The sequence below is a fragment of the Thermobia domestica genome, chromosome 5 (assembly GCF_964235325.1).
Source record: "Thermobia domestica chromosome 5, izTheDome1.hap1.1, whole genome shotgun sequence".
Taxonomy (NCBI): domain Eukaryota; kingdom Metazoa; phylum Arthropoda; class Insecta; order Zygentoma; family Lepismatidae; genus Thermobia; species Thermobia domestica.
This window is the reverse complement of record NC_137458.1, coordinates 190273664-191157991: the sequence shown is the minus strand read 5'-3', so window position 1 is coordinate 191157991 and position 884328 is coordinate 190273664. Positions and strand designations below refer to the sequence as shown.

At 36.2% G+C, this 884328-nt stretch overlaps 1 protein-coding gene and 1 pseudogene across 8 annotated transcripts; both read right to left on the bottom strand.

Moving 5' to 3' along the window:
- Positions 1-105483: 105483 nt before the first annotated feature.
- LOC145684746 (NADH-ubiquinone oxidoreductase chain 4-like) lies at positions 105484-110607 on the bottom strand (annotated as a pseudogene).
- A 213325-nt stretch (positions 110608-323932) lies between these two features.
- On the bottom strand, positions 323933-821910 carry LOC145686323 (U2 small nuclear ribonucleoprotein auxiliary factor 35 kDa subunit-related protein 2-like). Of its 8 annotated transcripts, XM_081759531.1 has the most exons (12): positions 821708-821909; positions 744227-744312; positions 702928-703019; positions 696618-696757; positions 646006-646211; positions 566542-566637; positions 549168-549206; positions 511601-511713; positions 486614-486757; positions 459458-459684; positions 402905-403091; positions 323933-327036 (listed from the first exon to the last, which is right to left on the bottom strand). In XM_081759531.1, exons 5-12 carry the CDS (start codon positions 646030-646032, stop codon positions 326655-326657), a joined length of 1215 nt encoding a protein of 404 aa, XP_081615657.1. In that variant the 5' UTR covers positions 646033-646211; positions 696618-696757; positions 702928-703019; positions 744227-744312; positions 821708-821909; the 3' UTR covers positions 323933-326654. The 8 variants fall into 8 exon arrangements, with proteins under 8 accessions (XP_081615657.1, XP_081615654.1, XP_081615658.1 ...); XM_081759528.1 differs by lacking the exon at positions 696618-696757; XM_081759532.1 differs by lacking the exon at positions 744227-744312.
- Positions 821911-884328: the final 62418 nt, after the last annotated feature.

Sequence of the window (884328 nt, the reverse complement as noted above, 5' to 3'; positions counted from 1 at the left end):
GTACATTACACAACAACCACTCGTTCACTTTTCGAGTAGTATGTTTAGGATCCTTATCTTCCTGGAATATAAAAGAGGCTCCCATATTCGGTTTCTGTACACGGTCGTGGAGATTCTCATTCAGAACGTTCAGGTACACATTCTGGTCCATTTTATCCTCGATAAGTGCAAATTTCCTTCTCCAGCTGCACTCATGCGCCCCCAAACGAGCACACAACAACCTCCATGATTTACTGTAGGACACAGATGCTTGGGTTCCATGTGAGTATTTGGTTTCCTTCACACAATAACTGTTCCGTCGGATCCATGAATGTTGGACTTGCTCTCACCACTAAATAAAACAGTTCCAAAAGCTAATTGGCTTGTCTACATGAGCTTTTGCGAATTCTGCATGTTTCTTGGCGTTTGCGTTAATAACATATGGTTTCTTTCTGACTACGCGACTGTCATAGTCTGCTTTTCTGATGACAGTACGACCTGTTCCAGGAACCATTTGTACACCGTAGTCAGTTCCAAGCACACTAGCTAGTTTTGGAGCACTTGTTTTGGTTCATTTCGGATATTTCTTAAAATAACATGTTTTTGATTATCCTTCAGCTTTGTTGGACGGCCACTGCACGGCCGATCTTTGAAACTATTTGTTGCAATATACAATGTATATTTAGAATTGTATATTTGTGATAGTATAAATATACAATTATACATATTTAGAATGTATTGTACTGTAGAACGTGATTTCTTTACTGTCTCTGCTATATTTCTAAGAGACTTACCTTCTTGTCTTAATTTTACTATCAGTTCGCGTACTGGAATTGGCACTTCCAGTTTGACGCGTCGTTTTACTGCCTTTTTAGATCTCCCTTGCCAAATCTAACTGCAGTAGAACCTTATCACTAGTAGAGCAAGCTACTGTCAACTGTAAACACTGCAAACGCTATTTGGTCTGTGTTTTGCTTCCTTCTTTTGTATATTTGTGCCGTGTACGGAAACTTTCTTGACCTCAGTTTTCAGCAACTTAACTTAAATTGTCCGTTATATTATTGGTATATTCAGTACCATCATTATAATGTGTACACATTACAAGTAGACAGGAACAAATTCAGCTAATATAATTGCGTTTTAGTATTTATTTATTTTAAGATATTATAACACTTTAAAATTACTAATCTCTGGTGTACGGAAACTTATTTGACCCACTGTATATATATCTACAGATCTTGGTGCAAGTTAGCTGTAAACCTCGGGCCCCGCAACACCTAAAGCTGGCCCTGGGATTTTGACCTCTTAGGCCATCAAAATGTCATACTGTGCGTCATAAGAAACCTTTCCTACCCGATGCATCCCTCATGCAATAAGCTACAAAGTCATCGTGGTGTGCAATCAAATTGACCACATAGACTAGGAACAGCATTGCCAGCTCTCTTCTTTCTCTGCCCTTTTCTTTCTTTCTTTTCCAAAATCTCATGTATAGAATTTTACAAATAGACAGAAACCGTGAAATCTACATTATATTTTAAGTATAAATCATTACCTGTATGATTGCAACAATGCACTATTTAATCAGATGCATCTCTTTCTAATGTAATTAACAGTTTCTTTTCATTTAATTAACAATTTTATACATGATCCAGCTTTCCTCTGGACGAATCCATAACATAAAGGGAAGTTCAAAGCACTTCATGTGACAGACCCGTTAGATCATGTATGAGCTATCACAAGGATGTATACTGGTATGAGTAAAAGGAGAGTGCTCTGGAAAACAGAATACGTACATATCCTTTACTTTTTACACTGATGACTCGATCATGCATTATAACCAAGTACTTCTGTATCTAATAAATGACGTTATTATATTTTAAAAAATCGTAACATACAGAATAAAAGGATGACTCTTAACGTATGAAATGAGAGAACTGTTTAACATTCAAAAATATGTCCGTATAAAGTAAACAAAACGACATTCTTCAAAAGTGGTCAGATTCTAACATACTGTATAAAGACAAAAGTTTAGGTGATTAAGATGACAGAGCATATACTACTTCGTTTGAAAAGAGCAGAAACTCAACAATAATATCAACTACAGATAATATTAGTTACAATATATTGCTAGTTTTATACATAGGATTTTAGTAGGGTGTTTAGAAGCAACGAAGGATTGAACTCGTGGTGGTGGTGTTATTACCCTTGTGAAACTGCCCCCTCCCCCATCTCTCGGTATAGTAAGAGACACTTCTGGATGGTACACCCATATGGAGATTTACGGCAAGAGTGCTCCACCAGTTGAGTCCAAAGTAATTGCCGTTAAGTATTGCAACCGAATTAACTTCAAAAGAAGGCGGGTGGCATAATCGCCAGGCACTGAAAATTCCCGTACACTTGGGTGAAATTCCCACTACCGTCTACAGCATCATTTCTCCAAAATGAGATGAATCTTAGACCTTTAGTTCTTATGCCAAACATAATACTTGATATTTGTCCTATTCCTGAAGATAAAGTGCAACTAAAAATGAAAGTCCAATCCTGTTGCTGTTGGAATGAACTCTCTTTAAGTCGTTTGATCTGAAATGACTTTGCAGAACCTGAGTAAATATTCTGTCACTTCAGGGGGGATGTAAGAAGAGCGAATGCTCCCCTCCTACAGTATGAAAACATATACTTTTAATCAAATGCTTACTTGTTAGCGAGAGTGAGCCCATTGGTATAGCGCTTTTATGATTTGAAATCTTGCTCCCAAGCCATCTTATGTGATAACGGACAACATAGGAGAACGGGAGATGCAAATATGATGAAGGAGAAATACACTCACATGTGCAAATTCAGAATTGGAGACAAAATGATCGGATAGCATCCATATTTTGTCGAAAATTTTGATTTTGTAAGTAGACAAGTAAAAGCTCACGCGAACCTGAGAGCATCCCATTACCAGTTGTTGAATTCAAGTGGAGACCATCAGATGATTAGGGAGGGAGAGAAACATCTTAAGATATAGGGAACAAACAATGAAAAAACACCAACTTCCCTCGACCGGACTCGAACCCTAACATCTATGATTACCAAGCCACGCCTTTGCTCACTTTTTTTTAAATTTCTTTATTCAAGAAAATTGCAACTACATACTTAAGCACAGACTTAAACTAAAAGGAAACAGAAAACAAATTTTGAACGTTAATAAATGGCGTTTACATAATTAGCAAAATATTTCCGTTGTTGTTGAGATGTAAAAAGTGACAGACGAGAAATTAAAAGTTTTAGATACAGATCAGTATTTCCTTTGATATCGTCCTCAAGTATTAAAGCTGCAGTAGTTATCGTTAACCAGATAATAATATTGTGCTTTGGTTGCGGAAAATGTTTATATTCAGGAAGCAGCAACATGTACGTAACAGTGACATATTTTGGGTGCAAACAGAGAATGCGGCTTACAATACAACAATATTCGGACCAGATCACTTTGCTTTCATGACACCCTGAAAGACGATGTTCAATTGTATCCTCAGTAGGGCAACGAGCACAATACATAGTACTACTTAGTCCAATGTTATATCTACGTACATTTGTAATAATTAAATTGTGTACAAGAAGAAACCAAAGCGATTTAAGACTAAAAGAAAGAAATTTCGCCGTAATATTGGTCCAAATTTGCGACCATTGAGCAGTCGGAAATTGCTGCTGTATTTTAGGAACATATCGAATATTACTATGATAATAACAATATAATTGTTCAACAGTATACGTTTCAATGTTCTCATGACTGATTAGAGCATAACTTATATCAAGAATAGCATTAGTACAGTGTGGGTACATATGAGACCAAGGTAGAACACTGACTGGCGAATCTAAAGATACATAAAAAAGACATTGTTTTAGTAACACAGCTGTGATTGAAGAATCATACACACAAAGTAAACACATGTACGGTGTAATAATAAACTGCGGCATTGTTGGCGAATATTTAAAATACGTAAACCTCCATGAGCAAGAGGCTCGATAGTTGGACGAGCAACTCTGAAGATTTGTTTATGCCACAGAAAGTATAATGCGTGGCTGGTGATTTTACTTTCATATTTGACCGGTAATGGGAAAATTTGAGCAAGAAACCAGAGTTGAGAAAATGCAAATACATTAAGAAAATAAGCACGGCCATATAATGTAAGGTCTCGCAAATTATTAGCATATAAAGTAAAAATTATTTTAGCCGTGACTTGCGAATAATTATAATCTATGGTCTCTTTTATTGTGCGTCGCCAGTTAACTCCTAAAAGTTTAAAACCATCAACAAGAGTAAAAGGTGTGTGATATAATTGCTCAGCCTTAGAGTGAAAACAAAAAAGTTTACTTTTGTGGTAATTAACAACAGCACCCGAAATACTAGCAAATTTATTAAGCTCCGTCTAAACCACCTGTAAATCTGCAGGGGTATTAAGTATGACATGGACATCATCAATGTATGCTTGAATGCAAATGGCCCTTGTTTCTATACGGACACCAGGCAAAAGATTATTAAGTTTGTATACTAAGGGTGCAATAGCTAAACTGTATAAAATGGAACTTAAGGGGGATCCCTGGGGGAGACCTCTGTTCACAACCAAATGCTTAGATAAAATACCATTACAATATATTTGAAATAAGTGATCGGAAGAAAGCGCTTTTATCATAGAAATAAAATGAGATCCGATACCATAAGACGGCAGTAATTGATATAAATAATCGAGATGGAGATGATCAAAAGCTTGTGTCATATCGACTGAGAGTTATGCAGTGGTAGAACCATGAACATTAGTAAAATAAGCAATAGTGTCCCTGATATTACTTAAGGCGACATACAAGGGAGGGCAAGAGCCATGACCAAACTGAAATGGAGACAATAAACGGTGTAAGACGTGCCTCAGTCTATTAGCAAGAAGACGGGCAAGAATCTTGTAGTCAGAATTAAGTAATGTAATAGGACGGTAATCTTGAATGCGAGTAGAATGGACATGTTTATTAACTAATACCAAAAAGCCTTTTTTCATGTGCCGAGTCAAGTGAGGCCGACTCCAAAATTCATTAAACATTTGAGTGAGGAATGGTTTCATCAAATCAGTAAACATTAAGTACATTTCATTGGGTATCATATCAGGACCTGCTGACTTTTGTCGTTTAGCCATAAGAATGGCATTTACTTCCTGTTCTGTAAATGGTGCATCCAGAGTTTCTCGATCGGCAGCCTCCAAGCTAGGAAGCATAGCAAAAAAGAGGGAAGAGGAAGTATTTATGGAAGATACATTAGTATATAAACTGATATAATACTTACGAAAGCATGGCACCACCTGATTACCCTGATGCACAGTGTTAGTCTGATCAACTAATTTACTTATAAGTTTACGTTGACCGCGTTTGCGCTCTTCATAAATTTGCTGAATTGCCGCATCCTCCGTTGCATTACAACTTTCTGTTTTACTTCTGACAAAAAAACCTTTTGTGCGCTTCCGATACAATGATATCAGTAACGCTTTAATTTCTTTGACCTTGACAAAAACAGAAGGAGGTATAGGTCCAGGATATGCAGAGTAATAGTCATGAAGTAAACGAGTATAATAATTAAACTGGGTATGATAAGCATGCCAACGCTCCTTACTATAATGTCTACATACAGATCTTAAAGCTGGTTTAATATAAAGTTCCCAACGAGTAAGCAAGGATGAACGTCCACTATAATTGGAAAATTGGCGCCATTTAGTGAGAAGGCGTTGTTGCAACTCAGGATCCGTTAATAGAGATGTATTCATATGCCATACTGGAGAACACTAATAAAATTTTTGAACAGGTAACTTCAATGTTAACAATACAGCACAGTGATCGGTGAACGAAGCAGGATAAAGTTATATATCTAGCACACAAGGAATTAAGGATTTAGATATGTAAAATCTGTCTAACCGACTAGAATTGTGGCTAGTAAAGAATGTATGGCCTAGTTCCGTAGGCTTATAATAATTCCAAACATCGATAAGGTTAAACGAAGTGACTACCTGTTGTAGGGTAGACGAAAAGTTGCGTCCTGGATGATGATCTTGCGCAAGAAGAGAACAATTGAAATCCACTGCGCAGATAATAGGAGCGGTGCTATCATGTAAAGCGACTGCAAGATCCGTAGCAAAAAAATGCTCTCTGTCAGCTTTTTGATTACTTCCAGAATGAGCATAAACGTCAGCAAGGTGACAGTGTTCTAATTTTGCTGTTAACAGTCTACCTTCCGGATGTAAAAATAAATTATCAATTGCCAAATCTGCCCTATAAATGAGACCAGTTCCGGTACCAGAAGGAGTATCATTAGCAACATAGGTATATTGATGCGGTAAATGAAGGGTAGAAAAGTTTACTTCTTGTAAAAACACTACGTCAAGAGAATGGACCAAAATAAAATCCACTAAAGCAGCTTTTCTAACCGCGGAAGACAAACCATTAACATTAATTGTAGCAAAATTCACTGAAAACATGGAGAAATAATCATACGGAAACGGTAACAAACACAATGAAAACCCTATAAAAAAGGACCATAAAAGTAAAAAACGGATCGGGAGGAGATTCATTATAAAAACAAGACAATATCCAATATACAGTAGGCACTATGGTTTTCAATTTACACAAGATCGGTGAGTTCACTGAGAAGCACTGACATCCTCGGGAGCACTGATATCATCTTGTAATTGAACGGTTTGAGAAAAGAGTAACTTACCAAGTTCATGTCGCTTCTTACGTTTTCGACGTCCTCGTTCTGGAGATACAGAAGATGAACGGTTGACTTCCGGGGTAGTAGGTGCGGTTGAAACGCTGTCCAGCACCATAGGGTCAGAACAAGTCGTAGTGGTAGAAACAGGATGAACGTCAGGAGTAGTCGTACTCTTGGTAGATGAAGCATTCAAACATGCCACAGGAGTCTCAACAGTGGGAGGCAGTGAAACTGGTACCGGAGAGCCGGGCAATTCTTCTAATACGGTAGTGGGACTGTTGCTGCGACTGCAAAATACAGGATCCGGGGGGGGGGACATTTGGCACTAGAAGGTTCAGCTTCAAAAAAAGACTCAGCACTAGGTAGAATTTTAGAACTGTTAGGAACTACTGTTGAAAAAAGCACTTCCCCAGTTACAGCGGGGGTGGGGGCTGGCACAGAAGAAACACACTCAACACTGGTATTAGCGGGAGGGTCTGAAGGAGGTTTCGGTTGCAATACAGGAAAAATACTGTAATTTGTAAAGTCGGGCGCACTGTCAAGTTGTAATGGGGGAGGGGGTCCCCTCAATATGGTACGGACACCTGGAGCCACTGACGTTGACGTATGCCCATGAGGCTGAACTGGCTTGACCTGGCGATGAGGGCAGGAGGAAACGAGGTGATTTTCGGTATCACACCTAGCACACGTTTTAGATTGCCCAAAATAGGTAACCCAAAGCCGTAAATTACAGATGGTCACATAGGAAGGAATGTTCCGTTTCAAAATCATTTTTAAGTTTCCGACCAGTTCGTACAGGATAATAATAACCTTTGGTGTATTTTTCTTCGTCCATAGAAATAATTTCGCCATACTGTCCCAGCACTTGCTTTATTTGAGCATCCGAAATTTCCATAGTAACTGTATGAATTTTCACCAATTTGAACATGTGAGAAGCCGATTCTAAAGGCAGTTCATAAGTACCTTCAGCGTCAGTATATGACACACCACCATTACGATCCATAAGGATCCGATCACACAAGTCCGCATTAGAAAGTTTAATAAAAAGAAACTTACGAGGAAAATCAAGTTCTATGCTCAAAACATCACTTAATGCAAACTTAAATTCATTGTGTATCCATTCATGTAAGTAAATAGAATTAGGAACATTTACTACACTCTGGAAGTTAATACGAATCGTATTAAGACGTAAGGAAGTCATTAGTCACTGAATAATCACAATTAATAAACTTAGCGTTCCAAGAAAAGAAATAAAAAAAAACAATGCAATTCAATTCAATTGCATAGTCAGCAAACACAACACCAAACGAGGGCAAAAACAGCTAAGCAAACAGACACCACCCTCCACCAAACTCCAAGCACTCAACTCGTACAGACACAACACAGTACACGATGTGAACTGCACGAAGGTCACGGACGAACTGTGACTCACTCATCCACGGAGCCAAACAGAATGACAGACAGTCATACGTCAGGAAAAAACGTTCGTTACGACCAGTGATTTATTTGTAGAGGGAAGCTAGCAAATTCCCCGTCTCTAGTTTTTCTTTCCTTGGCACTAACTTAATTACTGTTGTCACAGCCTGGGAAGAATATTTTCCACCTCTAGAAAATTTCCTAAAAATTTGAATACATTTTTAGCAACACTAAACATTTATTCAGCGCAGTTCTGCATAATTATACTTACACAAACGAATTATTTCCAATTCTATGAATTCCCGTACCAAGTAAACAGAAGTACTGAGTATGAAATTCTATATCTCGCGAATAGTTTTGCAGAAAATACCTAAACTAAATTTTCTATTTGGAACAGAGGTAAGCACACACGCGGGGCTTAGGAAGGAGATTGCGCCCATAAGATTTGTTTTGATCAGTAAGGGACATAAATTTACATTCAAATGGCAAAATCACACGTTTAATTATACCATAATTATACTTTTAAGAGCGCCAAATGCGTAGAAAGAATGCATTCTTTTTGGCTTGGAAGAATAAAATTATAGCTGAAGGTGGAAGTGAACAGACTGATTTTGATCAGGAACAATGGATGCTACCAAGCAGTGGCGTAGCCAGGAGGTCTGAAACCCCCGATATTTGTAAAAGTTGTTAATATAAGGCCTAAGATTCCGGTTTTATTGAAACTTTTTCCCGGGGTGAACCCCGGACACACCCCAAGAATATTTAGCCAGCGGCCCTCCTGAAATCAAATCCTGATTACGCCCCTAGTACCAAGTGATATATTCTCTGTCACATAAGAAAATGCATGTTTTCCATGGGATACTATCTTTTGCCCCTTACTATGAGAATGAGGTCGCTACACACTCCTTGCTACCACATCGCGATTTATTTAAATGTTTTAAAAGTTTTTAAAGCTCAATCCCTAACCAAATCGATAACTGCATGATCTATTTCTTTTTAGTTCACCCAAGATACTATAGAAATATCGTAAAACTTAATAAAAGAAGAAAAAAGTTCTTTCACAGCGTGAAGCTTACGATTATTGCCATATATTTATAGCGTAGATGTGTCGTGTATCTTATTCCGTAGCCCATTGGATCCGTGCAGCATTCCCATTCCGCGACCCGTGTTCGAATCTTCATGCCGCTACTTTTTATTTTTATTTTTTTTATTGATCAGGTAGGACTCCAGTAGAAAGAAATATATGGTTACAATTCAAGCTGTGATTCGATATTCTGCAAGTATTTAATAAATTATTTCTTGTCAAGCAAAAAATGAAGTAGAATTTTACAAGCGTAAAACTTTTAGATTTGAATGTTAATAGAAACTATGAATAAGATTACAGCTCAAAATAAATTGAATTCTCTTCAATTGTAGTCCATAATTAGCTATGGTCAAGGAAATGGATTTCAGCTGTTTTGTGTGATCAGCACATTGACTTCCATCATCCATATTTCTGGAATTAATATCACTATTTTTTTTTTCATTTATATATAAAATTCTGATCTTTTAGTCGTTAACAGAACAGATTATTGCTCAAACTGTCACTACGGCATTACATTTCATTATATAAAGAAATGAAACTATATATATATATATATATATATATATATACCTAAAAATATCGAAAATAATATGACAAATATTATGAACAATTTTATAATAGAAGTAAGCAATGGGTTATAATAAAATAAACTGCAATGAAATGCAGAGTATTTGAAGTTAGCGATAATATTGCCAGTATATGCTGAAATACCTTAAATGAACTTCCTTGAACAGATAGGGACACTTCACCTGAAATATACACCTTGAATTTGATTCTCGATAGAATCTGAAATATGTTAAGAACTTTAAACCTTGAATAATGCAACACAAGTTTGAATCCCATGGTTAAAATAGTGTCGTTACAAACTCACTAGCGATAGTGGCTCATTGAAAGAATTCCTGCTTCCCGATCTTTTTATATAAATCAACCAATCTAAAGCCGGATCTTTGATCAAAAGGTATTTTCTCCTTTGCATATATTTCACGGAAAACATGTGACGTCAACTTTTTATTAGCAAATGTAGCAACTGATCGAAATGAATAATGCTCTTTCTAGAATGTCTGTTATTAGTTGCAATAGTTCATTTGATTTTAGCGTCCCATTCAGCAGAGAGGTTATATGAGACATGGACTTACATCTTAACGTGGGATCCTAAACCATAGGCTTCTACTGAGAATCGAGCTCCGTTTTTTAGGAAAAAGAATCTGACCAGAGTCAGTTCTTACCCGTTGGGGTTAGAACAGACCCTATTATTATACTGGTATTTGGAAGCAGTGATAATTGGTTACGAATTCCGTGACATGGAAGCAATCACACTCGTGTCCCGGCATGACCGGAATAGATCTGGTGAGTTTTTAAGATACTGTTAAATATTAAAGTTAATATATCTTTTTTATATCAATAAATAACTTAAATAACTAAATAAAAAGACAGTAACAATACTATTAACGTATATCTACATAGTATATAAATGAAAAATAAGTTGTCTATCATAACGAAAAATGGCTGAACCGTTTGAAATGAATTTTATTGACATAGTTAACGTCTAGCTTGGACTAAGTTGTTCAGATCTAGCTCGGGAGAGTACTCCCGGAAGTAGTAACTAAATACACGATTCTGATTGGTTGCGTTATCCGTATCTTGCTACGTAGCCTGTATCTCTGTATATAACAGAAATCATACGGTTGCTGCTATCTGTCCTCGTGGTCGTGCGCGCTAGAGCTGTACGCTGGTAACAAGAATTGCTTTTGGCGTGGGTTCAAACCCGGCCTAAGGATTTTTTTCTATTTTTTTTAAAATCATTCATAACATTTTTTCAACAAAATATGATGAACAAAGTACTCAAAAAGGCGATTTGCTTTCTTTTGAGGAGATAAGTTGTAGTGGTAGTAGTAGTACAGAAGCGAAGATATATGTATCTTTCCATAAAATCATGAAAATATAAAAAAGACTTCAACCCTATTCAGAAGGTGGGTATATTTGCAGGTGTCGAACAGAGTTGTTTGCTACGCGACGTTATGCCCTCAGACAAACTACTGCCGATCGACTAGATAAGTCTTAATATCCACCATGAAGAAAGAAAGAAAAATTTTTAAAAAAAAGGTATGCTTACTTCAAGGGGAGAACAAAATAAAATAGCCTATCTGCTCCTTGACACTAAGTGTTCATGTGTTCCAATGTTCCTTTACAAAATTCCAAATATTATTTTGTAGGTCCCCAATTATCTCGGCTGTTTGGAATTATAATTGGTCAATAATAAAGGAGTAAATTTCATTACTCTTGTCATGAAACAAGAAATATTTTGTGCAAATTAGAGTTTTGTGAAACATAATGTGTCTTGTTTGAAATTACAGGCATAAAGTTATTGTTTGGAGTTGAAGTTGGAGGAAAACAAGGTGAATTAATTTCATTTCGTGAAACTGTTAACAATATTTTCTCTCGAAAGTTCCCAATTTTCATGAAATAGTAGGTATGTTTTCTTTCAGGCTGTATTTAGGCCTATTGTTTATGCTGTTACGCATGAGAGTTGGGGGAAAATTAAGCCAACTTCAAGATTACATTTTACGATAACTTCTGTGCTTTTGTTAAAACTATTTTCATGAAAGCCCTTTTTTTTAAAGTGTAAGAACTACTATTGTTGGTAGGGACTTAAACTGATGAAGAAAAAGATAATGTAAATGTAAAAGTTGAAAAGAAATCCGCTCGCTTCTTTAACACACAGTACAAGTAGTGATGATAAAACGTTATTTCGTAAAGATGAAATAAAATACATAATTCTATCCCCAAATATCTTTTGGGCATTAATTAAGAAAAAAATAACATTAAAACTAATTTCTCTAAAAACGAAATAAAATATTTAACTTTAGCTCCAAAGGTCTCTTGGACATTAATTAGGATGAAAATAAAATCAAAGTTGAATTTAATGAAGAAAACGTAAGAAATTTAATCCAGCTTCAAATGTCTTTTAGATTAATTGAGAACAAAAATGAAATGTGTAAGTTCTTTACCATTGAAGAAAAAAAGATCAATAAAAGGCAAATATTTGGAAATGAAAGAATTCTAGTATTTTGTGTAGTCACCTTCTGCTTCTATAACGTCACCCAAACGATTGGGTATACTAGCTACAAGGTTCGACAATATAGTTGGATGTTGTTGGAAATTATTCCTGAGTTCTATTACATGTGCCTCAATAATTTCTTTGTTACGGTCTTGTCGAGGTTCTTCCCATTCTTGAACCATTAACGCCCAAATATGTTCTATGGGGTTAAGGTCTGGCGATCGAGGAGGCCATTCTATACATATTAGCTCTGGATGATCTTCCAACCATGCTTGAGTTTGCCTCGAGGTATGAACGCCACTATTATCTTGCATAAACACGAATATCTCTTGTTCTGGAAACTTTTCGTGTAGAGACGGAAGCAGTGTATTCTCCAGTACTTGGATATAAGCCGCACTAGTCATTCGGTTCAGGAACAGGAACGATCTCGCCCGGACCTTCAGCTGTCATATAGCCCCAAAAATGAGCTGAAACTCGTCTTGAATGTTCGGTACGAATGACGTGTTGTGGAAGATATCGTGTCCCGCGTGGCCTGTATAATATCAGTTTCCCTTGGTGATTAGAGAGGAACACCTTCTAATCAGACCAGATGACGAGATCCCAATAGGCTTGTGGAAGACTCACGTTCTTCTTAGCCCATTCTGAACGCCTTTCCTTGTGGTAATCTGTCAAAATAGATCTCATAGCTAGTCGTGCGTGATGGAGTCCAGCCGCAGTAGGAAGCTGCCTTACTGTTTTGTGTGAACATCCTAGTTCAACAGCTTTGTCTCTCAACACCGACCGATGACGCAAAGGATGGTTCCGTACTTCTTCAACGAGAACTTCATCTTGGGTCTTTGATGTTGCCCGCGGTCTTCCACTTCTGTGTCTTGGCTTAGTCCATTCTCTGTTTCCCTGCTCCCCATGACGATCCAGCCACTTCCTCACGGTTCTAGGATCACACCCAAACTCTTTAGGAATGAGAGGCAATTTCTCACCATTAGCAGCACGGCCAATAATCTCGCCTTTTTGAGCGGCAGTTAACTCCAAAGCGCCTTTAGTTCTAGGAATTTTTGTTGACACTAGAATCACAAACGAAATACTCCACAGGATGTATGAATGTAAAGGCGTGTGTTAACGATCAGAGTAATATTATGTGTTGATTTATTTATTAATGCATGTTCATTGTGGGTATTATTAATTTTATTTTTGTAAAGAAGCAAGTTACTACCCGCAAATATAAATATAATTCTCACTATATTCTTTTTCTATTTTTGACAAAATAATATGACGAGTGTGGATCTTTTTATTTGTTTTTGGGTGTGCGACTGTTGACCAGGGTGAAAAAATCATGATTTTTTAAAAAATATATATCATTTTTGTTGATTTTTTTTATTTAAATCGATCTTTTAAATTTAAATAAAAACTTTCTCCTCGTATAATACAAGTCGCGAACTGCACAGAAGACATTAGGAATTAGTATTAAATGTTAATTATGTCATTTAGGTGGAAGTATTGGGATTTAATTTTGAATTAATCCCCAATCGTTAATTTATTTCAATCCCAAACAATGTGTCTCAAGCATTACCCCTTTAGTGCGTAATTTTCAGATGCAAACCACTGTAAAAAAAAGTGTAGCTTTTTTCTTTTTTTTTTAGAACTTTGGAATTTGTTACCTTTTAATAACTTTTGAACCTCTGAAACAATCACAATGAAATTTTCGGCATTATGATCTTTGTTGCTTCTAATTAGCTACTATAACTTGTCATTGCCGTATTTATGGTTATCATCATCATCATATGGTTAGGTTACACAAAATTTGGGAATGACTCAACAGATCAAGCCCAATTTTTCTGTGTGGTCTCTTGGGGTTCCTAGGTGAGCGCAAACTCTCTAAATATTGTCGGGAATAAAATTACTCATACTATGGGCAAGTATATTCGCCATACGCAATACAAAATAGCCAAACCAAAATCAAAGCGTATATATACACCATCCGCACAGCATGTGCGTTTTGAAGACACGAGTTAACTCGCCACCCACACTGAAGGGGTTAAGGAAAAACCTTACAGCAACGTTTATCAATATGGCATGTTTTTTTTTCACGAAAGTTACTGATATTTGGCAGGGGCATATTTTTTTTGGGGGGGGGGAATTGAAACTAGCTAGCGGCACGAAATACATATAAAGTACACAAATTTCGCCTAAAATTAACTAACTCTATGGCCTATGGAACCCGGAGGATCAATTCCACGTTCTCAAAAGCTTTCCACTGACTTCTATCCTTAGCCAACTGGATTCAGTTTCTACTTTGTATTCCTATATCTGCCAAATCTATCTAAATATTGCCCTCCCATCTGCGCCTAGGTCTTCCTAATGGACGTTTTCCGATTGGTCTTCCAGTTAAGGCTTTGAAAGCGTTCCTACTTTTTTCCATCCTGGCTACATGACCTAACAATGTTGGGTAAACCGTATAAATTATGTAGTTCCTCGTAATGAAATTTCCGCCATTCCCCATTCCCGTTCCTTTTGGGTCCGAATATTCGTTTGAGGATCTTATTCTCAAATACTTTCAGTCTGTGCACTTCCCTCATAGCAAGCGACCATGTTTCGCAACCGTACAGAACAAGAGGCATGATTATCGTTTTATATATTTTAAGCTTCAAATTTCTCGACAGAATTTTGTAACGATTGCAAAATCGTTACATTTTTTGTTGATAGTTTCAGTATGAAAATTACTTTTTTGTTTTCTTTTTTTAAAAAAGTAAGAAAGTTATTGTTTTTGTTTTTGAAGAATTACTTTGTTATACGTTGTTGGATTGAAATGAGAATACTTTCATTGTAAAGAGCATGAAAAAAGCTTTAAAATGATATATATATGTCTATATGTTAAACTGGTAATACTTGTAATACGGCAGAGAATCAATTCTTTTTTTTTTTTTTTTTTTAAATACACAACCACTTCAGTTTAGCGCAGGGGTCTGGAGTGACGTATGTAATGAGTTGGGCGCTGCGCAGTAGCGAGAGTCTTGCTCCTATATATGGCATTCTGATCCGCTGCGCCTCATAACTGTATTGTAGTTTATTGAGCCAACACGGGTTGGACTCAAGTATTAGACATCATTACTTCGCGCCGAAAATTGTTCTTTTTAGAAAACGTGGTCGAGAGTTCGTTATAGCTGTGCCTCGTTTAAACTTGTGAAGTGTGTCTTAATTACAACTGTGATTCTAAAACTCAGTGTTAAATTACTAAGAGTTCAGAAATATAAAATTCAATTGTGTTTAAATAAGTTCTGTAAGCTTAATCAGTTTAAAAGTGAAAAAGTTACTTGTGTTTCTAGTGTGTGAAGTTGTGTTAAAGGAAGACGTATCTTGCAAGTGAATGAAATTAATAAGGTCTAAATTTCCTCTTAATAATACTTCCGTAGTCAAAACCTTTTAAAGGCTAAAAACTACGTTAAATTCCTAACGCTGCTTTGTGAGAGACGGAACACGTGTATTACGTCATCGAGTCTAGTGCGTTTCTTGCTTTCGTTGTGCCACAGAAGGTCGAGTAAGAAATTTAACTGGGTAACTTTAAATGGGGGAAGAAAAATAAAACGTTAAATCAAGTATTAAAATTCCACTTTTAAATTGCATACTCTCGTGGTAACTAATATAAGAAGGATTTCCGTAACTTCTTTTCATTCATTACTAAACTTTGTCGGTAATTAATGGTAATTAAAATTACTAATTACTTTTAATTTCGTTCTATTTAATTTTAAAATCTAAAACAGTCTCTAATAACGTGTTTAAAGTTTTGAAGAACTAAAGTAAAATATAAATTGGTATTTCCTGCTTTGGAAATAGGTTAACTAATTTACAGTGCTGTTAATGAAAACGTCACTAGTTACCTAGTTCAGTAATTAATTGCTGTTAAATGCATATACTTCTATTTTAGCTCTCTTGGATATCTCGGCTAGGTTTCAAACGTAAAATTGAAGTAAAACGAATAATTTTGATTAAATCTAGAACATACTTTCGGACCGAATAAATTTTTTGCTTAATTTTTAAATTCTTGAAATATTCGCGTGCACTGTACTGTATGGAATTGTATTGTAAGGAACAGTCTCTAAACCCAAGAGGATCTGGAGTTGAGAAATGGTAACTACCTCTGCTATACTGTCACTATTATTTCCTGCTGTATTACGGTAAGTGTGAAGTAGAAATGCTAGTTAAAAGTATTGTAGTTAGTTAAATAGTTTTATAGTAGTAAAAGCACTGCGTACATTCCTTAACTAAGAATTACTGAGAGAATTAAAGAGAGAAATAGTTCAAAGGTTAATTTTTAATAAATATACGAGGCTACTTCGAAAGTCACGATACCTTTTTGTTAAAGTTAGATTAAATTGATTGACGTGGTTGTTATCTTGCTGTTTATGAATTATAGAATTCAATTTAGCGTTTAATATTTAATGAATTGAGAGTTTTGATTGTGTTATCCTCATTCAAAATCTATTTATTGTAAATGATCTCTGCCTTGCAAAAAGTAACTGTAGTTGTTAGAGTAAAGGTTTTTCCATTAAAATTTTGAACACCTCCTTCGAAATGAAGAACCTAATAAGAATTTGTTTAATTGTTATAACTACTCTGAAGGAATCTGAATTGCATTAAATATTTTAAATTAACACTTCTGGAATTTCATTAAATACAATCTGTAATTCTAATCACCCACCTTCACTCAGTTTAGGGAGTAAGATTGTGTGCTGGTGTGAATGGTACCTAGTTGTTATTTACTTGCTATAATAATACCTTTTTTACAGGATTTGTCCAATCAGGTGTGGTTAAGTCACTCGGGGTCACATTTAGTTTCCTTTTTAACTATTTCAGCTAATAGATGCAGGAAACATTCTGACCGCGATACCGAGAATTGTGACAAAAAAGATAAACTACAATACAGTTATATATTTTTGGTTTCGGTGATTCATAAATTTGTAGATTAAGCCTATTGTAAGATCACCGACCAGAGTAAATAGAATTACAGTAATTGTTAATAATTTCATGATTGAAGTTAAATTCCGGATTTACTAGAGTTGATTAAAGGTTAATTTGTGTAGGATATTTCATTGTGGGTGTCATTATCGGAATTTTGATTGGGGGATAGGATTTTTAGGTCCTAAATTAATATTAATCTCCGCGTTTGCCTTTTTGAAGTTATTGTTGGTTAAACACAGTTCAGTTGATGATTGCATTTATATTTTTGCTAAAAATTTGGTTTGCTTATATAGAGTTTGAAAATTTCAGAGAAATTACTTGGAATTTATTAAAAATTATCAGAGTTAGATCCTTTGAGAAACAGTTTGAAGTTTCATAGCTCCATTATTAATAAACACGAGTGACTTGCAACTACACAAGCTGTCAGCTGTGGATGCTTTCTATTTACAATTGTTGTTCAATAAAGTGAAATTTAATAAAAATTTTGTCAACCTTTATTTGTATTGGCTTGCGTGCTAGAGATTGAATGAATGAGTTTCATTGTAGAAGTAGTTGTAGTGTAGCTAAATTGGAGTATTTATATATTGTCATAATTGAATTTATTTTTGTGTTACTACTTCCTTATTTAATTTGTATTGTGTGTTTAATTTACATTTTGTTTATTTATTGTGGTTTAAACATGGAATTTGACAATCGGTCTGATGTTTCAAATGCTAATTCAGTTAACATTGAAGATCCTATGATAGAAGTAGTTGAGGTTGCTGACATGTCGACTCAGTTTTTACAGGAGAATATTGTAGCGCCACCTAGGTTCGAAAATGATATTGTTTACCAACTAAGCGATGAATTGGATAAACTGAAAATAGAAAATGGGGGTAATAGTAAAGGCGCAAACAGGTGCTTTGCAGGATTAGGTGCTTCTAGTAAATTACCGCAAAATTCTGAACCTTTTAGTCGAGTTGTCGATTCTCATCGCTATGCGAATAGAAATTTTACAGTACAACCTAACTTTATTGATAAATATCTTAGTCATAGAAGCGAACAGGCGGTAAGGTTTGAGCCTGGTAGGTCGTTTGAAGTTAATCATCAAGAACCATTTGATGAAGGTCATAATTTAGATAATCCTAATATACCAGTGGCGTTTAGTGGTTTAGGAGTAAATGATTATTGTCACATGCCAGATCAGAATCAACATTTAAATAAGAAGGAAATAAAATTTGATAATTTAAATCAAGAAAGTCAGGGAAATGATAGAAAATTTTTTGTTCCGCCTCCTCCCTTGTATTATAAGGGTGCTATCCCTAAGGTAAGAGACGTTAGGTCTCAAATGAAGTCTAGTGGTCACAATATTTGTAAAAACGACTTTGAAATAGAAACCGAAGTAAAACAAAGGGTACTTAACCAACAAAATTCAGGGAACCTTGAACAACCGCCTCAGTATGTAGATAGAGTGGGAGCTCAAGTGTTTGATGGTATTCCTAATACGTATAGACATAGTCACGAATCAGTAAGGTCTCGATATTGTGAACCTCCTAGAGCCTTTATGCCTTTAAACACATACAGTATTCCTGAGAGATTTCCGGTAGTAACAAATTGTGGGGATAATTGGAAATCTTTTGATCCTTTAATTGATAAGTATGTTTTCAATAAGATTAGTGTTCTTATTGACACTAAACTTAGTTCTTTGAAAAAGATTGATGGTAATGACAGTTTTCAAGTATTTGAATTGATGTTTATTTTAAACGATCTTGTGTTAAATTACAACTTCCCTTTAAGAATGATTTTGTATGCAGTTTCTGTTAAAACTTCAGGGTTGTTGTATACAGAAATAATGAATAGTCTTACATTAAATAAAACTTGGCCCGAATTAAGGATGACTTTGTTGAATAAATTTATTTCTTTAAATGTTAGGGGATATTTAATAGGAGTTAAAGTATATAGGCCAATGAAACCTAGTGAACATGTGATGCAATTTATAGATGACGTGTACAATTCGGCCAAGGTCTTAAATGTAGGGTCAAGCGAGTTTGAAATCTTGGAAATTATCATTCATGGTTTGAATCCTGTGTATAGGTACAAATGTTTTTCAGATAGGATTCCACGAAACCTTACTGAAATGAAACATATAATCGAGCAATTTGATTTGTACAAAAGATCAAAAAGGGAATACTTAGAAATTAATTCATATAAAAACAGAAACTTAAAAACTTGTTTTGTTGCAAATGAAGATCAGGAGGTAAGGGTGGCCAGTAGTGGTCCATCAGCTGAGAATGCTTATAAAGGCAATAGATTTAAGCTTAATTATCCTAATGGAGGGAATAGGTTTAAGGATACCATGAATTATAGATCTAATAATAATTCTAAAAAAGTTTCTGAAAATAATTTTTCAAATAATGTCAATAAGAAAAACTTTGAATCTGAACAGGGTATAACATGTGTAAGTGGTAATAATGTGAGGTTGTACTCAGGTAAGTCAAACCAACTCAGTCCCAACACAGGAAGTCCTGGGAAATCCATAAATGACAAAAAGTGTGTAAATTCTTCTCCTACGTACAGAGTGCCTTCTAGTGGAGATAATTGTTCTGCAACCTTTGTGATTGGGTCCATTAGTGATAAGAGACTTCCTCTTTGTATTGACAGCGGGAGTTCTGTAAATTTAGCATCGTCGACTCTAATTAATCAAATTAGTCATCTGATTAAGAGGCAACGAACGATTCCGTCGATGAAAATGAATTCAATGATGTGTTCTAATGTGACAGAACCTAGAGAAGTCACTGTGGACTTAAACTTAGGTGGATTCAGATTTGAAGTGGACTTCGTAGTGATAGCTTCTTTACCCTGTGATGCGATCTTGGGTACTCCGTTTTTGCGTTCAACTGGTGCCATGCTTGACGTACTTGGAAATAAACTTTATTTTCGAAACCAAAGAAGATACGTTCCTCTGAGATCAATGGAGACTTTAAAAAATTTCTTTGAAGTAGATGACATCCATGGTTCGAGCGGCTTGAAGGATGAGGGTCAGAAGCCTGTTTGTATTTATCTACATGGCTTCCGTCGTCGAAACAACTTCATCCCTTCCGTTTCTTCAGTGGTGTCTGGTGCTAGGGAGATTGGAATCCAGTGTGAACCAGTTCCTAATTTGGACTATCCGGAACCTGAAGATACAATAGTTAACACTTTTCCAACATCAGTTTCTGGTCTTGTGGATCAACTTGGACGTGTTAATGGACTTCGTGATCATACTAGAAAGAACCAAATAGCTAAAATCGTCTTAGCAACTGGTGAAGTGTACGCCGACAAGGATGGAGTGTTAGAACTGGTAGATTCAGGTGAAACCAAGAATACTAACGAATGGAGTGAATCCTTTGAAGAAGAATTTAGTGAAAGATTTAAGAAGTTAAAACAACAACTTGGACTGGAATCTTCGAGTGACATAATAGTTTGTGAGAAACCACCACTTGAAGAAACTGAAATTAACTTGGATAACAAAGAACTTCATGAACCTGAGGATGAATCTCCTATTGGTAGTTCTTCGGAGGATGATAGTGATTATTGGATTGATCCAGATATAGAGTCATTTGTGAGATCTCTCAAACAGGATTTTCCTGATGTTGTGAGTGAGAAGGTGGGCTGCCTCAAAGATTTTAAATGTAAATTGTACCTTCGGGAACAAAAATATTTTAGAGAAAAACCTTTTCCCATACCCAGGGAAAAGAGACAAATTTTTGAGAATGTTATTAAAGAATTAGTTGAACAAGATGTGTTAGTTGAAACTGATCATTCAAATTTTGGTAGCACATGTTTCATTGTGAAAAACCGAGATGGTTCATACCGCTTAGTTGCCAACTTTGTAAAATTAAATAGTATGTTGTCAGATTATGTTTTTCCGACACCTCACATGGAAGAATGTTTAAGTAACTTATCTGGGTGCCCCTATATATCATTGTGTGACCTAAAGAAGGCTTATTTTCAGCTGGAGCTTGATGAAGCGAGTCGAGATTTAACTACGATAGTCACTCCGATTGGAACCTTCCAATATAAGAAGCTCCCAGCTGGAATTAAGGTTGGAAGTAGTGTTTTATCTAAATGTATGAAAGATGTACTTGGTGACCTTGAACTGTATGGTGTTCATGTATACTTTGATGACATTTTAATCGCAAATAGGGATAAGGAGTCACATAAAAAGGCGATTAGAATGGTGTTAAATAGGTTTAGAGAATATGGTTTGACTATATCTCCTGATAAGAGTTTTTTCTTTAAAAAGAGGATTAAATATTTAGGTTTTATAGTCGATGGGGATAATATCACCATGGATCCTAAAAGAGTTGAGTCTATTCTTAATCTTCCACCTCCTAAGACCAGAAAGGCTGTGCAGCGATTCTGTGGAGTAGTTAATTTTTATTCAAGGTTTATACCAGGATTTCAAGAAATTATAGGTCCTATATCTGAGTTAAGATCTATTAAGAAGAAGTTTGAGTGGGGGGAAGCCCAAAATAACGCCTTTTTAGAAATAAAAAGAATTTTCTCAGAAGAGCTTATTCTAAAAACACCTGATCTTTCAAAGAGGTTCGTAGTACACGTCGATGGGTCCTCGCGAGGCTTAGGAGGCGTGATTTCACAGAAAAATGATAAAGGTGACTTAATTCCTGTGGGTTTCTTTTCGAAGAAACTAAGTGAGGCAGACCGGCATAGATCAATCTACGAGATTGAATTTATAAGCCTAGTTAAAACCATAGTAAGATTCAAACATTTTTTGTTTAATGAGTTTGATTTGTATACTGATAACAAGGCCCTAAGTTGGATAATTAATAACTCTAAAAGACTTCTAAAGTACGGTTCACTTATAGAACAACTTTCTCAGTTCTCATTTAAAATCCACCATTTGAAAACGAATGAGAATAAAGTAGCAGATTTCCTTTCTAGGCAGTATGACATGTTTAATTTTGACCATAGTGTTAAAATCAAAGAAGGTAATGATAAATCATATTTAGTTTTGACAAATCTTTGGAAATTACCTTTTCTAAGTGAACCATTGATTGAATTACAACGTAAAGATCCTGAAATAAATGAGTTAATCGTTAAGGTAGAAGGTGGTGAGAATAGTAATGAGTATCAAATCAAACATGGGTTTTTGTTAAAAAAGACTAGGGCAAAGAACAATGAGTGGAAAATCGTTGTTCCAAAAGATCTTAGAAGAAGTCTGGTCGAATACTACCATTTAGAATATCTTACAGGTGGTCATTCTGGAATATATAAAACCTTACGTAAAATTATGAAGAGATTTACATTTGATGGTTTAGTAGAGTACGTAAAGGAATTTGTTAGGTCTTGTCCAGAATGTCAAAAGGCTAAGCCTTTAAACACTAAGAAATATGGTAGACTAGGGTCTCATGTAACTCGCAGGATAAACTCAAACTGGATGATTGATACTGTAGGGCCTTTACCTTCTTCTGAAGGGTACACTTATCTTCTAATAGCAGTAGATAATTGTTCTAGATATTGTATGCTTGAAAAACTAAGGAGATTATCTTCTAAATTAATTTGTGACAAATTGTATGATTTGTTCTCCCGTTACGGTTTTGTAGAATCAATATCTAGTGATAACGCCTCAGTATTTACATCTGAGTATTTTCAGGGATTTGTGTATAGTTTGGGTATTAAGCATATAAAACTGAGTCCTTACCATCCGGAGGCAAATATTGCTGAAAGGTTCATAAAAACTCTGAAATACTCTTTAAAATCTTATTTTGCTGAAAGACAAAACAAATGGAGTAAGGTTATTCGTGAGCTCCAGTTTAATCTTAATTTATGTGAGCACGAAGGACTAAAAGCTGTACCTTCAGAATTATTTTTTGGTAGGGAGTTAAATAGTCCATTAGAGATCAAATGGAAGGTTATGGATGCTGATCTTAAAGGTTTGAATAGTCAAGATCTTTGGAAAAATGCAATGGACAACATGGTAAAATCTTGGGAGAAACGTCGTAAACTATTTGAAGGTAAACGAAAGGATGTAAATTTGGTTGTAGATGATCTTGTATTAGTTAAAAACCACGAAAAATCATCTCTGAAAGATAACGTAACTAAGAGTTTAACGTATCATTGGATTGGTCCATTCAAAATTGTGAAATTCTTAACTTATAACTCCGTGTTATTAGAAGATGTAAACAATGCTAATAATACTAAAAGAGCTCATGTAAGTGATATTAAAAAATACTTTGTGAGAAGGAATGGAGCAAACACCAACTGAACAGATGAAAATGAGAATCCTACACATGTAGAGTTAAACTAGAAGAAATTAAACTTTCATTAGTTATGTAAGGTTAGGTTAAGAAAAATTTAGATTTAAGTTAGGTTTAGAAGTAGGTTAAGGTAGGAATTAAGATGTCATGTAGATTTAAGATATGATCATAATCGTTTCACGTTCATTTTTTTTTCATGTTCATTAAAAATTTTCACTTGTAAATCATGCATTAGGGTAGATTTATATCATTTATAGTGTTAATAATTGAAATGTATAACATCTGAATAAAATATTATCTACATGTGAAAGGGAAAATGTCGAAGATCTTTTTCTCATTTTGAAATTAAATCCTTTGTTACCTTACAGGACTAACATCTTGTAATTGCCTGAATTTAACGTTTCTATTTATATTTGTAGATTGCCTTTTGTTTTCCTTGCATTGATGTATTTTTATGGAGACATGTCAAGATGGTCAACGTATCCTGTAGAATGGTTTATGGTCTCAAATGGAACCTAAGCTGTAAATTTGGAAGTTTGGAAATCTCTTATCTGGCTGGATGTTCTTAAACCCAGACATGGAAAATTGGTCTACATTTGAGTGGAATGTTTCATCAAACTGTAATGGAAATTCTACTGAAATGACAAAAATTCCGAATGGACATTTTGAGAAATATCGTTAAAGGAATGATATAAAATGTGAAAATAATGGAAGTTTAACATGGAATTGTATATTGTATATAAAATTTTGTTCTACCTTAAAATTTTATATTTAACAAGGAGGCGGTGTTTGTAACGATTGCAAAATCGTTACATTTTTTGTTGATAGTTTCAGTATGAAAATTACTTTTTTGTTTTCTTTTTTTAAAAAAGTAAGAAAGTTATTGTTTTTGTTTTTGAAGAATTACTTTGTTATACGTTGTTGGATTGAAATGAGAATACTTTCATTGTAAAGAGCATGAAAAAAGCTTTAAAATGATATATATATGTCTATATGTTAAACTGGTAATACTTGTAATACGGCAGAGAATCAATTCTTTTTTTTTTTTTTAAATACACAACCACTTCAGTTTAGCGCAGGGGTCTGGAGTGACGTATGTAATGAGTTGGGCGCTGCGCAGTAGCGAGAGTCTTGCTCCTATATATGGCATTCTGATCCGCTGCGCCTCATAACTGTATTGTAGTTTATTGAGCCAACACGGGTTGGACTCAAGTATTAGACATCATTACTTCGCGCCGAAAATTGTTCTTTTTAGAAAACGTGGTCGAGAGTTCGTTATAGCTGTGCCTCGTTTAAACTTGTGAAGTGTGTCTTAATTACAACTGTGATTCTAAAACTCAGTGTTAAATTACTAAGAGTTCAGAAATATAAAATTCAATTGTGTTTAAATAAGTTCTGTAAGCTTAATCAGTTTAAAAGTGAAAAAGTTACTTGTGTTTCTAGTGTGTGAAGTTGTGTTAAAGGAAGACGTATCTTGCAAGTGAATGAAATTAATAAGGTCTAAATTTCCTCTTAATAATACTTCCGTAGTCAAAACCTTTTAAAGGCTAAAAACTACGTTAAATTCCTAACGCTGCTTTGTGAGAGACGGAACACGTGTATTACGTCATCGAGTCTAGTGCGTTTCTTGCTTTCGTTGTGCCACAGAAGGTCGAGTAAGAAATTTAACTGGGTAACTTTAAATGGGGGAAGAAAAATAAAACGTTAAATCAAGTATTAAAATTCCACTTTTAAATTGCATACTCTCGTGGTAACTAATATAAGAAGGATTTCCGTAACTTCTTTTCATTCATTACTAAACTTTGTCGGTAATTAATGGTAATTAAAATTACTAATTACTTTTAATTTCGTTCTATTTAATTTTAAAATCTAAAACAGTCTCTAATAACGTGTTTAAAGTTTTGAAGAACTAAAGTAAAATATAAATTGGTATTTCCTGCTTTGGAAATAGGTTAACTAATTTACAGTGCTGTTAATGAAAACGTCACTAGTTACCTAGTTCAGTAATTAATTGCTGTTAAATGCATATACTTCTATTTTAGCTCTCTTGGATATCTCGGCTAGGTTTCAAACGTAAAATTGAAGTAAAACGAATAATTTTGATTAAATCTAGAACATACTTTCGGACCGAATAAATTTTTTGCTTAATTTTTAAATTCTTGAAATATTCGCGTGCACTGTACTGTATGGAATTGTATTGTAAGGAACAGTCTCTAAACCCAAGAGGATCTGGAGTTGAGAAATGGTAACTACCTCTGCTATACTGTCACTATTATTTCCTGCTGTATTACGGTAAGTGTGAAGTAGAAATGCTAGTTAAAAGTATTGTAGTTAGTTAAATAGTTTTATAGTAGTAAAAGCACTGCGTACATTCCTTAACTAAGAATTACTGAGAGAATTAAAGAGAGAAATAGTTCAAAGGTTAATTTTTAATAAATATACGAGGCTACTTCGAAAGTCACGATACCTTTTTGTTAAAGTTAGATTAAATTGATTGACGTGGTTGTTATCTTGCTGTTTATAAATTATAGAATTCAATTTAGCGTTTAATATTTAATGAATTGAGAGTTTTGATTGTGTTATCCTCATTCAAAATCTATTTATTGTAAATGATCTCTGCCTTGCAAAAAGTAACTGTAGTTGTTAGAGTAAAGGTTTTTCCATTAAAATTTTGAACACCTCCTTCGAAATGAAGAACCTAATAAGAATTTGTTTAATTGTTATAACTACTCTGAAGGAATCTGAATTGCATTAAATATTTTAAATTAACACTTCTGGAATTTCATTAAATACAATCTGTAATTCTAATCACCCACCTTCACTCAGTTTAGGGAGTAAGATTGTGTGCTGGTGTGAATGGTACCTAGTTGTTATTTACTTGCTATAATAATACCTTTTTTACAGGATTTGTCCAATCAGGTGTGGTTAAGTCACTCGGGGTCACATTTAGTTTCCTTTTTAACTATTTCAGCTAATAGATGCAGGAAACATTCTGACCGCGATACCGAGAATTGTGACAAAAAAGATAAACTACAATACAGTTATATATTTTTGGTTTCGGTGATTCATAAATTTGTAGATTAAGCCTATTGTAAGATCACCGACCAGAGTAAATAGAATTACAGTAATTGTTAATAATTTCATGATTGAAGTTAAATTCCGGATTTACTAGAGTTGATTAAAGGTTAATTTGTGTAGGATATTTCATTGTGGGTGTCATTATCGGAATTTTGATTGGGGGATAGGATTTTTAGGTCCTAAATTAATATTAATCTCCGCGTTTGCCTTTTTGAAGTTATTGTTGGTTAAACACAGTTCAGTTGATGATTGCATTTATATTTTTGCTAAAAATTTGGTTTGCTTATATAGAGTTTGAAAATTTCAGAGAAATTACTTGGAATTTATTAAAAATTATCAGAGTTAGATCCTTTGAGAAACAGTTTGAAGTTTCATAGCTCCATTATTAATAAACACGAGTGACTTGCAACTACACAAGCTGTCAGCTGTGGATGCTTTCTATTTACAATTGTTGTTCAATAAAGTGAAATTTAATAAAAATTTTGTCAACCTTTATTTGTATTGGCTTGCGTGCTAGAGATTGAATGAATGAGTTTCATTGTAGAAGTAGTTGTAGTGTAGCTAAATTGGAGTATTTATATATTGTCATAATTGAATTTATTTTTGTGTTACTACTTCCTTATTTAATTTGTATTGTGTGTTTAATTTACATTTTGTTTATTTATTGTGGTTTAAACATGGAATTTGACAATCGGTCTGATGTTTCAAATGCTAATTCAGTTAACATTGAAGATCCTATGATAGAAGTAGTTGAGGTTGCTGACATGTCGACTCAGTTTTTACAGGAGAATATTGTAGCGCCACCTAGGTTCGAAAATGATATTGTTTACCAACTAAGCGATGAATTGGATAAACTGAAAATAGAAAATGGGGGTAATAGTAAAGGCGCAAACAGGTGCTTTGCAGGATTAGGTGCTTCTAGTAAATTACCGCAAAATTCTGAACCTTTTAGTCGAGTTGTCGATTCTCATCGCTATGCGAATAGAAATTTTACAGTACAACCTAACTTTATTGATAAATATCTTAGTCATAGAAGCGAACAGGCGGTAAGGTTTGAGCCTGGTAGGTCGTTTGAAGTTAATCATCAAGAACCATTTGATGAAGGTCATAATTTAGATAATCCTAATATACCAGTGGCGTTTAGTGGTTTAGGAGTAAATGATTATTGTCACATGCCAGATCAGAATCAACATTTAAATAAGAAGGAAATAAAATTTGATAATTTAAATCAAGAAAGTCAGGGAAATGATAGAAAATTTTTTGTTCCGCCTCCTCCCTTGTATTATAAGGGTGCTATCCCTAAGGTAAGAGACGTTAGGTCTCAAATGAAGTCTAGTGGTCACAATATTTGTAAAAACGACTTTGAAATAGAAACCGAAGTAAAACAAAGGGTACTTAACCAACAAAATTCAGGGAACCTTGAACAACCGCCTCAGTATGTAGATAGAGTGGGAGCTCAAGTGTTTGATGGTATTCCTAATACGTATAGACATAGTCACGAATCAGTAAGGTCTCGATATTGTGAACCTCCTAGAGCCTTTATGCCTTTAAACACATACAGTATTCCTGAGAGATTTCCGGTAGTAACAAATTGTGGGGATAATTGGAAATCTTTTGATCCTTTAATTGATAAGTATGTTTTCAATAAGATTAGTGTTCTTATTGACACTAAACTTAGTTCTTTGAAAAAGATTGATGGTAATGACAGTTTTCAAGTATTTGAATTGATGTTTATTTTAAACGATCTTGTGTTAAATTACAACTTCCCTTTAAGAATGATTTTGTATGCAGTTTCTGTTAAAACTTCAGGGTTGTTGTATACAGAAATAATGAATAGTCTTACATTAAATAAAACTTGGCCCGAATTAAGGATGACTTTGTTGAATAAATTTATTTCTTTAAATGTTAGGGGATATTTAATAGGAGTTAAAGTATATAGGCCAATGAAACCTAGTGAACATGTGATGCAATTTATAGATGACGTGTACAATTCGGCCAAGGTCTTAAATGTAGGGTCAAGCGAGTTTGAAATCTTGGAAATTATCATTCATGGTTTGAATCCTGTGTATAGGTACAAATGTTTTTCAGATAGGATTCCACGAAACCTTACTGAAATGAAACATATAATCGAGCAATTTGATTTGTACAAAAGATCAAAAAGGGAATACTTAGAAATTAATTCATATAAAAACAGAAACTTAAAAACTTGTTTTGTTGCAAATGAAGATCAGGAGGTAAGGGTGGCCAGTAGTGGTCCATCAGCTGAGAATGCTTATAAAGGCAATAGATTTAAGCTTAATTATCCTAATGGAGGGAATAGGTTTAAGGATACCATGAATTATAGATCTAATAATAATTCTAAAAAAGTTTCTGAAAATAATTTTTCAAATAATGTCAATAAGAAAAACTTTGAATCTGAACAGGGTATAACATGTGTAAGTGGTAATAATGTGAGGTTGTACTCAGGTAAGTCAAACCAACTCAGTCCCAACACAGGAAGTCCTGGGAAATCCATAAATGACAAAAAGTGTGTAAATTCTTCTCCTACGTACAGAGTGCCTTCTAGTGGAGATAATTGTTCTGCAACCTTTGTTCGGGTTCGATTTCCAGTGTGAGTTTATCTGGTTCGGGATAACACGTTAGGCTGTAGCCCATGTCTCACATAGTCTCGGTGCTGCAAGTTAAGTTAAACTTCTAACTACCTAACCCATCAGTCTTAGAGCTCACAGAATTGTGAGAAAGTGATTGGTGTGATGCGTTGCAATTAAAAAAGCCATAATGAGAATCACAATTCTGGATATAAAAGTTGATCTCTCGCTGAAGCATCGTGACTTATAATTAAATTTCAGATTTTTAGCTTCTAAAATTTGGGCCTATGGGTCCCTAATATAAGTTTGGCAAAGTAGTTACAAATATTCTAAAACTCATGAAATAGAATCAACAATTAATTTAAAATTATTGACTTAGTATAACTGTAAACCCAGGATTTAAAAAGAAATATGTAAAAATAATTAGACACATAGTTGCATTCGTCTGGATTTTCAAAGCACGTTTTCACTGTTCACATCAGTTTAAAATTGTCAACCAGCTAATTACAATTTCCGTTCTGCACACGAGAAGAATAAGTGTACGAAAATGTTATTTGGGAAATATTTAAGCCGCTTTCCTCCCCCCAGAAAAACAACGAATGATAAAAGCTATCCCAGTCAATCCACGTGTTAACTACGTAGGTTCAAAGTTCGTTGTAAACAGTTATAATTACTTCCTTGCTTTGACCATTTAATTAGGATCTTGTAGCAATTACCCCCGTTCCCCACCCCGTACATTCTACACGACAATTTTTCCTGGCTCGCTTGATTGAATTTCGACAATCCCTAAAAATCAAATAACTTATCTTTTCTGTTATTCTCAAGCGCTTATACTCTTACAGACTTTGCAGTTATCTTTTAGTGCAATGTTTTGACACACAGATTCACACATCAAACAAGACAGGCAAATATAAATTTAGTAAGAAGAGAAACTAGAATCGTGTTTTTATGATTCCATTTAAAAATGAAATGAACATTAATAAAAAATTAGTTTCACGTTCCACGATAAAGTCCTTTAGGCTAAAGGAGACGGATCATCAACGAAACTAATGTTTCTTAAAGTAAAGTTTTAATGATCTACTAACGAAGGTCGAATCCGAGACTACACGAACCACAGGCGCACACGCTGCGCACTACATCAACAGGAACGGTTAGGGCTCCTTTAACTGTGTCGTAGACATTTTCATTTCCATCGTCTCCAGGCTTGTTCGGTCATACCGGATCCAGGTAATGAAATTCTTATCTAGTTTCATTACTGTTACCCAATAACAAATATATCACAAGGTTTGTTGCAACCCAAACGGATAAGAACTGACTGTGGTCATATACTCTGTTCTAAAAGCGGAGTTCAATTACCGGCAAGAGCTCATGTGGTTTGGATCCCACGTTAAGCTGTATATCAATGTCTCATATAACCTCCCTGCTGAACGGGACGCTAAAATCAAATCAACTACAACAACTAATAACAGACATTCTAGAAAGAGCTCTACATATCATTTTCTTCATAAACTTTTTTGTCGTATCGAATAGAACAAATATAAATGTATAATAACAAGCATTCTGCTGAAATCTACCGAAGTATTCAGAAACCTATCAAAACCAAACAAAGCAAATTGATGTAGTAACTTCTACCAAAAATAGGTTCTACCACGCAAAGTAGGCTATTTTTAGCATTATTCAATTTCATCAGTTGCTACATTTGCTAATGAAATGTTGACGTTACATATTCTCCCTGAAATTTATGCAAAGGAGAAAATATGTTGATCAAATATCCGCCTTTAGATACGTGATTTATATAAAAAGATCGGCAAACAGTAGCTGGTTTAGTAAGCCACTCCCGGGACTTATCGCTAGTAAAAACTAAATACAGAAGGTATACTGGATCTTTTAAAAACGGCAGGGTAAAGTAATTCAACCTCTAATTCTTGATAGCCGGCGTACTTCCATCTCCTCCCACTTTATCATTCCACCAAGTCTACCATCATAATTCACATCCCTCAATCATCGTCCCACTTAGTCTACAGGGCATAATCTTTGGACGTAAACCTAAAAAAGTTAATTTCATTTTTCTCTTGACCCCAATTGACTTAGTTTAATAGGGATGATCGAGAAGCCCCAAGGAAAATATACGCCATATTGAATCAAAATTGACTCAATATGGAGAAAGTTATTTTTAAAATATTTTATTATAATATTTAAATAACGAAGTTTTGAGGTTCAAAGGAACTTGGTCTCTTTTACGCGCTTATCCATTGCCTATTTCACCAGCAACCAAATACAATGATGCGGATGGCCTAAAGTAAAAATAGGCTATGTTTTGTCTAATCAAATGATCTTCACGTTGTTTTGCCTAAACACAAAATTGTTTTGTATGTATATGTGCAAAGGGTGAGTGGTTTAGCTTTCACCCCTTATTCTTGATAGAGTTAAATACCAAACAATACGATTATTAGTTGAAACCTTAAGCCAATTTTCATTAAAATGAAACCAAAACAATAAAAGATAGTTGTGGAACAGGCAAACGGCCGCAAATACTCACAAATGTCAGTTGAGTCGAAGTGTGGCGCTTGTCTTTGATCAATTTCACTATATTTCATAAAAATGGGATTGGTTTAAAGATGTCTTCGCGGAACAGTTTTCAAATCAGGGACGGATAATTAACTTTCTCGGTAATATTCATTATCTTCACCCATGCAATCAGGTATCCAGTTGCGGTGATTAAATTATATATATGTATTTTATTTATTTATTTACTAAAATATTTACAATACAGCCGAAAGATCATTATTTTTGTAAAATGTTTATTACTTTCATGAAGCAGAGTGAATATTCTACTTGGGTTTAGAACTATCACTTGCTACACTCTTAATTGACAACTAATAGTTTATGTTCATTATTTCTGGCCATTTTCTACAAACTTCTTACGGATACTATTCGGAGTAAATGTTTTACTTAGTTTAGTCATATTTTATTTTAATATATTTTAAATATATTTTATTTTATTCTTTTTGTTTTATAAATATAATTATATTTTTCTTTCTTTTTCTATGGGAATTAACAATTCTCATTTTTTTTCTTTTTATTACGGAAACCAGGAAAAATATTCTGAACAATTTTAAAGCACTTAACTCCAAGGCGTAGATAAATATGCTATTTTATTTCGTTATCTGTGTGATATATGAGATATATTTTTCTTTCTCATATATAGGAGAATTAACGTTTCCCTTTAGTCTCCTAAGGAAATTAGAAAAATTGATATTCATAACAGCATTGGTTTCAAACACTTAATGTCAAGAAGAAGACAGACTATTTGAATTTGTTCTCTCCATGAAATAAGCATACCTTTTTCTTTCTTTCTTCATGGTGGCCCTTAAGACTTATCTAGTCGATCGGCAGTAGTTTGCCTGAAGGCATAACGTCGCGTAGCAAACAACTCAGTTCGACACGTGCCAATATACGTACACCTTGTTTGAAAACGGTTGAGCGCATTCTTTATCGCTGTTTCGACGCAAAAACTAAGTCCAACTTCGGGTATCTTCGGGAAAAGGGAATCCAGGTTCGAACGTCGAAGCCAACCTATGCAATCGGGAAGAAGTTTGCAGATGTGTTTTTCTTCTTTTAAATGTAATAAGACTTGTTACCAAGTGTATAAAAAAGCAACATTGATTGAAATACTTAATGATACAATATTTCGAAACTTTGTATTAATGTCAGCACATGCTTGTTTGTCATTTTGCTCTCCATACTTAATGGAATATTTAGATACGTAAACGAATCTTTCCATATGTAAAAGAATGCTGAAAGTTAAGACATAGAACATAATTCTCGCCTGAGTACTAAAATAAAAGTCAAAGTAGAACAAAAACAGCGTTTCCAGTGGATATGAAAGTCATTATTATCTTAAATGCCCCTTTACATCGCTAGAAGTATCTTCCGAACAGCACTTGTGTTAGCTCAGTGGTAAGCCGTTGGATTTCAAATCGTAAGGTTGAGAGTTCGATTCCCATCTGGGTCAATGACTTTTTATGAAATTCTATTTTCCGCAATGCATAAAAAATTATATAAAATAATTACATTAAAATACGTCAGTTGTGTATATATATAACATATAATCATTGCAAACATAGTGATTATTATGTTTAAAATATAACAGGTGTTCACAGTACGTTGGTGTTCTATGATATATGTGAATGTTAAATACAAATTAAGAAAATAATATCTTCGCAATAAATAAATTATTAAGTGTATTTATTTGCAGGTATTTGTCATCGGAAGTTACTTTTCAATTTTCTCATTACAGCAAGAGATTTACGCTTTCTGAAAGGTGAAGAGACTAGTCGGGTATAAAGATAAATTATTATACAAACTCCAATCTTCGTTGCAGGCACAAAACTCGCGATCCCCAAAACCATGTAAACAGGAAATTTACGAACACGAAGTCATGTGTAAGGAACGTATTTATACTTTAGAAAGAAGGCAGAATAGGATTTTTTTCCAAAGGATTTCAGTTCAATAATCTGCAATGCTTTTGTATATTGATGTGGTCCCTTTCTCTCCGCCTTATATATATATATCATGTGTGTATGTTCCATCATGTAAACAAACTTCTTACATATAGTGCTTACAGTCTAAAAAAGTAGTCTCGGGGTAAGCTATTGGGAGTTGGAGGGGGATATATATATAAAGTAAAAGCGATCTATACTAGTGTCGAATCCATAGTTCTCGTTGTAGCAGATATTAATAATTACAACTCCGAAAGCGTTAAAATCCAAATTTAACTCTCATCGTAAAGCTCCTTTGTGTTTAAACGTATAGCGTACACGCTTTCGGCGTGGGAGACCCAGAGTCGTCCCCCAGCGAGAGGTCATGTAGTTCGGATTCTACGTTAATTAGTAGGTCTACGTCTCATATAGCCTCACTGCTGACGGGACTTTAAACTCAAAATCAACTCAATCGATTTAAAACCCATCATCATGGCGGGCGATAAAGGATGAAAAATTAAATGTCTCAAGTGACTGAGATTAGTGTCAAATCAATAGTTTGAGTTCGTGACGCTATTACAAACACAATGTCATTTAATGCCACGTTTTGGTATGAGTGACTATGCCACCTGGATTTTGAATTTACAGAAGCAACATCAAAAGCGTTGCTCACACAGCTCTAAATGTTTTGATGTATGTATACGTGTATATTCCAGCGAAACTCCGGAATGTCTGGAGCAACTTTTACCTAACATGGGAGACATATTACTTTCAGTCTATGAAAAAAATATTGTGGAATTCAGATACCTTAAGGGATGGAAGTTGGGAGGAGTGACATGTAAAAATAGTGTAAAATGACTGATTATAGAGTGTTATCCATTGTTTTCTGGGTCGTTAAGATGAGTAGTGAGGCACTCAATGGCGTTATATCCAAATTCATCCCCATCTTCACAGGATGAGGGGCTTGGAGATATGATTAATAAAGTGTAAAAACTTACTTAAATATTTGTCGAAGTAATAGTTTTCTGGAGTCGGGAAAGCGTTACTAATAACTTTGGAATGTAGTTTGTACCCACTTCAAGATGGGCTTTTTAATCGTATCAAGTTCTCACCTTAAGAAGAAATTACCATCTCAACTAGTATATGTATCAAGCTTGCCTTCGCAATCGAGAAAAAATGTGTAGATGTATGTTTCGTCTTTTAAATGATATACTAAATGTAAAATCAGAGATTGACTGGGTCGGTGGGTCAAATGGGTCAAGATTTTATGAGTGGGTCAGTGCATCGTAGGTCAACAAGGCGTGACCCACTGCGAAACACCATCACCGTGACTCACACTGACCCATTGACCCACCAACCCGTTCTGCTCAGTGCCTTCTAGATAGCATTTTCTAAACACTGGCAAGTTTGTCTACGTTTTACTTTCAAGACCTCCATTTTTCTTGTTTTTTTCATTTGGTTGTTATGAGAAAAGAAGTTCAGGCTCTTTTGGATTTTGATATTTCCAGTTTTAACAATGGCAATAGGACTTACTACTTGGGTTTTTAGATGCAGGCTGTGAGTTTTTAGAGGAGCTAACTACTGAAAAAAATGGAAACATAACCTCTTTAGTCAGTAGAGAAGATGGCGTGGATCATGGATCAAACTTAATGACGATGTATTTTAGTAGGTCGGAGTTGGTCACAATGGTTGAGAGTTGTTTATAGTTGGTGGTGGGTCAGAGTGGGTCATGGTGGGTGAATGGGTCACGTTGGGTGTTGAGTCATTGTGGGTCACGGTGGGTCGTGGGTGGGTCAGTATGTTGTGCATCAAGGTTTCATTGACCCACAACATCTCTGGTCAACACTGCACTAAAGAGGAGAGGCTCCGAAGGTGCGCGTCGGCGATTTTCTCAAAATTTACACATAGATAGTACCCCACCAGAAAGCAATAAATCTCGAAACGGTTCACAGTACCATCTCACAGAAATCGAGATAGAGAGATATGTTTGATTGGCTAAATTAAGACCTCAATAATTTATCCTTCTACAAGCGAGATTTTCTTCATCGTTTCCATGCCGAAGTCAGAAGAATATGCGGCAAGTAAACTTAAGGTTGAAGGTTCGCGCCCACCTCGGGATACTTGCTTTTTTCCCTAGTGTTTTCTACACACCTGAATATAAACAAATCAGGCATATGGGAGATTTAACATATTTTGGGGGAGGAATGTTGTGGTTCGTTGGCGTCTCGTCGAGTCTCTGCCGCTGATAGTATAATGTTCAAAACGGAAGTGAGGCCACCACGGATCGTAGCTGCGGGATCACCAACTTTTTGCGAAAGTTCGCCAGTTGCGCATCGGTGGTCCACTGACGCTTACGGCATGTATCCACGAAGCCCGTTGGGAGTAATAAAAGTCTGAAATGAAGAAACAGATGTCAAAACCGGAAAACATGTATTTTATAATTTCAAAGGTACCCCGTGTCGAGGAAAAGGATTTGCCACAAGGTTCCCCGGAGGGTCTCAGGAGGGGTGCAACTCAGAATTTGAAAATGGCAAGGGAAATCAAGTAGTATGACATTTAAAAGTATTGTTAAAATTTTAAGAAAATGGCAAGAGTCTCGAGTCTTTATGCTAACTTGTGCAAAATAGCGAGCGTTCAAGATGGTAATAAATCCTTCATTGAAAACTCCGTGACCACCTCTAGAAATGTGAAACTACCCAGAAAAGGTAAACACTTGTCTTACCATTGCAAAAGTATAATGCACCAAGGTAAAACAAGAAGCGCCCCATTATGGGTTTATTACATCACTAATATTAAAGTATACGTTCCACGATTGTGTCTTTAAGCTAAAGGACAGGGTGATTGTGAATTATGAAATTAATGTTAGGTACAAAATGGGCCCACCACCAACTATGAACCACTCTGAACCATTGTGACCAACTCCGACCCACGAACGTCATCAACTCTGACCCATGATCCACGTCCTTCTCTCCATTGACTAAAGAGGTTACACTTGAAATAAAACAAGACTGTGAAATTATCACTTATCGGAGTTCGAATTCCTACCGTCAATCGCTCAAGCACCGCTTTGTTACTATACCGGTGGATTTCACCTTTACGATATACAATGGTAAAGTGTTTCTCATCTTCCAAACTAAGATGAATTAAAATTTATCATATATAATTATTTCTTTCTTGGCTTACATATACATTTCAGTAGAAAACAAGATGAAATTTGAAAGTATCAAATTAAGATAAAGTAGACCATCGTAAGAAAAAGAAAATCTAGTTTTCCATTTAATTAAGTATGCCGTACTAATTTAAAATGCCCATGAAATTAAGCTTGGAATGCAAATGTAAATTTTTCTCACAACTTTATGACTTGATTGCCTTATGCTCTGAACGATCCATATATTAAACACCAGCTTCAGCAAGTATTATAATAGAAAGCAGTGGTTATAAAATGCGAAGGACTGTAGTTTTCATTCCTCAAATTGTTTCTCAACTAATATCAATCGTTTTCGATAATTTTTACAAATCAACCCACTACCAATTTCCAATATATTGAAAGTCCCCCACCCCCTTCATTAAAGACATTTTTTAAAATGTCAGGACACGTTCTGCTTACTTTTAATAAAGAGTTATGTACTGAAATTCAGCTTTCTAGGGCTTTCTAGCTTGTAAAGTACTCAATTTTTCGGAAAAATTCGAACCTCTACTCCCCACTAAGAATATGTGTTACAATGAAAGTAATACGCGTAAGATAACTTCCCAGTTGGGATTGGGGCCTGATTATATATCAAATGTCATTTCATTTGACTTTGCAATTCGACCGTGATGATCACGCAGACATACTATTTTTAGTTTTTTATACTAGGTATAATAATTCATATATTACAAGTGATTCAAAATTTTTTCCCAGTATTTAGCTCCTCTGAAAGCTCACAAGCTGTATCTCAAGATGAACTCTTATTGCTATTGCCACTCTTACAATTGCAAACATCAAATTCCATAAGTGCATGACCTTTTTTCATTAGAAACAAATGAAAAAAGAAGAAAAATTGAGATCTTGAAAGTTAAACGTAGACAAGCTCACCAGTGTTCAGAAGATGCTGTCTACAATGCACTGAACAGAATGGGTCGGTGGGTGGCTGGGGGGTCGTTTCGTCCAAAGGACATTTCGTCCAGAAACATTTAGTCCAAACACATTTGGTCCAGAGACATTTGGTCCAAAGGGCAATTTTTCAAAGAACATGTTGTCCAAAAGACAACTGGTCCAAAGGCATTTCGTGCAAGAGACATTTGGTCCAAAGGACATTTCGTCCAAAACACAATTGATCCAAAGGACATTTCATCCAAAAGACATTTGGTCCAAAGGATATTTCGTCCAAAAGACAATTAGTCCAAAGGACATTTCGTCCAAGGGACATTTCGTCCACGGATATTTAGTTCAAAGGACATTTCGTCCAAAGAACATTTGGTCCGGCAACGCTTGGGGGTCAAGGGTTTGTTTCTATTAGAAGAGTAAAAGTGATGCATATAACATTACGACTCACAAGTAATACTTCCCAAGTGTAACACTCCAATTTTGAAAAAATTGGCAGGTAGATACTACACATAAAATAAAGGAATACGTGTTTTTTCTGGGGAAAAGTGGTTTTAGCGGGGCAAAAGCCCCTACTCAAAATTTTGAAAGTTGACGCCCGAAAGGCAAGAAGAAGTGGACCGAAGTGAACGAAACTGTGGGACACAGACCCCTACAAAACTTTGATCGTGAAATATCAAAAGTGCTAATAACACTATGTCAGAAGTGCTTAAAGGACATGAAGAATTGGAACGATGCATTGTGTAGGGACAATACGCAAAAAATAAACGAATGCGAGTTTATTTTCTGCGGAAAAACGGCTTTAAGGGACAAAATCCCCCACCCAAAATTTTGAAATTTGAGGACTAAAAGGCCAGAAGTGCACAGAATTGAATGAAACTTGCACAGGTATTGTAGACGTAAATTGAGATAATTGGGTTTCGAAAAAAGTGCGACAGCTTTCAAAATTTTTGGTGAGAGTTTTTGCACCCTATAACCCTTTTTTCGCAGAAAATAAAAAAACCGTGTTCATTTATTTTCTGCGTATTGTCCATACACAAAGTTTCGTTGCAATTCTTCATGTCCTTTACACATACTGCTACTAGCACTTTTGATATTTCATGAGCAAGGGTTTGGAGGGGTCCGCGCCCCACCCAACCATTCTTTCCAGGAAAATACGAAACGCGTATTCCCTCACTTTTCGTCTACAATATTTATGCACAATTTCATTCATTTCGGTCCACTTCTTCTTGCCTTTCGGGCGACAATTTTCAAAATTTTGGATGGGCTCTTTCCCCCCAAAACCGTTTTTCTGCAGAAAATGAAAAAAACACATATTCCTTTATTTTATGTGTAGTATCTGCCTGCCAAATTTTTATCAAAATTGGAGTGTTACACTTGGGAAGTGTTACTTGTCATAGCTTCTTATTTCAAAAGGAAATTTTGAAATAGAGATTTATTCCGCAATTTTCTTTTCGATAAAACAAATATATGCTGAGATATTCAGAAAAAACGTAAACGTCTTAAAACTAAATGTCATCTTTCTTTGCTTTCATTAATAATTTTACAAAAAAATACAGTTTTAGCTTTGCAGCAATACAGTTGTAGCTTCGTTGGTTAAGGAATTCACTTCCCAAAATGATAAACAACCCTTTGAAGAGCAAACTCCGTCTTCATTTGCGGACAACATTGCCTCCGCATGGTCATGTGAATCTTGTATTTGGTTTGAGACTTTGCAATGGATTGCAATGGATTTGCAATGTACTTTGCTGTACCGAGAAAATTAATATGAAAGCAAAAGTATATACTGTATTTGAATAAGGAGTAACACTGAAATAAAAATACAAGAAAAGTTAACAATTCTGGTTTGTCATACAACTCACTAATTATATAGAAACGTCTGCCTAAGTTACACACTATCAATAGTCTACGAATAGAAACCGGACTTGTGGTTAACCTGAAAAGATACGTATATTCTACACGTAATCTTCCAACTTTCATCTTATATTTGTCAATCACTTTTCACAATGTTGCAGCCAAGATGTGACTGTTTAAGAGTATTATCTTTGGACACTAAAATATATTTCACACATGTGTATTTTTCTATTTTCAGTATTTGTTCAAAGATACTTGACACATAATTTTTCACTTTTCTAACACAAGGGTTTGAATACCTAATATTTAACTTACTCAAATTTAAACTCCATTAATTTTAGTTACCGGTACTTATTTTAGAACTATTTCATTCACAACATGAAAATTTTATATGTCATGTTAGCAGTTATTACAGCAACATACTTCACACTGCAACCTTTCCCTCACTTCTGTTGTTCGGCCATTTTGTTTTCAGACGTTTATGTTTTTCTGAATATCTCAGCATTATTTGTTCTATCGAAATGAAAATTGCGGAATAAATCTCTATTTCAAATTTTCTTTAAAAATAAAAACCTACTGAGTCGTAACGTTATATGAATCATTTTTACTCTTCTAATAGAAACAAACCCTTGATCCCCAAGCGTTACCGAACCAAATGTTCTTTCGACGAAATGTGCTTTGAACTAAACATCCCTGGACGAAATGTTCTTTGGACCAATTGTCTTTTGGACGAAATGTCCTTTGGACCAATTGTCTTTTAGACGAAAAGTCCTTTGGACCAATTGTATTTTGGACGAAATGTCCTCTGGACCAATTCTCCTTTGGACGAAATGTCTTTTGGACCAATTGTCTTTTAGATGAAATGTCATTTGGACGAATTGTCCTTTGGACAAAATGGCCCTGGACCAAATGTCTTTGGATTAAGTGTCTCTGGACGAAATATCTTTGGACTAAAAGTGTGGCCACCCGGTGGGTCAGTGTGAGTCACGGTGACTGGTGTTTCGCAGTAGGTCACGTCCTTTTGACCCACGATCCACTGACCCACTCACAAATCTTGACCCATTTCACCCACTTACCAACCGACCCATTGACCCACTCCATCTTTGATTTTAACATGTCTTGTTTCATGTAAAAGACGAATCATACATCCACATAATTTTTTCATCGATTGCGGAGGTTGGCTTAATATCATAGTTGAATGATAATTTCTTCTTAAGGTGAGAAATTGATATGATTAAAAAGCCCATCTTGCAGTGGGTACAAATTACCTTCTAAAGTTATTAGAAACGTTTTCTCGCCCCGAAAACCATGAATTCGACAAATATTTAAGTAATTTTTGAGATTTTATTTTTAGCTCTCCCAGGTCATCATCCTGTGAAGATTGGGATGAATTTGGATGTAACCTCCATTGGGGCCAGCAAGATCCATCTCAACGACCGAGAAAATTATGTATAAAGTACTAAGATCAGTCGTTTTACATTATTTTTACATGTCACACCTCCCAAGTTGCATAACTTCATACTACTACAATATTTGCTTCTTAGATTGAAAGTAATAGATTGAAAGTCCCCAAAGTTTGGTAAAAGTTGTCCCAGACATTCCAGAAATACGCTGCAATATTCATTTATACAGACACATTAAAATACATAGAGCTGTGCGAGCAATATCTTCGATGCTGCCCTTGTAAATTCAAAATTCAGCTACGTTCGTTCAGAAATGTTGCTATTTATCTCGGTGATAACGAAACCATGGACTCTACACTAATATTGGTCGTTTTGAATCTTTGTATATGTTACTCCCTTCGACTCTCCTTATTAGATGTGCTAGGGAATCTTACTTCTACTGGAAGTTAAACTTAAACTTAAAGGTCATCAGAACTGCTCCCAATGAACTTGGGGAACACAAAAGATATGGATTGTATACTAACATTGGTCATTTTTAATTATTTCTACATGTCACAAATTTCACTCACTCCTTCGGGGTGTTAATGGGGGCTTAACTTACATGGCATCTGGAGCGACACTCTTTATCTAAGAGACCCCCAAAATTATAGATTCGACACTAATGTCGGTCTTTTTTATAATTTTGATGTCAGGCTCTTTCATTCCTCCTAGGACAGCAAACGGATACTGCCACCGCTAGGACTAAATTTGGTCTTAAATGGCATTCTAGACTACCAATTAATTTAGCGAACAGTGCTGCATTTAGAAGCTCGGCGTCCCTACGCACTTTTGCTCTCGGCGCCCCCCAATAATTACATATTTTTCCGCCCCTTGATCCCTAACTTACAAATAAAACTTAATAAGAATATGCTTAATGAGTGAATTTATTGCAATACTTTTTAGACTGTAAGCACTATATGTAAGAAGTTTGTTTACATGATGGAACATACACACATGATATATATATATATATAAGGCGGAGAGAAACGGACCACATCCATATACAAAAGCATTGCAGATTATTGAACTGAAATCCTTTGGAAAGAAATCCTATTCTGCCTTCTTTCTAAAGTATAAATAAGTTCCTTACATATGACTTCGTGTTCGTAAATTTCCTGTTTACATGGTTTTGGGGATCGCGAGTTTTGTGTCTGTAACGAAGATTGGAGTTTGTATAATAATTTATCTTTATACCCGACTAGTCTCTTCACCTTTCAGAAAGCGTAAATCTCTTGCTGTAATGAGAAAATTGAAAAGTAACTTCCGATGACAAATACCTGCAAATAAATACACTTAATAATTTATTTATTGCGAAGATATTATTTTCTTAATTTGTATTTAACATTCACATATATCATAGAATACCAACGTACTGTGAACACCTGTTATATTTTAAACATAATAATCACTATGTTTGCAATGATTATATGTTATATATATATACACAACTGACGTATTTTAATGTAATTATTTTATATAATTTTTCATGCATTGCGGAAAATAGAATTTCATAAAAAGTCATTGACCCAGATGGGAATCGAACTCTCAACCTTACGATTTGAAATCCAACGGCTTACCACTGAGCTAACACAAGTGCAGTTCGGAAGATACTTTTAGCGATGTAAAGGGGCATTTAAGATAATAATGACTTTCATATCCACTGGAAACGCTGTTTTTGTTCTACTTTGACTTTTATTTTAGTACTCAGGCGAGAATTATGTTCTATGTCTTAACTTTCAGCATTCTTTTACATATGGAAAGATACATTTACGTATCTAAATATTCCATTAAGTATGGAGAGCAAAATGACAAACAAGCATGTGCTGACATTAATACAAAGTTTCGAAATATTATATCATTAAGTATTTCAATCCATGTTATACACTTGGTAACAAGTCTTATTACATTTTAAAGAAGAAAAACACATCTGAAAACTTTTTCCCGATTGCAAAGGTTGGCTTCGAGGTTCGAACCTGGTTTACTTTTTTCCGAAGATACCCGAAGTTGGACTTAGAAAATTTTTGCCTCGAAACAGCAATGAAGAATGCGCTCAACTTTTTGAGACAAGGTGTACCTTCTGAATAGAGGTGGAAGTCTTTTTTTTCATGATTTCATGGAAAGATATGTATATATCTTCGCTTCTGTATTACTACTACCACTACTATTTATCTGTACAAAAGTAAGCAAATCGCCTTTTTGAGTACTTTTTTCATCATATTTTATTGAAAAAAGTGCTATGAACGATTTGAAAAAATTAGAAAACTTTCCTTCGGCCGGGTCTGAACCCACGCCGAAAGCAATTCTTGTTACCAGCGTAGAGCGCTACCACGAACAGCCACGAGGACAGACAGCAACAACCGTATGATTTCTGTTATATACATAGGTATAGCCCACGTAGCAAGATACGGATAACGCCAACCAATCAGAATCGTGTGTTTAGTTACTACTTCCCGGAGTATTCTCCTGAGCTAGATCTTAACAACCTAGTCCAAGCTAGAGATTAACTATGTCAATAAAATACATTTCAAACGGTTCAGCCATTTTTCGTTATCATAGACTACTATTTTTCATTTATATACTATGTAGATACCCGTTACTGTCTGTTTGTTCCACGATAAAGTCCTTTAGGCTAAAGGAGACGGATCATCACTGAAACTAAAGTTACTTAAAGTTTTAATGATGTCCTAATGAAAATCGAATCCGAGACTACAAGAACCATAGGCGCACACGCTACCCATTAGACCAACACGAACGGTTAGGGCTCCTTTAACTGTGTCGTAGACATTTTCAATTCCATCGTCTCCAAGTTTGTTCGCTCATACCGGATCACGGGTCTGACTGATTCCAGGTAATGAAATTCTTATCAAGTTTCGTTACTGTTTTCCAATAACAAAAAGTATCACAAGGTTTGTTGCAACCCAAACGGGTAAGAACTGACTGTAGTATAATACTTTGTTCTAAAAGCGGAGTTCAATTACCGGCAAGAGCTCGTGTGGTTTGGATCCCACGTTAAGCTGTATATCCATGTCTCACATAGCCTCGCTGCAGAATGGAACGCTAAAATTAAATCAACTACTACAACTAATAACATTCTAGAAAGAGTTCTGCAGACCATTTGCTTCATAATAAATATTTTTCTCATTTCAAACACAGCAACCATAAATGTATAATTACAAGCATTCTGTTAAAATCTTCCGAAGTATTCAGAAACCTAAGAAAACTAAACAAAAAACAAGAAACAAACAAAACGAAAAACGATCTGATGTATGAACTTCTACCAGACATAAGTTCTAGCAAACAAAGTTGGCTATTTTTGGCATTATTCAATTTGATCAGTTGCTACATTTGCTAATAAAAAGTTGACGTTACAAGTTCTCCCTGAAATATACGCAAAGGAGAAAATACCTTGTGATCAAAGATCCGGCTTTAGATTGGTTGATTTAAATAAAAAGATCGGGAAGCAGGAATTCTTTCAATGAGCCACTATCGTAGTGAGTTTGTAACGACACTATTATAACCATGGGATTCAAATTTGTGTTGCGTTATTCAAGGTTAGAGTTCTTAACATATTTCAGATTCTATCGAGAATCAAATTCAAGGTGTATATTTCAAGGTGAAGTGTCCCTATCTGTTCAAGGAACTTCATTTCAGGTATTTCAACATCTACTGGCAATATTATCGCTAACTTCAAATACCCTGTATTTCATTGCAGTTTATTTTATTATAAACCATTGCTTAGTTCTATTATAAAATTGTTCATAACATGTCATATTGTTTTCGATATTTTTGGGTGTATATATATCGAAATGTAATGGGTTTATATAATGAAATGTAATGCTATAGTGACAGTTTGAGCAATAATCTCTGTTTTGTTAAGGACTAAAAGATCAGAATTTTATATATAAACGAAAAAAAGAATTAGTGATATTAATTCCAGAAATATGGATGATGGAAGTCAATGTGCTGATCACACACAAAACAGCTGAAACCCATTTCCTTGACCATAGCTAATTATGGACTACAATTGAAGATAATTCAATTTATTTTGAGCTGTAAACTTATTCATAGTTTGTATTAACATTCAAATCTAGAAGTTTTACGCTTGTAAAATTCTACTTACTTTTTTGCTTGACAAGAAATAATTAATTAAATACTTGCAGAATATCGAATTACACCTTGAATTGTAACCATATATTTCTTTCTACTGGAGTAGTAAAAAATATAAATTTCTTCTTTGTTCTTTGAGTCAAAATATTTGTTTTCTTATTGGATTTTATGGAAAGTCACAAAAATGGCAATCTAAGCCAAGATTCATTTCCATGTAAACGAGAGTAAATGTTGAATTTAAGTAACTGTGCAAAATAAGTCGTTATAAAAGTGGCTATACCACTCAGAATTTTGATTCGTTTTGAGATTTTACTCATTCCGGGAAAAATAAATATTATAACATTTTCAGTCCGTAAAGTTAATTGCAGGGAAAGACAAGAGAAAAGTAGCTGCAACTTAGGGAACTTCCGCCTATTATATTGTTAAAAAAAATAAATGTCGGGTAGGCTAAAGGAGACGGTGATGATGAGAAGTGAATGAAATGGTGGGATGAAGAAAGTGGGAGGAAACGGTAGAATCCCGAGAAGCGTATTATATAGGTAGTAGGGATGGCCGGATCCGGATCTGATTGGGTCCGGATCCTTTGGATCCGGATCTCGAATCTCGGATCTGGATCCGGATCTCGGATCTGGATCTCGGATCTGGGTCCGGATCTCGGATCTGGATCCGGATCTCAAATCTCGGATCTGGATCCGGATCTCGGTTCGAAATTCGGATCTGCATCCGAAATTCGGATCTCAGATCTTGATTCTTATCCAAACCCACATCCCACCCAAATTGTGATAAATTTGAATATCAAAAATTCACCGAAAGTAATTTCACGAAGTCCTGACAGTGAAGAAGAAAACAGAAAATTAAGACGGATATTGACAAGTTTATTTGTCTTCTTCATTCTACACTAAAGATCAAATGCTTGCCTTATTAAAAAATAATCTGATTTGACCCGGATGAGAATTCGAATGTCGAATCTAGGTCCACCCGGTTGCAGGACCGAGATGAAATACACCACATATTTATATTTGAAACCGGAATACAAAACTCGAATATTTAAAATTCCTCAATACACCTATTTCATTTTTAGTTAAGAAAACAAACAGTTAAGACAAGTATTGACTAGTTTTTACGTATATTTATCTTGCTCAGTCTGCTCTAAATATCAAATGTATACCTTACAATTAGATTTAATAATTATTTAGTAAATCACAATATGAGCACCGAGAATAAACTATGAATTTTGGTGCCCCTTATCTAGATTTGAAATTTCGGATTCATACATATAATCAGGCTGAAAGATAAATATTTGAGATCTGGACACCGAAACAAGTGCTAGTACCAAGATCGTAGCCGTTTTACCTAGGTAATGCGAGCGGAAGGCGAGCACTAATTCCGCATGTACCGGTACTTTGGGGAACACGAGAAATTAAAAACAGATAAATATTCTTTTTCAGGGGCAAGTTGCGCTTTAACATGACTTTTCATGAGTGTTGTGTTCAAATACGAAAACTGTAATGGCGACTTGTTTGAAATAAATGCCTTTTCTTTTTTAGCAATAAAGTTAGGTACTTTCACATTGAATAAAAATTAGCAAAGCACATTTCACTGATTAGAGTGCTGGTTCTTATGGAAGCTTTCACAATGAACCGAAGATTTCCTCATGTGGGTATCGGATTGTCACAGTTCACCTTGCTGAAAGACGTGGTTTATCAGGAGGTCGGCCAAGATTCTTTTGGACTTAGCCTGTAGACTGCATCTGGTCTCAATTATTCCCATATAACAAGACTAACCATATATAAAGTTGGTTCGAAATGATTTAAAATATCACTAATTGACCCTAAGGGGATAATCGCGATTTAAATATTCGTAAATCAGAAGAGATGTAAAAGTTAAGCGTTAAAATAAATCCGATAATTCCTAATGCAACCTAATGATAGCAATAAAACTCCTTATGTAACATTTTCAAAGCTAAGATTAACAGTTTTGTTCCTGAAGAGGGTTTATGGCAACATAGAATTATTATAAATCCAATTATCATAAGTAGTACCTCTGACAGCCCCGCATTTCACATCATCATCGCCCTTCATCCTGACAAGTGGGCAATTCACTTACCCACAATGACTTTTCAGGCATTCCAGTGACATCAATATCTCAGTTTGGGTTTGAGATCATGCTTCGGTGAACCTTGACTATCACCATCAGCAGCTATTAGAGAATCAGAACTTATTTCTGTATTAAACAATGTGGGTAACTATAGCTTTTCGTCTATAGAAGACAGAGAGCGTGCCTTAGGTGCCCGTGGTCATGGGTTCTATTCCCGGAGAGGCACTCAACAATTTCGATGTTGACCCAGCATCGTGAGGACAATTGGGAAGTTATCTTAAGTAAGAGGTAGCGGACTGCAGTCTAGAAAGCCGGCATTAGGGACTTCGGGTGTCTATGCGTTGACTACACATCCTCACTTTCAACGTAAGCCCGCTGGTAGGAACCAAAGGACTGTCGTGCCAAGAATTTAGTTTGTTTTAATTATCATAAATGGCTTCTTTATTATTGAATTTTTCCAATATTTTCTTTTCAACTAGTTTGGGCAACTCAAAGCTAGCTACTTGTTTTCTTTTTAATTCTTGTTCATAGTTAGCACAACTAATCACTAAGGAAAAACAATCTTTTCAATAAAATTCGCCTCGCGTCTTTCGTAGCTCTAAGTTTAGTTATTTTTTGTTTTTTTTTTTTTTAGGTTGAAGGGCGGTTTATCATTTTCCCCTCGCTTATCCTATTCTTTTTTCTAGTTTTACCTATGTTTCTTTGCACGGACATTGCGCCTATACGCACGTGCTTAGTGTGTTCGTTTACAAAAGCGGGCCATTTTCCTGCCACTATAGAAAGTAAGAGTGCACTGTATCAGAGAAATATTAATTGACTATGTAAGTGAATATATCTGTGACGAAGTCATAATTACTCAGTTTTTGCATCGTACATAGTTTCCTCATCCTTATTAATCTCTTCACCCCCGCTTCCTGAATTCCAGTTCTAGTATTCTTTCTTAATGGGGGACTGGTGTCTCATGTAGGCTTATTAACTATAACATCAGCAATAAAGAAAGTACGGTTTAATTTGCACTAATTTTAAACATTACGTTAATTAAATAATAATAATAATAATAATACGGAGCGAGCTCAGGCTACTTGTTAGGATTCTTGCTTCGCAATTGGATAATACCGGGTTCGAATTCGGAGACCAGCCATCCTGACAGGATTTTCCAGGGTTGTTCCTCAGTTATACTGGGCAAATGCTAGGTTAGTACCTTGATCTAAGGCTCTGGAGACCTTCCTTTCATTCCTTTTCCAATGTTTTCATCTGTTGATTACTACAGTGTAAAATGGCCTCTGAGGATGTATCTGGGAGCTTATAGTAAATAAACAATAACGACGTAATAAATCTTCACGAAACGTGTGGGTTAATTTAACTACAGCCTTACAGTCCCAATAGATAGCTAAAGTTTTAATATCAATTTCCTGACTTTTATACACTATTTTCATATTGTTTCAGCTTTCAATTTTCTCATGTATGTTCCCACCGAAAATTGAACCTGAGATCACATGAACAAATGCGAATATGATAAATATTTTTGAACACTTTAATATACAAAACACAAAACGCTTCAATGATACGATGCATGGATATGTTCTGGTTATGTCCTGCAATGTATGATTAAAGAAGCCAGGAGGGTGAAGAAAAAATAACAGAAATCTCTTTTATACGTATTTACTCCTTCAACAAACTCCCGACCTCAGAAGGGCAAGCCATAAGTTAGGTAATAAAGTCATACAACGAACACAACCATATCGCTCTCCTGAAATTCTCGTGTGTATGTTTAAAAATCTACTGTTGTTTCACGCCAACCAGTCTATATACCTTCGAAGTGAAAGATATTCATTATTACATTTGTTGGTGGTTGGACTCGTGAGTCAGAAACTACTATTAATAAAGAGTTTGTTTTGTCTACTATCCCTGCGATTAGAAGGGCCTTATCTAAAAGATATTTCATTTGTATATGAGAAAAGAAGAAAGTTTATTTTCTAAGAATAAAATAAATATTTTCAATGTGAAGCTAATATTAAGTTTCAAAGAGGAGCTAAACAGAAGAATTTGTTGCCATTTACATCAGTCTTCACACAGTTCACTATACTCTGAAATGGGAAGAAATCAAACTGGGAAACATTTTACTAAAGAGACTTCGACAGAAAGTGCAATATGTAAATATTGCAAGGTTAAAATAAAATAAAGAACAAAGGTAACACAAACGTGTTATGGAAACATTTAAAAGCATAGCAACCTACTATATCAGTGAATCCTAAAAAAAGTTTTACCGATTTTTGGATATTCAATTTTATCATCACAATTTCAGATGTAGGTTTGGATACGAATCAAGATCTGAGATTCGAATTTCGGATCCAGATCCGAGATCCGAATTTCGGATCCAGATCCGAGATCCGGATCCAGGTCCGAGATCCGAATTTCGGATCCAGATCCGAGATCCGGACTTAGATCCGAGATCCGAATTTCGGATCCAGATCCGAGACCCGGATCTAGGTCCGGATCCGGATCTCACTGGATCCGGGATATCCGGATCCGAAATTTTTTGGCCATCCCTAAAGGACCATCATTGTTGTTAATACGAAAGAGCTTCGTCGGATGGATGTTATCAGCTTGCAGTTCTTCAAGAATTTCTTTCTCTCTATAAGCAGGATCGACGCCATGAATGACAGCTGACAGTAGTGGAGCTCGGTGTGGAGGCGGTTGAAGTTTATTTGTAGATGGTTTTAGCTTTTGCATGCGGGTAGTTGGACCGAAGCATGTCTCGCCGAATTTAAAGCACAAATGGTTATGAAGGATTTGATTTGTAGCTTTTACTATGATGCCACTTTCGTAGGAGTAATAAGATATATATCCTCATGGGTACAATGACGAAGAAGCTTCTGGAAAAAGCTTTTAGGATGTTTGAGTTCTTGAGATAAATTGGTAAAGAGTATTGCGTCAACAGGAGGAGTCGTGTCAGTCGATTGGCATTCCATAGCAGGATCAACTGAAGTAGCCAGTGGAGCAAGACGAGTATTCGATCACCCAAGAAATCGAAGTACAGCGAGTTTTAATAACATCACTGTACTTCGATTTCTTGGGTGATCGGGAACAATCAAGTGAGCCTTCCGAACAAGTCGAGGCAATGGAATTTCGACGTAATTGAGAGCGTGCTTCCATGTCACGTTCGAAAGAACTCCGTGATATGCCCGCGACAATCTTTGAATTCACGTTTTGGCGGCCCGTAGGCCCTATATTTGGCGGTGGAGGAAGTTCCATCCCAATCCGGAAAAGAGATTGAAGGTATAAATATGCCGACCGATGATCAGTAGTTTACCACCACTAAGGGCAAACAAGTTAGAATTCACGATTTCAGGTTATAACTAGTTCGGCGTATCGCTAATGTAAGAATTAAAAAAAGAATGTAATCTTGTACGGTTATAGTCGCTCTTCTTTATTGTCAACATAATAACTTCCGAATCCTCTACCATAAAATCAATTCATTTGGTGAGCACAAAACTAATCAGTGCACTACATATAAAAATCCTGCTAATAAGTACCTCTACACAACTCTATTAAATTCCTCAAATCACTTATATAATGACACATCTGATAAAACCACAAATAAACTACAGAATCGACATTGCTCTGTACCCAGACGCAACATCCACATATCTAGTTACCAACAACAAGTCTTCAAATGTTTTTTTCTTAAACAGTTAAACTAAGTGGCGTTAATCACACTGCCATGTTTGCGAACTCCACACTTGGCACCAACTACTTCCCACACAGCAATGAAATATTTTCAAAACGTTTTTAAAACGTGCCATCATTTTCCTTCAGAAAATGTATCCTACTTCCCTTAAGGAAATATATTCCATATGTTTTTGAAAACATTTTCCAAATAATACTGAAAATATTCTCTGAATACACTCAGAAACGTTGCAGAAATATTTTATACGCCGTTAGAAAAGTTTTCCCAAAAAATGTTTTCTGTACGATTTCCAAACATTACTGAAAATGTATTTGAAATGTTTTATACAATGTTAACGGAATGGTTTTTAAAATGTTTCGCATGGAATATTTTAAAATTATTTACCAATAACACAGAAAATAATTTGTCAAGAATGAAGAAAATTTTTTCTAAATATTTTCACAATGTATTGGGTACATTACTTGAAATGTTTTCTAAAGATTTCTAATTCATTTTTAACAAAGATTAATGTTCTATAAACTAATAATTCTAAAATATTTTCCATACATGACAAAAAATATTTTCTGTACATGAGAAAAAGTATTTAGACAATATTTTCTTACATATGACAAAATATTTTCTTTATATGACAAAAATATTTAGTGAATATTTTTTGTGTCTCAGAAAATATTTTCTGTACATGATAGAACCCAGAGCCCGTAGGCCAACTCGGTTACTATTGCAGATATGAAAACAAGGTAAGATATGTAGGCCTAACGGTATTTTTAAATTCCAGCAATTTTTGTTTATATATCAGTATACCGCCCAATAGTAACGAAAAGTACAACGCTGCCACGGTTGGACAACATTGAATGAAACAAAGTATGGTTTGAAATTATTTGGACCAAAGAAAACGGAAAGAAAGACACAATGAAATATTTAATCCAGGACTCAATTTCGTGTCTTTCGTATCTGATCTCTCCCCCAACCCCGTGGTTGCTACGCTACTGGCGTGGATATTGAAATCGCATGTTTATCTTTTATTGTGTCTCCTTTCAATTCTTCTCGGTGTAGCTAATTTCAGGCCACATTCTTTCATTCATGTAGTGAACGTATTTCATTCGGTAACGTATTTTCTTTATTGGACGATACACTAGTAGACAACAAAACTGTCGCTGGAATTTAAAAATATCCTTACCTTGTTTTCATATCTGCAATAGTAACCGAGTTGGTCTATGGGCTCTGGACTTTTGCGTCACTCTGTATATATATCGCCTGCTTGCTGGGAACAAATAGTGGACTGAAAACAAACCGGCCAGGCAACGACACAGCAGTTGGAAGAAAACATAAGATTCTTCTGCAGAATTTTACTTGCTTAGACACTTTTGCATCACTCTGTCTTCATCACGAGGAACCATTGCGGCCCACAAACTTAAAAAAAAAAATACTAGTGACAATCGCGCTAGTTAATTATACAAGGTACATCTGCTTATAACAGTCCAGTGAGGACATCTTAGGTTCTCGAAATCGCATGGAGGAGAATTCGATGTATTCAAATACTGTGCTTAATTATCTCTCAATTACCTGATGTATTACCTCTCAGGTAATTGAGGGCAGCTTGTTTAAAACGGAAGGCTATTGCATAAAAAAATGCCTGGTACAGAAAGTCCATGCGACGTAAATGCGACTAACAAATGTCCGCTCTGGTTACATCCCATGCGATGTCGCTGGGATCTCCAAATGTCAGTACATCCTAGGGATATCCATGTTACCTCATTGTAACAAATTGTGACATGTCGCAATGATGTTGCACTATGAACTATAGATGTGTGGCAACGCCGTGCATGTTGGGGTGTCTTATGACGTTACGAGATTCAAACTGCATACCAGTGTGTTCACAATCGTCACCTGCCAGTTTTAAAAGCGGATATATTGGATTCTTTTTTTAAAAAAAAATAGGAAAAGGATTGAAGTTTAGACATCAAATTCAAGAAACAATTGTTAGTAATCCTTTTCCTATTTTAAAGATAATAAATCCAATATAGCCGCTTTCAAAACTGGTAGATGATGATTATGAATGCAGTTTGAACGTTGTAAGATCACTAATATGCAGTTTGAACCTTGTAAGATCACATAACACACCCCAACATACATGCACGACACGGCCACACACCAGCAGTAGCAGTGGAACATCGAAAAACATTTTGTATATAAATAAGATTTTGAGTTAAAAAATGCTTAAAATTATGAGAGCAAGCGAACATTATGTAGTCATAATTTACACTATCAACTATAAAATATATACATATATATCAGTTTATCTCGTTAAGTCGTTAAATAAAAATATAAATGTATATTATTCTAGCTTTATTTCTTTATCTTCTCTTCAGCAGCATCTTCTTCATGCTGCTCATATTACTTGTTTCTACACATTAAGAACAATCTTTTCAAATATCAGAAATTCACCTTCTAATTTTTAAACACTTGTTCTAGAAAATTATGTCAGTGACACGCTAATTAAATAATAATAAAAAACAACAATATTTACGTATGTTGTTGTTGAAAATAAGTTCAACAAATCTACGGCGCTTCAAGAAATGTCACTTTTTGTCACTTTCAAGAACATACACATTGCTGAATAACCAGAAATACAAATTTGCTCCTTTATAATGTTACTTTTGATTAATAAATTTAATTTCGACGCTGCGAATTGACAGTTAAATTTCTATGGAACTGCAGCTGAATTCTTAACAGATTTTCTTGTTCATCTCTGTTTCGCATGTTGAAGGCAATTCTCAATAATCTCGTTAGTTACGTTTCTCTTGTGTTGGCGCAGTTTCTGAAAATAGAAACAATAGGCAGTGTTTAATAAAATAATAACCGCAGGGAATGATTAAGGATCAATTATTACATCTTAAACTTACAAAAATATTTAAAATGTTTGCGTAGGACCTGTATCAGCTTCTGAAAACACTATTGTGTCACAAACGTAACACACTGAAAAAATGTAAAGGGCAAGGAAGACAACAGCTACAGCTGAAAATGATATGTTGAAGCAGTCACACTTTTATTATTAAAAAGTAAAGATTCTTATAAATATTACAATTACATAATATATTTAATTTATTTACCACTGTGCTGTAAAATATACTTCTGGTTCACTCTCTCAGTCGTACTACGTAAGTCAAAAATGAGAATGTTACAACTGAGGCAAATTATAATATCAATTAGCAACATAGAATAGAAAATAATTTTAAAATATTTAAAAAATAATAATAATAATGTGAAAACATGTGGCAGCATTTCAATTGATGAAGAGCTAGTGTCCCATTCACAAGGCTCCGATCTCAAATCTTGGCCCGGTTATTCTTTTTACCTGAGTCGCACCAGGTGAATACCCAGATGGTTACTAAGGCCTTGATCACCGCTACCTTCCTCAATTTCTTTCCCACGGAGCAGGCCATACATACTACTTTGCCTTATACAAATGAATAATTTTAGTAACGTTGTGTTGCAAAGAATACAAGAAATCGTGAAAGTAGGAATAAATCATGAAATGCTCAAGAAAACTACCAACATGGCAGAACATTTCAAGAAAAGGTTGAAATGTACTTTAGGCGTGAGCGAATGATCCACAACCTGAAAATTACCAGTCCAAATGCGATGAAAGTACTACAGTTTGCACACAAACAAAACATTTTTTTCTGTAAGATCAAGATTTAGAAGTAACTTTTTTTTTAGGGAAAGAGGAAATCAATCTTCCTGTGTCAGCTGGTGACAATAGCAGGTAGCTTACCCTTGTAACGTTGGAAAAATTTGACTCATGAACTGTCAGAACCTTCGCGCCGTTTTGATAGTTTTACATACATATTCACCTCTCTATCGCCGACATACATATTCAGCTCTCTCTCTTCCATGGACGCTTAACGTGACAATTGAAGATGGGAAAATTGCACATCTTGCGAAAATGATTCCCAACGTCTTTTAAATGTTATAACATGCTTTTGGGAAATAAAGTTTACAGGAAGATGGTTTTGACAAGTATTCATGGCACAATACATTAGACTCGCTAATCCGGCCATTCCTGGCACATATGGGTGCCGGATTGAGTGTCTGACATGTATTTGATTTATTAATTTATCTTGTTTTTTATTTATTTAAAAAAAATAGGGGATATAGTGTACTGTACTTTATTAAATCGAAGGATATAATTTTAAAACATAGGATATACTTTATTAAATCCAAATGTACATTAATTTTCAAAGAAAACTTAGTCCTTGAGTAGTATCACTCACTATGAAACGTGCCCCTAAATTTTAACCGTCGTAATGATGATATGCGACGTGGCATGCTTTATCACGCAACCGAACTGTAAAGAATGCTACAATTTCGAATACATACAGTATATGAAGCATTGTTTAACTAAGCACTGTTCCGCATGCGCACAATAATACATTGTGCACGTTGTACGTCCCAAGGTATGCCGGTTAAGCTAAAGGAGACGGTTATGATGAGTAATGAATGAAATGGTGGAATGAAGAAAGGGGGAGGAAACGGGAGAACCCCGAGGGAATTCACGCACGCGGTGTTTGTCCACCAGAAAGTTCACTTGGCGGGGGCTGGGATCGAACTCGGGACCCCAAGCACCAGAGGTGAACGCTCTACCACTGAGCCACCACGGCCCCTTCATTGTGGACGTGTTTTTGGTTGGATGTGCGCCGGATTAGCGAGAGTATTGTGTAGTATATATTTAAAGCGAAAAAATGGGCATCAGAACGTTTTTTTCACAATAGTTTAAACATAGAGTATCCCTCTTCAAATGACAAGTTCTACATCTTTTTACACTCTGAAAACGAGACTATAGAACAGTACGGAGAGTACGTACATTAATCACTAACCTATTATTGTGTTAGTGATTAATGAGCAGGGTTTGAAAAAAACCGGGTTTTTCTGAAAAAGCCCAACCCACCTGGGCCCATATGGTTTTTTTTTAGTATTTTCGGGTTTAATTGGGTTTTTTCGAAATATTTCAATGTCTTTGGGGTAAAAAGTGTTAAAATGTGATTTATATTTCAAGATTATCATCATCACAACTTGCAACAATTTTGTATTCACTGATATTTCTCTTAAATGGCCGCCATTTTGAAATTTTACGTTGGTATGCCGCCAAATATATACAAGAAATGAATTGTCTCGTGCTTGTACCCTGAAACTTTAAACTTACGAGACCGAAAGTGGTACCCTGTAGTATGTATGATACAGGCAAGACGAACGAACAAATGTATATTGAATCATCCCAGTATCCTCAGTGCAGGGCCGTAACTTGTGGGGGCAACTTCCCCCCAAGGAAGGTCCCCGCCGTTCGAGGGGGGGCCCACTTCAAGACAAAGTTTTCTTACTCCATATACGATACGATCATGAATTTATAAATAAAGCATCAAACAGGTTCACTACATTACATAAAACAGCACACAAAAGGTAAATAAAACAAAAATGAGTCATGGGCCCATTTCAGTAAAAAAAATGTACTATAAGGAGCCCTAGAAATAATATTTATTCGTATGGCTTTGAAATTTATCAATATTGTCGCCTTAATTGATTTGTTATGTATGGAACGGGCCCAGGGGCGTAACTAACGGCCCCGCAGACCTTGCCGTGCGGGAGGGCCCACAGGCTCCGGGAGACCCACAAAGAGTAAAGGAAAGATGAAAAGAAGAGGCCCAAGAATTAGTAAAACAACTTTTTTCTAGGGGCCAAAATACACGTATTAATGCTTGATCACCAGAAAAAATCTAAGCTACGGCACTGTCTCAGTGACGTTCGCCAAATATGAACAAATATATTAATTTAAAACAAAACACATGCACCTGAATTTTCCACCACAAAGCACACTTGGCGTGAGCTGGAATCGAACCAAGGACCCCTTGCAGCATAGTTCAACTAAACTTTATTGTTCCTTGGTATAACTGGGTAAAATTTTCTGTTATGTCATAGTTCAGTGAAACCTCTCTTAATGGACACCTCTATAATACGGACAGATTTTTTTTTTGTCCCGGCAAAAATATATGTTCTCCTACGGAACAAAAACCCTCACTTTTACGGACATTCTGATATGGACGAGATTTTTTTTTTCAAAGTTACAATAACCTCTTCAAAACGGACAAGAATTATTCTCGGTTCTGCGACATATTACAGTTGGCAGAAAAGTATTTTCCCCACAAGCGTATCTCAGTCTAGACCTAGTTAACCATTAAACAGAACACTTCGACCTGAACTTGAAATTCTTTTTTTCTGCCTAATAAACTGCCTTCTCGTGAAAACCCCAAAAAACCTTCAATAAGCAATAACACTCATGCAGGGTGAATAGTATGGACAAGAATTTTATGTGAAAGATCTTTCCGCTCCTAATAAATTTATTCCTTTTTCCTCTCGACTTTGCATCTTTCCCGAACGCATCTTTTGAGAAGGTTCTGAGAATTTGAAATAAATGAAAAACACTTTCCCTCCCATATTGAAGAATAATATGCCAAAGATGTTTGGATATTTTCCATCAGTTGATAGGCGGTATGTGAACGAATATATTAACACATCCCCCAGCAATAATATTATTTAACAGATATGAAGTTCTAATTCAGCCCTCCCAGTAATTCAAATACGTACTAAATAGAGAATTTTCATATTCAATTTTATGTATTTACGTTCATACAGAATACATTCACTGTATATTACTGCACACAATTAACCGTTGTGAGAAATTTCTGTAACTTCTCTATAGCGGAGAAAAATTCAGGTCCCATTGGTGTCCATTATTCAGAGGGTTCACTGTATAACAAACGGTTCTGCGAACTCTTAATATTGTAACCGGTTCTAACGAACCAGCTGAATAGCACCACTGGTTATAGTGAGTTCACCTTAGAAGATTTGAAGTGACACAGAATAACTAAAACAAAATAAGTAAATTATGTGGCACTACACTTCATTTCGCATGCAGTTCTTCTGCCAATGTTCTGTGATGGCCACTTTTGACAAGCTAATACAAAAGAATAGTTGAAGCAAAAGTTGAGTGAGCCGTTTACAATAATCGTATGTGCACAACGTATGCCCTGTGGGTTTTTATGAATCTGTAAGCACATTTTCGACCATGCGCCCATCAGGGTAACTATTAGAACTAGCTCAACATACCCGTTTCAGTGTGTTAGACCAACAATTCAGCCCCTTTCATCCTAATAAACGGAAGTTTCTAAAACTCGGACACGTGTCTGCTTATTTTTCCGACCTCCTTTCTCCCTCCATCGCCATCAGAGCCTCTTTTCTTCCCTTCTAGGACATATATTTTAAAAAAAGAACGCTTAATTTCGTATTTATTTTAAATGAGAAGTCCACCAAATGAATACCAAATTCCATGATTCTAACCTTCAAACCATAACTTTTTTCTTTTCCCTTCATTACTTCCGATTTTTATTAAATATTAAAAAACACTGCAAGACGTTCAAATTATTTTAAATTATGAGCCTAAACACAAAAGACCAAGTTTCTAAGCTTATGGGGTTCAGAGAAATGGCCATCTTATTAAAATACCTCCCATCTCATTCCCTGTCCCGCCCCTTTTCTTCCATTCTAGGCTGGTGTAAAAAACTTAAATACGAGGCTAATTATTTTAAATGACAAGTACAAATAAATCTTCAAGTATCTAAGCCTAAGAGATTCAGAGATATGGCCACATTATTAAAGTACTTTCCACCGCTTATTTCCCCTTTTCCTAATTCCCAAAAATCCTTCCTTAGTGGTACCATACGTCACAAATCCTACGTACTGTCCAAATTTCAAGTCTTTAACTTAAGCGGTTTGTCGTGTGCGAGGATCAGTCAGTCGTCACTAAAAATTTTGAATTTTAGGTGCTGATTTACTTTTGGCGCACCACATTTTGGAAGATCTACAGGCAAACGATTCTACCAAATTTTGACATATTCCTTCCACTTTCCGGTTTCTTTTTGCACAACATGCACTAAATGAGGAGCTCTAAAGACTACAGTGCATAAATCACGAATCAACTAAAAAGTACGAATGCTATCTTACCGAGTCAAGGCAGAAGCACAGCAGGGGGGCCCGGAGAGGAAAAAAAAATGAAATCTTTGACTTTTACGTCCCACGGTTATGCCGGTTAGGCTAAAGGAGACGGTGATTATGAGAAATGAATGAAATGGTGGAATGAAGAAAGTGGGAGGAAACGGGAGAACCCCGAGAAAACCCACGCACACGGTGTTTGTCCACCACAAAGTTCACTTGGCGGGGGCTGGGATCGAACCCGGGACCCCAAGAACCAGAGGTGAACGCTCTACCACTGAGCCACCGCGGCCCCGGGCCCGGAGAGGCTGCGAGGGAGTGCGTCTGCAGGTAGCAGGCATGTCAGGAACGGGGAGTATACGCATAAACAAGGAAGTGGTAAAACACTTAAAATATCTGTAATAATTCTCATCTACAAAAAAAACCTAATTTCGATCCTTTAAAAAAAAAGTGATACACTAGTTTTAGATTGTCTTCCTTTCTTACCTTTACGACAGAAAATAGTGAATGTAGGGTTATTGCCCCTGTCCTTAATTTTTACTTCTTTTCCACACTTTACACACTTGATTTTACGCTTCATTACCATGACTCTGCAGAAACTTTACAATCCTTCTCTCTTTATCACACATTTTTTTTTAAAGTGTGTTAGTATTACATGAATCGCAGATGTTCATAATCGACGTATAAACCGGAAATTCCCGCCGTTTGCTTCTACCCTATTTGCATACTTGCATTCTTCACCCTTCTGTTTCAGTAAATAGTTACATACAGAATACGTTCACTACCGTTTAAAATGTATTTCAATATGATATCCACTGACAGAAATTATTTATATTCACACACTGCTTCTTTTACGAAAAGTGATTCACATCGTATTTTACCTATAAACTTTGTTTTCGGTAGAACAGTCTGCCCGAGTGAACCCTAATAATTATAATACTTCATTAATTATATCAAGTGGCACGCCAAAATTAAACTGTATGCAGAATTCTTATGACATGTCATTGAAATGGTAATGTACTCACCTTTTCTCTTTGAAAGCATCCCCTCGCTCTCGCTCGGTCCCCCATCTTTGCTCTGCGCTGACTCGGTTAGATGGCATTGCTGCTTTTTAGCGGCCACCTACTAGAGATTGGCTTGTATTTTTTGCACTCTAGTTTTTATGCCATACATCCGGCCTCGCACATATAAACGCAAATCATAAAAGAATAATTGGGGAAAGTTCTAGAACACAAGTCCCACATATAGGTTAGCACCTAGGTTGATTCCTTTCTGTAGTGAAATGTAATATTTAATTGAAATAGTATTGTCGAGCGAGCGTGAGCGAGCGAAGGTGGGTTAGAGCCCCGCAGGGCACGTTGTTTTCGGTCTTTATTACAGCTAAATGGGAAGGGGGCCTGTGTTCTAGAACCTTGCCGAATTTATCGACAATTACTTGCGATGCCCCTCTTGAATTTTATCTATATGTGAGATATTTCAAGTCGCCTAGCGCAAATCATTTAGGAGACGAGAAGGAAATGAGTAAAAGAATCGGCGCAATTTTACTATACGGATCCACAAATTGTAAAATGTACGGAAAAACTTAGGGAAGTCTAATTTTCCCATTTTATGTAGAGAACAGAACCCAACGGTAAGGTTCTAGAACACAGATCCCTCTTCCCATTTAGCTGTAATAATGACATAAAACGACGTGCCCTGCGTTTCTCTAACCCGCCTTCACTCGCTCGGCAATAGTCTTTAAATTAAAATTTAAACTTTGGTACAGAAAGGAACCAACCTTGCTACTAACCTATATGGGGGGACCTGTGTCCTAAAACCTTCCCGAACCGAATGAACCCCTGCGGGGCTTCTAACCCCTTCCGCTCCTATTGCTACCCCTTACCCCTACTCCTATTACTACTTATACTATGGATCCGTATACTAAAACTGCACGAAAGAATCAATTTTTCAACTATTATTTCGAGTGGTTAGCCAAAAGTAAACCTGCACGGAAAGAAAAAAATATAAATTTAAAAAAATATAGGCATTTATACCGAATTGAGAAGTCACTCTCATACGGACAAGAGATAGAATACTTTTCCAAATGTTCAGCAGCTTACAAAAAACGTTCAATATTTAATACACAATACTTTTCCAAATGTTCAGCAGCTTACAAAAAAACATTCAATATTTGATTCACACGGCATTCGCCATTCCTGTATGGATAAAACATAATATGCACTCATTCACTTTAACCGCAGAGAGTTAAAGTGAACTAAAATATTTTATGATCGTTATACTTACCGATTTCTTTCTTTCTTCTTCACTATTATTAGTGTTGAAGGAGTGCCTCCGACTTCAGGACGACTCTGTAGAACTTTGTATCACACCAACAAGAACTAAAAAATAACATTTGTCGAAAAATAAACTGGAGTTCGAGATGGGGTGTCCTATAAAGACGCAATATTGCCCCGAACCCTTCTTGTTGTTAATCTCCAATTCAAGTAGCGCGCGGGGTATGCTGGTACTTTTGATAAACAAATGACGGCTGTTGTGGCGATGCTAATTTGCAACCACACAGATGTCTATGTGATGTCAGTCAGGATAACATAATTTTCAGACTTTCAACAAAATATATTTGTTTGATGCTGCTACAATTAGTACAATAATTGCTAATGTTACTACGATATTCTCATGAGAAAATTTGTGATGTAGGCTACACTTGGGAATATCGCAGAGACGTCTTAGATATGTACCATTTGTTATTTTGGAAAAAATAACATTAAGATTTCTCAGTAATGTACACTCATGTCCAAAGTGATTGTTGCATATCTATAACTGTCTTCTTGTAAGAATATATTTGGATAATGATTTTGGAGTGTACTTTTAATACTGATACTATGTGTACAATCGGGAAATGTATATTTGTGGTAAATTTCATAGAAAAAATAATTGTAAATACGAAAATTAGAATGAGTGAAACAAAACGTTGCTAAATTGACAAGAAAGTTTTATTTTCGTTTTATTGTTCTTATTGACTGCTCTTTTGACATAAAATTTGCCACATACACGTTTTTGCCGATTATACACATACTATCATTATAAGAAATACCGGGCGAATTCCTTATCAAATTATATTCCTACAACAACATATTTATAGACATGCGACAATAATTTTGGACATGAGTGTACCTGGTGGGACATCCCCAGAACGTCGTGTCTATTAGGGTTTGCAGCTGTCGGCGGCTGGCCAACTTCTTTACCACTATTGTGCCGCCATTCTCCCGAGTCGAAAAATGCGCTCATATCGACCGCCGCGCCCGCCCGTTGACTTACTTTTGACTTTCATATAAATTTCATTCGACTCACTTTACATTTCACTACATTTGTTTCAACGAATGTCCTACCTGAAGCGCCGACCCGTGGCTAGGGATATATATATATTACGATTTTAACGCGGCATACCGGCTGGGAATACAGTGGCGGTATGTTGCCTGAACGATTGCACTGCTATTTACACAATAGCTGAAAACCACCGAAGAGCTTCTTAGGAGGGGGGGTATTGAGAGACTTTGATCCTTCGCCAATTACATTCTGAAAAAAAAAAATATCTTATGTTGTATTATACAGAATTATACACGAAAATGCTCAAAAACCGAGCTTTTATATTACCGTAACAATTCCCTGCGGGAAACTCCCAGACCCCCCACTTGACTAAGGTGTATTCCAAACTCCCGGAAGAATCACCCCCACAGCAGACTAACCCTAAATACGCTCAGGCTGAAAACACGACATTTGTATGAATTAAGACAAGAAAAGACACAAATTCGTACGAAAGAAGCAATTCAATGTGACACATCCTAATTGTAAATAAAACTACATGAACTGACATAAATTAAAGAGGTACTTCCGGTTGACCTTGGCATGATTTGAGTTGAAATTTGGCATGATTGTAGCTTTCTGGGACTAACCGATAGGAAAATTGCCAAACGTTCATATTTTTTTTAATTTTTAGAGTGTTTAAAGGGGGATGAAGAATTTGGTAATATTATTTAAATGGGTCTCTATCTCTCTCTCTCTCTCTTTTTTTTTTTTTTTTTTTTTTTTTTACCTATAATCGCATGTTTCAGGCACTTGGAATCGGAATAGAAACTTGAAAGTCGGTATGTTTGTTCCTTTTCGCTAGCATTACCTAACTAGATCACTAAAAATTAAATTTTCCAACTTTGGAGTGGTTTAATGGGGAACTGAAAAATCTTTCTCATATTATTTATCTGGAACACCTTTTACATCTCAAAATTATTGGGCACTTCCTGTAGGGCTACAATGATTAAATTTGACATGATTGTAGCTTTTCAGAGAGAAAAATTGCCAAAAGTGGATATTTTTAATTTTTAGGGGTCTAAAGGGGAGATGCAAAATCGCCCCATGATATTTAAATGGGTCGTTTTTTGGACCTATAATCTCATATTTTAGGTACTTGGAATTGGAATACAAACTTAAAAGGCTGTATGCTTGCATGTTTTCGTTAGCGTTACCTTAATAAATCACTAAAAATAAAAATGTCCAACTTTAGAGTGGTTTTATGGGGAACTGAAAAATATTTCCCATGTTATTTATACGGGATATTTTCTACACCCCAAAATGTTTAAGCACTTCATAAAATATTATTAGCTAAAAGCACAAACTATATTTCATAAACACGATGATACACAGTTTCTATTCATTATTAATATCTGTTTTAATTTTTTTTATTCAACATTCAATAAAATATTCTGGAAATAATTCTAAAATGTTGTATGAAAATATTTCATTTAAGTTACAATAGAAAGTAACAAAAACATTTCTATACAAAATGAATAGGCGTTTTAAAAATATTTCTTATATTACGAACGAATTTATTTTTAAAATATTCGAAACATTTTAAAACTTATGTTTCATATGTTTTCTCATAACAATAGCAACGATTGCAAATAACATTTTGGAAAACGTTTGTAAAATATATGGACTACATTTCCTATTCTGATTTTTTTATCATGTATGTAAGACATTTTTAGTATTACTTTGAAAACATTTTCTCTCTCAACATTGAAAACATATTACATTACATTTAACACAATAGGCTCTATGCAGAGGCGTTTTGACGTATGATTAGCGTCATAATAAAAGCCTGACTACTGCAGGAATCATATGTTAGTCGAACTCTTTAGTATGGCACTAATCACGCGTCAGAAAGTCTCTGCATAACGCCCAATATTTGTAGTACAATTTGTGGAAATTTTCCTTACATTATTTCCCTGCTAACGCTCTTAAAATGTACTTCCTGTACTTCATAAAATGTTTTCCAAACATTTTTTAAAAAGCATTTCCGGTAAATATTTGGAGTACTTCTCAGATATAACAAGGAATATGTTTTTTCCAGGAATATGTTTTTTCCAGATGAGATATAACAAGGAATATATTCTGAAAACAATGTAAAAATGTTTCTATAATATATCAGAAAATGTTGTTCACTAAAAACACAAAATATTTTCCAAAACACAACAGAAAACAATTTCTATTCATTTTTAACATGTTTTCTTTTTCCTGTTTTAAAGTTTTATATTCAAAATTCGAAAAAAAATATTCTGGAAATAATAATAAAATATTGTACGAAAATATTTTATTTAAGTTATAAGAGAAGATTACTAAAATTCTTTCGTAAAATTAAGTAAACTTTTTAAAAACATTTCTGAAAAATATTTATTACATTACGAAATAATTTATTTTGAAAATATTCTAAACGTTTTTTTAAAATATATATTCAATATGTTTTCTCGTAAAAATAGAAAACATTGCAAATATCGTATTGGAAAATATTTTTTAAATATATGGAATATATTTCATTTCATTGTTTTCCATATCATATATGAAAAACATTTTTAGTATCATTTCGAAAATATTTTCCTTCTCAACAGTGAAAACATATTACATTATATCCAATACAATATTTCTAATACATTCTGTGAATATTTTCTTGGAGTTACTTTCCGGCGAGCATTCTCAAAATGTACTTTCGGTAATTTCTAAAATGTTTTCAAAACATTTTTGGGAAAATATTTTCGCGAAATATTCGGAATACATTGGGGAAACCAGCATGGGAATCTCCAGAGAGGGAAAACCTTTTGGAAACCAACGAAAATATTTTCTTTTGGTTGAGAAAATATTCCTTGCTGTGTGGGTTATCCTTTTACGCCAATCCTACAGCTAACACGTAAGTGTTGCGCCTCGCTTTTATTTCGTGTGGACGCACAATTTGAATTTAGTAAGAAACAAAAGTTAATGACAAGGAATTACCCGCAAACAAAGCAGAGATTATAAGCGCAAAAATTAAGTACATGAATCCCTTTCGAAAGATGAAAATATTTCTCAGTCCTTGAAATAGGATGAATACATACATCTCACAGGTAAGTATGGAATACCTCATCACTGTGTTAAGCACCGATCGCTATAAGCAAGGCTAGGAATTCAAATGTAATGTCATGGTCACGGTAATGCTCAAGTTTTGTGAACAGTATGTGGCCGAAGCCACTGACTCCATGAGTAAGTTGGCATTAAGAATATATACAGATGTGTAAATAAAACGACTTTAAAAATTCCTTAGGAATAGTTACTTTAATAATAATAATAATAATAATAATAATAATAATAATAATAATAATAATAATAATAATAATAATTGACGATTTACAATAAAATGATATTAAGCTTGCTTGATGCTTTGGTACAAATTTCCTTAGCACAACCTATACAAAAAATTATAATCTCAACAACTATATTTTTACGCTAGATTATGATTTTATCAAGATGGAAGTTATACTATATGCAGACATCTTGCACGCAATTTATATTTACAAAAAAGAAATTACTCACAGTAGATATTAATAAATATTCAGTTACATATTAAAGCTGTAATTGCACCTTCCAGAATTTTAATATTTACAAATGACAATTTCAAATAAATGCACGATTAAATATTAAATTAACGTATGCGATTTCAACAGTAAAATATTCAAAAATTCATTGTAATAATTCAACAATTAAATTATTAATTTCTAAACCAATAAATTAATTTGAGAAATGCAATCAAAGCATTGTTATTTCTTTATATCTTAAGAAAAATAATGTTCTTAAAATGTACGGATAGTTCCGTATAGATAAGCAATGTCCCAAAGTTTTTAGAAAAATGTAGGTATGGAGAAGATCACGAATCCCGAAAATATTAGCCTCTGTTTTTCCTGAATAAAAAAATATTAGAACTGTTCATCCTACTTTATGAATACTTTCCTCCTCCGCTTATATATATCCACACTTTATATGAAACCTGCACTTTACTTTCCTGAGTACCACAGTAGTTCCAAATGTCCATTTCCACGTCTTGCGGTAGCGTTTCCCGCTCAGTTTCTCGCGTTCAAATCCCGGAGAAGAAGTCCTCGTCTGCCTGGAGCGTCTATCTCTTCTTGTGGTAGGGCATCTGTCTCGGTTGACGGGCTTCGAACTCGTGTCTATGTACCTTTCTATTTCCATGGTGTTGGGATGCAGCGATACGTAAACTTGCAAGTGTTTATCCATTTGCAAATTTATCCACTTAAATTTTCATTAAAATAACACAGTTTTTATCAAGGACGACAGCACCACACCCATTTGCCTATAACTTTTCCACTTATAGCATAGTGATAAACTTTTCCAATGCAAGCAGCTGGCAGCCACCAAAACCACTTAGTTCAAATAACAATATGAAGAGTCATAATTTAAATAATAATAATGAGATGACTGTAATAATGAATAAAATATTTACAAAAAATCGATAGCTGACTGTAGTCATGGAGAAAGTGTGGGCACTGAGCCGACAGCTAATACGGTGTTAGCCTGCCATGGTTATCGTAGTAAACAGTTAAAAAATATATAAAACGACCGAGTAGAATGTGATTTACTATAGATGTTTTCGGTAGGAAAAACTATCTTGGAGTCTTTTTGTCCTCTAGTGAGGCGTTCTCCAAAGTTTTCTAAAACAAAAAATTGACCCTTCTTTCTTCTCTTGTCAAATTGGAATTTTTGATTCTGATTCGCTGTCGTGGGTCCGTGACAACATTTTCCGAAAAAGTGATTAAAGGCTTGGCTTGGCTTTCTAGCGTCGTTTTCTTGCTAGTACGTGCTCTTAAATGAACTTAATATGCACTTGCGAAGAAGCAAGATAAAAATTTTTGGATCCTGGTTGTCTGCTGCGTGAGATTCACAAGATTCCTATTCTCATGTCCTGAAAAATTCTATCTTCACTTAGAATGGCATTTCATTAGCGATGAGCCGAGAGGCACTATGGCGGGTGGTCTCTTGAGCTAGTACAGGCAAAAGAAGAAGTGTCGGCTACCGTCTACATACATACATACATACATTTCATTCCCATCCGTAGATGGGCGGGCCACAGAAGGTTACGCCTTCTCTCTGGCCAGAGGTCTGATTGATTGCAGATGCAAGAAAAGACAGATGGAAATCAGGAGATGTACGAGTTTGGAGGAGTAAAAGATTCAGCCTTAATGGGCTGTATGATTGTTAATTATGGGAGCATGGCAAAAGGCGACAAAATGTAGTGGACAGATGAGCTGCCAAGAAAAGGAAGTTTAAGAAGAGTATATGTGCGGATGGGCTTCGTAGATGCGGCGATCTGGATTGTAGTCCTCTGATTGAGCCTCTCTTTCATAGATTGCAAGCAGATGATCGATAGGTGGGTAGAGGCGACGAGGAAAGGTAGGAGTCTGATCTAAAAGGCCCGCAATAATTGGATGAGAATTCGTAAGGTGGTGTACGATATAACGTGTGCGGAGACGAAAAATGTGATTAAGAAGAAACTGCATTGACGTTTGTTTATAGACAAGTGCGGTTGGTGTTCGGGGTGGCAGTGAAAAGGCGATTCGAATAGCTCGGCGTTCCAATATCTCGAGGCGGTCATAGTAATATTTATTGGCTGAGAGCCAGGCGAGATGTCCGTACGTGATTGCGGGGCGAACAAATACTTTATACGTATAAAGCAGAAGGTTGGAATTTAAGCCCCAGGTAGTGCCCTTTAAACGGCTCAGTAAATACAATCGCTTACGGATGTTTTGCTCCAAAGTTCGTAATTGACAGCGCCAGGTCAAATGGCTATCGTAATTCACGCCGAGTATTTAATACTATTGCTAAGAGGTATGGTGGAGCCCATGACAGTGATGTGTAAACGGTCCGGATTCCTAGGACACTATTTATGTTTTTTAGGCCCGAAGAGTGACATTTGTGTTTTAGTTGGATTTATCTTGAGTTTCCATTTTAGGCACCAGGCGAGCAGATCGTCTATTGCAGTTTGGAGCTGTGTTGATATGCGATCCACGGACGATCCCAGGGCAAGATAGGCCGTGTCATCAGCATATTGAAAGGCATGAATCGGAGAAGACGGGAGAGGCATGTCTGAGACATATAGGATATATAAGAGGGGGGATAAAACTGACCCCTGTGGTACTCCAGCCTGTAAGGAGAAGGCAGTTGATTGTGCGTCATTAATATGGATGAAAGCACGCCTTCGAGATAAGAAGTTGGAAATGAGACGGACATATGGTAGAGGTAGAATCTTTTGCAGTTTATAAAGCAATCCTTCATGCCATACCGTATCAAAAGATCGTTCGATGTCAAAAGATATCAGGACCGCAGGAAGATGTTTATTATAGTGATTGGCGATGAGAGAGGAGAGTTTCATGAGCTGGTCTGATGTGGCAAAAGATGGTCTGAAGCCGGCCTGCGTGACTGGAACGATGTTGTGTTGTTCTATATATATATGAAGCCGTTTCACTATGATCCGCTCGAATGTCTTACTAAGTACTGTAGTGAGGCTAATGGGTCTGTAGGAAGTGATCTCCGTGGGATTCTTCCCTGGTTTGAGAAATACAATGATTTTAGCTAATTTCCAGGCAGAAGGGAAAAAGCCTGTGATGAGAATAGTGGTGTAGAGGAGCGCTAGCAAGCTATGAAATAGAGGCGGCGCGTGTGACAGCTGGCGATAGCTAATGGAGTCCACTCCCGGTGATGTGTTGCGCCGGTTAGAAAGAACGGAATGAATGTCTTCAGCAGTGATTGGTTTTAGGAGATTAGTGCGGCCTGGAGGCTGAGGTGCAAAAGTCGGTTCCAAGAGAGGCTGATGAGGAGTAGCTGCTGCTGTGATTTGTTGATGACAAGGATGAGCGAAAACCGGGTCCATATGTGGCGTAAAGACTGTTTTAAAATGGTCGGCGAAGGCCTGGGCAATAGCTGCATCAGTTGCTGGAGCAGTATTATTGATGAGAAGTGGATATTCCGGTCTAGTAGATTGAAAAGTGAGGCGTTTGAATAGGGCCCAGAATTTTGTTGGGTTTTGTTCGTTGCGGAGATTATTGCAGGAGGCGCGCCACAGGAGACGTTTCTTGGCTATGATGTAAGAGTGGACCATGCGTTGTAATTGTTTATGTAAATTGAAAAAATGGTGGTCCCTTGTGCGTCTGAATTCTGTAAAGTAACCCTGGGAGCGGACTAAAAGCGTACGGGCATATGGAGGTAGAGGGGGCCTGGACGGATGTGTTGTTTCTTTAGGAACTGAATGGTCTGTGCCCTGAATGATAGCTTCGGTGAGCGTTTCAGTGAGTTGAATGATGGCGTCGGAGGTAGTAAGATCGGTGGATGTACCAGCAAGTTTCTCCGTTATAAAGGTTTGATATTTTTGCCAGTCCGCCCTATGGAAATTGTATTTAGGAGACGGTATAAGGGGAACGGCATCACAGCTAGGGCGATTAATGGTGAGTAGGACCGGCAGATGGTCGCTCCCGATGGTCCCCAGGACGTCTACAGTTGATATTGTAACCAGATTGTGAGAGACAAGGACTACATCGGGCGTAGTGTCTGTAAGCGGTCGAGTGGCTTGCGGTATGGGCATGAAGGATGCTTTAGTTGTCAAGAGAAAATCTTCAAAACGTTGTTTTTGTTCTGCGGTGCGTGATGAATAATTAAGATTTGCCATGAGCACGTACGTATTAAAATGTGTATCCAGGTATGTAAGAAAACGGTAAGGGAGCGGTTCAATGGAACGGACGTAAATGGTGGCAAGAGTGATAATTTTGTTGGCAAAGTAGACGGTGGTAATGACGCTCTCCGGGTATAAGGCATGATGAATAGGTGTGACATGACGATATGGTAAGAATGATCGAACGGCCAGCGCAGCACCACCCCGAGCAACAGGTTGCGGAAAATCTGAGCGTAACAGATGATAGTGGGGGAAATAGTAAGGTTCTGTGCGTTTGAGAAAAGTTTCGTTGAGTAGTATACAGTCCGTTTGGTGCGCCGTTGCCAGTGTCTCCAATAGAACCCGATTCTTTGGTAGTGATCGGATGTTACAATAGAGCAAGCGGATCGGTCGGCAGTCTTTCATTCCTTGATTCATGATGGCAGATCGGAATGGAAGTGGAAATACGTTGATAGGCCAGAGTAAGTAGTAGCCATGTGAAGGTGAAAAATATTCATGGCTGCCTTAGTGGCGTGAGTGAGTATGGCTTCTCGCTGGTATGGGAAGGTATTTTGAAGTACTAATGTAACAAATTGAAGTATGTTCTCTACCGTTGGGGGCGGTAAGAGAGAGGTTTGGGTGCCAGTGGATATTTGAGTTGCCGGATGAAGGCGAAGAGGTACGACAGTTTCCGGCTTGTCAGGGAGCGGTTGTGGCTTCTTCGGGCAGCGGTAGGAATACGTAGGATGGGGACCATCGCATGTGTTACAGGTGGCCGGTTGTTGGAGGTTTGGGCAGCTTTTCATTTTGTGGGACCCCTTGCAATGTGGGCACATCGTAGGTAAAGTACATTTGTTAGTGGGATGAGTGTTGTAGGAGAGACAATTCTCACACCGCAACGGAACTGGTGGTGGAGTGCGGGATGGTTCCACTCGGTGGTGGTAACGATAGATATATATACTCCGTTGCGGAGGATATTGTCAATTAGATTTTGGTGGTCAGTGAGGATGCGCACCATGTATGTTGGCCCATTAGCGTTTTTGATTCTTTTAGCCCGCTTCGGATGGAAACCCTCCTCCTTCAATTCCTCCAAGATGTCCTGCTCAGTAAGAGTGGGATCAACACCACGAATTACTGCCGAGAGGAGGGCAGTGCGTCTTGGTGGTGGTGGTGTCTTCGAAGTTGTAGGTGTTAGGAGTTGGATTTTCGCGTCTGGCCCAAACATTGCCGGTCCTACTTTATTCATAAGTTGTTGATACAGTTTATCACTCGTTGTTTTTAGAATAATGCCGTTCTGGGTTTTGATAAGTTGTTTCAAATCTAGTCTAGTGCAGTATCGCATAAGCTGCTGGTAAAACGATTTAATAGGTGCGTAAGCTGGGCTGACATTTGTGAACAAGATGTTGAAAATAGTTGGAGTGGCTGGATTGGTGACACCAATGTCCATAAGATTTTCGACCGAGGTAGCTGGCGTAACTGCAGGAGAGGTGGTAGTAGACGCACCGGGGGTAGTTTTAGGTGGACTCAATAATGCTTCGGTGTAGGATAATTTAGCAGGAGAACGGGAACGATCTCCATCACGAGGGGGCGAGCCCTCGGAGGATTGAGATGTGCTAGGAGCTTTCGTGCGCTTTTGAGACCGTGGAGCATCTCGCCTTGGTTCTCGCGGGGGTCCCATAACAGTAGAGGGAAGGCCTTGGTGTTTGCCTTTGGCAGAAGAAAAGTCCGGGGTCTTGAGCATTGCGTCGGTTGATAGTGACGTCAGAAAGGCAAAGCCTTTCTTCGGTCAGGAGCCACCGGAAAAGATGAGACAAAGGATGAAGCTATGAAGTAGATAATGCAGATATTGAATGAAAGTAAAGAATTACGTGTAACGCAAACACCGGAGTGTTGTGCGTACGCGGCTAGGATTAGTAAGATGCCTGACGTTTCGCAAACACTAAAAGTTCAGCGACCCGTGCAGGTTACGAGCGGACTGTACGACCGAGTTAGTAACTATCAACAAGCTCTAGCTAAGAAATTATGCGGCTCGGACCGTGAGGCCGATGTCGATTCAAAGAATCCTCCGCAAAGCTAATACATAACTAGAACAACAAGTAGCCTAGATAATTCGTACGACAAATAGAACAATAGATGGCTATAGTCGCAGAGTCAGTATTGGCTACCGTCTAAAAAGTTCTCTTTTTTCTACCAGCAACCAAGATTTTCTACCTGCGAAAAATAAAGGATTAATATTAAAATCTAATAATATATAACTGAATATTTATTAATATCAGATGTGAGTAATTTTGTTTTTTAAAAAATATAAATGGCGTGTAAGATGTCTGCATATAGTATAACTTCCATTTTGATTAAATCATAAACTAGTGTAAAAATATAGTTGTTCAGATTCTAATTTTTGTGTAGGTAGTGCTAAGGAAATTGGTGCTAAAGCATCAATCAAGCTTAATATCATTTTATTGTAAATCGTCAATTATTATTACTATTAACAGTAAGTATTATTAAGGAATTTCCAAAGTCGGATAGGAGAGTTGGGGAAGGAGTGAACCCATATTCTCGGGAATCAAACCATCCCGAAGGACTCCGGCGCCATCAGCGTCTAATCCTCTTTTAGTAGATCTCAGTCAAGGGAACCAGGAGAGTGGTAGATCAGTGGACACTAGCGCTAGCTGCAGCAGTTTTCTTCGGGCTCCGAAGATAGATGAGTTGCCATCGTTCGACCCAGACAAGGATGTGGGATTGCCATCGACCTTCCTTAAGCGGTTGCTGGATAACTGCAAGCTATACGCAGTAAGCGCAGGAAGAACTTCTGCACATAATTCCACGCATTCTACGGGGAGCAGCAAAAATATGGATAGATAAACACATCCAGCACTTCAGAACCTTTGATGATATCCGTCGTGCTTTCCTGAGGAACTTCCAAAACGAAGCCATCATTCAGCTAAAGCTTACTCGCCTCAGGAACACACGCTATGTCCATGCGTGAATTTTTTGGGACCAAGTGAAGGCGTTCCGAGAGCTAAGTCAATCCATGTCGGAAACGGAAGTGCTTTCCAATGTAAAGATCATGTTACCATTGGGAATCCAAAGACAACTTATTGGAGTTCAATTGGAGGATACTGAGCAGCTGTCAATGATACTCTGGAACAGTGAGGAGCTGGACAGAATAGAGAGCTTCCAAAGAGATAGGAATGCCCAGAACAAACAGAGGGACCACAACCGGCCAAAGGAGAGTACAGCATGTACGCAGGCAGTCGACGGAGGAACCCGTGTATAGAAACTCAGGAAATAGAAGACAGCAGCATCATCCGTATAGAAGAGAGGAGCACGTCCAAGAGGTTACACACTGCGCCGTTTCCACCAAAATCAGAGAAATAGAGGAGACAGGCAAAGAACTCAGGAGAGACAGGTCCAACAGGTGACCACGCATCGAGGGAACAATTCAGAGCGTAGAGGTCACATACGAGGAAATAATCGTGGGTCACGCGGGAGAGGTAGCAGCACACCATATTGCATGAATGCTACCAACGCAGTGGTCCTGCATGCAGAGGAGCAGCCGGAAAACTAAGAATTGACTTTCAACGGTCCAGGTTCGAGTCAAGGGTGAGACGACAGCTTGCTGGAAAAACATACTAAGATATACAATGGCAAGAAAAGAAGAATTGAAGAATAAAGCATTAGCGTGGAAGAGAAAAACTTAGCAGAAAATTGTGAAAGAAACAAGAAAAATGAGTTTATGGCACAATTCATTTGAAAGTATCTGCATCTCTTATCTAAGTCGCTAACTCTAGAAGATAAAAGCAAAGAGTGAGAAAATTAATTACAAAGATGCATAATGCCAGGAAGTGAAAATGTTAAACCAGCAGAAAATGTTACATAAACTTCATTTCAGATACCGGATGTGAGGCAATCAAAGTTACAGAGAAGATTGGAAAAGAATATTGACCAATGTGCGCAACCCAGCATTGAAACCGGCCCAGGAGAAATAATTTTTGTTATGCATGAAGAAGTGCCTATATATAGAACAATCGGTAGAGATGGATTACCGATTCGAGCTCTCTGAAGTGGAGTTTTGCGTATAGAGCAAAGGACTCAACTCACCCCTACCCCTTGGTGATGATAGCTGCGAAAACGCGCCGAACTAAAGAGTAGTGAGCTTCGAGCTGCAAGCAGAAAAGTATTCCACCAAGATGTTAGCAGGTTCCCACAATTGAATGGTCGCGACATGGAACTTTGGCTTTATCATTCAACTCTACTTGGATTTTAAAGTTAATGATATGACGAATCTAAAGAAGAGTCAAGGCCGAAGAATAAAAACAAAAGTGCGAGGAGTGACTTTGCCCTCGCACATGGAGGAGGGAGCTATAAGCCAACGCTTTCTTTCCCGATGGTCCAAGACGCTGAAGAATATATCAAAAAGGAATATTGTTTTGTTACCTAGGGCAGCCAGCACTTTAGAAGAAATAGAAGAAGTGTATCCCGCGCAGATAAAATTAAAGAAGAAACCCAAGGGATAATTAAGAACGATAGCATATTATTTAAGACATGGCTCACAAGCTTGTGTCCAGCAGCTTGAATGGGCCACAATACCTGAGACTTCGATCCAAATAGCAGATCAAAGAACATTCATTTAAAAAAAATAGAGTTAGGACTTTTGTGAACTTATATTTTTTTTTTTTTTTGTATATCGTACAGTAGGGTTAGGATTTCTATGTACTTACACTTTTGTCAAAATTTGAACTTTTATGTTTGTTAAATCATATCTCTCCTTGGACGCAGACGTGCTTCACAATGTTGCAGCACTTGCTACATCTTGGGAAGGGGTATTGTGACAAATACTCGCACACACTTGATTACATAGTCATATATTTAGATTAAAATAAATATTTAAATTCAATTAATTTTGAAATTCAAGAAATATATTTTATTTTGTTTCATTTCTTCTGCAAAGCGAGTCCTTTATTTTTACAGGTAGAATATTTTGTTTGCTGATAAAAAAACGAGAACTTTTAAGACGGCAGCCGCTCAAAAGACCACCCACCATAGCACCTCTCGGCTCATCGCTAATGGACTGCCATTCTTAGTGAAGCTAGAACTTCTCAGGACATAAGAATAGGGATCTTGTGAATCTCACGCAGCAGACAAGCAGGATCCAAAAATTTTTATCTTGCATCTTCGCAAGTGCATATTAAGTTCATCAAAAGCATGTAGTAGCAAGAAACGACACTAGAAAGACAAGTCAAGCCATTAACAGATTTTTTTAAAAATAGTGTCACGGACCCACGACAGCAAATCAGAATCAAAAATTCAAAGTTGAAAAAAAGAAAAAAGTAGCGTCTGTATTTTTTTAGAAAACTTTGGAAAACGCCTCACCAGAGGACGTGAGCACTCCAAGATCGTCTTTCGTACCGAGAACATCTATAGTATTCCAAATTATACTCGGGAATAAACATATTTTTTTGAGTGTTTACTACGATAATCATGCCAGGCTAACACCGTATTAGCTGTCGGCTCAGTGCCCGCACTTTCTCCATTACTACAGCCCGCTATCGATTTTCTTGCAAATATTTTATACGTTATTACGATCATCTGATTATTATTATTTAATTGTGACGCTTCATATTGTTATTTGAACTAAGTGATTTTGGTGACTGTGAGCTGCTTGCATCTGAAAATTTTGGCACTATGCAATAAGTGAAAAAGGAATAGGCATAAGGGTGTGGTGCTGACGCGCTTAATAAAAAACTGTTATTTTAGTGAAGTTTTACGTGCAAATGGATAAATACTTAGAAGTTCACGTATCGCCGCATTCCAGCACCATGGAAACAGAGAGGGACATAGACACGAGTACGAAGCCCGTCAATCGAGACAGATGTCCTACCATAAGAATAGATAGACGGTCCAGGCAGGCTAGGACTTCTCCGGGATTTGAACCCAGGAAACTGAGCGGGAGACGCTACCGCAAGACGTGGAAATGGACACTAGGAACCACTGTGGTACTCAGGAAACTAAAGTGCAGGTTTCATATAAAGTGTGGATATATATAAGCGGAGGAGGAAAATATTCATAAGGTAGGATGAACAGTTTTAATATTTTCTTTATTGAGGAAACACAGAGGCCAATATTTCCGGAATTCGTGATTTTCTCCGTAATTACATTTTCTCTAAAAATTTCGGGACATTGCTTATCTATACGGAACTATCCGTACATTTTACGAACATTATATTTTTTAAAATATAGAGAAGTAACCTAATGTCTTGATTGCATTTCTAAAATTAATTTATTGGTTTAGGAATTATTAATTTAATTCTTGAATTATTACAATAAATTTTCGATTGTTTTAGTGTTGAAATGCGCATTCGTTAAATTAATATTTAATCGTGCACTTATTTGAAATTGTCATTTGTAAATATTAAAATTCTGGAAGGTGTCATTACAGTCATTAATATGTAACTGAATATTTATTAATATCAAGTGTGAGTAATTTTTTCATTTAAATATAAATTGCGTGCAAGATGTCTGCATATAGTATAACTTCCATTTTGATAAAATCATAAAGTAGTGTAAAAATATAGTTGTTCAGATTCTAATTTTTGTGTAGGTTAGAGTAGGAGTATTAGAGTAGGAAATTTGGTGCTAAAGCATCAATCAAGCTTAATATCATTTTATTGAAAATCGTCAATTATTATTACTATTAACAGTAAGTATTATTAAGGAATTTCCAAAGTCGTGCTATTTCAAGCAAGTTGTAGACAAATAAGTAATGCAATGCAATCTTTAAGTTTAACGTCCCACGGTTATGCCGGTTAGGCTAAAGGAGACGGTGATAATGAGAAATGAGTGAAATGGTGGAATGAAGAAAGTGGGAGGAAACGGGAGAACCCCGAGAAAACCCACGAGCACGATGTTTGTCCACCACAAAGTTCACACGGCGCGAGCTGGGATCGAACCAGGGACCCCAAGCACCGGAGGTGAACGCTCTACCACTGAGCCACCGCGCCCCCCTAGACAAATAAATGTATATCTTATTATCACGTAATATCTTAAGAATTCCGTAAATAATGTAAAGAAGTTAAGTCACTCGAGTAAAATTGTTTTCAGAGGTACCTATGTGAGCAACGAGCGTAGATGGGGTCCATAGCTATAGAGAAAGATTTTTTTTTTTTTTTTTTTTTTTTGCAAAACAAGGAATCATTGAGATAAGCAAAAGTGTCGAGAGTATTTTTTAAAATCAATTGGCTAATAATAATACTTTATTGTTTATACATTATATTTGAGTATAATATCTGTGTGTAGTTAATTTTTGTGTGTGATAATTTTTATTTCATTGCATTGTTTTTCTATTTATATAGTATGTGTATAAAGCTGTGTATTGATTGTGTAAAGGAAGTCATAAATCTTTTCATATTAAAGATAGCATACACTCACAAGAGTTAATTAGAGACAAGTGCACTAATTTTTCGCAAAACATTCTATCGCTTCTTACTTAATGTATCTCTTACAGAAGTCTTTCAAGCATATATATATATATATATATATATATATATATATATATATATATATATATATATATATATATATATATATATATATATATATATATATATTATTTCTTTCATTCATCAAGCCGATTATTGAACTTATTTCCTTTTTGTTTCTTGTCGAAAAAGGTGTTAATTATAAGTAATTTATAGAATAAGTGTTCATGTCTAGGGGAAAACAAGCAATCATATAACAAGTTAGGTTGCTAATCAATATTTGGTTTGACAGAAATTTTCTTCTGTAAAACTACGTTAACCGTAATTATAAAGTTTGGAATGGTAAATTCAATAAGCAGTATAAAATTATTGCTATTTGTTCTGTAAAATTGAATAACTTAAACATTGCGTTCTTCAGCTAAAAATGCGTTAAGAGTAATCACATTTTGTCACAACAGTCGAAAATCTGATTCATTCTCAGCAAATTTGATTCTTTCATTTCATCGCTTTCACATGTAATTTGAATTACCTCTCTTCTTTATTTTTGTAGAAAATAATCTTATTTCTCGTTAAATTTATTAAAAGTCTATTTAATGTTTGGACAAAAGCATTTCTGTGATTATCATTTCCAAAATTTAGGCATAAGAAAGGCTTCAGTCCTATGCCTTACTGCCTTCATTTACTCTTGCCACGGAGCGTTGAAACTCGTTTCCAAAATTATAAAGTATCCAGTTGACGAAGTGGGAATAAGCCACTTGGCAGAGGCTTTGGAAATTTGGAAAGGCATTTACGATGGAAAAACCCCAGTTTTAAAAGAGTCACAAAAACAATGGGATCAAATTATTCTAAATGAGGTAATCGAACACGAAATAGTCGCTGAAAACAATATTGAAAGTGCACGCATCAAAGCTTTAAGAGAGAAGGAATCAGGAGCATGGCTACAGTCAACCCCATCTATAAACATAGGAACATTCTTGGATGACAACTTTTTCAAAATCTGCATAGGTTTGCGCTTAGGCCTGAATATCTGCCATGAATTTATTAGAATCTGCAACAACAAGATGGACAAGAAAGGCCTTCATGCTTTGAGCTTCAACAAAAGTGGAGGAAGATTTGCACGTCATAGCGAATTAAACAACATAATCAAAAGAACTTTTGCAAGCATCGACTTTCTGAGTAAATTAGAACCCCCAGGAATGTTCAGGAACGATGGTAAACGGCCAGACGGAATAACATTAATTCCGTGGAAAAAGGTCTAAGTTTAGTCTTGGATGTCACATGTGTGGATACGTTTGCTCCATCTTATCTACAATCCACAAGTATAAAAGCAGGCAGTGCAGCGGAAGCGGCTTGTTCACGCACTCAAAATACTCTAAGCTTAAGGAAGACCATTATTTTATAGCCTTTGCTACCGAAACAACAGGTGTCTTCATCAAAGAAGCAATTGATTTTTTGAAGAAACTAAGAGCAAGTCTGACAGCATAAACAGGAGACCAGAGAAGCTATCAATTTTTACTGCGACGTATAAGCATAGCCATACAAAAAGGCAATGCTGTCAGTATTTTGAGTTCCTTCCCTTCTTCCCATAAACTTGAAGAATTTTTTTACTTTAACCTGGCATAAGGAGAACACGCGTCAAATTAGATTAATAATTATTGTAAAAACTGGAATCGACTTGAAAACGTTACATGTGTTCTGATTATAATTTTAATACATGATGTACAATTCAAAATTATAAAATAAATCCAGTAACTTTAATAAAAATAATTACCTGTACTTGCATACCTAAAAGAAGTTACGTGAAATTGCTCTGTACTTTAAAGTCAAATTATGGTTACATCAGAAATCTTTTATTTTTTAAATTAACTCATTTCTTTTTAACTTTCAATTTTATTTACCTTGTTTTTTTTTTTTAATTAATTTCTGCCTTATCCAAACATTTTGATATTAAGAGTGATAGTCAATGTAGCCAACTTGAAGAAAAACTCCAATAGCGAGAAATCTTTCTTCCAGCATTGCAGCTTGTGAGATTCAACCTTATTATATTTGGATACGCTTTATCATTTACTACGCACCTGTTTTCCTAGCACCTTGCAGACACCGTTATGGGGAAAAGAGGATCTACTAAATTTAACTCTTCGTTCCTTTTAAATGCCGGTGTTTATTTTAATTCAGAATTATTTAAAACCCGTACTTTAACCTTGGAGAACTGAAGTTCGAGCCCTGTGGAGTCAACACCATTCCCCTTTAAGTGGAATGCCAGAAATCCTTTTTTCTTATGCAGTATTAGAGTAATCCGTGATTGCATAAGTTATTCTACTTAATATTAAGTATGCAAATCAAAGTTAAGGAATTGAATTCCAAAATCAGTACGTTTCAAATTTCTCTCTTTGGAAATTTGACGCCCGAACACGTAACACTTGCTTATTCGTAATCTCACGTCGTAATGCTACTTGGCGATCCGAACCAGAGACTTTTCAAAATTCTATTTACACTAAATTATATTTTCTAAATTTGGCGCAACCGGACTCGAACCCAATCAACCCCTTCATGTTACAACAGTGTTGACAGCACATATCCAAAGCAGGAAAAATATGTTTATTGCACTTGTATGGTGGCGAACAACAACAAACATTGGACGATCTACGGTACTACAGGTACAGTCAGCGACAGTAATAAGTGGAGGTTGGATACATAAGAGATGATAGCTTTTTCCAGTAGCAGAATAGTTTCACTCTATGTCTGATAGTTGGACAACCAACATGAAAGCAAATACGTGCCCGAAAACATGACATGCCAGGATATTCCTCCACTTGGAGGAAAAAGTATTACTATCTGAGAGCATCATTTAGAGAAACAACCACGAGATAAATCTGCAGAAATTCCATTCACATTAAGTTCAAAGAGATAGGAATTAATGCAAAGAAAACGAAAAGAATAATACGCTTCATGCAGAAACCGAAAAAGTACGGAAACAGAATGAGAAACAAAATGAGAAAAGAAGGAAAGAAGGAAAGGAAAGAGCAAAAGACATGGGAATAAATTAAATTTTAACACTTAAGGATAAACAGTGTCCGTCTTTCCCCCTACCCCCATCTTGCGTTCTCTCCCTTCATAGGATAAATCTCTTTCAGTATCAAACGCGAACATCATTTACAGTGTTTAATTCCTTGAAAAAAATTTAACTCAGTGTAGGCCGAGACTCGAACCCCAGACCCTTAGAATGACAGTCTCACGTGGTTTCCACTTACCTACACCGGCTCTATCTACTGCGTTTATAAATCAGGTATTACCCGCGCCGTTATCAAACGTGTTAAATAAGCCATTGTCGGTGAGTCACCCCAGTTCCATTTGAAGTTTAAATTTTATTTACCTCACTTAGCCATCTATGGGTAGCATTCCCCTTGCTTTCATAAAAAGCATTTGTTCTGTAGATTAAAATCAGGAATGAATTAATCTGTACTCTTGGGAGCTTACTGGTGCACCAAGATATCTATCTATCTATCTATCTATCTATCTATATCTATATATCTATATCTATATCTATCTATCTATATATATATATATATATATATATATATATATATATGTCGAATTGATTGAGCATTAAAAGAGAGATTTCGTAAATTTACGGAACGCGTGTTAACACAACAGTAAGAACTTTCGTAGCGTTGTTACGTAACACACGCAGTGTAAATAAAGTTTCGAAACCAGAAGTCGGAAGATATGCCGTGGGTAAGGCGGTAAGACGTCTGCTTGCTGGGTGGGGAAGTCCAGGTTCAAAACTGGGCTGGTACGTTTTCTTCTGTTCCGTTGAAAATACATTTCTATATTTTTGCGTTTGAAATTGCTTTCTTTCATTTTTTGTAGATTATCTTAATCTAGTGAAGGCCAAGTAAGATCCGATTACATATATGTCTGCTTTATCTGTGTGTACAGTCCAGATATTGAGAGGGCCAATTGGGTCAAGATCTGAGAGTAGGTCACAGGGTAGTGGGTCAGCAGGAGGTGACTCACTGTGACACACCACCCACCGTGACCTCTCTGACTCATGCTGACCCTACGTTTTAAATTTTAAGGTTTCCCTCTTTATTCGGCCTCCCTCTTTCAAGGTCTCCCTCCTTATTATTAAATTCAATGTATAGATAATTATTGAGTTGAGTTGATTTTGAGTTTAGCGTCCTTTTTAGCAGCGAGGCTATATGAGACTGGACCCACTGATTAACATGGAATCCGAAACACATGAGCTCCCGTTGGAATCAAACCAGGGTCTCCCACGCCACAGGTATATAATTGTGTCTTATATAACCGTTAATATTCTTGCTATAAAGTATCAAATAACTAAACATTTCATGTAAATAAATGAGAAACCTAAAATATTGCAGATTACTGCAGTTGCGATTTAATTTAATTTTAAGCATTATACATCCATATGGATTGTTGAATTTGCTTTATAAAGATGCAGATTATGAATTATAGTAATTTTTTTCAATGAAATGAAATTAAATTAACTCTGACGTCCCATGCTTATGTCAGCTAGGTAAAGGAGACAGTGATGATGAGAAATGAATGAAAATTGTGCAACGATGTAGGTAGGAGGAAACAGGAGAATCCTGAAGAAAAGAACGCACACGGTGTTTCTTCACCACAAATCTGACTTTGTGCAAGCTGGGATCGAACCAAAGACCCCATGCAAAAGAGGTGAACGCTCTACCACTGCGCCACCGCGGCCCTATGAAAAATACAACCATATTTATTCTCTCTCTCACTCTCTCTCTCTCTCCATATATATAGGTATCAGAAGCATGAATAGTTTTCATTTTAGGGGGCGCGGTGGCTCAGTGGTAGAGCGTTCACCTCCGGTGCTTGGGGTACCTGGTTCGATCCCAGCTCGCGCCGTTTGGACTTTGTGGTGGACAAACGCCGTGTAGTGGGTTTTCTCGTTGTTCTCCTGTTTCCTCCCACTTTCTGCATTCCACCATTTCATTCATTTCTCATCACCACCTTTCTCCTTTAGCCTAACCGGCATAACTGTGGAACGTAAACCTTAAAAATTTCCATTTAAAACCATTACCCTTACACTTTTCTTATATGGAGAGAAGTGCTGAAACCAGAAATCGTTAATTTGAAGCACTTACAGTATAAATAGAAGGTTAAGGTAAGGAGTAGAACCTATCCTTGGGACATTAAATCGATCGAAAGAAAACTCCTCGACATCTTTTACAGTTGATGCTCTGTGAAAATCTGAAACCAGATGTATTAGTCAATTCAACCACTCCTACTTTTGATATGGTGCTGCAAGCTGTGATGATATATATACAATTGAGAGGTTGTATCCATTGCAAATACCGTTTGTCACTATCTATTACCATTTCTGTTTACCATTAGTGATAACTTTTGAATCCAGAAATGTTTAATTTGAACGTGTTTTGGATTGAACATACACTTAATGGACTTGAAGGAAAGTATTCTTATAAAGCTAAACCAATTGAAAAAAATGCATCTCGTATCTCCTACCATGTTTGCTCTATAGAAATAAGTATTACAACCGGAAGTAATAGTAACTTTGAATCACTTTCGGTTTAGTAGTGTGTTGTGGATTGTCATTTTATGTTATCTTAAGACACTGAATTGTTTGTGAATATATATGCTTCTTTTTTTCTGCTATCATTTGCTTTTAATGTCGATAAAAGTTGAAATCGAAAATGGCAAGTTTTAACCACTTCCGCTTTAACTAGAGCTTTAACGGAAAATGTGGAATCCATTAATCAGACGCTGTGGTTGTTCAGGTAAAACCATTTTAAGTCTTTCTATTTTCTCGGGATAATAATGCATAGGCATAGGTCACTTCTACTGTATATCGACTTCGCGGATTAAAGGAAACTTGTAGCTTCACGAAAGGCATTTGTTGGTACTTCAAGGTCAACACAAGAACAAAAAACTAATACTAGGTGTGCCTTTACAAGTGACTCTACTATGATAAAAACAGAATGCTGCCTACGTTTAACATATTATGCCTTCGGGGGTTAGTAAAACGCCTAACTGTGGAAATCGCTGCACACAACAGGTCTTAGGAACACTCACAAATACGTAAAATTGAAAGAACCGAAAATAGTGCATTTTTGAACTGAGCATACAATTCACACTTCATGCAAAGTTCCAATATGGGAAATCAGTCAATATCTTCAGTTGAAATTACTGAAAAAGACAGAAACTGGCTATTTAAAACTCCAAGTGAAAATCTGCGCTTGGAGCGATTCTATTAGCTATATCACAACGCATTTTCGTGAGTTGCCTCTGTGGTCAAGCGTGCTTAATAGTGCTGTTAAAGTTCTAGAACCGGAGGGCGGCGGTTCGAGCCTGAGTACAGTAAAATTCTTCTTTCAAAATAGGGGTGGCTTTTTTTAAAATATATATATAAAGTTGTATTTTGAAGTGATTGTAAAACAAATTCAGATGAACTTTCACATTTCCAAGCTCACTCGTATATATTCGCCATGTCCCAAATTTCACAGAAATAAATCCCTACGTTAAGCGGGTTTGCATATCCAGACTCCTAAGTATGAAAACATTTACGCTCACTCCAACCGCAATCATTTCATGAATTCAACCTGATTTTCGTATGTTATTAGGACGTAAAATTGAACGTGATTTATTCTACAAACACTTTTATATATTGCAAGAGATGTGACATCCAAATATTCACTGAGAACTCATAGTCGAATCTCGATAAACAAAAGCGAGTATGGAACAGTAAACTGCTTTCAAAAAAGTTAAAAGAAAGCCTGCAATGGTCGAGTGGTTTAGGTCGATACTATCAATCATATGTTTGTGTGTTAAAACCCGAAAATAAGTTTTTCTAAGTGTCTTTCTATTTCCATTTGGAGGCGAAAAGCATTTCTTTGAGTAACTCATTGGAAACTTCTTTTGTTTCAAATTCGGCTAAGACGGAACAATATATCAATTGCAAAACTAAAATCCATAGCTGAAAACAAAATATAAAGTATGTTTCCCATTATTATCCTCTGATTTGTAACGAAAAACTAATTATAAACAGTGGTGATTTGAGAAAATTATCATCGGTGGAATTTTTAATAGGGGTGGTGGGTTTACTCACTGGTAATCCACATTAAGCATGATCCAAAGTATGGTACCGAAGGCAGAAATTTGTTAGCTTGAGAAGGGTCTCAAATTCTTCCTCAGATCACTTCCTGAAATTATCACTGTTTAAAAGCTTTTCGTAACAATATATAATATTACAATTCATTCTCGTTCTACATTTTGAAATAGTAGTATCATAACTTATACAGAATTATAATAAAAACATAAAAAATATAATACTAATCACGTAAAAGTTATCCTGTAAGTTACAATTTTGTGTTTGATTAAAACTCTTTTTTTCGCATTGCACTTGAAAGTAACTCATCTCTATATAATCCTGACCTGAAAGCCATGCTCAACTCCAATTAATTAACCAATATTTATAAGAATATTTTTTTACTTTACTATTTTCACTATTCCATATTATATACACTTCCAAAATAAAACTCTCGAAAGCGTATATTAGACGAGTGCAGACTCACAAATAAATTATCATTTATCATACATATTGGTTTTTATTCGAAATTCTATTTAATCGAATCCGACAGGAATACAGACAGAAACATCGAGGACTCGTAAAAAGAGAGAAAAAATGCGTTGGACTCTCCGGGCACTCGAACTAAGCTCGCAAGGTGTTTTACAAAAAGGACTGCTTTAGACCATTTGGCCATGGTAGCAACTAGTGATTGTAGCAAAGACTTCGAGTAGCATGTTTCTTACAGAATAACATTACCTTCTATTGGCTAAAATTTAAGCCTAATTTACTTTGATGTAATAAGTCTATTGATTTGTTTTATGAACACGTTATTGATTACTTTGACGAATGATGTATGTTGTTGATATAGATTCTATTGCACGTTCTTTCATAAATAGTATAGAAAGTATCAAGGCTATGTACTAACTTTCATGAAAGTTGACTGGTGCATGCGCAGTACAGAGAGAAGGCGAAGAAGGAAATGCTAACAGATTGTTAGAATGTTTCGCTCGCAAGCAGTAGATCTCAACTTGGAGGCGCGCTTCCTCCTTCTGGGAAGGCGTGAAGGGTTTACGAAGTCCCTTCGTTTCGTTATATCTCTTGAATGATTATATACAATATCCAGCCACATCTTCCACACATTTGGAAGTGATAAATCGTAGTATAAATTAACCGTCCTTCACACACGGTGCTTGTTGATTTTCCAAGATGAAAAACTGAAATATTCTTTATCTCAATAGAATACAAAACTTTCAATGAAAAGGCATGCAACACCTTAATCCCATGACTCTTCGGTACGTCACTGCCTGAACTATAACTTTCAAGTTAGAATAGAATAATATAGACATGTGACCTACTAAATATATTTTTGGTTCACTATACGTTTTCAGAAATATCCACTATTACAATGTCAATAAATGTTAAATAATTTATTGTAAATCTTTGTACTTTCATTTTTCCTCCTTCTTCCCAACTAAGGTTAAAAAATGTAATAATCAGAGGTTAAGAATTCGAAATATTACGTATATTTTAGCGTATTACGAAATTATATTTAATCGATTCCGACAGGAACACAAATAGAAACATCAAGAAGAGGTAAAACGAAAATTATAGTCTGGTGAGAGTCGAACTACCCTTGAGTGGGGCCTCGAAAATCTACAGTCGAATGTCTTAATCCACTTCCTTTTATCTACTTATTACTAGTTACCACTTAATTTTATTCACTTTTTACTTGTTCAATTTGCTTTACCAGTAACCTAAAACGACAGGGACATGAGCACAGAAACATCGAGGGAAGTTAAAATTTCAAAGGCTCTCCCACTGGAATCGAACCCGGGAGCCCGTACACCAAAGTGGCAAGTGCAAGCCACTAGATCAGCGGGGAGGGCATTCACTCGATTATTGTAAGCAGTTACGATTGTAGTAAGCGTGTTTCATGTTACACCTTTCATTACAGTATGACATTTACTTTGTATTACCTGAAGTTTAAACCTATTTTGGCCTGGTGCAATATGTCTATTGAAATTGTTTTGTGTTAACTGTATTCTTTACTTTGACGAATGATGTATATTGTTTATATAGGCTCTATTACGTATTAGTTCATAAATATTAAGCAATTACACTGGGTAACAAATTTTGACAAACTTTATGTTTATCTGATTTTTTTTGTTTTTTAAACATCGTTGGGTGGTACTAATAACGTGCATAACGTTAGTTTTCCCGAAATGTCAAAAATCGCCTTAAAATTCGTCTTTAACCCTTAGAAATCGGGTAATTTGTCGATTTTTTCCTCCATATTTCGTTAAAGCGTAATAACTAAGAAACCATTTGCTCTAACACAACTGGTTATGCCTTGCTTTTTAAGCAAAGGAACAGACTTTTAAACTGTGTAAGTTTATTTGCAATATTACATGCGAAAGAAAATTTATTCAACAAATTTTGAGAAAATTCTTAATTTTTCCTCATAATTAAGTATTTTTTTATTTCTGGAGTTGGCAACACTGTTTGTATAGTTAGTCAAATTATATCAGATATTTTTTTGATCAGAAATTGATTCTGTAAGTTTTAAATTGGTATTCACGAGACAACACAAAATGTTGCAGACAAAATTAGAAATTTGGTTATGAAATCAACTGGAACTTGACAAAGATAAATGAAAAGAGTCATTTTTCATTTCCGTCTAATAGTTCCTAACCTCTATTTTCAACTAAAATATATTACATTTCTAATGCTTTTCGTACGCAGAAGTAAATATTAAATGGCTAGTCTATAAAGCCGCAGTTTTGGTCCGGTTTTGATTTTTATCGAGAAATTTAGAGCTAATTATTATCTTACAATATGGTTCACTGAAGAAATTATGCAGAATTAACTTAGTCACTATGGAGTACGAATACTACTCCAGTCACTACTTAGTCACTATGGCATACAAAATAATAAAAAAGCTTAGCAAAAATATATCCACTTTCACTCCAAGCACATAATTCAGAACATTTTAAAAATGAGCACGATTGCTTTTTCGCTTGTGCGAAGCTGATTTGTCATCAGAAATCAATGTCCAAATGTAATCTCCCATCATCGCAGTGTCCCAGCGTCCTTGGTATCTTCTTTCCATTTGTTCAATGTCTTGATAAAAGCGTTCACCATGTTCTTCACTCACATCTGTTAAATTTGGACGGAAAAAATCAAGATGGGAAAACAAAAAAATGCAATTTCAACGACATTCTACAACCCAAATTGCGATATAGGTCAATCAAAGAGTCTATTAACTCCCTATAATTTTCACTCCTATTTTTACCAAGGAAACCTTGCACCACCGCCCTAAAAGCTTCTCAAGCACTTCTTTCCTCTCGAGTCATTCTATTCTGAAGTTCTTCAGACTGAAGCATCACACGTATCTGTGGGCCAGTAAATATGCCAGCTGTGATTTTAGCGTCAGTTAACTGTGGAAACATTTGTCTTATGTAAGAAAGAGCTGCAGAATATGGATCTAATGCTCTAACAAACTGTTTTACAAGTCCTAATTTTATGTGGAGTGGTGGTAGTAAGGTTTTTTTCCCTTTCAACTAAAGGTTCATGTATGACATTGTGAGTGCCAAGAAGTAAATGTTTCCTTTCTGGCCACACCTTAAGTGTATAATGACTGTCAGTAGCTCTGCTATCCCAAAGGCAAAGAAAACACGAATATTTAGTATAGCCACTCTGCAAACCTAGAAGAAAACCGATCATCTTAAAGTCTCCACAAATATCCCATTTATATTTTTGGTACTCAATCTTTTCCAACAATAATTTCACGTTTTCGTAGTCTTCCTTCATGTGGACTGAGTGTGCAAATGGTACAGAAGGAGGGGCCGCGGTGGCTCAGAGGTAGAGCGTTCACCTCTGGTGCTTGGGGTCCCGGGTTCGAACCCAACCCCCGCCAAGTGAACTTTGTGGTGGACAAACACCGTGTGCGTGGGTTTTCTCGGGGTTCTCCCGTTTCCTCCCACTTTCTTCATTCCACCATTTCATTCATTACTCATCATCACCGTCTCCTTTAGCCTAACCGGCATAACCGTGGGACGTAAAACTTAAAGATTTCATTTCATTTTCATTTCATTTTTTGGTACAGAAGGATTCACATTTCCATTGTGCAGAAGAACTGCCTTCAAACTTCTAGATGAACTGTCTATGAAAAGACGCCACTCCTCTGGTTGATGTGGGAAACCGATAGCTTCAAATTGATCACTAACGTCATGACAATAACACAAACTTCCTTCCATTTTGAAGAATTGTGAAAAAGTCTTATGCCTTTTCCTATATTTTGATATTTTACATGTTGGAAGGAGAAAATTCCACTCATTTAAACGTGAAGCAAGAAGTTCTGCCTTTGATTTGGGAAGATCTAAATCTCGTACCAAGTCATCAAGTTCTTGCTGATTAAGCAAATGTGGTTCCTTTTTCCCGGTTTCATGCGAAAAACTAATATCAAGATCGGAAGATTCCTCTGGATCTCCTTCGGATGACAGTATTTCTGGTGGTTTGGGTACAGGAAGTTCGTCACTGTGTGGAACTGGAGCAATGGATGAAGGTAAACTGGGGTATTCTATTTTTCTCCTATTCTTTTTGTTTTTATAGTGTGTCACGTCAACTGAACAGAAGTAGCAGTCATTGTGGTGATTAGTAGGCTCTCTCCAAATTCGAGGAATGGCAAATGGCATACACTTTCTGGTTCCCCGTAACCAACCTTCTAATGTAGATCGTCAACTACCGCAACACACATGCGGAGCCCAATGTTTGTCTTGATCACCTACGGGCACTCGAAAGTAAGCTTCATATGCAACACAGAACTTTGTTCCAAGCACAATGTTATGTTTAAGTTGTTTGGGGCTTATGTAATATCCACAAACATAACAAAATGAGTCTGATGACATTTTACAACGCCTACTTGTAGACATTTTATCTTCCACACAACACCTAGTGAAATTATATCAATTGCCACTGATATACTATAGTTACCACTATAGTTATTCAACACTGTTTGCAGCTGGCTTTTTTTTTTAGCTAGCCGAGGCTAGCCACCCGCTCGAGGGTTACGCCCTCCACGGGGAAAGAGAAGTGAAGTAAAGGGACAGGTGGAAAGGAATGGGGGATGGGCTAAGAGATATTCAATATTGGCATATAACTTTATTTCTAAATAAATTATATATATATATATATATATATATATATATATATATATATATATATATATATATATATATTAGGACATTACGATCTTTACGATCGTAATCATATGTAGAGGAGAGAAAATTGCACAATGAATTATATACATTAGTGAAAGTACTGTAGTTAGGTTGCATAACAATGAGGGGAAGACTGAGATAGTGATGAGATGAGGTGCAGTTACACGACACAACACATAGGATAGTGTTAATGGACAGATGCCGATTATGCTCCTCGCTTGGAGGCTACTCCAAGCATTAATGATGGACGGTGGGAAGCCCTGTTAGTGACAGAGGAGTTACTGTGCAGAAGATGAGGGTATGATATGCGATGGAGGGTGATCGAGAAGAAATGGTCGGGTGAGTGGAAGATCTGGATGATTTGGTGGTAAGGAATAATGATACAATGTGAAGAGAAGTGAGAGGGGGGAATGAGTGATGGGGTTAGCGATATCAAAATTGGTGTGAGCATTGATGGTATCTACGAGGAGTGGATGATGAGAAGAGAGGCGTTGCTGGAAGTATCGAAGGCGGAGTTTTTCTAAATGGAACCATATGTGGGGAAAAGTCATGCGATCATAGAGCTCTGCAGTAGGACTAGGGAGTTTGATTCTGTTTGCAATTCTAAGAGCGTGACGTTCGAGAATTTTAAGTTTTCGATAATATGAGAGGGGTGCCGAGACCCAAGCAGGATGTCCATAAGTAAGCACCGGCCGAAGAAAGACTTCATAAGTGTTTAACAGTAATTCTGCAGAAAGACCCCAAGTTGTGCAAGTAATACGTTTTAAGAGATGGAGTATATTGCATGCCTTCTTGGTTATGTCCTGAAGATGAGCTTTCCATGTGAGGTGCCTATCTAAGGTGAGTCCTAAGTATTTAACGGTGTTAGAGATTGTAAGACGGGTGTCGTGAACGGTGATCTGAAGTAAGGTTGGATTTCGGTGAATTTTGGAGCGTTTTTTAGGAGGAAGAAAGACTATAGATTGAGTTTTAGCGGCATTGATCTTTAGTCGCCATTTATCGCACCAGAGAACAAACGCGTCTATTGCTGGTTGTAAGGCTTTGTTGATTTGGTGTATAGTGCGGCCAGTTGCGAGCAATGCTGTATCATCAGCGTATTGAAATAAGTGAACATGTTGAGGGAGTGGAGGCATGTCGGCTACATAAAGTAAATATAATAAAGGTGATAGTGAAGATCCTTGAGGAACACCTGAGTGCAGGAAGATGGGATAAGAGGACTGTTGGTTTATGTAAACATAAGCAAGGCGGCCGAACAAGAAATTGCAAATAAAACGGATATAAGCGATGGGAAGGCGAAAGTTGAGCAGTTTTGAAAGCAGACCCTGATGCCATACTTTATCAAATGCCTTCTCTAAATCAAAGAGTACCAGGCAAGATGGCTTAGCGGTATTATACTGATTATGGATGTAGTTGAGAAGACGCAGAAGCTGATCGTTGATGCTGAACTGTGGATGAAAGCCTGCTTGATGGTGTGGTAAGAGATGGTAATGAGAAAGATGAACATGAAGGCGTTGGACAAGGATTTTCTCGAGGATTTTTGTAAAGACTGGAGTGAGTTGTATCGGCCGGTAGGATGAAACGTTATCAGGAGGTTTATTGGGTTTAAGAAACATGAGAACTTTGGATGTTTTCCAGTGAGCGGGTACATAGCCGGTGCGGAGGATAAAGGTGTAAATGAGGGCAAGAAGAGTGAGCAGAAGTGGTGGACTTTCTTTAACATGTCGATAGGAAATGTTGTCAATTCCAGGAGCGGTATTGCGTTTATGATTGATGACATGAGTGATTTCTGTGATAGTGATGGGGGCAGTGAGTGCTTTATGAGTGGGTAGGTTGTGTGCCTCGTTGGGTTGAAGATGCGGTGAATTGAATTTAAAATGGTCTACAGGATGATGATGAAAATGCCGGGCGGATGGTAGAGGTGTGAAGATCTCCTGCAAGTAGGAAGCAAAAGCGTTAGCCTTTTCGAGGTCTGTGTGTAATGCCTGATCGAGACTTAGAATAGGATATGAGGTTTTAGTAAATTTACCAGCTAATGCGTTGAAACGTTTCCAATATTGCGAAGGGTGCGATGTGGTAGAAAGGGTATTGCAGGTTTTAATCCACTGTCGTAATTTGTATGCTCGAAGGTAATTACATACTGTGCGATGGAGGACTCTATGATGCTGAAGAGTTTCACGGTTGCCAGTGCGAATGTATTCCTTATAAAACTGACGGGAACGTTTAATCAGAGGAAGGTAGTGAGGAGGGAGTTTAGGACGATGAGGTGAATATGTGGTATGAGGGATGAACTGCTCGGATGCAAGTTGTATATGAGTGGTGATAGAGGCGAGAGTGGAGTATAATTCATTTTCAGTAGAAGGGGGAGCGATTACTGAAAGAGCATTGGTTAAGTAGGTTCGGTAGTTCGACCAGTCCGCTTTATCATAGCGAGGGATTAGTCGAGGAGGCGGCGGGTCTGAGATAAGAGGAGTGGAAACTTTGAGAGTGAGTTTAATGGGCACATGGTCACTACCGAGAGGATCGAGGATGTCAATGATGATGCGGTGGGAAAGTGATGAAGATGTGATAGTTATGTCAGGGGTAGTGTTAGATTCGGGACGGGTTGGTTTTGGAAGTGGATGGATGATGCCTGTAGTAGAAGTAGTATGCAGCTGGCTATCCAAGTGGGATCATATAGAAATTTACTGACTTTACTTAAGTAAAAGTTAATATCTTTTGTAAAAGTACGGGGAAAAAATAAGAAATTATATTTTCCTAGACAGTTATTTTCATTCAAAATAAATGCTGTATTCAAATTTTGTAATCATAGAATGCATATGTTACGAAACGGAACTTTCAAATTAATCCACAAGAGTTTGTTCTGTGTTGCCATTTATGGACAGCCGAAGTAAAGGTTGAAATTCTTCCTCTAAAATGACGTTCTTGAACAAAGACGATTTTGCAAAATTCCTTCCAAACAATCGACATTTGAGGAAAACTAATACCAGATTCGTAATCAGCACGTCAAAATCATTCGGTAAATGTAAAAACATTAACATAAACAATTTCTTGTTGAGCAGTGTTATCAGGATTATTTATGAGCTTTCATAAAAATTCACTGGTGCATGTGCAGTAGAAACTGAAAGATACACTTTACCGACATTATTCATACAAGTCAGAATTCAAATTTCTAACAGGTTGTCAAAATGCCTCGCTCTAAGGGCTGTGGAGAACTGTCTGTTGCTCTGCGAGGAAAAATCATAGACCTAGCAACAGTGAGATAAACTCTGCCTCACATCGCTAGGAATCTGGGCTGTGACAAGAAAACAGCCAAGAAATGGATTCAGAGACATAAAGAAGGTGGTGAATGGTTCAGGTCTCGGTCAAGAAGTGAAAGGCCTAAAGCGACAACTGCAGCTGAAGAGCAAACGTTAGTTACAGAAGCAATCAACAAACCTCTACGCTACGCGTCGTTCCTTTTTGACAAAGCCATGGAATATAATTGTTCTCACGAAACAATAAGAAGATTATTGGGGGCTGATCTCCACTGTTCAAGACCCGCTAGGAAGACTCTTCTGACTGAAACGCAAAAGACCAGACGAATGGAATGGGCACAGGAGAACACAACCCAACCTCTGTCATATTGAGACTTAGTCGTCTGGACCGACGAGAAAGTTTTCAAGTCTAACCAGCAAAGCAGAGTTATATTGTATAGACCACGCGAAACCAGGGATGCTGAACAAAATAGCAGTACTTCTTGTTCAAAACGAATATTAGTACACGTTTGTGGATACATGATGGCTGCTGGTCTGTAGATTTGGTTGGAGTGCCCGAGAGAATGAACAGCACTGTTTACGTTAATATCTTCGAAAATACATTGTTACCGTCCTTAGAAAGAAACTTCCCCGAACAGGAAGAATATATATTTATGCATGACAACAGTGTTGTTTTCACTTCCCGGCAAACACGAGAGTGATTAAGTGAACATCCGTAGTTAATTTGTATGGAGTGGACCCCTCTATCCCCAGACTTGAACCCAATTGAACATTTGTGGGCCTAGATGGTGCAAGAATGGAAAGAGAGAAGTGACGACAGAGGCAAAACGTTTCTTCAAAATCAAGTTACGGAACTGTAGCAACACTTATCTGACACACCGTCATATTGCTCGAGACTTGTATCTAGTATTCCCTCCAGTCTTCAAGAAGTTATTGACTCTGGAGGTGACTACATGAAGTACTAGTGTGTTATTTTTGTGTAAATATTTATTTTTCATTTATTTGTTATATTTTTTTTGTTTGTTTACTTATTAGTTCGTTAAAACGTAAAGGAAGAGTAGTATATCTTCAATAAGTATTTGTGAATTTACTTTGAACGTTTTTAAGAACACATTTATGTCTTTTTTTACTCCTATATCATGCCCAATATTACTTTCATTTCAGTTTATTAATTACTTTATTTCACATCTTGGACAAAAGTATTCTTGTCTTTTTAATGATGTTTTCCCTTTTGGTTGTTTAATTTCTAGATACAAGTATTATCTTAATTCGAATGAATAAAGCTCATTTTGTTTATTGTCACTTCTTTAATAGCTGAGTTCGAATTCAAGAACAATGTAGTGTAATTTACATTCTTTATTCTTCGTATAGTATAGTACTGCCAATACTAAGTATCATTTTTCATGAGTCCAGTTGATTAGTGAGAACTTGGACAAACTTTAAACTGATAATTCTTTACGCAATAACAACAGTAAAATACATTTAAGCTGTTCCTTATACTTCACAGCAATGAAACCAGTTTTCTATTGGTTAAAAAATAAAGCAACCAGAAGTTTCCTAAGAAGACCTATCCTTCCATACAAAACATAGGCCTAAAGTAAAGTGAGGTTATACATTACTAAAATATATTAATATTTCGAATTATTAACCTCCTCTTGTTACACCTTTCAGGCTTAGTTGAGAAAAAAGAGGGAAAATGAAAGTACAAAGATTTACAATAAATCACTTAACATTTACTGACATTGTAATAGTGGATATTTCTGAAAACGTATAATGATCCAAAAATATATTTAGTAGGTTACATGTCTATATTATTCGATTCTAACATGAAAGTTACAGTTCAGGCAGTGTCGTATCGAAGAGTCATGAGTTTGAGGGGTTGTAATCCTTCCCATTGTATATTCTATTGAAATAAAAATTATTTCAGTTTTTAATCTTGGAAAATCAACAAGCACCGTGTGCGGAGGACGATTAATTTATACTACGATTTATCACTTCCAAATGTGTAGAAGATGTCGCTGGATATTGTGTATAATCATTCAAGAGATATAAGAGAACGAAGGGACTTCGTAAACTCTTCACGCCTCCCCAGAAGGAGGAAGCGCGCCTCCCGGTTGAGAACTACTGCTTGCGAGCGAAACATTCTAACAGTCTGTTAGCATTTCCTTCTTCGCCTTCTCTGTTTACTGCGCATACACCAGTCAATTTTCATGAAAGATAATAAATAGCCTTGATACTTTCTATAGTATTTATGAAAGAACGTGTAATAGAATCTATATCAACAACATACATCATTCGTCAAAGTAATCAATAACGTGTTCATAAAACAAATTAATAGACATATTACATCAAAGTAAATTAGGCTTAAATTTTAGCCAATAGAAGGTAATGTTATTCTGTAAGAAGAACTGCTACTCGAAGCCTTTGCTACAATCACTAGTTGCTACATGGCCAAGTGAGTCGTGTTGTAGCAGTGGTGGCGAGCAGACCTGCGGAATGCGCTGTTGCTTGTTTATACGGCATACCTTCATACTTCAAGTTAGAATTCTTCTGATCGTCTAAATGTTAGTGAAACGAGTTAATACTTTGCGTGTAAACTTTAGTAATGTGCCTACTCGCCCAATTACTTATAGGATATATGAATTCATATTTGATAATTTCAAGTTAAGCAATGACCAAGTTGTGAGTAATGAATTAGACAATTATCGACGTTGTGTGTTCGTTAAATTAATATCCCAGCTTTTGTGCGAACAGATAATTCGAGATACTAGTACTGGATTACAATATACTGATTAAAATGGAGTGTATGAAGTGAGTGTGGAAGTTGCAGATAAGCCTGTTACTTTAGTTAAATTATCTTTAGTGCCAAGTGAATTGGACGATGAAGAAATACTAAAAGTGTTGACACCATATGGTAGTGTCAAAAATATCAAGGACGAGTTTTATGATAGTAGTCATCGATACCGAGTGCGTACTGGGCGGAAACTGGTGTACATACACTTAGATAAGGCAATTCCATCGTCTATTGAAATCCAAGGTCAACGATACTTAGTATCTTATTTTGGTCAGGAACGTACCTGTTTTGCTTGTAATAGCCCTAAACATCGATATGACCAATGTGATAGACGTAATGTAAACTCTAAACCTATAGTGCAATCTTCAACCGAAGTTAACCTAGTCCGGACACTTAATTCGGTTACGAGTGTACAACCTGTTGTTTCATTACCTTCGTCTTTTAGTGAAAAGGATTTTCCTCCATTAACTAGTGACGGTGATAAAGCTGTGTTACCTTCTTGTGCGGAGATAGTGAATGCTGACACTGCTACTGTTCCATCGGTAGCTTCGGCTACTTCTGAATGCAGATCTAATCCAGTGTTTGAGCATACTCCGGATAATCAGCCACCTGTCGAAGTTTCTTTGCCTCCCGCAACAGGTTCTGTTTCATCTCCAGTTATAATTAGTGTATCCGACTCGACACCTCCAGTGGTTTATATTGCGTACGCTGCTGACTGTGTTTCTGACGGTATAAGTGATGTGGCAGATGTTCCTATTACTATTGACAGTGGTCCATCTGAGAGTGAGAAATCCATTTCATCTTATAATCATACCTTCGTTTTAGCCTCAGTTCCCTCGCAAAGTAGTTCTAAAGAGCGATCCTCTCAAGATAAGAAGAGACGGAAAACAGTGAAAGACGGTAAAGTTTCTTCATCTGCTAGAAAACCTGATAAACCAGCTAGTGATGCTTGTACAGGATAACCAGTGCTAATGTTTCCAAACAATTGCAGCTTGCTGTGACAACTTCGGTAGAAGACAGTGCTTCTGCATCTGTAGAGTCTCCACTTTCTGGTGTCACTGTCACCTAGTGATTCTTGTGTGTGTGCCATTATATGTTTCCTAGTGTGTTTCCGAGTTAGTTCTCCCACTTCGTATCTACGTCATCTCATCATGTACTATCAAGTCTGTCTCCTTCCCTACCTTTTCATGGCAATTGTTCTTACCATTGCTAGTATTAATCTAAATGGAATATCTTTACCCACTCAGTATCACGCTCTGTCTGATTTTTTTTGTTGAAGTCTGAAATTGAGGTGGCTTTTCTGCAAGAGGTAAGTCCGGAACTGGTGAATGTACAAGATTCATATCACGTTTATAACAATTCAACGTACAATCGTCTTGATACTGCGATTTTGGTTAAAGATGGGTTACCGTTTACGAATGTACATTGTTATCCCAGTGGTAGAATTATACGAGGTGATTTGTTTGGTATGACTATGATCAATGTGTATTCGCTATCTGGAAGTCATATTCGTGGTGCGCGAAACACATTTTTTGCGGCTGATGTTGCGACATCGTTTAGTTGTGCCTCAGACAATGTCATTTTGGGGGGTGATATGAATTGCGTATTCAATAGAGCAGATATGGACCCAGGGTTTAATTATTGTGCTTCTCTTGATGAACTCATCTCTCATTATCCCTTGTATGATGCGTGGCAACTAAGGAACAGTGATCTGTTGGGGTACACCCTGATTCGCCAGAATAGTGCCTCGAGAATCGATAGATTCTATTTGACGGAATCTCTTAAATCTCAGCTTTTTGATATATACCGTTCTCATGTATGTTTTAGTGATCATCTGTCTTTAGTGATGAAAGTTAGGATTCCATATGATAAAATTGTGCGTGGACGTGGTTACTATCATATGAATGAAACACTATAAACAGATGAGGGATTTCTTTCATTGTTTCAGAGTAAATGGAACTATTGAAGACAGCAAGCAAAACGGTATCCACATATCCTCATATGGTGGACTACCTATTGTAAACCTAACCTAATACGCTTCTGTAAATGGTACTTGGGTGAACGCTCTCGTGATCGCCTGAAATTGTATAATTTTTATTACGGATGTTTATTAGAGGCTCAACGAGATTCTCTTTCCGACAGAACATTGTTGCCCCTTGTTAAAAAATATAAAGCAAAACTCTTAGATTTTCATAGGATTGAAGTTCAAGGTGTAAAAATTAGGAGTAAGGCTCTTATGTTTGATGTCACTGAACAGTGTTCTCTTACTTACGTTTTGCAAGAAAACCGGCGTGGCAAGCGCCGCCTGATCAAGACGGTTCTTACTCCGGATGGAGATCCCTGCAAGAATGTTTTTGCAATTCAAAAGGTATTTTATGATCATTATTTAAAACTTTTTGGTGAATTGCGAGGACTGGATCTTGAGAATTTTAAATTTAAAGTTATTCCTAACGTCATAACAGATGATGATAATATGTCTTTGACGGCGCCTTTTACACTTGAAGAAGTAAAGTTGGCAACATTTGCTGCAAAGCCAGGAAAATCACCCGGACAAGATGGAATATCGGGTATATTGTATCAGAAACTTTGGCCCGTCATAGGTCAGACACTTACTGATGTGGTCAATGCTTGGTTTTTTGCTTCCGAACATATCTGTCGACCCAATCCTGCTGTCACAATTTTTATACCCAAAGTGCCTCAACCAACAATGGTTGAACATTTCAGACCTATTTCCCTTTTAAATACTGATGTTAAAATTATTAGTCGTTGTTTGGCTTCTAGATTAGCTCCATATATGAATAAGCTTAAATTTAAAACGTAGGGTCAGCATGAGTCAGAGAGGTCACGGTGGGTGGTGTGTCACAGTGAGTCACGCCCTGTTGACCCACGACCCACTGATCTACTCACAAATCTTGACCCAATTGACTCACTCCACCTCTGGACTGTACACACAGATAAAGGAGACATATATGTAACCTGACCTTACTTGGCCTTCACTAATTTAAGATAATCTACAAAAAATGAAAGAAAGCAATTTCAAACGCAAAAATATAGAAATGTATTTTCAACGGAACAAACAAAACGTATCAACCTAGATTTGAATCCGGGTTTCTCCACTCAGCAAGCTGACGTCTTACCGACTTACCCATGGCATATCTTCCGACTTCTGGTTTTGAAACTTTATTTACACTGCGTGTGTTACGTAACATTGCTACGAGATGTGCTTACTGTTGTTAACACGCGTTCCGTAAATTTACGAAATCAATTCGACACACACACACACACACACACACACACATATATATATATATATATATATATATATATATATATATATATATATATATATATAATTATATATATATATATAGATAGATAGATAGATAGATAGATAGATATGTTGGTGCACCAGTAAGCTCCCAAGAGTACAGATTAATTCATTCCTGATTTTAATCTACAGAACAAATGCTTTTTATGAAAGCAAGAAGAATGCTACCCATAGATGGCTAAGTGAGGTAAATAAAATTTAAACTTCAAATGGAACTGGGGTGGCTCACCGATAATGGCTGATTTAACACGTTTGATAACGGCGCGGGTAATACCTGATTTATAAACGCAGTAGATAGAGCCGGTGTAGGTAAGTGGAAACCGCGTGAGACTGTCATTCTAAGGGTCTGGGGTTAGAAAAATTTTTTCAAGGAATTAAACACTATAAATGATGTTCGCGTTTGATACTGAAAGAGATTATCCTATGAAAGGAGAGAACCCAAGGTGGGGGCAGGGGGAAAGACCGACACTGTTTATCCTTAAGTGTTAAAATTTAATTTATTCCCATATCTTTTGCTCTTTCCTTTCCCTCTTTCCTTCTTTTCTCATTTTGTTTAGCTTTCCGTACTTTTTCGGTTTCTGCATGAAGCGTATTATTCTTTTCGTTTTCTTTGCATTAATTCCTATCTCTTTGAACTTAATGTGAATGGAATTTCTGCAGATTTATCTCGTGGTTGTTTCTCTAAATGATGCTCTCAGATAGTAATACTTTTTCTTCCAAGTGGAGGAATATCCTGGCATGTTATGTTTTCGGGCACGTATTTGCTTTCATGTTGGTTGTCCAACTAGCAGACATAGAGTGAAACTATTCTGCTACTGGAAAAAGTTATCATTTCTTATGTATCCAACCTCCACTTATTACTGTCGCTGACTGTACAACAACATGATATCGAAAAAATCTTTCAATTGATTCCCCCTATTTAGAGGAACAACGATAAATCCTACATGACTAAAAATTCAATTCCTAGTAATATTTATAGGAGTAAACATCACATTCTTCCCTCAACATTTCTTAGGTTTAAGTGGGATGCCTCGCCGGTATTCAGATTATCCAGATGCTTACACTACATGAAATATAGTATCAAGTATTGGCTCATTCCTTTCCTTCGTTGCCGTGCTAGTACTTGTAATTATTATATGAGAAGCCTTCGCGAGAGCTCGACCAGTAGTCTTTTCGGATCAACAAACAACATCTTTAGAATGATTCCAGAACTTACCGCCAGCAGAACATAGTTATGCAGAACTTCCCTTACTAACAAACTTCTAAAGTGGCAGATAAGTGCATTGGGCCTAAGCCCCAAACATAAGAATAACCATCTTCTTTAGAAATGGCCATTTGAAATCAACTAGGACTTCAAGATGCAGCATCCCCTGTAATAGAACAAATAGTATTTTTTCATGATCATACAATACTCATTGTAACTATAATTACAGTTCTCGTAGGCTATTTACTAGCCTCTCTTCTACCAAACACATATATTAACCGTAACTTATTAGAGGGCCAAACCCTAGAAACTATTTGAACAATTCTGCCTGCTATTACATTAATATTTATCGCCCTCCCATCCTTACGACTCTTATACTTACTAGACGAAATTCATCAGCCAGCAATTACTCTTAAAACAATTGGACATCAATGATACTGAAGTTATGAATATTCTGACTTCTCTTTAACAAAATTTGATTCTTATATAGTCCCTATCAATGAAATAAGTCCTAATTCATTTCGTCTTCTAGATGTAGACAATCGCATCGTATTGCCTATTAATATCGACATTCGTATCTTAATCACCGCTGCCGATGTTCTTCACTCATGAGCTATACCCGCCTTTGGTATTAAAGCAGATGCTACTGCAGGGCGTTTAAATCAAGTAGCAGCTAATATTACACGCACAGGCTTATTCTTCGGTCAATGTTCAGAAATTTGTGGTGCAAATCACAGTTTCATACCAATTGTTGTTGAGGCCTGCCCTCATTCACTATTTATTAACTGAATAACAAAAATAATACAAGAACTTTCATTGGGTGGCTGAAAGTAAGCAATGGTCTCTTAAACCAAAAGATAGTAAAGTAACAATTACTCCCAATGGAAAAATTAGTTAAATTATAACGTAAGCATGTCAAGCTTAAATTACTACTTAATAGTATTTTTCTATCCCACAAATATCTCCCCTAAAATGACTCATATTATTTATTATATTTTCTTTGTGCTACCTTTTATTTGCATCTATTATATATTTTAATTCAAATACACCTCATCCTTCTTTAGATAGTACTAACATTAAAAAAACAACCATAAACTGAAAGTGATAACAAATCTTTTTTCAACATTTGATCCCTCTACTTCAATTATAAACATATCATTTAACTGACTTAGAACAGTAATTGGGCTTCTAATTATTCCAATCCCATTTTGATTCTTACCAGAACGGCCAAACATTTTATGAAATAAAATTACCCTAACCCTTCATAAGGAATTCAAAACTATTCTTGGTCCCACTAGTCATCAAGGAAGAACCTTCCTATTTATTTCTTTATTCTCCTTCATCCTATTTAATAATTTTATAGGCTTATTCCCTTATGTATTAACCAGCTCTAGACATCTAACTTTTACATTAACTCTTGCCCTCCCCCTTTGAATAAGTTTCATAATCTACGGCTGAATTAATCACACTCAATTTATATTTGCCCATCTCGTTCCTTCTGGAACTCCGGCCCCTCTCATACCATTTATAGTATGCATTGAAATAATTAGTAACATCATTCGGCCTGGAACCCTAGCTGTTCGATTAATAGCAAATATAATTGCAGGGCATCTCCTCTTAACCTTACTAGGTAATACAGGGCCTTCTTTATCTCTCTCCATACTTTCATTACTAATAATTGGACAAATTACCCTTCTAATACTAGAATCTGCTGTTGCAGTAATTCAATCATATGTATTCGCCGTCCTAGTCACACTATATTCGAGAGAAGTTACTTATGTCAGCACCACAAAATCACCCCTACCACCTTGTTGATCAAAGCCCCTGACCACTTACTGGAGCTCTAGGGGCCTTAATTACAACCACTGGTCTCACTAAGTGATTTCATCAATATGACCCTTCCCTATTCTTCCTAGGCATACTAATTACATTATTAACTATAATTCAATGATGGCGGGATGTAACTCGAGAAGGAACATATCAAGGATTGCACACTATACAAGTTACATTAGGACTTCGATGAGGCATAATCTTATTTATTATTTCTGAGGTATTCTTTTTCGTTTCATTTTTCTGAGCCTTCTTTCATAGTAGACTAGCACCAACAGTAGAAATTGGATCTTTCTGACCTCCAACAGGCATCGTTCCATTCAACCCAATACACATTCCCTTACTCAATACTGCAATTCTACTCGCCTCAGGAGTCACTGTAACATGAGCTCATCACATATTAATAGAAGGTAACCACACTCAAGCCACCCAAGGTCTACTACTCACAATCCTCCTTGGCTTATACTTCACCGCATTACAAGCACACGAGTATTATGAAGCCCCATTCACTATTGCAGACGCTGTCTACGGTTCAACATTCTTTATAGCAACGGGCTTCCACGGTCTTCACGTTATCATTGGTTCTACATTCCTAGCCACTTGTTTATTACGTCACCTTTTATCACATTTTTCTCCTACACACCATTTTGGATTTGAGGCCGCTGCCTGATATTGACATTTTGTAGATGTAGTGTGACTATTCCTTTATATTTCTATTTATTGATGAGGAGGTTAGCCTATTTAATATATATAGTATATTTGACTTCCAATCAAAAAGATCATTTAAATGAAATAGGCAATTAATACAGTTTTAACAACTGGTCTATTAACTATTATTATTTGCTTAATCGTTATAGCTATTTCAACTCTTCTTTCCAAAAAAGTTATTAATGACCGAGAAAAAAATTCCCCCTTTCAATGTGGATTCGACCCTAAATCATCAGCTCGAATTCCTTTCTGATTACGATTCTTCCTTATTGCTGTAAACTTCCTCATCTTCGATGTAGAAATTGCCCTTCTACTCCCAATAACAATTACTATTAACAGCACTAATACGTTATCCTGATCTCTCGTTAGACTAACATTCTTAGTAATTCTCCTAGTAGGCCTTTATCATGAATGAAATCAAGGATCTCTAACATGAGCCGACTAATAAGATGGGATAATAGTTAAATATAATATTTGGTTTGCATCCAAAAGGTGTTGCTATCAACTTATCTCATAAGTAGGAAGCAAACAATTGCATTCAGTTTCGACCTGAACCTTTGGTCTCTTGACCCCTGCTTGTTAGTTGAAGCCAAAAAGAGGCATTTCACTGTTAATGATATTACTGGGTATTCGACACCCCAACTAAGGAGATGTGAATAATCAAGAAGAAGCTGCTAACTTTATCTTTAGCGGATTGTACCGTTAACATCTCTTAATATAAAATAATTATAACCCCCTTAGTATAAATATTACATTACCTTTTCAGGGTAAAAAAGAGAGTGCTCTTCTCAGGGAGTATATTTAGAGAATATAATTCTTCTTAGTATCTTCAATACTATGCTTTCAGTATAAGCTACCTAAATATACAAATATAAAGAAGCAGAGGAAAATTGTAAAGATTAAAAAAAATAATAAATACATTTTAAATAAATTATCTTGTGAATGTTGAATTAATATTGAACCGTCCTTAAAACTACTATACATGCCTTGAGCACCAAGACATTCTCTCCACCCTTGATCAATGTTATTATAATATGCACCCCCTACATATAAAGGTAATTTAATAATATAATTTGTTGATAAATAAGGTAAAAATCATATGCTTCCTATTATTGTAGAACTAAAATAAAATTTCATACACACTAAAGACTGCCCAATAGAATAACTTGATAATAAAATACCAACCCACAAGCCTACTACACTTACAAGCAAGGCACCTATTTTTAGATGCAAAGGTAGAACAACACAATTAACAGTAGGAAAAATCAGTCAACTCAATGTTGCACCTCCTAAAATTGCCATCACTACCAATCCTAATATTCCCTTACATATAACTCAACCTTCGTTATCACTAATAGAATGAATATTAGTGCCCCCAAAGCCCCTACCCGTTAAATAAAATCTTAAACGTACTGAATAACATACAGTTAAGCCTATAGAAAAAAATAATAAGAAAAAGCTGACTACATTAATTAAAGACAAAGAAGAAATTTCCAAAATTAAGTCCTTAGAATAAAATCCAGCTAAAAATGGTATTCCACATAAAGCCAAGTTAGCTACATTTAAACAAGATAAAGTGAGTGGCATTTGACTTACAAGTGCTCCTATTCTACGAATATCTTGTGTGTCACCCACACCATGAATAAAAAAAGTAATGCCTTAAATAAAGCATGTGTCAATAAATGAAAAAAAGCTAATACAGGAAATCCTATAGACAAAATTATTATTATAAGACCAAGCTGACTTAAAGTAGATAAAGCAATAATCTTCTTTAAATCATATTCGTAATTAGCACCGATGCCGGCTATGAATATTGTCAATCCTGATAATAAAAGCAATACATCTCCCATATAAACACTCAATAAAACGTCTCTAAAACGAATTAACAAATAAACTCCAGCAGTTACAAGTGTAGAAGAGTGAACTAATGCTGATACTGGTGTAGGAGCAGCTATTGCTGCTGGCAGTCACGCAGAAAAAGGAATTTGTGCACTTTTCGTTATTGCTGCTAAAATAATCAAACTAGAAATAATTACTATCTCATTTTTACTTAAAACTCTATGCAAATAAAAGACATAATTTCAACTTCCATAATTCAATATTCAAGCAATAGCTAATAAAATTGCTACGTCTCCAATACGATTAGAAAGGGCAGTCAACATACCTGCATTATAAGACCGCACATTTTCATAGTAAATAACTAAACAATATGATACTAATCCTAACCCGTCCCAACCAAGTAAGATTCTAATTAAATTAGGAGAAACAATTAATAAAACTATTGAAAGAACAAATATTAATACGAGCATAATAAACCGATTAAGATATCGCTCGGATCCTATATACTGTTCACTGTAATAAATTACTATTCTAGAAATATAAAGTACAAATCTTATAAACATAAATGATATTCAGTCAAATAGAAGAGTTATAATAATTTTATTTCTATTAAAAGAAATAACTTCTCACTCAATAAATACTCTATATCTATTGATTAAAAAATTCAAGCCTATTATGAATAAAAGAATACTCATTCTATTTAAAAAGGCAAATCTAGTAATACAAATTGAAAAAGGTCAAACCATGGCCGAAGGGCAATTAAACCTTCTTTAGTTCCACAAACTAAAATTTTATTCTAAACTACTCAAGCAACTACAACCATAAGAATCTCGGTCCTGCAAAAAAAATTAATAAATTTAAAGGCAACCAATGTAATATCAATAATAAATATTCTCGCACACTTCCTCCTCAACAAGAATATAAATTAGAATAAGGCATTCCATGTTGAGTATATGAATATAAATATAGTCTATAGGCAGCTCTAAAAAAAGAAAGTAAAGCTAACCCTAATATACTCAATCAAGATCAACCAACAATTCTATTTAACAAACTAATTTCTCCTAATAAATTTAATGTTGGTGGTGCAGCTATATTAGAGATTCTTAATAAAAACCATCACAACCCTAAACTCGGCATAAAAGACAGTATTCCTCGATTAATTAACAGTCTTCGACTTCCTAGACGCTCATAAGAAATATTTGCGAGGCAAAATAATCCTGAAGAACACAGACCGTGAGCAATTATTAATGTAAGAGCACCTCTAAATCCTCATAGTCCCATCGTTAGTAAGCCTATCAACACTAAGCCTATATGGGCAACAGAAGAGTAAGCAATTAAAGACTTTACATCAACTTGTCGTAAACATACTAATCTAACTGATCAAATGCCCACAACTCTAATACCAAATCAAATTAAAGGACCCTGTGTAAGTTCTCGTCAAAAATAAAAGTTCTATTTGCCTCGCTCTTTTGCTGGATTCCTATAGATATAAAGACAACTTCTCAGGAAAAAAATATTTCGACGACACTGATAACGATTTTAAGAAAGTAGGGCCAAAATATCGCAAATGTTTATAATGGAGTATATGGGAAACTACATGTTATATTCGGATTTTTGTAGGTACCGTCCACAACTCTGAGATCAATGATTTGCACATATGATGTGCATCAGAGTACGGGACAAATAATAGGTAGAAACGAAAGTGGTGTTATGTTTCCTTTGGCTGATACAAGGTGTTGAAATTGGGCTTCATCTGGTAGTTTAATAGACTGTATGGGAGAGTATTTGGTGGCTGGGAATTGTATTACGTACCATCAGCGCCTCCGAAATGCAGATCAAGATGATGTAGTGTTCCTCCAGAAGGCAGGGCTGTGACCTGAAGGTCCCTGGGCAAGGTGAATCCACGATGGTTTACCATTGCCTGCCATGAGATGATGACGTCCGAAGGATGGAACCTACAGTTGAACATGGGATCCGCTCTTCCTCTGTCCCACCGGGAATCGAACTTGAGATCCTATGATTACAAGGCAAAGAGCTTATCCATTCATCCACCGGGGACACAATCTTACAAATAACACCATTGTCATATTATGATATTTAATATTACGAAATAGGCAGAAAAGAAAGTGCTTGTGTCTGTTTCACACACGCATACACACACATATACAGACACACAAATAAGGCATCGGAAACATAAAGATCACAAAGTGTTAAATTCTATAGGAATAGACAATATTGTCCGTAGATGTGAATGGCAACACCACGATTAGTGGTCAACATGTGCAGCAGATCTCCTTATAACCAAAGTTAATTCATACCTGGATCTTCATTATCGTGTATGTCCTTAGTGTCGAGAAAAATACCACTTAGGTGCGAAGCTGGAAAATGAACAGTTTCCTAACGAGCAACACCAAGATACCAAAGAACGGAAGCCACATGCAATCAACATCCGAGAACACGCGCTCCACTGGGGCATTTGCAGTACCATCCAAGAATATCGTCGGCTCCTGATTTTTCTGGATCATATTCAATGAAAAGTGTGTACTGCAAACTCTGTACATGTCGAGATTGAATTTTAAACCTCAGGATGTGTGCAGTGATATGCAAATGGAACAGTGAAAAACTACCATCAGATTTCATGTGCTCTGCTGCATATGCGTGAGCATTTTGGATTTGATAAATTCCAAGCGTGATTTTGAATAAGTCTTCTTCTGTCAATCGAGGGAAGTCAGTAATTGATGATCCGTCACACGGTTCCCAAATCTTTGCTGAGCGTTTGTCAGTATCACCGGATGTCTGTAGTTTCTTTTGTAGTTCGTTTGTTAAACGAGAACGTGATAAGATTTCAATACTTTCGTCAGACTTTTCTGGTGCATTGTTGGTCAATGGAAGCGCAAACTGATTCTCTAAGGCACCTGCAATGAGTAAATACTCGCGTAAGTAGGGAAGAGCCGCAATTGGAACCCTATCCCTAAACATTTTGTACTTCATTTTGAGATGGCCATTTTTCGCTTCTACACACTGCCTGCCTTTGTGACAATACGGGGTTGGTTTGCAGCCAGGCAGTCATGCTGCTTCTTTCCCCTTTTTTTAAAAGACATGGCATTTTCGCAATAATCCCCTCCTCCTCCAACACTGTCATGGAATCTTGGAATCCCCTATCAACCAAAACGCAGTCCCCCGGTTGTAGGAGCTGGTTTAAACAATTTGCTGTGTTGGCGAACATAGAGTTTCTAATACTAGCATCAGTATTTACACCAACAAATGGACCAACAATGTCGACAATGTACACGCTGGGTGTAACGATCATCATGGGTTTCACTAACGGACGTCTTCTTTGCACACTAAACAGACGCCATTGCAGAGTGTACTTCGTCGATTTTTCGGTGTAAATGTATGTTCTGTCAAAGACTAAAACCAGCTTATCATCCCCTACCCCACAAAGTTTGCGGGCCCAAGCTGGAAGCTTGCTCAGAAGAAACGAACGAGATAAATGATTTGAACCCAATACGGACGGTACAAACTGCCTCATCAAAGCCTGTCTAACTGATTTCAAAGCATTTGACACACTTCCGTGGCATGGATATCCAAATATTGCTCTCAGAAAGTCATTACAGAGATCATGCCTGAATTTCATTAACAACATGCCCAGCCTGGTTTCAACGCTTGTAACACTACTGTTATGTAATGTGTCACAGAAGCTGCACAGCACAGTCAACTGTTCATTGTTCAATCCCCTGAACACTACTAACTGTTCTTCAGGAATTTTTGCGAGGTTTACCTTCATGTGCACAGGCACAGTTGACGTATCTTCAACGTTGAGATCCGATCCCTGACTACCCATTTCTGGTTGTTTTTGCACACTTCTCACATAAGAACTTGCCTTTATGTAGCATGTTGTACATAGTACTGTTGACGGACCGAAGCACTGGAATGACTTACCTTTGCTCCCATGCATGTAACTAACCGCTTGTGAGAACTCACTTCCACACACCGGGCGCTTTCTTTGCCCTCTAAACCATAGTTCGCACACGAACATTGCCGATGTTTATCCGTTCTTCCACCAGAAGCCATTTGTTACACACGTCACCAAATTGTTTTGAAATGAATAATATGGCTTTTGCATTACACGTTTTCACACTGGACCACCAGAAAATAACACTAAATAGTACACAACAACAAAGTTCGCATAAATATCGCGAGAAACAGAACAACAAAAGTCACTGGACAAAGGCATGCAGGAATTGCAACTTCTTGTAGGCACAATGAAGTAGACACAACACACGAATCGATCACCACCTACTTGCAGTCACGAAAGACGAGTAAGCTACTACAGAAATCAACACCTCCACAATGACGCTTCTACTGTACTTCCCTCGATAGAGGCAGCCTCGCAACAGACAGATAGCGAATATGAAGCTAATGTTTGCATATACACAACCTCAAACGTCCGGATCGGTCAAACAGAACATAATGCCACTGACGTTTTCAACTATTATTTACCCCTTACTCTGCTGTACATCATAATATGACAATGGTCTTATTTGTCAGAATATGTCCCCGGTGGATGAATGGATAAGCTCTTCGCCTTGTAATCATAGGATCTCAAGTTCGATTCCCGGTGGGACAGAGGAAGTGCGGATCCCATGTTCAACTGTAGGTTCCATCCTTCGGACGTCATCATCTCATGGCAGGCAATGGTAAACCATCGTGGATTCACCTTGCCCAGGGACCTTCGGGTCACAGCCCTGCCTTCTGGAGGAACACTACATCATCTTGATCTGCATTTCGGAGGCGCTGATGGTACGTAATACAATTCCCAGCCACCAAATACTCTCCCATACAGTCTATTAAACTACCAGATGGAGCCCAATTTCAACACCTTGTATCAGCCAAAGGAAACATAACACCACTTTCGTTTCTACCTATTATTTGTCCCGTACTCTGATGCACATCATATGTGCAAATCATTGATCTCAGAGTTGTGGACGGTACCTACAAAAATCCGAATATAACATGTAGTTTCCCATATACTCCATTATAAACATTTACGATATTTTGGCCCTACTTTCTTGAAATCGTTATCAGTGTCGTCGAAATATATTTTTCCTGAGGAGTTGTCTTTATATCTATAGGAATCCAGCAAAAAAGCGAGGCAAATAGAACTTTTATTTTTGACGAGAACTTACACAGGGTCCTTTATACTTACAGCTACATTTTCTATAAAATACATAATACGTAATAAGCCATATCCTCCTAACTTCAATAAAACTCCCGCCAAAATTATTGAGCCACTTACAGGTGCCTCAACATGTGCTTTAGGTAGCCAAAGATGAACCAGAAATGTAGGCATTTTAATTAAAAAAGCAACTACTAAAGCAAAATATCATATATAATATGTAATTCCTAAATCTATTACACTTCTCATATTAATTATCAATAAGCTACCCTTAATATATTCCAAGTAAAAAATACCAATCAAAAGTGGAAGTGAAGCAAACAAGGTATAAAATAATAAATATATCCCTGCTTGTACTCGTTCGGGTTGATAACCTCAGCCCAAAATTAAAAATAGTGTAGGAATTAAAGAACCCTCAAAAAAAATATAAACAATCTAGAAGAAGAAAATCTCAAGTAAAGTAAAATAAGTAACAATAAAACTAAACTAATAAAGCTTGCACTATAAAATGAATTTCTCAAGACACCTTCTCTAGCCATAATTATAAGAATAACAATTCAAATACTTAATAAAATCAATGAATAACTCAAACTATCACTCCACAAATAATAGCCCACCTCCCAGGGAACCAGTCCTATACTATTTCTTATTATAAATAAAAAACAAACCCCAATAAGACAAAACTTAACAACTCACCATAATTTAAAATTAAAACCTAAAGGTATGAAAAACAACATAAATATTAAATATTTTAGCATCGTAACACAACTAAAGAATTCAAATAATCGCCTCCATGAGTTCGCACAATAGACACCAAAATTGATAGTCCTAGGCTACCTTCACAAACACTAAAAGTTAGAAACAATAAACAAAAATAATTTTCAACATACAGGCTACCTAAAGAATAAGATAGGAGTAAAAAACTTATCAGCACAATAAATTCAAGTCTTAATAAAACCATCAGTAAATGCTTACGCTGAATAACAAAACAAGCTATTCCTAAAATAACTAGAAAACAAGAAAACAAAATAAATAATATTTTCATAAGCTTTTATAGTTTAATTAAAACGTTGGTCTTGTAAACCATTAATGAATAAAATTCTAAAAGCATCAAGAGAAAGTGCAAACTTATCTTTAGTCCCCAAAACTAATATTTTAATAAACTACCTCTTGAAATTAAAATAACCTGAATATTACTTATAATTTTAGTAGTTTTAAGATTCATTCTAATTCAAATATCTCACCCTCTATCAATAGGACTAATGCTTATTGTTAACACTATTACTACCTGCTTAATTATTTCAACTATAAGAGAATCTCCTTGATTTTCTTACATTCTATTCCTAGTTTTTCTAGGGGGTATGTTAGTTTTATTCATTTATGTTACAAGACTAGCATCAAATGAAATATTTACTTTAACACCTAACCTTTTCCTACTAATTTCCTTAGCTCCACTCCTCTTAACCCTTATAATAATTATTGACCCTCTTATACTCCCAAATATAATTTCACTGCCAGATCCACATCACTATACAACTAATTACCAAGAAATTCCTGGTATAAAATTTTATATAACATCAATCTTAATAAATACTATTATATTAGCAACATACCTATTTATTACATTAATTGCAGTAGTAAGGATCACTTCACTATACCAAGGCCCTCTTCGGCCCTCTAAGTCATATGTCAACACCAATTCGCTTACATCACCCTCTTTTTAAAATTGCTAACAACGCTTTAGTAGATCTTCCAGCTCCTATTAACATTTCATATTGATGAAACTTTGGCTCTCTTCTCGGCTTATGTTTAATTATTCAAATTGCTACGGGCCTATTTCTAGCAATACATTATGTATCAAGTATTGAATTAGCTTTCAATAGAGTAATTCACATCTGTCGAGATGTAAACTTTGGGTGGCTTTTACGTACTTTACATGCTAATGGAGCATCTTTTTTCTTCATTTGCCTTTACTTACACGTCGGTCGAGGAATATACTACGGCTCTTATCTCTACCTTCATACTTGAAGAGTAGGAGTTGCTATTCTACTACTAGTGATAGCAACTGCTTTCGTCGGTTACGTCCTACCCTGAGGTCAAATATCTTTTTGAGGAGCAACAGTTATTACAAATCTATTATCAGCTATCCCCTATCTAGGAACAATATTAGTACAATGAATTTGAGGGGGATTTGACGTTTGACTTTTCATCATTACCTCCTACAACTGACGCCGCTGCCCAACATTCGTACCGTGTGTACCTTCAGGTCCAGCTATGGAAAGACAAATTGAACCCAACCGACTGCGGATGAGTAAAGATGGAAAATGCCTTGTCTCCAGTGGAGATGAAAAGGTGTCAAACACCTCCAGAGTTGATGAAGCTTATTTCACGTACATGTCGATTTACAAGCTATAACAATTGTTAATGTATAAACTCGGGTTTCTTATGTTCTGTTATGTGTGAAAACTGACAACGACTTTAATGTATGAATAAGGCTAATAGTAATGATCTATTCTCTGATAAAGAGGAACACATAGACTACTGAAAGTAGTGATTGGCATAATTTGATTGCATTTCCTTTATTCGTAAAAACATCTTTTGCTTTTCATATATATTCTCTCTCTCTCTCTCTCTCTCTCTCTCTATATATATATATATATATATATATATATATATATATATATATATATATATATATATATATACCCTATATAAATATATATATATATAACAGTTATATAACATATTTGTGTAAAATTTAATTTTCACTGATGTTGATGAGAAGAAAATGTATCAGTACCATTGAGGATCTAAAATGAAATTGCGGTCATATTGTAATGTGCCGGAGATAGTACAAGAGGGTTTCTGTATTTTATTCATTATACTATGTGTATAAAGAATTCATAACGTTTTCTAATTATTTCATATTACAACGTCCAGATTTCAATATGGCGGCCATGGCACACTTGCGCTTTTGGGAGGATTACAGTATGTTCTTCACTACCATAAAATGCATCTATTCACATTGCCCCAAGCCTTTAAGGTATTTCCTTTTTTGATTACAACTTTAAAAAATTGAATTTATTACGTCAGTCATTTTGCAATATGGCGTCCGTAACACACTTCTGATTTTTGGGAACTTTTAGTATGTTGTTCACTACAACCGAAAGCATTTAATCTCAAAGTCTCCCGCTTATAAGGTTTTATTAAAATAATTACAAAATGTTGAGCTAAAATGACTCGTCTATAGCTTTAGTGTTTGCATTATGGCAAACTGCTGATGGACAAACAGCAGAAGAAAAACATAAGAAATTAACTAAAGCTGAAAGACGAAAGCGTGTGAAAAACAACTAAAAGGTATTTTCTTGTTTTACTTGTTCATCATATGTATGGTTGTATATATAATGTAGTGTTGTATAAACCTCTGAATAGCGGACACAAAAAGAACAGGGATTTTTGTCCGTTGGTGAGAGGTGTCCCTTACAGAGAGGTTCAGAAATTCAGTTTCTCACAACGGTAATTGTATACAGTAGTATATAGTAAAACATTAAGTGTTAGTGTAAATACGTAAAATTTAATTTGAAAATACTATATTTAGTACGTACAGTATTTGAGGTACTGGAGGGATGAAGGATAAATTCATTTGTTAAATAATATTATTTCTGGGGGATGTGTTAATATATTTGTATACTGCAAAAGATAATGCGTGTTTGGGTAATTTTTTTAAGTACATGTCATCACCCTGTAGAAAAATCCCTTAATTCACATACCGCCTGTACTAAAAGTAAAAATAGCTTAATAAGAGAATGCAATATTATTTTTAAATACTGAAAACGTTGAGAACAAACTCACCAACTATGAATTTCTTGGCGAAAAGTCTGCAACAGCTGTCTGCCGTGTACAGTGGGCCACATAAATTCTTGAGGTAAAAATCCGTCAGTTAGGCAACCCAACTGAAGGTCGCTCAAAGATTAATTACGCCTGGTAGAGTAGCTAGAACAGCAGCATGAAGATGCCTACACCTAAGAACAAACTGTAAAGAGTGTTTTTGTGCAGGACTGGCAAATCACTGGCTGACGAAATGAAAAAAGGGGGTCTTTGCATACTTGTACTCACAGTAAACAGCACAGTCCAGAAAAAAATACGTACACAAGAGGCGCCGATGAGCAGACAACAGTCTGGGGACTTAAATAATATTATTAGCTCAAATGAGGGATTATATAAACAAGTATGAAGTATCTGTGTAGTAATACTGATGTGACTCTGAGATGAATGTGAGTTAGGGATGGCCAAAAATTTTCGGATCCGGATATCCCGGATCCAGTGAGATCCGGATCCGGATCTTGCCGGATCCGGACCTAGATCCGGATCTCGGATCCGAATCTCAGATCCGGATCTCGGATCCGAACCCAGATCCGGATCTCGGATCCGAATCTCAGATCCGGATCTCGGATCCGAAATTCGGATCTCGGATCTGGATCCGAAACTCGGATCTCGGATCTGGGTCCGGATCTCGGATCTGGGTCCGGATCTCGGATCTGGATCCGAAACTCGGATCTGGATCCGAAATTCGGATCTCGGATCTGGATCCGGATCTCAGATATTGATTGGTATCCAAACCTACATCTGAAATTCTGATGATAAAATTGAATATCTAAAATTCGTCAAAACTTTTTTCGGATTCACTAATATAGTAGGATGCTGTGGTTTTAAATGTTTCCATAACATGTTTGTGCTACCTTTGTTCTTTATGTTATTTTAACCTTGCAATATTTACTTTCTTATATAAACTTTCTTATTTTCTCATATACAAATGAAATATCTTTTAGATAAGACCCTTCTAATCGCAGGAATACTGGACAAAACAAACTCTTTATTAATAGTAGTTTCTGACTCACTAGAGTCCAACCATCAACAAATCTTTCACTTCGAAGGTACAACAAAAAATATAAGACTGGTTGGCGTGGAACAACAGTAGATCTTTAAACATACACACGAGAATTTCAGGAGAGCGATATGGTTGTGTAGTATTATTAGTATTAATAAAAGTGTTCGTTGTACGACTTTTTATTACATAACTTATGGCTTGCCCTTTGAGGTCAGGAGTTTGTTGAAGGAGTAAATATAAAAGAGATTTCTGTTATTTCTTCTTCACCCTCCAGGTTTCTTTAATCATACATTGCAGGACGTAACCAAAACATATCCATGCATCGTATCATTGAAGCGTTTTGTGTTTTGTATATTAAAGTGTTCAAAAATATTTAACATATTCGCATTTGTTCATGTGATCTCAGGTTCAATTCTCAGTGGAACATACATGAGAAAATTGAAAGCTGAAACAATATGAAAATAGTATTTAAAAGTCAGGAAATTAATATTAAAACTTTAGCTATCTATTGGGACTGTAACGCTATAGTTAAATTAACCCACACGTTTCGTGAAGATATATTAAGTCGTTATTGTTTATTTACTATAAGCTACCAGATACATCCTCAGAGGCCACTTTACACTGTAATAATCAACAGATGAAAACATTGGGAAAGGAATGGAAGGAAGGTCTCCAGAGCCTTAGATCAAGGTACTAACCTAGCATTTGCCCAGTATAACTGAGGAACAACCCTGGAAAATCCTCAGTCAGGATAGCTGGTCTCCGAATTCGAACCCGGTATAATCCAATTGCGAAGCAAGAATCCTAACAAGTAGCCTGAGCTCACTCCGTATTATTATTGTTATTTAATTAACGTAATGTTCTAAAATTAGTGCAAATTAAACCCTACTTTCTTTATTGCTGATGATATAGTTAATAAGCCTACATGAGACATCAGTCTCCCATTAAATAGGCCTTGCTCAAGAAAGAATACCAGAACTGGAATTCAGGAAGCGGAGGTGAAGAGATTAATGAGGATGAGGAAACTATGTGCGATGCAAAAACTGAGAAATTATGACTTCATCACAGATATATTCACTTACAAGGCCCACACACGGTCCAAGGTTTGCGCAAACAAGGCTGTTTGTGCAAACAGTTTGACCGTGTGTGGCGATGTATGAACTGTTTGTGCAAACGTTTGTGCAAACATTTTCCACATCGAACTCGTTCGAAAATTGTTTACACGAACATGATGTTTGCGCAAACACGTGGACCGTGTATGGGCATGTTTGTGCAAACACGAGCTTTATTTCCGAGTAGGAAGCCTAGTGTACAGACGATTATTTCTTGCGCTATGGCGTCAATGAATAGGAATCAAGAATTCTGGCGAGAATTTATTGACCTTTATAGAAATTTACCTGAACTGTGGAAGGTAAAGAGTGAAGATTATAAAAACAGGAATTTGAAAAATGCGGCATATGAGAAGTTAGTGAATAAAATGAAGGAAATAGATCAAACGGCGGACAGAGAGTCAGTGAGGAATAAAATCAATTCACTTCGTTCTGTATACCGAAGAGAACTAAAGAAGATAAATGCAAGTACAAGATCTGGAAGTGGAACAGATGACGTGTATGTACCCTCGTTGTGGTATTTTTCCCATATGGACTTTCTGAGAGACCAGGAAATGCAATTATCCGGTATTTCGACCTTGGATGAAATAATTGATGTGGAAGAAACACTTTCATTTAATATAAGTAGTGGTAAATTTGTGCATATGTTATGATAGATATTTTCATTTGTGACCTTGTTCTCAACCAAAAAAAAAAAAAAAAGACATAGTCTTCATTCTTCACACCGCACCATTTTAAACGTGCATGTTGGTAACAACAGTCGTTGTGCTGCTAACTTCAATAGTTTCTGGAGTTCGCGCCTTCGCGGCCGTCGGTGGGGCCGAAGGGGGGGTGGGATCAACACCGAAGCGCGGGAGTTCCAGCAATGACATGATTGATAATCTGCATGACATCACGTAACAGGCATTTTTCAGCGCCCAACGCCACCGATCATACCTCACTGAGCATAGCAGCACGCGGAGTTTTGTTGCATTCGTACAAAAGATTTTGTGTTCTAGTTGATAAGATTAAAAAAAAAAAAAAAATCCTTGACTGAATGACTACAGACCCATTATGCAAGCAGCTTGTTACAAACAGTCGCTTTGTCATTTCATCAAGCAATGAGCTCACCAACACCAAGCGACAAATTTCGTCTAAATACTCTAGTACCCAATAACATCTGCCAGGGTGAAAAACTTGGTCAGACAAAGGTCATAAGCTGACATTGCCAGACTAAAGTCTAAATTAGAGCAATCTTACGAAAAAAAAAAAACTGTAGGGTAGGCAGTGGCGGAGCTACTGCCTCTGCAACGGCAGGGAGGCCCAAGACGTAAGGAGGCCCTGATTATATGTGTTTTATTTTAGTCAGACATGAAATCGCAATCAAGAAAAATAATTTTTGTTACTTCCGTTGAAAACTATACGCACTATTTTACCCTAAGATTATTGGTTTTGAGCGGGTATAACACCTGATTTTGTCATTCCTGATGTGATCAAAGTTGGGGAAAAAGATATCTTTATTTTTCTGAGTAAGTTTAGAACTACTTTCGGAACAGTTACAGTCCGTTTGGCTACAAGTCTGAGGTAAATTTAATATATTACAAAATTTATTTGAAATCAAATTAGATTTCACAACAGTATATGCGTATGTAACTCGTAATCAAAAGATCATTAGGAAAATAAGCAACATAATATTTTTCCAGAACTGTCACTGTCAATCAGCCGTGTACACATACATATCCTCGTTGAATTATAACAGTGTAACAATCATGAAAACTCCATTCACATATATTCAGTTTTAAACAATTAGTAAATAGTCCTAATTCAAAGTAGCGGTAATATTCTGATTATTACATGTAGTTACTCGTGTTTACATGGTGTCATTCATTGCCTGACTTTGAATGTCTGTGCTGGAAAGAAACATGAAATGCTTAAATTATTTTATAGGTCCTAATAAGTCCTGGCAAGATTTTTCTGTATCTGTGTGTGGGGGGGGAGGGCTGATTTTGAAGTTCCGCAACTGAGAGTAGGTGTTATTTATATAGCCTACTATACATTAACGTTAAACAAGCTGCTTCAGTGGACATGCTTACGCGATTAAACTCAAAATTGAACTGAAGTTTGTGCAAACAGTTGTATCGTGTGTGGCCGAGTGTTTGCGCAAACACGATGTTTGCACAAACATGATGTTTGCGCAAACCGTGGACCGTGAGTGGGCCCTGTTACATACGTCAATTAATATTTCTCTGATACAGGGCACTCTACTTTCTATAGTGGCAGGAAAATGGCCCCAATATCCGTGCAAAGAAACATAGGTAAAACTAGAAAAAAATAGGGAAAGCGAGGGGAAAGTGATAAAACGCCATTCAGCTTTTTTTTTTAAAAAAAAAAGCTGAAAATAACTTAGAGCTACGAAAGACGCGAGGCGAATTTTATTGAAATGATTGTTTTTCCTTAGTGATTAGTTGTGCTAACTATGAACATGAATTAAAAAAGAAAACAAGTAGCTAGCTCTGAGTTTCGCAAACTGGTTGAAAAGAAAATATTGGATAAAATTTAATAATAAAGAAGGCATTTATGATAATTAAAACAAATTAAATTCTTGGCACGACAGTCCTTTGGTTCCTACCATCGGGCTTACGTTCATTTGAAGCGAGATTTGCATCCAAGACATTTACAGTAAAAGGATACACAGCCTAATGCCGCAGACCACTCGACTATGGCTGTCGGGTTTTCTCGGCTAATCTGTAGCACATTAACAGTAACTGATTATTTTAAAAGTTGCTCCTAAATACTGACAATCTAAGTTTTATGTATCAAATATTTCCTGCGGTAATACCATACACTCTCCGACTTCTATAGACGAAAAGCTATAGTTACCCACATTATCTAATACAGAAATAAGTTCTGATTTTCTAATAGCTGCTGATGGTGATAGTCAAGGTTCACCGAATCATGATCCAAAACCCAAACTGAGATATTGATGTCGCTGGAACGCCTGAAAAGTCATTGTGGGTAAGTGAATTGCCCACTTGTCAAGATGAAGGGCGATGGTGATGTGAAATGCAGGGCTGTCAGAGGTACTACTTATAATAATTGGATTTGTAATATTCTATGTTGCCGTAAACCCTCTTCAAGAAGATAACTGTTAATTTTAGCTTTGAAAATGTTACATAAAGAGTTTTATTGCTATCATTAGGTTACATATAAATCTCTTTATTCCGGAATTATCGGATTTATTTTACCGCTTAACTTTCACATCTCTTCTGATTTACGAATATTTAAATCACGATTATCCCCTTAAGGTCAATTAGTGATATTTTAACTTATTTCGAACCAACTATGTATATGGCTAGTCTTGTTATATGGGAATAATTGAGACTAGAAGCAGTCTACAGGCTACGTTCAAAAGAATCTTGTCCGACCTCCTGATAAACCACGTCTTTCAGCAAGGTGAATTGTGGCAATCCGATACTCACATGAGGAAATCTTCCGGTTCAAGTGAAAGCTTCCATAAGAATCAGCACCCTAATCAATGGTATGTGCCTTGCTAATTTTTCTCCAATGTGAAAGTACCTAACTTTATTGTTAAAAATGAAAAGGTTTTTATTTCAAACAAGTTGTCATTACAGTTTTCATATTTGAACACAACACTCATGAAAAGTCATGTTAAAGCGCGACTTACTCCTGAAAAAGAATATTTATCTGTTTTTAATTTCTCGTGTTCCTCAAACTACATGCGGAATTAGTGCAAGTGCCTTCCGCTCGCATTACCTAGGTACAAACGCAATGGCGTATATAGGGGAGAGGCTTCCGGGCTTAAGCCCACCCCCCCCGAAATCTTACTTACTATAGTAAACTATATGAAATATCTTGCAGAATTTTCACATTTTCAGGCAAAGCCTCCCCCCGAAAGTTAGCAAAGCCTCCCCCCGAAACAAAATCGTAAATACGCCACTGTACAAACGGCTACGATCTTGGTACTAGCACATGTTTCGGTTTCCAGATCTCAAATATTTATATTTCAGCCTGATTCTATGTATGAATCCGAAATTTCAAATCTATATAACAGGCACCAAAATTCATAGTTTATTCTCGGTGCTCATATTGTGATTTACTAAATAATTGTTAAATCTAATTGTAGGGTATACATTTGATATTTTGAGCAGACTGAGCAAGATAAATATACGTAAAAAGTAGTCAATACTTGTCTTAACTGTTTATGTTTTCTTAACTGTCAATGAAATAGGTGCATTGAGGAATTTTAAATATTCACCTCGGTCCTGCAACCGAGTGGAACTAGATTCGACATTCGAACTCTCATCCGGATCGTTTTTTTTTCTTAAGTAAGCCAAACATTTGATCTTTAGAGTAGAATGAAGGAAACAAATAGACTTGTCAATATTCGTCTTAATTTTCTGTTCTCTTCTTCACTGTCAGGACTTCGTGAAATTACTTTCGGCGAATTTTAGATATTCAAGTTTATCATAATTTGGATGGGATGTGGGTTTGGATAAGAATCAAGATCCGAGATCCGGATTTCGGATCCAGATCCGAATTTCGAAACCAGATCCGAGATCCGAATCCAGATCCGAGATTCGAGATCCGGATCCAGATCCGAAATCCGAGATCCGGACCCAGATCCGAGATCCGGATCCAGATCCGAAATCCGAGATCCGGATCCAGATCCGAAATCCGAGATCCGGATCCAGATCCGAAATCCGAGATCCGGATCCAGATCCGAAATCCAAGATCCGGATCCAGATCCGAAATCCGAGATCCGGATCCAGATCCGAGATCCGGATCCAGATCCGAGATCCGGATCCAGATCCGAGATCCGGATCCAAAGGATCCGGACCCAATCAGATCCGGATCTTCGGATCCGGCCAGATCCGGATCCGGCCATCCCTAATGTGAGCTATTAATTTAATTTGTTAAATTCTATTTCTTAATTTAACTTATGAAAAATATAATCTAAAACAGGTTCAGAGTCAGATTGTTCTCTATTTCTCATTTCTTGCTCTAAAACGTGTAAAACTGTGTTATCCTAATAGGCATCTATTAATTTCTTCTTAATCTGAACATACATAAGATTATCATATTCTGCGATCGATTGTAAAGCTGACAAAAAGGCGCGAGCCCCATTTTCTAAACAATATGTCAACAAATGACGTTTCTGTACTCACGAACGTTATGAAGAATAGAAAAATCCTCACAATGATTAAAAATGACTGAACTGACTCGTTCAATTTACCAGAAAATCTCGGGGGTTCTACTAAACGATGTAACGTAGATGAAATGTCATAGCATATTCCATTATAGCTATTTTCTAAATCACAATTCCTAACCACACTAATAAATAATTAAGTAAAACACACAATTACTAAACTTACACTACTATATATATATAACATCAACATATAAATGACACTTCTTATATACTACTAGAAATAAAAACAAAATATAACGACTTGGCAAAATCTTCTCTTCCCATCCACAAATAAATCAATAAATTAAAAAAAATGAAACAACAGTTACTCCAACTGAACAAATACACAAACGTAGTGAAAGTGGGCGGGTGTGCTAAGGGTAACTCTACTCAATTTCTCTCAGAATAAAGAACTATAAATTACACTGTACTTGTTACTCAAATTGCATCGTCATTATATTCAACTCAATAGGTTTTATCTTTTCAAAATCTCTAATATGCCTGACTTATCTATCGAAACTATGAGCTGTACTTTTCTTTAAAGAAAAAGGGAGATTTTGGAATCTTTCAGCATCTACCACCATGTGGCGGTGGGCACATGTAAAATATTTGGAAATTAGGGATCGTTACAACCGCGTAAGCTTTCCAGCATCTCCACCATGTGGCGGTGTTGTGCCATCAGTCGTAGCTCAAACTAATCTAAACTAAATAAATAATAAATAAATAAATCTCTATAGTTCTCAATAAATGAATGCAACAAATTAGGGATGAAACTGATGCACAACATGGTACTTAACTGAAAATTATGATTGCATTTTGATAAAATTCAAATGTTTGAAAATGACTAATTGAAAAAAAAGGCGAGAGAGAGATAGGATGAGCACTAGCCTGATATTCCAACGAGACTGGCGTTGTCCTTGTCACCTGGAACGATGAATGTCTTTCTCTGGAGAAATTCTGGAAATGCTGGAATCAATCAACATGTGGATCTCAATCCTGTTGATCTGCCAGGGGCGTCGAGTTCTCTCTTTACAGTATGTCTTCTACTATGTACTTCTTCACCTTCATGCTACTACTCAGATGTAAACTCAAATGTGTCTGCGGCAATGAACCAACAGAATGATATTCTCGGGATACGGAGTTGGTCGTCCTTCAATGGTGCGATGTGCTTGCCTCCGACGATTCTGCACCTTCCTGAACTTTGTGGCTAATACCCCTTATTGATATGTCCTCCGTGTTTTTGTTTGGCTGTAAAATCATGAGTCTGGCATTCAGAAAACGGTGAAATATCAAGCTATGCGGAAGGGAATGCGGAAAATCAAGAAGGAAACTAGTTGTATTTAATGACAATTTCAAAAGTAACAATTAACAAATTCATGCTTATTTAAACTGTCTGGCAATGTACAACATTAATAAAAAGTTTTTATTCCGTAGAATTTTGAAGAGTTCATGATACTGTCGAAGATAATCGTGAAAATAATGAAATAGAATTTAACAAATTAAATCAATAGTTCACAGTCATCTCACAGTCACATCACTATTACTACGCATATACTTCACACAGGCTAACTTACTTCGAATGACTATACATGTATGCGTATCAAATAATATACGGATAGATTATGCTATATATGTATTAGGTTATTTTTTAAAGTAAACACTAAGCCTTGCGTTGAGTTTTGAAACTATTAACAGTAATCCTACCTGGAAATCAATTAAAGAATGGATCGATTATTCGTGAGAAGAGCCTAGCCTCCAATGAAAATTTTGGGAGTTTAACAGGGCCTGAGCTCCTTGGTTCCGCCGCGATGATTGATACGTAATACTACTTCCGAAGAAGAACTTGTCCAATTTCATTATTCGTTAAATTACTAGTGAAAATGTTAAATATATGTATGCAGTAAATTATTCGTAAATATTAAATATTCGAAATTCGTTAATACACAAAGGAGTTTCAAAACTTATCCGTAATAAGATTATTTTCCTTCAGGTTTCAAATATAAGTGAAGGTTCCTGATTTGTATATTATTTATGCAAATTTACAGATTGACACACAAGGAAAAAAAGGGGAGAATATAGTATCAGTTAACGGCAATTCAAAAATTCACGAAATTAACGGATAATATAATGTATAGAACCATTAACAGAATTAACTCTGTAACTCAATCGAACATGGATTATCGGATTAGGAAAGCACAACGGTAACCATTCTTCTAAAGGGTTACTTCTTCCGGCTCGCCTAAATAAAGAGCCTTTTCTTCTCCCTCAAAACAGTAGCTTGTTAATAGCCAAATTGACTGGCAAAACACAGGAATATGTAATTGTGGACTTGGACGGCATTATATCACTGTATTTACAAAATCATCAACGTTACAGATGTTTTAAAAGCAAAATACAAAACTCCTTTATACTTAATCAAACACGGCGCGTGTATTGTATTCATAAACAAACTAAAGACGAATCAATTACAGCGTAGTAATATTGCTTTAGTGGTCAAGGTGCTTGACCAGTAATTTGAAGATAATCGAATCGAATTGGATCCAAGAATTACCAGTAGATTTTCTTTACTTTAGAATCTTTGGTGGCGATTGATCGGCGATGACAAACATTATATTATCTTCAGATATTTGAATACTCGGATGTTTCAATACTTAAACTATCAGATCTTCAGGAATAATAATAATATAAATAATACTAATAATCAGGGCCCGGATCTTGTTGACCTAAAAAAATTTTAAAAAGTGACCTATAAAATGACACTAAAATTCCTGAAAAATGACCCTAAAATCACAAAAATTGACCTTAAAACTTACGTTTTCTCAAACTTTTATTTCATTAAACATTAACATTTTTTAATATCCATTGGATTTCTAATTAACATTTCTCACTCTTACTCAAAAGCTTTTTTTTTTCAGTTAGTTGCAGTCCATTGATCATTTATTTCTATTGATTAGTCCATTGTACGCCATTGTAATTATTGAAAGCGTCGATTCACTCCCGAGTTTTAGGAAGCACACTTAACAATAAAACTTAGAAGTTTAGACTACATGAAAATAATAGATAAAAACCTGTTTAAAACCCTTGCATGCCTTCTAATGCATTTTTAGTTATTCACGTGATCACATTCTTTGTGGTCAATAACCCAAAACTATCTGTTTGGCCATCTACCAATCACCCACCTTTCGTTAACCAGCTACGGTATAGTTTTCATTAGCTTGTTAAGAATGCAGTTTTTGCATTCCAATAGTCAGGAAGTAAGAAAAGAGATTATTCAACTTCGTCTTTTCCACGTCCGTAAACCGTTCATTTGAAGATTTCCTTATGTAGAAAAAAAAGAATAAAAAGATCATAAGTGACCTAAAAGTTGCCTTAAAATATTAAAAAAAGACCTGAAATTTCAAAACAGCAAAAAGTGACCAAAAGTTGACCCTAAAAAACTACATTTTTAGAACCTAGATTTGATGGATAACGTTTTTATTTGAACTTGTCTTGTCCTATGCGTAACAGAAAAAAGTTGACTTGTCAACAAAATCCGGGCCCTGCTAATAATATTTATCATTATCTCATATATCAAAGAAAAAAGCTTATTATCGCTCAGAGCATAACATTACAACCAGAAATGTAACATTTGGCAACAATATTTCAGTTTTGCTTAGTATTGCATACAGGAAGAGGAAATCATCATCTCGTTTCTTAAACAAAACAAACAAAATCGATAAGAGAATCAACATTTTACATTCAAGACGGGACAAAGCCAACTCAATATATCGTCTCGCTCTGGAGATGAGAATCTAGACGAGACGAAAATTATCGTAAACTTTTCTCGTATTATCTCGATTCTCGAATAGCGTATGCCCATTCTTTAAGTAACAATTGCTTTTTAGACTGAATCTTATACACTATTTTGTTACTTTCTATTTCGGATCTCATTGAATTTATTATGGTATGTGTAGGTATTCTAGTAGCAAAGCTTTTATAATTACTTTTGCATATCTTAAAATATAGTGTGTTATATTCCTTACCGTTCAGCGATATTCAGTTATTTTCACTACAATTATTTTCCCCAATACGTCCTGTAGAATATTTTCTACATGAAACTTTAGTGGACCGCTTTCGTTTAAAATTTTGGTAGTTTCATAGGTGTATCCTAGTGGTCGGGACACACTAACGAAATTCCGACTTACATGTAAACGTTGCTAATTTAAGGGCAACTTTAAAAATTTTAATACTGTTATTATTACTATTATTATTATTATTATTATTATTATTATTATTATTATTATTATTATTATTATTATTATTATTATTATTAATAATAATAATATTGACGATTTAAGACCTCAACATTACATTACGAGAATCAAGCATGCAATGTTAATAAGAATACTCCAGTTCGTAGGAAAAGAAAAAGAAATGATAAGAGATACTTCCGAAGGATTAGTGTCCGAAAGGAAACGAGGAGTCGAAAAGGAAGGTGTCAGCTGCTGGACAATATTGATATCGAAACTTTGGATGCATAAACAGAAACTAAGTAGGATTTCTCTTCATCACGATACATAGTAACGTGCTTTCTTTGAATAAAATACTTTGGATTATGTATGAATAATATTGATATTTTAACAGGATATACATACGAATATAAAAAATGAATAATTTCTATTTACATATTTTGGTTGAACGGATATATGGAACGTGTTGTAAACGGCGAATGAAAATATTATTATTACCAGCAGTAGGAGTAATAGTGGAATACGTTCGGAATAATTTCTAGGAAACAATATCGCTTTAGACATATTTATGACTCATGCTAATCCCTAAGCATGACTCTTGTGTATTCCTGAATAGTTGCTAATCACGATACGTTTTCACACAGTACGAATCAAGGTTGTAGACAGACATGTGACGTCATATTGCTAGTATTCCCCTGAGAAGAAAGACCTATCCTCTCTAACTTGTAAGACGGAAAGAAATTGAGTATTTTTATTTTATTGCACATCAGAAGTATGAATATTGTAGTTGATAAAATTTTCCTTAATTACCGCAGGGAGAATCAAGCATGGTACTTCTGAATTATGAAACGAACGCTCATACCAGTACACTAAGACTACTCTGTTAAGTAAGAGAAAGAAATACTCGCGTATATAGAAAATTGCACACGTCAACGATAACGACGAAACACTTTGATATCGGTCATGATAAATTACTGTAGTCGAGAAACTTCAAATTTAAATTAGAAATGAAAGTACTCATAGAAACATGCAAGGACATGAAGGAGAAAGTGGTGTTTAAAAGTATTTGGAAGCATGAACTGGAACCTGGTGCCTCAGTCCACTTCCTTTTCTGATTCACCGAAAGTATCTCTGTAACTTGTCTCTATTATACTAACGAATATTCGTTTTACAGTTGAACGACAGGGACACGAACACAGATACATCGAGGACATATACAATTTCATAGAATTATCTCTGCTAATTGAAGACGGAACAGCTATCATTGAACTATCTGCAGCAGTGATGGCGTGGGTCAATTAAAACTTGACCCGCCACCCATCGTGACCTTCGACTCACCATGACCCACCGCACATTACAACCCACCAACAACCATGAACCACTCCGACCCCACCACGGACCACTACCAGCTGTTCCTCTATCTGACCGACCACCCACGGCGACTCACTCGTATCAACCACCCACCATAACCCACTGAACCACAACGCACCGATCTGCTCCGACACACCACCTACCAAAATTCATCGCTATCAACTCTGACACATCATCAACAGCCTCTTCTGCACTGACTAAAGAGTTTATACTTCTAATAAAACCTAGCTTTCAAATTCTAACTAATCGGAGTTTCAATTTTTACGGTCACTCGTTCAAACACCGTTCTGTTACAATAACGGTGGATTTGACCTTTACGATATAAAATGGTAGTGTTAGCCATGGACAAAGTTTGATGAATTTCAATTAAATTATTATGGCATAATTATTTCCTTGTTGAATTATCGATACAAAAATTCGGACCCCCACTACCCCCTTAAGATATTATTACAGTGAAACCTCTACTAACGTACACCTCTGTAAAGCGGACACCTCTCATAACGGACATATATTGTAATCCCCAAACACTATAATAGGAAAAAACCATGTTGACAAACCTCTCTAAAGCGGACACTCTCTAGTACGGACACGGACAGTCTTTTCTGTCTCTTAAGGTGTTATTTACCTCCAAATTACGGACACTTTCTCTAGAAACAAGGTGAAAAGTATAGAAAAAATACATTTTCAGAAATGCATACATGTATCACCACGGAAGCATTGTAATAACATTTTTCCTCGTCAACTGGCTGTTCAGAAACTCAGATGAAGCGTCTTTGTTTAACAACACCCTCATATCCTTTGCTTGCATTCCAGTCCCACCCAACCTGTTTTAGAATCAAAAGTGATTGACAGTTGCCTGCCATTTGGGATGACACTTCATTCTAGTGTTCCGCTGGAATCAAGCAGAAGACATGTATGGTATTTTTTGTCCGCGTATTCGCAAATTGTCTTAGTGCCTCTATGTGTAGACGGAAATCTTTTTAAGTCATTTTGCATCGAATAAGCAATAAGGTGTAAGTTATGTTAAAATTGAATTGATTGAAAAAAATGAAATGAAATCTTTGAGTTTTACGTCCCACAGTTATGCCGGTTAGGCTAAAGGAGACGCTGATGATGAGTAATGAATAAAATGGTGGAATGAAGAAATTGGGAGGAAACGGGAGAAGCCCGAGAAAACCCACGCACACGGTGTTTGTCCACCACAAAGTTCACTTGGCAGGGGCTGGGATCGAATCCGGGACCCAAGCACCATAGGTGAACGCTCTACCACTGAGCCACCGGGCCCCCCGAATTGATTGAATTTTCGAAGAATACTGAGGTGTGCGAAGGATAGCTGAAAATTTTTTATCGGTAAAACACAAGCACCTGAGATAATATAATACCAAGACAAGTTAACAAAGTTGGGGTGTGAAAATGATAATGAAAATAGTGTCTCATTGCTTTGAACAAAGTTGGTGTGCAAGTAAATGTTTTTATAGAGTGCGGAATGAAAAAAATTCCTGTGTTAGGGTCGATGCTAAAAGCTAAGAATTTGGAGGTAGCAACAGAAATGAATGTTTCAGATATCAAGGTCTCGAACGAGTGGTTAGAGAAGTTTCGGATTACACACAAAATTTCTTTCAAAGCGATTTGTGAAGAATCCGCAGATGTCGACATGCCCACAGTCATAGAACGGTTTGATAAATTACTTTCAATAGTTTGTAATTACATGTCACCTTATTTACTAATTTACGTAAGAAAATATCGAAACCTCTCTAAGACGGACACCTCTCTATAGCGGACAATTTTTGATTTCCCACGGCTGTCCGCTTTAGAGAGGTTTCACTGTATAATGAAAGTGATATGATAAGATCCCAGTATGGATTAAGACCTAACTATATGCCAAAAGTAAATTCATTTGACTTTGTGATTGGGCCGTGATGATCAGGCACATATAGTAACATTCATTTTTATATAATAATTTCTATATTACAGGGAATCAAAAATGTATTTTTCCAGCAGTTAGCCCGCGTGAAAACTCACAGGCTGTGAGTCTTGTAAGCCAAGTAGTAGTATAAGTCCTATTGTTATTAATGCAATTAAAAAAATCAATATCAAAAAATGCCCGTTATTCTTTTTTCACTTAGAGATACTCATCTCAGGTAAGTAAACAGATACAAATGAAAAAGAAACTGTAGTGGAGTCCTTGAAAGTAAAACGTAGACAATTTTAGCAGCGTTCACAAGCATATTTTTATTGAGCTCGAACCTAGCAATAGGAGCTAAATACGCGGTCCTAATTAGTTGATGTTACTCATTTTTCGCCATGTAGCATAAATATAGCAAAAATTAAACACCTACTATAGTCTGTGTCTTTGTGAACGAGCGTGCAAGCACAATTAGTTAGTGATTATAATTACGTTTGGCGTGGGTTCGAACCCGGCTCAGGGATACTTTTTTCATTCTTACATTTTATTTTTTATTATGTGTTCATAACACCTTTTCATTAATATAAGGTAACTAATTCTCAAAAAAGTTATTTACTCACGTTATGCGTTAAGGTTTGCTATACGAACCCATAGTATAAGTAGTAGTAGTGGTGGTGGTGGTAGTAGTAACAACAGGTCGGAAGGGCCGCAGGGCTCTTTTTGTTCCGCCTTGACTGGCAGGACATTAATTCAACCTCAGCTACTTCTTCAATTTTCTTCTTTAATTCCAACAAAGTGACAATCTTCTATTACTATAACACACAATATATACACGAAAAGGTTTGGGCAATTGCAAACTGCAACCAATCAGAACCTTGTTTTTAGTTCCTATGGCAAGGGTCGAGGGTGAAAAAATATACTTACTGTTCAGAAGGTAGTGTCTACAATGCAGTAAAAGGTGAGTCGGTAGATCAGAGTGGACCGGTGGTTCCCAGTGGGTAATGGTGGGTTGCGGGTCGCAGAGGGTCACATGCTTTTGACACTCGACACACCGATCCACTCAGAAAACTCGACTCATTTGACCCACTTACCCACTCCAACGCTGATCTGAGCGTGGCGTACTTGGTTCGTTCCCAAGGCATATGAGCTTGAAGTGAACAACATGGAGCTCGTGGGTTTTCTCGGGGCACTCACAATTCCTCCCACTTTCACCTTCCCCCAATACGTCCCTCATAATTTACTTGGTTTAATCATGGTCTCACTTAACCTAACAGACATAATCGTGGGACATCTGCGCAAAGATCACGAAATATGAAAAGTGCTAATAACAGTATGTCAGAAGTGCCTAAAGAGCATGAAGATTTGGAACGAAACTTTGTGTATGGACAATACGCAAAAAATAAACGGAAAAACGGTTTTAGGGAACTAAAGCCCCACCCAAAATTTTGAAATTTGACTCCCGAAAATCAAAAAGTGGACCGAGGCAAACAAAATTTTGCACAGATATTCTAGACGCGCAATGAGGGAATATTTGTTTCATATTCCCTAAAAAAAACGGTTGGGTGGGCACGGACTCCGAAAGATCTTTGATCATGAAATGTCAAAATTACCAATAACAGTACGTCAGAAGTGCCTAAACGTCATGAAAAGTTGCCACGAAATTTTGTGTGGGGCCAATACGCAAAAAGGAAAATATTTGATTTTTCATTTTATGTGGAAAAACTATTTTAGAGTGCAAAAGCCCCAACCCTAAATTGGGAAAGTTAACGACCTAAAGGCAAGAACTAGACTGAATTGAATGTAATTGTGCACAGATAATGTATACGTACAATGACGCTTTATGTGTTTCGTATTTTTCTAAAAGAAAAGAGTTGGGTGGGGCACAGACCCTTCCAAATCTTTGATTATGAATTATCAAAATTGCTGAGAAGTATAAGTCAGAAGTGCTTAAAGAATATGGAGAATTGTAACGAAATCTTGTTGCAATGCGCAAAATATAAGCACGCATGTGTTTTTATTTTGTATCGAGAGGCAGTGTTGGGGCCAAGATTTCCTCCGAAAAAAGTAAATATTATAGTAAAAGTGCAATAAGGAGTGGATCGTAGCGAATGAAACTGTGTGTAGATATTGCATATGGAAAATAAGAGAATTTGTATTTTCCAATTATCCCCATCCGATTTGCTTCAAATCTGGCGCACAAAGAGCAATCACAAATCGAAACATGTTTTTGTTTATGTAGAAAAATATTGTATGGATTAAAGACGCCCCCTGAAACACTATAAAATAGGTCATAGGTAGGAAACGGCTAGGGTTAAAATAGTGAACTTTTGCCAATAGACAGATGACCTAAAAGTTAGAATCAGTAGAGTGAATATCAAGTGTGCCCTGCTTCTACCCAGTAAAATTCAAGTTAAAACACTAAACATCGGGCAACCTAGGATGGTTCAAAGAGACAGACAAACGAGCAATTGCAACCTAAACAAAAACACGTGTCGATTTATTTTATGTTTACTTTTGATGCATTGTAGACTGTATCTTCTCCACAGTATATTTTTTCATCCTAGACCGTACCCATAGGAACTAAATACACGTTTCTGATTGGTTCCAGTTTGCGATTGCCCAAACCTTCTGGTGTAAGTATTGTGTATTACAGTAAAAAAAGAAAATTGTCACTTTGTTGGAATTAAAGAAGAAGAAAATTGAAGAAGGTGGGTTTAAATTTATATCATGGCAGTCAAGATGGAACAAAACGAGCCCCTCGGATTTTCTGACCTGCTACTGCTGCTGCTACTACTACTACTACTACTACTACTACTACTACTACTACTACTACTACTACTACTACTACTACTACTACTACTACTAATGCTACTTCTTCTTCTACTACTAGTACTACTACTACTTATACTATGGATTAGTGTAACAAACCTGCACGCTTAACGTAAGTAAATCACTTTTCGAGTATTATTTATTTTATTTTAATTCAAGAAGTGTTATGAAAAATGAATTAAAAGTAGAATATAGGAATTAGAAAAAGTATCCATAAGCCGTGTTTGAACCCACGCCAAAAATACTTAAAATTACTAGCCAATTGTGCTAGTAAGCTTGGCCACGAAGACCGACAGTAGTAGCTGGGTGATTTTTACTATATTTATGCTACGTGGCGAGAAATGGATAACATCAATTAATCAGAATCGCGTATTTAGCTCCTATTGCTAGGGTCGACCGTTACTAGAAATATACTTCTGAACACTGGTGAATTTGTCAGCGTTTTACTTTCAAGGCGTACATTAGAGTTCCTTTTTCATTTTGTTCCTGTTTACTTACCTGAGATGAGTATCCCCAAGTAAAAAAAGAAAAACGCATTTTTCGATATTAATATTTCTAATTGCAAAAATAACAATAGGCCTTATCGTACTACTTCGATTTCAAGACACACTGCCTGTGAGTTTTTAGAGAAGTTAATTACTGGAAAACTACATTTTTGATTCACTTTAAAATATAAATTATTGTAGAAAAGAATGAATGTAACTATGTGTGCCTGATCATCACGGCCAAATTGCAAAGTCAAATGAAAATACTTTTGACATATAGTTAGGCCCTAATCCAAACAGGGATCTTATCATATCACTTTCATTATAATAATATCCTAAGCGGGTACTGTGGATCTGAATTTTCAGAACACTTTAAACTTACGGAGCTGAAATTCAGTATATTAACTCTTTATTAAAAATAAGCAGAACGTCTCATAGCCTTTTATAAAATTCTTCTTTATGAAGGGCATCACTTTCTATATATGCAAAATTGGTAGTGGGTTGATTTGTAAAAATAATCGAAAACGATCGATATTAGTTAAGAAACAAATTCAGTGATATTAGTTGAGAAACAAATGCAAACAAAAAATACAGTGATTCGCATCATATATCGATATATGCATACCATGCACTTTCTGCTATAATAGTTGCTGAAGCTTATCTTTATTATATGGAGCGCTTAGCGCAAAGGACAATCAAGCAATAAAGTTGTGAGAAAAATAGACCTAAAATTCGTAATCTACACTTAATTATACGGAAATTTTAAGTTTGGATTGTACGTTGGTTTACTCACCTTGATTTTGTACTTTTAAATTTCATGGGTTTTTCCACTAAAACTATCGATAATTCAACAAGATAATAATTATACCATGATAACTTAATTAAAGTTCATCGAAAGTTGGCCCATGACAAACAGTTTACCATTTTATACCGTAAAGGTCAGATCCACCGTTATTCTAACAGGTCGCTGCTTAAGCGAGTGACCGTAAAAATTGAAACTCCGATTAGTTAGAATTTGAAAACCTGGTTTTATTACAAGTACAAACTCTTTAGTCAGTGGAGAAGGTGCTGTGGATCATGTGTCAGAGTTGATAGAGATGTGTTTTGGTAGGTGGTGGGTTGGAGCATGTCGGTTGTTTGTGGTTCAGAGTGGGTCATGGTGGGTTGAGAGTACGAGTGGGTCGTGGTGGGTCAGAGTGGATCTCGGCTGATAGTGGTCCGTGGCTGGTGTTGAGCCGGAGTGAGTAATAGTGGCTGGTGGGTCGGAGTGGCTAATAGTGGCTGGTGGGTCATGATGAGTCATGGGCCACGATGTGTGGAGGGTCAAATTTCCATTGATCCACGCCATGATTGCTTCAGGCAGTTCAGTGCTCGCGGTACTGTCTTCAATGAACGGAGGAAATCCTTTGGAATTCTATATGTCCTCGATGTCTCGATGTATCTGTGTTCGTGTCCCTCTCCCTCAAGTTTACTGGAAATAACTGTGAAATGAGTATTACTAAGTAAAATAAAGACAAGTTTCCGAGATACTTTCGGTGAATCAGAAAAGAAAGTGGTCTGTAGTACCAGGTTCCAGTTAATGTTTGGAATTACTCTTTAAAGCAGTTTCTCCTTCATGCCCTGCGTGTTTGTATGTATACTTTCGCTTCTTAATTTAAATTTGAAGTTCCTCGACTATAGTACTTTATTATGACCGATATCAATGTCTTTCCTCGTTATCGTAAACGTTTGAAATTTGCTATATACACGAGTATTTTTTTACTCTTACTTAACAGAGCAGTCTTAGTGTACTGGCATGAGCGTTCGTTTCGAAAATGAGAAGTACCGTGTTCGATTCTCGCTGCGGTAATTAAGAAATATTTTATCAAGGACAACATTCATACTCGTGATGTGTAATAAAATAAAAATACTCAATTTCTTTCCGTCTTACAAGTTAGGGAGGAGAGATCTTTCTTCACAGGGGAATACTAGCAATATGACGTCACATGTTTGTCTACAACCTTGATTCGTACTGTGTGAAAACGTATCGTGATTAGCAACTGTTCATGAATACGTAAGAGTCATAAATGTGTCTGAAACGATATTGTTTCCAAGCAATTATCCCGAACGTATTCCACTATTACTCCTACTGCTAGAAATAATAACAATATTTTCGTTCGCCGTTTACAACACGTTACATATATCCATTCAACCAAATTTTTTAAATGTGAACTATTCCTTTTATATTCGTATGAATATTTTGTTCAAATATCAATATTATGCGTACATAAGCCAAAGTATTTTATTCAAAGAAAGCATGTTACTATGTATCGTGATGAAGACAAATCCTACTTAGTTTCTGTTTAGGCATCCAAAGTTTCGATATTAAGACTGTCCAGCAGCTGACACCTTCTTCTTCCCTCCTCGTTTCCTTTCGGACACTAATTCTTCGGTAGTATCTCTTATCCTTTCTTTTTCTATGAACTGCAGTATGCTTATTAACATTGCAATAGGACGTAATATTGAGGTCTTAAATCTTCAGTAATACTAATATTATTATTAATAATAATAATAATTGTTATTATTCAAATTTTAGAAGTTGCCCTAAAATTAGGCAAATCTTACAAATAAGTCGGGATTTCCGGAGGGTTTCCGGATCTCTAAGGCACACTCTGCAACTACCAAAATTTTAAACAAAGTCGTTCCACTTAAGTTTCATGTAGAAAGTATTTTAATGTTCGTATTTAGGTAAATAATTGTAATAAAAAGAACTGAATATTACTGAACACTAATGCATATAATAAACTAACTTTTAGGATATGCAAAAGTAATTATAAAAACTTTGAAACAAAAATACCTGCATAGACCATAATAAATTCAGTGAGATCCAAAATAGAAAGTAACAAAATAGCGTATGAGATTCAGTCTACAAAGGAATTGTTACTTAAAGAATGGACATACAGAGGTTGTTCAGTCTCCATTTGGCCAATTGTGACTTACCTAAAAATGTACAAGAATCCATGGCGCCAGGTCCTTAGGTGCTCGATGTGTTTCCCTTGGTTCCTAACAATAGCCTGATACCGTGTTTTCCACTATAATAGACTTCTCTGAAGAACTGGGAGGGGAATGTTGTCCCATTCCGTTTGCACAGCTTTCCAAAGTCCTTTTACAGTTGTCACACGCCGGTTTTTCAGGGCCCGCTTCAGAAGTCCAAATCCACAATAGTCCATAGGACTTGCATCTGGAGATTTACAGGTTCCTCATTAAAACGTATCGCCTCTATAGCACTTGCCTCCTCCATCTCCCTGTAGAATGCTTGGGACGATCGTGAGGTGTGTGATGAGGCCTTGTCCATGTGAATGCGCACCACATTGGCGTCATATCCATAGATTGTTGGAATCTCATGCTCGTAGATTGGCCGCATGATCTGCTTCTGAAATTACTGCGAATTTATTTTGCAGTTCTTCGCCATCCTACGAATCTTCAGTTTACCTCGGTAACAGTAGCCAGTAACAACCATGAACCCTTTTCGGAAGGATTCTTTACAAGACACGGACCCATCTTCTGAATTACTTGGCTTTTTTCTCTCGGAACATGATGGCTCTCGGTTTGCCGCGGTAGTAAAGGTAAATCCATGCTTCATCGAGCGTTACAACGTACGCTTCCGGGCGTTACACTTTCGTTCCTTTTGGTGGGCATCCGTGAGAAGATGGCCGCGAGCTTTCATGAGTTTTTCCAGCTTGAGTTGAGGGTGTAACGTCAGGTTCACAGTCTCCAAAGACACATCAAGACGATTAACCATATACCTTTCTGTGGGTGGATTTTCTTGCATTGCCATTTTGCGAAGTTTCCTCTGCATGGTGGAGATGGCCTTGGTGCATTCCCACTTCCTAGGCAAGTTCGTTGGTGATCCAAATGGTGGAGCTTCGTTGCCGTTGTACTTTTTAATAACATTTTTATTCCACTTAAACTAATGTTGCAACCATTCTTTTTGCACTGTTTTCTAATGACAGAAATACTAAAGAGGGTGTCATAAAGAGCCACAACATAGCCTTCTCAAAACCGGCTTAGTTGGGGCGGCATTTTGCTCACAGAGCGGAAACCCACACACTTGGAAACAAATTTAACACAACACTCACAACAATGGTCCTGTTTTGTGCGTTAGTTTCGTCCGCGCGGAAAAACAATTCTGTTCCCAGGAAGCCAGAGCACAACACTACAGGACGCCATCAGCCAGGTCGGTTGACTCCATTCTGCTCGGGAGGGGGAAGGAACGAAATCGGCCAAATGTAGGCTGGAAAACCTCTGTACACTATCTCGAGAATCAAGATAAAACGAGAAATGTTTACGATAATTCTCGTCTCGTCTTGATTCCCATCTCCAAAGCGAGACGATAATTTGAGTTGGCCTTGTCCCGTCTTAAATGTAAAATGTTAATTCTCGTATCAGTTTTGTTTGTTTTGTTTTGGAAACGAGATGATACATTCCTCTTCTCCTGAGCAACACTAAAAAAAAAAAGAAAAGAAAAGAAATACTATTGCCAAATGTTACATTTCTTGTTTCAATGGTATGAACTGAGCGATAATTAGCTCCTTACACTTGACATTCTATAAGATGATTATTATTAGTAGTAGTTTATTATTATTAGTTTATTATTATTATCATCATTATTATTATTATTATTATTATTATTACTATTATTATTCCTGAAGATTTGATAATTTAAGTATTGAAACATCCGAGTATTCAAATATCTGAATATAATAAAACGTGTGTCATCGCTGATCAATCGCCACCAAAAATTCTAAACGAAAAAAAAAAGATTACTGGTCGTTCGTGGATCCGATTCGATTCGATTACCTTCAGATTACTGGTCGGGAGCCTTGACCACTGAAGCACGATTACTACGAAGTAATTGATTTGTCTTTAGTTTGTTTGCGAGTATACCGCGCCGTATTTGATTCAAAATAAAGGAGTTTTGTACTTTGTTTTTTTAATATCTCTAATGATGAAAATTTAGTGAATACAGTGATATAATGCCCACAGAGTACTCAATTACATATTCCTGTGTTTTGCCAATCAATTTGACTATCAACAATCTACTATTTTGAGCGAACAGAAAAGGCTCTTTATTTACGAGAGACGGAAGAAGTAACGCTTAGACGAGTGCTTAGAGTTGTAGTTACTTAATCCGCCATCTTCACTTTTTAAAATATTTCATTTAGAAAACAGGGCAGCAGTTCGATGCTGCTAAATGAAAATTAATCTCTAGTGGTAAAATTCAGTAATGATGTAATCCTGAAGATAAACCAAGAAAAATGAATGGAGAAAACGAGTTACAGAGTTAACTCTGTTAATGGTTCTATATTTGATATTAACTGTTTATTTCTTGCATTTTAAAATTGTTGTTTATTGACACTATATTCGCATCTTTTCTTTTCGTGTCTCAATGTGTTAAATTTCACAAATATTATACAAATCAGTACCCTTAGTTATATTTTCAACCAACGGGAAATACGCTTGGTACGGATAAGTTACCCAACTCGTTTGAGTGTTATCGAATTTTGCATTTTTAATATGTACAAATAAATTGCTGCATATCAATATTTAGCATTTTCAAAAGCCATTTAACGAATAATGAAATCGGACATGTTCTTCTTACATATCAAAGTAGCATTACATATCAATTAGTGGCGCCCGAACCAACGAGCTCAGGACCTGTTAGACATGAACAGTTTTCGTTAGGGTGTGGGTCCTTCCCCTGAATGATCTACCATACTTTGATTGATTTGCAGGTAGGTCAATAGTCTCAAAACACAGCACAAGGCTTTGTGTTTACTTAAATAAAAAACCTAATACATATACCGTATAATCTATCCTTATTGGGGTGATGACTTTTATACCTCATTTTCGTGTAGCATAATTTAATGAGCTTTCATTCAAGATTTGATAAAATCGCACTTTCAGGGGAGTATGATACAAAAACCTCACGCACAAAATGATAAAAAAAAAATATATTAACTTTTTTGTCCATGTTTTGAAGTAAATATAGACAGATACAAAATTGAACACAAGCTTTAGAATCATGTATATACAACATTAAATAGGGCCACCAAACATAAAGGGAAGTCAATTATTGACTATAATCTCATTGGACAGGATGAATCTTAGATGACGTTATCCTTTCTGCGGCAGAATTCGTACAAGTATTGCATAACTTTCATCGCACGCTCACAGTACTGGTTGCTTCTGGCAATACTAATTGGAGATTCATCTCTTTTCCAGGGCATTTTCAAGCATTTGAGACCTGTTGAGTAGTCACTCAGAGCTGCAGATATTTCATCAAAATCTTCAGCGTGAAAGAATTGACTGCTGAACCGATGGTCATCCCATGAGCAGAAATGAATGTTCAGAGTTTACGCAGCCTGTTCAGGTTTCACGCATCAAAATAAACGCAAGAAGGGCTAGAATGGCACCAGAGTTTCGGCTTGCATTGCTAATGTTTGCGATCTATTGAAACTTCACGAAGAGTAACTCATTCCTATCAGTGAAGCGATGGAAGACGCGAGTGTGGTGGTAGAGAAACTCCATGTCGTCTCTCCATCCGCCTATTTCCTTAATCTCAGTTTTACCATTGGTGAAGACTGCTTTTAATTTATCATATTTGCTCATCAAACCCTGTTCAAAGAAGTGCTTGATGTTTGGTGTTTTAATCCATACATATAGCTTATTGTCCATGACAACGCGAAGAAGGCGATCCTGCATATAATGCTGGCAACTGATGAACTTAAGCGTTGTTCGGCTACAACAAATGTTCGAAAGTAAAGGTCATCCCAAACCCGCCTTCTTGCCGGTATTCACGCTTGTTGTCTGGGCAACAATCATAAAGATTGATTCCCACATTTTGAACTCCTCTAACACATCCTGGAGTTTTGCAATTGTTTGAACTTTTGCATCTTTCAATTTGAGCGCAGTCAACTTAATTTATTTAGCTTCATTCTTGAGGACCACTGCCAGATATTCAAAGCCATCCATGCGTTTGCCGTCGAAGTGTATCCTTCACTTGTCCAAATGAAGCGTATTCAATTAGTTTTTCTTCACATGAGTAGCTCTTATGTAGATAGCCTCGTGAATCGCTGACTGGCATGGAATTGGAACTTCAATGTCCTCACCAGGAAACTGGTTGCACACCTTTTCTGCTCTTTCGGACGACAGCTTTGATTTTGTAACATGACGTCTTTCAATACCTGTTGTGTTACGCTTCCTTGTGCTCGTTGATGATGCATTCTCATCCTCCCAAGGATTGTCTTCGCTGTTGTTCGATGAGTCCGTGTAACTTGCAGAACAATTAGGTGGTGCTGAGCTGGTAAATGTCGACAGAGTCGATTCCATTGCCTTCCTTCGCTTGGATGGGTCTATGGTCTTTGTAATACAATGTTTGCCAGTGGAATAACTAACCTGGCCCTTGTTTTCAATTTGCAGTTTGTAGAGGTAATTATGCTCTTTGCAAATCCATTCCTCTTTTACCTTGGTCATGTCAAACAGTTCATTCAATGAATTAAAGTTTTGTTTCTTTCTGCAGCGCTCATATCCTTTCATAAGGTTTGCTAATTTTGCACAAAGAGCTTGATCAGATACATGCGGGAAGTTCAATGTTTTGCGCCATAGGGCTTTAAGCTCCATAGCAATTATACCGATCCTCTCTCTCCGTTCTTTGGCAGTGGATTCCAGAAATTTGAAAAGTTCAATAACGTGGTGTTTCTGGGGCATGCGACTCCTTTCACTGAAGAGTGCTTAATAAATTGCCGCGCTTGCCTCTTGTTGATGGCGCTTAAAACTGGACTAAGGTCCAGTTCTTCGTCCAGGTTTCGTTGTTCTTCTCCGTGTTAGAAGACCTCTTCTTGAACGACATATTATCTTCTACTCAACAACCGAAATAATAAAGGCCTTAGCGTAAAATTAAATACGTAACAAATTAAAGAAACTGTTACCGTATAGAGTTTTCACATATTTTATTTATATACAAGGAATTAACAATTACACAAAATAAAAGAGGCAGACACTAATAAAATATTATATGCGCAATTATATTTAGCGAGTGAGTTCAATGTAGCTCACCAAATAATACATAGATCTCTTTATAATAAACTCTGGATATATCTCCATCTAATCTCGACTTTTAGGAGATTAGTTTTCCTCCATCGCCAGATTGATACCAGAAAGGGTCACTTTGTAATCAATAATAATAATAAGTCTGTCGGCACAAGTTAACATATAAACATTGTTAATGCAATTATATAGAATGCTAAAATGGCCTACATAACATATAAAAGTGATTTGTGCGTGCCTCTTTCAATATTTCAATGGAATAAAAGTCATTTTAGTCACGAATAGGCAAAAGTTCATTCATTCGTGCTACAGACAATAATTTTTGAGAAAAAGTCATAAACCTGATCCGTATATTATTTGATACGGATATATGCATAGTCATTTGAAGTAATTTAACTTATCTATATAATCCCTGATTTGAGTTAATTGTAAGATTATTTAAGTCCCTCGACTGTGATCTTGTTATCGGTGCCACTGGTGTTCGTATAATTTTTTCTGGTACTGTGCTGTTTACTGTGAGTACAGCTTTGCTAAGACTCCCTTTTGACATTTCGTCAGCCATCATTATGCCTCACTCGTGCACAAAAACCTACCTTCTTTTAACAATGTGGGCAACTTCATGCTGCTGTTGTAGCTACTCTACCAGACGTAATTAATCTTGGAGCGGGCATTAATTGGGCTTCCTAACTCACGTATTTTGTAGCTACGGACACTAATTTCATTTCGAGATTTGCCTCTAGCTGTTGGATCAATTGGAGAACTTCTGTGTCACCGCTATTAATGGCAAATTTATTTAACTATTCAACTGTTTGGCACGCCAATTTGTAGTTCGGTATCTCGAGATGATCCGCCTTAACTAAATGTAACGAACCCACAAAGTATACACACAACACGGCACTCTCTTTTGCACTGCATCAACTCATGAATAATATACCAAAGATATTAAGATATTTCCCTACATGAGAGACGCAAGTGGCAGGTATTTTTCATTTATTTCATATTCTCAGAACCTTCTCCAAAGATGCATTAGGAACCAACTAAGAGGCTAACCTCTTTTGCTTAGCAAAAAGGGCATGTTACAAGAGTAATAAAACTCATTACCAAGTGTCCTCTGAAGATCCTCAGTACGGTTGCAGAAGAAACATGTGTGTTTCTGTACTGGTGCAGTATCTTCGTTGGCGGAGTGGATGAAAAGGCAAGTTATTGGGAATGCGTATGTTTATTGACAGCAATCACAAAGAATATCCTCTTAGAGAAAGTGACAAGGGAACCCGGGAAATCATCAACTTAGACTTGATCCACCATCTTAAATAAAAGAAAAATGTTGCTTCCTGCCCCCCCCCTCAAAAAAAAAGCAAGAGAAGAAACATTGTTCATTCAAAACGTTATTGTAAAATAATCTTTCTTCAGTTATCTATAAACTTGTCGAGAAAAATGCAAGGCCCAGAAGAAAAAGAACAAATTTGTTAGGGAAGGAAAGATCTTTCGCATAGAAATCTTGGCCATACGACTGACCTTGCATGTGTGTTATTGCTTATTGGTTTTCTAGAATTTACAGCAGAAAGCAATTTATTGCGGGCAGAAAAAAAAGAATTTCAAGTTCAACTTGACGCTGTTGTGTTTGATGGTTCAACAGGTCAAAACTCATGATAGATACACTTGTGAGAAAAATACTTTTTTTGTCTACTGTAATGCATCGCAGAATTAAGAATAATTCCTATCCGTTATGAAGAGATTATTGAAACGTTTGGGGTGGAGGAAGGACTGTCGCGCCCATATCTCAGGGTGTTCGCAAAACCAAGGGTTTTGTTCCGTAAAAGAACCTGCATTTTTGCCGGAACAAAAAAATTTCCCGTATTACACAGGTGTCGTTAAGGGTAGGGTTGCCATATGTCCGTATATTGTACGGACTGTTTGTATTTTTGGGTCCATGTCCGTGTCCGTATCGTACAAAGCATGAAATAGGTAAATGTCCGTATTTGACAGTTTTTTGAAGCTGCCTGAATATATCCGAGTCGGGAATCGCTAAACTTTCGGGCGAAATAAATGTGTTTTCGTCATATATTTTAGTACCCATTAATGAAGTAGTTTATGTTTTTGAAAAGTCTCTCATTTTTCCATGCCAGGGTTCTTTTGGTTAAATTTAATATACGTAATTTAATGGCATGATTTATTATATTTGTGTTAATGAGAAAAAATATAAAACATATCAGTTTCCAATAGTATTTTAAGAACTATACTAAACAATTGTGTGAAAACCGAGAAAGGTGAATTTTAGGTAAGAAATTTCAAAATATTTGTTTTGTTTGGGCACCGAATATTTGATAGGTCGTTATTTTAAGGTCTGTCCGTATTTTGGGTTAAAAAATCATGGCAACCCTATTTAAGGGGGTTTCACTTTATATATTCAAAAATGAAAAATAGATTTGTACGTGAATCTATTCATATTCATTGACATTTATGTATAAATTTATAAATATTTCAGAGCAGACATCTGTATAACTCCTTCGTATTACTCTTCCCTAAACACATACAAATCTTGTGGTATCGGGTTGGATTTTTAAAGTCAATTTGCGGAAAAACACAGGGTGATGAGAGAACATGGATTTCACATTTGCCGTCAGCGAGTTAAAGAGTATTAAACTTACATATCAAAAAGGAAACAAGTTATAGAGGGTTTCCATTTGCAGCCCGTGTAATTTATCTACCGCAAAAGTGAATTTTGCATCACCCTGTATATATTTTTTCAAGCCAGAACCAAATATTGTACCTTGATGTTCTACACGTCATGACTGATATTAAGCGCACATATTAGTACAGAAAACTTAAAATAATGAAGTTAGTACCATTTGCTCTACAAGAACCACTTTAACCCTTACAGTATTATTGAGACCACATGAACCTCATCCTTGTCCAAAATGTATGGCCACTACCACTAATTTCTTTAATTTTGTTAAAAAAATATTTGGTATAAAAATGTTGCTGGGAAAATTTTCAACAACATATCAGATCTGATTGTGTGTATATGATATTGTTATCCACTGTTACGCACTAGTATATATTTAAACTTATATCTCCGACATTTCTTATCATATTTTAAAGAAATAATGCTGAAATTGAAGAGCAGCATCTTCGTTGTGTTCCGGTGGCAAAACTCGTCCCCTATTGTTGACATAAAGCGAGTTTGTAATATGACATTTAGTACTAATTCATTGCTTTTACACAGTATAACAGATTCGATTCCATAAACTTTGACGTCCAGAAAACATTTATTGCTTACAAATGACTCCAGAAAAAGAAATAATTTTAGTTTTAAGAAATAAGAACAAAACATTCGTTAATTGCTCCAATTTCTTCTTCACTGCTGAACTTTGCACCAAGCAGAAACAAATATTGCACTTTCATGTTCTACACATGGTTGCGGATAGTGAATCCACAAACTAGTAGAGAAAATGTAAAATAATTACCCTACCGTAAAAATGTTAATACCATTTCTTATACAAGTACTACTTTAGTCCTTACTGTACTAATGAGACTGTATGAGCGTCATCCTAAGTCGAGAATGTATGGTTTCTGCCACTAATTTCTGTACTTTTGTTAAAATTTTCTTATTTGTTATAAAAATGTTACGAAACTTCTCAACAATATATGATATGTCACTTTACGTCTATGAGATTGTTATCCATTTTTGCGTACTAGTATATATATAAGATTATATCGCACAAAATTCTTACTATGTTTTAAAGAAATATTCCAGACAACACGAACTTATACCGCCCATGTGCAGCATCCATGCATAAGCCATACATGTGCATACGTGCAATTGTGTGGATGATGTACATATACATGACCCGTGCTTAAGCCGTACATGTGAATTTGCGTGGATGAAGCACACATACATAACCCGGCTATGTGCGCATGTGCATATACGTGGGTTATGCACACGTACATAACCCGTGATTAAGTCGTGCATGTGCATATGTGCATTTGCGTGAATGAAGCACATATTTATATAACCCGTGCCCAAGGCGTTATGTGAACATGTGCTTTTGCGTGGATGAAGCAAACGTACTTAACCCGTGATTAAGTCGTGCATGTGCACATGTGCGTTTGCATGTATGAAGCACACATTTACATAACCCGTGCCTAAGCCGCTATGTGGAGATATGCATTTGCGTTGTTGAAGCACACGTAAATAGCCCATGCTTAAGCTGTGCATGTTCACGTGTGCATTTATGTCGATGAACCCCATTTAAATAAACCGTGCTTAAGCCGTTGTGAGCACATGTGCATTTACACGGCTACTGCACATGTGTATGACACGTTCATAATACCGTGCAAGTGTATACATTTACTTTCATTCTTCTAGTATTTAGAATATGAAATACGACTATAGTATTTTTAATTGGAAGTTCAATATTGTAAAATTATATTACTCATTCTTAATAAACAATATAATGTAACCTGCATTTTTCGAAGGCCTAAGTACATTCGATCAAATATTCAATCAAATAAATCAAAACACTATAAATAGCACTCTCAGCAGTATAAAAAATGTGCAGTGTTCGCTTTGATGAAATAAATGACGTGACAACCGGAGGTCCGGTTCGCACAGACGGGAGGTCCGTCGGTTCCGAACGCCCATAACGTTTAATTTGTAAGAAAATGAGTATAATTTCAAGGCAGATATGTATCCTATTTGCATTTCATACTCTAAACCATCCTTGGACGCCACCAGAGAGAAATACAATGTACACTAATGTATATAATTCTGCCTATCTTCCTGATGCTGATGATGGTGATTTAGTGAGCTTGAATGATTTGCTTTAGCTTTGTTTCTGGAGAAAGTGTCCCATGTGCAATATGCCGCCAACTATCATCGGTCCACTGTCGCCGTTTGGCGGATATCCGGCGAAGTGAAAGAAAATCACCGTTCGAAGCGGAAATCCACCGAAGCGGCTGCCGTCGTCGTGACGTTAAATGGTATTTGTCGTTTTTCCTCCAGGAGGTGTTAGAGAGACTTTTCGACCAATGACAGCTGAATGAATGGAATAACTCCGTAACGTACGCTCATCTAGGATACAACATCAAAAAGTGGCAGAACTGTACTGATGTTGTGACAATCGCCTAGAAGCAATTATTATTACATATGTAAATTATGTACAATCAACTCGATATTAAAATTTGAGTTAGCCAGAACACCATTTCTTTTTTTTTCTAAATGAACATCTTTACTTCGCGATTTAACCAGCTTCGATCGCAGGTAACGGAAGGCCAACTTTTCTGGACAATAGATCCCGTTTCTTTCTGTCCTCGTGGCCCACACACAGGCTGAGCAATTAACAGTTAAAATTCTCCGAGGAACTGCTAAAACATCCTTTTTACATTGGAAACATTCAGAAACCCTTTAGCTTTGTAAGCATGTCATAAACTCACCCTGGAACGTTACAACGAACTTTTTTTTAAAAAGAGAACAACGAACCGCCACCACAACAAACCAAGTTGCGAATTTTATTTTTTTTTGAAAGAAAAGAAAGATCTTTTTGTTTATAGATAGGTACGCGCCCTAACACCGAAAGAAGCTACGGCAGTTGCAATACATTCGTCGAACATTACACACGGCCGCTCTACGCACACACACACACTCTAACAAATATCGATGAACTTATTTTTTTTTTAAGTGATTCTTAGTTAAAAATTATGTGCTAATACATCACCGTCGTGGTGCTTTGTTAACATTTCCTATTGATTAATATCATTCAAACACTGTAGACTACATTGATAAATATTATTCGAATTATTTTACTTTAAGAAAAAGGTGTTATCAAAAGCAGAAGTGGTTTGTTGATAGTGGCAGTGATCGAACTAGTTGATAGTGTCAGCCAACTCCATAGTAGAACAGAATCAAACATTTACATCCCATGGAAGCCCCAGCATATGCTCTGTGAAGAGGCAAATGAGCGACCAGCCGAGTATCCAGTTGAGGAGATGCACAGGTCGGGATCCGAAGTAAGGACTTCAACCATAGAACTGTGATGGAAGCATGGCCCACATGGAAAGGAGCAGGAGAAGCTAAGTGCAAGCGAACATTTTAACAAGTTTAACGCAAAGAAGAAAGTACGTGCCTGGTAAGAAGCAGTCATAAAAAGAAATGGCGACCAGTTGCGGTGAGAAGGTAGGAAATATAGTTAATTTATTTCTTCCCCATTATGACTCAAGGCCGGACTACTTTGGCAGATGTCATCCGTCGATTTCTTTACTTCGTTCCCCAATCGGGTCGAGACTGTTGGTGTTGTTTGATTCTCCGTTCCCATACGGAATGAACAATTAACGTGCCTTAACTTTCATCCAATAACCACAAATCCAGTTGCATGTCAGTGATCCATTTTATTTTATCGATTTATTTTATTTTATTGAAGAAATCATTTTATTGCATAAGATTTTGAGTTCTTAACTCCTCATCATAAACTAAGACTTTCTGTCATATAATTGATGAAGAAAGGTCAGAATAAGAAGCATATTTGTAGCCTATCGAGTGCTAATATTTAGAATAATATTCATGTCTGTGGAAATGCAAATTTGAGAGTTGCACTTTGAATAAAACATAAATTCAATGTTATTAGTTATTTGATGATAATTGTTTGGATAGGCACTTTGTTAATTTAAACGAATTGTAGTTGCACATCTATAAAGGTTTTTTGTAAAAGCAAGAGTTTCGGCCTGTCGGTAAATTAAATAATATATACAAAAGTTAGGATAATTCCTCGATAAGTATTTAATTAAGCGACACGTTACGCAGACGGACTCGGATCACTGAAGACAAAAGTCCACTAATTCAAAGTAATGTCCAATTGATATCCCAAGTAATTTGTATCAATATTATATGTGTATTTTATGGCTTGTTTATATAGTAATTAACATTGATTTTTCTTTGGTAATTTGTTTAGATAAGAATGAATAATGATTTGAATGTTTATATGTATGAATCTTTAGCTATATGATATGTGTATATATATATATATATGAATATTAAGATCCACAAGTGCACTTCTATCCTATTGTATCTTTTCTATAATTTCACGTTTCCATTCCCATTCGCTAGCAAGTCATGACTTTTAAAGTAAATCAAAATTATCCAATCATAACTTCTCCACAGTCTTTTCATTTTTTTCTATTCTATTTTTTCTTAATTCTTCTTTAATAATAATATCTGGAGGTGATAAATAAACTTCAATTTAAGTAATAACATTCTGTTTGCCACTGTTTAATTATAAGCAGAGAAATTAAAATCTCATTTAATGTTAGAAATTATTCAAAAGCATATATGATAGCAATTCAGATTAATTGTATTTTTTGAGCCTTAATTGGAAATTAATAAAAAGAGCTGTTAATCTGAAGTATGAAATGATTCAGGAAATCACATAATTGTATGCTGAGGTAACAGACTAAATTCTCTATTTAACATTCTCAAGTGGAATCCTTCTGATTCCATAAAAGTAATTCAGGTATTGCCAATAACATTTTCAAAAATCAAGCAATGGTATTGATTCCTGTTGAAAAGATTTTTCTTCTGTTATTTAACTTTTTTTATTGTTGACTACTATAAATTGTTATTCCTTCACTAGTAATTACCTTTATTTTTAATTAATTAAAATTTTATTGCTGTTACCAAATTTCTGTGTAACTTTTGTTATTTAAGCAAAGTAGATTTAAATTCCTCACCCCTGCTAGACATGGTAAAAGTATCTTTTTTTTTGTTTGTCTTGACATTACCAGTAATTTGGGAGATGCCTGAACTGACCACCACAGTCATAATTAATTTGAGTTATTTGGAATTATTTCGATTTGATCTATTTACATTATATCTTTTATTTCAATAAATCAAAAATCTATTGTAGCATTCAGCAATTGAATTTTTATTCAAAAATTCACTTGCCTCTTCAAGTGGTAGTCAGCACAGTCTGGCCCATAAAAACTGCATTAGCGAGAAATTTTCTTTCAGCTTTGCAGCGTGTGACCGTTCTGTGGAGGTTGCGTAAAACAGATGTTTATTTTGTTTTATTTAAATTCTAATTAGCTGCGCAACTACTTTTTCCTAGCGCCCTGGTAATACCGTTTTGGGGGGAAAGTAGGACTTCGAGATCTGTATATCATTAGAAGTATTACCTTTAAATTTCTCTACGTTTCGTGAATCGCTAATTGAACATTAGACTTGGAGACCTGAGGTTCAAGCCCCGCGGCGTTAACTTCAGCTTTCCATGATTTAGTTTACTATCGCACCGGTGCACTTTTCGGAAGCAAACCATCAAAAGCCCAGCCTTGGTAGGCAAATATAAATTTACATATTAATTTATTCAGATCTGGCCAACCCGAGCATAATGCATATCGTTATAATAATTATCACATGCTCATATTCAGGAATCGAGGTCAAATTTACATATCTAATAAATTTGACCAAAACCAACCTTTACAAAACTTGGCGCAACCGAACTAGGACCAAAGTACCCGTTACAAAATTTGGCGCCCGAACAGGGACCCGAAAATACTATACATAGGCTCCGAACAACATGAAACGAAATCGAACAAACTCGAAGCGTCGTTAAATAGAATCGATTTATTATCACATACCGAATAGAGAACGATCAACGTTCGTTTCCCCTCCACCTTACGTTCTTTTACAGGAGAAAGTAGAATGGAAATTCTGAGTGGAACAGCAGCAACTTGAAAATAATATCAAAGTTTCATTGATTTATAAAAAAAAACGTTATCAGCATAAGGAAGAGAAAGAATCAAGAGAGGAAATCATGTATATATATATATATATATAGGTTTATTTGTTCTGTTTACCTAAAAAAGTGATAATTATTCTGTTTTGTGTGGATTGAAGTAAAGAAAAAGAAGAAAATCAATGAAATCAAAATAGGTAAGAACAGGTAGGCAACAGGATGTATGAAACATAACTCAAATTCATTTATTGTTTCATTTACACTTTCGTTCACATATATATGTATATATTCTATTATAGTGTTTATATACTTTATTTTGCATTTTTATTTCTCTTATCAGTAATGTCACGTGTTAGTAGAAGTAAAAATAAACGTATATTTACTTATTTCATATTAACTATTTATATATTTCATTTAAGGTTATATTATGGTAATTAATATTAAGCATTGAACGATGTGGATCAATAGGTTGTGTTGGCGCTAAGAGGGAAACTCCGAGCAAAACGCCACGTATTTCATGAATTGGTAAATATACAAGTGTGTGTGTGTATCGAACTGCAACTAGAACGTTTTCTAGAAGTATTTGTTTTTATTAAGTGAATAATTTAATTTCTCCTATATTACATGTGTGAAAGCATAGTTACTTCTTATAAAAGCGAAGATAACTTTACCAATATATTAGGCTTATAAGTATATTTTCAGATGCCCCAGTTGCGTCCATCCACCTTGCGACAGAGACCTAGAAGCATGATGTCGTCCGACGAAGAAAGTTCGACTCGTCTTGCAGATGGACACGAGCAAGAGATGGATCCCACAGACAATATTAAGAATACAGGAACGCTTGCAGACGCACCAGCATGGGCACAAGTTCTAATGGAGCAGATGCAAAAGTATTCAGAAGAACAAGGAAAGTTCAGAAAGGAAATACAGGAGCGAGCTAAGAAGCTAGAGGAAAGTTTGTCAATAAAGATAGAAGAACAGACGAAAGAGATTAGAGAAAGTATCCAGCGGGTGAAAGAAATTATCAAAATCGATTCTCCAACCGCACAGACAGTGCCAGAAGCCAGCTGTGAGCCACAGCAGCTGCAAGCATTAGATCACCAAACCCGTCAGGATTCGAGTCAGGAGATTGAGGAGTCCCATTCTCCAATGGACAACCCTGCAACTAGTTCAAGTAACTTGGAGACTCACAAGGTCAAGCATAAACTGCGCGGAAGGACAATTCCAGGGAAAATAAGAGTCAAACCAAGACTTGAGAAGTACGTCAAAGTGCAGAACTCCTATGAAGGACGTCAAGAACGAGAACGCAATTATTTATACAGAAGAGGAAATTACCAGTACAGACTTCACAAGGAAGCGTCCTTATACCGAGAGCAAGACATTTTCAGTGCTGATGCTAAGGGAAGATTCGAACACACGAAGAAAGGGTCAATCCAGCATCAAAGTTATCACTGGGATCCAGGTAACACAAATAATTACTACGGTCGTCAGGTAAAGTTCGTATTCAGCCAGGAAGAAAGTGATGAAAACTGGCAAGACGACTTCAGTCTAACCTGGTTAAACCCACATGATAAAGGCAAGAATATCAAAGACTATGCATATCTGAAAGGTCAAAATAGACCGTATGATATAAGGATGGGTACGGTCAAGAGAGTTAAATGTCAAGAAATGTCCGATGACAACTGGCCAGAAGGAACAAGATTGCCATGTTACAACTCACTGGACAGACCTAAAAGCACTGAAGACAACCTGAATGGTATTAGCTTCGCTACCATTCAGTTCACCATGATGTTGGCATATTAGAACTTAGTTAGTGGCCCAGGGTTCGAGATGATGGTCAGAGAGAGAGCGCATGCTAGAAAGCAACCTATCTTGAGTTATGACGGCATGGAATAAATTTAAACGAAGTACCACAATGACTGTACATCGGAAGAACTTGAATTCGAAGCGATAAAAAAAGAAAGAGAGAGAGAATCCAATAACTGCATAGAGAACGTACTGCAGGAACAGCAGACGAGAAACTTTTAGAATGGCACGACCCATTGGAATAAATCTGGCACCTTAATAGATGAAGTATAGACACCATAATACTAAAGAAAAATTGTTATTAACCAGCGTATTCCTGAATCCGATGACTATATTGCGAAGTGAGGTAAATATGAATGAAGAGGACAGATGGACAAAGATATCCGCCAAAGTGCGACATTCTATATTGAAACCGGCCTAAGAGACACAATTTTGAGATACATGTGAAAGTGCCTAGAGATACATACATATATATGTATACATAGCGAGCCATCGGTTGAGAGAAATTCCCGATTTGAGCTCTGAAGGGAGTTAAGCGTTTGGAGCAAGAGACTCAACGCACCCCTTCACCTTGGTGATGATATCTGCGATGAACGCGCCGAGCTGAAAGTGGATAAGCTCTGAGCTGCGAGCAGCCACCAAGAACTTAGCAAGTTTCAGTACGTTGATATGAAACTTTGCCCTCAGAATATGGTGCACATAATATTACGATGTTATATAAAAGAGGTGAAAGTACAGCCGGATAATGAAATCTCAAATGCGAGTCATGGCCTTGCCCTCACATAAGGAGGAGCTCTGCCCCCAGAAAATCCTCTGAACTCTGATGTCATCCTTCCCTGTAGTCCAGGACGCTGAGGAATATATTAAAAGATATTGATGTGTCACCTAGGGAAGCCAGTACTTTGGGAAAATGAATTCTTGCAGCTGATGGTCAAATTAAATATCACGATATTATTGTAAACCATGCCTCACGTGCTAAATAAGAAAGCTCAAAATGACCACATACTTGAAACCAGGGACCACACTGTCCACCAGAACATTATATGGAAAATGATCACCAGATGAATAAATAGAGCCAGGATTTTTATGAAAATAAGATTTTGAAAACAGAAACACTTCGAAACCTACATTAGAGCCAGGATTTTTATGTACTTCTTAAAATCAAAACAATTTTATTTTAGGGTTCGGATTTTTAGGAAATTACTTTTGGACTTTTAAATTTTATGCATTTAATATAACATATCACCCATGTTCCCTTGGGATGAAGCCGTACTTCAACGAAGTTGCAGCACTTGCTTCATCCTAGGAGGGGGGTAGTTGTGACAATCGCCTAGAAGCAACTATTATTACATATGTAAATTATGTACAATCAACTCGATATTAAAATTTGAGTTAGCCAGAACACCATTTCTTTTTTTTTTCTAAATGAACATCTTTACTTCGCGATTCAACCAGCTTCGATCGCAGGTAACGGAAGGCCAACTTTTCTGGACAATAGATCCCGTTTCTTTCTGTCCTCGTGGCCCACACACAGGCTGAGCAATTAACAGTTAAAATTCTCTGAGGAACTGCTAAAACATCCTTTTTACATTGGAAACATTCAGAAACCATTTAGCTTTGTAAGCATGTCATAAACTCACCCTGGAACGTTACAACGAACTTTTTTAAAAAAAGAGAACAACGAACCGCCACCACAACAAACCAAGTTGCGAATTCTAATTTTTTTGAAAGAAAAGAAAGATCTTTTTGTTTATAGATAGGTACGCGCCCTAACACCGAAAGAAGCTACGGCAGTTGCAATACATTCGTCGAACATTACACACGGCCGCTCTACGCACACACACACACTCTAACAAATATCGATGAACTTTTTTTTTAAGTGATTCTTAGTTAAAAATTATGTGCTAATACATCACCGTCGTGGTGCTTTGTGAGGAGCGGACCAGTTAACATTTCCCATTGATTAATATCGTTCAAACACTGTAGACTACATTGATAAATATTATTCGAATTATTTTACTTTAAGAAAAGGGTGTTATCAAAAGCAGAAGTGGTTTGTTGATAGTGGCAGTGATCGAACTTGTTGATAGTGGCAGTGACAGAACTAGTTGATAGTGTCAGCCAACTCCATAGTAGAACAGAATCAAACATTTACATCCCATGGAAGCCCCAGCATATGCTCTGTGAAGAGGCAAATGAGCGACCAGCCGAGTATCCAGTCCAGGAGATGCACAGGTCGGGATCCGAAGTAAGGACTTCAACCATAGAACTGTGATGGAAGCATGGCCCACATGGAAAGGAGCAGGAGAAGCTAAGTGCAAGCGAACATTTTAACAAGTTTAACGCAAAGAAGAAAGTACGTGCCTGGTAAGAAGCAGTCATAAAAAGAAATGGCGACCAGTTGCGGTGAGAAGGTAGGAAATATAGTTAATTTATTTCTTCCCCATTATGACTCAAGGCCGGACTACTTTGGCAGATGTCATCCGTCGATTTCTTTACTTCGTTCCCCAATCGGGTCGAGACTGTTGGTGTTGTTTGATTCTCCGTTCCCATACGGAATGAACAATTAACGTGCCTTAACTTTCATCCAATAACCACAAATCCAGTTGCATGTCAGTGATCCATTTTATTTTATCGATTTATTTTATTTTATTGAAGAAATCATTTTATTGCATAAGATTTTGAGTTCTTAACTCCTCATCATAAACTAAGACTTTCTGTCATATAATTGATGAAGAAAGGTCAGAATAAGAAGCATATTTGTAGCCTATCGAGTGCTAATATTTAGAATAATATTCATGTCTGTGGAAATGCAAATTTGAGAGTTGCACTTTGAATAAAACATAAATTCAATGTTATTAGTTATTTGATGATAATTGTTTGGATAGGCACTTTGTTAATTTAAACGAATTGTAGTTGCACATCTATAAAGGTTTTTTGTAAAAGCAAGAGTTTCGGCCTGTCGGTAAATTAAATAATATATACAAAAGTTAGGATAATTCCTCGATAAGTATTTAATTAAGCGACACGTTACGCAGACGGACTCGGATCACTGAAGACAAAAGTCCACTAATTCAAAGTAATGTCCAATTGATATCCCAAGTAATTTGTATCAATATTATATGTGTATTTTATGGCTTGTTTATATAGTAATTAACATTGATTTTTCTTTGGTAATTTGTTTAGATAAGAATGAATAATGATTTGAATGTTTATATGTATGAATCTTTAGCTATATGATATGTGTATATATATATATGAATATTAAGATCCACAAGTGCACTTCTATCCTATTGTATCTTTTCTATAATTTCACGTTTCCATTCCCATTCGCTAGCAAGTCATGACTTTTAAAGTAAATCAAAATTATCCAATCATAACTTCTCCACAGTCTTTTCATTTTTTTCTATTCTATTTTTTTTCTTAATTCTTCTTTAATAATAATATCTGGAGGTGATAAATAAACTTCAATTTAAGTAATAACATTCTGTTTGCCACTGTTTAATTATAAGCAGAGAAATTAAAATCTCATTTAATGTTAGAAATTATTCAAAAACATATATGATAGCAATTCAGATTAATTGTATTTTTTGAGCCTTAATTGGAAATTAATAAAAAGAGCTGTTAATCTGAAGTATGAAATGATTCAGGAAATCACATAATTGTATGCTGAGTTAACAGACTAAATTCTCTATTTAACATTCTCAAGTGGAATCCTTCTGATTCCATAAAAGTAATTCAGGTATTGCCAATAACATTTTCAAAAATCAAGCAATGGTATTGATTCCTGTTGAAAAGATTTTTCTTCTGTTATTTAACTTTTTTTTTATTGTTGACTACTATAAATTGTTATTCCTTCACTAGTAATTACCTTTATTTTTAATTAATTAAAATTTTATTGCTGTTACCAAATTTCTGTGTAACTTTTGTTATTTAAGCAAAGTAGATTTAAATTCCTCACCCTTGCTAGACATGGTAAAAGTATCTTTTTTTTGTTTGTCTTGACATTACCAGTAATTTGGGAGATGCCTGAACTGACCACCACAGTCATAATTAATTTGAGTTATTTGGAATTATTTCGATTTGATCTATTTACATTATATCTTTTATTTCAATAAACCAAAAATCTATTGTAGCATTCAGAATTGAATTTTTATTCAAAAATTCACTTGCCTCTCCAAGTGGTAGTCAGCACAGTCTGGCCCATAAAAACTGCATTAGCGAGAAATTTTCTTTCAGCTTTGCAGCGTGTGACCGTTCTGTGGAGGTTGCGTAAAACAGATGTTTATTTTGTTTTATTTAAATTCTAATTAGCTGCGCAACTACTTTTTCCTAGCGCCCTGGTAATACCGTTTTGGGGGAAAACTAGGACTTCGAGATCTGTATATCATTAGAAGTATTACCTTTAAATTTCTCTACGTTTCGTGAATCGCTAATTGAACATTAGACTTGGAGATCTGAGGTTCAAGTCCCGCGGCGTTAACTTCAGCTTTCCATGATTTAGTTTACTATCGCACCGGTGCACTTTTCGGAAGCAAACCATCAGAAGCCCAGCCTTGGTAGGCAAACATAAATTTACATATTAATTTATTCAGATCTGTCCAACCCGAGCATAATGCATATCGTTATGATAATTAACACATGCTCATATTCAGGAATCGAGGTCAAATTTACATATCTAATAAATTTGACCAAAACCAACCTTTACAAAACTTGGCGCAACCGAACTGGGACCAAAGTACCCGTTACAAAATTTGGCGCCCGAACAGGGACCCGAAAATACTATACATAGGCTCCGAACAACATGAAACGAAATCGAACAAACTCGAAGCGTCGTTAAATAGAATCGATTTATTATCACATACCGAATAGAGAACGATCAACGTTCGTTTCCCCTCCACCTTACGTTCTTTTACAGGAGAAAGTAGAATGGAAATTCTGAGTGGGACAGCAGCAACTTGAAAATAATATCAAAGTTTCATTGATTTATAAAAAAAACGTTATCAGCATAAGGAAGAGAAAGAATCAAGAGAGGAAATCATGTATATATATATATATAGGTTTATTTGTTCTGTTTACCTAAAAAAAAGTGATAATTATTCTGTTTTGTGTGGATTGAAGTAAAGAAAAAGAAGAAAATCAATGAAATCAAAATAGGTAAGAACAGGTAGGCAACAGGATGTATGAAACATAACTCAAATTCATTTATTGTTTCATTTACACTTTCGTTCACATATATATGTATATATTCTATTATAGTGTTTATATACTTTATTTTGCATTTTTATTTCTCTTATCAGTAATGTCACGTGTTAGTAGAAGTAAAAATAAACGTATATTTACTTATTTCATATTAACTATTTATATATTTCATTTAAGGTTATATTATGGTAATTAATATTAAGCATTGAACGATGTGGATCAATAGGTTGTGTTGGCGCTAAGAGGGAAACTCCGAGCAAAACGCCACGTATTTCATGAATTGGTAAATATACAAGTGTGTGTGTGTTCGTTGAAATTACAAAATATAACAGGTTCGTTTCCTTGATTTTTGACATTGACACACCACTTTACTGCTTACAACTGACACCGGTTAAATAAACGCCATTAGTTTTCGGAAAGAAAAACAGAAACAACGTTGATTTCCGCAGTTTCTTTGTTTTTCTGAATTCCAAATGATAACATTGGTCCACAAGGATATTCTTGTTTTCAAAATATTACGTTTATTAAATGTTTTGATGTGGCTCATTCTGATTCTGACGGTAGATTTTCCAATCACCTTAGAATTACTAGTTATTCAGTAGTTACACGCGAACCCCGTAATACATGTTTGCTCTGTGGCTACTCAAGAGCTCGCTAGATGGCAGCAGCTCATTTGTAAGCAGTTATACAGTTGATATAGTTATGAAGAAAGAAAAATTATAAATTTAGCCAAAATTATTTAGATTTATCTACAAATAATTTCTTCTAAGGTGCATAACAATGTTGTGTACAATCTCTGGTATAAATTCTTTTGTAGCTCATAGATTGATTGATTTCATTTTAGGTAAGAATTTGTGAACTTGTCTAAGACTTCCCGGAATACTACTTCGATGGTTTTCAGCTTTCCTATTGCAGGCATTGTTCTCAGTGTCAAGTCCAGGCTGTGATTATTACGTATTTGTGGACCCAAGTACGGCAAGTCTCACTAACTAGCGAGAGAGTGGGAGAAATTCAGGGTTTCACCCGAGTGGAGACTGCGTTACCGTACACATAAGTGTACATAATTTTGGAAGCTTAGCTTCATCATTCATTCATTCATTTATTTCATCTTTTCATTTCGAGACACTCTATCACTAACTTCAAAATGACTTATGGCGTCCCAATCTGTCATTGGACAACATTCTGGCTTACCTCCTATTGCACCAGAAGCTCATTGCTCCTAGGGAAAACCGATTAGACGACGGTGTCATTCTCTAGAAAGGATTTCTACCAGCCAGGGTTCATCAGCTTGTCAACGTTCTCCTGTTGCATCTACAAAACTGCCACCCGCTAAACGTCAGCGATGCCAGCTATGAGGCATCGATAATCATTGGCATTCAGGATGACCGCCAGTTTTCAAACCTGCCTCCCCCTAGTCGACCCACCATCTATTCTTTCTTACTCCAGAATTGTAATCCTAAATTTTCAAATACAAAGCTAGACTTGTTAACATCACAAAATGCATGCCTCGTGCAACATCACTCAAATAGTCAGGACTAGGAACGGAATTATTATTAAGATGCCTGATCCGGAGTGTCTCCGTACGCCACGCAACAAGTGCAATTTTGAGGTTTTTGGTTCCAAATCAACCATGACAAAGCTTAGCGACCAACTCCCGAAACAGTCACCATCACCGAGAAAATCACCAACATTATCTGTTGTTATACAAAAGGTGGACCCGAGTTATAGTGACAAGGAGGTCTTTGAAGAACTCAAACTGGAATGGGCACAATATCATAAAATGTATCCGAATCAAAAACTACCATGGGTTGACCTACATAGTACGGGTTCTCACAAACTCTCAACAGACTATCGATGAGTTACTCACCCGAGGTGTCTATATCAATAAACTGCGTCATCGTGTCGAACCACGCAACTCCGCTCCTTTACCCTTCGCTGTGAACGGTGTCAGGTTTATGGTCAGCACTTTACTTCCAAATGCAGAAATTCGTTCAAATGGGATTATTGTTGCGGCCCACACCCTACAAGATGCTGTACAAATTTACAGCCACCTCCAACCTGCTCCACGTGCCAAGCCATACAGTTACAAATGCCAATCCAAACCAACTCCCGAATCAATAAAACCGGAGACTGTGGCACCATTGCGCATACCGGGACAAATCCAACCACCCGCCTATGCAGCTTTACAACAACCTGTAACTGTCAATCAGCTTAGGGGTGTTCCGGATTCCGGAATTCCGGAATACTTCGGAATGAAAATCTTAATTCCGGAATCGGAATTAAAAATTTAGTTATTCCGGAAATCCGAAATCTCGGAATTCCGTAATTTCGGAACTCCGTAATTCCGTAATCTCGGAATTCCGTAATTCCTGAATCTCGGAATTCCGTAATTTCGGAATCTCGGAATTCCGTAATCTCGGAATTCCGGAATCCAGGAAGTCCATTCCGAAATTTCGAAATCTCTAAATTCCGGACTTCCGAAAGTTCACCTCGAAATATCGGAATTCAGGAATCTCGGAATTCCGGAACTTCAGTCAGAAATTTCGGAATTTCCAAAACTCGGAATTCCGGAATCTCGAAACTTCAGCTAGAAATTTAAATTTCAGAATATGAGGACTTCGGTTCAGCACTTCTGAATCTTTGAAATTCGAAATTCCCAATAACGGTACGTCGATCCAGCATATCGGAATTTCGGAATGCTGAAATGTCAGCATCTGAAATCTTCAAGTAACATGATTATGAGATAGACATCAACACTCACACAATGTAATGATGAAACTTACTCTTTTTTACTCATTGTCAGTGGCGGCAATACCCGTCTTTCTGCAGAACGAAAAGAGCTGAGCAGAAGGACTCATTGAACAAAGTGTAAAGACTTCATTTACTGGTTCTTGTCTTGTTCTAATGTTCTACCCAAGGGCAGGCTCTAACATGTTTATCGTTGCTAGCTGGGTCGCTAGTGCAATACGGATAGAGTATCGACCAGTTTCTTCCCTCCGTGGCTTCAAAATGACATATAGAAAATGAAAGACTTAGAAACAGGGTGAAGCCATAGATTGCGAGTTTCGTATTCATTACCTATATATTTACTTGCACACTTGAGCCGATATTCACCCTCGTGCTCCTTAATGTTTAGAAGCCAGGTTCTGGATACGTAGCTGAAATGCTCGTTCTGCGCACGAAGAGATTTTAGATTTTAGAAAGGCATACGACTCGGTTAGGAGAGAAATATTATACAACGTTCTTACAGAACTTGAGATACCGAGAAAGCTAATTAGATTAATTAAGATATGTTTAAATGAATCCCAAAGTAAAGTCCGGGTAGGAAAATTTTTGTCCACGAGCTTTCACGTCGAAAATGACCTGAAACAAAGAGATGCGTTGTCGCCATTATTATTTAACTTTGTTCTGGAATACGCTATAAGGAAAATCAAAGATAGCAACCAGGGCCTAGAGTTGAACGGTATTCACCAGGTTATGGCATATGCTGATGATGTAAATTTAATAGAGGATGATAGGAGAACAATAGAAAGAAATGCAGAGATCTTATTAAACGCTTACAGGGACATGGATTTAGAAGTAAATGCAGAGAAAACTAAATACATGGAAGTGTATCGGGACCGTAATACGGCAAATTGTGGATGCGTTAAAATATTAAATAATACTTTTGATAAAGTGGATGGTTTCAAATATCTAGGATATATATTAACCGAGGAAAATCATATTCACGAAGACATTAATTGTCGACTAAAAGCAGGGATTTCGTGTTACTATTCGGTTCAAAATCTCTTGTCCTCGCGAATTCTGTGGAGGAATTTGAAGCTTAAAATATATAAATCGATAATCATCCCTGTTGTTCTGTATGGTTGCGAAACGTGGTCGCTTACACTGAGGGAAGAACATAGACTGAAAGTATTTGAGAACAAGATCGTGAGACGAATATTGGGACCCAAGAAGAATGGGGAATGGGGAATGGCGGAAACTTCATAACGAGGAACTACATAATTTATACGGTCTACCCAACATTGTTAGGGTCGTCAAGTCTAGGAGGCTTAGGTGGGCAGGTCATGTAGCTAGAATGGTAGAAAGTAGAAACGCTTTCAAAATCTTGACTGGAAGACCAATCAGAAAGCGACCATTAGGAAGACCTAGGCGCAGATTGGAGGACAATATTAAGGTGGATCTCGCAGAGATTGGAATACAAAGTAGAAACTGGATGCAGTTAGCTAAGGATATAAGTCAGTGGAGAGCTTTTGTGAACGCGGCATTGAACCTCCGGGTTCCATAGACCATAGAATTAGTTAGTTAGTTTAGTCATATGTGTACCAAGTTTGGTTGAATTTGCTTCAGGTGTTCCAGAATTATGCTGGAACAAACATACACCCATTTTTATAAGACAAAGCATCTAGCTCTTCTCCCTCATAGTTTTCTTAGTTTCTATTTTCTTGTATTAGGAAAACAACTTTTCAACGAAAACATGTGGTTCGGAGCTCACATACGTAGTCGGTCCCGTAACTAGCTGATAGCAAATAGTTTTTCATAAAGTAGGTTTTGCATAATGCTATACCATAATTATGTAATTTTTGTAAATAGCATGGCACAAAAATTAATTCAATTATACCATGATACCTTTTTTAATACACAAAATGAAAACTTTCCTTAACGTCAAATGTATTTTGCGTTAATATAAAGAAGAAATAAAAATATGATAGATCTGAACTGCGGAAGATTGGAAATACAATGTAATATATTTGTAATAACTGTATTTAATATTTGTAAAAGCAGTGGAAAAATATACAATCAATCTAGCTTTCAACATAAAGTAATAATGAAATGCCATATCAATAGAATGTTAATCCTCTCAAATTTCTTTAATTTAAAGGAAACCTATAATTTTAGTTTCTACCGTATTTTTTTCTATCAGAGCTTTACATAATAGCGGATTCTTACTCTTATAAGTTAGGCTACCTGTTCATAAGATCAATAAAATAAACAAACAAAAAATACCTTATTATGTTTAAAGATGTTGGTTAATGCAATATAAATTTCGTATAAATTTTCATAGATTAGAATATACATTATTACAATTAATTTACAAAAACTAAAAAAAATACACATTACCTCAAATTCAATATTATCATTGTACAACATTTTAATACTTTTCTGAACACGGTACTCGCGGTTATAGAACAACCTTTATTTCGTCGGACTCTGATGTATAAAATCAGTTCTTCGATCCCGACTTGTGAGAGGATAGTTATGTTCGCGACAATTTTCAAAAGAATAAATGTTTTAAAAATTAGAAATAATATCCTATATATTTGATGGATGCCATTAAACCTGATTGTATCTGTAAATTATTTCTACTACAAAATGTTACTTTTGAAAATTATTTTATCCTTTCATAGCGTTTTCAGTCTGGTTAGTTTTACTAGGACATATGTAAAAGGCAGAATGGAAATGTACATTGACTACAAATTAAAATGAAAACTACTTATTATGATGAAACATAAGGAAATGTTATACAAATAACATAATAACAATATATATTACGCATATTTAATACGTAACACTAGAAAACTAAGAAAATGTTATGCTGTACAAACAACATTTTAAATACGAAATATTATGAAACTTAAGAAATATATTAATTGAAATTGCCTGTTGGATTAGGAGGCCTCGGTATTCGACGAACCGTTGATATGGCGATTCCTACCTTTTTAGCGTCCTACCACGGATCCCTTCGTTTAATCGAGGCTCTCCTTCCTCAAGGCTACCACCTGGACCCAGATGGGATAGTTGAAGAAGGCTCCACCAAATGGATAAATATAGCAGATACGGACCTTCCAGAAATCAGCAAAAGAGGTTCTCAGGCATCTTGGTACACACCAATAGCAGTACATTTCCATAAACTTCTTTTACAATCCGTTGCTGCTCCAGAGGATAAAGCTAGACTTCTTGCTGCGTCATCTCCCCATGCTGGTGCATGGTTAAATGCGTTCCCTTCTCCCCAATTAGGTCTTCACATGTCTAATGAAACCTTTCGAATCGCAGTAGCCCTAAGACTAGGTTCAGCTGTTTGTGAGCCACATCGCTGTCCAGCTTGCGGGGATCAAGTTACCCAACGCGGCCTGCATGGCCTCTCATGCATGAAGAGCATAGGCAGAAACACCAGATATTCATCTGTTAATGACATCATTTTGCGAGCCCTCACGACGGCAGGAATTCCTTCGATTCGTGAACCGTCAGGCTGTTGTCGTTCCGATGGTAAACGACCTGATGGCATGACATTAATACCTTGGAAGAGAGGCAAATCTCTAGTATGGGATTTTACATGTTCGGACACATTCGCCCATTCAAGCCTGCCGTTGACCGTTGTGAATGCTGGAGAAGTTGCTAGACGTAGAGAGGCAGAAAAGGAAAGGAAATACAATAATCTCCTCGATAAATTTATATTTGCTCCAATAGCTATCGAGACCAGTGGAGCATGGGGCTCTAGAAGCCTTGATTTTATCAGAGAGGTAGGCAGACGCATATCTATCGTTTCTGGAGATGTTCGTTCAGCATCCTTCTTATTCCAACGTATATCCATTGCGGTCCAACGTGGCAACGTTTCGTCAGTTCTTGGTACGTTGCCACCTGGAAAGGAACTGGAGGAGGTGTTTCTTCTCTAGTGGAACAGAAACAAGCGAACAATAGAATAATAAAAATAATATATCAACTGTTCAGAGAAATTTTACATATATATTATATTGTTATCCATTGTTTCTAAATACTACATACTATACGCTATATCTCCGAAACTTATTTACATATTTTTACAATCATATATTGCTGTAAATTACTGTTTGATGCAAATGTATAAATTAATACAACATTTAATGATTAATCCAAAAAAAATAATTGAAATATTATATTGAAATAATGTATTAACATTATAAAATCAAAGGAAATGTTATTTGAATAATATACAGATACATCTATGCTGTGATAATGACACTGGTAACTATGCCCTTCTCAATAGCTTAAATTTACCATACCTTTGAAAATAAGAAAAAACAGACACAGAGATCGACAGAAGTATTGGAATAATATAATTAATACTTTATTTACATTGTATGAATTATAAGCAACATACATCATATTTGCTTAGTAGTGTTGAATTTGTAAACATACGTTACTATTATGTGTCTCCGAAACTATATTTAAAATATCATAATGCATGTATTTAGCACACAATATATAGAGTCTACTATATTTCTCCTGCGGTCTCACTTATAGGACGACATAACGTCTCCAAACGAGTAGACACATGACTGGATGCATGTTTTATGCACCCAACACACAGTCGTTGATTTCATACTGTGCCTCGCAACAGCAGCTCGCAATTGTAGTGTAAAGCTAAGCACTCACAAGTGACATGGGGTGTAAAGGTAAGGAGACAACAGTCGAAGAGAGAAATGTTGTAATTAATCTGTACAAACAACACAAACCCCTCTCCGAAATTGATAGTACAGTCAACAGAAGCAAAATCATGGTGTTCTCCATCATTCAGCGCTTCAAACAGACTAATAGTATTGTGAATAAACCGAGATACGCCGCTCCTTCTAAACTTACTACTAGAGACAGGAGCCAAACAAGCAGAATCCGGCATCTGAGATTAGAGGAAGCCTTGAACAATATTCTGGCACTGTGATGCACACAGGAACAGTTGGACGGGTTTTACATAGTGCCGGTTACAATGCCAGTTTTCCTACGAGGAAACCATATGTCAATTGTGTGAATCAGAAAAAGAGTCTAAAATTTGTTAACCTGTATAGGGGAAACCAACAGAATTCTGGGATCACGTTCTCTGGTCGGATAAAAACAAATTCTGCTTATACAAGGGTGGTGGACGTGTTACAGTGTGAAGGCTATCAAATACAGCTAAGAACATGGTAGCTACAGTGAAACATGGAGGCAACAGTGTGATGGTATGGGGATGTATGGCTTCATCAGGCGTTGGGGAACTTGTGCTCATAGATGGAATCATGGAAAAGTTTGAATACAAGAGAATTCTTGAAAACAATCTTAAGAGGAGTGCACAGAAGCTAGAATTGGGAAATGGTTATTACTTCCATCAGGACAATGATCCAAAGTATACTGCGGAAATTATGAGGCTTTGGATGGTGTATAACACTCCTCACACTTTGAAAATACCGACCAAATCACCAGATTTAAATCGTACAGAGAACATCTGGAACGAGCTCGAAGATCGTATTAGGAATCATCACATTAGAATTAAGGATTATCTGAAAGAACTTCTTCAGAATGGAGAAATATGAACTCTGCAGTCAGCACAAAAAAGTACAGTCATGTTAAAAAATTATTGTAGTAATCCATAGAAAGGGGAACATAACTAATTACTAGCTGTTCTCTGTTGAATGCTGATATCCAGATGTAAACAAACTATTTTCATCCTTTCTGGTAGTGGAAATAAGTATCCGATGCTTTTCATGAGTTTATATATTTAGTAGAAGACTCAAATTTATTTTGTAGCAGTTGTAATTTTGTCTACTTTCTTTGCATACCTATAGAAATGATAAATCTAGTAAACATGTTTATGTTAGAATAATTAGGTCGGACTCTTTACTTCGTGTTGATATATGAATCCCCTGTTATACTAAGCCAGAGATGTGAAACAATGAGAAAATTTAGCTTATATTCAATAGTATTTTAAAATGTTTTTGGGACAATTGCTTTGTTCATGGACAGAAATATTAACTGCCCAGCATGCTCAGCGGTAAGATTATTTGTGTACACAAATATTTTCTCGCTAATTTTGTTAATCTTGAAAGATGGTGGGAATGATTATTCCACCAAAGTAGTGGCTCTTCCTCCAAATCTACATCCCTAAGGCTTAGGTACAGGTTCAATTATTCTATTTGACTGCCTTCTTTATCCTGTCACTAAATGTCCTTCGTTTTAGGCAACTGTCTAATCTTTTAGTACCAACATTCCCTCGATTATCTTTTTTAGGATTTCCTGCTGGAATAAGTCTCAACTTATACAGAACTCTACCTTTTGTTATCTCAATATTTTTACCCAAATTATCTTCTTTAAACCTGAGATCTAAGAAAGCACAAATTTTCTACAGAATTCTGCTTCTTTCATCCTTCTCGAATCGCGATTTCAGAAGAGACAAAATTTCCATGTTCATGCTTCTTTCATCTTCTTTGAGGCTGCTTCTAAGATCTGTTCACTATCTCCCTCTTCAGTCAAAAAGTCATAGAATGAAAGATGTGTTTCCTGCGTTATTGCTTTATCTTGTTATAATATATCGTCTATCAGTTGAGATTCTTCGACTTGAAAATCTTTTGAAATTTGTTCATATGATGGCCATATGTCCGACGCTGTAACAGATGTTTCTGCTGACATACTGTCACAAAGCATTTGTAAGGACGACAATAGTTAATAATTCTAATTAATAATCATAGTTAATAATTCTGTTTCTTCGTTCTGAAGGATAAGATTTTTATATACTGTTTGAGACAGAATTTTTGCTATTTCTTCTTGGCGTGTTAAAACTACCAGGATCAAAAGGAAAGTAAACAATCATCTTGTTGGCGTGCATGACGGAAGTATTTTACGCAGAAGGCCTAATGCATCTTACTCTTCTTGCAGCACATGTCTCATTTTCCTGCTTTGACTCATAATTTGTCTGTTTCCGAAGGTCCCTGTAGCTCAAGGGCTTTGTTTACTCTAATATTCAAAGCAGGGTTGAATTCAGGGGGTAGCCCGGGGGGGAATCTCCCCCCCCCGAAGAAAATTCATTCCCCCCCGGAGAAACTCCCAAAATTTCAGTCACAAAATGTAGAAACTATTTGCTTTTCTTTCCGTGTACGTGCAGACGAAATCCGATCTCTCAATATACATATAAATGACGCAAATCCATTCTATATAAATATTAAACATGTAACATCTAAGATAGAATACCAAATAGTCAATAAAACTTGTATTTCTTAACGCTATGACTGAGTTTGGCAGAACATGAAATTGTTAACTGTTGAAGAAAGGTTTGTATTTTAGTAGGTACTATATTCTCGCCCTATATTATGTATTAGTAGGTAGCACTAGCACAGGTTGAGATAGGAAAGGAAAGATAGAGAAGATCTTTCGATCATTCCATATGATCTCTGATGTCAGCAGACTTCAGTTCTTGAAAATGTACAGTTCTTACATTATTTGAAATAGGGCGCCTAAATCCTATTTCTCCCATTACGAATTAACAGACGTAAATGCGTTTTACGATTGTTAAAGTAAACACACCTTTCTTTAATTAAAAATAATTCAGTTAAAGGGTGAGATTCAGTGGGCGTCATTTAGAGGGATTAGGGAGGAACAGTTATCCCTCCTGGATTAGAGACTTATATAGAATTTATCAATATGATAATAGTATATAAGTGAAAGATTGCTATTGAAGGTGATCAAGATCCTGCTCAGTGCCGTGCCATGGGGGAGGGGCAAGCGGGGTGACGGCCCCGGGCGCCGAAGTAAGGGGTGCAAAATTCGGGAGAGAAAAAGAAAAGAAAAGAAGGAAAGAAAAACAGAGGAATGAAACATGTGTACATATATAAAATGAAAGGAAAAAAGTAACGAAAAGTGCTCAAAATCAAGGAAAAGCAGGGTTTACTTTTTAAAATTTGCTCACCTTTCGTGGCTGGTCTGTCGATCTCACTCATATATACGGGGGTGACGTCGTATACTCTCGCGCCAAGCGCTGATTTTCCACGACACGGCACTAATCCTACTGAAGATTTCGTAAACTAAACTATTGATATGTATGCAGTGAAGAAACCAAGGCTACTATGTTTGATTTAGAATCAGAAGTGTGAGAAAGAATGATAACTTTTTGTTAAGATATTCCTATGTATGTTTGTTTTAGGACAAAAAATATTTGAGTTAATTTAAATCTTTTTAAAAACTTCTACATTAGTAACAAACAGTAACTACTGAATATAGGAAATAATAACAAAAGTAGCTACTGTAAATAGCAGTTAAAGTTTAGTGTAAACTATTTTTGCCAGTCTTTATTTAATGTTTTAGATGAAATCAAACGATTGTTTTGTTTTTTTAAATTATAATCTCTCGTTGAATATTTATCAGCAATTAGTCTCCATATTAGGTAAGATGTGTATGTGAATGGAATTGTTAAATATGCTGCTTTCTTGAAAAAATACAGAAAAACAACCCTCCCCCCCCCGAGGAGTTGACATTCCCCCCCGGGTGTAAATGTCTGAATTCAACACTGATTCAAAGTATGGCCGAAACAACTCAAATGTTGGAAATCGCTCAAGTCAACAATGGCCTACACAATATTGGCACTACTGTTGTTACACAACGAACATTTTCAGTTGGTATTTCCCACATATCTATACTAAAATATAAAGCCTCTAACAAATTTGATTTCGGAAAATCGGAATTCCGGAACTTCATCACAAATATCGGAAGTTCGGAATTCCGGAATCTCGAAACAAGATCTGAAATTTCGGAAGATCGGAATTCCGGAATCCAGGACACGATACTAAATTTTGGAAGGTCGGAATTCCGGAATTTTAAAATTCCATCGGAAATTTCTAATAATCGGAATTCCGGAATTTTCGGAATTCCGGGATCTCGGAATTTCGAAATTCCGGAATTCCGAGATTCCGAAAATTCCGGAATTCCAAGATTCCGAAAATTCCGGAATTCCGAGGTTCCGAAAATTCCGGAATTCCGAAATTCCGAAAAACGGAATTCCGAAAAATTCCGGAATTATCGACATTCCGAATTCCGGAATTGAAATCTCAATTCCGAACACCCCTAAATCAGCTTCTCACATTTCTTACCTTCTCGCTACAAAATATCCATCCATTCCTTCGAGAACACATCGCGCAACAAATTCAAACCGCGGCTAAGTCAATATTCCAAGCCCACCTCTACCCAACTATTCCGGCAATCATTTCTATTATCACTCAAATGTACCCGAAACCGAGGTTTAACATATATCCTCTAGCTATTATGACGCTCTCTTTCTTGTTCTTAAATATGTTCTTTACCACAGCAGAAGCCACTCTTCGAAGCATTATAACCCGAAGAAAAAAATCCATGCCTTCAGCATTAATGAGACACATCTCATACGCAGATTGTCATGTCGCATACTTCGCTTCCAACTGTTACGTCAAGATAGCACTTTACCTGCTAGCCGAGCCAACGGGGGACTAGCGATTTGGTTTTTACTTTCTATCCCATTTCGTAATCATTCTCCGATTCTGCACACTCTTCCTGAATACATTATCACATGATTATATTATCAGGAATTGGATGCTAGTGTAGCATCCATATAAACCCATCCTCGCCATGATATTCCGTTCAGCTTCTTTCAGTATATCTCCAATACCTTCCTCACCTACATAATTATGACAGTTGTGAATTTACATAGCCAGACACATACGCAAGGAGACCGTTTCCTCAATTACACCACCATTCATACTACTAGAGTGATTCTGCAACTTCCCAAACCGACTCGCACCACGAGTCACACTACTCCAAATGTAGTAATAATTTTGAACAACATATCACACAGTAGCTGTGTTAACGTTCTTGATCTCATTGGTAGCGATCATGCTCCAATCGAACTAGACACTCAGACTCGTGTAACTACCACTTCTGAGTCTTCTCCTCCCTGCACTATCTATCGTTACGATAAAGCAAATTGGACAGCCTACAGATTGTATCTCGAGGGTCAACTTCATCATTTACATCCACCAGTTACAGAATCAGAACTTTCTGAAACTGGATTCTCTAGTCAATGCTATGAATAACGCCACAGACAAATATATCCTTAAGTCAACCTTTTCGACCATCTCTACTTCCTCAATACTTACTACTGATCAAATGGTCCCGACAGTTTTATAGAGATTTTGCTGTCACTGGCAACCTTGACTCTCTTTATCATTACCGGCACTTGCAACGAACGGTGCACAACTACCATAAGGCTTACAAATTGCGATGCTGGGTCAAAGCTCTAACAATCTCGGCTCACTTTCACATCCCACTCAGTATTGGAAAAGATTCCGACAATTTACAGTCAAAATACTAGCACAATATATCCTCTTATCGACAACAATACTCCGCTGCACACTGATACAGATAAGGCCAATGCGTTTGCAAGGTATCTCCAAGACATCTTTACGCCTCTCGCACCTGAATATCCACATCGTTCTCATCCAGTCGATGAACTCAGTCCGGATTCTCCTCATCTCCAGCCTAATCTTAATCACACTCTGCCAGAAAACCATCCCATTACTGCACCAATATCTATATCTGACATCAATTCAGTTGTAGCTCACAGACGTAACACAGCCCCTGACATGGATTCTATTACATATAGACACATTAAAGAAAGTGCGTACGAAGTATTGTATCTGCTTTGTCACATATTTACCTTTATTCTTCGCGCTAGCTTTGTACCTGCAGACTGAAAAGCTTCGAAAACTCTTGTTTCTTAAACCACATAAACCTGTTGCTTCTGTTAGGTCATACCGTCCTATTCAACTAACATCGACCTTCAGTAAAATACTGGAACGCATCATTGTCAAACGTCTTAATTCATACCTGGGACATCACGACGTCATTCCACTCGACGAAGCTGGTTTCAGACCTTCTTTCAGCATTAATGACCAGTTTCTTCGCCTCTCAAATTCCATCTATAATCACTTTAACACAGGCAACCCGTCTTCCTTTGTCCTGTTTGATCTCGAAAAGGCATTCGATAAGGTCTGGCATCCCGCTCTCATCAATAAACTCAAACAGCTCAGCTTGCCTATTGCTTATCTTAGATTCATATTTAATTTTCTTAGCTGTCGACTGGCTTACGTCTGTATCAACACTACCTTTTCAATTCCTATTTTTCTTCATTCTGGAGTTCCCCAAGAATCGGACTTTTCGCCCTTACTATGTATTGCATTCGTTTCCGACTTTCCAGCAATGCTAGATACTGTTAAGCTCTTTCAGTATGCCGATGACACTGCACTTTTTGCCACGGGGAAACATTCATCAGCTTATTCTGCCTCTCCAGGATGCTATCAACGCCTTCGTTGGTTGGTGCTTCCACTGAAGACTGATAATAAACCCAGCAAAACTCAGTGTATTTTATTTCTTGCTTCGAGGCATCGTTCCCGTGTACAACGCAACCCAACACTCTTTAAAAGCTACTCGCAGTGTCAAATATCTAGGAGTAACCTTCGATCATCATCTAACCTGGACAGCACATCTGAAAGATATCTCCAAGAAGGCGTACCCTAGCCTCAATCTTCTAAAAAGTTTTACTGGAACTACCTATGGACTCACATACAAAGTTTCCCTCCGCCCTATTCTCACGCACGGATTTACAGCTTGGATTTCTGCTTCAACCTCACACTATCAGAAATTGCGCATCCTGGAACGTCATGCCTTGCGAATTGCTTTTCGTATCAAATTACCAAGTCCAACTCAAAACCTCTATCAGAAACTTACATTTCCGTACATCTTATATCATTTAGAAACACTACGCACTAAATATATCACCCAGCGCCTGCACAACAATCATCCACTTCTTCAGCAAAATTCGCCGACCACGCCCGAGGTATATCCCCTGCTGCTGCTCTGTTCCCACCGCTTTCATTACTATTCAGTTTGTACCGTTACACACTACCTTCAGACCGCTCTGACGCTGCCTACTACGAGCTCTATACTTTAACCGCTCATCTACCTCACATATGGCCACCATACGCACAGTAACACCTTCTGTACTAACAGGGCTTCTGTGTCTTCAATGATGCCTAACGCCACCCCTAGGCAAGAAGATAACCAGCATTTGTTCAACTAACAGAACGTATGTGTTGTAGTCAGTTTCGCACTTCACCTCCTAACTTCATATCATATGCATTAGAGTTATGGTTAACCCTCACTGAAGTTTATGTATTTACCTTTCCTCATGATTATGGTTAAAGGCCATAATGACTCTTAAAGTTTGAATAATAAATTTTTCTGTACGTAACCAGAGCCCAACCACTGCTTCCTGAACAGCACAATATACTAAATATCCCTTCCCCTACAGACAGCGTAATCCTCTTCGTGTAGTAGCTAGCGTAGGCTAGCTGGTAAAAAAATTCCCAAGAAAATGTATTCATTTCTACGGGTTTTGCATGATAAAAAAATCTAAGATTATCATTCTCATCTCATCCCATCCTAATTGAACGATGATAGTTAAAGGCTATAATGTCCTTGTAGCTCAAAGACAGTTCCGCTGCTGAGAATTGATGGTTCATATTGTTTTTTTATTTTATATGCAAATAAAGGACTAAATAAAAAATGGTTTCCACCATTTACCTTACTCCGTCACTTTTCGTCTCCTCCCTCACCCCTCAATAAACCTTTTGGGCGGGTGCTAGTCGTATGCAGCTAGCAAAAATCTAAGATTATCACCTATATCAACAAACGCTTTCAAATCCAGCACCCTTTACTTCATGCTACCATGCGATAAACCCCACACCACATCGTTATTATCATACACCCTTTGCTTTACACTCTATCAGTACACTTTATCCCCGAGAGATCCTTCGCTCTTCATCATTTCTGAATACATTATTCACGAACATCTTCCACTCATTCATCCATCATATCCGTCACAGTAGTTACGTTTCTCTACTCCTTGCTCCCCCTGTTATCATCATCGCCTTTAGATGCTCGTAGGCGGAAGATAGTTTCATTTCTCTAACTGACAAAACCCACGTGTTGTCGTGAGATTTGCACCTCGCCTTATTTTTCATTCTCATTACAACCTTATTTAATGTTCATTAATTATTGTACCTAGGTATATATACAGTATATTCATTTTTCTGGTTGTATATCCTACTGTATCTTTCCATATACGTTAAGCTATTTGTTATAGTTAAAATTTACTCTATATATGTATGTAGCCTTCCTCTCATTCCTTATCCTCATCAAAATTCCTTATCTTCCTTTTTTCTTAGTTATTGTATCATATAATATTAAATAGTTTCAATAAAGCGCATAGACCATGAACTGTACCCAGCATCTAAAGTCCTTTTCCTCACTCACCTCACAGAGAGCGTCACCATCTTGTAGGTTGCTAGCCGCTTTGGCTAGCCGATAAAAGAAATCTAAGACTAAGATACATACTTTCCCAGATCTTCGCTCTGAAGCGCCACTGAGAGAACAGTGACGAGTTTTTTAAAGATTCTTCCTTTTCCTGATCCTGAGCTTTTTCTCTGTCTTGTTTGTGCGAACCGTCTGTCAGACAGATCAAGCCAAGGGCAGCCGGTTCCACAGATCGAGGCAGGGACCTGCTCCTCCTGGACAAGTAGCCGAACGGCTTGTCCGACCTTTACATCAACACATAATTACTTTCAATCACTGCCATTCTCATTACATCAGCTTGAGTGCAGAACAGCCAAGGCTTGACCAATAATTGACCGACCCAGGCTCAATCAGTGGAACAGCTCTGGAGTGTCGCCATGGAGGATGAGCTCCAGTCTTCGCTAGCGCGGAGACGGAAGAGCTAAGAGAAGCGGAAGAACTATGTTGAAAGACACCGACGAGCTTCAAAACGCTCGACTGCCTCTACTGTGTCAAATGTTTCTAATAAATCTCAATCCACATCTCCACAGAGCCAAACTAAATATGACGAGAAGGTCAAGAACTCGCTTCCCGCCTGGTACGTCGTTCATGCCAATGATATCGGGAATATCTGCACACTCGAATCCTCTTACCCTACGTCTTCACCTTCAACTCCAACGAACCGTTCGCAATTACTTACAGCGGAAGTGGTAGGTGAATTATATGGTTCGATTGCGGAAGAAAGGTAAGTGCCATAATTATCCCAGTTGGCTTTATCATAGCGTGGACAAAACCAAGGTGATGGTGCTGATGGTGAGTTAGCAAGAACTGTATGATAATTAAGTTTAATTGAATCGTGATCACTGCTAAGCAAGTCCAGGACTGTAATTATTCAGTGTGTAATTATTGTATTGGAAATAATTACTACATCGGGTGTGGTATTAGGAACTGGGCGAGTTGGTGAAGGTAAGTAGAACACCCGTAGTGTTGGTCAGTATGAAATCTTGGAAGTGTGCACGTTCTTGATTAGTGAAACTGTGCATATGAACATCTCCGAGAATGATTAAATGCTTATAGGTGTTGGAGATATGAAAGAAGAAATCGTATGGTATGGGTACACCGGGCCGTATATAAATAGTTGCAAGCATAACAATTGGTTTAAAGTAGAGAGTAGTAGTAACATATTCTGGCATGTTTAGTACAAAGCTAGTAGGTTGTCTGAAAGGAATATGATGCTGGAAACATACAGCAGCTCCGCCGTTTGCCCGTAACGTAGGTAAAAGGTTATCATGTTGAAGTAAAGTGAAATTTGGAGTTCTGCACTGTAGAGATGGAGTGAGGAAAGTTTCGTTCAAGAGAAATGCGGTGATATGTTCTTCAAGTAAAAGAGCTTGGAAAAGTATTTTGTTTTTTGTAAGAGTACGGATATTCGAAAATAGAAAACTTAAATCCATGATTAGCAAAGAGTTACACTGGTGTTTCAAGAGGAGTACTTTAATGTGAACATAATTGTTAGAATACATGGCATAAAGAGGTACATTAAAAGTCGATTTGACGGCTAGAGTGAGCTGTTGAAGGATGTGTGGACGATGAAAAGGATGAACGTTTTGCAGTGCAAGGGTGATAAATTCTAGCAATTTACCAACAGAAACTGTATCACTGACAGTCTCGGTGTTTGTGGAGGTAGACTGAGTACGTAACGGAACTACTAGCTCTGGATGTGCTTCGTTTGGTGATGGTTTGCGTTTACATTTATAATTGTAGGCAGGATGCGATCGGTGCAAGTGGAGCGTTGAGGTGGAAGTTGCATGTTAGGGCAAACTCTAATGAGATGTGATCCGGAGCAATACCCACAAACTGTGGGGTTTGTGCAATTTACTGTTGCATGATTGTTGTAGGTCTGGCACTTTTCGCAACAGAGTGATACAGGCGGAGAAGATCGAGAAGGCGAAACTCGATGTTTTCACTTGTAAATGAATGAACAATGAGTGAGCAGAAAGTTAGCACTCGTGCCATGTAAGTGGGAATTACTCTGTCAAAGGTGTGCCCTTCCTGCTTTAATTCGTCTAGTATTTCTTCGTCAGAATATGAGGGATCTACTCCTCGGATAACCACAGACAGCAGCGGAGGACGTTTCGGTGGAGGAGCTTGCTTACGACCAACGGTGTTGAGAGAAACCAGTGTAGAATTTTTGCCAAATATCTCAAAGGAGGCCTTATTACGGACGGTAGTTAAGAAATTGACATCAGTAGATATGAAAATGAAGCCACTGCGTCTCTTGACAACTTCGGCAAGGTTAATACTGGGGAGGTATTTACGTAGTTGAAGAATGATGAACTTCTCGTTAGTGAACTTGTAGTCAAAATTTTGAAGTAAGAAGCAATGAAGTGATGGAGAAGCAGAATGAGATAATGTTGATGGTCGATATACAGTTGGTGTAACATCGGCTTCCATATCTGATGAAGCAGAAGCGTTATGGTCATGGTGTTCCTTGACGGGAAGCGAGTTCTTGACCCTATCAGAATATTTAGTTTGCCTCCGTCTAGATCTGAATCGAAATCTATTAGAAGCAGTTGACACAGTAGAGGCAGTCGAGCGTTCTGAACTTCGTCGGTGTCTTTCAACATAGTTCTTCCGCTTTTCCAACTTCGTCTCCGGACTAGCGAAGACTGGAGCTAATCCTCCATGGGACATTCCAGAGGTGTTCCACTGATTGAGCCTAGGTCGGTCATCATAAAGGCCAATTATTGGAGATGCTTTGGCTGTACTGCACTCAAGATGCTGTAATGAGAATGACAGTGATTGAAAGTAATTATGTGTAGATGTAAAGGTCGGACAAGCCGTTCGACTAGTTGTCCAGGAGGAGAAGGTCCATGCCTCGATCTGTAGAACCGGCTGCCTTTGGCTTAATTAGTCTGACAGACGGTTCGCACAAACAAGACAGAGAAAACGCTCAGGATCAGGAAAAGGAAGAATTTTTAAAAAACTCGTCACTGTTCTCTCAGTGGCGCTTCAGAACGAATCTCTAGGAAAGAATGCATCGTAGTCTTAGATTTCTTTTACCGGCTACGCAAAGCGGCTAGCAATCCTATAAGATGGTTACGCTCTCTGTGAGGTGAGTGAGGAAAAGGACTTTAGATGCTGGGTACAGTTCATGGTCTATGCGCTTTATTGAAACTATTTAATGTTATATAATAAAATAACTAACAAAAAAGGATGTAAGGAATTTTGATCCTTACCATAATGAGAGGAAGGCTACATACATATATAGAGTAAATGTTAACTATAACAAATAGCTTAACGTATATGGAAAGATACAATATTATATACAACCAGAAAAATGAATATACTGTATATATACCTAGGTACAATAATTAATGAACATTAAATAAGGTTGTAATGAGAATGAAAAATAAGACGAGGTGCAAATTACAGGACAACACGTGGGTTTTGTCAGTTAGACAAATGAAACTATCTTCCGCCTACGAGCATCTAAAGGCGATGATGATAACAGGGGGAGCAAGGAGTAGAGAAACGTAACTACTGTGACGGATATGATGGATGAATGAGTGGAAGATGTTCGTGAATAATGTATTCAGAAATGATGAAGAGCGAAGGATCTCTCGGAGATAGAGTGTACTAATAGAGTGTAAAGAAAAGGGTGTATGATAATAACGATGTGGGGTTTATCGCATGGTAACATGAAGTAAAGGATGCTGGATTTGAAAGCGTTTGTTGATATAGGTGATAATCTTAGATTTTTTGCTAGCCGCATACGACTAGCACCCGCCCAAAGGGTCACACCCTTTATTGACGAGTGAGGGACTAAAGGAAAACTGACGGAGAAAGGTAAATGGTGGAAACCAGTTTTTGTTTATTTCCTTTTTGCATATAAAATAAAATGAATGTGGAGGGAAGCATGTATTCTCAGCAACGGGAGTGTCTTTGATCTACAAGGGCATTATAGCCTTTAACCATCATCATTCAATTACGATGAGATGAGATGAGAACGATATTCTTAGATTCTTTGTTTATCATGGAAAACCCGTAGAAAGGAATTCCTTTTCTTGGGATCTTTTTTACCAGCTAGCCTACGCTAGCTACTACACGAAGAGGATTACGCCCTCTGTAGCGGAAGAGATGTTTAGTATATTGTGCTGTTCAGGAAGCAGTGGTTGGGCTCTGTGTAGGTACACGAAACTTTATTATTCAAATTTTAAGAGTCATTATGGCCTTTAACCATAATCATGAGAAAAGGTAAATACATAAACTTCAATGAGGGAAAACCACAACTGTAAAGAATATGATGTGAAATGATGAGATGAAGTCCGAAACTGACTACAACACATACGTTCTGTTAGTTGAACAAATGCTGGTTATCATCTTGGTTATCAGCGCTCGGCATCAATGATGAACCCTGTTAGTACAGAAGGTGTTACTGTGGGTATGATGGTCATATGTGAGGTAGATGAACGGCTGTAGTGTAGGCCTCGTAGTAGACTGCGTCAAGGCGGTCTGTAGATAGAGTGCACCGGTACAAAGTGAATAGTAATGAGACCGGAGGGAACAGAGCAGCAGCGGGCGTGGTCCGCAAATGCCTGCTGAAGAAATGGATGATTGTTTTGCAGGCGCTGGGTGATATATTTAGTGCATAATGTTTCTAAATGATATAAGATACATAGTAAGGGCGAAAAAGCCGATTCTTGGGGAACTCCAGAATGAAGAAAAAAACAAAATGAAAAGCTAGTGTTGATACATAGGTAAGCCAGGCGACAGCTAAAAAATTAAACATGAATCTAAGATAAGCAATAGGCAAGGGGAGCTGTTTGAGTTTGTTGATGAAAGCGGAATGACAGACCTTATCGAATGCCTTCTCGAGATCAAACAGGACAAAGGAAGACGGGTTGCCTGTGTTAAAGTGATTATAGATGGAATTTGAGACGCGAAGAAACTGGTCATTAATGCCGAAAGAACTTTTGAAACCAGCTTGCTCGAGTGGAATGACGTCGTGATGTGCCAGGTATGAATTAAGACGTTTGGCAATGATGCGTTCCATTATTTTACTGAAGATCGATGTTAGTTGAATAGGACGGTATGACCTAACAGAAGCAACAGGTTTATGTGTTTTAAGAAGCAAGATTTTTCGAAGTTTTCCAGCCAGCAGATTCAAAGCTAGTGCGAAGAATAAAGGTTAAGATGTGACAAAGCAGATAGAAAACTACGTACGGACTTTCTTTAATGTGTCTAATAGAATCCATGCCAGAGGCTGTGTTACGTCTGTGAGCTACAACTGAATTGCTGTCAGATATAGATATTGGTGCAGTAATGGGATTGATTTCAGCAGAGTGTGATTAAGATTAGACTGGAGATGAGGGGAATCCAGACTGAGTTCGTCGACTGGATGAGAACGATATGGATATTCAGGTGCGAGGGGCGTAAAGATGTCTTGGAGATACCTTGCAAACGCATTGGCCTTATCTGTATCAGTGTGCAGCGGAGCATTGTTGTTGATAAGAGGATATGTTGTGCTAGTATTTTGACCTGTAAATTGTCGGAATATTTTCCAATACTGAGTGGGATGTGAAAGTGAGCCGAGATTGTTAGAGCTTTGACCCAGCATCGCAATTTGTAAGCCTTAAGGTAGCTGTGCACCATTCGTTGCAAGTGCCTGTAATGATAAAGAGAGTCAAGGTTGCCAGTGGCAGCAAAATCTCTATAAAACTGCCGGGACCGTTTGATCAGTGGTAAGTATTGAGGAAGTAGAGGTGGGCGAAAAGTCGAAACGGTTTACTTAAGGATATAATTCTCTGTAGCGTTATTCATAGCATTGATTAGAGAATCCAGAGTTTCAGAAAGTTCTGATTCAGTAAATGGTGGATGTAAATGATGAAGATCATCCTAAAGATACGATCTGTAGTCTGTCCAATTTGCTTCATCGTAACGATAGATAGTGCAGGGAGGTGAAGGCTCAGAAGTGGTAGTTACACGAGTCTGAATGTCTAGTTCGATTGGAGCATGATCGCTACCAACGAGTCAAGATCGTTAACACAGCTACGGTGTGATATGTTGTTCGAAACTCTAACTATATCTGGAGTAGTCTGACTCGTGGTACGAGTCGGTTTTGGAAGTGGCAGAATCACTCCAGTTGTATGACTGGTGGTGTAATTGAGGAAACGGTCTCCTTGCGTATGTCTGGCTATGTAAATTCACAACTGTCATAATTATGTAGGTGAGGAAGGTATTGGAGATATACTTAAAGAAGCTGAACGGAATATCATGCCCAGAACGGATGTATATGGTTGCTACAGTAACATCCCATTCTGATAATATAATCATGTGATAATGTATTCAGGAAGAGTGTGCAGAGTCGGAGAATGACTACGAAACGGGATAGAAGGTAAAATCCCAATCGCTAGTCCCCCGTTGGCTCTGCTAGCAGGTAAAGTGCTACCTTGACGTAACAGTTTGAAGCGAAGTGTACGACATGACAATCTGGGTGTGAGATGTGTCTCATTAATGACGAAGGCATGGATTTTTTCTTCGAGTAAAAGTTCTTCGAAGAATGGCTTATGCTGTGTTAAAGAACGGATGTGTAAGAACAAGAAAGAGAACGCCATAATGCAGTGAATAGTAATATGGATGGCTAGAGGATAGCTGTTAAACCTCGGTTTCGAGTGCATTTCAGTGATAATAGAAATGATTGCCGAAATATGTTGGATAGATGTTGGCGTGGAATATTGACTAAGCCGCGGTTTGAATTTATTGGGCGATGTGATCTCGAAGGAATGGATGGATATTTTGTACCGAGAAGGTAAGAAATGTGAAAAGCTGATGGACAGTTACAGGTTGTTTTGAAGTCGCATAGGCGGGTGGTTGGATTTGTCCGGTATGCGTAATGGTGCCACAGTCTCTGGTTTTATTGGTTCGGAAGGTGGTTTGGATAGGCACTTGTACCTGTATGGTTTAGCGCGTGGAGCAGGTTGGTGGTGGTTGTAAATTTGTACAGCTTCTTGTAGGGTGCGGGACGCAACAATAATCCCATTTGAACGAATTTCTGCATTTGGGAGTAAAGTGCTGACCATAAACCTGACACCGTTCACAACGAAGGGTAAAGGAGCGGAGTTGCGTGTTGGTTCGACACGATGGTGCAGTTTATTGATATAGACACCACGGGTGAGTAACTCATCGATAGACTGCTGAGAGTTTGTGAGAACCCGTACTATGTAGGTCGCCCATGGCTGTTTTTGATTGGGATAAATTTTATAATATTGTGCCCTTCCAGTTTGAGTTCTTCAAAGATCTCCTCGTCACTGTAACTCGGGTCCATCTTTTGTATAACAACAGAGAATGCTGGTGATTTTCTCGGTGGTGGTGACTGTTTCGGGCGTTGGTCGCTAAGCTTTGTCATGATTGATTTGGAACCCAAAATCTCAAAACTGCACTTGTTGCGTGTCGTACGGAGACACTCCATCATAAGTTAAGCGATGAGGCATCGATGATCATTCGCAATCAGTATGTCCGCCATTTTTCAAACCTTCCTCCCCCTAGTCGACCCACCATCTATTCTTTCTTACTCCAGAATTGTTATCCTAAATTTTCAAATCCAAAGCTAGTCTTAGTAACATCACAAAATGCATGCCTCGTGCAAACATCACTCAAATAGTCAAGACTAGGAACGGAATTATTATTAAGATACCTGATCCGACGTTTAGCGGGTGGCAGTTTTGTAGATGCAACAGGAGAACGTTGACAAGTTGACGATCCCTGGCTGGTAGAAATCCTTTCTAGAGAATGACACCGTCGTCTAATCGGTCTTCCCGAAGAGCAAGGAGCTTCCGGTGCAATAGGAGGTAAGCCAGAAGGTTGCCCAATGACAGGTTGGGAAGCCATATGCCACGTTGAAGTTAGTGATAGAGTGTGTCGAAATGAAAAGATGAAATAAATAAATAAATAAATAAATGATGAAGCTAAGCTTCCAAAATTATGTGCACTTATGTGTACAGTAACACAGTATCCACTCGGGTGAAACCCTGAATCTCTCCAACTCTCTCGCCCGTTACTGAGACTTGCCGTACTTGGGTCCACAAATTGGTAATAATCACAGCCTGGACTTGAAGGTGATGAAAAGTGCAGCACTGAAGAAGAAATTGGAGCCATTTGTTCTTATTTATGAAATATAGTTATTTCTTTTTCTGGTGTCACTTGTAAACAATAAGTGTTTTTTCAACGTCAAAGTTCATGGAATCGAATCTGTTATACTATGTAAAAGCAACTAATTACTACGAAATTCCATATGTACAAACTCGCTTTGTGTCAACGATTGGGAAACGATTTTTGCCACCGGAGCACAACGTAGATCCTACTCTTGAATTTCAGCATTATTTCTTTAAAATATGGTGAGAAATTTTCGAGATATTAGCTTAAATATATACTAGTGTGTAACAATGGATAACAATATCATATACGTACAATAACATCCGATATATTGTTATTGTACGTATATGATATTGTTATCCAAGATTTTTCTACCATCATTTTTATACCAATTTTTTTAACAAAATTAAAGAAATTTGGGGTAGAAGTCATACATTTTGGACAAGGATGAGGTTCATGTGGTCTCAATAATACTGTAAGGGTTAAAATCGTTCCTGTAGAGCACATGGTAATAACTTCATTATTTTAAGTTTTCTCTACTAATTTGTGCGTTTAATATCAGTCATGACGTGTAGAACATCAAGGTACAATATATGGTTCTGGCTTGGAAAAATATATACAGGGTGATGCAAAATTCACTTTTGTGATACGAAAATTACACGGGCTGCAAATGGAAACCCTCTAAAACTTGTTTTTTTATATATAGATAAATTTAATACTTTTTATTTCGCTGATGGCAAAAAAGAATTCCATTTTCCCTCATCACCCTATGCTTTTCCGCGAATTTAATTTAATAATGCAACCCGATACCACAAGATTTATATGTATTTAGGGAAGAGTAATACGAAGGAGTTATACAGATGTCTGCTCTGAAATATTTATAAATTTATCAATAAATGTCAATGAATATGAATAGAGTCACGTACAAATCTATTTTTCATTCTTGAATGTATAAAGTGAACCCCCCTTAACTAGGGTTGCTATAATATTTTAATCCAAAATACGGACAGACTTTAAAATAACGACCTATCAAAGATGCAGTACCCAAACAAAACAAATATTTTGAAATTTCTTACCTAACAATCACCTTTTTCGGTTATCACACAATTGTTTAGTATGGTACTTAAAATACTGTTGGAAACTAATATGTTTTATATTTTTTCTCATTAACACAAATACAATAAATCATGCCATTAAATTACGTATCTTAAATTTAACCAAACGAAACCTAGAAGAAAAATGAGAGACTTTTCAAAAACATAACCTACTTTATTAATAGTTACAAAATTATAAGTTGTATGACGAAAACACATTTCTTTTCGCCCGAAATTTTAGCGAATTCCGACTCGGAAATTTTCGGAGAGCTCCAAAAACTGTCAAATACGGACATTTACCTATTTCATGCTTTGTACGATACGGACACGGACATGGACCCAAAAATACAAACAGTCCGTACAATATACGGACATATGGCAACTCTACCCTTAACGGACAATTTTTGTTCTGTTCAATAATATAGATTCTTTTACGGAACAAAACCCTTGCTTTTGCGAACACCCTCAGATACGGGTGCGACAGTTTTTCTTCCAATCCCAAACGTTTTGAATAATCTCTTCATAACGGACAGCAATTATTCTTGCTTCTACGATATATTACAGGAGACGAAAAAGTCTCTTTCTCACAAGTGTATCTATCATGAGTTTTGGCCTGGTGAACAATCAAACAGAACAGCGTCTAGCAGAACTTGAAACTCTTCTTTTCTTCTGCCCGCAATAAATTGTTTCGTTCTGGAAGTTCTAGAAAACCAATAAGCAATAACACACATGCAGGCATGGCCAAGAATTGTATGCGAAAGATCTTTCCTTCCCTAACAAATTTAGTTCTTTTAGTTTTAGGCCTTGCATCTTTCCCGATAATTTCATAGATAACAGAACAAAGATTATTTCACAATAACATTTTGAACGAGCAATGTTTGCTCTCTTACTTTCTTTCTTTGGGGGGAAGCAACATTTTTCTTTTCTTTTCTTTATGATGGAGGATCAAGTCTGAGTTGATGTTTTCCCGGGTTCCCTTTTCACTTTCCTTAAGAGGATATTCTTTGTGATTGCTGTCAATAAACATACACATTCCCAGTAACTTGCCTTTTCATCCATTCCGCCAACCAAGATACTGCTCCAGTAGAGAAACACACATGTTTCTTCCGTAACCGTACTGAGGATTTTCAGAGGACACTTGCTAATGAGTTTTATTACCCTTATAGCATGCCATTTTCGCTAAACAAAAGAGCTTAGCCTGTTAGTTGGTTCCTAACGCATCTTTGGAGAAGGTTCTGACAATATGAAATAAATGAAAAATGCCTGCCACTTGCGTCTCTCATGTAGGGAAATATCCAAACATCTTTGGCATATTATTGTTCATGAGTTGATGCAGTGCAAAAGAGAGTGCCGTGTTGTGCATATAGTTTGTGGGTTCGTTACATTTAGTTAAGCGAAATGGCAGCGAAGCGGAAGACTTGAACAATTTGCGAAAAAGTTGAAGTGATCGAGTGGACTCAAGAAACGAAAACTAGTGCTAGGGTAAATGCCGACAAGTTTACAAGACTCAAATTAGTTCCATTCTACAACAAAATGACAATATTTTAAACCAGTGGCGTGAAAACGGCAGCAATATTAGGAAGAATAAATTTCCAAAACGTGGAGGCCTAACTTTCGATAGTGTTGTCTTTGAATGGTTTTCAGTAGCAAGAAGTAAGAACATACCAATTTGCGGTCGTTCAGTTCAGGAGAAAGCTAGGGAAGCAGCAAAAGTACAAGGGTTCGAAACTTTTAAAGCGTCGAATGCCTGGCTGACAAAATTTCGTAGCAGACACAATATAACTCTGAAAACCGTGTGTGGGGAATCAATCGACGTTCCAGTAAAGCAGGTTGAAGATTGGAATGATAAATTTGAGTCCATTATCTCAGGTTATAGTGAAGAAAACATTTATAACTCAGATAAAACGGATCATTTCTTTCGTGCTTTACCTGAAAAGATATTTGCGCGGTGAAAAATGTTCGGGTGGGAAAATATCAAAGGAACGATTAACTGTGCTTTTGTGTGCAAATATGGTAGGGGACAAACGGAAACCATTAGTTACTGAAACAGCAACAAAACATCGGTACTTTAAAGGAGTTCACGTTAGAAAAGTACCTGTAGAATGGACAGCGAACAAAGATCATGGATGACTAGGGAGATCATGACAGAGGAGGTTACAAATTTTGACAACAAAATGGCAAAACAAAAAGAAAGGTTCTACCTTTCCTCGATAACGTATCTTCCCACCCAAACTAAAGTTAAAAAATGTTGAGTTAATGTTTTCACCTTCGAACACATCAGTCTGTCAACCACTGGATCAAGGTATCATTCGAGTATTCGAAATGCATTAGAGGCGGATCATACTCAAACTACTTATTGCAAAAATGGACCATTCAGTTTCTTCTACAGATCTTAGTAAATCGGTCAATGTACTGGATGAAATTGGTTGGGTAAATTTGCTGTGGAAAGCAGTGAAAACAGAAAGCATTCGGAACTTTTTTTCAAAAGCTGAGTTTTATGCCTCGTGCGAGCCAAACGTGGAAGACGTAGAGGTTGATGAAATCAAAAGTTCTACCCAGACTTGAGACGTCCGATTAGACACCTAATGATAAAGATTTCTCAAATGAAAACAACGGTACAGAAATCGCTCAAATCGTAAACAATGTGAAAGACAATGAGTGTAGTGAAAGAGAATAGGAATCAGTAGAAACAGATTCGTCGGATCAACTCGAGATACCGAACTACAAATTGCCGTGTCAAAAGTTGAACAGTTAAAGTAATTTGCCATTAATCGCAGTGACACAGAAGTTTTCCAATTGATCCAACAGTTAGAGGCAAATTTCGAAGAGAAATTAGTGTCCGTAGGTACAAAATCCGTGAGTTAGGAAACCCAATTAACGACCGCCCCAAGACTAATTACGCCTGGTATAACAGCTAGAACAGCAGCATGAAGTTGCCCACATCATTAAAAGAACAAATCGTAAAGTAAGTTTTTGTGTAGGAGTGAGGCAAAACGATGGCTAACGAAATGACAAAAGGGAGTCTTTGCAAGTTGTACTCACAGTAAACAGCACAGTACCAGAAAAAATTATACGAACACCAGTGGCATCGATAACAAGATAACAGTCGAGGGACTAAATAATCTTAAAACAAATTCAAATCAAGGATTGCATAAACAAGTTAACTTACTTCAAATGATTATGCATATAAGCGTATCAAATAATGTACGTAATTAGGGTGATGACTTTCTTATTTTTTTTTCTCAAAAAATATTATCTGTAGCACGAATGAATGAACTTTTGCCTATTCGTGACTAAATGACTTTTATTCCACTGAAATATTGAAAAAGGCACGTACAAACTACTTTGAAATGTTATGTAGGCCATTTTAACATTCTATATAATTGCATTAACAATGTTTATATGTTAACTTGTGCCGACCGACTTATTATTATTATTGATTACAAAGTGACCCTTTCTGGTATTATAAAGAGATCTATGTATTATTTGGTGAGCTACATTGAACTCCCTCGCTAATTATAATTGCGCATATAATATTTTATTAGTGTCTGCCTCTTTTACTTTGTGTAATTGTTAATTCCTTGTATGTAAATAAAATATGTGAATAATCTATACGGTAACAGTTTCTTTAATTTGTTACGTATTTAATTTTACGCTAAGGCCTTTTTTATTTCGGTTGTTGAGTAGAAGGTAATATGTCGTTCAAGAAGAGGTCTTCTAACACAGAGAAGAACAACGAAACCTGGACGAAGAACTGGATCTTAGTCCAGTTTTAAGCGCCATCAACAAGATTCAAGCGCGGCAATTTATGAAGCACTCTTCAGTGAACGGAGTCGCATGCCCCTGAAAAACCACGTATTGAACTTTCCAAATTTCTGGAGTCCACTGCCAAAGAACGGAGAGAGACGATCGGTATAATTGCTGTGGACCTTAAAGCCCTATGGAGCAAAACATTGAACTTCTCGCATGTATCTGATCAAGCTCTTTGTGCAAAATTAGCAAACCTTATGAAAGGATATGAGCGCTGCAGAAAGAAACAAAACTTTAATTCATTGAATGAACTGTTTGACATGACCAAGGTAAAAGACGAACGGATGTGCAAAGAGTATAATCACCTCTACAAACTGCAAATTGAAAACAAGGGCCAGGTTAGTTATTCCACTGGCAAACTTTGTATTACAAAGACCATACACCCATCCAAGCGAAGGAAGGCAATGGAATCGACTCTGTCGACATTTACCAGCTCAGCACCACCTAATTGTTCTGCAAGTTACACGGACTCATCGAACTACAGCGAAGACAGTCCTTGGGAGGATGAGAATGCATCATCAACGAGCACAAGGAAGCGTAACACAAAAGGTATTAAAAGACGTCATATTACCAGTCAAAGCTGTCGTCCGAAAGAGCAGAAAAACTGTGCAACCAGTTTTCTGGTGAGGACATTGAAATTCCGTGAGTCAGCAATCCACGATGCTATCTACACAAGAGCTATTCATATGAAGAAGCACTTATTGAGTACGCTTGATTTGGACAAGTGAAGGATACACTTCGACGGCAAACGCATCGATGGCTTTGAATATCTGGCAGTGGTCCTCCAGAATGAAGCTAAATAAATTAAGTTGACTGCGCTCAAATTGAAAGATTAAAATGTTCAAACAATTGCAGGACTCCAGAATGTGATAGAGGAGTTCAAATTGTTATGATTGTTGCGCAGACAACAAGCGTGAATACCGGCAAAAAGACAGGCGTTGTTCGGCTACAACAAATGTTCGAAAGTAAAGGTCATCCCAAATCCAAGTTCACCAGTTGCCAGCATCATATGAAGGATCGCGTTCTTCGCGCTGTCATGGACGATAAGCTATAAGTATGGACGAAAACATCAAACATCAAGTACTTCTGTGAACAGAGTTTGATGAGCAAATATGATAAATTAAAAGCAGTCTTCAGCAATGGTAAAACTGAGATTAAGGAAATAGGCGGATGGAGAGGCGACATGGAGTTTCTCTACCACCACACTCGTGTCTTCAATCGCTTCACTGAGAGGAATGAGGCCCCCTTCGTGAAATTTCAATAGATCATAAACATTAGCGATGCAAGCCATACTCTGGTGCCATTCTAGCCCTTCTTGTGTTGATTCTGATGCCTGAAACCCGGAACAGGCTGCGTAAAATCTGTACATTCATTTCTACTCATGGGTTGACCGTCGCTCCAGCAGTCAATTCTTTCACGCTGAAGATTTTGACGAAATATCTGCAGCTCTGAGTGATTACTCAACAGGTCTCTAATGCTTGAAAATCCACTGATGAATCTCCAATTAATATTGCCCGAAGCAACCAGTGCTGTGAGCGTGCAATCAAAGTTATGCAAGACTTGTACGACTTCTGCCGTAAAAAGGACAACCTCCTGCTGAGATGTAAGCTGTCCAATGACATTATAGTCAATAATTGACTTCCCTTTATGTTTGGTGACCCTATTTAATGCTGCATAAACATGATTCTGAAGCTTGTGTTCAATTTTGTATCTGCATATATTTATCTCAAAACATGAACAAAAAAGCTGGTAACGCTGATCGGAAAAATGAAACGTTTTTTCGCTTCCACGAACGTTTTTCTTTCGAATCCGTATCCCGTTTTTCTCCAGGACGTACTAGTTTTCAGGGAGAAGTAGAGGTGTTTCAATATCCGCCCAAAAATGCTATTCTCCACCCATAATAATTTGTACGTTATAATTTAAATACCAATGTAAATTATGCAGATAAAATTGAATAAAAAGTTAAAGTTTAACACTTACGTGTCACTTGGTTTTCCTACTCCTCTTGTAATTACTACAGGGTGTCTCGCGTGTCACATTCCAACAGAATTCTTCGAACATATTCACACTCGATTTACCACTGTAGCACATTTCCATGGTAGCTATTTCCTGTTGAAACCATCCGGCGTGTTCGTCAGAGACCTCAACCAAGCTGTACATTTCAGGGAAAAAGTCCGGGTGGCAATGCAGGAAGTGTAACTTTAGGGTCATATTACATCCCGTGTTACGAAATGAAGGACTTAACCTGCCCACAATTCTTTGTAATCAGGTGACTTATGATTCCCTAAAAAGTTATTGCACTGAGGGTTGCTGATTTGTATAATATTTGTGAAACTTAACACATTTGGACACAAAAAGAAAGGAGGAGTATATTTCTTTCGGGCCTTGCATCTTTCCCGATAATTTCATAGATAACAGAACAAAGATTATTTTACAATAACATTTTGAACGAGAAATGTTTCCTGTCTTACTTTTTTGGGGGAATGCAACATTTTTCTTTTATTTATGATGGTGGATCAAGTCTGAGTTGTAGTTTTCCCTGGTTCCCTTTTCACTTTCCTTAAGAGGACATTCTTTGTGATTGCTGTCAATAAACATACACATTCCCAGTAACTTGCCTTTTCATCCATTCCGCCAACCAAGATACTGCTCCAGTAGAGAAACACACATGTTTCTTCCGTAATCGTACTGAGGATTTTCAGAGAACACTTGCTAATGAGTTTTATTACCCTTATAGCATGCCCTTCTCGCTAAACAAAAGAGCTTAGCCTGTTAGTTGGTTCCTAATGCATCTTTGGAGAAGGTTCTGACAATATGAAATAAATGAAAAATGCCTGCCACTTGCGTCTCTCATGTAGGGAAATATCCAAACATCTTTGGCATATTATTGTTCATGAGTTGATGCAGTGCAAAAGAGAGTGCCATGTTGTGCGTATAGTTTGTGGGTTCGTTACATTTAGTTAAGCGAAATGTCAGCGAAGCGGATGACTTGAACAATTTGCGAAAAAGTTGAAGTGATCGAGTGGACTCAAAAAACGAAAACTAGTGCTGGAGTAAATGACGACAAGTTTACAAGACTCAAATTAGTTCCATTCTACAACAAAATGACAATATTGTAAACCAGTGGCGTGAAAACGGCAGCGATATTAGGAAAAATAAATTTCCAAAACGTGAAGGCCTAGCTTTCGATTGTGTTGTCTTTGAATGGTTTTCAGTAGCAAGAAGTAAGAACATACCAATTTGCGGCGAGAAAGCTAGGGAAGCAGCAAAAGAACAAGGGTTTGAAAATTTTAAAATGTCGAATGCCTGGCTGAAAAAATTTCGTAGCAGATACAATATAACTCTCAAAACCGTGTGTGGGGAATCAATCGACGTTCCAGTAAAGCAGGTTGAAGATTGGAAGGATAAATTGAGTCCATTATTTCAGGTTATAGTGAAGAAAACATTTATACCTCAGATGAAGCGGATCATTTCTTTCGTGCTTTACTTGAAAAGACGTTCCAACAGAAGTCTTCGAACATATTCACACTCCATTTACCACTGTAGCGCCTCTCCATGGTAGCTATTTCCTGTTGAAACCTTCCCGCGTGTTCGTCAGAGACCTCCCCCAAGCTTTACATTTCAGGGAAGAAGTCCGGGTGGCAATGCAGGAAGTGTAACTTTAGGGTCATATTACATTCCGTGTTACGAAATGAAGGAATTAACCTGCCCACAATATCTTTGTAATCAGGTGACTTATGATTCCCTAAAAAGTTATTGCACACTTCTCGAAAGGCCTCCCAAGCCTCACTTTCCATTTCATTAAGCTTAAAAGAAAATGTAGTATTCTTAAAAACGTCTCTGATTTGAGGTCCCGTAAAAACATCTTCTTTTACCTTGGCCTCGCTGAGTCTTGCGAATAGTTTTCTGAGATGATTAAATGCTTCTCCATCCCGGTTCAGGGGCTTGACGAAGACCTTCATGAGCCATAATTTGACATGAAGAGGTGGTAAGAATATTTTTTCCGGATCCACAAGACTTTCATTAGCCACGTTCATCTCACCTGAGACCAGTTGCTTCCTTGGCGGCCATTTTGTGACGGTGTACTGATCTTTGGCTCGACTATCCCAATGACACAAGAAGCAGTGCTTTGTGTAACCTCCTTGTAAACCGGTGAGGATGGCAATAACATTAAAGTCAGCGCACTCAGGCCACTGGAACTGTTCGTACTTTATTTTCTGCAATAGGTTTTTCATGTTCTCGTATGTTTATTTCATATGTACAGCATGAGCAATAGTGATGGCTGGCTTTTCATTGCCATTGTGTAGTAACACTGCCTTGAGGCTTACCCTAGAGGAATCTATGAATAGCCTCCAATCTTCAGTGTTGTAGTTCAACTTCAGTTGTCCCATAAGCGATGGAATGTCACGGCAATACACCAAATCACCATCCTTTGTAAAATTAGGAACTAGGCTCACCTCTCTTTTCCTATACATCGATATATTCACATCTTGGTTTAGTAGATTCCATTGTTGAAGTTGTGATGCAAGCAACAGGGTCTTAGACTCGGGAAGGTTTAAGTCTCTGATCAGATCATTCAGCTCTTCCTGACTTATCACATGTGGTTCATAAGTGTCAGGCACTGGAGCGTAATTGGGATCTGTGTACTCGAAGATTGTGCAACGTCCTCTCAAGCAGCAGGTTCTTCATCGGATGAAACACTGCACAGCGTGTATGAGTCTGGTGGTACGGGTACAGGCAGACAAACATCATGTTGCACAGGTCTCCTGACGGAATCCAAGTTAGGATATTGTATTTATGCTTCATGTTTTTTGAGAAATCTTTTATATTAGTCAGGCAGAAGTAACAGTCTGAAACATGATCACGGGGCTCGCGCCAAACCATAGGTACGGCGAACGGCATCGATTTGTATGTACCTTTTAACCATCCTGTGAGAGTATGCGCACACGGGTTACAACTTTGTTTCGGAGACCAAACGCGATGCTGGTCGCCGATTTTACACCCGAAGTACAGATGGTAGGCTGTCTTCAGGAACGGTGACAATGGATTACTTTGTCCCCTCAAAATCACTTCCCCACATACGTAACAGAATGAATCTGTCGAATTGTTGCAAGTTCTCTGCATGTTCGTTTAACACAAACATCATTATTTCACGCAGAAATATTTTTCACCTACGGTATACACAGACAAAGCGTAACACTACCTTCAACAAGATCAACTCGAAACTGAAATATTTGTTTCACGCTACAACGTGGTGTATGTCTTGGTGACTTTTTTTTTTAACAATCTGTCTGTCGTCTGGACAAAAGGGAGCCGACGAATAATCGCAAGTTGATTACGAAACCTTTCTCCGTCAATAACGTCTAGGTTTTAGTGTATGCAGTGTGGAGCGACAATAATCTTTGTAACTGAAAGGGACGGGGTACATTTTCGGTGTGTCGTCAGCTAGAGAAAAGAACATTCCTGAGATATAGCTTAGTAACAGTTCTAGGATTAAGGTAAAAATTCAGAATTATGCACTCCAAACACGGAAAACACATATTAAATACGAAAAATACGATTTTTCTGTCACTTATGGAAACAACATCCAGCCAAGAAAAAAAAAACCTTACGTGCTGGAACTTTCTCGGTGAGATATTCGTAATCAGCGTCTTGAAATCTATCCGGTACACCCTTTCATCCTCGTGGGAGGATTTTCATGCCGACCAGTGTGATTAAAATTTTTAAAAATATTTTGTGTGTGAAGGTTTTGTGTCATACTACCCTGAAAGTGCGATTTTATCAAATCTTGAATGAAAGCTCATCAAATCATGCTACAGAAAAACTAGGTTTATAAAGTCATTACCCCTATACGGAAAGATTATGCGGTATATGTATTAGGTTAGCCTTGCGCTGAGTATTGAAACTATTAACCTACCTGCAAATCAACTAAAGTATGGTAGATCATTCAGGGGAAGAACCCACAGCCTAACGAAAATTTTGGAGGTCTAACAGGGCCTGAATTCCTTGATTCCGGCGCCACTGATAGATACGTAATGCTACTTCGAAAGAAGAACTTGTCCGACTTCATTATTCGTTAAATGACTTTTGAAAATGCTAAATGTTGATATGCAGTAATTTATTTGTACATATTAAAAATGCAAAATTCGATAACACTCAAACGGGTTGGAGAACTTATCCGTACCAAGCCTATTTCCCGTTGGTTGCAAATATAACTGAGGATTGCTCATTTGTATAATATTTTTGAAACTTAACACATTGGGACACAAAAAGGAAAGAGGAGTATATTTCTTTCGGGCCTTGCATCTTTCCCGATAATTTCATAGATAACGGAACAGAGATTATTTTACATTAACATTTTGAACGAGCAATGTTTCCTCTCTTACTTTCTTTCTTTGGGGGGAAGCAACATTTTTCTTCCATGATGGAAGCAACATTTATGATGGTGGATCAAGTCTGAGTTTTAGTTTTCTCGGCTTCCCTTTTCACTTTCTTTATGAGGATATTCTTTGTCATTGCTGTCAATAAACATACACATTCCCACTAACTTGCCTTTTCATCCATTCCGCCAACCAAGATACTGCTCCAGTAGAGAAACACACATGTTTCTTCCGTAACCGTACTGAGGATTTTCAGAGGACACTTGCTAATGAGTTTTATTGCCCTTATAGCATGCCATTTTCGCTAAACAAAAGAGCTTAGCCTGTTAGTTGGTTCCTAACGCATCTTTGGAGAAGGTTCTGACAATATGAAATAAATGAAAAATGCCTGCCACTTGCGTCTCTCATGTAGGGAAATATCCAAACATCTTTGGCATATTATTGTTCATGAGTTGATGCAGTGCAAAAGAGAGTGCCGTGTTGTGCGTATAGTTTGTGGGTTCCTTACATTTAGATAAGCGAAATGGCAGCCAAGCGGAAGACTTGAACAATTTGCGAAAAAGTTGAAGTGATCGAGTGGACTCAAAAAACGAAAACTAGTGCTAGGGTAAATGCCGACAAGTTTACAAGACTCAAATTAGTTCCATTCTGCAACAAAATCACAATATTTTAAACCAGTGGCGTGAAAACGGCAGCGATATTAGGAAAAATAAATTTCCAAAACGTGGAGGCCTAGCTTTCGATAGTGTTGTGTTTGAATGGTTTTGAGTTGAGTTGATTTTGAGTTTAACGTCCCTTTTAGCAGCTAGGCTATATGAGACGTGGAACTACTGATTAACGTGGAATCAGAACCACATGAGCTCCCGCCGGGAATCGAACCCGGATCTCCCACGCCAAAGGCGCGTATGCTAACCGCTTAGCCACGGAGGAACTCTTTAATGGTTTTCAGTAGCAAGAAGTAAGAACATACCAATTTGCGGTCGTTCAGTTCAGGAGAAAGCTAGGGAAGCAGCAAAAGTACAAGGGTTTGAAAATTTTAAACCGTCGAATGCCTGGCTGACAAAATTTCGTAGCAGACACAATATAACTCTGAAAACCGTGTGTGGGGAATCAATCGACGTTCCAGTAAAGCAGGTTGAAGACTGGAAGGATAAATTTGAGCCATTATCTCAGGTTGTAGTGAAGAAAACATGTATAACTCAGATGAAACGGATCATTTCTTTCGTGCTTTACCTGAAAAGACCTTTTCGCGGTGAGAAATGTTCGGGTGGGAAAATATCAAAGGAACGATTAACTGTGTTTTTGTGCAAATATGGTAGGGGACAAACGGAAACCATTAGTTATTGAAACAGCAACAAAACATCCGTGTTTTAAAGGAGTTGACGTTAGAAAAGTACCTGTAGAATGGACAGCGAACAAAGGTCATGGATGACAAGGGAGATCATGACAGAATAGGTAACAAATTTTGACAACAAAATGACAAAACAAGAAAGAAAAGTTCTACCTATCCTAGCCATTCCACTGCTTATGGGTCAACTGAAGTTGAGCTACAGCACTGTAGATTGGAGGCTATTCGTAGATTTTTCTAGGATAAATCTCAAGGCAGTGTTACTACACAAAGGCAATGAAAAGCCAGCCATCCCTATTGCTCATGTTGTACATATGAAATAAACATACGAGAACATGAAAAACCTATTGCAGAAAATAAAGTACGAACAGTGCCAGTGGCCTGTGTGTGCTGACCTTAAGGTTATTGTTATCCTCACCGGTTTACAAAGAGGTTACACAAAGCACTGCTGCTTCTTGTGTCGTTGGGATAGTCGAGCCAAAGATCAGTACATCATCACAAAATGGCCGCCAAGGAAGCAACTGGTCCCAGGTGAGATGAACGTGGCTAATGAACGTCTTGTGGATCCGGAGAAAATATTCTTATCACCCCTTCATATCAAATTAGGGCTAATGAAGGTCTTCGTCAAGGCCCTGAACCGGGATGGAGAAGCATTTAATCAACTCAGAAAACTTTTCGCAAGACTCAGCGAGGCCAAGGTGAAAGAAGATGTTTTTACGGGACCTTAAATTAGAGACGTTTTTAAGGATACTACATTTTCCTGTAAGCTTAATGAAGTGGAAAGTGAGGCTTGGGATGCCTTTCGAGAAATATGCAATAAGTTTCTATGGAATCATAAGTCACCTGATTACAAAGACATTGTGGGTAGGTTAATTACTTCATTGCGTACATAATTACTGAATTTCTCCACTAGAGATTATCTTTCATTTAGCAGCATCAAATTGGTGCTCTGCCTTCTAAATGAAACATTTTAAAAAGTGTAAATGGCGGTTTGCCGGAGTAGGAAACTACTAGGCTAAGTAGTCATCTAGATCGTAACTTCCTCCGGCTCTCATAAAGAAAGAGCCATATCTGTTAGCTCAAAATAGTAGCTTGTTAATAGTCAAATTGATTGGCAAAACACAGGATATGCAATTAAGGACTCGGTGGGCATTACATCACTTTATTCACTAAATTTTCAAAATTAGAGATATTTAAAAAATTACAAAACGCCTTTATTTTGAATCAGATTCGGCGCGAATATTATGCTCGTAAACAAACTAAAGACGAATCAATTATCGTGTAGTAATCGAGCTTCAGTGGTCAAGGCTCCCGAGCAGTAATCTGAAGGTAATCGAATCGAATTTTATTTTTTCGTTTTGAATTTTATTTTATCGTTTAGAATTTTTTGGTGGCGATTGATCAGCGATGACACACGTTTTATTATATTCAGATATTTGAATACTCGCACGGAGAAAAATGCAAAATCCAGTCGGCATGTAAATGCTGTTTTTACCAGGTTACGCGCGTCACCACATTAAGTAATGTTGTTTCATCAGTAGTACGATCTACACCACCGTCCAGCGAAAATTTTGTATTGTGGGACCACCATTTCAAATCTAGAATTAACGCCATACCCATTCCGACGGTGGTAACTTACGTATATAATGTTGTTACCACCTTCCTACGAGTGTCCCCTCTTGGTTCTTTCTAAATCTGTGACTCCCTACCTTACGAGAGTAATAGTTTTTAACACGAAATCAATCATGTGAATAAAATTATCCAATCACAGCGAGTCTAGTTCGACGCCGAACTCCAGACTTGGCATGGTGTTCCCACCTGCTGTACTTTTATACATGAAATTACATTACTTAAGGCGCGCACCCGCGTAAATACGATGTATCCACACAGAAATCCTAGTCCTTTTTTTCTCAGTGCGGATGTTTCAATACTTAAACTATAAAATTTCAGGAATAATAATAGTAATAGTAATAATATTTTGTCTAGGAATTAATTCGTGCGGTTTTTAATAAAAATTGAAGCTTTATTTCAAAAATAAAGTAAATGAATACGTTAACAAAAATATTGTCCATCGCTAGCCACTACTTTCTCCCATCTTTCAGGCAATTTACGGATTCCGTGTCGAAAGAATTCCTCATCTTTTGACGCAATCTAATCAAAGATCCATTTTTCGATATTTTCTGAAGAAGTGAACCGCTGTCCAATCAAATCGTTATTCATGCAATCGATCAAGTAGTAGTCAGACGGAGCAGTGTCTAGTGAATATCGCGGGTGGAGTAACACTTTCCATCCGACATTTTCCAAATAGGTTTTGACCAGTTTTGCGACATGTGGTCGAGCGTTATCATCTTGATAAATAAGTTTATTATGCCTGTTATTTCATTCTGGTCGTTTTCAGGCCAGAGCTTGCTTCAAACGCATTAATTGTTGTCGATAGCGGTGTCCATTAATAGTTTCACCAAGTTTCAGAAGTTCATAGTACACCACACGTTTCAAATCCCACCATATATACAGCATAACCTTTGCACAATGAATATCTCGTTTCGGTTGTGAAGGATCTGGTTCACCTTGCTTCACCCAGGCCTTTTTCGTTTAGGATTCTCGTAATGAATCCACTTCTCATCACCAGTTACAATTCGATGCAAAAATCCCTTCCTTTTCTGTCTTTGAAGCAGCAATTCGCAAACGGTTTTTCTTCTTTCAACGTCTTTCTTTTCAATTCATGTGAAACCCAATAAGACATCTTTTGAATCATTCCTATGGCTTTGAGACGTTTGGAAACTGTTGTTTGCTCAACTCCAAATGCTTCTGCAAGTTCGTCCTGCGTTTGACACGAATCCTGATCAAGCAATGCTCTCAATTCTTCATCTTCAAATTCTTTTGGCTGTCCAAATTGCTTTTGGTCTTCCAAGCTGAAATCACCACCTTTAAACCGTGCAAACCACTTCTGACACGTTCGCTCAGCTAGAGTATTGTCACCAAACACTTCCACTAAAATATGATGACTTGCGGTAGCACTTTTCTTCATGTTAAAGCAATGAAGAATAACTCCCCGCAAAAACACTTTATCAGGCACAAAATGCGCCATTTTCAGTTGAAGAAAAAATGTTGTTGTTTCCGCTTCAAGCAACTGACATATACTAAACAAGATGCTCAATGACAGTAGTTTTCAACGCATGTTTGGATCAACGAAACTATGGGACAATAAGCTAGTTACGCCATCTTTTGTAAAACCGCACGAATTAATTCCTAGACCAAATAATAAACTAATAATAATAATTATCTCATAGAATGTCAAATGTAAGGAGCTAATTATCGTTCAGGGCATACCATTAAAACAAGGAATGTTACATTTGGCAAGAATATTTCGGTTTTGTTTAGTGTTGCTCACGAGAAGAGGATTTCTCATCTCGCTACCAAAACAAAAAAAACAAAAAAAAAAGAAAACTGATACGACAAACGTCTAAAAAGTTAGAACCAAAACTTTTTTTTGGTTATAATTATTTAACCCATAATCAAAAATGTAAAATTCAACAAAAAAGAAAATAAATACCAAAGGAACTTAGGTAACTGCTAGGTCATCCTAAGCACCTTCTAGTGGGTCATGACTCACATCCAATATCGAAGCAAACACATACCAAAATTAAATAATATGCTGTTATCAATGTTAAATTATGGATATTAAACAAGCTTTTTATTACTACAAATATCTGCGGTAGATTTCGTTGTGACACAGGTTACAAGAAATGCATAGCAAACTCTTCATGGCGAGTCGTGACTCATCTTCATCTTGGAAGAGCATCGATTCCAAAATGAGCCAAACATATGCTACGTAAAGAAAATGGAGAGTACAACATATTTTTATTATTAAAAATCTCCTTCATAAATTTCGCTTTCAATCAGCCCAAGGGAACGCCATCTCAAATAATTCTTAATGAGGCATGACTCACCTGTATCTTCGAAGCACATCCATTCCAAAATAAGGCAATTATCTGCTACGTAAAAAAATGGAGAGTGCAAAATATTTTTATTAGTACAAATCTCTTCGATAAATTTTGTTGTGAGTCAGCCCAGAGGAAGACCATCTAAAATTTTGGAAGACCAATCAAATCTGGAATTTAAAACAAATGGAGAAAGAAAATATATATTTTAATTACTAGAATCTCTTCGATAATTTTTGTTGCGGGCCAGCCCAAAGGAAGACCATTTCAAACCCTTTGTAATGAGACATGACTCATTTCTATCTTCGAAGCGCATCGACCCAAAATAAAGAAATTATGTGCCACTTAAAGCAAATGAAAATTCAACGTTATTTCATTACTAGAAATCTCGATAAATTTTGTTGAGAGTCATCACACGGGAAGAACATCGCAAACGCTTTTTAAAGAGACATGACTCACCTCTACCTTCGAAGTGCATCGATTCTAAAAGTAGACAACAATCTGGAATTTAAAAGAAATGGAGAATGAAAAAATATTTTAATTACTAGAAATCTCTTCGATAAATTTTGTTGCGGGCCAGCCCAAAGGAAGACCATTTCAGACCCTTTGTAATGGGACGTAACTCACTTCTATCTTCCAAGCGCATCGATTCCAAAATGAAGAAATCATGTGTCACATAAAGGAAATGAAGAATTCAACGTTATTTCATTGCTAGATATCTCGATAAATTTTGTTCTGAGTTAACACACAGAAAGACCATCACTAACGCTTTTTAATGAGACATGACTCACCTCTAGCTTTGAAGCGCATCCATTCTAAAATTAGACAATTATGTGGAATCTAAAGCAAATCCAGAGTGAAAAATATTTCTACTGCTAGAAATCTCTTCGATAAAATTTGTTGTGAATCACCTCGAAGGAAGACCATCTCAAGCACTTTGTAATGAGACATGACTCACTTCAATCTTAGATGCGAATCGATTCTAAAAGTACACAACTATCTGGAATTTAAAACAAATGGAGAATGAAAAAAGTATATTAATTACTAGAAATCTCTTTGATAAATTTTGTTGTGAGTCAGTTTAAAGGAAAACCATTTCAAACCCTTTGTAATGAGACGTAACTCACTTCTATCTTCGAAGCGCATCGATTCCAAAATGAAGAAAATATGTGCCACTTAAAAGCAAATGAAGAATTCAACGTTATTTCATTACTAGAAATCCCGATAAATTTTGTTGTGAGTTAACTCACAGAAAAACCATCACTAACGCTTTTTAATGAGACATGACTCACTTTTACCTTCGAAGTGCATCGATTCAAAAAGTAGACCATTATCAGGAGTCTAAAACAAATTGAGAATGCAAAATATTTTTATTACTAGAAATCTCTTCGATAAATTTATTTTTGAGTCAGCCCAAAGGAAGACCATTTCAATCTCTTTGTAATGAGACATGACCCACTTTTATATTCGAAGCGCATCGATTCCAAAAGGAAGAAAATATGTGTCACTTAAAGCAAATGTAGAATTCAACTTATCGAGATTTCCATTAAAATTTATCGAGATTTCCATCAAAATTTATCGAGATTTCTATTAATGAAATATCGTTGAATTCTTCGTTGCTTTAAGTGGCACATAATTTCATCATTTTAGAATCGATGCGCTTCGAAAATAGAAGTGAGTCATGTCTCATTACAAATCTTTTCACATGGCCTTCCTTTCGGCTCACTCGCAACAAAATTTATCGAATAGATTTCTAGTAATAAAATATTTTGCATTCTCAATTTGCTTTAGACTCCAGATAATTGTCTAATTTTAGAATCGATGCACTTCAAAGGTAGAGGTGAGTCATGCCCGATTAAAAATCGTTGGTGATAGTCTTTCCTTGTGCTGACACACGGAAAAATTTATCGAGATTTCTAGCAATAAAATAACGTTGAGTTTTTCAGTCCCTTTAAGTGGCACAAAAATTCTTCATTTTGGAATCGATTCGGTTCGAAGCCAGAAGTGAGTCATGTCTCATTACAAAGGGTTTGAGATGATCTTCGTTGGGGCTGACTCACAACAAAATTTATCGATGAGGTTTCCAGTAATAAAAATGTTTGCACTCTCGATTTCCTTTAGATTCCAGATAATTGTATAATTTCAGAATCAATGCATTTCAAAGGTAGAGGTGAGTCATGTCTCGTTAGAAAGCGTTACTTATGGTTTTTCTGTGTGCTGACTCACAACAAAATTTATCGAGATTTCTAGTAATGAAATAACGTTGGATTTTTCTTTTGCATTAAGTGGCACATAATTTCTTCATTTTGGAATCGATGCGCTTCGAAGATAGAAGTGAGTCATGACTCACTACAAAGAGTTTGAGATAGTTTTCCTTTGGGCTGACTGACAACAAAATTTATCGAAGAGTTTTGTACTAATAAAAATATTTTGCACTCTCCATTTTCTTTACGTAGCAGATAATTGCCTTATTTTGGAATGGATGTGCTTCGAAGATACAGGTGAGTCATGTCTCATTAAGAAGTATTTGAGATGGCTTCCCATTGGGCTGATTGACAGCGAAATTTATGAAGAAGGTTTCTAATAATAAAGAAATGTAATCTCGATTTTCTTTACGTAGCATATAATTATCTCATTTTGGATACGATGCTCTTCGAAGATGAAGATGAGTCGTGACTCGTCATGAAAATTTTGCTATACACTTCTTGTAACCTGTGTTACAACGAAATCTACCGAAGATATTTGTAGTAATAAAAAGCTTGTTTAATATCCATAATTTAACATTGATAACAGCATATTATTTAATTTTGGTATGTGTTTGCTTCGATATTGGATGTGGGTCATGACTCACTAGAAGGTGCTTGAGATGACCTTGCAGTTACTTAAGTTCCTTTGGTCTTTATTTTTATTTTTATTTATTTATTTATTTTATTTTATTTTATTTTTTTGTTGCATTTTACATTTTTGGTTATGGGTTAAACAATTTTAATCAAAAAAGAAAAAGGTTTTGGTTCTAACTTTTAAGTCGTCTCGTTTTCCATATGAATTTTGTTTTTATTATTCCGTCAACTACTGTCGGTTCCAAATGACAGGTTAAAGGAGCAACAGAAAATTGTTTTCGAAATAACATGTTTGATTCTGCAAGGATGCGATGACTAAAAATTATGATAAAAAACGTCCAAACTGTTACTCAACGGGACTATGCTTTCGGAAGCTTAAAATCTCCCTAGTAGCAGAAATTGTGAGAATTCTGTAACTTTCCTAGGAATTTCAAATTCCCTGCCTCTTCAAGGATATCTCGCTCACCTCGCCATCATGTACCTCTATTGCAAGCAATACAAGTAATACATAAGAAAAAGTAACCAAAAGCTTCCTGTAGTTTTTTTTTTTTTTTTAACGCTGATCTTCATTTTCTCATTTCATTTTGTTTCATTCCTCCTTCATTTTTTCATTTCTGGTCTCGAAGGGGGGTCCGGACCTCCCTTGGCTACGTGCCTGTTCTCATAACGTTTCTGAAACTCATGTTTCGGTTAAAGCGTTAATGTGTAACATTTCATTGAAATGAACTTAATTGGATATGTCTTGAAACGAAATGTAGTTGTTGCCTTGAAACTAAGTGTATAGCATGCGTTAAGAGCAACACAGCCTATATGGTAGTGTCACAAAAGCTTATCACTGATCATAGAAGGAAGGATAGTATAGAGGAAAGTATGATCAGGGTCACTGATTGTTTGACTCCACTTTCATGCAGAAACGTTTTATCCTTGGTTATTTTTGATCTTGTTATCCTTCCGAGACTCCCCTTTCCAAAATTTTAACTGAAATAGTTTTTCTTTTTTCACATCAATGTTTAAAAATCAGCGTAAAACAATACCGTAAAACAGATCTAATTTGTAATTTCTTAAAGGAAAACAAAATAAATCAGAAAAGTAAAAAGTAAATAATAAAGAAACGCGATTAATCTAAATTTAATTTTCCATTGCATAGAAACGTTTACTTTTCGTGTCTCATGCAATTAGCTTTCAATCGTTCAACATTAGCCGGAAGCAAACATGCAGATAGAGCAGAAAATAGGGAAAAAAACATACAATGAAACTGCAGACATAAGATGGAAATACACTGAAGAGAACGTTCTCATCACAAGCAATTGATTTGCTGAGATAGGGACGCCAGATCCTTCGAACAACGCCAACCGAAGTTACAAATAGAAGCAACAACTTGTAACACGAAGCTTTTTACCTCGATATTTCAACCGTGCAACTTCTCTGTGTGCAAGATACACCGATGTGTCTTATTTTGTTATTAAAGCATATACGAATCTGAAGAAGAAAATACCTAAAATGAGGAAAGGACTGTCATAGACTTTTAGGGTATTTTAGAACCTTAGGAGACACCCTCGTGGTCCTCCCAAAAGAGGGAAAGTCGCCGAAAACTTCACCCATACAGAGAAGAAGGAAGAGATGGTTGCCTTGCAGTCAACGATGCTGGAATCCAGATTCCTAATTGGTCGTCGCCCAGAGTTGATCTCCAAGCAATTTAGATGCTTAATGGACTAAAGACCTTCCCACCTCATTTTTCGGACTAATACAAGTGCCACTTAACAACCTTCAGGAACTGTATATTAGTGAAGTGCTAGTGTGAGTGTTAATACAGACTACAACAAACTGGAATGGATGGAACTAAATCCGTAAGTAGTACTCATTTATTGGCAAATCCGAGTCAGTTGCAGTTTCTATTACATATACTCTCCATTCTGCTCTCATATCTGAATGTTTCCTTTTAGGCTGTGTTGTTTCCAATCCAACACCAACCCAAAATTTTATCGGGAATTAAATTTCAAATTAAACTCGTTTTAGGAAACAAAGGCACTCGCATTAAAGCCTCACACATTGCCTTTGCTGTGAATGAATGTTTCCTTTATACTCGCACATTTCCTCCTCGAAAACTGTGTACCTTTCATTCACCCAAAATGTTCTCCCTAATAATATAAAAATGAAGATACGTTCTAGGTTGCAGGTACGGAAACCTCATCTAGACAAGAACGTTCAATGTGCGCTGTGCCCTGAGACCAGGTAAGACTCAGGAGCATATGCACACAACGATACTGTTGTATCATTTTCAGTAAATTTCTTTGCAACCCACCGAAAACAAATTCCGAACGTACTCGCGGAACAGGGTGTCTACTAAATTCCAAAATGAAATTTGGTGATTTTTTCTTTACCAAACCATGAAATTTCGTAACATTCTTCAGAACGAATTTGGGTAAGAATTAGGCTGAATTTTCATGCATGCGATAGAAGCGTGCTTTGTTTGTGATTTGGTAGCGTCTAAAGCCGACCACAGGCATTTTTGGTAGAGAAGTTTGACGTTTTATAGAACAAAATTTTCCAGTCTATACTTATATTTGTATAGATAAAAAAAAAAGTGACCTAAAAGCTAAATTTGGTGACTTTTTCTTGACTTTCATGACCGTTTTCTGATTTCGTGACTTTTTGACGACTTTCGTGATCGATAGACACCCTGCGGAAATACTTGACCCATCCATTAGTCCTTTCCTTTAGGAGAAATTTACAGGACAAAATTAAGATTGATGCGACGGTCGTAGAGGATATATAAATTTCTTTGACAACGATGCATATATATGAGTCTATTTAGTTAAATCCATCAGAAATCAATTAGAAAATACAGAGTATTCAGTGCACAAGCGAATCAAATCCATTTTTAGAAAAATCATTTCTGACGTTTCTTCTTAAAGATCTCTATTCAAGCTCCTTTCAGAACTTAAAAGATTCATGTTCAGATATTGTAAATAACTCTCCTAATGTAATTGAGTCGTCCAGTTCCAAAACGACTCTTGTGCATTTACAGAAAACCCCAGAAAAACTGTAGGATTGATGCGTGGGCCACTGGTTATATTAACCAGGACAAGAATAATAAATAGGATTTCAATTATCAAATCTAAGAAAAAAGGAATAAGAAAAAGGAATACCTTGAAATAAAATCCGCTGATATATTCATATTTGAGGATATTGATTTAACTTCAAAATTAAATGCAAAAAGTCTATATAGCAAAGATCCATATCGCTTTATTCTTTTGATATTCCGCAAAGCATACGCAAGTCCAGAATGATCCATCCTTAATTCACTATCCAAATAAGTGCTAAAACGTTCCATCGTTTTTATTGCCGCTAGTATTTCAAGCAAGTATATCGACTTATTAGAATCGTGCTTCTTTAGCCTCCTACTATAGAAAGCAACAGGTACCAAATTATTGTTATAATCGTACTGTTGGAGGATTCCCCTTAAACTTTTGAGGCTACTATCACTGTTAATAACAAACTTCTTATTTAAATCCGGTAGTTTTAACATTACATAATTGGCAAATAATTCCTTAATATCCTCGAGAGCTGTTTGTTGTTCCGGTCCCCAAACAAATTCTGCTGAAGCCACCTTAAACGTTCAGTAGGCTCCATAACTTCATGGAATTGAGGAACGAACTTCGCATAGTACTGTAAAAAAAAAGAGGATAAGGAAATCAACCCTTTTTTTATTCTTTATAGCTGGTAATCTTCGGATTACTTCCAATCTAGAAGGGTCCATGTACATTTTCCCATTTTCAACAATGTAACCTAAATAAGAAATCTTATTTGAAAAAAAGTACATTTCTTAGTTGATGGAGTCAGAACTTTTTCCTCTAGTATCCTTAATACCTTTTCTAATAACAACTTATGGCTCTCTATATCAGCACTCTTACAAATTAAATCCTCCATATACCACTGAACATCTCCATCTTTCAATGGATATAATAATTCAGTTAACATCTTAGACAATACATGACTACCTGCCGCCAAACCAAACGGTAATACTTTAAATTCGTACAAACCGCTATGCGTAAGAAAGGCAGTCAAATGTTGTCTTTCCTTAGTTAAATATGCTTTCAAAATATTTAGATGGTATAGTCTATAGATACAGAGGTATAGTTAAATATGCTTTCAAAATATCTAGATGGCTAAAGATTTTACCATCATATAATTCTGACAATATATCCTTTATCCTTGGTGTGAACTGAGTATTTAAATAAAGATGACGATTTAAATCAGAATAATTTACGATTAGTCTCTTCGATCCGTCGTTATTGTTCACCAAGAAAAAAGGAAAAGCATAATCGCTATTACTAGGATGCGCCTTTAACATCTCATCAAGAATTTTATCCATCTCTCTTTGAGAACTACGAGACATTGGATAAGCCTTCTTACGGATTGGAGTCTAATCATTTAATTGGATTTTATACTCAAAGCTCTTTATTTTACCAACTTTTGCTTTAAAAAAAACTTTTGCTTTGAAACAACTTAATATCATCAGATCCATCCGTACTTGGAATTCAATGAATTTTCTCATTAAATAAATTACTAGAGGCATTTACATTTAATTTATCAACCCTTATTTGAAATGGCATAAAACTATTTATAACAGGTTCGCTTCGTGTATATCAAACAAGTCCTTATCTACAAAAGGATTCGTACTACGACTTTCTTCTTTTTCTTTCCCACCAGCTGTTCGCCTAAGGTTAATAAACAGGTTTGTGTCTCCACTTTCAGAACTACCACTACCCCCAGACATAAGCGGTTGAAACTCGTTATGTAACATTCCATTATTATCTAACCAGTCAGGCTGCTCGCTAGAGACGATGAATCACCTTGTTCGCTAAGTCTATCAACAGCAGAAAAGTTAAACATTCTAGAGTCCTCTCCAGAATCTAAATACGACAAATCCCACTGTTGACTCATATTCTGCGGCAAGACTACTCCATAATCTCCGTTTTCAAAACCATTAAGTAAAAGACGTGGTTGATTTCTTTCTCGCCTATTTTCCATGTTCATTAACAAGCAAAAACTGAAAGTCAATCTTATCCTGTTCAGATAACAAAAATAAAAACTAAACCTATCGGTAACCGACAACCCCTTAACAATCCTTGACATTTAATCTCAACAGGTTATCTTTTCTTTTTGTAACCTTAAAAAATCTTATACATGGTCTATCTCAAAAAGAATTATATATATATATATATATATATATATATATATATATATATATATATATATATATATATATATATATATAATGATTATTAAAAAAACTGTTATAATGAAAATTTCAAATGAAACAGTAAATATCTATTCTTCGGTACTTTGTTCCCATGATGTTCGGCAGGTACTACTAAATCTTCTGCTTTCAAAGGCTCCAATCTGTCATGTTATGTCACTGTCTTGACGTACGGTACAGCATTCATGCTGTTTTTTTTTTTTCATATAAACTTATGGACTGTGAGCTGTCTCTCCATACTCCTTGCTCGGTTGCTACATAAATTGATGCACCAATGATGTCTGTTTTTACTCCTAACCTTCCTTCTCCGCAATTACAGAAGAAAGACTTCTTCTAGCTCTTTACTAGTGGGTAACGTTCCCATTATAGCCGACACGTTCCCACGTTGAATGGCTATGCTTATGCGTTGAATCAGGAAACTTTTTGCTCGATTATCTCCTGATTTAATTGATAGACGGTGGCCGATTTCTTTTATAAATTTGAGGCCTCCTTCTTCCCAGGAACCGCTAGACTCAATTGCTATTGCGACAAAGCAATAGTTATCGAGTAGATTGCTATATTTATTCCTTTTTTCTTTCGCTCTTCGAGCAGCTACGAGTCCAGCTTGTACTGAGGCATATTGTAGGTTGGAGGGGGCATAGGTGTCTGAACATGTGAAGTCCCAAATCAATGCCTTTCCTTTCTTCCAAGGTACTAATGTCATACCATCGGGTCTTTTTCCGTCAGATCGGCTTCATCCAATCGGTTCCCTCACTGCTGGGATCCCTGCTGATATTAATGCTCTTAATATTATATCATTTACACTTGAATGACGTGGGTGTCTGCCTGCGCTGCTTTTGCATGACAAACCGTGTAATCCTTTTTTATCTACAAAGGTGTTACAAATGGGGCAGTGGTGTGGTTCACCTGCTCCCAACCGTAGTGCAACTGATACTCGGAAGCTCTCATTGGATAGATGTAGGCCCAGAGATGGTGATGGTAGAGCTTGAAGCCATGCTCCGTTTTCTGGGGACATGACCGCTAAAAGTCTGGCTTTATCTTCGATGTTATTTGTAGTCTGCAATAAAGAAGCTGCATGGCAATTAACGATGGGCTCGTCCAAAGCCGACTGATTGTTACGATTTTCGAGAGTCGGAGGGTCTAACCCAACTAAATTTGTCCATTTAGCTATGCAGTCCATCACATCTGGATTGGTGATTTCGTCGTTATCCCATTGAAGAAGTGAACTAACTATTTGACTTGCACCGTAGAAAGACGCTAAAAAAGACGGAATAGCCATATCTGTGGCGCGACGGATTCCAAGGCCTCCATTTTTGACTGGTAAAGAAGCTTGTATCCAAGAGTTGTTATTAAGAGAACAATTGAGGATGGATTCCAGACCAGTTTTAAGAGTATCGTCATACTTTTCCAATAGGGCATCTTCCTTCCAAGATGGAGAGCATCGGAGGAAATAAAATAATCTCGGCATTCCAAATGAAGCCCTTAACAGATAAAAAGCAGAATGGGCTGAAAGCTTGGAAAGTCGTGACATAAAAAATTCTAGTTTGGAGGTTTTGTCTAGTAACATTTTGCTCCGTGCCTCTCCTCTATATTTCTCAACTGCGTATAACACAGATTGATACCGATAATTCCCCAATATCAGTCAGCCTACTTATCCACTTTCTACCTAATTTAGCATTAGACATTCAAACCCATACATTTTCTTTCTCCACGAACATTCGAAGCGATATGTTTGTAACGTCCTTCTATGAGGTCCGTCCTGGACCACTGGTTATATCAACCAGGACAAGAATAATAAATAGGATTTGAATTATCAATTTAAAAGAAAGAAAAGAAAAATATAGCTGTTTATAATAAGGGAAAATCCACTATAACTTTTAATAATCTGAATTAACTTTCCGTATGTTTTCTGAAATTTAGCATCTAATTATTACTGTATATTTGAAAGCCAAGCCATTTAGTATAAATGGGTAGTCTAGGTAGCCAAAAAGAAGATACTTGTCTTTCTTTTCGAAAAATTTATAAGAATTAAGCCATAATATATTATAGTGGTCCATACAATATCCAACAACAAAATATAGCAAATATCAGCTCAAAATAATTAAGGTTTATAGAATGAATTTAACTTTCTTAGAAAAGAATGATTGAATAGTACCCATGCCTAATTAGCTGGAAAAATATCTTTTTTTTTAAACAAATCTCAGTTATATTAAATCTTTACAAAACTTCCTGACCCAAAAAGATTTTCCAATAATCATATATATATATACAGGGTTTGTCCGGGATGTAATAGGACTGATTTTATTCCGCCATGACTGTACTCGGAGCGTGCGCGCACCGACTGGATCCGGTAGAGGGCGTTCCTAGCTAACGAACGAGCGGCTGGTCAGTTGTCTCCGAGCACACGGAGAGTCAGGACAGGCTTTTTCGCGCGACATGTTTCTGTGAGTGGTGCAAGCCGAAAATGCAGCGTTCGTTAGAGCAGAGGTACGCGATTAAATTCTGTGTTAATCTCGGTAAATCTGCGACAGAGACGTTTGATATGATCAAGCAGGCTTACCCAGATGATGCTTTACAAGAAGTGGTGTGTTTCGGTGGCACAACGCCTTTTCGGAGGGCCGGGGAGAGGTCGCCGATGAAGATCGTGCTGAAAGACCTTCGACTTCGACAAACACCGACAATGTGACTCGTGTGCGCGAAGTTTTGAACTCAGACCGTCGACTAAGTATTCGCTTAATTGCCCAGATGTTAAATTTACCAAAAACTGTGGTTCATGAAATTGTGACGGAGCATTTGAACATGCGCAAGGTGTGCGCGAAGATTGTCCCAAAAGTGCTCACTGGCGATCAGAAATTGCGGCGAGTGGAATTGTACCAAGAAAATTTGAACATGTGTGAAAGTGACCCTCAATTTTTGAATAACGTAATCACAGGTGACGAATCATGGATCTTTGAGTATGATCCCGAGACAAAGAGCCAATCTTCCGAGTGGCACACGCCGGCGTCTCCCCACCCAAAAAAGGGAAGAATGAGCAAATCCAAAGTGAAAACGATGCTCATTGTCTTTTTTGACATCAAAGGCATCGTCCACCATGAATTTGTTCCTCCTGGGCAAACCGTCAACGCCAAGTTTTACGTGGAAGTGCTCAAGAGACTCAAACGAAGGGTCAATCGGGTCCGATCAGACATCGGAGCCGACTGGAAGCTGCACCGCGACAACGCCCCGGCTCACACCGCCTTTCTTGTGAACAGCTACCTGACCAAGGCCGGCATCCCAACGCTTCCGCAACGCCCTACAGCCCAGATGTGGCCCCCCGGACTTCTTTTTGTTTCCTCGCCTGAAACGCCCGATGAAAGGCAAGCATTTTGAGACGACAGAGGGGATCCAAGCAGCTTGCACCGCGGCTCTCAAGGCTATTCCGGAGAATGACTTCCGTGACGTCTCAATGCTTGGAAATCGCGCTGGCAGCGCTGCATCGACGCAGAAGGAGCCTATTTTTGAAAGTTTTTAAAGAATTGTAACGATTGGCTCAATATTTTTTTTAAATCGACTCAGTCCTATTACTTTCCGGACAAAACCTGTATATATATATATATATATATATATATATATATATATATATATATATATATATATATATATATATATATAATTCTCCTATTTATAAATTTTCAAGCAAATATAATATATTCAAAATTTTAACACTCACCAAATGTATTACGCAAATCTAACCTTCAACCACCTCTGGAAGAAATTAATTGGAGCGCCTTTTAATAAACCACAACAGAAGTACCCTCAATTATGTATCCTCCCACTCTCGAGTAATTTAGTGTAATAACTTTAACATCTTAACATTGCTCACAACAAATAGTTTTTTTCTCTTTGGAACTATACAATACAGAGCTAGCGGTTATATTTTCACAAAACTAACAGATTACGACTTTGCCCAGTTATACATATCGCATCGAATAGCTTCCCCTTCCCTCAGGAGCACATTCGAAGGCAGGCAATTGGAAAGTCCCACTTTCTTCATTCCACCATTTCACTCATCTCTCATCATCACCGTCTCCTTTAGCCTAACCGGCAAAACCGTGGGACATAAAACTTAAAGATTTCATTTCGTTTTTACCATGATATGAGAGGATTTAGCGAACATCATGATAATTGTCACTTCTGGTAAAATTAAGGTATTAGGTGGACTGGATTCGTATTAAACCACAACGGAGACTTGTTTGGTATCTGTCATTGTATCGAATTGCATAGGAATAATGAACTTTCTTTTCATACTTACTCGAAAGACAGAAAATGTGGCATACAATTATGCTTCCACGAGCTGCCCATATTATACAAATAACAACCATGTTATCCGGAATAGGCTTTTTGCAAATATTGGTAATAATAATAATAATAATAATAATAATAATAATAATAATAATAATAATAATAATAATAATAATAATAATAATAATATGTAGAAACTAGATGACGATTATTCTTCTCACAAGAAATTCTAAATATGATGAATTTAAAAATACCATAGGAAAATTATACAGCTAAAGACAATATAGGAATATTACGAAAGAGTATTATGAAGATAATTTAAAGTTAAGTATGATTTCTTTTGTCACTAGAATTCTTTATAATGATTGACACTAACAGAAAAACAGATTAATAAAGCAATATGTTAATACTGAAAAATTAGTAATTTCTCCATATAGCCTATGATAGGATATTCAGAAAAGTGGTCAATTTTGAATTATCCCTTTTATTAATCATTCATAATGGGAGCCATTTCGACACAGCTATACACAGTCACATATATAAAGACAAGGACATTTAATGTTGATAATTATGGTTGGAGGGGGTTATTCGAGATATATATGATAAAATATTAGAAAATATGGTAAATTTTATGCATTAATTAATTAAATACGAGTATTCATAATGTGAGGGGTGCTTCAACACGGCTATAGCATAAAGGTGTATATCAGGAGATAAATTGATACCGACCTCAATTTGATTAAAGAGGGGTTACATGAAACACGTCATGTATAGGCCCATATCCATCTTAGAATACCCCGGCAACCCTGTTATTTTTCTGTTCTGTAGTTAGCAGTTATCTGAATCACCGCGGTGCTCCACCCTGGTTTAGGATTGTCAACGGATCGAGTGGCTCGCCTCACATCTCATCTACTATCGAGCCGAACCGAGAAGTGAGCCGAGTCAACACCTCACCTAACCGAGACGGCAAAAAGCGATGAGTCAACTGAGCCGAACCGAACCGATTCGGTGGCTCATCCCGAACGAGTCGCCTCAGGCCATCGGCTCAATTGAGCCGAGCCGACGGCTCATCCCAACCGAGCCGGCTCGAGCTGTTCGCTCAGTTGAACCGAGCCGAGTCCGTTGACATCACTACCCGGGTTGGGCTTCTGCTTAGGTTCAAAAATACGACCGTGCAGGTCTCATCCTTGATGGTAGAAACTACAGTATATATATATATATATTGGTGCTCACGACATTTGAGGCTATCCTTTTATTTTAAAAAATCTATTGTGGTCTCGTTATTGAGACAAGATGAGATGCAAGCAGTGTCCCCTCTCGTGAGCATCATTAAAAGTATTCCACATTACGGCTTACATTTCTCATGGCTTTCGCTTTCCACTTTAATCAGGTCATGATTTCAAAACGAGCTAAAACGAGCGCCTCTTATTATTATCAATTCATTTCAGTTTAAGCAGTTAAAATAGTTGGGAAAAATTAGAAAGCCATACCCTATATTCCAGTGTGCCACAACCGGATAACGCGGCACACTGGCGTGCCCAGCAAAATGAACAGTGTGACGCAAACTTTTACGTATTATTTACAAGAATATTTGTCGAGTTTATTTTATTTATTATTATGAACGATTCTTCCACGGATCAGCTGTCTGTACATAGTTAAACAAACAAGTATCACATGGAGGGAATGAGTGTAATTATTTATTTTAATAGTAATAGAAAGGTATATTTTCTTGTATTTTCTAGCGGGAATAACTGCATCCGGTCTAGAAAGCTGGGACTAACAACAAAGGAACCCGATGTGCCAAACACACAGCACCCTATAGTCGTGAGTGCCACAAGTCCTTTCTACGTCTTGGTACCCTAAGGGTTGTTACCTTCAAAGAGAGAGAGAGAGAGAGAAATAACTTAAGTCTATTGCACTTACATGCTTAAATAAAAAAAATATGTAAATAACTGTTTCGTTTTCTGTTTATTATTATTATTATTATTATTATTATTATTATTATTATTATTATTATTATTATTATTATTATTATTATTATTATTATTATTAATTTCTTAGGAAGTTGACTGCCATAGGTATGCAAACTGATCTCCAGTGCAGCGCCTCGTGTATGATTTTCTATACATAAACTATATATTCCAAGTTTGTTGTGTTCGTTGTATAGGTGTGTTTGCAATTAGATGCATATGGCGTAGAAGTCAAAATTTAATGTCCACGCTGCGTATATGCAAAACCGTAGACAAAGAAATTTATGAACATAGACATTTATGGCGCTAAAACAAAGGGCACAAAATAAATAATTACTGGCGGTTTCTTGCCTGTAGTGCATAGGTGATAACCGTTAACGGTGTTAAATTTAAACAAATGATTTTAATTATGCACGAATTTAACTTATAGTATACAGTGAGGAAGGGTCAGGAGTTCGCTAGGATCGTTACAATATCGAACTCCGTGAAATGCACTGCAAACCTGTACGCAAGTCCCCCATAATGTTCAACAGATATTGTGTATTAATGCTCATTTCAATGCAGACCTATATAGACCTACGCACTTCAATACACCAACGAAAGTGCAGACTCGGGATGGGCACGAGTTGAGCTGAAAGTCGATTCGACTCGAAACTCGACTCGAATTCGAGTCGGGTTTCGAGCTGAGTCAGAGGTAGTTTTCTCGAGTCGAGTTTCGAGCTGAGATACTGTTTTTGAGATCGAGTTTCGAGTCGAGTCGAGTTTGATATATGGCTCGCTCGTTTTAGCTCGTTTTGAAATCATGACCTGATTGTTTCGATACCTGGTCAAGTAAGTTTGTGGTGGACAACATCGTATTAGTGGATTTTCTCAGGGTGCTCCCGCTTCTTCCCACTTCTCATTCCACCAATTCCTATATTATCATTCACTTGCTTTAATCATTGGACGCGCTTCCTCTCGTGCATGGGGTCCTTACTGTTTCGATCCCCGGCCTAGTAAGTATGTAGTGGACAAGATTTTATCCGTGGGCTTTGCCAGGGTACTCCCGCTTCCTCCCACATTTCATTCCACCATTTTTTCTATTATCATTGACTTAATTCAATCATTGGTGCAGTGGCCCAATGTTAGAGCTCTTCCTCTTGTGGGCCAATTAAGTTTTTTGTGAAAAAGATCGCATACGTGGGTTTCCTCAGTGTACTCCCGCTTCTTCCCACTTTTCATTCCACGAATTCATCTATAATCAATAAATTACTTTAATGATTGGACGCGGTGGCTCAGTGGTAGAGCGCTTCCTCTGGTGTGCCAAGTAAATTTGTAATGGACAAGATCGTATTCGTGGGTTTTCTCAGGGTACTCCAGCTACCTCCCACATTTCATTCCACCAATTCTTCTATTCTCATTGACTTGCTTTAATCATTGGGCACGGCAGCTTAGTGGTAGAGCGCTTCCTCTGGTGCGTGGGGTCCTTAATGTTTCGATCCCCGCCCTGATAAGTTTGTTGTGGACAAGATCGTATCCGTGAGTTTATTCAGGGTATTCCCGCTTCCTCCTACATTTCTTTCCACCAATTCTTCTATTATCGTTGATTTGCTTCAATTATTGGGCGCAGTGGCTCAGTGGTAGAGCGCTTCCACTGGTTGGTCAAGTAAGTTTGTGGTGGACAAGATCTTATCCGTGGGTTTTCTCAGGGTACTCCAGCTTCTTTTCACTTTTCATACCACACTTCCTCTTTTATCATTGACTTGATTTAATCATTGGGCACGGTCCCTCAATGGTAGAACGCTTCCTCTGGTGCATGGGGTTCTCACTGTTTCGATCCCTTGCCTTATAAATTTGTGGTGGACAAGATTGTACCCGTGGGTTTTGTCAGGGTACTCCCGCTTCTTCCCACATTTCATTGCACCAATTCTTCTATTCTCATTGACTTACCTTAATCATTTGGCGCAGTGTCTCAATGGAAGAGTGCTTCCTCTGGTGGGCCAACTACGTTTGTGGTGGACAAGATCGTATCCATGGTTTTTGACAGTGTACCCCCGCTTCCTACCCCATTTCATGCCATCAATTCTTCTATTATCATTGACTCTCTTCAATCATTGGGCGCAGTAGCTCAATGGGAAAGTGTTTCTTCTGTTGAGCCAAGTAAGTTTCTGGGGGACAAGATTGTATCCGTGGGTTTTGTCAGGGTACTCCCGCTTCCTCCCACATTTCATTCCACCAATTCTTCTAATATAATTGACTTGCTTCAATCATTGGTCGCAGTGGTTCAGTGGTAGAGCGCTTCCTCTGGTGGGCCAACTACGTTTTTCGTGGACAACATCTTATCCGTGGGTTTTCTCAGGGTACTCCTGCTTTTTCCCACTTTTCATTCCAGCAACTCCTCTATTATCATTGAATTGGTTTAATGATTGGGTTCGGTGGCTCAGTGGTAGCGCGCTTCTCCTGGTGGGCCAAGTAAATTTTTGGTGGGCAAGATCGTATCCGTGGGTTTTCTCACTGTACTCCCGCTTCTTCTCACTTTTCATTCCACGAATTCCTCCATTATCATTGACTTGCTTCACTCATTGGGCACGGTGGCTCAGTAGTAGAACGGTTCATCTGGTGTGTGGGGTCCTTGCTTTTTCGATCCCGGTCTAGTAAGTTTGTGTTGGACAAGATCGTATCCGTGGGGTACACCCGCTTCCTCCCACATTTCATTACACCAAGTCTTCTATTATTATTGACTTCGCTCAATCATTGGGCGCAGTGCCTCAGTGGTAGAGCGCTTCCTCGGATGGGCCAAGTAAGTTTGTAGTGGACAAGATCGTATTCGTGGGTTTTCTCAGGGTACACCCGCTTCTTCCAACTTTTTATTCCACCAACCATTATCATTGACTTGCTTTAATCATTGGGCTCTGTGGTTCAGATGTAGAGCGCTTCTTCTGGTGGGCCAAGTAAATTTTTGGTGGACAAGATCGTATACGTGGGTTTTGTCAGGGTACTCTCGCTTAATCCCACATTTCATTTCACCAATTCCTCTACCATCTTTGACTTGCATCAATCATTGGGCGCAGTGGCTCAGTGGTAGAGCGCTTCATCTGGTGGGCCAATTAAGTTTGTAATGGACATGATCGTATCCGTGGGTTTAGCCAGGTTACTCCCGCTTCCTCCTACATTTCATTCCTCCAATTCTTCTATTATCATTGACTTGGTTCAATCATTGGGCGCGGTGGCTTAGTGGTAGAGCGCTTCCTATGATGGGCCAAGTAAGTTTGTGGTGGACAAGATCGTATCCGTTTCTTTTCTCAGGATTATCCTGCTTCTTCCCACTTTCATTCCACCAATTCCTCTATTATCATTTACTTTCTTTAATCATTGGAAGCGATGGCTCAGTGGTAGAGCGCTTCCTCTGGTGCGTGGAGTCCTTATTGTTTCGATCCCCGGTCAAGTAAGTTTATTGTGGACAAGATCGTATTCGTGATTTTTCTCAGGGTACTCCCGCTTCCTCTCACATTTCATTCAACCAATTCTTCTATCTTCATTGACTTGCTTTAAACGTTGGAGAGGTCTTGGTCCCTTGAGCATTGCGGTGATGTCAGAACTCAGATTCGGTCTCAAGCATTTGGGTTATGATGTAAAGCTTTGCTGTGGTTCAATCTCAGTTTTTTATTACGCGAGGTAAAACCATCCATACAGCTATAAATGTTTTTTCTATCTTACCCAACCTGGTATTGATATTGAGCCAATGCGGAACCTCATTTTTGGCGCTTTGAGGCCAGGAACTGACTTTGGACATTACGCTGTCCTCAAACGACTAGGATCTTTCCAATGTTACCATCCGCGTCCAACAACCCCATGTTTAAAAGGGGAATAGAAAGGACCCGTGTCTAAAACTTCCGGACCCAGTTTCTTGACGTTCAAGGCTAGGGATCGATTCCTGACATCACAATTGTGCTCAACGGATCAAAACCTTTAAAATGCTGCCAACGCCGTCCAACAACTTCATCTTGAATAGCTGAATAGAAGGGACCCGAATCCATAACGTCAGGACCCCATTCCTTGAGCTTCGTGGCCTGGGCCAGACTTCTGACATTACTACTGCACTCAGGGGACCCGGACCTTTCCAATGCTACCACTCGCGTCCTGCAACTCCATGTCTAACATGGTCGTCCTGACGTAGGAGAATCGACTCCATGCTTTTTTCATAATTATTCTCCAAATGGATTTTTATACAGGGTAGTTTTGCAAGTTTAGCTGCAGGTCTAAAATAAGCCTCTTGAGAGTGGCTCTTATTTGTTAAAGAATACATAACGATCGCTTTTGGCTGTTGCAATGGTCTGTCTAAGCGGCTTGGTAAAAAAAAAAGCAGCGTAGCATTACAACAAAAAGGTGTTTCTCTTATATGTTAAAAATAAAAGCACAGGAAGAAAAGTCAAAGTTTGGTAAGGTGAGTGTCGGGGGACGCCGAATTCTACTTCGCTCCGAGCAACGAAATTTCTAGCTACGGCTCTCAGCTCCAACACTTATCGGTCTTTCAGAGTCTCGTCCCTTACCTGCAACAGCGTAGTTTGATTAACCTGTTATACCAAAACGTTTGGAAAGAACCTGTGTGTGTGACTTATTGATAGTTATGCAATATGTTGACAGAGTGCTAGTCTTCAGTTTAGCAACGAAGGTGCTCTTAGGCGAAATTTCACGTTGGTCTCTACTTTTGTCTGTGCCTTGTAAATCGTAACATTGTGTTTAAAGGCAAACAGAAACAACGTCAGTTGTTTAGTAGTTCTTTGTAGAGCAACTGATAAGGCGCTTGTGTCTTTTACACAAATAATTTTTGCCAGATTGCTGTTTGAAGCCATTTTGCATTATACACTATAAAACAACATATCCAGATTCAGAGAAATCCACAGAAAGTTTAAAGAAGGGTAAAAAATATCTTTCTTATTCAGATGCTTTATTATTATTATTATTATTATTATTATTATTATTATTATTATTATTATTATTTTCTTGAGTACAGAGATACGAAGAACAAGAACTCCGTCACCATTAACATGGAAGCGAAAATGACTTCGAATTGGAAATAATATATCAATGCATTTAATTTCGGGGAGAGGCTATAGGGCAGACAGGGATCCAGGGAGCGATCGGGGCAATCGCCCCCTCCCACGGAAGAGGAAGCTTTCTTATTTTATATATAAATAAAATCCATCCCAAAATTTGGAGCTCTTTAAACTAGCTAAGTAGCAGTATTACAATCCACGCCCCCCCCTAGAAGTCCGTTCTGGACCGCCTCTGCTACAGGGGTACGTTAGTGTTCACTGCTTTTCCTTGCAATCCACGCTCATTGCTGGATAAGTATTATATTTTATTATATTATTTGTCAACTTGAACGAAATAGTTTTACCACAGCGGCAAATTCAACAATTAGGTTTAGGAAAAACAACTCATTGGTTCAAACACACAGAAAGAGAGAGTCCATTTGTTCGGGATGTTTTTTGAGGTTCGCGGCGTCTCCCAAGAAGAAATCTTGCTAAAACATATGTTGTTTTCAACAAGGAACGTAAATGGGTATCAGGTATATCAGTACTTCAAATGAAAAGCAAAAAGAAAAGAGAGACAAAGATGAGTGTAATTTCCTATACTGTATTTTCGGCATTGAAGAATACCGTTACCGGAATTGAATAATAATAATAATAATAATGGCTTCAGACAGCAATCTGGCAAAAATTATTTGTGTAAAAGACACAAACGCCTTATCAGTTGCTCTACAAAGAACTACTAAACAACTGACGTTGTTTCTGTTTGCCTTTAAACACAATGTTACGATTTACAAGGCACAGACAAAAGTAGAGACCAACGTGAAATTTCGCCTAAGAGCACCTTCGTTGCTAAACTGAAGACTAGCACTCTGTCAACATATTTCATAACTATCAATAAGTCACACACACAGGTTCTTTCCAAACGTTTTGGTATAACAGGTTAATCAAACTACGCTGTTGTAGGTAAGGGATGAGACTCTGAAAGACCGATAAGTGTTGGAGCTCAGAGCCGTAGCTAGAAATTTCGTTGCTCGGAGCGAAGTAGAATTCGGCGTCCCCCGACACTCACCTTACCAAACTTTGACTTTTTTTTCTGTGCTTTTATTTTTAACATATAAGAGAAACACCTTTTTGTTGTTATGCTACGCTGCTTTTTTTTTACCAAGCCGCTTAGACAGACCATTGCAACAGCCAAAAGCGATCGTTATGTACTCTTTAACAAATAAGAGCCACTCTCAAGAGGCTTATTTTAGACCTGCAGCTAAACTTGCCAAACTACCTTGTATACAAATCCATTTGAAAAATAATTATGAAAGAAGCATGGAGTCGATTCTCCTACGTCACGACGACCATGTTAGACATGGAGTTGCAGGACGCGAGTGGTAGCATTGGAAAGGTCCGGGTCCCCTGAGTGCAGTAGTAATGCCAGAAGTCTGGCCCAGGCCACGAAGCTCAAGGAATGGGGTCCTGACGTTATGGATTCGGGTCTCTTCTATTCAGCTATTCAAGATGAAGTTGTTGGACGGCGTTGGCAGCATTTTAAAGGTTTTGATCCGTTGAGCTCAATTGTGATGTCAGGAATCGATCCCTAGCCTTGAACGTCAAGAAACTGGGTCCGGAAGTTTTAGAGACGGGTCCTTTCTATTCCCCTTTTAAACATGGGGTTGTTGGACGCGGATGGCAACATTGGAAAGATCCTAGTCGCTTGAGGACAGCGTAATGTCCGAAGTCAGTTCCTGGCCTCAAAGCGCCAAAAATGAGGTTCCGCATTGGCTCAATATCAATACCTGGTTGGGTAAGATAGAAAAAACATTTATAGCTGTATGGATGGTTTTACCTGGCGTAATAAAAAACTGAGATTGAACCACAGCAAAGCTTTACATCACAACCCAAATGCTTGGGACCGAATCTCATTTCTGACATCACCGCAATGCTCAAGGGACCAAGACTTGTCCAACGTCTAAAGCAAGTCAATGATGATAGAATTGGTTGAATGAAATGTGGGAGGAAGCGGGAGTACCCTGAGAAAAATCACGAATACGATCTTGTCCACAATAAACTTACTTGACCGGGGATCGAAACAATAAGGACTTCACGCACAAGAGGAAGCGCTCTACCACTGAGCCATCGCTTCCAATGATTAAAGAAAGTAAATGATAATAGAGGAATTGGTGGAATGAAAGTGGGAAGAAGCAGGATAATCCTGAGAAAAGCCACGGATACGATCTTGTCCACCACAAACTTACTTGGCCCATCATAGAAAGCGCTCTACCACTAAGCCACCGCGCCCAATGATTGAACCAAGTCAATGATAATAGAAGAATTGGAGGAATGAAATGTAGGAGGAAGCGGGAGTAACCTGGCTAAACCCACGGATACGATCATGTCCACTACAAACTTACTTGGCCCATCCGAGGAAGCGCTCTACCACTGAGGCACTGCGCCCAATGATTGATGCAAGTCAATGATAAGAGAAGAATTGGAGGAATGAAATGTGGGAAGAAGCGGGAGTACCCTGACAAAACCCACGGATTCGATCTTGTCCACCAAAAATTTACTTGGCCCACCAGAAGAAGCGCTCTACATCTGAGCCACAGAGCCCAATGATTAAAGCAAGTCAATGATAATGGTTGGTGGAATAAAAAGTTGGAAGAAGCGGGTGTATCCTGAGAAAACCCACGAATACGATCTTGTCCACTACAATTTTACTTGGTCCACCAGAGGAAGCGCTCTACCACTTAGCCACCACGCCCTATGATTAAAGTAAGTAAATGATAATAGAGGAATTGGTGGAATGAAAAGTGAGAAGAAGCGGAAGTACAGTGAGAAAACCCACGGATACGATCTTGTCCACCACAAACGTAGTTGGCCCACCGAGGAAGCGCTCTACCACTGAGCCACTGCGCCCAATGATTGAACCAAGTCAATGATAATAGAAAATTTGGTGGAATGAAATGTGGGAGGAAGCGGGTTACCCTGGCAAAACCCACGGATACGATCTTCTCCAACATAATCTTACTAGGCCCACCATAGGAAGCGCTCTACCACTGAGGCACTGCGCTTAATGATTGAACGAAGTAAATGATAATAGAAGACTTGGTGTAATGAAATGTGGGAGGAAGCGGGTGTACCCCACGGATACGATCTTGTCCAACACAAACTTACTAGACCGGGGATCAAAAAAGCAAGGACCCCACGCACCAGATGAACCGTTCTACTACTGAGCCACCGTGCCCAATGAGTGAAGCAAGTCAATGATAATGGAGAAATTGGTGGAATGAAAAGTGAGAAGAAGCGGGAGTACAGTGAGAAAACCCACGGATACCATCTTGTCCACCAAAAATTTACTTGGCCCACCAGAAGAAGCGCGCTACCACTGAGCCACTGAACCCAATGATTAAACCAATTCAATGATAATAGAGGAGTTGCTGGAATGAAAAGTGGGAAGAAGCAGGAGTACCCTGAGAAAACCCACGGATACGATCTTGTCCACCGCAAACGTAGTTGGCCCACCAGAGGAAGCGCTCTACCACTGAACCACTGCGACCAATGATTGAAGCAAGTCAATGATATTAGAAGAATTGGTGGAATGAAATGTGGGAGGAAGCGGGAGTACCTTGACAAAACCCACGGATACAATCTTGTCCCCCACAAACTTACTTGGCTCACCAGAGGAAACGCTTTCCCATTGAGCTACTGCGCCCAATGATTGAAGAGAGTCAATGATAATAGAAGAATTGATGGCATGAAATGGGGTAGGAAGCGGGGGTACCCTGTCAAAAACCATGGATACGATCTTGTCCACCACAAACGTAGTTGGCCCACCAGAGGAAGCACTCTTCCATTGAGACACTGCGCCAAATGATTAAGGTAAGTCAATGAGAATAGAAGAATTGGTGCAATGAAATGTGGGAGGAAGCGGGAGTACCCTGACAAAACTCTCGGGTACGATCTTGTCCACCACAATCGTAGTTGGCCCACCAGAGGAAGCACTCTTCCATTGAGACACTGCGCCAAATGATTAAGGTAAGTCAATGAGAATAGAAGAATTGGTGCAATGAAATGTGGGAGGAAGCGGGAGTACCCTGACAAAACCCACGGGTACGATCTTGTCCACCACAAATTTATAAGGCAAGGGATCGAAACAGTGAGAACCCCATGCACTAGAGGAAGCGTTCTACCATTGAGGGACCGTGCCCAATGATTAAATCAAGCCAATGATAAAAGAGAAATTGGTGGTATGAAAAGTGAAAAGAAGCTGGAGTACCCTGAGAAAACCCACGGATAAGATCTTGTCCACCACAAACTTACTTGACCAACCAGTGGAAGCGCTCTACCACTGATCCATTGCGCTCAATAATTGAAGCAAATCAACGATAATAGAAGAATTGGTGGAAAGAAATATAGGAGGAAGCGGCCATACCCTGAATAAACTCACGGATACGATCTTGTCCACAACAAACTTATCAGGACGGGGATCGAAACATTAAGGACCCCACGCACCAGAAGAAGGGCTCTACCACTAAGCTGCCGTGCCCAATGATTAAAGCAAGTCAATGAGAATAGAAGAATTGGTGGAATGAAATGTGGGAGGTAGCTGGAATACCCTGAGAAAACCCACGAATACGATCTTGTCCATTACAAATTTACTTGGCACACCAGAGGAAGCGCTCTACCACTGAGCCACCGCGTCCAATCATTAAAGTAATTTATTGATTATAGATGAGTTAGTGGAATGAAAAGTGGGAAGAAGCGGGAGTACACTGGGGAAACCCACGTATGCGATCTTTTCAACAAAAAACTTAATTGGCCCACAAGAGGAAGAGCTCTAACATTGGGCCACTGCACCAATGATTGAATTAAGTCAATGATAATAGAAAAAATGGTGGAATGAAATGTGGGAGGAAGCGGCAGTACCCTGGCAAAGCCCACGGATAAAATCTTGTCCACTACATACTTACTAGGCCGGGGATCAAAACAGTAAGGACCCCATGCACGAGAGGAAGTGCGTCCAATGAATAAAGCAAGTGAATGATAATATAGGAATTGGTGGAATGAGAAGTGGGAAGAAGCGGAAGTACCCTGAGAAAATCCACTAATACGATCTTGTCCACCACAAACTTACTTGACCAGGTATCGAAACAATAAGGACTCCACGCACAAGAGGAAGCGCTTTACCACTGTGCCACCACGCTTAATGAATATAGTAAGTCAGTGATTAATAGAGGGACTGGTGGAATGAAAAGTGGAAAGAAGCGGGAGAACCTGCGGAAACCCACGGTTACGATCCTATATACTACACGAGTTACTTGGCTGGGGTTCGAAAAAATAGGACCCCACGCACGAGAGGAAGCGCTCTGCCACTGAACCACCGCGCCCAATGATTACAGGTCAAAGATAATAGAAGAATTGGTGGAATGAAAACTGGCAAAAAGCGGGAGTACCCTGAGAAAACCTACGGATACGATCTTGTCCAACGCAAACTTACTTGGCCGGGGATCGAAACAATAAAGACCACACGCACCAGAGTAAGCGGTTTACCATTGAGCCCCACAACAAGAACAAGAAAATTGGAAGTTACTTGGAAATATTTTAAGAAGCAATATCATTCAATGGTAAAGACCACTGCCCGATAATCGTGTTTTAATAACTCCATGAGCAGAAAGGACTGATATGTCCCTCTCCTGTATGGTATTTTTCAAACCATATACTTTATTGGGAATATTATCCTTTATTCGTCAATTCATGAATTGTTTGAGATTGGAGTGAGCGTAAATGCTTTCATACTTAGGAGTCTGGATATGCAAACCTGCTTACCGTGTGGATTTACTTCTGTGAAATTTGGTCCATGAAGTTATACAAAAACGGTAAAATAAGGAACGTTAACATTCTTACAATGAGAACAGATTTCAATTCCCGGTGGGAGTTAGCGTACGCTCGACTTTATCTTAGGAGACCCGGGTTCGATTCCCGGTGGGAGCTCATGTGTTTCGTATTCCATGTTAGTCAGTAGGTCCACGTCTCATATAGCCACGCTGCTGGCCGGGCAGTTAAACTCGAAATCACAATCACCACCACACGGCGGGAGTTTACATGGTTCGAGTTTTACGTTAATCAATATGTCCACGTCATATATGGTCTCGCTGTTGAAAGAGACGTTAAACTCCAAATCAACTCATCTCATTAAGATCAGAGTTCTGAGTTTAATACCAACTGGAAACCATACGTTCAAAATAAAAATTGAAATAAAATGAAATCTTTAAGTTTAACGTTCCATGGTTATGCCGGTTAGGCTAAAGAAGACGGTGATAATGAGAAATGAGTGAAATGGTGGAATGAAGAAAGTGGGAGGAAACGGGAGAACCCCGAGAAAACCCACGAGCACGGCGTTTGTACACCACAAAGTCCAAACGGCGCGAGCTGGGATCGAATTAGGGACCCGAAGCACCGGAGGTGAACGCCCTACCACTGAGCCACCGCGCCCCCCAAAATTAAAATTATTCATGCTTCTGATACCTATATATATGGAGAGAGAGAGAGATAGAATAAATATGGTTGTATTTTTCATATGGCCGAAGTGGCTTAGTGGTAGAGCGTTCACCTCTGGTGCATGGGGTCCTTGGTTCGATCCCAGCTTGCACAAAGTCAGATTTGTGGTGAAGAAACACCGTGTGCGTTCGTTTCTTCAGGATTCTCCTGTTCCCTCCTACCTACATTGTTGCACAATTTTCATTCACTTCTCATCATCACCGTCTCCTATACCTAGCCGACATAAGGATGGGACGTCAAACTTAATTTAATTTCATTTCATTGAAAAAATTACTATAATTCATAATCTGCATCTTTATAAAGCAAATTCAACAATCATATGGATGTATAATGCTTAAAATTGAATTAAATCGCAATTGCAGTAATCTGCAATATTTTAGGTTTCTCATTTATTTACATCAAATGTTTAGTTATTTGATACTTTATAGCAAGAATATTAACTGCTATATAAGACACAATTATATACCTATGGCGTGGAAGACCCTGGTTTGATTCCCAACGGGAGCTCATGTTTATCGGTTTCTATTTTAATCAGTAGGTCCCGTCTCATATAGTCTCGCTGCTGAAAAGGGCGTTAAACTCAAAATCAACTAAACTCAAGAATTATCTATACATTGAATTTAATAATAAGGAGGGAGACCTTGAAGGAGGGAGGCCGAATAAAGAGGGAGACCTTAAATTTAAAACGTAGGGTCAGTGTGAGTCAGAGAGGTCACGGTGGGTGGTGTGTCACAGTGAGTCACCTCCTGTTGACCCACGACCCACTGACCTACTCACAAATCTTGACCCAATTGACTCACTCCATCTCTGGACTGTACACACAGATAAAGCAGACATGTATGTAACCTGACCTTACTTGGCCTTCACTAATTTAAGATAATCTACAAAAAATGAAAGAAAGCAATTTCAATCCCAAAAATATAGAAATGTATTTTCAACGAAAAAAAGAGATCAGCCCAGATTTGAACCAGGGTTTTTCCACTCAGCAAACAGACGTCTTACCGACTTACCCACGGCAGATCTTCCGACATCTGGTTTTGAAACTTTATTTACACTGCGTGTGTTACGTAACAACGCTACGAGATGTCCTTACTGTTGTGTTAACACGCGTTCCGTAAATTTACGAAGTCGCTCTTCTAATTCTCAATCAATCCGACATATATATAGATAGATAGATAGATAGATAGATAGATAGATAGATAGATAGATAGATAGATAGATAGATAGATATGTTGGTGAACCAGTAAGCTCCCAAGAGTACAGATTAATTCATTCTTCATTTTAATCTACAGAACAAATGCTTTTTATGAAAGCAAGCGGACTGCTACCCATAGATGGCTAAGTGAGGTAAATAAAATTTAAACTTCAAATGGAACTGGTGTGGCTCACCGACAATGGCTGATTTAACACGTTTGATAACAGCGCGGGTAATAGCTGATTTATAAACGAAGTAGATAGAGCCTGTATAGGTAAGTGGATACCGCGTGAGACTGTCATTCTAAGGGTCTGGGGTTCGAGTCTCGGCCTAGACTGAGTTAAATTTTTTCAAGGAATTCAATACTATAAATGATGTTCTCGTTTGCTACTGAAAGAGATTTATCCTATGAAGGGAGAAAACCCAAGATGGGGGCAGGGGGAAAGACCGACACTGTTTATCCTTAAGTGTTAAAATTTAATTTATTCCCATATCTTTTGCTCTTTCCTTTCCCTCTTTCCTTCTTTTCTCATTTTGTTTAGCTTTCCGTACTTTTTCGGTTTCTGCATGAAGCGTATTATTCTTTTCGTTTTCTTTGCATTAATTCCTATCTCTTTGAACTTAATGTGAATGGAATTTCTGCAGATTTATCTCGTGGTTGTTTGTCTAAATGATGCTCTCAGATAGTAATACTTTTTCCTCCAAGTGGAGGAATATCCTGGCATGTTATGTTTTCGGGCACGTATTTGCTGTCATGTTGGTTGTCCAACTATCAGACATCGAGTGAAACTATTCTGCTACTGGAAAAAGCTATCATTTCTTATGTACCCAACCTCCAGTTATTACTGTCGCTGACTGTACAATCTGTGGATCTGTATAGTAAAATTGCACCCTCGTTTTCTCAGGAAAAACGTTTTCATTTTTTTTTATTCGTTTCCACATTTTGCACATTTTTTTCCGCTTGTTGATACCATGAAGCTGCAGAAACTGTAATTCTATTCTCTTTATCACAAATTCCTTGTAAGTAAAAAAAGGATTACATGCATGGCTAACATACGAATAGGGATGCGCACGAGTCGAGACACACTTTATAAAATTCGAGACGAGTCGAGACAAACGTATTTCTCGACTCGAATGTCTCGAAAATCTTCCTATATTTTTAAATATTATTTTGAAGAAAGTACTCATTCAGAAACACTCGGCACGAGAATTTCGGAAACTGCAGGAATTGTCAGGTTTTCGAGGAGTGCTGTGGTGGGTGTCTTCAACAAGTGGTGAAACCAAGGGGTAACGACGTCCCAACGCCGAGGGGTTTGGCGCACCCCACCTCATTACTTATGTCAGACTTGTAGGCTGAGTAGACTGGTAAAACAGGACAGGAAGCGAACTGCGTCGGAACTAACATCAGAGTTTAATGCTGGGCCAAGTACAAGTGTGTCTGAACTAATGTTGTAAAATTTCCGGAAATTTCGAATCTGTTGGTAAAAAACAGTTTTTTCTCGATTTCTTTCAGGAAAAATTGGAAACATTGAAAAAATAAAAAATGTTTGTATTAGGTTAATTTTACTAGAAATGATATTCTTTTATTTTTTTCAAACGCATGAAAAATATAAGTTCAAAAATTTCAGTATTGCGAATAATAAAATATAGCACTCGAAAATAAAACTATTCCAATTATTATCTGTATTAAAATACTAGATTTAAGCGTATATGTTTGACCGCACAGAAAAGTTTATATGTTTGTCTTCAGTCCTTTCGCCAATGAGATATTAAACTCACAAGTGCTAGAAACGTGTCGTTTTCATTGGTCGATTCCAAATTTTGTGTAAATTATCCAGTTCTAATGAATATTTAAACATTCATGGCCATTAGTTCTTTATTAAATTTTTAGGAGTACACTGGAAGTACTGAATTTTTTTAAAAGTTAAGCTTCATACCCTACGAGTTATATATTGCAACATCACATAGTTGTATATAGGGATTGTATATATCCGGTACTTGTTTGATGGCCAAATGATAAGAAAACGAAGGATAACCAATTCTGTAGTGTAAGATGAATCTTCATTGTTTGGAGAGCTTTCTTTTTAAATGAACTCCGTATATAACTGACATAATTAATTGTGTGTGTAATTTATTTACTTATTACATAATGCATGCAAAAAGAAAGAAAACACTGGTCATATATATGAATTAGAAATTCCAACCACAAGTCGGCTCAAATCTTGCAAACGGTACGAGATATTGAAAAAAATAGTCGAAAAAAATTCCCCTTTATGATACCCCTTGCCGACTTTTATGAAGGCGTCCATCACTTGTATCTGTAAAGGGACATGTACAGATATCAGGAATGACAAGGAGGTTCATGCTCATATGTGAATGATGCGCTGTGTAGAGAGCGCAGTTTCAGCTAGTTGAAAATTAATAGTCTGCACTCATTTCTGTTATGTCCTTTATTCGTGAATGTGCATTAATTACAGAAGTTATAGTTACAGTTACATGCATTAATTACAGTTACATACAAGCCTACCAACATGAAGTGTTCTGTTGTAAAAAAATATGTGTCCTGAATAAAACTGAGTTCTCAATACGCTCTTTAGTCTGGCGAAGTTTTGTTAATTTTAACCAAATTACTTCTTAAGAGAAAGAGTAGTAGGCAAATTTCACTAATACTCATGCACTAAAACATATAATTACTATTATTTAATATTTTAATATAAGACACTTATATAAACTTTATGTACAAAATCCTGTATGTAAACAAATACATATTTTCTAGTGCGACAGATTATCTATTACAATCAAAATGAAAGTGATTATGTTTCTAACTTAATAACTCTTGAATCATAAGACCGACCTCGATAAAATTTTCAACATAGATGAGGTTCGGGATGGTTTTTATCATTTTACTTTGAAGGTGCAACTTGAGGGAAGGGGAGAGGGGAAAATGACATATTAGTGTCCAATCCACAATTTTCGGGGTCGCTGAAATAAACAATGACACTTCCGATGCCATTTCAATCAAAATTCAGCCCCACAACTTGGAGGAGGAAGGAGATATATACAAACATTATTGAAAATGACCGATATTAGTGTCGAATGGATAGTTTTCGGGGTCGCTAAGATGAACAGTGACACTTCCGGCCGTTTAAATCCAAATTCAGCCCCGCAACTTGGCGGAAGGGAGAATATATAGTCTATATATATAACAGTGTGTGTGTGTGTGTCGATTTTTCTGTTGGTACACAACGGCACGGCATAGCGGAATATTTCCTTTTCTGTCTTAAAAATGGGTTGACAAGAAACTTTAAAAAATAGCAAAAAGTAAATGTATAGGTTTACTGAAAATCAGAGTTTTTGTTTGTTTGTTTTCGTTTTCCTTTTTTCTTTCAGGAGAAAGAGCTGCAAATCTTTGTTCCTTCTTGAAGCCAGTTAATAATATTTAGGAATCTTTCCCTCGCGCTTCCCTTTGTTCATTCCTTTTTCTCAAAGTAATATAAACCATAAAGACTCTGAACTGACCAGATTTTTTTTCTGATAAGACTGATGTCTTCCTACAAATTTGTCTGTCGCTAACCCAATGGCCATTAGAGATGGAAAGTTGAGGGTTGAATTCCTGAGATAAATAAAGCAATAAGGCAAAAGTGGACGGTGAACAAAAATCGGACTCTCTCTCTTTCACAAATGGGCATTCAGTAAATGGAAATGTGCATTCAAGATGCAGCATTCAATTATCTATACAAGCCGGCTACGAGTCTTTTGTCTTGGCCACGGGTGCAGTCCAAACTACCCTTTCATCCTCCTTACAATATGGGTGTGTAGCCTACCGAAGGACCACGCAAATGTTATCAAAACTATTGTGCTATTCTTTCTTTGTATGCTTTGGCAGAACTTGCGGACACGTTGAGAAAAGCAATTTAGTAAACCAAGTTTTCTGTCTCAAATCTTATTATTTTTTTTCATTGAGAAGCAATTGAGGGCTCTCGAGTTTGTGCTCAATTACAAATGGAAAAGATTGAAGTTCCGACCACAGCGGCTCAAGAGATCCTGTGAATCCGAAAATTTTGCAAGCGGCTTCGGTTTCGGGGACACTAAAACGTCGTGGGATTAATTTTCAGCAATGAAGTATCTTTCATTTAGTTGGTCGTGTGATTTGTTGCGTGGTGTGGCAGACAAGAAAGCTGTAAATATTTTCGAATTATGAAAATTTTAATTGAATCTTAAACGTACGTATAAGTGTGTAGTGTGAAGAGGAACATTAAGCAGTTATCTTCAAATATGACAAAAAATATAGTTGCTTTTTTAAAATTGCCAAGGACCATGTGAGTACATTTCTTATCCTATGAACCATATTTTAAAATATTATGCTGTCTTTTCGTATTTACGTTGCTGTCTGGAATAGGCTATAAAACGTAGATATTTCAATAAGGACGAACGCAGGGGTGGAATTTGGGGGTCCAGACACCCCGAAATCCTGATTTTTGTGCAAATTTAGTCTAATTCTAGGGAGAAGTTTACAAATTTTAATATAACTTATCCTCAAATTGAACTTGAACACCCCCGAATATCTTTGACCCTTCCGAAATAAATAGGGGCGCGGTGTCTCAATGGTAGAGCGTTCACCTCCGGTGCTTGGGGTCCCTGCTTTGATCCCAGCTAGCGCCGTGTGGAAATTGTGGTGAACAAACACTGCGCTCGTGGTTTTATCGGGATTGTCCCGTTTCCTTCCACTTTCTTCATTCCACCATTTCATTCATTTCTCATTATCACCGTCTCCTTTAGCCTAACCAGCATAATACTGGGACATAAAACTTAAAGATTTCGTTTGATTTTTCTTCCGAAAAAATTGCTGCGTACGTGCTTATATTTCAATTATCTTTTATGAAAATGCTGTTTTACTCAAAAGTGTAGAATTTGATGTCTGAACATTGGGAACTAATTGTGCTATATATTGTGATTTATTATTATTATTATTATTATTATTATTATTATTATTATTATTATTATTATTATTATTACCCTGAAAGGTATGCAACCAACTTTCCAACTTTTTAAATATTGTGAACGTGAGGTCCAGCGTTCCGGCCCCTTCATTATTAAAAAGCAATATATATATATATGATCAAGGGAGGGGTAAACCATATTTTGCCGTTTTATCCAGTGTAAAGCACGATTGAAGCCCATTTTATCCAGTGTATACCTGAGCGTCAAGGGGGGCTATAGCCCCTATAGCCCCCCTTAGATCCGCCAGTGTATATATATATATATAGAGAGAGAGAGAGAAAGGAAGATAGATATAGATATAAACATGATCAAAAATAGCGGTCGATTCCATACTTTTCGGGGTTCCTGAGATAAACAGAATGCCGTTTAAATCCACAAATTTAGTCCCACTAGTACTCCTAAGAAGGGACGGGAACAGGTAAAGGTAATTGAAAATTACCGACATTAGTGTCGAATTAATAGTTTTGGAGTTCGATAAGTTAATTGGTGACAGTTTTGGTGCCCTTTATGTCCAAAATGAAACGTATTCTCCCCGTGCAAGCTATTCGGCTAATCTGTAATAATAACGAATGGAAGTTTCACATATTCAACATTTTAATATATTTCTCGCTGCAAATTTACTCACTTGTGCGGTATATGTGTGTATGTGTAAATAAGATCATATCTCTTATTGAGTTATTCGAAAAACATACAAATAATAAAGAGAGAGGATTTAACCAGAAATCCGAAAACTAAAAAAGTAAAATTAAAACCTGTTGCTTTAAGTATTTTTCCTGTTAGCAAAATACATTGTATAATGCTGCAAACATGTTATACCAAGTAAGGTTACTAGCATCAGACGAAGAAATAGTTTTTAAATTATATTTTCCGGTTTTTGCTAATATTTCCGAACAAATTCTTTTTTATTAATGGCTTCAAAATTTTTGGAAATTCTACCGATCTCGATAAAATTTTCAACATAGATGAGATTTGGGATGGATTTTATTATTTCAGTTTGAAGATGCAACTTGAGGGAAGGGGAGAGGGGAAAATGACAGATATTACAGTCGAATCGATAGTTTTTGGGGGTAGTTGAGATAAACAGTGACACCTCCGGCCGATTAAATCCAAATTCAGTCCCATTAGTACTCTGAGGAAGAATGGTGACGTGTAAAGATAATGGAAAATTACGTATATTAATGTCGAATTCATAGTTTTGGGGATATATAAGTTCATTGGTGACCGTTTTAGTGCCCTTTGTGTCGAAAATGAAACATATTCTTCCCGTGCGAAAAACGGGTATTCTGTAATAACAACGAACGGAAGTTTCACATACTCGACCCTTTAATATATTTCTCGCTGCTCAAATTTACTCACTTGTGCGGTAGGTATATGTGTGTATATGTAAATAAAATCATCTCTCTTTTTGAATTATTCGAAAAATATACAAAGAATAAAGAGGGATTTTGCCAAAAATTAGAAAACTAAAAAGTAGAATTAAATCTTGTTGCTTTAAGTATTTTTCCGTAAGCGAAATACATTGTATATACAGTAGGACGTCAAAAATCCGAACGCGGTCCCTAGAAGCTTTTTACATTTTGTCTTAATACCGGTATAACGCTAGCGATAAACAAACAATAGTGTGTCCATCGACGTTGTGTGAAGTCAGTGTTTTTACAAAAGTTCGTTCATACGTAATTGTTTGTCATACATATTTTTATTTTTTATTTTTTCTTAGGCCTATAAGTAGGGGTGGACGGTTCCTGAAAACGTAAACCGCGGTTTCGGTTTGCCACTTAAACCGGTTTGAAACGGTTAACCAAAACCGAACCGAACCGAATCGAACTGATCCCAAACCGAACCGAACCGTTCTAAAACCGAACTGAATCGTACTGTTCAGAACTGTAGGTAGAACTTTAACAAACTAAACTGTCCAAAGGGTCGGAAACGTGGTTTTGTTTACTATTGGCTAACTAAAACTTAAGCGAACTCTGTCAAAGCGAATTCAACTGTGTCCAAATGGAGCCGAATTTAATCTTTAACTCACTCGTAACATACGAACAGTTAGCAGATTTGTGTATAATAAAAGAATAAAATAGCAATGAGCCTGAAAGTACTCATTGCAGTATATATATTAGTTAATATATATAATGTTTGTATACGTTTTGTGTGTATGTAGATAGATAAAAATATCACACAACTAGATATCACGTATGCAAAAAAATCCTGGCAATACACGTATTTGATGGAGAAATGATCCCAATAAATTCCTTCAAATTAGAAGCATTTCATATGTCAACGAAATAAAAAAAATCAGTGGTAGTGATCAGTCTTTGAAAAAGATGAAATTCGTTGTGTTAAGTTACCTGTGTTAGGTTACCTGTTAACCCCTATTCTACAACTGCTTCAAATTTGAAAATGTTATTATTCCCCTTGTTTACTTTCACTTTTAATATTCCAGCTCAAACAGCAGCTTGCATATGTGTCTTCATTTCTCTCATTTTTCATACTTTCATTCTCACCGTCGTTATTCATATTATAAGAAAAGCGTGATTAACTAACCACATTATCATCATCAAAACGGCGAACACATATTTTAGACTTTGAAAACGCTCTACGTACAATATAAGTCAATACTCGGCACCTTGTATATCACATCGTTATTAACAAATCATTATATAATAACTTTCTGTAAGTAATAAGTAAAAACTTCTTCTGAATTTTACTGAAATGTTTGGATTTCGAGCACAGCTGGCAAGAAAATTTTTAACAAATCTATTTCTTTGCAAACCGACAACAATATTGATTTAATAGGGCGCCAATACTTTTACGGGGCATCACATCGTTGACTCATTTTCAACACTTCTTTTTTCTTATTGGTTGTTCGTCGCCCTCTTGCTACCAGCTTCTTCCCCCCCCTCCGTAGTTACGGCTCTGGGTGTGGTATCTTCTCCGTCACGATGTAGGTTTTGTACATTTGCTAATCGTACGCATAAATATCATTCTCTGACAGAACAGTTGCACTTAGTTGCAATCTCGTTATCTTCGATTCTGGACAGTGAACACAATGGCGAGGAAACATCTACCATTTCCTACTTTAATTTCGCTTTATTTCATCACCATACGGCCAACGAGTGTGATTACAGAGGTAATGGAGGAATTGGCAGACATTGATCTGGCATACGGGAAAGCGGACGGAAATGGCCGTGTGGCACAACGGCTGCACAGACAACAGTTTCTTAATCTTAGAATTCCACACCACGCAACGTTTTCCAGTGTAGATCGAAGATTACAAGAAACTCTTTCCATGTCCAAAAGGTGCAAGCATTACACGCCATCCACGTAGGTGGGAGTTTGTCCAGTGGCTACGCGAACCATGCTAATATATCCCGCTTCATGCCTCGTATTTTCTTGAAAGATAAAGCTATGTTTTCCCATGCTAGAGTGATGAACACTCACACTTAACATTTGTGGTCTGGGGCAAACCCATATGGAATGTCAAATCGTGCCCATCAGGAACGGTGTTCTGTGAATGTGTGGGCAGGAATCGTTGATAATTCTCATCAGACCGTACCTACTACCACAATGCCTAACCGGGTGGGAGTATTGGATATTTTTGAAAGAGATCCTGTCTGAACTACTAGAGACTGTGCCACTGGCTCTTCATCGAAACATGTGGTTTATGCACAACGGTGCTCCAGCATATTTGCTGTGAAGGTGCGAAATTGTTCTTTCCGAACGCATCCTTTCCGAACAAATAAACAGCAGAGAAGGACCGGTATCTTGGCCACCTCGCTCATCCGACCTTAACCATTTCTTTTTCTGGGGCCATATGAAACAACTAATCTACGCGACGCCTGTGTAATCAGAGGATGATTTGGTTGCTCGAATTGTTGCTGCAGCGTGGAGCATGCAGGAAACGCCAGGAGTGTTTCAACGCGTTCGCAGCGTCTTTCCCTTCGACGCCGCTGTAACTTTTGCATTGAAGTGGTGGGTCGAAACTTTGAACACCTTTTGCAGTGTCCGTTCTGACAACCATCCTCTTTCCATGTAAACAAAGACTCCCCTCTGTACCTTGCTCCCTACAACTACCTTCTGTATGCAGTCCCGTTATACGATACATACCCCTTTAGTCATTTCAAGATGAGTTTAATGTTTCATTCTAAACGTAGCTTCTCCTGGAATAGCATCCACCCTTCAAGTAACTGCCCCCCCCTTCCACGGTATCTCCTAAATCCGCCCATGCCGTAAACTTGTCTTCCAACTGATATTAACAGTTTTATTCCAAAATCCAAAGCATCAGTAAAAGTACCCACGCAAGTACGACCCCTCAATTGTTTCAGTAATATCGAAATAATATTAATCTGAATAAAGTTATACCGAAAAACGTAACATTCAGCCTTCTTATAATGTCTGGGTGGACGGTTCCTAGTAAGGCAAACTACATTTCTGTCGATTTCAGATATTGAACTGAAACCGAACAAAACAGTCCTCAAAAAGGGCCTAACAGTTCTTAAACCGAACCGAACCATTCTACAAACCGAACCGAATAGTTTACAAACCGAACCGTTTCAAAACCGAACCGAACCGAACTGTTCCCAAACCGAACCGAACCATTTCAAAACCGAACCGGACCGAACTGTTCCCAAACCGTACCGAACCGAAACAGGTTAACCGGTTCTTGGAACACCCCTACCTATAAGTTTTAAGTGTGACTTACAAGATCAGTGTAATTTAGTGTACGAGCAAGCTCCTCAGAAACATTAAATGTAAGTAGCCTTTCGTACGATATTGTAATTACTGTATGTACTGAATAACCACTGTATCGATAGAAGAACATACCGTACAGTATATCTAAGCTTAAATAACATTTTCTTGGTCATTTTCGAAAATCCGAACTACCTGTGGTCCCAATTAGTTCGGATTTTCGACTTCCTACTGTATATGCTGCAGACATGTTACAGCAAGTAAGATGACCAGCAACAGGGCAAGAAATAGTTTTTAAATTATATTTTCCTGTTTTTGCCAATATTTCCGGACAAATGATTTTTTCTAATGGATTCAAAATTTCCGGAAATTTTACACAGAACAAGGAAGACATCTCTATAAAATATATGTTTAATTTAACATATTAACTAAAATGATTCTGTCCCTGTTATTTTAACACTTCCCTGCCATCAAGGGGGAACTTCATAAGATTGCTCAAGATAATTTTAACGCGTCTATACTGATTAAGCTAACTAGGATTACATTTTAGTTTCTTTTGTAGCCAAAACTCTGTTCTATCACTGTGCTAACTTTGAAGTGTTTGGATGAGCTGTGCACAAAATTTCCCTATTCTAATACAAGAAACATAAGTACTCAATTATCTTAACTCTAAACTAGTAAATACAAAATATATTTAATTTTGAAAGCATAATATAATAAAATATTCGAAAATTTTTTTATTTAATTTTCGAGTCGAGTCGAGACAGAAACATATTTTCGAGTCGAGACAACATTTTCTGGAGAAGAGTCGAGACAGGCTTAAATCTCGACTCGACTCGACTCGTGCGCATCCCTACATACGAACATAACATTCCCGCTGTTTATTCCCACCTTCTTTGTATTCTTGTATTCTTCGGCCTTCTGCTTCAGTAAATAGTTACACTTAGAGTACTTTCACTACCGTTCAAAATTATATTTCAATATGCTATGCACTGACAGAAATTACTTACATTCATTTATATTCATACTGTTCTTCTCTTACAATAAAAGTTTCACATTGTATTTAACCTATAAATTTTGTTTTTCGTAGAACCATCTGCTCGAGTGAACCTTCTAAATTATTTCTTATGATGTGATTCCGACTAACCGACTTTTGTAGAATATTATTTGCCGTTTATTTTATAGGACTCAATGACAAAATCGAAAATTGCCCCCGTTGCAAGTACAGCGCGCAGGCGATGCCGGTACTTTTGAGAAACAAATGATGGCTGATGTAGCGATACTAATTTTCAATCTAACATAGGTGTCTATGCGATGTCACACAAGACATTATTTCCTGATTTTAACAAATATATTGGTTTGATGCTGCTACAACTAGTATAGTGATTGCTAGTAATACTACTACGATATTCTCGTGAGAGAATTTATAACGTACACTGAGGATATCGCAGAGACGTCTTCCGAGATAAATGGGCTAAGGTGGTGTAGTGTCCTCTACATCCTCGATAATTTCTGGTTTGCAATATTTTTAACCTTAGTACTTTTTCTATTTTTGATCTGGCCACTGTGTGAAAATGTTCCATCCTCCGTCATTGTGGAAGAGGAGTGACGTAGTAAGTGGTTGGAAAAATGGCAGTCGACAAACCAAAGTTGTAGTGTGGGATCTCTTTAGGAATCGAACCGTATACTTTTATTATTGGATGCTGAGCATATATCTTCAGTGATAGTTGATAGTTGTGATACTCAAGCGGTCGAAGGTCATATTTAGCGTCTGTTAAAAAGTGTGAGATTCATAATAATTTTAAGATCAAAGTAACCTATTACGATCAACGAGTGTAACACATGTTCATGTGATTCTTCAAAATTTCATCTAGTGAAATCATGTTTGCTTAAATTTCTAGTGGAGCCCAATGTCCTTTCGACCTAATTTGTGCCTCAATATTCTTAAACATTCCAGCAGTGATGAACGCGGCAGTTATATCCATATTTTAAATTTCATGTCAAATATTTCAACAGTGACTGTACTAGTATTCAAGCTCGATACGAAGTAAGTGTTTGTTTATCTGCCACTTGTGATAGTTGGTACATAAGAAACTACTTCATTTCTTTCCATCAATATGGACTTGCACCTAATTGTGACATGGTTATTTACCAGGCGTGTCTACACTACTTCCTTGGATTTTAAGTGTACCGGCTTCCTTCGGACTAAGCCTATTATTGTATGTGAATTTTCGTCTTTTTGGGAGCAGTTAATAGTTACTGATCTCCAAGTAAGGAATTGTATTTTTTGTTGCTTAGCCTTTGCACTAAGCTATTTATTAATTATGGAACTGATGGTCGCTTAGCCTTTGCACTAAGCTATTTATTATTTATGGAGTATCCTTCCTACCAGTTCATCTTTCGTATTAAGATATTTGCTGTCTATGGGCCTTTTCTTATGTGTTGCTTAGCTTTTGTACTAAGCTGTTTATTTATGGAACTATCCCACCGGTTGGCTTAGCTTTTCTATTAAGTCAGTTCCTGAGGTTTTTACCTCAACCGAAACTGTTTATGTCCCCGTCCTCTTTAATCGTGAAAGAAAGTGAATTTCAGCGGTTAATTTTATGACTTTTCTCGCCATGCATCTCTTTCTGGCGACAACCAGTCATTTGAAGTATCCACGATTTATGTCGAGAGTGCTTGACTTTTATATAAAGCATTTTTTTAAAAAATGTTTATAGGCTGTTGCCTTCGTCACAAGTAAATTGGCTTCCTTTGTGTTATGTCATTGATCACCACGTCAAGTATTATTTGCAGGGGCGGACTGACCCACCCTCCTACCCTGCAAATGTAGGGTGGGCCCCAAAACAGGTGGGCCCCTCCACCAATTTTAAAAAGATATGCTCAATTAAACCTACCAGGATCAAAAATATGGCAGGGTAACTCCCGCAAACTTGTGTTTTGCATAAAAAAGACGTAAAGTTAAACTTTCATGAACGGACCTTATTCTTCTTCACGTTTATCGACTTGAAAAGGTTCCGTGTATGAGAAAATCATTAAGAAACATTTCTATGAAGACCTTACAGTTAATGAAAATTCAAAAGTACATATCAATGCTTCCGCAGCTTATGTAATGGCCACTAGAAGTGCAGATATAAATACACTTGTAGATAAAGGTCTCATGGACAAGAAAAGCTCAAGTTGAACTGTGGAGAAACATTTTTAAACGTATATATGATATAGTTGTTTTTCTTGAGCGACAAGAACTAGCTTTTCAAGGGAAGCGCGAAGAAGCAGCCGCTGATTTCAATAACAAAAATGTTAATCATGGAAATTTCTTAGAATTGGTTTTATTGGTATGCAAGTATGATGATATTTTAAAGAACCATGTTCAGAAGCGATTATGAAGAGTCAAAACAGAAGATTGCGCCAAGACAAGTGTGGTGAAGGAAGTTCACAAGGAAGAGGCTCATTAGTAACTTTTTTGTCGAAGACATTTGTCAAGGAATTGGTAACCTATCTTGTTTTTCAGATTCAAACTAATAGTGTTAACGAAATAAAGCAGGCTGGTGCATTTAGTGTTGAAGTTGACTGTACCCAGGACATTACTGTTATTGAAGAGTTAGCATTGTGTGTTTGGTATGTGCTCCATGGTGAAGTAAGAGTGAAACTAATTCCTGTTGACAAAGCTACTGGGTCTTTACAAACAGATTGAGGATGAACTTAGTAAGCTGAAACTGTCAACGTCGCATATTGTAAGCTGTTCTTTTGATGGTGCAGCTAACATGATTGGCCAGTATAACGGTGTACAAGCACATCTCAAAAACTTAATACGAATGTTCAGTATGTGCATTGTCTCGCGCATGTTCTAAATTTGGTAATGATAAATGCAACAGAATGTTGCAAAGTCGCAAAAGACTTTCTTGGGTTACTTCAAATGGCTGTTACTTTCATCTGCGATTCATATAAAAGAATGCAAGTGTGGATTAAGTACAATGAAGAAAACTCAAGTGGTAGACAGCTACTTCGCCGATTACAAAAAATAGATCTGACAAGGTGGTGGAGTAAAGATCGAGCTCTAAAGAGTATCTTTGATGATTTTTGGAAACCTTTGCAAGATCGGAAGAGGTTTATGACGCTGCTTCAATGTCTACTCTCTATTGCAAGTATGAGTGATTTTCAAGCAGAAACCATATTTAAAGCCAAGTGTTTGGTTCAGAACAGCTGTAAATTAGAAAACATTCTTGTGGCTTTTGTTTTTAGCCAACTTTTTCACCTATGTACACCTACTTTGCAGTATTTGCAAAAATCTGGTTTGGATTATCTAACGGCTACAAAAATGATTTGTACGTTACAATCAGACTTAAAGCAAAAACGGAACGTGTTTTGTTCTATTGAAACTAAAGCTATGGAGTTTGCAAAGGACTTGAAAAGACAATTGAAGGATGCAGGATACGATGTTGCAGTTGAAACTTCTTTCCTTGCAAAGAGAATACCAATAGCAACTCTTCAAGCAGACGAGCTTTCCCATGATGAGGCAAGAATTTTAGATTCTCCATCAAGTGTTTCAGATAAACGTTTTCAATGTTATTTTCGATACTGCAATTGAGCAATTACATTCTCGGTTTATCTGCAATGACAGTCTCATGAAGGACATTGCATGGCTGGATCCTACCCATTTCCATGATATAAGTACTTTAGAAGAACTACCTGATTCAGCTCTCAATACTCTACCACATTATTGCAAACTGGAAAGAGAACAAATTCAAGAGGGACTTCTCCAATTTGCTCGTCATTATAGGGACTATAATTTACCAATATGTAAAAGGCAGGATATTCTAAGAAATGAGCATGGCAGCGAGCAATATGCTCATAGTAGTGAAAAAGAGGAAAATGAAGAAGAGGAATATAATGAAACTGAGAGCGAGGAGGAAGATGAATGGAAATGCAAACCTGCAAGACAGTGTAAAGTGTGTCTAGTTTGTGCACTGCACCTGCTTCACGAATTAAATCTTTATGGTTCATTATATCCATCATTGTATAAAGCGTATAAGTATGTTCTACCTCTATCGTGTACCCAAATATCATGTGAAAGAATTTTCTCGATTATGAAAGTGGTCAAAAAACGGTTGCGTTCATCGCTTGGACAAAATTTGTTGGAAGACTTTATTCTTTTATACATAGAAAGATCATATACGTTTGATTACGACAAAGTGATTGACGATCTTGTATTTAGCTCCAAAGACTTAGGTAGATATTTGAAATTGTGAGTGTAACTGAGGCATAATGTAGATATTAATATTACGATACATTTCTGGCATTCATATTAATATTATATTATATTAGGTTACAGTATGCAATTCAGTAGAAAATTTCAACCAATTTGATATTAGAACTGATTTATGAGGAAAGAAACTTACATATTTCTGTCAGTGCTTTAATTATTTAGTGTTTCAAAGTTAACTTAAGATTAGTTTCTATTTATTGCACATGTATATATTTTGGGTTTTCTAAAACATGACATTCATTTGTTTAAATAAATGGTTTAATTTCATTACATAAAAAACAATAGCGCTATATAAATAACTGAAAGCACCAATTCCGGTATTGTGTGTGTTTACAATAATAAATAATAATGCCAACTACACACTGTATGAGTTACTATTAAAATGTTCCTACTTCAGATTTTTTGTAATTAATGTTTTGCTTTTGTATGAATATATGGGATACTATTTATGGGTTCGAAGATGGACTTTTATATGTAATACATATGAAGAATGCCAAGTACATTTTTATACAGTGGGCCCTATGGTTGCCAGTCCGCCCATGATTATTTGTCACTGTCTTCTTGAACTGTGGAACATTACTATGAAGTGTCCGCGATTCACGTGAATAGAGCTTGAAATTGAGATCAAGCCTTTACATGTATACATGCTCATGCCTTCATCGCAAGCGGTTCGACTGCGTTTGTGTTATGCCGTGGATTTCCGAGCTGAGCGTTATGTCTTTCGCCGCAGAAGAATGTTTTGAACTGTCCACGATTTTACTTCAAATGTGCTTGATTTTAATATCAAGCCTTTCTATGTTTATCGGCCTGCGCCTGTATTCTAAATGATTCAACGTTATCCGTATCTTGTCTTGTATTGTAATACTGAGTGTTATGTGCTGCCTCAAGTTGAGTATTACTTCCACCGAAACAGTAGTGGAAGTATATTTTATAATTGCTTGAAGATGGAATATTTCTCTGGTCATTAAGTAAACGCCGGTTGTGAAGGTTGTAACGAAAATGTCAAGATAAGTGATTTAACGTCTCAGAGAAACTCTGTGCACAGGTAAGAGCGCTCTTATCAAATGTCTTATTAGTGTACACATTTTAAGGCGTTTTTGCTGTTATGGCTTATTTGCATTCATTTTGTTCGTTTTTCTTTCCTGTTTTTATTAACTATCATGGAAGTTAACAATGTTAATGCCAGTTACTTCACTCGTAAAGAAGCATATAATCGGGGTAACCATTTGTAGTAAGATATGATGTTATCTTTACTATTTTTGATACAGCTTTTTGCCTTGTTACGATTAATGATCTTGCTGTATAGTGGAATTTGGTGTCATTCTCATTTTGGATAATCCGGTTATATTTGTAATAATATCTTCGTAAAAGTGAAGAAAAGTCAAAAACAAAGTTATTACTGTATTTAAAGATTTCATCAGGTTTTTTATTTGTTTTATATTTGTTTTATCTTATTTTGCTCAATTATATTTTTGTTTGTGTTAAGCATTTGTGTGATACAAATCCAAGAATACTATGTTTTCTCATTAGATAATAAAATGACAAACAAATATCCCATATTTCACTTTTATTGGTATGTCTCTGTCCTAGGTTACCTTAGGTTAAGTTAATAGACAAACCTGTGAAGTTCTTAAAGCAAGTGCGGGAAAGGGTTTCCTCTTACTTATTCGTATGATTAAGCAAGAGGTTGCCTCGCTTAAGTTCGTTGTTATCCGTTGTCTTCCGTAAACGTCGCATTTAAGATTGTCATTTTCACAGTTTAAATTCTTATTAGAGTCTTCCTGTGCTCATCAAAAATAGCAGGATTGCGACCCTAATTTATTTCAGTGTTTCCACACTGAAGGATGCTAGTGTCTTAGAACCTTTGGGCAGTTCGGGACGCTACAGCTTCCTTTTTGGCGACTTCCAGGATTTTAGCTGTTAATTTTCTGATTTTTCTTGCCATACATATCCTTTTTGTTGAACACTAGCCAAGATTTCTACGGGTGATCTCCTGATTTTTCTTGCGACACATCTCTTTTCGTCTACCCATTAGCCAGGATTTCGGCTGGAACCTTTTGATTTTCCTTGCATCATCTCTTTTTGATGACTCAGTCAGCCAGGATTTCGTCCGGTATTTTTTATAATTTTTCTCGCCGTACTTTTTCTGGATAGTGTTTCATCGGCAGATTTTATAGATTTGCTTGTTCTTAGCTCAGTTAGCTTTGTCGTTTGTAATTATGCGTTTCACATATTCTCCGGTTCTCCCTGTCGTTCAAAGTTTTGGCGTAAAGCTATTTAATAAGTTCTTTATATTTTCTCGAAGCACCTTAGACATTCGAAAAGGTTAATATATATACTTACATAGAGTAAATCAAGTATAGTCTTGCTTAAAAAGCATTATTTTCTAATGTTAGTTTCCATTTTTTGTGTCTCATGTTTATTATATCTTAAGATCTCCATTAATCTTAATCTAGTGTTATAAAGTAAATACTATATTATTGTCTTTCTTTCCAAAAAAAAAAATATATAGGGTAACTTACTTATTAAGGTAGTCTTTTAACTCTAATATGTTCACATTGTCACTAGTTTCAGGCCGAATAAAGTCGAAATGGGTTAAGGGATCCCATTCTTCATGAGTTATTCTTAAATCTGAAAGGATCTTATTTAATAATTGTTAAGTGTAGTGAATATCCTTAGTGTCCTGTGTTGGAAATCTTTGAGAACAGTTAAAATGAATAAATCAAAGAAAAAAACACATCAGTGTGGTCACACAGTCACCTTATTAGAGTGCACCTTGTGTAACACCTGGTACTGTAGGTTTTGTACAGGGTTAACTGAGGATGAGTTTATTGAAAAAGGTAAGCCTGAAGTTCTTTGGGATTGTAACAAATGTTTAGTACAATGTCCCACACCAAGAGATGATTCTGTTGAAAATGACAGTTTAAATTCTTCTGTCTTTGTTATAGTCAAAATGACAGTGTAAGTGAAAGGATTAGTGATACCTCTAATCTTTCTGAGCTTATGTCTCAGGTTACTCGTCAACCAAATGAAAGTTTCAAAAAGGAAGCTTCAGAGAAAAAAGTAGCTGTGATTAGTGATATTTCAAATGTATTGGGTAAAAAAATGTCAGGCCTGAGGGAGACTGTTAATAAACATATTAAGGAGCAAGATGAGCGTATTACTTCTTTGAGTAATCGTTTAGAGCGTAATACTGAAGAGTTGATTCACCAAATTGCAGTGGTTAACGAAAATCTAGCTTCACAGGAATATTTTGCATAATTTTCTTAAAGATAATCGAGCGAGCAAGATCGATTTTTGGGAGCTTTTGGCTCCAATGGTAGCGAAAACTGCGGACTTTCTGAAGTCACTGTGGCCGTTTCCAGCCCTCTGATACAAACCACTTCAGTTATTACCACTTCGTGTTTACAACCATCTAGGGTAAATACTTCTAGAGTTCGTTACCGGCTGAGCAATGATAACGGTATTTATACGATTTCCTCTCACGTGTCTCATCACACACAGTGTGCTCACTCCCAGCCTAGTCAAGATAAAGGTTCCTTAGCCTGGAGAGATAGGAGTTTTCCTAACTTTGATCTTAGTAATTTTCTTAATTTACGTAATTGTCAAAATTCATTCGGCGGAGTTAATTCTTCCAATATGCAGTCTTCTAATGCTAATTATGTTGATCCTAGTCGTCATGGAACTTTGAGGTTGGGCCAACCCAGTTCATCCCTGTTATCGAATACTTGTCCTTTGTTAAATGTTGATGGACAACCTAATGATTCTAAGAAACCATTACGATTATCTCATCTTAGCCATTTTCCTGAATTTACTGGGAATGTTTTAGAGATTTCACCTTTTGATTTCTTACAGCAGTTGGAGCATAATTTCAAACTAATGAATCTGGCTCCTGAATATCAGATTTTAGTCGCAGTGCTCTCTATGAAGGATGCAGCTGCTTGCTGGATTTCCCAGGTTAAAGATCAAATTCGTTCTTATGAAGATCTTAGACGTCTTTTCTTAGTTCAATATCTGAATCCTAAGGTTTGTAGGGCTCAGTTGAGTCATCTTTTATCTACCAAATATAATCCTGGTATCCATGGAAAAGCTTCTGATTTTGTTTGAAAGTTGTCAAAGGGTTTAAGAATGCTCAAAAGCAATATGACACAAGAAGAGTTGGTTGATTATCTTCTTGATACGTTACTGCCTGAATACCAATTCACGTTAAGTCAGGTAGAGATTTCATCTGTTTTTGAACTCGGTAAAAGATTGATGCGTTTAGAGGTTCCTGATAAAACTAAACTGTTAAATAGTCCCTTGGTATCTTTAGTCTTTAAGTGTTAAGCGTAAACCTGGTGTAGAACCTGATTGTTATCCTAATAAAAACAAACAGCGCAATGTTCACTTCGATGTAAATTTAGCTACAGTAGCAGTTGAAGAAAATGATAATGATCACGGTAGTTTAGATCAGGTTCTTGACAGTCAGAGTAAAAGGCAGAATAAAGAGAAATGGGTTCAATCAGTTCTTCAAATATTAAGGATTGCGTTAATAGTCAGCCGTCTAACTCTAATAACAATGGTAACCGTCCGAATTTTAAGTATAATAATGGTAATAAGAGAAAGTCCTGGAATAACCGCAACAATGGTAATAATAATCCCAACAATAAGCAAGGAAATAATTTCATGGGTAATAATAATAATAATAATCTTTATCGATTTAGACAATATAATCGTGGTGTACGAATGGTTAGCATAAGAAATCAAAATCAGAATGATGGTCCCAATAATACTAATAATCAATCAGTGACACAAGGTCACGTAACCTCACATCCTCAAGTTGAGTCGAATACAGATTCTTATGCATGCATTGTCATACTTTGAGGAATTGTCGTGAAAATAAAGGTACGAATTCTCAAGCTTCTTCCGAGCCTTATGTTCAGCATAATCCTGTTTTAAATCAACAGGGCGGGTTTCCGAGCGGTCGCCTGGAGTCCGCCAAAATGTAAATTTGCGACCAGAAAATAACTTTCTCAATAGAGATAATGGTACTTGGTTCACTCAGAAACCATTAAATGTCTTTTTCATACTGAATGAGAATAAGTCAAAAGACTCTGATAATAGTAATATTTTTGTTAAGTCTCCATTCTTATCTGGTAAAATCGCTGGTTTGTCATTGTCTTGTATAATCGATAGTGCTTGCCAGGCCGACCTGTTAAATTTTAGTAAGTGTAAAAAAATGTGGAAGTCTTGCGTAATCCTAAACTGTCTCTAGCCAAAAATGTAACCTTGCAATCATTTGTAGGTAACGATTGACACAAAGTAAAAGGTCAGAAAACTTTGTATTTGGAATTTTCAGGTAATATCCTAGAAATTTCATTTTTTGTAGTAGATGGAATGAAATCTGATGTCTTACTTCGAACACCATTTCTAAATAAGTATAATTGTATAGTTGACTTTTGTAATCATGTTATAACACTCAAAGATGTTGATGGTAAGCCTGTAAAATTAAATCTAAATTCCCTCTGGGTAAGTTCTGTTCAACCTGAGCCTTTCATACAAGAAGTGAGTAGTGAAGAAGACTATCTAGTCCCGGCGCGCGTTTTATTTACTTCATCGATACCGTTCTTTATTTTCTGAGCGTCCTAGACCGGTGAAAATAAAACCTTTGAAGATAGACTTAACCGACAACGAGCCTGTTGTATGTAAGTCCTATCCTATAGCTTACTCCATGAGAGAACCTTTTAGGATACTTCTTCAGAAGTGGCTTGAATGGGGAGTTATTGAGGAAAGGTTAACCCCTTATCTTAATCCAGTGCATTGCGTATAAAGCAGATATGCAAATTGTAAGACCTGCCTTGGATCTCAGGCATCTCAACAAAAAAGTTATTTCATCAAAGATACGTGTAGAACTTATACAGGATATTCTTGCACGTCTCAAAGGTTATGTAGTTTTTCTTCTTTTTACTGTCTGGACAAGTATTATTATTTGCCCTTAGATGAAAGCTCCTACGAGAAAACAGCTTTCCTGTTTGAAGGAAAACACTACTGTTTCAAATGTATGATAATGGGATTCAATTTCTCCAGTAGTCTATTTCAATTTGTTATGAACAATATCTTTGATCTAAGCACTAAGCATTTCGTCTCTTATCTAGACGATTTACTATGCTTTTCAGAATCTTTAGACAAGCATTTTGAGCACCTTGATATATTATATAAATTGAACAATTCGAACTTTTCTTTAAATTTTAAGAAATGTAAATTTCTGTTTTCTGAATTGTTATTCTTAGGCTATGTTATATCAGGTAAAGAAGTTAAGGTTAATCCTAAGTTAAACGAAACGATTCGAAACTTTCCTGTACATAGTTATCGTAAACAATTGAGACAATTTTTAGGATTAGCTAATTGGATACGTAAATTTATCAATGAGTACGCTGAACTAATAGAAAATTTGGCAAGTTTGCTACGGAAAGATGTAAAATTTTATTTTGGACCAGAACAAATGAAATCATTTGAGTTACTGAAAGAGGCCTTGGTATCACCGAATGCATTAATACTTCATGACATGAATAAAACATCTTCTAAAAGGCTTGCTTGAGTCCATTGCGTTTCGTTGATATTGTAATTTATTGTTGATTGTAACGCTTTCTTTAGTATGTGATCCATTTGTAGAAGTCTGGTGGGATTGACCCATGTTGGAACTGTTCGGAGAAAGTAGGTTTGTTTAGGAATGCCAAAGCAATTTTTGAGCAAAAAGAAAGCAATGTAGGCTGGTAAACTTTCTAATCGGAATGATATTCTTTTGAGATCATTCAGGTGTTTCTCAAAATTGTATTCGATTCCTTCTTCCTGTAGTGGTGAACCCAGCAATGAGATCTCATTATTTTTCACTATTCGTATTCCGGGTAATATGTTTGAAAATTCAGATACAATTTTAGGGTCGCTTTTTTCCGAATTGAAGAAAAGTTCACATTTTTGGGGGTTTATTTGTAGACCTATTTTCTCTGAATTTGTAATCAACTTCTTTATATCTTCCAACACGGTTTGTGGTGATCATCCAAGAGTTCCGTCATCAAGGTAGAAAACATTTAAACATTCTGAAGATAGAGAAAGGGCAATTGGATGTATTGCTAGGCTAAATAGCATCGGGCTTGCTGGATCGCCTTGCTGAACTCCTACACGTGAGGATGTTTTCCTTTCTTTGTAAAATAACGTTGATGGATTTGCATAGCTTTGCCAAAAATATGAATAATATTGTTGATGAAAGTTATAGTTGATAATAACGGCACTTCTTGTATATGTATATACAAGACATGAATATAGGATGACTCAATTTGAAGTAATGCAGGGTGTTTCAAAATTATTATTAGAGTTTTGAAACTTTGTAGTGTCTATTACAATTAACTTACAATTATAAATATATCAAATGAAAGAGCAACTCAAACAGTTTTGTACGCACGCATGTACACTCATGTCCAAAATTATTGTCGCATGTCTATAAATATGTTGTTGCATGAGTATAATTTGATAACGAATTCACCCGGTATTTCTTATAATGTTAGTATGTGTATAATCGGTAAAGACATGTACGTGGAAAATTTCATGTCAAAAGAGCAGTAAATAAGAACGATAAGACGAAAATAAAACTTTCTTCTCCATTTAGCAACAGTTTTTTACTCATTCTAATTTTTGTATTTATAATTCTTTTCCTGTGAAATTTACCACAAATATAAATTTCCCGATTATGCACATAATCAGTATTAAAACTACCCTGCAAAATCATTATCAAATTATATTCTTACAAGTAGACAGTTATAGATATGCGACAATCATTTTGAACATGAGTGTACATGCATTGTTTCTTCTGTCTGCCATTAGAAAGAGCAAGTAGCAAAGATGGAAACTAGAGAGCAGAAAGTTTTTTGCGTTTTAATACAGACTGAATCTGTACAGTGCAACTGTCTGTGTGAAGAATATTAAGGAGACGCTTGCAACTACGTCCTTATCGTTTGCAGTTGCTACAGGTCTAAAGCCTACAGACTACGGCTTACGTGCCAATTTCGCAAGTGACATACTGCTGCATAACAATGAAGATTTTCTGGATCGTGTCGTCTTCAGTGATAAATCGACCCTTCACCTAAGAGTTAATGTGAACACCATAATATTTGCATCTGGCCGTCAGCAAATCGTCAGGAGATGAGACAGTTGAAACGACACTCCTTTAAATTGAATGTGTTTTGTGCCATATGGCGGAAAGTTTATAGGCTTTTCCCGCCTATCGACTAGATGTGTACCGTGTGAGGAATGAATCTCACATTGAACACTTGTAGCAAAGACTGTTTGAGGTGCTCTTTTACTTGATGTATTGTTTATAATTGTACGTAAAATGTAATAAGTACTACGAAGACTTAAAACCCCGATATTCATTTTGAAACACCCTGCATTTCTCACCAACAGTGTTAGAGCTAAGATGTAAAAAGGGGAGAAAATTTTCTTTATAAAGTTATTGTTTACAACAACGATATTATTATTAGTCGAGACTATAACTACAACAACACGGGTTAGTAGTCAAAAAATGTAATCAAATGTACACTAAGTGGCCAAAGTGGCACACACGGGTGTGTCAGTTTTTGAATCCGCTCCTGTGTGGACGCTAATTAAGATATCGGGATATTATTCTTGCCAAATATGATTGGACTACAGTTTATCATATTAATTTCTTTTTCTTCTGGTGTTGAATTTCCTTCTCAAATTTCACCCCAGTCAAAAATTCGAGAATTTTCTAACTTCGAATTTCCTTTACTACTTTTTTCCTTGTAACTTCCTTCGTTGTAGAAAGACCTCCTTAAGACTTGCCAGATAGATACCTCGGATGGATACCTAACTGTTGACATCAATTGGACGGGCCTGCGCGTAGTGTCGCCAATTACGGAAATTAACACTTTCCTAAATTTGGGCAAAAAAAATCGAGATTTTTGTTTATAAATCCGTACCTATACTCCGAGTGCAAGTCAACTTACGCCAATCGAACATTTGTCCTTACTTAACAAACGCAAGTACAGATAGTTACAATGGGGTAATTAGGGGGCGTGTGAAAAATTCGTATTTAGGTTCTAACCCTTGACTTTTGTACCTTTTCCCTACTTTTCTGTTTACCGTAATATATTTTTGGTAATTAGAAGCTTTGTTCCCTAAATATCGCCATAATACTTGTAGGATATATTAGTGGTGTACCAATGATTAATTTAAGATAGTTTGCGTCTGTCTGATAGCAGTGTTGTCAGATACAGAAAATTTTAATTATAGATTTTAGGGGGAAATTTTGGAAAAAATATCTGTTTTGTCTCTATTATTTTCCTCTTGTGGGCTACATCGAAACAAACGTACCAGTATCTGAAAGTTTCGTCTTTGTCCTACACAACGCACTATAGAAAGTTTCAATAGGATAATTAGGGGAAGTACAGTTGCGGTTTACAATAGACCTTGTTCTCTAAGTGGAAAGATAACTGTGATTTTTTAAAGTAGAATGAGATATTTTTTATTGACATGCTTACTTTATTATATATTGTCATAATACTTGTAGGATATATTAGAGGGACACCAAAGCTTGTTTTAAAATAGCTTGTGTGTGTCTGATAGCAGTGCTGTCAGCTACAGAAAATTTTCCAGATTTTGGGGGCAAATTTTGGAAAAAATCTGTTTTTTGTTTCTATTATTTCCCTCTTGTTGGCTACACTCAAACAAACGTACCAGTGTATAAAAGCTTTGTCCTTAACCTACACAGCGCACCATAAAAAGTTTCACTAGAATAATTAGGAGAAGTACAGTTGAAGTACATAAACCATGCTCTGGAAATGGTAAGAAAATGGTAAATTTCTGAGGTAGAATGACATATTTTTTAAAATTCCATGCTTACTTTGTTAGATATCGCCATGATACTTGTGGGATATATTTTTGGAATACTAAGGTTTATTTTCAGATAGTTTTCGTCTGTCTGATAGCAGTGTTTCCAGCCAAAACAATTAATTCCCGATTTTAGGTGAGAAATTTGGAAAATTTCCCCTTTCCCCCTCAATTATTACCCTCTTGCTGGTCACATTGAAACAAACGTACCACTACCTGAAAGCTTCCTCTTCTCTCTACAGAACGCATCATAAAATGTTTCAATAGGATAATTAGAGAAGCTGTAGCCTCGGCATATCTGTTAATTTTTGCTTGTGAGGCGTAAAAAGTGTCAAAAATTCATGTGTATGATGACAGAGATTTTTTTCTTTCTCTCTTTGAATTGAAGCCACCAACTTCAGGATTTCACTGTACCTTCTCAACACACCAAAGAATTTTTAGGGGACTTGAAGCCATATAGCAGCAGTGGTGCTAGATACAAAAAAAATTTGAAATTCGGTTAGGGATTTTTTTTTAAATTTTCACCCCTACATTACCCTCAATAATTTCCCACCCGTTGGCAACAGTGCAATGCAACTTACACCAAAACATAGCCATATACATTTTCTAAAAAAACAAGGCTGTAACCATATCAATCAAATGAATGGTTTTTGAGCAATAAATCACTAACTGAAAATGTAGGAAAACGCCAAAAAATGACCTGGGTCCGAAAGGAATAATCACACAATTTTGCTCATATATGTACAAAGAAACAAACGATTTGTAAGTTACGAAGGCTTCGACTCAAGTTCTGTTGATTATTTCAATAATCTGCAACATAAATCGATAAATAATAGTTGCCAGAAAAAAAAAACAGACATTTGATAAAAACGAAAACATTGAAGAAAAAACTTCACAGAAAAAAACCTTTTTTTAATACTATATATGCTACCTAGCGTAAGGATGAAAGTGTTCAAAAAATCAAATTATATCACAGTTACTTTTCGTAATGAAAATGAATGGTCGTACAGTAATATGTAGAACGTATTTCAAATGTATTATATGTATAATAAATAGAAGTACCCAGAACCTTTCATATGAGTGTGTGTGAAAGTAATTAAAGTCAATCTACCCTTTTATTATATTGGTTTTATTTTGTTTTCATTGTTTTTTTAAAAAAGTTACCTGTAATTTTTCAATTTGCTGAAATAACATTTTAAAATATATGACAGTTGAAGGGAAAAATAATCATACAGAGTGTACACTGGTACATCCAATATATACTCCTATGATTCTGTTCCTTTATTTTTTTTCTATATCGTCAGAATAATTTTCCTTGGATTTTGACCGCTTGGATTTTGTCTCCGCCTTCGTTATTAGAGCCATTATATACATGAATTCCAATCTGCATAAAAAGAGCTAGGAGTCAAGTATTTCGGTGCTGCATTTCCCTAAGAGATCCCTTCCCGCATAAAATTCCCTGTCTCCCAAGATTAGGCAGAACGGGAATTCCCGTTCTGCCTAAAGATAAGATCATTCAAAATATTTTTCTACAAAGTGCTGGAGGGCCTTTAGGGAGAACAGGAATGAATCTGCTATAAGAGTAGAGGGAAAGCAATCTCTTTAGATACTTAGAAAGCGACATTTTTTTCTTCAAGCTACCGCTTTCTTGGAAGACTAAAGATAAAATCTCAAGGCAGAAATATTTGAAACTGAGCATGAAACTTTTGATAAGTACTAAGTCAAATTCGAAATGTTTTTGCCTTGAAACCAAGTTGTAAATCGTTCACAAAGCGGTAGCTGTTCAAAATGAAAAGACACACTAAGAATTGCGTACTTTCAATTTGAATCTACTATTTTTATAAAGATACTAGCTCACACACACAATTTATTATAATGTCAACGATAGGCTATATGGTGTTCATTCGGCCAAACACTCAAAACAATAAAGATTCGTCTTACACTGGAGAATTAGTTAAGCTTCGTTTTTCATTATCATTCGACCATGAAACAAATGCCAAAAGCTATACTAACCTCGTATACAAATGTGCGGTGTTGGGATGTATAACTCGTTGAGATATGATGCTTTACTTTTTAAATTTTCAATACTTCCGCGTACTCCTAAAAAATGTAATAAAGAAATAACGTCCATTTAAAAAATATTCAATTATAACCCAACAATCTTCACAAAATTTGCAATCGATCAGAAAAATGGCATCTTTCCAGAGCTTGTTGTTTCTTAGATATCATTGTTAAAAGAATTTGCCACAAGCATATAAACTTTTCTTGACCACAAACATATAAAAGTAGCATTTTAATATATACATATTTTAAAATTTTATTTTTGCTGCAAATGAATGTGTGCACGCTTTATGGTAGTTTGCGATGTAGCTAATAGAGTGTCGCTACTTTCTGTACTTCATTTATATACCATGGTAATTCTTACAGAATTTCCTTCAATGAAACTGTAATTCCTTTCAATTCCAGGAATTATTAATTGACAATCGATATTCCTATTCCAGTATTTCATCATTTTTGCCGAGGGGGAGGGGGACAATCCCCTCCTAGAAAATTTCTGGGGGGACGCGTCCTCCTCCCCCCCCCCTGGGTGGCACAACCATGTTGATAGCTGTGATACTCAAACGGTCGAAGGTCATATTTAGCGTCTGTTAAAAAGTGTGACACTCATAATAATAATTTTAAGATCAAAGTATCCTATTACGATCAACGAGTGTAACACATGTTAACAATGTCTTCAACATTTCATCTAGTGAAACCATGTTTGCTTAAATTTCTAGTGGAGCCCAATGTCCTTTCGACCTAATTTGTGCCTTAATATTCTTAAACATTCCAGCAGTGATGAACGCGGCAGTTATATCCTTATTTTAAATTTCATGTCAAATATTTCAACAGTGACTGTACTAGTATTCAAGCTCGATACGAAGTAAGTGTTTGTTTATCTGCCACTTGTGATAGTTGGTACATAAGAAACTACTTCATTTCTTTCCATCAATATGGACTTGCACCTAATTGTGACATGGTAATTTACCAGGCGTGTCTACATTACTTCCTTGGATTTTAAGTGTACCGGCTTCCTTCGGACTAAGCCTATTATTGTATGTGAATTTTCGTCTTTTTGGGAGCAGTTAATAGTTACTGATCTCCACGTAAGGAACTGTATTTTTGGTTGCTTAGCCTTTGCACTAAGCTATTTATTGATTATGGAACTGATGGCCGCTTAGCCTTTGCACTAAGCTATTTATTGTTTATGGAGTATCCTTCCTACCAGTTCATCTTTCGTATTAAGATATTTGCTGTCTATGGGCCTTTCCTTATGTGTTGCTTAACTTTTGTACTAAGCTGTATATTTATGGAACTATCCCACCGGTTGGCTTAGCTTTTCTATTAAGTCAGTTCCTGAGGTTTTTACCCCATCCGAAGCTTTTCATGTCTCCGTCCTCTTTAATCGTGAAAGAAAGTGAATTTCAGCGGTTAACTTTATGACTTTTCTCGCCATGCATCTCTTTCTGGCGACAACCAATCATTTGAAGTGTCCACGATTTATGTCGAGAGTGCTTGACTTTTATATAAAGCCTTTATTTAATGTCTATAGGCTGTTGCCTTCGTCACAAGTAAATTGGCTTCCTTTGTGTTGTCATTGATCGCCACGTCAAGTATTATTTGTTACTGTCTTCTTTAACTGTGGAACATTACTATGAAGTGTCCGCGATTCACGTGAATAGAGCTTGAAACTGAGATCAAGCCTTTACATGTATACATGCTGATGCCTTCATCGCAATCGGTTCGACTGCGTTTGTGTTATGCCGTGGATTTCCGAGCTGAGCATTATGTCCTTTCGCCGCGGAAGAATGTTTTGAAGTGGCCACTATTTTACTTCAAATGCGCTTGATTGTAATATCAAGCCTTTCTATGTTTATAGGCCTGCGCCTGTATTTTAAATGATTCAACGTTATCCGTATCTTGTCTTGTATTTTAATACTGAATGTTATGTGCTGCCTCAAGTTGAGTATTACTTCCACCGGAACAGTAGTGGAAGTATATTTTATAATTGCTTGAAGGTGGAATATTTCTCTGGTCATTAAGTAAACGCCGGTTGTAACGAAAATGTCAAGATAAGCGATATAACGTCTTAGAGAAACTCTGTGCACAGGTAAGAGCGCTCTCATCAAATGTCTTAATAGTGTACACATTTTAAAGTGTTTTTGCTGTTATGGCTTATTTGCATTCATTTTGTTCGTTTTTCTTTCCTGTTTTTATTTACTACCATGCAAGTTAACAATGTTAATGCCAGTTACTTCACTCGTAAAGAAGCATATAATCGGAGTAACCATTTGTAGTAAGATTTGATGTCACCTTTACTATTTTTGATACAGCTTTTTGCCTTGTTACGACTAATGATCTTGCTGTATAGTGGAATTTGGTGTCATTCTCATTTTGGATAATCTTGTTATATTTGTAATACCTATCTCCGTAAAAGTGAAGAAAAGTTGAAAACAAAGTTATTACTGTATTTAAAGATTTCATCAGTTTTTTTATTTGTTTTATCTTATTTTGCTCAATTATATTTTTGTTTGTGTTAAGCATTTGTGTTATACAAATCCAAGAATACTATGTTTCCTCATTAGATAATAAAATGACAAACAAATATCCCATATTTCATTTTTATTGGTATGTCTCTGTCCTAGGTTACCTTAGGTTAAGTTAATAGACAAACCTGTGAAGTTCTTAAAGCAAGTGCGGGAAAAGGGTTTCCTCTTACTTATTCGTATGATTAAGCAAGAGTCCGTTGTTATCCGTTTTCTTCCGTAAAGGTCGCATTTAAAATTGTCATTTTCACAGTTCAAATTCTTATTAGAGTCTTCCTGTGCTCATCAAAAATAGCAGGATTGCGACCCCAATTTATTTTGCACACTGAAGGATGCTAGTGTCTTAGAACTTTTGGGCAGTTCGGGACGCTACAGTGGGACATCCCTGGAATGTCGCATGCTGTTAGGATATGCATCAGTTCGTCAGCTTATCCTAGCGATGGCCAAAATTTTCCGGAATCGGAAACTTCCGAATTTCGGAAGAATTCCGTAATTTAGAAAAAATTCTGAATTCGAAAAAATACGGAATTTAGAAAATTCCTGAATGTTTCCAACATCGGAATTTCCCCCGAAATCCGGAAATTTCTGAAACCCAGACTTAACCGAATTCAAAACGTTTTCCGATTTTACTCTCCAGATTACGGAATTAGCCATCCCTCGTGGATCCTTGTGCTTTGGCGTTAAGCGCACATCCAGTGCTTATTTTATAGTCATATAAAGTGATTAGTTTGAAACTTTCTCGCGCATAAAAACAATTACACTATACCAATATTCTTTACAGTGTAAGTATAGGATAAATATTTGCTAAAAAAAATAATCTGTTTAGTAAGTATAGATCCGATATATATATTTATAGTTTCCAAAAAATTAAAGAGAATGCCAGTAAAGTTTTCACCATACTAGCAACACATGCCACAGACCAAAAAAGCTATGCTGGTTTTCCTTGTGCGCGACGGAAAACGGAAAATTTTGGGAAAACATGGAGACCAAAATTTTTTCGGTGAAACGGGAAATGGTGAATGTTACGGAACACAGAAAATTTCTAGGAGACCTATTTTTCGGAAAACGGAAGGGTTGTCCACCATTCTTCAGAAAATCGAAATTCGGGAAGTCTTTCCCTAAAAGGGAAATAAACTTCGGATTTTTTTTCGAAAAATCGGAAAAAGCAAAATGGGAAAACAGTAAAGTTTCGGAAAATAGAATTTTTCGGATAATCTGAATACTAAAAAATTCCGAAAATTTGAAAAACGGAACATATTCTTGAAAATCGGAAAACAGTAAAGTCCTCGATAGTCAGAATAATTAGTCTGTATAATAGAACTTTGAGAATAATTATTTTCCAAATATGTCATTTCTTTTATTATATACAAAACCGATATTTTTTGTAGTAGGAGTATACGTATAGAATGAATATCTGCTGAAGCCATCGGCGCAAATCTGTCTTCAACATTGGAAGGGAGGACGGGTAAGACCGTTCCCATATTTTATATATATATATATATATATATATATATATATATATAGGGTAACTTCGGCAAATAACGCCACCAATTCAACATATTGTTCCGTGTGGACTTTGTGGTGGACAAACATAGTGCTCGTGGGTTTTCTCGGGGTTCTCCCGTTTCCTCCCACTTTCTTCATTCCACCATTTCACTCATCTCTCATCATCACCGTCTCCTTTAGCCTAACCGGCATAACCGTGGGACGTAAAACTTAAAGATTTCATTTTCAACATATTGTTCTGATGTTCAAGTGTTTTTATGTCTAGAACCGTGCAAATTACATGGAAGATAGAGTGAACCCTCCGCTATAATGCAATGAGAAAACAATGATCCTACACATACAATGTCGACCACAATGCACTGAGAATCGGAGTGAGTATGAGATGGCGTTATTACCAGACGTGTCAGCAAATAACACCACTTGCTTTACAACAACGGAAAGGTGTTGGAATCGTAACGAAATACATTTTGAGCACAACTACAATGTTCTTGGCAATGTGCTACCTGCTTTAATGGTACACAAAACTCATAGTCATCGTACATGCCGTTAACCGGTAACTCTTTTGATGATTGCGAACCTCTTAACATAACAGCTGCAATCATATGGAACACTACTCGTCGGAGCTAGACAACAATGCACAACCAGCGTCACAAACTGTTCAGAATCCACATTTAACAATGCTGTCAGAATCAGATAATTCGTAAAACCAAATCTTGTATTCAATACATTGAATCCACGTTTTAAGAACCCTGAGATCATAGTAATATCCCCCAAATTCCCCACGGAGCATATCTCCAGCTTTCATCTTTTTAGAGGATACTTGTTTCTTCGTGCCGGAAAACACGTCGTTACAGAAAACTGACGCATGTCATACACTCTTTAGTTAACAGATGTAACAAGATTACGGAGAAAAATATTCCATAAATTGAATTCTTTTCTTTGCTTACGAAGCATCCTCTCAAAAGAAAAATTGGGACACACTGAAATACGTAGGAGCAAACCATGGTTCGAACTAGCAGAGAAGAGAAAACAGGCAAAATTACGTTTGCTACAAAATCCGAATGGAATAACTACACAAAATTTCATAGACACCAGGCGGGAAACTCCCAAAACTTTTATAACAAAGAAACGCGATTTTTTGAAAGCTAAAACCAAGGAACTTGAAGATAATAGTAACAATAAAAACATTTGGGACATGTATGAAGGGATCAACGAATTTAAGAAAGGGTATTAATCTCGAACATATATTAAAGAAAGCTGACGGAACACTTCTTACTGATACAGATAACATTTAAATAGATGGAAAGATTTCTTTGACGACTTGCTTAAAACGCAGCCAAAAACTAATGTGCGGGAATAAAGGGAGATATTCCAGAACCCAACCGAATAGAAGTAGGAATCGCTATAAAGATATTAAAGAAACACAAATCTCCGGTTGTAAACGAAATTCCGGGTGAGTTGATTTTACCTGGAGGCGAAAAATTGTGGAATAAGATACACAAACTCATCCTCCTTACTTACAGCAAGGAAGAATTGCCACAAGAATGGAAAGAATCAATCATTGTTCCAATCCACAAGAAAGGCGACAAAACTGACTAATAATTATCGAGGCATCTCTCTTCTGTCAACATCCTATAAAACCTTTTCAAACATTGACCCCTAGCAAGATTGACCCCATACACAGAGAGAAATCCAATCTCCGGAGAGCGGTATATTGTACAAATATACAGTATCCTCTTGCTTACTATAGAAATCAGTACGGAGCATACTTCATCCGTATGCTACATAGTCACCGCCCTTAGATGTTACATTATGCCGTTGCAGGATGTCTCACATCTAACAGTTTTCAGTATATCACAGTAAGGCTATTCATGGCTTTGGATTGATTATTTTAACAAAAGAGACACTGACCAAAGCTTAAAACCCATTTTATTTTAATTATAATTTGTAACTGTTTCCGATATCTAGCACATCCTTCTTCAGACACTATCGAAAATAAATGAAAATACAGACATATATATAAATATTGTTATGACAAAGTTTAAATTCTTTAACCGTCATATATATAGTCATTGTTATGAAAAAGTTTAAATTCTTTTAACAGACATATATATAGTCATTGTTGTACTTTTTATTTTTATTTATTTATTTATTTACTCTATTTACTGAGGCCTTCAATCAATCCCATAAGTCTTCGTGTTCACTTTCCAATTAATCACGTTCCTTCATTTTTGGTTCTTATAAGGGCCTTTTTTTTAAATTTTCTTTTTCTGTATGCTATTCAAACTTCCTTGCCATAATTCATTAATAGGTAAACCCCCTGTCCAGTTCATCAGTTTATCTCTTCCTACCTTCTTTATCCAATCTGCTTGTTTCCACTTCCTTATTATCATTCTTTTCTCATCTCCAACACTTCCTTCTTATCCCAATTAATTCTGTGATTCGTCTCCTTAACATGTTTGTATATGGCATTGGTATCTTTCTTCCTCCTAACATCATCTTCATGTTTTTCCTTTCTTTCATTCTCTTTCCTGTCTCTCCTATATATGACATATCGCAGTCCTCACACCAAACTCTGTAGATGACTCCTTCTTCCTCTTCATCAGTCTTTTTAGTTCCTTTTCTATCCTTCTTCTTTATTGATCTTAATAAAATTTCTCCACTCTTTCTCTAAGTCCTGACCCCTCCTCTCTTCAATAATTTCTTCAGTTTCTCCGTTTCTTCTCCCATACTTTCTATGCCATACCATTTTCCACTCTCATCCTCTTCATTCTTCTTTCTCCCTGTCTTAATCTTCCTGCGTTCTTCTTCCTTCTCTAACTCTTTCTTGCTGTAACCGTTCTTCTCTAACTGTCTGTAGAATTTCTGTATGCTCTCCTTCCGTCTTTTCTTTTCGTCCTCCAGCATTTCTATTCTTCTTATCATATTTGTTACGAAATTTCTCTTTGTACTCCTATCCACGTCGCTCCTCTCATGGCAGTACACTCCCGCTGAGCACTCTTTCTGGTACCACCTGGCCCTTCTCCTTGTTTTATTATGGTCATGTCTAAAAAGTTTATTCTTCCATTTTCTTCCAACTCCATGTCCAAGCTTATGCCTTTTTCTTTATCTTCCACACTATCTTTGAATTTAAACTTTGTCATAACAATATTTATATATATCTCTGTATTTTCATTTATTTTCGATAGTGTCTGAAGAAGAATATGCTAGATATCCGAAAGAGTTACAAATTATAATTTTAAATAAAATGGGTTTTAAGCTTTGGTCAGTGTCTCTTTTGTTAAAATCACATGCATATACTTATGTTACCTTCGTCAGCTACATGTTATATACGTCCATTTGTATGTGAGATCCTGACCGCCTACCTTGTTTCATACGGAAAGTGCGTATAGTTGGAACACTTATACAGAAAGTGTTATAAAACATGCTTTTTCAGTTATACGTCTGCTCTAAGTCCAAAAACTACAGGAATTACGAATGTAACCTATCTTTTTAAGTACTCCACCTACAATTTTTTTTTTCAGTCTACGCAGATTAAATTATTGGAGATTATCAGTGAGGATTTAGACGAAATCGATCAACCATCGACCAAATATTTACCATTCGCCAAATATTCGAAAAAAGTGGGAATACAGTAGCCCGGTTCATCAACTATTTATTCATTTTAGAAAGGCTTACGACTCGGTTAGGAGAGAAACATTGTACAACGTTCTTACAGAATTTGGGATACCGAAAAAGCTAACTAGATTAATTAAGGCATGTTTAAATGAATCCCAAAGTAAAGTCCGGGTAGGAAATTTTTGGTCCACGAGTTTTCACATCGAGAATGGCCTGAAACAAGGATATGCGTTGTCGCCATTATTATTCAACTTTGCCCTGGAATGCGCTACAAGGAAGATCAAAGATAGCAACCAGGGCCTAGAGCTGAACTGTGTTCACCAGGTTATGCGTACGCTGATGATGTAAATTTAAAATATACATAAATTTAAATTTAAAATATGAGAAAAATAGGAAGAAATGCAGAGAAAACTAAATACATGGAAGTGCGTCGAAACCGTAACACGGCAAATTATGAATGCGTTAAAATATTAAATAATACTTTTCATAAGGTGGATACTTTCAAAAATCTAGAATCAATATTAAGAGACGAAAATCATATTTACGAAGAAATTAAATATCGACTAAAAACAGGGAATTCGTGTTATTATTCAGTTCAAAATCTCTTGTCGCGAATTCTGTCGAGGAATTTGAAGCTTAAATATATAAAACGATAATCATGCCTGTTGTTCTGTATGGTTTCGAAACATGGTAGAAACCTCTGAGGGAAGAACATAGACTGAAAGTATTTGAGAACAAAATCCTGAGACGAATATTCGGACCCAAGAGGAACGGGAATGGGGAATGGCAGGAACTTCATAACGAGGAACCACATAAATTATACGGCTTACCAAACATTGTTAAAGTCATTAAATCTAGGAGGCTTAGGTGGGCAGGACATATAGCCAGGCTGGAAGAAAGTATGAACGCTTTCAAAGTGTTAGCGGTAAGACTAATCGGAAAACGACCATTAGGAAGACGTAGGTGCAGCTGGGAAAATAATGTTAAGATGGATCTCGCAGAGAGGAATACAAAGTAGAAACTGGATGCAGTTGGATAAGGATAGAAGTCAGTGGAGAGCTTTTGTGAACGCGGCATTGAACCTCCGGATACCATAGGCCATAGAGTTGGCTTACGAAAGTAGGATCGTCTAGGAAGGTCGTCACACGTGGCATATTCTAAACTTATTTTTGAGGTCATTCAACGGATGTGAAAGGAAATGACACTATTTTGTTTGTGGCTCACTCCGCCGCCCCTACAGGTTAGTAGGTCAAGTAAAAGTTATTATTTGACCGTTAGATGGTTAGATTAGTTTCCGGAAAGGATAGATTGTTAGTAGAGATGGCCTAGTTTATACAAAAAAGGTTAAATGACAGTTTTATTTTAATAATTTATTTGATGTACAATTAAAGATTGTGATTATTTTATTTGTTCCTGTTATTTAAATTTGATTATTTGCATTTTTGATGGTTCGCTTCAACAGAAGCTCGGAGTTAATTGTTTGTGTGAACGTTTTAAAAATCGGTGTTAATTATTAGAAGCTTATAAAGGGAAACTACGTTTTTTAGTTATTACGTTTCTTGTAGAAGCTATTGAAGTGGTAAGACTTAAACCCGGAATATTTAAATTAATTATTTGAACACTACGTGTGAACCTACTAAAATAATTATTAATTAATTATTCGAACACTACGTATGGGCCTACTAAAATAATTTGTTTTTTGTATAATTTTCTTCCTTCGCTTCATTAGAAGCTTCTTGTTAAAATAATATGATTGAACAATATGTGCAATTTTATTTGGTTTTATTCTTTTGCTTCATTAGAAGCTCATATTTTTACGGATCGTATGTTAATTATTTGTTTGTTTGTGTTATTTATAATAACACTCGTTGTTAAAATTGGATCGTATGCATAGCATACTCATTGTTAAATTAGATTGTGATCATATTAAATGGTGGAGGGGATAATCTTTATTGATGCAGGACTTTTAATGGTAATAATTTGAAAGACGTTGTGTACGGAGTACGTATACTATTGAATATACAGAGTATGGTTGTTGGACGTCCTTTCCTGGTGAACTTAAGAGACGAACTGAAGTTTTTGGAAACTAATTGGGTAGAAGTGAAAGTTGGTGTTGCAGACACATATTAAAATAAACACAAAAGAAAAGAGATACCGTGTCGGGTAAACATCACAGAATACCGACAGAGTAATAAGTTTGGCGTCGTTATGATTAAAATAAGACATTGTTGGCGAAAACTACAAAGAAAATTGAGGACGCACTAGGTAAACATGTTGAAACTTTTTCCTATACTAATTGACAATAGGAAATAAAAAGTATGGCGCCGCTGTTATTAAATATAAGACATTGTCGGCGAAAAATAAAAAGAAAATTGAAGACGCGTTAATTGACAATAGGAAAAGAAGTAGGGCGTTGCGAATGTTGAACACGTAATTACTTTGCATGTATGAAAATACTTTAAATACGGAGTAACGCTGGGAAATATATATATATAGAAACAATATGCAGTCGTATGAGAAGGATCACTGCGATAGCAATATTGAAGCATCATCCTCTGATGATAAATTAAAAATATATGAATCTTCGGCAGATGAAGAATATGATTTTGATTCGATAGAATAACCAGTACTATCGGTTTCACCAACACCACCATCATCTCCAGTTGTATTATCAAGAACAATACGATTTTGAGGTTTAGATTGTTGTTGTAATAATCAAAAGGTGGATCGTGAATGTATATAGCAAGCTATTGAAAAATGGGATTTTAATGATACATTAATATGCGACGGATGTAGAGAACGATCTCTTCATGATTTTGAGCATGATTGTAGGAATGTGCACCCAAAGTCGTTGGAAACCCGAGCTTGGAGTATTATAGCAAGTCCTAGTGTTGAAGAAGATGTGTTTTACTTGTATGCAAACAGGCATATTATTGGAATATTAACAAGGAAAAAATTTCATGATGCGTATGTGGATTTATTAAGTGATACAGACTATCTTCCGCAACTATTGGACATTTTTATAGGAAAAGACAAGACGGAAATCGGATATTCTCGAGTGAAAAAAATGTAATGATATAGAGTTAGTGTTTTATGTGTGTTATGTAGTAATGAAAACTTAATGTGAATTGTGTATTAAAACTATAAAAGTATACTTACGTAACAATAATCTAGTTGAATGTATTGAATGCAAAGTAAATAATCTTCATGATTGTACACATCTTCATATTACTGGAACATTTGCAGTGAAGTACTTATGTCTTGATAAAACTCTTAGTGAACTTTTTGAAGTTTTTGAACAAGAACATAGTGAAATCTCATTTATGTGTTTTATGCATAAAATTTGTGATCTTTTAAATAATACAGAATTTGTTGGACAGATTATTCCATTTTTCATTTATCACACAAATGAAATTTCACCATGTGTAAATCAGTATATTATTGATATTCAAGGTTTTAAAATGTCTGATAACGAATTTATTATTCGTGAGTTTTGTTTAACTGCATGCGATGATACAGTATATTTTCATTGCTTGGTAAAATCACCAAAAGATTATAACTTATTATCACTAGGTTGCCAAAATCAAATTTATTAACATTAAATTTACACGGTTTGAAATGGAATAGCAAAACTGGATATACTGTATCATACATACGAAACCTTGTATATCAATTATGTTTAAAGAATTCAACCTTTTATTGTAAAGGTTTAGAGAAATCTTTTGGATTAAAAGAATATTTGCATTAGATAATATTGATTTAGAAACAAAACATTGTTTTTCATTAAATGAATTATGTGGGAACACATTTAATGAATATTGTAATTTTGACACAAATGTAAAGAAATCAGGATGTGCATATCGTAATGCACAACAGCTGAATTATTGGTGGAAATATGAAAGATCAACAGCATTAACTAATGCATTATCAAGATTGTAATGAGGAATTGTAAATAAAATGCATGGATGTAACTTTAAAAAATTTATTGAAAATTAAAAAAAATTGTATATAAGAAAAAATAAAAAATATTTGTGTTTTCTTTTTAAAAAAATTGTTTACATGTTTATAAACGATATCATCATTCTTTTTTTAATTTTTTCTTATGAAACATTTTTAAACACTTGAAATGAATGAGTGCGAATAATATGATGAAAAAAATAATACAAAATATACGCAAAACACAGATTAATCATGTTGATATTGATGATTATTCGTAAAGTACATTTTAGTGTTTTTTGATAAAAAGTTTTTTATTTCCTTGGGAATGTTCATAGCAAGACTGTCAAAGTAATAGCCATGTTTTTTCTTATCGATGTACACTGCAACCCAATGGGAACCAGCAGAAGCAGATGTATCAAGATTAATCACAAGCGCAGCAGGAGGTTCTACCGTTATAGGAAGTTTGTCAATAGGATAAATTCCCAGTAACACTTGCACCAGTTACTTTATCAGTTAGTAACACTTTTAACAATTCGTCACTATACATGATTATTATTTTTTAATCGTAGTAGGTATGTAATTATCACTGTTATTCACATGTAACACATAGTCATACACCTTTACAGAATCAATATACAGTAATGCTTCATGAACACTGCACCTATATTGTCCAAAACGATGCTTATTATGTGCACACCAATGAACGTGAAAACTTAATGCAGTATACTGTGGACAGTTTATTTCTTCTAAATTTGTAACTTCCCTTTGAAGAATTTCTTGAAGAAAACACTTTCTAGTTATTCCATATGTGTATATGGTTGTAGTACTTGAACAATATGTTTGAAGTATTTCCTTAAGATATGAATATTCTACATCGCCTTCGTGCCAGGTAATGTCATACACATTCTCACTTAGATATTTGTTTGCACTTATGATTGGCTTAGGTAACTTATTTAAAGGAAATGGTGGTTTAAAAATCCAATTTTGTAAAAAGGGAACGTCAGGATTTACAATGGCTAGCTCTTTTATAGTAAACTCAACATCTTCGTTATCGTGATACGCCCAGAAGTGTACAACAATCCTCATCGTACGCAAATGGTTAAATTAGGTGTTATCAGTATAAATATTTCTATCTTTGTCTACTTGTGCTAATGAATCGAATTGTGCATACACAATACATGTAACAGGTTCAGTTAAAGTTTCTGAAAATGATACTTTTAAATTTACAGGGGAATCGCGTACTACATCCCACGTGTTATCGTCTAAAGTTGATGTTGGAGATAGAATAAAAGCATACAGAGCATATCCGTTTGGATATTCATCAAGAGTAACAGTATGTGAATAAGTTTGATAATATACCAGTACCTGATATCAAAGTATAGTAACTTAGAAGGTATAAATCGCTATTAAAATCAGGAATGAGGGGATTAGGAGGAAATGATTTTGAGCCAACTTGTAGTTGCAGTTTGTTAACGTTAAAGTTTTGAAATTCAAAGGGATTAAGATGTGATTTTCCATTGAAGGCTGTATTGGAGATGAAACCAATAACCAGGCCTTTAGGAACATTACCCAGGAAAAGATTATCAATGTTGTAAGACTTTGCTTGTGCAGGTGTAGTATCAGATCTTGTCTCCACTCTCGTTAGAGGTAACTTGGCCGTTTCCAAACCCATTTGTGTATTTAATTGCATAGCTAAATCTGCAGCTACATCAATACGTCGTACATGAAAAATAGCTTCCTCAAGTGCCACTTTATAACTTTTATTTTCAGAAAACATTAAGCAAAATTTATCTTTACTACGGTGTAATTTTACACGTAAACTTACTTTGTTAGGGAGCATACGATCTAAACTTACAATATCAGTATGAAGACGACCATACATTTCAAAATATTTACTATTTTTCACCTTATTAGCACGTTTTTGAAAACCAGCATTTGTATTATCTAATTTATTAAATTGTTTTGCAGTATCTTTATGCCACATGGCACATGCTAAATGAGTTTGTGAAGCATCATAAGAATAATTTAGTAATGTTTCAATGTATGCACAATAACGATAAGATCCTGATGAATAACTAATTACTTTATCATTTAATGAAATATTAATTTGATTAAATAAAGAATGTAAGAAATTATTTACTGGTGCAACAACATCATCGTGAGTTAAAGTTGTACCATCGGGTTTTGTAATTTTACAGCGTACATAAAGATATAGATATGCAAGATGAATAAACTCTCCTGTTTCTCCCGGAATAACAAATTCAATAGGTCCTTCTGAGGTTAATGTAGAAATAGGACGATATTCAGCATTTGTAGTTGCTTCAATAGCTGATTGTGTCATTGGTATAGAAAAGAAATCAAATTCATTGGTACAACATTCAAAACTGCAACGGTTTGTAATGCTTGATGTCCTACAGTTTTTGCACCTTGTTTAAGAAATGGTAAAGCAAAACGAAGTAATCATTTAAAGAAACTACCTATACCATGTACCCTTTGATATACAGGTCCTGAAAAATATGGTATTCCACGACCACGGTGATAAATAACACGTCTTGCTCTCATCTTTTACTTATTTTTTATTATTATTTAGCAAATGTGGGAGAGCGTTGAAAATGTAGTGTTACGGTCAGTGTTTCAGAACGAAATGGCAAATTTCGCCCTGCATGATCTTTTAATACTATTTCAATTGTGTTAACACAAAATTTTGTAAGTGGCATATAATGTCTTCAAAGGTAATTGTTTGAACTTTTCCGTATTTAATATCAGAGATTGTTGCTATACGTAATAATGGTGCTTTTGCATTACCTAAGAATTGAAATTGTATAATATATGTATAAATAAAAATTTGATGTGGATATCCAATATCTACGTATGGTTCTTTGAATCCACGAGATTCTTTAACAAGATCTGATTTTTCAGAAAAACCTAATTGTAAAGCTAATGTAGGCGACAATGTTATTGATTCTACACGTTCATCACATTTAACATGTACAACATTTGAGAAACTAAAACTTATAAATGTGGATACTGTATTTAATTCCTCTAGTAAATGATGAATGGATGGATAATACCCAACAAGAATTTTACTTTTCATAGGTTCAGCATTTTTAAATTTGTACCATACAACATTTTCACCTTCGGTAACATTATAACATGTTAATGGAATATGTATTTCACTTAATCCTACATGCCAATCGGATTCTGATAAACGAATATTATTTTTTAGTTGATTAATAAAATGTGTTGGACTATGTGTAGGATATACATTAGCACTAGAATTTGAAACTAATGTAATATAAAAACTATCATCAATACTTTCAGAAATCATTTTCGTTTAAAATGAAGTGTTAGGTTTGAAGTTCCAAATTGAAATGGTAATTTTAACCCGTGCTCATCTCTTAAGTTTACTTCTATCGTATCAAAATATTTCTTTTCAACTTTAACATAATACGGTGTGTGAAACACAGAAGATTTTACATGACCGTGTTGTATATTATATACACTAAGTTTTCGAACTAATGGTCCTATATTTTGTTGTTTTACAATATCAACGCACACATTAATTATATTGGGAATATTATAATCTAAATCACATGGAAATTTTCCACGTCCTAATATTAAATCAACATTTCTAACTCTTGTATATAAACATTTTAAAAATCAGTTGTATTTTTATTAATAAATCCACACATATGTTGTAATCCCGGTGTAATACCAATCATACATTGATCTTCTAATTTCAAAGAATGTTTAATAACAATTTGATTTTTATTTTGTAAATAATGTAACATACGAACATTTTCAGGAATCAACGGTAGAATAGATTCAATTGATGAATAATATCCCGGTGTTATTTGAACATGACAACGTTCAACTTTATCATCGATAACAGTAGTAATTATTATTTCATTTTCACCAACATTGTAAAAACTCCACGGAATATTAATTTGTGTTAATGCAACACCCCATTCTCCATCACTTAAATCAATAGGTTGTGCCAATTTAACTCGGAATGATGACGTAGTATTATTAAAAAGATTGCTACTTGCATTTGAAGGAAGAGTAACATAAAAGTCGTGTTTAAAGTTCGAATTCATTTTGCAGACTGAATAGAATTTGATCTAATCCACGAATTCATACTTGATGGATATCCCAACCATTTTACAAACATCCACCCATTTTTACGCTTTAATACTTTTTCAATGAGATATGTTTTCTTTGAATTTATAACATTTTGTAATTCTTGTGGATAAAATATTCCTTTAATTTCTTCACCATTCCAATATTTTAATTTATAAGTGATCGGATCTGACTTAATACATTTATCAACAATAAATATTTCTTGCGACCATTTAGGTAAATATCCTTTTTCTAATTTATGTTTATACTTACTAACACGAACATAATCACCCGAACTAAATTTACAAGTTATATTTTTCTTATTCTTTTTATTTCCGTATAATGTCTCCCACACTTGATTCACATTGGAATCATTTACTTGTGCAGGTGCCACTTTAATACTTGAATGGTATGAATGATTATAATTATTTACAATTTGATCTAATACATTTATATAACGATAAGTATTCTTTGCAGTAAAATAACGATACAATTTTTCTTTTAATGTACGTATAAGCCGTTCCGCTAAAGCACATTTAATTTCGGAATGAACGCTATAATGATTAATTTCATATTTTTTAAACAATTGTTTTACATGTCGATTATAAAATTCACCGCCTAAATCCGTTTGTACGTTAAACACAGTTAACTCGAAATTTTTAAAAATTTTTGTTATTGCTTTTACCATTTCAAGACCTTTGTTTTTAACGGTACACAATATGCATAACGTGAAATGTCAATACAACATAAAATATATTATAATTATTATTATACTTTGCAATATTTTGCATATCCGCTAAATCCATTTATAATGTTTCATTTGGTGCACTAACATAATACTTTCTCCTTTGAAAAACTTTACGAGCTGGTGCGTGTAATGTATATGCATCTTGAGAAGCTAACCAATTTTTAATTTTCTTTTTAGATATCTTTGTTTTACGTTGTAATTTTTGTATACGTTTGATAAAGAATTAGGATTTGAATAATCATAATATATTTTTGATAATTTTGTCATTTTACATACTATACTCTTTCCAGTGTTTAAATAAATTATTACTACTGTAGGACTAGCAGATTTTTTTTTAGTTTGCGAATACGATGTCTACTATTACTACTATTACTACTATTCACTTTTGATGCTGGTGTGCTAATAAGTGTACCAATAAATTCTTTAGGAATATTAAGATCTTCTAATAAATTTTTAAATTCATAAATACCTATAGGATTTCTTGAATATTTTATTGTACGAACAACATCATTTATTAAATCTATAATATTTGAACGTGATATTGTTTTTCCATGAATACGTACTATGCCAGACTTATCCCACTGAATTTTATCAGAAATTGTCAACTGTTTTAATAATAGATCTGTTTTCCTACGAAGTGTTTTCGGTACTGATTGTAAAATGTCTGATACAAAGGGGAAAATACAAGTATTGCTATCATGTTTGGAAGTTGATGATGATTTTTCTTTTTCTTTTTCTTCTTCTTGAATGACAGGTAAAGTAATAGGTTTATGTGAAGAAGATGTATACTGCAAATAACGATGCAGAGCTTGTTGATATAATTTCCACTTTTGTTGTACACTAAGATCATGACGTTTTAAGATGTTATTCATTTCTTCATCTAAACGTGACTGATGTGAATCTATGTATTTAAGATTTGATTGAATTTCATGTACAGCATTTTTAGGAACTAAAATCATTTTACGTAATACTGACATACTTAACGACTAAAAATACTGCTTCCCACTGCTGCAAGAAGTGGTCCCAAAATTAATGGTAGAAGCGCATTACCTTTTTGTAATAACAACTTTTTCTTTCTTTAATGCAATACGTTGCTGAGATAGAGCACGTAAGATCTTTTTATGTCTACGTAAACTTTGTTTCTGACGAGAATTTAAAGCGATGTTTCCTTTTATTGTTTTTTAGCTACTTGAGAAATTGTTCTTATTAAATCCCCTGAAGCATTTTGTAAAATTTGTTTTCGTTTTGTATTTTTGCATTTGCACAGAGCATGGAGCATTGTAGTAGTGTTTCACCTTCAACAACTTGATGCAGACTAAACAGAAATTTCTGTATGCATATCTTTTACATTAGCCTACACAAATATGATTTCATTAGGAAAAATATTTGTACGTATTCGCAATGCATCGTTTGTTTTTTGTGTTAAGTCAAATGATAAATAAGTGTGAGGTTCCCGTGTTACTTCTTCAAACACACTCACGATTTCTTTACTATACCGAGGCATAATTTGCCTTGCTAAATATTGTATTCGTAATTTATCACGTGGATTTTTAAATACTATAACATAATGTGCATTTAAACTAATATCACGTGCATGTTTTCCTTTCGGAAATAAATTTTGAATAATAAATATTACAGTCAGCTTTTTATGATGTGCATACTTTGTAAATAAATTAGCAACATCACCATTAGTTTCTGACATTAAATCATCAAGTATTAATAATGAATTTTCTTTAATTTCAAAATTATTCATGTCAGGTATTCCCTCTACAAAACGTTTTTTTGCATTTGCATCTAATTTTGGTATTACTGCAGCATAACACCAAACAATATTATTAAATTTTTTACTAAATATTTGATCACGTTCATTAAGTAAACGATTTGCAAAACAAGTTTTACCAGCCCTTGAAGGACCAGCAATTAAAATAGTAGAGGGATGTTCAAACTTTAACATCTTGTAATAAAATGAATGTATACAATAGAAACTTTGCTTTATATATATATACACGCACACTTACACTCATACATTAAATATCGCGATTTCATAGGAATTTTTTAATATTTTCACAAGGAAACGAAAGAATACAAAAGCAGAGTTTACACAGTAAACGAAACGGTTAAAAATCACTGGGATCTAAGATTAAAGCTTAAAATGACTATATATATATATATATATATATATATATATATATATATATATATATATATATATATTGTTTGCACAGCAAACGAAAATATAAAAATAAAATAAATTAAAAAATAAATATTTTACAATCGATGATTGTTCGGGGTTTATTGCACGAAAGAGGCATTCATACAAATCACATTTACTCGTTCATGGGTCTATAACCGTAAGGTACAGTTGCACGTTTTTGTATTGGTTCATCGTCAATCACGTTAGGTTCGTCAATACGTTTTCGTTTTTTGTTAACCTCACGGTGTGTCTTTGTCTCTCTACAGCTAAAGATACGGAACCCCGGTCTACGAACGATGCTATTTGGGTTTTTTATTACTGTGGACTCTAATTGTCCAGACACTAATTTATAAAAACTCTCAAAATTAATTTTTTGAGAGGTCCTATTATTTAGTGTTATCCCCCTAATTTTGAATATATGCCGAACATTCCCTTGGGCATTTGTTGGCCGCATTGCATAATTTTTACAGCCTAAACCGATAAAGGTTTAAACTCCCAACCTTCAGGAATTTCATTTGTTCCTGTTAATACACTCAGTTAAAAAGTCTATTAACCTGAGTAGTTAGTTAATTAGATTATTAAATTTCTAGACGTTTGAGCTATGGAAGAACATTCGAAATTCCATTAGATTCATTTTTCATAATTTTTTGCGGAATAAAAGTTGTCTTTAGCGTCCCATATATTCTATTATTTTTTTCTTTTTTGAGAATTCTTTTGAAAATTAGTACTTCCGCGTCGAATTATATTACTTGTTCTTGCTTTCACGTATTTATTAGATTTGGAATTTTCGCGATATTTAGAATTTTAGGTAAAGTCGTGGTTACATTTGAATTTTTCAGACTTTCTATTCCGGTTGATATTAGGCAACCTTTGAAATGAAGAGTAATCAGATTTTTCCTACATTATTGAATTACTTGAAACTGAAATTTAGTGCATTTAACTACGCTTTCCAAACAATATAAACTTCTTGTTCAATTGCATTTAAACGCATTTAAGGCTTTCATATTAATCAAGTCATTAATTGAGTTTAAAATTATTGTTGTTTGTTTGTTATATATTTTTTTAAAAAAATTGTTTGTAATAAATAGCAGATTGAATATTTTCTTTTATTTCAAATTGTATCTTGTAACTGTAATATTTGCGATTAATTCAGATCTTGGTAAATTTGCGAGTTATAGTTTGGGAGATTTGAAGCCTCCATATTTGGGGGAATTTTTCACGCAATTTATTTTGGCAGAAACTACAACAGTGTCACATGATAGTTTGGCTAATCTTAATCAGTATTTATTGGATTTGATTTACATTAAGAAAGGTATCAAACAATCGACGGCACAAGGTTCGTTTAAAATGTTACATGGCTTCAAAGAGGGGGTACAGACCAACTGTGCCTACAGAACAGCGTATTGCAGTAGTGCGAGCATATGTTGTGAATGGCCAGACTAAAAAAAACTCTCTGCAACGTTTGTCAGCAGAAAACGCAATATCCGTAACATCATGTTGGCGAAAAGATCTGGAAATGTTCCCCTACGAAATGCAGATGCCAATCTAACTAACTCACTCTATGGCCTATGGAACCCGGAAGTTCAATGCCGCGTTCACAAAAGCTCTCCACTGACTTCTATCCTTAGCTAACTGCATCCAGTTTCTACTTTGTACTCCAATCTCTGCGAGATCCATCTTAATATTGTCGTCCCATCTGCGCCTAGGTCTTCCTAATGGTCGTTTTCCGATTGGTCTTCCAGTCAAGACTTTGAAAGCGTTTCTACTTTCTTCCATTCTAGCTACATGAGCTAAGCCTCCTAGACTTGACGACTCTAACCATGTTGGGTAAACCATATAAATTATGTAGTTCCTCGTTATGAAGTTTCCGCCATTCCCCATTCCCGTTCCTCCTGGGTCCGAATATTCGTCTGAGCATCTTGTTCTCAAATACTTTCAGTCTATGTTCTTCCCTCAGAGTAAGTGACCATGTTTCGCAGCCATACAAAACAACAGGCATGATTATCGTTTTATATATTTTAAGCTTCAAATTCCTCGACATAATTCGCGACGACACGAGATTTTGAACCGAATAGTAACACGAATTCCCTGCTTTTAGTCGAGATTTAATTTCTCCGTGAATATGATTTTCGTCTGTTAATATTAATCCTAGATATTTGAAACTATCCACTTTATCAAAAGTATTATTTAATATTTTAACGCATCCATAATTTGCTGTATTCCGGTCCCGATGCACTTCCATGTATTTAGTTTTCTCTGCATTTACTTCTAAACCCTTGTCCCTGCAAGCGTTTAATAAGATCTCTACATTTCTTTCTATTGTTCTCCTATCATCCCCTATTAAATTTACATCATCAGCATATGCCATAACCTGGTGAATACCGTTCAACTCTAGGCCCTGGTTGCTATCTTTGATTTTCTTTATAGCGTATTCCAGAACAAAGTTAAATAATAATGGCGACAAGGCATCTCCTTGTTTGAGGCCACTTTCGACGTGAAAGCTCGTGGACAAAACTTTTCCTACCCGCACTTTACTTTGGGATTGATTTAAACATATCTTAATTAATCTAATTAGGTTTCTCGGTATTCCAAGTTCTGTAAGAACATCGTATAATGTTTCTCTCCTAACCGAGTCGTACGGCTTTCTAAAATCAATAGATAGTTGATGTAGCGGGGTGTTGTATTCCCATTTTTTTTTTTTTTTTTTTGGAGTTTTTGGCGAATGGTAAATATTTGGTCGATAGTTGATCGATTTCATCTAAATCCGCACTGATAATCTTCAATAATTTCATCTGCGTATGGGGTCAGTCTTGCTAATAGAATATCTGAAAGGATTTTATAGGATGTTGACAGAAGAGAAATGCCTTGATAATTATTACAGTCAGTTTTGTCGCCTTTCTTGTGAATTGGAACAATGATTGATTCTTTCCACTCTTGTGGCAATTCTTTCTTGTTCCAGATAAGGAGAATGAGTTTGTATATCTTGTTCCACAATTTTTCGCCTCCAGGTAAAATTAACTCAGCCGGAATTTCATCTACACCCGGAGATTTGTGTTTCTTTAATTTCTTTATAGCGGTTTCTACTTCTATTCGGTTGGGTTCTGGAATATACGGTTGGCGGTGTGTATCTCCTTTTCTCCACGCACACTAGTTTTTAGTTGCGTGTTAAGCAAATCGTCAAAGAAATCTTTCCATTTATTTAAGATGCTATCCGTGTCAGTGAGCAGATGCCACAAAAGTTAATAGACACTGCAGAGAGAAGGTGTCTGCATTTTGCAAATCAGTTCAGTGCGTTAATTGCTGACGACCCCGACATTATTGAAAAGTTGTGGTGTACAGACCAAGCTTACTTTTATCTGTCAGGTGAAGTAAACAAAGAAAATATAAGATTTGGAGGAACAGAAAATCCTCATGGTAGACTAGCCTCTGCATGCGGAAAAGGTTTGGGTTTGGTGTGCTGTTTTGAAACGTGGCATAATTGGACCTGTCTTCTTTGACGGCTATGTCACATCAGAAAATTATTTGGAAATGCTTGAGCATTACTTCTATCGTGGCCTTCGTCGTAAAAGGTGCCTAATTCGTTGGCAATAGTTCCACTAGGATGGAGCTAAACCACATACAACAGAACCTGTCCTTAATTTCCTTCACACAAAATTCCGCAGTAATGTGATCCCTAATCGGTATCCATTGCTTTTTGGAACTGGCTTAGAGTGGCTTCCATGCAGCCTAGATATTAACCATTGTAATCTTTTTATGATTTTACCTCAAGCAGGTGGTATTCAAGCTTAAACCCCGATCTTTAAATGAATTAAGAGCAAACATTGAGCAGTGTATGGCAGTAGTTAGTCACGTCATCCTTGAGAAGGTTTTTGATAACATGAGCATCAGGGTCATAGTAGAGTCCAATAGTCAGGGTGGACAGTTTAAACATGTGTTACATTAAATTTTAGACTTTCAATTATCATAAAATGTTAATTTCTCCTAGTATGGTCATCAATAAAATACGTTGTTGCACTTCAAAATCACGGATTTTTCACTGAAACACCCTGTATTTCACTTTTCCCACAAAATTTTCGAGTTACCAGTGTTGTTCGCTAGGTTCGAGGCAAATTCCATTTTGGCTTTCCTACTTAAGTGTGTACATCTATTTCGTAAGATTATATATTTTTTAAAACAGTCGTCAGCCTGTACTGGATTATCTTTATGAGATTTCGTGTATTGTCTATAAGAGGAATCGCGTTTAGCCATTAAATTTAGAATTTCTTTAGTTATACACGGGGAAGAAGGTAGCGATACTCTGCGTTTAATGAATGGAGCATGCTTATCAAGTAGTGTTAATATCGCGGTATTAAAGAAATTAAGTTGTTCGTCTATAGACGAAGACTTGTAGATTACCTGCCAAGGAATATTTGCCACATCAAAGAAAAGGGCAGCTTAATTTATTTTATTCAGGTTTCTGTACGAAATAAGTTTTGACTGTCTCTTCGGAGTATGTATAGAGTAGCAGGCGAACCTACTAAATCGTGATAAGATATACCTGGAATTCGTAATTGCCCATAGTCAAAAATTTTTTGCGGATTATTAGTTAAGATGAGATCGAGTAGTGAATATGATGTAGCAGTATGGAAAGTGGGATTTAGAGTGCACATTGTCAGGTTAAGGCCGGACAAAACATCACGAAATGTTTCACTTTCACTGTTCGACTTCAGCATGTTAAAATTAAAATCACATAGAACTAAACAATTTTCGTAAAAGGGCAAGTGTTGCGACATTTCATCTTCGAAATTTTTAAAATATGCTTTTGGTGGTCCGTACCAGAGCCCTGCAAACCCAGGCCCGAAGACGGCCCGGATGGATCTGTATTCTGTGCCCGGCTCGGCCCGAATCTAGAGCTGGGCGGAGAACTGGCCGGGCTCTAACCGGGCCGGACCCTAAATTGGTCGGGCATATACGAGCCGGGCGTAACCGGCATGAGAACAACCAAGTCTGATAAGTCAAATCAATCCTTCAATATCCAATGGAAAATGAAAAATGTGAAGTCATTGTATGTCTATTTGTCCTTCTCGAATGGGAAAATCATGTGAAAGGTTGCCCAAGGTTTCCTTTGCATATCCCTATTCTGTCTGTCTATTTGTTATCTCTGCTTGCTCTGTCCAGCCATGTTTATTATATAATACAACTCATGGACGTAAAAGTCTTATACTACACTCATTAGTGCATTACGAGTAACAGAAAAGATATGTAAAACTGCTACACTGTATGTGATACTAATACTACAACTACTACTGCTAATACTGCTATTACGATTACGAATGCTAGTTCTAATTCCACTATTGCTGCCACTGCTCTACTATTACTACTACCACTACTGCTACTACTCATTACTACACTAATACGATAGCGAATACCACTACTGCTATTACTACTAGCTAATACGAAAACAAAACAATGAAAATGAAATCTTTGAGTTTTACGTCCCACAGGTGTGCCGGATAGGCTAAAGGAGACGGTGATGATGAGAAATAAATGAAATGGAGGAATGAATAAAGTGGGAGGAAACGATAGAACGCCGAGAAAACCCCACACGGTGTTTGTCCACCACAAAGTTCAATTCCTGAGAGCTGGGATGGAACCAGGGACCCCATGCACCAGAGGTGAACGCTCAACCATTGAGCCACCGTTCCAGGAACACCCAGGCGTCTTGGTGATTTATTTGATCACTATATTTTGTCATATTTGCAGTATCATACTATAAACAACACAAGAGTAACGATAATGTAACACCATTTGGTATTTGCCTTGCTAATTGAACATTACTACAAATTGCACTGATCTTATGAGCACGCCAGTTCCCGGTTTTGGCCTCTGTGGTTTAATGGTAGCGTACCAAATTCTACTTAGTAGGTCAAGTACTTGACTTTCTGATACGTACTTTAGGTAACTACGGTTCAGGCCGTATGGATGATGATGGGATGAGGTGGAATGAAAAGAGTGGGAGCAAACGGGACCACCCGGAAAACTCACACGCACACGGTGTTTGTCCACCACAAAGCTCACATAGCTCGAGCAGGGATTGATCCGACGACCTCTAGCACAAGATGTGAATGCTTTACTAACTGAGCCACCGTTATCCCTCGTAGATCAAGCATTGGTTCACATTCTACGCAGACCGGCCATATAACTAGCATTTCTCCGTTTTTTTCTGTACTTAGAAGGTGAATTCGATACCACCAGACATGTCAACTCTGACGCGAAGTCGTAGCAGTTGTAGTAGTAGTAATAGTAGTAGTATTACAGTACTTTGCAGTCTTGAATAACGAGTCAGTTTCTGAAACACATTACGCTGAACACATTGGTTTCCGATCCGTCTTTTAGAGTGTCCGGGCCCGGCTCGGCCCGGAAATACATGTGCCCTATGTCCGACCCGGAATGTGTCCGGCCCGGTTTAGTTTGATATTACTTGAAACGGGCAGGGCCGGGACAGGTATATTCCGGGCCGAACCGGGCGCGCCCGGCCCGTGCAGGGCTCTGGTCTGTACACCGAACACATTAGAACTTTTTTATTCCAGAAACTGCATTCAATGATAATGTACTCAGTACAGAAGCTGTATACCTGTGGTGACATAGCCAGAATTTTCGTATCTACGTCATTCCTCACATAGATACCAACTCCACCAGCGCCTTTTTGCGTTCTGTCATTTCTTATGAATTGATAACCCGGTAACTCATACAGGCTATTATTTAAACTTGGCTTTCCCCACGTTTCGGATACCAAAATCAGGTGCAGACTATTTTGTGGGAGAACAGTAGTTTGAAATTCATCGATAGAGCTTAGAAGGGACTGTGCGTTGAGGTGAATGACATTTAGGATTGTCCTCGCTGCTGGTTTACCAAGTTCTGTTTGCAGTAAATGTGCCGTCGAGAGCAAAGGGGGAAGCAAGGGAGGGGAAAGAGAGGGTGGAAAGTGATCTTCCGTCCCATTAGAGGAGAAGTAGGTATGAAATATTTTTGTGGGAGTTGAAGTCGATGTTGCTATCTCTGGCAGTTTTTCTATTTAAGGCATGCTAAAATTTAAGTACTGTTAACAGTTAAGTAAAAAGAAGATACATATATATAAAGAAAACTTCGTTATGTAGGCTACATAAAAATGAAGAAACATATAAAAGAGACTTACCAAGAACTGGGTGATTAAAAAATGCTGATTTCCGAACACTAGTTACCCATGAGAATGCTTCTATCAGAAAAATTACACATACACGAAACACACACATCACGCACATACATTAACACAACACAAGAAATAATACACTGTATTCTACACATTTATTCCAAACGTACAAGTCTCACTCACTCAAAGGCGTAGTTCAAGTTCCCTACCTCCCTTTCACTAGTAAGGTTAAGCAACTGCCGCTCGCATAATACTTCTGCTTCTCCGGAGCAATGACAATTTCGCTACCTGATGTCCAAGTATTGCGGACCCCAAAAGCTTGCCTACCTTGGCGAAGTAAAGCCAATCGTTTTGTGGTAAGGGATTCGGTGATAAGAAATTTGCTGCCTTTCAATTTATTTTTGGTTTTCCACACCACTTCCCTCTAACGATATGACACAAATTTCACAATTAAAGGCATGTGTCCTTCAACCACCACATCTGCAACAGTCCTGGTTCTGCGTTTCATTCCGAGACGATGTGACCTGTCCAAATGTTCTATGTTTAGATCAATGTCCAATTTACCCTTTATAAAATCGATTGCAACATTGGTAGGATCTTTGATAGGCTTCTCAGGAATTCCGTGTAATAGCAGGCAGTTGCTCCGGCTATATGTATATTGGAATTGGATATTGGATGGCGAATAGATTGGAAGAGAATTATCCAAGATAGATAGTTGGTAAGTATTGGAAAGACGTTCATCCATCAACGTATTGACAATTATTGACAATGGTAGGTATGTGTTTCAAATATAAATAACCCTTACCACTTCAGTCATATAACTCTAGTTCTCATTTTTGATATCTCAGCATTTGAGACTAAGCATTTGAGCATATACATTGTTGTGCATAGGTGTCCAAACTCGCGAGCCCGACGCTCGTGAGCTCGGCACTCGCGCTCAACCGGACTCGGGATCAATAATTGAGCGCGAGCCCGAGTGAGTATGAGCCCACTTGAGATTAGTGAGCGTGAGCCCCAGTGAGTGCGAACTCAATCGAGACAAGTGATCGCGAGCCCAGTTAAGAGAAATGAGCGCGAGCCCAATTCAAAGAAGTGATCGCGAGCCCAGTTGGGAGAAGTGATCGCGAGCTCAAGTGAGCGCAAGCCCAGTTGAGGGAAGTGATCGCGAGCCCAGTTAACAGAAGTAATCGCGAGCCCAATTAAGACAAATGAGCGCGAGTGCGAATGAGCGCGAGCCCAGTTCAGAGAAGTGATCACGAGCTCAAGTGAGCGCGAGCCCAGTTGAGGGAAGTGAGCGCGAGCCCGAGTGAGTGCAAGCTCAGTTGAGAGAAGTGAACGTGAGCCCGATCGAGCGCGAGTTAAATTGAGTCGAGCCCGCGCTCACTTCACACTCAATTGAACTCATTTGCTTTAGAGTCAAAAAAAAAAAAAAAAAAAAAGAAAGAAAGAAAAGGGGAAAAAAATAGGAAACTCATTCCATGTGCAGAATTGTAAAGGAAGAATGAAACAACATTACAAAAAGAAAAAGCACATTCTTGAGGTCTGAGCTTTCATTTTATTGTCCAAAGGACTTCAAACACCTTTCGATAGAGACCGACTTTTTCATGGTTATTATGAGAGGATGGTATTTGTTTGAGGCAGGTATTTGTTTTTGTTGTTTTAGTAACAACTTCCATGACCCAAGCTTTTTTTTTTTTTTTTTTTTTTTTTTTGTGAGATCATAGAGTAAGGAAACTACTTGACCTTGCGAAGTAGGAAATTTATTTACTAGCAACTAATGAAGCTGTGCGTTCATAGAAAAGTCGAGAGAAATAATTATGAATTATTTAATTGTAGCTTCTTTAAATCCCAATAAACAAGAGTAGCTCTTAAGAATGTTGATAACTTGCACCATAATGGTTGTTCAGCCCATTAATTTATATGAGGAAACACTGTTTTAATTTTTTGAAATAAAAGCATTTTAGCCACTTAATTTTACTGACTACTCCTTCTTGGGATCTTTAAATGTGTTCTATGTGAAATTTAACTACTGTATTATGTAATTTTAATATATATAAATAAAAACTAAAACAATATTACATAGAATATTTTTAAAGCAAGGAACTCTTACATAGGCCAGAAGAAGAACTTAGTAAAATTGAATGATTAAACTCTCGTCTATTTAAAGGAAAAATAGTTCCTCATTTAAGTCAATGGGCTATTAAAAAAAAGAAAGGTAGCAATTCAACATCCAAAAAACTCAGTCAGTCAGTCAGACAGACAAACAGACACAGACACACACACACACACACACCTACCTCCTTTCATTAGTCTTTTTTCGAAAGCTTCCCTGAAACAATGGCGTATCGTTTCTTACAACCAGAGTTAAAACTGAGGGAAAACACGGGGGACGTCATTTATATATTTATTTTCTATCACCTATAACAGAGCTTAAGCTCCAATTACAATAGGCATTATAACTATGTAATTAGTAAAATACAGATTTACGAACATACAATATCACAATATACATAAGCTACCACATTGTACAAATAATATAAATATAATATAATATAATATAAATATTCGAAATTACTTTATAATTTTTAACCACAGCACAACATTATAGCCACAGCATATTATGAAGAAGAATATACCAATAACAAAAAGAAAAAAGACTTAAAGAATAAAATAACACAATAAAGCAAAGCAAAGGAAAAACATATATACATGAAAATACACAAAAATAATATCTTCAAGGCAATATAAATTCAATATTTCAAAACAAATTTCTAAATAACTTCTAAATTTAGTAATATTATTAGTTTTTCACAATTACAAGTATTATTATTTCATGTATTTAAGTTCTCCTTAAATTCCCCATAAATACTTTCACTGTCATTGCAAAATCGATTTCATTTTCTCCTTTAATGACATTATTATGTTTCCTGGAGAGTCTTGTAAGTGGTGAGTTTTGATGAGACACTGAACTAGATTTCTTACAGTAGAATGGTTGCCGATTCCGTAACGCCTTCATTTTAACATTGAAGTTTAATAGTTGTAAACACTCATCACATTCCAGAAGGCCATTTACAATTTTATACAAAAATAAATGATCTGTTATTTTTCTAAAAATAAATGACAAAAGCTCACTGATAGCAAACATAAGCTCCCTTGAGGGACTTATAATAAAATTCACCGAATATTGAAATTCAGGTGTTAGTTACTTCCTAAGCAGAAAATGGAGCTACTATCTTATATGACTTATCTATCAGGTATTAAAAAAATAATAAGGACGTTGCGGAGTTGCGTTGTATTAAACGTGGGCAGACCTTGAGGGACTTGTAATAAAATGCCCTGGATATTAAAATCTAGCTTTTGACTACAATTACAAAAAGGCCAAATAACTCGGTAGAAAGTAGAGCTACTAATGTCGTATAGCAGTTATCAGATATCAGAATAAAATAGGGATGTTGCAAGTTTAATGTGTGAAATATGGGCGACAGTAAGCCTAATTTTGGCCCTGAAAATTTTCGAACCAAATTTTTCTTATAAGCCTGACAATTCATCAACTGCATTAAAATAATTGCGTGATAAGGCATTTGCTTGCTAACAGGACTGGTGACTTTTTTTATTTTTTTAACGAAATCATCATACTCAGATATGTATATTTAGGCCTTACTTCTTAATGCTGCCGTCGTGCTTGCAAACCAACAACACTAAGCTTTTTTTTTTTTTTGGTCCATAAATTGTTTTGATCTTAGTAAATAAGAAAGAGATTCATTTTATGAGTATTGGTTTGCAAGTGTGATGACAGCCTTAAGACTTGAACTCTGCAACACTCTTAATATTTTATTCTGATGTCTGATAACTCCTATAAGTTATGACTTTATATTATATATATAACTTATGACGTTAGTCATATAGTCTATTTTCTATTAAGGAACTAGGCCTACTAGTAGTCAAAGCCCAGATTTAAATATCAGAAGCATTTTATTTCAAGTTCCTCAAAGTCCGCCCACATTTAATACATTAAACCCTGCAACATCCTTATTATTTTATTTTTATATCTGACAACTGATATATAGCATTAATAGCTCTATTTTCTACTGAATTAGGCCTACTACTAGTCAAAATCTAGATTTTAATACCTCTTTATATCCATCATACGTTTTCCTAAAGTGCAATGAAATATATCTCAGACACTTTCAGCCATAGCGAAAAAAGAAGAAGAAGAAGGAGGAGGAGATACCCTTTCCCCAAAATCGTTTTCCGATATTTCTGTGCTGCAAAATTTCTTGCACCGAAAGTTTCAGCATAGGGAAGGGGGTTGGATTGCTTTCTTCAGTAAAAGGAAGTAGTATTCTTTTGTTTGTCCAAATCCGTTTTCAATTTGTATTTTAATATTCAAAATCTACTTCATATTAATATTCAAAGTCTAGTTTTCATTTTTGTCATATTTCGGTTTAGAATTTTTCCATTACTTACTTGTATTTATTTTATTCAGGTTTATTTTACTTTACATTTATAGGTTAATTAATTTAATTGCAGTTAGTTATCATTATTGTATTATTTATTGCATTAATTATCTTATAACACAATTATATTATTAGTGGTGAGCTTATGTCCACTCTTGTATTAACATAGGTGAACATATGTCCGGTGAGCTTAATGCCGATGAGCTTATGTCCGCGACATTTAACCCCTTGCCATATTTGACGCGCTGGACGCGTTGCTTTTCACTTTTCACTTCCGTATTTTGAGCCCGCGCTCACTTCACACTCAATTGAACTCATTTGCTTTAGAGTAAAAAAAAAAAAAAAAAAAAAAAAAAAAGAAAAAAGAAAAAAAAGGGGAAAAAAAATAGGAAACTCATTCCATGTGCAGAATTGTAAAGGAAGAATGAAACAACATTACAAAAAGAAAAAGCACATTCTTGAGGTCTGAGCTTTCATTTTATTGTCCAAAGGACTTCAAACACCTTTCGATAGAGACCGACTTTTTCATGGTTATTATGAGAGGATGGTATTTGTTTGAGGCAGGTATTTGTTTTTGTTGTTTTAGTAACAACTTCCATGACCCAAGCTTTTTTTTTTTTTTTTTTTTTTTTTTGTGAGATCATAGAGTAAGGAAACTACTTGACCTTGCGAAGTAGGAAATTTATTTACTAGCAACTAATGAAGCTGTGCGTTCATAGAAAAGTCGAGAGAAATAATTATGAATTATTTAATTGTAGCTTCTTTAAATCCCAATAAACAAGAGTAGCTCTTTAAGAATGTTGATAACTTGCACCATAATGGTTGTTCAGCCCATTAATTTATATGAGGAAACACTGTTTTAATTTTTTGAAATAAAAGCATTTTAGCCACTTAATTTTACTGACTACTCCTTCTTGAGATCTTTAAATGTGTTCTATGTGAAATTTAACTACTGTATTATGTAATTTTAATATATATAAATAAAAACTAAAACAATATTACATAGAATATTTTTAAAGCAAGGAACTCTTACATAGGCCAGAAGAAGAACTTAGTAAAATTGAATGATTAAACTCTCGTCTATTTAAAGGAAAAATAGTTCCTCATTTAAGTCAATGGGCTATTAAAAAAAAGAAAGGTAGCAATTCAACATCCAAAAAACTCAGTCAGTCAGTCAGACAGACAAACAGACACAGACACACACACACACACACACACCTACCTCCTTTCATTAGTCTTTTTTCGAAAGCTTCCCTGAAACAATGGCGTATCGTTTCTTACAATCAGAGTTAAAACTGAGGGAAAACACGGGGGACGTCATTTATATATTTATTTTCTATCACCTATAACAGAGCTTAAGCTCCAATTACAATAGGCATTATAACTATGTAATTAGTAAAATACAGATTTACGAACATACAATATCACAATATACATAAGCTACCACATTGTACAAATAATATAAATATAATATAATATATAATATAAATATTCGAAATTACTTTATAATTTTTAACCACAGCACAACATTATAGCCACAGCATATTATGAAGAAGAATATACCAATAACAAAATGAAAAAAGACTTAAAGAATAAAATAACACAATAAAGCAAAGCAAAGGAAAAACATATATACATGAAAATACACAAAAATAATATCTTCAAGGCAATATAAATTCAATATTTCAAAACAAATTTCTAAATAACTTCTAAATTTAGTAATATTATTAGTTTTTCACAATTACAAGTATTATTATTTCATGTATTTAAATTCTCCTTAAATTCCCCATAAATACTTTCACTGTCATTGCAAAATCGATTTCATTTTCTCCTTTAATGACATTATTATGTTTCCTGGAGAGTCTTGTAAGTGGTGAGTTTTGATGAGACACTGAACTAGATTTCTTACAGTAGAATGGTTGCCGATTCCGTAACGCCTTCATTTTAACATTGAAGTTTAATAGTTGTAAACACTCATCACATTCCAGAAGGCCATTTACAATTTTATACAAAAATAAATGATCTGTTATTTCTCTCCTTAATTCTAATGTATCACAAGTAAATTCATTAACTAGATTATTATAAGAAATATTTTCTTCATATGAAGATCTTTTATATTTCTTGTAATACATACGTAGCAAAAATTTAATTTGTATTCTTTCAATTTTCTTAATATAACAGTGATAAAAAGGATTCCATACCACGCTTGCGTACTCTAATCTGCTTCTTACATAGCTATTAAATAGCTTGAATCCAGTTTTAATATTATTTAAATCTTTAGAATTTCGTAGCACAAAACCAAGAGCTTTATAAGATTCATTAACTATTTTTTCAATATGTAACTCATATGTAAGTTTGTTGTTTAGCCATACACCCAGATCTTTAGTAAAATTTACTCTGGTTAATGTTTCACGATTCATAACATATTCATGGGTGTATGGAGTACATTGCCTTGAAAATGTACAGACGAAGCATTTCTTTATATTAAAATTAAGTTTATTTTGCAGCGACCATATGTAACAACTATCTATATCGTGTTGTAGTTCAATACAATCGAGTTGGTTAGTTATCTTATAAATTTTAAGGTCGTCAGGAGATAAGAGACATTTTGAGAAGTTAATAACACGTGGAAAGTCATTTATAAATAATAGAAAAAACAATGGTCCCAAATTGGATCCCTGTGCTACACCTGAATTTACATTGAACATAAAAGAGTGTAATTGCTTATATACTACAAACTGCTTCCGGTTGCTTAAATAAGAAGAAATTAATTTTAGTAACCCATTAGAAAAACCAAAATTAGACAACTTCTGAAGCAAAATGGTATGATCCAATTTATCAAATACTTTAGCAAAATCAGTGTATATTGCGTCCACAGAGTAGCCATCATTGAAAGAATCAGATATGAATTGAGTAAATGTGACCAAGTTAGTGACAGTACATCTTTTCGGATAAAATCCATGTTGACAAGTTGATATATATGATTTAACATGCTCAAAAATTTTCTGGTATAAAATTTGCTCAAATATTTTCGAAGGAACAGATATAAGTGAAATCGGTCGATAATTTTTTACTTCACACGGATTGCCCGACTTAGAAATAGGTACAATTTTACTAATTTTCCAAATATCTCGAAATATTTGAGATTTCAAGATGCTATTGTATATATATAAAAGAGGAAAGAGGAACACGAAGAACTTCCCCACATGCTTTAAATATATAAGTAGGTATTTCATCATAACCACTCACTTTACTAGATTTTAATTTTTTTACAGATACCTCGTAATCCTTTACAGTGATAGTAGAAATATTTAAACAGTGTGTTGTTTCATGATAACTCGGTTCAGAAATTGCATAAGAAGAGCAATCCGAAGAATAAACACTCTTAAAATAATCTGCAAAAGAATCCAAAATTTCTTTACTGGAATTAAGCAATTTACCTTCACAAGTCATCTGATTCTGTTTCCTGTTATCCCTCTTTTTATTATTTATGAAACTCCAAAATGTTTTTGGTTTCCCAATTATATTATCCTCTACATTACTAATGTATAGTTTCTAAGATTTACTTATCATACATTTCAACTTTTTGCGTAATTCAACAAATTTGAGGAAATTAAAACTGGAATGGTTCCTTTTTATTCTAAAATATTCTTTCTGTTTTATAAGATTTATTATCTCGGCTGTAAACCAACATGGATAAGATCTTCTTTTATTTATTTTTCGTTTAGGAACATTCTTATTAATTACAGCATCAAATTTCCTATAAAAGTAATTTAATGAATCATTCGGGTTGTCATACTGATATATCTGACCCCAATCCATTTTATGTAGATCCTTATACAAATTGAAAAATTCAGCTTTACAATAGTTAAAGATAAACTTTGTTTAGTTGGACTAAACTTTGTTTTTAAATATTTAGATGTAATAGATAATTCAATTAATAAAGAAGGATGATGCAAGTCCTCAGTTACTAAAGGACAATTATTCCTAGTAATATTGATATCTTTTAAGTTTGTTAATAATAAATCTAATGTTCTTCCATTATTATTCCTTATATTATTGTATGATTGAAGATTAAACAAAGACAAAAAGTTTGCAAGCGCCACACAAATATGACCGCCAGTCATAAGATTAAAACTGGAATCAGTAATTGAGGATATGTTAAAGTCACCTACGATAATAATATTATAGAACTGAAAATTAGTGACCTCCTCAAATTTTCTAAAAAAATTATAATATGATTCATTTTTTGTGTTAGGTGGAAAGTATACTGATACAATAATATAAGTACTACCTCCTGTTATCTTTTTAATACATACAATTTGTACATGCTAAATATTTATCGTAATTTCTTGTACTTGAAACCTATTCAATACTGCTATAAGTGAACCTCCTCCTATTTTGTTTGGTCTATCTTGTCGAAAAACTATATATCTGTCATCAATGAATTCACTATCAAATACACTATTATTCAACCATGTTTCTGTCAATACATTGAAATTATAGTTTTCTGTTAAAATACTAGTATATATTTCATTTAATTTAGTATTAGTTCCACGTACATTCTGGTAATATATTGAAATCACTCTATCATTATTACTCATAAATTATATTAGTTGTCGAATATCCTCTACTGTACGAAGTATATAAATTACAGAGTCATCTGCTCTTTTTCTCAACTTAATGTTACCAGACCAATCGACCCACAAATATTCGTAATTTTTTTCTCTTTTAATTTTCCGCGCCTCACTAAATACAATTTTTCTTTGTACAGAGGGACATTGGTTTACGTAAATAGGTCCCCCAGTAGTAAAGCCAATATCTTTACAATTTAAATTACGTTTAACCTTTCTTCTATGTAAGAATCTATCTTTATCTATTCTTCTTACAAATTTAACAACTATATTAGCAGCATCTTGACCGGGATGCTTTTTAGTCTGTGGAACGCATCAATCATGTTGTCATTAATATCTACGTCTATAGCACGACCTATACTTTTTACAGTAGTTAATATGTTTTCATTTGGTATATCAGGGACGCCGCACACTTCTAACGTGTTACGTCGTCCGTATTGATCCAACTCATCAATTTGTAAGTTCATTTTATCTAATTTTTTTGCAACCTTAAATTTTCACTTCTTAAATTATCGATAGTTTCCTGGCATGCTTTTAACAGTTCACTTTGATTTTTGAGAAGCTTTGAATTTTCATCTAATTTTTCGTGTGCTAAGTTTAACGACTTTCCTAATTCATCTTCAGCTTCCTTGTTCGATTTTTTCAAATCACTAATTCCTTCTTTAATAGATAACAGTAACTGATAAACTTCAAGTAACGAAGAACACTGTGTTGTAGTCTCCAGTAACTTGTCACTATCCATACTAGAACGCCTAGCTCGATCACAATTGTCGCAACGCCAAGCTTGATCATTCGATCGAAGAAATTTAATATTATCTTCCGCGAGATTAACACAAGTACCATGATATATGTTTTTACAAGCTTTGCATTGTATTTTCAGATTCAGTTCCTGCCTGGGAACAGCTTTGGAACATTTACTGCAAACTCCCATATTTTACAATAAATTTCTTGATATTTAGCAAAAAGTTCCGAAACTTGCTCCAAATCCCTATTTTATTAACAAAAACTGGGAAATCTCAAGTTAATCATATTTAATAAAAGTACTTTGTAGTAGTGTAGTTTTAGAAAGTATCTATGACACTGATATAACACGGCAATTTCAGTTATGAATGTTTCGAGATGTGACCTAGTAACACTGAATTTCCATCACAATAATTTTTTAATACTGAGTTTCCAATGCTGTCTCTAGTTTGTTTACATTCTTTAGACCGATCACTTCAATATTTCATTGCTAATAATTTAATAAAATGAACAACTAGAGACCGATTACTTCAATATTTCATTGCTAATAATTTCCTAAAATGAACAACTTAGCTAGTAAAGTTAATAATCCATTATAATCAACAGTACTTACTGTTCACTTCACACTAAATATAATTCAATATCGAATATTTATTCCCATATTAATATACAAAAATCTGCGGAGCACAAATCACCTTCACACTGCCATGACGGGAACCGTACGACAAAAGAAAGCTTCCCCACTTCCATCCTCATCTACACTCTAGCGCGGGACCCGACTGGGAGTAATCGGTCCAATCCGCTGAAGTCCGGTCCTGATTGTTGTATACGACAATTAATATAGGAAAGTTTTCTTCTTTTAGTTTGAAGCAACAAAAAGTCTTTTAATTTTTATCCGTGTTATTTCTCTTACAAGCCCCCTTCGATTAAAAGGACATTCTAAAACAAATAGAAAATATTTTTCAACATTTCTTTCTCTCTATATATAAAAGTTATTGCTTTGGAGGTATACACTACGAAAAAAATATAAATAAATAAAAATTAAAACCTCAGAATCTGTGTATTAGTTAAAAACAAGATATATCTATGCGTAATGTGGGTGTCGGACATAAGCTCACCTGCAGAAAGCTCACTGGACATAAGCAAAACCGACAGTCTTATATTACAGGGGCGGACAAAAGCTCACTGATAGCAAACATAAGCTCCCTTGAGGGACTTATAATAAAATTCACCGAATATTGAAATTCAGGTGTTAGTTACTTCCTAAGCAGAAAATGGAGCTACTATCTTATATGACTTATCTATCAGGTATTAAAAAAATAATAAGGACGTTGCGGAGTTGCGTTGTATTAAACGTGGGCAGACCTTGAGGGACTTGTAATAAAATGCCCTGGATATTAAAATCTAGCTTTTGACTACAATTACAAAAAGGCCAAATAACTCGGTAGAAAGTAGAGCTACTAATGTCGTATAGCAGTTATCAGATATCAGAATAAAATAGGGATGTTGCAAGTTTAATGTGTGAAATATGGGCGACAGTAAGCCTAATTTTGGCCCTGAAAATTTTCGAACCAAATTTTTCTTATAAGCCTGACAATTCATCAACTGCATTAAAATAATTGCGTGATAAGGCATTTGCTTGCTAACAGGACTGGTGACTTTTTTTATTTTTTTAACGAAATCATCATACTCAGATATGTATATTTAGGCCTTACTTCTTAATGCTGCCGTCGTGCTTGCAAACCAACACTCAAACAAATCTCTTTCTTATTTACTAACACTAAGCTTTTTTTTTTTTTTTTTTTTTTTTGGTTCATAAGTTGTTTTGATCTTAGTAAATAAGAAAGAGATTCATTTTATGAGTATTGGTTTGCAAGTGTGATGACAGCCTTAAGACTTGAACTCTGCAACACTCTTAATATTTTATTCTGATGTCTGATAACTCCTATAAGTTATGACTTTATATTATATATATAACTTATGACGTTAGTCATATAGTCTATTTTCTATTAAGGAACTAGGCCTACTAGTAGTCAAAGCCCAGATTTAAATATCAGAAGCATTTTATTTCAAGTTCCTCAAAGTCCGCCCACATTTAATACATTAAACCCTGCAACATCCTTATTATTTTATTTTTATATCTGACAACTGATATATAGCATTAATAGCTCTATTTTCTACTGAATTAGGCCTACTACTAGTCAAAATCTAGATTTTAATACCTCTTTATATCCATCATACGTTTTCCTAAAGTGCAATGAAATATATCTCAGACACTTTCAGCCATAGCGAAAAAAGAAGAAGAAGAAGAAGGAGGAGATACCCTTTCCCCAAAATCGTTTTCCGATATTTCTGTGCTGCAAAATTTCTTGCACCGGAAGTTTCAGCATAGGGAAGGGGGTTGGATTGCTTTCTTCAGTAAAAGGAAGTAGTATTCTTTTGTTTGTCCAAATCCGTTTTCAATTTGTATTTTAATATTCAAAATCTACTTCATATTAATATTCAAAGTCTAGTTTTCATTTTTGTCATATTTCGGTTTAGAATTTTTCCATTACTTACTTGTATTTATTTTATTCAGGTTTATTTTACTTTACATTTATAGGTTAATTAATTTAATTGCAGTTAGTTATCATTATTGTATTATTTATTGCATTAATTATCTTATAACACAATTATATTATTAGTGGTGAGCTTATGTCCACTCTTGTATTAACATAGGTGAACATATGTCCGGTGAGCTTAATGCCGATGAGCTTATGTCCGCGACATTTAACCCCTTGCCATATTTGACGCGCTGGACGCGTTGCTTTTCACTTTTCACTTCCGTATTTTGACGCGTGTCACGCGTTTCGATGTTTGAGTGGCTGTATCCCGCTTGCTGTCAATAGAAGAGAGAAGCTTACAGGTTTCCTGTGCTTTGTGAATATCTGTTAGTTTAAGTAAGCGCCAGAATAGGCATAGATGTTTACAGCATTGCAAAAAAATTCCGAAAAAGTCATATGTGAAGGGGTTAAAGAAGATCGCAAACGATATGCAGGAAAAAATCTTCTCTCTTCCTGGCTTGTTTCTTCCCTACTTGGCAAATGTTATATTGCTTTGCTTGGTGAATCCGTTTCCTTGAACATTCAGAAAATCAACTTATACTATTGCTTTTGCAAAGCTTCTCTTTCTTTTAATCCCCAAACGGAAACATGACGGCAGAAAGTTTCGGAAAGTGTTGCTATTTTCACTGCTCGTTTCTCATTTTAGATTGTGTATATTTACAACGAAGGCGGTGCACGTGCACCGGTTCACCACGCCCTAAAAAAATCCGGCCCTGTACATATATGTATGTTATATACATCCATTTGTATATGAGATAATGGCCGCCCATATTGTTTCATACGGAAAGTACGTACACATGGAACACTTACAGAAAGTATTATAAAACATGTGTTTTCAGTTATACGTTTGTAGTCCAAAACCTACAGGATTTACAAATGTAACATGCGATTTTACGTACGCCACGTACACCTTTTTCTCAGTGTATGGTGTTGAAGCATGGTCTCGTATACATAGCTATTATCTACAGAGCACGACAATGAATGAGCCTCGAGGCTTGGCTATACAATAAAACTTGAAGGTGAATGTCTGCTTTTAACATACCTGGGATTTACTAATTTTGTTGTGCTTACTAATTCATGCAGTTCCTGAGCACAAAATTATCATCGGCCAAGGTCGATTTCCGCTTCACTGACTCGGGGTTGGATAGTTGGTTTCTTAACAATGGGGATGGGACGGGGGAGGGTTAACATTCTTCAGAGCACTAACACTTTTACTTTGAATGCCTTGGTGGCAGGGGTTCAGAAGGTATCTACTGGATTGTGAACCACACAATGGTTCAATACTTGCACTATCACATTCACAATCAGTATATCATACTGTAATTTGGACATCTTCGTTACGCTGACTAAACGAAAAAAAATCACCTATAATTTATTCCTAATAAAAATCATTGGACAACAGTATTAGCCCTCCCACTGGTCTAGTGGCTAGGACAAGCGACTTTGGTGATCGATTCCCTGTGAGAAAGTATTGAACGACAGTGTTTCATATTCCACGTTAAAACTATAAGTCCATGTCTCATATAGCCTCGCTGATGAAAGGGGACGGTGAAAGATAATCAATTAATCGATCAACAGTATTTCAAATTTCATCTGCACAAACAACCTATGACTTGTAGGACTAGTTCATTTTGTTAAAGCAGCTGTTTTAACGAAGTTTAACATTAACGTGTCAGGTATTTCTATGAGATAAGAAAAAAACATTATTTTGTAACTAAATGGTAGCTCTATCCACGTAGATTCTGCAAACAGAAACAATGAAAATCGATTATTTTACCAAAAATCGATTTACATAATAGTTTGGGCTGCCGCAAAAATAGGAAAAGTTAGAAAACTCCGATTAATTATAACAACTCCATCAGGGGTTGAGATTGGAGCGGGCATACGCCATTACTCAGCCCATTAAGGTGTACAAGCTCGCGAGGATGGCTCTTGCGCTCAACTGGGCTCGGGCTCAATAACTGAGCCCGAGCCTCAATGAAACAAGTGAGTGCGAGGCCAACTCAGAAGTGAACCCGAGTGCAAGTGAGCTCGAGCCCCAATGAAATACGTGAGCGCGAGCCCAATCGAGGGAACTGATCCCGAGCATGAATGAGCGCGAGCCCAATTGAGAGAAATGAGCGCGAGCGCAGTCGAAAGAAGGGAGCGTGAGCCCGAGTGAGTGCGAACTCAGCTGAGAGAACTAAGCGCGAGCCCGGGTGAGTGCGAGCCCAGTGGACAGAAGTCAGCGCGAGGCCAGTTGGGAGAAGTGATCGCGAGCGCTAGTGATCGCGAGTCCAGTTGAGACAGGTGAGCGCGAGCCCGAGTGAGTGCGAGTCCAGTCGAGAGAGAGATGAGCGCGAGCCCAGATAAGATTCGTGAGTGCGAGCGCGAGTGAGCCCAGTTGGGAGAAATGATCGCGAGCACGAGCGAGCCCAGTGGAAAATGGCCATCTATGTTGTTCTGAGAGATTATCCACCTTATGCAGAGTCGTTTTGACGTATGAACAGCGTCATAATAAAGAACTGACTACTACAGGAAACATATGTTAATCGAACTTTTTAGTATGGCACTAATCACGCTTCAGAACGACTCTGCATAAGGCCCTATATGTTTAACCCTATAGCTGTAAGAATTTTTAAAAACAAAGACACTTAAAATTCACCGTTCCCCCACTCCGTTATTAATTTTCTGATATGTACAGAGCAATAGAAGATTTTTAAAGTAGGTCAATTGTCTTTGGCTGTGAAAAATTTGTATCCAACAAGCTCTCCCTTACAGCTGCGTGTGTGTGTGTGAGTTTATCGCTTGGTATAACAAACGGTTCTGCGAAATCGAAAAATTTTAAATAACACCACTTTTATTGCAGTTAATATCGTTGTTAGTTGACCGATTGCATATTTTTATAGTAAAGCTTTGCAGAACAGTTAACTAAAAGAGGTTAATATTATTAGAAGTGTAAATGCTCAGTTTATATTAATTAAATTTCTTGTGTGACCTCCTATTACAACGTGACCGCTGTTATAATGCCTGTGACATCCTGTTACTTAACTGTGACCGCTGTTACTTCAACAGTGGCATCAATACAAATCAATGATTATTGTTAACTTTATCAGGTAATTAGGTCTGTTTACAAGAAGTATTTTATCTAATAAAATGTTGAACTGTATATGTTAAATATTTTCTACGTATATTTTCCTCAATAGTTACAATAGTGAAGTACTACAAAATTAATTTGTCTTCAAAATATTGCTCTCCAAAGCTAATGATGTATTAAAAGATTAAAATGAAAGGCTATTTGTTTTATTAAATAAAATAAAGTAAGTTTAAACAGTATACAAAGACTTCTAACACTTTCGAAGCTAATATGGCAACTTCATCTTTTTACCGTCTTTTAGCCTAACTTAAAAGAATTACAAAGCAGAACACATTTAGGAAATGCATAATGAAATATTCGTTTGTTTGGTGTCATGACTTTTACTGGGGGTCTATTATAGCCTTCACATCACTTAATCAATAAGGAAGTATGTTTTTTTTTTTTTTTTGTTTTTTTTGTTTTTTTTTTTTTTAAAGGCCAACTGATACTGAACCGTCCGGGTCTTGAATAGTGCATTACATTAACATGTATTACATTACAACTGTCCAATTTAGTAATAGTCCCAGGGTACAATATTCCATCGAACTTCACAATTACCTACTGTCCAATTGCTAGCTCTTCGAACCTGATGACTTCCTGGCAATAAGTATCAGCAGCTGAATTCCGTAATCGATCACTATGTAAGACTGGGTCACACACAAAGTCTTAAATGTGAGTTAGGGAAATTGTGTATTATTTGGGTAGATTTCTACACTTTAAAGATACTTTCACGTGCACTGTTTTGTAGAAATAGTGTGGTATTCAGAAAATGTAAAAGGAGAGAAAAGTGAAAGAGAGGAAAAAGGAAAGAAGTAAAAACAAGTAAGTACATTCATTACCATATTTTCAAAGAACTTTAAAGAAATGCTTTCAAAAGCTAAGCTAAAGCTGAAAGTTATGACCAAAAGGGATACTGAAGTCAAAGAAAACAGGGCTACTTTGATATATTTTTCAGAAATCTCAGACTCTAATATTCCTCAACTTGTAAAAAACTAGGTGTATGTTTGCGATGCCTTTTTATCATAGGTACAGCAAAGAAGATAAATTTCTTCATATCTTCCACTTCTTCAGAACTTATTTTAAAAAAATCTACGGACTTCCATCCTTCCTGCACTTCACTGTTAAATGATTGACTTGATCATGGCCCATATCTACTCTGCAGTTCTTTTAGCAACACTCCGTCCTCTTCCATGTTCGCTTGCTGAAAAATTCCAAGTTAAATACTTTATGGCAGAAAAAAAATGTTCTTCGTGTATGTTTTGAAGAAGAATATGTAAAATTTATTTTTGTATTGTGATGTTGGCCCATCTGACCAAAAATGTATAGTGTCGATTTCGAAATCTTTCTCTGATACGTCTTTCAGTAGCGAAGTTAACTGTGCTCATACAGTATGAGCTGCATGATCACCACTTTCAGAGACTGTGCAATATGAAGTACCTTCTACTTTAGAAATACTCCGAATGTATTTGTACACAACTACAGTATGTAAGGATAGGTATGTTTTTGCTGTCCCGAAATGCATGCTTTACACTTCATTTGAATATTTGCATTCATAGTTTCCTGAAAAATCGAAAGGAATAACGGCTTTATTATATTTTAACTGTTCCTTAAGGATCTTCATTTCACGCTGCTGATATATAAACTTGAAGAGATTTTTCTGTAAGTCACGAACTGAGTTTCCAATTTTGAACAGAATTCATTTGTATTATAGCTGGTAACCTCAATTTTTCTCGGAATTTTTCTTATTTTATCATCAGATTTACCCCCCCCCCCCCACAAATTTCCACTCTGAATGAGTAATTTGTTTGCTGTTTTTAGAGGTGACTCTAGCTGCTGCAAGAACATATAACTTCGAAAGTCCACAAGTTTCAATATGACCTTCCGCTGTGACAGGATCCTCAATCTCTTTCTGTGGCACAGTTGTAATTACATTGTTGTTGCGTGAACTTCAACTTACCGTCGCATCTTTTACAAGTTCCAAACATGCACTCTTTCCTTTTTTGTGAACACACACTTTTATCAACGTTATCTTGAAGAGTATTTCCCACGATACTAAGATCTGTAACTTTTCTGTGGATGAGTTTCATATTAGCACATAGCAAGCAGAAACAAGTTTTCCTATCTGCAGGTTGTGGAGAAACCACATAAAATGGTTTTAGTTTTTCTGAAAGTTTCATAACAAATATAATTATTTGGATACATTCGGAGACATCTCTTATGCAAGATTTTTATTGTATCTAAAAGAAACTGTTTCTAGTGTTGGTTTCCCTTCTTACAAACAATAGCCTACTTTCCAGGACACACTCTTCAATTTGCTTCATCAAGATGAAAATTTGAGAGAAGCTTTGCCGTAATTAGTGAAACTGTATTTTTGTATCCACGAGCTAGATTTCTAATCTTATTGGTAGGAGAAGGAGATGTCAACCGTAAACGTTGGAACCGCTTTTCATATTTATGAGTCAACCTTTCCCAATATTTGGTCTTCTTACGCTCCTTTTCTAGTTTTCTCTCGAACTCTTGATTTTTTTTTTCTCTTCCTATGCTTCTTCGTCTTCTGAGGCATCGATACAGGAGCTGGTGGACTATCTTCACTGATTGGTGGTGTAGTAGCAGCTAATAATCGTTCAGCTTCTTTTATTTTCTTTTGTTTTACTCTGCCTTTGCGCACTCTGCAAAACTTTTTTTCTATCAATTCTCTTTCCCTTTCCGTCATATTTTGTCTACTTTTCCAAGTACCTGCTTTTTTCTTGCTGCTTTGTATCTTTCTGTCGTACTCTCTTTTCTTTTCGAGTTCATCTTCTGCCCTTTTTGCATGTCTTCTACGTTGCCTTTCTCTATCTTTCCTTCTTTTTTTCTTCAAGTGCCGAAACTACTAAGCTTCCTTTTTGCTTGACTTTCTTCTGTGAAAGATTTTCATCTCGATCGTGTAAATCCTTCCGTAGGATGGATTCTGATTTTGAAGATGTTGGAGTCTGAACATCAACTGCTATATAGGAAGTATATAAAGAAATAAAAAAAACCTGTAAAGCAGTGGTTTCGAATTTAAATTATATTATCGTTTAAAAATATTGACAATCGCCTGAAAAAAAAAAAAAAAAAAAGTTGTAGAACATCTCCTACCTTAATTAGTGTTTTGCAGAATAATTCCGCAAACTAGAGGCCTCTTTTCCTACATACAACCTGTAGGACAAAATAAAATAAAATATCAAACTGAGTACAGCTTCTTGATTCTTAGTTTAGGAAAACTATGGAAAATCTTTATTTCACTCTGTAACGCTACAAACTACGAACTCTGATAAGTTAGTAAATTAAACTTTCAATTGATCTTACATACACTCACAATAAAATTACAATTAGAATTAAAAATGCTATTCTTGAAAGGACCAAATCAGTTTTCAGTGACCTCCACTTCTGTAGATGTGTTTCACTGCAAAACGCCAAATGGTTTCCTAAACTTATTTGTATTTGAAAGAAAGTAAAGCAGTGAATAAGATTTTAAAACATGCTACGAGACAAATACAAGCCTCTAATCCACCTCTATCTCAAATATTTCTACGAGATTTTTCATTACTCTTTGCAATTTTTAATTTTGTAGTTTTATATAGCTTGATCATTAGAAAAAAATCCTCTAATTGAAACATGAAGTATCGGCGGTCACGCGTGTAACATCGGTCATTTTTTGTGTCGTTGTCACGCAAAATAAAAAAAAAAATAAAAAAAATAATAAAAAAAGCCAATTCGTGTGCTGTTTCAATGACCGGTGTTTTATTTTCGGGCTTTAGCTTCAGTTATCGTTCGCACGTGGGCTTAATTGTGCTGCTCTCTTCAGTAATGTTAGTATTGTGAATGTGATTTAAAAAATAGAAGTTTAATTTACATACAGGAATCAAGTTATTCTTTGGATCGGACAACCGTTGTTACGTATCCAAAAGTCATGCATGAAATTTTTAATATATTTTGCACGTACCTGTGTAATTGATTGCTTATCTCCTCGATTCAGCTGCAGTCGCTAATTACACGCGCCATTTTCTTCACTACAAAGTGTTGGCAGTTCTGAACAGGTTTCGTGCGGGAAGTAATGATATCGCTTGGTGGTATGACCTCCGTTACACAGAAATATCTGAGAGACATGACTTTGGAGGTCTGTACTACCCACATAAATTGCTTACGGAGATTAAATGGTACGTAAGTTTACATATATTTCTGTATGTTTAGTCAGCCGTATATATATATATATTAAAAAAAAAAAAAAAAACCTTTCAATTTAAGTTTTAATTTTAATAACTTGCAGAATATCCTATTTTGGGTATCGGAACACACAACCTACATTACATTTCTTAGGTATATAGCTTCATAATATACAGCTTGGAAATATTCGTCATCCACTTGTCTGTCAAAATAAGGATAACAAAGGGGATTGTCGATCAACACAAATCTATTTTACTTTACAATTAACTAATCCTATGGAAGCCTAGGACGGAAAGTGGCGGGTTAACTTACAAGTAACACTTCCGAAGTGTTGCACTCCGATTTAGATAAAATTTGGCAGGTAGATACTACACATAAAATAATCGAATACGTGTTTCTTATTTTCTACGGAAAACTGGTTTTAGGGGGCAAAAGCCCCCACCCAAAATTTTGAAACTTGACGCCTAAATGCAAGAACAAGTGAACCGAAGTGAATGAAATTGTGCACAGATATTGCAGACGTAAAATGAGGGAAAACGGGTTCTGTATTTTCGTGGAAAAAACGGTTGGGTGGAGCATGGACCCCTCCAAACCTTTGATCACGAAATATCAAAAGTGCTAGTAACGTATGTCAGAAGTGTGTAAAGGACATGAAGAATTGCAACGAAATTTTGTGTATGAACAATAGGCAAAAAATAAACGAATACATTCTTTTTTTATTATTTTCGGGGAAAAAACGGTTTTGGCGGGCAAAAGCGCCCGTCCAAAATTTTGGAATTTGACCCCGAAAGGCAAGATGTGGACCAAAGTGAATGAAATGTGCACAAATTTTGTAGAAGTAAGGTAAGGGAATTCGTGTTTCGTATTTTCCTTTTAAAAAAAAAAAAAAAAAAAAAAAAAAAAAAAAAAAAAAAAACGAAGCGAATGAAATTGTATGTAGATACTGGATATGTAAAATATAGCCTTGTGTCTCCATTTCTTCAAATTTGACAGATGAACTACAAGAGCACAAACAGTATAGCGTATTTTATAGTATTTCAGGAGGCATCTTTAACCCTTACGATGTTTTTCCGCATAAACAAAAACACGTGTCGATTTATTTTCAGTTTGCTGTTGATGTGCCAAATTTAAAGCAAAACGGATAGGGACACTTCAGAAACACGAAAGGCCTTATTTTACATAGGGTCTATATAATATCATTTGCTTCGGTCCATTCCTTCCTGCGCTATTACGGTAATATTTACTTTTTTTCGGATGGTGCCTAGGCCCCAACACTGTTTTCCCGCGCAAATTAAAACACGTTTCATTTGTTTTGCAAATTGTCCCTATACGAAGTTTCGTTGCAATTTTCCATATCCTTTAGGAACTTTTGACGTATGCTTATTTGCACTTTTGATATTTCGTAATCAACGGTTTAGAAGGTCTATGCCTCACTCAACCGACTTTTTTCAGAAAAATACGAAACCCAATTATCTAATTTGACGTCTACAATATCTGTGCACAACGTCATTCAATTCGGTGCACTTCTTGCCTTTTTGGCCTCAAATTTCAAAATCTTGAGTGAGGGCTTTTGCCCCCTAAAACCGTTTTTCCGCAGAAAATAAAAAAAGGTATTCGTTTATTTTTTGCGTATTGTCCCTATACAATGTGTCGTTCCATTCTTCATGTCCTTTAAGCACTTATGACATACTGTTAGTAGCACTTTTGATATTTTACGATAAAAGTTTTGGAGGGGTCTGTGTGCCAGCTAAACAGTTTTCTTTTTTCAGGAAAATAAGAAACCCGTATTCCCTGATTTTATGTCTACAATATCTGTGCACAATTTCATTTACTTTGGTTCACTTCCTCTGGCCTTTCGGGCCTCAACTTTCAAAATTTTAAATGGGACTTTTGCTCCCTAAGACCGTTTTTGTGCAGAAAATAAAACTGTATTCGTTTATTTTTTGCGTATTGTTCATACACAAAGTTTTGTTGCAATTGTTCATGTCCTTTACACGCATCTGACATACTGTTAGTAGCATTTTTTATGTTTCCTGATGAAAGTTTTGGAGGGGTCCGTGCCCCACCTAACAGTTTTTCCAGGAAAATACGAAGCACGTATTCCCTCATTTTACGTCTACAATATTTGTGTACAATTTCCTTGACTTCGGTTCACTTGTTTTTTGCTTTTCGGGCGTCAACTTTCAAAATTTTGGGTGGGGGCTTTTGCCCCTTAAAACCGTTTTTCCCGAGAAAATAAAAAAAAAACATGTATTCGTTCATTTTATGTGTAGTATCTAACTGCCAAATTTTATCAAAATCGGAGTGTTACTTGTTAGTAAGACCCTATATATGAGGGCTGACGATAAAGTAATGAGAATTATTGGAAAAACAACTTTTCTCACATTTTTAACCAACCACAATGTGATCGCCTTCAAAGTACTCCCTTTGTGCCTGAACACACTCCATCAGCGTTTCCATTGTTGATACCATCTCGCATCTCTGGAAATCATCTTTTGGCATGCCTGCCAAGGCCCGTGTTACAGCTGTTTGGATGTCTGTTTCTACTTCAAAATGGTGTCCTTTACCTTTGGGAACAAAAAAATCACACGGAGAGATGTCCAATGAATAAGGAGGGTATAGTATTACTGTAATGTATTTTGATGCCAAATACTGCCGAACAGACAATGCAGTATGGATTGGTGCATAATCATGATGGAGGATCCAGGTGTCAGCGATCCCTGGACGAACACGACGGACGCGTTTACGAAGTCTTTCTAGAATTTCTATGTAGAAATGTTGATTTACTGTCTGTCCTGGAGGTACCCACTCTTTATGGACAATTCCCCTGGACTCAAAAACGCACACAAGCATGTATTTCATCTTGGACTTTGACATGCGGGCTTTCTTTGGTCGTGGCGAATATTTCGAACAGCATTGTACACTTCGACGTTTCGTTTCGATGTCATATTGAAAACACCAACTTTCATCACCGGTGATAATTCTGGTCAGTAAATCAGGATTAGATACCACTTGGTCCAAATCAGCCGCTACAGTCCTCCGGTCATCTTCTTGTTGCTGTATGCGATTTTTCGGAACCAGTTTAGCGCACACTTTTCTCAAATTTTCAGTTAATATCAGACGCACTGTCTCTCGATTCATGTTCAGTTCATTCCCAATCATTTTCACGGTCAATCGTCTATCCGCTCGCAGTTCCCCATGCCGTAAACGTCACCAACACTTAGTGGCCCATTTGCCGGTAAATGTTGATCGTCGCTATAGCGACGCGTAGAAGGACTGACGCTAGTGTGCCACTGGCGGCAGGGTTTCGTCGAGTAAAAAGAGATATCTAGAGTCGGAGTATTGAAGTTACCACCGTGTAACAGCGAGGACTTCATTTTGGTCCGCGCTTCTTCGATTCGTCGCGGAGAATCGCGAAGGGACCAACACGAGCTGTCGCCAGTCATGTGCATGTGGTTATTGTTATATATTATTTTTCCTGACGAATTGTTCCTGAAGTGAGCTACGGGGATCAAGAATAACTCCTACCTCTACATCATGAAGTGAAAAATCTTGAGATGAGTGCGTATAATTCTACGAATTTAGATGACAACTGTAGCCGATCATTTGAAAGTGAATATGTGAGAACCATGAAATAAAGTAAATAGACGATCATCATTTTGTTATAAAATTACATGAAGAACAGATTTTATCTAATCTCAAACGGTCATCGTCGAAAATACACGGTTACAGGAGCACTCTGAATAGCTAAATTAGAAATACCTCAACGATTTATCCCTCTACAAGCGACGTTTTCTCCATCGCATCCGGGGCCAAGTCGGAAGAGCACGCGCCTAGTAATCCAAAGGTCGGTGGTTCGCGCCTACTATTGGGACACGTATTTTTTACTTTTTAAAAGTGTTTTTAGACTCTCCTTAATGTAAAAAATTACGCATATAGGCGATTTAACATATTTTGGGGAGTAATTTTGTTTTTCATTGGCGTTTCGTCGCGTCTTTGCCGCTGGTGGTATAATTTTCAAAACAGTAGTGGGGACACCGCGGATCGTCGCTGCGGAGCCGTCAATTTTTGGCGAGATATCTTTAGTTGCCCATCGGTGTTCCTCCGACGCCTTCGGCATGGGGTTGTTCCCTCACCCTGTCTGTGTGCTCTTCCGTTCGTGTTGTGAGTCGCCCACTGCGGTGTTCATCTTCGATTTTTGTTCTGCCTTCCGCAAACATTTTGTGCCAACGATACACCTGTACCATTGATAACACTTCATTTCCAAAGGTCTGCTGACGCTTCCGTTACGTTACCGGGGTAGTCTCACCAAGTTTCACACAGAAGGAGATTATGTAGCGCTGCTCAATATTACAAGCTTCCATTGTTGTGACGGGGTGCAACACACGACGGCCGCACTCTTCAACCTCTAACTCCACAGCGAATACTATTTCTTGAGTGTCACGTGCTGTGCAGTGGAGCAGGCACGCTGGCAGCGGTTTCAGTCTGCAGAGTTGCCAGCATCAGCTGAAAAAAAAAAAACAGTCATTACTTTATTGTCGGAGTTCATCTATCTATCTATCTATCTATCTATCTATATATATATATACATATCTATATCTATCTATCTATCTATCTATCTATCTATCTATATATATATATATATATATATATATATATATATATATGTATTTTTTTCTAAAAATAAAGGTGCTGTTAAGCTGGACCTCAGGATCATAATGGTTGTAAAGTTGCATACCTTTCAGGGTATTATAACTATTATTATTAATGTCCAGCAGCATATAAGTGTAGTCTTGTAACTAAAAACTCTTTACGTACATATATATTAAGATGCTTTGAAAATGTCTGACTCTTACATTTTAATTTTATAATGCAATATATGTAATGATAATCAATATTTCTTACTGACTTGTTTCTTGCTTTTTTCTCTCTCTCTTTCTGTAAACGGGCGAAAGTAAGCTGCTATTGTTTGTTTTCAAAAGGTATCTGATCGGTTCTGAGCCCTTATGATTTATATTACCATGAGAAAAAGGAATGAAAAAAAGGGAAGCGCGAGGATGTGCCATCGAGCAAGAGAGAAGAAGGCCCAAATATTTCTAATCCCTGAATATAATTAACTGACTTCAAGAAGGAACAAATATTCGCAACTCTTCCTCTAGAAAGAAAGAAGGACAATTTAAACAATAAAAACTCTAATTTTAATAAAACTATATATTTACTATTTGGTATTTTCGAAGTTTCTCGTCAACCCCTTTTTATGACAGAATAGGAAATATTCCGTTTGTAGTAATAAATGTACTGGAACGTCGTACCGTTGCGTACGTACACACACACACACACACATATATATATATATATATATGCCGTAATAAGATCTATTATTTACAGTCATTCCTCTATTAACAGTAACAGAGATGTTAGATTTATTCCTTTGCAACCTTTTCATCATTTCCTTCTGCATATTACTAAAGTGAGGCATTACTGTGCCACCAAGCGCTGACTCCCTTTTCCTGAGGTCGTTAGCATCGCTTGTTGATATGGTAGCAGACGGTATTTTTACACAGTTGCCAAGGGATTAAAGCGTTAGGAAGGAGCATTGGGGACCAAACCAGAAAATAATCGAGAGAGAGAAGCAATATCGATAGCAGATAATACATGTTAGTGCTCGGTATCTTATCTTTCTTAAACTATCGGCATACGAGCCACAGAAAGAATGATTATTTCAGAAATATTAAAGACTTGTGCTTTCTTCTAATATTCAATGCCATTTTCTTCAAACATGTGGTGAAAAAAACTTTCGTCATTTCATAATCAAAAAAAGAGAGAGGGATATACGTTTTTAACAATCCTGTCAACTATCAATTCATTTGTTTCTCTGTAGTATTTACTCATGGGAGTACAATTCTGCCAGAACGCGAGAATTTTCGCGATAGACTAAGCTTAAGTCTCGTCTCACGAAAATATATGACTTCTCGTCTCGAAAAAATATTTCACTCCACAAGACGATGCTAGACATCTTGCGTTCTCAGAACAATCTCTAAATATAACTACTACATTCCACAACAGTTATTGTTAACACTCTTAACATATTTACTAAAACACTTTTATCTTTGAGAATTATTCATTAAAGCTCTTTAAAAATCATTGCAATTAGAAAAGACACTGTGTCTACTGAACTGCACTTTTAACTTTCCTATGATGTAATCAAATTCTCCTTGAATCTTGGATTTTCGTGTTTCTTTCCTCAGAATACAATAATTAAATGCTTTTCAGTGTTATAATGGGAATAGAAAGGTAGAAGGTGGTTATTTTCTCATTAAAATTGAAATATTAACAAAAGTCCAAAATTTTCCACACAGAAACAAACAAGTGAAAAAATCTTAGTTTTTTTTCCGCCCCAAGAAAGCATTCTTTTTTTTTTTCCGAGCTTTTCTATCTCTACCATTCAGACAGCTGCTATTTCCACATGATTTGAGAAACATCTGGATGAAAAGGAACGCCTCCTCTGACCCAGTCAGTTCTGGAGCTGAACGTAATTGAAGACTATGATCTGAAACGGATTTCCGCCTCTATCTTCTCTTCCGGAGCTGAGTGATGCACTACACGCGAAATGATATAATATTTCACTTGCTATTATTAACAGTCTCTATGACTCCAAGGCACGTCTCAACAGAGCTGTTCCCAGGACAGAAGTTGGTCCAACGACATATTAATCTGGTAAGTGGTGCTTTTTTCAGGTATATACATCAGTTTGTGTATGTGTGTGTGTGAGCAAAACAAGTGGGCTTTCTGATTTCATTCTGGCCTGCAGTCTCAACCGTTATTTGTTTTTTGACCAGAGCCCGCTACCTCATATCAGGTAACTGTCCAGTTGACTCACGGTGCTGAATCATCGTTGGAAAATATCGTAGCTGACACCGAGAATCGAACTCGGTATGCATGTGTATCAAAGGCACTCTCGGCAATCACTTTTTAATTCCTCACACTTGGAACATTTGTTTTCATGGCTTCATCTCTCTGCTACAATCCAATACGACATGGGTACAATCATAGAAACATTAAAGACAGTTAGAAATCTATTCACGCTACAAAGGACTTGAACTCAATTAGTATTTAGTAGCATTAGTTTTAAAAGTATGGAGCTTATCTTTGTGTGTGTTTGTGTGTGTTGAGAACAGCAGGAAGTTACAGCTGTAAATAATGCATTAATTGAGATACAGTCAAACACAGTCAATTAGGCCTAATAATAAAAATGGATTTTTTTTTTTAGTTTAACGTCTCACGTTTATACCGTTTAGGCTAAATGAGAAGGATGATCAATGAAAGTAAACGATTGTGACTTTTATGCTCTCACACAAGGAAATAAACCGAGACCACAAAGGCAACACGCGCTACCTGTTAGACCAGTGAGAAGGGCTAATATTCAAAGTGTTGTTTACATCATTGCTTACACAGTTCATACTATTTCACTGTTTTTATATTGCATTTCGACTTTTATTGCATCAAGATACATGATCTTTTGGGGGTAATACCCTTAGAAATTTTTACATTAGGGAGGGGGCATTGACTTCATGCCCCGAATCTTCGCCTGTGGTTGTACCTTCGATTTGATGGGCGTAGTCGCCTCGTAATGCACACTACTCGATTTTTTTTGAAATTGAAACTTCTTTTTCTAAATACGGGAAAACTATCGTGCAAAACGAATGTTACGAGGAAGATTTTTTATACACTTAAAAGGGTCACCGATAGGGGCACGAGTTTTTCGCACTAAGAATTTGAAAATTTCGCGTTTTGCCGCATTTTCCAAATAGTTTCGCACTTTGTAGCTTTTGTGGAAAATAATTCCCTGACATTTTTACAATTGTTCCTTGTATTCATAAGTCACTATAAAAATAAACCATTAATTATCTAAAACCAAAATACACTGAATATTTCACTTGATAATGTCAATTTCATTCATAGAAAATTATTTATTTCAAAAGAAACTGATGCAAATCAGTAACTAAACTTACTATGGATAGGAAAGTTTTGCTGAAAACACATAGGCACAAGTTACATTTAAGCATTAAACATAGGAATGTTACATGTTTCAACATTTTCCTCCTTCATTGTTGTACGTTTGTCACTTATCAACAGCCCATATTTAAAAAGATCTCTCACAATTGAAATTGCTAGTTGAAGCTACACATATGTAAGTGCATTTACAACAAACTTCAAACGATCATCACTTCGGAACTCCCCATCCAGCTGCGATGGTGCTAGCTAACGGGCAACATGTTCCTTATAGTCGTATCCTAATCACCAAAATGCACAGTTCATGCCACGTTCTACCGTTTTGTCAGTGGAGAACTAGAGTTTTTAAATAATGAAAACGTATTTTCAAAATTTCGCGTTATATCGCGTATTGTTAGAAATTTCGCGCAAAACTGCCAATTTCGTGTTTATCGCGCAACGGAAACCAATGAAAATACACATAGAATATCATAAAACGTCAAGAAACTGAAAATTACTTAATTCTGACGCATTTCGTTTTATCGCGCATTGCGAAAAACTCGTGCCTCTAGTCACCGATTTTTCTCTTTAACTTGTTATATGTGGAAAAGGTAATTATATTTCTACGATGTAACATTGCGTGCAGTGTTATGTTTTCTTCAAATTTAAAGCAACTGACTCTTCCTGTTGTGTTGCGGAAAATGTACGACATAACTTGATGGAAAGTTTTCGATATAAATTCTGAAGAGTTGTCCTCCATGCAATCGATAATAGCAATTTTTTACTTTAGTTCTGTGATGCTAAGGTTCTAATTGTTTCTTTTGTGTGATTTTTTTCTCAACATAAGAGCAATCGCAATTAGTTAACATGCAAGACTTGATTTTATTCGTATTATTATTACTACAAAGTTATTCGATATGTTAACTAGAAATCTACCTTGTTACTACTGTATAATTGTTCAAGAATGATTGTCTTGAAGAGGGTACTAGGAAGTAATATGCATGTATATGACAGTGTGCCCCCAACATCAAAAATCATATTTAATAAATTCCAATATTGAGGCCAGTGTTATATAGCCTACAAAGTTTCTCTCCGAGCCTCTCAAAATTTAGTGTTTCATTTTGTGCGAGTGTTTCAAGCCAAGTGTTGAAGGATGCCGTTTTCTCACGCTGCGGGATCGCTAAACATGGTCAAAACTTTCGTACCATGTTCCTAGCCCGTTCCTCGTAGGTACTACGTACTAGAGGGAAGTGGATGAATACCGCGCATCAGTTTCCCTATGATATCGCAGAGCATGACATTTGTAATGGCGAGTGACAGGTAGCGAACAAAGAGTGAAACACTACATGTGACAGTTGACGGTGCTCGCAATAATATCCGCGCAGTACATGTTGAAAGATAAAGTGGGAAGGTGTTTATAATTTGAGCAGAGACCTTGAAACGTTGTGCTGGACGTGTTTTGAAGAACAAGTAAATTGTGTTGCTAAGGTAAGTAGGATACTGTTCTTTTAAATTATAAAACAACTACAAGACAGTATTAGCTTCAATTATTTTGTTGTGTCTGAAGGTGCATATGGGGTAATGGTGCGCAATGTATTTTATTAGTGCGCCCCCCCCCCCTCATTGTTTTTTAGGGAACAAAATATACTAAAAATTTTCTTCCCCTCTTTTTTTCGCAGATGCTGAGACTATATACGGAAAGCTAAACAGAAGAAGCATTACAAACCTCTTTCTGCAATTAGAGAAATATCCAAGTTACGGGCATCAAGAAGGTTTGGTATCCATGGCGCTAAGAAATAATTTGAAAATCATTGTTCAAGGAAAAACATCAAAGTACATAGAAGGAAATCCAGGTAACTACATTTGGCATTTGTGCAAGTAGATTTGACAATAGTTTGTCTTAATGCTTGCAGTAGACCTTATTTCAAGTTTTACTTCAAGTATAGTATTTCAAGTTTATTGTCTCTGTTTTCAGTATTTCAAGTTTATAGTACGAAGTAAATTATTAAATACATAAACATATGTTCGGCTTCTATGTTATATTGGTTCTAGTATTATTTAATATAAGAAAATTATCTGCGCGCTATCACCCGTGCATTTGTTTCAATATTTTTTTTTGCTTGTTTTCTCATAACGTAATGCAGTTGACATAACAGCTTATACATACGTTTAACGTTACAGGATGTGATTATATGTTCCTGATTTCTTAGTTCTTTTCATCCCAAAATGCCTGCGTAATTCGTAATTAAACCTTAAGTGCGCGGTATTCACCTACTTTTCTCTATTAATAAAAAAATATTTCGATCGTATCTTCGTTCATCGGCATTAATTTTGATTAATTATCTGAACTTAGTTATGTTGTAGAACAATTATTTTTAATGGAAATAGTATGCATATTAAATAATCACCTGCCCCCTCCTTAAGTACGAATATGCAAATTTAGTGTTGGCAGAAGGGGAAAAGATAGACTGAAGTAAGAAGCTGTGATAGAGCTAGCTTTCAGAAGTGCAAGTTAATAAAATTACTAAAAGTTTCGTAATGGATATACTATTGTAATGATCCTTGTGTTCGTGTTAAGTGAAATTTTGAAATGTTGTGGAAATAATAATTTTAACAACCAAAAATGCTATCATCGTTCCTGCGACGTGGCAGTCACGCTTTGTTTCATCAGAAAGGAACAGTGTTAATATGAGAAATCAAGTGATAAGATCATGAATTCACCTCCTACCTTATTGATCAGAAATCTACAATTCCATAGGATGCTCCACAGCATAAGTATTTTATAAATAAAATGAATAAGTGACGTAAGGAAGTGAACACGAAATTCGTTACATATTCGGAAAAGATAGCTATCGATTCGTGTCTGGACAAGATTTTCTTTAGGCTAATAAAATACCAAAATGTATATATCAATATTTTGAATATTGTTAATACAAATGTTAAAACACAAGTTTAATAAAAGTGTTCGTTTTCATATGTTTCAAACTTGTAATATCGTATGTACCACGTAAGTAGAGTAGCCTCCCAAAAGATAATTCTTGAAAAACTGAGGCTCAAATATATATGTATCAAACTGCAATTTCTTTTGATCATTTTTGATTCGAATGACGTGTGCATGATAAATGTTAAGTTGCACGTTAGTGTATTAGTGTTATCTGGATTTATATTTTGAATGTGTTTGTTTTTATAAGCTCAAATAACATTTAATGTATCAAAAAAATGTTTAAAATTACAGTCAGAATTCTATTTTCCTTATTGAGTTAAACAAAACAAAACACACACACACACACACACACACACACACATATATATATATATATATATATATATATATATATATATATATATATATATGTATATGTGTGTGTGTGTGTGTGTGTGTGTGTATTTAATGAGACGATACGTTCGCCCACTCAGATCACCACAGAACATCAGACAAATAAAACAGTACATTTTTTTGTTGTTACCAGTCAGCAATTCATATTTTGTATACAAGTGTGTACAAAATGTTCTTACCTTGGTACCATCTTTCTCTGCAATGTTTAGTGTTGGTGTTGGTCTACACTCTCTAATAAGAAAATGGATTTCGCAAAAGAAAACCCACTAATTCCATACTTTCTGTCCACTCAGGAATTCTGACGACACTATACGCATGAATATTCCTAAATTATTTACGAAAATATAAACACACACACCACACGCACGCATTCTTCCCGCACATTCTTAAACAAAACGCTACAATCAAGGTTGCAAATTCGTGGGAGTCCTACTCCCCTAAAATTACAGTATTTCCATTTGAAAGATTTTCGTCTTGGTACACTAGTAGCGTTTTCCTCTTAGTTATTAAATGTTTGCTTAAATAACAATAGCTGTACGATGGAAAGTAGTCTATATTATTATTATTATTATTATTATTATTATTATTCAACAAATATTTACATGAGGAAAATACGCAATATGTATTAATGGAATATTCCCAATTATTTAGAAGTACAGTTGATATTTTCTTCTATCTGGGAGTTGCAGGGGGATTAGGGGAATTTCCTCCTCACTTGCTGGTTTCATTTCCTGCATACTTGTATTTGAAAATGGAGGGAGAGAAAAGGAAAGTATATTATTACTTGTCAAATTTCTTGGATAAGCGTTTGTTACTTGCATCTCGCACTTTAAAGTAAGTACAATATTGCCTTTATTTAATGCATCACGTGATAGTGACCACTAGAAATGTTAATGCTCAGAAGGAACTTCATTTAAATCAACGCAAGATATTTAATATTTTATTCTTTGTAATGGGATATTTAAGGTAGTGGCTTCCGGGCTGAAGCACTCACTGAAATTTTATTGAAACTTTTTATTGTTTTATATATATTGAAGAATTTTCACATTTCCAGGAATAAAATTGGCAAAGCCCCTCCCAAAACAAGCTAAGCCCTACAAAACAAAATCGTAAATACCGCACTGATTCTATGAAATGAAAAACTCAACTAAAATTACACACAAATGTTATTATTTTATCCTGTACAGTAGCGTTTGGTAAATTTATACATATGTATAATGTATCAGACTTATATTCTCCAAGCTATTATGGACCAGGCCCCATATAGAAAAAGACAGGTACTCTGAATAACTCCTGAGAGTATATACCTAAATTAAACAAGCTATCGCTAATAGAAATACATAATTCTACACAGAAATTTCTAGCTTTCTGTTAATTAAATCATTTTATAACATATTAGCATTGACAGATGCCTTCAACGCTAAAACTAAACTCCCAGAGGCGAGCCTTCGCACCTTCCTAAGATGCGTGAATCTCCTATGATAATAGCTTCGCTCCCTGAGCAGCACAGCCGGTAAGCCCGTCTAGCGAGCTGGTGAGGCTCAGACGGAAGGGTCTCTTGTAACCGAAAAAAGGAATATTGAACTACTGACTTTATTTTATAAATAAATAAAAAAAAAAAAAAAAAAAAGACAAAGAGAATATACGATAGTAAACAGCGTAGGCACAGCCTTAGAGCCTCATAGTAAGTTTCGCCACTGAATAACACGACTCTATTTCCTGTTATAAACTGTCTTCCCGAACAGACTCAATAAAAGGAATCGAACCAATCCCGATATAAATTGGCATATAGCGAACACAAACAAGATGGATACGAACCCTATTCCGCTTATATATAATGCTCGTTGGGTACATTGAACTACTTAGAGTCAGTGGCGTAGCTGCGCTTTATGGCCCCCCGCCTCAACAACAGTTTTTTGTAGAACGATATATAACACAATAAATAGCCATACTTCCCTGTATCTGTGAATAATGAGCTAAATGCATGCTACTATTAGACCTAAATATTCATAAATGGAAACCACTTTGTTATACATATAATTTATTCAATAAGCTTCAGAATGGAAGATGGACTTACCTGTTTGCAGTCAGTGACGTCACTCTCCATGAAGAGTAGCAGGAATTAATTGAATTGCCTCCTTCTTACTTTCCTGTCAGCAAAATACTTTACTAACTCCCACACACCCATTTTTTCAGCTTCGTCCTCACTCATTGAGAGCAGTGCTAGACTTAATCTACTTTGGCTCATTGTTCTTCTAACATAGGTTATTAATAATTTCAATTTTGAGAACGACCTCTCCACAGAACTGACAGAGACAAGGAGCATCGAAAACAACAAGTTCTGAATTTGAAAAAATCTGTTATCAAGAGTTGAAAGCAAGAACAATGATACATAGATAAAACTTGCCTGATAATGTGATGTGCGTGTGTTATATTTGACAATGTCTATTGCAACAAATGTTATTTAATGACATTAAAGCATATCTTATCTTATCTTAACGAACACACGGTAATAAGTTCTGAAAAGCTAGACGCCAATGACATATTTCACAATTAAAACTCTGGTTATGTTAAACACAGAATTCCGAACACTTTTTTTCAGATTTCAGGTGTTTCACAAAGCAAATTACATCGGAAACGAAGAACCAATATCACAACTGTAATTTCTGAAGTATTTGTACCCTTCTTAGAATTTCATGAGTGAGATGAATTTTATTGAAAGAAAAGAAAAAGGAAAATTTTGATACTATATCACACAAAGATGTAAAACGACAATATAACTGTGAATTTAGTATGCCAAACTGTTTAATATAGGTGTTAATTCTAAAGTTTGATTCACTGTCACTGAGTTTATTTTTACACAACTCATCAAAATAACGTTTGAACTTTTTAAATCGATTGCATCTAAATGATGTCTGAACATTCCACTTTTCACAAAGATCAATTGCTTCTTCCTTCAGATTATTGTAGTCATTCCTTTTTTCTTGTAAGCTGTTTACACACTTTTCAAGAGCCGACACTCCTATTTCAAGTTTACGAAGTAATTTAGATATTATATTTACTTCCGATAATACTGTGGACATTATCACTGTAAGAAATACAAATTAAACAAGTTTCCTATTTCTTTCATACCTTTAATGGCATAGTTTACCACCAAATTTAAATTATGGGCTGCACGATGAACATAACTCGAATTTTCTTCAATGTTCTCAATTTTAGCTTGGACACCATTGTATACACCACTCATAACGGAGACACCGTCATAAGTTTGCCCCCGGCAACTTTTCAATTCCAATTCTAATGAATTTAAAGCATTAAGTTCTTCACTAGTTATACCTTGGACACTCTGATCAATTACTTGTACTAACATCATGAAATGTTCATTAACATTTAAGTCATTTTGTTCATCATGTTGATGTAGAATTATTTCAACGTGGCGAATAACAACACTTAATTGATGCTACTTTAAAATATGTGAGGTTGTGTCCATGATTAAAAAAGACCAATTCATTTTTTGTACTAAGGTTAGTTGAAGACAGGTACCAAGACTGTGAATGATTTCATTCTGTATACCAGGATTTAAATATTAAATATGATCTTTTGGTGTGTTTATAATTTGTTTCATGATAGGACTGTATTTAGCAAGTAGCTGAACTGGAAATAAAAAAAATCCACAATAACTTTCATTTATATCCTCCTTGTGTCCCCTGAACGATAGGGAATTTTTTGCTAACATAAGTGTAATATTGATCAGCTTCTCTAGAACTTGACACCACACATTGGCTTCGTACCATACTTGTTTTTCGGCTTCCTCATCAAGACATTTACTATGTTTCCACTGATCATAAATACAGCATAAAACAATGTGATCCTGGAAATTACTGACACCCTTGATTTTTTTTTTTTTTTTTTTTTTTTTTGAAAGACCTTGCCAATCATTTATACCATCTCTAATTTGATTTTCTTGAGAACAACCAACAGGATTGATATTTATTGGCGATAACATGACCACCTTAGAGGTAATTTCTGACCATGAGACCCTAGTGTTGAATAATAAGATCCTGAAAAACTTCTGCTGTGTACATTTTTCGGTTAGCACGGTCCTTTTCGAATTATGAATTTTTTAAAACTGTCACTGATACAGTATACTGGTTTGATGGCTTGGGCTACCACTAACTTTTATAACCTCTGTACATTATTATTATTATTATTATTATTATTATTATTATTATTATTATTATTATTATTATTATTATTGGAGTTTAGTTTCCACGTTATTATACAATCTCCAAAATAAGAATAAATCTTACAACACACTTTCCTTTTATCAAGTAGATAAATGTTTTTCTCTTCACTAGCAAGACCTTATATTATCTTATTAGTATTACGGAATAACGATCGTACATTTCTACCTTTCTGTTCCATAAAGAAACCCTACATTTTGCTTTGGATAAGGGTAACCCTACTCACCAGAGAAAATGGAAGCTAATCGAGTAATAAAGAACACTGAAATAGGCAATTAACCAAAAAAAAGAAGCCTCAGTCTGTAAGAGCCTTGACAATGAAACGCAAATAATGAAACAAGTATTTATAACACCTATGCCAACTATCGCAAAATACTGTAAAACAAAATTTTTGTTACGTTGACACAAAATGCTACTGAACGAAGCTCAAGATGTCCGAGACAATTCCCAGAGACCTCCAAAATGCCTCATCATTCCTCGTGTAATTTCTCTTTACTCTTCGTTCACGCCCAAGAAACCGACATCTCCAAAGGCAACTGCTGTTACCTGGCAGCCCGTTCGTACGCTGTGGGAAGAGGAATGCTCTGATACGATTCTTGCTGTAGTAGCTAGAGAGTAGTAACTGCTGCGTTGTCATATCGAAGACCTCGTAAGGTAGCGAGAGACTGCGTGCAAAAAAGCTAGTGGATCGTTCTGAATACATACAGTTCTTAGAAACTTGTATTATTGAAAGAATATACTAAAGTGTAAAATGATCAATATAATTTAGTTTATATTAGAATAGCTTTATTTTGTAATATTCTAGGGCTACCGCCCAAAAAATACGCTCTGCACTGATATCAATATCATGAAAATAGCCCCTATCAGTAGGTTGTCTCGGTTTAAGAGATAATGAGACATTTCTGGAACTCTCTCCCCTTCTAATGGAACCGTTAACACGCTATTTGAATTTATTATTTTTGTCCCTTTATTCTGTGAATTACTACTTTGACTTGAGCCTAATGAGTATGTCTCGGTGCATTCTGGAACACTTATCACCACTTTCGGTATTCACACTACTAGTTGGATGAAACCTATATGCACTACAAGTATTAATCGATTGCTTTTTATCCAAAAATGACGTAATTTTCAAGTTAGTTTTACGAATATTTTCTTCTTGTAGCCGCCATTTCTTTTTTTTCGAAGCACTACTCTCACTCATTATGAATATAAAATAATAAAGCAAGTAATCTGTAAGAAAATAAATAATAGGTAAAATAACTGAAGAACTTGGCTCACTCCGACCGAAGATGAAATACAATATACCACACACAGACACAGAGAAGTAAGAGTATACAATATACAGAAGTATACAGTATTATATATGTGTTGATTGCTACACACAAACCATGCTAACTAACGGTGAATAAGATGCACTTTCTTTTGTTACACAGTCCCACAAAATACATATACATCGTACTCAAATGTTTGTACACACAACACATCGCACACATAATGTTTTTTTGAACATGGTCTGCCTTTACTGTTTTGTCAACTTGCCACCACTCACTTATCACTGCTGCAGTGTTGTCAGATTTCCGACTCAACATTTCCCGTCCGAGGACCCGAAATTTCCCGATCGGGTTTAATATTTCTCGCCGAATGAAAATATAGAGCTACAAAAGCCGACCGGGAACGTCAAGCCTCCCAAAGATAGCCATTAAAAGGGGAGGGTGGAAGAACAATGCAGACTAATACAAAACTGAAAAGCATGTTGATTCGACTATAGGCACTAAAAATCGTAAAATATACATCCTAATAGACAAGAGTAGTAGGGGTCCGCGTATGTCCAGCCGAGTCAGCAAAAATTTTCTCGATTCTGATTGGCTGAGAGAGGTCACGTGACGTTAGGCCCCGCCCACGCGGGAAATTCAAATTTTCAGGTCACGTGGTATGACGTCATGAGTCACCCTGCGGGGAAATCCCTCATTCTCTTTTATGACTAGGATTTTTGAAAATTGTTCCCTTTTACGGGTAAGATGAGTGTTTATGATTGGTTGACAGCTGTCACATGATCTTAGACCCATGGATATTTGAAATTCGTTCCCTTTTATGGGTAACATGAATGCTTTGGTACCACGAAGCTGATTGGTTGACAGAGGTCACGTGATCTTAGGCTCTGGATTTTAAAAAAAATTCGTTCCCTTTTACGGGTAAGATAAGTGCTTTTGGTACCTTGATTCTGATTGGATGATAGAGATCACGTGATTTTAGATCCTAGGATTTTTGAAATTAGGGTGTCCTTTCTGATGTATACTTTGGTATCTCGATTCTGATTGGTTGATAGAAATCGCATAATCTTACACACCCACCCCAATGCTAGACATTCAGAGTGCTATGACGACGATCCACCCTAGACCTGGATTTTTTTTAATGGTTATCCTTTTTGGTACCTTAAAGTTCCCATGGAGGGTTCAACCCCATCCTTAAATAACCCTTTTATGGTATCATGATATTGTACTGAAGTTTACATTAAATATTATCGTTCTCTTTGGCAGATAAGATGATTACCAGCTTTTTTACCTTGATGGAGATCCTGTCCTTGAATTAGTAGCCTATGTCTCTGGAAGTAACAATGGTGAAAGAGGGGTGTCGCTTGTAGATTTCTTATAACACATTGTTGTGAGTTTAAGCGATTTTTTTTTAAATGCTCAGCGTTTTATTGCTCAGTAAGCGCTTCATTAATGGAAACAGTGTTGCCAGATTTTTCTTACCTAAACTGCTCCGATTCTTTTCGAAACGGTTCCGCAGAGTACAAGAAATTTTAAACTAAAAATTTTTTCGAACTAAAAAAATTTCAAAACTAAAAAATTTTAAACAAAAATTTTCAAACAAAAAATTTTCGAACTAAAAATTTTGAAACAAAAAAGTTTCAAACAAAAAATTTTCGAACCCAAAAAAAATTTCGAACTAAAAAAATTGAAACAAAATTTTGTCGAACTAAAACATTTTTAAAAACAAAAGTTTCGAACTAAAGATGTAAATCACATCTAAAAATTTTCAAATCAAACTTTTTATCGAACTAAACTTTTAAAATTTTCGAACTAGAAATTTAAACCAAGTTTAAGAAAAAATCCTAAGAAATGTTTTTTCAGGAATCGAACTCAGGTCTTTCAAACCAAAGATGTGTATGCTAACCGCTTAAATGAATTCGGTTTTAATCGATCTTGGTGGGTTTCGAACCATGGTCCTTGAAAAGGATACACATATACTTTAAGAAACTAAATCTGACAGTGTAACGCTTCTCAAATCAAACTTTTTATCGAACTAAACTTTTAAAATTTTCGAACTAGAAATTTAAACCAAGTTTTAGAAAAATCCTAAGAAATGTTTCTCCAGGAATCGAACTCAGGTCTTTCAAACCAAAGATGTGTATGCTAACCGCTTAGCTATGAATGAATTCTGATTTAATCATGCTTGGTGGGTTTCGAACCATGGTCCTTGAAAAGGATACACTTATACTTTAAGAAAATAAATCTGACAGTGTAACGCTTCCGTTCGTGGATTAAAATAAAATGCTGATAGACTTCTTTGTGTGACGACATAGAAGCACATATGATTGAAAATGCAAACGTCAGCGGATCGCATTACTTTAGTTTTACTACGAACGTGTCAGCATGATTCATGAAAAAAGCAAACATTGACATTCTCGTATAGAATATGAGGAAAATGAAATGTCGTCACAGTTACGACAAGTAGTGACATGTAGAAAGCATTCAGATGATGTCATGATCAGAATTGCGATACTATTGAGAAACGTGAATGACGTCACGATCGATTGTTACACATCGTTTTCGTTCGTGATTCATGACAAAAGCAGCGAGCGTTTTGATTGGTTCGTTGTGATGTCATTTTATAAATTTCCTCGTTTCTGATTGGTTGACGGTGACGTCGTTTTCACAGCGACCTAAATAAAAATCTAAATTTCATTTTTCAAATCCTACACCGCTCTCAACTATCGTGTGAGAAGGTCTGTTCTTTAAAAGTGTCTTCATTTAAGAAGCTTTACTACACCGACTTTTTGTTCATTGAATTTGAGGTAAGTTCAGTGAGATTTTATTTTTCACACAAGATTCGAAAAATCATTTTTATTTTATATTTGTGGGGGTGGATCACGAATACACTGTTTTACTTTTAGTACGAAATATTTAGACTATGAAGAAATTAGTGGAATGGGAAAGTGGAAGTACGAATCAGGAACCCCCACACATTAGAAGTAAGCACGAGAAATGATATGGTTTAGCGACCCTTCAGCGAGCACCCGTCGGGAATTGAACCATGGCCAAAGATGTGTGCGCTTAGTTTTGAAAAGAATGCATTACAAAATTTCTAAAACTATGCCTGAGAATAATATGGTTGGATACCCTTTGAAAGCATTAGCGGCCCCTTCAGCTTAACGTGATATTCGAGCAATCACCTGGGATTGAACCAAGGCCAGAGGCGTGTACGTCAACTATTTAGCTTAGTTTTGAAAAGAATGTATGATAACGTGTGAGAATAATACATTTCAGAAAAGGCTTGACAGCGATCCGATGTGGAAAAGCAAACCCACCGAGGATTGAACCAGAGCATTCCACATCCGAAGCATGTACGCTAACCGCTTAAATAAAAAAGAGTGCATGAATATTTGGTTAAAAGATTTACGCTATACAGATTTTGTTTTGACAATTACGTATGTGTAACGTTAATGGTTGGTGAATCTCTTCAACTTGCAAACGCATCATTTAAAGGTCGTTGTGAGTAGAAAAAATGCTTACGCGTGCTTTATCACATCTCAGTACTGTTGAAACATTCATTCATTTCATGCATTCTTTTTTTATCACTATAGAATGGTAGGTCAGTTACATGCTGATGTAATGGTCTCGAGTTTGACAGCAATAAAACACACATTTCAGTAACATAATTATTTTTAAAAAAAACTTTGATTTCTAGTACATGTGCTTTCATAATGAGATTCTGAACGTCACCGCCAGGGAATCAAACTCAGGACCTTTACATGAATTGCTTAGTTAAGAATTTATCATGAATGTTATGATTTCCTGGGCTAAGCGGTTAGCATACGTGCCTTTGGCGTGGGAGACCAGGGTTCGATTCCCGGCGGGGAGCTCATGTGGTTCGGATTCCACGTTAATCAGTAGGTCCACGTCTCATATAGCCTCGCTGCTGAAAGGGACGCTAAACTAAAAAATCAAAAAATCAACTCAAATTCACGCTGCTCAATTCCTTTTTTCCCATTACATATTTGTTTTACCGTACCTGTTTGTTGTTTTCATTTTTTAATCATGGCCGAATCGGGTTTTACTGTTCGCAATGAAATCACTCGTCATTATAGACGATTTATGTACGTTTATGTATTATGAGGTGTGTACGTCAGTCATTTAGCTTAGTTTTGAAAAGAATGTATGATAACGTGTGAGAATATTAAATTACAGAAAAGGCTTGACATGCCCCGACGTGGAAAGCAAACCCACCGAGGATTGAACCAGGACCTTCCACGTCCGAACCATGTACGCTAACCGCTTAGTCACAATAATAATAAAAAAATACGCTATACAGATTTTGTTTCGACAATTACGCATGGGTATCGTTAATGTTTGATGAATCTCTTCAACTTGCAAACGCATCATTTAAAGGTCGTTGTGAGTGGGGAAAAATGCTTACGCGTACTTTGTCACATCTCAGCACTGATGAAACATTCATTCATTTCATGCATTCTTTTTATCACTATAGAATGGTAGGTCAGTTACATGCTGATGTAATGCTCTCGAGTTTGACAGCAATAAAACACTCATTTCAGTAACATAATTATTAAAAAAAAAAAAAATCTTTGATTTCTAGTACACGTGCTTTCATAATGAGATTCTGAACGTCACCGACAGGGAATCAAACTTAGGACCTTTACATGAATTGCTTAGTTAAGAATTTATCATGAATGTTATGATTTCCTGTTTATCAGGTGATTAAGATTTTTCTTTCTTCTTTTCTTTTGTAGTAAATTCACGCTGCTCAATTCCTTTTTTCCCATTACATATTTGTTTTACCGTACCTGTTTGTTTGTTTTCTCCTTTTATTAACCATGGCCGAATCGGGTTTTACTGTTCGCAATGAAATCACTCGTCATTATAGACGATTTAACATCGAGGGCAGAATGCTCGAAATTCAATTCAATGCACCGCCCGTAGGAACCGATATCATACAGTATGTACATAATAGTTTCCAAGCAATGCTAGACCATTTGTTAGCCAATGTCGACGATGAGGCGATGGTTGGTTTATCAGTAATATCACCACGCAATACCAATAAACCATTTTGGGTGAGTTTTCGCCAAGCACGAAACTTGACACTGGAAACGATGTGGGCCTCGTTCGAAAGAGTGTTACAAAGTAACAATGCATTTCTCCTGCACGAGCCATTCACCGTGCATTTTCATCGTGTGGATATTCCACGTGGCTACGGCGGTGGTTTGCGGCAAGGAGTACTTCAAAACGAAGAATTGTTACGAATCAAGCGAGGGATTGTACGTGTACAAAATCAAGATTCAAGGTGTTTGGCGTACGCCCTTGTTATTGCTATTGGCCTGAAAAAATACAAGAATGTAGATGTAAAACAACATAAGCAATATCAACATCAATCGAAATGTATTGTGGACGATGAAGTCGATGCGTTATGTTCAAATGCAGGAGTGAATTTGGATCATGGTGCCAGTGTAAATGAAATACGACAATTCCAGGCATACCTCAAAGAATATAAAATTACTGTGTATACCAGTTTCACAGGCCGTGACATCATGTACGAGGGGCCCAACGACGAAAATCGCACTCCCATAAATTTGATTTGTTTGGCTGGCCATTTTGACATCATCCAATCCTTAACTGCTTGTTTTGCAACCAAGTTCTACTGTGAAGCGTGCCATAAAAAGTATAGTGAACGTAACAGACATGTGAAAAATTGTCCTGTAACATGCTCCAAATGTTTACAGAGACCTCTATGCGACAAGAACCAAACGCCGGTATTATGCAACGACTGCAATCGTCAATTTTACGGCGAACAATGTTTTAACAATCATCGTAATATTGCATATCATCAAGGGGAACCTGTATGCAAAATGGTGAAGCAATGTACTAGATGCTACAGAGTATATTCTTTTGTACGAAGTGGAGAACGACTTCATGATTGCAATGAGATCTTTTGCAATGTTTGTAAGAAGATTGTTCCAGGATCCCATCAATGTTTTATGCTTCCTGATCGCCAATGCTTGAAACCTGGTGTTCCTTCACTCATGCACGCAAAGAAAGCCTTGTTGATATTCTATGATATAGAATCTATGCAGGACACGAATATTGGCGATAATACGTATGTACACATTCCAAATTTATTGGTTGCAGAACAAGTATGTTATGCATGTGTTGAAAACGATAATATCCAGCAGTCTTGCAGTACGTGTGGTCAGCGCCAGCATATTTTCCAAGGAGAGGATCCAGTTTATAATTTTCTCCAGTACTTGCGGGAACGTCGTCCCAATATAAATAGGATTTTCTGTGTCGCGCACAACGCTAAGGGATACGATGGGCATTTTATCCTAAAGACCATGGTAGAACAATGCCAATGGAGACCTGACGTCATATTAAATGGGACCAAGATACTGAGTTTAACGTTGAATAATCTGACGTTCATTGACTCGTTGAACTTCCTACCTATGGCATTAAGTAAATTGTCAAAAGCGTTCAATTTACCCGCAACCAAAGGCTACTTCCCGCATTTCTTCAACACCAAGGAGAATCAATCGTATATTGGACCACTTCCAGAAACAAAGTATTATGGTGCAGATGAAATGGCCGTCGAAGACAGAAACAAGTTCATGCAGTGGTACAACGATCATCGTAATGACACGTTTGATTTCCAGAAAGAAATTCTCAAGTATTGTATTCAAGATGTCAATGTACTGCGACAAGCATGCGTTTCGTTTATGACGTCATTTGAAACAGAAACCAAAGTGAATCCCTTCTTGGAGACGATCACGATTGCAAGTGCTTCCAATTTAGTATTCCGCCGGAATTTCCTTAAACCCAACACCATTGGAATTCTACCGGCACATGGCTATCGATGGAGAAGTACGCAATCAATCGCTGCAATGCAATGGCTGGCCTACATTGAAAAAACCGAAGAAAAACAAATCTTACATGCGGCCCGACAAAAAGAAGTGTTTATTGCGGGATTCCATGTTGATGGCTACTACCAAGATCCTGAGACGTTAGAGGAGCACGTCTACGAGCATGCCGGCTGCTTTTATCACGGGTGTAAAGTATGTTTTACTACAGGCCGTAATCAGCCCATCTACAGCAATCCAGAAGACACCATAGAATTCCGTTATGAACGAACGCAAAGAAAAAATGCAAGACTGCGTGAATTGGGGTACATTGTACATGAAATGTGGGAGTGTGAATTTAATCAGTTCTTAAAACAAAATCCTGCAATGGCGACGTATCTGAAGAATCACCCGTACATGAACCGCAGACCATTAAATCCAAGAGATAGTTTTTTTGGAGGAAGGACCAATTGCGTGAAATTGTACCACCAAGTCGATGAAAAAGCAGGAGAAGTAATAAAATATTACGATATTGTCTCGCTTTATCCTTACATAAATAAGTGTGCTAAATACCCTGTAGGCCATCCACGAATTTATCTACAGGGTGATGAAAATATACCACCAATAAATAAAGTCAATGGTCTAATCAAAATGTCGATATTACCAAGTCGCCATCTTTATCATGGTCTCCTGCCTTACCGATGTAACAAGAAACTACTCTTTCCACTGTGTGCTGCGTGTGCCGAAGAAATGAACCCAGACCCTACAGCAACGTGTACACACAACGACCAGGAGCGATGCCTCACTGGAACATGGGTATCATATGAAATCCAGAAAGCAGTAGAATTAGGATATCAATCAGTGGAAATTTTTGAAATTTGGGATTATGACATTGAACAATATGATCCCATCACGAAAACAGGTGGCTTGTTCACGGAATATATCAATACATTTTTAAAATCAAAAATGGAAGCGTCTGGCTGGCCTAGTTCCTGTGTGACCGAAGAAGACAAATCAAAATTCATACAAACCGTCCTGGAGCGTGAAGGTATTGCATTGGATCCGTCCAAAATTGAAAATAATCCTGCACGAAGAAGTTTATCTAAGCTTTGTGGGAACTCTCTATGGGGAAAGCTTTGCCAGCGTACAAACTTTAGCCAGACCACAATTATTGATCGGCCGGAAGAATTTTATGAAAAACTCACTTCCCCCGACATTAAACTCCATCAAATTGTACCCATCAATGATACGATGTTGTATGCGTTCTGGGAGTACAATGAACATGTGCCTGTTCAAAACCGAAACACCAATGTCGTGTTAGGTGCATTTACAACATGTCAGGCACGTCTGGAACTGTACAAGTACCTGGAAATGTTGCAGGAACGTGTTTTATATTTCGACACGGATTCTGTAATATTTACGGAGAAGCCCGGGGAGCCAACCATTGAACCTTCTACGTACTTGGGATGCTTATCGAATGAGATGGAGTCTTACGGACCACGAGCATACATCAAAACATTTGTCAGTGGAGGACCAAAAAATTACAGCCTAGAAATATACAATCCGGATACCAACGTCACCAGCTACATATGTAAAATTAGAGGATTTACATTAAACTACAATGCAGGACAACAATTAAATTTCAATACGCTAAAAGAAATGATTACAAATCAATGCCGTGGACAAGTCACCATCACTATCCCCCATAAGATATGCAGGACTAAAGACCATACCATCGTCACACGAAAGGAAGAAAAAATGTACAGTATCCGATACACAAAACGTCGATTTAAAGAATTCAATTCTTATGATACGGTTCCGTACGGGTATGTTAAAAAACAGAACATGGAACTGGAAAAAGAAGATGAAGAAGAAAAAACTGTAAATACCCAATAAGGCCGCCATTTCTTTTTTTCCTTTTCTTCTTTCCCTTCCTTAACCACAAAGCAGCAACACCAAGAAGAAAATGAAGTACCCACAAGAGTTCATAAACCATCAACAACACCATCAGTGGAAGAAATGCAGAATCTCGTACCCAAGGGGAACCTTGACCATAAAGGTGCAACAGCTAGAAAAATGCAGTACCCAGAAAAAAAAAAGTTCGTAAACATCCATCAGTGGATGAAATGGTGTTATCTCGTACCCGAGGAGGAAGATGAGCCTAAACAGATCCATCATTTACGAGTAAGTTTTATTTCTCTCTTATCAATATTGACTCATTTTTATTGTTTCAGAAAAAAGAAATTCTTAAAGTAATCCGTCGTTTCTTCTTTTTCTTTACAGGATACGTCTGCAACATTCGAAGATGATGACGCGTCCAACATATTCATTAACTCGATCCTGTATTTATTATGTTAATAAACATGTATAGGAAGAGCACATACTTTTCGTTAAAATATAACAAGTTGAAAAAAAATATGTTTTATTATTTCTTGAAACCCTGAACACTTGTTTTCAAATCATGGTAATCTTGAAAATTTAAGGTGAAAAATATATTCAAGATTTGGTTTACATGATTTTGTTCGAAAAATAATTAAAGAATTTTTTTAGTGTCCAAAATTTGATTTTTAATTTAGTTCGAAAAATTTTTAATTTGAAAATTTTTAGATGTGGTTTACAACTTTAGTTCGAAACTTGTTTTTAAAAATTGGTTCGAAATTTTTTGAAATTTTTTTGGTTCGAAAATTTTTTGTTCGAAAAATTTTTGATCTGAAAATTTAGTTCGAAAGGTTTTAGTTTAAAATTTTTTGTTCAAAAAAAAAATTGTTTAAATTTTTAGTTCGAAAATTTTTTGTAATTTTTGTTTCAAAATTTTTAGTTCGAAAATTTTGTTTGAAACTTTTTGTTTGAAATTTTTTTTTGGTTCGAAAATTTTTAGTTTTGAAATTTTTTTTAGTTCGAAAAATTTTTAGTTTGAAAATTCTTGCACTCTGCGGAACCGTTTCGAAAAGAATCGGAGCAGTTTAGGTAAGAAAAATCTGGCAACACTGTTTCCATTAATGAAGCGCTTACTGAGCAATAAATCGCTGAAACTCACAACAATGTGTTATAAGAAATCTACAAGCGACACCCCTCTTTCACCATTGTTACTTCCAGAGGCATAGGCAACTAATTAATGGACATGATCTCCATACGTAAACGTATAAGGCAAGCTGTCTCTCCATCAAGGTAAGAAAACTGGTAATCATCTTATCTGTCAAAGAGAATGATAATATTTAAGGTAAACTTCAGTACAATATCATGATACCAAAAAGGGTTATTTAAGGAGGAGGTTGAACCCTCCATGGGAACTTTAAGGATAACCATAAAAAGGGGACAAAATTCTAAAATCCAGGATCACCGACATATCGCTCTGTATTTCCCTCATGGACTGGGGGGGGGGGCTAAGATCATGTGACTTCTATCCACCAATCAAAATTGAGGTACCAAAACACTCATCTTACCTGTAAAATAAAACAAATGAGTGAGGGGTTTTCCCATGTAATCTGTTCACCGTGTGGCGGGTCTAAAATCATGTGACCTCTATCAACCAATCAGAATCGAGATACCAAAGTATACATCAGAAAGGACACCCTAATTTCAAAAATCCTAGGATCTAAAATCACGTGATCTCTATCATCCAATCAGAATCAAGGTACCAAAAGCACTTATCTTACCCGTAAAAGGGAACGAATTTTTTTTAAAATCCAGAGCCTAAGATCACGTGACCTCTGTCAACCAATCAGCTTCGTGGTACCAAAGCATTCATGTTACCCATAAAAGGGAACGAATTTCAAATATCCATGGGTCTAAGATCATGTGACAGCTGTCAACCAATCATAAACACTCATCTTACCCGTAAAAGGGAACAATTTTCAAAAATCCTAGTCATAAAAGAGAATGAGGGATTTCCCCGCAGGGTGACTCATGACGTCATACCACGTGACCTGAAAATTTGAATTTCCCGCGTGGGCGGGGCCTAACGTCACGTGACCTCTCTCAGCCAATCAGAATCGAGAAAATTTTTGCTGACTCGGCTGGACATACGCGGACCCCTACTACTACAAGCAAATAGATTAAAATATTCCGAACAGAAATTATGGGGCATAACAATGGGCACTAAAAATAAAAAAATCTCGAATAAAATATTCTTTTAATATTTATTTTATTATTTTCCATGTGTGTGCTTGCAGATGGATAGGAAATAATTGTCGGTTATTGAGTGAATACAAGTTTTCAGTGGTAAAACAATGCAGAGCACAAGTTTTTATCAACAGATGGGTATAAATTAACAGGATATTAAAAACTGTATTAAAAAAGGTAAAATTAAAATTTACAAAATTACACTTTAAAATTTCAAAACTTCGAATATTCCAAACTCTCGTGTTATATTGCGGTTATGCAAATGTAAGCTTCTTTATGATTTATTGATATCTCTTTATAGTTAAGAGGGACGTCAGGAAAAAAATGTGGGAAGAATTATACTTATCTGCCTACATGTCTACAGTATAAAAAGCTATGATGACAATTTTTGTTCAACAATCTTTCTTTGTAAAATATTTATCCTCCAATAGTAACATTGCGCACATACACCACCTAATCAAAATTACATGTAACACAAGTATTTTAGTTCATGTGACTCGGATCCCATGTTAAGCTATAGGTCCACGTCTCATATAAATCTGGCGCTAAACGAGACGGTAAACTCCAAATCAAACAACCAACCAACAATTATTTTGCGACAGATAATGTTACTATTTGATTTTTTCTTTGCCAATTTACTGATGTTATGTAAATTTTAAAATTTACTTTTGAGGAAAGTAGAATACGTTGTACTACTCCGGTCTCTATCACTCAACAACTCATAATTTATTTACCAATACCAACAGAATTGTGGACAAATCCATTCCACATCTTGAACAGTTAAAATTTCATAAAAATTGTAGTAAGTTGTCGCTATGGGAATACTGATATTTAATTACATTTCCCGCAACGAAGTATAAAATAAAGTCAATATGACATAATGACACACTTCGGAAACAAGGCCTGACTTAAACGCAACATACCACTTTTATAGATAAATGTGTAATTCATATACTTCCTCTTTTTGATATTGAAAAGCAATTACGTATGAAAACATCAAAATATCAAACGAAAATCTTAGAATTTCGAATAATTTTGTGAAGGTTAGCAATGTTGGAAACCATTATTGAATTTATTATCGACAATAAATAATCTTGATATATGTAGCACTATTTATCTCACCCACCGTATTTGAATCTCTGGACTACTAGCTCTTTTATCTCTCTCACATATTTCAACACCTGCCTTACGAAGATAGTTTACCCTCCGGGAATTAATTCCTTTCAACTTTAAACACCGTAATTTCTTGTGTTTCCGAGTATTTACGACTAATTCAATCTGGAGTTTCTTTACTGTCCAAAGAGTTTATTTTAACATCCCTTTCAGCAGCGATGCTATATGAGCCGGGACCTGCTGACTAATGTGGAATCCAAACCACATGAGCTCCCGCCGGGAATCGAACCCGGGTCTCACGCCAAAGGCGCGTACGCTACCCGCTTAACCACGAAGGAGCTCTTTACCGTTTGAAGAATACAGACAGAGGAAAAAAGGAAAATTTCATATTTTGTAAACTTCTTGTTTAAAAGAATTAATACATTAAACTAAAGCCTTCACCTGGTTCCAATTGCAGGTACATATATATTGTACACTTAGCTGCTTTATGAAGAACCTTAACAGTAGGAGAATTTCACTCAATTTTTAGTGTTACAGTTTCCAGCTACTGTTATGCATTGAGAGTTTTTTTTTTTTTTTTCTCATTTTTCCTTCCTTCTTAATGATTCTGATCTCGTACAAACATATGTTTTGTTCAAGATTAAAGTAACTAATAGTGCAAAATTTGAATTTCGTGTCAAATATATTTGATAACTTAATCGTTGAAGTCAAATTCGAGAAGAGGAACTTTACTGAAAAGCCCTATTTACTAAAGAATACATAAATTAACGCCCTACTCTTAGAAGCTGCTTCAAAATGCTTTGCGCTTAATTATTTTAGTCTTTATCCCTCGAACAATCTCCTCTATGCTTTAAGTTGACGCTTAAGTACTGAATAACGTTGGTTACGAAGTTTTCTTTCAGACTTGCAACTTAAATATCAAAATTATACCTTGAATGCAAACTGAATCAGCATACTTCATTATTTCGCTCCATGAGCTTTTTCACTTGACACGGGTAGCTCAATTTGATAATTTTCATGAGCTCCTTTCTGGCTAAGGGGTTAGCGTACGCCTCTTTGGCGTGGATTCGATTCCCGGAAAGAGTTTTGTGTGGTTCGGATTCCACGTTAATCATTAAGTCCACGTCTCACATAGCTTCTCTGCTGCACGGGACGTTAAACTCAAAATCAAGCAATCAATTGATAGTTTTCATACAATGAAAATCGTTAGATATACATTAAAACATCATTAAAATGTGTAAATGTAATTGTGATAAAGAAACATTGTACTGGTTTTGCGAACTTCGAGAATTCACGTTTATATTTTGATAATTAAAACTGATATTGAATTATTTACTAAAACAGGAAAATAACTTTCATAGATAGCACACTGTGAATATTAAAAACCTTATGAAGTTCATCTTAATTAAATATCACTCAAATGTTCGATCAAGTAAACCCTTTTACCTGTATGTTTCCATACTGATTTCTACGAAAATTACAATAATGTAGTATACTTAAAATCCTTCCCTTCTTTTACAATGTTTTTGCACGCAGAGAATAACTGCTTTTTCGTCTTAGAATTCCCCCAGAAAACATTTGAAGGTCAACAAGAAAAAATATCACAAAAGCCTCCTAGGAGATCGGAGATAATGATTTACTCCTCGATCTTAACGATTTTCTTTTCATTGGTGATCTACTCTTTGTTCTAGATTCTCTAGACTGCAATCTGGCTTTCAATTGAGGTCTTTTTGATGATTTTGACCTACTCTTCCTTGATCTGGACCTTTTAGATCGTGACCTGTCTCTAGATCTAGACCGAGACTGACTTCTCGATTTAGAAACACTTTTTGATAGATGTCGCTGTGACCGTTTACTCTTTTCGTGTGACATTCTATGTGCTCTGCTCCTCCAGCTAAACTGTTTCCTGGTAGAGGAAGTACGCTTCACGTCTCGTTCAGGTGACGGTGTCCATCTCCAGTTTCTATCACTCCTGTCATCAGCTGGTTTTCCTTTTCTGTTATTAAAAAAAAAAAAGTGTCTTTTACAAATTGAAATAGAAGTATTTATATGCAATACAAAAACTCTTTCTGCATTCTTTCTTTGCATTTAATTATTTTCTCGAAGAAATTATGTTACTGAATATTATATTCTACCGATGAAAGTTACAACACATCTTGAAATCCTACAATGTTATTTCCTACAAATTAACTAAAAACAATTAGATACAATACATCAACATACAGAGTATTACGTTAGTATGAAGCCATATATTGAATTCACGTTTTAGTAGACAGAAGAAGACAATCTAGCATAATTGATGTTCGGTCGTTTAGAGGGGCTGATTGTGACACTGATCACTACCTGGTAGCAGCGATAATAAGAGAGAGATTATTTTTGAATAAAGGAAGTATTCAATGTCTGAAAACGAAGAGATTTAATTTAAAGAAATCAGAAGAGAGCCATGTAAGGGAGGAATACCAGATTGAACTTTCGAATAAATTCTCGGTTTAAGATTCGAAGTGCACTAGTGTTGAGGGTACTTGGACTGAAATTAGAGATAGCATTAAATTTTCAGCAAAAGAAAAAATGGGACACGAAGAAATACGTAGGAACAAACCATAATTTGACCAGGAATGAATTAAACTAGTAGAGAAGAGAAAACAGGCAAAATTACGATGCCTACAAAATCCGAATGAAATAACTATACTAAATTTCGTAGACATCAGGTGGGAAACTTCCAAAACTTTTAGAACAAAGAAACGCGATTTTTTGAAAGCTAAAATTAAGGAACTTAAAGATAATAGTAAAAATAAAAACCTTCGTGACATGATTAAGGGTTGACAAAAACCATATTTAAAAAAAAAAAAAAAAAAACATTTTTTGTTTAAATCGTTTTTTTTTTTTTTTTTTTTTTTTAGTTTAAATAATTTCTCTATGTATTTATATTAGATACGGACAGAAATACGTTTGTTTCCTTTTGTGTTATCTTGCAACAATGGGGATATGCTGGAAGGGGTAACATAAACTTAAAGTGGAATTCAAACAAATTCTCCGCTTACATCCGAGAGAAATTGTCTTCCATTTGGACTTGGAATAGCAGAATGGAAGTTCCACCGACATTACTCGAACACCAATAGTATATTCGCTTATTCGGAAATCGGGACTGTCCCGTTTCATTATAAAGTTGGGTGGTGCGGTCAGTAAATTTCTTAAATCGGTAAACTCCCGCCTTAGGCATCGGAAAAATCCTATTATTACTTTAAATGCAAAGCAATAACGGAAAAATCTCGTTATTGTTTTGCATGTAAAATTTTATTGTCAACGTATCATAATCAGTTAGAAACATTGTTCAACTTCAGAAATATTCAGTTTAAACGAAGCAATATATAATATATTTTTAGATAAAAATAGTGTATAATGATTTCACCTATGTTTCAATTTAAAAAGTATATGGAACAGAAAAACACCTATAGTAATTCCTAACTTGTCTTTAACATAAAAATTGCATTTCTTGACCTCAAAAACCTATAAATCGATACCAAACACTCAATTCCTACGACGTATAACAGAAAAACTGTAACCGCGTAGCCATTTTGAAATATGGCCGCCATCTTGGATTTCTTTGATTTTAGTCGATGCCTCCCCGACTTAATTTCATTGTAGAACCTTAAAAATTATTTATACCAACGGGGATGTTCTTATCACAATTTGCAGTTTTTCGTTGATTTCTGCGATGTAGCACCTCAACTAATGTTGAAAACATGAGTTATGAAGTATTAAGGAGCGAACATACGATTCTGTCTTCGGAAAGTTCTTCTAAAATCAACATAGTATATGTACTTGCATGACTTCCTAATTATAATATTGTGATTTTGTTTAATATATATATATATATATATATATATATATATATATATATATATATATATATAGATAGATAGATAGATAGATAGATAGATATGTGTGTGTGTGTGTGTGTGTATTATTAGAGTTTGTTCTTGACCCCTCCTGCGAAAGTTTCTGGCGACGCCCATGCACAATGCAATATATAATTAGCAAACTGCTTCCCCTATGATGACCCCACATTTTATAGTGAGGAGAATAAAATACTTAGACAACACTACAAAACTACAATAATAATATCAATATCAGCAGTGATATTTTAACAACAAATGAAGAGGTAGAAAACATACTGAAAAATCTTAAAGAAAGAAAAAAAGCAAGGCTCAACGACCTGATGGCATAAGAGGAGAATTTTTTAAAAACGGCTCCCATTTTTGGGTTCCATATTTAACTAAGCTTTATAATAAATGCTTAGAACTAGGCATCTTCCAAGAAATATAGAAGATTGCGAAATTAGTTATACTCTAAAACAGCGTTTCCCAACCGGTGTGCCGCGGCACACTGGTGTGCCGTGAATGGGTCGCTGGTGTGCCGCGAGGAATCGAAACAAAATTATTAATTTTATAGCAATCAAATTGCAAAACCTAGGGAAAAATGTATATTTGTATTTCACATTACTATGAACCTCTACTGTGAATCTACAATTTTAAGTTTCATACCGGGTTACTGTTTTGTACATTTCTAATGTTGAAAAAAATGGTTATCATTGTTATAACCATTATTGCTTCTTTATTGTTGCAGACTATTTCGTAACTTGAAACTTTAAAATATCATTCAATCCTGTCGACAAATTACCTACGTTTGTGTTTTAAAAGTAAGAAAGATTTGTTTGTTCGTTCATTATTTAGTGATCTTCCTTCTTAGTAAAAGGTTGGATACAGTTTTTAAAAAGAAAGCGTATTTTTAAAAACCTGAGTCCTATATTTCATTGCAATTGTTTTCTATTTTTAAATTCGAATGAAAAATAAGCATAATGATTTACCAGGGGAAAAAGCAGTGATCGAGATTTCTTCTCTGTGAGAAGATGATCAATAATCACAGAAAAAATAACACTGTGTTTTATATTTATAAATAATAATATCTATAAGTGTGCCGCGAGAATCCAAGTAACACCCGTAGTGTGCCGCAAGTTGAAAAAGGTTGGGAAACGCTGCTCTAAAAGATCACATCAGATCAAACTAACTCGCCGAAATTGCACTGGCTATATGCTTTTTGAACACTATAGGAAAATATATGAAAAAAAAAAAAAACTTGCAAATCGAATAAGTGCCAAGAGAATTGTAATAAATAATTGTGATTTTCAATATGGCTTTAGGAAGAATAAATGAGCAACAGAGCCCATCAACTCCTTACTAAATCATGGGGGGCGCGGTTGCTCAGTGGTAGAGCGTTCACCTTCGGTGTTTGGGCTCCCTGGTTCGATCCCAGCTCGCGCCGTGTGGCCTTTGTGGTGGACAAACACCGTGCTCGTGGGTTTTTGGGGGTATTCCCGTTTCCTCCCACTTTTTTCATTCCACCATTTCACTCATCTGTCATCATCACCGTCTCCTTTAGCCTAACCGGAATAACCGTTGGACGTAAAACTTAAAGATTTCATTTCATTTTTCGTTACTAAATCTCAGAATTAGCACGTGATATTGGTGAAAAATACACAATTATTATTTTCATAGATATAAGTGGCGCGTTCGACAATCTTTGGTGGCCAATGATGTTTATACGCTTACAAAGACTAGATATTCACAGAAAAATTCTTAATACTATTAAAAGTTATTGTACAGATTGATGTATCGTATATAGCGGACACACTTTTGAAATTAAAAAGAACACAACGAAAGGATGCACACAAGGATCAGTTTTAAGACCGCTGCTGTGGGACATCACGCTCCAACCGGGACTGGAATTGCTGAATAATCTTGAAGGGACCTCCGGAATTGTAGCCTATGTTGATGACTTGGCAGTAGCGATTAATGCAGACTAGAACAAAGCTAGAGGAAAAGGCAAAGAAAGTAATGGAAGTCCTCCTGAACTGGACTAGAAGAGCAAAATTAGAAATCTCAACCAGTAAAACCAAATATATGTTAGTAAAGGGAAAATTAAAAAGGAAAATTAAAAATCCAATTATCAAAATTCCAAATAACTCAATAAGTAGATTGAAACCTTTAAATATTTAGGAGTGTGACTCAATGGACGCCTAAACTTTGAACACCATGTCTTGAAACAGAAGAAAATTATTAGTATTGCAAATAAAATTTTCTTCGACGTGGCAAAGGAATATGAACTTTCTCTCAAAAATAGTCAACTGAATTACAAGGCTATATTCCAAGTAATAGCTTCGTATGGTTCCAGTGCGTGGGATCACAGAATTCTTGAAAATGTCAGAGTTTACAGAAAAATAGATAGCGCACAGCGCCCAATTCTCTTAAGAATCTCAGATGCCATGGCAACAATGTCTGTTGAGGCTCTGAAGATTATATTAGGTATCGAGTCACTCTACCTAACTATATTAAGAATGGCGGGCAAATATTGGATTCAAAAAGGAAATTTTGAAAAATGGAACAAATTTTTGAAAGGAGACTAATTTTAATGAAAGACGTTGAATCCTTTATTTTGTCCAAATGGCAAGACCACTGAAGTATGTGTAACAAGTCCATCAGAGTACACGAAATTTTTCCAAACGTCAAACAACGATTAGAATTGGGGCATCTAGACATGAATACTCATGTCATCCAATTTCTAAACGGACATGGACCTTTTCGCTCGACGTTCCATAAAATAAGCTTACTAGAAATTAACGTTTGTGACTGCAACCAGATACAAACTCCAGACCACTTGGTGTTCGAGTGTAGCAATATACTACTACCAGAAGAGGTGCAAAGAATTAGAACAAACTTACGTCAAGTAAAAAATCAACATGGCATTTTGGAATTAATTTGCAAAGACAATTATAGATATCTTTTCAATAAAACGTGTTCTAGAATCTTAGAAATTAATAAAGTCCAAATAGGAATAGACTTAGCCAGGAGACATCGAACGGAGTGACACTAATTAAAATATAAACCTATGCTTCAGTCCAATGGATACAATACTTACCAATAACAAGTTATCTTATTTTATATAATTCATAATTATCAATATTTCAGTGTTATGTGTATGTAAATGTGAAGTCTTGTTGCAGTGTAATTGTCATAATTATTTAGCATCTCAGTTTATCTGAAGGACCGCAGGCTAAGTATGCTAAGAAATAATGTAAATTAGTTGGAGGACTAACGGTTATGGTAAGGCTGAATATGGAAATGTGTAAGGCGGAAAACCATTATTTATCTCTGTTAGTGTAATTCTCACCAGGAGAGAACCAGTGAATATTACTTACAAGGAGAAAACCATGAATGTTTAACATTTAATAAATATCGTAAATTAAATGTAAATTCTGGTGAAAAATCTCACAAAGTTTTTCCTTAATTTTATGCTTATAACTAATATTCTACATAAAATTATATTTTCATATTTAGTCAAATTATAACATTCAACCATACAGAGTTCAAGTAATGTAATTGTGTGAGAATTATTTATGTAATGTTTCATGTTTGTATGTATTATATGTATGTGTTTTATCTTTAAACAAAAATATTTCTTTCTCAGCATAACAATAAAGAAATAAGTATTGCAATATAGAGCCTGATATAATCGTTAGGCATCAGGCTTAAAATCCAGGCCATACCCCGAGCTTTTGAGAGAGTTAAGAACGAAAAAGAGCAGAGAGAAAATGAAATAAAGAGAGATATTTTAAAAAGAGTTAGGGGCAGATGCGGCTGCCAATAAGACCATAAGAACTGGCAACGGCAAGGGTAGTGGAGGATTTAAAAAAGATTTATGGGGATCCGAAAGTTGAAGTTTATGATGTTGATGTCATGTTTGCGGCATAATATCTCAGGAGGGCAAAGTGCTAAAAATTGTTGCTTAGGCCACAAAGTTATTCTGTATGTGAATAAACTATTGCAAAAAAAGATATTACATGGAGAAAAGGGTGAGGACATGGTAAAAACGCGAAGAAAGCACGCTCGTGACGGTGGTTGTAACGTGGAAAAATTTAAATGTTTTAATATTTTTCATGCTAGATCTAAAAAAATTACGCATGGTTCAGTAATTAGACCCGTTTTTGTTTGTGTTCTGTTATGCAAAATCTTGGGAGTTGCGTTTTTTCTATCTTTCTAGCTCCATGATCATTGCCACGTCTATACGGTGGACAATTTATCTTGACATTCCGCTATAATAGTCCAGTAAATATAGGGTTGAGAAAGGAGCAAATTAGTAACAAGCTGAATATTGGTATGGAAGTAGGGGAATGTATCAGGAGTAACATACTAAAAGTCCCCTAAAACCCCACTGTAGTTTTTTCCTCTATTTTGAAAAATGGCCGCCATCCTTAGACGACGTCAAGGAATTTATGGAAATCGTCACCCTTTACATTTATTCCTCTAGTCACCGTTCTAATTATCACGAAGTCATGTATCATCTATGGTTGGAAAGCTTGGAAGACAGAAAATCTAAGTAAATAACATATGTCCATCATGCTAAATTTCTAGAAGAAGAGGAAGAAGAAAAGTTTTTTAAATTAAAAGAGGTATATTTTCAGAAATCATAGGAAGTTTGCAACACTGACAGTTATTGCACATCAACAAAACAACACCAACAGATACCCTTGATACTTGTCTTCAACATAGCCAACAATGATACAAATTGGTATAATACAAGCTGAGAAAAAAATGATAACCAATATTACTTTCTGGCCTTTCTGTACAAAAATGCATACGGTGACATTCACTTTCACAGCTCTAGTCACCTTCTGATATTACATAGGACCAAGAGTTATATATCATTGGAAATTTTAAGAAGCGTAAATTCGAACGAGGTAACACTTATACTCATGATGTCAGGCCACTTTTATGCTCGTGCTTTGCGAGCTCGTTTTTTTAAACACAGTTAGCAATTGTAATATATATTTAATGAATTAGACGCCAGTGAGGAGTTTGTGCGTTAATTGCCAGATGTTTGTATTCCTCTAATAATTGAAGAAGCTATAGATGCTGATGTAGTCGTTCAACACTCAAATATAATCAAGATTGTAAATGACCTAAAGTTATTCATGGACGCTGCTGCAGAAAAAAGCCGTACCTTTAAGTAATTTGCCCTGTACTTTCAGCTTGTAGAAGTTATGCGTCGTTTCATTCGTGCCTAAAGAACTGGAGACTAGAATCTTTATCTTCACTGCATACGAGAAATGTTGCCATAGTTTCGTGCAGCTGAGCATTTCTTGTATGCCAAATACGCATATTTGTATTTACAAGAACTGTTGCTGTTGGAGGATGAAATGGATCCTCATGAGTTTCAGCTATTTACACGAGACGGTTACTCCACTATTCGCAGGAAAGATATATTTTGAAGTGGTATATGGTCTGAAATGACGATTGAGCAGGTTTAAATGAGAGCAATGAAGAGCAGCGGTCGACTGACCCATGGGAGAGGCATGACTGAAAAGGTAATATCTAGGTGGTGTCAAGTATGCCAGCAGCATGCCATTTACGAGAATATCTTGAAAACTTATTATGCAAAGATAGGCATGAAGTTCACACTGGTCGTAAAGTCGAACTCTACCAAAGCAATCAATCCCGTGATATATTACATGTAGAAATATTATTGTGTTGCTTTTGCCAACATTCTCCACTCCCTTCATATCCGGAGCTCGCGTTCCTAAGCACTGGCATGGAAGATAATGCAGTGGTCAACTGTGATAAAGCTAAGGAAATCGGATTGGCTGCTATGGAAGGAATATTTGCACCGACTTTTGGAAATGTGAAACTTAAACAAAAGGTTAAAGTCATCATACTGTCCGCAATCCAGAATGCAGTACTCATCTGTGATGAGGTACTGGCTGTAAACACCATGCTAATCTTCAACCGAATCATATGCGTAGTTAAGTCCGAAGAAGAACTCCGATAATGTTTTGCTTACGAGCTTGCACCCTACCCACTTTCTTTCTTCACAGAAACGTCGATGAGGGAAAAAAAGGTCTGCTTTGTATTAGATGTTTGAATATTGGACAGACTCCAAAACTCAAATTGAAAACACTGTGTACGATATAGATGGAGGCTGGCTTCTACATCATGTTGTTTGGCCACAACATGGAACATACCTTGACGTGTACAACTCGTGTGTGTCCTATGTACTCACAAACTTCGGAACGAAAGCAAGTTATTTTTGATAGGTACCCTAATAGCACAAGTAGTCCACGGGACGTCCCATTGTGATCTCGTACGATCCACAACGATCATGAAAAATCCAAGATATAAATAGGTAATCCAGGGAAGTCCTGCTTGGGACAGGCATGGGTCTATATCCGTGGGAACCTCACAGTTGTCCCGCAGGATGGCCACTAGCAACGGGAAACAGAAATCCACAAAATCACACGTATGTTTGGTCGTCCTGGTAAGAATCAGAATGGAATTGGAATAATTAAAAGTCCAAAGAGTATGTTTAAAAATCTGCAGAAAAGGAAATATAAACCATAAAATTTCGCCTGGTCCTCAGTGTTGTGGTACGCGTTCCGAACAGTCATTTGTTTGTCACAATTGCATTGTGGTTTGTGGTATTGGAGGGAATACATACATGGGGTTCAGCGACGTGTGACGCATTTGGTTGATTTTATGGTAAAATCTTTGGTTTACGAGGGTCTAGGGCCATTGTGTAACAGGATATTTTTAAGTACAGTGACTGCAGCATAACTGAATTCGGTGAGTTATCCTTAGAGAAAGGGGAAAAAGTGTCAGCGTGTGAAATGAAAATTTACTGATTAAAAAAAAAAGGTAAAAATTAACATACTTCCAGGGGAGCCCACAGAGGGGGGCTATGACGCAAATCGCGTCATTGAAATATTGGGGGAGTAAATATCTATATAAATATGTTTAAGGGGGTGTAAAAATTAATCGAAGATAATATTTTTTTCATGGAAGAACACCTACGGATAGACAATTGGGGGGGGTGCGTCATACACAAAAGAGGGGTGGGCACCACTGCCTCTAATAATTTCTGAACTTCTTTCATTAGTTAAAGAATGTTTGTTGTTAGGCTAGTTTTAGACGGAAGCATTTATCGTAGCAAAAATCGTATCATCGGTATCCTACCGTGTAAAGTAGCAAATGCTATAGCATTTCCCATGCCATGGCATATCCTATGGCATTTCTGGTTGATAGAACCTGCTCTATTTCGTAGCATTTCTGCTCCGATTGCAGCGCCGTGGTGTGTTAAAAGGAAACGAAAGATTTTGTGTCAAATATCCATGCTTTTTGTTTTGTGTGGGAAATTGAATTGTAGTGAAGAAAAATAAGTTGGAGTAGGGATACTATTATTATGTTGATTAAAAAATATGAGAAACATCCTTGTTTGTACAAAGTTAAAAGCGTGCAGTTTCACTATACAGATTCACACAGAAATTCATTTAAAAAAAATACTTTTCGTTTCATTTATTGTACCTTCAGCAATCGCTTCTCGGTGTGCTCTTGCATTCTCCGGTGCAGGTTCACTTTAACAGGTGGCAACGTGTAGTTTCACTATACGGATCCATAGTATAAGTAGTAGTAATAGTAGTAAGAGTAATAGTAGTAGAAATAAGTAGTAGCAGTAGGAGGAGGAGGAGTAAGTAGTAGTAAGAGTAGAGGTAGGAGAACTTACTAATAGTAAGAGTAGCAGTACGTGTAGTAATAGTAAGAGTGGTAGTAGTAGCACTAGTAGGAATAGGAGTAGGAGTAGGAACGGATAGTAGTAGTAGTTGGAATGCGAGTAGGGGTAGTACTAGTAGCAGTAGTAGCAGTAGTGGGAACGGCTTAGAAGCCCCGAAGTAGGGATGGCCAGACGGATCCGGATCTCAAATTTCGGATCTTGGATCCGGATCCGGATATTCGGTTCCTGGATTCACACCCGAAATTTCGAAGTTCAGATTCGGACTCCTGTTTTGAATATTGTAGGCCTTAGATTGAGACCCAGAATTAAAATATCCATATGTATAAAATTTACTAGGTGAATTTTGTCTAACTCAGTGGGAAGACAATTCAATTTAAATGACAAAAGATTACATGAAAATCTCGTTTTCACATTTTTCGGGGTTAGACCACTGTTGCGTACACCCCATCATTTAGTCTTTAGTATATCTTTAAACGTACTATAAGTATGCCACTTTCATCTCAAGTCAGTAGTTGTATAGATCTGCCTTTTGTTATATATTAATCGAGTTAGGATTAAAATTTGATTGTTTGTGAGACCTATGATAATATTTTCAGAATGAGTTATAACATTGAAAAACTGTATAGTAATACTGCATATTTTCTTTGTGCCACATTGGAATTTAATGTAGTCTATCTTATACAGTCGGCTCTTATGATTAATTCAATGATCTGAACTCCTGCAGCATTACGCTAAAATCATGGATGTCTTTGAATTTTCGTCATTATTTCTATTTTTTATTACGAGCAAAATAAATATCATAAGCGGCATTTTACATAATACATATAGACGCAGATCAGTCAGTTGATTGCTTAAAGTTTATAGCAAAGCTATTAAATTTCTAAGACACTGCCGGCCTTAGGACAAAATCCATGGCTTTCCCATAAAATCTTAAGTATCTCTATATAAAAAGGGCAAAGTCCTGAGTGAGTGAGGGAGTGACAGATCACCGTACAGGCCAAATCGCTTAAGCTACAAACTTGAAATTTGGACAGTTTATAGGCTTTGTGACGTAGGATACCACTAAGGAAGGACTTTGGGAAATTCGACGAGGAAGGGGGGAAATGGGGTGGAAAATATTGATCATTCTTGACGTTAGATACTTCAAATTTGGTATTTGGGTTTCTCATTGAAAATAATTTGATACTTGTTTAAGTGTTTTTTGATATTTAAATTAGAAGAGGCAGGGAAGATGTAGAAAGTAAAAGAACGGGTGGTAATTGCAATTATTGCAATTAGTATAACAATATGCCTATATCTCGGAACCTTAAAGGGTTAGAAACATGGAATTTGGTATTTGGACTTCTCACTTAAAATAATTAGATACATATTTCAACTTTTTTTTTTTTTTTTTAAATATATATATATGTGGCCCAGAAGGGAAGAAAAAGGGCGAAAAGAAAATTAAGTGGGAATTACAATTATTGTATTAATATGTTCAATCCTTTAAGGTTAGAGACTTGAAATTTGGTATTTGCATTTCTCATTGAAAATAATTTGACATGTGTTTCGGTGTTTTTTGACGTTTTAGTAAAAACGAAAAGAAAAGAGATGGAAAGGAAAGAGGGTGCAGATTGTAATTATTATAATAACATGTCGATATCTGGGAACCTTTGAAGGTTAGGAGCATAGAATTTGGTATTTGGACTTTACATTTGAAATAATTAGGTATGAACTTAAGCGTTTTTTTATGTATGTCTTAGAGGGGAAGAAAAGGGGCGGGGAGAAAAGACTTTTATATCTCGGAATCCTGGAATGTTAGAGAAATGAAACTTGTTATTTGGACAAAAATTCGTTATGAAATGAAATCCTTGAGTTGTACGTCCCACGCTTATGCCGGTTAGGCTAAAGGAGACGGTAATTATGAGAAATAAATGAAATGAAGAAAGTGGGAGGAAACGGGAAAACCCCGAGAAAACCCACGAGCACGGTGTTTGTCCACACGGCGCGAGCTGGGATCGAACCAGGGACCCCAAGCACCGGAGGTGAACGCTCTACCACTGAGCCACCGCTCTACCAAAATTTTAAAAAGCTACCAAAATGTACTCTTGAATGAGTTGTATATTATGTTTGCGCAGAGGCGAATCCAGAACGGACTCCTGGAGGGGGCGGATGGATTCTTAGCGGACGGTTGGGGATGCTAGCAGTGAAAAATTACTTAGATGATCTGAAATTGCAACAAATTGCTACTAAAGTACGCTGTTAATGGTGGCGCTGGGTAGGGGCGAACGACTTTTCGCCCTCCCCCTGCATCCGCCTATGTGTTTACATGAATGATATAGCTCCTTATACAACCTATACAGAGTTAATAGTAGTTGATTACTAATTACGAAGATACGTGTTACTGCTCGAGGTTCCATATGGTATTTTGTATACACATACAGTACATTAATACATTGACTTTGATACGTTAATTGCCATTTAGAACATCATCTCTACTACAATTCTTAATTCTAACTGGAGTGGTACGGTCACAGAGAAACGTATTTTTAAAGAAAGGAAAAAAGCTCATCAAGAGCAAGAAAAGGAAGTTGCTCCTTAATTTGATTGGATCTATATTTTATGAGCTGTTCTATTAGCAGTGGCCTAGCCCATCACGACTAGGAAATGGCCTCATTCAATGACCACAATAACTCAGAAAGAATTAGAAAAGTAAGCAGCCTGAGTTTAATGAAGAAGCTTGGGCTTGAGACTAAGGTTTCATCCCAGCATTTGACTAGTGTTACAGAAAACAAAGGACAAATTTTCATCAGGACGACCGCTTTAAAAAAGATTTACTACCTGTTCGGTCAAGTATTTCCACTAGAATCGAATCTGACAATGAGATTGCTCTCACCTAAGTCGACAGTTTTACTCAATCAAATTTGGAGTAATTGTGACATATTAAGGCACGAAAACCAAATATCAACAGAATGAAGAGAACGCTAGGCTGTCACATGATCAGATACCAAAAGTGTCTTAAAAGCATAGGAATGAGAATCACTTTGTCAATAATTTCGAAAATTTTGCTGATTCGGAACACCCGAATTTTCTGACACGGAGTTTCGAATCCGGATCCAAGATCCAGTTTTTCAGGTCTGGATCCAAGATCCGAAATTTCGAATCCGGATCCAAGATTCGGTTTCTCGAATCCGGATCCACGATCCGAAATTTCGGATCCGGATCCAAGATCCGTTTTTTCAGATCCGGATCCAAGATCCGAAATCTCGGATCCCGATCCAGTGTCCGGATATGGCCATCCCTACCCCGAAGGGGTTGGTTGGGTTCTGTTCTCGATACAAAATGGGGGAAATTACAAACTTCCATGACTTTATGGCAGCTTATTGAAGATTGCGTGCATTTCAGATTCGACTTTAATTTCTATATTTCCACGTAAATACGCATCTCAGATGTAAGTGCACACCATATTTCCATTACTTATACACTATTCTATTAAAATATTAGAAATTTCTTCTGTAAATTTTAAAATCTATGGATCTGTATAGTATATCTGCACCGTTAAAAGTCCTTTGTATCATAATAAGCATATGCCAAAAAGGGCTCTAGAAGAAATAGTGACTGAAATATCTGTTTTTAGTTTTGGAGCCATAATTGCGCTCTTCTCCAGTGATTTGTTTCCTACGTCACAACAAAATGCTTATCAAAATGCTACGGTGTAAAAGGACAATATACTTTTGATGTCATAGAATATTATACGAGATTTTTGGCGGCACACCTGCTATGAGAAACGCTACGATAAATGCTTTCGTCTAAAACTGGTCTTATTCTAGTTGTATAAAAAAAAAAAAAAAAAAAAAAAAAAAAAAAAAAAAAAATTATGAGACACTCATACGAATAGTCACCGCTGTGACCGGAAAAGAAGGACGCTCACTCTGATGCTCGTAGTACTCAATGTTTAAAGATCAACAGAGCAGGAATGCTATGAATAATGGATTAATATGTATAGATTTACAATAGGTCGGAAAATTTTACTTTAAAATATTCTTCACTTTTCATGTTTCAGATTATTATCTAAAACGTTCTTACTGTTATTTCATGCTGAGATTATCGCGTACAGATTTATAATATGCACGCAAACTGATTTACCACAAAACCTGCATTGTACCTGATGTACCAAACTGAAAAGCAGACATTCAGTGTCCAGCACCAGCCTCAGGGATTTTGTTAAGATGTGCGTGGTAAAGCCAAGATGAGCAAATTTACTTTAGCAAAGTCAAGATAAACGGCTTTACGAAATATATATCGTCAATTTTTTTACTAGATTTGGGGCACTAGTGTTACACAACGCTTCTCAAAACATAGCTGATGGACTGAAGGAGCTTAGAAGCCCCGCAGAGCTCCTTGTTTTCTACCTTTGAAGTGACACATGATTGGCATTGCAACCATTGTTTCTAACCATTTCCCAAAGCTTCAGATACAACACTTACTGCGGTCTCGTTCCTAACTTGTATTCAGCCACCTTTTGCCTTGGCAAATAGTTCCACCATAACATACTTTCCTATGTATACTCACTCCCACATATGGTTTATGAAATGGAATGAAATTAAATATTTAGTTTAACGTCTCACGATTATGCACCGAGGCTAAAGGAAACGGTGATGATGAGAAATAAATGAAATGGTGGAATGAAGAAAGTGGGAGGAAACGGGTTAACCCCGAGAAAACCCACGCACACGGTGTTTGTCCACCACAGAGTTCACTTGGCGCGAGCTGGGATCGCACCAGGGACCCCAAGCACCAGAGGTAAACACTACCAGTGAGCCACCGCGGCCCCATATGGTTTATGAGTTTAATCAATTATATTACCGTTTCACTATTTTACTACTAATATCTTTCGACCTATGAATATTTCTTTTGGTAGAGCCGTCTGCTAAAGTTAACCCGCCAAGATGTTAGTTGGCGAAATTGATGAACATTGATTATTTTCAATTTAAACTGCTTTCATCACAGGTTTTGTATTTTTTTCTGTTGTGAAGTGACTTAAGCAAAGCCAACAGTGTTGCTCTTAAAAGCAGCTGTTCTATTAATAGGTTGCAGCAGAATCTGCCGTTTTACAAATTTTAACTGAACGTATCTCATGCAAATTTCATTATAGTGTTGAAACTTACAAAGGCGACGCAATGAAACCGTTTGAAGGGCATGGTGGAGGTTTTTTTTTTTTTTTTTTTTTTAACGTAGCTTTAGTTACACCTTTCCACTACTGTATATTAATGTTTAAATTAAAAGTGGTTTACTTACTTTACGAAATGTAGGTCTACTTGAGCGAGCGAACAGGGTTAGAAGTCCCGCAAGGTTCGTTGTTTTCTGTTCTTGACAATATTTTATGTAAAAGATCATGTTCGATGTACCGATCCGTCATATTGTACGATTGCCATGCTTATCAAGCATGGTTAACTTCCGCGTATTGGAAATAGTACCAACTTCATATAATTTCTCAAATTACCTACAACTTTAATCGCAACATTACATACTGAAATATCACATAAAAATGTAAAATTACCATTTCTTATCTCGTTTCTCCTGTAAATTTTGCAATTGTTTTATAAAAGCGGAAGAGTGTAGATAAAATTAATCCGTGTATATAAACGGAAGAGTGTAGATAAAGTTAGCACTTCAAAGCATAATGAACGTCCTTTGTTGAAAATGTATGAGATATTCGTATGCATTTGTGTAAAATTCGTGAGGAAAATAAAAGGAAAAGACACGAAATTTGTAATGCCATATATTGGCAGAGGAAACCGCTCGTTAATTAGATGTTCTTGAAGTGGAACAGCGTTCTTACCATTGCTGCGACTAGTCCTGGGTAATGTAGGGGAAGCGTGTCTGCGTGCCAGGTGGGATTTGGGTATGTCTAGCATAGGAACAAAATTTGCCTTGGCCAGCTATTCTAACTAAAGGCAAGGAAACAAGGTGTCTATTGATACTGGATATACTAAAATTTAATTTTGGTACTCGAAATATATTGGGATTTTGATCCACATACTGGAAAAATTATGAAATTTTCACTAACTTCCCCTTTTCTATTAACGCTGTTTTCAGTTTCCATTCTCTTTTGCAATACCTTACGTATAATAACAATGGATGCATTATATTATATGCAATACTTCAAGTGTAGGCTACAAACTAGTCAGTAAAGTCAATTAAAGTTTGTATTTTGAGGAAAATCCGTATCAGGTCTGTATTTCATGAAATTGGTAAGTAAAATCAGTTTTTACAATTTCGGAGGCCCTTTAAAAAATGTTAAAATATCTTAAAATTACTTGCTTTTAAAAAATCAAGGCTAATTAAATTTATTAAAAATAAAATATTCTTTTGATGCTAAAACAATTACAAGCCTGAAATCATCAAAAGTGTGATTATTCCTGAAAGCTTTTAAAAAATAGTATTAGGTACTGGGATTTTGCTGGTAGTTATTCTGGATGAAAATGGAACTCAGTAGACACCCTGGAAAACTGTTAATCAAGACAGCCAACTGTTAATCAGAAGGACTAAATTAGAACTTCTGTACTGTCTATTGTTTTAACATTGGTCCGCATTAGAAATCTGCAAATTTGAGTGAACGAGTTTAAACTAATTAAAGTCAAAGAGGAGCATTGTATTGGAAGAGTCAAAAATGTGGAGCATAATATTCTGAACAGAATTGCACTTGTACCCATGTGTGTGCTGTTGTAGTTGACTATAGTTGTCAGTAGGGGTCCTGTGCAAAACCCACCTGAGCTCTCTTATCAGCTCATAAATGATACAAATTAAAGACGCAAACGATTTGGGATAGTCATCCGTATTTTTCGAACATATTTGCGAATTACAACTACAAATAATAGCCGAACCCCTTCAAAACACAACGGAGGTTGAAAGGTTAGACTTTCCAAATATCGAGACTGTGAAACGTGATACGGGCTATTAGGCACCAGTGACGAAATATTTTATGCGAAGAACTGAAGTCTTAATGAAATTCAATTAGGGGGTTGCTTTTTGTTTTTCCTCCAGTCTTCCGCGGTAGTGATTTTGATTAAAAAAAAAAAAAAACAAACAAACAGTGATTTGGTTTCGTTGCGAAATACAGCTGAGCGAGAGAAAGGGGTTAGAAGCCCTGCAGGCTTTTTTTTTTTTTTTTTTTCATTAGCACAATGATTCACTGAGCTGCAGTACCAGTTCCGGAGTCATGGATCGAGTTGGAGGAAATACTAAATGCCATCCCAATTAGGAAAAAACGAAAGAAAGAAAAAAAAAAGACGTAGGTCCGATCTGACTCACTACTTTCATGCACGTGGATTCGATATGTTGCCTTAGGTTATCTTTCAGCATTAATATTAAGAAAATGTGAACAAAAGAATAATGCACGTTTGACACTACTAGTGAAGGCCAAAATTTGTAATGTTTCCTTTGATTCATTCTACCAAAAGCATCGTAATTTATATGTTGAACATTATGTCACAAAGTGACGTTCATATCAGTCATACAGTGTTGAATCAGACGTAACCTTGTTTTAATTGTTTGTGTTTAATGTACGTCCGCTCTACTGGCATAGAGTTGCTGTCCGATGCCGACACACCGCGGCTGATGTAGGATATCACCAAACTCAGTATGGGGGCTTATTTATGGCTGGTCGAAGGAAAGTCAGTGAGGGTGACAGCTCTGTTGTTGCCACATTTTCCCTTTTGTGTTATTTCTAGAGGTCTTTTTATTCAAAACAAACAAACAAACAAACAAAAACATAATACCTCAGAATTTTGTATACGAAGAAACTGTTGCAAAACTGCTAATATATAGAGAAGTGGTTAGCGATTGATAATAATTATTATCCATTTGTAAGTATTACGTTTGTCCTACAATTTCCTAAGTAAGTTTTAAATGAGCAAATACACATATGATTCTTTTATTAACTAGTGAATCCATAATGACTTTAAGAAACAAGCAATTGGAATTGTGCAGACCAGGAAATAAACTTTCATAATTACAACAAAAGCACAAAGACATGAATTTACGCAGATGTTCATTTCTAATTTATATTTCAGTCAAATGCTAGTGGAACTTTTTTATTTTATATTTTTTCACTAGTTCCTAGAGTTTTTCCTAGTGTTGCTTTAATTCTACGTCTTTCCTACACGGCTAATTAAGCGTAATTTATTGTTAGGATACATAGTATTTTTTTGCAATAAGTTGGTAATAGGAATGGATGGATACCGAAATTCTTCTAGATATTTTACTTCAAATTAGATAGAATTGAAAGACAAAAGTGTACTGATGAAATAATTAATTAAAGAAGAATATACTTAACAAGTAGTGTAAATATATATATATATCGGTTCTGAAACTCCGTAATTTGCATGGTTGTAATTGTGTTGCTCCATATATATATTTCATTGATAGATACGTACGACAAGGGCATCGAAAAGATTAGACGGAAATAGACACCTGTGAAGACGACGTAGAGAGGAAAAAGAAGCGGCGGTTACGAGCAAGGAGAATGCCTTCTTCTTCGGATGATGATCCCATGCTACATTCAAGAGGCAAATTTCGAAAATTGCTTAAAGATCTGCCACCGCTATCGCTAACGGCGTATGATGAGAAACGCCAGCAGGACGAAGACAATGGCTCTATAAGCAATCAATATACAGAAAATTCAGGTTCGTATTACTTTTCTTTTAATGCTCGTACCATAAAGTATTGTTCGTACTTTTGATGTGAGCACTGCCAGCAAAACTTTACTGAAAACAATTCGAGCCCTTTTGAACCCCGTGTAACTTCTGATCAAAAATGCTCCAAAACCTCATATTAACATTTGAAGATAAACTATCAGTTTCCATCTCTGTGGAACTTATATTTTTCCAAATACACGTACCTCAAAACATGAAAAGTCGTCTCTGATTGACTCAGAAATCATCAAAGTTTTTGAGAATTTCTGATTGTACTAGAAAACTCAAATTTGGCCAAATTGTACAGTTGTTGAGTCAACGAAAGGAAAATTCCAAACTTAAATAATTTCAACATTTATCCCGTCGAACAGACAAAGAGCATATAAAAAGAAGTAAAATCATCGCCAAGTTCTGATGGATAATAGTTATAAATACTTACTGCCTCACTTTCAAACTTTAAATTTGAAATCTGGTTGTTGTGTAATTATTATTAGGTTGCGATTATGTCAACTACTTTATAATGTTCATCGTACAACAACCAAATTTCAAAATTAATTATAAAGGTTGTCAACCAAAACTTCCTAACTCTTCTTTGTGTTTTCACTTTATTTTACGTCCAACATTCCCACCACTCTTACTTAGCAATTTTGTACAGGAATAATTTTGTAGTAGAAATGTATGGGGAGTAACGTAGCCAAATGTTATATTTTCAGTAAAGGTTAGAAAAAATTAAAGTAAGAACCTTGGATTATAGTTTTTATACAAAGAATAAAATGTTGACTGTCGGATAAATGATAATAGTGCCATCATACTTCCTACAAACTCTTATTTTACAATTTTGTTTATATAATAAAAGACGAACAGTCTTGTGGGAAAATTTTCAACGTTCCGCTAATCAATACAATGTTGAAATAAAGTCAACTTCTGACTTTTTTGTTCCAAAGCCTCTGTATGTGCAGGTATCATTACGATAATTTTACAGAGTAAAAGTTTGTGACTTGGATTGGGATTGGGAAAACACATCACGAGACACTGGACATGTTTGAAATCACATCAGTGTTAAATCAGGATTCGAACCGGGAACCCTTGGGACGAGATAATACCGCTTCAGACCTCTCACCCATCCGTGAGTATCATCACACAAAATGAGTAAAACTTATTATAGCCCTCTCCCGAGATCACAAAAATATTTATGTTGCCACAAAATGTTCAGTTCTACGACATTACATCGCTGTTGGTGGCGAGTTGATTTTACTTTCCGTTTAGTTCTCTTTTTGTATATTTCACAATTTGAATTCGAACATTAACTGCTGTTCTATTTCTTGAAGTTATTTCCATGAAACTACATACAGCAAAAGATTCAGACAACTGTTAAACTAAATACTTTCCAAATTAAAAATTCTGAATTTGATTATGAATGCATAGGGAAAAGATACCAACTTCTCTAGTTTCATGACAATTCCTCTAGATGAAAGCACATGTCACTATTTGTGTGTGAAGATACGATCGGCAGAGTACACCTACGTTACCTTCGCTAAGAGGATGAGTTTTCTTACATGAAACGTATCGTTTCCTATCATAGAGAATGAGCAAACATAAAGAAGATGATGTGTGTAATAGCTAAATGCATATCTAAACACAATTCCTTGTCATTGCATGATGGAACTAGGGTAATGATTGAAGTTCCCATGTTGTGCGAGAGGCGGTATTGTTTGTTATTCCCGCATACGTTTGTCGTTGCACGTGCTTGCAACTTCTCACGATAATTGCGAAAGATGCGCTCACCTCTGGTTTTAGGAATCCCTGGTTCGATCCCAGGCTAATTGAGCACGTGGTGGACCACATCGTGTCTGTGGGTTTTCTTGGAGTTTTCCCTTTCTCATTCCATCATTTCTATCATCATTCACTTGTTATTTCATCCGTCTCCTTTGGCCTTCGCTTGCGTTATCGTGGGACGTTAAGCTACAGATTTCTCCACAAGATGGTGAATCATTAAATTTTATTTTTTAACTACAGCTCATCGTCAATGTAGTGAAAATCGATATGCATTCGTATTAATTATCAGAAATGTTTAAATTAAGAAAATAGGTTTCATTGAACGCTTGCTTTTGTACACGTTATGACGTTTAATAATAAGATTGTGGCGCCTTTCTCGATGGACTTTCATCTGCGGCTTGAAAAGTTTTAATCTATAGCTGACAATAAATTTTATATATATATATATATTGTATATAAAACATTTGTACAGTTTCCAGTGATGTAAGGTAATGTTACCATTATAATTATTCATTTTCTTTTCTTTTCATTCTCAACGGAATTCCAAAAGCAGGTGCTTGCACACTTAGCAAGTTTGAAATATTCAGTGCAACATGTACAGCAAGCTATACATCGATTAGAAGAAAAGTTAGACACTATTGGAGCGTTCAAGACCAATGATAACCCACCAGTAGAGGAATATAACGGAAGATCACCGCAGGAAAATTTCCCTCTTCAAACGTTGGACAACCTTTATGAGTGTGAGAGGAGGATTGCAAATGATCCAGCATTTAGGAGATGTTTGGATGTTTAGCTACGTATTTGTTGAATATATTTAGTTACGAGAAGAAAATGTATGTTTTTCCACAAAGGACAAATATAGGGTTGCCACCTACCGTGAAAAGCCAGGGAATTTGAAGATTCTGGAAAAGTTAGGGATTTCTTTTTTTAAAAAAACGGGAAATTTGAGCTTAACGGAAAATATAAGAATCACTGCCAAGCCATGTTTCTGTATGTCTTATTGTAAAGTAACCCATTTTGTTTTTATGGGTGAGACAGATAGTATCCCCATTTCTGTTGGCTGAGCACTAAAAGAAGTAAACTTTTACGTGATTAAAAGAAGAGCAGTAGTTCGGTTCTCCTATGTTATGCATATAAACTATAGGTAGCAGGACATGTGCGAGTCATGTACATTTGTCAAATCGAAGTATTTTTACTTACAACTGTGCAGTTTTTAACTACCCAAATTTTTGTTATGCGGGTGACCACTTTTAAATGTATAAGAAACGTTTCTGGCGTAACTTGCTTGCAGTTTTAGGCTCCATGCTGTGAAATTTTAAATTTAAATTAGAGTAGTAACAATCAGTTTTTCAGTTCTTGTTGTTGATCAACATCTTGAAATTTACGTTTTCCTTTTAGTTTAGGCTTCTTGTAATGTAAACGTGTATACAGAGGTAGACTACTGTATTTTTGTGGTGCACTAATGGTAATGTAAATTGTGCTAAACTTCAGACTGAAAGTTGCCAAATAGAGATACATATTTATACCTTCTGTAATATTTAAAATATTCTTATGCTTCTGCATTTCCTTCGTAGCTCTTCTTATCCACTATAGTATAGCTGAAGTGTGTTATTTATTTTCAAAACTCGAAAGTACCCATTTGAGTTATTTGGTGTATAATTTTGTGAGAAACCTTTAAGAATAAGGGAGTTTTGAAATCCCGAAAGAGTATCCAGCGTCATTCTAATTCATTTTATGTTCCTAATTCATTTTAGTAATTCAGTTTTATTAATGATATGTGTATGTTTAAGCTGTAGCAGGCCCGTTGCCACAAGAGATTACGAAGAGCTAAGACCCTTCTAGAACATTTTTTAAAAACGTTGATTCTGGTTATATATGTGCTCTGGCAAGATGTTCTAGAAAACACCTGCATATGGAAAAAAAAATCATCAATAACATAGGCATTTACCACACGTACAACAGAGAAATCAATCAAGATTTTTCAAAAAACCACAAGAGACAAAAAATAAAACTAATAAATCTACGGAACCAGACAATCGGCTTAAATGTGTCTGATACATCTTGAGTGCCATAAAAATTTGCTTTCTTTCTTTCTTTCTTTCTTTCTTTTTTTTTTTATCTTGATTTAATTCCTGTTTTTGTTTCTTGTCCAGACCGTCCGAGACAAACATTTAGCCGAAGGCCAGTCTTCGAAAATTTTTTGTTGTGCGAGAAAGATTAGTATGTATCGCGAATATAATGGTATATGTTCTCGCTATGTGTACAATATATTGAGTATTTTTTGGTATTTCCTCTGTCCGAGAAATATTTTTAACTGAAACATTATGGATAAGAACAACAACCAACTTCGATAAGAACGGAGTATACTTCAATATGTTAGTATCGCTATTGTAATTTAAATACTTTTTTCAAAAATAATTACAAACAATATCACCTTTTTTTTTTTTTTTTTTTTTTTTTACAAATTTCATAACCCTTAAAATGCTAAGACCTTATAATTTCTGAAATTACCAAGTTTGCAATCAATAGAATCTTTTTTTTTTTTTTTATTTATTTATTTCATCTACTTTAATTCAAGAAGTAATCAAATTCTTCCGCGTCACAAGAGAGTTCACAAAAGGCATGATATAACAATATTCAAAGTCAAACAGAATATAATTACTTTTCCAAATATTATTCTTCAATATATTATCGAGAAGAATTTTACAATTTTTTGATTTTTTTTTTAACAATAATAATAAATTTATTAAACAGGGCAGCTTTATCAAATAGAATCTTATATTTGTACTCTGATAAAATTGGTGCGTAAATGCTAAATTTTATATTTCAGATTGCAGAGCTCCGTACTAATATTAATAGTACCGTAAGATAGGGGGTACTAATATTGACAGTATTGCTACGAATATATTGAAGCGAATTGTAACCAACATGTTAGCAGCGGAAATAAGTTGCACAGGCGGAAAGACGAAGACATCATTCTCAGCCCTTGCACTTTGTGGTGTTCTTACAGGTAATATATTATGATTTATTACATATTTTCCCATGTTATTATTTAAGACGATTAACTAGAATTTGTATGTGTTTTCACTCGATTCGACTATCCACCACAAAATTATCGAGAGGTTAGTATTGTAAGACAATTCTCCGAAGTAATTTGTTCACAGAGCTTAGTTTTTCCAAAGAACTTGTATGAGAAAATAAATGTCGACATGTTTGCAGAAATTAAATTGAGGATTGTGAATTTAGTATTTTATACCATCTTACATAAACTTATTCTCTTAGTTTCTTGATACTCACTACTTGTTTAATATCATAATTGACTTTTCTTAAATTTTTAATGATCGTGAACTGTTGTTTCATTCTATTTTAAAATTTATTTTTGAGAAAGAAGAATGGATGGTAGATTTTTTTTTATAATGATGAGTTTGCGTTATCCAGATGTATTTTTTTTTTTTTTAAATCATGGTATAGTGCACAAATATTTCTCACGTTCTGAAAAACCTCTAAACTTAATTATAAGGTAGAATAACAAGCTACCGCGTGTCTGCAATGGTTCGTGATTTTAAATAAAATTAGCGTGTTGTTTTTTAAATACACTAAAGTCCTACAAGTTATGGGATAGCGGTACAGAACCACTTCATGTGTTGCGGAAAACAGATTAAAATATATCAGTTGTAAGTCCGCGCCATAAAATTTGTTACAAAAATTCTAAGTCCAAATGAATAACAAACTCTTGCCCAGTTTTATTATGCATTCCCGCAATACATGTATCAATCGATTAGTTGCTTCTGATATTTATTCCAACTCCTCCCCGTCCTCCACCTGTCCTTGTCTAAAGCAGTGTGTGTGACGTAGTACACTCTTTCCATTCAGCTGAAAAAGAAACAGGAATCAAGTTTACAACGTTATAGCTTTAAAACAGTCTTTTCCATTCGTTTGTTCTGAAATATTTTTAAGAGCCTAAATTAAAGGAAAGTCACACAATCTACCCAGAGCTTCATAAATATCTTTAGTTTCATTCTTTTCTTTCTTTAAAAAGTGCAAGCTAGTAAGATGCTTCCTAAGAAATCTATGGAAATTGCCAAGAGCTCTAAAATATCTACGGACAGAAACGAGTTTTATTCAATGATTTGTTTAATTTCTTTTCAGTAAGTGCAAGCAAATGTTTCAGGGGCGTCATTTGGGCAGGACAGGAGGGTGTAATTCCCCCTCTCTTGAGCTTCATAAATACGTATTTTTTGATCAAATGTATAGTAATACACTAATAAAAAGTGAAAATCTTATGTCGCCGGAGAATCTCTTCCTCTCCCCCCCTCCCCCGAATAAAGTCTAAAAGACACTGCTTTTAACAACAAACCTATAGAGTTACGATAGCACATTGCTAAAGAGCTTACATTTGGTTTCAAGAGTCGAAGGTTTGATGTCAAGCCATATGATTTCCTGGGTGACATTGAGAGAGAGAGAGAAAGAGGGGGGGGATTCAAGTATGGAGAGAGAGAGAAAGAGGGGGGGGGATTCAAGTATGGAGACAGAGAGGGATGATTTGTATACACAGATTTAGAATTGGGGAAAAAATGATCGGACAGCATTCGTATTATGACGAAAATTCTGATTTTGTGAAAGATAAGAAGGGAAGTTTTCGAACTGCGAGGATCACATTAGGCAGTTGTCGAATTAATGTGGAGAACTCTTTTTAGAGCATCAGATGATTACGAAAGGAGAGAAAGATCTTCAGAACTGAGGAATTAAGATTTTAAAAAATCTGGTTTCGGCGACGGGTTTCGAACCACGAACCTTGTGGTCATCGAACCATGACTTTATCCATTCTGCTACGGAAAATTCTATTACTCGTTCACATACGTTTCCCTTAGCTGCGTTGAAAGCTACCTTAAGGGGATATTCCAAAAGTTGACTCGGTAGATGCGCCGTTCAGTTAGGACGTAAACCTCTTGTAACTTAGTTACAATGTGCAAAATGAACTTCCTCTTCTTCAGGACACTTTTTAAAGCTTTAAAATTTGTTACTATTGTTTTAATTAAGTTACATTTGATAGAACCATCTGATAAAGTAGTGCCAAGCCCTGTGCGTCATTGTCTGTTAGGTGAATGGTTAATGTAAGTTACTTTTACGTGGATGGTCCGAGCTTCCAATCAAGACCATTCTTATTGATTATTTGATTTGAGCTACGCTCATACTGTATATTCCACAAGTTCAAGTTTGAAGTAATGTAGTCACAGCTAGTTTAATTCGAAATAATTTTCAATATTATATTTGTTACTAAATTTACATGGCACTCCTCACTTGTTTGTAGCCCTGCATAAATGCAAAATTGTTTTAAAAGTATATTTTACTTTCAAGTATTATTGATTTTTTTTAAAATTGTGCTTCAAATTTATTTTATAATTATTTTCTATTTCTTAATTATAACATATTTTCTATTTATATTGTATTCTATGTTACACGTTTATTATTTACATTTTATGTCTTACCTTTGAAGAGGAGCTTTTGACAATTCAGAGCAGCAGGGACATACACAGGATGCAGGCCTTGGCAATCTAGAGCTTTTGCCCCCACGAAATCACTACTTTTTTGTTTGTATATATATATCTAATTTTATAGATGGTGATAGCAGGGGCGGATCCAGGGGAGTGTGTTTGGGGTGATCGCATCCCCCAGAATAGGGAACTTTTTATACTTTTTATTTTAAAAATAAAACATATCCTAAGTATTTTTCCTCTTTGTATTATAAACGTAAATTAAACCCTAAAGTAGATAGGCCTTACTTTCTTAAGAAAGTTAATTCTACAGAAGAGCTCTTTCTCATTTTCTATTTTTTTCTTTTCTTTTCTTTTCTTTCTTTCTTTCTTTCTTTTTTCTTTTCTTTTTTTGCACTCCGCTCTTACCTTGATTTGACTTCGAACGACCGCCCCTCCCAAACAATCATCCTGGATCCGCCCCTGGACGATAGACATGTTAGTAAAATATACCCTCAATCGCTTAAATAAATTCCTGTCAAGCTTTCGATCGCTGAAATAAGTTTCTGTCTACGGCCCTGCAAAACAGTGACGATTTTAGGGAGTGATCAGTTAGTAATGCCTCCCTGGAGCAACGACACTTCCCCAGAAGTCATATCTCCGATAATTCAGAATGTGATTTGTGCATTATCACTTTTCACTCTCAGTGTCTTGAAACGCACCAAAAAGGAACTGTTCTGAAGTATTTACTGATTCTCCCTATGACTCCATTTCAATATGGCCAACCTTGGACATATACACATCTGAAATATCACCTTTTATGTCAGTGATCCCGAAAACTATCCATTCGACACAAATATAGGATATTTTCGATTCTTTATTCCTGTCACCCTCCCATTGTCAACTCGAAGCCAACCAAGGCTTATTTTGGACTTACGCAGCATCCACAGTGTCACTTTTCATCTTTGCACATGAATTCGACACTAATTTCGTTCGTATTTGACTACTTTTACATGTCACCTTCACCTCTTGGTAGGGATTTTCTCAGTATCTCGCCCTCCACAACTATGGACAAATTTCAACCAACTAAGTATAATTATAAATTATCATCTGAAACACAACAGTACGGGTGATCTTTTTCGCAGAGGAATTCGTTAACTACTGTTTCAATATCAATGTATTGGCTTTTTTTGCTCTGCATGCTGGAGATTGCCAAAAAGCTAAACTTCATTCTGTACTATTGTGCTATGAATATAGTGGTTTAATTCACTGAATACTCGCTTAGATGATGCTCTCGTCACAGGAAAAGTGAGATACAGTTATAAAAGAAAAACGAAACGAAATATTTAAGTTTTACGTCCCACGTTAGGCCGACTACGCTAATGGAGACAGTGATGGTGAGAAACGAATGAAATCGTTTAATGAAGAAAGTGGGAGGAAACTGGAGAAATCCGAGAAAACTCATGCACACGGTGTTTGTCCATAATAAAGTTCATTCAGCGCGAGCTGGGATCTAACCAACAACTCCATGCACCATAGGTAAAGTTATAAAAGAATAGGCGTCTAAACAAATACGGAACATTACTATCAATGAGAGTTGTATAAGATTAGATTTTTATTTATTTCATTCTAAGTTGAAATTTCAACCAATCTTGATCTTCATTACTGTTCGAAATCCGGACCAACCAGTATTCCCTACTAGGGTAAAGATTAATTGATCGCCAACAGAAATCCAAAATCCTCTGTATAACCCCACGTTCCATTATTCTATATACACAATTAAGAGTCCAGCGTAACCTACCAGTTAATAAGTTTTCTTCTTCTTATTATTATTTTTAATACCTCAAATATATAGGCTCATAATTGAACAACTGATTGGAAAAAGGGAATAAGTACATAAAAATATTTTTTTCCACTTTTAAGCTTTTCTTACCAATTGCAGTGCTACAATACAAGATTCTTCTTCTTGGCGTAGAGTTTGTCAGTTCTTTTGCTACAATTAATCAGTTATACACGTGTTGAAACAAATACAAATACGCCTCGGGAAGGTTTTTTAGCGTTTCTGAAAACTTGGGTCTGATGTACTTATTCCCTTTTGCTGGAAATAGTTGCTGCAAATAGTTGCTGCAAGGACGTGATAAATCTTTTCGGTAGACTTCACAGTCTATAGCTCCTTCACAACTTCCTTTTCATCTAAGGCTAAGTAGTTACATTTTAGACATTGAAAAAAAAGTGTGAAATTAATTAAAACCCTTCAAAGTGGAGTTACGAATCTTCAATGGACCCCATTTTGCTGTTGGCCTCGCTCAACGCACTCCCGGCACTGTTCAGGGTGCACGATGGAGTTTCTCCCTTTTAGGAATACTTTCTAAGACAGTACTAGTTTTTTTTTTCAGCTGTTTCAATTGAGTTGTATTTGCTAGAACTGTCGGTTAAAGGAAACAAAAGATCCTATACTCAAACACAAATCATCTCTCTAGAAGCTCTAATGGAAAACGAAACGAATCGTCGTAAACATGTTACGTTCTTGAAGAGGAAAACAGTAACACATTGATTGCACAAACGTATAATGGTATCATTTGCTTGCAAATTTAAAATTTATAGAAGTTGATGGCTTGTTAGGTGAGGGGTTAGTGAACAGGATATTTGTACTGGTGGTCCAGGGTTCGAATCTCGTCCGTTCTTCTTACGTTTTGTTTCTTTAAGCTACACTGAGTTTGTTCATTCCAATTCTTTAAGCTTGAATTAAATCTAATACCAGTTAGTGAATTAAAAGTATCTAACATTATTTTCAAATACGAGACGTTATTACATGCTTGTCACTAGCTCACAATACTCAACTTTGATATAAACTCTTGCAGCCTTCATTTAACTCATTTCTTGACGTGTTTTGTTACAAAACTCATGAATCGTGGCGAACAAAATTGCTTTACCAGATAATGGTGACTGCTTTGAAACCAAATGACAAGTATGAGAATTAAACGTATCATATCTGTAGTTTGGTGTGGAGAAGAAACCAAATAGCGAACGAAAGGTTTAAGAACAACCACGTTATTAATATAAACTATGCCAAAGATTATTGACTTATATGATTAAAAAACATCGAAAGCAATTGTGAAACAACGAAAAATACTAACTTAGAATTTTGTAACTGGAGGCAAGGAAATCTAATTTAAACATACTAAAACATACCATTTAGCGCATATAGAGCGTGGATCTGTGCTCAAGGCGCTAGCTAATAATCTGGAGGTTCTCAAGTCGGAACCATGTGTGAATATTTTGTTTAAATTTAGAATTTTTGGTGATCATTAGTTGGCGGTGACACACGTTTAATTGTCTTAAGGTATTTGAATATTTTGATCTTTCAATATTGAATGATCAAATCTTTAATAATAATAATAATTATTATTATTATTATTATTATTATTATTATAATTATTATTATTATTATTAGCAAAGTATTTCAATAACACGTTAATATCTTTAATTATTTCTCGATAAATACTCGAACTTAAGACGTCCTCGAATCTAAGTCGCACCCAGATTTCGCTGGGCTAAATTAAAGAAAAATAGTAATATGTTATGGTTTTACTATTACTAAAGCACTCTTTGATATTGGTCATTTTCGATGATTTTATGTATTCCTCTCCCCTCTCCATGTTGAGGGCACGGTATGACAAAAATTATCCCAGGCCCGAATGTCATGTACGTTGACAATTTGATCGAAATCTGTTGGATGGTTCAAGAGTTGTTCTATTTATTTTTATATATTAATCTCTCCTTCTCTTATCCTCTCCTATGTTCTACCGTCAAAGTGAAAATATTAAAACAAAAGTTTCTAGGCCCGAACGTCGTCTGTGTTGAAAATTAGATCGAGATCGGTCAGGTGGTTCAAGAGTTGTTAAGTTTTATTCATTTTTATAGATATCTCCCCTCCCCTCCTCCTACCCTAAGTTCTACCATCAAAGGGATATGATAAAAACCATCCCAGGTCCGAACCTCATCTATGTTGATAATTTGATAAAGATCTGTTCGGTGGTTTAAGCGTGATGAAGTCACCAAGACCATTTTTATTTTTATTGTTTTACATAGTCCCCCCTTCCCCTCCCCTACATTGTGCCGTCAAGGCAAAAAATGAAAACATCCCAGGTCCGAACTTTATCTATATTGAATGTTTGATTGATTGGGATTAGTCGGATTGTTCAAGAGTTATTAAGTTTTATTCATTTTCATATATTTACCCTCCCCTCCTCTTCCGCAAGTTCTAATATCAAAATGAAATAACAAAAAGCTTCCCAGGTTCGAATTTCATCTATGTTCAAAATGTGATTGAGAACGATCGGGTAGTTCAAGAGTTATTCACCACCGAACATTGTCACTTTTATTTTATATTTATAGCTGTTATGTATCTTCCCCCTCCTCTCCATCCTCTACGTTATTCCGTCAAAGTGAAATGGTAAAATCCATCCCTCGCGTTAATCGAGACGGGAACATAAAGCCTCATTGCTGACGTCCCCATTAATCCCCCTACTCATACCCTTTAGTGTGTTTTAGTTTTTTTTCTCTTCAGTTGCAAATTTCTAAGTTATTTTTCTTTGTTTCAAAATTCTCGCATTTCTTGTATGATAATACAAGTTAATAGTCTTTGACTTGTTTTATATTAATAATCTGAGTTGTTCTTAAACCTTTGGTTTCCAATTTTGTTTTGTCTCTACACCAAACTACAGATATGACAAATTTAATTCTCATACTTTACATTTGATTTGAAAGCGGTCGCCACGAACTGCTTAAAAGCACTTTTTCCGTCACGAAACACCCAGCAGAGGGCGTACGATATCGTCTACAGCAATGAGAGGAAACTCCGCCTTGTTACGTGACGTCACATGAAGCACGTTCCTAAGCAAAGCTATCATTTTGCTTCTGGTGGGAAAATGGCTCACTACGAAGCTTCTGTTAAAAGCAGCGTGATTGCTTTAATTGAGCATGCGGGCATGAACTACAGCGAGGCAGGCGCGAGATATGGCGTTAACCGTGCTACAGCACGGAGGTGGTGGAGGAGATATGAGGAAACAGGAGATGTAAGACGTAAAAGAGGAAGTGGGTGACAAAGAGTTTCCTCTGCCGAAGAAGACCAGAGTGTAATTGCCCAATGCCGTGAGCACCCTTTCATGTCTGCCCGACAGTTACGAGAGGAAACCAATTTCCCAGGCGATGTTACGACTGTCCGCCGTAGACTCAAATCCTTTGGTTTGAGATCATACAGGGCAGCTGTTAAGGAGCGACTAACAGAAGACCACATGGTTGACCGTCTGGCGTTTGCACAGTTAAATATTGCACGTGTGTGGGACGAGGTCGTTTTCACAGACGAAAAAATATTTTCCAGTGCAAACTTCGGGCCGAAGCGTGTTTACCGCCCCCTGGAAAAAAGTATCCCTCTGAATACGTTTCCCGTTCTGGTCGAATGGGACATGTAACTGTCCACTGTTGGGCATGGATAAGCAAGGCTGCCAATTTCGGAGGAATCTACAGGATTCCTGGTCGCCTAAACGCCCACAAGTATGTGGAACATCTGGATGAAACGCTTCCGGAAATAAAAGCTCATGTAGGTGACGGCATATTATATTTGCAACAGGACAATAGCTCGATACATAATTCAAATGTGGTTCAGACATGGTTGCAGAGGGAACCTGATGTCGAAATAGTTGACTGGGTTCCTCATGGAGAAGATCTGAACCCTATTGATAATATGTGGGCCTCTGTTGCAAGAACATTGCGGGAAACCTGGTCGAACAATCCTCCACGAACATCTAATGATCTTTGGGAGCGTGTTGAAGATGCGTGGTCGATCTGTTGCACCCAACGCTATATCTCTCGCCTGGTGGATTCAATGCCACGGCGTATGGCAGCTGTAATCGAGTCCCAAGGGGACTATACACACTATTAATAAATGTTCGCCCACAACACTATCAGCCTTCTCGAGGGCTACCTAATTCGACCCACTTATTAACACAATTTTATGAAATACATTACGCGACACCAGTGAATGTAAGTGTCTCAGTATGTTCTGCATTAATAAAGAGGCTAACCTGCGAGACTTGGTGGTCGAGTGGTATTATGCTTGCTATGTAAACCAAAACCGCCTGTAACAGTGGTTCGAATCTAGTGAAGAAGACCCCTACTTTTTATCACCAGGGATATTTGCAATACGCCTTCTGCTATGTCCGCCTTCGTACGGCCTATTATATGACACATAATGTGGACCGCCAGTAAGTTTTTACTTAGTAAACAATTTATAAATATATGAACAAATACCTAGGTATATTAGAGTAACAATGGAATATAGTACTTTCGTCCGACTGACGTCGCTCTGCAAATGTTCATTGTATTACACCGGAAGATGAATTAAATAAAGACTTGAAAATTTGATATAAAAATTGATACGTAATAAGTTAAAGACAAAAAATGTAATTATAATCTCATATTTGAAACTAATTTCGACTACAATCAATTCTCTACCTGCTTTCATAAATAATCCAAACCAAATTTCGAGGTTTGGAATGCACAAAAGTAGTAGAAAATGGATCGATCTGGGCCGACCTAGGCCAACATAGAACAACTCAGGAGCCCCTGGGAAATTGAACACCATACTCAGTGAACCCACGGTCTTTTACGACCTCCATTTTAGGGGTGATTTTTTTCCCTTTTATGAGCACTTTTTAGGGGATGTACTCGTTCTCTTTTATGAGCACATTTTAGGGGTGAACTCGTTCCCTTTTATGAGCATATTTTCCAACCCCTACGAACACATAGCAAAGCAGGTAATACATAAGACTACGGACACAGCACAGCTAATAAAAGATTATGGTATATTTTTCAACCCTTATTTTACGTGAACCCACGGTCTTTTACGACCTCCGTTTTAAGGGTGAATTTATTCCCTTTTATGAGCACTTTTTTAAGGAATGTACTCGTTCTCTTTTATGAGCATATTTTCCAACCCCTATTCGAACATAACAGAACTAGTAAAAGAGTATGACTTATTTTTCAAAGAGACTACGAAACAGTGAACTCGTTTTCAACCCCTATTTGAACATAACGAACATAGCAGAGAATAGGGGTGGTGAACACACAGCTTTCCAACCCCTATTTTAATTAAGAAATATAGCAAGGGTTATTCGTTTTCAACCTCTTACCATAACACTATGTAACATAGCAGAACTAGTAAAAGAGTATGGCTCATTTTTTAACCTCTATTTGAACATAGCACATAACACATAGCAGACATAAGACTACGGGGGTGTACTCGTTCTCATTTTTCAACCCCTATTTGAACATAACGGATAATACATTCGAACCCTATAGCAAAGTCTTTTAAGGAGTGAACTTGTTCTAACCTATATTTGAACATAGCAGAGATTATTTAAAGATTGCAAAGGAATGTAAACTTCCGTGTTTTGTTATCAGTTACATAATAACTTCCGCCTTATTGGATAATTCTCATTACGTCATTCATCCGGATTTTAAAAAACATTGGGCTAGTTTTCTCTTTAACAGACAATACGGATTTAATAGTATAACTTGTCATTCAACGATAGGATTAAAAAAAAAGGGGGGAAACCCCGGCCGTGACTTGATGATATCATCTCTATTGCGCAATATTACGTAATGCAATCACACAGGTATATGTTGATCGCTCGCGGTATAACTTGTCATTCAACGATAGGATTAAAAATAAAGGGGGAAACCCCGACCGTGACTCGGTGACATCATCCCTATTGCGCAATATTGCGCAATGCAAATTACAAAGGTATAAAGGACTGATCGAGAAGTTCTTTTTAATCAGTTCCTTGTTGGTGTTTCAGGTGTAAAGTTCTGTTTTTTTTGTGTGTTTTTTTAGTTGTTTTTAGGTAAGACATCTTATAACAATAATATATTATAAAAACTCACTTCTGAATTATTTTAGTAACATTGCGTTATTTTAAAAAATGGCAACGAAAAAGGTTAAACCAAATACTATCAATTCACCAACTGATACTCTATTTATTAATAATTTGAAAAAAATCATTTTAAAATGTGATACTGTTTTAAATGAGGATAGTTGATGTTTTTTAAATAATAAAAGAAAAGACTGTTTAGATATATTAAAACAGGAACAAACTAATACATCTTTTAAAGTAAATTTTTCTTTGGCTACAACTTTTGTAAAACCAGTAGATTTAGAAACATGTAGATTCTTTGTAAATAGTGGTAACGAAATTATTTTACCGAGTACAGATGTGAATTCTATAATTGAAAAACTATTTAATAAAATTTTAGTTGAACAAGAAAACAGAGCAATTAAGAAATCAGGGTGGTCTTTATGTTCTGAACCATACCATCACTTAGAAATTAAAATCAGTAAATATGATCCTCTGTCAGCTTCATCTTATATAAAATTGCCTCAATGGATTTTATCCACAAAATGTGTTATAAATATTCATAATAACGATAATAGATGTTTTATGTATTGCGTTCTAGCTGCATTACATCCAGTAAAAGAACATCCACATCGTGTAAATAATTACATTCAATATATTAATACTTTATTACCGTTATTTGAAAAAAACGAATATAAAATTCCCTGTTGATGTAGCACACATAAGCAAATTTGAACATACGTATAATTCCGTATTTACTAAGGAACAAATTTCTATTAATATATATGGCATTAATTATGATAATGAAACAATTTTTCCGTTACGTATAAGCGAAAACACAGCTGTATGTAACCATATTGATTTACTGTATTTAAACTCTCATTATTGTTTAATTACAAATTTAAATGTTTTAGTTAAACATCAATTAGGTACTCAAACATTTATTTCCAGACGATGTTTAGTATCTTTTTATAACAAATCAAAATTAGATGAACATGAGAAATTATGTTAAGAAAACACACCAACCAAAACTAACATGCCGAAACAAGGAGATGTTTTAAAATTTCGAAATCTGAAATTGTTATTACAGAATGATGTGATAATAGTTGCAGATTTCGAAAGTTTATTAAAACCTATAAATAAACAAACTGGATATAATACAAAACAAATTCAGGAACATATACCATGCAGTTTTGGTTATATTGTGTGTTGGAGTAACAAACATATAAAATCAGATTTAGTTATTTATCGGGGGGAAAATGTATCGATTAATTTTATGTCTGCTATGGAGAATGAATTAAGAAAAATAATAAACATATTAGATCAACAAAAACCAATATACCATTAAATAGTTGTCAGTTACAGGAGTATAATCTATCCACTGAATGCTCTGTTTGCGATAGTAAATATGTGAGTAACAATAGAAAAGTTAAACATCATAACCATTTAACTGGTCAATATATTGCCACGGTGTGCAATAATTGTAATTTGCAAATTAAACGTCAGAGTAATTTTACCCCTGTATTCTTCCATAATTTGTCTGCCTATGATGCACATTTATTCGTGAAAGAACTAGGTTGCACACCTGGCAATATATCTGTAATTGCTGAAAGCACTGAGAAATACATCACATTCTCCAAACATTTTAATTTTAATGGTAGACCTATTGAGTTACGTTTTGTATACTTATATAAATTTCTTCCGTACAGTCTCGAAAATTTGGTGTCAAAATTAAAATCTGAGCAATTCGTATATACAAAGCAATATTTTTCCAATGATAAGTTTCCTTTAATTCTCCGTAAGGGAATTTATTATTATGATTACATAACAAATTTAGATACATTTAAAGAAACTGAATTTCTTGGAAGAGAGGCGTTTAATAGCAAATTGAATGGAACACAAATTTCCGAGACCGACTATCAATATGCAAAACTGATTTGGCGTGTGTTTAAGTGTCAAAATTTAGGGGACTACCATGATCTATATTTAAAATGTAATGTACTTCTCACAGCAGATGTATTGGAAAATTTTCGAAAGACGTGTTTAAATGCTTTTACTATTGACCCAATTAATTGTTTTACTGCACCTGGTTTGGCATGGCAAGCCATGTTATATAAAACAAAAATTGAACTTGAACTTTTATCAGATATCAATATGTATATGTTTGTAGAAAAATCGATTCGCGGAGGCATTACACAAGCTGTATTAAGGTATGCCAAAGCTAATAATCCTTACGTACATGATTTTGATGCGGAAAAAGAAAAATCCTATTTACTGTATATTGACATGAATAATCTGTACGGACTATCAATGATTGACTATTTACCATATGGTGGTTTTCGGTGGGAGGATAAAATTGACAATTGGCAAGACAAGAATAAAATTATCAATTGGCCCACTGATAGTGAATGGTTTTTTTTCTAGAAGTGGACTTAGAGTATCCAAATTATTTACACGAATACCATTCTGATTTTCCGTGTGCTCCCACTAATGAAGTTTCACCAAATGGTAAATACTCAAAATTACTATTAACACTTAAATCGAAATCGAATTATATCTTGCATTATAGAGTATTACAATTTTATCTAAAACAAGGTTTAATATTGGTAAAAGTACATAAAATATTATGGTTTCGTCAATCTAAATGGCTTGCATCTTATATACAAGAAAATACTCAACGTCGTGCAAATGCTACAATTGAATTTGAAAAAGATTTCTATAAGTTATTAAATAATTCTGTATAAGGAAAGACAATGGATAATGTTCGAAAACGTATTGATATAAAATTAATTAACAATGAAAAAAGTGTAAAAAATTAGTAGCGCAAGATCAGTTTCGAAATTGAGTAAAATTAGGAGATAATCTTGCATTATTCCATATGTTAAAAAAATCTGTAACTCTAAATAAACCGATCTATGTAGGAGCTACAGTTTTAGAACTATCAAAATTAGCAATGTATGAATTCCATTACAATATAATGAAACCTCGATATGGAGATAAGATTAGTATAACTTACATGGATACCGACTCTTTCATTTACTACATTAAAACCGATGATATTTATAAAGATATAAAAGACATGAACGAATATTTTGATACTTCTAATTATGTGGAAAATAATGCTTTATATAATACAAAAAATAAACACGTTTTGGGTAAAATGAAAAATGAGAAGTGGAGTTCCTATCATTGAATATGTTGGTTTACGAGCAAAAAATTATGCAATAAAAACTGATGAAAATAAAGAATTGAAAAAATGTAAAGGGATCAAGAAAAATGTAGTTAAAGAACAAATTACGTTTGACGATTATAAATCATATCTATTTGAAAACGAAACGATTCATAAAACACAATTTGAAATTAAAAGCAAATATCACAATTTAACCACAAAACAGGTAACAAAATTAGCGCTAGATCCGTATGATAAGAGAAAAATTTTAAATTGTAATATACATACTGTTCCTTGGGGGTATCATAATAAAGATTTAACATGTGAGATTTGTATACTGTAAATATGATAATTTAGTTTTTGTATATATTAGTATTGATAAAAAATATGTCACAATCAGTTCGAGAACAAGTAGTTGCAGGATTACATAAAGGTGCAAGACGAAACTATCCTCGAATACCCGTTATAACGAAAGGAATTCATGATTTATGGCAAGCTGATTTACTTGAAATGAATAGTAGAAAATTGAAAGATCTAGCAAACATTAATCGAAATTTCAAATATTTATTAACTGTGATAGATACATTCTCTAAATATGCTTGGGCTATTCCTGTGAAAAATAAAACTGGGAAAGAAATTACACAAGCATTTATAACAGTACTGAGAAAAGCAAACAAAAGCCCCAAATTTTTACAAACTGACAGGGGTCGAGAATTTTATAATTCAGAGTTTCAGAAGGCGATGACCCAAAATAACATTAAACATGATTCCACGTACAGTGATGTGAAAGCAAGTATTATTGAAAGATTTAATAGATCATTACGTAATTTAATGTGGAGACAATTTACACTGCAGGGAAATTATAAATGGATTGGCATTCTGCCGGAATTACTACATAAATATAATAATACTATTCATTCCACTATTAAAATGAAACCTATCGACGCTATTAAAAAAGAAAATGAAAAACATCTATTGACAAACAGCTATTGCAAAAAGTTTTCTGTGATAAAAAGAAGAAGTAAATTTAAGGTAGGTGAATATGTAAGAATTAGTAAACTTAAGCGTCCTGGTTTTGATAGAGGTTTTACACGCAATTGGAGTACAGAAATTTTTCGAATTGCTAAAGTTTTCTTCACTAATCCTCCAACATATCACTTAGTAGACTCAAATAATAAACCTATTGAAGGAAGATTTTACGAACACGAATTACAATTAACGAAATTTCCAAAAACATATTTAATTGAAAAAGTTTTGCGAAATAAAAATAATAACGCCTATGTGAAATGGTTAGGTCTGCCAAAAAGTGAAAATTCTTGGATATATTTAAAGCATACTATATTGTAAAAAAAGAAAAGTTAAGAATTTATAGGTGAAGCATGTCGTCACAAGTATTTCTTGTAGATTTTATAATTTCAAAAGGTGAATTTTATATTTTAAATTCTAGCAACACTGTAAATTTTCGTTGCTTAGTTAAATTGTCATCATCATCACGAGGTCTATCAGTATCACAAGTAAAAAGTATATTAAATCAAATTTGTTCTTCCACAAACGCTGTTTTTTTATGTAAAGGAGAAAAGAAAGCAAAATATTTAAAAACGCTATTTAAAATAAATGTAATATATCTGTAATATGGAGTGGAAAATTCCTTTTACATGTATGGTAGCAGGTCCTACAGGCTGTGGAAAATGATATTTTGTTAAAACATTTCTTGACCATTATAGTAAGTTATTTAAAAATATTGTATGGTGTTATGATGAATAGCAGCCGTTGTATGATACTCTTTCAAGCTGCACGTTTAAAGAAGGTTTACCTCAAAATAATGAATTTCAAGCACACGAAGGTCCACATCTTGTCATTATTGATGATTTAATGCGTGAGTGTGACCATCGGATTGTAGATATTTTTACTACGGGTAGCCATCATAGAAATATAAGTGTAATATTTATAACGCAGAATATTTTTCATCAACAAACAGGAATGCGGGATATTTCGTTAAATTGTCATTATATTGTTTGTTTTAAAAATCCTAGAGACCAAGCTCAAATTAATTATCTGGCACGACAATTGTATCCAGGTAATACAAAATTTATTCAAGAAGCATATCAAGATGCAACTCGAATTGCACATGGTTATTTACTTTTTGATTTAAAACAAAATACTCCTGATGAGCAGCGAGTTCGAACAAATATCTTTCCAACAGATTCTTTTAATTATGTTTATGTGCCTGTAAAAAATAATTGCAATATGGTTTATATTCTAACAACTATTGGTGCTTTAATAGTCGTAAAAAAATGATTAGTAAGGAAAATGCACATTTGTTAAAACTTTTAGCTAAGTCAAAACCGAAAGCACGTAAGGCAATTTTACAAAATGCAGATCCTGATTTAATTCGCTCTATTTGTGAATGTTCCTATAACGTATTACAGGGAAATGTTCCATTAAATAAAACAGAGATAAATAAGCTAAAAAAAATATAAAAAGGAACTGAGATATTTGGTGAAAAAAGGTCCGTCATTAAAACAAAAGAAAAAACGAATAATTATACAAAAAGGTGGTTTTCTTACTGCATTGCTTGCACCTATTTTAGGAGGTATACTATCTAGTTTAATTAAATAATTATGCAAAACTCACAAAAACTTATTTTAATCTCACCAGAAAAATTACATCATTATCAAATGATATCTAATCTTGATGATGTAATGAAAGAAATTTTAAATAATAAAAGTTTAAATGCAGAAGAAAAATGGGTAAGATATAGAGAAGTCTTACAAAAATATTTAAATATAATTCAAAAACCGGCAGCAGTTACAACAACAGCAACTACTACTATTACTACTATTGATAAAGAGGAGGAGGAGAAGGAGGATGATGAAATAATATCTACTCTCCCTGAAATTTGTAAACGTAAAGCAAGACCTTTATTACGTAAATTGAAACAAAATCCTAATATTCAATGGGACGATAATGGAAATGTGAATATTAATAATAAATTAATTCCAGGTGCAAATATAGTGGATTTGATATCCGATTTTGTTAGATGTCGTAAGAAAAATATTTCAGTTGCCGGTTGGAAACCTTTTGGTACATTATTAGCAAAAGCCAATATGCCCTTAGAGTACATTGGTAATCCTCAACGAATAGATTATATTAGAAAACTCACAGAGGACGAAGAGGATGGTCCTCCACCACGTAAACGCAAATGGTGTACTTATAAGCAATAATAATAATATTCTATTGTAATCTATTGATATTTTTAAGTATATAGAAAGAAAGATGAATGATCCGTACTTTAAATATTACACGCATCAAGCAGGAGGTGGTTATAACGTGTATAAAGGTACAGCATATCAAGAAGGTTATGGCATTGGTAGTTTTCTAGGAGGTTTATTCCGTACTGTATTTCCTTTATTAAAACAAGGTGCAAAAACTGTTGGTAAAGACTTGATACGTACAGGAATTAATGTAACAGGAGATAAACTAGATAATAATAGACCTATTGAAGAGTCTTTGCAAAATCGGTGGCAAGAAGCTAAAACAAATTTAAAAAACAAAGCTCAAAATAAATGAAATCAGGTGTTGGAAGGATCTGGAAGAAAAAGAAAGAAAGTTCATTTTAGTGGTGGTGTGAAACGAATAAAAAGATCCCAAGATATTTTTGATTGATTATGGAGCAAAGTGATAGTTTTTATCTCACACTTCCTAGCAATAGTTCTATGGAATATTTTCCTCAAAATACTCTTGCTTGTTATACTACTAAATTATATCATCCTATTGTACTGGAGAAGGGAGTGTGGGAAACAGCTGTTGTTGAAGTACATTATACAAGTTCATTTCAGAATGTTTCCAAATATACAAATAATATTTATTACCGTATCATGAATACAAAAAACTGGAACATAACTCAAATCTTACCAGGCCACTATTATCATGTTGATGATATTCTATCTCAAATTAATCATAAAAGTGATATATTAAATCTACAATTAAAAGTCAAAGCATCTGTAAAACGAATTGAGGTTAATAGAGTAATAAAAGATCAAGAGAATCATATAGAAGTACGCCTATCTCCTGAACTAGCCAGAATACTAGGGTTTGATCATATACAGCAGGAAGATATTGCAGTTGTTCATCATGCTCGTTATCCACCTGATTTACAAAAAGCGCTACCTACACTTATGTATACTTACAGTGATATTGTAGAACCACAAATGGTAGGTGACACCATAGCTCCATTGTTACGTATTATAAATACAAATATTACAGAGCATGGTATTAATAATGTAGATATTTTGGACAATCCTCATTATGTGCCCGTGCAACGTAAACAATTTGATCAAATTATTTTTAAGAGATAGTACAGGTAATCCACTTCCTTTCCAATATGGCAGTGTATGTGTAAAATTGCATTTTCGTAGACGTAATACAGTATTGTAAATTTTACCATGTGTGAATATTAATAGTAAGAAAAAGACAAAAGTGCAGTGAGAGTGTATGAAATCAGAATTAGATTTATTTGCTGGTTTACCCACTCATACCAGTATTATAGGTAATAAAATAGTTCCATATAAGCCTGTGGCTTCGATATCTGATAATGCACCAATAGAATTTGTTGTCCCCGGTCATGGGGATGACTATATAGACTTACCGCACACAATGTTTTATGTTAAAGGTAAAATTACTAAATCAGATGGTTCTAATTTAACTTCTGCCGATAAGAAAATTGGGCCTGTAAATAATTTTCTCAATGCAATGTTCAGTGAAGTGGAGTTATATTTAAATAATCAACTTATTTCCTACTCTTCACATACATATCCATATCGATCGTATATTGAAAAACTACTAAATTATAATGCTGAAGCTAAATCAACGCATCTTCAAACATCAATGTGGTTTAAAGATGCTGCAGGGCATATGGACAGTGTGGCCGATGCTAATTTAGGATTTAAACAACATTTTCTTCTCACTACTTTAAGTCAGTTATTTGAATTATTGTGTTATATTCATGCTGATATTTTCAATCAGGAGAAATTTTTACTGAATGGTGTACAACTGCGTATTAAACTAATTCCAGCTAAACCTACATTTTGTCTAATGGGTGACGCAGATGCTGATGGAAAAGTTGTAATTACAGATGGAACATTGCTTGTGAAAAAGGTTGACCAACCGTTAAAATAGCACAAAATAAAGTATTACAAAATCCTAAATTTAGAATAAAATATCCTCTAACAAAAGTGCAGGTGAAGACAGAAACTCTGCCACAAGGAATTATGGATAGTACACTTCCAGATCTGTTTTCAGGCATAGTGCCTAAACGTATTATTATTGGTTTTGTTACTAATACTGCTTTCAATGGTACTTATGAAACAAATCCATTCAATTTTCAACATTTTAGTATGTCATTTTTTACCTTGTATGTTGATGGATCGCCGGTCCCATCCAAACCAATACAACCGGATTTTGATAATAAACTATATATACAAGCATATTCTACATTATTTACAGGTTTAGGTATTTATTATTCTAATCAAGGTAATGATATTTCACTTGCTGAATATCCTAATGGTTATACTCTACTGGTGTTTGATTTAACTCCTGATTCAACCGCAAGTGCTGCATTTCATACTTGTCCACAACGGCAAGGAAGTGTACGTTTAGGGGTACATTTTAAAGAAACACTGCCGTCTCCTGTAACAGCAATTATTTATGGTGAATTCTCTTCAGAATTAGAAATTGATTTCCAGAGAAAAATATATATTAATTTTAAAAAAAATGTTAAATACAATTGAACTTTATGAAGCATTACAACAAAATTTGCCTAAAGATCATTTTATTGGTGTATATGCTGCTGATGAGTTACCTTTGTTTATTCATACATTTCCAGCCGCCATAATTATAAATACTGAATCTAGTGATAAGCCTGGTGAACACTGGGTTGCTGTTTACATATCTAATATGAGTGTGGGAGAGTATTTCGATAGCTATGGTATACCTACCTATATACATCATCATATAAGGTTTTTAAAACGAAATTGTCTGCATTATACATGGAATAATAGACGTATTCAAGGTGATTTATCTCAATTTTGTGAACATTACTGTTTTCTATGTCTAGCATGTCGTGCATCTGGTTATTCACTGCACGATTTTTTAAACAAATTCTCACTTACCACTATTGATGCTAATGATATTATGCTTTATTCATTTATGAGAGTATGATGATGTTATTTTTTTAAACTCCGCCATTGCCGGTCCCAAGCCCTGGATGAGAAAGGAGGGTTGGGGGTTGCTACTCCCGTAAAAGAAAATAGTCTCTGTTATGTTCAAATAGAGGTTAGAACAAGTTCACCCCCGTAGACTTATATCTGCTGTGTGTTATGTGCTATGTTCGTTATTTTCAAATAAGGGTTGGAAACGAGAACGAGTACAACCCTAAAAATGAGCCATAAGGGTGGTCTGCTCTGCTGTGTGTTCGTAATTACGAGTACACCCCCCGTAGTCTTAGTCTGCTATGTGTTATGTGCTATGTTTAAATATAGGTTGAAAAATGAGCCATACTCTTTCACTAGTCCTGCTATGTTACAAAGTCTTATGCTAAGGGGTGGAAAACGAATACACCCTTGCTATGTTTCGTAATTAAAATAGGGGTTGGGAAGCTGTGTGTTCACCACCCCTATTCTCTGCTATGTTCGTTATGTTCAAATAGGGGTTGGAAACGAGTTCACTATGTTTCGTAGTCTCTGTCTGATGCGCTATGTTCAGAAAAATAAGTCATACTCTTTTACTAGTTCTGTTATGCTCGAATAGGGGTTGGAAAATATGCTCATAAAAGAGAACGAGTACACCCCTTAAAAAAGTGCTCATAAAAGGGAATAAATTCACCCTTAAAACGGAGGTCGTAAAAGACCGTGGGTTCACGTAAAATAAGGGTTGAAAAATAAGCCATACTCCTTTATTAGCTGTGCTATGTTCAAATAGGGGTTGGAAAATATACCATACTCTTTTATTAGCTGTGCTATGTCCGTAGTCTTATGTATTATCTGCTTTGCTGTGTGTTCGTAGGGGTTGGAAAATATGCTCATAAAAGAGAACGAGTTCACCCCTAAAATGTGCTCAGAAAAGAGAACGAGTACACCCCCTAAAAAGTGCTCATAAAAGGGAATAAATTCACCCTAAAATGGAGGTCGTAAAAGACCGTGGGTTCACGTAAAATAAAGGTTGGAAAATATACCATACTCTTTTATTAGCTGTGCTGTGTTCGTAGTCTTATGTATTATCTGCTTTGCTATGTGTTCGTAGGGGTTGGAAAATATGCTCATAAAAGAGAACGAGTTCACCCCTAAAATGTGCTCATAAAAGAGAACGAATACACCCCCTAAAAAGTGGTCATAAAAGGGAATAAATACACCCCTAAAATGGAGGTCGTAAAAGACCGTGGTCAATTTCCCTGGGGCTCCTGAGTTGTTCTATGTTGGCTTAGGTTGGCCCAGATCGATCCATTTTGTACTACTCACAAACTAAGTGTAGCTAAGAGAAAAAAGTAACAAGAAAAGCAGAGATTCGAACCCACGACCACCAGCGTAAGAATTCCTTTTACTAACCCTTCATTTATCAAACCATGACGTGAACATGACTTTTATAAGTTATAAATTTGTATCCAAGAAACACCATTAAGCGTATGTGCAACTACTGCTTTGCTCTTTTTCTTTTCAAAAGCGTAACATGTTTAGGACGATTCGTTTCGTTTTCCATTAGAGTTTCGTAAGTGATTATTTGTGTTTGAGTGTAGGATCTTTAGTTTCCTTTAACCGACACTTCTAGCAAATACAACTTAATTCACACAGCAGTTAAAAAAAAACTCGTACTGCCTTACAAACTATTCCTAAAAGCAGAAGCTGCATCATGCATCCTGAACAGTGACGTAACTAACGGCAGTGCGTTGAGGGAGCCCAGAGTAAAACGGGGCCCATTGAAAATTCGTAATTCCACTATTTTTCCTCGATGTCTAAAATGAGACTACTTTAGCCTTACATGAAAAAGAAGCTGTGGAGGGGACTGCGAAATATACTGAAAAGATTTATCACGTCCTTGCAGCAACAACAAGTTTTCGAACAGTAATGAAGAACAAGATTGATTGAAATTTTAACTTAGAATGAAGTAACTAAAAATCTAATCTTATATAACTCTCATTGATAGTAGTGTTCCGTATTTGTTTAGACGCCTATTCTTTTATAACTTTACCTATGGTGCATGGGGTCCTTGGTTCGATCCCAGCTCATGTCGAATGAACTTTATTATGGACAAACACCGTGTACATGAGTGTCCTCGGGTTTCTCCCGTTTCCTCCCACTTTTTTCATTAAACAATTTCATTTATTTCTCACCATTACTCTCTCCATTAGCATAGTCGGCATAATCGTGGGACGTAAAAATTAGATATTTCATTTTATTTTTCTTTTATAACTGTATATTCCATTTTTTCTGTGACGAGAGCAACATCTAAGTGAGTATTCAGTAAATTAAACCACTAAAACCTATATTCATTGCACAATAGTGCAGATGAAGTTTAGCCCTTTGGCAATCTTCAGCATGGACAGCAAAAAAAGCCAATACATTGATATTGAAACAGTAGTTAACGACTTCCTCTGCGAAAAAAAATCACCCGTACTGTTGTGTTTCAGATGATAATTTACAATTATACTTAGTTGGTTGAAATTTCTCCATAGTTGTGGGGGCGAGATACTGAAAAAATCCCTACCAAGAGGTGAAGGTGACATGTAAAAGTAGTCAAATACGAACGAAATTAGTGTCGAATTCATATGCAAAGATGAAAAGTGACACTGTGGATGCTGCGTAAGTCCAAAATAAGCCTTGGTTGGCTTCGAGTTGACAATAGGAGGGTGACAGGAATAAAGAATCGAAAATATCCTATATTTGTGTCGAATGGATAGTTTTCGGGATCACTGACATAAAAGGTGATATTTCAGATGTGTATATGTCCAAGGTTGGCCATATTGAAATGGGGTCATAGGGAGAATCAGTAAATACTTCAGAACAGTTCCTTTTTGGTGCGTTTCAAGACACTGAGAGTGAAAAGTGATAATGCACAAATCACATTCTGAATTATCGGAGATATGACTTCTGGGGAAGTGTCGTTGCTCCAGGGAGGCATTACTAACTGATCACTCCCTAAAATCGTCACTGTTTTGCAGGGCCGTAGACAGAAATTTATTTCAGCGATCGAAAGCTTGACAGGAATTTATTTCAGCGATTGAGGGCATATTTTACTAAAATGTCTATCATCCAGGGGCGGATCCAGGATGATTGTTTGGGAGGGGCGGTCGTTCGAAGTCAAATCAAGGTAAGAGCGGAGTGCAAAAAAAGAAAAGAAAAAAGAAAGAAAGAAAGAAAGAAAAGAAAAGAAAAGAAAAAAATAGAAAATGAGAAAGAGCTCTTCTGTAGAATTAACTTTCTTAAGAAAGTAAGGCCTATCTACTTTAGGGTTTAATTTACGTTTATAATACAAAGAGGAAAAATACTTAGGATATGTTTTATTTTTAAAATAAAAAGTATAAAAAGTTCCCTATTCTGGGGGATGCGATCACCCCAAACACACTCCCCTGGATCCGCCCCTGCTATCACCATCTATAAAATTAGATATATATACAAACAAAAAAGTAGTGATTTCGTGGGGGCAAAAGCTCTGGATTGCCAAGGCCTGCATCCTGTGTATGTCCCTGCTGCTCTGAATTGTCAATAGCTCCTCTTCAAAGGTAAGACATAAAGTGTAAATAATAAACGTGTAACATAGAATACAATATAAATAAAAAATATGTTATAATTAAGAAATAGAAAATAATTATAAAATAAATTTTAAGGACAATTTAAAAAAAATCAATAATACTTGAAAGTAAAATATACTTTTAAAACAATTTTGCATTTATGCAGGGCTACAAACAAGTGAGGAGTGCCATGTAAATTTAGTAACAAATATAATATTGGAAAATTATTTCGAATTAAACTAGCTGTGACTATATTACTTCAAACTTGAACTTGTGGAATATACAGTATGGTCGTAGCTCAAATCAAATAATCAATAAGGATGGTCTTGATTGGAAGCCCGGACCATCCACGTAAAAGTAACTTACATTAACCATTCACCTAACAGACAATGACGCACAGGGCTTGGCACTACTTTATCAGATGGTTCTATCAAATGTAACTTAATTAAAACAATAGTAACAAATTACAAAGCTTTAAAAAGTGTCCTGAAGAAGAGGAAGTTCATTTTGCACATTGTAACTAAGTTACAAGAGGTTTACGTCCTAACTGAGCGGCACATCTACCGAGTCAACTTTTGGAATATCCCCTTAAGGTAGCTTTCAACGCAGCTACAGGAAACGTATGTGAACGAGTAATAGAATCCTCCGTAGCACAATGGATAAAGTCATGGTTCGATGACCACAAGTTTCGTGGTTCGAAACTCGCCGCCGAAACCAGATTTTTTAAAATCTTAATTCCTCAGTTCTGAAGATCTTTCTCTCCTTTCGTAATCATCTGATGATCTAAAAAGAGTTCTCCACATTAATTCGACAACTGCCTAATGTGATCCTCGCAGTTCGAAAACTTCCCTTCTTATCTTTCACAAAATCAGAATTTTCGTCATAATACGAATGCTGTCCGATCATTTTTTCCCCAATTCTAAATTTGTGTATACAAATCATCCCTCTCTGTCTCCATACTTGAATCCCCCCCTCTTTCTCTCTCTCAATGTCACCCAGGAAGTCATATGGCTTGAGATCAAACCTTCGACTCTTGAAACCAAATGTAAGCTCTTTAGCAATGTGCTATCGTAACTCTATAGGTTTGTTGTTAAAACCAGGGTCTTCTAGACTTTATTCGGGGGGGGGGGGGGGAGGAAGAGATTTTCCGGCGACATAAGATTTTCACTTTTTATTAGTGTATTACTATACATTTGATCAAAAAATACGTATTTATGAAGCTCAAGAGAGGGGGAATTACACCCTCCTGTCCTGCCCAAATGACGCCCCTGAAACATTTGCTTGCACTTACTGAAAAGAAATTAAACGAATCATTGAATAAAACTCGTTTCTGTCCGTAGATATTTTAGAGCTCTTGGCAATTTCCATAGATTTCTTAGGAAGCATCTTACTAGCTTGCACTCTTTAAAGAAAGAAAAGAATGAAACTAAAGATATTTATGAAGCTCTGGGAAGATTGTGTGACTTTCCTTTAATTTAGGCTCTTAAAAATATTTCAGAACAAACGAATGGAAAAGACTGTTTTAAAGCTATAACGTTGTAAACTTGATTCCTGTTTCTTTTTCAGCTGAATGGAAAGAGTGTACTACGTCACACACACTGCTTTAGACAAGGACAGGTGGAGGACGGGGAGGAGTTGGAATAAATACTAGAAGCAACTAATCGATTGATACATGTATTGCGGGAATGCATAAGAAAACTGGGCAAGAGTTTGTTATTCATTTGGACTTAGAATTTTTGTAACAAATTTTATGCCGCGGACTGTACATATATAACATAATCATTGCAGAACATAGTAATTATTATGTTTAAAATTTAACATCTCAGATAGGTGTCTACAGTACGTTGTTATTCTATATGTCAGTGATAAATACAAATAAAGAAAAGAATATTATATCAATAAATAAGTTATTAATTATATATTTATTTAATTATATTATTATAATTATATAATTATAATAGTGTTATTTGATTATAATTATTATATTTATTTAATTGTTCATAATATTAAAATATTATTGATATACAATTTTAATCAAAAGAAAAACTATTGTCCAGGAACTATTATATATAAAACAATTCTTCTCAGAGTAGAAACACCTCGTCCAGTTCCTTGCCAGGTGGTAAAGTGCCAAGGACCGACGAGACGTTACCACGTTGGATAGAAATGGATATGCGCTGTATAAGATAAGGTGTGGAGCGGACTTCGCCGGAAACACAAGAAATGCGTCTTCCTACCTCTCTAATAAATTCAAGACTTCTTGCACCCCAAGCACCACTGGTTTCAATAGCGATTAGAGTGAAAACAAACTTTTCGAGAAGGTTGTTGTATTTTCTTTGCTTTTCAGCTTCTCTGCGATTAGCAACAGCTCCAGCGTTCATTACTGACAGAGGGAGACTTGAATGAGCGTATGTATCAGCGCATGTGAAGTCCCACAATAAACATTTTCCTCTCATCCATGGAACTAGTGTCATGCCATCTGGTCCCTTTCCATCCGAACGACAGCAACCAGAAGGTTCCCGTATTGAAGGAAATCCAGCTGTGTTGAGGGCTCGTAGTATTATATCATTTACAGAGGAATGTCGGGCGAATCTACCAGCGCTCTTCATGCATGAAAGGCCATGCAGGCCACGTTGGTCAACCTCATCCCCACAAGCTGGACAGCGATGAGGCTCACTAACTGCTAAGCCTAAACGTAAAGCTACAGCAATTCGAAAGCTTTCATTTGACAAATGAAGGCCTAAAGGCGGAGAAGGTATCGCCATCAACCATGCACCCGCTTCGGGAGACGAGGCAGCAAGAATCCTGGCTTTATCTTCCGGAACAACAACAGATTGTAACAAATGATTATGTAATTGACATGCAATTGGTGTATACCAAGATGACTGATAACACTTTTTGCTAATTTCCGGAAGGCTTGTATTTGCTAAGTTTGCCCACTTATTAGAGCCTTCTTGAACTGAACCATCTGGGTCCAAACAATAACCCTATGGAAGGAGAGCTTCGATTAAACGCAGAGATCCGTGGTATGACACTAAGAATGTAGGAATCGCCATATCCATAGCTCGTCGAATACCAAGACCGCCCAAACCAACAGGTAAACATGCTTGTGTCCAAGAGTCGTCATTTAAGGAGCAGTTCAGAATTGATTCAAGGTCAGTTTTCAGGACAGTATCATATTTTTCCAGCAAAGAACTTTCATGCCAAGATGGAAAACATCGAAAAAAAATAGGTTAAGAGAGGGATTGACAAAGATGCTCGTAAAAGGAAAAAGGCTGAATGGGCTGAAATTGAAGGAAGTCGAGACAAGAACAATTCTAAAGTAGATATTTTATTCAATAGCACGTTAGTGAGTGCTTCCGATGTCAGAGCAGCACCCAGAAGACAAGCATTCTGAATTGTTAGAGGGCGTATGACTGGTGCGGCCTCATTAAATCTTCTAAAGATTTCGTCGAATGCAGTTTCATCTGTTCCAAGACAACCAATCTCGCATTTAGAAAAGTTAAGACGCAAGCCAAGAAGTGATGCGTTCTTATTTATTTCTATTAACGATGAAAGAACTATCTCGGGTTCACCACCAATTGTTCCATCGTCTAAGTACCAAATGTTTAATTCGGTATCCAGTGATTTAACTAAAGAGTGAATGGTTATAGAGAAAAGTGCTGGGCCCAGGGGATCACCTTGTTGTACACCTCTTTGAGAAGAAATAAGTGTTTCCGTTGAAAAACAGGTTACTTGGTTGAGCATAACATTGATAAACATATGGATAAATTGAAGGAAAATTATTCATCACTGCGGCAAGCATAGTATCCCGGCGAAGCTCATTAAATGCGTTACGAAAATCTAATTTTACAACCGCCTTAGTAGCACTGTGAGTAGAAGAGAAATAAACTTGGGCTGCTTGAACAGCTGCCTCGGCACCATTAGGAACACAGACACCAAGCTGATGGGGGGATAAAAAGTTCTTAACTGGCTCATGTATTCTAAAGCATACAATTTTTGCCGATATTCTGCGCCAAACATTCCCAACCGCTATGGCCCGAATTGCACCATCCTTTTTTCTTAGCGCTGTAAGTTTGGTACCGAAAAACAGTGGGCGAACTTCCGTTGGTACTTTCCCAGAAATGATTAAATTAAATATATCACATAAGGATTTTAGGAGTTTTTCCTTCGATTCCAGTATTTGACAAGAAAGAAGGTCTTTAAGAATTGAAGGACGAAACCCATCTAGACCTCCCTCGCTGCCTGACAGAAAGGAGTTAACTGCTTTTTGAACCTCCATAGTCGAAACTCCTTGAAAAGTGTGTTGACCATCACGAAGATCCGGCGCAATGAAATTGCCGGGGTGGGCAGGATGTTTCTCCAACAGTCTCTCCAATACAGAGGTATCCGGAGCCGCAACTGTATCATCAGAAATTAAAAGACGTGCTGCTCCACGGATGTCACCATCGGCAAGTTTATTTTCTACAACCTTCAAATTAGAAAATTTGTGGTTTAATCGAGATTTGTTCATCTTCGTTGAAGGCCAGGTTAAGGCGTCGTGGCCAATATTGCACCAGAGGCGAACTCGCTGCTTCATCCAAGTAGTCAGATTCTTAACTTTATCTGATTGTTTGGGAGCACTTAAAGCAACAAACGGAAATAGGCAAAGGCTGATCCAGTCTTTTGTATCATTTGAAATTGTTATATGATTTAACACCTCTGCGAGTGCGTCAGCCACCGTTGATCGAGCACCTCTTGGAACACGTCTTAAAATATGTGTCGAGGACCTTAACGACAGTAATATCTTGCCCAGGTTAGAAATCGTCAAAGCTTTTGTGTTGTTACTGCTGTTAGTGTCGGTAGCATTTGCAATTTTATTCTGAAGGCAGGCATTAAAGGTGATATCAGAGCAAACATCATCGTCAAACGCAACCCGATGTTTCTTACCAATATGTATAGCTAAACCTCTGGCACTCATATAATGCTTTCCGCAATGAGGACAAGGCAATACATTAGCACTTTTAGAAGTACTAAAGAAACAGCTACCATTGCTAGCACTTGGCACTGAATCACTGTTTGTAAAAGCTGGCATCTTTCCAGTTTGCGAAGCACATCCTTCACTTGATGATTCCATTAATTTAGTTTATTACATAAAATTGTTTCAATTATATACATTTCAGTTACCATATGATGACAATGTTTAAAAAAATCAACCGTTAATTTAGTATTCATTGTTGAAAGATGTATATGTTTGCTTCTGTTCTTAAAACCAAATTTGTTTTTGGTAATTTTAGCACTATTTCCGAACCGATTTGAAAACGGATTTCACAGCTTTCTTCTCCCAAGCTTGATATTCACATTGCACACAGATATCTTTCACTATCACAAGTTTATTTATTGCTTCACACCGTAAAACCCTCAGAGCTCGTCAACGGCTTAATGAGCGATTTCAACAATCATAAGGACAACAAATAAGTTATATCGTGTATTTATTTGCAGATATTCGTCATATAGAGGTTACTTCATTCTCATTATAGCACGTCATTTACGTTCTTGAAATATTATTTGAGGCATCCAAAGTCAGAACGTGGTCCAAGACAAACAACTCATGAGCCCCAACATGAGTACCAAAGGGTACGTGAAGAACGCGAAGTTATTCTCCGAATGAAAAGCCTTCACATAGAGTTACAGGTTAATATTCTGATATGTGTTAGTGACATGGAAGTCACATGTTTTATAACATGGCGATGGCTTAGTCGCTATCTCTCTCCTTCGCTATCTTATCCGTCACAATTCCCGCAGATCTATACACAGAAAATTGCATATTTCCGCCGTTCTTTATATAGACACTAGCTGCAAATCGTACTGTCATCCGAGCAATGTGAAAATGTAAAAACAAAATCAAACTACTTATTTCTGAGATTAATATTGATTGCACACTTCATGCACAGTTCCAATATGCAAAATCAACCATTATCTTAAGTAGAAATTGCTGAAAACGACAGAAAATGGATATTTAAACCTCCAAGTAGGAACCTGTGCTTGGAGCGATTCTATTATCAATATTATAACACAATCTCTTCTAAGTTGCGTCTGTGGTCAAGCGGGTTTAGTACTGCTACTGACATTTCTGAAACGAAGGGCGACGGTTCGAGCCTCCGTGCGGAAAGTTAAAGTTTTTCTTCCTTTTTTTTAATTTATGAGAACTTTTTTTATAAATATAAATTTCTACTGTGAAGTGCTTGGAAACACATTATCCGACGAACTGTCACTTTTCAAATCCCTGTCACATTTACTAGCCCGCCATGTCCTTAATTCATATACGAAAACGCTAAAACGAGAAATGTGAACACAGTTGAATACCTAAAACCACACATCCAACATGAAAATTATTCATATATATATTTCGGGGGGGGGGGGGAGGCTTTGCTAACTTCATTCTTGGAAATGTGAAAATTCTACAAGATATTTCATTCACTTTACAATATTTTATTTGAATAAGCATAAAAATTCGGAGGGGGGTGTGTGTGATTAAGCCGGAAATATATATATATATATATATATATATATATATATATATATATATATATATATATATATATATATATATATATAAATGCTTGTATTTTTTTGCATTACAAAAACTTAGGGTACCTCATAATCTGGATTCTTATAAAGCAATTTGAACAATTATTTAGAAAATATGTACTGCTTAAAATCGGATTAAATCGCAATGCCAGTAATATGTAATATCTTATATTTGTATTTATTTACATTGGATGTGTACTAAGTTTTACACTGTATAGCATGAAAATTTGCTGCTACATAAGAAACAATTGTCTATAATTGAATTTATGTAGGAAATCTATATAGTTATTATAAGAAGGAGCTTGTGAAAATGAAGTGTATAATAATGGTTGTATCTGAAATAGATGTTGCGTAATGGTGTAATTGGTTACCCCACCAGCTTTGGAATACTCGGCTCTTCAAACTGTCCATCCTTAGGGATGCACAGAGTCGAGTCGAGATAGGATTTTCCTGACAAAATTCGAGCCGAGACACAGCTCTTCCAATAGAAAAAATATACATTTCTCATCGCTCTTACAGCATATTGTCGAGACGAGACGGCCTTAGATCTTGTCTCGTGCGCATCCCTATCCATCCTACCTAGATAAAATCAATTTTAGATGCGAATATTCAATTTCTTCTAACGATAATACGATACAGATTGAAGTAAGATATTGACTTGAACTCCTTTATTACCCACTTAACCTTCGTATACAGCAATTATATCTAATTGTGGCATAAATATTCATTATTATTAGAATGTAAACACTGAAGAATATATATTAGCATACAATGAGGAAGAACTCAATGCTCGTAGTAATTAACAAATTGGTTGCAAGTTTATTTAAAATTAACTCTCTTGAAATCTAAATCATCATTATTAGAAAGAAAGCAAGAGAACCGCTTTGTTAATTTGGACATATTATAAGAGATTGAGGAATGTATATTTAATCCAACAGAATATATGAAACTAAATGGAATGGCATGTAGAACCGAACTTGAAAGAGAATAGGATGTGTAAATGAAAAATGAAAGAAAACAATGGTTAACAGCAGTAGTGACTACTTACAGCAGATGATTGAAATCTACCCCCCTTTCCCCCGCCCAAAGTTCAACAATTCTGAAACATAAGGGCGTGACAATTACTTGGTTTCCTGACAAAATTGAAAAATGGATTTTGTATATTGTTCGTCTATACCTCTCAATATAGTTAGCTAACAAACCAAATACGGTTGACTGACTAGACGTCAAGTGAGTGAAATTTATATAGGAAGTTTCGATACAGCGTTCACCGAAGTGACGCAGACGTGGTGTTGACGCTTGTGGTAGGTCCTTTTTCGTAATGGATTTTAGGTCAGTGAGATTTCTTTATACGTATCAGAAAGCCCTTTAACTCCATACTAAAGGCGTGTCGTATGATTTATTCAGATCGTCAGGTATTCGGACAACCATGAGATCAGTTCGTTTCGCTTCACTGGTGACAAGTTTAACTTGAAATAAATTCTTACTTTTCCACGGAAACACAAACTGTTTTAATGCTCATTTTATTATGGGTGAAATGTATAATTCTGCAAGTAATAAAAATTTACATGTCCATCTCCGAGATTCGATCCCTCGTCCTTTGGCTCAGCAGTTCGACACATAGACAACTAGACTAATTGTCGTTGTGTAACACCTTGCAGGAAAATCGGTTTGAACTGCACGAAAGAAATTGAGGGGATTGATTATAGCTGGATTGAGGCAACTACCATGTGCTCCCATGCATACATAATTTCGAAATCCTTTATCCTTAACTATTACAACGATGAATTGCTTCTACAGTACAGTTAATAACGGATCAACATATCTTATTATACTTAAAAGAGGAAAATACAGATTTACAGAATGTTTTTGACTGTGAACGTTGGATTTTGGGTTCGAACCTATCATCTTTGGTTTACTGTTTCCCGAAGATACTCGAAGCTGAACTTAGGAAATGTTTGCCTCAAAAGACCAATACTACAGAGTCCAAGTTCAAAAACTAGTTCTTATAGCAACTATAGGGATTTCCTAATTAAATTTGATTTAGTTACTCCGTGCCGTAAGCGTCGGTGGACCATCGATGGGTAACTAGCGACCTCTCGCCAAAAATTGATGGCCCCACTGCCACGATCCGCGGTGGTCCTACTTCCGTTTTCAAAATTATACCACCAGTGAGCCAACGGTGGCAGAGACGCGACGAAATGCCAATGAATTACAAAATTACTCTACCAAAATATGTTAAATAGCTTATATGCATGATTCATTTACATTGAGATGAGTCTAAAAAGCACTTACAAAATATATATAAAGTTCTCCCGGAATGGCGCGAAACAGCAAGCTTGTGATGTAGAAGCATGGGTTACTCTTGTCCCCGGAGCTCACTTTAGGAACATTCGTCAGGAAAAACAAATATATAATAATAAACGCATGCACATGACTGGTGATAAGTCGTTTCTGTCCCTTCGCCGATTCTCCGCGATGAATCGAAAGACGGACCGAAAATAAGTCATCGCCGCTACGTGGTGGTAACTGCAACACCCCTACTCTAGATGTCTGTTTCGACTCGACGAAACCCTGCCGCCAGAAACACACTAGCGGCAATCTTTCGATGTGTCGCTATATCGACGATCGACATTTACCGGCAACTGGGCCACTAGATACTGGCGACGTTAACGACATGGGGTCAAGTTTCATCTCACAAATGTGAGATATTCTATTTTTGGCATAAATTTTAACTCCTCCTCTCTGTTAGGATACGAATCTTAATAAAAATGGCATGAGAACAAGCCAGTCCGCGCATGGCACCCTAAAATGTTCTAGGAAGGGCTATCTTCATGGTTGCTATATATTATGTTTGGTATTTCTGTTTGCATACATTTCGTGAGTCAGAGGAGTGCCCATGAGTCAGAGGTAGGAGAAAGTGTTAACTAATAAAACTCATTTCAAACGGTTAAGCCATTTTTTGTTCTGATAGACGACGTCTTTTTTCATTTATATCTCATGTAGATAGATACAGATTAATAGCATTATTACTGTCTTATTATTTATTTCATTTTTACCATATACTTTTCTCAACGTTTAAGTCCTTTAGACTAAAGAAGACGGGTGATTCATGCAAAGAAATTCTAGTTCAAGTAAAATTTTAATGGACCCTTAACGGGAATTGAACCCGCAGCTATAAGACCCAACAACGAACGCGCTAGGCATTAGATATTAAAACAAAACTGACTTACCGAACGTTCCTCAGTAACTGATTTTTTTTTCATTTGTAACTGTTTTACTCGGTTTTATAGTTTTAGCAGTACCTCTTTAAAAACAGGGGCACGAACACAGAATTATCACAGATAGGTAAAAACACAAGTCTCTCCCAGGGGGAATAGAACCCGGTACCCCGTACACCAAAGGCACACGTGTTAACCACTGGACTATCTGTGTAGCGTAAACAAAGAAGCAGAAATAAATATATATATTGCACATTCCGACGAAACGCAAACGTCCCAATGAAAGCAATATTAAAGGAAAAATGGGAAACCTTAGTGAGCTCTTGAAAGAGCTCGAAGGTCACTTGGGTATGAAGACAAATGTTTATTCAGGTATTAATATCTTGTATAATCGCCGTTAACTTCGATGACGCATCTTAATCTTCTTGGTAATGAGTTAACCAAGCTAGCGACATATTGATGTCCCTGTGCTATTTCTTTCCATGCGTCAGAAACTAGCTTCCAAAGTTCGTCAGCTGTCCTTGGGGGATCAGGCCAATTTTCGTGAGGAGTTCTTGTAAATTTCGCCCATAGATTTTCCATTGGGTTCGTCAGATCCTCTTGGAACCGAGTCGACTAGCTCAACACTGGGTTCCTCTTGAAACCAGGCTTGAACTAGATGGGAATCATGTATTGAGCTATGATCTTGTTGAACTTCTATAATGCCGTCTTCAAATAAATTTCTTGCAGCGGGGAGCAAGCCATACTGCACAATATCCAGATACATCACCGGCCTTCTACACGGTGTAATTCACCAACTGTATCCTTATACAGCCATTCCCAGCAGTGAATACTAACATGCTTCATTTGATGCGTTCTGTGCATGTACTCTGGATCGTAACGTTTTCGTGTGGGTCTATACACAAGTCGAGGATCATCATTTGCTGAAGAGAATATCTTTTCGTCTGTGAAGATTACATGATTCCAGTTACGACCAATATTTGCCTCAGCAAATGCTAGTCGATCAACTTTATGACTATCCGTCAATTGCTCCTTACAGGCGGCTGGATATGCGTGAAGCCCTGCATCTTTAAGGCGTCGCCGAGCGGTGAGGAGGGAGCCATGAAAACGAGACGCTATCAGTAACTGCCGGGATGACATGAAAGGATTGCGACGGCTTACATCAACTAGGGCCTTATCTTGTTGTGGGGTTGAAACCCTTTGAAGGCCAGTGCCAGGTTTTCTAGACACGTTACCTGTTTCTGAATATTTCCTCCACCAAGTATATGCTGTAGAACAGGGAACACCAAGACGTTCGCTAGCTTGTCTGACACTCATACCACCGTATTCAACAAGAGCAGTAAGCTGCTCGCGAACATTCTGACCACGATGAGCCATGACTAATGAATGCATTGCGGCTGTTTGGCTGTAGGTGATTTCGTTACTCGTAGGCTTAAGTGGAGAAACTCGTCTGCTGCGACAAGGCATACGTCATGTTTTCGTAGTTCAGCATTTTTCACGAAAAAAAAAAAAGTGTTATAGAGTTGTGTGACACAAAAAACAAACACACACACACACACACACACACACACATATATATATATATATATATATATATATATATATATATATATATATATATATATATATATATCAGGAACATGAATAATTTACAGTTTTGACGTCTGTCTTAACGTTTTCATACATAAATTCTGGAAATGGCGGGCTAGTAAATGTAACAGAGATTTGAAAAGTGACAGTTCGTCTGATTGTTTTTCCCAGCACTTCAAGATAGAAATTTATAACAATGTTCTCATATATTAAAAAAATAAAAACGAACTCTCCGCACGAAGGCTCGAATCGTCGCCCTTCGCTTCAGAAATTTCAATCAGCATTACTAAACCCACTTGGCTACGGAAGCACGTACAAGGTAATGGGTTATAATATTAATAATTGTATCGCTCCAAGCGCAGGTTGACACTTGCAGTTTTAAATAGTCATTTTCGGTCTTTTTCAGTAATTTCTACTTAAGATATTGATTATTTTTGCATATTGGAACTGTGCATGAAGTGTGCAATCAATAGTAATCTCAGAAATAAGTAGTTTGATTTTGTTTTTACATTTTCACATCGCTCGGATGACAGTACGGTTTGCAGCTAGTGTTTATATAAAGAACGGACGGAAAATGCAATTCCCTGTGTATAGATCTGCGGGAATTGTGACGGATCTAGGCTCATTTTTTGGACTTAGTTTCTGAACGAGTTTCCAGCTTCTTGTGAACAGTTGTGTACCATACACACATCAACAGACAAGTTTACTGGAGAATCCATCTCACCACACCTACAGGGAATATAATTTTTTTTACATTATACAAATTTGGCACAATCCAGACTCTTTATAATTCGATATCTCGAATGATTGATTGTGTGCTCCTACCCATTTTCAATTTGCAACTAGCAACACTTGTTTGTTTACATTTTAAAGCGATCCATATGTATCGCTAAGATAATATATTTTTCTCTGCACTTTGGCACACAGTAAATAAATATGTGTATTCAAGTCAATCTACAGCACTTTCACTTCATAAATAAAAAATAGAGAACTAGTTGATAAACAAACATTAAAAATTACACAAAATTAGGAGCAAAACATAGCTGTCATTTAGGCTTTTTCTTTATGTAGATACAGTGGACCATCCTGCAACTGATTTTTCACCATCACATGAGACTGTAAAGAGACCAGTAGATATAAAACAAAGGCTGAACCTTTCATCAGTTGCTGTATGTGATCAATTCCTGTTTGCAAGAGCAGCTCAGTTCTTTGGGAGACGAAGAATGAATTTGGTTGTGTTGTGCTTGTGCTTGGTTTTTTCCACCTTATCATGCCTCTTCGGCTGCGATTGGAAAACGCTGGTACCAAAGACGTCGCTACGTTAAGTGGTGTGGTTGCACAAGGATCCATCAACAGCGTTTTAAGCAGAAAATGCTATAATCGAGTTGGAAATGTAAAAACTTATTTATGAAGCTGTAATGAGACTGCTTTTTCAGAAATTTCACTCTATGCTTAATAACAACGGTGAGAGCCAGATGCAAACTCTTCATAATCGGTCTGACAAATTTCTTCAAGATATTATTAATGTCTTGTATTTTAGATAATCTCTTCTATTCTAGATAATCTTTAAACTGGTACAAGAATTTTAGTAGGTATCTTGATGAAATATAGGTCCTAATGCATTTCCGAAGATCTGTTGAACTTTTGGCTTTCGCTTTTAGATACCACTAAACTCTTTTTATGACTCATATATTCTATTAGGAATGGAGATCGCCTATATGTCTACTTTCGAAGAGGTTACGCCCTGGATGTTCACTTTGGCAGACAAAAATATGCTCGATATATGGTATCTTATCTTGATAATTTGAAATGTCTCTCACAATGACATAGTGATGTGTATGATGGCTTTTACCGAGGTGAATTCGCTAAACAATATCCGACGACCAATCATCTAGTTCCATTGAAGCTGACAAAGCAATTTAATCTACTATAAATAAAAATTGCGAGACACAAACTTTGGTGCAACTCAGAGATGAATTCTTAATAACCAGACACGTTCAACTTATTGGATGTTACTCGAGAACATGGCAGTGTACAAATCTTGCGATGTTGAGCACCAAGATCTTGGAAAATCTCTCACGAACAGGGACGAGGAAGAGATTGCAAGTAAGGTCAACGTTTTTTGAAACTTTGCTTCAGAATCCTTTTTGGAGGACTTCGAAAAGTATCTCTACAGGTTTGTTAGCTACTGAAGAAATAAAGAGGGATTTGATGCAAGCACACGAAAAAGGAACGAGTGCTGCATCCAGATTCATCCTTAAACGATGTACTGAGGACGCATCTAAATCCATCTTCGAAACACTTAAAAAGACTGCGATTGAAGACTTCCTCACCTCTTAGTATAAAAGTGGCTTGTACCAAGAAAATTGAAATAGTTGATACACCAAACGCGTTCTTTTCTGCAAATTGCAAGAAAAAGAAATGTGGACCTGATAGATGCTTTAGAGTATCCATTAGGACCAGTTCCTTGGGCACTGTCAGAAAGAATGGGAGTCGCAAGGAAAACTTTCAAGAAAAACTGTGTCACATTTTCAAGCAAGACGTCTGTGTTGAACCTGGCTATCAAATTATTCTGCGTTTGTTATTGATGGTATATCTTTACTGAGAAAACTCAGAACCTTTGATGAAATTGGACAGACTGTCTTCCTCAAACTACTTCTATACCCTAGAAACAAAACAGACATTAGTTTTGATGTGTACAGAGTGAACTCCATTAAATGTTTTGAAAGAGCTCACAGGCCAGCAAATGTTGATGCTTATGAGTATAAAAACCTCAAAGGTGACTTCAAGGTTAACTTGTGGTAACATTTCCTCAGTTCGAGCTGAAACAAAAGACAACTGGCAAAATTGCTAGTTGACTTGTGGAAGACACCAACGTATCTTACAGAGACAATAAACAAAGTGCACTTCGTTGCCAGCGATGAGAAATCTTGGAGACTATCTTCTTTAGCAGCAATGGAGTGCTCCGACCTTGCGTGTGATTATGAAGACACTGATATACGACTTGCTATTCACGTTGCACACGTAGATAAAAGTAACATACTCTCAGTTTTAGTTTTTGCAAATGATACTGACGTGTTGCCGATTTTGCTTCGCTCCCAATTTCAAGTGAAATGTAAAATCTACATGTTTACGAAGACAAGGATATGAATATGTGTTGAAACTTCAGAATGTCATTTATTAATACGTACAGACCTGAATTACCTCACAACTGAACAATAAAAGACTACCTGGAAGCTCTTCTTGGGAATCACAGTTTTACGAGATGCGATAGCGTTTCTGCGTTTTATGGAAAAGGAAAGAAATTATTAAAGGTTGAAAATCATTAAAAATCATTGAAAATCATTAAAGGTTCAGTCAAAGATATACATATCCTCAAAGAAGTAAGTCAAGAGTGGAGTGTTAATCCCAAACTGAAGAAGATTTAGAGGAATTTGTTTGCCTCATTTATAGTGGAAAAGTCACAGAAAATGTTCATTAATTACGCTATGATCTTTTCTGTTCTCAAGGAAGCAAAATACAACCTGAGTTGTTACCTGCTTGCAACTCTGGATTAAAGCTGCATCTAGGCAGCAATCTGATGTAGATCACATTCATGCTTTCAATTGGTACCACCGCCATATCATCATAGATAGTACGAAGAAAATTGATGTATTTGCATCCGTTGGCTAGAAACTCGATCGAGTCCTGAAGAGGTGTTAGAAATCATGTTTATACATGTAAAGAGTACAAACCACAATGTTCTTGCTTAAACCTAGGTTTTCCGCGTAGACATTTGTGCTTCTGACTTCGAAACGAATGTGAATGACTTGAGAAAGAATATGCATGACGATGATGGTGAAAATTATGATTTATTCTAAGAAAGTGGAAAAGTGATTTTTGAGTTGGCTAAGACGAAAACAAACATATAGCACCAAACGTCACGTTTAAAACAAGTATACTGTTCATAAATGACATTATCTTCACACAAATCTGAAGAAACAAACAATCAGTAAAAAAATTCAATTGCCTGTGAAAAGCCTTAAACTGTCACATGAAGACAACAATTTCCCAAGTAAAGTTTGTTAAAATACATCTTTATATAATACGTATATTTGAATACTCTAAATTAGTTCAAATTTATTTCAAAATATTCGGCATCAACAATTAGGTCTATTGTAAAACGTTCTAGAAATATGATTTTTTTTTGCTGCAAATAAGTTTTTTCTTTTTAATTGGAACATATTTCACTTTTTTTTCTTTTTTTTTTCGTGCTGCCCCAGGTGAAAGGGCTGCACCAAGCAGAAAGGAAGAAGAAGTGATAAGTTGTATTCCAGGTGCTGAATTTTTAAATTGTGAATATAACAAGGCGGGACTTAAAGGATCGCCTTGTTGTACTCCACGTTGCGAGAGTATAATCTTATCACCTAGAAATAGGTTACTTGGTTGCACATAACATTGATATACATAGTGATAAATCGATGGAAAATTAGTTTTAATTGTGAGTAGCATTGCGTCTCGGTTCAGTTCATTGAAAGCGTTACGAAAGTCTAATTTCAGAATAGCCTTTTGTTGTGAGTGGGGAGTAGAAAAGTAAATGCGAGCTGCATCTGCTGCGGCTTCAGCTCCATTGGGGACGCACACTCTCAATTGGTGAGGATAAAGGGAAGTTACGACGGACTCTTTAATTCTGGAACATATAATTTTTGCTGATATTCTTCTCCAAATGTTCCCCATTGCAATTGGTCGAATTCCACCGCTCTTTTTATTAATTGCAATACGTGATGCTCCAAAAAAGATTGGTCTTATTTCCTGAGGTACATTACGGGAAAAAATTAAATGAGGTAATTCTAGAATCATCGTAGTTAATATTTCTTTTGAATCTGACACACGATGTAAAAGTAGATTCTTAAGAATCGAAGAACGCAAACAATCAATACCTCCAGCTGATTCAGATAGGAAGGATTTTACACCGTATCGTAATTCAGAAACTGAAATTTTTGGTATATTATCCTGATCTTTAGGAGGGACTGGTAATGAAAAGGTGTCTGAATGTGAAGGGTGCTTCTAGTTAAGTGCTTCTAAAACAGATGCATTAAGTATGGCAATCTTATCTTCAGAAATTAGTAATCTGACTGCACCTCTTATGTCTGCATCGTTGAGTTTGTTTTCGACTCTTTTGATGTTAAAGGATATTGGGTCAGAAGAATGTTGAGGTTTGCGCTTGTACTTTTTTTTTTTTTTTTTAATAACTATGGAGTAACGCATCTCGGTGAGAATCATCACATCAGCAAACTCGTTGCTTGACCCAGGTTGTTAAGTTTTTAACTTAAGGGAATAATAACAGATCCATCCATGCGTCTAGGTCGTTTCTGTTTACAATATGACGGATGACATCATAGAGAGAGGTAACTACAGATGTCCGAGCACCTCTTGGGACTCTTCTTGAAATTAGATGTTTCTTGTTGTGATTATCACATTCTATACCATTTGACGAAGAAGGATTATAATTTAAAGATGACTTCTGTTTTGTATGGAAGGCTTATTTTTCATATGGAGAGTTTGGTGACTTGCTAATGTGGATGGCAATTCCTCTTTGACTGGCCAGATGTTTTCCAAAATGAGGGCAGGATACATATTTTTCATCGTATGAAAAATTAACTAATTCATCGTTGTTTGTAACTGATACGCTTCCGATGTCAGAAACTCCCTCTATTTTGTGACATCATTGGAGATTAAATGATTTATGTCATCAAAACTTTCATCAATCCTCTGTTGATCAGTAGCCACGCAACACAAAAACAATTCTGGATTGTTATTTTCGTGAACCGACTCCATTCACCAATGATAACCAAAAAAATAATTGTAATCATCTTAGTGTATTGGGTTCGAACCTTAAACGTCCCTGTGAAGGGCTTGGCCATTTATTACAGTAAAGGATTCGATTCTCGTCTTTTCCTGTTCGGCAAAGCCATTTATTACAGTATTAGGGTTCGAGTCCTGGTACGTTCCCGTGAGAGAAAGCCATATATAACAGTACTGGGTTCGGTCCAGGTACGTCTCATTCCCTATCGAGACAAACCCTTTTATTACTGTATGTGGTTCGTGTCCTACGGTCCCAAAGTGGGCTTGCGCTTTTACCATGGTCTAGGTTCGATTCTCCACCGTTCGAATGTCTTCTTTAGCATTTACTAGCGGGTTGGATCGACCATTAAAACTGACCATATAGCCGCTGGACAACAGGTTCAGAGTTCGGTCAGAACGTTTCGGGAAACCGGCATAAAGCTAACTCCAATTGTATTCTTTAGCGCTGATGCAATTTATTAATGTATGAATTACTGAGTTGCATAGGCGCTAATCACTCGTGCTGTAAAGAAAAATGAATTAGGTCGTTCCTTAAAATAAACTTATGTAAAGTTAAACCACAATTATTATGTTGAAAGGATACTCAGATTTCTATCTTTGCTTTTAATTCACAACACTAAAACTTTATGAACAAATAATACATCACTTTTATGGCACTTCAAATGAATACTTGGTAATGATAATTATATTTTGATTTAATTTAGGCCCGTTGATTATCGAAGACGCGGTTGACGCGGTTGCCACGAATTATTGGTTAGGTTTCGTTACATTGCTGATTTTTACACTTTCACTAGCACTGTTCACTTACTTTGACACTGGAAGGGGGACTGTATTGGATATTCAGGGGTAATGTCCTGTAGGTTGCGGGTTGCTCTCCTCTCATCTTCCTTGCGGTGAATTGAATTGTATGTCGTTCTCCAGCTCCATACTGCCAAAACCACTTTATTCACACTTGTTAATATTATTTAACGTTGCTCGTTCATTTCGATGATTCGTTCTAGTTTCTCATGGTAATTTCACTAAACATATTTGTCCGACTTTTATTATTGCTGTATTTTCGCACTAGCTAATTCATTCGTGGTGGCTTCTTCGGGTGTCTCAGTAACACTAACTTCTCTTTCTTTTCGTCTCGTCTTGTTGCTAGGCAATAGTGCGCTTTGCTTCGCAGTTCGTTGATGTCAGAAGCTAAAAATAACTATGACAATCCATGCATTGGAATTTTTAGAGACGACGTTTGTCCATTGTGCTGGATTTTAGCTCCTTATATGGGAAGGAGAGAGGAACTCTGCGATCTCTGTCGCAGACGAAACGCACATACATATATGCACATTCGTTTGTTGGCTGAGAGAAAAATTCTTGAGAGCACTATTGTGCGAGGTTCATTTAAAAAGTTAAAATTTTCTTCTTAGAAATTGACTGAGCTGAACCGTATGGTTACATTGGCGCTCGGCAGGACATTTGTTTTGAGAGAGAGGGAAAAACAAATAGAACCCTGCAACACTGATCACTTCACTAGTGTCACTAAATTTCATCCACTGGTCTTCAAAGGGTTAACATCACTTAAGTCTTCTTGAGACGATATGACGAAAAATTTTCAAAGTCCTTTCGGAAGTACGGTAACGAACACGTGGGCCATACGAAACGAATTTCGGATTACGGTTGGGCCATAATTCAAATAAAGTTTATCAATGTCTTTTATTATTTCAATATTTGTCGTTTTAAAATACTTAAGTGCCACAATTTTAAACACAACCAAACATAAACAAAGTTGTTATTATTTTCTTTCAAAATATCACATTTAATAATTGAACAACTAATTACTGGCATTGTTTACCATTGAACACAAAAATATTACAAGTATATTAAGTAATCATTGTAACCTAAAATATTTATTAATGTAGTGCCTTGTACTTTTAAATATGACATGAATTAATTTTCTTACTCTCATCAAAAGCATTCATTTTCAATATTTACTTTCATTGAAACAACTTTTAACATTCTTGAAAACTAACACAATAACTGTATATCTGTTTTCATTTATTGTTATTATTATTAGTAGTATTATTTCAATTATCATTACTACTATAAACCAAATATATAACACACAAATTAAATTCAAGTACGAACACACATAAGTATTTTCGAAATATTGGTTACGGTATGAAAATTATGACTTAAATCTACAATAACACTCAATATCATGATATTTACAATTATTACATTCCGGTTAAAAATTAACCAAGAATGGACTGAGCAGTGGATGGTTTGTCAAACCATTACACTTTTCAAAGTGTCTGCCCTCCGAAATTTAAAGATACCTACCCACATTAAAATGTCATTTATTTCCATCCCCGAAGCAAAGTGAAAAGATAGGATATTTGGGTAAAATTTAAAAATAATATAGAGGGGACTAATAAGAAAATTGCCTACTCCGGGCATTACATAATATGAATAACCCATAATAATGGAGGGACCTTTGCTTCAATGTCTTCAAGTACTACTTGAAATGTTTTCGTATTCAACGAAAAGATTAATGCAAAGTGAATGCAACAATAGTTGCTAATAATTATCACATACACAACTTACTTGATACTCATTTACAATAGGATGTCTCATTGTATATTCTTTTCAACTGAACAACGCGCCATGAAGGTGGGTACAGGTAACTACCAGAACTTACCACACCAAACTTCAAGTATCCTCAGCTGATTAGTAATCCCAGAGGCATACTGATTGGTTAAACGAAATAACTTGACATAACACATCATAAGTATAGGTTACTATTAATTGACGCTTGGTTGTTATTGAAAAATTGAGAGATTTAACTAATTAATTTAAAATATGCTTATTCAGGTTTATTAGCGAATGATTTCTCACCAAAATATTTAAATTTGTGATTCAAAACATTTTTAATTTTGTAAAATTGAAACACTGTGATGGAATATTCAACATAAATTTTCCACATCTTCACAATTTAAATTTATTTCCTTTCATTAAATATGAAGATTTCCTCTCTCTTTTTTTTTTTTTTTTTTTTTTTTTGTTAAAATATCAAAGCCATTGCAAGTGTCGGTTTCATACAGTACAAGCAGTCCGGCTTAACAAAGTTTTTGTTTATCCTACACCTACCCTAGGTTTTTTCAACACAAAAACAATTTTCAAAGATTTCATTTGCCAATAAACAAGTAGCATGAATGGTTTCTCAACAAGTATGACTGCTGCATAGCACAAGAAATTGACTAACTTATCACTACTTGAGTAGCAATTACTTTTCTTTCGTGATAATTTTCGATATGCACCAATTTTACGGTATTTAGAATGAACCCTAAATTGCATTTTCTGTTTCACTAGGTTTTTCCATTTACCTGTATGTTCGATCTTTGTCGTTACGTCATGATCAGCTGATAGCACATCACTGACAGTAGTTGGTGACTGATATTTAATTTTACCATTACGTTCACTTTCAGATCGCTTAGAGGTAAGAGATTTATTCACCCGATTACCACATTCTTCCTGAAAAGGTTCGTGATTTTTATCTGTAGGTGATGAGTGGTCAGCACCTGACCTCTTTACTACGCCATGGATCGCTAAGTTACTAGTGTGATTTGATTCAAAATTTTGGTCACTTTGATGCGACAACACAACTTGACATTTACGATTACTTGTCTGAGCATTGATGCGATTGTTACATTCATTTCTTGAAGAACATTTACAAACATACTTGGAAAAATTTGAAAAACAATACAACATGCGTTTGATTCCTTTTAATTTTCGTCTGACTTTACATACTTTCTTTTTATATTGCCGGTGCTTTTTGCCATATTGAACCAGTAAATGATATTGTCTTGCCCTTTGACAAACAACATTTCGTAATCTACTAAAATATTCTTGACAGGTTTTTAATTTCTTTTCCCACGTTACTGAGTTACGTTCATTACCATTAGGCCTACCTGGCGTAAAGCCGTTTGTACTATCTTCTAAGTACACAATTTGAGTGCAAGTGACTATGCAAAAGGTGACATAATTAATTTGTTCTATCTGTATATTTCTAACTTTCAACTCACAGCTTAAAGAACTACTCTTTACTTTACAAATCTTTACAACCCTAACAGACGCAAAAAATAAACAAGTTTTGTGAAACGGAACGCATTCCAATCTATTGGTTAGCAAGGTGCCATAGAGGCAATTTTCCTCTAATAAACATACACTACAAGACTGCGTGAACGGGCCGCTTTCGCCTTCATTCTCAACGCAATTTATTACCACTCTAGTAAACCTTTTTGTAGTGACGCACGCATTGCATCCCTGAATGCCTTTTGTTCCTTTACAAAACAAACAAACAATAGCGGAAACAGCTGGCTGTTCATTCACACACACAGCTACACTGGACGTGATCAACTCGATGGTTGATGGAGGTTGCAAAGAAACAGCTGGATTGAACCTGTTATTCTTTTTTCTTTCTGTTTCTTTTCTTTCTGAAACGCTATTCGACAGAGACAAAACAAACTCTTTGGCTTGGCCTAACTCAGCATTAACGTGACTGACAACAGGAATGATTTGTTTTTCTACCTTTAATTCACACTCAGATATTTCTTCAACCTGTTCAAATTCATTGTCAAGAAATTCAACATTTGCTTGATTTACAACGATAGGTGGTGACTGAGACCTAACACATGGCAAAACAGTACAACTTTCAACACATTCATTTTTCACTGCTCGTGCGTATGCTTTCTGAGCTACGGGGGCAATGTCCCACAAAATACCTTCAAACTCACGTTCAACAAATTCTAAATTACTTTCAGCAAATTTTATTTCTAAAGGTACTGTTTTTTTTTGATGATTCTCGTAATTTTGAATATTTTCTAGCTCATTAACTTTTACAAAAGGATGCGCAAAAGTTATAGTTTCAAGAGGATCAGCAAACCTAACCCGTTTCGGTGGTACAACTTGACAATTTATTTTCTGATTATCATTAAAATCCTTGTTACAACTAACATTGTGTTGCTTTAAATATCTTTTGTATATCCTTTCAGCTAACCTTTCTTTTGCAGTACGTACAATGTCTGAATTTTCATAATGAACTTTCAATTTATGTTTAATGTCTGACAAGGAAATAAATTCTGATTCAAGAACACATTCATCTTTGACCTTTCGATAAAAATCAGATTTGCGTATTTCATGCATTTTCGCAACAATTTTATCTTCAATTTCAGCCCTATATTCTATGTTCCTTTCCAAAAGAGATTTTGCAATTTCCTGTTTAGCTCTTTTACGAATTTCACAAACTTCCTGTTCTACCTTTAAGGCATTTTCGACTTCTAACAATGTAAAAGGTTCTTTTCTATATCTGAACTGACTTTCTACTATTAAGTACTCTGTTTCTTTCCATATTTTTCGCATTTCATGCAAGACAGGAAAGATTTCTCTATTTACGGACATGATGATTAATTTACTAATGCCAGAACAACAAAATTAAATAGTACTAATGAGGCACTACAATTTACCTTAATCGAGAAAATACAATTAACGTCGCCTTTATCCGGTTTTACCGAACGTTCCTGTGCTATCGGGCGCCATTTATTACAGTAAAGGATTCGATTCTCGTCTTTTCCTGTTCGGCAAAGCCATTTATTACAGTATTAGGGTTCGAGTCCTGGTACGTTCCCGTGAGAGAAAGCCATATATAACAGTACTGGGTTCGGTCCAGGTACGTCTCATTCCCTATCGAGACAAACCCTTTTATTACTGTATGTGGTTCGTGTCCTACGGTCCCAAAGTGGGCTTGCGCTTTTACCATGGTCTAGGTTCGATTCTCCACCGTTCGAATGTCTTCTTTAGCATTTACTAGCGGGTTGGATCGACCATTAAAACTGACCATATAGCCGCTGGACAACAGGTTCAGAGTTCGGTCAGAACGTTTCGGGAAACCGGCATAAAGCTAACTCCAATTGTATTCTTTAGCGCTGATGCAATTTATTAATGTATGAATTACTGAGTTGCATAGGCGCTAATCACTCGTGCTGTAAAGAAAAATGAATTAGGTTGTTCCTTAAAATAAACTTATGTAAATTTAAACCACAATTATTATGTTGAAAGGATACTCAGATTTCTATCTTTGCTTTTAATTCACAACACTAAAACTTTATGAACAAATAATACATCACTTTTATGGCACTTCAAATGAATACTTGGTAATGATAATTATATTTTGATTTAATTTAGGCCCGTTGATTATTGAAGACGCGGTTGCCACGAATTATTGGTTAGGTTTCGTTACATTGCTGATTTTTACACTTTCACTAGCACTGTTCACTTACTTTGACACTGGAAGGGGGACTGTATTGGATATTCAGGGGTAATGTCCTGTAGGTTGCGGGTTGCTCTCCTCTCATCTTCCTTGCGGTGAATTGAATTGTATGTCGTTCTCCAGCTCCATACTGCCAAAACCACTTTATTTACACTTGTTAATATTATTTAACGTTGCTCGTTCATTTCGATGATTCGTTCTAGTTTCTCATGGTAATTTCACTAAACATATTTGTCAGACTTTTATTATTGCTGTATTTTCGCACTAGCTAATTCATTCGTGGTGGCTTCTTCGGGTGTCTCAGTAACACTAACTTCTCTTTCTTTTCGTCTCGTCTTGTTGCTAGGCAATAGTGCGCTTTGCTTCGCAGTTCGTTGATGTCAGAAGCTAAAAATAACTATGACAATCCATGCATTGGAATTTTTAGAGACGACGTTTGTCCATTGTGCTGGATTTTAGCTCCTTATATGGGAAGGAGAGAGGAACTCTGCGATCTCTGTCGCAGACGAAACGCACATACATATATGCACATTCGTTTGTTGGCTGCGAGAAAAATTCTTGAGAGCACTATTGTGCGAGGTTCATTTAAAAAGTTAAAATTTTCTTCTTAGAAATTGACTGAGCTGAACCGTATGGTTACAATCACTTAAACAACAGAAAATTTTAAACCTGTTTAAAATAACAATTTAATGGATTTCATAACGAATTGAAAAGAAAATATATCGTAGAATCAAAGTTTAAATCATAAAAACACCGCAATAGTGAGAGATATCGTTTGTGAAAAAGCATTCCTCCGGAAGCACCTCTCCTTCTGCCCACACATATACACAGATACAATTCACAAACCCGAAATATATCACCTAATCAAACGAAAATTGCGGAGCAAACATTATATGCACACTCACTCTTTTCAACAATTCTTGTTTGTATGATATTGTAGTTTTAATAATTTTTAACAAAAGAAATCTCAAGTTTAAGAAAGAAGCTTCTCTGGTAGCTTTAAATAATAATAATACGATTATATACGATTATATAAAACTATAATAACATTACGTTTAATAAAACGATTAAACGACAAAAAAATGTCATTCCACATGTTGGGTAAAAATAAACAAGTACCACGAATTTTTAACAAAAATCGCTACCCTTATAATATTTTTCCATTTGTCAGTTAAGACAGAAATCTGCTTATTCCTTGTCAAAATTTGCTGCAGTCAAGGATAATATACCCATACAAAATATTTTCCCTTCTCACTTGTTATTGCACTGATTTTAATGAAACTTTCAGTCGTGTCACATATTCAGTAATACATACAAAGAATTTTACTCATCGGCTTTGAAGTCAGTGTTTCTATATAATAATGGAAAAATCCAGAAATAGGAATTTTCATGGTGTTTTCAAAAATATCCCTCAATTATTTTCCTTTGTCACGTTTTACTACTACATACCTTAAATTGTATTCAAGCCTACTATATTTGTGATTCGATAGAGGTACAGTTTATGCTTTTGCTTTAATTACAGCTTGAGTACAGTAATTTTCAATTAGGAGCAGGAGACGTTTTACAAAAGAGCCAAAGTAAGTTGTCAACAGAACAAACCAACAAACAAAAAAAGCTAACAAATTCAATTTTCCGGTTGCTATTTTCGAATTCTATGGAAAAAATATAATAAAATGACACAATTTGCATCTTTTTCGAATGAAGAAGACGTTTTTCACTTATTCCAGACGAATTTTAGACATAGTGTTTCTCTTGGAATCTTTCTGCATGGCGAAATTCTACCTTAGTATATTAGTACGTGCATAAAGCGTAGCGGATTAATAAAAGATGTTCTCATCGCAAACCCTCTAACAGTGATAATAGAGATAACAGATAGTAAAAGTTATATAAGAAAATTATTTGTAGAAGAAATTATTTATTATAATGCATGTAATATCACGGTATACATAAAATGAGTAAGAAAAGGAGTGAGTGTATTAAGCTAGAATCAAAGATCTACTGAATGGCATACAGCATATATCCAGTCAATATTTTATGTTCCAGCGTATACTTATCTTACATTTACAATACAGCTTAGATATACACGCAAACATACGTTGAAAACCATGTATATATATACATATATATATAGTTGCAAAAACAATTGACGGGGGATTGCCAGAGGTATACCTTCTAACAATTGTGGTAATGTGTCAGCCAAAAAGTGTGCATACGCCTGGATTCAGACAAGGTGGCAATATTTTATTTGTTACCATTAAACACCATTTGACAATATTGTTCTCCACAAACTTCCATGATATGGGAACGAAGGAAGGAATCCACGCACCAGAGCTGACACCTGAGCCCCTTACGATAATAATTTGTTATATGAATACACCCGGTCGATATGTCAGTAAAATAAATTTTTAATTGTTGTCTCCCTACTTATTAACAATACTAGTATACATTATTTTCCGAAACACTTCAATTTGAAAACTGTTCAGCATTTACTATATTTTTTGTTTGAAAACCTCATAAATTTCCTTTTTCTTGATGAAGTCAATCCTTGTGCCGCAACGCTCCTACATCCACTGATACATTAGTAGAATTAAGAGATAAAATAATCGCTAAGCTTTTTAGCCGACCATGATCCGACATTGCTCTCGAGTTATGGTCCTTTTAGTCATTCATCTACCAAATTTTCGGCTGTCTACAATCATGCTACAATCAGTATGACATGCTACAATCATGATTGTCCATTATGTTCCCCATATCTTCGAGAGGGAGCACGGGTGGCTCAAAGGTAGAGAGTTTACCTCTGGTGCGTGGGTTCTCTAGTTCGATCCCTGACCAAGTAAGTTTCTGATAAACACCAAAGTGTCCATGGGTTTTCTCAGGGTAGTCCCGTCTCTTCATTCATTCTACCAATTCTTCCATGATCACTTACTTGCCTTAATCATCCGTCTCCTTTAGTCTAGCAGGTATAATTCTCCGACGTTAAACTCAAACATTTCATTTTATTTCAAATCTGCGTGTAAGGAATCATTTATCAAAGTTCTTTGGTGTTATACCAAATATCCTCAATTGTTTGTGCTGAAGACTAGTAAGTGTGGAGACTCTGCATGCAACACTTAGACCCCATAAGTTCTTCATGGATAGAAGAGGGTATCCTTTATTTCTGCCATTAAATTTGATAGAATACCCAAGGAATTTCCAAATTACTTTGGGGTCTATCTTTGCACTGCCCCTGCACTACATTCATTTATGTATTAGGGACATTCCATGTCAAATCAACAAGTCATCAGACTTGACCCTCTCAGATTTTTGTAAAAATTGGTGTACAGCTTTATCACAGTGGGAGATGAAAAAATCCCAAATATTACCTCTCTCCTCCTGAAAGTGTCTCCATACAGGGTGTTCAAAAATGTCAAAAAATTGCATTTTCTCAGTTACAGTGATTATTAAAAATTGTCATAAAATGGTTAATATGTACACTAGAGACGTGAAACAAACACCATTGGAAAGCTTAAAGATTGCTCTACAAGTTGTACTATAGTAAGACTATTCATGGCTTTGGATTGATTATTTTAACAAAAGAGACACTGACCAAAGCTTAAAACCCACTTTATTTTAAATTATAATTTGTAACTGTTTCGGATATCTAGCATATCCTTCTTCAGACACTATCGAAAATAAATGAAAATACAGACATATATATAAATATTGTTATGACAAAGTTTAAATTATTTAACCGTCATATATATAGTCATTATTATGAAAAAGTTTAAATTCTTTTAACAGACATATGTATAGTTATTGTTGTACTTTTTTATTTTTATATATATATATATTTTTTTTTTTTCTTCCTATTTACTGAGGCCTTCAGCCAATCCCATAAGTCTTCGTTTTTACTTTCCAACTAATCACGTTCCTTCATTTTTGGTTCTTATAAGGTTTTGTTTTACTATATTTTAAAAACCCGTAAAATAAAAAATAACACTTCAAAAATTCAAATTAAGATTTGAATTTTGAATTTCGCATAGAAATGTCCTTCTGAATTTATTCAAAATTGTTCAGATTGTAGTCTCATATGTGTACTAAAACACCACAAAGTTGTATTTTGGGCACTCAATGGGATGCGATTCAAAATTCAACATAAAACAAGCATTGCACGATATTGACTATGTGAGTATCTGGGTTCAGATCGATAACCATTTGCCTGGAGTTATTTACCTGCTGCATCAAAGAATTTATATTCAATTTTATTTGTTTCTTGATGTAGTCATTTGAATTTACACAATTATCCATCTCTCGAGCTATTTAGGGAGCTATTACGTTTCCGAACAGTACTCAATACAAGTCATTATTCTTATTAGTCAGTATGGATGTTTCTAAATTTCTATTGGCTACATTGATACATGTTATTTTCATTCTTTTGTTTCAGGATTGCTGTCACAGATATTTGGAAGTGGATAATTGAAATAGGAAACACAATTTATTGACTAATTGTTTGTACTGAAAGTATGTGAAGTGATTGTGAGCAGTGTCACTGTGTTTCATAACACATTTGATACAAATATTGTGAAAAGGAGGAAAATATATTCCTCCCATTCATAATATGTTCTGTAATAGCAATCCTGAAACAAAGGAATGAAAATAACATGTATCAATGTAGCCAACGTAAATTTAGAAACATCCATAGTGACTAACAGGAATAATGACCTGTATTAAGTACTGTTTGGAAACGTAATACCTCTCTAAATAATTCAAAAGGTGGATAATTGTGTAAATTCAAATGAATACATCAGGAAACAAATGAAATTGAATATAAATTCCTTTGATGCTGCAGGTAAATAGCTCCGGCAAATGGTTATCGATTTGAACCCATATATTTACATGGTCAATATCGTGCAATGCTTGGTTATGTTGAATTTTGAATCGGATCCCATTGAGTGCCCAAAATGCAACTTGTGGTGTTTTAGTACACATATGAGACTACAATATGGACAATTTTGAACAAATTCAGAGGGACATTCTTATGCGAAATTCAAAATTCAAATCTTAATTTGAATTTTTGAAGTGTTATTTTTTATTTTATAGGTTTTCTCAATATAGTACAACTTGTAGAGCAATCTTTAGGCTTTCCAATGGTGTTTGTTCCACGTCTCTAGTGCACATATTAACCATTTTATGACAATTTTTAATAATCACTGTAACAGCAAAAATTCCGTTTTTGGCATTTTTGAACACCCTGTATGGGGACACTTTCAGGAGGAGAGAGGTAATATTTGCGATTTTTTCATCCCCCACTGTAATAAAGCTGTGCACAAATTTTTACAAAAATCTAAGACCGTCAGGTCAGATTTTGCCATTTCATTGGTTGATTTCACATGGAATGTCTCATTAATAACATCAACAATTAACTATAATGCATGTTCTTATTTACCCGACTTTGATTCGAGATTCCGTTCTTGAGTTATAGTTCTTTTTCCATTTTGCCGACAAGTTTTATACTAGCGAAAGAATAGAAAGGAGGCATTTCTGTACCTAAATTAGGCTATACATTTTGTCTTATTCTGGTGTCAAGAATCGCTCCCTAAAGATTGGTGATAGTATTTTAAAACACCTTATATATGAGAGAAAGACCTACTTCTAACTTTGTTGCACTATTATGTGGCTGGAAATTACAGATGGTGTCCAAAGCTGTTTTTCAGCCAATTTTTTCTTCTTTTCCTACTTCTTTTTCACCTTGTTTGATGAAATGCTTATAGCTTATTGAACGTTGTCTGATCAAGTCATTGCTGACAATATTTAGAGATTTTTTAGAGTTGTGTGATAAGGTCTCTATTATTTCCTGCTGAGTAATTTTCTTTTACGGCTTTGCTAAGAAACTTTTCCATAGTACTGAATAAAATGTGCTTAAAATTACAACTAATGATATACCTGCTTGATGATCCTATTGGTGAAGGTGATCTATATGGTGATTTGCCACGATTATCCAATAAAATGTTTCTGTTCTGGTTGATCTGACTCTCGTGATCATGAAGCTCAAACTCGTTACGTGGATTCTTGAAAACGTGCAAAAAGTTACACGACTTTCCTTTCGGACATCTTTTCTTGTGGAACAATCCTGCGAACATCACAAAAACATGGTAATAAATCACTTGTAAAGGATAGCATAGTAATAAAAATAGTTGATTCGCAATATTCTGTTACAAAAGTGTTGAAAAAGGTGCAAGGTAAGTCTTGCGACCTTGCTGGAATTAAGTTATAAATATCAATGGTAAATTAAATATTACTTTATGTTTAATTATAAGGTAGCTATCCAGGCCTGGAGTATATTCATTCATACATATATTTATTACTGTAATGGTGTATAGTAATATTTACTTATTTTATGTTGTATATTAATATATATATATATATATATATATATATATATATATATATATATATTAGAGATTTATTCCCCATACTTAAGGTATTCAAAAAAAATTGTTTCAGTTAGCTAACTTAAAACGTTAAATTTTTACGTTCTAGTCTTTGCATTTAGGAGGCTGTTTGAGAGACTAGCAAGAGAATTCCAGCGTATTCTACCTCCCGAGCTAGTACTTTTCCATTTGAGTTGTTGGTGCTACAGTTTTCAAAGGAATTTTTGTAGCTATTTTTTCAGCAGGTCAAAACATATAAAAAGGCAGCCAGTTCTTTTGTTCGTCGCTGTTCGTTATAGGAGTCCTTGGGTTAAGGTCTTGGCCAGCCAAGCTGCTGCACTGGAAGTGAATAGTGCAGTGGGGAGAATCCCCTTGAGTTACTTACTGTATGCAGTCGGTTAAGCGAATCCGTTGCATTACAGATATCCGCTAAAGCAATTGGGCTTTGGCGGTCAGATAGTTAAACCATCATAGGGAATTAGGATTTTAAGGTTGTATTTAGAAAACTTATCCTACTCTTACGCGGAGGCTACTTGGATCATATATTGATTGTTTAGAATGATAGCAGTTAGACTATCTATGATGTCTATGTCGAAGGCGAGTGACGTCGAATACACTTAGGTATGGTTCCGTCCTACTGGTGGATGAGCTTTGTTTGAATCAGAATGTGTTTGAGTTCGATACCCGTTTTCTTTTAAGCACAATTAGGTGTTCTGAATGCTTAGAATTTTTTCTCAATGCAACTTTCATGTAGGAAAGTGAGAGACTGAATGCTAATCTAATTCCTCATTCCTTGAATGCAAGGAAATTTAGTTAGAGCCGGGAGTGAAGGCTGAGAACCTAACCCAAAGAATAACCTATCCTATAATTAGTTAGTTTCCTTTTGGAAGACTTATTTTGGAGTCTCAGATTCAGGATTAGGCCAGACTGTGTCGTATGAGTCAAGAACCAGTCTTCGGAATGTAAGGAGTACAGGCCAGAGTAGAGTGTTCACTGTAACCCGCATTTCCACAGGTCCTCATTGATTAGAAAATGTTTGAATAATTAAAGAAAATAGGAATAAATAGAAGTTAGCTTATTTCTTGCTTTCTTCATTATTTATTGGGGAAAAGCAAACAGAAAATTCGAGTGCATATAGGAAGGAGTGGCGTCCTAAGATTCTAACCAATAACCCATCTACTAAATTAGAGATCTTAGCTGTTGTATGTATATAGGATTGTACAGTTATCCTGTATTACATAGTGTCTGATGAAGCCAAAGAGTTAGTTGGCGAAACTGTAACACGTGTTGAATTTTAATGAAAATATATAGCTTTGCTCAGCAAACAATTAGTTTATATTAAATTAGAGTATTTTTTTAGAAATAATCTCTAAATTAATTCCTCAAATTTTTTATTTAATTTCTTTGATTCGAACCGTTCCTAGACACGTAACGAGCATGTATTTATTTCGGACATATAGGTACATATTTATTTAACAGAAAGTTGTGATTGCGATTCTTCTGTAATTTTCACTTTTATTTGTTTGGAAGTAGAAGAGGCGTTAATATTTCTTGAGGGGAGAAAAGGTTAATTAGAACTTTACCACAAGAGTGCTTCACGAGATTGATAGAGCGATCTCAAGCGCACCGTCGTTCTTTATTGCTTTTCTTCTAAAAGTTATTGAGAAAAAGCTAAGAATACATAAGTTTTCTACAAATCAAGGGCTGAAGATTATCTTACGCACAAGGGATTCAAAATGGTTTATCGATTTGAAACGGTTGTACTAAATATGTGTAACAACACGTACAGTAACGAATCATAAATGAACTTGAACACAAACTGCCCACGTTTCAGAGATACTGCTACAAATGTTCGATGTGGCTTCTTCTGCCACGTGACACACATCTATGCGGTGGTCTGGTTCACCTCACACGCGCTCTAGCGTATTCCTACTAATGGTCGTAAATGGGGCCATAATGAGATCCTGGAGTTCACCCAAAGCTGTTCGTAGCCAAGACTGACACATTGTAACTTTCACATGCTTCCATGCAAGAAACAATCACAAACTAGCAAATTAAGACATCAAGAAGGCCATGGGAAAGTGTTAACTTATCTTAAGGATACCGCTCAATCCAATGGCGTGGGAGTCCTCGTTCATCTAGTGAATGTACTTTAATGTGGGAATGACTAAGTTCCCCAACTACTTAGAATATGAAGTTACTGGAATCCTCTTTTACTTAAGCAAACAACTACAATTGTAGCACATCGAAGAATGACATATCCTTCACAGTGTTGTCTGCGAAGATAAAACAGACCGTACACCTTTCGTTTAGGAACTGCAGGAAACATATTCACTTTTGAGGAATTTCGTTCATGCTGCACTGAAGCGTTCGGTTGTTCTGTACTCCAGATTATGGCCATTAACCTTACCATTAAAACGGAATGCCGCCTTGAAACTAAAATGCACATTAAAAAAATAAAAATAAAAAAAAAATAAAAGTCCTCCATACCGCTCTGCATATAGTTACATAATTCGTATCCTTTGACAAGGTCGTCCGGTTGGAATATTTACAACAACCCTATTTAGTATGATTTCAGTGATAATCGGGTTCGCAAAATCTTCCAGTTAATTGGTTGCAGAATATCAAGTTCCCTATTGGCGCGCCGTATTGCGTTCAGTGGGTTACGTACGAAACTAGCCCTAACCCTCTCCACTGTTTCATCAGAAACGCTGTGGTTTCACATTCAAACAGGCAACGAGTTTCCTTAAACTGTCGATACCACCTCAGAATACTTTGATGACCTAGTGTTGCAGTTAGAAATTGTCTACGGAATGCACTCTGTATGGTAACAACGGAAGAACACTTGTCAAACTCCAAAACACAAAATGCTTTCTACTGCATAGATGTTACTTCGGAAATTAGGCTTGCCTTGCCATCTGTAGATATGAGCCAAAATTACAAAAATGAAAATTTTAAAAGTGTTTTTTTCGTTTCAACGTATTGCATGAATAGTTTTCGACATATTTTACTTTAAAACTGTTGAATCGTTAATAATCAGGCTGTATTATTATTATTATTATTATTATTATTATTATTATTATTATTATTATTATTATTATGCAGAACCAGATGCGCGAAATTTGTCTTTTACCCTTTATCTTTGATTATAAAACACTATGATAACACATTTTTTCTTTACAAAAAGTAATTTCGGTGACGTAGTTATGTCCCTTTCTATAGGTCTTCCCCCTAGTCCGAGCAGCAAGGAAACCAACGAGAATAACTCACTAGAACTTATCGACAGATGTCATCAGCTTCTAGTTCCAGGTATGAAGTGATCATGGAGGGTATGCGTATCAGAGGCTAATCTCACACATTCCTATTAAGTACATGACGTCCACTATTCACATTATGGATACTGTGAGAATCTTATAGAACATTTAGGACTGACTGATTATATTAGTTAGAACTTGGAGGAAGATAATCCTGGCCTTAACAGCTATATTCTTGCCCTTGTTCGAAAGAATGGAAGAGTCAAGTTAACTGAAGCTTTAAGTCTTGTAGCTTTTATCTGATTTCTTTTATTATTATAGATCCTTTTAAACGTTATTTCTTCATGTTTTAAATTTTCTAACAGCTTGTTATTTTCGAGCAACGATAGAAGAAAAAGTATGGTGATCGTGAAAGAAAGAAAAAAAAATAATTCGAGATTTGAACGAATTTACAAGTTTCATGGAGGGAAAAAAATTGAATTTCCCTAAGATGCTCTAACGATTTTGTTTATATTTCGTATTTAATATTTCATTAATACTATACGATGTTGTCAGTCAATTTTCTGTACAAACAAATCTATGTGGGTGGGTAGTAATCTCTTAAGGTAAGTGTTTTGGGAAGATTTTCTCAACAATGACTAAGAGACAAAGGCGATTTTGTTCATATTTTAAAGTAAATATTTCATTAAGAACCTGATAACACTGGTCGGCAAAATGAAACTTTTTCTCGCTCTCACGAACGAAAATAGGTGATTCCTATAGGTTTCGAGATCCTGAGTTCGACTCCGTAACTCGTTTTTCTCCAGGACGTACCAGTTTTCAGGGAGGAGCGGGAGTGTTTCAATATCCGCCCAAAGATGCTATTCTCCACCCATAATAATTTGCAAGTTATAATTTAAATATCAATGTAAATTATGCAGATAAAACTGCATAACAAATTAAAGTTTAACATTTACGTGTCACTTGGTTTTCCTACTCCTCTTGTAATTACTACAGGGTGTCTCGCGTGTCACATTCCAACAGAAGTCTGCCAACATATTCACACTCCATTTACCACTGTACCGCCTCTCCTATTTGCTGGTGAAACCTTTCCCCGTGTTCGTCAGAGACCTCCCCCAAGCTGTACATTTCAGAGAAGAAGTCCAAGTGGCAATGCAGGAAGTGTAACTTTAGGGACATATCACATCCCATGTTACGAAATGAAGTAATTAACCTGCCCATAATTTCTTGGTAACCAGGTGACTTATGATTCCCTAGAAAGTTACTGCACACTTCTCGAAAGGCCTCCCAAGCCTCACTTTCTACTTCATTAAGCTTAGAAGAAAATGTAGTATCCTTAAAAACGTCTCTGATTTGAGGTCCCTTAAAAATACTTTCTTTCACCTTGGCCTCGCTGAGTCTTGCGAATAGTTTTCTGAGATGATTAAATGCTTCACCATCCCGGTTTAGGGCCTTGACGAAGACCTTCATGAGCCCTAATTTGATATGAAGGGGTGGTAAGAATATTTTCTCCGGATCTACAAGATGTAAATTCGCCACGTTCATCTCCCCTGGGATCAGTTGCTTCCTTGGCGGCCATTTTGTGATGGTGTACTGATCTTTGGTTCGACTATCCCAATGACACAAGAAGCAGCAGTGCTTTGTGTAACTTCCTCGTAAACCGGTGAGGATGGCAATAACCTTAAGGTCAGCGCATACAGACCACTGGAACTGTTCGTACTTTATTTTCTGCAATAGGTTTCGCATGTTCTCGTATGTTTATTTCATATGTACAGCATGAGCAATAGGGATGGCTGGATTTTCATTGCCATTGTGTAGTAACACTTCCTTGAGACTTATCCTAGAGGAATCTACGAATAGCCTTCAATCTTCAGTGTTGTAGTTCAACTTCAGTTGTCCCATAAGCGATGGAATGTCATTGCAATACAACAAATCACCATCCTTTGTAAAATTAGGATCTAAGCTCACCTCTCCTTTCCTATACATCGATATATTCACATCTTGGTTTAGTAGATTCCATTGTTGAAGTCGTGATGCAAGCAACAGGGCCTTAGACTTGGGAAGGTTTAAGTCTCTGATCAGATCATTAAGCTCTTCCTGACTTATCACATGTGGTTCATTAGTGTCAGGCACTGGAGCGCAATTGGGATCTGACTGTGTACTCGAAGATTGTGCAAAATCCTCACAAGCAGCAGGTTCTTCATCGGATGAAACACTGCACAGGGTGTATGAGTCTGGTGGTACGGGTACAGACAGACAAACATCATGTTTCACAGATCTCCTCGCGGAATCCAAGTTAGGATACTGTATTTTATGCTTCATGTTTTTTGAAAAACCTTTTATATTAGTGAGGCAGAAGTAACAGTATGAAACATGATCACGGGGCTCGCGCCAAACCATAGGTACGGCGAACGGCATCGAATTGTGTGTATCTTTCAACCATCCTGTGAGATTACGCGCACACGAGTTACAACTTTGCTTCGGAGCCCGAACGCGATCCTGGTTACCGATTTTACACCCGAAGTACAGATGGTAGGCTGTCTTCAGGAACAGTGACAATGGCCTACTTTGTCCATTGAAAATCACTTCCCCACATATGTAGCAGAATGAATCTGTCGAATTGTTGCAAGTTCTCGGCATGTTCATTTAACACAAACGTCAATATTTCACGCAGAAATATTTTTCACCTACGGTATACACAGACACAGCGTAACAGCACCTTCTAACACGAAGAACAACTCGAAACTGAAATATTTGTTTCACGCAACACCGTGGTGCATGTCTTGGCGCCTTTTTTCAACAATCTGTCTGTCGTCTAGACAAAAGAGAGCCGACGAATTGATTACGAAACTTTTCTCCGTCAATAACGCCTAGGTTTTAGTGTATGCAGTGTGGAACGACAATAAATCTTTGCAACCCAAGGGGAGGGGGTACGTTCCCGGGAGGTCGTGAGCTAGAGAAAAGAATGTTCCTGGGATATAGCCTAGTAACAGTTCTTGGATTAAGATAAAAATTCAGAATTATGCACTCCAAAACACGGAAAACACATATTAAATACGAAAAATACGATTTTTCTGTCAATTATGGAAACAGCACCCCCCCCCCCCCCCACACACACACACACAAACTTACGTGCTGGAACTTTCTCGATGAGATATTTGTAATCAGCTTCTCGAAATTTATCCGGTACACCCTTTCACCCTTGTGGGAGGAGTTTCATGCCGACCAGTGTAATAAAGCACATTTTTTTTTTAAAAGAGCGAGTAGTTTGCTCTTGTGGCTGATTTTTCTTTATTCTTTTATTCGGTTAATTTCCTCAAAAGCGACTCAGGTAATTTTCTTCGTTTTTCACAAGTATATGTTTCACTATGTTTGCGGGATGCAACTTTGGAGATGAATGGTAACAAGTCGGACTAGATTCGATTCTAAACAGATTCATACCTAAAGTTTTTGTGGGCATTCACCAAGCAAACATTCACTTAAAAATTATTATTGTTTTTAGCTTCATTACGAAGCACTTTGTAATTCAAACAACTTTGCATTCAATAAAACAAATGCGCTTCGTGAATTCCAAGGTACCTACATCTATTTTCCCATACACAACATTCTTTATTTCCTCCTGCCTTATCATTTAAATTATAATACTTTTCCTGTTTTTAGTTAAGCTTTGGTGAAAACCAATCTTGATTTCATTCACATCAGCATTGACGCTCGCTTTTTCCACGCCAATTCCTTTCGATTTAGCTGAAAACCAGGAAGAAATCTAGCAAGCTTGCGCCTCTGATGTGACGCACTGAGTACATTATCAGGATCCAAATTGTCACAACGTAAGCGTTATTTTTAAAACTTCGAAATGTGACAATTCTGTCGTCACGCTGAGGATAGAAATTTTTACAAGACTTAATCTCATCGAAAGTGAGGATCTAAGCATTAGGTTGGAGGTTTGGCGTTTGACCTTAGCAGAAGACAACGTCTGTTACCACAGACTGACTTTCAAGTCATCGTGATGTTTTTGTGGTAGGTCTTGATAACCTTCTTTTATACGAAATTATGCTTTGTGTTTTAAATACTAACAGTTTCTTACTTACTTACACACACACATTATATATAGAGGGTGGCCAATTTTAATCTTTCCACGGAAATATCTCGAAAATGGTTGAACATAAATAAACCGAACAAAAACTTAAATAGGAAATGCAATGGGCACATTGAATGGCGTTGCTTCCCAAGGCCGCCCTTCATGGGGACCCAACTTTAAAATTTTAAATGGGGCGAGTGATACCTCGCTCGATAGATCTTTAAAAACTAAAAAGAGTTCTGGCAAAAGATGTGCCATGTCGCTCAACGTATTCAAAATGGCCGCCAAGACATGGTATTTGTATCAGATAAAACGTCCAGTACCACTAATAGAAAACGGTTGCAGATAAATGAACAGAACAGAAAGTGAAACTGCAAAATGGCATGGGGCACGTTGAATGATGTCGCGGTGACCCTCAGGGCCGTCTTTCATGGGGATTCAGGGTCCAACTTTTAAATTTTAAATAAAAACATGGGATGAGTGATAACTCGTTCGATATATCTTTAAAAACTAAAGAGCGCTGTGGCAAAAGATTTTTCATATGGATCACCGTTCTCAAAATGACCATCAAGACATGGTACCTGTATCAGATAAAATGTCCAGTGACTATAGAATGAAAACGGTTAAAGGAAAGTGAACGCAACAAAAATTCGATTGGAAAATCACAGAGGGTATTTATCATACTATAGTGCAAAGGAGGAAATCTAATTCCTAGAAAATTATCGCTCCAACCTCTCTCCGTAAGTGGGTGAAGCTGGAAGGGACGGTGAAATTTCAAGTAAGAACCTTAGTTTTTTGCAAATTGAATCTACGCAACAAAAGTATCTCATATGTGCTTTTATAAGAGATAGATGTCTCTGTAATGAGAAAAAGTAGGTAAAATTCGTGTTAAATGGTAACTTCCATATTTCTTGAATTCAATGACTTGATGCAAAAATGAATCAATTGAAATGCGAAACAAAATTGTCCAACAATGCAGTTTTTAGAACAATGTGTATAAACGTTGGTTTTGTTTAACAGTCGTCTGCACGATATTGGTTCCATTCTTTCCCTTCTGTGTCTTCTTGCATGTCATGTCCAGGACTTTTCCTTTGTGAGTCCCTTCGCCTCTCACTTTCGGGGTGTTTTTTTTATTTTCTGCGTAAGTCCCCTCGCCTCTCACATCCGGCATCTTGTTTCTTCGTGATTCCCCTCGCCTCTCACGTTCAGAATGTTTTTGTTGCGTAAGTCCCTTCGCATCTAACGTCCAGGGTGTCTTTTCTTCGTGAATCCCCTCGCCTATTGCTCTTTTTTTTTTCTTTCTTTCTTTCTTCGTGTCGTGAGTCCTCTCGCCTCTCACGTACCAACAAAATGGGGGTATCTATCTTACAGTTTGCTCAATGACATCTCTCCATCTGCCTGTATAACATAAATTAATCTTTCAGCGAAAATCCGTGACAGTTTGTAATAAATCATTACGTGCGATTTGACCACAAGCTACTCAAATTCGCTCCATCATACCTTCCTTATTTGTTGGTTCGCGTTCATATACAATATTTTTCAAATATCCGCACAGGTAAAAATCTGGTGAGGATAAGTCTGGGGATCGTGTGGGCTATAGTATTGGCCCGTTTCTCCCAATCCATTTTCCATTATATCGCGTGTGGAGAGTGAGGTGCCGCTCCATCTAATTGTACCTCACTCTGCATTATGGTACTTTCACGCTAATCATCTTTTTTTCTCTGTTGCATATTCTCAAACTGTGGAATGATAAATACCCTCTTTGATTTCCTATACGAGTTTTATTCTTTTCATTTAGCTTTAACCGTTTTCATTCTATGGGTAATAGACATAATATCTCATACAGGTATCATGTCTTGGTGGTTATTTTGGAAACAATGACCCATATGAACAATCTTTTGCCACAGTGAATTTAATTTTTAACAATCTATCGAACGAGGTATCACTCTCCCCATGTTTTCATTTAGAATTTTAAAGTTGGGCCCTGGGCCGCCTTCCGCGACATCATTCGACTTGCCCCATGCCATTTTCCAGTTTCACTTTTTGTTCTGTTCATTTATCTCCAACCGTTTTCATATTAATGGTACTGGAGGTTTTATTTGATACAAACACCGTCTTGGCAGATATTTTGAATACGGTGACCGATATGACAAATTTTTGCCATAGCGTTTTTTCTTTAAGATCTATCGAACGAGTTATCACTCGCCCCATATTTCCATTTAAAATTTTAAAATTGGACCTATGCAAGACGGCCCTATTGGGCACGGCCACAACACTATTCCATGTGCCCAATTGCATTTCCTATTTGAGTGTATGTTCGGTTAATTTATGTTCAACTGTTTTCGAGATATTTCCGTGGAATTATTAAAATGGGCCACCCTGTATATACATTATCTACCAAAAAGTCACCGGTCACCCCACAACTTTCAGAATGAAGTAAATCATGACATATCTAATATTGGGTAGGGCCTCCTTTGGCCTGGATCACATGTATCCTCCGAAGATAGCTTTCCACCAGTTGCTGATAAATATCAGGTGGGATGGCAGCCCACTGCCAGGCCGTTCCAAGTGCAGCAGGTGAATTTAGACGAGTTGGTTTGGACCTTAAACGCCGCTCCAATTCATTCCACAGATGTTCCACGGGGTTCAAATCAGGCGATTAAGCTGGCCACTGGAGTTGTTGCACATTATTCTTGACATACCACGACATAACATTGGCGGCTTAATGGCAAGGGGCATTATCCTGATAGAACATGGGTCCATTCCAAAGAATTTCCACAATGTGGGAAGCACTGAATTGTCCAAAATGTCCAGATAATTTGCACTCGTCATGTTACCAGGCACAAAAAAATGCACCCCACACATCATTACACCACCACCACCACCACCAAATTTCACTGTTTGCACAATGCAGTCTGGTAAGAAGCGTTTGCCGGGTGTTCGCCACACCCACACCCGACCATCTGACATGAAACATGTGTAGCGTGATTCATCACTCCATAACAAATGTTTCCATTGGTCTAGGGTCCAATTTCGAAGAGCCTTACACATGCCAACCTCTTGGCTTTGTTTGTTGGAGTGATGTGTGGCTTGTGGGCAGCTGCTCTACCATGGAAACGAAGTCAATGCAGTTCTGTCCTGACAGTGTTCAGTGAAACTGATGTGCCCGATGATGTGCCCGATGCAGTGTGGAACTCGTGCTGGATGGCAGATGCAGTTTGACGTCGATTGCTGGATATCACACGTTTCAGCACTTTCCGGTCCCTATCTGTCAATTTCTTCGGTCGTTCGGGCTGTTTAGGGACACTGGTGAACCGTGACGTTTCCATTTCAGGAATACATCACCCACCGTTCATTTTGGGTGGCGTAATGGGGGTACTACTGGCACGATTCGACAAACCAGCAATATGATAGCCGATTATAACTCTCCTATTGAACTCTCTCGGTTCTGTCTGTACGCCATTCTCAGTCAAGTTGACTCCTCGATCACTGATAATGCATTCTGCACCGAAAAATGACAGGCGTCGTGCAAGTTGCTTTGGATTCCTTACGGGGATGTTCCGGTAGACTGAACGGTGACTTCTTGGTAGAAATATATAAACTGCTTGACGTACTTTCTGAGCTTCAGCTAACTTTTGAGTCGCAGTTCGAATCCTTCTCACTATAATTTGGTTAATGTTTAGATCAGGGAGGCAAATAAGCAACACAAGATAACTAGCCCAAGAAGAAAGCTACTAGCCCACAACAGAAATCATTTACTTACCTTCGATATTTTAATACTGACATTAAAAACTCGTCCGCACTAAACAACCGCTAACCCGGGGCGAGTGGGCAGGTGGTTATTTGCATCCCTGGTTTAGATATATTATTTCCGTATTTATCATAAAACACATGTCCAAATTTAATTATAGGACACTACGCAGCTGAACATCCCTCGTTATTTTGTGCCTAAGACACATCTCCAAATCTAATTACAGAACATTAGGCAGTTTAACATTCCTCATTATTTTCTGCCTAATGTTCAGAGCATTACTGTCATCTTGTAATGAAGGTGCTGGGTAACATAGGATTATTAGCTCTATAATGTGTAAACTACATCTTACGAAAACATCTATAAGTAGTAAATTTATCTTTCCTAGACGTTTTTTTCAATACAACTTTTTTTTTTCTTTTTTAAATACAGATATCCTATTACTAATGTTAAGATATGGCAGTCATTTCTTATTTAAAAAAAAAAATCCACAAGGGGAACTTCGCTTCTGGTGTGAGTTTTCCGGAAACATTTCATAGTATCGCTTGTATTTCACAAGACGTTTCACTAACAAATGAAACACAACGTGATGCACCTTTTATTTTCAATTTACTTTTATCATGACCTCTATTTTAATTTTGTGGATTTTTTTTTTCTTTTCCATTAATTTGCTGGAGCTTATGTTTGATTTCTCATTCTTAGGGGTCTTTTGCTTAGTATCTCGTCGGGAGTTCTACGAGATGCATCGATCGGCCATTAGTCATGTGACAGGCACAAATAACCTCAATATTGATATCCTCATTCGACACAGAACCATTTAATCAATTACCTATCATCTATTTTATGTAGAAAAGTATCTAGTAGAATATTTATTCTCTTTTCTGGAAATATATGCATCTATACGCAGCTCGAGGGGACATATGGACGCAGAATCTAAGCCACGTATCACTGTGGCGTCAAGGTTCCGTGAATTACTACGAGAAGTGGCAGAAAATCTTAGGCGATAGATCTCCATACCATAAAGCAAGGAGTAACGCCGTTTCACATTATCGCCGGAATGTGACTTTTCCTCCTGGCGCCGCCACACACGGCGATGGCCATGTGTCGTAATGCAGAATCGAGATCACTGATGCATCATAAACAGTATTGCTATTATATCAGAGAATTTCATGCTGTCCGAATGTGACACCACTCAACATGCTGTCGTTTATGCTCTGCGTTACGGCCAACCTACGCAGGAGACGATGCATCCACAACCAAAGTAATGGGAGTTGCAAAAACATAGTGCGGAACGAAATAGGGTGCTGTACAATTCCACTACTTGTCCGGATGGCAGGTGCAGACGTCACAGGCTTACGTAACGCTTCACGCACAACGCGACGATCTCCGCGTATTGTGGTTTGTTATGCTCAACTGGAACCTTCACATCGTAAGTTGGTGGCTTCATTTATTTACTAGCCCCAACATCAAGCAACTGTAACATTGGAATGACTTACATGTCTGGAAATCGCAGAAGACCCAGCCGGCTCCGTGAAACTCCACGAGGCAGCCTCTTTTAAACGCCATTAAATGCTCGTAATGCTGTCTACTGCGACCACGAGGCATAATAGAATTTTTGACCATCCAGTATTGTGCCGACTCATTCTTTAACGCTCCACAACTGACTGACTAACTGCCTAGAGTTGTATTCCTTACTGCTAATAGTACCGCTCTCTTGTGGTCATTACTGATGTTTCTGGTTTTTGAAACTAATTCTTTAAGACTTTTAGTAGCGCTATACATCTGCGGAATTGCAGTTCAATTGGACGACTCCTTCTGAGTGCTTCAATTCTTTTGTCAGTGAGTGCAGGTAAAATGAAAAATTGTTGTTTCCTTTTACTTTTTACATCATACTGAGAACCAAAAAGCTGTAGGAATATATGCTATTCTTTAAGAGTTTATAATTCTCGAGGTCAATTCGCATGGCAGAAGTATTTTTAATTAGATTTATTTACCGTACATATAAAGCGAGGAAACAGTCTATGCACTTAGGCAGACTACCTTGGAACTGAGGCATCCTATATGTTTAATCCTTTAAAGTTTAAGAGAAGCATGCATTCCTGATAATGTTTCGTAGTGGAATGTCATAGTCAGCACAAAAGCTATGACAGTTTAGTTTGCACATACTCTTAATACACTTGGGTAATCAGTATTATAAATACATAATTAAAGTGAAGATATCGAGAACATAATGCATTCATATTACACTGTAAACTTCCATTTTATGACTGTCATCCACGTAATACATTCGACTGTTCTATCATACTTTAAAAATGCAAAGCTTATGGTTTCTTGAATCATTAGTTGAATGAATTTCCTCTGTAAAATAGCCTGAGAAAGATCTTCATATCTTTGAGTGGGTAAGGAAAGTTAACAGCGTTAATCCCAAACATAAAGACAGTATAGAAAGGTACATTACATTAAATATCTTCAATACTTCAAGCACGAAATATCTTCACAGTACTTTAAAGTGTAAACATGTTACTGTATTGCATACAACCGAAGCAGTAGCATTAGCTCAGTGGTAAAGCATTAAATTACCAAACAAACTATAGCAGATTCAATCCTGTTAGTAGCTGTTTTCTCTTTATGAAATAATAATTTGTGCTGTATTTCACGATGTTTAAACTTCGAAAAAACCAGCTTTCTTTCGTGTAAGGCCTGCTTCGTGTACATATTTACTTCATACGATGAATATTAAAAATAAAGAACATGGTGTTTGTAAGAATCAGGAGCGTCGAAGTAGTTCATTTGTTATAATTCGTTTGGAAACTATGTCTCAAATGCTTCTGAATATTCATAGCCAATAATTAACGTTAATTATTTTTGTCTATTCTATTTACTACTCACACAAACTTTTCTGAAAATGTTAATAATATCAAATTGTACTTTTCCCTTAAACAGTACTCCAAAATTCTTAGCGAAGAAACTAAATTCATGAAACTCGTCATTATACGGAATTTCTGAAGGAATAATTTTATTGATATATTTATGGGAACAAATCTGTGAAAATGAGGCCTACAAAGTAAGGTGTTAAAGACGGAACATCTGCCGTCAATTACTGGGAATATACAGTAACTATAATCTATATTGGATGGAGTTAATTTAAATTACTCGAATGAGAAATTTATAATTAAAAGTTCAATTTCATTGTGCGCAAAGGGATTTATTATCATTATATGTAAATGCGGTAGAAAACCACATTTAACAATTTTTAAAATATAAGAAAATGTAAAATTACTTGTATACAGAAGTTACTTAAAGTCTGAACATAAAATTTTGAAATGCAAATTCTACACTGCCTATCAATTATAACATATATAAATGAATAGTTGCAATTACAATATTACCCAGTTAATTCCTTCTCATATAAAAAAAATGCAAATTACAGGTAATGCTCGTAATATGTACAGATGAGATAAACAGGTTCTGAAGAGGTCCCTGTACCTGCGGAATGCATGTATTTTTAACACTTACAGGTGAATTCACCAGAGACGATATATATGTGAGACATGCGTGAAACATTTTCAATGTTAAAGGTTCAGAAATATGCAATGACACGTGATTGTACATGTAAAGAGGACATGGAACGTACATGTGCCTAAGGAAAATGCACTGTACAGTTCTCGGCATAGAAAACTTTACAACAAGTTTAAGTCCAAATTACTAATATCTTGCGCCGTGTGCTTCTGCATTCAGAAACATACGTCTCGATCGACAATGTGCTCCTGGTATTCAATCCAACTCCTTCTCTTCCTACTCCCCTCTTTGTGTAAAGCAGTCTGTGTCACACTCAATATAGTGTTTCCATTGAGACGAAAAGAACAGGATTCATACAAGCTTATAGCTCAAAACAGTCTCTTTCATTCGATTGCTCTGAAATGCTTTTTTAGAGCCTGAATAAAAAAAAATGTCATATAATGTTTGCCATAGCTTCACAAACACATTTATTTGCATCCTTTTCCTTCTTCAAAAACTAGACATCACATCAAGGTAGGAAGGTCCTCCTTGTGAAATCTATGGAAATTGTCAATCACGGCAGTAGGTTTTATGCCTCCCAAAATCTGTAATGCGGGCGCAGAGCTCTAAAAACTACTGACAGAAATGCGTGATTAATTTCATTTTGTTTCACAGTATTGCAAGTAAATGTTACAGCAGGAATCATTTGGGCAGGACAAGAGGGTGTAACCCCTTCTTCCTTGAGTGTAATAAACACATACTGTTTGATCAAATATAGAGATGCAAGGTCTCAAAAAGAGCAGACTTTTTTTGGGAGGGAAAAAACTATTTTTTTTGCTTCGCCTTTTTCAAAATTCTCCTTCTTTAAATTGATAGAACAAACTCTGTTAACACAAAAACTCACTTAATTAGTAGTGGTGCAAATAATATAAAACCTCGAAAATAAACCATAAATTTCGAAAATATACTTCAAATAATTTTAGTTCAAAACATATATCCATTATGAATCCCAAAGAATTAACCAATTAAGAATTAAGAATTTTTAAACCTCTTATAAACAAAAGTAAGCACTTCTTTTAAAAAATACACAAATAACTATCAAAATTGTATGTAGTACTTTTACTTAAAATTATCCCACACTTTCTTTCTGAAACAAAATAAAATAAAACATGAGGGACATACTTACATTTATATGATACGATTAAAGGCTTCACATTAAGAGCTTTATTTTGGGAGGTTCTGTACATTCTTGAAATTTTACAGTTTTAACTTTCATATACGTTGTAGGCAATATTTTTATTCTGAATTACAAAATACAGAAGCAGAAGGAAAAAAAAAACCTGTTGCATGACATACATAATTTATTGTAGTATGTGTGAGAGTTCAAACAAATAACATACCGGCAAGGCAATAATGTATTTACTACACATAAACACACAGCACAAATGTAAATTTCCACACATTGCAAATGTAATGTAGCTTCTCAAAAAAAACATTATGTTCTGTGTTTTCGTTCGTTACGTATAACATTCCCTCGTCACCGTGTTATAGCCTATAAGTTTATTATGTCTGACTTCTGAAACTTTCATAAAACATTTGTACTATAGCAAGAATGAAGAATAATCATTGATTTATTACAATACAACGTATTACTTTAAAAGACTGAAAAAATTCAACCTCCGTATAGGACCTTTGTATAAAAAAACAACTAATTTTGTTAATGCAAATCCTCCTTCCGCCTTTCTTACTCCTACAGAAACTTCTTTGAAATGGAATACTAATGCTGATAATGTGTTTTATACTACTAATATTTGAGATGGATAATCTTTATGATTTGCCTTTATTTTGTAATACATTTTTGAAAAAAAAATAAAACTAAGATGTCTTTTCAAGACCCTTACTAAGAATTTGTTACAAAGTGATTCTGAAGCCCATGCATAATAACATAGTGAATTTCCAGAGCATCTGTAGAAACTATAATCAACGATTACGAAAATTCCTTGATGAGGGGAGGAAAAAGTAACGTCATTTCGTATTGTTATTAGTAATTACCAGCAGTAAGGAATTTGCGAAGGGGGTTACGGTGGGGGGTATGTTTCCGACTGAAGTCTGTTCCCCGACGGTCTTCCAAGGTTATTGCTGAATATACAAACGAAACGAAATATTAGTTTGCCTCTACTCATAAACTTCAAACTCGTCGCAAATAAAAATTAGGGATTTTCTTTAAGAAAAAACAATCACAGAAACCCCTCCCAAAATACTTTTCTAAATCTCCTACTGATTATTTGTATAAAATGGTATTAACGTTGTATCCGGAAGATTATTCATAAATCATTGCATAGTTAGAGTATAACAAAAATGTGGAAGTGCGCTCTGACAGATATATTGAGAAACGTACGCTCTGACGGAAGAAGTTTAACTTATGTGCTAGAAGCTAGAGTACTCATCTCCAATAAATGAAACATGGATGACTAAAAATGAAATGATATAGAGAAGAAGAGAATATCGATAACTCAGAAGTTAAAATAACTGGAAGATGCAACGAAACTTTGAGGAGCCCGGGCCTTTTAGCCTCTTAGGATTGGTGTCAATGTGCGTCACAATCCATCTTTAGTTACGTCACCTTGAGTGTACGTTCGTGTGAAGAACGTAGGACTATAGCCTATAAGCCTTATCTATCCTTTCATAAACTGTGCACTTAGAACAGTCGTATTTAACTATTCCTTTCAGTGGCCGGAATACCATTATTTTAGTATATGTAGAGGTTACCTTAATAGCATGAAAACTTACAATTAAGCTTCAATTATATATATATATAAGTTCTCTTAACAACAGGTAAGGTTGCTACGAATTTTAAATTAAAATGGTTTATTTAAACAGTGGCGTACGCAGAAGGGAAATCCTGGGTTTCAAACTCCACTTTGAACAAACCATTATGAAAATAAAAGCTTACCTCATTAAGATATGCACATGAAAACACTGAAACGATATAGACTTGAGAGCCACAAACCCCTCTTCACGAAACTCCGCGTACGTTACTATCTTTAAATAGCAATTCAAAATAGTATTCACTCCCAACTAGAAAATCAAGAGGAACAAACGACCAAGAAAATGGGCTCGTAATTTTATATACCCTACAGCATAATTTTTCGGAACCTAGTATCTTGAATACACTTTTTCATTTTTATTTGTATGCCAGAAGAGCACTATCTACCAAACAAGTAAATATACACCTGTGTGTGAGTCTGGCATCTTTGCACTAACAGATCTAGAGAATATGAGAATAAAATGAATCAGATCCGTAATTTGACGAGGAGAGGCAAAAAGAATCTGAAACACACGCTTAAGAGGAACAGAAGTTGTAACTACCAGTTATTAATAGTATAGACGAATGACAACATAAAATAAATATGAAAAAAAAAATTAAGAAACAAAGAAAACCAGCGAAAAAGTTTGAAGTAGAGGCACAAGATTCAACTGCCGTAAAGGTGTCAATAACAGTGTTTTCGCGGTTAAATATATTTGTGGTCATGGTTTACTTGTTAAAACAGCCGATTCTCAATACAAAAACCGCTGTTCCAATGCAGGGAAAAGATTCTTTTCTGTTCCACTTTACAGATTTCATGGCTTTCTGGATGATGCTAAACGTTTTATTATTTTACGCTAAGTAAAATTAGACATGTTAATGCTGTTCACAATAGAACTGTGACGTTGAAAATTTAAGTACATATGGTCACGAATACACTAATGTTCTAATGTTTAATTTAGTCTCTTGTCCATTGGAAGTCTCGAAACATTTTGGGTCGACGAATCCAAAATTTGGTATAATTGGATTTTTTGTACGCTCCCTTTTTAGCACCGAACTGAACCTATAGTTGAATGTGGGTTCTGAACTACTGCGAGGCCCCATCTGGAATCGAACCCAGGATTAAGTGCACCGGTTTTTCAATGGAAGCGAGTTGCAACGTTAGATATAAATACATATACATTCAAATATAAGAAGTCGCTTGGTGTAAACTACTTGCCGAATCGCCAGCTGTTTTACATCACTTGAAAGCTCAGAGTGTGTTATAACTTCGCGAGTTTAATTTCTAAATTTTGATCAACTGTAAAAGATACTAAAAGAATATGTTCGAACCTCACAAACTCAAAATGTTACTGCCTTTGCTCGACTGAACACAACGTATCTTTTTCGCATATTTCGAATTTTCGTGACTCAACTTCGAGGCTTTTCTCTCGCAACTGGTTGCATGGGGCATCTACGCTACATAAGACGTTGTATATTGAAATACTTAAGAAGTTACACCCCGTCCACATGACGAATCATTCTAAATTAAGTTCTACCGTAGTCATACAAATGGCCACGGTTCCGATGTGCGCCCCGGGGAGAAATTTCGGCTGAACAACAACAATTTCTCAGACAAGCTGCCTTTAGCCTATTTCGTTTTGTTTCGTGAGAACAGCCGAACTCTATAGCCTTGTCTCGCAAGACGCATCGATGGGATATTTGTTCCTGACGTCTTCTAAGAGCCCTTCATCCTGAACTGCAATTGTTTCCTAGATCTACCTGCTCTGGGCAAAGATTTGGCTCATTCGACTCCATAATCTTGTGCCGATCTAATTATTTGCGAATACTTCGTCGGTTGCAACCTAATGCCCTGGCGATTTGAGATGCATTCTGGTCTTGTGACTCAACCAACAATTTTACCTTGCTGAGCTACTGCCAATTATTGCTGGCCACACAGACGAGGCATGCTGCGTGTCTTTCCCTTTCAGAGTGAATGTTTTAGATAATATCTAGAAACAACATGTATGACGTTGCTGCACATTCTTCAACAATTATTATATAATTCTCTCTTACATCTAAAGCCTAACTAATCATTACAGTTTCCGTAACTATATAAACTTCTTTTTTATCGTCGAAATTGCATTGTCAAAAGCATGACATTTCTTACTTTAGCATATTAAGACGTTTGCACTGTGAAAAATCCTGAAAATCAATAATATATATAAGAGAACACTTTGAGCGGATTTGAACCGTGGTCTTTCTACTTGGTAGTCGGTGTTTCAATCGTTTGCTCACGACCACTTCGATCTTAGTTGCCATTAGACTCTTTATAGGCAACTGGATTCTGCCTATTTCTGTGTTTTCACCTCGAATCTTCTGTGATACTATTCTTTGTTTTATAGAATCTTTCGTATTTCCCTTATGTTATCAGCTATCTACAGTATGCTTATTAATATTATTGTCGACTTTTATATTTTCACATATGTATTTCAGACTTTTACTGAATCTGACCGCTAAATCATTTTTAGTAGGGAGAGGCAATGCACTATGAAGTACATGCTTAAAAGGGACAGACGTTGACAGTACAAATTATGCATACTATAGATAAGTTATAACAATAACAAATACGGAAGAATTTATCGAACAAAGGAAAACAACATAGATTAAAGTTATGGCACAGCACTGAACTGGCATAAGTGATACAACACATTCAGAGCGAAACGGTCATGACATAATGGATAATGGAAATAACTGATTGTTAATTTAAAGGATGGTACTTCAAATCCATTCAAGAAACATTTGTGTTATGTAATTTTTACGGGCTTGAGGGGCTAAAGTAAAATTCGACACGCTACTCTTGATGACGACAGAACTGTGATGTTGAAAGCTAAGGTTACATGATCACGAAAATTGTAATATTTAATTTAGTTTTGTATCGTGTGGAACTCTCAAAGTATTTCGGATTGATGGTTTCAAACTTTAAAATAATTTTATTCTTTTACGTCCCTTTTGCGGACTGAGGCAATATAATGATGCAACGTACACTTTAACGTTGACTACACACCACTGAATAAGATATGGAATCGTGTCCAAATCCACGCGCACTACTCGGGCTTGTAGTCATTTATCTAATTTTTGGCTTGCGAATACACGCACTCGGGCTCAGTTCTTTCAATTGAGCTTATGGTGACTCCTGCTTTGGAAAACTTAACTTAATTCCACACTTTTCTCAACTGAATTCGACCTCACTCTCGTTTTGGAGTTTCCCTTAATTGGATTCGCGAACAACCACGCTCGACCTCACTTTTCTCAATTGGGCTCGAGCTAATTTCTATGAAGTCATCTCGCTATCAGTCGGGCTTGGAATCACTACTTTCAATTGAGCTCTTGTGCAGTCACGCTTGGACTCTATTCCCTAAACTGGTCTCGCACTCACCAATGTCAAATGGGTTTGCTTTCACTTCCGCTCGGGCTCACTTTTCCCAAATGAGCTTGCGCTCACACTCGCGATGTCTCATCTCTGCACATGGGCATCGGCAGTAGGGGGGGGGGGATTGGAAGGGGTAGGTCGACTCCCCCTGGAAATAGAAAATGAAGAGCCACATCCTTAAATACTTCTGCAGTGGTTTCCTTTGTAAAGCAGAATAAAAGTGTTTCTCTGACTCATGACCTTTGGAACAATCGAAAAAGTAGGAGCATTTAACACATATTGATGTTAAAAATAACCCAAGAATTCTGTTTGTGAAGGCAATAATGTCACCGACTCCTCTGCACCTGTTTGCCCTCTGGCTGTAGCAAGGTGATCCTGAATGACCCCGCCTCCTTTTAAACTAAGAAACTTCATGGATTACAGAGAGGGGAAAGGGTCGAGAAGACAAAACTGCAAATGGAGCAGCAGGCACAATAATTCTAATGCTGTCAAACATTGTCTTCCTTGTTCTTAGTAGCGTTTTGAGCAGAAAGAAATTATTGAGGTTTTTTTTCCTATGAGACCCCGCGGTTCAAAAGTACAATGTTACTTTTAGCGGGGAGGATGGAGATTGACCCTTTTCAAGAAGAGAAAGGTTTAGTTTTGCATAGTTGGTTGTGCGAAGTTATTGGAAATCCGTGTTTCTGGTGTGGCATATAGGCGGTTTTCGTTTTCAAAACTTCAAAGTTGCTCGGGAGTGTCGGAAAGTGATGTGTGTGGTTTTCGATCTCTGGTCTCTTTCAGAGTTTAGTGGGTGTTTTCCCCTTAGTTTATAACACTGTTCAACAACGAAAATGTAAACTGAACAAAATCAGCTATTTCTTATTGATTTTGTGGCGCTGATCACGAATTTGAAAGTTATTTTCGAATATTAGCTTTACTTTTCGTTTTACAGGCATGTCTAATAATAACGCTTTAAAAATAAATATATTCGCTTCGTTTGGGGTAAAATGTTACACTGATCCGGTAACACTGGAGAAACTATATGAACGCTTGGTTTCATTGTGTTCCTTATCTCAGTAGTGTTCTGCTATTGTTAGAAAAGACAAGTTTAGTGCAGTTATCAGCGTTTTGGGTGTGACGTTTGTGTAGTGCAGGACATAAAAATACAACTACAAGTACGCAAAAATACTGGTATTTCGAATGTATATTTTTAAATAATTGTGACATTTTGAGGATTTCAATAAACAAAAATGCCGCGAAATTGTGTCAACAGTGCGGATAGCTTCTGCTACGTGTGTGGGGAAGTGACATTTTCCTCACAAAAGCAAACTATAACACCACTAATAAGAAAAGCCTATCAATATTACTTTGGTTGTAAAATTGGAGACCAAGATAAATCTTGGGCACCCCACATTGTGTGTAATACTTGTGCCAGCAATCTAGGAAATTGGATTAATGGGAAGGGGCGCTCAATGCCTTTTGCAGTGCCCATGATTTGGAGGGAGCCAAGCGACCACATCAGAGACTGTTATTTTTGTATGGTTCCTTCCGTCAAGAAGGGAATTTCCACGAAGAAGAAGCGGGCCTTGATCTATCCTAACATTACTTCTGCAATGCGCCCTGTTCCACATGGAGAAGGACTACCTGTTCCTAACCCACCTAAAGAATACGATCTTTTTTCTGATGATGATCAAGAAGTTGAAGCTCCTGAATCAAGTACTTCGAAGGACCCTACGTTTGTTGTAGAAGAACCTCCATGTGAACCACATAGACTTACTCAAGAGGAACTAAGTGATCTAATCAGAGACTTGGACCTCTCGAAAAGCAAAGCCGAAATTTTAGCGTCACGCTTAAAGCAATGGAATTTATTGCAGGAAAAAGTAAATATTTCAGTGTATCGGAATAGGGAGAAGATGTTCCTTCATTTTTTACTATGGAAGACACACTTGTGGCATGTACAGATGTAAATGGTCTCATGAGGGCACTTAAAATTAATTACGAACCTACGGAGTGGAGGCTCTTTATAGATTCGTCCAAGGTGAGTTTAAAGGCACTGCTTTTACATATTGGAAATGAACTTCCTTCAATTCCTGTAGGTTACGCAGTTCATATGAAGGAATCTTATGAAAACTTGAAACGTTTACTTCAAGCCATTAAATATTACGACTTTCAGTGGCTCATTTGTGGTGAGGGGCCGCGGTGGCTCAGTGGTAGAGCGTTCACCTCTGGTGTTTGGAGTCCCGGGTTCAAACCCTGCTCCCGCCAAGTGAACTTTGTGGTGGACAAACACCGTGTGTATGGGTTTTCTCGGGGTTCTCCCGTTTCCTCCCACTTTCTTCATTCCACCATTTCATTCATCTCTCATCATCATCGTCTCCTTTAGCCTAACCGGCATAAACGTGGGACGTAAAACTCAAAAATTTCATTTCATTTAATTTCATTTGTGGTGACCTTAAAGTAATAGCACTTGCTAGGTATGTAATTTGGGTATACAAAGTATTGTTGCTTTATATGTGAATGGGACAGTAGAGATCGTGGATCTCTTTACCGCAAAAGTGATTGGAGTACCAGAGAAACTCTTCACCCGGGAGTGAAAAATGTGCAGCATGAACCACTGGTAGATCGTAACCGAATTTTGCTTCCCCCTCTACATATTAAATTAGGTATTATGAAAAGTTTTGTTAAGAGCATGAACCAAGAGGATGAGGCCTATAAGTACCTAAGAGGACAATTCCCTCGATTAAGTGATGCCAAAGTTAAAGAGGGTGTTATCATAGGACCAAAGATTAGGCAACTATTCAAAGATCACAAGTACGACGAAATTCTCCAAGGTGAGGAGAAAGCTGCGTGGGAAAGCTTGAAGAGTGTTTGTTCACAGTTCTTGGGAAGACACCGAGCAACAAATTACAAACAACTGGTAGGAAAGTTGTTGTTGTGCTACGAAAATCTTGGTTGCAATATGTCTCTGAAACTCCACTTTCTTCATTCACATCTAGACTTCTTTCCCGAAGATTGTGGAGCAGTAAGTGACGAACATGGTGAGCGTTTCCATCAAGATATTGCAGCCATGGAGAAGAGATATGAGGGAAAGTGGAGTTCTAACATATTGGCCGACTACTGTTGGATTATTGCAAGGGATGCTCCAGATGTAACCTACAAAAGACAAGCCAAGCGAAGACGCTCAAAATAAAATAAACATAATCCTGTACAAGGGATCACTTGAAACTTTTGTCTAAATTGCAATGTAGTTCTTGCACAAAAAGGTATTTGTACATATTTTTCATGTTTTGATGTTAGTACTGATTTTTATTACGGAATTGTTAATGTTTAACTTGACCACGGTTACTTTATTTTCTGTATCGCTGTGAAACTGGTATTTGCGCAATTTTGAAAAAGGAAGTACAAAGGTATAAAAAGCTATAGGTTAGGGTACTTCTTAACTCCCCAGCTTATCACATCACAGTCAAATAGATTTAAAAAAGTGAAATGTAGGTTTTTACAAGGATTTTGCTTAAATGTTCTATAAATATTAATACATTTGTATAAGTACAGCTACTGTTGTACAAGGGCGTTTTTTCCACAACCTGAGCTAAGAAAATCTTCTATTATCATTTCCTTTCATATTATGCTTAAATGAATGTAAAAATCGTAATTTCAAAGAATTTACATACTTTCGATCAAAATTTGTTGAACAGTGTAATTTATTTAATATCTCATGTGTAGGTGAGTGAATAAGAAACAATTGCTTTTTAAAAATTAATCATGCATAAGCATAAGCAAATGAAACTCGATGTTTTTCTAAAACAGCAAGTGTCCTAAAAATTGGAAAACACCAAACGTAATATTCTGTGTGTTGAAAATCTGAGCGAAGAAAAAGAGTTACCGGAGGGCAATATCGTTAGCGTACCTTCTCCCCAAATGTTCCCTTGTGCAACTTTATTAGGTGAGGAGACGTCCTGTGACCCAAAAGACATTGGCAATTATGTAGACTTAAATTTGCAGTAAAGTTTGTCGGACACTGGTCGATATGAAATATTGATGTCGCCGTGGCATCCGACCGGAACATATGATTTTAGACAAGATGTTATGCCAGGAAAACGCCCTTTTTGTATAAGTGGTTTGTTGAATTTCCGTGGCTAGCATATTCTAGAAAGTTGCGAGGGGGACTATGCAAGCAGTGTGTTCTTTTTCGATCTTCGGTAAAAAGAGGATTGCAAGGGTCTTTTATACTAATAGCGTTTAGAAAATACAATGATTTTTTTGCATATGCTCGACAACACGAAGAATCTGAATGGCATCGGACGTCCACAGAACGTGCTCAGTTATTTTCGAATGTTATGTCTACGAAAAGTTTGCCAGTTGATTTGAAAATTGATGAAGCGGCTCGGTAGCAAGTTGAGGAAAACTGAAAAATACTGTCATCAATCATTGACACAATTGTCTTTTGTGCGACACATGATTTGTCTTTACGAGGAAAGAATGCTAAATCTGGCAACTTCTACGATCTTCTTCACTTTAAAGTAGATTCAGGAGATATATCATTAAAGCAACACTTTGAAACTGCTGCTCAAAATGCAAAATACTTATCTGTGTAGACTCAAAATGAATTGATATCAGTTGCAGGCAACACTTTATATGGACAGTATATAAAGTCTAAAATTGGTTCTTCCCACTATTATAGTGTGGTTGCAGATGAGACAGCTGATATTGGGGGTGTAGAACAATTGTCTCTAGGTACTCGGTCTTATGACACTGTTGAAAATCAGATGCCAGAAGATTTCGTAGGTTTCATTCCATTAGGAGAGTTAAACGCCGCATATATTGCTAGAATAAAGCCAAAAGCATTGGAAGGATGTGGATTATCTCAGTGTAAACTTGTAGGGCAGGGTGTCGGTGGTTGTTCCACCATGGCTGGATGTAGTAACAGTGTACAAAGCATTATCAGACGACAATTCCCAAAAGCGTTTTTTTTTTTTTTTTTTTTTTTTTTACCATTGTGCATCTTGTCGTTAATTATCTATGTTCCGTTTCTTACATACGAAACACAGTGGATACTATCAAAAAAATCACAATTTTCTTTCACGAGAGCCCATTAAGAAGAAAAAATATTCCAAATATCCCACTTCTTTCTGAAACCCGCTGGATTTCCAAATACAGCATCATCAGAAAATTTTATGAACATTTCATAGAAATAGTGTGCGTGTTAGAAGAACTGTCAATCAATTCCACTGTTTATGAAATTAGAAACAATGCTTATCGTCTTTTTTGTGTAGGAACAACAGGAAAGGACATTGTTTCTTTGTCAGTTATCAGTCAATATTCCTCGTACCTTGAGCCAGTAGCACAAATTTTGCAAGGAGTGCAGTTGAACTTAATGGCGGCAAAATCACACATTTCGGAGTTGATTTTTATGTTCAAAGAACAGAGAGATACAACTGAAGTTACATTTCATTCGATCTTCGACAAGTTCATCGTGCTAATCCTCCATACACAAATGCGGAAGAATATTATCAGCGAACCATATTTATACCGTACATAGATTCTTTGTTACAGTCGCTAAATTATAGATTTTCGGAAGAACATAGTAAAGGCTTTTCACTCTTCGCACTGCATCCCCGTCAAATAAAAAAACACCTCTAAACTACAATTCATGAAGATGGCGGATGAAATAAATTAAATTTATGAATTTGGCAATTGCCTTCTTCAAGCTGAATCCTGGTACGATTTATGGAAACACAGAAATTTAGATGCAGACAGTTTAGAGAAACTCTCACTTTTTGATTTGATGGATCACGACACATTTTATCCGGCAATAAAGCAAGGAATACAAGTAATGGTTACCGTCCCCGTTACAACATGTAGTGTTGAGAGAGGTTTTAGCACCCTAAGACGTGTGAAAACGTGGTTAAGGTCAACTATCTCTGAAGAAAGATTGACAGAATTGTGTATGATGGGTCTCCATCGGGAATAAACAAAAATAAAACACAATTCATATCAGACGTGTTGGATGCTTTTGGGAAAGAACCAAGCCGTATGCAATTCTTGTTCAAGAAGTAAACCTATATGACACCTAAGTTAACTGCCAGGTACTCTGGCTGTGCAGTGGGTGCCTCTTAGAGAATAGGAATTACATCACAAAACAGAGGTTGTTCAGTCTACATTTGGTCAATTTCGACTTACCTAAAAATTTAGAAGAATCCATGGTGCCAGGTCCGTAAGTGCTCGATGTGTTTCCCATGGTTCCTAAGAATAGCCCGACAGCGTAATTTCCACTGTAATAGGCTTCTCTGAAGAACTGGGAGGGGAATCTTGTCTCATTCTCTTTGCACAGCTTTCCAAAGTCTTTTTACAGTTGTCACACGCCGGTTTTTCAGGGCCCGCTTCAGCAGTCCAAATCCACAATAGTCCATAGGACTTGCATCTGGAGATTTAACAGGTACCTCATTAAAAGGTATCACCTGTATACCAATTCCCTCCTCCATCTCTCTGTAGAATGCGAGGGACGATTGTGAGGTATGTGATGAGGCCTTGTCCATTTGAATGCGCACCAGATTGGCGTCATTTTCGCACATTGTTGGAATCTCATTCTCGTAGATCGGCCGAGTGATCTGCTCCTGAAAATACTGTGAATTTATTTTGCAGTTCTTCGCCACCCTACGAATCTTCAGTTTACCTCGGTAACAGTAGCCAGTAACGACCATGAACCCTTTTGGGAAGGATTCGTTACAGACACGGACCCACCTTCTGAAGTTCTTGGCGTTTTCGTTTCTTTTGGTGGGCATCTGTGAGACGATGGCCGCGAGCTTTCATGACTTTTTCCAGCTTGAGTTGATGGTGTAACGTCCGGCTCACAATCCCCAAAGACGCGTCAAGACGATTAGCCATACACCTTTGTGTTGGCGGATTTTCTTGCATTGCCATTTTGTGAAGTTTCCTCTGCATGGTGGAGGTGGCCTTGGCGCACTCCCGCTTCCTAGGCAACTTCGTTGGTGATCCAAATGGTGGAGCTTCGTTTCCCTTGTGCTTTCTAATAACATTTTTTATTCCACTTAAACTGCTGTTGCAACCATTCTTCTTGCACTGTTTTTAATGACAGAAACACTAAAGTGGGCCGTTATCAAAAGCCGCAACATAGCCATCCCAAAACCGGCCTAGTTTAGGCGGCATTTTGGTCAAAGAGCAGAAACCCACACACTTGGAAACAAATTTAACACAACACTCACAACAATGGTCCTGTTTTATGCGTTATATTCGTCCGTGCGGAAAAACAACTCCGTTCCCAGGAAGCTACTACACAACACTGCAGGACGCCACGAGCCAGGTCGGGTGAGTCCATTCTGCCGCGAGGGGGAAGGAACGAAATCGGCCAAACGTAGGCTGAAAAACCTCTGTGTGCAAATCAAAGTAAAGAGGCACACCTTAACGATGCACTGGGACAAATTGTTCACGATTGAAGATGTATTTAGCAGGGCCGAGCCAAAACTCAAACCGAACGCCCACAGCACGTCTTGCCAGTGTGCGAAGTGTGGAAGTAGATCACTTTATATAATATACATATATATTTTATATCCACCAGGTTTTAGTATTACCATTGTAGCGTGTGGCTCCTCTTTACGGGGACTCGTTTCACATTTTATGATTTCCTTTTGTTTTCCATACTTCAAGCTTACAATCTTATTTTCGGGAGCCTTCCCGGAAATATAAGAAACCATTTAATTTCATTATTTTCAATACAGTTGACAAATCGGTCAACTTTATAGTTATTTCCTTCGACCTTTCACTCTCTGCTAGGTGCTACGAAGGTCTGAGTCTTCGGAAAAGCTGCTTTAATTTAGTATATAATAATGTAATATGAAGCTAATTCATAAAGGGTAAATGATATTTTATTAATCTTGATATTAATATTTTGTAAATTTTCATATTTTAGATAGAAATAAAAACTCAATTCCCAATCTGGTGCTGTTAGGTCGTTCACATGTATAGAGCAATTACGGAAGTCTCCTAGCAACTCAAAACTATGTCTGGAGGAAAGCATTCTTTTTAATAGGAAATGTAACTGATGTTATGCAGCAATGTGACAAGTCAATAACAAACACTTCCTACTTCGAGTCATGAGGAAATTCTTGACAATGTAGTTGTAAGCGGAAGAAATGACGTTACCAAAAACTACGAAGAAAAGGTAGGTGTATATATATATATATATATATAAAAAATGAGTAGTGAACTCGAGAGAATTTTGAAGTGACCATCACCTTCCAAATCTTCACCGATCAAAATCTTAGTGAGTACATGCTGGTTACGAATCGATAACACACTTCTATTATTCGACTTCATTACCAACTTCATTCACATCAAAATCTAACTTCTAATTTAATATGACAGTTATTATTGTTTTTGTTATAAGGTCACAGCAACAGTTTTGGGTAATTATCTGATGTGATATCTCTAGTTTTATTTATGAAATCAAAACTATCCATCTTAACAAATTAACCACTTTACCTAAAATTAAATGGTTAAGTTTCGTTATGAGAATGCATTCTAAATTGTCCCCATGAGCTATGTGTGGATATAAATTGTGTACGTCGACGTGCGGATTTCGATCCAATAACTTGGCATACGTTATGATGGAATAAGTGCCGGATTTTGTGCCTAACGACCTTTTGGAGATATGAAATGAATGAAATCTTTGAGTTTTACGTCCCACGCTTATGCCGGTTAGACTAAAGGAGACGGTGATGAGTAATGAATGAAATGGTGGAATGAAGAAAGTGGGGCGAAACGGGAGAACCCACGCACACGGTGCTTGTCCACCACAAACTTCACTTGGCGGGGGCTGGATCGAACCCGGGACCCCAAGCACCAGAGGTGAACGCTCTACCACTGAGCCACCGCGCCCCCCTTTTAGAAACATGTCATGGTAGGGAGTATAAAAGAAAATTAATGGCTAACGCTTTTGTACATAAATGGTAGTACAGTTTTCTGTTTAAATATAGATATCGATCCCGAAGCCATACATACATGAGTAAGAAGTCAAATCATGCAGAGAACAGATGGTAAAATTACATGAGATATCAGATTTGGTATTTTCCAAGATTGTGCTGGTATATATGTTTGAATATGTGCATACCATTTCCTATAGAAAATTCTCTAGTAACTTTCAAAGAAATATTGCATATACATATAGATGTGTTTTGCGTTTATGGTTCAGTTGCTTTCCACATGTCAGGTATTCTTAGCAGATCTTATTGCAGTGCATTGTAACATGAAATGCTTATGTAGATAATAAGCGTGTACGAAGGTTATCTTGAAACACGAAGTTAGTTCAGTACAATAATCACGTTCAGTACAATAATCAGAATTAAAAAAAATATTGTTATAAAACTTATGAGTAGACGTAGAGTGAAGTTAAGATGAGACATGGCGACCGCTCCATCTCCCTCCCAAGCAAACAACAGACGTGGTGAAAATGTTAACCAAAAGAATGTCTCTCAATCTGGTTCTCAGTCAGGAGCACCCACCCAAAATTCAAGACCAATTGTAAATGTATATAGCAATGCCTTTCCTTTTCCCAAATATGATCTAAAAGAAATGACTATTCAGCAGTTCTTTTCTGCGTGTGATGACACTATAAAGTTGTACGAATTATCCCCGCAGGAGGCTAAAGATCTAGTAATAACATGCTTTTCAGGAAAAGAAAAAGAAATATTATGTGTTTTCATAAATAGGAAGCAGTTACATAGTCAGTCATATGAGACATTTAAGGAAGAAGTAAAGAAGTGTTTCAAAACGCCGAAAGAGAATGTAGATATTTTTGCTAAATTCCGAATAGAGTTCAAAAGAAACATGAGTCGATACAGAATTACATATACGATGTATTAGGATTGATAGATAAATGACCGCCCACATTAACGGAAACCCAGATTATTTGTATTTAACTAACGCATTGAGGCCATACTTTTTAGAAAGAGTATGTGTACAGCAATTTGATTTATTGGATAAGTTTATTCAAGCCTTGAATAAGCTCGAAATATAGGGTGAAAATAGGAAGAAACATGAACTTCATGCTAGACTAAATTCATCAATGAAAAAGGAACTGCGTAAATTGGGAAAATTGCGTAAATATACGTCGTCAGATTTTGAAACATCATCAGAATCAAGTGAGGTCGAATTATCCGAATCAGATGAAGATAATATAGTTTTGCGTCAAAATATGCGATCGCGTAATAATATAAAATCTAGTTCGCAGGATTCGAAATTGACCAAACAGGACGATTATAAATCTGAAACTAGTGGGTCGGAACGGAATAGCAAAGAACATGTCAAAATGTCGCAGGCAATGGAGAATGTCCAGAAGCCACTAGAACAATTAACGTTGAAAATGGAAAGTTTTGAGGATACACAAAATCAATGTGAGGAAACTAATGTGCAGATAACAAAGGGAAATAATTCTGTTAAACAAAATTTTAACCAGCGCAACAGAGGTTTCCATAGAGAAAATGTTCATGGAAATTTTAGAGGAAATTCGAGAAATTATAGACAACATAATTATCAGTCACAAAACAGTTTTGAAACAGGTTCATATAGAGGCAGATCAATTAGGGGTAAAAATAGTTTTAAAAGTAGAGGTCGAAATAATTACTACCCACAACGGTCATTTGTACCCGAGATGTATCGATCTTGGCAACTACTAGTAGTTAATGACCGAAATTGTATGTCACAGGGAAATTTGTGCGTTCCACAAATGGTACCTGTACAATAAAGTTTTTCCCAATATGTAGTTCCTGCTTATTAAAATACGCAGGTCTCAAACGGAAATGCATCTCAAATGCAAGGTTTAAACTAAGTTCATCCGTACATGACGTCGGCGCATGTTCGGAAAAGAACAGTGTACAGTCTAATAATCAAAACCGTCAACAGAAAGATAAGCTAGTCACATACAACGAATGGTGTAAAAATGCTAGAAAAACGAAGCAGGAATTAATTTAAGTCCCTTTAAATATAGAAAACGAAATAGCTAAGTTTCCTATAGACGTAAATTCTAAGACAGTCAATGCCATTGCTAATTCTACTTCTACTATCAGCATCATAGAAAAATCATTGTTGCCTAGAAATGTAAAACTTACTGAAACACAGACTAAAGTGTTGGGTGTATCTCAGAACCCTGTAGTTATAAAATATATGGCAATTGTTAGATTTTGTATTAATGGAAGGACTTTTCACCACAAATTCCGTGTCTTGGAGCATTTTAAGCCGAAAATGTTAATAGGAAACGATTTCTTAATATTTCACTAACATAACTAGGGTCTAGGAAAGAACCTTTTAACGTTAATTAGGTTTGGATTACCACCCAAGAACGCAAAAATTGATGTAAACAGAGGAGCATAATGTATCGAATTTCGTGTTCTTTTTGATTGAGGAAGCTCTTGCACCTAAATTTGTTGTAAAGAAGACATCTATGTTACCAGCGAGATTTAAGGTTATCGTTCCATTAACATTAAAACAATCTAGGTCAAATAAAGAAATTGTACTTGAACCAAATCAAGAATTACCGGAAAAATTAGGAATTTTAATTCCGAGAGCTCTTGTGTCAGGTAAGTCTCGAGTTATCGAAATAATAAATCCATCAGCGCATAAGTATTAAATACTAATCTTGTAGTGGGCAAGGCAGAGGACGTATATGTTCAACCCACAGATGTTATTACAGCATTAGAAGACGACAATTACATAAATCACGAATTTTTGGAAGAAAGTCAAGGGTTATTTGATGCTTCAAAATTGAAAATAGGTGAAAATGCTAGTCCGGAATATAAACAAAAAGTAATAGATCTATGTTGGGAATTTGCCGATATTTCTACCTGGAATCCAAATAGATTAGGCCGTGCGAGAGGATATCAATACAGGATGCAACTAAAGTCAGAGTTACCTACTTCTCGCAAACAATATCAAATACCAAAAGTCTTGCAAGTAGAAGTGTGTGAATACATGAATACCTTAATTCAGCAAGGTGTGATGGAAAGATATTATTCTTCTTTTAATTCGCCCGTTAGTTTTGAGAAAACCATCGGGAAAGCTGAGAAAAATAGCTGATATGCGATTGTCGAATTCGAAAGTAGTCCGTCATACTCTGGCATCTATTCTCGATGTAGTTTCCTCCATGGCTGAACAGGTTTGGTATGTAAATTTGGACGTCTCATCGGCATATTTTAATATAGAATTATCACCAGATTCTCGTCCACATTTTGCCTTTTCTCTACCGTCACTTGGGACTTTTTAGTATGCATCACTCCCCAAGGATTTGTAAATAGTGGAGCTGTGTATAATAGATTCATGTCTATGGTGTTGGCTAATCTCCATCCAGAAAACATAGCTTGTTATGTGGATGATTTATATGTATTTTAGAAATCACAGGAGCGATTTATTGAAATTTTAAGATATTTTTTTAAACGTCTTAGAAAATCAGGACTTCAGTAGAAAAATCCCTATTTTTATTTCAAGAAATTTTTGTGCTCAGACACAAAGTGTCGCGTTATGACTACCAGATTTCAGATCGTTTGTTAAAAGCAATTGAAATTTATCCTGTACCGAAATCGACGAAGAACGTTAGATCGTTTCTCGGTTTGTGCAATTTTGTAAGGAAGTTTTTCCCTAATGGCGCCGAAGTAGTACAAAACTTACAAAAGTTATTAAAGAAAGGCGTGAAATTTAGTTGGGATTCTACTCACCAACAAGCGTTTGAGACATTAAAGAAGAAACTTTTGGAAGCACCAATCCTTGCTTCTTACCGGCCAGACAAACCTCTGTGTTTCTGGACAGATGCATTCAAAACCGGAATTTGTGCAATGTGTACCCAGTGTACAGACGAAAAAGTACAAGATTGGAATCACATTCGAGGCTTTTGACACCAGCAGAGCAACGTCCCTCCACAATAGAACAGGAATTATTAGCTGTATTAGCTGCAACGAAGGCATTTAAGTATTATTTAATATAATATTATTTATTATTTAATATTATTTAATAGCAAGGCGTTTTTATATGAAGATAGACAACCGAGCACTCGTCTAACTCAAGACAGCAGCAAATCTGCCGCCCAAGCTTTTTGTCAGAGTTTAATTTTGTCGAAGTATGATTTTACCCCTGTTCATGTCCGCAGTGAAAATAACGCTGTAGACTCGATGAGTCGCTGTTCTGTTGTTCTCCCGCAACCAGGAGACTTGTTATTAGAAGATTTAAAGCAGGAGAGATGTTTAGTAAATTTTCAAGCACCTGAAAACATTGGGAAAATGCAGAAGACGGACCCTTATTTTGGACCCATATACAGATGCTTACAGGAAAATAAGCAAGGAGAAGACTACAGACTGGAACGGCAAGCTAGGGCATTTCAATTAATTGTTCGAAAGTTATACCGTGCACATAGATTTGGAAATATTACAAAGCATTTATTGTGTGTTCTATTTAAAATGAGAGATGAAATTTTTAACATGTTGCACGCTCATCCGTCAGCTGCGGTGCATGATGACCAGAATCGTACATATCAATTGGCGCTACAAAAAGTGTATTTTTCACACATGCGTAATTATTTTCGTGAGAAAATTAGGCAATATGTTCCTTGTCAAGTAAATAAAAGAGGAAACCAAGTAGTTACTATTAAACCTCAAATATTTCCGAAGGCGGCCCCATTTTCAGTAGTCTTAATTGACCAATGTACTCGTTTCCCAACATTTACATATCGTCACATGTATATTTTAATTATGTATGATGCCTGCACAGAATATGTCATAGCTGAAAGCATATCGGATTTAACGGGAAACACTATTGCGATTGCTATTGATAACAAACTCATCTTAAAATACGAAGTACTATCATCTTTAATTTTAGATCGTCTTAATGCTCATAAAAGTAAGATCATGTCAGAGTTAACGACATTGTTGGGAATAGAATTAAAATTTATTCCAGTTAATTCACATTATTCTCTCAGTTTGGCTGAGAAAACAAGCGACACAATTCAAAGAGCGTTGCACCACTACATCAAATCAACTGGAAAAAATTGGGACATCATGTTACCACAAATTGTGTTTGGATTAAATAATTTGAAGAATCAAACAACTAAATATTCAAGTTTCTTTCTGCTCCATGGTTTTGAACCAAAGATTGTTTTCGATCTTCAATTTAATACTCCAATTCAAGAGGAAGAAAATGTTGAACGAATGGAGAGATACGACTCACGAGAGATGGTGCCTATCAGAATATGTATAAAAAATACCTCAAGCAATTGGACAAATACGAAGACCTCCATGCGCAAACACAGTATCACCCTGGACAAAAAGTGCTCATTCAAAACCTGACAAGACAAAGAAATACCAGGTGCATTTGATTTTCGTTATGACAAGCAAGGTGTGATATTATCATGGCTGCCCAGCGCAAACAAATATCTTGTTTCTTTTAAAAATGCAAAAGATGATGATGTCCAAGACGAGATAGAAATATGTCGATTAAAGCCGCTGCAATCTTCAACAGCAAATGAAAATGGGAACAAAGGACAAGAAGAGACAAACGTCATCTGTTGAAATATGCAACCAGTAAAGCACAGCATATTTATGCAAGAAGAAGTTTATATTTAAATTACCAAAATAACTTAAATATCATAATTAGTGAATTTCATGAAAAAAATATATTAGAATATTTTTCATTTCATCCCTTTTTTCCTTCTGTAATTACGATTTAAGTTAAGTTATATGTTAGTGTGGCCTACTTGCACTAAATAGTATTCAGTGTGGGTGAGCGAGTATAAGCATAGCCGTCTTTAGGAATGCCCCGGCCTTCGGTGTGGCAACGCTGTTCCCCACACCACTCGACGTCCATCGCGAGCAATACGGGGCAAATCTTTTTCTGCAGGTTGTTTTCCTTTCTTTTTTTTCACTTACTTTTCTCAACTTTTTGTGATTGTTTTGTCCAACAAACAAATGGAATATTCTTGTTGAATGAGATAAGCAAGAGACTAATATAGCGAAGGCTACCTAAGTTAGTAATAAGTAATCAAAGAGTGATTGACTAATATAATATAATTAGTAAAATATGTTTAAAGTACAAGGATCATGACAAGAAACTGACTAGAAAAATATAAAATCTATTCGTAAAATTACAAGTACTCATAAAATAAGATTACAAAATATATTGAAAGATGTGATCCAAGGTAAGAAAGAGTAAACGAACAATAGGATAGGCTTATATAACTAAATTGACAATTAAATTGAAGTTAGTGTGCTTTCCAGCACTGAGGTTATATGTATGAGTGACGATGATATATGCATAAATTCCTATTCTAGTTTTATATACATTTACATAAGTATTCATAAACATAGTCGCATGAAGGTGGGGTCGGGGAGCCCGGTGCCCCCTGGTTCACAAATATGCATGTGTATTATAACAACTTAAATTTATTAAGAGGCCGCGGTGGCTCAGTGGTAAAGCGTTTATCTCTGGTGCTTGGGGTTCCAGCTTCGATCCTAGCTCGCACCAAGTGAACTTTGTGGTGGACAAACACCGTATGCGTGGGTTTTCTGGATGTTCTCCCCCGTTTTCCCCTATTTTCTTCATTCCACCATTTCACTCATTTCTCATCATCACCATCATCTAGCCTAACTGACATTACCGTGAGACATAAAACTCGAAGATTTCATTCTAAATGTCGGACGTAAAACTCGAAGATTTAATTCTAAATGTCTTAAAGTTTTCTTAATATAAATAAAAAAAAATAACAATATAGCAACCAGGGAGATGTCCCTTTAGAAAATTTTCTTCGGGCGCCCATGTTCATAAGTATTCTAGATAATACATATACAGTACATTTACAAATTTGGCAGAATTCTCAGAATTTTAGGTCTATTGAAGGCCGTTCTCATGCTGAAAAGATGTCCAACTTCCTTCTATAACAGATTACTTCATTAATTTTGAAAAGTATTTTAAAAGAATATTACACATAATAGAAACAATGTTTCCTACCAATTTTTCACTCTCGTGGTGGCATAGAGTTACAATAATTATACAATCAAGTATGTTATTGTCTCTGCTTATCCCTAATACACTTAAGCGATGCAAGACTAATTTCTGATTTGTTTGAAATGAACTTGTTTTCATATTCTTTAGATATTAAAACCTTCATAATGACAAATACATGTTTGCATACTCTTACAATAAAATCTTATGGTACCGACAATTTGCTTCGATTTATGTTAGCGAAATATTTGTCTTTTGATTCCTCTTTATTTATCAAATATCATTACATGCATCACAGTTAAGTTTGTGTGCTGTCTTGAAATACATATGTACAGCCACATACGTACAGAAATGCAGAATCATCTAATGTAACACTGCTCAAATAGTCTTTGTTTGGAATCTCAAGAAACAAACTATTACTATCATCTTTACTCTTTACAAATTCGTAATGATCATCCAACATTTTACATGTTCTTCCTCCTTAATTGTTTTAGTGTAATAACGTTGATACCCAGGCGTAATACATTTATCTGGCATTCTATCCCCTAATTGTCATAAATGCTACACTTTACAGCATCTAAATGCCAACGCCTTTTACTGACAGCGTGCGATTTTCACTATTTACCGAAAGGCAAATGTTCCAGCCGTTAGGACGTTCGCGCTGCGTTGCCAAGTTTCTATGGCGGGGCCTTCCTAGAGATAGCTATGGTATAAGGCGCTCTCCTAAAACTCAACCAAAGCTTGAGCTAAAAGCTGCTAAATCGAGCTGCAGAAATGTAGTTCAAAGTTCAACGTTCTTCATTTTTCGAACATTGAATACGATTTAGTACTCTTGTAACATTGTGTTGCCTCTTTCATCTATCTTTGCCGTAGAATAGGACGTTATTCGAATTGGAATTCCTTCCCATCCCCCCTCCCAAAATAAATAAACATCTTCGTTGGAGATATTAGCTGAAACATTATATACATATTATATATATATATATATATATATATATATATATATATATATAATATATATGTTACATTTTAGATTAATTAATGTTATATTCTCTGTATTAGTGAAGTACACAACCTATTATTTCGTTTTCTTCTTTTTATTATTTTAGGCAACATGAACGAAATCATTAGGAAATTAATCATAACCTCAATTATTATTTTCGCTACTGTTGATACATATGCAAGTGTGCACGATTTAATTGAACATTCTCAGTTAACATTAGAGAAGTTCGGCGTTGCTATTCATAAAATTGGACTTTCGCTTCAACATAATGACAAAATTTTCATCCCTTTAGGGATGCATTTTCACTTGAAATTTGAAACAATACGAATTAACCATTGTTCTAATTCACATTTATCTGCAAAATCTTGGATTGAAAATGACACGACATTTTATGACCGATTAGCGAATCTCATTCCATGTCACTTCATGTTCTCGGAACACAACAACACGTTAGCATGAGAGTCTAAGCACAAACGTTCTGTTTTTTTCTCAGCTTTATCTGGACTTTTAAGTCTTGGCTTCTCATCATATAATTATTACGAAACACAAACGTTAAAGCACGTAGGTAGTAATCTCAAGAATTACGATCAAATTCTCACTACTGAAATTTCAAAATTGAAGGCAGATTTTAAAAATCAAATATATATACAACATGACACTATTTTGGTAATACAATCGGTTCTTCATGAATTAAAGAAGGACATGTTCGAACAATATTGTAATCATTTGTCGTCTGATGCTTGGTTATTAGCTAAACAAGCTTACGAATCTTCAAAAGATGAAACCTTACGTACTTTTAGAGATGTGCTATCAAATAAATTAACTCTTGGAATTCTAAATTCTATTCATGCTAAAGAACTTATTGCTAACCATTTTTTACTCAAGTATAGTGTGTTTCAAAAAGACTTCGGTTTATTTTATGCTATTACGAAAACGGTTCTTTTAGAGTATAATCCCAACATTCATACCCTATCTGTTTTATTAAACATTCCATTAATTTTCCCACAAAACATAAATCCTCTGTACCAAGTTACCAATTTGGGATATTCACCACAAAATCGTATTGTTTTTTTCAAGTTTCCAGAACACGTATACTTATAACAAGATTCTCTTCACTTCATAGAAAATGATCAATGCCATTGGATTTCTATCTTGTTCATGTGCTGCACTAATCAAATGTCGATCTTACCTAAAGCGAAACGTTTATCAAATTTATCGTTTCATAACTCTACAGAAACTTGAGAAATGCAAACTAAAGAGACACATGCTAAGTTTATTTTCAAACATACTCCTTTGGGAATAATTCTCTCCACAAGTGTAAATGGTCACCTAATTAAAAGGATACACGGAAAACCAGTCTATAGCGGTGTCAATGTCAATCATGAAAACGCTTCATTTTTTGTGTACGAAGATTCTGAGTCCATAACAATAGCCGATCAAATTCTTGACTCACGAAGTACTTTATTAACAATTTATAAGCAATTTAACACACAAAATTCTAATGCCTAACATCACTTATCCTCAATTTTTTCCTCATACGGATACTTTTTCCAATAAGTTGAAAACTTTAGCGCAGCAAATAGAAAATATAACTGTAAATGCCTACACTCCATCTTTACAAATTTCTAATGACTCAATGTCCTTGCTAGTGATGTGAGGTGGAAAATTTTCCGCTATATTTTTCCGGAAAATTTTCCGTTCTAAAAAAAATATCAGCAATCAAGTAACAATTCCTCAAGAATCATGAAATTGATTGAATTCATGTATAGAAATGTTAAAAAGTGAAAGATCGTTTAAAGAATCTGAAAATTTCCATGGCTCAGACAATTTTCAGTACTATGTAGGAACAAGTTAAACAATTTTTCATGAATCGAAATATTTTCTGCCTTATATGGAAAAATGGAAGAACTTTTTATCATTCGGAAAATTTTCATCATTTTGAAGCAAGAGGTAAAACATTTTTGTGAATCGGAAAGTTTTATTGCTCTGTAGAAACAAGTGAGAGGAATTTTCATAGATCGGAAAATTTTCATCATTATCTAGAAACAACTGGAAAACACGTTTCATAGGCCTGATAATTTTGAATATTATGTATAGTGATGTTAGGTGGAAAATTATCCACTATATTTAACTGCACATAGAGCCACAAAATTAAATTTCAGTAGAGAAAAGTTAATCAGCAACAAATTATAACTTTTCCAATTAGCTTTCGGGAACCGGAAAATTTTCTATTTCAAGTTGGGAAATAAAATTTTACAGTGTTTCTCTCTCTCTCTTTTGTTCTGCGAGCTCCTTCGTTGCTAAGCAGTTAACATACGCGCCTTTGGCATGGAAAATCTGGCTTCGATTCCCAGCGGGAGCTCATGTAGTTCGGATTCCACGTTAATCAGTTGGTACCGTTTTATATAGTCTCGCTGTTGAAAGGGATGTTAAACTCAAAATCAACTCAATTCAACTACTCTCTCTCTCTCTCTCTCTCTCTCTCTCTCTCTGTGTGTGTGTGCGTTGGTGAACCCGCCAATCTTTGTAGGTCGATCGGTCTACACAGCAGCACTGTGAGCAATTTTTGCAAAGCGCGCATTTTTTAGTGGTTGCTCGAATTGTTTTTTACTTTTAACGCGTGCAGGACCCTTATAGGGGCCCCCCCGCGAGTTCTTTTGACTCCGCTCGTTTATACGGATACAGCCGGTTTGTGTGTGTGAAGTGTGTGTTCAGACTGAAAAATTTCGTTTCTCGATCGGTGTGTATTCCGACGCAGTGCCATCTACGTGTGTATTCCAAGCAGGAACTAGAGCAATTGAAACTCCCTGCAGCTGCGTTAAGCATTGTTGCCAATGAAGTATTTGTTGAAATGTTAAAGAAAATTAGCAGCGGAATTATTCACAGTAAGAACTATGATATGAATATTACGTAAAAATAACCCTATGCCTAAAAAGTTTTTATTAGAACTGAGGGGAGGGAGGGGTGTATATATATATAAAAATCTATATTATAAAATTGAAAGTTACTATGTTTTTGCCTCTTAATCTCCTGAACTGCCCGACCGATCTCGATGAAACTTCCAACTTAGATGCGGTTTTGGCCTTGGAGTGTTTTTAGCTATTTACTTTGACAGTAGAACTTAGGGGAGGGGGACATAGAAAAAATAAATAAAACTTAATACCTCTTGAACCAAAAGACCGATCTTGATCAAATTTTCAATGCAGATGAGGTTTGGGACTGGAATGACTTTTATTATTTCATTTTCACGAAGCAATGTAGGGGAGGGGGTGGAGGGAGAAATATATAAAAATCAATAAATATAAAAAAAGTGACCATGTTTGTGAATTAATAACTTCTGAACCAGCCGATCGATCTCAATAAAATTTTCAACATACATGAAATTCAAATCTGAGAAGTTTTTTTATCATTTCATTTGAGGGGAGGGGATGGGGAAATATATGAAAATGAATAAAACTTAACTCTTCAACCAAACTACCGATCTCGATCTAATTTTCAACATAGATAAAGTTTGGGCCTAGGATGCTTTATTCATTTCACTTTTGCAGTACAAAGAAGGGGAGGGGAAGAGAAGGGGAAGGGAAGAGGACAGATATATAAAAATAAATAAAACTTAATAACTGGAACCACTCAACCGATGTCGATCAAACTTTGTACATAGATAAAGTTCGGGCATGGGATGTTTTTTTCATTTCACTTTTACAGTGCAACGAAGGGGAAGAAGAGGAGGAAGAGAAAATAAAAGTGACTGCCTTTGTGATTTCATCACGCTTAAACCACCCGACCGATCTTTAAAAAAATCAACATAGATGAGGTTCGGACCCGAGGTGTTTTTTATCATATCACTTTAACGGTAGAACTTAGGGGAGTGGGAGGAGAGGGGAGAAATATTATAAAAATAAATGAAACTTAATTACTTTTGAACCAAACAAATTTTCAACATATATGAAATTCAAACCTGGGAAGATTTTTATGATTTCATTTTGACAGTAGATTTTAGGGGAGGGGCAGGGGGAAGAGGAAATATATGAAAATGAATAAAACTAAACTTTTGAACCACCCTACCGATCTCGATCTAATTTTCACCATAAATAAGATTTGGGCCTAGGATGCTTTCTTCATTTCATTTTTACAGTACAAAGAAGGGGAGGGGGAAGGGAGGGGACAGATATATAAAAATAAATAAAACTTAACTCTTGAACCACTCAACCGATCTTGATCAAACTTTCAACATATATAGGGATCGGGCATGGGATGTTTCTGTCATTTAACTTTTACAGTGCAACCTAGGGAAGGGGGAGGGAGGAGATATATAAAAATCAATTCATATAAGACTAAAAGTGACTATTTTTGTAACTTAATAACTCTTGAACTATCCGATCGATCTCAAACAAATTTTCAACATACAAGAGTTTTGGGGCAGGGATTGCTTTAGGCTATTCAGTTTCACGATGCAACGTAGGGAGGTGGGAGAGAGAAATTTCAAAATTATCAAAAATGACCGAAATTAGTCTTGAATCCATAGTTTTCAGGGTCGATGAAAGAAACAGTGACACTTATGGTGCTGTTTCAATCCAAGTTCAGCGCTGATGGTTGGGGATGAGGTTCGAGGCTGGGCTGGTTTTAGGCTATTCAGTTTGATGGTAGAACTGAGAATTGGGGGGAGTGGGTGTAAAAATAAATAAGTCCCGAACAACTCGAGCGATCTTGACCAAATTTTAACATATGAGGTTCAGGCCTGGAATCGTTTCTATGATTTAAATTCGAAGGAGCAACGTATGGAAAGAGAAGGAGGGGGAGATATAAAAATTAATTTATATAACAATGAAAGTGACTATTTTTGTAACTTAATAAATCTTGAACTATCCGACCGATCTCAATCAAATTTTCGAGTTACACGACGTTCGGATCTGGAAACATTTCTGTAATTTAATTTTTACGGTAGATCCTAGGGGAGCGGGAAGGGAAGGGGACGTATGAATAAAAATTAATAAAACTATTAACTTTTGAACCACCCAACCAATCTCGGCGCTTGGGTGTTTTTTATCGTTTCACTTTGACGAGCCAGCATAGGGGAAGGATGTATATATATATATATATATATATATATATATATATATATATATATATATACATGAAAATTAAAATTAAAACTTCATCATCACTCTTTTACCACCCGACCGATTTCAACCAAATTTTAAACATACATGAGTTTTTGTGCAGGGATTACTTAAGCTACTAACTTTGACGATGCAATTTAGGGGAGGGGGAGGGAGAGAAATTTAAAAATGATCAAAATGATTGCTATTAGTGTTGAATCTTTAGTTCTCGGGGTCGATGAGAGGAACAGTGACACTTATGATGCTGTTTCAATCCAAGTTCAGCTCTGTACGTTGGGGAGGGGGAGGAAACAACGTAGGGAGGGGAACAAACATTAAAAATGAATGGAAATGACTAATATTAGTGTCGAATCCATAGTTTTAGGATTAGCTTAGATTTACGGTGACAATTTTGATGGCGTGTGCCGCAGCACGGTTGAAGGGGAAGGGGGAGCTATATATAATAATGATCAAAAATGACAAATATTATTGTCTAATCCATAGTTTTCGGGATCATTCAAATGAACAGTGACATTTTCGAACCGGTTTAAATCCAAAATCATCCCCACCAGTTAAAGGAGGGGGACAAAGAGATATATAAAAATGATCGAAAATGACCACTATCAGTATCGAATGTACAGTTTTCTGGGCCGCTTACATGAACAGTGATACTTTTGATCCCGTTTAAATTCAGATCCATACCTTCAACTTGGGGGAGGAAGAGCTTTAAAAATAATCGAAAATGACCGATATAGTGCTGAATCCACATTTTTGAGGGTCTGAGATGAACGCTGGCAATTCCAATGACATGGGCCGCAACATGGCGGAGGGGGATATAATAGTCGAAAACGACCTGTATTAGTGTTGAATCTATAGTTTTGGGATCGAGGAGATGAGCAGTGACACTTCTGATGCTGTTAAAATCCAAATTCAGTCTCGCATCTTGCGAGAGGGGGAAGGGAAATAAATCAAACGGATAAAAATAACCCATATTAGTGTCGAAATCATAGTTTCCGGCGTCGTTGAGATGACCGGTGACATCCGATGCCCTGCCGCGCAACATAGAAGAGGAGGGAGAGATATATAAAAATGGTCAAAATTTTCCAATATTACTCTTTGATCCGTAGTTTTTAGGGACGCTGAGATGAAGAATGACACTTCAGATCCCGTTTAAAACCACAGTCAGCCCCGTAACTTGTGAGAGGGGGAGATAATAAAATGATCGAAAACGATTAATATTAGTGTCGAATTCATGATTTTCGGGGTCGCCGAGATGATCAGTGATCTTTCCGATGCCGTTCAATTCGATGCCATTAAAAACGAAAACAGCATATTTCGTGGGTACTAAACACATGAGATACGGAATTGTGCACTTAAATTTTCATTTTACCCAGCGAAGCGGGTAAAAATATGCTAGTAAAACTTTATAACTTTGGAACCACCGAACCGATCTCATTCAAATTTTCAACGGATGAAATTCGGACCTGGAATGACTTTTATCATTTTAGTTTGATGGTATATATATATATCAGACCACCCGGTAAAGGCATTTTTGTTTGTAGTGCACGTAGACACTTCAAACAAAAAATGAATCACTACAGACTACAAAAAAGAAGTATCGCCCTTTTCCTCAACCCCTACCGAAGTTGAGCATTGTGGGTCTTCACAGGTAGGCCTAGTGTATCATCTTACAATACGAATCAAGTTTGCGGACAGTTAGTCGGGTCTGTAAATATCTGAGGGTTCAGTGAATATATTCCGGTGCATGCTAATCTATTGAGAGCAATATCCATGCGACACACGTTTCAATATGCCTCTGAAACAAGTTGAAAGCCGTGAATTAGTTTGAAATAAATAATTGCTAGCTTATTCTCAGATCGGTGCTATGGTTGCCACGACAGTAGCAACACCATGCGGCTTAGCTGTAATGTTTTTATCCCTACCGAAGTCGATGGTGATAAGTAACTTAAGATTAAAAGGTAAGATCTTCTATCCAACAGCGGCCTAGGGTGATGATTTAAAATATATCTTTCTTACTCATCGTAGTTTCAGAAGACAGTATAGTTGTACCTTTTTGTTTATTGCAGCCTCTGGGACAGGTAGTTATAGAAATATACCTTTGCCTATTACGGCTTCAGAAGTTGGATTTAAGAAAACCTCTGTAACACAAAACGATCTCAGAAATAGTTTAAGAAGGTTAGCGATCAGCACTGGAACTAATTCTTCTGTTCACTTGAAGTCCTCCTTTATGGCTGTCCTCTGAAGAGAAAGTTCGTGAGGAGAGGGTTGGCCATCTTAGATTTCCTTCGGGAACAACTGCGCGTCTTTCTGGTATTCTCCTTCCACCGTCTGTTAGTGATTATGTTTTGAACAGAAAACACGTGCTCGTTAATGAAGCATGCTTTATAGTAGTTGCTTACACCTGAGATGCTGAACCTTACAGCAACTACACCAGGAACAGAATTCACAAGATTATTTGAAAAACAAATATTGCTCTGGAAACATTTGTTAATAAGGTTGTATCTTCATGGCAAAATCCTTGATATGTGCCAGTTAAGTAGAAACATTAGCCCGTAAAACAAAAATTTTCTTTTAGAATCTTGAATTCTGTATTTTTGACTTTCTTGCAGAGATTTTAACAGAGTTGCCTGATACTAAATATCCGACAACATTCACTCTGAGTAAAATAAATTTGTCTTAGGTGAAGCACAAAAATTTCTTAATTTTTAAAATAAAATTTCGTTAGCTATTGTTGAAAAGTGTAGCCTCTCAGCACGATGTCATCGGTAAAAGATCTTATTCGTTAATCAATGTAAAATCATCCTAGTTGCAATTAAGAGAGCTTGTGTGCTAGTTTTAGACCCATCACGCATATGAGAATTTTGTAAGATTTTCTTGTGTGATTGACCTCGAAGGTCATGCATCAACGGCTTTTCGGATAGAGCAAGATTTTGTGGTAGCTCGAGGAGGGATCTAAGGTGGTTATGCATTTTTTGCCTTTCAAAGTGTTTAACACATACTCAGTTGACTGGAATGGCACCCACACGTATTTAATATATGTTTTACACTGCTATAAATTAAAACCAATTCTAAATGTGTTCGTATTTGGTTTTTTGTTGACAATAATCTGTGGCGAGGCGAAGCTATTATCGTGTGTGTGTCGTATAATTCTAGCATTAATGAGTTCTTGAATTTGTTTGTCTGCCTGATCTCGAACATGCTTTGGAACAGGGAGATTAGTTCTGGAACACTGCCGATTTAGGGATTCTTATTTTATGATTGTAGCTCCTATAATGTCCAATGCCGTCCGGAGTGTATAAATTTTTTTTGCATTTGTATAGGGCCTAATAACTCGTGAATGGCCTGTTTCTGCGACTGGTCTAAATTAGGATTAATATCAAAAACATCAATTTTGAAAATGTTTATCTATACTTCAAAGAATTGTAAACCTTCTCTTTTCATGTACAATTTTTAATTTTTTTATTGAGCTCGCTTCCATTGTTGCAAAAGATTAATCTTGACATGCCACAAGATTCACCGTTGGAGTATTTTTCCTCAAAGTTACAGGATAACTGATTGGATTGGAAATTGCCAGTCATGTTGTTTACGAATAACCTTTGCTCAATAGTTTGTATTTGTCAAGGAAGCTGTGGAGAAACGATACGAAGAAACATGCAGAATCATCAATCTGTGTTTTTGGTATCACCGGAATAAATGCGTGGAAAAGTGGAACTAAAGTAATGCGTTTGTCCATAAAAAAAGGAAGCTTGTTTTCTTTGTCTAACTATATGAGTCGTGTGTTGTGATAGAATGTTTTCCTGGTTCCTTTCCGGTAATGTTGGCTTTTTCTGATTTTTAAATAGAGAGATAAGATTCTTTGATAAATCGATTGTAACATATAAGCGTTTAAGCAAGTCTAAACCAAAAATAACTGGAATACATGATTTCTTCATCATACGAAAGTAATGAAAGAATTTAGTTTCCCAACGTTGAATGATAGCATTGCTACATATTTCAAGTTAATTTTATTTCATACCCCTTTAACCGCTGTTTTATGTTGTATTAATTGAACATCAGGAAGTAAATATCCAAAAGGCCAGATGGAAATGCTGGATCCGGTGTCCACTAGCACTGTTCCTCTGCGTAATTTAGTGATTATTTATAGGCTTTGTTCTGTCATTAGAATTGCTTGATCTTTGACTCCTGGACAAGGGTTGGCTCTACTCGCTTTTTGGACGTTTAAAATAGGTAGAAGGACAGTGCCTACGCTTTCTGCATATTGGGAAGTCCAGTATTTGATCTTCTGTTGTGGATTTGCTTGGAGGTTTTGTGGTGACCCCTGATTCCTCTATACTTCTCCCCGTTCTAATAGTTTTTTTGCTTCATCGCTGATTCCCTTAATTCCCTTTCTATTTTGGTTATGCAAACTGGTTTGTGCAACTATTAAATATGGCTCTGCCCAGGGAAGAAAAATCGTTTTAAACAGTAGTATTCTCCTGGTGTGGAGATTCTACGACGTCGAGGTTAGACTTCTGATGTTCTTTCTCTAGTTGTGTTGGTGATATTGAAGTATGTAATAGCGGAGAGGATTATATTAAAAAATAGGATTTTGTCTAGGTACTGCTAAATTGACATTAACTTTATCCTGTAATGATTCAAGAGACTGAGGTAGTACATTTATGTATATACAAGTATAGTGCGACAATAATATATCGATTTTTTTTTTTTTTTTTTTTTTTTTTTTGCAATAGAGAAATGAAAACTGCAGCGAAACAAATATGTCTATGAGCTTCGTCGTTGCTAAGCGGTTATCGTGCGTGCCTTTGGAGTGGGAGACCCGGGTTCGACTCCCGGCGGAGCTCATGTGTTTCGGATTCTACGTTTCCTTCTTATATAGTCTCGCTGCTGAAAAGGAAGTTAAATACAAAATCAACTCAACTGAAAGTATATGTCTCTCAAATGGCTAGAACAAATGTCAGTAGTCGAGAAGTAACAGTTACACATTATTATTATTATTATTATTATTATTATTATTGAATAGAATCTTGCAATTAGATTTTGTTCCCTGAAGATGTGAAAGTTAACTACGAAATCTCATAGGTGGTTATATAATGCTTATATGAAGCATTGTGTAGCATTTGAGTTGCGCAATATTTCGTAGGGCAGTGAGTCTTTGAAGCATGTCTTTAAGACAAAAAACCAAGAGAACAATGGTGCACATGTAGAATCTAGGGATCAAGTTTTGTTGGTCACTAATTTTGGATTCCAATGGTCTCGATATTCTCTCATTAAATTAACAGTTGAATCCTTTGGGGGCACATGTATGGATTTCATGAAGAGATCGAAGTAAAAAAAAAAAAAAAAAAAAAAAAAAAAAAATCTGTAAGAGTACTGTAAATATGTGAGACAAATAGCTAAAAAAAGTTACCGGAAAAGTGAAGGCACAGATTACTGCTAACCATTCGCATTAAAATTGACAACATTGCATATTAGCATAAGCTATGGTTTGTTTCATAGTTACATCGGCTAAAACAGTAAAATAGATAAATTGATTCGATTAGACAAATATATTATAATATTCCAGAGAAACAAAAATTTTAAGTGATACAAAATTACGACGTTCAATAGTATAATAGTATATTTGTGTGTTGTTGCTAAGTGTTAATGCAAGTAACATGATGATGTCTTAATCTTTTAAAATCCCCCTTTGTCAATTTTAAACTTACTGCCTTTTTCGCTTTATTGTTTTATGTTCTATCTTGTTTTGCGGTATTCTTGCCGTTTAGTACTTCATTTTCGACATTATAACAAAAATATTAAATTCGGTGGTACGAATAGTTGAGTTAAGTTGATTTTGAGTTTAACATCCCTTTCAGCAGCGAGGCTATATGAGACGGGAACTACTGATTAACATTGATTCCGAACCACATGAGCTCCCACCGGGACTCGAACCCGGGTCTCCCACTTGGTATGAATAATGTATCCTGTCTCGTGTTTCTTGTAGGCATATAATATTCTCCCGCTGGCCTTGTAGCTAACACGTGCCTCTTTGGTCACATGGTCTCATGGAAGAATTAATAAAATCTGAACTATTATAGTGGTTCGGATTCCACCTTAACCTATAAGTCTCTGTCTCATACAGTCTCGGTGCTGAAAAGAAACACTAACCTTAATCGAACAAACAAACAGATATAACCCTACTTTAGTCTCGCCATTCCATTTCAAAATGAAATGAAATCTTACAGTTTAACGTTCCACGATAATGCCCTTCAGGTTAAGGGAAGCTATGATTAAGGCAAGTGAATGACGATGGAATAATTAATGGAATGAGAATGCGGAAGAAAATGGGAGTACTCGGAGAAAACCCATGGAAACAATGTTGTGCATTACAAACTAACTTCTCCGGGGATTGAATCAATGCGCTATTCCATTTGAAATCAAATCAAATTTTTAGTTTTATATCCCTTGGTTATCCTCTATAGCTTATAACCGACGGCTGGTTAATGAGAATGAGTGATTATGAAATAATTGGTGGAAAGGAAAATGTGGAAAGAAATGGGACGACCCAAGAAAGTCAACAGCAATTATCCATGTGATTCATTTGCTACAAAGTTAACTAGTGTTTAAAGCAATTGCTCTAATTGCATTACTCACATTTACTCACTGAACTCGCATTTTACACAATTTACACACAATATCTTTGTTTGTTTGTTAGTGTCTTCGTTTGTTACAATTACTCCTTTTGCAAATGCCTAGTTGTTTTGGGTGCTCACTTGTACGTACCCAGTCAGGGTCGAGATATTGCATTCTGGTGCCTCTGGAAATGTAGCTTTATCGCTGGCGCAACTTTTTGAAGCGTATCAGGGAAATAGCTCCATTAGTAAAGCAGATATGAGTGCATACTCGGTTTTCCTATGGCCCAGCTTGCATACACCTTTTGGAGGGTGCACAAACAGAGAGGTAGGTAGGTAGGTAGGTAGGTAGAGGTGTGTGTGTGTGGGGGGGGGGGTGTGTATATATGTATGTATGTGTGTGTGTGTGTGTATGTGTGTATGTATATGTATGTGTATGTATAAGTATGTATGTATGTGTATGTGTGCAAAGTGCAAAGAACATACCTTGAGTTCGTAGAGTACAAATATCCCATTCTATTATTTAAAATTTCAATTTATTAAAAGTCATGAATATTTTCCGATTCATAAAAACACACTCCACTTATTCATTCGATTCATGAAAAATCGTTCCACTTGTTCCTACATAGTTCTGAAAATTGTCTAAGCCTTAAAAATTTTCAGATTCTTTAAACGGTCTTTCACTTTTTAACATTTCTATATATGAATTCAATCGATTTTATGAATACTGACGAATTGTTACTTGATTATTGATATTTGTTAACGGAAAATTTTCCGGAAAATATACAAGAAAATTTTCCACCTCACATAATGGCTAAACAACGATGTAGGAATGAGTGGAGTATGTTTTTATGAATCGGAAAATTTTCCGGAAAATTTTCATCACTGTGCGGGACAGACAATAATTTTTCGATTCATGAAATATTGTTCTACTTGTTCCTACGTAGTACTGAAAATTGTCTAAGCTATGAAAATTTTCATATTCTTTAAACGATCATTCACTTTTTAACATTTCTATATACGAATTCAATCAATTTTCTGAATACTGACGAATTGTTGCTTAATCACTGATATTTGTTAAGAACGGAAAATTTTCCGGAAAAATATAGAAGAAAATTTTCCACCTCACATTTCGACTAAACAACGATGTAGGAATAAGTGGAGTATATTTTTATGAATCGGAAAATTTTCATCACTGTACAGGACAGACAATTTTTCGATTCATGAAAAATTGTTCCACTAGTTCCTACATCGTACTGAAAATTGTCTGAGCCATGAAAATTTTCAGATTCTTTAAACGATCTTTCAGTTTTTAACGTTCCTATGTATGAATTCAATCAATTTTATGAATACTGACGAATTGTTACTTAATTACTGATATTTGTTAAGAACGGAAAATTTTCCGGAAAAATATAGAAGAAAATTTTCCACCTCACATTTCGACTAAACAACGATGTAGGAATATGTAGAATATGTTTTTATGAATCGGAAAATTTTCCCGAAAATTTTCCGGAAAATTTTCATCACTGGTCCTTGCTATTAATAATATCTATTACAAGTGCTGTACTGTCGCCTCTCATTATCATATTTTTATCTATAAAATTATTTAAAATTAATAGGGAGTTATGGAATATAAATATAAAATTACATTCACATAATGAAGAAACTGTAAATGATTTTAAGCACGTGCGAACAAATAATGTATGAAATGATTCTTTATACGAAAAATATTATTGTAACACGATGGTATAAACCTAGGTTATTTTACTGAAGTAATCAAATAATAGCTGTAACATGATTTGCAAAGGAAATCCTAAGACAGACTATTATTGTTTTCTTTGAAAGGAAAATTCCAGTTTTGAAAATCAAATTCTTGCAAAGCGAGACGGACATCAAACTAGACAAAAAAACCTCGCAAAGGGCATTTTTGGAAATGTGTATGCGTATATGAAACAAATATAGGATTATGTGATTATGTGATTATGAATCTATTTATTAAACTCCCATACTAAAATTATTTGATATTTTCTTCTATTTCTCCTTTCTATGCAAGTAATCAACATGAACTGCGCCATATTCTATATAATTATATTGGCAGTTATTTTTACCTTAATTTTCCTTATGTTAGCCATTCATTTTCAATGCAGAAAATCTTCAGAAAATGTAATTCAATAGCCACAGCAGAAAATTAGTTCTATTTAAACCCCATCTTTACCTTAACTAGACCCTGTATATGAGGATATCTACTATGAAAATGAGCAAAATCAAAACATCCCAATTTTTTTTTTTTTATTTAATATTTCTCTGCGCATTCATGGTTTAAATTACATAGTTACTTATTCCAACTATGCTTCGAATATTTCTCCTTAAGTCGAATTTGTGTAGTGTCAATCAATCCAGCAAACATGTACTCTAAATACCCCAAGAGTTTGTCATTACAAATCACCAACTATCGACTCTAAAGAATATATACAAGATGGCTATGTCGACTATACCTATATGCTAATAAATAATCATTTCTACAATTAAGACGATATTAACGACTTAATTTTACCAACATGCTTTCCATGGACGTTTAAATTTCGCCAAGTGCCAACGGAAGAAGACACATCTGGATTCCTGCCATATCAACTGGAAATACAATTAACCAAGAAATACTCGTCTGACCCCCCCCCCTCTAGTAAAAATGCCCCCCAAGTTTATATGCGAAAGTGAACAGTGATATATGATTATTTGTAAACAGTGCATATATATATATATATATATATATATATATATATTTTTTTTTTTTTGTGAAATAAAAGTGAAAGTGAATCCACAAATAGTTATGGTGATGGATATAATTATGATTATTACATGTTACTTTATATATTAACCATTTCTCAGTGTACTGCAGTTGTGAATGTCAGTACAAATTAACATAACACAAAATCAGTGTATTTTTTTTTAAAAAAAAAAAAAAAAAAAAAAAAAGACCGAATTTTTTTTTAAGGATATAAGACATACTTACCAATATAGGCCTATCAGCGTATAAATCCTGAAACACACATAATTCACTCGATCACAAAACACAAACAATCTAAAACTGACCTATATTTCTGTTTTGTTGTGTGGAGATTTTCTTTACCTGTGACATTGCAAGGACGTATGTATATTCTTGTGACCGTAATACTGACCTTGTAATATGCAAACGCAATCATAACGACTTCTTTTTTATTTTAATATGATTACCTTGGACTAAGCAATGTTTTATCACTCACTGATTTCAGCTTGCTGCTAAATGATTTTATTTTAACGAAATGTTTTATACATATATTCAATTTATTTTATATTTTGGTGTTGCTCTGATTTCTTATATCTATATCGACATCCGAAATGCCGAATATCCAAGCGGGGAGGAATGTAATATGACTAAAGCTAACTGGTAAAGGGTAAATGATATTGTAATAATCTTGATATTAACATTTTGTAAATTTTCATATTTTAAATGGAAATAAAAACTCAATTCCCAATCTGGTGCTGTTAGGTCTTTCACATGTATAGAGCAATTACGGAAGTCTCCTAACAACTCAAAACTATGTCTGGATAAAAACATTCGTTTTAATAGGAAATATAACTGATGTTATGCAGCAATATGTCAAGTCAATAACAAACACTTCCTACTTCGAGTCATAAGGAAATTCTTGACAATGTAATTGTAGGCGGAAGAAATGACGTTATCAAAAACTAGGAAGAAAAGGTAGGTTAAAAAAAAAAAAAAAAAAAAAAAAAAAGTTTTGAAGTGACCATCACAGAAGAAGGTTTGACCTTTCAAAGCTTCACCGATCAAAATCTTGGTGAGTACATGCTAGTTACGAATCGATAAACACACTTCTATTACTCGACTTCATTACCAACTTCATTCACATCAAAATCTAACTTCTAATTTAATATGACAGTTACTATTGTTTTTGTTATAAGGTCACAGCAACAGTTTTGGGTAATTATCTGATGTGATATCTCTAGTTTTATTTATGAAATCAAAACTATCCATCTTAACAAATTAACCGGTCTACCTAAAATTAAATGGTTAAGTTTCGTTATGAGAATGCACTCTAAATTGCCCCCATGCTAACATGGTTATTATTAGATGAACTGTGTGTGAATATAAATTGTGTATGTCGACCTCCGGATTTCGATCTAATATGTTGGCATATGTTAATAATTTTATTTTGCTTTCATGTCTACTAGTTAATTTTATGTACTCTGCAAGATGGTATTTTAGTAAGTGTCGAACTCCAGAAGGTTCCGCAGCTGCATTTTATTGGTCCCAGATTCAGAAGAGTAGATCAAGACCTTTTAAACTAATGAAAAAACAAAACCCCGAGATTACAAAGTTATTCTGTCGTAGAATTTTTTATGTTACAAGTGTAACTATTTTTATTTATTTATTGTTATTTCACATGTAATTAATGTCCATACATCTAGCTCGACTAAATCTTGTGTCGAGAATGCAAAGCTATCAAGCTAAGTTATACATAGTTGTTTGAACTTAACGATAGCATAAAATATAAAAGTAAACTAATTTGTAGAAGATTGGTTCCAGAAATGCTAACGGGAGGAAGAGACAAAAAGGAATAATGAAAATATAAAGACGATGACTGACACTATAGTCCGAATGGTTCACAGTGTTCCTGATTATAGAGTGCGTTCAGTTCAAAACCGTGCAGATAACATGTACTTGGCACCACCAGCAGTGCACTAACAAGGGACATCACCCAAATGACCGGCTCCGACTTCAATGATTTTTTTTTCTTCTGATAGAGGGCATATATGCATTATTTGTGATGACAGAAATTTTTCCATGGTGCATGTTTTCTATTTTTTTATATAATTTTTAAGACTTGTGATGTGGTTATTAGAGATTGCTGCAGAAGTCCCTTACTACCCTTTGGAAACGGAGTGTTAATGAAAAAAAAACTGAAGAACGATCATGTGGATACATATAAGGCCTAGAGGGAAGTCGTATGGTAGGTATGACCTCTACGGCAGCCATCTTGAAATCCGCCATTTTGAATTAAGGTCAAGTTTTTTAAAATAGAAATAGGGTAACATGATACATAATTTGGGCTAGAATTTAATCAGGAAAACAATGGTGAAGTTAGTTTTAAGATACGCACATTTGGTGAAAAGTTACAGGCATATAAATTTTTATACTTACTATGTGCGTAAGTTTCCTACCTGCGCTTCTAACCCGCGTATTAATGACAAAAAGTGGATAAAAGCTTCGGTAGTACATATTAAGCCTAGAAGGATGTAGTACGGTGAGGGTAACCTTGACGGCAGTCATCTTGAAATCCGCCATTTTGAATGAAAGTGAAGTTTTGAAAAATAAAAGCCACAGCATGTGACACCTCATTTTAATACCAAATTTTCGCAAAAAGCCAAAGGTATGCTTATTGTTGTTCTTGATACTGGATGCTTATCCCAACACTATTCGTGAACTGACAAATCGCAATTTTTAAAAAATGTAATAAATTTAGAAAACATGAACCATGGCAACAATTGCAAAGTGCCAGTTGGAATCTTGAAATATGCGGTGAAAATTAGGAGTGTTGCCAATTTGGAAGAGCGAATAATGGACATTTGGCGCACATTAGAAGCAGGCCCAAATTTATACTTGCTAACTATAGAACAGAAATAAGGATACCATCGGCTTTTGGGGAACATTTGCTATTAAAACGAGGTGTCCCATGCTATGGTTTGCATTTTTCAAAACTTCACTTTAATTCAAAATGTCGGATTTTAAAATGGCTGCCTCGAGGCTACCCTTACCGTACCACTTTCCTCTAGGTTTAATATGTATTACCGAAGCTTTTATCCACTAATTATTATTAATACACGGGTTAGAAGCGGAAGTGAAGGATATATGCACATAGTAAGTGATAATTAATATGCCTGTAACTTTTCACCAAATGTGCGTATCTTAAAACGAAGTTCACCATTGTTTTTCTGATTAAATTCTAGCCCGAAATTATGCATCATATTACCCTATTCCTATTTAAAAAACTTGACCGTGATTCAAAAGGGCGGATTTCAAGATGGCTGACGTCAATGTCACACCTACCATACGACTTCCCCCTAGGTCTTATTTGTATTCATATGGTTGTTCTTCACTTTTTTTTCCATTAACACTCCGTTTCCAAAGGGTAGTAAGGGACTTCTGCAGTAATCTCTAATAAAAACATCACAACTCTTAAAAATTATTTATTAAAAATAGAAAACATGCACCATGGCAAAAATTTCTGTCATCACAAATAATGCATATATGCCCTATGTCACGGAAAAAAATCACTGAAATCGGAGTCGGACACTTGGGTGATGTTCCTTGTAAGACATTTGTAAGTAATTCTAATAGGAAATGCAAAATACAGTAACAAGAATATAAATATCTGGAATAATAACCACTACCACTACAAAACAATAGGCTGAAACAATTGGAGAAAAGTTCTTTCTCTAAGAGCTTACGACTAAATTTGGAGATACTACCAATAGGGCAAACTGAAAATAATACTCACCACATACAGCAGCTTTCCAGGAAGGAATACATGTAAATGCTACATTTAACTGCTTCCCTCCATACCATCTTCCATTAAATACTTTATACGCTTTGTATGCCTCTCTTTCACTACTATATGCAATATACACATTGCCTCGAAGATGGGGTTCACAGTTACAACATACTTTAAATTGAACAATTTTACCATGTTTTGCAAATTCAGGTAAAACATCTTCATAAAATTCCCTGGAAAAAAAAATCTATTATTAAACCCATACTTCAATTGTTGAATTAAAATAGTTAAGGAATAAATATATATATGAAACTCAAACATGCAAGAAAACGTATCTCCGTAGAAAGTTTCACTGTTAGGCCAGTAACATATAGAGTAATTTTATGGTTGTCTACAAACTGCAAGTTGAAGAAGTTTGTCGTTAAATGAATCCTGATGTCTATATTCAAGTAAATGATTTTTTTTTTTTTTTTTTTTTTTTTTTTTTTTACTAGAATATGTATGTTCTTTATTCATCAATTTTGTATTAGAAACCAAATTTTATTCACATGTTATTCATCTCTACACCAAACCACTCCAAATTTTGTTTCAATATGTTTAGTACAGAATTTCAAACAGCGAACAAATATAGAGAAGGCAACGAACAAGTTTCGAAATATTGAGGAATCGATTCTCGAACTTATCGAATATTATGTAATAGGAGAATGCTTCAAGACTGATTCTTTGTAATAATTTCTAATTTGTACAGTGTTTGAAATTCTCTTTTGATTGAATTGTCCAGAATGGACGACTGATCTGAAAACGGCCTTGTAACTTTTAAACTAATGGATAGAAAACACTCAATTAAAGGTTGTATGATCTAATTGTCGACAGGAAGATATTGTCTGACAAAGGACTAATTACCACTTTTGACCACTGTGTATACACTTATTTATTAAAACTAAAATACAGTGTAACAGTTTCGACAAATTAACGGTACACTGTATTTTAGTTTTAATAAATAAGTTTTTATGCTCAGGTCGTAAGTGTTACTGATTCCTTTAGTGAATTCCAGAGTCATGATGGATCGAGTTACATGTCTGACATTTAACTACTCGAATACTAATAGTTTAACGGTGTTGGCAATCCTCTATATATATATATATATATATATATATATATATATATATATACTTTATTTACTATTTATAATTGTTATATTCAGTGATAATTACATAGACCAAAGGAAGGGGTAGAAAACCACCTATCAACAGCATCATATCCAGTGTTACTGTCTGCTTTTCTACGCCATCAAATGATATTACACCTTATTTGTCGTCCAGTTGTATACATGTTCAGTGTTGTCCTTTTGTGTTAGAGAAGAAACACATCATCTAGTTCTTTTCCATGGTAAGGTGCCAAGAACCGACGACACGTTGCCACGTTGGATGCGTTGAATTAGGAAAGATGTTGAACGAATATCTCCAGTAACGATAGAAATGCGTCTGCCTACTTCTGTAATAAAATCAAGGCTTGCAGATCCCTAAGCACCATTAGTCTCGATGGCAATTGGAGCAAAAATAAATTTATCAAGGAGGTTGTTATATTTCCTTTGCTTTTCTACTTCTCTACGACTAGCAACAGCTTTAGCATTCATAACAGCTAAAGGGAGACTTGAATGGGCAAATGTATCTGAACACGTAAAGTGACATACTAGTGATTTGCCTTTCAGCCAAGGAACTGTCATGTTATCAGGTCGTTTACCATCTGAACGAAAACATCCTGAAGGTTCATGTATTGAAGGAATTCCAGCTGTGGTAAGGGCTCGTAAAATGATATTCACAGAGGAGTGTCTAGCGTGTCTACCCATGCTCTTCATGCATGAAAGGCCATGCAGGTCACGTTGGTTAACTTGATCCCCGCAAGCTGAACAGCGATGTGGCTCACAAATATGTGAACCTAATCTTAAGGCGACAAAGATTCGAAATGCCTCATTAGTCATATGAAGACCTGATGGTGGGAAGGGTATTGCATTCAACCATGCCCCAGCATGTAGAGATGAGGCAGCACGAATCCTGGCTTTATCCTCTGGAGCAATAACTGACTGTAAGAGAAGTTCATGAAAATGCGCTGCAATTGGTGTGTACCAAGATGCCTGAGAACCTCTTTTGTTAATTTCTGGAAGATCTGTATCTGTTAAATTTTTCCATTTGGTAGAGCCTTCTTGAACTGTGCCATCTGGGTCTAGGTGGTAACCATGCGGAAGAAGAGCCTCGACTAAACGAAGAGATCCGTGGTAGGACGCTAAAAAGGAAGGAATCGCCATATCCACGGATCGCCGAATACCAAGACCACCTAATCTCACAGGTAAGGATGCTTGAATCCAAGATTCGTCGCTTAAGGAGCAGTTTAAAATTGACCCCACACTTATTTTAAGGATATGATCATATTTCTCCAGTAGTGGAGTCTCATTCCAAGATGGAAAGCATCGTATGAAGTAGTTTAAACGAGGGATCGAAAAAGAGGCACGTAGAAGAAAGAAAGCTGCATGGGATCGAGGCGAGTCAGGACATAAAATATTCTAACTTCGATATTTTGCTTAACAGGACATTGGTAAAAACTTCCTTTGAGAGCGGCGCCCAGAAGACAAACATCCTGGTTAGTCAGGAGACGTATTATTGGGGCAGTTTCGTCAATTTTTTTTAAATAATAGGTCGAACTTGGCTTCGTCTGACCCAAGAAAACCAAACTTTGAAAAATTCAAATATAGGCCAAGTGCATATGCCTTCTCATTTATTTGTGCTAGAGTTGAAAGAAGTACTTCAGGTTCATCAGCGATAGTTCCATCATCCAAATACCAAATGTTTAATTCAGTGTTGATTGATTTCACTTAGGAATGAATGGTTATAGCAAAAAGTGCTGGGCCCAGGGGATCGCCTTGTTGTACTCCTCTCTGGGATGAAATAGTGTCTTGACCTAATAATAGATCGCTGGGTTGAGCGTAACATTGGTAAACATATGGATAGATTGAAGGAAATTCATTCAACACTGTAGTGAGCATGGAGTCCCGGTATTAAATATATATATTTAATAGAATCATCTTCAAAATACAATATATCACATAAATATAGAAAGACTTCATCTCATTTTATACAGCACATATAAATATTTATACCAGTATATGTTTGTCCTTCTGGTGAAATATCGCACACGCTTGTTTTCTCATTGTTTGGAATTCATTTCACGAAACATGGTGTACTTCGAATGATGATTCCTTATCTATTCCATGGACAGGTTTGTTAAATAAGGCATTTTTCATAGGAGTAAGATTTCGTCTAATTCTTTTCGTGGTGGTATAGTTCCACGAATTGAGGCAACATTGCCTCTTTGTACGGCCATGCTTATACGTTGTCTTAAAAAGGAACTGGCTGTCATTTCCAGTTAGAAGAGTAATTCGTTGACCCACTTCCTTGATAAAATTGAGACCTTCTTTGCCCCAAGCTCCACTGGTTTCCACAGCTATGGTTACGAATTGGTATTTGTCAATTAGGTTACTATATTTGTTTCTCTTTTCTGTTTCTTTTCTACTAGCTATGGCAACAGCTTGAACCGATGAAAAAGGAATACTGAAAGGAGCGAACGTGTCGGCACACGTGAAGTCCCAGACCAAGGCTTTACCTCTTTTCCAAGGTATCAATGTTAATCCATCAGGTCTCTTGTCGTCTGATCGATTGCATCCAGTTGGTTCTCGTAATGATGGTATCCTTGCTGAGATAATAGTTCTCATTATTAACTCGTTAACCATGGAATGTCGTGGACTCGTGTCTGCCAGCACTTTTTATACAGAAAAGTCCGTGTAGTTCTCTTTCATCTACTGGGCTCCTGCAAACGGAACATTTATGAGGTACGCAAATCTCTGCACCTAAACGTAATGCTATAGCAATTCGGAAACTTTCATTGGGTAGATGGAGTCCTAGCGAAGAAGATGGTACGGCCTTAAGCCAATCACCTGCTGCAACAGATGTGGCAGCGAATAGTCTGGCTTTGTCCTCTAGATTATTGGTTGAATTCATTAGGTAAGAGAAGTGCGATTTGATGATGGGATCATCCCATGATGATTGCTTTGTCCTTGCGACTAGTGGAGGAAGTTCAGAGCTGACTAGTAGAGCTCATGTAGAAGAGCATTCTGTGATTTCTGAGTCTAAATATGGGTGAAGGTCCTGTTGAAGTAATGTCCCTATGAGACTTCGGGAACCGTATAGCAAGGTCAGAAAGGCTGGAATAGCTATATCTAAGGTTCGACGAATGCCAAAGCCGCCATTACTAACAGGAAGAGAAGCCTGGAGCCAGCTGTTATCTTTCAGAGCACAATTGAGTATAGACTCTAGTCCAGATTTTATGGCGTTGTCATAATGTTCTAGAAGATCATCATCTTGCCATGTTGAAGAGCATCGAAGAAAATGTAATATTCTTGGAATACTGAATGAAGACTTTAGTAAGTAGAAGGTGGATTGTGCTGAGATCAGAGATAATCGTGAGAAATATAATTCTAGTTTGGCTGTCTTCTCCATTATTAGTATTCTTCGAGCTTCTGTTGAAAGGGGAGCTTCGAGAAGATAAGCATTTGACGGTGACATTAATTGAATTCCTGGAGCTGCTTTACTGTATAATGCGAAATATTTCTGCGTCTGTCCCTTTGTTGCTCTGAGAAAACTAACCTCACATCTTGAGAAGTTGACGTGTAGGCCAATTGTTTTAGCTTGTACGTGAATCATATTTAATGCGCTTAAAACGTCATCTGGGTCTCCAGCAGTACAGGCATCGTCTAAATGCCAAGTATTTAGATCTGTGTTTATTTTATTGACTATTGGTTGTAAGGTTATTGCAAATAGAGCTGGTCCTAAGGGATCGCCCTGCTGCACTCCTCTTTGTAAGAGAATGATGCCCTTCCCATAATATAAATTGCCAACTTCTGAATAGCTCTGAAGAACATGAGGAAATATCGAAGGGAAATTAACAGCTGATAGCATTGAGTTTCTATCTAACTCGTTGAAGGCGTTCCTGAAATCAATTTTTAGGAAGGCTTTAGGTTTTGGGTGAGGAGAAGAGAAATATATACGAGTTGCGTGGGCCGCTGCATCGGCCCCTTGCTGTATGCTCACTCCCAGTTGATGTGGAGATAGGAATAGATGCAGTTGTTTAATTCTGCTGCATATGACTTTAGATGAGTCTTCTCCAGGTATTTCCTATTGCGATTTGTCTGATTCCTCCCGTTTTCTTCTTTAGTGCTATCAGAGAACATTATATATATATATATGACTGATCAACAAAGACTGAGATTGATTGTTGTACCGCAGTTTCCTTTGTTGCCGAATGCCGGCACCTTTGATGGTTGTGTTTCATGTATACTCTCACTAGGTGACAGCATTGTCGTATCGGTAGATTGGGAGTAATCCGCTATGCTTTAGACACTGCTTCCATTTCGCCTCACAATGTGCTGTACATGATACAATGGAGGTTACACGAGAAAGAAAACAAAACTTTATTGTTCCATACTGTTCTTTTCGTGTAACCTCCATCGTATGCATATACACAGCACGTTGAGAGGCGAAATGGAAGGCGTGTCTGAAATACAGCGGATTACTCCCAACCTACAGATACGACAATGCTACCACCTACTGAGAGTATACATCAAAGATAAGCACCCTCACTCATTTTTGCCCTCGAGAGGGCCGCCCTCAGCCTCACTCACCCTTATTTTGGTGGATGAGGTTGAGGGAGTCGACTGATGGTGAGGGTGGTTGAGGGTGATTGTGAGGGAGTCGATTAAGGGTGAGAGAGGGTGATTGTGAGGGAGTCGATTAAGGGTGAGAGAGGGTGAAAGTGAAGGAATGGATTGAGAGTGAGGGCGAATGAGGGTTAGCAAAAATGCCCACCACCAAAATCTATTCCTGAACGATGTTTGAAAATTATTTATTCGGAAAATGGTTGAAATAGCACTTTCCTGCAATTTTCAAATAGAGTAACAGCCTACTGGTTCACACAGAATGACGTAATTAGGTTATAAAAAATCAGCTGGTCCAGTGTACGAATTGACGGGGAAGGTGAAAGTGATATTCCCTGTGACAAAAATTTAGTTCCCTCCCTGAAGAACATTTTCATTCCCCCCCCCCTTTCTCTAGGACTTTTTTCGAGTGGTCATGTAGATAGAAGAGATAACAAAGTATTTTATGTAACGAAACAAAAATATAGCATTTATATCTGACTTAAAACAGCTTATAAACATTTTTGCAGTCGTTAGAATCACAGACTTCGTTTCTTGGAATAGTTACTTACTCATGCGGAAGCCAACTATAGAGTCTCAAGAGGGACGGAAAGGTCAGGAAAATTATGTAATTCTTGGAAAAGCATTCCTTGTAAGACGTGTCAACGTCACAAGTTCTCATAACATTCGTTGTAACGGATGATCTATAATTTAATAGTTTAACGTATTAGCTTCTATCTGCCTGTTTAGCAGTACATATATATATATATATATATATATATATATATAGATAGATAGATAGATAGATAGATAGATAGATATACAGCGATAAAAGTGGATCTGAAAAGGGGGGACGGTAGGTAGAGGCATGACGTCACGCCGTTCCTCTGCCTATTGCAATTTTTTAGGAACTGGGAGGACATCTTACATATTTTTGGAGGTGGGGGACGGCGTCCCTCACACTTTTACCCATATTATATATATATATATATATATATATATATTTCATTTTCAACACTGAACTTAATTTTAAATTTAATTCATAAGATTGAAATCTGGTTGCCTGTTTAAATGTACAGTACACATCATGTTTTGCCACTCCCGTATAAAAATAAAATTAAGGGTTAGTTCAACTTTAACTAATACCAATTTAAACTACTGATACTTATTTTCTAACCCTCCTCATCACTACTCCAGTGGTTAGCGTACGCACCAGTGGTGCACAGGGTCTCAGGTTCAACTCTCTGTGAGCGAACACAAGGACTTAATTTTACCATTATTCATTTGCCTTAGTCGCCCGCCCCTTTAGCCTAAAGGGCATAGTCGTTCAACGTTAAACTAACAAATTTCATTTCGAATTTAAGGAGCTTGGCTTACCAGCACCTCTTTATATATTTACTCTGTGTGTTTATCCGTTCGAAAGACAAATAACTCAAGAACTACTTGAGGAATTACCACCAAATTTGGTCAGAACATAGATTGTCAAAAGTTAGGATTCAAGTTGGTGGATTGAGAGTTGGAACGAAAAATGCAGAAAAGGGTTTGCGTACGTATCTTTGGCGCAGGAGACCCAGGATTGATTTGACGCTGGGAGCTCATGTGCTTCCGATTCTACTTTAACGTGTAGGTTCATGTTTCATATTGCAGAAAGTTATAAAATGAACGAAAAGTAGTAAGGTCATTAATTTATTACTTACGAAGAGATTGGTATTCCGACGTACGTGATATAACATATGGACACAGACAGAAGATTCTATAAATGGATTAGATTAAAGATGATAATGGAAATTTCTAAAATTGGCAAGCGACCATGGTACTGTCCTTTTCCCTGTCGTAGCCTTTCCCTATGTTGGTGTTCCACAACTGTAGTGACACTTTTGTAAATTAACTTGAATTTATTTTCTCGGAAGTTGGTAATATTAACGTTGAAAATTGACTAACGTTATATTAAGATCTAGTGATCATTATATGTATTTCGTGTAGGGATGGGCACGAGCGAGTTTTCTTTGAGACTCGACTCGTAACATATATTTTAGCTCGACTCGAGAAATTTCCTCCAACTCGACTCGAATCCGGTTCGAGTTTCGAGTCGAGTCGAGCCAAAACGAGCCAACTCGAGCAAAATCCTGTGTGTAGTTTCAAGTACTCTCTTCAATTTTCCTACATGGACAATATAAATTATTTTTATTATAAGAATACCATGTATAAACATGAAAGATAGGTGGTTGGTATCTGAATACTAAAAACTAATTGACTGCCGACCTCTGTATTAGCAGTGCTTCTTTCAGAAAAAAAGTTCCGGGGGCACATTTAGTATTTGGAGGGATACATATTTTCACACGGCACTATTCTATTTATTATTATATTACAGACGTATTATTTCGGTCTCCTCCGGGGAAAAAGCCACGCTCAGAGCTAGAAGAAACAGTGCCCCTCCACAAAACGAAGAAACACTGCTCTGTAGTCGTGAAGTCTAAGAAGCAAGGATGTCGTTCATGAGGTTCTGGGTTTGGGTTCCGGAGGAGCAAGTATTTGGGCTTGAGGCAAACTTTGTTAAAAGTTATAGGGCGCTGGATAAACATGTTTAGAACTGCTTGGCCCAGGCTTAGGGTTGTCAAAAGCTTGGCTCATTGCTCATTGCTCAAGCCGAACCGGATGCGTCCGAGTCGAGAGATGTCTGAAATCACAACTCGATTCAATTCGAATTCGAGACGAAATTCCAGTTAAGACACATTTCGCAAAACTCGAGTCAAGTCAAGACTGCTTGCACAAATCTCGACTCGACTCGAATGTCTCGAAAATCTTTGCACATTTTTAAAAATTATTTCGAAGAAACTAACTACTCACAATCAGCTATTTGCCTTGAAACTAATACCGGCATTTATTACTTTGATGAGGTACAGAATACGTAAACTTATCGCCAGCAAGCTTTAATTTTCATATCATTTCAGTTAATTAAAACTAACAGGGTTAATTATATGTCGTGATATTTGATAGTACTTTAAATATAATAGCAATACTTAAATATCTATTGAGATATCTAATTTGCATATAACTGTTGCGGTAAAGTGAACCTCATGTGAGCAATTGGCAGTCTATAGTAATTGAACATAATTGTAACTATCGCCTTTTTGTTCCCATGAACGCAATAGGCCTACATAATAACTTCTGGACTATTCACTTCCCCACAACTAATGTGTTAAGCTAATCATGAGTAATGGAAAAACGCATGATGTAACATTTGTTGTACATCACATATTGTGATATGAATATAAGACTGTTTCACATAGCCTATTATAACAGTGGATCGTTTTTATGTCAAGTAGCCTAACTCTTAAAAAGTTTACATTCACTTCGATAAATAAGTATCTTATTAAAAAGATTTTCATAAACAGTAAATTATAAAATTATAAATTAGATAGTTATTTTTCATTGCCAACATGAGAGAATCGTTAGTGAGATACTGAACTTCAACTTTCACTCCTAGAAAATTCCATTTTTGAAAACCCACGGATACGATGTTGTCCACCACAAACTTGCTTGGCTGGTGATTGAACCAGAGACCCTACGCATCAGAGTTAAGCACATTCCACTGAGCCACTGTGGCCCACAATTTTAATGCGTTTAAGGCTTGCAATTAATCCGTTAAAAAATTAACGATTAAAATAATCAATTTAATTTTTGTTAATTTTTAATTTAGTCAATTTTATAGGAGTTAAATTTTAATTGATGTTCTTCAATAAAGTTCGTAATGATTATAAAAGTAACCGTTACTTTTTAAAATCACAAACCATGCATAATGGATATTCCACATATAGTTTTTCAAACACTTCATGGACATTACTGGCTGTAACAGTAATATTTGGTTTTCCAAAATGAACATTTGAACTCAATTTGTTCCTGTCAGTATCCCCTGCAAAAAAGGGAAAAACCAGTTGCTCACGAGCTAATGTCTTGGAGGACAACGAAATATTTCTGTTGTTTAACCCCGGAGTTGTTTTAGATTTACTACGTTTAATTTTTTTCTCTTTCCAATGCAGTGTTCTTTGACCGCGTGTCTAGCCATCTGCTAAAATAAGGAAAAGGTACAAAAGGGACAAATGTTGTCGGTATCACTGATTTTTAGGGTATTATCCTCAATATACTTTAAAAAAAAATGTTTTAAAATTATGGTTAATTCTTAAAACAAACAGAAATCTAATTTCAGTCTTTTTTCTTGTTTACAAGATATGTGCTAATATAACATTATGTGAGACTCATGTGAGAGGTAAAATTCAACGATTTTAAACAAATTGAATATGAATATAGACAAGCCTATCGAAGTATTGCCAGTTGAAGCAACACCTCATATGATTGAGCGAAATAAGAATGACGACTGTAATGTTACTGCTAGTAAGACTGATGTCTCAAAATGGAATAAAACTTAAGACCACAGATCTGCTGCCCAGACAGAAAATACAGGTGGTTTACAGGCGCCTGTGAAACATGCATAAACAGGCATATTTTTACAGGCGCCTGAAAATGGAACACTTTTAAACGCATGAGACAGGTATCGATTTTTTTCACGATCATTGCATGTTCATTACATGGAAACAGGTAGTTTTCATGTTGATAGGGTTGCAACCTTGCAACGTGAAAAATGCGTGTAAACAACATGTAGAGAATGGAAAGACATGTACGTAACCGGCATAGTCCATGTAGTTGACATATACGTTACCTCATGAGGATCTGACGACAGCTGCTTTTCATTTGATACGAATGTAATTGACATGTTAAATACATGTGAAATATAGGTGTTAAGGAATTAGTGGGCGTGTTAGTGGAATATACATGTAAAGTACATCGCATTAAGTACTATACATGTCTCAGGACCTTGCATATGTGCATGACAAACTGGAGACTTGGTGCCAGAATATTACATGTTTCCTACACCTGCAACATTAATGATTCACTTCAATCAACCATGTTCATGGCATACACCAGTTTAACCCATTTATTGGCAATCATGATGATTGCATTTTCCGTTTACCAGCACATTGCATATAGGTGGTTCACACTTCGCATGTACACGGAGGTAATACAGGCAATGTATTCAGTTTTAATCCCATGCATTATACATGTGTCAGGACCTTGCATAGCGAATGTCGAACTGGAGACTTGTACCTGAATAGTGCATGTCTCCTATGCCTATAACGTGAATGTTTAGCTCCAATCCACCTTGTTTACCACACGTATCTGTTTAATACATTTATTGGTAATCATGATTATTGCATGTTCCCGTTCACCTGTACATTGCCTTTAAACTGCACGTAGGGGAATTACACTCTTCACATGTACACGAAAATGATAAATGTAAAATAACATATTCTACATCATGCGTTTTCCATGCTGTACGCTAATACATAGTATTTACATGTAATGCGAATGTCACACATGTATATTATATGTTGATAAACAGGCACCTTCCTTGTACTTTTCGTACTTTTCATTCTTACTGTATTGCGAATGTTATCAACAACCCATTGAAGGTACTTTACATGCACATATTCCCTCCATTTACTTGTACGTGAGTGACTACGTGTACATTGCATGTACTCATTTTAATGTACAGGCTCTGTACAACGCATGTTTCCGTGCAAAATTTCCAACAGAAATTTAATACTTTTTCGACATGCATATCACCTGAAGGCAATGTGCCTATAATATTTTCTTTACATGTGTTTTCGCCGAAACAGGCGCCTGTATAATGCCTGTCAAAATCTGACAGGCTTTTACAGGCAGTTCCATGTACAAAACATTGCATGTGTCCTCAAAAATTTTCATAATAGTGGTACCAATCATTACAAAGACATACAATGCCTCCACTGGAATAAATACTTCTTCAGCCAAAGAGGTTTAGTCATTTATAGTACAAAGAGTCACCATGACGTTTCCACGAGCAAGCCATTGGCCGTTAAACTAAAACAAAATGCTGTCGACTACTTATCAACTCACAATTTTAATGACATCAATTCCAAGGAATCACAGACTAAAATATGTGACCTACTAGTACATTTAAAAGCCAAAATTCCAATCGTTCGCCGAGTTCCGAGAGGAGCAAGGTTGTCTGTGGCAGATTCCTTATATGAACTGGTTCATAAGATAACAGTTAGCAATGACTTGGATTCCTGGATAGATTTTCTGCTTTTCCCCTATGGAGTTCTGTGCGTCCCTCCACATTCCGAAGAAGTTACTAATCTTACAACATGGGTTAAGCAAAGAGTTAGAAATTAGTCGGAATAGCGCCAAGAAGCTCTATTTTACTTCACGAAAAAACATACAAATCTTGCCAATTACGAACAAATAAATCTTTCAACTTCAAGAGTATTGAGCACAAATTATCCGATGGAGATATGCGTGGGGCAGTGAGGCTACTAACTTCGGAAGACGTCATGAAAATTCCAGATTCATCAGTGTTGGAAGCTCTCAAAGAGAAGCATCCTTCTCATTCACATTTCTACACCGGAGCCCTCACAGACTAATACTCCAGTAACCAAAGTCTCGACTGATGCATTACTAAGGCACTAAAATCTTTCCCGTCCGAATCAGCTGGAGGAATGGATAATTTCAGGCCATCGATATTGAAATACCTTATTTTTAATTAGAAATGCGAATCAAAGGATCGTCTAGTCAAGTCTATTTGTGATTTATTACACATGATAATATCTGGAAATGTACCAATCTTTTTAAGACCTATCTTCTTCGGCGCATCATTAATAGTGCTGAGAAAGAAAAGTGGGGGGATACGCCCAGTAGCGGTTGGAAACGTTTGGAGACGTTTGGCAACTAAGATTATTTGTTTCCGAATGCGAGAATCACTAACAGATATATTGTCCCCCCACAGGTAGGCGTATGCATACCTTCTGGAGCTGAAGCTGCCGTACATGCTACTAGAATGTTTTACTCCTTTCCACACTCTCAAGTGAATGCATTTCAGAAAATCGACTTCCGAAGTGCATTCAATGAAGTCAATCGAGATTCCATGCTGGCGGCAGTAAAAACTCAGTTTCCAAATGTCTGTCCATATATTTTTCAGTGCTATTCTGAACCTAGCAACCTTTTTGTATGAGACAATATTATCTTTTCACAACGAGGTGTTCAACAGGGCGACCCCTAGGTCCAGCACTGTTTGCTCTGACCCTCCAAAAAGCTGTCAATAATATAAACACAGAGTTGAATATGTGGTATCTAATAATAGCCGGAAATACTGATGCAGTACTACATAGTTTAGACAACATTCGCTCACAGGCAACATCGGTTTACATCTCAACCACTCAAAATGCGAAGTGAGTTTTCTAGGCGCTAAGGAAGAGGAAATTCAGGGTCTTTATAATAAATTTAATGAATCTACACCTGGTATACAACTACTCTTATCAACTAATGCTGAACTCCTAGGCGCAGCTCTATCACCAGAAGCCCGGAGGAAAATATTGGTAGAGAAGATCTCGAAATAAGAGTTATTCTTGTCACGCTTATCAAACATCTCAGTTCATTTAGCGTTTTATTTATTACGAGCCTCTTTGTCAATACCAAGATTACAGTATTTCCTCCGATGTTCTCCTTCCTGGAGTGAAGAGGACTTGCTTGATAAATTTGACTATACTATAAGAACAGGATATGAATCTATCCTCACCTGCGCCTTAAGCAATGAATCGTGGTTACAAGCATCATTACCAGTCCGAAATGGAGGTCTCGGAATCCATCGGACCACAGATGTTGCTATGCCGTCATTTCTTCCTTCTTTCTATAGATCAAGTCAATTAACTGGAACTCTGCCAAAGAGAAAAGTCAAATTGGATACTGATTCAGAGATTCTGTATCGACAATCGGTCTAATTTAGTGGAGTCTGCTCCTCCGGCTAACGTGGAAAGAAATCTTCAATCAGCCTCGAACGAACCCATAGTAAAATGTCACATTTCCTCATTAATACAATCAACTCATAAGATAGAAGACAAGGCCAGATACCTCGCTGTTTCGTCCCCGGAAAACGGTGCATGGCTTCAAGCTCTACCGTCATCTCCTGTTGGTCCACATCTCAGCAATGAAAGTTTTCGCATAGCTACAGCTCTGCGGTTAGGAGCAGATATTTGCAAACCACATCGTTGCTTGTAATGTTTTCGTCGATAAGAGAGACTTACATGGCTTATCATGTAAGAGCAGCGCAGGTAAACAATCACGGCACTCAAGTGTGAACGATATCATTTTGAGAGCTCTCACATCTCCAGGTGTACCACCAGCACGAGAACCAAACGGATGAAGTCGTTCACACGGAATAAGACCAGATGGAATGACTTTAGTGCCCTGGAAGAAAGGGAAAGCTCTAGTTTGGGACTTCATCTGCACAGATACCTATGCTCTCTCCAATCTTCCACATCCATCATCACGCGAAAGTCTTGTAGCTGCTCGTAAGGACATCGACGGAATAAATGTATAAATCTCATTGATAAATATTGGTTTGTTCCAATTGCCATCGAGACAAGTGGTACTTGGGGTCAAGGAGGAGTTAATTTTATCAAGGAAATCGGCCATCGTATTTCACTTATATCAGGAGATAAACGATCTAAATCTTTCCTTATTCAACGGATCAGTATCGCAGTTCAACGTGGGAACGTGGGAGCCATCTTGGGAACGTTACCCACAGGTAGAGAATTAGAGATCTTTCTCATACAAGGAAGAAAATAACGATTTGGTTTCTGAGTACCAACGACGCAAAGATATTTTAAACAATATGCACTTAAGAATTTAGCTCATCGTAACTGTCACTGCCATTGAAAGATATATTTTCATTTTCACGTTTCCTATCCCAATTTGATTCTGATGTATATCTTTCCTTTACCATAAAAAAAAGTTTTGGATTCATCTCAATAAACCGGACTAGATTTTGGAAACATTATGTGTATACTTCAAATTCTGTACATAGTGTGTTAAAAGCAAAATGCTTGTAATGTTATGTAAAGAATTTGTTAACATACACACTTTCGCCGGACAATGCGGATATCAGAAACGTGACATCATTTTGTGTCATCATGTCGAATTGAGGTTAGAAGAATTTGGTTGATTAAGATCTTTCAAGATCCAGGACACACGTGGGTGAAAATCAGTCCGAGTACTGAAACCGTATCTCCATAACGTGTAACGATCTCGTTACAATGAGCTGTGGAGAGAGGACAAAAATAAGAAGAAAAGGGTTTAAAAATATCTTATCATTGTAAATCATGCTTTCCTTATGAAAGAGAATGTCTGAATTTAGGTATCTTTTTCCATCTTGATTAAAAAAAAAAAAAGTAAAAAGAGAAGAGAAATGAAGAAAGAATTTGTACGTTGCAAGCTGTTTTTATCAGCTGGAGTTGTAGTTAAGGAGAGAGAGGGGAGGTATTCTATCATATTGCCTCAAGGCCGTGGACGTTACGCGTTTCTCACATGACGCAATTGTGGCGCCAAGTACTTTGGTGGGTTCGCTCGTTCCTAGTGACGGCGAACTGACTATGTAGTGCCCGGTGCGTGTAGATGTCTTGGTTTGGTTGTTCGGAGGAAGGAGAATGGCTATTCTGTTAGCGTTCGATATGGTAGAAAGCGAACTTCAGTTAATGGGACATTGGTTTCGTCTTTCGATTCAAACCAGATTTCTTGTTGGATTTCATCGCTGTTTGTAAAGTAACAGGAATGAGAATAGTAAGTTGTTGCTGTGAATTAGTTTTGTGTGAATTTCAAAAAAGAAGTGCAGTGAAAGAACAGTGTTGCTTTGTGAATGAAGTTTGAGTGTTGCTTGCGCCCAATTGTGTTTTCCATTCGAGTGGAGTTTCTTTCTTTTCCGCCTTTCCTGTTAATTTCATTAATTTTTGTTCCTCACTTTTCGGCCGTGTTTCAGACGAATGAAAAATTATACGAAAATACATTAGACTAAGTCTGGTCAAACCGCCGAGCTACCTTGTTCAAGGAAATCCCTTGCTCAGCATGTTATATTGTAGTTCTCTATTTTTGGTGGAATGAGAACGAAGGTAGCTTGTGCATGAACTGGCTGAAAGATCCCACTTTAGTCCGTATAAGCATTCCAAAGAGTTGTTTGTTGAATGCAACTCACATAGTGTTAGTTTCTATGAGATACAGAAGATTCTTTTTGAATGGTGGAATGGTGATGTGGGAAACGTAAGTGCGTATGGCAATTAAACCTTTGGTTTGTCTTAATAAGGTTTATTACCGTCACCTCAAGAAAGTTCTTTTCCTTTTTCTTGAATTTGCCGTTTTTTGCAAATGGTGGAATGCGGATGTGGGAAGTCTCGAGGAAGAAATTTAGTCAATTGAGTAGAAAGAGGAGTATCTATTCCGGAAATATCCTTATTGGGCTCAATTAAAGAATTGTTTAGAATTCTGAATGTTTGGCACTCAATTACAAATTGTTGCAAGGGAGTGTTGCAAAGTGCAACAGTTTGTATGCAAACTGGAAAGCTGTATTTTTCCATCAAATTGACTAAGGATAGTCAGAACTTCAATATTTCCTGTTCAGATTATACAGCAACGACCAAATTATTCTCGATTCCTCCTTTTCACTTGCAAGACGACATGCAGTCCCAGGACCAATGTACAAGGAGGTAACTATAGTACCGAATGAAGTGTAAGGTGAGTGTTGAATTATTTATTATTACTTTGGCTTGTCCGTTGTGTGTGTTTTTGTTTGTTGGTTGTCTTTCGCATCCATTGTTGTTCGTTTTGGTCCGATTCGTTACCGATACGTCTATAGTTATCAAGATATTGATAATTCAGCATTTAACATTTATGGCTGTGAGCCGATGTTGTTTTTCATATGAGTATGAGTATTTGGTATTGCATTAATATATTTAGTCTCCTGAAATATTGCTTACAGAATATAATTAGAATTTGGATTAATATTGAGACTGATTGGAGATTTAATGAAAAAGAATTACGGGGTGAGATACGGTGTCATCGTATTCGATGTTGAATTCCTATTAAGGATTTCCCTTGCTGAAGCTTTAAGTATATTAGAATTTTTGATATTGAAATTGCATTTAGAATTTATCCCCCCCAGAGTTTAGACTTTTTCAAAAATACTTTATGAATCGCATGTTATTGATAAATTCTGAGGCATTATGAAACATTAATCTCTCCCCTTAATTGAATATTGAATATAATCAATACTTTAATATTTGAATATTATTTGTAAATTTCGAGAATTGAATATTTGTCTTATTATTAACTTTGCTAATATCGAAAGTATTTAAACTGGAACTGAAGAACTGAATCAACGACGTAGTATTTTTTTTAACGACGAATTTATTGTTGCCATTGGATATCTGAAGGATCAGATATCGGTCTGTAAATAAATTGTTAATAAATATTTGTTAAGTTGAATTGTGTCTGTTGTTATTTATTAGATTTAAGTTTATTTAGTTGTATCTGTGGTATATTTCTGATTCTTTGGTGAATGCTGAATTATCTGTTATTGCCAAACTCCTGCTCTGGATACAAATAGGGACATCAGCTCGCGTAGATCCCTCTGTAGTTGGTTGGGTGTGTTGCTGATTGATCAACATATCTTGCGACTTTTGGTTAATCCACGTGTGTTGGACACTTGGCAATTTTCCTGACTTTGACGGCGGATGGGAACGCTACAAACGTCAGCAGTTTTGGTCATATAGAAACTTCAGTTTATTCATTGAAGAAGAGCAAGAATTATATCGAGAGTTGGAGAGACAAGGTCGTCACAAGCAGTCGAGACCGAACTTCGAAATTATATTACAACGAGAACCAGAGGCACTAAGAAATACAACCACATACCGTCTTCTGGAAGTACGGATCTCCATTGCTTGGGCTGAACATCTCTCGCTAAACAACCAAGGTATGTATCACAACCAAATGCTGTGCTAACACGATTCTTATACATAACTTACACAGAATAATTCACACTGAGTTCACATTACACAATAACATCTGTCACACCGACTCTAATGAAGTATTTAAATACTTAACGTCAGGTTCAAACTTAACGTCTTAATTATCATTTCCGATTGGGCTCTGGTTGGCCCTTGATCAATACAACTAGTGGTGGATCATCCCCATTACTTACCTCTCGCAATATGCATACTTTAGGTGTATTAGTTATTCGAAGCTAGTTCAAATGCTAACTAGAACAATCTGGGGGAGCTCTAAATGCTCTACATAGTTCATTTTGTATTCAATTTAAGACCTAGCAACCAAGGTTGCCAATATATATATATAGTGGCGGATCCAGGATATGATCAAGGGAGGGGCTAAACCATAATTTGCCGTTTTATCCAGTGTAAAGCAGAATTGACGTTCATTTTATCCAGTGTAAAGCTGAGCGGCAAGGGGGGGCTATAGCCCCCTCGGCCCCCCTTGAATCCACCCTTATGTATATACATATCTTAAATTTTACGAAAATTATCCTGGAACGTGCTTGTCTTTCATTCACGGATTGACGCATTCATCGTTATATTTTTAATATACTTTAGCTCCATGTAGCAGAATAATTAGGATGCCTAAAAGAAAGATTTCCATTTTGCATCAGAATCGAATCACTTTTCTGAAAATCATTTCCTTAAACAATTTCTCTTCATATTTAAATACGAAAACCTCGAAATTTGAGAGAACTCTTTTGTCAGCTTCTGTTCTGCCGATTACAACCGTAACCAATGGGGATGACGTATACCCTAATGAAAACATACCGAATGGGAATATTTCATCAAGTTGGAGTAACTTTTACTAGTTTGTATTAAAACACCACCATATGTAAACTCTAGCAACATAAAGTCATTATATTTTAACTCTCGTATAGTGGATGCATTGGAATCCGAAGAATACGGTTAATTCGAAAGATTGGGGGAAGTGAAAGGATCATTAAAATCAAATCAGTTTTACGAGAGTTATCGCGAAGTAGCAGAGGGATGGGCAGATTCACAAACGAAGGATGGACAGGCTCAGAAACGCCGGTTGAATCAAATGGTAGGAGCACGCTATGCTCGTTTCAATTACGTGTGTATTTAGTTTAGGTTGTAGGCCTATTTCTATACTTTATTAAAGGAACATAAATCTAGAAGAATTTTAGTTTAGAACTAGCTGAACCTGCGCTCTCTCCACAGTGCATCATTAGCATATGACCATAATGATCCTCATTCCTTGCAACATCTGTACATGTCCCTTTATAGACACAAGTGAAAGACGTCTTGATAAAAAAAATTAAAAAAAAAATAAAAATAAAAAAAAACGGCAAGGGGTATCATAAAGGGGAGATTTTTCGATTATTTTTTCTCAATATCTCGCACTGTTTGCAAGATTTGAGCCTACTTCCGGTTGGAGTTTCTAATTTATGTATGTGTTGTCTTTCTTCTTGCATGCACAATTAATTATAATGTCAGTTATATATAGTGTTCATTGGGCAAAACATTCAAAAAATAAAGATTTATCTTATACTGGAAAAGTGGTTATCCTTCCATTTTCATTATTATTTGGCCATTAAACAAACGCCTGAGCCATATACAACCCCAATATACAACTATGTGGTGTTGGAATGTATAATGCGTACGATATGATGCTTTTTTTTTTTTTTTTTTTTTAATTTCAACATTTCCAGCGTACCCGTAAAAATGTAAGAAAGAAATAATTGCCATGTTTTTCAAATATTCAATTAGAACTGGACAATACGCAAAATTTGCAATCGATCCGTGAAAACGTCATCTTTCTAGAGCCTGTAGTTTCCGAGATCTCATTGTCGAAAAGATTGGTCACAAACATATAGTCTTAAAGAACTCCACAGATGGCAGCACGATTCATTTGCATTGAGTTTGGAGAAGGTTTTACTAAAACACAAAGACTTTGAACAATAATTTTAAAACATAAGCTTTATGAAAATGATCTATTTAAATAATTTATTTAAGGTACACACACTTAAAATGTCTGTCTCTGTTTAACGTGAAATCACATATAACCGTAAATGAAAGATTTGAAAGTCAAAGTTGGAGGTCATGCGTCTTTAATTGCTATTGTAGCATTTTAATAGATAGATAAGACCTGTTTCATTATCTTATTACCTTAAGAAAAAATCTAAAATGATTATACCACACCTAGCATAGTAATACTACTTTTTATAGCTACGTAGAGAAAGAAAAAAATACCTTAAAACAAACTTGAACACGTACCAGACGACTGGGAAGTAAGAATGATAACGACTACACTCAACATATATGATAAATTTTAAACATTGATGTGGTTTTTATGTTTCTATTATTGTAACATAGCACATACAAGTTTGTATGTTTTCTTGCTGATTACTGTATTTATATTGCGTGCTACGTAAATTTCATTAAGAACTGGAATATATCTTGTTATTTTATTGCAATTTAGAACTATGGTAGTTTAAATAAAGTAAATTACACGATAAAGGAAGATTACGTCATGTGAACTGATTTTCTCATATTTTCCACTGCACAGGGAGCACTGAATGGAAGCCCTCAGAAAACTACACGTTATCTATATATGAAGGGTAAGGGGAAAGAAGAAGGAATGTCACAAAACTACATTTTCGAAAAAACGGCACTTTAATATTGAAAAGCAGTATAAAATGAATAGGGATAGTCAAATCTTTTCTCCGTTTTACATGTACATTTCTACATCTACGCATGCATGCATATACAGTCAAATAGTACCAACAGTCACCAACAGATAGGACAAAGCACCCGCTAAAGCACACACATGGACATTCCTTGTTTTTTCCCCTTACCCTTCATATATACCTGAGCATCAAGGAGGGCTATAGGGGCTATAGCCCTCCTCTTGGATATGCGCCTTTATATATTATTTTGATATTTGCATGAATTAAAATGCGATATCTGAATATGAATCTTAGAAAGAAAGAAATACACGAAAGAAGGACTATGTAAGGGGCAAAATGTTAAACTTCAAACGAATCTGGAAAATCATAATCTGTTACTAGTATACATGAACAGTTTTCCATTAAACAGCGTTTATCTAGTGGTATATATAATCGTTTCGCATTTAGTCTATGCTAAATGTGAATTTATGAGGCTAGAAAATGACCTGAATTTAACGTCGTAGAAGTGCATCTTATAAGCTAACAGAGACAAATTGATTAGAATTCAATGAAAGTGAATAATTATAGAATAAGTGAAATTACAATGTGGGGCAAACATGAGAACCCTGAGGAAACCCACGGACACGATGTTGTCGACCACAGTCACTTGTCCTGGGAATAATGCAATGATCCATACCACTACAGATAAGCTCTCTACGACAACCCACGCGCCCCACAAAAATGTACTTGTAAACAACTTAATATCACCAATATGTTTGATGTTCAGTTTAGAAGTCAAATTTATTTGTTTCCACTCCAAAAAATATGATTAACACAACTAGGGGAGAGGGGCTTTTTGGATCACTTAATTAACTGTAAAAATTACAAAAATCGATTTTGTAAAATACAAAATTAAGAAGAGGAAAGGAGATACAAACCACGGAGAGGAGAAAAAGAGACGAAGGAAGGATAGTGATGCTTGATACGTGCACATACATCATCACGAAGGGTGGCAGGAAAACATGAAATTTAGATTACAACTATTGAAGCAATCGCCCTTCATCGAAACTAAGATACATGTCAGTCTTCTGCAGAGTACAACTTTTAGGAAATAGTGCCTCAGTGGAACTTGAACACATTTCAAATCCTGCCAAACAGGATATTCGTTGGAAGAAAACGTGAGAAACTGCTCGTCTGTAATCACATTTTTCATTTTTATAAACAGGACAGAAGCAGGTTTTAGTAAGATCTGTGACTCACGACATGATTAACATCCACCACTTTGAGATAAAATACATTTCAAAGTTCTGGCAACATTTCATCCTTACTCTCAAAATATTTTATATGGGACCGTTTAGGGTGAGGAAATCCGCCCTATCTTATGGAATTCTGAGAGCATTTTTATGGAAGACCCTCAAGCGGAGTTGTTACGATGACCAGAGTGTAATATATCGAAACATTAAGCAACATGAGTGAACAAAACAAAATCAAATGTGCAATTCCCCTGGAGGACTGTCACAAATTGTTCTGAGCAAGAAAACAGAAAAGTTACAAGCACATTAACAAACTTTGAAAAAACTAACATCGCCTAACCAGATTTAGTACCATCATTTTATTCTGCGCCGCAGCTTAAAAACGTTTATGGAACTCCGTTCTCGTAGTCATAAAGGAGTTACTATCATTGAGATTTTTTGAACACCTGGAGATGGATGTTTTAAGATTTAAGAAAAGACTCTGGATCGATGAAAGGACTTAGAAGGAATTGCGTTAAGAAATATAGAAGAGGTGCGATTTTTTGTTGTTGTTGTTGTTGTTGTTGTTTAAGTCAGAAACCTCCTATTAAATACTCACAAGTCATGCAAATAATAAAAGCACTGTAAGGAAAAAACTGCAGAAAAGCTAGAAAAAATAAAATCAAGCTAGAAAAAATAAAATCAACCAGCGGGATTCAAACGAGGTTCAAGACACGCACATCTAGACAATCAACTGTGGAGCTATTCTCCAGTTGTGTTGATAATTTAATACATTTTAGACACCCTTCTTGCTTTTTACTATTCTTTTCGGTCAACAAACGCGTGCATTCTCTTTACTTCAAACAAATAGTGTACACTTTGTGCGGTACTACACTGTTTTGAAACTCTCATTGAATTAAGTTGAATTAAAATGGCATCTGCGAGCTGTGTTCAGAAGTTTTGTTACTACTTGTCCTTCCATGCATTTTTCCAAATTCCCTATCTACAAGAAGAAAAGGGAATAATTTCGATATTCAAAATTTTTAACATTTATTCAAAAAATGTAAAATGTAAGGATTCGCTTAACTGAAATAAAAATTGGTATATAAACTATTAACTTTAATAAGTGGAATATGTATTTCAGATAATTTGAAATTATCCTTTCGAAAATAGGAGGGTGAGGAGATTTTAATTTTTTCTTGACACTGAAATCGACATCGCTGTCATCATCACGGGGAAATGGCGAGACCGTTCTTAATCAATTACGCAACAAAGTTAGCACAATTCTAGAGCAGGATTTTTCTCATGTCACTTTCATTAAAAAGCGTATCCTAAGGAGGAACTAAGTATGTAAGATACATACGAAGAATATAGTGGCTTACGACCCATTCTTAAAAGGGGATGAAATGCAACATATAAACTTCTTATTAAAAGTAAGCGGACAAATGCTCCAACGTTTTCGTAAATGCTGCTTCAAAGGGAAGCGGGGAGGGGGCTTATTTCTTTTTCTTCTTTTTTCTTAAAAAAATATAAAAATGACAGACTTCTCTATCTCATTATCACGGGAATACTACCGATTCGATTGAAATGAACGTTCGAATATAGAACCTCCGTGCAGCGGGGTTCCAATCCGCCACTTTCAATAAAGTGCGTATTTTAAAGGCAGGGTGAGTTAATATATCAGCCAAAAGTTAAATATCTCACAAGTCTCTCACGTTACAGAGATGAAACTAGTGTAATATTCCATTCCTTATTATGAAATAGCCAAAGTACGGTCAAGGTTTGAGCCATTTAAAATTAATTTTTCAACGTAATTAGCACTTGGGTAGATTTCTAATCAACTCAGTTTGATTGAAAGAAAAATCATAAGGGATAAGGAAATTAATACTTCTTGGAAAGAATAACGGCTATATCGTACATAATCCATGTTGAACATAGTTAGCACTTGCATTGAGATGAATTTCTTTATTTCCTTTTACTGAATTATACCTTTCAAATATTCGCCATAAGCATCTCTCCCCCATTTCAAACAGAGGCATTTCAGCTGATTTCTACAATATTCTAGTTCTAATTATTAATGATCTATAGTCTATTATCCAAAGTTCCTCACAAAAACTATAGTCTATTATCCAAAGTTCCTTACAAAAAAAGTCACAAGCATACCAAGTTAACTGTGGGAATTTTTATGAAAGACAAAATTAGAAGATACGTGTCACCGTACTAAATTATTTCGCTTCAGTTTCTGGAATCGTGCTATGCTGCAGTTCTTAATGAAACGTTCTGTTATGAAATACCAATGCAAGAAATATATTCTCGAAAGCCTTCGTCCAAAGAAATCTCAGCCCAGAAGTAAACTATCCCTTGTGCACCTTTCAAAAGAAATGATTTATGCCATATTTTAGGCTTAATGATGAAATATTTGTTTCCAAGATACTAATAAAATGGTAAGAGGATACTAAGAAAATTCCAAAAAAAGACAAGAAACAAAGAAAAGAAATCTCTCAGAAAAATCACTGCAAAATTGAACTAGCATATTTGAATATTTTAGGAAGAAATGTTATGCGTTACATTATAAAGTTTCAGTAGAATGTGTATTTATGAAATATGAACAAAATCATCTGAGTCGTTTTCGAAAAAAATAACCTCAAGAATACATTACTCGTGTATTTTTCAGCACAAATGAATTACGTCACAATTTGTAGTCATTAATTGTATTTTTTTAATGGAAGATGGACAAACATGGCTACGTTATTTTTAAGAAATCGTCCGAAAAGAAATACACCCCTAGAATAACCACCCCTCTACGTTTTTCTTACTAAAATTGGCTTGTCGGCTAAAGGCAACCGATTAATGAGCATAAGTGATAAATATATATTGGTGGAATGAGAATGGACCAGGAAACGGAACAACCCCGAAAAAATTCACTAATATGAAGGCCAAACAAGGAAACATTTATCTTTATTTCAATCCCAGCTCGAGCCAAGTGGATTTTGTGGAGGATAAACACCGTGTGCTTGGCTTTTCTCGGTGTTTCTCCAGTTCCTTATTTCTTCTTTATTCCCCCATTTCGATCATTCTCATCATCACCATTTCTTTTAATTTGGGTACAATATAATGGAATGTATAACTGAGAGATTTCATTTCGTTTAACATTACACACAAAATAAATTATTAATTAGATTTGGACATATCTGGGTATATAAACAATACCATAAGCGATGTTCAATCGTACGAAAACTCAATTGTCAACGGGGAGCCGTTGAATATTACGTTTGTACGTCATGCTAGATACCTGAAACCTGACTGGTCAGCATTACATGTTCTAGGAAAAGTAGTTTTTAATTGCTCATTACGTATTTTATTTAGCTAGGTAGCACAGGGTAACACTCAGAACCAGAAGGTTGTGGGTTCAAATCCAAGTCGAGAGAAACAGGAGTCTTTTCCTGAATTAAATCTTGATTGGAGATGTTTCTACGGCATGTCCTCGTTTCGAAGGAGATCTTGTTTGCAGATAGCATGATTGTAAAATAAATATGCTGAAGTATAAGAAAAGAAAGAAATTGCAAGATTATATTGGTAATTTTAATAATATTCCAGGATTTGAAAATTCACATTTTTCATATATTTCCCTCTTTTACCTGTATTCTAAACTGATTGTTAAGTGCATCAAGAATTGATTACTGCATATATAAGATACAGAAGTTCTCTCTCTCTCTCTCCTTTTTTTTCTCTCTTTCTCTCTAAATCATCCCTGGAAATGAATCTGCCTGCAAAAGGCTGCACAGACAATTTTTAAAACTAAGACCATCTACATTGACACTCAGACATATTGCTGTACTAAACTTTCGAACAAGAAGTCGAGAAATTGGAAAGTAGAACCTTTCCACAGTTGTTATTGCACGGATGCTGCAGGTGCTAGCACTATCTCCACAGATTTGCTCCTTAATTCTTAAGTGAAAATAAATATTGTACCACAGATTTATACATAACCTGTCCTTCCTGTCAAATCAATCGTGGTTACATACTTAGTACGGCGAGGTTAAGGCACTTTTGCTCACAACAGTACATAGTCTTTCTGGTTTGTTTCCATCTATAGATTTGAATCTGAAGCGTTGTAAACGTTATTTTGCAACAGCCTGTATATAACATAGATCTCTCTAGTAATTTATTGACACTTTTACGAAACTTAATCAGGTTTCGTCCGAAGCCATCTTAAAGTTCAATTGATCTGCATTTACTTTAGTAAAGTAAAACTGAAAAAGTGAAATCTCTTAGTTTCATGTGTTACGGTTATGCCAACTAGGCTAAAGGAGACGGAGATCGTAAGAAATGAACGCAATGGTGGAATGAAGTGGGACAAAATGGAAGAACTCAGAGAAAATACACGCACACAGTGTTTGTCCACCACGAATTTCACTTGGCGCAATAAGGTAAAATTGAGTTTCTATTTGAGAACACATCACACTTATAAACAAAGTAGACTCTCGACTATCCAACAAAGTTATAAAAGAAAAGGAAAGTAAGTAAAAGTGAAAATAAAGTAAAGTAAATCAAAGCCAAGTTAAGTCGAGTAAAAGTAGAAAAGTACAGTAAAGTAAAGTAAAGCAAGGTAACGTATCGTAAAGTAAAAGTAAAGGTAAAGTAACGTAGTATCAAGTAACACAAAATAAATAAATAAAAATTAAAAATGAAAATATAAATAAAAAAATAAAACCTCCAGAAAATTGAGTAGTAGTTTATGAATGATATATTCGGTTTTAACGCCTTCAAAAAAAGCAACTGTGCCTAGGAGAAGCAACCATTTCCCAAAGCTTTTACAGACACTAAAAACTGCAAGGTTTGACCCTTTTATCTTAAGCCTACTTTCTCTCATTTGTGTAGTCATCTATTAATGAACAGTAAAATAAGTATAAACCATAATAATGTTTTGTTTATTTTAAAATTGTATGTATGTACAGTGCACATAATTTTGTTTTCTTTAATTAAGTTAGACATTGCAAAGTTTATCTTAAAACGTGTACAATAAACAGTATGTAAAAACGCTTAATTTAGGCAAAGTAAATGTCTAAAATGTCACGACATACTAATCTGAGCGAATTTTGTTATAAACAATATGTTTTCAATAATATGAGTGCAGGAGGAAGTGAGGGTTATAGAGCTCCAGTCTCTCGAGGTTTTTTCTTATTTAGCCTACATTTCCGCTACCATAGGCTGGATAGTTGGGCATCTTCTATATATAATATAGGATTAAAAATTTGTCCATTCGAATGTATTACAAAATATTATTAGTAGATAAAGTGTAGCTTCGACCCTCTCCAAAATTAACCCTAGTAGTAGATTAATGACGTGAGCTATTTTTGTAAGACCAAAAACCTTAAGAATGTATAGAGAACAATTTCATTTTATGTACTTCCTTGATTTACTGAAGCCTTACTACTAAAACTGGCTTATTATTACTCATATTTAATAGTTTTACCGCACTCATTGTGTACAGGAATTACGAACTGTGAACTTGATGTCTATCAAAAACATAATTAATTACATCCTCTAGTGTTTATACATAGGTATGATTCATATTTATTTACCTAAAATGTTGATATGTTTCAGATTCATCGTATTCCAAAGGAAAATCCGTATCATACTCATCCAGCAACGACTGCTCAATCAAAAAGTGAGAATAGAAGTTTCGAATTAGCAACATCTTGCTCAGCAAGGGGTAAACATGATTTCTGTAAAGAGAAAACAAAGAAAATAAATCACAACATACAAGAAAAGAAGGGGTATCCATTTATTATTTCACAATGTATTCGCTATAAATATAAAGTTTGATAAATATAATGTGAAAGGAAACGAGACCAAGTGGACGACTGAAGTTGGATCCCCGAGACAGTACCCAGATATATCTTCAAGCTCGAACTAATCTCGCTTCTCACACGTAGAATTTCATATATTTAACTGCATAATTGTTACAAAGATAGCGAGAAAAATCTACACCTAAAACAAGCAAATAAACAAACACAAAAGCCTACGTGATATCATAAAATTCGGCTCTCTTTCTGAATTGTAGGCTGCGGTAAATAATGGGTAAGACATCATAGCGGAGACGGGGAAGGAGCGAGAGAAGGCAGTCCTGAACACTTTAGTGGAATTTATACCTTAAAGACACACCCAATGATGTCATAGGGAGGGTATTAAAGTAGAATGGAGAGAATCTCTCAAGGCAATGAATTGTCCGAGTTCTTCCAAATACTCCATTATGTGTCACATAGGTTCCTATTTATTTCTTTTTGTTCTCGTTTCTTCATTCTTCTCGTAATCGTTGAAGGTGTATTCAGTAAACGTGCATATCTTACCTAACTGATCTAATGAAATGGCGTATAAATCATTACGAATTGAGCAAGTACGATAATGTACTATAGTATAATATATTGCAATGAAATCACGACTGTAACAATTATTTTGAATGGATTTCATACAGAAGCTTTAATTGCTGTTATAAACCAGGTGTAATATGTAAAACCAGGTCATACTTCGTTCTTAAAAATTTGTAAATGCAAAGTATGTATAGTAAACGCGTACCCTTAATACAAACATCTAAAAAGTATACTCACATAAACCATCATTATTTATTGTTTATATAACCCAATTCGCGATGGAAAGTCAACAGTTTACTCAATGCAGTGCCCATGAAACTAAGAAAATAAAAATATTGGAGTATTCAGTTTATTATTATTATTATTATTACATAAAGTAGATACATTGTGTGGAAAATATAAGTCCGCTGAAAATACAACTTCATCAAGGATGGCATGCTGTGCGTGTACATGTCATACAAAATGCTGATGTTCAGTGTCGAAAAGACAGTCTGAAAAGCTGGAAGTGTGAATAGTACTTATATTTGAATTTTATAGTAAACATATAGATAAAAACTGGCATAGATATTATAAAGATCCTACGGGGTTAAAAAATGCAGCCAATGATATTTGTCTGACGATGCAAATGCAAATTTTGTTACATTTATTATCAAAGACATGAAAATGATGTGCATACACGTGAAAAATTTACTATTGCATACATACTATTTGTATTTGCTCCAAACTGCAACATTGTAAACATGCTAAAGGAGTTTTAAATGGTTTGTATTTAACTTAAATATCTATCCACCATTATGATTAGACTATGATGTCTTTGCAATTAATAGTCATGATTAGAGAATATAGTTGCTTTACCATAGAAATTGTACTCTGTTGTAGATGACTAACCAATTTACACGTAGTTTTATAGGTCGTCTTTCTGAAGATTATGGTATGCAGTCTCTGTGAACAATAATAGAGTTGATACTAGTCACAATGTAGACTTCGCCTTTGTCTTGTTCACTATACGATGTGTCTTTACTTGTGATTTTCGTACGATAGAAAATCCACAGAAACGTCTACTTCTCTTCAGAAAATAGTTTCTGCAGAAAATTTCTTTTCAGTTTCTTCAGTGATAGTTTGTATAAAAATGGTCGACATTAATTTCTTCCGTGTATTAATCCAAAGTGATCCCTCTTATTTTGTATACATAACCAAATTTTTCTGCCCCAAATTCTTTTTAGCGGTAACTAGTTTTAGGTCCCGAATCTATAAACGCATTAAATTTCCCCTCCCTTCCGAAGTATCATTTGTAGCTCACACAGGTACGAACCCGGCGCAATCTAAGGTCTCTTCATCGCGTCGCCGCATATACATGATACTCTCTGTATCATAATTAGACTTCGGATCGATATGCACTAAAAAACGGCAAAATATGCATGCAAATATGCGCTAAAAATCACGAAAATATGCACTGAAAATATGCAAATATGCACTAAAAAGGGTAAATATGCATTAATCAAAAGCTAAAGTTAAATTAGGAATTTTATTATCTTTAGAGAAGAAAGTTGTATTACTTGAACTACATATACTTACTTGGTGTATAACTATGATGCACTTATGCCTAAACACAACTATGTAGTTTTCGTTTTTTTCTGGCAAAAACCTGCATTTATCAGTTAAAACATTACTGTATATGGAAAATGTTCCTTCCGTGTCACGGGTCGGTAAGAGACAGTGTTTCAAAGAAGCAATGTTAGTTGCCGATAAATCTGAAATTCGTGCGTCGTTGTTCCCAGGAACACTTTACATTAGACAAGAATTTTATGCCAGGATTTTCGCGTCTATTGACTGCGCGTTTCGAAGAAATGGTTGTCCGATTGGTCTTGGTGTCTGTTTCATTATTGAATCAAACAGCTCAAAAGCACTGTAAAGTCCTAATCATCGCTCTTCTAATCTCGTTATGATCTTTGAAATTGAAATGGAATGAGTATTGATAAACGTAAGGTCGCATTTAATGTTTTCAGCTCCGCAAGCGTCCATGGGTTCTTGAATACATTTGATTTCTTTGGGTTCAAACAGTTCATAGTCATATGTGAAATTAAAATAAATCTACTTATATAGCCTCTCTCTCTCTCTCTCTCAATATATATATATATATATCGGGTGTTGCAAAATAAGTGTTACAACTCTTGGGAGGTGAATCCTGCCACTGAGACAAGAAAAAAAGTTCTCTTGAACTTTCGGCTATCGGACATAGTTTCAGATCTACAAGGTGCCGAAAGCGTGGGAAAATGACTTTCGGACGCCAATAGTTCGGAAACTATCCAACGTAAAGAGGGCGGGTAAAAAATGCACTGAAGAAGTCATACCTGCTGTATTGAATTTTGCATGTTTCACAATCCTACCATGCACGCGCAAGGGATTCCCCAAAGGAACGTAGGGAGTCCCGAATAATCTGCTAAATGAAAGTTGGTCTAAATGGATATGAATTGATGGAGTTTCTACCAGGTAACAATAATTCGTTTGTATTAAGTCGATATCTGGAACACATACAAAATGGCGGACAATTTAATGTACGTTGTGTGTGGTTGCATAATAGCCAGGTACGGATGATGGGCAACAGTGAAGTTCTGAGTAATTAGTATAGCGAATTTGAACACAGATGCTGCAGAAAGACATCTGGAGTGTCGGTAGAGCACAACAGATGGAGCAGGGTGATTCACATGTGTGGAAACAAGTAACGAAAAATGCCGAAAATGCACTCATACTCAGTAAACGTGAGTTCAAAGCGTCAGAATTGTAAGGATTAGCGTCAAGGACATAAAAGCCATTGCCAATTCACCAATAATATTCCATCAACCCGATGCAATATGATGTGCACGATTGCATACCAATAAGGATGCAACAACTTAGGCCAAGTTGAAATTGTGTAAAGGGACTCACTAAGAAACTGGTTAAACTAATGAATGTCTCTAGTGGGATCGCATGATCGATATTGAAATGTGGCCAATGTGTGTGTTGATATCGACATGTAGCTAATGGTCAAATGTCAACATGTCCCACTACTGCTGGGACACCGTCTCACATGCGAAAACTAGGAAAATAACGTTGTACATTCTGCTATTACATCTGGTGCACTTTTTGGTAGAACGTAACTAGAACAAGATTGTATCAATGTCCCACTTATTTTGGGACATTGTCCCACAGTCGACACATATGAAAAGAAATCTCTTAATCCATGGTTCATATTGTGATAGAGCGTGAAGATAACAAACTTGTATCATGTCTCACGTCTTCTGGGACATATGACGTATTCGATATCAAAATACCTCCAGAAATATGTATCTTACACACAGTACACATGCCAAGACAAAGACGAAAAGGAACTAATTTGGTACATCTAACACTACAGCTGGAACACCATACATATGGCAAATAAAACGACATGAGAAATAGGAAGAAACGTTTTAAAGCTCTGATTGTTTACAACTGTGCAGTAGGAGTAACAAAATGTAACACACAAACATGTCGGGAGGCTGTACAAGAGCGCTTGCCGAACAAAGTGGGTACTCCTCAAAGAAATGTATACAGAAAAAGTGAGGCTTCCTCGAGCCTCAGGGCTAGAGCGCTCGCTTTCGCTCGCGTGGTCGCAGTTTCCAATCCTACTGGGAGCCCACGGGCTCAAATTCAAGACCCGAGTAGTTATTTTCCTATTTTTCCCACGTGGGACGGTGTCCCAGCAGTAGTGGCACATGTTGACATTCCTCCACTAGCTACATATCGATATCAACACACAAATTGTCCGCATTTCAATATCGATCATGTGATCCCACTAGAGACATTCATTTAGTTTACCCAGTTTCTTAGTGAGTCCCCTTGCAAAATTTCAACTTCGCCTCAGTTGTTGCATCCTTATTGGTATACAACCGTGCACATCATATTGCGTCCGTTTGAGGGAATATTATTGGTGAATTGACTTCCATGTTCTTGACGCTAATCTTTACATTTCCGACGCTTTGAACTCACGTTTACTGAGTATGAGTGCATTTCTGGGCATTTTTCGTTACTTGTTTCCACACATGTGAATCCCCTGCTCCATCTGTTGTGCTCTACCGACACTCCAGATGTCTTTCTAGAGCATCTGAGTACAAATTCGCTACACTTAACATTCAGAACTTCACTGTTGGCCAGCATCCGTACCTGGCGATTATGCAACCACACACAACAGACATTAAATTGTCCGCCATTTTGTATGTGTTCCAGATATCGACTTAATACAAACGAATTATTGTTACCTGGTAAAAACTCCATCAATTCATATCCATTTAGACCAACTTTCATTTAGCAGATTATTCGGGACTCCCTACGTTCCTTTGGGGAATCCCTTGCGCGTGCATGGTAGGATTGTGAAACATGCAAAATTCAATACAGCAGGTATGACTTCTTCAGTGAATTTTTTACCCGCCCTCTTTACGTTGGATAGTTTCCGAACTATTGGCGTCCGAAAGTCATTTTCCCACGCTTTCGGCACCTTGTAGATCTGAAACTATGTCCGATAGCCGAAAGTTCAAGAGAACTTTTTTTCTTGTCTCAGTGACAGGATTCACCTCCCAAGAGTTGTAACACTTATTTTGCAACACCCGATATATATATATACAAATAGAAAAGAATGAGCCAACATAAGCATATGCCTGTTGTGTTGATGGCAAATAAATAAATAAAATAAAACCTGCCTAGCAAAATTGAACAGGACTCGCAGAAATTTCTGTTGAAGGTTTTAAAATTAAGGAAAATAGATTTATGCTTTAAAACAATAAATAAGGTACATACATATAATGGACATAGTGAGATAAAATGTTATACATAGGCGTACCATATTCAATTACAGTATTTATTTATGCTACGAATTAATGCACGCAAAAGTTACAGTAAAAAAAGCCTACATACGGTTTCAAAGGTCAAGATAAAAAATTGATGCTATGTCCTTTTCAGTGCTCCTCCCTCTACTTTTGGCTCTCTTTTGATTTATTGTGTATATTATGCTCCTTGTTCCATGTCTCTAGACCAGCTAGAGAACTAGTTATTGTATTTCAGAATGACTATGAAAATTGCACTTCGTTCAAAAACTCGCACGGTATCTGGGGCCTTATATGACGATGAACTACAGGTTAAATATGTTGAGTAAAAGGTAAACGAAGACCTCTACAGACAACGTAGTTCATACGCCTAACCTCTCACAAACTGTCTAAAATTTTTCTGAACGCTGTATTCCGGAACTTGAAAATTTCCGTTAAAAAATATATTTTAACATCCGTTGTTCAGCAACACAGCTTTGATGTAATCAAGAGAATTTAACCATGTTCTTTTACTTTTAAATTCATGGGACCGTGAAATATTTCCGTTTAAAATAAATTTCCTTTTAATAAGAGTCCTGTTGAAGGCAGCTTTTACTGTATTAAAACCTTATATTCAAAAACCTTATGTTCTTGTTTAAAAGAAAATAAATCCATTTAAAATTACTTCCTTGTATCCAATTATGTGTAAATCCTAGAATATTTTCCTCTAGCGTAACACTGTCCGTTTCAAACAGCAATAATTTAAAATGTATAATATTAATACTTTAAATGGAATAAAGTGATTTGAACGAATTGAATTGAAATTCGAATTTGAAAATGTCTCACTACAAGTGATCCAAGTGGCCAAATTTTTAAATAACTGTCTGGTTTATTTCAATGGTACGGAATTTATTCTTGGTGGTACAAAAATGTTCAAAAATTCGACACAATTCTGAGCTAATTAAAATTAGAATTTGAAGATGTCGCACTACAGGTGATCGAAGTGGCTGAAATTTTGAAATGGCCCTTCTTCGTTTATTTGAATGATACAAATTTTTCTTGGGTGGACAAAAATTGCACAAAATCCTGAACTAGTTAAAATTCAATTTTGTAGATGTCGCACTACAACTAAATGGACCTAGATTTTTCTTTTGGTGTTCTTATTCTGCCACAGGGCTACACAATTTCAAATACACACACACACAACAGTAGCAACTTTAACTTCCGAGATGGATGACGTGGAAATTTTGTTGTAGGTGATTTGATACTATATCTTCTTCCAAAAGAGTGACAGTCACGCATCATTGCTGGGATAATGAATCACTCACCCTTTTTGTTATTCTACTTGCACACGACCTTGGAAGATATTCTAAACCGACAACACTGAACCATTTAAAGATCTTAAGTCTATTTATATGAGAAACTTGAAATTCCATTTATAAGGAAAGTTGTTGAAAGTTAAAAATTATCAACTTGGTCGTTCCTTTAAATATGCATTTATATGCAATATCAATATAAACATGCACTAACCTCCAAAATATGCACAGATATGCACTTTAAAACTCTGCTATTTTACCCCAAAACAACTGAAACGAATTTCTTTTTAAAGAACATATCAATATCGCATCAGGAAAAAAACATGCAAATATGCAAAAATCCGAAGTCTAATCATAATATATTACAGCTTCAGGCCCTACAGTCGTAAGTACAGCTCACAGATGATGAGAAGAACCCTAGCAGAAGTAGTGTGACGTAGGTATGGGCTCGCCCACTTTTCACACGGGGGTTTCAAATGACACCACGGAATAGCACATATATAACTTTACCCGGAGTGGCAAACGACATCTAAGTATAGACCATACCTCAAAAACCGAAAATGGACTCGTCCGTGTCGTTGACATTTCCCCGCTACCCCTGTTTTAGGGTTTTTCTCGTCAACTGTGAGCTGTAAATCATACAGACGGACCCCCCTCACGATGTAATGAACGCAGCAAAAACACTGTTTGAAAAGTTCCACAGTCTGCTTTCATTCTCGAGGTCGTTCTACGTGATTACATGTTTGTTCCTCCAATGGCAAGTACGTACTTTGTACTGTGGTTCCAAAAGCCTTTCTGGTGTATTTCTCGCGTTTTTTGTCTCCTGTAAATAAAGTCTTTGGCATAGAGGAAATTCACGAAAGGGTTGCATGGTATCGATTACATTTCCAACACGGTTAATACTTCCTTCCCTCATAATATGAAGTAAGGCTATGTTTAGTTCTACTATTGATTATGCGGAAGTAATTGTTAGTTCCTGCATCATAGATATGCTTGGTTTTGGTATTGAAGTAGAACCTGGCATGCTTACAGGATACTCATGAACTCCAGATACATTTTTAGTTAAGCATGGAGTTTTTCCTGCAGATATCAAATCTAAACTTTTCAAGTTCCAATTCCCGTACGTCATACGGATGGAAGAAACAATTGTCATAGACGTCAATAATATCAGTATTAGTCCGTCGATGTTTATCATTCGGTACACATATCCCCTTGTAATGGCAGTTATTTAACAACATCTTCCACGTCTAATATATATATATAAAATGTGCAGTGCATTACAATGATTTCAACGGATAACTCCCTTCCTTGCTAAATCAAACTCACGAATGTGAACTGTAATTGAAATATTTTACAAACGCTTTTCTCAAGTAAACCACATAAGATTATATTACTCTCTAACAAATGGCAATAAAATAGTTTACGATGTGTTTAAATAAAGGAAAACTTTCCTTGGGTCCTTGGATATGCATTTTATATACTCTTGTAAGCATTTGTCCTTAATTACTTATTTTTATTATTCTCACATCTTAATAAGATTGAAAATTCATCTCTTTAGGAATGGAAATATGGTTTCGAAAGCTACCCAGCGATTCGGCAATATTTAGTGTGATTAGAGAAGCGTTAAGCGACTGGTCACGAAGTGATTTGTAACATTTTCGACAAACGTGGAAGTAACACCCGTTAAACTCAAATGCGGGTTTTTACAGATTATCAAACCTATCGGGGATAGTTCCAGTTTATTCCCAGAATGCTCCTGCTGTTTAAAAATTCCTAATAAAATAGCACAAAAAGAATGAAATTCGAACATCTATAAATTCTTTTATTTATATTCCATAACCAACGTAAGGTTTTAACACTGCTGGTCAAAGTAATTCAATGCAAGAGGTGAGCAACCGCAATCGGCTCTTCAGCTAAAATATAGAAAGAGGTTAACATAACCATTATAGCTACTGTCACAGACCAAATGAAACATTAAAAAAAGCAAGTTCTCTCTTCGCTCAAATTTGAAAACTTGATTACCGCTTTTGCTAAAATTCTCATAACACTGCGTCAGTACACGAGCATTTTCTTGTGCAGATCGTATTTCTTAATACTTGTTCTACGTTCCTGGCGCTAGATGATTAATAGCTTCCGATCTCAAGATTTTGTCACGATCGAAATACTTAATATCAAGGATCTTACTTACACAATTGTGCTTTTCGTATGCATTAAATAAATATGGAAAAACATACTTCTTTAAATTTTGAGTAAGGCTTAGTCTTTGGAAGTTTCGGGAGTGTAACTCCAAGATAAAAATATGTTTGTGTGAAATAAAGATCTTTCCCAATGCGTAACTCACTAATCCCGTCGTTGTAATAATAGGAGTTGATTCTGGACTACAACTAAGCTTCTAATACAGAAGTTTATGTCAAATGTGCTACTGTTCTGCGAAAGCACAACGATTTTTTTCGAACTTCGATCGAGTTAACAACGAAATTAATAAACTAATCAATGTTCGTAAAATCAAATGGACGTCTTCCTGTTCATTTCCGGAAGCTAAGCACGCTTTATTAAGCTCTGTGTTCCTGCATATCTGACTAGAGTGGTCATTATTTCTCGACTTGTATGTTAGACCGCAGCCCTTAATTTTTTATTGAAAAAAGCTTCCTGTGCAAATTTGAATTTGTTATTACGACGATAAATGGTACCGCAGATACCGATAATCCGACCTTTACAAGAATAGGATTTAGAAAACAGTAGTTTCCTTAGTTTCCTATGTTGCTCAATAGGAGGCCACGCATTCACACGTTTAAATCTTTGCATTTAATCCCATTTTATGTGTAACTCAGATCAAATTAATGAACAAAATTAAATTGGAAATATAAATAAGCGTTAAACAATTATTTTTAAGACCATTTGAAACTAAATCGTAACTCCTCTTTCTTTTTAATTATAACTGTTATTTTAACTATAACAACTTCAGACCACTTATAATATCTATTTGAAGTTTTATATTTTGTACTTTGATGTGATAATGTGACCATTATGTTCATGGGATTGAAGTTTCGTTGTGGTTTCTGCATCACGTGTGATTAAATGAACTATCACTGTGTTCGGTGTCTAGTGAATGCACGCTTCGCAGTGGGATTTACCTCATTGGTAATGAGTGAACAGATATTGGATTCTAAGTCACCGTATAACAGATAAGTACACAATGTGTTCTTTTATAACTTACGAACGGTGAAATTAGCTTGAACAGAGATTGCTCGGTTAGTAGTTTGTGAAACAAATATCTTAGTGTAAGTCAAGAATACAGATAGAGGGTACTCAAGACAGTATCGATAAGCTCATTGGATTGAACGAAATATGGTGTCGGTACAAAAAAATCAAATAAAAGAAATAGTGTAGGGAAGAAAAGACAAAACACTTATTTCTTAGATATGTTAGACGATTTAGTTTCATATAGCGCATGCAAATGCCTTAGACTTAATACAAATTCAGGAGAAGAATTTCTTGTAGCTCAAAGGCAAAAAAGACGTCCTGGAAGTATGGTTGGTAGGGACATGTATCTAGCTCGTCATGAAGAGTAGCAATGCGAACAGAGCTTGAAACGCGTCGTAAAAAGAAATACAAAGAGGAACAGCGTAAAGTGAGTGAATCATCGATTATCAATCCAAATGGTGAAGACGACGATGCATGCCAACAGAAAATACAATTGAAATGGAAGGAAAACAGTGACAGGATCTTCGATAAGATAACGTTTCATTACTCGAGGACTGTTTGCGGCATTTGATCGCAATAAAGTGAGTGATAGGGCTGCCATACACATATTAGTTGCAACAGCAAAGGCATTGGGACATAATATGAAAGAACTGGTAATGAACAGATTGTCCATTCGACGACGTTGAGAAAACGTCTGTTAAGAAACTAGTCAGGAGCAGCAAGAAGAATACGTTAAGAAAACGTCAGGTTCTATTATTGTTGTTCAATGGGTTGAGAAATAACTGCCAGCAGTAACCGGACGAGAAAATGTTACAGGTGAAGGTGATAAGAAGCTTCTTCGAGTTCCTTTCCTCCCGTTTGGAACAGGAAAAAAAATGGCAAGTGTTTTAAACACCAGAAGAGTTGGAAATAGAAAAACGTGTGCAGACTTTCACCTTTGACAAAACTTCTCGTACTGGACGCATCAATAGAGCTTGTATGTTTCTTGAAAAGATACAAGGAAAAGATTTTTAATCTTTAGGAGATAAAAGTGTGTATTAGAAGAATGATTTTCAGCTTCTTCCGGTCCAGAGGCGATGGTTTTTATGCGTTTCCAGAAAAAGTGGACAAGATTTCAACACTACGATTTTACTACAGAAATTTCTGGCGAAGTGTCAATTCAGTTCTCTGCAATAAGAAGAAAGATATATAGGTTTTGTTGGTCAAAATTGGGAAATGGAGCATTCCAGAAAAAACTACAGAGAACTTCTGGAGCCTACATTATTTTTTCTAGGAAGTACGCTTCCTCAAGGAATATCTTTCCATTATCCTGGAGTTTTACATCAGACAAGGTGAATGGGAAAAGCCTTATATTGGAAATATTTCCCTTCTGTAATCAGTTAAAATTAAGTGAGCGGGAAGGCGGAGGACTGCGTCAAGTGTGAATTGTTCTTGTTCTATTGTATGTAAAAGATTGGTTTATTTGTCCCAATGCATCTCTTGCACTGTATCAAGGTTTATGATTTCTGAAGAGCCTTCAAACATACAAACTCAAACTCTGATGTCTCGAGAGTGGTTTTGTTCAAGTTTTCTCGGCATCTTTACTACCTCTCTGAGGAGTGCGGCACTTGCATTTTTTTTAACGACAATGTTAGTAATGAACAAAAACAAAACTGGCCGAAAAATTTAAAAATAGTGAAAGTTCATATGAAACGATGAAGTGGTTTGAACTGAGAAACAGATGCTATTGAAAGAAAAGAAATTGCTGGTTTTGTAACAGGAAACACGAAAAGTTTCGGATTTCTACAGGTTTCCTGGACCTTGATCCGGTTTACTCAGCGACAAATGATAATTTCTTTTCGGCATGATTCAAATGGCGCAGCGTAAAGAACTGTTAGATTAATGGAAGATTACAATGCAGTTCTAATTGAAATATAAACAAAAGCAATTCATTTTATAAGTGGTGACAGACTAGAAATTTGTTTCCAGGATGCGGAAAAGCCACTTTATGCAAAAAGTAAACGTCAATGTTAAGTCGATCCACATTGCAAATTTATATTTTTGTGTCTTTTTGAAATATGTCACTGTTATTTTTATTTGTATTCGCTACTTGCTTGATCTTCTAATGTAAATTTCTTAACGAAGCAACTGGAATTACAAACAGATCAAATATCTATCCCACAATAGGATTTAGTATGTAGATTTCTGACCTTTCGACATCTATGGCCATTTAGCCAGTCACGTATGAAGGATGACTTCCCTCAGCTAGCACACTATCCGGGGAACGGGAAGAAAGAAAGGAACAAACCTATAAGTGAGGTACAAGCCCGGCATTTGCCTGGTGTGAATGAGGAAACCCAGGAAAACCTCATTCAAGACGGCTAGCCTGAAAAAGCTTTACATCCTTCTCCGACCAAGTGCCACCACTGTGAATCGAACCTGGGACCGCTCGTACCGAAAGTGAGAGCGGTAGCGACTACGCTACGCGGGGTCACCTTTTCCACATTAGTTCGTAACACTATGTACTACCATAGGTAATATATTTACGAAGGATGATTCTGATGCTGGTAACTCGTCGCCTGATAACCAACCGACTGTATTTCAACACCAGTTAAATCTGAATTATGTAGGAAAAATTTATAATGTTCTATTTACACTTGTCATAATTATACGTTTATTGACAAATAGAAATCGACTGACATTGAAATTCAAATGGATTTTTTTACGCAAATCAAGTGCTTTGTGACATGGGTTAATGTTAACGGATCTTTGTAAAATTTTGTGTATCATGTCTTTATCACCAAAGAAACAAAAATCTCCATCCACTTTCATTTTATCTTCTATGTTCCTGTTGCTAAGCAATGAGCAGTACATATACATGGTTGAACATTTTAACATACCTCTCCGGCACTCAGAACTTCCTTCAGTCGTCGGTGAAGGAACAATAGATAATAATGCACTAGGTCTTCAGCAGCAGCGGACTTCGAAGTTGTTATGGAAGTAGATAGCTATTGACTATCATCCAACCATAGCGTAAAGGGTCCATGTTAACACCACGCTATTGATGAACTTGATGAATAACTCGGAGTGAATGCTCACGAGCACCTCCTATTGTAGGAGGAAGTAAAGCTAAGTTAAACTGCAAATATATAGGCTGTCTAGCAAGTTTTCACATATAGTTGGTGACATAAAATGCCCAAGTTCCCGATCTCTTTTGACCCATACAGCGACAGAAAGAATGATTCAAAAGCTTAAGTCACAGCTTCAGCTAACACTCGAGGATTATTCAAAATACTTAGTTCCTTATTAATCTAACTTTTTTACGCAGAGATTTTGCCTTTTTGATAAATTGACGAAACTGAATGGCATTCTGTGAAGCCGTATACAATTAGAAGAAAGTCCTTCATATAAATAGCACGAATATGGTGAATCTTCTCAGAGCAAGTCTTCGTTCCTCGTATCATCATTTTCAAAGATGTCTGATGGAGCAAGGGCAAGTAGAAGAACTAATAAATCTTTGTCTTCACCACTCAAAATAACTCTAAGGCCTTTCTTGGCCTCTGGAATAGCCGCAGTTGCAATTACCACATCAACATCTGCCTTGGCTTGAAGTACCCTGCATCCTGATTTCTGGACATGTTTACACAAAAAATGGCTGGATCTCATTTTGTTGCTCTGATTTAGGAAAAATTCAGACTGTCTTATAGTAACAATAACATTATCTTCTAATTCTATGTCTACGTGGCAAGTCTTAATTGCACGTCGCAAAATGCTCCTCATCTTTTGTCCTTATACCTTTATTTCCATCAAAAACGACGAGTTTTTCCGTAATATATACCAACGTACGCAGTAAATTGCTGATATATTTCTTTAAGCGTGGCTGGTAGCTGCCATATAACACGATGCAGATGCCCATGATCAGCTATGTAGGATACACACCCTCATTTGACGCATTACTTCTTATTTTCTGGGTCGAAGTTCAGGATTAAATGGATATTATCTATGATTTTGTAGCCTTTCTCATTAGACCTCCATCACCAAATAAGAAGCATACGCAGATAGTTCATATCTGAGGTTTTCAGACAACTGTTCTTCAGACCTAACTGTTCATACCAGGCGGTGCAGAAGCTAGTTTGGGTTTACACAGATTGCTTCATTACGCACACTCACAGATCTTGTTAAGCTGCCCAAAGATTTCACACTTGACTTGCGTTTCCGATTAATTTACGGAATTAATTTCCCCTCAATCTTCATCCCAGCAAGTTTAACTTCTAATGCCTTATCAGAATTTACATTTTCATAAGCTAGCAAATCAGTAGATATTGATGCAAGTTAGGACGATCTCTCAAAATGGTTTAGGTTCTCGAAACCAGTTGATGAAACAGAGAACACCTTCAGCGTCATGAGTTTGACGAGCCTCTCGCAAGTCAACATGTTGTTCGAAGGAGGCAAGATAACATCAGTGAATTTCTCCACAGCTTCCACTATTATTGAAGATGCAGGAATGGAGTGAACTCATGTACCAATAGTTGAAGCAAAATTCCTCGCCCCCGGCTCAGGTTATCACTACTTTTCATAGCTCTCATCAAAGACTGTTTAATTATAAGGTCACTCCAAATTCCGCACCAAAACTTCTTATATTGTCTAACTGTGAAGCAGCTTTGTTTTAAAAACTTCTCAAATTCTTTTCTAAAATATATTCTAACTTTAGAGGATAATTAGCTGAAATGATGATGATGGTATAGTGTTCTGAACGAAAGTCGGTCTTTGACAGGAAGGTCCTAGGGCAAAGTAAACTCATGGTGGTTTTCCACTACCTTCCATGAGATGATGATGACTAAGTGAATAAATATGCATGCACTATTCAAAAATTTAGTCAATATTACAACAACTACAAAAAGTTTCAACCTGAGAATTGGATTGATTTTTTTAACTAAAGAAGAATTAACCAATTATTGCGGATACATGCTAATTTCTTCGGACTATTTCTACATGCAACATATATATACAGGGTGTTTAATAAGTAATGGTCATAAATTAAACCGAAGATAGTACACGCCAAAACTAACAAAAAAGTCTTAGTAAACATGTGTCCGCAAACGCTTCGTAACGGAGATAGGGGCTGTCGAAAGTGTGGGAAAATTAAGTTTAAAGAGACGAATATCTCAAAAAGTATGAATCCGACAGAGGGCGATCCAATGAATGACTATTGAAGTCAGACCTGCCTTATGCAGAAATGCACGGTTGATAACCCTGCAATGCGCGCGCAAGGGAATCCCCAAAGGGGGCTCGAGATGAACATCGAGGGCGAGTCTATCCACCAGTAATTCATAAGTTGTGGTACCAGGTTGAAAGCTCGAAAAGATACAAAATGGCGGACATGCGCATTCGTCTTACGAATGTGCTCTGAAGTAGTTCACAACATGCACCACCACCTTTCTTCGATTGCCTCTCTCATTTCCTACTGGTTATGAAACCACACACGGCACGTAAACATTGTCCGCCATTTTGTATCTTTTCGAGCTTTCAACCTGGTACCACGACTTATGAATTACTGGTGGATAGACTCGCCCTCGATGTTCATCTCAAGCCGCCTTTCCTTGGACAATTTTCCGGGAATCCCTCTGTTTCTTTGGGGAATCCCTTGCGCGCGCATTGCAGAGTTATCAACCATGCATTTCTGCATAGCGCAGGTCTGACTTCGATAGTCATTCATTGGACCGCCCTCTGTCTGATTCATACTTTTTGAGATATTCGTCTCTAAACTTAATTTTCCCACACTTTCGGCAGCCCCTATCTCCGTTATGAAGCGTTTGCGGACACATGTTTACTAAGACTTTTTTGTTAGTTTTGGCGTGTGCTATCTACGGTTTAATTTATGACCATTACTTATTAAACACCCTGTGTATATATATATATATATATATATATATATATATATATATATATATATATCTTAGGGTGGTCCATAAATATCAATTTCAGATCGGGCTGGTTTCACCACCTAAAATGGTTCCATATGGGACTAAATTAAGCCAGGAGAAAAATTAGCTTCATTGAATAATATGAAATGGTGCCACAAGCGACCTAAAATTTTGAATCTGATTACAGTACATAGTATATGGGGAAAAATCTGGAATAAACTCATGTAATTTAGAAACGGCTAAAGGTAATGCAAAGATACCCTGAATAATAGACATAGAGGAAGAAACATATTTAATTTTGTATAGTACTGCCATTGCGGCCATCTTGAAATCCGCCATTTTGGATTCAGTTCAAAATTTTTAAACAGAAAGAGGGTCATGTGACATAACGTTCTGAGGTATCGTTTTACCAGAAGCACAAATCTGGCATTATTTTAAAGATAGCTTTAGTCATGTAAGAATTAAGAATTATTACCTGTGAAAAGATTTCTCCTTTTCAGATTAATAATTCTTACACGACTAAAAGTAAAGACATGAGTTTGGCGTGAAAAGAACGAGAGGGATATCCACGGCTTCAACGAAAGAGGAACGCGAAAGAAAATGCACTTCTGAAAATAATTTGTTTTAAATTTATACGCCAAAAGACACGGAACAGTAATGACGAGGAAAACCCAGTTGAGAATGTTAAAGAAAATGTAAATACGAATGTGTGTGTGCTCGGACCGTCCAAGAAATGTAAAAGGGGAAAAAACTAATTATATTACTCAAAGACTGGTGTTGCTCTTACTCGATAAAAGATCACTCATAGAGCAGCAATACATATTCTGACAGCGACGGCAGAGGCATTAGGCCATAATGTAGAGGAACTAGCAATAAAGGGGTCTTCCATTCACCGATGTTGAGAGAAAACCTGTAGTGAAGTTGCACAGAGCTACAAGAAACAATTTCAGAGTGCATCAAGTGCGTTAGTTGTGCATTGGAACGGAAAACTACTGCTGAATTTGACTGGCAGAGAGACTGCCGGCAGGTTATCAATAATTATTACAGGAGATGGTCATGAGAAGCTAATTGGTGTTCCCATTTTGTCGACATCAAGAGAAAAACATATTGAATCTACTATAGTACATTCGCTTGAAGAATGGAACTTGGTAAAATTCGTGCAGGCAGTTTATTGTGACACTACTTCTTGCAATACGGAACTTGTCAACGGTGCTTGCATTCTGCTAGAGCAGTAGCTCCAAAATAACCTTCTATACCTTCCTTGTAGACTCCACATTTATGAATTAGTTTTAAAATGTCTATTTGATAACTGTTGTGTTTCGTTTGCATCTGGACCGGACGTTCTCCTTTCGAAGTGTTTTCAGAACGAGTGGTCTACAATAGATTGCACTAACTTTATTCCAGGAATTAATTGATGATGATGTAACAAACAATATTTCCGATGTAAGAAATGAAGTGTTGAATTTCGCTATCAAACTTGTAGAAGCAGGACACTGCAGAGAAGATTACAGGGAATTTTTAGAACTGACCATCATATTCTTGGGTGGCATACCTCCTTGAGAAGTTTTCTTTCGTTTGCCTGGAGCAATTCACCATGTAAGGTGGATGGGAAAAGCAAGCTACTATTTAAAATATTTCTCTTTCGTCAATAATTTCGTTTAACGAAGCAAATACGAACGGGTCTTCGGAGAGTATGCACTTTCTGTTCCGACTATATGTTCACAGTCGGCTTAAATGTGATCAAACATCCCATTCACTATTACAAGATCTACAATTTTTGAAAGATTTGTACAGTTAAAGACAAATAAATGCTGAATTATCTGAAGTGGCTTTTTCTAAATTTTCACGCCGACTATGGTACTTGACGGAGGAACACGTAGCATTGGGGTTTTTTGATGATGGAGTTACCATAATGGAAAAGCAAAAAATGGTTGAAAGAATTAAAACTATAAGGGGAAACCGTGAAGCAGCAAAGAGGCTTGACGCAAGAGATGATACCACAAAAATTCTTGTGAAAAGAGAAATCAGTGATTTTGTTACAACAAACAAATTTTCCTCGAGAGATTTAAAATACCCAAAGGGTTTCTTGAGTGTGATCCGACTTCACGGCCAAATAACAATGACTATCTTCAAGGAAAGACAATAGTTTAATTCATCCACGTAACAAACGGTGTGCAGAAAGGCGAGTGTAACTAATAGAAGATTACAGCAACGTTCTTACGAAAAATGAGGAGCACAACGAACAGTTTCTTTTGCAGATAATAAAGGCCCACAGACAATCTTTTCCTATATGCGACAAAGTGAACTATGTAGCAAATAAGATTCATAACTTAGCAAAAAGATACTACATAAATAAGGGATATTTCAACTTCTTCCAAGTTATATTTTTTCTTTTTCCTCATAATGGTCTATGAATCATCTTGATGGAAAAAACTTATTTGTAGTTCTAAGCGAAACAACCATTTTGTTTCAGTTTATGTAAGGCTTCCAAAATTCTTACATATCTGTGTACCGTAACTGCAATAAAATAACATTACATTAAGCATTTTGTTTTTCATACGTAATAACTCTTACATGATTATAGGTAACTTGAAAATAATACCAGATTTGTGCATCTGGTGAAATGCTACCTCAAAAAGATATATGTCACATGACCCTCTTCCTATTTAAAAGTTTTGACCTGATTTCAAGATGGCGGACTTCAAGACGGCCGCCATGATAACGTATACATGATTAGGTTGGTCTTTTCCTCTAGTTCCATTATACGAGACATCTTTTCATTCCCTTGAATCGTTTCTAAATTACGAGAGTTTATTCCAGCTTTTCTCCATACACTATGTATTGTAAACGCATTGAAAATTTTAGGTCGTTTGGGGCACCATTTAAAATTTTTCAATGGATCTAATTTTTCTCCTGGCTTAATTTGGTTCCATATGGAACCATTTTAGGGGGTGAGTGCAAAGAAATTCCTACAGCAGATTTCAGATGAGAAGCGGCATGGCCTTGAGTTGGCTTTACGCGGCGTCCAATTGGCTTTGAGCGGTGTTGACAATTCGCGACAAGCAGTTCTGCACGCTGACTTCTCGCGCTACTGCGAATCTTGACAATAGCAGAGGCGCTTATTAGAAATATTGTATTAGCACATTAACTGCTCACTTTACGAAGTAGAGGAAAGAATTACGAACACATACGTGAAAACTACATCTTTTTATGACAACTGGTTGTCATGATACACGCTTTGAAAGGTTTCCATATAAAACAATTACTAGAACGAGCGTTGAGTCCCGTCTAGTTTCCAGTGGATTTTTCTTCGATTTGGAAATGAAACTCAACTTTTATTAAAGGATAATCAGGGGTGTAACCAACAGGTTGTTCTAGGAGAACATTACTTTCAGGGGGAGGAAAGCTTTTCACACATTAAAAACAGAACAAATGATCTATTTCAGAATATGAAAGCATTTTAACTCACCATGTATACTATACACATATTATGTTTTCTCGATGCTACCTTAACAAAAGACAGATCTTGACAGTACTGAAGTTGAAAAGCGGATTGTAAGAGATAAATCAATAAGCTATTCATAAGAAAACAAATGCTGTTTCTAGCAGTCTGTTTATCCGGCTTTGTGTTTATGTAGGTTAAAATATTAAAGGGAAAAAACTCGAAAAAATATCAACTCAGATATTATTATGCAATAATATAGTAGTGAGAGATCCTGGGGGGACTGAGGCAGCCAGGGCCCCTCATTTTATTTGTAAATGTGCAATATTAGCGTTAATTTGAATGCAATTTGTCTTAAAATCATCATATATGCTTTCTGCATCTGAATGCACCCCCCCCCCAAAATTTACAGAGAAATCAGCGTCCTTGTAATTAGGTACAGAAACTGTATTGATGATGTTTTCTTTTTTCTTTTTTTAAAAATCGTATTTTATTATAAACGTTCCTAATTTGCATTAACTATTAAATAAGTTTACTAAACCTATACTAGATGAACCTCATTTCGGGGCTGGAAATAGTTTGGAAAGTCAAGGCCCTCTTTTCCCCCGTTTCTACACCCTTGAGAATAGTAAGCGATCGAATTAAATAACAAGCCTCTGCAAATTTGATTCATATATATATATATATATATATATATATTCGATTCCCGGCGGGAGCTCATGTGGAAGAACAGAAGGTATGGGACATTCGTAATATTGTTTTGAAATTGCCTTCATGCAAGATTCTTCCTTATTCGACAGAAGAAACGCAGTATGATTTTTTTTTTGTTCGTTTCAATACCTTACGTATGTGTGGCCAATTACGTACTCCTTCTTTACTCCTCTAGCAGGGATGCAAAAGCACCAGGCGTCTGAGTGGTGTCATAAATTATTGTAACCCAAAACAAACTCGACCATATCGTGTTGCTTACGAATCAGATGGATTGTTGTTGTGAGACCTACATCAAGTATAAGAGTATGTTATTATAGGAACAGACATGGAAGCAAAGGAGCTGATTGTGTGTGTAGGAACGCAACTTCTCTTCTAGCATAAACAGAATTTATCAGTGTCTAGGTTGCTTTCTTTCGTGGTAGTTCATTTGTTCTCCAAAATCATAGTTGACAATGTCTTTAAGGAAACCGAGTACAAGTGCGGAATTTTCTTTAAAAAAAAAAAAAAAAAAAAAAAGTGCTACGAAGTGAAGCTCGAAGAATTATTTTTTGTGTTTACAATTTTTGGAACTCATAATAAAAAATTTACAAGAGTCAGATTCAGACAATGGCGAAATATTAATTGACATAGACGATAGTGAAAGTAGTGTTGAAGACGAACGTTTAGCAGTTCCATTGGAATAAGTTAATAGGTAGGTTATTCAGTTGCTATATATACTTCTAGGATACACAGCCAAAATCTTTGAGTTTGCTGGAATAGTATATTTACATTGTGAATAATGTTGCCAATGTATGTGTAATAATCTCAACTAGAGGAAGAGCGAGAAGGGAAAGGGGAGTCCGAAATCCAGCAACACCGCGTGGAATATCGCACAGCATGGGCTACTGCCCGTGATGCTTTACATCTGAAAAACACAATAAATTTATTTTTCCCCATATAAATTTGGACCACCCTAATATCTATCTATATATATATATCGCCTGTTTATTTCATCGACGTAACTGAAAATTCTTAACTTTTCAAGAGAAGTGTTTAAAGTTTCGAAACGCAATGAAAACAAATAGGCGCAAGAACGACACAAAGTGCTCTCTAGCGTCCAGTTTTGTAATCACATCTGTGAAACTTTTACCAGAGATAGTCATCAACATTAGCTTTCATTTCCTGTTTATAAATGAATAAGTGCGATTTTTAAGTTATGTCGTTCTTGAAATAAACAGGATATATATAAATTTCCTCCAAATTATCGGAAATTTCCTGTTCTTCCTTTCTCCAAACAATATCCAGGTTTGTAGAGAATGTTGAAGGCACTGCAAATACCTACCCTCTGATAACTTCACTGGAAACTTGTGGATGCAGAGATGTAAATCTTACAATATGGTTTAAGAGTGAGTTTAATGCATTATATGAATCTAAAAAAATTTAGCGTTTAGCAAATATTAACATGTATTTTTAATGTTTTACTAACAGTAAGAAGGATGTAGCCAAAAACTATGTATATATTTTATGTATCTTTTCCCTACAATGTCGTAAAAAAGATCCAGAATCTGAATTTTTGCTTCTGTTCTGACAAGTTTTGTAGAATTTCCTTTTTTCTCCTTACGGAAATATGTAAATTTTCTCAATTTTCACACAATAAGAACAACTAGTTAAATATCTTTTTAACGAGGTATAGTTTATATCTCTGCTGTGTTTACAACCTGTATTATAGTCAGTTAAAGCGAATGCTATGGTTTACATGACAACTTTTGGTGTTTGAAATAGGTGACTCAATATGGCGGCCACAGTGACTAAACCCGGTGTGGGATTTTTTGGAACTTTCTCTAAGTTGCAGAATAGAATATCATGATTATTTTAAAGAAGGTTTCAGCTTTTTTTTTTTTTATGTCCGGGTTTTGCTCTTTTTTGTTCTAATTGCACTGAACTATATAGCATATTCCAGGACAAATTTGAATATTAATGACGAAAAGGGACCTCCTTGTTTCAAACCATTCTCGACGTGAAAGCTTATGGACAAAAATTTTCCTACCCGCACCTTACTTTGGGATTCGTTTAAACATACCTTAATTAATCTAATTAGCTTTTTCGGTATTCTACATTCTGTACGAATGTTGTATAACGTTTCTCTCCTAACCGAGTCCTAAGTCTTTCTAAAGTCAATAAGTTTATATACCAGCGTATCCTATTTCCAGCTCTTTTCGAGTATTTGTCAAATTGTAAATATTTAGTCGATAGTTGATTGATTCTGTCTAAATCTGAACTGATAGTCTCCAATAATTTCATCTGGGAATGGGTTCAATCTTGCTAATACAATGTTTGAAAGGATTTTATAGAATGTTGACAGAAGAGAAATGCCTCGATAATTATTACAGTCAGTTTCGTCACCTTTCTTCTGAATTGGAACAATGATTAACTCTTTCTACTCTTGTGACAATTCTTCCTTCTTCCGGTTGTGTATCTTGTTCCACAATTTTCCGTCTCCAGCTAAAATTAACTCATCCAGAATTTCGTCCACACCGGGAGATTTGTCTTTAATTTCTTTATAGCGATTTCTACTTCTATTCGGTTAGGTTCTGGAATATACGGTTCTGCGGTATGTATTTCCCTTGCTTTACGCACATTAGGTTTGGCTGCGTGTTAAGCAAATCGTCAAAGAAATCTTTCCATCTATTTAAGATGTTATCTATATCTGTGAGAACTGTTCCGTCAGCTTTTTTTAATAGCCTTTCTTTAAGCACGAGGTTGATAGCCTTTCTTAAATTCGTTGATCTCTTTATACATGCCCCAAGTTTTTTTTTAAACTATTATCTTAAAGTTCCTTAATTTTAGCTTTCAAACAGTCGCGTTTCTTTGTTCTAAAAGTTTGGAAGATTCCCGTCTGACGCCTACGGAATTATGTGTAGTTATTTCATTCGGATTATGTAGTCAACGGAATTTCGCCTGTTTAATGCATTCTTGGTGGAACAATGCCTTGTTCCTACAATTTCCGCGTGTCCCAATTTTTCTTTTGCTGAAATTGTAATGCTATCTTTACTTTCAACCCAAGTATCCTCAACACTAGTGGACTCCGAATTTTCTAAAACCAAGAACTTATTCGAAACTTCAATCTGGTATACCTCTTTTACCTGGCTCTCTTCTAATTTCTTTAAATTAAATCTTTCCGTTTTCAGACATTGATTATTTTCTTTATTCAACGATAATCTCTCTTATTATCGCTACTACCAGGTGGTCATCAGTGTCAGTCCCTCTAAACGACCGAACAACAATTATGCTAGATTGCCTTCTTCTATCTACTAAAACGTGATCAATTTGATTATGTGTTTTTCCGTCTGGTGAGGTCCAAATGTATTTATGAACGTCGTGATATGGGAATTTTGTAGTCTTTCACAATAAGGTTTTCGGATGTTGCAAAGTTTACAAGTGTAACACCGTTGTCATAACTTTCCTCATACAGAGACTTTCGTTCCCCATGATCAGTTTGAAAATGCCCTTTCGTCTTACCTTCGCATTGACATTCGCTAAAGGAATTTTCATATGGAATCGCGGTAGTTGGTCAAATATCTGTTCCACTTCTTCGTAAAAATTGCTTTTTATATCGTCATCTTTATTTTCCGTTGGGACATGTACATTTAAAATAATTAGTTCATATCAAACTATCAACACTTAAAAGTAATAAAAGAAAGTCTATCAGTAACAAATTCAACCCGCTTAATTGCTGACATTCGTTTGTGAACGAAAAATCCTGTTCCTAATTGGTGATTTTTATTTTTTTCCCCGTAAAACAAGGTAAAATTTCCGGAATTCACGATTCCATTTCCTCCCCACGTAACTTCCTCAACCACTACAAGGTCTGTCCTGTATTTGTCTACGTCAATCGTTACGGATTTTAACACACCTGCCCTATAAAGACATTTAATATTCCATTTTCTAAATCTCACGTCCATTTTGTTTTGCAGAAGTTGTGCCAAATTATCAGTCCTGGTCCGAGGTTTCTGTGAATGTTTCTGAACAAATGGATTTTTTTCTTTACAGAATGAGTCCACTTCTACGATACTTCTAGAGTTTCTTTCCCTATTCTTTTTACTTAGATTCTGCAGTCTCACTGTGAATTCAAACTGTTGATGCTTCTGACTTTTCTGCTTCTCTCATTTCATAAGATTCCTATTTGGTGATAGAAAGGAACATTTATTGTAGATAAGATAAATCTTTTACAACCGATCTTATAATATGCTATGTTGCTCCTCTTGCTCCGAGATGAGATATAATCTATACAATACTGCGAAGATTTTCAGGAACGATTAGCTTTAATACATATCGTTCCTTGTTATCTGCTTCCTGTTGTTTCTGCTACATATCTATACTTCCGTTAGTAGTAGAAATGAAACTTAATCAATGAAAGACCTAGCTCAACGGAAGGATGAAATTGACGGGAAAAAGTTATAATCTTGCGGTATGAGCGATTTCTCCTCAAATCAGGATAAACGAGTGACGCACACAAGATGCTATACTACGATAAATAGGAATGTTCTAAAGTTAATTGTATTGATTCCACATACAATACCTGATCTTGGAAACGGAGAAATTCACATACTCCTATATTTCAGCTTATTTAACTGTAATTGTACAATATAAAAGAATTGAATTAATTCTAATTTCATTGAATAACTATTCTCAAATATCCCACTAATAAGTAACTTCTAAAATTTTAAATTACGTTTAATCATATTTTTAGAAGTTTGACGACAGCCAGTCAACTCAACCGTATATGCTCCAAATTATTTGCATTAGCAACTACAACGAGAATTTACCTTGAACATCTTTCCCCGAATCTACAGGCTCCAGTCTTCGAAAAGAAAGGGCAGATTGGCTTATTTGGATTACTTTCAGTTGTGAGATTGCTAGGTGAAAAATCATTTCCTTCCTGCAAAGACAGTTAACATTTCTCAATAAATAACCTAAACTTGTATCTTTCTTTACAATGTCAATTTAACAGAATAGTTAATTCAATGCTTACCTTACGAAGTAGCACTCCTTCACTATAATATCATGTAACTACAGAAAAGTTAGTGTTATAAGCGATGACCAAGCCTGCAATGGAAAGTTTAATAATTTTCGAGTTGCACTCGGTGGTTACTTCGTTCATTTCAACGAAGTTTAGCATTTTATTCTGTGTATCATGTGTATATGCAGGGGCGTCGTTAAGGGGGGGAGGTAAAGGGCGAGCCTCCCCCCTTCCCAAAGTTTTCAATTTCTTGACAAGTTGGCAAATTAAAATACATAGTTGGCAATTTGAAGAATGCCGTTTTGTTCAATTAACTTATTCGGTTTAACATTTTCTTAGGTACCCAGTTACTGCAAATTATTATCAGTTCTTTTATACTTGGCATAAGTTTTGTGTAGTTCTCTATCTTGAAATAAATTGATATATTCGTTTAAAGTTTCTTTACTTGTTGCAAGTGATTACACTTCACTTTTGTTCATTTGATATTCGTAAACATTTTGAAGAATCTTTAATGGAAATCAGGAATTGTACTACTGACGAAAACAGAATAGAGTTGGCATGTAAAGACAGAGAGAAGAGACGTTTCGGTGGCAAGTAGAGCATTGGACGCAAAAGTATTTGATAAAAGAGCGTATACAAGGCAACAGGTAGTGACTGGCAGAATTGATGTTAATAAAACAAGAACAAGGCAGCGATTGGTTAGTATTAAGCCTGCCATACGTCCCGTAAAAAACGAGACAGTTTCGATTTTGGGCCCGAGAATCCCGCGTCCCAATAAATTTAGTCGGGACAGGCAAATGTCCCACATTTTAATTCCATCCCACTTCTGCTATCAACATAAGCTTATTCGAAAAGTAATGAAGTGGCTGGGATAATGTGAATGAACAATAAAGTGTAGCATGTAACAGTTTTGAGCAAGTTATCACAATACCCTGTCCGACTTGATAGCGAGCGAAATTTGCCACAGTGCTTTTTCCATTGTACAGTCACCCAGATAAGTACCTGGACCCCAAGTAATGAAATTATAACAGTCAGGGGTCCAGGTACTTATGTGAGTGACTGTGCCTGGTGGAAACTCGGACACTCTCCAACATAAAAAAAGAAGGTAAGATTGCTTTGAGTGTTTCTACATGTACAAGCACAGGAAAGATGAGTGACTTTTTCGTCAGAGAGACATTAAATAAAGTAACAAGAATTATTTTTGAGAGGTTATGGGCACAGAATTGTGCTTGGTCCAGGGCTCAGAAATATGTACATCTGGTCCTGACAATTATACACGACACAAGGAGAAAAATCAACTTTTCATCAGATTAAACTGACAAACGTAATTTTGACAAATACTACCATGTAAATAAATATTGCTAAACGCGCGAAGAATATTGAATGTAGATCGTGTCACTGATTTAAACCGTTTGCATATTGTTTTTCTGTAAAGCATTTTTATAAGACATTATCTTAAGTTTTTAAGGATTTTTTTTTTGTAGTTGGATTGTAAACATCTTCAGTCCGCAAAGTTAATTTCAGGGAACGACGAGAGAATAGTAGCTGCAGCTTAGGGAACTTCCGCCTATTATATTGTTGAAAAAAATAAATACCCGCTAGGCTAAAGGAAACGGTGATGATGAGAAATGAATGAAATGGTGGAATGAAGAAAGTGTGAGGAAACGGGAGAACCACGAGAAACCCACGCACTCGGTGTTTTTTCACTACAAAGCTCACTTAAAATGAGCTGGGATCGAACCAAGGACCCCATGCACCAGAAGTGAATGCTATACCACTGAGCCACCGCGGCCTATTATACTGTTATTCATAACCAGAGGTACAGTTTATTGGATTGTGTTGGAAAGTTTGGGGGGAAGGGGATCTAAGGTGTCCCCTATTCCCATAAAGAAAACATGGCAGGTTTATTAGTATAAACTTTTTACTATGTATAGTATGTAAATTTGACAAATTTAAGTTGTTTTTTTTTTTCCTAATAGTAAAATGTCAAAGGGAAGCAGATTTTGATACCAGAGTGAATATACTTTGTATTGTGTAACCGTGTATATTTTGTGTGTGAATAAACCTTTCGCTTTGAAACAAAAGGTGATCATATTAATATTGAGGACAAGAATAGCTTATTTCAGTTCTGTTTTGCAGTAAGACTTTCTATTTACAGGGCTTTTCGAGTAGGGAGAACTGAACAAAAGTGTGTTTTGGGAATGGTATCATCAGTGCCTTTCATAACGGGGGGCGATAGCCCTGGGTGCCGAAGAAAGGGGCCGCAAAATTGGGGAGAAAAATTAAAAAAGAGAATGAAAGAAAAAAAAAGAGAAAAAGGAAAATTATTTGGAATATTACTAGTATGTACTTAAATACTCTTTCTGCTTTAGGAAGTGATCCTATAATGTTACGCATGTTAGGAAAAGTGCACATATATAAAATGGAAGGAAAAAGTAATAAAAGGTGTTCAAAATCAAGGAAAAGCAGGGTTTACGTTTGAAAATTTTATTACGTTTCGCGCCAACCATGGTGGCGCTTCGCGAATGGTCTGTCGCCCTAACTCATATGTACGAGGCCGCCGCCGATGGACGAAAGCTGCAATGGATGAGTCAAGTCATTCTGTCGCTTCCGCTATGAACCTAAGTGCATGATTCCGAAAGTCACATTTTGGGGGGCCAAACAATACATCTGCTGGGTGAAAGCATACATCGGTGTGTGTTTCACTTCATTTTCATACAAATGTGTTGCCTTTCCTGCTTTATTTTTAATCACGTAGTTGCTTCTTTCGGAAAGTAAAACAAAAATTGCAATTCTTCCTTTCTTTATAGTATTTATAAGTCAAAGCATTACGGAAACATTGTATGTTACTTATGTAGCTCATGGGGGAGCAAGTGAGAAGCGTGCCCCGGGCATGCGGTTGGAGGGGCGCCTAAAAGGGAGGTTATATATTTTTTTTAGTATTTTTCTTGCCGGTATTTAATACTTTTCATCAGAGTGCGAGATTATGAAATCGAAGTGGGAGGAGACTGGAGGACAGAAGAGAAAAACAAACTGCGCATTTCTGGTGACAATTGACTGGCGCAGATTACCTAAACTAGCCATAAGTTGTCAAATTAGCAGTTGTGCATCGTGGGAGATGATAATGATTCTGAGTTGAGGTGTGAAATTTTGTTCGAAAACGGGGGCTGTTCGTATTCGTATCTCAGATGGGGCACGGAATGGGACGAATATGAAAATAAGATTCCTGTAAAATTTTCCGCAGGGTTGGTAAAAGTGAGACTAAGATTTTCGAAACACTTGCTATGTTTTTTTTTTTTTTAAACCAAGACTTGGCATTTTTAAAATCAAGACTTGACAATTTCAAGTTTCATCCCCCCCCCCAATCTTGTAATGCTCGCTACGCCGCTGTGTATATGGAAGATCAATTTACAGTTAACACTATGTTCGTCAAATACATGTCTCCACGCTAAAATTAACATACGAATGTATTACACAGAAACACAAAGTGAAGAAGCTTGAAGTACATCTAAAATTGCTAATCGTAACAAAGATTTTATTGTCAACTCACGAAAGCTCATACTGAAGATGAAGTAAAAAGTTCATCACACTTTTCTCTGAGAGAGACCATTACTATGAACTTTTTACCATTTGAAATGCCCAGTATATGCAATATTGTTAGAATATGATCGTATGATCAAATAAAACCGCATCTTACAGCATAAATCACGTCAACACCGACGACCACATGGAACAATATATTGCTTATATTTATTAATCCTCATTCGTATTTATAAATCCTCATTCTCAACGGGCAGAATACCTATAAAGGTAACCAAGAAAGTTCTGTCGCTTTTTTAACCCACCACCTTCGAACATCGATATGTCACCTAAGATGTATCTGGAAGATCAAACATATTCCCCATCAGCATTGACGACCTTCTGCCATTGTTCTGCAAGGCCATGGATTCCATCGCGGTAGAAATTGCTGGGCCGTGAAGCGAAGAATGTATCAAGTGCATTTTGAACCTCTACTATGGATCTTAACTGGTGACCTCGAAGGTGATTGCCATAGGAATGGAACATGTGATAATCGGACGGTGCAATATCCGGGGAATATGGCGGATGAAATAGTGTTTCCCATCCAAGGAGTAGAATGGTGTCTCGGGTCATCCTAGTTACCTGGGGCTTAGAGGTGTTCTGTAACAGGAGGACCACTTTTACGATTCAGAAGTGCTTCCAAAGTTTTGAGTTTTTTGAACACAACTCAACTGCTGACACTACACAGTTGCATTGATGTTCTGACCAGCTGGTAGCAGTTCCCGATGCACGATGCCGCGAGCAGTCCATTAAACACACAGAAGGACCTTCTTCTGGTGCAGTGATGGTTTCGGCTGTTTTGGCACCAGTTCATGGGATGCTAACGAATGATGACGGCGCCGTGGAGCTTCGTACAGGACACACTTCTCATCATATCAACACTCTGTCCAGAAATTTTTCTTTCCTCAGACAAGACAGCAATGAAACGCAGGTGTCTGTTTACGTTGCCTTCTGACCCGGAGTCAAAGCATGTGGGACTCATTGATCCAACTTGTAGTGCTTTCAAAGTTGATGGAGATGCAGCCAAATGCTTTCTCCACTCACACTGAATTGTAATCGCAGTTTCTCACATGTCTGGCAACTGTTCACCTCAATTGCTGCCTGAAGATTTTCATTTTGTACATGTCTTGGTCTTCCTGCACGTTGTGCAATATACAATATTACGCGTCCTTTCAGCATTATGGCTATATTAAAACGATGTGGGATTCAAGCGTCTTCGAGTACTTCGTCACCTTCCTTAAACTTGTTAGACCACTGCTGCACTGTCCGCGTAGTCACGACACTCTCACCAAAGGCCTGGCATATCTTCAATCCCGCTGCAGCGGCGTTTGACCCTAGTTTGAACTTGTACAGCATACACGCCCTTATGACGCTCTGTGAAAGTCCCATGTTCACTGTGTCCTTATGCAAGTTCACGGCGTAACAACTGCCTCAACCAGGTAGTATGTTGGATACACCCACACCAACAACTGACCTTCGCCTTATCTCATTCGCATTCAACTCACACGGTGTGAGGACCAATTGAACAAAGACCTGCACAAAAAGCGACAGAACTTTCTTGGTTATCTTTATAATTATATATACCAGGCGTCCCAGAATTCTTTCAGTAATTACAAACATTAATTTGTAAGGCACAAAATATGACACGTAGAAAAAACATATTTTTATCTTGAATTGCATGTAACATTCAAGTTTTCGTGTACATAATTACTGTTACTTTGTTTGTTACAGGATCCAGTAACGTAACAATAGCGGAATCGCACACCATTTACAAAAACAGATACTCAAACCAGAAGAAAGCCCAATGTGTCCTCTAGTATGACGTAACACAATGTATAAAGAGCAGTTTTCCACGTATACAAACACTACTCGCAAAAATATAGAGAAGGTGAAATGTGTTGATAAGGTATTATTCAGAAGCACTATTTAATCATTAGAGACCGGATTCTCATGTACAAAAAACTCCGATGCTTGCAAATATGCACGAAAACTATCAAAGATATGCATTAAAATTTTAACATATGCACAGAAATATACACTATGAAAATAAAATTTCAAGATCTTATAAAACTTTATCATCTTAATGACTTCTGCTGTGAACTATTAACGTGTTCCTTAGGATTTCCTCTGCACACGCTCTGCATTTATCAGTGAGAAACGTTTTGTAGATCCAAAAGTTCCTTTCCTAAAAAAAAAAAAAAAAAAAATCAGCACAAGTCACTGATGCATATGAAAAAGACCAAATGTCTGTCTGTGTTAGGTCCTCTTCCAACTCCATGTTTTCATCGTTAAGTATACAGGGAGTCTATAAAGTCCTGCAGGAAAGTAAAACTCTATAACTTGGAAACTACGTAATGTATTAACAAATACTTTTTTATGTACTTACAGAAAGGTTCAAAGCTTTGTTTCAGCTAGTTAAGGTTCATCGCCAAACCTCTAATTGTGTACCATTCACGTCCAAACACTCTTGCAGTGTTTTTGGGAAACCAAGAACTGCGTGCTGGCGGTGCTCGTCTGGAATATTCAAAATCACATCAGTTAGTTTTTTCTGAGATCGTGCAGTTCTGCGAATACACCTTAGTCTTCACGTGTCCCCACAGCCAGCTATCACAAGGCGACAAATCTGGTGATCTTGCAGGACAAGGTGTGGGTCCTCTTCGGCCAATCCATCTCTCCTTAAATTCTTCGTTAAGAAACTGTCGAACTTGAAGGACATAGTGCGGCGGTGTCCCATCCTGTTGCATGTGGACCTCGTTAAGGATGCCTAACGTAGTAAGTTCCTCCAAAAGGAATGTCTGTAGCATGTTCAGATAATTGTTATCATTTACCATCTCTTCCTCGAAGAAAAAAGGGCAGATAATGTGGTCTATTGAAACAGCACATCACACATTGACTTTGGGACTACCCCGCTTGTGCTCCTCGAATTCACGTGGATTTTCCACCCCCCAAATTCGGCAGTTGTGCCTGTTCCCTTTTCCCGACACATGAAATCTCGCTTCATCTGAAAACAGAAATCGAGACAGAAGGTCACCATCTTCTTGTAAGCAGGTAAGCATTGACTCACAGAATTCCATTCTCATGCCACAGTCTTCCACTATCAGCTCGTGCACAAATTTTAACTTATGGGGCCGGACCTTCAAATTATTGCGTACGATCTTGTGTAACGTTGACTTCGGTATTCCCAGTTCCAATGACCTACGTTTAAGCGACTTCATTGGACTCCTGGCTACGCTGTCCTGCAATGTGTGAATCACATCGTCAGTCGTTCCTGCCCTTCCACTGCGTGGTATATCTGACACACTTCCCGTTTCTTTGAACTTCTCGTATCACCTCTTGATACTTGTTTCTGCTGGGGGTGGTTTCCCATACGTTGTTTGGAACTTTCTCCGTACTGAAACGCACGATTTTAATTCCGCAAACCACAAAACACATTGTGCCTTTTCTTTAATAGATGCCATCTTAAGTCACGTGATTTCCAGCGCAAACGTCATCGAGCATTGTTGCCAGCATCGAGCATTGTGGCCAGAACAAAACTTTAAACCTCCTTTCTTCCAACCGCAAAAATTTATACACTTAAACGTAGCGGTATCCAACTTACAGAGTTTTACTTTCCTGCAGGACTTTATGGACTCCCTGTATTTGAAAAGTGACATATTTTTTCTACTTCGGGTTTTTGCCTAGTACTTGGCAAACTTTATCTAATGATATTTTAGCAACAACGTGAGTTTCACTGGACAAAATCTGCGATAATTCGCCAACAAGGAGAATAAATGCAGCAAAGCATTCTTATGGCATCCCGACTGTCTGATAATTTCAGGTATCCTCCAGAAGTGGTTGTGTATGTACTTAATTTTGTTCTCAATGCCACTTGTAGAGAAACATTTTTGCAACATATAAATAGCGGCTGCATCATTGGGATTTAGTAAGTTTACAACTGTCTTCACTTGATTTAAGTTTTCTGCATAATACATACAACACAGCCTACCCAAAGTCCGTCAGAAAGAAAAAAATATTTTAATACGTTTCCACATGTTACTATAAACATGCATTTTTCATATAAATCAAAGCTATATTAATCATATTCCGATTTGGTGGGTACATGGATTTTAAGCATTTAATTTTATTCATAGAGACCATATATATATATACCATTGACATCATAATGCAGTGCAATGTATGAAAAGTGTATTTTTTTCAAGCAGAGTAAACATGTCACAAACAAATATTAACTTCTATAAAATTTCTTAATTATAAATCCTATTTACGACATATATTTCTGTAATCACAAAAACGTATGTTAATGACACAATGGAGTTTTGCTGAAACTTTCATCATTCTCAGTTTAAACATGAATCAAAACAAAGCACTTATTTCTTCTCTCTTTCTTTTCTCTTTTCCTCTTTCTCGTTCTTCAATGATAATAACTAAAATTATTTCTGTAATATTCAATGCCTTCGAATGTGACCTTTCAAAACACGTTGGCGTCTACTCCCAGACATCATGTCATCAGTAACTTTCTTCATCCTTCTCAACAACTTTATATTCGGTCCTATTTTGAAGAAACCATGAGAGCAATAACTTTCTTCCTCTCCTCCCGTCACAGCTATTTTATCTTGTGATTGGTACCACGCGAACTTTTAAACTCCTCCTATCACATTATCTTGAATCGAGTTGCTGCACGAGACGTATGTGATAGAGTAGTAATAACTGTGCTTAATATATCAGGGAAGTTTTAGGTGCAAAGCTCAAGGATTTAGGAGATACAGCCACTAGAACGTCATATGGAAGTACATGTTATAATCTATTTCTGTACGTGATTTTATGATCACTGATGACATTCAAGCTGCCAATGTCTTCAATGTGGATCAAAGTCGTTTCGAGAAGAAATTGCACTCGTATCGGACGTTGAGGGAGAAAGGATAAGTGAAGATCACAACAATAACGGATATGTGAGTGCAACATTTCATTCCTACATGCTAATGCCGGCTGTGTCCATGGAAGGAGAAATTCTGCGTCCCATGTATGTTCCAGTGCTTGAACCAAATGATAGGTTCCTTGCAGTAAAGCCAGTCGATCCAGCTAATATAATGTTTATCTCATTTGCTGGAAAAACAGCGAACATGAACAAGCAGGATCTATTTCTATTCGCACGCCATGTAGAAAAGCATTCCAAGTGATAGGAAGAAAGTCCTAAATCCTCCTGTTACTTGATCCATGATCTGCAAACAAAGACCACAGTATGTCGTCACAGAGTGTGCCTGAAGGCTTTGCATTGATCAAACGGCTGATACCTGGTAGATGTAATGGCATGATTCAGCCTCTGAATATTCACTTCTTCCGTTCATACAAAGCTTTTGTTCGTTTCATCACTGATACAGCAATAACAGGAAGTGACGTGAATATTTAGCATCGTGTCCAGTTCATATAACTTCAGTCGTTCACAATTTACCAGTTCACTTCTTTTCGTTTTCGGAACATAGTTCAATTCGCTTTTTATAAGGCTGGATACTTGAATGAGTATCCTGAAAGTTGGACTGTTCCTTACGATTACTGCTTTGACGGAATTATGAACGACAAATGTTTCAAGTGCGGCTTGGTTGCGTTTGTCAGGTGTGCTCACCGTGAGCAGGGTATTTGTGCGAGGCATGTACCCTTTTCTGAACTGCATATTGATTGTACTAATTGTTAACTTTTCAATGCAATAACAAAATCACTTCGGATTTGCAAAACAAACAACTTTCTCTTGTGTTTCATCACTTAAATATGCTGGAAACACGAACATGAACTAGTTTAGAGGAAATGATAGGTATAAGCCTTCTCTCTTATGTTTAGGACTACGTATTACGAGTATAAAATGTACTTCCATGTGATGTTCTACTGGTTCTATCTCCTAAATCCTTTGAGCTTTGCACCTAAAACTTCACTGATATATTGAGTACATTCAGTACTACTTTATCACATATGTCTCGAGCAGCAACTTGATTCACACAAACGTGACCTTTATTTGTGAGTCCGATGTCACGTCTTCCGCTGAGAGGACTCAGTTTGAGTACACCAATGATGCGAAGAATGATGTGATCTTCAATGTATTCTCCTCTTCCTTTACTCGTGTTAGTATATCGTAAGTTGTTATATTATTTAACTTTTATTTTATTTTATTAGTATATGATACATTTCCAACGCAGTTTAGAATGCTGCCTGAGCGACTTAAATTTTACCGTGACACCATTCTAACATAAAGCATATTATATGCACGCACTAGTTAAAATAACGTGAGACGGGATGATCGGGGCGGGCGGTCTGGCCAGGTCGGCAATCACCAAGGGCCCCGAGTTCTGGGGTCCCCAGGAACAAAACGATAAATTTTTGGTTTGGGATTAAAAACTTTCATATACATTTAGAGCCTTTCTATTTGAACTGTGCCCCTTCTGGCGCTGCTGTCGATGTGGTTTCCTGTACCTCCCTCGAAAGAGGAGGAACAAGTTGCTACGGCCGAGATCTTTCAATTGTTAGATGCGGAAGCGTTGCCAGAATGAATTTTAAGGACTTTGCTGTCCTCTGTCTTGTTAGCCACTCTAAATAGACTACGATCTTCACTCGTCAAGACCAAACGACTGAATGACAAATTGGCAACACAGCTGAGGTCATTCACTTCTTCTCCCCAAGCAAACAGAGAGTTTCCTCCGTCAGAGGATGGCGGGGTTGGGGCTGAAGTATAGTTCGCATAGTTTCCGAGGGTACATGTCGAATAGACACGCTATAAATACTATTCCATCGCATTCACGCATAGGATGCGTGAAAATTATTTCGAAGCTATACCTTGTTCGCACTAACTCGTGCTTCTAAGAAGCATTAATGTAAACTTACCTTGCGGTACACATTTGGTTGAAATTCTGAAAGAAAGCAATTGTGGTGACCTTGTGAAATTTAGACCTAAAATATAAAATTTGTATAACTTAGTGGTGCTCAGTAAAGAATAGCGACAGCGCAAGAGTTTGGAACGCACCGGGGCCCCTGCTGAACCCGTGTATTAATAAGTTTTGAATATTTATATTGCTATTCAATTCTTATGTGTGAGAAAGAATTATTGTGAAATTTTAGATTACTAGCAATTTTGGTACCATTTTTTCTGTTTTGGGGCCCGCCCTTTCAAATTGTCAAAATACAAATAAGGTTGGAAATTAAAAATATTTTCGCTGATTAGCATTGTTTAGCTAAATGGTGGTGTGCGTGCCTACGGTGCACATAATCCTGGGTTTGATTCCCGGTGGGGACATTCAAAAATTTCAGTGTTGACCCAGCAACGTGAAAACAATTGGGGAGCTACCTGAATTAAGAGGAGGCGGGCTCCGATCTAGAAAGCCGACATTAAGGACTCGTGTGCTGTTGCGCTGATTACGCATCCCCGAGTTTGAAGTAAGTCCGCTGGCAGACCATAACCCTTCGGAGCTGTTGTGCCATGGAGTTTAGTTTAGTTTAGTTAGCATTGTGTTCATTAGCAAAGCGCCAAAAATATACAAGGTGATTATCAACAGGGAATAAGATATTCAATGTGGTGGAAGTATCTCTGTTGTATATATTGCCTGGATTGGTTGGAAAGTGAACACGGAGACTTAAGGGATTGGCTGAAGGCCTGAGCAAATAGAAATTAAACTTTTTTTTATAACCATGACTATATATATTTTTGTTAAAAGAATTTAAACTTTTTCGAAACAATGACTATATATATGTCTGTTAAAAGAACTTTAAAAGAAAATTGTTCATAATAATGACTATGTCTGTATTTTCATTTATGTTCTATAGTGTCTGAGGAAGGATATGTTAGATATCCGAAACTGTTACATATTACAGTGGGTTTGAAGCTTTGGTCAGTGTTTCTTTTGTTAAAGGAAATTATAATTGCATTTGTGAATATTAACGAAAGATTTGTAAATATAAAACAAAAGGAGAAAAGACGCATCCTAAATACCTTTTAATCACTTTCACTGCTTCCACTTAAACACTTTCGGCACTATTTGACCTGCTCTCCCACGCAGGCTACCAATTGAACGTCTTTTCCGCACTTCACTTTCCATGACGAACAATACAGTAAATACAACATTGCACTCGACACATTAAATATTTTAAATATTTCAAAATCTACAAATGTAATGGTGAATAGGAACTGAATCGCCCTGGTTTCTATACTCACTTCTGACACCTCAGACACACATTATCAAACTGGAAACAGAAGAATGAAAAGATACCCTATTATATCTGTTCTAAACAAACGCACAAGTTCTGACCTTAAATCACGTTTAGCGATAGCCAACAAGGTACAGATAGTTGGGCGAAGAAACAAAACCACACAGAATAATCAAACCCTCCGAAAATATATTTTTTTTTCATTCATGCTCCCTAAAGAAACATAGGGGGAAAGGAACAAAGAACCTTTTGATTCTGTTTTGTGAGCTCATGAAGTTCTTATGAACGGTTTTTTTTTTTTTTTCCATCTGCGTATCCACAGTAAATAAGAAAAATGGAATTCCAAACGAAACGAAAGCATTCCAATGGAATTCCAATTTTCAGCATTCGAAAGGACATTAGAGAGACCAAGTGCGAACTGTAAACAAATCAATTACAAAAGCTAATAAGTTTTCATCACAAATGAGTGAGGAGTTTTATTATTATCAGATATTGGTGCTTCTTCCTCCTCCAAGTTGGTTTTCTTTGAGTTCCAACTGCATTTTTGTGATTTATGTTATTGCTAACTGAATTACTATCCTGATTCGTGTTCACTGCTTACTATTCACCCGCGATTGAAATTTGTCATTCTTGGAAGAAAGAAAATAAAAACTATACGTCTGCATGTTAGTCATATATATATATAGACCTATATCAAGGGAAACGAGCGAAGTAAGTGAAACATAAGATTGAATGGAGTTGACGCAATGTTTCTCGTAGGTGTGGTCCAGGATTCGATTTTGCGATCATGCTTCTGTTAAGAGAAGATTCGTGCTCGCATAGCATCAACAGTGAATACTCATCGGTATAGCAAAAAACTCTATATCAGTGACTTTAAAACAAACATTATAAGGAAAATAACATTCGCAAGATTTGTCACTGCCTTTCTTCTGGTCAGGTGCGCGCGCTTAGGAAAGTTGACTCTTAACACTAAAAGTCATAAAACCTAAATAAAGAAAGATATCGACTGCATTTTTTTTAAAAAAATAACTTTAGTCATTTCTCAAAATTTTTCTCGCTTTGCACCCCCATCTAACCTGAAAAATAAAAAAAGTTTCTCACTAGTCAACTTTTTAGATATTGCATTGCAATAGTGTACGCACTTTCTCTTACGTTTTATTGTTTATTTTAAAATTCGAAAAGTGTTTTTGAATGTAAACTTTTCCAACATTGACACCAAATATGGTGTTAATACCTGTTTAAGTTTCAACTTCGAATCTCTTATAGGTCCGAACTCGATATATATTATATTGACGTGATATATTTAACGCGACGTTAAAATTGCCATTAGTAAGATTTTACTGTTTCAATTTATTTCAATACTTGAAAATTCCTTTTGATATGGGAAAAACAGATTATTTGAGAGAGAATACAATGTTATACAATAATCTATCCATATCTAGTAATATATATATATATATATATTCTAAAATTCAGGCTAAGTTTGGCAACAATGGGCATAAGGAAAAGCATTGCCATTTACTCCTGTACTGCAATCTAAGGGTGAGACGCTCTATAGGTTCACTCCTGTTTCTACTATATATAAGTGATCTACCTAGGAATATAGATACCAAAATTATACACTATGCTGACGATACTTCAGTTATTATCAAAGGAAAAGATACAAAAGATCTTGTTAACAATGTACATGACATAACAAAAGAACTTCGCCTTTGGTGTAATAGTAATCAGTTGGTTTTAAACAATACGAAAATACAATATATACTTTTCCACTCAGCACAATAAAAATATCAATAAATCCACAATAAATCTAAACGACCCATCCATACAGATAGTCAACAAAACAAAATTTTTAGGCATTATAATAGATGAGCACTTTAGATGGAGTAGTCATATTGAAGCAACTATACATAAACTACATTCGAGCCTATATGCTCTAAGAGTGCTAAAAGACACTTTTACTCTAAAAGGCTTAATAAAAATCTACTATGGGTCCATATACTCTATCATAAAGTATGGCATCCTATTTTGGGGTAACGAAACTAAAAGCAAATCTATATTTATTAAACAAAATGAGGCCATCCGTACCATTGCAAACTTACATTACACTACAAGCTGCAAATCATACTTTAAAAAATTACGGATATTAACAGTTCCATCTATTTATATATATATATAGCACGCATCCATTTTCAGTCTAACGCAAAATGAAGATGAAGTAAAAGATCATCATTACAATACAAGAGATAAAAACAAAAAGTATTACTTTACTAGATTATCACTGGTACAACAGGGCCCCAGGCATATGGCAAATAAAATATTCAATGTTTCGCCCTATCACATAAAAACAGATAAAAACCTAAATAAATTTAAACAAAACTTAAAAACGTATCTAATAGAGAAAGAATTTTATGGTGTTAAAGAATATCTAGAAATATACGTATAACAATGTAAATTATTTTATTTATATGTATATTCACTTCTGTAAATCATATTATGTTTCTTTTATAATCTTACATAAATACTATGTACATGTGAACTGAACCCTCCAAATACCATGTACTCATTAGATGGAGTAAATAAATAAAATGAAATGAAATTGTTACAGCGAGATTTTGTTAATTACATAGACAATAGTCAGTTCTTTCCTAGCTGCCAACGGCAAAATTGCTACATTCCAGGAGTTTAGACTTGACTTATCTCCATTTTTTGTTTATATTTATTCTTATAGCTGCAAGTAATACAGGTCCAAGTCTTCGGAAACCCGTGTCGCCAAATTTTTAACGCAAGATGTTTGTTCAGCTTTTTCAGGTGTACCATAGTTGATGTCAAAACAAATGCTCTAAACATATGCTCTATGCATATAACAAAACCTCCGCTTGTCAGATATCTCACAAGCCGTACAGAATTAAAAACTCTGCTCAACCGTACGGGCCACTCGTCTTCACATTCACAAACATTTGAATTAGAAATAGCAATGTATGACTGTGTTGTCGAAAGCAGTGATGACCTCCAGCCATCACTCTTAAAAGATTCATCTGTGTTCTTCCCCTTTTGATCCATCTGTGTGTAATTTCCGGGGATTTACGTATCACTTCCAGTTAAAAGGGTAAACATAAACTGCATGAGAGATAAGGTAAATCTGAGCACTTGGAAAGTAGCATTCCCTCCGTGGGCGGCCACGAAGGAACTCACACCTGTTGGTAGTGATTAATAAAAGCTCGCAGTAACAATAAATCTGTTTCAATAACCAAAACACTTACTGACATACCTGCACAGAGTCCATAAGTCTTAGTACAGTGGATTATTTTGGAAACAAACACGATTAAAGCAAATCTGACTAGCGGAGGGCGGACATGGATAAAGGAGCTACCGATTGATGCATGCATGGTGAATAGCGGCTATCTTGATGGACGTCATTTAGGATCCAGGTTATTATTTTTTAAATGGGAAAATAGGCATGTGATACATCAATTAACACATTTATTTTTTCAGGGGAATGTAGTCCCGCAAGCAGAAATGCGTTATCATGTCCCGTTCCAAAGTTATGTCGCCCCAAAGTCCCATCTACAGGATGTGCTCCACATGATGCCTGTCCTTTCCAACACAACCAGAATCTCTTACTCAAGTCCTCCTGAACCCGTAATAACAAAGCTATCACAGGCGTCCTGAATACGTCCCTCTAGATGTGCAACATCCTGAATCATCTTCTGATACACCAGGTGTTTTAAGTGTCCCCATAAAAAAATCCAAGGGAGTGAGGTCCAGCGACCGGGCTGGCCACTCCACAGGGCCTTGGCGACCGATCCAACGTCCAGGAAAATGCAGATCCAAGCATTCCCGCACAGGCAGCGCATAGCACCATCTTGCTCACAATATCGCGGCAAGGCGGCATCAGGGAGGAAAAGCAACGGAAATCCCAAGTCCTGTAACATGTCCAGATATCGGACATCATTTAGGGTACCAGGAACGAATAGGGGTCCTATGATCAACGTGTTCCATATGCCACACCACACCATGATATAAACAGGGGTAACCCTCTTGCAGAGATTGATTGCATGTGGGTTTGCATCCGACCAATATCGCATGTTCTGGCGATTCACTTCCCCATTCAAATAAAGTTTGTCACGTCCGTGAAGAGAACGTTGGTTGGGAAATGCGGGTCTCCGTCATATTGTGACAAAGCCCAATTGCCGAATTCCAAGCGCCGGTCTGGATCATCCTCTGAAAGGTTGTGGACAAGCTGCATCCTGAAGGGATGGCACTTGTTCGTATGAAGAAACCGCATCACGGAAGCACATGGTACGCCTGTTATCGCTGATAGTTGTCTTGTGCTGCGCTTCGGACTTTTTACACTCGCAGCAAGCACCATTGTGGATGTCTCATCATCTGTCGCGGTTCGTGGGGGACCTGACCGTGGTCTGTCGGCAACATTACCAGTTACACTGAATTTCCTAATGAGATAGCTAACGGTGTTGTGGATTATTGCAGGTTTATCGGGGTGGCGCGCGTTGAAGTCCTGGGCAATCACACGATTGCTTCTTTCTCCACACATTAGGATGATCTCAATTCTTTCCTGTTTTGTCAGTGCCCTCTCGCTCTACCTGCAAAGAAAAGAAAACCTGTCAAATTTGGGGCGTCACGTCTTTCTTGCAGTGTTGGTGCCATGTCGCTCTCCCTGCAAGGAAACAGAAAACCGTCAAATTCGGGTCGTCATAACTTTGCAACCGAACATGATAACACATTTCTGCTTGCGGGACTGCATTCCCCTGCAAAAAACAGTGTTAATTGATGTGTCACATGCCTACCTTCCCATTTGAAAAAAAATTAACCTGGATCCAAGATTGCCTCCATTCACCACGCATGCATCAATCAGTAACTCCTTCACAAAAGTCCGCCCTCCGCTAGTCAAATTTGCTTTAATCATGTTTGTTTCCAAAATAATCCACAGTAATTAGACTTATTGACCACCCTGTATATTAAGTGCGTTTATCTGTGTGCTCATGTAATAAGAATACACGCCGTATGAAGTAACTTCGAGAGTTGTTTGATAACATTACATACCAACAGACATGTTTGGAAGTTGTGTTCATTGTAGAATACCAGAACAACAAGCATTTTCAAAAGAACATAACGTAACCACACAAAAGTAAAATTATTGCTTTGAAATAATTTCTATTATATCATGGACCAACAAACCATAAAACAATCCTGGGGGATTTCTCGGTACTGGAAACTTGTCATAATATAACGAATGAGAAAATCAACTAGAATGACTTGTTTTGTATAGAAAAATAAAACGGAACACTGACACAAAGTCATACTCGTACTTCCATGAAAATTAATTATTATGAACCCTGTGAAGACTACAAAATACATATTTCCTCTGCTGCTATTTGATGGATCAAAACGAAAGTTTCAGTTTAAGTTGAACATAAAATGGGAGACTAAATATATTTTATTATTCATTTAGTTTGCAGTGTTGCCACGTAATAACTAAAAGAATCGCAAGAAGGACTTTTTCAAGGGAAATTTTCTTAAATATCGCTCAATTAATTATCCTTCGTACACAGAAATGTATTGTTCATTACGTAAACTGAGAGTCTATAATCTTACAAATCGATCGAGGTATACCTTGTTCCAGTGTTGCACTAACGGTCTGATCTACGTTACAGAGACCCCATCGATGTCTGTACATATACATGAGCGTTAAAGGGTTAAGGGCCAGGACCCAGGTGTTGCACTTATATGTTGACCAACAACTATTTTTTTGATTCTAATGACCCTATGGAACGTTTCTAATATAGTGGCAAAAGTTCCCTAATTGGGGGAACTTATCACCCACGTGGCCTTTGGTCTATAAGTTTGTGGCAATTAGCCTACCAGTAATGGAAGAAAATAATGGTAAATGAGTGTGTTAACTACACCAAACCTAACTGCAAGGAAATGAAACTTAAATTTTCTATTCCAAACAATACATCTGCTACGTATGGAAAACAGTAGGTTCCATATGGAGCTCACGACTTTGGAACCCAGTGGAAAAAAAAAAATACTGGCGGAAATACACATACTTAACCTTCCATTGTATTGACGCGAATAGTACGAGAATCACGTTAGCTCATAATTCAAGTATATTCTCATAATTTTGACTTAGATTTAGTTAGGGTATACCAGCATTCTAGACATCTTTGTCCCGACCAACTTTAATATGCCAGAGACGCCCATGACTTCAAGTGTATTTAGAAAGAGAAAACACGTTTAGTGCGGGTTATCTTTGATGACGTCTGTTTATATTTGCAATAATATCTACTGTAAATGAAGTATCACGTTGATTAAGGAGTGTATCCCAACGGGCCAGTGGAACTCATAATATATGAAAAAAAATGTAGTAATTTGGGCATTATTCATTTGGACTTTCAATGAAATGCGTATGCTAAGAGTGGAAATAGTTCAAATGCTGTTTATAAACCCATTCTCCCCGTGCAAAGAACAGGCATTTCAGCTAGTTTCCTTCGAAAGCGTTAAGCACACAAGTGTGGGCTTGCTCTTAAATCTTTAGGTTTGTTATTTAACCATTTGTTTATGATATAAAGAACAAAAAATATGAGTGTGTATGTATGTAATATTTCAAAAAGTTAGCTACTGTAAAATATATCTCAATTGCTTAAAAGCTCTATTCCATTATCACCTTTATAGAATATGATTTTATTTAAACACATTTTTCACTTATAACTTTCAATAAAATACTTTCAAAAATGTAACTATTACGCAAATACAGTTACGAATTTTAGTATTAGAAAGCAGAGACATTAAAAAAAAAAAAAAAAAAAAAAAGCTTTGTTTCTATCTGTTGTGCGGACACAATGATATAAGAATTTTTCATTCGACTATTGTACTTGCCATGGCTTTACTTGTTACAACTCAGAGTAACCAAACCTATATAGTCAAATTCATTGGTTCCTGATGTAGACGATTTTGTTGCTTTGAAATATAGGCATTCCTTGCTCAGGGGTGTAGCCAGCAGGTAAGTGTAGGGGAGGCCGTCGTTTTTGAGGGTGGGCCAGCTACAATGTACATAGCCAAAAAAAAAAAAATGTGTTGCTGCTAGTGTTTTTGAGGCCTGAAAGAAAGGAAAATTTGGTTTCCTTCTGGAAGACTAAAAACACTATTTTAGCTTCTTCTTCTTCTTTTTCTTCTTCTTCTTCTTATTATTATTATCCATAAATTATATTAAAGATAGTTTTTATTATGCTTAATTAAGAACTACTGCCCGGGACCAAACGCTATACTTTTGTGCGTAACTATAAAGGTAACCAAGAAAGTTCTATCCCTTTTCGTGGAGGTCTGTGTTCAATTGGACCTCACACTGAGTTGAATGCGAGTGGAGATAAGGCGAAGTCAGTTGTTGGTGTGGGTATATCCAACATACTACCAACATGGTTGTGGCAATTCAGATACACCGTGAATTTGCGTAAAGACAGAGGGAACATGGGACATCCACAGAGAGTCATAAGAGCATGTATGCTGAACAAGTTCAATTGGAGGTCAAACGCCGCTGTAGCGGGACAGAAGATATGCCAGGCCTTTGGTGAGGGTGTCGTGACGACGCGGACATTGCACCGATGGTTTAAAAAGTTTAAGAACGATGACGAGACACCCGAAAACACCACGTGCCAGAAGACCAACACATGTATTATCTGTCAGGAAAGTAAATGTACACCTATTTTTCGAGTCCGGCATTCCTGCGCTCCACCCGTGGAGAGTATGAGAATTAAATCAATCAAATATTTACTGAGGGGCAAGAAGAAAAGTTTAATCTGAATAAGACATTGCAGGGGGGAACAAGCTCTGAATACGAATAGTGCATAGTGAAAATAAAGGACGACACCGAAAGAGAAAGCCAGAAACAGCTGTTAAACTTAGAAAAAAGAGTAAAAATTTTCGAAGTGGGAACATAAAACACAAATACAACAAATACGCCAACAACTCAACGTTCACCATGCCATGATCTTGGTGTAGTGGTGAAGGTGCTGGCTTGCAAATGCAAAGGTCGTCAGTTCGAATCCCCGTGAAGAACATTTTTAAAATTTTTGTTGATAATGCATACAGCTCATGAGAGGGTAAAAGAGGTTTTTCGTAGCAATTATTCTTGGTAATGTTTAGTACTGATAATACTTTTTGTCTTTGCGTATTGCTTTTATTCTTTTCTTCATTTCGAAAGAGAAGAATATCCGAACAAATGCCACCAAAATTTCTCTTATTTTGAATTCCATGTGGTGCGGGAGCTCATGTGGTTCGGATTCCACATTAATCAGTAGGTCCACGTCTCATATAGCCTCGCTGCTGAACGGGACGCTAAACTAAAAAATCAACTCAACTCTCTTATTTTGAATGTAAACGCCATTTGCGATTAGTGAAGAATAAAAATTGAACGTTCCGAAGTAGCTGCAAAAAGTAAAAAGAAAAACATGGAAATGGACCATACTCATGGTTACTAAAATTACAATTTCTACATGCCTTACACCTCCCGACCACGTTCCTACGTTAGCAAGTAAGAGACTTGTATTTAGCTTAGGCTGGTCAATACGTTTTGCAAAGGGGCCCGGTTTAGCTCTGACGCACCACAGGTGCGAGAAGGGAGCAAAACATTTTTTCTCTCTCTCTCTCTGTGTCTATTTAGCTATCTATCTGCATATATATAACGCTATTTGCGAATGCCATAACCACCCTAATTTTCAGCGGATTGAGACGAAACTTGGCACAAACATTAATTGTTGAAATATCTTGATGAGTTCGTTAACCAGAATAATCAGATGAAAATGTTCAAAATGGCGGCCCTCCAAACTCTTAAAAAGTTCCAAGGGAACCAAATTTCGCCCATAAATAGGTATTCAGAAAGTTTGAAGAACTTTTCCTCTTTTACTGATATATTTGTGTTCAGGGACTTATCCTCTTTTATTGAAATATTGGACCCGATTAATCGCCTAAAGAAGGTTCACGCCCTTTCGCTACGGTTAGGCTTTTTTTTTTTTTTTTTTTTTTTTTTTTTTTTTTTTTTTTTTTTTTGCAGGAGAAGGTTATTTCCTATCGGAACAAGATGATTATTAGTGATGATATGGAATTACACATTGAAAGTGAAGTAACTTGTGAAACGTGGTATTTGAAAGAATAATATAATAAATGTGCTTTCCTCTAACACAGAGAACTGTAAATCATGTATTTCGAGTTCGATAGCGCGAATGGCGAGGAGTGTTATTTGATTTGCTTTTTAGTAACACTTTGCAATGCAAACAAAGGTAGGCAACATTAGTGGTAAGTAAATAATAATAATAATAATAATAATAATAATAATAATAATAATAATAATAATAATAATAATAATAATAATAATAATAATAATAATGTGTTGTTTGTGGCAAGGCAATATCTTCCTCAATTCTTCTTCAAACGTAATGATTGTAACGCCATATCTCCTTTACAAACAAAATATTAGCAATTTATATCGAGAGAACGGGAAATTGTTTAGCGATGGGAGCAACGTTGGACAGTATGCACTCATAGTACTCAGAAAAATAAGCGATTTCAATGCAAAATGAACGAAGAGTCATTGTCATGGGGAGTAATGGGGCCACGGCAGAGCCCTCTTTAGGCAAAATGTCGATAAATTATGTCGAGAGAACAGGAGGTGGTGGGATGGGACCAACGTTGGACACCGTGGACCCATAAGGCGCATCGAAAAAATTCGGGGGGCGGACGCCAGCGAGCCTTTCTTATTTCCACGTAATAATATAAAATTATATTGTCGAAATACACATACGAGTTAGCTACTAATATTTCATATTATTATTACTATTATTATCGACAGCGTCTTTTCATTACGTGAGCATGTTTGACATGAAACCAAAGAGAAGATCCATCATTCGTAGAAAGAATAAGAATAGTCAGTTACTTTAACTGTGAGCGACAGCGAAAAATACGAAAACAGTGGCTACCTGTAGCGAAAAGGAACAATACTTTCTCTCAAATGGATAAAAAATCAAGCCGAGATAGATTCGAATTCGCATGAACGGCGCGAAAAGCCAGTGCTTTGTCCACTTTTTTTTAAGTGACTCACCGAACGTGTTTCAGTAACTTACTTATTGCTAATTTTACTTGCTTTTTCTAATAACTTATAACGACAGGGACACGAAAACAGAAACATCGAGAACAGTTAAAAATCATAGATTCTCTCCCGCCGGGAATCGAACCCGGGACACCATACACCAAAGGCGCACGTGCTAGCCACTAGACCAGCAGGGAGGGCATAGCTCAGTCTCTGTGTCGTTAGGGATTACGATCACTGTATTGCCAGCTATCACTTCTGTAGGTTGTATATTATGATCACATGTTTCTTCTTTGCTGGAAGAGTTAAACCTACATTCTATGTAATACATGAGGTATTTAGACCTACATGCTCTTCGTATCATGTAATAAAAAGGTCAAGCTGGGAATAAGAAAAAGAACATTCCTTGGACAAAATGGAAACTATTGGCATCAGAAATATTTATCTACAAGGCATGCGCAGTAGTATATTTCAGAATAATTACTGTTTAATTCAGTAAACGAAGAAAGGGTTATAAAAAAGAAAAAAATGAAATGAAATCTTTGAGTGTTACGTCCCACGGTTATAAAAAAAAAATACTGTATGTTGCGTCAACGAGATCGACCAGTGTTGACAGAGGGGGAAGCAGATGTGTAGTAATATAACAACTTGGTTAAATTGATAATTGGTTCTTTATTCTGTAGTAGATCGTATCACAACCTTACGGGAGAGCAGAGAGAGACTTACTGACGCTATAATATAGTAATCTTTAGTAACACGATCATATAGACACAAATGGATGTAACTGTGAGTACTACAACTTGGATTTAACGAAAGCCGTTTAGACATTCAGTGGTTTGCAGGGTTGTATAAGACACAATACAATTCTTCATACCTCAGCTTCTAGTAGCTAGATACATGCAATTTCTGGTTAGATACTGAAACTGCTGTCGGATTTTAATGCATGACGTATTGCAGGATACAAAATGCTTTGCATTACTTGTTTGTTTGTAGACAGCTACTAGCTTAGTGTTCTGAAAGGTTGTGTATAAACTAGAGATAGCCAATTCCGGAATTATTACTTTTCGGACTCCCGAAAGTAAACCCGAACAAATTCCGGAATTCGGAAAATTCCGATTTTGGAATAATTCCGGAATTCGGAAAAATCCGGAATTTAGAAATTTCTGATTTCGTTAACATTCCGGAATTCGAAAAAATCCGGATTTTTTCGAAATCCGGAGTTTTTTCCAATTCCGGAATTTTCTAAATTCCGGATTCTTTCCGAGTCCCGAAACTCTTCTGAATTGCGGAGTTTAACTGAATTCCATAATTTTACGAAATCCGGAAAGTGAAAGTTCCCCTTCCGAAAAATAAATTTATTTTCGTTTATATGAATCGTGGCGGAAATAAGTCTTTGACCAGGTAATGGCGACTGCTTTGAAAGAAATGGAGAGTATGAGAATTCAATCTGTTATATTTGTAGTTTCGTGTGGAGAAAAAACAAACTTGTGAACCAACGGTTCAAGAACAACTCAAGTTATTAATGTAAACTTTGCCGACTTCATAAAAGAAATACGAAAGATATTTTGAATCGAAGAAATATAACATACAAGTTTGGAAGCGGAGACAAAGAAATCTAACGTAACCAGAGTAAAAACGAATCGTTTACCGCGTAGCGATCGCGGTTCGGTGGTCGAGGTGCTTGTGCGAATGCACGTTGTATTTTTTTTTTAACTTTAGGATTTTTGATGGCGATTGATAATAATAATAGTTATTGTTATCTCGTAGAAGATTAAACGCTAGGAGCTATTTATCGCTCAGGTCATACCATTACAAGCAGAAACGTGACATTTGGAAAGAATATTTCGGTTTGGTTTAATGTTGCTCACGAGAAGAGGATTTTCTCATCTCGTTTCTAAAACAAATCAAATAACATGAGAATTAACATTTTACATTCGAGACGGGTCAAGGCTAACTCAAAATGTTCGTCTCTCTTTGGAGATGAGAATCGAGACGAGACGAAAAGTATCGTAAACATTTCCCGTCTTGTCTCGATTCTCGAAATAGTGTATGTCCATTCTTTAACTAACAATTGCTCTGTAGACTGAATCTCATAGGCTATTTCGTTACATTCTATTTCAGAGCTCATTGAATTATGCTCTGTGTAGGTATTTTGTAGCAAAGCTTTTATATTTACCTCTGCATATCCTAAAAATTAGTTTATCATATGCCTTACTGTTGCGGAATATTAAGTTATATTTATTACAGTTATTTTCCTTAAAACATACAGTAGAATACTTCCTACATGAAACTTCAATGGAACGTTCTAGTTTAAAATGTTGGTAGTTGCAGAGGTGTGTCTTGAAGGTACGGAACCTTTTCCCCGAAATCTCTACTTTTAAGTAAGTTTTGCCAAATTTCAGGGCAAGTTTAAAACTTTTATTATTATTATTATTATTATTATTATTATTATTATTATTATTATTATTATTATTATTATTATTATATCAACACCGTGTATAATCTTTAAAAGATATAGGTTTTTATCTGAATAGTAGAAGCTAATTGACTGTCGATCTCGGCGTCAAGAAGTCTTCAGGAGGCAAGGACATCGGTCACGTTCTGGGTTTGAGTTCCGAAGGGACAAGTATTCGGGCTCGAGCCAAAAGTTGTTAAAAGTTATAGGCTTCAGCCAATATCATTACATGAACATGTTTGGAACGAGCCAATAATGTTTCTGTAATGATATTTTCACCAAAGTGCATGCCGTAGTTAATTTTTTCGTTGATCTAGAGACAATTTAGTGCCCATTAATAAACTGAATAACATACAATGGAGTAAAATTACAGAAATAATGTCGTATTATACAGTAATTTCGCCGTGCAAGTACAATAGTATAATAATAATAATAATAATAATAATAATAGTAATAGTAATAATAATAAATTTTCATCGGTCCTGCGCGGAAAGTGAGAATTAAATCAATCACATGTTTAGTCAATGTAAGGAGAAAAGCCTAAACTGAATAAGACATTGAGCGAGTCACAAGCTTGGAATAAGAATAGTGCATGGTCTAAATAAAGGACGACACCGAAAGAGGAATCCAGAAACAGCACGTAAACGGAAAAGAAAGGGTAGAAATTGTCGAAATGGAAACATAAAATACAAATACGAATAGGGATGAGCACGAGTCGAGCCAAAATTCGACTCGACTCGAGTTCAATTCGAGTCGAGTCAAAGGCAATTCTTTTGAGTTGAGTTCCGACCCAAGTCGCTGTTTTCGAGGTCGAGTTTCGAGTTGAGTTGAGTTTGATAATGGCTCGCTCGCTCGTTCAGCTCGTTTTAACTCGTTTTGAAATAATGGCCTGATTAGACTGGAAAGCGAAAGCCATGAGAAATGTAACCAGTAACGTGGAATACTTTTAGTGTTCCTCACGACAAGGGTGCGTCTCGTCTCGTCTAGATAACGAGAAGACAGGAATTTTTTATTATTATTACGAGACAGCCTCAAATGTCGTAATCACCAATATAAGTATATACTGTAGTTCTTAAAATCAAGGCTGAGACCTGCACGGCCGAATTCTTGAGCCCAAGCAGAAGACCGACTCGGGTAGTGATATCAACCGGCTCGTCACGTATCAACTGAGCGAACAGATCGAGTCAGCTCGATTGGGATGAGCCGTCGGCTTGACCCAATTGAGCCGATGGGTCGAGCTTTCTCGGTTAAGATGGGAGACCTACTCGGCTCATGTGAACCGGTTTGAGCCAGCTAAGTTGAAACTAGTCCATCGGCACGTTTCGACTCAGCTCAACTAAGCCGATGGCTCAAATCGGCTCGGTTGGGTGAGCTGTTGGCTCGGCTCACTTCTCGGTTCGGTTCGATAGTGAATGAGCTGTAAGCCAAGCCGCTCGAGCCGTTGAGAAGCCTAAACCCGGTCCCAGCTGTTCTGAACATGTTTGGCTGAAGCCTATAACTTTTAACAATTTTTGGCTCGAGCCGGAATACTTGCCCCTTCGGAATTCAAACCCAGAACGTGACCGATGTTCTTGCCTCCTGAAGACTTCTCGACGACCGAGATCGACAGTCACTTAGCTTATACTATTCAGATACAAACCGTGTATCTTTTAAAGATTATACACGGTGTTGATATAATAATAATAATAATAATAATAATAATAATAATAATAATAATAATAATAATAATAATAAAAGTTTTAAACTTGCCCTGAAATTTGGCAAAACTTACTTAAAAGTAGAGATTTCGGGGAAAAGGTTCCGTACCTTCAAGACACACCTCTGCAACTACCAACATTTTAAACTAGAACGTTCCATTGAAGTTTCATGTAGGAAGTATTCTACTGTATGTTTTAAGGAAAATAACTGTAATAAATATAACTTAATATTCCGCAACAGTAAGGCATATGATAAACTAATTTTTAGGGTATGCAGAGGTAAATATAAAAGCTTTGCTACAAAATACCTACACAGAGCATAATTCAATGAGCTCTGAAATAGAATGTAACGAAATAGCCTATGAGATTCAGTCTACAGAGCAATTGTTAGTTAAAGAATGGACATACACTATTTCGAGAATCGAGACAAGACGGGAAATGTTTACGATACTTTTCGTCTCGTCTCGATTCTCATCTCCAAGGAGAGGCGAAAATTTTGAGTTAGCCTTGACCCGTTTCGAATGTAAAATGTTAATTCTCATGTTATTTGATTTGTTTTAGAAACGAGATGAGAAAACCCTCTTCTCGTGAGCAACATTAAAACAAAACGAAATATTCTTTCCAAATGTCACGTTTCTGCTTGTAATGGTATGACCTGAGCGATAATTAGCTCCTAGCTTTTAATCTTCTACGAGATAATAATAACTATTATTATTATCAATCGCCATCAAAAATCCTAAAGTTAATAAAAAATACAACGTGCATTCGCACAAACACCTCGACCACTGAACCGCGATCGCTACGCGGTAAACGATTCCTTTTTAATCTGGTTACGTTAGAATTCTTTGTCTTCGCTTGCAAACTTGTATGTTATATTTCTTCGATTCAAAATGTCTTTCGTATTTCTTTTATGATGTCGGCAAAGTTTACATTAATAACTTGAGTTGTTCCTAAACCGTTGGTTGACAAGTTTTCGGAACTGGAACTTTCATTTTCCGGATTTCGGAAAATTATGGAATTTAGTTAAACTCCCTAATTCAGAAGAATTCCGGAACTCGGGAAGAATCCGGAATTGAGAAAAACTCCTGATTTCGAAAGAAATCCGGATTTTTCCGAATTCCGGAATGTTAATGAAATCAGAAATGTCTAAATTCCGGATTTTTCCGAATTCCGGAATTTGTCCGGTTTTACTTTCGGGAGTCCGGAAAGTAATTATTCCGGAATTTTTTATCTTAGTTTATACACAACCTTTCAGAACACTAAGCTAGTAGCTGTCTACAAACAAACAAGTAATGCAAAGCATTTTGTATCCTGCAATACGCCATGTGTTAAAATCCAACAGCAGTTTCAGTATCTAACCAGAAATTGCATGTATGACTACTGGAAGCTGAGGTATGAAGAATTGTATTGTGTCTTATACAACCCTACAAACCACTGAATATCTAAACGGCTTTCGTTAAATCCAAGTTGTAGTACTCACAGTTACATCCATTTGTGTCTATATGATCGTGTTACTAAACTTACTATATTATAGCGTCAGTAAGTCTTTCTCTGCTCTCCCGTAAAGTTGTGATACGATCTACTGCAAATAAAGAACCAATTATCAATTTAACCAAGTTGTTATATTACTACACATCTGCTTCCGCCTTTGTCAAGTCTAGTCAATCTTGTTGACGCGACATACAGTATTTTCTTTTTTATACCTCTTTCTTCGTTTACTGAACTAAACAGTAACTATTCTGAAATATACTACTGCGCATGCCTTGCAGATAAATATTTCTGATGCCAATAGTTTCCATTTTGTCCAAGGAATGTTCTTTTTCTTATTCCCAGCTTGACCTTTTTATTACATGATACCAAGGGCATGTAGGTCTAAATACCTCATGTATTACATAGAATGTAGGTTTAACTCTTCCAGCAAAGAAGAAACATGTGATCATAATATACAACCTACAGAAGTGATAGCTGGCAATACAGTGTTCGTAATCCCTAATCAAGCGGTGCCCTCCCTGCTGGTCTAGTGGCTAGCACGTGCGTCTTTGGTGTATGGTGTCCCGGGTTCGATTCCCGGCGGGAGAGAATCTATGATTTTTGACTGTTCTCGATTTTTCTGTGTTCGTGCCCCTGTCGTTATAAGTTATTAGAAAAAGCAAGTTAAACGAGTGAAGCAAGTAAAATTAGCAATAAGTAAGTTACTAAAACACGTTCGGTGAGTCAGTTAAAAAAAAAAAGTGGTCAAAGCACTGGCTTTTCGCGCCGCCCATGCGAGTTCGAATCTATCTTGGCTTGATTTTTTATCCATTTGAGAGAAAGTATTGTTCCTTTTCGCTACAGGTAGCCACTGTTTTCGTATTTTTCGCCGTCGTTCACAGTTAAAATAACTGGCTATTCTTATTCTTTCTACGAATGATGGATCTTCTCTTTGGTTTCATGTCAAACATGCTCACGTAATGAAAAGACGCTGTCGATAATAATAGTAATAATAATATGAAATATTAGTAGCTAACTCGTATGTGTATTTCGACAATATAATTTTATATTACGTGGAAATAAGTAAGGCTCGCTGGCGTCCGCCCCCCGAATTTTTTCGATGCGCCTTATGGGTCCACGGTGTCCAACGTTGGTCCCATCCCACTATCACCTCCTGTTCTCTTGATATAAGTTATCGACATTTTGCCTAAAGAGGGCTCTGCCGTGGCCCCATTACTCCCCATGACAATGACTCTTCGTTCATTTTGCATTGAAATCGCTTATTTTTCTGAGTACTATGAATGCATACTGCCCAACGTTGCTCCCATCACTATACAATTTCCCGTTCTCTCGATATAAATTGCTAATATTTTGTTTGTAAAGGAGATATGGCGTTACAACCATTACGTTTGAAGAAGAATTGAGGAAGATATTGAATTGCCACAAACAACACTTATTATTATTATTATTATTATTATTATTGTTGTTGTTGTTGTTTTACTTACCACTAATGTTGTCTACCTTTATTTGCATTGCAATGTGTTACTAAAAAGCAAATCAAATAACACTCCTCGCCTTTCACGCTCCCAAACTCAAAATACATGAGGCCCGGATTCGATTCCCGGCGGGAGCTCATGTGGTTCGGATTCCACGTTATTCAGTAGGTCCACGTTTCATATAGCCTCGCTGCTGAAAAGGGACTTTAAACTCAAAATCAACTCAACTCAACTCGAAATACATGATTTACAGTTCTCTGTGTTAGAGGAAAGCACATTTATTATATTATTCTTTCAAATACCACGTTTCACAAGTTACTTCACTTTCAATGTGTAATTTCATATCATCACTAACAACCATCTTGTTCCGATACGAAAATAATACCCTCCTGCAAAAACAAAAAAAAAAAAAAAAAAAAAAAAAAAAAAAGGTCCCTGACCACAAATATTTCAGTAAAAGAAGAAAAGTTATTCAAACTTTCTGAATACCTATTTATGGGCGAAATTTGGTTCCCTTGGAACTTTTTAAGAGTTTGGAGGGCCGCCATTTTGAACATTTTCATCTGATTATTCTGGTTAACGAACTCATCAAGATATTTCAACAATTAATGTTTGTGCCAAGTTTCGTCTCAATCCGCTGAAAATTAGAGTGGTTATAGCATTCACAAATAGCGTTATATATATACAGATAGATAGATAAATAGACACACAGAGGGAGAGAGAGAAAAAGTGTTTTGCTCCCTTCTCGCACCTGTGGTGCGTCAGAGCTAAACCGGGCCCCTTTGCAAAACGTATTGAACAGCCTAACCTAAACACAAGCCTCTTACTTGCTAACGTAGAAATGTGGTCGGGAGGTGTAGGGCATGTAGAAATTGTATATTTAGTAACCATGAGTATGGTCCATTTTCATGTTTTTCTTTTTACTTTTTGCAGCTACTTCGGAACGTTCAATTTTTATTCTTCACTAATCGCAAATGGCGTTTACATTAAAAATAAGAGAATTGAGTTGATTTTTTAGTTTAGCGTCCCGTTCAGCAGCGAGGCTATATGAGACGTGGACCTACTGATTAATTTGGAATCCGAACCACATGAGCTATCGCCGGGAATTCAAAATAAGAGAAATTTTGGTGGCATTTATTCGGATATTCTCTTTCGAAATGAAGAAAAGAATAAAAGCAATACGCAAAGACAAAAAGTATTATCAGTACTAAACATTACCAATAATAATTGCTACGAAAAACTAAATACGACCTCTTTTACCCTCTCATGAGCTGTATGTATTATCAACAAAAATTTTTAAAAATGTCCTTGACCGGGATCCGAACTGGCGACCTTTCCATTTGTAATCCAGCACCTTAACCACTACACCAAGATCATGGCATGGTGAACGTTGAGTTGTCGGCGTATTTGTTGTATTTGTGTTTTATGTTCCCACTTCGACAATTTTTACTCTTTTTTCTAAGTTAAACAGCTGTTTCTGGCTTTCTCTTTCGGTGTCGTCCTTTATTTACACTATGCACTATTCGTATTCAGAGCTTGTGCCCCTTTGCAATGTCTTATTCAGATAAAACTTTTCTTTTTGTCCCTCAGTAAGTATTTGATTCATTTAATTCTCATACTCTCCACGGATGGAGCGCAGGAATGCCAGACTCGAAAAATAGGTGTACATTTACTTTCCTGACAGATAATACAAAGAGGAACTGGGACTACAATTCAGTATATGGTGAAACCATTCGGCAGCACATCCATCAACTTGTGAAGCACTACAAGTTGGGTCGATGGGTGTCTCATATTTTGACTCCGGGCCAGAAGGCAACGCGGCAGACGCCTGTGTTTATTTACTGTTTCGGAGCCATTTCTGGACAGGGCGATGAAATGTGATAGGTGTGTCCTATACGAAACTCCACGGCGCCGTCATCATTGGTTAGCATCCCATGAACAGATTTCAAAACAGCAGCAACCAGCACTGTACCAGAAGAAGGTCCTTCTATGTGTTTGGTGCATCGTGCATCGGGACTGCTACCAGCAGGTCAGAGTATCAACGCAACTGTGTAGTGTCAGCTGTTGAGCTGTGCTCAACAAAAACTCAAAACTCTGGAGCCAGCACTTCTGAATTGCAAATGGGTCGTCGTTTACGGGACAACGCTAAATCTCACGTGCTTAGGATGACTCAGGACACCATTCTCCGCCTTGGATGGGAAACAATATTGCAACCAATATATTTCCCGACTATTGCGCCATTCGATTATGACCTGTTCCATTCTTTGGACAATCACTTTAGAGGACGCCAGTTCAAATCCCTAGTAAAAGTCCAAAATGCACCTGATACTTTCTTCGTTTCACGGCCCACTAAGTTCTACCGCGATGGATTGCATGGCCTTCAAGAACGTTTTCAGAAGGACGTCGATGCTGATGGGGACTATTTTTGATCTTCCAGGTTAGGTGACATATCGATGTTCAAAGGTGGTGAGTGAAAAAGCAACAAAACTTTTCTTGGTTACCTTTTTATTTAAATTAAAGTCCTTGTATACAGAACCTATCTACACAAGATTGATTTTCTTTGAAATTTCACTTAATTTCTTTACGGTTTCTTGACAAAAATATTTATTATTCGTAACTAAAAAAAAAACATAATTATTTTATTACACTGAGTAAAAATTAAGAGAGAGTGAATGAAATCCAAATTGAATAAAAGCATTGTTTCTCACCAAATTTTCCATCCTCTATGTCTTTTTTATAAGCATATAAAATATACTGTACTTACAAATCAGTTTAGTATCTTTGTTTTATGGCTGTATTTGTAGTACCTTGTTAAAACGTTTGTTTTCAAACTGTTAATCTAAATCGCAGTAAATTGTGTAATCTGCTGTCACAAAAAGTATCCTATTTTTCGATCGGTATAAGGAAGACATACTATACTATTTTTCGATCGGTATGGAAAAGCAATATTTCTCCATACTATTTTACCATAAATTATTAATTGTCAATAAACTTTGTTACTTTTAAATGAATGAAGCGAGATAATTTTACTATGATGTTTTAAAAGCTGGTCATTTGTGGGGGCCTGAAAAATGATATAACCAAAAATGATAACAGGGTTGGTTGAAAATTATATTCAGCGTTTTTACAGCAACAAGCATTCCAATAAGATGTGCAATATACACGAAACAAGTAGATATATGTCTCAGATGATAGAACAAAGATAACTGTTAAGGTAAACAAGAATGTCATTGTGGACTTTAACATTGGTCCAGCTTAAGCAAGAAAAGAAGGAAGAAACAAAAGCAAAAAATTTACTTTTCTCGACACAATGGGATCATTATTAAGTGCTAAGTTACGTACATATACGTGCATTATTAAGTTACGTACATATACATAAAAATAAGCTACGGAAATTCTAAGAAGTAATCCTATTAGAAGAATCGCATCGTTCTTTCAGCAATCGGGTATTTTTAATTTAAAATGCATATGGGTTATTTCAACATAATGAGACATCAGCATTACTCTTGCATTTTTTAAATAAATTATAATTCCTATTTCTGGGAAAATGTATGCTCCAATGAAATTTTGCTTAAAATAGTTTTTCTGTTGCCGTTCACTTATAAATAGATGAACATTTTTGTTTACATTAAGGTCCCACGATCACGCATCGAGGCTAAAGGAGACGGTGATAAAGGACGACAATGATAGAATGAAGAACGGAGAAGGAATAACAGAACTCAAATTATACCCACATTTGCCATGTTTGACCATAACAAAGTCCAAGAATCTCATGCACCAAAGATATACGTAAACGATGAGAAGAATTTTTAAAATTAGTTATCTTTATACAAATATCCAACCATTTCGTTGTTACTTGTGTCTATTTTGAATGCTATCACAGAGTTACTAGCTGAAGGATTTTACAGAAAGTAAATTCCAAAAGTTAGTTTTCCAGAAACAACTATCGTTTTAAGAGAGCATTTTGAAACAAAGAAACAATGAAAGATAATGCTTTATGCGCAGCAAAAGTTATTCAGGTTTGGTTTACTTTCTGCTAGGTTGTAATATTAACATTGCAAGTAAATGTGGTTTCATGCAAACCTCTTATGCAAAAGGAGAGTCGAATGAATCACATCTTATGCCAGAATATAGTAGAAAGTTTTCAACTAATATTACTTTTACCCTGCTCATTTCAATGATTTTTTTTTTTAATAGATTACTCCTCAATTTTGAGTCGAAAGAAGATAACTGGACAAAAATATATTTTGGGGTCATTCCAATTGGAAGTGAGACAATTAGCAAATCCTGAGAAGCAGATATTTAATCACTGCAGTCTATTTGTAGTTATTATATTTCGCCTACTTCCATCGATTTTTTATTCGCTCTAGATTTAAGACATATATCAATTTTCCTACTTAAAATTACCGTAATTTCCTTATTGTAACTATTTTGTTCGTTTACAACTAAATTTTCGCATACATATTGTAATCTTATTGTTCAATTTCTACCCCTGACTGTGGCAAAAATGTAAGGAAAAATAGCAACAGAAAATAAATTCATAAGAATCTAGGGAATTTCCTAGGACTTAACACTCTGGAAGGCAGGCTAGGTGTTTCTGACAAAAAGTATAAAATTTCAGCGTTTAATATTAGTTAGAAGCTTCAAGGGTGTATCAAGATAAATGGTCCCAACGCACAATTTAAAAGAAAACGCTTCAAAGTTCATACATGTATATTGCTTTATTAAATTACACAGTATGTTTTACTATGTGAAGAAAGGAGTGTGCTCGTCCTTAGCCTCATTCGAACCTATGCTCATATATTTCTTCATAACTATCGAAACAAGAATTAACCAACTAGCACGCTGAGCATTTTTTAATATTTTAAGTTAAGATAGGTATATGTTATCAAAGTAATGGAAACACATGAAATGCGTGTTTTCATTAATATAGCGTGGGCACGCTGTCAGCCTACAGAACACGATTAACTCGTCATGTATTCAAGGCACATAAACAAATAAATTTCCAAAGGAATATTATACAATTCCTAATTGAATGCAGCACAGTTTCATCAGCGAGAACGCAGAGGATACCTGCTCTGAATCTTAAACTACATAATTCATTGTAGCTGTCAAATAGTGTCGAAGGTCTTGGTACCAAACGAGTAGAAAGAAGTGTTTTATTTTATCTCGATACTGAAGAAACCACATCCCAACAACTTCCGCACTGTGTATGGAATAAAAAGTCTGGATCATAAAATGGACGTGGCCACCCACAATTTTGACATGATCACTGGCAGGAATATATCAAGTGACTGTAATCGCAGAACCTACGGAACACAACCAAATTGCGGTCCGCAGCAACAGACAGCCGACGCTGTTTCACAGTACGGAACAGGAAGTTCTGAGCATAAGCTTCTTCGGGCTTCAAAACACGTAAGCAAAGCTCGGCGTTCGAAATCATATAGTAAATCGGTATGTTACCGGATATATTACATGTATTCCATTATTCGATGTTCACTTTTCATATTCTAGGCATCATTTTCCTCGCACTATAGTGGTGTTGGCGCTAACCAGTAGTTTGAAAATTCTAACATGACTCCGACTTGTCATATAAAATACAACGAAGTGTCTTACAACAGATTGTTCTTGTAGAATACTGAATACCCTAGTCACTTTTTTGCATTCGCAGTATGACCTTTGGTAACGATGTTCTTCAATCGTTGATTACTCCATGTCACTTCTCTGATCTATCCACTATCTCTCGTTGCAGATTAGCTCTGCCATGAATTCAGCAGGCCCTGAATCCTGTTGTTATCAACGCAATAGATTGTTGCACCACATAAAACCTACCTAAACTTTCTCGATTCAAACAGGATTCGGAATGTCTATCTTTACCACCATCTACCACTTGCATCACACCCCATTCTTCCTTTGTCCTATACCACCCGTCGTACTACAAAAGATTACCTAACACAGCACTAGGAACGACGAGGCGCTTCACTCACATCCTCAGTGTTACCATCTCACACATCTTTCATGTTGCCACCAAGTTATGTCCAGTATATTTATATAGTTTCCGTATATATACACACAAAAGCTGTTTATAAGAGCTTCGTTTCATTTTTTGCACATTCTTCCACATAAATACCAACTTTGTGAATAATATGTAGTGTACGCAGATTCGCAAATTCTTTTTTGCTTTATTTTTTCTTTCTTTCTTTTCTTTTCTTTCTTTTTTTTTTTTTTTTTTTTTTTTTTTTTTTGCATTTTTTAAACTGGAACAGAATTCGTATTTCATTTACTTCTTTCAAAATACAAATTCGTGTTGAGTGTTATTTTCTCTTAGTTAGAACGAAAGACTTTTCGTCTTCCCGTTCCTTGCATATCAGCTCCCCCTGCTTGACCTCCGGGGTCAACCATCTGGTAGATTATAACATTCCATCTGTAACAGGGAGATGTCTGGCTCTGTGTCTGACATACATGTAGTCTTTGTATTAGTTATATTATTATTATTATTATTATTATTATTAGTGGTAGAAGACTTTTAACCAAGTCCATATAATTTGTATTTTTAAAATCTTTTCGTTTTTGTTTCTAAAAAGAAGATTCTTTTCTGTTTAAAGATAAATTACAGAAGGGTCTAAAGATAAATTACAGTAAGAAGATCCTTGGTTCAAACATATATAAAATCTTCGTTCTTTAGTATTTAAAACCTTTTATGTTTTATATTTTAAGTGATTCAATGTATGAATATTGTATATCTCGATGTATACCACTCTTCCAGTTTTAGGATAACACATCCAAGTACCGCTATTCTCTCCGCCCACGGGGAAGCACTTTTCTCAGCTGACTTTGCCCTTAGTGTCGTGCGCACACCAATCAGCTTCCTTTTCAGGCTGCTGGCTACTCTTGGGTTCCTCCCCAGGGAACTTTCGGACTACCACGCATGTCCAACCTCTAACCTCATGGTCCGAGTGCAATGTCAGCACAAGCCACAATCATGCACCCGACACGTAAATTTGCGCCGTGCTCAAAGCCGATCAAGCCCGTTAAAAGCTCGTGTTTTTGGCTCGATCGTCGGACAACGTCCCCTATCCTGACCCCTCAAAGTCGTGCTATCTAGACGGAGTCCGCAATGTCTTAGGCACGACTTAGATCAGGATTTTCGAGTAAGCTCCTAGTTGTCCTAGCCGTCACTCTGCCTCTTACTCTTTCGGATTCTCCGGAGGCCTCCCTCCTCTCTTGGTTACCATCCATACCTTATCCTAGTGGCTAACTTGGCACTCTGTTTCTGAAAGCTTGACGACAGCCAGGAGTCTGCCCATAATTGCTGGTCGGCTTAGGAAACTGACGGTCAAAGTTACCTCCTTCGAACTTGGCAGTCTACTTCTGAAAGCTAGCTCCAGCCGGGACCTGTGCGCCCAGAAACTGCTGGCAAGCTTAGGAAGTTTACGGTCGAAGTTCTGTCACTCCCCTACTTGATGTGTGCTTTGACAGACTCTAGGTTCATTGCCTACCTGGCCTAAAGCATACTTATACGATCAAATAGTTACACCGGTGCACCTATCGTTCTACTAGGACTGACTCGTGCCCTCCCAGTCTAGTGAAGTTTTATTTTATTTGTGAGTTTTTCTCTGTGCTATTATTTATCGATTGGAACCTGTCACGTAAGTTATACTCTTACTATCAACACATAGTCACACTTAGCGCCCCAAGCTCGTGGACTTGTAATAACATTAGGACCAATAAACTGCAGGCTTACTGCAAGGAACTTTATTTGAATTTTGCTTTCAAGTGATATCCCAAAGATTTGGTAATTATCAACTTTTCGTCGAGATAACTATTCCACCGTTCACTAATTAGAAGTTAAGTCTTGGCCGAGGCCATCGCTGCCTTATAAAAGCTAGAATCTTCAGATTGGTTGTTAGCTGAGTTCCGGTTCCAGTATAACTTTGCCGCTCGAGTTATAATTGTTGATTTTGCAGAAACTTTGTTGACCAATTAGGAGTATTTTGGTTAATTACTAAACTCTCCTGTGTGGGTGCCGGTCTACGCAAACGCATACCGCCTGCTCGCCACAAATAGTATTACTCTAGTCTTGTATATGCCTTATAAATTATAATAAAAGCAAAATTCTCAGTATAAGTGGTCAACGAAGATCAAGATATCACTATGTATGATCTTTCGCATTACCATATGTCGTCTGTACTATAAGGCACAATATTTTACTTTGGGCAGTAAACGTACTTTCACACTGCCCAAACAGTGCCAGCTGTATATCATTTATGGAGTGAAGGAACTCATGCACATGAGAATGCAATAAATGCAAATATACATACTATACATAACAGCACAAAATATACAAACAAAACTACATTATCGATAATGTATGAACTATAAATACTTACATTAGATATGAAGTCAGTTATCTTTTGCATCAATTCCTCCTGTAAATAGAAGTATGCTAATTAATTTTTTAAAAAAAATATTCCTTTTTTTAAAAAAAGCGCAGAAAGTAACATCCACCACTGTAAAGTTGAATGAATCAGGTAAATAATAATAAAGTATTATCAGGGTTATGTAATATGAATACATACGCAAAGAAAAGTAAGTTCAACGTTAACACATTTAATCGTCTTTAAGATTTGAATCTACATAAAAAGAAAATTTGGTATTAACTTCAGCAAGGCGAGTCGAAATTCACAAACTGGAATTTCCTCATTACAATAAAATTGATGTGACTGCTTGTTGTCACCACCGTAGTAGGAGGCGAACAAGCTTTGCAACTATCATAAAATTGCACGAAAATAACGTGCAGAAAGTGCAATATAGAAAATTTCAGCTGAGCAACAATTGAGAGTACTTTATTTTGAAAACTATAGCTCAATTGCCATGAGACAAAAAGCATATCGCCGCCAGTTTCGTAACAAAAATGCACTTTCTAAATCAATGAATTGTTGCTTGATTGGACATTTTGAAAAGCAGGGAGCACAGTGGCTCAATGGTGGTACATGGGACATTTGATTCGATCCCTGGGCAAGTAAGTTTATAGTGTAGAATCTAATGTCCGTGGGTTTTCTCGTGGTATTCCCGTTTATTCCCATGTTTTCATTTTAGGAATGCATTATCATTCACTTGCCTTAATCATCGTCTGCCTTAGCCGAAATGGGCAGAATCGTGGGACCTTAAACTGAAATATTTCGTTTAATTCTAAAGAGCATGGCGCTGTGGCTCATTTGTTATGTTCGGTCCGAACACAGGAAGGAACTGAAAAGATGCGCAGGAGTGTCGAAGAAACACCAGAGATCTCCACAAGAAGACAGGCTGGTCACCTAATATTACGTCGAACGAGATTGCGTCGCACTTTAGAACATCACTTGCATACGTATCCCTAAAAGTGTAATACGTGCAAGAAACAGATTACTAGAAACACCTCAGATTTGCTATGTGCATTCAAGAGCTGTTTCCCGAGAACGCACATCTTATTGGCAATTTGATCGTGAGTGAAGGAACTCACCTCCACATACATTGACATGTAAATAAACAGAAGCGTAGGTTTTGTTGTATTAAAATCCGCAGACTATCTTCCAGTGTCTATTACACGGTTTTAAGTATAAATATTCCTAAATTTAATTATTATAACATGACACTGATCTATTCAAATTCTCATACACCATTATAAATAATTGGACGTTGACGATGTGACGTTAGGTTCCCGAGAATGGCTAGGTCTCACTTCATTGAAGATGGCAAAATGGTAATATATTAAAAGACACAAATTCCATAGTTCCCGATGCTTTGTTTTTGTCACCCTGGAGTGGAGATCAACCAGAAGTTGGGTTCTAGCATCATGACGCCACACAGCCCACAGCCACGCAATGGCATTTTTACGAACAACTTTCGAGCATCCCTTCATGAACTGCAGACGGTAATTGGTGTCCCAGATCCCAGAGATGACATCTCCAGCAGAGCGGCTTACGTTCATTCGCGGGAAATCCAAGCGACAGTACTGGAAGATTGAGAAATATAATGAAGAATGTTGTGATAAAGGAAATGTGCGAACAGAATAAGACTGTATGTTTGTGCTAAATAATTTCTTACACGTAGATGACACAAATCTTCTCTATGTAGCCTATATAATGCCAGCAATTCAGTACATACTGTTAAAAGGTGAGGTCTTTTAGTCAAAATTTTGTGTTTGAACATTCTCCCCAACAAGTCCTATAAATACTTTAAAGGTTGTACATTTTTAAATAATGTGTTCGCATGTCATAAGACTTTGCCACTGCTAGGACCTCCAGCTGTCCTATGAGGAATGAAAGGGGCTGACATCAAAATTATAAAAAGAAAAGTGTCGAATCTATAATTTTGGTGGTCGCTTAGATAAAGGCCCCATTAACACCCTGAAGCAGTGTGTGAAATTTTTGACATGTAGAAGTAATTGAAAATGACCAATGTTAGTATCAAACCCATATCTTTCGTGGTCCCCAAGTTCATTGTTAGCAGTTCTGATGATCTATAAGTTTAAGTTCAACTTCCAGTAGAAGTAAAATCCCCTAACACATCTAATAAGGAGAGTCGAGAGTCGAGTAACGTATAGAAATATTCAAAACGACCGATATTAGTGTAGAGTCCATAGCTTCGTTATCACCGAGATAAATAGCAACACTTCTGAACGAACATGTCAGCTGGATTTTGAATTTACAGGGGCAGCATCGAAGGCATTGCTCGCACAGCCCTAAGTATTTTAATGTTTCTGTATAAATGAATATTCCAGCGTGTTTCTAGAATGTCTGGGAGAAGCTTTATCAAACTTTGGGGACATATTACTTTCAATCTAAAAAGAAAATATTGTAGTAGTATGAAGTTATGGAAGTTGGGAGGTGTGACATGTAAAATAATGTAAACCGACTGATCTTCGTGTTTTATCCACAATTTTCTCCGTCATTGAGATGGGTAGTGATGACTCCAATGGAGTTTACATTCAAATTCATCCCCATCTTCACAGAATGATGGCCTAGGAGAGCTAAAAATAAAATGTCAAAAATTACTTAAATATTTGTCGAATTCATAGTTTTCGGGGTGACAAAGCGTTTCTAAAAACTTTGGAAGGTAATTTGTACCCACTTGAAGATGGGCTTTTTAATCATATCAATTTCTCATCTTTAGGAGAAATTACCAGTTCAACTATGTTATTAAGCCAACCTTCGCAATCGACGAAAAAATTGTGTGGATGTATGTTTCGTCCTTTAAATGAAATAAGAAATGTTAAAATCAAAGATGGAGTGGATCAATGGGTAGTGGGTGAAATGGGTCAGTGGATCGTGGGTCAAAAGGACGTGACCTACTGCGAAACACCAATCACCGTAACTCACACTGACCCGCCGGGTGACCATCCTTTTCGTCCAAAGAACATTTCGTCCAGAGACATTTAATCCAAAGACATTTGGTCCAAAGGACAATTCGTCCAAAAGGCAATTGGTCCAAAGGGGAATTGGTCCAAAGGACATTTCGTCCAAAATACAATTGGTCCAAAGGACATTTCGTCCAAAAGACATTTGGTTCAAACGACATTTCGTCCAAAAGACATTTGGTTCAAACGACATTTCGTTCCAGAAGACATTTGGTTCAAACGACATTTCGTCCAAAAAACAATTTGTCCAATCAACATTTCGTCCAGGGATGTTTAGTTCAAAGCACATTTCGTCCAAAGAACATTTGGTCCGGTAACGCTTGGGGGTATGGGGTTTTTCTCTATTAGAATAGTAAAAGTGATGCATATAACATTATGACTCAGTGGCTTCTTACTTCTAAAGGAAATTTGAAATAGAGATTTATTCCGCAATTTTCATTTCGATAGGACAAATATATGCCGAGCTATTCAGAAAAACGTAAACGCCTGAAAACAAAATGGCCGAACAATAGGAATGAGGGAAATGTTGCAGTGTGAAGTATGTTGCTGTAATAACTGCTAACATGACATCTAAAATTTTCATGTTGTGAATGAAATAGTTCTAAAATAAATACCGGTAACTAAAATTAATGGAGTTTAAATTTGAGTAAGTTACATATTAGATATTCAAACCCTTGTGTTAGAAAAGTGAAAAATATGTTACTCCTCATGCAAATACAGTACATACTTTCGCCTTCACATTAGTTTTCTCGGTACAGTACAGTACAGTACCTTCAAGATATGCACTGCAAAGTCTCAAACCAAATACAAGACTCATATGAACATGCGGAGGCAATGTCGTCCTCAAATGGAAAGGGAGTTTGCTCTTCAAAGGGTTGTTTATCATTTCGGAAGGAGGTGAATTCCTTAATCAACGAAGCTACAACTGTATTTCTGCGAAGCTAAAACTGTAGTAATTTTGTATAATTATTAATGAAAGCAAAGAAAGATGTACATTTAGTTTTTAGGCGTTTACGTTTTTCTGAATATCTCAGCATATATATTTGTTCTATCGAAATGAAAATTGCGGAATAAATCTCTATTTCGAAATTTCCTTTAGAAATAAGAAGCTTCTGACAAGTAACACTTCTTTTCTTTCTTGAAAAGAAAAAACTGTTGAGCGGACCGAGGCGTTGAGTGGCGGAAGGTGTGGACCGAAGCGAATGAAATTGTATGTAGATATTGGAGTTGAGTTGACTTTGAGTTTTACGTCCCGTTCAGCAGCGAGGCTATATCAGACGTGGACCTACTGATTAACGTGGAATCCGAACCACATGAGTTCCCGCCGGGTATGTAGATATTGGATACTTAAAATAAGCCCTTTCTTGTTTCACAAGTGTCTCCATCCGATTTCTTCAAATTTGGCAGACCAACAACAAGCACAAACAGTATAGTGTATTTTATAGCATTTCAGGAGACACCTTTAACCCTTACAATGTTTTTCCGCATAAACAAAAACACGTGTCGATTAATTTCCCGTTTGCTGTTGATGTGCCAAATTTGAAGCAAAACGGATAGGGACACTTGAGAAACACGAAAGGCCTTGTTTTACATAGGGTACTAAAATATCTACCCACAATTTCATTTGCTTTTGTCCACTACTTCCTGCGCTATTACGGTAATATTTACTTTTTTTCGGAAAAGGCCTAGGCCCCAACACTGTTTTTCCGCACAAATTAAAACACATTTCGTTTATTGTTTTGCGAATTACGAAGTTTCGTTGCAATTCTCCATACTCTTTAAGAACTTCTGACGTACAATTATTTGCACTTTTGACATTTCGTAATCAACGGTTTAAAAGGTCCGCGATATACGGAACCGCTTTTTTTTTTTTTTTTTTCAGGAAAATACGAAACTCAATTACCTCAATTTACGTGTACAATTTCTGTGCACAGTTTCATTCAATTCTGTGCACCACTTCTTGCCTTTTAGGCCTCAAATTTCAAAATTTTGGGTGGGGGATTTTGTCCCTTAAAACTGTTTTTCCGCAAAAAATATACCCGTATTCGTTTATTTTTTGTGTATTGTTCCTACACAATGTGTCGCTCCAATTCTTCATGTCCTTTAAGCAGTTCTGGCATACTGTTATTAGCACTTTTGAAATTTCGTGATCAAAGATTTGGAGGGGTCCGTGCCCCACGTAACCATTTTTCCAGGAAAATACGGAACATGTATTTCCTTATTTTACGCCTGCAATATCTGTCCACAATTTCGTTCACTTCGGTCCACTTCCTCTTGTCTTTCGGGCGTCAACTTTCAAAATTTTGAGTGGGGGCTTTTGCAATCCTAAAACCATTTTTTCAGCAGAAAAAAAAAAACATGCATTCGTTTATTTTATGTGTAGTATCTACTTGCCAAACTTTATCAAAATTGGAGTGTTACACTTGGGAAGTATTACTTGTGAGTCATAATGTTATATGTATCACTTTTACTCTACTAATAAAAACAAACCCCGGACCAACAAGTGTTACCGGACCAAATGTTCTTTGGACGAAATGTGCTTTGAACAAAACATCCCTGGACGAAGTGTCCCTTGGACCAATTGTCTTTTGGACGAAATGTCCTTTGGACCAAATGTCTTCTGGATGAAATGCCCTTTGGGCGAATTGTCTTTTGGACGAAATATCCTTTGGACCAAATGTCTTTTGGATGAAATCTCCTTTGGATCAACTGTGATTTGGACGAAATGTCCTTTGGACCAAATATCTTTGGACGAAACGACTCCCCAGCACACACCGACCCATTCTGTTCAGCGCATTGTAGACAGCATCTTCTGCACACTGGTGACCTTGTCTACGTTTTACTTTAGAGATCTTCATTTTTCTTCTTTTTTCATTTGTTGCTAATGCAAAAAGTTCAGGCACTTTGGGATTTGATATTTGCAACTGCAAGTGGCAATAGCAATAGGAGTTCGAGTTTGAGATACAGCTTGTGAGGTTTTAGAGGAGCTAACTGATGTAAAAAATTTTGAATCACCTGTAATATACAAATTATTACACCTAGTATAAAAAATTGAAAGTAACTATGTCTGCGTGATCATCACGGTCAAATTGTAAAGTTAAATGAAATGACATTTGGTATATAATCATGTCCCAAGCCCAACTGGGATGTTATCATACGCGTACCACTTTCAGTATAACACATGTCCTTAGGGGGGAGTAGGGGTCCGATTTTTTGCGAAAAGTTGAGTATCTTACAAGCCGTTCAACTTAGAGAGCTGAAATTCAGGATATAACTCTTTATTAAAAATAAACAGAACCGTCCTGGCATTTTTAAAAATGTCTTTTATGAGCGGGGGGGGGGGGGGATTTTCTATATATTGGAAATTTGTAGTGGTTTGATTTGTAAAAATAATCGAAAACGATTGATATTAGTTGAGAAACAAATTGAGCAATGAAAACTACAGTCCTTCGCATTTTATACCCACTGCTTTCTATTATAATAATTGCTGAAGCTGATGTTTAATATTTGGAGCGTTCAGAGCATAAGGCAATCAAGCTATAAAGTTCTGAAAAAAAATGGACATAAAATTTGTATTCCAAGCTTAATTACATGGGCATTTTAAACTAGTAAGGCATGTTTAATTATAGGGAAAGGTAGTTTTTTCTTTTTTTACTTTGGTCTACTTTATCTTGATTTGACACTTTCAAATTTTATCCTGTTTTCTACTGAAATGTATCTGTAGGCCAACAAAGAAATAATTATATAAGATAAATTTACATTCACCTTAATTTGGACTTTGAGAAACACTTTACCATTGTATACCAAGGTCAGATCCACCGGTATTGTAACAGAGCGGTGCTTGAGCGATTGACGGTAGGAATTCAAACTCCGATAAGTGATAATTTCACAGTCTTGTTTTATTTCAAGTGTAACCTCTTTAGTCAATGGAGAGAAGGACGTGGATCATGGGTCAGATTTGATGACGATGAGTTTTGGTGGATATCAGTTGGTCACAATGGTTCAGAGTGGTTCATAGTTAGTGGTGGGTCCATTCTGTTTCTATCATTAATTTCATAGTTCACAATCATTCTGTCTTTTAAAGACACAATCGTGGAACGTAGTATTTAATATTAGTGATGTAATAAACCCATAATGGGGCACTTCTTGTTTTACCTTGGTACATTGTACTTTTGCAATGTTAAGACAAGTGTTTACCTCTTCTGGGTAGTTTCACAGTTTCACATTTCTAGAGGTGGTCACGGAGTTTTCAATGAAGGATTTATTACCATCTTGAACGCTCGCTATTTTGCACAAGTTAGCATAAAGACTCGAGTCTCTTATCTTTTTTTTTTTTTTTTTTTTTTTTTTAAATTTTAGCAATACTTTTAAATGACATACTACTTGGTTCCCCTTGCCATTTTCAAATTTTGAGTTGCACCCCTCCTGAGACCCTCCGGGGAACCTTGGGGCAAATCTTTTTCCTCGACACGGGGTACCTTTGAAATCATAAAATACGTGTTTTTCGGTTTTGACATCTGTTTCATAGTTTCAGACTTTTATTAGTGCCAACGGAACTCATGGATACCATGCTTCTTTATTCTCTTAGTTTTGAGATACAAGCACCCATGCCGTAAGCATCAGTGGACCACCGATGCGCAACTGGCGTCCTTTCACCAAAAGTTTGTGATCCCACAGCTACGATCCATGGTGGCCCCACTTCCGTTTTGAAAATTATACTACCAGCGGCAGACTCGACGAAACGCCAACCAACCACAAAATTCCTCCCCCAAAATATGTTAAATTGCCTATATGCCTGATTTGTTTATATTCAGGTGAGTGTAAAAAACACTAGGAAAGAAAAGCAAGTATCCCAAGGTGGGCGCGAACCTTCAACCTTTAGTCTACTTGCAGCGTATTCTTCTGACTTCGCTAAGGAAACGATGAAGAAATTCCCGCTTGTAGAAGAATAAATTATTGAGGTCTTAATTTAGCCAATCAAACAAATCCCTCTATCTCGAGTTCTCGTACTGTGAACCGTTTCGAGATTTATTACTTTCTGGTGGGGTACTATGTGCAAAATTTGAGAAAATCGCCGACGCGCACCTTCGGAGCCTCTCCTCTTTAGTGCAATGTTGACCAGAGATGGTGTGGGTCAATGAAACCTTGATCCGCATCATACTGACCCACCACACATCGTGACCCACGACCCACCAAAACCCAGAATGACTAAACACACAACGTGACCCATTCACCCATTATGACCCACTCTTACCCACCACCAACAATAAACAACTCTGAACCATTGTGACCAACTCCGACCCACTAAAATACATCGTCATTAACTTTGATCCATGATGCATGCCATTCTCTCTGCTGACTAAAGAGGTTATATTTGTAATAAACCAATTTTTTTTAGTAGTTAGCTCCTCTAAAAACTCTCAGCCTGCATCTCAAAAGTCAAGTAGTAAGTCCTATTGCCATTGCTACAATTGGAAATATTAAAATCCAAAAGAGCCTGAACTTCTTTCTTCATTACAACCAAATGAAAAAAAAAAAGAAGAAAAATGGAAATCTTGAAAGTAAAACGTAGACAAACCTACCAGTGTTTAGAAAATGCTATCTAGAAGGCACTGAGCAGAATGGGTCGGTGGGTCAATGGGCCAGTGTGAGTCGCGGTGAGTGGTGTTTCGCAGTGGGTCACGAATTGTTGACCTGCGATCCACTGACCCACTCACAGATTTTGACCCATTTGACCCACTCAATCTCTGATTTTAACATGTAGTATATCATTTAAAAGACGAAACATATCTACACAATTTTTTCTCGATTGCGAAGGCTAGCTTGATACATATACTAGTTGAGATGGTAATTTCTTCTTAAGGCGAGAAATTGATACGATTAAAAAGCCCATCTTGGCGTTAGTACAAACTACATTCCAAAGTTATTAGAAACGCTTTCGCGACCCCAGAAAACTATTATTTCGACCAAGCCTCTCATCCTCTGAAGACGGGGATGAATCTGGATATAACGCCATTGAGTGCCTCACTACTCATCTCTACGACTCAGAAAATAATGGATAACACTCTACAACCAGTCGTTTTACACTATTTTTACATGTCACTCCTCCCAACTTCCATCCCTTGAGGTATCTGACTTCCACAATATTTTTTTCTTAGATTGAAAGTAATATGTCTCCCATGTTAGGTAAAAGTTGCTCCAAACATTCCGGAGTTTCGCTGGAATATACACGTATACATACATCAAAACATTTAGAGCTGTGTGAGCAACGCTTTCGATGTTGCTCCTGTAAATTCAAAATCCAGATGGCATAGTCGCTCATGCCAAAACATGGCATTAAATGACATTGTGATTATAATAGCATCACGAACTCAAACTATGGATTTGACACTAATTTCAGTCATTTGAGACATTTTATTTTTCATCCTTTATCACCCGCTATGATGATGGGTTTTGAATCGATTGAGTTGATTTTGAGTTTAACGTTCCGTTGAGCAGTGAGGCTATATGAGACGTAGACCTACTAATTAACGTAGAATCCGAACTACATGAGCTCTCGCTGGGGGCCGAATCTGGGTCTCCCACGCCAAAAGCGTGTGCGCTATACGCTTAACCACAAAGGAGCTTTACGGTGAGAGTTAAATTTGGACTTTAATCGGACTATCGGAGTTGTAATTATAAATATCTGCAACAACGAGAACTATGGATTCGACACAAATATCGATCACTTTCACTTTATACATATCCCCTCCAACTCCTAATAGCTTACCCCGAGAGTACTCTTTTTTTAGACTGTAAGCACTATATGTAGGAAGTTTGTATACATGATGGAACATACATACACAATATATATATATATATATATATATATATATATATATATATAGATAGATAGATAGATATGAGAGGCGGAGAGAAAGGGACCACATCCAACAAAAGCATTGCAGATTATTGAACTAAAACCCTTTGGAAAGAAATCCTATTCTGTCCTGTTTCTAAAGTATAAATAAGTCTCTTCGACATGACTTCGTGTTCGTAGATATCCTGTTTACATGGTTTTGGGGATCGTGAGTTTTGTATCTGTTACCAAGATTGGAGTTTGTATAATAATTTCTGTTTATACCCGCAAGTCTCTTTACCTTTCAGAAAGCGTAAATCACTTGCTGTAATGAGAAAATTGAGAAGTAACTTCCGTATGACAAATAACTGCAAATAAATACACTATATAATTTATTTATTGCGATGATATTATTTTCTTAATTTGTGTTTAACATTCACATATAGAATACCAACGTACTGTGAACACCTGTTATATTTTAAATATAATAATCACTATGTTCTGCAATGATTATATGTTATATATATATACAACTTATGTATTTTAATGTAATTATTTTATATAACTTTTCATGCATTGCGGAAAATAGAATTTCATAAACAAAAAGCACTGACCCAAATAAGAATCGAACTCAGAACCTTACGATTTGAAATCCACGGCTTACCACTGAGCTAACCCAAACGCTTTTCGGAAAATACTTCTAGCGATATATAGCTGTATTTAAGAAAATTATCACATTCATTTCCAGTGCAAACGCTGTTTTTGTTCTACTTTGAATTTTTATTTTAGTACTCAGGCGAGAATTATGTTCTGTGTCTTAACTTTCACCATTCTTTTACATATGGAAAGATTCGTTTACGTATCTAAATGTTCCATTAAGTATGGAGAGAAAAATGACAAACAAGCATGTGCTGACAGTAATACAAAGTTTCTAATATTGTATCGTTAAGTATTTCAAACAATGTTGCTTTCTTATACACTTGGTAACAAGTCTTATTACATTTAAAAGAAAAACACATCTGCAAACTTTTTCCCGATTGCAAAGATTGGCTTTAAGTTTCGAACCTGGTTTACTTTTTTCCGAAGATACCCGAAGTTGGACTTAGAAAATTTTTACCTCGAAACTGCAATAAAGAATGCGCTCAACCTTTTTGAGACAAGATGTACATTACCTCCTAGAAAATTATTAGAAGTTTTCCTTTTATAACTAACTGTTCCGAATTTACTGCTTTTATCTTTCTGTATAAAAAAAGGTCAAATATAAAAAAAATATATATTAAAATAATATCATAGCAATAAATAAGTTATTACTATTCAAAAAGAATGTAATTTCGATATTCTGGTAGTTGAAAAGATACATTTATTGTGATTACAAAACATTATGAAACCACATATGCATTACTCTCTTCGACAACAACATTTCTCAGGCAACAACATATTCCCGTGTTCTCTGGTAAGAAAAATAAAGTGACAAATGCCTAACACATGCCATTTTAAAACACAATACCATTCACTGAAGTCAGCATAAATGAAAATAGATCATAATCAGGAAGTGGAACGTCCAGGTTATAAGATAGATTCATTAAAACCTCCCGGCCAAGTTCTTTAAATTTTTCACGGAATGTTAACGCTATATGCTGTTTGGCGTTGTCAGCGTGGTACATGACCCCTTCGTTTGATCAGTTCCGACAACTTCTTTTGAACTGATAGTTGCACTCAGGCTAATTGTCGACAGTACATTATGGAATCTACTGTTCTGCTCGGTCACACCAGTTTGCACGATCCGATTAGAATTCCGCCACACTCATAAAGTAACCTCCTGGGGTTCAGTATGGAATTTAACACAGACTTCGGAACTTCTCATCGTTTCTACTACGATCTTTCTCGTACATGTTCTCGTAGATTGTTTATTTTTCATTATTCGTAACTAACCGCTTCAGAAATTGTTCGAGTTCCTTACCTTTCCGTAGAGATACACGGATAGAAATTTGATCGAGCAAATGTTTCCGACTAAGATCATATAATACCCAAACGTCAAGCTTCTCCCGTAGTCAGCTTTCCCCAAATGGTTTAAAACTGTGTAGTGAAGCAGGTTCAGGTCATCGGCCAAACCATGACTGTTTACGTGCCGCACCTCCACGATTTTTTGACACGTCATCCAGTTATGCTATGGTCACTGCAAGGAGCATTTTGGACATCGAAACTTCCAGAACTAAAGCGACTGAACAATCTATTCGCTGTTCCTTTTACCTATAAAAAGCACAAATTTCTTCAGGGAAATGCGTTGAATTGCATATTTCTTAAATTAAAATTGTAAAACATGGAGTAGTTTTGCGGAAACTTGGTTCATTTTCACCTCAATACTTTATGTGTGATTATAAAAATGTCAACAGTTCTTGGATATCTATTAGCTTAAACCATCAATTACGTTAAGCTGACCCGCTGTGACCCATATACCCTGAGATCTGAGACCCTAATATCAATTCGTGAGAAGAAGGTGCATTACTCCATATACTACCTGATCATTTTTATAGATATTTGCATTAATCCAACAAAAGTATAAGTCTTTCAATTTCAAACCCCTTGGTTATTCTTCTTTTTCCAGGTGCTTAGGAACATTTGCGGAGGGAACCCAGCAGATGTTTTCCCACCATTTGTTCAAATATCTATTATTCTCGACCAGTCGCGTAACTAGTTTTACTGCGTCCTGCATCGCTCGATCATCGATTTATTCATACCCCCCCCCCCCCTGTCGCACGTATTTCAGCTCCTGCGTTATATATACTAACAGTATACAAAACTTTTTTATTAAGAAAATTAAAGTTTTTACTTATCTTTTTCCTAATTTATCATATAAGTAGGAAGTACAGGGTAGTTTTATACGTATCAACTACGTTTCTAACAGGCCCAACTTTCGTTTTATTCCCGGGTAGGGATGGAACCCGAAAGGAGGCGCAGTGCGTTGATTGGAATGACTCAGTATGCAAAACTTTCACTGGTGAGCTAGCTAGACACCTTTCACTGGGTGAGCTAGCTATACACACATTGTAGTGACGATTGTCCGGGTATCGCCCAGTGGGGACCCAAAAAGACGAGTAAAATATATAAATTAGCCGCTAATAAAGCCTTTGTTCAAAGGCTGTGGAAAAAGAGTTATAAATTTTCTCTCAAAAGCAAGATTCTGACGGCGTTCTCCACTCATACCAGGTAATGTATGCCTTTCCAGTTCGTAGTAATCTTGGATTCTCTCGTGATGAACAACATGGCTTTCCTCAATGGCGAAGATAAATACGTATTATGAAGCACTCCAGTCCACATTTTTAGTTAGCGAACCAAATATCAAAAATATCTCAAGTTATTTTTCACACATGCGCCCCTTTTCAAAAATTCCTGGATCCGGACCCGGAATCGGCCGTTGCCAATTAACTGCTAATAGTCATAGTGCACCTTTTGAAATGTTTTCAAACGTTTATTGCATAAGGAACAGTTTTCCGTATTCTTTCTTTTCGCGCCCTGGAGCAACTGCTCTACTCGCTCCACTGTAGTTACGTCACTGTTCTCCATGACACATTATTCCTTTCTTGTATAATGTCTAATATTGCATTCAAAAATCTCGTTCACATTGCTTTTGGTCATCTGGTATTTTGACTACCCATTTAAAATTCCGAGAATGTGACAGAAGGTAATTATTTTACCCTTCTCCGCCCTTGAAATGCTCACGCAGACTGCCATGGAGAGAGGACATATTGACAATATCCGAAAAATTACGTGCTTCTTTCAATTCTTGCATTTTTTTTTAACACAATCCTTTTTGTGAGAGATTTTTCTCCCTCCTCTTTGAGAAGATACATTTGAGTTGAAAGGTATTCCGAAATTTAATGTTGTTACACTTTATGGAACTTTTCTGTATAACAAAAGCCTCGCCGACTTTAGAAAACAACAAAATATATTGTGATATTTCCCATAAATAGAAGCTTTGCTTTGTTATAATTAAATATAAACTAATTATTTGCTGAGCAAAACTATATATTTTCATTAATGTTGAATGTTGAAGAAGATGGGAGGCATATCAACATACAGAAAAGGAAGCAAGAGACTACTGGAAGTAATAAGGGAGAAAACAAGGAAGAAGAGAGAAGAAGAGCAAGGGACATTGATGAAGAAAAAAGGAGTGATATACAAAATTCAGTGCAGCGAGTGTGATTTGGTTTATATTGGAGAAACTGGAAAGAAACTTAGAGAACGTACAAAACAACATAAAGATGACGTTAGGTTAGAGAGACAAAAATGCTGTCTACAAACAAATAAGGGATATGGGACATGCAGTAAATTGGAAAGAAGTGAAAATTCTAGGCCATGAAGATAGAAGTATAGTCAGAAAATGGAAGAAGGCAAGATGTATTGAAATGGAGGGTAATAAATTAATGACCTGGAACTCAGGACTTAACACAGACCAACAGTAGAATAAATTGTTACAAAAGCTTAAAGTATAAAATGTGTGTCGCTCTACGTCTCGGCTTAAATATCTGTCACAGTTTCAAATGTACATGTCAAGAACAGGTTGATGAAAAAGGCTTACATGCACTAAGCTGCTCTAGGAGTGGAGATCGAATTTCTCGTCATGGAGAGCTGAATAATATAATAAGATGAGCCCTTGCCAGCATTGATGTTCCAAATATTTTAGAACCATCTGGAATGTCCAGAGATGATGGGAAACGACCAGATGGAGTGACATTAATCCCTTGGAAAATGGGGCAACGACTAGTATAGGACGTCATCTGTGTAGACACATTTGGACCTTCCCATTTAGCTTCATCATGTAAAGAGGCCGGAAATGCTGCTGAGACTGCCTGTAAGCGGAAACACACGAAATATTCCAAATTAAAAGATCATATGTTTATTGCCTTTGCTATGGAAACCATGGGAGCTTTTAGCAAGGAAGCTAGGGAATTCCTAAAGGAAATCGAATTAAAATTAAATCTGAAGACAGGAGATCAAAGAAGTGCACAATTTTTATTTCAACGCATTAGTCTAGCAATTCAGCGAGGAAATGCAGTTAGCATTTTAAGTTCCTTCCCTTCTTCTAAAATGGAAGAAATTTTTTATTTGAAATGAACCAGAAATTATGATACATTTTGGACTTAAAAATTTTGTAAACTATTTAAGTTTTGTTAGCTGCATGATATTTCTCATGCTACTTCCAAAGATGAGGAAGATGTACTTATTCGCTCTTCTCAATTATGAATAGCCTAGTTTCTAAATGTGAATATATATATTGATTGTTGTACATGTTATATAGGTGTAATAGTGTTTATATGTTTATTTATTAATTATATATATATATATATATATATATATATATATATATATATGTGTGTGTGTGTGTGTAATTATTTACTTAATTGTTTAAGTTAAATAATTGTTAATTTAAATTAGTTAAGATCGTCATTTTGCGTAATTAGCAATAATAGAATGAATCTATGTAGAAAATTTTCAAATAAGTATAATTGAAAGGGATTTGCTGCTGCCAGTAGCCAATCAGAAGAAAGATATCTTAGCGGTTGTATGTATATACGATTGTACAGTTATCCTGTATCACATAGTGTCTGATGAAGCCAAAGAGTTAGTTGGCGAAACTGTAACACGTGTTGAATTTTAATGAAAATATATAGTTTTACTCAGCAAATAATTACTTTATTTTTAAAAATATATTGGAAGAACGGACGAGATAGAAAGTTTGTCACATACATTTTAATTAGCACCAGTCATTGCTTTTATTTATAAATTGAAGAAAGAAAATCCTTGCTTTTTTGGTTCATTTTGGAAGATTAACAAAGAATCCTTTATTAAAGACCGCTTGCTATCCAAGAGAAAAACACTCATGGGTATATAAAAACTAGTAAAAAAAAAAAAAAGAAGAAACGTGAGGCATTCTGCATTTAAAACGTGAAAGGTGACCATTCTTAGGAACACAAGTAGTACCATTATCGATTGCATGATAGTGTGTCTGTTTGTCTTTGAAAGAATTCTGACTTTGTATCTTTAGGTAGAAGCAACAAGAAGTCTGTAAAACGATTTTCACATTAAGATCTATTATTCAGATATTTGGACAGAAAAAGAAAAGCTTATAAGTTAATGAACACTTACGATGGTTGATTTAGATATTGTATGATAAATAACGAAACAGCGATTTTTTGTATTAAAGTAATAGTGGTTAGCGAACAAACGTAGTAAGTCAAAGACCCGAATTCGATTAACTATCCAATCGTACCTTTCTCCCACTCTTTAATTTTAATGATTTCCCACAAGATGGAAATTCGATTACATAGTTAAAGTGAAGTATTATGACGGTGGAGTTAAATCCCTTATAAGCAGAGCAATCAACCGACTTTTTCTCACACCACATCCTTTATAAATGCAAATTTAATCAACTTCAACAATGAACATTTTATGAGAAAGAGAGGAAAGAACAGAATTTTTCTCTGAGCATAATTTTTTACATTTTCACTTTGAATTTCACTTAACTCGCTCTACAGAGTTTATGATGTGACAACAAATACCGGTTGTTTTCTTCATCTATCATAACATTTAAATCATTCACTAAAGGAGTTCAATTTTCCAATATCATTGAATTCAACCCTACAGATAATATACTGAGAGAAAAATTCGCTGTTTTAACCAGTTTTATTCTCTAAATTTCATTGAAGCTGTATTTATAGTGAAAAAGATGAGAAAATATTAACTGCTTTATCCATTTATCATGTAAAATTGTCACACGTTGAAGTTTCTTAACAATAAACTAAAGTTTGTGAGATGTGGTACATTCTGGAACGACGACGTTCTGCCATTCTGTTCAGAAATTAAGACTGATTGTGGTAGCAGCTGCATTTTCGAGACAAGGTGTATTTAACTTTGTTGCATGGAACTAAACTCCTTATAACTATTAATAAGTAATGTACAAAGTATTTTCAAATTCCATATGTGCTTATAAATTACATTACCCATTTTAGTCTCAAGCTGAAGCAAAAGAATGGAGAATAACAAAGAAAGGCCTCACCTTTTATCAGCAATTTAATCTACATTGACAATCTACTACAAATTTATTAAGCAGATATTAAGATTTATTTAGATATTCCATTTCACAAATTATCATTTTATGTGGAAGTTTTTTTATGTGGCCTCCCACAATCAATAACCCATCATCCCTCTAAGTAGTAAACTTCGTACGGCCTCGATATTATTTCTCATAAAAAATTTCTGTTTTCATTACACAAGTTGCAAAACATTTCTTATACAGGTAAACAAAACTTTCAGTTTCCATTACGTAAATTGCGAAACATTTCTAACACTGGTAAATATTTTTTGACAAAACTAACTCGCAATTTAGCATTTAACTAACCTTAGAGAACCTACTTGATTCCTGTTCATTATGACTCTAGTGGACAGTAACACTGCTACTTACTCACACTTTTTTTTTTATTATTTTTTTTTTTATCTGCTTATGTCTGTATTTTAAGATATCTTCACTCACCTGCTTGTTTTGTTTCTCTTCGTTTTGTTTTCTCTTTTCTTCTTCTGCTTCCGCCATTTTCCTTTGCTCTTCCTCCCATTCCTTTCGAATTATTTCCTGCGAAAAGTAGAATTCAGATTTTTAATAATCTGTTCCTCCTTATACTCTCTCAGAAGAAATGGCCGTAAAGGTCTTAGTCCGAACTACAAGAAATTTAAGTATCACTGGACAATCCAAAATATGCGAATCTTATCTACGTGAATATATATATATTTCCATTTATCTGCAGGGAAACGCAAGGAAGATCATATTTAACAAGTTCTCCGTAAACAGTCGCAAAGAATTTTAAATTTAACCATTTTACAATAGTTTTGGGTTAAGTAATTCTCTAATGCAATGCTGCTATTAACACTACGGAACATCCAGAACTGAGAATAAAGTTCGTTGAAAAATAATTCTTAAATATTCATTTTGAAACAACACAAAAACAGTTATGTAAAATGGAAGGGAAATCACTATTACACTATAAAGCATTACTAAGCCTCTCTACCCTTCAAAAGTTACTTCCCACTTATCACTGTAAAATGAAAATTAAATATATGAAACTAAAGTAATGGATATAATGGATAGTTAAATAAATTATAGCAAATGTATAGATAATGGTATTTATAAGAAGTTGAACATAATAAACAAATATATTTTATTAATAAACACACAAATAGGAAGTAAGTTCTATAGGTAAAAGATACTACAAGGTCCACTGCACTTTCATACTTGCAATTCATTTGGAGTTCAAATTTAGATCAGCAATTGCTTACTCGTAAACGTTATCTCTTCTATATCGTCAATGGTGTAAGAGCTAAGAGACTGATGGGAATTTCTGGAAGAATAAAGTGAACGTCAGAAAAGTTTTGACAGGTGACTTAACACACCATGTGAGCTGGCTGATACACCTCTACGTAGTTCTGGTTGCTCTATAATACTGTATATAATACAGGGTTCCCACGAAAAAGTGAAAATTGATTTCACTGATTTTCCCTGACATTCTCTGACACAAATTCTTTTTTCTCCCCTCACATAAATTCTTGAATATAAATGGGAAGATATGAACTAAGTTTTATCATACACTTTTTCAACGGCCTCCTTCATCCCCATAGCCATCCAACACACATCTTTAGTTACCATTTACATATTTTAATGTTCAATATAAGTAATTATTATTTACACAAAATTTAACATGTAAATATACAATAATATATGTATGCTACAGTAATGCATATCTTGACATTCGAAAATTAGACATTTTTTGCTTGAAAAAACAATAAAAAGCAGTCAAGAATATATTGCCAACTCTCCCTGAACCTAATACTATCAGTCCTAATATTGTAAACTCTGAAACACGTTAATCCTCACATTTACATTTTTAAACAGAAGTTTGTTTTGCTTTCACTTCTTGAATTTGTTCTACGAGAGCATCTTGTTTTTGTTTGTAACACAATTCGATTTGTTTCTTCCTTCTGCAATTTCTTAACTCCAGCACTTAGTTTTCTGCTTTCACCTTTGATTTTATTTTAATCTGCACTTTGCATTCGTTTCTGTTTAAAGTATTTATCATAGTGTCTCTCAGCTCAACGAACTGAGAGAGGCATTCTTCGATCAAAAGGAAGAGATTACACACCTCCATAGTAGATACTTGCATCATGCACTCACCTCTGTACTACCAGAGAATTTCGGTATAGTTTTCTACAATAAGTGTCTTATCTGAGAATCCGCCCTCCACTGAGGCACTGTCTTTGGATAAAACTAAACGTATTTTCACAACATGCCGGAATGTTCTTGTTTCTTGGACATTACCTTTGCAAAAAAGTCACCTAACCTGATGCTGTCCAGCTTCTCTTCGTATTCTCTGAAGTTAACTGAAAGAGACCCTAGGTTTCAGTGCAGAAAGATATAAATTGATACTTTGCTTTCTCAGGTACAGAATCAGATATTCTGTTATGCTCATGCAGAGTTTGTAGGATGTCTTTCTAGTCTGAACAACTTTTGGATTGTTCTTTTGTAGCCTGGGGTTCAAAGCTGACAGAGCACATACTAGTTTGTACTTCAGAGGGCTCCTTTCCACAATTTTCTTGATTGTGCCCAGCAAAACCCTTTCGATAGCCAAGTCTGATAGCTAGTTTACCTTTATCTGATGCTTTCAGTTCTTTCAGTAGTTTTTCTATCTTAAAACTTCTCTTGCACTGTCAACAAGTTTCATAAGGCTTTGTTTGACTCATTAGATTACTTAAGACAGAAAGAAGTTCTGAGTACAGGAAACAAACAAATGGCTCAAGACTCTGGAATTTCCTTTAAAATTGTTCACACACTTCTGTGACAGTTTTGAAGAAACATAATTTACACTTCATGAACTGTCTTGCACATTTACATTCTCTGATTTTCCATTACATTTTACGCAAAATGCGTGATTTTCCTGACTTTCCCTGACATGTCTTCATTTACCTGGCATTTCCTGACTTTTCCTCGTTCTCCAGAATGTGAAAACCTCGGTAATAGCTATCGCATTCTGCAAGTTGTTTGAATTGAAACGCTTCAGGCCATGTAAATAAATAAATAAATAAATAAATAATAAAAACACCCCTAAACCTAGTTCATATGAAGAAGGAAGTAATATCTTTTTTTCTGCAGTTGGTACGATATACCGTCAGCTTTTCGACAATTGGTCGCCATCTGCAAATATATTTTCGGATAATAACTAGATATAACGCATTTTAATCAGCAGATTACTGCCACTGCCAAAACCTACAGTTTAAGTAAAGAGACTCATAAATTCATCTCGTCAATGGGGCTAATTCCTGATATCAAAAAACAAAAACTGACAAACGCAAGTTCCTCCTAGGACTACACAAGGTCGTTTCAGATTTGGAAGTAAAAAATTTGGAACTCTTACCAGGTCGAAATATACCGTAACGTCACCAAAGGGTGTGCTCGATGTACAAGCTGTTTGTTGGCTATCGTCCTCCATCCCAGTTTCTATGCAAGAAGAGCGCACTGAACCACAGTTTGTTCAAGTCTATTCCATTTCTCTTAAAACGTTTGCAATGACCGTTGATGCCCGGCTATCGACGGCGCACTGGCCGTTACAAAAACCTAAACTTACAAAAATCGTTGGGAGTGCATCAGACGATTTCATAAGTGTAGCTATAAAGGAATTTATATGGACTCCCACTTTACATATCATCCGCTTCATGCACGTCACTGCTGACTTGTCTATAACTAGACACTTTGTCTTGGTAATGAGAATACAATACGTGTTGCTGCCATATAGTGAGAATATAATGGCGGTATAGTGACTCCAAAATTAATGAGTGGTAATGAGCTAAATATATTTTAGCCATTTTTGGTCGAGAGACGAAATTAAAGAAATATTTAGGTAACGAACATTCCAGGTAAAGAAATCAACAAAATAAGGTTAGGTTAGCTGACCTAGATAACTTTGCAAAATTTGGTGGAGTAGAAAATTATGTTACTACTTCGATATTTCTGAGTAAATTTGAACATACAGCTGATCTTAATGATATACCAGAAGATAGATACGTTGACGTTCTAGGGTTTTTATTAAATAGGTACAGCCGAAGAATGATACAATATCAACAGAAGTAAATTTAATAGCTATGAGAATTTCAAATATTTCAAAAACCAGTTCCAATCTGATCCCTTTATCGCGGCCAAGATGGCCAGATTACAATCCAAATCTTATGATGCAAAGTCCGACGGTACTATGTACCAATTTGTGTCAAATAGGTACTACAAAATTACAAAGTTAAATCCCGAACCTTTTGTCCTGAATACTGTTGTTATTATTGCCACCATATTATCAAAAACAGCTAGTTACCTTACATATGAATAATTTCTCATAGTTGTTAAATACTGTACGACATTTAAAAAGTCTGTCGAACAACTACAACCGTAATGATCATTATAGAAATGGGTTTTTCAACAAACTAGTACGTATGAATCAAGTTGAAGAAAAAAGTAAACCAGATAAATGAAAACTATAACGAAGCAAACAAAATAACCAAGGTAAAAGCAAACAGAAAAGCTTTTTCAAACGTAACCAAACATTCACATACTGACGGCGAATATGATGGGAATGTAAGAAGTGATGATAATTATTCCGACGGTAGAAGTGATTCAGGTTTTCAGCAAGTAAGTAGATCCAACAGTAATGAAAATATTAGTTGTAATGCAAGTAGTGTTAATGCTCAAAGGCAATGTATCAACCAAAATCAAAATCTCAATGGTAAGAGTGGCCCGCCGAATTATCGATTTCTAATGCCACCTAACACAGGTAATGGTAATTTTGTAAAATCATAAACATATAATAATCCTAATTGTTACTCGCAAGCCAATGGTTATTTTCGATATCAAAACCCAAACTGCTCTCAAAAACGAGTGCGTTCTTGGAAGTATCTAAGATTGTGAAAAATCACGGTATAAATGATAATGCATTCAACATTCTGTACTCCACAGAGGTTATTATTGTTAGTAAAAATTTTGTAAACGTTACAAAATGGGATAATGAGTATTCCTCTGATAGCGAATATGAATCTGAGGGTGAAACAAGCCAAATTCTACCGACAGCAGAAATTTACGTGAATATTGTTGGCAATAAAGTCAAAGCTCTCTGCGACAGCGGTGCGTCAGTATCTCTGGTTAATTGCAAATCGTGGAAACCAGTGTCTAGTATAATTTCGAACACTCAATTGAAACCTGCACCTCGGGTGTTGTTGGTCGAAAGCTCAGGCAATCGTAAAAAGCTTGTTAAAGGCGAAATTAATTGATGCATTCAATTTCGGGAGTTATTATTTGATGTGAGGGCCTTAGTGGTTCTTGACCTTAGCACAGAATGCCTCTTGAGGAGAAACTTTTGTCTCTTGCTGACGCAAAATTAGATTTTCGTCAAGGAAAATGGAAAAGTTGTCGTACTTCCAGTGTTACGTTCAAACAAGGATAATTCTGGTTCTAATGCTAGCAATCTTATAAAAAGATTGTCACGTAGAGAAGCTGTAAAGGACAAGCCATATGTATGTAACATTTCTGCGGTACCTGTTATCGGAACCCTGTTATCGAAAATTTTAAAGATGATGATGATTACTTATCAGATGTTTCATGTTCAGATAGAGTATGTCCCATCATTTACAACTTTGTTTGTGAAAGTAATTCTCTACAACGCAAATGGTTAAAAGAGCTTTCAATTGCGGAAGACATGTAATAATTTAAGAAAAGAAGCCAATCAATTAAATTTTGTGCAGCATACATTTGAAAATTTAAATTTAAACCAAGCTGGTGAGGAACAATTTCTACTTTCATGGTATGCAACGGAATTAAATTGATGAAGAAATTTCTCATTCTCATTGCAAAATAACAATAAAAGAAATGCCGGTTAGACGCAGAAGTAGAAAACTCCTCCACTAATAGAAGTCACTACGTTTCTTTGCAGGAAAGTCGTGAAAAGTTTCATTCTACTGAAAACTTATCCGGGGAAAACTTTTCGATTTGTTGATTAAACATTATGGAATTTTTCAAGACCGACCGGCCACGTGTAATCAGTTCGAATATACAATGCAGGTGGAAAATACAGAAACCTATAGTGAAACGACAGTATTCTCTTCCATTTAAATTTAAGCAAGCCATCGTGATAAATTTAAAGAATGGTTAGAATGGGGTGGTTTTAAACTTTGCGAATCCACCCACAACCATCCAGTCCTTTGTGTGCCAGAGAAAATTACTGATAAACTGCGCAGTTGTGGATTTGACTATGTTAAATAAACATATGAAGCTTAAGCAGTTAAAAGTAAATAAAATCCACGATTTATTGTTAAAATTTCACGGCGCCAAGTATATGTCTAACATCGACCTCGTGTCAAATTATATCACTTTCTAAGGACTACAGGCCAAAACTCGCCTTCTCTTGGAATGGGAACGTGTAGTCCTTTACTGTGATTCCGTTCAGATATAAGAACAGGGGATGTAGCCTTACGGAGTGCCTCCAGAAGGTTTTAGGATTTGGTTTGTACGACAAATTGGTCCTTCATATAGATAATTTATCCCTACCTACAGCCACATTTGAGGAACAATTCAAAATTTTGGATTAACTTTTACTAAATTAAGCCAGGCAAATATGACTGGGAACCTTAAGAAGTCTTCTGTTTACAATTTTAATTTTAATTTCCTTGGTTTCATTGGAGTGTTGCACTGTATGGGGCGGAAACGTGGACATTACGTAAAGGTGACGAAAATCGACTGGAAACCTTCGAAATGTGGGTGTGGAGAAGAATGGAAAGAATTAGTTGGGCCGAGCGGAAAACGAATGAGAGAGCGTTAGAAATGGTGGGTGAGAAAAGAACGCTTGTAGACATTATTAGGAAGAGGAAGAAAAACTGATTGGGACATTACCTAAGAAGAGACTGTATCGTGAGGGACGTCCTAGAGGGTATGGTGGTGGGAAAGAGAGGGAGGGGGCGAAGGAGACTACAATTAATGGATAATATTAAAACAGAAAGATCATACGCGAAGACGAAAAGGTTAGCGGAGGACCGTGGACCATGGAAGCTTCTCAGCTGCGGCAAGTGACCTGCCAATAAAGGCAGAATACCTACGATGATGATGATGATGATGATGGTTTCATTGTAACTCCAGAAGGGATTTCAAAAGACCCCGCGTATACTGAGACGATGTTTAGGCGTTTCTGAATGGCGCAGTAAGTGTGTACGGGTTCGCTGAAAAAGGTAAACCTCATTTCGATCTATTGAAGAAAGGTAAAAAATTGTGTCTATGTCTGAAGAATGTGAAAAGATAATTATCTCATCCCCGGCCAGACAAAGATTTCAACGCAGTGACAGATATTTCCAACCGCAGTTAGGGAGCCAGCTTGTATCAAGATTATGATGGCGAACGCTATATTATAGGGTTATAAAGTAAAGTCCTGTCACCAGCACAACGTAACTAGATTATTTCAGAGCTCGGAGCTCTTGCAGTGGTAACAGCTGTTAGACGTTGGAAACATATTTTATGGTAGACATGTGAAAATATGTACGACCATTATGCGTTACTATATTTAGACATAATTCGCCACTGGAAGTCTAGACTTGCTAGATGGAGTCCGGTAATGCAATGTTTCGACCTTAAATTTGTTTGCATAGCAGGTAAAAAAAAAAAAAATACCCAACCCAGTGATGCCCTTTCCAGAGGGATTATCACGTAACGATGAGTTACATGTTATTAACAATTTTTAAGTTTCGCCAACTTTGTTCAAAAATATGACGGTATCAGAACCAATTGATAAACAAAGATAACATTTTGAGTATGACAAAAATTCCTAAATAATTAGAAGATCCTAATAATGCTTACAAAAAATTGAAAAATCGAAATTTAGATAAATTCTATAAATTTGAAAGTGGTATTTTAATGAACAAAAATTTTCACTTTCAAAATTCTGGGAGCATCTGTATTCCTCCCTCATTACCTCAAGAAGTAATTAAACATGCATTGTGAACGTGGGCAGTTTGGTTTAAAAGGCATTTGCTTTTGTCAATGATATTTTCTACTAGAAATCGTTGAGAAGGGATATTAGTAATTTTATTTCTAATTATACTGAGTGTAAGAAAACAACGATAGAAACCTCCCCTCCAACAAAACCGTTACTAACAATTTCCACTCACTCTTGTATCCATCGATGCTCTAGGGCCTTATCCTGAATCATCAGCAAAATGTAAATATGCACTGTCAATACTTGATGCTTTAACTAGGTATTATATGCTGTATCCAATGAGAAACAGAACCACAAAATGTGTTTTGAAATGCTTAGTCATACTATTTTACTCATTTGTGTTTGCCGAATGCTGAATTGGTATACAGTGGAATTTGCTTTAGTTTACAAAAATTCCAAGATAAAATACACGAATACAGCATCAATATACATTACTTAAGTTCATATCATCCTTCGTCATCAATTCTTGAATCCATGCATCCTAAAACAAATAGATTAAAATTATTGTGTAAAAAGTGATCATACAGCTTGAGAAAAATATATTCCCTAAATTGTAATCCTGTTCAATTATTCTACATCAAGCAGCCTCGGAGTTAGCCCAGCTAGCTTGCATCCCAATGTGAAAATAGAAAATTCAATTTTTCGACAATTTGGTATTGTGTCTCATGAAAATGAAAGTACTGAACAATCTCTTTCGGAAGGGAAATGATTAATGGTTGACACAAAAAGAAAGGAAATTATTCATAAAAGACATGAAAAACATAATTTGTAACAGGTACAAAATAAAACAATGACTTGATATTCCTTCATCAAAATCACTCAAGTTCTGCAACTCATAACAGTGTCAAAATTTTTCGAGTTGTATCGTTGGCCGTTAACATGTAAAGATATAAATAATGAGTTTTTTCACTTGATTGACGCGTTAACGGGAAATTCAGCTGGTAAACATTCGGTAGATCGTATGAAGGTATGGAGACCTACAAAGGAAACAAAGAAAATTATGGCTTGATCTTGCATTGAAACATGGTGGTCCTGAAATTAAAAAGCAGTTAAAGAATCAGTTTAAAGTTGAAGAAATTTTGAATCATATCACTGAAATTATGTGTAATGTGCGTGAATCACTGCAGGTTAATCTTGCCATAGTAGACAAAGCTCTTTTTCATACCAAATATGTCAATAAAATTGTTGTAGCAATATTGAAGTATGATGCATATTTACAGGATTTCTGTGACCTAGAATTATGTTTTAAAAATTTGCTAATGTTTCTCGTGAAGTGTTTCAAACTCCTTAGTGCATCAACTAAAAATATAAGTGTTAACAAACAAATCTGTTTGTCCATGTGTACACAATTCCAGTTGCCTGTTTTTGGTAGCGCGAACTAGTGTCTTTGTCATTACCATTTTTGACTCCTCAGCAAGGAGCTACAAGACTTGATGCAAAAAAAGTTGTGTGTTCTACCATGATAACAATAATAGTATTTTCTTCTTTGTAGTATTATTCCTTACTTTAATGATGATATAACTATCTTTTTAACACATTACTGTAAATTGTTCTAAATAATTAATGTTTGTAAAAGACACTTGAACAGGTTAAAAAAACCAAATATCAGTTAAAAAAGAAAAAACAGTGTTAAACATGTTTCTTTAATAATGTGCTTATTTAAGCGGAATGTTATGTAATCAATAAAAATGTATATTTCAGTGTTAACTCAGACAGGATAATACATACATAAACGATTTATATAAACATTAGTAATTCAAATGCCCTCGTCATCGGTTAGGTTTTCTGACGTGCCTTTTTTGCGTACGCGATGAAGTTAGCACTGTACAAGTAGTAAACCATGACAAATTAATAGTGGAAGTAAATGACCTTGGTATACGTAAATGGTGTGAAGAAATAGCTATAAGTAATGATAGTGTTCCAGGGTTCTGAAAAGATTTTGACTCTATCCGAAAATCTCTCTGTCCATGTTCGACGCTATTCTATGACTGATTCAAACAGCCATATTTTGTTCTTCTTGTGTGTCTGTATTCAGTCTTCTGCCTTATTATAAAGTTTCGTTTATGTCTCTGGAGGTCTCACTCTTTAAGTTACTGGAGACTCCGTACAGCAAGAGGACAATCTTTCAATAACAAACAAGCAATTGAAAAAGAAGAAGAGAACAGTGTGTGCTGACAATGAATGAAAAGAAGGGCGGCAAAGATTTTATTGTCCTTACTTGAAAGTACTCATAAATTATTAATTCCAGCTTAAAACTAATCAATGTCAGTAAGGATAAAAGTATCAAAGCTATAATACGATATCATTTAAGGAAAAATTGCTAAATGTAGACATAATAATTGCGCAGTACTGCAAATATTCCGTGTGCGAACTACAAGTTAATCCTAAACGGGCGTAATGTACATATCTATTAAAACAAATAAACAAAAAAGTCAAGTACACTCATGTGGGTTTGTATAAATATAATTATTGTGTATTGTTCATTTTTATGTTCCTTTTATTTCAGTATCTTCTATATAATAAATTGTGTTATACAACATATGAAAATGTGAAAAATTCCAGGCAATGTTCTGTGCATGTATAGGTACATGTGACTTTAATAGGCACTATACTGGCGCCTGTAACTGTAAAACGCATGTTAGTTTCCCACTGACAGGTGAATCTACCTGTGGCTATAAACATGTGATACATGTGTAGATGGTTTCAATGTCAGAAGTTCTCAAACATGCAATGAAAAGTATCTGTACATGTAAAGGAAACATGTAATGTACATACACCAAGGCACATGCATAGTACAGGTCCATGTAATATACCTGGGACATACAAACACAATAGGGATGTTCAAAAAACATGATTCAAATTGATGGCATGTGCCTGTAATCTATCAGTCACATCCATGGGAAATGCTAGTTTTTCCTCTTATGCCCATGTACTTAACATATACATGTAAAACACATGCAAAGTACCAGCAGAACGATAGAAAAAATGTTATGTAAATTACGTTTAAATGCGTAAGATAGGAGTGAAAAACATGGAATGTACAATACCTGTACATATAAATGAAAACAGGTAAGGAACATGCATCCACGGAAAATGAATGTCACAGGTACATGTATTGTACCTGACAGACGTAGATAAAGCGTACATGTACAGGGAATATAAGACAGGTAAATCAGTATGTATCGAAACTACATGCCACATGCATAGGAAATGCAAGATTTCCCCCGTATGCGCAGGTACTTACCATGTACATGTAAAACACCTGGAAAGTGCATGCAGATGGATAAAAAGATACGATAATGTGTGCACTAACATGCAAAAGTCAGAAATTAGAAACATGCAATATACAGCATCTGTACAAATAAACGTAAACATATAAGAAGCATGCACTTGACATAAATTTTTTTTTTATATTTTGAATTTTAATGAAAAATGAAAAAATGATTCTTGATTGGTAGAGATAACAAATTTTTTTTTTTTTGCAATCGACTTGGTTTAAAATTATAATTGACATAAATTATTTTGTGAACTTCGACACCTAAGTTACAGATCCGGATAGGGGAGGGGTAAGTAACTAGCACGGCAGTGGTCAGGCCCTGTGTTGTAAAGTAGCCTACCATTCCTATATTCACTTGGTGTAATTGGGGAACTGCAGCCAGGGTGGCCGCACGCTAGAATCAATACCAGAACCTGCTGAATGCCAAGCTAACCTTCTACCAATCAGAAATACCTCTTCAGTTACATACATGCAGGTTGAAGATTTATGATAGTAACAAGTGAGTTTCGTTTCAAAGTGTGAAACTCATGCAGAGTTCTAAAATATGCATATGCAATATTGACATCGGAAATCGTAGATATATGCTTTTCGATTTCAATAGATGGATAAGGTCAGAGATGAGACTTATTGTTCGACCGATAAATTGATATTAAAAGGTCATGTCGAGCTATCTATTACCATTTTTGCTCTATAGAGATTTATATCGGAACCAGAAGTAGCAAAATTTTGCAATTCACGGCTCCCAAGCGTTGGAGCTGAATTTGGAGGCGAACACGATCGGGTGCTTCACCATTAATCTCAGCGACCTCGAAATGGTTATTAATTTGACTCAAATATCGGTCATTTTCGATTATTTTTATTATTCGATAATTATTTTTAAATGTCTCGGTGACCTCCTGGTGACTCGGACCGAGTCGATGGGGCTGATTTTGGAAGTAAACGCGATCGGGGATTTCAGCATTGATCTCAGCAACCCCGAAAACGATGTATTTGACGCTAATATCGATAATTTTCGATTATTTTTACATACCTCGGTACAAAACCCCTCTCTTTGTGCCTTTTAGTTCTCCAGCCGACGGGGATGAATTTGGAAGTAAACGCGATCAGGAGTTTCGCCACTGACCTCAGCGATCTCGATAACTATGCATTTGACACTAATACCGGTAATTTTCGCTTATTTACACATATCTTCGTGATCCGCCTGGCAATTGTCGGTTGATGTGGCTGAATTTGGAATTATACGCGATCGCGAGCTTCAGCATTGATCTCAGCGACCCCGTAACTATAGATTTGACACTAATATTGTTAATTTTCTATTATTTCTACATGTGTTGGTGACCCTCTGGTGTGGATGAATTCTGAAGTAAACGCGATAAGGAGTTTCACCACTGACTTCAGCGATCTCGAAACTTATGTATTTGACACTAAGGGTGGCGAGCACCAACCGAGAGTAAGTGAAACTAAAGTAGTAAGTTACTAAGAGAGAAGGAAATCGGCGACTTCCAGTCGAGAGTACTGAACTAAAGGAGTAAATTACTACAGGAGTAAATTTTTCATTTACTACTGTAGTAAATTTATTTACTCCAAAACTGGTGGAGGGCACCATCAAAGAGTACGGTACTACATTAGTAACTTAAGGAGTAAATAAGGCCAAAATTTACTCCTAACCAGTAGTAGGAGTAAAGTTAGAGAGTAAGATGAGTCCTTTGGTTTCTACGTGTTAAATATCGAATTCTATGGATTACCTGGACTACGAAGAATATATGAAGATGGAGGAAGAAGTAGACATCCCAAGAATGAGAGTTTTAGTGGAGAGAAGAGACCTATTTACAATGTATAGTGACATTGATTTCAAAGAGCGTTTTGGGTTGCTTAAGGAATCTTTTGAGCGGCTGCTTGATATGTTGGAGCCGTTACTCCAGCATAATTCTGACAGGAACCGTGCTTTGTCTCCTAGGCTGCAACTTCTTTGTAGACTGCGAATCCTTCGCAATGGTACTTATCAAATCTTAGCAGGGGATCTCATTAACATACATCGTAATACTGCTGGAAGAGCTTTTAACAGTGTGATAGACAGTTCAATTGCCTTAAAGCCAATATATATATATATATACAGTGGCGGATCCAAGGGGGAAGCTATAGGGGCTATAGCCCCACCCCCTTGACGCTGAGGTTTACACTGGATAAAATGTGCTTCAATCCTGCTTTACACTGGATAAAACGGCAAACTATGGTTTAGCCTTTCTCTTGATCATATCCTGGATTCGCCACTATATTATATATATATATATATATTGATTCCCGAATGTCATAGGGGTCATAGATTATGTACCTATACCCATACTTTGTCCTTTTGAAGCACAAGCAGAACTATACAGAAATTGCAAGAATTTTTTTTTTTTTTTTATCTATACACAAATCATTTCTGATGCTTATATGGAGATTTTGAACGTGGTAAGCCATTGGTTAGTTCCACGCATGATGCACGCATTTGAGACAATAGTAGAATTCCTCGAAAATTGGAAAACGAACAATATAATGGGTTGCTTGTTGGAGATAGTGGATATGCCCTCTCCAAACATCTTATGACTCCTATGTTTCGACTTCAGACAGGAGCCGTAGGGCGCTACAATAAAGCCCATGTTACAAGATGTGTAATAGAATGTACATTCGGTGTTTGGAAGAACCGTTTCCAAATTATCACTAAAACAATGCGATATAAACAAAACATGTGTGGGAATGTTATTGAGGATACTGCAGTTCTGCACAACTTTGAAACAGAAGTAGGTGTGTTTCGCCCTGATGCTGTGCAGTGTTTCTTTCAGAAAAAATGTCCCGGAGGGAACACTTAGTATTCGAAGGGGATCATATCAGAGTTGGAGTGGGTCAGTGGGTTGTGGGTCAACGGCATGTGACCCACTGTGACCCACCACCCACCGTGACCCACTGCGACCAACCACCCACCATGACCCACTGTGACCCACCACCCATCATGACCCACTGTGACCCACCACCCACCGTGACCCACTGCGACCCACCTACTCAGTATGATCTACCGACCCTCTCTGCTCACTGCATTGTAGACAGTATCTTCTGAAGACTGGTAAATTTATCTTCGTTTTACTTCCAAGACCTTCATTTTCCTTCCTTTTCCACTTGTTTCTGTCTACTTACCTGAGGTGAGTATATCTAACCAAGTGAAAAAACAACTTCAGGCGTTTTTGGATATTGATATTTTTAATTGTAATAATAACAATAAGACTTATACTACTACTTGGCTTTCGAGACCTGTGTGTTTTTAGAGGAGCTAACAACTGGAAAAAATACATTTTTGAATCACTGTAATATATAAATTATTATATAAAAAAATGAATGTAACTATGTGTGCCTGATCATCACGGCCGAATTGCAAAGTCAAATTAAATTACTTTTGGTATGTAGTTAGGCCTTAATCCAAAGTGGGATGTTGTATTGCTTTCATTATAATAGCTACATATCCTAAGGAGGGTGAGGATCCGAATTTTTGCGAAAAAAAAAAAAAAAATTAGTATCTCGCAAGCCGTTATACTTACTGAGCTGAAATTCAGTGTATTAACTCTTTATTGAAAATAAACAAAATGTGTAATACCATATTTTTAAATTCTCCTTTATGGAGGGGGGCACTTTCTATATATGGAAAATTGGTAGTGAGTTGGTTTGTAAAAATGATCGAAAACGATCGATGTTATTTAAGAAAAAAAAATCAGAAACAAAAAATTACAGTGCTTGGCTTCATGTATCCATTGCTTTCTACTATAATAATTGCTGAAGCTTATGTTTATTATATGCAGCGCTTACAGCACAGGGCAATCAACTCAAAAACTTGTGACTAAAATAGGCATAAAATTTGTACTGTAAGCTTAAACACTACACTTGAGAAGAATTTAAGAACAGCAGTAAGGTACTTTGCAATTATTATGGAATGTACAGTTTATTAGGACGAAATACAAGAGGTTACATTAAGCTAATAAAACAAAAGTTGAATTTTTTGTCCTAGTAAAAAGACGCACGGTTAACATTGCTTTTGGTTTAATATTCACTGCTAAGATTTTCATAATTTATATAAAACTATGGAACAAAGAAAATATTGTGTTTTCTTTGCAAAAATTTAAAAAAAATGTATTTTCAGTCTCTATATAATATACATTTGTATGAAAGCATTTCATTATTTCTTTAATAAACAAAACGAATCTTAAACATATTTGTTTCTTTGTTGCAAATACATAATTTTTGAATTTCACGCTGGCGATATACAGCAAACCTGTTTTGAAGAAAAACGATAAATTGTGTACATTAGTATATCGTAAATGGCTTTGTTACTCAAAATATAAAACTACATTCAGACAGTAAGACATGAAATAAAATCTATCTATGTCTCTTTTCGGGTCAAAACGTGGTGACTGGTTGACACAAACATTGCTTCCAAACAGGAAAATGTAATAAAGTATAAGCAAAAATAATGGGAAACAACAGTACTTAAATGAAACAACTATGAAAGGCAACAGGATTGCGTCTGAATATCTTTCGTCAATCGTAGTTTTTCTGGCATTTCCTGTTAAACTTGCGCAAACTTGCTTCTTGGGAATGGTATTTTAGTCGAAAATTCGCGTTACTCAGTTCTTACATCGTTGTTTCGTATAGTATATTAGTATGTACGAAAAATGTTATGAAAATGTATTGCGCTCTCAGGAAACCTGAATATCCCTTGTAAGCAACGAAAGTGATGTAAGTGCATATAGCCTAAATGTTCATGTAGGTGACACAAATGTTACCGGCCCATGTCAAATGTACTGTACAGGTATGTAAGATCTCTGTTGCCAGCAAGGAAACAGGTGAAAAACATGCGTTGTTTTATGTGCGAAACATGAGATGTATATGAATTGTCCTAGCACCATTCAGGCATGTCATAAGCAACATATATGCTGTAAGTCCACGTAACAAGCATTGTGTATATACATTATATGCACATGGCGTATAACTAAAGCAGATAAAATAACTGTATTCAAGTATAAAAAAAGTAGAAAAAATCAGAATTAATTAGCACAAGTGTTGCATAGGATGTACATGCTGGGTAACATGTACTTGAAAAATAATAATAGACAAAGAATAATACGTATTTAAGAAATGACCTTACGAAAAGTAACAATACTGACTTTCACTCACTTATAGGCTTACAAGGAGGAAAGGAAAATGTTCAACAGATTTTGTACATTACAGACTAGCAAGTACATGAATTACAAGAAAGTACTAATTTACATGCGTGTTCCAAAACAGTGTGTATTTTCTTTCTTCCTTGCACACTTGTAAACTAGGTTTCGAGCTCAAAAGCTATTCCATTACTCTTCGTAATGTCATTTGTTACATAATTATTCCTTATTCAGTATTATATGTTACACTGCATGTATACTCATGTCCAAAATGATTGTCGCATATCTACAACTGTCTTCTTGTAAGAATATAATTTGATTATTGTTTTGTAGGATACTTTTAATACGATTATAATCGGGAAATGTATATCTGTGGTAATTTTCATGGGAAAAGAATTATAAATACGAAAATTAGAATGGGTAAAACAAATATTGCTAAATGAACAAAGAAGTTTCATTTTCGTTTTATTGTTCCTATTTACTGCTCTTTTGACATTAAATTTGCCATATACGTGTCTCTGCTGATTATACACATACTAACATTATAAGAAATACCGCGCGAATTCGTTATCAATTATATTCCTACAAAAACATATTTATAGACATGCGACAATAATTTTGGACATGGGTGTACATCACATGCAGTACTTGTGCAAATTAATTCTCAGAAATCTATTTTTCTGTTTTTACATGCATGGCTATCATTTTATCTGCTTTAGTTAGCACAACGTGCATGTAATCTATATACACAATGCTTGTTACGTGCACTTCCGGTGCATGTGTTGATAATATGTAGCACGCCTGTATAATGCCGGGACAATGCATGTACATAACATGTTTCGTACATGTAACAATGCATGTATTTCACCTGGAACCTGTATGTAACATACATTAACATTCTATTTCCATGCAATGAAGCATCTAAGCAACATGCCTGTTTCGCGCATGCATAATACATGTACAGCACATGTTTCTTACATGTTGCTATATATGTTTTACATCTGCTACATGCAGAGGTTTTCCACACCCGTAACATGCATGTGGCATGTACCTGTCACATGTACAATTTTTATAAATTCTCCACCTGTAACATGCATGTCACCTGTATGGTTTTTCCATGTTCTCCACCTGTTACATGCAAGCAGCAATATTTTCCATACCCGCAACATGCATATCAGATGTATGGTTTTTACATGTATATATACACATTACATGCAGTTCTTACATCTGACATGCATGTTTCGCAAGTACTTTTCACATGTACCAGGTAAAAGCTATTTATCATACACGCGTATAACTTGTATTCAGCATGCATGTTACAGACATTTTACATGACACGTACATTATATGTTCTATACTGGTACAGCGGCTGTACTTGCACCTCTTCTTCGTTGACAGGCACTTTACATTACGTTTTTATGGTAGATCTATCAGGGTATCTACCGTACACAGGGCCGGCGCGAGGGGGGTCGAGCCGTGCCACCGCCCAGGGCGGCAAGTCTAATGGGCGGCAAAATTTGAAACGGAAAAGAATACTATCAAAATATAATGCTTCATAATAGGCCCACATAGAAAAATAAAACTGTGTTCACCTGAGAATGTAATTGAACTTACTTCACCCAAATTCACGAAAATACTGACTCAGCAAATTCAGAGAATTCCCCCTCATTTCAATTATCAAACCACTAGCCACAGTTCAATATTTCCCTTACAGCGGCGTAGATAAGATTTTCAGCTAGGGTGGATAGGATTATCAAAATGTTTTTTATATCTTTCTCTATTCAGCAATTTTCTAACACTCCACTTCAAGAACGCAAAAGATACACTCCCACTTGAGACATGCTGTTCTAGGCTTTCCTTTTTCAAGACTTTATTTTCTTTTGCTCACTCGTTATCTGGTATGACTTTTTACTCCACGTAAACATAGTAAGCGAAAGTCTCCAAAGCATTGATTCTCATGTGTTCGATGCAGTCGGGTTTCTTGAAAATATATGAGTACTTTGAGAGGAGCAGAAATGATGCAAAGTTTGAATCTTACTTAGTTGATGCAATGAAGTTGGCATCAGCATTAGATATGGATTATCCACGGATAGGTTATATAGTGCAAGCTCGAAGTCGAAAGAAGAAACAGTGTCAGTACAAGGCAAAGGATGAAGCTCCACAAACAAGATACAAGATCGATTTTTATTACAAAGTTCTAGGCGTTTGTTAATTTTAAGGTAAAGGTTTAAGCAACTTAAACATCACAGCAAGTAATTCGAGTTTCTTTACGATATAAGTACTCTTAAAGATATGCCACCTGAACCTTTGTCTGAAAAGTGTACTAAACTTGCCAGCATATTAACAGACGAAGAATCGAATGATATTAACTCCAGTGATTTGAAAAACGAATTGAAAGTGTTATCCGCTATAATTAAGCCTAAAGCTATTAAGTTCACCAAAAGAAACTTTAAAATTAATTAAGGAACATGACTTTACTCCCAATGTCAGTGTTGCACTCAGGATTTTGTTCATCTTACCGGTAACAGTGGAAAGTGGAGAAAGAAGTTTTTCGAAACTTAAGCTTATTAAAAACTACCTACGTTCTTCCATGTCTGAAAAACGCTTTAGTGGCCTAGCGATAATATTCATAGAACACGAACTGACTGAAACATTGGAGTACGTGAATGTGACAAAATAATTTGCTTATATCAAAGCAAAAAAGTTTCTTTCAATTAAGGTGTTAAATTTATGAATCTATATTGTGTTTTAGTACATTATCAGGCTTAGGCTAATCACTTAGTTTTGCCGTTATATCTGATTCACTATATTATCTTCATGCTCCATACTCTATTGGAAACACCTTTTGATATAAAATAAGCTTAAAATTTAAATTCTTAGTCGTGACTAAAGTATATATATTTTTAAAAGTTTTCTGTATGCGCTGCTGTATATCACAGATCTGTATAGCTGGGGTAAGTGGGGAAAGGCACGGTTTCAAAAATCTGGTAAAAAAAAATATGAAGGCAGTTCCTCCAAATTTGAAGAATGTAGACATAGTGCTATTCGTCTGTTAGAGTGGTTTTATCTAATATGAAGAGTATAAAAGAATACCCCTATACCAAAAATGGGTCCATGTTTTAGCATCTGATCAACGTTCGTAGATCCTGAAGCGTTGGGCTATCCTGAGATAATTGTTACAGAAGTACCCGGGGAAAACATTGTACGGTTAAGAGATAATAAGGTACTTATAAAAATTGAATGTACTGTATTATGTTTGTCAGTATATGTACAATTGAGGTGTCTCCACTTACCCCACATTTTTTACATTGGGGTAAGTGGGGACACAAATTTTTTACCTGTAGGGTAAGTGGGTACAGGGATACAGATGCAGGTATTTCCGATAATACATCGAAAATGAAGACAGTGCATTGTCTGGCTTACAGCACGGGCTTAGAGACAGATTAGTATTATGCAACTGATTACGTAAAAAAATTGGTCTATTGGCAGTGTAAACGTCAGCAAAAATATGTATGAAATGAAGTTCCTTGAACGAATTGGCATGCAATTTCGTTTTCCGCTTCGAGAAGATGTAGATATTGTGCCCAAAAGGGATGCTTTCTATGGCCCTGTTAAGTTTGACAGTGTGCCTTTCGTAATTAAGTTCTCTATTGTAGCTGATATTGATAAACACTATCGTTTCATTAAGGCAAAACTGTAGACTACAAATCTAGGTCATGCAGTCAATGTTTTGTGTAGACTCTATTTGTATCCTATAAACTATGTGGATTTGTATTAGATGCCTTACAATTCCCATTAATAGTTATCACTCTTTAACGTGACGACCTATGAATCTACATAGGCTTCAAGGTGTAGCCTACATTTATTCTTATTTATCCATTTTTAGAACTGTTAGGCACCAGTAGATTTGTTAGTATTCAGTATTTGGTTGGTCTTTAGTCCAGAGACGTACCTCATCAACTCCTCTTGTTTCTTTTTTTCTTTTTTTTTTTTTTTTTTTTTTTAATGTACTAGACTAAAGCTTATTTTGTTTCTCTCCACTTGCCCCGTACCAAATATTAAGCCTCAGGGCAAACTGTAATCACATATTCATTATTTTAATGTTTCTGGGATATGTAAATTATGTCCAGCAAATATTTCTAATATAATAGTTTTCTGAACAAAATAAAACATATTTTTGAAATATTGACATTCTGTTTTTTTTCTACATTTGCCACAGTGCCATTTTCAAAATGTTGTATCTCTGGCTAGAACTGCAGCACAAATGTGAAGCTTGGACTTATCAGCAGTAGACAACAGGTACTCTGCCCCCACTTTCCCTTCTTTATTCCCCGTATTAACATACAGGAGGGAACAGAGTTGTGCCCACTTACACCGAAAAGAGGGGTAAGTGGGAATAGTAACTGATTTTTAATAAAAATGTTATTGTGGAACAAGTATTTACATATCTTCCAAATTGACCCTATGCTTATCAAGTGTACAAACCATAGTTAATATGACTATACTTTCAGTTTGATAATCCGAAAAGTAGTACTGGTACAGTAGTTGAAAGCTGAACATTGCAAAAACTGTTTCCACTTATCCCTACTACCCCTATACAGCGAAAACGAGCATACTGAATATTGTCATGTATAGAGTCGTTTAAATATTACGTAAGCATTCGAGAGAGTATAGTTCTTTTTTGTTTACTTTTCCATTTCATGAATGTTTTTAAGTGGGGCATCTTACTTTTTCGTGGCACTTAAAACCTTCTGTCAAAATAAGGTTTGCGGATTAAAGGGGCGGCATGTGAAAGTACCGCCCAGGGCGGCAAAACTGCTAGCGCCGGCCCTGACCGTACAAACACATGTGCAGTAATACCTGTTCATGCCCTGTACATGTTTTCTCAACATGCACGTGTAGGGCGTTCAAACTGGGGTCATTTTCCAGACACCTGCACATGTGCCTGTTCCACAGGTGGTTAAAGGGCCTGTGTTACATGCGCCTGAACATGTGCCTGTTTTTTTCATAAGGGACTCAAGTGCAACTTTGTGTTTTTCACAATTCAATGAGAACTATAGGTAATAATCGGTAAGTGTAGAATTGTATCCGGACAACAGGTGATCATTAATGGTCTTGATAATTGTCAGTATCCCCAAAGAGTGTCAATACTGTATCACAACGCGGTTTAGAGACGCGATACGTTTCCTTCGGACGTAGGTGAAGTTCGGTAACTAAATTCCAAAGTTGCCCATGATTTTCCATACCACACTCTATTACTCAATTTACCTTTGGAACATTTTTTGACACATCCAACTTCGCATCACACCTTACTCGATCAAAAACAGGTGACCGTTTTCCAGTGATTCAACATACCGTTTGCCACGCACCTGTTTGACACACGGAAACATTTTATCAAATATTACCTGGTTATTTGGCTATAACTATAACCAACGTTAACAGAGTATAAATCTAACCCTCCGAAATATGTATAATTTACGAAATCATATGCAAGCTCTCATATACAACAGCTGCCTTTTCTGGAAGTTCCAGAATCCTTTGAACTTCCTGTAAGTACTTCTCAATGTGGTCACGCATACAACTACATAGCCATTGAACTAGTAACCAAAAAATTGAAACAATTTTGTGTATAAGTTGACGAATGTGCAAAATTAAGTTATTTTCTAAAGTAATTAAACACGAAAATTACGACAAGCTCTTCGCGGAGGTATATAGCATACTCAGGGGAAAAATTTGATAACAATCATTTTCATGTTTTACATAAGAACCAGAAAAATCGGCGCTTGTCAATTTATTTCCCCACAGACATTTTCCCCTTTTACTTAATTACTAGTTGAAATTCCCGTTTCATTCGAATGGGATGAGCAGGTATATGGTAAATATTTGAATCTCTTTTCCCCGTAAAAATTTGAAATAATATAATTGCAAGAACTTCTTATAACTACATCTACAAGAAATCTTATTATAATATTATGCAACTAAATTAAATTTAATAAAAAATTGCTTCAAAAAGTTCCGATAATTACAGCATTTTAAGCAATACATAAAGTTTTACTATTATTTTCGTATCTCTGCAACGGTTTGAGATATGAAACTGATGTAACAGGCACTATGATCTTTATGTCTATTGAAAATCAAGTACATAATTCGGTGTAATACTTATCGAAACATTTTTTTTCGAAATAAAGTAATTTGAAAAAAGTCAAAGTTTCAATTTCTTTTAACCGTGTTTCTACTTGTTCGAAATACGTTATATGACGGCCCTAGTATCCGACACTAAGAGATGGTCTTATCAAAGATAGCGGAAAGGTTCATGTGAGGATTCTCTCCTGACAAATGAATATTTTATACGGTGAAGTGCGAATTGTGGAGGGACATTCTGCAATTAATATAAAAAATATTACCATTAGTAAATTTAGAAACATGAACAGTGCAATCAAGCAAGGTAGAACTATGGAAATAGTGTGCTTAATATTGAAGAAATACAAAAGCTGAAGACGAACAGGATCGTCGACTGAGGTCAATGATCTGAGAAAGAAATGGATGCAATGAACTAGCCAAAATCAGAAACTCAATCGCAAAGTGAAGGAGAACCGAAAGCGGAGGAACAACAAAACAAGAACCTTGAAGACATCGTAAATGATCAAATAGAAAACCTTGGTGGCAATTCTTCCATATCTGGACTTCTCAGCTGTGAGGGTATTAAAAGAGTGAAGTGTCACCAGCCAGAAATTTAACAAACTACACGAAAAACTTTAAGTATTTAAAAATCTCAAATCTAATATCGCTAAGAAAAATACGAAGTTAGTCGGCAGAACAACATGCGAGAAAACTCGGAGATCAAAAATGTCCCCTTTAATAAGGGTGAAAATGCCGAAACATTTCTAACGGCAATTGCAACTGCTATCGGAGTTGAAGTGCAAATTGCAAACGAAACGCATGCTGTGAACTGGATACCAACCAATCCCTTAAAAACGCGCACACAAAAATATACTGGTGCTGTTTTCAGAATCCTATGGCAATTCACGTGAATAAGCACGTGACACAAGCAAGGAAACGGCTACTGAGTATCGCCATGCAAAACAAGAAACAAGCAACGTGGCAATTTCGGTGAACTGATTTAAATTGTTCCATTTATCCACGAAAATCTTAGCAAGACTGACCAATCATAAATGAAAAATGCAGTGGTGTGGAAAAAATATCTTAAGTGGCTCTTCTGTGTCTGTATACAGCCTCATATCTTTGTGGTACCAGAATATCGTTGTGGTGGACAAACACCGCGTGCGCGGGTTTTCTCGGGGTTCTCCCGCTTCCTCCCACTTTCTTCATTTCTCATCATCACCGTCTTCTTTAGTCCAACCAGCATAACACTGGGACGTAAAACTTAAAGATTTCATTTCTCCAAGTTCTAAAATTTAGAGTAGTAAACCATTCGCTAATGGGAGAACGATTCAACCAAATGAAAGAAGAGTTACCAATATGATATGACATTTAAGAATAAGTAAATTAAAAAACAAAAGTAAATTTCAAAGAAAGGGCAGCAGCTTGTAGTTGTTAATATTAAAGGAAGTGTAACTTACAGTTGGTTACTATCTCACCCATGAAAGATCTGATCATTCTAGATCTAAGTCTTATCTCCTCTCACTGTAATTCTGACACGATACATTCCTATCTAAGATCACATAGCAAGTGTCAAGAGAAGCCCATAGTCAATGGTTTTGTTCTAGATTTGTGTATGGCGTCAGATAGGAAGCGTCCAAAAATTTCTACGTGTGGCCAAAAGTCACCGTGGAACTTTCCCAAACACAGAATTGCCTTGCCCTCTTAGTTCTGTCGATACCAAGTTAATATATCCAAATCTGCAAGAGGACACGACATCCACGATCTTCTTCGAGTGGCAAGAAACTTACCACAACAAACAAAATGGAAAAGAATTTCAAGCTGCGCAGTCCTTCAAAGCTTGATTTCAGGACACCCTGAAGAAATATAGAGGTAGTATATAAGGATGCACAACGTAGCATTATTTGCGTAACACACGAGTAAAAAGCCGACCACTGAACGAACGCAATTAAAACAATCACCGAATAAAAAGCAGGAAAGCTGAATTTCACGAAGCTGAATAATAAATAATTAAAAGTTGCAAATTAAGAAAAACAAAGCTAAATGTTAAATGGTGGGGAGTGCAGCTGTCTTGGGTTTATTACAATAAATTAAAATTAATCGAATTTCTTCGATTTCTCAATGACAACATGTTGATTGAAATAATAAATCTGATTAACAAAAGTAAAGGTGGTCGCTTTTTCCTTTCGCAACGTCAAGTTGCGATGATCTTCCAATCGACGATGAACTTGATGAAACTGTCACGATGTAAACAGTTGGGCTTCCATGGGCAGCATGGCTCCCAATAAGGAAAAGATGAAATAAATCGAAGTTGGTATCCCTTGTCTCTCGGTCCTGGGAGGATATGTATGTTCAGTACTATACTTGTAGAAGTTCTGAACTATTACTTTTTGTTATTTTTCTACTAGCATTGACAGCAGGAAAATAGTACTATCTCAATAACAATAACATTTTATAGAATACTTAAAATCCTTCTATAAGCGAATATAATATGGAAGATGCAATATTTGACTACGTTCACACGTTCTTAACTTCTAGGAGTATAGAATCAGAAGAGCTCAACACCCCACTTGACGACCAGTTTAATATATTAAACCTAAATATCCAAGATTGAAATAGTGAATACAATTAATTTCAAGCATTCTTAAGTTAAATAAAGACTGAGTTCAATATCATCTCAAAAAAGTGAAGATCGTCTAAAATATGAAGAACAAACTAATTATGAAACATTCATAACTAAAATTATGTAAACAAATTAAGAAGTTATAATATCAATAACATTCGAAACGGACACGAAGGAGTAAGCCTGTATATTAGCACGCCATTAAAACATTTTATACCCGAAAAGTTAAGACCATTAATAAACTTGATTTATCTGAAATTTTATGGGTCGAAATGACCAACCTTAATTTCAAGAAGAGCGTTATCATAAAATATATTTATCACTCACTAAAATCAATCACTCAATAAAAAATATTAGGAGTTTAAAAATTGTTAAATTTAATATCGATTAAAATTAATAGTGCAAAGAAATATTGCGTAAGTATTGTGGCAGAGCCCGTATATCTTATTTATTTCAAGTATATTTTAGTTAATTATATTTTATTAAAATTTTAAATTTTGAGTTTTAAGAATTGTAAAAACAACAAAGTAACACGGAAACAATAATCAATGGCAAAACAAATTACATAAACGTTATAGTCATGGCTTTTTAAAAACTTATGTAACAGTGGTATGTAGCACGTTTTCTTTAGCAAATTGTTTTATGTCAGGAAACTAAAGATAAAATCTAATTAATGTCTGATCGGAAAGAATTAACAAAATTCACTGTAAGTAAATTTGTAACATGTTTGTGAACACCAGACACTTTCTCGAGTATGTTAGAATTGTCAGGAATCGTGAGTCAAAGCATTCCAGGGATTGCCAGTCGTCGACCACAATGAAGAAACAACTGCGTTTCCTAGACAAGAAAGAGCACACGCCTCTGACGTCATGCAGAAACGGCGGATTCCAGATGAGAGGAAGTTCGACAAAACCAGGAGGACCAGTGGTCACAGGGAGAGTTCACGGAGCGTTGACGCAGAGTTGACAGAGCGTTGTCACTGAGAGTTTGAGGAGGAGAGTTCCACGTGAGATCGCGACAGTCGAGAGAACCGAAGATAGAAGTTGAAAGATTCTGTCTAACAGTATGTTTAGTAACTGCTTGTCTTAAGTTACGCGACTTAACATTGAACTAGACGAACTCTGAAGTTCATTATACGTCTCGAAGAATAATCGTTATGCTAGCCGTTGACAGAACTTCGATGCATATAGCATAGACCGCAGCTCGTTCGTGATTGGAACCACCGTCCCATCCAGTGGAGAGACCATCAGAGAGACGCCACTTAGCATGTAGCCAGACGAAAGGAAGGAATCATTGGACCAGTACCAGCAGGAGTAGCAGAGCAGAAGCAAAGAGGTATGTGCTGCTTTCTAATCATTGATTGACAGCTCAATGCTTGGTATGCAATGTTAGATCTGGCAAACTTCTAATTACCCGAATTAGCACAGGACACTTACACTTACTTACATCTAATAATGAAAATACACCAGTCATTTAACTATCAAAGTTCTGAGTTGTTATTTTGTTATTGAAATCCCCGTAATATCATGAATCAGATTTTACCTCTCGCATAGTAGTATATTACGTACCCACTCATTTCAGATAGTGAGTGTAAGGTAACTTCTCTAGGTTCACATAATCATCCCCAAGTTTAGAAACGAACCAGGGATGTTGTCATGGTGGAGTATGCTGTCGGTTCGGTTCCAGTTTTTTTAGAGTATATACAACGTATTGTCATGGTGCAGATGCTTCGAGTTCGATTCCCGGTCGGTGCAGTCATCCTAGTTCAATTTTATTTTGAGTATATAGAGTAATGTCATGGTGGTGCTTTTCGATTCCCGGTTGGCGCATATATAACCAATGTCATGGTAGTATTCGATCCTAGTCTAAAGTTTACTTCGAAATAGTCTCTGTTATTATGAAATATGTTGCGAGATCAAGGACAAATTCTCCATATAAAAAGATCTGCAGGTTGCAAATAGAACTTATAAGACAAAAATCTCAAATATCTTACACTTTCCTAAATTTTGTAGAAGTATACTGTAAGGATCAAATGATCGAACATATTTCAAAACATATTTAAAGATATATAAACTCCATGGTTCTTGATAATCACAATAACATTTTAAAACACATTTTTCTGACCAGAACAAAAATCGTATAGTTATTAGATAATTCAATTTGTTCTGGTCAGAAAAATGTGTTTTAAATTTTATATATATATATATATATATATATATATATATATATATGTGTGTGTGTGTGTGTGTGTGTGTGTGTGTGTCTGTGTGTGTAATATATACAGGGTGCATCACACCACCTGTCCCAGGCATTTTTCTCGGCTCGTACTGCACGTAAACACATCAAACAAAAAATTGAATCACCAAATTGTATGTGGAGAATCAAATGGTGATATCTCTATATCCAGTGGCGTAGCGGGAATATTTCCACGGAGTGTCAACTTCAAAATTTCAAATATAAAGTGGTATTAATTTCAATTTCTTTGCAAGTATTATTGAAAGAGAAAACTTTTATAGAAAACAACTTTCGCTAAAGCCTACGGTTTGGCATCTACGAGTGTTATTTGTTGTTGGGTTGCTACTATCATGAATACCCGTCCCAGGCGTTTTTCTCGGCTCGTAGTGCACGTAAACACATCAAACAAAAAAAGTAAATGACCAAAATCAAATGAGAAGAATCAAATGGTGATGCTTCCATATCCAATGGCGTAGTTGAAATATTTCCACGGGATGTCAACTTCAAAATTTTAAATAGAAACTGGTATTCAATTTCAATTTTTTTGGAAGTATTATTGAAAAATAAACAACTTTTATAGGAAACAATTTTCGCGTTTGGCATCTACGAGCATGGGCGTCGCCATAAACTTTCGCAGAGGGGGTCAAGAACAAACGCTAATAATACGCACACATATATATTAAACAAAATCACAATATTATAATTAGGAAGTCATGCAAGTACATATACTATGTTGACTTTAGAAGAACTTTCCGAAGACAAAATCGTATGTTCCCTCTTTAATACTTCATAATAATTCCTGTTTTCAACATCTCAAACATTGAAAGAATCAAGGACAGAGAGAGAGAGAAAGAATGCATGTTCGTGACTATGTTGCTACCGTACGTGCCTTTGGTGTGAAAGATTCGAGTTAGATTCCCGGTAGAAGTTGAGCTCATGAAGTTTGCATTCCACATGAAGCTTTAGGTCTACATTTCACCCTCGGGGCTGTAAGGGACACTAAACTCAGAACAAAAGAACCCAAAAAGAGAAAACTTTATAACAGTCCTGTGTTTCTTGATGTTTATTTATCAGTCGTTTGCGAAGTCATGCAACAACGAGACTGCTCTCGGGATCTCGATAAATACAAGAAAATATTTTTTGTGCATGAAAATCAAAATCTAATCATTTCACATGAATAGAAATTTAAAGAAATAACATGCAAAAATTGTATTTACGAAAATATTGCGGTTTTACTTACCAAACAAGAAAAGAGCAGATTTTATAAGATAAAATCGTCGTCATCTTCGTGTTTGTAAATAACTAAGCCACCAGGTAGAAATAATTCCTTGTCTTGTTTCATAAAGTTCACACAAAATGCACAAAATCTTCCTTTCTTCCGTAACCACTTTACAAAACGCAGAACAATCAAATTATATTTATAAAAAAAAAAAAGAAAAGAAAAAAAAAGCAAACACACAATATAAACGAAAGTGCACATAAAAAATCTGTCTATAGAGATAATATTATTACGTGTCATATAGGTCTACTTCTTGAACAAGAATTGCATACGCCTTGGTTCTTCCCAAAAGCATCCAACACGTCTCATATGAATTGCGTTTTATTTTTATTTATAAGTTCCCGATGGAGACTCATCATACACAATCCTGTCAATCTTTCTTCAGAGATAGTTGACCTTAACCATGTTTTCATACATCTTATTGTGCTAAAACTTCTCTCAACACTACATGTTGTAACGGGGAGGGTAACCATTACTTGTATTCCTTGCTTTATTGCCGGATAAAATGTGGCGTGATCCATCAAATTAAAAAAAGAGAGTTTCTCTCAACAGTCTGAATCTACATTTCTCTTTCCATAAATCGTACCAGCATTCAGCTTGAGGAAGGAAATTGTCAAATTCATAAATTTCATTTATTTCATCCGTCATCTTCATGAATTGTAGTTTAGTGGGTTTTTTTTTTTATTTATTTTTTTATTTGACGGGGATGCAGTGTGAAAAGTGAAAAGCCTGGACTATGTTCTTCCGAAAATCTATTATTTAGCGACTGTAACAAAGAATCTATGTACGGTATAAATATGGTTCGCCAATAATATTCTTCCGCATTTGTGTATGGAGGATTAGCACGATGAACTTGTCGAGATGCAAGTCTGGGAACTGACAGCTGAATATTCAGTTCATAAGCAACACGAATATACTTTTCGAAGATCGAATGAAATGTAACTTCAGCTGTATCTCTCTGTTCTTTGAACATACAAATCAACTCCGAAATGTGTGATTTTGCCGCCATTAAGTTCAACTGAACTCCTTGCAAAATTTGTGCTACTGGCTCAAAGTACGAGGAATATTGACTGACAACTGACAAAAAACAATAAAGGCTCCTGTTGTTCCTGCACAAAAAAGACGATAAGCATTGCTTCTAGTTTAAGAAACTGTAGAATTTATTGACAGTTCTTCTAACGCACACATTATTTCTAGGAAATGTTCATAAAATTTTCTGGTGCTGCTATATTTGGAAATCCAGCGGGTTTCAGAAAGAAGTGGGATATTTGGAATATTTTTTCTTCTTAATGGACCCTCGCGAAAGAAAATTGTGATTTCTTTGATAGTATCCATTGTGTTTCGTATGTAAGAAACGGAACATAGCCTATTAACAACAAGATGCACAATGGTAAAAAAAGAAAAACCTAGCATTGTTGTTGAAAACTCTGTTGTACGTAGCAACAAATGAAAACAATATTGCAGAAGAGTATAGTTTAAATTGCGGGGTCGGAACCAATTCAAAATAGAAAAGCAAAGAAAAAGCAAACAAATTAGTACCTAACTGGAGAGTACAAAGCACTTTGTGAAAGTAAATCAAGCAAGCTAAACATGAAAATATTATTTCACATTCTTAAGGGAAAAGGGGTAGCCCCGGACATTTTAACACATTGAGCTGCCCCTTGGTAAAAAGATGAAAAATTGTTCCAAAATAACTCTGAACTTTTCTTTAATATGAACTTTATTGACAAATCGAAGATATTGACATAAATGCAAAAATAACATAATAAACAAATGACAATTTACATTGCTACATTTCATATATTTCGAATATTGGCGGGTTCTAAGCATCATATTCTACACTTAGAAAAAAACAATAAGAACACCTAGACACGAAGCCGACAGTGATCACAGGTGTAAGAGGTATCTGTTGATTCGATAGGGATGCAGTTTCATGAGCCATCGCAGGATTCACACTACACCGAGTCTTCATTGAACGTTTCATTCGGTGGTGCTTTCGTGTTCGTCTGGTCATATTCTCTCTTTGTCCGTGTGGTGGTTCTTTAGCTACTTGCGACCTTCCTTTGGTAGTTCGTGTGTTAAAGTCACTTTTCATTCAATTTGCGTCTTATATGATGAAGATGTTAGTGTTGCACTCCCTCCAGTTCTTCTGATTCGTGACGCAACACACCTCTTGCGATTCTCCGACAATGGTGATTCACTAATGCAGAGCTCTTTACTAGTTGATGGACGAGAAGATTCTGATTTCTCGGCCATATGTAAAGAACGTGGATTCGCTGCTGACGACGAACAAGAAGTAGCCAACTTTTCCTCAACCACTGCCGAAGTGTGCGTTTTCATAGGTAGGCTTACTGTAACATGTTGCAACATGAATCACGTTTGCAGATAGATAGTCGGTGTCTGTGAATACCTGCGAATTCAGTGAATATATTCCGGTGCAAAGAAATTCATTAAGATCAATGATCATGCGACACACCTTTCGGTATGCCTCTGAAACAAGTTGCGCTACATCTTATTCTGTTATCTTTACTCCAGCACTCTTGCGCACCCACAGTGTACAAGCTTCATTGTATGCGTCTTTAAACGGTTTCACAAAACACCTGTCAATGGGTTGAATCTTATGAGTGGTATGTGGAGGAGTTCTGAGCAGTAAATACTGTGATCCCTCCCATACTGAATCACATTCAGTTCCTTATGGTTGGCATGTCCATCATCAATTACAGAACTGGGTTCTGAGGGGAAGGATGACAGAATTTCACAAAGTCTGCAACCAAATTAAGAATGTATCACTCGTTATCCAACCAATACTTTGTGCTACAGCAATATCCTCGGCTGAAGCATCAACCATCAGTCTCTCCTTCTCTGCTGCGGAAATATGAAGAGGATCAGTACAAACTGACCAGAAGCACTCATGCAGAACTTCAATGTTATATTCCGACCTCTTTCACTCAACGTCAACTTGTTTCCATTTTTCACATATCACTTTGGGATTAACATGAACACATAATACCAGTCTCATCCGCATTCAATATTCGTGATGATGGAAAAGAATATTTCTGCACCAGTATGCACTAATTTGTATAGGATATATTCCCTATTGAATGTTATTGTTCTCAATATACTTGTAGACATAGGTAATCTAAGAAACAATTTGGGATGACACTTCATAAACTTGTAGTAAAAATCTTTCACAGTACTCAGTTTATCTTTGTTGAAAATGTGATTGATTCTTCAGTTACGTCAAACTAGTTTAAGTTTTTTAGCGATCAGGCGTTTTTTTTAGCGATTTAGGCATTAAGCGATCAGCTAATCGTTTCATATGGCATTTCAACTCTTTTTTCATACACATCGAGGAAAGTATTTTCGAATCTCCTAACTTACGTGGAACACACAATTTCACTGCTTGCATCTACTATGTCAGTGTTTTGCAGAGAATTATTTGGGACACCAAATCTGTTTGCTGGTTGAAGTATCTACGTGCCGAGAAAAATGCCTCGGACGGGTATTCTTCATAGTAGCAACTCAACAACAAATAACACTCGTAGATGCCAAACCGTAGACTTTAGCGAAAGTTGTTTCCTATAAAAGTTGTTTCTTTTTCAATAACACTTCCAAACAAATTCAAATTGATACCACTTTCAATTTGAAATTCTGAAGTTGACACCCCGTGGAAATATTTCCGCTACGCCACTGGATATGGAAACATCACCATTTGATTTTCCACATTCGATTTGGTCATTCAATTTTAGTTTGATGTGATTACGTGCACTACAAGCCGAGAAAAATGCCTGGGACGAGTGGTCTTGATAGTAGCAATTCAACAGCAAATAACACTCGTAGATGCCAAACCGTAGACTTTAGCAAAAATTGTTTCCTATAAAAGTCATTTCTTTTTCAATAATACTTCCAAAGAAATTGAAATTGCTACCACTTTCTATTTTAAATTTTGAAGTTGACACCCCGTGGAAATATTTCCGTTGCGCCACTGCATATGGAGGTATCACCATTTGATTCTACACATACGATTTGGTCATTCAATTTTTTTGTTCCAAGTATCTACGTGCACTACGAGCCGAGAAAAATGTCTGGGACGGGTGGTCTGATATACCCTGTATATATATATATATATATATATATATATATATATATATATATATATATATGGTGAGCACAGAAACAGTCCCAGGTTTCAAATTAGTGTAAATTTAATATTGCGAAGGAATATTTTGCTGAAATTTTGAACAGTGATACATAAACTCAAAAAGTTTTTGTAGCAATAATTGAAATCACAAACACTCGATGTGCGCGCCACCTGTAACGCGGGAAATATCGAGGCGGTAATCTAGCTCCAAGCACACGTTGTGAAGCATACGTGACAGCATCACTGATGCGATCTTGGAGATCGTTCAGAGTTGCCGGTAGTGGAGATGCATACACTTTGTCCTTCACAAATCCCCACAGAAAGAAGTCTCAAACAGTGAGATCAGGTGAGGTGAGGCCACTTCCAGAGAACTTGGTCATTGACTCCAGAGCGTCCTATTCATCGGTTTGGGAGGTTCTCATTTAGAAACCTGCGTACAGCACGATACCAGTGTGGCGGCGCTCCATCTTGTTGTAGAACGAAGTCGTCTATCTCTGCATTACTAAGTTGCATCAACCAGTTACGTAGCAATGCTAAGTAACTTTCACGTGTAATTGTTTGTTCCTGAAAGAAGAACGGACCGTGCACTCGACGCTCTGATACTGCACAAAAAACATTGATTTTCGGTGAGTCACGTTCCACATTTACAGTTGCATGAGGATTCTGGGTTCCCCATATCCTTACGTTGTGTCTATTCATCTTTCCACTTAAGTGAAATGTCGCCTCATCCCTGAAAATGATCTTCGTCAGAAAGTTTTCGCCGTCCTCCATGAAATTTTGCATAGTCTCACAGAACTCTCAGCGCTTTACCTTGTCTTGTGGGTATAACTTTTGAACGAACTGCAGTCGGTACGGGTAACACCGCAAACGCTTGCGTAAGATCTTGCTTACTGTTGTTTGTGGCATATGCAACTCTCTGCTAGCTTTACGTGTAGACTTCTGTATGTTGTGTACGAAGGCTGCACTTACGCGCTCCACAATTTCCTCGGAGACTGGACGTCGCCCTGAATGTCCTTTTCTCTGATCACAAATGCATCCCGTCTCAATAAACGTTCTATGCCACTTCACAATGGATTTGTGTGTGGGTGGATCAGCATTAAATTATCGTTTGAAATCACGCTGCACTCTCACAAAACTGCTTGTTTTTGCAAATTGTAAAACGCTCCAGCTTCGTTGCTGTGGGGTGAATGCCATTTTCGATGTTACTGCCCTATAGCTGCCCTGGTCATAACTAGGATTCTGAAAAGATAGATGGGAAAATACTCTGAGTTTACTGAGTTCTGTACAAAATTTCATGTAAATATTCAATTAAATGTTAATTATATGGCACTTTAAAATCAGGTACTGTTTCTGTGCGCACCCTGTATATTATTATTATTTTTAAGATGTTCGTAATGTTTTGTATATCTGAATAGTAGTCTTAATACAGTTCTATCTTTTTTGTGACAAAACAGCGTATCTCATTAATTATTACATAATCAAAAACATCTTGCGATTGTTCTAAATGAGTGCCTCCGATTATGGTGTATTTAAAGACTGGTTTATTTTTTCTACATTCTATACAATTCTAAGCATTCGGATATTTTGGGTCTATTTTAAATTGCTTATGACATATTAAAAATGTGAAGGATGATGTTTTATTCAGACGTTTGCGACAAAGAAAATCTTTTTCTATATTTCAGAAAGGAGTTTCATATTTTTATTCTTACAGTTCTTGCGAGCTTTAGTTTTGTTATTTTCTTTGTGCGTCTTCATGCCATTATGTTTTACTATGTATAGTACGTATTTGTTGCATGGTTTACAGAATGTCTTATTCATATTTAAAGACAAATCCGATTTTTATATATAAATTTCATTTTTATTTCCTATCCATAGAACTTCACAACATATAATCACATAAAACTTGTATCTAAAACCACATACGTACAAGAACTACTTTTCTTCTATCTTTTAATGACTCCTATCTTATGGTAAGGTTCTTACTCTATCTTTTGAAACACATTTCTTATCATCTACAAGACTTAATGCCAACTTATTTACTAATATCTGTATACGTACTTATCTATATCTATCTATCTATATTAAAGTTTATAACTTCTAATTAGGTTCATCTTAAAATACTCCTTGTAATTAAACAGTCTTAATATTCAATAAATCTGAATTCTTATATAAAACACTTTTCTTCACATCTTTCGCTTTTCTATATTTGTCTTTATCGAAGTTCCCTTTAAACTGTCCCTTTATCTGTTAAATCGATTTATCGTGCTTTAGTGAGTACATTTTTTGATCTGAAACCAAAAAACGCTTCCGAAATTGTACACCGAACTTCAGCTTTCATCTTATCAAGTATTTTTTAATTTATTTGTGGTATTTTGTATCAATTATTTTCTGGATATTCAGTTGTCTCGAAAAGATCAATATAATTCTTTACATCTTCGTATAAATTTTTTGTTTGAATATGATAAATCTGTATCTGTATAACATATTTTTATTTTATCCTTATATTTAGTTTCACCATATTATAATGGAAGTCGTACATTAAATATTTTGATAGGTCTAGTATAGTCATTCGAACATGTATCAGTTTATTAAAAGTTAATTTGGTTTTATTTAATATTATTGCACATAGATTCTCTGTATAAATAATACTAAAGTTTGGTTCAGCAATTAGCTTTTCTACTCTTACTGGACCACATTCTGCTTTTACAGGCTTATACCTTTTTCTAATACTCTCCATTGTCTTTCCGAAGACAGTTACTCATGAACTTATAGAAGTCTTTCTCAAATCGTTTCTTGCTCCCGTTCCAATCTGAGTATTTAAATCTATACAATTCTTTAACCAATCTAATTCTTCGAATTCAAGTACTTGATGAATTTAATTTAATTTTAAACCAAGTGAAATATTGTTTTAAGTTTCGATAGTGAATCACACATTGAGTTGTTAATAGTTTTGATTGTTCTGAGCCAAATGAATACACATTTTGAGGAGCTAATGGATAGTCTTTGTGATCGTCATCTAATTGTATTTGTATTTGTAACTACTTTTAATACATAACACGTACTGTAATTATCAAGTATATTTGTGAATTATGTTACTTTTATTTCTTGCTCACTTAACCACCTAAATCCGTTATACGGTAGATATTGATTCATCGCTCACCCATAGAAGTTGTTTGCATCCACATACATTAGATAAGAATATTCTTTATTCTTATTATAATCTTCCATATATCCATTATCTACTTTTAGATATTTTTTTCAACTTGACTAATTCCGCCTCTTATATACTTTTTCTATCAAGGTCATAATGTAATATGTTAATAACTCTAATTTTATTCATGTCATTTTTAACATTGCATCCCTAGGTAAACTTGGAGCTTTCATATACCAATCAGGGTCAAGAACGTAAGCCTTAAGACATGGTTCCCTAAAATTCTCGAACACATTTGCTAATAACAACACATCCGTCTTTATAAAAAAAATCATGGTATTGTGCGAGATTATTAATATTAAATGTTTCTTGATTGGGATCGAAGTGTTGTGTGTGTGAACTAGTTATTTTCTTGTTAGGTTTGATGATAATTTGTCTAAACTAAATGAAGTAAATTTAAATGAATTTATGAATTTTTATTTATAATTTGTTTAAACTAAATGAAGTACTCCCATGCGCAAAAAAAAAAAAAAAAAAAAGCGCGTATACTATAAATCACGATTTTTCGCAATTATTTCATTTTCCTTATGTTTATGGGTAAAATTCAGTTATTAGTATATGGAGATAATAGAAAGCAATCCCTCTAAGGAGATATTTCCAAAAAATATAATAAAATAATAAAAATATAAGCAAAAAACAAAATTATGTTCGGTTTTGTGTATACTGGCAATAATGCTTATGAGGGAATTTTTGGAGTAGCACAGCACGATTGTAGAGGGAATTACAGAATTGGTAACAGAACACGGGGACAGTTGAATCAAGGAACAGGAAAGTGGAGTAAAATATTGCATTTATTGGCTTAAATCTAGGGTGTAAATTGTCTGCCAAATATAAATTAGCTTCTGTAACCAAGCTGTTGTACGGAAATATATAAACAAAGAGAAAAACTGTTGTCTTAAGTTTGGAAGTGACATACTCTATAGCCATGAGCATTTATTTCTTAAGAAAAAGATAGGCAATAAAAGAAAGTCTGTGTGGTCAAGTGGGTAGAGTGACGGATTAGTAATTCTTATACTGTTTTGACCCCAGATCGAATCCCATCCGATCCTGTTCAATTTTTTTTTCTTTACAAAACATTTTAGAAAGTGTATAATTTTTATGTTAATAAGAACCGAAACAATATAATAATGAAATAACTTTTTGTTTTTCTGATGACGTATTTATTCAGAATTAGCTTACTATTTATTACTAATAGCGATTGTTTTTAGTTTATGGTATGGTATGCTTAATCATTCCCTCTCCGTTTTTTTTTTTTTTTTTTAACAGCAGAAGTAACTTCAAACTTTAACTCACTGCGAGTGTGTCTGTAAAAAACAAAACAAGCGCGACCTGCAGCTTTACACACAGCGTGACGAACACAATCACAGCCATAGCTCGTTGTCTGTTCTAGTGTTTCTGTGTGTGTGTTCCTTTTTAGAGTATTGACTCTCTCTCTCTCTCTCTCTCTCTTCTTTTGTTTCATATCAACAAGTGCAACAAATGCAAGTCTGTGTAAAAAAAATCAAGAATGCTTTCTTTAAACAAAACTAAATTTTACAGCTCTCTTTGTGAATAACACGAATGCTTCCGACGAATTATACAGTAGCATGAAAAACTGATAATAAAATGATCTAACATGCATAAGCTTCTTTTTCTAGCGTGACAACACATTAAACATAACAAATTAAATTTTTGGGATTACAAATTATCACATTACGTGTCGGTGTAGGCCTATTCGTTTTCACATTCGAGCGACGAAAGAAGAAAGTGCGGTTATAGTTATAAAAACCGAATACCAGATTTCAATGAATTCAAGTTACATGGCTCCTACATATCGAAAAAATGATTTTTCGATGTCTGTCCGTCTATTCGTCTCTCGGTTCGTCACGCTTTTACACGCACTCAAATAGAGGCCATACTGTTCAACGTATCTGGACCGAATTCTAGACATAACGTTTTAATAACATACTATCTTTCGAATTTTATGTCCTTCGACATCTAAAAGTAAGGGTAATTTACTGAATTATTAAAATTTAAAACAATTCAATTTTCTCAAGTAAAAAAGCTGTGACGATTTTATTTACTTTTTATAAATATATATTTTATAACGAATCTCCACCGCATATGAATAATTTTTCTGAAAAAATATATATGGTGTAATTTACTGTATGGTATGCGTTCTTTTTGCAGAATTTTCTCAACCACATTTTCTAAATAAACGTATCATTAATAACCTAACAAACAACTCGTTCGAAGGAGTAGCTTAATCTTAGGGTGAGCTTTACCCCGATAGTTTTCCCATTAACGCCTCAGGCAATTTTGTTCATATTTCGTAAAGAAATGTTTCATTAATAAACTAACATACAGCATAAATCGTTTATTCCGATAACATACAGAAGAAGTGGTTTTCTCAAGGGTTGAATTTTTTTGGACAATTTTCTCAGTAATAACTGAGACAAATTTGTTCTAATTTCAGTAAAATATTTCCTGTAATAATCTTACAATATGGTATAACTCGCTTGTTCCGAAAAGAAAAATCCAAAAGAGATATTTTGACAGTGAATTTTTTCCCCGACGATTTGCTTAAAAATTACTCGATATACTGTCAAAATTACAGATAGAAGAGTTTACCTTTGGGGGTAAGCTTTTCCCGATGACCTTCCTAAAAAACACTCAGGAGATGTTTGTTGTTCATATTTTATAAATACATGTGACATAAATAACCTAGCTATATGGTATAATTCCCTCATCCGGAAAAACTAGAAATGGTATATTACTTTTGACAGTAAGTTTTACCCTGCGATTTTCTCAAGAACGACTCGGGCGATTGTGTTCGTATTTCATAAATAAATGTTTTACGAAAACACTAACAATATAGCATAGCTCGTTTGTCCTGAAAAGATCCACAAGGAATAATTTATTCTTGGGGGTGACTTTTTTCATGATTTTCTCAGAAATTACTCAGACGCTTTTGCTTATAGTTCACATACAATTATATCCTTAATAATTCTAATATATGGATCGAGTTATTTCTAACGAAAATATGACCAATGGGTACTTTACTTTTGGGCCTGAAGTTTCTTCTAGCAAAGTTTTCCAAAACATTATTTTATTCTCAATTTCCCAAATAAATGTTTCAATAATAGTTACAGCCTAACATAAGTCAGTGTAAAAAATTCGAGCGAGAAAGTACAGTGCGTTTGCTCCGTATCCTTTCTTAAATATAATTTTTAATGTTACACCTAATCACAATTTTTCGAGCAAAATCGAAACTTCTTTTTAAATGTCCCTTGTTGTGGTCAAATGGTTCAAGTGCATTGGTTCTGGATTTGATTTCCAGTGAGAGCTAGTGTATTTTCATCCAAGAGATGTGACACGTCGGTGCAAAGAAAAAAGTGTTTAAATAAGCCTAACCAAGCTAATCAACAAAAGAAATAATACAATGTTACGAAATTATCGTAGAAACGTTGTTAATATTAGGTAGGTGCGACTGAAATGTCCAAACGATTATTGTCAATTCCAAAGGCCTTTGTTTTCATCCGGCGGGAGCTCATGTGTTTCGGATTCTACGTTAATCAGTAGGTCCAAGTCTCATATAGCCTCGCTGCTGAAAGGGACGTTAAACTCAAAATCACATCACACATCTTTGTTTTCGCCTTTGTTTTAAATGTCTCTGTTCATGAGCTCCTTAGTGACTAAGCGGTTAGCGTACGCGCCTTTGGCGTGGAAGACCCGGCTGAGATTCCCGGCGAGCTCACGTGCTTCGGAGTCCACGTTAATCAATAGGCCGACGTCTCATATAGCTTCGTTGCTGAGCGAGACGTTAAACTCAATGTCTTTGTTCATAAATGTCTTTGTGTATGGTTTTGCATATACGTGGCATGGACATTAAATTTTGATTTCTACGCCATATGTATCTAATTACATACACAGCTATAGAACGAACACAACAAACTTGGAATATCTACATTGTTTGCGTATGGAAAATAATCACGCTCTACTGCACAGGAGAGCCGTGTGTATGGAATTCCATACACATGACAATCAACGTAATAAGAAATGTATAATAATAAGAATTAATAATAATAATAATAATAATAATAATAATAAACAGAAAACGATACGATCACTTACATAATTTATAAATATAAGTTAACATTTAATAAGCATATAACTGCAATGGAATTAAGTTGTTTCTCTCTCTCCCTGAACGCAACAGCCCTTATTGTGCTAAGGCGTAGAAAAGACCTTGTGGCACTCACGATTTGGGGCGGTGTGTGGTCACAACTTCGGATCCCTTTGTTGTTAGTCCTAGCTTTCTAGACGGATGCAGTTATTCGTCCAAGAGATGTGACGTAGGATATACAAGCAAATAGATTTTGTATTACTATTAAAGTAAATAATTATACTCATTCCCTCAATGTGATACTTGTGGTTGCTTAACCGTATATAGACAGCCAGTTGATCCATGGAAGAATCGTTGATAATAATAATAATAATAATAATAATAATAATAATAATAATAATAATAATAATAATAATAATAATAAATAACAGAAGCTCGACAAATATTCTTGCAAATAATAGGAAAAAGTTTGCGTCACACAGTTCACTTTGCTGGACACACCAGTGTGCCGCGTTATACCGATTGTGGCACACTGGAATATAGGTTTTTTTTTTATTATTATTATTATGTTTTTCCAACTATTCCAACTGCTTCAATTGAAATGGATCTATAATAATAAGAGAGTGAATTTAGTCTTCTTACCCTTCGATTTAGAAATAAGGTTCGCGAGAATTTCATAAAAGAATAATATACTCAGAATTGTATATAGTAGTTTGTTTTATTCGAAATTACATACTTCCTGCAACTGTTTTTTGATTGAAATGATCTGAAATGAAATCTTTAAGTTTTACGTCCCACGATTATGCCGGATAGGCTAAAGGAGACAGTGATGATAAGAAATGAATGAAATGATCGAGTGAAGAAAGTGGGATAAAACGGGAGAACCTCGAGAAAACCCACGCACAGTGTTTGTCCAGCACAAGGTTCACTTGGCGCGAGCATAGATCGAACCAAGGACTCCATGCACCAGAGGTGAACGCTCTACCACTGAAACACCGTGGGCTCTGAAATTACTTAAAGGAGAAAGGGACTACTTTATGAAAACTTGATGACGAACACATTTGTTAAAAAATACCAGCTTTTCGTGAAATATTGCTTATAGACAGGGGCGGATTAAGGCTTTTGGGGACCTAGAACCGACTGTTTTAAGGGGGCCCTATGTTAAGAATAGTTCCAGTGCATAAATTTTCTTTTCTGCCTTCCACAGCCTCATAGGCTTATGGAACTACCGAGAACTATGCTGTAATATTTGAATGTGCTCCAAGTTTAGAATAAATAGTTTAGTTAAATTCATTATTAACAATTAAATAATTGCATTCATTATTAACAAGTAAATGCTGCTGATAGAAAGACTAAAATCTAGCGATACCGCGAGCGTAACGAGCGGGAAAAAAAATAGCATCGGTCTGAAGCCTATAATATAATATAGTATTAAACAGAGGGATTTTAAAGGGCCCCGTGAGCTTGGGGCCCCGAAGCCTGGGCTCCATTGGCTCCGCTCTTAATCCGCTAATGCCTATAGATTATAAATTAAAGGGGACGGGCCGGGTCCGTTCTAAAAATTCCGCCCCGTGCAGACCTCTAGCCCCTGTGTATATGCTATCTTTGAAAATACAGCGACAGTAGAGTTTCGCTTATCCGACATGAAACAGGCAGGCAGAACGCCGGATAATATGGATGTATTAAGGAAAGACCTATTAAAAGTCAAACTATGATATAATTTTACATATTACGCATCTAATTATCATGTTTTGCAAGAAACAAATACAATGCATTGACTCAGTGACGTATCCAGCGTGAGGTCCTGGAAGCTGTCCCTTACCAAACCTCAAGCACTTTTTAATAAACCTACTTTTTCCCTTTTGAGGTTCTTTTATGTCAGATTACTTTGAGTCAGTGTCCAAACTGTGGACAATGCGTTGTTGTTATAATTCTAACAAGTAACACTTCCCAAGTGTAACACTCCGATTTTGATAAAATTTGGCAGGGAGATACTACACATAAAATAAACAAATAAGTGCTTCTTTATTTTTTGCTGAAAAACTGGTTTTAGGGGGCAAAAGAGCTCACCCAAAATTTTGAAAGTTGACGCCCGAAAGGCAAAAACAAGTGGACCAAAGTGAACGAAATTGTGAACAGATATTGCGGACATAAAATTAGGAAATACGTGCTTTGTATTTTCCTGGAAAAAACGGTTAGGTGGGGCAAAGACCCCTCCAAACCTTTGATCAAGAAATATCAGAAGTGCCTAAATTTACACGAAGAATTGGAACAAAACTTTGTGTTAGTACAATACGCAAAACTTTGTGTTAGTACAATAAGCAAAAAATAACCAAATACGGCTCTTTTATTTCCTGCGAAAAAACGGTTTTAGGGGGCAAAAGGTCCCACCCAGAATTTTGAAATTGGACGCAAGAAAGGCAAGAAGAAATGGACCGAACTGAATGAAATTGTTCACAAATGTTGTAGAGGTAAGATGAGGGAATACGTGCTTCGTGTTTTCCTGAAAAGAAAAAAAAACTGTTGAGTGGACCGAGGCGTTGAGTGTCGGAAGCAGAGGACCGAAGCGAATGAAACTGTCTGTAGATATTGGATATGAAAAATAAAGCCTCTCGTGTTTCACAAGCGTCTCCATCAGATTTCTTCAAATTTGGCAGATCAACAACAAGCACAAACAGTTAGCGTATTTTGTAGTATATCACGAGGCAACTTTAACCCTTATAATGTTTTTCCGCATAAACAAAAACACGTGCCGATTAATTTCCTGTTTGTTGTTGATGTGCCAAAATTGATAGGGACATCTTAAAAACACGAAAGTCCTTATTTTCCATACAGTCTATACAATATCTACACACATTTTCATTTGCTTCGGTCCATTCCTTCCTGCACTTTTACGGTAATATTTATTTATTTTATTTTTTTTTTTTTTTGAGGGGCTCTAGGCCCCAACACTGTTTTGTCGTACAAATTAAAACGCATTTCTTTTATTGTTTTGCAAATTGTCCCTATACGAAGTTTCGTTGCAATTCTCCATACTCTTTAGGAACTTCTGACGTATACTTATTTGCACTTTCAATATTTCGTAATCAACAGCTTAGAAGGTCCGTACCCCACTCAACCGCTTTTTTTCCAGGAAAATACGAAACACAATTACCTCAATTTACGTCTAGAATATCTATGCACGATTTTAAAATTTTGGGTGGGGAATTCTGCCCTCTAAAACCATTTTTTCGCAGAAAATAAACCCGTATTCGTTTGTTTTTTGCGTATTGTCCCTACACAATGTGTCGTTCAAATTCTTCATGTCCTTTAAGCACTTCTGACATACTATTATTAGCACTTTTGATATTTCACGATCAAAGTTTTGGAGGGGTCTGTGTCCCACCCAAACGTTTTTCTTTTTTTTGCAGGAAAATACGGAACCCGTATTCCCTCATTTTTCGTCTGCTATATCTTTGCACAATTTCATTCATTTCGGTGCACTTCTTCTTGCCTTTCGGGCGTCAACTTTCGAAATTTTGGACGGGGGCTTTTGGCCCTAAAACCATTTTTCCGTAGAAAATAAAAAAAAAAAAAAAAAACAGGTATTCGTTTAGTTTTTGCGTATTGTCCATACACAAAGTGTCGCTGGAATTCTTCGTCCTTTACACACATCAGACATATTGTTACTAGCACTTTTGATATTTCATGATCAAAGGTTTGGAGGGGTCTGAGCCCCACCTAACCATTTTTCTAGGAAAATACAAAACACGTATTCCTTCATTTTACGTCTGCCATATCTGTGCACAATTTCGTTCACTTTGGTCCACTTTTTTTTCTTTCGGGCGTTAACTTTCAAAATTTTGGGTGAGGGCTTTTGCCCCCTAAAACCGTTTTTCCGCAGAAAATAAAAAAAACATGTATTCGTTTATTTTATGTGTAGTATCTGCCTGTCAAATTTTATCAAAATCGGAGTGTTACACTTGGGAAGTGTTACTTGTAAGAATATACCGTAATGCCATTGATACCAGGTGGAACGATACACTCATTGCCATTTGCTATTTTTGTTATGTGATATACGTAGCAGACAGTTTTCCTTACATGTCTCTAGAAAATATTTTTTTGATTTCATTTGTGTTAGAATGCAGTTTGACCGGTTCATAAATGAAAATGTAAGAAATGTTTAAGAGAAATACAGAACTGTTGCATTATTATTATTATTATTATTATTATTATTATTATTATTATTATTATTATTATTATTGATATTTTTGAAACATTAGAATTACGTGCTTACGAGCTTTCGTGTCGGACCCCCTCCGAAAAGTAAAGCTGGATATGTGCCTGTACTGAATGATAGACGTATGAGTCAAGGTATAGATGGGCGTGCTAGGCGATCGAGTCCGGAGCATCAAAAACAGACTAAGACCACGACTTGCAGTTTTTCTTGCCGATTGATGCTGCTTTTTACCTGCTATGATATGTCGGATAATAATGTGAAATAAACGAAGGTCAAGACCATGGCGTATTGGTGTTTCATGCACCTAGACCTGTAAAATATTTGTGCCGAAAACATCTTTCATCCACTAGCTAAATTTGTGGGTATGATCGCACATCTTGCCTTATAAAGTATAGTCTTATAAAGAATATATATAGCATGCTAAAAACCTAAAGACCAAATTCAATGATTTTCTATAGTTTTCTTTTTTTAATAACGGGAAACTTGTTTATTTCATCACGATAAATCACGTTTGATACTAAGATGTCTGTTTCTGTCTATATATATTTTTCATACTTTATTGGAGACAAATTTGTTTTTTTGTTGTTTTTTTTTTTTTTTTCAAGAAAAGAGGATGATAAAAGAAGCTATATAACAGCATAAACTGAAAGCAATGGCTATTACTAATAGTACACTAATTCTAAATAAATACGTCATCAGAGGAAACAAAAAGTTATTTCTTTATTGTATTGTTTCAGTTTTTATTAACATACAAATTATACACTTCTATAATGTTTCGTAAAAAAAAAAAAAAAAAAAAAAAAAAAAAAAAAAAATCAACAGGATCGGATGAGATTCGATCTGGGGTCAAAACAGTATAAGAATTACTAGTCCGTCACTCTACACACTTGACCACACAGACTTTCTTTTGTTGCTTATCTTTTTCTTAAGAAATAAATGCTCATGGCCATAGAGCATGTCACTTCCAAACTTAAGACAACAGTTTTTCTCTTTGTTTATATATTTCCGTACATCATCTTGGTTACAGAAGCTAATTTATATTTGGCAGACAATTTACACCCTAGATTTAAGCCAATAAATGCAATATTTTACTCCACTTTCCTGTTCCTTGTGTGGTGTAATTTTCTTCTTTGGTGAGATATTTAACTTTGTTAGCCATAACGTAATTAGTAAATGTAATTGAAATATCTTGTTAAGAGCATTGGCTAACCAAAATGCCTGTCACAGCTAAATAAGATACACCTTTAATTATAATGGAAACAAATTTAAATGATTGTTAAAAGGGTTGCTAGTACATTTAAATGATTTATTGAAATATAATGACAAATTAAATGTAGTTACAAAATTTAATAACTAATAAAAAGTGAAAGCAAGTTAACTGAATATTTATGAATTAGATGGGAGACATTTCCTATTACATGGTAAGAGTTCTTAACATTTCCTATTGAACATTACAATTCAACATTTCTCCAAATTATGGGACAAGTAGAAGGATCGTCACTTACAGAATTATTCGGCAGAAGAGACCAGAAGTTCCAACCTTTGATGGGCAGGAGAGATCCATCTCCATGTTCTGTACGATGAAGACCTCTTTAAAACAACTACCTTGCTTCTCCACTGTACCAACTGAACCCCCGAAGCAAACTTACGGCAGTCTTTTATATGAATCGTGTAACTGTGGTTAAATTCCTCTTAACCTATTTCTGTTGTGACCTACTCACCTACAGAAGTCACGTAGCATAGGACAATTTTTAGAATTTTTACTGTTAGGTGGAGACTTCTGGTCTCTTCTAATTCAATGAGCATAGAGAAATAAATTAATCTCTAGTTTTTCCACCTGTATGAATAATATTTAAAATATATCACTTTTTTTTCGACTGTGATTTTTTACCACATTACCCCTCCTAGAGTAAATTCATCACACATTACTTTTTAATGTATGTTGTGATCAATATTTTTTTTTCGATTGTGTGCTGTTTTTTTTCTTTCTTTTTTTTTTTTTTTAAAGCAAAAATAGCGTTACTTTCACTGATTCCTAAAGGAGTCACTTATTATACACACAGATAAGAACATTCAACACAAGTTGATGCACTGTTCGTTTAATGCACATTTTTCTGTGAGGAAAAAAAAAACACTGTTTACTAACCAGTCTCTTTGACTTCACTTTGGATATTGTGTAAAGTTCGACGTATTTGATTATAAATGAGCCTTCTTCTTTAAAAAAAAACACACACACACACAACAAATTCAATTCGTGATTGTGTATCCCATCGAGTGTTCACTTGGTAGATAAAGTTAAAGCACAAAAGAGGCGACAGTTCTAGTGGTCAGTTATCGAAGTCCACTCCATGTTATTCCGTCGTTTACTTTTGTCACTTACTTATACTTATTAGTCACACTGATATATTGATCGTATTGTAAGAACATAGTCTCAACGAGTGTTTATAAGATGGGTCAGTGTTTTTAATCTTAAGATTGAAGTGTTATTAATATAACACATTTGCATGGCTTCGTAACCGAGCTACGAAGATCTTTGTCCTACATTTTCACTGGATGAAAACCATGGACTTAGAAGCTGTGAGATGCACTGCAAAGCATTGTAGAACCCATAGTCTGTTAGCTGGCACTGTATCACGTCGTGAAGTACTTTGGGGAGCACAGTTATAAGCCTAAGATATTTCCAGTTCAAAAGGCTTTAATGCAGTTTCCTGGAGATATTGAGGACAGTTGGAGAACCAAACTGGGATTCAATATAGTATTGATATGCAGCTTCGGGTAGTAACTCCGATGATTGCAGGCAGGTCTCCATGGAACAGCTCTGGATCAGCAGGATTCTCATAAGGTCGTCCTAGGATCAGCTTCTGGAGGTCACTGGTAGAAGTCCTTCTGCTTGTGATTTGTGACGTATTGTGGGTGTCTTGGTAGTTAAGATAGGATGAAGGAGTTGTGTCATAAACGGTAAAGAGAGGGAGAAAAGGTTTTTTTTTTCTTCATGCCAGTTATAGTTAATTCATAGGATGATGATCCGTATTACCAATAGAAAAAGCTCCCACATAATCATATTACTGAGACAATAGTCAATTAAATACGGGTAAAATAATGATAATGATGTCTCAAGAGAGATTCCCTTTTACTGAGAGAATGAGGAGAGAATGAAACTATGTCGATAGTAATAAAATAAGTTTTCCCTTAATAATTTCCCATAAATGAATATATATATATATATATTAAACTTAAAACTAAGGCATATTTTATTATATACAAAGTATAAAATATTGTAACTGTAGTAGGGACACAGCTGACTTAAGAGATCACAATTATCAATATGCGGAGGTAGAAGATTGCTTGAAGAGTGGGTGGGCTACAGGTAAATACTTAGGTGAACAAGGGGGTGTGGGTTGGCGCGGAAGGTTTGTTATCTGTGAAATTGTTAAGATTTCGGAATTTGGTATAGGTGTTAAGGGAACAGGGGGTTTGCGTATAACACGTCTGTAAGTACAATAAATAATCCACTGTAAAGTATACGAAAAATAGTTACATTCTACAGTTGTTAAGAATAAAGTTAGTTGCCCTACTAGATGGAAACAATGGTATTTGAACTGCATCAATAGATTCAAGTGGCAAAGATTTAGTATTGAAATCTATCTTGAACGAAATAACTTTCACTTTTCAGTTTTTCAGTGTATTCAACAAACAACTAAGGAATCCAGGTGTTTGGGCTTGGGGGAGGAAGGAATTCCCAGACCAGATGTTTTGACAACACGCTCATTAAAAATGAAAAGAAAAATACTCGCTCGTGATTGGTTGGCAAAAATGAAAGTTTTTTCGGGGTCTAAGCGCAGTGAGATACTTATAATCAGTAATGCAGGAGCGTTTACTGTAAACATTTAAGAGATGGATTGGTAAAAAATAAAAGATGTTTCCCCCTTATTAGTGTGCGTGTGAGATATGTAGGCCTATCCTGTGCAATGAAAGTCGTGAACCTGTTAAAGGCAGTGGATGATTAATTGTGATATGTCGGAAGTTCATTTTTTTTCTTTTTTTTTTTTTAAATCATGGAACGTGAGACAAGGTCGTTAGTTCTATGAGTTAAAGTTTTTGGTGTATTAACGAGTGTTGTGCTTCCAGAAGTTCCTATATTTCGTTTCAAATTGTACGTCAGGAGCTACGTCAGGAAAATAGTGCTTTAATCTAGTCTTAGATATTGGTTGTATCTTTCCATCCATTTCTACATTGTAGGAATTGTTGTCAATCTTCGAAATTAGACGGAATGGACCTAAATAATCCTGTCTGAAAGCAGCTGGTTCATTTGGTTTGCGATATATATTTTTTACTAATACCATTTGGTTAGGTTGATACGTGGTTGGAACTTTCTGTGATTCGATTTTAGCCTTTAGATCGGTGAAAGCTTTATGTCTCTGGTAGTTGACTAATGATCGTAGCTCGTCTAGATGTAACAAGCGATCATGATTATCTGTATGTTGAATGGGAACTCTTAATAAATTATCAATAATCAGTCGAGGTTGGACGCCATACACGAGCTCAAACGGACTAGAACAGAATTTAGTATTGGGAGTTTGATTCGCGGAGGCAGTGGCTTGGGGTAAAAATAGGTGCCACTCTTCCTTGTTGTTTCTTGAAAGGAATTTTAGCGCATTCTGAACTTGTTGTATTTTCTGTTCCACTGCACCTTGCGAAAAGTGGCCTAATGGTAAGGAATATTTCACTGAAATGTTCATGGACTGCAGAAATTCTTTCGTCTTCGCACTTGTGTGATTACTTGATTTGTCAAGTAAAATTACCGAAGGTACCCCATATGGTATTATTATTTGTTCCATTAGGAAAGATATGAACGTGTCTGACGTCATATCTTTCACCGGGTGGGTTATGCAAAAGGATGATGCCATATCAACAGCAACATATATGTATTGATAGTCTCCGGAAGTTGTTTTTGGAAATTTTCCACACGAATCAAGTACAAAGGTGTGAAAAAGGCTTGTGGGTTGGTGCGTTTGGACGTGAAGATTATTCTGTTGGTAGTTTCTTTTGTTTTTGGCGCAATCTGGGCAGCTTCGTATCTTTTCATACAACCAATTTTTCATGTTACGTATGAAGTATTTAGATCTTAATATATAGTATGTCTTTAGGTACCCTGGATGTGTTAATTGATTAGCATGTACCTCTTGAAAAACAGTGTTTCTTAACACTTGTGGTACACATACTAACAATCTAGGGGACGTGGTTGAATGCATTTTTCTGTATAAAATGCCATCCATAAAAGTGAATTGCTTGCGCCAAAGATTGAACTGTGGGTGGCTTTGATCTTGTGCATGCAAAGTGTTTATGACCTTTGAAAAATAAGAATCTTGTCTTTGCAAACTAGCAATGTCTGTTTTGCTGTCCAATGCTAACAGACTTAAGGGGTGGACGTCAGGTTCAATGATTTCAAGATCTTCATCTTTAAAGGGTAGGGGGTTACGAGATAGCAGGTCACTGATACTATTTTGAGAACTTTTTACATGTGCTATAGAGAAGTTGAAAGAATTAATATACTCGAGCCAACGTATGTGCTTTGCTGAGAGGTTCTTTGTATTCTGTAGTGCCGATAACGATTTATTATCGGTTACTATAGTGAATTTAGCACCTAACAAGTATTTTCTTAATTTCACTAGCGAATAATATATGGCAAATAACTCTTGACTGTAAATAGGAAGAGGTTTGACACGGGTAGGGTGACGCGCGCTAATATAATGAACGGCATGCCAATCACTTTCATTTTCTCGTTTTTGCAGCAGAACGCTTCCGATTCCAATACTAGAACTGTCACACATGAGTAAATGTTGTGTGTTTTCTGTAGAAAATATAGTTAAAACTGGTTCTATTGTTAATAGTTCGCGTGCAGTTTCGAATGCATCTTGCATATGCTTGTCCCACTTAAGAGTTCGGGGGGAACCTTTAAGAGCGTCATATAATGGTGCTAAGATGTTTGAAATGTTTACCAAGTAAGAGCGATAAAAATTAATTGTAGCAAGCCATGATTTTAATTGTTTAACAGTAGTAGGCCTAGGGATTTCCAATATGGCCTCTAGTTTAGCAGGATCCGGTCTGATCTGACCATTCGAGACCACATGTCCCAAAAATTTGGTAGAGGTAACACCGAATTCTGATTTTTCCAAATTAAAAAGAACAGAGTGAGCTTCAGCTTTTTCCAATACTTGCTTTAAGGTATCAAGAAGCTCTTCAAAGGAATCAGAGTGAAGAAGAAAATCATCTACGTAGATTAAAAGACGATTTCGCGGGATGTCTTTGAAAATTTCTTTTAAAATTCGTTGCAAACTTATGGACGCATTTACATGGCCCTGGGGATAGCGTTTTAAACGAAACTGAGCATGTGGCAAATCAATATCACGAAGTGAAAATGCTGTTGCATCTCTGTCTTTTTCGTCTAACTCGATTTGGAAAAAAGATGAAGACATATCAATTGAACACATGAACCTTGAGTTCGAAAGATGGTCTAAAACATCATTCATAGGAGTGATCGGTTCTGCTATAGATACACAGTGTTGTGACAATTTTCTCAAATCCAGGACTAGCCGTATATCATCCTTAGAATTCGGTTTTAACACAGCAATCGCGTTATTTCTGTAAGGGCTATTGGCAGGTTCTAATATTCCTTGGTCGAGAAGCTCCAAGACCTTCTGTTTGACTTTCGGTCTAAGGCGGTGAGGCACCGTAAAAGGTACAACCTGAAATGGGGTACGGTTTACTAAATCCAGTGAAGCAGAATAATTCGTGATTTTTGTAAAGTCTTCTTTACTCCATTTGAAAGCACATACATGACTGAGTAAGATATCTAGTATTTGTTTTTGTTGATCGTCACTAAGTTTAGTATTTATTTTAAATTTGGTGGGGTCTACAAGGTGTTTGATTTTTTCGTGCCTTTCTTTTTTCTGTGACTCTATTTGATCTGGAGTAAGATCATACAATTTAGTGACAATATTAACCTGTTGAGTTTGATATTCGCTATTGAAAGGAATGCCAGAGACAATAACAGTACCCTTCTTAAAATGCTGAGCGTGGTCAGTGGGGTTGACAAGGGGGATAGCGGGGAAAGCAGCGTTGACTACTGTGTGAACAGTGTAACACGATTTCATATTTTTGTGAATGGGAGAATTGAGGTAAAACTCTCTGACGTCACCTTTCATAGGTAGACTTAGTTCAAGAATAGAAACGCTGTGAGGAGGAACCGTTACTGGCCTGGCAACTTCGAAAAGGTAGTTGCGGGTGGCTGGAATGTTAGCGGAAACGAATTTAGAAACCGTAACCTGAATATTGTCATAGTGTTGCGAGGGTGGTTTTTTCCCAAAACGTTTCAAGATTAGCTCATTTTTAGTATAATCTAACTTTGCAGAATGTTGGTTTAAGAACGGGTTCCCTATTATTATAGGCATTTGTGCTGATGGAGAAACACGAAAAAGTACGCTGAATTGTTTATTTCCTATAAAGATAGGAAGTGTAATAGCTTTGAGTAACCGAACTGGCGTATTAGAAATTCCATGTAGAGTTGTGGATAAATTAAAACAATGGGAGTTTGGTGGCAAAGCTGATAAAGGTATAATATTACATTCTGCTCCCGTATCCAAAAGAAAATGATGTTGTTTCTCACCTATTATGCCTTTAATAAACGTTAACTGACGCTTCTTAATCAAGGGGGTACGCACCTGACTGCAATTTGGCTGGGATGGTCGTGGGATCGAGTCCCGGTGAATATCGTTCGTTTTTACGTTATCAAAATCATTAACGCCGTTGCTACTCTTGGTTTGGGGAGTCACAGTTGACGAAGTCACTGCGTTAAAAGACGAATTTCTGTTAGTGGTTATATACTTATTGTATTGGGGTTTAAGGTTCGAACTAGGTGCGCTGCCAGCTTTATCTATACAAACGTTATGTGAGGCGGGCACTGCGTCACATTGTTGTAGACGCTGGTTTGAATCAGGCACAGTGTTAACAGTGTTACTAGGCAGCCTACTACTGCTAGAGATTGGCCATTCTACCCCGTGCGGAGGTTCTGGCTGGGAAACCTCCGTTTGATTTATTAGTTTTTTTGATTGTCTGGGGGGAAGGTAGCAAAGGGTGATGGGGTGGATTGATTAGCTACAAACGGACTAGCATACGGATTGAGTGCTGAGGGAGAGAAATTTGGAAATTGGTAGGGAAAAAATGCTGGATACATCATCGGAGGTACGTTAGAAAACATTGAAGAATATTGACTTCGGTTATTGTGCTTCCTAGAACCTTTTGAACGAGAATTCCTGAATTGTTGTTTCCCGTTATGGGAATTTTGTTTCTGGGTACCATTCTTAGGATTGGAAGTGTCTGTGTTATTAGACTGATGGCACGAACAATCCTTCGATTTAGAGCGGGACCGTGAATGGTCATAACAACCATTTTGTGTACTGCTATGGGAATGAGTACATTCCCGACATTCGGAGAAAGAATTTTTTTCTTTCCCTGCGTTCTTTACTAAACTGTCTATCCCGACTAGGAGACCGTGAAAAATTTTTTTTAGAACATTTGTGATCATAAAAATGTTCTGATTTGCTATTATACGACAGATCTCTGCCTTTTTGTGGAGGAACCGAAGAAAAGTGAGGGTGGGCGTCTGCAAACGCCACTGTGTGCGGGGTGCTTTGACTGTTACAATATGTGTTCATCTGAACCTGTAGATTTTCTAATTTAGAGATTATGTTATTCAACGCATCGTCTTGTGACGTATTAGGTGTGGTGATGGAAGACTGTGGAGGGTTAGTTAATGAAGAGAGACGTCTTTGAGCTAAGCAATCTGCCCTTTGGCGAATTTCAGCTGCGGTAACCAATTGATCGAAATTATTAATGGTTTGTTGGGAAAAGTCAAGGATATAAGTAGGTAACATATTGGTAATTGTGTCCTGTAAAAAATCTGAAAATGCAGGTTGGGGATCAAGCTGCTGACTGAGATATTTTTTCCTGTATATGTAATGTAAAAGAGATTCGCCGTTCTGTTGATAACAGCTTCTGTAATTCTCAATGTCAGATAATGGTGCGGTGTTTGGTCCAAATTGTTTCAAAAAAGCGGATTTTAAATCATTCCAAGTTAATGTTGCATGAGACGGCTTTGAATGATACCAGAACTTTGGCACGTCACTTAAACATAACGGAAAAATAGTGCGACGTTTAGTATCGTCCCAATTAGAGATTGCTGCAATTCTTTCAAAATTCGCCAGAAAGCGATCGGCGCGTTCAGTTTGTTGACCCGAGAATATAGCAAGGGAAGAGGGAGGGGGGATTGACCCACTTGATGAAGCGGAATTTTCTTGAGACATGTTCCTCGTATTCGCTCTAGTGCGGCGAGGTCTAGACATAACAAAACGCGCACAATAATGTGAAAACTAAGTCTATTGGTACACAAACCATAAATAACATAACACAGTTAAACTGGCATGAGAATAATGTACAAAAAATGGAAAAATGCATTTGCAATTGATCAAAGGAAATGTAAGAGATTCTTAGCATGTCATATATCGCCTAGAGAGCCATGTGGTGTATTTTGACTGTCACAGCTAAATAAGATACACCTTTAATTATAATGGAAACAAATTTAAATGATTGTTAAAAGGGTTGCTAGTACATTTAAATGATTTATTGAAATATAATGACAAATTAAATGTAGTTACAAAATTTAATAACTAATAAAAAGTGAAAGCAAGTTAACTGAATATTTATGAATTAGATGGGAGACATTTCCTATTACATGGTAAGAGTTCTTAACATTTCCTATTGAACATTACAATTCAACATTTCTCCAAATTATGGGACAAGTAGAAGGATCGTCACTTACAGAATTATTCGGCAGAAGAGACCAGAAGTTCCAACCTTTGATGGGCAGGAGAGATCCATCTCCATGTTCTGTACGATGAAGACCTCTTTAAAACAACTACCTTGCTTCTCCACTGTACCAACTGAACCCCCGAAGCAAACTTACGGCAGTCTTTTATATGAATCGTGTAACTGTGGTTAAATTCCTCTTAACCTATTTCTGTTGTGACCTACTCACCTACAGAAGTCACGTAGCATAGGACAATTTTTAGAATTTTTCCTGTTAGGTGGAGACTTCTGGTCTCTTCTAATTCAATGAGCATAGAGAAATAAATTAATCTCTAGTTTTTCCACCTGTATGAATAATATTTAAAATATATCACTTTTTTTTCGACTGTGATTTTTTACCACACTTGATTCAACTGTCCCCGTATTCTGTTACCAATTCTGTAATTCCCTCTACAATCGTGCTGTGCTGCTCCAAAAATTCACTCGAAAACATTATTGCCAGTATACACAAAACCGAACATAATTTTGTTTTTTGCTTATATTTTTATTATTTTATTATATTTTTTGGAAATATCTCCTTAGAGAGATTGCTTTCTATTATCTCCATATACTAATAACTGAATTTTACCCATAAACATAAGGAAAATGAAATAATTGAGAAAAATCGTGATTTACAGTATACGCGCTTTTTTTTTTTTTTTTTTTTTTTTTTTTTTTTTTTTTTTTTTTTTTTTGCGCATGGGAGTACATCTACATTAATTTATGAAAATTTATTTAATAGTTTCAACGTTTTTACTGAATGACATATCGTTCTTTATTATCAGGTATTATACCTATTTTTTCTTTATTACATCAAGTTCTTTAATAAACAAGTAAAAATTATATCCTGCTATGTATAACAATTTGACAAATTTAGGCACTTTAACTTTTAAATTACAATTATTACATAATGCAGCTAAAAACTCTCCACTTATATTTTCATGATATTTAACTTTAGGTTTCTTGCAGTATATTCTACTCTACAGTAAGTGCAATATTCAGGTTCGCTTAATTCTTTTTTCTGTTTAAGTGTTAAAGGTAATTTGTTATTTTGTTTATATACCTTGGATTTTCCTGAACATTTTTATGGAATTCTTCACTGCATATTTACCTCTCTATACCGCGTAGCCTAAATGTTGAAGTAGAAAATAAAGTAGGCGAGGATATTAAGGATTTAGTATTCTTCTGAATGAGTTTGAAAAGGCTATATCCGAGATTAGGAATGGAAAGGCAACCGGAATAAACATAACAATCGAATTCATTAAAAATATAGGAGACAAGGGAAAGAAAGAATTGTTCCGACTATGCAATGAAATATATGAAACAGGAGAATGGCCAAAATGACTTTCTGAAAACAATCATGATACCGATGGCTAAGAAATCGAACCCAAAGAGATGTGCGGATTATAGAACTATTAGTATCATATCTCATGCAGCTAAAATTCTGCTCCGAATACTGAACAGAAGGTTATATGAAAGAACGAATAAAGAAGTTGAAGAGGAGCAGTTCGGGTTCAGAAGAGGCAAGGCACAAGAGATGCATTTGGATTATTAAGGGCGATCGGTGAAAGATTTACAGAAAAAGGGAATGAGATGTATGTTATATTTATTGATCTAGAAAAGGCTTTTGGCCGCGTGAATTGGGGACTGATGTTGGGAGTTCTAACGAAGATAGGGTTGGAATGGAAAGATAGAAGACTCATAAGAAACTTATGCATGAACCAGCAAGTAAGTGTTAGGACAGGGGAAGAACTGACGGAAGAGAGTGTAATTGGAAGGGAAGTTCGACAAGGATGCTGCCTCTCGCCAACACTATTTAATGTCTATCTAGAAGAGATAGTGAAAAAGAGTTTACATGATGATGAAGGCATTTCGGTAGGAGGTAGAATGATTAGATGTATAAGGTTTGCAGACGATATGGCGCTTGTTGCAGAATCTGAAAAGAAAATCAATAAAGTGTTAGAAAAAATGAGAAAGGGCTTTGAAGAATATGGGATGAAAATAAATGTTAGAAAGACAAAAGCCATGGGTGATTGGAACGAAGGGGTCTGTGTCAAGTATAAAAGTAGGAAGGGAGAAAATAGAACAAGTGAATACTTTTCGATATCTGGGTAGTATTCTTAGTAATAACATGAAGTGCGAACGTGAAATAAAAGGAAGGAGAGGAATGGGGAAAGAAGCATTTAGGACGAAGAAAAATCTATTTTGTGGGACCTTGAATAAAGAGTTGAGAAAAAGACTCATAAAATGCTTCGTGTGGAGTGTTGTACTGTATGGGCAGAAACGTGGGCATTACGTAAAGGTGATGAAAATCGACTGGAAGCCTTCGAAATGTGGGTGTGGAGAAGAATGGAAAGAATTAGTTGGGTCAAGCGCAAAACGAATGAGAGTGTGTTAGAAATTGTGGGTGAGAAAAGAACACTTTTAGATATTATTAGGAAGAGGAAGAGAAACTGGTTGGGACATTGCCTCAGAAGAAATTGTATCATGAGGGACGCCCTAGAAGGTATGGTGGCGGGAAAGAGAGGGAGGGGGCGAAGGAGACTACAATTAATGGATGATATAAAAACAGAAAGATCATACGCGAAGACGAAGAAGTTAGCGGAGGAGCATGGAGCATGGAAGCTTCTTAGCTGCGGCAAGTGACCTCCCAATAAAGGCAGAATACCTATTATGATGATGATGATGATGATGATGATGATGATACACATGGATTTTGGTTCTCTCACTTTTACATAGAAACATCGTTAGAAACATCGTTACATACATTTTATTATATAGAAAATCTTAAAAATGTATACTTTTTAATACAAAAATAAAAGTATATTTATACATAGAAGAATTATACAGAATATGTCTATGCGAAAAAAATCTCTCTCTTAAAACCTGTCTTTGTATATGCAAACAGATACTTACGATTACACTAATGAAGACAAAATCAATTTTATTATTTCTATAAATGTTTGAACATTTGTTCAGGAAAGCTATTCTTGAACATGTTTCAAACTTTGTAAGCGATATTCCTAACACAAATGATGATAGAATCACTTTCTGGTAAGTAATGGTTTTCTATAGGTTATGATAATTATAATCATGAATATAACTTTGATCACATTAGAGAAGATTATATACGTAAATAAAAGCACAAAGTTCATTGGAATAAAATATGTTCACGGGAAAAGCTATCAGAAGACTTTATTCGAAAATTTGCGGACAATGTTGATTGAAAAATTATTTCTGAAAGTCAAAAACTATCAGAAGATTTTGTAAGAGAATTTGCAAATAAGGTTAATTGGGAAGATATATATTTTTAATGAAATCCTATCTGAAAATTACTAATGAATTCAGAGAGAAAGTTGATTTTAGTGGTATATGATATGGAAGTAAATCGTCAGCTTTCTATAAGAAACCATAATAACTTTCTCGGGGCGTTTATGCACAAGTCACGAATTATCAGACCTTAAAATAAATCATATTAATAAAGCAGATTGGTTATTAATTTCAATGTATTAAAATAAATCATATTAATAAAGCAGATTGGTTATTAATTTCAATGTATTAAACTTTATCAGAACCATTTATTTGAGAACTCAAGGATAGAGTTTATTGCTATTACATTTTAAAATATCAACATCTTTTCTCTACGGAGTTTGTAAACTTATTTAGACAAAATTTAGATTAGAGGGTTATAATTAGAAAAGATCATGATAATCTTCATTTATGACAAATATTAAATTTAGTGTTTGCTGTTGAAATACTTTTTAATACCTAATTTTCGACTAAATGCTTTTATGATATTATTCATAAAAGTTATATATTTAAAAATTCATGAAGGACTTAAGTAGATATTAACCGACCATACAAATAAATTATTTTTAATTAAGTCGTCTTCTGATAGCAATATCGAAAACTCATTACCCTTACATTTAGGAATATCTACTTCTTGTCACATTAAATTAAACGAATTGATGGTGTTGGATCTCTAAACATTTCATCTCTAAAAGTGCAATACGAACACTACGAACAAAGTATGTAACCCCGAAATGACAACTTATTTTTGGTTAAATTTAAAGGCTTCTATCTTTGGACCATACAAATTGCAACGTAAGGATATTGTGTTGGCTGATGTCATCAAGAGGTTAGAAGATGGTAATCAAGTCGTAGATTCTAACTTATATGGTTTTCTAATTAAGAAAACCAGGGCTAAAACAATTCATGCAAAATTCTAATTCCAGAAGGTTTAAAGAAGAAATTATTGGAATGTTATTATTTAGAACAGATAACCAGAAGTCATTCAGAGATGTATAAAACCCTAAATACGATTTCAAGACGTTTTACTTAAAATGGTTATTTGATGATGCGACAAATTATATATACATGTGAAATATTCCGAAGAGTTAATCCAGTGAATCAAGCTAAGACTGGCACTTTATGATTTAAACTAGAAAAACGTACTAATGCTAACTGAATGATTCACATAATTGAGTAGTTGACTAGTTCTGGGGGATATAGTGTACTAGATATTGTATGTTAAAAACTAAGTTCTCATAGTATAAATGAACATTTATATGATGCATATACTAAATATAGATTACTAGAAACTATTTCAACCGATTACGCATTACTCAGTATGAATACTTAAGCGACGCTTGGTTAGTTTCGGAACTCATCATATTAATATCATCATATCCGGAGTGTTAAATCTCAGAAAGTCTCTTATCTACGCATTTCCACTTGTGTGCTAGGATATATATATATATGTCGTCGACCTGATGCACAGATCTACAATGCTTATTATGACAATATTTGAAACAGTTTTCTTGGCACTCAAGAACAGATGATTATTTTGACCTGCTAGACAGGGATGAAAAAAAAAAACGTGTTTTAAAAAAGAACGTTTTTTATGTTTAAAACAAAGAAAAAGACACGCTTAAATGTTTATTTTGTTTAAAACAATAATCTAAATAGGCATATATATTACATTTTTACACTCTTAGGTATTGCTTGCCATCTATATTCAACCGCTACATCAAATTTCGGGAACTTCTCTAATCTCGATCCGCCCAAATGTTCAATTCTGGAGAAAGAAAAATCGGAATTTTCCCGACCTCTATTCACAGAATATGTAGTTTAGTTTCTTTGTGTTACGTTCTACTGGTCGTCTGCATTCTTAGTCTTTAAACGCCCATTGACGCAACTGCTGTGTCAGGGCTTTAAACCTCAATCGCTCAGTCTTAAACCTAAATAAGGGCTGGAAGATGGTTTTGGTACCAATTTATTCCTGAAAGATGCAGCTTTGCTGGTGTGCATTTTATGTATGTGGGAGGAGGGTAAATATCGCGTTTTTTTCAACAGTTATTTTGGGGGCCATTTCCCCTCTTGGGGGATAGATCCATAAAAATTGTTACGTGAAGCAATGAGGTAGGCCACTATATGGTAATATCGTGTATTTGTACTTCTTGCTTATATGGGTTAGCAGGGAGGGGACAAAGTTAGCCAATTTTTGGATTTTAAGTTTTTTAACGTAAATTACATTTATTTTTTACAACAAACATCAATAGCTCAGTCCTTAATTAAGCTAGAAAGATGATTTGGTACCAAAGTATTTTTGAGGGATGAAACTTTCCGTCAGTTGCATTTTATGTATATAGGGGGTACGTATGCACGGCCAAGAGAGGGAGGATGAAGTTTTTTTTTTTTTTTTTAAATTTTTCATCAGGTTTTGGCGGGTATTTCTCCCCCCTTTGTGGTACATCCATAAAAATTGATATGTGAAGCAATGAAGTAGTCCCCTACATGATAGTAACCTGTATGTGTAGTTGTTTATAGAGGAAGAGGGGGTCAAATTTGGTTAATTTACATTTATTTTCGGGATGGTCCCATATAACACAAGATATATTTCACTGAAATGTTCTAGAAGCATAATTCTTGTTCGTATACATGATATTTATTTCTAATGTCTAATTCAATGAATGTTTTTCTGCCTATATTTTTTTAAAAATATTTCCTACATAAAACGAATTCATTACGCAATGGCAGCAATGGCTACCATTTCTTATATTATTGTCACAAGTATGTGGCCTACATATTAGCATAATTTTGTCAGCGTAGGGTGACTGCAAGGGTTGCCAGGACCCCGCAAAGTCAATATTTTCATATTTTTAATGATTGTTTATGTCTGTTCTTTTTCTACGAATACGGCGGGAATTTCACGAATGTTACCCCGTTGGAATTTGTGGTCTATAAGCTTTCCAATAGTGTATAACAAATGACTCTGTGATAATTAGGGGGGTCACCAGAGCCCCGAACGTGAGAGTCTACCATTTTGTTAAAATCAGTGGCGGGTATCTAGAGTTAATTATGTTGTTATGCCGTCCGTAGACACTAATCATTATTAGTTACCAATGTTGCTCCTTGTAGGCAAGTCACTGCTCTTTTCTGTGAGCTGTATTGTATCTGTCAGAGCATTTCTTCTAGCTTATGATGTAAGAACTGTTCAGTATTATGGAAATTATAGTAATCAAAAATACCCAAGTTTTGAATTTGTGAATTTGGATCTTAGAATAGTGTGTTTAACCTCCGTTATTCTTGGAACTTAAGAAATGTTCAAATACTTCACTTGAATTTCTGTTGGTTTAGTTATACGCATAGGCACCGACTTTGGGGAAGAAAAGGGGGGGGGGGCAGGACACTTTTGACCCCCCAATATTTAGAGGTGGGGTCCTCGCCCCTCCAATATAATCCGACCAAGGAAGAATTAACAAAGAGGAGCAAGAATTTCTGTTGTACACTTCGTCATTCCTTTAATTCAACGTTAGGAATGGCCTTCTAGGAATGGGTACGAGTCGAGCTAAAACTCGACTCGACTCGACTCTTAATTCGAACCGAGTTCCGAGTCGAGTCAAACGTAATTTTCTCTAGACGAGTTCCGAACCGAGTCGCTGTTTTTTTAGGTCGAGTTTCAAGTTGAGTCAAGTTTGGTAAATGGCTCGATCCTCCAGCTCGTTTTAACTCGTTTTAAAATCATGGCATGATTAGACTGGAAAGCGAAAGCCATGAGAAATGTAAGCGATAAAGTGGAATACTTTTAGTGTTGTTCACGAGAGGGGACACTGCTTGTATCTCGTTTCGTCTCGATAACGAGACGACAAAGATTTTATAACGAGGCCTCAAATGTCGTTAGCACCAATTTAAGTATATACTTCAGTTCTTACCATCAAGGCTGAGATGTGCACGGTCGAACTTTTGAGCCCAAACAGAAGCTCAACCCGGGCAGTGATGTAAACTTGCTCGGCTCAGTTCAACGGAGCGAAGTGCTCGAGCCTGCATGGTTGGGATCAGCCATCGATTCGCCCCAACTGAGCTATCAGTTTTGTTCGTCTCGGTTTGGATGAGCCATCGGCTTAGATCGGCTCACCCAGGCCGACAACCCTAAGCCCGAGCCGAGCAGTTTTGAACATGTTTGACCAGCGCCCTATAACTTTTAACAATATTTGGCCTTAGGCCGATCCAGAATCTCGTGATCGGTGGCCATGCCTCCTAGACTTCACGACTACCGAGGTTGGCAGTCAATTAGTTTTTAGTATTCAGATAGAAACCACTATCTTTCATGTTTATACACGGTATTGTTATAATAATAATAATAATAATAATAATAATAATAAGCTGTAGTAACAGTAGTATCATTGATAATAATTACACTGTCTATGTAGGATAGTTGAAGAGAGTACTTGAAACTACATAAAATTTAGTTCCCTTTGGCTCGTTCTGGCTCGACTGGATTCGAAACTCGACCTGAATTCGAATCGAGTTGGAGGAAATTCTTCGAGCCGAGTTCTCGAGTCGAGCCGTTTCAAAGAAAACTCGCTCGAAGTCGCTCGTGGCCATCCCTCCAGCCTTTTTATTCGATAGAAAAGGCGTTTTCAAACGTGTTGAATAGAGCACTGAAGCTTCAACCAACACTCTGGCAACACTTACGTGACAAATGAAGATCAATGCAGTGTGAATTTTGCAGCGGAGTAGCGGATCGAGATTTGGGGGCCTTCATCAAGCAGTTAATTGAAAACGGTTGAATACGATGATGATATATTTATTCATTGCTTGGACCCCCCAATGTTTTCTTCAAGTCGGCACCTATGGTTATACGCACACTGATGTGCAGAATTTCGTTCAGTAATTGCTGTTATAATAAGAATAAAACTCTGCTTGTAATTTACTCCATGCACAAATCCTGCGGAGGATGGATTGTTTGTTAGAAAATTAAATTAGCTTCTTCAATCTGATACTTTAGTTGTTTTAAACATGTCCAACCAGCATCGGAAAAAAAAGCACGTTTAAAACAATTTGTTTAAAATGTTTAAAACAAACTGAATAAAACAACAGCCCTCGTTTAAAACATGTTTTAAACGCTTGTTTTAAACATTTTGTTTTAAACATATCAACCCTGCTGCTAGAAGACCTCTTGGTAAGTCTTCCAAGTAAAATGTCAGGAAAACAAGGTAGCATTATTCAGTCTTCCCAAGTGACCAAAACTTCTTTGAAGAAAGAGGAGGAGACACACTCATCGTTAAAAATATGCATTGCTTTCTCTCTTTCTCTCTCTCTCAATCTCTGCGTTGCTTATATGAAATCCCTACAAACACGTGACTTGGGTTGGGTCAAGTGCACAATTGAAAATAAATATTTGTTCGATTTATAGAGGAAACCGCCCGCTGAATTCAAAGACGTTGTTTGTGTCTTCCCAGAAGAGCAAGGACAAGCACCCAAAACGGAACATCTTTAAAAATAAAGGGGGGATATGAGTTCGCTGGCTTCGGGATGGCTCGCCCTTTTTTTCTTTGCTGAAACAAGGAAGGAAACGGTATTTATTGCCTCCCTCTCTCCTCCCCCTTACGTATTCAAAAGCAAGACCCATAAAGCTACGACCTGCTGCTTGCCACCAATAATGACTACTCGCTAATCCATATTTTAAGGTTGGGTAAATGACCTGCCTACCAGACTTCCATTTGTTGCCAATTAAGCATTACAAATTTCTATTTGTGGTAGCTAGTCAATGTTTCAAGTAAAAGAGGTCAAGTTAGTTCAGTTGAGTTCTTAACTGTGGAAACCGCTTGTTTATATTAGTTTCCAATTTATTTTAATTTGTGCGTGTAATTAAACTAATAGTAGCCTTTTTCTCTGCTCCGACAATGGACAAGAAAAGGAAAAAAAAACAAACAAAAATTGATATATTCTTAAAAGAAACTACCTTTTCTAAAGATACTTCTGTAGTAAGTGTTGGTGCAAAAGTGGAGTTAAGTGATAGTGGAGAGGTGGAGTTATCAAATGACAGCGAAGTGAGTGTATTTTCCTCCAAATGTCCCAAATTGGATTTCACATTTTCTGACAGTGTTTTAAGTGACGTGATCAGCTATGATCCCAAACATATTAGGAATTATGTCGATTTAAATTCCCAGGCATGTTTGTGGGATACCGACAGGTCTGATCTCCTAGTATATCCATGGCAGCCTAGGCAAACGTATAATTTTAAACAAGATGCTATGCTGTCACTGGAAAGCGTCCTTTTCTATACAAATGGTTTAGTCAATTTCCTTGGCTTTCATACTCCACAAAGCTACAGGGAGGGCTATGTAGGCATTGTTTTATTTCGGCCACGTATAAAAAGAGGATTTCAGGGTCTTTTATTGTAACTCCATTCCAAAAATACAATGACCTTTTGCCTGTGCTCGTTCACATGAAAAATCTGAATGGCACATCGCATCCACAGAACGTGTTTAAGCTTTTTCAAACGTTATGACTAACAAAACTTTAACTGTCGAACAGAAAATAACCGAAGCAGCTCAGAAACAAGTTGAGAAGAACAGGAAAAAGCTATCAATTATTGAATCAATTGTATTTTGTGCAACACACGACTTATCTTTGAGAGGGAAGGATTTTAATTCCGGTAATTTCTATGATCTTCACCAATTTAGGGTGGATTCTGGCGATGGTTTATAAAACCAGTATTTTGAGATTGCCGCTGAAAATGTGTCAGTACGTAGTCAGAATAAGCTTATATCAATTGGCGGTAATGTTTTATTCCGAAATTATATAAAACCTAAGATTATGTCTTCCAAGTACTACAGCGTGCTGGCAGACGAGACAGCCGATATTGCGGATATCGGACCCCAGTGAAAATAAGGTACGCGAAGACTTCATCGGATTCACTCCATTAGATGAGTTCAATGCCGAACACATTGCTAAGACAATTCTAAAGGTTTTAGAAGAGACCGGTTTATCTGAATGTGAACTTGTTGGACAAGGCTTTGATAGATGTTCAACCACGGCAGGGTGTAGTAATGGTGTGCAAAGAATTATTAGGAAAAACATGTCCAAAAGCATTTTTTTACCACTGCGTTTCACATAAGCTAAGTCTTCTTAACAAATTGTGTTCCGTTTGCGACATACGCAACACCATCGACAATGTTAAAGAAATCATTACTTTCTTTCGTGAAAGCCCATTGAGAAGGAAACTTATTCCTAGCTTCCCACTCCTTTCAGATACTAGATGGAGTTTTAAATACAAGAGTAGAAGAATATTTTCTGAACACTTCGTTCAAATAATGCATGCATTAGAAGAGTTATCTATAAATTCTCCTGTTTCACATATAAGAAGCAATGCTTATCGCCTTTTCTGTACAGAATCTATAGGTAGTTTCATAGTTTCTTTGGTAATTATCAGTAATTATTCTTCCTATCTTGAGTCACTGGCGCAAATTTGACAAGGAATCCAATTGAACTTAACGGCAGCAAAGTCTCATATCAATAAGTTGATTGGTATATTTAGAAATAACAGAGTAAACGCAGAAGAAACTTTTCAAGCGATTTTCCAAAAGTGCAATAGTGTAGCGAAAGAACTTGATATTCACTTAACAGTTCCAACAGCTTCGTCTCGACAAGTTCATCGTGCTAACCCCCCTTCTACTTGCATAGAAGAATATTATTGCAGAGCAATTTTTCTCCCATACATCGATTCTCCTTTACTCACTAAATAACAGATTTTCTGAGAATAGTCCAGATTTCTCTGTTTGCATTATATCCATCCGAGATGAGAAATCTTTCTAAGTCTCAGTTCTTGCAGAAGATGGAAGAAGTAAGCCGAACGTACAAGATAGAATATTTCATTTCTCATGCAGAATGCTGGTTTGATTTGTGGAGACATAAAAAATCTGGATTCAGCCAATGTAGAAAAAGTCACTCTTTTGAACTTGATGGACCAATCTACATTTTACCCAGCAATAAAAGAGGCAATTCAAATTTCTATTACACTTCCTGTTACAACTTATACCGTTGGAAAAAAGTTCTAGTACATTAAGGCGTGTTAAAACTTGGTTAAGATCTACCATTAGTCCAGTAAAAATAGGATTGAGAAAGGAACAAATTAGTAACAAGCTGAAAATTGGTATGGAAGTAGTGGGATGTGTCAGGAATAACATACTAAAAGTCCCCTAAAATCCCACTGTAGCTTTTCCCGCAATTTTGAAAAATGTCCGCCATCTTTAGATGACGACAAGGAATTTATGGAAATCGTCACCCTTTATGTTTATTCTTCTAGCCACCGTTCTAATTATCACAAAGCCATGAATCATATATGGTTGGAAAGCCTGAAAGACAGAAAATCTAAGTAAATAACATATATGCCCATCCTACTAAATTTCTAGAAGAAGAGGAAGAAGAAAACAGCTTTTTTATTTAAAAAATATATGTTTTCAGAAATCATGAGAAGTTTGCAACACTGACAGTTATTGCACACCAACGAAACACCACTAACAGATACCCTTGATATTTATCTAAATTATACTCAACAATGACACAAATCGGTGCAATACAAGCCGAGAAAAAATATAACTTATGTTACTTTCTGACCTCTTTGTACAAAAGTACCTAAGGTGACATACACTTTCACGGTTCTAGTCAGCTTCTTTTATCACATAGGACCAAGAGTTATATATTATTGGAAATCTTAAGAAACGTAAATTCGAACGAGGTATTACTTATACTAATCAAGCCCAATTTGTGGAAGAAGCGCAAAACCCAAAATTTCGGGACAAAACGTGATTTTCGCATAAATTCTTAAAAACTTGCAACACTGACAATTATTGTATGTTAACAAAACTCAGCCACCGTTTTCACTATCATCATTATTAATTTACTTTTAAAATGGCCAACGTTTTTCCCAATGGAGTAAGCTTTTATGATACATAGTTTTACATCACTTAAATATAGCACAAGAATCATTTATTAACAGCATTAGAAAGTAGCGGAAATTGGTAGTCTCCTATTCATAGGAAAATCGTAATTCACACACTAAAAATCACTCTCAACCACAATAGTCATTTGAGTGTATTTTTTTTTAAAATGTCTTGTTTATAACTAGAATGCAACTTTCCTCCTACTATTCTTCAAATCAATTTAGTATTTAATTTAGACGTTAGTATGCACTTTAAGAACTTTTTTGTAACTAGTTCATTCGGACTTATTTTATTAGAAATCAATGAGATTATCATTATCTCGTTCATCTCCATGGTTTTCATCATTTGATTTTGCATTTACACATCAATTTCCTCGACAATGACATAAATTAGAGCACACAATTCCTGCTTTCCAACAACCGTACATACTTTCACAGCCCTTGTTACAGTTACAGGACATTACACGGAGCGGGTTACTTGGTCATTCTTGCTGGTACGAGGATATCTCCTAATGTTTTCCATTCATATTCAGTCACTGGCATATCATTGAGCAATACCTGGGCTCAAAAAACGTACACTGTCAAAGAATGAATGAAAGATACCACTTTTAACGTACACACGCATAGGTAATGACCTTTCGGATTTAATCATTGAAGATATAAGATACCTTCGTGTTCTGAATATCCAAACTGAAATCCACCTTCTGTACGATGTAATATGGATGATTCTCAAGCGGTTGAAGACACCAACTTCCCCGAATTGGAATGAATTTATGCAACTGGTGACAAGCAACAACCATAAGTATCAAACATATTAAGTAGTAATTTAACCTTTCATCAATCTTCAGCCAATAAGCATGGATGCTGTATACTCGGCGCTTATGTTTGCCAGCAAAGAATGTGCAGGAAATAAGCTAAAAAGCGTGCTTAGTCACGTTGGATCAACCTTTGTATCCTAAAGCATGTGACATTGTAGCAGCATGTAGAAATTCTGGTGAATTACCGTCAGTGGTTGTTAGACTTCGGGGTTTTTCACACTATAATGTCATTTATGGAAACAGTTGTGTATATATAATGAAAGGTAGTGGCACTGTGGAACTTTGGTCTTGTGTGTATGCTAGTAACTCCATGCCACAGATAAAGCCAGGCCATTCTTATTGCTCGTGCTTTGTGAGCTCTTTTTTAAATACAGTTAGCAATTGCAATATATACTGGTTAATTAATGAATCAGACGCCACTGAGGAGTTTGTACGTCAATTGCGAGATGTTTGTATTCCTCTGATGACTGAAGAAGATATCGATACTGATGTAGTTGTTCAACACTCGAAAACAGTCAATCAAGATTGCAAATGACCTGAAGTTATTCATTGACGCTCCTGCAGAAACAAGCCGTATCTCTAAGTTATTCGCTCTGTACTTTCAGCTTGTAGAAATTATGCGTCTTTTAATTCGAAAGAACTGGAGACTTGAATCTTCATATTCACTGCATGTAAAAAGTTTTACCATACTTCTATGCAGCTGAGCATCTTTTGTATGCCAAATACGCACATCTGTACTTACAAGAAATGTTGCGGTTGGAGGATGAAATGGATCTTCATGAGTACCAGCTATTTGCAGGGAACGGTTACTTCACTATTCTTAGAAAAGATATGGTGGAGTGGTACATGGTCTGATATGACGATTGAGCAGGTTTTAGCGAGAGCAATGAAGAGCAGCGGTGGACTGACCCGTGGGAGAGGCATGACTGAAAAGATAATATCTAGGTGTGTGTCAAGTATGCCAGCAGCGTGCCACTTACGAGAATGTCTTGAAAAATTATTAAACAAAGATAGGCATGAACTTCACGCTGGTCGGCATATGGACCTGTACCAAAGCAGTCAATCGCGTGATATATTACATCTAAAAAAGTTTTTGCGTTGGTTTTGCATTCTCCATTCCCTTCATATCCGGAGCTCGCATCCCTAAGCACTGGCATGGTAGGTAATGAAATAGTCAACTGATAAATCTAAGGAAATCGAAATGGCTGCTATGGAAGGAATGTTTGGACAGACTTTTGGAAATGTGAAACTTAAACAAAAAGATAAAGTCATCCCACTATCCGTAATGCACAATGTAGTGCGTATCCGTGATGAGCTACTGGCTGTAAATAATATACTTCAACTGAATCATATGCGTAGTGAAGTCCGAAAAAGAACTCCAGCAGTGTTTTGCTTACGAGCTTGCACCCTATTCACTTTCTCTCTTCACAGAAATGTCTATGAGAAAAACGAAAAAGTCCGCTTTGTACGACGTGTTTGAATATCGGACAAATTTTAAAACTCAAATTGAAAACACTGTGTACGTTATAGATGGAGGCTGGCATTGTACTGTATTGCACTGAATTTTTTTGGGTGTTGCACTGAAAACTGTACAAAAGCCGCTGAGCGGGAGCAACGTGAGTCAAAGATACAATCAGCTTTGGTGTTATTCACAAATGAAACCATATTATTAACCAAAAAAAGATAAATTCTTAGGTAATTTCAAAAATAAGGATTGTTTCGCCCGTGAGTTGATGGTTCATTTGACACACGCTGGAATTCAAACCCAGCAACCAAGGAGTGATGCTGACGCACTTATAGCTAAAACTGCTCTAGACAAGTCTTTAAATCCTTGTAGGCACGTCGTAGTAATTGGCGAGGATGTTGACATTTTAGTCATTTGCTTGAACAAGGTAATAATCAGTACGATATCACATTTCGAAAGCTTGGACGTGTACAATACGTTCGTAAAGAGTTTAGTACTAAGAAGTTGTAAGATACACAGACAAATATACTAACTGTTTTGCTCAGTTACCATGCTTTAACTGGATGCGACACATCATGTGGTTTGTATCGACAGGGAAAGGGAAAGCCATTGCAATTACTTCAAAAACGGGAAGATTTATGCCGATCACTTGAAGTTTTGAACCATGATAATGCTAGTGTACAATCTATGAAGCTGGCACATCATTTCTACTAACACACTACGATTCTTCAGCAATAGTAACCTTACTGGATGAATTCCAGTATCATTCATACATCCTTGCAGTAAGTCGCTCCCCATTCAGAACGAAATACAATTGGCAAAATTTCTACCCACCAGTGATGCTGCGAAACACCATATCATCAGGTTCAATAGTACCATGGAAATTATTTGCGAGCGATTGAATATGAATGAACAACATTAGGAGGTATTCTCGTACCAGCAAGAATGACCAAGGAACCTGATCCTTGTAATATCCTGTAACTGTAACAAGGGCTGTGAAAGTATGTACGGTTGTTGGAAAGCAGGAATTGTGTGCTCTAATTTATGTCATTGTCGAGGAATTGGATGTGTGAATGCAAAATCAAATGATGAAAACCATGGAGATGAACGAGATAATGATAATCTCATTGATTTCTAATAAAATAAGTCCGAATGAACTAGTTACAAAAAAGTTCTTAAAGTGCATACTAACGTCTAAATTAAATACTAAATTGATTTGAAGAATAGTAGGAGGAAAGTTGCATTCTAGTTATAAACAAGACATTTTAAAAAAAAAATACACTCAAATGACTATTGTGGTTGAGAGTGATTTTTAGTGTGTGAATTACGATTTTCCTATGAATAGGAGACTACCAATTTCCGCTACTTTCTAATGCTGTTAATAAATGATTCTTGTGCTATATTTAAGTGATGTAAAACTATGTATCATAAAAGCTTACTCCATTGGGAAAAACGTTGGCCATTTTAAAAGTAAATTAATAATGATGATAGTGAAAACGGTGGCTGAGTTTTGTTAACATACAATAATTGTCAGTGTTGCAAGTTTTTAAGAATTTATGCGAAAATCACGTTTTGTCCCGAAATTTTGGGTTTTGCGCTTCTTCCACAAATTGGGCTTGATTAGTATAAGTAATACCTCGTTCGAATTTACGTTTCTTAAGATTTCCAATAATATATAACTCTTGGTCCTATGTGATAAAAGAAGCTGACTAGAACCGTGAAAGTGTATGTCACCTTAGGTACTTTTGTACAAAGAGGTCAGAAAGTAACATAAGTTATATTTTTTCTCGGCTTGTATTGCACCGATTTGTGTCATTGTTGAGTATAATTTAGATAAATATCAAGGGTATCTGTTGGTGGTGTTTCGTTGGTGTGCAATAACTGTCAGTGTTGCAAACTTCTCATGATTTCTGAAAACATATATTTTTTAAATAAAAAAGCTGTTTTCTTCTTCTTCTTCTTCTAGAAATTTAGTAGGATGGGCATATATGTTATTTACTTAGATTTTCTGTCTTTCAGGCTTTCCAACCATATATGATTCATGGCTTTGTGATAATTAGAACGGTGGCTAGAAGAATAAACATAAAGGGTGACGATTTCCATAAATTCCTTGTCGTCATCTAAAGATGGCGGACATTTTTCAAAATTGCGGGAAAAGCTACAGTGGGATTTTAGGGGACTTTTAGTATGTTATTCCTGACACATCCCACTACTTCCATACCAATTTTCAGCTTGTTACTAATTTGTTCCTTTCTTGGCAGAAAAATGGGCTATCTTTACTGGACTACATGTCTGAAGAACAATTAACAGGATTATGCATGATGAGTTTCCATCGAGACACTATACAAAAGAACAAAACAGAATTTATATCTGCTGTGTTGGATGCTTTCGGAAAAGAGCGTACAATTTTTGTTGAAAAAGTAACGCATATAAAGTATTGATTGGTTTTTATTCATGTGCTATGTGAATCGTGTTTTAATATTTATTAAAGTAATTTACATAAAGCAAATTGTGTTTTTTTTTTAATTAACCACGTGACTTTGAAAAGAACCATTATCAAACAAACTCCCCAGATATGCAAAATTTCTGCATTAGGAGTACTTCATTAACTGTGATTCGTATAATGAATAATAAAGGATAGAAATTTGTACTTCAAATCAAACTTAGTAAACAATTTAGTTGTGTGAGTGAAATCTCAAGTGGTTTTACTTACCAAAAATATGAGGACGTTGGCAGACAGATAGTGATCTTTATTGAGATAATCCTGAATGTGGTCTCTCCTGCTATTGGTAAGTAATATATACTTTTTTCTTTTAAATTTTCTGTTCAGCGTTGATAAAAGTTAATGTTGCTCTTATATGAATAAAACGTATTTCCATCTGACTCGAAGTCCATATGTCATATTGACTTGTTAAATAACAAGAGAAAGAAATAGTTTAAAAGAGGACTCTGGGAATGGTTGTGCTACAAAATTTTGAAATAGTTTGTACAATTTTGGTCTACAATGTATATAGATTAATATAATGAAATCCATTTTGTCATCTAATTTCATTTCGTATTTGTTGTCTTTCGTAGTTTAACAATAATAACACTAGTCAACAAATTTTAACTTTTTTTCTGCCACATGAGAGAAAACACCTGATCTTAACATGAGAGGAACTTTGGCCGCTGAATTCGAATCTGCAATCCGTTTTTCTCTATCACGCACAGTTTTCCCGTGACAGAGGGATTTTCGGGAAATTTCCCTTTTTCTTCATTTTTGTACCTCTAGCTCGGGTACCCTTAGGCATATAAACATACAAATTATATTCTAGGTTAGCTTGATTTATACTTAGTAAACCCTGTAAGTTTCATCTGAGTCACATCATTCTTCATTGAGAAATAAATATATTTCTATAAATATATGCTATGTGTACTGTCCATTTTACCATATACAATAGGTGCAGAAAAATCACATGTAACTTCCACGGGAATTACAATATAAGCAAGGTTTATACTTCATTGGATTTGTAATGAAACATACTTTACAATGATGTATACACCATGTCTGCCATTTTTATAAGAGGGAAATTCTAGAGGGATTTTTCGGGAAATTCGCTAAAAAAGTAGATTTTTTGTCTCATGTCACTGTTCATATAGTGATACAGAAGCGGGAATTGCGCCAGAATATAGATTTATATCAATTCAATAAATCAATAGCTCACTAGTAAACAAGGTTTTTGCCACATGAAAGAAAACATCTGATCCTAAAGGAACTTTGGTCGCTGAATTCGAAAGTGCAATCCGTTTTTCTCCATCACCCACAGTTTTTTGCGTGACAAGCGGAGGGGGCTGAGAAATTCCATCAAAATATACCTTTTTTCCAAATTTTCGTACCACTAGCCCTTGAAATATAAATACAAAAATGACACCATATAAAACTGATTTATACTTAAGAAACCTCGCAAGTTTCAGAACAATCGCATTATTATTTCTAGAGAAATAAATATAGCTGCATGTATGTTGTTTGTACTACTTATTTTAAGACGTGATGTTGCGTTCTTTGCACCGAAAGAAAGAAAAAAAATGTCATTTACCCATACAGGCACAAATACAAAAAATGAGAGTATACGACATGGAGTAAGAGGTCTGTGGTTTTCTACCACCTGGCATGTGATTGCATTGATACAGCTGTACAACAACACGTGTTTAGCTGATGCAATAAAGCTGCGCAAAATCGGATTCTACTGATAAATTGTCAGGTCCATGGCAAATAGATAAGGAAGTGTTGTATAACTGCATGCATATTGTAGGTTTAGTTTTAATTTGGATTTACCTGTGACAAGTGGTCGTAAGTGCGTGTGCGTGTTTGTTTTCTTTCTCCGCTATGAAGAGATCGCGGCGTGCGTGTATAAACTCACCGAACACTTTCTATTACGTGTGTGGAAAATATACTGTGAAAGTCAGCGCCGTGCATTAACAGAAACGTTAAAACAAGCTTATTATAGCTATTTTAGGTGTCATGTGGGTGATCAAGACAAAGTGTGGGCTACCCGTGTGTGCTGTGTAACATGCTATTCTACTCTTATTAAGTAGAAAAGTGGCGATAAAACTCGAGCTATGCCTTTTGCGGTGGCGAGAACCAACCAGTCATGCTGAAGACTGTTATTTCTGTCTAACAAAAATTTGGGGTCATTCTAAACGAACAAAATCTAATATTGAGTACCCAAATGTTCCATCCGCTCTAAAACCCATACCACATGGACCTGAACTCTCAATCCCTGATTCATACGCACAGTCAGAAGAATCTTCTCGAGCAGAAGAGCAAGTAGATGAGTTGCCCGAACCATCAACTTCCTTTGATCCAAACTATAGCCCAACCAAAAACACACCTCTTCTTGTTTACCAGTCCAGACTGAATGACTTAGTGAGGGATCTAAATCTGAGTAAGCAACAAGCTGAGTTGCTCGGATCGAGACTTCAAGAATGGAATTTACTGGCTCCTACCACCAGAATTTCAATTTTCAGAAACCGACATGAACAATTTTCAGGTTACTATATAATGCAAAATTCCCTCTGTGCATGTACAAATATAGATGGTTTAATGGATGCACTAGGTTTTCAACACATCCCTGAAGAATGGAGGTTGTTTATCGACTCCTCTAAAACAAGCCTTAAGGCTGTTTTGCTACATAATGGGAACACTAAACCATCAATTCCAATGGTATATTCCGTAGAGATTAAGGAAACTTATGAAAGTTTGTCTGTGTTGTTAGCTGTAATACATTATAACAAGTACTGTTGGCAAATTTGTGGTGATTTAAAGGTCATTGCTATATTACTGGGGCTTCAGGGAGGATTTACAAAATACTGTTGTTTTCTTTGCTTGTGGGAAAGTAGGGCAACTGAATCACACTACATTCAAAAAGAATGTTCCTCAAGAGAAACATACATGCCAGGGAAACACAATGTTAAGTATTCTCCCTTAGTTAATTCAGAAAAAATTCTGCTGCCGCCTTTACATATAAAATTAGGCTTAATGAAAAACTTTGTTAAGGCCATGAACAAGAATGGAGAAGGTTTTTGCGTACCTTAGAAGTCAGTTTCCAAAACTTAGTGACGCGAAAGTAAAAGAGAGGATATTCGTCGGGCCCCAAATTCGGAAACTATTAAAGGACAACATCTTTGAGACAAAGTTAAATAATGATGAACTATCCGCCTGGAGAGCTTTCAGTAAAGTGGTGTATGGATTTTTGGGAAATCATAAGGCAGAAAATTACTGTCAATTGGTTCAAGAGCTTTTGGATAGCTATCAAAGGCTAGGATGTAGAATGTCCCTGAAAATTCACTTTCTTCATTCCCACTTGGAATTTTTCCCCGAGAATTTAGGAGCTGTAAGTGACGAACAAGGGGAACGATTCCATCAGGACATTCAAAAAATGGAGCAACGTTATCAAGGTAAATGGGATCCTCATATGATGGGCGACTACTGCTGGTTTTTAGGTAGAGAAAGTGACTAGCACTACAACACGAAGAATTAATTGTAAGTACAAATGTTTTATTTTCATACTTTGTAAAGCAGTTGTGCATTTGATCCATTGTGAGTTATTGGTATTTGTTTTTGTAGGTCAATATTAATTTTTTGTTTACTATCTTGAATAACGTTTAAAAAGCGTGGAAACTAAGAATTTTGTTGTATACTTTCGGAGTTAAAGATCAGTTTTTCAATAGGATTAATCTGGCGCAATTCCCGTTTCTGTATCACTATATGAACAGTGACATGAGACAAAAAATCTACTTTTTTAGCGAATTTCCCGAAAAATCCCTCTAGAATTTCCCTCTTGTAAAAATGGCGTACATAGTGTATACATCATTGTAAAGTATGTTTCATTACAAATCCAATGAAGTATAAACCTTGCTTATATTGTAATTCCCGTGGAAGTTACATGTGATTTTTCTGCACCTATTGTATATGGTAAAATGGACAGTACACATAGCATATATTTATAGAAGTATATTTATTTCTCAATGAAGAATGATGCGACTCAGATGAAACTTACAGGGTTTACTAAGTATAAATCAAGCTAACCTAGAATATAATTTGTATGTTTATATGCCTAAGGGTACCCGAGCTAGAGGTACAAAAATGAAGAAAAAGGGAAATTTTGGGGGAAATTTCCCGAAAATCCCTCTGTCACGGGAAAACTGTGCGTGATAGAGAAAAACGGATTGCAGATTCGAATTCAGCTGCCAAAGTTCCTTAAAGATCAGCATTCTTCTTTCATGTGGCAAAAACCTTGTTGACTAGTGTAATAGTATCATCAAAATAAATAATATTTTCATGTTTTGTAGTAACACAAAGGGAAAAAAGCTGCTAAAAGGAAGCAGGGGTGTCATTTTAGATCATTTCAGATTTTGCTTGGGAGGACGAGGAGGCCCCACCGACATAAGATTTTCGCGGGTTTTACTAGTATATTAGTAGACAGTTGAGTCCAGTATTTTGTTTCTCAAACTCAGGGAGGGGAAATTGCCCTCTGCCCCATAAACGACGCCCCTGAAAGAAGGTCGCGACTTCCTTTTCGAAAATACGGGAGCACATTAAATGGTTAAATACCTTTCTCAATTTTCCAGACTACAATTACTTCGATTTTTATATTTTTCATAATAATAATAATAATAATAATAATAATAATAATAATAATAATCTCCTGGAATGTTTGCAACATATTAATAGGGCTTGGAGTTTGTGTAATCTGGATTCCAACAAGACAAAAATCATATAATAGCAAACTAATATTTTTGACCCCCTCCTCCCCTGCGAAATTTTCTATGGACGCTTCTACGTGTAAGCAACTGCTTTTCTTCTTCGTTTTTGAAGTTCTTATCGGAAATAAAGGTTTTGTTTTTGTTTTCAGTTTGTGTTCAATCATTTTCCTCAAATATGTCGTGCAAGGCAACCTGTTAAGTACTGTAGCACTTGTTAGCTAATGTGACACTGAAGACTTGATTTTGCGAAAATAGTGCAGCAATGTTTTGAGGAAAAGAATTGGTACTTCAAAACTGTCAAAAATATGTCATGCTTCTCATAAAATTAATTAATGATCAAACAATAATGATTCAGTGTTTTAGTGTGTAAAATTCGAATGTCTTTAATAGTAAAATTAAGAATCTTTCCAGCTTAACCGTGTAAAACATAGATTAAGTGCTTGAAAAGATTCCTTAGTTTGTGAGAATTTACTCAAAGGAACGTTAAACTCCAGTTTTTACTTTAAATAAGTTTGCTTACAAAGTTACGTTAATTGCTGAGAGCTGCAATTTACTCTCTCTCAGCTTAATTAATAAGAGAGAAAAGGTTATCTGTAATTTAATGTTTCAGTAAGAAATTTTGCAATTTAAAACTGAGTTATTTTGCTTGTTAATTTACTTGTTAAATTCAGAAGAATTAAATTGGCACATTTGAGGTAGTTTTATAGGGAGTTAAATTACGATAACGTGTCTTCATTTATTGCCTTTATAAGATTACTGTCTTTAAACAACTGCTTTTTTAAAATAACTTTTCATAAATCCAATCAAATCTGAAAGTGGCTAACAAAATGAGCACTGTAGAAGTAGGAATTAGAATTCGCTAGTCAATTTTACCCAAGGACATAAGAAAGTGAAACAACGTTGCACTCTGTTATTCTTTTCCTTCAATTAGTGTTTGGCAAGTACAATCTTGAACTTACACGTGGAATTTGCTAATGTTAGTAGCTAAATACAGCACAGATCTTTAATACTTGAAGGTTTTTGTTCAAAATTGTTCATTGATGAGACGAATTCCTTGAGTTTCATCGTAACCATTTCGTTTAGTAAAATACCATTAAGACTGAATTACAATGCTTTTCTAAAGTGTGTTGTAACCTAAATTTTGTGAACTGATATTCTTTCTACGATATTAAACTAAAAGGAAAAAATTGGTAAAGATTCAGTAGATTGTAAATTCGAACATATTTGTCAAAATCATTTCAGAAATTGATTTAATTTTTGCTAATGTAGACTTTATTCTGAAATATGCATGAAAGAGACATTTATACATTCTTTACATTTTAAGAAAGTTACTTTCAGTTCAGCTAGTTCTTTATATTAATCTGTAGTTGCTGAACAAAGAAATATTATGCTTTGTCCTTTTCTTTCATTTGTAATACTTTTAAGAATATGGCTAGGAAGTGTGGAATATTGCTCAACACTTCCTGCCATATTTAAAAAAGGGACACAAGACCTTTTATGTCACACGTCAAATCACTCTCGTCCCTACAGAAAATATGTTTTGGTTAGTCCTATTTTGGAAGGCTTTATCTTACGATTGGTCTCCTTGGAAATGAGCGTGCATGTAATCTAAAAGCGTTGCACTTACGATGGATACTTCCCGGAAGGTAAAGTGACGGGCGTTGAGTCCTGTGCATTGTATTTCATATTCCAATACGGCCTGAACATTCATGCTGCCTTTCTTTCATAAAATTCACTCTTCATAATTATTATCTCACGCAAGAAAAAATTTTAAAAATATTTCTATATTTAAATAACTATTATTATTTTTCGAGATGATCGCCTTAAAGTTCAGAACTATTCCTTTTCGTACAATGCTGCTTATAAAATTATAACACGATTTACGACGTTGAGACAAATTCTGCATATTCAGTGTCACTATCGGAATGCAAAAAGTTTCAAGATGCCTAAAGTTCCCATACAGTGCAAAGTGGGTAAATTCCCTTAATATATGAAGTTACATTCTCAGATCGACACGATATATTACATTTTTTAACAATGCTTGATTTAATTATTATCCAATAGGGATTCTAACAGTTATCTATTTTACTCGTATATAAAAACGTTATTAAACAGAGATCTTTCACGAATCTATGATTAATTTCAGGAAGTCGTTGTGCATTGTTTCGTTCAATATGTACATGTTTCCTTCCTTATGTACAAGTAGCAATAAATTGTATTTCAGATGCAACAACCTATGTCTAAAGTTAGGTTTTTGATACCATGTCTGTGAAGTTATGGTGAGTTCACTCTCCCTCCCAGCCATGTCTGAAAACAATCGCAAAGTAAGGGTATCAGGAAAATTTCCCCCCTGCTTATTTTGAAATCGAAATATATCTTGTTAAAAGAAATAAATTTTCTGGACAATGATTTCACACAAAAAAATCAGTAACCAAAAAGGAATTTATTCATAAATCGTATCATTAACGTCTCCTAGTAACTGTACAAAATTCAAATATTATCAGTCTCTTCGTTCTCGAGTTACAGAAGGTCGTTTCATGTTCATGGCAATGAATTCAAACACTAGGACCCAGCACATATTCACAGTAGAGAGGAACCAGAGCTAGTAGTGCGAAAATATTGTGTGTTAACTAGCAAAGACGACAAATCGTGTGTGCGTGAGTGGTTACATGGCACCGAAAATCCCAGTCTTCTGGGTACATCTCTGTCTTTTCCGACATTGGTTATAATTCTGGTCAGATAATTAAACAGTGCAAGACGAAAGCCTTCCATGTTTCAAAGAAGGACATCAATGCATTGTTGATTCACCGAAAAGCGTGCAACGTACCTGTTGCTGGAACCAGTCGAAGAGAACCTCGAACATATCGGAAGCGTAAGCATCCCGCTATTGTTGTGCGGAAAGTGAGTTCCCTGGTACGACGCGATTGCACAAGAAGTGGAGTCCCTCAACTGTCAATCTCATCATAGGCTAAGATTTACAACTCGTGTGCCAGCACAAGGCTCAAGTTCATAAGCTGCATACTTCCCATATTCAAACAATCAGCCGAAAGCTTTACGAACGCCATTTGGCTGGTGACTGCTGGAAGTATATAGTGTCATTGGATGAAACGTGGGTGTATCTGTCGGGATACGACAAAAAAATATAAAAGGGAAACGTCCACGTGATTCCAAAGGTCGATCCGACTGGATACGTGAATGCACTGAAAGCTTTCCACGTGAGTTCATGGTTGTTGGTGGTTACTGCTCTAATAGCAAACTTCATTGCACAGAGCGTACAAAATGCTAAAATCGATGCTGCCTAATACTAAAACATTTTGGAGTCACTCTACAGACATGATATTCTTTCTCTCTATGACAGCACACATCTCGTGTTGTCATCCACCAGGACAAGGTATCCAATGGCAAGGTCCACGTCTGTCCACGTAGACATACATAGATCAGACACAACGTGAAACCGGCATTCATGCAATACCCTTTCGATTTTCCGTAAAATCCCCCGATGCATCTTCCATGGACTTTTGTGGCTTTCCGTTGTCGAAATGAGCCTTGGGAAGAGAATGTCCCCGCACAATTAAGGGCCTTTGGAAAGCTTGTCAGGAAATGGGATAGTTCGGACTGAAGTGTTCTCCTGTGAGGAAACTTCGCTGCACGGACATTGCTGCAAGACAGGGATATCACGTGGAATACAATCGCTGGTGGGGGCACGTTTCTTTTTAATGTAAGATGAGTACAAACTTCGTTACCATGGAAATGAATCGACCTTCTGTGTAACAAGTCAACGAATTGAAAGTGATCCCAGACCACTTTGGTTCCAGTAACATCAACAACAAATAATGCGATACAATCAAGACCAAAAGAAAGAAAAAATATGTAGGATTACCTCCTGCTGAGCTCTTTCCTTTTCCATTAGAGCTTGTTTTTCCAGCCAGCTCTTCCATCTTTCTTGAGCTCTCTGCTCCTCCTCTAGCCACTGCTTTTCTCGAAGGATTTTGAGTTCTGCATCTTGTTCTTCTGCAAACTTTTCAAGTTCCTCCTGCTTCGCTATCCATTTCAGGTACGATGGAGAATTCTCTTGGGCCTGTATTTCTGAAACGGTAAAATTATGACATGTATCATTAAATGGTATAACTTACGGTATTTCCAGAAACGGATGCAACCGTTTTCTTTGTAGAAGAAGAAGTAATATTTAATACACAGGAACACACTAAGGCCCATTTGAAAAAATAAAATAACATAATCAAGACATACTAATACCTCGATTATTAGATTATTTTACGCTGAAAAACCTCAAATAAGAAATTAGTCGAGGATGAGGTATCCACTATCGAAATCAAACGGACAGACAAGGATAGCAGATAGACGCAGTAGGTAAGACTGAACTATTCTACAGGTACCGTTATGTTTTATAAATAATATAGAAAGTCATGTCGTTTAATAAGATGTGTTGGCAGACGTTGGGTTAGGTCATTAGGGTTTGATGACATGCTTACGTGTGTTTGGAAAGTTGTTATGTTTCTTTTTTTAGTTGTGCTGACATGTCTGTATTGTTGTAAAGGTCGTGTCCTCTTTTTCGCGTCTGTATACGTGTGTGTACAGACTCTATACTGGATTTTTTTAAAAATAATAATGGAAATTTGAATTGGTTCGATTTGAATTAAATCTTTTGATATGATGAAACGTTATGACAATGAGATGAAGCCCCAGTTCGAATCTCATATTATACAAATGGATTTGACTAATAGAAACTTACATTGAGAAATATATATATATATATATATATATATATATATATATATATATATATATATATATATAATTTGGAAAAAATGAAATATTTGAGTCCCACCATTATGCCTGTTTTTATTTTTATATTCTCCTAATAAATTAGTCGGAGCAAATAAGATGTTCGAACAATATGTGAGAGAATAAAAGATTTGTCGAACAATATGTGAGAGAATAAAAGATATTCTCCTAATATATTTAACAGTTCGCTTCTATAAGAAGCTGAGAACACTTGTAGTGTGATTATTTTATTCGTTCGTGTTATTTAAAATAACACTCGTTTTTAAAATAAGAAGCTGAGAACACTTACAGTGTGTAAAAGTTTGTGATACGTACTGGGATCGAACCCGGGACCCTTAACACCAGAGGTGAACGCTGTATTGTACTGGGATCAAACCCGGGAGCTTTAGCACCGGAGATGAACGATGTATTGTATTGGGATCGAACCCGGGACCCTTAGCACCAGGGGTGAACGCTGTATTGTACTGGGATTGAACCCGGGACCCTCCAAGCACCAGAGGTGAACGCTGTATTGTACTGAGAATTATTGCAATCCTCACATGTAAATCGGCGAGAAAAAAAAACATATGGGAAATACGAAGTGTGTGTGTATGATTTGAATAGTTTATTTATTTATTTTGTTAATATTCATCGTTTTATTGATTTGTTTATTCCTTATAGTTAACTCCGTGTTTACAGCCAAGTTTGAAATACGGAGTGACTGAATTGTTGTTCCGTCTCTCAGAGAAGGCTAGCTTAGAATGAACACAATTTTATTTTTGTAAATGGGATTACTTCCGGGTCACTGCCTTATACGCGTTTTCCTTTTGCTTACGTTAGAACATTGAGTGGTGACATACATAGAGTGTCAATGCACTTTTTAATTTTATTTCCGCTTGTCAATATGTACTGAAATAACCTTAGACGCTTTCCCCTTGACCGTGAGAAAACTGTCTGGCGACATACTGAAATATTTTTCCATTAACTATGGTTGTCACAGCGATACTTATCGGCAGTGATGAAGAAGACAGATAGAAATTTTATGTTTCTTCCCTTTTACAAGATGTTTGGACAAACACGTAAATGTATTTTTCTGGCAATATCTGATTTTGGCAATGTGAAAGTGTTACATGTAAGCATTTTCCTTAGTTAGATGAGAACCGCACATTGCTACAGGGGACCAATGTCGATACCCTGTCTGAATGAAATTTCTCCAGCGGTTGATGAACTTGTAAATAAGAAATTTTTAGATTTCTTGGTGTAGCAATGAATAAACGATGTTAGCGGACATGATGACTTTATTTATAATTAATGAAATCGGATTGAAAACCTGATGAAAACATGATGCTTGGGGGAGGGACACATTGAAATCCTTATATATATATACTATTGAAATAAAGTTTATTATTATTGTTCTTTACACAGTGTCATAGTGTGTGTGTTGAAAAACTTTGTTTGTTGTTGTGTTTATTGAACTTTTTTCGTTGCTGATTCTAACAGAACGAAGTCTGATTTTTAAGGTGAGAACTTTTAAATGCTAAACTGACATGTATTATTCACTTAATTATAATGAAAGTTTTTTTGAATAATTATTGATAAACTACACGAGTTGCTTTTGAGAAACATTGTCGCGGAATAAACCTACGACCATTTTGTAATCATGCAAGAGGGACAAGATTTCAAGTGTTTGCAATCTATTACTAAAGTTATTATTATTATTATTATTATTATTATTATTTCATTCTTTCGCTTCATTAGAAGCTCATTGTAAAAAAATATCATGTTCGAATAATATGTGAGAGAGAATAAAAGATACTCTCCTAATATATTTAACGGTTCACTTCTTATTAATTTAACCTCTCGTAATAAATTTACTCGAACAATATGTGAGACAATAAAAGATATTCTCCTAATAAATTAGTCGGAGCAACTTATTTTATGGATCGATTTCTATTAATTTAACCTCTCGTAATGAATTACTCGAACACTTACAGTGTGAACCTACAAATAATTTCGAAAATATTTTAAAAATTGCGAACATATTAATTTAACCTCTCGTAATGAATTACTTGAACACTTACAGTGTGAACCTACAAATAATTTCGAAAATATTTTAAAAATTGCGAACATATTAATTTAACCTCTCGTAATAAATTACTCGAACACTTGCAGTGTGAACCTCCAAATAATTTCGAAAATATTTTAAAAAATTGCAATCATATTAAAAAATGAATATACGGCTATGTTTCCCTTAAGAACCGCCATTATGATTTACCAAGGGCTAAAGACGGACCATTTACTTGTAGAGTTTTATTTGCTTAATTATAGTATGCTTAATTACAATATGTTTGATTTATTTGTTACGATTTTTTAACTGTTACACCGATTGTGTACTGAAACATGATCACTTTAAAATCAGTAATACCTAATATATATATATATGTACGTTGTACAGATGGGACTTGAACTGTTTAAGTAAGATCATTTGCCAATAGATGGCATACTACTACGCTTTGGTAACATAGCTGATAATCTTTTAGGAACGCAAATGTTTGAACTAAGACTAGTATTTGCAGAAAGAAATGTTTTAGTCTTGGGGAGGGGAGGGAGTGCTTTTCCCCAACATTATCGTGTTTTGATAGTAAATATTACTGAATGTTAGTTATTGCGGGGTTGGTAGCCACATAACGCATACAATAGCTTTAATGTTAAGAAAGAAAGAGAAAGGATGAAAATTTTACGGACCCCCTAAATATATTGGTTATTGAACACTGTCTTTTGATTTGAAAAAAACTTGTTGTGTATCCTCGAAGCAAAATGAAATGATGTAGTCCTATTTGTAGCATATCCCTCAATGAAGGGGGTTTTGCCTGTCAGATAGATTGCCTAGATTTTAGCAGTATTATAGCAAAAGAGAATTACGTACGACTATTTGTAGTATAACCGTATAACTGGCGGGGGCCCTTACCCCTTAGTTATAGGCGACCCTAGATTTAAACAGTATTGTATTACAAGGAAGCGAATTGAAATTATGTAGTCCTATTCGTACTATATCCCTCTAAGTGGCTTTTGCCTCTCAGATAGATTGCCTAGATTTTAGCAGTATTATAGCAAAAGGAAATTATGTATTCCTATTTGTAGCATGTTCCTCAATGAAGGGGCTTTTGCCTCCCACATAGATTGACTAGATTTAAACAGTATTATAGCAAAAGGAAATTATGTACTCCTATTCGTACTATATCCCTCCAACTAAGTGGCTTTTGCCTCCCAGATAGATTGACTAGATTTAAACAGTATTATAGCAAAAGGAAATTATGTTCGGCTATTTCTACCATGTTTTTTTTTACCGGGTGAGGGCATGTTCCCCATTAGTTAGTTCCTACAATTGCGGGTTTTTCTGAATAGGTAATAACATGATGATGATTATGTTCAACTGAAGGGTCATATGTGTTGGTGGGTTCCCCTTAGGGATTTGTAATATAATGAACGTTTGGTGGATTACTGATAGAAGAAGAATCAACTATGCCCTCACAAACTATGTTTTATTAACAGAACACAACTGCGAGAAGGGTTCTTGGTACTTATTTAATGCTATCAGTAGTATTTAATGGATAAAAAGAAATATATATTATACTTTACCTTTAAAATATAAATATATATTCGGGAATAATAACAAAACACGTCAACACGGCACACGGGGTTAAACTAAACTAAAGTTAAGTTAAAATTTCTCCGACAGATGGCATAGAACCACAATTTTCTATTATAGTTGATTTTGTATTAAAGTAATGAAAACAAATGATTGAAGAGAATTATATAATGATTAGTACGGGGTTATTCGATGAAAGAAAGAAAAAAAAAGTATAGAAGAAGAAATGTAATTTTACTGTTTTAATATGGTTATTGAAAACACATACACAATCTTATTTTTGTTTCTTGTTGAAAGAATATTTATAAGTTTAAAATTGATATAGAGGTGCATAAGAAAACTGATATACATTTCGTTTGTTCATTTATGACCGATTCAAGGTTTGAACTAAAGACAATGCTTATATGAAGCGAACTTAATCATATATTTTATTTTTAATAATCACTTTGTTTGAGTTTGTCCGGGTGGAAATTTGATTTATATACAGTGAAAAAATAACTTAATTTGTTTAGTCTGTCAGATTTTGAGGGAAATGGCGTGAAAGATATATTCAAATATTGCAGAATACATTTGAATGTGGGGGAATATTTTATAGCTAACTGGATTGGAGTGACATTGAATAAAACCCGAGATTAAATATAATGCTTATCATTGAAAATTAATTTCCGACCCTTTGCAGCGTTGTTGGTGTAGAGCATTTAAGGATGATTGCTTATACGCGTAAGCGCATTCGGAATTTGAACCCGAACGCCGCTGTTAAGGTAACTTTGTTTATACGCGCAGGCTTGCCCGGAATTTGAACCTGCACACTAGTGTTAGGTTCACGCGGAAATTAAACCCGCACGCCGCTGTTAAGGTAACTTTGTTTATACGCGTAGGCCCGCCCGGGATTTGAACCCACACACCATTGTTAGGTTCACGCGGGGATTAAATCCGCACCACGGTGTTGAGTTTGTTTATGCGCGTAGGCTTGCCCGGGATTTGAACCTGCACACACTAGTGTTAGACCCTCGCGGAAATTAAATTCGCACCCGGGTGTTAAGGTGTGTTTGTTTATGCGGGTAGGCTTACACGGGAATTAAAATTGTACGTCTTAGCACGAAAAGCAATAACATTAAAAATTATGACATGCAAAATTTGTAGAAGAGATGTCAAACATGTTTGCAGTAAAGATGATAGCTTTAGTGAATACGGTACCATGGTTTTGTTTGCACCAAAGGCAAAAGCATTAGGGGTTAGAACATGTCGAACCATTGGAAATTAAGTTTAACAAAATGCGCCAGCCTTAACGTGAAACTTTTAGGATACAACCGGAAATTGAATTCGTGTTCGTTAGCACCGTTTATTAAAATATACGAACATACTGTAAGATTTATTAATAGTAGCTTAATTTCAGTTAACCAAGGCGTTCAGCAGCATTGATATATGAGACATGACCCTATTAACTAACAATTATTGGAAAATGAACTTGAAAACTTTGGGACGTATGCTATCGCTTAAATTGAATTGATTTTAAGTTGCTGTTTCGTTCAGTAGCATGGCTATATGAAACTAGTATTTTACCACAACCGGAAATTGAAGCCGGAACAGTTTGTACCAAAAGCATGATTATTAGCGTTAAGGACTATGTTAGGCTACTCTGGAACACTAGACATGATTTAAGTGTGTTATTTTAAAAATACTGAAAATTAAACACAAACACAACTTTAAACTTTGCTCCTGGAAAAATTTTAGCGCTAATTGGAACCATAAAATCCACACCGGAAATTAAAAATAATTTTTTACATAGCGGTCAAATTTTTGTGAAGTTAACCCCTTTAAAATTATATATAAGTTGTTCAAGTTAAACAATGTAATTGAGTTTGTGATTAAAATAATAGAATTTTATTAGTGTAGATTATAATTGATTTCATTTTGGTGAAAATAATTTGTACTAATAATACTTTTCTTTATTTTACTTTAGAAAGATATAACCGCAGCCAAGTACGTCCACCGCCTCCTCCTCCTCCTCTTCGTACAGCCACATCCAATGGTTTAACAAGATGGAGCAATTATTGGATGTGGTCGAAGGCAGGAAAAGAAGAAAAGAGCGGGAGAGCATAAAATTAAAAAATAAGCGGGGGCGATATAACCCAGTGGTGGAAGTAATAGTGGTGGAAGAAAAAGTGGAGCCAATAACATCATCACTGGTGGAAGAAGTGACGTCAGTGGAGGAATATGTTCAAGTGGCGCCGATAGAAGCATCAGTGGTGGAAGAAGTGATACAAGTGGTGCCAATATCACCACCAGTGGGGGAGGGGATAAATGACAATGATTTGGATTTATTAAATGACGGGGAAGACGACGTGTTTATAAAAGCATGGGAGAAATATGAAAGAATGGAAAAAATAAAAAAACTGAAACAAAAATTTTTGTAAAAAAGAAAAAAAAATGTAAATAAAATTTGTTTTCTGGGTGAAGGTATAAATTTTGAGTTTCCTTTCCTTTGAATTTTTTTTAAAACCTGCCTAACAAAAATCATAAAATGTCTAACTTTTTTTTCTTTCCGTGCCATATTGAACTTATATTGCTGAATATTATGTAACGAAACATATAGATACCTTTTATTAACAGTAACGTTTCGAAGGATAGAAAAATATATTTTCAGAATAAGAATTGTTGTTAGATTTTTTTTTAAAAAAAAAAAGCAGGAAAAAAAAATTTTAGGCTTTTCAGTACGCTGCAGTATTCAGTTAACAGGTACCATTGAAGAGTTTTTTAAAAGCAGGAAAAAATCTTTATGCTTTCCAGTACGATGTACTATTTAGTTAACAGTTTCAATTGAAAAGATTTTAATTATGCTATCATATCTAATTTGATTTCCTTCCAGTATCAAATTGTACTTGAGTTTTCAGGATAATTAGTTTGTTTTCCTTTTATTTTTTTTAACCAATATACATAGTTGTAGGGTGAAACAAGCTTAATGAGATATTTGCTGGTGTCCATAAATAAGAATTAAAACAATGACATTTTCGTTTACTAATTAGTTGTTGCTATTAAATGATAGTATACTGAAAGAAAAGTCTGTATTTTACTTTTTGATTAAATCCGTTTAAGATGCCTGAATGAATTTACATTGTTTCGTTTTATAAAAGCTCTTGAAAAAAGTATATGATGAGAGTGGGAGAAAACGGTCGAATGTTGAGAAATTTTATGCAGACAAGTTAGAGAATTTGAATACTTTTTCTTCTGTGAACACTAAAATGTAGTTGGTGGCATGGAACATACAATGAAATCAGTCTTTATTCCTTGAATAATTAACTAGGTATTTCTTTTGGGTTTGAAGCTGTGGATTTGCGAGCCTAAGCATTTTATATAAAATTTTGTGCAAAAACATAATATCGTCCAACTATCTAAGGTAAATATAGATAAAGGGTTTCAGTGTAGAATGACATGTATGTTAATTGGCATGCCATTATCTATTTGAATTAAAGAAAAATGAAATGGAGTCCCGTACACTTAGGTCACGAAAATTTGTTGTATAAAAAACTCTTAGACACTTTATAAAAAAGCGAGCCTGAGAAACACAGATACAGAGTGTTTACCCATTACATAATTCAAAACTTGATACTTGTCATAAAATGTTCAAATAATTGGAGTATCCTAGGATCGACCCCAAACACCAAAGGTGAGAGCTTTACCACTAGGCCACCGCAATCCACAAAGAAGAAGAACTTCAGTTCAGTTCAGTTCAATTTCAGTTTAGGTACTTTGTGCAGCATGGCATCGAACTCTGAATAAATGTAAAGATTAAATAGCAAATTGTCTTTTAGAAATAAAAATTACTTACTTACTTACTTACTATGATATCTGTGTACGCTTAACTATGAAATTATTTTGAATAATAAATGAAATCTGTGAGTCCCACGATTATGTCGGTTACGCTAACGAATCACTTTAGAAAGGTTATGAAATTGGTGGGATGAAGAAGTGGGAGAAAACTCACGAAAACACTGTTTGTCCACAACATTTTATAAGAAATAAATCCAAACTTAATGTGTCATAAAAATGTTGAAATAATTGATGCAAACGGTAATCGAACCAGGGAGTCTAAGCAGTGGAAATGAGCCCTTATGGTCCCGCTATGACAAATGAAATAATTGATGCAAACGGTAATCGAACCATGGACCCTAAGCAGTGGAAATGAACACTTTACCACTGAGCCCTTATGGTCCCGCTATGACAAATGAAATAATTGATGCAAACGGTAATCGAACCAAGGACCCTAAGCAGTGGAACTGAACGCTTTACCATTGAGCCATTATGATCCTATAATGACAAATGAATACCTAATGAAGAAAAATCTAACTGTAGGAACCAACTAGCACCGAAAAATTAAACATTGAAACTTTGTTAGCATAGTAATCCTTATAATTTTATTTTATTGGATGCTCAAGGAAATTGTATTTCAAAAGTGTTAAAATTGAATGTGAATCATGGGACTGACCTGTTATAAAAGAATAAAAGTTTGGTCTCAATACGAAAACAATAGTGAATTACGGCTAACGTACTTATAGATTTACCATCAAATCTTTGAAAAACTTTGAACAAATCTTTTCTGTTTTGAACAGTACATAAGTAAAATTAACGAACAACTGTGTGTCAAATAAGTAAGATTAATACATACTAAAAGATGGTTGTTTTCAAGAACTTGAACTGAAAATTGTTTCTACTGGCCTTCTTTTTAAAAACAAGTGGTTAAATGAAATGATGGGAAAAGGTGATAGATTAAGTTTAGTTGACCTCCCCTTTGAACAGCAATGGGGTATTTTATATATATATATATATATATATATATATATAATCTCACAAAGTTATTGTTCATGAAGAAAAGTGTAAATAAGATGATGATCACCTACAGGACTATGGTCTGCCACCCCGATAGCATGTACGCTATCCGCTTAGCAAAGAGGAGGAGGAAGAGGGTCACGTGGGAGATTGAATCTAATTCAATATAATAGAGATGTATAACCTAACGCATCGACATAAAAACCTGTTTGAATAAGTAAATGATCTTTGAATATATGTCATATAGACATGAAAAAAAGAATACAGATAAATAGGAAATAAATCAGTGCTTACTTGTACAAATAAATTTTAGTTTCATGAAACTTCAGACATAAGAAGAAGTTTGTGAAACAGTTTATTCTCCTTTGCCATTGCAAATTCAGTGTTAGTTTTTTTTTCTTTCCAAAGCTTTTAACATATAGCATACCTAATGAAAATTCACAGGAATTTCTAGCACTGATCAAATACATAATGTAGGCTTCAGTTTTAACATATATTCACAACTTACTACATGGATTGTCTACAAGAATCCTTAACATTTGGTGAGTTTTCGATAGCATTTTGTTCCTCCCTATTGTACGCGATAATTTATCTGTAAACATATTTAGCGAAAGTTCAATAACTATTGTCTTATGATAACAACTGTAATAAATTTTTCAAGTGTGGAGTATTCTATAGATGACATAGCACCACTCGTTGCTAAAAGTTGTCACAAAAGGAAGTAATCCACCATGTCTTAAATGTAAAATAACCAAAAGTATATTTTAAAAGGATTTAAAAGCATTATTTATCGATCGTGTCAAATTGCCACGATACGTTGGAATCCAACAGTCTAATTAAAAACAAGCAAATACAAAGGAGCTATTGGGGTTCAGGTATCGTGATTTCTAATTATTGCTTTCAATGTCGGTATATAGAAATTCAAGCAAGCGCAGTAAACGCCCTGGGTGACTTTGGCGGTTGTAAAAACTGATGCAAAGATGAAATATTCAAGTTAATTTGGATAAAAGAATAGTATCTAAAACTAATAGGGGGTGGAAACTATGAGTTTCAGGTCTACCTTAAACTTGTTCAAACCTGTTTTCATTACATCCCACGGTGAAAAGTATAAATACCGCGGTTAAGAAAGCTACATAAGAATATTCTTGTACTAGTTGTAGTCGATGAAAAGATTTCTTCTTCTTCGTATGGTGGTCAATGAAGATATTTGTGCCTAGTTTTTTTTTTATTTTACGGATCACTTCTTATTTTTTATATTCTCCTTTCTTATAGAAAGTCGTAAGAGTAGCTACGTGGTGAACTATTAAATATTTCGTTTACTTTGTCGAACTGAAAAAAAAAGTCTAATGCTGAAAACGTATTGGTCTGTTTCTGCGATAATATTCACATAAACATTAAGTGCTTATTAAATGCTTTTCAAATGTGGGAATCTAAAAGAAGAAGTATGCTTTTTTGCAGTGGATGTGCACGTGGATTGAAAGACGCAATAAACCATGACTGTATTCTGTTACATAAAAATATATTGAAAACAAAAGTACTAAGTGTTATTACGGATATGAATATACAAGATGAAATTTGGTATACGTTTCAAAAAATGCATGACAATACTTTTAATAAATTAGAACAGTTTTTTCATATATATGATGATGCCATTCATAATGATACATTTGTTAATCAACTGATAGAAATATTTTTGCAGAAAGATTTTAAGAAATTCTTAATTTGGAATAAAAAACAAAGTGATAGTGATAGTGTTTGTGATTGAAAAATATGAAGAAATAATAGACGTATGGATGAAAATGTTACTCTTCTGTAGGTATATTACATGTACAAACTGTAAAAAGGTACAATTTACCATGATTTTTTTTCTGTGAACGTTACAACTAAATCTTACTCAAGTAAATATCTAAGAAAAAAAATAGTTACTGTGCAGTGCTATCATACTAAACATTTCTTCAAATATTTATGTGAATGAGTTGAAAATGTAGCAAAACTAATTAACAATACAAATTTTAAAAAACCGTGTAAAAACCAATATAAACTAATGAAAGATGTTTCATATTGCTGAATAAATGAAGACTTTATACAAGCTTCATATTGCTGGATAAATGAAGACTTTTATACTAATAATAATAATAAATCGGAGATTTTTTTATTGTACTTTTTGCAAACAATAATCGCAAAAGCCTTCGGGTCCCAAAAGTTTACGGACACTAGTTACCAATTGGTAGTGATTATCTTTGTACAGTAAATATATTTGCTTACGACCATTTATTCCCGAATACAATACATGAAATTCACGACTATTAAGTTTCTTTTCAAAGACAGTGATCTGGTACTTGGGTGTCAGGTATTGTTGAAATTATTTCACATCATCAATAGTACATCCATTTTGATGTTCAATAGTAACATTAGCATCATCACACAAATCCTTAGCCTGCTTCAACAAGGGTTTTGGATTGTTTTTTAACTTGTATACTTGAAATCGATTTTGACTAGCCCTAGCCTTCCCGAGGATGATAGCCTTAGGAAGACAATAGACATTTCTTTCAATAGGGATGGTACACTTTTCCAAAAGAGTTATATATTCCTCATACTTGACCGATCCACGGGTTCGACCCCTTCCATTGCGTGGATTAACAATGTGGATCTTAAAATCCACTTTTTTCCCAAAAAGAAAATGTTCATTACTATTTAAAACATTTTTCAAATGTATGGAACAATATATCGGGGTTCAATTCCTTTTTAGGGCGACATGTTATGTACATCGTTTAAACTTTGAGGTAGTGCTTTCGATAGTTATTCCTATATAGGTGTTTTTGTTATCATCTTTGATTGTGTTGTCCATTACAAATTGAAACAATGAATAAATAAATATATTTTTCCGGGTCTTCGATTTTCATATATTTAATGGTTATTTCTGTCCCCTTTAAACCAAAGTAAGCATATGTTTATGATATACTCTTTACTATTTCAAATTCTGATGCACCCATACCATCCACTATCTTACGTACTTCTTGAAAACTCAGTGAAGTTCTTAGGTTCCCCAGAACTAGCAGAACTTGGTCGTGATAAGCTTACCTAGTAGTAGTTTAGCATTGTCCTTAAAAAATAAGTCAGCTGTTTTACCTGTTGGTTGAACTTTTTACAATCCTGATTTTTTTTTATTTCACCTACTCGAAAGAACCCTGTTCGATATAAATCAGAAATATCAGCAGCGGTTTCACAGGATGCCAAAATAACATCCTGTCTTCCTTTAAATTGTTTTAATAACTCTGTTAACATTTGATAATATTTTTTATTGGGTACACGCACACCCTTAGAATGATAACTATCCACCAAACGCTTCCAAAAATCGTTTCTACTCAAAACTACGTACATGCACCCATTGCTATGAAATTTATCTACTATCATTTTCCATCTGTAGTAAACAACTTCGGATGCCTCATATCCAAATCAGTGAAGTAAATCAATAAGTTCTTCAGCTTCGTTAATTAATGCCATATGTGCCATCTGTAATCGAAATAATATATTTTTCTAATGAAATATTAGAACTTTAGTATTTCCACTATCTAAAACACGATTATTAGTATGATCTTTGCACAAATATGCATATATTGTTCTTCTTCTAATATTGCAAAAGTCCTAGTATTGTCAATAGGATATAAAGCTTTATTATTATTGTTGTCTTTTAGCATCTCCTTTCCAACTTATCACTTTATTTTTTTTCTTGATGTGCATGTATGTGACAATTAGGTGTTCGTCACCAATGGGCAATACTGATTGTACCTCGTACTGCGCTGACAGCAAGTATGTCAAAAGTCTTTCCGGAGTGTCAACAATCACGAATTGCAACAACTCCGTTCTTTGTCCCCATTTCCCATAAAATGAATTGAGGAATATTTTAGCAACATACCTCAGACCAGGGTTCGATTCAATATTTTTTCGTCTAACTGTATACCTTCGTGGGCATGATACTCTTTAATGTATTTATTTTTGTCTGCTTTGGTTTTGCACCAAGCAGGAAATCCTGAAGATTCCTGCTTCATTTGAAAGAAAGAATTCACATAGTCTTTAAACAGACTATCTGAATTACTAAGTTTGTAAGCACATGAATTAAAATCCAATCTTGTTTTCTCTGATATCATAATTTATTTATTTATTTATTTTTCAATATATATCGTTTGTTCCAACATTGCTTTAGCAAACACTAAGTGTTAGTAAATGAGTTACAAAGTATAAAATTGTTAATATTAATTTCATCCCTAACAAATCACGTACATGTCTATTATTACATATAAATGTTCTAATGATATAATAATGCTATGAAAAAACTTTATATAATCACATCTGTTTCTTTTCACGATGTATTTAAACATAATATAAATTCCATGCGTGCGCATACTCATACTAGATTTTCGCGCATGTCAGATGCATGTGTATACTTGTACTTGGTCTTCGCGCATGTCAGATGCGTATGTATACTTGTACTTGTTTTTCGCGCATGTCACAATATAATATAAAAGCACGCATGCGTATAGCTGTAGTAAATCATATAAAGGGAGTGATACGCTGTTACAATGTACAGTCAAAAGCAATCTGTTTCCGCAGTTAAAAAGCAAAAAACAAATTCTGGTTCTTCATCTCATAATAAGAAACGAAAAGGTGAAATTGAAACCAATCTTTCTTTATTGCAAAGTGAATGTGTAAAATCTAAATACATTTCACCACGTGAAAAACGTTTTCAACTTGAAAAACAAAAGAAAATTATTCTTGTACATCCAAATGATCCCGACATTCCTGAAGAAGACGCTGAAAGATATAGGATTATTTATCCAACACAGGAAATTACCATAGACGATGCTGTGTATAGACGAAATTTCAGATACCCAAATGAAATACCCTTTGAAGAGGAAGTTGTAGTAGTAGTAAATCAAAATACATTTTCTAATGATATTCTAATATTCAATGCTGTGAATTGTGGTTGTACTCCTAATGAAGTAAGTGAAGTTTGTGTAAAACAGTTACTAGAAAAATATAAACTTTCTGAACCACTACTTTGTGAAGGCTGTGCGAATCGTAGTGAGAAAGAAACTGATCATAAATGTGTGAGTGAAAGTGATGAAGAATTAAATACTATTGTGTGGAATTTCCTAATCAAGAAATCAACACGTGATCAAATATTAAAACAATATCTAAAGATTCATGTGAAATATATAGATGTAAACATTATTCCCCATCTTATAAACAAATTTAATTATTCATATCAAGAAATCACATTTAATGATTATCATATTTCTGACTTAAGAGAAGCATATCTTGAGCACGACAAAGATGTGTATCAACAATCCAGACTGTGAGTACCAATGTCGTTTCCTAAATACATACAACAATTGCGAATATCAATGTTCTTCTTTTTCTATAAAAGAACAATGTGTATTAATGTGTATTGACCGTTGGAAACCACCGCGAGAACTTTTGTGTTATGGGTGTTTTCAAAACAGGAGCAAAATAGAAGAACACGATTGTATTACTTCGGACTATAATATGTTATGCTATAATGCATGGCGTACAATGGTAAGCGCACAAACTTTTGATGATTTATATGAAGAATTTGCAACAGTGCATTGTGATACTGAAATTGATGATTGGGAATTTACATGGACATTATATAACATTTTATTAAACAAAGATAACATTCAGTTAATTACACAGTTATTCTTACAAAAAGATTTACATTATAATATGCATAAGAAATAGTAATAATGGAAAATAAAAACTCTTCTGTTAATCAATTACAAAATAATAAAAACAATGTGTATAAATTAACAAAAGCAAGTGATAAAAGACTTCCAGCAATAAACTGGCCAGTATGTAATTGTGCATATACTAATATAAATATAGATTGTATTAAACAATATATCAAGGAATGTATCTGTATGTAAACTATATATATCTTATTGAAATTTGTAAATAAAATTTTTCTCATTTTATATTACATGTTTTATTTCATTACACATCTTATATATTTTACTTCAGCGCGAAAAATTTCAAAACACTTACAGTGTAAAAGTAAACTGTTTCAAATATGACAATTTATACGTAGGGAAAAATTCTTTAAAAAATTTTTTCATGAAATTAGAACTTTAACATGTGCATATAACAAAAAATCCGTATGTTATGATTCGCCTGCATAAATAAAAATTTGTTTGTACATTTTATATTGCATGCATGTGAAAAAACTTCACATTTTTAGTTTACGGTTCTGCATTTTTTTTTTAGTTTACGGTTCTGCATTTTGACAAGTTGCATTTTGACAACTTGCATTTTCATTTTCACAACTTGCATTTCTAAAATTTTGAAAATTACATTTTCGTAACTTGCAGTTTTTCGTTTGACAAGTTGCATTTTCATTTTGAAAATTACATTTTCAATTTCGTACGTTACATTTTTTATTTTATCAACTTGCGTTTTTTTTCGTTTGACAAGTTGCATTTTTTAATTTTTCGTTTAACAAGTTACATTTTCACTTTTAATTTTGTTCAATCAGGATCGTTTGCTGTGCAACTCATTGTTAAAATAGATTGTGAACGTTTTAAAAATTGGTGTTAATTATTTGTTTTTGAAAAACACTTTTCGACATTTATATCACGTGTATGTGAAAAACTTTCTGCATGTTATGATTCCCGTTTGTAAAACATTTTCTGCATGTTATATTACATATATGTGAAAACTTTCTGCATGTTATGATTCGCGTTTGTAAAATTAGTTTCTGCATGTTATATTGCATGTATGTGAAAACTTTTTACATTTTGTAAGATAAGCATATAAATCATACTATAATATTACTGAGTTTTTAAATTCGTTATTAAATCAGTTTCTGTTTTATATATATTCTCCTTTGCCATTGCAAAGTCGGTTAATTTTTTATTCTAAATATATTAAAAATTTGTGTGGAACTCTGAACAATCTATGATTGTAAATATTTTATTCGTTCATTTGCTACACAATTTCTGGTGTACTAGAGCAGCTACGCTGCGAAACTTACAAAAAAATTCTTATCTTTTATTAGTTCGTATCTTTTTTTTATTATTTCGCTTGGTACACAAGCTCAGAGCAGCTACGCTGTGAACTTGTAAATAATTCGCTTCTTATTTTTTTTATTGGTTCGTATGCCAGAGCATACTCGTAAGAGCAGCTACGCTGTGATTATTTTATTTGTTCGTTTGGTGTGCAAACTCTTTGTTAATTTTAATTTGATCGCTTGCTAAGCAAGCTCAGAGCAGCTACGCTGTGAACTTGTAAATAATTCGCCTCCATAAGAAGCTGAGAGGAATTACATTCCAAAAATATTAATTATTTATTCTCTCGTCTGTTACACAAACTCGTTTTTTTAAAATTGTAAAGAGCAAATTTCATTTGAGAACTTCTAAATTAGTTGAACACTTCATGTGAATCTTTCGTTACATAAACTCTTCTTATTCAAGCTATGTTTGTTACACAAACTTTGAGGAACTGTTTTCAAAAATCGCAAACTTGTAAATAATTCAATGCAAAATACTCATCAAACCTTTAAATACTTCAAAGTATTAGTAAAAATCAAGAAATATATTAACTCTTCATATTCAAGCTATGTTTGTTACACAAACTTTGAGGAACTATGTTTTCAAAAATCGCAAACTTGTCAATGTAAAATACTCATCAAACTTTTAAATACTTCAAAGTATTAGTAAAAATCAAGAAAAATATAAAACAGTCATCAAATACCAATTTTAAACGATTTTCCAAAAAAGTAAACGATAGAAAGCATAAATGAATTTCAAAAATAAAAATTCTGCAATTCTAATTAACGTATATGAAAATAAGTTTTATATATATATACAATTTACAATTTGTGTATGTGAAAAATAAGTTTCTTCAGTTTTTCTATAAAATTTTAGTTAATTCGGTTCCTATAAAAGGTGGTTGTTGTTATTGTAAATACAGATTCTTATACCTAATAATAGTATATCACCTTTTTTTCTTTAATCAGGAAAAAATTTTAATATTAAATAAAAATCAAGAAATGAAATTCGTATATATTTATTTCGGTAATATTATATATACAAGCAAAATAATAATATACAAGCAAACAATATACAAGCAAAATAATATACAAGCAAAATAATAATATTACATAAAAGTTAGACAAATAGATACAGAATCAATGAACATTACAAATTAATATTTCTTATTCTTTGATAGAATATCTACTAATTCATTCAAATATCTCGGGTTTTTTATTAATTTAAAATATTCTTCTTCAAATATGTTTGTATTCATATACATTCTATGTGAATTCCGAAATATGTTATAAAGTTCTTTTCTCACATTTTCTTTAATAAAAATTAACCATGTCTCGGTTTCTAAAGCTTCAATGTCCATAAAAATGCAACGGTGAGACATTTGTTGCGGACAGTCAAAAAAACAACCCTCAGACAATAACGCACAATTAGGGTTCCAATTTAAAATACTGTTTTTGATGCACTTTTCATCCACAAACACTTGTGTACACTTACACTTTTCTTCGTTCTTCTTCTTCATTGATAAGTCTAAGGGCGCCGTTTGTGGTGGTGGTGGTGGTGGTGCTGGTGAAGGTGTAACACTTGCATCTGGTGTGTCGGATTTACACTCGTCCAGTTCATCAAATAGGCGCAAAATTTCTTCTTCCTCCCCTTCACTAAATAAGTCAGGTGATGGTGCTCTTTCTTCTTCTACCTCCTCCTCTTCAGTAAATAAATCAGGTGATGGTGTTCTTTCTTCTTTACTATCTAGTGTCCACTTTAAAGATGGTGGTTGAATGTTTTTTGATGTTCTTACTTTTAATAATGACGGGGATGCTGGAAGTACCGATAAAGATGTCCTCAGTCCAACAGGCGATGATGGGATTAATACTGGGTCTTCTCTTAAGTCAATGATTTCTTCCTCTATAATAATCTCTGAGGATACTGGCGAAGCTGGAGAAAAATACTGTTTCCACGTCAATAAATATATCTGGTAGATCTCTCGCAGTTTTAAACTTTCTCCTTGGAGATTCTACAAAGTCAAACGAAGAATCCCAATCTAACTCTTCGCACAAGTCAATTTCTCGCTGTACTTGACTCTGAATCGACTCCATGATGATACTATGCCAGTCTTCTCTTCATACCCAATATATAAGGAAAACTTTACCGATGACATCATATCACGTGATAGTTTAAACATTTTTCAAACAATCCTACCACGCCAATTAAAATATTTTCGCATGTACTTTCCAATTCTCTATGGAATTTTTAAAATATGAACATTTGGTATTTTCACTTTGGTAAAATCATTCCCCCATTTTACAACGGTATTCATAAGGTGTACTATTTAATCATCTGTCATCTATGTGCAAAGAATAGATCTAGATAAATCACGTGTAAATAAATAGTTTACATGCTTTTAAAATAAAATCTGTTATTTACAACTTCTATTATTATTCATGTAAACAAGACATCGACCCTACATACACCAACATATTGTCCACGTAAAATAACGGATGCCACAAACTATCTTTGTATTTGCATTCATTCATTCATTATTATTACATTAATATAACAATCTTCTATTGCATTCGTATTTAACATCCCTTCATGTTTCAACACGATCATCATTCAATAGGTGAATGTTCTTTTGCATTCGCGTTCAATGACCTCATATGTTTACCATTCGTAATGTAAACTTTCTTTGTATTCATTATTAACAAACTATCATAAAACTTGTTTTTTATTAGTCTGTCTCCAACCTGTGATGTTTATCTTCCACGTCCCCAATCTTTCTTTTATGTTTTCGCCAACAATGTCTTTTGTTCACCTCGCCAAAGTTATTTCTCTTAGTTTGCCCCCAATTTCTGATGTTCTACGTCCGCAATCTTTCTTTTATGTTTTCACCGACAATGTCTTTTGTTCACCTACCGCGGTACCAAAGTTATTTCTATTAGTTTGTCTCCAACCTGTGATGCTTATCTTCCACGTCCACAATCTTTCTTTTGTTCACATACCGCGGCACCAAAGTCATTTCTATTAGTCTGGCGGTATTCTGTAATGTTTACCAAACGTGTCAACGGTCTTCCTTTGTATTTGAATTCAAGTTTTAGCAACGCCCTGCAAGCACACATCATCACTCCTACCCAACCGGTTTTCCAAAAGCACGCAAAAAGTTCAGTTCGTGTCTTAAGTTCAACAGCAAAAACGTATGGAAACCACGCTCTGTATATATACCATCATAGTGTATCGTACCGTACACGAGCTTTTACCACGTTCACCGCGTATGCTCACACAGTGTTCGAGTAATAATTACGATCCGACAAATTAAAAAAGTCCCGCATGAATAAATATTTCCCTCCCATCATACAGTGTTCACCAATGGTGTTAAGGGTCCCGGGTTCGATCCCAGTACGTATCACAAACTTTTACACATTATAAGTGTTCTCAGCTTCTAATAAAATGGTTTCCTCCCAAAATAAGTTGCTCCGACTAATTTATTAGGAGAATATAAAAATAAAATCAGGCATAATGGTGGGACTCAAATATTTCATTTTTTCCAAATCATATATATATATATATATATATATTTCTCAATGTAAGTTTCTATTAGTCAAATCCATTTGTATAATATGAGATTCGAACTGGGGCTTCATCTCATTGTCATAACGTTTCATCATATCAACAGATTTAATTCAAATCGAACCAATTCAAATTTCCATTATTATTTTTAAAAATATCCAGTATAGAGTCTGTACACACACGTATACAGACGCGAAAAAGAGGACACGACCTTTACAACAATACAGACATGTCAGCACAACTAAAAAAAGAAACATAACTTTCCAAACACACGTAAGCATGTCATCAAACCCTAATGACCTAACCCAACGTATGCCAACACATCCCATTAAACGACATGACTTTCTATATTATTTATAAAACATAACGGTACCTGTAGAATAGTTCAGTCTTACCTACTAGACGCAACTATCTGAATTTTTTTTCTATGATAGATTAGTATTCAAAAGAGTGCAAAAATTATTTTTTCTTCATCTTAGGGTCTGAAACTAGTATGTTGGAACATAACAGAATAATCTAATATCAACCTAAATAAAATATTCTTAAATTTTAACAACAGGAATGAGTATATTAGAGGTAAATATATTAAACGCCAAAGAACCATGAATAGTATCAATAATGGGTCAATTCTTCGCTTTTAAGTTCTATGAAGTGTAAATGGTACGGAGCGTTGTCTGGTGGATTTGCATTCAGATTGGCTGTAATTTTATGCACAATATCATATTCGATGGTGGTTACCAATCGTAACAGCCAATGTGTGGTTCGGTTATCTAATGCGTTTGTCCAACATTTCTTCCAAATTCTAACAGCACAATTTCAAATATACCTTAGTAAGGAAATACACACATTATTTTGTTTACATCTACGATATACATTAAAATGACACTATCCTCTCCATTAACTGTGCTAGAGCCAACTACGAACACCATTATATACCCAGTCCAAATGAAAGTATTACTATGAACTTCATGCTATCGTAAGTAGCCAGGTAGCACCAAAACGTGATATGTTAACTGGAGATAGTATATAAAGAATGAGCGTTGGGGATCACAATAGCCCGTGTTTGTTTGTTTTAGATAAAGAGTAGTACAAACCGTTACAATAATTGTTTAAAGCTGCATAAAGCAAGTATGACCGCAAGTGAAATATTTTACCTCATCAGTACTACTCTTGAGCTAGTCTACAGCACCACAGAGATTTCCTAGATGTGTCCGTTGTCAGGAACCGACATCGTATTGTAACGACTACACAGCTCATCAAAAATGGGAGCACCTGAATGCAGCGAAATCCAGTGAGGAAGACAGCATTGACAGTTTCAAAGTGACAGTAGTGGAACTCCATCGACGGAACATGTCTCGGATATGCGTGAGCATCTGGACGTATGGGAATACAAACACTGGAAACCATATTTGCCAACTCCCTGGTTACAGGGAAACAAGGTCATAACAGCAAGCAGCAGTTCATAGGTCACTCACAACATAACATCTTATTATTGAACCAAAGTATCTTTTCCTCTGAGAAGTTTTCCAACACCTACAATTACAGGATGTGTCGTCCACAAAAGCCGTTGTGATAACTCCCAGAATGAATTTCGCTATAATAATGGTGTGTTGGGAGAACTCATCATGGAGTTAAAAGTTTTATTTCTATGAAACTCGAATGGAAACGCGTGTTGTAAACTAAGAGTCCGATTTTCACCCCCGTACTTAAACCTGTGAATCTTACTTGCTTTGTCATTATTCACTTCGTCTTTCAACAGGTTCCTGTTCCGAACCAAAAGTCAAAGTTGAAACGATGAAACAAATGTCAAAACCGGAAAACATGTATGTCATAATTTCAAAGGTACCCCGTATCGCGGAAAAAAAAATTGCCCCAAGGTCCCCAGGAGGGTCCAAGCAGGAGTCCAACTCAAAATTTGAAAATGGCAAGAAGAATCAAGTACTATATCATTTAAAAGTATTGCTGAAAAAAAAAAGAAGACTGGTAAGAGTCTCGAGTCTCTCTGGTGCACAATAGCGAGCGGTGGCTCAGTGGTAGAGGGTTCACCTCTGGTGCTTGGGGTCCCGGGTTCGATCCCAGCAACTGCCAAGTGAACTTTGTGGTGGACACACACCGTGTGCGTGGGTTTCCTCGGGGTTCTCCCGTTTCCTCCCACTTTCTTCATTCCACCATTTTTCATTCATTTCTCATAATCACCGTCTCCTTTAGCCTAACCGGCATAACCGTGAGATGTAAAACTGAACGATTTCATTTCATTTTCAAGCACGCTCTGTTACAATATCGGTGGATCTGACATTTACGATATATAATGGCTTACACTACAAATTTGATGGCCATTTTTCTAAATTTTATGGCCTGATTGCGTTATATTCTGAATGCTCCATACATTAAATGCAAGCTTCAGCAAAGCAGTGGTATAAAATGCGAAGCACTCTAGCTTTTTTTCTCGACTAATAACAGAAAATTTTAAAAAATGCCAGGACTTGTTCTGTTTATTTTCAATATAGAGTTAATATACTGAATTTCAGCTCTCTAAGTTGAACGGCTTGTGAGATACTCAATTTTTAACAAAAATTCGGACCCCCACTCCCCCAGAGGATATGTATTAAAATGAAAGTGATACCTGTATGATAACTTCACAGTTAGGATTAGGGCCTAATTATCTACCAACCGTAATTTCATTTCACTTTAGAATTTGACCGTGATGATCACGCAGGCATAGTTACTTTCAATCTATATATATAAAAGAGAACGTACAAATCCTTTGTTAGCTCATCACGCTAATACGGCTGAACCAATTTCTTTCATTTTTGGGGGGTTATTAAGATTTGGACCCTAGATGGTTTTTATCATATCACTTTAATTTTCAATTACCAGTGTCTTGAGATAATTGACCATTCAAGTGTCCATAACGTAAGTGTCTTTCCAAGTGTCTTTAAACTATTTTGTTTCTTACTTGGTAAATGAAGATTTCAACATAAATTTTCGACTTGTCAATTTTCCTCCTCACAAGTAAACCTTACGTTTGGGTGAATCGAGTTGCTGACTGAGACACATATGAGAAAGTAGTACTAAATGTGGTCAGTATTTCAGTGAAGTTGCAGGTGCGAAGCTCCAGGGGTTTAGGAGATACAGCGACCAGAACATCACATGGAAGTACAGAATAGTCTTCATACAGTTGGAGGTAAAAGCTCTGTAAGACCTCTTGTAACGACAAAAGGTGAATAGCAAATATATGGGTACATATTAGGACTAGGGGGAAGTCATATAGTAAGAGTATACCTGACGGCGGCTATCTTGAAATCCGCCATTTTGAATTAAGGTTAAGTTTTTAAAATAGGAATAGGGTCATGTGATACATGATTTAAGGCGCAAATTTAATCAGAAGAACAATGGTGACGTTAATTTTGATTTACGCGCAATTGGTAAAAAGTTACAGGGAAATTAAATATTGTTGCAGCATATGTATTAGTCCTTTACCCCACCTTGTAAATTTTGTGTTAACGATAATAATTAAATAAAAAGCAGTTGGATAAATATTAGGTCTATGGTAAGAGTTGCCTTGATGGCGGCCATGTTCAAGTCCGCCATTTTGAATCAGACAAAAGTTTTAAACAAAACGCATAACAGTGACACCTTATCAATAGCAAATTTTACCATAAATCCAACGGTATAACCATTTTGCTTTATCATTAACCAGCACAAAATTAAATGGATCGCTCCTTACGACTACTGCTTTGACGGAATTGTTAACGACAAATGTGTGAAGTGTAACTCTATTGCCTTTGTCAGGTGTGCTCAGTTTGAGCAGAGCATTTGTGCAAGTCATGCGCTCTTTTTTGAACTACATATTGATTGTACTAATTGAGGACTTTTCTGGAAGAAAGACCCAAGTTCAATTATGACTCAATTCCACTTTGGTGATTTTTCCTTAAATTAGCAAGTTGTTTATGCGATAACAAATGCTGGTTAATGGTAAAGCAAAAATGGTTATACCGTTGGATTTATGGTGAAAATTTGCTTTTAATAAGGTGTCAATGTTATGCGTTTTGTTTAAAACTTTTGTCTGATTCAAAATGGCGGATTTGAACATGGCCGCCATCAAGGCAACTCTTACCATAGACCTAATATTTATCCAACTGCTTTTTATTTAATTATTATCGTTAACATAAAATTTACAAGGTGGGGTAAAGGACTAATACATATGCTGCAACAATATTTAATTTCCCTGTAGCTTTTTACCAATTGCGCGTAAATCAAAATTAACGTCACCATTGTTCTTCTGATTAAATTTGCGCCTTAAATCATGTATCACATGACCCTATTCCTATTTTAAAAACTTAACCTTAATTCAAAATGGCGGATTTCAAGATGGCCGCCGTCAGGTATACTCTTACTATATGACTTCCCCCTAGTCCTAATATGTACCCATATATTTGTTATTCACCTTTTGTCGTTACAAGAGGTCTTACAGAGCTTTTACCTCCAACTGTATGAAGACTATTCTGTACTTCCATGTGATGTTCTGGTCGCTGTATCTCCTAAACCCCTGGATCTTCGCACCTACAACTTCACTGAAATACTGACCACATTTAGTACTACTTTCTCATATGTGTCTCAGTCAGCAACTCGATTCACCCAAACGTAAGGTTTACTTGTCAGTTCCGGAAAATGTCCTATAACTATTCTATAAGGCCTTGTTTCCATTTTGTACTATAGTCCATTCTAAACTAGAAGCAAATTGACGTTTGGAGAAGCACGTGGTACGCTGTTGCCACTTCGTGCGCATCCCGGTTAGTTCTCGGGCTAGAACTGTCTTGTGAGTCAACGAAAAAGGAAATCTCTAAATATTGATTTGTTTGGATGGATGAAAAGATATGTTTGTCATCCCAGTTTCTGCATGTTGGGAAGGGGGAGGGCTGTGTGTGTGTGTGTTTATGTGACAGAGAGAGAGAAATGAAATCTTGCTTGTGATTGTAAAGAAAGTATTCTTTTTAAACGTGTTTTATTTTTTTTTAACAGTAGAACATCTTTTAAATGCCTATGAGGAAAAAATAAATGAAAAATATAAACAAATCATGAGAATAAAAGGAACTTACAAAACACTTCTGAATGTCCGGATTCATCTGAAATTTGGGGCTGGTAGAAATATGCATTTGTTAGAAATTTGTCAACAAATATTACCAAATAAATGATCTTTAGTTTTTTAGTTTTCTATGTTGTTTCTCTAGCAGATGCTAAAAGCTATAACTGCGTACTGTAGTCACACCAATATAACGGAAACAGGGTTCTGCAATAATTATGTTTTTACCATTAAGCAAATTTGCACTATACACACAATCTGCATGCATCATACTCTAACTTTCTATGCTCACAGATCTCGTGTCTAATCACCCTTCTTTTCATGATACTTTAATATATTTCCTACACTCAATTTGAAACGATAGGTGACAGCACTCTTTCAATGTAGGTGTGTGCTAGTGATCTGTTTCACCCCGTTCTACGGTACTATACTGACTAAACGTAAGAAACAAGTATTTCTGCAATGAGATCAGTAAACAATTTTTGGTTCCCGCGACGATTTTGCTTTTTCAATTTTTTGTCGCTGGAACATATTATATATATTGTGCTGTCCAAAAAAAAAAGTTTGCTTTTGTCATTCAGGGTTTCTTCCAGACATGTTTTTGGGGTGGCACTGCCCCCCGGAGCTCTGAGAGTGCCCCCAGACGAGATCAAAATAATACGTCTTATTATATAATAATAAATAAAATAGTACCAGCAGTGCCCCCAGAATACTACATGTGTCCTCCCACCGGAACACATTTTCTGAAAGAACTACTATTTTCATTTTATTTCAGTCTAGGCCTAGAAAGGTAAATGCAAGCATAATTTAGAATCAGACATACCTGAAATGTAATTTATTCCAGTGGATAGACTCCACTCAAGTCATCATCATCATTACTACTGATGTCACTGCTACTAAGCTCCTCTTCACCAGATGAATCACTGGAACCACCAACACTTATTATTAATTGTTCTACACTTTCTTCAAGCACACCTTCATTTTTCCATGCATCTTGAATAACTTTATACGTATGGTTAACTGCATCTCTCCAGTTTTCTGGCGTAATTGTGGCTATGGCTTCTTCTGTTAATTTTACAACAGACGACATGGTGAAACTTTTATTTTTACGGCCAACGTACCCTTTAATTTGTGCCCAAATAAGTTCTATGGCATTGAAGTGACAATGGTAAGGGGAAAGTCTCACTACTTTATGTCCATGTTGAGTAGCGATTTTGTCAATGACGTATGTGGGGAATTGGGGTTTGTATCTTTGCACGAGTTGCATTAATTCTGCTTTTCTCAAATCATCCCGAACCTCCACGTTGCGTTGAATTAACCAACGAACAATGTCCTCTTTTCTAGTGGCCATAGTAGGAGCTTTGTCAGCAATAACTGAATGGTATTTTGCGTTATCCATAACAATAATGGATGGCGTGTGCAGTTCGGGGAGAAGAGATTCCTGAAACCACTGAAGAAATTTCGTTTGGTTCATTTCCTCATGATAATCTCCTGTTTTCTTCGATGTGAAGAGAAGGGAACAGTTTGGGAGGAACCCAGAAGACGTACCGGCATGAAGAAGTATAATCCTTCCCCCTCTACCTAACGGCAATCCCATTGTGCCCTGAAGCGTGTCGTCGGTCCATCCTTTACTAACGCTGTGGTTCACGTTCACCCAGGTTTCATCAAGCCACACTATATTATCAAAATTATGTTTTAATATTTCCCGAAGAAATCTACATCGCCACGCAGAAACGTCCGGCTTCTCCATTAAAAGTCTCCTTCCATTTATTTTCTTATACGAAAACCCCAACTTTTTAATAATACTATACAAGGATGTTTTGCTTCCTTGAAAAAATTCGGCTTCTTGGAGTGACGCGTGTAATTTCAGGAGAGTGGGGTGCTCCTTCTTTTGATAATAAGAATAAATATGTCGCCGTATAGCGTCTTTTTGGAAAGTATCCAAATTCGTCACACGTTTACTTACTTTTCTCTTCTTGCCTGGAGTTTCTAATTTTGAAGACCCGGATTGATTTTCTTCATTTTCGAACTTCTCCTTGCCAATTTTCACGATGGTACATTTATTTACTTTTACAGCAGCGGCAGTCCTGTCAAGCACCTTATTTACAGGGATAATCGGTCCTAAATTGTCCCTTTCCTGTTCGAAATAGTCCCGAACCGAGCAAATAATTTCCCTTGATTGTCCTTTAATAGGAATACCTTTCCCTAAAACGTTCTTTCTTTCAGAAGAATGTGTTCTCGGCCGTTTTGCAGGGAGAATGTCCTCCATTTCACTGGACATTATTTAAAATAGCCTATATATTCGTTATATACACAAATATAAATATATATACACAAACACACAACACCACACGATATACAACAAAATATCTCACATTTACAAATATATTTACAAAATTGTACACAAAGATAAAACTCGAATGCACAAGAATAATCTAGAAATCACTCCCACACACAAGGAAACGAAACACTAAAAATATCTTCTTTCTTTCTGAAAACACGTGTTTACTGGCGGCAACATTGGAATGTTAAGGTCTGTTGCCAAGGAAACCCTCCACCCACTGTTGGTAAAAGGGCGTTTATGATTCGACCCTCGCTGAGTGACCGCAATAACTGTATGACATAGACTCCTTTCTTCAAAACAAACTTGCACGTGTTTTTGAGCTGTCAATTTGCTTCTTGTTTAGAATGGACTTTAATACACAATAACACACTGAGCAAGGCTATATAGCAGCCCATACACGTAAACACATGCCTGAAGAAACAGCCCGACTTGTATGAAAAATGATAAAACCACAGACAAGTTGATCGTGTATGGCCTCGTTCATTCATGTTGAAAGTTTTCAAAATCTTCTGAAAACATGTTTGATGTTTTTGCCGCTCTGCATGCATGTTTACCGTGTATGGGCTCGTTCATGCAAGGTGGCTGTCACAGACAAAGGATATACAGACCGCAAACTTCTAATATGTGCAACTGAAATCAGTTTTTATCGTCTGCACAGCGAAAGAGCCAATCAGCGCTCGGGTGGGTGGAACGATGTGTCGTCCCGGGTGAGATGGCGCTGCCATCGGTCTGTGAACGTGACGTCATGGGTTGTCATAATAACCAGGGGATTGTTTTCGTCTGCTTTGAATCACAAGTGTTAGACGCAGTGCAGAATGATTAGCTAGCTTGTGTTCAGCTTTTCTTGTACTGACTCTGTATTTGACATTCCTTTCCAGCTTTATATTATATATATATATATATATATATATATATATATATATATATATATATATATATATATATATATATATATATAAATCAGATTTTTCTTTTTTCCCTTTTTTTTCGAGTTCACTGAAAATGCCCAAGTTCTGTAAAATACGTCAACATAAAAAGCTGTTCCCCAAATGCAAGTAAAGGAGCCAATGAGTAATGGTTTTAAATAAAAATATAGAAATTTCTCCTGTGGCTGCGAGTGTGTGCACAGATAAAGGATATCCTTTGTCTGTGCTCGCAGCCACTCTTCCACCACGTGCTAGTATCCTAACCCGCGCCCAGTGAGACAAAGCCTCGAAGGTGGCGTCAGATCGACTGATTAGTTCCGTCGTCGTTGGTGCGGAGGCGCTACTGTTCCCGAAATTTCCAGTTTGCCGCGGAGTTTGCGGTCTGTATATCCTTTGTCTGTGGTGGCTGTTTTATATTTAGGTCCGCCAATCACGACAGCGGAAGAAATCACGTGAGTCTCTCCTCCGTCGCATGCCAAGGTCGTGCAGTTGCAGAAAGAAAAAGCACGCGTTTCCTCGTCCTCCACATTTCTCAAACTACTTTCAGTATGTTGGACAGCACGTTGGTACGTGTGTGGGCAAAAAATTCTTTCAAGATGCATGATGAAAGAAACCTTTCATACATGTTGGTAATGCAAGTGCGTGCGTCTATGGCGCGCTTATGATAATATGTAAAAAACAGTATCACGTAACAGTTTCAACACAATAACTATGTCTTCATCAGACTTCCACTCCTTCACTAGAAAAGGAGTGGAAGTCTGATGGAGACACAGTTATTGTGTTGAAACTGTTACGTGATACTGGTTTTTTTCCCTACATATTATCACATAGCCTTGCTCAGTGTGTTATTGTGTATAAATTTTCGATTTATTCATTATGTTCCAAAATTCGAACTGCTAATCACATTTCAATTCTGAGAATTCTTATGTCGTAAGAACTAAGAGAGTTCCACCAAGATTTCTGCCGGAAGTTTGGAATGCTCATGAGGTAACTCTGTCTAACAATCCTCGCACAAATAACTTATGGGAGAGGTAGAATCATAAGTTTTTCAATTTGGTTGGACACAACCACCCAACGGTACGGAAAATCATACAAAGCTTCCAGAAAGAAAATTCCACCGTTCATTCTACCATTTTCTAGTGCAAAATAGGACAATACCCCGTCAAGAAAACTAAAAAGGTTTATGTTGATCTGCAGCATAGATTGAGGAACCAATATGTGGATTATGACACAAACGAAAGACCTCTTGAGGAATTCTTGCGGGAATTGATCAGAACTTGAAATTAAGATCAATTTAAGTAGCTAGTCATTCTTATGACTGCAAATTGTTTTTGTAGCCTATTTTACGATATATTTTATTATATAAAATTTACGATGGTGTAAATAATTAGCCATTCTTTTCTTAAGACTGCAGATTGTTTTTATAGCATATTCTATTATAAGTGTTATAGGATGCTCACGACACTGTAAGTAACTAGTCATTTTTACGACTACAAAGTGCGTTTATAGTCTATATTACGATATACCTGTATTTTGTTATATAAAATTAACGCCAATGTAATTATTAGTCACTCGTACAACTGCAGAATGTGTTTATATTGTGTTCTAATATATGTGTTATAAGATGTTAACAACCTGGTATCAGGCCGGTAGCCAGCCTGAAAATGTAGGGGGGGGGGGAACCTTGCTGAAGTTAGGGGACCGATCAACCATATTATAGTTCATTTTGCAAGCCTACCGTGAAAATTTTAGGGGGCTGCAAAAATTTAGGGGGGCCAGGCCCCCTAGACCCCTTGGTAACGGGCCTGCCTGGTATGTAATTATTCATTCTTACAACTACAAAGTGTATTTATAGTCTATATTATGATATATTTTGTTATATAAAATTAAGGACTATGTTTTAGTCATTCTTACGAGCGCAGAGGGTTTTTACTAGTGCTGTCGAAATCAGTTTTGGAAACCGCTTTTGTTGTTTCGGCTTTGAAAACCACATTTGCGGTTTCGATTTCCAAAACCACTTTTGCGGTTTCGGTTTTCAGAAAACTGATTTTCTCTAAAACCGAAAACAGCAAATGTCTCAAAAAATCGACAGCACTTGTTTTTAGAGTGTATTCTGGATAGAGTGTAGATATGTGTTATAGGATGTTTACGACACTGTAAGTAACTAGGCCTAGTCGTTCTTACGACTGCAAACTGTGCTTATAGTCTATATTACGATATATCCTATCCTAACATATAAAACTACATGAGCTGACATAAATTATTGAACACTTCCTGTAGGACTACAATGATTAAATTTGGCGTTATTGTAGCTTTCCGGGACAAACCCACAGAAAATTGCCAAAAGTTAATATTTTTAATTTTTTAGGGGTCTAAAGGGAAATGAATAGACCCCAGCTAGCCAAAGGCTAGTTTTGTTATATAAAATTAATGATGATGTAAGTAATAATTGGTCATTCTGACGACTGCAGACTGTTCCTTATAGCCTGTTCTACGATATCCATTATTATTGAGAATTAAGAAAGATGTACGTAATTAGCCATTCTTACAACTACAAGCTGTTTTTATAATTTAAAGGATATGTTATAGGAAATTAGAAAAAAAACTGTCATTTCTGTAACTGTAAAGAATTTTATAGGTCTGTACTGATATATATTAGTATTGAAGAACAAATAGTAACAATTCTTTCAGTTTTGTACTTACCTTGTTTGGTTTCAATCTATACTTTCTTGTAGTTAGAATTGTTATAAGACCAAGATATCAATTGGAAGATGTTTCCAATAAAGAAATAAACTTAAGAAAAAAGTTAAGATTTGTTAAGTTTCAAGTTAAGTTTGGATTACTGATATTTACCCTCTTGTACGCTCTCGGTTCAATTTAGCTGTATTTATATGCCTTGGACATTCGAGGCAGAAATTACTAAATCGAGAACCGTTACCTACCAACAAACACAATAGGTGAAACCTAAAAATACGAGCCCTAGGAGTTATAATTTTTGCCAAATTAACTTCCTGCCATTGTGTCCTTCTGCCATTTCGTCCGCTGCCATTTTGTCCTCCTGCCATTCCGTCCGCTGCCATTATGTCCTCCTGCCTTTATTTCCTGCAATTCTGTCCTAAATTCGGTATTATTTTCGAAGTACAACGATTTACGTTAAAACTTCTTGTCCCAGGGCCACTGCAGATCCCAGGTGGGGTCCAACTTAAAAGTTTCAAATGGTAAGGGAGTTTAAGTAGCACATGGTTTGAAACATGCATATTCGTCATGCTTCTCTCGATATCGTTTACGTGAATATAAAAAATATGCGATAAACACACAACTCTGACTTCCTGTTCATACTGCTATACAAAAGTTGAATAATACCTTCAGGACTTTTCTAATTTTACTATACGCAGTTCATACATAAAGTATGCCATACCTGCACCAGTCAGGTTGGGGGCTCTATTGTAACACATTCGTGATGGTTACATTTGTATGCCATTCGTTCGTTTGATCACAATATTTCAAGCAATACCAAATATATACAAGTTCATTTACAAGATTGGCGAGCAGTACCAAACCACGTGTAAAGCATGTCAGTACGTCGAGCTGCGTCAACCTTTGTTGGTTTGGTCACAATATTCCAAGAAATAGCATATGAATATACAAAGTCATTTTTCACGCTGGCAGCCGTATTGGATTACAGACGCTACGTCTTTGATAGTTTGTGGATATCTACTATTGACCATAAACGTAAATACTACATTTCGCTTCTACAACTCCAGTGGTTTGAGCTGGACATGCGTTCGATACATAGTGCGGCATTTTGGTCTCAAGGTATCACGTTTCTGAACACTTCGTATCTTTTCGTCACCTGCTGATCAACATTCATGAAAAATTTGGTTTTCGTAGCTTCAACAGTTTGGTATGCCCATCCTTTCGACATAGGTTTTAAGTAGCCCTCTTGGATTCAAGGTGGCCATAAACTTTTCAATTAAGCTTTTGTTCACATTTTGTCCCTTCGCCATTTTGCACAGGATTTCATCGAGAGTCAAGACTTGCTCGCATCTTCTTTCATTCAACAACAGCTTTCAAACGATGTGCTACTTAACCCCTCTTGTCATTTGAAACTTTTTAGTTGGACCCCACGTGGGACCCTGTGGGGGCCGTGGGACAAGACGTTTTAATGTAAATTGTTCTACTTTGAAAATAATGCCACACGTCCTTTCCTGTTTTCACATTTGTCCCACCGTTCTCGATTTATAGGGGTGGCCATGGACTTTTCAATTAACTTTTTGTTTACATTTTGACCGCCGCCATTTTGCACATGGTTGTCATAGACAGTCAAGACTTGCTCCATTTTCTTTCATTTCAAACACCTTTCAGACGATGTGCTACTTAACTCCCCTTGCCATTTGAAACTTTTGAGTTGGACACCGTCTGGGACCCTGTTGCAAACTTTTTTTTTACACCAAAAATTGTGGGCTTTAAAACAGGGTTGTTTTGTTTAAAACAAAATGTTTAAAACAAATGATTAAAACTTGTTTTAAACATTTGATTTTGTTTAAAACAAATTTTATATACATTTTAAACATTTTGTTTTAAACACGTGTATTTTTAAGACTTGTTTTAAACATATGTTTATTTTTATTTTATTTTTGTAAAAAAAAACCTGCGAGAGAAAGAAAATGTGCTTCCAGGCCCGTAGCCAGGGAGGGGCTAGAGGGGGCACAGCCCCCTCTAAATTATTTTTTAACTGCTCTAAAAAGCATGCTGAAGAGAATTTTCAAACCGACACAAAACCAGTGAAATTCTTGCTATTATATTTACCACATTAAATTCAACTTGGCGAATTCTACCTATTTATATGTAAAATTATATGTTTCTTTGCTAGATGCACCAAACATCTTCAACTGCCCTTACCTATTACAAACATTTGAAACCATGGCATGTTATTGCAACCACGACAAGCATCCAAGAATACCAGGTGCACTTCCAAACAACAGTATCATAGTCAACAACGTTACTTGTGAATATAAGTAAACTGTGATGTCTCTCTTATTTTGGAAGGTAGAAAATTGAGTACAAACGCTCAATAAAACATATACTTCTATTTTGTATTGATATAATCTAAAGTTGATGTATAATTTTGTTTTAATGTTTAAAAATAAATACTTCAATTTTAATTAATATGAAACAAAGTGCCTCGCAAAGAGCTCATATTAAGCGCACAAAAATGAAACAAAAAAATTACGTTCGATTATACATATATAATAGAAATATTTTTTTAAGTTTTTCTATTAATAAATGCAAGTGCTTTGGTCTCAGTATTTTTATCTCATCATTCTTAGGAGTTAATACAAACAAAAAGCCGCAGTAAAGGCTTACGAGAGTAGTAGGACATGGTTACTTTTGGCGCAATTTTGGCCCTTTTTTGTGACCAGATTATTTAGACATAAAATGAATGAAGTAGCGTTATGCGCAAAGTATTCCCATAACTACATTGTTAAAGTGAGATTGAATATGCTTTTATGACATTTAAAATCATAAAAACTTACATCTAAAATATTACAATGGAATCCTACACAAAATATATTTATTGCATCTTAATCTCCAGTTTATAAGCTTTCATTTGACACTTGAATCGTGAAAATCCGTTAATAATTAGTTTTAAAAATTCAATGAGAAGAAATATAACAAATGTAGCATTTACTGGAATAGGTGATCTGTCACTGATTCATTTGAACGATTCCAGCACCAGCACAGGACCCTCCACTCCGATTCTCTTTCTTTTTCCTCACACCAACATACATACATATGCATTAGCCTCTTCCTTCAACAGAACTTTTAGCTAGCAGTGGAGAGATGGCGCTGTACAATGACGTAGTCTCCTTCGGGGAGAATACATCATACATGACGTCATTAATCCGTGACGAAATATCTCTCTAGTCTCTTTCTCTCTTTCCTTCCCATCAACACTCAGCGATACCAGAATATCAGAACTAAATCCTAAGTTGCAAGATAAAAGAAAAAAGTCAGTGTATCCAACTCAACATTTTTTTCGGAACGTTCCAGAATTTTAATTTTTCAAGATATCGCTTTAAAACATATAGGGATGAATTAACCCCATTACTAATAAATATGATAATTGTTAAAAGTGAGTTGGCAACACTGGCAGCCTTACCCCCAAATAACGTTAAAATTCAATAGCTCGGTCCCTAATTAACCGATTTCAAAAATTCAAACGGCAAATGAATACTAATAACATAACCAATTTTATAAAATGCATAAATGGTTGCATAACCCTCAGGATATGTTCCCCTTTTTCAATATCTCTACTAATTTTCATCAAATCGAAAAAATAAAAAATACTACCATAATCACAATAAAATTCTAAGACTTTTTTAAAGAATAACATTTTCCCGAAAACTCAAAAATAAACCCGTAAAAAATTTTCAAATTTCGAATTTGCTATAACATCATCAAATATGAACCGATTTTCAAAATTCAAACGACAATCAATAGGCAAATAAATTTAATATCTATCGAATGTTTTATAGGTTGCATAACTCTAAGGATATACTTACAAAAACTCAAATAAATCCCTTATTTATACATATATCTTTAAAATTCAAATGACATTATGTTCTGTATATCCAAAGGTCTTAGTTTTTTATAGTCTTGATACTATAAAAACACTTATACACTTAAAACATACTTAAAATTACAAGTTCGGATATTGATAATGGAATCTTCTGCTAACCTCGTTCTCAATAGGAAACAACGACCTCTTAAACTCTGTCCACTGATCATAATTCAAGCTCAATAGACAGCCGTTAATATCAAAAACAACTTGAACTTCGGTCTGCACATTTTTCACAATTACATTGAAATTATTAGTAAGTATAAATTTCTTTTGAGGATCCATTCTATTCACTCCATTTTTTACTTCTGACGACATATTTTTGTTCATTTTTATTATTCTTTGGATTCACAAAAATAATCATTTGAAATTCACATACAGAACTCAACAGTTGGATAATTATCTTTTAAACCATTGTATTTGATTTTTATTCCATCTTTAACGATCTCATCAATCATTTTATCTGTTAACTGTTTTGTAAATCTAGGTGGAAGAAACACCTTAACCTCTTCACATTCAACTAAAATGCTCTTTCCAAACTTAGTTTTAATCTTTTCCATTTTCACAATCTTATATTCTGTATTTAATTCTAATTCTCTTAATCCAATAACTTGTTCTTGTTCAAGACTTTCAAGTTTATTTAAAAGCTCAATATGACTCGACATCGTATTTATTATATATAGAAAATCAATGAACACTCTTCAATTTTTATCTTCACAAAAAAATATTTAATCATTTTTTATCAATTTCGTTTTATGGAAAAACTTCCATAAAACAATACAAACATACATTTAACTATCTAAAACTCTTCTACTACTTTCTCATTCTTAGGGTCATATGTAAAGTTCTTTCGTCCAATTAAAATCGCATAACATATAGTATTAGCAGCCAAAGCTTCTGCAAAGTCTACCACAATCTTTATGTTCTCTCATTTACCGATACATTCTTCCTCTTACTACAATTAATCACATACATTGGTCTGTTATCTACAAACCCTTTAGGGCCATAGTACATTTCGGTATTGCCACATATTATTCTCTTAAATGCAGTATCATCTTCGTACATCTTAAAATAATCCCTGTTAGCAATATCTAAGTTTCTTGATTCTTTTGGAAATACCTCATTCCTTCCATTCTTAAGATAGATATTCTTTACCTTACAATGATCAAACTTACTTGCATCTGCTGTTTGTTTGCTACTTCTATCAGTTTGGAACATTACAACTACGAAATCAGGCATATCAAATTGTGTAGAATTAAATTGGGTAGTAACATCAAACTCCAAGAAAGAACCTACAACAGTCCTCTGAACACATTGATAAGTATGGAATGAAAACATTATTTTAGGTTCTTTAAGAATATTCAACTTTAACTTGTTTTCATAATTAGATTCGTATTCAACAATAGGCATTCTTATCTCCATACTTTTTATTGTTATTTTTCCATCATGAGGAGCTGCGGCACCTGCTCCTGATCCAGTCCATTTGTACAAGACATCGTTATTGTTGTTAGCTTTTGTAAATGTTATTCTCAATCCGCCTTTCCACATAACCTCTTTATAATCACTTAAAAAGCGTGGAATTAATCTTGATGGATACAAAACACTAAAGTCCTTTCTTAGACCAAGTTTATCATCTGTTTCAAATCCTGCTTGTTTTAGATATTCAACTTCTGGTTTGGAAATCTTTAATGTTCCAATAGCTGTAGATGTTATTCCTGGTAGTTCAATCTTATCTATAACAACACCATGCTTTCTAACCTCAATTTGAGAAAATAAGAATGGTAGGAAGTTATCTACAAGTTTTATAGTATCATTTGCATCAAATGTTCCTCCAACTGATGCACCAACAACTTCAAAAGTCATATGACAATCTGCTTTGTGTGGATGTATAAAGCCATCCCCACATCGAAATTAAACTCAATATCTTTGTTAGCTTCATTCAAATTATTAAATGTTCTTGTGTTAGCTTTAAAGCTCTGTAACTCGTAACTCTCAACACTATCCATTTATTATAAAAAAATCTTGAAACAACGCTTTTATGGGATATACCCATAAAAGAATCATACATAATAACATTTAAAAACTTATAATCCCCATCCTAACTTAACCTTAGCATTCATAGCAGTACCAACTCCAAAAGCAGCTAATCGTTCACCAATTGATGCATCACTACTAAATGCTCTATTCCATGCTTTAGTTTCTAGTTCCTTATCTGCAATATGTCTTGACTCTGTATCTTTATTGTCTCTGTAGTATATATCGTGTTCTTTACAAGCCTCATCTAATAGGTTAATACCTTCATCACCTCTTTCTAATCTTTCTTGGAGCTTAGTCCCAGGCCCGCAAAATCTAAAACCTGGAATATGTAATTCAACTGGAAGTTTATTAATCAAATCAATTACTAATACTTTTCCAAGCTTCTCATCATTCCAGAATCGTGGTGGCAATGTATTTAAGATCTTAATCAAATACCCTATACCTTTTGGATCATTAGGAATAAATTGTGAAAGCTTATTATTAATCATACTTACTATACCTACTTTCTCATTATAAAAGATTATTACCAGCCTTTTCTTCTCCATCTATAACTATTAACCGATCAATTAACTTTCTCACATCATCCATCCATATATATTCTTTAGGTATCTCTGTATATTGTTTAATTCCTTCACCAGTCCTTTTAGGCGTCGTGTTCTATTTAGGAGTCGGCGGTAAAGATGGTTTAATATAATTATCCCAAATAGGCTTGATAATATTAATGTACTTAGAACCTCTACTAGATGCTACATTTTTTATCTCGATTATATTTTTGGAAGCCAGCATCTGATTCTATTATTATTTCCTTGTACTGTTCAAAATTGTCATCATCATAATCTTCAATGGTTTTACTAGTATTCATCGTTAACAATTCCCATAGACCTGTTCCTTTATAAGTTTTACCATTAATTATCAAATCATCACCATTCACTTTAACTTCAGAATTTCCTACCTTATTTATTATTCTTCCATCTTCTTCTACAGTTCTTATTCCAAATACACTATCATTTCTTTCACTATAATATTTCGTCGCAATCTTACCAAATGATTGGGCTGTTGTTAAAGGCTCTACTCCTTCCACTCTGTCTTTAATTTGTTTTCTCATTTGTTTCATTTCTTCCGTTATAGGCGTATCACTACTACTTGGAGAACTATCATAAGTTATCTTTTTAGGTGTTTCTAGTAGACTAGGATCTATTGAAGCCGACTTATGTACAACTGGAAAAAGTTCAGTTATTAGATTTTTATTTTGTTCTGCTACTTCCTTGATCTCACTTCCCAAGTTTTGAATAGCATCAATTACGGGTTGTTCTCGTGTCTTAAATTTATCATATATACCTGCTCTTTCTTTCTTCCAAGATTTGAAGCCCGTTATCAAGAACTCCTTTAACTTGATATTCTTATTAATTTCTTAATCATACATTTATTATATAGAAAACGAACAAAAGTTAGTAAACGTCAATAAACGTGAAAAAACGTCAATAAACGTCAATAAACGTGAAAAACGTCAATAAACGTGAAAAAACATCAAACGTTTATAAAGTGTTTTATCTTGTTCCTATACTTACCATTGTTTACCTTCCTTGTCATATCAATTACTATAAAACCATAATCTTCTTGCCAACATTTTGAACATGTCTCTTTAAATTTATCATAGGACATCTCCAACAAACTCATTATACACATGTTTAAGATTAGTATCATCTTGTCTGAATATGCATAGGAAGTTAACGTTCTCTTATAAGCTGTTTAGGTACTTTTGAATATGTTTGCGCACGATAGAAACAGTCTAAATGTCTATGCCTACCTCTTGTAAAGTAATTTCTAACAGTATCTTGATTCTCTAAAATGTAATCATCAAACACAACGACAGAGTATTTTTCACATTCATCAATAGGTACAATAGAATCATTACCGCTTAAGAACGTTGCTATTTGCTTCTTAAACTTTAGTTCTGCTTTTTCAAATCGATCTTTTAACTGCTCATACTTTGGCTGATTCATGCTTTTAGAATATATATAGAAGTAATTATTGTTTAACCAACCTGGCTGTAATAAAAAATTAAATAGCAAAAACGTCTTACCACAGCCAGATGGACCCACTATAAGACATCGAATATCATCAGGTATAAGTTCTCCATTTCTTTTTTTAGCTGTTGTTTCTTTTATCATCTCTTTTACATCCCAATTAATAGTTTTCTTACTCATTTATTATAGAGAAATACGTCTCTTTTATGATCTTATATCTTTAAGTTGTTCTCTGATCTTAAGAAACGTATCTTTTATATATTCATTATCCATTTCACCATTTAATGTTATTATCATCTCTAACTGTTCTTTAAATGAGTTAATACAAGTGACAATGGTTTTATATTCGTCTTTTCTTTTGCTTATGTTTAACTTAGAAGATAAACCTGTTATTATAGCACTTTCAGTTGCAAGAGACGTTGTTAATATTGAGTAAATTGTTACAGGTATAAAAATATTAATAAATCCAGTTGTTGCAGAAAGTATAACCGATAACGTAATCAAAGTGTAGTACGCATATTTAACAATTCGTAGTTTTCTTTTTCTTCTTTAAACTATATCCTAACTTTTGAATGACATCTATTAACTTGATTACTTTCTCTCTTGGAATATCTCTAGGTAAATCAAACTCATTCATTTATTATATAATAAATGGCTAAGGTATTTAAGATAACGAATGATACTTCTGTTTTAAAGAAGAAACTCCATTACGAATTAGACAACAGTAGCAACTATTTAAGTAGGACTAGTTGGGTTTTACACAACATACTTAACTCCAAACATTACAGAAAGAAATAATAAATTAACATTTTGTAGTAACATTCCTGACTTTCCTAATCTTAGAAAAACTTATAGTTCAACCTGGTCAATATAATTTAAAAGAATTAGAAGAATATATTAAATCAAATCTTCCATACGCCACCGATGCTTTTGAAAATATTAAATTTACTGAGGACATAGAGAAAAATAGAGTTAAAATATTTAGCGGGCATTGTGATATAATCTTAGACACCATTAATAACGTATTAGGTTTTAGTGAGAAAAACTTGACCAAAAACATAGAACATGTTGGAGATAAGACACCAAAGTTTCACCCATTCGATACAATTATTGTTCACTGTAATATAGCAGATGGTATGTTTGTTAAATATACAGAATACACACATAGAGAAACAGGAATTATAGCATCATTTAAAACAGATGCTGAGTTTAAACAGTATTATTTATGAGCCTACTTATCCATTATTTTTCCCTATATCTAAAGACAAGGTTGACAATTTTGAGATAAGGATAACAGATGGGAATGATTCCTTAATTGATTTTGGTGGAGCTACAACAACTGTACTTTTACAAACTAAGATTTTCTCTTAAATAAATAGGAAGATGTGTTCTATTAAAGGTTGTATGTTTAGCGTTCCTTACAACGAACTAAAGGATTTAAATATCGATCATGTATTAACAAAGAAACAACTTAGTGATAAATCTAAGAAAATTAAAGAAGGTAAAGGAATGGATTTAACTTTAACTACTAAACAAATGAAAAAGATTAAGAAAGAGCATATGGGCGGTTTTATTTTTACAATTCCAGCCATTTTAGCAGATTTAAGAGCAGTTGGTTCATTAGCAGGTGGTGCAGCAGCGATTACTAAAACTGTACTGGATGCTAAGAAGCATAAACAAGAACTTGAAGAACAAAAGAGACACAATATGGCTATGGAAGAAAAGCAGGGGGCAGGTAAACCAAAGAAGTCAAAAAACTAAAACCATTGACCAAGTTCGATATAGAGAGGTTGGTTAAAGAATTAAAGATAAAACGATTTAAAGGTCTATTTATGAGTGATGAACTTCCACAAAAACCCTATGTACATGAGTGTGGTATAGTTAACCTCGATAGATCAGAAAACATTGGTACTCATTGGATATGCTATTGGAAAGATAACATAAAGTACGTGTTCGATTCTTATGGTGGTGTTCCTCCTAAGCAGCTAGTACAATATCTTGGTACCGAAAACTTATTTTACAATGACGAACGAATACAAGACTTTAATTCAGTTATATGTGGTCATCTTTGTGTTAAGGTTTTAAATCTTCTAAATCAAGGGTATTCCTTTAGTGATGTTATGTATATGATTAAAAATGATTAAGTTTAAGTACGTTTATGGTTTACATCCATAAAAGTTTTTTTTAAGATAAATATGGAAGCTATACACAATAGATTTTGATTATTTTGAGAAGCATGAGGATGAACTAGATCCACTAGTTAGTTATAATTTTTATCAGTATTTTGAACAAGTTAGTGAGATAGACTTAAAAGATAAAAACAACGTATATAATGTTATTGATTTATGGAAAATGTTAATACCTAAATTTTTGTACACGGAAGAAGAGTTGGAAAAGTTACGTCCAATAATTACGTTAAAGGAGTTGTTGTCAAATTATAGCTCTAGACCATTAGAGTGCAGTAATTGTGGTAGTAAGTCATTAACAAAAGGTATGAGTAGATACATTAGTGATGATTGTTCTGTAGAGAGTGGTTGGGTTTACAGTACTAATGAAGGAATGAAAGCTGCTTGCGTAAAACCATGGTATGATACTATAAAAAGATTTAAGTTGCAGTTATCTCGTTTGCAAGCTTTACAGGATAAAATTATTTCTAAAGATGTGTTCAAAGTGTTAAATGATGAATTTAGAGATATACCAAGAGATTTATTATCAACAAAAGATGTTCTAGAAGTACTAAAGAAAAACAAATACACAAAATATTATGATGATGTTTATTTAATACACTATCACATTACCGATCAAAAACCATTAAAATTACAACATATGGAAGAAACACTTATAAACGAGTTTGAAAAGTTACATGAGATCTTTATAGAACTGTATCCAAAAAGACTATTGTTTATTAACTTAAAATGTGTACTGTACTATCTGTTGAAACAGCATGATGTTTATGTTGATATTGTTTTTGAGCACTCACTTAAACAAATAGAGATGTTAAAGAAATGTTTTGAAAAATTAGGATGGACATTTTCTGTATAATAAATAAGTATGGATATATTTGGTAATGTTAAAGATAGAAAAGATAATGTTGATATTAGTGAAGAAAAATTAAAATTGTTGGAGAATTTAAATGATGATGTTAGCGTAAGTCAACTTAGATCAATAGAAACCCAATTAGAGAACGATAGAAAACGATTTGAAGATGTATTAGAAACGTTACAAGAAACATACATAAAGAAAGAAGATTTCCAAAAGGTTAGGATGGATACTAGTAAATTGATTATGCAGAAAGAAACTATACCATTTTTTATGTCGATTGAGAATTAAAATTGTTAAGGAGCCAATCTTTAAAATATTCAATCTTTCTAATGGTTACACATTTCTTTATAATGGGAAAATAATGCACATGGAATTAAGTTTGGATAAATACTTTTTAGACATATATTTAGGTAATACTTTGATTGGAAATTTACCTTTTAGCTTTAACAAGAATGATATAATTACGATTAAACCAAATAAAAATTCAGCTATGGAAGAATGTCAATTCTTGTTTGTTATAATGTACATAGAAAGAGAGCTTTCCTAAGGACGTTTGCTATATAATAAATATGGATATTTTTGGTAATGTTAAAAGTATAATGGATAGAATCACGTTGATATTGAAGACAGGCACGAGTTGAAGTCTTTTACAGACGTCGGGAAAATCGACCGTTGTGTAGATGTTAAAACAATCTTTATCAACGAGTCTGGCTTATATTCACTTGTGCTCTAGTTTTACTGTGTAAGATGAGTTTTTGAAGTTCCTAGAATCCCGGGAACTTTGAAGTTTGTTGATTTTCTATACAATAAATGATGATGATGTATTGTGTTAAGTGTAAGAAATTGACAGATACGGAGAAAGATACCATTAGGATAGAACAAAGAATGGAAGATATCTAAAGAAAGGTATTTGTTCTGTTTGTGGTGTTACTAAAACTCAATTCGTTAAAAAGCCTGATTGACTAGAAGAAGGTAAAGGTGTTAGAGAAGACATTATAGAAGAAATTCACAAACCATCTAGAAAAAACTTTGAGAGATTAAGTGTAGTTATAAAAGGTATCGATGATCTTTGGCAAGCTGATCTTGTTGAAATGGATAGTGGAGTATTAAAAGGTGTTTCAAAATTAAATAGAGGCTATAAGTATCTGCTAACGATTATAGATGTGTTCTCTAAATATGCGTTTGCTGTTCCTGTTAAAGATAAGAGTGGTAAAAATGTTACAGAAGCATTCGAATCCATATTAAGAACGAGAAAACCTAGTAACTTACAAACTGATCAAGGTAAAGAGTTTTACAATAAAGAGTTTAAGAAGTTAATGGATGAAAATAAGATTAATCATTACTCAACCTATAGTGGTAAGAAAGCTTCTGTTGTCGAGAGATTCAATAGAACACTTAAACAAAACACGTGGAAAAGGTTCACAACACAAGGAAATTATAAATGGATAGAGATATTACCAACATTGATTAGTGAGTATAATAATAGAGTACATAGAACAATTGGTTTAAAGCCTATAGAAGTTAATAAGAAGAATGAGCGAACAATATTGGAGAAAGTGTATAAGAAAGAATATAAGCGTGTTAAACCCAAATACAAATTAGGTGATCATGTTCGTATAAGTAAATCGAAAGGGTTATTTGAAAAAGGATATACACCTAATTGGTCAACAGAAGTATTTGTTATTAGTGAAGTTATTCCGTCCAATCCGCCTACATATAGAATTAAAGATTTAGAAGAAGAGGATGTACAAGGTAGATTTTACGAATCAGAACTATTAAAGACGAAACATCAAGATGAATACTTGGTGGAAAAGGTGTTAAGAAAAAAAGATGATAAAGTATATGTTAAATGGCTAGGTTTTGATGACTCACATAATAGCTGGATAGATAAAAGTAATGTTGTAATGTAAATATAAATGTTGTCTTTTAAGGTTATTCCATAAAAGGCTGGTTTGACAAAATTCAAAGTTCCCAGGATTCCGGCCACTTCAAAAACTCATCTTACACAGTAAAGACCAAGAAAGCACTTGATATTATAGACGATGAAGACAAACAAAACTTTACTAATATGGACAAGGGGGTTTTACCCCCCTATAAACCTCTTAATGAAGCAGAAGAAAAATATCCAAATCATGTAATAATATATGAAAAGTTTAGAGATCCTAACAGTATTAAGCTGTTCAACCTAATGCAGCAAGAACTAGATATTCGTAAAGGTAAAGGCAATGAGTTTTGGACATCTCTATCAGAAGAAGAATTGATTAACAGTATAGATCGCTTGTATGATAGGTTATTATCTGATAATTAAGGCTACAACTTTTATGATATAATAATCATAAAAGTTAATGAGTTAAACATTAAACAAACCATCTGTTATAACATCGAATGCTAAATTCAATATACTACCTAAATCGGGATTATTATGATATTTTCTTATTATAACTCTCCAATCTACGTAATGTCTAAATGAACATATAAACTCTACAGAGAGGTGTTGATAAATTGAGATGTTATGCCAATGAACTCTGTCTTTGAACTCTGCAATAAATCCTTCTGTTAAATTTTGAAATATTGAAATTGCTTCCCAATCTACTTTGTCAGCGTAATCTCTTATAAGGTTTTCTGATAATTGTCGAGTTCCAGATAAGCACCCCCAAGAAACTTTATCTGCATGTTCTCGTATAAAGGCTTCAGAGAGTTTGTTTCCATAAGATATAGCATCAAAATCAACTTTATCTATAAACTCATTAATAAATTCTTCAGATAAGTCTTGATTATACGATACTTCTTCCCAATCAACTCTATCTTAAAATTCTCTTATAAAGTCTTCTGATAAGTCTTGGCTTCCTGAAATAATCTCCCTATCAATTCTATCTGCAAATTCTCTTATAAACTCTTCCGATAACTTTTTCCATAAACATATTTCACTCAAATTAACTTTCTCCTGATATTTGCGTATGAAATCTTCTGTAATGTGATCATAGTTATATTCCCCCTCATAATCATCATAACCTATTGATAACCATTGTTCATCAGTCAGTGAATCTAATATCTCATCAGACAAATTCATAACGTTTGCATAGAGAATGTTTTGTATGAGAAATGAGTTCTTTTCTTTAGTGGCTTTCTTGAATAAATGATCTAACATACCTATGGACACGCTAAAATTTATTTTGTCTTCATCATTATAACCACCAATATCTAAATGTTTACATACACAATCAAATATAGGTTTGTAAGATAATATTTCCTTAGCGCTAGTCATATTCACCTGCTCGTTTTTATTCTTAGATTTTTTAAATTTATCTCATTTCTGTTAGTTTTCTATATAATAAATATGGAAAAAGAATTTAATTTATTACATGATAGACTTAAACTAATTCATCATGATCTTAAACTCTTAGCAGCACTACTAGAGAAGCAAATACTGTTAAAGGAAAAAGAATTATTAATAATGCAACAAAAACAACTGATTTGAGTAGTGATGATGAATATAAATATGGTAGTGATGATTATGATGATGATCATGAGTAAGTTTACAAAAATGATTTAATTTTTTAAATTTCAAGACCAAGAGCTTCTAACTGTGACCGATGTTAGCGGAGCAATATGGTTCGAAGGTAAGGACGTTGCTAAAATTTTAGAGTATGGGAAGACAGCTGATGCCATTTAAAACAACGTCAAAGAAAAATATCAAAAAGAATTCAAGGATCTGGGGCCCACCAGCACTGGACCTTTCAAACATACAAACTTCGGTTGTTATCCATCTCTTAAACTCTTTAGCTTTGGGCTTCTTTGATAACACTAAGGAATACAGACCAGACTCGTTGATGAAGATTGTATGTTGTTGCGGATTAACGTGGGTCCCGTTTTCCGGGAGTCGTATTTGTTTGTATGTAACTTTGTCTTCTTCAAACATCTGATTTGAGTAGTGATGATGAATATAAATATGGTAGTGATGATTATGATGATGATGATGAGTAAGTTTACAAAAACGATTTAATTTTAATATGTGTATATGTGACTTTGATGGGTTATTCTCATTAAAGTCGTGTTCTAATACAACGCGTAATATGTAGACAATGGCAGGAGTGTACAATGTTAAGCGTTGTATTAGGATATATGGAAGTAAAAATAGTACAAAAATGAACTGAAATAATCCGGTGAAGATAAAAATTGAGCATAGTAAGATTTTCTATATAATAAATAGGATGAATAATTATAATAAATTTACTGTAATAGAGTTAAGACGACAATGTAAAGAGAGGGGGATCAGAAGATATTCCCGATTAAGAAAAGCAGAACTAATAAACCTTCTTAAACAATATGATGATGAACAAAGCAGAAGACAGATTAGAGATATATTCCCATTTAAACAAGAAGTAATTGAAGAACCAAGAATCAAAGTTGAATCAATACCAATCGATGTAAAACGTCAGAACAATGCATTAAAATCAAGATTAGAAACATGGAGATTTACAACAGATTACAAACCATAAGATCCACTTGAACAATATATTACTGCAACATCTAAAGCCATATTAAACAGATTACAAATTAGCTTAAGTAAACATAGTTCATTGAAAGCTAATCTTTATATAAGTTGTACATATAAGAAAGGTGAAGAAACTCAAAACTTCTATTTTAACACTGAAAACCAAGAAATATATCAATCAAGTAATTTAAAAGAAGAAATAACTAAAATGAAACAAAGATTAAGAACAAGAATGGATGAGTTCCAAGCTACAGGTTCTGGCTGGGCTCTTATAAACATTAACTTTTTTCAACTAGCAATCGTCAAATATACACCATATAGAGGATCGACATACATAGAATTACCTAAACAAATTCAAAACCAAAAGGCAATGAAAATGAAATCTTTGAGTTTTACGTCCCACGATTATGCCGGTTAGGCTAAAGGAGACGGTGATTATGAGAGATGAGTGAAATGGTGGAATGAAGAAAGTGGGAGGAAACGGGAGAACCCCGAGAAAACCCACGAGCACGGTGTTTGTCCACCACAAAGTTCACTTGGCGGGGGCTGGGATCGAACCCGGGACCGCAAGCACCAGAGGTGAACGCTCTACCACTGAGCCACCGCGCCCCCCACAAAAAGGCAATAATTAATGTAAAGAATGAAGATGAAAAATGTTTCTTATATTTAATTTGTTCTGCACTACACCCAGTTAATAAAGATCCACAACGACCTTCCAAATACAAGCAAGTCGCTAAATACTTAGAATCTAAACTGAAAAATATTCATTTTCCTGTAAAACTAAGCGATATTCCGAAAGTTGAAAAATTACTTAATATTTCTATAAATGTCTATGCGTATGATAAAGACTATTCAATCTATATACTACATCACACACAAAATAAGAAAGAAAATCATGTCAATTTATTATATATAAAAGAACAAAATGAAGAGCAAGTTAAAACATACTATTGTTGGATTAATGATTTAAGCAGACTAGTATGTACACAATTAACTAAAAAGAGAGCTCGAAAATATTTATGTGATAGATGTTATAATTTTACTCTCAAAACGCTTTAAATAAACATGAACAAGATTGTTCGTTAAATTAGCCGGTAAAAATAATAATGCCTGAAGAAGGTAAATGTGTTGAATTTAAAAACTACCAATACACAATGAAAATGCCTTTTGTTATTTATGCTGATTTTGAATGCTTGTTACATAAAGTTACGGGTTGCGAAGAATGTTATCCGGTTAACGAGCCATATACAAAGAAATATCAACAACATAAACCATCTGGATTTTGTTATTATGTAGTAAAGAGCGATGGAAGTAAAACTAATCCTGTTTTGTATAGAGGTAAGAACGCTGCTAATAAATTTATAAGACTTAACAAAAGAAGCTAAACACATATCGAACATATACAAACAAAATAACGAATTACCATTAACAAAAAGTCAGAGAAGAGTTCAATGAATCTGAATGTTGTTATTACTGTAAGCAGAAGTATACTAAAGAAAATTATAAAGTTAAACATCATGATCATATCACAGGAAAATTTGTAGCACCACTATGTAATAACTGCAATTTAAAAGTTAAAGTACCAAAGTTTGTACCAGTGATCATACATAACTTAACAGGATATGACTCTCACTTGTTTATAAAACAACTTGGATGTAATAAAGAAGAAATAGATCTAATACTCAATAATGAAGAAAGATACATATCATTCAGTAAAAAGGTTGGAACTATTAAATTGAAATTTATAGATTCATTTAGATTTATGGCTTCTAGTTTAGACAAATTGTCATCGAACTTGAAACCTGAGCAAATGATACATACCCAACACTTTTATCCTAATCGAGAACAGTTTCAGCTTGTAATAAGAAAAGGTGTTTACCCATATGATTATGTTAACGATTGGGATAGGTTTAGAGAAAGAAAATTACCACTAAAAGAAGCATTCTTCAACAAGCTTATGAACACACATATAAGTGATGAAGATTATGAACATGCAAAGTATGGGAAACATTCGACATTAAGAATCTCGGACAATACCATCATTTATTTTTAAAAACGGATGTATTATTGTTAGCATATATATTCGAAAACTTTAGAGAAACATGTCTTAAAGCTTATGACCTTGATCCTGCTTGGTATATGACGGCACCAGGTTTAGCTTAGGATGCAATGTTAAAGATGACAAATATAAAATTAGAATTGTTGTGGGATTATGATATGGTATTAATGGTAGAGAAAGGTATAAGAGGTGGGATTAGTCAATGCTCAAAAAGATATGTTAAAGCAAATAATAAGTATATGGAAGATTATGATAAGAATAAAGAAGATTCTTACTTAATGTATCTAGATGCCAATAACTTGTATGGGTGGGCAATGAGTCAATATCTACCGTATAAAGGATTTAGATGGTTAAGTGAAGACGAGATTGAAGAAATAGATTTCACAAATATACCTGATGATTCTGATACTGGTTACATATTAGAAGTTGATCTTGAATATCCTAAAGAATTACATGACTATCACAAAGACTATCCATTAGCTCCTCAAAACATATGTCCGCCTGGTTCAAAACAATCAAAGCTATTAACAACCCTATATGACAAAGAAAAATATGTAATTCACTATCGAAACCTAAAACAATGTCTCACTTGGATTAAAACTTAACAAGATACATCGAGTAATAGAGCTCGAACAATCAGATTGGTTAAATAAATATATCGATTTAAACACACAAATGAGAACGAAAGCAACAAATGATTTTGAAAAAGACTTTTATAAGCTCATGAATAATTCAGTATTTGGGAAAACTATGGAGAATATTAGAAAGAGAGTTAATATTAAACTTGTAAGTGATGAGAAAAAATACGAGAAGCTTGTAGCAAAACCGAATTATGAGAGTACTACAGTTTTTACGGAAAATTTAGTAGCAGTTCACATGAACAAGGTTAAAGTGCAATTTAACAAACCAATTTGTGTTGGTATGTCAATTCTAGATTTGTCAAAATATTTAATGTATGATTTCCATTATAATGTGATGAAACCAAAATATCAAGACAAAATAGAAGTATGTTATACAGATACCGATAGTTATATATACCATATCCAAACAGATGTGTACGAGGACATGAAAAATTACATTGATTACTTCGACACGAGCGATTACCCTAAAGATAACAAATATAAAATACCACAAATCAATAAAAAAAATACTTGGTAAGATGAAGGATGAAATTAAAGGCACAATCATAGAAGAGTTTGTGGGTTTAAGAAGTAAGATGTACAGTATAAAAGCACCTCAAATAGATTTAACAGATAAAGACTTTAAAGGTAAGTTCGATAAAGAAAAGTGTTGTAAGAAAGCTAAAGGTGTTAAGAAGAGTGTCGTGTATAAAGAACTTACATTTAACGAATATAAGGACTGTTTGATTAGCCAAAGAGAATATTATAAGAAGATGAATTTGATTAGAAGTTATAAGCGCGATTTGTACAGTATAGAAGTAAATAAGTTAGCTTTAAGTTGTGTGGATGATAAGAGATGTGTTTTAAAGGATGGAATCAATACCCTACCATGGGGTCATTATAAGTTAGAAGAAAAATGAAATATATATACAATTCATTTATATAATAAATGCCTAAACAAAACATAATAAAATTAGACTATTTTCGATATTATTGCACAATATGTAAATCAATTGCAACGCAAACTAAAAAAGAATGTGCAAGTGACTTCTGTAGCTTTGGAAGATGTAGTAGTTGTGAAAATTATGGATATGATTATATTTGTAAATGCGTAGAATAATTTAGTTGTAGTTTTAGATGTAAGTTTTTATGATTTTAAATGTCATAAAAGCATATTCAATCTCACTTTAACATTGTAGGTATGGGAATACTTTGCGCATAACGCTACTTCATTCATTTTATGTCTAAATAATCTGGTCACAAAAAAGGGCCAAAATTGCGCCAAAAGTAACCATGTCCTACTACTTACGAGAAATTAATAATTTGTAAAACAATACTACAAAATAGCCCTTACCGCTGGTCTAGTGAATAGAGCGCGCTTGTTTGAATGTAATCTCGGTGTTTGATACCCGTGGAATCCTTGAAATCGAGAGCAATGTGATGGTTCGTATTCCACTTTAAACTGCAAGCTTTGCGTTTTTTAGAGCCTCGGTACTGAAAAAAAATATGCTAAATTTTAACAAACAAGCAAACAAGTTGGCCTTCTACAAAATGAGAATGTGAAAGAAAATAGTGTTTCTTTTTATTTAGATAGAAACATAATAAATTAATTTTAATGAACATATAATGATGCCATTATACAATAAAAGTTAATTGGAGTTTTGTTCTGACAAAAAAGTCTATGTCAAAATATTCTGTTTATAATATTTTGTTTTCTGCAAATGGAACAATCCTGATTAATGGAGATGTGCTCACTCTAACATTCAGTTAATTAGCTTTTGTTTCGTGTAAATGCGACGTACAATGACGTTCCTCATCTACGTTTACCATAGCACTATATTGCCCCAAGCACCTCAATTGTATTGCATCTTTTTTTATCTTTGTTAATGATCAATATTCTTAATCTTGAATTTGTGTACCGTAATATTGTCAATACAGAATATTATGTATAAAAGAAACTATAGCTGTTACAGATTCGGTAAATAATAAATAAGTATGCAATTTTATGGTGTTGTATCATGTCTTAATCATTGGCCCTCAGTATTCACTTCTGTCCCCCTAAGAAATCAGGCTGGCTCCGGGCCTGAGTATTTCTCATTCAAAAGATTATTTTCTTCCCATGTGAATGTTTTCATTTCTTGTGGCTACAGCAGGTCAATTTGGTGATCTACAATTTATTTTGCCTCTTTTTTCCCTTGTTTTTAACGTTTCTCGTATTGTTTAAATGCTTATCAGTTAACTTGCAAAAGGTGTCGTAGTCGAAGGTTAGACTACTTATAGAACTGATAGTAAAAACTAAATAAAAGAATTATCATGGAAACAAGTTTTTGTGTTGTATTCAGAAAACAAACAAAGGGTTCTTTGCTAAATTGTGCTTCTGAAATATCGCAGGCACTCGTTGACTCTCAGTTGGTTCTCAGTTTCCATACATACATATTTTAGAGAAAGAAAGAATCCGAAACGAAAGAAAGAAAACCTGCGTGACAAGGTGCAATCTTGAGTTTTATGTGATTGCCGCTGAAAAGGGGCGTCCGTTTAGAGGTCATCCGCCCCTACCCTGAATTTCAGCTGCTGAGAGCGTAATGCAGATTTCCTGAGCTAAATATGTACGGACGTGTGTGTGTGTGTGTGTGTGTACACACACACACACACACACACAAAAAGAAAAAGTGAAGTCCTTCTACCGAACAAATACGGACTTTGAACACAATATCTATTGACCGGAAGGAACTATAGGCCTAAATTGCTCTCTTGTTTTTTTTTTTTCAAAGGTTTTACTAATTTCGAGTTTCGGGCCTACTTAAAATTCTGGAAATTGGGCCTAAGCAACTTCCCAGTTTTGATAATCCATATTTCATCCGTATTTATTCGGTGTAAGGACCCCAAACTTGTTATGTTGGACATTGTTTATCAAAAGGTTTCTAAAACTGCCTTACTGCCCCCAAAATCTGATATTCATGGTAGGCTGCTCTCTTGCACCAATGACGCCCCTGTCTAGTGGCAGTAATATGAAACTCTCCCACGCCCTTTCACGTGGATTTCGTTTCATTTATTTCGGACTCTTGACTACGAAGATATTACGTTTTGAAATAGAATTCATTTGCTGAGCAAAACTGGACCTTATTGAAAATGGACTTGGATCCATTGTGCTCTGAACGCCCTAAATATTCCTTTTCTTCAATAAATTATTGACTTGAAAAAAAGCAACCAATTACATAAGTTTGCAGAAAATATTCTAAAGTTAACACAACGTGAAGTGTACTTCAAATATTACTTTTCGAAAATTTTATTAGCATCAGCGTTCTTAAATAGTAACCAAATTTTGCAACTGAAATCTCACCCGCCTCCATGAAACGTGAGTTTAGCCCCTAAGGGCATAACTAGGAAACGTTCAGAAACAGTAACCCCAAAATGACTTGTCTTATTTCGAGTTCGCAGAACCGTTTGTTATAATCAGACATAATAGTAAATTTTACCCAGTTACACCCAGGAACAGTAAATTTTAGTTTAACTATCTTTGTTTTTAAAAATTCTCACAACTAAATAGTTAAACAAATGATTCCGCAGAACAAAGTATAAGCGGTTTATTTCTTAATCTCAAATGCTCAGATATCAAGAATGAAAACTGGGATCACATGAGTGTAGTGATGAGGGTGATTTATGTATATTTGATACGCATACATATTATCAACCATTGTTGTATTAAGATCTTTTCAATACTTTTTGACAACCATCTATGTTGGGTAATTTGTTTCCTAGATATTTGCAGTAGTATCTAATTTCGTCACACCACCTTGTATTAGAATGCAGTGTATGTCACTTCTTATCACCTGTGGTATCCAGTAAAAAAATTGCTTTTGTCTACCTTGTACGGTTTGTTTCCTATGAGAGTTACATCTATTTATCTATCTATCCATATATATACAGGGTGGTAGGTAACCTCACCGACAAACTTTGGGAGGCGATTCCTTACACGAAATGAAATGAAAGAAAAAAGTTCTAATAAACGTGGGCCGAAAAATGTCTTTCAGAGTTATGATCCATTGAAAATTCGAAAAATCACTTTTGAAAACTCCCTAACTTAGAAACTATAGGACCTATCCCAAGCGGTTTAAGGAATTACACAGGAACTACTATGTTCTCTATCTAAATATCCGTGTTTTACCATTTTCCGTTATCGGTGAAAGGAACTGTGAAAAGGAAGTTGAAGTAAAGGGTACTTCTTTAAGTACTAATGGTGCGTTCATTTCGCTGGTACCGGTGAATTCTGAAACATGGATATTTAGAAACAGCGTATACCAGTTCCTGTGTAATTCCTTTTAAGCCGCTTGGGATAGGCTTTATAGTTTCTAAGCCAGGATGTTACGAAATGTGATATTTCGAATTTTCGGTAGTTCATAACTCTGAAAGGAGACGTTTTTCGACCCATGTTTATTAGAACTTTTTTCTTTCATTTCGTATAAGGAACCGCCTCCAAAAATTTGTCAGTGGAGTTTCCTACCATCCTGTATATGTATTTATACAGAACCGGTTGTTAAAAAATTAGAAAATGAAATGAAATCTTTAAGTTTTACGTCCCACGTTATGCCGGTTAGGCTAAAGGAGACGGTGATGATGAATAATGAATGAAATGGTGGAATGAAGAAAGTGGAAGGAAACAGGAGAACCACGAGGGAACCCACGCACACGTTAAAAAATTAGAATAACATCACTGGTTGTTAGTAAAAGGCAAGAAATCTTAACAAAAAATTTACTACACGATTCTGAAATATATGTTTAAAATCGTTTTAAACTGTTCAAAATGTTTAACATGTTTTATTTCGTGTCTGTTTTAAAACATGTTTAAGCATCTTTTTCATGTTATAAACATATGTTTTGTTCTTTTTAAAAACAGCTGTTTTTTTTAACCTTGCTTGAAAATGATGGGATACGTGTTCGCCGAGATTTCCATTTAACCAACCGGTCCGAACAAATGACTGAGTTTAAACTATACAACAGCTAATAGCTTTTACATTACAAAATATGTTGTAACTCTCGATATCCCGCCCGGTGGCACGTATAACTTTGAGATCCGTCTAGTTATATCAAATGCAAACACAATTGTCTCATTCGGATCTCAGCTCCGCCACTTCCTGACCCTCCCTTGTAAGACTAGGCCTGGTATTATTTACTAGTTCTATTTTGAATATTATTAACTACAATATACGTCTATATATTTATAAAAAATATTAAGTAACCGGCAAGGTGCGCCTTGCAAAGTTAAACTTAAAGGTCATCAGAAATGCTCCCAATGAACTTGGGGACTCAGAAAGCTATGGATTTGACACTATAAATTGTCATTTTCAATTACTTTTACACGTCACAATTTCACACACCTCTTCCGGGTGCTAATGGGGGCTTAACTTATATGCCATCTGGAATTATCTGCGCGACCCTCGAAAGTATGGATTCGACACTAATGTCGGTCTTTTTTTTTATCATTTTGATGTCAGTCCCTTTCATTCCTATTAGGAGAGCAAAGTGGTATTGCCACCGCTACGGTTGAATTTGGTCTTAAATAGCATTAAAACTTCTTCCAATTAACTTAGCGACCAGTACCGCAGTTAGAAGCTCGGCGTCCCTACGCACTTTTGCTGTCGGCGCCCCCTACAATTACATATTTCTCCACCCCTTCATCGCTAACTTAAACATAAAAATTTATTCAATTATGCTTAATCAGCGAATTAACAATTTATTACATTTAAATACCACTCACTACATGCTACAGTTATAACTAAGTAACAAGAAGTAACAAACGGGAAATATGTTCAGAATTATTTTCAGATTTTTTACGCTATCATTAAACATATTGAAATAGTAAAAGAGGATTGTTCATGAAATAGTATATTTGCTCTTGATTTTTTAACAAAAGAAACACTGACCAAAGCTTCAACACATACTGTATTTTAAACTATAATATGTAACGGTTTCGCATACCTAACATATCCTTCCCTAACTTTTTCATACGAAAAAAATTAAAGTATTATTTAATTTTTAAATTTTGCGCTCTCCAAACATGTTGCGCTTTAGCCATGGGCCTAGTTGGGCTAATGGGAAACGCGGCACTATTAGCGACGCTGAAAACTTATGATTCGGCACTAGTATCGCTTCATTTTGAGATTTGCACGTCCCTACGTAACCAACCTGGATGCTAATGAGAGCGTAATTGGAGTTAAGTGGTATTGAAAGTAGAACTATTTACCTTAGCAACCACGAAACTATGGATTCGATACTATTATTGATTCTTTACTAGCATTTTTTAAATGTATCCCGACAGTATTCTTTTCAGATAGTAAGAAATATGGTTAAAATTGCTCTAAACATATCAGAATTATGTTGAAACACACACATACATCATTTTATATATATAAATACAGAGAAGATAGCGACCAAGCGAGAGCGAGAGAGACCCAAGGTATCACCAATTCCATATTACAAAAGCATTTAGGTATTGAACTGAAAATCTGTGTAAAGATTTTCCGTTATGGCATGCTTCATAATGACAATTCTAGTCTGTTCACATGAATTTTGGGGTTCAGGAAGTTCTTGCGAGCATTCCGACTTTGGATATTCTTTATTTATACCCTCCCTTTATGCCTCGTATAACAGACATATTTCAAGAACATAAGACATGCTGTAATGAGAATGTTGTGAAGTACTCTCTATATGAAAAATAGCTGCTAATCAATATGCTACATAACTTATTTATTGCTATTATACGATTATCTTAATTTGTATTTAACATTCACATATATAATACCAACGTAATGTGAACGTCTATCTCAATGTTATATTTTAAACATATTACTTATGTTCTGCAATGATTATATGAAAATATATACAACTGATGTATTTTAATGTAATTATTTTATAATTTTTCATGCATTGCGGAAAATAGAATTTCATACAACAAAAAAAGAATTGGCTCAGATGGAAATCGAATATACGACCTCACGACTTGAAATCCAACGGTTTACCATTGAGCTAACATGACTACTCTGGGCTACCATCTTCTAACGAAATACAACTCGCTTTTCAGGACAATTACATTTATATCCATTGCAAACGCTGTTTTTGTTCTACTTTGTCTTTTATTTTGCTACGCAGGCGAGAATTATGTTCGATTTCTTTCTTTTATGGAAAGCTAAATGACAAACAAGCATGTGCTGACATTGATAAAAGGTTTCGAAATATTGTATTATTAAGTATTTAATCAATGTTGCTTTTTTCTACACTTGGTAACAAGTCTTATTGTACTTAAAAGAAGAAAAACATATCTGCACATTTTTTCCCGATTGCAAAGGTTGGCTTCGAGGTTCGAACCTGGTTTACTTTTCTCCGAAGATACTCAAAGTTGAACTTGGATTTTTTTTTGCCTTAAAAAAATAAAGAATGCGGTCATTCTTTATGGAACAGCATGTACATTTCATGTTTTGACATCCTCGAATAGTTACGTTTACGGTGTAGTCGTTTACTTTCATGCAAAAATGCAAAGATTGTGATAATAATCAGGACAATATATACGTATATTGGAATTGCCTTTGGTATAGGGTGAAAATCTGTAGAATATTTAATTCACCTGAAAAAGTCAGATGGGAGTTTCAATTATCTAGTAATGTGCTCACCTTTCATTAAATGTTCATCTCTTTCTCTTGCTCTCTGCTGTCGAATCTTCTTTCTTCGTAGCTTTCTAATTTCTTTTCTCCAGCTTCTGTGTCTGAAAACAAATTATATCATATTACTGGAGATTAATCACAAGAACGGTTCTTCACAAGTACACTATAATTTACCTTGCTCTTTCAGACGATCTTTCAAAGCATTAAAAATCGGAATTGTTACCAGCTCACCAAATTGGAAGATTACTAGTGGAGCTAAACAGTACATTTTACCTGTCAACATATTTTACTTTTTATTCTTACACCTCTCAAAAGAACTACAGGTGTTCTGAAAGGTTACGTGGAAGATGGGGTTAATTTGAATTGCCAGTTTGTAATAGCTGTTTCCGCTTGATTATATTGTTAGCATTTCTTCAATTAAATCAATTATACAATTACTTTTAAGAGTTTTGTTTACTATGTCGTGAGAGAGTAGAAGAACCAAGTAAATAGTACTGTTACGTGTACACAACGTAACGAAGTTTGGTTCATATGATGTAATATTTTTTAATTATTATATAAAGCGGAAGTGGCATAGATTTATACCATTACCAATTTAGTAGAGATTATAAAGTAGAGATGGAATATATTTTTGGTTACTTAACTGATTACAGAAAACTACAGGGTGCGGCACGTAAGTGAACACATAAAATGAAATGTAATGTATTGAATATGATTAACTACAACACATAAATGAAATGTAATGTATTGAATATGACTACTCACCTTCACAGCAGGTGCTGAAAGTGTCCTCCGCCCACTTCAACACACATGTGAGCACGATTGTGGAGATTCATATATACCCTTGTCAGTTCTTGTGTTGTAATGCTATTGGTGACATCCTGGATCCTGGTCTTGAGTTCTTCAATTGTGTGTGGATTTGTTTCGTATACTCTTCCCTTTAACAGTCTCCATAAGTAAAAGTCACACATGGACAAGTCTGGTGACCGAGGAGGCCACAAGCCTTTGCTGATTGTGCTCTCTGGTGTAAACATCTCATGCACAAGGGACAATGATGCAGCTGATGTGTGGCATGTTGTACCGTCCTGCTGAAAGTAACATAACTGACGCTCCTCTTCGGTCAAGTGTGTATAAAACTCCTCCAGGATTCCCATATACACGTCACTGTTCACTGTCGTCTCAAAGAATATGGGCCCAATAACGCGTGTGGCGGAAATGGCACACCAAACACCAATCTTCTCATCATGCAAGGGTACCTGGTGGATTGCGTGTGGATTTTCTGTCGACCAATACCGATTGTTTTGGGAATTTACGTACCAAGACAGGTGGAACCACGCCTCGTCACTCATGATGAGCATTAGTGGATCCAAGAAACCACTGGCAACATTGCTCAACAGCCATGAACAGAAATGCACCCTCTTCTGCAGGTCAGGCTCCTTCAGTTCTTGCACAACACTTATCCGGTAAGGTTTTAACTTCAGTCCCCTTAAAACACGTCTGCAACTTCTCTCACTCGCATGAACCTGTTGACTCAATCTCCTGGTTGACTTTCGAGGACTTCTTGTCATTATCCCCTCCACCTGCATCTTTAATTCAGATGTGCAGACAGATGGTCGTCTGTTCCTGGGAGCATTTTGAACCGATACTGTACGCCGCCATTTTTCAATCAATTCCTGAATGGTGCTTTTTGCTGGCACAAAACGTCCTGGAAATTTCTCCCGAAACAAATTCTTTGTTTTCACAAAAGATCCAGTGAGAATGAACCCTTCAACAATGGCAACACGCTCGGGTATCGAATACGGCATTATCACACACTGACACTCACCCGGCTTAACACAACCAGGCCTTTCTTCTCAACTGGTTTCGACAAGTTTCACTGGCTGCGGCTGCACGTGACTGCTGCAGGTCACGTAAGTCGACCCGACCTCGACACGCCATCTCTTGGTAGGAAGGTAGATTATTTAAGTGTTGCCAAAAACACAATATACCAGAATATTACGACGGGCCGGTTTTACGTGCCGCACCCTGTATTTCTCTCTATCTGTTGCCGTTTTCACTCTACGTCAATTATTGTTAAAATCAGAAGTGTTTGATTTCTACTAAGAGCAAGTTGAGAGGAAAAGATGGTCTCTATTACTACGATGCTAAACCAATCCATAAAACTGTCACTTGCTACCTCTTAGCGTTCTTGCTCTATATAGATCAATACCGAAAATGGAAGACGTAGCGGATTTCTATAATTTCCAGTTTTGGTAGAGACTTAAGAATGGGTATGAAATGCATTGTTGAGACGCCTAATCGATTACAGAAAGCTGTTTCTCTCTATTCATAACCGCTTATATTCTATACCGATCAATTGGAGAGATTAGAATGGAAATTAAATATATTGTTGGGACGCTTAATGAATTCCAGAAAACCGCTTCGCGTACTCCGTTACTGTCTTCACTCTATAACGATCAAAGTTAAAACCGCAAGTGGTTGATTTGTGCTATTTCCAGTTTTAGTAGAGAGATTCGAGTAAAGAGAGAATCTTGGAATCTTAATTAACTGTATCAAATTACTTCTCGCTATCTATTACCGTTTTCACTCTGTAACAATCAGCGTTAAAACCAGAAATGATTGACTTCTACCACTTTCGGTTTGAACAGTTAATTAATGGAAAAGATGGTACCTATTATTAGAACGCTAAATCGATTTCACAGAATCACTTCTCGCTATTTCATAGCGGTTTTACTCCATGTAGATCAATATTTATTTATTTATCATTTACCTAGAACAAAGCTGTTGCTTCTTTTACAGTCGGCAGGGTTGGCAAAAACCATGGTTTTTATTGAAAAAACAACAAAAAGTTTTTTTGTTTAAACCTGTTTTTTTTGGGGGGGGAGAGGGAAGGTTAAACCAGTTTGTTTTTTTTTTTGGTTTAAATAATTTGCTCTATGTATTTATATCACATATGGATAGAAATGAGTTTGTTTCGCCTTGGTGTCATTATGCAACCGGGTTATACTGGAAGGGGACCTATAGCTTAAAGAGGAATCCAAACCGTTGCTCGCGTTCCGAAAGAAATTATCCTCCATTTGAACTCGAAACCGGGACTAATTGGCCACAAATACGATACGTCTGCCGACTCACTCACGAAGGACTCCTGATAAAAATACGTTGAACTAATCTTTACATACTTGTTAATATAATTGTCAACAGTCATTTCAGAAGGACAAAAATATAAACAGTTGCACAAGTGAAACCATTATACAGAATTACTTATGGACAATTTCAAATACTGCAGAGTACAGAAGAACTAATTTAGTCCAAGTTAGTTCACTATGACTTACTACTCCAAGTTAAAAAATACGACTTAATTTGCATATCACTACGAAAAGTGACTAAAGATATGAATTATTTGAGTCCACTTTGGCTCTGACCATTTTATACATAAATAGATACCAAAGATACTTCTGATTTCAATAAATGCCTCTCGAGGGGTTTGTATGACTCCCCTCCCCCAACAAACGTATGGCATTTCGATGTATTTTATCAATAGTTAACATTATTAACACGAAAAAAATATTTAGAATTTCTTTAATTGCAATTGCGTAACAAACTATTAAAAAATCACAAAAGAAACATTCATAAACTTATTAAAAAAAGTTGCCTTTGTAGTATAATCTCTTTGAGTAATGAATGGGGAATTTAGGTCTGAACATAATACGAATAACATACGGGAGTGAAACGTAATAACCCACAAATATTTGTTCAACAAGATTTTACGAACACCTACACTTTTACAAACATTTTTCGTTTTTTGGTTTAAACCAACCAACCCTGACACTAGGTATTACTATAATTGTAATAAATATCAATACTTATTACGAACATGAAAAGAGATAAATTATAATCAAATCGAACAATAAAGGAACATGCATATTATATATATACGAGGGTAAGTCAACTGAAAACCATAAAAGTAGAAATAAAAATCCGCATATGGCGCCAGTGAGCTGTGAGTTGGCATTCCAGTTTACGATAGTATGCCGGATCTCTCCTAAGTGGCAGCAGCCGGCAGATGCACAAACACCGGCGCAACAACAGTTCCAAATTGGCAGCCCCACTAGCCACATGCACCGTTGAAGCCATCATTTTGGAAAACCGCCGTGTGACAATAGACGAAATTGCAGCATGTGTACACATGAGTCATGGATCGGCACATCATATTGTGAATGATGTTCTCCAGTTTCATAAGGTGTCTGCAAGATGGGTGCCCCGACAACTGACGCCTGAACTGAAACAGCGACGTGTTGATGCGTGCGAAGACCTTTTGTGGCGTGCTGAACGTCACGGTAATGCCTTCCTGTCACGAATCGTCACTGGTGACGAAACATGGGTGCATTACCATCAGCCTGAAACAAAGCGAGCGAGCAAGGAGTGGCGGCAGGAAGTTCCACTCCGATGAAGACGTACGCAACGCGGTGCACGAGTGGTTGCGCCGTCGCCCAAAAAGACATTTTTTCTGCAGGTATTCAGGCTCTTCCGAAGCGCTGGCGGACTTGCATTGAACGAGGAGTGGACTATGTTGAAAAGTGATTTACTTCTGTACCCTGTGTGACCAATAAATAATATTTAAAAAATAATTATGGTTTTCATTTAACTCCCCTCGTATATATATATATATATATATATATATATATATATACACGAGGGAAGGTCAATAAGTTTTTATCCTCACTATAAAGGGATAGAGCGAGAAGGGCCAAATACACACATATGATTGTTTTTTCTCTACATAGTTACCAAGCAAAGTAACACATTTCTGCAACCGGTCTTTCAGCTTCCACAACCCCTCTTTGCAGAAAGTGTCACATTGGCTAGAAAACCAGTGCTCCACTGCAGCAATGATCTTTGCATCTGAAGAAACGCCATCCTTTCAGAGATTGTTTCAGTTTTGGAAACAAGAAGAAATCTGAGGGCGCGAGGCCAGGGAATATGGAGGATAGGGAAGTAATTTGTAGGCGTTGGACAAAATTCATGGTTTCCTGGGCTTTGTGGGCTGGCGCTTTTCCTTTAGGACATCGCGAAGTTCTCCCAGCAGACCTCTGTAATATGATCCAGTCACACTATGTCCATAAGTTAGGAATCCGTAATAGTAACGCCCTTACAATCCTAGAAAACTGAAAGCATGAATAGCAGAAGGATGCACCGGGCCATTTTAGGGGTTGGAAAACTGCTATGTTTCCACTGTTTACTCATCACTTTAGTTTCTAGGTCAAATTGATATACCCAACATTCAACCATTTTCACGAAACGATCGAAAAAGTCGTTCTCATTGGGTACACAGAAAACGTTGCTGTTTTGAAAAGGAGTCAGTAACCTGGTAACCCACCCTGCGGACACGTTCGATAGGCGTAGGTGATCATGCAAGATAGTGGATACTGAGCCATGGGAAATCTTCAACTCATTAACAATAGCATTTACGGTAATTTGGCTGTCGTCCACCACTAGGAGTTTCACTTTCCGAATCACGTCATCATCAATCGCTGAACACGGTCTCCCCTCTGTAGATTCGTCCTCCAAACTCATCCGTCTACATTTCAATTGTCTCTTCCATGTTCCAATAGTGTTTAAAAATGGGCACTTTTCACCATAAACAGTTTTCATCTCTATATAGACGTCCTTGGTTTTCATCCCCTTTACATGGAGGAACTTTATAACCGCGCGATATTCCACTTTTGCTATTTCTACAATTTCACTCTTTCCAGACGCCGTATCTTCAACAGTTTCGAACGTAGAAGTATAAAATATACACATTAGTATCACCAGACATCGCCGCATTTCGTACATTATTTGCATATAAATAGTTAAAAACATTTCTATACGAGCCGCGGTGGCTCAGTGGTAGAGCGTTCATCTCAGGTACAGGGACCGAACCCCAAGTTCCTGGTTCGATCCCAGCTCGCGCCAAGTGAACTTTATGGTGGACAAACACTGTGCGCTTGGATTTCCTCGGGGTTCTCCCGTTTCCTCCCACTTCTTTCATTCCACCATTTCATTCATTTCTCATCATCACCGTCTCATTTGGCCTATCCGGCATGACCGTGGGGCGTAAAACTAAATATATCATTTCACTTCTAAACGAGGACAAAAATATATTGACTGCCCCTCGTGTATAGATAGATGTCCTATCGTACATTCATACATGCATACAACTGAACGATAGCCCCATATATTTAATATATAGAATCGATACATATAAGAATAAACAAGATACATAATCTGTGAGGTTTTACTTCTGTAGAACTATTTATATCAACAATTAATAATTAAAATATCTCAAATGGATAATTTAACAATCTTCGCGTACGGTACAGCATTCATGCCGTAATTTTTCATATAAACTTATGGACTGTGAGCTGTCTCTCCATACTCCTTGCTCGGTTGCTACATAAATTGATGCACCAATGATGTCTGTTTTTACTCCTAACCTCCCTTCTCCGCAATTACAGAAGAAAGACTACTTCTGGCTCTTTACTAGTAGGTAACGTTCCCATTATAGCCGACACGTTCCCCCGTGGAATGGCTATGCTTATGCGTTGAATCAGGAAACTTTTTGCTCGATTATCTCCTGATTTCATTGATAGACGGTCGCCAAATTCTTTTATAAATTTGAGGCCTCCTTCTTCCCAAGAAGCGCTAGACTCAATTGCTATTGCGACAAAAGCAATAGTTATCGAGTAGATTGCTATATTTATTCCTTTTTTCTTTCGCTCTTCGAGCAGCTACGAATCCAGCTTGTACTGAGGCATATTGTAGGTTGGAGGGGGCATAGGTGTCTGAACATGTGAAGTCCCAAATCAATGCCTTTCCTTTCTTCCAAGGTACTAATGTCATACCATCGGGTCTTTTTCCGTCAGATCGGCTGCATCCAATCGGTTCTCTCACTGCTGGGACCCCTGCTGATATTAATGCTCTTAATATTATATCATTTACATTTGAATGACATGGGTGTCTGCCTGCGCTGCTTTTGCACGACAAACCGTGTAATCCTTTTTTATCTACAAAGGTGTTACAAATGGGGCAGTGATGTGGTTCACATATATCTGCTCCCAACCGTAGTGCAACTGATACTTGGAAGCTCTCATTGGATAGGTGTAGGCCCAGAGGTGGTGATGATAGAGCTTGAAGCCATGCTCCGTTTTCTGGAGACATGACCGCCAAAAGTCTGGCCTTATCTTCAATGTTATTTGTAGTCTGCAATAAAGAAGCTGCTTGGCAATTAACGATGGGCTCGTCCCAAGCCGACTGATGTTACGATTTTCGAGAGCCGGAGGGTCTAACCCAACAAAATTTGTCTATTTAGCTATGCAGTCCAACACATCTGGATTGGTGATTTCGTCGTTATCCCATTGAAGAAGAGAACTAACTATTTGATTTGCACCGTAGGAAGACGCTAAAAAATACAGAATAGCCATATCTGTGGCGCGCCGGATTCCAAGGCCTCCATTTTTGACTGGTAAAGAAGCTTGTATCCAAGAGTTGTTATTAAGAGAACAATTGAGGATGGATTCCAGACCAGTTTTTAGAGTATCGTCATACTTTTCCAATAGGGCATCTTCCTTCCAAGATAAAGAGCATCGGAGGAAATAAAATAATCTCAGCATTCCAAATCAAGCCCTTAACAGATAAAAAGCAGAATGGGCTGAAAGCTTGGAAAGTCGTGACAAAAAAGAAATCTACTTTGGAGGTCAATATATTTTTAGTTGAAATACGAACATATTATGTAACATCCAAAAATCTATATTTTTACAGTCTCTAGTTAAGATATTGTGGTCTCTTGTAATTCTAACTAGTGGTCAGTTTTGATGTACAACTTAATTTCATTTTTCAGGATAAAACATTTGTGGAGTAGCCTACGTAAATTAGTTACCTAGTATTAAATCTCAGTTGTACACATTCTTCGCTATCAAATATTCCATTTACCACTTTGAACAAAAATATCTGGTATGCAATTTGCCTTCTAGCAATTAAATTATCACATTTAAATTCATTACTCAAACTTGTATATGAAATATTTTCTTTGTATGATTTTTTCTACTTTTTCTAATACAGATGTCGTAAGAACTTGTTTTGAATTCTCTCATTTTCTTGGCATAACATTGATAAAGGGGATTTCATACCACAGAAGCATAACCATACTCTCCAACTTACTTCTAATGAGGATACTCAATAATATTATTAAAGTTTTGCAGCTTACTAGACCTTTTCAATTCCTCAGTAAAAACCTCTAAGTTCTGAATGATTCATTAACGTATTGTTCTATATGTGCTTTCAAATAAAGTTTACAAATTGAAATTGAAGCCAAAAATATTGAAACCGTAAGTCGTAATGGATTTCTACCATTTCAGTTTTGCTAGAGACTTAATTATGTATATGAAATAAATTGTGAGACGCTTAATCGATTGCAGAAGAAAAAATGAAATGAAATTTTTGAGCTTTACGTCCCACGGTTATGCCGGTTAGGCTAAAGGAGACGGTGATAATGAGAGATGAGTGAAATGGTGGAATGAAGAAAGTGGGAGGAAACGGGAGAACCCCGAGAAAACCCACGAGCACGGTGTTTGTCCACCACAAAGTTCACTTGGCGGGGGCTGGGATCGAACCCGGGACCCCAAGCACCAGAGGTGAACGCTCTACCACTGAGCCACCGCGCCCCCCGTTAAAACAGGGAGTAACTGATTTTCTACCACTTCCAATTTCCATACAGAGATCAGAGTGAAGATTGAATATATTGTTGGGATGTTTAGCCTATTGCAGAAAGCCGCAACTCACTGTCCGTCACCGTTTTTACTCTATAATGATCTAAGTTAAACCGAAAGTGACTAATTTGTGCTATTTCCGGTTTTAACAGAAGGATTGGAACGAAGAGAGAATATATTCTTAAGATGCTTAGAAAACTGTTGCTAGCTGTTACCATATTCGCTTTAGGACAATGAACGTTAAAACGGAAAGTGACTGATATCTACTACTTCTGATTTGAATAGTGACAGTGGCGTAGCACACTTTTGCGGGCCCCCCTGCAAAGTATAGAGAAGGGGCCCTAGTTGTAAAGCCGATAGAAGTAAGATTGAAGTTCTACTTCTTTAAATCTTTATTCATCGCAAGACTTCGGGGCCCCCTATACGTCGCCCCCCCCCCCGCACTGCGGGGGCTGCGGGGGCAGCTGCTACGCCACTGAATAGTGAGTTAATGGGGAAAAAGGTACCTATTCTGAAAACTCTAAATCGAACCCACAACACCGTTTCTCGCCATTTCTTAGCATTTTTGCTTTATGTAAATCAATATTGAAACCGGAAGTCGTGGATTTCTACCATTTCCAGTTTTAGAATAAAGGATGGAAATCAAATGTATTGCTAAGATGTTTAATCAACTGTAGCAAACCTTTTCTCTATCTATTAGCCTTCCTACTCCATAACGATCAACGTTAAAACTTGTAGTAGTTGATTTTCTGCTACTTCCAGTTTTAAGAGATTAGAATGGAGATTCAATACATACTTGAGACGCTTAATTGATTGCAGAGAACCACTTTCTGCTATCTGTGATCGTTTTCACTTATAAACGATCAACGTTAAAATCAAGTGGTTAATTGCTGAGTTGAGTTGATTTTGAGCTTAACGTCCCGTTCAGCAGCGAGGCTATATGAGACGCGGACCTACTGATTAACGTGGAATCCGAACCACATGAAGTGGTTAATTGTGTCACTTCGGGTTGCAATAGAAAGATTAGAGATGAAGATATTGTGGGAACGCCTAATTGATTACAGAAAATCGCTTCTTGTTATTTGTTACGGTTTTTATCGTAAGGCGATCAATGTTAAAACTGGAACTAAGTGAATCCTGCCACATCCGATTTGAATAACGGGTTAAAGGGAGATGATGTTAACTCTTACAACTGTAGCATCATCAATTGATTCCAATAACCAGCTTCTCTCTATCCACTACTCTTATTGTTCAATTAAATCAATATTGAAATAAGAAGTTGAAGTGGAAGTTCTAACACTTAGAGTTTTGGTATAGAGCTAAGGATGGAGATGTAATGATATATTAGGACACTTAATCGATTACAGAAAACCGCACCTCTTCATTGCCGTTTTCATTCTATAGCGATCAAAGTTAAAACCGGAAATATTTAATTTCCACTACTTCCAGTTTACGTATCGCCTCCAAAAACGAACTCGGACTCGCATCCTAACTTTTAATCTTCTACATTTTCACCAAATTTTGTGATGACTGGTCAAGTAGCTCCGAGATTTTTTCTCTCTCTCGGAAGGACAAGGTAAATATATAGATGACTTTTGGTAAACCAAACTCCTTAAAAATCTCACAGCTAGGCTGGCAAGCACTTGAATCACGCTCTTCTATTTGCAGCAGAGTTGTACAGTCCGCGGCATAAAATTTGTTACAAAAATTCTAAGTCCAAATGAATAACAAACTCTTGCCCAGCTTTCTTATGCATTCCCGCAATACATGTATCAATCGATTAGTTGTTTCTAGTATTTATTCCAACTCCTCCCCGTCCTCCACCTCTCCTTGTCTAAAGCAGTGTGTGTGACGTAGTACACTCTTTCCATTCAGCTGAAAAAAAAACAGGAATCAAGTTTACAACGTTATAGCTTTAAAACAGTCTTTTCCATTCGTTTGTTCTGAAATATTTTTAAGAGCCTAAATTAAAGGAAAGTCACACAATCTTCCCAGAGCTTCATAAACATCTTTAGTTTCATTCTTTTCTTTCTTTAAAGAGTGCAAGCTAGTAAGATGCTCCCTAAGAAATCTATGGAAATTGCCAAGAGCTCTAAAATATCTACGGACAGAAACGAGTTTTATTCAATGATTCATTTAATTTCTTTTCAGTAAGTGCAAGCAAATATTTCAGGGGCGTCATTTGGGCAGGACAGGAGAGTGTAATTCCCCCTCTCTTGAGCTTCATAAATACGTATTTTTTGATCAAATGTATAGTAATACACTAATAAAAAGTGAAAATCTTATGTCCCCGGAGACTCTCTTCTCCCCCCCCCCCCCCCGAATAAAGTCTAAAAGACACTGGTTTTAACAACAAACCTATAGAGTTACGATAGCACATTGCTAAAGAGCTTACATTTGGTTTCAAAAGTCGAAGGTTTGATCTCAAGCCATATGACTTCCTGGGTGACATTGAGAGAGAGAGAGAAAGAGACAGAGAGAGGGATTCAAGTATGGAGACAGAGAGGGATGATTTGTATACACAGATTTAGAATTGGGGAAAAAATGATCGGACATCATTCGTATTATGACGAAAATTCTGATTTTGTGAAAGATAAGAAGGGAAGTTTTCGAACTGCGAGGATCACATTAGGCAGTTGTCGAATTAATGTGGAGAACTCTTTTTAGAGCATCAGATGATTACGAAAGGAGAGAAAGATCTTCAGAACTGAGGAATTAAGATTTTAAAAAATCTGATTTCGGCGACGGGTTTCGAACCACGAACCTTGTGGTTATCGAACCATGACTTTATCCATTTTGCTACGGAGAATTCTATTACTGGTTCACATACGTTTCCCTTAGCTGCGTTGAAAGCTACCTTAAGGGGATATTCCAAAAGTTGACTCGGTGGATGCGCCGTTCAGATAGGACGTAAACCTCTTGTAACTTAGTTACAATGTGCAAAATGAACTTCCTCTTCTTCAGGACACTTTTTAAAGCTTTAAAATTTGTTACTATTGTTTTAATTAAGTTACATTTGATAGAACCATCTGATAAAGTAGTGCCAAGCCCTGTGCGTCATTGTCTGTTAGGTGAATGGTTAATATAAGTTACTCCTACGTGGATGGTCCGAGCTTCCAATCAAGACCATTCTTATTGATTATTTGATTTGAGCTAAGCTCATATTGTATATTCCACAAGTTCAAGTTTGAAGTAATGTAGTCACAGCTAGTTTAATTCGAAATAATTTTCCAATATTATATTTGTTACTAAATTTACATGGCACTCCTCACTTGTTTGTAGCCCTGCATAAATGCAAAATTGTTTTAAAAGTATATTTTACTTTCAAGTTTTAATGTTTTTTAAAATTGTCCAACTTTATTTTATAATTATTTTCTATTTCTTAATTATAACATATGTTCTATTTATATTGTATTCTATGTTACACGTTTATTATTTATATTTTATGTCTTACCTTTGAAGAGGAGCTTTTGACAATTCAGAGCAGCAGGGACATACACAGGATGCAGGCCTTGGCAATCCAGAGCTTTTGCCCGCACGAAATCACTACTTTTTTGTTTTAGTGCAGTCGCTTGGTACAAATTTCAATAAGAATATTTCTTTTCTGGATACCAGAATAAAATTTGGCATAGTTATTTAGATGGTAATACACAATAAAAAACCACCGGGACACAAGTCATAGGAGCTTCTATAAAAGGAGGGGAGGGAGATAATAATTGCAATTAAGTTCTTTGGCAGTAGGGTGATAAATAGAAAGTAAAGGGAGTAAAATTAAATAATATGGGAGCATTTACTTAATTATTGCGTGTTAAGGTAGAATATAGTGTCCCTGGTGGATGAGTGGCTCCACTTGTCGCCTTGCAATCAAGGGGTTCCGAGTGCGATTCCCGGTGGGGACACAAATGGTTCGGATCCTTCGTTAAACTGTAGGAGCCGTCCTTAGAAAGCCATTATCATCCCATGGAAGGCAATGGCAACACCACCATGGGTTCACCTTGCCCAGGGACCTTCGGGCCAACTACCTGCCCTCGGACAGAACACCCATCATCATCATCATCAACATCAAGTAGAATATTAAAAATAAAATTATATGTACAAAAGTGTGTTTCAAATCTATTCTTTTTTATTTCGAAAATTGCTAAAATAAGAAAGAAACCTTAATGAATATTCCTTCCTTCCTTTCTTTTTTAAAAAGAAATTGCGAACAATTTTAAAGAGTACTATATTTTTAATCGTTCCGTACTAGGGATGGAATGCTTTTCTCATTCTCATCTATCAATAACTCACTCACTGCATACATTGTCCATCACAAGAGCATAAGGCGGTACACTGCATGTTCAAGCTTTGACATTTGCATTTATTCATACACATTGTTTTGCAGAGGCAGTAGGTTAATTCCGAATATTTCATTGATACTTCTGGAAGAACTGTCCATAATGGTGTAAGCCATGGTGGGGAATCTGAGACTTTCCATCCCCAGTCGGTAACATTAGGAATGTCAGGTTGACGCTGTAGACACTGTCTCCAAACACTGGCTTGAAACATTGTTCAAGTGATATCTTAGAGCATCTTCAGTAGGGGATATATTTTCAAGGGATATATTCTTCCGTGTGAAAAGTATCCTTCTGCATTCATTGACTGTTTTTGTTACGCCGATTGTGACATACAGAAGCACTGTAAAATACTGTATCATATCAAAATCATCATCAGATAAAATGAATGAGATAGACAATCGAATAAAGACGTCCGTTAGTTCTGGCAGTGTCTTCCACACATTCCAAGCTTTAGTTTTACTAACCCATGAAAAGAAGATACTGTGTCACAACCCGTGTAAGCATGAAAAAACGGCAATGCTTCACAAGTTTCAGGACATAAATTTTGTAACATTTCACAGAGTGAAAGCTGTTTTCTGTTTTTCCCAAAACCGTAAATAAAGTACAAGTTCTGTAAATCGAGAGCCTGCAACACCTTTAGGGCCACTGAAGCAATTATTATTACATCTGAATCTACTGTTGAAATAACAACATTCTTGTGGACACATAAAACTGCATCTTTCACATGTAGAAGAATTGTTGTATCTGCTTCTTCATAAAAATAAACACACTGCTGAACAAGACTGCACTTATTTAATATAAAAACACATTTACACGTGACGTTTCGATCTTCTAGCCAAGATCCTCATCAGACGTACACTCAAGAGACCTTGGACATATACACATCTGAAATATCATCTTTTATGTCAGTGATCCCGAAAACTAACCGTTCGACACAAATATAGGATATTTTCGATTCTTTATTCCTGTCACCCTCCCATTGTCAACTCGAAGCCAACCAAGGCTTATTTTGGACTTACGCAGCATCCACAGTGTCACTTTTCATCTTTGTATATGAATTACACTAATTTCGTTCGTATTTGACTACTTTTACATGTCACCTTCACCTCTTGGTAGGGATTTTTTCAGTATCTCGCCCCCACAACTATGTAGAAATTTCAACCAATTAAGTATAATTATAAATTATCATCTGAAACACAACAGTACGGGTGATCTTTTTCGCAGAGGAATTCGTTAACTACTGTTTCAATATCAATGTATTGGCTTTTTTTGCTGTCCATGCTGAAGATTGCCAAAGGGCTAAACTTCCTTCTGTACTATTGTTCAATGAATATAGGTTTTAGTGGTTTAATTTACTGAATACTCGCTTAGATGTTGCTCTCGTCACAGAAAACGTGATATACAGTTATAAAAGAAAAACGAAACGAAATATTTAAGTTTTATGTTCCACGTTATGCCGACTACGCTAATGGAGACAGTGATGGTGAGAAACGAATGAAATCGTTTAATGAAGAAAGTGGGAGGAAACTGGAGAAACCCGAGAAAACTCATGCACACGGTGTTTGTCCATAATAAAGTTCATTCAGCGCGAGCTGGGATCTAACCAACAACTCCATGCACCATAGGTAGAGTTATAAAAGAATAGGCGTCTAAACTAATACGGAACACTACTATCAATGAGAGTTGTATAAGATTAGATTTTTATTTATTTCATTCTAAGTTGAAATTTCAACCAATCTTGATCCTCATTACTGTTCGAAATCCGGACCAATCAGTATTCCCTACTAGGGTAAAGATTAATTGATCGCCAACAGAAATCCAAAATCCTCTGTATAACCGAACGTTCCATTATTCCATATACACAATTAAGAGTCCAGCGTAACCTACCAGTTAATAAGTTTTCTTATTATTATTATTTTTAACACTTCAAAAATATAGGCTCATAATTAAACCACTGATTCGAAAAAGGGAATAAGTACATAAAAATATTTTTTCCACTTTTAAGCTTTTCTCACCAATTGCAGTGCTACAATACAAGATTCTTCTTCTTGGCGTAGAGTTTGTCAGTTCTTTTGCTACAATTAATCAGTTATACACGTGTTGAAACAAATACAAATACGCCTCGGGAAGGTTTTTTAGCGTTTCTGAAAACTTGGGTCTGATGTACTTATTCCCTTTTGCTGGAAATAGTTGCTGCAAATAGTTGCTGCAAGGACGTGATAAATCTTTTCGGTAGACTTCACAGTCTATAGCTCCTTCACAATTTCCTTTTCATCTAAGGCTAAGTAGTTACATTTTAGACATTGAGGAAAAAGTGTGAAATTAATTAAAACCCTTCAAAGTGGAGTTACGAATCTTCAATGGACCCCATTTTGCTGTTGGCCTCGCTCAACGCACTCCCGTCACTGTTCAGGGTGCACGATGGAGTTTCTCCCTTTTAGGAATACTTTCTAAGACACTACTAGTTTTTTTTTCAGCTGTTTCAATTGAGTTGTATTTGCTAGAACTGTCGGATAAAGGAAACAAAAGATCCTATACTCAAACACAAATCATCTCTCTAGAAGCTCTAATGGAAAACGAAATCAATCGTCGTGAACATGTTACGTTCTTGAAGAGGAAAACAGCAAAACTTTGATTGCACAAACGTATAATGGTATCATTTGCTTGCAAATTTAAAACTTATAGAAGTTGATGGCTTGTTAGGTGAGGGTTAGTGAACAGGATTTTTGTACTGGTGGTCCAGGGTTCGAATCTCGTCCGTTCTTCTTACGTTTTGTTTCTTTAAGCTACACTGAGTTTGTTCATTCCATTTCTTTAAGCTTGAATTAAATCTAATACCAGTTAGTGAATTAAAAGTAGCTAACATTATTTTTAAATACGAGACGTTATTACATGCTTGTCACTAGCTCACAATACTCAACTTTGATATAAACTCTTGCAGCCTTCATTTAACTCATTTCTTGACGTCTTTTGTTACAAAACTCTCAAAAATTGCTTTACCAGATAATGGTGACTGCTTTGAAACCAAATGACAAGTATGAGAATTAAACGTATCATATCTGTAGTTTGGTGTGGAGAAGAAACCAAATAGCGAACGAAAGGTTTAAGAACAACCACGTTATTAATATAAACTATGCCAAAGATTAATGACATATGATTTTAAAAAAATCGAAAGAAATTTTGAAAGAACGAATAATACTAACTTAGAATTTTGTAACTGGAGGCAAGGAAATCTAATTTAAACATACTAAAACATACCATTTAGCGCATATAGAGCGTGGATCTGTGCTCAAGGCGCTAGCTAATAATCTGGAGGTTCTCAAGTCGGAACCATGTGTGAATATTTTGTTTAAATTTAGAATTTTTGGTGATCATTAGTCGGCGATGACACACGTTTAATTGTCTTAAGGTATTTGAATATTTTGATCTTTCAATATTTGAATGATCAAATCTTCAATTATAATAATAATAATAATAATATTAGCAAAGTAATTCAATAACACGTTAATATCTTTAATTATTTATCGATAACAACTCGAACTTAAAACGTCCTCGAATCTAAGCCGCACCCCGATTTCGCTGGGCTAAATTAAAGAAAAATAGTAATATGTTATGGTTTTACTATTACTAAAGCACTCTTTGATATTGGTCATTTTCGATGATTTTATGTATCCCTCTCCCCTCTCCATGTTGGGGGCACGGTATGACAGAAATTACCCCAGGCCCGAATGTCATGTACGTTGAAAATTTGATCGAAATCTGTTGGATGGTTCAAGAGTTGTTCTATTTATTTTTATATATTAATCTCCCCTTCTCTTATCCTCTCCTATGTTCTACCGTCAAAGTGGAAATATTAAAACAGAAGTTTCTAGGCCCGAACGTCGTCTATGTTGAAAATTAGATAGAGATCGGTCAGGTAGTTTAAGAGTTGTTAAGTTTTATTCATTTTTATAGATATCTCCCCTTTCCTCCTCCTACCCTACGTTCTACCATCAAAGGGATATGATAAAAACCACCCCAGGTCCGAACCTCATCTATGTTGATAATTTGATTAAGATCAGTTCGGTGGTTTAAGCGTGATCAAGTCACCAAGACAGCATTTTTATTTTTATTTTTTTTACATAGTCCCCCCTTCCTCTCCCCTACATTGTGAAGTCAAGGCAAAAAATGAAAACATCCCAGGTCCGAACCTTATCTATATTGAATGTTTGATTGATTGGGATCAGTCGGATTGTTCAAGAGTTATTAAGTTTTATTCATTTTCATATATTTACCCTCCCCTCCTCTTCCGCAAGTTCTAATATCAAAACGAAATAACAAAAAGCTTCCCAGGTTCGAATTTCATCTATGTTTAAAATGTGATTGAGAACGATCGGGTAGTTCAAGAGTTATTCACCACCGAACATTGTCACTTTTATTTTTATATTTATAGCTGTTATGTATCTTCCCCCTCTTCTCCATCCTCTACGTTATTCCGTCAAAGTGAAATGGTAAAATCCATCCCTCGCGTTAATCGAGACGGGGACATATTGCCTCATTGCTGACGTCCCCATTAATCCCCCTACTCATACCCTTTAGTGTGTTTTAGTTAGTTTTTTTTTTTTTTTTTTTTTTTTGCCTTCAGTTGCAAATTTCTAAGTTATTTTTCTTTGTTTCAAAATTCTCGTATTTCTTGTATGATAATAAAAGTTAATAATCTTTGACTTGTTTTATATTAATAATCTGAGTTGTTCTTAAACCTTTGGTTTCCAATTTTGTTTTGTCTCTACACCAAACTACAAATATGACAAATTTAATTCTCATACTTTACATTTGATTTCAAAGCGGTCGCCATGAACTGCTTAAAAGCACTTTTTCCGTCACGAAACACCCAGCAGAGGGCGTACGATATCGTCTACAGCAATGAGAGGAAACTCCGCCTTGTTACGTGACGTCACATGAAGCACGTTCCGTTCAAACACCTAAGCAAAGCTATCATTTTGCTTCTGGTGTGAAAATGGCTCACTACCAAGCTTCTGTTAAAAGCAGCGTGATTGCTTTAATTGAGCATGCGGGCATGAACTATAGCGAGGCAGGCGCGAGATATGGCGTTAACCGTGCTACAGCACGGAGGTGGTGGAGATATGAGGAAACAGATGTAAGACGCAAAAGAGGAAGTGGGCGACAAGAAGTTTCCTCTGCCGAAGAAGACCAGAGTGTAATTGCCCAGTGCCGTGAGCACCCTTTCATGGCTGCCCGACAGTTACGAGAGGAAACCAATTTCCCAGGCGATGTTACGACTGTCCGTCGTAGACTCAAATCCTTTGGTTTGAGATCATACAGGGCAGCTGTTAAGGAGCGACTAACAGAAGACCACATGGTTGACCGTCTGGCGTTTGCACAGTTAAATATTGCACGTGTGTGGGACGAGGTCGTTTTCACAGACGAAAAAATATTTTCCAGTGCAAACTTCGGACCGAAGCGTGTTTACCGCCCCCCTGGAAAAAGGTATGCCTCTGAATACGTTTCCCGTTCTGGTCGAATGGGACATGTAACTATCCACTGTTGGGCATGGATATGCAAGGCTGCAAATTTCGGAGGAATCTACAGGATTCCTGGTCGCCTAAACGCCCACAAGTATGTGGAACATCTGGATGAAACGCTTCCGGAAATAAAAGCTCATGTAGGTGACGGCATATTATATTTGCAACAGGACAATAGTTCGATACATAATTCAAATGTGGTTCAGACATGGTTGCAGAGGCAACCTGATGTCGAAATAGTTGACTGTGTTTCTCATGGAGCAGATCTGAACCCTATTGAAAATATGTGGGCCTCTGTTGCAAGAACATTGCGGGAAACCTGGTCGAACAATCCTCCACAAACATCTAACGATCTTTGGGAGCGTGTTGAAGATGCGTGGTCGATCTGTTGCACCCAACGCTATATCTCTCGCCTGGTGGATTCAATGCCACGGCGTATGGCAGCTGTAATCGAGTCCCAATGGGACTATACACACTATTAATAAATGCTCGCCCACAACACCATCAGCCCTCTCGAGGGCTACCTAATTCGACCCACTTATTAACACAATTTTATGAAATACATTACGCGACACCAGTGAATGTAAGTGTCTCAGTATGTTCTGCATTAATAAAGAGGCTAACGTGGGAGACTTGGTGGCCGACTGGTATTATGCTTGCTATGTAAACCAAAACCGCCTGTAACAGTGGTTCGAATCTAGTGAAGAAGACCCCTACTTTTTATCACCAGGGATATTTGCAATACGCCTTCTGCTATGTCCGCCTTCGTACGGTCTATTATATGACACATAATGTGGACCGCCATAAGTTTTTACTTAGTAAACAATTTATAAATATATGAACAAATACCTAGGTATATTAGAGTAACAATGGAATATAGTACTTTCGTCCGACTGACGTAGCTCTGCAAATGTTCATTGTATTACACCGGAAGATGAATTAAATAAAGACTGGAAAATTTGATATAAAAATTGATACGTAATAAGTTAAAGACAAAATATGTAATTATAATCTCATATTTGAAACTAATTTCGACTACAATTAATTCTCTACCTGCTTTCATAAATAATCCAAACCAAACTTCGAGGATTGGAATGCACAAACTAAGTGTAAATAAGAGAAAAAAAGTAACAAGAAGAACAGAGATTCGAACCCACGACCACCAGCGTAAGAATTCCTTTTACGAACCCTTCATCTATCAAACCATGACGTGAACACGACTTTTGTAAGTTATAAATTTGTATCCAAGAAACACCATTAAGCGTATGTGCAACTACTGCTTTGCTCTTTTTCTCTTCAAAAGCGTAACATGTTTAGGACGATTTGTTTCGTTTTCCATTAGAGTTTCGAAAGAGATTATTTGTGTTTGAGTGTAGAATCTTTAGTTTCCTTTAACCGACACTTCTAACAAATACAACTTAATTCACACAGCAGTTAAAAAAAAAAAAACTCGTACTGCCTTAGAAAGTATTCCTAAAAGCAGAAGCTGCATAATGCATCCTGAACAGTGACGTAACTAACGACAGTGCGTTGAGGGAGCCCAGAGTAAAACGTACTCCACTATTTTTCCTCGATGTCTAAAATGAGACTACTTTAGCCTTACATGAAAAAGAAGCTGTGGAGGGGACTGCCAAGTCTACTGAAAAGATTTATCACGTCCTTGCAGCAACAACTTTAAGTTTTCGAACAGTAATGAAGAACAAGATTGATTGAAATTTTAACTTAGAATGAAATAACTAAAAATCTAATCTTATATAACTCTCATTGATAGTAGTGTTCCGTATTTGTTTAGACGCCTATTCTTTTATAACTTTACCTATGGTGCATGGGGTCCTTGGTTCGATCCCAGCTCACGCCGAATGAACTTTATTATGGACAAACACCGTGTGCATGAGTTTTCTCGGGTTTCTACAGTTTTCTCGGGTTTCTCCAGTTTCCTCCCACTTTTTTCATTAAACAATTTCATTTATTTCTCACCATTACTCTCTCCATTAGCATAGTCGGCATAATCATGGGACGTAAAAATTAGATATTTCATTTCATTTTTCTTTTATAACTGTATATCACGTTTTCTGTGACGAGAGCAACATCTAAGCGAGTATTCAGTAAATTAAACCACTAAAATCTATATTCATTGAACAATAGTACAGAAGGAAGTTTAGCCCTTTGGCAATCTTCAGCATGGACAGCAAAAAAAGCCAATACATTGATACTGAAACAGTAGTTAACGAATTCCTCTGCGAAAAAGATCACCCGTACTGTTGTGTTTCAGATGATAATTTATAATTATACTTAGTTGGTTGAAATTTCTCCATAGCTGTGGGGGCGAGATACTGAAAAAATCCCTACCAAGAGGTGAAGGTGACATGTAAAAGTAGTCAAATACGAACGAAATTAGTGTAATTCATATACAAAGATGAAAAATGACACTGTGGATGCTGCGTAAGTCCAAAATAAGCCTTGGTTGGCTTCGAGTTGACAATGGGAGGGTGACAGGAATAAAGAATCGAAAATATCCTTTATTTCTGTCGAATGGATAGTTTTCGGGATCACTGACATAAAAGGTGATATTTCAGATGTGTATATGTCCAAGGTTGGCCATATTGAAATGGGGTCATAGGGAGAACCAGTAAATACTTCAGAACAGTTCCTTTTTGGTGCGTTTCAAGACACTGAGAGTGAAAAATGATAATGCACAAATCACATTTTGAATTATCGGAGATATGACTTCTGGGGAAGTGTCGTTGCTCCAGGGAGGCATTAATAACTGATCACTCCCTAAAATCGTCACTGTTTTGCAGGGCCGTAGACAGAAATTTATTTCAGCGATCGAAAGCTTGACAGGAATTTATTTCAGCGATTGAGGGCATATTTTACTAAAATGTCTATCATCCAGGGGCGGATCCAGGATGATTGTTTGGGAGGGGCGATCGTTTGAAGTCAAATCAAGGTAAGAGCGGATTGCAAAAAAAGAAAGAAAAGAAAAGAAAGAAAAGAAAAAAATAGAAAATGAGAAAGAACTATTCTGTAGAATTAACTTTCTTAAGAAAGTAAGGCCTATCTACTTTAGGTTTTAATTTACGTTTATAATACAAAGATGAAAAATACTTCGGATATGTTTTATTTTTAAAATAAAAAGTATAAAAAGTTCCCTATTCTGGGGGATGCGATCACCCAAACACACTCCCCTGGATCCGCCCCTGCTATCACCATCTATAAAATTAGATATATATATATATACAAACAAAAAAGTAGTGATTTCGTGCGGGCAAAAGCTCTGGATTTCCAAGGCCTGCATCCTGTGTATGTCCCTGCTGCTCTGAATTGTCAAAAGCTCCTCTTCAAAGGTAAGACATAAAATATAAATAATAAACGTGTAACATAGAATACAATATAAATAGAACATATGTTATAATTAAGAAATAGAAAATAATTATAAAATAAAGTTGAAGGACAATTAAAAAAAAACATTAAAACTTGAAAGTAAAATATACTTTTAAAACAATTTTGCATTTATGCAGGGCTACAAACAAGTGAGGAGTGCCATGTAAATTTAGTAACAAATATAATATTGGAAAATTATTTCGAATTAAACTAGCTGTGACTACATTACTTCAAACTTGAACTTGTGGAATATACAATATGAGCTTAGCTCAAATCAAATAATCAATAAGAATGGTCTTGATTGGAAGCTCGGACCATCCACGTAGGAGTAACTTATATTAACCATTCACCTAACAGACAATGACGCACAGGGCTTGGCACTACTTTATCAGATGGTTCTATCAAATGTAACTTAATTAAAACAATAGTAACAAATTTTAAAGCTTTAAAAAGTGTCCTGAAGAAGAGGAAGTTCATTTTGCACATTGTAACTAAGTTACAAGAGGTTTACGTCCTATCTGAACGGCGCATCCACCGAGTCAACTTTTGGAATATCCCCTTAAGGTAGCTTTCAACGCAGCTAAGGGAAACGTATGTGAACCAGTATTAGAATTCTCCGTAGCAAAATGGATAAAGTCATGGTTCGATAATCACAAGGTTCGTGGTTCGAAACCCGTCGCCGAAATCAGATTTTTTAAAATCTTAATTCCTCAGTTCTGAAGATCTTTCTCTCCTTTCGTAATCATCTGATGCTCTAAAAAGAGTTCTCCACATTAATTCGACAACTGCCTAATGTGATCCTCGCAGTTCGAAAACTTCCCTTCTTATCTTTCACAAAATCAGAATTTTCGTCATAATACGAATGATGTCCGATCATTTTTTCCCCAATTCTAAATCTGTGTATACAAATCATCCCTCTCTGTCTCCATACTTGAATCCCTCTCTCTGTCTCTTTCTCTCTCTCTCTCAATGTCACCCAGGAAGTCATATGGCTTGAGATCAAACCTTCGACTTTTGAAACCAAATGTAAGCTCTTTAGCAATGTGCTATCGTAACTCTATAGGTTTGTTGTTAAAACCAGTGTCTTTTAGACTTTATTCGGGGGGGGGGGGGGGGAGAAGAGAGTCTCCGGGGACATAAGATTTTCACTTTTTATTAGTGTATTACTATACATTTGATCAAAAAATACGTACTTATGAAGCTCAAGAGAGGGGGAATTACACTCTCCTGTCCTGCCCAAATGACGCCCCTGAAACAGTTGCTTGACTTACTGAAAAGAAATTAAATGAATCATTGAATAAAACTCGTTTCTGTCCGTAGATATTTTAGAGCTCTTGGCAATTTCCATAGATTTCTTAGGGAGCATCTTACTAGCTTGCAGGGGCGCCGGAACCGGTGGGGCAAGGGAGGCAGTTGCCCCTCCTGAAATTTTCAGAGGGGACAAGATACTCGTTTTGCCCCCTCACTTTCAGACTGTAAAAACATCACACAACACTGATTACACTGGTCGGCAAAATGAAACTTTTTTTCGCTCCCACGAACGAAAATAGGTGATTCTTATAGGTTTCGAGCTCCAGAGTTCGAATCTGTAAGCCGTTTTTCTCCAGGACGTACCAGTTTTCAGGGAGGAGGGGGGTGTTTCAATATCCGCCCAAAGATGCTATTCTCCACCCATAATAATTTGCACGTTATAATTTAAATATCAAAATAAATTATGCTGATAAAATTGCATAAAAAATTAAACGCTTACGTGTCACTTGGTTTTCCTACTCCTCTTGTAATTTCTACAGGGTGTCTCGCGTTTGACATTCCATCAGAAGTCTGCCAACATATTCACACTCCATTTACCACTGTAGCGGCTTTCCATGGTAGCTATTTGCTGGTGAAACCTTTCCCCGTGTTCGTCAGAGACCTGCCCCAAGCTGTACATTTCCGGGAAGAAGTCCAGGTGGCAATGCAGGAAGTGTAACTTTAGGGACATATTACATCCCATGTTACGAAATGAAGTAATTAACCTGCCCACAATGTCTTTGTAATCAGGTGACGTATGATTCCTTAGAAAGTTACTGCACACTTCTCGAAAGGTATCCCAAGCCTCACTTTCCACTTCATTAAGCTTAGAAGAAAATGTAGTATCCTTGAAAACGCCTCTGATTTGAGGTCCCGTAAAAACACCTTCTTTCACCTTGGCCTCGCTAAGTCTTGGGAATAGTTTTCTGAGATTATTAAATGCTTCACCGTCCCGGTTCAGGGCCTTGACGAAAACCTTCATGAGCCCTAATTTGATATGAAGGGGTGGTAAGAATATTTTCTCCGAGTCCACAAGACGTTCATTAGCCACGTTTATCTCCCCTGGGGCCAGTTGCTTCCTTGGCGACCATTTTGTGATGGTGTACTGATCTTTGCCTCGACTATCCCAATGACACAAGAAGCAGCAGTGCTTTGTGTAACCTCCTTGTAAACCGGTGAGGATGGCAATAACCTTAAGGTCAGCGAATACAGACCATTGGAATTGTTCGTACTTTATTTTCTGCAATAGGTTCCCCATGTTCTCGTATGTTTCTTTCGTGTGTGCAGCATGAGCAATAGGGATGGTTGGCTTTTCATTGCCATTGTGTAGTAACACTGCCTTGAGACTTATCCTAGAAGCCTCCAATCTTCAGTGTTGTAGTTCAACTTCAGTTGTCCCATAAGTGATGGAATGTCACTGCAATACACCAAATCACCATCCTTTGTAAAATTAGAAACTAGACTCACCTATCTTTTGCTATACATCGATATATTCACTTCTTGGTTTAGTAGATTCCATTGTTGAAGTCGTGATGCAAGCAACAAGGGTCTTAGACTTGGGAAGGTTTAAGTCTCTGATCAGATCATTCAGCTCTTCCTGACTTATCACATGTGGTTCATCAGTGTCAGACACTGGAGCGTAATTGGGATCTGACTGTGTACTCGAAGATTGTGCAACATCCTCACAAGCAGCAGGTTCTTAATCGGATCAAACACTGCAAAGGGTGTATGAGTCTGGTGGTACGGGTACAGGTAAACAAACATCATGTTTCACAGGTCTCCTCGCGGAATCCAAGTTAGGATACTGTATTTTATGCTTCATGTTTTTTTAGAAACCTTTTATATTAGTCAGGCAGAAGTAACAGTCTGAAACATGTTCACGGGGCTCGCGCCAAACCATAGGTACGGCGAATGGCATCGATTTATGTGTACCTTTCAACTATCCTGTGAGAGTACGCGCACACGAGTTACAACTTTGTTTCGGAGCCCAAACGCGATCCTGGTCGCCGATTTTACACCCGAAGTACAGATGGTAGGTTGTCTTCAGGAACGGTGACTACTTTGTCCCTTGAAAATCAGTTCCCCACATATGTAGCAGAATGAATCTGTCGAATTGTTGCAAGTTCTCGGCATGTTCGTTTAACGCAAACGTCAATATTTCACGCTGAAATATTTTTCACCTACGGTATACACAGACACACACCACCTTCTAACACGAAGATCAACTCGAAACTGAAATATTTGTTTCACGCGACAACGTGGTGTGTCTTGGCGCTTTTTTCAACAATCTGTCTGTCGTCTAGACAAAAGGGAGCCGACGAATGATCGCAAGTTGATTACGAAACCTTTCTCCGTCAATAACGCCTAGAGTTTATGTGGCGCAAAAGCGTGAAGTATCGTGCCCTGCAGCTGGGTAGCCACGTTTATTGTGAGGTGCCAGGTAGCCAGAGCCGAAACCACTGTTACCTAAGAACACCAACACAAAATAAAAAAAATGTAAGTGGAGTGGCTGAGAATATTTAAATTAACTGTAATATTTGCATAGAATGCAAATTACAAACTTGTGAAAAAGATTTATTCCCTCTTGGAGATAAGGTACTCTCCTGTAAGGGCCGCCACTCCCTTATGAAGTCGGTAGAGCAATATTATTTAGTTTGTGGAACAGCAGATCTCAGGGTCATCTGCATAACAGCCATGCTCAAAGATGCTACAATAGTGAGTCAGTTTAACATTTAAAATAAGGTTAAAAAAAAAATTTAAAATTTTACAGGTAGCAGCCTGTATTTGAGCTCACTATCTCATGGCTGTTATTTGGTTCCTTGGGCAGAATATTCTCTCTGAGCCCCCATACAGAGAGGTGGTCAAACATACACAATCAAGGGGAAAATGCCTCCTTGAATCACACTCCTGAAAACAAACATATCATTAGCACAGGTACTCACCCTACAGCAAATTGAATAGACATTGGTTCTGGTAAGAGCTGGCAGTTTTATTTTCCACATAGGAATCAGGAACATAAATATGGTAGATGTGATGATATCCACACTTTGATACACTAATTTTATCACCTTTACGTAGTGCACTACCACACACACACTTTAATATATATTGATACACTTGATATTTTAACACAATTTCATTTCTTTAAAAAAAAAAGAAAATAATAACGTAGGATGAACCTGAAGTTAGAAAGGTCTGGTTGACCTTAAATTAATAAAAAAAATAAAATTTATAGATATATATATACAACTTTCTTTTATCTCCTCATATTCATTAGTTTCTGGTCTCTAACAGTTTATAGAGAGGAGAGACGTATTTCACTGAAAACATATTTAAATATCTACGTAGATCAACAAAACAAGCTGAAGATAAAATTAAAACAAATTTTATATACTGATTCACTGTTCAGATATTCACTCGACGTATACAAGTTCTAAGTTGAATGACACAGTGTCCTTCTACATTCTCATTCCACTGCGACGTAAAATGTTCTGTATGAAATATGGTACACAGGATTACTGATGTTCTATGAGGGAACTTTTAGTAGCTCCTATACACAAGCTAAATAATTGCTTGAAGCCTTGTTCTAAATGTCCAAGGACAGGCACGGCTTAAAGGCGTTACCGGCCTATGTTTAATATCTCTACTTGAGATATCTTAGGTTATATATTTCTCCCATATTGGAAGAACTAGGTTTTCCCATATTAAAATTGGGATGTTTGACGAGATTAAAATACGTGGTCTCTATTGAGTGTCCGTAGCACTCAGAGAATGAACGATTATTAACTGAGATTTTTAAGAGTTAACTTTCCATTTTCACTATATGTTATAATCACCACTGATGTATAAACTACAGATATATATGTATGTCTTACACATTCTATGAATGGACTATAACTTGATTTAGAAGAATTTAGTTCCGCACACTCGCGTATACAGTTGTTCACAGGACCATCCAGGGGAACCGGGCAAATTGTTCACACCTTGTCCCGGGAATCAAACTCTCTGTAAGAGAAGTCAAGTGACTTCCTTATAACCGAAAACTATATCTTGTCGCCTCTCGATTCTAACTTGAACTCCCTCGTTCTCTCATGAAAACGAGTATATGTCTTTACCAAAAACAAGGAAACGAAGAAACTCGCTTCTGCAAGAAACCTTTGACAAAAGGATCTCTGCCTTGAGGCGATTCTGTGGGTGGTCCGAACTGCCAATGAACTTGTTCAGCTACCATCCGTAGCCAAATTCACCCTTTCTTTGCTGACACGTGCTGCCCCTACTTCAAGGACGGCCAACACTGAAGCTTTTGCTCCCAGCAGAAACTATGAGAGCTTTTAACACAACTTGGTTTTTCTTCACTTGTTACACATGAATTAAATTGAGAAACATATGATATTATACATAAAATTAAAGAAAATTATACAAAGAATACATATTTATACAATTTATGAACTGTCATCTCTCTCAGAAGCAGCAGTACACCCAATTCCTGTGGCTGTCTTTCAAAACTGTCTGCTACTAATGCAGCCATGTTTGCTTGGAGAGAGATTGAGGAAACATCTTTGTAAATTATTTACTTTTCACAAATACAAGATCCAAGTGTCTTGTTCGATAAGGGATACACGATGATAAAATAAATCAGAATTTTATGCGGTATTTCCAAGAACGTGTTTAGCTTAGTACGTAAATATTAATATTAAACACAGAAAATAAGTCAAATCAGAGTATACATTTTCAAATTGGTGTTGCATTTCGGGAACTAACTCAAGGCTCGCTAGCCAGGTTTACTGGTCTTTGGTGAGAAGGGGGGAGGAAATGACGCTTGAGCTCGCTGCATTGGAAATCACACCTATAGAAAACTAAAATTTCGCATGTAGCAGCGAAAAAGTTTATGGCTTTAGAAACAATACTAACGATGTGTTTCAACACACTGTATCAACTTCAGTGTAGTTTCACCAAGGAAGTCCGTAGGCTACTTCCTGAGTATAAAGATTCTTATTAGTTCCTATTCTGGTTATTTCTTTCCATGGTGAGTTGTGAGAGACCTCACATCTTGAAGTCTAGGCGACAGCAAGTCGGGAAAGAAAAAAAAAACTTCTCTCAGCGTTCGCTCTCTTCCAGCGTTCTGAACTTTCATGTATGATTCCCTTGGAATCTGCTCATTTCCTATTTAATTAATCCTTCATCTATGCTTGTAATATCATTCCTTCCATCATCCCCTGTAAACTATACATTATGCAACGACGCAGTAATTAGATGCAACTATTTAATACGCTATATAATGCCTATAAATGAAATAAACACAAATGAAATAAATACAATATAATACAATATTGTATTAATATTTACGTACTATGCTAGGTGTTTCACACTTCATTACTCATAATAACTAATAAATATGCACAGAATATGCTAATGTTAAGCAATTAATTATACCACAAAATTATCATATGTACATATCAATATGCAAATGTGCCCCTCATCTGCATTTCGATATGCAGATGATGGAGAAGGACATCGGCCTTCTACAGTAATTTCCCCCCTATGATTCTAAGTGATGTACTTTCTAGTACAGGACGTAGATCATACGGAGGGCACATTTTCGTTCCTGAAATATTATAGGTACACAATACATCCAAGGTTAAAAAAAACCAAGGTTAAACAACACAATAAACATAATAAATGAATATCAATACACAAAGCTAAATATTGAGAATTCAGTGTTCCCTGAGTTACATAAACATAAATGACATCGGTTCCCAATACATACACTAATACACTAGTTCACTGAAATATACACAGGTTGTCAAATCCGGTAAAGTGATGCTCATATGTGTGATCTGTTTCATCACTATTTCTTCTTCTTCTTTGGTGGTAGTTGGAACAACGGATGGAGAACTTCCGAGTTTTCATGCTGGAGCTTCTATAAGATTGCAGTTAGTTGAATGAGGAACGCAGTTCCTTTACTTTCTGTGGTGTTCTATTATCCAACACCGGCTTCACTTTCTCCGGATCTCTACGGATACCGGATTGAGAAAGATGGAGTCCAAGTATGTGCAAGTTTTTTTTCCTCAAAATTGCACTTTTTCAGCCTGAGAGTTAGGCCGCCCGCAGTGAGTAAACCCAACACTCTGTCGAGGTGTACTAAGTGATCCTCGAAGCTCCTGTCGGCTAAAATTAAATCATCAACATAAGCGCCGCAGTACTCTCTAGCTTCTGATCCAATCAGCATATCTAATGCTCTTACGCAAGAAGCAAGGCTCTGTTTTGTCCCAAACGGAAGTTTTTGAAAAACATACGAAATGCCTTCATGTAGGAACCCTAGATATTTCTGGTCACTTTCTTTCACTTTAATCTGCAAAAACATCTCGGTTGCATCAACGCAGCTGAACCAAGAGTTGTCGCAAATGTCTTGGAGAACAGATAGGGGTGGCATAGGTCTGTCGGAGAGATCCCCTGAAATTTTGGCCAGAGCTCTTCCATCAATACAAACTCGAATGCGTCCGTCACTCTTCGGCGTCACTACCAGAGGGTTTATATAAGCTGTAGGCATCTTTTTGATCACACCCCAGGCCTCCCAACGCGAAATTTCATTCGATACCAAATTCCTGAATTTCTTTGGGTAAGGATACTATTTTTGTTTTGATGGGACGTTCGTCCGTTACTCCAATCTCATGCTCGTAGTTAGCTATGCAACCTGGCTTGACATCAAAAAGCGCCTGGTGCTTTAAAAGAACAGCTTTCAAATTCTCTCTTTGGGAGGCTGAGAGATCTGAGTAGTTCGAGACAAACTCCTCTATATCTGAATGGGAGGCACGTGTGTTCACTTTCAACCACTCTTCTGGTGGGAATACATGAACTGCCATTTCTTGGGCACTTGGGAATCTACCATCATCCAAGTTCGGGGCACGAGCGGCCTTTTCTCTGCAGGTCTTATGCTCATTCTGTGCGCTAACCCGTATGGCCTTCCGTCTTTCATCTGACGGGGAATAATTACACTCAACAGTATCTACTTCCTCTATGAAACTATAAGGTTTCTCGCACTCACCATTCAATTCTAAACAACGAACTACTAGATCCTCAGTCTCACAATCTACTGATCTAAACTTTACTTCTACATCATGAGGATGTTTGAGATGTAGAAGGCCGGTGTCATAGTCTAACACGGCACGAGATTCTGTAAAGAAGTTGGAACCTAAAATCAAAGATCTGTTCAGACCTGTAATAATAATGCCTAGTGTATGAAATTCCTTCCCATGTATCTGAATGACTAACAGCGTCTGGCCTATGATCGTCGCTGATTTACTCCCAAAAGCAGACGTAACCCGTATATTCTTAGCACTCAAAAATGCGGGTGTGGGGTGGCTATTTGAGACGGAGTCCCAAATTTCTTTAGAAATGGCGGAGCAAGTAGCCCCTGTATCTAATAAAGAATTAACTTCCTTTCCAAACAAAAGTACATTAATCTCTGGCAGTGAGATGACGTTATTACTGGGTAGTTCCTCATTACTTGAATCAAATAAATTCTTAAAAATGCCATTGGCCTCTTCAAATACAGCCCTATCTAAATCGATGTGTTCTCCAGTCCTACTTAACAAAGTTATCTTATTTTCCAACATGCCTTCACTGAAATGCTTCTTTGCCTTAATTTCTAAACAAATTTTACAATTTTCTTCTTCCTTTTCTTCTACATTTTCAAAAATTTCTTTAACTGCGGTTTCACATGAATTTTCATAGAAGTGTATATTTTCTACGTTCTCTTCTATATGTCGCACATACTTGGAATTTACATTTGTCAACTCAGATGTACTCGTATTCTCCATTTCCATCTTACCGTTGTTCCAAGCACATGCGGACAATCCTCATTCTCTGGGAGCAGAAGAAGAGGATTGGTTACTCCTGGTATTGTTATGATTTTGGCTGGTAGGAGGAGGCGCATGGTCATAATGTTCCAACAGCTGAATTTCCTCGTCCTCGTGACGGAAGGAATTTCCTTGTGGTCGATCCGTGTTGCGCATTCCACCCCTCCTACCGCGGGCTCCACGAACGTTGTTGTTGTGAGAGGAGTGGGAGTTCCCCCCACGTGACCAGCCAGACGACCCACTTCCGCTGCTCTGGATGCGAGGCGGGGATCGCTGGTGGTTGTTTTGATTCGTGTTTGGATGTCTCTGTCTCTGGTAAGGACGCTGGTTTTCTCTCGTTCTATTTTCTTACGAGCAGCGTGCTTACCACTGTGGCCAGAGGGGTTATTGTCCTCATTTTCCACGCTCACTTGGAGCATGTTGACCCCTTTCCTCTGGTTGTTTTGATAAAACTGGTCGCGATTCGTCATCGACGACTGCAGTTCCTGTACTAGATTTAAAAGTTCTGCTATGGTCTTAGGGCGAGACGAGACTATCGCCCTAAATAGCCAGTTCGGGAAATGCCGCGGAAGTACCTTCAGTAATGTAGCATCAGACATTCTTGGCTCCAGTATACTATTCTTGTGTAACAAATCCAGCAGATACTCTGCGGGGGATTTGTGTACACGATTGTCGAAGTGGGAGGTGAGAATAGTTGCCCTTAGATTAGCCAGCCGCTCTTCGCTAAGGTAACACTGCTTAAAATTTTGTACAAAATCTTCGTAGGTGTGGATTTTGTTCCGGTTGACTTGAAACCACTGATAACAAGTATTCCGAATTGCTCGAGCCATGAAACTGAGTCTCATCTCGTCCGGTACTCCAGTGACCTCAAAGTACCGGTCGAGATCTTGGAGGAAATTATAGGTTTCGGTTTCAGATTCATTTCCAGCATACACAGGTAAGGTGACGTCCCTGTGTATGAGACCAAAAGCTGTTGCGAGATGCTGTCTCGTCTCATGAGTACATGAGCGAGACGTCGACGGAACAGGTTCTGTCTCGCGGGAAGTAGCGAGGTTCCCAGGTTGAGAACCAGGCAGATCGCGACTCGAGGTGTCGTTTTGTGACGTAGGATGTTCTTGTGCACTGGAGACAGAGATGCTTGCGAGTCTCCCCTCAATCACCTCGCTCGTCTCCTTCTGTATGGAGCTCTTCCACTCCTCCATTTTCTTCTCAAGTTGTGCACACACGTCATGAACGGTCTCGTGCATCTGTTGGATGCTACAGTTACATTCCGACCTGATCTCATCGAGTGGCGTTTCCTGCTCTAGTTCCCCCCGGATCCTGGCTAGTTGGGAAGCGAAATTCACTTCCACTCGCCTGACCTGATTATTCAGAGTAAGTGTGGTCTGTTCGACACGAGACGAGACCTGTTTAACACTTTCAGCAAGTTCGGAGTAATTCTCCTCTAATCTCCTGGTGGTTTCAGTGACACGTGAATTGAGATCTTCCCGAGCGCCTTCAATCTCCCCCCTCAGCTCTACTGTGGTGATCTCCAGTCGCTCTGTCAATTCCCGTTCACTCTGCTCAAGTCTTGACGTCATGGATTCTAACCGCATTTCAAGACGAGCATTGACCGACTCTATAGCTTGTTCAATTCGTTCGCTATTTTGTCTTGTTTCATTATGAACCTGTACAAGACTTCTATCTACCTTTTCTAACCCTTTTGAGTTTTCTTCTAATTTCTTTTCTAACGTTTTCGCATTTTCTTCTTGTCTTCTCGTACTTTCCTCTAGTTTCAACTCTAACTTTTTCTCTAATCCCTGAAAAAGTTCACTTAGCATGGCGGCTAAATTTTCATTACTTCCGTTTCCCTTAGAGCTACATGCATTAATGGCTGGGCTAACACTTCGTTCTGAAAATTCTGTGGTTACCTCCCTTTCCTCCCGCAATGGTACTTCCTGTTCCCTACTGGGGACTGGCGGAACGGTATCCACCGCATCAGCGTCTCCCACAACGCTGACCGGACGCTCGCTAGCGCTCTGCGCGTCATCAACACTATTCTCTTCGGAGAGCTCCCCAGCTCTCTGAGCGAACTCTTCAAATACAATCTCTGTGTCCATATTTCCCAATCTTCGAGCCTGTGCTCGCGTTACAACCATTTACAAAAACAAACGGAATTACAAGGTTTCTTCCCCCCAAAGTTCTAAAACTGAATTCTCTAAGACACAGTGATGTTAATCAAAAATATTCAAGACAAATAAATTTCAACACACAAGACACCTTCGTTCTTGGAAATTTTACGGGAAGAGAAACAAAACATATACCGAAATTTTACTACAGACTGTATGTTGACCAGCGAGTATATAAAATATACTTCATGCCCTTTACGCTGATGGCGCCAAGTTTATGTGGCGCAAAAGCGTGAAGTATCGTGCCCTGCAGCTGGGTAGCCACGTTTATTGTGAGGTGCCAGGTAGCCAGAGCCGAAACCACTGTTACCTAAGAACACCAAAACAAAATTAAAAAAAAAATGTAAGTGGAGTGGCTGAGAATATTTAAATTAACTGTAATATTTGCATAGAATGCAAATTACAAACTTGTGAAAAAGATTTATTCCCTCTTGGAGATAAGGTACTCTCCTGTAAGGGCCGCCACTCCCTTATGAAGTCGGTAGAGCAATATTATTTAGTTTGTGGAACAGCAGATCTCAGGGTCATCTGCATAACAGCCATGCTCAAAGATGCTACAATAGTGAGTCAGTTTAACATTTAAAATAAGGTTTAAAAAAATTTAAAATTTTACAGGTAGCAGCCTGTATTTGAGCTCACTATCTCATGGCTGTTATTTGGTTCCTTGGGCAGAATATTCTCTCTGAGCCCCCATACAGAGAGGTGGTCAAACATACACAATCAAGGGGAAAATGCCTCCTTGAATCACACTCCTGAAAACAAACATATCATTAGCACAGGTACTCACCCTACAGCAAATTGAATAGACATTGGTTCTGGTAAGAGCTGGCAGTTTTATTTTCCACATAGGAATCAGGAACATAAATATGGTAGATGTGATGATATCCACACTTTGATACACTAATTTTATCACCTTTACGTAGTGCACTACCACACACACACTTTAATATATATTGATACACTTGATATTTTAACACAATTTCATTTCTTTAAAAAAAAAAAGAAAATAATAACGTAGGATGAACCTGAAGTTAGAAAGGTCTGGTTGACCTTAAATTAATAAAAAAAATAAAATTTATAGATATATATATACAACTTTCTTTTATCTCCTCATATTCATTAGTTTCTGGTCTCTAACAGTTTATAGAGAGGAGAGACGTATTTCACTGAAAACATATTTAAATATCTACGTAGATCAACAAAACAAGCTGAAGATAAAATTAAAACAAATTTTATATACTGATTCACTGTTCAGATATTCACTCGACGTATACAAGTTCTAAGTTGAATGACACAGTGTCCTTCTACATTCTCATTCCACTGCGACGTAAAATGTTCTGTATGAAATATGGTACACAGGATTACTGATGTTCTATGAGGGAACTTTTAGTAGCTCCTATACACAAGCTAAATAATTGCTTGAAGCCTTGTTCTAAATGTCCAAGGACAGGCACGGCTTAAAGGCGTTACCGGCCTATGTTTAATATCTCTACTTGAGATATCTTAGGTTATATATTTCTCCCATATTGGAAGAACTAGGTTTTCCCATATTAAAATTGGGATGTTTGACGAGATTAAAATACGTGGTCTCTATTGAGTGTCCGTAGCACTCAGAGAATGAACGATTATTAACTGAGATTTTTAAGAGTTAACTTTCCATTTTCACTATATGTTATAATCACCACTGATGTATAAACTACAGATATATATGTATGTCTTACACATTCTATGAATGGACTATAACTTGATTTAGAAGAATTTAGTTCCGCACACTCGCGTATACAGTTGTTCACAGGACCATCCAGGGGAACCGGGCAAATTGTTCACACCTTGTCCCGGGAATCAAACTCTCTGTAAGAGAAGTCAAGTGACTTCCTTATAACCGAAAACTATATCTTGTCGCCTCTCGATTCTAACTTGAACTCCCTCGTTCTCTCATGAAAACGAGTATATGTCTTTACCAAAAACAAGGAAACGAAGAAACTCGCTTCTGCAAGAAACCTTTGACAAAAGGATCTCTGCCTTGAGGCGATTCTGTGGGTGGTCCGAACTGCCAATGAACTTGTTCAGCTACCATCCGTAGCCAAATTCACCCTTTCTTTGCTGACACGTGCTGCCCCTACTTCAAGGACGGCCAACACTGAAGCTTTTGCTCCCAGCAGAAACTATGAGAGCTTTTAACACAACTTGGTTTTTCTTCACTTGTTACACATGAATTAAATTGAGAAACATATGATATTATACATAAAATTAAAGAAAATTATACAAAGAATACATATTTATACAATTTATGAACTGTCATCTCTCTCAGAAGCAGCAGTACACCCAATTCCTGTGGCTGTCTTTCAAAACTGTCTGCTACTAATGCAGCCATGTTTGCTTGGAGAGAGATTGAGGAAACATCTTTGTAAATTATTTACTTTTCACAAATACAAGATCCAAGTGTCTTGTTCGATAAGGGATACACGATGATAAAATAAATCAGAATTTTATGCGGTATTTCCAAGAACGTGTTTAGCTTAGTACGTAAATATTAATATTAAACACAGAAAATAAGTCAAATCAGAGTATACATTTTCAAATTGGTGTTGCATTTCGGGAACTAACTCAAGGCTCGCTAGCCAGGTTTACTGGTCTTTGGTGAGAAGGGGGGAGGAAATGACGCTTGAGCTCGCTGCATTGGAAATCACACCTATAGAAAACTAAAATTTCGCATGTAGCAGCGAAAAAGTTTATGGCTTTAGAAACAATACTAACGATGTGTTTCAACACACTGTATCAACTTCAGTGTAGTTTCACCAAGGAAGTCCGTAGGCTACTTCCTGAGTATAAAGATTCTTATTAGTTCCTATTCTGGTTATTTCTTTCCATGGTGAGTTGTGAGAGACCTCACATCTTGAAGTCTAGGCGACAGCAAGTCGGGAAAGAAAAAAAAAACTTCTCTCAGCGTTCGCTCTCTTCCAGCGTTCTGAACTTTCATGTATGATTCCCTTGGAATCTGCTCATTTCCTATTTAATTAATCCTTCATCTATGCTTGTAATATCATTCCTTCCATCATCCCCTGTAAACTATACATTATGCAACGACGCAGTAATTAGATGCAACTATTTAATACGCTATATAATGCCTATAAATGAAATAAACACAAATGAAATAAATACAATATAATACAATATTGTATTAATATTTACGTACTATGCTAGGTGTTTCACACTTCATTACTCATAATAACTAATAAATATGCACAGAATATGCTAATGTTAAGCAATTAATTATACCACAAAATTATCATATGTACATATCAATATGCAAATGTGCCCCTCATCTGCATTTCGATATGCAGATGATGGAGAAGGACATCGGCCTTCTACAGTTTTAGTGTATGCTGTGTGGAACGACAATAAATCTTTGCAACCAAAGGGGAGGGGCTACGTTTCCGGGGGGTCGTGAGCTAGAGAAAAGAATGTTCCTGGGATATAGCCTAGTAACAGTTCTTGGATTAAGGTAAAAATTCAGAATTATGCACTCCAAACACGGAAAACACATATTAAATACGAAAAATACGATTTTCCTGTCAATTATGGAAACAGCAACCCGCCCCCCAAAAAAACCTTACGTGCTGGAACTTTCTCGATGAGATATTCGTAATCAGCGTCTCGAAATCTATCCGGTGCACCCTTTCACCCTCGTGGGAGGATTTTCATGCCGACCAGTGTTATATGAACTAAATTTTGCTTTTTATAGTAATGCGAAAAAAATTATCTCTTCCAGGTTCATCTTTCTATTTGAAACAAGGGACCGGGCGCTTTTTCTACCCCATGTTAGACAAAAAGAGTTAGGAAAAAGAATTGAAAATTCTCTTAATTTCCATTGGTGTACATTCTCAAAACACTGTAAATTTTTTTAAAATTGTTGTTTAAGTAATCGTAAGTCTGGAATATGAAACGAGTCATCGAGCGAGATTTTAAAGTTTGAAAAATGTAAAAGTTTAAACGAGTAACAGGGCATTTAGGGCCTAAATACATTTTCCATAAACTTAAATTAATGTTCTTACAAACAATATGCAGAGTGCACTAAGTTTTATAGTGAGGAGGAAAAATGTATGAGGTAGGATTAATAATTCAGAGCATATGAAAAATGCGAACTCTATTGTCGTTCCGTTCGTTTAACCCTTTCACTACCATTTTTTTTTTCGGAGTGAGAAACATTAATATATGGCTATTTTAAGTTGTTTTCAAACGTATAAATATATATAAAAGACATTTTCCACAGTTTCGTTTTTCGACGTGGGAAGAGTGGGACATTATGTATCCCTCTGATATTTTTACGTGTGACCTATATGTCCCAGTGGTATTGACATGAATGATCATCTTGTATTTTCAATTATGAAACGTATATTGTCAGAAAAACAATTGGGTCGAATTTATGATTACAAATATTTTACATTTCGGCATCCTTTTCCAAATTACAGTACATGCAACCACTGCTTTATCACTAGCACATTGTTCCTCACTTTCATCTGTTCTATTATCACTTTCATTGTTCACGTTCACTTTCATTACTGTCTATTTGATAATGTTAATAAGAATTCTGTTAACCATTAGCAGGCTTCTCTTTACCAGTGGAACAGCGATTCATAGCAATAAAATGTGGTAAATTACCAGGGGTCCTCTGAGAATGTATCTTGGAACACACATGTCCTAGTGGTAGTGGAAGGGTTAAGATATGAGTGCAGAAACAGAACACCTGTTTCAGCTCTCCTTTCAGACCAAGTTTGTAAACAAGAATAAGGAAGACAGTCACTGCTTATAATAACTAGTAGTGTTAGATATCTAGCTCGCAGTGGTCAAGCAATCAGTGGACATCTGCATAGTACGAAAATTTGATGTTACTCCTGGATGAAAGAAAAATGGATGTGCCTGTTCTCAGCCAATGGATTAATCGACAGGATAATTGGCTTAGTGCTGATTGAAAGAATGAAATTTTAAAGACTATGGGACATGCAATATAGAGAGACTTGGTAGCAGAAGCTAAAGAGTCTCCATTTTATGCAATCATAGCCGACTCCATGACTGATATTTCAAAGAAAGAACAGTTGTCTCTGTGTGCTCTGTATTGACTCTGATTAATCTAAGTCAGGACGAAAGTCAAAGTCAGAAGTCAAAGCTATCATATCAGGACGAGTGGTGTGTGTGCAGAAGATAACTTCGACTCAACATCCGAAAGTTGTATACATTCACTGCAACAATCATGCATTAGGTCTTCCATTGCAGGAAGTAGCACGAAAATGCGAAACTTTGTGTGACGTGCGTGCCATAGTGAAAGACGTTTGAAACATCAACCTGGATTCTGCAAAACGATAGACAACATACGCACGCCGACATTGTTCTTGAATCCTGCAAAACTATCAACGAAAGTAATCCTAAACATTTGCTGCCTGTTTGTCCTACTCACTGGTGTGTTAGACGAGCGAGTAGGACAGCTTTCAATCTACTACAAACGAATTCAAATCACGTTGGAAAAGAACCATCAGTAATACAAGTGGTCCAAATGATGATCAAAAAGTAATTCTAAAAGGGTATTTGAAAAGAATGAAGAAATTCGGAATGATATTTTTTCTGATAGTCAGTATACGTGCTTTTGTACCTTGCGGACAGCTGGCGAAAGTGCTTCAAAATTCTGAAGCTTCTGCTTCTGGAGCTAAAAGAGCAGCAGCGATTCTATCTAGAGGACACTCTGAGAAACCTACGAATGGACAGTGCATTTGAAAACATCTATAAGGAAGCAAAGGAAAATGCAGACAGACTACACTTAAAATTGCCCACTTCATCAAGATTAAACAACAGCAATTAGGTTGGAGGAGACTGATAATCATTCTATAGCACCTACCCTAGAACCTGTATCAGATCTTCCAAAAATGTACTTCGAAATCATTGACTATTTGTTGAATGAAGTGCAGCGTCGTTTCAATCAGCCAGGCCTCAAACAACTCATAAAACTCTAGAAGATACTTTGTGAAGAAGCTATATGTGCTGGTGGGCCTCTCTCAAGAGATTATTTGAAGCAGGAATTGGGAGTTTACTCGTCGGATTTTAACCTGGATAGATTATGAGCTCAGCTCAGGCTGCTTCCGCCTACTTTGATGACGACTGAGTCGCTGACGATCATCAAAATATTAAAAACTATTAGTGCTGAAACCCCAACTGTTCGCAGCCTTCTCGACCAAGTTGTTCCTCTAGGGACTTTCGTTCTCATTGTGCCAGCTTCTTGAGCATTTGCGAAAAATCATTCAGCTATTTGCGTCATATTAAAGGACGTCCATGACGCAGGAAAGATTGGCTCATCTGCTGTTGTTGCATATGTGTGGCGACCAGACTTAAACACCATTGCAAGAGAATTCATATCAAAGACAAGCGAAAGAAACTACTATTGGTCAATTTTGAAAAGAAATAAATGTAGAATTACGTAAGTGAAAATATTATGCGAATTACAACTAATTATTTTAATTACAAAATAGCACTTAAAATTCAATATAAACTTGAATTATTTCTTATTAATTGTGTCGTACTTTATTAGTGTGAAGTGAAGTGAATATAATGAAATTAGGAAAAGAGGTGAATGTAATAACTAGAGACCGGATGTTAGGCAAAATGCCTATTCTTTAATATTAAAGATATGGTCAAAAATAACATTTTAAAGTTTTTATAGGTTGTTATAGTTTCAATTTAAGCCAATTTTATTTTGCCTATTTTGCCTATTTGGCCCCTTCCTGCCTAAATAATTGCTTTAGTGCCTAATGTTGCCTATTCTATGTATTTTCTTCGAAATAAGGCTTTATTGGTAAAAATATATAATTTAGTATCTGAAGAAAGGATTCTGCCTCTTCGAGAAATAAGTGCTGTTTGTAGTAATAAGATGCAATAAAACTTTGAACTGCTATGTGTACTAATAAAGTGCTGTAAAACTTTGGACTGCTATGTATACTGATTAAAATGTATAGAATTTGGACTGTTATATGTAGTGATAAAGCGCTGTATAGAATGTGTTTACAAAATATACATGGAATACATGTCAACCTTCGTTTTTATATATACATTAAAAATATTAACAAACAGGTGTGTTTCTATATTCTTTAAACAATATATATGACTTGAATTTATTTTTTAATTGTATTGAGTATTTATCTTCGTTATTTCGAGTTACACTTTAGTGCCTATTTTTTAAATTTTAAGTGCCTATTTCCCTGCCTATTTTCTAGGTTTTTAATGCCTGAACATTCGGTCTCTAGTAATAACAAACTGGATATACTGAAGTAAGTGTAGTAAAAAATACAAATAAATGGATAATTAGTGTAATTGAATTTTCTATATAAATTTTATGAAGTCTTTAGTAAAAATTCCATTTTTCCATTTCTGGTACGAAGTCAAGTAGGTAGAAAAATACATTTTCTTATTTTTTTTACTTAATTATGTAACCTGTTTTATAATGTACAAGTTATTTTCTACTACAAAGTGCTACAAAGTTTGTAGTTCTAAATAGCAATTTCTAATATTACAGTGTACTGCAACACCAGAACTGGGTTTTTAAATATACAATTTTAATTTCTTCGTTTCCAAGTGATCTAAGTAGCTTTAAGATCCTTTAATAGTGTCCGTATGACCACGTCCAATACAGTTAAAAATATGTATCAGTATATAAAATGGTAAAAAATTGTACTTACAAGTAGTCATTGTGAGCAGTACAAATTCTACAATTTTATGTGTTTTTAATTCTGATTTCAGTGGTTGAAAATTTCTGCACTAGACTAAAATCCAGCACAAAACTGACACGGGATTAATTAATCTAAAGATGTAAACTAAGATGCCTCTAATAGATGGAAATTTCACTCTCACGAAACTGTTTACAGCTTCATTATATTATTATTATTATTATTATTATTATTATTATTATAAACCAATCAAATGAAATTGTTACATTACAAACAAATATTCGTATTATCTTACCTATGTTATATTCCCGTGTCTATTTTCAAGACAGCAGTTTGCCCCCCAGCTGAAAAATACTTCCGACGCCACTGCTAGCTTGCACTCTTTAAAGAAAGAAAAGAATGAAACTAAAGATATTTATGAAGCTCTGGGAAGATTGTGTGACTTTCCTTTACTTTAGGCTCTTAAAAATATTTCAGAACAAACGAATGGAAAAGACTGTTTTAAAGCTATAACGTTGTAAACTTGATTCCTGTTTCTTTTTCAGCTGAATGGAAAGAGTGTACTACGTTACACACACTGCTTTAGACAAGGAGAGGTGGAGGACAGGGAGGAGTTGGAATAAATACTAGAAGCAACTAATCGATTGATACATGTATTGCGGGAATGCATAAGAAAACTGGGCAAGAGTTTGTTATTCATTTGGACTTAGAATTTTTGTAACAAATTTTATGCCGCGGACTGTACTATAAAGGTAACCACGAAAGTACTGTCGCCTTTCCTGGAGGTCTGTGTTCAATTGCCCCTCACACTGAGTTCAATGCGAATGGAGATAAGGATATCCAACATACTACCTGGTTGTGGCAGTTCAGTTATACCGTGAACTTGCGTAAGGACAGAGTGAACATGGGATCTGCACAGAGCGCCATAAGGACGTATGCTGTACGAGTTCAAACTGAGATCAATCGCCGCTGCATTGGAGAAAGATATGCCAAACCTTTGGTGAGGGTGTCGTGATTACGCGGACAATGCAGCGGTGGTTTAGCAAGTTTAAGGACTGACGAAACACTCGAAGACGCACCACGTGCTAGAAGACCAACACATGTATAAAATGAAGATCTTCAGGCACCAATTGAGGCGAACAGTGGCCAGACATGTGAGGAACTGGGACTACAATTCTGTGTGAGTGGAGAAACCATCAGTCAGCACCTCCATCAGCTTGGGAAGCACTACAAATTGGGTCGATGGGTCCCACATAATTTGACTCCGGACCAGAAGGTAACACGAGCAGACACCTGCGTTTCCTTGCTGTCTTGTCTGAGGAAAACGACATTTTTGGACAGGGTGTTGACATGTAATGAGAAGTGAGTCCTTTACGAAGCTCGACGGGGCCGTCATCATTGGCTAGCATCTCATGAACCAGTTTGAAAACAGCCGAAACCAGTACTCCACCAGAAGAAAGTCCTCTTGTGTGTTTGGGGAACTGCTCGTGGCATCGTGCATCGGGAACTGTACCAGCTAGTCAGAGCATCAATGCAACTGTATACTATCAGCAGTTATGTTCAAGAAAAAAAGCTCAGAATTCTGGAGGCAGCACTTCTGAATAGCAAAAGGATCCTCCTGTTACAGAACAACGGTAAGTCCCACGTGGCTAGGATGATCTGGGACACCATTCTACGCCCTGGATGCGAAATACTATTGCATCCAGCACACTCCTCGGACATTACTCCATCCGATTATCACCTTTTCCATTCCTTGAACAATCACCTCAGAGGACACCAGTTCAAATCCTTACTAGAGATACAAAATGCACTTGATATTTTTTCGCTCCACGGTCCACCAAATTCTACCGCGATGGAATTCAAGGCCTTCTAGAACGTTAGCAGAAGGTCGTCGATGCTGATGGGAAGTATTTTTGATCTTCCAGGTACGTTTTAGGTGACATATCAATGTTCAAAGTTGGTGGGTGAAGAAGCGACAGAACTTTCTTGGTTACCTTTATATGATTTCCTGTATTATTCCATCGTTCTTTTGTGCTAGTCGTATTTTTATAGCTACCCTACATTTGCAAATTATTGAGCATCCAAGAAAGGAGCAATAAAATGTTTATGGCACCACAATGCGTTGGTCATTTTCTTTTATCTTCCTGTTCAGAGGATCAAGTCCCTTAGTAGAAGTTAATGGTGCGAATAGTTTAATCTTATTCCAACTAGTGTTTATACATGGTTTCTCAATACGTCTCAAATGTGCAAACTTTTTAGTGAACCAGTGATGAAGTAATGGCATGAACGCTTTCATCTATAAAGGAACCTCGAAACCATCGTCGTCCTTTAGAAACCAATTGCTTCGTGCTTCTGGTTACAGTATGTTGAGAGTCCTACTTGGACAGTCATAATCTATAAGTATCAACTAAAGAACTGCAAGTGCATACAAAAGATAAAATTGCATACACAGTGAGCTAAAACCTTCTCAATTGAAATACTGTTTAATAATATCCACAAATCCAGGAAACATTAATCAAGAAGAGGTCTGAGAAATAAGGGGCAAAAAGGCACATACTTGCTGCTTCTTGGTAGCTTAATAGACCGCCCCCCCCCCCCAAGCGGGAAGTCGAGAATGGAGCTACAGTAAGTGCAGCTATCAGATTTTTCTGTTTTTCATTTATTGTTTGGTGTGTACTTGTACTTCGGGCATGTAAAATAATTCAGAATTTTTTCAGATACTATTTTCATTAAGCTGAATGCAAAGAAAGATGTTCGATGTCTGTGAAAGCCAGAACGGAACTAGTTTTGAGATCTAATCAATAATTTCAAGTTCTAGATAATTACCCGAACAGATTCCAACCACACTTTCTTGGAACCATAGTTCTGTAATATCAAAGTGTGTGGTTCTCTGATTAAATCTAGTCTGTGCATGAAAAAATTCATTTCCTCGTAACGCTTCAAGTTGTAAACAAAAAAGAAAAAAAAAACTTAAATCACTACTTTCTACATTTAGTGATGTGGAGTTTAATGGAATGCACATCCATTTTTGCTATTTAGTGAATGAAGAGTTATGACTTGAAATCCAGCGAACGAAACACACAAATTACACTTAGTATTCATATACAATATTCTAATGTGTAAGTCGCAATAAATACTTCTTATATTTCGAACACTGCATTGCTTATTATTAGGACCGCTTGTGGTTACTGAATAACCGTATCTCGAGTCTATAAACTCCACTTTTTTTTAAAAAAAAAATACGAAAATGCAGATTAAAATTACGGCTGTGGGTTATACACATGAAGATTACAAATGCAAATTAACAAGCGGCAACACAGCGTGTATTTAATGATTTAATAGTAAAATCGATTATCGGCTGAAAGCTACATAGGATTCTACAAGTTATAGTTGTGCTTGTACTCCTTGAAGGGAAGAAATGTCTCACAAACTATGATGCACATTTAAACAGCAAGTTGGGTGGAAAACGGAACCCAGCTCCGGCAAGTCTTTTTGACATGGATGAATCCAATGTCCAATGTTGGAAAATGCAGAAGAATTAACTCCAGCAACATGCAGCAAGAGAAAGACATTTCGTGAAAAAGCAGCTAAGTAATGAGAACTGGAAGAAAATGTCTTGTCTTCTGTGAAGGAGCAAAGAAGTTTTGGTTATTCTGAAGTGACGACTGCTCCGTAGAACATAGGGAACATTCTGTTCTCTCCCTTCTTTGGTTCCAAGTACGGTTTGGGTTATTTTAAAACTTTAAAACAAACTGAATTTTCTACGGAAGGAGCCCATTCCCTGATTTACAGAAATCTAGCGTTTTTATCACTTTTGTCGTCTGCACTGCAATGCCATTCAACACTCAATTGTTGACCGGTGGAAAGACGAATGTTTTCTTCTGAGTATAACTGACCAGACACGAATCTCAGGAAAATGTAGCTGCTGAAAGCGGTGTCGTTGACCTCTACCCATGAGTGTATTGGACATAGTAGAAATTTACAGTCTCATTTAGTTCAGCTGGTTTATGTAATTTTATTCTGTTAAACAATAAAACAATTTGTTCATCCTTTGTTATAACGTTGTAGGTGATACTGAAAAAATCGAAAGGGGTTAGGTTTCGATACTCTGTGTAAATAAGATGGCATAGGAACAGGTATTCAATACCTGTTACATGTTTGCGTTGTCGGAAATTTCGTGTTGCACAGAAGTGAACCAGTGAAAGTGTGGTTGTCTAGATGAAATTATGTATTTCAGTTGACTAAATTTTATAATAATGCAAGGTCATTATGAATGACCTTATCTCACAGAAAACGAAAACAAGTTCAATCCGATCTCAGAGGGATATCATTATTATTTTTCTTCATACCTGTGAAGCAAGTGTTTTTTCAAGCTCGAGTCAGCTCTGACCCACTTTCTCGAGCAGCATCTCTGATGTTATCTGATCTTGCTCCAGGTGGTAAGACGAACACGTTACGATCTCAGGGATATACCATGAAAACTGACATTTTTTGAGAAACTTTAGAAGAGGCAACATATTACTATAGACTATTTAACTTACTAATTAATCTATTACTAGTAAATAAGAATTGAAGAATATGGATGCTCTAACCAGTATCACAAGCCTACGGGGTACTACTGAAAGAAACGGATTAAGAGTTTCTTCTGAACTGGAATGAATTGGAATCTTTGAAAAAAATTAAGTCGGTATCAACCCAAATCAACTAATATCTAATATGAAATATACAATTTTGATGGTAATTTTATAAGCACTAATTTGTTTCACTTGGTACTTTTTTTTTTGTTAAAGATAATATTAATGAATTATGTTCTGCTTTCTAAAGTTTTTCTTTTAAAGTCAGTTAATATTTTTATTTTCTGCTTTTTTGAAGTCGGTTATTCTTCTTTTAAGTTTGTTTAATGTTTCCACTTTTACGTCACACTAGTAGTTTAGGTAGGTGCCAGTACATATGCTATTTTCTGCTTTTTTAAAAATAAATTGCAGGAATGAGATACGCACACAGTTCTTTTGAATGTATTGTGGTACTGGTCCATAAGTTCCTCGATTTTGACAATCTCCATAATCTCGATTTTGACAATACTGACACTGTTAGGTGGCAGGTTTTTTCAGCACCTTACATTAAAAAGCAATTATTTATTTTGTTTTCACCCTCAATTCACGTAAATATTTTAACTTTTAAATACGACAGTTCACATTACTTTGTATATACTGTAGGATCTGTAATTTTCGTGCATTGTGTTATTTAATTTATTAGTGGGCACTATATTATATACAAGTCATAGAATAAATGAATTTCGGCCTGCACTTTGGTGTAAATATCATTACAGGAAGAACATTATCGGTTCGTTTTAAATATCAGGACTGAACTTAACAATATTTGGCTTATAATTTTACATAATACGATAGTGTAGGGTAACGTGCTGGATTTGTGAATAATACAGTTAGTGAACATAGGTTTAAATCCTTTTCAAGTCAAAGATTCTTTTACAAAGCAATCATGAAGAATCGAAGAGTGACTTTCCATACTAAACGAACAATCCTTAAAAAGGTGGACGCAAAAACCTATATAATGATAGAGACGAGATACGAATGTTGATTGGGAAACGCCAAGGGAATGACCAGAACATCCGAAACACTTCATTGATCTGCAGTATACACTTTTTGTGTCATCGTTCTCAGAAAGGAACACTACACCATTTGGTAAGCAAACTTTGGGAGAGTAATCGGTGAAGTAGTGGTATCGTGCTAGACTTCCACACGGAAAATCTCGGTTCGATTTTTCGTCAGGTATCATCATTCTTTCGTATAAAATAATGATTGTAAAGATCCATGAACGGTTGGAGAACTTACACGGCATCACTGGCGAGAATCAGAGTAAACAGTGGGTGCGTTCTTCATCATAAGCACTTTCAGTGAATACCGAATACATTGCACATCAACCTTGTCACGATGAGTCAAAAGCCCACGTCTATTGCCGTTCATGAATGGATCAATATGGTATTTAAGTTAACGGTTGAACAGGTACTCTCCACTTACATGGATTTCATACGTAAGAACTTATATCTGAAATTAATTAATAAAGTGTTATGTGAACAAATATTAGCTAGTACTAGTGGAGTAGTGACCTACTCACAAGGAACCCCACGTATCGATCAGAGCCCGATGTGCACGAAACTTCGTATGTAGAGAGATTGCCTTGGGGAACTGGCACAGAAAAAACTGAAGCTCCAGTGTCCAAGACGGTTGGGACAACACAGCTCGAGAAATATCAAAAGTGGAACGGCCCTACATTAAGGACATGGTGAGAATATGCGCGTTTTATTTTGAAACCGGTCATTATAACGACACGAAATGAGCACAAATGGCTACGAAATGGTAGATATGATCTGTTAAAGGTGACAAAAAGAATATCCGCCATATTGAGAGAAGCCATTTTGAAGCTCTGCCATCTGCTTCGTCTGCTCGAGTGTCATGAGATACACTTTGCATTATTCCTGTGCCTCTGGTAGATGGTTTAGGTACAAGATAAGCAATTTCACAACAGTCTTTGCCAACAGGTTTTTGTGTCTATTTATGATTAAATTGATACATCATACTACCCTCTTCTCATTTACACCAATCGCACTACCTTCAACTGGCGGATATTCTTTGTATCACTTTTAAAAGATCATATCTACCATCTCGTATCCATGTATGCTCATTTCGTGCCGTTACAAAGACCAGTTTTAAAGAAAAACGTGTATTTTCTCACGATGTCCTTAATGTACTGATGTTCCACTTTTGATTTTTCTCGAGCCCTAGTGTTGGACACTGCAGCTACCATTTTGACTGCGAGTTTCCCCGGGCACTCTCTATATACAAAGTTTCATGAACATTGAGTTTTGATTGATACCTAGGGTTCCTTATCAGTTAATAGTGGGGAGTACATGTTGCCTATTGATTTGACGGATGATTCAGTGGTGATAGTCGATGTGTCTTTTTGCCCCATGGAAATTAGTCACATGCAATTAACACGTGTGCTTTCCCAATATGACGGTCACTAGTATTTTCGACGAACAACATTCAAAGGGACATATCTATACTACCCGAACGGCACGTTACCCCTACACTATCTTATTATGTAAAATTATAAGCCAAATATTGTTAAGTTCAGTCCTGATATTTAAAACGACCCGATAGGACCAGTTTTTCCGATCAAATTCAAACTTGCGCCATCTGCAACTAACCTGAGCATTTTGTTCAGGGTTGTCTCAAGAAAAGGAATTTACGTCTTACTGTGCCATATACAGCAAACAATTCCGTTTCTCTATTGTACGAGTACTCCATAATTTACTAGTAGATCCATTAGTTCCTGACACCGCAGTTACACTGTTTTTCCAGTGCTTCATAAGGATGTTCAGGAATCTTCTTCAAACCTACCGAACGACGCAGACAACCAGCCAGCAGATCCGAACATTCAATTCGAACCGGATCCTGCAGAACATATGCCTTCTAATACCATGGAAATGGAAGAAAATCAGCATACCAAACATGTTCCAGCACGCATGATACCCAGCACTGCACCAACTCTTTCAACAGTCGCCTCATTGGTTTTTTACTGTAAGTGATACTGGTTTAGTTGAAGAAACTTCTTTTGTCTCTCAGACCGTACCCTTAGCTATTCTACCAAATTACTTATCAACTTACCGTCACGCTCTCGTGGTAGTGACTTCGCAAGTGACTCTGCTACAGAAATTCTTCACGTGATAAACGCAAACTCAGTAATTAGAAAGTACTCAGTAGTGTGTTTAGTAAGGACTTGCGTTCTACATAATTCTTCTATCAATAATGCATGCCAAATGCGAACTTTCACAAAAAAGTAGAAGTCAGTGGTTAATTCGGAAGGAGTGGGTACCTAAGACTAATATCATAATACTGTATTGTATTTTTTTTCTTTTTGCAGTAATATTACCTCGTATTTATCGTGTGTTGTTACGCTCGCATATATTTCTTATCTCTTGTTTTTACGTTTACTTTTCGTTTAGCGACTATTAATCTCAATAAGTCTACTTCTTTAATTAAACACCATGCCTTGAGTGACTTTGTACATCAAGAAGATATCGATGTTTGTTTGCTCAGGAAGTTGCAGTCACAGAATTCCATTACCTATCCAATCATTCTCATGTTACCAAAGTTAGTGAAACAGCTTTAGGAACAGTCATTATTCACCGCAGCGATCTCAATTTAGTGGCAACTTAACAATATACCAGTGAACGTATTACCACCGGAGATTTACAACATATTCGTTTGTGCAGTGTCTACGCTAAATCTGGTTTTCGTATAAACGAGGACGAAATAATTCTTTGCCACTGAACTCTCTCCGACTTTGTATAATGGTCGCTCCCAGTGTATACTTGCAGGAAATTATTATTGTACTTTCCCCATCGATGCTCATGCTCATCTCAACGATTTGTCTGCTCTATGTCAACTAATAGCAACTTATGACCTAGTGTATGCGTGGCTCCATTTTCATCCTACGGAACCAGGACATACTTTCCTCACGTCTGGATCGTCTTTATCTCGATTGGAGAGGTACTATATCAGTAAATCTCTTCTTCACCGGGTTCCAGATGTACAAATTATACCCACCTACCTTAGTGACCACCCGGCAGTTACAATGACCATCGATCTACCAGTCTCATTTTTTTAAAAAAAAAAAGTGGATTGTGGTATTTTAATACCTCCATCCTACAGAAGCCCGACTACATCCATTTTATTCACTAAGAATGAACAGCTTTTTTGCCTCATCCTCAATACTACAAAAGATCCCTTATGAATTTCTGGGAAAAACGAGTGAAACCGAGTGTCGAGTGAGTTCTCAACAATATTGACGAGATAGGAATGCTTCATATGGTACTCAGTATCAATATTACATTAATCTCTTAAGACAATACATGAAAGAACAACTTCAAGGTTGCAATTTTTGACCTCAAATTCAAGAAATCAAAGCCTACTTATTAGCCATCCACAAATGACGTATAGAAGGTTTCCCAATTCGCAGTAAAATGCATCAATATGATGACTTAGAAACCCCAAGAATTGTACAAATCAAAAAAAAGAACTCATGCGAGGAAAGCAGAAATTTATATCTCAGCTTGAAGTTTCCACAGGTTATGTGTATGTAGGTAAGAAAGTAATACATTGTCACATTGTTATAAACAGCTATATGCCAAGCTTACTTCCTTCTGCGACAGTCCTGAAATTCTCAACTATCTTCCTTCAGTATTACAGGAACAGGATCAAGAATATCTATCTAGTCCATTTACAGTAGAACAGGTTAAATCAGCCATTCTCTCTAGCCGGCATGGAAAATCTACGGGAATCGATTTCCTACCTCTAGAATTCTATCCTTTATCCATTTATTAGCAAACTTTCTTACAAACCGTTTTAATGAATATAAAAAGACTCTTGTTCTAGATAAATCTCTCCGCAAAAGTATTACAGTTTTAGTACTTAAACATTCTCACACTTCCAGTATTAATGATTTAAGATCTACTTCCCATCTCTGTACGGAATTTAAAATTTTAAGGTGTTGTCTCACTGCACGCAAAAAGAATTTAGGGAAAAACTGTAAAGTTCCCACAACAATAAGATCTATAAGCCTTTATGCCATCTTAGACATTTCATTTCCTACCACGAATCCACTGCTCCTTCACCCGTTGCTGTTTTAGCCACAGATTACGCTTAAGCTTTTGATAGGATTACCCACGAATACTTATTCAAAGTCCTTGAGAAATACAGTTTTGGGTTATAGAAATATTCTTTTGTGGACGTTCTGTATATTTCGTAAAGACAGTGATTATTGTTTCAATTTATACTTTATTCTGCGACGCAAATAAGTTCTTTCTTCGCTGGGAATTGCTTCCTTCTCACGCAACTGGACAAAGAAGTCTTTCGTTGTTTTTTCATATATATATATCCGGAACGTTAGTTTGCGGTCAGAACGTTTCAGTGAGCAACAAAAATTTTCAATGTTTCTCCCTAACTTATTAATATGCACAATATATATTCAACAGTTATTTGGAAATGAATTAAATGCTTTCTTTAATCGTTTATGGAAATATTGCACTAAATTAGAGCAAATCAAAGTAAACCAGGTGTCCAAGCGTCGGATCGTCGCCAGCCACATCGCTTCACCTGTTCGTTATCTGCATGTTTACACGCTCGATTTATCGCAGTGTCTTGTGCGTAGTGGCCAGTGGACTAAAATTAACACAAATTCTTTTTCATATTCTGTTTGCATGTACATACAGATCATTTAACCTGAATGCTATTAAGAATGAACTGCCAACATTAATTAATGAAATAATGCCGTTCGTATCTCGAACATAACTTAGAGGAGTGTTACTCCACGTTTCGAGGCAGCAGCCACGCACGTCGCGTCAAGCATCAAATATAACATTGTGTTAAGGGGCAAAAGCTATCAGCCGGTGAAAGACGTTTTCTTACGGCTAGTCCCAATCAATAAGTCCCAGGTTCATATACCTTGTGCATAAAGTTATAAACGCGCCCTCCAATATTAGCATTCCACTCTGGAGACACTGTAATTTTGTTAAAAACTTGTATCACCTCTTCAGGATTGTTGGAGCAGCAACCAGATTACTACGTGGGATTATCCCGGAGACACTTCCCCCAGTGCTAATTCCCCAGGTCCATTAGTGGTGTCAAAAAATAATTTATAATGAAACCTCAATTATAATCGTCTACCAGTGATAAAGGGCTACAGTATTGTAAAAAAGTACAGTGTGATTTTAATAATGGAAAAAATTATACATATTCAGTGCTAAGTGTTGTAATCGTTTCTCTTCATTATTTTTCTTTTTAATAGTATTCTAATAAATAAGTATAGTGCCATTTAACCTAGTGCGTTTTCGTTGTGTGCATGAGTAATGTTTGTGTGCGTTATGGTCTAGATTACAGTCTGATCGTCCGTGAGGTTCTGAAGACGAAGCATCCAAACCTCTTGGTACGTAATGCTCATCTCATCATTAAGACCAACGAACAACTCGAAAACTATTTTGTAATCCCTTCTTGGAAAGGTCCTTCAATGTCTTACCCAGGTAAGTCGAGGTCTCCGAAAAATACTTATTGGTATGGCAACGGAGGATAGGACCACAAACAGCGATACCATGCTATTACAAATAAATGGTACCCGAACAGCGACTCGACACTCTGGGTGATTACAAATAAATGACGACCGAACAGGGACCCGAATCAAACCGGTTGGTGCTCGAATACCTATAAGATCAATATTCCAATACACCATTTCTTTTACAGCTTAGAACCAGTAATCTGAAAAAAATTCTTTCAGGTGATTTTAATCATGTTTTTGTGGCAGTTTATTTTACTCCTATCGTACGTTTTAAGTTTATTTTTGTCCAAGATGGCAGACCAGGAAGTAGATCAAATTACTAGGATGAATTCACTTCTCAAAAAATTAATGAGACACAGTAAAGAGAATCGCGCTAAGTTTAAAGAGAATCGTGCTGAAAATAAAGAGAATTTTGCTCATTTTAGAGACACTTTGCTAGATTAAAAATAAATTAGATGAAAATTTTGCTAGGTTATAACGAAAACTGGATGAAACGATAACGATTTTCTTTATTCAGAATCTCAAGTGGAGTTAGATACTTATAGTCAACATGAAAATGATACTTGTAGTGGACACCGGGAATTCAAACCTCAAGTAGAGTTGGATACTTGTAGTGACATGAAGCACAAGAATCTAAGCCCAATTAGTGACTGAAATGAAATGAAATCTGAGTTTTACGTCCCACGGTATGCCCGTTAGACTAAAGGAGACGATGATGAGTAATGAATGAAATGGTAGAATGAAGAAAGTGGGAGGAAACGGGAGAACCACGAGGAAACCCACGCACACCGAGCTTGTCCACCACAAAGTTCACTTGGCGGGGATTGGGATCGAACCCGGGACCCCAAGCACCAGAGGCGAACGCTCTACAACTGAGCCACCGCAGCCCCCAATTAGTGACTGATATTCCTAGTGTAAACAACACACTGAAATTGGAACCTGAACTAGAGTGACACTCTTAATGAAAAGGAAACGCAGGAGTCTGAATCCCAATATGAGATTGAAATTTTAAACCAACCTTGTAATGGAAACGATAATGATTTTCTTTATTCAGAATCTAATGACACCGCTTGTAGTAGTAGCAGTGAAAATCACGAACTTATGATTGTAGACGACAGAGGTCGCAAACGCATTAAAACAATCACTACCACGAGCCACAGACAGAAAAAGCGCAAACGAGGATATAGTTATTGCGATAGGCAAAGATATCAAGACCAGATTGTGAACAATACGAAATTTAAAGGAAAATCTGAACCAAGATCCCACACGAAAAGACTATAAAAGGAATAAGAGTCGTAAATCGCGGGCACTTAATCTGAGTTATCACGAACGAGACAGGAACTGTAACTTGTGTAACAACATAAAGCATAGATTTGTACATAGAGCTAACCGTTGTAGGAATAGAAAAACCAACTGTAGTTATGAAAATACGAGTAGTAATCATAAAAAAGGTAACCAAGATTTGTGTGTTGATACAATTTTTTCCCAGGAAAGCTACGTATTTCTTTTAATCTTTGTTTTGCTTTTAGTTTTGATGACTCACGGAAAAGGGAGAACTACGCATTGCTTTCAAACTTCCTTTTCGTTTTAGTCTTTTAACCGTTCAGCGCAAAGTAGCTATCGCGTTTTTCTGTGTTGATAAGACAGCCGCTGAATTTTCGACCACCTGTGTTTAGGGTTATGAATAACGGGTGACACACAGTTGATTGATTCTTTTACTTCTCTTAGTGTCCTACCTCACAGTTGAATATCTGTTTCAAACCCTACTGATAATTTACTTTTACTTCAATGTCATTAATTTTTATTTCAGATGTTTAGTAAAAATTAATGCATTCCTCATACGTAGGGAAATTGCATTTGTCCAAAAGCAATTTTGAGTTAGTGGCTAGCTAGTGTGGAGACATTTTTGAATTATAATAGATTCTTTTAAAGTCCCTTTTAGAATCCTTTAGCACTTTTTAAATTCTTAAATATGTTATTATATATGATTCACAATTAGTTTGATTTTCTATTTAGAAAAAAATATCGAGATACCCAGGATAAGAAAATTTTTAGTTGTTAATTATATATACATTTGTATATTAATTGAAATTTAGTTTGTAATTTCATGTGTAGAACATGAAATTTACAGGTATAATCAATGTCAAATTTCTTTTTTGTCAATCTTAGATTGTGGTTTTTATTTAGAAGTGTTTATTGTAATTGTTTAATATCATTTACGTCAATTGTCCAACTTTGACTTACTTGAATTTCCAGGATGTAAAATTATATATTTCGTTCGAAGAGAAAAGCTTAGAAAGGAAAGTAGGTAAGCCTTAAACGAGTGATAAACATTCATTTCCTTTTTTTTAGTGTTTTACGTCCCACGGGTATGCCGGTTAGGCTAAAGGAGACGGTGATGATGAGTAATTAATGAAATGGTGGAATGAAGAAAGTGGGAGGAAACGGGAGAACCCCGAGAAAACCCACGCACACGGTATTTGTACACCACAAAGTTCACTTGGCGGGAGCAGGGTTTGAACCCGAGACCCCTAGCACCAGAGGTGAACGCTCTACCACTGAGCCACCGCGGCCCAGGCATTTCCTTGTTGGTTAGTAAAATGTGCAGGAATGTCATGCGAACAGTATATATTTTTAGTTAAAAGGAACTATATGAACAGATACTATGATGGTGAACGGTCGTTTTTCTCCCCTATTAATATGTATGTAAAAATATGATTAATTTTTATATTCCTTGAGATTTCTGATTAACGTTCTTCTCGTCTTCTTTAGATCACTGAACAACAGCAGGGAAGCTTCTTCCGGTAGGATATTTTATAGGAATAAATATATTTATTTGCAGGGGGTATTTTCTGGAATTGCAGTTCAATTGCAAAATTGACCTGGATAATCCATTGAATATTCCCTAGCTAACTGTATTTTTGCCATCAATCGCAAAATATAGCTTTTTATTTCTTTTCTTCCTTCACAGTAATCCTTAATTAAGCATATGTAATCTTAGGTTAAATATTTTCAGTATATTTTGATGTCTAGTAACATTTCAGTGAATATTTTAACGTTTATGAATCGTAATTCTGTCATGTGCACTCATACGCTAAAATGTTGTAATGTCTTGTATACTAGTTTTGTGGGAAGTAGTGATGTGAGGTGGAATATTTTCCGGAAAATTTTCCGCTATATTTTTCCGGAAAATTTTCCGTTCTAAAAAATATCAGTAATCAAGTACAAGTCCTCAGCAATCATAAAATTGTTTGAATTCATGTATAGAAATGTTAAAAATGAGCTCCCTCGTGGCTAAGCGGTTAGCGTACGCGCCTTTGGAGTGGGAGACCCGGGTTCGATTCCCGGCGGGAGCTCATGTGGTTCGGATTCCACGTTAATTAGTAGGTCCACGTCTCATATAGCCTCGCTGCTGAACGGGACGCTAAACTAAAATCAACAACAACAACAACAACAACAGAAATGTTAAAAAGTGAAAGATCGTTTAAAGAATCTGAAGATTTTCATGGCTCACAATTTCCAGTACTATGTAGGAATAAAAACAATTTCTCATGAATCGAAATATTTTCTGTCTTATATGGAAAAATTGAAGAACTTGATTCTATACATGATTTCCATCAATTTTATGAATACTAAGGAACTGTTACTTGATGACTGGTATTTGTTAAGAACGGAAAATTTTCCGGAAAAATATAGAAGAAAATTTTCCACCTCACATCACGGCTAAACAACGATGTAGGAATAAGAGGGGTATGTTTTTATGGATCGGAAAATTTTTCGGGAAATTTTCATCACTGGTGGGAAGTCATGTTTTTAGTTACAGTATGTCCCAGAAACTATTTAAATCTTGGGATAAATTCCATAAAAATAAACTCATTTTGTTTCTTTCCAACAGCATGAAGCAATAACGTTTTATTAAAATTACATACTGTCAATTATTTCATATACTCGATGACTGAATTTTGATGTCATTAACAAAAAAGTTTTAAATATTTTGTAGCAAAGATGCCTAAAAAAGTTTGTCTTGAAATGGCAAAACTGTTTTGTAAGGAATTTAGTTTTGACGTTTGACTTTTCTCTTAAACTACGTGTATATGTTTGTGGGCAATCCTTTCGACAATGAGATCTCGGAAACTACAGGCTTTAGAAAGATGACATTTTCACTGATCGATTGCAAATTTTATGTAGATTGTCCAGTTCTAATTGAATATTTCAAAAAAACATGGGCACTATTTCTTTATTACATTTTTACGAGTACATTGGAAGTGTTGAGATTAAAAAAACCTAAAGAGTCACATCCTAAGCATTATACATTCCAACACCACACTGTTGTATATAGGGGTTGTATATGTCTCAGGCGTTTTTTTCATTTCCAAATAATAATGGAAAAGGAAGGATAACCATTTCTCCAGTCTAAGATGAAGCTTTATTGTTGGGGGGGGGGGAGTGTTTTGCCCAATGAACATAATATATAACTGACATTATAATTAATTGTGTATGTAATGTATTTCCTTATTACATACTGCATGCAAGAAGAAAGAAAACACTGGTTATACATGAATTAGAAACTCCAACCGGAAGCAGGCCCAAATCTTGCAAACGGTGCGAGATATTGAGAAAAAATAATCGAAAGAAGTCTCCTCTTTATGATACCTCTTGGCTTTTTTTAATTAATACGTCTTTCACTTGTATCTGTAAAAGAACATGTACAGATGTTCTGAGGAATGAGAAGGAGATTCATGCTCATATGCGAATGATGCGCTGTGTAGAGAGCGCAGGTTCAGCTAGTTACTTCATGAAACATTTAAACTTCATATTGCTCATGGAGGAACCTCATCATGTTGCAGTGAGTAAACAAGTTAGTTAACTTTTCTCAACAGCCCTTTTACGGGTAAAAAAAAAAAAAAAAACATTGAACGCTTATGCACGTCAATCTCACACCATATCACAGTGTTGCCAACTGATTTTAAATTTTTGGTGAAAAACCTAATTTTATTCAAATCTCATTAAACGGCCAAGACTTCTCAATCTGTTTACGCAAAAACTTGACAGGTCGTTCCGCTCGTCGGACGTCATCTATAACCGCTACCAGGTTATAGGAGTATTCTTTTTTTGACGCTCTGTATATTTCGTAAAGACAGTGGTTATTTTTCAATTTATATTTTATTCTTCGACGCAATTAAGTTCTTTCTTCGCTGGGAATTGCTTCCTTTCCACGCGACTACACAAAGAAGTCTTTCATTGTTTTTTTTTTCATATATACATCCGGAACGTTACTTTGTGGTGACAATGTTTCAGTGAGCGACAAACCATTTAACTGTTTCTCACTAACTTATTAATATGCATAGTATGTTCTACAGTTATCTGGAACTGAATTAAGTGCTTTCTTTAATTGTTTATGGAAATATTTCAGTAGATTAGAGCAGATCAAAGTAAACCAGGTGTCCAAGCGTCAGATCGTCGCCAGCCACATCGCTTTACCTGTTCGTTGTCTGCACGTTCGCACGCTCGATTTATCGCAATGTCTTGTGCGTCGTGGCCCGTGGACTAAAATTAACACAAATTCTTTTTTATATTCTGTTTGCATGTGCATACAGATGATTCAACCTGAGTGCTATTAAGAATGAACACCCAACATTAATTAATGAAATAATGCAGTTCGTATCTCGAACATAAGTTCGAGGAGTGTTACTCCACGTTTCGAGGCAGCAAAAGTTAAGGGGCACAAGCAATTAGCCGGTGAAAGACGTTTTCTTACGGCTAGACCCAATCAATAAGTCCCAGCTTCATATACCTAGTGTGTAAAGTTATAAACGCGCCCTCCAACATTAGCATTCCACTCTGGAGACTGTAATTTTATTAAAAACTTGTATCAACTCTTCAGGATTGTTGGAGCAGCAACCAGATTACTACGTGGGATTATCTCGGCGACACTCCTCCAGTGCTAATTCCCCAAGTGCATTAGTGGTGTAAATCTCAATTACAATCTTATATATATATATATATATATATATATATATATATATATATATATATATATATATACAAGTGATAAAGGGCTACAGTATCGTAAAAAAGTACAGTGTGATTTTAATAATGGAAAAAATTATACATATTCAGTGTTAAGTGTAGTAATCGTTTCTCTTCGTTAATTTTCTTGTTAATAATATTCTAATAAATAAGTATAGTGCCATTTAACCTAGAGTGCTTTCGTTCTGTGCATGAGTAATGTTTGTGTGCGTTATGGTCTAGATGACCGTCTAATCGTCCGTTAGGTTCTCAAGACGAAACATCCAAAAATCTTGGTGCGTAATGCTCATCTCATCATTAAGACCAACGAGCAACTCGGAAACGATTTTGTAATCCCTTCTTGAAAAGGTCCTTCAATGTCTTACCCAGGTAAGTCCAGGTCTCCGAAAAATACTTATTGGTAGGGCAACGGAGGATAGGACCACAAACAGCGATACCAGGCGATTACAAATAAATGGTACCCAAACAGCGACCCGGCACTGGGCAATTACAGCTTAAGTAACTAAATAAACATCAATAATGCTATTTTGCAAGGTGATCCAATGTCAAATCTATTATTTAGTTTGTCCCTTGCCCCACTTACGTATGCGACTGAACGTTTACTCCCTGGTGTCTGTCTACAATACGAAAATAGCTGTACCAAGTTACGTCGATGGCTCCCACTACTTTTTACAAAATCAGGCAGATATGAATTTCTACAACGTTTATTAAGCTCGTATCAACAGGCTTCTGGAGGAGCACAACTCAATCACAGCAAAGCAAAAAAATATTATGTATTCAATACTTCATTTATAATACAATACTGCATAATCCAATGCTTCATTCATAATACAATTATCCAGAATACAATGCTTCATATAGTATCTACTATGACAGTGGTCTCCCCCCTTATGTCCATGACGCACCCCCCCCCCCCCCAATTGTCTATCCGTAGGTATTCTTCCATGAAAAAAATCTTCTTTTCGATTAATTTTACCCCCCCCCATCAAACATTTATATAGATTTTTAACCCCCCAAATATTTCAATGACGCAGTTTGCGTCATAGCCCCCCCTTGTGGGCACCCCTGACTATGACACGGTTCAATGTGTCAAAATCCTTCGTATATGGTGGTTCAATAATATCAACCAAATTGTAGAACATTCTTATCATCTTCAGAAAATAAAATAAAATTACACATAGACAGCGAAACATGAACATTTTTAGTAACAAACTTATTTCTCAAAACGTCCGTTTTTAGTATTTTAAGCCACATCGCATACATTTTACCAATGTCAGTTAAAACATGTAACCAGCTAACCAGTCAAGCACTGTTTTTGTTATGGCATTCCAAAATCTTACACGTGGAAAAGAATCAACTCTTGTCTGTCCTCATGTGAAGGCGGTATATGCTTTCCACACACAGAAGCACAGGCACGTGTCCTTGTTATGCACATAAGCCGTTTGTGAACACGAGGCTTCGATTACAGCTGCCGTTATCAATGTCTGCTTCCACTGTTTAGACCTTCAGACGCCAGTACACCCGTTTCCTTCTAGCCACAAATATCTTCATTTACGTGATGACTTACTTGCTATGATATACGCCCTGCTCGCAAAAGATCCAATCGAAACTGGCTCGGTCAAAAACCTTTACTGGCACTATGTTCACTTGTGGGTTTCTAGTATACCTAATGCCGTCTTAAAGCACCCACACAGAAACTGGAACGCTGTATGGAAAAACATCAACGCTTGCTTTCTCAACCACACACAACGTACTACCTGGTACTTTATAGTCAATAGTGCATACGAAACATTGGAAGAACTTTAAAATATATATGTATTGTAAACAGTAATACATGCACATCCTGCAACAATATCGATACACAAGCACGTAAGTTTCATGCCGGATTCAACGTGTGAACCATCTCGATACATTTTTGTATTTTAATTAGTAAAATTTGTCGTCTTTCACCTCATAGTTTTAGTGCAACAGAACTTATTTTGTGGCCTGATTTTAATTACTTCCCGACATTTAAAAATAATGCTGTTAATCTGGATCACTATGCAGAAAATCATGTTTCTTGTGCATGCTAATATGCCGTATCACATAGAATTATACAAACAATATTTGAAATATCACACCAGCTTTCTCTCTCCTGCACGAAAAACAAAACTTTGTGAAATATTTAACTGTTCTTACAGAGCCTTTCTCTATGCATGGAATATATATATATATATATATATATATATATATATACAGGGCGACTCAAAAGTCCTTGGACACCTGCATAAGTGAAAATCGACGGGAAAAGTAAAAAGTGATGATAGGAACAGAGGTTTGATCAGGGGCCGCAACTTTTGGAGTGTATGTCATTCATGGCCGCCATCTCAATCCGCCATTTTGGATTCAAGTCCATTTTCTAAATCGGAAGGGGGTGTATGGCAAATCAAATAACACTAGCTTGAGCTCAGGAATTTAGTGCTGTATTTTTTTTCTATCTTGTACAGTTTAGAAGTTATTAATGTTCAAAGGTGGGAAATTACCTTCATACTGAAAGCTACAACACACGTTCTACCTGTTGTCCATCCCGTGCAATGCACAACTGTAGTCGCCGCAACCACTCTGACTGCACAAGAAGGAGAATGTCTCCTGAAATTTTGTCACAGGCTTGTTGGATGCGTTCCTCCAGGTGTCTCAAATCATGGATAGTCTCAGCATACACTATCTGTTAAGATGTCCCCATAGATAAAAATCAAGGGGCGTTAAGTCAGGGGATCTGGGCGGCCACTCCACGGGACCACGGCGACCAATCCACTTCCCTGGCAGTTGTTCATCCAACCATTCACGGACACCAAGCCCATAGTGTGGAGGGGCTCCATCATGCTGAAAACGTTAAGGTGTTGTAAATGAAAAATGGCCCAATGATGTGGGTGTCCCATATGCCACACCACACTATCACCTTTGCTGGACTATGTTCTCGACTTGGGTCAACCCAGTTCGGATTTGCGTCACACCAGTATCGACTATTATGTAGATTAACTTCCCCGTTCAAAATGAAATACGCCTCATCGCTGAACAGTATGCCGTTGGAAAACGCAGGATGCAGTTCGTGTTGTTCAGTAGCCCACATGCAGAACTCCAACCGGCGATCAGGGTCATCCTCGTTCAGTCTATGTTGCATGTGCAGCTTGTAAGGATGCCACTGATTGGAGTGCAATATCCGGACAACGGAGGATTGGTTTATTGCACATGTTAAGGACACACGACGGGTACTTCGTTTAGGACTTTTCACAAACGACGCAACAACCGCCGCTGCAGTTTCCTCATTGGTGGCAGTGTTTGGTCGCCCACTAGGTGCCCTATCTTGAACAGAGCCCGTCTCCGGGAATTTGGTGATCTCGTGAGCCACCGTGCTGTGCGATACCGGTTCTCTGGGTGCCGTCTGTTCTAGTCAGCTGCTATTGTTCGGCAGAAGCGTTCCCCTGATATATGGATGATTTCGATCTTCTGTTCACGTATCAGACCCATTTTAGATCACCTGGAGCAAAGAGAAAACTGGGTCAGTATCAAGGTAATTTCCCACCTTCGAACATTAATAACTTCTAAACTGTACAAGAAGTTAATAACTTCTAAACAGTAGAAGATAGAAAAAAAAAGTAAATTACACCACTAAATTCCTGAGCTCTAGCTAGTGTTATTTGATGTGTCATACACTCCCTTCCCATTTAAAAAATTGACTTGATGCCAAAATGGCGGATTTCAAGATGGCGGCCATGAATGACATACACTCCAAAAGTTGCGGCCCCTCATCAAACCTGTTTCCATCATTACTTTTTACTTTTCCCGTCGATTTTCAAACTTATGCAAGCGTCCAAGGAATTTGGCTCACCCTGTATATAGATAGATAGATAGATAGATATGTAATATACCTCTGTCATCTCACCTAATGGTAATGTAGGCATCACTCATGCTAAAACCACTAATGATAATGTAACTAGCCTACGCATTGCAGACACCTATTCAATATTTCAAGGTTTCTTTTAAAGATTTCTCAATTCATTTTTTTTTTCTCAACATGTTCATGTTAGTACGTTGGGTACATGGCTGGAAAAGCCAAAACACTAGACTTTTTCAATGGAATATGCCACTTCTTCTGGTCATAGTTTGTCAAAATGTAACATTTGAGTCGAAGATCCACTTCGAAAATCGTGTAGAACACTAAATTGATGCCCATTCAAGATGGCCACAATGAGTCACGGTATTGTATTTCTAAAGTAGCTATTGCTTCAACACTACTCATCCCAAGTTTACGATTAGTACCCCACTCTCTTAACAATAAAACAGTCTTTCAACTTGTATAATCGCACTTGTTCGTATGAGTAAAGGCAAATTTTGGGGAAATCGGGAAATTTCTCAGGAAAAAAAAAATTCTCTGAAGTTTGGGAAATCCTAGAGCGACCCCAGGTAACAGTACGTACTCACATTGTACCCTGGAAAATACATTTGTTTATTGGTAATGTTTTGGCCAAATATGATTTTGATATCTTAAATATAGTGACGTGGGAAAAATATTTCCCAATTCTATTTGAAATTAGAAAATATATATCAATAGGGAACATAACTATCTAAAATTCCTTGAGCGAGTACAATGCATCAAAATTTTATGATTCGTATGCCTTTTTCTTCAGAATGATGCAAACTTTCAAATGCAATATTATTTATGTCCCGATGAAGTACGGGAAAGAGGAAATTTTGGGAAAAGCGCTAAACTTCTCGAAAAATTCCTTTTTTTAACGTTTAGATCCTCTTAGAACGGCTCAAGGTGAAAGTATGCAACCCCAACATACCTCAAAAAATACGCCGCAGTATTACTTATAGTTTCTGCGAACACCATTCCGATATCTTATTTAGTAACGCCGTGGGAAAATATTCCCCAATCGTTTTTGCAAGCAAAACACATATACAAGTAGGGAAAGTTACGATATAAAATTTCTGGACGGAGTTCTAACCAGCCAAATTTTGTAATTAGTACGTCATTCTCTTTAGAATGATGGAATGTTTCAAATGCAATATTGTCCATGAACCCATGACGTACGAAAAAAGGGAAATTTATGCCCCCAAATTTATTCAGAGGTAAATCTTATGGGGTTATTCAGGATATTTAAGAAGTTTACTAAATTCGTTTGTATCTTATCTACAAATTGTCCGATTTAGATGTTCTTAGAGCGGCTCCTGGTAAGAGTAGGCAACCCTAACAAACCACGAAAATACGCCGGAGAATTGTTAATGCTTTGTGTAAACACCATTCCGATATCTTATTTAGTGACGTTGTGAAAAAAAAAAAACATCGGAAGCTCTTGTTAAGAGGGAACCCTTCTGTCCTTATTTATTCAACTCTATATAGTTCAACAAAAGTTCTGCACATTTTTCAGACCCAGATTTTTTTTCACGTTACTCACAAATTTTATTGACATGTAACTATTTTTATTTTTTCTTAATATCTCCTTTTCCCCACCGGCTTGCGTAGTGTACAGGAAGACTCGTTTTAATAGACAGCAGTGATTTTAATTATTTTTAGAAGAAATACTACATTAATGTGATAAATGTTTACAAGAACTAAAACATTAACTGCTTCTGTAGAGCTCTCATGGTTCTTCATCATCATCTTTCAACCTTTTATTCTATTTATTGTTGCATTGTCTTCCATCAGTGTATTTTGTACAAAGAAGCATGCATGCAGCTTTGGCTTTTTGACAAGAGCATCGTCCAACACTCCGGAGCAACCACATTTAACGAATTCTCTGCAGGCTTCCATGAATGGGGAAGAAAAGACCAAACCGCTGTCCACTCTCCATCAACAATGGTCCATCCCCATCCTACTGGTTTTGGAAGATTGTCTTTCTCTGAGAATGCACGACCCCAAACTTCACCTGCCTGGTATACTGAACGAAGGCAATGTTGACTTAGTGTCTCTTTTGTTGGGGGAAGACTTTGTAGACTTCAACTTCTTGAAGTAGATGATGTAAACCTTTTCTCTAGGGCTTCCATTATAAGTCAAAACATAAATATAGATTTGGACCTTTTTGGACTTTGGAACCTCACCTTCGCTTTCATCAAATGGTCTGCGATCATGTCAGAAATTTCAGCTACTTAAAATCTTGGAAGAAGCTGTTGATCCACCATGATTCGAAGGACTCTGTGATACACTCATTTACGATCGGGCAGCACTGGTACAAGCTCTTCCACCCAATACATCACGAACGTTTGGAGAATACTGTGACATGGAATTCAAAGGCAGAATTTTTAATGATTTTGGAAGATTCCGTTCAAAATACACATTTCGTGCGACACATACTCGAAAACTTGCATGAAGAAACGTGTGTGAGATAAGAGAGACAGTGGTTTTCGTCACCAAGTAAAAGGAAATACGGTACTAGAAACTTGGACTAATCAGAATAAGACAGAGCTCTTCAATTTACTTGGGAAACGCGCATTTTTAAATTTTCATTGGGTTCGTATTAATACTGAGATTGATGTCATTATTTGTTTATGTCTGGCAGATGAAGCTTCAATTGCTGGAGTACAATGCAGGCAACAGGAGGAAGCTGACGGCAAGATTCTCCTCCAAGCTAAAGACAGTGTTAAGCATTGAGGGAAAATAATTATGATTTGCAGATTAAATACAGATGTAGTTGTTTTAGCAATATCTTTTTTTCACACTCTTATAACTGCTGGACTTCAGGATAAGTGGATTCTGTTTGGCTTTGGCAAATTTCAGAGATTCATGAGCATTAATAATATATTTGCAAGTATGGGTGAACATAACGCTCTTCCATTGAGGGGCTTTCATGCATTTACTGGAACAGATGTAACGTCCTCTTTTAGAATGAAAGGGAAACAGATTCCCTGGAACTGGAAAGTGTGGAAATCATTCCTTGAAGCTAATGAAGCCTTCCAAGCAATCTCTTACCACGGCAGTCTATTTCTGACGAGACATTTTAAGTTCTGGAGAACTTCACTATTTTACTCTACTACAAAGACGCAGATTTCTCAGTCAATCACCTAAGAAAGTTTCATTTTACTTCAAAAAATCATATTCTACAAAGTCTTCCCCCTATAAAGAGGCACTAAGGTAACATTGCCCTCGTTCAGTATAACAGGCAGGTTACGTTTGGGGTCGTGCATGCTCAGGGAAGAACAATATTCCAATGCAGAAGGATGGGGATGGACCATTTTTGATGGAGAGTGGACATCGGTCTGGCCTCCTCTTCCCCTATTATGGAAGCCTGCAGAGAATTCGTTAAATGTGGTTGCTCCGAATATATTGCACGATGCTCTTGTTCAAAAGTCAAAGTTCCATGCATGCTGCTTTTTCACAAAATGCACTGGTGGTAAACAATGCAACAATAAATAGAATAAAAGGTTGAAAGATGATGATGAAGAACCATGAGCGCTCAACAGAAGCAGTTAATGTTTTAGTTCTTGTAAACATTTATCACATTAATGTAGTATTTCTTCTAAAAATAATTAAAATTACTGCTGACTATAAAAACGAGTCTTCGTGTACAGCTACGGAAGCCTGTGGGGAAAAGGAGATATTAAGAAAACATAAAAATTGTTACATGTCAATGAAATTGAGTAACGCGAAAAAAATCTGGGTCTGAAAAATGTGCAGAACTTTTGTTGAACTGTATAGAGTTGAATAAATAAGGACAGAAGGGTTCCCTCTTAACAAGAGCTTCCGATGTTTTTTTTTCCACAACGTCACTAAATAAGATATCAGAGTGGTGTTTACACAAAGCATTAACAATACTCCGGCGTATTTTCTTCGTATGTTAGGGTTGCGTACTTTTACCTGGAGCCGCTTTAAGAACATCTAAATCGGACAATTATTAGATAAGATACAAACGAATTTAGTGAACTTATATTCTCTATTTGTATATATGTTTCTCGCAAACACGATTGGGAAATTTTTTCCACGACGTTACTAAATAAGACATTGGAATGGTGTTTATAGGAACCATTAACAATACTCCGTTGTATATTTTGTAGTGTGTTGGGGTTCTTTAGTTACACCTTGAGCCGTTCTAAGAGGATCTAAACGTACGTCTAAAAAAAAATAATTTTTCGGAGAAATTTAGCGCTTTTCCCAAAATTTCCCCCTTTTCGTACTTTATCGGGACATAAAAAATATTGCATTTGAAAGTTTGCATCATTCTGAAGAGAAAGGCATACGAATCATAAAACTTTGATGCATATTACTCGCTCAAGGAATTTTAGATAGTTATGTTCCCTATTGATATATATTTTCTAATTTCAAATAGAATTGGGAAATATTTTTCCCACGTCACTATATTTAAGATATCAAAATCATATTTGGCAACAAAAACATTACCAATAAACAAATGTATTTTCCAGGGTACAATGTGAGTACGTACTGTTACCTGGGGTCGCTCTAGGATTCCCCAAACTTCAAAGAATTTTTTCTTCCTGAGAAATTTCCCGATTTCCCCAAAATTTGCCTTTACTCATACGAACAAGTGCGATTATACAGTTGAAAGTCTCTTTTATTATTAAGAGAATGGGGTACTAATCGTTAACTTCGGATGAGTAGTGTTATAGCAACAGCTACTTAAAAAATACCGTGACTCATGGTGGCCATCTTGATTGGCCGTCATTTTAGTGTTCTACACGAATTTCGAAGTGGATCTTCGACTCAAATGTTACATTTTGACAAACTATGACCACAAAAGGTGGCATATTCCAATGAAAAAGAGCAGTATTTTTTTTGGTGTACCTAACGTACTAGTACCTTTTACTTGTTGCTTCTCAATAAAGATTTAAAAAATAAGGAAAGGTTGAGAAGTGGTATCTTGCTAACTTCCACATGGAAAATTTCGATTCGATTCCCCGTCAGATAGTATCTTTTTTCGCAAAAAAAAATAATAGTTGTAAACAAATATCCGTCTACGGTTTGAGAACTTACAACGCATCAATGGCGAGAATCCGAGTAAACAGTGCGTGCGTTCATCGTACACTATATTTATAAGTAGGTTTCTTATTTATATTAGTCCTTTTTTTCACGTTTCTCTATCATGTCTTCTAATCTTTCTCTTCTCTTCCCTTCTCTCTCTCTTTCTTTCTCACATACACACTTTATGCGCATGTGCGTGTTTCAGAGTTAAAACCGAGGCAGACCCCGATCGACTCGATCTGGAAAGTCTAGTTAACTGGGAAATTTCGGCGCCGTGTATTTCGTGCATTGAGGATAACATCTTACGAGACTAGTCACTCTGAAAGAATACTGTTTCAAAACAAGAAGATAAGTGAAATGTTTTTTTTATCCTCCGGGTTACCGAGTCTCAATCGAATCAGCGGGTCACTACGGGTTCGAATCCTCGACCAAGTGGTGGTCGATACGCTAGCTCATGTGACGCGACTGAACTCATGACCCCTTTCAGCTCTACCGTGTCCATTTGGCGTGGGTGTCCCGCATTCGATTCCCGGCGGGAGCTCATGTAGTTCGGATTCCTCGTTAGTAAGTCCCCGTCTCATATAGCCTCGCTGCTGAACGGGACCTTAAACTTAAAATCAACTCACCTCTAACGTGTTCATTGTATCTCTGCGAACTACAACGTTATATACACAACAAACGAAATCGAGACCGAATTCGGAACAGATAAATCTTTGGAGATGACCATAAATGCATGCATTTTTTTCGTTTAATTTTTCTTAAGAAAGGAATTTCTATATGTTTTTCACTGTCCTGGGTTTGTTTAGGTTACTTCACCAATCGGCGCACCGTGTATGGTTTTCTAGTTGAAATAAGGATCTATTTCAGTAAAAAAATCAACGTGCATAAACAAAACTGTTATATACTGTATGAATAAAACTATTTGTAGGAAGAAATAACTGAATAGAACTCTGTAAGAGTGTATTTATATATCTTAATATTGTGGTCTGAATATGGTCCCTCATTCCAAAACTTGTGATTGTTTGCACGGGGTACTTTGAGGGAGTTGATTGAATCACAATGTTTGGGTATTCGGGATATGAGTGGTACGTGGTTCGGATCTTGGAACCTTAGGTGAACGGACAGTGTAGTATAATGTTTGCAATGTTCAGTTTGATGTTTTATAATTGTTTGTATTAGGCATTCTTATTATGTAAGCGTCTATTTGTCATCTCGACGATTTGAAGGGACGCATCCCACTCAGGAGCAGGAGCATTCCTTTATATATCTCTCTCTCCATATATATATATATATATATATATATATATATATATATATATATATATAGGGTGTCCCAGTGGGGAGGAAATGCAAAGATTTTGGGAGGTGATAGGGGAGGTCATTCTAAGCCAAAATGCCTATATGAACTTAGGGTCTAATCCCCTTCGTTTCGGAGATAGGGGTGAAAGTAAGTTTTTGCCGCTTGAACTTCTCAAGTTCCGTGTGAAAGCTTATAGAGCACCCTGTGGTTGGTTTTACGTTAAGTATTATACCTCGTTTTAAAGCTACTGAAACAGGCTTTCAGACGGTATACAGTTTGTCCACGTACTGCATACAAGAGGGAAATAATAGAGGGAACATTTTCGAATTGTGATATAAAATTCCCTTTTTCAAACAATTTTTCACCATTCTTGGGTGGAAACATTGGCAATAGAGTAGCAGGATCTAATTGGGGGAAAACGATGCTGTATACTACAAACCCAGCTGAAATGTCAATGTAGTGTCTTCATTAGAAAGCAGAGAACATTTCTTACTAATCACTCTATTACAAGATTCGAATTTGCTATAGCTTATAGTGGTTACGAATGTTAATAAACGCGTGTTTAAGCAAAAGTGGGAATACAATTCTATTCTCTAACATCGACAGCTCTACATTTCTACCCAAGAACAATGTTATAATCGTGTGAACAATAGATGGCGGCAGCAGAGTCCACGTGAAGTGAAGTACTCGTACAGTTGTCGAGACCAGAGCATCTAGTGCAGTACAGTTGTCGAAGGCGGTAAATAATTATTTCCAGTGCACGCAAACATTCTGATCGTCTCACGTACACGCAACAGACACGTTGCCACGGTTCGGCCTAAATTCTTGGAAATGTTTTGGCATACCTTCTATTATAAGTTGCGTACCGCAACTCACCAGCTTGAAAGTTACCTTTGCTATTTTGTGTCGTGGATTCATGTGATAGCTGGAGTGTCCAGACCGTTAGTAAGTGTAGTAGTGCGTGTTTGTAGACTGTGAACAAAGTTGGTGTGGTGACTGTGAAGACGGTGTAGTGCTAGAATGCCGTTCGAATACACGCACGCGGAATATGCAGATATGATGTATGTCTACGGGTTTTGCGGTGGTAATGCCAAAGGTGCTGTGGATGAATACCAGCTTATATTTCCTGACCGCAGAGTCCCTAATGCACGCGTCTTCACAAACGTGTATACTAAACTGCGTGAACTTAACGTCGGAACGACCTTCAAAATACACCCCTGAGCAAGAAAATAACGTTATTGAGGCTGCAAAGCAACGTCCAACAACCAGCGTTAGGAGACTTGCTACTCAACATCAACGTACGGTATGTACATGATGTGCTTCGAGGAGAGGGGTTGTATCATTCCACATTCAAAGAGTATACCATCTCCATCCAGGAGACAGGGAACTACGTGCTGCTTTTTCTTAATGGGTACAAGAGCATCCGAATGTTTTACCATTCATTTTGTTCACTGATGAAGCCACTTTCACAAGGAATGGGATAAACAACACCCGCAACTGGCATCGTTGGAGTTACGAAAATCCGAGATCAATCACTGTTAGACAATATCAGGAACGATTTTCTGTCAACGTTTGGGTGGGAATTCTTTGTGATCAGATAATCGGTCCCTTTGTGTTGCCCCAGCGTTTGACTGGTGACTATTATTTGCATTTCCTGCGCCACGAATTGCCGGTACTGCTGGAAGATATGAATTTGGAAACTCGGGTGTCTATGTACTTCCAGCACGACGGGGCTCCCTCCCATGCCACACGACGTGTATGTCACTATCTTGACTCCAAGTTTCCTAATCGTTGGATAGGTCGCGGAGGACGCAGGTCGCTGATTCACTGGCCACCCCGCTCCCCGGATCTTACACCTTTGGATTTTTGCTTGTGTGATTGCCCCTTCTACGTTTTCGTCGTATCTAAATCTGAAACCTAAATCCAAGAGACGCTCACATAATATAAATAAAATATGTTTACTAATTGTCTAGGGTAATTAGCAAACAAATATAACTTAATCTTAATACCCAAGGTTCAGGGAAATTTATATAAATTAGGCTTTTCCAAGTAGACTATAATTTATTCAGAAATAAAGAAATCCCTTATCGGGTTTAAAGATCCTTAATTACGAAATTTGATTTCTCTAATTAGTTTTAAAAAAATCAATTAGGTACACCTCTGGGTCAAGAGGTCCCCACCTGCTTAAAACCTTAAATCCTGTTTGCTCCAGTCCTGAAGCTTTCCATACAAGAATAACTAAAATTTCTCTAAAAGAGGTTCTGAACATGCGTCCTCGTACAAGCCATCAAGAACCTCGAAAACTCTAAAGACAGCCCCAACATTCTGAGCAGTGTCTGGCCTAAATCCCCAATTCAGATAACGCCCTTTATTGGACAAACCTTAAGGAAATTAGCTAGCTAATAATCATTTAAAAAGGGAAAGGGAATTAGGGAAATTTCCTTCATCTAGGAATAAAGAACCTTCATTCAAGCTCGGTAATATGAAATAATCTCAAACCAACAGCCTGTCATCCCCTTACGTGAGGAATCAGCTGTTTAAAATAATCTAATCAGCTAGTCAAATACAACTAACCGAAAAAAAATACTTACTCGGCTCCAATTGCCACAGCAACAACCTTCCCTAAAATTCCTTCAAAATTCCTGCTATAGCCAGCGCCCAAAAGGATGTTGGCTCAATAGATCTAATGATCCTACTAAATTACATTTTATTAAAATTCCTATCCGGGAATCGAACCTATCCTTAGTCTAAAACCCAAGGATATGCAACCAGAATTTAAATATTCCGATTCGTATTCCTCTAAAACAAGTCTAAGGTTGGGCCTAAACCATAGCCATCTCCTCGGCTGTACCCCTGTCCTGACTTAAAAAGAAAAGTAGCGAAGAAAAAACGAGACCTATGGAGCGCGGAGGCTCCTCCTGAAAGAAATTCTGTTTCGACCGTTTGAAAAAAATCCAGAGTCTGCCGTCCCTTCTGTTATTTCCCTTCTTTCTTATATACGAATTTTACAACCTCCCCCTCTCGCAACAACTTGAGAAACTGTCGCTCTGCTTAGCAGTGTTTCCAAATGAACTAGCTAGCTACCAAAACAAACTTTCGCCTAACTTGGAAAATATTTTCTCTAGAGTTGAAAAGATAATTTTCAGATTAACATATACATATATATATATATATATATATATATATATATATATATATAAAAGATTAATAAGTATATACCATATTCTATAATATTTTACCAGCGCTGGTACTTACTACTAATTATATATATATATATATATATATATATATATATATATATATATATATATATATAATAAACAAGAAATAATATGAATATTAAAGTACCTTATATAGCCTTTATATATATATATATATATATATATATATATATATATATATATATACAGGGTGGTCGTGCATGAATGTCGGAAAATTCGTGAGATGAATCTACAGGTAAAAACAAGCAAAAAATGTCATATGAACATTGGGTGAATGCGGCTTCGTTTGGACGCTAGAGGCGCCTGAAATGTCACCTTCCGAGGCGGCAATTTGCAATATCTCAAGAACGGAGAGAAATACGAATGTCGGGTCAAAACATATCAAAGGAAACCCCATCCGAAGAATCCAATTATGCATAAGTGGTGGCGAAACAGTGGCGGCACTAGAGGGGGGCACAAAGAAAGTGAATGAAACATGGAGAAAAGTGAACAATTTACACTGAAAAATTGTAGGAGGGGATGTTACTTGGAATATGCAACAACAAATGTTAATGAACAAAGGCAACAGCGGCTAGTCTGTAGGGACTTTATGGGAGGCGGATTGTAGGAATACAGTATCTTTGTAATGGTGAGAAATAGGAATGTCGGGTCAAAAGATATCAAAGGAAATGCCATCCGAAGAATCCAATTATGTATAAGTGATGGCGAAACAGTGGCGGCGCCAGGGGAAGCACAAAGAAAGTGAATGAAAAATGGAGAAAAGTTGAAATTGGTGAAAACACAACTATTTGAAAGCAATCAGGAAACAAGGAATACAACTCTAGGTGTACTGTATGATATTTGGTCTAGGAATTAATTCGTGCGGTTTTACAAAAGATGGCGTAACTAGCTTATTGTCCCATAGTTTCGTTGATCCAAACATGCGTTGAAAACTACTGTCATTGAGCATCTTGTTTAGTATATGTCAGTTGCTTGAAGCGGAAACAACAACATTTTTTCTTCAACTGAAAATGGCGCATTTTGTGCCTGATAAAGTGTTTTTGCGGGGAGTTATTCTTCATTGCTTTAACATGAAGAAAAGTGCTACCGCAAGTCATCATATTTTAGTGGAAGTGTTTGGTGACCATGCTCTAGCTGAGCGAACGTGTCAGAAGTGGTTTGCACGGTTTAAAGGTGGTGATTTCAGCTTGGAAGACCAAAAGCAATTTGGACAGCCAAAAGAATTTGAAGATGAAGAATTGAGAGCATTGCTTGATCAGGATTCCTGTCAAACGCAGGACGAACTTGCAGAAGCATTTGGAGTTGAGCAAACAACAGTTTCCAAACGTCTCAAAGCCATAGGAATGATTCAAAAGATGTCTTATTGGGTTTCACATGAATTGAAAAGAAAGACGTTGAAAGAAGAAAAACCGTTTGCGAATTGCTGCTTCAAAGACAGAAAAGGAAGGGATTTTTGCATCGAATTGTAACTGGTGATGAGAAGTGGATTCATTACGAGAATCCTAAACGAAAAAAGGCCTGGGTGAAGCAAGGTGAACCAGGTCCTTCACAACCGAAACGAGATATTCATTGTGCAAAAGTTATGCTGTATATATGGTGGGATTTGAAACGTGTGGTGTACTATGAACTTCTGAAACTTGGTGAAACTATTAATGGACACCGCTATCGACAACAATTAATGCGTTTGAAGCAAGCTCTGGCCTGAAAACGACCAGAATGGAATAACAGGCATAATAAACTTATTTATCAAGATGATAACGCTCGACCACATGTCGCAAAACCGGTCAAAACCTATTTGGAAAATGTCGGATGGAAAGTGTTACTCCACCCGCCATATTCACCAGACACTGCTCCGTCTGACTACTACTTGATCGATTGCATGAATAACGATTTGATTGGACAGCGGTTCACTTCTTCAGAAAATATCGAAAAATGGATCTTTGATTAGATTGCGTCAAAAGATGAGGAATTCTTTCGACACGGAATCCGTAAATTGCCTGAAAGATGGGAGAAAGTAGTGGCTAGCGATGGACAATATTTTTGTTAACGTATTCATTTACTTTGTTTTTGAAATAAAGCTTCAATTTTTATTAAAAACCGCACGAATTAATTCCTAGACCAAATACATGTCCGACGACAGAGGGCGCATAGCTACAGTAGGTGGAACAAGGGGGTGTGCAGAGCGTCGCGTAGTAGAGTTAGTTATAGGAGTAGTGAAAGCGTGGGTAACGAGAGCGTTCGCATCGAAGGTGCAGAGGACAGCGCACAGTTCATTCGTACTGAATGGGGCAATGACAGTAACAGCACAAGCGTTTTAGTGCTACACTCTACAGGCAGGACAGTAATCCATGTGTATGTGAATGTGGTTTACTTTGTGTCGTGTGAAACAGTGTTGATGTTGACAAGCGCTATGTGTAATGCACCACAATGAATAGGGTAGTATACACTAACGCCGAAATGGAAGATATGCATTTGATGTACGGCTTAGCGGAAGGTAATGCAGAAGAAGCACGTAGGTTATATGCGAAACGCTACCCAGATCGACAAATTCCAGCACCGGGGATGTTTATTCGTATTCATCAGCGATTGCGGGACACTGGGTCATTCCTTCCCAACACAGACATTCCGAGACGACGACGCGTTCGAACACCCCCCCTGGAAGAGAGGGTACTCCGACATGTGACCCGGAACCCGAGTATTAGTACCCGACGAATAGCAAGGCAGGAACACGTTTCGCATCAAGTCGTGCTAAGCATCTTGCATAGTAATAATCTCAGACCATACCACGTACAACGAACGCATGCGTTAAACGATGGTGACTATGAAACCCGACAACGTTTCTGTCGTTGGTTATACCGCCGCTGCCGTGTATCACCAGCCTTTCTAACACAGGTATTGTTCTCGGATGAGGCATTATTCACACGGGATGACATCATAAATTTCCACAATGACCATCGATGGACACTCAACAACCCGCATGCAATTGTAGAGACGAAGCATCAACAGCGTTTCCAATTGCATGTGTGGGTTGGTATTATTGGCGACAACGTTGTGGGACCACATTTCTTACCACAGCGATTGAACGCAATATCGTATCTCCAGTTTCTGACTCAGAACCTACTTATTCTTCTTGAAGATGTGCCACTGAGGACACGACAGTGTATGTGGTTTATGCATGATGGCGCCCCTGCCCACTCATGTCACACCATTCGTGCATATCTGAACAAAACATTTCCACGCAGGTGGATAGGTCGTGGTGGAAGACAAGCATGGCCCCCACGTTCACGCGACCTGAATCCTCTAGATTTTTTCCTGTGGGGTTACGTGAAGAGTCTCGTGTATACACGGCCCCTGCATGATGTTGAAGATCTTCGCCAGCGTGTATGTGCTGCATTTGCCACATTACGGCAAACGCCAGCGATATTGGCACCAGTCAGACAATCCTTACGCCATCGTATAACTGTCTGTCTCGAAGAACAAGGAGGACATATTGAACAGCTGCTATAGAATGGCATTATATTGACCATGGTAAGTACAATACCTCTTGTTTTTACAGTACACTGGGTCTCATCTTCCATACGTGTTTTTTACGATCTGCACGTTTCATCACTAAGAGTGTTTAACAGTTTCTTTGCAGCTCCCATGCGCCGCCACTGTTCCGCAGTACGTGTGCATAATTGGATTCTTCGGATGTGATTTCCTTTGATATCTTTTCACCCGACATTTCTATTTCTCTCCGTTAAAATGATACTGTTTCAACATTCCACCTCTCATAGTGTCCCTACAGCGTAGCCATTGTTGCCTTTGTTCATTAACATTTGTTGCTGCATGTTCCATATAACATCCGTTCCTACAGTTTGTCAGTGTAAATTGTTCACCTTTCTCCGCATTTCATTCACTTTCTTTATGCTTCCCCTGGCGCCGCCACTGTTTCGCCATCACTTATACATAATTGGATTCTTCGGATGGCATTTCCTTTGATATCTTTTGACCCGACATTCCTCTTTCTCACCATTACAAAGATACTGTATTCCTACAATCCGCCTCCCATAAAGTCCCTACAGACTAGCCGCTGTTGCCTTTGTTCATTAACATTTGTTGTTGCATATTCCAAGTAACATCCCCTCCTACAATTTTTCAGTGTAAATTGTTCACTTTTCTCCATGTTTCATTCACTTTCTTTGTGCCCCCCTCTAGTGCCGCCACTGTTTCGCCACCACTTATGCATAATTGGATTCTTCGGATGGGGTTTCCTTTGATATGTTTTGACCCGACATTCGTATTTCTCTCCGTTCTTGAGATATTGCAAATTGCCGCCTCGGAAGGTGACATTTCAGGCGCCTCTAGCGTCCAAACGAAGCCGCATTCACCCAATGTTCATATGACATTTTTTGCTTGTTTTTACCTGTAGATTCATCTCACGAATTTTCCGACATTCATGCACGACCACCCTGTATATATATATATACAAAACTAGCAATGGGCCTGAAAGTGCTCATTGCACTTGTGGGGGTGGTTGAAGGACATTGTGTACAGACGGAGGGCCAACTCCCGAGAAGACTTACTCCAGAATATTCAACAGGCATTCAATACCGTCAAAGAGCGACGAGCAAACATCCATCGGGCAACAATGCACGTCCTGAGACGCACTGCAAAGTGCATTCAGGAAGAAGGTGATATCTTGAAGATGTACGCTAGTAGTGTTACGTCTTTGCCCTCGTGCCTGCAATTGTATTCAACTACATTCCTATTGTGCAATAATTAATGTACTTTTCGACGATTATTGAACTCATAAGTATTACAATGGTATTAATCCACGTGATTCTAGATTGACTCTTGTAAGGTCCCACAATTCTTCGAAATGAAATGAAATGAAATCTTTAGCTTTACGTCCCACGATTATGCCGGTTAGGCTAAAGGAGACGGTGATGATAAGAAATGAATGAAATGGTGGAATGAAGAAAGTGGGAGGAAACGGGAGAACCCCGAGAAAACCCACGAGCACGGTGTTTGTCCACCACAAAGTCCACACGGCGCGAGCTGGGATCGAAACAGGGACCCCAAGCACCGGAGGTGCCACACTTTTTCGAATAATACAGTAATACCAATAACATTCCAATAAGGGACATAATTACTGTACAGTACAAGTGTTTAATCAACACAATTGTTTGATTCCAGTAGAAATCTTTCTTTTACGATTAAATACTTTCGTAAGCAATTTTCTCTGCTTTCTACTGAAGACACTAAATTGACATTTCACCGGGGTTTGTGATATACAGCATCGTTTTCCCCCGATTAGATCCTGCTACTCTATTGCCAGTGTTTCCACCCAAGAATGGCGAAAAATTGTTTGAAAAAGGGAATTTTATAGCACAATTCGAAAATGTTCCCTCCATTATTTCCCTCTTGTATGCAGTACGTGGACAAACTGTATACCGTCTGAAAGCCTGTTTCAGTAGCTTTAAAACGAGGTATAATACTTAACGTAAAACCAACAACCACAGGGTGCTCTATAAACTTTCACACGGAACTTGAGAAGTTCAAGCGGCAAAAACTTACTTTCACCCCTATCTCCGAAACGAAGGGGATTAGACCCTATGTTCATATAGGCATTTTGGCTTAGAATGACCTCCCCTATCACCTCCAAAAATCTTTGCATTTCCTCACCGGAAAATTTTGCGGCATTTTTCACATGATGGTTTATGCAACAGGCACATTTCTCAAGAAATTTGCCTACTGTAGAAACATGTGTGAAATTCAGGAAAATTTCGCTTTTCCTTGCTTCTTCGTTTTTATTGTTTCACTTCTGTAATGTATCAAGAATTTTCACCTTGTTTTCACATAACATATTAAACGGGTAATACGCTCTCTTTTACCACCTCTCATGTGCTGTATGCCTTATTAACATTTATTAAAAAATACTCCTTAGAGTGGATCCGAACTCGCGTCCTTTGGATTTATAATCTATTGTCTTAACCACTACACCAAGATCGCTGCTTGGTAAGTGTTTAGTTGTTAGTATATTTGTTCGCATTTGTATTTTATGTTCCCACTTCAACAACTTTAACTCTTTTTCTTCCTTTACCTGTTTTTCGTGGATTTCTCTTTGGGTGACATCCTTTATTTACACCATGCACTAGTTATATTCACAGTTTGTGCCCCTTTTTAATGTCTTACTCAGATTAGTATTTTCTCCTTACTCATCACTACACTTTTGCTTGATTTAATTCTCATTCTCCACGGTTAGAGCGAAGGAATGCCAGACTCAAAAAAAGAGATGCACATTTTCTTTTTGTTTATCATACTCAAACATCAATGCAATCATCAATGCAATCATACGTTAGGAATGGAAAATTCATCACTAAACATAGATTGCAGATACGGGAAATTATTCTATTATGTTACATGTTCGTTTCTGGTATGACAAAACACGAATACCTTCTTGAGGTATTAACTTCATTTCTCTCTATCTTAATTTTAATATATAGTTGGTGGGAAGTTGAGGGGCTTGTCCCACTTAAAATATATAATTTCAAGAGCTGTTTCTCGAAATTATATACTCTACACTAATTCCAATCTTTACTATTTCTTTTTAATTATCGTTCAGGAGGTTAGGTGGCTTGCCTCCCTGATGTGTATAATTTTGCGTGATATTGATTTTTCATTCACGGTCTTTCGTGTGGTTTTCTACTTTAACCTTCGTGTCTTGACCAGAGATGGTTATTTTTCCTCACCCTCCATTGACGCCCTCACACTCACCCTCCATTGACGCCCTCACACTCACTCTCAATTACTTTATCGCCCTCACCCTCCAACGCCCTCACCCTCAACTACTAAAATGAGGGTGAGGGCGGCCCTAATGAGGGCAAAATGAGGCAGGATGACCATCTCTGTTCAAGGGTGCCTCAAACTCCCATCATCCCTAAAGATGAATAGATCATGTGATGCTTTGTATTTACCAAGAATTCGCGGTATTTACGGTTGAAGACACAGCACAGATGGATAAAATAATTCTTGGAAATGCTGTCTGTTGTTACAAAGCAATATCATTTTTGCACCTGTTACTGCTGTCCACATCGAAGGAAGGTATGAATGTGCATTACAGTTAGAAAAAAAAAAAAAAGCTGAAGCAATGAATATAACATTTTCGCACTTTTCTTTCTTCTTCCTGGCCGGAGTCTATATGAATAGTTAACAGAGTACAAGTAACTTTTTAAGCAAAATATAACACTTGTTATTATCCTGGTGCACCTTTGGTCCACGTGGTACCGGGTTCGAATCCTGGTGGGCGAAGTTTTAAACGCATTACGATGATTAAGATTCCACCTTAAACTGTAGGTGTAGGTCTGGTATAACACTGGTGGTGAAAAGGGACGATAAACTCAAAACCTTTGTAAATCAGTAATCGAGTAAAGTTTGGCCTTTAGATTCTACAATGCTTCTATAGAATATTGTATTAATATGACCGTAGTAAGAAATGGAAAAAGAAATAGTGGCAAGCAGGAGAAAAGGCAGGCAGGCAGGTAGGTATTGAAGAAAGAAAAAGAATACTGTCTCCTAAGAGTATTTTTCAAACAATGCTCTGTTTGGCCTACTGCATTATATTTTTCATAATGTATGTTTGCTATTTCATTTTATTTTATTATGTTCGTAAATAAATAAAATAAATAAATAAATAAATTTGTAAACGTACATTATGAAAACCATAATGGACTAAGCCAAATATAGCATTGCTTGAAAAATACTTTTAGGAGACAGTCTTCTTGTACTGACAGAAACCCATCGGTTCGGAGAAGAAATCTTACTGTTTCAACAGAGCTAGTGATGTAGTGCATGGTAAAGCGAGATATATTATTATTATTATTATTATTATAAAATATTTTATCGCCTTATTCCTCATCAATTTCGATTGCAACTAGCATGAGAAATTCTCAATTTTGAAAATCAGATTTTAACCGGATTTTTTTCTTTTAAATCGGGAATGGAATAGATGAATTCACGTCTGAGTTTGAACCCAAGAAATATGGCTATAAGGAAACCTCACAAAATATCCACCATACTACTTCAAAATATTAAAAAGCTTTTTCGATGGCAATCGTAGAACACATTTACAAACTAATAGTAGAGCCAATTGTACACCACGTGAAGTAGTTTGATATCTATATTGTAATATTTTATTCGTTAATATTGAAACCGGTAGGTTTCCGGTTTTCCGGTTTTAGTATATATACAGAGATTGATTAATATTATTGGGACGTATAATTGATTAAAGAAAACCGATTCTTGCTATCTTTTGCAGTTTTCAGTCTGTAATCTTCAACGTTAAAACCGGAAGTGGTAGCTTTCTGCTACTTCCAATTTCAATAGAGGATTAACGGAGAAGATGGAACCTATTCTTAAGACGCTTAATCCATTGAGCAAACCCACCTCTTTCTACAGTTTTAAAATCTCTTTTGCTGTATGTAGTTAATATTGAAACCAGAAGTTGCAGTGGACTTAGCTACTTAACGTTATATATAGTAGATAGTTGAGAATGAAAAACGTGTTCTTGAAGTACCTAATTGATGGGGGAAAAATATCTCGCTATCTATTACCGATTTTGTATTGATCAATGGCAAAACCAGAAATTAATTTGCACCACTTCCATTTTGAGTATATGGTTCTAACAACAATCTTTGTTCCTGACTTTTAACTCTTTTTTTTTTTATATATATATATATATTTTGGTCAAAATTTGGTGATCCATTAAATAGTTCCCGAGTTTTTTTTTTTTTTTTTTTTTTTTGTCTCCCGGACACACACACAGACATACGGACATGATAAATATTTTTTTTAAAAAAAAGTTTCATTGAAGGGAACTGTAGTGAAGCTTCTACCATTCGACTCGATTGACATTTATGTCTGTCCGTATGTCCATATGTCCATCTGTCATTCTGTTTCACTATAACTCTCGTAAAACTTATCCAATTTTTATGAAATTTTGTATATAGTTTCTTGAACATTTTCAGGTAAGAAATAATCACGGGGACCCGGAAGAAATAATCACGCAAAATGTATACAGTAATACAATTTTCTCTGCTTTGGACTCTCTTGTTTTCAATGCGTTAATAATTTAATTACAAAGAATATCTCGACCCGACATTCACGAAATTGACGAAAGCCTGAGGTACCATGTCTTTTGGTTAACCTAAATTCCAGAAAACGCTTGTCGATAGCTTTTACCATTTTAGGTCTGTTAATATCAACATTGAAACCGGAAGTAATAGTGAATGACTACCACTTCCGGTTTTAGTAAAATACAGGAATGGAGGTAGTTTGTTTCCATGAGACCCTGAATCGCGGAAGTGGTCGATTTCTACCACCCCCGGTTTAAGTAAGAGGTTGTTGAAGGAGATGGAATCCATTCTTGGGATGCTGAATTAATTCTCGAAAACCTCTTGTCGATAGCTCTTACCGTGTTTGCTTGATACCTGTTGACAGATGGACAGACGGACGGAGATAGCCGTTCTATAAGATTTCTTATACTTAGCATAACATAGTTGGAAGTTTTATATATATATATATATATATATATATATATATATATATATATATATATATATATATATATATATATATATATATATATAGGGCCGGATTTAGGGGGGTGCACACGTGCACTCCCCTCCGATGTAAATATACACTGTCTAAAATGGGAAGCTAACAGTGAAAACAGCAACTTTTTCCGAAAATTTCTGCCGCCTTTCCGTTTGAGGCTTAAAGAAAAGCGGAGTTTTGCAAAAGCAATACTTTAAGTCGATTTCCTGAAAGCTGAAGGAAAAGGATTCACCCAGAAAAACAATATAATATTTCTCTAAAGAGAAGAAAACATAAGCCAGGAGGAAAGAAGAACATTCTTCCCTTGCATGTTACTTGCTACACTTCTCCTCCGTTCTATGCATCAACGTCGTCAGGGGTAAATGCTGTCACATACCACTTTGAAGAGTTTCAATGTGATTGGTAATTTGTTCGTTGTTTTGTGGTGCACGAGTTATTGGTGCACCCCCGTCAGGAAACCCTGAATCAGGGCCTGTATGTATGTACACAGGGCAGGATTTAGGGGAGTGCACCCCCTCTTCGTTGTAAAGTTACACTATCTAAAACGAGAAGCTAGCAGTGAAAATAGCAACATTTCCCGAAAATATCCGCTATCATGTTTAATTTTGGGGCTGTTTACCCCCCTCAGGAAATCCTGGATCCGACTATGTATATATATACATATATATCGAAATCTATATATCTGTTCTGATGTTATACCTTAACATAAACACAAATGAAGTTGATTAACCACGGTCTTAACATTACATTCGTTGAGATATTTCATTGTCAAGCTCCAAAGACTATTATGAGGCTCTAGGACGTTAAGGTCTTCGGGCGTTTTGGTGTGAGGACGTTTGGCTGTAAAACTGCGTTTCTCTCCAAGGGTGTTACGCATGCCCGTGTTTATATATTGTGCGCCCCTGTGCTCTAAATAATTTACCGCCCCCCGCACAAACTTATGTCTCAAAGAAGGAAACAGCCGTGATTTTGCAGACATGCCAGCTCTTGTTGAGAAGCAGTTTAGGTATTACAAGTTCTCTCAATGATGGTGGTGATATGGTGATCTGCCCGAAGGCAGGTCTTTGATCCAAGGATCCTGGGTAAGGTGAACCCATGGTAGTTTGTCATTGCCTTCCATGCAATGATGATGACGTACTGAGGACGGGACCTACAGTTTAACGTGGGATTCGAAACACTTGTGTCCTCACTGGGAATCGAATCCGTGACCCATTGATTAGACGGCAATGAGCTTGACCACTCATCCATTGCGGTCACATTCTCTCAATATTAGCATATAATTTATTCACGTAGGGTTTAATTTATTGTCCGGTGAAAATGCATTCTGTTAATTCTTAATCATCAATTACCATTTTTTATTTCATAATTTCATTTGAATTTTGATTGAATTTCTTAAACATTTACTCTTATCATTGTAATAGTAAAATATGGAACAAAAAAAAAAAGAAACTAGACAGTGTTTTGACATTATTTATTTTGAACTTATCACATAGTTAGTGAGTTTAGTAAAAAGCATTTTATAACACTTCATATATAAAACATTATATTAATTAGTTTACATAGTGATGATTCTTTCATAAGTTTTTGAGCTACTCAAACAAATAAGAAAAACACTTTCCAAAGTATTTGCAAAGAAACTTCTCCTATGTATGCATTTACTTTTCTCATATATTGTAGGTTACTTTAATAATAATAATAATAATAATAATAATAATAATAATAATAATAATAATAATAATAAATACCCAAAGTATTTGCAAAAAAATCTCCTATATGCATTTTCTTATATGTTTTAATTCGAAATTTGAAAACTGAGAAACATGAAATTTTACTGTGTTTCAAAGCTCTCAGAAAAATGATTTAAATGACCTGTTGCAGGTCCGTAGGTCACACCTGAGCTAAGATATGGGGATGCAAAGTCCTCATAAGAATAACATATAGGCATTTTAAAAATACCCGAAAACGACCAATATTAGAGCTGAATTGATAGTTTATGGAGTCGCTGAGATGAATAGTGACAATGTTAATCCAATTCAACTTCAAGATGATACTCTACTCCTCAGGGTCGGGAGGGGGCGAGATTTAAAAAGTAATCGAAAACGACAGATTTTAGTGTTGAATTCATAGTTTTCGAGCTCGCTGAGTTTATAAAATTAGGTTAAACTTACAGAAAAGTCGAGATTTCGTGGAGGGGAAACCGAGTGCCCAACACAGCATACGCCCCTGCCCTCAGGCAATTTGCAAGAAATGTGTTATTTTCTTCCTCAACTCTCCTCAGCTCTAACACTCTAATTTTTCATGTACTCCCATGCGCAAAAAAAATTGCGCGTATACTGTAACTCAAGATTTTTCGCATTTATTCAATTTTCCTTACGTTTATGGGTAAAATTCAGTTATTAGTATGTGGAGATAATAGAAAGCAATCCATCTAAGGAGATATTTCCAAAAAAATATAATAAAATAATAAAAATATAAGCAAAAAACAAAATTATGCTCGGTTTTGTGTATACTGGCAACGATGATTTCTAGGGATTTTTCCAGTAGCAGATCACAATTGCGGAGGGAATTCAGTAGGGGAATCGAGGAGTTGGATCAAGGAACTGGATATTGGACTAAAATGTTGTATTTATTGGTTAAAACCTAGTGTGTAGATTGCCTGCCAAATATAAATTAGCTTCTGTAACTAAGATGTCGTACGAAAATAAAGAATTAAACAGAAAACTCTTATCTTAAGGTTCGAAGCGATACGGACCATAGTTATGAAGATTATTTCTTTAAAAAAAGGAGCTAACACCTTGTAGCCTCCGTGGTTCGGTGGGTAGAGTAGCGGAGTCGTAGTTATTTTATTATTTTGACACCACATCGAATCCCATCCCATCCCATTTCTTTTTCTCTTCTTTCTTTTCTTTCTTTCTTTCTTTTTTTTTTTTTTTTACAAAACATTATAATTTTCATGTTAATAAGAACCGAAGCAATATAATAAGGACAACTTACTGATATTTTGCTGTAATGACGTATTTATCCATGATTAGAAAACTATTGTTTTCTGTTCATGCTGTTGTATAGTTTCTCTCATCCTGTTTTCTTGAAAAAAAAAAAAAAAAAAAAAACAATTTTGTCTCCAACGAAGTGTGAAGGATATATACGGACAGAAAAAGACATCTTAGTACCAAACGTGATTTATCGTGATGAAGTGGACTAGTTTGCCATTATTAAAAAAAGAAAAAAATGAAGTTGGCTTTTCTTTAGGTTTTAGCAAAAAAAAAGTATTTTTTTCTTTATAAGACTATACTTTATGAGGCAAGGTGTGTGATCATACCCACAAATTTAGCTAGGGAGTGAAAGATAATTGTTTATACAAACATTTTACAGGTTTAGGTGCGTGAAACACCAATACACCATGGTCTCGCTTATCCGACCATCCTTTGTTCCACATACCATATGATCCGATATATCATTGCAAATAGCACCAATCGTCAAGAAGATCTGCAAGTTGTGGTCTTAATCTATTTTTCATGCTCTGGAGTCTATCGCCTAGCGCACCCGTCTACACCTTGACTCATACGTCTATCATTCAGTGCAGACACGTATCCAGGTTTTCTATTCGGAGGGGGCCCAACACGAATCCTCGTAAGCACGTAATTCTAATGTTTTTAAATATCAATAATAATTAATAATAATAATAATAATAATGCAACAGTTCTGTACCTCTCTTAAACTTTTTCCTACTTTTCATTTATAAACCGGTTTATTTTGGAAACTGCATTATAGCACAAACAAAATGAAACATATTTTCGAGAGAAATGTAACTAAAGAAAACTGTCTGCTACGTATATCACATAACAAAAATAGCAATAAGACATGGAGTGTATCGTTCTAATATATTAAAGTTAAAAACAGAACGGAAACGAAATGTTAATCCTATTTAAGACTGTTCTTTAATTCCACCTGGTCAGTGGCGTATTTACGATTTTGTTTCGGGAGGGGCTTTGCTAACTTTCGGGGGGGGCTTTGCCTGGAAATGTGAAAATTCTGCAAGATATTTCATTTACTTTACTATACTAAGTAAGATTTCGTGGAGGGCTTAAGCCCGGAAGCCACCCCCCTAAATACGCCACTGCACCTGGTATAATGGTATTATGGTATGTTCTTAGAATTATAACAAGACAACAGCACATTGCCCAAAGTTTGGACACTCAGTACTAGTAAACTGATATAAAAGTACCTCAAAAGGGTAAAGGCAAGTTCATTAAAAAGTGCTTGAGTTTCGGAGAGAGACAGCTCTAAGGCCCTCACGCTGGATACGTCCCTGATTCAGTGCAGTGCAGTTATTTGTTATAAAACATTATTATTAGATGCGTAATATGTAAAATTATATCATAAGTTTTACTTTTAATAGGTCTTTTCTTAACACATTTATATTATCCAGCGTTCTGCCTGCCTGTTTATGTCGGATAAGCGAAACTCTACTGTATTTCCAAAGCTAGCATATACATGAACTAGAATTGTATCGTCCTAGAACAGACAATAGTCTGAAATGCTTATATTAAAAGGCTGGAATAAAAAAAGCATAAGTACTGTTTTGGAAGCGTGAGAACAAATTAAAAACAATTCAATATATTTCCTAGGTATCAGATTATCATCTTATTATGTCGATGTGTATTCTTTTTTAAACATAGTTTTAAAAGTTATACCATTCGCAATATTCCTAAGGAAATCGAAAGAAAAACTCCTTGTGCCTCTTATGGCAAAGCGGCTTAAGTGCATGGTCCGAAACCGATTCCCACGTTAAGGTATAGATAAAGTTCCCGTACTTCAAAAACGCAAATCCGGGACGCTACTAAATTACGAGAATCTCTGAAATGCTTAAAACTGAAAGAAGTGTTGAATGCTAATTTACTTTCCTCCATTAGATAGAGTTGTTCACAAGTATTACGTTATCACATTTTTATTCATTTCACTAGATCTTCCAAGGACGCCAATTTCTCTGTAAATTTGGGGGGGGGGGGGGCATTCAAATGCAGAAGATATATATATGAGGATTTTAAGACAAATTACACTCAAATAATGCCAAATATTGTATATTCATAAATACAAAGGAGGCCTACATGAGCTTTGAGCGGGCCCGGCCCCCCAGGATCGGCGCCCTTGCCTTCTTCCTAGTTAAGCAAACGTAAGCAGATGATTTACTCCCTCCCCCTGGTAAGCAAAATTGTTTTTTTTTTTTTTTTTTTTTTTTCTCAAGATCTGTTGTGTTTCGTGAAATAACAGCAGGAATTTCCTGATTACTTCACCATCTAAATGAATGTTTTCACTTCGTGCCATCCCCTAGGACTAAATTAAATTAAGGGTCAATAATGAAGATGAGACTTCCATATCAAACATGAAGAGACATGTGGATCGGAGATCTTTCTTTGTTCCAACTTTGATTTTTTCAAATCCATGATGGGAAATTATATTGTGAGTACAATTTTCGAAATTAATAGTATACAATCGTAAAAATATCTTACAAAACGATGGTTTATTGTAAAATACTTTGACTCAAAGAATAAATTACAAGTAATAAACTTGTTACTTTTCCTGAAGAGTCTAAGTCGTGAATGAGACGGAAGCTGTCGAGCGTAGTGCTTGGAACGATTGCCTCACTTGTTCTACCTTCCCGTGGCGCAGCCTTCATTCGACTTGATCCTAAACGGATTATTCAGAAGTCGAAGTCGGAAGATGTTTCCTATTTTTCCAAAACACTCTTGGTCGATTACAATCTGCCTCACTCGTGAGGGGAAAATCCCATGCCGTAAGCGTCGGTGGACCACCGATAGGCAACTAGTGACATGTTCCCAAAAATTGGCGGTCCCGCAGCCAAAAATTGGTAACACTTCCGTTTTGAAAATTATACCACCACCGGCAGAGAAGCGACGGAACGCCAACGAACCACAAAATTATTCCCCTAAAATACGTTAAATCGCCTATATGCGTAATTTCTTTGCATCAAGATAAGTCTAAAAACATTTTTAAAACATAAAACGAAAGTGCCCTGAGCTGGACGCGAACCATCAACCTTAGGGTTACTAATTGCGTGTTCTTCCGAATTCGTCACGGAGGCGATTATGAAGACACAGCTTGTAGAGTGATAAATCGTTGAAGTCTTTTTAATATTTCTAATCAGAGTGCTTCTTTAACCGTGTATATTTGAAGACAACTGTTCGGAATCAAATCAAATGCACTCGTCATGTAATTTTATAAGAAAATTGCAAGCGTCTATTTATTTTTTCATAGTTCTCCCATATTCACTTGCTAGTGATCGGCGACAGTTGCCAACTAAATTCATACAATTATACGCACTCACCTCAAGATTTTTCACTTCATGATGTAAAGGCAGGAGTTACTCTTGACCCCCGGAGCTCAAATATTGTCCTTATAATAACAATTCGTCAGGAAAAAATAATATATAATAATAACCGCATGCACATGACTGGCGATAGTTCATGTTGGTCCCTTTACGATTCTCCGTGACAAATCAAACGAGCGCGGACCAAAATGAAGTCCTCGTTCTTACGTTGTGGTAACTTCAATACCCCCGATTCTAGATATCTGCTTCGACTCGACGAATCCCTGCCACTAGTGGCACGCTAGCGGCAATCCTTCGACGCGTCGCTATATCGACGATCGTCATTTACCGGCAAGTGAGCCACTAGGAGTTGGCGACGTTTACGGCATGGGGAAGCTAATAAACAAACAAAAAAAAAATAAAATAAAATAAAAATAAATAAATAAATCTAAACCCTTATAAAAAAGTTTTCTGAAAAGTTACATCTAGCAAAATCATTTGTTGGTATTCCAGAACTGTGAATTCACCTTTATTCATAATTTACTTCTATCGTACTTTTGATATGAGAATGATATGTCTGAAACTGTAACACAGGTCATTAATACTTTTTTTTCTTTACTCAGATTTAGCAGTTTTACTTAACAGTCAGTCAATTTGGATCTGTGATATCAGAGTTTTAGAGATTTCCTTAATTTTTTCATTTCTAAAAAAGTTTGCAAATAACACCATTAACGTATCTCTTTCGATATTTCCATATGTAATGGTTTGCTCACTCCCAGTATATTTCAAACAATAAAATATTTACGGTGTCTTACTACATTTTATATCCAACAACTCTGTGCATTTTCCCTTAAATCTGCAAACTTTCTACTAGGTTAAAACTCAGTATTTTCTATTTTCTTCCTTTCTTGCTAAAACGAAAGTGTTCTTTAGACAACCTGGAATGATGACTCTATACTACATTATGTTGCATAGAGCATTTTACGTAGCATATCATTTCACAGTTGGACACTTTCTTTTTATATTGAAAGCAACAGGGATTAAGTCCTTCTACACTTATATGATAAGTAAACACATTCTTTTTAATTCGTGAAATTGTGCCAACGCACTAGGTCCAGAGAGTTTTTAATTTAAGATAATAATAATAATAATAATAATAATAATAATAATAATAATAATAATAATAATATTATTATTATTATTATTATTATTATTATTATTATTATTATTTTATTGACTTAGGTTTTCCTGAATATTAAGCAATATTTCACAAAAAGCTGGTATTTTTAAACAAATGTGTTCGATATCAAGTTTTCATAAAAGTAGTCACTCTCTCCTATAAATAATTTCAGAGGGGCCGCGGTGGCTCAGTGATAAAGCGTTCACCTTTGGTGCATGGGATCCTTGGTTCGACCCCAGCTCGCACCAAGTGAATTTTGTGGTAAAGAAACACCATGTGCATGGGTTTTCTCGGGGTTCTCCCGTTTTCTCCCACTTTTTTCATTCCACCATTGCATTCATTTCTCATCATCACCGTGTCCTTTAGCCTAGCCGGTATAACCGTGGGTCGTAAAACTTAAAGATTTGATTTCAAATAATTCCAACCCAAACAGTTGCAGGAAGTATGTCATTTCGAATAAAACAAACTACTCTATAAAATTCTGAGTATTATTATTTTTTATATATACAATTCTAGCGGACCTTATTTCTAAATCGAAGGGTAAGAAGACTAAATTCACTCTCTTTATATTATAAATTCATTTCAATTGAAGCAGTTAAAATAGTTGGGAAAAATTAGAAAGCCATACCCTATATTCCAGTGTGCCACAACCGGATAACGTGGCACACTGGCGTGCCCAGCAAAATGAACAGTGTGACGCAAACTTTTACCTATTATTTACAAGAATATTTGCCGAGTTTATTTTATTTATTATTATGAACGATTCTTCCATGGATCAGCTGTCTGTATACAGTTAAACAAACAAGTATCACATTGAGGGAATGAGTGTAATTATTTACTTTAATAGTAATAGAAGTGTATATATATATATATATATATATATATATATATATATATATATTTTGTATTTTCTACCAGGAATAACTGCATCCGGTCTAGAAAGCTGGGACTAACAACAAAGGAACCCGATGTGCTAAACACACACCACCTACGCACTTCAATACACCAACGAAGGTGCAGACTATTCATGAATTAAAGTCTCTCACCCAATGTATTCTCCTAACATGTCTCCCAGCGATTACAACATTTTTTGGTATCTCAATCACTTCCTAGTAGGATAGCTTTACCTAGAGACCACTGATTAACCTGGTATTGGATGTTTCAATTTCTTACCTTTGGAGTTGACAGTCATCGGTTGGACAATCTCACACGCAAATATCTAATATTAACAACGTTTCTTCAATAATTTCGTAATATTGTATTATTTCTTTATATTATTTATTAGGTTGGTTAGCCTTGTTTCAACACTTTTCTCTTTGCACCTACTTATTACCTATACCTTAACGTTGGATAAAAACAGGGCTTGCTAACTTAACATAACTATAACATAACGAAATAGACGGAAGTAACGTAATATATTTGTTAACACAATGCTTTATGTACCAATTGTAATTTCATATATTTGTTACGAAACACTAATGTTACTATACTTATCAGATAACTATAATGGTAAAGTCTTAAAGGAGCACACTACTTTCTGTTTATCATTAAATAACCTTATGAAAAGATTGATAGGTATATAGTATATTGTAATAACGTTATTACTTTATAGGTCATTCCCAAGGCTTGCTGATTTAACTTAACGTTAAAATAACGAAAAAGATGGAAGTACAGCCAAGTATAGCAATATATTTGTTACTTTTTTTGTTATGTACCAATCGTAACTTTATATATTTGCTACGAAAAAATTATGTTACTATACTTATCAGATAACTACAGACTAACGAATTGCAGGATCAATCTACTTTCTGTTATCACTAAATAACCTTATGAAAAGATTGATAGGTATATAGTATATTGTAATAACATTATTATTTTATAGGTTATTCCCAAGGCTTACTAATTTAACTTAACGTTAAAATAACGAAAAAGATGGAAATTCAGCCAAGTATAGCAATATATTTGTTAATTTTTTCGTTATGTACCATTCATAACTTTTACATTTGTTGTGAAATAATAATGTTACTATACTTTTCGGATAACTATATAGTGACGAATCAGAAGAACGAAATACTTTCTGTTACTACTAAATAGCGTTAAGAAAAGATTGACTGAAATATAGTATGTATCAATAACGTTAACGTTATTATTGTATAGGTTATTCCCAGGACTTTCTAACTTAACGGTATCATAACTATAGTAATTAATTACTGGACCAAAATGGTTTCTGTTACTACTAAAAGCAGAAATATTTCACGTTCCCATGAAGTTTGGAGTAAAAACATGTAAAAGTCCCTTCATTAAGCAGAAACTATGTTATGCGGACAACGGAAAGCAAACCAAACGTTTAACGGAAAATTCTGAGTTCTGGACTACAGCGTTTAGAAAATTTTTAGACATTCTGTGAGAGGGCAAAAATAGCAAAAATATACATTACAATGTCTGCTGACAAAATAAGGTTCTGGCGAAAAGGAATTGAAGCAACAAAGCAAGAGTCATAATCTCTATCACGTGTCGTGAAGATAAGCAGTGAAGGATTCAGAGGACTTTCGGAAATCCAAAGAAAACTCTTCTGTCCTTAAGTATACCGCGCAAGGTTTAGACGAAATGCATCACGGTCTGAAGCAAAAATTCATGTGCAGAACATTTGAGAGAATTATGTCATTCTTTCTCATTTGCGCTTTCTGATACCCTCTCTTCCTTGCTCTCAGCAGGTGCGGTTCTGAAATCTTATAAACATGGACATACCAGATTTAAAGAAACAAAATGTTACTTGACCCATCAATACTCAGAAATATACAGAATTTCCTGTTTATTGTTGTCCTTGACCTTCTCAACTCTCGGTTTTACGCCTGATCAATCACCTTGAAATAAAACTTTTACCAATACAGCTCTAAATTTACATTTTTACATTGGTTCGGCAGCAGTCATTATGGCTTGTAAAACAAGGGCTGTGTTTGATCTTAACACCAGAATAAAAGTATTCATGCTAGAGAACGAGATAATTGAATGTAAAGCAAATCATGAAGATGTTCAACGTCGGTAAAACTCAGGTGTACGAGATTCTAAAGAAGAATGGAAGGGTGAGAAAACTGCAGTAATGGAAAAATAAAACTGCAGTAATGGGAAAATAAAAATAGAAGTTAAGGAAACTGAAAACTAAGACATTAATGGAATAGTATGGGAGTGGTTTATTAGTGTCAAACCGTAAAAACACCGCATATCGGGCCCTATATTACAGGAATACGCTAAAACGGGAGCTGAAAATCTGGGTAAAATTGAATTCAAAGCATACAATATATAGTTAGAAACTTTACGCAAAAGACATGGGGTAGCTTTTTTTTTTTTTTTTTTTTTTTTTTTTACGAATTTTGTGATGACCATATGATGTAAATGGTGAAATATTTAATGAATGGGTAGCTAAACTACTTTCCATAATCGAAGGACATGAAATTGAATCGTATTTTTTACAGTAAAAATCTATCTCTGTTAAGCGGAAACCTGACTTTCACGGGAATTTTTGCGAGTTCCGCTCGATTATGCTGATGACAGGTTTCAGTGTATTTTGTAATATCATTATTATTGCATATGGTAAAATATTGAGAGCTAGAACGATAAAATATAGTGAAAAGTAGCTTTTCATGTATATACAACGGCATAAAAATGCATATGATAATGATTGCATATATGTGTATTATTAGATGCAGGTGTAAGTATACGGGAGCTTATAGGTTCCTACCAGGTGTATGTGTGCCTGTATGTGGTGTTTTATTTCTCGGTAAGACTGGTCGGATCTCACAAGTAAACCTTACGTTTGGGTGAATCGAGTTGCTGACTGAGACACATATGAAAAAGTAGTACTAAATGTGGTCAGTATTTCAGTGAAGTTGTAGGTGCGAAGCTCCAGGGGTTTAGGAGATACAGCTACCAGAACATCACATGGAAGTACAGAATAGTCTTCATACAGTTGGAGGTAAAAGCTCTGTAAGACCTCTTGTAACGACAAAAGGTGAAAAACAAATATATGGATACACATTAGGACTAGGGAGAAGTCATATAGTAAGGGTATACCTGACGGCGGACATCTTGAAATCTGCCATTTTGAATTAAGGTTAAGTTTTTAAAATAGGAATAAGGTCATGTGATATATGATTTAAGGCGCAAATTTAACCAGAAGAACAATAGTGGCGTTAATTTTTATTTACGCGCAATTGATAAAAAGTTACAGGGAAATTAAATATTGTTGCAGCATGTGTATTAGTCCTTTACCCCACCATGTAAATTTTGTGTTATTTATAATAATTAAATAAAAAACAGGTGGATAAATATTAGGTCTATGGTAAGAGTTGCCTTGATGGCGGCCATGTTCAAATCCGCCATTTTGAATCAGTCAAAAGTTTTAAACAAAACGCATAACAGTGACACCTTATTAATAGCAAATTTTACCATAAATCCAACGCTATAACCCTTTTTGCTTTATCATTAACCAACACAAAATTAAATGGGAATAGAGTCATGCAATAGATGACTTGGGCTAGAAGTTAATCAGAAATACAATGGTGGCGTAACAAATGCCGGTTAATGATAAAGCAAAAATGGTTATACCGTTGAATTTATGGCAAACTTTGCTATTAATAAGGTGTCACTGTGATGCGTTTTGTTTAAAACTTTTGTCTGATTCAAAATGGCGGATTTGAACATGGCCGCCATCAAGGCAACTCTTACCATAGACCTAATATTTATCCACCTGCTTTTTATTTAATTATTATCATTAACACAAAATTTACAAGGTGGGGTAAAGGACTAATACATATGCTGCAACAATATTTAATTTCCCTGTAACTTTTTACCAATTGCGCGTAAATAAAAATTAACGTCACCATTGTTCTTCTGGTTAAATTTGCGCCTTAAATCATGTATCACATGACCCTATTCCTATTTTAAAAACTTAACCTTAATTCAAAATGGCGGATTTCAAAATGGCCGCCGTCAGGTATACCCTTACTATATGACTTCTCGCTAGTCCTAATATGTACCCATATATTTGTTATTCACCTTTCGTCGTTACAAGAGGTCTTACAGAGTTTTTACCTATAACTGTATGAAGACTATTCTGTACTTCCATGTGATGTTCTGGTAGCTGTATCTCCTAAACCCCTGGAGCTTCGCACCTACAACTTCACTGAAATACTGACCACATTTAGTACTACTTTTTCATATGTGTCTCAGTCAGCAACTCGATTCACCCAAACGTAAGGTTTACTTGTCAGCTAAATTTGGTGAGAAAGTAGCTCATCGTCCACGAAATTAAAAAAAAATGTATGCAGTAGGTCGTTCACTTATTCGGTGCTGCACTATCGTATCATACTGGAACTATGGATCTGCTGGCGGGAGTGGTGTTGTGTGTGACCTTGTAGGTGTGTGAGTGTTATCAAATGGCGCCGAAAATCAACGAGTATGGGGAGGTTACATAATGGCCTTTTTCCATGCTAAGTTTTCGTACGTATTCAAGTTTCAAGTACCTGGCGGATTCCAAATGGAAGAAAGCTGCCACTATAATCATAAGTCTATCTCACTGCTGATGGTCACATTCCGGTGACCACACACCGTGACATTGACGGTAAGAGGTACAGCAACTTCATTCGTCAGTGCAGGTAAAGTTTTGCTCTTGGCATTATGGTTGTTACGGAATTCAGATATGAGGGTAAGTTGATGATACGCAAGGTGAACAAAGACGTGAAGGTGAATGCCAGATACACCTATCTATCTGAGATAGCCCACATTCCACAATTGTATGGAATGGACGCAAGCCAGGTGATGATCCATATGGACAAGACTTCGAGTCATATCGCCAGAACATCACTACGGTTTTATCAGGACGTGGCAGAGAAACTGAAAATTAATGTTATTATTTTCGAAAGCATTCCTGTGAAACGCCCAGATGCCACTCCAATAGAGTTTTGCGCATTTGGACTGCTGAAACATCTTCAGCATCACTGGCCACGCACCCTGCAAGAGGGCCATTTCAGCTTGACTTTTTGGAAGCTGAGAAGGAAAAGATATAGCTATACATATTATATTCTTCAGAGTAATACTACAGAATTATTATTATTATTATTATTATTATTATTATTATTATTATTATTATTATTATTATTATTATTATTATTATTATTATTATCACAAAGTGGACTTATAATAGAGGAAGTTCGGGCTATCATCGAATGCCATTTTTGTTTCGCTTGTAACTCAGTTAAGAATTGCATATTAAAACAAAAAGGAAAACAAATATACGCCTTACATATTTGGTTTATTTATGCGTATCTTGATAAAAGAAAGTTTCGGTACAGGGGTGGGCAAAACTTATAATTTGTAAAGAAACCACTTTGAAGGGTAATATGAAATAGTCGGGTAATATGGAATACAAATGCTATATAGAAAAGAAATGAGTTTTCTGTTGAAAATACAATGAATACAGTGACAATATATGAAAATTCTTAATACCAAGCCATAACTGAATGTGATTACTTGCAAAAGTCACAGATATAATACTCTACTTCTGGATCGGCACAGCCATTGTGTGCTCATATTAAACATGATGAACGCTGGACCCAAGCTCACCCCTTGTATCATCAGAAAATTTCCTGTAATAAAAAATACTCTTAGCATTGTTGTCATCTTAAATGTATGTTTAATTGCCCAATACCGATAGATATTTTTGTAATCGGAATACCATACGGGATACGGAATACCATGCTTTTCTTGCGGGGATTCCATATTGCCCTCCTGCACGCCAACTTGGAAACGAAAGAGCTGTTAAACGCATTCAAAGGCATATAGGATAATGGCGCTTATCAAACTACAACTCTGTATATCCAACGTCATAGTAAACAACGAATTGTTGTTCTATTATATTTCAAAAGGAAAATATAGGTTGTAAAACACTTGCCTGTAAAAGTTTTCAGGAATAAGAAATCAGATTTTCACGCCTACCAATACAACGACCCTAACAGTAGAGGGTGTGCTAGGCATGTGTCATTTAGGTGTCCCAGATACTTTTTAGGTACTCGACTACTACTACTTTTTAGCTACTTTTTAGCATATGATATTTATGTGCAAAGTATGTACGTCAGTTACCTATAGTTTTAGGTACTTGTTACACCTAATTCACATTTGCAAATATGTACAGTCCGGAGCAAAAAAAAACTGCAACATGAGCATGTAAGTTTATTGTGAAACGATGAAGTCTTTTGTTCCAAAATAAATGTGCAGGGGAGGACGCCAAGTTCTCTCCTGGCGTGATTTGTGCCACTTAGGGATTATGCTGGTTCCCTGCGCTGTTAGGAGAAGTTTCACTATAAACTTACATGCTTATGTTGCAGGTTTTTTTTGCTGCGGACTGTACCACAAATATAGCATTTATATACCTGGCTCAGTTTCGCACTCTAACAGTCATTTGTTTTTATATGTCGTGACTTGGGACATATATCTGTCATGTTCTAGGTACGTTCTTTAGATACATACTGTTTCAGATACTCTAACAGCATTTGTTGCTTCTTTTTCTAAGCGATTGTGTACTAGAAGCAAACAAACGCATTTACTTTATTAGATGGCAACTGTTGTCGATCCTTGGGAAGTGAATATGAAAGAACCATGAAATAAAATATAAATAGACACTCATCATTTTGTTATAAAATTACATAGCGAGTAGATTTTATCTGATTCCAAACGGTTATCGTCGAATACAAGTGGTCAAAGGAGCACTCTGATTAGCAAAATTCAAAAGACCTCAACAATTCATCCCTCTACAAGGGACATTGTCTCCATCGCCTCCGTGGCCAAGTCGGTAAATCACGCGGCTAGTAATCCAAAGGTCAGTGATTCGCGCCCACCCTGAAGTACATTTCTTTTACTTGTTTAAAGTGTTTTTTAGACTCACCTTAATGTAAATGCATTACGCATAAAGGGGATTTAACATATTTTGGGGGAGTAATTTTGTGGTTCATTGACGCTTACGGCATGGGGAACATACTAGGCACGTTCCCCAGGTACATGTCAGGCATGTGCCTAGGGACGGACATAGACTGTGACTATCACTTGCCATCCATGTGATTTCTCTCTCAAAGGAATGTAAGGCACATACTGGACACATTCCCATGTACCTGAGGGAACATGATAGGCATATGCCTGCTATGTGATTGTGCTGTTAGGGGAATGTCACAATAACAAGGAGATTGACTGTAGAGTATCATGGGAATGTGAGGTAGTAGTTTCGTTCCTCTCTGCTTGGAAGCAAAACATCACAGGTGAGATAATGAGGTATTCCATATTATCCGACTATTTCATAATACCCGAAATTCCTCTATTGTAATGTTAGTTCCGTCTGTCCATCCCTTACTCCGCACGATAACTTTTGAATGGATACGAATTCGTAATTCTATTTTGCAAATCGATACATACAGTGATTATCTCGTGACAGTTCGTTAATAAACTTGATCCGTCCACCGGAATTGGTAGAAATGAGTCATTTCCGGTTTTAACGATCACTATAAATAAAAAACGGTAATAGATATACGGTAAAAACGATAACTTCAAGCTGTTTTCGGCAATTGATTAAGCATTTCAGGAATAACTTTTATCTTCATTCCTAACGCTCTACCAAAGCCAGAAGTGGAAGAAACTCACTACAACTTCCTGTTTCAATTTAATCTAATAGAGCATAAACTGTAAGAGATTGCGAGCAGCTGTTTGTGGGAATTGATTTAGCGTTGTAGGAGTAAGTGCCACATTCTCTCTTAAACCTCTAATTAAACCGAAAGTGGCAAGAATCAACCACTTTCGGTTTTAGCATTGATCGCTACAGATTAAAGGCGGTTGCAGATGGCGAGACGCAGTTTTCTGTAATCAATTAAATGTTCCAAGAATACATTCCATATCGACTCTAATCTCCCTACCAAAACCAGAAGTGGCAGAAATCAATCACTTCAATTTTTTTAACTTTGATTGCTATAGAGTAATAATGGTAATAGATAGCGAGAAGCGACTTTATGTAATCAATTCAGTGTCCCAAGAATATATTCCATAGATCCAGAACCTGATGAATGTCTCGCAGCTGACCAAGAAACCGAACAGAGAGAACGCATTCGTTACCTGTAGGGATATACGACGTCGGCTCTAGATTTAGGTTGGACGAGGATATCATGAGGTACATAAAGAAGAAGAAGGGCGCATCACAGATGGAAGTAATACATTTCAGAAAAAGAAATTACATGATAACACTCCCGACTCAAAAAGCTCGAGAAATATTTCTACATATCTTCGAGGAGGACGAATTTGCTTCACGCACGGCGTTTGACAACGAAGAAGAAATAGAGAGTTCCGAAGAAGAAGAGGAGAAAGAAGAAATTGGTTCAGTTTAGAGCCAGCTACCTAGACTCACACAGGAAGAAACTTCACAGGTGAGAGATCAAAACACACACACACTGAGAAACCGAACACAGGGGAGAAACGAAAACCCCGAAAAAAAAATTATCAGTAGAAGAAGAACTTCAACGAAAGTCAGGCCTACGCTGAGAAATTAGCAGAATTCAACAGAACATTTACTCCAAAACGGTGCGGAGTGCTGAACCAAAAGGAAGAGAAACCTTAAACAACCCAGAAACTGGCCCTTCTCAGAGCAGGGAAGTTGCTGTAGAAGATAAGGATGACGGCTTCATTGAAGTCGAGAAAAGCCAAACATGAATCACAATCACCGGATAACCGGGCCTTATCAGGCCCAAATGCGCCACAAATGCAGAAGACCACTCAGAGGGAACGATAGAATCCAACTTTCACTTGCGTGATTGAAGGAATACAGTCTCAAGGAATTGAGCTCTATGAAGAATGACCTCCGTAAATAGAAGATAGCATTCACTAATATCAGAAGAATTCATTCAAGTGCTATCACTCAATTTATTACACCTCTTCTCTACTAACCCAGAGCAATGCACTTCTTGATAAGTCATGTAGTAAGCATCAAAGGTGCGCATTACAAAGTGGAAGAGTCAAAAGTGCAGGTGTGGCCGGATCCATGCTGAAACTGTTACCGGTATGGTCACCGGTGCCTGCAAAGAGTATGTTTCAGATGTGCACAAACGCATGAGAAGTCATGCAATAAACCTGTTAACAGGACCTTCTGCGCAACCTGTACCATAGAAGGACATAGGACTGCCAGTGAGGATTTCCCTAAAAGACCCCATCAGACAGAAATGCTACAGCATAAAAGAATTATTTACCAGCACAAGCGCAACGGGAAGACCAGCCATTAAGAACAACCTAAAAGAATATAGCCAATACTACAAAAATAACAGGAACCAACAGCAGAAACAGTACAGAAGAAACCAGCACAAGCAGTACAGGACCACATCAAGCAACACATACATAAAACCATCAGGGAAGCAAAAGATAACATAATGATGTGGGTGTCAAGTATCCTCACCCACACAACACACCAAGAATCCGCGTTTTTTACAACGAAGTGTTACAGCTGAACGTACGTACATTACTGCAAATAACAGTACTCGTCTTTTTCTATTTTGCATACTCGTCTTTTTCTATTTTGCATGTATTTAAGATGAAAGTTAAAATAGAAAAATCAGTTTTAAAATTTCCTTCGAATTCTCACAATAGAGAAGGTCGGATTTTACCATTGTAACAATGTTACTAAGTACAGTATGTTTTGATAATATTTTTAAGTAGTCATATCATTTTTAAGTACAATATGTTTTGTCGTTCCAACCATACTGTACAGTAAATACAGTCAAATCATCGCAAACTTCTCTTTACACACTCCCTTTGTAAGATATCAAGGGAGGCTTACTGATAAGGTGGCAGTATTATTAGTGAGAGCAAGAGTACTCTTTCATTTTAAACATAGGGCCAAAGTATACGTGCCCATGAGATCATGCGCAATATGGAAGACACCAGTAGAAATGATAAATATGACTTCGCAACTTGTCATCAGTTTTTATTTAAATTACGATATGCTTCCACACTAAACCCTTAAGTTTTTCTTGTAACTTATGACGTAATTTTTATCCCTTTTTTCAAACAAGCTTGTCTTAAGGGGATTTGGCCCATAAGTTTTTCGTCTTACGAAGTTTTTTGTTGATTGGCATATGGAAAGGAACAAAACGGCGAAATAAATTTTCTTGGAACTTATGACATAAATTTTGGTCCTTTTTCGAATTTTGAATCTTATTTTATGGGGCTAAAGGCCTCGAAAATCTTGTCTTATGGACCGGTTTTTAGTTTTGTGCATCCTTCCACACCAAAACCCGTTAGTTTTTTTCTTTTACTTTATGATGTAAATTTTGGTTCTTTTTTCAAAAATTCAGGAGCTCACTGTAGCCAAAAGCGCCGGTTTGACGCGGAAGACTAAGTTTTTCTTACATTCCCGGCCGACCCGCACCAGACGTAGGGGTGAAACAATTTGTACCTCCTCGCGTGATTTTTCATGTACTAGCTGTCTGTCCAATACTAACTCTAAAGGATATACAAGGTATAGTATTTTTTATTTTGTTCCCTTCGTGTAACTGATATCTGTTTCTTTTCTCTTGGTAGTGGTAAACACAACATTCGAAACATCCCGCTCGATCGCCTGAGGGCAAGACAACACAGCAGCAAGCAAGCAAGGCAAAATAACACGAGACCAGGGCCTGCGAACTACCTCTCGTAGAACGATTCGATTGAGCGCTCCCAAATTCCTACCTACGTCTTATCAGCAACAGGCAAAGTTGAGTAACAGTAGTGAGACAGGTGCAATTACTTCCGTACTAGCAGGGTATAAAATCATATGATAGCACAATAATATTTTACATTTCACTTCTACAGTAGATACCTGTGAATCGAAGCTAAAGTTGAAAAATCAATTACTAACGATAATGAAAGAATGGCGTAATAAAAGTACTCATGCCCAATGGAAGGCATAACTCAAATCCTTGGGCAAACGCATAAATTGTCATTGAACCCAACGGTGTAGTCAGGTTTCGGAGGGGGTGCGGGAGTCCTCCATGAAAATTTTCTGGCAATGTGAAAATTAGAAACGCAATTTTAGGTTTTATTGTAATGACTCTTAAAAGTTTCGAGGGTACGGGTGTTCTCTCCTAGAAACTTTTTAGGCGTATTTAAACTTAAAACGCAATTTAAGGCTTTAACAGCTTTTAACAATTTGGGGGGGGGTCCAGACTAAAGGACCCTCCCCCTGGCTAATCCATTATATTGAACCCACTGTCTACGAAACATTAAATTCAACTATTACTCACTGGAGTAATCTGTGTGTGTGGTAAAGTTCCGAATAAATTACACACACACACACACACACACACATATATATATATATATATATATATATATATATATATATATATATATAACGCAGCAGCTGAAATGCGCGGGGCAGGGGCGGGCATGAGTAAATCGATGACACTATAGTACTCGCGCCGAGTCGTGAAGCTTGGGCTCTAAACCAATCATAGAAATATTTTGCTTGAGCTCCAACACATCGGAAAACTTCGGTACAATTCGTGGAGCTGCTTCCCGAGCGCACACTTGGGGACCAAAGTTTTCCGATGTGTTGGAGCTCAAGCAAAATATTTCTATGATTGGTTTAGAGCCCAAGCTTCACGACTCGGCGCGAGTACTATAGTTAACAAATTTAAACTTTTTGTTTGTTACATGAGAAAAATCACCTGATCTTCAAGGAACTTTTTGCGCTGAATTCGAATATGCACTCGGTTTCTCTCCATCACGTACAGTTTTCCCGTAACAGAGGGATTTTCGGGAAATTCCCTCAAAAATTTCCCTTTTTCAGATATTTTATTCCCCTAGCTCCAGTCCCCTTACATATAGTAACATAGAAATTATACCTAAGTATACCTTGATTTATATTTAATAAACCCTAAAAGTTTCGTAAAAATCGCTTTGTTCTTTCTAGAGAAATAAATATATTTGTATGTATACTGTGTGCACTGTTTATTGCACCTGATAGTAATGCTTTCAGATCACCTGAGTTGGGGTAAAAACGATTTGCTTTATTACTACAAACACAGACATAAAAATGAATATTTACAATAGTCAACAACACACTTGTATTGCTCTCTGTAAATTAGAAACGTGTATAAAAATAGAATGTACTTCCAACGTATATTTTTTTAAACGTACAGTATATGTATATCTTAATACATATATATACAATTCTCCAAGGTAGTTGGTATTTTTTTAGGACTGCAGTGCGGTTACACGAAGTACCAATGTTTTTTATGTTTATGGGATAGCCGAGCTGATGACAAACATTATGAAGTGAAGGAATGGGAACCTAGAGTGAATTACGTACCTGGAGAATTCAACGTCAAATACGCTCCTTTGGTAGATCCTAATAAGATATTACTACCGCCACTTCATATCAAGTTAGGACTTATGAAAAACTTTGTCAAAGCCATGGACACATCTGATGAAGGTTTCAAGTATTTGCGAGATAAGTTCCCTAACCTGAGTGATGCTAAGATTTCAGCGGGAGTGTTTATTGGTCCCCAAATTAGGAAATTAATGCTTGATGATAGCTTTGACAGCAAGTTAAACTGTGCTGAGCTAGCTGCCTGGACAGCATTTAAGTGTGTTGTGCGCAACTTTCTGGGCAATAACAAAGCTGAGAGTTACACAGAAATCGTACAGGACATGATACAGAAATACAAAGAGTTGGGTTGTAGGATGTCTTTAAAAATCCACTTTTTGCACTCCCACCTCAGCTTCTTTCCTGCTAACCTAGGTGCTCTCAGCGACGAACAGGGGGAAAGATTCCACCAAGATATAATGGCAATGGAGAAAAGGTACCAGGGACGATGGGATCCTTCAATGATGGGGGACTATTGTTGGGGTCTTGTTAGAGAATGCAACATTTCTTACAAAAGAAGGAAGTAGTGTACGTTTTTGTAACCCAATGGAAGTTTCATATATTGTGATAGTTTTGATTGGCTTTTCATGACCTTTTGGTACATTTGTATTATTGTTTATTGTAAATTGTCACACTTGTAAATTATATTGTATTATATTTTATATATGTGTTTGTGGTAATAAAGCAAAACGTTTTACCTCAACTTAAGAGATCTGAAAGCATTACTATAAGGTGCAATAAACAGTACACACAGTATACATACAAACATATTTATTTCTCTAGAAAGAATAAAGCGATTATTACGAAACTTGGAGGGTTTGTTAAATATGAATCAAAGTATACTTAGGTATAATTTCTATGTTAGTATATGCAAGGGGACAAGATCTTGGGGTGTAAAATAAACGAAAAGGGAAATTTTTGAGGGATTTTCCCAAAAATCCTTCTGTTACGGGAAAGTCGTACGTGATGGAGGAAAACCGAGTGCATATTCGAATTCAGCGCAAAAAGTTCCTTTAAGAACAGGTATTTCCTTTTATGTAACAAAACCTTTGTTAACTAGTGTGATCGATCGATCCAGGGCTCAGTGAAGCTAGTTACTCCACTGATAAGGAGCACGTACTATGTAGCCTGGAGTTGGCGATCCCCCTTGAGTCGCGGATTAAATCCGGGGCTTAGTCAGTATATTCCTAAATTCGCCACTAACTTCATGCCTCGCGGCCTCTCCTTATAGTTTTTATTATGGAGTGTCGCGAGACATGCCTAAGTGCTTATAAAACATTATTTTTCATATTTTCGTACAGTATACATATTAAATACACACAGAACGTATAAAAAATAACGAAATGTTATAAAATTCTATATTGGTCTGGGGAAGTGTTTCTCAACCTGAGGGTCGTGAAGATAAGCGGAAGAGAGAAATATAATTAGAATCTAATACCAAAAATTGGATTTTTTTTTTGATAGGTATCTTTTTAGTTTTACACATTCTGTTAAGAACAACAAAAACAGGTCTACTAAACACTTTCAACAGATGCAAAGTTATTTAAAAATCAATTTAAATGAAAGGGGTACGGTATGAAACTAATAAAAACTGCATATTGAAATACCAGAAGAATACAAATGCAACAAAACCTGCATATTAATATACAATTAAAATTGAAAGCTAATGGGATACCTGAGCATTGTGTGATTTCACTAGTGTTGCAATATCTGGTTCAGTCTTCGTAACGCACATTATCAAGTCATCAACTGATAAGCGATTTCGTATCTTTGTTTTAATGCTTACCATGGAAGAAAAAAATCACTTTCGCACAGGTACGGTGTACGGAATTATTACATTTAAAGCATCAGATACCAGACCACGATATTCTTCTCTCCTCTTTAGACAGAACTTGTCCAAGTCTTCGTACAGAAACCCAGTTGCAAGGACTTGTGGCACGATAATTCTATTAGTTGGTCAAGAAAGTGTGGACTTAGATCAACCACTTTCCTGACCTCTTCAATAGGGTTTAATATCTATCTTCAACCAGCACTTTCATCGTAGGGAATATATTACTCTTACTGTATCCACTATATATAAGAAATGGATTCTACTGTTATAGAAATAGATGGATATCGTGAGATCTTCGTAATAGGTATAAGGTATATTAAAAATCCCACACAAGCTTATTACAAACCAGAAATTATAAGGGGGTCGCTGGCAAGAGGATGTGATAAAATGGGGATCGTGATAGGAATTAGGTTGAGAATCACTGGGGATTGCAGTTTATGAATGTGATATATTTGGGAATATCTGATCATATGTGCTATTTTTAAAATCACTTCACTTCACTTTACTTCACTTAAAATGGTAAAATGAAGCAATAAACAGTGTAATTTTATGTTGCAATTTCCACCAAACAGTTCATTGGCTAGCTACCGAATTTTGGAAAATGTAAGAAAGAACAAAATGGCAACATGCTTCAATTCTGTTGCTATAGGAATCTCTGCTGTAGTCCCGTATACTAGGTTGTGCCTGAATTTCTGCAATGAAAGCGTCTGTATCGAAAGCTTCCATTGAGCTCATCTTTCAGAATAAGTATCTGGATGCTGAAATGATAAATTGTAGCGCTGTGGCGTGTCTTCGACCCACGAAGTCGCGTAGTATGCGACGGTCTTAGCTTGTGTCAGATGGTACATTCCCGCGACAAGCCTGCGACAGTGTCACTTTTGTCGCGTAGTGTGTGAAGATCCCGCGCAACACCCATTGTAACAAATGGGAATTCATTACCCCGCGACAAGCCTGCCACAGAAAAAAAAAATTGTCGATCGTTTTCGGTACACGAAGTGTCGTAGTGTGCGAAGGGTCCTGCAGTGTTGTAACTAGATAGTGACATCCGGGGCGCTGCTTTGAGAACTGAACAAAGACAATACTACCATTTCATTCCACTATTTTATTCATTCTCTCATCATAACCGTTTCTTTTAGCATCCCCGGCATAACCATGGGACGTAAAACTCAAATATTTCATTTCATTTCGTTACCTTTGTTTCATCGTTTGGCAAACGCTGACAATAGTTCTTTCGCAAAAACCATGCTTCCCGTCTGGCTTTTGAACTAATAGTAATATTTGTTTTCATCTAGTGCATTTTAGATTTGCAATTTATAAAACATTTCTTCCTAGCCAAACTTGAAAGGAAATGAAATGCCAAATAGTTGCTCAAAAAATGTTCTCAGTCTCGGGGTGAAGTTAGAAGATGGCACAAAAATTACAACAGAAATAAATTATTGTTACCGTATGATTCGAAACCACTCGAGTTTTCGTCATGCTCACTCTCTTTCTCTTTTTTTTTTTTTTTTTTTTTTTTGTGTTAATTCTTTGCTTCACAAACGAGATACAACTTAGGCTACAGTGAATGATTGGAAGCAGTAGCGGTTTCTGACGTAGGGCTACCGGGCTACAGCACGCTTCCTATGTTTGTGTATTTGTGTTAGACTAATTTTAGTTCAAAAAAATTTCATCTATTCATTTGTTTAAACTGTTCGTTAATTAATAAAATACAGAACTTTCTCATGACTATCTTCTTTTTCGAGCGTGGAGCGCGAATATCAGCGCTTTCAGCAGTGTGAAAGTTGTACTAACGAACCGAGTGGGCTGTACTGAATGCAGCCCGCTTAAGCTATACAAGCCTACTCAACAAATGTATCTCTAGCATGGAACAAAGATCTCAATATGCCTTGTCCACTTTCCTTTTTTTACACCCAGAATAGCTTCCACCGTGCTGAGTTAGGTTGAGCCCGAAGACATTCTGCGCAAGCGCCAAGTATTCCTCTTTCTCGCTTTCTTCTTCTGCTTACTGGCTGCGCTCGCCGCTCGGTTCTCTCTTTTCTCCTCTTTTTTTATTTTCTTTAATCCTAAAGGTCCGGGAGCCCAGAATTGTCGGGAGTGTTAGATCAGGAGTGTCGGGAGAGTTAAATGAATTGAACATTTTTGACACAGATTCAGATCGCAACAAAATTACAGCACATACATTTAATGGGGCATCGGTAATAAGGGATCAATTAATGGCGTACAATATAAAATTAAAGAACACCTTCCCTTGGCAAACTACGTCCATTGTTAACCAATTAAATTTGATAATGGAAAGAACTGCATCTCAAAATCAATGGACAAGGGTTTTTTCCTGTAGTCTTTCAGGATTTTCCACATTTTTCCTCCTGCTCCCCACAGCGTGTATCTGTTTTGGAAAAGTGGCTGTACGATGTATTCCGAGTAAGCTACTCGATGGAATTTCAAGTCACGAACCGTCAATTCCGTCTATGAAAATTAAAATGTTTCGAAAGAGTGCTTTCCAGAACTAGAGAAATCCAACACAGGGAATTCATGTTTTGGTTAGAATTCTTTCACAAAATAATGCCGCATGTGAATATTTTCTATAATCAAATTCAGTGCAGGCCTATCATTAAAGTACAAACAGCACTTAAATATTTCATTGAAGCCATTGAGAAAATTCGGAATGACACAGACAACATTAGGACAAGTGATATGTTTCTTCCAACAGTTGGTGAAAATAAATGTGGGCGGATTACATCTTGCAGAGTACCCAATACCAAAGAAGTGTGTGATCGCATTTCTGCGGATGTGCGAAATCGATTTGAGAAAACAAGCCATTTGGATGCCGCCAAACTTCTGGATTCTGCAAATTTTAGTGATTTTTCCGGAACATATTGTGGACACTGCGGTTGAAAGCTACCCAATGTTAGGTAAGCAGTGGCTTCGCACTGAGCTTTTGATTCTGTCAGCTTTATCTTTAAAAACAACTTACAGGACAATTTTAGCGAAATAACAACCCTTCCCTTTTGCAAATAATAGTGACCATACCAATGTCCACAGCAGAGCCTGAGAGATGCTTTTCGTCTCTAAAAAGAATTAAGACACTCGTGAGGAATTTCCGTAGGTAAGGAAGGTTAACTGCCCTTGCCATGCTCTCGATAGAAAAAAGTTTGATCAACAACATGCTAGATTTCAACTCCAGGGTGATAGAAAAGTTTGCCAGCATGAAGAACCGAAGGACGAATATCAAATTCCGCCTTCAGTGGGTAAATACACGTATATATATATATATATATATTGTAGCACGCTTTGTTAATGACAGTACGAGCCGCCACTGATTGGAAGCTAAACCTCTTACAATGTATGAACATATTTTTCGAAAAAATCAAATGTTCTTTTTTTTAGTCATAATAACTTACAAGATTGAATCCGTAAAGGGATTTGAGTTGGAATGAATATATGCAGGTGCGGATCCACGAGAAGGGCTATAGGGGCTATAGCCCCCTTGACGCTCAGGTATACACAGGATAAAATGGACTTCAATCCTACTTTCTTTACACTGGATAAAGTTGAAAACTATGGTTTAGCTCCTCCCTTGAGCATATCCTGGATCCGCGGCTGAATATATGTAACAGATTTTAAGCACTGTAAAGTTACTTGTTGTGTGAGAATCTCTAGAGCGCCTGACTTACAATTCGGAAGTCCTGGTTCGATTCCAGGCATAAGACATTGAAATGTTTGACTTGCTTGTATTTGAATTTCAAACCATACTTAGTGTAAGAAGCAAGAGATCTCATCTGGAAAGGTAAAAAGATGTTCAAGGAAAGTGGAAATGATCAATGAATTGAGACAAAAATGTTAAAAAATTATATCATGAAATTGCTCGAGATTCTGGTTCGATTCCTAGTCGGAGCTCAAGTGGTTCTTGTCCAACTTTAAGCTATAGGTCAGAGGCGGATCCAGGACGGACTTCTCGGGGGGGGGGGGGCTGTGGGTTGTAATGCTGCTACTTAGAGCTAGTTTTAAGAGCTCCAAACTCTGAGATGGGTTTTATTTAGCTATATATAAAATAAGAAAGTTTCCTATTCTAGGAGGGGGCGATCGCCCCCCCTGGATTCGCCCCTGCTATAGGTCTACGTCTCATATAGCTTCTGTTATGAAAGGGACACAAGGCTCAAATTTAACCAACCAATCTCAAAGTAAAGTCTAAGTAGGAAAATACTTGTCCATGAGCTTTCACATACAGAATAGACTAAAACAAGGAGATGCACTGTCGAAATTATTATTAAATTTTATTCAGGAATATGCTATAAGGAAAATTAAAGATAGTAACCAGGTAGTGTTGCAATGAGACGAGACAGAATCCTTTGGGATGAGACAGTTTTTTCTCCCGTCTCGTGTCTCGAAAATACAAATTCAGTTTTTGAATTTAGAAAACACACACACACACAGCAAACGTAATTGTTTCGATGTTCTAAGATTGTCTTCCTCGGACCATACATTAAGATGTCAAAACATTGAAACCGTTACGGTTGCTCTGTGTGTGTTTTTAAAAAATAAAGTTGTATGTGATAGCTTTGTCAGCTTGTTTTTATTAAATTATTTCCTTATGTTTAATTTTTCGGCTGCTTCTAGTGCTCACTATGATAATTTAAGTGGAACATATATAGTTGAAATATAACTTTTGGTTCAATTGCATTTTATTGTCAATAGTCCAGATGGCTTAAACCCAATTTAATTGGGAGTGAGGAAATAAAATTTCTTCACATACTTGTGAACTCGAACCTGTGCCCTGGATGGCTTTTGTATGTGTCCCTAATCTTACTTTTTACAAAGTATGTCCTGCACAGTAAAAGAAATAGTGATCCAACACAATGTGGTGACCCATCTTTTGTTAAATCAACAGAAAACATGGTGTTGATTCCGGTAGTGGGAGAAAAACAATTAGCTACAGCGAGATTTGAACATGGATTACTCAGTTAGAAGTCGAGCGTCTTACCTACTTGGAAAGAACACTTGATTGAAACAGTATAGAGATAAAAGAAAAAAAATGTTGCTTAACACTAAACACAATGTTACTCTCACGACTTATACCATGATTTAATTACTTTTTCATTGGTCAACTAAGAAGCACAATTCATCTTATCTTTCACCACACTTTTCATAGGGTTTTTTTTTTTACTCAAAATACATGACCCACCGACGCGACGGCCTAAACATTGTCTTCCATCGCGGTTTTGTTATTGTCTCTGGAGCCTGTCATGACATCGCTCTAGCGTCGAATCATAACAGTAAATACAGTCGTAATTGTAATTAGCCATGTTCTATTTTCTTACTTCCACTGTCAAAAACATTTTTATATTATCATATCTAATATAATAAATGTTAGGACTTAGGAACAATTAGTGAACATTAGGAAGGTCACGTCGCCTTTTAAACCTGTCTTACGACCGTCTTTACTATTATGTGCTATTACTAACTCCAGTACCGTAGTAGACCTGCCTATCTGATTTGACTCGCGGTTTTAGACTGAAAGGTAGGTTGTACGGAATAACATTTTTAAAAAAGTCTTAGTGAGTCGGCATTGAAATCTTGAACACGTTTAGGCAAGGCCTGGCCTATTTCAATTCAATTCGCGATTTTACTTCGTGATAGCTTTTATTTTTTAATTTTTTCGGCAACCTAAACCTGCCGTCTGAAGCACTTACCCTTCCTTCCCCCTACATTCTAGTGCATGCAATATATATATATATATATATATATATATATATATATATATATATATATATATATATATATATATATATATATATTATTTGCGGAATCACACGGTAATGCTTTTGCACCTCGGAAATACCTCTATAGGAGGCCAGGTTCAAAGTTTTAAATGGCAACAGGGGTTGATTTTGTTCCCATTCAAACAAGTTCTAAATTTTGAACAACTTTAAGAGAAAGCACTTTTTGATAGCTTATACCGTTCGGCACTTTCAAGATCTACTTGGAAGTCGAAATTATCGTGGTTTAGAGGGTTTTCGGAACTTTTCGTGTGTTGTAACTCAAAGGGAACGATAAATAAAGGTTCTAAACTAAAGTGAATTATTAAATGAGATATGCGGAATGAAGCTATACAATTTTTGAAAATGGGCATCCCGAAAATACCGCTACAGGGGTAGCAAAATTTTACGTAGAAAAATGTTTGATTTCGCTTTCTTTGAAACAAGCACAAAATTTTGAACAACTTTCAGACAAAACATCGTTTCAAGAAAGTGGTAAGATACGAGTCAACTCCGAGAAATCACACACACTTGATTAGGGATAGCCAACTCCGGAATTTTTACTTTCCGGAATCCGGAAAGTAAAATCGGTAAAAATCCATTTTTCGAAAAAAATCAGGATTTTTTCGCATTTCGGGCTTTTCTAAATTCCGGATTTTTTCTGAATTTCGGAACTTTCCCGACATCGGATGTTTTCCGAAATCCGGAAAGTAAAATTTCCGATTCCGGAAAACAAATTTTCTGGAATACGGATTCCGGAAAATTTTGGCCATCCCTATACATACGATGTTTGTCCACCACTTATGGCACTAACCGAAATCGAACCGACTACCGCACGCACCAGAGGTATCCAAGGCAAAGCTAACATGACATTTCTTAACTTGTGTGTTCTATGTAATAACTTTGTTGTATTTTGATCAGCATGGTGCAGTCTGCTACATTTTACTTTCGTTCCCATGATATGCTGCAACATTTTACGAGACAAGAGGCGACAAATGAGAGGAGACGGGATACAACCCTTCGAGACGAGTATATTTTTTGAGAGGAGATATGCTTTGCACGAGACAGCTTGAAGTCTCGTCTCATGGTAACACTATAACCAGGCCTTAGAGCTAAATGGCACTCACCAGGTTATGGCTTATGGTGATAATGTCAATTTGATACGAGATATTGTGAGGACAAGTGAAAGAAATGCAGAGGTTTTATTAAATGCCTGCAGGAACATGGACTTAGAAATAAATACAAAAAAAACTGTATACATGAAAATGCACCGTGATCGCAATTCTCCAAGTAATGGATACGTTAAAATATCAAACAATACTATCGACATCGATGAAACTCTTCGCGAATTCTGTCAAAAAGTTGAAGCTTGAAATATATAAAACGACCATTATGCCTCTTATGCTGTATGGCTGCGAATCTTGGCCACTTACTTTGAGGGAAGAACGCAGACTGAAAGTATTCGAGAACAAAATCCTGTGGCGAATATTCGGACCCAAGAGGGATGACAATGGTGAATGGCGGAAACTTCATAACGATTAACATATATTATACCATTTACCTAACATTGTTAGTCATTAAGGCTAGGAAGTTCAGGTGGGCAGGTCATGTAGCGAGAATGGAATAAAGTAGAACTGCTGTCAAGATATTAACATTTTCGATCCAAGCCCGAGTCAGACTCGGGTTGTATGTTTATTCCAAAACGCCGGAGCTCGAGTCTAACTAATTTTTTACGTAACAGTCTCTATGCACCTTATTATGGGTTGCAGTCGGTTGTTGACCGTATTAAATACTTACTGAGACTTATGACCGTGGGCACCAACGAAGTTCAACTGTTGAGTGTCATAACCAAGTTCGGTGAAAATGTCTGTTTCACCAAAAGCGTTCAAGGTTAAGTCTCGGTCAAATGGTGGATAAACTTGGTTTGAGCTTGAATGGCCGAATTTGAGAGTTTAAATTTCGTTCATCCAAGTCAGTCTATTTACACTCAATAATGTCTGTATTTTTCCACTCGTATTCGAAAAAAAAAAAAAAAAAAAAAAAATTGCTCGTGGTTTCATTATTTTTTCCATCACAATTACGAACACTAAAATTAGACTACTCACAACTCTATGCACACGATCTCGGAAGTCGAAAAGACAGGCACGCGATATGCTTCCTTCATTTGTTACTTTGTTAAACGAAGATAGAAATACTATTCACGTGACATCCATCGAAGTATAAACGAACTGTCACAGGTTGATTGTTGTGATCAACTTTCTGAGTTGATTGCAGAACGTTCGATAAAATAGTGGAATATTTTGTACCGAAAACTATTTCATTTTCACAAAAGTTCCTTGTTTGAAGCAAGTGAAATAAATGTAGAAGAAATATCAAAGATTTTACAAGAGTACGGCTTAGATTCTGGCTCGTAAGGTGAAATTGATTATTTAGATTTGGATCCTGATTTCGAAATTTAGAAAGTAGGTAAGCACATGTTAACACCCTTATAAAAATATTTGCCCGGCGGGAGCTGATTTGGTTCGGATTCAACGTGAACCAGTAGGCCCCGTCTCATATAGCCTCGCTGCTGAAAGGGACGTTAAACTCAAAATCAATCAACTCAAAATATTTGTACGAGGCGCATTCAGAAAGTAACATTTTCACGCGTCCCATAGCTAGGAATCCGAGAGCGACCGCGTGTATGTGAGACAGTAATGTCCTAGCATGGCTCATGCTCCAGCGGAATTTCCCTAGTGCTCTCAGTAGCGCCATGGTAGTGGTTGAAGATGGACTGCGTGTGAAGTGCGAGCAGTGATAAAGTTTATAAATGCACAGAGTATAGAGCCGATTGAAATCTATCGTCAGCTGTGCCAGGTCTATGGACCTAACGTCATGAGCAAGCATGTGGTGCGTTGCTGGTGTAGACAATTTGCAGCAGGACGTCAAAATGTGCATGATGAGGAGGGCAGCAGGAGACCAACCGTCATCACAGACGATCTTGTACACTTTGTTCGGCGAAGCATCATGCAGAATCGTCGCTTCACAATAACAGAACTCAGGGGACAGTTCCCGCATATTTTCCGCTCCTTATTGTACACCATTGTCACTACTTGCACTTCACACACAACGGGAGCGTTAGTTTTCTCTTGTATTTCTTTTCGATTGTTCAGAAAGCACATATTTCAAATTGCAGTGTATTAAACTACCCCTTCTTACATCACCAAATTATATATACGTAATAAAACTAAAATAAAAAAAAATATGTTTGCAATGGTTTTAGTGCATCTATCATTATTTAGCAGGCCAAATGCCCCAGGATACTGGAATAAACCAGGTTAGATTAGGCCAGGATCGAAAGTGTTATCTTTAAAGCCAATTGGGAAGAGACCATTAGGAAGACCTAAGCGCATGTGGAAGTACAATATTAAGATGAATCTCACAGAAATAGGAGTACAAAGTAGAAACTGGGTGCAATTAGTTAAGGACAGAACTCAATGGAGAGCTTTTGAAAATGTGGCTTTGAATCTCCGCGTTCCATAGGCCACAGAATTCATTTAATTAGTTAGTTAGTTACTTATAAAGAAAAAAAAAAGAGGCGTTACTCGACTCATCCTTACGGAAACTGTTACCTTCTTAAAGAACTTCACATCTATGTTTATAGAATTGAGAAAGCAAAGAAGCAAAATGTTTCTTTTTTTTTTTTCCGCATGAACGTAAATTCATTTGAGGATTTGTTGTTCGTAAACTACACTGAAAGATAACTTTGCTTGAAGGATTCACAGTACTGTTGCAATTAATGGATCTGAAGTCAGAGTGCTTTATTATTATTATTATTATTATTATTATTATTATTATTATTAGGTTATTATTTAAAAATAAACGCTCTCCATCGTAGGTAGGCATCAATCCAAAAGTACTTATTTTAATAGCTCATAGAACTCTTTCAGTTTTTGCAAAAGTCTTGCACGCAAGACCAAGACCAGGAATTCCGATACAAGACCAAGACCAAGACCAAGGGGTGCAAGACCAAGACCAACACCAAGACCAAACCTGCAAGACCAAGACCAAGACGAAGACTCTTGCGCAAGAGTCTTGCACAAGTACCGGTACTACTTGATATTTTTATAGAGTGTAAAAGGAAAGGGGGAAAATAATTACGTCTTTTACTTGAATTTCGTGGCTTCAGTAAAAATGCCGCTGGAGTGAATTTGTTCCCAGTAGTTTATGCAATCTGTGTGAGTTGATCTACCCCTGTAGTATATATCTGCAGTAGGCCTATGTCCTTTTCTGAATCGGTTGTTCGCGTTTCCTGTATTTATTACTCGTTTTAAAGCCACACAGGTGTCATCTTGCGCCATGTGAGCTTTTTAGTGGACAAACACCGTGTGCGTTGGTTTTCTGGGGTTTTCCGTTTCCCCCTGCTTTTTTCATTCCACCATTTCAGTCATTTTTCATCATCACCGCCTCCCTTAGCCTTGGTGCATAATGATGGGACGTTAAACTAGATATTTCATTCATTTCAAAGCATATTAATGGTGTTCTTCTTCCAAAACTAAAGAGAAATGTAGTATTGAACATCAGTAATGGGAGGGTGGTGGGATTTAGATTTCTGGGTTTTAGGCATCTAAGGCCATTTAGCCCTTCACGTTTTGAGGGATGACGTCCCTCGGCGAGCACACAATCCGGGGAAAGGGAAGAAAGAAAGAATTGGGAAAGGAAGGAAGCGACCTGGGACCTAGAACTTAGGTACCACCCCGGCATTTGCCTGGTGGGAATGAGAAAAACCCAGGAAAACCTCATTCAAGGAGGCTGGCCTGAAAAAGCGTTTTACACTTCTTCGACTGAGTACCCGCACCGGGAATCGAACCCGGGACCGCTCACATCAGTATCAGAGACAAGATCAGTAATTCCGTACACCATAAGTGCCAACTACATGGGTATGGCATTGGCTCCGAGGCTCAAGCATCCATTGGAAATTGTTAATGTGTGCTCATAAAATTAATATCGAAATAACGTTTTCATGACGTTGACAAAAACTTAGTGCATGTGACTGCAAGCTTGATTTCATGACGGATGCTTATATATACATTGAATAATTGTTTATCAATATAACTTTTAGCCTCCTTAGGTATACGGCTCAACGAGGATTGAGCGATATAATATTATGCCTATACCACAATAAATGATCCATATTCACAAGTGAGATTGATTTTGTACAGTTATTTCAAATAACTTCGAGTTTGATACTGTTATTTTCTATTTCTAATATAGGTCAAAAGCAGAGGCGGCCTGTCATAAGGGGCCAATGGGCCCGGCTCTCAAATCATTTTTGTATTATCATAGAAAAATGTATGTATCTGCTGTATGTATCTGTATTCTCCTAGTATTGTTACTATAATTTCCCTGTGAATCAAAAACAGTAGTTCTGACTCCTTCAAATCAGTTTTTTCATGTACTACTTAAGCTTGTGAGCACACTATTCACGCGGTCAGTACAAAATAAAGGCAGAAAAGGCCTGACGTGTTTCAGTGTGGACTTACTGTTAGTATAATCTCGCATTGACTCATGTGGCTGGCGAATAACGTGAAAACGCAGCTTGAACGTAGGTGCCATGGGCCAAGAATTGTAGGCCCCCATCACACAATTGCAACCGACAATTTCCGAACGAAAAGCTTTGAAGCTTGCTTGTTGCCAAAATTCGTTTTGTCTGTAGAGGTTGTTGATGTTGATTCCGCACTTTCAGTTGTTTTGTCCCTTGACCTTGCTCTATACTTCTGCTGAAGGGATCCAAAATCAACAGCTTGTCCACCCCTCAGTTTCGACGTTCATCTTCTTAGTGTCTTTTGTGCTATATTTCCCCTTGCGTTTTCATGTGGTTGTGCGAAAATAAATAAAGTACGCGTGTTAGAAAGTATTACGAGCGTTTCCAATAGGTGAACCCTCAGAACTTTCCCACAGTTGTATCCTGTTCCTATCCGATGCTGAAAAAAAGAAAAGCTCAAATTCGAACTACCGGCCACATAGAGTAATGGTATTCTTTGCGCAATAGTCGTATTCGGTTTTCACTCAAATTATACTAAAATATAATGAGGTTTTATTATAATAATTATTATTTTAATTTTTCCTCTCTCTTTTTTGGCCAACATTAATAAACATATCACCATAATTATCATTATCATAGCTATTCTGCCATTATTGGTAGGTCACTTGCTGGAACTAAGAAGCTTCGGCGTACGGCGATCCTCAGCTGGTCTCTTCGTCTTGACGCATCAATTTTCTGTTTTAATACTTTCCTTCAACTACACTCTCCTTCTTCCCCTCCCTCTCTTTCCTTCCACCATACCCTCTAGCACGTCCCTCATAATACATTTTCTCCTCAGCCAATATCCCAATCAGTTCCTCATCCCCCTCTTAATATCTATTTTTTCTCCCCTATTGCTACTATTTCGGTAAGTCTTTACTTTGACTCCAACTGTGACTTTAATCGGTTCTTATAGGTTCAGTTACTTCCTGGAACTGTTTGTGCGTGAGTCACTTGTTAGAACTGTTCATGCCTTTGGTGTGACGTCTTAGTTCATATTTTTCCCACTAGGTGTCTGTGTAGTCATATGGTAGTTGGTTAGTAGTCACATGTTCTGTGTGCATGTATGTGTGTGCTGCTGTTTGTGGCATTCGAGAAGCGCGTAATTGAATTGGTTGAATTGAGTTAGAGAAAACCTATCATAGTTGTGGTCTAAACTGAAGATATTTTCGACGTATTCTAAAAGTGGACGTTTATTGGTTTCTTGTTTGTAATAATAGCAAGTGTGCTCGGTTTAATAAAACGACGTGTGTGCGGAAAGGAACATTTTTCAGTAATGTTGAGTATTGTGCATGTGTTCTTGGTATCTTGTTTTTTCGTGTGTGGAATCAGCAGTTATGAGTTCATTATTCATGAGATTTCTCCTATGGCGAAATGGTGAGTGTTTTCTTTCACTGTTAATTCATATTATTTTTATTCTTGATTTGTTTTGCATTTGAGTATTAGGCAAAGTATTTGGTTTGCTGCTGCTTGTCCTATTGTCTTGTTGAGATGTAATTTTTTTTTCTTTGTCATGCACTGATTTATGATTAGAGACGAGTGTTTTTTTTTTTTTTAATTTTTCCCTTCTTATCTTAGCTTTATAGTAGTGGTGTGATTATTTATTATTATTTTGGATGTTTTTATGGTACTTGAGCGGGGGGTTGGGGGGCGGTAGCCCCCCATTTAGATCTCAAAATTCATAGTCACCGCTTCACCTGAATTGATGTTTAGTAACATTGTGGCCCTTGTACTTATAGTATAATTCTTAACATCGTATAGTAACATTGTGGCCCTTGTACTTATAGTATAATTCTTAACATCGTACATTACTTTCACTGTGTTAGTAATTGTAATCGATTCATGTGATCCGGTTCCGGGAGCAGTTTAGGAATGATTCCTAAACTGCTCCGGGAACCGGATCACATGAATCGGTTGAAGTCACAGTTGGAGTCAAAGTAAAAATTTGCCACTATTTCTAACATCTCTCATTCGTTTTCCGTTCAATCCAGCTAATTTTCTCGTTTTTTCTCCATGCCCATGTTTCTGCCCCATACAGTACATGTTGGAATCAATAAAACAAAATCTTAATATTTAACTGGAAGTTTGCTTAATACAAAGGTTAGCTAATCGTGGTTGAAAAGACAAAAATCTGACGCCTTTATAGTGAAAAATAATTTTGCAATTCATGGTATTTCAATAAGCTGTGCTGTCTTGATTTTCTTTCATCTGTCTCAGGGGTAACTTCTCTAGTTTGAGAACCAGTGAAGTGTTGGATCTGTTAAAAAACATAAAAAGATTATGAAACGTTGTGATTTATCTTGTAAGTAGTGAAGCGTGGGTCAAGACTACTACTGTATAGAGCAGTCTTGAGCGTGGATACCCATTGAAAAAGAAAATAAAAGTCATCGCCTGCGTTGTACACTATAGTCATATTACACGAAGGTAAACTATATTACATTTAGGAACATCCATTGTATATATTTCCGTTACTATTGGCTCATTGTAGACTTTATTATAACTTATATCCAGAGTAAAATTTACCTATGAAAAGCATAAGATTTCTAAAAAGCAAGACTTACAAGACTCTTGCAAGCAAGACTAAGACCAAGACCAAGGATTCCAGTGCAAGACCAAGACCAAGACGTGTTTTCGTGAAGGGAATGCAACGCGAAGTTCGCTATGGATATAGTATACTACAAGGGCACTACACATGCAGATATAAAGTACAGGTACGTTCTTTCTTTTTTTCGTATCGGTCGATAAGTAAATAAAAGTCGCTTTGTTACCCCCTTGATAAGTTCGTAGATACTCAAAGAATAATCCCTAAAAGTATGAGCGTCCTGCTCCTTCGGGAACACGCGGCTTTACGTATACTATATCCGTAAGAAGTATTCATGTGCACAAGACATGTGATATGTGTTAAATTCCCCCCCCCCCCACACACACACACAAATACACATAGTCATAGATAAAGTACAAGGTCACTACACATGCAGATATAAAGTACAGGTACGTTTTTTCTTATTTTCGTATCAGTCGATAAGTAAATAAAAGACGCTTTGTTACCCCCTTGGTAAGTTCGTAGATACTCAAAGAATCTTATTTGCGTAGAACGCTCATACTTTTAGGGATTATTCATTGGGTATGTACGAACTTACGGATATAGTATACGTAAAGCCGCGTCAGTTCCCGAAGGAGCAGGACGCTGATACTTTTATGGATTATTCTTTGAGTATCACATGTCTTGTGCACATGAATACTTCTTACTAATGTACTAGAAAATTTATGGTATTTCATGTAGAAGTGGTAATAGAACACAGAAGAAACGCAGATCAGGGGGTTCTCATGTATACTTTTACCCTTACGGATATAGCGGTATCGATAAACCAAGGGTATCAATATGATTCCTTGAGAAGTTCTCGTATAATTTAGTTCCCGGTAGTTCTATTGTTAATCTGCACCGAAGTACTTACCCATTCTCTATTTTATGTTGAGACATAATTCTCCGCAATTGTCTTCACACTCTTCACCACCTGAGAAATTTAGATTACTTGGCCAGGCATCAATCAATCTTCCTACTCCCTTTTCAGAACCAAATAAATTATAATCTACGTCCTCCTATTGACCAAACACTGTCAAACTATTGTCTTGTCTTGTCGGAGACCATTATCGATCAAATAGGTAGGTGCACCGGCTCACTACTGATATGTGCTACTGAAAGACGGAAATTTTGGCACTGGAAATTATGGCACCAGTAGTTTTGACACGGTAATTTTGGCACCAAGAAACGAAGCAAACGGAAATTTTGACACCATTTATAATAGAAGTACAGAAAATGTGAGAAAATACTCTGAATATAATAGATATTTAAATTTACATGTTATTAACTAGAACTGCTCCAGCGCGACGAATCAAACCAGTGACGAATGTAGTCAGGGACAAAATTTCTTTCTCTTCAGTAAAATTGATTTTGCTTATAACTTTGGAATTGATGGACTGATTTGAGTAGTTTTCTGAAATTTACCGAAAACTATATCTGCTTTAAGTTGCTGAATATTGCACTCAAATCTCTCCGTCCATTCGAGATATCCGCGGAAGAAATTTTAACATAGGAAAATAACTTTTGTTACTGATAGTACAGACACCGGTAAAGATGCTATTGGCAGTTTCATTATATATTCAAAGCAAGTTAAAATTCCCCTCTAATGGGTTTGTATTTTACTTTCAAATGCAAACAATAAAAGCTAATTGGAACCGTGGAAATTGAAGTACAGAGAAAGAAAATTAGAAAATACTCTGGATATAATAGATGTTAATGTACCAATTTATTTTGCAGAGGAGATTACACCGAGATTCTTTCCATCGAAACTCCCTGCTCCCCTCTCACGCATATCCTAAAGCCTCATTAAAAGTTTAAGATTGAAATTGAAACAAATATCTGAACGTGATTGGCTTGTCACACGGCGGTGCTGAAATCCGATTGGCCGGTCAACGGGTGTTGTCGAAAAGTGAAATTTCCATGGTTCGAATCAGCTGTTATTGTTTGCACTTGAAAGTAAAAATACAAACCCATTAGGGGATAATTTTGACTTGCTTTGAATATTTAATGAAGCTGCCAATATTTTCTTTTACTGGTGTTTCATTATTCGTGCCTGTTGTACATTCGTCCCTGGTTTCATTATTCGTGCTGATACAGTTCTAGTCATTAACATGTGAACGTAAATATCTATTATATCCCGAGTAGTTTCTATTTTTTTTCTCTGTACTTCAATTTCCATGGTTCGAATCAGCTGTTACTGTTTGCACTTGAAAGTAGAATACAAACCCAGTGCAGTGAACATAGTGCAGTCTTCAGCAACTCAAAGAAGATACAGTTTTCCATAAATTACAGAAAACTTCTCAAATCAGTCCATCAATTCCAAAGTTATAGGCAAATAAATTTTACAGAAGAGAAATAAATTTTGTCGCTGACTGTACATTCGTTACTGGTTTGATTCGTCGCGCTGGAACAGTCCTAGTTAATAACATGTGAATTTAAATATCTATTACATTCAGAGTATTTTCTCACATTTTCTATACTTCAATTGTAAATGGTGCCAAAATTTCCGTTTGCTTCGTTTCTTGATGCCAAAATTACCGTGTCTAAACTACTGGTGCCAAAATTTCCGGTGCCAAAATTACCGCGCCCCATGTGCTACTAATGCAAAAATGGTCAAATGTGTACCTCAAACAGAGGATTTATGATTCAAAAGCAAAATAGAATAAAATACAGGACACAATCGGGAAAAGGACACAAGTCGGGAAAAAAGTCAAAATCAGGAAAAAGTCAAGTCAAAGTCGGGAAAGGAGTTCAGACAGGAAAAGAGGGCGAAAAGCCAAGGTGAACAGGACAAAAAAGTAGAGGAAAGTGGAAAGTATAAAATGAAAAGATAAAGGAGAAATAGAAAGTGTAGAAAAAAGAAGGGAATGTATGTACGTGTAAATGGAACAGAAAGTGTAAGTGTAGTGTAGGTGTATCACTGGGTCCACTTAATCGTCTCCCTCACGAAAGACCACTAGGCACTCACTAGCACAGCCTCTGTCGAACTCCACTGTCAAAATAATATGAAAGAAAATAAAATCATAAAAAAAAAATATTTTTAAAAGTCGCGACTGGAGTCCAGTCGACTACACCACTAAAATATACTTCAAATATTTTTTGAAATTGCGGTAAGTGAAAAAGAACCCGCGCGCTAGGGTGATTAAGCTATGGATACTGGGGCGTTTACACTTAGTCGATTTGCGTTCGATTCAATTGAATTGACGTCACTTTCAACTTAATCGAGCGTGTAAACTGGACTTCAACTTAATCGCTTCTTGACCGAAAGCGACTAATCAATTGGCAACTGAATTGAAAGACGTTCTATTTTCTGTAGTCGATTCGATCAGATTGCCTAGCGAATACGACTAGATTGCCTAGTGTAAACACCTGATTACAAAACATTTTCAGGGGAAAGGAAAAGTGTCCGGCATGCGGTTATGCTTATTTTACATTAAATTACTTTTATAATTATATGAGAAAAATGAATGCTTATGGAATACAAAAAATAGTCTTTACAGAAATATTGCTACTAGAGGAACAGCACTAGATTTATTCATCAAATGAATTTAAAAATCATAACTGCTGATCTAGGGAATAAAATTAAAAATATTAAAATGCTTCGGAAAGGTCAGGTGCAGGTGTCGAAGATATACCCCAATAAAAGATAGCTTGGTTCATGAAGCTTATCGCTTTTTACGCTAGATTATATAAGCTACATTAGAACGTACAGGTCTACTTTTGCCGCTCCACTAGAAAGAATTGTTAAAAAATTATAAATCTTTCACTAATATTCTTCTTATAACCTAAAAAGTTTCCACTGGGAATCATGAAAATACTTCACTTGGCATAGATAAAATCCAAAAGGGGCACAAGAAGTAATTGCTGAAAATTTACAATTCTTTTACGATTAGCGTATAAATACGGCTTTCGGGTGCGAAGAATAAAACCTCTAGTTAAGAAACGCAAACCAACCTTGGCTAGGTGGCCATTGAAAGAAAAATTCTATTTAACGGAGTCAGACAGGACGAAGCTGGTAGATCCGCGTGGTAGCGCCGGAGGGGGGAAGTCCGAAGAGACCAGCAGCACCAGGGATGGTGGGTGTGCGCGCAATCGAAGATAATGGAAACAAGTTGATTTGGGCAATGATACGAGTTTCAATAGCACTTGTTATGGTTTCATCCTAGTAACGCTCCACTTGAAACATAAAATAGAGGTCCTGTACACTGTGCAGAAATATGCCACAGGTGGAAAATAGCATCTACTAGAGCCATCTTTCATACACACTCAGTTATTTCATCCATCGTAAAGCACTTGTAATTATTTTACACTAGTAACCTTACACTTGTAAACCTAAAATATAGGTGTATTGCTTTGTATTTAATTCTGATGCCTGCAGAAATTTGCTCCTTATAAACATGTTTTTTTTTCATTCAAAGTATTGGATCTTGCTTGTAAATCTTCCAAAATAGAATGCACCAAAACAAAACCTGCACCCGTTAGTAACGTGGTAAGTGTTATGATTTGACCTGTTAAAAATAATCTATTATTTTGTGTTATGCAAAGGTTTTGCTGCTCCTAGTCCGTGCGCTTTAAATACCATTCTTGCTTTACCTTCAGTGTGAGCGGTCCGGGTTCGATTCCCGGTAGGGGCACTCGATCGAAAAACTGTAAAAAGCTTTTTCATGCGAACCATCCTAAATGAGGTTTCCTTACTCACACTAGGCAAACGCCGGGGTGGTACCTAACATAGATCCTAGGTCTCTTCCTTTCTTCCTCAATTCTTTATTTCTACCCTTTCAGTGTGCTCGCCAGGGGACATCATCCCTCAAAAACATGACGGGCTAACATGCCCTTTGATGCCGAAAGCCCAGAAATCTAAATCCTAAATCTAAATTCTCGCTTTTAGTAGCTACTTAATACAAGTTGGTTAGTGCTTTTTGTAGCTATTTACTGTTAGCTTTTATGGCACTACGCTATACTTGTACCGATAACAGGTAAGCCTTTTAAAGTAAATCTGCATCCAGTAATGCAAGGCCGCCTCTCTGCCAGAGTAAAACTGCCGTTGAAAGACATGGATACATCACTAATAAAACTCCAACTGACCAAAGCAGTATATATATTTTAAAATTATACGTTTGTGTTATAGTTTCAGCTATGTAACATAGCCTTCCTCATTATAATGGATACATAGATAATATAGATAATGATTATATTAGGATTTTAAGTATATGTGCCTAAACTGGGACTGCACGGTTTCATCTTACTAATGACTATCCCACTAAAGAACTTGTCAATTTTACGAGATAATGTTAATTAAAACATCATATAATTTTTTCATTATTTAATGATTTTTAATACATTGTATAGTGCAAGTTTATAATAGACCGTTATAAAAATGGCAATTTTATGGTAAAAAAGAGTTGGCTATATATGAAAATAGATTAATATGATATTCATTTCCACTGATGGAACATTTTTGCAAAATGAAGGTAAACTGTTTTTTATGTTAACAAGTGGTATACTGCGGTTATGATGAGTGACTCCATATGAAAGATGACTGTGTAATATATTAATTTTACCAGTCTTTCTCTATAACATAGGAAAGTATATTTTATGTTTACAAGTTTAGAGTTATTACTGTGGAACCATGTCAAGTGCTTAAACATACACAAAGATTCTCTACTGAAAATTCTAAACGCCCCATAAGTAGAATTGTTTGAATTAAATTTGGAACACACTCGAGTAAGAAAAAAGGACAAAAACGGGATAAAACGTCAAAATCAGGAATAGGTCAAAGTTAAGAAGAGAGTTCATACAGTAAAAGAGGATGAGATACCCAGGCGGGCGGGGCAAAAGACTGGGGAAAGTCGAAGTGTGTTACGAAAAAAGAAAGAAGTGTCAAAAAGAAAAAAGGTCTGTAGGTATAATTAAGTGTTACAAGAAAACATGTAAGTCTAGTGTAGACATAAAGGGCGGTATTCAGAGAGAATTCGTTAATCGAGTATTAGTCACAGTCTAGTTAGTAGCATACTAACTCTTTACTAAGGAATGTGCAGTTAGAGTCAACTTTAAGTACAACTAAAATGATGATTTGACTATGATTAACTTATATAACCCCAATGCATCGGGTGAGAAAAATAAATGTGGCAACTACGGAAAAGTAGACAGCCCATGCGTAGTCTGTAAAAATGAAAACACATCAAATACGAAATGCGATATGTTGTGTCGCACGCTAAACCATGGGTAAAAGATTAGCTTCTGCTCTAGATTAATTAGTCACATGTGATTAACTTCGTCAAATACTACGTCCTAATCAGAGACTGAATACAATTTTGATAACCATCATTTAGTCATCCCCGTAGTATGCTGTTAATCACACGTCAAAACGACTCTGCATAAGGCTCAATGGATCTTATTCAGAGTCGTTTTGACACATGATTAGTGCTCTACTAAAGACTTCGACTAAGATAAGTTTCCTGCAGTAGTCAAACCTTTAGTAAAACCTTAATCATGCATCAAAACGACTCTGCATAAGGCGGATGAGTTTCCGACTGATCCACTACCTCCTCGACACACAATAGCGACAAACGAAACCATCACTAAGGCGGACATCAAGGTTAATAGAGTAGTAGGGGGCTGACACTGCCGAACTTAATTCAAACCACTCAAACTTAACAATATATATAAAATAGTTCTTTAACCTGCTTCGAAACCACGAAGGGTATTATTCTGACTCGGACATACCAACGTACAAACTACAAGTGTGAAGGTTTTTAATGTACACGAAAAAAAAAAAGTTCGAAAAGAAAACAATTTTCCATAAGTTAGCAAGTGCTATGTCTAGTCATATTGATGGCTGACAGGAAACTCCTACTACGTTAATCAGTATGTCCACGTCTATGTATAGCCTTACTGCTGAAAGTTACGTTAAACTCAAAATCAAATCAATTCAACAAATTTTCTATTTAATATCAAATATCTGCTGCAGTCTTGCCAATAATTAGACTTGAACCGCCCTATGCAGAGTTCTTTTGAAGTATGATTAAAATTATACTAAACGCCTGACTACTGCAGGAAACATATCTAAGTCGAATCCTTTAGTATGCGTCTAATCACACGTCAGAAATACTGATAATAAGGCCCAAAAAGTCTCTAAATTGGCGGAAAAATTGGTACAATTTAGGGTGAAAAGTAGCTAAAACTTATTCGTTAAATTCAATCTTTGTCTGTCTTTCACACACACACTCTCTCTCTTTCACGCTGTATTGTATTGTTGAAACATATATTGTTGAAGCACTTTAATTTTTTCACTAATTTCCTTCTTACTGTTTCCTAAAATATTTGAGCTGTGCGACAAGATAATACCCCACATAATTTAGATGAGATTTAAGAGGGCAACCAGAAGTCATTGTTGAAAACTTACAATTCTCACGCAATTTGCATATAAATGTAGCGTTCGGACATATGCCATAAAAATTACAGTTTAAAAGAAACTATCTTGTATTGGTGGCAATTATAAACTTGAATGCTATATAACAGTCAGAAGAGGACAAAGCTGGTAATTTTTGGGGCTTGCTAAGGTAAACAGTGCTACTTCCGATTCGTTTATACAAATGCAGAACCGCATCTTGAAGGAGGGGCGATAGCTATATAAAAATGATCGAAAATGCTCAATATCTGTTTAGAATCCGTAGGTTTAGAGGTCGCTGAGATGAACAGTGACACTTCCGATGGCGTGATCTGCAACATGGGGAGAGGAAGACGATATATATATATATAAATCATCAAAAATGATCGATATTACTGCTGAATCAATAGTTTTCGGGGTCGCTGCGATAAACAGTGACACTTCCGATGCCAAATTTAGTCACGCAACATGATGGAGGTGAACGGGGGAGAAATATAAAAAAGTTCGAAATTCACCAATATCAGAGGGCTTATGTGTACTGTCAAATTTCATGGGTTAACAATGAAGAGTATGTGAGAAAATGGGAGAGGGGTGAGAACGTGTATAGAGTCCTTTGATGGCATGTAAACATAAGAAGGTATTATGAAATGGTAATGGTAGGGGAGAGAAAGGCTGTAGGATGTAAACAAAAGAAAGAATAGTAAAGGGTAGAAGAGAAATAGTGTATACAATACTTTACAGCTATATGGTTTAAAGAATAATTGTATAGAAATGAAAAGAGGTGGGTGTGGGAAAAGGGTTGTTGTTGACTTGCGAAACTTGAATAGTAAACAAAAAAAAGAATAGCAGAGAGTGGAAGAGAAATCGTGTATACACTGCTTCGCAGCTGTATGGTTTAAAGAATATTTGTATAGAAAAGAGATGATGTGGGGGAAAGGATTGATGTTTTGACTTGCGAAAGTTGAATTTTAATGGTGTGGGGTAAGAGAAAGTGTGTATATAGTGCTTTGTAGGTGGGATGACTATTTTAAAAAATCAGCTATAGAGTGCACACATAGAGGTCATTATTATTATTGTAATTGAAAATATCTTGTGAGAACACGCATCCCGGCGGACGGTGGCGGAAATGCAACGCTGTGCGGGGTACGCGGGGTGCAGGAGCGGGCGATAGAGAACACCCGCGTGTGTGGCTGCGACCGGAAATAAAGATGAAATGGGGTAAAGGCACGTACATATGGAATTTTGAAAAATGGAAAAAAATTGACCTTGAGCTTACTCACGTACACATAAGAAGAAAAGCAAAATGAATGTTTGTCTAGCATTGTTTAACCTTGAGTAAAGACAGGTACACATTAAATTTCCAAGAAGAGAAAAGTATTGGTCTTGAATGGACATATGAGAAGAATTCTGGTAATTTCGTGTAAAGAATTGCATGGTCGTATAGGGGATGTGTTGTTTTGAATATCCTGGAAAAATATGTGTGGCGCGAGAAAAAAAGAGTATTGTCCTTGAACGGAATTGTATGTTTGTATGAACATGGTGTTGTTAGGATGCCATTTTGTTTGACGTAAGCGTTTAAATACTGGGTTTAAGAAAATGTTGTATATTGCTTCTGTGATTTCTGTACGAAAGATGGATGAAGACACTTTACCGTGCCCACCATCTCCGATAATAAAGAAGATGAAGTCTGGAAATTTTAATTTACCGGGGAAAAGGTCAAAGCACAGACCACGTTCCCCGGACAGCTTCGAAGTTGTATATTTATCTTCATCTTCGGTTGATGGTATTTAATCTTCAGATGAAATAGATTTTCCATAAGGTCACCAAACACCACCATCATCAGTTTTACCTTCCACACCATCATCTCTATCGCTATTGGCAAATACAGGAACAAGATATTGGAGTTTTGATGTACGTGTGGCAATTTTAAAGTGGGCCCGAATTGTATATTGACTTAAAGAGTGGGAAACAGAGAAAATTTTTATCACGAATGTAGTGAAGCTGTACAGAACCAAATGGGCGAGGAGTTCCATTTCATGTATGAAGAAGAATTGGTGGAAAGAGCGGTAAGAAATTTAATAGACATAGAAATTGACGAACTTTTTTATTCTTATGCTAAAACACATATTATTGGAAAATGCACACAAGAAATCTTTTAGGAAACGTACTATGATCTGATTCAAGAAAGGGACAATAATTTTCTGAATAAAGGAATTGAGATTTTTAAAAATAAAGACAGAAAGAAATCATATTCGAAATAAGTGTTTACAAATTGAAAAATAGATTATGCATTACTGAACTGTGAATTGAGTATATGAAGAAATTGCAATGTCTTTGTGTATATAGTTTAAAGATCAGCAGAAAGTGAAACGTGACTGTGTAAATACTTTTAAACTTTGTGTATATAGTTTAAGAAGAAAAATATATTTAAAGTATTTGGCTACGTTTAATCATGTGTATTTGTGTTTTAAAATATATTATTTTTGCATATTAATGCACTTGATGATGAACATATTACTGAAGTTTGTGTGTTAAAAGAACTATAAGTGTATACTTACGTTTAAACCAAATTTCTTGCGAACATTATTGCTCATTTCTTCATGATGTTGGAACTTTTGCTTTAGAACATTTATCGTACGAAATAACTCTTATTGATTTGCTTGAAGTGTTTGAAGAACAAAATAGTGAAATCCCAAGTATAAACTACCTGAAAAGCGCGTGAATGTTTAAACAAGGAATTTGTTGGACAAATTATTCCAACAACGTAAACGTGAAATTTCAACATGTGTTAATGTAAATATTATTGACATACAAGATTTTAAGTTTTCAAGTCATGAATTTATTATTCGTGAATTTTGTTTAACTACATGTGATAATACAGTAAATTTGCATTGTTTAATAAAATCACCAGTACAATACAATTTACTTCTGTTAGGTTGTCAAAAACAAATTGAATGGATAGCATTAAACTTTGTAAACAATATGAAGCTTTTTATTGCAAAGGTGCAGAAAAACATTTTGAATTAAAGATATTCTTGAATTAGCTAACGTTACTAATTTGCAAAATAAACATTGTCCACTATTAAACATACTGTATGTAAACAATGAATATTAATTATGTTTGCTTGGAAAGCTTAATAACATTAACTATTACATTTTGAATTATGTAATTTTAATGATTGTAAGCGAATAATAAAGGAAAACAACAAACTTTTAAATTAAAGTAAAATGTGTTGTTTTCTTTTTTAAAAAAATTTAACATTAAAATAAATAAATGGAAATAATCTTTTACCAAGTAAAATGTTGGAAATTAATACATGTTCAATAATTATTTTCTTTTGCATTTACATATATTACTTGATTACTATTGTTTCACATGTGTGCACTATTTTAATTTTTCGTTATATCGTTTTATACTTCAAGAAATTAATTAACCATAAACATGAATGAAAAAACATATTTGAGAAAACAATCTTGGATAGAAGAAAAGTGAAAATTAAAATTAAGTAACTAACTAACCAGCAAAGTATTACAACTTCAAATTTAAACGTATTATTCTTCAGAGTACGACAGTTTTAGAACACGAAATAAAAATTCACAGCTAGAGTGCAACACTTGTAGAGATAAGAAACAGTGTTTTGATACTGTTTGTTAGTTGTTGAGTTTATTTCCTTCTTAGAAGACGCGTTTGTGCATTAGCAAAAGTATGAATTGCACATGTAAGAAATCACACAGTAATAGTATTAAGTCACCTTTAATTAGCTGCATACGAAACTAAGTTTTACTTTGTCAGGGGTGTTATATCAGTTTGCAAAATAACAATATACATAGTTGTATCTTAAAAAGTGAGCATGTGTTGGACTTCCAAACTTTTAGTATTTTATCAGAAGACGATACGTACAAGGAAATTATGAAAATATATATGAAATCACATAATATTCATAGTAAGAATGATTATATTCTTATTCAGTATAATTATAATAAACTTTTTGAAAGCGTTATATTTCATTTGGTACTTTGTGATTCAGATTTTCCAAGACAAATATTTTTACATAAAGATTTTTTTACGCGGGATGAATATGAATGCAGATAAATAATCTTAACTTTCGTAAGACGCATGCACATTCGTTGAAATTTTGTCCGCTTGCGCACTCGTTTGTGCATTTGTAAAAAGAATGTTTAAGTAGAGCCGTATTCACCTGTAGACGTGTGTTTGCTTCCGAGTATATTTCCCCGAGAGAAAAAGAAATTAAAATTGCTAATAGGCAGAAAGCTATTTTTGTATATGATTATATTTCTGAAGAAGAAGATAAAGTGAAAATGTTTTATCGTAAGGAAGAGAATCTTCGTTCGTTTAGAAGATTTTTTTCGATATGATTATGAAACTCGATTTGAGAAACTCTATCCTAATACGCATATTGGAATTTCTGAATTAGATAATGGGAACTGTAACTGCAATTGATTTAACATAAGTCAGTTGTGCGTAAAAGTATTTTTTGAAAATTATAAACTGACTAAACCACTACTTTTCTTTGCTTGTTCAAGAAAAATACCGGATGAAAAACTTCATTCATGTATGTTAGCGTGCGATAATAGTTTGAAACTTGCTGTGTGGGAATTTGTAATTAAGAAGAAAACTCGTGACATGTTTGAATTTTACTTCAAGGAACACTGCTTAAACAGTACTTATAAAAAATAAAACGATTTTAAATAGATTTTATGTATCATACGAAGGTGTTTCATTTTCTGATACTTACATTTCGCAGTTATTGGAACAGTTTTTAAAGAAAGATAAAAATATTTATAGAAAATAATTATTGCGTGTATGAATCTACTTATTTTTCTCTGAATGAACACTGTGTTAGAATGTATTTCAAGATGGAAACCACAACTTAGACTTTTTTTTATGGTTGTTTTGAAAATCGAAGTATTCAAACTAAAACAAGTGAAATGTATGGTGTAATTAGAACTTTTAATCAACCATGGTTTTGTGTACATCAGGATTAAGGCTTAGGGGAACAACTACAGTTCCTGAAAAGTTTTCAGTTACATTTAATTTCAGTTACAATTTGCATTTACATGTATTGCTGGAACTAAAACTTTGACATTAACATTAACATTATAAAGACTACGAAAAAAATCCTTTTTTGAAAACAATCTTTCACCATAAAACAAATTACGAGTAATTTTAAAATATTTTGCAGTTTAGCTACGTTATTTGCACTATATTTAGATTAATATTTAGCAATTTATTTAAGTTGGTAACACTACTTAAAATAAGGAACTGCGACTTGTAATTAAAACTACCTAAAACTATTGTTGTAATTTTATAGAAGCAAACTAAAGCAACAATCATTATAAAAATTTATTACAAATACGTAATTTTAAGCAGTATAATAATCACTATCCATGTGTTTGCTATCTCTGAAACGGTTTGGAATAACAATTGTTGTAAATGACATTATGATCACTTAAGTCTTTTGGAAGCATCTACGATGAGACGTGATATGTTAGCGCGTTTTCGAAGTAAAGTCTTTAGAAAAACTTAATTCATTTCTTGTAACTTTGATCCTTCATTCATTCGAAATACATTATACCATGATTATGGTATTTGACCCTAAGATACAAATGGTGTGCATTGCACCGTTTATGTAAGGTGACCAGAATTTGTACTTGCAAAACGGGACGCATAAGAATTGGACTCGGATGGGGGGAAGGGTTATATATCTGACTTCCAGATTGCATTTTGGGACTCAGCACTGTTTTCAATTTACAAAATACACAAGTATAAGTAATAACCAGCGTTTCTAGCTTAAGTACTACCCAACAATACTTTGAACTAGTAATAAACTACTTACCTCATTATTAAATATCCGTTATTCTCTACTATATCGTCTAGCGTAACTTTCATTTGTATTTTTGGGATGACTGGATCCTCTTTAACAGTTCTTTGTTTGCATTCAACAGTTTGTAGAAATTAATACAAGACTGATAAAAATTAATCTTACTGATCAGCACAGCTTTCAAAGTATCTATAGACAGTTGGGTTTTCTCACTTGTCCACAAAGCATTCATGTGCGAAAATACACGTTCAGTTGGAGCATTACCGGTACTCCCGGGTAAACAGAGACGAAACTCCACAACTTTTAGGAGATTTGAGTACGGTACGTTATTAGAACAGAAATGGGAAAATACTTCTACCCAGCACTTGTCAGGAGATGCTCTATTTGAGTTTCCCTTTGTCAATATTTCTGGTGTCAAGAGTGTAGAATTTGCATTCACCATTTATATTTTGAATAATAATTACGGGACACCTGGGTCATTTGTGCTTAAAAACGGGACACTTAGGCGTCCCGTTTGAGAATCAGAAAAAAGGGACTGTCCCGGCTAAAACGGGACATCTGGTCCCTTGCGTCTATGCCATTTGAATTATTAGAGATTTCCAAAATGTTGATGTTGGTGATACTGTATTGTCCTTTGTTACACTGAATAATGTATGTGGTATTGTGTTTTTATTTAATATCTAAATTAGAAATAGGTAATACCTTACCTAGTGCAATTTGAGAAAATACAACTTTATTTTCCGTTGGCAACACTGCTTGTTTATCTAGTGGTATTGCAGAGTATCTGAAAGAATTTTCCCTTTAATATTTCACACAACATGGTACAAATTTTCAGCATTTTGCGCGGATCCAAGGGAAGGGGTATAGGAGCTATATCCCTTCCTTAGCGCTCAGGTATACACTGAATAAAATGAGCTTCAATCCTGCTTTACACTAGATAGAGAGGAAAAGTATGGTTTAGCCCCTCCCTTGATCATATCCTGGATCTGCGACTATATATATATATATATATATATATATATATATATATATATATATATATATATATATATATATATATATATATATATATATATATATATCGAGAGAGAGAGAGAGAGAGAGAGAAGATTATATACAACAGCAGTGGATTTTGTTTCGGGAGAGGCTTGAGGAACGGGTAAGAAATATTTGTGTTTTACGTGCAATGCGAAAAAATGATCAGAAATTTATTTCGGGAGGCGCATTAGACCGACACCTACCCCTAAATATGCCATTGTACATCAGTCAACTGTTCCTATATTATGTCACACAGCAACGAAACAAATTTTGAGTAAAGGCAAGATTTCTGTCAATATTCGAGATGAGACCGAGACTTTGGAGACTGACCAAGGTCTCGTCTCGGTCTCATCTCGATTTAAAGAGGTCTGTCTCGGTCTGGTATCGGTATGTAAAAACCCGTCTCGGTCTCGGTCTCGTCTCGGTATATAAAAGTCCGTCTCGATCTCGGTCTCGTCTCGAATTATGGAGACGAGACCGAGGCGATACCGAGACTAGTCTCGGTCTCGGTACCATCCCTACTGATCAATGTTTATTTTTTAATGAATGGGTGCAATATATCATTGGTAGGATGTTTACTTCTGTGAGTTGAGGTCCATCATAGCACTGTGGTGACTCCACTGGCTGATCCACGGGGAGGGCGGAGGGGGCGACCGACCCCTCCAAAGGTTTTAAAAAATTTACTTCCAGCATTTACCATTGGGAAGGTCTTTTCCCGACCTATCCAAACTGTGGGACAAGCCTACCACAGTCAAATCAAAATGTATAGTACTTAATAGTACTTAATACAGACATATTTGAAGTGTTGGTTCCTTGAGGTGGTCACCATAAGCCCCAAAGGAGCGAGAATATGATTCACAGGTTGGACGAACAGCTGTAGGAAGAAGGGTAAAACTTTGCACTAAAAAGGTATATGTTAACATTGTGTCCTAGAAAAAGAATATTGAAATGGAATTCGGGTCCCGAAACTTCAAGTACCTTCACCTTGAATAAAGAGGAACAGAGAATCTTCAGCGCTCCTTACCGTAAGCTCTCTAATCTGAGACTTTTCGTTTGGTTGATTGATTGATGTGTATTTATGTCGTTTATCAAAAGCGATGCTTTACAGAACTAGAGTTGGATCTGAACCACTGTAGTGCGTTCGATTCGCACTCACCCGGAATCAAACCACAGACAGTGCCGTGCCGTTGGGGGGCGAGCAGGGCGAGGGTCCCTGGTGCCGAAGTAAGGGGGCGCAAAATTCGGGAAGAAAAAGAAGAGAAGGAAAAAAGAGAGGAAAACTTACTTGGAATATTTTAGATCAACATCAGTACTTTTCAATCTAATAGCCTATTTAATTTCACCGAGGTCAGATTTATACTTGTGTAAATATACAAAAAGGAAGGAAGAGAAGTAATAAAAATGTGCTCAAAAACAAGGAAAAAGCAGGGTTTATTTTTTAAAATTTTCTTATGCCTCGCGCCAACCATGGTGGCGCAGTTTATCGACCTTACTTATACGGTATGTACGGGGGCGCCGTCGTATACTCTCGCCCCAGGCACTGATTTTCCACGGCACGGCACTGACCACAGAACTTCATACATCAAAGATCAAAGGTACGTTCGCTAGCTACTAGATCAACAAAGAGAGCCGTGATTTTTGGGGTTCAACGCGGAAACATTAGGAAGAGACCAGGGATTCATTGTAACTTTTAATGGCATTTCATCTTTTCTTGAGAAATGACACAAGCTGTTATTGTAATTCATATATAAAAGACGAAGTCCTAAGTGAATAACTTATCATCACACAGGCCTAACTGCTTAAGCTAGGACTTGAAATTCGAACAGTAGTTAAGATTTTTGACGTAGGATATCATTAAGGAAGGATTTTTTGGAAATTCGAAGAAAGGAAGGGGGGATGGTGTGGAAATTATTTTATTAAGATGGCCATCTCTCCGAATCCTTCCGTTAGAGACTTGAAATTTGGTATTTGGATTTCTTATTTAAAATAATTTTTCAAGCGTTTCGACGTTTTTTGATACTTTAGTAAAATGGAGAAAACAAGAGGTGGGAGGAAAAGGGACGCGGATTGCAATTATTATAGTAAGATATCAATATCTAAGAATCTTTGAAAGTTAGAAACATGGAATTTCGTATATGGACTTCCCACCTAAAATAATTCAACACATATTTCAGCGCTTTAGATATTTTATCTAAAAGGGAAGAAAAGGGATGGGAAATATTATTATAAGATGTCCATATCTCAGGATCCCTTATGGTTAGAAATATGAAACTTTGTAATTTCATTATTTACTTAAAATAGTTCAAAATGTATTTGAGCGGGTTTGTTTGCCACTTAACGTAGACGGGAAGGAAAAGAGGTGGAGGTGAGTCACTGAAATGTCTTGCGAGGTGTTTGAATTTCGTAATAGAGTTTTAGCTCAATTCAATTGTATATGAAAAACACAGAAGGTAGAACGCGAAATATTGTGCCACAGTATCACGTAGGAGCATTTGCAGCGGCGCAAATGTCTTCAACATTGGGAGGAACGGGGAAGACCGTTCCTATATTTTTTAAAAAGTGATATACAAAATATTTACGAAGTTGCAAAACAATGCTGTGGTGGGTTCTGGAGAAGAGTTTTCTTGAACATTGGGAGGCAGACATATTTGAGTCTTATTCTGGGGAGACATCAATTTCATCTCACTTTCCTTTGTGGCAATCGGACACAAATCATCACATTTCTCCCCAAAAGATACATTTCAAATCGGATTATTGGGGGGCAGTCCCCCCAGTTCCAAGATTGCAGGGGTGTCCTCCTCATCCCCCCGGATTTGCGCCAGTGAGAATTTGCTATATTGTGCGAGGCTGTATGCCGAGCAAATTGAGGGTCTCAGGGCAAAGCCCCACCTGGGCGAAGGCTAGTATAATATAGGCCTAATTGTATTGTTGTTGTAGGCATAGCTATAATTATACTATGTTTCGTGGACCCCACAAATATAGAGATAAATGATTTTTGTATCATTATTGATGCATGTATACTTTTGTTATCTACTTTTGCGTAGATCGAGCCTGTCTTTTTTCCCAACTGTTGTCCCGCAATTGTTATTCAAAATATAAATTATTAGATCAAATTGTACACTCTTTCGTTAAAATGAAGGCCATCGTCAATACAGAATTTTCTTTTATGCAAGCGCTGTGCAAGACAGTGCATCTGATATATTGCAGTGACTATGTGTGAAGTGAATCATGTCACCCCCTCGCTTCCAAAACGGAAATGCGTATTTAATTTAAATTTACAGAAAGCGTGTACTTTCATATAAAAACAATACAAGTTCGGGTCCCAATATGGTATCTGGGAATCAGGTTTACACCCCCCTCCAGCCCCGGATTCATATGCGTCCCTTTCTTGCAAATTAGAATTCTGGTCACCTTGAGGCTACGTTCATCTTCCAGGAAGCGAACCGCCCCTCCTAAACGATCCTTCTGGATCCGCTAGTGGGTGACTCAGTGCTGTTTTGATAGTGTGGTTTAATTTTAGTGTTGTAGAGTGGTCCCTCATTGAATTTCCAGCGAAATAACTCAGTGCTACACTGCTTACTTGTGGTGTATCATTTAATCTTCACCATGATCACTCTGTAATAAAGTTCTTCCTTGTGATCTATGACTCATACCCCGCCGAAGTAAGTTACCATTTTAAAATGTTGTACAGTCAATAAGATTTTCAGATAAACCATGCCATTATAAATAGCCCAATTCGCTGGATGAAACTCTGAGATATTTTCTGTTTTCTTTGAATTCTACAGCAACAAAGTATTAGTACTACTACTACTACTACTACTACATGAATTATAGGTAATTTATTCCATTACATATAAGGCTTCACTATCACGTTCCTTACTAGCTCCCTGAAAAGCTAACCTTCATAAAAAGGCGTAAGCAAATTGCAGAAATATTTTCATTTACTGGCAATCTAGTTTTCAATTCATCTTATTTTTTTCTAAGATCATATTCCTTCACTATCAAGATATTTCTGAAAAATAGGTTGAATACTATCATCATAATATACTGAATTTCCTGATAAACAAACAGTATAGGGGGACCATGAAAATATTCTGTTACTTTTCATTGTACTTGCGTGCTAACACAGATGCATGGAATTTACTACCCCCTAAGCTTAGTTCACAATGCTAAGATCAAAGTTAAATTCATTTTAATGGTTTTAGTATTCTTACCAATATACGATTTCTCCATGAAATTTCAACTATTGTTTACAACAAACAATAATCCGGAGCCAAAGAATAGCTGCCTTTTATTATAGCAACACAAAAGCAGATATATTTTACTTAATTATTAATCATCATTATCATCATAGGTACTCTACCATTATTGGGAGGTCTCTTGCCGCAGCTGTAAAGCTTTTATGCTCCACGGTCCTCCAGTAACCTCTTCGTCTTCGCGTATGATCTTTCTGTTTTTTTATATCATCCATTAATTGTAGTCTCCTTCGCCCCCTCCCTCTCTTTTCAGCCTCCATATCCTCTAGGACGTCTCTCATGATACAATCTCTTCTTAGGCAATGTCCCAACCAGTTTCTCTTCCTCTTCTTAATAATATCTAAAAGTGTTATTTTCTCCCCGTACCATTTGTAACACTCTCTTATTCGTTTTCCACACGACCCAACTAATTCTTTCCACTCTTCTCCACATCAGATACTTATTAAAGAAAAAGCAAGTCATCAAATATTCACGTTCCTGCGCAGCATGATTCGATTGTAGTTTACAATCACCAAAGTTTTTCTTCGTCCAACAGAATAATTAAACAGAATCTATTCGTAAATCCAAAAGCTTACATATCATTTTTTTTCTAATAATGAGACAAGTGTGACAAGATAGCTTGTGTTCCATCTGTTTTTTCTATGTATCATTTTCAGTCCCTCCTAAAAGAACCAGACATTCCAATACAATAGCTTACTGTTATAGTTCCCTTCCTAAAAAGAACAACCAAACAGTAGAGGGGGAGGAGTATTCAACTAGGGGGCTCGTCACCTAAAACTTGTTTGAGACTCCCAAAAACCTTTTCCCTTGAAGTAAAGAAATGAGAAGCGTTTGTTAAACACAACGAAGGATATTTCCGTTACCAGACATGATTTCTTCATTTTACATTACTGAAATGTTTTTTCTTCTCCTTTAAAAGGATATTTATCCTAGTCAATAAGAAGCGGGAAAATCTTAATCCTATTTTTTCTCTGAATTCAATTTTTCAGTATTAAAATTTGAACTGAAAGCTGAAAATTACCTTTTCCTTCCCTCCATTTCATTAACTAAGCATTTGGCGTACATTGCAAACAAAATTTCCTATAAATCTGGTCTCATATGCATTCGAAATAATAATAATAATAATAATAATAATAATAATAATAATAATAATAATAATAATAATAATAATAATAATAATAATAATAATAATAATAGAGTTTCTTCTGTATCTACATTTCGCAATGCTAAATCCAACTTCAATTTGTTGATGCGGTTTGAATCCTATGTTAAACTGTGAGTCCACGTCTCAAATACCCTCGCTGCTAAAAGGGACTATAAACTGAAAAATAAATCAAGTAACACTTAATGTACATAAAACCCAGCAAATAGTTCAGATCACAGAATATATAATAGAATATTATTTAAATAATAATATATCTTGTAAATATAGGTGCAAGTCTCATATACTCTTACTGCTGAAAAAAAACAAGGCATAATTTAACTGGCTCGGATCTCACGTTAATCTGTAGTTGCAAGTCTCTAATAGCAGCACTGCTATTAAAAACCACAATCTTTTAAAAAACACTCACTCACATATTATAATAAAAAGGAGAAAAATACACCTCAGTTTTACCATCACCAAAACATAAACTATTTTATTTTACCACTATTTACATTGATTTTTTCTTTTCTTTTCTTTTTACTTTTGTTTTTAAATTTTTTAGTCAATTTTTCTAGGACTTCTACCCTCTTTGTAGCTATAACCACAGTAAGTAAGACTTCCTCTTCTGGGAGGAAGAGAGCCATAGCGCTTCTTCCTCGTTGTCATTTTCATTGCCATCATCATCTTCTTCTTCTCTCTTTCTTTTCAGGCTTTCTTCTTCTTCTTTTTTCTCATCCACTATTTTTCTTTCACAATTCGTTACAGCTTTTTGTAATAAGTCAAAATGGATTTCCCATCTATCTTCGCAAATATGTTGCATTAGTGGATCCACTAGTGAAAGAAATCACTGATTTCTTTTTCGCAATTTTCAGCAGTTGATTCCTTTGAAATAATTTCATCTGCCATCCTTCTGGAAAATAAAAGAAACAGAATTATCAATAATATGAATTTACAAACTTATTCATTCTAACTTAAGTATCCTTATGGCTAACCAATTATCGTAAAAGAGCTAATTTTCGTCCCCAGCAATAGCATAATGTAAGTTTTTATCCTATGTTAATTACCCCTAAAATCAAAACACAATTTTTCCTTTTCTTATATTATAACCTAAGATTTTACCAATAATGAAGGGCGCAGTGGACCAGTGGTAGAGCGTTCACCTTCGGTGCTTAAGGTCCTTGGTTTCATCCCAGCTCGCACCGTGTGGACTTTGTGATGGACAAATATCTTGCTCATGGGGTTTCTCGGAGTTCCTCCCACTTTCTTTATTCCACCATATCATTCATTTCTCATAATCACCATCTCCTTTACCCTAACCGGCATAGCCTGGGATGTAAAACTTAAGTTTTTTTTTAAATATAACTTGAAGACCGGACTTCAGTTCTACAAAGGTGTAAGTTTAATTAAATTGAATTCCATGTATATATATATTATCAGTCTGGTAATATAAAGCTAATTCATGCCTAAGCGAATAACGTACACAGCAAATAACGAACGCCTTTCATGTAAGGGAACCTACGTACGATTTTCAGCGGAAACTTATGTGGTTTGGATTATTCCTTACGAACTATGTTTTTGTGGGTCTACAAGATATAGAGTCATTGCTGAACAAAATATTAAACTGAACTGAACTCAAGTGAACAAGAATAACATCTTCTAATATAGGGTTATACCTCTTAAGGTCTATGTTACTCCAGCAACAACCGATGTTAGACTATTCAAAAACTAAAAACATTTTTATTTAATTTTTTTCAATTGCGTTAAGCTAATTTATAATGTATTCAGATGTTTTTTTTTAGTTGATGTTCTAATTCAGATTAGATAATCCTCCAGCGCACTAAAACATATTGGGTTGCCTAGCACTTAGGGACTGTACTAATTTCTTGCTTTCTTTGCTTTTCCCGGATTGTGTGCTTTCCAAGGGACGTTATCCCTCAAAAACGTGACGGGTTAAATGGCCTTAGATGGCGAAAGCCCATATATCTAAATCCTAAATGGTTTAGCGCTTGCAACCTTTTACCACGGAACATTGTGTTTAATTTTACATTAATAAGCAACCTAGCTATAGGAATTTGATTTTAAAAATGTTAACAAATAGAATAGAATAGAATGATATTTCTCATCTAAATGCACGTGTTACTTGATAAAACTCTGGCCTTCAGTACAAGTGATCCCAGGTTCGATTCCAATTAGATTAATCGATTTGAGGATGGTTATCCCTCCAACCAAACATAAAGGATCTAATTTCATTAATTGTTCCTTTTCCGGAATTTTCCTAAGCGATTTATACCATAGTTAAAGATTAAAGTACATATAATTGCACAGATCGCCTTACAAAAAAGTTATAGTCTGTAATCTATTTTTTTTCACATGCGCATTTCCTAAAATCAATCCTCAAACAATTATCAACAGTAGTAGAAAATGGATCGATCTGGAACATATGAGGCCATATTACAACATACTTGCTCAACTCAGGAGCCCCTGGGAAATTGAGCATCCTACACCGTGAACCCACGGTCTTTTACAACCTACATTTTAGGGGTGAATTTATTCCCTTTTATGAGCACTTTTTAAGGGGTGTACTTGTTCCCTTTTATGAGCATATTTTTAGGGGTGAACTCGTTCCCTTTTATGAGCATATTTTTCATCCCCTATTTTAACATAGCACAACATCAGACTACGTAACACACAGCAGAGCGGATCACCTATATTTGAACATAGCGCATCAGAAAGAGACTACAAAACATAGTGAAGATTAAAGGGTGAACTCGTTTCCATCCCCTATTTTAACATAACGAACTAACATAGCAAGGGAGTACTCGTTCCCTTTTATGAGCATATTTTTCAACCCCTATTTGAACATAGCAGATAACACAAAAGATTACGAACACATAGAAGAGCAGATAACACATAGCAGAGACTACGTAACATAGCAGAGACTACGTTAACTACGTTCCCTTTTATGATCACTTTTTCCAACCCCTATTTTAACATAGCAGACAACACATAATATTCATTCCCTTTTATGATCACTTTTTCAACCCTTATTTAAACATAGCAGATAATACATAAGACTACGTAACATAGCAGGGGTGAACTCGTTCCCTTTTATGAGCATTTTTTCAACCCTTATTTTAACATAGTAGATAACACATAAGACTACGTAACATAGCAGGGGTGTACTCGTTCTCTTTTATGAGCATATTTTCCAACCCCTATTTTAACATAACAGTAACACAGCAGAGCTAATATGGCTTATTTTCAACCCTTATAAGACTATGTAACATAGCAGGGGTGTACTCATTACAACCCTTATTTTAACATAACAGAAATAGCAGACAATGAGCAAAGATTACAATCGAACACCCACGGTCTATAGATAGTCATTTTAGAGGGTGTATTCATTCATTCTCTTTGATAACCATATTTTCCACCCCTAATTGAAATGACATAGCAAAGCACATAATACATAAGATTCGTTTCCTTTTATGAGCACTTTTAGGGGTGTATTCGTTCTCTTTTATGATTACTTTTTCAATCCCTATTTGAACATTTTAACAAAGCAGAAATTTATGAACACATTCTCCACCCCTATTTTAACGTAGCATTGATTTCGTTCTGTTAAGGGCCTCACTCTGGATAGTCCCTATGTAAAGGGTTCTCTCATGCTCAAAGCAGGATGAATGCGTTTGCATGGTCATCTGAAGTAATCACAAAGAATATATTCTCAAATTTCCAGCACATGAGAGATGGGTGGAAGAAATATTGACACCTGTAATCCCTTAGCAGATGTAAAAAATCTGCTTAACCATGAAGAAAAAAAAACAAAACAAAAAGAAATTAAAACTAGAATTGGATTTCATAAGAAATTTGACACAGTTGAACAAAAAATTTAGATAATTAACTTTAATCTTCTTTTACAGAAATCAATATCCTCCTCAGACGTGAGTTCATATTTTATAGTCGTCTTGCCCCTTTGACGACTTCCCCTGGTTATGGCCTTTAGAACTCAATTTTCTCTGCCATCCCCTTACCAGAGGATCTCCTATCATTAGATAAAAATTTAAATGAAGACTGGGAAAGAGTGTTCACAGCCTCTCCTGGACCCGGCCAAGCGGCAAATCTGAAAGAGAGATAAGCAAATATACAATGGTACTCACCTCTGCCTCCAGGAACATGGACATCTAAAAGATCACCACTCCAAGATAGACTTACGAATATCTATTTTATTGAACACTAAGTCACGGACACTAACAAACACTATACATCTTTTTATACACAAAAACTGATCTTTGTAAGCAAATAAACGGGAATCGATCGATCATGTGTGACTTTATATTAAGCCCCCTCCTTTTTTTAAGAATTTCTATTTTCACTATCATTGTCACTACACTTTCACTGTATGTAGTCCTCTTCTCTTCTGGAATTAATCTTCGTCACTCCAGTGAAATGTTATTGCTTTCGATGTTTTTTCTTGTATTAATCTTCTGGACGATGTGATTTTCTATCCTCGAGATCTTTGATGTTACCACCTTCCATTTACTAGGTTAGCATGATGTTGTAGTTTTTTTTAGGGCATTTCTAGCGAAGTCCTTCTCGCCCTGAGATTTTGTCGTCTTGTCTATCAAGAATTAATAACGCCGAGCGAACACCAGATGAAACACAACAGGCTAGTAGTTACACTGTTCATTACACTTCCCCTGATTCAAGTTTCGTGTTAATTTATTGGTTGAATTTCACTATCGGTAATCAAACAAAATTAATTTTCTGAAAAGTAACGATAATCAATAGTAGTTGATAATTATTATTATTTTTATAATTATTGTTTATAATAGTGAAACACTTTGTTGAGAGTTTTCGGCGTGTTAATCATAGCGTTAACTATACACTATCTGGACCGTACTTTATAATCAGAACTAAACACATCTTCCCACGAGAATGATTATGTACTTGAGGTGAACGGACCGGTGGTTAACTAAGAACTGACTGTTTACAACTTGAGCTTCAGTATTTACTTCCGCTGGTTGTCTCTCAAAAGTCGTAGAGACTCTCTCTACCTTCATTGTTTTTGGGGTTGTTGACCTTTCCCCCTTTGTGATGTGACACCCGCGTTGAGCCGGTGACATTTTGACAAATTTGTAAATAATTCAAAATTTACATACTGTCACTCCATTTTCTGTATCTATACGTACACAACCCCGGTATGTCTTTTATACTAAACAATTATTACAATTTTATTAAATCACGATTTTCTATCTTGTTTACCAGTCGTGGAGACCCGTTAGGAATCTCCAAGCAGACGTTTTGTGTCTCTGGTGTTTAGTGCACTCTAGTGGCAGGTTCTAAAATTACCTTCTTGCAGGCGGGAAATGGTGGACTGTCTGCTTCTGTTTTTCCTTTTACATTTTTTTTAAATTTGACTATGAAATGCTTACATACAACAAATAATAATCACACCTATAATAAAGTATATGAGTAATTTACTTATTTTTGTAGGTCCTTGGAGTTGTCATCTTTTTCGAGGTTAGATAAAGAAAAAAACCGTATTGGTGGTGAGTTGTCTGCTAGCTCCCCCCTCCAAACATACCACTCAACACCCTCCAAGGGTGGCTGAGAAAAATCTTTTCGAGTGAATTGGAAGCATGCGGGAAACAAAATACGATGCAGGATCGCGTAAAACATTTTTCTTAACTGGTATCGGAATTTCCAAGAACATTTTAATATTAAATATTACTTATTAATAATATACCCTTTAAATCTGGCACTCCTGACATAAATGCTATGTTTTCTTTCTTTTTTTCGGTCAGGCTCGCTTACCAGCCTAACGGTTTTCCTCAGAGGTGTGAAAATACAGGTCAGATTGGATTTTTCACACTTGTTGTCACAAAAATTTAGCATTAAAGTGTGTACCCGCAAACAATAGAGTTGAGTTTGGAAGTAACAATAGTTGCTAGTCAATGCTTCTAACTTCATTTCATTTCTCCAATTTCTGTTCCTTATAGAATATACGTTATATACCTGCTTCTTTTTGGACATGCCCCTTACTTTAGGTTAGCAACTAGGTTAGCTCAAAGATTATTGAACTCTTGGCTTCTCGAATTTTCCTGTTGTGTGATGCGAAAGTTGAAATTTTGTGAGGAGTGCTTCTTAGACAGATTTTTTTTCTTCTGTTATACGTTTAAACTCTAATATGAATATCATTTTGTATATAAATATTTCCATTTATACCTATTTATATCTGAATTAATCCTAATATAATTAAAATTATTACTTAATTTGGCTTTTAAATTAAATTAAATTATATGTAAATTACTATATTTACATTTTGATATGCAAAACAGTTGGTGGGGCTGGCAGCTTACAGTTCCCAACCCCAAATTTAACATAACAGAAATGACATAAGCATGTCCCCAAACTACTGACCATCGTGAACAAAGGTCAAACTCAAAAACGAAACAACATATCGAGGTGCTGTTTCCACATTTAGTAATTGGTCATCAACTACTGACCATCGAGGTCAAAGGTCAAAATACTTAAAACCTAATAACTCGGAAACGGAGCCTCATACTGAGGTGCTGTTTCCACATTTAACAAGAGGTCATCAGATACTACATGTCTCAAAATTAGTGGCCATCAAGGTCAAAGGTCAAAATACTTAAAACCTAATAACTCGGAAACGGATCCACATATTGAGGTGGTGTTTCCACATTTAGTAACTGGTCATCAACTACTACAAGTTCCAAAATAATGATCATCGAGGTCAAAGGTAAAAATACTTAAAACCCAATAACTCGAAAACGGAGTCACATATTGAGGTGGAGTTTCCACATTTAGTAATTGCTCATCAACTACTACAAGTTCCAAAAATAATGACCATCGAGGTCAAAGGTCAAAATACTTAAAACCTAATAACTCGAAAATGGATCCACATATTGAGGTGCTGTTTCCACATTTAGTAATTGGTCATCAACTACTACAAGTTCGAAAAATAGTGACCATCGAGGTCAAAGGTCAAAATACTTAAAACCAAATAACTCGAAAATGGATCGACATACTGAGGTGCTGTTTCCACATTTAGCAAGAGGTCATCAACTAGTACATGTTAAAAAAGTACTGACCATCGAGGTCAAAGGGCAAAAACTCGAAAACGAAGCAACGTATTGAGGTGCCGTTTCCAAACCTAGTAATAGGTCATCAACTAGTACATGTTAAAAAGTACTGACCATCGAGGTCAAAGGTCAAATATTTAAACCCGAATAACTCTTAAACGGAGCAACGTATTGAAGTGCTGTTTCCAAATCTAGTAAGTCATCAACTACTACAAGTTTCAAAAATAATGGTCATCGAGGTCAAAGGTCAATCTCGTAAATGAAATCACATGTTGAGATAACGTTTCCTCATTTAGTAAATTTGTGTGATCTATTCAATTTTGTACAAAGCAGAAAAAAGTGAAGAAGGAATAAATTTGAGTGGCTTATTTACTTTTGTATTAATGAGAAAGAAATCAAAGGCACACAATTTTAACTAGCGCAGAATTTCTGTACCTTTTTGGGCTATTCAAATAAACGCAAAAATTAATTTGGATGGACTAACAAGAAAGAAAGCAAAGATATGCCATATTAACTAGCTGAGAATTATATGTCATCTTGTATTATTTAAACAAAACGAAGGGATAAATTTGAGAAAGCGAACATGGACCATTTTACTCAAATTTGGATGGAGTATTTATCTTTGTATGAACCAGAAAAAAATGAAGAAGGTCCGTTTTAACTGGTTCAATATTTCTGTACAATTTTGTACTACCAAAATAAACGAAATTTTATTTTTGTACCAATCACAAGAAAATCAAAGAAGGGTCATTTTAACTAGTTCAGCATTTTATACCTTTTGTGCTATTCAAATAATCGAGGGAACAAATTTCAGTAGTCTATTTTATTTTTATACCACCAGAAGAAAAGCAAAGATATGCCATTTTAACTATTTAAACAAACGAAAAGATAAATTTGAATGACCTATTCAATTTTGTACTAACGAGAAATGTCAGTTTATCTAGTTTAGAATTTTATATCATTTGTACTAATCAAATATACAAAAAACCGTAGAAGGATCTTTTTAACTAACTCAGACTTTTAAACCATTTTGTACTACTCCAATAAACGAAGGAATACCAACCAGAAAAAAAGAAGTGAAGATTAGGTGGATTATTTTCTTTTGTACCAACTAGAAAAGAGAAGACGAGCTACTTTAACTAGCTCAGAATTTATGTATCAATCAGAAAAAAGCGAAACAAGGCCATTTTAACAAGCTCAGAATTTATATACATTTTGTACTAATCAAGTATACGAAAGAATAAATTTAAGAGACCTATTCAATTTTGTACCAATGAGAAATGTCATTTTAACTGGCTCAGAATTTTACTACTCCAATAAGCAATGGAGTATTTAGTTTTATACCACCGAGAAAAACAAAGAAATTGTACCATTTTGGAGTAATCAAATAAACAAAGGACTTATTATTTGTGTCAACTCTAAAAAGGGCCATTCTGTATTACTTCAACAAACAAAAGGAAAAAGCAAAAAGGACCATTTTAAACTAGTCTGATAAACGAAGGCATAAATATGAGTGAGACCAGAGAAAAAATCGAAGAATTCCCATTTTAACTAGTTCAATATTTCTGTACAATTTTGTACTACCCAAATAAACGAAAGAAGGGCCATTTTATACTCCAACTAAGCATAAGGAGAAAGTAGTATTTACTGGTGTTTAATATAGCCCTTTTATGTCACTTTCTTGCCATAATGGATTATTCTGTATGTATAACTTTATTGTGAAAAAAAAACATTTGTTATTCTTTTTCACCAAGTATCCAAATACTGCGAGGTCCAACAGATAGGTATCAGGAGATACCGCAAAAAGGTCTGTTTTACCACATCGTGTAAAGCAACCAAGTAAATCTGCAATCTGGATACTTGGCTTGAACGCGCACCCACGATTCGAAAACTGTAGTAGCTCATCCAAAGTGTCCTGTGTTCCCCCATAGCGAAAGAAAGCTGTCACAGTATAACTATTACCCTTAATTTTCATGGCAAAAAAGGTAACTGATTGGAAAAGAGAACTGTGCACAGTTAAACGAGTATCCAGCAGAAGTGTTATTTGAAGCAGGAAAATACAAATATTAATCTTGCTGCTCTTGGTCTAAAATGCTAGATATGCATGCCGAAATTTGTTTTCTAATTTCTGGAGTGGGGCTAAGAAGTTTCTTTGTTGTATAAAAGGTATACTCCAATATGGATTTTGTTTTCTAAAGCATAATGGGTTTACTGAATCGACGCCCTACTAACGGGTGAGAATACGAGTTTAAAATAATGCTTTAAACTCCAAATAAGCATAAGGAGAGAGAAGTATTTTTGCCATAGTGGTTTTTAATCCGTATGTATTCGAAAATGAAAGTCGCAATAATGCCATATTGTTTCATTTTTAATCTATGTACTAATTGATCTACTCGCAGCAGGATTAGTTAAAATGAACCTCCTTCAAATTTGTTCCTTCGTTACAAAAGGCACATAAAATGGTCTCTCTTTGCTTTTCCTCCGTTTATTTGTAGAGCACAAAAAGTAGCCGGAGTAATACAAAAGATAAAATGGTCTTTCTAAAAAAGCCAGCAAATTTTCTGCTTAGTACAAAGCTGAACGGGTCACACAAATTTATACCTTTGTATATTTTGAGTACTACAAAATTAAATAAAATGACCCTTCTCCGTTTTCTTCTGTAGAACATCGAAATTAATTCCTTCGTTTATTTGAGTAGTACAAAACTGAATAGGTCACCCAAATTTATTCCTCCTTCGGTTTCTTTTTTGTCTTTAATACAAAAGTATGTATGCCACTCAAATTTGCTCCATTTTTTGTTGGTACATAAGAAAATATTCCATCCAAATTTTATTCTTATTTTGCTTGGTACAAAACTGAATAGGTCACACAAATTTATTCCTTCGTCCATTTGAGTATTACAAACTGAAATGAAATTCTGAGTTAGTTAGAAAATAGTCCTTCTTGCTACAAAATTGGAAAGCTCACTCAAGAGACCTTTGTGTGTTTAGATAGTATTGAACTTCTGAGCCGGTTAAATTTATCCGATTGTTTGTTTATTTAAATAGTACAAAATGAAATCTCGTTGGTGCAAAAATGAATAGGTCACTCAAATTCACCCCTTCGTTTGTTTAAATATTAGAACATGGTCTAGAAAAATGGCATTCCTTCGTTTATTTAATTAGTACAAGAAGACATATAATTCTCAGCTAGTTAAAACAGACCTTAGCGCAAAAAGGCACATAAAATCTGAGCTAGTTGAAATGGCATTTCTCGTTGGTAGAAAATTGAGTAGGTTCCCTTTGTTTCTTTAAATTCTCAGCTAGTTAAAATGGCATATCTTTGCTTTCTTTTTCGTTAGTCCATCCAAATTAATTTTTTGCGTTTATTTGAATAGCCCAAAAAGGTACAGAAATTCTGAGCTAGTTAAAAATGGCGTTGTTTTGATTTCTTTCTCATTAATACAAAAGTATGTATGCCACTCAAATTTGCTCCATTTTTTGTTGGTACGTAAGAAAATGGTCCATCCAAATTTTATTCTTATTTTGCTTGGTACAAAACTAAATATTCTACCCAAATTTATTCCTTCATTTATTTGATTAGTACAAAATGTTAGTTCTTTCGTTTTTTTCTTCTTGCTACAAAACTAAATAGGCCAATCTCTTCGTTTGTTTAAATAGTACAACACGGTCTAGAAATTCTGAGCTAGTTAAAAATGGTATTTCTTCGCTTTTTTCTGTTTGGTATAAATATTACAAAAAGGTAAAAAATTCTAAGCCAGTTAAAAATGGTCTCGTTGGTACAAAAAGAAATAGGACACCCCCAATAAATTTATTATTTTTTTAATGTCTTCACTTTTCTGGTCAGTACAAATTTATACCTTTGTTTCCTTTTTCTGCTTGATACAAAACTAAATAATCCATTCAAATTTGAGTATTACAAAATGATATAAAATTCTGAGTCCATGTTAGCTCTCTCAAATTTATCCCTTCGTTTGTTTTAAATAGTAAAACATGGTCTGGAAATGAGATTTCTCGTTGGTACAAAATTCAATAGGCCACTCAAATGGTCTTTCTTCGCTTTTTGTGGTTATTACAAATTTGTGTAGCTTTTTCTGTTTGTTACAAATATTACAAAAAGGCATAAAAATCTAAGCTTGCTATAAATGGTTAGAACATTAGTTATGAAAAAGCTGAGCTAGTTAAAATGTATCATCTTTACTTTTCTTCGAATGAGTACAAAAACTTAGACTACTCAAGTTATCCTCAGTTTTTTTAATGGTACAAAAAGTATAAAATGGCCCTTCTTTCGTTTATTTGGGTAGTACAAAATTGTACAGAAATATTGAACTAGTTAAAATGGGAATTCTTCGGTTTTTTCTCTGGTCTCACTCATATTTATGCCTTCGTTTATCAGACTAGTTTAAAATGGTCCTTTTTGCTTTTTCCTTTTGTTTGTTGAAGTAATACAGAATGGCGCTTTTTAGAGTTGACACAAATAATAAGTCCTTTGTTTATTCGAATACTCCAAAATGGTACAATTTCTTTGTTTTTCTCGGTGGTATAAAACTAAATACTCCATTGCTTATTTGAGTAGTAAAATTCTGAGCCAGTTAAAATGACATTTCTCATTGGTACAAAATTGAATAGGTCTCTTAAATTTATTCTTTCGTATACTTGATTAGTACAAAATGTATATAAATTCTGAGCTTGTTAAAATGGTCTTGTTTCGCTTTTTTCTGATTGATACATAAATTCTGAGCTAGTTAAAGTAGCTCTTCTTCTCTTCTCTAGTTGGCACAAAAGAAAATAATCCACCTAATCTTCACTTCTTTTTTTCTGTTTGGTATTCCTTCGTTTATTGGAGTAGTACAAAATGGTTTAAAAGTCTGAGTTAGTTAAAATGATCCTTCTACGGTTTTTTGTATATTTGATTAGTACCAAATGATATAAAATTCTGAGCTAGATAAACTGGCATTTCTCGTTTGTACGAAATTGAATAGGTCATTCAAATTTATCTTTTCGTTTGTTTAAATAGTTAAAATGGCATCTCTTTGCTTTTCTTCTGGTGGTATAAACATAAAATAGACTACTGAAATTTGTTCCCTCTATTATTTGAATAGCACAAAAGGTATAAAATGCTGAACTAGTTAAAATGACCCTTCTTTGATTTTCTTGTGATTGGTACAAAAATAAAATTTCGTTTATTTTGGTAGTACAAAATTGTACAGAAATATTGAACCAGTTAAAACGGACCTTCTTCATTTTTTTCTGGTTCATACAAAGATAAATACTCCATCCAAATTTGAGTAATATGGTCCATGTTCGCTTTCTCAAATTTAGCCCTTCGTTTTGTTTAAATAATACAAGATGACATATAATTCTCAGCTAGTTAATATGGCATATCTTTGCTTTCTTTCTTGTTAGTCCATCCAAATTAATTTTTGCGTTTATTTGAATAGCCCAAAAAGGTACAGAAATTCTGCGCTAGTTAAAATTGTGTGCCTTTGATTTCTTTTTTCATTAATACAAAAGTAAATAAGCCACTCAAATTTATTCCTTCTACACTTTTTTTCTGCTTTGTACAAAATTGAATAGATCACACAAATTTACTAAATGAGGAAACGTTATCTCAATATGTGATTTCGTTTACGAGATTGACCTTTGACCTCGATGACCTTTATTTTTGAAACTTGTAGTAGTTGATGACGTCTTACTACATTTGGAAACAGCACTTCAATACGTTGCTCCGTTTAAGAGTTATTCGGGTTTAAATATTTGACCTTTGACCTCGATGGTCAGTACTTTTTAACATGTACTAGTTGATGACCTATTACTAGGTTTGGAAACGGCACCTCAATACGTTGCTTCGTTTCCGAGTTTTTGCCCTTTGACCTCGATGGTCAGTACTTTTTTAACATGTACTAGTTGATGACCTCTTGCTAAATGTGGAAACAGCACCTCAGTATGTCGATCCATTTTCGAGTTATTTGGTTTTAAGTATTTTGACCTTTGACTTCGATGGTCAGTAGTTGATGACCAATTACTAAATGTGGAAACAGCACCTCGATATGCTGTTTCGTTTTTGAGTTTGACCTTTGTTCACGATGGTCAGTAGTTTGGGGACATGCTTATGTCATTTCTGTTATGTTAAATTAGGGGTTCGGAACGAAATCAGTGCTACGTTAAAATAGGGGTGGAGAATGTGTTCATAAATTTCTGCTTTGTTAAAATGTTCAAATAGGGGTTGAAAAAGTAATCATAAAGGAGAACGAATACACCCCTAAAAGTGCTCATAAAAGGAAACGAATCTTATAAATTCACCCCTAAAATGGAGGTTGTAAAAGACCGTGGGTTCACGGTGTAGGATGCTCAATTTCCCAGGGGCTCCTGAGTTGAGCATGTATGTTGTAATATGGCCTCATATGTTCCAGATCGATCCATTTTCTACTACTATCAACACATTCAGTTTGTACCTTACTTCATAACCCACCCGGCAAAAATTTCTGAGTGCCTCCATAATCTAATATTAACAGTCTTTTCTTATTCACAAGATTATATCGTTACTAAAAAGTATCAATAATAATAATTATATCTTAAGCTATTTATCAAAAGTATGAAATAGCCTAAAGCACTATTGCAAAAGGAATCAAATAAGGCTAGGATACATTCTCTATATCGAATTCATTAATAATTACAAAAAAAATCAAAGTATACAACAAAATTTAAACCGAATGCATGCCTAGCAAAAACTTCTATTTACGAAACTCGTAAAATAACATAGAATACTCGAAAACAATTTGTTAACATCGTAGCATAGTACTTTACAGGTCACATGGTTAATCAGCTTATTTATTATTCCAATTAAATCACCACATTGTTCTCCTCTAAGGTATTTTGAATTCATCAAATTACTCTTATTTATTTATTGTATTCTGGACAATGTTGGGTAAGTTACTTGTAAAAATGTAACGCATTACAAGTTACTTTACTTTCCCTTAAAATGTAACGCGTTACTTGCCTCAAAAAAGTAACTGTTCCCCACTTCGAAAGTAACGCGTTACTAACACGTTACTTTTAGGTTCGAAACTTTGAATACGTGAAAAAATCTTGTTGCTTCAATTTACTATTACTACCACTATTATTAGGCCTATTATTATTATTATTATTATTATTATTATTATTATTATTATTATTATTATTATTATTATTATTATTAGTAGTAGTAGTAGTAGTAGTAGTAGTAGTAGTAGTAGTAGTAGTATTGCACGTTTTGAATCGTTTTATGTAGATGCAAGAACAAATTCTTACTTGACAGCTATATGAACATTTTCATATAATATAACACTGACTAAAATGTCATACTGCGTTACTTGTAGGGATGGAGACGAGCGAGTTCCAGTGAGTTTTCTTTGAAAGTCGATCGACTCGAAACAGACATCTTTGAGCTCGACCCGAGAACTCGGCTTGAAACATTTCCTCCAACTCAACTCAAAGGCGGTTCGAGTTTCCAGTCGAGCCGAGCTAAATTGAACCAAATATTGTGTAGTTCCAAGTAAGGGTGTTCCCAGAACCGGTTAACCGGTTTCGGTCCGGTTTGTAGTCTAAACCGAATCAATCAGTTTGGACTTCAAACCGGTCCGGTTCGGTTTGGGAACGGTTCAGTTCGGTTCGGTACGGTTTGGGAACGGTTCGGTTCGGTTCGGTTTTGAAACGGTTCGGTTTGTAAAGTGTTCGGTTTGGTTTGTAGTCTAAACCGAATCAATCGGTTTGGACTTCAAACCGGTCCGGTTCGGTTTGGGAACGGTTCGGTTCGGTACGGTTTGGAAACGGTTCGGTTTGTAGAATGGTTCGGTTCGGTTTAAGAACTGTTGGGCCCTTTTTGAGGACTGTTTTGTTCGGTTTCAGTTCAATATTTGAAATCGACAGAAATGCAGTTTGCATTATTAGCAACCGTCCACCCAGACATTATAATAATGCTGAATGTTACGTTTTTCGGTATAACTTTATTCAGATTAAAATTATTTCGATATTATTGAAACAATTGAGGGGGTCGTACTTGTGTGGGTACTTTTACTGATGCTTTGGATTTTGAAATAAAACTCTTAATATCAGTTGGAAGACATGGGCATGGCGGATGGGCATGGCGGCATGGGCGGATTTAGGAGATACCGTGGTAGGGGAGGCAGTTACTTGAAGGGTGCATGCTATTCCAGAAGAAGCTACGTTTGGAATGAAACTTTAAACTCGTCTTGAAATGACTAGGGGGGTTACACCCTGTATGTGGAATATATCGTGGTGTAATATTATCAGGTAACCAAAAACATTTGTGCTGTTTTTGAGAACAGTTACTTTTGTCGTGTTAGTGTGGTCAAATTGATTCTGATGACGTTACACAATATGGCGCTAAATTCGTTGTACAAAAACAGAGAGGTGATTCCTGAGAGCAAAACAAACAAAAAAGATTCCAGTACATATAGGACGGAAAGCGTGTCGTTTACTATAGGCTGCCGAAAACGTGGGAAAACGAACTTTAGAGTTAAATATTGCACAAACTACTGATTGTAGACGTTATGCGGCATGATATCGACAAAGGATCCTAACCTGCTCTATCCAAATTTGTAGTTTTCAGATTTGTGCAATGGCGACACAGGGAATTCCCTGATATTTCATGACGTAAATTGAGTATACAACATGTAAAGAACATTTCACTGCCTGGAAATAATACTACGTGGCAGGTCAATACTCATACACGAAGATAAAAGATGGCGGATGATGTAAAAATTACTGTGTGTGGTTGCATACCTACTCAAAAAGTACTAGTAAAGTCGTTGTATACACGACTCCAAAAGTGCATTACCACCTGCAATTCTCCTTTTCCTGCAATAGCATGCAACCCAATAAACTCGGCGGTTGGGTTGGTTGCGAATTCGAAAGGCGCTGGACCAAACCTCAATTTTGTAATAAATATATCAGTGCACATTTGCACTAATTTAGGTTCACTTCTTTTTGCCTTTCGGGCTCAACTTTCAAAATTTAGTGTAGGAGCTTTTGCCCCCTAAAACCGTTTTCTCGCAGACCTTAGAGAAACCCGTATTCGTTTACTTTTTGCGTGTTGTCCATACACTGAGTTATGTTGCAATTCTTCATGTCTTTTAGACACATCTGACATATTGTGACTAGCACTTTTGATTTTTCGTTATCAAAGGTTTGGAGAGGTCCGTGCCCCATCCAACCGTTTTTTTCAATGAAAATACGAAACTGGTATCCTCATTTTACGTATGGAATATCTGTGCAAATTTTTATTCACTTCGGTTTACTTCTTCTGCCTTTCGGGTGTTAACTTCCAAAATTTTGGGTGAGAGCTTTTTCCCTCTAATACAGTTTTTCCGCGGAAATTGAAAAATGATATTCACTTATTTTTTGCGTATTGTCCATACACAATGTTTCGTTGCAGTTCTTCATGTCCTTTACACACATCTCTGATACGGTTACTAGCACTTTTGATATTTGATGATCAAAGGTTTGGATGGGTTAGTGCTCCACCAAACCGCTTTTTCCAGAAAAATACTAAACCCGTATTCCCCCATTTTATTTCTACAATATCTGTGCAACATTTCTTTCACTTCGGTTCACTTCTTCTTACCTTTCGGGCGTCCAATTGCAAAATTTGCCCCTAAAACCGTCTTTTCGAAGAACATAGAAAATCGTATATTCCTTTATTTTTTACGTATTATCCATGTACCACCCAACCCTTTTTTCCAGGAAAATAAACCGTATTCCCTCATTTTACGTCTACAGTATCTGCAGTATCTGTTGAGAGATTCATTCACTTCGGTTCAATTCTTTTTACCTTTCGTGAGTCAATTTTCAAAACTTTGTGTGTGAGCTTCTGCCCCCTAATACCATTCTTCAGCAGAACATAAAAGAACCCATATTGCTTTATTTCTGGCGTATTATCCATACAAAACGTTTTGTTCCAGTTCTTCATGTCCTTTATGCACTTCTGACATACTGTTATTAGCATTTTAATTTTCTGTGATCAAAGGTTTGGAGGGGTCCGATCCTCACACGACCATTTTCTCCAGGAAGATATGAAAACCGTATCCACATTTTATGTCTACAATATCTGTGCACATTTGCACTCACTTCGGTTCACTTCTTTCTGTCTTTCGGGCTCAACTTTCAAAATTTAGTGTAGGAGTTTTTGCCCCTTAAAACCGTTTTCCCGCAAAACTTAGAAAAACCCGTATTCGTTTACTATTTGCGTATTGTCCATACACTGAGTTATGTTGCAATTCTTAATGTCCTTGACACACATTTCACATACTGTTATTAGCACTTTTGATATTTTGTGATCAAAGGATAATGGGGGTCCGTGCCGCACCGACCCTTTTTTTCCCAGGAAATTAGCAAATCCATATACCCTCACTTTATGTCTACAATGTCCTTGCACAATGTCATTCACTTCGGTTCACTTCTTTTTGCCTTTCCGGCGGCAAGTTTCATAATTTTGGGTGAGAGCTTTTGCCCCTAAAACCGTTTTTCCGCAGAAAATACCCTTCTCCGTTTTTTTGCGTATTGCCCGTACGTGAAGTTTCGTTGGAATTCTTCATGTCCTTTACACAAATATGATATACTGTTACTAGCACTTTTGATATTTCGTGATCAAATGTTTGGAGGGGTCCGTGCCCACCTAACAGTTTTTTTAAGGAAATACGGAGCCAGCATTCCCATATTTTATTTTCACAATATCTGTGCAAAATTTCCTGGTCTTAGGTTCACTTCTTCTTACCTTTCGGTCGTCAAATTTTAAAATTTTGGGGTAAGTTGTTTTGCCCCCAAAAACCGTCTTTGCGAAGAACATAGAAAATCCTGTATTCCTTTATTTTTTCTGTATTATCCATACAAGAAGTTTCGTTTCAATATTTCATGTCCTTTACACACATGTGACTGACATACTGTTACTAGATCTTTTGATTTTTCGTGATCAAAGGTTTGGAGGGATCGGTGCCCCACTCAACCGTTTTTTCCAGGAAAATACGAAACGCGGATTCCCCAATTTGGTATATAATATCTGTGCACAATTTCATTAACTTCGGTTCACTTCCTTTTGCCTTTCGGGCATCAACTTTCAAAATTTTGGGTTTGAGTTTTGCCCCTTAAAACCGTTTTTCCACAGAAAATTTTAAAAAATATTTTCCTTTATTTTTTGCGTATTGTCCATACTCGCAGTTTGATTCAATTCTTGATGTTCTTTTACACACATCTGACATGCTGTTACCAACACATTTAATTATTCGTGATCAAAGGTCTGGAGGGGTCCGTGCCCCACCCAATCGTTTTCTCGAGGAAAATACGAAACTCGTATCCTCATTTTACGTTTGCAATATCTGTGCTTAATTTCATTCAGTTCGGTTCACTTCTTCTTGCCTTTCAGACGTCTAGTTTCAACATTTTGGGTGCTAGTTTTTGTCCCTAAATCCGTTTTTCCGCAGAAAATTAAAAAAGCCCGTATTCCTTTATTTTTTGCGTATTTTCCATACAAAAGGTTTCGTTGCAATTCTTGATGTCTTTTACACACTTCTGACATACTATTACTAGCAGTTTTCATATTTCGTGATGAAAGGTTTGGAGGGGTCCGTGCCTCACCCAACCCTTTTTCCAGGAAGATACGAAACTCGTATTCCTTCGTTTTACGTCTGCAATATCTGTGCACAATTTCATTGACTTTGGTTCAGTTGTTCTTGCCTTTCGGGTGTCAACTTTCACAAATTAGAGTGGGACTTTTATATTAAAACTTACGTAACTTTATGTTCCTTTTTCTTTTTTATGATTTTTTTTGGTGATATTGAGGAGAGAAATGGTTTCCTCTAATATCTGTTTCTTGCCATTGACCTTGTTTGAACTGCTGAAGTAAGATCATTTTGTAACTTTTAATGTCATCCAACTCCGTCACGATAATAATTTGTCATTTTTAACAATTTGTTTTATTCTCTTATTTGCAGTTTGCCAAACTGATATATTTATTACAAAATTGAGGTTTGGTCCAGCGCCTTTCGAATTCGCAACCAACCCAACCGCCGAGTTTATTGGGTTGCATGCTATTGCAGGAAAAGGAGAATTGCAGGTGGTAATGCACTTTTGGAGTCGTGTATACAACGACTTTACTAGTACTTTTTGAGTAGGTATGCAACCACACACAGTAATTTTTACATCATCCGCCATCTTTTATCTTCGTGTATGAGTATTGACCTGCCACGTAGTATTATTTCCAGGCAGTGAAATGTTCTTTACATGTTGTATACTCAATTTACGTCATGAAATATCAGGGAATTCCCTGTGTCGCCATTGCACAAATCTGAAAACTACAAATTTGGATAGAGCAGGTTAGGATCCTTTGTCGATATTATGCCGCATAACGTCTACAATCAGTAGTTTGTGCAATATTTAACTCTAAAGTTCGTTTTCCCACGTTTTCGGCAGCCTATAGTAAACGACACGCTTTCCGTCCTATATGTACTGGAATCTTTCTTGTTTGTTTTGCTCTCAGGAATCACCTCTCTGTTTTTGTACAACGAATTTAGCGCCATATTGTGTAACGTCATCAGAATCAATTTGACCACACTAACACGACAAAAGTAACTGTTCTCAAAAACAGCACAAATGTTTTTGGTTACCTGATAATATTACACCACGATATATTCCACATACAGGGTGTAACCCCCCTAGTCATTTCAAGACGAGTTTAAAGTTTCATTCCAAACGTAGCTTCTTCTGGAATAGCATGCACCCTTCAAGTAACTGCCTCCCCTACCACGGTATCTCCTAAATCCGCCCATGCCGCCATGCCCATCCGCCATGCCCATGTCTTCCAACTGATATTAAGAGTTTTATTTCAAAATCCAAAGCATCAGTAAAAGTACCCACACAAGTACGACCCCCTCAATTGTTTCAATAATATCGAAATAATTTTAATCTGAATAAAGTTATACCGAAAAACGTAACATTCAGCATTATTATAATGTCTGGGTGGACGGTTGCTAATAATGCAAACTGCATTTCTGTCGATTTCAAATATTGAACTGAAACCGAACAAAACAGTCCTCAAAAAGGGCCCAACAGTTCTTAAACCGAACCGAACCATTCTACAAACCGAACCGAACCATTCTACAAACCGAACCGAACCATTCTACAAACCGAACCGTTTCCAAACCGTACCGAACCGAACCGTTCCCAAACCGTACCGGACCGAACCGATCCGTTCCCAAACCGTACCGAACCGAACCGAACCGTTCCCAAACCGAACCGGACCGGTTTGAAGTCCAAACCGATTGATTCGGTTTAGACTACAAACCAAACCGAACACTTTACAAACCGAACCGTTTCAAAACCGAACCGAACCGTTCCGAAACGGAACCGTTTCCAAACCGTACGAACCGAACCGTTCCCAAACCGAACCGATCTGAACCGTTCCCAAACCGAACCGGACCGGTTTGAATTCCAAACGGATTGATTCGGTTTAGACTACAAACCGAACCGAAACCGGTTAACCAGTTCTGGGAACACCCTTACTTGGAACTACAAAATATTTGGTTCAATTTAGCTCGGCTCGACTCGAAACTCAAACCGACTTTGAGTTGAGTTGGAGGAAATGTTTCAAGCCGAGTTCTCGGGTCGAGCTCAAAGATGTCTGTTTCGAGTCGATCGAGATTCGAAGAAAACTCACTGGAACTCGCTCGTCTCCATCCCTACAAGTAACGCAGTATGACATTTTAGTCAGTGTTATATTATATGAAAATGTTCATATAGCTGTCAAGTAAGAATTTGTTCTTGCATCTACATAAAACGATTCAAAACGTGCAATACTACTACTACTACTACTACTACTACTACTACTACTACTACTACTACTACTAATAATAATAATAATAATAATAATAATAATAATAATAATAATAATAATAGGCCTAATAATAGTGGTAGTAATAGTAAATTGAAGCAACAAGATTTTTTCACGTATTCAAAGTTTCGAACCTAAAAGTAACGTGTTAGTAACGCGTTACTTTCGAAGTGGGGAACAGTTACTTTTTTGAGGCAAGTAACGCGTTACATTTTAAGGGAAAGTAAAGTAACTTGTAATGCGTTACATTTTTACAAGTAACTTACCCAACATTGTCCAGAATACAATAAATAAATAAGAGTAATTTGATGAATTCAAAATACCTTAGAGGAGAACCTTCATATGGATATTGAGATATGGGAAAATAAAGAGCGACACCATAGAAGTGTGGGGTTTGAGTACTAGATGGTGCAGTTTCGGAAATGTAATTACGAGGGCTTACAACAACCTCAAAAGTAATTTCAATTAAATACACTACACACACGCCCTGATGGGGCTTTTCGGGTACCATGATATTCGCAGAACTCTCATTTCTAAATATTCTAAAATATGTCTTAATAACGTTTTAAAGAACGTTAGAGGTGTGTGTTTGCCGAAACTGCAAGTCGGTACGCCTAACAGTTACCGAAATATGGTGAAATAAAAAGCGACACCATAGGTACGTGGAGCTTGCATATTAGACAGTACAATTTAGAAAATTAATTAAAATATGACTATCAAGATATTGTCAAATAAAGGGAGGATCCATACAGTTATGGGATTTTCGTGTTAGGTGGTAAAGTTTCCGAAACCGGTCATGGAAAGTTAATAAGCATCAGTAGCAATTTCATCTTAAAGTAATTAGGTACTTCCATGGAGTTTAAGAACATCATGGGGTCTACCAAGGTTAAATTTTAAAAGCTTTGGAAAATATATTTTGACATTTGTAAAGAGTATTAGAAATATGTATTTACCTAAAATTTCCAGCTAGTACATCTAGCAGCTAGAGAGACACCATACAATAAAAGCGTATTAGATCTTGAAATTTCAGAAAACAATTATTGATCCTAACAAAAGTTAAATAAGATGGTACTTCTGTGGGTTAAGTGACTACCTCAGACTTGTCAGTACAATTTCGATCGAAAGGTTAATTCAGCTCTAAATTTTCTTTGGACAATTCCAAGCGTTCATCGGGCTCTGAAATAAGTGAACATTTTTTGTCAATATCTAATATAGCAAGCGAGATATAAGAAATTATTTTATGACGTCGTAAAAATAGAGACCCACATGGATTTGTACTTTTGAGTCTTTGCTGTAAGAAGAAATTTCAGAAAACAACCGTATATACCTTAATAGAAAATTAAATGGGCGGGAGCACGGTGGCTTAGTGGTAGAGTGCTTACCTCTGGTGTATTGGGTTCGTGGTTCGATCCGCGGCCGTCAGTTTGTAGTGGACATCGTATTCGTGGGTTTTCTAGGGGTACTACCTCTCCTCCCACCTTTGCATTCCATCAATTCTGTCAACAACATTCACTTGCTTTAATCGTAATCTCCCTGAGACTAAAATGCATAATCGTGGGTCGCTACACTGAAATATTTCCTTTTATTTAATTTTAAAATGAAATAGGGAGTTAAGTATGATCGTATCTCTATGGGATAAGTGAAAACTCCAATAGTTTCTGCAAAAGAAGACTAGTTAAAAACCCTACCACTAAGCTACTGTATCCCCGTCCATTGAATTGTCTATTAAGGTATATACAGTAGTTTCCTGAATTTTTTTCTTATGGGAAAGACCCAAAAGTACAAATCCATAAAGATCTATTTTTACGTCATAAAATATATAATTCCTTATATCTTCTCGACTATCTTAGATATTGACAGCGACTTTTCATTCTTTTGCACAGCTCGATGAACCCTTGGAATTGCCTGAAGAAAACCTAGGACTGAACTAAATTTTCGATCGAAATTGTACTAAGGTACTCATTTAACCCATAGAAGTACCCATCTGATTTAATTTTGTTGCGACCAATAATTGTTTCCGAAATTTCAAGATCTCATACGCTTTTATTTCAGTGTTTCTCCAGATGTTAGATGTACTAGCTGGAAGTTTTGGGTAAACACATATTTCAAATATTGTTTACAAATGTCAGATTATATTTTCAAAAGCTTTTAAAATTTAATTCCATGATGTTCTAACACCCCCTGAAGATATCTAATTACTTTAAGATGAAATTGCTACTGATGTTTATTAACTTTCCATGACCGATTTCGGAAATTTTAGCATCTAACACTAAAACCCCTTAACTGTGTTGGTCCTCCCTTTATTTGACAACATCTTGATAGCCGTTAGTCATATTTTAATTCAATTTCCGAATTCTAGCGTCAAGTATGCAAGTCCCACATACCTATAGTATCGCTCTTTATTTTCCCATATCTCGGTATCCATAAGGCTTACCGAGTTGCAGTTTTCAGTTAAAAAAAAAAAAATCAGTTGTTTACATTTTAGAGACATGTATTTCCAAATATCTAAAATGCAGAAATTAGGTACCGCATTGGAACCCCATTGGAGTACTCACTTACTTTTGCATAGCAGGGTAAAAACGCCAATGGTTCTCACTAGAGACCTGCACGGGCCGAATTTTTCGGCCCGAGCCCAATCCAGCCCGAACGTACCTAGGCCCGGCCCAGCCCGGGCCCGAAAAGTTTTGGGGATTTTCGGCCCGAGCCCGGCCCGGCCCGATAAGTTTTTTAAATTTCTTGGCCCAAGCCCGGCCCGGGCCCAATAAATTTTAAAAGTTTTTGGCCCGACCCCGGCCCGATAATTTTTTTAAAAAATTAGCTCAAGCCCCACTCTTTCTCAAAATTTAGTACTAAATTTGACCTAACCTTAGAAACATTTTCTAAACTCTGGTTTACAACCTAACGCTTGCCTCCCGAATGGTACCACTGCCTCCTAGAACTTTGGCTGTCATCGAGAGAACAAAAACTCCATTCCCTGTAACAAAAATCTAACTTAATTGATTTTTGGACAGGCAAACCATTCCCACCCCTTCTTGTTATATTTTGAGTTCAGTGAAGGTCAAGGTCAGAGCTCAATTTAGCGCATAATGCCTGCAATCCTCTATAGTGAAAGTGGAGCTGCTAAGCAACACAAACTGTAAATAGCTATTGCATTCTTTGTAACATTTTTCACGGACACACTTCTTCAACGTTTGGCTTTATTCCAATTATCGTTTAACGAAAGTCAATGATTATTAAAGAATTGCAATTGATCGGCCCCAACCCAGCCCGACCTGAAGAAAAATCAGTGTCGGCCAGCCCAAGCCCGGCCCGGCCCAAAGAAATAACAGTGTCGGCCCGCCCAAGCCCGGCCCGGCCCAAAGAAATAACAGAGTTGGCCCGCCCAAGCACGGCCCGCGGGCCGGGCCGGGCTTCGGGCCTCGGGCCAGGCCCGGCCCGTGCAGGTCTCTAGTTCTCACTTTAAGGTTGAAAACATACTATTTTGTCTCTTCTCTGAGCATCGTGAATCTGTCGGAGCTGTACCATAGTTGGAAGGACTCACTGATCCTTCCTATAATGACCATATAGTCAGAATTCAAAAAGGAGTAGCCGTTGAAGGAAAAACAATATTTTAAAATCCTTGCACCAGTAGTCGTCACCTTAAAATCAAAATGTTCCAGTAGTAGTCAGGATTTTCTACCAGTATTCGTCACTCAAATAACTTGATATAATTTATTCAAAAACGCACTGTGTATCAGTTTAGGGTTAAGAATACAATATAAAGTAGTAAGCTTAATAACTTTGCATCACTTTTAGCACTCAAGAAAGAAAATAGAAACGTTTTTACATACTTTTTAAAGCAATTTCAGAAAGAAAAATGTTAACTGAATTCAAAAGTTAACTGTATATCACTTTCACGTTAAGAGTACAATATTAAATACTATGTTTAATAACTATACATCACTTTAAACACTCAAGAATGAAAATAAACGTTTGTATTTTACATTCATTTTAAAAACAATCTGAGAAATAAAATAAGTTAACTGAATTCAAAATTTAATTATACATCACCTTAAGCTTAAGAATACACTATAAAATACTGAGATTAATAAAAAATGAAATCTTTAACGTCCCACGGTTATGCTGGTTAGGCTAAAGGAGACGGTGATAATGAGAAATGACTGAAATGGTGGAATAAAGAAAGTGGCAGGAAATGGGAGAACCCCGAGAAAACCCACGAGCATGGTGTTTGTCCACCACAAAGTCCACACGGCGCGAGCTGGGATCGAACCAGGGACCCCCTGCACCGGAGGTGAACGCTCTACCACTGAGCCACCGAAGAGTAGACGACTGAAGGCGCAAGTAGCATACAAATTTATGATGCTGAAGGCGTTATTTTTCACAGCTATGGAGGAAAGAGATAGAAACAAAAAAAATAACAGGAAATCTTTGTTTTACGTCCTACGAATATGCTATGTAGGTTGACGGTCAGAATTGAGTAATGAAAATTGATGATCTTGGAATACGATTTGGCCGAATAACGAGGGAGAAAATAATCATTGATTAAATATTAAATTGAAAAGAATTAAGAACCTGACGCTTAAATACTTATCTATCCGGCACCCATCTTGATCCCCATAAAATATCATGAAGTGCTTGATTGATTCTAAACCCAATAATAGTAATAGTAATTTAACAAGAAACACAGAATATATAATTTACGCACCTTGAAATGTAGAAATTAATGATTGTAATCCCCAGCTTTCCAATAGACCTTTGATTTCTTCAAATGAAGATTCGGATATCTTGTTTCTTCTCAAGCAATAATGGGTTACAATAATCAGTTGCAGTCCAAAGCCAAGTCACTAAGTGAAGCATGAATATAAAAGAATTCATTAGTTAGATGCATACAAAATCCTACGCATGTAAATCCGAATCTACTTATATTAAATTGTAAATTTAAACAAACTAAATTATACTACAGTTATAGTGACATAAAACATACATTAAATAAGGTATACAGGGTGTCTCAAAAATCCCCTGACATAGGGTAACTCTGTTATTATCAGAGTTACAACAAAATGTAGGAGAGGAAAGCATCTCCAAATATGATGTTTTCAATCTAAAGTGAAGGAATTTTTAAAATCGGATGACTCGTTTGCGCTGTACACTCTTTATGCGCCTAATGTGAAATGAAAATGCAACGTTGCCATTTACCTGGACCTACAACATAAGTGAATGAAGTTACTTTCTTTTGCGCTAACATTTCGATGGCCAGCCCCCGTTTCAAACAGGAACTTCATTCACTTATGTTGTGGGTCCAGGTAAATGACAACGTTGCATTTTCATTTAAATTTGGGTGCATAAAGAGTATACAGCACAAATATCTCGTCCGATTTTTTTTGAAAAAAAAAAAAAAAAAGTGTTCACTTTAGATTGAAAACGTCATATTTCGATATGATTTTTCCTCTTACATTTTGCTGTAACTCTGATAATAACAGAGTTACCCTATGTCAGGGAACTTTTGAGACATACTGTATACATCATAAGAAGTTCCTTTCTAAATTCTACACGGATGTGGTTTCATTGAATGTGAGGTGGGTGATACACATTAGGCCTTTTGGGAGTACATCACACGGACGACCGTAATTTTGTGTTCAAAATTTTTATTATGAACTGGTGGGATATGTGATACATATGGCCACGGGCTAGAATTTTCTCAGTATGTCAAAAATGCAATCAGATTTCATGCAGCTTAATTTGGTGAAAAGCTATTGCCAATTGAACGTTACATTTACCTCTTTCTTGCAGATGTTGAACCATGCCGTTAGCACGTGAGGAATGGATCGAAATAATAAAACTGTGGGACTGGAGGAGTATATGTGCAGTGGTTGCCGATTGCAGAGTCATCCACAATGTGACTCTGTGTCACATGTTTCAGTGCTACAGTAATTAACTAAATTTGAGAAGACGAGCACATTCGTAAACATACATCGTAACGGTTCAAACTCGCGGGCCCTTTTTCCTTCCCCATTTTGAACCGGTACATGAAAATGCCATTTTCTCTATGTTTGCCTGCGCCGATTTTGAAAATTCCTTCACTAATCGATTTCTCTCGACGAGTACTACAAGAATCAGTTAAAATCGCACGGGCCCTTTTTTCTTCCCCATTTTGAACCGGTACATGAAAATGCGTTTTTCTTCATGCTTGCCTGCGCCGATTTTGAAAATTTCTTCACTAGTCGATTTCTCTCGTTGAGTACTACAAGAATCAGTTAAAATTTCGCGGCCCTTTTTCTTCCCCATTTTGATCCGGTACATGAAAATGGGTTTTTCTTCATGCTTGCCTGCGCCGATTTTGAAAATTCCCTCACTAGTCGATTTCTCTCGTTGAGTACTACAAGAATCAGTTAAAATCTCGCGGGCCCTTTTTCCTTCCCCATTTTGAACAGGTACATGAAAATATGATTTTCTCCATATTTGCCTGCGCCGATTTTGAAAATTCTTTCAGTAATCGATTTCTGTCGTCGAGTACTACAAGAATCAGTTAAAATCTCGCGGGCCCTTTTTTCTTTCCCAACCCAATATTTTTATATATTTTGAATGTATTCAAGTATGGAACAAAAGTGTTTAATTAATTCCCTTAGTAGGCTTCTCAACTTAATATTTTTCAACTTAAATTTTATTTGTTTTGATTATTTATTTTCTTGTGACTCAATATTTAATTGCAATCGTTCATTGGGGAGAAGGGTGGCCATTCTCAAATATATAAATATTGTCTTCTCGTATTATTAGTTTCTTCCACTAGACCTGGAAATTGCAAAATTAATACCTGAAAAACCTGGAAAATTCAGGGAAATTGAGTTCCATATTTATGTATGAACCCTGCTATTTACAATTTTTTTCGAATAGGGAGAATTGTACAAAAGGGTGTTTTGGGAATGGTATAACAGTAGGTTTCTGGGGGTGTTGTTCGAAATGAAATAAAATCTTTAAGTTTTACATCCCACTATTATGCTTGCTAGGCTACAGATGACTTGGTGTTGTTCGGTGGGGGTCAATGTTGCCAATTTTGGGAAAAGTCACTAAATCAGGGGAATTCGATCTCAACGATAGCGTAGGGTGACCATAAAATTTTCAGTTAATAACGGGATAGGTTCTGGCTTTTAGATCTACCTTTGTTCTTACCAGTGCCTTGGGGCCGCGGTGGCTCAGTGGTAGAGCGTTCACCTCTGGTGCTTGGGGTTCCGGGTTCAAACCCTGCTCCCGCCAAGTGAACTTTGTGGTGTACAAACACCGTGTGCGTGGGTTTTCTCGGGGTTCTCCCGTTTCCTCCCACTTTCTTCATTCCACCATTTCATTCATCTCTCATCATCACCGTCTCCTTTAGCCTAATCGGCATAACCGTGGGACGTAAAACTCAAAAATTTCATTTCATTTCATTTATCAGTGCCTTCATATCAGAGTTCCCCCTCTCTCTCTCTTTGTTACTGAGCGGGTACTTATGAAAAAGGAAAGACACGTTGAAGTTTGTTCAACACACAACCAACTGCTAAATCTCTGCTGTCTTTCGAGCAGTACTACGAACTATAGAGTATGTTTAATATAGGGAATTTCAGTTCAATTTTTGCCTCTTTGTTGTTATTAATACTTTTAAAAGGAGTAAAGGTACTGGGTTTGTTATTTACTTCTTTCATTTACATAAAATGGGACGAATACTACTTTTTTCCATCTACTGACGGGAAGGCCGGGAAACGCCCCTAAAACGGGACTGTCCCGGTCAAAACGGGACGTATGGTCGCCCTACGAATAATTTTTCCGATTGGAGACTTTTATGGGTGATTTTTAAATGACGATTCAGCTACTTATACATTTAGCGACTTTTTGCTGCAAACAAAATTTTCATCTGTAGAGAAGCATTATTAGTTCAAAACAGTTTTTGAACTAATAATGCTTCTGTTTGTTCTTTTTTCTGTTTGTTTGTTTTAATCAGCGCAAGTGATGAAGAGTTTGGAAATACAGCGTACCCACTGGCCCACAATCCTGCATTGTTATGTTGCCCTTGTCCTCTAACGAAGAAGAACTACAAACTTGATGTCCTTTAGTTCGCAGTTTCCGTTGAGAGACACACGTAATACATCTTTACCGATAGCAAAAAGATTAGCTATAGATGCGTGAATAAAGGCGATGTGGATGTTTGTTATATTTGTTCTTTGGGGTCTTTTAATTATTCTGCAGTTTTTCTTTTACAAAAAATTGCTTAACGTAAGTACTGTAGTGTTAATTATTTCGGAACTATTTTGACTCCACAATATGGACAAAAGTACCCGAAACAATCTGAAATGATCCCTGAATTCAAGGATTGGTTGCGCCCTGTTTACAAAGATGTGCAAATCTGTCTTCAAGCGGCGCAAATCTGTCTTCAACATTGGGGGGGAAGGGTAAGACCGTTACCATACTTTTTATTTTGCGATGTCCAAAATAGTTATGAAGTTGAAAAACAATGTTGTGGAGTATCAGAGTTGTCTTCAGCATTGGGAAGCTGCAGATTTGAGGCTTATTCTGGGAGACGTCTATTTTATCTCACGTTCCTTTGTAGCAATTGGACAAAAATCATCAAATTTCTCCCAAAAAACACATTTCAAATCGGATTATTGGGGAAAACTCCCCCTCAGTTCCAAGATTGGAGGGGACATGTATCCGTCATCCCCCCCCGGGATTTGCGGCAGTGAGTAGAACATATTGTTTAGTTTACATCTACAACTTTAACACAATGCTTATAGACAATGAATTTCTCGATTATTTTTTATAGCGACTTTTCACCCAAAATTCGAGTCGCCACCTCTCGTTTCGCAAACTTATTGTCAACATTTTGGCAACACTGGTTGCGGGGAGAGCTACAATGGAAATGAAAATGAAATGAAATCTTTGAGTTTTATGTCTCACGGTTATGCCGGTTAGGCTAAAGGAGACGGTGATGAGCAATGAATGAAATGGTGGAATGAAGAAAGTGGGAGGAAACGGGAAAATCCCGAGGAAACCCACGCACGCGGTGTTTGTTCACCACAAAGTTCATTTGGCGGGAGCTGGGATCGAACCCGGAACCCCAAGCACCAGAGGTGAACGCTCTACCATTGAGCCACCGCGGCCCTAAGAGATTGAGAGTCATAAACTTAGTCACTTTCAATTTTGTAATATATATATATATACTGTATATATATATTACAGTATATATTACTGTATATATATATTACATCACTGACTGATAACTAAAATGCTTGGATTGTATATATAAAAGTCACCCCCTGCCCGTAAAAAGCTCCATTCAAACTCGGAATCGAACAATTGCATCTGTAAAGCAGTGCTGAGTTGATTTTAACGTTCCTTTCAGCAGCAAGGCTGTATGAGACATGGACTTACAGATTAACGTGAAATCCGAACCACATAAGCTCCGGCCGGGAATCGAACCCGGGTGTCCCACGCCAAAGGCGTGTACACTAACCACTTAGCCACGAGGGAACCCATCTGGGTAATAGTTAAGAACAGGTACTTCTCATCTCCCGTGCACGAGGATACATCTTATTGTTGCACTACCTAAACACCCTAAGTACAAGGGCAAGAACTCAGTCTATTACCTGCTTTTTAACATCCTAGATCAGCGTTTCCTAACCTTTTTCAACTTGCGGCACACTACGGATGTAACTTGAATTCTCGCGGCGCACTCATAGATATTATTATTTGTAAATATAAAACTAGTATTTTTTCTGCGATTATTGATCTCCTTCTCACAGAGAAGAAAGCTCAATCACTGTTTTTTTCCCCGTGGTAAATTATTATGCTTATTTTTCATTCTAATTTAAAAATATAAAACAATTGCAATGAAATATTGGACTCAGGTTTTTAAAACTAAGCTTTCTTGTTCGAAAACTGTATCCAACCTTTCACTAAGAAGTAAGATCACTAAATAACGAACGAACAAACAAATCTTTTTTACTTTTAAAATACAAATGTATTTAATTTGTCGAAAGGATTGAATGTTATTTTAAATTTTCAAGTTACAAAATAGTCTGCAACAATAAAGAAGCAATAATAGTCACAACAATGATAACCAATATATATTTTCAACATTAAAAATGTACAGAAAAGTAACACGGTATGAAACTTAAAGTTGTAGATTCATAGTAGAGGTTCATAGTAATGTGAAATAAAAATATACATTTTTCCTTCGTCTTGCAATTTGATTGCTATAGAATTAATAATTTGCTTCGACTTCCTCGCGGCACACTAGCGGCCCATTCACGGCACACCAGTGTGCCGCGGCGCACCGGTTGGGAAACGCTGTCCTAGATAGTCAATGAATAATTCCTGAAAGTATGGCGTTTCTCGTCCTTCCCTAAATGGGAAGTACGGCTCCTTAACTATAACCCTCATCTGTAAGGCAGTGTAAGCAACAAAAAATTAAAAAAAAAAAACGCACACTGGATGTTTGCGCAACTGAGGATCAAAACATCCTCAATGGAGTATGAGAAATCGTAAACGTCAATCAAAGTGTGTTTTTGCTTATTCATTACTTCGTTAATAGTTAATTCCTTCTAGAAATAGTGAAACAATACTATGAAGAAACACTAATTAAACTAATAACTATTACGTTGTGTTTCTTACCATACCGTTTTTACCAGCCATAGAATTTGAACCTAGTACTATACTGCATTAGTCACGCCGGAACGAAGGGTGAAATTCAAACGCCTGGCACTCGTAGGTGTTGAAGCTGTGTTGTAGTTACGCGTTGGTACTCCTCAACATAAATACGTCACTGCCCAAAACCAGGAAACATCACAGACAGAAGACAGGGGCACAATCAGTGCCTGACACTTCACGAACTCAAACCCGCCAAGACTCAACTCAACATGACCTTCAATTACGTTCTACAGTAGAAACCAAACCAATGCTAAGGCACAAACTTACCAACTTCCTATATGAAAACACAAGAAAAAAAAATATTCAAACTTTTTGGTTCCAAAGTGATGCCATAACAATAATACTAAAAAGGTTTTAATTCTCAGTAACCCAAACATTAATTAACTAGGGAACATAACAAGCAAAAATAAATAAATAGAAATCAAATCAAATTAAATTTAAAAAATAAAAACCTGACAAGTAAGCTCTCCCTGACTACTTTTTTTTAAAATTTCGGTGAGGCTGTAAAATATATCAATATCTTCGTCAAATATATATATTTCAATGTAAACAAGTTCTTTAAACAAAAGAAAGCTCTGTAGTAGAGCGCTTACCTCTGACCTGTTAGGTCCCTGGTTCGATTCCTGCTCCCGACAAATAGCCTTTTGGTGAACACTGTAGGTGTGGTTATTCTTAAGACTTTCCAGTTTCCTTACATTTTCTTGATTCCACCATTATCATGTATCTCATCGTCACCTTCTCACTTACGTTTATGTACAATCATGGGGCGTTAAACTAAAAGTAAAAAAAAAAAAATGCAAATATCCTAATAAAAATGAGTTTTCTAGACTACACAAGTGGCCCCGCGTAGCGTAGTTGCTAACGCTCTCGCCTTCGGTGCGAACGGTCCCGGGTTCGATCCCGTTGGGGATCGATTTCCTCAGTCGAAAAAGTATCAAAAGATTTTAAGTCCAGCCATCCTGAATGAGATTTCCTTGGGTTTTCCTCATTCACAGCAGGAAAATGCCGGAGTGGTACCTAACATATAGGTCCCAGGCCGTTTTCTCCCTTCCCCAATCCTTTCTTCCCTTCCTTTACCCGGATAGTGTGCTCATCGAGGGACGTCATCACTCATATGTGACGGGCTAACAAGGCCATTGATGCCGAAAGCCCAGAGACCTAAAGCCTAAATCTTCACTACACAAGGGAATTTTCGCGCTGAAAACGGTTTCTTAGCAATTATGTTAAGCAGTCCTGTAGTAACTCTGCACCACGTAATAAATCGTCACATATAAAACGGAATGAATAAACACATAACATTCATTTTGCTACCTTGTAACGTAAAATGTTTCAAAACATTAATATTCAAAGATTTCTCAAAATTCAGATTCACCCATTCCATTCTCCTCAATCATTAACGAGTTGTAGTCATAAACTATATTACTTACTTAGTACTATACTAAAGCAAGTTACACTAAAAGAATATATAATTAATGGAATATTTAACTAAAGTAATAGTTAACTAGTGCACTTACCCAGGTTTCTGTTTCCTTCCTCTCTTCTTTTCCGATTGTAACAACCTCGTTTCGCAAGCAAAAGACGGTAGTTCAATGACGTCAGCCATGGCGAAAGAAAGAGTGTCTATAGGCGGTCTGGATCTCACGTACAGATGGACGTATATAACGTATAACTGAAGTACTTAACATACGTATATGTATGTAAAATACAAAAGATTGTTAGATGTCAGACATCCTGCAGCGAAATGATGTAATATCTAAGCGGGTAAAAGGCAGTACCTGTGTAGTATATGGATAAAGTACGCTCCGTACAGATTTCCTTAGTAAACATAACGAATCCTTGTATTTGTATAATATACCGCTGTCCGGATAATGGATTTTTCTCAGTGTATGTACTTTAATCTTTAACTATGGTATAAATCGCTTAGGAAAATTCCGGAAAAGGAACAATTAATGAAATTAGATCCTTTATGTTTGGTTGGAGGGATAAACATCCTCAAATCGATTAATCTAATTGGAATCGAACCTGGGATCACTTGTACTGAAGGCCAGAGTTTTATCAAGTAACACGTGCATTTAGATGAGAAATATCATTCTATTCTATTCTATTTGTTAACATTTTTAAAATCAAATTCCTATAGCTAGGTTGCTTATTAATGTAAAATTAAACACAATTTTCCGTGGTAAAAGGTTGCAAGCGCTAAACCATTTAGGATTTAGATATATGGGCTTTCGCCATCTAAGGCCATTTAACCCGTCACGTTTTTGAGGGATAACGTCCCTTGGAAAGCACACAATCCGGGAAAAGCAAAGAAAGCAAGAAATTAGTATAGTCCCTAAGTGCTAGGCAACCCAATATGTTTTAGTGGGCTGGAGGATTATCTAATCTGAATTAGAACATCAACTAGAAAAAAAACATCTGAATACATTATAAATTAGCTTAACGCAATTGAAAAAAATTAAATAAAAATGTTTTTAGTTTTTGAATAGTCTAACATCGGTTGTTGCTGGAGTAACATAGACCTTAAGAGGTATAACCCTATATTAGAAGATGTTATTCTTGTTCACTTGAGTTCAGTTCAGTTTAATATTTTGTTCAGCAATGACTCTATATCTTGTAGACCCACAAAAACATAGTTCGTAAGGAATAATCCAAACCACATAAGTTTCCGCTGAAAATCGTACGTAGGTTCCCTTACATGAAAGGCGTTCGTTATTTGCTGTGTACGTTATTCGCTTAGGCATGAATTAGCTTTATATTACCAGACTGATAATATATATATACATGGAATTCAAATTAATTAAACTTACACCTTTGTAGAACTGAAGTCCGGTCTTCAAGTTATATTTAAAAAAAAACTTAAGTTTTACATCCCAGGCTATGCCGGTTAGGGTAAAGGAGATGGTGATTATGAGAAATGAATGATATGGTGGAATAAAGAAAGTGGGAGGAACTCCGAGAAACCCCATGAGCAAGATATTTGTCCATCACAAAGTCCACACGGTGCGAGCTGGGATGAAACCAAGGACCTTAAGCACCGAAGGTGAACGCTCTACCACTGGTCCACTGCGCCCTTCATTATTGGTAAAATCTTAGGTTATAATATAAGAAAAGGAAAAATTGTGTTTTGATTTTAGGGGTAATTAACATAGGATAAAAACTTACATTATGCTATTGCTGGGGACGAAAATTAGCTCTCTTACGATAATTGGTTAGCCATAAGGATACTTAAGTTAGAATGAATAAGTTTGTAAATTCATATTATTGATAATTCTGTTTCTTTTATTTTCCAGAAGGATGGCAGATGAAATTATTTCAAAGGAATCAACTGCTGAAAATTGCGAAAAAGAAATCAGTGAGAAGAGATTTCCAAAAAGAAATTTCATGGAGAAATCGTATATTGGTAAGAATACTAAAACCATTAAAATGAATTTAACTTTGATCTTAGCATTGTGAACTAAGCTTAGGGGGTAGTAAATTCCATGCATCTGTGTTAGCACGCAAGTACAATGAAAAGTAACAGAATATTTTCATGGTCCCCCTATACTGTTTGTTTATCAGGAAATTCAGTATATTATGATGATAGTATTCAACCTATTTTTCAGAAATATCTTGATAGTGAAGGAATATGATCTTAGAAAAAATAAGATGTATTGAAAACTAGATTGCCAGTAAATGAAAATATTTCTGCAATTTTCTTACGCCTTTTTATGAAGGTTTGCTTTTCAGGGAGCTAGTAAGGAACGTGATAGTGAAGCCTTATATGTTATGGAATAAATTACCTATAATTCATGTAGTAGTAGTAGTAGTAGTAGTACTAATACTTTGTTGCTGTAGAATTCAAAGAAAACAGAAAATATCTCAGAGTTTCATCCAGCGAATTGGGCTATTTATAATGGCATGGTTTATCTGAAAATCTTATTGACTGTACAACATTTTAAAATGGTAACTTACTTCGGCGGGGTATGAGTCATAGATCACAAGGAAGAACTTTATTACAGAGTGATCATGGTGAAGATTAAATGATACACCACAAGTAAGCAGTGTAGCACTGAGTTATTTCGCTGGAAATTCAATGAGGGACCACTCTACCACACTAAAATTAAACCACACTATCAAAACAGCACTGAGTCACCCACTAGCGGATCCAGAAGGATCGTTTAGGAGGGGCGGTTCGCTTCCTGGAAGATGAACGTAGCCTCAAGGTGACCAGAATTCTAATTTGCAAGAAAGGGACGCATATGAATCCGGGGCTGGAGGGGGGTGTAAACCTGATTCCCAGATACCATATTGGGACCCGAACTTGTATTGTTTTTATATGAAAGTACACGCTTTCTGTAAATTTAAATTAAATACGCATTTCCGTTTTGGAAGCGAGGGGGTGACATGATTCACTTCACACATAGTCACTGCAATATATCAGATGCACTGTCTTGCACAGCACTTGCATAAAAGAAAATTCTGTATTGACGATGGCCTTCATTTTAACGAAAGAGTGTACAATTTGATCTAATAATTTATATTTTGAATAACAATTGCGGGACAACAGTTGGGAAAAAAGACAGGCTCGATCTACGCAAAAGTAGATAACAAAAGTATACATGCATCAATAATGATACAAAAATCATCTATCTCTATATTTGTGGGGTCCACGAAACATAGTATAATTATAGCTATGCCTACAACAACAATACAATTAGGCCTATATTATACTAGCCTTCGCCCAGGTGGGGCTTTGCCCTGAGACCCTCAATTTGCTCGGCATACAGCCTCGCACAATATAGCAAATTCTCACTGGCGCAAATCCGGGGGGATGAGGAGGACACCCCTGCAATCTTGGAACTGGGGGGACTGCCCCCCAATAATCCGATTTGAAATGTATCTTTTGGGGAGAAATGTGATGATTTGTGTCCGATTGCCACAAAGGAAAGTGAGATGAAATTGATGTCTCCCCAGAATAAGACTCAAATATGTCTGCCTCCCAATGTTCAAGAAAACTGTTCTCCAGAATCCTCCACAGCATTGTTTTGCAACTTCGTAAATATTTTGTATATCGCTTTTTAAAAAATATAGGAACGGTCTTCCCCGTTCCTCCCAATGTTGAAGACATTTGTGCCGCTGCAAATGCTCCTACGTGATACTGTGGCACAATATTTCGCGTTCTACCTTCTGTGTTTTTCATATACAATTGAATTGAGCTAAAACTCTATTACGAAATTCAAACACCTCGTAAGACATTTCAGTGACTCACCTCCACCTCTTTTCCTTCCCGTCTACGTTAAGTGACAAACAAAACAGCTCAAATACATTTTGAACTATTTTAAATAAATAATGAAATTACAAAGTTTCATATTTCTAACCATAAGGGATCCTGACATATGGACATCTTATAATAATATTTCCCATCCCTTTTCTTCCCTTTTAGATAAAATATCTAAAGCGCTGAAATATGTGTTGAATTATTTTAGGTGGGAAGTCCATATACGAAATTCCATGTTTCTAACTTTCAAAGATTCTTAGATATTGATATCTTACTATAATAATTGCAATCCGCGTCCCTTTTCCTCCCACCTCTTGTTTTCTCCATTTTACTAAAGTATCAAAAAACGTCGAAACGCTTGAAAAATTATTTTAAATAAGAAATCCAAATACCAAATTTCAAGTCTCTAACGGAAGGATTCGGAGAGATGGCCATCTTAATAAAATAATTTCCACACCATCCCCCCTTCCTTTCTTCGAATTTCCAAAAAATCCTTCCTTAATGATATCCTACGTCAAAAATCTTAACTACTGTTCGAATTTCAAGTCCTAGCTTAAGCGGTTTGGCCTGTGTGATGATAAGTTATTCACTTAGGACTTCGTCTTTTATATATGAATTACAATAACAGCTTGTGTCATTTCTCAAGAAAAGATGAAATGCCATTAAAAGTTACAATGAATCCCTGGTCTCTTCCTAATGTTTCCGCGTTGAACCCCAAAAATCACGGCTCTCTTTGTTGATCTAGTAGCTAGCGAACGTACCTTTGATCTTTGATGTATGAAGTTCTGTGGTCAGTGTCGTGCCGTGGAAAATCAGTGCCTGGGGCGAGAGTATACGACGGCGCCCCCGTACATACCGTATAAGTGAGGTCGATAAACTGCGCCACCATGGTTGGCGCGAGGCATAAGAAAATTTTAAAAAATAAACCCTGCTTTTTCCTTGTTTTTGAGCACATTTTTATTACTTCTCTTCCTTCCTTTTTGTATATTTACACAAGTATAAATCTGACCTCGGTGAAATTAAATAGGCTATTAGATTGAAAAGTACTGATGTTGATCTAAAATATTCCAAGTAAGTTTTCCTCTCTTTTTTCCTTCTCTTCTTTTTCTTCCCGAATTTTGCGCCCCCTTACTTCGGCACCAGGGACCCTCGCCCTGCTCGCCCCCCAACGGCACGGCACTGTCTGTGGTTTGATTCCGGGTGAGTGCGAATCGAACGCACTACAGTGGTTCAGATCCAACTCTAGTTCTGTAAAGCATCGCTTTTGATAAACGACATAAATACACATCAATCAATCAACCAAACGAAAAGTCTCAGATTAGAGAGCTTTCGGTAAGGAGCGCTGAAGATTCTCTGTTCCTCTTTATTCAAGGTGAAGGTACTTGAAGTTTCGGGACCCGAATTCCATTTCAATATTCTTTTTCTAGGACACAATGTTAATATATACCTTTTTAGTGCAAAGTTTTACCCTCCTTCCTACAGCTGTTCGTCCAACCTGTGAATCATATTCTCGCTCCTTTGGGGCTTATGGTGACCGTCTCAAGGAACCAACACTTCAAATATGTCTGTATTAAGTACTATTAAGTACTACACATTTTGATTTGACTGTGGTAGGCTTGTCCCACAGTTTGGATAGGTCGGGAAAAGACCTTCCCAATGGTAAATGCTGGAAGTAAATTTTTTAAAACCTTTGGAGGGGTCGGTCGCCCCCTCCGCCCTCCCCGTGGATCCGCCAGTGGAGTCACCACAGTGCTATGATGGACCTCAACTCACAGAAGTAAACACCCTACCAATGATATATTGCACCCATTCAGTAAAAAATAAACATTGATCAGTAGGGATGGTACCGAGACCGAGACTAGTCTCGGTATCGCCTCGGTCTCGTCTCCATAATTCGAGACGAGACCGAGATCGAGACGGACTTTTATATACCGAGACGAGACCGAGACCGAGACGGGTTTTTACATATCGATACCAGACCGAGACAGACCTCTTTAAATCGAGATGAGACAGAGACGAGACCTTGGTCAGTCTCCAAAGTCTCGGTCTCATCTCGAATATTGACAGAAATCTTGCCTTTACTCAAAATTTGTTTCGTTGCTGTGTGACATAATATAGGAACAGTTGACTGATGTACAATGGCATATTTAGGGGTAGGTGTCGGTCTCATGCCCCTCCCGAAATAAATTTCTGATCATTTTTTCGCATTGCACGTAAAACACAAATATTTCTTACCCGTTCCTCAAGCCTCTCCCGAAACAAAATCCACTGCTGTTGTATATAATCTTCTCTCTCTCTCTCTCTCTCTCGATATATATATATATATATATATATATATATATATATATATATATATATATATATATATATATATAGTCGCAGATCCAGGATATGATCAAGGGAGGGGCTAAACCATACTTTGCCTCTCTATCTAGTGTAAAGCAGGATTGAAGCTCATTTTATTCAGTGTATACCTGAGCGCTAAGGAAGGGATATAGCTCCTATACCCCTTCCCTTGGATCCGCGCAAAATGCTGAAAATTTGTACCATGTTGTGTGAAATATTAAAGGGAAAATTCTTTCAGATACTCTGCAATACCACTAGATAAACAAGCAGTGTTGCCAACGGAAAATAAAGTTGTATTTTCTCAAATTGCACTAGGTAAGGTATTACCTATTTCTAATTTAGATATTAAATAAAAACACAATACCACATACATTATTCAGTGTAACAAAGGACAATACAGTATCACCAACATCAACATTTTGGAGATCTCTAATAATTCAAATGGCATAGACGCAAGGGACCAGATGTCCCGTTTTAGCCGGGACAGTCCCTTTTTTCTGATTCTCAAACGGGACGCCTAAGTGTCCCGTTTTTAAGCACAAATGACCCAGGTGTCCCGTAATTATTATTCAAAATATAAATGGTGAATGCAAATTCTACACTCTTGACACCAGAAATATTGACAAAGGGAAACTCAAATAGAGCATCTCCTGACAAGTGCTGGGTAGAAGTATTTTCCCATTTCTGTTCTAATAACGTACCGTACTCAAATCTCCTAAAAGTTGTGGAGTTTCGTCTCTGTTTACCCGGGAGTACCGGTAATGCTCCAACTGAACGTGTATTTTCGCACATGAATGCTTTGTGGACAAGTGAGAAAACCCAACTGTCTATAGATACTTTGAAAGCTGTGCTGATCAGTAAGATTAATTTTTATCAGTCTTGTATTAATTTCTACAAACTGTTGAATGCAAACAAAGAACTGTTAAACAGGTTCCAGTCATCCCAAAAATACAAATGAAAGTTACGCTAGACGATATAGTAGAGAATAACGGATATTTAATAATGAGGTAAGTAGTTTATTACTAGTTCAAAGTATTGTTGGGTAGTACTTAAGCTAGAAACGCTGGTTATTACTTATACTTGTGTATTTTGTAAATTGAAAACAGTGCTGAGTCCCAAAATGCAATCTGGAAGTCAGATATATAACCCTTCCCCCCATCCGAGTCCAATTCTTATGCGTCCCGTTTTGCAAGTACAAATTCTGGTCACCTTGCATAAACGGTGCAATGCACACCATTTGTATCTTAGGGTCAAATACTATAATCATGGTATAATGTATTTCGAATGAATGAAGGATCAAAGTTACAAGAAATGAATTAAGTTTTTCTAAAGACTTTACTTCGAAAACGCGCTAACATATCACGTCTCATCGTAGATGCTTCCAAAAGACTTAAGTGATCATAATGTCATTTACAACAATTGTTATTCCAAACCGTTTCAGAGATAGCAAACACATGGATAGTGATTATTATACTGCTTAAAATTACGTATTTGTAATAAATTTTTATAATGATTGTTGCTTTAGTTTGCTTCTATAAAATTACAACAATAGTTTTAGGTAGTTTTAATTACAAGTCGCAGTTCCTTATTTTAAGTAGTGTTACCAACTTAAATAAATTGCTAAATATTAATCTAAATATAGTGCAAATAACGTAGCTAAACTGCAAAATATTTTAAAATTACTCGTAATTTGTTTTATGGTGAAAGAATGTTTTCAAAAAAGGATTTTTTTCGTAGTCTTTATAATGTTAATGTTAATGTCAAAGTTTTAGTTCCAGCAATACATGTAAATGCAAATTGTAACTGAAATTAAATGTAACTGAAAACTTTTCAGGAACTGTAGTTATTCCCCTAAGCCTTAATCCTGATGTACACAAAACCATGGTTAATTAAAAGTTCTAATTACACCATACATTTCACTTGTTTTAGTTTGACCACCGACCACCTTAAACTCGATCCATACCATACAGCTATGTGCAATTATTCAAGGACTTACAGTTAGTAATACATATTGTGTTGATTTTTGGTTTGGTTTGTTTTAGTTTAACGTCCCATGATTATGCTAGGGAGTCTAAAGGAAACGTGGAGCTAATGATTATAATGGAATCCGAACCACTTCGGTCGTTCACCTGTACCCCCACCGGAAATCTAATTCGGGACCAAAAAGAATTGCTCAAAATAAATAATTGTAGTGAAGATTTGGAAGGACCTTCATCCAGCAGTGGGTTGATTATGATTATGGTCATGATTTTATTATATATGGACCTCAGAGATAAACTAAACCAAGTCATAATTTCGTAATTTTACAGGAGAAGCGAAAAACCGGTTCCTTAAGTAAGACCTATAGTACTGTTTTTCAAACGATACTAAATAGTTACAAAGTAATAGGATACTTTTAGACTTACATTATTACACCACTAGAAAGAACATAGTCTATTAGAAAAGTATCGTTAACTCAATTTCAACCAAAAAGTGATTTAGCATTGTCTACCTCTAATGTTCATATATATAGTATGGCGCTAAATTCGTTGTACAAAAGCAGGGGAGTGATTCCTGAGAGTAAAACAAACAAAAAAGTTCCTATAAACATAGGGCGGAAATCCCATCGTTTACGTGTTATAGGCTGCCGAAAACATGAAAAAATGAATTCTACAGGTCCATAGCTCCAAAACTATGGGACCTACTGTAGTCGGGTCAAGACTTCACTTAGGAACTAGTATGTGCTCTATCCAAAAATACATGTTTTAGAGTCCTAATGTACTCACACAACAATTTTTATGGAGGTAGTTTGAGAGTACTTTATATTATAGGCCCGTAGTCAAACTCCCTCTATAAAACTTGTCGTGGAAGCATCTCAAGATTCTGAAACACGCATTTTTGGATAGGGCACATACTAGTTTCTAAGTGAAGTCTTGACCCGACTACGGTAGGTCTTATAGTTTTGGAGCTATGAACCTTTAAAATAATTTTTTTTTTCATTATTTCGGTAGCCTATAACACGTAAACGATGGGGTTTTCGCCCTATGTTTATTGGAACTTTTTTGTTTGTTTTACTCTCAGGAATCACTCCTCTGCTTTTGTATTACTAATTTAGCGCCATACCAGATATATATATCACTTTTACTAGGTAAGGTAGGGTAAAAACGGATCCAAAATTTAACGAAATTCGTACAGCGAAAAAAAATATTTTTGATTCTTCATATTGCAGCAAAACTACGAAAATTAATAGAAAAGAAAACTAGAAAGTTAAGAATCACTTGTTTTGCCGGGACAGAGAAAATAGATACATATAGCTCGAATTACCTATATACTTATATAATATGTATGTATGTTGTATGTCCACGCAAGTAATTTTCAATCAATATAAAATTTCAACACAATGAACACACGATTAGTTTTCTCGAATAAAGATCACATGCACCGCTGCAGGAATAAGCTTAATACATGTTACGGCACTGTATATATGCTTATGTAATACATTACGACCTTATGAACTTGTATAAGAAACCGAATGTACTTAAAGTGAGACGCGAACTATACGAAACATCGGACTTTGAATATAACTTGTTTGGTGATCCAACCCGGGACCACAGATAGCTAAGATGAGTGCAGTAGCTCCCACCACAAGGTTAAAGAAGGTGCTGATATGTGAAACGGTAATAAAGCATTTGGTCAATTTGAAACAAAATATATTGTAGTAATAATTTACTCTATTTATTAAGATAATGAACCTTATATTCTGTTTTTAAAATGACAGTCAAAGCAGGATGTATTGGATAATAACTGAGAAATTGCAAATTTCAATTTCGGCGCGATTAAATACATTCGGGCTCCTATGTGTTGCGTTATCCTTTAGGAGGTATTGAACAATTTCGATTAAAAGGAAGGAAATAAACTACTATATAGTACTTGAGTTAATTTAATAGAGTTTAATTGTATAGACAGTACTGAGGCTATTTAAGACAAAGTCTTTTACTGAAAGTGATATATGGGTTACTATTATTGCTTTATCCCAGGTATGGTATATCCACTGATGATTGAAGCTGGAACATACATGGAAAGCATTAGCGCTAGCAAATTAGCTACGAAGAGGTACATCATACCATAATTCTAAGTCAAGAATGAAGGCAAATAATAAGAATCGAAAACGACAGACTGTACGATAATAATACGTCCACAATTTTAATTTCAATTCTTTATTTCGAGACTTTCGAGACGAAACCCGAGACGAGACCGAGACAGCTTTCGAGACCGAGATCGAGACAATCATCTGTTGACCGAGACGAGACCAAGACCGAGACGGCGATTTTTGATTCGAGACGAGATCGAGACCGAGACCGCTACTTATCAACCGAGACGAGACCGAGACTGTATAAAGTCTCGTCTCGTCTCGTCTCGATACCATCCCTGTTGATCAGGCAATAATATAAAGACATTTGGGTGTTGATAGTAGCGAAGAGAATTGTTATTTTCGATTGAAACTTTATAGATTAAGAGCCCACATGCAAACAAAATATTGGATAAAACGTACTTTTGATAAAGTGAATGCTTTCA

Bases quoted from the DNA above. Each gene is read 5' to 3' on its own strand.
- LOC145686323 (XM_081759526.1), bottom strand. From the start codon at position 821,733: ATGTCTCAACATAAAATAGAGAATGG. The intron at 646,212-702,927 runs GTGAGCACATTA...TTACCGTTTCAG, and splicing joins AGATGAACATTTAATGAAAG to AAATACAGGCCCAAGAGAAT. The intron at 459,685-486,613 runs GTAAATAAATAT...TTTTTTTTCCAG, and splicing joins GAAACATATCAACATTTTAG to GGAATTTTATGAAGATGTTT.